At 37.3% G+C, this 1,042,548-nt stretch overlaps 4 protein-coding genes and 1 non-coding gene across 7 annotated transcripts; 3 read left to right on the forward strand and 2 right to left on the reverse strand.

Moving 5' to 3' along the window:
* Nucleotides 1-27,214: 27,214 nt before the first annotated feature.
* Nucleotides 27,215-46,218, forward strand: LOC115506157 (cytochrome c oxidase subunit 6C). The gene is made up of 4 exons (XM_030304024.1): nucleotides 27,215-27,312; nucleotides 28,339-28,465; nucleotides 36,099-36,227; nucleotides 46,097-46,218. The coding sequence occupies exons 2-3, from the start codon at nucleotides 28,352-28,354 to the stop codon at nucleotides 36,210-36,212; spliced, it is 228 nt and encodes a 75-aa protein (XP_030159884.1). The 5' UTR covers nucleotides 27,215-27,312; nucleotides 28,339-28,351; the 3' UTR covers nucleotides 36,213-36,227; nucleotides 46,097-46,218.
* Nucleotides 46,219-46,764: 546 nt separating this feature from the next.
* VPS13B (vacuolar protein sorting 13 homolog B) lies at nucleotides 46,765-867,598 on the reverse strand. Of its 2 annotated transcripts, XM_030304021.2 has the most exons (62): nucleotides 867,342-867,598; nucleotides 866,731-866,909; nucleotides 841,947-842,090; nucleotides 799,238-799,358; nucleotides 787,882-788,049; nucleotides 783,284-783,465; nucleotides 778,990-779,164; nucleotides 770,086-770,354; nucleotides 765,005-765,100; nucleotides 764,166-764,289; nucleotides 763,539-763,677; nucleotides 762,518-762,605; nucleotides 754,538-754,731; nucleotides 750,019-750,188; nucleotides 746,830-747,024; nucleotides 734,538-734,662; nucleotides 712,035-712,216; nucleotides 615,856-615,990; nucleotides 614,694-614,867; nucleotides 514,763-514,872; nucleotides 502,824-502,971; nucleotides 460,640-460,767; nucleotides 453,256-453,490; nucleotides 409,959-410,179; nucleotides 402,269-402,472; nucleotides 392,852-393,023; nucleotides 392,235-392,349; nucleotides 389,944-390,010; nucleotides 385,751-386,159; nucleotides 376,366-376,477; nucleotides 333,167-333,370; nucleotides 318,838-318,964; nucleotides 316,357-316,500; nucleotides 253,158-253,845; nucleotides 234,574-234,711; nucleotides 208,471-208,866; nucleotides 190,655-190,857; nucleotides 187,823-188,030; nucleotides 187,348-187,532; nucleotides 147,033-147,229; nucleotides 139,677-139,858; nucleotides 138,043-138,392; nucleotides 132,468-132,629; nucleotides 106,663-106,818; nucleotides 98,304-98,567; nucleotides 97,546-97,629; nucleotides 97,193-97,368; nucleotides 96,297-96,467; nucleotides 95,740-95,941; nucleotides 94,425-94,613; nucleotides 91,466-91,612; nucleotides 89,180-89,463; nucleotides 86,527-86,654; nucleotides 86,117-86,316; nucleotides 72,852-72,970; nucleotides 68,544-69,352; nucleotides 64,255-64,431; nucleotides 62,167-62,337; nucleotides 55,343-55,519; nucleotides 53,169-53,271; nucleotides 52,361-52,610; nucleotides 46,765-48,523 (listed from the first exon to the last, which is right to left on the reverse strand). In XM_030304021.2, exons 13-62 carry the CDS (start codon nucleotides 754,590-754,592, stop codon nucleotides 48,275-48,277), a joined length of 10,197 nt encoding a protein of 3,398 aa, XP_030159881.1. In that variant the 5' UTR covers nucleotides 754,593-754,731; nucleotides 762,518-762,605; nucleotides 763,539-763,677; nucleotides 764,166-764,289; nucleotides 765,005-765,100; nucleotides 770,086-770,354; nucleotides 778,990-779,164; nucleotides 783,284-783,465; nucleotides 787,882-788,049; nucleotides 799,238-799,358; nucleotides 841,947-842,090; nucleotides 866,731-866,909; nucleotides 867,342-867,598; the 3' UTR covers nucleotides 46,765-48,274. The 2 variants fall into 2 exon arrangements, with proteins under 2 accessions (XP_030159881.1, XP_032447782.1); XM_032591891.1 differs by lacking the exons at nucleotides 763,539-763,677; nucleotides 764,166-764,289; nucleotides 765,005-765,100; ... (6 more) ...; nucleotides 866,731-866,909; nucleotides 867,342-867,598 and having other exon boundaries at nucleotides 502,824-502,968; nucleotides 762,518-762,600.
* On the forward strand, nucleotides 489,056-489,317 carry LOC115506494 (40S ribosomal protein S29-like). The gene has a single exon (XM_030304509.1). It carries the CDS (start codon nucleotides 489,081-489,083, stop codon nucleotides 489,315-489,317), a length of 237 nt encoding a protein of 78 aa, XP_030160369.1. The 5' UTR covers nucleotides 489,056-489,080.
* On the forward strand, nucleotides 513,912-514,015 carry LOC115506612. Its single transcript, XR_003966455.1, has one exon. It is a non-coding gene; the product is annotated as a U6 spliceosomal RNA (small nuclear RNA).
* A 65,418-nt stretch (nucleotides 867,599-933,016) lies between the features above and the next one.
* On the reverse strand, nucleotides 933,017-940,833 carry OSR2 (odd-skipped related transciption factor 2). Of its 2 annotated transcripts, none has more exons than XM_030304458.1 (4): nucleotides 940,476-940,833; nucleotides 935,638-936,406; nucleotides 934,472-934,571; nucleotides 933,017-933,630 (listed from the first exon to the last, which is right to left on the reverse strand). In XM_030304458.1, exons 2-4 carry the CDS (start codon nucleotides 936,291-936,293, stop codon nucleotides 933,556-933,558), a joined length of 831 nt encoding a protein of 276 aa, XP_030160318.1. In that variant the 5' UTR covers nucleotides 936,294-936,406; nucleotides 940,476-940,833; the 3' UTR covers nucleotides 933,017-933,555. The 2 variants fall into 2 exon arrangements, with proteins under 2 accessions (XP_030160318.1, XP_030160317.1); XM_030304457.1 differs by having other exon boundaries at nucleotides 933,017-933,712.
* Between the last annotated feature and the right edge of the window lie 101,715 nt (nucleotides 940,834-1,042,548).

A 1,042,548-nucleotide genomic window follows, 5' to 3' on the forward strand; every position in this document is an offset into this window, starting at 1 on the left:
CTCAGTCCGGAGGCTTGAGCCACTTACGCCAAGCCCTACCCACCTGCACTCTGCAGATGCTTTTTTTACTAGGGGAAGTGTGCCTGAGACAGTGGCAACAGGTCCCTCTGCCAGAAGACCAGCACAAACCCCCCTGCATGCACCAAATCTATTGACCATACAGTGCTGCGAAGCTTCAGCTCTAGTGAATATAGGATCTGGCCTTTTTGAACAAACAGACCAAAGCACACCTAGTTAAAACTATCCACATGCTAGGCAAAGTCCAAACACTCCTCACTGCAGGCAAGGAGAAACTGCAGAAGACTGACCTGAGAGAGCAGCCAAAACACAGCAGCAGAGTGCATACAGCACACACCAGAAATCTGTCCTGAAGTGCCAGGCTCTGGACAATATATATTATCATTTCTTAATAAAACCATTACTCTGAGGAACAGAAAACAGGCTCTCTTAATGCACAGAAGAAGACAGAGACCTAAACAAATGCCAAGATGGAGGAATTCATCCCAAAAGAAAGAACAAGAAAAGGTCATGGTCAGGGATCTAATCAAAACAGATATACCTGATGGATAATTTAAAGCAACAATCATATGGATACTCACTGGGCTTGAGAAAAGCATGGAAGACATCAAGGAGACCCTGTGCAGAGATAAAAGAATTAAAAAACAATCAGGCGTGAAAAATGCAATAACAGATTCAAAACAGATTGATTGTAATGACCATAGGATGGAAGAAGCAGAGGAACGAATAAGTGACATAAAAGATAGGATAATTGAAAATAATGAAGCTGAACAAAGGAGAGAATTATGGATCACAAGAATAGACTTAGGGAACTCAGTGACTGCATCAAACATAATGACCTTCATATAATAGGAGTCCCAGAAGAAGAGAGAGAAAAAGGAGCAGAAGGTTTATTTGAGGAAATAACAGCTGAAAACTTCACTAATGTGGGGAAGGAAACAGGCATCCAAATCCAGAAAGCACAGAGAAGTCCCATCAAAATCAGCAAAGGCAGGACAGTACCAAGATATATCATAGTTATATTTACAAAATATACTGATAAAAAAAAATCCTTAAAGCAGCAAGACAAAAGAAGTTCCTAACTTCTTATAGGAAGACCCATAAGGCTAGCGGCAGTTCTCTGCACAAACTTGGCAAGCCAGAAGGGAGTGGCGTAATATATTCAATGTGCTGAATGGGAAAAATCTGCAGCCAAGAATACTTTATCCATCAAGGCTGTCATTCAAAATAAGAGAGGTAAAGAGTTTCCTAGACAAAAACGAAAGGAGTTCATGACCACTAAACTAGCTCTGCAAAAATATTAAGGAGGACCCTTTGAGTGGGAAAGAAAGACCAAAAGCGACAAAGACTAGAAAGGAACAGAGAAAATCTTCAGAAACAACAACTTTACAGGTAATACAATGGCACTAAATTCATATCTGTCAATAATCACTCTGAATGTAAATGGACTAGATGCTCAAATCCAAAGACATAGGGTATCAGAATGGATTTAAAAAAACAACAAAACAGTGCCCATCTATATGCTGCCTACAAGATACTCATTTTAGACCTAAGACACCTGCAAACTGTAAGTGAGGGGATGGAGAACCATCTATCATGCTAATGGATGTTAAAATAAAGCCAGAGTTTCCATACTTATATCAGACAAACTAGATTTATTTTTAACTTTTTGTATTTAAATTTTAGTTAACATACAGTGCAATATTGGTTTCAGGAGTAGAATTTAGTGATTCAATAATTACATACAACACCCAGTGCTCATTACAACAAGTACCTTCCTTAGTACCCATCACCCATCTAGCCCATCTCCCACCCACCTCCTTCCATCAACTTGTAGTTTCAGACAAACTGTATTTTAAACAAAAGACTGTAACAGATGAAGAAGGGCACTATGTTATCATAAAGGGGTCTATCCAACAAGATCTAAAAATTGTAAATATATATGCCCCCACGTTAAGAGCTCCCAAATATATAAATCAATTAATTGCAAACATAAGAAAACTCACTGATAACAATACAATAATAGTAGGGGACTTTACCACCCCACTTAGAGCAATGAACAGATCATCCAAGCAGAAAATCAACAAGGAAACAATGACACACTGGACCAGATGGAGTTAACAGATATATTCATAATATTTCATCCGAAAGCAGAAGAATACACATTCTTTTTGAGGGTACATAGAACATTCTTCAGAATAGATTACATACTGGGTCACAAATCAGGCCTCAACAAATACAGAAAGATTGAAATCATACCATGTGTATTATCTGACCACAATGCTATGAAATTGGAAGTCAACCACAAGAAAATATTTGGTAACACTACAAGTACACGGAGGTTAAAGAACATTGGACAAAAGAATGAATGGATTAACAGGAAGTTAAAGAAGAAATTTTAAAAATACATGGAAGCAAATGAAAATGAAAATAAAACAGTCCAAAATCTTTGGAATTCAGCAAAAGCAGTCATAAGAGGGAAGTATATATCAGTACAGTCTACCTTAGAAGCAAGAAAACTCTCAAATATACAACCTAACCTTGCATCTAAAGGAGCTGAAAAGGAACAGCAAATGAAGTGTAAATCCAGCAGAATAAGGGAAGTAGTAACGATTAGAGCAGGGGGCACCTGGGTGGCTCAGTTGGTTAAGCATCCAACTCTTGATTTCAGCTCAGGTCATGATCTCATGGTTTGTGGGATTGAGCCCTGCTTTGGGCTCAGTGCTGACAGTGTGGAGCCTGCTTGGGATTCTTTCTCTCCCTCTCTCTCTCTGCCCCTCCCCCACTCTTGCTCTCTCTCTCTCTCTCTCTCTCAAAATTAATAAATTTAAAGAAAAGATTAGAACAGAAATACATGATATAGAAAAAATAGTAACAACAAAACCCCACAGTAGAACGTATCAATGAAACTAGAAGCTGGTTCTTGAAAGAATTAATAAAATTGATAAACCCATAGCCAGATGTATCAAAAAAGAGAAGAGAAAGGACCCAAATAAATCATGAATAAAAGAGGAGAGGTCACAACCAACAGTACAGAAATATAAACAATTATGAGAATATGGTGAAAAATTATATGCCACCAAAACTGGGCAATCATAAAGAAATGGAAAATTCCTAGAAATATATTAACTACCAAAACTGAAACAGGAAGAAATAGAAAATTTGAACAGACCCATAACCAGAAAAGAAATTGAATTGGTAATCAAAAATCTCCCAACAAACAAAAGTCCAGGGTTGGATGGCTTCCCAGGGAAATTCTACCAAAGATTTAAAGAAGAGAAGAGTTAATACCTATTCTTCTCAAACTGTTCAAAAAAATAGAAATGGAAGCACTTAATAAAATTCTAAAACTTTAATATTTCAGAAGATCCCATTAAGAAAATGAAAAGACAAACCAAAGACTGGAAATAAATACTGCAGGTCATATACCTGGCAAAGGACTTATGTCTAGAAAAATAAAGAATTCTTGCAATTCAATAATGAGAGGACAACCCAGTTTTGCAATCAGCAAGATATTGGAATAAACATTTCACCAAGGAAAATATGTGAATCACCAATGACCACATGGAAAGATATTCAATACCATTAATCATTAAGGAAATGTGAATGAAAACCACAATGAGATACTAATTCACACTCACCAGGGTAGCTATAATCAAAATGACATTAAGAAGTGTTGGCAAGGATACGGAGAAGCTGCAATCCTCATTACATTGCTGGTAGGAATGTAACTGGCACTTTGAAGAAATTTGGCAGTTCCTTAAAAAGTTGAATATGTATTGAGTATGCTTCTTAGCAGTTTGACTCCTGGGAATCTACCCAGGAGAAACAAAAGCATTTCTACACAAAAATTTGCATGCTTATATTCAGAGCATTATTCATAAAAGCCAACATGTGAATAACAACACAAAAATCAACTACACAAAGATCAAATTTATGAACAGATAAATGAAATGTTGCCGATGCACACAATGGAATGCTATCCAGCAATAAAAAAGAACAAACTACTAATACATGCTACAACATATATGACCCTCAAAAACATTATGTTAAGTGAAAGAAAACAGATAACATGACATTTGTTATATGGTTCCATTCAAATAAAATTTCCAGAAAAGGCAAATCTGTAGTGACAGAAATGAGATTAGTGGTTGCTTGGGGTGGAGGATGGAAAAATTAACTGTACATACATGGGTATAAGGGATCTCTTTGGGGACGTGGATATGTTCTAAAGCTGGCCTGTGGTGATGGTGCCGTGCTCTTATTAAAAATCATTTAATCTTAAAATAAGTGAATTTTATGGTGTGTAAATTATATCTCCATAAAGCAATGTCCAAAAAATTTCTGAATTACTCCTAAATTATAGCAAAGGAGGGTATGGTATGTGTATTTTTATTTTTCATGTGTATTTAAAGTGTTGGCTGGTTTATCAAGATGAAGCCTTTTCCTATAGGAAAAAGACCATAGGCCTCAGCATCCAGTACATGTCCCTCTATTATCTCACATGTCCCAACGTGTCTGTCATCTCTTCTTGCATGCAATAAAACCAGAGAGTATGCACATTTTTGGTCTCAAGTCCCTTTTATATTCCTAAAAATATTAAGGACCCCAAAGATCTTTTGCTTATGTGGTTTATGTCTATTGATATTTACTCAACTATAAAGAAACAGAACTTTCAAAAAGATTTATTAATCGTCAATCAACAAACATATAAACATAATAAATGTGTTAACATCAATTACACGTTTTTATTTTTAAAAATTATACTTTTGAAACAATAGGGAAGAGAATGACACTTTTTTACATTTTTGTTGCAAATACATATTGCAGCAGACTGAAAACAGAAGCAGATACAAGAATTCAACCATCTTTTATTAAGCCAGACATTGAAGAGATGTGGTGCCCCTGCCTTGATATATAGAAAAGACGTCAGCTGTCTCACCCCCTACTGCATTAGCATCATCAATGTAAATAACAACACAGTGAAAAAGGCACATAACATCTTAGTATTAGTATGAAAATGTTTTTGATTTCATGGGTTCCCTGAAATAGGAGTCTACAGACTACACTTTGAAAATCACTGAATGCATTACTTACAACTCACAAGTAGGTCATTGCAATTCCATACCTGTTCCATCTGCCTGGGAATACCTTCCCTCTTCTACCTGCAAAGCCCTACTCATTTTTCAAAGACCAAATTCAAGCATTCTCTTCCTCCTCAAAGCTTTCTCTGACCCTGTCACCCTCCCGCCTCAACACAGACCAGCTGATCTTTTTCTCTTTTGTCCTGCATACCTTGTACATCTCTTTCTATAGTACTATAGCACTTACCAATTGTGTTGCACTTTTTGCTTAGATGTCATACGCATATTCTCATCACTTGTTAGGCACTCAGTAATTTAGTGAAGCTGAAATTTCGTAATTGCCTAACAGAAAACCACGACAATGACTTTTTCTTCTTATTCTTGTGGGCTGTTTTCTACTGTCAAATACAGTAGTACTGTCATCATGTTACTCTGCACTTGCATATGTGGCACAGCCTATTCCTATATAATTGTGGTTCTTAGGTCCCTTTTTTGTTAATTATTCACATATACATTCTATAAATATATATAAACCCCCCCTATTCAATTCCCATCATGAGTACTGTGATTGTGTATAATACTTTTAATCAAATCTGCTTATCTTTTTTTTTAATTTTGAGAGAGAAAGAGAGCACAAGTGGGGGAGGGGCAGAGAAAAGAGGGAGACACAGAATCTGAAGCAGGCTCCAGGTTGTGAGCTGTCAGCACAGAGCCTGACATGGGGCTCTAACCCCACGAACCCTGAGATCATGACGTGAGCCAAAGTCAGACACACCAACGGACTGAGCCACCCAGGCATTCCAAATCAGTTTATCTTTTATGTACCCTTCTTTTTAAGTCAAAATAGCATATATGAATTAGACTTTTTCCACTTATCATCAAAATAAGAAAATTGCTTAATTTATTTCTAAGAATAATTAATAATAATAATAATTATGAAGAACACTATAATACAGTGATAACACTTATTCTGCTTAGAATTTTGTATGGATGTTACAAAAAATCAGTGCACATTTTTTCATTTTGTGTACTATTTATTTAAAAAAATGTTTTAATTGGCGCGCACACAAGCAAGTTGGGGAGGGGCAGAGGGAGAAAGAGAGAATCTTAAGCAGGCTGATGCAGGGCTTGATCCCATGACCTTGGGATCATGACCTGAGCTGAAATCAAGAGCCACCCAGGCTCCATGTACTATTCATTTTTAAGGCTTGTCAGTAGACAAGAAGAATACACTTAATGGATTGTGACTCTAATTGAAGAATTTTTTTGTCCATTAAGATTATTATGGGCATGGTCCTGTATGCCATATGTGTTTGAAGTTCTCATCCTGCCAGAAATATATTTCTTTTCAAATCAAGAGAATTCTGTCTTCTCAGAAAAATATTGTTGCACACAGAAAAGCAATCATCTCATTAACTAGAATGTGAAATGAGACAAATGACAGGACAAAGAAGGAACAAACACATTGTCATACAGGAAGAATGTGCTGGCGTGCAAGAGCTTATGCTGTTATAATGTGATATATCAACAAAATGTAACATACTGTGTAAAAGTTTTTATAAGTGTGTATGTGATAGGGGAGAGAATGTGTTTGCAGGATGGCTATTGTTGTTCATGAGTATTCATTATATTTCAGCCTAAGGAGAATGACGGTTTTAATTCAGATGTAATTCAGCGAAGACCACTGTGTAATCATTATAGCCATCAACAAACTGATTCATGTGCAGTTGGTCCAAAAGTTACAAAAGCTGTTTCTGAGTTCTTGTTTGTACCCACCATTTTAAGATTACATCAGAATTAAAGCATGCAAGACTTGAACTGACTTCAAAGACGAAACTAAGACTTCTCGCTAGTTTAGCTTTTTTCTTTTATTAGTTCATGTTTTCCATTTGGCTTCCATATCCTGTTCTAGCTTGATGCCCCTTCTAGAGTTTCATTTACAAATCTTACAGCCTTGGTTGGTGAAACACACTAATTAATGTTGTGGTGGAGGCTGAGGATTTTAGCAATCTCATGCCTCGTGCTTGGGAAAATATCTGCTGTTTTTCCACCCATGTCTAGCACCATACTGAACATGGCAAAGTGCATCTTAAGTGGAACTCTAAATGTAATCAAAATACATTTAAGGAGGACTGTTTACTCTATTTTGCTGCCAATACTATTAATCATGGAGCTCAAACTTTTCAATGCAACAGAAATATGAGATCTACTTTTTCCTAATTGGGTTTTTTCAAGAAAAAACAATAAACTAAAACCAGGTCATTTTATGATTTTTTTTAAAAAAAGTCTCAAATAATGCATAATCCAGCAGCATTCCAGCTTTATAAAATGGACAGTTCCATAGCTTTGTAAATCCCTTATGAATGTATTAATGCTAATTTAAGAGACCATTTCCAGTTCCATAGGTCTTTGGCCCACCTGGAAATCCTGTACAGATAATCAAGCTCAAATCTGCAGCTGTATGCTTGAAGAAGCTTTGTCTGTGACCAACTTTTTAAGAGTTTTGGTTAGCGCTATGCCACAGCCATCATCTTTTAGTTAAATAAACCCACAATTATTTGTATTAATTTGCCTGCTAAGATTTTAGCAGATCCAGAAGGTGCCATATATTTTTGGTTGGCCCTAAGGTTACCTTATCAGCATGCTGCCTTGTGGTTGTGCTAGAACGTGTCAGTTTAGTGTTTTTTTGGGCAGCATGTGCGGTGAGCCTTTTGGTAGATTTAAAACCTTTGAAGAAATAGTCGGGTGGTTTTATAAGCATTGTATTTCGAGCTCCTGAGGTTATAGTTAAATTTTCTACTCTTGGATTTTCCAACCTTAGCTAACTGATGAAGAGGAAAAACAAGCTCCTCTTGAAACGCCAAATTCAGTGAGCCTGGAACATAACACCCTTGTTTAGTCGACTGACTTGGCCATGTTAGTTGGCCGCCTGTAAACCAAGAGAGATGGAAAGGATACTTTGGGAATCTGTGCTGTAGATGTAGCAAGCTGCACTGCCAAGTTCAAAGCTCTATTTGCCAGGTTACCTTATTCGAATCCTCACATGTTTGAAAGCTTTATGTGTCCCTTGAGACCTTCTGATGAATGTGATTCCACCATACTTCCAAGAACCTGGGTATCTGGGATTAACTAATGAAAAGATAATTTATAATACATTTACCTTGAGGTCTGATTGGCTGTATTTGTATTAATATAACCCTTGTGTTCTGTCTAATATGTGTGTGTGCAAACACAAAGGAATGACAAGTTGGTTCCAAAACAGTCTTTTAAAGTATGAGAAAAAAAAAAAAAGGCGCCTGGGTGGCTCAGTTGGTTTAAGCATCCGACTCGGTTTTGGCTCAGGTCATGTTCTCACGGTTTGTGAGATTGAACCCTGTGTCAGGCCAGGCTGTGCACTGTCAGCACAGAGCCTACTTGGGATTCTCTCTCTGCTTCTCCCTCACTTGTGCTCTCTCTCAAAATAAATAAATAAACATTAAAAAAAAAAGCATGAGAAAAAAAATCTGCATATGGCTTGCTTAAGGCTGATTTCCTCATAATTTAAGTTTCTTTTCCAAGATGGCATGCTCTGATTTTTCTAACATTTAATTGAAAGCTTATTTTGAAATATAGAGAAATCTAGTTCAGAAATGTATTTTTTGACTTCTACTTTTAAAACACCTATCACATGGGACACCTGGGTGGCTCAGGGGGTTAAATGTCCCACTCTTGGTTTTGGCTCAGGTCATGATCTCATGGTTTGTGGGTTTGAGCCACGTGTTGGGCTCTGTGCCGCCAGTGTAGAGCCTGCTTGGGATTCTCTCTCCCCCTCTCTCTCTGCCTCTTCCTGTCATGTGCTCTCTCTCTCTCTCAAAATAAATAAATAAAACTTAAAAAAAACACCTATCACAATCCTCAGGTGTTTAACATGTATGCCATCTATAGCAAAACTTGTATTTTACTAAAGGATGTGGAAAGAAAGATCAAAAGTGATATTGTTTACATTCTTTTTTTCACATTCTTACACCAGGTGGATGACAAAGTTGTGGTCAGTACTAATAATATCTGAATTCCCTTACTAGACGGATGATGATATTGACCATGATGATGATTGTAACATTATCTGTGTCTTCCTCTCTCTCTGCCCCTCCCCTCCTCACTCTGTCTCTCACTCTCTCAATCAATAAACACTAAAAAATCAAAATAAAAATAAGTATTTGCTTTTCTAAAATGTGATGTTTGGCCTTGGTTTAGATTCCAATACCTGGCCTATAGACACTAACTCAGAAGACATAGTTTTTTTTTTCTCTGTTACAAAATATGTTGATAATATGATGCTTGTGAGTATAATTTTGTATTATTGGTCATATAAGACTTGATTAGCCACTTGAACTCTCAAAGCATGAAGTGAGGAAGTCAATCATTTTTAAATATGGAAGTTATTTTTGAAATGATCTCTGAGATCTACTTTCATGGCATTGCAGTTTAAATATGTTTGTGTATGTGCACATGTGTGTGTGAGTTAGCTTTCATCTGAATACTAATACAAAGCATATGCTCATGGTATTGTTCAAAGGTGATAACAATATACATGCTAACTAGCTTCCTTTTTACTAGTTGAAAATAGTCTTACTACATGCTTTGATTAATACACTAGTCAGATAGGCCAGGCTATACTGTTGTAATAAACCCTGAAATCTAAGTGGCTTAAAATCACAAAAAATTTTGTTGTTGTTGTTGTTTGTTTGTTTACCAATCCCAGTCTTAGTGGGGCAGTTGGCTTTTCTTCATGGGTCTCCTTCAAGCACTGATTCTGATTTCTAGGCTCCTTCCATCTTGTAATGTGGTCATTATACAGGGCCACTGTGGAAGGAGAAGCGAGATTGAGGCAATTATTCAGGCATCATAGTTATCATAGTCAAACTGCTGAAAAACAAAAAGAATGAGAAAAGCTTAAAAGCACCCAGAGAAAAAAACATGATACATTTGGAAGTACAGTAATAGGAATGATGGCTGACATTTTAGTAGAAACAAGGGAAGCCAGATGGAATGACATCCTTTAAAGTAATGAAAAAAAAAATCTGTCAACCTGAAATTCTATATTCAGTGAAAATATCCTCCAAAATGGAAGGCTTTCATTTCACTTTTATCAGATGCAAGAATTCAACAGGCACCATCAGTGGGGCCAGGGTCAAGGATTTGGCTAGCATTGTTGGTGGAAGCAGAGTTAGATGGCTGATATGGTCAAGATTGATTGACAAATAATATAATGAGGATATATTCAAGGTTCATCTCTATAGTAGCATGTAGCAGGATTTCCCTTCTTTTTAAGGCTGAATAATAGTCAATTATATATATATGCACATTTTGTTTATCCATTCATCAACCAATGGACACTGGGTTGCTTCCATGTTTTAGCTATTATAACTATTACTGTTATGAACATGAGTGTACAAATATCTCTTCAAGACCCTGCTTTCAATTCTTTTGGGTATGTACCCAGAAGTAGAATTGCTGTATCTTATGGTAATACCATGTTTAATTTTTTGAGGATCTTATGCTAATTCCATGTTTAATTTTTTGAGGAACTATCATACTATTTTCCATAATAGCTGTATGATTTTGTATTCCTACCAGCAGGGCATATTTTTGTTTGTTTGTTTGTTTTTTACATCCTCTCCAACACTTGTTATTTTTTGGTTTTTGTTGTTTTCTTTTTAATAATAGCCATTCTAATGGGTGTAAAATGGTATTTCATTGTGGTTTTGATTCACATTTTCCAGTTATCAGTAATACTGAGCATGTTTTCATGTGCTTATTGGCCATTCGGATATCTTAGAGAAGTGTCTGTTCATGTCCTTTGCCCGTTTTTGAGTTGGGTTTTTTTTATTGTTGAGTTGTAAGTGTTCTTTTAAAAAATTTTTTTTGATGTTTTTATTTATTTTTGAGACAGAGAGAAAGCATGAACTGGGGAGGGGCAGAGAGAGAGGGAGACAGGAACTGAAGCCGGCTTCACGCTGACAGCAGAGAGCCCAATGCAGGGCTGAACTCATGAGCGATGAGATCATGATCTGAACTGAAATCAGATGCTTAGCTGACTGAGCCACCCAGGTGCCCCAAGTAGGAGTTCTTTATTAGCCTTTTATCAAATAGAGGATTTGCAAATATTTTCCTTTATTCTGTAAGTTGCCTCTTTAGTCTGTTGATTGTGTCCTTTGGTGCAAAAAAGTTTTAAATTTTGACGTACTAATTTATCTAATTTTTGTTGTTGTACTTTTGATGTCATAGCCAAGACCCAATGTTATGAAGATTCTCTTATGTTCTCTTCTGAGACTTTTATAGTTTTAGCTCTTACCTTTGGGTCTTTGATCCATTTTGAATTAGTTTTTGGATATAATATAAGGGAAGGGTCCATCTTCTTTCTTTTGTATGTAAATATCTAATTTCCCAAGAACATTTGTTGAAAAGACTGTCCTTTCCCCATTGAATGTTCTTCCCCATTAAATGGTTTTATGGAAAATCATTTGACTGTATATGTAAGGGTTTATTTTGGGGCTTTTTATTCTATTGCATTGGCCTATATGTCTGTCTTTGTGGCAGTACCACACTGTTTTTGATCCTGTAGCTTTGTAACTGAGAAAAGTGAGTCCCTCCAACTTTTTCTTTTTCAACACTGTTTTGGTTATTTAGGGATACATACCACCTTAACCAGGTAGTAAAATTTAGCATTACCAGTAATGAAGACAACTAATATTGTGTGCCCTCTGATAGGATGCACCAAGAAGGACACAGAATTACTTCTATGTTACTCCTACCAAATAGGCAGAAAAACCTCTCTTGAATGATAAAGACATACCAGACAAACCCAAACTGCATGATATTCTGCAAGATAAGTGGCATAGATGCTTCAAAAATGTCAAGGTTGTTAAAGACAAAAACATATAATCTTTCAGATTAAAGGAAATTCAAGAGACGTGATCATTAAATGCAATATGTGATCCTGGATTAGATTGTAGACTTATAAAGAATATTATCAGCACAATCAGTGAAATGTGAGTGGGGTCTGTGGATTAGATGATAGTATTGTTTCTATGCTAATTCCCTAAATCCGAGTTATTATATCCACAACTTCCTTTCAAATGGGTTCAAAACTTATGTTATATGTAGTATGTATGTTGTACAAAATTATGTTATGTATAATGTCAAAAATTGTAATATATATATATATATATATAAAGCATATTCAGAGACAGAGAGAGAAAGACAGATAAAATGATTAAGCAAATGTGGCAAAATGTTAACAATTAAATGTTACCAGTTAAAAGGAACTCTTGGGAGTTCTTTGTACTATTCTTGCAATTTTCTGTAAGCTTAAAATTAATTCAAAGTAAAAATTTTTTAAATGGAAAAATGATGGCCAAATCTAGGCATTTTCAGAAAAACAAAAGCTGAGAGAATTTGTTGGCACTAGACCTGCACTGCAGGAAATACTTAGGAAGTTCCCAGGGCTGAATAGAAATGATCCCAGATGGGAGCCTACATCTGCAGGAAGAAGATCAGTGGCGATGGTAAGACTTTTGAACTACACTTTCAGACTTGTAATTCAATATGGTGGATTAAGCATGTGTGTTTAGCTCCTCTCCCTCCAAACCCCTAAAAATTACCATAAATGGTAAAATTATGAACTCACAAAAATAAGTAGAGGGCATCAGTTGATCAGAGATTTCAACAAATTTCTAGAGACTGAAGTGGGTACTAGAGGATTAAATGAGGCGGGGAGGAGGAAGCCCCACTAAAAAGAATGCATGGTAGATGCTGTAGTTGAGGAGACTGTACAACTACTCCTCAGAGGCCTGGAGGGCTTGGAATTCAGAAGTGACAGGTCTGCACAGAGGGCAGAATATGGGGCTGGAAACAGAGGAGTTACTGGAAAGTCTGTAGGTAGAATATTCAACACCTGTGCATCTCTGCAGAGAATGCCTCACTCTCTCCAAGCAATGAGAGAGAGACAGAGACAGCAAGAGTGAGAGGGAGAGATTGATTGACTGATTGGTTCAGTTTCAAAAGAAATAGAAAGATACCATTTGTTTTGCATGTGTTGTGAGAACACTTAAGATTTACTCCCAGTAAATTTCAAGAATGTAATACAATAGTACTAACTATAGTCACCGTGTAGTACATTAGATTCGTCTTATAACTGAAAGTTTGTACCCTTCAACCAACGTATCCCCATTTCCCACCAACCCCCGCCTCTGGCAATCTTCTCTCTGATTTTATGAGTTTGGCCTTTTTATATTACACAGGTAAGTGAGGGCATATAGTAATTGTTTTTCTGTGTTTGGCTTATTTCACTTAATGCCATCAATGTTGTCACAAATAGCAAGATTTCCTTTTTTATGGCTGAATAACATTTCATCGTGTGTAATTTCACAATGTATACATACATTAAATCATTACATTGTACACCTCAAAAAGGAAAAAAAAAATCACATTGTACAACCTAAATAAAAAGAATTTTTATTTTTCAAGTATACCTTTAAAAAGCTGGGGGAAAAAGAATTTAAGCAAATTCATAAAACAAAACAAACAAAAGCACCAAAAAAAAAGTAAAGAAATGGAAAAATTGTCTCACGAGAGATTGAGCATTGAGTGTGTGAATTGGTGCCTCAGTCAGCACACAGCCTTTTCCCATTCCATTTTATGAGGTCCAAAGCTTAATGTCTGTCCCCTCTCTGTTCACCTAAAGTGATGCCTGGTAGTTGGCAAACCCTGCCATAGGCACAGAGCTGATGGCAAGCTTTTATATTGCCTCATTCTTAAGTATGGATGGGGAACTAAAATCTTCAGGGAACAGAACTATGTAATATTAAACAAAACAACTAAAATTAATCCCTAGGAGTTGATTCATGGGAAAAAAACTTTTAAAAGTTATAATTAGTGTCCTCAGATATATATTTTTGAGAGAGAGAGAGAGAGAGAGAGAGAGAGAGAGAGAGGAGAGAGATTCCAGAATGCAATGTCTCAAACCAATATCTATACACCAGTGTTCATAGCAGCATTGTTCAAAATAGCCAAAAAGTGGAAGCAATGTCAATGTTTTTTGACAGATGAATACATAAAAAAGTATGGTATATGCATACAATGGCCTTACAAAGAAAGGAAATAAAGAAGGAAAATTCTGACACATGCTACAACATGAATGAACCTTGAGGACATTGTACTAAGTGAAGTAAGCCGGCCACAGAAAGACAGATATTGTGTGTTTCCACTTACATGAGGTACCTAGAGCAGTCAAATTCATAGAGGCAGAAAGTAGAATGGTGATTTCCAGGGGCTTTGAGGGGTGGGGAGGAGGTTGGAGCATGGGAGCATGGAAAAAGGAATTGTTTGATAGATATACAGTTTGGGTTTTGTAAGATAAAGTTTTGGAAATTGATTGCATAACAATGTGAATATACTTAACACTATTGAACTGTCCATTTAAAAATAGCTAAGGTGATAAATTTTATGTTATGTGTATTTCACCATAATTTTAAAAACCCTGGTAATATAAACAGACCCTTGCGGAGAGGAATCCCCCCCCTCCAAAGTACGAATTATAAAATTTGGGTGATAGAAAATAAAACAAAAGTTTCAAATTCTCTATTTGAAAAAAAGCTTCAACACAAACATAGAATCAGTTTTACGTTCATGAATAAAAGAAGGAACTTGTGAAAGAAATGTCCTAGTTATTTACACCTTTCAGAAAAGTGATGTCAATTTAAGTATTAGCATTAGTGCTCAGTTTATCAAAGAGGACAACCAACAATAACTGTGGACTTGTAAGGGGTCAGAGTTACATCGAACTTTAAAGTCCACAGTTCTTAAGTCTTCTTTATACAAATAACTTAAAGGGGAAGTTTTAGTGACAGAAAACAGAATAGGATTATTTGTTTTCACACGGCTTCCTACATTGAAGAAAGGTAGATGGGCACTTTGGGGACTGTTGCCAATTCACCACCTCCGAGGAGTGCGCTCTGTGATGCATGAGATTTCTGCTTTTCTCCAGAATCTGGTGAAGAGGCAGGACAGACTGACATTGAGCCCCTGAACCCTGGCAACATCTGTGACAGCTGGGTCTGCCTGATCAGGCTGTTGTTCCTGGTCATAGAGTGCCCTTATCTAGCAAGAATAGAATACTTTATCCTAAATGGTTTTATTATTTCCTCTGGGAAGAAGAAACATTTTTCTTTTATCTTTTAGATTTCCTTCCCCAGCAGTTTAAAGGGAAAATACCTGAAATATCCTTGGTTATCACTAATGGGGAAAATCAGCTTGAAAAGCTGAAGACATCTATTACGGAAAAAGGGGAGGGAGACAAGTCCATTTAACACACGTATCGAGACCTTATTTTTCATATCTGTTAGTAACTCATACTGGTAGCTGAAAAGGTGATATTGGGAGTTGCAAGGGTAGGGTAGTAAGGAGATCTAAGTGAGCTCAATGCTCATCTATCACAGGAAGGAATAGATAATAACTTCTATCAAGACATTTGTTTAATAACATTTATGCATTGACATGATAGTATATGATTGCATGATGGCGTATTTTCATAAAGGTGAAGATAATAACTGAAGAGGTAAGTAAAAGTAGTTGCTTCTGGAGAGCAGGATGACAGTGGGATGTACCAAGAGAGGACTGCAGCTTTTCATCATAAACCCATCTGCGGTATTTGATTTCATAGCCATGAGCATGGATTAGTTTCGTTATAATCAGATGGCTCTGGGCAAGAAACTGGAAAGGTAGGCTGGAGCATACTAGAGCCTGCTCTTTTACTTTTAGAAGCTTGAACTTGATCTGCAGGCTATGAGAAGGCATTGAAGATCTTAATTTGGGGAGGAAGTGGTCAGTTGTGTGGGGTTAACCCATGTAGGAGTCACTGATGAGGGGTCCCTCAGACTGGGAGGAGGACCCCATAACCCCACTAGCTCTTCCTTCTTCCCAACCCTCCCTACTTTCCCTCCTTTTCCTTCCTTCCCTTCAACAAATATTTCTGAGTACCTCCTATTGCCAGGAACATTAGTGCCTTACAATTACTGATTAGGGAGTCAGCATTCCCTGAGGTGTGGGATAACTTTCACCACAAGATGGTTTTAACAGGTACATGGCCACTGCATTAATAAAACAAAACAAAACAAAACAAAACAAAGCAAGCATAAATTGCAAGAAAAAGGGTAGAAGAGCCTACAAATTAAAAGAGATGTAAAAAACTTATCTCCATCAATTGCATTGTGTGGCCCTTATTCAAAACCTGATTTAAGCAGTTTGAAAAAGAAGAAAAAATGGTAAAGAGCTTTAAGAGGTATAAACCTTCAGTTGTAAAATAAATAAGTCATGGGGATGAAAAGTACTGCATAGGGAATATATATCATCAATAATATTGTAATAACTTTGTATGGTGACAGATGGTGACGACATTTATCGTGGTGAACACATTGTAATGTATACAATTGTCAAATCACTATGTTGTACACCTGAAACTGATATAATATTGTATGTCAGTTATACTGCAATTAAAAAAAAAGACACTTAGATATCTGCAAACTGGATATTTGATGATAGTGATTATCATTGTGTAGGTGTGATGATGATATTGTAGTTATGTTATAAAATAGATGTTGTCTTTTAGAGATATATAAAATGAGCTATTTTCAGATGAAATTATATGATATAGAGAATTTCCTCCAGAGTAATCAATGAGAGAAGGGGACAGGGTTTCAGATGAAACAAAGGTTGTGTCCTGGGTTGACTATTGTCGATGCTGGATGATGGTGCCCTTCATTATATTATCCTGCCAACTTCATGTATACTTGAAATTTTCCAAATTTAAAGTTTTAAAAAATAGTGACTCATACCATGAAGAAATTAATCCCTTTTCAATACTCCGTCAATTCATCTGATTAGTCAAAGAGAAATTCTTTAATCCTCTTTATAGAGTTAGATTCAGAGCCTTCAATCAGACATTAATAGAATGATTTGGTCCTCAAGTTATCTTGGCTTTTGTTCTGTAGTGATATTAAATTTACATAGAATTTACTTTAAATTATAACATATAATTTATATGTTATATATAATTTATAATGTATTATAAAATGGTAAGTAAACATTTTAGCAGGTATGAAATTTTACATACAGTGCTCTCATATGCAGAAATTTCATTTTATTTCCCTATAATTGATATCACATTAGCCTTGGGCTCTATTTCTTCCTGAGCAACAGAAAGAATGATCAAATTCAATCAACCCCAATTTAAAATTCAATCTTTTGGGGGTCAGTTCAGGATTCTCCTTAGAATGATGTCCCCTTCCCCTTCCCTTCACCCTGAAGTGACATTTATTCTGGCATCAGGGAAGAACAGGGTGTCTCGTCTGCTCTGTTCCTTCACAGGGTACGATGCAGTCTCAGTGAGTCTTGACACTGTGCCCTGGTACCAGCTCCTGAGGCCTATTTTTTGTCCTTCTCATGCCTCTGAGTGAGCCCACAGCTCAATCTCAGAACAGATCCTCCTCAGGAGACCATGGGAGCAGTTCAGATTTTCTACCGCCTTGCTAATCAGAACATAGTCTGTGGGTCATAAACATCAGTATCACCTGGGAGCTTGTTAGAAATGCGGTGGCTCCAGATCCACTGAGCCAGACCCTGCCTGCACATTAAAGTATAAGAAACGCTGCTTTACAGCACCTGCTAGAATTAGCCTGAACCCCTCTCTGCCATCCACAAAGCATTCAAGCTCCAGTCACATCTTTCCTGATTCTCCTACTCCCATCTTGTTTCATTTCCCTTTGAGGATCATGCATATTTTGGACTTACTGCTTATAATCCACTCTCTTTATGCCCTTCTTCCTGATGGACTTAATTGTTGATTCTCCAAAACTTTTGTTTCCCCTAGAAGGCTCACACTAATCAAAAGCTGTGGCTTTTAAGACTAAACTGGGAGGTTTAGGGGCTCCTGGGTGGCTCAGTTGGTTGAGTCCAACTCTTTGATTAGGCTCAGGTCATGATTTCATGGTTTGTGAGAGAGCCCCACCTTGGGCTCTGTGCTGACAGTGTGGAGGCTGTCTGGGATTCTCTCTCTCTCTCTCTTTCCCTCTCTGCCCCTCCCCCCTCTCAAAATGAATAAATAAACATTAAAAAAATAAACTGGGGGTTTTAAAATAACCTCAGCAAGTTGATAACCCTGAGGACAGTATGTACAGAAAAGTCTTTCTCCCAGGTGAATGCTGGAGGTATAGATGGTGGGAAAGCCCAAGTTAGCATCTCCAAATATTAATGGCTACATCAGTTTTTTTAAATGAATCAATTAAAAAGTGTTAAGTAATAGTGTTATAATGTGCAGATAATTGAAGCTCAGGAAACTCTGTTAAGCTCCAGGTTCCCTCTTTCCTGGGGCTGCACCCGTATTTACTTACCCTGAGTCAGTCTGTCTTTCTAGAATGCAAAAGGAAAAGCACAGGCAATTGATATACTGAGCTGAATTCTACCCATAATGAGAATAATTGGTGATATTAAAGAGATGGGAAACTTAGAGGACAGTGTTTTGGTGTTGAAGAGAGGAAAGGGAGGGTTTGTGGAACTCTGGGAGCTCCCCATGATTTGGGACTGAATCATATTTATATTTGCTTCCACAGATACTGCCATAAAATCTGGCTCATAGTAGCCTTAGTAAATATTTGTGGAATAAGCACCTTAGACTGAGAGAAGCAGGGTTTTTATATTTCTTAAGTTATTTAGAGAAATGCTGGGTGTGGCCTCATTCCACTTACAGTGGGATAGCTTAAGAGGAGTGAGAAAACCAAACAATGAAAATAAAACAAAACAAAACAAGACAGAAACTTTAAAATAAAAAACATATATGGAAGAATAATCTCAACATGGCAGAAAGTAGGGAGGCCACAATGAAATTAATGTGGTTGTTCAAAGGGCCCTCATGTGAGTTTGGTGTTTAAAAGCCAATACACAAAAGGAGAAATAAAGGGTATGTGAACCAAGTCAAGTAGAAGAAGGACACTCACCCACAAGAATAAAGCTGAGGGCGCCTGGGTGGTTCAGTTGGTTATGTGTCTGGCTCATGATTTCGGCTCAGGTCATGATCTCACAGTTGCGAGATTGAGCCCTGCGTGGGGCTCTGTGCTCAGTGTGGAGCCTGCTTCAGATTCTCGCTCTCTCTGTCTCTCTGCCCCTCCACCCCTCTCTAAAAAAAAAAAAAAAATTAAAGAATAATGCTGAGAAGGCTGATGAGTGATCTGAGTCTTGAGAATAATGTGATAAAGACATTAACTCATTTTAAATATTGTGTGATGAAAAATGTAAAACATATGCTAAAGTAGACAGAGTAATGTAATGGACTCCCATGTAACCATGAATCAGCTACAATAATGATCATTTTGACCAGGGGTAACTAAAGGCCAAGTCTAGCTCACTCCTTGTTTTTATAAAGTTGCATTGGAATATAATCATACTCATTCTTTGTATTTTGTCTGTGGCTGCTTTAATAGTGACAGAGTTGAGTAGTGGCAACAAAGACCTTGGCCCACAGCCATGATCTGGCCTTTTATAGAAACAGTTTGCTGACTCCTGATTTATTTCCCTCCCCATCAATGCCCCCTACTCCTGTCCACCTATCTGCCGAGCCGACTTATATGATTTTGAAGCAAATACTAATCATTATCTTGTTTGACTGGAAAATATTTTGGTATGTATTTCTAAACCATAATGCCATTACCATCCTACAAAGAGATTCCTTATGATATTCCTACAATAATTCCTACAGTTATTCCTACAATAATTCCTTAATATCATAAATAGACTATTAATGTTCAAATTTCCAGTTACCTCCAGGTCATAAATATTTGTAGGTTTTTTTTGTCTTTCCTCTCTGCAGTTTGTGTTGGGATCCATACAAGTTCTGCACATTGTGATTGGTTGACATGTTCCTGAAGTCTCTTTTACTCTATAGGTTTTCCCTACATTTCTCATTGTCTACCTCTTTGTGTTCCTCACAATTTTTTGGAAGAAACCAGGTTGTTCTGTAGAGTTCCCCACAGTCTGGATTCTGCCAACTACATCCCTGTGGTGGTGTTTAACATGGTCCTCTGTCCCTTGTATTTCCTGTAAATTGGTAATTCAATTTAGAGGCCTTGAAAGGGGTTTTAAAGCTCTTCAAAGAGGCAAGACAATTGCCACTGCTTGCAGAAGGCAGTGTGAAGATAGGATTATTCGTTCCCATTTTGCTTCCTTTATCATCATCAATCTGAGAATTTTTTTTAAACGTTCTATTTTTTTATTAAAATGTTTTTATGTTTATTTTTGAGAGAGAGAGAGAATGCAGGGGAGGGGCAGAGAGAGAGGGAGACACAGAATCCAAGCAAGCTCCAGGCTCTGAGCTGTCAGCACAGAGCCCAATGTGGGGTTCAGACTCACGAACCATGAAATCATGACCTGAGCCAAAATCAGGCGCTCAACTGACTAAGCCACGCAGGTGCCCCTGAGAACAGTTTTTTAAAAAAGAGTTAGCAATTAAAACCCAAAATAGTTGATAAGGGAGCAAATAGATGTGTTATAAGAACTGTTAACTTGAGTCCTCAAATGTACGCCTTATAGACATGTAGGAAATGTAACTCTCTAATTCTCTTTACTTTTCTCTAACCCTATTATAAGTCCTTATGGCACCAGGTGGTAGAAATTTAACTGATCAGCTGAAATGTTCTCCCCATGTGCTCAGGATGACAAACTAATCCCATGTCAAGTCAACATGGACTTCAAGTCAACAACAAGACTTCACTTGAGTGATGTCTCCGGGGCCAGATTGGACATCTCCCCCACACTTACTCAGTTCCAGTTCCGTTAGCCTTTTTTTGCTGTCTGGAACACAGCCACATCATGTCACCTCCCTTGCTGATCTCTTTGCAGAGAGCACTCTTCTCCCAGATCTTTATGGGGCTCATTCCTCATATCAGTAGGGATTCTGCTCAAAGGTCACCTCCTCAGAGAGGGTGTTCCTGGCCTCCATCTAAAAGGGCACCACACTAGCACTCTGTTTCATTCTTCACAGCACTTAACCACCATCAGACACTATAGCATGTATTTGTTTGTTTATTGGTGTGCTCTCTGTGTCCCATGTGACAACATAAACTCCATGAAAGCAAGAACTTTGTCTTTTTCATACCATATCTTTAGTGTATAGAATAGTGCTTGGCACACAGTTCTATATTTGGTAAATATTTGTTGAATGAATGAATGGTCCGTCTCACACAGATCTTTTCTCTTCCGAACTTTCCTCTGCATTAGCTATTTCCATCTCATTTTGGTTTGAACTTTATTCTCTTGTATAGGGTTTCACGAATCTTCTCTTTAATGAAATTACCAGATACTAAAGTACAGAGGCTGGGTTTTGCAATTCCTTACCACCCTCCCTAATGGCTGGCACAGAACGGGGAACATAGTAAGTGCTATGTAAATACTTTTTGAATTATAGTGGGAGGATTTGGTTTAGCTTATTGTTTAAAATGCTCAAAATACCACATGTAGATTTGTTGATTCTCCATATGTTATAATTTGAATATTGGGTACATTTTAAATTCAGGCTTTTTCTAAAGGCTAAAGGTAAATGTGAGGGGGTTTGGTGTATGAATGGGGCCAGATTGATCCATTTTTTTCAGGTAGTAATGGGTGAGATGGCCTTTCTGAAAGGTTTGCTTGGGCCCCTTGATTTATCTATTTATTAAAAAAAATTTTTTTAATGTTTATTTTTTCTTGAGATAGAGACAGAGCACCAGTGGGGAGAGGCAAAGCGAGAGAGGGACACAGAATCTGAAGCAGGCTCCAGGCTCTAAGCTGTCAGCACAGAGCCCGACAGGGGGCTGGGACTCGCAAGCTGTGAGATCATGACCTGAGCCAAAGCCGGATGCCCAACTGACTGAGCCACCCAGGCACCCCAATTTATTTTTAATATTTTTGAATGTTTATTTTTGAGAGAGAGAGAGGGGGAGAGAGAGAGAGAGAGAGAGAGAGAGAGAGACCGAGCACAAACAGGGGAGGGGCAGAGAGAGAGGGAGACACAGAATCTGAAGCGGGCTCCAGGCTCTGAGCTGTCAGCACAGAGCCCGATGCGGGGCTTGAACCCACAAACCATGAGATCATGACCTGAGTGGAAGCTGGATGCTTAACTGACGGAGCCACCCAGGTGCCCATGACTAGTTCAACACATTTGTAAATGAAAATCGACACAAGTTCAAAGCGAGATCGCAATGTAACTACTAAGAGACTCTCTTTTTCAAATGAATTAAAAAGTTTTCAAGTGTCCTATCTCAGAGTGATAATTTATATCTTTTGGCTTTGTTGTGCCCTCTTAGAAGTTAAAATATGGTATTTCCATATTCTCTTGGTTTGCTTGTTTTTTCTTTTCTATCTAGTAAACTTTGATTTTTCCCCCTTTCTGTATTATTAATGCAGTTGAGTTTAACATGACTCTTTCAGTTAATAGCTTCATTTCATAGAGGGCTTTATCAAGTCAGAACATCTCTATGTAGAGCTTCTGTGGATGATGTCAGCTCAATTCCAGGAAAATTGTTTTTAATTACTGCTAGCTCCGAAGTAGCCAGAAAAGCACAACATCTGGCACTTAGCTGTTTCACAGACCTCATTACTATTAGTCTGAATTAATAACTTCTTAGATTTTCTAAGTGGGACCTAGGAGGATATATCTACTCAACTAAACAGAAATGGAAGGTTATGAAATTATCTACTGATTTGGGGAGTATCTTTTGTGGCTTCTTGGGACTATACTCTCAGCCATTAGGGATAGCAACACAGAGCACAGAGTAGGTGCTCAACAAATCATCACAGACTAATGAGTGGTGTTCACTGAGGGAGATTTGTTCCTCTGGAAGCACTCTCCACAGCCCTGGTATGGGACGAATCCCACTCTAGATTCTATTCCCAGTTCTTCTATTTTTCTACCACTGTAATCCTCAGTGTCTTAATCTAAAAAAACAGTCCCTGGGGCACCTGGGTGGCTCAGTCAGTTGAGTGTCTGACCCTTGATCTTGGCTCAGGTCATGATCTTGTAGTTCATGGGATCGAGCCCCACATTGGGCTCTTTATTGACAGTATGGAGCCTGCTTGGGATTCTCTCTCTGCCCCTCCCATGCATGTGCACGCACACTCTCTCTTTCAAAAGAAATAAACATTTAATTTAAAATATAAAAATAAAAAACAAAAATCCCTGTTCATCTCATGGGATTATTGAGAGGACAAAATGGAAACACAAAAGTGAACATGTTTTGCAAACTACTGGATGCTTCATACGGCTTACAGATACAGTGAGGCAGTAGCTCAGTCTTGGGATGGCGTGAAAACATGTCCCTGATCCACATACAAACTTCAGGGAGTCCAGAGTCCCCTAGAATATAGTACTTTACCAGCCTAAGAAGCCTTGAGGAGGTGATGCCTCAGGGAAAACCCCTCCTGAGGGCCCCAAACATCCAGGGTTCCCTTGGGCTAGCAGCTGAAGGGCTCTTGAGCAGCAGACAGGTTCTATTACAAAATTTAGGGCTTCTCTAGAGGTCAAAGGTGGGCCCAAAGATGCCCCTAACATGGATAAGCCATTTTGTTCTAACTTAGGAGAAAGTATGGTGATCAACATAGCTTATTTCCAGTGTCCCCCCACCCCCTTAATGTCCCCATTTCCTCTTCACACTCTCATGGTCTCTATCACTTAATCTGTCTCAGCATTTACACACACACACACACACACACACACACACACACACACACACACCCCTAACTAAAACAGACACATTTCTTAACCTCTTCTACCAGTCAGGACAAGCTAAGTTTGTCTATAGGACCAAACAACCCCTGAATCTCAGTGGAATAACACACTACCATACCATTTATTTCTCACTCACAGAGTCTGGCCAGTGAAAAATAGTAGGAAGGTTCTGCTTATCTTAATCTTTCTCAGATCCAGCTGACATAAGTGCCATTTCAATCAATACTTCCCTTATAACAAAGTCAGGGCAAAGAGAACATGGCAGACACACGTTGTGTTGTAAAGCTTCTACCCAGAATTGATGCATGTCACTTCCACTTCTATTGCATTGGCCAAAGCGAGTCATATCCTAACTTTAAAGGCATCAGGGAAGTATAGTCCTACCATATCCCTGAGAGGAGAATAGAGATATTTTTTAGATAGTGCAATCATGACTATGCCTTTTGTGGTAGGCAGAATAATGACCCTTCCAAGTTGGGTTCTATGGCCTAATCCCTGGATCATGTTATGTTATGAAGCAAAGGGGAATGGAGTTGCGGATGAAATTGAGGTCGCTAATCAGCTGACATTAAAATAGGAGGATTATCCTTGATTATCCAAGTAGACCCAATGTAATCACAAGGGAGATTATGGAAGAGGGAGGCAGAAAAGAACAGAATGGGAGATGTGACATCGAAATCAGGATCAGAGACATGCAACATAGCTGGCTTTGAAAATAGAGGAAGGGGACCATGAGCCAAGGAATGTAGGCAGCCCCTGGAAGGTGGAGAAAGCAAGGAAACAGAGTCTGCTCTAAAGTGTCCAGAAGGAATACAACCCTGCTGGCACACTGATTTTAGTCCAGTGAGACTTGTTTCAGACTAATGAACTACAGAACTGTAAGGTAACAAATTTGTGTTGTTTTAAGGTAAGTTTTTCGTAGTTTGTTACAGTGATAATAAGAAACAAACATATCTCTCCTTTAGAAAATCACATTTTTTTTCTAACTATAAAAGAAAGCCATGATCAAACAGAGAATACATAAAAGTAGACAAAATATAAAAAATTATCCCCAATACAAGTTTCTGTTGTGGGCTCTTTTCAATACTATTTTCTACATATCCAAACATATGTATATTTTCATGCGTGTGTTACACAATTAGATCACACAGCATAGTTTTGCAGTCTGCCTTTTTATTTAGCAATAGATCTTGAGCATTCTCTTATGACTAAAGTGTTTTTTTTTTAATTTTTTTTTCAACGTTTATTTATTTTTGGGACAGAGAGAGACAGAGCATGAACGGGGGAGGGGCAGAGAGAGAGGGAGACACAGAATCGGAAACAGGCTCCAGGCTCTGAGCCATCAGCCCAGAGCCTGACGCGGGGCTCGAACCCACGGACCGCGAGATCGTGGCCTGGCTGAAGTCGGACGCTTAACCGACTGCGCCACCCAGGCGCCCCATGACTAAAGTGTTTTAACTATGCTGTCCAATAATACATGTGGCTATGAGAAACTGAAATGTGGCTAGTCTGCATTGAGATGTACTATACTTGAAAAATACACACAATATTTCAAAAGACTTAGTATGAGAAAAGAATGTAAAAATCTCATGAATAATTTTTATATTGACTACGTGTTAAAATAATAGTAATACTAATATACTGGGTTAAATATATCATTAAAGAAAAAAGGATGTCATTTTAGAGAGGAGAAAGCAGACTTAGAAAGATTAAGAAATTTCCCAGCCAGGAGGTCATGAGCTGGGACTCAAATACAGGTCTGTTAGGATCCAGAACAGAACCCACATTTGCCATCTTTTCTATTCACCCCTATAATTCAGGTTCTATTCATGTGTCACCTTGGATTATTGTGATTGACTATGTGCTTCTCTACCCATCCAGTGTTCCTAAACCACCAATAAACACTCCATCCAGGCTAAGCTCTGTTCCCTGAGTGTGTCTGTCTTTGCCATAGTCTTCTGACCAATTTTGTCTCTTAGATTTCTCCACTTATCTAGGCTTCTCCATTAGACTGAGTTTCAGCTCCATTTCCATTTCTTCCATGACTTCCCTGAAGCCTTCCCTGAGTATTCAATACACAGCAATCCCTGTAAATTCTGAAATTTACTGTTTTCTCTCTGGGCCAGTTGTGGGAGTGTGGATGGAAAGAAAATAGGAACAGGTTACAGCCTGGGAAAACCCTTGTAAAGATTTTTAGTGGGGTAGATGGTTGACAAGAGGTCTGAAAAGAGTGTTACTGAGGTACAAACCCACTTTGGCCCTCAATTAGCATCTTTTCTATATGGCTGAAAGGTCTCTCTATAGAGTGTCTGTTGAGAACAAAGAGTCCCTGACAAGAATGTACCTCCTTGAAGATTTGTCCTACTATATGGCAGAGCCTGGTATATAGTAAATGCTCAATCAATATATGTTTAATCTATATCATGTATATTTTGTATCCTAGTGTATCTTCCACAGTGCTTGCTGAGTTGACTTAAAGAACACTGTAAATCAAGGTTGTTTTAATAAAAACCAAGCTTGACACCCCTAAGGCACAAGCACATTACCCCTACACATCACTTTCCATAAACTTCCAGTTGTCTTCCTTTAAGATATTTGTCTCTTGGGGTGCCTGCGTGGCTCAATCAATTATGTAGCCGACTTCAGCTCAGGACATGATCTCCCAGTTCCCGAATTCAAACCCTCCATCAGGCTCTCTACTCTCAGCACAGAGCCCACTTCGGATCCTCTGCCCCCTGTCTCTTTGCTCCTCCCCCATTGGGTCTCTCTCTCTCTGAAAAATAAACATTAAAAAGATACATGTCTTTTACTAAAAACCCCACACAAATATTCCTTGTATTAGCTCTGTCAGGAGGGTAATTGTTTCATTGGGTCATGTCTCTGTGGAAGTGCCCTCCACTTGGGATTAATGTAAATCTGTTTATGTCTGTCTCATCAGCAGGGCTCTGAGGTCCTAGAACTTGGCTATCTTATTCACCCTTTACCCAAACCAAACGATTATTCTCCTGAGGGTAGTTGTAATGTAAATGGCAGTTTGTGCACACGGTTCGCGCACTCCATGGGCCCAGAATGATTTGTTCTGTATTTGTAAGGTACATTTTAAAATATTCACATATTAACTATCTTTGTATTCTCTAATAAATTCATACCAACTATGTATATGAGTAAGAATAAAATCTCCAATTTACTAAGAAAACCAACTCAGAAGGTCAGGTGTTTAGTCTAACGTCCCACAGGGAAGAAACGAACCACACCCTTGAACTTCAGCCGTGAGCGGCTGGAGGAGCGCTGGAGGTCTTTTGAACTCTTCCGGCTACCGTCGCTGGGTCCTCTCCGCTGCTTCTGCGCCTGCGCTCAGCTGGACCGCCGTCCATTTCTGTATCAGTTAGGAAGGACGTTGGGTTTAAGGTTGGTGTAGAGGTGAGTGTTGTTGTCGTCTGAGCTCTCATAACTGCCGCATCCCGTTGCCTGCTCTCGCTCTGCCCTGGAGTTGAGTTGCGCTTGCATCTCTGCGGTCAGGAGCTTCTAACTTCTCGCTGGCTCGACCCCTGCACGCCCCCGCCGCGGCCTCTGGAGGGTCGCGCGGGCTGACCGCCAGCGCCCCCGGGGGCCGACTGGGCTGCAGGGGTCTGGAGGAGGCAGCTGGGCTTCTAAGGCGGCCGGCCCGGACCTGGTCTCTGCTGTGTTTTTCCTCCAGTTAGTGTGACCTTGGTTAGGTCATTTCATTTGGCCCCAGCGTTTTCACCTGTGCAAAGGGAGGGGCGGTTTCTTCTTCAGGCGGTCTTGAGGCTAAGGGGCTACGTAGGGGAAACAGCCAGCTGCGTCGGCGCGAGGTCGGTGCTCGCTGCGTGGTAACGTTGGTGATTCCACTCTCGGGAAGATGGAAAAGGGTTGCCGTGCCTGGTGGAACGGGGAGGGGGGTGGAAGGTGGGCGGGCGTCCGGCAGCCTCCCAGCGCCCCGGCCGCCTTGGCGGAAGGTCTGTGGGGCCGCGCCGCGGTCACTGGGTGGGCCCTGGAGGTCACGGCTGGGCTCCTGCCCGAGTTTAAATCTTTCACCGCGTGACCTTGGAAAAGTCTCCTTCGTGTGCCCCAGTTTTCTCGTCAAAGAAGTGGGAATTATGGGCTGATAGTTCGCACGAGAGTAAACGCTCTAAATGCGTTTGCACTTGTCAGTCTAGAGCCACTGCTTATCTTTCCTGGGGTCGAGATAATTTTGTTTGTAGTTTATACTTCCTGCTTTCTGTTGTTGGGCCGCAATGATCTGGTTTGTTTAGGGTCGTCGTTCAGCGTGCGACCATGAAGCAGACTAAGCTTTTAAACACCTTAGGCTTTGTGGGAGGGATCATGCCTGTGCCCCTCTTGGTATTAAAGTGCGTTATTGTAAGGATCCCTTAGATATCTTTTTATGTTCTCAGAGTTGTTTTTATTATTATTTTATCTTTGAAGGAGAATAACTACCATGACTTCCGGTGCTTTGGCGAAACCTCAGATGCGAGGCCTTCTGGCCAAGCGCCTGCGATTTCATATTGTCGGAGCGTTCGCTGTTTCCCTGGGGGTTGCAGCTTTCTATAAGGTTTGTATGTTTGATTTCTACTTTGTGCCTATGGTCCAGAAAATGTGTTTTAAATTTGAAAATGTATTTTATTTTCATAAGTAGTTCTGAGGCTTTTAAAGAAACTCCCTCTTTAATGTTCTCCCTTCCCCTTTCCTCCCCTTACCTCAGTGCGGCAGGAAAATACCTCATATTCTCTAGATAGCTTGTTCTTCAACTTTAAAGGAAGCAGTATTAGTTTTTAAGGGCTGCCAGACAAAGTACAACAAATTGGGTGGCTTAAACAAATTTATTTAGTGTTCTGGGGGTTGGAGATCCAAGATCAGTGTGACTGCAAGGTGGATTTCTTTTGAAGCCTCTCTCCTTGGCTTGTAGGTGGGTTTCTCCCTTTGTCTTCACATGGTTCTCTGTGCTACTGTGTTTTTGTTTGAATTTTCTCTTGCAAGGATGCTAGTCATATTGGATTGGGACTCACAAACCTCATTTTAATTTACCTCTTTAAAGACCCATCTCTAAATCTGGTTACATTCTGAGGTATTAGAGGTTTAAGATTCCAACGCATGAGTTTTGGAAGACACAGTTCAGTCCATAACACAAGGATATAATTTTATTAAAGCAGAGGGATGTCAGGAAGGCAGTAGTTCTGTTTGGTAAGTAACCTTAATGGATTTGTTGCCATAGAACTGCATTTTAACGCTCTGTCTCCTGTGAATTTTAACATTATGCCCTTTGGGTTTTTCTAAATAATTTTTTTGTATTGTGGTAGAATACACAAAATGTAGCCATTTTTATGTGTACAATTCAGTGGTATTAAATACATTTATAATGTTGTATGACCATTGCTACCATTCACCTAGTTTCATCTTGTAAAACTGAAACTATACCCATTTGACAGTAAACCCATCCCTTCCCCACTCCCAGCCCATGGAACAGTTCTGCTTTCTGTGTTTTAATTTGACTGCTCTAGGTACCTCATGTAAGTGGAATCCTACATTATGTTGTTTTTGTAACTGGCTTATTTCACTTAGCATAATATCCTCAAGTTTCATCCTTGTCATAGCGTGTGTCAGAATTTCCTTTCTTTTTAAGGCCAAATAACATTCTATGGTATGTTGGTACCACAGTTTGCTTATTCATTCACCTTTGATGGACACTTGGGTTGCTTCCATGTTTTAGCTATTGTGAATAATGCTTCTATGAACATGGGTTACAGGTATCTCTTCGAGACCCTGCTTTTAATTTTTTTCAGTATATATCCAGAAGTGGAATTGATAGATCATTTGGTAATTCTATGTGTAATTTTTTAAGCAACCACCATGCTGTTTTCTGTGGCACCATCTTACATTTTACATCCTGCTATCTTTGCTGTTATCTAACGAGTTTTTTTTCTGTGTGGAATTTTTAGGGTTTTCTACATACATCATCTGTAGACAGATGATTATGCTTCTTCCTTTCTCATTTGGATGCCTTTTATTTCTCTTTCTTGCCTAATTGTTCTGCCTAGAACTTAGAGTACTGTGTTGAATAGAAGTACAACAGTGGACATCTTATGGGTTATGTGGAGGTAATTTCATTCTGTTCCTAGATGGGGTGTTCTTTTTTTCATCATGAAAGGGTATTGACTTTGTCAAATGCGTTGTCTGCATTGAGATTATTGTGGTTTTTTTTCTCTTTTATTCTTTTAATGTGTATTACACTGATTTTGTATGTTGAACCATCCATGCATTCCAGGAATACACTTCACTTGGTAATGGCGTACAGTCTTTTTAATATGCTGCTGAATTCAATTTGCTAGTATTGTGTCAAGGATTTTTGCATCAGTGTTCGTGGAGGATATTGGCCTGTAGTTTTCTGTGTTTTGTCTGGCTTTGGTATCAGTATAATGCTGGTCTCATAAAGTGAGTTAGTGTTCCTCTACTTCAGTTGCTTGGAAAGATTTCAGAAGGACTGGTATTCTTTAGGTTTTTTTTTTTTTGTAGAATTGACCAGTGAAGTCATCAGGTCCAGGCTTTTCTTTGTTGGGAGATTTTTGATTACTGATTCAATATCCTTAATAGTTATAGTTCTATTCAGATTTTTTCTTTCTTTGTAATTTAGTCTTGGTAGGTTTTGTGTTTATAGGAATTTATCCATTTCATATAGGTTATCCAGTCTGTTGGTATACAGTCGTTCATACTATTCTCTTATTATCCTTTTTATTTCTGTAGAATCTGTAGTATTCATTTCTGATGTTAGTAATTTGAATCTTCCCTCTTTTTTTCTTTGCCCATCTTGCTAAAGGATTGTCAATTTTATATATGGTTTTGAAGAACCAGTTTTTTGGCCTCGTTGAGTTTTCTTTTTTGTTTTCCTAGTCTCTGTTTTGTTGATCTCTGCTCTAATCTTTATTATTTCCTTTCTTCTAGCTTTTGGTTTATTTTGTTCTTTTTCCTAGTTCCGTAAGTTATAATGTTAGGTTGTTGGTTTGAGATCTCTCTTGTTTTTAATATGTGTGTTTATAGCTAAAAATTTTCCCCCCTTAGCTCTGCTTTCACTGTATCCCATAAGTTTTGGTGTGTTGTGCTTTCATTTTCATTTGTCTCTAAATATTTTCTAATTGCATTCCTGATTTCTTCTTTGATCCATTGGTTGTTTAAATGTTTGTTGCTTAAACTTTATAGTTTTGTGAATTTTCCAGTTTTCCTTCTGTTACTGATTTTAATTTCATCCCATTGTGATCAGAGAACATACTTTGTGTATCTATCTTTTTAAATCTGTTGACACTTAATTTGTGGCCTGTTTAGTCTATCCTGGAAAATATCCCATGTGAAATTGAGAAGAATGTGTTGTCTGTTGTTGGGTGGAGTATTCTTTGTATAGGTGTTAGATCGGGTTGGTTTCATGAGTTAAGTCCTCTGTTTCCTTACTTAGGTCTGGTTTTATCTGTTATTGAGATTGGGCTATTAAAGTCTTAACTGTTATTGGAGAAATATTTTTCTCTTCATTTCTGTCAGTTTTTGCTTTATATGTTTTGCTGGTGTTACTGGGTGAGTAAATGTTTCTAAATGTTATAAGTTCTTGCCTTATTGAAACTTTTATGAATAAAGTCCTTTCTCTCTTGTAATTTTTTTGATTTGAATTCTACCTTGTCTGATATTAGTATAGCCACTCTCTTTGGTTACTGTTGACATAGGACATCTTTTTTCACCCTTTCCCTTTCAATCTATTTGTGTCTTTGGATCTGAAATGAGTCTGTTGTAGATAGCATATATAGTTGGGTCATTTTTTTTTTACGTTTATTCATTTTTGAGAGACAGCGGGAGCAGGGGAGGGGCAGAGAGAGAGGGAGACACAGAATATGAAGCAGGCTTTAGGCTCTGACTTGTCAGCACAGAGCCCAACGTGGGGTTTGAACCCATGGTTTGTGAGATCATGGCCTGAGCTGAAGGTGGATGCTTAACTGACTGAGCCACCCATGCACCCCTAGTTGGGTCATTTTTAATCCACTCTGCAATTTCTCTGAGAATTATATATGTAGAAGGCTTTGCATGTCCTAGTCTTTAATGTCTGGCTCTGAAAAAGAGAAAAATGAAGGGGCGGGGGGAAAGGTGCTCTATCCTTTTAGGTTTCCTGGAAATTGCTCAGGTGAAAAAGAGTCTGGCGGGGGCGGGGGGGGGGCAACAACAGTGGCCACCTGCCTGTTGTATGCCTTCAAGAGATCCAAAGTTTCAGGAAAGTTACACTAGACACATTGTGCTAGTGCAGTTGTATAGGTTGGGAGAGATTCCTGGTGTTTCCTATGCCACCTTTTTCCCAGCATACTCTATATGCTTTATATTTCTCTAAGTCTCCACATTACATTTACAACTTTTTTCTATAAAAATGTTTATGGTATTACATGTGTTTATGACCATGTGTCATAGTGGCCCATGAGAGAATTAAAGGTTTGCAACGCTTTGTACTTAATAATTTTAGTGTTTAGTTCTAGTATTTTTTAGTATATTGTGAGCCTCATTAGAGCAGGGTGCTTTTTTTGTTTACAGTGGCACCCCATTGTCAGTTGGCTGACCCACAAATAGATGCTTAAAAGTATCTGTTGAATAAGATGTAGTATCTAAAATTCAGTACAGTGGTAGATTGTATAGAGTTCCAGGTGCTTCGGAGTATACTAAGTGTATATACCTCTAAATATGTGTCTTTAAAGAAGTTAGAGTCAAGTTGGGGGAGGTGAAAAAATTAGGTATTCTTGCAAGACAGTAACAATGAAAGAACATTTCATTTCCCAGAGCTGTTCTGGAGCAGCTTATATACAGTTTGGAAGAATAAAGGTGGGAGAGAAAGGACCCTGTCCTCCATGTACTCGGGATCTGTACTCTGATAGTTGATTGATGTCTTTGTTTCAGTGGGAGAGAGGGATATTGTGGGTCACACTGTGGATCATAGCTCTTTGAAAGAGAAGGTAGAATTTGTGCCTTGAAAGGGTGAATTTGAAGTGCTAAGGGGAGGGAGAACAGCTTGAGGAAAAGCACTAAGAGGTCTTTGCTTTGGGCCCCTTTGAAGAGACAAGCACAAAAAAGTAAATAAACTCTTTGCTCCATGAGATCTTTTCTACCTGGCATATAGTGGGCATGAAATAAATGTGGGAAAAGGATGGATGGATGAGTAAATGAAGTGGGGGTAAGGAGAGAAATTTGGGGGACTCATTTCTTCACTCTCAGTGTCCTAATTGTTACTATCAAACTTGAGGCCTTTGTAACTTGTGTGGATTCTTGCCGCCTTGAACCTTGGCTTCTAGAATAGATCTGTTTGGGGTGCATAGGTGGCTCAGTTGATTAAGTGTCTGACGCTTGGTTTTGGCTCAGGTCATGATCTCACAGTTTGAGCCCCATGTCAGGCTCCACACTGTTAGTGCTTGGAATTCTCTCCCTCTCTCTCTCACCCTCAACTGCTTGCATTGCTTGCTGTCTCTCAAAATAAGTAAATAAACTTAAAGAAAAAAAAACCCAGAATAGATCTGTTGTGTCATTGGGTTCCTGAATGCCCAGTGTGCAGTGGCTTTCAAATTTTTGTTCTGTAGTAAATATATTAACTACTGGCTGCAATCTTCTAAATTGGTTTCATTGCTTACTAATGGATCAAGGATGATTTGCTGAAACTTAGTTTTGATTTTAAGATACTTTCTGATTAGTCCTTTCTGCCTTTTCATCCTCTTTCCAGCAGTCCTACTACACCCTGTTCTCCAGCCCTTTGTAAGTAGTTGCTGTTACCCAATTCTGCTTTCTCCCATGAGTTTGTATACAACAGTAATGTCTTCATCTCACCGCGTGGCAAATTACAGTTTATCCTCAAGATTCTCAAATGTTCCTTTATGGAATTGCAGCCTATTCCTCCAGATGCGTTGGTTGTGCTTTGCTAGGTTCTCAGTCACTTGGTACCAGACTGTTTTTTACAGTATTGGGCACATTGTATTTTAAAAAAAATTTTTTTTTAATGTTTGTTTATTTTTGACAGAGAGAGAGAGAGAGACGTAGCATGAGCAGGGGAGGGGCAGAGAGAGAGGGAGACAATCTGAGGCAATCTCCAGGCTCCGAGCTGTCAGCACAGAGCCTGATGTGGGGCTTGAACTCACAGACCGCCAGATCATGACCTGAGCCAAAGTCAGACGCTCAACCGACTGAGCCACCCAGGTGCCCCTGGGCACATTGTATTTTAAATAGTACTTGCTTTAGGTTGTGTCTCTTCTACTAAATTAAGAGCTGGGACCATGGCAGACCCATGGTCCATCTATTCTGAATGAAAAGTTTTAAAGTTTGCTTGGTAGATTAGTCAATGTTTGTGTACAGTTAGTGTTTGATTGGATGGAAAGTTCCCAAAGCACTGAGGAATCCAAATTCTTATTAAAGAATTAAGGCAGGTGTAAACTTGATTCTCTTGGTAGATGCTCGCTTCCTTCATTTCCCCTGTCCAGTTAGTGTAGATTGCTTTGTTGATTTGGCCTTCATTCTTAGTTTGACTTATACTCACAATTTTAATCAGCTTTTATGCTTTTTACATGAAGTTGCCCACCAGTAAATCATTTTTGGTTAAGTTAATCTGCTAAGTCAAAATTCATGAATATGGGTTAGATTTTGAGACAAGACTTATCCTGAAGGGATTTTCCCCTGTAGGTAGAGCAATTACTGTTATATAAATTGGGCTTGTTCTAAATTTTCAGGTATTAGCTTATTTTGTGTAAGGCCTCAGATATAGATTTTATGGCTTTCAAGTAACTCATGGTGTAGTGGATCTAAATTAATAGTTTTTTTTTTTAACTACCAGATTTTTGACCTAAAAAGAGTCTAGTTCAAGTGTAACAAAACAAAACAATTTAGGTAGAGCTGTAACACCCATTTGCTGTTATTTTTTGGGTTCACTGAGCCTTTTACTTTATTTTTGTCTGCCTTAGTGTACGATGTTTTTATTTTTATTTATACATTAAAAACAATTTTTTTAATGTTTATTTTTGAGAGAGAAAGAGTGAGAGCAGGGGAGGGGTAGAGAGAGAGGGAGACACAGAATCTGAAGGAGGCTCCAGGCTCTGAGGTGTCAGCACAGAGCCTGATGCGGGACTTGAACTCACCAGCCATGCCATCACGACCTGAGCCAAAGTTGGACGCTCAACCACCTGAGCCACCCATGCGCCCCTAGCATACCATGTTTTTAAAAGGAAAAATATTTTTCTTGTTCTAACAAGAAATGCTCAGTTATCTTCTGGGTAATGGGCTGGCATTCAGAGGGTTGCATTGGGGCTCCTGCCTCTTGGTCTCCCTGGAAGAAAGTAGTTGGGAATTTAGATAGGAGGTGAGGCAGTCAAACTTGTCAAGTAAAGGGCTCTTACCATATTCATACCAAGTGTCATGATTCTGTGTATGTCTGCAATACCTTAATGGATGTAGTTTGGCACTTGACGAATTTTTGCTGTTTTTTTTTTTATGCAGGATGGGATTTGATTTTGTATTATATAACCCATGCATTGAAATCCAGTAGGTAATGTTTTGTGGAAAATAAAACCTTTGCCAAATGAAAGACCTGGGTTTGAATCCTGGCTGACCCATCTACCAACTAGTGCTTCTTCCTAGACTTTAATCAGGTTACTTAAATTCTGAGTTCCAATACCTCATCTGTAAAACAGTTCAATATCTATTCTAAGGGCTTAAATGATGTTGAAGTGTAAATTACCTGGAACTGTTCTTACCAGATAGAAAGCTTCTTGTGCCTTTTAGAGGCAGGTGGGTACTGAATTGATCTCCTTTGAAATTAATGTAATTTAAATTGAACCAGAATATTTTAGCATGTGTCAGCTGTGGGGATATTTGGGTTTTGCTGGAGGGAAGGCAGCTGTCTTCTCCCTAAAACCTTTTAGCTTTCTGGGTATCTTCATTTGGCTATTACCAGTGTACACACTCACACCCAACAAAAGGAGTAATCTGTCCCCAAGCAAGGAAGGCCCCTCTTGCTGAGTAGTTTCCATGAGGCTCTTCCTTTCCATCTGTGTCAGTGCTTCCAACCTTTGTCTTAGGAAATACAGAGTTCAAGTTAAAGGTGAACGAACACAAACATTATGATTTGTGTTGTCTTTGGATATTGTTTCTAATGATTTAAAAAATAAGCCCTAATGGGATATGTTACGTTTTAGTTTGCTGTGGCCGAACCAAGAAAGAAGGCGTATGCAGATTTCTACAGAAATTATGATTCCATGAAAGATTTTGAGGAGATGAAGAAGGCTGGTATCTTTCAGAGTGCAAAGTGATTTTGGAATGTAAAGGTAATATAGCTGTTTGAAGTTACTGTTTAAAATTTTTTAAAAATTGTGGTAAAATACAGATTGTTAAGTACCTTCACATTGTTGTACAACCAATCTCCAGAACTCTTCATCTTGCACAATTACCCATTGAACTACTCTCCATTCCCCCCATTCCCTGGCAGCCACCACTCTACTTACTGTCTCTGAATTTGACTACTCTAGGTACTTTATTTAAGTGGAAACATACAGTATTTGTCTTTTTGTGATTGGCTTATTTTACTTAATATAATGTCCTCAAAATTCATCCGTTTTGGTATGTGTCGGAATTTCTTTCCTCTTTAAGGCTAAATAACATCCCATGGTATGTATATATCACATTTTGCTTTTTCATTCACCTTTGGTGGACATTTGGATTGCTTCCACCTTCTGATGATTGTAAATAATGTTGCTGTGATGTATGTAAATACCCCTTTAAATTCCCTCTTTTTGATACTTTGGAGTAGGTACCCAGAAGTAGAATTGTTGGATCATATAGTAGTTCTATCTTTATTGTAAGGAACCACTATACCGTTTAATATGGCAGCTGCACCATTTTATACTCAGTCGACAGTGCAGGAGGGTTTCAGTTTCACTACATACCTTGCCAGTACTTGTTTTCTTCCCCCCCCCCCCCCAGTAGCCATCCTAATGGATGTGAGGTGGTACTGGATTTTGATTTTCATGTTTATTTCCCTAATGGTTAATGATGAGCATCTTTTCTCATGCTTGTTGACCATTTGTATGTCCTCTGTAGAAATGGCTAATCAGGTTCTTCCCCCATTTTAATCAGATTGGGGTTTATTGTTGCTGAGTTGTAGTTCTTCAAACTCTTGTCAGATACGTGATTTGAAAGTATTTTCTCCCATTCTAAAGATTGCTTTTCACTTTGTTGATTGTGTTCTTTGCACAGACATTTAAAATTTTGTTGGGGTCTAATTTATGTAATTTTTATTTTTGTTGCCTGTGCTTTTGGTGTCCTATCCAAGAAATCTGCCAAATTCAATGTCATGAAGCTTCTGTTATGTTTTTTTTCTTTTTTTAAATTTTTTTTTTTTTTTTTTTTTTTACTGTTTATTCATTTTTGAGAGACAGAGTGCAAGTAGGGTGGGGCAGAGAGAGAGGGAGACACAGAATCCAAAGCAGGCTCCAGGCTCTGAGCTGTCAGGACAGAGCCCAGTGCAGGGCTTGAACCCATGAACTGCAAGATCATGATCTGAACCAAAGTCGGACACTTAACCGACTGAGCCACGCAGGTGCCCCTGTCATGTTTTCTTATAAGTTCCAGTGTCTTGAAGCTTCTCTAATGTTTTCTTACAGGTTTTATAGTTTTAGCTTTTACCTTTAGGTCTTTGATTCATTTGAGTTAATTTTGAGATAAGAGATTCAAAAAGGGTCCAACTTCTTTATTTTTTGTGACTATCCAGTTTCCCAATGGTGTTTGTTGAGAAGACGGTCCTTTCCCAAGTGGATGGTCTTGGTACCTTTGTTGGTAATTTTTGGACTGTATATGTGAGGGTTTATTTTAGGCTCTGTTCTGTTGCATTGGTTTATATTTACGTTAGTACCACACTATTTTAATTACTGTAGTTTTATAGTAAGTTTTGAAATTAGAGATTGTTTTGGTTATTCAGGGTCCCTTTATAGTCTCTCTGAATTTTAGGGTGGATTTTTCTACTTCTGCAAAAATGCTGTTGAGGTAGGGATTGCATTACATATGTAGCTCACTTTGGACATCTTAGCAATTATAAGTATTCCACTTCATGAACATGATATGCCTTTCCATTTATTTGTATCTGTAATTTTTTTTCAGCAGTGTTTTGTAGTTTCAGTGTATAGGTCTTTTGCATTTTTGGTTAAGTATTCCTGTGTATTTTATTTTTTTGGATGCTTTTATAATTGGAATTGTTTTCTTAATGTTTTTATGATTATTCATTGTTAGTAGATAGAAACACAACTGACTGTTGTGTGTTGATTTTGTATCCTGCAACTTTGCTCAGTTAGTTTATTCTAAGTACCTTTTTCTTTTTCTTTTTTTTTTTTTTCCCTGTGGAATCTTTAGGGTTTTCTACATATAAGACCAGGTCATCTGCAAACAGATAGTTTTACTTTTTCCTTATCAATTTGGATGTCTTCTTTCTTTTCTCTTGCTTACTTGGTTTGGCTAGCCCTTCCAGTTCTTTACTGAATAGAAGTGGTAAGAATAGGCATCCTTATCTTTTTCTTGATCTTAGAGAAAAAGCTTTCCGGCTTTGACCAGTTAAGTATGATATTAGCTGTGGCCTTTCCATATATGGCTTTTATTATGTTGTGGTAGTTTGTATTTGTTCCTGATTTATTATTTGTTTCCCTGTACTGTTAATTTTCATTTGCATGACTTGTTTTGTAAGTGGAAGTATGTACCTCTTAAAACCTTTCACTTGTTTTACCCATCTCCCTATTACCCTCCCCCCTTACATCTGCTTCTGTGTGTTTGTTTCCTGACTTGCTTCCCTTAGCATAATATCCTGTAGATTCATTCATATTGTTGCAGTTGGCAAGATCTCATTCTGTTTTATGGCTGAGTAAGAAGTGTGTGTGTGTGTGTGTGTGTGTGTGTGTGTGTGTGTGTGTGTGTACCCAGTAGTGGAATTACTGGATCATATGGTAATTCAATTTTTAACTTTTTGAAAAAATCTCTGTACTATTTTCCACAGTGGTTGCACCAATTTACATTCCCACCAACAGTGTACCAGAGTTTTCTTTTCTCCACATCCTTGCTAACACTTGTTATCCCCTGGTTTTTTGATACTAGCATTCTGACTGGTGTGAAGTGATATCTCATTGTGGTTTTGTTTTGCATTTCCCTAATGATTAGTGATACTGAACATCTTTTCACTTATCTGTTGGCCTTGTATGTCTTTGGAAAAAATGTTCAGGTCTTCTGTCTATTTTTAATTGGATTATTTGGGGGTTTTTTGGTGTTGAATTGTACATGTTTTTTATATGCTTTGGATATTAACCCCTTATCAGATACTTAGTGTACAGATATCTTCTTCCATTCAGTAGGTTGCCTTTTCATTTTGTTGATTCTTTCTTTTGCTGTGCAAAAAAGCTTTGTATTTTGGTATAGTCCAAATAGTTTATTTTCGGTTTTGTTTCCGAGACATGTCCATAAATATGTTGCTAAGGCTGACATCCAAGAGATTACTTTCTATGCTTTCTTCTAGGAATTTTATGGTCTCAGGTCTCACATTTAGGTCTTTAATCCATTTTGAATTTATTTTTGTGTATGGTATAAGAAAGTGGTCCAGTTTTCCCAGCACCATTTATTGAAGAGATTGTGTTTTCCCCCATATGTACTTGCCTCTTTTGTCATGTAGATTAATTGACCATATAAGTGTGGATTTATTTCTGGGCTCTACTCTGTTCCATTGATATGTGTGTCAGTTTTTGTGCCAGTACTATACTGTTTTGATTACTGTTGCTGTGTAAGATATTTTGAAATTTGGAATTGGTAACTCTAGCTTTGTTCTTTCTCAAGATTGCTTTGGTTATTCAGGGTCTTTGTGGTTCCACATACATTTTACGATTATTTGCTCTAGTTCTGTGAAAAATGCTCTTGGCATTTTGATAGAGATTACATTGAATCTCTAGACTGCTTTGGGCAGTATGGACATTTTAACAATGTTTATTAAGTCTTGAATCCATTAGTATGGTATATCTTTCCATTCAATTTCTTTCATCAGTGTCTTAGTTTTTAGAGTGTAGGTCTTTCACCTCCTTGGTTAGATTTATTACTAGGTATTTTGTTGAGTGTATTTATCATGAAAAGGTATCAGATTTTTCAGTTGAGTTTTCTCCATTCAGATGATGTGTGGTTTTTGTTTACTTCTGTGGTATATTACATTGATTGTAGTGTGTTGAATCATCAAGAATAAATTCCACTTCCTCATGTTGTAAAATCCTTCTAATGAGTTGTTGAATTCTGTTTGCTAGTATTTTGTTAAGGGTTTTGCATCTATATTCATCAGGGATATTCTGTAGTTTTCTTGTATTATATATTAGTCTGGCTTTGGTGTTGGGGTAATGCTGGCCTTCTAGAATGTTTTATATTTAATGAAATTATCAATCATGTTTTCACAAGAGGAAACATAGGAAATGGTTAGGAAAACATAGTAGGGGGCAGTCTCCCCACCCAGAAATGTTTAAGATGTTAAAACAACCTCCTCCTCCTCCTCCTCCTCCTCCTCATCTTCTTCTTTTGGGAAGGAGCTTGAGGAGGATTGGTGTAAATTCTTTAAGGGTTTGATAGAATTCACCTGTGAAGCCATCTGATTCTGGATTTTTCTTTATTAGAAGGTCCTTACTAGTTATAGGTCTGTTTAATATTATCTGTTTCTTCCTGATTTATATTTTAGGAATTAATCTGTTTCATGTAAGTTGTCTAATTGGTCAACAGAGTTGTTTATAGCATTGTTTTACAATCCTTTTTATTTCTGTGAAATCAGTTGTAATGTTCCCTTTCATTTCTGTTTTTAGTTATCTGGGTCTTCTCCCTTTTTTTTTTTTTTCTTAGCCTAAAGGTTTGCCAGTATTGTTGATCTTTGCAAATAACTGGCTTTTGATTTTGTTGATTTATCTATATTATTGTAATTTTTACTATTTCCTTTCTAGCCTTGAGTTTAGTTTTTCTAGGTTTTTAAGGTGTTAAACTTAGGTTGTTGATTTGAAATCTTTCAAGATTTTCCTTGTGATCTCTTTGACCCATTGGTTGTTAAAAAGAACACGTTTAGGGGTGCGTGGGTGGCTCAGTCGGTTGAGCGTCCGACTTCAGCTTACGTCTGACTTCGGCTCAGGTCATGATCTCACAGTTCGTGAGTTCGAGCCCTGCGTTGGGCTCTGTGCTGACAGCTCAGAGCCTGGAGCCTGCTTCTGATTCTGTGTCTCCCTCTCTTCCTGCCCCTAACCCACTTGCCCTCTGTCTCTCTCAAAAATAAATAAACATTAAAAAAAAATTAAAAAAAGAACATGTTTAATTTCAGCATTTTTGTGGGTTTTTTTATTTTCCTTCTTGGATTCATTTCTAGTTTCAGTCCATTGTGATCAGAAAAGACAGTTTGTATAATTTCAGCCTTTTAAATCTATTAAGTCTTGTTTTGTGGTTTAACATATGGTCTATCCTGGACAGTGTCTGCACTTGAGAAAATTGTGTTTTGTGGTGGTGTTAGGTAGCATGTTCTGTTCTGTACCTGTCAGGTCCACCTGGTGTGTAGTGTTGTTCAAGTCCTCTTGTCTTAATAATCTTGTGTCTAGTTCTTTAGCCATTACAGTAGTTCCCATTTATCCATGGTTTTACTTTCGGCCATTTCAGTTACCTGTGGTTAACTGTGGTCCTTTAGATGATCCTGCTCCTGAAATATTGTCAGAAGGTCAGTAGTAGCTTAATGCTACGCCACAGTTCCTATGTCATTCATCTCCCTTTACCTCATCTGGTAGGTGTTTTATCATCTTACATCACAAGAAGGATGAGTATGGTACAGTAAGATATTTTGAGAGAGACCACAGTTAAATAAATTTTTTTACAGTCTACTGTTAACAATTAGGAAAGTCCTATTTTGTTAGTCTCTTCCTGTGCTTAATTTATAATTTAAACTGTCATAGGGATGTATATCTAGGAAAAAGCATAGTATGTACAGGTTTCAGTACTATCCATGTTTTCAGGCATCCACTGCAGGTTTTAGAATGTAGCCAGTGGAGGTCTTGGAATGTGTCCCCAGTGGATAAGGGGCAGGGACTACTGTACTGAAAGTGGGATATTACATTACTATGGAGCTGTTTCTCCCATCAACCTGTTAGTGTTTTGCTTTATATATTTGAAAGGTCTGGTGTTTGGTGCATATGTAATTGTTCTGTCTTCTTGGTAAATTGACCCTTCTTTATATAATGTTTTTGTCCCTTGTAACTTTTGACTTAAAGTTTTGTGTGATGATAGTACAGCCACTCTTGTTCTCTTGATTATTATTTTGTATGGAATATCTTTTTCTATCCTTTCACTTTAGAACTGTTTGGTGTCCTTAGATTTAAAGTGAATCTCCTGTAGACAGCATATGATTGGATCCTGTTTTTTATTTATTCTGCCACTCTGTATCATTTGGGAAGTTTAAACCATTTATATTTAGGATGATTACCAGTAGGGAAAGACTTTTGCCATTTTATTGTTTCTGTAGAACAGCTTTTTTGTCCTTCCTTTCCTCTCAATGCTTTTGCATTTAGTTTTTTTTGTTTTTTTGTTTTTTTTTTCTTTGTAGTGACATGTTTTGATTCCCTTTTCGTTTTCCTTTTGTGTAAATTCTATAGATATTTTCTTTGTGGTTACCTTTGGTATTTTCTAGGACATGCTAAAATTACAGTAATCTGGGGCACCTGAGTGGCTCAGTCAGCTAAGATTCCGGTTATTGATTTTGGCTCAGGTCATCATCTCACAGTTCATGGGTTTGAGCCTTGTGTTGGGTTCTGTGCGGGCAGTGTGGAGCCTGCTTGGGATTTTCTCTCTTCTTCCCTCTCTGCCACTCCCTTGCTCATGCATGCTTTTGGTCTTTCTCTCAAAATAAATAAATAAAATTTTTTTTTTAATGTTTATTTTTGAGAGCGAGAGACCGAGACAGAGTGCAAGTGGGAGGGGGAAGAGCGACAGAAGCAGGCTCCATCCAGGCTCTAAGCTGTCAGCACAGAGCCTGATGCGGGGCTTGAACCCACACCCATGAGATCATGACCCGAGTCAAAGTCGGACGCTTAACCGAATGAGCCACTCAGGCACCCCAGTAAATATATTTGAAAAAAAAAAAATGACAATCTATTTCAGACTGATATTTTCAATCGCAAATAAAAATTTTACTCTTTAACAACTCTCCTCCCCCACTTTATTAGTCACAAATTATATATAGCATACTCGTTAACATAGATTTATAGTTTTTTAATGCTTTTTGTTTTTTAAATCCTACAAACTTAAGAGTTCTGAAACAATTACAGTGATGCTGGTTTATATTTGTCTATATATTTACCTTTACCAGAGAACTTTATATTTTCACATGGCTTCAAGTTACTCTTTAGTATACTTTTGTTTCAACTTGGAGAACTCCCATTGCAAGTCTAGTGAGGAACTCCTGATACTTTAGCTTTTTTATCGAGGAGTGTCTTAATTTCATCCTCATTTTTGAAGGACAGTTTTGCTAGATACTGTTTTTTGGTTGACTTTTTTGTGAGCACTTTAAATATATCATCTGACAACCTTCTGACCTGCAAGGTTTCTGCTGAAAAATCCACTGATAATCTTACAGAGGTGATGTAGGTGATGAATCGATTTTCTCTTGCTGCTTTTAAGATCCATTGTCTTTGGATTTGAGAGCGTGATTATAGTGTCTTGATGTGGGCTTCTTTGAGTTTATCCTACTTCCAAGTAACTTCTTGTGTTTGTATATTCATTTCTTGCCTCAAATTTGGGAAGTTTTTGGCCATTATTTCTATAAATAAGCCTTTTGCTCTTTGCTTTTCTGGGAGTTCCATAATGCATATATTGATGTTTGTGATGATGTCCCACAGGTCCCGTAAGCTTTGTTGTTCATTTTCTTTCCTTTGTGCTCCTCCCAGACTCAATAATTCAAATGAACTTTCTTCAAGTTTGCTGATTCTTTTGTCTGAGTCTGCTGTTAAACCCCTTAGAGATTTTTTTCACTTCAGTTACTGTGTTTTTGTGGACCATAATTTTGATTTTTTTAAACAATTTTTCTGTTGATATTTTGTTTGTATATCATTTTCCTGATTTCATTTAGTTGTCCAAGTTCTCCTTTAGCTCATTGAGCAGTATTTAAGACTGTTGTTTTAAAGTCTTTTTAGTTAGAGGCTTGTATTTCTTTAGTGTCAGTTTTTGAAAATTTATTTTGTCTTTTGAATAGACCATATTTCCCTTTCTTTGTATGTCTTTTGTTGAAATTAGGGCATTTGAATAATAGCCACTCCCTCCCCATCTTTGTGGATTACCTCCATGCAGGGGAAGATCTTCACTAAACAACCCAGCATAAAGGCTCAGGGTTGTCTCACTTTTTCTGGAGATACATCTTTCTTGAGTGTGTGTGTGTGTGTGCACGTGTATGCATGCATTTTTGTTCCAGTTCTTGTATATACTCAGTTGCTTTTTAAGTGTTAATTTCTCTAAGAGTCTCATCCTGTTTCCTGTATAGAGTGTTAGCTGTTCTGTTTTATTCCTCTGCCCATAGTCTCTTGCCCATAGGTGCCTGTGAGCCTGAAGGTCCTCTGTAGCTCTTGTGTCCTGGGACCCACCACAACTTTCAGCAGCTTGCAGTCTGATATCTCAAGTATGCCACACAGTTCCGGTGTTCTGAGATAGGCAAGTTAGAGAAAAGTCCCTTGGGAAGCTCTCAAACAAGTCAGAATGTTGTAAGCGATTTTTATTCTTTACCATCTGTCCTGAGGGAAGAGCCAGGAATTGTCAGTTTCCTCCTGAGCACATTGTGCTGCACCAAGGATGGGGTGGGGCAAGAGCAAGGAAAAGAAGTCCATGATATTTCCTGCCGTTTTGTGTGTTTTTCTTGTTTTATTAGTGTTGGTTGCTGTAGCTAATTTTTAAGTTTATTTTTTGAGAGAGAGAGAGAGTGGGGGAAGGGCAGAGAGAGAGGAGAGAGAGAATTCAGTGTAGAGCCCTTCACAGGGCTTGATTTCACAAACTGTGAGATCATGACCTGAGCTGAAATCAAGAGTCTGACGCTTACTCAGCTGAGCGACCCAGGCACCCCTGTAGTTATTTATCTTAAAGGAACTATCTGAAATCAGTTGGATGTATGTATGAAGTATCTACCATATAACTTACGATAGAAAAAATAAGAACTTTATTTCTAAAGGTTGGAAAATTGATAAGGAATTATGATTTTTCTCATACTATGGACTATATTATGTCCATTAGAAATGCTATTCACATAGTAACATGAGATTACTATATAATAGAAAATATTTTATATAAAGGGTATGCTTTTTTTTTTTTTTTTTTAAGTTTGAGACACAGTGTGAGTGGGAGAGGGGCAGAGAGAGATGGGGAGAAAGAGAATCACAAGCAGGCTCCACAGTGTCAGCGCACAGCCTGATGCAGGGCTGAAACTCACCAACTGTGAGATCATGACCTGAGCTGAAACCAAGAGTTGGATGCTTAACTGTGCCATCCAGGTGCTCCAAGGGTGTTTTATGTTTAGTAAAAATTACACAGGGAAGAAAAAAGACTGGAGGTAAAAATAAAAAGATCAAGAAAATATTAATGGTTCTGTATTGCATCTTAAGTGCTGGTTTTCTTATAACTTTGACATTTTCATAGTTACCACAGTGTGTATGCATTTCGTAATCAGATGTTAACAGGCTAATTTTTAAATACTTGTTAGTTTTACCTTTTTTTTTTTTTTTTAAATGAGAAGCTGATTGTGTTTAAAAACAGTAAGAAAAAAAGATTTGGAGACAAAGATAGAAATACTCTTTAGAACAGACTGGCTGCTGCTTTTCAGAACAGTATGTGGATGTGAGAAGGGAATGGAGGAGAGTGGACTTGAGAGGGAGGAAAAAGGCAGAATTTGGTGAATGGAAAGAAGTCAGAGTAAGGTGTCATATACCCAAAACTGGTTAGGATGGTCAGGGACCTTGGCAGAGAGTGAACCTGGAGCCCAGGCTGCCTGAAATGATTTTCTCTTGGGCAAAAGGTGAGTGAGCCAAGTGTAGGCTCCAGTAGCAGGAGTAGACCTTATGTGACCTTAAGGGTGGTGAGGTGTTAGCAGAGAATGCTTGTCATTAACTAAGCCACTGTGTTTTTTCCACAGAATTTCTTTGGGTTGAGTTCCATGGAAGTTTGTCACTGACCTGTGTTCCAGAAGTATGAAACATGAATATTGGGTCATGGAATAGTTTGTCTTGATAAATAAACTAACAGATACTGTGGACAGTAAGTCTTTGCTCATTTATTCTTATTGATACTTCAGTGTGCTTGCATCAGAATTAAGAGATTTTAACTGTGTGTATTTATGAACCTTAGGAAGATAACTTGATTTCAAGATTTCTTAACGGTTTCATTGTTTTAGGATATTTTTTATTGCTTTGAGGTTAATTTCACTGAAATACTGCTAGGTGCCTTTCTTGGTCCTGTGTCATGAATTAAGGAGGTCTGTAGGAGTCTACAAAGCTACTGTTCTTTATGCTCTTAGAAGGGACAGAGAACGGTTTTTGTAAGATATGTCCTTGGGCTTCATTGTCACTGTTTGGTAGCCCTGCTGGATTAATTGCCAGATGTAATAGATAATTAAAGAGCTATCAGTATGTATATGTAAGTTGGAATATAGACCTAGTCCAAAAAAGTTGTATTAGGGTAATTAATATCTGTTAATAAGAGTGTGGGAACTTTTTTTTTTGTGGTGGTGGGGGGGTGACTTAGGACCTTTCTCCCCTATATTAATTATTAATGCTTTTTTTGTGATCAAAGTAATACAGAGAATTTTAAAAATCAAGTTTATTTTAGCCTAAGCTAGTTTTACCACTGATTGGCACTTTATTAGGATAACAAAAACTGTTTCTTAACCATTTTAACTCCCACAGAATTCTTGGGTCCTAATGTGAGCCATATTAAACCCAGTAATTGGTGAAAACCTGCATTTGAAAAACACCTGGTGACAGTACACATTTGTGTGTGGTCAGTAATTCAAGGATTCCTTTTATTTTCAACAATTTATATAACAGTTCTTAGAAGTAGTATCCCAAAATGACCATAAAAGATACAATAATTAATACATATTTACATTCTTAAAAATAGTTACTCTTGAGGTTGACAAAGCTGTCACTATCCCAAGTGAGTGTGACACAACAAACTAGTGGAAGAATCAGTTTTTCGAATTCAGGCTGAATTGTTCATTAATAGTCTCACTTTCCAGAAACAACTACATAGTGACTTCTCAATGTCACTATGACATGTGAGATTTAATTAAAAATTAGTGGGCATTTGAAATTGAATTTTTAGCATCTCACAGTTGTATGTAACAGTTTGTAGACCCAATTTGGATATAGTCCGTAAAAATGTTTTAATCAGAGTGAGATTTTTACTATTAAAGATGATATCTGGTAACCCAGAGTCTTGATAAAAATCCATCCTTAAATGCAGAAATAATATCAGTCACTGGGAATATTTTTGTATTGGATCAATTCAGAATAAACTATTTGGACTGGTTCATTGGTAAGGTTTAGTAACATTGGGGTTCTTGACTCCCCTCCAGTATCCCAGGGCAGTATGAATATCCTGTTAAAACCCTTCCAGAAGAGAGTGTCACAGGGAATACCTAGTTGTCTGAGCACTCTGGGTGCTCTGTTTTCACTGACGGACATTGGATTTACTCTAAGCTAGTTTGCTAAAACGAATTGGAGAGACATTTTTTCCACACTGTAGCTGGACAGTCATGAGAATGTCTTGTAAATTTCAGTAAAATGCAGACTTTAAAGTAGGAACATACATAGCAGGTTTTACTTAAAGAAGAGCATCACATTTAAGTAATAAATTTAACAAGTTAAACAATAAAATCCTAAGCACTTAAAGATTCCAAACATTTGCAGACGAGAGTATTAGGCCAAGATAGTGTTTTAGCCTAGAAACAGATGCGGTTGGGAATGAAGTTTTAACCAGTCTCTCCATTCTAAGGCCTGACCACATTTTGTGTTAGAGCAGAGAGTTAACAGATCTTAAACAATTTAGCAAATACTATTAGAGAGCAAAAGGGAATACATGTGTGATGAGATGACAACAGAGACTTTTAATCAATGTCTCCAAATGGGAAAGGAACACGTTTTTTATTTACTGCATTTTAGTTTTAGGGAAAGGAATTAATTTTAGAAGAGGCTGAAAAACTACCTATAATTAAAGTATTGGCCTTGTGTTCATCTTAGATACTATCAGAACTAGTTACGTTTCTTTTTCAAAAATAAATTGTACAAGCAGGGATCATCACCTCAGAGGGTACTCAGGGGAACCCTTTTCTCAGGGCTTTATTTTTTACCATGTTAAATTTACTAATGAAGACTTGAGCAAAATGTGGGTCGGCCATATAATGGTATGTTTTCACCGTGGAGGGGAGAGGTTCCACAGCCACCACTGGGCATGCTGTCTGCACGGAAGAGCAGCTGGGGGCCAGGTGGCAGGATGTCTTTGTGATGTAGTCCACAAGTCTATTGTACTGTTGTTCTGACAGTCTCTCTCGGGCTCCATCCACCTAGGATCCAAAAATAAAGTCTTGAGTTGCCAAATTTTCATAATGGGACTCCCATGACCAAAGTATTCCTTCTGTTTTTGACTCATACATCTGTGCATTATGCTTTGAGGTCCTCTAATAAAGCCATTTTTATCCAACGCTGTGCTTTTTATTTTTCCTCTGAGCTGTGGCAGTGATAATACTGCGCTTTCAGCAGTACAGACGAAGCTCTGCATGGGACTGTTAGGACAACCTCCTTTGAATACGCGTTTGGTGTTGTGTGAAATTCCCATGTTTGAAGTTGATGATTTGGTAACATTTTACTCATTAACTATTAAACATCTGTCACTGCTCTTTACTAACCAGCACAGGAACAAAGAAGAGTGTCTTTCCTCTGCATAAATCAACATTAAACTCGCATCCTGAAATAAAAGTTCTGTTTGCCTGTCTCCTTAAACCTCTAAAGTTTGACAGAAAAAATTCTGGAGTAGAGCACCTCTTTCAAACCAGTGGCTTTGGACAGAGCATTAAAAAAATAAATACCTTTTGAACTGTAACATTTTCTGTTTTTATAAACACTAGGATTTAAAGCCAGAGGTGGGGGGGGGGGTGGTGGTGGGGGAAACTGGGCAGAGGAAGGGGAAATTTTTATGGAAAAAAAGGGAGGATGCAGAGTACATTTATGGTTCATAAAAGTCTGGCTCATCTTCAGTGGAACTCAAATAGGAGAACTGAGATATACTACCTAAGTTCTTAAGTGAGATTTTCTGAGAAAGCACCCATCAAAGGCAATTGGATCTATAAATTCTTCCCACCCTGAGCTTTTGTAGCTATCTGGGGTGTAGATCACGTGGACTGGGACGTTTCCAGTATAAACTACTGATCTGTGGGAATCAGGTAGCCACTGGCCTTTTCAGTGTTTCTGTACCTACCAAATGTTGGCAAGATCACTCCGGGTAAGAATTAACAAGGGCTTTTGAGTCCTCAAAGTAGCAGTAATGTAAAGAATTTCTGTGTTTCTGTGTAGGGCACAGAAACAGTGCAGCCAAGGGTGTCTTAAAAGCTGTACAAAGCCAGTAGACGGTAAGGAGTAAGGGCCTGCCAGAAAAATAAGTAGGGCATCCGTTAGAGTTCGGATCTCCTATTTTGAAGCTTGGGAAAGAAAATAAAGGCCCCCAAAGTTTCACTGACAGATGAAAGCTGTGTACCACCAGGCAAAGGCCAGAGCTCTGATGATATCATTTGATGGGGTCAGAATTCAGCTGGAAAGCTTTGAAAACACAGAAAGTCTTAATTGCTCCTCCTGAACAGCAGCACAGGAAAACCCGTGCTGTGAAAGGAACCTGGCCAAGGAATAAATTGACCTTCTGACTCATGTTGAGCCTCTCATAAGGGATTTCAATAATGTGCCAGGCATATTAAGCAATTATTACCCTAAAAATGGCTGCATTTAACCAAGAAAAGCAAATGCTGATTTAAAAATATTTGAATCCTGCCACATTTCAATATACTGAGTGATGTCATCTACAAATTAATTCCTTCCAAATTTCAAAGGAGCTGTGTTTCCTAGTATCTGAAGCAAAAAAAGCAGAAAAGCCATTTTATATGAAGATCTAAAAATACTGTTCTTAGTTTTCCTTGGAAGACAGCAGGTAGGCTTCTTAACCCAGGTTTACATCTGTGGATTCAGTTTGCAGGTGACTAGTCCTGACTGACATGAGCACGGCAGCTGAGGAAAAGTCCCCGTGTCAAGCAGCACTGCCGAGTGATTCCCCCGCCTCGTTTTGCGCATACACTGGGTCACAGCACTCCTACGGAAGGGTGTGCTGTCTCAGAAAAGAAACGAGCATTTTGTTGTAAAGTTTGGGTCTCCTTTGGGGTGAGTGGGGAAGGGGGGTAGGGTTTGGACACAGGACTGAGGGGGCAGTTATTTCCTGTTTCTTAGGAGTTGGGGGAGGTAAAGTGGGATAGGTTCAGAGAAAGAATTTGGGGGCTGACCGCGTACTGGATCTCCACCATTTCTGTCCTGTGCCGGGACAGCCAGGTGCTGCTGGGTAAACTCCACAGCTGCCCTGCACTATTCCTGCCCTCAGTCATCTCTTCCGGCCTCTTCCCCCTTAATACAGCCCCCTGTTGTCCCCGAGTACCGATGGAAGACCAGTGTTGAGCATGGTGTCCAGAGCATTGGTGCTTTTCTGCCTCTAACTCGGTGATCCCATGGTCTCAATTAACCTTGGCAACTTCTAGGAATGGTGACTCCAGCTATCATCTCTTCAACCCCTAGAGAAGCAGGCCTGTTCCTTCCCAGCTATGATAATTCCCCACAGTACCCTCCTCAAACAAAAGCCAAAGGCAGAAGGATCACAACTGAAGACAGCAGAGACCGTTTTAACAACAAAAGGTGAATCTCCAGTCTTCAGTTTAAGATACGAGATATTTCCCAAGCAGCTAAGGAATAACGATAGATTCCCGAGGGCCTTGGAAGTTTCTCGTTAGGGACCAAGGACTTGAAGATAATGACACCGTCCCTTGCCAAATCCTGTAGCCAGATCACTGCTGCTTTATTGTCAATTGGATCAGAAGATTTTGGCAGATCTAAAGTCGGCCTGGACATCTGACCTCTGTTTATTCCCAGAAAGTCATCAACTCGAAGAGCAATGTGCGCCTAGTGCCAAGCCCCAGCTTAAAGCCTGACTGATTAGGATCCAAGAAGCTAGAGAAATCTCAGAGTTGTTGTGGTTGGCTGCCTTCCCTCTTCTCAGATAATTTTACCCAAACAGCGGTGCGAGGGAGACACAGGCTCCCATACCGGGAAGAAAATAAAGAACGGGGCAGGACCCGCCGCAGGCAGGTTTGCTGTCCTTTCCTGGGGCCACTCAGTCCTCAGGTTAGGACCAGCAGGCCCCAGCTTGCCACTGACCTGCACTCCCCTTGCTGAGTGGAAAAACAGGTCTGTTTCGTAGGTCAACTCTTAGAGACCCCCTTGGATCAGGCAGTGGGGAGGCAGGAACAGAGCAGTTTTCCACGGCGTGCACCTGCTCGCCGCTGGACTGTAGGAAGCTGGTGTCGCTCTTGTCAGGGCTCACCCCTGACACCCAGTGTGCCCTGCCTGGGCCTCCATCCCGTGGCAACTTCTGTGTGGTCGGGAGCCAGCATGCAGTACAGGAACAGGCCAGGCTGGGCCAGAGAGCTGCCCCGAGAGCCTAAGCGGCAGCCCAGGGGGTGCCCCACGGTACTTAAGGGATGGGAATCTGCCCCGTGGGAAAGGGAACGCTGAGCCACACACAGTACAGAGCAGGGGGAGGAAGGAGATTCGTGCCCAGAATTCTGACCCGTGAGGTCTTGGAGTAGAAACGGGGGAGAGAGTGAGACCTCCTTCCTGGTTTGTGAACTTGTTTCCCGGTCCCCTCACTTCCGTGGCAGCCCTCTCCTGTGCCACCAGACTTGTGCCTGCTTTGTGGAGCAGCAGCACAGAATTGCTGCCTCGGCCCTGGCCCTTCTTGGACACACCTGTGTGTCCTGGAGCTCTGCTGTCCCGTCTCCTTCAGCACCCCGGCGCCCCGACGACCACGCCTCGTTCAGATCGTACGGTGGCATAGCCCCAGGCCTCAAGTCCGTCTGGCCCGCTGCTGGGCTCCCCTAAGGAAGCCTCACACACACACCTGGGTTGGGGCTTCCCAACTTGCTTCCGCACGGGCCCCCTGGTCCCCCTCCCCCACGCCGCTTCCTGTGACGGCCCTCCCGGTCCCCAGCAGCCTCCACAGGCTGCAGCCCCAACTGCCTGGTTACCGGCGGTCAGCCTGCATCTCCACTTCCCTGGCCGTTAGCCGCGCAGTCACCCCGTTTTCTGAAATGTACCTCCACGTCGCAGGCCACTCGCGGCTGCCTGAGCTGCACGATGAGCAGGTTGTTTTGCTTGCTGTCCTGTGCACAGTCGATCTCCGTGACAGGGAAGGCCTGCTGCTGCGTGTCCTCACTGACGCTCACCACGAAGAGCACTTCCGAGGTCAGCAGCAGGCACCCTTCGTGCTCCTGGCCTGAGCCCCTCACCAGAACCACATCCAAGGCCATGTGGACTTCCGGTCTGCCCAGAGACTGAAGCATTTTCCTGTTTCAGAGGAGAGAAGTGAGGCTAGAAGCCAGTTTGGAAAAGATGGTCCTGTATCAGTGCGCACTGTACCAAGGGCTGGGGCATTCTTACGCGAAGGTCCCCAAAGGCAAAGGGCCCTCGCCAATCTGATGATCAACTTTAGCCTCACACGTAATGGCCACTTTCATTCGCAAACTGATTCTGGTCAACCGAATCCAGCTCCTTCCTGGGGACAAGGATTTCCCTTGGCTCTGATCAGCTCCTTTTCTTCCCATTAGAAACGTCACCCCTGATCGGAACGCTGCCTTCATGGAGAGTCCCCGGTCCCCTCGCAGGCCTAGGCTGCTCCGTCAGCGTGCAGCTTCCCCCGAGGGGTGCGCGAGAGGCGTCCCACATCTGGGGACGGCAGCCTCTCCCTGGTGCTATGATGGCCTCGCGCCGCCTGAGATGCCCAACGTGGCCGCTCCTTGCCCCCCCCCCCCGGGGCTCCCCTGGAAGTAGGGGCCGTTAGCTCGACAGCAAGCCAGGCCCTGTTAACATGCGTGTGCAGCTGAACAAGCGTCTAGATAATCTTACCAGACATATTTGACGTGGCTGTTTGGGGCCCGGTCAGCATGTAGATCACTTGGCTGATAGCGCTGTTTGGGAAGCTGAGAAAGTCCAGCTCCATGTAAAATACCTGTGGCGAGAGAAGTAAGGGAGTTTTACTAGTTGTTTTTCTGGAAACCAGTTCCACGGTATAGTGATGTCATCTGCTTATAGCCATCCATAAAACACTACAGATCCAAAATGATGTCAAGTCTTTGGAAGCGGTCGTATGGATAGATAGTCATTAAACACTGCAACGCTCTGAACTCTGGCGATCTTACATTAGCTACAAACTGAAAAATGAGTGAACGACAGTCCAAGCATAGGCTGGACTGGCAATTAACGGAAGCATCACGCTCCTGGGAGTAATCCATCCTGAGCAACAGCTCACACGCCATTACAGTTTATGCGATAAAGTCAAGATTGTTAGCTGACTTCCTTGCTTAATGTTACAATACTTCTGTATCTGTGCTGGGCTGGGCAAACAATAAAAAACACAACACACACAGAGATGCACACAAAGGCACATGGTTTGCCTAGATACAGTATTTCAGTGACTTAATCCAGCTGTTAAACACGAATCCATTTACATTTATGAGCACTCGTGGGGCCTCCGGTTTATTACACGCTCCCCCTGGTGCCGGCACCGAACAAGGGCACCCAGCAGCACCACGCGGCCTCCAAAGAGACTCTCCAGGACCAAAGATGGTACAGCATGTGTGCTTCCCGAGGGCTTGTAAATGTTTATAAACGAGGCACAGTCATTAGACTGAGAGTTAGTGGTTTGTAAAACCTTCAGTGCGGTAATAAAAGTTTTACAAGAATGATGGAAAGCAACAAGGCCACGTGAAGCTCTGCTCCGAGATGCTCTGACCTACGGGAGGGGTCCTCAGCCCGGGAGACTCCCGGTGAGGAACAAAGGGATTTAGGAAGGATGGGCTGGGGTCTGCAGCCACAGAACGCTGTTTACTGATGTGTAAGCATCTGATAAAGGGAGTGTGCCTGGGCCGCTTTCGGGCTACGACGGTTCTTTGTGCCCCGTTCCCTGTGAGTGAAAATGTCATTCACGGAAGGGGGGGGGGGGAGAGAGGGAGGGAGGGAGGGAGGGAGAGAGAGAGAGACAGAGACAGAGACAGAAACGGGGAGGGAGGAGGCGAGGGAAAAACCAAGGGGAACACATGTTCGCATCTGTGTGGTCTCTGAAAGCCCCTCCGGATGGTTGCCGGAGCGGGGCATTTGTCTCCCGCTCTCCTCTTCTCAGACACTCCTGTCGGCCCCGTGCCTGCGGTGAGATGGCCGGAGGCAGAGGGCTCGCGTGTCTGACAGCCCCGCCCTCCTGCGGTCTGTGAGAGTGGCCAGACAGCCGGCTGGAGGACCAGAATGAGGGCACGGAGTGTCGGGAAAAAGGGAACAGTCGCAGTCACCTGTTGGTCAGGACACTGCGGTGCGCTCTGCCAAGAGCGCAGAACATAATACGGGGAGAGGCACTTCCTGCGGCACACCCATCACTCCCGCGTGTACACGAGCGTGGGAGGGGCCCGGCACCCCACCATCCGAGAGCAGGTGGTGCCACGAGCCCGTTCCCCACAGCTGTCTGCTCGGGGAAAGGCTTTCCGGGAATTCGGCCCAGAGTCCGCAGAAGCAGGGCTCTGTGAGCGCGTGTGCGCGAACCCACGTACGCCCGCGGGCACACACACGCTCCTCTCTCTCCGAATACATACATGCTGCCTCCACACAGATATCTTCCTGCCTTATAACCTACTTTTCATTTCAAACTGGTCACCAGAAAAAGTAATAGTTCTATCCTCTGCTTCAATATTTTCTACATATCGCTCTCAACTGCCTTCAACCTCACTGGTTTCTTCTCACTAAACTCTATTTTATTTAGATGTACTGTAAAAAGATTCTGTGAGATAGATATAATGAAATTACAAATTGATTTCCTGGGCCCTTAATTATTATAATTTACGATTAGTAGTATGATTCTACCCTTTGCACAAATAAGTGTAAGGAGCTGAGAAAGACGGCTATTTACCTACTTGTAGATGTATCCATTCTATTTTCACTGCTTTGCCATGCGAAGGCCTACGTTAACTCGGAGACCCTAATCGCAAACTAATCGGTGACGTCTGAGCTGGCCTGTCGGGTGCCCCGCCACTTACCATAGCCAGTCTGTGACACGAGCTCAGCGGCTCCTCCGATGGGCTTTGTGAACACCCCCATGATTCCTTTCCCCACGCCCGAGATGACACCCTTAGCCTTGTGTCCTGCTGAAGCATGAGCTTCCGATGTTCTCTGGAAGTTCTGCATGGGCTGATCGACTATGCCAGCAATTGCACCTGAAAGACAGCAAATGCCTCCAGTGAGGACTGAGGCTTAAAATCCCGAGAAAGAGAAAACCTTCAATCCAGAAGACGCTTTTATGTGGATTGAAGATGAAAATGCACCCTCCTTAGGAAGTTCTTTACTATGCATTTATTCATCAATTACGTAAGTTCATGGAGCACTGAGTTAGACATGTATGATCTTCACCAGAACATAATATTCAGCCTGGGTTTTTGGTCCATCACAGTTAGGATCTGTGAAGTCCGGTTCAGAATTTAATAACCAAGTCAGACTATTCCAAAGTGACACTTCACACGCCTTTGTCCAGAAGACAAAGAGGAGAGAGCAAGCCTGCTCAGCCTGATACATTTTCACTGACGTAAGAGGGTGAAAAAAACTGGAAGAGACCGTCCCCTTTCCATGTTCTCCCTTTTAATAGTGATAAGAGAAATTCTTTAATAATACATTAATGTAATTGTTGACACAGCAATTATTTCTATTATAGCTAATCTGTTTTGAGTGCTTGCTATGTGCTGGGGACTATATCGAGTGTTATTTGTAAGAGATCATTAATCCTCATAATCCTAGGAGTCAGACGTGGTTTTTATCCTCAGCTCCTAGATAAGGCGGAGGAGCACAGAGAGGTTAAGGAGTTTGTCCCCAAGGTCACACAGCTGTCCTATGCCTGAGCCAGGGTTTGAGTCTAGAGAGGCAGAGTCCCAGCCCAGCTCTAAACCACCAAGCTGTTCACTGATCCTGTTTATAAAAGAGGCTCTCCGGTCTGCCAGTCTTAGAAAAACCTCCTTCCTTCCTACTTCCATTGAGGTTTGGCCCCTTGCTCTTCACTTCAGAACAGCTACCCTGCTCTCAGCAGTCTGCTCCCGCGGTTTTCCCAGGGGGCAGCCGGGTCAGGTATCCTGGAGGGCGAATCCCTCAGCCTCCTGTGGGTCCTTCCTCTTGTTCCTCTTGCTTTGAGACATCATAAGGGCTTCACTGGTCCCAGTTTTGTTTTGTTTTTTCTTTCCCCCAATGATGGAGTGGAGGGTTCTCTAGCTCAGTAAGAGGTAAACATTTTATTACAGTTTTTTACAGAATTTTCTGTTTTCAACTCAGTCCTGCTAGGGTTAATGGGAAGGATGGAAAATGCAGAGTCCCCCTGGTAGAAATTTTAGTACATGTCAAAACCCATTATTCCAAATGCCACTAATTCAAAGTCTCTTGGGTAAACGGAGATTTCCAGGTCTCTGTTAATGATCTGCTAATTTCAAGTAATATTCCCCTGAACAAAATCCAGTAAAACAAAGGCCAGTTCCTTCGGGTCAATTGTAAAAGGAAAGTTCTTCATGGATTCCATTCCTCTGAATTTGGACAGAGCCATTTAAATTTATGTATCGACAGATTAAGAATGACCTGAGGCGACGGGTCCGTTTCTCAGCCTTGACCAAATCTTCCCAAACCTTCTCAGCAACTGACTGGGGAGGCAGAGGACGCTGCTCCCCAGTGGCCCCAGCTGCCCTGGCTGTGGAGGGCCGAGGGGTCACTGTCTCAGCGCCCTCCAGACACCCCTCCCGGCACTCAGGCTGGGGAGCTTGCCTCGTGTGTTTAGGAGGAGGACTGTGATGTCCTGCTGTCCATCCACGAGGTTGGGAGTCAGAGCAGCTGGGAAGTGTCAATGGGGGTGGCGGCCACCATTGGTGCACGGCAGAGGCAAGAACCGTGGGGTCTTCTCTTCAGATCATCTCAGGGTAGACAGTTCAAAGGGAATAGCATCAAATCAAAGAATATAGCTTTTGTGGGGTGCCTGGGTGGCTCAGTCGGTTGAGCGTCCGACTTTGGCTCAGGTCATGATCTCACGGTTTGTGGGTTCGAGCCCTGCATCGGGCTCTGTGCTGACGGATCAGAGCCTGGAGCCTGCTTCGGATTCTGTGTCTCCTTCTCTCTCTGCCCCTCCCCCACTTGTGCTCTGTCTCTCTCTCTCAAAAATAAAATAAATGTAAAAAAAAAAAAAAGAATACAACTTTTGTAACGTCATGATCTGATTTCTTTGAAAGGTCTCCAAGCTTAAGTCAGTAGGAAAACGGAGGGAAATACAAACTCACAGATTAAATTATTTAAGAAATGCCTTTTCTCAAGGACAGATTTCCATTAAGACTATTAAAATTGAGTTGAGGGGCCTGTGGTTACTTCATGGAGAAGCTTCCACTTCCCTTCAACGTGCCAGGCCTAACCTCTACGAGGAATGTAGAGCCTTGATGGCCGTGAGTATCCATACAGAGCTCTAACTTCTAACTTCTACCTGCCTAAGTGCAAACAGGTATCACAGTGAAACACCCCTTTGATCTTCCACTTTCTCCGGCCACCAGCCACAGGGAGGGCTCAGTAACCGCGGCTTTGATAGATAAACTCTTTGGGCAGCCCAGAGAGTGGAAAATCTGAACCTCATGACAAGGTGTTAGATTCTCAGAGGTAGAGAAGGAGCTGTCAGATCCCATGCCCCGGCCCAGCACCAGACCCTGGAGGGGAAAAGCTGGCCTGTCACACACACCAACACCTCACTGGTCACCAGGTGCGAGCCGGAGACCAGAGAGGCCGTGAGAGACTAGCAGCCATTTCGTGGCATCTGCAGCCGTGCCCGGAGAGAGGCAGCTTCTCTCAGGGCTTCAGCAGGCTCTCTTATTAGGTCTAATCCACCTAAATCCCACGACTGGTAAATTATTTACTGTCATATACTTGACCTCTGCTCTAAGTAGTGGAAACTGATCCCCAAACTTGTCTGTTGGCATCAGGCCCACGGGGCGGGCGGCCACATGGAGCCGGCTGTGATGTGATGAAGGGAGGTGCGGAAGGAAGCGTGCCTCGGAGGGGAGTTTCCGTGCGCTCTGCGCGTGCCGGGCGAGGCAGAGGCGGGAGGTGTTCCCTTTGCTACCCTTTAGTTGGAGGAGGAAGGCTTTCTTTGTGAAGCAAGGGGGGGAGGCCTCCCTCACTCTTCCAGGACCAGCTCCCCAGCCTTGGGCGGAAAACACTGCTCGCCGCTCTATGAAGCTTCCTGCCTACGTGGCTATTTTGGTGCTGCCCTCGCCACGTGCTGTAATTTTACTTTGGACACTTTTTTTTTTTCAGATCCCAACAGCAGAGGCACAGGCCTAAGGCGGGCAGTACGGCACAGCACTTCAGAGACGAACCAAACCTACACATAGAGTACGGGAGGTATTCTAGCTTGAGGCCAGAACAGATTAATTTCACTGGGGAGGAAGCACTTCTGTTACTCCCAGATTCTCCACTAACTGCAACCCGCCTGCCGACGGCCAGTAGTGGCATCGGGACTGCTCGTCGGTGCCAAGTCCTGGTGCCTGGCTCTTCCTCACTCACTCCAGGGCAAACGTCCCGATTCACCTGGGAGAGGCCGATTTGGGTGGGATTCCGAGGGGCAGACCAAGCGTGGCGTGGACACGGAGGGTGTGGCTGCTGGGAAATCCGGCAGTGCCTCGGCCATCAGGCAGCGGCCCAAGAGAAGGGGATGACAGAAGCAAGCTCTGACATCCTGCCTTTGGTATTCACGAGAGAGAAGTCATGTCTGGGAGGGAACACGGAGTGTGACCGTGACACGGAGCTCACATCCTCTCCCAGCACGGACTCCAGGGTGCAGGGGAAAGGGGGGTGTTTGGGGAGTGGGTTTGGTAAATGTGGGGAAGCCTTATTACCAATTCTGTAGTCTAAACAGAGTTTTCCCCAAAGCCACTGCTCTCTCAAAACTGGTGGCGCTCGTCCAAGCGCCTCGGCGGCATCTCTCCGCCGGCTGACACTTCCTTGCTGACTCGGGGCGACGCGGCTGGGCATGGCAGCTAACGACTCCCTTTGATTTTTCAAGGACCTCGTAACACTCCACAGTGTCCCCATGAGGGTGAAACAGAGGCAAGAAGGCCCACCAAACCCATAAACATTTGGGGAAAATGTGTTTTTCCTACCCTGGAACTTTCAATTGTTCAGTCTCCCCACATCCTGATTGTTTCCAGGCTCGGAGCCCTCCAGAGTGGGTGACATGTGGAAAAAAGCCCAGGCTCTTGTCCTGGTGGAGGTGTGACCTGGGCAAGTCACTTAACTTCCTATCTGTGCCAGGGCTTGCAGATCAGACAGGATGACACATGTGAAAATGCTCCGTCAACTCTCAAGTGGTCTTTCAATATATTTTTGCTAACTGGGTTGTAAATGTTTCTTCTAGAGGAAGAAACCGAGGAACTAATATTCTGGTTTCACTCAGCATGGGTTTCAAACAAAATGATAATAGCTCTAACTTCAACCAGGCACTTCATTGCATTTAGCAGTTGTAAACACCATTTCTGGGGATAAATTAAACGGTGATAAATCTAGAATTTCCTAGGTGAGGGACTTGATTGGTCCTCCTCTTGTCCCTCCTCTTGTCTTCCTGCTACACATCAGGTAGTTCTAGGACTGGACGTTTTTGAGATGACCTGGTGATTGAGTAGGACAGAGAGTTCTTGAACTCCCAGAGGGAAGGGGGCAGATTGGAGCCAACTCGGAGATGCCCACTGGGAACTAAAAATGTCTGAGGAGCATGGCAATGGGCGCCTCGCTCAGGGTGCGCGGCTAGAGGCGGTGCTCCTGGGGGCCCAAGGTCAGGCGGCTGCCTGCACGTGCAGTCAGCACACACCCAGAAGGGATTTCCATCATCCACAGAACTCCCAGGTCTTTGGAAATTACCAGAAATGCAGAAAGACTGTGAGCCCACTCACAGAAGAAGAAGTTTCACAGACAGACTAAATGATTCCCTCGCATGTATATGAGGTTGTACAAGACGTGATAGAGCAAAGATGAGAGTTTTAGGACTTTCTGGCCTGGTTAACAACAGGCGCCGAATTAAAAAGTGGGACACCGCAGAGGGAGGATCGTGGTTCCTCACATAATGGATTTCTACCACCAGGCCCAATTTTACACAGTGGCATCTGGGTAGCGGGTGTGGGCTTGTCTGGGTGGGAGAAGGACGGACTGGTTGGGAGGGACACAGCCACAGGCCAGCCAGCTCGGGTCTCCTCTGCTGAGCACCTGTGAACCCCAAACAGAGCTTGGCTAGAGGGAAGGAAGCTCTCCTGCCCAGTGTAGAGGGCCTAGAAGCCCATGATTCTTAGCCAAAAAAGGCCCCAAAGACCCCAAAGACCCCAACCAATGACCTGAAGCCTCCAAGATAACCTCAGTCACTTCCTGTGGTTCCAGCAACTTGATCCCTTGAACTGAAACTAAAGCAAGACTGCTCCCGCCATTGTCTGCTTGTCTTTCTCTGGTGGGACGCTCTTTGAAATGAGGCAACTATTACAGTTTCTTTGCTACCAGAACCTAATAATGAGTATCAGTGGTGCTGTTTACCAAACACGGACCCTTTGCCTGGCACGGGTCATTATTATTACCTCTAAATCATGTTATTACCAGCCCCAATTTACAAAGGAGAAACCCAAGTTCAGAGAAGAGAAGAACATGCCTGAGGTCACAAAGAAAGGACCCTGACACCCTTGTCTGGGTCCGCTGGCCCCTCAGGAATGTGGCTCTCTCCCATGCCACTGTGCCTTCCCTGGAGCAGACACCCTGGCCTCCGGGCGGCTCCTCTACCTGGAAGTTCCATCCCAGGTCATACGTAAGCCTCCCAGTTTACACGCGCACCAACACACGACAGTGCCCCACACCACAGAATGTTACGACTTAAACAATTTCCAGTAACTTGACCTGAGCTAACATCTCACTGCTTCCTCCCAGGGCCTCGGCTGGCTGCGCTGCGGGCTGAGGCTAGAACTGCAGACTGGAGAGAGGACAAATCCTTTCAAGCTCATCTTGTCTGACCTCTGCTCTCCCCGCTCTGGGCACTTTGATCTCCCTGAGATGCACACTCCTTCTGATGCACAGCAGGCCAGCTGCCAAGCAATACAGTTTTAAATTCCTTTGCAAACAAATAAACAAAAGATACCCTTGAAAATCCTGCTCTGCAAAATTTCAGCTCTGAAGCTTCCTTTTTATAGATCTTTCCAAAGCAACTTATTTTTCGAACATTTGTAGTCCTTGGAAATATCCACGGTAATCTTCACTTCTAACTATACCATCTGGCTGCTCGACAAACAGTAATTACTCCGAGGCTGAGCCTGCACTCTTGAAAAAAATAAAAGGGGAGAAGCGGGCTCCTCACTGAAGTTTATGTGACGTTCGCACGCCGCTGAAGTGCTTCTCAAAGGTGAGCGTCTGCCATATGTGCGTGGCGGAGAGGGCGTGGCACAACGTCTGCCTGTGACCTTGACAAGCGAACAGTGGCCCTGTGCTGCTGTCCTTGTGCTGACACAAGCTTGGGGGGTGCCTATGGAAGGACACTTATGTGGGCGGGGGGGGTGGGGGTGGGTAGAGCCTGGGCATCTGTGCAGGTGAGCCTCTATCCGGGAAGGTCAGGGGACAGCCCCATCACGGCTGCTTGATGGCTTTGGTAAGGAGGTCCTGTCCCAGTGCCTCATGGATGCAGGGCAGGAAGCAGAGGGAGTGCCCTCCTCTCCCTGAGCCTCAGCTTTGCCTGCAGGAAGGATGGAAACCGTACAACCACCCCTAGTCCCGGGGAACTGAGCACCTGGCCGGCCCGCAGAGCCATGAGCGCGCGTCCCCCACAGCCCCTTACCGAGCAGGCTGATGCCCAGGCGGGACAGGCCCTGTCGCAGCCCCTCGCCCAGGCTCTCGGGCAGCTGCCGCCGCCACTCCTCCTGCCGGTTGTAGTGCTCCTCATCCAGTGAGAGGCGGTCCATGTTCCGGGCCAGGCTCGTGGCCAGGTTGGTGATGGAGGTGAGGGTACCTGAGGGCACAAGAGCACGTGGGTTGGCCTTATGGTCACATACATGGGGGGCCCCCGGGGATCGGTCCTCACAGGGCTGGTGGTGGGGGAGGGGTGCCTTGGGACCTGCCCAGGTGGTGAGTGACGGGGGCTTCCTTTGGGCAGCTTGAAGCAACAGCCTGAAGAAAATTGCGAAAAAAAGGCGAAGATTAACACTTTCTCACCAGGGTGACGGCACGCCTCAAAACGGGTCAGGCGAGAATCTCTGTTGTCAGAAAAATGCCCAGAGTTTCAGATGAAAGTAGCATTCGCTATTGTTTGATGGTGGAGGCTTGGCTAGAGCACTCAGTTTTGAAGTCCTCACTGAGGCCCAGTTTTGAAAGTTAAAATTTGCTCTCATTTTAAAGGTTAAGGTCATGCTGCTGAATCTTAGATTGTAAAGAAATATTTCTATTTAGGAATAAAATTTATTTCCCCCCTTCATCTCTCATAGCAGAGGGATACCCTAAACTGTATCACCGGACATTCAGAGGCAACAACGATTGGTGCCGCACAGAACATGCGCGGTTTTGATTCTCGGGGTGTTAACTGAAAACAGGACAATAAAGGAAAGAAGACACGGGAAAGCCATGACTATGTCGGGTTTTCTGGCAAGTCTGTACAGGTCTCAGTGAAGCCACACTGAAAGACATCAATGGACAGATCCTGACACTAACGAATTCACTCATCTGTGAGAGGATGTCCGGCTCCAAGAGGAGACGGAAGATGTCGTTTTTGCCGCTGCATCTTTACCAGTAATCTAAAAAGAAAAAGTCCACGTGCACACGCAGACAGCAGCAAATGAGACAGATTTCCCTAAGAGAAGGAGAGAACAAGTGTAAAACACGTTCAGTGAGTCAGTATGCTAAAATTACTGCGGGCTTCAGTTTAGCAGGTGTCGGTTGTCTTATTTGAAAATAAAAACAACAGAACCACAAAGACTCAAGTGTCGGGAGTGAGAAATCCGCCAGTGACTCATCGGTGAGCTCCTCCGGCTCTCAGCTCACAGGCCTCCCGGACGGCCGGGGCCCAGGGGAGTGGGCCCGGCCTCGTCCACACAACTCGGTTTACTGCTCTTGCCATTCTCCTGCCAGCCCCCCTCTAGGATGACGGGCGCTCATATTTCAGGCTCCTCTGCTTTTGAGCCTTCTGGAGACTTCTATAACCTACCCACTCATAACAGAGTTGCAGCACTGTTGACATTAAAAAGCCTTTTATGGGGGAGAAGCCCTTTGCCCTGTTTTCCCTGCCTCCTGCTGAGAAGAAAAGGGGACTCAGATGGCCCTTGTTAGTTCCCGAGTCACTGCCAACCTGACCAAAATATCGTCAAGCACACACAGGGGTAAAACGAAAACATTCCCCTTCATGCGGGCAGCAGTCTGGCTTCTGTGCCCCGTGACCTATCCGGGCCACAAGATGGCACTGTTGATGTGGCATATGCTGGAGGAAAGCTGGCTGGTCCCCTCCAAATCCGCTTCCATGTCCAAACGTATCCATGTCCTTCCGCAAGTTATGACAACTGTATCTACATTTAAAAAAATGAAGAGGCAACACAGTGTAGGGTTTCTGATGTGTAGCAGAAGTCCTGAACACCTTTAATATTTCTGTATTTATCGCATGGAATAACAGCTGAGCCAATGCTTGTTTTCCCAATGGGAGGTTTAAGATTCTGAAGTTTCTGAAACATTTTCACACACTGCAGGCAAGCAGCGATCTGTTTAAAACATAAGGCATTAGATGTGAGCTTTGTTACAAATCCAACATTTCACGGCAATCTAACGGGCTAAACAAAGGTAGAGGCACACTGAAGGCCCTGAAAGCTGTAATGTGTTCTTCAAAAAGGAAAAATAAGGGGAGGAATGAACATGAGGCTTTATGAAAAGAAACCAAAGTAGCTACCTTTGGAAATGTGCTTTACAAATGACGTTGTCCCTCTGGAGACTCCACTCACGAAGGCTCCCGGGCCTCTGGTCAGCCCCTCGTACGGAAGCCTAAAGAAGTCGGCGATGCCATTCCCGACGCTTCGCACCAAACTTGCGGGGCTGCCGAGGATTTCCAGAGATCCAACCACCCAGCCTGGAAGGGACCAACGGGAAGGGGCTACTGAGACCTTCAATGCGGCACTTTCAACATTGGGGAACAGTGACCCATTTTCCCTGCAATTCATTTTTCACACTGGAATTGAGAATGTTATAAGCTCCTCTGGAGCACAATCTGGGAAATAACTCATTCACTGTGAATTCATAAATGGCAAACTTTCATACTTTATAAATCAAAGCGATCCTTTGGCAGCCTCACAAATAGCTTTAATATGACTTCCTTGCCCGAGTCTCCTGTATTCCCGCTAAGAGGGACCCGCGTGCGAGGGGACACACGTTCCCATGCACCCGAGGAAAGGCGGTCTCCCCGGGTGCAGGTGTTTGCAGGCTGGGAAGCTGTCTTTAGAACCACCTCAGGGCAGCGGAGGCACCAGGAGGGGGAGGAGGCCAGATGCTAAATGGGGTGTTGCAAAGGAGAGGCAAAGTTCTGACAAGGATGGAGGAGTTCTTTTTAATCTTTCCCAATCCTACCCAGCTGAGTGCTTTCCTTTGGAGCAGAGCTGAAGCCAGACAAATGTCTCCCCTTCAACCCCAGCTTCAGTTGTGTAAACACTGGTGACATGGACATACTGATTAGGTTAGTGAGAGGGAGTGTTCCCTTCCAGTGTCCCAGGAGGGGAGCTTTGGATCTGGTTTCCTATTTGAGCAGGGGCTTGCCAGGGGCCGGCCTGCTCAGTGGCCTGACTGCGGTGTATGCTGCCTCGTGGGAACGCGGCTGTGCGTGAACTTCACCGTGGCTTCCCTTCACCTTGCTCCCCGGGGAGGGGGCTCAGCACTTTCACCCAGTGGACTGGAGGGGCCGGCAGGGCCAAGGGCTAAGCACAGGATTCTAGACAGGTGACTTCCTCTGGGAACCACGGACCCCCCGCCAGACTGTGGCCAAGAGTGCTCTCGTGGGGAGGCCGTGGGGACAGGACGCGTGTGCGAGCGAATCCTGCCTCACCAGTAGATTCTTGGAGGACAAGCCTGAGACAGACCCTCGGTCAAGTCACTGGTCCCAGAGGGTCAGCAAGGTGTGGCTGCAAGAACCACGCCAGAACCCTAAAGGGTTCCGGGCCCAGCCCCTACACATAGAGAAAGACATTCTTAAATTTTGAGTCCATTCCTCTTTTCTGGAACATCAGGAGGATACCACTAGGGTTTAGGTTAAAAGAGGGAATCAGTTCCAGAAGGTAAGAACTATAAATGGGAGGGCCTCTGGGTGCCAGGCATTCAGCTTATTGCATGCTCAAGGTCACTGTGCAAATGAAGTGCTGTTACATCCCTTTACATAAGGATGAGCTAATGACTGGGCTTCTCCCTGGGCTCAGGGGTAGCAGCCTCAGGGGACCGAGATGAGGCTGACCTGGTGTTACTCTGTCTCCAAGTGTGGCTCTGAGATTAGGTCAAGGGCTCACAATCTGCTCCCCACTGCTTGGACACGTGGGCTGGGCTTCCAAACGAGGTTTACCTCATTGCTCAGCCCACCCACCCTCTTTCTGTGAGCCTGGGCTGCAATGGGCAGGCAGGGTACTGAAGAAGGTTGTGGAATATGGTTCCCTGGAGGGCTCACTCTGCAGGTAAAGAAACAGCAGATTCCCTTTAACCTGGAATAGTCATAAGGTTCTACCTGCAGGTGGCAAGTTGAAGTTGTTCTAGAAACATCTTAATTCCCCTTCTCTCCATAGATTTCACACACAGGATAAAGAAAGGAGAGTAAGATATTGCCAAGCACAGACCATCTACAATGGGCCCTTCAGAGTCAGCACGGTGGGCGCAGAGTGAAGGGATCCCACCCAGCCTCCCCACCTGGCTCCCCCAGCCACCCGAAGGTGGGTAGGTCTCCTGGATCAGGAGGACTGCCTGATGGGAGGGCCGTGTGTGGACCAGAGTTACTTCTCAGCAGCATGGGAGCTAGCCAGAAACGGGCAGGAAGTATCTGAGGACACTCCTTCTTTATCGTCCAGAAGCAAGTATCCTTTGCCTGTATGTCTGGAGATTTTGTTGGAAAAGAGTGTCGGTCTGACTTCCTATCAAATTGAGACTTGGGTGTAGAGGGACCCCAGGAGATTAGAAAGCCCACGTTCTTTCCTTCAAATAGGCTATTCATTTCTAGTTACTTGACTGTTTACTTTTAAAACCTCCTCAAGGTGAATCCACAAACTTCCCTAGAAATGAGGTCAGGGTATTTCGACCATCCCAGTTAAGAACCTTCTAGTCAAGTTCAGTGGGTGAATCCTGACCCACGTGAGATACAGATGCAACTTGTTCACTCCCAGGCCAGCCCTCCCCCTTCCTCTAAGAGGACGCTAGTACATTCTCTCGAAGCCTCTTCTACCTGGGTGCTGGTAACCTGCTACCATCTCCTTTTGTCTGTAGGTTTTTAGTAACAGAATTCTCAACAGGCTCTAAAAACTTGGCCCTCTATATTAGAATTTCTTGTCCCAGAGTATAATGAGGTTGGGACAACAGCTTAGAGGATTTTTAGGTAGATTACAAAAAATCCAAACAGAATGTTCTTGTGAAAGCTCATTAAAAACAAGAAACAAAACAGAGCATTTTTAGCACACAGGCTGCAGGGACATGGCTCCTTGGTGCCACAGTTGGGAGTTTCTCTGCCAGCTCATTACCTGCATGGTTGTCCCCCCACACTTCAGCATTATGTGGTGGCCTGGTGGGAGGCTTAGTTCTTCCCAGGCCCCACATCAGAGCTCAGTCACTTACGTGCCCGCTTCTCATGTTAAAAGCAAACACTGCCTGAAAGGTTAAGTTTCTGGAATTGTTTATAAATATACCCATCTATTAAATTTGAAATGTTAACTGCTTATTTTTAAGTGATTTCTTAGCAAGAGAGAAATATTTTCTTCATTGTTGTGCAAGCTATCAAAACAATAGTGCAGGCAGGGCCCTCCCCTGATCTTGTCATTTTCAGTTAAGACTTCTAGGTAACCTTACTGACTCTATGAATGTCATTATGGAGAAAATGTAATCTCACCAGTGGGGCAACAACATGGGTCATTTACTGTTACACTGTTAAGCTTATATGGGAATGCTTTCACTAAGTACAATGTTACAAACATTCTCTCCTTTGTTATTCTCAGAAAGGAAGGCTGCCATGTTTTTTGCTAGAAAGGACCTACAAGACCCAACACTGGTTGGTGTTTGTTGCCTGAATTCATGGGAACATAAGGAGCTGAGTAATCAAACTGAAACCATGTTGGAGTGAATTTAGGTCAGGAACATGTGTTTTGTTGCCAATTACCATAGAATATTCTGAGACCACTCTGTCTTTCAGCACACAGTACTCACCATACAATATTCATATTCATATTCAAACAACCCCCCCACAAACTTCCATCTCACGTCTGTGGACAAGCCGAGACACTAACCACTTTCTTTTTGCGATCTGTCTAGACTGGCAGGGCCACACTGGGTAGGTAGAGGGCTCTTTACGCATCTTATGAGCACACAAATCCTCTGAATTTCTCACCTACAGCTATTCACGGACCTTAATGAAGGAAGCCAACAAGCTACAACTGGATTTCTTTTAAGCCCAGGGCTGGTTTTCCAGACTGCACTGATGTGCCCATACAGAGCCTTGGACCTGCAGGGATCTAAAAAGTGTATGCTAAATGGAATTAACAGTCTAAGTTGCATCATAGCAAATATAAAAGCTACTATTGGTTGAGTGTTTATTAAGTGCCAAGTCCTTTTATTTTATCCTCTCAGGAATCTTAAAACCCATTTTAGAGATGAGGAAACTGAGACTTGGGGAGGTTCAGTAACTTGCCCAAGGCCTTAGGCAGTGGTGGAGTGTGGATTTAAATCCAGGTCTGACTTGGGCGCCTGGGTGGCTCAGTCGGTTAAGCTTCCGACTCGATCTCAGGTGTTGATCTTAGGGTTGTGAGTTCAAGCCCTCCACTTTCAGTTAAGTTGGAGTGTGGAGCCCACTTAAAAAAAAAAAAAAATCCAGGCCTAACCGCAAAGCCCACACTCTTCCCCTCTCACAGTAGTGCCTCCCTAGTTCTTGAAGTTGATGAGGCACTCCCAGGAGCAATCCCTTTTGGCCCAGGCTCTAGTTCATCAAGGACCCCCAGCGTGTGACCTCACCTGCTCTGAAAAGAGCCCCTGCGGCATAGTGCATCGCCAGGGCGTGGACGAGCTGCCTGGCCGTGGTGAAGACGGGGCCTCTTTCAAACACTGAGAAGGAGAGTGGCGTATGGTCAGAGGCTATGTACAGCTTGAGGGAAGCGTGGATGCTGACGAGGAGATTCACCGGCTGTATCACCAGTTTCCGTAACTTCACAGGATTCACCAAGGCCCTGGCATGCTGTCTGACCTGCGCGGGCAACACCTGTTTGCCACCTGCGAGTACCTCAGGGTGACCGGCCAGGTTGCCGTCAGGGAGGTAGGTCCGGAACAAAGTTCTGATGTAGTACACAAATGTATCTTCCACATATAACCGGGCAGGTTTCAATTCAAAACTGAACTCGTTAATATCATCGAATAAGAAGTTCTTGCCCTCGGTTAAGGTGAGGCAAAGTTTGATAAAACAATTTTTCTTGTATTCTTCCAGCTCTCTGCTGGATACGAGGAAGCTTTGCATTTTGGGACACTGCATGGGTTCTGGTTTTTCCCCCTGGCAGACTAAGACCGCGAAGTGGAAACTGGACTTGTTATACAGCTGGTTGTCTAACTGCAGGTCCCCACAGTAGACTTCCACACAGTGAGGCCGAAGGGGCGCTGCAGTGGCCTCCTCCCCGCGGAGGTGGCCAGTCATGGGGGCCATTTGGAGGAAAACACTGTCCAGTGTGAGTCTCAGAAGTTCAGATGATACTCTGTGGTGGGTGAGGTCATCAAACACCACCAAGCTCAACTGAGTGATGAACATTTTAAATGTCACAATCTTCTCCAGAGTTCTAGAGAAAGGGAAAACAACATAAGTCTCCCTCTTTTCTTTTTCCTCTTTCTTTCTCTTCCTTCCTTCCTTCCCTCCCTCCCTCCCTTTTTCTTCTTCTCTCCTCCCTTCCCTCCCACCCTTCCTTCCTTTCAATAGGGCCTTATTACACCCCTCCTGATATTCCATCAGGTTCTCGCAAGAAACAATAAGAATTCAACTTTCAGACTGTGGTGTCTGGACAGAACCTGCCACGCTCCTGACAGTACTGGGGAATGTCCCCCAAGGGACTAGTACAAGCTTTTGTCATGTTCTGTACATGCTTCCCTTGTCAACACCAGATTTGTACTCCAAAATTCTTCTAGCGTTTGCGCACTAATTCTCTATCATGATCATCTCAAGGCAGAAAGGTAAAATCAAACCACCAAGACTCCTCACCTTAAAGTAAAGCAAAGAGAAGAAAACTCACCCTGAGCCCCCTGTATCCTGGCCCCTCTAGTGGCATCTGGGCCATGTGCTCAGCTCTCCCTACCGTTTCCAGATCTGGACTGCGGTGCTCCTGCCTCAGGCCAACCTGTCACGGTGCACAAAATCCTTCTGCTCTCACCTCCTTAAGGACATCACTTTAGCCACCCACCCGTCTCCTTTACCCTCATTTTTTTTTTTCATTATCGGCAGCTTATAAACATGATGCTATTTCTCCTGTCTTCAAAATCCCTCTTGTAACTCCACCACTTCCTTCTCTAGCTACTACTCAGTTTTCTGCCCTCTCACCTAAAAACTTTTACACACATTGTCTGCTGGCTGCCTTCCATTCTCTCTTCACCTTGGTCCAAGCAGGCTTCTGCCCCCATAGTCTGCCAAAGCAACACTCACCAAGTGACTTCTGTGTGGCTAAACTGAATGATGGCTTTTCAGTCTGTGGCTCACTTGACCTACAATGGCATTTCACCTTGTCGATAACTCCTTTCCTCTGGGAACACTTCCTTTATAGGTCTTCTCTTCTACTTCTCAGTCACTGTGCGACCCCTTCCTCTTCTCCCTGATCACTGAAAATTAAGGTGCCCAAGGCTCAGCCCTTGCCCTCTTCTGTTCCTGTGTCTGGGCCCCCCCCACTGGGAGATCTCACTCATTCCCACGGCCCCGATTTGCTGTCTGGGTGCTCATGGCTCCCAAAGTCACATAGGCAGCCCAGGACCACCCAAGTGCCAGTCTCCTACATCTAACTGCCTCTCCACTTTGTCACTTCTTTGTTAAGAAACATCTCAACCTGTCACGTCTATAATCAAACTCTAGATCATACACCCCACCCCAACCTGCATATGGTCTTTCCCATCTCAGTTAATGACAACCACATCCTATCACTTGCTTACAGCCCGAGTTTAGGAGTCCTCCTTGATGTCCATCCTATCACTTGCTTACAGCCCGAGTTTAGGAGTCCTCCTTGATGTCTCCATTTTTAACCCCTATCCAGTGCATCAGGGAAAACCCAATGGTTTCTTCTTAGAAGGTACATCCAGATTCTGACCTTTCCTTCCCACATCCACTGATCCCACTGCAGTCTAAGCCATCAGCATCTCTAGTGTGAGTAACGGTGACAGTCTCCTAACTAGTTTCACTGCTTCCACCCTCACTTCTATATGGTCTACCTCACAAACAAACAAATAAATGATAAGTTTCTAAAAATTTAGGTCAGATTATGTCACTTCTCCACTCAAAATGCTCCGATGATTTCTCCATTTCATTCAGAAATAAAGCTAAGTCCTACACCATGTCCCCCTCTCCCAGCCCTTACCGCTCTGGCCTCAGATACTCTTTCTACTTCCATCCACTCTGTTTGGCCCACACTGGCCTCTTCCTTGAGCCTCCAATATGTCAGACCCACTGTTTCAGACCTTTGAACCAGATGTGCCTTCTGTCTGGAAAGCTCTCCACCAGATACCCACATTACTAACCCCCTTGCAGCTTTTGAGTCTTTGCTCAAATGTCAACTTTGTGGGAAGGCTCACCTACACTGGTTTTCTAAAATTGTGTCCTCTCTGTCCTTATGCCCTGGCACTCCTGGTCTTTCTTACCTGGCTGTTTTTACCCCTGCGGAAAGCCAACCTTCTACTGTCCCATAAAGTCTTTTTTATTATGTTTATTCTCTGTCTTCCATTCTACACCTAGGAAAATGTGATCATCTTTTTGAGAGCAGAGATTCTGGTCTTCTTAGTCACTGTTGTATCCCCATCCCTAGAATAGCACCTGGCATCCAGTAAGCACTTTAAAGCAAGGGGTGTAATAGTTCCTTTATTCATTGATTCAACAGATAAGCAAATACTTGTGCCCTTCCTATTTCTACCACTCAATGTATAATTTGTTGCTAGTATGATTAATGCCCTATTAATGCCATAGACAAATGTTTCTGAAACTGTTGTGCAGGCTTGAAATTTTGTGTTATGTAATTTTATATTTAGTCTCCAATTGTTATGCTATTCATTTTTTACAAAGTTCTGGGCAAAGAAAACATTGTACCCAACCTTGTTTGAAATATTGTAAATTCAAATTAATAATGACTGGGCAGGTCCAAATTAGTAAGTTCTTAACCATATATGAAAAACAAGGAACTTTTTTTTTAAAAGGCTTAAACAAACATATGGAAGTTAGTATTGTTATTTTATATTTTAAATACATTTTTAAATAATAAACTTTATTATAAGATACATTCTTCTTTATAAAATTAAAATGCAGAAAATTATTAGCTAATCAGTTATAACTCCCACATCTACTAACAATTTTGATTCTTTAAAAAAATTTTTTTAATGTTTATTTATTTTTGAGAGAGAGAGAGAGACAGAGAGACCAAGTGTGAGTGGGGAAGAGACAGAGAGAGGGAAACACAGAATTGAAAGTAGGCTCCAGGCTCTGAGCTGTCAGCCCAGAGCCCAATGCGGGGCTTGAACTTACAAACTGCAAGATCATGACTTGAGCTGAAGTCAGACACGTAATTGACTGAGCCACGCAGGGGCCTCTTGATTCTTTCTTTTGAGTCTTAGTTCTAGGAATGTTTTCTGGGCATGTGTGTGTGAGAATGTGTGAACAGAGAAGTATTTATGTGTGTGTGTGTGTTATATACACACATACATACATACCTAGGATACATGACTAATCATAGCTATATATTCAATTTTATACTCTCTTTGCTTTCTTCTCTCCCTTTATTCCTTCCTTTCTTTTTGAGAGAGAGAGAGAGAGAGAGAGAGAGAGAGAGAGAGAGAGGGGGAGGGAGGGAGGGAGAATGGGCACACATATGAGCATGGGAGGAGCAGAGAAAGAGGGAGAAAAAGAATCTTAAGCAGGCTCCAAGCTTAGCACGGAGCCCCATGTGGGGCTCGAGCTCACGACGATGACATAGATCATGACCTGAGCTGAAATCAAGAGTTGGACACTTAACTGACTGAGCCACCCAGGCACCCAGGTTTACAAATTTTTAATGGGCAAGCTTACCATGCTGTGACTGGGATAATAATTAATCCTACCTGTTGGTAGCAGTTAAAATAGGTCCCATTTTTCCTTCTGGGGCCACAGTGATGAAGACTGTGCCACACTGAAGGACAACGTCCACATACACATAGCCAAAGCCAGTCAGGAACACAACCTGTGAAAAGAATATTCAGAATCTGATTAAAAAGAAATAAGAAACACTACTGAAATGGTTACTTTCAAATGTCTTAAGTCCTGATTCAATACCACAAACACTTCTTGGTTATATTTCTTTATATCTATGTGTACAGGCTATACAGCTGACTTGAAATGAAGAAAAAAAAAAGAAAGATCAAATCCAGATTTTTCAATATCCAGCTGTAAGGTTCGTAGAAAAAAACAATGATGGATGATGGGGCATGTGTGTCTTCCTTCTCTGCTTCTTTGGAATTGGCAAATAGCTCTGTATGGGCTGGAGCCCAGCCATGGGCCAGCTTTACGTGTGCATATCAACCTCTGTGGAAAAAAACAAAACAAAACAAAACAAACCCTGAAACTCAGGACTTGAAATGCAACATGCAAAAAACTTCCAGGCTCTTGAGTGTTGACTTACTACCATGAGGATGTCTTCATATCCTGGGGACACAGAAACACACCAGAAAACCTACCAACAGCTGTTGACATGTCATAATCCCCTCAAGGTCTCTTAGTCTCTCATGTAACTTGTAACAATAGTGTCAGATAACTTCATTTGCTTGGAGTCAAAATTAATTTTGCTTCTATGGGAAGGTGGACTAAGACCTAAAAAAAGTTCGATCTCAGAAGCCAGGTGCCAGGCCAGCAGAACAGATGTCCTTTCAGCATTAAATACCGAGGTTGCTTAAATGGATAAATATTTGAAAACAGAACAGAACTATTTGAAAAACAACTCCAAGAACATCATGTTCACAGCCAACATTACCTGAGAGTAGGGGCAAGAACCTCCTTATGTTTGGGAATGTTGATTCTGATAATCTGCAGTATCAATTCAGTCCAAGTCTGGGCCCTTTATTACTGTTAGGGCAGCAAATAAAAGACGACTGCAAATTTCCGGATGACGGAACAAAGCTAGGTGCCTGCCTGACATGTAATGAATGTATTGGAATTCTGACCACATGAAGAGGTACCAGAAAGAGTGTGCACAGAGCCACAGGGGACAGTCACAGACTCAAACCCGGAAGGGACTTCAGTGTCACTGGGTTTCTTTCTTGCATAGTGGCTCCTGACTGTGTAGCACCCAGGGCACCTGGGCGTCACCTCTGCCTCCTCCCTCTCATCTCCTGGAGCACAGCAGTCCTCAGATGCCCCAGCTCTGCAGGCTCCTCCCCTAGGGCCTTCATTTTCATCCTACGGCTGCTGCTTTAGCTTAGGCCCTTGTCTGCCACTCAGCACTCCCGGCGCCCAGAAGATGCCTTCCAGCACAGGTTCTTTCCAAATCCTGTGTCTCTTTGCACATGCTCCTTAAGGATACCTTTTCCCCTGAAGGTACTCTCTCATTTTCCTATTCCTTTCCTCAGCTTGATACTAACTCCAGCATTCCTGAGGCATTTTAACCATATTTCTATTTCATCACAAGCCTGTATTGTTTGTAGTACAGTCGCCTGTTTATACACCTGACTCAATTGCTAGATTGTCAGCTTCTTGAGGGCAGGAGCAGAGTCCATTTGTTCTCTATGGACATGTTTCCCAAATGGATTGTTTTGCAGAAATATCTGTTTCAAAAGACCCTGTATCTTGAATCTGCCTTATCTGTTCTAAGATAAAAACTGTAGTTGACTGTGATAAAATCTGGAATGCAGCCAACTTAAAAAATGGCTCAGCTCATGAATCTAAAGCAAAACAGGTATTATTTGAGAAACACTCACATTTATTATTTTGTATGATATGCAAAGGATGTCAACTGTTTTTTTACTAGGCTTATAGATGTGGGATTATTCATCTGGAACAAACATCTATATTTCCCTCTCTCAGTGACTCTGCGTAACTTCAGCGTATGTCCCAGGGTTTTAGCAGAGAACTACCACCCCTCAGAGGAGGGAGGGAGAGGATCAGTAAAGGATGTATTTACTGTTCTGCTCATTCTCACAGTCATCTTTGGGCCTTAGGAAATGAGGACACTAGTACCTTCTAAGAGTGAAGATTAGGCAAGCTGATGGTTTCTGTTAACTGCCCAAGGGACTTTGAAGCAGGCAAATGAACCCAAACCTTTAAAGGTACTTCTTCTGGTCAAAAACCTGGACTCTGCAGAAAAATTTGCTGGGTGTCCCTTTCACTCACCACTAGAATGGAAGAAACATGGACTTTAATTCTCCGGAGCCTATCCCTGTCTCTTTCCCCCAGTAGAGAAACTGCTCACAAGGCCAAGCATTTTGTACAGTGGCAGCTCTAGGGATTAGAGAGTTAGGTATCTATCTACCAGAGAAATTAGGCACCTGTACCTAGGTTCCCCCGGAGGTTTCAAAATAAGTCCTTGTTTTGGTCTGACGGTTTGGCCTTCAAAGCCTCAAATACTTAGTGAAGAAGAAACTTTTTATAGAAAAACCTTGCTGACTCCTAGTCTAGCTGGTTGTAGCAGCCGCACACCCAGCACCCATGCCCTTGCTTAGTCCACTCTCCTACGGATACAGAGCTTGGCTATGTGGCTGTCGTCAGCCGATGGGATCTCAGCAAACGTGGGGCAAGAAGCTTGGTAAAGCTTGCTTACTGGGGTTTGCCCTCCTGCCAACCATGTGAGGAAGCCTGGCCCAGCCTCCCTAAAGAGAGACCACATGGTGAGAGAGATGCCCAGACTTTCCAGCTGAATTCATTCCTCAGCCAACTTCCAGCTGAATGCGGCTGCATGAGTGATCTCAGGCTCATCCTGCAGAAAAATCATGCTACCAAACCTTCAGACTCACGAGAAGTCAAGCGTTTTCAAGCCTCTAGGTTTTGGGGTGGCTTGTTACAATGGGGCAGACAGAAAGTGATGGAAACTCCATCAACCTGCATCCTTGACTGACGATGGAGAACAGAGCTCCCTGGGCACAAAGCATGAGCAAGAAGCAAATTCTAGGCTTCTGATAGGCAGCATAACCTAGCCTATACCAACTAACATAGATATTGGTAACAGAAGTAGGGTTCCAGCAGAAACCTAATGCATGAGTCCTTGGCTTACTGGTCAGGCAGTAGAAACTGGCATTGAAAGGGATTAAAATGGCAATTCATGTTATGAAGTAGCAAGACATTTAGTAGAACTGTTGCCTGAGATTACCTGGGAGGCAGATTATAAACCTAATCCAGAAGATGAGATGTGAAAACAAAAACATTAGTAGTGTGTGTTGGCTAATATTGGCTGTCTCTGGAAATGCATTCTGAAGAAGAGGTGAGCTCAGCAAACAATTTGCCAGTTTACAAATAAAAATGAAAAACAACAGAGATTCCAGAAACTCAGGGTCTTGCAAAGCTAGAAATGCTTTTGACCTCAAACAGCAAGAGACCAAAGTTTAGTGTTTGAATATGAGAGCAGATTAATACTCAGCCTTAGGGCTATGTACAGGCATCACACTCACTGTTAGAACCTCTTAATTATAAAAGTGACTCAGAAAAAAGCTTAGATTAAGAGTATAACTTTGCCACAGAAGCTCTAAAGTTAGAGGCAAGGAATCAAGATAGCACAGGAATATGCCTTGAAAAGGAGCATAGATGTGGTTATCGGTACATAAATTCTCTGGAATCAAATAGTGTTTGAGAAATGACTACTGATGAATACACTCATGAGTCTGGACTACAAGAGACTGAGGTTATTTGAGCTTCAGATGTGACCAAGAAAGATCTCTGAGAGTAGGTCCAGGGGCTGGAAGAAAAATGGTGAGAGCGCAGTTCCAAGAGCAGAGACAGGGCTCAAAGACCAGTCCTTGTTTCAAGGTATAAACCCCACAGTTACGTGCTCAGAAACTTTTTGGACTTGTCATAGATGAGAGGCTGCTGCTATGTCTCATCCTTCCCATTTCCAATTTGGAGGGGTTAAAACAATGATCCTGTCTTGTAAAATGGGGGGAGGGGAGAACAGCATGAGCTCACAGGTCTCCAGGTGAAAGGAGTCAAGTCCAGACTAAGAGAGCATCACTCAGAAGTCCTGGATTTCCAGTGGGACGTTGTGACTCATCGGAACCCCGGGGAGGCAGTGTGTTTGTTGCACACAAACAAACACTCTTTTATTTCACTAAATTAAATGAGTAATGACCAAGGGGATTTCTGCTTGTTGTTGCTGAGTTTATTATAGAATAAGCTAGCCAGTCCTGATCAGTGCCATCATTTAGGTGTTTTTTCTTCCTTCACTTCACACTGGTGGTGTGGGGGACGCTATGGGCAACATATAGTCAAGAGATTTGCTGCTTTGGCCACAAAACACTTGGAGGATACTCTCTGTATCTGTGTTGGAGCACTATGATCAGTAAGACTTTCTCTCACACATATGGGAATAAGAACACTACTCTGGGCCTATGTCTTGCCCTCCACAATGCCCTTAGTACATTGTCTTTTACTACAATTACAAATAAGAAACACTTCAACATAACTTGTGCTTTTCTACAGTTATCTTTTTTAAAATTTATTTATTTATTTTGAGAGAGAGAGCGAGCAGGGGAGGGGCAGAGAGAGGAGGAGAGACAGAATCCCAAGCAGGCTCCATGCTGTCAGCACAGAGCCTGACACAGGGCTTGATCTCACGAACTGTGAGATCATGACCTGAACCTAAATCAAGAGTCCAATGCTCAAACAACTGAGCATTAAAATGATTGATTACATTTATATGTAGCAAAAAAATATTAAAAAAAAATTATACTAATTTATTTTACTAAGTTAATAAGTTATGGGGGGGGCGCCTGGGTGGCTCAGTTGGTTAAGCATCCAACTCTTGGTTTTGGCTCGGTTCATGAGATCAAGCCTCATGTCAGGCCCCAGTGCTGGGCATGGCACCTGCTTAAATTCTCTCTTTCTCCCTCTACTGCTCTAGATTGTACTCTTTCTCTTAAACAACAACAACAACAACACTAAGTTAATAAGTTACAGGGGGACACAAGAAATAAAAGAATGAATTTTGAAAGTCTCTCTTCCCTTGTCTCCCTTTTTCCCTAGAGGCCATATGCGACAATCCAAGGATAATCCTTGGAGGGAGGGAGTTATAAAGTGTCCCAGCACTGCAGCTGAGGTAGACTTACATAATAGGTAGAACTGTTATTAAAACTCCTTCCATACTCCCTTCCTTCAATATTTTACCGATTTCCTCTTCAACTGGGTTCCAATAGCCATAGGAAACATCTTCCTGGGCTTCCTCCCTTTCTCTTTCTTCTACCTAAGTCATGTTGCCCCCACCTCAGATTTTCACTTCTTTTCTGTGATGAGTGATTTTGTGTCAGCCTGACTGGCCACAGGGTGCCCAGGTTAAGCATTATTGCTGGATGTGTCTGTGAGGCTGTTTCTGGATGGGATTAGCATTTGAATCAATGGACTCAGCAGACTGCCTTCTCCAGTGTGGGGGACATCATCCAGCCTGTCGAGGGGCTACCCCCTTTTCTCCTGCCACACTGTTGAGCTAGAACATCTCATTTTATCTTCTCCTGATGAATTTATGCCATCAAATCCCTTGGTTCTCAAGCCTTTGGACCCAGACTGAATTATGCTATGGTTTCCCTGGGTCTCTAGCTTGCAGAAGGCAGATACTTAGCCTCCAGGGGTAGAACTGCAGATAAATCAATCAGCCATGTTATTTGTTCTGAACTTTGGCTAAAACTCATCTTTCATAAAAAATTTTACTCCCTATTTTGGGAAGGAATAAATGGAAAAGTTACTACTTATTTCTCTAGATGAAGTGGCTTGTAAGAAATATGTTAAGAAAGAAAACCATAATATGGAAGAAGCCAAGGCTTAGGCTTTGAAGGGAAGAAGAGATTTGCATGTGTACTATGGGACTATGTGCTACAGGACTGATCCCTAACGTGTAGAGGGAATAAGGGAGTTGAATGTAGCCTGCTTGGTCTCAGGTAGTCAGTCGTCTGTTTTAAGCAGTTTAAGGCCTGGAGTTTCAGGCCTAGAGAGCCTTCTCTGGGCTGGACTCTTGTGTGTTAGTAATCACTTTTGTGGTACTTGTGGAGACAGACTTGAAGGTGAAGAGGTTGACAACAGAGAGACCCTTAAAGGGCCTTAAAGGCATATTGCTAAAATCTGGGAGAGGAATGATGGATAAAAGGCCTGGAGTAGACCATGGTCACAGAGAGAAGGGGCAGAACCAGAGACATTTCTGAGGATTTCTGCCAGCACCTGATGACTTCCTGGATGTGTAGGGGGAAGAGAGGGAAAGGAAGGCACTGGGTTGCAGTAGGAAAAGTACAGGAAGCCTGACAGTCTGGGTTTGGATCCCAGGTCCACTTGCTCTGTGCAAGTTGACTTCTCTGAGCTTCAGGTAGCATCTACCTTTAAGGGATGTGGCAGGGACTAATGATATTTGTAGAGTGCTTGACATAAAGCAGGAATTTAAAACAAGTTTGCATAAATATTATTGAAGGTTTTTATACTGGGAAAATGGCAATAACAATCACTGAAGTGAGAACTCTAAGAGAAGCTGGCTTGGGGAATGGAAAATGATCACTTTGGTTTCAGAGATGTTGGGTTTGAGGTGCTTGTGAATTTTAGGTGGAGATATCTGGTGAGTGGTAAGAACACAGACTTGGAGCTTAGGAGGGACGCAGAGGCCAGAGAGAGATCTGAGAGTGACTGGATGATAGTTGGTAGCTAAAGCAATGAGATGAGATCTCTCAGAGAGGAAAAGAAGGGAAACGAATTTCTAAAATGAGAAAAAGGTGGATAAGCATGAAAACAAAATAGCGTTATTCTGAGTAGAATTCTTCCCTCTGTGTAATTACTGAAAAATACTTAGGGAAATCCTTACTCTCAAGCATCTTTAAACGCATTGTGACTCAGCTGGAACAAACTGTAAACACACAGAAGACTCTAGACCAGGGAAGGCTCTTGGCAGTTGTTCAGAAGTGGGTACCAACCTGCTAATACCCCTTCTGGCCCTGATACGGGATATATGGGAAGGCAAGTGAAGTAAGCAAGAAGCCAAAATATCCGTACTGTGCATTTGATAAGTCAGATACTCACTTGGATTTGGTGGCTTTTTTCTGCATGAAAATTCCTGGATGGAGGCTAAAGGGGTCTCAGAAAATGACTACACTACATGCTCTTTAAGCATCAGCGCTCAGGGTTACCTCTGTCTGTTGTGCACCAAATGGGCGGATTACACACTTGAGTCCTGGTTCATCAAGGCACTTACCAAAGTGTCTCATGGTAACCTTGTAAGCAAGATAAGAAATATCTTATGTAGTATGGTTTAAAAAGTGCTTTTAGATGCATTTTCTTATGTAAGACATGTGGGCTAGATGACAGTACAGTTTGGTGTGTTAGTGGCTGACCGAACCCATGCATTAGGGAAGTAGCTGGTGATTCACCATTGCAAGTAGACCTTGGACGTGTCCTGTTCAACATATTTATTAATGACTTGGATGAAGATGTAGAATGCATGCTTGCCACATCTATAGATGACATAGAGCTACCAAGGATACTTAATATGTTGGATGACAGCATCACAATTTTTTTTTTAAGTGATTTCAACAGGCCGGACTAGGCCAATAGCAACAAGATTTAATTTATTGGGGATAAATGTAAAGTCCTGTCACTGGGTTCAAAAAGTCAACTGTACAGCAAGTCATATGATAAAGACCTGGGGGATGTGGTTGACCACAAGTTCAATAATAACAAACAGTCTGAACTTGTTAATAAAAAGCTAACTCAATCTTCTACTTTATTAATGGAAGCACAGGGAGGTAATAGCTGGTTAGACCACATTTGGAATACTATGTATAATTCTGGCTGCCAGATTTTTAAAAGGGAACATAACACACTAGTGTATTCAGACAAGGGTAACTGTGGTGATGGGTCTGGAAATCACATTTACTGAAGGAATGATTCAAGGAACCAGAAATGTTTGGCCTGGATAAGGGAACACTTAGAGAAGATGTTGAAGCTGCCTTCAAATAATTGTAGTGTTGCTATATTAGAGGGGGAAGTAAACAATCTGTGATGCCCCACAGGGTAAAACAAGGATGAATGAGTGGGTGCCACAGAGGGACAGATTTCAGCTTGATACAAGCAGAAACTTTGCTGTAGTCACTGCAGGAATAAGCCACAGCCAGGACACTGAGGGGAGATGTCATGGAAGGGACTCCTGCCCTAGGTAAGGTGGAGATTAGAAAACCTCTTCTAACCTGTGCTTTCATGAACCTTCAGGTAGTGATATTGGTAGCCAGGGCTGGACTCCAAAGGACAGACAGTGAGCTCAGTTTGGTGCAGGAAAAACAGGACTGGGCCACATGTGGGCAGATCCAGGTTCCAGCCTGATCCTGCTTACTTACAAACCACCTAGCTGATTACTCTTTAAGCCTCAATCCTCTCATCAGGAAAATAAACATAAAATTATTGCCCTAATGATCCCAGAATTTTTGCCATGATCAAAGGCTCTGTCTTAGGGCTTACTCCACTTGACTACATTTATTTACTTACACTCAGGTTCCTGAAGCAGGAGTAATGCCTTATTTAGGGCAAAGGGTTTGGCTCTTGATAGTTCCTCAATAAAAGTTTGCTGAATAAATGAATGGAAGAATTGAGACCGTGGATGTGAGAGCACTTTGTAAATAGTATAGAGCTCTATAACCATGAAGGATTGTCATTCCCCATCTTTCATACACTGAGAAGAAAACACTGGTGACACTGACTCCACTAAAGACTTCTGCTCAGAGTCAAAGATCATGAGAATTCACTGAATCTTTTTAGAAGAAAATTCACCTGCAAACTTTCTGGGGAATCACATCGCTCATTCTTCTTTGCTGTTTCAATGGCTCAGAAACTGCGTTTCATAACCAATTCAAAGACTTCCCAAGGCTCTTAAGATAAAAACCCAAGTCCTTAGGTGCAGACACAGAATCTTGCTGGATTTGGCCTTGAATTGTCTCACTAAACCCTTCTCCCACCCCCCTTTTCTTCAGCTGGCACTATGGCCACACTGGCATTTAGGTTCCCGGAAGGACCACGCTCCCTCTCTGAGCACCGAAGCTTCAAACATGTTGCTCTTTCCGCCAAGAAAAGTTTCCCACTTTTTTGTCTACTTAATGCCTGCTCAGCTTGAAGGCAGAGATGCCAGGTCTCTTACCAGAGAGATATTCCTTGGCCTCTCAAACTAGTCTGCTGTATACCCTAACAAGACAACTGTACCTTCCCTTCATGGTTCCTACTGGACTTCACAATACAGCCACCCAGGCGATCACTTGCTTATCCTCTCCTGCACCTGTCATCTCCTGGGAGGCGAGGGTGTTGTTCCCTTTAGTTCACTCTGCTTCCTGTAGTCCCAGTACTAAGTTACAATGTCTGGCACGTATTAGAAACTCAGTAAGTATTTGGTGACTGATGACTGAAGCATGCCTCTTAGTGTTTATGTTACTTAAATGGTAACTACGTTTTCTTTGTACCTTTTTATTAAAAAAAATATTGGCTAACGCTGACAAAAATAAGACTTCTGATTAACAGGAACTGAAATCCCATGAACTACGCAGGGTTCTAACCTGTTTTCCAGATAGGATAAAAACTGTGGCTTAAAATGGTCAATGTAAGCTCATTTTTTACGTCTTTGCTTATTTATTTGGAATCTAAAGATGTTTTCCTCTCGAGTCAGTCAGGCTACCACTCCCTGTCAAGTTATGGACAAGAGCACCAGCTGCTGCATCAGGGGCTCAGTCTGAACCACCATGAGAGGTCTCCTAGCCAGGTGTGAGCTGGTAACACAACCCTGGAAACCCCATGCCAAATGCAGTCCGGATTTTGTGGCCTACATGCTATCGGGTCTTCCCGGTGACTCCTGATCTGAAGAACACTTCTTTGCGTGATTATAAACTCATTTTCTGCATGTTCCCTCTCATAGTCCATTTCAAAATTATGCAACACGGCACTGTTCTATTTCCAAAACTGAGGCGAGGGGCCTATCTCTGGCAAAAGCTAAAGGAGTTCTCTTCCTGGAGGCAATATTAGGGATTTTACAGTGTTTTAATCCTGCTTTTTAAGGTCAGCTTGGAAATTGGCATCATGTGCCTCAGACCAAGGGCTGAGGAAAGGCTCCTGGAAGACGATCTCACTCCTACAGAAGGGCTGCTTCCTTTCATCAGAGGACACAGCTCCCTTCGCTCCCCAGTGATTTATATGCCCTGGTGTATTACTGAGGAGATGTCGGTGAGGGTCTGAAACAAATCTTCCTGCAGAGGAGGAAGTGAACCATGGTCTGCAGGACATATGGCACACAGCTCCTCAAAGATTAATGGGAACATGAGCCTTTGCTGGGTCCTCAGACCAGGGATGATAAGGGTGTTGGAAAGAGTACCTCTTCCTAGCTTTGAAGTATCTGTGACTACAAAGGTTTGAGGAAATTTAGAGTGAATGGGAATCCCTGAAATAAGGTTTGGCAGGCAGAATGCCTATTGTAAAGAATCCCCCAGACATAGAGAAGTAAGCAAAGTTTTGAAAATCTTCAAACCGATGCAGAGGAGTTCAGGAACCCCTGAGAAGCTTGCAATATTTATTTTGTACATTAATGAGACCAGGAATGTCTCCCGAGTCTGCACGGATCTAACAGATTTTCAGCGTTCATCTCATGAGTGCTGCGGACAGAAGAAACCACACCCCTGTGTAATGTGGAGCCAGTACATACGCGGGTCTCCAAGGTGAGGGTGGCCCCCAGGCTGCTCATCCATTCTTGCACCCGTCCCTGTCCCTGGCCACGTCCTCCACCTGTTTCTGCGGCTAATTCTCTCCCCAGACCCCCAGCCCTTTCCCTCTCTCTCTTGGCCGACGATTTATTCCAAACTTCACAATAAACTTAAGGCCACCGTGCATCAATTTCCTGGCCCCTCCCTCCAAAGAGCTCTCCCTCCCTGTGCCCAGTCCCACCTCTTTTCTACAGCCAGGGAAGAGGACGTGGTCCTTCTGTCCGAGGAGAACTACACTCCCTGTGCCTGGGACTCGTCTCTCTGGGCAGCTCCTCACTGTCTCTTCCACTTCTTGACTGACTCCATCCCTGCAGTACAGAAAAGAGCTTCCTCCTCTCTGACCTCCTTTGCTTCATGGCCTCACTCCCGGAAAACACAATTCTCATGTTCCTCCACGCCCTCCCTCCCACTGCCTCTGAACCTGTCATTTCCAATTGCTACCTTGCTTCTCTCCACCATTTTACAGCCTGTAAGCTTTGTCCATCAGGGGCGTTCTGTTTCTCCCCTGCCTGGGTCTCCTCCTGCCACTCTGCTTGTTCCCTCTCAGTCTCTTTTGCTGCTCTGCACTGACATGCCGGCGTTTCCCGAGGTTAGGGCTGGGGGCTCTCTTCTCCTCCTTTACAGGACCTCTCTCGCTTGACCTCATCTTCTCATTCACACAGTCACTCATTTGCTGATGTGATGTTTACTAAGATCTTCCTGTGTTGACAGGCACTCTGCTGTAGCCTGAGGATGAATAAGGCAGGTATCTGACTGCCAGGAATACTAAATTGGTAGGAGAGCTTTTAAAGAAATAAATGCAACTTAATGTTACAGATGGTAAGTGAACATGGAGAGGGGCCGGTGGTGGGGAGGAGATTTCACAGGAGTGAAGACAGAGAATCTCTTGGGAGATGAGAAAGAATGTGCCAGCTGGGGAAGAGGGGCGTTCAGGAATCCCAGGTAGGGAAGCAGCATTTACAGCATGGAAGCTTGGAGCAGTGCTTTGGGGTCTGGCAGGTCGGGGTGAAATCCCAGTCCCTTCTCTTGTAACACATGGGAACTAAGCCGTGTTACTTCTGGAGGCCTCAGTTCTCACTTCTGTAACATGGGGATGATAGTCCCATCTTGTACGGCTGCTGGCAAGGTTAGACAGGAATGAACGTAAAGTGCTCAGCGTGATGCCTGGTATGCAGTAAGCGATTACGAAGTGAGAGTCATTATTATAGTAAATATATTTATGACTTTGATATGTGTCCTGTAACCATGACAAAGAGACCTACTTCACAAGCTTGTTGTGAAGGTCAAATGAATTAATACGTACGAAAGAACTGTGACAAAGGATAGCACGATATCACTTGGCCACAAAATGGAATGAAGTTCTGACAGACGCTGCAACATGGATGAATGAACCTTGAAAATACTATGCAAAGTGAATTATCCGGGCACAGCAAGACAAATACTGTATGATTCCAGTCACACAAGGCACCTGGAACCTGGCAAGTTCAGAGACACGTGGTACAACAGGGGATACCAGGGGTTGAGTGGAGGGAGAATGGAGAGGGATTGCCTACCGTGTACAGAGTTTCTGTCTGGGATGATGGAACAGAGAGTGGTGACGGTTGTACAACATTGTGAATGTTTTTTAATGCCCGTGAATTATACACATAAAATGGGAAATTTTTAAGTACAGCAGAAATGAAATGTTAGGTTCACATGCCATTTTTAACAAAAATAAACACCACTAGCACTGAGATTAAGACAGAGACAAATCGGGACATTTTATCTGTTCAGGGTTTTTAAACTATACTTGTATTTGTAGAGTGTTATGTACTTCTAGGAAGAATATGTATATTTTTATATTAAATTCTAAAGAGGGGATGAATCTAGGGTTGGCATAACGATTGTCCTAAAATCTGGACCGTAGGGGGCTCCTGGGTGGCTCAGTCGGTTAGGTATCTGACTTCGACTCAGGTCATGATCTCGCACTTTGTGAGTCTGAGACCCTGTCGGGCTCTGTGCTGACAGCTCAGAGCCTGAAGCCTGCTTTGGATTCTGTGTCTTCTCCTCTCTCTGCCCCTCTCATGCTCATGCTCTGTCTCTCAATAGTAAATAAAAAAATGTTAAAAAAAAATTAAAATCTGGATAGTAGGACCACCTTCTATATAGAGGAGTCTAACAATTTTATTTCATTTTCGACTTTGGATCAGACCCAATGTGCTTGCCTTTACCGAGTGCTTCTCTCTGGTAAACAGTTGTATAGGACATTGTGGAGGTACATATTGTATGTGAGAATGTATAACCTAACGAGGACGTAGAAATGGATACATGCATCCTCATCTGGAGATAAGAAGTTTAGCACTGAGAACATGCTGTTTAGAAGCAGACAACCATGGAAACCTTAGACAAAAGAATATGTCTTGGGGCCTTGATGGGAACACGTGTGGCTCACTGACCTGCGTTCCCTGACTGTTGATGTCAATGGCATCGCTCCACTCAGTTGTTGTGTCCCCCAGACATTCTACTCTCAAAAAGAGGCTAGGAAGTAAGTCTTTGGTCTTGCAGTCTGGATAATTGGAAATCTGATGATACAGTTCATGATGAATTGAGCACTCAGAAGGAATTCTTCTGCAATAAACCTCAAACTTTGGAATATCTAAAAAAAAAAAAAAGGCATATGCAGACTCAGGCCTTGGCAAAGACAAAGGGATATTAAACATAATGTGGCAGGAGAAACTTCTCGAAGAGAGATGAATGATACTTTTATTTCAGTGTTCTTCACGGGATCACAGGTAGCTACTGAATTAAAAACCTCCAGGAAGATTATAGGTTTTATATTATTTAGATTAAATGTGATAAAATATACCTTTAATATTTTCCTTTATAAGGATTGTTACTGGACATCTGTTGTGGAAAATTATCCGAGGACTAGGGTCTTCTGAGAGGGTTAAATAAGTCACTCCAAAGTGTTCTTGATATGTCAGTGCTACTGCCCTGGAATGAAATCAAATCAAATGACAGAAGCGGTTTAGAAAAAAATGAATGCTTCCTCTCATGGTACATGTTTATTTAGATTTGTAATATTCACAACTGCACAACACCATCTCTTTTATCAATCAGAAGAAGTGTTTTCCAGAGAAAGGAGGCCATCCTCTCATCTAGTAACGGACTTATACTAATTACAGCTTTACCGACTTTTTCTCGACAATAGTATCACATAATTATCATGAAATATTCAAAGACGTAAAAAATTATTTCAAAGAGGAAAACCATAACTTCTACCACTTAGAATTCTGGCCAACCGTGTGCTAACCTCTTCCTCCTGCTCTGCTCTCCTTTGTGCAGATGTGCCTTAAACTCTACACATGCAGTGCCTTCTTCTTCAGAAGTGCTTGGTACATTTTGGCTTAAGAGGGGCTGATATGCTTTTAGAAAGACTGCTAGAGAACATGGGTACTTGCTCTTTTTATATTCGAAAGGTAGGTAGGCTCATAATGCTTGCTGTCAGTTGTCACATCATCATATTGACATGACCTCCACTTTGCATACCAAGAGCAAAGCTGTATTAATCGGCATTAGAAAAAGTGCTGTGTGGGCATAAGCTGTCCTCTACAGTGGAGACACAAAACTCTTCCAGTCTACATCATAGACTACCAAACAATATTTCGTATCAAAACAGGACAAAAAAATCCTCTCGGAGGTTTAAATTACATGGACTGATCAAATTAATCAAAGAAATCAGGTATTTGGCAAATGTAACCCTCAGTTTACACTGATTAAAAGGGGTTGATGATGCATTAAAGAATTCCCCAAATGCCATTTACCCTGTTCACCAAGGTGAGCTCTTCCCATAGTATTTGCCTGAAATGCCAAAGTGAATTGTCCAGTAGCGTTTGGGGAAATCACATTAATAACACATCAAAGGTGCACGGCAGGACTGAGGGGAGGAGGGGGAAGAGGAGATGGGGCTTGTAGGAAGCGAATTCACTTGCTGAGTACAGTCCCTGGATTCATACCAAAGCTCTTTTCCCAGCCTAATTTTGAAAGAGCTGGGGCAAGCCAACCTCAGAGAATTTCTTCTTGCTAGCCAAGAAAGCTGGGGGCCAGGACTAACATATGGTATTTTCAATCTAATATCTAGTTTAGTATTTGTAGATAAGATTAAGTTATATTAATACAATCGTGTCTTAGAATTCTTAGAATTTTAAACATCATTTCCAAATGCAATTTTATTTTAAATTTTGGCTTTCAGTTTTAAAAATAAATTTTGTTTTCTCGACATAGGTTCACATCACTTTCAAAAATACTTCCTTCAACTCACCACACTTAACTTCTCCAGCCAGAATATAAATATAACCACTCCTCTTCAGAATCAGGGATGAAAAGTGTTTATAAAATCAGGATGTTTCTGAATGTTGTGAAAGAAGAAGGGATATGTGTAGGGAACAGGGCCTTACTATTATGGATAACGTGAGTTGGGAAGTTATCGTTTAAAATATTACTACTAGAAATCTCTGTAGACATCAAAAAGTTAGAATAGCTCGAATCTCAAATGAAGTCTGTAAAATCACAATCATGGGAAAAAGGTACCTCTGAGAAGATCACAAGATGTTTTCTTCTGTACTTTTTGCATATACCATAAGTAAGTTATTCCTGACAGCTACAGAAAGGACGTATTGCATGCAAAACAACCACAAAATAAAAGTCCAGTATGAACAAACCATTACATGTCTCCGGCTTGATTCTGTGGTTGTTATTTGCATAATTGGTAATCGGTAATTGGAGCAACTTGCGTGCAGGAACAACCACAGAACAGAGTCTTCTGTGACTTGTGTTTATCTAAGTTATCTCTGCTAATGACTTTTAAAGAAAAATTCCATTTTGAAGTAGATGTAAAATATGGGAAAGGAAAAAGGTTTTCCAACTTGACTCTGTCATATTTTAACCCTTGACAGAGGCTAAGAAGTCATCATAGAAGGCTATCTTTTCATTTTGATGTATTGCTGCTATTTCATGCCACAAACACCATCATTCCCCCCCACCCCCACCCCCCATAAGCTGCATAAGGGAAAAATCTCATCAGGAGTACGCTGGAGCAACCCACATGTGATCACAATGTTTGCCCAATTGTGTACGATGTCTAGAAGCCATTAAAAATCAAAGTAAAACCTGGGGCACCCGGGTGGCTCAGTCAGGTAAGCGTCTGACTTCAGCTCAGGTCACGATCTCACGGTCTGTGAGTTCAAGCCCCGCATCAGGCTCTGTGCTGACGGCTCAGAGCCTGGAGCCTGCTTCAGATTCTGTGTCTCCCTCTCTCTCTGCCCCTCTCCTGCTCACGTGTGTCTCCCTCTCTCTCTGCCCCTCTCCTGCTCCTCAAAAGTAAATACACATTAAAAAAAGTAAAAGTAAAACCCAGTTTTACACGTGGTGAGCAATGCAGCTGTTTTTGTCTCTCCTGGTGCCTTGATGAAGAGCTATCGCAACAAGCTAAGAAGGGCATTCACACGGAGATAAAATACCTGGTGCAGAATCCATTTTCCCCACAACTTCCGAAGGGCACGGCTACACTCTGTCTGGGAAACTCTTGTTTAACTATAGCCGGCAGGCTCCAGCACTGGGAACTGTTGGCACCTGAGGCAGGAGAAAAGGCCAGCAAGATCTGCTTCTGCAGCATGGAGGCATCCAGTGGTGACTGACTGATATCGGGCATCAGGTCCCAGCAAGGAAGGGAGCTGGATTTCACAGCAGGCTGCTCTCCACCTGCACAGATGCTGAAAGTGGCACTGTCTGGAACGTGAAAATACTGAGAAAAGAAAAGACAATGCCGAGAGAGCACGGTTACTGCACCAATGGAGAGAGGTGAAGCTTTTGAAAGCACAGCTTCTAAGAAACCATAACCATGTAGTCTCAGGAGGTGGCTGGGTGGGGGACATGGGCATGTGAGAATCCCATTCCCATGAGAAAGCCCCAGTGAGACTATTACAAGCTGTAAGGGCAGGGTCTGCTTTTCTAGGCATAATGAAACATGATAGGGCCGGGGTGACTTAGAAGGTGATGCAAAGTTCTCAATGTCCCCCAGGTACTGCAAAAATCCAGATGTCGTAAGGGTCGACATGCCACATGCTGGGGAGAGAGTCCTCTTGGACGGGTATGACCGGACTGAAAGGGTGCGCTCTGAGGGGCCTTGGGAAGAAGAGAGCTGAATGAGATACAGAACAGTGAACTGGGAGCTCAGAAGACAAACTCTGTTTAAGGCTCATCCTGAGGGAGGAGGAAACTCTGATCCCAACCCTCAGTTGAAATTCCACAGGGTTTCTGGCACATTAGAAAGTCTCAGAAGTTTGACTTAAAAAGGACCTTTAGAGATACTTTATTTAAAACTCTTCTTTCACATCTGAGGAAGCTGCTTTCCAGAGAGCTGCTGACTTGTCCAACATCACAAAGACAGTGAGTGGCAAAGCCCAGCTGGAGCCAGGCTTCCTGCTTCCCATTTGGTGGGTTTCCCACTGTTCCACACACCTCTCTGAGAGGCTAAGACCGTCATGTCTTTAAAAATAATGCCTACACCTGCCTGAAGCAGGGTATGGTTGAAAAAGGGGACACTCCTCAGCTGCCTGGAAGTACGTGGGCCCATCCCTCTTCTCCAGGGAGCTGAGGCAAAGCAGGAGTTCACTGTGATGCTGGGGTTGTGGTTGCCGCCGGCTACTACCATTTCCTGAGTGCCTGGCCTTTTTACTCATATTAGCTCATCTAATTGTCACCAAAAACCTGTAAGGAATGAAAAATTATGCCTATTTTCAGAGGAGGAAATGTCAGCGTGGAAAGCCCTGACCGAAGGTCTCAGGAAGCCCGAAGGTGGGGAGGAGCAGGAGAATTATCTGCACACATGCTGATTCTCTTGCCAAATCCTCACCTAAAATGGAAACATTGTTGACTTCTATTTCTGACCGGGTACTTCTGGTCACATAGTTATTCTACTGATACTTTGAAGAACCCAAATGAAATTCGATTATTCTGACATTTTTGTAAATACTATCATGCACTGTAAGCTTAGAAGAGTAAGACTTTCATCCTGTTTTAGTGTTCTAATGTAATTTTTAGGAGCTGAAAGGGATAAAAATAAATGCAGACATAGCTAAAGAAAGAAAATACTTTCCTACGTGATAGTTTCAATAGCATAAAACAACAGCTTACCACTTAGCATATCATGTTTTTAAGTCCTTTTAAAATATCTCCTTACTCTCTCAAAATAGAAGTGTTCACTTTAATTGTATAAAGAAGAGAATCAAAAATCTTTCTTGGATTTATTTTCTGCATATTCTGCCAGTGGGATGCTAACATAAATGGGCTGGTACCTTTTCACAGTTACTCTCCTCGTGGGCAGAGAAGTCAGGGCTCCCACACGCGTGGCTCAGCTGGGGCCGAGCCCTCTGCCCACACGGCTCCTCCAGGCACCGCAGCCTGCGAGGCAGATGCTCTTTTCCACGACACCCGGGAGCCAGCCCTCAGGCCACTGCCCCGCGGGCGGGGCTTTGCCTTCGCTAGCATGCTAGCCGAGTGTGCTGTGGCCTCCAGCGGCTGGGACACACGCGACACGAATCCAGCAGTGCGTCGGGACCTGCTGCGTGTTCATTACCTGGAAGCGCTGGCCACGACATCCGTGGTTTTAATTCAGTACAAGATAAATTTCTCTTTACCTACATTCAGTGTTAGTTTCCTTCTTTATTCTAGGCTAAAACCTTAATCTTACTTATCGCTAATTGATCGAAACTTAAGACAAATCAATAATGCTATCGATTGCTTACCTCCTTTCCAGAGTGGGGTTTGGAGACAGATAACTGCGGTTTATAAAATATCTGATAGGGCATATTATTGATTATCATAGTCTTGTCTTCAATCTGAATAATCTGTATACCCTGCTGAACCAGGGAGGAGATGCAGAATTGACATAACTGCAAGACAAGTGAGGAAAGAACGATTTTGAAAACATTATAAGGCACGTAAAACTTTCTCCTTTTTTAAAGGGCCATTTTATCTCTCAGCTTGCCCACGACAATACCAATTTTACCTTTTGTTCCAGCACATTTAAATTTTTTTTTAACGCTTATTTATTTTTGAGACAGAGAGAGACAGAGCATGAACAGGGGAGGGGCAGAGAGAGAGGGAGAAACAGAATCTGAAACAGGCTCCAGGCTCTGAGCTGTCAGCACAGAGCCCGACGCGGGGCTCGAACTCACGGACCGTGAGATCATGACCTGAGCCGAAGTCGGACGCTTAACCGACCGAGCCACCCAGGCGCCCCATGTTCCAGCATATTTATCAGAGTCCCCTTTCAGTCTCAAAGACGTCCCAGCTCCCCAAAGGGCCACTATTTACAACAGGTGTCCTGGCACACCAGTTATTTCTGGTGTTTCCAAGTTATTTAGCCAATTCCCTCACAAAGTATTTATGTAGGAACACTTGTATGTAAACAGAGGTCACTCAGGTTTTCAACATGAAGTCGAGCACTCCTCCTCCTCTTCCTCATGCTCATCGTGGCAGCTACCTCACGAAAGGCCTGGGAGGGACCAACGGGAGCCCTAAGAACAGCATCGAGTGGCCCTGGCATACTGCTTTCTTGTGCTCCACTTGTAAGTACTTACGCATGCTAACTCACAGAATCCTCACATGGGGCAGCTACTGTTGTCTCCATTTTACAGAAGAGGGAAATGAGGCTCAAAGAGGTTACGTAGCCTGCCCAAGGTCAAAAAGACAGAGAGGGTCTAGTTGGGATTGAAAACCAAGCAGTCTGGTCCTATGGTACAGCTCTTAACCTCTGCGTGTATCATCTCATTACCTTACCATGTTGTATGACGGACTGGTGCTCAGAGAAGATATCCGCTTAGTAAATGGTAATGTCAGGACAGCAGTTCTCAAAGTGTGGCCTGGGATCCGTGTGTGTGTGTGTGTGTGTGTGTGTGTGTGTGTGTGTGTGTGTATTGGGGGCGGTGGTGGGGGGAGGGTCTATGAGATCCTTTCAGGGTGTCCAAAGGTCAAAACTATTTTTATAATAAATACCAAGACGCTACTGTCTTTTCCATTCAAATTCCCTCATGAGTGTACAGTGAAGTTTTCCAGGGGTTATATGACCTATGATGTCATTACTGTCGTGGCATACATACAGAATGTATGTTTGTGTATTCTTGGGGTCTAAAGTTTTGCTTTAATTGCTAGTTTGATGAGTATCAATAGCCATAGCCCACACGAACAAAAGGGTTTTGGAGGTCTGCAATAATTTTTAAGAGAGTACAGGGGTCCTGACACTAAAAAGTTTGAGAATCACCAGGAAAGAATAATGATATAAATATAGGCAATAATATATTTTCCACCAGTCCATTCATTCATTCACATTTATTCCGCATTTGCTGTGGCCACTTTGTGAGGTGCTGGAGGTATTGGGTGTTGGGTTGTATGGCATCGCATTTTTTTCCAGGTTTTGATGGTCGTTCTCAACTTACAACTATTCAGCTTTGGGTGATTCACGCTTGCAGCTCTTTGCCATTTACACCCATGTTACAGTATTTTGGCCGGCAGAACATAAACATGTGTTGCCCAGACAACTCTGAGGAAATGGATACCAGCCTGGAATACTGAAGAGAAACCAACTTCTTTGTATAGAGCAATTTATTTTTAAAAAGTCACCAAATGACCCTAACTTTTTTTCGAGAGGTTCTTCAAAGATGCCTGTCAAAATCTAACTTCTCCCCAGAGAAAGGTCATTCTAAATCATACTACTATGATGAAGTAGCCCTTCTTCTTCTGATTGGGAGGGCTAAAATAACGAAGATATTGTTAAGTACAGCATGAGACCTTAACGTGGTACACTATGATATTGTGCTTTCACGCATACCGGTTGCTGTGATTTGTTACTATATTATTGAACTTAATTGGGTTTTCTTTTTTTTTTTTTTAATTTTTTTTTCAACGTTTTTATTTTTGGGACAGAGAGAGACAGAGCATGAACGGGGGAGGGGCAGAGAGAGAGGGAGACACAGAATCGGAAACAGGCTCCAGGCTCCGAGCCATCAGCCCAGAGCCTGATGCGGGGCTCGAACTCACGGACCGCGAGATCGTGACCTGGCTGAAGTCGCACGCTCAACCGACTGCGCCACCCAGGTGCCCCCTTAATTGGTTTTCATAGAGTTTAGAAAAGATTGATGCTGAAGATCATGCACCATTTGTATTTAGTTAAATAACCGATTAAGTATGTTTTCTGCATTCATATCATTAAAGAGTGAGAACCAGTCCTCTGTTTAGGAATATAACTTCCTCATAACATTTGGCACCATGGGAAAATTAGAGTGGCTTTTGCTCAGGATGCCCTTTCCAGGAACGTAACCTTTGCTATAGGAGGTTTGTCCTTTCACTCAGTGCACAGAATGTTAGCAACTGTACTTCCTGCTCTAAGAAAAGGAGGCCAAGTACATTTGTGGATATTTTGGAATAAGTTCATTTTTCCCCCACATACGATCAATCAAGTGACCGCTGAGTGTTCCGAAATAGAGTGGTTATTGGATAAATTATGTGACATGGCTTTTATCACTGCTAAAGGAAAAAAAAACCCTGTATGAGACAGAGGTCTAAGAAATCACATGTTGGACTGTTATAAATTGTCTAGAGCAAGTTGTACCAAAACTGGATTAAAGAGAAAGGGGTAGACTCATTTTAAACAGGTGGAGGGGTAGGCATGCTATCTCCCCTGAGCCATGCAGACTTTGATCCTACCTTCTGATGTCCTGGGAAAGCACCGAGTCTTATTTCAGCATCAACAAACCCTTCTTCGTCCAATGACACAACTTCACCATTACCTCCATCTTTCCACTTTGGAGATGTCAGGTTATGGACCAGTTTAATTGCTACTGACTTATGCACAGTGTTCGTATTTGCCCAGTATATTCCAATTTGAAAAGCCTCCTGGAAAAATAATGCCTCAATTATAAAGTATTTTTCTTAACCGTGATATTTTTACCTCAATTCACAGGAATTTTTTTTATATTATATAATAGGTCTACTTAGGCAACCAAATCCCTTTATGAGTTTTGTTTTTGTTTTTGTAATGGCAACATACATTTTATTTTAGTTCCCAATGTTTTCTTTGATTCACAATGGAATTCATATTTATGGAAGGGGGAAAAAAACAACCCCAACTGTGGCTCCCCTATAAATAACAAAAACTTAAAAACTAAGGGTTTCATTTCATTCGACAAAAGAATAATATGCAACCTTAGGTACATGTAGGTCAGCATTCTAATTCCATAAGGTAACATCATCTGATTATTAAAAAAAAAAAGAAAAAAAATAGGAAAATGCAATTGAATAAAGATGTTCATGAACTGTAGCTCAAAAAAAGCACTCTTCAATTGTTCCCCACCAGGAAAACATTTTATTTAGGAGTTCCATGTACTCTGTTTTCTTACAGATTTATGTACTTCTTGAAATGGGTTAGCCTTATCAAGAAAGTTCTCTTGTGATGGAGTACAGTCTTGCTGCGAAATTCTGTTTTACATTAGGGTTTCCCCCTGTGCCAGCAATGACTCCATATTGTTATTATCAACAACTGGGTGGACATCTATGATTATGGATATCCAAGTCCACTTATAAAGGAAAAGGGGCCCTGACAAAAACAGTTGTTGAGAAATCCTCAATTCTTACCCACCTTGCAGATCCCAGAGAATTTCTGTAAGAACCACAAATCTATCCAGGGAGTGGGTTAGCACAGAATATGACTCTATATCCTTAACATACCCTGGGTAGGCCAATCCTAATGCTTGTCAAATATCCTGTACACAATGAAAATGAAAATGTAACTACTAGAAGTTATCAAATTTAATGATAACTCAAGCGTGAATACTGCTGATGGGGGAAAAAAGACATCTGAAATGTCTTTGAATATCAAAGAACATTCCATACCCCTTACACATGCATCTAAGACGACAGTTTTCTACAACTGATTCTGTTAAGAACATAAATGCAACCTCAGAATAAAGGCTAGCTGTTGAAAGCAAAGAATTCATATTAGCTAAAAAAAAGGTTATAGTACCTGAAAATTAGGAGGGATAATAATTTTGCCAGCAGGAACCTGTAGAACAATCTTCTCTCCTTCAAACAACCAGAGGTCCCACTTGGATTGATTGATAAGCAGGGCCCAGGGTAGAAGTTCTATCAACAACGTTCTAACATATGGCTTCCAGACTGACAGCTTCACTCGCATTGGGCTATCCCACTGACTCAGCTGTTCATTCCTGTTCCAAATACCACATCCAAGAGACTCAATGAAAAATGATGACTTCAGTATTCATGAAATATGTTTAGGATTCCAGACACACAATGCTCTTGTATGACACCTTTTCACACTAGACTCATCCAACGCTGAATTTGCATCCAGGAGAAAGAAACTTTTCACGCAATTACGTTCTAGGTTATGAGTAAAGCAGTCTACAAAATACATTTACCCAGACAATAAAAGGTCAGAATTGGATAGATGCATGCATATATCTTCTTTTTAAAAACACCTTTTATGGTATCTAGCGTTTTGGTGAATGGTCATTTATTAATATTGGTAAATGTTTGTAGACAAAGATTGCTGGAGAACATTACCTGTCAGAATCCTTTTCATTATATGGCCACATGGGTTGAAGGGACTTTTCTGGTCCATAGAATTCATCAAGGATCTGATTAACTGTGCATCCAGGGTGTATCTTAGTGGCTATTTGCTTAATGAGGGATGTAGAGATAGGGACAGCACAGTGTGAGGGATCATCTTCTTCTCTAGGCAGTCGAAAGGAAAAAATAGGAGTAAATACCAGATTTCTAAAGTGGCAGACAATTTATTGAAAAAATATAACCCTAGATGTATTATAGACCAATACTTTTTTGTGAGATTGAGGCAATTTTTGGTGATTTAGGGATTGGTAACACAGTTTTTGCATAATATGGGCCCTGGCCCCTTCTCCCTGCCCCCGCTCCCCATGTTCTTGGGTGAGAGCTCTATTCATTTCTTCTTCCACTAGAGAAATTATGTGTCAATTAAATTTTCTGATCCCTCTTATTTATTTCTAAGTTTAATGAAAGAGGCTGAATTTTATCCAAAACTATTGAAGAGGTTAAGAGAACACTAGGCAGGGCAATTTTATTTAAAAAAAAAAATTTTTTTTTAACGTTTATTTATTTTTGAGACAGAGAGAGACAGAGCATGAACAGGGAAGGGGCAGAGAGAGAGGGAGACACAGAATTGGAAGCAGGCTCCAGGCTCTGAGCCATCAGCCCAGAGTCCGACACGGGGCTCGAACTCAGGGACCGCGAGATCGTGACCTGAGCTGAAGTCGGACGCTCAACCGACTGAGCCACCCAGGTGCCCCTAGGCAGGGCAATTTTAAAATAACATTCTCATGAGGAACCTACAAAAAATTCTATGTCCCTTCTTCCCCTCCATAATACAAAGTTGCTTTTCTACTGAATCTCTCTTAGGAAAAATGTAAGGACTTTTCCAGTACCTTGCTTGAAATGTTAGGTGATGTACAAGGTCAGGTTCTATGTTTTGCAGTGGTTTTTCCTGTCCTTTTCCTGGAATAATCTGTGTTTCACTCAATCCCAGACTCCTTTTCTCCAAATGTATGATAATGGGGTCTGGAAGATGACTTCTCATGATAAAAAGAGGGCTGAACACAATCTATAAAAATAAAAGGACAGAACAACTTTCATATTTGCTTTGTTGCAGTATTCCAGCTGTTTGATGCTGAAACAAACTTGTCATAAATCTCTTCTCTGGGTCACTCTGACCTTAATTTATTTCAGAACAGGAGAGGTCAGAGTCATATACCATATTTTAGGATTGGAAAGCACTCACCATTCGTTGTTGCACTTGAGAGTTGGGTTCTAATGTCAAAACTGTGCACCACACATAAAAAATGGAACTGTTTGAAGATGGCACCTGCATATGAGGTAGTAAAGGCTTCTATTAAACACTAGTTTATTAATTAATTAATCAAAATGAGGCACAGATATAATGTCAGTTTTGAGAATTAAACAATTTAAAGTTATAGAAAAAAGCCACTAAAAAAAAGAATAACTAAGCAAAAACAGATTTCATTATGGTATAAAGTGAACGTGCAGTGAGTCCATGAAGCCAACGCTTTCTTAAAGACAAGGGGATTTGGTATGAGGAGAGACTGACACAAGACTGGGTGGGAGAACGGCTGAGAAGATTTGTCCCTCGTGGGAATGAAAGTGATGATGGCAGAAGGCAAGAAAGAGATAAGCAATTGATAGCCCACTGCCAAGATTTTTCAAGTGGGGAGAACACCATCCCTTCCCTCACCCCCTCCCCCACACCTCCACCCCAAGCCCTGCTGCATCAGGATCTTTCTCAAGATAGAACTTGCCTCCACCTGAAAGGAGTAGTGTCTTAGCTCTAAGAACTCCTGTGTGGCTGTGGGATGGGAGGAAACACTTTGAGAAGCAACATTCAAAGTCTTTTTATATTATTTCAGATCTCCCTCTTTTGTACAGGTCATTTTTTAGATAAAGTGCTATAGTGAATAAAGAACATAATGAGGAATGTTAATTTTAAAGCTGCTCTATTCCAGATTGTACTACTTCTTATACCTGAATGACAATGCTATACTCAGGGGACTTAGATTCCAAACACACGTCTCTTGACCAATCTTCGTCTCCTTTGGCCTTTACACACAACTCTGTCAGTTCACTGTTTTCCAGTATGTATGAAGGCAGTTTCTGTTTGGCTGTGAGGCAGTCAAAATGTTCTCGAATCACAGCTTCTCCATCTTGACCAATGTAATGCTGAACGACTTTTAGTTCTATACTTTGAGACAAGTAACTACAGATGATCTGTCTTCCACAGATGATAATCTAAAAGATAATAAACAAACAAATAAATAACACAAATAAAGCTCCATCAATTCAGATTTCATGAACTGGAAATACGTAACTGTTCTGACAGTAAACTTGTTGGTTTTAACAGAAAGAAAATGAAGTCATTAGCTTATTTGGAGCATACCAAAAGAAAGGCTTGGTTGTATTAGCTTTGTTCATGTTGAGTTTACAGCACTCAAAAGACAGGCACAGGCAGGGTCCACATCCAGCTAGAAACACTGATTGTGTGCTTGAGAGTGAGGTGGGGCGGGAGATAAAAGACCTATAGAATGAAAGCCTTGCAAATGTGCACACACAAAAGATAGTTGACCTGGAAAAGAGGTAGAGGTTGAAACTAGCAACTGACCAAGAGTTTAGGGGCAGACTCAGAGGCAAGAAGCCAGGCCAGGGGCCGGAGAAGAAGAGGCAAAGAGGGGTGGAGGTAAACCAGGAGAAGTGGTGTTGCTGAAACTCCAAGAGCAGAGACCGACCAAGATGTGGTAGTGAGTGGTGTCCATAATGTGGCAGTCAAAAAAGATGGGGGTTGAAAACAAGACTTCGGCTCTGGTGGCTGAGAGGCCAACTGGTGATGTATCTATTCCCAAGGCTGGTTTCCAAGGGCTTCCTGCAGTCTTATGCAGTAAGAGATCATTTTATAAATTGATAATAAAAAAATAACTTTTAACTCAGATGCCTTATTTTATTTTATTCAGGTCTTCCCCATAGAGAAGAAGCATGTATCATTGTAAAACACACGTAATTACCCATTAAACCCATGTATTACCCAATTTGTCATCCAGCTAAGAGTATGGTTCACAGTAGGCATTAAGAAATGTCTCTGAAATCAGTTGAAGTTGAAAAGAGAATGCAAAATTTATTCCTATGCAGTGAATCCTTCTGTAATACAAATATTCACCATGAGTGGAAAACAAAGGACTTTCATATACTGGATTTTCATGTTTGTAATATTTTTTCCAGATTATGAAAATAGTAATCTCTCTGTCACACACGTACACACATACCCATACATATGTGGCTTACTTATGGGTCTAAGGATGTGATGGTTAATTTTACGTGCTGACTTGAATGGGCCACAGGCTGCACAGGTATTTGATCAAGCATTATTCTGAGTGTGCCTGTGAAGGTGAGGTTCACTGTGTATTGGTAAACTGAGTAGGGAAGAGTGCCCTCCCCAATGTGGGTGGGCCTCATCCTGTCAATTCAAGACCTGAATAGAACAAAGAGCCTGAGTAGGAGGGACTCCTCCAACTGAGCTGAGACTTTGGTCTTTCCTGGCCTTTGGACACAGACCAAAAAACATCAGCTCTTCTGGGTTTCAGCCTCCATAATTGTGTGAGCCAATTTAAAATAAATCTCTCCCTCTCCTTCTCTGCATACATACGTACACCCACATATATATGTGTGTGTATATACTCATTTTTACAAATTAGTTCTTTTATTCTCACAGCAACCATATCAAATAGGTGCTGTTATGACTCATGTATGAGGGAACACAGAGGCACAAGGGAAAACAGAGGCACAAAGATGATGGATAACTTGCGGGACATTACCCAGACTCTCTGGCCTAGAGTCTGTGCTGATAATCACTCTGAAAGTCTGTTTATTATAAAATTAATACCTACTAATTAAGAAAATGTAGAAACTATAGAAAAGAATAAAAACTGCCCATCATAAGGTAAATGTGGTAGATCCCATTGGTTCTATTCTAAATAGGTGGTTCCTTCCTTTCCCTTGATATGAATAGCCCTCATTTGGTTTAGGTCTCAAAAAGCAGCTAAGTACTCAGGGAAGGTGGACACCTCCATGAACCCCAGAATCTATTATAATTGTTACAAATTAATCCTGGTAAATCGATTCTCCTTTTGCCAGTGATTACTTTAGGGGTGAACATGGGATGCTCTCTGGCTAATAATACGAAAAGGGAAGACTGCTAAAAGGCTCTGGGAAACATTTTCCTCCTTGATAAGGGAGACAATTTGAGAAGCAAAAGCCCTGCTTCTTGTCTGTCGTGGAAGATGTTATGAGAGGATATATATGCATCCATCTTTCGTAGGCATCTTAAGACAAAAAAGGCAAATCCAACAGGACAGCAGAGCAGCAGATACAGCACTGAGTTGCTTAATCAACTAACACCTAACTCGGCTTCTTCATTCTTATTATGTGAGATAATAAATGTAAAGGAGGAATAGTTCTGCCTCATTAACTTATTATGAAGACTAAAAAGCCTATTTTGTTACTTCAAACTGAAAACATCCTAATGGATACATTTTCCTATGTGATTAAGGGTACTTTGTAAACATCTTTGTAAGTAAACTATAATTTACACAAATAACTATGAATAATTATTTATGAATGAACTATTACTTACCCAAAATAAACCTGCTAGATTGATAGACCAAAAATAAGATGTCATTGTTGTTTCAAATGGTATTAGTTGAACAGTGAAATTTAGCAGTTTCTTAAACACTTATTTTCCAACTATCTATTCCTTTGAATTTTCTTTAGAAGGAGAACATCTGTAAAAACCAAACTGTGCTTAACTGTTATATTATTCCTAGATACTCTGCCATAATAATCTTTTAAAACAATGTTTTCTCAGTAACAAACACAGAGGTCAACTGGACCATGAGTCCTAAGTTAGCAGGCAAGCTTTTCTTTAGCATATGCTAGGGGTTACCAGGCACTCATGGTTAAGTCTTATGAGGCCTTAGCGTCGCCTAACTTTAAGTAAACACGTGAAAGCTCTGAGGCAGTATTCAATTTTGTTCTTACTCTTGGTGTGCCCAGGCCTGGCAATGTATGCACACTGCTCTTGCTTCAGAACCTTTGGGCCCCATGAGATTTAGGAGAGAATTTTGCTGTCTCTCACAGAAACCACAGAATCTCTGCAACCATCTGGGACTCACTTTGTTTAAAGACAAAGATCCTCTTGGTGGGTTTTTATAGTTTCATTTTCAACTATAAAGCCTGTTAAATAGGCTTTCAAATTTGATAAAAAGAAAACCCTTAAAAGTGGCCAGGGAGGGAAGGCTACTTAGATGAAGGGAAATCCAAAATGGCTACTCCTCAGAGGGGTGTTCTTCACGGCTGCTCCCACGCAGGGTTCAGCAAGAGCCATGTCTGCTTTTCTTCAACGTGGCAACACTTACAATGCCTTTATTTTGAAAATTATGGTTAAAATTTCAAGATTAATTTATCAGTTGAAGACAGCTACTTAATTTTTTTTAATGTAGGGTTTCTCTTTAATACACATTTCCAGGTTTCACACTAATTCTCCTCTTTCCCCAAAGCCACAAAGACGTGTATTGAAGATTTCCACATGTGATTTTACTTAGCAGGTTTCAGAACTCTTATTAGATCAGTGCCAAGAAGAATAGTGATATTAAAGAATAACTCCAGAACACCAGATGCACTGGAAAATGATATCTTAGCCATGATTAAAAGTGTATGTATAAAGATACAAATATACATACATACATACATACACATGTACATTTAAGTTTTTAAAGTGGTGAAGTTTTCCTCAATGAGGGGATGGGAAACGTGGGAGCCAATATGTGTACAGGGGTAGCTGTATAATGTACAAAGTTCTTGAGAAATTTTGTATGTGGTCAGTTTTCATTCAACTGGAGAAATGAGAGGGTTATAAGAAAGGCAGGGTACAACCAAATGGCATCGTTCAAATGCGCACTAGCCAATTCTCCATCATCCAGGGGCATGTTAATGCAGTTAAGGTACATCAGGGAGCTGCACACACTCACCTCCCCAAATGGAGCTTGGTAATTAGGCAGCTGCAGTTTATTTCCCAGCCCAGGTGGGACAGAAGGAAAGAGGCCAATATGAGAGAGAGGAAGGAATTCGTGAAGTTCTTCTGAAACCTTGATTCCTATCTGCCTTCCCAACCTGGCTAATTGAGGAAATCCTGTGTCTCTGATGTACCTTAACTGGAGCTAATCTGAATTTTGGTTGATCTACCCTGACAATAAAAAATTAAATCCAACTGAAAGACTAGACAGACTTTTCACAACTTTGACATATGCAGCGGTTGTTTTGAAGTTGGTGGCCTGCTGAACCTTTCAGCATTACCTGGGTTCAGTACCAACCATTTTCCATTTGCTTCATTCTAGGTTAAACAAACTGCTCTTTCTGTGTTCCACTTTCCATTATTTTGCTAAGTTTTTTAAATGGCCCTAATTTAGAGCCCAGTCCCATTTGGCTATGACAATAAATTCTAAAACTCAAAATATAAATTTTGCGTGTATGTGCCTTCTATGACGATGGGAATGGAAAATGGACCTCCAGTTCCTGCGGGACAAGATGACACTTCTTTCAAAAAGATACATGCAACGGGAAGGTGGCTTCTGCTTCCATTACTGGTTTCTGAAGAGTCCTTTCCTATTTGGCTAGATTCTTCTTCTTCTTCTTTTTAATAAACAGCATTTATTATAGTAGAATACAAGCAGAGAAAAGTGTGAGAGGGACTGCTACAGAAAATAATTATGAAATGTTCAATGGTACAAATAACATTTGGAAATCCTGAAATGTGATTTGCACCAGATGCCTTAAAAATCTGTATATTTGACATTAACAGAGAGAATGATGAAAAGGATTCCTTAAACTTCTAATGAATGGAAAAATTTTTGTTAGTCTAAAACTAACAAACTATTTTTGCTAATAGTTTGGAAAACACAGAAAATCAGCAGAAGGTTGGGATGAATATATATACTTAGTTATTTGAAGGACTAATGTGGCCCTAACAAGAATCCGGTGACACAAAACAATGGATTTTGGTTAAAGAATAAAGTATATCTTTTCAGTCTGGGAAGATGTATCAAGCACCCCAAAAACATTCACATTTTTGCTCAGGTAATTAAGTTTTATAGCAAATTATTTTCAGGACAGACACAGACATTTGGACATACATATGTATACACAAAGATATTCATTTAAGGGTTTATTATGGCAACAAATTGGAAATTATCTAAAAGTGCAGTAACAAGGGGATGGGTGTCTAAATGGGTTTCAACATAACACAGGGCAAATTACTATGCAACCATTAAAAAGATAGTTCAGGAATTTCAGATAACATGAGAAGATAAGCATCATATAATGTTAAGTGAAAAAAACAAGTTGAAAAACTAATTATAATCAGATCTCAAGTTAGTAAAAAAAAAATATCTGCATAGAAAAAAACAGTAGGAAAAAATACACCGAAGTATTTACCTTTGGGTGGCAAAAATATGGGTAATTTTTCTTTTCTACCTTAGGCTTTCCTGTGTTTTCAGAAATATTTGAAAACAGTTAACATAAAAATAACCACAAGAAACTTAATATTTATTGGGTGCTTTCTTTTACAAGGGGTATATGGAGGCACAGAAAGGTTAAGAAATTTGCCTAAGGTATCAGGTAATAAATAGTAAGGCTGAGAAATGTTTTATTATCAGGGGAAAAAAAGGTAGGTAACATTTTGTGAAAATTTTCAAAAAAGGTACTTTTCATGGCCAACTTTTTTGACTTCGGGTTTATTGCTGCGAAGCGTAATATCTGCTCAGAAACACTGTATATATTAATTTATCCCTGAAATTTAATATTATTCCTTAAAGATACATAATATCTATGCAAGAAGGAGGCACTATTTTAACACAACAAAGTCCATTTACTGTTACTCATGCCTGGGAATATTTCATAATTGTGCCTATAATTTACTGAGTTATGACAGTGGGCCAGGCACTACCGTAAGCACTTCACATATACAAACTCATTTAATTGCCACTAACTTTGTGACAAAGGCACAATCACTCTCCCCATTTCACAGATCAGGAAACTGATCAAAGAGGTTAAATAACTTGCTGAACGTCACACAGCCAGCAAGGGGATACAACCAGACTGGCTATGATGTTAACCACCAGGATACACCATGAGAACCACTTCTCCGTGGAGTGACCCCCCCATTCCACTAACTGGCCACTGTTCTAGCAACCACAGGCAAAAGAGCTGAATGAATTGGGGAAGTTTAGACCACAGCAAGGGCCATCAAAGTGGGAGCCCTGTACCAGTATCATCAGAATTTGTTAGAAAAACAAATTATCACGTCACACCCAAGACCTCCTGAATCTGGAACTCTGAGGGTGGGACCTAGCATCTATGTTTTAATAAGCCTTCTGGGTGATTCTGACGTACATGCAAGTTTGAGAACCAGTGGCCTAACGAAAAGGCAACTAAGAGGAAAGAATCATCCTAGCTTCCCTTATGTTTCCAAAGGGCAGTAATAAAGGGGAGATACAACTTACAGAGCCCTCACCACAAGTGGTGTACCCCTCACAAGTTCTGACGAATGGTATAAACTGGCCAAATGGTGAGAGATTTTGGCTCGAAACTGAGAAAGAGCTTCCTGTATAGCTGGAGGTAACCAACTATGGAAAGGGCTACCATGGGAGAAAAGGAGCCTTGTATCATGTGGAGTGTTCAAACGGATGCTGAGTGACCATTTCTCAGGCACACTGGTGAATGGGTAGGTGTATAAGGAATTTCTGAAAGACCGTGAGTGACAGAATCAGAAAACCAGAACGTACTCATTGGGCAGGTATCTGTTGAGCGCATATCCAAGTAAGAGAGTCCTGAAGCCAGATGACAGTCAGAGACACGTCTTGTTCTTACGACTTTCTAGCTCAAAGCTCACACTGGCTAGGCTGCTTCCATCAGGAGCCCCAGGAAGACCCATCTGTCCCATGCTCCTATCTTTAGGTTATACTGTCTACTTGGACTGGCCTCTCTTAATCCAAATTCTACATGTTTTCCAAAGCCCAACTCGAGTCATATCTTCTTAGTGAAACCTCTAAGAGTCCTTCACACTTACTGTCGGTTGTGTACATTGTTGGGTTTATACACACTTGCAATTTAAGAGTGAAGCCTGTGTCACATAGTGTCTTCCATTTTACTCTGTTCCACTGCAGGCAGTCACCGACTACTTGAAGAATGGTCAGTTCATTGGGAAAACTCTTCTGCTATATTCTTTTCACTCCTGTTGCCCACAATAATGAGAACATGAAGTCCAGCTCCCTGATTAGGTGCAGACCAGGGACGTACAGGGTACGGGTCCTACTGTTCACCTCACCGGTTGCTTCCTGTCTGCCAAGTACGGGCAATGGCGGAGCCCATGTTGCCTGCTAAGGAAAGCTCCCCTCTTCCTTGTCCAGAGGCTGGGGGGCTGTTTCTATCATGTCCTCTGTTCACATAAGCTCTGGATAGACTGTTACAATCCAGATGCTGATGTATATGTTAAAACTCTTATGACAAATCCAGTTATTATGTGTGCAGTGAAGCCAGTTTTCAGATTTTAATACTTCCTTTTTTTCTTTCTACTCTTGTCATATGTGCCATGCTTGAAAAACATCTTTTAAAAACCACATTTTCACATCTTAAGAACACAAAAAAAGTGTCAGATACTTTTTTTCCCCTTTGCAGTCTTAGAACTTCAAAAACAGCCAAAAGGAAGTTTTATAAAATACGTAAAACTATGTGCTGAGAGCTGAGGTTTTATATGCCAAGAGTTAGACCGTAGTGAATTTTTACTGCAGTTAATATTAACTCCTAGGAAAAGAAAGCTTGCTGGAGACCCCGGCCCACTCTGTCATGGGAGGTATCACAACACTTTCTCAAAGATTACCCTTACATGTATGAGAACCAACTCCTGGTTATCCACCTTTGGGTTATCCAGAGTCCCCAACACCCTGTCCTTCTTCTCCTTCTTAATAAAGGCCTTTTGGCCATTTCACAGCTCATTAGCACCTCTACCAGAAGGTAGGTGGTGACAGAGAGAAGAGGTGAAACTAAAATCAGTAAATTTTACTGCTCGTTAGCAGCTCTTGTAAAAGATGTGAGACAAAGGGTTTGAAGCCATCATCATCCTCAGGATCATCAAGAAACTTGTGCACAGTAGTAGTAGGCAGAACTAGACATACCACTGGGATTTTGTTTTATTATTTAATTATTTTCATTTCTTTAAGTTTCCCTTCCACTAGTTACATCAAATAATTAAGAGCTGTCTGGGCCACGAACACAAGGAACTTACCTGCTTTTGCACTCCATTGAGTTGCTGAACCTTGATGATGAGTGAAGCAGTTCGACCCTTGTACTGAATAGTCCTAATAAAAGTCCCGGCATGGTCCACACTGAAGGGCTCTGACCAGCGCCAATTGCCCCAGCCTTCAATACAGATGTGTAACAGCTGGAGAGAAAAACAATAATCATCATAATGCCAAAAGTGCCAACAAAAATCTAGTCCTAAAATGAAAGTCTCGTTGCTGGAAAACCTTCCTATTTGTAATATTTAGCATCTGTTTTCTTTCTAACCTGCATTATTCATCCACTTCCAGCTTATTCAACCAGGCTAAGAATAGCAAATATGCCACAGAGAGTCAATGTGGTTTTCCAGATCACATTTTAAACCTTCTTAAAAATAATTGTCCTATCAAATGGTAAAAGGCCTGTTGAACATTTGAGAAAAGACCATTTCAATCATCTGGAGGACAAGAAGGTTGAAATGTAAGATCAAAGAACATTGGTCTTGGCTGATAGTTTATTCCTTCTTATGGCTAGACAGTAATTAAAGCAAAATTTCATTTGTGGCATTATTTTTGACCCTAAATTGCCATTCTTTATTTTTGCTTTTGATGAAGAACAAAATGGCAATTTGAGGAAGCAGTTCATTCAATATACTGTTTTTATGAGATCACATATATCAAATTAGAACTACCTTCAACATTTTTAAAGTATGAGAAAATGTCTTTGTTCTATTTTTCTTCTAGTGTGTATTTGTTGTCAGTTTTACCAAATGAGTCTCCTGATTCATTCATATTTATTCATATAGTACTGCCACTTTTGGTAATATTTAGATTTCTTTCATGATCATCAAATATTTTCTATTTCTACTTCTACTTACTAAATGCGGCTAAGAAAATCAGTTTAACTGAACAAGTATTCCAAAACAATATAATAATTACTGCTTCTTTAGGATACAATGAAGATAAACAATGTTCTATACAATTACTAAGGACAAGGAAATACAACTGACATTCTAGGAAAAACATTTATATGACATACAAACTCACTATTTTCTTTCATCTCATACATGATTTTTTATTAAAAATTTTTAATGTTTTATTTTTTGAGAGAGAGAGAGACTATGAATGAGTAGGGGAAGGGCAGAGAGAGAGGGAGACACAGAATCTGAAGCAGGCTCCAGGCTCTGAGCTGTCAGCACACGCCCAACGTGGGGCTTGAACTCACGAGCTACGAGATCATGACCTCAGCTGATGTCGGACACTTAACCAACTGAGCCGCCACAGATACCATATGGTTTCACTCTTATGTGGATCCTGAGAAACTTAACAGGAACCCATGGGGGAGGGGAAGGAAAAAAAAAAAAAAAGAGGTTAGAGTGGGAGAGAGCCAAAGCGTAAGAGACTGTTAAAAACTGAGAACAAACTGAGGGTTGATGGGGGGTGAGAGGGAGGGGAGGGTGGGTGATGGGTATTGAGGAGGGCACCTTTTGGGATGAGCACTGGGTGTTGTATGGAAACCAATTTGTCAATAAATTTCATAAAAAAAAAAAATAATGAACCCAAGCCTAATCATATGAAACATTTTCCAAACTAACAGAACGAATAAAACTTTAAAAATATTGTATAAAAGCTATCATAATAGACCCTTAAAATGAATACATTAATAAGAATTTACATGGGAATTATTATAACAAAAGCTTTTTGATGGAAAGATTATTTTTTAGTTTCAGCATTAGAAGGATCCTTAGAAAGTGCTTAAATTAAAAAATTTCCCAAGGTACTAGTTATCACAATATGATTTTGGTGGAAAGTTAAGGGAGGGTTTTTTCTTTTGGTCTTTAAGTACCTTACTAAAATATTTTTTAAAAACCTCCTAACTCATCTCCCTCCTTTTAATATGGTCCCACTCCAGCTCTTCCTGCATACAACTGCCAGTGACCCTGTGAAATCAAGAAGCTACCATTCAGATGATTTCTAAAGAAGAAAGCTTACAGCTCAAAGAAAGCAAGAAAGCAAGAAAGCAAGAAAGAAAAAGAGAAAGAAAGAAAAGAAAAAAAAAAGAAAAGGAAAGAAAAGAAAAAAGAAAAGAAAAAAAAATCCTGGACAGCAAATACCTTTAGGGAAAATTTGGTCTTACACTCTACAACATAAAAGTACCAGAGTTATCTTTGATCTTTAAATATTAGTTACAGAGAGAAAAAAAGAAAAACAATAGTGGTGTTTGGAACCATTTCAGTTTTTTTGTAGCACCAATTGGGAATAAGAGCTCAGGGCACACACAAAACTAAAAGAAACAAGAGAGTTGTTTTCTTTGGAGAGACTAGTAGCTGGAAATGACAAAAAAATAATGAGGCAAGGTACTTAAGGTCAAGCTCGGCGATATTTTTCCTGAAAATTCCACAGCCTCTGAAGAGAGGCTTAATGTACACAATGTAATTTTAATTGGAGAGTGTTCACATTTGCATATGAGCTCAGTTTTAGGTAGCCGCTCACTCTGTCTACACAGCTTTTACTGAGTGTCACCAAGGAATATGCTGTCAGGTTTCGCTTGGCAGCTATTTGTTCTCAAAATGTTGGTGCAGATATTTTCTTTGAATTATGAGAATCCAGATACGTTTGGATTTAATTCACACAGAAAAGCTGGGTGGGGGAAAACATAACACCTCTCCCCATATGCATCACCAGTAGAATATTTGTAATGTTTGGTCTGCTGTTAAAAACATCTAAATAGCTATTAAACACATATACTTTATTAAGAAAGAAATTACATTCCTAAGAGAGAAAATCTACAAAAAGGAAATGAGAAGGCCCAGCACTACTTTGGTCCTCCTTCCCATGAGTGACTGACCCAGACACCAGACAGCAGTGCTGAGACTCCTGGGCATCAGGTGAGTGGGGCGTGTTCTGTTCTTTTTGAACCAAATGATTAAATTTCACTGCTATAGGCACTGAACTCTCCGTTTAATAATAAATACTCATAGGTCAATTTTTATTTCTATACTGAAGGAACAATAAACCAGGCATAAAAATTTGCAATCTGTGTTTGACTACTTGATCCTAATAACATTTCTTTTGATCATTCACCCAATGCATTTTTTTTTTTTTTAACTTGGTTACTATAAGGAAGGTGATATGCTAGCCCCTATGGAGGAAATAAGAAGGACGAGCTGTGTTCTTTGTCCTGCGAAAAGCTTATGATCTTATAGGTAAAATAAAGCATGCACAAACAAATAACAGGAAGCATTAGGGGAGGAACAAAATGGTACAGGAATCTAGAGAAAGGAGGGCTTGCTCTACGCTGCTATGATAAGGAGAACTTCATGGAGCAGTTGGGTCTCAGAGTTACCACAGGATTTCAACTGGCAAAGATGAAGGTTCCTTTCTGGGCCAAAGGGACAATGTGAGATGTGAAAGTCAGAAGGTATGCTTGGGGGCAAAATAATAGTGTTGACTGGCTAGAGCAAAGGGAACATGAAAAACGAGTGAGGCACAAGGTCGGAGAGGCAGATGTAGATTGCGGCCAGCACTGATGTACTAAGTGAGGAATTTGTGCTTTATTGAAGAATGAGCCTTTTGAATGAAGCCTTCTGTATAGGGGAGCAGTGTGTTGAGAGAAGGTAAGAGTGGAGTGTGGAGGTAGGAGGGCAACGGTCAGGAGGAGAGGCAAGGTGGGCCAGAAACATGAAAACATGAGAAAGAAGAAGCAACGGCCTTCGCAAAAAAATCACTATCCTTTATGGCCTGGAGCCCATGGTATTTTTATGTTCTCTTATCAACTTGGAAATTTTCTTTCCCCTCTTTCCTATTACATTTCCCTTACTGACTCACTTCCTCTACCATCTTTTCTATTCAGGCTTTTCATTCTTTTTGGCCTACTTAGCTAGTGTCTAATACTTTCCATTGGGGAAGAAGTCAAAATAGGAACAATTCTTGTTTAAACTTCTCAATGGGAACTGCAACTAAGCAATAAGGCAGGTTGTACAGTGGCCACACTTGTTGGAAGGTCCCAAGAGACTACATTTTCTTTTCATCCAGCAGACCCTGCCCCCACCCCTTCCCAGGGCTGTACTGGCAGCCAGACTAAATTCATAGTTTTTCCACTGAAGACCTCAAATGGGAGCATATACAGCCTTCTGTTCATTTTTTTTTTTCAATACAAAATAAAAATTAAAACTGAATTACTGATCAGGGGTTTGGGGTCAGCTCTCAGGACCACCCACAGTAACCTCCAAAGGGAGAATTCCTGAATCAGTTACAGAGGAAAGAAAAACAGGATGAAATATAGGAACAGAGGGTACACCAAGGAAGGGAAAGAAAAGGGGAAGACGAAATTTTAAAAATTATATCTTAAATATAAATGAAGGTACTGGATACTTGTCTGTGAACTTTATTCATTTTATTTTATTTTTATTTTTACTTATTTATTTTAGAGAGAGAGAGAGTGAGCAAGTGGAGAGAGGGGCAGGGGCAGAGGCAAAGAGAATCTTAAGTAGGCTCCATGCTCAGTGTGGACCCTGATGCGGGGCTTAATCCCATGACCTTGGGATCATGACCTGAGCCAAAATCAAGAGTCGGATGCTCAACCAAATGAGCCATCCAGGCACCCCTCACGACTCATTTTAAAACTGTTATTGAGATAATTTCTACCTAAGACAAAAAATCTGTCTTCAGATTCACTTATACTTTTTTTTGCATTTTATAGTAATATACTGTACAGTAATATGTAATATTCTAAAAAGAAACTGAAAATCTAAAATAACTTCAAAAATTTTCCCAATCCATTATATTCTTTGTAGAAATTTTAGGAGTTCTAAAAAATTAACATTCAATCCAAGTGAAATAAACCTTTCAATATATGTATACATTAATACATATATTAAAGCTTAGGCATCATGTATATTTTTTAAACTTCTAAACTTATCATTATATCCCAAGAGCCTAGTGCACAGTAGGCATTCAATAGATATTTAATAAATGAGTGGGGATTATTGAAAAATAACCCAAAATAGACATTAAAAATTTTTAGTGGTGATACTTGTGTACAAAATACCATAAAATTGAGTATTAAATCAAAATGTTTAGAAATTCCTACTTTTTAATTTTTCCTTTTGTCTATACATTTTTAAACATTTTAATTCCAGTGTAGTTAACATACGGTGTTATATTTGTTTCAGGCATACAATATAGTGATTCAACAAGTCTGTGTATTATTTGGTGCTCACCAAGATCAGTACACTCTTAAAAACTTCCTATATTTTGAATGACCTTTCAACACAGGAGATTTGCCTTATGTGGATAACGATACTAGATTAAACTACAAATCAATATAACCCCTCAGATCCATAATTCAGATACTGCAATATTGATATTAAAGCATAAAGTAGATCTCAGATGATATAGTGAACATTATGAGTGCAAATTAAGTTAAAGTATTTTTTAAAATTCTTGTCTATCTAAAATAATATCTGGAAAGCTACAGATCAAATAACAGAGATCAAAGTTTAAGTGCTTGTTTGAAACGTACAAGTAGAACTGATAGTACATTTCACACCAATAAAATAACATCACAATAAATCGAAATATGCTGCTCATTATTGTTTTTTTAAGGCAGTTAAATTTCAGGAGGTTCAGAGTATCTGACATAATGCTAAAAAACCAAGTGGAAAAATTTCTAGATAATGGCTAATGCTTGGTGTCACCCTGATTCAATACTGGAAATCTCAGCACTCTATACACTCTTTTACATTTATTTATAGAACACAATCTCACAAGTAAGGAATGAGGAAAGCGGAAATAAATCATATTGATTTATTTTCTAGTGGATAACTTGGACTCTTTGATGCAGTGTATTTTGGAAGAAAAAGGAAAAAGAAAAAGAAAGCTTTCCAAATCGATAGTACAGGAGATGATATAATGGAGGCTCCACTGTCTTCACACAAGTGTTGGGTAGTTTGCTCTTCCATAAAATATGAGTGCTTGTAGGTTTTCCCTCATGAATGAACTCAAAGAAAGCCACAAACACTGTGTAATCAGCCTAAAACAGCCCCTTATAAAAAAGGGAAACCTGGCATACTCACAAAATGTCCATTAGAATATAGATTGCAGTGGGAGGGAAATCCTTGTCAAAAATCTTAGTTTTAGATACGGACTCATCAATTCTACATAGGAATTTATCATAAGGTAGTAATTATTCATATGTGCAAAGATTAACCTAGATGTAACTTATTCCAGTATTGTTTTAATAATGAAAATTATGCATTAGTAGGAAATTGATCAAATAAAATATCGTAAAAACAATAAAAGCTATCATTTGTTAGACACATACTATGTACCAAGCACTGGGTTAAGTGCTTTTTAAAGATTTGCTCACTTATTCCTTAAAATAATCTTACACAGTAGATACTTCTGTTTCATTTTACAGACGAAAAGCAAACTGAGTTCCAGAGACGCTGAATAGCTGCTCAGGGCCACAGTGCTGGGGAGGGCAAGGGACAAGATTTGAACTCAGGTACGTTTACTCAGAGTAAGGTGTGCTTAACCATACCTATATTGTAGAATCCTCTCAAGCTGCTGAAGAAAAAATCACAGCATGCAAACACATTAGCACTATTAGTTAGCGACAGATTAACTGAAAAAAAGCACATTACAAAAAGATACTTACAATATACATTCTGGTTTTGTAAAGTGAAGAAAAAGTATATATGCCTATTTCTAGCAGAGAAAATGGCTAGAAATAATGCCAGAATGCTAACTGTGGTTATCTTGGGGTTGTGGGATTATGTATTTTAAGTTTTCCTTTGTGTGTTTTGTGTGCTCTTATGTAATTTCCAAATTTCATACTATAAATATGTATTATTTTGCAATCAGATAAACATTAATGTTATTAAAAGGAAAAATGTCTAATAGAAAGCATACAGAGCCTGCATTTTAAGGACTAAGAAATGACATATTTCTATTTTAAAAACTCAAATTCAGCTTCCTGCGTGAAATCTCCCCGTCTGTCCTAGGCAGTATCGCAGCTTTCCCATTTGCACTGCCGGCACTTTGCTAAAAGGGTGACATGGTGTTCAGTTCATCTCTGTAGCCTCAGAGTTCCTCCCATAGGGTCTGGCTTGCTCTCGTACTTATTCAGATGATCCTTGGAGCAGTTTAATGTACTTATTTGAGCTTTATTTCCTAGAGCAATAGGTTTTTGGGTTTTTTTTTCAGTTTAGCAAATATTTTTAGGATCTACATCTATTAAATGTTTACCATAAGCCAATGAACTGTACTACACATGGTGGATATAGAGAGGAATGAGACGCATTACGTGCACTGAAAATTCTCACAATATAGTGGAAGAAACAGATATTTAACAAGAAAAATTATGCTGCACAATTTTATGAGAGGAAGGAAAAGTTGTTGTAGGACTCCAGGGGTATTCTGCTGGAGAGTTAAAAGACTGACCGGAGGACATATTTAGTTACCCAAAGAAATAACATGAAAAAAGACATGCTGAAGTAGAGTAAATAAAAGATAAACAGGACTATCGTTTCTGATAAACAAAAGCAGGCGACAGCCTCACTCGGAGTGGCTCTTTCTGTACAAAATTAATGTCTACAAGGCACACTGCATTACGAACAAGGACAAGTCATAAAAGTAGCAAGCTATAGCTTCAAACCATTTGTGCAAACAACTTCTTGTCATATTCTTGTCAATGTAATTTGGAAAATTAACTTTATAGTATGAACTCATCAGCTTACATTCCTCTAATAGCTTTGATCCTAACCCGAATAGAACCACTGAGTTTTGATCCTGGAAAGGAAAGAGTCCTACGAGAATAAAAACCATTGGTTTAGGAGGCCAGATCTTGCTCTCGTGCAGCCAAGAGGCATATTTGTAGGTTCTGCGGGATGAGGAGACAAGAGGGTTGGGAAGTCCTGCCCATGAGAGAGTGGTACAGAAAGGGAGGCCAAAGAGGCAGTGAACTGTTAGGTCACAACTGCCACTTTTCCTCAGGGCATCAGTCATCAGGCAACAGCAGGGACTAAAGCCACAGAGACACTGATATAAAGTAACTGGCAGTTTCTTGGGCTGTTTGATGTCATGCTATTCACTGTCTCCCTAGTCTTTCTGTGTCTATACAGAGATAGGAGCTCCCAGGGAAAAACAGATTGTAGCAGTACTCCACTGTATTTTAGGAGAGGTCATCACAAGACAAACATTATGGAGGAAGAAAGAGTCAGGAAAAACAAACAACAAAAACAGCTGTGAACAAGGGAAATTGTAGTTTCTCATAAATTTTGACAATTTGAAGTATCAGAGAAGCATGAAAAGATGCAAGAGAAGCTGTTACCTCTGTATCGTTGAGAGATATTAGGACATGCCAACTAGAAAATGGGAAGTGAGACAGGAATATACTTAATCACTCTGGCCTGTTGCTGGGAGTGAGAAGAGAAAGTTCACCATTCCTTGAGTGATAACACAGTCTAACCAAGGACAATCCATAGACTATAATCACCAACAGTGAAAATAAGCCATGAGACCTGTGAAAAAATACTACAAAGCAGAGGAAACAGAATATCATCTTAAAAAGTGAGGGGAAGAAGACACTAGTTACCATAAACACCCTGTTGCAGAATTTAGGGAAAAAAAAAATCAGGACAGTTTTTGGTTTTCTTTACACTGTTAAAAAATACATGATTTCTGGAAAACTGTAGAAAACCACTGAGAGGAAAGAACAGTCTGGTATGAGGGTAAAATGAATATGATATAAAAAGGAGATTAGATAAAACAATAAATGCAAGGAGGGGCGCCTGGGTGGCTCATTTGGTTAAGTGGCTGACTTCAGCCTAGGTCATGATCTCGTGGTTCGTGGGTTCGAGCCCCGCATCGAGCTTTGTGCTGACAGCTCAGAGCCTGGAGCCTGCTTTGGATTCTGTGTCTCCCTCTCTCTCTCTGCCCCTCCCCTGCTTGTGCTCTGTCTCTCTCTAAAATAAATAAACATTAAAAAAAAATAAAACAATAAATGCAAGGAAACTAAAAAATGCATTTATAGAGTAACAATCTACACTGATGGAAGTAGAGCAAGTATGAATAACTACTAGGGAAGAAAAATTTGGAAACCTTTACGATTATACACAAAGCAAAAGGACAAATACATAAAGGAATAGGAGAGAAAATGTCACAGGTACGAAAGAAAAACAAAATATACATAATTAATATAAAGAAGACATGTCTATCACATATTGTATTGATAAGTCTTCATAGCTTTAAAACAGTGCATTGTGCCCTTCTATCACACAGTTTGAGTTTCCGTGGGTCATGTGTCAGGTGTCACACATCTCTAGCAAACATTAAGGCTTAATCCGTGTTTTGACATATCTATAATCAAGCCATAGAATCTTATTAAAATTAAAAGAGATTCATATTTTGTAAGTATCTATAAACAGAAATCTAAATTCAAAAATTTATTTACAGTTTTTCACTGTTCAGACATCAGTCTTTGTTCTGTTTCTGGCTAAAATGTATATACTTAGAAAAAAATAAGTTAAAAAAGAAGAGTAGGATGAATAATTATGATACATTTGACATATTCATTGTCTACAAAACAATGGGATGCTTAATGTGTATTCTCTGCTAAAAAATGGTCTAAATCTAGGGGCACATGGGTGGCTCAGTCAATTAAGTGACCAACTTCAGCTCAGGTAATGAATTCTCAGTTTGTGGGTTAGAACCCTGTATCAGGCTCTGTGCTGACAGCTCAGAGCCTGAAGCCTGCTTCAGATTCTGTGTCTCCTTCTCTCTGTGCCCCTGCCCCGCTCACATTGTGTCTCTCAAAAATGAATAAACATTAAAAAAAATTATTAAAAAAATAATCTAAATCTAAATTATCTAAATTAGGGAAAATGATATACTTGAAAAATTTTGCAAAAAGATTTCATGAGCAAATTCTCTCATATATTACAAATATAATTTATGCATAAATTTTGGGGACATATTAATCATGAAATAAGATATAAATACGTACAGTAAAAAAAGTATGAAATGATACACAGGCTTGCTTTGAAGAGGTTATTTCAGGAGCACCTGGGTGGCTCAGTCGGTTAATCACCCGACTCTTGGTTTTGGCTCGGGTCATGATCTCACGGTTTCGTATGCTTGAGCCCCGGGTCGGGCTCTGCACTGGCAGCACAGAGCCTGCTTGTGATTCTCTCTCTTCCCCTCTCTCTGTCCTTCCCCCACTTGCGCTGTTTCCACCTCTCTCAAAATAAACAAGTAAACTTAAAAAAAAAAAAAAGGTCATTTCAGCATTACACATATCTATTGTTTTCATGTTTCTAAAGGGTGTGGACTTTTTGATATTTAAATGATATGTGACCGAAAAAAACCATGATACTAATGGCTGCCTTATGTCCAGAACTGTGTGACAGTCTTTGAGACTGTTTACCCCTGATACTACTACCAAGGGTTGAAAAGTAAAAATTCAGAAAAATGTGATATGTATGTGTACGTGGGAGTACAGAAAAGGATGGTTTATTCATAAAATATGAAATTCACATTTTCTTTTACAGTAATTCAATAAAATAAATACAAACTTTAATTGCTTAATTGAGTTGCACCAACAGCCAGGAGATTTTGGTGCTCTGTAGACACACTCCTTCGACAGAATGAAAGTCGATGGTCGCCATGCTCTTGGTTGGACCCAACTCTTCAGTGGAAGAGAAAAGAGTATGTTGGATAGAAATAATAAAGACTAATTTAGGTGAGCTGAAAAATGGAAGCCAATGAGAAAAGACACTAGAGATACTGTTTAACAGCCATTCAGGTTTGGAGAGATATTTTGAGTCTGTGAGCCAAACAGTTTTGTTTGTTTGAAAATCAATTTTGACTTAATACAAATATAAACAATAGAGAAACCTAACCAAGGTTTGAATAAAAACTTTCTTTTAAATTGTTCTCAAATACAACATTCATCATTCAGCAAAATTTACATTAATGTAAAACAGAAGACATGCCAACATGTGTCCTAAGACAAGATAAAATAGTTTTATGAAATCCTCATTTTTAATCATTATGGCAACTTAGACAATTATAATTACTATCCCTAATTTTTAATTAGAAAAAAAAAGTCAACAGATGGATATAAAAGAAATCCAAAGTTTTTATAGTTATTTATTTTCATTTAACTAAACTGCCTTGCCATACTAAGAAAACATTTTTGTAAAGGTTAAATAAAGTATTTCATGGCAACCGCTGCTTCTCAGTGCCTGTATAACAAGAAACATGAGCCAAAGTTGTGCAAGTTGGTTTTCTTTCCCAGTAAGGGAATGTGGTATCTAAGACCTTGTCCTAACTCATTTTATCCCCAAGTGTAAGTCAAGCAAGTCAAATATGAACTAATGCCTGAAGGGAAGTCCCTGACTCCAAAAGTATGGATTATTTCACATTTATCTTAAAATCTGCTCTCAGAGTTCTTAAAATTCACTAACTTGGCAAGTCAGGAATTATCATGAGAAATGAAATAATTTCATAACTATGAAGTCATCCAACATTCCATGCATCTGACACTCATTGGGCTTGGCCATGTCTTGGGCATTATTCTGACCTTTAGATAATAAGCTCTTCAATATCCTGTTCAGTATGGAAATAATTAAAAAGTGCCACAGTATAATAGGTATGCCATTGTCTTTAACAGAGTTAATGCTTTTGGTACAGGCTTGTGCTAATAGGTTATGATTAGACACAATCACATTATGTATGCTGAAATCTTTATAACATTCTTAATCAGTATTTCCCATTACTTAAAAATGGCAAAATACCATGCTTTAATGGTCCAGCTGCATTCCCTTTCTCCAAGTACTCTGTATTAAAATTCACATTTAAAATTAGTTCAGTAAAGGACCTTTATGTTTAGACATCAAGAATTCACATTTCCAGAGCACGGGCTTGTGAAAAGCCTTTTGAGTGTCTTGTAAAAAGCTTAAGGAATCTTCAGTACATTTTTCTCCAAAGCTATATTTCAATATCTAAAATTTATTGCCAGAGGAGGGACAGAGAGACCATTAGCAGCACCAGCAGTCATTCCTCTGGGTGCTTCACAGCTGAAATAATCCCCAGTTGTTCTCTTTCATGCAGGCGTATAGGAAAGTCCAGAAATCAGCCCTGGGACTGAATAAAGTGCTCTATCACAATCCTATCTTTGCCATTTCTGGTGAAAGACTTTAAAAGTCTTAACTAGGTCATATTGCAAATGATTTTTACAAAGAAGCTTTGAAATATACAGGAGTAAGAAAACTCAGTCCCAAACTTCTCCCTCTCATTTAGAGTAAATGCATTTCCCAATAGAAAATGGAGAAATTCTAAATATGCTCTAGCTACTAGATATTTAACGACCAAAACTGTTAGGGCCCCATTTACCTCTACTGGTGACCTCACAAGGCCCTCTAAGCTTCCTTAGAGAATGTAAGTCTTCTGGAATCTCTCATGAAACTGAAATATTTTAAGAGAGAAAGGTGAAGGGACAGAGCCTACAGTCTACTATTTTGTCATTTCAATTACTGCTTTAAGACTGAAATAAAAATGCAGTCGATGGTGACTGGACGGTAGGTTCTGGGTACTCAAATGGAGTCAGTGTTTACAGAAAATTTTGGATTAAAATCCTTGCCAGATGGTCCCAAGAAGTGTTTACCTCACTGTTGATTTTAGCTATCTTAATGTCAGCAACAGTAAAAAGAAGCCTGTTACTGCCACTGGGGAGCAAAGGCATACAATCCTTCCTTTCCACATGGAATTGCTAGTTGCAGACAGCTGTGCCCTACCCAACAAGGGTGATACTGTAGGTTTATGGGAATCTACTTCCATGGCTAGAGAAGGAGATAATGTGTGGCACAGTTGACTTGAAGTGATTTACTCTAAATAGGTAATATTTGGTAACATATAATGTACTTTTGGTTTATGACAAACCAGTTAAGAATTTTTCACAGTTAACTGAGAAGAGTTGGGGGTGCCTGGCTGGCTCAGTCGGTAAATCATGCAACTCTTGATCTCAGGGTTGTGAGTTCGAGACCCATGTATGGTGTAGAGTTCACTTAAAATAAAATAAAAAAAAATTAATTGGGAAGAGTTGGACATGCACGTGGACCTGAAAGGTGCTCTCGTTTGGAGTATGTGGTGAATCCCCTCTTGCAGGACTCTCCTAATTCCGTCAGAATTTTCACTAGAGGCCAGTGGGAAGTCACAGGGGAGGAGGTGTGGGAGACCAGGAACACTCTTAATTGCAAGTCCAACTTCATTGACAGTATACAGAACCATACATTTTGAGACTGGAGGACCTCTTTTTGTGTGCCCGTACAGTATACACAAAATATCCAATCTGATGCAAAAAGCACTACTTATAATTTTCGTTTTTTTAAAACAATTAAGCTTTTAAGTTTATGTTCTTGAGAAATGTAAGAAATGTTATAAGTAAGTAAAAACCCTTATTCAGTGAACGTTTACCAAATGCCTAATATGAGCAGGCTACGATGCTGTGGAAAATTACTTTTATAAAGCCTCCTGTTCTCTTTTTCTCTTTTTACTTTCATCAAAACCTCATCTACATTCACACTCATCCTCATTCTCTCCTGTCTCAAAATAGGAGGAGGCTTTTGTGCTAAGTCACATGTGGCCGCAAATTTTCTCAGCAACTCTCAGTAAGAGGTAAAACCTAGGTCCTTATTCTTTGGACCTGGCCTAAACCTGTGACTTGCTCTGCCTACCAGTGTGGCAGGAGATTGTGCATGAGCTCTGAGCTTAGGCTCAACAGGCTTTGCAGCTTCTGCTCTTGCTTTCCTGTCTGGGCGAGGCTCCCGGGGCGGTCACGTGGAAGAGATCCAAGAGTACCCTGGCCAATAGCCTGCCAACTACCACACATGTAGGTGAGGCCACCTTGGACCAGCGGGCCCCAGGTGGCCTACCAGCTGATGGCAGCCTCACAAGTGAGCCCTGCAGACACCGGCAGAGGACCCTCCTGAGTGCATCTAGATTTCTGACCGACAGACTCATGAGTTAATAAGGTTTTTTAAGCTACTAAGCCTTGGGGTGCTTTGTTAAGCAGCAATAGATATGATATAAACCTTCTCCCATCTGGAGGATTCTTTCCTCTTCTTCCCTTCTAAGCTTTTATGCCACTAATCATTTTTCCTCTTCTGCATATAAATCTCTTCTATTTATTTCTTCTCATATATAACATGTTTAAGTTTCTTCCATTTAAAACCCACGTTTTACCCTGCAGCTTTCTCTAGCTAACACCCAATCAAGATTAAAAAAAGACTTTTTTTATGCTGATTCTTTCCATTTCCTCACCTTCTGTTCATTTTCAACCCACTTCATTTGGCTTCAATCCTTATTTTGACATGAAAATGCTTTCCTTGAGTCATCAATGACCTCTCAATTGCCAAATACAACGGTCTCTTCAGTTCTTGTCTCATTCAATTTCCACCATAAGGCATCTGATAATTCTGTACCTCCAGATATTCTCCTTTCTTAGTTTTTAGAACACTGTATGTCCTAGTTTTCCTGTTATGTCTTAGTTTTCCTCTTCTTCTTATTCTTTTTCAATGGATCCCATTCCTCAGCCTAACCCCCCCAATTCTACTATTATTCCTTATGGCAGCCCACCTCCAAGATCACTCCACTGATCCTTGTCTGCTGTTACTTGTGCCTTTGTGTAGCTCTCTCCTACGCTAAATAGGGCTAGTCTGTGTAACCACTAGGATATCACAGAAATGACAATGAATGACTTCTGAGCTTAGGTCATGAAAGACACTATGGCTTCTATCTTGTTCTATCTTGGATAACCTGATCTGGGGGAAGCCAGCGGCTATGTCATGAGAATACTCAACCAACTCTATGGAGAGATCCTTGTAGCAAAAAGCCAAGTCTTCTTGTCAAGAGCCATGAGAGTGAGCCATTTTGGAAATGGATCCTCCAGCCCAGTCAAGCCTTTAGATGACTATAGTTTCAGCTGATGTCTTGACTACAGCCTTCTCAGAGACTCTTAGCTACAACTACCACTCCCAAAATTCTTGGCTAATGGAATGGAGGTAAAAAAATATTTGTTATTTTATCTACTCAAGTTTTGGGATAATTTATTAAACAGCAAAATGCAACTAATATAGATTTTGGTATCTCCAAGTGGAGTGCTATTATAACAAAAGCCTAAAAATGCAAGGGGCTTTGGAGCAGGCAAATGGGCAGAAACTGGAAGGACTTGAGAAGAGTGTTGATGAATATCTGAGATACTTCAAAGATATTTTTAATAGTTACTTCAAGGCCATAGAGAGGCTGTCAGTGAGGACGTGAGGAAAATGTTGGTGGATGACGGAGGAAAGGGAATCTTTGTTATGTAGTGGCAGAGACAGTTTAGCAACGCTACAACCTGCAGTGACAGGAAAAGTAGAAATGTGCCCACTCAGGGTGTGTGGGTGGCTCAGTCAGTTAAGCATTTTACTCTTGACTTTGGTTCAGGTCAGGATCTCATGGTTTGTGACACTGAACCCTGTATCAGGCTCTGCACTGGAGCCTGCTTGGCATTCTTTCTCAAAAAAAAAAAAAAAAAAGAAAGAAAAGAAATGTGCCTAATCAACTATGTGACCTAGCTAAGGAGTTTTCTGGGCAGTGTTGAAGTACCTTCTGGCTTCTATCTGTTGCTTATATTAAAGTCTGAGAGAGGTGACAGAAGCGTAAGGAAGAACTGTTAGATGAACAGGAGCCATGACTGGCGAGTTTTGAACATTTCTAGCCTTCTAAAAGGCAAATTATGCTAAATTCAAGAAATGGTTTCTAGGCAAAGATAAAATCCAGGACATGACCAGGAAAGCTGGCTTTAGGGATGAAGCTAAGGATGTGGCTATAAAATCCTTTGTTAGGATCTCAGGAAAAAACCTAAACTGGTGTTTCAGCAAACTATTCAAACAACAGGGCTTCTAAGACACTTAGGGGTGATGTCCCTCAGCGGTGTCACCAAATTCCAAAGCAGAGAAGGAATTATCTTGAAGAGATACATGATTTTGTCTACTGTAGCAAACCTCAGCAAGATTAATAAGAGACCCACAAAGTTGTTTACTGAATTGTATTGGAAGAAACAAGGCCAATTTAGACTGAAAGAGATGAAGACAGTGCAAAACAGTAAAGAGGCCTGTGATTCTTCACAATTCTGATAGAAAGCAGGCTGAGAAAACTTTGAAGTGCAAGCAAAGGTTACTTTTCATGGAAAGGGATGGATGACTCAGAGCTTTAGCCAAGAGTCCAAAGCCATGAGCCATGGACAATCATTCCTGAGCAGGAGTATGAACGATTACTAATTGAGAAACTTCTGAGTTACTGGTTGGATATTAGAATTTCTATGCACCAGGAACTTTGATGGGACTCCCTTTTTCTTCTTTTATGAATGGAGTGTCTATAGTAGTCAGCCTGTGCCCGTACCAATGTTGTACATTGTTCTACAGCAAGAGGTAACTAACAAAGTCCTCTTCTGTTAGCACTGTCTCCTTGGGCATGCTTATCTATTCCCACTGCTACCTAGGCACTGGTGATAGACCCAATTTTTACCTCCAGGCCAGAATATTCTCCTGAGATCCTGACCCTTATATTCAATTTGCCTACTCTACATGGTCACTTGGATGTCTTGTTAGAATGGGGAAGGGGAAAGGGAAGGGAAGGAAAGGAACCTTTGGTTATAGAGAACTGAGTTTGTAATTTACTAGTCACTCTATAATATTTCATGGGATAGTCACAAAAATCTCTTGATTTTGCAGAAGAGGAAGCTGAGGCTCCAGGGAATTAAGAAACTTTTCCAGTCTGATATAGCTAACAAACCTTAGGAGTGAAATCCAGGCATTTATAGCTTCAAATCTGTGTTTCTTCTAATAGATCATCCTTTCTGCCCTTCCAGGGAATCCAAAACTCAATGTGTCCAAAATGGATTTTAGAATCACTGTGTCGTGCTCTCATACCCTATTCCATCCTCTGTACCCTCAGTTCCTGTCTTCTTTCTACTCAGTTCCCTGTCTTGGCCCAACAGCAATACTACCAACTTGTCCCCTAAGTCTGAAGCCTCAGAGTCAAACTTGGCCCTTCCCTTTCATGACCAATAACCAAATCCTGGTGACTGTAACTCCCAAATAGCTTCCAAACAGATCACTTCCCGTGTAAACCTTCTCCTAGCACTTTAAAGATTTTGTTCCACTGTCTTCTAGCCTCTGGGATATCTAAAGAGAAGTTCATTGTTACTGTTTCCCCTACAGTTTTCCTCCAGCTAATCTTCAAGATTTTCTCTTTATCTTTGGTTTTTAATAGTTTATTTATGAGGTGCATGAGTGTGAGTTTCTTTGAAATGTCTGGAGTTTTCTGAGCTTCTTTGGTCTGCAAATTTCTATCTTTCAGAAAACTTAGGACATTTTTAGATATTATTTTTTTCTTTTTCTTTCTGTGGTCCTGGGCTCTCACTTTCCTTGCATCCTTGGATTGCAATTCCTCATTTGTTAGACCTTTTGAAATTGTCCCACAGGTCCCTGCAGTTCGACTCATTTTGTTTGAAATGTTCTCTCTCTCTCTCTTTCAGGCTGGATCATTTCTACTGATCTATCTTCAAGTTTACTGACGTTTTTCTTCTGTCATGTTGTATTATATTTCTATCACTGAATGACAAATTGCCACAAATGTAGCGGCTTAGAAGAACATACATTTACCATCACTCTGTCTGTGGGTCAGGATTCCAAGCAGAGAAGGATTCGCTTCCAAGTGCACTCAGGTTGTTGGCAGAATCTACTCCCCTGTGGCTACTGGATGAGGGCTCTGACTTACTAACAACTGGGACTGGCAACCACCTGCAGGTCGTGGAGGCTTTCCGCAGCTCCCTGCCCCATGGCCTCCTCAAAGGCAGGGACGACATGACAGTTTGCTTCCTTCAAGGCCAGCAGGAGCATATGTGTGTCTCTCTCTCTCCCCACAAAAGGGTCCAGTCCCTATTTTAGGGCTTTTATCTGATTAAATCATGTCCACACAAAGCTCTCTTTTGATTAATTAAAAATCAACTAACTTGGGACCTTACTTAATCTGTAAAATTACTTCACCTTTGCTATAGTTGCTTTAAAGTCTATGTCTGGTAATTCTAACCTCTAGGTCACCGTAGTGTTGGCATCTGTTAACTATTTTTCTCTTGATATTGAACTACATTTTCTTTCTTTTTTTGAGATTCCTGAGATCTGCCAAATAATTTTGGTTTATATTTTGGATACTGTAAATGTTCTGTGGTGGAGACTCTGGATTTTCTTATAATTGCTCCACAGTTTAAAGGTTTTTGATTTTAAAAGTAATCAATCTGAAAACTCTCACACCTGGGCAAGTGGCAGCTCAGATTAGTCCAGTTCTTTAAGCCCTGGGTACAGGCTGCTTTCAGTCTTCCCCATGCACATGTGGTTCAGCAGTCAGCTGACAGATGAGCCAAATTATCTTCCCACTTTCTGGCATTCCCCTTTCCAAAGGTTTCCTCCTCACTCCCTAGCAGCCTTGGTGGCCTGAGCTCTTTCCCCTGGTACCTTGGGCCAGAGAGATGATGGGCTACCCCTGTAATTAACCAACTGCAGTTGCCTTCAAGGCAAAGCCACAAAAAATAGGGAATTCACTCTGCAGATCACTTGCTCACGTTTTGAATACCCTCCAAAATCTGCCTGCCTTTGTTCAGTTTCCAGAGGTAGGAGTATTCGTGTTTTGCTCAGAATTTACAGCTATTATTCACAGAAGGATGAGTTTGGTAAACATTCACACCAAGCTATGACTTATCCTCTGTCTTAGCTCAGTGCCTATCACTTCTGTCACTGCCGGGCTCTGCAGCAAAGTCCACAGTACTGTCAGTTCGCATTCTCAATCTCCTCCAGGCTATCTTTCCAACCACACCACAGGGATCTTTCCAAGATGCAACTGTGATCCTGTGATCCTTCTAGTTAAAGCCCTCAAGTAGGCAAAAGTTGCCCATCACATACAGGTGTATCTCCTCAAAATGGATTGCCAGGCTCTTCGGAACATAATTTCTCCAAACGGGGGTGTACTGAAGCTGGTTCTACTCGTTTGTGAAAAAGAATTTCTGAACATTCAGGAATTTTGTGAGCTGGTCATTACATCACTGATAGCTTAAGATCGACTGTGCTGGGAATATTCACAACCTTCAAATTAGTCAGCCCTACATATTGGGGCTTCCCCATCAGCACCAAAGAGCCCATTTACCAACACACATCTCTTCAGTGGGGCACACAATTTCCACGCCTGAGTTATTCTGAACAAAAGCCGAATTCCCTGGAACATGATGTGCTAGTTATATATACATACCTATCTCCCTGGTTCTGCCTCGTTTGTTTCCACACTATTGTTCACCGGGCCAACGTCTACTCAACCTTCAAACCCAGCCTCTGCGGAAAGCCAACTCTGACCTCTTCCAATAGGTACTTTCTCCTGCCTTTGTGTCACCACTGCCGTAAGACAGCATCAAAGCTGGTTAACGTAGCTAACCAGCCCTCATGGGGCCCTCTCGCAGTCTCACACATATACTCTACCCCGCAGTCAAATCAGCCCGGTTGTCCTTCCGCGCCATGTTGTGTCATGCTGCTGCGGCTTTCACACATGCTGATTCCTTTATCTGGAACACCACCACCGCCCTCACTTCACTGCCTAACTAACTCTAACTTCAACACGAAAATTCAATACAAATATGCCTTCCGCCAGGAAGCCTTGGCAGATTCTCATCCTCACATGAGATCTGTAAACATTTTCTTTTGAGTTCCCTTGAAGACACTGTCCATATCCAGAAGCAATGGACTGTATTTTCTGAATCCCTCACTTTACTTCCTTATGGCTATTGTTTTAATTCATTTACCCATCATTTCTTCCTGTCTTGGACTAGCTCAAAATATCCTGATAGATACTGATTGTGGCTATAGAAATTTGCTTGCTTTTCCGACTCCCTCATTAGAGAGTAAGTTCTTTACAAAAAGGAACATATTTAATTACACACAATAGGTCACAACAAATTAACATTTATTGATTAAAAATGAATGGGAGGGAAGGAGACTAAATCAGCAGCTAGAAAGAAATAATGGCAGAAAGGAGGGCTTGTGAGTGACCTAGTGGATGCCAGATAATTTGGATATTTAATAGATAATGGAGAGGCTATAAAGATTTTTGGACAGCAAATTATAATAATTAAAGCATTATTTAGCAATGCTTGAGATGTAGTCTGCAAGACAGATTGAAGTGGGACCAAGCTATAATTAAGAGAACATTTAAGAGAAACTTGGAATCATTCATTCGAGAATAAAGATAATTGTTATTGATAAATCACTGCACTTGCCGCTCTTCTGTTAGTATTTGAAATTCCTTTTAGTTTATGTATAAATTTTTGCAGGGTTTCTACTTCTCTCTGCTTTAATAATCTATATCCCTCACTGTATTTTATTATCGTTTTTTTTTTTAATGTTCATTTATTTATTTTGAGAGAAAGAGAGCATGGGTGAGTTGGAGGAGGGGCAGAGAGCGAGAGAGGAGAGAGAGTTCCAAGCAGGCTCCATGCTGTCACCTTAGGGCCTGATGCGAGGCTCAATCTCACAAACTGCAAGATGGTGGTGACCTGAGCCGAAATCAAGGGCTGGATGCTTAAGTGAGTCACCTAGGCGCCCCTATATCCCTCATTTAAAAAAGTTGAGACCTATATAAAAAATGTAATAAATCGGAAAATATCACCTTAATCTACCACTCAGATGCAACCACTGGCAACATTTTGACATATTTCCTTCCAGTATTTTCTGTGCATTTGTTCTTATATTGCTAAGATCATACTACATATATAGAAATTTATGTTCTGTTTATTGACTGAAAGGATATGATAGCACTTCCTCTTTCTTTGTTAAAAGTTGAAGGCCCCATAATTGTTTATTATACAACTATATTAGCTTTTACTTAACTATTGCCTTAAAAGTAAATATTTTGGTTTTTAATTTTTTTGATACTGTAAATAAAATTGTGATAAACATTTGTGTGTGTGTGTGTGTGTGTGTGTGTGTGTGTGTGTGTGTTTAAGCCTTCATTTTAATCTGGATTATTTCTTGAGAGTAGATTACTAGTAGGGGATTTACTCCGTCGAAGGTTATGACCATTTTAATAGCTTGTCTGCTTCTTATCAAATTGCTTTCTAGAAAGGAAGTATTAATTTCATTTGCACCTTCTGGACAAACTTCAACATGCATGCCATGTGCCATACAATAGCTAAAGCAAACAGCTGAAAAACTTATCACTTTAAACAGTTTTGCTAACAGAATATTTCCTTGTCTCCCTAAGTGTGCTTTTCATTTTTTAAAACTGAGTGTGACAACAAGGAACATACTCTTTCTTTATATGTGTATGCGTATGCATTATAGAAATGGACATGGAAAGAATGGTAAGTGACTAAGAATTACAGTCTAGTTAATGAAATTGACAAGTGGCTGGACTTTCCATAAGATAGGTGGATACTCAAAACCTATAACTTTCCCTTTAGACAGGAGAAAAATGGTAAGATCTCACTCTAAAATATTTTTATATACAAACAGTGAACTGGAGAACTTTCTCTCTATACAGGCCCCGAAGAAGTCAAATAAACACATTTTACTATTACGTAGGGAGTACAGGTTGATTATATGTGTTAGATTTAAACAATTACCTGTAATTTCTCAATTTCAGAAACATTTTGCCAAGTTTTCAAGTGATAGAAATCGTATTTAGGTCAGAGTGAAACAACTGAATATCAAAGCCTTTAGCGTGTGGAGTTTTGTCAACTGAGAGATATTAAAGCAGGGCTGGCAAACCATGGCTTGTGGGCCAAATGTGGTGCACTGCCTATTTTTGTACAGCTTGTGAGCTAAAAATGGTTTTTACATTTTTAAATGGTCAGAAAAAAAATAGAAGAATACAATTTCGTGATGTGTGAAAATTATTGAAATTTAAATTTCATAGTCTATAAATGAAGGTTTATTGGAACACAGCCACAGTCTTTCATCATGGCTGCTTTTGTGCAGAGCGGAACAGCTGTTAGAGAGACAGGAAGGCCCTGAAAGCTGAAAATATGTACTACCAGGTCCTACACAGAGAAAGTTTGCCAATCTCTGCCTTGGAGTAATGCAGGGTTTCTATTTTCTTCACTAAATCTGCCTGCTTTAATGAGTTTGTCCCAGATGCTCTGCTGCTCTTCAAAAGTCAATTCTGAACCTTGTTATAGTTTGCATTTTAAAATATCTGCTATTTTTCACGAGCTTATGAAACTTTCTATCGTGTCCATTTTGGAGCAATAGCCCATTTTCACTTAGAGAGATGGCTTGATTACTAAATTAAGTCCCTGGTAGTTGGAATTCTGCAATTCTAAAAAATGCCTCATCTATAAATTATGCATGTTTTGAGGGTAAAAGCAAATGCAATTCCTTACACACAAGGTAGAGGTACATCTATTTCAAGTTTAATTAGCCAACAGTGCTCTCTATTAACCAGGAAAGGAAGTTAACTTGAACAGTCTATACACAAATCCTACTGGTTGACAGGTGTCCCTATATTCAGTTTGGCTACATTACACAAAGCTTCTCTTGACTCTAAGCTGCCCATGTTCTGGGGAAAGGGTCCATAAACTCACACCTACAGTCCTTAGATTCAACTTCATATAATGGGAAGCACTTTTTTGAAGACCGATCTCATGCTGGTTATTGTTCTCATCCAACTTGACCTGAAGTCTACTGAATTGGGATATTTAAGAGCCCTTTGTGGTGGCATATAGGATTGTGCAGCTGAATATGCTCAACTATTCCCTAGGAATTAGTTTTGTTCTTCCTGTGTTTGTTTAGGCAAGCAACTGTTGTGGGATATCCAGCATTTTAAGTGATTCTGCCTCAGAGCATGTGTTAGAAACTATAAGGAGAGTTTACAACTTTTCAGTTTTAAAGTCAGCTTTGGATTTCTGGAATTGGTTGTGTCCATGTTTCTTCCCATCCTGTTGGGACTTACTGTTGTTAGCAACCTCCTGTGTGGTTCTAAGATATGCTGACCTCTTTGAAACCTTTCCAGGTGTCATTGCCACTTTCTTGATCTCTGCAATATAAGCTACATTGTTTAGTGGAGTTAAGTTCTATGAACTTTGGAAATCCTCCCTGAGACTATGAATTGACTAACACCCAAGGTAGCATAAACATGTAGACACAAATGTTCCTAAAACCAAGCCTGCTGGGCAATGCAGGATATGACGTGGAGTCTGGAAAAAGGAACAGTTTGCTCACTTGCAAGTCTATGACTACCTCCAGGTGCAGTTTGAAGCTAAATGGCTAGTTTCGCTGATCCTCAGATGTAACCTCTCATTAGAACACAACAGAATTTGCAATTGTGGATATAAGGAATTCCACGAAGACCCTCTGGGCCCATTAAGACTTCTGGCTTCAGAGGGTCCTAAAACACACTTCCTGCAACCTACGGAGCTTTGTAAGGAGACATTGTTGTTGTTGTTTTTTAACAAAGTTGATCTAAGTTTTAGCCTGAAGATTATAATGACTGTAGCTCAGTAAAATTTGTATTCAGAGGATGCAGTTACATATTAAAAAGGAAAAAAAAGTTTTAATAGATATTTGTCTTATTTCCAGTTTGTCATAAAAAGGTTCTTATTGTTTTTTGGTAATACCCTTAAGACTTTGCAAGGGATTTACTTGGACTAAGAATCCCATATTAGTCTAGCTGTAAATGTGGAGTATTAGACTAGTGATTTCTCAGCCTATCTCTTGAAACCTCACAGCTTGGCTATGCTAGCAGACAAATCATGCAGCCCAAACCGAGGGCTGGACAATGTTGTAGAAATAACACTATATGGCGAATCAAAAGATATGGGATTCAGTCCCAACCAGACGACAGCTTAACATTTCTCTGTCGCCTTATCTATAACATACGCATAACAAATAATACAAACCACACATGGATATTGTGAAAACAAAACTAGTAACAAATATGAAAAGACCTTGGAAACATGCAAAAGGATATAAATAGGAAGGTGTAGGGCTGGCAGACACCGCATGTCTCTTAACATGAAGACTCCTGTTCGTCCACACCCCTGAGCCAGCTGCTCTTATGATCACCCTTCTTATCCTGGCTCCAGTATCCCGGAATCTTGAGGGTCACCAAGGACCATGGTGGTCTGTGCACCTTACAACGGACTGGGAGGGGAAGTAAGCTTCCTCCACTTTGCTTTCTGTGGGCTGAGGCCCGAGCCTGTGTGGGCGTAGGTGCGGTGGCCACAGGTGCAGGGCAGGGCTGTGCCTTCCCAGAGGTTTCTCCTGTCCCTACCAGCTCACTGATGAAAATGCAACTACTGTGGAAACTTTTAAAATACCTAAAAGGCTATACAACAAGTTTTAACATGGGTTGTCTCAGAGTCGTTGGGATTATGGCTGTTTTTGGTTTTGTCCACATATCTGTATGTTCTCCCCTTTGCAATTAGTTAATAAAAAAAAACCAAAAAAGATATTTTTAAACAAACAAACAAACTGGCCTTTAGGTTACGAAGGGCAAACAAGTAAACAATAACTCTAACCTGGAAGTTTCTTGAGAGAAACATGAAAAAACAAGGGTATGCTATTCACTTTAAAAACAGGAGTACAACATTCACCTCATCTGGGAAATTTTTGTTAAGAATTTCTATTAAAAAAGGATTTATGTGGTTTTTAAATTAAATAAATATTCTTAAATAAGACTGTAATTTAGCTATCTTTCCAAAATTTGTACTAGTAGTGTGACAATAATGAAAGAGCAATAAGAAATCAGAATCTAGCTATTGGGAGGAAAAAAAAAAAGAAAGAAAAAAGAAAGAAAAAAGAAAGAAAGAAAAAAAAAAGCAAGAGGAACCCTGAGGGCATAACATATTGTGAAGCTGGTCTATAGACCAGATGGGAAAACTTGTTCTCTAATCTAATGACTTTCTTTTAATCACAAGCAGTAGTTTCCTTATTACCCAGAGTTTTAGAAATACATTATTCTTGAGATGACTTCCTAGGATTTCTTTTACTCATTTAAGACCACATCTTTGTATTTAATTCATCCTCATATTATCCCTGCAGGGCATATCCCTCTAATTATTCCCATCTAAACTGACAGGAAAACGGAATTATACTACTTGGAAAACAGACATCCTTTGGTATGTCTTTTCTCAGTGCCCCCGTGGTCACAGGTTGTAAGCTGTCCTTGGAGGGCAAGGACTGTGACTTCCCTGTCTTTGAATTCCCAGGGCCCAGTACAAGCCTGGCAGAGAATGTACACAGTAAAAATAGGAATAAATGCATAAATAACGATAGGCAACATGTAATGCTTATAGTATCTTAAGTACTATTCTAGTGCCTTTATGCACAGCAACTCATTTAGTCCTCCCAACCCTATAAAACAGGTACTATCATCGTTCCCATCTTCTGTATGAAAAAACTGAGGCACAGAAAGTAAAGCAAGGTGACGCAGAGCCAGGATCAAAGCCTGTGAACTCTGGCTCCAGAGTCCAACCTCATCATCACCACACCATGCTGCACCACCCCCCCACCTGTGCTGAACAGGAGAATGTCCCCTTCCAAGAGAAACATGGTTGCGCCGTGCTCCCATCTCTAAACCTTTCTGGGTTTGTGTCAGATGCGGCTACACCGTGTGGTTCCTTGGGAGACTTTGAAAGAGAAATAACTGGACACAGTCACACACATGCAGAATAAATGAATCCCCAGCCTTAACAATTGCTGTGCTTGCAAGGCTGTTTCTCAGATACCTGTGGGGATTTGTGAGAGCGCCAGCTGTACTGGTGACTACGGAGACTCGCCAGCAGAATATTTTCATCAGTATCCACCTGGCCAAACCGCAGTGTCTCCTGTGTGTCATTACAGATCACAAAATGGCTGAAGACCAACTCCTCTACCTCAGGGCATTTGTTCTGAAAGAAAAAGAATACGAAAGCCAACGTGCATCAGATTAATTGCAAGATGTTTGGCAGCTGTCTGCCCGGTGGCGATTGTTACAACACAGAAACACTAAAAGATCTGTTGTCATTAGCTCTGGTATACAAAGTATTCTATACTTCCAGGATAAGCACAAAAAATACCTTAAAGAGATCTTAAATGTTCCAAGAATATGTTTTGATTTATACTCCTGCAAAATAAATCATACACACAGAAGAGTAAAAGAACAATGAGATCCCTCAAACTTTTAACATTTTAAAACGAATTAACATGCTACAAAGAATGCTGTACTGAGTAGTGCACGTTTTTGAGCAGAGTACTGGAGGCTAGAATTACCATGTTCCTGGCCTTCTAAACTCGACAATCAAGACCAATTACCAAAGCCACAGTTTGTACCCTACAGAAAGCAAGGATCATTTAGGTAATACATCCCCAGATCCCTTAAGGGGGAGGGTGGATGTGTGTGTGCAAATCTGCTCAGGGAGAGATGTAAATAAAACCATAACTTTCCTTCCATTGTTAAAAGGCTGAACACACAAAACAGATCAACTCCAGAGTCCGTGTAAGCCAAGCTGCAGTTTTCAAGAGCAATCACGTTAGTTGAAAAACAGTTGTTGGTGTCTGTTTCAGCTAATAGTCATCAATCAGCTCACGTCTTCCATTAATCTGCTGAGGCTCAACAAATTAGTAATATGTTCCTGTGTTGACACCTTCCCTCTCAACTTAATGGTGTCTCCACTGGTTGCTGTTATATCAAAAGACGGGCAGAGTGATGGAGCATTTCTGTGCTTACTCTTTTATCACTCTGGTTAGGTTATGGCTTAAAAAACAATAAACATACTTTTGGCAAATGAAAAGAATAGTTGGATAGATGCTCAAGTTGAGAATGCAAGAAAAAAATCTTAATTAGCCCATCAATTTGTGGACAGTGGGAGGTAATGGTCATAGATGCTTCCCCAGTTGGCTCCTATTTCCTGGTTGTGGAGTTAAAAGTCACGATGTCACACTTGGTCATTTGCCATTTTCCCAAGGGGAGAGAGAGTCAAAGGGGACACATTACTCATGAACGTAGTGATTTAAGTGATTATGAGACCTAGAGCCAAGGAGTCTAAGGATGAAAGTAACTGGAATCCGGCCTTGATCAAGACGCAACCTAGAACCTCTTCAAGAACAGGTATGTTCAGAGGTAGAATCCACTCCTGGTCAACAAGGCCCCCTAAGTGGGTGGGCAGTGCCTTCTGGCTGCAGTTGATGGAGAGGTCCTAACACCTCACTCTTCCAAATACCCCTGAGGACTTCTCACTCTGTCATCCATCTATTCTCACCAATCTCCCTGCTCTCAAGGTGAAGGACCTTGCTTGACAGTCACATGAATCACAATAAAGAGTCTCGGGTTAAGAGAGACCAAAGCAATTATAACCCACAATTATCTGTTGTCTACCATACTCTCTGCTGTGGCTTTTAATCATAAGCTATGATTTCAAAGCTTGGCTACCAGTGGTGTTTAAAAGTCCTGCCTGGGGCGCCTGGGTGGCTCAGTCGGTTGAGCGTCCGACTTCGGCTCAGGTCATGATCTCACGGTCAGTGAGTTCGAGCCCCGCGTCGGGCTCTGCGCTGACAGCTCAGAGCCTGGAGCCTGCTTCAGATTCTGTGTCTCCCTCTCTCTCTTACCCTCCCCCATTCATGCTCTGTCTCTGTCTCAAAAATAAATAAACATTAAAAAAAAATTAAAAAAAAAAAAAAAGTCCTGCCTGATCTGGCCCCTTCCACATCTTGAGCCACTCTCTACTTGCTTGCTACACTCCAGGCCTGCGAGCGCTTTCCAGCTCCTCCAACACTACGTTGGCCCCCTTTCAAGTTGTTCAACCTGTCAAACTCCTTCCTGCCTCAGTGCCTTTCCCTTGCTTGGATCTCTTTTCCTTTGCGCTTGACTAACTTCTTTCGACTCAGCTTTCAGGTTCCTGTTTTCAGGTTACTTCTGAGTAGTCTTCTGGGACACCCCCAGACCAGGTCATGTCCATCTATTTTATGATCACATAATACTCTACTGTTTCACTTTCCCTACTGGGACTAAGCAATGATTTGTTTGACTTCGGGTTCACTCTTGCTTCCATCATTAGAATCTATGCTGCATAAGGGCAGGAATCAGGTCTGTGTTATTTACAGTTTTATCTCTAGTACTCAGCATAATGCCTGACACATAAGTACTCGATAAACACTTATGAAACAAACACATGAGTAAATTTAATTTTTAAAATTATAAATGAATACATGTTCACAGTAGAAAAATCAGAAAATACAAAAGTACAGATTTTTTTTAAGCCTCTAATTTTACACTCAAACAACTGCTGTTAATATTTTGGTGGATTTTCTTCTAGCAATTTTTCCTCTTTGGAGTGTCATGCCTATTTCTATTCTAGTCAATACTATCTAATCCTATTTATATGCCTTACATATTTAAAGGTTTATAAACCTTTAATCAAACTGGAGTCATAGTGTATAATTATTTTGGTGAGATTTTTCCATTTAGCACTATATAATCAACATAAACTGCTCTCCTTATAAACATTTTTCTCTCCTCTAGGTCTAAGAGTACAAACATGAAGAAAGGGATATGATTCTAAACTCCCACTTAGGTAGATATCCTGAGATGGAAAGTCAGTTTTCATAATGAATTGGGATCAATCCACTGGTAACTCAGAGGTTAAGTTACCAGATGCGGCTTGAGTAGAAAAAAAAAATCATATTACTTTCCTCATCTCTAAAAACTGACCTTTAATAAATGATGACTGTTTTAGAAAAATATAAATGGAAGAACACAAGGGGGTTGTTTACATTTTTCTACAGAATACTCAAAGTCCTCAGGGAACTATTTCTCTACTGTCCCTTCATCTGTGGAGTTCATTACAACTGTAATAAGTTTAAGTATTTCTTGGAGTGTCTTAAATTCTAGTATATTATAAAACAGTTCGTACACATTTTATATGACATCATTATTGTCTAAATCTCAGGATGCTCACTCGGATTTGTAATTAAAGATGACTTATTTACATGTAAGATTTGTGCTGGAGTGCTGTACAGGCATTTGCAACTAAAACAGAGACAGACATCATTCTGGTGTAAGATAAGATACATGAGCATAACTTTCATTTTTAAATAAAAATGTCATTTTGTCCAATTGTGTAATATGGCATAGAAATATAAAGCAAACTGCAAGTGGCATTTGGGTCCTTAATCTGGTTCTATAAAACATTAATCATTTACCAAAGAGAAAAAACAAACAAACAACCTACAGCCAGAGAAATCAGACACTGATGAAGGCTTCTGTTAATCTTGAACTTGTGACCTAAAGGTGAAAGGCCAAATTGTTTCATGCTTCAACTGTCTGGTCCATCCACACTGGATACAAATGACTTGTCTCAGATATGAATCTGATAAAAGTATGTGGCAAATTCAAATAACTCACCTTTCTTATTAAATTCATATCTCTCATTGGCAATAATGAGACTGTATCTGAGCATTATACACACAGCAGAATCCAAGCTTGGGAAATTAAGCTCCCCCACTAAGGGAATAAACCACATTCAGAATTTCTTAGAAACAATGAACTTAATAACCTTCTATAAACCCATTTCAACGTCAAATGTCCTATAATTTCAAAGTAGTGCATTTTTGTATTTACTTTAGAATACACAGGGTTAGATGCCTACCACATTAAAACTTGGTGGCAAGTACCCTTGACATGGGAGGAAACAAGAAAATTACAGCAACAATTACAGAAGTATATCCTCTTGTGGCTCATGTTAACATTGCCAAATCCCTGTATAAATCAGAATCAACTATTCATAGAATGTACCTGTCAGCAATATGCTACGTGACATATGGCTCTACTTAATCAAATATACAATTCCATTTTTAAAAAAACTCAGAATATTCCTTCAAGGCACTGTGTTAGCCAGTCAGTCATTCACACTCTGATGTGGTTTAAAACATTTAAATATTTATGCACCGTATTTTATTTATATGTATAGCTATGACTAAGAGAATATTTTTACCCTGGAAGAAAACTGATATTTCTGAAGGCCATTTTGCAGTAGTTGCTACACATGAGTCCTCTAATAATGGCCCTGATACCAAGACAAAAATATCCTGGGTTTAAATGCTCTATCAATGACTCCTTTATATTTTCTAGGTTTGTTTTTTATTAAATGCATTGTTCAAAATATGACAAAAAACAGAAATTGGAGCCATGGAGGTTTTTTTCACATCACTATTCGAACCAGCTGCAAAGATTTAGATCACACTAGCTCTTATTTTACGCATGTCCTCTGCAACAAGAAAACCATGGAATGCCCTTAAAAAAGAATTTTAAAATGCAAAACAGATGTGTTATCTTCTTTCCCTTTGCTATTGTAGTGCCATGTTAGGTAATTAATTCCTTAGTCTTATATAGGTCTTCATGCATATAAAGAACAGAGTTTATTCCCACAAAAATTCTTAAGTTAGCGAACTCAAAGCCCCCCTCTCCCGCCCCCCTCTCTACATGAGGTCAGTGCAGGATGAAGGGCCATCTCTCCTGGGGAGTCAGCTCTGCACAAATGCAGGTAGCATATACAAAATGTGGGGGAAGTGTCTCAGCTTAGATAGCAACACAAACTTTATGGAAAAACAATATTATACTGACAATCGGCAAGGAAGTAGAAATGATTTGTTCTTATATTGCCGAGCACATTATTATACAAACATTCTGTGAAATTATTTTCATGCTAGTGGCACAGGCAGGTTCCTCATTTTAAATATGCTGTTCAGCAGAGACTTATGCTTCATCCCCTGTTTGGATATGGCTACTTTCTGGCAAGAGGTAAAAGTACAAAATATTACCGATCAAGAGTCTTTAACTGATTGAAAAATGGCAGGATAGTAGGGGAAAAGACTAAGACTCTTTGGGCTTACGTATTTCTTCTCACTGCTTTTTCTCTTTGAAATGCTCGCTATCAGAAAGGTTCACACAGGTTCTTCATTTCTGCAACGGATGCTTAGACAATTTGATACATAACTAAGTTGAAGCTTTGGCAAAGGAAAGCCGTAATACTTGGAAAAAATTTCTGGGAATATGTTACTTTCCACACAGATGTGGTACATTAGTCACAAAAATGTGGGCATGATCTCCTATGCATGTGTAGAGAACCCATACTCTCCAAAGCTTTGAAAAATAACATGCATCACTTTGCCAAAACAGAGAAAACCCCAAATATTATGGTGCCCATCAAATTCTTCATTCTCTCCCATTTTTGTTTGTGCTTAACTTACTATTAGAAGTGGTAACACAGAGTGCCTAGTAAAAGATCACACGCAGACACACTGTAAACCGTTGTAGGATGTGCATACCTGTTGCCAAGCTTGTACTGCAGTGTTGAGAGAATGAACTACATGTTGCCCAAAGTTTACAAATATAGAGTCCACGATGACGGTGCAGTCAAGCAGCTTCTCTGCTGCATCATGGGCAACAGCAATCTGCCCGAAGATGCTGAAGGGTTTCACCACGCTTTGCATTGTGACATTTCTGCACTCCAGAAGTTTACAGTCGGCTTGAGCTGAGAACCGGATCTCCTGACAGACAGAACTATTGTTCCATTGTCGAAGATACAGGTGTGGCTCTTTGAAGGCAATAATCATGTATTCAAGTTCAGAGGGCACATTTTTATCAGAAATAAATGGCTGTAGGTATTGCGGTGGAGCTGTTGAGAAAACAAACAAGAAAAACAGCAATTGAGATGAGCCAATATTTTACGGAAACAAAGAGATGACATTTAAATTATGCACTCTTTGGTGATTGAATTCTTTATTTGCTGTATAATAAATGCAAAGATTCTCTTGAAGGCATTGTAATATATGAACTACTATGAACCTTCAATATTTGCAAACAAAACTGTCTTGTTCAATCAGCATGTCTCAAACATATTGTCCAAGGTTTACATTCACTATCACAGACAAAAATTTTATCACAGAAGACAACAAATAAAATGAGGAGGAGGTAACTATCTAAGGAAGAGTTTCATGAAATGCTCTGTATCAACCAAATCTCAAAAACAAAAACACGACTCAAAGAGAGTTAGAAAAAGCAGGTTAAATTCCTTTTTTTTTTTTTTTTTTTTTTTGCTGAAAAGGCAAGATGCTTAACAGCAGCTGTGTTTCGTTTGAATCTGATTTTTTGAATCTGATTTGTTTTCCTTTTCCATTACACGTAGGTTGAAAACCTGAATCAAAATGTTCTAACTAGGAAAGGTCTGGTATAGACTTTTAGGCATGATTATTCATGTAACATTAGCAAATTTATAAAAGGCCACTTACAGTGTGTGGGAAAATTTAATCTTCCACCTTACCAACTTGTAAAATTGACAGTCCTTTCAATTACTGGAGAATTTGCCCATGTTTTGTATAATGTATTCATGCTTTTGCAATCAGGTAATAACCAATACTTCTGGAATCTACCCATCATTAATGTAATGGCTCAGGACATAGAATAGGAACAGATGTATTTCTTTCAAAAAGATTCTAACTGGAGTAACAGTAAAACCTGCAATTTTTGGTAACTTCCTTGAAAATTCTCATTAGGAAGCACGCAAAATCATGTCAGTTCAATGCTACTGGCAATCTATACAACAGGGCCATATGATGGTTTAACATCATATGAAATAAGTAACGGGTACACCTGTTACATGAAGTCAACGTCAGACTAATCTTGGCAGTGTCATGAGGGGAAATGAATGCCCCTTCTAAAAATTGCCACATGGGTGGCAGTCAGTAGTGAGGGAGGTTTGGGTAGTGGAAGGGATTAGCAATCACAGTACTCTGAAACATCGCTAATCCTGTAATTTACAGAATGAAAATCCATCCACGACTTTTTTACTTCCTGAAAAGAAAATAAGTTCTCTGGGTAAAAATTGATGAATTGTGTCTTGAGAACACTCAAGAAAAACAGTATTAAGTGGATGTTATTCTGATGCTAAAGTAAAGAGTACCTGTGCCTAGTTGGTCAAGGTGATGACAAAGATGGAACTCCAGGTGGGCAAACTGGAAGGAAATGCAAAGAGATGGGACAAACCATGGGGTAAAACAGGAGTCGACTCTGGTACAGGCAGCTAGGGCTGTTGGAGTTACAAGTTGGTCACAAGTGCTTTGAGAACCAGATTCACTTGCAGAGCTGTGGGAAGTAAGTAATAAAAGAAGATCAATAACCTAGATTTCCCAGTACCATATATGTAAAATGTCTTTCTATAAGGGTTTCTAAAGCTAGCACTCGTAATCCTATAGTTAATATGTTATCATCAAATGTTCCGTATTTACTCACATTACCTACTTGTGCTTAAAAATTAATTTCATGCTGATTATTGTCTATAAGTTATTATTTGAAAAATTTCAAAGGATTCCTCAAACTCCAGGTCATGTTGACCTACCTCCAACCCAATTTTCTTCCATCCACATTGCACATAATTTATGGACAACTTGGTCTTCATTAGTTTAAGACCAACACAATTTGGAGCATGACTCTGCTGTTCAAAAACCCACTACTGTCGGTGTCACCATAAATGTTTCACTTTGTTTTACTTCTTCAGATTGTCCATATTCATATTGCTATGGGTTAGTCAATATGCTTTATTGAACACCCACCAATTACTAGGAGCTATAAAATTATGACCATGTCCAGAAGAACAAGGGCCCATGGACAATTATACTGCATGGGTCCTCTCTTCACTTTCCCATCCTCCTAACACCATTTTAAACAAGTAAAATCAGATTAAAAGGAACAGTGAATGCATCTGTAGGAGGGAAGAGTTTGTACATGCTGACTTCTGGTGTATGTGTGAAACATGCCGCCTAGCTGCCTTGCCTCAGGGCTAGCAGAGGCATGAGAACTGAGGATTGGGATGGGGCAAGGTACATTCTGGTAACTGTGGATCACTGAATGGATGCCGCCCCATTCTCTCTCATCCTCTTCCACCCTCTTCTTTCCAAACCAGACATTTGTTCTACAGCTATCATAGCCTGGCTTCCAAGTCCATGAGGAACCTCAAGGAGAAACACTGTGATTTACAGTATCCTAGGGAGAACTAGGAGAGGAAAACTAAGGAAATAAATCCTTGGTTTTCAAAGAACTCACCGTCTAACTGGTGATATAAAATATGTAGACATTTAGAAACATTATCAAATAGAACAACCACCCAGGAACAGGAAAGTCAGAGTGCTGCCAGAGTAGAAACATGAGAGGAACTCAGAATGGCGTGAGGTGCATCATGTGAGATTCTCAGGGTGTGAATCTTCAGCTAAGTGTTGAAAGAGGTTGTGAAAATGAAAGCTAGGAGCATTCCAACACATTTACTGGGTATTTAACTTTAAGAGGTTTATAGTTACGTAGTGGTATTTACTGCAATGTAAGTAAATCTCCAGTGTCTACAAAGAAAACACAAACTCTGAGGCAGTTTGTTATTGATTAAATGCTATGTCCAAGAAATGCATCTAAGTATATTCTGAAACTTCTATAAATGGGCATACTAATCCAAACTGCCTTCTAGGAATTTATTTGTGGTGTTACAAATAACAGATTTCATTCGCTAGGTAAAATTAAAACTTGTATTTAATCAGAAGGAGCAAAGTGTATTAGCTGTACATGTGTTTTACACATTTGAACTACTTTCAGAAGTTGTTAGAAATAAGGTATAATGTTAGTCAAAATATTATTAAAAATCCAGGCAAGAGTTCTATGAGATCAGTTTTAAAATAGTGAGTACACAATTTGAGGTGTTTATCTGAAACGCTCTTCTTGCCAACTACAATTTTTGATACTCTTGAGATTTTCCAAGATTTATTTTCCTATCTTGAGAGTAGCAGATACTATATATAACATATTGAAAAAGGCTGCTAAAACATGAGTATGTGCTACAATTATTAACAAATTGATTAATTTTTTACTTTTTTCTAAATTGATATACACATACATTTTTAAAGAGATAATTTTTTAGGCTTGTATAGCAACTCCTAACATACTCAAGTAGTTAGTAATATTCCTTTATAGAGGGGTATCACTTTTTAAACAAGGAATATTTTAGTAAGTCTGTGTCCTGATTGATCCATACGCATTGCTTGGACCAAGGCATAGTCCTTAAAGATTCACCCCTGGATGCCATTCTGGGGTAAACCCCTAGAGCAGTGCAGGTACTCAACAATGATCTGACTCAACTGATGAAGGCTTGAGCTTTTCTCTGGATCCCTCTGTAGTAAGAAGAGTTTTATAATATAGCAAAATACAGCAGAGAGATTAAGCAGAGAACAACTGGGTGAGAGAACTTATGAACATGCTTGCACTTCTATCATTGATATTACAACCTTGGACAAGTTATATCACCACCTGGCTAAATCTCAGTTTTTTTTCATTTGTAAAATGGGTACAGTAATTGAATGACTGAGTATCAAAGGAGATCCTGTATACAAAATGTTCAGTATAATATCTAACACTCCTTAACAGAAAAAAAAATTCTATTTCTAGTTGGCAAACAGGGTACCATACTGGTTACTCAGTTTAACGTTAACTGTTGATGATTACTTTTAGCTCCCAAAAGGGGTCTTACAATATCACACTGACATTCATCTCAATGTGGCATGGTCTCCCAACAGTAGTTCACCTAACCTCTCTCCTGCCTCCTGCAAAATACTGCTCTGTCTATCCTGGGAGAGAGCTACATGGTTAAGAAAGGACAAGGGAGGGTGTGTGTCTCTGCATCAAGTTCTCCCTACCCCTTAGAATCATCATTTTAAAAATGTTTTAATTATAACCCAAGGTAAAAAATACACTTTTATTATACTCTAGTATACATATAAAATGGGCAGAGGGGGACAGGTAGGTTTATTAAAAATAAAAAATATATATAACATAAATATACTATTATATATTATAGAATATATATTATGAATATATTATAAATATACTATTATATGTAACATATTGACTATTTTAACCAAGTATACAGTTTAGTGGAATTAAGTACATTTGCATTATTGTGCAATACCATTCTACTCTGTCTCTATAAATTTGCTACTCTTGGTATCTCGCATATGTGAAATTATTCAATATTTGTCCTTTTCACACCAATATTTTTTGTTTTATTAAAAAAATTTAGGCTGCAACCTATTAAATTGATTTCATGAGCCACTAAATGGGTTGTAATCCATGGCTTACAAAACAGGCTTAAACAGGCCCTCAGGTAAAGGACTCCTTTGTATCTGACATTAAAAAGAGAAAGAGAATCTTCCACAGTTCAGAGAATAAGCACCATGACATAGAGATTTCTGTGTCATGTTAACATCATCAGCCTAGGAACTTTAGGTGAACACTGAATACTATGGGGAATGTGTTAAGGGGAAAAGGATTACCTAGCAAAAGACCAACTCCCTGTTGTTATATAAAGTTCAATCACCAACTCAAAGGAAATAGTAAAAGGCTTCAAAAAGACACCTGGGGAAAAATACAAGCATCCCTTCTCCTCCCCCCCCCCCCCCCCCCCCCAAGGAGAGAAGGCTAAACATACGTTCTGCCTTACAAAGAATGTTTGGTTTACACCTAAATGGTTTATGAAAGTCAAAAGATGTTTTAAAATGGTACTCAACAAATTTAGGTATATCTAAAAGTGCATATCCAAGTAGCCAAATGGAAAGGAACAGAATCTGGAGGCCATGGTCATCTTCTGCCAGAGAAAGTTCAACTGGTGGAGAGGAAAGAAACAATCCAGAGACCTGATCATCACGATGCTCTTTCTCTAATTTCTTCACTGTCTATGCAACAATCAAAGCTTTGGAAAATGAAGAGCCTCTCCTCTTCAAAAAACAAACAAACAAACAAACAAACAAACAGCTGGTGATCATTGTCTCAAAGATTACCAAATATGAGGAGACTGTGGCCTCTTTTATGAGAAAAGTGAGAGTAGGAGAAAATATTTTGTTTTGGCACAACCAAAGATGAAAGTACTCCAAAAATCTCACCCGAGTTTCAATTTTTCATTGCATGGAGAGAGAGCCACACACTCTTAAGCCACTTTTTTTCCTAAGCTGCCTTCTTCCATTAGCCAGCATTTTGGGGGTGGGGATAAAAAGTCCTGATAAGCAATATGCTTTCACATGTTCTAATGTTGTCAGAAAATGACCATGCAATATGTACAACAAACCACCAAAGACTTGGCACAGGTGAAGAGAGTTTAGCATTATCATCAAACAACTGGTAATAAAGTTAACTGGACATGTATATCAAGATTTGCACAGTGATTACTGTGCTACATGATAATTACCTGTAATTTGTGTGACTTGACATAGTCACATACTTCTGGAATTAGTTATTGGAGTGAAGGTAAGAGGGGGAAACAAATTAGACAGCTGTTCTGGTCCATCAGAAGACATCTAATTGATTCCAAACCCAGGGAACATAGCAGAGTGGTCCAAAGCCTGAGAACTGGGCCCACCATTCTGCTTCCCTTTTTTTCCTTCGAGGGCCAGTCACTTGGGTAGGAAACTGTAAATTCCAAATACAGTGTGTAGTTACTGGCTACTTTGTTTGTTCTCTAGATCCACTTTCTACACCATTCCTCATCCTCTTCTCTGCCACTGGACTCTATCAACAAGCTGCTTTGTCCTCTGGCTTGTTGTTTGGTTCAGCCGGCAGGAGGTGCCCATAGGAGATTAGGAGAGAGGAGAGTGGGCTGAGGCAGGTATTTCCCTTTATCCTTCAGGCCTAAGAATGGGATGGTTCCCCAGGATTCCTAGCCCCAGGATGCTGTACCATCGCTTAATCCTGCCCACAGTTTTGATGTTCCTCTACTTCAAATGCTACCTTTGGAAAAGCACAATCATTACCAATCATTCATTTTCATATGATCAAGCAAACCACTGGTTAAAAAGGTGGTGGGATATAATTATTACAAATCTACAGGCAATGAATTAAAGAGAATCTACCTGTATGGGATAAACAGACAAAGGCTTAAGAGACTGGCTCTTTTGTCTCCAGTCCTTTGTAATGAAGGCTACCTGACACCCTTTGGACTGGTTAGCTCCTATTCATTTCTTAAGGCCTCAACTCAGAAATCAGTTTCTCAAGGCCAAATACCTAGTTGATGACGAATCCAGGACTTAAATCCAGGTCTTCTAACTTGGAATTCTCTATTAAATAGTGCTTCCATTTGCATACATACAGGGAAGCTCATTACCATTGAGCTGCCCTGCACTGTTGTAACTTTATGCCAATTGTAGACAAGATTCGCTTTGCTTTTCTTTTTTTTCTTTCTTTTTAAACATTAAGCTTCATGGGACTTATTTTTATAAACTTTCTTCCTGGAATGTACAATAATCTGATGAATATCCTTCTCAAACCACTGAGAATATTAAGATAATCTCTAATCATAAAAGCATCAGGTTTTTGTCCAGTTCTAAATTTCTCATGACAGAATATGCTGGAGCTAACTGTAACAGTTTTCTTTCTACATGAAATGTTAACATATTATTATAGCACTAATGTTTTTTTTTTGTAGAAATTGGATAAAATATATTTACTGTTCCTTTTGAAAAGTGTCTTAGTAGGGTCTGATTATCTGGACTTTTAAACCAACTCTTTAAATTTAATTTCATTAATATCAAATTCTATCTGAAAAATGGTTAATGTCAAACAAAGCAAGATCAGTTGTGAAATATTAGGTAACTTGAAAAATCCCAGGTGAGGACAAAAGATCTGTGATTACACTGTCAAAAGCTTGGTGAAAAATTGCCTGAATTTGATTGTCTGCATAAATTTCCATTCCCTAAAGGTTCCACATTTCTGTAGTGTTAAGCCTACCACAAAAGTAATTTTTATGAATGTTTCAGATTCAGGAGAATTAACCTTGTCTGAAGTGCTTCTTTCAATGCTGAAAATGCATTCTTTCATGACTAGAATCAAGAAATGATTTCTACTTTGATACTACTAATGAAACTCAGATTAAAAAAAACATAATTTCATTACTTATAGCTTTATTTTCTGAGATTTACTGGTTTCTGATTAGGTAAACTATAGCTTAGAATAGGCAATCTTCTTATCCATTTGCTAACTCTTCACAGGATGGGTGTTATTTTCATTGCTACATTATGCATATAGGTAAAATTAAGATCCCACTCCTTTAACATCTTTTTACTAGTTGTAATTACTAGGTAATAGAAAAGTAACTATTCTTAAAAAGCCCAAATGACCTAGAAATAGATAATATAAAGTATAAAACATTATTACTAAGCACACAAAGTAATCGAAGCAAGGCTACTATTACAATGTTAATATTTTAACTATTAAAATTAACATGTTAACTATTAAAATGTTAACAGAGGTTACCAGTGTGATACGATTACAATTATGTGTGGTGGAATTTTCTTTATTTCCAAAATGCTCTTCAATGAACATGTATCATTATTTAATAAAAAAAAAGAGAAAGCATTCAGAACTATTTATATAAATTAGGAATCAGAATACAATATGATGTGCTATAATTATCACCTTGTAAAGGCATACATTAATGGGCAAAAATAAAGGTAACAAAAAAGAGAAAACAGTTGCTTTGCAGGGTGTAATGAATGATGGGTATTTTTTCTCTGTGTTAGTGTCAGAATGTTGTTGGGGGAGGGGGGAAAGGAGGGATTATATAAAAGGAGTAAGATAATGTTAAAACCAACTCATCAGGAGAACTGGAAGGTAGGACACTGAAAATGATGGACAGCAAGATGGGCCAAGGCCCACAGTGCACATACTATCACATGACCCAAGAAAATTGTTCCACTGATTGTGATTTAGTATCTTTTTCTCATCTTTTATGGGAGCATGAACAGAAAGGCTTAATTAACAGGGATATGTAAACTGGAAGAAGTGCTGAAGCTTAGGTTACTGAGGGAGACAATTCAATTTATCTAATCTTTCTCCTAATGCCCCAGGGTTATCATTACACACATGGTTTACTGTGTCATTAAGAGTCTGCTGAAGGATTAGTGGCTGTTTCCTTTATATTTTTTGGTTCAGGATGACTAGACTTTTTTTTTTTTTTTTTTTTTTTGGTAGTTTGTTTTCTGCACCTTTTGTTTTGTTTTTATATTTAAGGAACAGGTTCTTAGTGAGGGCTCACAAGGCCATATTTTGAATACAACTTAGGATTGTTAGTACACAGACTCTGAGATATCAGTTTCTATCTTAATTCCTAGTTCTCATCTGTAGTTCACACAGTGGCTTGACAGCCAAGATACTGCCCAGCGAGGGGTCATTAGAGAAGTTGACTTGATGATTGTTTCCTAGCAGAGTGGCACTATTTCATCTTTCACTGAGTTACCTTTGGTCATCAGCACCATTTTGACTGCTGTTCAAGACAATTCTCCAAAGATCCGAGGATACCAATTTCTTCTGGTCATTCATAAGATTGATATCCGGCAACTGCAGTTCACAAACTTTGCTTTCAGACAGACTGAATTCTTGAAATGCAACAAAAACCTTCTGGAGTTCATCCCAGTATTCCAAACTACAAGGAATCTATATTAAAAGAGAGAAGATTTTAGAAGTTGCAAATAGAAACTATGATACAGCTCTGTATTTATTGAAATGAAAAGTAAACCATAAAAGTTAGAACAATGAGACTTTTATAAAGGGATAAGGTTGTAAAAAGACAGTAGTTTAGAGTTTCTTTTCATAGTTATATTCACCTTGTATATCTACTTTTTTTTAAAGTATATTTATTTTGAGCGAGTGAGCACATGAGTGGAGGAGAACAGAGAGGGGGGAGAGAATCCCAAGTAGATTCCATGCTCAGCACAGAGCCCAACAGAGGGCTTGATCTCACATACCGTGAGATCATGACCTGACCTGAAATCAAAAGTCAGATGCTTAACCAAATGAGCCACCCAGGCGCCACACGTACTTTATTTTAAAAGACCCATTCAAGAATAATATGTGAAAACAGCCAAGAAAGATTTTAAATAAAAGAGAAATGATGAGGAACAAATTCTACCAGATGTTAAGTATATTATAAAGCTACAGTAATTAAAAGATAAGGTTTGATAGTAGCCTACAGATTAGAAGAAACAGCACAAAAAACAGTATAAGATAAGTACAGATAAATTTTAGTATGTAAGGAAGATACCATTTCAAACAAGGAGGGGAAAGACAAGAAATTAGATTGCAAGAACTGTCTAGCTATTTTTGTAAAACCAAACTGGGTCCCTGCATCATTCCTACATGAAAGTAGATTCCAAAAGGATCAAAATGTTAAAGGCCAAACTGAAAGCATAGGAGAAAAAAAATCAGTTAATATCTTTATCATAATAGAACAGCTTTCTTTTTATAGGTATGGCATGAAACCTATGGAAGAAAATCCCTCCACGAAACAACAGTGGATAAAATCAAATTAAAAAAAAAAAGCAAATTAGGATAAGATAGGTGATACTCAATGACAGATCTAGTAATAATTGTTGCGAGAGCAGAGAATGCTTACAAATCAATGAAAAAATGATAAATAACTATATAGAAAAATAAGAAAGGGAAGATGTTGGAAAAGGCAATTAGCCATGGGCCCTGACCTTCCTTGTATGTTGCTGCTGGGTATGTAGAGGATACAAGGCTCTGAAAGCTGTTAACTGGGGCTAGTTCTCAGGTTGTGTTCACAGAGAGTGACTCTGAGGGATGAGGTAAAGTCTCTCTTTAGGACAAAGAGCAGACTTGCTCTAAAAGTGGTGGATTCGACAAGCTCCACGTCCCTGTCCCTCGGCTCTCCCACATACCTACTGCATGCAAACCATCCCCCTGAGGGCCCTGTGCATTGCCCTTGTGGGACCTGGGGCAAAATACAAATGTGATGCTCAAATTGCTTGCTGTATCCCGAGCAATAATGTTTGTTTCTAATCTATGAGTCTCAGGTCTTCTGCCAGCAGCCATGAAACACTAATAGGCTAACTTATTAGCCTGCATACAGTAAAATTCTAGACTCTAACAGTAATTAGTACACAGAAAAAGAAAAACAATTGGCTACTAAATATGAAAAGATAGCCAACTTCAGGGGCACCTGGGTGGCTCAGTCGGTTAAGCATCCAATTCCTGATTTAGACTCATATCATGATCTCATGGTTGTGGGATCAAGCCCCACATTGGGCTCTGCACTGGGCATGTTTCCTGCCTTGGGTTCTTTCTTTCTTTCTCTTTCTCTCTCCCTCCCTCCCTCCTTCTGCCTCTCCCCTTCTTGTGCTCAACCAAAAAATAAAAAAATAAAAAGAGATAGCTGGTGGCTCAAACAGTTAAGCATCCGACTTTGGCTCAGGTCATGGTCTCGCAGTTCGTGAGTTCAAGCCCCACGTTGGGCTCTGTGCTGACAGCTTAGAGCCTGGAGCCTGCTTCGGATTCTGTGTCTCTTTCTCTTTCTGCCCCTTCCCCACTCTTGTTGTCTCTGTCTCTTTCAAAATAAATAAATAAACTTAAAAAAAAGACAGATGGTCAACTTCCCTAATACTTACATTCAAATTCAAATTAATAATGTAATATTTTTAGTTTATTACTCTGGCAGTTTTAAAAAACCGACAGTTCCAATTTCTGTACAGATGTGGGAATAAGCATTTTCACCCACTATTTTTGACAGGTAATTTAGCAAGATCTATTAAATCCTTGGAAGTATATGTCTAAGAATTTGTTTACAGGGATTCCAATACAAGTGTGTATTTATTTCAGCACTTGGGTGTATTAGTAAGAAATTGGAAACAACTCAAATATCCATCAATAGGGGATTAAATATACTGTGCAGAGCTACAGAATGGATTACTATACAACAATTACAATGAATAAGGAATATTTATATCTACTAACACAAAAGACATTCAAGATATATTACTAAATTTAAAAAAAGCTTTAAAATGGAACATGTAGGTTAATCCCATTTGTCTAAAAAAAAAAAAAAAGGACTGGGCTCAGATGTGTCTCCCCTTTTAGAAGCATTTCCTCTTCTAAGGCAGCTGATTGCTGTCTCTTTTGTGCCACTTCTATGTCTAATATACTCCTCTATCATAAAACTAATTACACTTTGCAATTCTCTATTTACACATTTGTCTCCTTTAGCTGACTCTGAGATCCTTGAGGTAAAAATGACACATTATTTAAAAAACTATTCCTAGCATCTAAACACCCTTTTTGGGACATAAGAGGATCTTAACAAAAGCTTCTCAAATGAAGAGATATTTCTTTAACCTTTCATTTCTAAATAAGTGATTCTTAATTTTTCAATGGGAGTTATTTACCTCCACCCATAACAAAGTTTCTTTTCTTTAAAGAGAGACTTGAACATTTGTGTATGGAGAGATGCTAAATGGGAAAAAGGGGAACAAAATGGATATGCAAAAGAGGCTAACAGTGTAACGAAATAGAGGTGTATGTTCTGGTTAATGCTGAAGTAACACATTCACACTAATCCAGTTTTCCCCACCATTTCTTGAAATTGTCTCCCTTCTTGCTTTCCATGACATATTTTTTCTAACTTTCCCCTCTCTGGGTCTTTTGTTTCAATATTCTCTCTCAGCCTGAAATACCCATACACTCCCTCGTTTCTCATTGTCTCATGTTTAAATCCTTCCCATCTATCAGGGTCCAAATGAAATACCACTTTTCTTTGAGCCTTTTCACCTCCCCAGATGGAAAAATGCTCTCCTTTTTCTGGACTCCAATAGTATTTTTAAAAAGGGAATCTGTATCACTCTTATCACTGTATACCTCACATTATCGTTATTTCTATACATGACATCTTCCCTGGTAGGCACATTCCTTGAGGGAATAATTTCCATTTGGCTAAGCTCTAGATGTTCACAGCACTTGGCAAAGTGTACACAGTGAATGTTCAAAAAGAAAAAAAAGCTGCTGAATGAATGAATGAATAATTCATGAATGAATGAATGTGTATACATACACTAGGTGATTCAGCCCACCTCTGGCACATTAAAAATTCTCCACAAAGAAGTATAGAAGATGAAAGCATGGACTTTGGAGTCAGACCTAATGGGATTCACTTCCTAGCTCTATTACCTATGAGTTCTTGGGCAAATTGATTTCTCCAACATTAGTTTCCTTATTTCTAAAAAAGAGATAATAACAGAACTATCTCATGAACTGTGAGATTTAAAGGAGACAAAGCATCTCATATAATACCACATAGTAAAAGCTCAAAAAATGTTAGCTATGAATTATTTATCCTTCTTATGCTCAAAGAACACTTCTAAAGCTTGAGTATTGTTGCCAGAATCAGCTAGGTTGTGATTAAGGGTCCTACATGCTAGATTTCTTAACAATGGGTTGGGCTCGTGAGAAGAAAATAATAAACCTTGAACCTGGATATAAAGGAATACTGTAATCATAGTTCAATGCAGTCATCTGCTATATATCTATTAAAATGTGGCCCTCCATGTTGGCTGTGACTTGAGAGATAAAGGAATATCTCATTGCTTATCTCCTCTCTGGACTGCCACTGACTGCCAATGAGTTAGTCCTTTGGTTTAGGGCAATCATAACCAGAGGTGGATAAAATGTATAAAGCAGGAGTAAGATGTATGAATCTCAGTGGAAGAGGGCAAATGAGTTTAGAAAAGCATATTTAATATACTCACTGTTTTTTATAATGCAAATAACAGAATGTAAAGTCCAAACTTATCTTTTTGGTAGAGAGGTTACACAGAAAATAGAGTGAAAAGACTTGTTTCTGGTATTGTCTCCAGAAGTTCTCCATTAAAATTAATATATAATAGCTTATGAAAATTGGCTGTCAAACTGGAAAGCAGAGTGGGGCTTTAAGGAAAAAAATCTAGTAAGTTTTGATGTGCAAGGCAAGGGTTGGAATAGGTCCATAATACAAGGCAACCCAAGCTGGGAACCATTGCGGGAAGCCATGAGACAGTTTAAGGGCAATGAAAGTGGACTGTACCAACACGGGCACTTAGGGGAGGAGGAGCTGTGAAGAGTTCAAAAAGAGAGATTTGGAGGAAAGCCAAAGAAAAACTTTATTTAGTTTACAACTTTGTGTGAGGCTGGCTCCGTGGTTACATACTTAAATTTGAACATTACAGACAACTCTGAAAATTCAGAAAACAATAGAAAACTACTAGAGAAATAACCCCCCAAATATGTCAGCTATGTGGCTGTCACAGTTTTCCTCTGTACAACCCTATTTTCCTTGGTACATAAAGGGGTATTAGTAAATTCACTCCAAATAAAATTCTGTTGAAATAATTGTAAACTGTATGTCTGGAATTACATTTGCAAAAGCACATTTAATCCTTTACCTCATTATAAGACAGTATTTGTCTTCAAAACTTCCAAAGCAAAGCTAATAATGATTACAATTAATATTTTATTTTTATTTATGTTTTAAAGTTTATTTATTTATTTTGAGAGAGAAAGAGAGAGAGAGAGAGAGAATATCCTAAGCAGGCTCCAAGCACTGTCAGTGCAGAGCCTGATATGGTGCTTGAACTCATGAACCGTGAGATTATGACCTGAGCCAAAATAGTAAACTTAACCAACTGAGCCACCCAGGCACCCCACAATTAGTATTTTAAAGGTAATTTTAGTCAATTGTCCATTCGAATATATATGAAGCCACAAATTTATAAACCATATAGATATAATCTTTATATTTTCTTAATTCTCCATCATAAAACATCTTTTTGGTATGACACTCCCATAGGATAAAATCCTGGCCCTGACACCTAAGTCACTGCTCTACAACTTGGGCAATATATTTAACGACTCTGGGCCTGAGTTCCCTCATTTGTGAAACGTAGGTAAGAAAAACACATTGTTTTTAGGACATGTTAAGGATTTTTGACTTCACCTTCATATCAATGGGATACCTTTGAGGAGTTTTAAGCAAAGAAGTAATGCAGTCAAATTTATATTTTAAAAGCTTCTGGATACTGTGTACAGAATGGATTAAAAGAGGGACAAGCCTGGATGTGAAAGGGCCAGGCAGGAGGCTAGTGGAGCGGTCTACCCTTAGTATGGTTGGTGGCAGCAGAGTGATGGGTGGGAGATTCTGGGGACATAAAAATCTGTTGACTGATTAGATATGAGGAGAGGGAGGTGTCAAGAATGACTCCCAGGTTTCTGGCCTGTGCAGCTGTGTGGATGCTGATGTCATTTACTGAGATGGGTGGCTGATCTGTCCCACTGGTGAGTAGGTTGTAGTATATGTGTGGTAGGGGAAGGGAGGTTATGAGTTCATTTTTAGACAAGCAGAGTTAGAGGTACCAATGAATTATTCAAGTGGAAATCTGAAATAAGGAGTTGGCTATTCTGAAGAGTGGAAGAGAGAGTTAATGTGTTGATACACAGCTATTGGTTTGTCCAGCCTTAGCCTTTTGTTAGGAGAGTGTAATGGAAAGACAGAGAGCAACAAAGTTCAGGGTATTTATTTGCAAAAGGGTGTTTTACATGATGAGTTAGGCATATAAACTGGTCAAGGGCCTCCTGGGTGGCTCAGCTGGTTGAGTGTCTGACTCCTGGTTTCAGCTCAGATGATGACCTCATGGTTCACGAGTTCGATTCCCCCATTGTCAGCTGCGCTGTCAGCACAGAGCGTGCTTGGGATTCTCTCTCTCCTTCTGTCTCTCTGCCCCTCCCCCACTCTTTCTCTCAAAATAAATAAACATTTGAAAAAATAAAATAAAATAAACTAGTTAAAAGTAGATGAGGAAACAGAGCAGATTGATGGACAGGGAGAAAGCAGGGATAGGTTTATATTTGGTAGGTTTATATACAGTTTAATGAATGACTAAGTAGGACTTGAGTGAACAGGCTGGAGAGGCAGACTGTAGGTGAGATGAGATGCCGGAATGAATGCTTTAGGAGGCAGAACAGTTTGGGATGATGACAAGGTCTGGGGCTTGTATGTGACAGTGAGTAGTTAGATGTTGTGGAGAAGATCACTAGAGTGAGGAGATCAAGTTGAGGTGTTGGCTGGGTCACTTGCATGGATGTTGATGGCAGGGAAGGGCAGGGGCAGGAATGGGCTAAACGGGTAATGGGTATTAAGGAGGGACCTTGTGATGAGCACTGGGTGTTTTATGTAAGTGATGAATCACTAAATTCTACTCATGAAACTAATACTGCGTTATATGTGAACTAACTAGAATTTAAATAAAAATTTGAAAAAAAAAAAAAAAAAGGAAGCCATGGGCCAAACACTCTGAGAATTAGGGTGAGCAAAAAGGTAGTAGATAACAACAAAGAGGGGTGGGGATGACCAATAATTAGATGGAGTGAGTCTCAAAGGAGCAGGGAGATTTTACAGAAGGGTAGAAGAGTAAAGGCAAGTGGCATTGGTGAGCAAGAACATCTCATCTTCTGACTCTGAGGTGACAAGAGATGTGAGGGGATGAACAGTCTCTACTTCGGAGGGTTACAGTGGTATACAGAGTCCCAGGGGACAGTAAGATTTCATCCAAGGTAAAGGGGAGGGGAAATACCCAAAGAAAGGCTGAGGTTTAGGGGAGTTCACTAATCACAGAGCAAGTGTTTCAGAGGGCTCAGTGGAAGGGTTTCGGATGTAGAAGAGAGGAGGCTGGTAAGAGGAGGAAAAAGGGATGCGAATCTGTATCTGTATAAGAGGAGATAAATCTCCTACTCTGGGTAGTGACTAGGAAGGAGGGAAGAGAGGCATGTGTTGGAAGTGAGTCCTGATTTAGGAGGGTCAGGGACAATGGTTGTGGTTCTAAATGTTAGCCTACTGCTCCTTCCTGAGGTCTGGCTTGTATTCTATGTGTTTTCTGAGAAGGATTCTTAAGGAATTCTAGCTATTGCTCTGGTGCATTAATGGCACAAAGTCTAATACGTGGTATATGCTTAACAAGGTTTTTAAAATGAAGATAGGTGCTGAAAAGGTAACACTTTTACCTTCTTAAACAGTCTTCTATTCTACAAAGGTCTTGTTTTATATACTGAGCCCTTCCATTTTATTTTGCAATCACACCTACTTTCAACAAGCTCTACATTAGCTCTCTCATCTTCCTTTGCCTTTCAGTTAGGAACTGACATTGCCCAGCTAATCTCTAGGTTAGTAGTAACACAATTAAATTAAAAATTGAATGCACTCAGATTGTGCTTCATATGGTAGCAATTAATTATTCTCAAGGAGTAACCCTGGGCTCTGTTTTGTATGATCTATTTAAAATAACTTTATTATGTGCTTTTCGGTTTGAAAGAGATGATGTGAATGATCTTTAGTTACATATCTATAACTGAGGATTTATTATTAATGCCTGCACTGAATAACTTGAAGGAAAGAGGACTATTCCAAGGAAGCTTGGTTGCCAAAAAATAGTTTAGAAAGCTTGAATATCTAATACTGAGTCATGGGAAGTGGGAACAAGTAAATTGGTTTCACTGGAAAACATTCCACATGTAACACATGGTACATTTCAAATGACTGTCAAGATTATATATATATATATATATTTTATAACATTTTGTTTTCCTATCCATTATTTGACAGAATCTAAAAAATTAGCCAGCCATACATAATAAACTGTACTCTAAGCATATGTGGTCTTTGCATATGAATACATTTTAGGTTGTATATCTGCCAGTTGGTAAGAGCACATGTATTTTTGCATTGAAAATGTTATTCCACAATTTGTTTCCATTTGATGGCTAATTTGGGAAGATTTGCATGTGTGCTGGCTATTTAAAAATATTTCTGGTACAAAGAATATTTTGGCACTTAATTTGTTTTTATTACTTAATAGCACTGCCAAGACTATTAGCGAGGTTGCAAATGCCCATCTGTCCTCACAGATAAATAGCTTTGATTTCTTTGTGCAGGGGCTGCTTGCTGAAGCTGGGCCAATGCCCCTCTGCCCACTCAGTCACACTGAGCAACCTAGGAAAAGGATACAGAGAAAGCGTCTTCCTTGTATTTGTGGTAGAGAGAAAGATCTAACCAGTGATGTAGTCTGTCTGCTTCAATCGTCCTTTACTTTGTATTAGACGAAAGAGAGGCAGAGTAGCTGTGTCGGGTTAGGGAGTACAAAGCTGAAACTTCCACTCAGGACTAAGTTATCAAAGCCTGGTCACAGCAGAGGATACCATCTTTATTACTCCTCCCACCACATTTCCAGACTTCCAGGACACCAAGCGAACAGGTGATTATAGTAGGGGAAGAGCAGGTGCTTTTCCACCATCACCTATGTTTCTGTAGTAATAACACTGATGGCAGCTGTGGCAGAAGAAACTACCTTGTGAATAGACCTTTGCAATTTACAAAGATTTTTCTTTTTTTAAAAAAAATGTTTATTTATTTTGAGAGAGAGAGAGAGAGAGCGAGCATAAGAGGGGCAGACAGTGGGCCTGACACAGGGCTCAATCTTGCCAACATGAGCAGAAATCAAGAGTCAGATGCTTAACCGAATGAGTCACCAAGGCACCCTGAGATTTTTCTTATAGATTACCTTAGTGAGGAAAAAATTAATCCCATTTTACAGATAGGTTAACTGTGGCTCAGGGAAGTTCAGTATCGTGTTCAAGAACATACATTTAATAAGACAGACCTATTGATTATAAATCTTATGTTCTTCAACTAATTATCTTTATATTAAAGAAGAAAAACCGACCTCATAATGTGTCATTTACAATTTCCAGTTCCCATTCCTTTAAAGTGGATCCTCAGGAAGAAATATGAATATGGAATCCATTTTGTCATTTTTAGTTACTTAATTTGGCAAATGTTTTCTCTTCAGTAGGCTTTTTCTTTCTGGCCTGCATAGTTGCTGATGAGAAATCAGCTGTTAATCTGATTGAGTATCCTTTATATACATGATGAGTCAACAGGTTGTCTTTTGACAGTTTGATTGGGTTTGACATGGAAATCTTCGAGTTTATTCTACCTAGAGTTCATTGAACTCTTGGATGTGTACACTAATGTTTTCTGTTTTTTTGTTTTTTTTTAAATCAAATCTGGCAAGTGTTCAGCCATTAATTATTTCTTCAAATATTCTTTCTCTTTCCTCTCCTTTTAGGACTATCATCATGCATATCTTGATATACTTGATGGTATTCCACAAGTCTCTGAGGCTCTGTTCATTTGTCTTAATTATTTTTTTCTTTCTGCTCTTCAGACTCAATAATCTCAATCAACCTATCTTTAAGTTTACTAGTTCTTTCTTCCCTACTCAAATATGCTGTTGAGCCTCTCTAGTAAACTTTTCATTTCAGTTACTATACTTTTTCACTCTGGGATTTCTATTTAATTTTTTTTCTTTATAATTTCTATCTATTGATATATTTGGTGTAAAGTCATTCTCATATTTCCCTTTAGTTCCTTAGACATAGCTTGCTTTAGAATCTTAGAACATATTAAAATAGGTGGCTAAAGTCTTTGTCTAGCAAGATCAATATCTGGGCTTCTGAGGGACAGCTTCCATTGATTCCTTTTTCCTATATATGGGCCATACTTTGTTTCTTTGCGTATCACATACTTTTTTGTTGAAAATTGGATTTTATTTATTTTTTAAAATTAGAAAAAAAAATTTTATTTCAGAGAGAGAGAGAGAGCAAGCACGAGTAGGGGAGGAGCAGAGAGAGAGGGAGACACAGAATCCAAAGCAGGTTCCAGGCTCTGAGCTGTCAACACAGAGTCCGATGCAGGGCTCAAACCCATGAACCGTGAGGCTGTGACCTGAGCTGAAGTTGGATGCTTAACCAACTGAGCCACCCCGGCGCCCCTGAAAATTGGACATTTTAAATGATACAAAATTTTATTATGTTAATGGATATTAACTATATTACTATTATATTACTAATAAATAGTGACAACTATGGACATCAGATTCTCTCCCCTGCCCAAGGTTTCTTGTCATTGTTATTTCCTGCAGTTGTTGTTTGTGTTTGGTAACATTTACATATCAATTCTAAAAAGTACATATTCTTTGTTCTGCGGCCACTGAAGTCTCCACTTGGTGAGCTTAGTGGTCAGTTAATGATGAGAGATTTTCTTAAAGATCTTGAACCAATAAGCCCCCAAGTCTTTGCTGAAGGGCTCTATATGCCTGTTGAGACATGCCTTCAACTCTGCCTTAGCTTTCCTTTCCTGCTTGTGCAGAGCCTTGAGGTTAGCCAGAGGTGACAGATTGGGCTTTCTCCCGTTAATCTTGTATGTGTGCAGAGGTCAGTGAGAGTACAGAGCCCTAGGCATGTGTATGTTGTCTTGGTTTCCCAGGAATCTGTTAGAGCTTTTCAAAGTCTCTGTAAACATCTCATTCTGCAATTTTTCCTTTTAAATTTTTTGGTTAGCTGAAAACTATATCTGTTATCTACTGACTTAAGCAGCCTTAAAAGTAATCAATTTCCTCAAATTCTTTCTGACATACACCCCTGGGGTGGGGTGTAGTGGAGGCTTTTCACACTGGAATGTTTTTACTTGATAACTTTTGAAAGAGTAATTGTTGTGAAACTCTTATTTTGTTAATATACAGTTGTTTTACCTCATTAACCAATTAAAAGTATACACTGCATTTATAACAGTATCAAAGTGGTATTAACACCAAATATATTCCCCACAGGGAATGGACTGGAAAGATTAGAGATAGATAGGTTACAGAGTTTTTAATTGATGACCAGAAGAGAGTTGGTAATAGTTAGAATATAAAAAGTAAGATCTGAGCATGAAATAGTGGATTGAAGGGTGACTAGAAGAGACAGTGTATATGTAGAAATTGGGAAATATGGACAATATAATCATTAAAATCCAATAAGCTAAAAAAGACAACAACCCAGCATTGCCTTTATACAATACATTAGAGGTTTCTATTTATAATTATGATTGGACTTCACTGTCCTTCTAAATGTGAAGAACATTTCTCACAGTTATTTATAACAACAAAACATTACAGAGAACAAATGCAACTGAGTAGAGATACTTTTCAATAGTTAATAATTAAAAAATGTATTTTGACAATATTTGCTGAGTGTTTTATTTCTACTTCAAAGTATAAATCTACCATTTAATGATGACATATAATATGAATATGTTTGCAATCTCAAATGTTTTTAGTTTATAATATTTCTTTTTATATGTATCTGCTTCTTAGTTGATTTTGAAGAAGGAAAAGTAAAGCTTCTATACATCTTCAACTAATAGAAGTCATACCGAAAAAAAAAAAAAAGAACTTAAAATATTGGAACCAGTTGAGAAACCACAAGTATTCAAATGCAGGAAATCATGATTTTATAACATTTGAATGTGATCTACTCTTGGGAAACAAAGTTAACCAAACCCTATTTCTGTACAGGAAATATTCCAGCATACAGTTGTAATACATTGTGGTGAAGGGGTACAGCTGCAGATTTTTCACCTGTAATGCCCCACTGGTATTGTGGCTTACTGCATTGCATCAAGACTGCCTTCCTGTCCGGAAAACCCTCTAAGTACAAACAAGAGTCTAAGTCCAGATTTTATTTTCCCTTGGTATCAAAATATGGTAATTTAAGAGCCCTGAGAAATACTTTTTAGCCTTTAAAAGGAAATATGTAACATTCTTTTATTAGGATCTATGTTTGGGTTGGTTTTTCAAAAAACTTAACATATGACCCAGTTATCTTATCAATTTATCAAGCTACCAAGTTTCAAGCAAATGCAGGTGTGTAATATGACATCTTTCAAGATAATATTTTTCCTTAAAGAGAAATAACAAAAACATATTCAGAACTTCTGTGTTAAAACTAACTTAAAGCAAGGGCACCTTTACTATTTTATGGTTTCTTTTAATTAGAATACAAGTCCTAAACTCAATACTGTGTTCTCGTCTCATCTCTAACTGTTCAAGAATTTTACTCATTTGTATGGAACAATGAAATGTACATGATATACTGTAAAGAATACTAATTGGGAATCAGGGAGAGCTTAATTTTTATCTAAATTTAGTTGCTAGCTAGTTTTGTCACCTTGAGTTGAATTCACTTAACCAATCTGAACCTTAATTTTCTTATCTATAAAAAATTAGGAGGGTAAGATAAGATCATTCTAGCTTTTCTCAACTCTAAAGTAACATATAAATACAGAGTTTGCTTTTTAAAGTTTATATTTTAGGAAGAGAGTTTATATCTTAAAGTATAAACTATGTGTCAAGATTTACATTATTTTATTTTAATCCTAGTGGTAATTCTGTAAGTTAGTTAAGGATATATCCATTTTACAGATGAGGACAAAAGAACTCCAAAGGGCTACACAACTTGCCAAAGATCTCAGTGATAGTCACTTATAGAGCCTGGACTGCTGGATTCCAGAACCCAGAGACCTTATTCACTTCAGTATATTGACTCTTGTCTTTTAGTTACCTGATTTTGCAGGATTTCAAAACTATGCAACCTGACAGAAAGGCAATGCTCATAAACTAAATATACTGCAAGAATTTGCTTCATGACTTCTTAAAACTAAAAAGTTATAAATACAGTAATCATTGATAATTGCTCTTAATAACACTTTAAAATAAGAAAGAACTATAGTACAGATAGTATAACCCTTACTAATTGGGAAGAAGTCAACAGGGATTACAGAATAACTTAAAAATCTGAAATATCTTAAAACACAAAGTAAGCTCAGCATATTTTGTAAAGGCTTATCCTAAATGTTTAAACTAGAACAGGGGTCAACAAACTTTTTCTGGAAAAGGCTAGATATCAAACACATGAGGAAGTGTGTGTGTGTATTATATACATATAAACATACACACACATACACATATATACCCACACATATACAAATAATGTGCTCTCTGTTCCAACTTCTTGACTTTGCCTATTGTAGTACATAGATAATACCTAAATGAGTATATGCCTGTCTTCTAATGAAATTTTATTTACAAGAAAAGGTGGTGGGCTGTATTTGGCCTGCAGGCCGTATAGTTTGCTGATCCCTCAATTAGATGAATACTGTTGTCCTTACAGAGGCCCTTTAGAGTATATGTCTGTTGGGAAAAACTTCATGAGTCTATCATGTTTCCACACATCTTAGAGGGAAAAGCATTGTCTTTGTTCCAGACTATCTTTTCAAGGACATATGTATAGCAAACAGCTATGGAAGAAAGAGATAATGTCTCCCTACAAAGAAACGGACAGGCATGCTTATTGCCCAGTATAAAAGATTCAGGTTCCCCAAGTCCTGAGTTCCCCTCCTGCAATGTAACTCATTGTGTGTGTGCAAGTGTCACCTGGCTCTTCTCAAGTTGCCCTAAGGAAATTGAGGGTTGGAAACCAGCACATATGCACTCTGTTGTAGGTAATAAGCTGTCCTTCATCTCTGATCCAGCACTTCTGTGTTTTCTACCAGTATCTGTGGGAGTGTGGCAGGCTGAGCTGTTAGATTGAAAATGGGATAAAACTCAGACTCTTCATAATTTTTGACAATATTTATAAATTATTTAGTATATATATTTATATGTATCATATATGGCACACATACACATAAATGTATACATAAGAATGAGATTAATTAGCTTATCAATTATGCTTAATTTATTTGCCAAGTATTTATTGTTTCTGTGATAAAGACAAGCTGCTAACAAGCAGGTGAGAGTGACTCGTGATTTTGACTCTGACGGAAGTGTGATGAGAGGACTTATTTTCAGGCACATAACAGGAAGGAAAAAGAAAAAAAATTGTAACAAATTAAAGAAACCAAGCCTGCCTAATCAGCTCCTGAGTAAGGGGCAGACTGTACTGTGTAGTTTTCAAAATAGTAACCTTGGTTGACCTCTGATATTCTGGGTAAGTGTCCTAGGGGAATAAATCTCTGTGTGATAAAAATGATACCGTGTGCAAATTCCATTAGCATTCCTAAGGAATTATGTGCAAATTCTGGCCCCTCCCTATCTTCCCAGGCTAACCTCCTACTATTACATTACATATGCCTTTAGCTGTCATCAATTTATCTCCATCAATGCTACTTGAAATCTCCTCCATCTTTCAAAACTATTCTCTTCACCTCCTCCCACAAAACAACAAAACATCCTTCTCTAATCATTCAAATTAGAAGTGATCTCTCTTCTGTACTCCCAAAACATACATAGCTTAATGTCTTCTTACGACATTTAGTAATACTATTTTGTGTTGTAGTTATATATGCATACTTGCACATAAAGAATTCCAGCTTGGGTACCTTTGTAACTTCCTGCCTCTCCTCAAAGGAACCCTGGGTAGAGTAAGCACATAATCCCAGCTGCTGCTCTCTTTGTTCAAAACTTCTACCAGAATCATTGCAAGGGTCTCCTGGTCTTCAGCCTGCTCATTCAGTAGGCTTCACAGATCCACCAAACGGATCAGGACAATAGTATGTAAAACCCAGACTACACTGCCTGCAGGCAAGGACTTACTTGGGCAGTTACTTTGAGGAGACAGATTCCATGCATCAAGCTAACCTTGTTCTATTTTTTTTAGGCTTTCACTCAGTCACAATCAATACCCCCTTGGTACTATGTCAAGCATTAGAAATCAAAGATAAGTATCATAAAACTCTGCCCTCAAGAAGCCCAAAGTTAAGGTGGGAATCAGTAATATAAATAGGCCCAGGATAATCTGGGTATGCTGAAGAGGGGCAATGTTCCCTGCCTGCATAGAGACAGAAAATATCAGGGAAGGCTTCCTGGAAGAAGGATCAAGAAATGAACATATAAAAATAACAAATCATACATGTACAAGATGTGTTTTATCTTTTCAAGATTCTACTTAAGGCATTTCCTACCTTGGAAATATTACATTGCAAATGAATACAAAATTCCTATCATTACATTAAATGTGAACTGTTATATATCAGATATACATAAATTCAACTGACAAAAAATGACAATGTAATTGGCACAAACCATTGTGGAGTATCTATTTTGAAAAATCAATAACATGTATTTGAATATAAACTTCAAAATCAGGAAGCATTAATTTTTTTGTTATTAGGTATATAATTTTGTTCACAACACATATAAGCACTTGGAATTTGAAATTATATGTTCAAATCTGATAAAGCAAACATGAGTAGACTGTATAGTTTCCTAAGACAATCATATTCTCAAATGACCACCTCAGCATACAGCCCCAGAGTGGAATGCAAAAGGAAAGTTGTCGGGCAGATCTATGATATATACTCTTACAAGAAAACATGAATGTCTTTGGAACTATCATGATTCTTTTCCTATTACCTGTCATGTCAGATTTGCCTGAAATAATGACTTATGGTAGTTTAGTGCCAATCACTCCTAACCTTTTACTTTTCTGCTTTACCATTAAGAAGAGCCACAGGGTGTTAGAAAATATGTCTGTTTACGTATCAACTAAACCTATCAGACCACTTGGTTTGTCTTCAGGTTTCAGGTGGCTAAGGGAACAAAGGAGGCTCTCATAAATGCCTATAATTTTCTAAGTCTTACAAAATCACCTCTTAGAAAATCTACAGAGAGGCAAGTTTCCTGGGTTAGAATGACTGTCTCTTTCTTCATAAATGTGCAGATAGAATTTCTGGCTGTACTGACCACCATTATTTGGTGGTGACCTATGTCCTGTTAAGTGAATCATCATGTAAAAAGAATGTAATGTGGAAAAGATGAGTTTTGGGAATGCTTTTTTAGATGATTTAGTTAAATTCATAACACATCATAGGCTAGAATAAAAGCCACAGACACCTACTTTGCTGTTTGGGGGTACATCATAGGCTTTATATGGCAAATTTTTCTTTAAGATTCACGGGGAAAAAAACTAACACAGAAAAATAACAAAGAGTACGGACAGGGGTAAAAAAGAAAGACCCAACAAATAGTTGTGCCCGTAGGTCAATTTTTATATTTACAGAGAATGGCCAGCACCTTCGTGGGTGTTCCCCACTGTGATCTTCCCTTGACCCTGCTGCCCAAGGGAATAAAAGTATTCTTGGAACATGTCACTCTTGAAAAAGTAAAACAAACAAACAAACAAACAAAAAAACCCCACAAAGAACAAATTCTTTTATATTCCCTAATATAAGCAATTCTTAAAAATTTAGTAAGCAATTAAAATAGATGGTTTTGGAGTGCCTGGGTGGCTCAGTCAGTTAAGCATCCGACTTCGGTTGAGGTCAGGATCTTGCAGTCTGTGAGTTTGAGCCCCTCGTTGGGCTCTGTGCTGACAGCTCAGAGCCTGGAGCCTGCTTTGGATTCTGTCTCCCTCTCTCTGTGCCCCTCCCCACTTGTGCTCTGTCTCTCTCTCTTTCTCCCTCTCAAAAATAAACAAACATTAAAAAAATAAAATAGATGGTATTAATTTCAGAGAATTTTCCATAAAAAATAGATTATTTTTAGGATTAAAAAGCATAAACATTTTGGCCATATCTTCCATGATTATACAATATTTGAAGGCTCTGATTTTCATTTATAATTCTTGATATGCAAAAACTGGCAATTCCAAAGAGCATCAGAATGATTTTGCCCATGAAAGAAAAATATAGGATTATAGATTTTCTAAAAGGTACAGTCTGGCACAGGTTTAAGGAACTGAGAGTTCTTCTGAGTTTCCTTAAATGTAATAAACTATGATTTTTTTTCCAACTGTATATCCTCAACCCCAGGACTTTACTGGATCTGAACTGAATATTATAGCTTAATAGTTTGATCTAAGTATTAAAAAAAAACTCCTCTGGCTGAAAGCCAAATTCAAAACTTTTTTTTTCTTTTTTTTTTGTACAAAAACATATCTATTTCTAACTTCTGGCCTGCTTCTCCCTTTGGACCTCATCCCTGACAGACATCTGTATTTTGTAACTTCTCCTACATTCTGGCTCTGAAGATATTCCCAGTTTTGGCCCAATAATCCTTTCCTGTTTGAATTCATCAGTGTGAGAATCACAGGATTGCAAAGGACTTTGCGAGGTCATATAGACATCAACTTGGTGCTCTGGACACTAACCCCAAACCGTGAAGACAAATGATGTTTAAAGACATGTAGAAAAGATTTTGAGATTTCTCTCATCAACACTGGAGTGCTTAACATGCCTCACTATTAGAAAATGTTTTATGATATAGTTTGCATTTTACAAAAATGTTATCTGGCAGGTCTCATGGCTTTCCATAAAATGAACTACCATATATGTTTGTCCATTAAAGGGATATTTAAGACTGAGATAAATTATTTGCTGGGCTCCAATGGTACAGAACTGGGACATGGGAAGTACTTAGCTTATATGCCATTAACATACCTTTATTGATAGTAATACAAATGCTGTAGACATTGTCATTCTCATTAAGTTTGGTTTTTAGCTTTAATCTATCTTATCTACTTCTCTGTATAAATGAGAATTACTATTTTGTAGGTTAATTTTTAACAAAACCAACTAAAACTAGCAAAACTGGGTTCACTTACTAGCTATATGACCTTGAGTAAATTCTATTCATAGTTTCTTTACCTATTAAACTGTAATGAAAATATGGAATGCATACTGGGAAGAGCAAATGAAAGAATGCAGACAAACTGCCCGGCAAAATTTCTGGCACATAGATATTGCCAATAAATGCAAGCTGCTTTTTTCCTTTTAGGGAAGAATGAATCAGTGAATTTAATTTCTATGGGCTGGGGAAACTGCTGACAAACTAAAAATCAATATGTAAAAGGTTGATGGGTGTCACTTGATAAGGATGGGCCTGACTGCTTTATCTGATCAATTTTAACATCACTAAAAGTGAAATAAGCAGACATCATGTGCCTCTGGTTGTGATGCAATGTGAGACTATTGTGTCCTCTGGGAAGTATTCTTTCAAAAAAAAAACCCAAAAAAACAAAACAGCTGAAATCTAATCAAGCCCCCATAACAACTAGATTACAGAAAATACACAGAAAACAAAATATTAAACATTATTATAAACTGTGAGTCAAAATTCAAAATGTAGAAAATTCTATAGGTCAAATGATTCAATTTCTTCAACAAATAAATGACATAGGGGAGAAAAAAAAGAGGGGGAACTGCTATATAGGCAAGAACTGTATCAATCAAACATAAAGCGTGGACCTCAGTGGGATCCTGATTCAAACAAACCAACTCTAAAACATATTTTTGAGACAATAGAGGAGAATTAAATGTAGACAATGATATGATGTCAAGGAATTATTGTAATTTTGTTGGCTATGATAAAGATATTGAAGTTACAGTTAAATATTTTTACCTGTTACCAAATGCTTACTTAAGTATTTATGGTTGAAATGACATGATAACTGGGACTTAAAAAAAAATATTCGCCTGGGTGGCTCAGTGGGTTAAGCATCCAAGTCTTGATTTTGGCTCAGGTCATTATGGTGGTGAGACTGAGCCTCCACATTGGGCTCCATTGCTGAGTGTGGAGCCTGCTTGAGATTCTCTCCCTCTCTCTACCTTTGTACCTTCTCTGCTTGTGTGTGCACTCGCTCACTCTCAATAAAAAAAATTAAAAAATAAAAAATAAAAAAAATACTCCAGAAAAACAATATCAGTATCAACAAAAAATGTTGAGGGGAATAGATGTAACAAGGTCAAGAGGATATTGACAACTACTAAAAAGTATGTGAAAGAAATATAGAGTTTATTATAGTATTCTCTCCATTTTGTATATTTGAAATTCTTTCATAACACAGACTTAGAATTATTTTCACAGGGAATCATCAGATTTTTTTTCCCAACTGAAACTGATTGAATGATAGAGGTCTTTTTTAAAGAATAATATAATAAGCATACCAATTTAAAAAAATTTAAAAAATTGCTTGAAGTTTCCTTCAAAATCAGTTTAAGAACCATGTTTTTTAAACTTGTTTTTTATTTTTATTTTTTTAAAAATGTTTATTTATTTTTGAGAGAGACAGAGACAGAATGCAAGTGGGTTAGGGGCAGAGAGAGAGAGAGAGAGACACAGAATTGGAAGCAGGCTCCAGGTTCTGAGCTGTCAGCACAGAGCCCGATGCAGGGCTCAAACTCACGAGCCGTGAGATCATGACCTGAGCTGAAGTTGGACACTCAACCGACTGAGCCACCCAGGTGCCCCTTTATTTTTTAATACTTACTCATTATTGAGAGACAGAGACAGAGCATGGGCAGGGGAGAGGCAGAGAGAGGGGGAGACACAGAATCTGAAGCAGGTTCCAGGCTCTGAGCTGTCAGCACAGAACCCGATGCGGGGCTCGAACCCAAGAGCAGTGAGATCATGACCTGAGCCAAAATCGGACACCTAACTGATTGAGCCACCCAGGTGCCCCAGTTTAAGAACCATGTTAGCAGATGGAGCTCATATAACAGAAATAATTTATAAAACCATGCACATATCTTAGAAAAGGTCAAATTGATATTGAATCAAAAACAAGAAAAAAAGGAAGAAGGGGAAAAAAAGAGCTAAAAAAAAAAAAGTGCCATCACAGGAGAAAATACTTGCAAATCATATATCCACTCAGGGGCTAATATCTACAATATATAAATAATTACTAGAAGCTCACAAACACAGAAACAAACAACCCAATTGAAAAAGGGCAGACGATCTGAATAGACATTTTTCCAAAGAAGACATACAGATGGGGAACAGGCACAAGAAAAGATACTTGACATCACACATCATCAGGGTAATGCAAGTCAAAATGACCGTGAGGTATCATCTCATACCTGTTAGATGACAATTACCAAAAACACAAGAAACTACAAGTGCTGTTGAGGACAGGGAAAAAAGGGAACCCTTGTGCACTTTTGTTGGGATTATAAATTGTGCAACCACTATGGAAAACAGTATATGGAGGTTCTTAAAAAATATTAAAAATAGAATTACCATATGATCCAGTAATTTCACTACTGGGTATTTATCTGAAGAAAATGAAAACACTAACTTGAAAAGACATATGCACCCTTATAAGCACCGAAGCATTATTTACAATGGCCAAGTTATGGAAACAACCTGAGCGTCCATTGATAGATGAATAAAGAAAATGTGGGATATATACACAATGGAAAATTATTTAGCCATAAAAGAGAATGAAATCTTGCCATTTGTGACAACATGGATATACTTTGAGGGCATTATGCTATATGAAATAAGTCAGACAAAGAAAGACAAATGCTATATGATCTCACTTATAGGTAGGATCTAAAAACAAAGAAGCAAACCATAAAACCAAGTTCATAGAACAGACTGGTGGATGTCAGAGGCAAGGGTGGAGGTGGGCAAAATGGGCGAAGGGTTAAAAGGTACAAATTTCCAGTAATAAAATAAATAAGTCATGGGGATGTAATGTGTAGCATGGTGACTACGGTTAATACTGTGTTACATACTTGAAAGTTGCTAAGAGAGTATATCTTAAAAGTTTTCATCACACACACACAAATTTTGTTTGGAATTATGTATGGTGATGGATGTTAACTAGATTTATGGTGATCATTTAGTAATATACACAACTATCAAATCATTATGTTATATACCTGAAACTAACATAATGCTATATGTTAATTATACCTCAATAAAAAAAATTGCCATCGATGATACTATCAAACAGTACATTTTAGTATACTCAGAATGCATACTTGAATAATTTCTTGATAGACTGAGGTTCTGTGCCTTACCATTAGCATTAGTGATTTAGTTATTTTATTGGTCTATGATGACTATATTAATGTGATGGCATTTATGAGGGTCTATTTTATAATCATGATAAAATAACTACATCTCAACACTGTATCTAAATTTTAAAGAGATCAAAGTATTGCTTGGGAACAAATGTAGGGTTGTGTGTCTAGACACAGCCTAATCTACAATAGGATAAAACTGTCGGGAAGTTGATTCTTCAAGACCATTTTTTATTCTGCATATACTAACACACTAAATACACTACAGCAATCACTAGGAGTACCTTACATCAAAGTTTAGCTTTGAATTTTCTTAATGTGCTTAATAGAGTGTTTTTATTTATTTAATATGAAATTTATTGTCAAATTGGTTTCCATACAACACCCAGTGCTCATCCCAACAGGTGCCCTGCTCAGTACCCATCACCCACCCACCGCTCCCTCCCACCCCCCATCAACCCTCAGATTGTTCTCAGTTTTTAAGAGTCTTTTATGGTTTGGCTCCCTCCCTCTCTAACTTTTTTTTTCCTTCCCCTCCCCATGGTCTTCTGTTAAGTTTCTCAGGATCCACATAAGAGTGAAAACATATGGTATCTGTCTTTCTCTGTATGGTTTATTTCACTTAGCATCACACTCTCCAGTTCCATCCACGTTGCTACAAAAGGCCAGATTTCATTCTTTCTCATTGCCACGTAGTATTCCATTGTGTATATAAACCACAATTTCTTTACTCATTCATCAGTTGATGGATATTTAGGCTCTTTCCATAATTTGGCTATTGTTGAAAGTGCTGCTATAAACATTGGGGTACAAGGGCCCCTATGCATCAGCACTCCTGTAACCCTTGGGTAAATTCCTAGCAGTGCTATTGCTGGGTCATAGGGTAGATGTATTTTTAATTTTTTGAGGAACCTCCACATGGTTTTCCAGAGAGGCTGCACCAGTTTGCATTACCACCAACAGTGCAAGAGGGTTCCCATTTCTCCACATCCTCGCCAGCATCTACAGTCTCCCGATTTGTTCATTTTAGCCACTCTGACTGGCATGAGGTGGTATCTGAGTGTGGTTTTGATTTGTATTTCCCTGATGAGGAGTGACGTTGAGCATCTTTTCATGTGCCTGTTGGCCATCTGGATGTCTTCTTTAGAGAAGTGTCTATTCATGTTTTCTCAGCCACAGCAATTTCTTCTTGACATATCTCCAAAGGCAAGGGAATTAAAAGCAAAAATGAACTATTGGGACCTCATGAAGATAAAAAGCTGCTGCACTGCAAAGGAAACAATCAACAAAACTAAAAGGCAACCAACGGAACGGTAAAAGATATTTGCAAATGACATATTGGACAAAGGGTTAGTATCCAAAATCGATGAAGAACTCACCAAACTCCACACCCGAAAAACAAATAATCCAGTGAAGAAATGGGCAGAAAACATGAATAGACACTTTTCTATAGAGTGTTTTTAAAAAGATTAAAAAAATCACTAATTTGAGTGCTCATCTTTTAAGACAAACTTGTAACGAAATAGGAAGAAAGTCTGAAAGCCTACTCTTTTACAGAAATATACTGTCATTTAGCTAAAGAGAAAAAGTTACTGGTCAATGTTTGGAATTTATTTCTCCTCACAGAGAAAAAAAAAGTCATAATAAAGGGTAAAAGTATGGGTAAGATTAAGAGAATTATGGTCTATTTTCAAAGAATGGTTCAAAGTTGGCTTATGTTGCAAATATTTTTCAAAAGCTAATTATTTTTCAATCAACAAATATAAAACTGAATGCACTTTATGTATATTGCAAGACCACTGCAGTAAAATGAAGTTTGAGAGCTGTGTTAAAGAAGCTGGCTGTGGTGAAGAGGAGGCCTTTGAGAATCCTAGTGCAGGTTACGTAATGTGACTCTCACAAAAGCAAAGAACCACATCAGTCATCTCTCTTCACTGAAAATGCCCTTTGATGAGCATTATTTCCTTGAGGTAGTTTGACGAGGGTGTCTCCTGTATAACAGGTAAGCAAACCATTTCAGTCCACTATACAAGTGAACTGTCAACAAGAAAACATACTTAACAAAATTCCTTCTAATACTAACCTAAAACCAACATATTATTTAACTGCTTGTGGCAGTATTGTGAGCATCTCTATTCAGTGATTCACCACTATGTGGCTGATCAAGCAGTGAGAAAATGGTTGCCGTCTGCAGTTACTTATTGACTTAAGTCTAGGCTTTCAAAACATTGTGACACTGAGATGGTGAAACTGACACACGCTTTGGCTTAGGTTGACTTTATAAAATGCAAGACGATCTCTCCCATTAACGAACAGTATGGGTAATGACATAGAATACTCTTTTATAATAGTAAAACTAATAAAAATGCATTAGAGAGTATAGAATCTGAATGGAGAACAAGAGGTATTTTCAAAAAGTCTGTGATGAGAGGAAGCTGCTGCTTTGACCATCCCACAAACAAGCAAAACTTAAGAAACACTGATCATATGTGAAAGCGTGTTTCACAAAGAAGATCCCCTGAAGAACTTCAAATTCAATATGACTTCGACTTTTTCCATCAATCTACAAGTACAGATCCATCCCTTTCGTTAAGAATGTAGCTTCTAGAATCAGAAATCCTGAGAAAGAATCCTGCCTTTGCCATTCAGTAGTGGTATGTCCTTGGAAAAGTTATGTGATCTCTTTGAGCCTTAGTTTCCTCATCTGTAAAATGTGAATGATAACAGTTTTTATAGCATTGTGAGGATTGAGACTATCATATAGTGCTCTTAGCACTGTGGATGGCACTAAATAGGAACACAATAAATGAGGGGGAAGGGGTTAAGAAATTGCCTCTTCCCATCCTGAAACCTTAGGGTCTTTTTCCAACTTCTCTCTCTCTCTCTCTCTCTGTCTCTCTCTCTTTTTCTCTCTCTCACTCTATATATCTCGCTCTTGGCATACTACTGCTTACCAAGGTTTGTTGGTTAATATACACAGCATATGAATATCACCCAAAACTTCACCTAGGCCTTGCCATTTGTTATCTCATGACCTCTCTTAAAGAACTGACACTTTGTCTCTAATTTCTTCTGTCTCTAAAGAATTAGCCTTATCACTCAACTCTCTACTTAGAAGACCTCCTACCAGTAATGCCATAGATTAAGCATAAACTAAATTAATAACTTATTTTTTAATTCCTAGCTTCTTCTCTCCATCCTTCAATTACTTCCCCACAAATACTGAGTAACTACTATATTCCAGTTTCTTGGTGACCAGAAAACACTGATGAATGAAGAACAGGGCCCTATTCTCACGGAATTTACAGTCTAGTGAGAATGTAAAACAATTAAACCCAATGGGACCCAAGCACAGACCCAAGAAGGAGATGGGTTATTGTAGGGAAATCACTGTTCCATGGTGCCTTGGTGACTAAAACTTCTCTCCAAGTCAACAGTGACCTCAAGTTGTCAAATTCACAGCTTTCTTTTCCCCCGCACCCCCAGTCTACAACGTACTTTGTTGGTAGTCATGATACTGCAGAATTCCCCGTGCTTCTTAAACTTTTCACTATGCTTTTAAACTGACCCTGTTGTCTCCCTAGGTCTTCCCCTCTGACTGCTTCTTTGCTGACTTCTGTATTAATATCCTGAAGTTTCCATACCAAATTACCACAAACTTGCTGGCTTGAAACAACAGAAATTAATTCTCTCACATTTCTAGAGGCTAAGAGTCCACAATCAAAGTGTCAGCAGGGCCATGGTCCACTGAAGGCTCTAGGGAAGAACTCTTCCTTGCCTTTGCCCAGTTTCTGGTAGCTCCTGGAAATCCTTTGTATTCCTTGGTGTGTAGCTACATCACCTCAGCCTCTGCCTCCTCTGTCTTCACATGGCCTTCTCCCCTATGTATATTTGTCTCTGTGCAAATTTCCCTGTTCTTATAAGGATACCAATCATTGGATTGCAGCCCACTCTAATGTAGTATGACTTCATCATAACTTAATTGCAGTTGCAAAAACCCTATTTCCAAATAAAGTCACATTCTGAGGTTCTGGGTGGATATGAATTTTGGGGGGGACACTATTCAAGCCACCACAATTCTTAACCTACTGTTTATTTATTAGACATAGTGAGATTTCTCACGGTTCTATTTTCAGTTCTCTTATCTTTAGGGTCTTCACTTAGAGTCTCTGCATGTGACTTCTCCCTATTTTACTTTCATGGTTTCAATTTTTACTTCTATGAGGATTTTTCCCAAACCATTTCTTAAATAACCTGATTCTTTTCTGAATTGGCTTCCTGCATTCCCAAACTTATGGTAGGCATTTCATCATAATTAGTACTCTAAAATCTTAAATTATAAGTGTTCAGGGCAGAACTTAGTATCTTTTCCACAATCCTGATTACCCCATTTCTTCTCTGACATTTCCAGTCCCCATTAGTAGTATCCCATCTAACCAGTAACTCAGGCTAGAGTCATTTAATTTTCCCCTCCTATTATCATCTGCACCCAGACATTGAAATCTATTTATTCTACCTCCAGCTGTTTCTCTCTTACATGCATTTCCTCCTTCCCATTCCAACCATCATTCTCACTACTGCTGAGCAATTGTGCTCTGAATAGGTCTCCAGGCAGCCCAACTTCTAGTCTCTAATTCATCTTTCCCTCTGTAATCAGCCATGGTTGTTACTCAGCTCAATAACCTTAATGACTATTCTCATAGAATAAGGTGCTTATGGAATAAAGCCCAAGTGTCTCAATATGGCACTAAAATCCTCTACTATCTGGCTTTAAACCTACTTTTCAGGCTCACCAACTACTATATTAACTTCTTTCTCTGCACTTCCAATAACACTTACTGTATAAAACTGGGTGACAGTTGATGCATTTGTTTCATTAAGCTTGGGCATTCTTTGAAAGATGCTTGTAAGAACACCTTGTAAATATTATTAATCATCACCAGCACCTTTGGTCCAAGTTTGTAGCACAGAACAGAAGCTAAATAAAGCAGGAAAGGATTCACAAAGTGCTAACATTCAAATGCCCTTCAACTGATGAATGGTAGGTAAGTAAAATGTGGTATATCCATACAATGGAGTATTATTTGTAAACAAAAAGGAATGAAATACTGGTCCATGATACAACATGAGTGAACTGTGAAAATGTTATGCTACACGACAGAAAAGCCAGTCACAAAAGACCATAGATGATATGATTTCATTCACAAGAAATGTCCAAAATATATAAATATGTAGACACAGAAAGTAAATTAGTGGTTGTTTAGGGCTGGCGGTTGGGAAGACTGGAGGGTGATAGCACTGGGTTTCCTTTTGAGATGATGAGAATATTTGGAAATTGATTGTGGTGATGATTGCCCAAGTCTGTGAATAGACTAAGAACCAGTCAATGATCCCAAGTGGGTGAATTGGATGGGATGTGAATTATCTCTCAGTAAAGCTTCTAACAAAACAAAAAAAAGTGCTGGGGCTTCTGGGTGGCTCAGGTGGTTAGGCATCCAACTTCAGCTCAGGTCATGATCTCACAGTTCATGGGTCTGGGCCCTGCACCGGGCTCTGTGCTGACAGCTCAGAACCTGGAGCTTGCTTTGGGTTCTGTCTGTCTCTCTCTCTCTCTCTCTCTCTCCCCCTCCCCCACTTTTGCTTGCTCTCTCAAAAATAAATAAATAAATAGTACAAAAAAGTGCTAACATGTAACAGAACCAATATTCTTAACTTTGATTCAGTATCTAAAAAGGTTGCTACAAAACAAGTAAGGCTCTAAAATTTAATTTCTTTTTACCTAACTAGGAGTAAAAAAATTGAAGGCATGCATGGTTGAAAATATATGACAAAAATGAATTTTTCAGCAATGTCTTTATGAAAAGTATGGGTAAAGGGATAAAGAATTTGTAGTTTGTGATAAAAGTTCAGTTTTTCTCCAACATTCAAAATCTAGGGCACAGCACGAGTCAAATTGGCACCTGGAGATGGTAAGCCCTTAGAGGAAAGTAATAGTTGCTAGCACTATGTGCTAGACACTGACCTAAGTGCTTTTTACATCTAGCAAGCATCTATTCTTCCTAGCAACTCAGAGGTATGAACTATTATTATGCCTAATTTGCACATAAGGAAGCGGAGGTACAGAGAAGTTAAGTATCTTGCCCAAGGTCTTGCCAGCAGACCTTGAATCTGGACTCAGCTACTTTGGTTCCAGAATCTTTGCTCTTTTTAAAAAAATTTTTAAAAATGTTTATTTATTTTTGAGAGAGGGGGGCGGGGTGGAGAGACAGAGAGAGAGAGAGGGAGTGTGAGCGAGAGCGCATCTGAGTGGGGAAGGGTGGCGGGGGACAGCCAGAGGACCTGAAGCGGGCTCTACACTGACAGCAGAGAGCCCGATTTGGGGCTCGAAGTCATGAACCGGGAGATCATGACCTGAGCTGAAATCAGATGTCTAACTGACTGAGCCACCCAGGTGCCCCTTGAGAATCTTTGTTCTTAACAAATGGGCTATATTACCTCTCCGCACTTTATTTTTCTCTGTCTGTATTTCGCTTTTCTCTTCAACATTGTAGCTTACAAGAAATAATTTATACTTTATGATTAATGGGTTTTATTGTGACTTTTATAGGGCAAAAATACTTCTATTGGGAAAGAATAATTCATAAAAAGATGGTTATAAACCATCAACTCATATTTACTATCCTTTCATGTTTTTTTAACATCCCAAACATTTTTCTTACTGAGAAGTACACATTAAACACATTGCTAAGCATAGTTCTTCATTTCCAGAAAGAAATGCTTCCCCTCGCCTTTTAATGCATGAGTATTTAATAGGAAAAGAGAAACAAATAAAATTTCTACCACCAAATAAAGTGACAGGACAACAATGACTTCACTGTTCTTCCCATTTGCAATTAAAAATAGAACTACCCCACGACCTGGCAATAGCACTACCACATACTTTAAAAGCATGTCTTATTGACAGACTCCTTCCTTACCTCTTATTTTTGAAGGGCAAGGAATGCTAGCATTTCAAATTACCTACCTACCTACCTACCTACTTTATCTATCTACCTACCTACCTACCTACCTACCCACCCACCCATCCATCCATCCATCCATCCATCCATCCATCCATCCAAAATCCCATTTGCTTTTTCAGTTTTCTCTACAAATGCTGCTTCAGCAGATAGTTCACTAGTGAACCAGAAAGCGAGTTCTCTTACTGCCTTATAAAGTGAACAATGACTCCCCCCCCACCCCAGGTGAGAAGCAGGACTGGGTCCCAGGGGTGGCCAGCGCAGCAGGGGGGACCGGTGGGAGTCACATCAGTGGTGCCGGCAGGGAATGCTTGTTGTCTCTCACTAACTCTCCTTCTTTTCTTCCTCAGCAAAGAGCCCCAATTTCCCCTTTCACCAGGAGTGGCCAGATGACACAATTCTGGACAACAGAGCACGAGGAAGCAAGAAGATGCCCTGGCCCTCTCAACTTTGTGGAGATACTGACAGTCCTAGTCTGTCTACCTTCAGATTGTTCTCACGTGTGATGGGAAAAGAAACATGGGTTTTGTTTAAGTTGCTGTTGTCCGGTATTTTCTGTCTCTCATATCTGAACCTAATCCTAAATGATGCAGATCTCAGTAGCTCCAACAGTGTTTTTCCTGTGTTGTTGGGATTCTTCCTTGAGGATTCATGTATACTTTACAGGAATCTATAAACTCCTTGAAACTGTATGGTGAATCTATGTGCAGAAGAGGCCCGTGGCAACTCATTTAACTTTTCAGATTCTTGGCTTTCTTGCCTATAATAAGGGAAGAACACTCACCTCTGCAGAGCTGATTTCAGGAGTAGATATAATCTGGATATGGTGCCTAACATAAGGAATAGTGCCTAGCACAAGACACACTCATTTCCAAAATTTTATGAATAGTCTTATCATACTACCCACTGAGCTTAAATCTAGCAGTCATCTATGACTTCCCTTACTCCCTCCCATTAATTGACTATTGTTAGTTGTCAAGAGCATAATTTTTTTTTCTCTACAGTGCCTCCTGTATTCACTTCTTTTTCCTCATATCCTGTCCCCACCCCGCCCCCAGCCTACAGCCTCTGTTGTCTCCTCTCTGAGACCCTTAACAGTCTTCTCATGTTTGGTCTCTTCTTTCTACATTCTACTCTTTACCAGACTACTAAATCAATTTACGCAAAGGCCGGGACTGCCCATCGCTCTCCACTGCTTATCGAATCAAACATAATTCCATCTAAAAGGAGTCAAGGTAGCACAACACAGAAGAAAAAAAGTCATACAAACCTAGCTTTGAGTCCTGGTTTTAGCTCCTTACTTGTTCTGTGATCTTTGGGAAATCATATGACTTCTCAGAACCTGAGTTACCTTAGCTCTAAAGTACAGAAGCAGAGGTGATACTACCTGCTACACAACATTACAGTGAGGATCGTGGGGACATGACACAGAAAAGCACAAGGTCTGTGCCGGGTACATACTAGGTTCACAATGAACGTGTTACTTTCCTCTTTCCCTCCACGGAAAGGACCATGGACTAAAAAACCATGTCTGCAGCTTATCACCCTTGTGCTAATCCCTTACTTATGTAACCTATGCTAGCCAGACCAGATTATTTGCCTCCTCCCAGACAATAAATTCTGTCTTCTCTTACTCAATTCTGAAATTGTGCTCAGACTGATTTTTTCTTTATATCCCCTTTCCCTTCGTTTTATGCTGAAACCCTACTCAGCCGACAGGGAGCCCTTCAATTGCCATCTCCTCTGTGAAGCCTTTTCCTGTTTTTCCAGTCACATGTAAACTCTCCTTGTGGCACTTCATGGGTCTACCTTGCCTTATTTTGTGTACTTATTACCCCTCCTGAAAGACCCTAGATGCCTTGAGAGCAGAACTAGAGCCCTGTCTGTCTCTGCAGCCCGCGTGGCCCTAGCCCATGTCCTTGTATCTGTATTTATGGAGTTAACCTCAAAGTTTTAAAGTAGAGCTCTTTTCAATATACTCCTAGATCCTTTTTTCGTACTTTTACACCAGTACAAAGACAGAATGATTAAAAGTGTGTTCAGGGAATACTCTATTTTAGGTTCCCCCCACATTGTCCAAAAAAGGAAGCAATGCTTCTGGATGTGAAACACTTAGTAGTCGATCCAGCACTGTTACCCATCATTCAAAACCATTTATTATTGTGTCCATTGGGTACACAGGACTTTTTCTTTTCCTTTATTTCCTAAGAGTCTGGCTTTGTCTCTTACTTCCCCAAAGCCCCCAAGACTTTTTTTTTTCCTTTCTGCATTTCAACAACAATGTATCTCATATCTGGGCTTTGAGCACCCCTCCTAAGGATGATGGATAGGAGCAAAGCCTTTTGGGACACATTAGTACAGCTGCCAGTGACAGGAGGTGCTTATAAAATAAAAAGGCTCAGGATTTTGGGAACATATTTGCAGCTATAAGTGAACCGCCCAACACAGCTGAAAAGAAACACCCAAGAATATTTCCTTTTATTCTTTTAAAGCTGTACATGGAAGAGGCACATCATATTAGATTGCAAGTAACTCACAGAAGGATTCTTTTTATGTAGTGTCACCATGTGCTAATATCATAACCTTTGCCTATCAGGTACACGCGCTTTAGAATTACAGGAAGCTCGTAAAGTCAAGTTTAAAGCAGCAAAAGTCTAGTTTTTAATTTATTGGATAATATTGGGTATCACTGTTTGACTCGAAACATGTTTCCATGTAATTATGAAAAAGAAGACCACTACAATTTTTAATGAAACTTCAGTTCTGTCTGTGGGTGAGTAGGTAAGATAGAATATTATCAGAAAACTATACACAATTAAATCCCCACTAAGCTACAGACATGAAACATCACATTGTACACTCGATTTCAAAAATAGAAAATTATTTTAGATAGGAAGCTCTCCTGCACCATTAGAACTGGGAGAGTGGAGAATCTGTGACGCTGCGACATAGTCATTGTGTTATAGAGGAAACACTGACCAAGAAAGGTACTGCTTTTAAGCATTTTGGGCACAAGCAAGTATCCCCTGTGTGTCAGTAAGGCATAGGAGCTTGCCTAATTGATATTTTGGGAGGACGTTAGGGGAGGACAATGAGAAGATTTAAAAAGTGACGTGAGACTCTTCTCCAGATGCAGACAGCCAGCCTTTGATGTACACAGAGAAACAGCTCTGCCAGATATCTGCAAAGGGAAAAGCTGGAAAAACCGGAGCAAAAAGGAGTAAAGTTTTTTTCTTTACCGAGGCTGTATTTCTAGAGATTTTCTGCCAGTGGTGATTCTTCCCTAACACTATAGGCCATATACAACAGGCTTTCCTCTTGGAAGAGCAGAATACGCTGTGCAGACCTTCAGAGTCCACCAGATTGGGAAGAAGCAGCTGTCAGTGTGAGGCCAGCACTGACCATGAGTGTGGCCAAACTAGCCAGGGTGAAACACAGGAACAGTAAGAGAAGTCTGACATACAATGGATCTCTTTTGGGGGTATCTGCAAAGTTCACAATGACCCCTAATTCACATGTTGGTCGTGGCCATAGCTGAATGAGCCAAGAGCACCTGACACCACTCTAGGTCAACCAGGAATGTAGAACTGGACTGAATGCTGGACTTGTAAATGTGACTCTGGAAATTGTGCTCTGGGAATTGTGAGGAGACTACCAGGTGGCTTGAGAAGAAGGAGAAAAGCTAGTCTGTTGAAAAGGAAGAATGAAACAAACATATGGAAAGAAGCATAGTGAAGTGATAGTGAATAAATACTCCGCTGGGTTCCTATCTTCCATTTCTGGCCCCGTCCTTCAAGAGGCTCAGCTGCCCTTGGCCTCTAGAACTCCCCACTGTATCTTGATACTAGAACCCTCTATTTTTAAGTCCAGCTTCGGTGGGGTTTGTGCTACCTGAAACCCATACAACTATAGCTTACGTATTTATTACCTTGGAGGCCCTGACCATGGAGCTTTGGGAAAGTAGTGTCTCCTAGAGCAGCTATTCCCAATCATTGAAAGCACCCCACTAGTCACAGGCACGGCCAGCATTCCTAACAACTGTTCTGAAATTAACAGGCTATGAATACAGTCTTTCTGGGAAAGACTTTCTCAGAAGGGCTTTCTTGGTCTAACAAGGTAGGGTCCAGGTTCTTTGATCAAGTGATACGATGACGATGATAATGATGGTATCGATACCAGCTACCATTTACTGCGTGTTGGAATAATAATTTACTAAGCCTTTACATAAGACACTACGCTGGTGCTCTAAATAGTATATCTACTTCTCACAACTCTTCAAGGTAGTTGGAGTGTAATTTTGCTTAGAAAGGTTTGTGACACAATGCACGATAGAGATGTCATTTGGGAAAGACCAGCCTGCTAGGAAGGCAGGTAGCCACAAGAGGGTCCTTAGCATGATGGATTCACCATGATTAAAGATCTGGCCATTGGTCTTGCAGTCTCAGAAAATTTCCACAGTGTCCTAGCGCTGACTAGACTTAGGAATGCTGAGTCATGCAACAAAGTTCACTAGAGACTGATATATAAACCAGATGCCAAGTTATTAATTTACCATGAGATGTATAACTGCCAAGCAGCCTGGATATTGATGCTGGCCTGAGCAATGTATGATACTCTCTCTGTAGACAGATTGCTCTGGGAGCCAAAGTTTTAGAAGGTTATTTGGGTGGTTAGATGATTTGAATGTTAGACACAGAGATCTGACAGCTGATACATTCATCTCCATAAAGGGGATTTAGCTACCAGGTGAACCAGACGCTTGGGCACCATTTCTTTGGATGCTGCCAGATCTGCCAACAAATGCTTCTGTGACCCTCCTAGGCTTCTACAGCTGACCAGTTTTCCTTCTGAAGGAAACATTCTTCCTTTAGATATCTTAATATGCAATCCATCTTGTGTGTCTAGGAGCCCTTTTGTTTATTTAAGGTTATTTTGCACATTTTGGGTCTGAGTCACGATTTAATAGTTTGAAGTAAAAGGATAATTTTACTTTCCTTCTTTCCACATTTCTCAACAGAGTAGCTCACTCGCTATCACCAGAATGTATCATCTACAAAATTATTATCCCCATGTTTTACAAACAGGGCAAAAAACATGGGTTTTGGAGTCAGAAAGACCTGGGATAGAATTCTGGCTCTCCCATTTTAAGTCTTAGAATTGAAGTCCAGTTAATTTTTCTTGGCCTCAGTTTCCCCAGTTATAAAATGGGGATAATGTGCACCTCACAGAATAGAATGAGATTTAAGGAGGTTATTACGCAAAGCACCTAACACATTTCTGGGTGTAAAAGATAAATGATCATAACACATTGGAGCAAAAATAACCCAGATCTCAACCATTTCGATTCTCTCCTTGGTTTCCAAGTATGCAATTTTTTCATTATTCTTCCAATGTGGTTTCACTTTGATTTTTATAATCATATTAGCGTTACTTTAAAAACTAATTTCCATGACTTTTGAACTGAATAAACAAAAGCGAATTGGATGTGAGTGCACTGATTTCTTTGGCTTGCTTTTCTTCTTCTCCACCAGAAATAAACAAATGACACAGCTTGCTTTTGTCTTTTTTCTTTCTGTTATCCTTGTGAAGATATCGTTTATGGACTCTAGTCATGTTTTTTTCATGGAAGAATTCTGCACTAAATTCTGATGCTTGAAAATGCCTTTTTACTGAGAAAGTGCTATGAAATCATACAGCTTTAGTAACAAATTAATTCTTTTTGTCCCCGTTAATTCAATTTACTTTTCAGATGCCAGAATTCCCCAAGTTATATGATTCCTCCTATATGAATGTGCGGGCTTACCTTTTTATTCAACTATTCCACCTTATGTGTTTGCATGTGCAATTATGCCCTCTATTTTCAAGTAGATGATAAACCCTGTATGAGCAGGGACAGATTTATCTCTTTATATCCTCACTGTCTATATACCCTGTAGTAACCTACGCTATATTAAGGGGACATTAAATAAGTATTTGTGGGTGAGAAATGCTATGAGGTTGGAAATACAAGTAACAGAGATGTTTATCTTGTCATTTCTTAATTATATTCATTTTTTTCTTTTTCTTATTTATTTATTTTTAATTTTATTTTTTATTTTTTAAAATTTACATCCAAATTAGTTAGCATAGTGCAACAATGATTTCAGGAGTAGATTCCTTAGTGCCCCCTACCCATCTAGCCCATCCCCCCTCCCACAACCCCTCCAGTAACCCTCAGTTTGTTCTCCATATTTATGAGTCTCGAATCTGTTTTGTCCCCCTCCCCCTTTTTATATTATTTGTGTTTCCCTTCCCTTATGTTCATCTGTTTTGTCTCTTAAAGTCCTCATATGAGTGAAGTCATATGATTTTTGTCTTCTTCTAATTTCACTTAGCATAATACCCTCCAGTTCCATCCACGTAGTTGCAAATGGCAAGATTTCATTCTTTTTGATTGCTGAGTGATACTCCATTGTATATATATACCACATTGTCTTTATCCATTCATCCATCGATGGACATTTGGGCTCTTACCATCCTTTGGCTATTGTTGATAGTGCTGCTATAAACATGGGGGTGCATGTGTCCCTTCAAAACAGGACACCTGTATCCCATGGATAAATGCCTAGTAGTGCAATTGCTGGGTCGTAGGGTAGTTCTAGTTTTAGTTTTTTGAGGGAGCTCCATACTACATTCATATTTTCTGAAGGTATAGATTTGAATCTAAGTATTGAATTCTTCTAGTGTAAAGTTTTGTGAACCTGTGTTAACTTTTCCTCAAGCTATTTAAACATTTTCTTTCTTTCTCCTCTGACTTGCACACCAGGAATCTGATGTACACCATAGATGTTTCTTGCATTAAAGGAACTCCCAACTTTAGCCTTTACATCTTTCCTTTTAGTCTGCATTGTACTCAATACAGAACTTAACTTCCACCATTTTACTTCTTTCACTTTACTTCCCATCTGTGTAAATTGCTTCAGTGATCTCAATCCCCTTAGTGTTTGTCTTGAATTGTAATGCTCAAGCTTTTACTCTTAAAATCTTCAAAGAAAGATGATATTTAGTTTGGCCTATTCTCACATACCAAATGAATACACCTAAAAATTTAGTGCAACACATAAGTGAAAATAAATATGAAACAGAATGCATTACCAAGAGAAGAGAATAAGCACCATGACAGATCTGTGTGAGAATGAAAACATCCATTGTCAATTTTACTCCAAAAACGGATTAAAATTTTACAATCTGGGTATATCTGTATTTCCAAAATTGAATCCCAACTAGGCAGTGAAAACAATAGGACGAGGAAAGGAAAACTTAGAATACATAGTGCCAGAAATTCTGATATTTAACCTCATTTAAGATGATACAAAATTCCTTCTAGGTTGATGGCATTACTCTACCCTACAGGTTGTAATTTTATTGATACCTAAGTATACTACTAATACTTAAAATTTCACATGATAAAAACTATGAACTGACCAGAAAATAAGCTCCCTTTGCTTTCTGTGAACATTAATTTCAGGGTCTTTATTCAGAACCTATGGTTCGTTTGATTTAATACTATAAACATGTTTTCCATATTTTTCATTACAATTACAAAATAAATTCCATAAACTCATATGGGGAGCCTGTTTATAAATCCCATTATCAATCATGGAAACATACACAAATGGACATATCTGAGGGTTCTATCTAAGTGAACTTTATAAGGTCAGTTTTTTATGAACTAAACGATCCTCAAGGAAAAAGTCAACCAAATTTGATTTCTGTTTTTAGGCTTAAAACCAAAGAGATTAACTTATCTTTATATTTAAGAACTAGCCTCTGTCCAGGGGGCAGTGGGCTTGGCAGTATATTCAGTGATCTCACCAAGAGCCTATGTAACATAATGACATTAGACTGTGTGTTTACCGTAGATAATACCACTGAAGCATAACACAATGCATCTTGACATAATTCAGTTTGTAAAACCCAAACTCATTCAACAGCTCCATAAAATAATGACAAACAATGTAATATTTTTGAGCAATACAAAATAGGAACATGGACATTCACGCATCCATTTGATGCATCTCCACTGCAGTAGATACTATAAGGGACATAATGACAAATTTGATATGATCACTGCCATTGGAAACTACAATTTACGAGACAAGATATGAACACATAGTTAAAATGTGAAGGATAAGGTGAGAAATAGCATAAAAGTGGTGGTATGGAGTGTCACAGGACTACAGAGGAAGAGGGTACTATGTTTGGAGATGGTTTCCAGGCAAGGCTTCAAGGAGTAGAGGGCACAGCGGGTGTTTGGAAGTATAGGTAGGATTTCAAGGAGACAAGGGAGATTCAAGTGAAGGAAGTGGTATGGAAGTCAGGCTGTCACAGATAGGTTTGGTAAATGCTGAATAGATGTCTGACTAGAAGGTAGATCACGTGTAATGGAGTGAAAGCTAAAGCTGGGTGGGGACTAGGGAGGTTATGCAGGGCCCTCAAGGTCAGTCTACTAGGGAGACTGAATCACTGAAAGGTTTTCTCAAAGAAGTGATATAATCCACTTGTTCCTTTAAGAACTTAGTAGGATTCCATGAAGGAAGAAAGACTGAAGGCTGGAATTCTATTTAGAAGGTTCTTTTAGTGGTCTAGGCATTTGCTTATGAGGGAGGAATGGAGGGAAAGAAATTAACATTTGTTGAAGGCTCACTATGTGTAAGGCATTTATTTGTTTTAGCTATAAAATTTCATTCAATTCTTGCAATATCTCTGAAAGGTAAATAACATTAATTTCAGTGTTCAGTCGAAGAGCTGTATCCCCAGGAGCAAGCCCAAGGTCTGGCACCGCAAGTGCTCAGGGAAAAAGCTGTCATATTGAATCAAAGCTATGATTCATGCAACATATTTTCTATTCTCAACAGAAGCTCCAAAGAAACAAAATAGTTTGTATAGTTCTAAGATTGCAACCCCAAGAGGTATTTCTACAAATGAGGCTTACCCCAACCCTTTGGGCAAATTCTGCTCCTAGTCAGGCGAACATAAGGATCAGACCAGCATGGCAGCAGTATGGCAACCTTCTGCCAGTCCTGCTTTATTCTTCTATCCCAGTTATCAAATTCTACACATTCCTTCTTACTGTTGGGATCAAACTCTCCCTTTCAACTTATAGTAGGTCAACCCTCTCTTGGTTCTTAGACCAGCATCCTCGTCTTTGCACTCTGACCACATCTCAGTTCCCGTCTCTCCAACAAGATGTGAAATATGGCAGGAACCCTCTGATACCAACTCTTTGCTTGTTGCAACCTGCCAGGCTTCCTTCGTGCATTGCTTTGCTTATGTAACAAGTCCACTGTCTAGACCCTGGAACTATCCCAGATCTTCTGGACTATGCCAGCTGACTGCAAAATCATCAGCCCCTACTCGCTTTGGTCTAGCTTGGTCTAGCCTATGCTTATACCTGATTAAAAAAAAAAACAAACTTTTGACAATTATCATCATGGTAGTAATTAGTAGTATTCACACTTAAATAGCACACACTATGTGTCAGGCATTATTCTATGTGTCTTTCAAACATTAATTCCTCTAATCATCACATTACCAATAGCCTCATTTTATTGATGGAAAGAAAGCAAAACAAAAAACCTGAGGCTGAGGGATTAAGTTACTTGTCGAAGGTGACATAGTGTGCAAGTGGCAGCGTCAGAATTTGAACCCAGGCATTCTGGCTAGAGTTCATCCTCTGAACCATAATGCCTCTCTACTGTCAGTGCGAAGATAAGGAACATGTCATCGGTGAATGTACTTACTATCTCACATGCCTTATGCAATACAACTGGCACAATACTACCACCAATAGTTAATGTATTAACATGTAGTTATAACTATGAACCCTAAAAGCAGTTAGAGAGAAGCACTTACATGATGCAAAACTTTTCATTTTGATTGAAAATACTAAAGATGTTCTGCATCTGGATGATTCTCATAAGACAGGAGTATTCAAAGATATTGCTATTGGGGGTGCCTGGGTGGCTCAGTTGGTTCAGTGTGTGACTTCGGCTCAGGTCATGATCTCACGGTCCACGGGTTCGAGCCCTGCATTGGGCTCTGTGCTGACAGCTCAGAGCCTGGAGCCTGCTTTGGATTCTGTGTCTCATTCTCTCTCTGGGCCCCCCAACCCCGCCCTGGTCATGCTTTGTCTCTCTTGGTCTCAGAAATAAATAAACATTAAAAAAATTATAAAAAAAAGATATTGCTATTTTACTTAGCAAAAATAATCCAAGAATGCTGGTAGAGAAGATAATCATGAATATGATCTTAATAGGAGAGGAAACAAATTTAAGAATTTAAAGAATCAAAGTAGAGTTGCTAAGAGAGATTTTAAAAATTCTCATCATAAGAAAAAAAGTCAAAGTAGAGACTGTTGACATCTTAGCAAATCAGATAGTTCTGAACACTCAAGTTCACTTGACAAAACGATAACACATTTTATTGTTACCAAATCAGAAGATGAATATCTGACTAAATATATTATAATCAGGAATTTAAACAAGAATTAAACAAGCATATGTTAATGTTAATACGCTAACATGCCATCATGTTAATAATCAATCTTGAATTTTTCCTATTTGTTAAGTATAGAGTAGTCATTAAAAAAAATTGGTGAATATCTCTGTGTACCAAGGGCTGGATAAAAGTGATGAAGAAATACAAGAAGCTTATTTTCTAATGGTGGAGAGAGAAAGACCATGAGCAAGTAAATAAATAAATGCATACAATAATTCTAAATAGCAGTAAGAGCTATGAGGAAAGTAAAACAAGGTAATGTAATTTAGAATAAAGAAGTGTGAACCAGCCACAATAAGACATTTGAGCTGGTACCTGACTAACAAAGTTGGGGAACAGAGCAACAGAAATGACTCTCAGGTGGTATGCTCAAAGAGAAAAAAGAGGCCAGTATGGCTGGAGCACAGTGAGAAATGGGGAGCCTGGTATGAGACCAAGTCAGAGAGGTGGACAGGGCACAGATCAGAGATCCTTACAGGTTATAGCAAGATGGTTCAATTTTGTTCTAAGAAGTAGAGGAAGGCACCAACAGGTTTAGGGGACTGATGTGACCTGATCTACATTTTAAAAAGATCACTTTAGCTGCTGTATGGAAAATGAATTACAGGGAGTCAAGAATGGAATCATTGAGACCAATTAGGAAGCTACTGTAGCAGGGAACAGAAAGGTGGTAGCCTGGACTAGAGTTGTACCAGTAAAAAGAGAAGTAGATGGAATAGGGACCTATTTTGCAGGCAGAACTGAAAGGACTTGTTGATGAATTAGATGTGGGGAGTGAAGGAAATAGAGAGACTCACTGCTCTGAGTAGATGGTTGTGTGATCTAGTAACAGGTGGAAAACTAAGAGGAAAACAAATTTTTGGAGAAATGCAGATCTGTAGGATACTAATAAGTAGAATGATAATGTAGTGATATCCACAGTGACATTTATATTAAACTTAGAGAACTGACAAGCAACAAATTTTCACAAAATCATATGGAATAGGATCACTGGTTAGACGGTTTTCCTACCAGCCTACCTGAAACCTAAGACTAGCTCTGGAAATGAAGATGAAAACTGAGTCATCCATTCTGGCCTTATGTGGACATATTTTATTTCATAAAGCAGTTCTAGAAATGCTTAAGACTGTGAGCACACAGTAGGTATTTAAAAAATGTGTGTTGAACTGAATGACACCTGTCCTGTTACAGTTCGACTATGTAACATAACCTACCTACAAAAGGGCTAAAAGTGGAATTGAGAGCTCCCAAAATTGGCATGTATCATAAATCTGAATTACATTATTCCCTATTTTAAAATTTATAAAATTTCTAAATCTATGTGTGTACATATATATGTGTGTGTATATGTATGTACATACGTACATACATACATATATTGTGTATTTCCCTGATGCTACCGATAGAAAAAATAGGTATGCTCTAATCTTTTTTTCCTAGTACCTAATCAGTACTTTTCCACTGCTTTTATTTAAAAATGAATAGTCACAACCTACCTGTAGCATATCGCCAAGGTCTGCTGTGCTAATATCTGGATCCTCTGTGGTGTTGAAGGGCACGGGAGTTATCCGTACAAGGGTGAGCACTCTAGGTTCCGGATATCTCCATAACATCATCCCTGGGCTATCTTCGGTTTCATTGTAAAACAAGACTTCATAGACACCAGGCATTTTTAAAGGTTCTGTTAAGTGAAAAGATAATTATTTGTATGCTTTTGGAAGGGAACATGTGGATTTCTTACAGAAAGAGAAAATTAGGAAGATACAAGAATATAAAAGGCTGGTTGATCAGTTTTACATTTTTATGTGGTTTGAGACAGGAACAAATTACGAATTTTCCCTTAAGAGAATGAGTGGTAATGTACTATTCTTGTACTGCAGGTATTAATGTACTTTTCCAGTGATCTTGATGTGTTACTCAGTGAATGTGCAGTTAAAAACTCTCCCTCATAATGAAGCTGTTGCTACTTACCAGCATCTCGTATATACTGAAATAGGCCTGTCCGTAGGTCATCTGAACTCTGTTCACTTTTAAACATCTGGTTCTTTTCTATAGGAGAGGGCATTTGTGGCACTGCTTCAGGAACGTGCACTGCAATATTTTGCTCCTCGTGAAGGTATCCGTTGAGTAATTCATGTAGAAGAACTAAACAATTCAAATGTTCTTGACCCCAGAAAACCTTTAAAAATCATATGAAAAAATTAGTGGCTTTTAAATACAAACATTTCATGAGGATAATTAGGCACAATCATACTTGAATTAATGCGGGATGTCATTATGCTCAATTTAATTATTGACAATAACTAAACTATAATTTCTAAGAAGTCATTGACCTACAGGATGAAATTCTATTACCTGAGTAAATATATAAAAACAAGAAATCAATTACATCATATATTGTGTGAATATCCATCAATTTTCAATGCTGAATTACCAAAGAAATTATGTTAATGCAAGGTCATTTTTATGAGCTAACTTAGCTAAGAGAGAAAACAAGATCTATTGCGGTCCGAGAGAAGGCACTGAAGATCTAGGCCGAAATGTTAATAAAGTAATAATAAAAACCTTGTGGAATAGCTTCCTACATTTTGTCATGAGATTAAATAAACACATCTTAATTAGAGGGTTCCTTTCTTTGCAGTTTTACTTGTCAGAGAAAAAGAGAGGGAAGGTGCTCAGTGCACCTGAACTCAGAAGCCTCCCAACTTCTGTGTTTAGTGAGAATGTGCCAACATATAGTATTCCACAACCCCTGAGAATTAACCATATAGGAGGTACAGTAGAGTTTTAGAACAAAGGCCTTGGTGTTTCCTGTAATAAAGAGGATGAAATTCTCTTTTTCTGCATGTGAAGAGTATTAGTATATAACAGAAGTGTGACCAGTGGGTAGCAGTGATTAATGTCAGAGGACTCAAAATGTCAACACTGTTCTATTTTTCTGAAGATATTAGATAAAGGCAATACAACCATTATTTCTAAGAGAACCAGTTTAACATGAAAAAATATATAAAGTAGGAAAAAAATAACCCTATACCTGTGGGTAAGTTTCCTAAGTTTAGGTCCTGCTTTCTGGAATTAAGGCATCAGAAATGAAGGCAAGAGATATGATATTAAGTCTACTTTTGTTCTCATCAATGTTAGTTTTATTGGATACTGAAAAATAGAAATAAGTGGAAAGTCGAGCTGGGGAACTGAACACTACACTCTAGGCTTTAAATTGTTGAGAGAGCGACTTTCTAATGTAGAGATGATATACTATATTTTTGTCTTATTGTTGATTTTAATGTGGAGTTACTTTGCTGTCTTGGGAAAATGACAATATAGTTAATATTGTTATTAACTTATGTTAATATATGCTTATTGTTAAATACATGAAGGTTTCTGATGGATGCCCAAAATCTCCAGAGCAATACTAAGCAAAAACTTATTAGGATCTTTCCACATCTAGCTCCATGTCAGTAAGAAAACTGGTGAAAGAGTTGAGGCAATACAACTTTTAGATGAAAACAAGAAGTTCATATATAATATGTCTCCATTATTAACAAATTAGTCATTTCCATTTTCTGTAATTATGGATTTCTCAAGATATTTGGATTTATGTCAAACTTGGGGGACATGAAATCGTATAAAGAATACATTCACATCTAACCAAATAGAAAGTTACCAAGGAATGAGTTGAATACCCTCACACAGGCCATACGTGGCTGTAAATCAAATGCTTAAAAAACTGCAATTGAATGTATGTCAAGTATTAACCATCAGGTGTTTATAATATCTAAGGAACCTGATTAGCAAATGGTTCTTACATATTGCTGATGACACTGTGCTGGAAACAAGTTGACTCTTTTGTAATTAGAAAAGTCTATAATCAGAAAAAGTTTAATGGCCCAGCAATTCTACTCCTAGTAACATATCCAACAGAAATGAAAACGTATGTTCACACAAAAACTTGTACACAAATGTTCCTAGCAGCATCATTCATAATAATAGCCTGAAGTGGAAAGAACCCAAATATCCATCAGCTGATGAATGGATAAATAAAATGTGGTATGTCCATAAAATGGAATGTTATTTGGTCCATAAAAAGGAATGGAGTACTGGTACCTGCTACGATATGGATGAACCTTGAAAACACTATGCTAAATGAAAGAAGCCAGTCAAAAAAGATCACATATTGTCTGACTCCACTTACATGAATTGTCTAGAACAGTCAGATACGTAGACACAGAAAATGGATTAGTAGTCTAGACCTAGAGAGGAGATTAGAGGGTAATGGGGAATGAATGCTAATGGGTACAGGGTTGCGAGGGTGTGTGTGTGTGAAAATGTTTTACCATGGATTGTAGTGATGATCACACACCTTTGGGAATATGCTAGAAAACCACTGAATCATACACTCTAATTAGGTGAATTGTATGGTATGTGAGTTGTATCTCAATAAAGCTGTTAAAAAACCTTAATGAGAAATCAGTCTGATAATACTCTTCTTCACCATACCAAAATTTAGTGTAACAGTTAAAAAAATGAACAAAGGTGGGGACGCCTGGGGACTGGGGGATGCCCCAGTCTGGTTGGCCCAGACTGTTGGCTCAGTCTGTTAAGCGTCCAACTCTTAATTCTGGCTCAGGTCATGACCTCACGGTTCTAAGATCTACCCCTGCACAGGGCTTGCTTAAGACTCTCTCTCCCTCTTCCCCTTTCCCCCACTTACACACGTTCTCTCTCAAAACAAAAACAAAAACAAAACAAATGAACAAAGGCTAGTTGAAAACTTAGGAGAAAAATGTGGCCAACCCCACAGACCTGTAGCAGACCTCCTCTTAAATCAATGGATATTTTTGGTGTGGACTGTTCTGGGCCTGGATTGCCACTGTGTTTACACCATTTAGCTTCCAGATTGACAGTAGCACAGCATGGTCCTATCAGAATCCGATTTCTTTCTCTGAGACTTGTTTTAAGCAGAAAATCATTTATGCTGAGTAGAAATGATGACCCAAGAATTACACCTAGAGAAAACAAGAGAGGGGTACATATTTTAATTATTCCTTGTCAAAAAATATGTTTGAGCAAGAACTATCTACATTTTTAAAGAGCTTTCCTTCATCCTTTGTCAAAGTCTTCTTTTTCAGTTGGCCTATCCCCACATTTTTATACCACTTATACAGAATTCTAGTTATGAAGCAGGTATACCTCATTCACATTCCTAACAAAGAGATATTTGCCAAAACATTATGACTTTTTCCATGTGTGAGCATTTTAAGTTTTATGAGTAGAGACATTTTCATTAAATTGTTCAAGTTTTTCAAACAACTACATTAAGAATAAGAACAGCTGCTTCATTGGTCTATTGTTAACACGATGGGAAAGGGCAATTTTCTGTGATTTCTTATAGTAATAGAGTATAGTATATTACTTTGCTAGACACTCAAGCTTTTGACTGGCCCATGTTAAAATTCAAAACAATCAAAATATATAACATGTGTTTTCTAAAAATTTTAGTTTAATCCAAACTTCACACATCATAACCACTTGAAGTTTACAAAGTCTTAAAAACAGATAGTGGCAGGTTAGATTTATGAGAAAAACTATATGCTATAGTTCAAAGTCAATAGACTCAGAAAAAGAATACACTTTAAAATGTAGGTTTTCTTTTGAACTTAAACTAGAAGTGTAGATCAAAACCTTTTCATAAAACCAATGGCACACTTTAAGATATTTGGATGCAAAGTTAGAGTGGTGGGTTAACTTTCCCCCAAGGAGCTCATATTCTGAATTGTCATTGTGAATATTGAATTTCACCAGACCACGTTTGTAATGCCCATGGCTTATTTTTCTAATGATATTTGATCCTTAAAAGAGATGAAAGATTAAAAAACACCTTCGGCCCACAGTATACACGTTTCAAAGTACAGTGCCCACATTGACTTTCCAATTCTGTGGAGACTTGAAAACTTCATATAGGTTGTATGCTCCTACTGCAGAAATAAGATACAGAACTTCTAATCTTCCATGGAAGACATCACACCCACATAAGTTAGGGCTAAGACTTTTGTTAACAATTAGGATGGTAAAAATCAATTTCTTAAATTTTTCCACTATATTCTGGCACTAAGACTTCCATTTCATTGACACAATTTTCTTGATTCACTGCTATACCTCACTTAAAGAAAAAATGACACAGAAAATTAAAAAAAAAAAAAAAAGAAAAAAGAAACAGGCCCCCAAATACCCAAGAACCAAAAATCATCTCCATTGATGGGAGTTTAGAACTCATGTCGTAACTTCCTGACATTTGCTGAAATATTTACTTCTTAACAGTAAATATCTGCTAAATGAAACATACCAATTTATTACTGAGAAATCTGTCATAACGGGATTATGAAAGTATAGGCTTGATTCAGTACAATCATCTGGCAAATAGTATTCAGGGAATGCCAGAATTACATTTCTCTTTATTCCCAAATGTATGTATCTCCATTCTGCCCTAGAGTGAAATACCCAATTATCTCACAGTAATCTTAATGTGAATATTCTATTGGTTCCTCATACACAAAATGTTTAATTCCAAAGGCCTTCTAAGTTGCTTATCTTATTGAATGCTTCTCATTGCCTTGTCAGACCCCCAGATTAAAAAAATCTCAGGGTCCACTTTGGGGGCTCTTGTTCTCTTATCTCAAGACTTACTTTCTATATCATTCTAATCCATCTCCATTATTTTAAAACATCTAGGAAGAGAGACTTTGGTAAGCTAAGTGATTAACAGGGAAGACCACATCATATTCAAGCTCTGGTACACTGACCATCCCGGAGGCAAAGACCATCGTACTCAGTATAGTGCTGGGAACAACAGTAGCTCTTCAGGATATATCCCACCGAACTGAGTTGTCAGTTTACAACCTGATCCTACTTTCATCTGTCTCAACATATTTCTTAATTGACAGACAAAACAGAAAAGTGCCGAAATTTCTGCCATTCTTCATTTTGCATCACTGTGTCCTAGAATAATAAGGCCGAGTGGAGGAAGCCTTAGAAGCCATCCATTCCAGGGGGCGCCTGGGTGGCTCACTCACTTGGGTGTCCAACTTTGGCTCAGGTCATGATCTCACAGTTTGTGAGTTCAAGCCCTGTGTCGGGCTCTGTGCTGACAGCTCAGAGCCTGGAGCTTGCTTCGGATTCTGTGTCTCCTTCTCTCTCTGCACCTCCCCTGCTCATACTCTGTCTCTCTCTCTCTCAAAAATAAATAAACATTAAAAAAAAAAAAAAACCATCCATTCTAAGTCCCCCTCCTCTAAAAGAAATCACACAAAACTTTTTATTTTGAAGTGATGTTAGAATCACCTAAAAGTTGCAAAAAATATAGAGTTCCCATATACTCCTCATCTAGCTGTGTAACCATAGCAGAAATACTGAAATCAGGAAATGAACACTGATATCATACTATTAAGTAATCTACAGATCTTATGTAAATTTTCCCATTTTCCTCACTAATGTCCTTTTTATGGCTCAGGATGCCAACTAAGATCCCCACTGAATTTAGCTGCCAAGTCTCCTTAGTCTCCTTTAATCTGTGACCGATCCTCCAGCCTTCTTTGTCTTTAATGACCCTGATGCTCTTGAATAGCCCAGGCCAATTACTTGCAGAATGTCTCTCAATTTGAGTTTATGTGATGTTTTCTCATTAGAATTAAGTTATGTTTTTGGCAAGAATCCCAGAGAAGTGATGCCCTTCTCAGTGTAACATATTGGAGTGATGTTGATGTTTTACTATTGGCAATATTAACTCTGATCACATGGCTAAAGTGGTGTCTGCCAGGTTTTGTCACTGTAATGTTGCTATTTTTCCATTTGAAAATAACAAATATCTTGGGGAGATACAGGAAGACCATGAATGTATCCTCTTTTACATCAAACTTTTACCCACTCATGTTTTAGCATCCATTGATGGCTCTTACATGCAATGATTATTACTGTGGTATGTGATAATGTTGATTTCCAATTTTTCTTATTCTTCTACATTTCTTAATTAGCATTCTGTGGTAAAAAGAACTGTCCCTTCTACCCCATTTATTAATTCAATTATTTATTTGTATGCGTATGGACTCATAGGTATTTATTTTATGTTATGAGTTATAATCTAATACTATCATTTACTTTGTTGCCTAAATTGAACCAGCTTTGGGCATTGAGAACTCCTTCAAGTTGGGTCCTGTGTCCTTTTGATACACTTCCATCATTTTTTGAGAACTTTTAAATTTTCTGGCCATCTATGTTGTTTTAGGCTTATCTTGTATTTTTCCTATCTCATCTCTGGCAACCTCCATTTCTCCAAAGAGCCTGGGTTTCTTTTGCTGAAGAATGGTATCTAGAAAACAAAATCTGGGGGGTAGGTATGCTCATTGCTACTAGGGTGTCACTGCTTCCAGGCTGTCTGAGCAGAGAGGGCTAAGAAGCATGTGTGTGTGTGTGTGTGTGTGTGTGTGTGTGTGTGTGTGTATCAGCCATGTTTACACACACATCTATATTTTTCTGTATCTATCTATCCACCAGAAAATATATTAAAAATCATGAATTCACATTGATACCTCTGGTTCTAATCCAGCACCACAGAGTGGTTTCTAGCCTTCTTCCTTTTCTTATTTATATCTCTTCCTACGAGAGTGAAAAACCTGCCAAGTACCTCTTCTAATATGTTATTTCTAATCATTCCTAAAATATCACTTTGACGTGGTCAAAATCAAAGAAAAAGAACTAAGACAGACATAAAGGACAACTTCATGGGAGCAAAGGTAATTATCAAAGAAAAGACTATCAAAAGAAAGGGCTAATATTTATCTCTAGGAGTCTCGTTAAGAATGGGCTTGACATTTTGTCTGGCGTGTATAGATTAATGAGATTACTTTTCTCACTCTATAACAGCTTTCACTTATACACAGGTATATTTAAGCATATGATAAAAATCTCTGTAGAACTTAATTTAAACAGAATTTGGATCTTACTAGATATTTCTACTATGTAGGAACTACTTCAAAATACTGCTATTGTACTGTCTAAATTAGTTGCTGAGGTTTTGCCTAAAATATCTAGTACTGGGATGACAAAATCTGCATCATCATATCTTATGTATATTCCTCAGAAAGTGCCTATCTCTTCTCAAAGAAGAACTTAAGTAGGATTGATGGAAGGTTCTTCTTAATTCCCCTAAGTTATACGATTAGAAGTATTTATTGACTGGGGTGAGGAAGGATGTGAGAAAAATTCTGAACTTGAATTATTACAAACGAATATCGAAATGTTGACAGCTTAAACACATGAACACCTCACTGCTGTCCTACAAATCCTATTCTTTTTTGCTTGGGTAGGGAGAATAGGATACTTAGAATTCTCGGGAGAACAGAGATAAAGGTAGGGACTGTAACCTCAGGAAAATGGCCCAGAAGTCGGAAGCCAATGGTCAGGCCAATGTTTGGGAGCCTGCAATAAGGGGAAAGAAAGCCAGTCAGACTCAGGTGAGCAGTGAGGAGGCGGGAGGTGACCATGTGCCTGAGATACAGAGACCTTGCAGTTGAGGCAGGTGTAGCTTTAGTTCAGCAATAGCAGAATCTAGGACTGCTTTTCCAGAATGTAGGCTAGTAGAGCTGGAAACTTGCCATACTTTTTGATTTTCATGTTTGATACTCTCTGGAGTTTGATTTGGCTCAGGGCTGAGCATGGATTTCAATGAAAATCAATGAGATACACTAATAATACTTTCAGGAAAGTAACCTTTCCTCTTGCTCCCTGGTTTTGAAGTTAACAAAACGAAGGTGCCTGAGCTGCTGGCAGCCACCGTGTGGGGTCTGAGGCTGCAGCTGTGTAACACAGAAGGGAGATCTAATGGACTCTGCCATGACTAAGGACAGCACTGGGCCCAAACTTTTCACCTTTGAGACTGCTGAAATCAGCTTAGGTTGGGTTTTCTGTCACTTATAACTCAGAGCATCCCAACTGATATACATTCTCTAACTAAAGGGATTGCCAAGGGTAATCCACGGTCTTCTATTTTTCCTCCCACCCTCAATCTCTTATTCCAGTGAATTTCTCTACTCTTACGGTTTTACGAACAATTTCTTATGACAGTATTAAAAACCACGCCTAATTTCTTAAGCAAGTGTTACTCCCATGCTTCTATCTACTTGTAAGGTTTTTGGATATACAGGGTCACCTCCACCTTGATATTTATGCATGCATGCTTTCATTATTCAACAAACATTCACTGGTTATCTACTGTATACTGGCTATACAAAGGTAAAATAAATAATTTGCAACTTTCTTTCATGTCAGATTTTTCCTCAGCAACTTCACAGCCTCACGTTCTGAGATCTCAGGAAGTACTAGAGGGGATGAAACAACCAAAAACATTGTAGTATTGACTGTTAAGCAAGCGAACTGTTGAAAAACATGGGACACTTCCCCATTATCGTACAAATCTTTTTTTTTTTTTTTTTTTTTTTTTTTTTTTTTTTTACTTTTTATTCTCCTTTGTGCTGTCAATTCTTTCACTCTGATCAAGTATTTGCTTGATAGGTCGCTCTTCATTCTGTTCTTTTCCCTTTCATTCTTTTCCTCACTAGTCTACTCCTCACTCTATTCTTACACCTTTGTAATCCTTTTACAGTGTGTACTTGCCTCTGTATCAGGTCTACCAGCAATGATGATGGACTTGTTTAAACACACAGGTGGCGCTGAGAATTTAAGATGCTTATGTTGGCAGTGAGGACACAGAACAGGCACTGTCTAAAGGCATTAAGAAAACACACGACTGGAGACACAAATGCGCCCTGCCTGGTCCCTTCTGTCCCTTGTCTGCTCTTTTGTGCCATACACCTACAAGGAGATGAGGTGTGGTTCATACCTGAGGCTTATGCAGCTGATTTAACTCATACCCATGTACCCATTTGCCCACTACACTGGCTATACAGTTTGTTGTGGTTTTGCTCCTCAATGAGGGGTTCCAGTGATCTGTGGTACCACAGAAAGGTTCATCCACAAGCACCAGCTTTTAAGTTTAAAATAGAATCTCTGGGGGCGCCTGGGTGGCTCATCATTTAAGTGTCCAACTTCAGCTTGGGTCATGATCTCACGGTTCATGGGTTCGAGCCCCACATCAGGCTCTGTGCTGACAGCTCAGAGCCTAGAGCCTGGAGCCTGCTTCAGATTCCATGTGTCCCTCTCTTTCTGCCCCTCCCCTGCTCTCACTCTGTCTTTGTCTCTCTCTCTCAAAAATAAATAAACATTAAAAAATTTTTTAAATAGAATCTGTTTCCTTTTGAACATTTCCTGCTACATTTTTAAAAAGCTACAACAAAATAATAGAAAAACAAGTTAGTTCAAGTGGTTTTAATCTTGGCGTAAATGACCAGTAATAAGAAATTATGATGATCACTTAATAAAGAGTGGTGATGAATTTCACAAAGGGTCATTTATAAATGCTAAGCCAAACTTTACACTTTTACCACAAAATATGAAAATAATCCCTGGGACTCATGACAGGGTTATTAATTTTCCTTTTCCCTTTCTTTCACTCAGCGAGAAGCCAGCCTATGGGACATCATCCCCTCCTCTTTGTTTTTTCATCAGGAAGTATGTTAAATACCTTACTTGGGATAAAGTGAATCTTGTCTTATATATCACCACACACATGATCCCAGGACCACAGAGAATACTCAGAGCTCATGTAAACTGGATAATTATACATTTTAAATCTGGTATAAATGGCTAGAGAAATTGAGTTCAGGAATGCTAACTATTCTTCTTCTTAGAGAACTACTGCATTGTTAGACAAAATGATTGTATATAAAAACTATAAAGTGCTATCTTCTTGGCACTGGAAAAGGCTGAATGGTTTTGTGACGGTTCATCTGTGTGTGTGTGCGTGCACGTATCTGTGCACACATTGCAAATAGGACACAATGTTTACATTTGTCCTAGCTGGTAAATCTATAGGTGTTTGATGTGTTATCCTTTAGATTTTCTGAACTGTTAATTTTTCCCCTGGATTTCCAGAAACAGTATGGAGAGTAGAAAAAAATTAAAGAAATATACTGTGAAAGTCTAGATTTTAAATGGTCACTTACACTTTGAAAGCATGAATATTATTAAAGTTACTTAATCATTTATCAGGTCTTTTTTAAAATCCTTTAATTTTGAAATAATTTTAGGTTTTTAGCAAAGTTGATCTCGTTCACTCAGCTTCCCTTAAAGTTAACAATGTATGTAAACTATAGTACAATTATCAAAAGCCAATAAATTAACCTCAGTACTATTAATTTATAGAGCTTATTTGAATTTCACATTTCTCCCCTCATGTCCTTTTCCTGTTCCAGGATCCATTTGAGGACCCCACACTGCACTGAGCGATTGTGTGATTAGGTCATTTTGACCCAGTGTATAACCTCTTCTACCTCCTTCCATTCAACAGCATGCTTTTCTGCCTGATTATTCCATTGGCCTCTTTCAAAAGTCTGTGTTTGTATTTTTAATTTCGGCTCTAGCAAACCCACGGCAGATATTTAATTAAACTAAATGAGGTGTAACAACACTGAGAAGTAATTTCAGAAACAACTGGTACGATAAACAAATAATCTTGCTTGCTTTGCATCCTGACATACTTTTCACGGAGTGTAAAAACTTAGTTCAAGGAACAAGTAGTTTCATGACCTTTCAAATACTCCTTCACAAGACTAATAAATGCAAACCACTTGTTTGGGAGAATGTTTACAAGATGCTGCCAGCCCTACGTCGTCAGTCTCTCCTAGACACTTGGTAAGGCTCCTATTCTTTACATGCTGACTATGCAAAACGCAGTCTAAATCAACGCTTCCGTGTGTCATGAGAAAGAATACTCAGTGAAGACATGTGCTAGCAAAACATATCCAGGTATTTTTTTTATACAGCTGGAAATAATCTAAGGCTACTAGAAAATCAGCAAGCATGGGTTAGATACATCTATAGGTCAATTTGCATAATAGTGAAGCATCAGGGTGCCTCAAAAGGTGAGGAAGAAAAAAAATTTATAAAGGTCTATAAAGAGATGATCCGTAAAGAGATGACCATAAGCAACTAGATGACCAGAAAAAGATTTTATAAGTATGGTGCATAAAGAGATGATTAGGACACTTCTCATTTCTAGTTCCTTCAACTAATGATGCTGAAGTATGTAAAAATGGCATTTGGGTATTTTAACCATGAAAAAACCCCCTTGTTTATCCCCCTTAATCAGAATATGTAAGCTGATCAGATTGTACTTAGTTACCTCCTATTTTGTAATATGCCTACATATTTGTACCTACTAATATAGTAAACTAAAATGTAGAGTAAGATTAATGTATGGATCAAACCATAACAAAGTTGTCAGAGAACTACATGGATACTGATGTTTATGTTGAAAGGGATGCTGGTGCTCTCAAAATTACTAAAAAGCCTAGCCACCAAAAAAAGAGCCCAACTGGTCATTGCTAACATGTATCCCATCCCATCTGATAACTTCTCCTGGGTGGGATTTCCAATCCCAGGTACTCTCACCCAGTCACTCACCAGTGAGTAAAAGCTGACACCCCCCGCTCTAACCCAAACCTCTTCTTTTAGCCATAATAAAATGACAAGAAGCAGAAACATGATTTTTTTTTTTCTTGCACGTAAAGAAAAAGGGAATCACTCATCAAAGGTGAAACTGTCTACTGAATTGGCTATTTATACTTGCCCTTTGTCTGGGAAAAGTATTTTTTGAGAAATGTTTTAGAACTCTTAGGTTCTAGAAAAAAACTAAAAACACCGAAGAGTAATGGATGATACACTTTGCCTCTTCCTTCTTCTCCAACCTGCCGCCATGCTCACTGTTTTCACAGTAGTGTCAGTTTGTTAGAAAAATAAAACTTGATTGGACTATGTGGCTCTGTTTTTTGTTTTGGTTTTTTTCTTCAGCAGACTGGCAGATCTGACTGTGCATATTGGAAAGTATATGACAACCTTCTTCCAGAGGAAAGAACAACAATAAATACATACTTCAAAAGTTTCTTAGAGGAATACAGTAGCTGGTTAATTTAATTACATGAGGAAACTGCTGTGATTTTTTTTTTTTTTAAGTAAGTTGCATGGATGGAAGAACTGGTATAAACTTAATCAAACAGTGTTGAAAGCAAAATGACTTGCTTAATAATTTACTACAATGGTTTAGAGATTGGTCTTGAACTGCATAATTCGGGTGTTTTAAGACTAGTATAACCGATGACCGAAAGCCAGGATACATGGTATAGCCCCTATTCCACCTCAGAATGTCCTTGGGCAAATCACTTAATCTTTCACCCTTAACTCAAGGAGGGAGTTAGGACTAGCTCAGTGGGCCTCAACCCAGGGTTCTTTGACTCTGAGGGAGTTCCACATAGTAATGGGGGTTCATGAGGTATTTTCAGTATTTCAAAGGGCCCGAAAGAAATCCTGGATCTATCTAAAACAGGCTCGGGAATGTACGAAAATTTTTCTTTTTGGTTACAGTCATATCAAGTTGATACAGTTACGTGAGCTATCTAATCCTAAATGCAATGTGTTTGGATCATGAGGTCTATGAGAGAAAAGGGAAAAGAGGCTTCTTGATAAAGAAAAGAATGATCTTTGGGGTGCCTGGGTGGCTCAGTCGGTTGAGCATCCAACTTCAGCTCAGGTCATGATCTCACAGCTCCTGAGTTTGAGCCCCGTGTCAGGCTCTGTGCTGACAGCTCAGAGCCTGGAGCCTGCTTCAGATTCTCTGTCTCCCTCTGTCCCTGACCTTCCCCTGCTGGAACTCTCTCTCTCTTAAAAGTAAATAAACATTAAAAAAAAAAAAGGATGATCTTTAATATAATTTTAAACTAATACATTTCATAATTTCATGATCTATGACTTTAGTATTCCTGTGGTATGGGGAGAAGGAAGGGAAAGAAGATACAAAAAACCCCAACATTTATAGAGGAATTAAATAAATTTGTGCCAAGAAATGTGTAGGGTACTCTGAGTTAATTATTTCACCTAATCCTTTCAAGAGGCCTGTGAATTAAGTATTTTTGCCTTCGTTTTGGAAATGAGCTGTGTTGTAACTTTTACCACGATCAACTGCCAGTAAGTAGCAGGGCTAGGATTCAGATTCTGTCTGCCTCCTTCCAGCACCAGGTTGCTCTATAAAAACTACTGCTATTAGTTAGCTCTTAGTAATTTCATTTTTCCAACTGGCAATAGGGTTGTGAATAAATGCTTTTTCCTGTCCTTAGCTGTCTTTCACGGCCTCAGTATGTTATGCCAACATAGCCTACAGGTCCAGAGAAGCCCAGCCAGAGAGCAAAAGAACATCTAAGATGTGTCCTTAGTCACTCATCACTGACGAGGTTGCTTTGCCAGAAACTTTCCTAGCAAATAGCCTACTCATGGCTTATGTGGATGAGAGGGCAATTTGCTGTAACCACAGGCAAAAGTAAATGCTGTCACAGATTCAGTGGAGTGGGGGAAAGAGATTAATGCTAATCTTTTTCCACAGTCCTAGCACTGAGGGTTGTGACAGTTCTTGTCCATTTCACCTAATAGTGACCTATAAGGGGCTATCATTAGGATACAGAGGAGAAGCTATTAAGATCTCCAGGCTTAATTACCAGCTAAGACTGGAAACTTTCTTCTCTAAAAGCACTTCGCAGTGAGATATCTTTATGTCAACTGATAGCATTTTTGTTATCTCAAAATGTATCTAAAACTAGAGAATCATTCTTTACCGTACCTTTGTTAAAACTCTTTGGAGAAGAAATAAAAAGGATTTTTTTTCTATAGTACTTAAGATACAAAAAGTCCACTGCAATGGGACACAATTGTAAAATATATAACCTAAGGCCAACGGTTTTCTAGTTGTCTAGATTAAGTTTGGAATTTGGTAACTAAAAACAATAGAAGAAATAGACCAATTTAGCTCGAGACAGGACTGAAGGTGGATATACTTGGAAGAGTGTAATTGTACTGGATTTCTCATTAGAAGGAGCAGAGTCCTAGGAAGACTTCACATTCCCCAAGAGAACCACATTTACACAATTAACAATTCTTTTGTTGGAAAAAAAGCTTTCGTTATTGCATGTGGACACATGTGGGCTGCGTAAAAATATAAAAGATGTGTAACACACAGTAAACACAAAGTAATGATCTTAAACAGGCCAAATCCTTGAACTCGTCATTAATAAATGTCTCTCCTGCATTCAGCTACCCGGGTTGCTGGGAGCCTGTTTTCTTCAAGTACTTCAAACACTGAAATCCAGGAACATTTATTATTTTAATCCATTACAGGCAGTGCTTGATTTAACTTTATTGGTTGTGGTGGTGGTAGTGGTTATAAGTGGGGGTACAGCAATGTTCTTTTACACATCATTTCAAAAGGGCTTAATTATATTTTATAGTTTGGGCCAGGAATTCTGCTTGTTTTTTGTCTAACAAGGTTCAAATGGAGTTCAGGTCGATGATGAATCAGAAGAAAAAGTCAGAGATGGTTATCTCTCTGGGATGAGCTCATCTCCCTCTACGAAAGGCTGGGCAGGTACATCATGTTCACCACACCACAGCACATGGCAGTGCTCAGCATCCTAAGGTGGCTGCTTATTAGATGGTTTTTAACACATTAGAAATTCAACCCAGTGGTTATCTTCTTAATTTCTAAAGTTACTCTCCTATGTATTTTAAAGGCTTCCCACTGGAATCCAAAGCAGCTATAGTAACCACATAGCACTAAAACAAAAAATGTACATGAAGAACAATAATCACCTAAAAGACATTTCAAGAAACCCACACACCTTTTAAAACAGAAAAATTTAAGTATCCCAAGAGAAAGACCTAGAAGACTGCATTAATATAATTTGGTTAAACAAAAGAGTAAGTAACCGTGGTAAACATCTGAACAACATTTATCTCCCAGTGGGTTTTTTCTTTTAAAAAACAAAAGACATGCTTAATTTTTTACCTCTCTCTTTGAGGGTGTGAAAAAAAGATCTAAGGTAACAATATTAATATTGCCTATGATTGTCCTAAACTCTAGTTAATTATACATTATGGTAACAATTCTGACAAGGAACATAACATTTGTATGGTGGGATTTCTTCTCCACTGCATGTGATTTCTAAGAAGAGGACGAGAGAATTATTCTCCAAGAGAGTATCTTATACATTTAGGGTTTTTATTTCCCACCATATTAGAGAAATAATATGACACATTATATTGAAAAAAATCTGTGAGAATTTTACTTTTGCTAACTTATTTCTTGTTCAATTTTTAGAACTTCCTATTCTACTTCTTTTGAATGTCTCAATAGTCCATCAGTATATACAGAAAAATATCACTGTTGAAAAAAATCAGTAATCGATACAGGTAATTTAAGAGTAAAACAAGAGGGATACGCCAGTTCATCAGTAGCAACTTTGAACCTTGTTATAAAGTAATAAGAGGGAATCTGACCAGGATTAATAGTGGTACTCAGTTCTGAGATGAGGGGTGTCATGTTTCAGGGACTCTAGGCCATCTGTTCTGCCTGCCTACGTTTTACTTCTGCAAAACTATAAACGCACCTCTACCTCAGGGACTATAGAAAGGCATTAGAATTCTTCTGCTTTTCATTATCACAAGATTCAGTAACTCATTTCATTGTCAAGATAATCCCCTTTTACTCTTTCTTTTGCGCTTGCGGGGTATGCCAAAATGACAAATAAAATCCCAGATGTTACAGACCCAATGAGGTCTCCACCTTTCCTTGAGTGTTGGGTTTAAGCTACTTGGGACATAGTGTCAAAAATGACAGGACCCTGATGCCCACACCCAATATTCATTAAGGTTTGTTAGTGATTTGTATAGCTGTCTACAAGCTGTACTCCTACTTCAGTCCTCAGTGGTGGCTTGAAAGCTAAGTTTGTCCTCTGACTTTCACTGTCAAGGAATTCATTTCTTATTGTTCAGGCATTGGAAAGAGAAGCTGTTTCTTTCTAAAAGTAACAAAAGTCTTTGGGGTGTTGTAAATGGCTTGCTATTGCAACATATTGTTTTAGGTAGTCATATCTAATTTAACGTTTTATTTCCCCTTAGGCTTACTTGCATTTCTGCAGCATCCAACACTACGACAACGCCTTAAGAGATTTTCCTCAGGAGATCCAGTTAACCATGGAATGAAAAGCTGGAACTACACTTTGTATCAATTAATGACTGGGTTTCACTTTTCAATACATAAAAAGGAACTTTAGGTTCTTTGCATTTGGTTGGTCCTGAATTCAGTGAACAAAAGAAGAGGCATTGGTGTACGTGAAAGATAATGTGGTTATGCTTTCTTCCTCTCTACTCTTGTTTATACACAAAGACAGTACATCTGGATGGCAGAGACTGGGGTAGTGAAAGTTATTTGAACTACAGCTCTTCGACCAAAAGGGGTTCAACTCATTGCTTTCTGCTGTGGATGAAAAGTCCCCTAAGTGCCTATGGAAGGAGGATCCTTGCAACTCTTCCCCAGTTCAGACTAAAATGCAAACCACGGTGGCCTCACTTAGGCTCTTCCCCCAACCCTCTGTGCCATCTAGCTTGTTCATACCCTATTTCCCTTTTCCTTATTTACATGGAAGTTGCTAATCCAAGTGTCCCTGAACAAGAGCAAGGCAGCCTAAAGGACAGCTATTTCACAGCCTGAATTGTGTACCCTTGTTTGCCAAAATCTAAGGAGTGCTGCCCTAATAGAGCCATAATTTACTCTGACAAGGGGAGCTAAAGTCTGCAGCTCACTCCCCACCCGGCCTGTGGAAAGTGCAGCACTACATTCACAATTTATAGCTATATACTTATGGTTTCTCCAAAATGACATACTTCAAACGGCAAAAAGATTGTGTGTTGTGTGTGTAGGTAGGGGGAAGGGGATTATTTTTTAAAAGAACACACTGTAGAATGGGACGGATTTAATGGATAGCAAAAGAAATACTATCAGCCTTAAAATGTTTCAGAAAATAAGATATAATCTCTAAATGAGATTCACTGTTATTTTTTTTTCAATATTATATACCAACTTAAAAAAAAATCTAAGTGTTACATCTACTAAAATCAGAACTTTAGGGCCCTTTTACCAAAGACATATGGAAGAACATAAGTACTCCAGCAGAAATATGGGTTAGGTTATTTTAAGTCACTGTTACACCAGCATCTGCAGAGTAGAATTAAGAAAAAAATCAAGTCCCTTGAAACTCTTATAGTTTAGCGTCACAGGATAGGACAGAAGGCTAAGAAAAACTTGTAGATTTCCTTTTTTTTTTTTTAAGTTGAAAATATTTAACCATTTCATTTTGTTTCAAATGATGAAAACATTTCAGTAAATAATTTGTACATATTTTGTTGCAAAAGCCAGTAAATGAACACGAGAGTGGTTCTCGATTTAAGTGTTATTATCAATGTCTTGGGAAGAAGATTAATTTTCCCCTGTCAGGCTTTTATCATTCCCTTTCCCTATACTCTTCTCCTAAACTTAGGATGGTTTAGATGATAAAAAATACAATCATTAGATGAACTCAAATATTTTTTTGTACCTTACAGACTATAACACATTCCCCATTGTGTTTCTCTAAATATTACTTAGAACATAAGATTCCTCTGGCATTACAAGTCTATTTCAGCTCCTAAATTAAAACTCATCTGGAAAGGACCATTTTACCCTGTTTATATAACATTGTCACATAAAGAGTGTTAAAAAAAATATTTCACTAAAAATAGCTTGCGTAAGTTAGGGATTAGAGTAGTTTCTGCTGCTATAATTGTTCCTTTGTAGTTTTTTCCATGATGTTTTTGCAGTGTTTTTGACTGTGTTTATTAAAGTCAGCACATCAAAAAGGATCAAAGAGAAAGTGAGTGAGAACCAAAGAAACCCCAAGTGTGTTGTCTCATTGGGGAGTTATGCAGATTCGCATAAACAAGTGCAAATTGTTGAGGTTTTAATGAAAATTTTCTACAATTATTTTATCTTAAGTCATTCTATACAATAACATCTGTACAGCAGATGGCTATACTGTACCCAGGCAATGCTCCCTTTTCTTTCTCTGTTTAATAGTACATCTGAGATGACTACTTTTGTCACTGTGCTCAATTTGGTTCAGCAAATAATGTGAAAAGTGCAGCTGCTGCAGATGGTCACAATAGTTATATAAACTGTAAAATCAAAGACACAGTTAAGTATTTCTGTATTAGATTCAAACTATAAAACTCTGACATTAACTCTGTTGAGCTCAAAGATACACTATAAAAAAAGTTTAGTTCAGTGCAGAACGATGTCGCTTGCAGAATACGAAAAGAAATAGGACTACTGGTAAAAGGGGATTTTTTTTTTTTTTGTGAGGGATACTTTTTACCACTCATCAAAAATATACCTTGAACACAGATTTGAGTATATTTCAGCCAGGTTGCAAAGCATGAATTTTTAAGATATTCAATATAATGAAATTAATGTTCAAAGCTTAAATTATATTTGACTTAAAAAGTTTTGCTTAGCTAAAAAATCAATTTTTGACAAATATGTAATAGTCTCTCAATTATAATTTCTCAGAAATCATCCATCAGCAATAACTAGAACTTACCCCAATTTTATTTAATTGTAATTAATTATTATTTTGCTGGCTTTGTTATCTTCTTAAACTGTTTGAGCATGCCACTACATTGAGGAGAATGTAGGGAAAACAGATTTGGTGTTAGTTATGTTCTCATAATAAAATTTTTCCTGTTAAATAGCTAACTTCAATTTGATTTGATTTGTTGACACAAGTAACTACTTTAGAACGTTTGTCAGACATTACACGTTAGACTTGTATAAAGTATATCTTTGTAGGAGCTATAGTTTCTAATTCTGTGTTTAACTACATTGAAGTCCATGATTGTAAAAGGGATAGGGGTAGGTAGTTTTTCTGGTATGAGGGGGAAAAAACAAGTTACAAAAGCAGAGTGAGGCTACTATCTTGTAGAGGTCAGTGAGAGGATTTTAACTACATTTTAGAGATGTTTACTGAGGACAAACACCATTAAAACTGGGTAAAATGAGTAGAAAATGAATAAAACAAGAAATGAGGATGAAAACAGAAAAGGATCTAGAATTGAGTATAGTCCATTTAAATTCTTTTCCTCTGTCTGAATGCTAACCTTTCCCTACTATGATTAAGGTACAACTGGAAAGGCGTGGGAACGGGCCCAACCTTGTCTGGCTTGCAATTTATTTGTGGATAAATCAGGCATTGTAGCCTCCAGTGTTTCACAGTCGTTCATGTCCCATGGACCTTACATTTTTCATTTCTAACTTTTAAGACAATAAAAAAATACAGTGCTTTTAGCTGGCTTGGTCACAAATATTTCTGGTGAGAAAGAAATAAATCATCTACTTTTTGGCCTAAAATTTGTACTTCTCCACCATAAAACTTTCCCTTTATCTCTTAAACTACTGTGCCCAAAATGGCTATGTGGAACTAAGTTCCAGTGAGTCTCCAGCTGCCACTTAACTACTTCTTAGGAAGCAACTAAGTTGCATATAGTTTCAGGATTTACTTTATCCCCTTTAGCCCCAATTCTTTCCTGCAAATTAAAGTGGAAAAAAATGTTTCCCTTTTGCTACTTTTACTTTCAAAGTAAAATTTCTGGCACTGTGCCCCGAACTCCTACAGTAGCTAGCAGGTTCTGTGATTGAAAAGTGTTACTTCCTACCTGTACCTTGTCTTTCCTCTTCCCCTCCTCCCACTCCTTCTGCCTACATTTTTTGATTCAGTGTGAAAGAGCACATAGCACTTCAGTCATGGTAGCAAAAGAAGAAAACGTAGATGTCACTGCCCGTTAATTCCTCAGCTCTCCACCCATCAACGACATCCAGTTTGCAGAGTGCGTGCCACTCTTTGCTAGGTGAGGCACTGAAGCACAGCCTTTTCTCTGCCAGGTATTGCTGGCACCATCAATGGTATTGTCCTTGCAAAGTTGAGCCTTGGTTTCTATCACTACGCTTTGTGCAGCACACCTGCCACCAGAACAATTCTTCTCTTTTTAAATAAAGTGTGACCAGTGACCTAACACAGTCCATCAGAATCACCTGTAGAGCTTTTGGAATAGGTTTCTGGGCTCCATGCCCAGGGTTTTTGATTCAGTAGGTCGGGGGTAGGGTCTGAACACCGGCATTTCTAACAGGTTCCCAGGTGATGCTGATGCTGTTGGTTCTGAGACCACACTTTGGGAACCACTGATCTAAGGGTTAACAAAACCTGATACGCCACTGTTCCATTACCACTATTTCTTTTTACCTGTGTTCCATTACCACTATTCTAGGTAAAAAGAAATTTAGAAATGGATGGCTTTGGTTTTGTAGGCCTTTGTAGGAATATGCCTGAAGAGACAGATACAACTTTAATTCAGGGTGTTAAAATATTTAGGTTCGAAGGATTTGTTATAAAATTATCTGTTAAAATAAGGTCACAGACCAGAAATGTCTCTATTTGTAGTGGTCCTTCAAACTTTTAACCTCTATGAATCTTCAAAATTATGCACTTTCAGATGTTAACAAATCATATTATCATTCCCCTCTCCCCCTTTCTGTGACTTACCAGGTACTTTTTGTGCTGCTTTGACATTAAGGCTTCCACTGAGGGTTGATAAAGATGCTAACAGGCATGGTTTATTAGGATGGGGAACAGTTTCCATGGAGATCACAATCTGAGTAGTATGGACAGTGATTTTTTGAAAGCAAGAAATAGTTCTCCACAGGTTTTCTTGAAATGGAATCTTTTGTGCTCCAACACCATGAACTTTAGGTTTAGACAACTTTCCACGGTAACACTTGGAGGCTGGAAACTCATCCTTATTCAACATGGTGTCCAATGGGGCTGAGGTCTCTTTGCTGTGTACACTTCTTATCTTCTTTAAAAAATGGTTTATCTGATCCAGCTTGGTAAAACTCAGGTTGGCTTTCAAAGGCTTTGATATATCCAAGTTGATATCTGCTACAGAATTAAAAAAGATAAGAAAATTGTTGAAGTTCTGTCATTGAATATAAGCCCTTCCTTCCCTGGCAAGCTCCTATTTAAGTTTCCCTGCACTTGCACAGCAGACTCATTAGGATGCCAGATGTTATCATTCTTTTACTCATCACTTAACTATTCTTTCCATGTAGTTACTCAAAGGAACACTTTCCCGGGACTACTTACATGCCTACCTTCCTGTTTCAGTCCATGTGACTGTTCCTGATAGACTGAAGGCCACCCATGGACATCTGCTTCTGCCCTCTCACTCTGAGGCAAAATTAAGCAGCTATTTCAGTTTGTTACTGGAACTGGTGTTCTTTCTTCCAAGGCAAAAGGACACCTCCTAGTAACTGGCACAATGCTTGACACAAATATCAGTATTAAAAAATATCTGCCCAGGAGCGCCTGAGAAGCTCAGTAGATTAAGTGTCCAACTTCAGCTCAGGTCATGATCTCATGGTTCATGAGTTGGAGCCCCGCATCAGGCTCTGTACTGACAGCTCAAAGCCTGGAGCCTGTTTTGGATTCTCTGTCTCCTTCTCTCTTTGCCTCTCTCCCCTCCCCCGTCTCTGTCTCTCTCAAAAATAAACATTAAAAAAAAAAAAAAAACACAACTAACTGAAGTAGCCTTTCCTTCTCTGATTGAGTATATGCAGAAAAAGTTTGTTTCCCCTTTGTGACCTGCTGCAAACCAGAAGAGTCCCTTTACATCTTTCCCTACATTCTGCATTCTAAAAAATTTAAACACCCCATCGAATGAAGCAAGTGTAGACTGAGATCTCCTAAAACCTACAGTCCATTTTATATGTACCATACACTAGATGTTGTCCTTATTTGCTGCTTAGTTACCTCATATTAAAACTAACTAGCTTTAATTTTCTGTTTTTGCTTTCTTCTTACTTCTGTTTTTGTTATCAGTCAAGACATAAGACTATAAGCACCGTGAAGGCAGAACACATCATACATCATTATACATAGTGCCTGGCACGTTGTGTCTTGCCTATGTGTGAGCTTGACTTAACCTAACAAGTGTTCTTTTCACTGGAGACTGGGGATGTAATACAAGATATAAACCCAGATGAAGCTACTGGCAAGATCGTTAAGCAGATCAAGTTAATTTCTATACTTTTCTTCATAAGGAGGACCTCTTCTCATCTTCCTCAGCTTACAGTTTTCTCCTGGCCACCCAGGTTCCCTCAGGGTGCCATCCTTTTTAAGTGTGCCTTCCCATGTGTTTCTTTTAATCAGGCCCAGCAAAACTCTGAGAGTCCTGCTTCTAACTAGGTGTCCACTGGAAAGGATCAGATATCTAACTCGCCCTTTGCAATACTAAAATGTCCCCTGCTCCCCTATTTTTTTAAAATAGAAATAACACCCTAACTTAAATGAATCATTTTTTCACCTCCTATTGACATGTTAACTCACACACCATACAGTTTACCTAGAGTGTACAATTCAATGGTTTCTTAGTAAACTCACAGGAGTGTGCAATTATTGCCTGTCTACTTCCAGAACATTATCATCACCACACACAAAATAATCCCAGCCCACTTAGCAGTCCCTCTCACCCATCCCCCACCTCCAGCTTCAGGCAACCACTAATCTAACTTCTGTCGCCATAGATTTGCCTATTCTGGACATTTCATATAAACGGAATTATATAACGTCTTGCCTTATGGGTCTGGTTTCTGTCAGTTAGCATAGCAAAAGGTTTTAAGGTTCGTTAATGTTGAAATATGTATTAGTACTTTATTCCTTTTTGTAACTGAATAATACTCCATCATATGGATAGACCCCATTTTGTTCATCCACTATCAGTTAATGGACACTTGAGTTGTTTCTACTTTTTGGCTATTATAAATAATGCTGCTGTGAACATTCACATACAAATTTTTATGTGATCATATTTTCAATTCTCTTAGGTATCTACCTAGGAGTGGGATTTCTGGGTTATATTTGGTTACAGTCATCTTAGTGGGTATATAGTGGTAGCCCATTGTGATTCTGATCTGTATTTCCCTAACACTGAATGATATTGAGCACTTTTTCATATGCTTATTGGCCATTTGTATATATTCTTGGAGAAATGTTTATTCACATGTTTTGCTCATTTCAAAATTGGGTTGTCTTTTTATTATTGAATTATACGAGTTCTTTGTATTATTCTGGATACAAGTCCCTATCAAATAGAGGATTTGCAAATATTTTCTCCCATTCTGTGGATTTTTTTCAGTTTTTTGATGCTATCATCTGTAGCACAGAAGACTTTAATTTTTGTGAATTTCAATTTATTATTTTTATTATGCTTTCAGGGTCCTATCAAGAAACCATTGCTAACCCAATGTCATGAAGACTGACACTTACGTTTTATTTTACAAGTTTTTTAGTTTTACCTCTTACAAAGGCCTGTGATTGTCCTTGCATTAACTTTTGAGTACTGTGTGAGGTAGGGGTTCAACTTCTTCCTTCTACTTGGGAGTTTCCGGTTATACCAGCACCGCTTGTTGAAAGGCATTATTTTAGATTTGTAGGTTTGGGGGTACTGAAAGAAGCTGGTGGGTAAATACTTTAGGAAAACTGGATGGTTCGAATGACCCATACATTTATTTGCTCTGCCTACCCACCCTTTACATGGGCTTCCAAATTCCATGGCCTCACAGAAAATAATACTACCTTTTGCCACAATGAAAAAGAGGACAATCTTAATAGATGAAAGCACCAACAGGAAACCAAAACAAAGCTATAGCAGAAAGAAGACTCAAGTGTTGGGGCCAGAAGCTATCTGCTTTTGTCTGGATTCGTAATATGCACAACCTAAGCGAAGGGTCTGAATTGTTCTTTCTGCAGCTCTAGACACAATTTAGTGATCCATTCAGGAAGTTGCCCAATATCCACCTAAACCAACTGCAAAGCCTAAGGGATCTATTTTCCCTGTCTGTAGACTGTCAAGTCACTGGTGGAATGCTATGTATGAGTTGCTGGCTACTACCTTGATATGGATCCTACTGTGGTCCCAGTGACTGTTTACATCTGTGGTTATTACCTTAACTTATCCTTTGGGACTTAGTCCTTGAGTCACTTCCTCCAGGAAATCCTTCTTGACCCCTGTGGCCAAGTAAGATGCTGCTCATGCAATGCTTCCAGAATACGCTGTGCATCGTGGCTCATCAGGCACCTGTTTATATTATTTTTATAGTTACCTTCTTATGTATCTGTCACAGTCCAGTGAATTGTGAGCTCCTGGAGAGTAAGGGCTGTCCTACATCTTAATATTCTGAGTGTCTACACTACTGTCCAGTCCACAGTGAGTACTAAATGTGTGTTTAATGATATAATGAAGGAAAAAATGAATGAATCTTTCCTTTCTACTGAACTCCCATAGTCTCATCCTTTTATCCAAAACAATCCATTAACTCCTCTTGGGCGTGCTATATTCCTTGTTGCAGTTAATGGCTCTATAATCTACCAAGTGGCTCAAATCAGAAATTGGACTTTTTGACTCATTTCATGTCCTCTTTTCCTGGTCCAAATCTACTCAATGATTAAGTTCAACTTCCAAAATATTGCTTGAAACCAATCTCCTTCTCTCCAGCATTCCAGCCACTCCCCATTTTTTTCCCCTCCATGGCTTTGATATTGTTCAGCTATTATAAAGCCGCCTAAATGATCTGTCTAGACAATTCCTGTTAATCCAGTCTCCAGAGTAATTTCCAAATGATTTGTTTCAAATGTGATCCTGATTGGCTCACTCCTGTTTAAAACTCTTTAAGGGTTCTTCTTTACCTATGGTACAAAAGACCACGCTCCTTAGAATGGAAAAAAAAAAAAAAAAAATCCCTGCCTTTGTTTATCTGCAGCCATTCTCCCCCTTGCACATTAAGGTTCCAGAAATATCACAGAGTTTATAAAGCCCACTTCCTCCAGCTCCTGCTATGTTATATCACTAGGCCTTTGCTCAGATTGGTCCTTTGTCTACTGTACTCTTTCTCTGCCTAATGCCTAATCTTCAGGATAGCGCTCAGCATTTTCTGCAAAAAGTTGATCCACAAACCTAGCCTTGCACAAGTATCTTTTTATGAGATTATATCTTCCACCAATGAAGAAGTTCCTCGAGTGCCTACTTTTCATCATTAATATGTAGCACTGGGCCTTCCACTCAGCACGAAGTACGTTTGGTCTAATCATGCTGGAGCACTGCCAAACATTCTAATCTGGTTCTGTGGTAGGCAGAATTCTAAAGATGACTCCCCTGCCCAAGATGTCTCTCCCCGGGTTATTAAATCAAACGCTACTTTAGGTATGGTTGTGCTGTGAAGGGATTTTATACTTGTGATAAAAAGACTAGCTCAGTTGAATTTAAAACAGAAATTATCTGGTAGGCCTAGATATATAAACCCTTTAATATATAAACCCTATATATGAAGGAGGCAGAAAGGGAAGTCAGAGAGATTTGAAGCATGAGAAGGGCTCTATTATATGTCATTGCTGCTTTGAGGATGATGGGGGTCAGGTGAAAAGGAATGAGCAGCCCTAGAACTGAGGGAAACCCTGGCCGACAGCTAACAAGTAATTAGGTACCTCAATCCTACAACCACAAGGAACCAGATTATGTGAACAACTAGAATGAGTTTCTTCTCTGGAGCTCCCAGATTAAAGCCCAGTCCAACTGACATCTTGATTTTAGCCCTGTGACATTCTGAGCAGAGAATCCAGCAGAACCCACATGGACTTCTGACCTACAGGATTATGAGATAATAAATTTATGTTGCTGCATGCCACCACATTTGTAGTTAATTTATTATCCATTAACAGCAAAGTAACACAAATTCCACATGTATATTTAGTTACACAACATTTCCAGTTTCTAATGGGAGTATAAATTAAGTTTCAAGGCCTAGGAATGTTTGCCTCGGCTTCTTTTTTATCTTTTCTCTCAAAGCAAAAATATCTAACATACCTTGTTCTTCATTAGTTGCCAGTTCCCTTTCTTTAAAAATTATTTAAGGATTCCAGGAAAGATAGAATCCTGTCCCTCTCACTCTAAGCAGATCCAGAAGCTGGAGAGAATGCAGTTATAAAACTTACACAGAGTAGCGATTTGAGGATGCTGTAAAGTAAATGCTAACAGGAAGACTGGAAAAGATGACTAGATTGGAAAATACCATCAAAATAGAAATGAGTTTGTAATTTTTCTTCCTGTATCCCCCAGCCTGGACTCAAGGTAGTCCAAAGTGAGCGTGAGGTGTGGAGAGAGGGAATACTAGGAGAAATCCTCTGTTTCTGGCTTTAGGAAGTGAGAAGAGAATTCTTAGTGCTCGCAAGAGGGTCTATGAAAATCCTTTTTTTTAATCTTTGTTTTCTTCATTTTCTTGTGCCACAGAAAACAGAAGAGGAGAGAACACTACTCAATTCATTTTTATGAAACCATCATTACTGATACCAAAGCCAGACAAAGACAGTAAAACTAACCTTAAGAACAGAGACATAAAAATTCTCAAAAAAAAAAAAAAGTTAGGAATCACATCCAGCAATACATAAAACTAATAACATACCATGACCAAGAGGGTTTATGCTAAGAGTACATGGTTGGCTCAATATTAGAAAATCAAAGTAATGATGTTGGGGCAACTGGATGGCTCAGTCGGTTGAGCAGCCAACTTTGGTTCAGGCCATGGTCTCACAGTTCATGAGTCTGAACCCCACATCAGGCTGCACTGACAGCACGGAGGCTGCTTGGATCCTCTGTCTCCCTCTCTCTCTTTCAAAAATAAATAACCATTAAAAAACCCCACAACAAAGTAGTAATGTTAACAGTTAAAACCAAACAAGCAAAAAGATGATACGGAAAATGTTTTGAAAAATTCAATATCCATTTATAAGAACTCTTAAGAAACTATCAGTAGAGGGGAACTTCCTTAATCTGATAAAGTTCATAGGTGAAAACCTACAGCTAAAATCATATTTAGTCATGAAGGGTCAAATGCTTTTCCCCTAAGATCAGAAACAAGGCAAGGATACCCATTTTTACTACTTATACTCAACATAATATTAAACATCCTACCCAAGAGCAATAAGGCAAGAAAGAGAAATAAAAATAAAGATTGGAAGGGAAAAAATGTCTCCACAGATGACATGATTGTTCACATAGAAAACTCCATGGAATATATAGAAAAAATTCCTAGAATTTATAAGTGAATTTGGCAAGATTTTAGAATACAAGATTACCACATAAAAACCAATTCAGTTTCTACAAAGTAGCTATGTGAGGTTGGAATAAATTTTTTTAAAAAATTACATTTATTATAGTTCTAAATAAAATAAATACTTAAGTATGAATCTAATAAAATACATACAGTATCTATATGCTGAACACTACAAAATGGTAATGAAATACCAAGAAAGATTTAAGTAAATAGAGACACATACTGTATATATATTCATGGACTGGAAGACTCAACATAGTAAAGATGTCAATCTTCTCCCAACTGATTTATAGATTTGAAACAATTCCAATCAAAGTCTCATTAGTACTTATTCAGATACAGAAATGCTGATTATAAAATTTATACAGGAGAGCAAAGTAACTAGAATACCAAAAACACTTTTGAAAAAGAAGAGTAATATTGGAGGACTTACAACATTTTAAGACTTAGCATGAAGCCACTGTGATCAAGACAGTATAGTCTTGGAGAAGGGATATACACATATATCAGTGGAAGAAAACAAAAATAGAGTCCAAAAAAATGTCAAATGATTTTTGGAAAAGGTACAAAGGCAATTCAACGAAGTAGAATAGTTTTATTAAAAAACGGTGCTGGACATCCACATGCGGGGGCGGGGGGGGGGGAAGGGCCTGAACCCGATTTTATACCATATACAAAATTAACTCAAAATGGATCACACATCATGGATCTAAATACAAAATATAAAATTAAGTTAAGTTTTTAGATGAAAACATAGGAGAAAAATCTTCCCAGTCCTTGAGTTAGGCAAGGTTCTTATATATAGTACCAAAAAAATTATATTCATTAAAAAAATTATAAATTGGACTTCACTGCTAAGAACTTTTGCTCTGTAAAAAGTTTTTATTTAGAGACTAAAAAGAACAAGCTATGTACTGGGAGAAAGTTGCTTATCTGACAATAGATTTGTATCCAGAATATAATAAAGAACTTTCAAAATTCAATAATAAGGAACAAACAGCCTAATTTTACAATTGGCACAAGGTCTGAATTGACACTTCACCAAAGAGGTTGCATGAATGGCAGATAAGCACATACAAAGATGTCCAACATCATTAGTCATTAGAAAAGTATAAATTAAGTTTAGAATGACTAAAATAAAAAAAATACTGACAATATAGAGTGCTGTAGAGAAGCTGGAGCTAGTGGAATTCTCCTGCATTGCTGGTGGGAGTGCCAAAGGACACATCCACTCCGGAAAACATTTTAGCAGTTTCATATAAAATTTATATGACCTAGCAATCTCACACGTAGGTATTTATCATAAAGGAATGAAAACTTATGTTCACACAACTTACACACAAATGTTTAAAGTAGTTCTATTCATAATCACCAAAATGGGAAACAACTTAGATGTCATTCAATGGATGAATTGTTAAACTACAGGACCCCCACATAATGAATGCTACTCAGCAATAAAAAGGAATATGCTATTGTTACATGCAACATCTTGGTTGAGCCTCAAGTGAAAGTGAAAGAAGCCAGTCTGAAAAGGCTACATGCTACAGGATTCCATTTGTAGGACATTCTCAAAAAGGCAAAACAAACAAACAAAACCCCTTAAAGTGATGGAGGACAGTAGTTATCACAGATTAGGGTTTGGGGGAGGGTGTGATTATGAAGAAATGCCATGAAAGGTGTTGTTTTGGATGATGGAACTGTTCTATACCCTGACTGTGGTAGCAGTTACGCAAATCTGTGTATGTATTCAAATTCACAGAACTGTACACCAAAAAGGACAGTTTTATTGCATATTAATTAAAAAAAATAAAACACAATGTTATTTCAATGCCTTTGTCATGTGCATGATAGAATATTTTTTTTCCACTCCATTGCATTATTTTTTAGTCTCACGTGTGTTTCTCAAAATGCCAAACGGCTTGAGTATGTCCATGGCTCTTATATGTAGCAGAAACCTACTTTAGGCCTAAGCGTTAACCAAACGTGTACTAGGTTAGCTTTTTAGGTTTGCTTTCCTAAACCTCTCCATGACCCCTCCAACCAGGTACTAAGTAGAAAGCTCTCATACCTTTAATGGTGAGATTACAGGTGGCCCTTCTACAGAAAGTGAAAAAGATGGAATACAACTTCTAAATGTTAGGGAAGACGCAGGACAGTTCCTGATCTTACTAATACCAAATGTGGCACATGAAAATTAGGCGTTTTAACAGCTAGACTAGAGTCAGTTAAGCCAGCAAAACTCAAAAGCACAGGTCACTTTGGTGCTACCTAAAGCAGTTTCATTCACAAGAGTGAATATATTCTTTCATAGGACTTGGCTTATATTATAAAACATATTTTAAAAGGTTTATTTTTGTCAGTAAAGTTCAAATGCTGAAAATTCAGATAAAGAAATGTGTACTAAAATCTAATCAAATTGGTGAATTTCAAGTATGAATCTATTTGACGCACATAATTGACCTTATTTTACCAAATATAACTTCTTCTTTGAATAGCCTGAAATCAGAAAGATCCATTTCCAAAAGCAACATGGAGGACAGCCCATAATATTTATTCAATACAAATCTAGCAGCTTGAAATGAAGATGGAAAATACATAACGATTCACAGTTTCTTGTCTTCTCCCATCTTTAAAAGTCATGAATCTCTATTAGGTTACTAGTTACACATAACAATTAATCAGGACTCAACGAATCCTAGGAAAAAGACGTTCTGAACCAGTATCTTGGATCTCCCTCTCTCATACAGTTTGTCCCAAGAGTGTCAGTGTGATTTTAAACTTGAATAACTTTAGAAGCGTAAATGCTACAGAATTATTTTAAACATATTTTGAAAGTTTAATTACTTAAATTTCTTATATTTATTTCATGAATTTGAAATGTGAATTTTTAATGTTAATTTTCTGTGGTGTTGGTTTCTGGAACACCCTTTCTCAGACCAGCAGATTGGTCAAGGAGGGCTTCTTATTTGGATACTCTGGTCACTTGATTTATCCTTCCTGTGGGGTCATGTCAAAACTGAGATGTATGCATCAAAACTTCATTTGGGTGATCTTAAACTTAGGAGTACAATCTCTCAATTACTGAACAGTAGCTGATGAAAGCTTTCATAAAGTTTAAAACTCTAGTAGAGCTATATATACATAGCACAAGACAGCTATTGTTAACTTTTTATAAGAAACAAATTGATATTTAAAACATTTAAGTAATTTACCTTAAAATTTTTCTTTTATGTTTGCTTGCATGCAGTGCAACCTCTGTGCATGGTGTCCCCCACTGGGATGCACAGTTCCTCGTCCCTGTTCCCCTAGAGCTAGATCTATGTGTAAACAGGGGGCTGGGCAAGCTGGACAATCCTAGAAAGCCAAGAGCCCCCAAAGCAGGGCTGAAATGAGGCTAACCTGTAATACCAGGTATTGCTTTCAAAAGTACCAGCTCCACCAAGAGACAGGAAGCACGCACCATGATACAGTGCCCTTTACTGTTGTGTAAAGTCCATCAACACGTATGAATCCTTCAAGTAAAATCATGAAGCTACTGTCACATCTAAAAATGTGACAAACTGAGATCAGGAACACGACATGGATGTCCACTCTAACCACTGTGGTTTAACATAGTGTTGGAAGTCCTAGCATCAGCAATCAGACAACAAAAGGAAATCAAAGGCATCAAAATTGGCAAAGAAGAAGTCAAACTGCACTTTTCACCGACGACATGATACTCTACATACAAAACCTGAAAGACTCCACCAAAATGCTGCTAGAACTGATACATGAATTCGGCAAAGTTGCAGGGTACAAAATCAGTGTTCACAAGTTGGTTGCCTTTCTATACACCAATAATGAAGCAACAGAAAGATAAATTAAGAAATTGGTCCCATTTACAGTTGCACCAAGAACCATAAAATATTTAGGAATAAACCTAACCGAAGATATAAAAGATCTATATGCTGAAAACTATAGAAAACTTATGAAGGAAACTGAAGAAGACACAAAGAAATGGAAAAACATTCCATGCTCATGGATTGCAAGAACAAATACTATTAAAATGTCAATACTACCCAAAGCAATCTACACTTTCAATGCAATCCCAATCAAAATTGCACTGGCATTCTTCTCAAAGCTAGAACAAACAATCCTAAAATTTGTATGGAACCACAAAAGACCCCGAATAGCCAAAGTAATATTGCAAAAGAAAACCAAAGCTGGAGGCATCACTTTAGCCTCTACTACAAAGCTGTAATCATCAAGACAGTATGGTATTGGCACAAAAAAACAGACACATACACCAATGGAATAGAATAGGGAAGCCAGAAATGGACCTACAAATGTATGGCCAACTGATCTTTGACAAAGCAGGAGAGAGTATACAATGGAAAAAAGACCATCTCTTTAGCAAATGGTGCTGGAAGAACTGGATAACAGCATGCAGAAGAATGAAACTAGACTACTTCTTATACCATACACAAAAATAAAATCAAAATGGATTAAAGACCTAAATGTGAGATAGGAAACCATCAAACCCCCAGAGGAGAAAGCAGGCAACCTCTTTGACCTTGGCCACAGTAATTTCTTGCTCGCACATCTCCAAAGGCAAGGGAATTAAAAGAAAAATGAACTATTGGGATCTCATCAAGATAAAAAGCTTCTGCACCGCAAAGGAAACAACCAACAAAACTAAAAGGCAACTGACAGAATGGAAAAAGATATTTGTGAATGACATATCAGATAAAGGGTTAATATCCAGAATCCATAAAGAACTTACCAAACTCAACACCCGAAAAACAAATAATCCAGTGAAGAAATGGGCAGAGGGCATGAATAGACACTTTTCCAGAGAAGACATCCAGATGGCCAACAGACACATGAAAAGATGCTCAACATTGCTCATCATCAGGGAAATACAAATCAAAACCACACTGAGATACCACTTCACACTGGTCAGAGTGGCTAAAATTAACAACTCAGGAAATAACAGATGCTGGCAAGGATGCGAAGAAATGGGAACGCTCTTGCACTGTTGGTGGGAATGCAAACTGATACAGCCGCTCTGGGAAACAGAGTGGAGGTTCCTCAAAAAATTAAAAATAGAAATACCCTATGACCCAGCAATAGCACTACTAGGAATTTATCCAAAGGATACAGGAGTGCTGATTCATAGGGGCACTTGTACCCCAATGTTTATAGCAGCGCTTTCAACAATAGCCAAATTATGGCAAGAGCCTAAATGTCCATCAACTGATGAATGGATAAAGATGTGGTTCATATATACAATGGAATACTACTTGGCAATGAGGAAGAATGAAATCATGCCCTTTGCAGCAACATGGATGGAACTGGAAGGTATTATGCTGAGTGAAATAAGTCAGTCAGAGAAAGACAGATATCATGTTTTCACTCATGTGGATCTTGAGAAACTGAACAGAAGACCATGGGGGAAGGGAAGGGGAAAAAATAGTTACAAACAGAGAGGGAGGGAGGCAAACCATGAGACTCTTAAATACAGAGAACACGCTGAGGGTTGATGGGGGGTTGGGTGAGGGAGAGGGGGAAATGGGTGATAGGCACTGAGGAGAGCACTTGCTGGGATGAGCACTGGGTGTTGTATGTAAGCGATGAATCATGGGAATCTATCCCTAAAACCAAGAGCACACTTTACACACTGTACGTTAGCCAATTTGATAATAAATTACATTAAAAAGAAAAATGAAAAAAATATAAAAATGTGACAAATTTAACAAATTTGTATTGTTACATTTATTATGCAGTGCCTCTAAAACTTTCACATCTTTGAACTAGCAGTCACTTTTTGGGGGAAGAAAATTAGCGCCTTTAATGTAAATATTTTCAGTCTCATAATGACAGGAAGATTATTTTTATAAATGTGAACAATTATGCAACAAAAAAGTCTGGCATGTTTAAACATAAAAAAATAAAAATAAAAACTGAGCAATATATTTTCTGGTATTTATACTTAAAAATTGATGAAACGCATTAACTTCACCATTAAGATGAAAACATTAATAAAAATGGACTAGAAAAGTTTTATTCAACAGAGACATAGCAGAAACTATATAGAATAATGTTTTATGAGAACTGGAAATATACCTGGATAAAGAACCAGGCATAGATTGTTAAGGTGGATTTTATTCGAATTATTACCAGATTGTTTTAAAAAGGTTGAGAATTTTTTCATAATCCTCATTGAATTTTAATAAATAGATTACTTTCAAAGTTTAGGTTTTAAGAATATGCAGTAACAGAGAATCTCCCAGTTGAGTCATCTATTTCTCTGCCAGATATAATTTCTCACCATCCCCAGAACACATTCCATATCTTTAAGTTACCAAGTAAACCCATGCCTGTCAATTATTAGATTCTAATTACCTTTCAAAACTTTCTGAACAGCTACCAGGAAACAGAATGATGAGATGACTATTGAGTTAAAAGGAGATTAGACAAATACAAATAAATTACACTTATTTTATGTTCCTATCACCCTAGGAGATGACTTAATAGTGAAAGGAAAAGAATCATATTGTAGTAATGAAATCAGAGAGCAAATTCAAGCCCCAGAGGTGATTCCCCTAAGTTTATGTTAATACACACCTTGTGGGGGACCAAACATCAACTGGAAAAGTTTCCTGAAAACTGTTCCAGCTATTTTCTCATTTAAAATGTTCCAACTTTACTTGACCCATTAGTCATCATATTACTTACATTTATGATGTATTTTGAAATCTATTACCAAAAACCCAATGGATTCAATATGTCTTGTTATACCCAAATCATAACATTTATGAAAGAAAACCTCTTTGTTAAGTGTTTCTTCCTTTGGAATTTTATTTGTAAAAGATATAAATATATGTATTTTTTTTAGACAAGCAAGCCTTGCTAAAAAAACAGTCAGTGCATATAGGGTGGTGGCTACGTATAGGCACAGGGATGATGGTGCCCCCATGCCATTTTAGAGAGGTAAATGCAAAACACAGAACAAATCTATAATCAAGCTTCATTTTATGCATTATAGCATCTCTAATAAAAAATATTTTTTTATTATTAGGTCATAGTACATTTTTTTCTCTTATTCAGCAGTTCAAATTGAGATTTTTGTGACAGTGTCCACGTAAATGTATTCCTGATGATAACGGACAGTGGAGACTGAGTATTCACAGGTGTGAGAGCTGGCAAACCTGGAAAGTTGCCCATGACAATGAGATCAATGTGTTTTTACTGAAGGTGTGAAGTATAAAGACCTCAATGGTGGCAGATGTGAGTGCTTCAATTAACAACAGTATATCAAGTGGAACTGGGTACAAACAAGCAGTCACACGTGCTGCCCAGACACATGGACTGACACGTGTTCTTGACGGGGTCAGCCAGCAGCAGCTCATGGTGAGTACAACCGGCACGTGAGCATCATCACTACTATTATTACTCATGCACACATTCTTATGATCACACACTGAGTTTTTGACTATATTGTATCTCCCCCAAAATGCTTTGATTATAGGGGAATTGTACTGGTTTTCTAAAATGAATGCATTGAACTCAACTTATCTAAATGAACTTCTTTCCCTCTAAATAGGCATCAAAAAGGGCTAAGCACATTCGACTGCTCTAATAATTCTGGCAGCTCTTTGCTCTTTTGGCGTCCGTGTTCTTTTTTTATTTTTATTTTGCTTTTCTCAGTGATGGCACGTACTCATCCTTGGTTGGAGACAGCAGAGCTGCCTTTTGGGAACAGCCAAATCTTGTTTTGAGATAAGGGAACAAGGATTCCACAGTGAGGGAAGATTAAAAACATGAAGAAGCCAATTTCTAGAGGCTCCCACTTCCAAAGATAAGATAGTGTGAGTATTATTAAAAATAATGACTTAAGAATACCAAGCAATAACTAATTGGCCACCATTGGAATATGCTGGAAAAATAATTCATTTTCCCCTCAGCTTTATTAAAGTAGCAACGACAAATGAAATTGTAATATATTTCAAGTGTACATTGTGATGATTTGATATATGTATGCATTGTGAAAAACTCCTCTCACTGAGAAAATCAGCTCCTTTTTGAAAATGGGTAAATAAAGGAAAAGAATTAAGCATTTATTTTACATTTCTTTAGATGAACAATACTACTGAGTAACCAAGTAGTAGATGAAGGAATGCTTCTTTTTACAGAAGCTTTTATCTTATTTTAGTTTATTTTATTTTGTTTATTTTATTTTGTGTTTAGTTTTGAGAGAGAGACAGAGCATGAATGGGGGAGGAGCAGAGAGAGACGGAGACACAGAATCTGAAGCAGGCTCCAGAGTCTGAGCTGTCAGCACAAAACCTGACATGGGGCTCGAACCCATGAACCGTAAGATCATGACCTGAGCTGAAGTTGGACGCTTAGCCAACGCCCTAGAGGTACTTTAGTTAATACATGAAAAAAGAGTGTTAGAATGAAAAGATTACTGTTTGCAACCTCCAATGAATTCAGGCATTCAGCATCAGTGGCTTTTAACATCACAGAAAGAGACCTTCAGATATTATGTGCCTTCTGATGGAACAATACAAACCATTTTACAGAACAGTCTTGCTGAAAATAATAGTAACAATAAGCAAACCTGAATAGATTAAACCAACTACCAATTTATATGTAGGAAGTACAGAGGACAGGGGAATAGACAAAATCCAAACTGTTGTAAACTCTACAAGTTTGGTTTCTTCAATATATAAATTACAAGAGATGAAAAATAATAGAGGAGAAAACCTAATGATTAAAGATACTAGAAATACATATCAACCAATAGTGATGCGTAGAACATATATGGCTCCTGGTTTAAAAAAAAAAAACCTAAGAAATATACATGCACACCAATACCCACATATCCACACACATTATGATATGTATGGAATAATTGGAAATTTGAATGAATACTAGCTACATATTTGATAACACTGAAGAATGATTAGCTTTGATAATAGTATTGTGGCTACATTTTTTTAAAGTTGTTGTATTTTAGAGATACTTTATGCTGAAATATTACAGATGATAGATGATGCATGGAATTTGCTTCAAAATAATACAGAAGGTGAGGGAGTGGATAGGGGTATGCAAGAAACAAGATTGGTCAATAGCTGACAATTATTTAAGCAGGAGGTTCTATACACTATTCACTCTACTTTTGTATCTATTTGAAATTTTCCATAATATAAAAGTTAAGAAAAGGCACAGAGATGAGAGTGAGTATGGGATATGAAAAAATCATACTGGAAGATGATTTCAACCCACTCTGCCTCAAAACCATCAAACTCCTCTCCTCCCTCTTCAACTTCAATAGGTGATCTTGCTTCTAGCTTCATGGATAAAGTTAATTTCTTGCTACCCTCAATTTCTTGCTACCAAACTGAAAAATTACCTGCATATGTCCTTTTCCTCTCCTTCCTTAATCTGCCATATAAAATAGAGCATCTGTTGCTTCTCTAATTTAAAACTTTTTTTTCAAATACATATTGGATTCTTCTTCCCTTTTAAAATTTTTTTTGAAGTTTATTCATTATTGACAGAGAGGGACAGAGTGTGAATGGGAGAGGGGCAGAGAGAGAGAGAGAGAGAGAGAGAGAGAGAGAGAGACATAATCCGAAGCAGACTCCAGGCTCTGAGCTGTCAGCATGGAGCCTGATGTGGGGCTCAAACACACAAACTGTGAGATCGTGACCTGTGCCAAAGCTGGATGCCCAACCGACTGAGCCATCCAGGTGCCCCTATTTTTCCCTTTTTCTAGTGTACCCACCTTTATCTTTTCTCTTTTTAGTTTATCCGATTATTCTCTCCACTGGATTCCTCTTGGAAAGAGTTCCAAGTCTCTTTCTTTTTTTTTTTTTTTTTTTTCCAAGTCTCTTTCATCATAAAAATAAAATCCCCAAACCATGATCCCAAATGCTCCTTCATATACTACCCTTAATTATTCTTCTTCTTCACAAACTTCCTAAAGGAGTTATTTATACTCTCTACCTCTACTACCTTTTCCCTCCTGCTTACTTCAATGCATTCTAGACTAGTTTCCATCCAGAATAACCCAATAGGGAGAAAACACTTGCAGTCACAATATCTATAAATCCACGAGATAGTTCCAATTTCTCATCTTTCTTAATGTCAAAGCACTACTAACTTGGCTTCTTCGAAATTACAATTTTCAAATTTTCCTCTTAGCTCACAATTTCCTTTCTAGGCTTCTCCTCCTGGCCAGTAAATCCTGTTTGGATGTCTTCAAGGTCAAGTCTTAGGCTCTTTTCTCTACTTTTTCTCTACTCTTTCCTTGAGTAATCTCTCATCCAACCCTTTGGATTGAATTAGAATCTGTATCCCAAAGACTCCAAAACATGCAATCGTTTATCACTAGTGTTGGTCTTGTGAGCTCCAGATCTGTCTGAATAATTGCCACAAACTTAACATATCTAGGTCAAAACTTATGATCTCTCTGTACTCTCACAAATGAAAACAAAACAAAAACAAAGTGGTTCTCTTCAAGTATTTTCATCTCAGTAAATCACCTGTCTTAACTTGGGCTGCCATAACAAAATGCAATGTCTTGGTGGCTTAAACAATAGAAATTTATTTTTTCATGGTTCTAGAGACTGGAATTGAGATCAGGGTGCCACCATGATCAGTTTCTGGTGAAGGCTCTCTTTCTAGCTTGTAGATGGCCACCTTCTTAATGTGTCCTCACATGCCAAGAGAGACAGCAAGCCCTATGATAACTCTTCTAAATGTACTATCCCATCATGAGGGAGCTCCACCCTCATGACCTCTTCTAAACCTAATTAACTCCCAAATCTCCATCTCCAAATACCATCACAGTAGAGATTACAGTTTCAACATATGAATTTTGTGGGGACAAAGCACGACCCATCCAGTTAGACCAGTCAGAAAACCAGAAGCCATGTTTAAATCTTCTTCCTCACCCCCTATCTCTCTACTCCATTACTATGGTCTGTAGATTCTGCCTTCCCACTATCTGCCAAATCTTTCACTTCTCTCCATCTCTTTTTGTTAAATGTTTATTTTTGAGAGAGCGAGCGAGCACCTGTTTGTGTGCACACATGCATACATGGGGGAGCGGCAGAGAGAAAGGGAGACAGACTATCTGAAGAGGGGTCTGCGCTGACAGCAGAGAGCCTGATGTGAGGCTCAAACCCATGAACTGTGACAGCATGACCTGAGCTGAAGTCAGATGCTTAACTGACTGAGTCACCCAGGTGCCCCATTTCTATCAAGATTCTCTGATCCAACTTACAATTACCTCTCACCAGTACTACTGCAATATTCTCCTAATTGCTCCCTTCCATCTACTCTAGCCCCTCTTACTGATTCTCCACCCTGACTAGAGTTATCTTTTCAAAATGCAACACACACACACCTCCCACGTCCTACATCCCCCACCACGTACACATCCTACTGAAAGCTCTTTAATGGCTCCTTACCACACTCAAGATAAAAGTCCTAAAATCCTTTTTTATGATCAGAAAGGCCTGGCCTCTGCCTCTCTTTGGAGCCTCACCTGATAGCACTGGTTTCCTCTTTCCTGCCTTCATTTAATCGGACACCGATACCTCTCACCATCGCGTCTTTTGCACATATTCTCCCAGAGATCCACCCTTCCCTCCACAGTCCTTAGTTAACTCCCTTTCATCCTGTGCAACTCAGCTACAGTGTCAGTCACTCAGAGAAGCTTCCCTGAATCTCCACTCTTTTATGAATCCACAGAACCTCATGACACATATATTAGCTTATCATTATCTACTACTTTCTGTAACTTTTTTGTAACTATCTTTTCTACCGGTTTATATGCATTTGTTGAGAGGAGGGGCTATCTTTTGCTCACCACTGTATTTTCAATGCCTAAAGCAACGTGTGCCATACTGCAATGGCTCATAAATCTCTGTTGTAAAAATAAAGGAAGAGTTCCATTAGTGATTACAACCATCATTTTCGAACTCGAAGCAATCTTAAAACCGCTCTCTTATGTTAGAAGAAAATATTGAGGCCCAAAGAACTACAACATCTTAGGATCACCTGCTTAGCGACAGCTAAGCCAGATGACACCAGATTAGAGACAGCCTTGAGGGCCGAGGAGAGCTTTGACCAGATGAATTGAGAGGGGTGTGTGGTCAACATCATGGAAGTTTGGCAGGTGAGGCTAATTTAGCAAGGGCCCAGGGGACAACAGGATTAGTGAGTAACAGGAGAATCTGGAGTGAGGGCTGCCCATAAACAGACGAAGGAAGTAATCAGGGCATAAACCTAAACCAGGCAGGTAGTAGGCAAAATGGAGGACCATTTCAAAGGAAAAACAAAGAGACTTGGAATAAAAAAAAAAAAAAAGAATCAAAAATGACAGTAAAATTGTGAGAAGACATGACTGGAATAATGTTGCTGCTATCACTAGCACATGTAAAGATCTTTGGAAACTATACTAAGGGCAGGGATAAATCAGGAGAGGAGAGAAAATGGTTTAATTTAATGTGGAAATACTGAATTTTAAATAACTAAACATATCTATAAGGCAGATGGAGGAATAGTTCTGGAGTTGGGTAAGTCAAAACCAGAAGCCAAATAATGTTCTCTTCAGCCTTAGTCTGTCGCATGATCCTAGAAAGACATCCCTCCAATTACCCTCATTCTCTTCAGCAGAGGAAATAATCCTGACAATTACATCACGTGAGGAAATAAAGAATCTAAATAATTGCCATACCGCTGACTTCCCCGCAGGAGATCCTGAGCCGCCTCTTAACCACTTTGCGGCCCCCTCAACCAGCTTCTGTGACTCTTCTGGTCCTATTACTTAGCCAAGCATCGTCCCCTGGAGGCACTATTGTCAGCCTAACTTTCAAAGGAGACTTAAAGTCTCTTCATATGACTTACTGAGTCTGCAGTGAAAATTTTGCTATTAAAATCATGTTGTTACAGGAATAAAAAAAGTTAATTAAAAAATTAATTAAAAGTCATCCTCTTTTCTCATTTCTTCCAATACAAGTTATAGTTGAAAAAATTAGGTTGAAATAATGAAAGGCTTTCCTGTGTTTTAAAAATTCTTGGTCCAGTCCCCATTTGACATCCTGACATTAAGTTTATGGTTTCATTTTGATAAATCATGGGGAAAATAAACTATGAAACTGTAATGCTGACACCGCAAATTGGAACCCATAAAACTCAGGAAATGTAAAAGTCAAGGTTCTTAATAGTTTTATTAACTAGTTTACATTTCTTAAATATAGAAGATAGCTTGCTGGTATGGCTATAAAGCTGAATTAAGGTATGGGCCTTGGCCCCATTTGTGGAAAGAGAAAAGAGGCAAAGGGTTAACTATCAGGGCAACATTAAGAGGGATTAATTGAAATGAGTTCTTTTTTTAAAATTTTTTTTAAATATGTTTATTTATTTTTGTGACAGAGAGAGACAGAGCCTGAGCAGGGGAGGGGCAGAGAGAGAGGGAGACACAGAATCGGAAGCAGGCTCCAGGTTCTGAGCTGAGCGGTCAGCACAGAGCCCGATGCGGGGCTCGAACCCACAGACTGTGAGATCATGACCTGAGCTGAAGTCAGACGCTCAACCGACTGAGCCACCCAGGCGCCCCTAAAATGAGTTCTTCAAGGTGCTTTCTTTCACAATAAAATCTTATGTTTAAATGCTGTGTTACTTATTCTTCACTTTCCACTCCAGAAAATGTCAAGGGGCTATTTGGGTCATCTTTTTCAGGTATCTTAATTCCTCTGAACCTGTGCTTTCAAGATATATCTCAATTAATCCACACTGAGTAAAAAAATCAGTAATTACAGAATATAAAAGCAGAGTTCACCAAGAAAAGAAAAAAATTTCAAAAATACATATCATGGGGTAAACAACTTAAAATCTCTACCATTTATTTATATAAACCTATTTGAATGGTGTGCTACCGTACCTGAGCTTTTTAAAGTAATATTTTACATTAATAAGTATATATTTTCATTCAAATCAAAGAAGTTTATGGAAATGGGATTATACTGGAATGGTTAGAAAATTTTTACAAGTAAGAAAAAATCATTGCAACCTATAAAACAGCAAGTTAATCCATAAAATGGAAGAAAACCATATTCAAAATAGGATCACGACCAATTAAAAGTCAAATAAATTTTTAAAACAAAAATCAATTAAAATCGGAGCTGAAACCAGTCTAAAACCAGAATGAAATGAAAAAGACCTAAAGACTACATGGGTAAATTAAACAACAGGTTAAACAGAGAGACGCCAAAGAAATAATTTTATTACGAGAAAAAAATTTCAGTGGTTACGTGTTTCATCTAGAGACACCTGGTATAGTAAAATAAATGTGCAATTGCAGTCATAACTGTCTTTGAAATAACTGTTACTTAAACTATATGAAGACTGTAGCATGCTAATTAATTTATAATAAAACATAAATGATGTGGTACTATTCTCCCCACTTGGCATCAGATTTTTCTTTGTTGTCATTTAAATGTCATTTCATTAAATGTCATTACAGTGACAGTGCTCAAAAATATGTCTGCAAAGGAACAATGAAAAAAATACCAGGGAGCTCAAATGTTTTTACAAATGACCCTGAGTTAATTAGAAAAATATGCACCCTTCCCAGTTCTTCTTCTCACGTGTCAGCTCTCATTAAATTAAAAAAAATTTTTTCTCATTTCAAAGTTAAGGAATCCTATGGCTAACAAAACTTTTAAACTGGGATCAAGTGGGCACATTCCTATGTTTCTGTATGATGTCATACCAAGCAATTCACAGTGGAATTTGAATTTTCAAGAACTATGAATGATTTTTCAATATAAGAAGTATCTGATCTAATGCTAATTTTTTCTCTATAGGCTAACTGTGCTGGGAACAGGTGGCCCTGCTTTCAATTATGGAGGGCTAGCATGCCAGTGTGAGGCCTGGATTAGTTCACCTTCTCACGGGGAATTTTCCCCGGTTGGGAATGGATTTATTATGGCTTCACACATGGAATAGAGCTCATGTCAGCTGAGGGCAGTGACACATCATATGATTCAAATTAACCTGCTGTGGACTGTTCCGCAGGGCTTAGATTGTGTATTAAAATGACGACATTTTAAAAACAGCTTGAAAGAAACCAGGATTGCTGAACTGCAATGGTTCCAATTTGTTCCAACTAATCTATCACCTGCTGGAGATATTATTCTAGTGGGTTTCTGGTAGCTGCTGTTTTCCAGGTTTCTCCAAGCCACTGACCTTGCTAATGGGTACAATTGTTGCCTCTGAAGGAAGGAGATGGGGGTGGAGAGAGCTTTGAAGGGGTTTTTGATGTAAAAGTTGGGACCTATCATTTGCTCTAAGGTAGTATTAAGTGAACAGAGGAAATAAGAGAATACTCAAGAACTCTGAATTATTTTTCCAAAAACAAATGCTAAATAGTAGCATTGTATCATAGTGTTTAGATAAATAATCCCTGAAAAGTAAATCTGTAAGGATGAATTCAAAAGCTATTAAGTTTGTACCTTTAAGATGAAAACTTAAGGTTAGGTAGGTATAATCAGTATTTCCTGTATTCTTCAGGGTCGTAACTTTTATTGCTCCTGAAATGTTAATTCAGGAGCAAGAAAAGAATAACATACCATTTTAGAGCTGGAGCATAAAACTTTGGGAATAATACTTGAATAAGAGGTGCATCTAGGGGTGCCTGGGTGGCTCAGTTGGTTGTGTCCGACTCTAGATTTCAGCTCGGGTCATGATCCCGGGGTCATAGGACTGAGCCCTGTGGTGGGCTCTGCGCTGAGTGTGGAGCCTGCTTGGGATTCTTTTTTCCCTTTGCCCCTCTTCCCCACTTGCATGCCCTCCCTCTCTCTCTCTCTCTCTCTGAAATTAAAAAAAAGATGTGCATCTAAATTCAAAAAACTAACAGTAGCAAAAGATTCTTAATGAGTTCACACTGTATAAAAATCAGAAGCATTATTTGCAATACTAAAAAAAAAAGTTTTTTTTTTAAATTTTTTAAAGGAAGGGAATGACACTGGGGAATATTAAAAAGCTGAAACTTGTTCCCCCAGTCTCAGCATAAATAATAGTTCTCTTAATATATCCTATTATCTAAAAGCTGGAAAAAATTTAATTTTCTTGAGTTGCCAAAATCTATAAAATAATACATTCCTATGGTAAGAAATGCTTTATGTGTTCTGTATTTCCAATGATCTCTAAATTAATATAGAGTGGCAACCTGGCTGTGTAGTAAGAGAATATAATTAGTCTATGCAATAATGTCTATGTACATACTTTACAAGACAAATTATTTACAGTAAGGAAATTTTTGTCTAAGAGTAAATTCTGGAGCATTTCAAAGATGCTAGGTTAGTATTTAGTGGAATCACACACAGCTGATACATCATTCCAACTAATCTTCCCTCAATTTATTAAAGAAAACTACTCTTGGTTAAAATGTTTTAGACTTGGAAGAACTTAAACCATTAACTGGACATTGTATTTGATTTTTCATAATAAAAGTACATTTAAAAAAACCACTCATCATTTTTTTTGTCATTCCCTTTTCCTATGCCTCAAAATATCTGCAGTTGGGTCCTCAACACCCGTGTGTGTGTGTGTGTGTGTGTGTGTGTGTGCGCGCGCGCGTGTGCGTGTGTGTGTATTCATTCATTCATTCATTCATATGAAAACTTGTTACAACTGTTTAGTCTCCAGACCAACAGCATCCACCTTACCTGGGAGCTTGTTAGAAATGCAAAATTTCATTCCTGCCTTCTAAAACTATTAAATTATTTGTATTTTAATAAGGCCACCAGAGATGTTTCAAATGCACACTCAAGTTTGAGAAGCGCTACTATAAAATAATGCTTTCAATTCATTTGTTTAAAAGTTGGAATCTCCAGATAGATCATGACTCTTATTTGAATAAAAATAAGGAATGGCATATATGTAATTTCCAACTTAGAAACACAAAAGTACAACTATTTAAAAAAATCCCATTTCTACTAGTCAGTCACATTAATTGCTAGAATTATATGCATCATCTTTCATTCATTCATTGACATTTCTCTTGAAATTCACTTTCTTTGGTTGCCATAAAAATATGGTATACAACTACTGACTTGTAGGTCCCATCCTTTAATAAATCAATCAAATGTAAACTAGAAGCCAACTTTATAGCTAAAGTTGAGTGAAAGACTGTGCCTAAAAGCAAAAAAATCAGAAACTACAAAAGAGAAGAGGGAAACCCAAGTTTCTCTCTCACTTCTCCATGAACTAACCATATATTCTTACCCAGTTTCACCCATTCTAATCTGTTCAGTCTTTTACATGTGAACAACTCTGAAGTCAGGAAGTGCCCTGCAACTCATGTAATAAGAAAGCACTGTATCATAGTTTAAATAGCAGATATTTTTTCTTTGTACATAAAATGTATTTTCCTACAATTGATGATGGCTTGGATTCTATGCAACATGGTACTTCACACTTACTAGCCAACTACGAGGCCTCACATCACTCTCAATCTATCCATTACCTCACCCCAAAGGCTTCCAACTTTACTGACTCTCTTAGTCTTCATCATTAGCTTCTCGCTTTCATTTGAGTCTTTTAAAAAATTTTTTTTTTCAAGTTTATTTATTTTTGGGACAGAGAGAGACAGAGCATGAACGGGGGAGGGGCAGAGAGAGAGGGAGACACAGAATCGGAAACAGGCTCCAGGCTCCGAGCCATCAGCCCAGAGCCTGACGCGGGGCTCGAACTCACGGACCGCGAGATCGTGACCTGGCTGAAGTCGGACGCCTAACCGACTGCGCCACCCAGGCGCCCCTCATTTGAGTCTTTTAAACGACATCTAAGTACTTATAATGATTAGAAATAGTTCTTCATACTTCTATACCTTTTAAATCCCAGAACCGGAGAATCATACTTGAGAAGAACTGGGCCCTGGTGAAAGGGCCAGTACAGGTGGCCCTCTTTAGGCTCTCTTTACACCAGGCATGATGACAAGCAGCCTTCTTCAATCTGTAGCCATGGATCATAAGTGTATCGTTATGCCACGACACACATTTAACCAGGTCCACATATAGTTTTCACTTATCAAAATTCATGTCTTGCAGAGTATTGCTAGAGATCTAAGACAGTGTGACACCATTGTTTTAAATTCTTATTTAAATTTTATTTTAGAGAGAATGTGAGTGAGGGAGAGGGGCAGATGGAGGGAGAGGGAGAGGGAGAGGGAGAGGGAGAGGGAGAGGGAGAGGGAGAGGGGGAGAGGGGGAGGGGGAAGGGGAGGGGGAGGGGGAGAGGGAGAGGGAGAGAGGGAGAGGGGGAGAGAGAGAGAGAGAGAGAGAGAGAGAGAGAGAGAGAGAGAAAGAGAGAGAGAGAATCTTAGGCAGGCTCCATGGTCAGCATGGAATCTGACATTGTGCTTGAACCCATGATCGTGGGATGATGTCCTGAGCTGAAACGAAGAGTTGGGTGTTCAACTGACTGAGCCTTCCAGGTGCCCCCATTGTTTTAAATTCTCAATGAAGAAACTAATATTCTTTTGATAATAATATGAAGCACTGTAAGTATAAAATAACGAAAGAAAAACTGAAATAGTAATTTTTGTTAAATAAACAGCTGAGATCTCACTGAGCTCTCCTCAGTGAGGAAGAGCACCATGAGATGAAGAAGAAATAGAGCAAGAAAGAGGAGGAGGAGGAGGAGAGATGAAAAACCTTTAGTTCTGTTAAAATTAGTGTGGTACAGAAGTGATCTAGGTCTTTAGAATCATAAAGACCTGGGTTTGAATGGCTCCTCTGCCATTAAGACCTTGGGCAATTTGCTTCACGTTTCCGTCTTAGCTTCCTAATTCATAAAATAGGGATAATTGTAGAGGCTCCTCCTTGGGTCTGTATTAATACAGAAAGCACTTAGTACCTGGGACTAATATGCACTCAATACATTTTGATGACCGTATCTGTCTATCTAAACCTGAGTGTTTAGATATGCCTCAAGCACTTTGCTATGCATTTGAAATAAGTATATTTATCTAATTGAATATATTGATGTATACTGCCTTATGTATGTGTGTGTGTGTGTGTGTGTGTGTATACACATATCATATGTCTCTTCCATCCATCCATCCACTTTGTTTACAGTAAGGAAACTGAGGCATAGGAGATTAGATCAACTGCCTAAGGTCAGGCAATTAGCAGTAAAGGCAGAAATAAAGTTTTGGGTCTTTGACTTATAATTACTTATACTAGTCAATTATTCTTTAATTGGTAACTACTTTTTGTCGGACTAAAGGTAATTTTTAGTGCCTATTAATATTTGCCTTTTAGTCTTTGAAACGGGCAAGCTGAGAAGAATACACTTCTGGAAGACAAATGAACTATTCATTTTTGGCAAGGAATGTCACAATCACTAACACCCTAAGTACATGTTAATATACTCACATGAAGAAAATGTATACACATTTGAATTGTGACTTTCTTACCTGGTCCATTAAGAAAGTCTTTAATTTGTAGCGTTACCAGCGAAGGTGGAATACCACTTTTGCTGTCTATTTCCCCAGGCACTGTCTGTAGCCAAACTGTGCAGTAATCAAGGGATTCAGGCAGAGTCTTCCCAGGATCTGAAGTGACAAAGTTTAAATAAAAAATGTCAATCACATCCCAAACATCTCATTTTGGTGTAAGAGCTTCAGCTGACAAAGAAGAAGAAAAAATGGTTAAATTCACTGTATATAACCTTCACTGATTCATTTGTTTTTAAGTATACTAGTCACACAAGTACTTTACAGAGAAAGAGAAGCTCTCTCTACATTGGAATGATGAAACCATGTTTTTCAAAATCAGACCAAAGGAAAAGTCATTTCAAATCTTAACTTATATCATCTCTGAATGAAGGTAAAGTTTCTGTGCTCTGAGTTGCTGTTAACAGTTGTATAGTTGGATTTCTTTTCTTTCTTCTTTTTTTTTAAACAGGATGTTGGAAACAAATTAAAGAAAAAAAGGCAAGCTTTTCAGCTTTAAAAAAAGGCAAATATATGTTCAAAGATGCAGTGGATTAGTACTACTTAGGGTCTATTTGATCTGTTTCAGAGTTTTACTGACATTACAATCACTTTTTACTGCTAGGCTTTTGAAGTTAACTTCAGTAGCTTTCTCATAACCTTCTTTAATGATAAAAATTGGTCAATCTTTTATTAGTCCCAATAATGACTAAATCTTGATTTTTTTCTGTTTTGACTTTTTCTGTTAGTGTGTATTTCTTACTTTTTTTGGGTTTATGTAGTATATTCTTTAAGAAGTATTTTTTAGCTATTGGTGATGGCAAACTGAATTTGCTTTTTACTGCTTGGCAATCCAGTTTTTATTGAAATAGCTCTTTAAATAAAAACGACTGCTGCATCTTGGCATACAACATAGTAGGCTTTAAAAAAAAACTTCTAAATATTCACAGTTTTTCTTTAGTTTCAAGATTGTTTTACTCTCTCTGTTTTAATAGCCTCTGAATGTCAATTTTATAGGGATGTTCTTGCCATAGAGTCCATCTATTCCATTTTCAGTCGATTTGGGATGTGTTCTTAAAGTGTTATTTATTTTAAGTTTTATTGATTGGATTGCTTTCAAGAATAGCATTTACATACAGTGTATTATATTCAACATATGGTTATATAGTATTACTGTCATATGTGAACTGGGCATATAAATTCTGCCTTGGAATTTGTATTTCTTGACCTTATCATGTGATTCTTATGAAATATGGCACATATGAACCTTTATGTGATTTCAAAGAAAATAGTGAAAGCAATTGATCGTGACGTTAGATCTATGTGGTAAAGATCAAACACTAAGCTAGTGCATTCTTCTCTTTTTATACAATCAGTGAATTTAAAGCAGTGAGAATATGCATAGTAGATTCATTACATAGTAACACTATATTATTCTCTCTTTAAAATATAATGGTCAGGTGTCATGAAACGATAGCAAAAGTCTGTTGCTGGTCGGATCTACAATCAATTCAAAGGAGCTATGTAACTTGACAGGACCTGAGTGTCTACTTCTAGAATCTCACCTACGTAGCCATCATCAACAAGCATTTATTATCAAGTAAATAGTACCGTGTTAGACTCGTAAGAGGAGGCATAGTTCTTCGTTATGAAGAGAACATAATCTAGAGAGAGAACAATGACCTCACAGAGAAAACAGACAGAAGTGATGTAACTAACTAATGGACAGAGAAGAATTACACTGATGCAGAAATGTTAATATGATGTGTAAAAGACTGGCAAGTAAAACTTAGGCTAAACCAAACAAGTTACAGGAATTACATATTCAAACTCATGTGACAGAAAAGGGATGTATCATTAATCTACAAAGAGTTCATGCAATCAATATAGATATTAACCTAGAAAAATGGGTAGAGGAAAGAATAAGCAATTATTAAGTGAATAAATTAATAAAGAAGCAATTAACAGATGAAGAAAACGAATGGCATATAAACATTATGAGATACTAGATCTTAGTAATAATCAATGAAAAATATTTTAAATAAGTAGAAATTTTCATCTATCAGATAGCCTAAGACTAAAAAGAACTGATAATGCCTGTGTAGTGCATGCATGCACACACACTGTAGAAATGTTGATCATAGCAAAAAGTAGAAAACAACCTGGAAGTCCATCAACAGACTAATGCTTAAATAAACAATGGTAATCCATACAGTTGTTTAGAAGAATCAAGAAGATCTATATGTACTGACATAGTAAGACATCCATTTTATATTGTTAGTAGTAAAAAGCAAAGTGGTTAAGCATCTTTTCATTTATTGGCCATTTGATTCCTCTTCTACAAAATATTTACTTACTCATTTTTCTATTAGTTTTTTTCTCTTGCTATATTATGAGCGTTAACGTTTGTCTGTCATACATAGCAAGTGCTTCCCCCTGGTATGGTAGTTGTCCTTGAAATACATTCTGATGCTTTCTGCATACATCCTTTTTTTTTATAGATGTGGTAAAAAAATCTAATTTTTATTTACTGGATTTATCCCTAGGTGATAATGTATTTTCCTATAGTTTCTTGAAACATTTTTAAGATTTCTGTCTTTACCTTAAGTTGTTTAATCCTTCTAGAGAGTTTTATGAAAAACAAGAAAAAATTTCTGCCCAACAATCAACCATACACAAATTAAAAGAAGTAGTTTTTTATTTATCAGATTAGCATAAACTAAAAAGACTGATAATATCTTGTGTAGAGGAGAAGGAGAAATGGATCCTCCCATGTATGGTCGATGAGAGTGTAAATAAAGTATTTTTGCATGAGTAGGGGAGAGGGTTGAAAATGAGTGACTACCAAAATTCTCAATATCCATACTTTTTGTAATTAGAAAGGGCACATGTGGTACTCTATCTTAAAGAAATAAACCTAGCTGCACACATACATACACACTGGAGGATAATCACCTCTAAGATGATCCTCAGCACATAATGATATATAGACCTATGTTCACAGCTCAAAAAAAAAAAAAAAAAAAAGGATGACACACAAAATATCTAAAAGAAAAACTGAAGTGAAGGGGAGAGAAAAAAAAACATTTCAAAGGAATAATATTTTGATGTTCTACCTTCATCAAGGTATAGATGGGGAAGCACCAAGTTCTGATAATAAGAATGAGGGTTTTCCATGTAGGGGAGATAGGTTTCATGGAGGTTGCTTCTCTTTTCATAGAAGTTAGAGGGCCTGGCCATCTGGTACCCAGCCTTGGAAGCTGCACTTACAATTACAGGGACAATTACAGGGGGATAGGACTTACCAGAGATGAAATAAACAAACTGGCAATACTAGGAAGAAGAATGGGAAATGGGAATTTAAAAACATGGAAAAGTCTAGGAAACTTATCTAAAGAAGTCAAACTTTCAATGACTATTTTTCCTCACCCTCCCAAATTACTGGTTTAATGATATTATTGGGTTAATATGGCTATACAACTGGTTTAAAAGTACAGCTGTATTTATAGAGCTGACAGAGCAGAATAACAAATTAGGAACATCCAGGAAAATACAGGTTGCGTGGTTGATGGATATCGAATGTGTGACAGGAGAGAGGCTACTCTCCCAGTTTTAGCTAAAATCTCTACTTTGGATATGCCTCTAGTCATGTGGGTACAAGCCGCAGCAGCAGTAGAAGATCCATGAGAATCCCACAGAAAAAGCTCAGGTTTGCAAGTCACTATTTAATCCCTTATGGTTAGATGATGAGGGGCATGACTTTTAGACTTCCTCTAATATCTTCAATTTAACTTCTCCTTAATTCCATCATCAAGTCTGGAAAATGGGATTCATATTACACATTCCTCAGGGTCAATGTAGCTGGGAAAGCACCAGATAAATTAAGATTAAAGGAGTCTGTGAGTATAATGTAAATACAGTGACAAGCAGCGATGACTACTTCATATGGAAGCTCCTTCAGACTTTGCTAGTTTTCTTCTCCATATTTGTGAGACACCTATTTGAGCACAGGAAGCTCTCAAAAAAAGTAAGCTTCTGCTGCTGTAGATGAGCACATTTATGCTGTTGTCCCTAAGCCTAAGAAACAGGAGAAAGTAGTGCCTTATTAGGAGTTGCAGAGTGGGGGAAATGGGTCAGAACAAATGACAAATTGCTCACAGCCATAAATCTTGTTGAAAGTCAGTAAGAATTCACTTCAATAAGGCATTGGTATTGACAAAGTTATATTATTTGTTTTTCTTCTGGGCTGACCTGGCCTCCAAAAGAAAATACTTCATCATATCATGTCACAAAGAACACCCAAAGAGAAGATTCAGAAAGTTTCCAGTCTGTTCACAGATGGATCAAGATATTATTGGCTTTCACAGAGACTTGTTTCAGATTGTATTCTTTGTGCTTGTAGATTACTTTGCTCTTCTTCATAAACCTTCATTTCACTTAACTGCTTGGGAGGTCTTCCTCTGAATCTGATAAAAGTAGTCTTTGTACGGCTGCTCATTATTTTTTAACCCTCAGCAAATATTCACAGAGTTAAGTATGTTTTGCGTAACATTTAAATTATACAAAATATAATAAAATACAACATGATTCATTGTGACCAACTCAAAATGAAACTTGGAAAATAAACTCATTTATTTCCTTTGCAATCTTCTACTTAACAAAAAGTTTGTTTTCTAAGCTCATACAGAGCAGCTGAGTGCTACAAATTTTGTAAGCTTTATTCGATTCTACTTTATACTACTCTGTTTTGCTCTACTATGTGGCAGGAAATTTCTTTGTCATAATTAAGCTGAATTTTTATTGAGGCTCCAATGAGAATACATTTCCCCACAGATTTCAGTGATAATTTTCCCACTTTAAAGACGGACATAACACTGAATATTTAATGAAGTCCAGTCACTTTTACACCAGATATTTCTAAGTGTTAGCCATTGCAAAAATCAACGTTTCAATTTGTTTTGCCATGTGAATAAAGAACTTTGAATTTTAAAAATCCCAATGCCAGAAGGAGTTGTTTATTTGAAAACTAAGCATCTCTTATAAAGAGGACTCGAAGGAGACTCTAAGCCACCATTATTTCTTCCTCACTCTCCCCATCTTCCCTAACAGTTGCTTTTATCAACCTCAGGTTTACAAAACACTTGATAATCTGTGCCTCTTTCTGCTTTTTCTTAGCCACTTCTATGCTCAAGAACATTTCTATGAGGAGGAGGTTGGTTAAGGAAGGCAGAAAGCAAAGTTAGCCCAATGGTGACTTTCCCTGGCAGCTCCAGGCAAAGACTCTATTGTGGAAGATGCAAGTAACTACAGTTACAATAATGTTTTTGCCCCTTTGATTCAGTGTTCTCATGGTACCTTTGTCTTTTACATTTTTGTGGAAAATGAGTGCTAATGCAAATATGGAGCAATGTCAAGGATACGAAATTTTCCTATGGTGGACAGTTCTTATAAACTTGTGGTACTGGAAGAAATGTTATTAACTGAAATTTGGGGGATGAGTGCTGAAAAATAAGCTTTTGATTACTGGGGTATCTCATTTTAACCATGTTTTCTCCAGTAGGTAAACAGTTTATCACCTTACTCCTGGTATTAGCTTCTTGCTGCTAATACAGCAAGATCCTGTTGGTGCTTGCAATCCTGGGTAATAAAATCCTGCTCTGTATTATCAACAACTTTTGAAATTACAGCATGCTTTCATTTGTAGTCCTGCAAATGTTATCATTCCTGAATCATTATGATTAAAATTAATGTGTTCCCTAAACTACTATTGCAGATTTAAATTTCAGTGACTTTCTGCTTTGATGTCATATTGCACTGAGTTTCCTTTCTGACAGTAGTAGTACATGATCAAAATATCGCAAGTTCCTCAGAAGCATAAAGTAAGTGCTTGTTATGATGTAGCACCGCAAATAGCCTCAAGATTTACTTCTGTCTTCATTTTATCAGTTCCAGAAAGTCCAGAAGGATCTAATGTTTGGTTTCTTAAAAGAAATAAGACTAGGCTTTTATTTGCTTTTTATTTTTATTTATTTTTAATTATTATTATTATTTTTTTTGCAAAATCTTCAATGACGTGTTATGGATTACAAGTATTCTGTAGTCTGCCACAGTTAATGAGCCCAGACCTGTCCTGGGCTGCCACAGAACCAAAGTGGCATCTATGGTGGCTTAGGGAGACTGGTTCTCTTTGGTCTGAGGTACACAGGGTTGTTAAGTTTACGAAAAAACGTTTAAGTGACTTTTGATGAACTCTTGAGGGACAACTGGCAGATGATAGGATACTGTCATATAGAAGAGGTTTACGAAATGGTCTGTCATTGACTTAGGACTTACTGAACACAGACAGCCCTACTTTCATTGAGCTTTCCCACATTTTGTTCTATGGGAGAGTTTACATCAGTTTATAACACAGTAGAAAATTCAGGGTAATGAAAAGAACATGAACTTTGGAGGCAGACAGATCTGGGTTTAAGTCCTGATTCCTTAAACTGGGTAAATTTAATTTTAACTTCACGGAGTCTCCAAAATGGGGACAATCCACGAGATTGTGGGTTGTTGAGAATATTATATCAGATAATATATATAACATGGTTAGTACGGGACACGTCATGGTAAAAGTTCAATAACAGTTAATGTTTTGTTTCTAAAACACAAACTTTAAACAAAATACAGGAGTATGTATGTGTGGTGCTTTCAAGTGTCTACTCCTTCTAGTTTTTGTTTTTGCTTTTTAATTTTGAAAAATCTTTTTTTTTTATCACTGATCTGAATTAAGAGGAAGATAATGGGTAAAATATAAAACTCTTTGTTTATTAGTGGAACGTATACCCAATTTTGATCTTAAAAACCAGTAATAAGTTTACTTATATTTAATTCTTAAAATTATTACTGAGGTTTAAAATACTTGTCAATGTACTTTACTTCTCTATTAAATTCTCCTGGCTGAGGAGAAATTATAGATCTGACAATTTCTCTGCACTGCGGTTCTGATAATTATCAAAATTATATTCTTGTGTTCTTTTCCACTCCTTAGAAATATTTGGCCAATGTATGAATCAAGGAAGTAAATAATCTGCAAACCAAACAGACTCTTTTCCATTTTTTAAACTAGAAGTTAGAGACTCCTTTTAGTAAGTCTGGGTATATCAACTTTTATACAAAGAAAAGACTGAAACAACACAATGTCCAATAAACATGGCTAGTGCATCAGAATTTAAATTTCACACAGCTTTCTTTTGTTAAGGAAGATCAAGCAGAGTTCACAGCCAGAGTAGAAAGGGAGACAATACTTAAAGAAGAAGCAGAGTAGTAGGTGAGGGTTTAGAGATTCCCTACTCTCCCTTCCTCTCTCCAAGTTCCTGACAAGATGTTCCCAGATGGTCTTTTAGCTTAATCCTTTTGTGCCCAGCCAAGAATACACAAACGTGTTTCTTCATAGAACTTGAATAAAATTTAAAGCAAAGTGTTTTTGGAGGATCTACATCTATTTGCCTCTATCTATGAAATTAATATTGTTTAACCTCCAAAGGGACCTCTTTCAGAAGCCACTGTTGTGCTTGATTAGGCTGCACTCAATGGCTGGCAGTGTAACTCCCTGCAGTGAGAGGTCAGGATCAGAACAGTCACCTTTTGACCACTGTATATAAAAAAGGCAAAGCTACATATAGACCTACTGGGTTTCTCCTCTTTTCTATATTTCTTTATGATCCTTAGTTTAAATGGCATCTTTCCTCTTTTTTAATGTAGCCACAGAAGCAAATGTGGTCCAAAAAACCCTCAAAATGCCTGAAAATTAAATTGTGAAGGAACCTAGATCCATAAAACACAGTAACAATTCACTGTCAGAACAGCAAACCCCCCAAGAAACCAATTCTAAATTGCTGTGGATGCAAAGTAAGTGCTGCCATGTCCTTGCTGATATCTAGGCATTTGGCTAACTCCATAAGCACTTTTTCCCATGCTCTGTCCCTTGTACGTACTAAGATTTGATAGGAAAGGGAAGAGGAAATTTCCTGGTTTGAAATCCCAAGCCTAGAGCCCAGAAGAGGAACAGGAAGGATTAACATGGCTGCTGGGATGTGTGATCGTCAGTGCCCATTAGCTCTTACTTTTAGAACCAAGTCTTCCATATCTTGCTAAAATAAAAGGAATTACATTACATATATTTAATGATGCTAACTAGCAGATAATATACAAAATATCATTTCGGGCGCCTGGGTGGCGCAGTCGGTTAAGCGTCCGACTTCAGCCAGGTCACGATCTCGCGGACCGTGAGTTCGAGCCCCGCGTCGGGCTCTGGGCTGATGGCTCAGAGCCTGGAGCCCGTTTTCGATTCTGTGTCTCCCTCTCTCTCTGCCCCTCCCCCATTCATGCTCTGTCTCTCTCTGTCCCAAAAATAAATAAACGTTGAAAAAAAAAATATCATTTCAATGAATTCCTTTTAATTTATTTTCTGTGCTGCTTTGTGGTGTTCTTACTGTCTTTTCTATTTGGTTGTTTTCATGTTAAATTCTAATGTGGGTTTCAGATGTTTTACATGACAACATTTGATTAAAATTCAATGCAAGTAAATATAGGGTGCTGTACAGAAAAAAATGTAGTCATATAAACCTATATATATCTGTAAGGAAGATCAAGTTAATCCCAATTTTAAACCTCTTGTCTGCTCTGAGCAAAGTCTTGGTTCTGTAACATTGAAAGCCAATTTAGTGGTTTTAAATGATTCCTTCCACTTCTCCTGTTAAGTAAATCCTGATGATCAAGATGGATGTCAAAAGGGCCAGAGCACTAGTCTTCCTCATGTTTAAAAAGATCCATTAAGCTCTTCCTTCTATTGCTAATAACTAAAGAAGCCCCACTTACAGTTGAACAATATTTCATAGTCCCAAGGCATTTCATAGATATCTCACTTGGAGCTAAGATTAAACTGTGAAACTACAGAGACCAGATATTATTATACCCATTTTAGAGATAAGGAAACTAAAGCACCAAGTTTAGTTATTTGCATCAAAGAATCTTGGCTAATGAGTCAAGACTAAAAGTCAAAGTTTCTGATTTCCCTTCCAATATCCTTCCCTATATGTTAACTCTCCCTACGGGCTGGGTCACATCTTTTTTTTTTTTGGTTAATGTTTATTTATTTTTGATAGAGACGGAGTGTGAGTGGGGTGGAGGGGGGAGAGAGAAAGAGAGAGGGAGAGAGAGGGAGACAGAGAAGACACAGAATCTGAAGCAGGCTCCAGGCTGTCAGCACAGAGCCTGATGTGGGGCTTGAACTCATGGACCATGAGATCATGACCTGAGCTGAAGTCAGACGCTTAACTGACTGAGCCACCCAGGCACCCATGGGTCACATCTTATTTAACTTTCTCCCCATAACTCTCCCTGAGAGATGCTTTAGAGTTCCTCTCATTTAAGGGAACCACTTATTGGCTGATTTCTGTCAATGTAATAATTTCACTTCGTATTACTGGCTGGCAAGAAATGTTCCCAGCAGCTAAATTTTCAGATAAATGTTCAAGTTGTGATCATTATGACATTAAAGTCACAGGTTAATTCTAAGCCTTTCCAGAGACATTAGCAAAACCTTTAGTTCTGAAGAGACATGTAATTCAATCCTTCTCTTTTAGTCACAATAACTAAATGAAATCAAGATATGATTTATGAGGTGTAAGAAGGCAGTTTATGATTTTCCAACTGTTGGTTTACTCAGATGTCTCTGGCACATTTTCTGCAGACCTATTCATGAAAGGGTAAAGAAGCCAATTACTGTAACTGAAAATTTTCAAACTACACAATAGCTATAAATTGAACTAAAATGATGTGAATGCTTTTGGCTGATTACAACCACTATTTTTAAACTCAGCTTAAAGATGTTAACAGTGATGATAAAAACAACAACAGTATTAACACATACGGAGCTCTGTGCTACACACTCAGCTAAGAGCTTCATATACATCATTTCATTCTCACATCGACTCTAGCAGATCACTACCAGTGTTCCCCCTGTATTCTAGATAAGGGGCCAAGGCTGAGAAAGAGGAAATAACTTGCCCAAGATCACACAGTTGTTAAGCAGCAGACCTGGGATTAGAACTCAGGACTGGCTGACTCCAAATCTTGAGCTCTTATTGAACTCTTCCATGTTTGCCTCTTAATTAGAGCTGAAGTCATAGATGCAAACTTTTATAAAACTTTAAAATGTAGAAGGTCTCCTATACTAGAGATACCATGTTGTGGATAGTTCTGTCATACACAGAAGTGTGTTATTACCCACTCTTTCAGTACGGATTCTAATCAACTTTAATTTCTCTATTTTAGTCTAGCTGATGCCTGAAAAATTACAATAAGTAAAGAAGTTGCGGGAGAGATGAGGTAATTGTCTTCAAATTGGTTTGTGGGTTCCTGGCAAACAATGAGTAACAAGCTACTGGACTGTCTGTGTGCTGAGGAAGTACGGGAGTTGGTTAAATTCCCTCAGAATGGTTCAACTCCTTTACAATTGACCAGATGGCACAGTCATTTCTTCAAAAACAAACAAAAAGCCCCAAACAAACAAGAAGAAAAATGACTTTTTAAGTCTGCCTTGGGCTGCATAGTCAAGATATGAGGCAACTTCAAATCTGGATTCCATTACCTTAAACAAAATAAATACCAATTTTTAAATATTTATAAACACAACTAATACGATTATGTTAAAAACAACTACATTCATCTTTATTTAAATGAGAACTGCCAATATTACAGCTGCTACATATAAAGGTGCTGGCAGAAGATCTCGTTTCTGTTAGATGTTGCTTCAGGTAAGAGGGACATGGAAAAGCCCACTGTCACATTATTTTAATATTTTAAAAAGAAACTTGTTAACTTGCAGATGTACTGTCTACCTGGACTGAATGGAAGATCATTTATAGGTTACTATAAATATCAAGAGTCATAAAAGAAATGCAAGTTGATAATTTAGGCTTTAGATAACCTGCTGTTATTTAAACTAGGGCGAGTAAAGCAAATGACCACACACACACACACACACACACACACTTGCAGGTAGAGCTGGCATAATTTAAGATCACTAAATTATGCAGACTGGCGATGATGCTTTATTAATCTTTCAAAATTATAAGCAGTTGTTACCGGTTCTATATCACTTCAGGTTTTCTTCAAAAAAAAAAAAAAGGCAGGTATAGGTATAAATATAGATTCCATTTATCATGTATTCTGGGTAGCCTCTCATAGAATTTAGGTTTTTAAATATGTATATGCATAAGTGGTATATATAATATACACACGTGTATTTATCAGTCACATGTGCTGAGAAGGCAGACTGACATGAGGGACAATGAATTTCACAGCATTTCTTCTTCTAATTTGATTTTATAATATATGAAAGGATATCCCTCAGGAACAGAGAAAAAGAACACTATTACCACCCCTTGAGTATGTGGACATGTTCTTTGCTTAACGGTGACATGTGCAGAATCAAGTTAATGCTGACAACTCCCTGGGAGCAGTTTATTCATTACAGCATATTAACCGATCTGTGTCACAGATGTAAAGATATTAAAATATCACTTTTGGAGGAAATCCTGTATTAAGTTTCTCAGAAGACCATGTCTCTGCTAATAGACTAGATAATAATTTTATTATTTTAAAATTGAAGGACGTCTGGTGCCAGGCAAAGTTGTAATAAGCTCACTTCAACCTAACTCTCCTGCTGCTTACGATAAAAAACTCGAGAGAGAAAATACCAAAAAAAAAAAAGGCCTGAGGGCTCTAAAAAGCAAACAAGAACAATGTAGACTGGGGAGGAGAGACAAACTTGCAGATAGGACTGCTACGGTGGTGTTTCTCAATTTGTTTCATTTTTCCTCTTTTCTCTCACAACTTTGACTTGAAAGTGAGTCTTGGGTTGTGGTGAACAGTGATGGCAAGAACAGTCAAACGTTCTTATGTCTGGGAATTAAGGCCTCTGTGATTTCAAGAGTGTAGGAAAACCTGCTGTCTTTTATACTTCTTTTTTGTCTCCTGGTTTTGCCCCAAGGGTGGCTACAGTGTGTGTGTACGTGGGGGATGGGGGCAGGTCCTGCAGTGGCTGTGCTGTGTTAGCAGGGTCAAAGCATTTAAGACTTTAGCAGGTATTATAACTATGTTTCATGAGGTAAGGTAAATGTGCTTAAAATGAGTAGAGATATAGAAGTTCTCAGAAGAGAAACAGAAACCATAGAAAAGAACCAAATAAAAATTTTAGAACCGGAAAATTCAATAGAAATTATCTAATATGAAGAACAGAGAAGAAAAAAGAAAACAGGAAAAAAGAAACAAAAAAAAAGAATGGAGTCTCAGGGATCTGTGGAATAATATAAAAAGTTTAATGCTGGTGTCCAAAAAAGATTGGTGCAGAAAAACATTTAAAGAAATAATAGCTTAAAAGTTCCCGAATTTAGTTTTAGAAAGCATACAGTTACAGAGTTAAGGAGGCCAGAAAACCTCAAACAGGATAAATTCAAAGAAATCAAGCCCAGACACATTATAATCAACCTATAGAAAACCAAATATCAAGAAAAAAATCTTGAAAGCACCTAGAGAAAATCAACACGTTACATGTACAGAAACAATGACTGTGATTACCGTGGATTTCTCATCAGAAAGCACAGAGGGAAGAAAACAGTGGAACAATAAGTCTAAAGACCCCACTGGAAAAAACTATTAGAAGTAATGAAGTCAGTAACATTTCAAGATAAAAAATATATAAAAATGTGTATGTGTTATGTTTCTGTACACTAAAAATGAAAGCAGCAAAAAGAAAAATCAAGAAAACAATCTCATTTACAAATGCATACAAAAGAGTAAAGTACCCAGGAATAAATTTAACCAAGGAGGTAAAAGACCTGTATATCGTAAACTATAAGACACTGATGGAAAAAAACTGAAGATGATGCAAATAAATGGAAAGATATTCCATGCTCACAGACTGGATGGATTAATATTATTAAAATTCCATAATCCCCAAAGCAATCTGCAGATTCAATGCAATTCCTATCAAAATTCCAATGACATTTTCACAGAACAAATAATCCTCAAATTTGTATGGGACTACAAAAGACCCCGAACAGCCAAAGCAATCCTGAGAAAGGAGAACAAAGCCAGAAGTATCAGGGTCCCTGATTTCAAACTATACTACAAAACTACAGTAATGAAAACAGTATGGCATTGGCATAAAAACAGGCACATAGATCAATGGAATAGAATAAAAACCCCACACATATATGTTCAAGTAACGTTCAACAAAGGAGGCAAGAATATACAATTGGGAAATGATAGTCTTTTTAGTAAATTGTGTTAGAAAAATTGGACACTACGTGCAAAAGAATGAAACTAAACCACTATCTTACACCATGTAAAAATCAATTCAAAACAGAGTAGACTTCGATGTAAGACCTGATATTATTAAATTCCTGGAAGAAAACATAGCCAGTAAGCTCCTTGATATCAGTCTTAGTGATGTCTTTTTTGATCTGACTCCAGAAACAAGTGAAACAAGAACAAAAATAAACAAAGGCCTAACTACATCAAGCTAGAAAGTTTCTGCACAATGAAGGAAATCATCAACAAACTAAAAAAACAACCTACTGAATGGGAGAAGACATTTGTCAATGATATGTCCAATCAGGGGTTAATAGCCAAAATACATAAAAACTCTTATAATTTCACAAAAAAGCAAATAATCTTTTTACGATATGGGCAGAGGATCTGAATAGACATTTTCCTAAGAAGACATACAGACGGCCAACAGGCATATGAAAAGATCCTCACCATCACTAATCATCGGGGTAATGAAAATCAAAACCACAATGAGATATCACTTCACACCGTGGGAATGGTTATTATCAAAAAGACAAGAAATGACTAGTGTTAGTGATGATGTGGAGAAAAGGGAACCTTTGTCCACTGTTAGTGGGAATGTAAATTGGTGCAGCCACTATGGAAAACAGCATGAAGGTTTTCAAAAAGTTAGAGCTACCATTTGGGGCATCTGGGTGGTTCATGGTCTCATGCTTTCTAAGTTCAAGCCCCACGTCGGGCTCTGCACTGACAGCATGGAGCCTGCTTGGGATTCTCTCTCTCTGCTCCCTCCCCTGACTCACGCTCTCTCTCTCTCAAAATATATAAATAAACTTTTAAAAAAAGAGCTACCATATATATACACACACCCCACCCACACACTGGAATACTATTCAGCCATTAAAATGAATGAAATCTTGCTACTTGTGACAACATGGATAGACCTGGAGGGCTATTACGCAAAGTGAAATAAATCAAGCAGAGAAAGACAAATATCATATAATTTTACTTATATGTGGGATCTAAAAAACAAAACAAAATAAAACCTAGATTCATAGATACAGAGAATAGGCTGACAGCTGCAGAGGGCAGGGAGGTTGGGAGGGCCCTAATGGGTGAAGGAAATTAAGAAGTACAAACTTCCAGTTATAAAATAAATTAAGTAATGAGGGTATAATATACAGCGTGGGGAATATATTCAACAAAACTGGATTAACTTTGTAAGGTGACAGATGGTAACGACTTACTATGGTGACCATTTCACAATGTAAACAAATGTCGAATCACTATGTTTTTATACCTGAAACTAATACTGTATGCCAATTATATCTCAATAAATAGAGTATAAATATGGCAGAAAGATGTAATATGTTATCTCTTTCATTTTTAACTTATGATGGCTTTAACTTTTCCTGGATCTTTCTTAGAAAGTTAGCTTCATGATGACACCCCTTTTTATCCTTCCAATCAAGACACTGCAATGACTCTTTCACTTTAGAATCCAGAAATGAAACCGGCCACCTCAACTTTTCTCCTTTCCCTGAATGTTAACATTATAGGCATTCTTATCTTTCTCTTTTTTCTTACCCACATGATTACAGGGCTTCAAAAGAATCCTGAACATGGAACAGAACAGTCTTTTCTTTAGGATGGAAAAGTGCTACAACAATTGTTCCTAGCTTACTAAATTGATAATGGGACTTGTACAGTTCACTCAAAGGGACCAATTTAAAACAGAAATTCCCTGGATCAGCTTTAAAAAATAACTTCATTAATATTTAATAAAATTTATGCATTTAAAACACTGAATAAACGAATTAGTGCTCCACTAGAATGTCAAAAGAAAATCTGCATCTTTAAGACAAGTCAGAATACATTTTATTCTTACAGGGTACTCACAGAAGTCAACTCCCTGAGGCCAAAGCAGTATAAATATTTTTAGAAAGGTGAGTATGGGAAGATGAATTCCAAATTAGAGAATAATGAAGCTTTAGAACTGGAATGGACCTTGTTAGTATCTATTATAATCACCACATTTTACAAATAAGAAAACAGAAACTCGAGAAAGTAAATTGCCTGGTTAAGATCACCCTGCTAATTACTGGCAAAGCTAATATTAAATTCCTGGTTCCCAGTTTGGTAATCTTTTTGCTGTATAATCATAATAGCTAAAGCAGTAGAAGTGAACATTTATTCGGCCCTACTAGCTGCTTGACTCACTTTCATGAATTACCTATTTTCAGTTTTACAACTGCCCTATAGATAGGTATACATCTTGTAAATAACAGAGCTAGAATTAAAACTTAGGTTTGTCATAATACCAAGAGAGGCAGTACTGTGTAGTCATATCACGACACATTTAACATACAAAAATCCACCAGTTAAAACATTACAGAGGGAACCATTTGCATATCCTGGCCTGGACAATGAAGGCTGACAGAGAATTGTGGATTCACGTCTTTCCCTTTATGCCAGGGATCCACTGAGAGACCAGACTTAACAAGTCCAATAAATCTTGTTTTGAATTTTAGTTCTGCTTATTGCTATGTCTGTAATCGTGGACAAGTTACATAGCTTCTGCACACTTTAGTTTCCTCTTCTTTAAGATGGGATTATATATAGCATTTCATATAGAGTTGTTACAAGGATTAAATGAGAAAATACATTTAAAGGAATTAGTACACTGTCTGGCACAGAATGAACATCCAATAAATGCTAGTTGCTTCTTTAATTTTTTTAGCTATCATATTTTAACTACTTACTTTCTGATAAAATTCATTAAAAAATTTTTTTTAACGTTTATTTATTTTTGAGAAAGACAGAGACAGAATGCTAGTGGGTTAGGGGCAGAGAGAGAGGGAGACACAGAATCTGAAGCAGGCTCCAGGTTCCGAGCTGTCAGCACAGAACCCAACGCAGGGCTCGAACTCATGGGCCGTGAGATCATGACCTGAGCTGAAGTCGGATGCTTAACCGACTGAGCCACCCAGGCGCCCCATGATAAAATTCGTTTTTAAGAAATGTGATAATTTATATTGATAATTCTTTTTTGGGGTAATGTAAATGTCCAAGTAGACACATTTTGTGTAAAGAAAGACATCTACAAGAATATTATGCAAAGGATGCTCCTTAGAAGGTATGCAAACCTTTTTCCTCCCACATAGGACCCCCTGTAGTGAACTGGCCCATCATCTTCACTCTAAGCTTCATCTACAGAATTTGGGTTCCATGTTGGTCTACATACAAGGATTTTTAATTTTTTTTTTAATTCTTAACATTATTTTTAAGATTTTATTTTTAAGCAATCTCTAAACCCAGCATAGGGCTCAAACTCACAACCCTGAGATCAAGAGTCACATGCTCCACTGACTAAGCCAGCCAGGCACCCCCAAGGAGTTTTTTAAACAAAAAATACTTTATTATTTCAACCTAAGAACTGATTATAATTCAAATGCACAACTTTGATATGAGCCCTGATAATTTCACTGAATTCAGTATCAGTATCTCGTAGTAGAGGCCACTGAAGCTACCAGCCTATAAGCAACTATGGCTGAAAGAACTTAAGGAGTGCCTTGGAATTAAGACTTATTTTCCCATTCCTGCACATAGTTTTGGCCAATGCTAAGCAGACTCCCAAACAGGTATCAGGTATACAGGCATGAGTCCTTGAATCACATGAGACATCAATCACAGTACCATTCCCATCTTCAGTGCCCCTGATGGACGTATTGTATTTCCTATTGTATTATGTACTCAGTAAATGAGAACGTGTTTGAGGAAGGGACGTAGTGGTTACTGGCAAATGTTTAAAAACTGGCTCTCAGAGCAGGAGAGCTGACTGACAGCATTTGCCCATCTATGTGGCTAAATATTCTCACCATCGCCGATTTAAACTACCAGTGGTTTAACAACTATCTTTCAAAGTTCCTAAAAACTTTAACGATTGGCTCTTGCAAGCCAGTCTGAGCTAGTTCCAGCAGCACATCAGCGGAGAGAAGGCTAGGATGCAGTCTAGGAGGTAACCCTAGGTTGTTCTTCCTTAGCAACTGGCTAGTTACCCTTTTCCAAAGTAGAGGACTTGTACTACACTTGAGCAAGAGGCAAGGGCTCCTCTGACCCTACTTCCTTGGCCTGAAATGAATCCTAATCCTCACACCTGCCATCTACTCTCCAGGAGCCTGCTGTGTAAAATGGTTCTCCTTTATGCTAAGAACAAACCAGCTTGACTTCCAGATTGGACAAATTCTCCAAATGCCTCACTGCTGGCTTCCATCTGCTAGATGGGACCACCTGATAGCAATAAAAATGCCTGATTTATACCTGAGCTTGCTAGGACCTTCTTCCAGTACTGAATCTTAGATGGCCAGCTACCCCTTCCAGTTCTCCAGCCAAATCTTCGATTCTACCTCAACACAGGGAAAAAGTCTCTATACTCTGACCCCGTTTCCATTAGCCCTTGTTACTATCAACGATTATGTTTTAAATCCAAACCCCTGATCGCTTCCTACTCTTAAAAGGCAACAAGCTTCAGAAGTTCAATATAATTATTATAATGTAGGAGGATGCTCTCTGGTTATAAGAAAGGTATGGATGGAGAAACAAGAGCCAATTGGCAAATACCACTAATAAATGTGTTTCTTATACACGTATAAACATCTTTAAATGATCTTACCTTACTCATAAACTTTCTCAAATACATTTAATATAATGCTGTTACAGCAAGATGATTAGATCAAAAGAATACCAAAACAACAAACTTCATTTTCTAAGGTTTTTTTTTTTTCTTTCATCCAATGGACTTTCTGTTTACAACAGCCCCTTTTCCTCTTGTCTTGTTTTCAACCTGAACAGCTGCATTAATATGGAAAGCATACCCAGGGGCCATTAATATGAAAAAAAGCTTTACTTCCCAATCACTGGAAATTCTTAAGGATTTCTATAGGCCAGAAAGAACCCCTGTTTCATTCAGCTCTTGAAAAAAGAAATGAATATTCAGAGGCACGGTAAGAACACTGGGGCTAAACCTTGATACATTTCAAACATTTACTTAAACATGATTCAGCTGTGGGACGTGAACTTTACATATTTACATATTCCGCAGAGAAAAGGAGTCTCGTCTGGTCTGCCAGCTGTTTTCTGTTTGATCAAGCTTGATACGTTGGGAATAAAACTCACTATGTAGTAGTAGTAGTTATTAGCACTTCAGTAAAGCTGAAGACTCTTACCTGTACATTTGTAATCAGAGGCTACCCCTTTAAGCACAGCGTCAAAAATGGATATTTCCACTCTCTGCTTTCTGTGGTGACAACTTAGAAGCAAGGAAGGCTGGGACACAATAAAGTACAAAAAAGGTTCCAGCTGCAAGTCACCGGCTCCTCTTCGTCCAGGCTGCCGAACGATAGTTATACCAAGTGCCTGTCTAGCAGATGACCTCGTGGATGCATGAAGGCTTTCGAGAGAGATGACCCCTATTTTCTTCCCCGAAGGAAAAGATACGCTGCTGCTCAAGAGATCTTCTGCTGTTACGGTAGAAATACATGGCTGGCTGGGCTTAGCAACATCTGAATCAACTTCTGGGAGATTTAATGAACTCTTGCCTGGTTTTTCATCATCCTTATGTTCTTGGGATTTTGATTTGGGTATGGCCGTACAAGAATAGGTCATTAGTGAGATTCTACTTGCGGTAATAAATACGTCAAAGGGAATAAAATTGAGATTTTTTACAATTGATGACTGGCGTGAGGGACGGGCGATGCGATGCTGACTGGTACCGCTGTGCTGCTCTATTTGTACTATTCTGATCTTAACGCTGTCACTGCCAATTCCACTATCCTGAGCACCACTGTACCGAGATGAGGTTTCAGCCACGTTTCCGTCAAATGTATCCATTTTTTTCTGTTCTTGCTTAGAGATCTGTAAGGAAAAATAAAATATTTTAAACTAGTTACATCCCAAGTGTTATTATATAAAGGACGTTATATAAATAAGTTGTTAAAATGGCTCCAGTATTACCTATATCAGAGTAATCCTAAAAATCAAGTAACCATTCAAAAAATTATTCATATTAAAATGCCGAGGAAATACTTGAGAAAAAGCATCAAATGTGCATTTCTATTATTAACATACACCTTTGAGTATATTTTGAGTCAGACTTCCTGTCTCTGGACTAATACTAACAGTAGTATGGATTTAAAAATGCCTCTTTAAAGAATATATTAGTCTTCTAGACCGTGATTTTTTTTCAAGTAGTGTAATAAACTCGTATTTCCAAATCATGATTACTATCGGTTGAAATTCTATTTTAGGTAGAAGTAGCTTATACTATTTACCCTTGTCATTATAGAATTAATTTATAAGTTTTTGGATAGGAGGAAAGAGAGGGAAAAGTCAGCAGTCTTAAATTATGAAGGAAAAGTAAAATAAAGTGTATTTTATTAAAAATGAAGTTCATTTTTCTCTACAATAGGACTTGAACCAAGAGTATACGTAAGTGATGAAGCAAAATACAAGTAAGTAAAGCCCCTGAAGGTGGATTCTTCTTTTGTGCACTAAAGGCTACTTATTCTCAAAAATTTCCATCCACCACTCCCTGTGTGGAGAACAAAGGACAATTTGGTGGCAGCGGCAGTTCCCATCACTGTGGCAGCACAGCACCGAGATCTCTAGTTTGCTCCTCTGCTCCCCTTTCTTAGGTCCTGCCAACCATCAGTTTGTGAGATGCTACTCGAGACCTAGATGTTTCATTTGCTTTTTTATCCAAGTAACACAGATTCATTAAAGAAGCCACGGACAATCTGAGGAAAAACCCAAATCCTCCCGACTATCACTTATCACCAAACATGACCAATGGTAATATTTTAGTGTACTTCCTTTCAGTATTTTTTTCTCCACCTGTACAAAGGTCCCCCCTGCCTTCGGTCCCCTTATGGTTATGATCATACCATAGAGACAAAGTATATCCCAGTTTTTAAAAATGCTAATATACTCTTCATAAATGCGGTTTTAAAAGGCTGCATAACATTTCATTTAGTGTTAGGAACATTTGTTCAACCATTTTCATATCATTGAACATACCAGGTTACAAAAAATTTTTTTTTTAATGTTTATTTATTTTTGAGAGAGACAGAGACAGAATGCAAGTGGGTTAGGGGCAGAGAGAGAGGGAGACACAGAATCCAAAGCGGGCTCCAGGCTCCGAGCTGTCAGCACAGAGCCTGATGCGGGGCTCAAACTCACGAGCTGTGAGACCATGACCTGAGCCGAAGTCAGAGGCTAGACCGACTGAGCCACCCAGGCGCCCCAGAACATTCCAGTTTTTAATTTTTGTCAATAAACATGTGTGGAAAAACACTTAGTATTTCCTTAGAAAAGGCTCTTAAAAGTGGAATTACTACGTAAATGGTATAAAAAAGTTTAAGGTTACTGAATATTGTCAACACCCTTCCAAAAAGGCTACATTAATTTATATTAGCACCAGCAATGGAAAAATACTCCCCAATGTACTGGGTATTGCTTATCATTTCTTAGGCTTCTTTAATTGATAAATATAGTATCATTTTTCCACATGGTACAAATTATTATGAGTTGCTTATGAAAATGTTGAAGGCTGTTAACTAATTCAAGACAGTGATATAAGAGACACTAGAATTTTATTTTATTTTTTTCATTAGAATTTTAAAAATATTTCTTGCAAGTTGATTTTAAAATAGCTGAAGGAGACATATTGTTATCAAAGTCCAACAAGAACTATCTGAAGCAAAAACAACTTAACCCTGTTCTTTTTTTTAATTTTTTTTTTAACGTTTATTTATTTTTGAGACAGAGAGAGACAGAGCATGAACGGGGGGGGGGGGGCAGAGAGAGAGGGAGACACAGAATCGGAAGCAGGCTCCAGGCTCTGAGCCATCAGCCCAGAGCCCGACGTGGGGCTCGAACTCAGGGACCACGAGATCATGACCTGAAGTCGGACGCTTAACTGACTGAGCCACCCAGGCACCCCTTAACCCTGTTCTTTGAAGATATCATGTACTCTTAAGCCATTCTATCTGTGTGGTGCTCTTTCCTGCCTGGAGAGGCCCTTCTGAGCTCCTGGTAGCTGGCAAATATTTAGCTATCCATCAAGACTCAGAACAAATGACACTTGTCTGAGAATTATTCTCTCATTCTTTATCTGCTTGGTGATCCTAGCACTTTACACATACTTCGATTTTTTTCTCCTAAAATGTTCTGTGGTGGCAGTATTAGATAGTGTTAAAATATTTATAGGCTTTAGAGGCAGATGGCTATGGGGTCAAGTCCAATACCTTCTGACTGTAGGATTCTGGACAAGGTACAAACCTCTCTAAGGCTACATAACCTCATCTGTAAAATAGGGATATTAAATTTGACCTCAAAGGGTTTGAAGATTCAATGAGCTAATTTGCCTACAGAGGTCAGCATAATGTCTGGTATACAGTAAGCACCTAATAATGGGCAGCTGCCATATGCCTGTCTCTTTTACCAGGTAAAGGACTGTTGGAGGGACTCGGCCATGTCACTTGGCTTCTATCTATCACTAAGGATTAGTGCAGAGCCTGACATGCTGAAGAGAAGATCCAGAAATGTTTGAGGATATGTTAGTTTCTGACAGAATAAGAAATGAAAAAAATTGCTCTGCAGACTAGAAATACATGATTGTTAGTATATAAACACGTGGACACAGACCTCCCCATATACTGTTCTCTTTAAGGTCATTCCAAATATATTCATGGGCTCTTTCCTGATCTGCACTCTACCTTGTGAGCTGACCACACTTCGCGCAATCCTCACAGTCTCTGCTGGGTCCTCAGCCTCACGCTGGGGACATTCACATCCAACCAACAAAGTTGCTGCAGCACTAAATGAGTTAATGTGTTCAACACACACAGCAGCATGCAATTAAGGGTAAGTTAAAAAAAAGAAGTCCCCTTCTTTGCGAAGATTTCCTCAACCCTACCAGATGGTGCCAGTCTTACCAGCTTTTGCAATTTTGTAACAAACTAATATTATCTTAGCACTTTTCACACTGTGTTCTGTCTCAGAGCAATTCAATGTAAGCGACTGAAGATAAAAAAAAATAAGATACCACTCACTGAGTACGTTTGTTATCTGCCAAATGTTAGCACACACGTACATTTTCTATACCAAGTGTTACAACCCTTTGAAGGAGTACTGTTATCCCCATTTCACAGCTGAGGAACCTGAGGCTTAAAGGGATTGATCAATAGATGTAAGGTCAGTCAGATATTAGGCAATGGGTAAGAGGGAACGCCATTCGTATTCCTAGCACACATGATATTCCTTGTAACATAGTAGAGCTTAACAATTGTGTGCTGGCTAAATAAACAAAGGAGCATATTTAACATAAAAATTCAGTAAAATAAAGAGCAAGGCAATTACCAAATGATAACTTAATTTTAAAGCTTTTAGTTATCCCTATTATAAAAATTTCAAATATACACCAGATCCATTACCAACTAGGAATTCTCAAATAATATGTGAAAAAAGCAGTCTAGGACTTAGTGCCCACGTTTTGAGGCATCACAAACTAAATATCTGTATACAACGTAATAAAGAAATAATAAAGAATCCCTTTAGGCTGAGTTCCGTGGAACACCCAAATCCAGAAGTCAACTATTTTTATTCTCTCAGTCAGGAAAGGTGAACACAGTTAACTACATGAGACTACTTTCTATGAATAGAGCATTACATTTTCTGATTTACAGATTTGTTATTTAAAGTCTAGTCTCTCCTTTCTTAAAGTAAATTAAGTGTTCCCCAACAGTGTTAACATGACAAAATAAACCTCCCATAGGTAAAGATATTTAGTGTTCAGCCCTATTACGTGTTGAGATTGCCACATTAAGCTCTAGTGAATGTCAGGTAGCCTGATCTTGAGATATAAATAATCAGCAAGGGCAGGATGGCAGCTATCAGCTTGGGTCATGCAGGTTACTGAACAGAAGTCAGATGGTAACTAATTCTAGTCACTACTGAGCAGAATGGAATTTGAACCAATGACCCAGAGATGAAAGACTCTGACTCTCACTGGAAAAAAAAAAAAAAAAAAAAAGTACAACTTTCTCAGTACTAGGAAACTAAATTCTTAAAACTGGGTTAAAAGCCAAGATTTCCTCCATTTTTCTAAGTTTCCACACTATTTGTAGCAATGAAATAAATAAGCTGATGATTTTTGAGACATATTTAAAAATCCATTGGTTTGTCACCAGTTCACTGCAGATTTATCTATTATACTAAAGAGTATCTGGCCTGCTCTTGAGAAGTTTTATAATTAATTATGTGTGCTAAGCCCTAAACTTGGGCATCAATTTACTATTCCTTTGTGGAAAGAGAAAAGTTCACCATGTAATAACTCTGAAAATAACTTTTGCTTTATTATTGTCTGAGGGGACTAATAATTTAAGTTGTCAAAAAACAGCAATATCTGCTTGCTGTTAGTGAATGCAGCAGCAACATGGATCTCTGGGCAGTGCTGTTACATCAGCTCTCCCACTCTTTACCTAACTCATTTAAAATGGACAATAAAAGTTTTCTTTAATTAGCTACTGGTGTGCATTAACATGATCATGATTAAACCATAAAAACCAACTGTACATTACTCTGGTCCCCTCTTCCATGTGTTTTGAATTATTCTGTTTGAAAATGTACTTTGCGTCCCTTTTAAAAGTTCGACCTTCTGCTTTCAGAGAATTAAATGCATATTACTGTAGTGAAGAAGATAATGTTTCAGACCTCCAGGCATATATTAAACACACTGGCAGCACTTGAGACAAAATGCTTTACTTATTAGATACTTCCTATTCTAAACAGTGTCATCAAAGGCTAAAAACAAAATCCATATAAAAGCTGCACAATGCTTCCACACAGAACCCGTGCCAAAATCCCTGTACTTTCCAACTAATGAGGAAAGGATGTGTACTCTTAACATATGAATGTAAGATTTTCCAAGCATTCACTTTAGGAAACCGGGCTATTGATTCCATATGGGTTATGTTAAATGAAACTGTATTGGTAAAATAACCTTTAAGATATCTGGCATGATAACTATAATTAAACAATATTTAAAAGACTAAAACAAAAGGGAATTTGGTTCCACAATGGCTAATTAAAATAAAATGAAAAAACACAGCCATGCCATCTATCAAGATAAATTGTTATTGTTTAAGAACTATTTAAATACTGTTAAAATATACTTTTAGATAAAATCTGAAAGAGCTGGAAAAATATTTGTGGCTGAAAAATGGATAGTTTGGTGAAGTAAAAAGTATAGGACTCTGAAATTTTATGCGGAGATAACAGCTTTAAAGCTTTGAGCACAACCAGATGGTACTTAAATCAGAGGAATTCTACGGTTTCACTATCAATGGGTTTCAATACGAGAAGATTTTCGATAGCTAGGAAAACACATCAAGTTGATAGTTTACTTCTTAGATCATTTCAGCGCATTTTCCCATCCTTTCCCAGCTGGCCGTGGCACACACCCTAGCCACCCAGGGAAAGGTGCTGAAAGCTGTACTGGGAGCTGGCGAGCTGGAGCCAATTCCTTCTTTTAATGCATGGAGATAGGTAAGTTTACTAGCTCACCCTGGAGTCTGGCGAGAGCCACAGTATCTCAGGAGCAGGGGCTAAAGCCATACTTGAGTATGTGACAATACCAAAGAATGTGTTAAAATAATTTCAAATGACATTAATTAGATGTTCTTCAGTAGCATTTGGGAGCACAGAAAGATAAGCTTGACTGAAACTTCCGGTTTGGCCATATCAACGTTTTTATGGGCACATTCAAAAGTCAGCCTCATTAATAAAAATGCTTCAAATAAATGGATATTTACATTGTTAAAGAAAAATATGTAGAAGCCAACCTCTTGAGAATTAGCAAGATCTCAAACAAATACATTTTGTGCTCTGATGGATGACCAAAAAAAAGGGCAATTCAGCATCTATTCCAATGCTTTGTCATTTTAAGGAAACCTTCCTAACTATACACCAAGCACAGATATATCTACATATTTTCCCACCATCCTATTGTAATTATGGTTCTGTAACAGCAATGCAGAAGTAATATTTCCACCACGCGACAGTCATACTTTAACCTTCATCAGAATATCTTTTGCCGATCGGAAGATCATTTTTCACATCTTATAAATTATGAAAAATCAAGTGTGAAACCACAAAACCAAAGTGACAATCACTATCGGTATATCACTGTGACATTTACTCTAATTTTACTATCCCTGCTAAAATGTAGTAGTGTCTTCAAAGAAGCAAAGATCTTACACAAAATCAAATACAATACAAAATCAGTTACAGTATTTTAATGGCTTCACATACTGGAATTACAAAGAAGAATTTTTACAAGCTTGAGAAAATTATGTGCCTCACTGTCTAAACATTTGCAAACATACTCTTCTAGCTGCATCTTCTGGAAGTTTGGTTTTTGGGATGGGGTGGGGTACTGCTGCTGGGAGAAGGTCGTTGTATACTTTTAACCCCAAAACAGCCTACTTTGGAAGTTTTACATAAATAGCAAATTGTCGTAACTATTGGCAATACTTAATTTCTGCTGGATGAATTAATTTAATCAAGAAAACAAAGTTTATCTTTAAGTCTCAAATTTTCAGTGATGTTGGCATTGTACTTAATAAACTTGTTATCACTTTATGCATGAATTACCATAAGAGCTCAGTGATGTGCTAGGTAAAATTTAAGCACAAGAAATTAACTAAAACATTATAAAGAATAAATTACCTTCTTTATGAAACATCTCCTTAACTGTCACCAATCCATGTTATTTTGAACTTAAAAACCAAACTTGAACAAGCACTGGGTACTACAGATACACAGTGTTAGAAAAGAGGGCTTTTTAGATTTTATTTCTCTAAGCCAAATGTTATACCAGATTCCACATAATATAATTGTTCCCAGTTGGACGGCAAAAAAAAGTTTTCACAATACTGCAGTAATTATGCAAAAGAGCAGAACTAATGATACCCATCACTGCTTAACAAATAGAATGGTAAAGAGTACTACAGTTTCAAGTTTTCCCTTTCATGAAGTTACTTTTCCGGCTCTTTGAAGTAACAGTATGAGGCCACTACAGCCTGCTAAGTGTCAGTTCACATATTCACATTTCAAGACCAGGGCTAAATGCAACAAAAGCAGCATGGTGACAGTTCAGGCAAGGTTGTGTTTTACTATATAGTCCGTGTTTGGTCTATTGTTCTAATTAAAGTTGTAAAGGACAAAAACGGACCAGTTCTAAGTGCCAAACGGACTATATAAGACCTTGGTTATTATCAGTGTGTTTCAATATGGTAAGCCAAACAAACAAACAAACAAACAAAAAGTCTACACACCAACCTCTCCACACAAGTTCAAATCATAGTTCTTGAGATTTTATCTGCAGTGTTGACCTTTAGACTTTTGTGTCTGTCTGTCCTTTTTATACATATACGACTTCATAGCATAAGCTTATTTTCAGGAGCTTCTAAATTCATGAAAAAAATTAGTCCCAGGTGAAACTTTGCATACAAGGCCTTAACTGAGAAACAGTTCTCATTCTCTCTCCCTCTCTCTCTCTCTATGTCTGTCACATATAAAATTAGAACAGGTTGGTCATTTTTGTTCAAGGAGACTAGATCTAGTTGATTTATACTAACTTCTGAACTTACGTTTGACTTGTTTGCTTTTTGTAATGATTCAGTTTTTAAAAAATAAAACTTAACACATTGTGGGAACTTGGATCTTTATCAAAACAGATGCCTCTATGTTAGAAAAAACACCCTGCTTTGAAATGACCACGATGGTAATTCTTAAAAAGTGGCTACTGTGTGTACCAGGTAACTACCTCTCATACTGATGAAATCCAAGGTTCATACCACTAATGTCAATGTGGAAACCATTTTGTCTCATGGCTGCTTAAAGATTTTCAATAGGATTAAATCAGCTGCAAGTCCTTATTATATCAGGGTTTACAATTGTGTCTGAGCTGGAGTCTGTTTCTCATAGAATTTTACTCAGAGACGGACTTAGATTGGCTCCTTAGAGCTAGTCTGATTTTACTAGAAACAACTGTATCACATCAGCCACTCTCATAAACTTGCCGTAAGATTGAATCAGCCCTGACCCTGAAGCAGATGAAAGTTTACCGAGCCTATGCATTCTCTGTAAGAGTCACAGAAAAGTTTGCATGTAGTTTCTGCAGAAGGGCAGAAGTAGAATATGCTTATTAACTATTCCAGTGGTCCTTTGCCTTGCAACTCTGAACCTGGTAAGAGTTCTGATAAGAAAACTATAGGTGAACTTGGTGAAATTTCTATTGATAAAAATACATACAAACTCTTGATTATTTTATCCTTCAAATCGCATATAGTCCTTTAAGGAAACCATGAAGGGTTTATGGAAGTGATGCAAGAGCATGCTCTTAAAACTAATCTTCCCCTCATTTTCAGTACAACTTAAAAACAATGAAAAGGGTTTAAGTATATCCATAATTAACTTTATCCAATAGCTGGTTTTCATTGCCAAACAGAAAATAGTTGACAAAAATATTGAGCTGATTTTCATTATCATATATTCTATTTATTAAATCTAAACAAATCTGGTTTGGTTAACTGTAGATTCTCTTCAAAGTAAACCTGAATCTCAGTAGTCTCCACTACTTAGCTGATTTTATTGAAATCCATCAAGACATAGAATAGAGGTTCACTTACTAACTTTTATTGGCTACCCTTTAACTTCATGATAGCAGATCAAATCCAAACTGAACTAAAGCTACATATTGATTCTGTTTGTCCTATGTTATCAATACCTTAATGATGCAATGGACAATGGACTTGAAATGCAAAATGGTCAAGATGTTAGAGAAAAACATTTGCTTATGCCCTGCAGCCAATTCTTCTTTTCCATTAGAAGAACTTTGTTCTGTGCTGCTACTCCATAAAAATCATCGCTAAAATGACCTTCCACACAAACTGCTTTGATCATAACCTCTCCTTTTAATCCCTAGAAATTTGAAGGATTCTCTAAACCAAGTAAATACTGTATTCCTAACAATAGTTGGGGTCAGCCGGCCCTACACCATCAGTTAATTTTCATATCCTTATATGTCCTAAGTAATATTTGCTGTTCTAAGAAAACAACTTACTGTACATTAATGAAGGTAATCCAACATATATCTTAAGGATATTCTTGACCATGTGGAACTGTCTGCATAAAAGTTTAGAAGTTAAAAAAAGAAAATGTTAGATTACCTCCTCCCAAATATCAAGCAGCAACTCTACAAACATTAAAGTAGGAAGCAAGTCTGGAAACTCAGGAGAAAACTTTCTCAAAAAGCTTTTAAATTTTTCATAAATTTTAATCATAGCAGCTATAAGAGTACTAACTGATCTTATCACAATGTCTCTCGTTAATACTAAATTTCAGAAAATCATATTCATAACAGCTTACCAAATTAGCATCATTAAAGAGGAGTGTTCTTAGTATTTAAAATTTGTATCTCTCTAAACTACTTAAAGAATAAAGATTCTATTTTTTTAATGATATTTATAAGGTAATGTTATTCAGTCAAGTACGGTTAATGTTTGGACTTTAGCTATAATAATTTTATTGTGATAAAATACTTCCTTAGCTTCTTGAAGATGGAGCAAATGTCAAAATTATTAAGCAAAATATGTAAAAAGTATTTCACATTTATTCATTCATTCAACAAATTTTTACTGAGCATATACTATGTTCCAGACACTACTAGGGATATAGCAGAAACAAAGTCCTTGCCTTCATGGAGTTTACATCCTAGTGGGGAAATCAGATCATAAAATTTTATGCAACACATACACACACCTGTTTTTTGCTGATGGACTGGATTGCTGGATATTATGAGAGAAAGACAGGAGACAAAAGTGATTTGAATTTTTTGGCCTGAGCAATTACAAGAACGGAAAAAGAGGATTCTCCAGGTAATGCAAGTAGCTTCCCAAACTATGTGTTATGCTAATGCTTTAACAATCCATCTTCCAAACTTTGCCTATTTCCACAAGAGTCATAAATGACCACAGTGATCCTCACCACCATACCCAAAGTCCCAAAGGACTCTCTAGTTTAATTATGATGGCTTCCTAGTTCTTCTAGCAAACCAAACCCAGTCAGCTGAGAACCATGCAAGGGAGGGCTATTATTAGAGACGGTCTTCTGGGGATGAGCTTAGACCTCATTCTGCACAAACACTTGGGAGTACAAAATAGTGGGAGTCATGTCACATCCCCAGAAAATCAAAACGAGATGCAGAATATTTTTTGGGAGGAATTTGGCCTTGGAACAGCTAAGACTGAGAATATTAGTGAGTTGAGTTGGAGAAGGGAAGGAGAGAGGGCTGGACTCTTACAAGACCTTCCTATTTCTAACTGCTTTTGAGCATTTCAACTTGTATGTCCCATTATAAACATTATGCATCTAAAAGATCACCATAGGTCTAGGTCTAAGAGGGCGGTGGCAGCTGGGTACTGGGTTTCTGGGCTGGTAGGATGGTCCTGGGCACAGCTCACATGTGGAAAGTCCTCACCTACTTCTTAGTGCTCCCTCGCATAGGAGTGAGCATGCTCAGTGTCTTCCTGAATTTGCATCACAGAGAGCACAAGAGACCTGAGTTTGTCACCTACCTCCATCTCCATACCAGGTCCAAGTCTTTTCCCTGGGAAGATGGTAATTATACTGTCTACCAGAACTCTCACGTGAATCCACTTCTGATTGACTATGAAGACGAATAAAGAGAACTTGGACCACTACCCAGTGTGGACCACAGCACTGGTATGGTTATACACATAGACCAGAAAAGTATATGGGACCTTAAGCTCACCTTCCTTCTTTTTTTTTTTTTCCCCCTTTGTCATTTTCTTTTTTTTTCAATATATGAAATTTATTGTCAAATTGGTTTCCATACAACATCCAGTGCTCATCCCAAAAGGTGCCCTCCTCAATACCCATCACCCACCCTCCCCTCCCTCCCACCCCCCATCAACCCTCAGTTTGTTCTCAGTTTTTAACAGTCTCTTATGCTTTGGCTCTCTCCCACTCTAACCTCTTTTTTTTTTTTTTTTCCTTCCCCTCCTCCTTGGGTTTCTGTTAAGTTTCTCAGGATCCACAGAAGAGTGAAAACATATGGTATCTGTCTTTCTCTGTATGGCTTATTTCACTTAGCATCACACTCTCCAGTTCCAACCACGTTGCTACAAAGGGCCATATTTCATTCTTTCTCATTGCCACGTAGTACTCCATTGTGTATATAAACCACAATTTCTGTATCCATTCATCAGTTGATGGACATTTAGGCTCTTTTCATAGTTTGGCTATTGTTGAGAGTGCTGCTATAAACATTGCGGTACAAGTGCCCCTATGCATCAGTATTCCTGTATCCCTTGGGTAAATTCCTAGCAGTGCTATTTCTGGCTCATAGGGTAGATGTATTTTTAATTTTTTGAGGAACTTCCACACTGTTTTCCAGAGTGGCTGCACGAGTTTACATTCCCACCAGCAGTGCAAGAGGGTTCCCGCTTCTCCACATCTTTCCTTACTTGTTTCAACTGTTGACCAGTATACTGATCTTCCATTCCTTTGCTTATGGCAGGAGATAGCTTAAATAAATAACTTAGATTGGCAAAAAATAAAATTGAAATAAATAAATAAAACATTACCATATCATTCTAAACTACCTTTCCCCTAAAATATCACCTTTATAAGTTAACTTCTTTTTTGTTCCTTCCCAAAGGGCTCAAATATTAAATACACCTTTCGGTTCCCTACCAAGTACTGCTGGTCATTCCTTCATTTCAGTAATTACTCTTGCTGTTTTTCCTTTGTATTTTTTATTCTTACTGGCCCTTCCCAGTTTCCCCACTGGCTAATTACCTGAGTTCCTTAATTAGTTTCTTTCACTGGTCTTTCTCTTTCCTAACCTATCCCATATAGTACTGCCAGATTACTCTTCTCAAAACAGTTTAAATATTTACTTACAAACACTTGTCCCACTAGAATGTAAGGTTATTGAAAACAGACTTTTTGAGCATCTATAATTCTACTTTATCACCAACACCCAAAATAGTGGTTGGTACACAGTAGGCATTCCATAAATATTTAATGTATGAATTAAGAAAAAAAAAACACCTGAAGTGAATAATTTGCAAAGTGCTTATTTAGGTCCCTGGGTGAAAAAGGAGACACAAGGATCAGTTAAATTGGAGCCTGCCTTCTAGGTTAGAGATACTTTACTAAAGATGCTTTTAGAACACGTCTGTTCCAAGACTGAAAGAAACCAGGATTTGGACTTGTTCAAATGGCAGTAAGAACACTGAGGCTGAAGGAACCACATAAATGAAAAAGGGACAAAAGACAGAAAAGAGAGTGGGTAAGTGTATGGCAAAGGAAACACCCCATCTGGCTCAAACAAGAGAGGTATTGATGGGAAGGGCGGAGGATGAGGCTGGAAAGGCAGGAAAAGCAAGATTCTAGGTAGCAGTTAAGGAAACTGAATTCTTAGTTTTATGCCAGTCTTCCTTAAACTATAGCCTTTTGGCCACCTGAATCAGAATAACCTAGGGCACCTGTTAAAACAGAGACTCTCCGGCCTCATGCCAAAAAGCATCTTACCTGAAGGTGACACCTGGTGAGCTGAACTTATAACAAACTTCCAGTAATATTTATGCACACTAATATTTGAGAAACACTGCTATATACAGTGGAAAACTAAACTTTCTAAGCAAATAAATGACAAGCAGTGCTTGGGAAAAATAAATGTAATCAAAATGTGCACTGGGAGTAGAGACTGGAGGGCAAAGAGACTGCAGGTAGCACCACCATTGAGAAAGCAATTGGCCAGATGACCAAGATGGGGATGTGAAATTAAGTAATCATAGCATAATGGGCATTTCCCCTATGAAGCCTTCCCTTTATGAGCCCACAATAACTCCTCTCTCTCTTACAGTCCTGTAGGACATACTATCTTTATCATTTATCTGGTACTTAGCATATACTACCTTCTACTGCTATTTTCTTTTAAGCCTTCCCTTCTATCTCCTAACTAGATTGTAAGATTCTTGAGTCCAGAAACATGTTATGCTCATTTTTGTAAATCCTGTGCACAAAATATGCATACAACGTGAGATAAGTATACTGGATGACCACAATGCTGGTGATTAAGATGGCAACACTGATAACCTAACTAGTTGATTCCCTGATATTCTCTAAAGCAATAACAATGCACAGATAGCATTTACTGCCTGCTTAGAAGATGCACTTTTCTATGTGCACTTAGTATACATTAGACACTTTTCTATATCAATTCATTTAATCCTCAGAACAACCCTGTAAAGTAGGTACTATTATTATCCCCATTTTAAGATAAAGAAACTGAGGGGACGCCTAGGTGGCTCGGTAGGTTGAGCATCCAACTCTTGATTTCAGCTCAGGTCATGATCTCACTCACGGTTGTGAAATGGAGCCCTGCGTTGGGCTCTGTGTTGAGCGTGGACCCTTTGAGCTTCTCTTTCTCGCTCGCTCTCTCTCCCCCCATCCCTCTCCCCACTTGCGTGCTCTTTCTAAAAATAAAAAAAAAATAGGGGTGCCTGGGTAGCTCAGTCAGTTAAGCATTTGATTCTTGATTTCGGTTCAGGTCATGATCTCACGGTTAGTGGTTCTGAGCTTCCACTGGGCTCTGCAATGATAGCACAGAGCCTGATTGGGATTCTCTGTCTCCCTTTCTCTTTCTCTCAAAAAATAAACATTAAACTTTTTTTAAAAAATTTAAAAATAAAAAAAGATAAGGAAACTGGGGCCCAGATAACTTGTGCAAAATCACACAAAATTAAACATACATGTGTTAAGTGGTGTAGATGATATTTGAACACAGAGTTCACTGTAAAACCATAATCTACAGGGGCACCTCAGTGGCTCAGTTGGTTGAGCATCTGACACTTGATTTCGGCTCAGGTCATGATCTCATGGTCGTGGGATCGAGTCCTGTGTTGGGCTCTGCTCTGACAGCACAGAGGCTGCCTGGGATTCTCTCTTCCTCTTTCTCTGCCCTTCTCTCACTCTCTCTCTCAAAATAAATAAAATAAACTTATACAATCATAATCTACATAGTCTCTATTGAGGACCTTTATTTGTTTCTTTCATAGCCCTTACCACAGTTTAAAAATTTTGTAAATCTTGTTGCTGTTGTTAATATGTCTCCCTAACTAGATGGCAAGATCCATAATTGCAGGGAAAAGTCAATTTTGTTCACTATTACATATCAAGTGTTAAGCACACGGTAGATGCTCTACAAATATACACTTTGCAAATGAATGAATGAATGAAAAAATAAGGAAAAAGAAGTAGGACAAAAGAGTGGAGGAATGAAGCAACACATACCATTATGAGTACCTCAGGGACCAGCAAGGCTTTTATTACTGATTTCAGACACATGGCTTCCCAGAGAAAGCCTTCATCAATATATGAATGTATTTTGAAATGCTGAAAGGAAAAATCCATTTGCAAGGTGCTGGGACCAGGTGTGTCTATTTTAGCAGTCACTGTATTCAAGAACAGGAAGCAGAGCTTGGAGATAGAGCACTGCACTAGGGAACTGAAGAGCTGGCTGAGTTCCACTGTTTCCACTAAGTCACACCTGTGTGCAGCTATGTGGGAAAAAACTGTCTTTGTTCACAGCTCTCCTTTTGTCGACATTGAGTTAAAATAGGGTAATCTAGGCCAAATTCAAATTCTCAGTTCAGTGCATCTGAGTCATGCTTCTGAGAGCTGGAAGAGGTTCTGGAGCTCATTGTTTCCAGAGATTTTCAAACTACTTTAAAGTCATAGTACTCTTTTTTCAAAGAAACTCTTATGGGGTGATGGGGTACTGGGTAGGGACAGGTAGTCAAAATGCACAATATGGAAAACAGATAAAAGCAAAGTTACCCTAGGATGGTTGTATCATGTGACAGGCCACAAAACTCAAATCTGCTACCAACCACCCCTCAATATTTTAAAGTTTTTTATTTAAATTCTAGTTAGTTAACACAAAGTGTAATATTAGTTTCAGGCATAAAATATAGTGACTCAACCCTTCCATGCAAAAGCCAGTACTCATCACAGCAAGTACACTCCTTAATCCCCATCACTTATTTCATCCATCTCCCCACTCACCTCCATTCTGGTAACCATCAGTTTGTTTTCTATAGTTAAGAGTTTATTTCTTGGTTTGCCTCTCTCTCTCTCTTTTGCCTTTGTTTTGTTTCTCAAATTCCACTTTTGAGCAAGATCATATGGTATTTGTCTTTCTCTGACGTATTTCGCTTAGCATAATATTCTCTATCTCTGTCCATGTGGTTGAAAATGGCAAGATTTCATTCCTTTTTTATGGCTAATATTCCATTGGCCATATGTCACATCTTTATCCATTCATCAGTCGATGGACACTTGGTCTGTTTTCATAATTTGACTATTGCAGATAATGCTATTAACACTGGCATGCATGTACCCCTCTGAATTAGTATTTTTGTATTCTTTGGGTAAGTACCTAGTAGTGCAATTGCTGGATTATAGGGTAGTTCTATTTTTAACTTTTTGAGGGTCCTCCATACTGTTTTCCAGAGTGGCCGCACCAGTTTGCATCCCACCAACCACGCAAGAGGGTTAGGATTCCCCTTGCTCCACATCCTCACCAACGCCTGTTGTTTCTTGTGTTGTTGATTTTAGCCATTCTGACAGGTGTGAGGTAATATCTCATGGTAGTTTTCATTTGTATTTCCCTGATGCTGAGTGATGCTGAGAATTTTTTCATGTGTCTGTTGGCCATCAATATGTCTTCTTTGGAAAGAAATGTCTATTCATGTCTTCTGCCCATTTTTAATTAGGTTATGCATTTTTTGTGTGTTGAGTTGTAGAAGTTTTTAAATATTTGGGATACTAGCCCCTTTATCAGCTATGTCATTTGCAGATATCTTCTCCCATTCTGTAGGTTGCCTTTTAGTTTTGGTGATTGTTTCCTTTGCTGTGCGGAAGAAGCTTTTTATTTTGATCAAGTCCCGATAGTTTATTTTTGCTTTTGTTTCCCTTGCCTCAGGAGACATATATAGAAGGAAATTGCTATGGCTGATGTCAAAGAAGTTACTGCCTGTGTTATTCTCTAGAATCTCTATGGTTTCAGGTCTCACATTTAAGTCTTTCATACATTTTGAATTTATTTTTGTGTATGGTGTAAGAAAGTGGTTTAGCTTTATTCTTTTGCATGTTGCTGTCCACTTTTCCCAACACTCCTTGTTGAAGAGACTGCCTTTACCCCAGTGAATAGTCTTTCCTGTTTTGTTGAAGATTAATACACCATATAATTGTGGGCTAATTTCTGGGTTGTCTATTCTGTTCCACTGGTCTTTGTGTCTATTTTTGTGTCAGTACCATTCTGTTTTGATTCCTACAACTTCACAATATGGTAATCTGGAATTGTGAATATTGTAATGTGAAATCTAGAATTGTCATGCCTCCAGCTTTGCTTTTCATTTTCAAGGTTGCTTTGGCTATTTAGGGTCTTTTGTGGGTCTATACAAATTCCATCATCAGTGGGATTTATTCCTGGGTTGCAAGGGTGGTTCACTATTTGCAAATTAATCAACATGATGCATCACAACAAAAGATTCAATCATTTCTTTTTTTTTTTTTTAATTTTTTTTTTCAACGTTTATTTATTTTTGGGACAGAGAGAGACAGAGCATGAACGGGGGAGGGGCAGAGAGAGAGGGAGACACAGAATCGGAAACAGGCTCCAGGCTCCGAGCCATCAGCCCAGAGCCCGACGCGGGGCTCGAACTCACGGACCGCGAGATCATGACCTGGCTGAAGTCGGACGCTTAACCGACTGCGCCACCCAGGCGCCCCAAGATTCAATCATTTCAACAGATGCAAAAAAAAAGCATCTGACAAAGTATAACATTCATTCATGATAAAAGCTCTCAACAAAGTAGGTTAGAGGGAACATACTGAACATAATAAAGACCATATATGAAAAACCCAGAGCAAATATTATCCTACATGGGGAAAAACTGAGAGCTTTCTCTCTATGTCCGGAACAAGAAAGGGATGTCTGCTCTCCCCACTGTTATTTAATGCAGTACTAGAAGCCCTAGCCACAGCTATCAGACTGATGAAAGACTGAAAAATAAAAGGCATCCATATCAGAAATGTATAAATTCTTTTTGCAGATGATAATATATATAGAAAACCTGAAAGATTCAACCAAAACACTAGAACGTCTAATGAATTTAGTAAGGTCTCATGATACAAAGTCAAGGTGCAGAAATCTGTTGCATTAATATACACGAATAATGAAGCAGCAGAAAGAGAAATTAAGAAACAGTATTTGGATTGGAAGAACAAATATTGTTAAAGTGTCTATACTACCCAAAGCAATCTACACATTTAATGCAATCCCTATCAAAATATCAACAGCATTGGGGTGCCTGGGTGGCTCAGTTGGTTAAGCGTCTGACTTTGGTTCAGGTCATGATCTCATGGTTCATGAGTTCGAGCCCTGCATCAGTTTCTGTGCTGACAGCTCGAAGCCTGGAGCCTGCTTCAGATTCTGTCTCCTTCTATCTCTGTTCCTCCCCTGCTTGCGCGCTCTCTCTCTCTCTCTCTCTCTCTCTCTCTCTCAAAAATAAAGATTAAAACAATTTTTTTTTAATTAAAAAAAAATCAATAGCATTTTTCACAGAACTAGAATAATCCTAAAATTTATATTGAACCACAAAAGAATGATTGATATAGTTTTTAAATATATGCTTTACTGAGATAATAATTCACATGCCAAACAATTCATCTATTTAAAGTATACAAATCAATGTTTTTCTTCCAAGTTTTCATTTAAATTCCAGTTAGTTAACACAGTATAATATTAGTTCCAAGTATAGAGTAATTCAACACTTCCATATAAACGCCTAGTGCTCCTCCCAAGTGTCCTCTTTAATACCATCACCTGTTTAACCCATCCCCCAGCCCACCTCCCTCTGGTTACCTTCAGGTTGTTCTACAGAGTTAAGAGTCTGTTTCCTGGTTTTCCTCCCCCTACTCCACCATGTTTGTTTGTTGCTTAAATTCCACATATGAGTGAAATCATATGCTTTTTGCCTTTCTCTGGCATATTTCACTTAGCATAATATTCTCTAGCTCCATCTACATCATTGCAAATGCCAAGATTCCATGATTTTTTATGGCTGAGTAATGTTCCATTGTATGGACATATACATGCATATGTGTGTGTGTGTGTGTGTGTGTGTACGCATACATATTCACACGCGTATACATACGTATATGTATATATATATATTCTTTACCCATTTATCTGTTGATGGGCATTTGGGCTTTGGTATATTTACAGGATTGTGTAAACATAACCATAGTCAATTTTGCAACATTTGTCAGTCCCAAACAAAATGCCATATCCATTAATAATCACTTTCTTACCTCATTTTTCTCCCTCCCTGCCAGTCCTTAGCAGCCACTTTTTTACTTTCTGTCTCTATAGATAGGCCTATTCTACACGTCATGTAAATGAAATCATATAGTACATGGTCTTTTGTGTCTGGCATCTTTCACTTCGCACGGTGTAAAGTTCATCCACGTTGTAGCATTCCTTTTTACGGCTGAGTAATATTCCATTTTATGGATATGTTACATTTTATTTATTCATTCATTAGTTGTGGGACACTTGGGTTGCTTCTACTTTTTGTTATTATGAATAGTGCTGCTATACATAGTCAGGTACCAGTTTTTGTGTGGACGGATGTTTTTACTTCTTTTCATTACATAGGTAAGAGTAGAACTGTTAGGCTATATATATAACTCTATGTTTAATCTTTTGAGGAACTGCCAGACCTTTTTCTAAAACAGCTGCAACATTTTACATTTTTACCAAGTGTATGAAGGTTACAATTTCTCCACATCTTTAGCAACACTGGTTATTATCTGTCTTTATGATTACAGACATCTTAGTGGGTGTGAGGTGGTATCTCATAAGTGGTGCTGATTTCCATTTCCCTGATGGCTGATGACATTGATAGTTTCTTCATGCACCTATTGGCCATCTGAATACCTTCTTTGGAGAATGTTTATTCAGGTCCTTACCCCATTTTTTGTAATTGGGTTAAGTTGCATAGTTTTAGCTCTTACATGTAGGTCCGGATCCATTTTATGTTAATTTTGTACATGGTGCTTATTCTTTTAATTTCTATAAAGTCAATATTCACATCCCCTCTTTTATTTCAGATTTTAGTAATCTGAGTCTTCTTTTTATTGCTAAGTCCAGCTAAGAGTTTGTCACCTTTGCTGATCTTTTCAAAGAATTGAGTTTTGGTTCTGCTGATTTTCTCTATTGCTTTTCTATCTCCCCTTGACATTTTATAGAAACCTTAGAGAAAGTAGAGTTTGGGGCTAAGGCAGTAGAAGCTTCCTACCCATCCCTTCATTCAAATGACCACAATATCTGGGATGGCCCAAGCCAGTCCTTTTATTCACACCTGTTGTTTTATTTATCAATAGTGTGCACTATTATTTCTCAAATTTTCCGGTTCAGATGATAAATTATATGGTCACATACCAAGAGCTCTGGGCTGAAATGGGATTTTCTGTAGATTCTATCCAGCTTCCTTCCAGTCCCATCTTTTTGAATATTCTCTGTGGTTCCGGCCTCAGGGATAAAGTAAAAAAAGTGAAATAAAGAAAATACAAACCGCGGACTGAAGAGACACAGTTGCAGTGAGATTGGTGTGAAAAAAGAAGTTTTTGAGAATTCTCACCAACTAACAAAAAAAGGAAAAGAGTTCTTTGCCTTTATTTGTGTCTCTCTGTCACTGTTCTTTTTATTCTTTTATAAACAAGTACAAATTGAAGTTGAGGTCATAGACAAATATTCTCAAGAACTGCTGTGGATAAAGCAGTCTGTCTTCATGGGTTACTGACTTAACCATGGGGCAGGGCCCTATATTCTATTTTCCAACTACACGTGTGCACATACTCTTCCCCAGTGAAGACAGTATTCCTTAGGAAAATGCCACTCTTCTGAAGGGGAAGGAATATTCTTACTTTTGAAAGAGAGGTTACAGGTCTAAGGGCTCAAGAAAAGACAAGGATCACACTACTTCCTTTTGCTCCATGCCTCCCCACACCTAATCAGTGTACCCAAACGCTGCAAGATGCCAATAATTCACCTTCTATTCCATTCTGTTTGTCCTTTCCCCATTCTGTCCTAGACCCATACTCTCCATGGGGCAGGAGATGGTTTTGTGGTTCCATCTACTTCAGGCACCTCTGCTTTTCCTAACATAGCCAAAGGCATATATGCAAACGAACAAATACACTTTTATCAATTATTGCACTGTATTTCATTCACAACAGGAATCTGGAAACTGTACATTCAGTATTTCTAGAAAAACTCGGCACTAATTAAGGACAATTAAATACATTCAGTGTACTTCATTTCAATCTTAAAATAATTTGTTCCTTATTAGTCTAGGAATCTGATCTGTTGTGTTGACTTGATTATCACATGTTACTCAAGAGACTTGATTTTATTTTCACCAAATGTGCTTACTTTTTTCCTGCTGTATTGGTCTTTAGACTCTATTTCAGAGAAGGTGTTTTAGGAACTGAGATTTTAAAATATTTTACAAGAACCTGTTTGTTAACAATAATTTGTTTGATATCAAAGTTAAGTCACAATGAAAAATCTGGTATGTTCAAGGTTTTCACTGGAACTAAAATGCTTATTAAAAGTCATGGAAAAATATTACTGCTATTTTTGGCAATAAAACACAATGATGAAACAAAGCTTCCTGAACAATGTAAAGACAGTGGGACAGTGACTCAAGGCACCGGCAGATATTTTCTTTTGATACTTAATGCAGTTCACAGAATACCAGCTGACTTTATTCTTAGGAACACATTTAAAAAATGGCAGTGATGGATTTTCAGGCCTGGTTACACCTACCAGGAAAATGACGCGACCATTATTCACCTCTTCCAACTATGGTTTTTACTGGCATCTTCTATGAGTTACACTTTGGCACTCTTCTAAACATCATCAGGCCACAAGCTCGGTCTAAATCAAATATTTTTACAAACTAAACAATCCAGTGCTAAAAACTACCCAAATTACAAAGACCTAATGCTGTTTCCGTTCCAAAGAATAGGCTATTTTATAGGGGAAAAAAAGTGCTTACTACATTAAAAGGGAAATGGAGCTTCAACCCAAAAAACCTAGGCGATCTAGAGCACGAAAAAACCAGTTAGGATCAATCCTGCACTGGCCACCAACTGACAGACATATCCTGCTAATGACCTTTTCCAATCTCGGTATCTTATGGGCCCACATAATAGATTGTCTAGGCAAGTCAGTTCATCTAGTATCTAGTTAAGTTAGTTTCATACAGAAAAATATCTGTTCATAGACATAGTCTACATTCCTAATTCTGGCTAACATTTTTGCAAATGTGAGCCACTATTCACATTATTACTGCAAAAGAACAAGTCCAAGTATATGTCCTACTAATGATAGGTGAGGACCATTATCTCTGCATGTGGAGAGTACCTGATTTTCAAAAAGCTGAGGGAATACACACAAGCAATGCTGGCAAGTGAAACTTAAACCAGTGAAACTTTCATTTTCCCTCATTAAATACAGATATACTAAAGTATATTCTTTGTAGTTGCTGCACATTTTAATTTGAAATTAGTTACACAGTGCCTGGTACCTAATACACATGTTGAACAATACTTGTTGAATAAATGAATGCAAAATATCTCATTCCCTTACAAATCTGGAAAAGCCATATCATGTCAAGTATTACTTATTACATAAGTAATATTTAGGAAGCCATAGCAATTACATCATACATTCTCCTTTCCCTTGAATAACAAAGACCATTAGTCTTTACCTGAGGAATTTTGTAACCAAACTAACTCTTCAGCTCTACTGATCTCTCTTGTTTCTATCACCTCTATTGATAGTTTTATTGCATAGGGCATTATATTGGTCAACTGCTGTCAGAAACAGCATAGCAGGATCTCCTCAACAACTGTAAAATCTTTGCTTAGAGACAGTCATTAAATACATCCATCATTTATTCATTTAACACATTGGTACCGAGCTCCTGCTACGTGTCCAATAATTTTAGGCACGGAGGATGTATCCATGAACAAAAAACCAAACTGAAACAAACCCCCAAAACTTGTTCTTGTGGAGCCTACATTCTAATAAGTAGAAGTAATAAATCTAATAAGTAAACCATACAGTATGTTACTAAATCAGAGGTAGTGTGAGAAAAACAAAAGCAGGTAGGGGACATCAGGATTTCCACAGTAGGACAGAAATTTTCAAAAGGGTGGTCATGGTAGGCCTCATTAAAAAGGAGACATCTGAGCAAGGAGCTACTGGGAAAGGTCCCCACAGGGGCCTGGTGGCAGGAATCATGCTAGGCATGCTCCAGAAATAGCAAGGGGGCCAGTGCAGCTGGAGCAGAAAAGGAGCGCTCTCCTAGGAGCACTGGGAAGCACAGTAAGAGTAGAGGTCTGAGACTAATGGAGGAGCCAGATCACACAGGTCCTGGAAAGCCACTGCTGTAAAGACTTTAACTTTTCTCTGAGAGAAACAGGAGCCAGTGAAGAAAGCTTTTGAGAGGACAACACAAATATTTAGCTTAGGTTTTAAAAGGATCTCTGGCTGCTGTTTTGAGAATATGAGGCTGAGATAACAGAGTACAAAAAGGAGATGAGTCAGGAAGCTATGTACCTAGCCATGTAGGTGAGACATGATGGCTTGGGCCAAGGCAAATGGTGAAGGTGGTGAGAAGTTGAATTCTGGATATATTTTGAAGGTAGAGCCAACAGGATTTGCTGACACATTAGATATGATATATAATACAAAAGGAGGTGAGTAAGACTTCACAAATTTTGGCTTTAGCAACTGGAAAAATGGGAGTTGTCAATGACTGATATGAAAAAAAAAAACTATGGGTGGAGTAGGTCTGAAGGAAGAGAAAGATCAGGAGTTCCATTTTGAACATGTTAACCTCATAGGGTGAAATGGCATAATCTTCACATTACAATCCCAGTTCATTCTCCTCATCATACATTTAATGTAGATTAAAAATAAATCTATGGCATTTTTTCAGGCATGCTAGTTAGAATTGTACTGGAAACCTGACATATCTTTTATTCATTAGAACCAACAGTTTTCTCACTACAGTAACTGGAAATTCTAGTCTACCAGTTAGAAGTGAAGTTCCTGCTTGCCTTCCACTTACCAAAACCAAATGTGTTTACAGCTTCTTGTCTCCTAGATTCAAGAACAATTTGGGCAAGATGAAATGGCTCTGGAATTAGAATCAGAGGATCTATAGGTCAAACTCTGGTTCTTCCACCTACCTGTGAGGGGGCCTTAACATCTTTGTATCTCACTGATGACAACATAAAATAAATAAAACACCTACATTATAGGAATGGTGTGAGATTACATTAAATGATACAAGTGAACAAGTTCCATGCATTGTAAAGAGTTATACCAATGTTAGAAGCTATTTATATTGCCTATAGCTTGCCAAACATTTTACACATGACTTTTCTATTTCTTTTGCTCATTCATTCATTCACGCATCCCACCATCTTACATAAAGGAATGAAGTTCTTGGAATAATCTCTTAACAAATTGGTGAAAGACTTCTGAGAAATTTTCTGGGGGTTTCTTCACCCTTTTTACTCTATGCCCTTCTAAGAGCTGCTTAGACAGTAGTTACCTTATCTTAATGATATACTTTACATGGGTCTGATTCCATTACAATGAATTCTGCAACTGAACATTTGTTAAAATGAAAGGACAAAAAAGTCCTGGTAAAATAATAGCAGGCAACCTGCTAAAATGGAAACAGCAATGAAAGGTGAGCCATGTTACACATCACTGGAAGAGTCAACTGGACTGATTCCAAAGTGCTGGGGTCAGAACAGAGCCAACTCTTAAGATATGACCTGTGGGAGATGAGAATGATGATATATGGCAGGAGAGGAAAAAGTGGGGTTAATGTCAAAGTCTTGGCCCTGACTATTCCCAATTTATTTTGTAAGAACTTTGGCCTACCCTTGATGGCCTTTCATTCTTATTTATGGGGAAGAGAGAGTATGCAGGTAATCTTTCTCAATCACATGATATGATTGCAGAGAGACTGGGAGTTTTGTTGACAAAAGGGAGTGTGTACCTAGTTTTTGGAGGTGAAGTCCAGGTTTCTTATGAATCTTAGTGAGTTAGCAAGAGAACAGATTACTATGTTTTTAAATAAACAAAGCTGTAGGAAATAATCTCAAGCATTAACAATTTTACCCTAACTGAAGGGTCTGTTATAGCCATTGCTATGAGGATCTTTTTGTAATTCTTCCTGCACTATATTCTCAGACGCAATTTTATTAGGGCATTTCTTCATAATTAGTTACTGGGAGTGTCTTCTGACCTAAGATATGAGCTTTTTCAAGGTCGGGAAGATATTTTATTAATCCTTGTAACCACAGAGTCCCTGTAACATACACAATAGAGAATCAATAAAAGTTGTTTTCTTGATTCCCTTCTATGTACAGCTTTCCCTCCTACACCTTTATTTCTGAAAGGCTAACTTCAGAGCTCATATAGTGAGATCTCATATATACTTCATTATCCCTTCGTGTCATGGGCTGCTCACACAAAATGGTTAATGAATGCCAAACAACTTACGGCAGGAAACCCAGGATTTCAGACCACACACTTCCTTATAAAGTCATGAAATGCTTGACACATAAGGGGACAGTACCATTCCTGCAATTCAATGGAATTATCATTTAGATTACACTTTGCTGTCTTGAGAAGAGGAATTTTTGGCTTGGTATTTCTGACTCACCCTTAGTGTTTTTTATTGCAACACTGTTATTCTTGTAAATCCATTATTTTCAACATGTCATCATAAAAGTATTCAAAGACACAAAAAGATGAAATAATTTTATAGTAAGCATCTGTATACCTATAACCTAGATTCTCTACAAAACTTCATTTTGGTTCACTTGTTTTAATAACTAGGGATAGAATGGGTCTCAGCAGGAAAAAAAATGGCACTTTCATTTCACTGATTATTTATAATTTTAAGAGTTAACAAAAATGTTAATAGCTAGTGAGTTCCTATGGGGTAAATCCTTTACCTATCTTATTTTTAATCCTTACAAGATTCCTACAGAGAAGCCGAGGCTTAGAGAGTTAAGGAACCTGGCTAGGTGCCACAATAGCTCTCTGAAAGCTAGACTTAAACCCAAACTCATACTCTTCAATATTCCATACTGACCCTAAAAGCCAAAAGAGGAAAAAACCAAACCAAACCAAAGCAAACAATGGAGGCAGACATTATTGGTTCCCTGTCCATCATTCTATTTTAATTTCCCCTATTCTTAGAGAAATCTCATTTTTCACACCCTCAGCCCCCAACCCCACTCTATGTCAGGGAAAGTTAACCCCACTGCCAGGATCCAGGGGTGCAACAAGTCCCTTTCCCGTGACTGATTTGGAAATTCAAGCCTAAGCCATTCAGAGAGGGAACTCCCTAAATCATAGGGCTTGGGTGAGGAATGGGCACATGACCCAATATGGTTTAATAATTCATGGGAAAAAGTTTCCTCAGGGCTTCTGGGAAAAAGCTTCCCCACCCCCATCAGAGAGCTTTGGGAAACAAGTGGATGCTATGAAGTACAGACACACAGCCAGGAAGTATTACAGCTACAGTGCAATTATGAGGAGAGCAGTCTAAGGATGAAGCCAACATATCAAGAGTAGCAGAGGAAGTCAAGAGAAAAGAAACTGTATTCAACTGAGAGAGCCCTCAAGTGTGCCCTGCATCTGGAGTTCAAGTTGTGGAAGCCAATATACCCTCTTATTGTATCATAATTTTGGGTTTTCTGTTATTTATAGCCATAGACATCACAGCTGATTGGGAAAACCAGTCAAAAGAATGATACTAACGACAGAATTAAAAAAATATGAAACAGCTAAAAGAGAACACAGTTAAAGACTATATTCACAAGGCTGTATGAAGGGTCCACCAAGTTGAGGAGGCTGCAGCGAACTGTAGTGCTTCTTATGAATCTTAGTGAGTTAGCAAGAGAACGGATTCCTGTGGAATTTCATTCCCAGGCATGGATTTAGCAACAGCAGCAGCAGCAGCTTCCCAAGGTTGTTCATGCACAGAATTCTTAGGACTTCCATAAAGAATAGTCCTTATATTTTTCTCAAAGATTATAAAGAAATGAATTCTAGTCAGGCTTTAAAAAGCCTGGGCGAGTTCTTGCCAGCAGTCTCCCACACACAGGCAACCACTTTGTCACCCAATCTCAACACTTTCTGTCCTCCTTTGGAGATTTTAATTAAACTAGAAGTTCAGCAGACCTAGGTTCTAGTATTGGCTCTATCAGATTACCCTTGAAATTTGTCTCCCTAAGATACAGTTTCCAAACCTGAAAATCCCTGGGATGGCTCTAAGGAGCAAACGACTGAGTATTTGTGAAATACAAATACAAGGAATTGTTATTAAGGAAATATAGTACATTTGCTATTGCACACTGGTATAAGGGTTTTTTTTTTTTAATCCATCACTATTAAATAAGAAACAATGCTAAAAATAATTGCCAAAATATCACACAGAGGAAGAAGTAGATCATTTTCCCCTTTCCTCTTCTCCTTCCCAGCTGGTTGGCACATGGAGCTGGAACAAAGTGCAGTTCTTCAAGGATCTGCATTATTAATATTAAAGCTAATACTTATTACTTTAGAAAGCAAAATGCAGCTAACCTGACATGCCTACTTTTTTGGAGAAATAGAGTATCAGAAAATAACACAATGCAATAGTTTAGAGATCATGTATCAGCTGCCAGGGCTGGGTATAAAGTTGGTAGCCAACAAAAGTGGGAAAGAGGGGAGCCTGGGTGACTCACTCAGGTAAGAATCCAACTTCAGCTCGGGTCATGATCTCATGGTTGGGAAGTTAAAGTCTTATAACGGGCTCTGTGCTGGCAATGTGGAGCCTGCTTGGGATTATCTCTTTCTCCTCTCTCTCTCTCTCTCTCTCTCTGCCCCTCTCCTGCCTGTATGTTCGCTTTCTCAGATAAATAAATGAATTTTTTTAAAAAGCGGGAGAAGAGAGAAAATGGACAACACATTTTTTCTGCTTAACAGTTCTGCCTGAGCTGAGGCTGGCACTATTTATTCACTTTGCCCTCTTAAAACAACAAAAGCCTAGAAATGAGGGTAGAAAAACTGTTTATAAATCTTTCAGTGTGATGGATGTCTAAGTACAGGCTCTTGTCCTCCTGTTTCTTAAAAAGAGTTACACCCAATTCTATCCAAAGCAAGCTATGTATGACTAAGAAATCTAGGTTTTACTGTTTCAAAGCAATATTATTTATAGATATCTCACACCATCCTTCATTTTTAATCTTAAAATATATCAAACAAATATGTGAGAAATTATTTTTGAAATATGGGACAGAGACAATCCTTAGCTCCAAATTTATTTGCCCATTTGAATTGTTACATTTTATGAATCTTCAATTGCTGTTTGCGTGTATCTGTTCAAATTACTTAAAAAAATTTAACCTAGCATAATAAGTAATATTAAAGTAATATACCACTTTCTTTATGGTCTAAGAACCTTGCAACAGTACACTTTGATTCTTCCTCTGTCAGCTTTTGTACCTGGTACAAACGTACCAGTCAATTGCGTAACGTACTATACAAAATGTAATGTATTATCATTCCGTATGTGTTATAACCCCCCCCCCCCCTTTTACATTGTTATTATTTTCACTTCAAACGATTAATTGTCTTTGAAAGAGACTTCTAAAGTGAGGGGAAAGTAAAGGGAGGAATAGAATTCTAAGAATTCTGTGCAATACAATAATAGTAGGGGACTTTGACACCAACTTATATCAGTGGCTGGATCATCCAGATAGAAAAATCAATGAGGAAACAGTGGCTTTGAACAACACATTGGATCAGATGAACTTATTAACAAATATATACAGAACATTCCATCTAAAAACACTAGGATACATTCTTTCCCAGTACACATAGAACATTTCCAGGAGAGATCACATGTTAGGCCACGCCATAAGTCTCAATCAATTTAAGAAGACTGAAATTGTATCAAGCATCTTTTCTGACGACAATGGTATGCAACTAGAAATCAATTACAAGTAAACCAAGTGGAAAAAACATAAACAAGATGGAGGTTAAACAACATGCTAGTAAACTACCAATAGGTCAAAGAAGAAATCAAAGAGGAAATTTAAAAACAACCTGAAGACAAATGAAAATGGAAATACAACACTACAGTTCAAAATCTTTGGGGCACAGCAAAAGCAATTCTAAGCAGGAAGTTTATAGTCACCTGAAGAAACAAGAAAAATCTCAAATATACAATGTAACCTTATACCTAAAGAATCTAGAAAAAGAAGAACAAAGTAGAAGGAAGGAAATAATAAAGGTCAGAGAAGAAATGAATGAACAAAAATAAGTAACAGGTTCTTCGAAAAAAATAAACAAAAGTGATAAAACTTTAGCCAGATTCATCAAGAAAAAAAGAAGACTCAAAATCAGAAATGAAAAGTTACAATCAACAACACAGAAATACAAAGGATTATGAGACTACTATAAAAAATGATATACCAACAATTGGACAACCTAGAGGAAATGGGTAAATTCCTAGAAACATATAATCTCCCAAGATTGAATCAGGAAGAAACAAAATCTAAACTGACTGATTACTAGTAATCATATTGAACTGGTAATTGAAAAACTCCCAATAAACAAAAGTCCAGGACCAGAAGGTGTCACAGGTAAATTCTACCAAACATGTAAAAAAAAAGAGCTCATACCTATCCTTCTCAAACTTTTCCAAAAAACTGAAGAGGGATCAAGTCTTCCAAATTCATTATGAGGTCAGCATTACCCTAATACCAAAACCAAACAAAGAAACTACAAAAAAAGAAAATTACAGACCAATATCCTTGATGAACATAGATGCAAAACTCCTCAATAAGTATTAACAAACAAAATTCAACAATACATTCACAGGATCAATCACCAGGATCAAGTGGAATTATTCCAGGGATGCAAAGATGGTTCAATATCTGCAAACCAAGTGATATACCACATTAAGAAAATGAAGGATAAAAAATCACATAATAATTTCAATAGATGCAGAAAAAGCATTTGACAAAATTTAACATCTATTCATGATAAAAACTCTCAACAGTGTGGGTTTAGAAGGAACATACCTCAACATAATCAAGGACATACATGAAAAACCCCACGGCTAAAAATACACTCAATGGTGAAAAGCTGAGAGGTGTTCCTTTAAGATCAGGAATGAGACATGGATGAATACTCTTGCCACTTTTTTAAAAAAAGTTTATTTATTTATCTGGAGAAACAGACTGTGAGCAGGGGAGGGACAGAGAGAGGAGAGAGAATCCCAAGCAGGCCCTGCACTCTGCACTGTCAATGTGGAGCTGGATATGGGGCTCAAACTCATGAACCATGAGAGCATGACCTGAGCTGTAACCAAGAGTTGTATGTTTAACCGACTGAGCTGCTCAGGCACTCCCACTCTTGCGACTTTTATTCAACCTAGTCTGGAAGACCTAGCCACAGCAATTAGACAAAAAAAGACAGAAAGAGATGAAAAGGAAAGAAATAAAAGTCATTCACATTGGAAGGCATCCAATGTGGAAGAAATAAAACTGCCATTATATATATATATATATATATATATATATATATATATATATACACACACACATTCCTAAACACTCCACCATAAAGCCTTTAGAAGTAATACATGAGTTCAGTGAAGTTGCAGGATACAAAATTAATATACAGAAATCGGTTCCATTTCTCTACCCTAAAAACAAGGTAGCAGAAAGAGAAGAAAGCAAGAAAGAAGATAACAATGCCAATTACAATTGAATTAAAAAGAATAAAATACCTAAGGATAAATTCAACCAAGGAGGTGAAAGACGTGTACTCTGAATATTATAAGACATTAATGAAAGAAACAGAAGACAATGCAAATAAATGGAAAGATATACCATGCCTATGGAATGGAAAAATTTATATTATTAAAATGTCCATATACCCCAAAACAAAATATAGATTCAATGCAATCCCTATCAAAATATCAATGACATTTTTTACAGAACTAGAACAAATAATCCTAAAATTTGTGTGGAACCACAAAAGACCCTAAGTAGTCAAAGCAATCTTGAGAAAAAATGAAACTGAAGGTATTACAATCCAAGGTTTCAAACTATACAATATACAGTAATCAAAACAATATGAAAAGAGCACAAAATTAAACAAATAGATCAGTGGAACAGAATAGAGAGCCCAGAAATAAACCCATACTTATATGGTCAATTAATCTATGACAATGAAGGCATATATTGAATATACAATGGGGAACACTATTCAATAAATAGTGTTAGAAAAACAGGACAGATACATGCAAAAGAATGAAACTGGACCACTTTCTTATACCATACACAGAAATAAGCTCAAAATGGATTAAATGTAAGACATGAAACCATGAAACTCCTAAAAGAAAACATAGCAATATGTTAGACGTTAGCCTTAGCAATATTTTCCTGAATCTATCTCCTCAGACAAGAGAAACACAAGCAAAAGTTGGCAACTGGCACTACGTCCAACTAAGCAGCTTTTTCACTGTGAAAGAAACCATCAATAAACCAGAAAGGCAATTTGGGAGAGAATATTTGTAAATCATGTCTCTGATAAGGGTTAATATCCAAAATATAAAAAATAAAAAACGCATTCAACTCAACAGCAAAAAACCCACAAACAATCCAGTTAGGTAATGGGTAGAGGACCTAAATAGATACTTTTTCAAAGCATACAGATGGCCAAGAGACACTTGAAAAGGTACCCCAATTCACTAATCAATAGGGAAATGCAAATCAAAACCATGATGTGGTATCACCTCACACAGTCAGAATGGCTAGTATCAAAATGAGAAAAAATGGCAAGTGTTAGCAAGGACGTAGAGAAAAGGGAACCATCATGCACTGTTGGTGTGAATCCAAAATGGTGCAGACACTGTGCAAAACAGTGTGGAAGTTCCCTGAAAAATTAAAGACAGAAACACCGTAAGACCAGTAATTCCACTTCTGGGTACTTCCTGGATGAAAACAAAAAGACTAATTTGAAAAGATATATATGCAACCCTATGTTTACTGGATTATTATTTACAGTAGCCAAGATGGGAGACCAAACTTAAATGTCTATTGCTAGATGACTGGATAAAGAAGATGCGGTATATATAACACAATGAAATATTAGCCATAGGAAGAATGAAATCTTGCATTTGTGATAACATGGATGGATCTGGAAGTAAAGTAAGTCAGACAGAAAAAAAATACCATATAATTTCACTTAAATGTGGAATCTAAAGAACAAAACAAACAAACAAAACAGAGATAGACTCATAAATACAAAGAACACACTGGTCCTTGTAGAGGGGAGATAGGTGTGGGGATGGGTAAAATAGGTGAAGGGGATTAAGAGGTATAAAATTCCAGTTATAAAATAAATAAGTCACAAGGATTAAAAGTACAGCATATGGAATATAATCAATAATGCTGTAGAAATTATCTTTGGTCACAGAAGGTAACTACATTTATCACGATGAGCATTTTGTTATGATGTAACTGTCAAATCACTATGATGTACACTTGAAACTAACATAACGTTGTACGTCAATCATACTTCAATTAAAAAAATGTGACAGGAACAGGTCTTTTACAATTATCCACATGATTATCATCTCTAATGATATCATTCTCTTGGGTAGAGGCAGATATCTGCCTGATATCATTTTCCATCTGTCTAAAGAAGCTCCCTTGACATTGCTTGTTGTGGAGGTTTGTTGGTTATGAATTATTTCAGCTTTTGTATTTCTGAAAGAAATCATGATTTTGCCTCAGGTTTTTAAAAGATATTTGTCTGGATATAGAACTCCAAGTTAAAATGTTTGGTTTTCCGTTACTTCAAAATGTTATTCCACTGTCTTTGGTCTGCATTTCCAAGAAATCTACTGGCATTATCATTTTTATGATTTCTTCCCCTCTGGCTACTGTAAAGATTTTTTTTTTTTAAAGTAGACTTTCATGCCCAGTGCAGAGCCCAACGCAGGGCTTGAACTCACAACCATGAGATCAAGACCTGAGCTGAGATCAAGAGTCAGACACTTAACTGACTGAGCCATGCAGGTGCTCCAAGACTGTTTCTTTATCATAGTGGTTTTAAGCAATTTGATGACAGTACAGTTTTCTTCATATTTCTGATGTGTAAGATTCATGAACTTCTTGGATCTCCTAAGTTTATAGTGTTTATAAAATTTGGAAAACGTCCAGCCAATATTTCCTTAAATTTTTTTTTTCTCTGCCTCTCTCTCCTCTCCTGTGGGTATCATAAATATATATCCACTAGGCTGAAGTTTTTTACAGCTTGTTGATGCTCTATTGCTTTTTCCTCTAGTCTTTTTTTCTGTTTCTACTGCCATGTATTAAAGATCACTAATATTTTATTCTATTTTTGTCTAATCAGCTATAAAGTCTATTCAGTTTAGTTTTTAATCTCAGACATTGTACTTTTTTATCTCTAGAAGTTCAATTTTTAAAATAATCTTTCCTGATTTTCTTCAGTATGTTCATGCTTTCCTCTACCATCTTATACAGATGACATGTTATAATAACTGTACTGAGGTCCTTGTCTAATGTGATAATCTTTGTCATTTTGAGGTCTCTTTGTATTGACTAATTTTTCTTATTATGGGTTATATTTTCTTGCTTCTTCTCAGACTTCATATTTTTTATTGGATGCTGGACATTATGAATTTAACTTTACAGCAAGGTATTTCTGTACTCTAAATATCTGTATTTCTTTAAACATTATTTTCAATACTTGTTTTGAGATGCAGTATAATTATTTGGAAACACTTTGATCCTTTAGTTCTTGCTTTTAAGCTCCTTGCCCCCACCCCAGATGGGACTAGAGCCATCTTCAGTCTGTGGCTAATTTTTCCCTACTACTGAGGGAATACCCCTTGGAGTACTTTGCTTGATACTCTATGTATTATGAGACTTTGAACTGTGGCTGGTGGGAAACAAAGAATTCTAAGACCTGTGTTGGCTCCAAGGAGTATTTACCCAGCTCCCTTTCAGTGGTCTTCCCCAACCTCAGATAGTTTCTTCATATTCATTCTCTGATCAGCGCTCAGCTGATTTACCATCCCCAAGCTCATACACCCCTGTGTGCTTTCTCTCTGTCTCTTTCCAACTCTGTCCTATCTGTGCAGCTCTTGCCCTCCAATGTCTCTTCTGTGAATTCTGGCTGTCCTGACTTTCCTAAACTCTCAACTTTGTCTCCTCAAGAAGACTGCTAGACTACAGGTTCCTTCACTCTCTATATACCATGGCCTGGGCATTTTCAAGGCAGTAAGGTAGTGTCATTACAGGGCTCATCTCATTTGATCCCTTCCTGTCCTAAATCGCCTGCTGTCCAATGCTTAAAGCTATTTGTCGTATATTTTGTCTAGGCTCTGAGTTATTTAAGGAAGAAAAGTCAGTCTGGTCTTTTACTCTACCATGGCTAGAAGGATGAGAACCGAAGCCCTCACTTTTCTTTTTTTAAAATGAAGTGCTAAGAAGGAATATGAACCAGAAGGTTCAAGGAAAAAATAAATTTGATAAAATACAACAAAATATGGTTTGTCCTCAGTGAAGAGAATGTATCATTTTTGGAGCTCTGCTATGCAGTACCACTGTAGGTAGGGATTTTTACTTTAAAGCTAATTCATTTTTCAGGATACAAAAGGGTACCCCAAATGTGGGGTTTTAGAAATACTATGTCTTTTTAAAAATTTTTTAAATGTTTTTATATTTGAGAGAGAGAGAGAGAGAGAGAGAGAGAGAGAGAGACAGACAGACAGAGTGCAAGCAGGGGAGGGGCAGAGAGAGAGGGAGACATGGCATCTGAAGTAGGTTCCAGGCTCTGAGCTGTCAGCACAGAGCCCAACGCGGGGCTCGAACTCACGAACCTCAAGATCATGACCTGAGCCGAAGTTGGACGCTTAACTGACTGAGCCACCCAGGCACCCCTAGAGATTCTATGTCTTTTTATTTCAGTTGCTGAGTAGCCACAGAACTTTCTCCACCTTTACTGTTCTGGGGAACTCCTTAGGAAGTATAATAAAAATTTTCCATTAAACTGGATTCATTCTCAAGATTATTCATAGTTTCACTCCACTTACATGCTTTCATGTCCTGAAAAGCCAAATATGGGTTGAAATAAAAATACAATGCTTCCTTCATTTTATCAAGTTTGTAGTTTTGTTGTACCAAATGGAGGTTACTAAAAATTAGGTATCTCTGCTTTTGGGGGATATAAAACTCTTTAAGAACATACTCTTTTGTTTACTCTAATTATTCAATTTTTTCTTACTAAAAAAGAAGTGCTAACCTTCAGTAAATTGGTTCAGTAGCTAGGTACAAATAAAATCACACTGGCTCACTTATTACTTGGGATGGATAGATAGGTGAATGCATGAACAGATACATGGAAAGAGAGAAGGGGAATCTGGAAGGAAGTATATGAAAATATTCTAATAGTTATTCATGGATGGTAATAAAATTATAGGTGATATATTTTTTTAATGCTCTGAATTTTCAACACTAGAATATATTATTATTGCTTTTGTTGTTTTAATAAAGAAAAATAAATTACCTTTTAAAACTCTCATTGTAGAACTTTATTTTAGAGGACCATTTCAGTGCACAAACTTTATCTGTTTTATTCCCAATAAATATTTGAATAAATTTAAATTACATATATGTATGTAATATGTATATATATTATGTATATAACTTATACAAGTTATTTATTCTATTTTATATAATGTATTTGAGCACTTAATATATATACTTATATTAAAAACAGTATACTTTACAAAGGATAACATTATATGAACACTTACCCTATATTCCTATTATTGCTTAGGATAGTTTCTTGGGAGCAAAACAGCTAGACAAAACTATGAGAAATGTACTGCTTTTGATACCTACTACCAAAATACATTCTAAAAAGTTTGTACCAATTGATATTATCACTAGTAAAGTATGATGACTGGTTAAATTGAAGGCAGCTTTTTCATACATGTATTACCTATTTTTATTTCCTCTTGCTTTTGCATTTCTTTCACCATTTTACCTATTGAGATCACAGAGGATGTATGTACTCAAAACGACTCCATAAAGAGTGTTATTAACCCTTTATCATATTATTTGTCTATTTATATACAAGTTTTCTGATTTTACTCAAATATTAGGTTTGTTGGTTAGAGAAGAGTGTTCTTTGGAATCCGAACACCTAGACTCTTGTTCTGCATCTTTCACTCAGTAGCTGTAATAATCTGTAATTTTAGTGTCAATGTTTTCATTCTAGTTCTAAAATTCTAAGAGTTTAAGAACAACCATAACTCTCAGGGTAGTTTTAATAATTAAATCCAAAAATGAAATTTCCTCAGAAACAGATTGTGATCATTGGTACAGCTGTTATTCCACGCAGCATTGAACACACAAGTTAATGTGATTTGGTTACGAAATATCATTTTTGAACAACTGAAATGTGCTAAATGGTATCCAATCACTCAAAGTATAAAACTTGGTAATCATTTTTGATTCATCTCTGTCCAGATATCCTCATGTATTTAAAATATCTCCAAGTCCTTGAAAAGCTGTTCTATTTTTACGTGTTCTCTTTTCTTGCCACCTCCAGTCTACCCATGACCTTTGCAACCCTGAATAAACCATAGCAATGACAATAACGGCAGCTATTAACAGTGACTAAGTGGTAACTCCAGGCACCATTTCAAGTACTTTAAACATATTCTCTCATTTCATCCTTGTAACAAACCTAAGCAATAAGTAGCAGAGTTATATCCCAGTTTAATACATGAAAAAATTTAGGCACATAAATATACAAATGAGGAAATTTTAGAAACCTGCAATAAGTGGCAGAACCAGAATTCAAGGCCAGGTAGTCTGACCTCAGTGGTTGGGCCCTTCGTAGTAACCAGTAATGCTTCCTAGTAGAGATTACAGTTGTCTTCTAACTGGGTCTTCTGGTTCGTTATCACTCCTCCAATGCACCCTTTATACCTGGGTAGAGTGAATTTTAGAATACACACATTCCTATGAACCTCTTCATCCCTTCCATCACATTCTCCTCAGAATCAAGCCCAAACCTTTTAGAATTACATTAATAGCCCTTTCTACTACGAATGCCACTTTTCCTCCAGCAGATCTCTCCTGTCCCATCTACAATATTGCTCAAAGTTGTCCAGCATTCTTACACTTTCTTGTTCACATTATCCTCCCTTCTTTGACACCCTTTTCCACATTTTCTGCTGGGGAAATACCTATTTAGCTTTCAAAGTCCTCCACACCCACAGGCAAAACTGATTATCTCTGTTCATCCCCCCCCCCCTTTTCCCCCTATATACCTATTACTAACTATCCTGATATTTTAAAAATTCTCCAACTAGGTAATATACTCCTTTATTATCTGGCATTGTGAATATATAATAAGCATTTGTTAAATAAAGTAAATGTTCACAAACTGGTGGATCCCAGCTTTCAAACCCAGCATATTGACTCTTCCTCTTCCCCAAAAAGAGCAGAAAAACTCAACTTAGCTTTTAGATAAAATAAGGTAAAATATCATAGCAGTTTAAACTTGGTCACCTTGGATACTTATTAAACTATGATTCCTGTGACCCTCTCCAGACATACTGAATCAGAATTTCTAGAGGTCCCTAACCAGTTTTCATGACCATCCTTGGTGATTATCATCATCGTTAACATCAATAAAAAAACATGGACAATAAAAAACTGAAAAGAAATCTGACCTTTAGAATGAATTGGAATAATATTATTCCAAAAATAATCACTGAATTCTAGAACTGAAAGGGGTTTTAATTTCACTTACTGCAACTCCCTTGCCCTCACTCTCCCATTTTATACTGGAGGAAACTAAAGCCCACCGTGCTCAAATGACTTGACCAAGATTCTATCATTAGTGGCAAAGCAAATTTTACAGCAATTTCTCTAATGCCTAGTTCAGATATGTTTCCATAATATTACACTGTATAAATTCCAATTTAGTTTAGATTTTCAGAAAGAAATTTCTGGAAGGAATTTCCAAAGGAAATTAAAAAAAACATCAATTATCAATTGTTAAAACATTATTTAAGTATGCAGTTTTCTTTATTAAAGAATAAACTCTTTAAAAAAACTTGTAAATTAATCTATGTTAGTAAATTCTAGCAGTCGTAACTACTACAACAGCTGAGGTTTATCTGCTAATAGCCGAACCTAATTTTTAAATCATGTAATATCATCTAGGCTTCACAATAATATTAAGAATTAAGGAGTATTATTCCAAATTTACATATGAGGAAAGAGGTTCAGAGAAATCAAACTCTGCCTACCTTTCAAAGACCTTAAGTGGCTGTGCTAGGATTTGAACCCAGCTCTTTTGACCATTATATGCTTTTTGTACTCTGCTGTATCACTTCATTTAGAAGATGACTAATAATGACTAATTACTACACTGAAAGGCAATTTTCAATAGATTTGAAAAATGTCCTTAGGGGCGCCTGGGTGGTTCAGTTGCTTAAGTGTCCAACTTTGGCTCAGGTCATGATCTCTCCATTCATGAGTTCGAGCCCCACATCAGGCTCTGGGCTGACAGCTCAGAGCCTGGACCCTGCTTTGGATTCAGTGTCTCCCTATCTCTCTGCCCCTTCCCTGCTCACACTCTGTGTGTGTGTCTCTCTCCAAAATAAACAAACATTAAAGAAGAACGTCCTGACAGCGATTCTGGCAAGCAAAATTTCATAATGAAACTTAGTATAAAAGGCATCTGCCTTCTTTTCTAGATTATCACTTTAGTATGATGCAAAGTCAAATAAATTTATATTTAATCCAAATAATGAAATCATAAAATTGTGTTTTAAATAATCAAGTAGTGTAGAGCTATTTTTAAATGATCTGGATCAAGTCCAAATCCCCATGTAACACTCAGGTTAAAATCACCCTAGCCCATGAGGCTTCCTTCTCATACTGAAACACTTTTAAAAGAATAACAATTTAAAATAAGATAAAAGATTTTCATGCAGTTATGTTTCTCTAGTGAAATCATATTGGTCTATACAGACTACAAGTAATCTCTAAGTGTAAATCTATGTACTCCTTTGAATTTGTCATTTAATTTATTATTGTTTATTTAATTGAGGAGGAGTAGAAATTAAGGAAGTACTAAGAGGCTCCCATTCCCATAAAGACAAAACCAAAAACCAGTACTTTCTTGGCATCTTTTTTTCTAGGATAAAAAGAGGTTTGTTCAGAGTGTATACACTTTTTTGATAGGATGCCAACATGTTAAACTGTATCTATCTAGCTTTACATTTACATAACCTACCCTGCAGGTTCTGAGATGCTTTGACATCTATGAATGAAATAGATGAAACCAAATAGAATGAAAGCATGAAAACATCTATACCTTTAGCTTATGTTCCAGGCTACCAACCAGTCCATGCAACAAAACATATTAAGCACTTGGTCCCTAAAAGGAATTGTGCTTGTCGTACAGAGCTTGACGTACAGAGTGAAGTAAAGATGCTGCTTAGGACAGCATTTTCAGTCTTGTTGAATGAAGTAGGCAATGAGTGAATGGATACAACAAACAAATAATAAATATTGCTCTTAAGTGCCTCAAAAAACTTCCAGTCTATTAAGATGAAAACATTGATTTAGAAAACATGAATTTATCACCTGATATGTGCCTGGCACTATGCAGGCACCAGCAATGCTAAGATAAATAAGGTCATGTTTATTCCCAAATGACTTAAGACAGGGTCTCTATCCTTCAGAAATAAATGCAAAGTATAACATACAGCCCCATACACTTTGGGACATTCAAAGATGAATCAGATTTGAGCCTTCCTTCAAAAACAGCTGCAGGGTAGTAAGTGCCCTCTTCAGTAAAAATAATTATAAACAGGTGTAAAAAGTAAAGACATTTAAGAAGTAAACATTAAAAAAGTGTGAGACTGGTTCAGGTAGAAACTGGAGGGATCTGGGAATATAAGTGATATTAAGCTTGGCCTTGAAGGCTAGATGAATTGACAAAAGCCACAGATTCTGAAGGAGAGGTAGAAAAATTCAAATAAATACTAGGAGAAAGGAATGATGATAGGAAAATCAGAAGTATCTTCAGGGAGCAGGAGGTACAAGTTGACTACCCACATCTGAGTGACACTTTGTGTTAAGAGTGTTACAATCATGGAAGGACTTGGAGCATCCCTGCCATCAACAGTCTAAAGGCAGATTGTGGATCTGCAGTAAGCCTCACAACCTAAAGTCTTTGTATCCCCACCCCAAACAATAACTGCACAGATTCTGTGTAGGAAAGATAAAGCAGGAGCGAGATGCTAGAGCCTTGAGTTTCAGGCTGGGTTCTTATTTTAATTCAACAGGCAAAGGGAAAGCACTGGAGGTTTTTAACAAAGGGATGCTAAAACCCTACATAAACTTTAGGATAATCACTCTTGGCTGTTCTGTCCATTGGATTGGCTTAAAATAAGACAGAAGGCAGAGTCAGGAGGATGTTTATATTGCAGCACAGCAGTAAGAGCCATATGGTTGAAGATGAGGTACGCAAAGAGACACTTTATTTCATTATTATTATTGCTTTAGACATTATCATTTACTGAGCACTTCTGTGTATGAAGAATTTTACTGAATACTTCGTTTTCTCATTTATACTCACAACGTGGCCCCCAAAGACCCCAAACCCTTTGTGACCCTCAAAAAGTTATGAAAAGCTAAGAACTGCTACTCTTACTCTCATTTGATAGAGGAGGGCATTGAAGATTAAAGAAGTTAAGAAACATGCCTAAAGCCAGTATCAGGAATCCAGAATGCTAGTCTAATGGCAAAGGTAGCAAGTATTTTAGACATGCAATTTGGGTTGGAATGTTGGCTTCATCACTTGCCAATTATACAGTCTTGGGAAAATAACTAAAAAAAAAATCTGTGCTTCAGTTTCCCCTTTGAAAAATGAGAATAAGAAACATACCTAAATTTTATGGGGTTATAGAGAGAAATGAGATAATGCTCATACAGTACTTACCATACTAATAATAAGTATACAAAGAATGACTGTCATCATCATCACCATCCTTACCACACTGAGTCCTCAGATACGACTCCTAAAATTGTTACACATCACATGTTATCTTTCCTCCATCTATATTTTAATGGAAAAATTAAATCATATCCATTCTATGAGAACATTATTTCTCAAAAGAAAAACAATACTTTTTAAGTTTATAGAAAGGCTAGGAGACTTTCCAGTTCTTTTTACTAGTGTTAAAATAAAAACTGAAGTCAAATTATGGAAAAAATGATATAAAAAATAAACAAAACACCTACCATAAAATAATTCCTGGTCTTAAAGACTGCTTATAAGAATTCTTAGAGTGAGTCTATACTACCCAAAGCAATCTACACACTCAATACAATCTCTATCAAAATAACTCCAGCATTCTTCACAGAACTAGAATAAACAATCCTAAAGTTTGTATGGAACTACAGTAGACCCTGAATAACCAAAGTAATGTTGAAAAAGAAAACCAAAGCTGGAGATATCACAATTCTGGACTTCAAGCTGTATTACAAAGCTGTAATCATAAAAACAGTATGTTACTGGCACAAAAACAGACACACAGATCAATGGAACAGAACAGAGAACGCAGAAATGGACCCAAAAATGTATGGTCAACTAATCTTCAACAAAGCAGGAAAGAGTAATAATGGAAAAAAAGACAGTCCCTTCAGCAAATAGTACTGGGAAAACTGGATGGCAACATGCAGAAAAATGAAACTGGACCACTTTCTTACACCATATACAAAAATAAATTCAAAATGGATGAGAGACCTAAGTGTGGGACAAGAAACTATTAAAATCCTACAGGAGAAAACAGGCAGCAACCTCTATGGCCTTAGCCACAGCAGCTTCTTACTAGACATGTCTTTGGAGGCAAGGGAAATAAGAAAAATGAACTACTGGGACCTCATCAAGATAAAAAGCTTCTGCACAGTAAAGGAAACAACAAAATAAAAGACAATCAATGTAATGGGAGCAGATATATGCCAATGACGTATCAGATAAAGGGTTGGTATCCAAAATCTATAAAGAACTTGCCAAACTCAACACCCAAAAAACAAATAACCTAGTGAAGAAATGGGCAGAAGACATGAATAGACACATTTCCAAAGAAGACATCCAGATGGCTGACAGACACATGAAAAGATGCTCAACATCATTCATCATCAGAGAAATACAAATCAAAACCACAATGAGATACCACCTCACACCTATCAGAATGGCTAAAATTAACAACTCAGGAAACAAAAGATGTGGGTGAGGAAGTGGAGAAAGGGGAACACTTTTGCACTGATGGTGCGAATGCAAACTGGTGCAGCCACTCTGGAAAACAGTATGGAGGATTCTCAAAAATTAAAATGGAATTACCCTATGACCCAGCAATTGCACTACTACTTACTACACAATGTTGATTTGAAGGGGCACATGCACCCCCGTGTTGACAGCAGTGCTTTATCAACAATAGGCAAATTATGGAAAGAGCCCAAATGTCTACTGACTTATGAATGGATAAAAAAGAGGTGGCATATATATACAATGGAATACTACTCGGCGATCAAAAGAAATGAAATCTTGCTATTTGCAACAATGTGGATGGAAGTAGAGTGTATTATGCTAAGCAAAATAAGTCAGAGAAGGACAAATATCATCTCTTAAATATGGAATTTAAGAAACAGAAGGGGACACCTGGGTGGCTCATTTGGTTAAGTGTCTGACTTTGGCTCAGGTCATCATCTCATGGCTCCTGGGTTTAAGCCCCATGTTGGGCTCTGTGCCTACAACTCAGAGCCTGGAGCCAGCTTCAGATTCTCTGTCTCCCTCTCTCTCTGTCCCCTACCCACACATGCTCTGTCTCTCTATCCTTCAAAAATAAACAAACATTAAACAAACAAACAAAAAAAAGAAACAACAGATTAACATAGGGGAAGGGAAGGAAAAATAAGATAAAAACAGAGAGGGAGGCAAACCATAAGAGACTCTTAAAGATGGAGAAGAAACTGAGGGTTGGATAGGAGGTGGGTGGGAGGATGGGCTAAATGGGGGATGGGCATTAGGAAGGGCACCTATTGGGATGAGCACTGGGTGTTATATGTAAGTGACGAATCACTGGGTTCTAAACCAGAAACCAATACTACACAGTATGTTAACTCACTTGAATTTAAATCAGTAAAATTTTTAAAAAATCAATGCTTAGAGTGAAAAGGCTTGTTTCAAGGTAGTGCACACAGTTCTATAACAAATATATGCCAGTGATGACCAAACCCAAAGCTGTGGGGATTCTTGTCTATTTATTCTTAGTACTATCTGAATCATTCTAACATAGCCATTTGAGAAACAGATGAGATAACACATGTAATAATACAGTATAGTACCTGGCATATGGTAAGCAATTAATGAATACTACCTATTGCTATCACCATCTTCATTACTATTTGTAACACAGGATTCTTGAGAATTTTAAGACACATAATTTGCACTTCAACAGTCTTCCCAATAGTAACATTTCTGCCAAAAACTACATCATAAGTAAAGCACTAACAAAAATCAGATTTCAACCAGTTAATATACTATCTATACACAATTTATTTGATGTTTACTATATTTTGTAAAGAAAGTTAATTTGTAGATTTATTCAGCTTATTGCAAAAGTCTTATGCATATTTGCAGCAATAAGAGGTTTTATAAGTAAAGGGACATCTCATTCTTTTTTTTTAAATATTTTTTTGGTAGTTGACACACATTAATTCTAGACGTACAACATAGTGACTCAACAACTCTATACATTATGCTATTTTCACAAGTGTAGCTACGACCTGTCACCACACAACACTATTAGAAAGAATTAAAACTGTCATTATTTGCAGATGACACGATACTACAAACAGCAAACCCTAACGGCTCCACCAAAGAACTATTAGAATAAATGAATTCAGTAAATTTTAGGGCACAAAATTAATATACAGAAATCCACTGTGTTTCTATACACTAATAACAAAGTAGCATAAAAAGAAATTAAGAAAACAGTCCCATTTACAACTGCATCAAAAGAATAAAATTCCTAGGAATAAACTTAACCCAAGGAAGTAAAAGACCTGTACTCTGATGAAAGAAACTGAAGACAACACAAACACTGGGAAAAATATACCATGCTCATGGATTGAAAAAATTTATATTGTTAAAATATCCATACTACCCAAATCAACCTAGAAAGTCAATGCACCCCTATCAAAATGCCAACAGTATTTTTCACAGAACTAGAAAAAATAAGCCTAAAATCTGCAAGGAACCACAAAAGATCCTGAATAGCTAAAGCAATCTTGAGAAAGAAGAACAAAGCTGGAAATATTACAATTCCATGTAATTCTGAATATTTAAACTTTCAAGCAAAAATTAGCATTGTGGAAAACTTGTATTTTCTATCATGAACCTGACAGCTTCCCAGGATTTAGACTTTTCTGATGAGCTAAGTGGTAATATCAACAAACGTGACTTTTAATGTCATGTAATAAAATGTGTCAACTTTTGGAAGATCTGTAGAACTAAGTAAACAATTATTTTCCAAATGAATGATGTTACAAAATCATGCATGGGTCAGAGTCACTAGAAGTCCATTGTAAGAGAATAAGAAAGGTCCATTGTTATGGTTTCACATTCCACATGCAGCTAATCTTTTAAGAACTTACCATGATTAAACAGAGTTACAATATGATCCAGCAATTCCACTTACAGGTGGATTCTCAAGACAAATGAAAATATATACCCACACAAAACATGCTTGTGAATGTTTACAGCAGCACATTATTAATAGCCCCAAACTGATAACTCACCAAAGGTCCATCCATTGAATAATGGACTTAAAAATGTGGTAAACATCCATACACTGAAATGTAATTTAGGAGTAAATAGAAATGAAGCACCGATACAGACTAAAACATAAAGGAATGATATCAACATTAGGTGAAGTAAAAGGAGCTAGTTATAAGAGAACACATATAATACGATTCTATTTACATGAGACGTCTAAAATTGATAAATCCATAGAGAAAGAAAAGAGATTAGTGGTTGCCTGGGCTGGGAGGATGAGCGAATTGGAGGACCATGGCTAAGGGATAAAGGGTTTCATTCTGGGGTGATGAAAATATTCTAAAATTGACAGTGATGATGGCTGTACAACTCTGAATATTTTAAGGGCCACAGAACTGCACACTTAAAATGGACTAATTCTATGGTATGTGGATTATATCTCAAAAGAACTGTTGAAAAATATAAAGTCAAGTAGATATAAAGGGAGACTACCATATCTCAAATTTTATTGTAAAAACAAAGAAAGAAGAATACCCACAATTATCTTAAAGGTTATTAAAATACTCCTTTTTCTGACTCTGTATCTATATGAGGCTGGATTTTTTCCCTATATTTAACCAAAACAACGTATTACAACAGATTAAAAATAGAATTTGATATGAGAATCTGTCTTCCATTAAGACAAACATTAAAGAGATTTATTAAAAAAAATCAAGACAGTGCAGTAATCATTTTTGTTTTGGACAATATAATGCTCATAAAAATTGTTATTTTAAGTCAGGGACAAATTGCTACAATAGCATAACACTAATTTCCAAATTCAAATTGGATATACAAGAAACAATTTCAAACTTTTTCTCTGTATCATATCTTCTCCCAACAGATACACTTGGGCTTTTTGTTGTGTCCTTTGACTCTAGACAAGATGCCTAGATTTGTTTGAGTTTGGTAGTTTACTGCTGGCTTTCTGAGTCAGTAAGACTATGTCACTGATCATTATCATCAAGTGAATAGAAGGCAAAAATCATACCCCTATGGGGTGTGTTAGACAGAAAGCTGTTCTTCTAAAGATTTCTATGTCCCAATCCCCAGAACCTGTAAATATGTTACCTTCCATGGCAAAGGAGACTTTGTAGAAGTGATTAAGGTTACAGATGTTGAAACGGGGAGGTTATGTTAGATGATCTGGGCCCTATATAACCACGAGTCCTTAAAAGCTTAAGAACCGTTCTTTGCTGTGGTTATAGAGAGATGAAGTGTCAATGCAATGACAAAAGGTCATAGAGATGTCAACTGAGAGGACTTGACCTGCCATTATTGGCATTGAAGATGGAAGGAAGAGACCATGAGCAATGGAATGCAGGAGGCTTCTATGAAAGGCAACAATAGAAAACTAATACAGTGGTCATGTCAATTTTCATTCAAGACTGCTTGAGGGATATTTACTATAAAGTTAATAAGAAAGTTCAGCCTCAAGCCCTCTTGCTTGCATGACATTTTACAAGACCATGAACATTGGTTATTTTATATTTGTAATTTGTATTCTTTGTAAAAAGGAACAATTTCAGATCTCAGGGCACCTAGATCCACTCCTGGAGAATGCTGTAAACAACATAGGAATTTCCCCGATAGGGGTACATCCAACTTCCATAAGTTCACAAATATCTTCCGAGATTACTGGGGGGAAAATCTCTTAGAATTTATGTGAATATGGTTCTGTGAGGAGAGAGAAGCCTCAGGAAAAAATAAGAAAAGTGAGAAGTCAATGTCAGAAAATATTTTAAGAGTACCAAAATTAATGACTGCAAAAAAATCTCTACTAAATTACTGTGAGGAAGTCACCTAAGCAAAAGAGACATTTATGAAATGGTTATATCCAGAATTAGAGTTATATATACAATGAAGAGAGTTTAGACTCATTTCTCCCCAAATGGCTCAAATTTCAGAGCAGAAAAAAGGTATTTTGGGGTCACTTCTAGAAAGAAATTTCTCTAGTCATATCTTAAATTGAGATTTGCTATTAACTACCAGTAAATGAATACATTAGAAATGGATTTGCTGTGTTACTTTTTCTTAACTACCTCATTTCAACTCCTCTCAAGTCAACAAACAAGTATTTATTTCTTGGAGAGAAGCACTAATTACCACTGGAGGTCAGTCTTGGGCTTTCCCTCAGGTCATCAAACACACCAGTGAAAGACTAGAAAAACAGGTGAAAGGCAGCTAGCAAAGTCCAAATCTTTCATTTTGCAGATGAAAATACTAGAGCTCTGAGAGACTAAGAAGATGCTTGGTACTTAAGGGATAAACTACAGTTGCAACTGATACTATCAATTTTTACAATCTTTGAGTGTGAAAGGAACCTTTATTCTATTTATAACATATATCCTAAGTGAAGAAGAATAGGAAACTCTCTTGTACAGTACAATTCCAAAAGATTTATGTAGATATTCTCCCCTCAACATCAGACAAACCCAAATTACATGAAACTCCAAAAACACCTGACCAGTACTCCTGAAAACTGTTAAGGTCATCAAGAGCAAGGAAAATATAAGAAACTGTCATAGTCTAGAGGAGCCTATGAAGACATAATAAATGTAACATGATATTAATGGGATGTTGGAACAGAAAAGGACATTCATAAAATTTTCTTAGGAAAACTGAGGAAATCTGAATAAAGCATAGAGTTTAGTTAATAATTATATCAATACTGGTTCATTAGTTGTGACAAATGTACCATACATATTAACACAATATGTTAGTAACAGTGAAAACTAGATGCAGGGTATATGAGAACCCTCTATACTATTTTTGCAATTTTTCTATAAATCTAAAACTATTCTAGAATGGGGGCACCTGGGTGGCTCAGTTGGTTGAATATCAGACTTCAGCTCAGGTCATGGTCTCATGATTCACGAGTTCGACCCCTGCATCGGGCTCTGTGCTGACAACTCAGAGTCTGGAGCCTGCTTTGGAATCTGTGTCTGCCTCTCTCTCTCTGTCCCTCCTCCTCTTGTGCTCTCTCAAAAATAAACATTAAAAATTTTTTTTATTAAAAAAACTATTCTAAAATAAAAAGTGCATTTACAAAGATCTATACATTTTAAAAAGCAGCAAACTTTTAAATAAACTTATTAGGATCTGAATTTTCATTTCTTTTGTCTGCCGGAAATTAAGAGTCAAATCTGAGGTTCAGGCCTTGTAGCCTGAAATTATGTTGTGTTTTTGTTTGTTGGGTCTTAATTTTTAGCAATTTTTACATTTTACCATTATTTTGTATGTATCTCTATAAATTATAATCTATACTTATTAGGGAAAACATTAAAGTTTAAATAAAATAAATAGGTACCTGCCTTCCATCTCAGATTTCCGAGCTCTGTATCATTCCTTAACAGTTGTCTTATATCCTACTTCCGGAATAAAAAATAATCAAATGGGCACCTTCTCAACTTCCTACTACCGAATTCTTGAATATACTTGCATCTGCTTACATCTGTGACCGTGCTCTTTTTCTCCCTTTTTGTTCTATTAGAAGAGGTGTATTTTTTCCTAACATCAACCCCCCTGCTTTTACTTGTAGGATATTATTTTAGGAATGGTACACTATGGATTTTTCCTTCTCATCCTAACATATTTCAACCTCCCTTCCAACTGAAACCTACCCATTGATATTTAAACATCTTTGTTTTTTCCTTATCTAGAAATAAAACCAGGGGTGCCTGGGTGGCTAAGTTGTTCAAGTGTCCAATTTTTTGTTTCAGCTCAGGTCATGATATGGTTCATGAGTTTGAGCCCCACATAGGGCTGTGTGCTGACGGTGTGGAGCCTGCTTGGGATTTTCTCTCTCTCTTCTCTGACCCTCCCCTGCTCATGCTCTCTCTCTGAAAATAAATAAACATTAAAAAAACAATAAACAACTAAACAATAACCATTTCTTGAATCCTTTATAAGGACAACAATCCACTCCAATATTTTTCTCTGGAGGCACAAATGAAATACTAAGGCTGACCATGAGTTCAAGAAGGTACAAAGTGCAAGGAAATCCTAATCAGTGGCCTCTGAATTTAGAACTAACTGTTGCCTGTCAGCAAACATGTGGCAGAAGGGTCTTTGTTCTTTGTCATCCAATTTAGAATAGCTGGAGAAAGAATGATCTGGAACACTATCTTTCCAACAACATATGCCCTGAGATGAACCAGCTCATGTATCATATTTTTACTCAAAAAGGGTAATAATGAGTAACTCTAACCTTTTTTCTCAGGGCTTTCTTCCTTACATACATTTTTTCAAGCAAATGCAGAGACTGCCCATTCCTGGATTTCTTCCTCTTCTTCCATAAATCAGTGCATTTCAGGCTCTCGTCATCTGGATTCCTGCTAGAGCTTCCAATGGTCTCCCTAACTAATGCATCTGTCACTATTCCAAATGTGAACGTGATTAGGTCATACTCTTGTTTTAGATCCTTCGATGGCTTACCATTGCAATACAATAAGAGATAATTTTATTTAAGAACAGTTAATTTAGATTTTAATTTTCACTGTAAACAACCACATCCAGACCAGTTAGGTCACTGAACTACCTTTAACACCTCTTCCAACCAATACATTCTCAGAGTAGGGGGTGGGGCAAATATCTGGGCTTTGATACTTACCAGCTAATAACCTTGGGCAAATTATGTGATTTTCTTGAGACTCAGCTTACATATCTGTATAATCTGAGACAAAGCCCTCAATTCAGAGGGTCATTGTTAGGACTAAAGCAGTTAGGCTATATAATACACTTAACCATCTGGCACATAGGAAGTACCCAATAAGTGTTGGCTGGTGTTATAGATTCTGGGTAGCCACCTCAGTAACAGATACTCCGACATTAATGGAAATCACTGTTGTCAGTGGACTTTGTGTCTTCCAAAGCTGTGCTGAGTGGCCAAACATTTTTTTTAAGCCAGGTTTACCAGTGTATAATTTGTAAATAATAGAATATATGCCTTAATAAGGTATAGTGGGATGGGCTTTAATTAATGTATACAATTGTGCAACCACCACCACAATCACAATACAGAATATTTCCAACTCCCCAGGGTCCTTTTGTGTCTTCCAAATGTGCATTACTGAATGGGCCAATTTTTAGAATCAAAGGTGGGAAGGTATCTATAGCACATTTGCTGAAGTCAAGAAACTTTAAAAAGTAAAGAAGGAAGATTATTGGGTTTAGGCTTTGGTGTTTATTTTATATACCTCTATACTCTGTGAGAGGATTTTTCGTCGTATGCTGCAGAAAGCCTTTGATGAAGAGCCAAAGTTTTAGAAATAAGCAATTTAAAAATGTATGAAATCTTAGATGAGAATTATATACATTCCCATGGCTCTGATGTTAATATTTTTTAAAAGTTGGTTCTTTTATGTAATAGTAATTGAAATCCCAGAGGCTTGCTTGTTAGAACAAACTGTCATATAGAAAGCCCAGCAAATGATGGAACCTCAGTTATTTTGAACAGTTAGCTCATTTATCGTATTTTTACGCAGAAAATAATGAATTACTTATGAACTATTTTCCTAGAGCGTTTCTCCTTATACACAAGCATTCTTCTAGGTCATGAGAATTAAAGTATTAAAAGAAAGCATTAGAAATTACACAAAAATGTGAGAAAGGAGCAGTTATTAAGAGATAAGATTGAAGATATGAGAAAAGACCTATAACTTAGTACAGACAGGAAAAAATATTAACATAGAACAGATGTGAAGGACTAGCAATCCTGAGAGGAGAGGAGCTAATTGAGAAAGGAGATGAGATTTATCTCAGGGGTTTTTACCTGTTCTAACCAGCTTGAGGGTAGTAACATTATTTTTTTAAATGTAACTTTCTCATGCTTCATGGACAGTTGGATACAGTGCTTTATGTAGTTCTTTTTTCTTTAGGTAGTTATAGACAAGCCAAATACAATAAATGATAGCAGAAAGTCTGGGGAAATGGAACCGTTACTTAAGTTGGGACTATTCACAATTACTTTAGAAATACTGAATAAATAGAATAAGTACTGTATATTTTCTGATGGCTAAAGTAATTTTTTTTGTAAATGAGATTTTTCTTTTTTTTTAATTTTTTTAATGTTTATTTTATTTTTGAGACAGAGCATGAGCAGGGGAGGAGCAGAGAGAGAGAGAGAGACAGAGACAGAGACAGAGAGAGAGAATGAATGAATGAATGAATGAATGAATCTGAAACAGGCTCCAGGCTCTGGGCTATCAGCATAGAGCTGGATGCGGGGCTCGAACTCACAAACTGTGAGATCATGACCTGAGCCGAAGTCGGACACTTAACCAACTGAGCCACCCAGGTGCCCCATAAATGAGATTTTTCTTAAGGAACAGATTTTTTAGCTATCAAAGAGAGTGTAAGAACAGGTACCAAGCATGCATTGGATGGGTCACCAAGTAAGTCATTACCAGAGACTGAAAGGAAAGGAGAGCTAAGGATGTGGCTAAAGCCAAGTGGTTAAGTGGAGGAGGAAGGAGAGGGCAAAGGAAGAAATGCTCAATTAGTGTTATAATTGTCTACATTCTTCTTTAGGATATGTAGTGTGTGGATCAAAGAACCCCACCTTCAGATGCCCCGCAATGCGGTTCTATTCTTTGCCCCTAAAAATATGGTTTTTATTTTGCTATAAAATTTTTATTTACTCTAAAACACTGATTTGAAAATGAGCATGTGTTACTCCTTACATACACTACTTCTGTAAGTGGGCTTAATAAGATGGTTACTTGCTAGCCAGGAATAACAGCGTAATTACTGCAGCCAGATGAACATCACCCAGGGCAATCTCAGCCTTCTCATTCTTCTGTTTAGTCAATTTTAAAAGAGTGTGCATTGTGTTCTTTTCTTTTTTTAAGAATAATTGTAGCCCCTGGAAACAATGGGTGATATTATATGCTACAGCTATTTCAAATCCTGACTGAAATAATCGGATACTATATTAGAATACAATATACTGTATTGAATTAGAACAAAGAAAAAGGTAACTGTAATATTACCATTTTAACTAACAGTGTGTGAGGAAAACTGAGAAGTTCAGTCTAAAATGGGTCTGAGCTCAGAAGGACACCTGTTTAAGTTATTCACCAGTTCAACTAACTTCAACTCCTCTCTACTGCTTGCTTAAAACATTTTAGCCCAGTATTCAAGGCCCTCCACAGTATGTACCCAACCTGTCTCCATCAAACATACAATCAGTCACAATACCTTCTAGCTCTTTTGATGGTATATACCTCTCTTTTCCATCTCTGTGAACAGATAGAAGAATTCCTATGAGTTAAGGAATCCATTTATCAACTTAAGAACTTGTTATGCCTCAAATTGTATTGTGTGATCAGCACTTTCCCTGGGTTTTATCATCTATATCTTAGAATATTTTAACACTGTCTGTATCAGTGAAGATTTTGTCTGGCCTTATATAATAAAAAGCCAAAAATTACTGGCTTAACTTATGCCTATTATCCTCATATAACTTAAAGTCCAGTGCCAGTTACAGTGGCTCCATGATGTCACTTGTATCTCAGGATCATTTTATCCTCCATTTTGGTATCCTTAGTGTGTGCTTTTGGTCCTCGTCTCTGTCATCATGTTTTGCCTCACGGTCACAAGTCACTGGTCACTTCCGTTGTCACTATTCCAGGAAGGTGGAAAAGCAAGAAGGTAAAGACTTTCCTAGAAATCTATTGAACACTTCTCTTTATATCTCATTGGGTAGAACTGTGTCAAAGGAGTCAAAGGATGTCAAGGATTTTTTTCTCTCCATCTTTCAGTTTCCCTTATTTCTGTGAGTTCAACTCCTTTCTTTCTTTCTTTTTAAAAAGAGACGTTTTCTTCACGTGATGGTGGTAAAGAAGAGAGGAGCATGGTCAAAGAAAGCTCCAGTATGATAACATCTGGACGTAGTGATCCACAGGGAAGAGAGTTTATTCTTCTCAGTGTATTCATATAAAACACTGCCCTGGCCTGAGAAGTGTGCCCATTATCTGGGCCAATAAATGATAGGGGGATGGAGTACAATGAGTGGCCAGGCCTGTGTCTCATGTCTACCCTCTAAAGGGCATCCCAGTAAAACTACACAGGAGAATATTGTTTAGCCAAAGGAAAGGAAGTTCTATTGTCAGATGAAGAGGGTTAGAAACACTGGGCAAAGACAGGGTCCCTATAGCAGCACTGTGCAACTGGCAAGCCAATAGTATTTCTGCCATATTATATGGTATGTAACTTTAGGCTTTAGTTGATGGTATGTTGAAAATATTGAAGAGAGCCAAAACTTCTAAGGAATATTCTAGCTCTGGCTACCAGGTAACCCTGAAGTCTCTGTGGCCAAGGCTGTCAGTTGAATTCCAATATTCACCATCCCCTTCTTTCATAGTAAAATAATTTTAAGTATGGCACATGGCCATGTATTAGAAAGAGTACATTTCTCATGGGCGCCTGGGGGGCTCAGTCAGTTAAGTGGCTAACTCTTGGTTTCAGCTCAGGTCATGATCACACAGTTCGTGAGCTCGAGCCCCACATCGGCCTCTGTGCTGACAGTGCAGAGCCTGCTTGGGATTCTCTCTCTCCCTCTCTTTCTGCCCCTCCCCTGCTCATGCTCTCTCTCTTTCTCAAAATAAATAAACTTTAAGAGGAAAAAAAAAGAAAGATTATAGATTATATTTCTCAGCCTCCTTTGCAGCTAGGTGCAAGCACATGACTAACTTTGGGCTGATGGAAAGGGAACACATTTGATGTAAGCAACTAGGTGTGTGTGTGTGTGTGTGTGTGTGTGTGTGTGTGTGTGTGTGTGTAAATAAAAACGACTATATGTCTTGATCTACCTCCAATTATTTATTTTTTAATTTTTTAATGTTTATTTTTCCGGGAGGAGGGAGAGGGAGAGGGAGAGGGAGAGGGAGAGGGAGAGGGAGAGGGAGAGGGAGAGGGGGAGAGAGAGAGAGTGGGGGAGGGGCAGAGAGGGAGACACAGAATTGGAAGCAGGCTCCAGGCGCTGAGCTGTCAGCACAGATCCCCACGCGGGGCTCGAACTCACAAACAGCGAGATCATGACCCGAAGCAAAGTCAGACACTTAACCGACTGAGCCACTCAGGTGCCCCTAGCTCCAATTATTTATTACTGTCTATCTTCATCATGAAATATATGAGCACTAGAACATGAGAGCAGAACTTAATCTCTTTTGTTTACGCTGTCACTCTAATATCCATTATAGTGTTTGATACATAGAAAAGTTTCAGTATTTACTGAGTAAATAAACAGGTCATTCTTCTCTGCCTATTCAATTCCAACTTCCCCATGAAGCTAGATCTCTCAGCACATGGTCTAAAGTCTTCTCCTCCTATTTTGGATCACTCCTATAATACTAATTTTCCATGGAGCATGTTTAATACTTTTCATTTACTGTTTTGAGTTCTTTGTTATAAATTCATTTACTTACGTTTTTTCTTACTTTTTTTAATGTTTATTTATTTTTGAGTCAGAGAGAGACAGAGTGCGAGCAGGGGAGGGGCAGAGAGAGAGGGAAACACAGAATCCAAAACAGGCTCCAGGCTCTGAGCCGTCAGCACAGAGACCAACGCAGGGCTTGAACCCATGAACTGTGAGATCATGACCTGGGCTAAAGTCAGATGCTTAACCAACTGAGCCACTCAGGAACCCCATTTACTTATGCTTTATTTCTCAACCAGATTATAAAATCTTACAGGGCAAGAATCACAGTGTACTTATTTTTCATACTTCTTTCAGTCTGTAGCCAGTGTATCTGATATATGGTAAGCCCTCAATGAATACTGCTGAACACGACCCGGACAGGCAGTTTAAGAGAGCCTTAGGAAAACTTAATACATTCACTGGATTTCTGTTCAAGAAATCTGTATGAGATAAACATAAGCATAGCTACAAAATTAAAATTCTTATGGTTTTCTTGATGTTCAGCATGTACCCTGAAGCAACTATGATGCGTTTCTAAGCATTAGCTTGTTTATCAGGATACAGTTATGCTATTTTTAGTATCTACAAGGCATAAGTAAAATTGAGACAGGTGTGGTAGCGCAATGTACCTAAGAAGTCCTTCTCTTGGAGAGGATAGGCAATAAAATACTTGATATCTTTTCCAGCTCTAGATTTTAAGAAATTCAGGGTATTTCCTCACAGGCCCTCTTGTCCATTTAAGGCTCTGCTTGAATCCATATTTTATTGGTGCCTGTGCTTATTGCCTGGTTACAAGTGGTAGATCCAGGTGCCTCTAAAGAGAAACAAATACTCAGCATAGCAACAGTGATGGAAAATCAACACATGCACATCACCCAAAATCCCAACCTCCTTTTTTAATACAGAAATATGTAACCTCTGATATGGGCTTTCCCATTCATGCCTACATCAAGATAGACCAGAACACCAACATCCTCTCCCATATTGGTCTCAGTTCCTGCTTTCAAACCTCACCTCCACTCACCTGTGTTCTTGGGGTATACTGTGCCTCCATTTCCCTCATCTTGTCTAATGTTCTGCTCCAACAAATCTCTGGTACTGCACCACCACTCAAAGTTTCTTCCCCTCTTCTTTACTCTTAAGTTCTTAGTTCTAATTATTCCTAGCAGTCCTTAGATTGGTCAAGTATGCATTATAAGAATTTTTCACCAATGGCTAAAAACCAATTCCCAAAATGAAGAATAACTCCAAAGCAAATTATTTCCATGCTAAAATAGTAATAAAACAACCAAAAAAAAAAAACTTCCACCACCACTCCATAGGGTATACACTCAATCACAGTATGTAACAAAAAACCCAACATATTATACTGTTTTATAACAAACTATAAAAACACCCAAGTAAACTCTGTTAGACATATATCATAAATCCTATTATAACATTTTTCTACATGAATATAGTTCTACATAGGAACTCAAATACTTGACATTTGAAATGGTAGGATAAAGATACTGGCAACCTTTCTAATTTATATTCATAGAAACAAATTAGTTCCTTGATACCCTATAAATTCTCTAACTTTACATTGACCTCAAAAATCAGTCTCCTCTCATCTGACTCTTTTGTGTCCAGTGGCAGCAGGTTCAGAGAACTACTAGTCCATCGTGGAGAAGGAAGAAAGAAGAATTTAGGAAAAATCGTTTTGAGTGAGGGGGAAAAAGGCACTATTTTGTAAGCTGCAGAGTGTGAAAAATTAAATTGTTGGCATTAAGTAGAGTCATTGGTGGGACTTGGGCGTGGGGTGGAGAGAAAGACAAAAGAAGTAGAGTTTTTTTTTTTTTAAACCTGAGCCAATTAAAAAATGTGGCAGTGATTAACATTAGGACAAACACAGGAAAATAAAATCACATTTTATCACTTTGCTCAGCAATGAACAATATTTACATAGTCTTTATAATAAAAGTAGTTCTTACTGACTTTAAAAATATGATATAAAATTATGATATGAGAATACTGGGAAGATGGAAGAGTGGAAGAAGTGTCAAGAGATGGACTCCGCATCTACAATAAATAGCAAGTGAATAAGTAATACTAAAATGAGTAAATCGAGAGATGGTAGTCTATTCACTTATTCAGAAATATGGAGATAAATACCAGAAGAGTTAAAAGTGGCTAAGCAGGATTAGGTGGGGTTATTAGGAGACTGATAGTATTTTGAGGGGTGCCTGCGTGGCTCAGTTGGTTAATATATGACCTTGCTCAGGTCATGATCTCATGGCTTGTGAGCCAATTCTGTACAAGAGTCCCAAGTTGGGCTCTGTGCTGACAGCTCAGAGCCTGGAACCTGCTTCAGATTCTGTCTCCATCTCTCTGCTCCTCCCTCACTCATGTTCTGTCTCTATATATATCTCAAAAATAAACAAACATTAAAAAAACATTTAGGGGCACCTGGGTAGCTCAGTCAGTTGAGCATCTGACTTTGGCTCAGATCATGATCTCGTGGTTCATGAGTTCGAGGCCTGTGTCAGGCTCTGTGCTGACAGCTCAGAGCCTGGAGCCTGCTTTGGTTTCTGTGTCTCCCTCTATCTCTCCCTCCCCTGCTCACGCTCTGACTCTCTCTGTCTCTCTTTCTCAAAAATAAACATTAAAAAACATTTTTAAAAAGCAGACTGATACTATTTTGATATATCTAGCTTAGCAACAGTTGTTCATGTATTACTTTGATAAAAATAACATTACGTTATGAAAAATAAACTAAGCATTTCAAGTTAACAGGCTAGTTGTAGAATCTTATCTGTATTGCTTATGGTTTTACAGATTCAGACAGACTACTCAGTTTTCATCTTACTTTAAAGTGGTCTAATACTTCAAAGTGTGATTCAAAATGATCTTTCTTTATGCTGTGTTTTTTTTCTTTATGCTGTGACAGCAACTGAAATAAAATGATATAAAGATAGGATTTGTCTGTTTTGTATTTGAACAATTCCTTATAATGTCCTGCATACTAACCGTTTTAGGAAAACTTGTAATGATATTTTAGTCCCCTTTTATTATATAAAAATGGCCTGCATTATTCTTCCATAAACAGACTTGCACAAATTAAAATCTTTAGTTCTCTGTTTATTCACATTCTCTTTCAAAGATTTCCTGACATTTATGAGTACATGTTACTAAATAATCACCCTTGTTAATTCTTATTGCACCAATGTCATGATTATACTACTAATAATCACTTTAATAAAATTGGCTTTTATGAGACCAAGGTTATCTTGAGAGAAGGCAAAGAATCTTCTAAAGAGTAAACCAATTGTGTAAATCACCACAGCCCTGTTAAACAATGGGAAAGAAATCAAGGAGGAGTAGTGGAGCTTCATTTCCAGAGAAAAGTTAGAATTGTACATTTGGACTTGACTATCAAGTTATCTAGGAGATTGACTCCAACCTCATGTAAATGGCAGGGAACTAGGATGTAAGAAACCCAAATAACACTCCTGTTCTTGTGTTATAGAACTAATTGTCATCATAGACATGAATTATAGAGTGGAATATGAAGGGACATGTACTTTTTAAATATGGAATGCACTTTGGATTTTTGAATATTAAAAGTTTATCTATGTTCTTTCTCAGCTTGTCAATATATGTATAGAGAAACAAGAAAAGGTTAATTTAAACAAAAGAAACATTCTAGGAGTCAGCAATCATGAAAGTCATAGCACTAGAAGGGAACACTAAAAATCAAAAATGACAAATATAGGCTGAATGATCTAGTGGCCTCACCCCATCCAGAGTACATTGTTCAGAGCAAATATATTGGAAAAGTTTTGATCAATATGAGAAGCAATTTGCCTAAACCATCAGCTGGTCATTTTATTGCCTGAAGTGCTTCTCTTTTCTTTAAATGTTTTATTTATTTTTGAGAGAAATAGTGAGAGAGAGCTGGGGAGGGGCAGAAAGAGAGGGATCCGAAGCAGGTTCTGTACTGATAGCAAAGAGCCTGATGCAGGGCTTGAACCCACAAGCTGTGAGATCATGACCTGAGCTGAAGTTGAACATTTAACTGACTGAGCCACCCAGGCACCCCTGAAGTGCTTCTCTTTTAGCTATGTACTTGAAAGTTTGTGCGTTAGTTGTCCATACAATCAAAATTAGTAAGTGTTGATTTAAGCAATAATCCTTAGATCGTTCCACTGTTTTCACTTCTATTTCCAAAGGTTTGTCCATCTTTCTTCCCCTTTGTTTATAGTGTAGATGTTTCCTCTATTAACAAAAATCACTCACCACATTCTTGAATAACTTTTAAATTAATCTCTCAAATAAAACCTTGTCAAAGACTGTCTGGAAATATTATCACCATCCAAATGAAATAGAAGAAAAGAAATAATAATAATTAGAGCAAAAATCAATAAAAGCCTCTAGCCAGGCTAACTAAAAAAAAAAAAAAAAAAAGGCGGGGTGTGGGGGGAGAATAAAACTACTAGTATCAGAAATGAGAGAGGGGACATCACTACAGAAATTAAGAGGATAATAAAGGAATATTATGAACACCTCCATGTTCACACATTTGACGACCATTTCAAGGAAATGGACCAATAACTTGAAAGACAATCAGACAAAATTCATACAAGAAAAAACAGAAGGTCTGAATAGCCCTATATCTGTTAAAGAAACTTAAACAATAATTAATAACCTCCAAAAAAGAAATCATCAGGCCTAGGTGGAGTCACTGATTTCTAGCAAATATTTAAGGAAGAAATTATACCAATTCTGTACAATGTCTTTCAGGGGACAGAAGCAGAAGAGATATTTCCTAACTCAATCTATGGGGCCAGCATTGCCCTAATATCAAAACCAGAAAAAGAGATCACATGCAAAAGAAACTACAGATCACTATCTCTCATGAATAAAGACACAAAAATCTTCAACAAATTATTAGTAAATATAATCCACGATGCATAAGAAGAGTTATATACTATACTAACTGAGATTTATCCCAAGTATACAAGGCTCATTTAAAACTCCATTAATGTAATCCATCACATCAACAAATTAGAAAAGAAAAATCAAATGATCATATGAATAGATGCATCAAAAGTACTTGACAAAATCCAAACCCATTCATGATAAAAACTCTCAGTAAACTAGGAACAGAGAGAAATGTCAACTTGATAAACATCTACAAAAAACCTAGAGTGAGAAACTTGAAACTTTCCCACTAAGATCAGGTAGAAGTCAAGGATGTCCTCTTTCACCACTATTTTTCAACATACTGGAAGTTCCTTCTAGTACAATAAGGCACGAAAAGGACATATAAGTATTATAGATTAGGAAAAAAGAACGATCTTTGTTCACAGATGGCAGGATTGTCTATGTAGAAAATCTGAAAGAATTCACATAAAAACTCTTGGAATGAGTAAGTGATTACAGCAAGGTTCCAGGATATAAGGTTAATATGCAAAAATCAATTATATTACATTTCTGGACACCAACAATTAACGAGTGGAATTCAAAATTAAAAGCGCAATAGCATTTACAGTAGCATACCAAAAATGGCACACTTAGGTATAAATCTAACAAAATATACACAAGATATAAATAGGAAAACTATATAACTGAGATGAACAAAATCAAAGAATTAAATAAGTGGAGAGATATTCTGTGTTCATGGACAGGAAGACTCAATATTGTCAAGATGTCATTTCTTAACTTGATTTATAGATTTGATGAAATCCTAGTAAAAATTCCAGGAAGTTATTTCATGGCTATTGGCAAACTGATTCTCAAGTTTATGTGAAGAGGCAAAAGAGACAGAATAGCTTCTACGATAGCGAAGGAGAAGAACAAAGTTGGGGGAACTGACACTGCCATACTTTAAGACTTACTATGAAGCTAGGGTAATCAAGACAGCATGGTATTGGTGAAAGAATGGACAAAAAGGTCAATGGAACACAACAGATAGCCCAGAAATAGACCCTCATGAATACAGTCAAATGACCTTTGACAAAGGAGCAAAGGGAATACAATGGAGCAAAGGACAGTCTCTTTAACAAATGATGCTGGAAAAATTAGACATTCACATGTAAAAAAAAATGAATCTACATACAGACCTTATCCCCTTCACAAAAACGAACTCAAGACTGAGACTATAGACTTAATGTAAAACACACAACTATAAGACCTAGAAAAGAACATAAGAGAAAACCTAGATGATCTTGGGTATGTATGGATCCAACACTACAGATACGATCCATGAAAAAATTATTAAAATTAAAAACTTCAGCTCTGTGAAAGACAATATCAAGGGAATTAGGAAAAAAAAGCCATAAACTAGGAGAAAATATTTGCAAAAGACACATTTGATGAAGGACTGTTATCCAAAATATACAAAGAAACTCTTAAAACTCAACAGTAAGAAAACAACCCAATTAAAAAATGAGCCAAAGACTTTACAGACCCTTCACTAAAGAAGATATGCAGATGGAAAATAAGCATACGAAAAGATGCTCTACTTCATAGATCATCAGGGAGATGAATATTAAAACAACAAAAGACACCATTACACATCTAATAGAATGCCCAAATCTAGATCACTGACAACACCAAATGCTAGCGAGAATGTGTGTCAACAGGAACTCTCTTTCATTGCCAGTGGGAAGGCAAAATGGTATAAGCCACTTTCGAAGACAGTTTGGTGGTTTTCTTTTTTTTCTTTTTCTTTTTTTTAATAAAACCAAATATATTCTGACCATATGATCCAGCAATCACACTCCTTTCTATTTACCCAAAGGAATTGAAAACTTCTGTCCACACAAAAGTCTGAAGATGAATATTTATAGTTTTATTCATAACTGCCCAAAGTAGATAAAGAGTTAACGACAAATTTGCTAAGTTGTATAAATTCCTAAAACACATCAGAAATCTATGAATTTGGTTTTACTGATATGAGTGAGAGATTCACAAACTTAGCACAAATAATATAGGAATGTAAAATATTGTTTCCATGGGGCACCTGGGTGGCTCAGTCGGTTGAGCGTCCGACTTCGGCTCAGGTCATAATCTCACAGCTCGAGAGTTTGAGCCCCGCGTTGGACTCTGTGCTGACAGCTTGGAGCCTGGAGCTTGCTTCGGATTCTGTGTCTCCCTCTCTCTCTGCCCCTCCCCTGCTCATGCTCTTTCTCTCCCTCTCAAAAATAAATAAACATTCAAAAAAATTTTTTAAAATATTGTTTCCAACTGTACTTTCTTCAAGGACTTCATCGAAAATGCCATGGAAAAATATCTTTTGCTCTATTTATTTTCAAGTCATATAATTATATCCTTATAGACTGTCTAATATATATTAGAAAAAAGTTGATATTTTAGAGACCACATAGCTCTTCAGCCCCCCTGCCCTTTTTTAATGTTTATTTTTGAGAGAGAGACAAACACAGTGTGCGGGAGGGGTAGAGAGCGAAGGAGACACAGAGTCTGAAACAGGCTCCAGGCTCTGAGCTGTCAGCACAGAACCCGATGTGGGTCTTGAACTCAGGAATAGTGAGATCATGATCTAGGGCCAAAGTCAGACATTTAACTGACTGAGCCACCCAGGAGCCCCAGCTCTACAGACCTTTTAAGAAAGATACTGAGCAAACAGAAATCATGGATGGTAAAAGACAGTCTAGTTACAGAATCTTCACTTATAAAAATTTACAGCTTTATCATTTTGAAATATTTTTTTAAAAATAAAGAAGACTGATAGACTAATAGTTATAGTACACAAACTGTGGTAGAATGGAAAGAGCACTGACTTGAAAGACTTAAATTAAAATCTCAGTTCCACCATGTTTTAGCTATGCATGAATGATTTCAGGCAGGTCACTTACCATCTCTGAGCCTTATATGTAAAATGTTAATAATGCCCATATCAATCTCACAAGATGGTTGTGATAATATGCTCAACTTACGTGAAAATGCCTGGCACGCTGCCTAGCATCAAGTAGCTCTCAGTGAACTCCTCTTCCTTCCCTCCCTTTTTAATAAACAGAACTTACGAGTCTTCGGTGTATCTCTTGACAAAAATAAAACCAATGTCTTTTTCACAGGTAAATGACTTCTTGACTTGAACTTTTATAGGAGATATACCCTAAGTACAGATAGGATTATAGAAGTATGGAAACAAAAAAGAAAGAAAATATATCTTGAGAAGCATCTAATAAGAAGCTTTCTTTGTTTCACACTGACATGCTTTGTGGTTACAAAGCAGGCTTCCAACCAACACCGGATCAAAATTAAAATTCTAGGCAGGCATTCAACTTTTATGATTGTGTCTATTCTTCACTGAGCATGGGAAATGAATGCTTTAGAAGTTATTTATTGAAGATATTCCCATAGTGCGATTACAAAGTTCACTTCCAAAAGAGGCCCTATCCCTGTAATGTATCTGAGTAAGTGAAAGCTACACCAGGTTTCTTGTGTTGTACTTTTTAAAAAAACTGCAGCAGGATACTAAAATCATATATTTTAACAGAGGCTTTTCTGAGGCTAAGCCACAACAATTCTGCAAAGGTACATGATAGGCAAAGAGAGACCAAACAAATTTCAAAAACAGAGAACACCAATCCAATATAATTTATGACCATATTTTGAATAAAATTAAATATAGAATAATTAGCAGAAAGCATTTAATTATAGTTTTCCTATTATGAATATAAAGTTGGCACAAATGCACTAAGACTAATCAAAATCAGGTAACAGTTACCTCTGTGGCCTTGCTTGATGGTTCCAGTCCAGTCATATTTGCTACTATTAACTGATGTAAGAGTTGAACTTGAGCCACACTTAGGAAGAAGTCCAGGTTTGTGGTTATATTCACTTCCAAGGAATGGCCACACACTAAAATCTCCTGAAAGGGGCAAAAAACAAAAACAAAAACACAAACACAAAACTGAATACAGATAAAGATACATGATCGCCATTAGATGATAATTTATCATACTTACTTATTTGACCTCTACTACGTTGATGAATTCTCCTGGGACTCAAGTTCATATGTTAATGAGAATAGCAGAAATGGACAGCATAGGCACTCAACAGAGTTTAATGGAATAATTTAATAAACATTTATGAGGTCCTGCTGTGCACTGGGCTGTGCACTAGTTGCAGGGAAACAAACTAACAACACAAACACTAATTTTTTACCATTTCATATACATTTGGCTTTTTCATACCTCAAACTATCATCTCCATATGTAAGAGATGATGTAATTCTTTAGCATAATCTTGTTCATTCATTCAAACTAACAAATATTTACTGAGCATCTCCTAAGTAACATGCACTATAGTAGACTGCTAGGGATACCACAAAAAATAGATTGGCTTTAAATGGCAACTTGCTCTTGAGAAGGTTACAATCTAGTTGGGCAGACAGATATAAACAGGCAATTGTAGGCAAGCAATTACAGTTACAAGTGGTATGGTCTGAGTCTCCTCCAAAGTATACCCTCCAAATGATATATAACAAAAGAGAGTGCTGAAGCCAAAGATAGCTAGACTAATTACTTTCACTTTTTCAAGCTGCTAAGATCTTGGCAGCATTAGGTAGATGTCTGCCACTTAACTGATGCTGTTCTGCATAACTTGAGTCATTTGAACATTCATTGTTGGAAAGCCATTCAGGAAAGGAAGAAAGAAGTGAAAAGCAATCCAGAAGCTTCACTTAATAAGGAGAAGTTCTGCCTCTTGTCATGAAGCGAATGTGGACAATGTTCGAATGCTTGGAAACGTCCACCGAACCTTATCCTTATTAGTGTCATCCAAGGGAATGGACTTAAAGGAGACTTATGACTGGTTCAAATGCAAACTACAGAGCTTAGAGTAGGTTTTAATACAGCCATAAAGAACAGCAAGTCGGGAATGAATATTCCTTTTTTTGGGTTAAATAACTTTTACTCCCACAAGTTCCCTGCTTTTACTAATTATAGGTAGAAATTTTATTCCTCAAGTAATGATGAAAAGAAATAAATTCATGTACTTTAAATCAACTGTGTTACTAAATAAGATATTTGTAGACCTACTTAATTTTTATACATTTTTTTGTGGATAAGAAAAGATACTATACCTAACCTAGCTTTCCCTACAGGGCAATTATAAACATTAAATAAACAACATCTATAAAAATATTATTTTTAAAAACTCAGAAAATGAATGTGAGGTTTTATTAGCTTAGATTAATATATTTAATCTTTACTTAATTTTTCTGAACTTTTCATAACTGCCTCTAACTGTGAATGATCGAAGAGTTTAGGTTTTCAGCATAACATAAATTTCTGTGAAGAATACTTTTAAAATTATGATGGACCACATTATTCTTATATTTCTATTCTAAGCATAGAGGCAGTATACCATAGTGATCAGACTTGAAATCGGGATCCACCAGTAACTGGCTAGTAACATTGGTTAAGTTACCTAATCTCTTTTGATCTTAGTTTCTGGATCCATAAAGTACGAATACTAGTAGGGGCACCTGGGTGGCTCAGTCGCTTAAGCATCCAACTTCGGCTCAGGTAGTGATTTCACGGTTCGTGAGTTTGAGTCCAGCTCGGAGCCTGGAGCCTGCTTTGGATTCTGTGTCTCCCTCTCTCTCTGACCCTACCCCACTCACGCTCTCTCTCTCAAAAACAAATAAACATTAACTAAAAATATGGATACTAGTAATATCTATTTCACAAGGATGTTGTGAAGACTAAGGTAATCCATGTACAATTTTCCATGTGAAGTAATCCATGAGAACACTGTCAACGTTGTTGCTTTCACCAGAAAGCAGGAGGAGGTTGTAGAGGTCAGGGTCAGGAGTGTATGGTTTGGAGTCAGACCAGTTGGGTTCATACCATGCATGCTCTGCTACTTACTACTTGTGAAAATATGGACAAGTTATTTGAGTCAGCCTCTCTAGGCTTCAATTCCCTCATCTATAAAATGAGGATAGAAGGAGTTAACTGGATTATTATGAGGATTGTAGTTATAAATCCTCAGATTATGAGGATTTGATGTAGTTATGAATAACTACATGAAAAGCAATAACTAAACAGCACTAGAAAGTACTCAATAATTTCTGGTTATAGTAACTTATTAATAATAAGCAATTTGACATCCTGTACACTAAAACTAAGAAAATCCCTAACTTACAAAGAGAAGCTACTCCATTACATAGACTGAAATAAAACCTAAATAAAATTCTAACCTCAGTGTGCGTATTTTCTGGAGAAATTATTTTGGTGAAAATGATAGCAGGTGCTCCAGTTATTCGGACAGAAAAATCTGTTAAAATGGGCGTTAAAATTGCTCTTCTTTCTTGATGCCGCCGTATGCTAAAAGACAAAGTAAAAAATGATTAGCCATTTCATTTTTTTTCAGGGATATTTTTCATTAAAGTTATACAAGTCTTTGCACTGCAAACATGTATGGTAAAATTACATTATTATTTTGAGAGTGCTTAGTTGTAAATTTTACAGTCACAGTTTTACAACTTCAATTCTTTACCTCAGATTGATAAAAGGAAAAAATTATTGAGAAATTTGGATGCAATTAATTTCATTAGTCCTATCCTTTCAACAAATAAATTTGTTTTTAATTCCTTTTGTTCTTGCAAATAACTTAGTATGTATTGTTATCAATAATAACCTTACTATTTGGTGATAATTTTTAATTTCCTATTTTTAGTATTTCTGACCTTCTGGTTGACAACTGCCATCATTCCAACCTTATGAGGTTCACAAGTATATCCTCTTAATCTCTGAATGACCTCCTTTTTTCAAGTTCTAAGAACTAAGTTCATGGATTATTACTGTATATACAGTTCATGAAACAGCTTTTGTGATTTTGATACTGAATGCTTCTTCACAATAACCATCTGTGGGAAGTAAAAACTATTACTAACCCCATATTACCTATGAGGAAATGAGGATCAGAGGTTAGGCTAAGGCCACCTAGTGGAAACCAGAGTTACACAACAGGGCCTGATAGTGGAGCAGCATTTGGCCTCTACTTTAATTCTTCTTTACACATTCTCACCTGTGATCAGTTACTTAGCACAAAATTTCTACTCTTCTACCTACATTAAATTGCTAATAATTTCAAAGGAGTACTACATACATGGTAGAAGATGAAACTGGAAAACATTGAGAAACTAAAGCTTATGCTAGTGCAGTTCTTCAAGTCTACAGTCCATTTTCTAAGTTTTCTTTTTATGAAATATATATGTGTGTGTATATATATATATATATATATATGCATATGCGTGCGCGCGCGCGCACACACACACACACACACACACACACACACACAGTTCTACGTTTTACCAGCAAGCTGTATCTCAAAAGTTCTTTGGAACCATTAAATTAATATTCCTTATAAATATGTCTCTGTTATTCACTCATAAAGTGATAAAGCTGAGATCAGAGAACTAGCATAAATTATCTCATGACAAATCTCATATAACCCTCAACTCTTTCTATATCCTTTTCTACCAGAGTAGTCTAGAAAATAGAAAGTTCTAGTATCATTTGTTCAATTTTGCAACGAGCAGAGTTTTACATGGTGTCTGCCAAAAAAGCAAATTGGATCATCCGGTTTTGTGACACATAAGTATTGGATTTCAAGAAAGTCAATTTTAAAGAATTAGGAGTTCTGCTGAATGGAGGGTAACAGGAAGAAATATTAAAATCTGTGAATACAGAGGAAAGGTTGTGATCCTGAGAGACACCATAATTAGAGCTTAATAGCTCAAGTTCCATAAAATGGCCAATGTGAGAAACATGTAACATCTGATGTGCTCTCATAAGGGAGTGTTTAAATATATGATGTATTAAAAATACCTTAAAATGGAAAAGATGGCAGGGAACCAAATAAGAGCAAATATTAACTAAAACACCCAATGGGAAAAAAGAGTACTTATATAGATCATATTTTCCCCCATCATGTGATGAATTAAATCAGTAACACAACATATGAAAGACCTATGACCTTAAAATATAAAAAAAAAATCAGTAAGTCAACAGTCCTTTATTATAAAACTATAACTTTTCTGTTAACATAATGTTAACTTTAATTTTGTGTATTTCTTGTCTCTGAGGTAATGATACATATTTTTTAAGTCATTAAAAATTTTTATAGATTGAAATACTTCAAAAGAAATAACTACTGAAAAAATAATTAAGAGAATTAAATTCTGCCAATATTTTACTAGATAAGTGCACAGGATTTACAATAACAAAGGGGGGGTGGGGAGCCTGGGTAGCTCAGTCGGTTGAGTGTCCAACTTTGGCTCAGGTCATGATCTCACAGTTTGTCGGTTTGAGCCTGCACTGGGCTCTGTGCCTAGAACTTGGAGCATGGAGCCTGCTTCGGATTCTGTGTGTCTCTCTCTCTGCCTCTCCCCAACTCTCTCAAAAATAAATAAACTTAAAAAAATAAAATAAATAAAATAAAATAACAAAAAAGGCAAGTGAAACTCAAATTATTAACTGACATTGTTATTGACTTCAGGGTTTTAGCCACTCTAAATCAAGAGAATAGATTATTATTATTATTTTTTTTTTTTTTTACTATTCCTTTCCCCTATACTCATCTGTTTTGTTTCTTAAATATATGGAAAAGGGAAAGAAAAAAGAGAGAGAGGTAAACTGTAAGAGACTCTTAACTGTACAGAACAGACTGGGAGATGGGTGGGGACACGGCCTAACAGGTGATGGACAGTAAGGAGGGCACTTGTGATGAGCTCTGCGTGTTATATGTAAGTGATTAATCACTAAATTCTACTCCTGAAACTAATATTACACCATATGTTAACTAAAATTTAAATAAAAACTTGAAATAGATAAAAAAATATTCACTATTTAAGTATAGTTGACATCCAATATTATATTAGTTTCAGATGTAGCAGGGAACAGATTTTTTTTTTCCCCATGGCCATATAGAGGCAACAGGCTAATCCTTACATCCCAAATAGGGAAAGATTTTTTTTAATTTTTAATTTATTTTTTAAATGTACATCCAAGTTAGTTAGCATATGGTGCAACGATTTCAGGAGTAGATTCCTTAATGCCCCTTACCCACTTAGTCCCTCCTTCCTCCCACAATCCTTCCAGTAACCCTCTGTTCTCCATATTTAAGAGTCTCTTATGTTTGTCTCCCTCCCTGTTTTTATATTATTTTTGCTTCCCTTCCCTTATGTTCATCTGTTTTGTATCTTAAAATCCTCATATAAAATATCATGTGACTTCACTCATAGGGAAAGGTTTTTAAATGAGCTGTCTACCTAGATCTGGGGCCCTTAAAGGTTTGACAAAGCATTTTGTATCAGAAATAGAGAAGAATGAGAAAATATGACTATATTGGCAAGAGAGCTTGTTGAAAAAACAGAGATCTCCCCAGAAGATGAAAAATAATGGGAAATTCCCCATGTGTGTTTGGTAGCTGTAATTTATATTACCGTACTGGTTTAGGAATACCCATTCTGAATTATTTATATAAAACTGGAATCAAGACTTTTCATAACCCTGGGACATCTGTCAGAAATAGATGCATGTAAAACCTGTCTGGAAAACATGCCCTCAAATAGACAAAAAGGATTCTCAGGGACAAAGACCACTAAAGACAAGCTCCTGAACAGATTATTTTATACACCCCACCCACAAATTATTCTTTATTAGCAAGAGGAAAATTCAACCCCGTTATCAAATTCATTACCAAGAACTTCTGATAATGAAATCACCATATGAAGAATTCAATAAATTTGTATTGTTTAAAAAATAATAAATGAATAAATAAATAAATAAATGCTTAAAATTATTACATACATACTGGATAGAATAAAACTGAGGAGTAAAAAACCAAGGTATTATCAAGAGTCAAAATAGATTTGAAAAACAAATACTACTTCCAGAAATGCAAAATACAGTCACTAAAATGAAATGTACAGTAGATGTGGCAAATAACATTTTACACGTAGCTCAAGAAAAAATCAACTAGAATACAGATTTGAGAAAATTCCAGGAAATGTACTAACTTAAATTTTAAAATGGCAAGTTTAAAAGAAAAGAGACGTGGAGGGGTAGGTCCAACATATTTAATTGGTATTCCAAAAAGAGAGAATAGAAAGTAAGGAAAAGAGACAACAGCAAAGAGTTAATAGCTGAGAATTCTTCAGAACTGATGATATATAAGAAACCACAGATTCAGGAAGCACAATGAGTCCTGGTTCAGATAAATACAATAAAATCCACCATCAGACATCTCTTGGTGAAACAGGTGATCACCTATTATGAAAAAAAGATAGCAAACAGAGAAAACAGATTATCTATAGCATGCTAGGGAATATGAGGTTAGGAGAGGTGTAGAAGAAATATTTCTCTAGTATACTAAAACAGTGATTTAATGTATTTCTACACTGCCCATAAAAAACAAGGAAATGGAATAGTGATTTCCACCTGTTATCTAACATACAGGATTAAACCCGTGGAAATATATTAAACCCTGTGTGAGGGTAAAAACAATTGGGCAATTATAAAGTGCTAATAAACAAGTAACAGTAAAGTAATCATCTAAGTTAACAAAAGCTATTCAGTCAATCTCTGGGAAGAGATTATAAATATGGAAAAGCATCATTCTCTGAAATTATCAGTACACAAGATGGCATAAGTATATGCCACATGCATACATGAAAATATATGTTTAGGAAGGCTATGGTCATTTTTCCCGGCTCAGCCAATTTATCCTAAGGTTCTTCTGCCCATCTTCCATTCATTCTTGACTAATTCTGTGGGAAATAGTACTGCAATTTAAGAGACCCATTTCAAAAATTGTATATTATGAAAAACCGTAAGTAGGAAAAATGGTGTTGATGTTTCCAAAATATTCCACTAAAAAGAATAAAAAGTTCTAGATGGTCTATGTGTTCAGTGAACAGTTTTTTTATTCAACATGGAGACTTTCTTGGTATGGCATTACAGATGAGCTTTGGACAAAAGATGCCTGACCATAAGATACTTAAGTCTTGTTCTGCTAATCAACTGAGATAATCCCTTATAGTGGACATTCTTCAATATAAAAAATAATCACAGACATTTATCCAAAAAATATGATATCTGGAAAACTATTTGTTATCAGTTGGTTAACTGTACTTATTTGTAGAGATTCCTCTTATTTTTAGATAGAGTTCTTCAGGATAATTTGAGTTCTACAGTAACTTTAAAAACAAAATATATAATAAAGAGTTTAAACCCTATTTTAGTGTTTTGGGTTTTTTCCCCAAGAGGAACACTATCCAGTGACTTTCTAATGCAATAAAGATAAAATCCAAACTGCCACTGATGTATAAAACCATTCATAATGTAGTCTCTTCCCTACCCCAAACTTTACCTATTATTCCTTTCCTCTCAGCTAGTCATGATCCTTAAGTGTGCAACACTGATTTCCAATCACAGGTCTCTGCTCTGCCAGAACACTTGACACGAGCAGTCCACGGTCCAAGCTCATTCTTGTCATTAGGTATTAGATTAGGCCTTCCCCGAGCCCTAATGTAAATAAATTTCCCAGGGGCCTTTATCCTAGTATACTGCCATATCATTCTCTTGGCATCTATGGCTGTGTGAAATTTTGAGAACATGGACTGAGAGTCCACTATTATGCCAGGCCCTCTGCTAGGTGCTGGGAATATAATGGCAGAGTTGGATGCGAGCAGCTCAGGTTAGCCGAAAAAATAATTAAAAATAATCATAAGGTAGGAGAAGTACAATGGTAAGGAAAAAACAGACAGGTGTCAAAACTTTCAGTCGGGGACCTAATTAACTTGTAAAGACATATAAAATATCTGAATAATGCTTCAAGAACTACAACCCAAAATGAGGATAATTTTTAAGGGACATTTAAATAAAATGCTAGTAAAATTTTATTTTGGCAAAATTAAATGTTACAATGTTCTCATTCCCTAAAAACCAAACCAAAAAAACAAAAAAATTACCTGCATCCAAACAAACAAATCAAAACTATGGTTAATATATTTGTGATTGAGATCACAAGTTTATTGAGATCACATTTATTTCAGCCTCTAAAAGAAGGTCTTATGAGCATATGTATATTGAAATATCAACAATTCACTTTTACTGAGATGTTCAATTGTCAGTCAGTAGCTCTGGTTAGTTTCCAGTTGTTTGTATCTATAGTGTGGAACTCTTGCATCTAATTCTACTTGATAGCTCTTTTTCCAAGGAAAAACTTCAAAATAAAACTTCATGGAGGAGGGAAAGTCAGGGGGACTGCTGGAAGTTTCTCAAAGAAAAGGACATCTGAAATTGAGGATATAAATGGGAATCCACCAAGGGAAAAATGATTGGGGAATTTGTTATTTTACTGCATTTTTAAAGCTTTAATACTATGCACTGATGTACCACATGGAGTTTTCACAGAATAATACTGGATAATGTATGAAAGTTATGTGTTATACATATACTTCTTAAGAAAATGTTTATTTTGCGGGGGGGGGGGGTGTGTGGAGCGTGCATGAGTGGTAGAGGGACAGAGAGAAACAAGAGAGAGAATCCCAAGCTGGCTCTATGCAGTCAGTACAGGGCCTGAAGTAGGGCATGACCTGAGTCGAAATCAAGAGTTGGACACTCAACCGACTGAGCCACCCAGGTGCCCCTGTTCATATACTTTTAAGTAAATGTTGATGTAATCTTGTTTGGATCCTTCTCTTATTAAACAAAATGTTGAAGGAGGGAAATCTGAATATTTAAGGCTTTGGATCAGGGAATTATTACTTATATTCATATATGCAACAATTATGATGTTGGGAGCTTTAACATGACCACAAATTAATTGGCATTACAGAGAGTTTTAAAATTTAATGATCTACTATTATGATGATTATATTCAATTTAAATATTTTCTGATTACCAACTCATCAGTCAGTAACTATGATAAGAAACAAAGAATGAGACTGGCCAAGACAGATCTGTCCTTTTATCTCCATGCTACCCTCTCAGCTTGCCAAGGACATCCTTGGCCAATATGTAAGGAAGAAAAGCCACCATTTCCCACTCCCCCCCCCCTTACACACCTCGAAGCACTAATTCCCATGTAAAATGGCAATAGTGACTAGATGTGTAACCTGCATATGGCAGACATCAGTACGTTATTTGAGTTCTCAGCACTTCATTTCCTCAGGTTATAAAATAAGCCCAGACATAGTAAAAATGGTTGCTGAGAGAAAAAGAAAAAGTGATTAACTAACAATGCACTTTAGCCCAAGTGTAAGGGGTCAGAGCGCTGAGTATAAGAAAAGCAGTTGAGGAAGAGGTAGCAAACCAGGGTTCTATACTTAGCTCTACTTTTAAGTGACATTGCACAAGGCAAGGAACCTCCTGAAACTGTCTCTTGTAGTGGTTCTGTTCTGTAACAACTTGCCAAGAATGGTTCAGAGTTTAGAGAGAAAACTGCATGAGATTTAGAGGTGTAAATGAAACAAATACTGGCCAATATTCTCTGAAAGTCATGCTTTTTAAAATACAGTAAAATTCAGAGGTGCTGGCAGATTCCAGCTTGTCTTCCCTCTTCTCAGTTCTGTGACTGGCTCTTTTTCCTGACCACTGGCCCTGCAGACTAACAACAACTGCAGGCTTACTCCCAGAAACAGAGGCAATGCTCCCATGGACTTGTCTACCAGCCTCCAGGGTCCCTCCAGTGGCTGGACATGCCTGGGGACATGTCTCTGATCCACTATCTTTAGATCCTTAATTCACAGCTTCTTCCACAATTGAGTAAGACCTTATTCCTACAATAAATCCCTTATGCTATAATACTTATAATGGTTCTGCTGCCTTGACTGAATCCTAATGTATTCCCTCAGCTGAAAAACTGGGGTTTTAGAAGATCTACACATTTTAAAATGTGATAATTTTTATGTATAAATTCCCTTCTCCCAACATACACATAGAAACACATTTTGACTAAACACAGAAGCCGAGTAACATACTCAGAAGGAATGAATGAAAACCATCGTAAAGGTTATTATTTAATATTGGCCAGGGGAGGGAGCAAGTTATTCGTCAGTGAATATTTTTTTATATGTTTTGAATTTTACCTGTAATACCTATTGAAAAACAAAAATATAATCACATTAAGGTTCTGTTTATATTTCTATCAAGATTAATCAGCACTACAAAGTACATCAGGTCTAAAGTTCCGTCTTCATTTGAATCAATATCTCTCAGAAACATTCAGAGCCACCTGATCTGCTAGCTCTACATAATCATCTAATCTTCAATCTTTCATTAATTCACTCAAATCTTTAATATATTCCTATTATGTGCCAAGTATAATATTAAGTACTGGGTATTCAGAAGTGATAACATATGCCACGTTTTCATACTCCTAGCCTGTGGGTCTACTGCTTTCTTAGTTCAAAATGGCCCCTCTCCACTCCTGTCACCCATACTCTGGAAACAAATTCAGAAGCTGTGTACTCTGAAACCATCCCTGAAAACCTACCCATAGAGTTCATCATTCATTTCTTTAAATGTTCTATTTTGTATCTATGTCAGTATTAGATTTATTGTTTAAGTGTCTGTCACATCTGTTAGCCCAAGATGTCCTATGTACATGGAATGTATTTATTCTGATTTTGATGTGGCTTTTCTGTAATCCTAAACATCCTATATTTACATCTACCAGTGTACTTCACTCACTGCACTCTAATAGGTAATTTAACTATCAACTCTTTGATTGGACACTGAGACCTACAAGGGATGGACACATATCAGAAATTATTTCATTTTGCTTTTCTAGTGTAAAAGACATTCTATGGCATATAATGGTTGTTCTAAGTCTTAATTTTCAACAGCATGGCAAGACCATTCAATGGGGAATGAAGAGTCTCTTCAACAAATGGTGCTGGGACAACTGTATATGCACATGCAAAAGAAGAAAGTTGAACTTTTATTTTGTACCATATATAAAAACAAACAAACAAAAACTCCTCAAAATGAATCAACAATCCAGCTATAAGAGCTAAACCCATAAAACACAGAATAAAGCATAAGTATAAATCGCCAAAAAGAATAAAATACCTAAGAATAAACTTAACCAAGGAGGTAAAAGATCTGTATTCTGAAAACTATAAAACACTAATGAAAGAAATTAAAGAAGATACAAACAAATGAAAAGATAGTCCAGGGTCATGGATTGGAAGAATGAATATTGTTTTTTAATGTTTATTTATTTTTGAGACAGAGAGACACAGAGCATGAACGGGGGAGGGTCTGAGAGAGAGACACACACACACACACACACACTGAATCCGAAACAGGCCCCAGGCTCTGAGCTGTCAGCACAGCGCCCGACGCAGGGCTCGAACTCACAGACCGCAAGATCATGACCTGAGCCGAAGTTGGACACCTAACCGACTGAGCCACCCAGGCACCCTGGAAGAATGAATACTGTTAAAATGTGCATACTATCCAAAGAAATCTTTGGATTCAGTGCAATCCCTATCAAAGTACCAACAGCATTTTTCACAGAACTACAACAAATAATAATAAAATTTGTATGGAACCACAAAAGAACCTCAATAGTCAAAGCAATCTTGAGAAAAAAGAACAAATCTGTATGGATCACCATTACAGATTTCAATATGTATTACAAAGCTGTAGTAACCAAATCAGTATGGTGCCAGCACAAAAACAGACACATAGATCAATGGAACAGAGAAAAAAGCTCAGGAATAAACCCATCTACAACAAAGGAGGCAAGAATATACGATGGGGAAAGATAGTCTCTTCAGTAAATGGTGTAGGGAAAAATGAACAGCAACATGCAGAAGAATGAAGTGGACCACTTTCTCACACCATACACAAAAATAAACTCAAAATGGACCTAAAAATTAAATGTGAGACATAAAACTATAAGAAATCCTAGAAGAGAACACAGGCAGTGATCTCTCTGATATTGGCTATAGAAACATTTTTCTAGGTATGTCTCCTAAGGCAAGGGAAATGAAAACAAAATTAAACTATTGGGAGCAGGACGAAATAAAAAGCTTTTGAACAGTGAAGGAAACCATCAACAAAACAAAAAGGCAACCTACTGAATACAAGATATTTACAAATGATATATCCAATAAGGGGTTAATATCCAAAATATATAAAGAACTTATATAACTCAACACCCGTCCCCACCAAAAACAAACAAACAAACAAAAAAACAACCTCAAACAATCCACTTAAAAAATGGACAGAGGACCTGAAGGCAGTTTTCCAAAGAAGACATACAGATGGCCAACAGACAGATGAGAAGATGCTCAACATCAGGGAAATGCATATCAAAACTACAATGAGATATCACCTCACACCTGTCACAATGGCTAAAACCAAAAACACAAGGAATAACAAGTATTGGCAAAGATGTAGAGAAAAAGTAACCCTTGCACACTGTTGGTGGGAATGTAAATTGGTACAGCCACTATGGAAAACAGTATGGAGGTCCTCAAAAAATTAAAATCAGAAATACCATATGATCCAGTAATTCCACTACTAGGTATTTGCTCAAAGAAAATGAAAACATGAATTTGAAAAAATATATGTTTAATGCAGCATTACTTACAATAGGTAAGATATGGAAGCAACCTAAATGTTTACTGATAGATGAATGGGTAAAGAAGATATACATATAAGTATACACATAATGGACTATTATGCAGCCATAAAAAGGATGAGATATTGCCATTTTTTTTTAATATATGAAATTTATTGTCAAATTGGTTTCCATACAACACCCAGTGCTCATCCCACAAGATGCCCTCTTCAATACCCATCACCTACCCTCCCCTCCCTCCCACCCCCCATCAACCCTCAGTTTGTTCTCAGTGAGATATTGCCATTTGTAACAACATGGACAAACCTAGAGGGTATTATGCTAAGTGAAATAAGTCAGACTGAGAAAACAAGTATCATATGATTTCACTCACTTGTGGAACCTAAAAAAACAAAAAAAGAATAAACAAACAAGTAAAAAGCGGAATCAGACCTATAAATACAGAGGACTGATGGCAGCCAGAGGAAAGGGGGTGAAGGGGATGGACAAAATGGGCGAAGGGAGTGGGAGATACAGATACATTACATTCAGTTATAAGTCACCAGAATAAAAGGCCCAGCATAGGTAATATGGGCAATGATACTGGAATAGTGTTGTATGGTGACAGACGGTAGCTACACTTGTGGTGAGCACAGTATAACAGACAGAAAAGCTGAATTACTATGTTTTACATCTGCAACTAGTGTAACATTGTGTGTCAACTATAGACAGATTAAAAAAAATTTTTAAACATGGATATAAAATTTCATGACCTTGGATTTGGCAATGGACTCTTAGATCAATTATAAAAATTTGTGCAAAGATCATTATCAAGAAAATGAAAATATAATTTATAAATTATGTATCAGATAGGGGTATAGCATCTAGAATAAAAAAAGAAATCCCATAAATTATCAACAAAAACCCAAACAACTCAATTTAAAAAAGGTCAAAAGGCTTGAATAAGCATTTTTTCCAAAGAAGATATAAAAATGGCCACAGAGCATATGAAGAACTGCTCAATATCACTGATCATTATGGAAACGCAAATCAAAACCACACCCAAAGGATGGTTATAGTTTAAAAAAAAAAAGGAAAATAAGTGGTGGTGAGAATGTGGTGAAACTGGAACCTTGAGCATTGCTGGTGAAAATGTGAAATGGTTCAGCTGCTGTGGAAAATGGTTTCGCAAGTCCTCAAGAAAGTTAAACATAGAATTACCATATAACCCTGAAATTCTATTCCTAGGTATATATCCCTAATATCTGAAAACAGGTAGCAAAACAGGTACTTGTACACAAATGTCCACAGCAGTATTATCCATAATAGCTAAAAAGTGGAAACACACCAAGTGCCCATCAACAGATGAATGGATAAACAAACTCTGGTATTTACATACAGTGGCATATTATCCAACAATAACTAAGAATGAAATACTGACACATGCTACAATGCAGAAAAACTTCCAGAATATTATGTTAAGTGAATGAGCCAGACACAAAAGGTCACATATTGTATGATCCCATTTATATGAAATATCCAGAATACATAAAACCATGGAAACAGAAAGCAGATTGGTGTTTTTCAGGCGCCAGGGGGAGGGAGACAGATGTAGAAGAAAATGCTTAATGGGTAAGGGGTTTTACTTTGGGATGACGAAAATGTTTTAGAACAAGACAGAGGTAGTGGTTATAGACAGTGGTAACGGTTACACAATATTGTGAATGTACAAAGTGCCAGTGAATTGTTCATTTTAAATAGTTCATCTTATTATGTGAATTTCAATTCTTTATTTTTTATATGTTCATTTACTTTGAGACAGTGACAGAGTACTAGCGGGGGAGAGGCAGAGCAAGTGAGGGAGACACAGAATCCGAAGCAGGATCCAGGCTCTGAGCTGTCAGCACAGAGCCCGACATGGGGCTCGAACTTGTGAGCCGCGAGATCACGATGTCAGCTGAAGTCGGATGCTTAAGTGACTGAGCCACCCAGGCGCCTCAATTTCAATTCTATTATTAAAACACACACAGGTACACAAACTCTTTACTAAAATGAATTAAAGAATGAATAGGAGAGATACAGCTGAGTTAAGGAGAGACGGTCATAAAATTTCCTAGGAAAATAACCCCACCTTCTTTGTTGATAGAATTTGCAGTTCTTTTTTAATTATTTTTTTTTAATGGTTATTTCTGAGAGAGAGACAGAGCATGAGCAGGGGAGAGGCAGAGACAGCGGGAGACACAGAAATCGAAGCAGGCTCCAGGCTTTGAGTTGTCAGCATAGAGCTTGACATGGGGCTCGAATGCATGAACTGTGAGATCACGACCTGAGCCGAAGTCAGATGTCCAACTGACTAAGCCACCCAAGTGCCCCTAGAATTTGCAGTTCTTAAGATGACCTATAAATTATGTAAGGTGGAATTTCCTGGATCTGAAAAATGAGTGAAGCGGAGGAAAGATGGGGCCCTGGCTGATATGTGATGTTAACAGATCAGGACTGGAGCAGTGCATGTGAGGTGTGCACCAGATCCACCATGCAGGACCAAGTGCTGGGAGTGTTGGCTGCATCCCTCTCTTGAAATGTATCTTGGTCGGCAGTGGGAGACTTTTCACACAAATTTACACCCCAAATTTAGGGGGCATATGCTAAGTGATACGTTAAGAGCACACAGAAGGGGAACTTTCTGTGTTCTCATGGAAGCTCAGGGGGAGACTTCCTGGAAAATGTGATGTTTATACTCTGAGGCCTGATGAATGATGGGAGTTAGGCAAGCGAACAGGGTGGGTTAAGAGAGCTCCAGGCGGAGTTCACATACCAAGGCCTATTAGCAAGCGACAAACCTTATTTTCAGGAAGCTGAAAGAAGCTCATTATGAAAAGGGCCACAATGAAATTACAAAAGAATGTGGGTGCCTGAGGAAGCAGCAGACTACCACCTGGTATTTGGTTTTAGGCACATTATTTACCTTGGTAGGCCTCAGACTCCTCATGTAGAATTAGAGAAAACAATTCATACCTTATAGCATTACTGTTAAAATTAATTTAAATAAGTTAGGTAAGTGATAAGCATTTTATAAGCAATTATTAAAGTTGTTGCTATTATTAATGCCAAGACGTAGATAAATATAGTTTTGGTAGTGTAAGGGCAGAACCCCAAAGCAATCAGCATTGCAAAAGGCATACAAGAAAGTTTACACACAATGTTTTAAAGAAATTCAATCAACAAACCACCATGGTGTGTTATAAACAACTAATGTTAGTGAATCTTATAAGCAAACACACACACACACACACATACACCAAACAATATGAAAAGTGAAAAAAATAGTGAACGCTTTTTAAAATCATAAAGACTTTCAGGTTTACAATATAAAAAAATATTTTTAATGCCTAGTATCTTTGTTCTAGCAAACAATTCTACCTAACTTTCTGATGAGAAACTACGAGTAGTCTTGGTGAGATGGTAACGGCTCTCTACAAATCTTGTAACTCACATTCAGGACTAATTCCTTTAAGAATGTTCTCTGTGAACATGGGTGCTTTTAGTTAAAGTGGACTAAAAAAATAAAGGCAATCCAGAGCTTTCGTTACTTTCCTCCTCTTATCATCATAAACAGAAAGGAGAGACGTAAATAATCTGACCTTGAATACAACGGATTTCAAGGAAAAATGTGAATGTATCCTTAGCCCTGAAGTACAGTCTTTCATCAATAGCAAGCTTTAAAAAAAACAAAATGCTGACACAGTCTTAAATCTGTAATAATTACAGTGTAACAGATTTCCAAGAAAAATCATTAGCTACAATTACAAAATATATTTTATGTTTGTCATGAAATGCAGAAGTGGTACCAAAGCACTTAGGTTGGGCATGCTAAAGATTTTATCACTAACTGTTCTGGTAATGAAATATTAGAAAGTGTAGAAAGTTGCTCAATAATTTCCTACCTGCTGGCCATATTCCACTCAAGGGCTGGATTCTGAGAATTTCTTTCACTCTCTGTTAGCACCCCTCGTGTGCCACTTTCCTTCTCCGGTTTTAGTTGATCCCACTGTGCAGTACCAATATTGATGGACTGCAGATCTATTTGGTATTGTCTATCTTCAATTTCTGATCCAGGATCTCGAAGAATTCCCAAGTTCAAAGCTCTCCTGAAAAGGCAATGAAAAAAATTGAATAGATAAAATATTCCGTTTATTTTGTTCACTAACATAGTAACATTATCATTTTTTTCTTTTGGATTACTGATGGATTCACTGGGTTATTCAAATCTCTGAGGCAGGTAAGCTGCCACATAGGAGGCCTTGAATGTATACCCCAAAGTTATCATGTCCAGTACTCTACCCTACAATGATTTTTTAATATTGTTCCCAGCACTGTGTTGTTTTCCTAAATACTTTCACATACATGATTTCAATCCTTGAGATGTTGTGGAGGCTCTATTATCTCCTTTTTTACTGAAGAGGAAACAATTGAGGTAGAAAGACTTAGCCAAAGGTACTGAGGTAGTATGTAGCAAAACCACAACTTTTTCTCTCCAATGCTAATAACCTCCCTTCCTCAGGCCTTTGATGTCTTGTTAGGAAAGGTGATAGAGCCTTGTTGATCTTTTGTACTCCCTTACCCTTTGCCCTTGTTTAGTAGACTAAACTGTTGAGAAGACTATATTGTTTACTGACATAGAGGCACAGTGAGGATAACTGACCCATAAAGAGTTGAAACTTTGATCTTACTAGCCCCAATACTGTGCAAATGAATAAAATTATCAGTAACATAAAGCTAAATTAGAGGAAGTAAATTGTTAACTTTTTCATGAGGGTTTTAGAATGAAAATAACAAGACAATATGGTGGGCAGGAAAGAACTGGGTTCAGGTTCAGAGGTCAGGTAAACCTGTTTGTGTGATCTTGGGAACTTTTTGGTTTTGTTTTGGTTCATAAATGCTTTAAATGGAGTTATCAAAAGGAAAATAATATATGGCCCTTATGAAAGTTTCAATCAGCACAAAAAGTGAAATAATATAGGGAATAAAAATATTTTTACTAGTACAAATACTGAAAAAATCTATAATCTCAGTTATTAGAAAAAATACAACTAAATTAATTACAGCAATTGAACATTAATGAAATTAATTGGCAGGGGGTGGTGAGAATGGGAAGCATGGGTTGTGGTGTAAAAACTACAGAAATAGGGTAAGAATCTGATTAAGACTAAAAGTAAGCAGTGTGGAGCAGACCATGCCCAGAGGCTGGTCAAATACAGATGGAAGGTAGAGGACTACTGAGACTCAAGATGGCAGGTGTGTGGGCCAGATGCAAGGGAATGGATATAGCATCGGATGCGCCAGGCAAGGTGAGGGCTGATACTAATGAATTCAAGTGAAGAGAGGAGCTGGGAGAGAACTGGAACTAAATGAGCAGGCAGTTCAGGTAAGGAGATGTCAGAGGGGGTTATAAGAGGGAGATATCAGAGGGGGTTATAAGAGGGAATAGGGAAACAAACAGGCATTGGTCAAGAAACCATAGCAGGAGCCAGAGAAAGAGACGGATGAATTCTCAGGATCCCTAAGGTAAGAGCTGAAGCTGTTTTTTTGTTTGTTTGTTTTTGTTTTTCCCTTTCTTCTCTTTTCTAACTTTGAACAATTGCAATCTAGGAGGACTGGGCATGCAAAGGAAAACAGCCTAAAATTTTACTTGAACCAAATAATTGCATTAGAAATAAAGCCCATAAAATGGACATGAACCTTTTCAATTTGCCCTAATGAAGGCAAAGAAAAAAAAAGAATGAATGAGGGTGCAGATGGGACGGGGTAACATTTAGAATATCATTGTTTTGACAGAATACTCTTCTTTCATTTTAATATTGGTATAATTCTGCTTAAAGGCCCATCTCAGACTTCACTTTCTATTAACACCTTCTTGACCAGCCTTTCTCCAAACTCCCTCTCTCCCTAATCTGTACTGTTGGGGTCTCTCTATAAGTACAGTAACATCACAATGACTTGTCAGTTTTTCCCAACACACCATAAATTTCTTGAAGTCAGGAACAACTCTCCTATCAAGCCATCAGTAAATGCTGTTTCAATTCACTGATTTGAACTGACACAAATCTTGATACATCTCAAATGGAGAACCTATCTGTCCACAGTAGTTAAGAACACAGTCTTTAAACAGTAAACTTCTGATTGGGATGCACATAAATTCAAACATACAGCAAATATCTTGGGCAGTTGGTGGTCTAGCCTATTCCTTAGATTATTATTCCCCATAGAAAAGTTACATTTCCTTATTTTAAACTAGCCAATGCTTTCCACACTTTAAATAAATTGCGTAAACATATTTTTAAGGTGACCTAAAATGCTTGAAGAATCCCTAAAGAAAAAGTATGCTATGAAATATAATCAGCGCTCTATTAAAAGACAAAGTAACCCAGCCCAGCATTAACATCAATCTATTTCCCTTGGCACATGGACGCTATATATAATCATAAGATTACAACCACAAAACCCTGAATTTCATCAGAGTTTTTCATGTAGGCTTGAAATTCCCCGCATTTTTTCTTGGTCTTAAATTGAGATATATTCCTCCTATCTATCTGTGGAAAATGTGACTTCCCACAGGTTCTTTTCCCTATGCAAATGGTCTGTATAATTAGCAACAGCCAGATACTTCTAAGCATGCTTATTTTAAAATTTCAAGCTTTCTAAGAATCAGGGTTGGAGATTTCATGTTTTCTCTTTTTCTTTGTTTTTGAAATAAGTATCTGTATTTTTAACGTGATTTGAAAGTTCATTTAACTTAAAAGCCAATGGTAAAACCATTTATATCCGAGTTGTAGAAAACTGGATAACTGAAAGATTCATATGAACTTTACTCTCAGATTTTCCAATGATCATGAGCTTGGAGAAAATATTTAACTTCTCTGTGCCTTAGTTATTTCAATATTAAAATTAATACAGAGAAATAAAATATATGACAAGAAATTAAACTACTCATAAAAAGGTCCATTATAAATTTTACACCCATTTCTGAATGGATTCTTAAATGGTTCTGAATGAATAACATATCAAATTACAACTAATCATAAATGCATCACCACCAAGAATAAAACAAAGCCCATTTTCCTGATTATGTAAAACCATAATGAAAACTCTCAAGATAAATGTTCTTTAGTATTTCCAGGTTCACCTGTTTCCAAAATAAGGCACATCAGAAACCATGGACGAATCTTCAGACTGAAACAACCAGAATGTTTGAAAAAAAATTTTTTTAAACACCTCTCAGAGTTGGCACAACGGAACAGAAACTTCAAACTTCCCCCACCCTAGATGCGCGCCCAAGCAAAACCAGGGACATTAATAAAGAAGCACCTGCCAAAGCCAGCTTTTGCTCTTAGGGTTTCTGCTGAATCCTGCACAGACACTGATGTTCTGCTCTAGTAACTACACAGGAGGAGATTTAAAACTCAAGGCCCACCCAAGGTGATGAATCAGCTTAAGTGGAGACCCTACATATAAAGCTGGGGTCACAAAGGGCTACATAAGCAGTGAAAGTATGAATTAAAAATGGACCTCCTAGGGAGCCTCTCTGTGGTAAGTTCTGTATCTTGATTGCAATGGCAGTTAAAATAATCTACATATGTGATAAAATTGCATAGAACTATATGCACATAATCACATAGGAGTACATCCAGAAACTGTTGAATCTGAATACAGCTGTGGATTGTACTGATGTCAATTTCCCGGTTTTGATATTGTGCTATAGTTATGCAGGAAGTTATGAAAGACTTGACATTACAAAACTCCGAGAAGAAAACATAGGGGGTAAGTTCCTTGGCAAAAGTCTTGGCAATGATTTCTTGGATTTAACTCTAAAAGCAAAGGCAACAAAAACAAAAATAAATAAGTGGGAGTCTATCAAACAAAAAGCGTATGCTCAGTAAAGAAAAGTATCAACAAAATGAAAAGGCAACCTCTGAAATAGGAGAAAATTTTGGAAACCATGTATCTGGTAAGGAATTATATCCTAAATAGATAAGGAACTCCTAAAACTAAGTAACAAAAAGCCACCAGTAACCAATTTAAAAATGGCAAAGGATCTGAAATAAACATTCTTTCAAAGACATACAAGTGGCCAACAGGTAAATGAAAAGGTGCTCAATTTAGAGCAGTGAAAGTACTGTGTATGATACTGTAATTATGGACACGTGACATACCATATTATACATCAGTCCAAATATATAGAACATATAACATGAGGAGTGAATCCTAATGTAAACTATGGATTTCCGGTGATGATGATATGTCAGTGTAGGTTCTTCAATTATAAATGTGTACTACTATGATGGGGGATGTTGGTAAAGTCCAAGATTAATAAGCTAAACATAACAAGGCAGAATAAACTAAAAAAACTAGAAGAAAATAAGAACAGAAATTAATGAAATAAAAAAGACACAGAAGAATCAACAAAGCCTAAAAGAGACAAACCTCTAGTATTCGAGACAAAAAAAAGATAAAGATAAAAAGCCTAATAAATTAATTTTGTAATAAAAAAACACAACTATGATGCTGTAGAGATAAAACAGATAATAAGAGGATATTAGAAAGATTTATAGGAACAAAGATTTTACAATTTATTGTGGAAAAAAGTCTCTCCTCTAACTTATCACTGTCCCTAAAGAGATTTTTTATCCTTTTCACCGTGCGATTTATATAAAGGTTGTCCTCTCATCTCTTCCACCAAATACAATGCTACTTTTCCTTTTATAGCTCTTTTTCTATGTGGAAATGACTACTTTAAAACTTTATCTTGACAGTTAAAACTGTTGATAATGTAATAACTAGTGAAAAGCATCCAAGTTCTTCCCTATTTCTTGTCTTACTCAAGACTGTCAAAACTCTTCTCCTAACTAGCCCTCTGGCCAATGAGCAAACTTGCATGCATTCATTCATTCATTCATTCATTCAAAGGATATTTAGTAGAGCACTGCATGCTAGGCCCAATGTCAGGCCCTAGGGATACTGGGTTCCTGTGTGGTTCCTGCCCTAATTCAGCTTATAGTCTAGTTGGGGATTTATAGGCAATAGCAAAACAGTTAATTCTATAAAAGGTTAGGTATAGAATGCAATTGGAAGCACGTAAGTGGGACACCTGACCCAGACCTAAGGGTCCAGAATTTAACGGAGTTCAAAAAAAAAATCCCAATCTCATTTCATATAATGAAAAAAATTATTTCAGGCAAAGGAACAATAGGTTCAAAGGCCCAGATGTGTGAGAGGGTAACATATCCAGACACTTTGAAGATGCTCTGAATGGTTCGCATGGAGAAGGAAGGAAGTAAAGCCTCAGGCTAGTGAGGCTTCAAGCCAAAGACAGGTCCGTCCTTCACAAAATGTCCGAGAATGCACTAGGCCCAGCTTTGGGGATGAAGATTTGCAGCCCACAGGTCAGGCTTATCTAGCAAATTGGCATTTTCTCCTCTGCCATAAAAGTTACAGAATTTATGTAATAGTACAGTAGTCAAGAGTAGAGAAAGAGCTTAGTTTCTGTTTTAATCGTAAGAATTAAGAGAAGGAGTCTAGCGTAGAACTTGCCACATCATAAAAACCTCAGTGTTAGAAAAAAAATCATCCTACTTTGATGATCTCTTCAGTCTCTGCATAAAATGTTAAATGAAAGTGAAATGATTACTAAGTGAGAGGAAGAGAGGCTCACCCAGATAAAGCACACAAGAGGGTTCTGAAAAAGCAGAAACCTGAGCAAACAGCACAAATGACCCTCAATTCAATTACTCAAACTGAATGAATTCTACCCAAATTTTCTAATTTGATCTGTTTCATCAATCTAAAAACATTTTAATAGCATGCTGGTTAGTTTGTAATAACCGCCCCCTGCCCCCCACATTTTCTAAGATAACAAACAATTGGTAATGGAAAGTTTAGGCCAATTAAAAATACAGTTGCATCTTTAAAAAACGTATTTTCCTCAATAATTTTTTAGCCTCCTGAGATATCAAATCTAAAAAACAATGTATTCTTGTGCATTTTCCCAATATAAAATTTAAATTACTATTACAAATAATACAGGTAGGCCATTTGGCTTATTAGTTTAGGTTAATATAAAAATCAAATATATTTAAAGAATTAGCTTTACAAGTTTGGTTTGATTTTTCTCTGTTAAAAATGAATACAGGGTAATTTTTTTTTCAGACTTAGGTAATAAAATCTAATTTTTCTTTCCAATTATGTGATCCTTATGAGTTATTTTCAATTCAAGTCAGAAAACATACAATGGTGCATTGATTCACTTCATTTTTCACACAGTACTTATTTTTTTCCTCAACTTGAAATACTCATCTTTATTTTTTAAAGTGTAAGATGCCCATTTTGTTTAATGTACACTTAAACCCATTTTAGTCATTATAAAATATTCAAAGTATTTTTTCAATATTAAATATAAAAAACATTCAAAATGTGTTCAAATACCATATTAACTTTAAATAAGTAATAAGAGAACAAGATGTCTTGCAAAAGATGTATTTAACTATATCTTTTCCTGAAGGTATAAGTACAGACACAATTTGAAGATAATTTATTTTCATTTCTCCAAATGCTAGAAATCATTTTGCAATTTTTAAAATGCAATTTTCCCTAAGTATATGACTTTATAACTTAAAAACAGGTTGTTATCAGTAAAAAACAATTTAGGGGAAAAAAAAAAGAAGTGAAAGACAATTTGACTGCAAAGCCAAAAATGAAAATACATTTTAATCAAGACAGCTTTGATTTAGTGCACTACATTTCCATAGCATAAGAAACTGCAAACTCATTAGAGCAAAGAATTCTAATAAAATGATACTTTACTAGGGAACTCACGATAGGAAAAGAGCTTTAAACTTTAGCAAGAACCAAAATGCCTAATATTAATGTCTACCTTACAAAATGCAGTGAACCTAAATGTTCATCAATGAATTAATGGATAAAGATGTAATATACACATACACACAAGGAAATATTCAGCCATTAAAAAAACACACACACACAAAGAAATCATTTGTGGCAACAAGGATGGACCTTGGAGGCATTATACTAAGTGAAATAAGTCAGAGAAAAACAAATACTCTGTGATCTCATTGATATGTGCAATCAAAAAAAAAAAAAAAAAGGGAGAGATCAGAAAAAGAGATCAGACTTATGGTTATCAGAGGTAGGGGAAGAATTAAAGAACGTGGTCAAAAAGCACAAACTTCCAGTTATAAGATTTATCAGTGCTAAGGATGTAACGTACAACATCATGACTATAGCTAACACCGCTTGCTACATGATCTACAGGAAAGTTTTAAGGGTAAATCCTAAGAGTTCTCATCACAAGGAAAAAATTTTTTCCTTCTGTGTCTTCTTTCTTTTCTTTTTATTGCATGTATATGAAAAGATGGATAATAGCTGAATCTACTGTGATAATCATTTCAACAATATATGTAAATCAAACCATCATGCTGTACATCTTTTTTTATAAAGATTTTTTAAATATTTATTTTTGAGAGAGAGCGAGCATGAGCAGGGGAGGGGCAGAGAAAGAATCCCAAGTGGGCTCCATGCTGTTGGCACAGAGCCCGACACGGGTTTCAAACTCATAAACCATGAGATAACGACCTGAGCCAAAATCAAGAGTTAGACACTTAGCTGACTGAGCCACTTATGTGCCCCATTGTGCTGTAATCTTAAACTACAGTGATATATGTCAATTATTTCTCAATAAACCTGGGAAAAAACAATACACATACAAACTTACAGTTATAAGATGAATAGTGGCTCTGGGGATCTAATGTACAAAATAGCGATGATAATTAATGGTATATACTAAGAGAGCAGATCTTAAGAATTTTCATTAAAAAAAGGTAACTGTAACATGATGGATGTGTTAATTAGCTTGGTGGTGGTAATAATTTCAAATTATATACATATATCAAACAATCACTTTGTATACCTTAAACATATACAATTTTCATTTCTCAATTTACCTCAATAAAGCTTGTAGAGAATACAATGAAAATACCTTAATAAGAAAAGCTTATATTGACTCACTTCCTAATTAAATTTTTCCTGGAAATGTTTGATATCATAAATAGAATCAAATTTTTTTGTCTCAAATTCACATACCTCTAGCTCTACCAACTTTGCTCTCTCTCCTTATTACAGTATTTAAGACCACTTAGCAATTCAAATCAGGAAAGGGGGTGAGTCAAGATACCCATAACTTCCTTGCCCTTAACACAAAAAGCTGCTTTATTGGCTAAAATGTAGGAGTTATAATTGTAATTGCTTTGCCCTTCCGAAACTCATCTTCCATACCATTTGAACCGTTCAGCAGGTGGTGTAGGAGGATAAACTAAAGTCTGCAATCGTTGGGTCAATAATATAATCATAAGGAACCAAAGAAGACCTTAAGTATATAACAGGAAACATAGCTTTAATGTTTTCCTTTTTAAATTGATTTAGTCTGGGTCAGGCCTTTTGTATGTTTACATAAGGAACAGCTCATGTTGAACCATTTATACTTCTCACTGCTGAATAGGCATATCTTGGGAGCTCACTGTAAAGAAATAAAATTCATTACTTACAGCTCAGTTAAGAGCAGTAAGTTTACAAAATGTTAAGCCAGAAAATAGGAATGTAAGAAGTAAAATTTATACGTCTTGATTAAATTAAACGTCTCCATTTTTATCACCAAGTGTCTATAATAATAGTAATTTTGAGAGTATACAGGGCAGGGGATATAAATAGTTGACCATCAGGCTGAAACCTACTGCAGATTTCCATGACCAAAGACTTAGCGCAGGAGTTCTCATCCTCAGAGTGCAGAAGAATCACCTGGGAGCTTGTTAAAAATGTTAAGTTCCCACCTGCAGAAACTGTGATTCAGCAGGTCTGGACTGGGACTGAAAAATATGCTTCCTCCCTTGTTTGTTTTAATCAAAACTAGCACCCTTATTGATTTTAAAACCTAATTCTAATACGGAGAGTATCACATCTCTTTGACTTGGAACATCATATCTCTGGTACCTGAAGTGAAAGGAGCAAGGACAAGAACCAGTAAATCCAAGGCTATTCCATTTATAAAACAGAGACATTAATACTTGTCCTGCTTCCTTCACAGAGACCTTTAGAGGAAGCATCTCTTCTCTTCGAAAGGTCAAGATACTGTTAATTCACTTCACCCTGGAAAGTTGGGTCAGTGTCTATTTACTCATCTCCATGAACTTAGCCACAGGCCTTGACACCTGGTAGGCTTTTAACATACGAAGTTGAATAAATAACAAATATTCTTGTCTCTGTCCTTCTCTTCCCTTGGGGCATTTAGAGCAATCATTTTTTTCTTTTTCTCTCTTGTATCTTTATCCTTCAGGCAAAACTATGTTGAAGTAAGAGAGAGAGGTTCTCCCTAAGACCCTGCATCCTCTCTAGCTACCACCCTTTCTTTCACATTCCCTTTTAACCAGAAATTTATTTTTCTCTCAGTATTTCTATTTTTTCACAATTTATTTTCTCTAACCAAGAACAATCAGGTTGGTCACCCCTACCTGTCCTCTGAAATTTTCCTGGAAAAGATCCCCAACTGATTTTCTAATTATCAGATCTAAAGGGTGACATTTATCCTACACAATGGACTACTACTTGGCAATGAGAAAGAATGAAATATGGCCTTTTGTAGCAATGTGGATGGAACTGGAGAGTGTTATGCTAAGTGAAGTAAGTCATACAGAAAAAGACAGATACCATATGTTTTCACTCTTATGTGGATTCTGAAGAAATTTAACAGAAGACCATGAGGGAGGGGAAGGAAAAATAAAAGAGAGGGAGGGAGGCAAACCATAAGAGACTCTTAAAAACAGAATAAACTGAGGGTTGATGGGGGGGGGGGTGGGAGGGAGGGGAAAGGGGGTGATGGGCATTGAGGAGGGCACCTGTTGGGATGAGCACTGGGTGTTGTATGGAAACCAACTTGACAATAAATTTCATATTAAAAAAATAATAAAGGGTGACATTTAGTCATTAACTCACCTAACCTTTTTGGATATTTGACAATTCAAAATGGCAGTGTAGCATGTGGTGAAGAGTACAGACTGCACACTTAGCCTGCCTTGATGGATGATTCTAGCTCTGTCACAAACCATTGGGTATCTTTGAGCAAATTAAAGTTTCAGTGTTTCATTTTATTCATTTGAAAAGTGAAGTCACTGAAGAGAGTCAAATGAGTTACTTCATGCAAAGTAGTATCTGACACCAAGTAAATGATTTATATATATTGGAAGATATTATAGAAATGTTTTTCATTATTAAAAATTTCTTCCATGAGCTTGTGTGCTTCCACACTCCCTCAACTGTCCTTCTTTAATCTCCTTTACTAGATTCTTTTCTGTTTGTCCCTTCAATATTAGTGATTTCTAGAGCTCCATCTTCATCTTAGGTTTTGTATACATTCATCAGCACAACTGATTCACAAATGCCAGGATATGTACTTCTTAATTATACCTCCAATAAAGGAGATAGGTTTCCTAGGACCCCCTTACATTTTCTGACCCAGCCCATGCTATGATGAACAACATACATTTGCAAGACAGTTGGCTACCATTAAAGTTCCATGGTCAAAGAAAGTGCAGTATAATTAAACTGTACTAGGAACATGAATTTTATTTTTTCAGATTCCATTTTTAAGTAATCTCTACACCGAACATGGCACTTGAACTTACAACCCCGAGATCAGGAGTCACATGTTCTACCTGACTGAATCAGCCAGGTACCGCCCTAAGAACATGAATTTTCATGTCACAGTTACATTCAAATTCTGGTTCTACCACTTACAAGATATATATCCTTGGAGAAGTCCGCTAACTCGGTGAATATCAGTTTCTTCTGTAAGGGGATACTGGTACCTACATAGGTTTTCATAGGGATTAAGTGGTAATTTCAATTAACATGTTTAATAAACTATACATGACACCTGGTTATTGTTATTGCAACAATGGATAAGAAAGCAGCTTTGGTCTGCTTTCAGACTGAATCCACTAGTCTCACTCCGTATTATAAAATTCAAAAGTACACTGAGGATACAGAGACTTCTGTTTAAACAAATAGGCTCTATAATAATTCTGTGAGTATAAACAGAACATTATGTAAGAAATGATTTCTCTATAATTCTAGTCCAAGTGATAAAATGAATACTAAAACATTCATCATGTATTTCACATTCTCAAAAGAAAGAAAGGCTTTATAATAATAGAGGAACAAAAATAGAGTCATCTAATTATTAAATTATTTTCTAAGAATTTCATACATTTCACATTAAAATTACTTTTTATTCAATACAAACTTTTTAATAAATAAGAAATTTTACATCAAAAAATGGTTATGATGGGGCAATAATAAAACTCACTTTTCCAGTTATACAAATATTAAATGGTCATGTGCACAAATCCACAAAACATGACAAAGTAATAATGACAATACTTATCATTTTTTTTCCTCTGATGGCTAAATTATAGGCAATTTCATTAGTATATAACATATCTCTGAAGTTTCTCAAAATATTCTCATTGGTTACAAAAGTAAGAAGCTAGATTTTCACATTCTATCTTAAGGAAAATATAAGCTTTGACGTTTGTTTTTCTTTTTTTCTCCAGCAAACAGTTGGAGTTGAGCTGGTAAGTCCTCATCTGCTCACGAAAGTTATAAATGGGGTACAGACTTGCAAGATGATTTAAGAAGATACAGAGTATACAAGGTATGCTCAATGTGAAAAGTATATCAAACTATACAAAACTCTGATCACATAAGAAATATATTCTAAAGAAATGAATTAAATGAACATGCACTGCATTGAAGAATTGTTGATGTCATCAAAGAACCCATGTGTGATCTCAGAGAAATTACTGAAAGATACACTAGAATATAGACAAATGGAAGTGCTACCTCAATTTTGTAAGAAAACGGTTTTTGATCTTTAACGACATTGATTTATTCATTCATTCTTCAGAACGTTTCTGAGCACTTAGAATAGAAAGTGATATAAAGAGTTATATGAATTAACTAAGAATAAATCAAGACAAGCCTATTCCCTTTTTTGGTTATATTACCATGACAGCATTGAGAAAACAACATCACTATTATAAAACTTGATGTTATAAAGATGTGCAAATGACTAAGTTTAGATACTTTTTAGAATATACTGGAGGGGCACCTGGATGGCTCAGTCAGTTAAAGCATCTATCTGACTTGGGCTCAGGTCATGATCTTGCAGTTTGGGCCCCACATCGGGCTCTCTGCAGTCAGTGCTGAGCTTGCTTTGGATCCTCTTTCCCCTTCTCTCTCTGCTCCTCTCCTGCTCGCACACTTTCAAAAATAAAGTAAACATAAAAAAAATATATTTGAGAAATACAGACTTGACAAAAAACATAGTAAAATGGATTTAGAGCTGCCTTAATACCAGATCCAAATAATAACTATTTAAAGTTTCTAATAACATGACAGAGGACTTGGCTCAATTCAATAATTTTTATCATTAATTTTAATGAATTCATATAAATCACTCTTATCGAATTTTCAAAAGACCAAGTTGGGAAGTACAGCTAATAATAATGAATGAGAGTATTTAGGATTCTATAGTATCTCAAAATACTGGAAGAGAGTCAAAACTAATAAGATGAAATTTAAGAGGAACAAATACAAAATTCCCATACATAGGATCAAATACCCAACTCTGTAAGTACAGGATGTGAAAGAGATTGCTTGACAACACTTCTCTCTCTCTCTCTCTCTCTCTCTCTCTCTCTCTCTCTCTCTCTCTCTCACACACACACACACACACACACACACACACACACACACAAGAACAAAAGAAAGCCTAGAAAAGTTAGGCTGGCTTATGAGAGAGAAAAGAAATAAAACCATTGTAGCCTTTTAACTTTTAAATACATTACATACACTGCACACTATGAAGTTTCACAGGATTAGGCAGTCTCTTCCTTATTACACTAATAAAGTTGTACAACTCTTAAATACTATTCTTTCATTAATTTTCAAACATTAAGTTTTCGAATGAATTGATTTTATTTGCATAGCTTCGATTAAAATAATATATAATTCCTTGACAACATGAGATACAAGAGATTTTTTTTAGAATGTTACAATATGATATTACAGGTGCGTTCAGATAAAATCCAGATTTCTAAAAAATGCAGGTACCTGGCATAAAAGCAAGCTTCGTTTATTTATTAGAGTCCAGAGTGGTCTGATTTAACAATGTATTTTACTACAATTCCCACATAGGTGACTTTGAAAAACTAATTGTCAATTTAGCAAAATCCTGCATTCTTTAGGTTTCTTTAAATTTCCTTTCTTTAGACTTCTAAAGATAGTAATATAATAAACAGATGAAATTTATAATGTTTCCTTATTATAGAGACAGACCTCCTACTTGCTTCTAATGTTTCTACAACATATCTCTGGCAACATTCCTGATTTATGATTCTTCTATAAAATCTACCATTGGCTGCAAATCAACTCCTATCACATAAATTATGGACCATCCAGACTTTATTCCGACTATGTTAATATCCTTTTTCATTCTGAGATTTTTCAAATCTTTATGCAATTTTTTTCATTTTGTTTACTCAAAATAATTGCTTTTGGTAGTTAATGGGCTCCCTATTTATTTTCAAATCCAATTTGAGTATCCTAGTTGAAACTTTCTACAAAATTCTCCATTCTACTACCATTTGTAACATTCCCTCTATCTTTACTAATCAATTGTTATCTATTATCTCCTACTCCTAAAATATGTTTAACAAAAAAAAAAACTTCCTTTCAAAAATCATTTAAATCGGGATTCAAAATTGTTCAAAATCTCTGCTAAAGGTTTTCAGTGATAACAGTAGTATTTAAACACACTGGTCAATAATTAAAAATGAAGTTTTAAGAGACTATTTAATGACCCAGAGAAATGTTCATAGAACATTACTAAACAGGAAAGGCAAGTTCTTACTACCTTTATGATTATCTTCTAAAATAAGAAAAAACCCTTTAACCTTACAAGAGTATTTATAAAAAGAGTGAATTGCAGGGGAATTAGCTGGACTTCATGTAAAATAGTCCTCATTTTAATTTGCCTAAGAAATCATTAATATAATTTTTAATAAAACCATCTCCATTTATCTCTTATGAAATTCATTTTTATTAGTATGCCTATCACTTGAACCTTCTTCTCTTTAATTACATTATTTTATTCCACAATATTCTGATTCTCTTACCAAACTATTAAGTATTTTTGTACTGCAAAATATATAAATATACACAGTAATAATATTAATACCACTTTAATTTGCATACAGTGTAATGGTTTGCAAAGGGCTTTTCAATATTATCTCTCGTAAATCACCACCCACAGGATGTGATACGTAGAATTTATTCTACATCAGCAGATGCTGATGATTCAGGTAAGGAGGCTGGGTAAAGGCAGAGTCCAAATTGGAAGCCACACCTTCCAACTACAGATTCAGTCTTTTCTATACCTAACAATACGAGAAGTGGTTTTCGTAATAAAATGTAAGATTGTATTTTATTGTAAACGTATACAGATGGGTGAAAAACCGAGAGATTTCAGATTAAATTAAATGAAGACAATATTTCCAAGATTATAGAGTAGATTTACAATAAGACATTTGATGGGGAGGGAGCCTTTAGACTTGGTATATAACAAACCAACACCTTTTAAAAAAATGTTGCCATGTTATTTTATATAGTTTATAAAATATAGAATTGCTTCAGGGGAACCTGGGTGGCTCAGTCAGTTGAGTATCCAACTTTGGCTCAGGTCATAATCTCAAGGTTGGTGAGTTGGAGTCCCGCGTCAGCCTCTGTGCTGACAGATTGGAGGCTGGAGCCTGCTTTAGAGTCGGTGTCTCCCTCTCTCTGCCCCTCCCCCACTCACACTCCCTCTCTTTCTCTTTCTCTCTCAAAATAATAAATAAGCATTAAAAGAAAAGATAATTGCTTCAGACCAACAAATATCACAAAACTGGGGATCAGGAGTCAAGATTCTCAGATTTCCGTAAAATAACCATTAAGAAACTCTCCATTTGTAAAGGAAAACAGTACTTTTAAAAAATGCTATCAATGGTTTGGGAAATCTCTTAGCATATGATCTTAAAAATATAAATATCTCAGGGGCACCTGGGTGGCTCAGTCGGTTAAGTGTGTGACTTCTGCTCAGGTCATGACCTCACAGTTTCTGAGTTCCAGCTCCGCATCAGGCTCTGTGCTGAGCATGGAGCCTGCTTGGGATTCTCTGTCTGCTTCTCCTCTCTTGCACGTGCTCTCTCTCAAAATAAATAAACTTAAAAAAAATAAATACCTCTACATGCAAAATAATCAGAATAAAGACAGTTTAAGGAAAGGTACCAAGCAATAATCTTCTAGTCAATAATCAATACACAGACTCACATTTGACTTAAAAATTTGGTATATTTTCCCTATTTTATGGTAGGGTACCACCCTTCTATCACCATACATTAGAGGGCACACATCTATAAACCCAATCACACGAGGGCATCACAGCACTGAAGTATTGCCTCTAGTTGTACAAATATTTTTACCTAAGGGTCTTCCAGGCACTCCCAGTCCTATGCCAATCTAGTTTCTAGCGCCTATTATCACAGTATTAATACTAAGTGTTTGTCACAATGTAGAGCAATGGCAACTCTCACACTGAGCTACCGGAAAGGTAAACCTGATACAATCACTTTGGAGAACCCTTTGGTGATACCTAGCAGCACTGAAGCTGTGCCTAACCTATGACTTAGGAATTCCACTCCTAGATATATATACCTTAGAGCCCATTCTGTCCAATACAATAGCCACTAGCTGTATGTGTCTATTGAAAATTATGTCAGTTAAAATTCAACACAATTTAAAAAATATAGTTCCTTAATTCACAGTGTAAGTGCTCAACAGACATATGCAGTTAGAGGCTACTGTATTAGAGCAGATACAGAATATATCCATCACTGCAGGAAGTTCTTTTGTTAAGCACTACCCTAGAGAAACTATTATATATGTATACAAGGAGAATACTGAAGAATATTCATCACTACATGTGATAGAGAAAAATTCAAAACTTAAATGTCCATTATTGGGGGGAAAGATTAAACACATGGCATAGTGACACAATGGACTATTAACCAGAAGTAAAAATCTATGAATGAGATTAGGAATATCTGAGTGGTTCTTACATGCATAAAGGCAGAATTAAAACAAAAAGCAAGTTGCAGAACAGAGGTATGTAGTAGGTATACAATGCAATTTTTAAATTTTCTATAATATTCTGATATAGTTCTTCAATACAAAGGCTTTTAAATCATACTGTTTTGCTTACTACAGCTCTGTAGAATGTCTTGAAATCTAGGATTATGATACTTCCAGCTCTGTTCTTCGTAAGATTGCTTTGGCTATTCAGGTATTTTGTGGTTCCATACAAATTTTAGGATTGTTTGTTCTAGTTCTATGAAAAATGCTTTGGTATTTTGATAGGGATTGCATTAAATCTGTAGATTGCTTTGGGTAGTGTGGACAAATATTGGTTCACCTTATCCATGAGCACGGAATGAGTATCTTTCCATTTGTGTCATCTTTAATTTCTTTCTATGGTGTTCTATAATTTTTGGAGTACAGGTCTTTCACCTCTTGGTTATATTTATTTCTAGGTACTGTATTCTGGTACAATTATAAATGGGATTGTTTTCTTAATTTCTCTTTCTGCCACTTTATTTCTGTATACACAAATGCAGGAGATTTGTGTGATAATTTTATAACCAGCAACTTCACTGAATTCATTTATTAGTTCTAGTAGTTTGCCTTCCTGGTCTGATTGCTGTGGCTAGGACGTCCAGTACTATGTTGGATACAGTGGTGAGAGTGGGCATCTTTGTCTTGTTGACCTTAGAGGAAAAAGTCTCAGTTTTTCACCATTGAGTATGATGTTGGCTGTGCGTTTTTAATATATGGCCTTAATTACATTGAAGTATACTCCCTTTAAAGCTACATTGTTTATAGGGTTTTTACCATGAATGGATATTGTACTTTGTCAAATGTTTTTTGTGCATATATTGAGATGATATTTTTTTTAATTAAAAAAATTTTTAATGTTTGTTTTTGAGAGAGAGAAAGAGATAGAGCACAAGTGGGGGAGGAGCAGAGAGAGAGGGAGACATAGAATCCAAAGCAGGCTCCAGGCTCCAAGCTGTCAGCACAGGCCCCAATGCAGGACTTGAACTCAAGAGCCATGAGATCATGACCTGAGCTGAAATCGGAAGCTGAACCTACTGAGCCACCCAGGAGCCAGAGATGATATATTTTTTATCCTTTCTTTTGTTGATGTGATGTATCATGTTTGATTTGTAAACACTGAACCACTCTTGCATCTCTAAGATAAATCTCACCTGACTGTCCTTAATGATTTTTTTTTTTTAAGTGTGGTATTGGATTAGGTTTACTAATACTTTGTTGAGGATTTTTGCATCTATGTTCATCAGAGATACTGGCCTGCAGTTTTCTTTTTTTTAGTGTCTTTAGCTGATTTTGGTGTCAGGGTAATGCTAGTCTTATAGAATGAATTTGGAAGCTCTTCTTGGTCTCTTAGTTTTTGGAATAGTTTGAAAAGAATCAGTATTAATTCTTCTTTAAATGTTTAAATGTTAAAAGCAAAATTGAACTACTGGGACATCAAAATAAACAGCTTTTACACAGCAAAAGGCAAAACAAAAACACAATCTGAATGGAAGAAGGTATTTACAAATGACATATCTGATAGAGGATTAATAGTAAAAATATATAAAGAACTTATACAACTCAACACCAAAAAATCCCCCCAAATAACCCAATTAGAAAATGGGCAGACGGCCTGCAAAAAACACACAGAAATGGCCAACAGACACACGAAAAGATGCTCAACATCACCAGCAGGAAAATGCAAATCAAAACAACAATGAGGTATTACCTCATACCTGTCAGAATGGCTAAAATAAAAAAACACAAGAAATATGAGTGTTGGTGAGAATTGGAGGAAAAGGAACCCTCGGGGCACTACTGGTGGGAATGCAAACTGGTGCAGCCATTATGGAAGACAGTATGGAGGTTCTTCAAGATATTAATTACACAATTACCATATGATCCAGTAATTCCACTACTGTGTATTTACCCAAAGAATACAAAAATACTAACCTGAAAAGATACATGCACTCCTTTGCAGCATTATTTACAACAACCAAGATATCAAAGCAACCAAAGTGTCCACTGATAGATGAATGGATAAAGATGTGGTATACATATAAAATGGAATATTACTCAGCTATAAAAAAGAACGAAAACTTGCCATTTGCAGCCACATGATGGACCCAGAGGGTATACTGCTAAGTTAAGTAAATCAGTCTGAGAAAGACAAATACCATATGATTTCACTCATCTGTGGAATTTAAGAAATAAAATGAAGAAAAAAAGAGACAAATAAAAAACAGCTACTTAAATATAGGGAACAAACTGACAGCTGACAGAGAGGAGGTGGGTGGGTGGGGGGAATGGGTAAAATAGGTGAAGACTATTCTCATATTGGACCATATTGGATGCTTATCATGATAAGCATTGAGTAACATATAGAATTGCTGAATCATTATATTGTACACCTGAAACTAACATAATACTGTGTGTTAATTATACTTGAGTAATAAAAAAGGGCCAAGCAGAATTACAGTGTGGTAATTAAGAGCTCCATCTTGCTGTATGATCTTGGACAACCATGAGTTTCGTTTTCTCTACTATAAAATGTGAGTAATAGTACCAAGGAGTGTCAAGGGATGAGGTGAAAATCCAAGGTGGTAAAACGTGTGAAGGTATGCTGTAAAAAGGAGGTAAAACGTGTAAAGGTATGCTGTAAATTATAAAATGCTATGAAATGTTAGTATTAAATAGGTCTTAAACAACAAACTGGAAATTATCTGAGAATTTTATAAATTTTTTTTTTCAACGTTTATTTATTTTTGGGAGAGAGACAGAGCATGAACGGGGGAGGGGCAGAGAGAGAGGGAGACACAGAATCGGAAACAGGCTCCAGGCTCCGAGCCATCAGCCCAGAGCCTGACGCGGGGCTCGAACTCACGGACCGCGAGATCGTGACCTGGCTGAAGTCGGACGCTTAACCGACTGCGCCACCCAGGCGCCCCTGAGAATTTTAAAAGTGATATAAACCATCTGAGTAGGTTGGATAAAGGCAGGATATGGTTTTTGTGGCATGTAAACAAATTACACTGTCTCAGTTTGTCAGTGATATTTTACTTAACTCTGCATAAGGACTAAAGGTGTAATCCCTTCTCCAATTTAACCAATACAACACAACCAGATTAAGTAATTATTTAAATTTTTTAAATGTTTATTTATCTTTGAAAGAGAGGGAGAGACAGAGTGTGAACAGGGGAGGGGCAGAGGGACACAGAGAATCCGAAGCAGCCTCCAGTCTCTGAGCTATCCACACAAAGCCCAATGTGGGGCTCTAACTCACCAACCATGAGATCATGACCTGAGTCGAAGTCGGACGCTTAACCAACTGACTGAGCCCCAAGTGATTATTTTAAAAATGTTCACTGTAGTAACTATAACAGCTAATAGAAATAAGTATTCAGTAAATATTTCTGAAAGCTTATTATGTGCGCATCAAATTCAGATGCTTTGCATGCATTAATTTATGTAATCCTCGTTACAACCCTATTAGGTAGGCGTAATTATTATTCCCATACTGCAGATTAGGAAACTTAGACAGTTAAGTACCTTCTGTTGACCAAAGACATTCTGCTAGTAAGTGGAAAAGCTGAAATTTGAATCCGGGCAGCCTAGTACCACAATCTGTGCTCTTCAACCACCTATTATATGCTTGGCACGGTGTTTAATTCTCCAAAAATAGTGCAAACCTGATCAGAAATGCTCAGAACCGCCCCATTCACCCAGGCAATGAAGCACAAACTCCTTAACCAGGAATTCAACACTTCTACAAGGTCATCTCTATCACTTTTCCCTACCTCTCTCTCATTATGCCCTTGTAATCAATCCTCTGATACAACAAGAAGAATGCTTAGGTCTCTAAATGTACTTGCCTTCCTTCTTTGACTCCTTCTTTCCCTCTACCTGGCATATTTGATAAAATTCATTGTATCCTTCAAGGGTTTCAACTAGTTGTAACTCTTCCATGGAGATGCCCTCTGGGTACTATAGCCCCAGAAGACTTCTCTATGAGAAAATCTCCCTTATCTAACATCTATAATCAAGATGTGATTAATTACATGGATATGAATTAGGACACTCTGTGATTCTAAACAGCAATGCTGTATCAAGGACATTCTGAGGCTATTCCTATCAATAATAAGTGTACATACTGTCAAGACTTGTTTTCCAAGGCTTGGCATTAGAATCTTCTTCTTTTGGAAACTTTTCCCTACAGAAATTTAATCTCATTAGATGAGGTTCTAGAAAGATCTCAATTAAATCTTGGACTGAACAGTATTCAGATTTCCAGAAATAATGAAGTTTAAATTATATTACTATAGATAGGAATTTAAAATACAGTATTTTATCCATGTATCCACAAATTAATGAAGCTGAAAATAAATCTATCAATTTTACTCAGGAAGTCTGACAATGTCATGCCATTCCTAATATGAAGATAATTTTTTCTTCTTCAGGAAAATAAAAACGTAAAATTATTTTACCCTATTTTATTCTATAAAGATATTTTTATTTACTTTGGTCATCAACACCCTAACATGGCAAGAAATATAAAATATAGAGATAATAAATGGGATAGACTTATTCTAAATAGTACATCAAGAGTTAAGTATGCCATAATAAGACATTGTTGATGTTAGTCAGCAAAATATGAACTACTTAACCAAAATATCTAAGTTATATTATTTATTCTAATAAATTTTATATAAGCTTTAAATGATACCAGGGAACAATACTTTTTTATAATCTTAAAATCAGATAAGTAATATTAATCTACAGTACAGTTTCTAAGTACATTATCCCCAACATTTTCTAAAGTATAATTAAAAAGGAAAAAGGAAGAATTAAAGCAACATATAAACAATCTAACAATGTAAAGTTAGCAGTTTTTATAAACAGAACAATGACTACAAAAATATTTAACCTTTAGTATTTGTGCTCTATACTGTGACAATTTAAGAAAATAACCCTGAAACAACAACGTTCAGCAATAGCAAAGACAAACATATAAACGATGAAGGTACAGTTGCTCAAAATAGGGACTCAAGACTACAGTGAAACTAGAGAACAATTAGGTAGTTTTTAGAATTTGGGTTACAAAATAAATACCAAAACACAAATGTGTTTCTCTCTCAAAGGGAAGGGAAAAGAAACTGATTTAGAGGAGCTGAAATTTTGTTTTACCAAACAATTCTTCAAATTTAAAAACTTATTTCTGAGAAAGACATGGTCCAAAGTGATGGAAGAGCTAGAAAATATTTTACCAATAAACTTGAGACATGAAAGTGGTGGAAAAAAGAATTTTTCTCACACCTTAGCATGTGTGCTGGGACAAAAGTGTTCAAAATAAAATTTATGAACTGAGAATCAATGAGGTCAAACAGCTGTTAAAAAGATGCTACAAAATGACTCCCAATTTAACTGGTGATGATTTTCAAATCTCTTCTTTCTTCGAACACCATAAAGTACTCCTTAAAAATATAACTGTTTATAGAAATGAGGATGTGTTTTCTGCTTTAGGGTACCAAAAAGAAGAAAAAGAATATTCCTTCACTAAGAATGGCTGCTACCAGTAAGAGAAGACAGTATTAAAGTAGCTTATAAGCATCTTTCCTATCACCAATTTATCTAACAATTATGTACATTTATTTACTAATTTATTCATTATATCATTTTATTATATTAAAATCCAGAATTCTCATTCAACATCAATATGTTTTTAAATTATACATGTTGTCTATCTATATCTTAACATGTTGGGAAAAATGAAAAAGTGTACAGAAAATAATTGTACCTTTTTTATAAAGCCAATTGAATGCTGTCCACAAATTACTGATAAAAGGTCTTAGTTATTAAAATATTTTTAATAAAAAATTTTCAAAATATTTTTTACTTAGTACACTATTATGCTTACAACATAATCATGATTATTTTGATCCTAAATATTAACACCATAAGCCATGATCTGAAACTGATTTAAACTATGGTGAAAATAACTTTAATTTACAATATTAGTGAAATCTTTTCTTACAAGATGAAATAAATGCAAATGCTACATTAATATACTAAGTATGTAAAATATTCAGTGTTTTATATTTTAAATGTACCATATATTTCTTTACCTAGAGAAAATGATGTTTAAAAAATCAATTAATATATTTTAAGCCCAATTATAAAGATGACTAAACTATGTTCCATGAAGGTAAAGATTGTGAAAATTTTTATTACACTTTTTAGATGCTATGTATGTATCCTTACATCCACCTAACAGCTGGTAAATAGTAAGTACTCACAAATATTTTTAAAGAAATTAATAAATGGCATAATAAAACTGATAATTTAAGGAAAAAGGACAACTTATTATTTCAATATTTTAGAAAGAGCTTGTTTGGAAGCTAGTACATGCCTGTAGTCTCAAATTAATGTATTAAAGATATATCCAGCACCAGCACTGAAAGAGAGACAAAAGACAAAAACTAAAAATACCCAGGTACTTGCACAAGGGGAAAAGATCAAACTGGTTCCTTAAACAAATAAACAAAGCAATCCTACACACACACACACACACACACACACACACACACACACACACACCAGAATAAAGCATATATTTCCTGAGCACCACCACTGTTGAGTGCTGAATAACTAATGGGCGACCTAACGATTTCATACTAAAAGTATAAAAAAGAGCCCAAAAGCAAATATAAATGTCACAGAAAAGATAAATATGAAAGAATAAAGAACATATTTTCATATATTTTACATTAAGGAGACAGAAAAAAAACCCTAAAAATTTAAAACATTATCTGAAGACTTAAAGAATGGATATAAAGCTACCATTTTTTCCTACTTTTTAAAACTGCAGTTAGAGAATTCAAATTAGTCTAAAAAGTCTAGAAAATATCCACCAGTAAAAACAAGGAAAATAACTTCCCATAGACCAATGATCACAGGTAACTACCTTTGACAATCTGGTGTATAACAATCCAGGGTGTTTTCTTCTTCTTTTTTTAAATTTTTATTTATTTTTGAGAGACACACACACACACACACACACCCTGCGTGAGCGGGAGGTGGGGGGGACCTGGGCAGAAAGGGAGAGACAGAATTGGAAGCAGGCTCCAAGCTCTGAGCTGTCTGCAAAAAGCCTGACTAGGGGCTTGAACTCACAAACCATGAGATTTACTGGGCAGAAGTCAGATGCTTAACCAACTGAGCCACCCAGGTGCCCCAGGGTATTTTCCATTAATATGTAAACATGTATGTAGATAAGCTCTTACTCTATATGCAGTTTTAAAAACGCTTTTGTTCACTTACCAAATACCTAAAGCATATTTCATGTTAATAAACAGGCACACGTATCGTTTTTTGTGATGATGGTCACTTAGAATTTCACTGCATGTATACACCGTTATTATATTAACCTGTCCTCTACAGCTGAGCATTTAGATGTTTATCAAATTTTGCCATATATATAATCAGCCACTGTTGCTCATTTATGTTTGAAACGCAGCCTAAAGCTATAGTGGTTTAGCACTTCACTGCTCTAGGTGATCTTAGAAGAGTAAAGAGCATGTGTAATTGTCAATTTTGTTTCATTAAAAATGTATAATAGTGCTGATGGCAATTTTGTCAGTACTTATTCTTAGTGCCTCTAAACTTCACATACCCAGGAAAACTACACTCTGAGGCTAGTTTCCTTCTTGAAATTTATATGCCTGTAGGAGACTGTGAGAAGAAAATGCTGATTTAAAAACCAGGTACATAAGGTAAAGTGAGGAAACATAAAGGGCTGTCTATGGTGATGTTACTATTGGCAGTCCCTAGCACTAAATCATCTCTTTCATGGCAATCAGTTCTTAGGAGGATTATCCAATTATGAAAAATAAATACCTTAATGAAAATGAGAGGTGGCAGTTTAAAAGAAAACAGTACCCTTAATTATAATAATGCTCCTAGGTATGGTTAATGACCCTATACATTAAGGAACATAGAACTTTAATGACCTGGACCACACCAGGGTCACAATTGGTAGCGGAACACTGATCAACATATAAAAGCCACCAAACACATGAAAGAAATTACAGTACATCACACATCAAACATTTTGGCCTGGTGCTTCCTTCCTCTAATCCTACTGGCAGGAAATGCTCTACATATCCTTTGAGGTGACCAGACACATTTAAAAGTAGTCCCTGGTTAAAAAAGCTCTTTGGCTACTGCAGTTTTCTCCAAAGAGGAGAGCGCCTTCTGCTCAGCACTGCTCCCTTCACTTCCACTTGAAGCACCTCAAAGGAGCTCCGCTGATGAGGTACTGTAACCACATCATGTCATTTCCTCTTCACCTGGTTAAAATGTATAGAAAATAAATATAAAAAATGTTTTCACATTTTTATGAGGTAGTATCAGGCAAATTCACTTGCAAATATTATAGATTTAACTATTTTGTTTTGAAATATGTAAAGTAAGGTGAACATTATGTAAGCAAACACGTTTTGCCCTAAATCATCTTCTAAGTTAGCTTCTTATCAGGAAGTATTTATGGCACTATGAATAAATTTTAAGATTCTCTTTTTAATATTCCCATACTTAGCCTGGAACCTGAACAAATGATTCTGGCACACTATGCAAAGTGAAGGCTGCTAAATTTCTGAGGATGAACATTTTCCAATAAATTCAGTTGGAAAAAAAATAGAGATCCAGATGGAAAGATAACTTTCCCTGAGAGTCATCTGTTCTGCCATTAACTAGGATTAAAAAAATCAAAACATATTTGATTTTACTGTGTAACTCTATGGTGTAAATATGTTTATGGTATATTTTGACATTCTTTTAACCAGGATGACAGAGTATTAAGAAATTATCATGTATTTCATTAACATCTACTCTGTCACCAAACTGAACCAATGACATTGCAATTCTTTAATTCTATGCATGCATTTTTTCCCTAGTTTTTGCATTATTCTTCAAGTTTTGTGGTACTATACCTCAGTTTTATCAGGTGTTCTTTAAAATCACCTGGAAATACTGAGGTTGTGTTTCACTGAACATCAGCTTCGTGACTTCTATTCAGAACTTAAATGACTGGTAATGTGTTCAATGCCACAGACATGCTGTCCATAGTGTGTTTGATAAGCTGACATGGGACAGGGATTCTTTTCACTGTTGTGTCAGTTTATCAAACCCATACCTGGACGACAGTCAATTCAGTTAGAGGACGACGGAGTCCTGGAATAAAAAGCGGCATTTCCTTTTGAGAAGCTATATACTCTGATGTACAAAAGTCCTATGTATGTATGTATGTATGTATGTATATGACAACGTGCACTACATAACTGTAGCAATAAATAAAATTCATAGAAATTGGTTCAAAAGCTCACATTATAACCACAGCTATTGAAGTGTATCTAAGGAATATGTCTAATGAATAGAGTTGTCTATTAATAAAAAAATTTCATCTTCTCACATCGAGTTTATGTTTTTCTTACATTCTTTAAAGATTCACATGGAAAATCTGATATTAAGGTATGACCACGTGAAGTTAAAAGTTGTACTTTAATTCTGATCAAAATCATTTATTTTTGAATTGTGTGATTTGACACTGGCTCACAAACTATGTTGATTTACACATGATAAGCTATGTGGAGAAAAAATGTTTTCACAACTTATGTCAAAAAAGAATATATGATTATGGAGGTAAGAATAATGGTTATCTTTGGAGTGGAGGGCACGGGGTGGGATGGGAATGAGGAAAAGTTTCTGGAGTGGTGGGTGGTGGTACCTTGGCCATACCTACGTAAAAGTTCATCAAGCTTATACAAATAATTAATACACTTCTCTAAATTTAAGTTATAACTCAAGATAAAGATATGAAAAAAAGAACTAGAAAAAAAAACTAGCTATGTGCTAATTTTTATCTATTTTGGAATCTCATTTGTAATTTTTTCTACCTTTGTCAATGTGGATTAATTTTTAGGCATCTAGTTTTTGCTCAAAGCTCAATGTTAAAAATGATGGGCAAGAAAAGTATTTCAGATTGAGACAATATCTGTCTTCAGCACAGAGGATACAAGGTCTCCAAATAAAGGATAAGTATTTCTAGTAGACAAAATAGGTACAATTGGACTGTTTAAGGACAGTGACCTCAGTCAATACACACTAATATAAGAAATAAAGATAAGTGTACATAGAAGCTGTTGTTTAAATTGGTACTTTAGAAAATAAAAACTTACTTGATCTCATGCAAAAAAAAACCAAGTATTTTTTGGGTAATAGAATCTTATTTGTGGTTAGCAAGTCTTCTCATACAATGTGAAGAGGTAACTATTATTAACCATACATATTAAATGAATGCATAGATGGCTTCTAACTTGATTTGTATTAGCTTCTACATTTATATAGAGAAGATAAAAAGGGCTTAGTAGACACTCCTAGTCAACACAGAGTAAAAGGGGTCTTCCTCAAGTTATAATTAAAAAGCGAACACTACAGCTCGCTTTTACAAGTTTCTTAAACTCAAAGCTGGTCGAAGATTTTAATTTTTTTAAGTAAGCTCAAGGCCCAACATGGGGCTTGAACTTACAGCCCTGAGATCTTCCGAATGAGGCAGCCAGCCACCACCAAATTTTTAAAACTCCGTTTATCTGTTTATCTTCTATGCTCTATATCTACTCTTTAATTCATTCAGGGTGATGAACAGGGTACATTATATGAATAACTGTAAGAATAAACATGAGGGTTACTTTTTAGTTAAAATATTCAACCTTTGTTATTAATTGAGAAAAAATGTAATTCTTCCTGTACACCAGACACTTAGAGAATAGCAATTTTTACTGTTCTTTAAAGAATGGTCTTATGAGACAGTGGTTCTGTTAAATAGTCTTCCTAAGTATCTTAAAGGTAAACTATGCTCTCTCTTGCTTGTCTCTAAGCCCAGAAGTGTTCAGATAATAATTTCACATGATAATGTTAGTGCCTCAATGAAAATACACAATCAGAAGTGCATATATTATATATCCAGCATACTTTATATAACCAAAATGTATCTGAAAGAAATACAAGATAGATTTTCCAAGTTTATAATATAAAACTGTCATGAAATGAAACTAAACATATTCTATTATTCTGTAACTTCTTTCCAACATGAATTTCTAGTGTAAAGCATCTAAACATATCAATAAAAAGGGTTAAATACATGTAATATAACATTCCAAAATCTATGACAGTAAAACTTAGAGTCATTTCAACACTGTTATTGAGGTAGCTTTTGGCAACAAATAGAAATACATTCATGGAAACCTACATCCTGCTACAGGAAGCCACAAAAGACGCAGTAACATTGGTGAGGGCCAAATGTAAATCCGAAGCCTTCACACTAGATCAGCTGAAGAACACGACAGGGACTAAAAGTCTGCCAATAGTATTTATGAACAAAGCTTTTAGACAAGTTATTCTAAATACCTACTATCCCAATCTCTCTGATTTGCTAAGAGAGAGTTATCTGAAACCAACTGTAAGCATTATAGGATTAAGGACATAACGTCACCAGATATGAAACATATCTTGCCCCAAACCAAAACAATGGTTATTTTGAGAACATTCATACAGAAAGAAAATTAGAAAGAAATTAAAGGTTGGGAGGGGAAGGGCATAGTTTATGGAGATTTGTAAAATTTGATCTTTACAGTATATCTGGAAAATACAGCTCAGAGTTAGAGTAGAAGGTCAGCTAGGTTTTAAGTGAAATTGTAAAAGGACATAGAAGAGAAATACCAACCCTTGAATTGCACATTCATTAGGAATAAAGAAAGGCTATCATTAGTATTTCCAGAAAAAGAATAATCTCTTGTTTGTAAATAAAGACAATTTTTCAAAGCATACATGCACAGTTTTTAATCATATTAATCTCATCTATGAATTTCTATCGGTCATACTGTTTCAATTAACAATTGTTTGGGCCTATGTATATTGTTGAAATGTACATATAAAACAAGACTAACAAAATTAAGTTAGTCTCAACCATGAATTTCAATGGTTACATCAATTTAATGTTATTTCGTATCGGGAACATTAACCCTATGAAAAGCCAGAATCACCATTATAAGGTTAAAAATGACAAAAAGATACTGTCAAGGTTTTAATGTAGGTGAAATATTCTGTTGCATGCAAATGCCTGTCTCTTGAATTGCATCAAGGTCTATTTATTTAAAACCTTAAATGAGATACTTGAGTCCTGATTTTTAGTAAACTGTAATTTAAAAAATAACTCATGTGATTGTATATCAAAGTCAAAAAAAAATTAAGACTTTTTTTATAGTGGTTTAAAAAAATTCAGCTTTAACAAGATTTCAGTAAAGCTTCCATTTAGAAAATGGGTATTTTATGTCAACACTTAAGCTGCCAAAATTATCGCCATAAAATGAATTTTTGTAATGAAAGCTACATTTTCTTATCAATTATAAAAGACAAGCATGTTTTCACACTTACTGTGGTGGGTGGTTAGCACATCAGTCTCACAGTGAGAAGCGGACAGCAACCACTATTGCACAAGTTGTCCATAAAAAAAAGCAAAAAATGGAACAAGTGTTGGAGGAGTACTACTAATGGAAATCTTCTAAGAGAAGATTTCTAAGATAAGCTGAAAATGAATCAGCTCCTCTAATGTTTGTAATTCCTTAAAAGTAAAATTCCATAAATGAAACTGCCACAGATTGAGTACACCTGTCAGAAGCCTCATTTATAAAAGATGTCTTTAAAATTTAGTCAAAATTACCATGGAGTTTTCATATAATGCTTGTAGACAATTTTTAAGAGAACGAAATTCTCTATGGAGAAAAACTGAAACCCAATACTACATTCAATCAATTAAGTACTGAATGTACCAAAAAAGGATTAGCAAATGCCTGTAAAGAAGAAATGGCTGAAAAATTCAACAACTGGCAAAGTTTCTAAAAAGCTATGGGATAAATTAGTCACAGATAAAATCCCAGAAGGGACTTCAGAAGACCCACAAATATTTGTGGCTCCTACCAAGAGCTATATGCAGAACTTTACAAATGTCGAATTATAAGAAGAATATAGTTCTCTCAAGTAAATGATGAAGATTAAGAAACTTTGTAATTAAGAGTACAAAAGAGGGATGCCTGGGTGGCTCAGTCGATTAAGCATCTGACTTCAGCTCGGGTCATGAGGTTACAGTCTGTGGGTTCGAGCTCCATGTTGGGCTCTGTGCTGACAGCTCAGAGCCTGGAGCCTGCTTCAGATTTCTGTGTCTCCCTCTCTCTCTGTCCCTCCCCCGCTTGTGCCGTCTCTCAAAAGTAAATAAATAAACATTAAAAAAAAGTAAAAAAGAAAAAAAATGTTTTGAGTATTTTAAAATTCTTTAATAAAATATTTTAGAAAAATGTATGAAGTAAATTTGATTGTTATAATCACTAGTTTAAGTCTTTTAGGGTAGATATTAAAATTTTTGTAAATTTTTAAACAATATGATAGAGCAATGACATTGGAAGTCTGTGTATAATCTTAAATGACTTCCAAATCTATATGTCTAATTCTATAAGCCCCATTTTCATATATGTAGCTTAAACTCAGTATTTCTCAATTGCACAGGATGTGAGAGAAAAAAGCCCAAGGTACTAAAACTCCATATAAAATGCTTATTTAACTTTGATATAACTTTTGCATATGAAAAATATGTGAACAAACAGTACACAGTTGTTTTAACAGAAGAAAATCAATACCTTCTTCTACACAATTTAAGAGAAAAGTTGTGATATGTAAGAATACTCTGGGAAGAAGAAATACAACAAAGAAAAAAGAGTTTCAACTTTTCCTTCTCTTTCATAATTTTGAGACAGAATTAAAGAAATAATTATACTGAGATAAACATTTATCATTATGTTTTATAATCACTTAAAATATCTTATGAAATAAAAATCACAGACATATACTGAGTTTATTAATCAGCAAATCTATGTTAATATTTACATCTGGTCATGATTCATTTCACAGTTCAAAACAGAGGTGAGAAAAAGCTTGATGACAATCAAAATCATTAGCTAGCGATGTTAATGGGGAGATTTTATGTAGATCATATAGTAAGAAGTACAGCCTAATGAAAATTTTTCAACATAGGTTTTATGTTCAAGTACATCCAAGGACCAAAGAACTCAAACACTAGGATTATAAGAGTTTTCATCATAAATTATGGCTCTAATAGCTGTAATATTAAGCCATCGTAGCTTGTAATATTTTAGGAAACCTAAGGAAAATGCACTAAAACTTCTGCCTATTAGTTTGTTTCAATTTACTCACTGTTTTTAATTTTTATTTATATTTTTAATGTTTGATTTTGAGAGACAGAGACAGAGAGAGAGAGAGAGAGAGAGAGAGAGAGAGAGAGAGAGAGCCCGAGTGAGCAGGGGAGGGGCAGAGAGAGAGGGAGACACAGAAACTAAAGCAGGCTCCAGGCTGTGAGCTGTCAGCACAGAGCCCGATGCAGGGCTCGAACCCACGAATCGTGAGATCGTGACCTAAGCCAAAGTCAGACGCTCAACCGTCTGAGCCACCCAGGGCCCCTCCATTTACTCACTGTTAACAAGAATATTGTTAGAAAAAAAACTAATATCTAAACACATAAAATTTAATGAAATATGAATTCAAAACTTCAAAAAAAATTAAGTTCAACCTTAGCTATACACTGGTTAACTGTAAATTAAACTAAAACCAGCATCTTTTTTTTTTTTTTTAAAGATCTACTTTTATTTTCTTTTAATTTTTATTTAAATCCAGGTTAGTTAACATGTAGTGCAATGATGACTTCAGGAATAGAATTTAGTGATTCATCACTTACATATAACACCCAGTGCTCATCCCAACAAGCGCCCTCCCCTTAATGCCCATCACCCATTTAACCCATCCATCCACCCCATATACCCCTCCAGCAACCCTCAGTTTGTTCTCTGTGTTTAAGAGTCTCTAATGGCTCACAAATCAAAAAATTAAAGCCAGCATCTTATAAGAAATTCAGTAACAGGCAGCAAAATGTAGTGGTAAAGAGCATGGACAATGGAAACAGGTTCTGTCACTTATTTTATGCGTGACCCAGGAGAAATCACTTAATGTCTGTAGAATCAGTTTCTATGTCTAAAGTACAGACAATCATAATACTTGACTCTTATTACTTAAAGGTTACAGTGAAGTAAGCATTGCACTGAAACATCAAGTAGAATCCTTGACACAAGGGAAGCACTCACTAGATGTTAGCTATTACTGCCGCTGCTGCTGCTGGTATATTGCAGAAAGGTACCTCAGGCACTGGTATTGAAGGCCAAAGAAAGAAGACATTCTAAGTAAAATAATTATGAATTTTTTTGTTTTTTGTTTTTTTAAAGAGAAGGATTTAAGCGAGACATTAAAAAGAAAGATGTGATTCTTGGGAATTTTTTTACGTTAATGATGTTGAACACCAAAGAAAAAGATTTTTCAAGAATTCATAACCTCTCCAATGTAAAGTTTTTATAATAAAAACTCCTTGAAAGGCTAATCTGGAAGAAGAGTACATTTCAAGAAAATTGAAAATGCATACATAAAGAAGGGCCACAGCAAAGAACCTACTAAGCATTACTGGGGTAAACAAAATATATTCAATAATTTGAACAAGACTCTTATGTAAGAAAATGACGGCAAGACTTGAAATAGAGACTGAGGTCAGCTCACAGAAGAGGATGCATGTTGGCTTAAAAGAAATTTTGTCATGTTAAAACTTGAGCATTATTACAGATGCTGAGCAGAGTTTCAAAGTGGGACATTAAAGCCTAAATGCCTACAGTATTTTAATTCATACCGTAGTGACGACTGTGAGCCACTTGGGTCTTTTCAATTCACATGGTAACAAAGAACAGCTGTAATTATTTCAGTTTCCTATTGGTACTGATATATTTGTTCTTCAAAAACCACCCAGTAGCTATCTCACTGACAGAAACGACTCAATTTTCCTTTTACAGTTTCCCAGGTACAGTGATGTCTTGAAGTCTGGAAGTCTTCGTCACAATACATTCTACAGAAGTTTTCACAGCGTTTTTTAATAATGGAGAACATTTTGTTGGCTAGACACAAAAAGTAGTCTTTAAATAGATTCTTGATCTGTATCTAAAATGGTTCAAAAACAGGCAAGCATTTCTGAGTATGAGGACACTGAAGGGTGCCCTCAACATACTGAGTTGAAACAAACCCAAGTTGCAGAACACTATTTAGACCCCATTTTTTAAGACAGGTAGAGCTGGCTTGTCACTCTCTTACAGACACACAGAAGTGGTCTAAAAAAGTGTCAACCTGTTAACAATGGCCACAAAGTAAGGAAATAGCCAGCAATCAGAATAAGCAGTGGGATTCTATTTTCTATAGCATATATTATTTAACTTAAACAATGAACACTACACTTTTATTTTAAAAACCTTAATATAGGCTTATTAAAAGAGTAAAATAAAGGTAGATTTACTATTAAAAAGGTATCATTTCAACAATTTGTTATTTTAAAAAATTCTATTTTAACTTTTCATATTTTAATTCGATAACAAGACTAAATAATGATAAACTGAATTGTAAACAATTTTTTAAAGGATTTTTATGAAGGATTTATATTTTATAAAAGGATTTATAAAAGGATTTTTAAAAACAGATCACTAAAACATACTGAAAAAATGATGCATTTACTTACATAGACTCATGAATAACTAATGTCAATGTTTCTATTCTCTTCCACTTTTAAAAAGAAAAATCATTGAATGGAAATGAAGAATACTTTTTCCCTGTTCCTTCCTGTGAAACCTGTCTGGATGGAACTTCCGGAATCATTCTTTCCTCGTATCATAATTTTCAGAAGATGTACAGACTTAATGCCGTAAGGACACGAAAAAGTTTAGGGTGCAAGTTCATAACTTCTGATTTTGCTTATTTCATTAATCCAGGCTCTGTGGGAGGTGTTGTAGATAAAGTGTGAATTATTATGCTATTGAATCTATCAGAGCTTTACAATGTAATTTCATCAACTTGAATAATATGGTTGGGGTCTTGAGTTCAATGAAGGGAGGTACCATTAAGTCCTACTCAAAAGTACATTTCTAGCATTGGTGTTACATACACTGTAGGCACTCAGTAGATATCTGCTGAATAAGTGAAATAATTAATATTTTAAAAATAAGTGAATTAAAGTAATAAATGAATTAATGCATGTATACATACATGCAATGTGATAGCATGAATGTCTCAAAAAATCCCTACTGTTCTAATGACTGATGTAGAGCTATTTATTCTATTTCTCTTATTTAAAAAAATAGTTAAACATCATTTAAAACAATAAAAATTAAGTTAAAATACTTGTAAGACTGTATTCAGGTTTATAGTCAATGAAATTTTTAGGTAAGTCCTAGGAAGTAGAGATAATATAAATCCAATGTAATTTTCCTATAGTGAGTATACAATAGAATGGCGTAAGGTCCTGACTGATACTTACATCCATTTTTTTTTTTTTAGGAGAAACAAACATAAACTCTCAAATTACTGAGCTGCAGATGATATACCAGCATTTGAAGAACATAGTTTCCAAAAATATATATAAATCATTTACATAAAAAAGTATAACTAAATTTATTAAATCATTAATGTGCTTAAGTTACAAACACATTTAAACAGTTTACTTCATAATGCTTATTTTAATTTCCTTAAATCAGCCTATGAAGGAACACTTTTCAGCACAGGTCATTTTTTTTTTTTTAATCTGCCTTTTAACCTTTAATCCCTAAACGTTTCTCTGTTGCTCTTTAGCCAGAGACAAGAACCTGAATCATCTCTGAGGTAATGAGATTGTGTAAGATAGAGGGAAATCTATCAGGCCAAACTGTGTTTCAGAACTTTAGTGTAAGTCAGGGAAAAAAAAACAGTTGAACACATCATAGGAGAATCTCAGAAAGAGGTGAAAGGAAACTGGGAGATCACCTTATGTAGGAATTAGTAGTTGGAAACTAGAAAGATCAGTAGACTAAAAGGAGGAAGTAGGTAAAAACAGCAGAGGTCAAGAGAGGAATTCATGAAAACATATAGCTGGGCATGAACACTGGATAAATAACATGTTATATATGCTCTGTTGTTTTCTAGTGTATCAGATCTTTTGAGACTAATGAGGTGCAAATTCATGTAAGTTGTCAGTAATTTAATACATGTTTTATTATTTTACATTTTCTGAATCATAGACCCCAAAAGTAACAACCACTATCAACTGCAAATCTGTAAAAACTCTGAACTTAAAAAAAGACTCCATTGAGGACGGTCTTGCTAGGGAACAGGAAAATGTGGGGATGAAAGATACTTGCTGTCACAGTGTTTGAATGTTTGGCATTAAAAATTATTAGCATTTATTAAAATATGTTTTTTAAACCTTGTTTGTTCAAAAGATTTGGAAACCACCTAATCTGCTACACAAGGTGTGGCCCTTGAAGCAGCACATCAATATCACCCAGCATCAGTGTTCTACGCAACCATGTGGGAGCTTGGTGGAAATAGGGAATTTCAGGCCCCATTCCAGACCTCCCAAGTCAAAAGGTGCATTTGAACAGATCCGCAGGTGAAGCACTGGCCTAGGGGCGCCTGGGTGGCTTAGTCAGTTAAATGGTTAAGCATCCAACTTTGCCTCAGGTCATGATCTCACAGCTCGTGGGTTCAAGCCCCACTTCGGGTTCTGTGCTGACAGCTCAGAGTCTGCAGACTGCTTTGGATTCTGTGTCTCCCATTCCCTCTGCCCCTCCCCTGCTTATGCTCTCTCTCTCTCAAAAATGAATAAACATTAAAAAAATTCTTTAAAAAAGCAGCACTGGTCTAATTCAACATATAACCAACCCCTTCTTACCCTTCTACATGGTTGATCAGCCTCTGCTATATCAGCAAGGGGGAGCTCAGTACCTCCTAAGATTGTCAACATTTCAAAAAAATGTAAATTCCTGTTCTCCACCTGCCAAACCCCAAACTAAATCCTCCCACAGTTTTCCTTCCCTCAGTTAATTTCATCTTTCCAGTTGCTTAGGCCATACAACTGAATTATCCTTATCTCCGTTGTCTCAAATTCCATGTGCAATCCATCTGCAACTTCTCCTGGCTCTACCACTAAAATATGTCCAGAATCTGACCACTTCTCATCACCTCCACAGCCACTACCATCAGCCAAACCACCATCATCTCCTGCCAAGATTAGTGCAACAGTCACAGACCCTTGCCCTTCCCTGCCTGCAGTCTATTCTTCACGTGTTGGCCTGAATTATCTGCTTAAATATAAATTGGATCCTGCCACTCCTCCAGCTCAAACTCTCTGAAGGCTTCTCATCTGATGAAGAAATCAACCCCTCAAAAATCAGAAAACTTTCATATCACATATTCGGTTAATTCAAATGACAGAAATAATCCTTAACATGACTCCTTTAGAGATCAATGTCAAACTCTCATTTGTTCTTCTGAACTGTGACTCCTTTGTATTAAAGGCAGATTTCACCTGTTTTCAAATGTATATTTTTAGTCCTTGCTGGTGATCCCTTCATGTCCTTTTGCAGGTAGATATCTGGTAAACAACAAAATCATTATTTCAAAATTCTTCATGTGTTGATTATTTTCCTCCACAACCACCTCCCACTCAAAATGGTAGCCAAACGCCTCACAATGGCCTCTAAGTTTCCTCCATACTGTCTCTCACCACACTGATTCAGGCATATACTGCTTCAGCTGCCACTGGCTTCATTTGTACACTCCTGTTCCAGGATTCTTATGCTTTCTCAGTGAGCCATTCCTTCTCTTATTAGGCCATGATGTCCATCTCTAACTCCCCATTTTCTGTCTTCTTCCCTGCTTCCACAACAAGTATTATAGAATATTTTAAATTTGTGACTGTCTCCCCCATTAAATATAAGTTCCATAAGAGCAAGGCTTTTTTCTTTGTCTTGACACTCATCCAATACCTAGAAAGGTGCCTAATGTGCAGTAGGCTCACAAAAAAACATTTGTTAAATAATGAATAAAGAACAAATAGCCCCATTGTTATTACTTTTATAACTGAAAGGTCTTCATTCCATTGAGCTGCAAGTTATCATTGTAATATTCACTAATTTAATGATCTTAGGTCTGTTCTTAGCTTCAGAAGGAATAAAACTATTCCCTGTGACACATGACAGGTCAAGTATTTAAAGAATGGTCCTATGTCCCCTAGTTTTCTCATCTTCAGATTTAAGATCTTCAGTTATTTCAGTCTTACTATTGTTCCTTCAAAGGTTTTTTTTTTTTTTATTGGTTGCATTTAGGATTTTTTTGAATTTTCACATACATATTTTTCATAATGAAAATACCTTTTAATTTTTTTATTTTTATTTTTTTAATGTTTATTGTATTTTTGAGACAGAGAGAGTCAGTGTGTGAGCGGGGGAGGGGCAGAGAGAGAGACACACAGAATCTGAAGCAGGCTCCAGGCTCTGAGCTGCCAGCACAGAGCCCAACGTGGGGCTCAAACTCATCAACCGCGAGATCATAACCTGAGCCAAAGTCGGACACTCTACCGACTGAGCCACCCAGGCACCCTGAAAATACCCAACTTTTTAAAGGTAAAGGCATCTCCTTTCTCCCAGGTACAGACATATTTTAGACCTGGGAACCTGTGCTGGGGGAGACAGATGTTGCATTCTCTCTCTCCTTGCTCAGCATTCTCCCTCAGCCTATCAGGGAGGAGTCTCTTTATTTTTGATTTTCAGTAAATTAACCATATTGTCCCTGGATGTAGTTTTCTTTGCATATATTTTGCTTTTATTGAGGATAGGGTACTAGGTTTCTTGGGTCTGCTGGTTAATGAGTATTGTTAATTTTAGAAAACTCTCAAGGGTTATCCTTTTAGTTATGCCTTCTGTTGTTCTTTCTCCTACTTACACATACATTAGACCATTTGGCAGTGACCCACATGTTTTTCAGTGTTCACTTTTTCCTCCTCTCTGTGCTTCAGTTTGGATAATTTCTATTTAGCTATGTCTAAATTCACTAAATCCTATCTTCTGCTTTGCCCATTTGCTGTTATAGCTATCCAATGACTCCTTAATTACAGATAGTGTATTTTTCAGTTTTAGAATTTTAAATAGACCTCGTTTCTATGAACTCTTTATCTTTTCAACATTTTTAAAATACTATTAACAATTATTTAAAACTCCTGTCTACTTATTCCAACATCTCAATCATCTGTAGGTCTTCTTCTACGAGCTAAATTTTCTCCTGATAATGGATCTAATTTCCTTGCTTCTTTGATATTTTATAATTTTTGATTATGTATTGGACATCATATATAAAAACACTAAAACAAGTTAAGTTATTTCCCCAAGAGAAGGCACACATTTTCCTGCCAGGCAGAATGGGTAAGCAGGGGATAATTTTGATTCAATCATTAACTGAGCTAAGTTGGGGTTGGTTTACAGCTTTAAACTTAATTTGCCTCTGGTTTCAAAGGTCCCAAGGGCAAGACTTGTCCTGTGTTTGTTGTAGGCCTCTCCTAGTAGACTTGTACTATATATATATGAAATATAATGCAAGACACAAATGTGAACCACCTCTGTAACTTAAAATTTGCTAATAGTTACACTGAAAAAAGGTTTAAAAATACAGTGGGAAAGAGTTGTAATAATGTATTTAACTCAACACATCCAAGTATTGCTATCATTATATAAAATCAACATAAAGATTAAGGAGATATTTTATTAATTATTCAAAATATTGTGTGTATTTTATACTTCTAGAACATCTCAATTTGGACTAGCCACATTCTTTTTTTAAAGTATCTTATCTTACCTGATCTTAGACAGTGCCAGCAGAGGAGAGGGGCAGAGGAGGGGGGTTAGGGGAGGGAAGGGAGAAGGAGTGCGAAGGAGGGAGAGGGAGGGAGAAGGAGGAGGCTGGGGGGAGGGAGGGGGAGAGAAGGAGAAGAGGGGGAGAGAGGGAGAGGGGGAGAGAGGGAGGGGGGAGGGGGGAGAGAGAGAGAGACAGAGAGAGAGAGAGGGGGGGGGAATGAATCCCAAGAAGGCTTCACCCTCAGCACAGAGCCTGACGTGGGGTTCAATCCCATGACCCCAGGATCGTGACCTGAGCCAAAACCAAGAGTCCATCATTTGACCTGCTAAGTGACCCAGGTGCCCCTGGACTAGCCACATTCCAAAAGCAGAAAAGCCATAGTAGTTAGTGACTACTGTATTGAAGAGTACACCTCCAACATGGCTTTATCTTTTAAAGAATGTGAAACTTTGTGATATTCAATTTCTTCTTACCAGCTCCCTCTCCCCAACCAACACTCAAAAAAAACAAAAACAAAAACAAAAAAAACAAAAAAACAAAACCACTATGGATGACTGTGTGTTTGGGGTTCCTCCAGATTCCAATGTGTCATTCTAGCTCATGACCAATAAATGTCCCTTGATTTATTCCTTTCCACAATAAAATATCCCTGCTTATAGCAGACAAGGCAAATAATTCCAAAGGTGAAAAGTGCATCCAGTCTCCATACACCTAGAACAGGTATTTCTCTTTCTGGAATTTAATTCCTCTGGACCAATTTGTGACATCAATCTTTGATTTAAAACAATCGGCTCTATTGAGATACAATTTACATCCAATAAAATTGATCCTTTTGAGGTGTATAATTTAGTTTTTTGTATATTCTCATTGCACTCACTGTACCTCACTCACTGTACAAGTACTCACTGGACAAATTATTGTACATCACCACTATCTAATTCTAGAACACTATTATCACCCCAAAAAGAAATTCTATACCCATTAGCAGTCATTCTTCTCTTCTGTCTTAGCTACCACTCTTCTACTGTCTCAATGGATGTGTCTGTTCTGGTCATTCCATTTAAATATAAATAGAATCATATAATATGTGGCTTTTTTGTCTGGTTTCTTTTACTTTGCGTGTTTCCAAGGTTGATCTATGTTAAAACATAGACTTTATTCCTCTCTATGGCAGAATACTATTCTATTACATGAGTATACCACATGTGTTTAGCCATTTGTCAACTGAAAAACCTTTGGGTATTTTCCACTTCTAGCTATTATGAGTAGTGCTGCTACAACCACTGTGGGTATGCGTTTGTGTGACACAGTTTTCAATCACCTTGGAGACATACCTAGGAGTAGAATTGCTGCATCATATGATGACTCTATGTTTAACCTTATGAGGTGTTTCTCGCAGTAGCAGCACCATTTTACATTCCCACCAGAAATGCATGAGGGTTCCAATTTCACCACATCAGTTGTCTTTTTTATTATAGCCATCCTACTGGGTATAGTTTTGACCTGCATGTCTCTAATGACTAATTGGGTTGAAAATCTTAACACGTGCTTATTGGCCATGTTTATATCTTCTTTGCATATTTATCTATGCAAATCCTTTGCCCATTTATTAATTGGATTGTTCTTCTATTATTGGCTGTAACAGTTCTTTATGTATTCTGGATACAGGTCTCTTATCAGATACATGATTTGTAAATATTTTCTCATATTCTATAGACTGTCACTTTCTTGACAGAGTTCTCTGTAGCACAAAAATTTACAATTTTGATAAAACTGAACTTACCTATTTTTTTTCTTTTGTCCCCTCCTCAGCTTTTGGTGTCATTTTAAAGAAGCCATTACCTAATCCAAGGGCACAAAGATTTATTCCTTTCCTTCCTCCTATAAATTCCAGAATTTTACTTCTTATATTTAAATCTTTTATATTTACATCATAATTTTTATGTATGGTATAAGGTAAATGTCCAAATTCATGTAAATATTCAGTAGTCCGAATACTATTTGTTGAAAAGACTGTGCTTTACTACTGAATTATCTTGGGTTATCAAAAACCAATGGATAGTAAATGTGATGGTTTGTTGGTGGAATCTCAATTCCATTCATTTATATGTATCTATCTTCATGCCAGTATTCCATTGTCTTGATTACTACTGTTTTATCCTAAGTTTTGAAATCAGGATGTGTCCGCCTTCCAACTTCTTCTTTTCCAGTATTGCTTGGGCCTATTGAATTTCCATATGAATTTTAGGACCAGTTCTGTCAATCTCTGCCAATAAATTAGCTGAAATTTTGATGTGTGGATTATGATGAATGCAAATTATTTGGGGGAGTACTGCCATCTAACATTAATTAAGTCTTCTGATCTATGCACATGGGATATTATTTCATGTATTTAGATCTTAAGATTCTTTGTACACAGGATATGATTCCATGTATTTTAGATCTTTAATTTCTTTCACCCATGTTTTGTAATTTTCAAAGGGTTAAGTTTTGCACATCTTTTGGTAAATTTATTCATAAGTATTTAATTCTTTCTGATGCGATTATAAATGTAATTATTTTCTTAATTTCACTTTTAGGTAGTGCATAGCTTAGTGTTACTATGAGCTTTTATAATTTGATTTTGTATCCTGCAACCTTGCTGAACTTACTTGCCCAAAAGTTTTCCAGTGGATTCCTTAAGATTTGGTATATACAAGATCATGTCATCTACAAAAAGACAGTTCTACTTCCTCCTTACAATCTGGGTGTCTTTTATTTCATTTTCTTGCCTAACTGCCCTAGATAGAACCTCTGGTATAAGGCTACATAGAAGTGGCAAGAGCAGATATCCTTGTCTTGTTCCTGATCTTAGGGAGAAAGCATATAGCTTTTCACCATCAAATATGTTAATTATGGATTTTTATAGATGCCACTGATCTGGTTGAGGAAGTTAGAAAAGTCAAGAGAGAAATAAAAAAACACTAAGAGCAGATTAAAAGAAAGAGGAAGTAAAAATATGCAGTGGGAGAGTGCAATGACTAAATGATATGATCAAGGAGAGGGACTAAATGATAAAAATACAAATCTAAAAACAGTTCTGAAAGGAATTCATAAAAAAAAATTCTGAAATGCTCTGCCTTTAGTTAAGTGTATGCTTTTGGCAAATCATGCAAAAATTCTGTGCACCTTAGTCTGTCAATTATAAAAAAACTGGGGCATTTATTCTATAAAGTACCTTTTTTGTACTTTGTATGTACTTAGTACATATTTTTATATATTTTGCATGTTTCAGGATATGAGGCACTGAAGATCTAAAAGAGATACTATGTTATTTACATTTAATTTACTTTTTGGCTTTATATTTCCATATTCTACAAAATAATTCAGGTAGCGAAACAGGGAAGGAAACGAGATAGGGAAAGAAGGTAGAAAGTAAAGAAAAAGAAATATAGAAAAGGAGAAGATAAAGAATAAAGATACAGAAAGGGAAGGAAAAAATAAGTATGAAGAAAATATGGAAAGTAAATACGGACGGCGACTGAGAAAAAATAGTTCAAGGACAATGAGAAGAAAGCAATGACAAACAGGCCTAAGGGAGCCATATCTTCACAAATGACTTCTAAGGAGCCAGAATGTGGAGAGGGCAGAGGAGGAAAGGAGTTCACTTTATTGATGGTGATAAGATCTTTTAATAGAAAACATATTTCTTTCACCATAAGTAAGACCCTCTTTGAGGGCCGCTTACTTCTGAAATGAAAAATAAAAGATAAATACACCTGAAAACCTTTTCAAATGTTAGAAGATTAAATTATTTTCGCCCAGAAAAAATTCTACTGTAATCCTTCCCCTAGATACTGAGAGAGTAAACAGTTATGAGTTGTGATCTTGTGTCTATCATCATCACTTAACCAGAGATAGCTATTGTTTTGGATCCTCAGTTTCCTTATCTATAAAATAAGGCAGCTGGATTAGAAAATTCCAAAGGCCTCCTTCAGTTCTCACATTCTGAGATTCTATGTAAGCTAGCAAAATAAGAACTTATTTAAGGGATGAATACTACAAGCTACCAACAAAAGTAATACAAGAAAGAGAACATGATATGTAATTCAAAAGAAAAAAATATCAAATAATGGAAAAATTTGAGACAATCAAATCCCTAGGTCTGCTTAAAGTAAAAATTGCTATCAACCTCTAGGTGGTAAGTGCATTACAAAGATCAGAATCTTTCCTAACGGTAACATTTATTGGAGAACAGTAGGAATTTATTTTTAAAAGAATGACACCACCTCGTCTGAGAAGCAGACCAGCAGGATGAATAAGACACTTGTTCATCTGTACTTCTGTGATTTTTCTCACTTGGTATTATTTGCAACTGCACTTTTATGTCTGGCAGCAGTGCCAGTATGAATGATGTATTATTTTTATCATGTTGATTACACATGTTCACCAGTTTAGTTGTCCATATATGCTTGGTGTGGTTTGCAAATACTCAGTGACAAAATCCAGAGCATGGCATTTTCACAGAAAGTGTTTACTGTGAAATTTCTCCTTAGAAGTTTGCTTTTCTTTACAGCTTTGATCCACATGACATCCACAGACCTACGTTTCAAATAATGGCTTATAGTTAAATTAAGAAAATGACTGCAGTAGGATGTGGTAGTTCTGGAGCGAACCTCAGTTTCTTATGTGATTAGAGATTTGGTCAAATTTAAAGTCTGCTAAAATTTTCCAAACTGCGCTTCTTCAGTTTTATGGGGCCTTGGTACTTACATTCTGTTATTCATCAACACTTCACAGAAATACTTGATTTGTCTGAATGAATTTAAAAACCCACAACTGAAGAAAATCAGAAAAACCTGGTTTTAAATATCAAAAGATCCCAAATGAAAAGTATTTCTACAGGCCACACTAAGCAAGTTTTATTGATCAGTGTACTTCTTTGCAGGATGAAATTGCTGCAAGATCGAAGATAAGAAAATAAACTTACTGGTAAATATCTTTCCTGAGGACAGTTCTGCCAAGGGGATTGTCAGCTTGGGGAGCCATAGCAACAGAGCCAATCTTCAAAACCATGGTGTCTTCTTTTGCTGCCTGATTAACTGTAATAAAAGAAATCGATTCATGAGGTATTCAGTGGGTCTGTGTGTACTTTATGCATATGGAGAAATCTAAATAACGGGTACAGACACATGAAGATAAAACCAATAAATGAGGGCAAGGAAAAAATTATGTGAAAAATAAAAATATTTGAGGCTTTTGAGAACTACTTCCTTTATATCCCATTAAGTAATTTTCCATTGTGCACAATTAAAATGATAATTAAAAAACCCAACAACTCCATCCCAACATTAAAACATACGATGTTAACTACGTATGAGTAGTGTTAAAGTAGTATGTTTCTCAAATTTCATAATCTTATGCTACTACATCTTTCTCCCAAGTGACTGTCAGCCCTGGGATTTGACACTGCCATTGCAGTGTACGCATATATTATTGTCAACAAAGATATTAAAGGTCACTACAAGGTCAGTGACAGATTCTCAAACCATTTAAATTTACATGACAAATAATAATTAAATACAATACACACACACATATGTACACACATGGTCACAGCACTTCAAGTTGTAACATGTCAGAAATTCCAAAAGAAATATAATGGCTGCAACGGTAAAGAAAAAAAAAAAACCAGGTAATTGTTTAATATACAAGGACATTTCAACGTGTTATTCTAGGCACTTTTTAATTTAAGTAATTTCTACTGTGAAATTGCTTGAGAAATAATTTCATACCTATGTAAAACTTCCACCTCCTAATGGAATCTAACACTAAGGTAAGTAATCTCAGAAAACAATAAAAAAATGAAAAACTATATATATATATATATATATATATATATATATATATATATTTAAATTCTGATCCTTTGTATTGAACAAAGCAACAGTATTTTGCCATGTTCTTATAAAGTTTAACAATTTTTCTGTAAATCACTGGCTAATTCAATGTCTTTTCTAAGGACCATTTGAAATGGATAAGGGTTCTTCATGGCCCCATTAATTTATACTAATATAAATTTATATTCTACTCCCTCTTGTCCAACAGATGATGCCATTGTAGTAGCTGTTCAAAAATTGTTTAAAATTGCTAACAATATACAACTTTGTGGCTTTTGAAGAAAACAGATACTCAAACTCATCGTTTCTCCCAAGAAACTATCATCTGCCACAAATGGAACAGAACAGGACTGGCTGCAAGACCTCGGGAATATCCTGAACAGAACACGCCTACAAAGGCATACAATCCATATTTCCCAAACTGTGGTGCCCAAAGAATGCAAAAGCTAAGAGATTATTTCCAGCTGCTTCAGCAGTACAGTCAGTATGGTCTGACTTAGATTAGACTAAAAAAGAAAGTCAGAATTAAGAAAATCAGAAAAAGTTAGAAGAAAGATACTCAGGAAAAGAAGGAACCAGAATAAGATGTACATAAAGGGAATGGCAAAACAGCTGGGAAGTGGGGGTCACAAGGACAGAAAAAGGGGGAAAAAGAGATGAGCTATCATAATAAATATTAGCATGTGGATGGTGCAATAAAGACAGTACTTTTAAATGTCCACAGCAAAAAAGATCAAATAGAAAACGGCTTCTCATGCAGCTGTACTCTTTTCAAATGACTAGAGGTCTGGTTTGATTATAGGTCCCTATACTATGAACATTGTTTACATTTCACAGATCTTGCATTTTATGCCAAGCTTATCAAATAGTTCCATGTGGGGAAAACCTCTGATTAAGCAGCAGGCATCAATTAAATCAATAAATAGTAAGTCTAGAGAATAGACCATACCACAAAAGTGCAATTAGTATACTTGCTAACTGTTCTTCCAGGCTACAGATACTACTCACCATATGAAAGTCTGAAATGTAATAGAAACACTGCAGTAAATGAGGTACATATGGAAAAAAAATGACGTACTTGGTGTTACATACAAAGCCAGATCCAAGAACAGAATTCTGTTTCTGTTAGAGCCAAAAGTGTTCTCACTAGATTATACTGACTATAAAGTTTTAATAATAAAGAAAAGCACTGAATGCAGATCATTCACAAACTAAATAAAAATAATCAATTTTATTATAGAAAGTATTTAGCTTATCAAAATGTACCTTTGAGATAGAAGAAAAAATAATAAAATATGTATTTATATAAGAAAGTGCTTTGATTCAGTTCTTTAGTTACTTTATAATTAGAAAAAAAGTAAGCTTCCCCTTTTTTGGTTTATTTCACCTGCATTTAATAGTTGGACCATATGAGGAAATGTTCCCTCTAGATGCATTTTCAACATGAAAATGAATGCCTTCCTTCTTTGCTTAAACTGTATTTTTAAAAATTTAGGCTCATGCGGAACTACTTACTCTAGAAGACTCATATTAGATCCAAAAAACAGTCTTCTATTCTGAAATAAATAGCTTAAACTGGAAGTCAAACACCTGTAGATTCAGGATCTTGATAATGATTGCACATAATGCAAACAATATTCGAGTTGAAAACCAGACTTTCAGTATCATTTGTTTAAAGAAAATATTAGAATGGTAAGTATATTTTTCTTATTATTAACTGATTTTACACATGAACTATTAAAAACTTTTACAGTTAATGTAATGTGAAATGTAAGTCTGAAAGATTTTATCTTTTCTTGGTGCAAGAAGAGTGTGTATTGAAAATGAAAACGTTACGAACAACTTTGAAATTATGAGCTTAAGTGACCAGAACCTGAAGTTTAAATAAAGAGCAGAATTTTCACGCAATTGTTGGATAACATAAGACTGTTATTTATAAATAACTTTTCATAAATCCAGCAAGAAATAAGTGTTTCAGAGACTTCTTCCTTTAGGATTCTCAATATAAACTCAACAGAATAAAACATCTCAAGTCCCAAGAGTATTTGAACTTGCCTCTGTGCAATGTTACACTTTTACAAAGCCCTAACTGTAGTGACAACCCTACACAAAGCTATCATGGGTGAATTAATCATTTGAATTAAGAGCAGCAATGATGAAAGACAAAGTGTCAAAAAAAATGTAGAATGTGCCAAAAGTTTTGAATATTTGGCATGCAATATAACTACAGAAAGGCTATCTATCTATCTATCTACCTACCTACCTACCTACCTACAAGATATATCTATCTATATAAATTATAGACAGGCACATTCTAGAAAGTCATTACTTCTCAGAGATAGTTTATAGATATAAGTACAGCTGACCCTTAAACAACAAAAATAAACATATTGGAAAAATTTTGGAGACTGGAGACAATTTAAAACAACTCTGATGAACTGTGTAACCCAGAAATACTGAAAAAGTTTAGAAAAAGTTAGGTACTATTGTAAGAATACTGCATAGAATACATATGACATATAAAAATATGTGTTAACTGACTGTGCTATTGGTAAGGCTTCCTATCAACAGTAGGCAATTAGTAGTTAAGTTCTGGAGGAGTCCAAAGTTATACGTGGATTTTCAACGGGGGCAAGGGGGCTTGGTGCCCCTAACCTCCGCATTGTTCAAGGGTCAACTATATAGGTATAAGATATATACATGTAGATATAAATACAGATATACACATAGACATAGACACACACAGAGGCAGAGGGAGAGAAGAAAAGAGAAGAGATATATGCAATACAACGTAGTCCAGACAAAAGACTTAATACACAAAGAGTTCTTACTAATTGATAAGGAAAAGATGAGCAACTACCTAGAAAAAGAATGCAATTTTAATTAATGAGACTGACAAAAACCCAAAACTCTGTTAGAATCAGAGTAAGGAAACAGTAAACTGGTACAGCTATTTAGACAGGCAATTTGACATCGCTTAACGTCTTAAAGGTACATGCCCTTTGATCTAGCAATCTTTTTTGCTAGAAATTTATTTATATACATACTCACCCAAGTCGTGAAAAATGCCACTAAAAAGGTGTTTACTGCAAAAAGTGTTTGTATAAAGGATTTAAATTAACCACAAGTTCACAGAGAAACAGACTATATTTTCCAAAATGGCTGTAACAAAATGCACTCTTTTTTCCATATGCTCTTATTCAAGGTTACCTGCTTAGGAAGTACTTAGGCATGTGGATTTTGAAATTCTACCTTAAAAATCCTACAATAACCACCACCAAAAAAAGAAAGAACTTTAAAAATAAGAAAGCAAAAGGCTAGAAATATTTTTGCAATTCCAATCAATTGAGGATTTTCCTAGTTAAAGCAGCTGAATAGTACATTTATTTTTTTAAATTTTTTTAATGTTTCTTATTTTTGAGAGAGAGACAGACAGAGCATGAGCAAGGGAAAGGACACAGAGAGAGAGTGAGACACAGAATGCAAAGCAGGCTCCAGGCTCCGAGCTGACAGTACAGAGCAGAATGCAGGCTCAAACCCACAAACCATGAGATCATGACCTGAGTCAAAGTCAGACGCTTAACAGATTGGGCCACTTAGGTGCCCCACTGAATGGTAAATTTAATACAACACCAACAAAATTGTGTGATATGTAGTATTAATGATTATAATACAGTAAACCAAAAAACAAACAAAACAAACACACAAAAGAAATAAAGCTGTTTTCTCTCCCTTTTCCCAAATAGCCAGATTTTTATTCCTTCTGACATGTACACAAATCAGTGAAGCACAGAACCTGTTTCAATAAACCATCTCTGCGAATGATAGGAAAATAAAGCTAGAGTGAACTACTGAACTTCTAACCTCTGTCTCGTTGAAGAGGTGCTCAGTGTACAGGTGCTCCCATCCTTACTAAGAGTGAGCCCTCTTATATTCTGAACTATGCCTGCACATGAGTGTTGTTCAGAAAATACCACAAATCCTGCCTTAGTCAAAAAGGTGTCCAAGCAGACTGGAGGTTCCTCAAAAACAAAGAATTCTCAACACAGAATTACCATATGATCCAGCAATTCCATTCCTAGGTACATATCCCAAAGAAGTGAAAATGGGCTCAACAGACACTTGTATGCCAGTGTTCACAGCACCACTACTCACAACAGCCAACACAAAGGTGGCAACAACACAAGTGTCTAATAGATGAAAGTTAACAAAATGTGGCACGTCCATACAATGAAGTATTATCCAGCCACAAAGATGAAGCTGTGATACCTGCTACAATTCGGATGGACCTTAAAAACATCATGCTAAGTGAAATAAGCCAAATATTTATGATTCTGCTTACATGTCTGTCTGCTTACAGAATAAGCAAATTCATAGAGACAGAAAGTAATGAGTACAGAGTTTGTGATGATGAAAACATTTGGAAACAGATAGTGGTCATGGTTGTAAAACCTGGGCAATGTAATTTATGCTGTTAATGTACACTTGAAAATAATTACAAATGGAAAAAATCTTGTTATGTGTATTTTACCACAATAAAAAAATTGAAAAAAAAAAGACTTCTGACTCAATGACTGAGATAATTTATACTTTATAGATAAAGTCTATCTTAAGAAGAAACATTTAACACCATAAGTAAGGTTCACCTAAGGGCCATGACACTGATGTGGGTGGTGAAAAGAAGTTGTCATGTAAGTTTCTCTCACATGTATGTATGTATGTTTACAAAATTTTATTCAAAGGAGTTCTAGAATGAATGTCTAACTGAAAGAATAAGTCACTATGAAAATGTCCCTCCTATTAACAAGTACCAAAGACATCCCAAATCATTCAGTACATCAAACAGGTAAAATATTTTATGATGAATAAGCAAATGTTGGATGCAGATCAAATGTGCACATAGAGGAAAGCTATGTCTGATTCTGGAAGATTTATCAGTATAAAATACTATTGAACACCTATTTAAAAAGTCTAAGCTAGGCTGGCTCATCCTGAAAAAGCAACATATTGCTACTACTCTACATTCTAGGCCCAATTTCAAAACTTAAATGGGAGATGAAGCATATACATTCGGTTTCTTTTCTTTTTATTTGTATTTGTGATCAATATTGATGTTTTAGGATGTGAAATTTAAGGTGTGAGACCTTAAAATAGCATTAGGGATATTAGAGGAAGAAGGATTCAATCTAGGATTAGTTAGCAGGCAATTACTATTTAGACGCCAATTACATCACATAATTTGAGGACAATTTGTAATTCCTGAACACTTCTGTAGCAGTAAAAACTCATCACAGATAGGTTGCTTTGCTTCCTGATTTGTCTGCACGACCTTTCACAATTTTTTCATACAGTACTCCTGTATTTCTCTCCACCTCATACTACCCTCTCATCTCTAATAACACTTTTTTTCCCTTAGATTTCCATGAAGTTTTGGGCCTTACCACTTGTTTACACTCAAATGAAAATAATTAGAAAATTATGGAATAAAAACACAAAATACACACTACAAAGAATTTTCAGTAAATCTGGGGTACCTGGGTGGCTGAGTCATTTAAGCCTCCGACGTCGGCTCAGGTCATGTTCTCATGGTTTTTGGTTCCAGCCCCCATTGCTCTGAGCTGACAGGAAGGATCTTACTTCCTGCTGAAAGATCCCGCAGAAGGATCCTCTGTCTCCCTCTCTCTTTGCCCCTCCCCTGACTGTTTTCTCTGTCTCCCTCTCAAAAATAAACACTAAAAAAAAAAAGAAAAAGAATTTTCAGGAAATCACAAAAGCTTACTAACATAAATTATTTTAAATGAAATTACAGAAACTCATTCTGGTTAGGAAAATAAATGTTTTTATAATACCCAGAGAGGTATCTGTGGAAAAGAAAACCCTGAATTGCTAAAAAAAATTTACAATTTGTTAATAATATAGATATCATAAAACTTTATTCTTATTTTCATCTGGATACAAATTTTCTGCAATTTTATTTTAATGGAAAAACTTATAGATACTATAATATAATGATATTTTAAAATATTTATTTATTTTGAGAGAAAAAGAACAAGTGAGGGAGGGGCAGAGAGAGAGGAAGAGAAAGAATCCCAAGTAAGCTCTATGCTGTCAGATCAGAGCCCTACATGGGGCTGAATCTCATGAACCAGTGAGATCATGACCAGCCAAAATCAAGAATCAGATGCTTAACCAACTGAGCCAGCCAGGTGCCCCAATATAATGATAGTTTTAAAATACAATGGACTACTTCAAACTCTTACCAAAATAATCCTAAGTTTTCTCAAATAAAGAAAGCCAAACTACTTCTGTTTCCATAGTGTTTTCCCCCTATTCGCAGTTGAAAAATCAAAAAGATGGTCTGAAATCTCCATGACCTTTTATGTCTATCCCTCTTTCTGTATGGTTATGAAAAAGTGTTATTTTGACACAAAATGGGTCTCAGAGAGCTATACTGTTTAAAAATATAGGTTTCTTTTTTTGCCTAAGTAATTTTAATATAAATCGTATTAGTTAAACATTCATTAGATACTCACATAATAAAGGATAATAACAAGGAAAAAGCACAAATGTCAGTGTGTCTACAATGAGTATGCAGCCTCTATCCTGGTTAGTAGTTGCCTCTCAGATCACTTGTAATTGCTCAATGAAGACTAACTTTATTCTTTACCATTCATGTGTTTCTACAAAGTCTCTGAACAGATGAAAACAACTTGTATAATACTGTCAGAATACAGCATATACAGACAATACTAATTTTTTTTATCTCAAAATAATCAATTTTATGACAGTTCTACTAAAAATCAGAAAGAAAATAGGAACTGGTTAATACTAAAAATCCATGAAGTACAGGGGCAACTCGGTGGCTCAGTCAGTTCATTTTGGTTCAGGTCATGATCTCACAGTTTGTGGGTTCGAGCCCCACGTCGGGCTCTGTGATGACAGTGCAGAGCCTGCTTGGGATTTTCTCTCTCTCCCTCTCTCTCTTTCCCTTCCCTGCTCTCCCTCTCTCTTAAAAATAAACAAATAAACATTTAAAAATATCCACTAAGTATAATACACTGAATTTATCTCTATACATGTTGGTAATTAAGAACTATAAAGCTCTACAAATTTATTTTTTACTTAGGGAACTTTTTAAAAAAGGACCATTACCTTGAATAAAACTTTATTTATAATGTTAGGCAGAATAACTTTCCCCAATTAAGATTTGCCTTTGGGAGACAGAACAAGAGACAGACTAGGCTCCAAGAAGAAACAGAATGAACTAGATGCTTTTCTTTTTTTTTATTTGCTATCACTGACCATTCAAGCTCTTCCCCCTCCACATAATAACTAAAAGGGAAAAAAAAGCTTTACTGTTTTCATGTGGCAGAGGCTAGTACTTATCCCTCAACTACCATTCTCTCTTTTTCTAATTCACATGGCCTTAATTTATGAGCTGGGCACCCTACCGCCTAGGGAAATACTGTTTCTCAGCCTCTCTCACAGTGGGGTGTAGCCATATGACTATGCTTTGGCCAAAGAGGTATATAAGCAGTAGTGAAATGGGGGACTTCCAGATATTCTACTTTAAAAGAATGGGCACATCTGCTGATTCAGTTGCCATTTACTGAAAGCTAACTATGCAGCTAGCATTATTCATGTAGTCTCCACGTAGTCATCATTGAAAAGTGAGCTGTCAGTAAGGTCTACTATCAAGTCAAGCACTACTATTACCATTTATACGTAGGAACTTAGACTTAACTTGCTTTAAATTTCACAGTTCTTAACTAGTAAATCTGGGATTTGAACTCAGGTCTCTATAACTTCCAAGTTCATACTATGTGAACCACTGTACTAGAACTTCACTCAATATCCTTAAAGTTCTTCACTGTTTTCTAGCATGGGGGAAGCAAAAATTTAAAAGTTACTCTCACAGTTGGAGGAAGTGGGATTCTAAATTCATTTCATTACATTTTATTTATTTATGTTTTTAGTAGGTTCCATGCCCAACATGGGTTTGAACTTACAACCCTGAGATCAAGAGTCAGATGCTCTACCAACTGAGCCAGGCAGGTGCCCCAAATTCATTTCATTTTAAAACCTAAGTTAATTTGCACTGAGAAGCCTGGAAGAAGCCACAGGAACCTTGGGTGTTGGCTATTTTTTTTTTAATAATTTCTACTTACCTTAGGTATATAGAACCTAACATTTGAGTTTAATAAAACAAATGACAGTAAGATAAGCTTCACTAGCAAAAGTCCTGATGAAAAAAAAATCTACTTTTTACTCTAGTAACTGAGTCAGAAACAAACCCAGTATCCTGACATAATCTAAAGGTTTAGTTGTAGAATGACTGTAACATAGTTACTCTTTCTAAAACACACCAGAGTACAAACTACAACCACCAGCCATATTAAAAAAGAATAGAAAAAACTAAACTCCCTAAATGGAAGTTATGTAAAATCAGACCACAAAAACCTCTGAAGGCCATACCTTCAATACTTGGCTGCATTTCTTCTGTTTTTGGAACAAAAATTCTGATTATGCTTGTGTTGATATAAATCAAAGGTAAGCTGCGTGAAGTCAACGTATGGCTCCTCATGGGCTGACCAGGAGATTTTCTTTTCTCTTTTTGGGTCCTTGGTAATTTTGCTTGAAATATACTTGCAATGGCATTAAGCAAAGGAAAGCAAAGGACAATGTCAAAAGCTTGTGCTGAAAGAAGAATTTCATGAAGAAAATGAGGGGAACCATCCGTTAAACCTTCAGATAACTTATGAAAACTTCTTCGCTCATTTCTTGATATTAACTTGTGGCGGACATTTTTTGTTACAGCTTTTGTGTATGTCAAAGAGAGAAATCCATGCTGCTGATGAGAGCCATCTAGGAGTTTTGCTGTTGTCTGTTCCAGAAAGAGGAAATCATAATACAAACTTCATTACAAAAAAGAAAAAAAAAACTATGTGAAAGCAGAAAATAATCTCAGTTGATATTATAATCTTTTACTATGCCTACACCCTCTGATGAGCACATTACTGATCAATTCCACACATGGGGAAAAACCATATAAGACTTGGAATGCTGAACTGAAAATTAGAAATCCTGAGTTCTAGTTCTAGATCTTGAGAGAGGCAATTAAACTTTGTTATATCTGTGTCTATGGTTTCTACATTCTCTGTGATATTCAGAATTTGCAACAAGACATCTCTGGATTTTATCTTTTCATTCTTGACAATTTTTCATTAAAAGTACCAATATGGATCACAGAGACGTTGTTTATGCAGATGAAACTGAAATAACCATGTAATGTACTTCCATTTGTAATCAACAAACAATCTGAATAGAAAAGATGATTGACTTCCCTCGACTTAATTAACATTTATGAGAACAGAGTTTTTCTTTTAATAATTTGGCTAATGTATATGAAGACTAAGCCCATAAAAAGAGCTTCATTGATACCATGCTTTGATAACTAAACCAATCATTTAATGCATGTTTATTGGAGATAGTAACATAACACAAAAATAAAACATCTGTCTTTTAGAACTTGCTTATTTTCAGTGGCTATCATTCTGTTTACAAAACCTAACTATCCACTCTCTCACAATTCAAACTCCTATTCCTTGAGTTTAATGCTACATAAATACACATACATTTGACTGACAGTAAAAATTATATCATTATATCATCAATACTTCTGACAAAACATGTCCAATTATATTCAAATTACACACTATAAACAAATTGTAGTAAAACAGCATACTTTGAAGAGTGAAATAAAATGCATACTTTCTATTTCTCAACATTAAAGGACAGCTCTTAAAGTTTTCCTGAACCAATTAATGTACATAAAATCCTATTTTACACATCACTCAACATGAAGTTAAAGTTAAGGTGTTATACACATTTCCAACCTCTCTTCCCAGGGCCTGATAAAGTTTTTAGGCTATTACAGTCCAATGCGTGATGTCGAGAGAGGAAGTGCACTGAGAAAGAACAACAAACAGGAAAAAAGTGAGAGTGGCAAAGCAGCAAAGTGCCCGGGCCTATGTTATCCCAGCACTAGTGAAGCTCTTTTGCTTCCATTTTCTTCCTCTCACATTGCTACCTATCACCTAGTGACACAGCAAGGGGAAAATAGTAGGCATTTCAGCTGCCACTGTTAATTTTGTTTTTAATGTGGACTTTACAATGAACAAAGGTGAGGTAAAAGTTATCTTTGTCTATGTTCTTTTTTAACCTAATTTTCTGACCATTAAAAATACCCTGGGAAGTAGGCATTAAATGGATGTGCAAAATAATCATTTTTCATGTTAACTGTCCTGCTGCCTTCAGAGGTGTTTTTTTGTTTTGTTTTTACTGTTCCCAACTTTCTAGCTGCCTCTCTGATTTCCCTTTCCTTTTGCTTTCTACACGCAAAAGGAAATACAGTAAAGCAAGAAAATGTGCTACCAGTCTTATGTCCATCTTGCTAGGTAACAGGAAACACCGGATGGAGAACGATGGCTGTGATATAGCCCAACACCAACAACACTGTCTGTATTTAGATGTTTAAACTGGACTTGGGGGGCAGGGTTACAATCAACCACTAATCTAAATAACCTAACTCAAATCCTCCTTAATGGCTATGCTTGAATCCTGGAAATAGTATAAAAGGTGCTTCAGTGTATGAATGTTTTGATTTGGAAAATATATTTTAAACATATTGAACGTAGGTACTCTTGAATGTAAACTCCCCATGAGAGAAAGTTTGTTTGTTGAACTGTTGCATCCTCAACTCCCTTAATGTACAAGGAACAAAATGAAAAAACAAGTGAATACTAGCTGGAGTGAGATAATGTAAATATTACTTTTCATATGGTAATAATCAGCATCTTACACTCTTTAAAATGAAAAGTTAGAAAACACTGATAATTAAAGAAGTATTATAAAAATGCAGAAAAATTTTAAAGGGCATTAATAAGTTTGGGTTTTTTCATGAATATACATTAAAATTATTCAGTATGTAAAAAAATTAAGAATGTTTCTCAGAGACACCAATACCATTCAAATAAAAATAAAACTGAACAGAATTTCCACTGATATAAAATCCAAATGTAGAGATGTTTTTTCCAGACTAAAATTCCAGAAAAAATATCAGAATCCAATTAGAAACTAGCATTTGCTATTCAAATACAATATTAAACAACTGTTTAAAATATTTGACTAATTTTATCACCTTTTTAAAGATCTAGGTCTTAAATTCCTTTTGAGCTACAAAAAAGGGGAAATAGTTCACATATGCTAAGAAAACATCTAATGTTTGCAATGATTTAAAAAATTCTTAAGAGAATTGCTATTATCATTGTGGTAATCTGTTCTTAATATTTTTAAATTATATGCATTTGTATTGACTTTAAGAATGGTGTTTAAAATAATTAGCTTAATGACATATCCAGATATATTGTCCCACTTAGAAAAGAATAAGGTTCTAAACTTCTAAAAGCCACTGGTGGACAGTCTAGTGTTCATCCTATATCCAGCAATGACAGGCATATAGCCCTGTCCAGATTCAAGATCACCAAATACGGTAATGTGGATTAGCTGTGAGAAGGAAATGGCATAATAGAAAGGGGAAAAAAGCAATCTAAGTAAAAGCCATAAAAGAAAAGACAAAGCAGTCTGGTCAACTCTTGATTATTCAATACATGCACAATTTAAAAAACATTACACTTAATGTCCTACACTTCTATTTTCTTATGCTGACGGTAAAGTTAGTTTGTAATCACAAAACCAGAGTGAAAAAGAGTATATGCAAGTAACTCAGAAACAAATTAGATGGTACTAGAAAATCAGTCTATGAGTTAAAAGTAAAGTAGAGTTCATTTACAAAGTGGATGACACAGAGGAAGATAAAAATCAAGAGTTGACTCTATGGATAGTTCAATTCCTTCTCTGGATTCCTGTTAGTGGGAGTTCTGTAGCATAATTTTAAAATGATTTCTTACAGAAGGAAAGAAGCCAGAGCAATTACTGAAAGGGTCCTGCTTGCTGATGGGTCGAACCAACAAGGTGCGTCTGTTCAGCTTGTCAGTACAGGAAAGGAAGACACCTCCACATTGCCCCAAAGACCAACACTCTTCCCCAAGGCTTGAGGTGATGGACAGGAGCAAAGAAGGTGAAAAGACAAAAAGCAATAAAAGCCATAAGCAAAAAAATCTGGATAGTTTTAATTTTGCTCAAGTTTGCATGGGCTCAGGTTTGAGCCCCTGCTAGGTATGGCCTCTGTCTGGACCATCTTCTGCAAAAGCATTGTTAATGGAAGTAAATGAAAAATAATTGCTTTTAGTGTCAAATTACTACTATTAGTTTATGATAAAGGAAAATCCAACATGAACTCACTTATGAATAGGAAAAACTTCTAAAACATCAACATAATAGTACATTAATGATAAAACATTTTAATAAAAGCAATCCTACCTTTGCTTTTTGAAAAATTTACTTAATAGCTATAATAGGAAAATGGTTACAAAACACAAGCATTTAAAGGAGTAGTTTTATTTTGTAATGTAATTTTGGAAGAATATGTCAAAAAGAATTTATCTGAGCTCTAATTCTTGCAACCATTAGTCCTATTGCATGAATGAACAAAGATAAACAGTTTATAATATATTTTCAAAAAATCATAATTACTAAATGAGTCTCACCACAGGTTTTTCTTTGCACTGTAGAAATACTCCTTCAAAATGTCCTGACTGCCAACCTTCCCCTGGCCTGGAAAACATAAGTTCACCTTATCTGTTCTTTTCAATTTTTCTGAGTTAAAAACTGAGCATATATAACTATTTCAAATAGTTACCATGTAAACAACACTACACTGAACTGAAACATGGAACTGACAATGCAATCAAGAACAATTTATTTTAGCACCACACCCTGGGTAGTTTTGCATAATAGAAGCATTTGTCTTATTGGTAAAACTGTATACTTATTGATTGGTTATTTATTTCTACCTTATCTCTGAGACCACAAGGCCCCTAACAGCATGATTTATGTTTATTTTTCTTACAATACTACATCCTCAGTGCTTAGCATAGTGCACATAATACACAACAAATATTTTGAATAAATCAATGGGTAAATATTTAAAACTTACATAATTTAACAGTAAAGTCATTGATGATCTAGAACACAGATTATAATGTTCACATCATCAGAAAATTATTACAGCTATAACATAATAATCGTGTATCACTTGAAATAATCATGTATCACATGTATCTATATCTATCATATAGAGATATACTATTCAGGAGGATCTAAAGAGCTAAACATTACATTATCAAAGATCAATTAATGATTCATGGTTAGTGTAAAAGAAAATATATGCTTCATAACATTCTACTATTACAACAGGTTTTAATATATACCCAGCAAAATATTTTGAACTTCTTAATTATGACACAATTTTTTGGCTAGATAGATTTGATAGTCATTGACATAAGCAATAGGATATGTGTGACACGCAATATGATAAGTAATAAAAATTCAAATGTTTTTAATGCAGAATTAGAAACCCGTTAAAGAAAAAAGATTCTGTTTTTAGGGTATATGATGCACCAGTAAAAGTACAGAAACAGATGTGCTTTTGCAGGCACTCAATAAATAACTGCTGAATGAAAATTATGAATCCAAAAAACAGACTTTAAGGCTGTTTCTATACTAAATTAATATGAAACTAAAAATATGATGCTGTTTAAAAAAAATAATTTAAAAAAATGTGTTTTATTATAATTCAATTAAAAATACAAATTCTGGGGGCACCTGGGTGGCACAGTCGGTTAAGCGTCCGACTTCAGCCAGGTCACGATCTCGCGGTCCGTGAGTTCGAGCCCCGCGTCCGGCTCTGGGCTGATGGCTCAGAGCCTGGAGCCTGTTTCCCATTCTGTGTCTCCCTCTCTCTCTGCCCCTCCCCCGTTCATGCTCTGTCTCTCTCTGTCCCAAAAATAAATTAAAAAAAAAAAAAAACGTTGAAAAAAAAAATACAAATTCCAGAATAGTATTCCAGAATAGCAAAAAAACCCCCCAAAACTCCAAAAAGTGCTAGTTATTTTGTATTTGGGAAAAATTAATGACAACATTGCTATGTATCTTTGTGAGGATATGTAAAACTTTACTTTTTGGGGGCGCCTGGGTGTTGCAGTCGGTTAAGCATCCAACTTCAGCTCAGGTCATGATCTCGCGATTCACGAGTTCAAGCCCCGTGTGGCACTCTGTGCTGACAGCTCAGAGCCTGCAGCCTGCTTCAGATTCTGTGCCTCCCTCTCTCTTTCTGCCCCTCCACCACTCACACTCTGTCTCTTTTTCTCTCAACAATAAACATTAAAAAAACCCAAAATACAGTTGTTTAAAACTTTATTTTTTTACTATTATTTATTATAAATAAATTATATTTGCCCACAATAATACTTTTGATAGAAAGTTATTAGGGCAAGAAAAATCTGGTTCTAGGAATATCTACCACATGTATATTAGTCAAATGAGAGGTTAAGAAAAGTCTCCAAAGCACAAAGGGCCACGAGATGTCGCTCCATTTTAATCTGTGATTTAACTCATATGGAGAGTGGACAGCAAGTATACAGCAAAAACAAAACCATCCACTATGTCTCCAGTATCTTTGCAAATATACAAAATAACAAACTGTTTGAGTTTGTTATTTTCTATCAAACAGACTATCAAACTGGTAGTAAAAGCAGCTCATTTCATTTAATATGGCAATATGGGTATTTATGAATAGATTTGCCATCGCATGAAACAAAACTTTGTTATATTCCATATATGAATGAATACCAAGTAAAATTAATCAATTTATCTGTTAAGAACTCTCTTTGGGAATAAGTACAGCACTTCAAAAAATAACAAAATTAAAATATAAAAATTCTTATATAAGACTGTGTTCAAAGAAAGCATAGCTTTTCCCATATTTATTATTATTTACCTGCTTCTATAGTGATCAATATTGAAACTTTCTATTTTACATTTCACTTTGGTATATACATCCTGAACATCTATGGAAGCACTGAGATCTTCTAGTTCACTGACCATACAAAGCTCTGCAATAAGAAGCAAACATAATCAGCATTGGCCTCACAATCAATATTAAAACCTTGTGTTTTACATTTAATGTTCATATATACATCCTTAACTCCTAGAGAGGAAATGAGACTTTCTGTTCATTAACCATACAGGATTCTACAATAATAAGGAAAAGTAACATCAATACAGGCCTCACGATTAAGATAAAGCACCTATTTCAAGACAGAAGAAATCCATTGATGCTTGAGGTACTGTATCTAACAATCTTTGCATACTTTTAGTGAAAATGATATAACACATCAATGAAACCAATGAAAAAATTACTTCATGGCTTTTGGAATGAATTTTAATATAAAAAGACAAAATTTAGGTATTGCTAATAGAAAGAAACTAAATTAGACCTAATGGTGTTTGTTTACTTTAAATGACAGTGATAAATAAAACTAGGTTCTACTATTTCTTTGAAAAATAGTGTTTAATATTTTACCTTTTTAGCAGAGGAGAAAAGTAACCCTGTACCTGTGCCTTTATTTTCAGGATCTGGAGCAAAGAGCTTTATAGTAATTTTGGGGAGCACCCACTGCATCCACAGACTAACACGGCCACTGGATCCACCAATGTTACTCGTAGTTTGTTCCAAGGTAACAGAATCTGAAAATGGTGAGTCATCACCTGCTTGTACAGAATCTCCCTGGATGAGAAAAAACAAGTGTGTAACAAAGAAAAATAACTATAAAAAATGATAAAATAAATTTTGAAGGCTCGACTTCTGGAAATAAAGTTTTACCAGATTATGGCCATATTCATTCATTTACCTATTGCCTATGGCTACTTTTTAGCAGCTAAGTAGTTCCTATAGAGATACTATGGGCCACAAAACCTGAAATATTTACTATCTAGCCATTTATACAGTTTGTCTACCCCTGCTATACAGCACTTATGTATGAATCTGCAATATCCATAGCAAAGTGATTACCATAATAAGCATGGAGTAAGAAATAGAACATTTATTATGTCTTACATATTATAAGAAGACATTAAAAAGTTGGATTTGATAATAGTTCTTTTTTAATTTTTTGAAGTAATTTCTACACTCAACATGGGGCTCAAATGCACAACCCCAAGATTAAGAGTAGCATGTTCTACCAACTGAGCCAGCCAGCCAGCTAGGCACCCCGACAACAGATTTTTACAATGACTTATATGGCTAAATGGCTCGAGGTAAAGACCATGAGCTTATTTAATTCAACAAATATATAATGAATTACGAATATGTAAGTTCCCACATTTGGAACTAACAAACTTTCTGTAAAAGGTTTGTTTGGTAGTCCTTGTTTTCGTTAAATGTTTTCAGCAGCTGTTACATGGTCTGGAGAAAATTATAAATCCTGGTTTGGAGTTGGATAACTTCAGCCTCAAGACAGGAAGAGATGGTGTCAGGGATAGTGATCACTCTCACATATTGTGTTATTTTAAGGATTAGCTACCAAGTATTTGGGCTCTTAAAATCCCACCTTTGCAGTCCATTTAAAACTTTCAAAAATACTCAGGAGCCCAAACCCATTCTCTGAGAATTGATCAAATACACTATAGTATGCTTATTTAAAAGACATGTATATATTTTTAAACTTTAGTTATATGTACTTAAACATAGTCTGGTAAAGCAGCATGATACACTAGGTTAAGGACTTCTTCAGACCCTATTCATGTTTGTTTCCTCCTCTGCAAAATGGTTATTTTGATATTTATCTTTTAGAATTGTTGTTAAGAAGAAAAAAGAACACGAACATAAAGTGATTACATATAATAAACAATTCATAATTAGTAGGTATAATTATCGCCAACAAATGGAACGACTACTTACAAATTGTATGCTCACAGTCTTACAAACTTTGGTATTCTATCTATACCTTCTTGCCTTTCTCATTTTGTCATCTTTCTAACTTTAGCACCTTTTCCTTTGCCATATATCCTCAACTTCTAATAGTTCTTTGTTGCTTTGAATGTCTCAAACAAAATGTTCACTTCCTATGCCAAGGAGTCATGACCAGTAGTCAACAGCCAGAACAAAACATCCCTTAAAATTTAATAGAAGACAACACAACATGGTCAGTATATTGCTTTCTATGGATAGTTTCTCAGGACAGAAGCCACTCATCTCTTAGTCAAGCCATTAGTCTGACAGCAACAACAGGGACGATGAGTAAAACCTCATGTAAATCCAAAAATTTCTGCTCTCATTAGCACAGACATGTATTCTACTCAGGTATATTCAGCGCCTACATGAAGTTTTTACCTTGACCTCGTGATAAGTTTTACAATCTCTTTCAATCAGAAGAAAATTTAATTTCCTTGAACACCCCAAAGGAGACTTAATGGGGAAGATTTTCACAAAAGAACAGACAAGTACTTATTGTTGGAATACTTAGACACCAAACACAGCAAAGCAATAGTGTCCTGTGATTTACTGTGACAGAAAATTATAGACTTAAATCTGAAGATAGTGAAGCCATTCCTTGTTACATTTACACCAAACAAGGCAAACAACTTCCTGTTCGTGATGTTTTCATATAAATGCTTCTCCAAAATAAGTAGTCCTAATTCTGCTACAGCTGAAATTCTTACAATTTGAGAAGCGATACAAAAATTCAGGGTTTTGGTTGCTGTCTAAAGTAACACAACATCTAATGAAAAGCACAAACTAATCCCAGAAAAGGATGCATTTTACAAAGTCAAATTCAATAAAAGATAATATAATATAGTCAACACGCCTTTCTTTATGGGTAAATTCTTATAGCAGAAGCATTCATAATTAAATTTTCCTTCAAAAGTTAGAAGAACATCATACTCCCAAGAATGGAAACTGTGGAGAAAGCAGCACCTCAAATCAATGGGACCTAGATTTTTAAATATTGTTAGGTATATTCAGTAGGAATGCTAAGAACATGGTGGCTTCAAATTTAATAACTAAGCACTTCTGAAAAAGTGGCTCTCCCTCCTCATGCAGTTTCAGTTTTCATTTTGGATTTACAACATTTGGTGTGGTATTGTTAAATATGTTTGTGCATTAATTTTCTGCTCCATTTCCAAATCTATAGCAAAAATAGAGCCAGAATTGAAGATGCTGAACTATTTTCCCACACCTCTTTATGCCAAGTTCTAAAATACACAGTTCAATTCTTTCACCATTCTGTTGCAAATTGACCAAAAGACTGAGTTTATTTTCCTAGCTGAATTTATCTTTGTTCATCTGGAAGAGCAAACACTGCAGCCCTTCATCCTTGGCCTGCTTTAGAGCTCAGGGATGATCATAGTTTTGGCCACACTGCTCCACTCCCTTATCAAAATAACTCCAGCATTCTTGTTCAATCACAAAACTTCCCAAAGGGCTAAACACTTCCACCACGGTTTGTACTTAAGTCAACAGTGACAAGTGGCCTGCTGTGGTTTCCACTACCTTTGCTCTCTCTATTTCAGTGCAAGGGTGGGGAAAATGATGAACTGTTTTTAAGCTTCGTACTTACGCCTCTTACGCCTATTTCCCCTTCTACCACCATCCAGATTGATATTCAGGAAGCTAGAGCTATATTCACTGAAAAGTATGGTACTTCCTACCAACATGTCAACATTAAAAAAATTACTCATAAAGTATAAATCACCCAAGGATCATATAAACAAATACTCCTACTTAATACAAATAATTAAGAGTGTACTTTTTAAAACCAGATTCATTTGTAGTGAACTCTTCATAGTCAAAATAATGAATGTATTTGATGCAAATGAGAAAAACAGTACTTTATATAGTAGCAATTTTTAAAAATTTATGAACTTCTTTGAATGCAAATATTAATTATAAATGAAAAATTCAAAACTGTGATTTCAAAGCATTCCCTAGATACATAATCGATATAAATAAGCACAACAAATATAAGGTGACCTCAGAGCAACTCCTTATTAGATATGTCCCCTGAGGCAAGGGAAACAACCAAAAATAAACTATTGGGACTTGATCAAAATAAAAAGCTTCTGTAGAGCAAAGGAAACAATCAACAAAACTAAAAGGCAACTTATAGAATGGGACAAGATATTTGCAAATGACATACCTGATAAAGGGTTCACATCCAAAGTATATGAAGAACTTATAAAACTCAACACCAAAAAAAAATGAATAATCCAATTACAAAATGGGCAGAAGACAACATGAATAGACATTTTTACAAAGAAGACATCCAGATGGCTAACAGACACATGAAAAGAAGCTCAACATCACTCATCATCAGAGAAACACAAATCAAAACTATAAGGAGATATCACCTCAAAACTGTCAGAATTGCTGAAATCAACAACACAAGAAACAACAGGTGTGCTGGCAAGAATATGGAGAAAGGGGAACCCTTCTGCACTGTGGGTGGAAATGCAAACTGGTGCAGCCATTCTGGAAAACAGTATGGAGGTTCCTCAAAAGTTTGAAAATAGAACAACCCTATGATCCAGCAATTGGGTAACTACTATTTACCCAAAGGATACAAAAATGCTAATTCAAAGGGATACATGCACACTGATGTTTATGGCAGCATGATCTACAATTGCCAAGATATGGAAAGAGCCGAAGTGTCCATTGGTAGATGAATAGATAAAAAGATGTGGTGTGTATATATTATACATATATATGTATATGTGTATACACACACACAATGGAAAATTACTCAGCCATAAAAAGAATTAAATCTCGCCATTTACAAGAACATGGATGTAACTAGACAGTATAATACTAAGCAAAGTCAGTCAGAGAAAGACAAATACCATTTGATTTCACTCATATGTGGAAGTGAGGAAACAAATCAAACAAAGGGGGAAAAATAGAAAGGCAAACCAAGAAACAGACTCTTACCTATAGAGAACAAACTGATGGTTACCAGAGGGAAGGTGGGTGGGAGGATGGGTGAAATAGGTGAAGGGGATTAGGAGTGAACTTGCTGTGATGAGCACTGGGTGTTGTATCGAAGTGTTGAATCACTACATTGTACACCTGAAACTAATATAACACTGTATGGTAACTAACTGTAATTTAAATAAAAACTTAAAAAATCTGGCATGAGGTGGTTCATCCCTCAATCTCCAGTAATTATTTATAATGCACTTATTTTCAGTTAAATTTAAAGTGAATATGGGTCAAAATAGGTGCCCAGGGTTAAAAGACAAAAACTTCTAGGTATAAAATAAATAAGTCCTGGGGATGTAATGCACAGCATGATGACTATATAGGTAATAATGCTGTATTGTGTGTTTGAAAGTTGGTAAGAGAGTAGGTTTTAAATGTTCTCATCACAAGAAAAAATAACTTGTAACTATGTATGGTGATGGATGTTAAACACACACACACACACACACACACACACACACACACACCCCACATATTTTTTAAACTAGAAGCAATTTTAATCACTGAATCAATGAAGGATAAGAATGTAAGTCAAATTTTGCCATGAAGCAAAACTTACAACATTAGAGGTTAATCTGTTAATTTTTACTTTTGGTTGAGTTGTAAATCAGTATTCTCACATACACTCAGCATTTTATATTTTTACTTATATAACAAAAGTTTTGCTCCTCCTTCTATGTGGTACAGAATTGTGTCTAGGAAGCAGAATCCATTATGAGCTAAATTTTGCAGTCCACCTACATATTATGTGTATGCACATATCCATGCCATGTTATAAATTCCTCTTAGGATAAAAAGACTCTGTTTTAAATGTTTAATTTTTTAAAGATGAATATTATTAAGTATCCAATTAAAAAAATGTGAAAACACAACAGAATAAACCCCAAAAAGGAAAGACTTATGTATCTTAGCATAGATAGACAAGGTATCCTAGAAACTTTTAAACACAATTCTGAGGTATATATAGGTTTGAGGGCTTGATTTTATACTGCCAAATGTTTTCAAAAAACTTCTAGATATGAAATTAAAAGTAAAGGGGTTTCAGGCTAGAAACAACCCCTGTAGTCCATCAAAGATATAAACACACAAAACCTCTGTGGGAATAGGGCCTCAACCACTATGTAAAAGTCTCATAGGCTAATGAAAAACTCTTAATATAAGGTTACATAACACATAAGGAAGCAATCTACTAAGTGCAAGAGTTAACAACAGGATTAGACTCTCAAAAAATCTGGACAAATCTGATAAAAAATATAAAATAATTATGTTTAAAACAAAAGACCAAAACTTTTTAAAAAATAAACTCATATAGTTTTATGAGTTCATATCATAATATATTTGCAGGGACTTAATATATACATGCTGTAGAGTATAATAAATCAGATTTATTTCAGTCATAATGAGTTGATATTCCCAAATCATTTAACATCCACATATTCAAGAACAATGTGTTTAAAACCCAATCTGCACACCAAACATTGTACGGGTTGCTTAAATTAGGGTTATGCACTAATAATAAAGATAAGAGGGGGTGGATGGTAGTGGGGAGTTATTTCACATCCAGTATTTCCCACTAAGTAACACATTCAAATATACAGCCAAATTCTTCAAAATTAATAAAAATAAGTTAAAAATGGAATCCAAATGATCACAGTAACATATCTAATATGCTAGAACTCAAAAGTAAAGGAATGAAAATTACAAAGATCATTTATACACAGTTCTAGCAGCACAATAAACAAAGAGAAATGAGAAGTGAAAACTTGGGCACAAAGTTTGAATTCTGGATGAATTAAACCACAGACTGAGTCATAGATGGAGCATTCATACACACAGGAGAAAACAATGATTGTATTTTCAGATGTCATCATTTACTGGCTAATTCTCAAAGGGGTAAATTCAAACTCATATGGATACATAGTTAACCTTGATCCCCACATAACTATTTTCTTGAGAGGAGAAATTAAACATTAAATATTCAATACATAGACACCTCCTTCTAATTTGCAAAGTTAGATCAAAGCCCTAACACTGATTATCCTAACAGTATTCACAAAAATCTTCCTGCCATTTATGGCAAATAAAGGAGCTAAATTATTTTAAGATATTTCTCAGGGAACAAGTATCCCAAATAACTGTAGGTTTCAAATCCATATTGGACTACTCACCTCTTTTCTCGACCACAGTATGTAAACAAGAGAAGATGGTACATTCTGAAAATATTTGCCACTTTTTCCTTCGTAAGTCTGTATTACCTTTTGCAAGCTGCTTTACATGGTCTTCCTCCAATGAATACGTCTTTTGCATTATGATTCTTTCATTTTCAGATCTTTTTCACATAGGTCAGATTAAATCCATGGCTAACGCAAAACTAATAAGCTCACTAATGAACATTTTCATTGCTTATGTTTACAACTCAATCAGAAAGAATCCTCAATATTTTAAATTTAAATGAATTGCAGGAATGTAAGGATCTTGTTATAGAAATCAGAATTTATTTTTTTAATTTTTTTTTGTTAAGTAGGCTCCATGCCCAGTGTGGAGCTTAAACTCACAACCCTGCAATCAAGACCTGAGCTGAGATCCAGAGCTTGAACTTAACTGACTGAGCCACCCAGACACCCTAGAATGAATTTCTTTTTATGTGACTGAGAAAATCTCTCCCTTTGTTAATCTCTCCCTTTATTAATTTCCCCATTTTGGCTCATGAGGACATCATTCTTCTGGGTTTTTCTATTATAACACACCTAATAAAACAAAACTGCTACTAATGTTATATTTATTTTCAAGATTCTTCTCAAGCATTACTTCCTCTGCAAAACACCCAAAGATACCAGAGAATAAATTTGTTAATCATACTTCTATAATTACAGGGCATGTTAATCTCTATGACATCTCATATTAGGGCTACCACGTCCTTTTGTGTAGGTTGGACAGTGCACAATAGAGAGCACCATTTATACTGTACTTTGTATGAATGGCAGTCCCTAGATCTATGACCAACAGGTGCGACCACTCCATGAAAGCCTTGTCTTTTCCAGTCTTTCAATGTTTTTTTAAATGTCTCTTTATAAAAGCCCACTTCCCAAAATAGGTAGTCATGTTTATCTGGACATCCCAGTAAATAAAGTACTTAGCAGACAATTGTTTAATGGAACACTCTCCTTTCTGCCAGTGGAATGTCTCTATGACTTAACTTCACTTATTAATTTCACTTATACTATCCTTGTTAGCAACTTGTCACCCCAAGCTTTGATTACTCTTCTAAAGTATTTCACAAAGTGTATTCTGTGCAATGATAATTTATGGAAAAGAGTCTTTGGTTAAATAAGTTTGAAAACTATTACATTCAATAGAGTGGTTGTTGTTTTTAAACTGCAGGAGCTTTTGTATTCTAACTGTAGGAACTCCATGAAATCAAGTTTTTACCCTAGAAGGGATATGCCCCATCGACCTCATAACTGCACATTTCTAGACTGGACTTATTCCTCATTTGGAGTGTGGAGTAAAACCCATCACTTGGGTCACTGGTTTCTCAGAATGTAGAATGAACGGGGATAGAGAAGTTGCTTGTGCAGTTGTCAAACAGATCTACTCTAATGTGTTAAAGCCTCAAAGCAAATTAAAAAAAAAAAGGTCCATTTAACTGAGTTTGATTGCCTTTAGTGTTTAAAAAAAATAATAACATACCCTTTACCTGATGCTTCTTCCCATTCTGTACTTTGCCAAAGCTATGTTTCCATAGAACATGTCTTCATGCAAAAACAATAACATAACTTCTACCTGTATCTATTATAGTAGTTCTCAGTGGTGCCAAGTTCACCCCTGTGTTTGGGAAATGTATTAGGATATTTCTGGTTGACTCAATGATTGGGTGTCACTACCGGCATTTAAGAGTTAGGATTAGGGGGAATTAAGAGCTTCTATCATGAATAAGGCAGTCCTGAAAAGCAAAATGATCTCATAGAAATTTACACAGGTGAAAATCTTGGAAATATATTTGGAAATAAAACTGAATTCAGCTTTAGATCTAAACATTATTTTTTTGGCATTTCTGCACAATTTTATTATAATTATACACTAAGAGTTCCAGAAATGTAAATAAAATGTAAATGAAAAGAAAGGAAGCATAAATTTTGCTTTATTCAAAACTCTACCAAGTTTGCTGCTACTTCAGAAAATGATGCCACCAATAAATGATGCCACAACAGTACCACTCGTGGTACTGGATACAGATGGGAACAAGTCTATTTGTTATCAGTCAAATTCACAGTAATTGTATGTACTGTGTACTTCATCATGTCTTCTTCTAACATAGTCATGCCTGAGCACTTACACATATATTGAAATATATATTATTATACTTTGAATTATATTCCTTTAATCCTTTACATTTTGAGCTATTAGATATTTTTGAAATATTATGTATATGTGCATTACATTGTTTTTTTTTTTTTTTCATTCAGGATAGTAAAGGGGCATTATAAAATGTTTGTTATAAAACAGGCACTGGCATGTTGGGTGAGGTTAGGGTGTTAAAAATGAAAAGAAAGACTTTTATGACTGGAAGAGAGAAGGTGAGGATTTTGGGTTTGACAGGATTAAAAACCACTAACGTAAAGATAACAATAATACCCTGATTCACAAAAAGGGCAGGGGCAGAGAGGGTAGGGGAAAGGTAAGCATAAGCCACTTTTTCACTCAGCTTTTAAGTTTCCATACTCCTGAGGAAACATACCTTTACTGTGTCTCAGTTTTTTCCATTTCATAGAACCCGAATGTCCCGAACTACCCCACTACCTACTGAAAGCAATTAAAATACTTGGACCTAAAAGGAACATTAATAAATAGCCACTGCTACCACAGCTCCCCATGAGCCTTCTGAACCTGCCAGCTTCCACAGAAATGAGGTCATCTTCATTCTCAGCCCTGATATAGAACTCTGTGGTATATATCACCCTTCACTGGCAGCAGAACCTTTCAGAAACACTTACCTCAGTAGTAGTTCCAACATCAGCAGATGGGCTGCATGTGCTGGTATCTGGAGGAGCAGTGCCTACACTGCTTCTCACTGGAGAACCAGGGACAGGCCCCGCCACGGTTTCTGCATAGGCTGATGAAGGACTGAGATTACCTCTCCTCTGAATCTTATTCCAGACCTTATTCATGATCTCAGTCAGTTCATAGAAAAGCTGCACCTGAGCAGAAGAAAAAGGGAAAACGAGTCTTTCAACTTCCAGTCACAATTGACTAAATTACTACATGTGAAAAAATTAAAACAAGTCCAGGGAAATAAGAATATATGAAATAAAAATCTATCAGTATATCACCAATCATGATATTATATCATGATCTGTAATCTATGATAATTATCTAATATATATATTATAATAATACAAATGATCATGAATATTTTATGATACTATGAATCAGATGAGATATACAAAGAACAATTCATACAGCAAGTTTACAATTTTAAGTATTTTATCGTGATTTGAATTTGAAGCAGATATAATGAATTTACCCATACTTGATGTTTGCCACATATTCAAACTTTGATATTTTATGAGCAATTTACTTTTTTTGGAAAAACAGTGTTAATACAGCAATAATGTTAATTAAACAGCTTATTATGAAAGAGTGGATTGCTTTTAATACACAACTAATAGAACACAAAGAAATGCCTCTTAAACAGAGGTATCAGAATTAGATGTCAAATGTATACTAGTAAATATGATTATTTAATTACACATGAAATAATTACCATTCTTATTTCTAAATGTTTTCCACATTTAAATTCTCCCTACTTTTCTGAGGAATAAATCTGAAACAGGATTTCTCACCCAGTAAAATAAAGTGGAAAAGAATGACATAACATAGAATGGTAAAAGGAAAATGTTACATATAAGACTTTGCTATAGATAAAGAACATAAACTATTCAACCTACCATTCCCCTTAGATTTGTCATTCCAATATTCAGAGGAAAAAAATTGTTTAACTTGCACATTGTTTGACTAAGTTCTAAGATATTTACACAAGATTTCATAAATAAGCATTAATCACGGAATTTGTATGACAACATATTGCCATACACTGTATAAAACAAGCCCAAGGAAAAAAATGCAAACAAAATATATAAGCAAATCCACAGCTGGATACCATATTCTGCTTGCCATTAAAAAAAAAAAAGGGTGAAATTCTCATATTTATAAGAAGTTTCAGCCCCAGGACACATCCAGATGATAAAGCTGGCTTCTTATGTGGGCAGAACAGATGCATAAAAACACTGTTGTCAACCCTTATTTGATATAAAACAGTACTTAGGTTACAGTTTTCTCCTGCTTTTTGTGTGATGAAGTCTCAAATCTCAGGTTATAGCTCTTTTTGCTTTAAAAAAAACATCTAATGGCTAGAGATCTTACGAAACACCTCTTAGAAAAATTTTAGTTCAAATTCTTTTGTCTTTCATAATCAAAAATGAGTTCTCCCTAAAAAGAAACAATTTTATTGCAAACCGTATTTTGAAAAAAGATTTACTTCTTCTTAAACAATTAAAACTGACAAATAAGGAGAGCATACACCAAAGAAAACAACTTCTAGATACTTCTAAGGGCATAAAGTTAATTTATTTAAGAGAACTGATGCTTTTATTGTCACTATTTCTTATTTCCTTTAACTGTTATCCTTCAATAATTATGTATGAATGGCACTAAGTATGTGCATAATTAATGTGCCAAGCAAACACAGACATAAACTATAAACATATTTTTATTTTCAAAGGAGAAAGTTACTATCACAGAATTCAGACTTGCCAAATTCAAAGGTTTTAAAAAAATAAAAAAATATGAAGATAAATATTCAATTCTTATCCTTCAAGCTGTACTGAAAACTGCCAATGAAAGCTATCACTACCCCCCTATTAAAATGTCTAAAATCAAAAAGCCTAACCATAACAATATTGGCAAAGATGAAACTCTCATTTACTGCTGATCAGAATGCAAAATGTAGAATAGTTTGGTGGTTTCTGAAAAAGACATACATCTACCATAGGATCCAGCCATTGCACTCTTGTTTCCCCAAGAAAAATGAAAGTCTATATCCACACAAAGACAGAACACAAACGTTCATAGCAGTTTTTCTGTAATAATCCACAACTGGAAAAAAATCTCAAATCTTCACCAGTAAGGGGACAAATAATATGTAGTATATGCATGCAACAGAATATCTATCAATAAAAAGAAATCAACTATGGATTCATGAAAAACATGACCTAACCTGAAAATAATTATACTGAATGAAAGAAGCTAGGTTAAAAAAAAAAAAAAAAAAAAAAAAAGGAGAGACAGAGACACAGAATACAACTGTATGATTCTATTTATACAAAATCTTAGCAAATGACAAGTATCCATAATGACAGAATTACTGGTTGCCTGGGATGGGGTAAGAAGTAAAATGGAGGATTATGAAGTGGCATAAAGAAACTTTTGAGGATGATGGATGTATGCATTATCTTGATTCTGAGAATGGTTTCATGGGTGTACATATGTCAAATATCCTAGCATTAATTTAAACATGTGCAGTTCATTGGATGTAAGTATATCCCAATAAAACTTTAAAACTTTCTTAAAGATGAGCACCATGTGAGGCAGCTTTATATACATTATGTATGAAGATGACTGAATATCAATATCTTGTGTATCGAATACCTAATGAATATCAAAAATGTAATGTTTCACTATTTAAAACTTAATTTCACATCTATTTTCTCATTTACTCTATAACCAATCACATAGGAGATTTACTTGGATTGGAGAGGCTGAGAGAAGCCTCAAGCCGATACATTTCTAAAGAAGAGACATGATTTAAGTGGATGCAAAAAGCCACTGCAGTCTTAAGAATACCAAGAGCAATAGCCAAGTGCAGGAGATGATGTAGGGGCATCGAAAGGCTCTATCCAGTTAGCGAAGAAGGACTTGTTTTGCAAGGTATTAGGAGAGAGAAGAGTAATCATAAAGGTAGGTAGAAGAAAACCATGGGTATACAATTTCAATGGAAATCAAGCAAGAGAATGGAATTTCAACAAGTGATTACTACTCCATGTTGAACACCAAAGAGCTCTAAGTGAATATATATTTTAAAAGGCTAGCTCATTTGGTATGCAGGTTATCACTAATCATTAAAACTCAATTTCAAAAAAGAGAAAAGACTTTTGTCAAAAACTTAAAAACAAGCAAACAAAAAAAAAGCCTTTGCATATAAAGCATAATCCTTACCCAGTCTAATTTTGCATAAAGATAAAAATAAAAATCAGGGGACTCAGAAAAATTAAAAATGAGTGGTACAAAAAATACAAATCTAGTTTTGTCTAAACTCAATGGTGTGCTCTTAGACAGTAATGCCAAATTCTACTTCCTTACTGAAAACTGAACATAACTTAGCAATAAAAACAATGAATAAACAGGATAAAAAAGGAGCATAAAACCTCTTCTTCCTCTAGTTTCACATACCTAAAACCCAAAATGGCAAAGATGGTTTTATGTTCCTGGAAATGCCTTATAGCAAGACAAAATATATCAATTTATTGGCTAAGGGAAAACTGAAACTCTATTATATTAAAAAGAGGATTCTACAGGCTCCTTTAATTTTAGAATAAACATAATTTTTAAGGTTAAAGAGAACAGTGACTAAACACATTAAAGAGAATTGGGTAACTTTGGTAAAACAGTTAAGATAAAGGCAAGGGTTAATGAAAATCATCCCTAGAAAAAAAAACTCTCATTATTCAACTGTGTTAAATATTTATAGTGTCGAAGGCCCTTGAATGGCAATGAGTTCTAGGAACTGACATAATAGTTTAGTTCACCATAGTTGATACAGAGACCCACAATAATGCCTAATATGACAATGAATTTATCCTGGGTCTGCCCTACATACAGAGTTGCACACTATATTTTCAAATACAGTGGGGTGCCTGAGTGGCTGTTGGTTGAGTGTTTGACTTCAGCTCAGGTCATGGTTTCACGGTTCATGAGTTGAGTCCTACATCGGGCTCTGTGCTGGCAGCTGGAGCCTGAAGCCTGCTTCGGACTCTGTGTCTCCTCTCTCGACCCCACCCCAGCTCGCACGTTGTCTCTGTCTCTCTCAAAAATAAACATTAAAAATAAATAAATGAATGAATGAATAAATGAATGAATGAATGATGAAATACATCAACTACTTGCAGGCTTTGTATCTAAGCAATAATAAATCAAATTAATTAATATACCAGTGTCAAAACTTCTGATATGACTCTAATGGATAAACAAAAAAAATGATATTTAAGAAGAAATTATTTCCTTAAAATGGAATCAAGAATCTTATACACTGGCTACAAAGTATAAAAGCTTCTGAGAGTATATGCAAAATTTAGTGGATATACACATTGTTCTAGGGAACAGGTTCATAGCTTTTGTTGGATTCTCAAAGAGGTCCATGACACAAAAAAAGGACTCAAGAAGCACTATCCTTCACAAACACAAAAACCAAACAGATGGAATAACCACTCACAAAAAAGGCGGTGTTATATTGAGTCATTAATTTTAAAAATAAAAATCATAAATGAAATTTTAGGATATACATGGATGTTTGTATTTTAGGGGCCCATTATACTCTTTTTATAAGGCAGGATACCTGGAAAATAAAAAAAAAAGACCTATAGATAATATTTCATCAAGAAAGATTGAACATTTTTGGTAACAGATGCCATACAGGCAAATAACTGCATTACAAATTCAGGGTTTGTATTCATAGTGCCTAAGGGAAGCTCTTGGAATTGCTAAGAAATTTAACAGAAAAACTGTGTAAATGATATGAATTATCAATTAGTAAAACAAATTCATTGACCAATAAACATTTAAAAACTGCTCAACCTTATTAATAATCAGGAAAATACAAACTAATGTAAACAATTTGAATTGCCAATTCACAAAAGAGCAAACTCAATGGCCAAGAAACATTTAAAAAGATGATCACAGGGGCGCCTGGGTGGCGCAGTCGGTTAAGCGTCCGACTTCAGCCAGGTCACGATCTCGCGGTCCGGGAGTTCGAACCCCGCGTCAGGCTCTGGGCTGATGGCTCAGAGCCTGGAGCCTGTTTCTGATTCTGTGTCTCCCTCTCTCTCTGCCCCTCCCCCGTTCATGCTCTGTCTCTCTCTGTCCCAAAAATAAATAAACGTTGAAAAAAAAAAAAAGAAATATATAAGGATATTCAGATTTTCTATTTCTTCTTGTATTATTTTTTGATCAGTTATTTTTTAGTCAAAATTTCTATTTCACCTATATTGTTACACTTGCTGGCATAAAGTTGTCCATATTCTATAATGCTTTTAAAGTCTGTAGGATCTGTGTGATAAACCTCCTCCTTCATTCCCAATATTGGTAATTTGTAGTTTATCTTTCTTATATTGTAACAGTCGTCTCTGCTCTTATCTTTATTATTTTCTTCCTTTCACTTATTTGGGTTTATCTTATTCTTTTCTTAGCTTTCTGAAGTGGAACCATAAGTGAATGACTTAGGGTCTTTATTTCTAATGTTAATATTTAAAATTATGTTTTCCCTTGAAGAGTACTTTACTATATCCACCTTTTTTATTGTCACTCAACCAAAATATGTTCTTATTTCCAAGTGATTTTTGTCTTTGATTCATAGATTATTTAGAAGCATGTTTATTGTACAGTTTTCTAGATAATTACTGATTTCTAATATATTTTGACTGTGATAATATACAGTACTTTACTTTGATCTCTTAAACAAAATGAGAGAATGTACACCTGAAAAAAAATGTTCATTCCATGGTTGTTCAATATGGTGTTCTATAAATGTCAATTAGATAAGGCAAGTTGGTAGGGTATTTCATACTTTACCTCCAATTATTTTTTTATTTTTATCTGTTTTATCAATCACTAAAAAAGATGTTATAAAACTTTCCTACTATGTCTGTGGTCAATTTTTTTCATCTTCTATATCTCCATATTATTATTTTTCATCTAGTTGTTTTATAATTGCTGAGGGAGGTTGCAAAAAAGTTCCTACTAGAGTACTGAATAGAATCATCCATTTTTTCCCTTTAATTCTGTCCATTTTAGTTTCATATCCTTATTTATCTCTGGTAATACCCTTTTTCGTTATGTTTATTTGATATTAAAATAAGCAAATCCAGCCATCCTCTGCTGTTTGTATGGTATATTTTTCCTATGCATTTATTTATATTGTATCATTTTTTTATATTTCAAGTGCTTTGGTTTTAAGCAATATATAATGGAATCTTGCTGTTTTCCCCACTCTGTCAATCTTTGCCTTTTAATAGGAGTAAACATTAAAGGGACAGTAAGCATTTTTTTGTTAAAGGATCAGATAGTAAATATTCGGAGCCATGCTGTTTTCTGGTGCTCCTACTTACTTCTGCAGAACAGCAACCTCAGACAAAATGTAAAAAATGGGTTTTTGGCCTGCAGGCTTTAGTTTGCTAGCTCATGGTCTACAATACTCCTAGTTAACATCATTAACATTTAATATAATCACTGGTAAGAATATCTTAACCCTACCATTTTACTGTTTTCTGTTTCTACCCTGTTTTTAAACTCGTGTTACCACTTCTTGACTTGTTTAGATTATTTGAATTTTTTTTTTTTTTTTTTTTGGTATTTCACTTTAATATGTCTATTGGCTTTGGGCGCTGTCTCTTGGTAGTTTTACATTTTATTTTTAGTACTTATTTTAGGAGATTGTAATATATGTTGAAAAACTTTCACAGTCTAGTCAGAATTTACATTGTGCCACTTCACATGATATTTAGAAATCTGGCAACCATTAGGTCCCTTAATTCATCTTCCACTAACCAGGCAGGGAGAAGAGGAGAAGGAAGGAGGATGGTATCAGTAAGGGGGCTCTATAAAATATGAAATAATATTTGGACCCGCTCTAAAAAACACACTCTAAAATTGGCTTAATTAGTGGTTTGTAATCACTAACGCTGAGAGAAACTTAGATCAACATTGACCTGTCAGAATACACACCTATCTAAAAAGAGTTATTTCAAAATATAATTTCAAATAGTATTCAACACTGATAATCTATGTAGAAAGTATATCACAGTCTGCTTGAGGTGAAAGAAACAAATTATCTGTATGCAATTAGTAATTTGTATACTTCAGGAATTGGAATTTATATGAAATTGTAACACGACAGATTTCACTATGTTTGGCCTACAGCAACTAAAATGTTACAGGATTAGCAAAATATATTTCTTAAGTACTAAACAATGCTTTTTAAAAAATATTACATGTTGAGCAAAAGAAGTCCTGGGTGAGAATCTGGCTGAAAATTATATTTGATCACTTTAACAGTCTCTTCCAGTCTGATAATAAAGTAGTTCTTCAGCTTTAAACACTTCACATCTGCAACTGATTTCATTCTTTCAGCCAAAAGATGCATTTATGCTGCCACCATTACATTTTCAGAAGAGTTTAAATTACAAAACTTGAGAGAGCTTCAAAGCAATACTTAATCTAACCATTCTGATCTTGATGACTCTGTTAAAAATAACTTAGGACACAAAACAGAAGAGAAACCCTTCACAAAATTGATAACAATTGTTCTTAAATCACATTATTTTAAATTTCCTTTCATAAATCAAATATACTAACCTGAGGATTTGAGCATTTTATCTGAAGTGACTCTAGGTCAACATGGAGACAGACAACAAATGAATGCCTTGTATCAGGTCCTGTAGCAAGTAGTTTTTGAGATGTAACAGCTAGAGTAGAGGTACAACCCATAGGTTCCACTAGGCAAAGTGTCACTTGTTTTCCAAAAAGGGTATACATGCTGAAATGATGCAAGCTGATAGTCCAAGGAAAAGCATTACCTGATAATAAGAACAAAAGGCAGAAGAGAAGCACACATATAAAATATAGTTGCCGCTTGATAGTAAAGGGTCTATTGTCTATTTTTGAAATGTGAAACATTTACTATAGCATCAAAAAAGCAAATATACTATCCCAGAGACAAATGTGGTAAATAATTTAACTGCTATTTAAAAGTAACCTTTGATAAATGTTAACATTTGCATTTATTATAACACTACTGTAACAATAATTATATACATTATACAACACGCAGAAATAGCAACACACTACTATATCAGTATTATATATATTGTAAAACATGTAGAAATAGAACTTAAGGAAATGAGATACAGATATAAATAGAAGTTCTGACTTCCTCTTCTTTCATCCTAGTGGATTGCATTGTGCAACTGCTGGGGATGTATTCATTTTACCTTGGAGACCACAGAAAATGTGTTCTATTGGGAAAATACAATGATTTTTGCATGGAGTGAAGGTGACCACAGATCTAGCTGAGGAATAAGAGAGGAAAAAAATAATCTGTTATGGTCTCTTGGACTACCTGTACCAGAATCAGGTGCGTCCTTATATAAGCCACAGATTGCTGATTTTTAATTTGGACTTACTTAATCAGAATATCTGGGGGTAAGACCCAGGATGCATTTTGATATCTTCATTCTTATGTATGTTATTTTTAAATAAAATATACTTGAGAAAAAATAAGCACTCATAAATTTCAGGAGTAAAAGCAAAATTCCTTTTCTTCTTTTATACTTTTTATTAATGTACCAAAGATTGATATAAATTATGAGATAAAGCCATTTTTTAATGCAGCTATAAAGCATTTTGTGAAATGATTTTTAACCATATACTTAGTATTGGAATATTTATTAACACTTATTCTTTAGATGTCAAGTGATGCAAATTAGATTACTATGACATAGTGTTGACTTTGCAGTTCTACTAGCACTTGTATGTGTAGATATTGTAGACATCTTTTTAAGTAGCCAAATTAGTTTTAATAAATTGAAAATACTTAATTTCTAATTAGAGAGTTACTAGTACTCCACTGAAGATAAATTAGGAAATAGAATAAAGAAGAAAAATCAAAATCAGTTATAAACTAGAAAATATAAAGAAGGAAAGTTAAAACCAGTCAAAATGAAACATACTAATGCCTCAATAAAGATAAATTAGAAAATAAATAAAAAAGAAAAATTGAAACTAGTCAAAACCCTGCTGCTCCAAATAACTATTAACGTAGTTTTATTTCCTTCTTGTTTTTTCTCCGTTGTGCTGGATATGCCCACACAGAGCCAGGGTCACACTATATTTTTAGATACAGGTTATTTTCCAATGCTTAATTACTACCTGAATCATTTATATTTAAATTCCATATATATAAGATATTTATTTATATGTAATATAAATAAGCATTTAAACTATAAATGGTGATATTAAGTAGATTCGGATTCTTACAAGTTTGAACACTCAAAATACCTTGACCAAATATAGCTCATAAGATTAAAACTAGAATCTTTGAAATTGAGCCTTGGATAATAGAATAAATCTAGCTACACAGGAGGCCACAATAACTTGACTGGAAACAATGAAAACTGCATAATAATGTGTGGTCAGCACTGTGGTACTGTGCCTGTCTTAAGACTTAAAATATTTGCCCCCAAGAAAGAATGACAAACTTTAAATCATCTGTAACTAATTCTAAAATTATTTTAAAACCTACACAAAGTGCTATGCTATTTACAAAATAAATGCTTTGCCAAATTTGTCTTAAAATATTCTGGAATGATTTCAGGTCACATATTTTAAAACTGGTAGTGAGCTATATATAGTTTCTCAAATTTTATGTTACCCAAGAAATGTTAAATGGTAGTTATGTTGGATGAAGAGCACCACATTTAAATTCGTTAAATTAAGAATGAAAATCCCAAATGACATTAGTACTATCTCTTATGTGTCTCTGCTTCTTCTTTGGAATGAGACCAATAATTGAAATTTGGTATATCATATTCTAAGTCTTAAACAGAACCTTTAAAACAATAGTTTATGCCCATTTATTTAGTATGCAGATTGTCTTTTTAAAAAGCACACTGTACCTAGAAGATGAGATCTTAACATGTAATGACAAAAATTCCTACAATTAATCATTCTGAAAAAATTATCAAAACAACAAATCGTTAGCTGCAAAAATATTCCTTTTACACGCACATGCACACAAAATAAAAACACCTTATCATTTATAACACTGGGAATATAATGTTCTAGGTATCCCTAAAATATGCTCAGACATCCACAAATGACATTCCAGAATCATTCATGATTCTGAGACCTTCAAGACTAGTATTTTACTTGAATTGTAAAGTTCTAATGCTGTAACATGTTTTATTTTAGATAAACTATTGATGGAAGGATTCACAAGTTTTCAAAGTATCTAAAAGTAGCAAGAAAACTAAAAACAAAAAAAAAACTGGTAATGCCATTTCTGTGTGAATTTGTAAAAACACTGTTTTAGACAGAGAAAAAGATATCAATAAAATAATTTTCAAGAAAATGACAAATACACAATGATGTGACTCATATTAAATAATCTGAAAGAACATAATATAACTGGGCTATGGGGAAAAGTAAATACATAAAGAAAATTCGGTAAGACTGTGTGCTACATGTGTCAACAATGGGGAAGGGGCACTGGACTTCATTAGACAATATTAAGTTACAACTGAGAGAAATTTTAAAAATTATCAGTGTGGATTTCCTTACATTGTATCGCATGATGATTTCACACATATTAGAAACAGAAGATAAAAAACAGGTTTAGGTAACATGGAAAATTACATATATATTACACACACACTCAAAAATTCCTATTATCAACGTTGGGGTCAGTAAACAGTGACTAATTATCAGACCCTCATCACGTGAATTACAAATTTACTTTCTGATCTTGAATCTTGGTGGGTAATGATCAATAATCTGAAAGGTCTTTCCCTTTCTAAAGATGCTCTACTAGACTACAGGAAAAACTGTACATACTTAGGATCAAGGTGAATCACTTTACAAACATTAATATGGCACATAAAAGTAGGTCAATACTGGAGATACTCTCATTTTTCTTTTTTTAATCTTAGTCACTAAATGTCTTTATAAGCAAACAAAAATGTCTTCTAATTTGTTTCCCTTATGTCCCACAATTCAGCATGACTCAAGCAGGTTTTTATTTCAAATATGAATTGATAATGACAGAAATATTTTATTATCTAATGTGAGGTTAACATTTTGGAGGCAGATACACTTTATTCTACATACATAAATGAGCCAAATCTGCTGCCATTGTTTTCCCAAACCACTTAGCACTTGACTGATTTAAGACAGTTAATACAAAGGGTTCTTTAATCCTAAGTGATATTTATTTAAATAATGAATATAACAAATTTTCCTGGCAGAGAGCAGCCAAAATGTCTATAAAACAGGTAAAATGAAAAAGAGTAACCCATAGATTTATTTGCTCTGCAGCCAAGAATTCTACATTTGGAACTTATATAACTCAACACAAAAAAAACAAATAATTGACAATTAAAAAATGGGCAGAGGACCTGGACAGATATTATTCTAAAAGACATACAAATCATCATACGTATGTGAAAAAATACTCAATATCACTAATTACAGGAAAATGCAAATCAGAACCACAAAGAGATACCATCTCACACCAGTAAGAATGGCTAATATCCAAACAGCAGGAAATAACAAGTACTGGTGAAGATGTGGAGAAAAGGGAACACTTGTGCACCGTTGTTGGGAATGCAAACTGGTGTAGCCACTATAAAGAACAGTATGGAAATTCCTCAAAAAATTAAAATGAGTTAACATATGATCCAGGAATTCCACTGTTGGTTATTTACCCAAGGAAACAAAAGCGCTAATTCGAAAAGATATATGAATACCTATGCTTATTTCAGCACTATTTAAAACACATAAGATATTCAAACACATTCTGAAAGAAAAACACACATTCTCTTTTTACTCCCTTCTCCACATTTTATATATATGTTGTAATATTTACATCTTTTTATTCATAATTTTCTCTAATTATGGCCATTACTTTTCCAGTTAAAGAAGTCCATTTAAAGTTTCTTGTAAGGCTGGTTTCGTGGTGATAAACTCCTGTATCTTTTGTTTGTCTTGGAAACTCTCTTCTTCAAATATGAATGATAATCTTGACATAATTTTCCATGTTTGAACTTAAATGACAATCATATTAACATAGACGATTTACTTAGGATGTTATATAAGAACCTCATGGTAACAAGAAACCCAAAACCTATCATACACAAAGAAAATAAAGAGAAAGAAAGACAAACATAACACAACAGATATGCATCATTCACAAAGGAGAGGAAGAAGAAAGGAACAAAGAACTACAAAAACCACCGAAAACAAAATTTTTAAATGGCAGTAAGTAAGTTCATACTTATCAATAATTACTTTAAATGTAAATAGTCTAAATGCTCCAAGCAAAAGACATACTGCAACGGAATGAATAAAAATCAATACTCATCTACATGCTGCCAACAAAAGATTCACCTCGGACCTAAGACACATATAGAATGAAAGTGAAGGGATGGAAAAACATCCACTATGTAAATGGAAGAAAAAAAGTCGAGGTAGCAATACTTGTGTCAAACAAAACAGACTTTAAAACAAAAACTGTAACAAGACAAGGGCATTGCATAATGACAAATATATCAATCCAAAAAAAAAAAAAAAACATATAACAATTGTAGGTACTCAAGCAACAATGGGACACCTAAATATATTAAGCAAATATTAACAGACATAAAGAGAGAAATTTATGGTAATAATAGTAGAGGACACTCCACTTATACCAATGTATAGATAACCCAGATAGAAAATCACTAAGGAAACAATGGCTTTGAATGACACAATGGACCAGATGGATATAACAGAAATATACAGAACGCCCCATCCAAAACCAACAGAATATTGCATTCTTTGCAACTGAACATGAAACACTCTCCAAAAAATCACATTATAGGCCATAAAACAAGCATCAATAAATTTAAAAAGAATGAAATGAGACTGGGAAGCAGGAGACAGATGCACAGCTTTTCAGTAACTGAAAACAGCCACCTCCTCAGAGAGAGGAAGGCATTCATGCAAAGCGCAAGTGTAGGAAGGTGTTGTCCCGAACTGTATCCTTACGAAAAAGGAGATGCACATTTCTAAATGCATTTCATGAAAGCCTTTTGTATATATAGCTTGTGTTTTGCTACTACATGTAAACATCATGATTAGCAAATAAAAATACTTTTATAAATGCTTTCAAAACAAGACTGAAATTATACCATGTATCTTTTCTGAGAACTGTATGAAACAAAAAATAAATCACATAAAAAAAGTGTAAAAAACACAAACAAATGGAGATGAAACAACATGATACTAAACAACCAATTGGTCAACGAAGCAATCAAATAAGAAATAAAAAAATACATGGAGATAAGTGAAAATGAAAACACAAAGGTCCCAAATCTTTGGTATACAGTGAAAGCAATTCTAAGAGGTAATAATACAACAACACAAGCATTCCTCAAGAACCAAGAAAAAGCTTAAATAAACAATCTAACCTTAGACCTAAAGGAACTAGAAAAAGAAGAAAAAACAAAACCCAAAGGGACTAGAAGTAAGGAAGCAATTAAGATCCAAGCAGAAACAAATGACAAAGAGACCCCCTCCAAAAAAAAAAAAAAAAAAAAAAAAAATCAATGAAACCTAGGGCTAGTTCTTGAAAAGATAAACAAAACTGACAAACCCTTAGCCAGACTCATCAAGAAAAAGAGAAAGGACTCAAATAAATAAAACCAGAAATGAGAGAAGTAACAACTGACACAAAAGAAAGACAAAAGATTGTATCAAACTACATGGCATATAATATTAAAAGTTACATGCCAACAAACTGGACAACCTAAAAGATATAGATATGGATAAATTGCTAGAAACATAACAGTCTTCCAAAACTGAACCATGAAGAAATAGAAAATCCGAACAGACCATTTACAAGTAACACAAGTGCACTGCCAATCAAAAAACTACCAAATACCAAAAGTCTAGGATGAAACGGCCTCACAGGTGAATTCCACTAGACACTTAAAGAAAAGTTAATACCTATTCTCCACAAACCATTCCAAAGAATACAAGACAAATGAAAGTTTCTTTTTAAATTTTTTTTTTCAACGTTTATTTATTTTTGGGACAGAGAGAGACAGAGCATGAACGGGGGAGGAGCAGAGAGAGAGGGAGACACAGAATCGGAAACAGGCTCCAGGCTCTGAGCCATCAGCCCAGAGCCCGACGCGGGGCTCGAACTCACGGACCGCGAGATCGTGACCTGGCTGAAGTCGGACGCTCAACCGACTGCGCCACCCAGGTGCCCCGACAAATGAAAGTTTCTAAATACATTCTATGAGGTCAATATTACGCTGATAGCAAACCCAGACAGACACCAAAAAAAAAAAAAAAAAAAAAAAAAAAAAAAAAAAAAAAAAAAAAAAGAAAAAAAGGAAAAGAAAAAGAAAAGAAAGAAAAAAGAAAAAGAAAAAATAAAGAAGGAAAGCAAGCAAGCAAGCTACAGGCCAATATCCCTGAAAAACACAGATGCAAAAATCTTCAACAAATAATAGCAAACTGCGTACAACAATATATTAAAAACATAATCCACTAAGATCAGGTGTGACTTATTCCAGGATGAAAAGATGGATCAATATTTGCAAATCAACCATCACCATGTATCACATCAACAAAAAATAGGATAGAAACCCTACGTTCATTTCAACAGATGTAGAAAAAGCATGTGACAAGATTCAATATCCATTCATGATACAACACCTAACCAATTGGGGTTAGAGGGCAGACTTCAACATTATAAAGGTCATATGAAAACCCCCCAGCTATCACAGTAAATGGCAAAAAATTGAGAGCTTCCCCTAGAAGGTTAGGAACAAAATAAGGATGTCCATTCTCACCACTTATACTCAACATAGTACTGGAAATGTGAGCTAGAACAATCAGATAAGAAAAAGAAATAACACGCAACTGTAGCAGAAAAGAATTTAAACTGTCACTGTATTCAGATGAAATGATACTATACACAGAAAATCCTAAAGACTCCACCAAAAAACTACTACAAGGAATAAACTGATTCAGTAAAGTGGCACAATACAAAAGTAATGCCTAGAAATGGGTAGCATTTCTATACACTAAGGACGAAGAAAGAGATACTTAAAAAAAAAATCCATTTATAAAACTTTACCAAAACGAATAAAATATCTAGGAAAAAACAACCAAAGAGGTACAAAACCTGTACTCTGAAAACTATAAAACACTGATGAAAAAACTGAAGACAAAGCAAACACAGAAAAAGATACTGGATGGATTGGAAAAATACTGTTAAAATGTCCATGGCACCCAAAGCCATCTACAGATTCAATGCGATCCCTATCAAAATACACATGGCATTTTTCACAAAACTAGAAAGAAGAATGATTAACATTCGTATACAATTACAGAAAACTCCAAATAGCCAAAACCATCCTGAGAAAGAACAACGTTGCAGGTATCACAATACCAGATTTCAAGATATGCTACAAAGCTATATATCAAAACAATATGGTACTGGCACAAAAAAAAATCTACATAGATAAATGGAACAGAATAGATAGCCAAGAAATAAACATATGGTCAATCAATCAATTCAAAGCAGGCAAAAATATATAATGGGGAAAAGACAGAATTTTTAAAATATGGTGCTGGGAAAACTGTACAGCAACATGTAAAAGAATGTAACTGGACTACATTCTTTTTTTTTAATGTTTATTTTGAGAGGGGGAGAGAGGGAGAGAGAAAGAGGGAGAGAGAGAGAGTAAGAGAGAGAGCGCACAAGCACAAGCAGGGGAAGGGCAGAGAGAGATGGAGAAAGAGAATCCCAAGCAGAATCCATGCTCTCCACACCAAGCCAGGTGCAGGACTCATTTACACCAACCATGAGATCATAGCCTGAGCCAATATCACAAGTCAGATGCTTAATCGACTGAGCCCCTCAGGTACCCTTAAAGTGGACTACTTTCCAAAATCAAACACAAAAATAAACTCAAAATGGATTAAAGACCTAAATGTAAAACCAGAAACCATAAAAATCCTAGAAGAGAGCACATGCAGTAATTTCTCTAACACTGGTGGTAGGAACTTTTTCAAGAAACATTTCCTGAGACAAGAGAAATAAAAACAAAAATAAACTACTGAGACTACATCAAAATAAAAAGCTTACTTTTTTTTTTAATTAAAAAAGTATAAAAATAAAAACCTGCACAGCAAAGGGAATAATCAACAAAACTAAAAGGCAACCTATGAAAAGGAAGAAGATATTTGCAAATGCTATATCTGATAAAAGGTTACCATCCAAAATAAATAAGAAATTCTACAACACTCATACACAAAATGAATAATCCAATTAGAAATGGGCAAAAGACATGAACAGACATTTCTCCAAAGACATACAGATGACCAACAGACACATGAAAAGATGCTCAACATCACTCATCATAAGGGAACTGAAAATCAAAACCACAATGCAGCAAAAAAAAGAACCCTTATGCACTGTTGGTGGGAATGCAAATTGGTGCAGCCACTGTGGAAAAGACTATGAAGGTTACTCAAAAAATTAAAAATTGAAATACCATATGATACAATAAATTCACTCCTGGGTATTTACCCAGAGAAAATGAAAATACTAACTCATGGGGCGCCTGGGTGGCACAGTCGGTTAAGCGTCCGACTTCAGCCAGGTCACGATCTCGCGGTCCGGGAGTTCGAGCCCCGCGTCGGGCTCTGGGATGATGGCTCAGGGCCTGGAGCCTGCTTCCGATTCTGTGTCTCCCTCTCTCTCTGTCCCTCCCCCGTTCATGCTCTGTCTCTCTCTGTCCCAAAAATAAATAAACGTTGAAAAAAAAAATTAAAAAAAAAAGAAAATACTAACTCAAAAAGAAATATGCAAGCTTATATTTATTGCAGCATTACTTAGAACAGTCAAGACATAGAAGCAACTTGAGTGTCCATCAACAGACAACAAATGGATAAGGAAAATGTTCTGTGTGTGAGTATACATACACAATGGAATATTACACAGCCATAAAAAAAGAGATCAGGGGCGCCTGGGTGGCTCAGTCGGTTGAGCGTCCAACTTCAGCTCAGGTCACGATCTCACGGTTCATGAGTTCAAGCCCCGCGTCAGGCTCTGGGCTGATGGCTCAGAGCCTGGAGCCTGCTTCTGATTCTGTGTCTCCCTCTCTCTCTGCCCCTCCCCCATTCATGCTCTGTCTCTCTCTGTCTCAAAAATAAATAAACATTAAAAAAATTAAAAAAAAAAAGAGATCATGCATTTGAGACAAGATGGGTGGACCTAGAGGATATAATGATAAGTGAAATAAGTCACACAGAGTAGGCAAAGTGTCATATGATTTCACTTTTATTTAAGAAGCAAAATGAAGAAACAAAGATAAAGGAGACAGATACAAAAACACATTCTTAAATACAGAGAACACGGGGCGCCTGGGTGGCGCAGTCGGTTGAGCGTCCGACTTCAGCCAGGTCACGATCTCGCGGTCCGGGAGTTCGAGCCCCGCGTCGGGCTCTGGGCTGATGGCTCAGAGCCTGGAGCCTGTTTCCGATTCTGTGTCTCCCTCTCTCTCTGCCCCTCCCCCGTTCATGCTCTGTCTCTCTCTGTCCCAAAAATAAATAAAAAAAAAATGTTGAAAAAAAAAATTAAAAAAAAAAAAATACAGAGAACAAACTAGTCGTTGCCAGAGAGAAAGAGGGTGAGGGAGGTGAAATAAATGAGATTATCACAGACTTATCCTGAGGAGCAGTAATGTATAGAATTGTTGACTCATTATATTGCACAACTCAAACTAGTAAAATGTCGTTAATTATGCTTTAATTAAAAAGGGAAGAGAAAGGGGATGCGTGGGGGGTTCAGTCAGTTAAGCATCTGACTTTAGCTCAGGTCATAACCTTGTGGTTTGGGAATTTCATCTCAGCACTGAGCCCTAAAGAGCTCAGAGCCTGGAGCCTGCTTTGGATTCTGTTTCTCCCTCTCTCTCTCTCTCTCTCTCTGCCCCTCCCCAGCCCCCCTCAAAAATAAACATTAAAAGAAAAGGAAAGAAATGAAAAATGTAGGCCACAATAGTAGATTCATGGTGGTCTAAGGAAAAATAAAATGAGCCTATCAACAGAAATTAGCCAACCTGAAAAAAAAAGAAAAAATATTGAAGAATTAACAGAGCCACAGAGACCTAAAGAACAACATCAAGCATACTAATATAAAAGTGACATAAGACCCAGAAGGCAAGAAAAAGAAGAGAAAAATATTTGAGGAAACAATGCCTGGAAAATCCTCAAATTGATAAACAGCATTAATACATATATCCAACCAATTCAAGTCCAAAGACGATAAATACTAACACACTAACACCTAGATTTATTATAAGCAAATTGGTGAAAATTAAAAAACAAGAGAAATTCTTGAAATCAGGAAAAAAAAACCTAATTCGCATATAGTGGAAACTCGATATGTTTAAAAGCTGATTTTTATGTAAAATAATGGGAGTTCAGAAGGCAGTATGATCAATAACAGCGAAATCATGAAAACAGCAAAAATGTCCATTAATAGATGAATGGATAAAAAGAAAGTTGTATGTATGTATGTATGTATGTATGTGAGTGTGTCTCTTTCTCTATATATAGACACACACACATAATTATGTATATTGTAGTAATATTCCAGTGTGTATGTGTGTGTGTATATATATACACACACATGTATCCATATATACACAAGTACACATATACATACATACATACATACATACACACAATGGAATATTAGTCATAAAAATGAATAAACTCTCACCATTTACAATGACATGGATGGAGGTAGAGAATATTATGCTACGTGAAATAAGTCAGTAAAAGAAAGACAAACACCATATGATTTAACTAATATGTGGAATTAAAGAAACAAAACAAATTATTACAGGGGAAAAAAGAGAAAGAGGAAAACTAAGAAAATAACTCTTAACTATAGCAAACAAATGGATGGTTACCAGAGGGGAGATGGGATGGGGGTATGGGGGATGGATGAAATAGGTGATGGGATTTAACGAGTACACTTACAATGATCACCAGGTGTTTGTATAGAAGGGCTGACTTACTAAATTCTACATATGAAACTAACTGAAATTAAAAAAAAAAACTAAGAAAAAAGAAGGGAGTGAAAAATCACATTCCAGTATAGGAAAGAAAATACCCTGTAAAGCAAGAACTCTATAGTCAGAAAAAATTATGTTCCAAATATTAAGATGAAAAAAAAATAATCCCAGATGAACAAAGAGCTGAGAGAACTCATTGCTAGCAAAGTGCCTCATGAGAAATAATAAAGTCCATCAGGTGTTAATTCAAACCCACAGGAAAAAATGAAGAGAAATGGATATGATCAACATGTTTTTTTTTTATGTATATGAAATTTATTGACAAATTGGTTTCCATACAACACCCAGTGCTCATCCCAAAAGGTGCCCTCCTCAATACCCATCACCCACCCTCCCCTCCCTCCCACCCCCTATCAACCCTCAGTTTGTTCTCAGTTTTTAACAGTCTCTTATGCTTTGGCTCTCTCCCACTCTAACGTCTTTTTTTTTTTTTTCCTTCCCCTCCCCCATGGGGTCCTGTTGAGTTTCTCAGGATCCACATAAGAGTGAAACCATATGGTATCTGTCTTTCTCTGTATGGCTTATTTCACTTAGCATTACACTCTCCAGTTCCATCCACTTTGCTACAAAAGGCCATATTTCATTTTTTCTCATTGCCACGTAGTATTCCATTGTGTATATAAACCACAATTTCTTTATCCATTCATCAGTTGATGGACATTTAGGCTCTTTCCATAATTTGGCTATTGTTGAGAGTGCTGCTATGAACATTGGGGTACAAGTGCCCCTATGCATCAGTACTCCTGTATCCCTTGGGTAAATTCCTAGCAGTGCTATTGCTGGGTCATAGGGTAGGTCTATTTTTTTCTGAGGAACCTCCACACTGCTTTCCAGAGCGGCTGCACCAATTTGCATTCCCACCAACAATGCAAGAGGGTTCCCGTGTCTCCACATCCTCGCCAGCATCTATAGTCTCCTGATTTGTTCATTTTGGCCACTCTGACTGGCGTGAGGTGATACCTGAGTGTGGTTTTGATTTGTATTTCCCTGATAAGGAGCAACACTGAACATCTTTTCATGTGCCTGTTGGCCATCTGGATGTCTTCTTTAGAGAAGTGTCTATTCATGTTTTCTGCCCATTTCTTCACTGGGTTATTTGTTTTTCGGGTGTGGAGTTTGGTGAGCTCTTTAGATTTTAGATACTAGCCCTTTGTCCGATATGTCATTTGCAAATATCTTTTCCCATTCCGTTGGTTGCCTTTTAGTTTTGTTGGTTGTTTCCTTTGCTGTGCAGAAGCTTTTTATCTTCATAAGGTCCCAGTAATTCACTTTTGCTTTTAATTCCCTTGCCTTTGGGGATGTGTCGAGTAAGAGATTGCTACGGCTGAGGTCAGAGAGGTCTTTTCCTGCTTTCTCCTCTAAGGTTCTGATGGTTTCCTGTCTCACATTTAGGTCCTTTATCCATTTTGAGTTTATTTTTGTAAATGGTGTGAGAAAGTGGTCTAGTTTCAACCTTCTGCATGTTGCTGTCCAGTTCTCCCAGCACCATTTGTTAAAGAGGCTGTCTTTTTTCCATTGGATGTTCTTTCCTGCTTTGTCAAAGATGAGTTGGCCATACGTTTGTGGGTCTAGTTCTGAGGTTTCTATTCTATTCCATTGGTCTGTGTGTCTGTTTTTGTGCCAATACCATGCTGTCTTGATGATGACAGCTTTGTAGTAGAGGCTAAAGTCTGGGATTGTGATGCCTCCTGCTTTGGTCTTCTTGTTCAAAATTCCTTTGGCTATTCGGGGCCTTTTGTGGTTCCATATGAATTTTAGGATTGCTTGTTCTAATTTCGAGAAGAATGCTGGTGCAATTTTGATTGGGATTGCATTGAATGTGTAGATAGCTTTGGGTAGTATTGACATTTTGACAATATTTATTTTTCCAATCCATGAGCAGGGAATGTCTTTCCATTTCTTTAAATCTTCTTCAATTACCTTCATAAGCTTTCTATAGTTTTCAGCATACAGATCCTTTACATCTTTGGTTAGATTTATTCCTAGGTATTTTATGCTTCTTGGTGCAATTGTGAATGGGATCATTTTCTTTATTTGTCTTTCTGTTGCTTCATTGTTAGTGTATAAGAATGCAACTGATTTCTGGACATTGATTTTGTATCCTGCAACTTTGCTGAATTCATGTATCAGTTCTAGCAGACTTTTGGTGGAGTCTATCGGATTTTCCATGTATAATATCATGTCATCTGCAAAAAGCGAAAGCTTGACTTCATCTTTGCCAATTTGGATGCCTTTGATTTCCTTTTGTTGTCTGATTGCTGATGCTAGAACTTCCAGCACTATGTTAAACAACAGCGGTGAGAGTGGGCATCCCTGTCGTGTTCCTGATCTCAGGGAAAAAGCTCTCAGTTTTTCCCCGTTGAGGATGATGTTAGCTGTGGGCTTTTCATAAATGGCTTTTATGATCTTTAAGTATGTTCCTTCTATCCCGACTTTCTCGAGGGTTTTTATTAAGAAAGGGTGCTGGATTTTGTCAAAGGCCTTTTCTGCATCGATTGACAGGATCATATGGTTCTTCTCTTTTTTTTTGTTAATGTGATGTATCACGTTGATTGATTTGCGAATGTTGAACCAGCCCTGCATCCCAGGAATGAATCCCACTTGATCATGGTGAATAATTCTTTTTATATGCTGTTGAATTCGATTTGCTAGTATCTTATTGAGAATTTTTGCATCCATATTCATCAGGGATATTGGCCTGTAGTTCTCTTTTTTTACTGGGTCTCTGTCTGGTTTAGGAATCAAAGTAATACTGGCTTCATAGAATGAGTCTGGAAGTTTTCCTTCCCTTTCTATTTCTTGGAATAGCTTGAGAAGGATAGGTATTATCTCTGCTTTAAACGTCTGGTAGAACTCCCCTGGGAAGCCATCTGGTCCTGGACTCTTATTTGTTGGGAGATTTTTGATAACCGATTCAATTTCTTTGCTGGTTATGGGTCTGTTCAAGCTTTCTCTTTCCTCCTGACTGAGTTTTGGAAGAGTGTGGGTGTTCAGGAATTTGTCCATTTCTTCCAGGTTGTCCAATTTGTTGGCATATAATTTTTCATAGTATTCCCTGATAATTGTTTGTATTTCTGAGGGATTGGTTGTAATAATTCCATTTTCATTCATGATTTTATCTATTTGGGTCATCTCCCTTTTCTTTTTGAGAAGCCTGGCTAGAGGTTTGTCAATTTTGTTTATTTTTTCAAAAAACCAACTCTTGGGGCGCCTGGGTGGCGCAGTCGGTTAAGCGTCCAACTTCAGCCAGGTCACGATCTCACGGTCCGTGAGTTCGAGCCCCGCATCGGGCTCTGGGCTGATGGCTCGGAGCCTGGAGCCTGTTTCCGATTCTGTGTCTCCCTCTCTCTCTGCCCCTCCCCCGTTCATGCTCTGTCTCTCTCTGTCCTAAAAATAAATAAACGTTGAAGAAAAAAAAAAATTTAAAAAACCAACTCTTGGTTTCGTTGATCTGCTCTACAGTTTTTTTAGATTCTACATTGTTTATTTCTGCTCTGATCTTTATTATTTCTCTTCTTCTGCTGGGTTTAGGCTGCCTTTGCTGTTCTGCTTCTATTTCCTTTAGGTGTGCTGTTAGATTTTGTATTTGGGATTTTTCTTGTTTCTTGAGATAGGCCTGGATTGCAATGTATTTTCCTCTCAGGACTGCCTTCGCTGCGTCCCAAAGCGTTTGGATTGTTGTATTTTCATTTTCGTTTGTTTCCATATATTTTTTAATTTCTTCTCTAATTGCCTGGTTGATCCACTCATTCGTTAGTAGGGTGTTCTTTAACCTCCAAGCTTTTGGAGGTTTTCCAGACTTTTTCCTGTGGTTGATTTCAAGCTTCATAGCATTGTGGTCTGAAAGTATGCATGGTATAATTTCAATTCTTGTAAACTTATGAAGGGCTGTTTTGTGACCCAGTATATGATCTTGGAGAATGTTCCATGTGCACTCGAGAAGAAAGTATATTCTGTTGCTTTGGGATGCAGAGTTCTAAATATATCTGTCAAGTCCATCTGATCCAATGTCTCATTCAGGGCCCTTGTTTCTTTATTGACCGTGTGTCTAGATGATCTATCCATTTCTGTAAGTGGGGTGTTAAAGTCCCCAGCAATTACCACATTCTTATCAATAAGGTTGCTTCTGTTTATGAGTAATTGTTTTATATACTTGGGGGCTCCGGTATTCGGCGCATAGACATTTATAATTGTTAGCTCTTCCTGATGGATAGACCCTGTAACTATTATATAATGTCCTTCTTCATCTCTTGTTACAGCCTTTAATTTAAAGTCTAGTTTGTCTGATATAAGTATGGCTACTCCAGCTTTCTTTTGGCTTCCAGTAGCATGATAAATAGTTCTCCATCCCCTCACTCTCAATCTAAAGGTGTCCTCAGGTCTAAAATGAGTCTCTTGTAGACAGCAAATAGATGGGTCTTGTTTTTTTATCCATTCTGATACCCTATGTCTTTTGGTTGGCGCATTTAATCCATTTACATTCAGTGTTGTTATAGAAAGATACGGGTTTAGAGTCATTGTGATGTCTGTATGTTTTATGCTTGTAGTGATGTCTCTGGTACTTTGTCTCACAGGGTCCCCCTTAGGATCTCTTGTAGGGCTGGTTTAGTGGTGACAAATTCCTTCAGTTTTTGTTTGTTTGGGAAGACCTTTATCTCTCCTTCTATTCTAAATGACAGACTTGCTGGATAAAGGATTCTCGGCTGCATATTTTTGCTGTCTAGCACCCTGAAAATCTCGTGCCAATTCTTTCTGGCCTGCCAAGTTTCAAAAGAGAGATCAGTCACGAGTCTTATAGGTCTCCCTTTATATGTGAGGGCACGTTTACCCCTTGCTGCTTTCAGAATTTTCTCTTTATCCTTGTATTTTGCCAGTTTCACTATGATATGTCGTGCAGAAGATCGATTCAAGTTACGTCTGAAGGGAGTTCTCTGTGCCTCTTGGATTTCAATGCCTTTTTCCTTCCCCAGTTCAGGGAAGTTCTCAGCTATGATTTCTTCAAGTACCCCTTCAGCACCTTTCCCTCTCTCTTCCTCCTCTGGGATACCAATTATGCGTATATTATTTCTTTTTAGTGTATCACTTAGTTCTCTAATTTTCCCCTCATACTCCTGGATTTTTTTATCTCTCTTTTTCTCAGCTTCCTCTTTTTCCATAACTTTATCTTCTAGTTCACCTATTCTCTCCTCTGCCTCTTCCATCCGAGCCGTGGTGGTTTCCATTTTGTTTTGCATTTCATTTAAAGCGTTTTTCAGCTCCTCGTGACTGTTCCTTAGTCCCTTGATCTCTGTAGCAAGAGATTCTCTGCTGTCCTGTATACTGTTTTCAAGCCCAGCGATTAATTTTATGACTATTATTCTAAATTCACATTCTGTTATATTATTTAAATCCTTTTTGATCAGCTCATTAGCTGTTGTTATTTCCTGGAGATTCTTCTGAGGGGAATTCTTCCACTTGGTCATTTTGGATAGTCCCTGGTGTGGTGAGGGCTTGCAGGGCACTTCCCCTGTGCTGTGGTGTATAACTGGAGTTGGTGGGCAGGGCCGCAGTCCGACCTGATGTCTGCCCCCAGCCCACCGCTGGGGCCACAGTCAGACTGGTGTGTGCCTTCTCTTCCCCTCTCCTAGGGGCGGGATTCACTGTGGGGTGGTGTGGCCCGTCTGGGCTACTTGCACACTGCCAGGCTTGTGATGCTGGGGATCTGGCGTATTAGCTGGGGTGCGTAGGCAAGGTGCACGGCGGGAGGGGGGCAGGCTTAGCTCGCTTCTCCTTAGGTGATCCACTTCAGGAGGGGCCCTGTGGCAGCGGGAGGGAGTCAGTTCCGCTGCCGGAGGTTTGGCTCCGCAGAAGCACAGAGTTGGGTGTTCGCGCTGAGCGAGCAATTTCCCTGGCAGGAACTGGTTCCCTTTGGGATTTTGGCTGGGGGATGTGCAGGGGAGATGGCGCTGGCGAGCGCCTTTGTTCCCCACCAAACTGAGCTCTGTCGTCCAGGGGCTCAGCAGCTCTCCCTCCCTTTGTCCTCCAGCCTTCCTGCTTTCTGAGCAGAGCTGTTAACTTATGACCTCCCAGACGCTAAGTCACGCTTGCTGTCGGAACACAGTCTGTCAGGCCCCTCCGCTTTTGCAAGCCAGACTCGGGGACTCTGCTTGGCCGGCGAGCCGCCCCTCCGCCCCGGCTCCCTCCCGCCAGTCCGTGGAGCGCGCACCGCCTAGCCGCCCTTCCTACCCTCTTCCGTGGGCCTCTCGTCTGCGCTTGGGTCTGGCGACTCCGTTCTGCTAATCCTCTGGCTGTTTTCTGGGTTATTTAGGCAGGTGTAGGTGGAATCTAAGTGATCAGCAGGACGCGCGGTGAGCCCAGCGTCCTCCTACGCCGCCATCTTCCCTCCAATCTCTCAACATGGTTTAATATGCAAAAGTACAAATGTATTATTTCCCATGTCTCTTATGTTCTTTAAAAGGCAATCAATTATATAAAGCAATAAATATAATACTGTATTGTTATGATTCATAGAGATATAATCTGTGTGAACAGAATGGGGTAGAGAACTATCTTAGAACAAACTTTCATAATTTACAAGAAATGAACTAAAAGGGGAGTTAAAATAGTGGAGTAGGAGGAGGATCTTATGTTTGCCTCATCCCTCAAACACAGCAAGATAATTATCAAGTCATTCTGAAAACGGAGGGAAACGATATGAGAATAGAATCAACAGCACAATTAGAAGGAGAAAAGAAGCCATATCGTGGAAGGCAGGAAGTGAGGAGATGTGATGGGGGAGAAAAGAATCATGGGTGCTACAGAGGGGAGAGAGCTCTGATCATGGAGAGAGGGAGGGAGGGAGAGAAGCATGCAGATGATTCCCCAAGAAAAACACTTTCCCGAAATCACTGACTGGGGAAATGAGAGGGGCTGATTATTTTAAGCTTTTACAAGCAATGGAACTCAAAGCCTAAAGTTTTAGAAGTCCACACCATCACTCCAGTCAAGCCTGGTGAGTGTAGTGGTGCTCCTATGGAGAAGGAGGGCAGAAGTCTAAGGGTGAGCAGTGTGTTCTGAGACTCCCCTGGGTCATACTGGTAAAGACAGTTCCCCTTCTTGGAGTGCATTTGATGGTACTGTCTCTCAGGGGACAAAAGAGTTGGTGGGGCACCATTGTGTGGCTGCATTCATTAGCAAATGAGCTGAGACACAGACTGAGGGCAGCTAACCTGGAATCCAGCTTTTTGCTGCGCCTCAGCAGACTCCCAAGCCCCTGCACGTTGGTGCAACTGCCCTTCTAGAACAAAATAGCACCAGCTACAGCATGGTGAAACCCTCCCAACAGAGGATGAGCATGGGTCCAAGCCATGCCACATTCCTAAAATTTGGAGTTTTGAAACCCACACATGTGCCTCAGGTAAAACACAGGAGCTCTGCACTACCAGGCAGTCAAATGACTCAGACAGAGACACATTGAAGGCAAGCATCTGACAAAAGCCTGGGATGCAAGAGAGGAGATTGCTCTTCTCTGACGGCTTCCTGAACAGTGGAAGGTACAACCTCCCCCTCCACAGAAGAGAGCAGGCTGATGTTGTTTTTATCCCAGGTATCATCATAGCCAGATTTCAGTAAGTGGAGGTTTGAGCTGATGACACTAAGCCCCACCCCCACCCCCCCCCTTGTGTACTGCAGGTGTCTTTTTTACTAGGGCAAGTGTGATTGAGAGCCAGAACAATAGTGGACCTCTTCCCCAGAAGACCAGCACAAAAACCCCACATGTTCAAGGTCTCCTGACCAAAGTGCTGCAGAGCTTCAGCTCTAGTGGAAATAAGACAAGGCACATGCTTTCCTAACACACAAAAGACAAAGTCATAGACAAAATGCAAAGACGGAGGAATTCATCCCAAAAGAAATAACAAGAAGAGGTCACAGCCAGGAAGCTGATCAAAACAGATATAAGTAATATGTTTGAACCAGAATTTAAAACAATAATTATAAGGATACTAGCTGAGCTTGAGAAAAACAAAGAAAGAACCAGAGAGACCCTTACTACAGAGATAAAAGACCTAGTCAGGCTGAAATAAAAATGTTATAAATGAGATGTAAAACAGAAAGCATGTAATAAGCACAAGGATAGAAGAATCAAAGGAAGGAATAAGTGATATAGAAGATAAAATTATGCAAAATAAGGATGCTGAAAAGAAGGAAAGAAAAATGTTAAATCACAAATGTAGACTGAGGGAACTCAGCAACTCCATAAAGTATAATAACATTTGTATCATAGGAGTCCCAGAAGAAGAAGAGAGGGAAAGGGAGCAGAAGGTTTGTTTTAGCAAATTATAGCTGAAAATGTATCTAATCTGGGTAAAAAAACAGACATCCAAATCCAGAAAGCACAGAGAAGTTCCATCAAAATCAAAAAGAGCCTGCCAACACTAAGAAATATCATAGTAAAATTTGCAAACTACAAACATAAGGAAAGACTCCTGAAAGCACCAAGAGAAATCACTAACCTACAAGGGAAGACAAAACAGATTAGCAACAGATCTCTCCACAGAAACCTGGCAGGCCAGAAGGGAGAAGCATGATATATTCAACAGGCTGAATGGGAAAAATATGCAGCCAAGAATACTTTATCCAGCAAGGCTGTAATTCAGAACAGAAGTAGAGATAAAGAGTTGCCCAAATAAAACCTAAAGAAGTTTGTGACCACTAAACCAGCCTTGCAAGAAATATTAAAGGAGACTCTTTGAGTAAGAAAGACCAAAAGCAACAAAGACTAGAAATTAACAGAGAAAATCTCCAGGAAAAAATGACTTTACAGGTAATACAATGACACTAAATTCATATCTATCAATAATCACTCTGAATGTAAATGGACTAAATGCTCTAATCAGAATACACAGGATATCAGAATGGATGAAAAAAATACTCATCTATATGTTAGCTAAAAGAGACTCATTTTAGACAGATGCAGACTGAAAGTGAGGGGGTGGAGAAACATCTATCATACTAATGGGCATCAAAAGAATGCTGGAGTAGCCATACTTATATTAGAGAAATTAGACTTTAAAACAAAGACTCAAGAGAAGAAGAAGGGCATCATAAAGAGGTCTATTCAACAAGAAGATCTAACAACTGTAAATATGTATGCCCCCAAATATATATATATATATATATATATATATATATATATATATATACACACACACATACATATATATATAAATGAATGACAAAGATAAAGAAACTCATTGATACCAATACAATAACATAATAGTAGGGGATTTTAACACACCACTTACAACAAGGGACCGATCATCTATGCAGAAAATCAACAAGAAAACAATGGTTCTGAATGACACACTTGACCAGATGGACTTCAGAGAGATATTCAAAGCACTGGATCCTAAAGCAGAATACACATTCTTTTTGAGTGCACATGGAACATTCACCAGAATAGATCACATGCTGGATCACAAATCAGGTGACAAGTACAAGAAGACAGAGATCATACCATGGATATTTTCTGACCACAATGCTATGAAACTTGAAGTCAACCACAAGAAAAAATTTGGGAAGACCACAAATACATGGAAGTTAAAGAACACCCTACAAAATAATGAATGGGTTAACCAGGAAATTTTAAAAAAACCAAAACTTTTTTTAAGTGGATGCAGATGAAAATGAAATGCAACAGTTCAGAATCTTTGGGATGGAACAAAGGTGGTCACAAGGTGGAATTATATAGCAATGCAGGCTTACCTCAAGAAGCAAGCAAAGTCTCAAATACACAACCTAATCTTAAGCCTGAAGGAGCTAGAAAAAGAACAAATGAAGCCTACAGCCAGCTGAAGAAAGAAAATAATAAAGATTGGAGCAGAAATAAATGACATAGACTCTAAAAAGAAAACATATATAACAAAACTAAGAGCTGATTCTTCGCTAGAATAAGTAAAATTGATAAACGGGCAGTCAGACTTTTCAAAAAAAAAAGGAGAAAGAGTATAAATAAATAAAATCATGAATGAAAGATGAGAGATCACAACCAACACCACAGAAATAAAATAATTATAAGAGAATATTATGAAAATTTATGTGCCAACAAATTGGGCAATCTGGAACAAAGAGATAATTTCTTAGAAGCATACAAACTACCAAAACTGAACCAGGAAGAAATAGAAAATTTGAACAGACCCATAACCAGCAATCAAATTGTATCAGCAATCAAAAATCTCTCAACAAACAAAAGCCCAGGACCATATGTCTTCCCAGGGGAATTCTACCAATCATTTAAAGAAGAGTTTGTCTATTCCTCTTAAACTGTTCCAAAAAGTAGAAATAGAAGGAAAACTTCTGAACTCATTCTATGACACCAGCATTACCTTGATTCTCAAACCAAAGATCCCACTAAAAAGGAGAATTATAGGCCAATATCCTTGAACAACAATGCAAAAATTCCCAACAAGATACTACACAAATTGAATCCAAAATACATTAAAAAAATTATTCACTGTGATCATGTGGGATTTGTCCTGGGCTGTAGGGGTGGTTCAATAATTGAAAACCAACAAGATATACCACATTAATAAAAGAAAGGATAAGAACCATATGACCCTCTCATTAGATGCAGCAGAAAAAGCATCTGACAAAATACAGCATCCATTCTTCTATTTTTTTTTTCAAATATTATTTAAATTCTAGTTAGTTAACATACACAGTGCAATATTGGTTTCAGACACAGAATTCAATGATTCATCACTTACACACAATACCCAGTGCTCATAATAAGTGCTCTCCTTAATAACCATCACCCATCTAGCACCAACCATCCATTCTTGATAAAAACCTCAACAAAGTAGGGATACAGGGAACATCTAAACATCAAAAAGGCCATATACGAAAGACCAACAGCTAGTACCATCCTCAATGGGGAAAAACAGACAGGTTTTCCTTCTATGGGGAAGAACAAGATAGGCATGTCCACTCTCATCAATGTTATTTAACATAGTACTAAAATTCCTAGCCTCGGGGCGCCTGGGTGGCGCAGTCGGTTAAGCGTCCGACTTCAGCCAGGTCACGATCTCGCGGTCTGTGAGTTCGAGCCCCGCGTCAGGCTCTGGGCTGATGGCTCGGAGCCTGGAGCCTGTTTCCGATTCTGTGTCTCCCTCTCTCTCTGCCCCTCCCCCGTTCATGCTCTGTCTCTCTCTGTCCCAAAAATAAATAAAAAACGTTGAAAAAAAAAATAAATAAAATAAAATTCCTAGCCTCAGCAATCAGACAACAAACAGAAATAAAAGGCATCCAAACCAGCAAGGGAGAAGTTAAACTTTCACTATTCCCAGATAACATGATACTCTATGTAGAAAACCTGGAAAGAAAAGACTCCACCAAAAAACTGCTAAAACTATTACACAAATTCAGCAGAGTCACATGATATAAAATCAATGTACGGAAACCTGTTGCATTTCTATATACCAATAACAAATCAGCAGAAAGAGAAACCAAGGAATTAATCTCATTTACAAAAACACCAAAAACCATAAGACACCTAGGAATAAATGTAACCAAGGTAAAAGATCTGTACTCTGAAAACGATAGAACACTTATGAAAGAAACTAAAGATGACACAAAGAAATGGAAACACATTCCGTGCTCATGGATTACAAGAAAAAATATTGTTAAAATATCTATAATATTCAAAGCAATCTATGCATTTAATGCAGTCCTTATCAAAATACCACCAGCATTCTTCTCAGAGCTAGAATAAACAATCCTAAAATTTGTATAGAACCACAAAAGACTCTATTCAGTCAAAGCAATCTTGAAAAAGAAAAGGAAAGCTGGGGGCATCACAATTCCACACTTAAAGCTATAATACAAAGCTGTAGTCATCAAGACAGTATGGTACTGGCACAAAAACAGACACAGAGATCAATGCAATAGAATAAAAAAAAACCCAGAAATGGATATACAACTATATAGTCAAATAATCTTCATTAAAGCAGGAAGAATATCCAGTGGGAAAAAAGTCTCTTCAACAAATGGTGTTGGGAAAACTGGACAGCAAAATGCAGAAAAATAAAACTGGACCATTTTCTTACACTATACACAAAAGTCATTTAAAAAGGGATGAAAAACCTAAGCGTGAGACAGGAAACCATCAAAATTCTAGAGGAGAATACGAGCAGCAACATCTTTGACCTTGGGTGGAGCAACTTCTTACTAGACACATCTCCAGAGGGAAGGGAAACAAAAGCAAAAATAAATTATTGAGATTTCACCAAGATAGAAAGTTCCTACACAATGAAGGAAACAATCAACAAAACAAAAAGGCAGCCTATGGAATGGGAGAATATATTTGCAAATGAAATATCTGATAAAGGATTAGTGTATAAAATCTGTAAAGAATTTATCAAGCTCAACACCCAAAAAACAAACAAACCAGTGAAGAAATGTAAAGACATGAATAGACATTTTTCTACAGAAGACAACCAGATGGCCAACAGACACATGAAAAGATGCTCAATATCACTCATCAGGGAAATACAAATCAAAACTGCAATGAGATACCACCTCACACCTGTCAGAATGGCTAAAATTAACAACACAGGAAACAACAGATGCTAGTGAAGATATGGAGAAAGGGAACCCTCTAACAGTGTTGGTTGGTAGGAATGCAAACTGCTGTAGCCACTATGGAAAAGAGTATGGAGATTCTTCAGAAAGTTAAAAATAGAACTACTGCATGACCCAGCAATCAAGCTACTAGGTCTTTACTCAAAGGATACAAAAATACAGATTTAAACGGGCACATGCACATATAGCAGCATTAACAACAACAGCCAAATTATGGAATGAGCCCAAATGTCCGTTGTCTGATGACTGGATAAAAAAGATGTGGTAAATATAGACACTGGAGTATTACTCAGCTATCAAAAAGAATCACATCTTGCCATTTGCAATAATGTAGATAGAGTATATTATGCTAAGCAACATAAGTCAGTAGAGAAAGACAAACATCCTATGATTTCACTCATAAGTGGAATTTAAGAAACAAAACAGACAAACATAGGGGAAGGAGGGAGAAAAGAAAAGGGAGCAAAGCATAAGAGACTCTTAACAACAGAGAACAAACTGAGTGTCGAGGCAGGGGAAGTGGTTGGGGGATGGGCTAAATGGATGATGTGTATTAAGAAGGGCACTTGTGATGAACACTGGCTGTTATATATAAGTGATGAATCATTGATTTTTAAGTTTACTTATTCATTTATTCTAAAAGAGAGAGAGAAAGAGAGAGAGACAGAGAGAGAGAGAGAGAGAGAGAGAGCGCGCGCGCCAGCAGGGAAGGGGCAGAGAGAGGGAGAAAGAAAATCCCAAGCAGGTCCACATTGTCAGCACAGAGTGCTACCTGGGTTCGATCTGACCAACTGCAAGATCATTAATTCATTCATTCTACTCCTGAAATTAATATTACACAAATTTTAACTAACTAGAATTTAAAACAAATTTGAAAAAAAAAAGTTCAGTTTAATCCCTATGCCAAGAATATTATCACATTCAATAAATATTTTTGAATCAGTTAAAAAAGTTTGCAAACTTAAATATTTTAAAGTATATGGCAGATAGGGCATCCAATATTTCCCCCAAATTCTCAAATCTTGACAAAGCTGATTTATCACAATTGGAAAATTGGAATAAAAACCTGAAACTTAAAAAAAAAAAAAAAAGATTAAGTTAAAATATATCTAAGTTAAAGTGTGATAAATTCAGGAGCATAATAATACAATTCCTAGAGTCACCTTTAAAAAAGTATACAGTAGGGTGTATACCCTGGGTGGCTCAGTCAGTTGAGTGTCTGACTTCTGGTCAAGTCACGATCTCATGGTTCTTGAGTTTGAGCCCTGCATCAGGCTTACTGCTGTCAGCGTGAGACCAACTTGGAATCCTCTGTACCCCCCTTTCTCTTTCTCTCTCTCTGTCCCTCCCACACACTTGCTCGCTTTCTCTTTCAAAAATAAATACATTAAAAAAAGAGATAAAATCCAGTTTCCTCAGAAAAGAGAACCATAATTATAAAAAACAATACATAGTAAAAAGAAAAACTGATGGAGAAAATAGAATCGTACACTAAAATATGCATTTCAGATATAGGAGGCAGTAAAAAAAGATCAGAGGAACAAAATACACAAAACAAAAAATAGCTAATGACCCATTTTATTCAAATATGTCAATAAGACACAAAATACAGATGGTCTAAACACCTCACTTAAAAATAAGGTATTTTCAGACTGCAAAAATAAGCAAGACCTAACTAAATTAATTACCTTCATTCAAAAACAGAACTACATTTAAAGTAAAAGGATGGGGGAGGGGAACATGGGTTGCTCAGTCAGTTGAGCATCCAACTTGAGCTCAGTTCGTGATCTCAACATTCATGAGTTCAAACACTGCATCAGGCTTGCAGTTGTTAGCCTGTCAGCATGAAGTCTACTTTGGATCCTCTCTCCTCCTCTCTCTCTTCCCTTTACCTGTTGACACACTCTCTCTCAAATATCAAATAAAATATTTTTAAAAATTTAAAGTAAAAGGATGGGAAAGATACATCATAAAAACTATAAGCATAAAAATATTGGAATAACTATAATAAATAACAAAATAAATTTAAGAGAGTATTATAGAAAGAAAGACATTTAATAGGGAAATATATGAAGCAAAACCTGACAAGATTTAAAGACTAAGCAACTAAACAGTAACACATGAATATCTCAATACTCCACTCTCAATAATGGAATAAGTAGATAGAAAGTCAGCATTGGTACAGAAGAGTATAAAGCAATATCAACCCATTTGATCTAACTGACATACATAGAATGTTGCACCAACTACTATAGAAAATTCACTGAAGCACATATGGAACAATCTCTGAAATAGACCATATGATAGACCATAATGCAAGTCTTAATATAGTTAAAAGGATTGAAATTATTAAATATATGGTCTAGACCACAATGGGACTAAATTAGAAAACAGGAAAAAATAGAAACCTGAAATTTTCAAATACATGGAAGTTAAACAATGCATGGTTTCTAAATAACCGGGGGCCAGAGAAGAAAGCATAAGGAAAATTCAAAATATTGTGCATTAAATAATAGTATTTGGAAATTAGAATAATGCTTAAAGGAAAGTTTATAGTATTAAGTGTCTGTATCATACATTTCATATCCATAACTTAAGTTATCCCTGTAAGAAACACAACAGAAAAACAATAAAGCTAAAAGTTGATTCTATGAATAGATCAGCAATGTGATAACCCTTTAACTAGACTAACCTCAAAAAAAGGAGAATCCACAACTTACTAAAATGAAGAATTAAAGGAGGAATATTACATCAACCCTAAAGAAATTTAAAAGGATTAAAATACAGTATTATGAACAATTCTGTATGCCGCAACAATTTAGAAAACTTAGATAAATGGATAACTTTCTAGACACAATTTATTAAGACTGACCAGAAGAGGAACAGAAACTCTGAATAGACCTAAAACAAATAAAGTGATTGAATTATTAATTCAAAAACTTTCTACAAAAAAAGGTCTACCCATTCCCCAGGCCTTCAAGGGTGATTTCTACCAAAATTAACAAAATAATGCTATTTGTCCAGGAACGCTTCCAGAAACAGAACAGGTGGAAAGACTTCCCAACTCATTCTACAAGGCTAGCATTATCCCGTTATGAAAACCAGGGCAGACGCTGCCAGAAAACTATAAACTAAAATCTGTCATGAAAATATATACAAAATCCTTAAAAAAAAAAAAAGCAAACTGTGTCCAGTACCATATGAAGAGATGATACACCATAACCAAGCAGGATCCATCTCCAAATCCAAGATTAGTTTAATCGTTTAAACAATTAATTATGTAAAACTGATTAATATGCAACATTAATAGTAAAAGACACACACACCAGTATCTGAATGGTTTCATAAAAGCATCTGAAAAAATTCAAAGCATTTCATGGTAAAAAGCCTGAAAAAATTGGGAATAGAATGGATCTTTCTCAACCTGATGAAGGACATCTATGAAAAATACATAGCTACCATAATACTTAGTGGTGACATTCTATAGGCTTTCTCTCAAGATTTGGGAGTAAGGCAAGGATATGTGTTCTCATTAGTTCTATGCAGCATTGTACCGAAGATTCCAGCCAATGTACTAAGGTAAAAACAAAAGAAAAAATTAATGACGTGCAGATTGGAAACAAAGAAGTAACAGAATCTTTATTCATAGATGGCATAGCTCACTTTATAGAAAATTTCAGAGACTCCACACTAACAACTAGAATAAACAAGTCTGGTGACGTCACAGGATATGAGGGAAATATACAAAATTATACTTTTAGATACAGGCAATGAAAAATTTTAAAAATGAAAATAAGAACATAATTCCATTCACAGCAACTTAAATGCATTTTAAAATTTTAACAAAGGACATGCAAGGCATTCAACACACTGAAATCTGCAAAATACTGCTGAATAAAATTGAAGGCATAAATAAAAGGAGAAACATTTTAGGATCATAAACTGAAGGACTCAACATTGTCAAGATGGGAAATATCCCCAATATTTCATTTATAAGTTAAATGCCATTCCTATCAAAGTCTTTGCAGGCTCTTTTTTGTAGAAACCAATAAGCTAACGCTTAAACTTGCATAGGAATGCAAAGAATTTAAAATAGACAAAATAATTTCAAAGAACAAAAGGAAGTTGGACGACTTGTATTACATAATTTTAAAGACAATATAACACCACAGTAATTATCACTGTGTGGTACAGGCACAAGGATAGGCATATAGATCAATGGAATAGAATTGAGAGTACAGGGGGAAAAAGTGGCTTAGATTTATGGTTGACTGATTTTCAGCAAAGGTGCCAAGACAGTTCCATAAGGACAATCTTTTGAATATGATGCTAAGAAAATTAAATATCCGCATATAATAAAATGAATTTAAGACTCTTATCTCACATCATACAAAAAAAAATACATCAAAAAGGACCATAGACCATATTGTAAGAGTTAAAACTAAGTCACCCAAAGCACAATTAATAAAGAAAATGAAAGAGGATTTTATTAAATTCTAAAATTTAAGTTATAAAACTATTAGGAAAATGCAAATTCAAACTATGGAAACAGCTCCAGTGTCCATCAACTGATGAATGGATAAAGACAATGCAGTATATATACATAACGGAATATTACTCAACCATAATAAAGAGAATGAAATCTTCCCATTTGCAATAATGTGAATGGAGCTACTGAGTATTATGCTAAGTGAAATAAGTCAGTCAGAAAGACAAATACCGTATGATTTCACCCATATGTGCAAGTTAAGAAACAAAACAAACAAGCATAGAGGATAAAAAAGGAAAGAGGGAGAGAAGCAAATGAAGAAACAGACTCAACTATAAAGAACTGACAGATACCAGAAGAGAGGCAGGTGGAGGAATGGGTAAAATAGGTGATGGGGATTAAGGAGTGCACTTGTTGTGATGAGCACCTGGTGATGTATCAAAGTGGTTAATCACTACTACATTGTATACCTGAAACAAATAACACTGCAAGTTAACTAACTGGAATTTGAATTAAAAAAAAAAAAAAAAGAAAATGCAAACAAAAGCCCCAACCTAGAAGAAAATATTAGTAAATAATATATCTGAAAAAGGACCTCCATCTAGAACATATAAGAACTCTTACAACTCAAAAATTAGAAGATAACTAAAAAATGGACAATTTAAATACACATTTCACTAAGGAAATATGTAGTAAGTACATGAAAAAAGTCCATTAACATTAGTCATTACAGAAACGCAAACTGACTGCCCCAATCAAGTACTACATACTCTTTTAGAATGGCAAAAATACTAAGTGCTGGCAAAGATATATTGAAAGTAAAATTCTAATACGTTAATAGTGGTAATGTCAAATGGTACAATCACTTCTGAAATGTTGGGCAATTTCTTGAAATATTCAATAAAAAGTTACTATAAAATCCAGTAATTCTACCCCAAAGACTCTATCCATCATAAATAACATTTGTCTATATAAATTCATGTACCCAAATGTTCATAGCAGCATTAATCATAATAGTCAAAAACTGATGACTGCACAATTGAATATTAACTGTAAAATTAATAAACAAAATGTGACATAACCACAGAATTATTACTCATAATTGTCATTATGTACATGGTACATAATGATACATGGTATATCATGAATGAACTTTAAAAATATTACACTAAGTGATGGGGCACCTGGGTGTCTCAGTCAGTTAAGCGTCCGACATCGGCTCAGGTCATGATCTTGTGGTTTGAGTTTGAGCCCTGTGTCGGGCTCTGTGCTGACAGCTCAGAGCCTGGAGCCCACTTTGGATTCTGTGTATCCCTGTCTCTCTGCCCCCCCCCCACTTGTGCTCTGTCTCTATCAAAAATAAATAAATGTAAAAAAAAAATTTTTAATGAAAATATTATACTAAGTGAAAAAAAGTGTACCCTGGGTACACTGATACATAAATACATAAGATCTTAAGATGCAAAAAACTACATACTGTATGATTCCCTTTTAATAAATGTCCAGAAAAGCCACGTTTATAAAGACAGAAATCAGATCAATAGGGGGTTAGGACTGGAGTGTGGGGAACAGAAATTAATTACAAAATGGACATAAGGGAAATCTGAGGTGACAGAAATGTTCTACAACTGTATTTGGGGTGATGGTTGCATATCTTTATACATTTCCTCAAAAATCGCTGAACTGTAGGCATACAATGAGTAAATATTATGAATGTAAATTATATTTCAAAAGAGGTATTTAAAAATATAAGGACAGTAGTAGAAAAGGAAACACTCAAGCCCAACTTGTCAGTGGGTGAGCAGAGCTACTATTATTCAAGGTCCTCATTTATATTCCACTCTCTGGCATACTTTGGTTGCTAATGATCACTTCTGACACTCTTCTATTGATGATTAGAGATCACTGAATGCCCATTCCCTAAGATAATTTGACTTTCTCTGTTCCTTGTAACCTGAGAAAATATGATTTACAAAGGACAAAGTCCACATACACTAAACCCAAGAGTTAAGGCAGATTTTTTTTGAATCCTCTTACTTTTAGATGGAAATGGCTTCAAAACATGTTATGCCCCTGTGAAATGTGCAGAATATAATAAATGGGAAAAAAAGTACTGAAAATTTTGTCAGGAGTTATTATCTTAACTGTACATCATGAATATAATCATTTTACAACATGGATACTATATACGTATATGTATGTATATATTTATCAAACAAAATAGAAAAAACAAGCTCTGGGAAGAAATACAAAACTAAATCGTTAATACTGGTTATCACCAAAGTGATTTTTCTCTCTTGTATATTCGTGCTTTAAAAGTTCCTTTAATGAAGACTTATGCTAAGTGAGATAAGTCAGAGAGAGGAAGACAAATACTATATATCACTTGCATATGGAATCTAAACAAGCTGTACTCACAGAGACAGAGAGTAGGATGGTGGTTACCAGGGGCTCAGGGGTGGGAAAATTGGGGGGATGCTGTTAAAGGTTACAACTAGAAGATGAAGAAGTTCTGGAATCCTAATGTACAACTTATTGATTATAGTCAGTAATACTGTATTACATACTTTAAAGTTGCTAAGAGACTAGGTATTAAATGTTCTCATCACAAAAGAGAAATGATAATTATGTGACCTACAGAAGTGTTAGCTGACACTATGATGGTAATCATATTGCAATATATAAATGTAGCAAACTGATATGTTATATACCTTAAACTTACACAATGCTATGTGTCAATTATATCCCAATTTTTAAAAAATTCCTTTAATGAAACTATGTTACCTTGGTATCATTTCAAAAACCCATTTTTATGATCTTAAGTGAATTTTAAATTATATATTTTAAAGGTAAAATATACACTAGTTCTGCCATTTTTGTTTTTGTTTATAAAATTGTTCGCATATGTGTGTGGGGGGGTGTTGGGAAATACAAAATTGACTGACAGGGAAGCAATTAAATAAGGTTCATTCTCAAGTCTTTGAAAGTCACAGAATCCATGACTAAACAAATGATGGAGCAGGATGGATGTGAGCTATTGAGAAAATAATGATGTATACAGCAATTGTATTAACTACATTTAGGCATTTCAACACCTTAACTTCATTTGTAATACATACATGATGGTATCCAAGAGATTTATTTAACAGCAGCAGCATCGAGAACAAATCTTAAGCTTTTTTCTGAGCTTTTTCTTTTCCCCAAGGTATCTTATTTACATATAGATTAAGGACTACAATTAAAGACATTGTGTAAAACTGGAAAAAATCTAATGTAATAGTACATCTTCTTTCAGAATAAGTAGAAATTGTAATTATCAAATTAAGATATTAAAAAACTCAAGATAGAACAATATAAACCAAAAAGATAAAAAAGAATTACATGGGAAAACTTTCTGTTTTTCATAGATGCTCAACAATTTTAACGTCAGTTTCTATGAAAATTCACTAAAGCCAACAATAGCAAAGTTTTAATTTATAAATGATCTCAATATTCCATTTCTGTCAAAATATTTTATTAAAGTTGCAGGCAACTCTTTCAAAGAAGAAAAAACAAACCTCTACTAGGCACAGTGTAGAAACCCATCTGCTCAGAGGTGTGAGATAGATGTAGCAAATTACATCTGCAAGCCTCACTGCAAATGCTTCGTAATGAAACTCAAGATGTTGATTTTGACCTAAACACCCTATACAGATTTGATCTGACCACATTAGAGATCATCTCTCCCTTTCTATGGCAATTGAAATCAGATGACACATTTCAACAAACAGCTCCTCATTATGAACTTCTGAAGTCCAAATTCAGTTATGCCTGAAATCTAGGAGAACCCTCCATGCTCATTCTATTGATCATTTTGTAATTGTTTTTCTTTTTTTTTCATGTCATAATGACAAAGAATTTTTTTTCAATTATTTACGAACTTGAAGACACATCAGAAATTTACCTTTTCATTCTTTAAGTTCTTTTTTCTCCTTACAGTAACCAAAAATTATTTGCCAAATAGCATACTCTACAACTATTTAGTGAACCCCTATTTCGTGCCATTCATTGTGCTAAATTGTGCTAAATGATAGGAATAGTACCGTGAACAAGACAGATACACTTCTTACACTTTTTACCCTAGGAGGGCAATCAGGAGCTGAATAAAAATAATTAAAATAGGGATAGGAGTATTAAGAGTGATGAGTCAGAAGCAGTAACATCACAGAACAGACGGAGCTGACAAGTTAAATACATAGAAGCCTAAAAAGTGAGAACAAAGGCTAGAAAAAAGATCAAGAAGGAGGCAGTCACATATACAGCATATGCTAAGACCCTGCAACAGTAGAGTTGTCCTTGTTTAAACACAGAAAAAGATAGTGAGGCTGGGGGTGGGCAGTAGCAAGCAGTGGGGAGAGCGGCCGTACTTTTCTCTACAGAAACAATGGATTTGAATTTCCTTTGTAAATCAGAGTGGTATGATTAACAACCCATCACTATACACACACACACACACACACACACACACACACACACACACACACCATGCAATATACTGAAATATTTCCATCAAATAAACGGTTTGAAGCACAAAACTTTAGTTACATAGGAAATATTATTGTTATTCATTCCGTAAGTTTAAATAATTGGTTTCGATAAATTAGTTTCAAGAGAAATCTGTAACTCAGAATAACCAAGCAACACCAAAAACAAAGCAAGAAAAAATAATTCAAAAGGAGTTGTGAGGACAAGGAAAACAACAAAGAAAGAAATAAGAGAAAGTTTTAATTGAAAGCATGGTGCTCATAATTACCAGAGACAAATAGTGAGATTAGTATCAAAATTTTAACTCAAAGTTAAAGTTGCTTTCTGTAATAGAATATGTGGAGAATGAATCATAAGTTCCATTTTTAAGTTCTCCTGACTTGATTTCTGTTCCTTGCAACCTAAGAATATCAACACATACATACACATAAATACCACCCTCTCTCCTTTCTCAAATAAAACACACACACACACACACACACACACACACACACACTGTAGGTTTGTTAACATCAATTCTTCATGAGAGAGTTCAAGATGATGACATAGGAAGACCCTGAACTCACCTCCTCCCATGGACACAACAAATTTATAACTACATATGGCATGCTTTTCCTCTAGGATCCATGAACTAGATGAGTAGCACCTCCACTCAAAAGCCAAGAAAGACACACGTAGAAGAGTGGGAAGGCAGACACACCTTGCCCCAAAAACCACCTCAGAGGAGGCACATGAGGGAGGGTTCCTACAAATACAGAATACACCCTGGAAAAGTTAAGGGATTGTGCCCCAAATCAGCAATCCTGACCTTGGAGGCAGGCATAGTAGAGACAAGGTGTAAAATGTCTGGTTTTGGGGATCCTGGGTGGCTCAGTTGGTTGAGTGTCTGACTTTGGCTCAGGTCATGATCTCAGGGTTCGTGGGTTTGAACTCCATGTTAAGCTCTGTGCTGACAGCTCAGAGCCTGGAGCCTGCTTCGAATTCTGTGTGTGTGTGTGTCTCTCTCTCTGCCCCTCCCCAACTTGTGCTCTCTCAAAAATGAATGAACATTAAAACAATTTTAATGTCTAGTTTTGAATACCAATAAAGATTAAGACCAGAAGAATCACAGTACATTAGAGAACAAAGATCTGTTCTTAAAGGGTTTGCCCACAAACTCATTTGCCCTATGATCCAGCACAAAAACAAGAAAAAGCCCCTAGACCATAACACAGGGAGACCAATTTACTAATTTTAAAGAGAGACAGGAATCTGTAATTTTAAATTAAATAATTTAAAAATGTACAAAAGCAGTCTGCTGTGGACGGATGTGCTGTCAACAGCCATTTTTGCAATCTCATCCTACCTTGTTGGTGAAGGAGCCAACAAGTACCATTTTAGGTGGACCCCTTCTAGGCTTCTGGCACCAGTGGGTAGGTGTGGTCTGCCTACCACTCACCTTGAACAGGCTGGGTGAGCCTCCTGCCCCTCCCCACTTCCATGTAGCACCCAAGGTGTAAAAAAAGCCAGATAAGTATCCCAAGTCATGCCCAATCCACCAAGAATGCAAGCCACAACCAGAACAGGCAAGCAGCTGGAAGTCCACTCTCCCCATGCAGTAGCCAAGATACATAAGCCAGGTGAGTACCTAGAGCCCCACCTTGCACACAATACCAACTGAAGCCCTATCAAAACCAGGGGACAAACAGCCCACAGGATGTCTACATCTGTGGGGATGCCCATAGAATGACTAGCTCTGGTAGCCACAGGACACACAAAACACCTGGGCCACACAAAACACCTCCTACACAAGACTATTCCTTCAAGGTTGAGGGAGATAGCCATTTCATCTAATACATACAAACACAGAGAAACAAGCAAAATGAGTAGACAGAAGAATATATTCCAAAGAACAAGGCAAATCCACAGGAAAAGACCTTAATGAAATGGAGAGAGGCAACCTACGAGATAAAGGGTTCAAAGTAATGGTCATAAAGATGCTCACCTATCTAAGCAATGGAGAAGCACCAAGAATTTCCTTCCACAAAGAGACAGAAAATAAGAAAACACGAAACATTAAAACTAAACTTACAAGTATACTAGAGGGATTTAACAGCAGAATGGATGAAACAGAAGCACCATCAATGAATGAAAAACAAAGGAATGGAAAACAAAAAGCATAAAAATTAAAAAAGAATTAAAAGAAGTAAGGATACTTTAAGGGACCTCTGGGAGAATATCAAATGGAATAACATTCTCATTATCCGAGTCCCAGAAGGAGAAAAGAGAGAAAAGTCAAGAAAAATTTATTTGAAGAAATAATGGCTAAAAACATCCATAATCTGGGGGAAGCAAACAGACATCTATGTCCAGGACGATCAGAGAGGCCCAAATAAGATGAACCCAAAGAGAAACACACCAAGACACATTCTCATTAAAATGATAAAAGGTAAACAGAGAGTAGTAAGAGAACAGCAACATATTACATACAGGGAAAACCCCCTAAGGCAATTAGCAGATATTTCAGCAAAAACTTTATAGATCAAAAAAGAGTGGCATGATATATTCAAAAGGCTAAAAGGAAAAAAAAAATGGCCGACCAAGAATTCTGTACCCAGACATTATCATTCAGAAAGATTGAGAATTTTCCAGTTAAGCAAAAGGTAAAGGAGTTCATCTACTTAAACAGGCTACAAGAAATGTTCAAAAGAATAAACTAAAAATACAATGTACTATTTAATAAGAAAACATACAAAAGTAAAAATCACACTGGAAAAGGTAAATAAATAATAAAAGTAGTAGACATATTACTTATAAACCAAGTATGAAGAGTATAAAAGTTGTAAAAATTAAAAAAATAATAATTATTTCAGGGATACATAAAAAGATGTAAAATGAATCATCAAAAATATGAAACATAAGGGGCACGTAGGTGGTTCAGTTGGTTAAGTGTCCAACTCTTGATTTTGGCTCAGCTCATGATCTCACAGTTCATAGGCCCAAGCCCCTCGTCAGGCTCTGTGCTGACAGCAAGGATTTCTCTCTCTCTCTCTCTCTCTCTCTCTCTCTCTCTCTGTCCCTCCCTCTACTGCACTGTCTCTCTCTCTCTCTCTCTCTCTCTCAAAATAAACATTAAAAAAAAATATGTCTTTAAAAATATGAGATATAAGGTGGGGGAAAGTAAAAATATAAAGCTTTGAAATGTATTAAAAATTAAGTTACTGTGAACTTTAAAATGACTGTTATATACATAAGATGATATGTGTAAACCTCACAGTAACCACAAAGAAAAAACTTCTAGTAAATGCACAAAAGAAAAAAAAAATCTAAATACAACATTAAAGGAAACAATCAAAGCATAAGAGAGGAAAAGAAGAAAAGGAACAGAGAAGAACTGCAAAAAACAGCTGGGAAACAATAAACAAAATGACAATAAATATATACCAATGGATAATTACTTTAAATGCAAATAGACTAAACTCCCCATCAAAAGACACAGAGTGAATGAATGAATGAATTAAAAAAAACAAAACCCATATATCTGTTGCCTACAAGAGACTCACTTCAAATCTAAAGACACACACAGACTCAAAGTAAGAGGATGGAAAAGGATATTCCATGCAAATGGCAATGAAAAGAAAGTTGGGGTAGCAATACTTATGTCAGACAAAATAGACTCTTTTTTTCTTTTCAAATTTTATTTAAATTCCAATTGGTTAACATACAATGCAGTACTGGTTTTAGGAGTAGAATTAGCTAAAGCAATCCTGAAAAAAGCAAAGCAAAGCAAAGCTGAAGGCATCATGATTCTGGACTTCAAAATAAAGGAGAGCATTAAAATAAAGGAGAGCATTATACAATGATGAAAGGATCAATCCAACAATAGGATATAACATTTTTAAACATTTATGCACCCAATAGAAGCACCTAAATACATAAAGCAAATATTAACAGAAGTAAAGGCAAAAATAGATGGCAGGATAAGAATAGTAGGAGACTTTAATACTCCACTTGTATCAATGAGGAGATAACTCAGGACAGAAAATTAATAAGGAAACACTGGCCTTAAAAGACACATTAGATCAGATGGACTAAAAAGATACATACAGATTATTCTATCCAAAAGCAGAAGCATCACTTCTTTTCAAGGACACATGGAACATTGTCCAGGACAGATTACATGCTAGGCTACAACACAAGTCTCAATAAATTCAAGAAGAATGAAATCACATCAATTATCTTTTCCAACCACAAAGGTATGAAACTAGAAATCATTTATAAGAAAAAAATCTGGATAAAACAAACATAAGGGGATTACAAAACATGGTATTAGACAATGGATGTTCAAATCTCATGAAATAATCTCCTTCCCTCAAGGTAGGTTTGGCCAATGAGAATAACCATGTGGTAAAAAACAAAAAAACAAAAAACTGTTTTTACTTTAGGTTTCAGGGCTGATTATATTGTCACACTATTTTCTCCCAGGGAGTAAGAAAAATAGACTTTAGAAGTTTCTATTTGATTCTTGCCCTCTCCATCTGGTGTGTGATTTTTTTAAGTGTTCAAAACAAACTAAGATGCTATCTAACTCAGTTCTAGGAATAAAATATCAGAATATAACACCTTCTGCTTTAAAGATGGAGACTTCTGTAGTTCCTTAAGTCATTCATAATGTATTTGAAAAACAAGGTGAGAAGAAAGTAATTTATCATACAAGAGGAGAAAAAGAAGCTGGCAGAAGTGCTATAACAGGGATTTTAAAGAGTATTCAAGGGGCGCCTGGGTGGCGCAGTCGGTTGGGCGTCCGACTTCAGCCAGGTCACGATCTCGCAGTCTGTGAGTTCGAGCCCCGCGTCGGGCTCTGGGCTGATGGCTCAGAGCCTGGAGCCTGTTTCCGATTCTGTGTTTCCCTCTCTCTGCCCCTCCCCCGTTCATGCTCTGTCTCTCTCTGTCCCAAAAATAAATGAACGTTGAAAAAAAAAAAAAAAGAGTATTCAAAAGATAAAGAATAGTAGAGCAGTATATATCAGTCCTTTCATAAAATCCATTAGATAAACGGGGGATATGATATTGTCACATCTTTAAATCACTGAGGGACTCTATTTCCAGCAACCTGGTAGATTTAGTGCCCTGAATGACATTTGTGCTAAAAACAAAAAGGATGAATATATTTATAAAATGTTTATACATCACACTATGAATAAAATTTATATGAACTGGTTTACACACACAGAGACATGCACTCCATATCTTCTTTTTTTTTAATTTTTTTAATGTTTTTTTTTTTTTTTTTTTTACAGGGGTGGGGGGAATGAGTGGGGAGGGGCAGAGAGATAGGGGCACACAGAATCTGAAGCAGGCTCCAGGCTCTGAGCTGTCAGCACAGAGCCTGATGCGGGGCTCGAACTCACAAACCGCAAGATCATGACCTGAGCTAAAGTCGGATGCTCAACAGACTGAGCGTCACAAAGACCCAGGCGCCCCTGCACTCCATATCTTCTTAAATTCATTAGTGAGTTTCCCCAAAAAAGTAAGGCTTTATTAAGGCCAGGGACTGAGAAAAGTCAGGAACTCCGAGGTAAGCAAAACAAATTGGTTGAGGCATTTCAAACCTGGTGAAATGGAACATCCTTGTTGACACTTGCATTGTAGAACCCAATAGAACATAAGATTTTAATGCATATGGCTACAATATTAATGTTAGAATAAACTAGAAATAAAACTGCCCTGTTTTTACCCTCTGTACATGATCAGAAAGCTGAACCTTGAACAGAGTGGAAAAAAATACATATAACCACAAACCAAGCCTCATAAAAGATTGTAACTTGAATTTTTATTATCTACATGGTATAAAAGCCTCTAGTTTCAAGTGGTTGTAAACTGGTAATGCTCCCAATACATCAGAAATAAATTTGAACTACAAAGGAAGAATCTTTGAGCTCATCTTCAAAAAAATTTCTAGACAAATATTTCCAGGAAAAATAAGTAGACTCTCCCCCACAAAAAGGAGCAACAAAGAAACAAACAAAAAAACCCACAAAGAACAACACTAGGCATACAGGCAAGAATCAGCAGGACTCAGACAATAAAATGATTCATGTATCAAGAAATATAACAAAGCCTTGGAAATTATGAATAAAATGCAAGGATTTTTAAAAAATCAATGAAAATGAAAATATCATAAGCAAATTTTAAAATTTAATAAAGTATTACAAAGTTGAAAAACAGGAAAAATAATTTATGGTTTTAGACATCCTGATACCATGTACCTCTGAAGTAACAGAGACCGGCAAGGGACTAGAGAAGATCTCCTGGGTTTTGGTAAAATTTTTGATCTTGATTGAGAAGCTAGTAACATGGGCAGATTTATTTTATGAAATGTATCAAGTTGTATACTAATAGTTGATGTATTTCATTTCTGTATGATATATTAGAATTCTATAAAGTTTTACCCCCAAAAAACAGCACATTAGATACAGATGAAAATAAAATTAATAAAATGTAATATAAAAGAAATTACTCAGACTACAGGTCAGAAAGTCAAAGGGAAAAATATTAAAGAGACAAGAACAATACAGTAAAAAAAAAATGTCTAACATATATGTAGAAAGAATGAGACAGAGGCAATATATGAAGAGAAAATGCCAGAAAACTTGAAAAGCTCACAAAGACACCAATACTAACACTTAAAAGAACAAAGATTTAAAAGCCAAAAAAAAAAAAAAATCCTTAAAGCTGCCCGAAAGACACTAAAAAAAACACAAACTGATGGTGAATTTCTCAGAAAGGCAATGAAAAACAAAAGTAAGCACAAAAGGATCTTTAATGGCCAAAACAAAACTATCAGTAAGAAACCATATATATATACACATATATATATACATACACATATATATATAAAACTGTATATATATATATAACAAAAAAATTCTTTCCCAAAAGAAGGCAAAATACAGTTTCAAACAAAAAAAATTGTTTGCTAACAGCACATCATTAAAAAAAAAAAGGCAGAAGGAAAATTATCTGAGGTAGAAGAAAGGAATGAGCTGTGACAACAAATGTCTAGTAAGGCATTGGTATAGGAGTTAGCATAGGTGGCCCATGACCAAATGTGACTGATTATCAGGTTTTGTGAATAAAGTTTTACTGGAGTGTCAATTCATTGACATACTATTTATGGCTGCCTCTGTACTACAAAGCAAAGCTGAGTAGTTGTTACAAAAACCAGATAGTTGATGACACTGAGAATATTTACTATCTGGCCATTTATTGAATAAATTTTCCAAACCCTGTACTAATTGTATACATGTAATATATATGCAATTATTTTTTAAATGATTTAAATTTACAAAATTCAGAAAAATAAGAGATAAATTAAAATATATAACAGTAATAGCCAGTCAATCTGGAGAGAATCGCTGAATTAAAGTACTTAAAGACCTGTGTGTTGTTCAGGAGGAGAGTAAATACCATAAATTATTGTATGATTTACTAAATTAAAAAGGCATCTTAGTATTTCCAGAACCAAATTTTTTTTTTATTTTTAAAAATTTTTTTTTCAACGTTTTATTTATTTTTGGGACAGAGAGAGACAGAGCATGAACAGGGGAGGGGCAGAGAGAGAGGGAGACACAGAATTGGAAACAGGCTCCAGGCTCCGAGCCATCAGCCCAGAGCCCGACGCGGGGCTCGAACTCACGGACCGCGAGATCGTGACCTGGCTGAAGTCGGACGCTTAACCGACTGCGCCACCCAGGCGCCCCTGGAACCAAATTTTACTTTGTGTAAAGAGTGTTAATTTCTAAGATTGAAAAAAAAATAGCAAGGGAATAATGTCTAATACAGCAGGGAAAAATAGAATTAAGAATATAAAAGAAATGAAATAATCAAGATAGTAAAAAAGATAATTCATAGAATGAGAGAAGACATTTGTAAATTATATCTAATGAGAATCTAATATCCAGAATATATAAAGAACTGCTCAATTAAAAGGAAAGATAAATAACCCAACTAAAAAGTGGGACAAGTATTAGAAAACAATAAGAAAATAAAAAACAGCTTCTACAAATGGCCAACAAGCACATGAAAAGATGCTCAATATCACTAGTCATTTGGGAACTGCAAATGACAACCAAAATGAGATCCACCACATACCCACCGGGATGGTTAACACCAAAAAGACAATTACAACTTGAATAAATTAGAACCTACATAAGTTGATGTGGAACTGCAAAATGGCAGAAACACTTTGGAGGACAGACTGTTAATTCCTCAAAACCTTAACCACAGAGCTACCATACGACCCAACAATTCTACTACTAGGTACATAGCTAACAGAAATTAAAATATGTCCATAAGAAAAGATGTGCAAAAATTATCACAGCAGTATTGTTCATAATAGCCAAAAGATGTAAACACAAATGTCTACCAACTATGAGTGGATAAAGAAAACATGGTATATCCATAAAATGGATTACTTTCAGCCATAAAAATGAAGACTGATAAATAAGTCAACCTCAAAAGCATTATGGTGACTTCCCATGAGAAGCCAGTCACAAAAGACCACATATTGTGTGACTCCATTCTTATTAAACACCTAGAACAGGCAAATTCATAGAGACAGGAAGGTCAGCATTTGCCAGGGTTTTGGATGAAGGGAGAAAGAGTAACTGTTAATGGTATATTGATTATTTTTTGAGTGATAAAACTTTTTTTTTTTTTGAGTGATAAAACTTCTAAATTTGATGGTGGTGATGATGGTATAAACTGTAAATATACTAAAAGTCATCTAATTGTATGCATAAAACTGTATGTAAATAATGTCTAAAAAAGCTGTTAAATGGAATAATATTATGAATTTTAATTTTTTAAAATTAAGGGACAAACTATTTGAATCTTCCATAAATGATTCCAGAGTTAAAATAAAACAAAAACCCAAAAAACAAAAACAAAACCACAACAACAACAAAAAACAACAACAAAAAAAAGGGAAGCACTCCCCAGCTCATTTTCTGAGGCTAGCACGTCCTTGATATGATACACAATAGCTGTTGTGATAATAAAGAACTCCTTACAACCAGAAGCAAATATCAAAGAATGGATATATCCAATATGCTAGAAAAAGAATCCTTGCATCAAGAACAAAATCACACAGGTAAGAGATCTAAAGAAGTTCCATCTAACTGTTAGAATTCTATGATTTTATGATAATGGTATTCATTTTATTAAATCCCAACATTCATTTCTGGCAGTAAAATCATTCCTACTTCTGATAAACCTAAGAAAACTACATTTCAATGGAAACGCCAAAACAGAGAAAAGGAAAGAGAAATCAACATCAAGTCAAAGTCAAAAACTGCACAGAATATATCTGCTTTTCAATAATAGTATGTGTAGTGATCTCAATGATATCAGCATTCATATACTTACATGCTAATAATATGAACAAGGTGTGGAACTGTTTACCATTGTAAAACATTTGAACCCTGTTATTAAAATATAGATTCACACTATTTACTTTGTGACTCAAAACTTTTCCAGGTTCACAGATTGTTTGAGATGAATATGTCAAAGTTCAAAAGGGTATGAATTTGCAACTGAAAATTCTGCAGTATCACAAATGAAGTATTTACTGAAGAGTCATGTCTCCAATCATCACAATATTATCTACTGTATTTTAACAAATGAGAAGTCTAGAAATATATTATGTTTGATGTAAATAATATATTCATTTGATTATATATATCTATTAATAAATCAAGTAGCTTAAATTAAGATCTAATCATTCGTAATTCAGCTTAATGCCGACTTCCAAAACCAACTGTCATCTTGATTTGTCTATGCTTCACATTTTAGTGATTATTCTGTGTTTCATATGATATTTTGTAGTCTATTTATACATACATGAATTTTATTAAAATGTGTGGATGTCAATAAACAGCACCACTTAGTTCATTTACTTTGTGCACCCTTCTTTTTAAATCCACTTTGCAGATCACTGAATCTATTTTCATGTGGATCTTTCAATGAGAAGACTCATTTACATAAGCACTGGCATATTAAAAAACAATAAAACTAAAAATATTATTATCAAATATAACCATAGGAAGAATATTTTTTAATGTACCTTCTTCAAGGATGGGTCGTGGAATGACAAATGGAATCTCCTGCAGAGGTTCCATATACTTGTGGCCAGCACTAATAATCTTTATTTGAGGCATACAGAGGACAAGCATTCCAGGCATGCTGGTTTGTCCATGGTACCAACTTCTTACTGTTCCAGGAATGTCACCAGATACAATTGTACTTGGGGAAGGCAGGCTATCATTTGGAATGAATACACAACAAGACTGTACTTCAAGCTAGGGTGAAGAAAAAAAAAAGCAAAATTAAAATATTGGGAACAGACTAAATAAGGAAGTTAATATACCCTCAAATACTTAATATCTTTATCAGAATAAACAGGCAAGCCAAAAAAAAAAAAAAAAAGAAGAAGAAGAAGAAATGTGCCATACTTACCTCTTTATGAGTTACTTTTACTGAAGAACACAATTAACACTTAAAAGGACATTGTTTCTTGCTATGAATTTGATCAAAAAGGCACAGTGAAATGAGATGAAAACATATCTGCCTTCCACAGTTATTTCCAAGTAACACGACTGAATCAGAAAATGTGCTGGCAAAAAAAGGTGAGAAAATCCTCCTTCTTTTGCAGTTCATTAGATTAACACCAACTAAGGCCTTAGAACCAACTAGTATTGTATTGTACTCACTTAAAACACACACACACACACACACACACACACACAAGCAGCTATTACCATGTGAATTTGGCCTTTTGTTTTTACTTTACAAACTAAAATATAAGGAAAGATGTTTCCAATGTTCAGATGATATCTCTAGACAAATATTAAAATATAACAAGTCTGTATCATGTATTTTCTTTTTTTATTTACACGTATCCCAAGATTCAAGTGTGTGTGTGTATCACATTTTATATATATGGATACATGGTAATAAAGAAAATTCAGAAGACTTAAAACTGAGAGCATTATTCCCTGCTTTTATCATACATCAAATTATTATTTAAATTTTGATTTCATGTGAAACTTTTATGCTTTCTTATCCCCAGTGTAGTTTACTTAGGTTGCCTGGCACCTTAGAGAGGTGAAATAATACTAAGCGATCTCAAATCAAAAATTAAATTCATCATGAGTTCTTAATTCAAAAGCAATATAAGCTCAAGTCTATTAGTCTTAGTTGGTTCTTAGAAAGTAATATTTTGTACCTGGTTCACAAACTGCTCAAACAGCCTAGCATACTTAAATTATTCTCAAGGAAATACAAAATGTCATCTGTTAATTTTCTACAAAATATTTGGCATACAAAGGCATTATCTGAAGATGTAACAAAAACTAAAATTTGTTTGTTTGATAAATACTTGGATATTCTAGCAAATTAAGAGACTATATTTTATAAAAGACAACTAAGAATACATTAATATATGTTCACTTGAGGTTAATATAGCCCTTAGTGACAGCATGATACGTAACAGGTCTGGAATTCCTTGATATGATAAATAATCTGCCAGGCTTATAAATAAGCAAACTTACTCATTTTTGCTTCAACATTTCTGTGCATGGAACAAACTGAATTCAGTGAAGAAAAATATAAGTAAAATTTTATAAAAATAAATATAAGGTTCATGAAGTCTGACCTCATCTAGAATTTTATCTTGCAACCTAATTTAAGTGTTTATATGTTAAGTAGCTCATTGATTGAAGATTACAACATTTTTTATCCTAAAACACACATTGTTTCAGCTGTATTACATTTATATTTTTAAATATTTAACACAATTAATTGCTGAAGTTCAAGTGCACAAAGTATTATGGCATACTGAGAACATATTCTCAGTATACCATTCTCATTATTCAATTATTTATGCTTATAGTGTCAAACTAAAAAGAGTCAGTTTTTAACACTTCATATAGGTATTGATGCTATGTTAAAAAATGTTTTCAACAATGTGAGGTAATTAGTTTAATATGCCACACTATACAAATATAAACATATATATCTTGTGAAATAATTTAAGTTGTGCCGAAACTTCCAAATAACAATATATTCCAAAATTCCACTAATTCAGAAATAAATTATTTCATCAAATTTAACAACGTGAGCAATAAATATTCAAAAATAGATTATTCTGAGATACATAACAACTCTAAAAAATAAACTTTCTAAAATGTGATATGTGTTCTGGAGATTTCTATAATGATAAGAACCAAAACACATACATAATCCAAAATCCTCAAACTTATTATAATGTTACATCTCTAATATATACTACAACTATCACATAAATCTTTTTACACTTTTAAAATAACTGTTAAACTGTACGTCTAAAATTGTGGTTTTAATGTAAAATGTTGAGTGATTTATGTAAGGGAATATAAATCTGCAGCAGTAAATTTTGCATTAATGTAAGGATCTGACAATCCAAGGGAAAGAAAATGAAGTAATCTGCCAGTAAGAAGTCCTCAAACCGGGGGTCAGATCATGTTCATGGAAACCATCTGGTTGGGACCCTCTGAGCCACACCAAACACAAATGATCTTTTAAAAAAAATATCCTATTCATTAATGCATCACAGCTGCACTGAGTGTTACTTCATTTTTCCATGGCAACATCCTTTCTGTTTCAAGGATCTTATTTCAGTTTTGGTAGCAACGTGTTCTTTCGCCAATATTGAACACATTCATGTGTTAAAGTGAAGGGATTATTACAAATTCTTGAAGTCGAACCACCTCTATTTTGATTCCTATTAGGTCAAAGGCTACAAATCTTAAGTATGATACACTGAGAATAAACCAATAAAGCAGAAATCATTTGGTATTTATTTTAATCAATGAAATGACTATCATGAATTTTTTGGAAGTTCCAAGTTTATATGCTATTTGAAAAGATATATGCCTTTGTGTACCCCCAACCCATCTCCCATATGTAAGGTTTGGTAAACTTAGATTTTTCTAATTTGTACACTCTATAACTGTGCTCACAACTCAGTTAAAAAAAAAAAAAAGAGAGACTTAGATAGGTTTCACTTACACATTAATCTAAACATTTTAATTAGCCCACTGTCTATTATACAGAACATTTTGTAAGTAAATGCTTTAAGTGACTCCTGGGTGGCTCAGTTGGTTAAATGTCTGACTTCGACTCAGGTCACGATCTCGTGGGTAGTGAGTTCGGCCCTGTGTGGGGCTCTGTGCTGACAGCTGGAGCCTGAAGCCTGCTTCAGATTCTGTCTCCCTCTTTCTCTGCCCCTCCCTTGCTTGTGCTCTGTCTCTCTCTCTCTCTCTCAAAAATAAATAAAAACATTACAAAAATTTTTTAAAGTAAATGCTTAAAATTGTTATACCATATTTTCTATACAGTTAAATTTTTTTTAAGTTTATTTATTTTTGAGAGACAGACAAGAGAGTGAGCAGGGGAGAGGCAGAGAGAAAGGGGGAGAGAGAATCTCAAGCAGGATCCCCACTGTCAGCATGCAGCCTGATGAGGGGCTCGAACTACAAACAGAGATCATGACCTGAGCTGAAACCAAGAGTCGGATGCTTAACTGACTGAGCCACCCAAGCACCCCAATTTTCTATACTTTTAAGTAACATTCCTATTTCCTCTTCCCCACTAACATGAATTCTTTCCTTTGAAACTTTAATTTTTTAAATGTTTATTTAGTTTTGAGAGAGAGAGAGACAGAGTGCGAGCAGGGGAGGGGCAGACACAAAATCTGAAGCAAACTTCAGGCTCTGAGCTGTCAGCAGAGAGCCTGAATGCAGGGCTCGAACTCCCAGACCATGAGATCATGACATAAGCTGAAGTCAATGCTTCACCGACTGAGCCACCTAGGTGCCCCAATATTTAAAACGTCAGTGATAATTTTATTTTGCAAAATTTCTGAAGAATGAAATGTTCTCTGTATGAATTGTATTATTCAGAAAATAGTTTCAAATAAAAACATACATGAAGAAACATTTCAGGTTATATTTTCATTCACTTTTTCTTTAATTCATGCATTCTTTAATATCGACCACGAACTGAACTGCAAGTCAGGAATAAAGAGACAAAAGACATAAACACAGCACCCAAAAACTTGAAACAAGAGGGTTTTAAACTACTAATAGTCTTACAGAATTTTCACTAGAACATAGGGTCTGTAATGTCAGATAATCAGCCTGTTGTGTTTATAGTCTCAGTACATAGTAGCATGTCTAGCATGTACTAGGCACTAAATAATTAATAAGTGAACACAATTATTTTTATTAGTATCAGTATCTGATGTTAATTAAAATAACTGCTTAATACCTGTTGTTCATCATTTCATTCTACAGAGACAACTTAGTAATTAATAAAATTGACATGTCAGCCAAATGGGTTCAACTCTAACCGTGGAACTTTTAACAAATTAATCTCTCGGTGACTTTAGTTTACTCATCTGTAATTGTGGGGAGGTGGGAGTCAGCTCTGATATAAAGATACAATGTATTAACTCTCACCAAAAGGTTTGCTAAATAAAGTCAATGAACATACACTGAATTATCTCCTATATGTCAGATCCATATATTAGCTCTCATGGATTCATAAGAGATGTTCACAGTCTTTTTCTTTAAAAACACTGTTGCTTATAAGTATTTATGTATATAGAGGCCACCAATATAAGCAGTATTCCATTTGCACTATAACAAATATATTATTAACTACCGCCCAAATCACCATATTCCTATTTGTTAACTCTCAATACACTATGAAAATATTTGGGGTACCTTCATTTATAGTAGAAATCTTAATGTTCCCAATATAAGGCATTAAGTTAAAAACCTCAATAGTGAACCTTGGTTGTCTTCTTTTCCAGATTAATACAAATCTACATTTCCCCATATTTACCAAGGGACAATATGAAAAAATGCCTACATTTGAATTACCAACTTTGTCCTCTAACAAACTACCGGGCCATTGCTGTCACCTTTTCATTGCCTATAATGAAAGATAGATTCTTTGCAAAATTTTAAGCATAAATGTAAATAATTACTTTTACAAGTAAGGTGGCTGGCATTTGGTCTGTCTAGCCTCAAATGCCTACCCTTGTCTGATCATGGAGATAGGCCAGGAAGTGCGCTGGATATGAGGACATCTGTATCATGCAGTATTATTACTGCATCACTGATCGTATTCAGTATGTAACTTCCTGGAAAGAGAATTCAATTGGTCTAGCTTAACTACCTTATGGGACTTGAGACACTTTGACACATCGAAATCAAGGAATGTGGTATGGAAAATAAAGAGTCCACTACATTACACAGGCCACTTAGAAAGCTTCAGAAACTATAAAAAACATCTAGAAAATGCCATATAACAGAAACGTGATCTTCAATGTAAAAGACAAGACTGAGTTTGGCAAAAAACAAGAAAATGTACTCCTTTATTAGTGAATTCCAGGCCAGAGTATTTCTATTTTGTCAACTGCATGCCATTGCCAATTATGTGCTCTGGAATGAAAATGTAGCTTTTTGCAGTAAAATAGATAGGATCTCTACTGATCAACTGATAAAGAAAAATTGCAAAGAACTGAGTTTGTGCTAATCTTTTGTGAAAAAGGCCCCCGAACTAAGTTCCCATTTTAAAAACTGGTTCAAGACTACATATAGTACTATAATATAATCCATTAAGATGAAATATGGAAGTTACTTTTCCCACTGAAAAACAAATAGGTTATAGAAAATATTGTTTACATCTTAATGCAATATAAGTCTATTACAAGAAAGAAGAACATGGGCTTAGCAAATATCAACTTTGGCTCCAAAATCAATTTTCCAGAAATCCTGATTCCGAACACATTTGCTTGCTCAAACTTCCATTAAGAGAATAATCCTTTGATGGCTTCAAGTTATGATGTTCTATTTTATCTGATGACAACTTCAGAGTTTTCTGGTTTATATTTTGGTTCATAAAACATCTTGGAAAACGGACACTACTATTTTAAAAACTAGAATTTTAGGGCCTAGATTTTAATCATTTAATCAGAATCAAGTTTTACCTTTAAACTTTTCCAGAACACATTAACATCTGGAAATGTCTAAATATACAGCATGTATAATACAGTGCCGAGACTAGAAATGAAGCAAGCAAGTGCCTGGGTCATATTCAAAATAACATATACAAAGATATAATCATTAGAACTCCTGTAATTATATGTTAATTTACACTCAATAAGCTTAGTCAAATGAGGAACATGAGTCTAAACCGCAGACATAAAAATGGTTAACGTGGCAAATTTTATGTTAAGTGTATCTTACCACAAAAATTTTTTAAAAGAAAAAAGTGAGGAAAATCAGTATCTCTACTTATAACTAATCCATAATGATAGCTAAGATTTAGTTTATTGCTGGTGATAAAGCTAATGAAGGCAATGTATCATGATAAAACAAGCAAAATAACCAGAATTTCACAAGAATGTCAGAATTGGAAATAACCTTAAACATTATTTAATGTAACCATTTCATATTGCAGATAAGCAAAGTAGAGTCCATAGTTAAGATACAGAATTTGATACTGCTAACGCCTGGCTCCTTGAAATTCTATACACCCTTTCCTTTCATGAACTATCTGGCTTTTGCTCCTACATTTCTGATCTCTCTACTACAATTTCCTTCAAGGACACTTTCTCTTCCACTGTCTGCTTTAGAAATGGCATCCCCTTGGCCCACTGCTCTTTCAACTTCACATATTTCTTGGATGACCAATTCTCCTGGTTTTATCCATCTATAGATGATTTCCAAAATATATCTCTAGTGTGAAATCTCTTCCTGAAGCTCCAGATATGAATATCCTACAGTCTGATAGAAGCCCGGAGATCTCACAGGTGTTTCAAATGTATGTATAAACTCTCTATTTGCCCCTGATTCTGCATAGCTGCTTCTTTTACCATTTCATGGCATCATTATGCACCCAAATGCCAAAACTGGAATGTGAAACACCACTTAGACAGCCTCCTTCTTCTCAGTCCCCCAAAGTCCCCTCAGCATTAGTCACTAAGCCATGCTGACTTTATCTTAGGTCCCTCAGGACCACTGGCCAAAGTGGCCTATTGTCTAGTGTTTTCTGATTTGTATACTGAACATTTAGAATCTTTTAAATAAGTTTAAAATAAAGAAAATGTATAATGAAATTTGTAATTTGAGAAACATCTCAAAATTTGCATAATTTGTAACTTTATCAAGAATAGCATATAAGATGTATTTCATATAATTTGCTAATAATATGTAAAGTGCACCAACAGTTTTCATCTAAGTTATACAAATGAGATGGTATACACAAGTGTTACAAGGGAGATTATTTTTTAACGATATTAAGTGTTACCAGTGAGATTATTTCTTTACCAATATCAAAGGTGCTAAAAGTTAAAAAGGATCATAGAAATTAAAACCATGACATTTCTTTTATCTTACCTGCAGTGTGAGACTCTTTACTGCATTCCATACTACTCCAATAAATTCTTTCATTCTTTCTTCAGGACTTCTACAGCCTTCAGATATATTCAGCATGGCTTTCACAGGAACTGACAATGGTCGAGATTCTACGTATAAGAACAGTTAATTAATTAACACACATTTACTTTACTGTTTTAGAAAAATATACAGAAACTACTTCCAAGATTATTTATTTCTTTATTAGTTCTGAATGAGATTACAAAATAACACATCAGATCACTTTAGACTATAGAATTACTGATTTTTGCAACTATTCAAACATAAGCACAACTTATCTGTTAAAAGTCAGGAGAGAGTTGGTTACTCCTGTTGGGTTGGTGACTGGGAGATAGCACTGTGGAACAATGTTATAATCTAATATTCTATTTAATGAATACATGGATATATACACACTTTACTAAAATTAAGCTGTAACCTAACAATTTACCCATTTCTGAGTATAAAGATACCTCAATAAAAACTTTACTTGAAAACAAAAAAGGAACAACAAAGCATTTTATTTATCCAAAATAGATAAGAAACAGGTCTTCCCATATGTGAATTCTCCTGATGACAAAATCTTATCCATAGACTCTCTAAACTTTTTTTTTAAGTTTATTTATTTTGACAGAAAGACCGACCATATGCATGCACCTGTGAGCAATCAAGGGAGGGGGACAGAGCAAGAGGGAGAGAGAATCCCAAGTGGGCTCCACTCTTCATTTGATCCCACAAACCTGAAGATCATAATCTGGCTGAAATCAAGAGTCAGACACTTAAGTGACGGAGCCAACCAGGCTCCAACTTTATTTTTTTAATATGAAATTTATTGTCAAATTGGCTTCCATACAACAACCAGTGCTCATCCCAACAGGTGCCCTCTTCAATGCATATCACCCATTTTCCCCTCCCTCCCACCCCCCGATCAACCCTCAGTTTATTCTGTTTTTAAGAGTCTCTTATGGTTTGCCTCCTTCCCTCTCTGTAACTTTTTCCCCCCTTCACCACCCCCATGGTCTTCTGTTAAGTTTCTCAAGATCTACATAAGAGTGAAAACATACGGTATCTGTCTTGCTCTGTATGACTTATCTCACTTAGCATGACACTCTCCAATTCCATCCACCTTGCTACAAAAGGCCATATGTCATCCTTTCTCATTGCCAAGTAGTATTCCATTGTATATATAAACCACAACTTCTTTATCCATTCATCAGTTGATGGACATTTAGGCTCTTTCCATAATTTGGCTATTGTTGAGAGTGCTGCTATAAACATTGGGGTACAAGTGCCCCTATGAATCAGTACTCCTGTAGCCCTTGGGTAAATTCCTAGCAGTGTTATTGCTGGGTCATAAGGTAGATGTATTTTTAATTTTTTGAGGAACCTCCACATTGTTTTCCAGAGTGGCTGCACCAGTTTACATTCTCACCAACAGTGCAAGAGGGTTCCCGTTTCTCCATATCCTTGCCAGCATCTATAGTCTCCTAACTTGTTCATGTTAGCCACTCTGACTGGCGTGAGATGATATCTCAGTGTGGTTTTGATTTGTATTTCCCTGATGAGGAGCGACGTTGAGCATCTTTTCATGTGCCTGTTGGCCATCTGGATGTCTTCTTTAGAGAAGTGTCTACTCATGCCTTCTGCCCATTCCTTCACTGGATTATTTGTTTTTCGGGTGTGGAGTTTGGTGAGTTCTTTATAGATTTTGGACACTAGCCCTTGGTCCAATATGTCATTTGCAAATATCTTTCCCATTCCATTGGTTGCCTTTTAGTTTTGTTAATTGTTTCCTTTGCAGTGCAGAAGCTTTTTATCTTCATGAGGTCCCAATAGTTCATTTTTGCTTTTAATTCCCCTTTCCTTTGGAGCTGTGTCAAGTAAGAAATTGCTGCAGCTGAGGTCAGAGAGGTTTTTTCCTGCTTTCTCCTCTAGGGTTATGATGGTTTCCTGTCTCACATTCAGGTCCTTCATCCATTTTGAGTTTGTTTTTGTGAATGGTGTAACAAAGTGGTCTAGTTTCATCCTTCTGCAGTTCTCCCAGCACCATTTGTTGAAGAGACTGTTTTTTTTTTCCATTGGATATTCTATCCTGCTTTGTCAAAGATTAGTTGGCCACACTTTTGTGGGTCCACTTCTGCAGTCTCTATTCTATTCCATTGGTCTATGTGTCTGTTTTTGTGCCAATACCATGCTGTCTTGATGATTACAGCTTTGTAGTAGAGGCTAAAGTCTGGGATTGTGATGCCTCCCACTTTGGTCGTCTTCTTCAATATTACTTTGGCTTTTGGGGTCTTTGTGGTTCCATACAAATTTTGGATTGCTTGTTCTAGCTTTGAGAAGAATGCTGGTGTAATTCTGATTGGGATTGCACTGAATGTGTAGATAGCTTTGGGTAGTACTGACATTTTAACAATATTTATTTTTCCAATCCATGAGCATGGAATGTTTTTCCATTTCTTTGTATCTTTTTCAATTTCCTTCCTAAGCTTTCTATAGTTTTCAGCATACAGATCTTTTACATCTTTGGTTAGGTTTATTCCTAGGTATTTTATGATTCTTGGTGCAATTGTAAATGGGATCAGTTTCTTTGTCTTTGTGTTGCTTCACTATTAGTGAGTTGCTACACTATTAGTGTATAAGAATGCAACTGATTTCTGTACATTGATTTTGTACCCTGTGACTTTGCTCAATTCATGTATCAGTTCTAGAAGACTTTTGATGGGTTCTATCAGGTTTTCCATGTATAATATCATGTCATCTGCAAAAAGTGAAAGCCTGACTTCATCTTTGCCAATTTTGATGCCTTTGATTTCCTTTTGTTGTCTGATTGCTGATGCTAGCACTTCCAACACTATGTTAAACCACAGTGGTGTTCCTGATCTCAGGGGAAAAGCTCTGTTTTTCCCCACTAGGATGATATTAGCTGTGGGCTTTTCATAAATGGATTTTATGATGTTTAAGTATGTTCCTTCTATCCCAACTTTCTCAAGGATTTTTATTAAGGATAATGAATTTTGTCAAATGCTTTTTCTGCATCAATTGACAGGATCATATCGTTCTTTTCTTTTATTAATGTGATGTATCACATTGATTCATTTGCAAATATTGAACCAGCCCTGCAGCCCAGGAATGAATCCCACTTGACCATGGTGAATAATTCTTTTTATATGCTGTTGAATTCAATTTGCTAGTATCTTGTTGAGAATTTCTGCATCCATATTTATTAGGGACATTGGCCTGTAGTTCTCTTTTTTTGCTGGGTCTCTGTCTGGTTTGGGAGTCAAAGTAATATTGGCTTCATAGAATGAGTCTGGAAGTTTTCCTTCCCTTTTTATTTTTTGGAACAGCTTGAGAAGGATAGGTATTATTTCTGCCTTAAATGTCTGGTACAATTCCCCAGGGAAGCCACCTAGTCCTGGAATCTTATTTGTTGGGAGATTGTTGATAACTGATTCAATTTCTCACTGGTTATGGGTCTGTTCAAATTTTCTATTTCTTCCTGTTTGAGTTTTGGAATTGTGTGGGTGCTTAGAAATTTGTCCATTTCTTCCAGGTTGTCCAGTCTGTTGGCATATAATTTTTTATAGTATTCCCTGATAATTGCTTGTATTTCTGAGGGATTGGTTGTAATAATTCCATTTTCATTCATGATTTTATCTATTTGGGTCATCTCCCTTTTCTTTTTGAGAAGCCTGGCTAGAGGTTTATCAATTTTATTTTTTTCAAAAAACCAACTCTTGGTTTCACTGATCTGCTCTACAGTTTTTTTAGATTCTATATTGTTTATTTCTGCTCCAATCTTTATTATTTCTCTTCTTCTGCTAGGTTTGGGGTGTCATTGCTGTTCTGCTCTAGTTCCTTTAGGTGTGCTGTTAGGGATTTTTCTTGTTTCTTGAGATAGGCCTGGATTGCAATGTATTTTCCTCTCAGGACTGCCTTCACTGCATCCCAAAGCGTTTGGATTGTTGTATTTTCATCTTCATTTGTTTCCATATATTTTTTAATTTCTTCTCTAATTGCCTGGTTGACCATTCATTCTTTAGTAGAGTGTTTTTTAACTTCCATGCTTCTGGAGGTTTTCCAGACTTTTTCTTGTGGTTGATATCAAGTTTCATAGCATTGTGGTCTGAAAGTGTGCATGGTATGATCAATTCTTTTATACTTATGAAGGGCTGTCTTGTGACCCAATATGTGTATCTATCTATCTTGGAGAATGTTCCATGTGCACTCAAAAAGAAAGTATATTCTGTTGCTTTGGGATGCAGAGTTCTAAATATATCTGTCAAGTCCATCTGATCCAATGTCTCATTCAGGGCCCTTGTTTCTTTATTGATCCTGTGTCTAGATGATCTATCCATTGCCGTAAGTGGGGTATTAAAGTCCCCTGCAATTACCACATTCTTATCAATAAGGTTGCTCATGTTTGTGATTGTTTTATATATTTGGGGGCTCCCTTATTCGGCGCATAGACATTTATAATTGTTAGCTCTTCCTGATGGACAGACCCTGTAATTATTATATAATGCCCTTCTTCATCTCCTGTTACAGCCTTTAATTTAAAGTCTAGTTTGTCTGATATAAGTATGGCTACTCCAGCTTTCTTTTCATTTCCAGTAGCATGATAGATAGTTCTCCATCCCCTCACTTTCAATCTGAAGGTGTCCTCAGGTCTAAAATGAGTCTTTTGTAGACAGAAAATAGATGGGTCTTGTTTTTTTATCCCTGATACCCTATGTCTTTTGGTTGGTGTATGTAGTCCATTTATATTCAGTGTTATTACTGAAAGATATGGGTTTAGAGTCATTGTGATATCTGTAGGTTTCATGCTTGTAGTGGTGTCTCTGGTCCTTTGTGGTCCTTGCAACATTTCACTCACAAAGTTCCCCTTAGGCTCTCTTGTAGGCTTGGTTTAGTGGTGATGAATTCCTTCAGTGTTTGTTTGGAAGACCTTTATCTTTCCATCTTTCCTTCTATTCTGCATGACAGACTTGCTGGATAAAGGATTCTTTTTTTTTTTTTTTTTCAACGTTTATTTATTTTTGGGACAGAGAGAGACAGAGCATGAACGGGGGAGGGGCAGAGAGAGAGGGAGACACAGAATCGGAAACAGGCTCCAGGCTCTGAGCCATCAGCCCAGAGCCTGACGCGGGGCTCGAACTCACGTACCATGAGATCATGACCTGGCTGAAGTCGGACGCTTAACCAACTGCGCCACCCAGGCGCCATGGATAAAGGATTCTTGGCTGCATATTTTTTTCTGTTCATCACATTGAAGATTTCCTGCCATTCCTTTCTGGCCTGCCAAGTTTCAGTAGATAGGTCTGCTACTACACTTATGTGTCTACCTTTGTGTGTTATGCCCGTTTATCCCTAGCTGCTTTCAGAAATCTCTCTTTATCCTTGTATTTTGCCAGTTTCACTACACATATCCTGCAGAAAATTGATTCAAGTTACGTCTGAAGGGAGTTTGCTGTCCATTGGAGTCCTCTTGGATTTCAATGCCTGTTTCCTTCCCCAGATCAGGGAAGTTCTCAGCTATTTTGTTCAAGTACACCTTCAGCCCCTTTCTCTCTCTCTTCCTCTTCTGGAATTCCTATGATACGGATGTTCCGTTTGATTGCATCACTTAGTTCTCTAATTTTCCCCTCATACTCCTGGATTTTTTTATCTCTCTTTTTCTCAGCTTCCTCTTTTTCCATAATTTTATCTTCTAATTCACCTATTCTCTCCTCCACCTCTTCAATCTGTGTTATGGCCGCCTCCATTTTATTTTGCACCTCATTTATAGCATTTTTTAATTCCTCATGACTATTTTTTAGTCCCTTGATTTCTGTAGCAATAGATTCTTTGCTGTCCTCAGTGCTTTTTTTAAGCCCAGCGATTAATTTTATGACTATTATTCTAAACTCTTGTTCTATTATATTGCTTAAATCAGTTTTGATCAATTCATTAGCTGTTACTACTTCCTGGAGTTTCATTTGAGAAGAATTCTTCCATTTTGTCATTTTGGCTAGGCCCTCTGGTAGCCCCAAACTGCAGGGCACTTCCCCTGTGTTGTCCCAAGGAACTTGGGTTGGTGGGTGGGGCCGCAGTCAGACCCAATGTCTGCCCCCAGCCCACAGCTGGGGCCACAGTCAGACTGGTGTGTACCTTATCTTTCCCTCTCGCAGGGGCAGGACTTACTGTGGAGTGGTGTGGCCCTTGTCCAGGCTGCTTGCACACTGCCAGGCTGGTGGTGCTCCTTTGATAGGATCTGGCCAAGGGCGTATTAGCTGGAGTGGATCTGCAAGGTGCGCAGGGGCAGGAGGGGCAGGCTTAGCTAGCTTTGCTGTTGGTAGTCCTCTGCAGGAGGTGCCCTGCAGCACAGGGAGGGAGGCAGGCCCGTTGGAGGGATGGATCCACAGCTGCACAGCATTGGGCATTTGCACAGTGCAAGCAAGTTGGATGATGGGAACTGGTTCCCTTTGGAATTTCAGCCGGGGGATGCGAGAGGGAAATGGTGCTTACCAAAGCCTTTGTTCCCCCACTGAGCTGTGTCCTTCCAAGACTTAAGAACTCTCCCTCCCAGCCTCCCTGCTCTCTGAGAGCAGAGCTGTTGACTTTTAACATTCCAGATGTTAAGTACCGCTGGCTGTCAGAACTCACGCAGTCCGGCCCCTCTGCTTTTGCAAGCCACACTTCAGGGGCTCTGCCTTGCCCAGCGGTCTGCTCTTCCACCACCCCAGCTCCCTCCCGCCAGTCCATCTAGCACGCACTGCCTCTCTGCTCTTCCTACCCTCTTCTGTGGGCCTCTTGTCTATGCTTGGCTCCGGAGAGTCCATTCTGCTAGTCTTCTGGTGGTTTTCTGGGTTATTTAGGCCGATGTGGGTGGAATCTAAGTGATCAGTGGGATGAGGTGAGCCCAGCATCCTCCTGTGCCACCATCTTCCTTCAGTCGAATGATCCTAGTGCAAGCAGAAGGTCTTTGTAGGCTACAGGACTCTGACAAGCTTAATGCAGGGTTCTTCATCCAGGTGCCTAACAGTCAAAGGTCATTTCCTGAGGTCAAATGAGAGAGGCCCTAAACCATGAAAATTTATTTCCAATGTCCAGCTGGGAGATCTGAGAGGTGTGGGCATAGGCTCCTATTGCTCCAACTTTACAAACTGATTTTGAAAGTAACCAAAAAAGCATGTGCTTACATAAAAGGCAAATTTCTATATTAAGAAAACAAAAGGTGATATTCCACTCTGTATAGTATGTTATTAAAATTTTTGTCCATCTAAATTACAGAAATCAGAGAATTTCAACAATTTTAAAGCAAAATTTCAGAAATTACTCTTAACTTAATAATCTATAACAACATATATTATTTCTAAACATATCCATATATTTTTATACATTATATATTAATATAAACATTAATTTGTATGTACCACTTTATGTACTTCAGAAACATAAAATAAGTCAGATCTTGGTTTTTAAGACTTTGATTAAATTAAGTTTGATGGTCCTAAAATGCTCTCCAAAGTAAATGCTGCCATATTACCACTATGTGAACTACAGTTGCTATATTTCAACTCAGTTTCCTTATCTTCCCAACTTGGCTCATTTGCATTTATACTAGATTAATAACATCTTTTTAAAAATTTTTAATATTTATGAGAGAGAGAGACAGAGAGAGCAAGCAGGAGAGGGGTAGAGAGAGAGGGGGACACAGAATATGAAGCAGGCTCCAGGCTCTGAGTTGTCAGCACGGAGCCTGATGCAGGGCTTGAACTCACAAACCGTGAGATCATGACCTGAGCCAAAGTCGGATGCTCAACCAAATGAGCCACCCAGGCGCCCCATAGATTAATATCTTAAGGGCATGAATCATAGACCCTTTTCCCTCATATTTATAAACCCACAATCTACCACAACATGCATATTATAAATTCAAAGAATGTTTATTTAAAACAAGAGTTTGGGAGAGATCCATAGAGAGATTTGGGAACCGAGCATTCTAGGTAAATAATAATGCAAAAGTCCTGGGTTACAGGTATACTTAGGATTTTCAAGAAATAATATGGAAGAAATGATGGCCAAAACAAAGTAAAGAGTGAGTGAAGTAGGAAATGAGTCAGAGCTATAAATAAGGACCAGTCATACAGAGCTTATATAGGCCATGGTAAGAAGGTTGGCTTTTGCTTTGGAGAAGCTGGGACATGATCATGGAGTCTAAATACAGTCATAAAATTATTGGATGGACATATTTTAAAAGAATTTCTCTGGTTACTCTGCAGAAAATCAGCTGTAAGTATTAAAACAGGGAGACAGTATGTGAAAGATGGTGGTTGCAATAGAGGTAGTAAGAAGTGATGAAATTCTGTATCCACTTAAAAAGATAAAGCCTCCAGGCTTTACTGATGGACTACACATACAGTAAGAGAGAATAGTGAAGAACGGATGACTCCAAGGCTTTAGGTCTCAGCAGATGGAAGAATGGAGCTGCAGGAGGAGGAGAACTCAGGGGAAAAAACACCTTAGTTTTTTAGACCTATCAAGTTGCAATTTCCATCGGTTCAAATGAAGATATCAAGGTTACAAACAGCTCAACAACTATACAAAATGGAAAAGAATACCAACAGATAATTAAGAGAAAAATATACTATGGCCAAAAAACTTAATAACACCCTTGCCAAGAAACAAATAAAACTTAAGACAAAAATCAGGTATCCTCTTCCCTGGTCACATTGGCAACATTTTAAAGCATCAATTTGCATATTTATAAAATCTGTCGTTGTTGAAGGCTCTTTTGAGAATTTTTCATATACTGGGAATATGATTAAGTATGGTCTTTTTAGTAGAATTGCAACAGACGACAATTTGTAGCTATCAAAATTTAAACACGCAATATTTTTCTACAATAATCCCATTTCCAAAAACTTATGCTACAGAGATACTTTAACATTTGAGAGTGCATGCATACAAACAACTTCTAAAGAATGGTCAGTGTCAGCAGTATTATTTGAAATAGTTAAAAAAGAAAAGAGGTGAGAAGGGAGCGGAAATGGAGAAGGAAAATGTTAAGCAATTTATCTGCCCATCAAAAAATACATGGTTGGGGCGCCTCGATGGCTCAGCCGGTTAAGCGTCCGACTTCAGCTCAGGTCATGATCTCGCGGTCTGTGGGTCGAGCCCTGCATCAGGCTCTGTGCTGACAGCTCAGAGCCTGGAGCCTGTTTCAGATTCTATGTCTCCCTCTTCCTCTAACCCTCCCCTGTTCATGCTCTCTCTCTCTCTCTGTCTCAAAAGTAAATAAATGTTAAAAAAATTTTTTTTGAAAAAAAAAATGGTTAAATTAACTTCACAATACCTCCAAAGAAGATTATAATCCATTCACTTAAAATGAGTAACAGTTACAGGTATGATAGAAAGCACATTTTTGATATCTTGTGAAATGAGAAAAATACATATGTGTAGTATAATCCAAATATGTTTTTACAACAATGTGTAAGTTTGAGTGTGATTTGTCTACTCCATACACAGAAAAAGTTACAGAAGAGTAAAAAAGCAAATCCATGACAGAGGTTTCCTCTGAGGAGAGCAAAATGGAATTGGTGAGGGTAAGAGCGATGGGGTATTTAACACTTTATTCCATATATTTCAGAATTAATTAAATGATTTACAATGGGTTTCCTATTATAATTTTCTTAATAAAACACCATTAATTTGCTTTCTATTGACTTGGATTGCATCACTTCTCTTTTGTCCATTAGTAGTTATGAGAACAAAATGGTTACCTAAGCCTATGGTAAAATTCTGCCAATTTAAATAACTGACTTAAATCTAGACCAACCACACAAAACCTGCACAGAGAAATTTATAGGATCTTTATTCCTAAGTGCCAAAATTTGGAAGGACTAAGATGTCCTTCAGTAGGTGAGTCAATAAACTGTGGCCGTGAAAACACACAGAAGCAATTTAAATGCATATTAGTAAGTGAAAGAAGCCAATCTGAAAAAGCTACATACTAATTCAAACTATATGACATTCTGGAAAAGGCAAAACTATGGAAACAGTAAAAAAGATCAGTAGTTACTAGGAGATAAGGAGAAGAGATTAATAAAACTACTATATTGGTTACTATAATGGTAGATAAAGGTCAATACAAATTTGTCCAAACGCACAGAATATACAATACTAGGAATGAACCCTAATGTAAACTATGGGCTTTCGGTGATAATCATAGAAATTCATCAATTATAACAATGTAACACTTTGGTAGAGGATGTTGATAACAGGGGGAGAATCTATGCATGTGAGGGGAAGGGGATACATGGGCAATCTCTGCACCTTCTCCTCAATTTCACCGTACACCTAAAACTTCTTTAAAAAATAAATTCTATGGAAATAAATTTTTAGATGCAGTCAAAATTTTAAACTCTTAACAATGAATACAAAAGGTTTCCAAAGAAATTTCTATGATCAAATTTCAAAAATCTAGTACAGAATATTAGTTTCATATAAACACCATTATTTCAATTTCAAAATAAACCCATCTAATAAATGCTAACAGTACCAAACAGTTTGAACACTATCACATGACTGTGAAGCAATATTTCAAGTAATTACTAATCAAAAAGCCATACAGTTACTGTAAATATACTGATATAATGACCTAATAAAAAATATTAAAGGAGGCCCTGAAATTTATATGTGATTCAAAAAGCTTTGAAAAACATAAGCAATTAAAACTTCTCATTAAATATCATAATCTGGCTATTGGAGGTATAAAATCACATTATTTTGGATACACTCATATTGAGTATTTATTTCCTAAAAGATATGAGGAAGACAGTTTTAAAAAAAGGGCATTTATTTTCCCTGTAGTTATGTATATTTCACAGGTAGGATATGAAAACTTCCTATAATTCTGTCAATCTTGATATGTATTTTATTTAATGAAAAACCTCTGTAACGCCTGCTATACGCCAGATATTGCCGTAAGAGCTTTACAAATATTACTTGGTTTAAACCTTATAGCCACCCCATAAGGAACAACACACTATTATTTAGACTCTTATTCTCACCATTTTAGGATAAGAAAACTGATCACACAGAGGTTAAGTAACTTATTCCATGTCACCCAACTGGTAAATCACAAAATGAGGATGTGAATCTACGAAGTCTGACTCCAAAGTCCATGCTTTTAACTATGCTATAGCAACTCTTCTGTTTTTCCAATCCTGTATCATGGTAACTTCTAGTTCCAGCAAATATGTACTAACTATACCATATTTTTATTCAAGATGATGGTACCACTGATTGTTTAGAAATCATCAGATGTGTTCATTCTCACTAGAGCTACTCAAAAACCTACATTTAACACAGTAGTCTGATATCCATTATACTTCCTGTTTTTAACAAATAACTAAGGTACTGTTTGCAACAATAAATAAGGTACTTTTGAGACACAAAATTTACTGGTTAAAGTAATATAATAGTAATAAAATAATATCAACAATCAGTTCTTAGATATGTACTATCCAGCCTGGTGCAATATTAATCCTTCATTTCTTCATCATGAAAAATGTACTGCATTGGATGTCTGGCAAGATGGCGGAGTAGGAGGACCCTAAGCTTACCTCCACCCACAGGTACAAGTATATAACATTTACGTAAGTGTAAATAACCCAGAAAACAACCCAAAAGCTCACAGTAAAAACTATACAACTACATGTAAAGAAGAAGCTGAATCTAAGAGGACAGAAATGGGCAGTAACATGGTCAGGAGCTAAATGGACCCTCGGGTGGGGCCACAGAAGGCAGGTACCCTGCAGGCTTAGAGAGGAGAGAGAAACAGACCCTCACACAGGAGAATGACACACACATAGGAATGACAAATGACCCTCACACATAGGAATGACAAATCCCTTTAACATTTGGCTTTGAAAACCAGAGAGGCCAAATTTTGTATGTTCTTACAACCAGTGGGACTTAAAACCTGGAGCTTTAAAAATCAGCACACCAGGCTCTGGGAGAGCCTGAAGAGCAGGAGGAGGCTGAGTCCCCACCTTTAAAGAGACAGCACAACCAAAGTCCACAGAGATACAGCACAGAAACAGCAGTCTTAAAAGAGCATGGGTCACATAGGAGGGAGAGTAGTTTACTTATCTCAGAGTCTACTCCTGAGCAACAGAGATTCCTAGGAGAGTCATTCACAAACAAAGAAGCTGACAGACACCATTCCCTTCCTCCACCCCCCAACCCCCAGCATAAACACATGGCCACCTAGAGGAACCAGAGTGGTGCCCACACTCACCACCTAACTTGCTAACCCCTCCGTTCTCTCCCTCCTCCAGACCTTGCAGATTCACTCCTCCGATGTACTCATGGACAGAGCTCACCCCACAGTGGGACCACAGGCCTAGCAAGGTGCAAGCAGCCCTGACAGGGGACAGCTCCACTTGAAAATAACTACTCCTTGAGAAACTGGGAAAGATAACCACACATACCAGTTTGTATGTGGCCCTAGCAGTGGGCTAATGGCAGACAGCTGGTCAGATTTCTGGCCCTGGCCACCAATGAAAGCTTCTTAGGGGACAACACAGGGAAAGAACCCTGCAGTTTGGTGCTACTGCATCATGGGCAAATCCCTGACCTGACTCAACTTAAGCCCATGCGGCCCTACCACATGGACCAAATAACTGCGCACAATAGGCAGAAAAAGCCACTGCAGACAATTGCACTGAAGGAAACAGTGGCTCAGCCACAAAAGCAGGATGTACACAACACACATAAGAGACACACTGGAAATCTGAGGTTCTGGGGAACAAGGAATGCTGCACTGCAGGGCACTACAGGACTTATTCATAAAGCCATTACTTCAAGAGTAAGAGATGTAGTTGACTTTCGTAACACAAAGGAACAGAGAGAGTTAGATAAAATGAGGAAACAAAAGACTATGTCCCAAATGAAAGAACAGGACAAAATCACAGCAAGAGACCAAAGCAAAAAGGAGAACAAGTGTAATAACATTCACAGTATAGGAACCCAGAAGGCGAAGAGAGAGAAAAAAGGGCAGAAATGTATTTGAAAAAAATACTAGTTGAAAAAAAAATATCCCAAATATGGGGAAGGAAACAGAAATCCAGATCAAGGATGCACAGTGAATCCCCAACAAAATAAACACAAGGAGAACCACACCAAGACATATAGTATTTCATATGGTAAAAAGTAGTGATAGGGAATTTTAAAAGCAGCAAGAGAAACACAGTTATGTACCAGGGAAATCCCATAAGGCTATCAGCTGATTTTTTAGGAGAAAATGCAGGCCAGAAGGGAATGGCATGATATATTCAAAGTGCTGAAATGAAAAATTCTATTTAGCATGGCTATCGTTAAGAACAGAAGGAGAAATAGAGTTTCCCAGACAAAAAAAGATAAGGAATTCCTCACCACTAAACCAGTCCTACAAGACATGTTAAAGGGGATGCTCTGAGTAGAAAGGAAAGACCATAGGTAAAAGCAAGAGTAGAAGGAAACAAAAAAGCAGTAAAAATTAATATACCTGTAAAAATTAGTCAAGAAACTCACAAAATAAAAGAATATCAAGTATGACACCAAATACCTAAAATGCAAGAGACATGAAGACAGGGCTCAAACTTAAGTGACCATCAACTGGATTGCTATAGGCAGAAGACTTTACATACAGACCTAATGGTAATCACAAATCAAACACCAGTAATAGACATGCAAACAATAAACAGAAAGGAACCCAAGTATACCACCAAAGAAATCCAACTAATCATGAAAGAAGAGAGGAAGGGAAGTAAACAGAGAAGAACTACAAAAACAATAATAAAAAAGTAACAAAAATGACAATACATACATAATTACTTTGATTGTAAATAGACTAATTGCTCCCTCAAAAGACAGAGTGCAGGAATAGATAAAAAAAACAAGACCCATCTACACGCTGCCTACAAGAGACTAATTTCAGACCTAAAGCAACATTCAGACTGAAAGTGAAGGGAATGAAAAGCACTTAGCATGCAAATGGATATGAAAAGAAAGCCAGGGTAGCAATATTTATATAGGACAAAACAGACTTTAAAACAAAGACTGTAACAAGAGACAAAGCACGCTATATAATCATAAAGGAACATACCAAGAACATACAGTATTAAATATTTATGCACCTAACATAGAAATATATAAAGCAGTTAATAACAAACTTAATGGAAATAATCCATGGTAAAATAATACTAGTAGGGGACTTTAACAGCCCACTTACATTAATGGACAGGTCATCCAAACAAAATCTACAAGAAAAAGGTAGCTTTGAATGACACACTGAATCAGATAAATTTAACAGATATGTTCACAAATTTCCACACTAAAACAGCAGAATACACATTCTTTTCAAGTGGAAATGGAACATACTCTAAAATAAATCATATATGAGGCCAGAAAACAAGTCTCAACAAATTCAAAAAGACTGCAGTCATACCATGCATCTTTTCTGTCTACAACTATATGAAACTAGAAACCAACATAAGAAAAAATCTGGAACGAGCACAAATACATGGAGATTAAATAACATGTTACTAAACAGTGAAATGGCCAAGAAATCAAAGAGGAAATAAAAAAATACACGGAGAGAAAGGAAAACGAAAACACAGTCCAAAATCTTTGAGAGGCAGCAAAAGCTATTTTAAGAAGGAAGATTATAGCAATATAAACTTACCTCAAGAAAACAAGAAAAACTCTCAAACTGCCTAACTTTACACCTAAGGGAACTACAAAAAGAGAAACAAACAAAACCCAACACCAGAAGGAAGGAAATAATACAGTTTGAACAGAAATAAATGAAATAAAAATTTTTAAAAAGTCAGATCAATGAAACCAACAGCTGTCCTTTGAAAAGATCAAAATTAATAAACTTTTAGCCAGACTTTCAAAATGAAGAGAGAGAGAGAGAGAGAGAGAGACTCCAATAAACAAAATTAGAAATAAAATAGGAAAAATACCAACAGAGTAACACAAAGAACTGTAAAAGAATATTGTGAAAAATTATATGCCAACAAATTGGACAACCTAGAACAAATAGATCAATTCCTAGAAACATACATTTCTCAAAACTGAATCAGGAAGAAATAGAAAATATGAACAGACCAATTATCAGCAATGAAATTGAATCCATAATCAAAATACTCCCAATAAACAAAAGTCCAAGACCAGATGGCTTCACAGATGAATTCTACCAAACACTTAAAAAAAGAGTTAATACCTATTCATCTCAAACTATTCCAGAAAACAGAAGAGGAAAGAAAACTTCCCACTTCATTCTTTGAAACTAGAAAAAAGAAAGCCCTACAGGCCAATATCTCTGATGAACATATATGCAAAAATCCTCAACAAAATGCTAGCAAAACTGAATCTAACAATACATTAAAAAAAATAACACACTGATCAAGTGAGATTTATTCCCAGGAAGCAAGGATGGTACAATAATTGCAAATCAATCAACGTAATGTATCACATCAATAAGCCAAAAATAAAACTGTATTATTATTTCAACAAATGCATAAAAAGCATTTGACAAAGTACAACATCCATTCATGATAAAAACCCTCAACAAATGAGGCTTAAAAGCAACATACCTCAACCTAATACAGCACATATATAAAAACAGCTAACATCATACACAATGGTGAAATACTGAGAGCTTTTTCCCTAAGGTCAAGACCAAGACAAGGAGGTCCATTCTCACCACTCTTATTCAAAACAGTACTGTAAGTCCTAGTCACAGCAATGAGACAACAAAAAGGAATAAAAGGCATCCAAATTGGTAAGGAGACTCCCACCAAAAAACTACTAAAACTGATCAATGAATTCAATAAAGCCACAGGATACAAAATCAATGTGCAGAAATCTACTGCATTTCTATACACTAACAATGAAGCAGCAGAAAGTGAAATTAAGAAAACAATCCCATTATCACTGCACCAAAAATAATAACACACTTAGAAACAAACTTAACCAAGGAGGTCAAAGACCTACATTCTGAAAACTGTAAAACACTGATGAAAGAAATTGAAGATGACAAAGACATTCCACCCTCATGGACTAGGAGAAGAAATATTGTTATTTGCTATATTGCTATATTGTTATTGTTATTTGTACATACTACCAAAAACAATCCACGAATTTAATGCAACCCCTATCAAAATACCAATAGCATTTTTCACAGAACTAGAATAATCCTAAAATTTGTATGGAACCAAAAAAGCAATCTTGAATTATAATAATAAAGCCAGACGTATCACAATTTCAGATTTCAAGTTATACTATAAAGCGGTAGTAATCAAAACAGTATGGTACTGATACAAAAACATACAAAGAGATCAAAAGAAAGAAGAGAAAATCCGGGAATAAACCCACAATTACATGGTCAATTAATGTTTAACAAAGCAGGAAAGAATATCCAATGGGAAAAAGACAGTCTCCTCAACAAATGATGCTGGGAAAACTGGACAGCAACATACAGAAGAATAAAACTGGTCCACTTTCTTACACCATACACAAAAATAAATTCAAAATGGATGAAAGACCTAAATGTGAGACCGGAGACCATAAAAATCCTACAAGAAAGCATAGGCGGTAATTTCTCTGACATAAGCCATAACAACATTTTTCTAGATAGGTCTCCTGAGGTAAGGGACAGAAAAGCAAAAATAAGTTACTGGAACTAAATATAAAAAGCTTCTACACAGCAGAGGAATCAATCAACAAAACCAAAAGGCACCCTACTCAGTGGGAGAAGATATTTGCAAATGACATATTCAATAAAAGGGTTAATATCTAAAATACATAAAGAACTGGGGCACCTGGGTGGCTTAGTCGGTTAAGTGTCTGACTTTGGCTCAGGTCATGATCTCAGGGTTCATGGGTTCGAGCCCTGCATCAGGCTCTGTGCTGACAGCTCAGAGCCCGGAGCCTGCTTCGGATTCTGTGTCTCCCTCTCTCTCTGCTCTCGTGCTCTCTCTCTCAAAAATAAGTAAACTTTAAAAAAAAAATGAAAATAAAATACATAAAGAACTTATCCAACTCAATACCCAAAGAAACAAATCATCCACTTTAAGTGGGAAGAAGATAGGAACAGACATTTCTCCAAAGAAAACACCCAGATGACCAACAGACCTATGCAAAGATGCTCCATGTTATTCATTATTAGGGAAATACAAATCAAAACTATAATGAGATTATCACCTCACACCTGTCAGAATGGTGAAGATCAAAAACACAAGAAACAAGAAGTGTTGGCAAGGATGTGGAGAAAAAGAAACCCCAGTGCACCACTGATATGAATGCAAACTGGTGCATGCACTGTAGAAAACAGTAGGAAGCTTCCTCAAAAATTTAAAAATGGAACTCCCCTATGATCCGGTAATTATACTACTGGGTATTTACCCAAAGAATATGAAAATAAAGATATCTGTATGCCTGCCTGTTTAATGAAGCAATATTTACAATAGCCAAATTATGTAAGCAGCCCAAGTGTCCATCAGTAAATGAATGGGTAAAGATGTGGTGTGTGTGTATACAAAAAAAAGAAAAAAAGAAAAAGTAATACACTTGGAGTCAACTTATGTGTTTCAGTTGTGTCACTTGCCATAATACTTAAGGAAAGCAAGTTAATCTAAGTGTCAGAAAATGAAAATTCTATTACCAAATGGCAACAATACTATTCATGTTAAATGTTTTAGTGTATATGAAAACAGTTCATGAAAGTACTATAAATATAGGAAAATGATAATAAAAAAAACTGTAAAGTGTAGAAAAGAACTTGAAAGTTACCAGATATAAAACACAAGTTCCCACCTCTTCTATCACAATCAGGCTGTTGTTTTAGTTCTACCTTAAATACCATTTCCTCTGAGAAATGGTCAGTGATTTCCCCAAATTAGACTTCGTCCTTCCTCTATAATCTCTCAGAATTCTGACACAACTCTGTATAACATATTTAATTCTCAATGGTATTGTATTAAACATCTAAATATTTATCTTTCCAAAAGGAGCAGTAAAGCCTTATGATATGGTATAGTAATAAATGGTAGCAGTTAATGCTTGAACTTTGAAGATATATTCTGAACTCTGCCCACCAATCATCCTACTCTTCCAATAAGAAATAATCTTATGTCCATATTAATCTAACACCAATTAGATAAACTGGCTGAAAAATAAAGCTAGAAATTCCAGGCCTAATAGTTAAATGATACTATTTTTTGCTTCTACCTCTCAATCAATGATTTACATCAGAACATTCCTTTTCCTTCTTGAGGTTGAACTGGAATCTGGTAACAATTACTCAAAGTCAGTATGTCAAAACCCTCTGTTCTTATTTTGAGGATTTGAGTAATGATGTCAATGGTTAAATGTAACTCTAAGCACTCTACAGTATATATAAACTAATGGCACCAAATATTGCATTTGATACCAAATGGCTTACAATATTCAGTTCAAGATCCTCACAATAGAAAGGTTATTTCATGATATTAAATAGTCAAATACTGTTCAGCCAGAACAATATAATTCATTTTTCATAGTAAGTGTTTCTCAGAATTAAGCCTTGTTTTGGGATTTTATCATCACCTGTGTAAAACCCTTAACAAGGTGCTATCAAAAAAAAGTAGGTCAAGTTTAGTACCTGGTCAATCGGAGAGAATGATTTCTAATAGGAGAGTAACAACAACAAAAACTTCCTATAGCATTTTTTCCTTTAAACTTGAGACATTTAACCATCAATTTGTATGTTTAGGCACTTGATTCATTATAACACTGATGCCAAGACATACTCATTTCTCTGAAAAGGCAATCCATGTTTCTTCTCTTTCATGCAGCACCCTACAGTAGTATAGTGACTTGCTCAGTAAATATTGGCTGATTCAATCAATTGATATAATTTTAATTGTAGTTGACATACAATATTAGTTTCAGGTGTATAACATAATGATTCACCAATGATATACATAATATCTTTTTTGAAAGATAAAACATCCTATGTGCACTTTCTTAAAATCTTTCCCTAATAGCATATTATTAAACACTTTTATTAAAAAAATGTAACTTTGTGTGAGGTATATATTTATGATTTATGGCTTCATGTTTATTTCAAATTTTATTTTTTTATTTCAGATTTTACATAATCACCAAGATGCAAAGTGTGCCAATTTTTATTTCTCCTTTATGTTCAAAAGAAACCACGCTGTTCAGACATGTACTCATAGCCAAGACATTATTATGCCAAGGGGTAGCAGCCTTAAGCAGAGTTGAATTACCTAAAAGGAAACTTAAGATAAAAATAAAAAACCTCCTGAAAAAAGCCTTGCAAACTCAGGTTGTAGATCATCCTGGAGAGGCAACATAAAGCATCTTAAGCAAAACAAGAAGATGACTACCAAAAAGAACTTCCTAATAAAAACGGGGAGAGTTGCAAGCTTAAGGGATACACTTTTCTTCATTACAAGTTCAGAAAGCTAAAGGCCAAATGGAGAACACGGGCTATCTAGAATGGCATACTTTTTAGGTTCTGTGGAGAGATTTGAAAGAGAAAGAGGGTAAATGCTTCAGAAGAGAAACCAGACGTTGATACAACAGTGACATGTAGTATCACATTTCATTATCTTGTTCACAAAGACATCATAAAAGACTAGGATAAAAGATTGTGTTAACTTTTCACATGCTTAAGGTGTTCTCTTGCTGATAAATGGTCTACTTTTAGAGATACTTTTATTACAGAATATATGTTGATATTTGATAAAAAAATCAGAAAGTGCAACTAACTTAAAAATAAGGAAAGGAAAGGGAAGGAAAGGGAAAGGGAAGGGGAAAAGGGAAGGGGAAAGGGGAAAGGTAAAGTGAAGGGAAGGTACGTTTCCGGTTTCCTTTCCTTTGCCTTTTCCATTGTCCTTTTCCTTTTCCCTTTCCCGTTCCCTTTCCCTTTCCCTTTCCCTTTCCCTTTCCCTTTCCCTTCCTTTTCCCTTTCCCTTTCCCTTTCCCTTTCCCTTTCCCTTTCCCTTTCCCTTTCCCCTTCCGTCACTTCCCCCCATCTCCCCTAATTTCAATATGCTAAAACGTCATTCAACAGTGCTTAAGGAGCACCTGCTATGTATTAGGGACTAAGTTGGAAACTGGAAATACCATAGTGAATAAAATAGACATGGTCTCAGTTCTCAAGGAGTTTATACATACATGTGGTAGGCTTTAAGATTTTTTTAAAAAACAAAACAAAAAACTCCTCAGTCGTGAAATTGCAGACACTAATCGAATAAATATATTTACATACAAGCTTCCTCAAAGCATAAAACTGCAATCAGGAAACCTAGGTGCCACCTTTCCTTCCACCATTCAAGATACACGATCTTATAATACCTCCAGCTATTTAGGTTTCAGTTCTTATCTATAACTCTCAAGAGAGAAGCATTAAAGGCTGCCTATATCTCACAGGAAAACCATGGTGTGAGACAGGCATTCTGCTATCTGTAAAGAAAGAAGAAAAAAAAAATCAAGGGCAAGGAAAGAAAGGGGAGGGAAGAGGAGGGGAGGAGAGAAAAAGCACTCAGAAACACCATCATGTCGTAAGTATTAAAGATACAAACGTCTCTAGAATCTGCCCTTCAAGTTATATACTGATTACTACACTGATCTATCAAGACTATTAACATTCTTTCACCCTGGCCTTAATTGCAAAATAAAATGAGTAACAACAAGAAGTTTAAACTTCCATGACTCTTCATGTGTGTGTACCCACAATACAACCAACACTACCACCACCAGAAACAACAGCACAGGGTAGAAAATGAGGAAATGGAGCTTTTGGAGTTAACATCGTGAGACCTTAGAGGAGCATGAAGAATTTTTAAGTTGGAAGAGACAGTCCCCTATTTATAGCTACAACTTTTGACAAGGCTAGTGTTGGTTTTTTTACATGTTTTATACTCAGAACTAAGTTTCAATGATGATTAAATTATTCAAAGTACAACTCTAAAATAATGAGGCTGGTTTTCCTGTAGTTCTGTAAAATTGGTGTTGTTACTTAGTATTTGTCCTTCATGAATACTTCACAATGCTTCTCCTTCTGCAGTAGTCTTAACCTGAACACTGATCTTTATAGTTGTAAGAGTTCAGAGGGAAACTAAGAAGCTAACCAGGGAATTATAGAAAAATAAATGAGAAAACTTTGGTTAATCAGATCACTACTAGAATTTGAATGTTCACATTTATGTTGTAAAAAGCAAAAGGAGAAAAAAGGGGGGGAAAAGGTGTGGAAGGAAGGCAGAAAGGAATCTCATTAATCATAAGCAAAAATGTTATTAAACATCCATTTACTATATTCCAGGATACTGCAGTAAGGGCTGAAAAATATGACACAATCCTTATCCTCCAAGTGCTTACAATCTAGATAGGAGATATTAATCTAATTACATACAACTGTCAAAGAGCATGATGAATGCTATACTTTAAAATATTCTGCAAATTACAGACTGTCTAATTCAATCAAGCACTGGCAAAGTCTTCACAGGGGAGGTAACATAGTTTGGGTTCAGGACAAATTCTTAAGAAAGAAGGAGTTGTAGGCAGAACATGAACAGAGGCACAGAGGCACAAAGTACACAGTGAAGAGTTTAGTGTGAAGTATACTGCACAGCAAATGAAACTGATAAACTGGAGACAGGGCTGGAAAGGTTAAGGTTAAGCCCTAATTGTGAACTGCCTTAACTATCATGTTGAGAAACATGAAATTTATCCTGAAGGTATTAAGAAGACGGTGATGGGGCGCCTGGGTGGCGCAGTCGGTTAAGCGTCCGACTTCAGCCAGGTCACGATCTCGCGGTCCGTGAGTTCGAGCCCCGCGTCAGGCTCTGGGCTGATGGCTCGGAGCCTGGAGCCTGTTTCCGATTCTGTGTCTCCCTCTCTCTCTGCCCCTCCCCCGTTCATGCTCTGTCTCTCTCTGTCCCAAAAATAAATAAACGTTGAAAAAAAAAAATAAAAAAAAAGAAGACGGTGAAAACTTCTATGGAAGGAAATGTAATAAAATTTGGGTTTTAGAAGTGAAAATTCTGATATTCACACAGAATATTTATCATTGTAATATACAGCTATATCATTGGGAAAGAGAGTGAAAAGAGAAGACCAATTAGTTGTTTTGCTTACCCTCAATGTTGCTCATTTTATTTGACTGTTGCTACAGTAGTTAGAAATTGATCTATTATGACCCCATACCATACTCTGGATATTAACCAAAATAAATTCATGAACTGTGTTTATTTGACCTGCATTTGATCCTTTTGCTTTTAAGTGGACAGCAGGAAAAAGAAGTTCTGATCTTTGACTAATTTGAGGGTCCTGCACTCCAAAGGAAAACTCCAGGCCTAAAAATTTCATTATTCTTTTGTCTAATGATGTAAGTTGGGACATATAATTGCAATCATTTTTAAGTATCCACTAAGTATATTATTTTACATATTTGCTGAAAGTATCATTTAAGTTTCATTTCTTCAAACTTTTTTTAAATTTGAGAGAGAAGAGCGCATGTATGTGAGTGGAGGAGAGGAACAGAAGGGGGAGGGGGAGAGGGAGAGGGGAAATCTCAAGCAGGCTCCATGCTCAGCACTGAGCTGGACACGAAGCTTGATCCTGTGACCTTGGGATCATGACCTGAGCTGGAATGAAGAGTTCCTCAACCGACTGAGCCACCCAGGTGCCCCCAAATTTGTTTTAAATACTCAAAGAGAAAGAAAGAAAAATTGGTTGATTAAGTGGTTTCTACTTCTAAAGATACCTCCAAGCATTCCACTTATATTGCCCCAGAACCCAGACAAGAGTCAAATTCTTTCGTTAACATTATCCCCATAAAACTCTGACACAACTCTGAGTGACCCTGAATTGACTTTACATTACTTACTTCTTTAGCCCAGTATAACTGAAGATCATAGATAAGTTCTCTATCTCTGCTACAGAAAAATAAAGTTATATTTTGCACACTTGATTAGAAAACTGAGAACTGTGCCTAATACATACACATATATTACAAAATTAGAATAACCAATAACCAACCAACCTGAGTGATCCTAAAAGACCATATCACTCCAACCCCCAATACTTGCCACATAACACTGCCTTAATATTCTGGGGTTAATTCTTTCATGTCCTTAATCTCCATTCATCTCCATTTACATCAGCCAACAGGAGAAGCCCAAAACTCTAAACATCCCTTATGACCCAGGCTCATCACCAAAGAGCTCTGTGTAACCCTAAGTGATGCCATCTCTCCTTCGACAACACTGAAATCTCTTCTGTTCTGCCCTCTAAAACTCAGATCACTAGTAAAATCTCCCATATCTTCCTAAAACTTTTCTCTGAACTTACTCTCCAATTTTTTTTCTAACAAACCAGAGGACACTGCTTTCTGGGAAGTCCTCTGAACTAGCTGTTTTCTCTGCCATATCCTGCAAAGAACTGGGCCTGGGAATAGGCTCAACGGCTTCCCTGATCCTCACTGCCACTATTTTTTTTTTTTTTAATCTCCTCCCTAAAAAAAAAAAAAACCTCACTTTGGATTTCATGTCTTCCAACCATACACCCATCACTACTTCTTACTGCAATAATCTATATGATCCAGAGGTCAACACCCTCACCCACATTCTTTGAAGATTTTAGCTCCAGGATCACTGTCACTCTCTGCGTCAGAGACAAGAGTCCTCATTAAACATTCTACCTGCTCCCCTATATCACTCAGTCTGCAGCAAGGCAAGCCTATGTGAATGATTCTCACCGATAACATATGACCTAAAGCTAGATAGTACCTCTCTAAGCTTTAGAGGCAATCAAGAGGAAGTGTGCTTTCCTTATTTCTTTCTCTTTGCTTATCTGCTGGCTGAATGCAGAACATCCACAGGATCAGCAGTGTGACTAAATGGCAGATGCCCAAGTGACTGCTTGCAAAAGAGTTAAACTGTGACCACAGCAATGTACTTTTCCTGAATAAGAAATCAATTCTCTTGTGTCAAGAGACTGAGATTTTTGTGGTTGCTTTTTAGAACCGGTGGACAGCACTGACTAATAGGACCTATTAGAGGAAACTGAAACATTTGACCATTGCCACCTTCTTGACACACTTTCTTAAATCCTTCTGGACACTGCTGTCTCTGTGTTCCCTTCCTACCTCACTACCAGCTTTATTGGTTTTCTTGCTACTTCATTGTCCCTAACTCTAAATGTTGCAGTGTCCAAAGATTCAGTCTTTGGGCTATTAACAATTCTCTACAAACGCTCTCTTCTTAGATGATCTCACTTAGTGTCATGACTTTAAGTATCTTCTACATGGTGACAATTCCCAGGAAACACTCTTGATCTAGCCTCTAAACACCAGACTATTTATCTGTCCATTCAACATCTCCATTTAGATGTTTAATAGAATTTCAAATTTAACATGGCCAAAGCAAAACTCTTATGTCTTCCTCTGTCCCCACACCTTTGCTTTTATATTCTTTAAAGTCTCAGAAAACAGCAAATCTACCCTTCCAGTTGCTCAGTGAAAATAACTGATCCCCCCCTCTCACACACACCACACATCTAGACAGCTGGCGCAATTCTATTGGCTCCATCTCAAAATATATCATAAATTTGACCTTATTTCCTCTAGTGATACTTCACTCAGCCAAGTCACCATGATTATAGGCAGATACTACCTCAATAAGCTACAGGTCAACAGGTCCACTTGCTGCTATACTTTCTTCCCTATGGTCTAGTCTCAACACAACACCCAAAGTGACACTATTAACATAGCCAAAAAGAGTTCTATCATTTCCCTAACCAATATCCTTCTCTGGCATCCTGTATTACTCATTTTTACTAGTCCAAATCCTTACAATGACTTATTAGTCTCTACAGGATTTTTCTTCCCCATTGCCTTTTTACTTCCTCTTCCATCCCTCTTCCCAGTGATCTCTGCTCCAGCCTGGCTGACCTCCTTGCTTTTCCCTGAAAACAAAAATACTAGCCGAAATACTGGGTTAGAGAACACAGTAGAAGAGGAACCACATCCCCACCACCTTTCTCCCAATCCATTTCCTCAAGTCCGTGGGACATTTCAGAAGGATTTGGAGAATTTTAGCAAAGCAGGAATAAAGGCAGACCGATACCAGTCTGTGAATCTTATTATAGACCTATTCTTCCATTCTGTTGCTGTGGCTTGGAAAGCACTTGAAAATGAGAAAGAGGAAAATGTTGGCCTCTTCCAAAACTTACGAGCTATGGAAAAGTAAGACTTCAATTCAGTAAGCATGGTTGAGTGCCTACTTGTAACTAGGACCTAAGGGTAAGAAAGATGTGTAAGACTGAGATTGTGCTTTTGAAAAGCACATTTTGAAAAAGGGTAATAGGTGGGTAACAGACTTACTAAATGGACAGGTAGTGCAATAATTGTAGCATCACTGTCTTATAATGACCCTTAACCCTGTTCTAAATCACATATGTACAGTAATGGAAAAGAAGCTATTACTCATTCCTAATCCTAATAATGATTTTGGTGTCACCAGAAAGAAATATAAACATGCCTCTTGCAAAAGAAAAAAAAGTCAATTTTCAGGTTCATAAATAACCTAACTCTGTACTTTTTTCTCCATTTCCGTGGCTACAATCTGCTGAAAATGTTCATTTCTATAAAGAAGGGTAACTCACATTTCTGGAAGGGTCTTTCTCCTTCTGCTCCATCCTACAAACTGCTCTCAACCACAGGATACTATTCAAGAATTAATTGCACCATACATAAAAAAAATCAAAGTTCTCTATCTGGTTTTCGAAGCCTTGTATAAGCTGGTCTTGCCTCTCTGAATCTGTTCAACTTTATTTTCCACTATTTCCACTGAAGAATCTCCACTCCAATCAATGTCTTCCCCCCCCCCCCCGTTATTCCCATCCAAGCGACCTGCCCCCTCTTGATTATTGCAAATCTTATCTACTTAAGACATACCACAAGTTGTACTTCTCTAATGAAAATTTTTCCAGTTCTTAAAGTATATAATAATGGCACCTTTCCCCCTAAATTTTCCTCAGTTTTATAAATCTGGTCACATTGTACATGACTTTTTTTTTTTTTTTTTTTTTTACCTGTTAGAACCTAAAGTTCATGAGAACAAGAGCCATGTCATCTACTGCTTTCAATTTCCCAAAGTACTTAACACAGAGTTAAGAACACTGTAGGAACTAAAAATTCTATTTACTGACTATCTGACTAAAGATAAAATCTAACATCAATATCTTGGGTTACACATGGACTACTCTTGTCAGTATTCAACACTATAAAACATAATTAAATGTGTGATGCAGCAGGAATATCCTGAAAGATTATGTGCACCAATTTAAAATGTACTACAAGATGCTACTTCTCCTCAATAATTGATAAATATCCCTGGAAAATCTGGGAACAGACATCAAAAGGTATAGGACATCAATACAAATCAATTAAAGAAATGGGAGCAAAAAAAGTTTGAGGAATGTGATATTTAAGCCCCTAAATAAAAAATAAAAAGAGAGAAAAAGGTTTTATTGAGTTGTATAGTTATTTACTGAATACCTGCTCAATGCCAGAAATCGGTGTTAGATTCTGGGAAGAAAGTAAATAAGTCTTGGGGAAAAACAGTTTATTCAATAAATGGTGCTGGGAAAACTGGACAGCCATATATGAAAGAATGAAACTGGAGCCCTATCTTACACCAGACACAAAAACTAACTCAAATGGATTAAGGACTTAACAAAATGTCACACCTGAACCATAACACACAGGCAGTAAGCTCTGTGACATTGATCCTGGCAATCATTTTTTGAATCTGACACCAAGAGCAAAGGCAACATAAGCAAAAATAAACTAGTGGGACTATATCAAACTAAAAGGCTTCCGCACAGCAAAGGAAACCAGCAACAAAATGAAAAGGCAAACTACTGAATACAAGAAACTATCTGCAAATCATATAACTGGCAAGGGGTTAATATCCAAAATATGTAAAGAACTCATACAACTCAATAGCAAAAACAAACAAAAAATCTAATTAAAAATTGGGCAGAAGATCTAAATAAACATTTTCCAAAGAAGGCATACAGATGGCCCATAGGTACATCAAAGATGCTCAAAATCATTAATTGTCAAGGAAATGTAAGTCAAAACCAAACTAATATATTACTTCACACCTGTTAGAATGGCTATTATCAAAAAGACAAAATATAACAAGTGCTGGTGAGGATGCAGAAAAACGGGAATTCTTGTGCACTATTGGTTGAAATGTAAATTCGTGAAGCCATTATGAAAAACAGTATAGAAAGTTCCTTCAAAAATTAAAAACAGAACTACTATATGATCTAACAATTCCACCTTTGGGTATTCATCTAAAGAAAATGAAAATACTAACTAGAAAAGATACGCACCTCCATGTCACTGTAGTATTACTTACACTAGCCAAGATATAGAAACAACCTAAGTGTCTGCTTATAGATGAATGGAAAAAGAAAATGAGGTTAATACACATATACACATATATGTATCTATATATGTATAGGCATGTGTGTGTGTGTATATAATATATGGAAACATATAATGAAATATTATTCAGCCATAAAAAAATGAAAATCTTGCCATTTGTAATAACAGAGATGGGTTGCAAGGACAGTGAAATAAGTCAGACAAAGAAAGACAAATACCATATGATCTCATTTCTATGTGGAACTTAAAAACAAAACAAAACAAAAACCAAACTCATAGATACAAAGAACAGGCTGGTGGTTTCCAGAGAAAAGGGGTGGACGAAATGGGTGAAGGGTGTGTCTGAAATGGGTTAAGGGGGTGAAAAGGTACATACTTCCAGCATAAAAGAAATAAGTCATGGGGATGTAATGTACAGCATGGTGACTATAGTCAATAACACTGTATTGCATATTTGATGGTCTCTCAGAGAGTAAATACTAAAAAATTTTTCATCACAAGAAAAAACATTTTTGGTAACTATGTATAGGGATGGATATTAACTAGCCCAATTATGACCATTTCACAGTGTACATGTGTATTGTATCACTATGCTGTAAACCTGAGATAAATTAACATATGTCAATTATACCTCAACTTTTAAAAAGTGAACAAGTCAGATATGGTTCTTGATACACATATTCTAGACTAAGAGAAAGAAAAGAAAGAATGAAAAACTCTGGTAGGTGTTACAAGGGCAGAAAAGAAGTGCTAAGGTAGGGAATCCTGGCAGAGTGGCACAGACTTACTTGAGAAAGACTGAATAGAGGTTTCTTTACTGAAAGCATAACATTTAAACTAAGACTAGGAGTATGAAGAGTACATAGCTACAAAAAGAGCAATGAACTTTTGCCTTGTTCCATCTGAGAGAGCAAGATGGGTCACCAGGAGCTCTACTGTGGCCATCCAAGGAAATTTGGCCTGGGTTGTCATTCCTGCCCCATCTGCACAAACCGGCAAGGTCTAATGTGGAAATACTGTGTCACTATGTGCCTCCAGGGTCTCCTTCAGTATGGGAAGAATATGGGCTTCGTTAAATTGGATTATGTGAGCCACCTTGAATGGGTCCTCCAAGATACCTACTGTAATGCCTATTCATTGTACATAAAATAAAAATACTTCCATTTTGAGTGTTTTAGTGTGTATGTGGGGGGTGCGGGAGCAATGAGAACAGTGGAAACAGCACATGCAAAAGATCCCAGGCAAGAAAAAGCATGGAGTGTTTGAAGAAAGAGGATCATTGTAAGAAAAAAAAGAAAAATGACAAATGATGAATGGAAGAACAGGACAGAGGCTAAATCAGGTCAAACTTTGTAGGCCATGGTAAGGAGTTTGGATTTTATCTCAAATGCAATAAGAAGTTACTGAAGTGTTTTAAGCAGGGAATAAAATCATCCAATTTAGATTTGTAATAGGATGATTCTTGCTGTCATCTGGACAATGGATTAGGGTAACTGAGAACAGATGATGAGATAATTTGGAAATGACACAAGTGAAACTATTTAGGACATCCTTACATTATTCTGTACAAGAAATTGTGTGGCTCTGATTTGGGATACAGCATATGAACAGAATGGACAGGGGAAAAAAGCCACTGAATTCAAAGTTTCATCCTTGAATAACATGGTCAATGGTGGTGGTGGGGGTGGGGTACATAGTTGTACAGATCTGACACATTAGGCTTGAGTGGTTGAGTGGCCTGTAAGATACCTAAACAGAAATGTAGACAACTGGATGTGAGACAGGAAGGAAGGGAGGGAGGAAGGAAGGAAAGGAGGGAGGGAGGGAGGGAGGAAGGGGAGACTGGTATAACAAAACAACTCAGTCAAGACAAATGTAGCATAGATCATCAGTGTGAAAGAAGTGTTATTATGTAAACATGAATGGAAATACTGGCCTTTAAGGCAACTTTAAGATGATTAATATCAAACAGAGAAAAGAAAATATAAAATTACCCTGGAAGGAACTAGATAAAACAATAAGCTTCACTTTGCTTAGAGCTTATACCTTTCCTTTTAAAATGTAAACATAGGGGCGCCTGGGTGGCGCAGTCGGTTAAGCGTCCGACTTCAGCCAGGTCACGATCTCGCGGTCAGTGAGTTCGAGCCCCGCATCGGGCTCTGGGCTGATGGCTCAGAACCTGGAGCCTGTTTCCGATTCTGTGTCTCCCTCTCTCTCTGCCCCTCCCCCGTTCATGCTCTGTCTCTCTCTGTCCCAAAAATAAATAAATGTTGAAAAAAAAATTAAAAAAAAAATAAAAAATAAAAAATAAAATGTAAACATAAAAAAATGTGAAATTTACTTTCTATCTGAATGTGTTTTTATCATTTTCTAGAACTTCCACATACCTTCCTTTTAAAAAAATGTTCATTTTTAAAATTTTTAAAAATGTTTTATTACCTATTTTTGAGAAAAGAGAGACAGAGCGTGAGTGGGGGAGGGGCAGAGATAGAGGGAGACAGAATCTGAAGCAGGCTCCAGGCTCTGAGCTGTCAGCACAGAGCCCGATGCAGGGCTTGAACCCATGGACCGCGAGATCATGACCTGAGCTAAAGTCAAACACTTGACCAACTGAGCCACCCAGGTTCCTCTAAAATGTTTATTTTTTAGATTTATTTTTGAAGAGAGAAGAAGAAAAAGAACACAGGCAGGGGAAGGACAGGGAGAGGGAGACAGAGAATCCCAAGCAGGCTCCGTGCTGTCAGAGCAGAGCCTGATGCGGGGCTTAAACTCACAAACCATGAGATCATGACCTGAGCTGAAATCTAGAGTCCAACACTTAACCAACTGAGCACCCAGGTGCCACTTTATTTAAGTCTTATAATAATACTTAAATCTGTGAGCTTTTGTTTGTATACTTATTACCATATTCTAAATGAAGAAAATCCAGGTGTATGAGGTTAGCTTGACATGGGAGTAGGAATAGGATCAAAAGCTAGATTTTTTGGTCTCTAATCTACTGGCTTTTCCACCATACCTTCTTAACTTGATCCGTATCTTACACTGATCATTATTTTTGGCAACTTAATTTGGCAACATAAATTTAAATAACTTGAAGAAAAAGTGATTTTTACATAGTAAGACTATTTTTAAATTTCTAGAGTTTAGAGAGTATATAAAGCTTTAAGCAACTTGCCATAGAAACTGCAATAATGCCTGAGACTTTTCATCAAAATACAAACTACATTCGATACTATCACTCTTGAAAGCCCCTTGGGAAATAATGGCTTTTGGATTCTGCAAGTCAGCGTGACATGGCATGCAAAATTGCATCTCATGCTGAGCCAACCAGGAAAATATATGTCATCACCATGTGACATTCAGAATTTCATCTGGAAACTATAATCTTGTTCTGACTGCTAAAAAGGGGGGGGGGGAGGAAGACTGCATACAAAACAATTTGGTTGAATTTTAGCTGAATTCCTGCCAGTTCATGTAAAAACTAAAATAACTTATTTCCAAAGAACTCTGTATTCAAAAACCTTTCAATGTACTTATTAACATCACAACGTTTTCTCAAAGAACTTCAAAATTAACTGACACACTTTTGAAATCTTATGATAGCTCAAATTAATGAATCACTAGAAAAAGTTCTTTATAATGAAACAAAGTTGTAAAATTAATAAACTGTCTGAAGTAGAACATCAAAAACACTTCCTAATTCCTTTACCCCAAATGAATAAACTCTAGATAAAGAAACATGAAACCTGCTGTAGGCAGCCATCTGTCTTATGCATCCTGTAGCTTTCAAGTTTAGATTTTCTCCTGGGCTCCTAATTCATATGTGCAATACCTTCATAAACCATTTACCTCATCCTATCAAAACACAAATCTGTGAATGTGATTTAGTCTAAGTGTTATATAATCAACATTTTGTGTTTTAAACCTGTTGTGACTAATTGGAAAATGAAAAATTAGTGGACATAAACTAGAATGCCTGCCTGCCTCACAAATTATTCCCAGGAGCCATGTTTCTGCTACTCTTCCATCTTCTGGTGTAACATCTCATGCTCCTAAACACAGAAGAGGATATATGACCTAACTTGGGCTGTGACTGGGCCAATCATAGTACCTAACCTCCCGGGCCACAGTGATTAAGATGTATGCACATGATCTAAGAGAGGCCAAAGAAAATCCTCCTCAGGTAGGTTTTCAACAGATACTAGACCAGATCTTTCTCTTTGATCACAGAGAATTAAGTATGTGAGTCCACAGGAACCACAGCCATGTACACTGCTAAGCCAAGAAACCTATGTTCAGCAAAAAAAAAAAAAAAAAAAAAGTTAAACCAACAAAAAAGGCAGAATCCTGATGGTATGGAGTCTCTGTTTTGAAGTCACTCCAAAGGAAAGATCTTTACTTTTCTTACCATTTTGGTTATGCGAATCAACAAAATATTCCTGCTTTTTAAAATTTAAAATAAATTTTAAAAGTTTCAGTCTCTTGCAACCAGAATCCTAATTTAAAAATGTGTTCTTCCCTATTAAAAAAGTCACCTATCTATTAAGAGGAAAACCAGGCAATTCTTAATAGGTGTACCTGCCCAGCCCTCACAATATCATTACACAGCCTACATCCAAAATGCCCAAGCATATCATGGAGCTTACTTCCCCATTTCACAACCTTACTTCTTCAAGAACTATCCAACCTTACTGCCTGCCTGCCTTCCTTAATTGGCTTTCACTCCTTCCATTATCATACCCACTGGTCACTGTCTCTATGACACTGCCTGAACTTGCATATTTGGAGATGTTATTGATTTTATCTCCATCTCCAGAAGATTTCTTCAACTATGTTAGTCAATACTTTTCCCAGTTTAACTAGGCTCCTTGGCACTCTCCCACCTGAGCCTTATAAGGAACTTCCTTCAGATAACCCTAAACTTACATGTAACAACATCCTAATATAGCAGTGAGCTCCAATAATGTAGTGTGCAAAACTGTAAGACCATCCATTGAGCTCTGGGGAAAAATATGAGAATGTCTGTTCATATTTACTTTTATCTAAAAATGAGAAAGACACATAGTTTGTTAGTATTTAGTAAATTAGGATTACATTGAGGTCCATCCCTAAGTCAGAAGGCTACAGATAACAAAATGCTAAATATACTGGAGGAAAATTAGACATTCAATAACAAGAAGAAATTGGCACAGGCCCTTCAATCTTTCATTGACTTTAAATTAATTGTGGCATATTACCTACATACACAAAGTTCATCAGATTTCTAAATTTTGTTCTCTACCTTTAACTAATCCTCATAATTTGTATATACATTTTCAAAAGATTCCTATATAACAGACATATCTAAACCTATCGATTAAAGATATCACTAATTTATTTAAAAGAAAAAGGCAACACTTTCCCATTAAGTTGGAAGACTATCTTACTGATATAAGGAAGATGGAAATCTATCACCCTTATTTCAACAAAGGCCTTTGACAAAATGGGTAGGACTGAAAAAATAAGTGTCCTCAGTGCACTAATGATGGTCTTTTCCCTCTAGGATATACTGTATCTCAGTGAGGTGGCTTTTCAATGATGTCAGCCACTAAAATCAACTATTAAAATAAGCTGAATTAAGAACTAAACCTTAAGTTTTTACAACACAGTATTAAATTTTATTTTAAGAAGTGAAGCACAATATTAGTCTCACTGAAATATTACTGATATATTGATATATTGATATATTAAAACTCTATCAGAATAAAAACATTTAAATGTTAATGAAATTATCTTTTGTGTTTTATAGTATACTAGTGATACACATATTTAATGTATATATCAATAAATGGTACACTCCAGATGCTTGCCCAAAGATTTTTGCCAAATAGGAATGCACTAAGAAAAAAAGGTGAAGGCTAGTAAAGATGAACTATTTGCAACCAGGCTGTGTTCTCTGTACTTGTTTTAATTTAATCACTTACTGTTTAGTAATGCTTTTAACAAAATATGAGCCTGCTTCAGATGTGTTCATGGAAACCAAAAACAGTGCTTTTCTGGGGTTTTTTCTCCTTTGTAGTCTAAATAAAATAATTCCAATAGAATGTAGATATTGAAAATAATTTCTCAGCATTAAAATACTTTACCTTCTAAAGTCATCTCCATTGAGAAAATTTAGTACAGTTTATATTCTACTTTCAAAATAAAAAATGAGAGTAAAATTGGACATATTAAAAGAAATCATACCTAAATAAGTCGTCTGCTATACAAGACCTAGAGAAATTAAAAATAAGCCAAGAAGGTACAAATATGAATAATAATTACATATACTTTTCAAGAATCAAAGTTCCAAGAGGGAAAGAATTATGTGCATGCTACATAAATTGTAATATATTTTTTTAAAAAATCAATAAACCTAGTATGCTTAAAAAACTCAACACGTTTTTGGAAGTAATGAACAAACACTAACTATAAAACGTTCTGCCACACACACCAAGAGACACACTAAAAAAGTATAAATTACATTTTTTAATGAACTGATGATTTACTTGAGGAGTCCTCATATCAAAACTAGCAATGCAAGAAATTCAGGTATGTTGTAGTACCAAGTGAGTAGTGTAATTACCAGATATGTCTATAAAAGAAGATCATCAAATGATGCATAGATATGTTATGAAACATTAAAAAAACAAAATGTTAAAAATACTCCATAGCTACAACCATCTAGACTATTATGGCTGATATAACATTATAATATGGCATCTGTTGAAATTCTTTAGGAAGATAAGCTTAGAAATAAACATATAATTCAAATACTCAATTTTATGTCAAGTTCTACAGATCGTTAATGCTTTACCTCATAAATTCTAGATTTAGAAATAAAAAATAATGGTTCTTCAAAATACAAATGGAATAAGGCAATTTAGTAAATGTATATTTTCCTTAAGTTCTCTGATTACTTTCTGGATGGTTTTTCCAATTTTTTTTTTTTGATGTACTTCATTAGATATACTTCATTTTATTCTAAACCTTATTCTATTCCAAAAGGGGAAAATATACTTTAAAACACATTTTATCCCTGAGAGAATAAAATCAATTGTATATTATGCAATGTTTTCCAATGCCTTAATATTTTCCAATGAAATTAAATACCTAATTAATCACAAAGGAATGGAATTTTATGCTAAACTACATGATTAAAGTGAGCAACTTCTAATATACATAAGTCCACAAAAAATTTATTTTGCATACATTAATACTAACTTCACCCTATAACTAGGAACATACCTACTGAACATTCAAGTTTAATCAAATTAAGGATGACTTAAACACTTTTAGATGAATAACTATATTGTATTTATTTACAATGCACAATTCTTAAAATTAGAATCCAAATTACATCAGTGCCTTCAGGAGCAATTCTTACTAGCAAAACTTGGAAATCTCACCACTTAAAGCCATCCTACAAGTTACATTGCCTGTGGACAAAATGATTTTAAAAAAATTTTTTTAACTCTTTTTTTAAAAATTTAAAAAAAAATTTTATATATTTTTTGAGAGACAAAGAAAGAGTAAGCACAAGCAGGGGAGGGGCAGAGAGAGGGGGGATCAAGGATGCAAAGTTGACTTTGCTGACAGCTGTGAGCTGGATGTGGGGCCCAAACCCACGAACCAGGAGACCACAACCCAAGACATAACCAATGTCTGTATACTCAAATTTCTTGACAGAGTGGGGTACACTGTGGCTGTTTCAAATCCCATCCATTTCCAAATAAGTGAAGCTCCTCAGGCCAAGTGAAATTTTTCTGCCTCTTTGTTCTTGATGAGTCTACTGCGTACCAGGCAGTTGCCCACCCTCATCTTGAAGTGCTGTTCAGTTATGTCATATATATGTCATATGTACACAGGTATACATGCATATGCATACACCTTTACTGCCTACTTCTCAGAATAATGCTTCTCAATCTCTCCATTGGCTCATTCTCCTTAATCTTTAAAGAAATAGTTGCTCAGAATTTAATTTGGGGCTTTTTTTCTCATTTTTCTGTGTATGCTTTCCCCGGGAGAGGATACACTCTGTGGTTTTGATTGTGTATGATCCATATGTCAATGACTCATAAGCCTCTATCACTCACTGTGAAAAATCTAAGCAACATCTCAGACATGACAACACTTTCACTGACACGGTCTTCTGATACTCTCATTTAAAGGAAAATATTTTCTACTTTCTCCCAAAGCTCCTACTTACGGTATTCCATTTTAAGTTCTGTGGCAGAGGCTGCTAAATAACCTGCAGTATCTATTCTCTTTTTTTCTTAGTTAGAGCCCAGTGTTTTGGTCATGCATATGGGCCTTTAAAAGTACAGACTAGGGGCGCCTGGGTGGCTTGGTCGGTTAAGCGTCCGACTTCGGCTCAGGTCATGATCTCACGGTCCGTGAGTTCAAGCCCCGCGTCGGGCTCTGTGCTGACAGCTCAGAGCCTGGAGCCTGTTTCAGATTCTGTGTCTCCCTCTCTCTCTCTGCCCCTCCCCTGTTCATGCTCTGTCTCTCTCTGTCTCAAAAATAAATAAACGTTAAAAAAAAAAAAAAAAGTACAGACTACACTCCTGAGACCCTATACAGTTCTAGATATGATCACACGAGTAGTTTCTTTTTTTTTTTTAATTTTTTTTTCAACGTTTATTTATTTTTGGGACAGAGAGAGACAGAGCATGAACGGGGGAGGGACACAGAGAGAGGGAGACACAGAATCGGAAACAGGCTCCAGGCTCTGAGCCATCAGCCCAGAGCCTGACGCGGGGCTCGAACTCCCGGACCGCGAGATCGTGACCTGGCTGAAGTCGGACGCTTAACCGACTGCGCCACCCAGGCGCCCCTCACACGAGTAGTTTCTGGCCAAGAGTATAGTAGCAAAATTGAAGTGTAGAACATCTGTATACTTTACAAAGAGGTAAGGCAACTTATTGTTTCTCATTTCTGCTCACTAAAATGCAGATACGATACAATGTTGAAGCATCCATTGTGGACAGTTAGTCAAGTCTGGTAACAAAGGCCACCCATACCAGAATAAAAATGTACCTGACCCTGGAGAGCCTTAACACCTTGCGGTGTCTACCGTTAAGCTTTCACATGACAGACAAAACTCAATCTTGTTTAAACTACTGTTACCGAGAGTTTTCTGATATTTTCAGCCAAAAGTAACTCAACCTTAATTATTATAACTACATTGTTTAACCCTTGCTTAGTTTAAAAATACTATATTTTCAGGGGCACCTGGGTGGTTCAGTCAGTTAAGCATCCAGCTCTTGGTTGCAGCTCAGGTCATGATCTCATAGTTCGTGGGTTCGAGCCCTGTGTCAGGCTCTGTGCCGACACCGTGGAGCCTGCTTGGGATTCTCTCTCTCTCCCTCTCTCTCTCTCTGCCCCTCCCCTGTTCTCTCTCTCTCAAAATAAATAAATAAACTTAAAAAAGCAATTAAATAAACATACTGTATTTTGAAATGAGGTCAGAAAAAAATGTAATTAGGGATATTTTACCTGATAACCTAAGTTCCTTGTCAAACATTCTCAAAAAAATTCTGCAGTTTTTCTCGATTTGTAATATACACAAAGTGTTTTTAAAATTTCACGATTTTCATATTTAATTCTCTTTGAGAACTAAATAAGATTAAATTTCCATATTCCTGACAAAAAATGTAAACATCTGAAACATCATAAATTTTTTATTTTTTGAAACACATCAGTGGTTGTGAGATATACTTAAAAATATGTATTAAGAAAGAAAAAATATGTCAGCAGTAGCACTTCACTTCTGAGTGTCATCCAGGAACTTAACACTGAATTAACACCCAATTAAAGAGTGGCAGAATCTTCCATGCTCATCACAGAGGTATAGGTGTTTCCCATCATATCTTTATTGGTAGCTCTGATGTAAAATTCTTCACTATTTTCATCCTATGGGACTGGGCTGAAAATTTAGAGTAATCTCTTGACAAAAAGAATGCCCTGAAGTTAGCCAGTTATATATTGCGTATTAGAGGTAAAAGAGTAGATGACTAAATTTGCACAGACCTAATTTTTAGGGCTTCTTTTGCCTCTAAGAAATGAAAGAAGGCAACTAATATTCACAGAATGACTACGATAATCTGGAACTTTGTGTGTGTGTGAGTGAGAGAGAGAGAGAAAGACAGAGTGTGTGTGAATTTCCTACAGGTTCATTAATACACTGAAAAAATATGCTAGCTACTGAAAGTCACCAGGGTGCTACATACTTTTCAAGTGTTATTTTCCATAATCTGCTAAATAGCTTCATCAAAGCACCTCACACAGCACTGGAAAAAAATTTCCCAACTGGAATGTGAAGCACAGAGTAAAACAGTGATCAAACTTAGAGTTTTCAAAAAGGATTAAATAGTTTAACCTATTATTCTTCCTTTATAAATCAAGAAGCAATACAAATATTCATATTGAGATTTATTTTAAGTTTTTATTTAAATTCCAGTTAACATAGAGTGTAATATTTGTTTCAGATGATAATATAGTGATTCAGTACTTCCATGAAACACCAGGTGCTTATCACAGCAAGTCCTCTCCTTAATCCCCATCACCTATTCCATCCACTGATGAATAAAGATGAGGTATGTGTATATATGTGTGTATACACACACACACACACACACACACACACACACACACACAGGAATATTACTCAGCCATCAAAAAGAATGAAATCTTGCCATTTGCAGTGACATGGATGGAGGTATAGAGTGTAATGCTAGGCAAAATAAATCAGTCAGAGAAAGACATATACCATATGATTTCACTCATATGTGAAATCTAGAAAACAAAATAAATGAGCAAAAATCCCCCCAAGAAATAGACTCTTAACTATAGAAAACTGACAGTTACCAGAGGAGAGGTGGGGGGGGGGGGAGGGGGAGGTGGGAATTAAATACATAATCTGGAAAAAATCTCACTAAACCATTTTTAACCTTGGATAAGTTGCCTGACCTCTTTATTAATCAATCTCCATAATTATAAAGTGAAGGGGTTAGATTGGATAATTTATTCCAAGATACATATACAATCCTGTATGATTTTTTCTAAAGACACATGCATGGCTCCCTCCTTTACCTTTACCTGCTTCAAGTATGTGGTCAAACTTTCATTGAGACCCACTCTATCCAAATTATCATCCCCCATCAACTAAAGTTCTGAACAATTTTTTTTTTCCATTTTATGCTCTTCATTTGGCTTCATTTTGGCAAGTTTCTATTGCTATGTCTTCAAGGTTGATTTCTTTTTCAGTAATGTATACTCTATTGCTAATTCTACCCAGTTTCTCCATTCACATATATTTTTCAACTCTAGAGCTGGGCTTGATTCTTTATTATATCTTCCATTTCCCTACAAAATGTACTCATCTCTCCTTAAATACTTTAACATAGTTACAATACGTGTTTGAATGTACAAGTATTTAATATACCTACTAATTCCATCATCTATGCCATCTCTTTATTTATATTGGCTTCTTTTTCTGGTCAAAGTTTCCTACTTCTTTGCATCTCCTTTGGCTTTTGATTGAATATGTTACACTGTGATTTTAACTTGTTACATGTCTGGATCTTCTTATATTCCTCATAATAGTGTTGGGCTTCATTTTGCCAGCACTTATTCACTGTTTTTGTTGCTTCAGAGCCTTTTTTAAACTGTTTAAAGTGAGTCGAGGGTAGCCTTCATATTTTTGATACTTTATGTCCACTATGAACAAATGGAGGCATGGCTTTTCTGGAACCCCTGTTGAATGTCCTGAATAATCAGTGGGATTGCATTTTATGGACAGTAGGACCTGAATGCCTTCTAGCCCTGTGTGAGCTCTGGGAATCATTCAGACCACAGTTCCTTGGTCATCTTTCACCCAACTGTGTAGAGTCTCATCCCATGCATGCATGTCTTACTATTTATTTAGCAAATATTCAATGAGAACACTACTTTCTCTCTCTCTAGAATTGTATTCCATGATTTGCAGTCATCTCCACCTCCTAATGCTTCAGTCACTCTACCTCCCTAAACTTCAATTCAGCAAGACAGCTGAGCTCAGCTTAATATATTGCACCCTGCTCTATGGTCTGGAGCATGCCGTTAGCAAGAAAGCCAGGGCAATTCTAGGGCTTGACTGTTTTGTTTCTCTTTTACGATGAATCACAGTCCTGTACTGCATATTCTCTAATGTCTAGAAACCTTTTTTTTCTCCCACGTATTTATTTATTTTTTTTTTTTAATTTTTTTTTTCAACGTTTATTTATTTTTGGGACAGAGAGAGACAGAGCATGAACGGGGGAGGGGCAGAGAGAGAGAGAGACACAGAATCCGAAACAGGCTCCAGGCTCTGAGCCATCAGCCCAGAGCCCGACGCGGGGCTCGAACTCACGGACCGCGAGATCGTGACCTGGCTGAAATCGGACGCTTAACCGACTGCGCCACCCAGGCGCCCCTCTCCCACGTATTTAGAAAAGTTTCTTATTTATAGCAGAAATATAAATCTAGTCCCTGTTATACCATCATGGTCAGAAGCTAAAGGTCCATACTTATAAATTGTGGCATGATCTACTAAAATTTACATCATTAATTAACAGATGTCTTAATGTATTATCTTGGTGGTATTCAAGAAGTCAAATTAAAAGACCTTCTATTATTTTAACAGTGCACTTATAGTACTTTGAACTGGAGAAGTAATATATAAACATGTAAGATAAAAATAGCTAGTATTTTTTTAAAAGCTATCACTTATGGAGCATCCTGCTTTTTCAATTTTTCGTTTCCCTTACAGACATTGTCATCAACAGTTCCAAATTAATTTTCATAACATTTCCAAAACATAGGATAAACACATGTCATACCTTTTAGGGGGTTCCTAGTTTTCAAAATAGATTCTCTAGAATATTATTTAGATTTTTGTGATAATATATTGTCTTCATGTGAGACATACTTTTATCCTGGCTTGGCCTGCCCTATGTGCCTATAGCACTGAAATAGTATTGTTCTGCTGTCAACACATTTCCAACCATCAAACATATGTTCTCCCTGTAGCCAACTATTTAATACTGGTTAATTGAGACTGGAGGGGGAAGATGTCTGCTTCCTGTTGAATAATCACAACGTGAAATCAAGCCCAGTGCAGGATCACCAAACTTTGTTGGCCTTCATGTGCGAAAAATACTACATAAGCGTTGGGAATGAACTTAAGACCAAGACTAACTTAGGCTGAAACTACAAAAATAAAAACTCATTTTAACAAGAATTCAGGCATAGTAAGTTAACTCTCACATTTCTCCACTGTAAAATCCAGTTGAAAAATTAAAATGTGCATTTCATAATGATGTGAATATACTTAACACTAACTGAACTATACAATTTAAAGGTTAAGATAGTAAGAGTAAAAAGAAGATGTGTAAAAGGCTATGAATTCATTTACCAAATTCATTACAGTTTATGATGCAATATAAATAATAAGTGAAACAGTGGTAACTTCATTTAGAAGTGGATACAAAGGATCATAGAACTTTTTTCAAGAAAGCACACACACACAAGCGGAGGACGGGCAGAGAGAGAGGTAAAGAAAGAATCCCATAGGCTCCATGCTACCATCAAAGAGCCAAACACAGGGCTCGATCTCAGGAATCATGAGATCATGATCTCAGCTGAAATCAAAAATAATCAACCGAGCCACCCAGGGACCCCTCATAAAACATTTTTTAAATTAAAACTCAAACAGGAACAGTGTACTCTAATTAAAAATAGAACAGAAACTTTTGAAACTTAATTCTAAGCAAAGAAAATGGTTACCACACAGCATTCTCAAGACAGCACTATCACCAAGGTTTCCAGAGAAGTAAAAATGGTGGGCATTCAAGAAGGAAGATACATAAACAATCTATGATCATAGTTCATATATAGTCTGTGCCATGTAATTTAATTTAAATTATAAATGCAATGATAAAGTGTTTTGTTACACAAATGGAAATCTACAATTGTCTTATGGAAGAATATTTATGTTCTGTATTTGCATAGATGATCTAGTTGAGAAAATGAAAGAAGGGAGAGGTAGAAAATTGAGATATATTGTGTTTTGCAAGAATTCACTTTAAGAAAGAACATACTATCAGGAGACAATTCTCTATTGGTCTCTAGTGTTTTTGAATGTCTTGAAAGTGGAATCAGTGAGTGCCTTTGTTCCCAATTGTCCTTTCAAGGATATTTGCATAGCATTCAGCCTCAAAAGGCAGAGATACTGTCCTTCTGAGCAAAGGGCAAGTTTGCTTACACCCTTGCAAGATACAAATAGTGTCTCCCTCTAGAGAAAATGGCAGACATGCCTTCTACCCATTATAAAAGATGCAGGTTCCCTAAATTGAGGGTTCCTCTTCTGTAACATAATCCCTTGAATATAGGTATCATCTGAACTTCTTGGTGCCACCCTGTGGTAATTAGACTTAGGACAGTGACACAAGAAAAAGGTAATACTCTAGTTACTGCTAATACTGTAAGATAATAGTCTTTTGTCTCCATTCTAGGAGTCTCATGTCCAGAATTCATGAAACTGTGGCCCAGATAACTTGATATCTTATTAGCTCAGACATAGGGTAAAATCACAGATCTTTTAGAATTTGTGACACATACCTGTTATTGTTTTTGTTTTTATAGGGCTGCTGGCATATTCAGAGGCCTGATAGGACTGTTGCTTTGCCAGGGGTGCACTTCCAACTGACACCTCATCCTCTTTCCTTCTGCTAATTGGCACAACAAGAGGAACAGCTACCACAGGCTGCTGGAGAGAGGCAAAAAAACACACTGAAATTATTTGCTATTTCTGAAGCAGTGAAGGTTAAACATGGTAACACTGAGGAAAGTCCTTCATAAATGGTGTTGAAGCTTTGCTATTTTAAATCAATCAATGTGTCCCTCCCTCAGTTCCTCCCTCTCTCTTCATATCTGTCTCTCTTATACACACAAAATCACACAGGGACACTTAATTATTTCAATGTAAAATTACAATTCTATGTGAAAAAATAAGATAGCTTGGAAATAAATGGAAGTTAAAATAAATTTCGGTAAAAAGCGTAAAGATAATATGTCAAAGGCAAATCAGAACTATAATTAACTTTGAGAATTACAATTAGTAGGGGAAAAAGGTTACCCTCATCAAATATTTTTAGGATATCTATAAAGTGATTAATTATATGTTACAGTTCAACTTAATAAAGAATTGCTGAAAATTTCTAAGTTTTATCTGACAAAGTGATACCCACAGCATATTTAGAAAACACAGAAAAGTATCTGTAGCTAGAGAAAGCTGGAAAACATTATGATCCTATATTGAATGCATGAGTGCTGAATTGGACAATAAAGCAGCTGTTTCATCTTTATTCAGTGAAATAAAGTCTGATGTTACTGCTGATGACGCCCAATACAATCTTGTCAGATTTTTGGCAAAAAAGAAAAAAAAGGTATTTTTTAAGTTTGCTGCAGGATCAAAGATCAATGTTGAACTGGGTGGAAAACAATCATCCAATGTTGGGTTTTAGCCACAAATTGAGAAGGAAATTGCAGCTTGGGAAACAACAGATGATAACTGTAATACAGCTGCATCAGACGGTAAATCTGGAGGGGCTGGTCAAGCTGCAGTGCAGTCTAGTGTTACTCTCAACAGCACAACAATCATACTTTTAAAAGATCCAACTTTATGTCTCACCCAACCTATATTACTTATTTAATATTACTTTGAATGTGAGTAAATATTCCAATCAGAACACAAGTACATTATCTATATATTACAATCAATCAAGTTATGAAATATAGGGAAAAGGCAAATTATTTTAAAAGTTGCTACTTAAGCTAAGTAAAAGGACAAGAAAGGTGAAAAATGAGAAAATGGAAAGATAAATATATTGTGGGAAACATTACAATGTACAGTAGCTGCTTTCATATTATTTAGTAAAACTGATAATATTTGTACAAACCTAATTAGGAAATAGTATCTTAAGACCAAGATGAGAAAAGTTCAACATACCCTTAAGTTTTGATGCATTTAAAATTACTCAACTATAAAATATGGGAGTTCCTTTTAGGTGGTAGTATTGACTGATTCCATAATCCCTTGAATATCTTGGCCATCATTTATAAACCTGGAATATGACTAAGTATTCCAAAAAATTACACCCATGTTCAGATTCAAATTAATATATTAGAGAAAAATTATGTTAAGCATAGGGTGATATTTAATTCAAGCTAAAATAGCTGAAAGGTGAGATTCATGAAAGCCATAATATTGGTAATATCCAACAACAAACAAAAAAATCATTCTTTTGGGTGACTCAAACTGGGTCATTTTCACATAGGCAAAGAGACATTAAAAGCCCTAAGAAAAACCCTTCCTAACAAGACACCAAGACTCTAATATGTCCTCTATGCAACTGTATTCCAAATATCTACAATTATATCCAAAAGACCCTCCGTAAATATTTCCTGAATGATAGCTAATGTACGCACCATATGTCAGGCAAGAAGAGATACTGGATACAGAGTATCCAGTATTTTAATATTTCAAAATATCAAAATAAACTATTTTTAGCAAACTCCCATTGTTCTACTAATATTCTTCTACCTTTTGGTACTGGATATTTCCTCAAATATTAGTTGTATCCCAGCCCCAGATTTATCCTACCCTTGCAGCATCAGTATTCCATGATCCGAAAATGCCTAAAGTCTTCTGTTGTTGTTCCTGTAAAATTCTCCCTATTAATTTAATAAATGTAAAAAAAAAAAAAACCACCCAGGAAATTATAAAGAATAAGATAACATACACATTCCATTATATCCAATAATTACTGTCTGTTAAAATTTTTATATTTCCTTGTTTTTTAGAGACGAGCAAAATATAGCAGGTAAAGCTAAAATACCCTCCAATTGTGAACCAAGTACCCATTCCTCCCAGAATCAACCACTATTATGATCCTCATATAAACCTTGAAATGTTTTACACCTATCCCTATTCACACCCACTCATATGTATACACCATTTACTTACTTATTTACTTATTTATTTATTTATTTATTTATTTGGGTAGTTTTGGAGAAATATACATTAATGCTTTCATATTGCATATTTCCTTTGAAATTTGGTTTTTGCATTAAATACAATTTTGAGATATCCATATTAAGACCTATTGTATAATTTCTACTAATAAATTATCATATTGTGTGAATATGTTGTGTTTTATTTATCCACTTCCTTAGAGACGGTCATTCAGGTTGTCTCCAGTCTTGTACTACTGCAATGAATACTGCAAGAACAAGCTTATACACAACTCTTCAGGGTCCTTAGGATCTTTTGTTAAGACCACAGTTTTATCCAAAAGGGCAATTTGGGGGTTACAGGCTATGTTTATTTTCAATTTACTAGATACTGCCAATTCATCAATTTTCACTCATAACATTACTATGTGAGTTTATCCATTTTCTCTATTTTCCTCACTACTAAATATTGGCATTTTTTCACCCAACAGAGTTTTAAAAGTGAAGATGAGTAGCCATGAGTTGGTAATTATTAAACCTAGCTGATAAGGTCACAGGGATCAATTACACTATTCTTTCAATTTCCTATGTTAAAAAAAATGTAAGACTAAAATAGTAGCTAAGAATATGATGAATTGTAGTAAAGTATTAATACTATGAAGTACTAGCGAAAATGTAAACTGTAATTCTGGAAGCTATGTGACAATATAACAAAGGTTTCAAAATATGCTGATATACATGGCTTTAAACACTAATTACTTCCCCAAAATATATTCTAAGTGAATACTTAAAGAAAAACATAAAGATTTAGCTATGAACATATTTATACCAATATTCTTCATAACTCTGAATGAAGAGGATTATGGGTATTTATTAGTTTTTCTTTTAAATAAAACTATTATTTTTGAACTTTCAAAAACATATTTTTAAATATATATTTAGATTTTATTTCAAACTGTTATGAAACAGTATAATTAAAATAAAATTATATGAAAATCTTAAGGTGCTTGGTACCTGGAGTGCCTGGGTGGCTCAGTCAGTTTAGCATCCGACTTCAGTTCTGGTCACAATCTCACAGTTTGTGAGTTGGAGCCCTGCATCAGGCTCTATGCTGACAGCTCTGGAGCCTAGAGCCTGCTTCCTATTCTATGTCTCCATCTAGCTCTGCCCCTTCCCCACTCATGCTCTGTCTCTCTCTCTCTCTCTCTCAAAAATAAACATTAAAAAAAATTAAAAATAAATAAAGGTGCTTGGTATCAATCAAATCAATTTTTAATTTACCTCAGTTGCTAGAACATTATCTGACCTTCAGGTATAGCTCTAGTGAACTGGACCTAATTACCATCACTTATAAAGTAACCAACGAAGAATTTACAATGGGATGTTATTCAGTCATAAAAAAGAAGGACGTCTTGTCATTTGTGACAACATGGATGGACCTAATAAGGCAATTAGGCTAAGTGAAATAATTAAGAGAAAGAAAAATACCATATGATTTCACTTATATTATGTGGTATCTAAAACAAACAAACAAACAACAACAAAAAACTCATGGGGGCAGTGGGGATGAATGAGTGACAGGGATCAAAAGGTACAAACTTCCACGTATGAAAGAAATAGGTCATGAGATGTAATGTACAACGTGACTATAGTTAATAGTACCATATTGTGTATTTAAAAGTTGCTAAAAGAGTAATCTTGAAAGTTTTCATAACAAGAAAAAAAATTTGCAACTGTGTGTTGTGATGGATGTTAACCAAAGTTATGGTGATAATTTCACAGTATATACAAATATCAAATCATTACCAGTAACTATCATCAACAATCATCACCTGAAAACTAATATGTCAACTGTATCGCAAAAAGAATTTACAATTAAAATATTTCTCACATTCTCCCTGACATTAGTTTCATTGACTATTGAGGTGAATTTCTATGCAATTGCTGGTTAAAGCAGATACATTAGAGGCTAGCTTAGGTAGTTCTATTTTACTTGCCTATTTTCCCTCATAGTGCCTAGATGTTTGTTCTGAGTGTCTAATACTAAGAATTGTGTAGTAATTTTTATTACCTATTTCTTCTTTAGTTTAATTCAACATTCTGTTAGAGTAAGCTTTCTAAAATTCAAAACTCTTTTTTTCTAACGTTTCTTTATTTTTCAGAGAGAGAAAGGCAGAGAGAGAATGAGCTGGGGAGGGGCAAGAGAGGGGGAGAGAGAATCCCAAGCAGGCTCTGTGTTGTCAGCACAGAGCTCGATGTGGAGTTCAATTTCATGAACTGTGATATCATGACCTAAGATGAAATCAAGAGTCAGACGCTTAACTGAGCCACCCAGATGTTTCTCAAAATTCTTTATATCAGTTTCCTATAGTTTCTCTTTACCCTTCAGGATAAAATCTCAAACACTTCGCATTACAAAAAAAAAAAAAATCTTTTATGAACTGGGTGCCAATTCTTAACAGTCTCTTATACTTGGCTCTATGATAAAACCACTAAAGGTCACTTTTTTATCAAGTTAATTGCCCCCCACCCAACCTCTGGTTACTCTCACAGCTAGTGGGTTTGATCCCCACATCCGGCTCTGTGCTGGCAGCACAGACCCTGCTTGGGATTCTCTCTCTTTTACCCTCTCTCTCTGCCCCTCTCCTGCACTCTCGCGCGCGCTCTCTCTCTCTCTCTCTCTCTCTCTCTCTCTCTCAAAAATAAACACTAAAAGAAAACCGCCAGAGGATTAGCAGAACGGAGTCACTGGACCCAAGTGCAGACGAGAGGCCCACGGAAGAGGGTAGGAAGGGAGGCGAGGCGGTGCGCGCTCCACGGACTGGCGGGAGGGAGCCGGGGCGGAGGGGCGGCTCGCCGGCCAAGCAGAGCCCCTGAGTCTGGCTTGCAAAAGCGGAGGGGCCTGACGGACTGTGTTCCCACAGCAAGCGCGACTTAGCGTCTGGGAGGTCATAAGTTAACAGCTCTGCTCGGAAAGCGGGAAGGCTGGAGGACAAAGGGAGGGTGAGCTGCGGAGCCCCCGGACGACAGAGCTCAGTTTGGCGGGGAACAAAGGCGCTCGCCAGCGCCATCTCCCCCGCCCATCCCCCAGCCAAAATCCCAAAGGGAACCGGTTCCGGCCAGGGAAATTGCTCGCTCCGCGCAAACACCCAACTCTGTGCTTCTGCGGAGCCAAACCTCCGGCAGCGGATCTGACTCCCTCCGGCTGCCACAGGGCCCCTCCTGAAGTGGATCACCTAAGGAGAAGCGAGCTAAGACTGCCCCCCCTCCCGCCGTGCACCTTGCCTTCCCACCCCAGCTAATACGCCAGATCCCCAGCATCACAAGCCTGGCAGTGTGCAAGTAGCCCAGACGGGCCACGCCACCCCACAGTGAATCCCGCCCCTAGGAGAGGGGAAGAGAAGGCACACACCAGTCTGACTGTGGCCCCAGCGGTGGGCTGGGGGCAGACATCAGGACTGACTGCGGCCCCGCCCACCAACTCCAGTTATACACCACAGCACAGGGGAAGTGCCCTGCAGGTCCTCACCACACCAGGGACTATCCAAAATGACCAAGCGGAAGAATTCCCCTCAGAAGAATCTCCAGGAAATAACAACAGCTAATGAGCTGATCAAAAAGGATTTAAATAATATAACAGAAAGTGAATTTAGAATAATAGTCATAAAATTAATCGCTGGGCTGGAAAACAGTATACAGGACAGCAGAGAATCTCTTGCTACAGAGATCAAGGGACTAAGGAACAGTCACGAGGAGCTGAAAAAACGCTTTAAAGGAAATGCAAAACAAAATGCAAACCACCACGGCTCGGATGGAAGAGGCAGAGGAGAGAATAGGTGAACTAGAAGATAAAGTTATGGAAAAAGAGGAAGCTGAGAAAAAGAGAGATAAAAAAATCCAGGAGTATGAGGGGAAAATTAGAGAACTAAGTGATACACTAAAAAGAAATAATATACGCATAATTGGTATTCCAGAGGAGGAAGAGAGAGGGAAAGGTGCTGAAGGGGTACTGGAAGAAATAATAGCTGAGAACTTCCCTGAACTGGGGAAGGAAAAAGGCATTGAAATCCAAGAGGCACAGAGAACTCCCTTCAGACGTAACTTGAATCGATCTTCTGCACGACATATCATAGTGAAACTGGCAAAATACAAGGATAAAGAGAAAATTCTGAAAGCAGCAAGGGGTAAACGTGCCCTCACATATAAAGGGAGACCTATAAGACTCGTGACTGATCTCTCTTTGAAACTTGGCAGGCCAGAAAGAATTGGCACGAGATTTTCAGGGTGCTAGACAGCAAAAATATGCAGCCGAGAATCCTTTATCCAGCAAGTCTGTCATTTAGAATAGAAGGAGAGATAAAGGTCTTCCCAAACAAACAAAAACTGAAGGAATTTGTCACCACTAAACCAGCCCTACAAGAGATCCTAAGGGGGACCCTGTGAGACAAAGTACCAGAGACATCACTACAAGCATAAAACATACAGACATCACAATGACTCTAAACCCGTATCTTTCTATAATAACACTGAATGTAAACGGATTAAATGCGCCAACCAAAAGACATAGGGTATCAGAATGGATAAAAAAACAAGACCCATCTATTTGCTGTCTACAAGAGACTCATTTTAGACCTGAGGACACCTTTAGATTGAGAGTGAGGGGATGGAGAACTATTTATCATGCTACTGGAAGCCAAAAGAAAGCTGGAGTAGCCATACTTATATCAGACAAACTAGACTTTAAATTAAAGGCTGTAACAAGAGATGAAGAAGGACATTATATAATAGTTACAGGGTCTATCCATCAGGAAGAGCTAACAATTATAAATGTCTATGCGCCGAATACCGGAGCCCCCAAGTATATAAAACAATTACTCATAAACAGAAGCAACCTTATTGATAAGAATGTGGTAATTGCAGGGGACTTTAACACCCCACTTACAGAAATGGATAGATCATCTAGACACACAGTCAATAAAGAAACAAGGGCCCTGAATGAGACATTGGATCAGATGGACTTGACAGATATATTTAGAACTCTGCATCCCAAAGCAACAGAATATACTTTCTTCTCGAGTGCACATGGAACATTCTCCAAGATAGATCATATACTGGGTCACAAAACAGCCCTTCATAAGTTTACAAGAATTGAAATTATACCATGCATACTTTCAGACCACAATGCTATGAAGCTTGAAATCAACCACAGGAAAAAGTCTGGAAAACCTCCAAAAGCGTGGAGGTTAAAGAACACCCTACTAACGAATGAGTGGGTCAACCAGGCAATTAGAGAAGAAATCAAAAAATATATGGAAACAAACGAAAATGAAAATACAACAATCCAAACGCTTTGGGACGCAGCGAAGGCAGTCCTGAGAGGAAAATACATTGCAATCCAGGCCTATCTCAAGAAACAAGAAAAATCCCAAATACAAAATCTAACAGCACACCTAAAGGAAATAGAAGCAGAACAGCAAAGGCAGCCTAAACCCAGCAGAAGAAGAGAAATAATAAAGATCAGAGCAGAAATAAACAATATAGAATCTAAAAAAACTGTAGAGCAGATCAACGAAACCAAGAGTTGGTTTTTTGAAAAAATAAACAAAATTGACAAACCTCTAGTCAGGCTTCTCAAAAAGAAAAGGGAGATGACCCAAATAGATAAAATCATGAATGAAAATGGAATGATTACAACCAATCCCTCAGAGATACAAACAATTATCAGGGAATACTATGAAAAATTATATGCCAACAAATTGGACAACCTGGAAGAAATGGACAAATTCCTGAACACCCACACTCTTCCAAAACTCAATCAGGAGGAAATAGAAAGCTTGAACAGACCCATAACCAGCGAAGAAATTGAATCGGTTATCAAAAATCTCCCAACAAATAAGAGTCCAGGACCAGATGGCTTCCCAGGGGAGTTCTACCAGACGTTTAAAGCAGAGATAATACCTATCCTTCTCAAGCTATTCCAAGAAATAGAAAGGGAAGGAAAACTTCCAGACTCATTCTATGAAGCCAGTATTACTTTGATTCCTAAACCAGACAGAGACCCAGTAAAAAAAGAGAACTACAGGCCAATATCCCTGATGAATATGGATGCAAAAATTCTCAATAAGATACTAGCAAATCGAATTCAACAGCATATAAAAAGAATTATTCACCATGATCAAGTGGGATTCATTCCTGGGATGCAGGGCTGGTTCAACATTCGCAAATCAATCAACGTGATACATCACATTAACAAAAAAAAAAAGAAGAACCATATGATCCTGTCAATCGATGCAGAAAAGGCCTTTGACAAAATCCAGCACCCTTTCTTAATAAAAACCCTTGAGAAAGTCGGGATAGAAGGAACATACTTAAAGATCATAAAAGCCGTTTATGAAAAGCCCACAGCTAACATCATCCTCAACGGGGAAAAACTGAGAGCTTTTTCCCTGAGATCAGGAACACGACAGGGATGCCCACTCTCACCGCTGTTGTTTAACATAGTGCTGGAAGTTCTAGCATCAGCAATCAGACAACAAAAGGAAATCAAAGGCATCCAAATTGGCAAAGATGAAGTCAAGCTTTCGCTTTTTGCAGATGACATGATATTATACATGGAAAATCCGATAGACTCCACCAAAAGTCTGCTAGAACTGATACATGAATTCAGCAAAGTTGCAGGATACAAAATCAATGTGCAGAAATCAGTTGCATTCTTATACACTAACAATGAAGCAACAGAAAGACAAATAAAGAAAATGATCCCATTCACAATTGCACCAAGAAGCATAAAATACCTAGGAATAAATCTAACCAAAGATGTAAAGGATCTGTATGCTGAAAACTATAGAAAGCTTATGAAGGTAATTGAAGAAGACTTAAAGAAATGGAAAGACATTCCCTGCTCATGGATTGGAAAAATAAATATTGTCAAAATGTCAATACTACCCAAAGCTACCTACACATTCAATGCAATCCCAATCAAAATTGCACCAGCATTCTTCTCGAAATTAGAACAAGCAATCCTAAAATTCATATGGAACCACAAAAGGCCCCGAATAGCCAAAGGAATTTTGAACAAGAAGACCAAAGCAGGAGGCATCACAATCCCAGACTTTAGCCTCTACTACAAAGCTGTCATCATCAAGACAGCATGGTATTGGCACAAAAACAGACACACAGACCAATGGAATAGAATAGAAACCCCAGAACTAGACCCACAAACGTATGGCCAACTCATCTTTGACAAAGCAGGAAAGAACATCCAATGGAAAAAAGCCTCTTTAACAAATGGTGCTGGGAGAACTGGACAGCAACATGCAGAAGGTTGAAACTAGACCACTTTCTCACACCATTTACAAAAATAAACTCAAAATGGATAAAGGACCTAAATGTGAGACAGGAAACCATCAAAACCTTAGAGGAGAAAGCAGGAAAAGACCTCTCTGACCTCAGCCGTAGCAATCTCTTACTCGACACATCCCCAAAGGCAAGGGAATTAAAAGCAAAAGTGAATTACTGGGACCTTATGAAGATAAAAAGCTTCTGCACAGCAAAGGAAACAACCAACAAAACTCAAAGGCAACCAACGGAATGGGAAAAGATATTTGCAAATGACATATCGGACAAAGGGCTAGTATCTAAAATCTATAAAGAGCTCACCAAACTCCACACCCGAAAAACAAATAACCCAGTGAAGAAATGGGCAGAAAACATGAATAGACACTTCTCTAAAGAAGACATCCAGATGGCCAACAGGCACATGAAAAGATGTTCAGCGTCGCTCCTTATCAGGGAAATACAAATCAAAACCACACTCAGGTATCACCTCACGCCAGTCAGAGTGGCCAAAATGAACAAATCAGGAGACTATAGATGCTGGAGAGGATGTGGAGAAACGGGAACCCTCTTGCACTGTTGGTGGGAATGCAAATTGGTGCAGCCGCTCTGGAAAGCAGTGTGGAGGTTCCTCAGAAAATTAAAAATAGACCTACCCTATGACCCAGCAATAGCACTGCTAGGAATTTATCCAAGGGATACAGGAGTACTGATGCATAGGGGCACTTGTACCCCAATGTTCATAGCAGCACTCTCAACAATAGCCAAATTATGGAAAGAGCCTAAATGTCCATCAACTGATGAATGGATAAAGAAATTGTGGTATATATACACAATGGAGTACTATGTGGCAATGAGAAAAAATGAAATATGGCCCTTTGTAGCAACGTGGATGGAACTGGAGAGTGTAATGCTAAGTGAAATAAGCCATACAGAGAAAGACAGATACCATATGGTTTCACTCTTATGTGGATCCTGAGAAACTTAACAGGAACCCATGGAGGAGGGGAAGGAAAAAAAAAAAAAAAAAAAGAGGTTAGAGTGGGAGAGAGCCAAAGCATAAGAGACTGTTAAAAACTGAGAACAAACTGAGGGTTGATGGGGGGTGGGAGGGAGGGTAGGGTGGGTGATGGGTATTGAGGAGGGCACCTTTTGGGATGAGCACTGGGTGTTGTATGGAAACCAATTTGTCAATAAATTTCATAAAAAAAAAAAAATAAAATAAACACTAAAAAAAAAAAAAAAGATGCTCCTTGAGCCATGGATTGTACTATTCAGGTAATTTTTTTTGTTGTATTGTGTAATTATAAAATTGTGTATTTTTCTATCAACTGGTTTTAAGTTTGAAAAAAAGGGACAGTGCTCACTTTGGCAGCACATATACTAAAACTGGAACAATACAGAGAGTAGAATGGCCCTTGCACCAGGATAACAGGCAAATTCATGAAGTGTTCCATATTTAAAAAAAAAAAAAGATAAAAAGCTATTCCAATTAGAATATTACAAAATTACAATTAAGTCTAATGGGAAAATGCAATATAGCATAAATTTGGCCTGAAAAAATATTTAGTTCTGCCATTTACTATGTGTGACAATAGGGAAATAAATCTCAATTAGCATCAATTTCTTCATCTTTAAAATGGGAATAAACTCTGTCAGAATTACATTTAAGAATCATGACACAGAAAATATATTTAAGCATTTCAGAAAATACAATTAGCTGTTTTATACTTTGTAATTTATACTCTTTTAAACAAGTGCATATCCCAACTCTTTTGCACCAACCATCCCAATCCAAGGGTTGGGCACCCAATGAATGCTTGTTGAATAAACCTAAAGATGTAGAAGAAATACAGTGATAATGAAAATTAAAGCTATTAGTATGCAATTCTTATGTATCAGACACTCAGAACAAACATCTAGGCACTATGAGAGAAAACAGGCCACTAAAGCAGGACTACCAGAACTATTCTCTAATGTATCTGCTTTATAAGCAATTGCATAGAAATCCACCTCAGTAATCAATGAAACTCCACTTTGAGCTGGAGTTTCCAGTCTAGAAGTGAAGGAGTAAAACTGCTTGAAAGGGGAAGAGTGGAAGACAGAGGAATTAAAAAAAATCAATACAGACAATATAGACCTTTAACAAATGACTGAGAAAATAGAAAACGATTTATTCATTAAGAGAATAAATTATAAAAATTTCTCACCTGCTGCATATGTCTACTGGTTCGTTTCTGAGGCTGATAAATGAGCCAGGTATATAAGACTGGGTCAATATTAACTGCTAGTCCTTGTACACTACAAAGGAGTACAGCACCTAAAAATCAAGATTTTAAAATTATTTTAATTCCTCATAAAAATAATAAGCTTTATATCACTTCACACCAAGTAGGATAGCTAACAAAATTAACAGGTGCATACAAAGATGTGGAGGATTCAAGACGTCATATACCGCTGGTTGGAACATAAAATGGTGCAAATACATTCAAAAACACTTCGGCATTTCCTCAGGAAGCAAATATACCGTCACAATATGACCTAACAATTTTATTCCTGCGTATGTACAAAGAGAACTAAAATCATATGTTCACTCAAAAATTTGTAGCTAAATTTCCAAAACAGTGATCATAATAGCCAAAAAGTGGGAATGACACAAATGTCCATGAATTGCTAAATGGATATACAAAATGTCATATAGCCATATAATGGAAAATTATTTTTGCACAACAAGGAATAAAGTACTGATTCATGCTACACTACCTTGAAAACGTGCTAAGAAGTCAGTCACAGAAAACCACATACTGTAGGATTCTACTTACATGAAATGGCTAAAACAGGCAAAACCATAGAGAAAAAAGGTAATTTGTGTATGCCAGTGCCTAGGAGGAGGAAAGAATGGAAAAGAACTGCTAATAGATATGTGGTTCTTTGGGGAGCGATGAAAATGTTCCAGAATTAGAAAATGGTGATTGTTGCACAACTTTGCAAATATACTAAAAACCACTAAATTATGTACTTTAACATAGTGATTTTTATGGAATATGAATTGTATCTCATTAAAAGTGAATCTGTAGGGGCGCCTGGGTGGCGCAGTCGGTTGGGCATCCGACTTCAGCCAGGTCACGATCTCGCGGTCTGTGAGTTCGAGCCCCGCGTCAGGCTCTGGGCTGATGGCTCAGAGCCTGGAGCCTGTTTCCGATTCTGTGTCTCCCTCTCTCTCTGCCCCTCCCCCGTTCATGCTCTGTCTCTCTCTGTCCCAAAAATAAATAAACGTTGAAAAAAAAAATTTAAAAAAAAAAAAAAAAAGTGAATCTGTCTTTAATAAGAAGAAGCTTTATTTTTTAGCAAAGAGCAATTTCTATATTGGTCATGAGAACAGAATATTATCTCCATTTTTGTTTATATCACAAATTTAATTCATGATGTTCAAGTAAGGATTATTATAACCACTCAATAAATCACTGCAAATTACAAAGTTAAACGTTCAGAAGCAAGAGAGAGATCTGCCTAGATGAAACACAGGCTAACATTCTGACATAAAACACAAAGCTGAAGTGTAACAAGTTGCAATTCCATCCTAGTCAAGTATTTTACTAAAATACTCAAGTATTTTAGTCTCTCTGTGATAAAAAGAAACACACGGATTTAACTCAAGTATAACATCCCATTCTTATGTGCAGATTATGTGCATCCATAAATACATTTTTGTATTTGCAAATGCATTTTTTGGTAAAATATTATTAGCTCCACTGAAATATATGGAATATCAAGTAAGGAGTATTTGTCACTTTTGCTCTCAACTACACTCCAGTATCTAGAAAAGTAATTGCCACATGGTAGGGGTAAAGAGTCATAGTACATGATACATGAGTTCTCAACTTAGGTGCAACTTGTTCTATAATTTTGCAGGTTATCTAAACCACACAGTAACTATTATTACCAAGGTCTATGAAAAGTGAGCCACACAGACACAGAGATAGAATGCTGGAGGAGAGCACGCAAGAGAAATATCCTTCCTTTTTAAACATTTACACAGGGGCGTCTGAGTGCCTCAGTCAATTGAGCATCCGACTTCGGTTCATGTCATGTCGTCACAGTTTGTGGGTTTAAGCCCCATGTCGGGCTCCAGCTCAGAGCCTGGAGTTGCTTCGCATTCTGTGCCTCCCTCTCCTCTGCCCCACCCCCCCACTCACGCTCTCTCTCTCTCTCTTTCTCTCTCTCTCAAAAATAAATAAATGTTTAAAAAAAAAAAAGCAAATGTTTTTAAAAAAATTTTTTAAAAATAAAACTTTTACACAGAATTTTCAAACAAGCAAAAATTGCCAGGTGTTCTCCCAGGGACCCAGAATCAGTGTAGATTCCAAAGCAGCATTCTGAGACCACAGCAATTCCATCCACTTCCATGTACGAATGCATGTGCTGCTGAGCAATAATTTGCTTAAATACACATCAGGAAGGAATGATGATGTGAAACTAAATACAAAATGATTGCAAAAGGGAAGTCATAAATGAAGTCAAATAGAAAATATAATTTAATATATGTATTTTTCCTGTAATACAATGCATAAAAATTGTTTATTAAAACCTTTTAAAGAAATTAACTGTATACATTTCAATAGAGTTTTAAAATTTGAATTCAAGAATTCAAGAATACTTAAATTCAAGAATATATCATTCAATCTTAAAAGTTAAAAGACGTTTCTAAATTCCAAATAAAGAAATGAAATTAGTTAGATTTGAATTATATGGACTATTTCCTATCACATAAGCCCACTGTAATTTGTTTTATAATTAAAATCATATAAATATTAAAGACACCACAAATAATATATGCTTAACAATAAAGAAATGTGTTCCACACACAGACACACAGCACTTGCAACAATAAAGAAAAATATGGGATCCAGGAGACAAAAGGATCCAACGCAGGAGAAAAGTGACAGGAATCCCCAAAATGACAACAGTGAAGTAGTAACAGGTACATGGAAAATGTAGTAACAATAAAACACAGTATTAAATACAGGGAAAACAAATGTTATAAAGGAAATGATAACTAGTCAGTATACAATAAAGTGTACCACGAATTATATTTATAGACAGAAGTATGTAAATTCTAAAAAAACCCAGATGCATTAATTAATCAAAATTGATATAACAATATTGAGAGTATGATAGGAGGAGTGAAAGTTGGCCAAATATAATTTTCAACTGTAAGGCATTAATAAATTATACTCTTAAATAAACAATCAAGAAAGAGCAAGAAAAGTTATGTTATTTAAAAAATATGGATGGGCGCTTGGGTGGCTCAGTCAGTTGCGTGTCTGACTTTGGCTCAGGTCATGATCTCACGGTTTGTGAGTTCAAGCCCCGCGTCAGGCTCTGTGCTGACAGCTCAGAGCCTGGAGCCTGCTTCGGATTCTATGTCTCTATGTCTCTCTCTCTCTCTCTCTCTCTCTCTCTGCCCCTCCCCTGCTTGTGTTCTCTGTCTCTCAAAAATGAATAAATGTAAAATAAATAAACAAAAATAAAATAAACAAAATAAAATAAAACTAAAATATATGGAAACACCAAAACAATTATTAAAAAGATCTGAGATGTGTTACCTCTTGAAAAGGGAACATTAAAAAAAAAAAAAAGCAGTTGCCATGAGGGAGGATATAAATGGGATTCTCAAACTGGGGTCAAGAGAAAAGACAGGTAGATGAGCCTTAGATTTTCTTGCTGAGAAATGTCCCTCTAGCCATTAATTAGCCATTAACAGAATCAAGTATTCTGTCTGAAAAGTCTCCAAATCACTGTCATATAACTGCCACAAATTACGATCTGGGAATGGTTTTCTTAACAAAAAATCACAACTGACTCTGTGAGACAGAGTCAGAAAAATCAACAAACAACTAATTTAGACTTTCAAGCACTGGAGATATTAGAATATAGAAAAAAAAAGCACCTGTGTATAAAATGCTTAAAATGCAAAAGTATGGTATCATACAGAGTATCAGGAAAGAACATATTTAAAGAAAAAATGGAAACTATGAAAGTGACATATTTAATTGTTGATGTAAAAAACTCATTAGGCAGTTTCAACAGCCGATTAGATATAGCTGAAGAGAAAAACAGTGAAGTGGAAGAAGTACCTGAAATCATTAGAATGCATTTGAAAGACAAAAATGAAAGAAGATTATTAAAATGAGGTGAAGAGATATGAGGACTTAAGAAGACCAAATATATGTCTAATCAGATTCCATGTGGAGATACTAAAAAGTGGGGAAGAGGCAATATTGTTAAAAAGATGATGCCTGAGAATTTTACAGAATTAATGAAAGATAGTTAAGCCTAAAACCCAAGAAGAAGCCCAAGAAAACCAAAATGTATAATTAAAACAAAATGTAATTTAAGACTACAATGAGATATCACCTCACGCTTGTCAGAATGACTAAAATCAACAACACAAGAAATAACAGGTGTTGGCAAGGATGTGGAGAAAGAGGAATCCTCTTGCACTACTGGTGGAAATGTAAACTGGTGCAGGCACTCTGGAAAACAGTATGGAAGTTCCTCAAAAAGTTAAAAATAGAAGTACCAGGCAACAGGGTGCCTGAGTGGCTCAGTCAGTTAAGAGTCTGACTTCAGCTCAAGTCATTATCTTGCAGTCGGTGAGATGCAGCCCCACATCAGGCTCTGTGCTGACAGCTTGGAGCCTGGAGCCTATTCAGATTCTGCATCTTCTCCCTCTCTGCCCCTCTTCTGCTCGCTCACTCTCTCTCTCTCTCTCTCTCTCTCAAAATTAAATAAACATTAAAAAAAATTTTTTTGAATAGAAGTACCCTACAATCCAGCAATTACACTAGGTATTTACCCTAAGAATACAAACATACTAATTCGAAGGGATATATGCACCCTGATGCTATCTACAATAGCCAAATTACGGAAACAACCCAAGTGTCCGTGGACTGATAAATGGATATAGAAGATGTGGTATATACATATATAATGCAATATTACTCAGCCATAAAAGGAATGAAATCTTACCATTTGCAATGACACAGGTGCAGCTAGAGAGCATTATGCTAAGGGAAACACATCAGAGAAAGACAAATACCATATGATTTCACTCACATAAGAAATTTCAGAAGCAAAACAAACAAGCATAGGAAAAAAGAGAGAGAGAGACAGAGAGAGAGACAGACAGACAGACAGACAAACCAAGAAACAGACTCTTAACTATACAGAACAAACTGATGGCCACCAGAGGTGGGTGGGGGATGGGGGATATAGGTGATCAGGAATAAGGAGTGCACTTGTCATGAGCACCAGGTGTTGTATGGAAGTGTTGAAACACTAAAGTGTACACCTGAAACCAATATTACACTGTATGTTAGCTGAAAATTAAATAAAAACTTAAAAAAATGAAAATAAACACATTTAATTAAGCAAATTGGAAAGAAGGTGCCAACACTGAAGGGAAAAGAAGATTAAAAATATTCCAAACAACAAGAATGATCACCTGGGGAATAAAAACACAAACAAATTGGTGCCCCTGGGAGGCTCAGACAGTTAAGTATCTGACTTTGGCTCAGGTCATGATCTCACGGTTAGTGAGTTCGAACCCCATGTGGGGCTCTGTGCTGACAGCTAAGAGCCTGGAGCCTGCTTCGGATTTGTCTCCCTCTCTTTGCCCCTCCCCAGCTAACTCGTGCTTGCTTGCTCTCTCTCTCTCTCTCTCTTTCCTTCAAAAATACATAGACATTTAAAAAAGTTTTTTTAAACACAAATAAATTGACAATTTCTTAGCAAAAAAATCTATGGTATTCATTATATGATTTTACCTCAAATTTATATATACATAACATGTATTCTTTTCTAGGTAGACAGTGTTATATTTATAAGAATATAAAGGAAGAAAATTTAAAATTACATGTATTTTTTTAAAAAGAATGTATCATGGGGCGCCTGGGTGGCTCAGTCGGTTAAGCGTCCAACTTCAGCTCAGGTCATGATCTCACAGCTTGTGAGTTCGAGCCCCACATTGGGCTCTGTGCCAACAGCTCGGAGCCTGCAGCCGGCTTCGGATTCTGTGTCTCCCTTGCTCTCTGCTCCTCCTCTGCTCATGCTCTGTCTCTCTCTCCAAAAATAAATAAACATTAAAAAAAAAAAAGAAGTAGTAAAAGAAAATTTAAAAAAAAAATAAAAAAATAAAAAGAATGTATCAGGATAATTTTTCTCTCCCTAATATTATGCATCTGAAGTACAAGGCACAAACTTTTTTTTTTTGAAATTATGAAAAGTATACCCCAACGCCCTATATAAAGCAGTTTATAAATTTAATACTATGCCAACTACAAAAGGTAAAAGTAAACTTAAAAACTGCAGACATTCTCCATATTGGGCAAGTTATTTAAAAATCTTTTCCTATGTACTGAAAAGTAAATGTGTTAGGTAAATTTTTTTAAAACTTTCTCAGTAAGTTAGAATTCCTTTTTAATCAAGATTTTAGAGAGAGGAGGAGGAAAACCAATGCAATAAATATTTTCATGTGAAAACTAATCTTGAAAGTTTTATTTTATTATAATGAAGTTAAAAACTATTTCACCAACTAATGTTCATAAAAGTCATGTGATTACATTAAATCAGAGATAACTAAATGACACACAGGCTGGAACTATGGGAATGTTAAATGGGTGATAAAAGAGAATAATCTATCAATTTAGTTGAAATTATAGAGATAATGTTCTTTTAAATTTAAAAGGATATTTTCATATTAAACTCAATTTACAAGACAGAGCCTTTAAAAATAACACACAAGTTCTGACATGTAAGTGTGTAGACAACTAGTCTGATACTGAATTTACTTAGAACAGATCCCCCATAAATCATTAAATTTGGCAATATACTACTCTGTTTAATTTTAGCCTGGAAAACAACTAATGAGAAAAGTGTGCTTTATTTTTCTGCTCGTTGCCAAAATGGCTCATTTATCCACATTCCACTCCGGCTTCACAAATTAGTTAAACCAAGCCACCACCATCATTTTCAGTTACATCCTAAGCTGTAGAATGAGAATGAAATAAGAGTGAGAAACCAAAGGTGCACAACATTTAAATATATATGCTTCTTGTCACCTATAGAAACTATGTCAACCAATGAGATGACCCTGTAAAATATCAAGTTCTAAAAGGTGACAAGTACCCTGCATTTTATCTTAAACTAATGAATGAGACAAAAGACATACTCATCTTCATCTAAGTTTCAGTGGCTAAAACTCACTATTTTTCTATTACGCAGCTATAGTAAAGTACGGACTTTTTAGATTTGTGTAGTTCTTAAGAAATTAATAGCTACTCTTATTTTTAAGAATAATTTCAAGAATTTTGGCCTGTAAACAAAGAATCAAAAATATGGGTGGAGAATAAAGAGAAGATAAAGTAATCAGAGGCTAAGAAATGACAGAGCAGGGATGAGCCGCCAACTAGTGGCAAATTTATCCAAGGTAATTGTCAGGTTTAGTATAATGGAATAAGCCTTTTAGGTATGTGCATATGGTAGCTCATGTTACTTAATTAACAATTACCATGTCTTCCCACAGGATTTGGAAAATCACAGGAGAACTCTATCCATCGTAACAATAACAAGCCATGTAACCAACATATCAAAGCTTTTCAACCTTCATCAGACAGAATTTGCAAAGAAACCTAATGAACAAAAATCATAAACGTGAAAGGCCCTTCGTAGGCAGGAAGGAATGAATGGTAGGTTTTATTCTTGGCATAGCAGTAGGAAGAAAAACAAGTTGTTAAGAAAAAAACAAAAGAACTTTCAACAAATGTTTAAACACAAGTATGGGGACTAGCATGACAATTTAGAATCCCTGAGAACTCTAGACACAAGAGGAGTGCCATTTCTTTTCAACACACCTCCACCAAATACCCAGGAGAGTGGCAGGGGACTGGCCTGGAGAAATGAGGCAGACCCTTCTAACACACAGGCATGTGGAGGCTGATGATGTCTGAGCCCAAGGATAAATGAAAGAAATCCCACAGTCATTCTCAACTTTTCAGTGAGCACCAAACAGGGCTATCTGTGACTGGAAGAAAGAAAGAGGGAATAAGACAGATCCCGCGATACAGACAAGTGAACAAGGCATCTTAGGTCTCAGTACAGGCAAAGAGAACTAAGAGAAAATCACAAACCATACTGAAATAAAGATTCCAATACTATTCTCAAGAACTGTGAAGCCTATGGTGAACTTAATACAAATAAATCAAGAACTAGACCCAGCACAACTGCAGACTAGAAAGCAAAGAACATATAGCATTAAGAATATAGTCAATATTATCTTAGTAATGTTATATGGCAATAGACGGTAACTACACTAAACATGGTAAGCATTGCATAATGTATGCAATTGTTGAATCACTATGTTGTGCACCTGTAACTAATAGAACAATGTACGTCAACTAGACTTCAGTAATAAAAATTTAAAAATAAAGTGAAAGAGAGGGAAAAAAAGAAAGCCAAAACTAGATCCAATTCAACTACACCTTTTACATGACAAAAGAAGAGGCATGTTCTTTTATGGGCATAAACGTTTTTCTGTCATACGTACTTTTATTATTCTTTTTACACACAACATTGAACATTCATTAGAAAAATTATGAAAACACATAATTCTTTTTTTTACCAAAAAAGAAAATAGTTATTAGCATAAGTTCAAAAGGTGCCAAAAATATTGGAATTATCAACAACTTTAAAACAACTCTGATAAATATGTTAAAGAATATAGTGAAAAAGGTAGACAGTGTGCATGAACTAAAGAGAAAGGAGGTGAAAAATTATTTGAATTTTTCAAAACTGATAAACAATACCAACTGACAGATTAAAAAAATAAGAATTTTTAAAAGAATAATTAAAGAATAATTAAAAAGAAATACAAAAAGAATTATTCTCAAAAAGAATAATTAAAAAGAAAAACAGATCTAGATGCATCACAATCAAACTACAGGAAATCCAAAACAGAAAAAAATTTAAAATCACTCAGAAAAAAACCCCACAATACATATAAGGGAATCATGATAAGGACAACTCCTCAGAAATAATGGTGATGCAAAAATAATGGAATGGTGTCTTTAAAGTGCTAAAACAAGAAAAGACAACCTAGATTGATATATCTGCTGAAAATATGCTTTAAAAATGAAGCTAAAACAAAACAAAAACACTTTGCCTCCCAAAGACTTGAGCTACTGGAAAATATGAGAAGTGCTTTAGAGTGAAAGGAACTTGTACAAGATGGAATTTCAATTATAGAAAAGGAATGAAAAACACCAGAAAGACTAAGTATGTTGGTAAACAAAGAGGACCTCTTAAAAAATATGCTATATACATACATATACATGTATATATGTACATATATATACACATACATATATATACACATATATATACTTACACATATATACATACATATACAGATGTATATATATCTTTAAATCTCTTTTAAAACACTTATGACTACTTAAAGTAGGAGTAACAACAATGCTGTGGGGGGTTCGAACTGCACAAAGAACTAAAATATATGCCCACAGAGCAGAAAGAACAGGATGGTGGTAACTGGAAGTAAAATAGTGTAACAATACATTTGTCATATTTTCCAGTTTATTGTAGAGTCCATTACTGTCCTCTAAACTTACCAGTTTTACTGATAAGTCCAATTCATATCATATAAAAATACTTATTAAGCACTTATTTATGTCCATACGTACTTTCTTCTTTCCATCTATCCAAATTTTGTGCATCCTTTGATTCAAATTAGCCTTCACCATTCAGACTTTCTACCACCACTGATTTTACCATTCTTTAGCCAAGTATAACACTGAGAATATAGAGCTCATTTCAGCTAAGGATGGCAGGGAAGATTATGAGTATTTTAGGAAACTGCCTAATGTGTGAAATTGTGACACGTTTTATCGCTTTACAGCATTAAGGAGCCATTGTGTCCCTGGGTCATAAATTCAAAGTGAGTGAACTCATTGTGATTTCATGTTTTTCTTCAGTCCAATTCAGGCACAGAGAAGGTGTAAGAATTGGATTTCATCAAGACTGTGTGTGTGTGTTTATTTTTCCTACTGTTGTTTTTCATTCTCTCCAGATCAAATGTTAATCAATTTTATCAGACATTAAGTAATAATTGGTCTCCTTCTATCTGATTCATGTATCTTCTCAATTAGCAAATAATGCACAAATGAAATTTTCATCTCAAACTGTGTCAGCAATTATTACTTTGTGATGTTTCAAAGTTTTCATGTGCAAGACATAAAAGTCTAAAACCATAAAGATAATTATAGACCACTATCACAATGAAAAGCTTAGAACTTCCAAATGATGAACTATAAACAAAATTGAAGGCAAAAATCAAACCACAAGAAAATACTAGATAAATACATAACACAGATAATATTCATGATACAGGAAAACATCCTAAAATTTCAAAAAAAAAAAATGCTATACAACCGAACAGAAAAAATAGGCCAAAAACATAAATAGACAAATCACAGAATAACTACAAGCAGCCTTCACTAATGCTCAACATCACTAACAGCAAAGAAATGCAAGGTAAAACTCCCCCCAAAAACAATTTTCCAATGATAGATTAACAAAACCTTTAGTGAATGAAATTCTATTACAGATAAGGCCATGGAAGATAAAGCACTTTCATGTATGCTTAAAAAAAAAAAAAAAAAAGGAAATTGCCACAGGCATTTTGAAGGCCATTTTGCAATTTATTACCCATCAAAATTTTAAATGTACATACTCACTGACCCAGCAATTTCAGCTTTTGGAATCCTACAGTAACACTTGTAAATATTCTGAAAAATACATGCACAAAGATGTTCATTTGTAACAGTCTCTACAGTAATAAATATGTAAATGACATCAACATCTACAAAGTATGGTAATTTCTTTAATGGAACACCATTCAGATATTAAATTATGTGCTTACTTATATGTAAGTACACATACATATAATAACAAATAATGGAAAATAGTATAAAGTGAAAAAAGCATTTTGCAAAAAAGAGAAAAGGAAGGAAAACTTACAAATTCATTCTATGAGGCCAGCTTACCCTGATACACTGGAAAAACCAGATAAAGACACCACAGAAAAAGAGAACTACAGGCCAATTTCTCTGAAATTTCTCCAAAATCCTCAACAAAACACTAGCAAAATGAATCCAACAATACCTTAAAAAAATCATCCACCACAATCAAATGGGATTTATTCCTGGGGGACAAAGGTGGTTCAATATTTGCAAAGCAATCAATGTAATACATCACATCAATAAAAGACAGGACAAGAACCATATAAGATTATTTCAACAGATGCAGAAAAAGCAAGCAAAAAAGTACAACATCGATTCATGATAAAAACCTTCTTTAGAGGGAACATACTTCAACGTAATAAATAAAGGCCGTATATGGAAAACCCACAGATGACATCATCCTCAATGGGGAAAAACTGAGAGCCTCTCCCCTAAGGTCAGAAACAAAACAAGGATGTCCACTCTCACCGCTTTTATTCTACATAGTACTGGAAGTCATAGCCACAGCAATCAGACAACAAAAAGAAATACAAAGCATCAAAATCAGCAAAGTAGAAGTCAAACTTTCACTACTTACAGATGACATGATACTATGTGTAGAAAACCCACAAGAGTCCACCATAAAAATTACTAGAACTGATAAATGAATTCAATAAAGTCACAGAATACAAAATCAACATACAGGTATCTGTTGCATTCCTACACTAATAATGAAGCAGCAGAAAGTAAAATTAAGAAAATAATCCCATTTACAATTGCACCAAAAACAATAAACTACCTAGGAATCAACTTAACCAAAGAGGTGAAAGACCTGTACTCTGAAAGCTACACACACCAAACAAGGATGAAACTGAACACAAAGAAATGGAAAGACATTCCATGTTCATGGATTAGGAGAACAAATTTTGTTAAAATGTTCATACTGCCCAAGGCAATCTACACATTTAATGCAATCCCTGTAAAAATACCAAAGCATTTTTCACAGAACAAGAATAATCCTGAAATTTGTATGGAACCACAAAAGACCCTGAATAGCCAAAGCAATCTTCAAAGAGAAAAGCAAATCTGGAGGCATCACAATTCCCACTTTCAAGTTATATTACAAAGCTGTAACAATAAAAACAGTATGGTAATGGCACAAAAAGATACCTACACAAAAAGATCAATGGAAGAGAATAGAAAATCCAGACATAAACCAAGAACTATATGGTCAAGTTAGTCTTTGACAAAACAGGAAAGAATATCCAATAGGAAAAAAGACAGTCTTTTTAACAAATGGTGTTAGGAAAACTGGAAACCAATATGCAAAAGAATGAAACTGGACCACTTTCTTACACCATACACAAAAATAAATTCAAAATGGAGTCAAAATCTAAATGTGAGACAAGAAACCATCAAAATCCTACAAGCAAGCACAGGCAGTAATTTCTCTGTTCCTGTAGGAACATTTTTCTAGATAGGTCTCCTGAAGCAAGGGAAATAAAAGCAAAAATAAACTATTGGGACTATGTCAAAATAAAAGAAAAAATCACATCAAAGGAAGCAATCAACAAAACTAAAAGGCAACCTTCAGAATGGAGAAGATATTTGCAAACGACATATCTGATAAGGAATTAGTATACAAAACCTATAGAGAACATATCAAGCTCAACACCCTCCAAAAAATAATAACTCAGTTAAAAAATAGGCAAAAGACATGAGCAGACATTTCTCCAAAGAAGACTTTCTGATGGCAAACACATAAAAAGATGTCCATTATCACTTATCATCAGGGAAATGCAAATCAAGGCTTCAATGAGATATCACCTCACACCTGTCAGAATGGGTAAGACCAATAACACAAGAAACAACAGCTATTGGCAAAGATGTAGAGTGAAAGGAACCCTCATGCGCTGTTGGTGGGAATGCAAACTATTGCAGTCATTCTGGAAAATAGTATGGAGGTTCCTCAAGTGGTCAAAAATAGAACCACCCTACAATCCAGCAACTGTACTACTGACTACTTACCCAAAGAATACAAAACCACTAATTCAAAGGGATACATGTATCCCAATGTTTATAGAAGCATTATTTACAACAGCCAAGATATGCAAACAGCCCAAGCTTCCATCAGTTGATGAATGGAAAAAGATGCATGCATGCATCACACACACACGTGCGCGCGCGCGCACACACACACACACACACACACACACAGTGGAATATTACGGAGCCATAAAAAAGAATGAAATATTGCTGTTTGCAATGATACAGATGGAGCTAGACTGTATAATGCTGAAGTGAAATAAGTGAGCCAGAGAAAAACAAATACCATATGATTTCATTCACATGTGGAATTTAGGAAACAAAACGAAGGTACAAAGGGCAAAAGGGAGAGCCAAACCAAGAAACAGACTCTTAACTATAAAAGACAAACTGATGGTTACCAGAGGGGAAGTGGGTGGGGGAAATAAGTGATGGGGATTAAGGAGTTCACTTGTTGTGATGAGCACCAAGTGATTAAAATAAAAGCTTAAAAAATAAAATAGGGGGACTAGATGACTCAGTCAGTTAAGCATCCAACTCTCGATTTTGGCTCAGGTCATGATCTCATGGTTCGTGAGATCAAACTCTGTGCTGACAGCCTGGAGCCTGTTTGGGATTCTTTCCCTCCCTCTTACTCTGCTCCTCCCCAGCTCACAAGAACACACACTCTCTCTCTCACTCTCTCTCTCAAAATAAATAAATAACCATTTTTTAAAAATAAAGTGAAAAAACAGGTATACTGCACAGAAATTTCAGGTATTAAACATATGTATATGTATGATTAAACAAAATATATAATAGACATGCTTACTGAAACATAAAATAGTAGTATCTCTGAATGTATGGGGGACAATACACAAGTAGTATACTCTGGAAAAGACAGGCAATTCTAGGAACCATGCTATATACAAATCAAGGTAAAAGAAACATATCACTTCACGATTTAGTAATAATTATTTATATTCTAAAACCAAGAAACTACACCAGCATTATTCCTGACCATTTTTGAATTTCAATGAGAGCTTTGGTTCATATAAGAAACAGAAGCCTAATTTGATTCACCACAAGTAAAAAACCATTTAGAAAATTACCAGATGTCATAAAAGTCTCTTATTTATCCACAATTTGTCAATATTCTTTATTCAGGATTTTCATTATTCAAAATCTCCATCACAGTGATCCCACACCAATCATTTTGAACAAATCTACAATCCTATAACAATAACTTTTCAAACCAATTCTTCACTTTAAACTGTCTTAGAAGACAATATAATCAAATTATACATTATAAACCAAGATATAACTATAAAACTTCTCAATTCACTTATTACCTCAATAAAGTATTTTCTGCTGTCCAATATTATGAATAGTTTTATCAATTCAAGTATTTCTTCATCTCTTTTTTTTTTTTTTTTTTTTTTTTTTTTTTGAAAGTCATATAATACTTTTATTTGTAGTAGGGGTTTTGGTTTTTTTGTTTTTTTTTTTTTTATGAAATTTATTGACAAATTGGTTTCCATACAACACCCAGTGCTCATCCCAAAAGGTGCCCTCCTCAATACCCATCACCCACCCTACCCTCCCTCCCACCCCCCATCAACCCTCAGTTTGTTCTCAGTTTTTAACAGTCTCTTATGCTTTGGCTCTCTCCCACTCTAACCTCTTTTTTTTTTTTTTCCTTCCCCTCCCCCATGGGTTCCTGTTAAGTTTCTCAGGATCCACATAAGAGTGAAACCATATGGTATCTGTCTTTCTCTGTATGGCTTATTTCACTTAGCATTACACTCTCCAGTTCCATCCACGTTGCTACAAAGGGCCATATTTCATTTTTTCTCATTGCCACATAGTACTCCATTGTGTATATATACCACAATTTCTTTATCCATTCATCAGTTGATGGACATTTAGGCTCTTTCCATAATTTGGCTATTGTTGAGAGTGCTGCTATGAACATTGGGGTACAAGTGCCCCTATGCATCAGTACTCCTGTATCCCTTGGATAAATTCCTAGCAGTGCTATTGCTGGGTCATAGGGTAGGTCTATTTTTAATTTTCTGAGGAATCTCCACACTGCTTTCCAGAGCGGCTGCACCAATTTGCATTCCCACCAACAGTGCAAGAGGGTTCCCGTTTCTCCACATCCTCGCCAGCATCTATAGTCTCCTGATTTGTTCATTTTGGCCACTCTGACTGGCGTGAGGTGATACCTGAGTGTGGTTTTGATTTGTATTTCCCTGATAAGGAGCGACGCTGAACATCTTTTCATGTGCCTGTTGGCCATCTGGATGTCTTCTTTAGAGAAGTGTCTATTCATGTTTTCTGCCCATTTCTTCACTGGGTTATTTGTTTTTCGGGTGTGGAGTTTGGTGAGCTCTTTATAGATTTTAGATACTAGCCCTTTGTCCGATATGTCATTTGCAAATATCTTTTCCCATTCCGTTGGTTGCCTTTGAGTTTTGTTGGTTGTTTCCTTTGCTGTGCAGAAGCTTTTTATCTTCATAAGGTCCCAGTAATTCACTTTTGCTTTTAATTCCCTTGCCTTTGGGGATGTGTCGAATAAGAGATTGCTACGGCTGAGGTCAGAGAGATCTTTTCCTGCTTTCTCCTCTAAGGTTTTGATGGTTTCCTGTCTCACATTTAGGTCCTTTATCCATTTTGAGTTTATTTTTGTAAATGGTGTGAGAAAGTGGTCTAGTTTCAACCTTCTGCATGTTGCTGTCCAGTTCTCCCAGCACCATTTGTTAAAGAGGCTGTCTTTTTTCCATTGGATGTTCTTTCCTGCTTTGTCAAAGATGAGTTGGCCATACGTTTGTGGGTCTAGTTCTGGGGTTTCTATTCTATTCCATTGGTCTGTGTGTCTGTTTTTGTGCCAATACCATGCTGTCTTGATGATGACAGCTTTGTAGTAGAGGCTAAAGTCTGGGATTGTGATGCCTCCTGCTTTGGTCTTCTTCTTCAAAATTCCTTTGGCTATTCGGGGCCTTTTGTGGTTCCATATGAATTTTAGGATTGCTTGTTCTAATTTCGAGAAGAATGCTGGTGCAATTTTGATTGGGATTGCATTGAATGTGTAGATAGCTTTGGGTAGTATTGACATTTTGACAATATTTATTTTTCCAATCCATGAGCAGGGAATGTCTTTCCATTTCTTTAAGTCTTCTTCAATTACCTTCATAAGCTTTCTATAGTTTTCAGCATACAGATCCTTTACATCTTTGGTTAGATTTATTCCTAGGTATTTTATGCTTCTTGGTGCAATTGTGAATGGGATCATTTTCTTTATTTGTCTTTCTGTTGCTTCATTGTTAGTGTATAAGAATGCAACTGATTTCTGGACATTGATTTTGTATCCTGCAACTTTGCTGAATTCCTGTATCAGTTCTAGCAGACTTTTGGTGGAGTCTATCGGATTTTCCATGTATAATATCATGTCATCTGCAAAAAGCGAAAGCTTGACTTCATCTTTGCCAATTTTGATGCCTTTGATTTCCTTTTGTTGTCTGATTGCTGATGCTAGAACTTCCAGCACTATGTTAAACAACAACGGTGAGAGTGGGCATCCCTGTCGTGTTCCTGATCTCAGGGAAAAAGCTCTCAGTTTTTCCCCGTTGAGGATGATGTTAGCTGTGGGCTTTTCATAAATGGCTTTTATGATCTTTAAGTATGTTCCTTCTATCCCGACTTTCTCAAGGGTTTTTATTAAGAAAGGGTGCTGGATTTTGTCAAAGGCCTTTTCTGCATCAATTGACAGGATCATATGGTTCTTCTCTTTTTTTTTGTTAATGTGATGTATCACGTTGATTGATTTGCGAATGTTGAACCAGCCCTGCATCCCAGGAATGAATCCCACTTGATCATGGTGAATAATTCTTTTTATATGCTGTTGAATTCGATTTGCTAGTATCTTATTGAGAATTTTTGCATCCATATTCATCAGGGATATTGGCCTGTAGTTCTCTTTTTTTACTGGGTCTCTGTCTGGTTTAGGAATCAAAGTAATACTGGCTTCATAGAATGAGTCTGGAAGTTTTCCTTCCCTTTCTATTTCTTGGAATAGCTTGAGAAGGATAGGTATTATCTCTGCTTTAAATGTCTGGTAGAACTCCCCTGGGAAGCCATCTGGTCCTGGACTCTTATTTGTTGGGAGATTTTTGATAACCGATTCAATTTCTTCGCTGGTTATGGGTCTGTTCAAGCTTTCTATTTCCTCCTGGTTGAGTTTTGGAAGAGTGTGGGTGTTCAGGAATGTGTCCATTTCTTCCAGGTTGTCCAATTTGTTGGCATATATTTTTTCATAGTATTCCCTGATAATTGTTTGTATCTCTGAGGGATTGGTTGTAATCATTCCATTTTCATTCATGATTTTATCTATTTGGGTCATCTCCCTTTTCTTTTTGAGAAGCCTGGCTAGAGGTTTGTCAATTTTGTTTATTTTTTCAAAAAACCAACTCTTGGTTTCGTTGATCTGCTCTACAGTTTTTTTAGATTCTATATTGTTTATTTCTGCTCTGATCTTTATTATTTCTCTTCTTCTGCTGGGTTTAGGCTGCCTTTGCTGTTCTGCTTCTATTTCCTTTAGGTGTGCTGTTAGATTTTGTATTTGGGATTTTTCTTGTTTCTTGAGATAGGCCTGGATTGCAATGTATTTTCCTCTCAGGACAGCCTTCGCTGCGTCCCAAAGCGTTTGGATTGTTGTATTTTCATTTTCGTTTGTTTCCATATATTTTTTGATTTCTTCTCTAATTGCCTGGTTGACCCACTCATTCGTTAGTAGGGTGTTCTTTAACCTCCACGCTTTTGGAGGTTTTCCAGACTTTTTCCTGTGGTTGATTTCAAGCTTCATAGCATTGTGGTCTGAAAGTATGCATGGTATAATTTCAATTCTTGTAAACTTATGAAGGGCTGTTTTGTGACCCAGTATATGATCTATCTTGGAGAATGTTCCATGTGCACTCGAGAAGAAAGTATATTCTGTTGCTTTGGGATGCAGAGTTCTAAATATATCTGTCAAGTCCATCTGATCCAATGTCTCATTCAGGGCCCTTGTTTCTTTATTGACCGTGTGTCTAGATGATCTATCCATTTCTGTAAGTGGGGTGTTAAAGTCCCCTGCAATTACCACATTCTTATCAATAAGGTTGCTTCTGTTTATGAGTAATTGTTTTATATACTTGGGGGCTCCGGTATTCGGCGCATAGACATTTATAATTGTTAGCTCTTCCTGATGGATAGACCCTGTAACTATTATATAATGTCCTTCTTCATCTCTTGTTACAGCCTTTAATTTAAAGTCTAGTTTGTCTGATATAAGTATGGCTACTCCAGCTTTCTTTTGGCTTCCAGTAGCATGATAAATAGTTCTCCATCCCCTCACTCTGAATCTAAAGGTGTCCTCAGGTCTAAAATGAGTCTCTTGTAGACAGCAAATAGATGGGTCTTGTTTTTTTATCCACTCTGATACCCTATGTCTTTTCGTTGGCGCATTTAATCCATTTACATTCAGTGTTATTATAGAAAGATACGGGTTTAGAGTCATTGTGATGTCTGTATGTTTTATGCTTGTAGTGATGTCTCTGGTACTTTGTCTCACAGGGTCCCCCTTAGGATCTCTTGTAGGGCTGGTTTAGTGGTGACAAATTCCTTCAGTTTTTGTTTGTTTGGGAAGACCTTTATCTCTCCTTCTATTCTAAATGACAGACTTGCTGGATAAAGGATTCTCGGCTGCATATTTTTGCTGTCTAGCACCCTGAAAATCTCGTGCCAATTCTTTCTGGCCTGCCAAGTTTCAAAAGAGAGATCAGTCACGAGTCTTATAGGTCTCCCTTTATATGTGAGGGCACGTTTACCCCTTGCTGCTTTCAGAATTTTCTCTTTATCCTTGTATTTTGCCAGTTTCACTATGATATGTCGTGCAGAAGATCGATTCAAGTTACGTCTGAAGGGAGTTCTCTGTGCCTCTTGGATTTCAATGCCTTTTTCCTTCCCCAGTTCGGGGAAGTTCTCAGCTATTATTTCTTCAAGTACCCCTTCAGCACCTTTCCCTCTCTCTTCCTCCTCTGGGATACCAATTATGCGTATATTATTTCTTTTTAGTGTATCACTTAGTTCTCTAATTTTCCCCTCATACTCCTGGATTTTTTTATCTCTCTTTTTCTCAGCTTCCTCTTTTTCCATAACTTTATCTTCTAGTTCACCTATTCTCTCCTCTGCCTCTTCCATCCGAGCTGTGGTGGTTTGCATTCTGTTTTGCATTTCCTTTAAAGCGTTTTTCAGCTCCTCGTGACTGTTCCTTAGTCCCTTGATCTCTGTAGCAAGAGATTCTCTGCTGTCCTGTATACTGTTTTCCAGCCCAGCGATTAATTTTATGACTATTATTCTAAATTCACTTTCTGTTATATTATTTAAATCCTTTTTGATCAGCTCATTAGCTGTTGTTATTTCCTGGAGATTCTTCTGAGGGGAATTCTTCCGCTTGGTCATTTTGGATAGTCCCTGGTGTGGTGAGGACCTGCAGGGCACTTCCCCTGTGCTGTGGTGTATAACTGGAGTTGGTGGGCGGGGCCGCAGTCCGACCTGATGTCTGCCCCCAGCCCACCGCTGGGGCCACAGTCAGACTGGTGTGTGCCTTCTCTTCCCCTCTCCTAGGGGTGGGATTCACTGTGGGGTGGCGTGGCCCGTCTGGGCTACTTGCACACTGCCAGGCTTGTGATGCTGGGGATCTGGCGTATTAGCTGGGGTGGGAAGGCAAGGTGCACGGCGGGAGGGGGGGCAGGCTTAGCTCGCTTCTCCTTAGGTGATCCACTTCAGGAGGGGCCCTGTGGCAGCCGGAGGGAGTCAGATCCGCTGCCGGAGGCTTGGCTCCGCAGAAGCACAGAGTTGGGTGTTTGCGCGGAGCGAGCAATTTCCCTGGCCGGAACCGGTTCCCTTTGGGATTTTGGCTGGGGGATGGGCGGGGGAGATGGCGCTGGCGAGCGCCTTTGTTCCCCGCCAAACTGAGCTCTGTTGTCCGGGGGCTCCGCAGCTCACCCTCCCTTTGTCCTCCAGCCTTCCCGCTTTCCGAGCAGAGCTGTTAACTTATGACCTCCCAGACGCTAAGTCGCGCTTGCTGTTGGAACACAGTCCGTCAGGCCCCTCCGCTTTTGCAAGCCGGACTCGGGGGCTCTGCTTGGCTGGCGAGCCGCCCCTCCGCCCCGGCTCCCTCCCGCCAGTCCGTGGAGCGCGCACAGCCTCGCCGCCCTTCCTACCCTCTTCCGTGGGCCTCTCGTCTGCACTTGGGTCCGGTGACTCCGTTCTGCTAATCCTCTGGCGGTTTTCTGGGTTATTTAGGCAGGTGTAGGTGGAATCTAAGTGATCAGCAGGACGCGCGGTGAGCCCAGCGTCCTCCTACGCCGCCATCTTCCTGCGCCTCCCTCTTCATCTCTTTTATAAATGGACGCAAACCTCCATCATATATCTTAATTGTATTAGCGTACAGTAAATAACTTGAGGCTATGAGCATTGTAAAGACAGTATAAACAAGGCAGGACATGAACAGACACTCCTCTAAAGAAGACATCCAGATGGCCAACAGGCACATGAAAAGATGTTCAACGTCACTCATCATCAGGGAAATATAGTCAGAGTGGCTAAAATGAACAAATCAGGAAACTACAGATGCTGGAGAGGATGTGGAGAAACGGGAACCCTCTTGCACTGTTGGTGGGAATGCAAATTGGTGCAGCTGCTCTGGAAAACAGTGTGGGGGTTCCTCAAAAAAATTAAAAATACATCTACCCTATGACCCAGCAATAGCACTGCTAGGAATTTACCCAAGGGATACAGGAGTGCTGATGCATAGGGGCACTTGTACCCCAATGTTTATAGCAGCACTTTCAACAATAGCCAAACTATGGAAAGAGCCCGTAATGTCCTTCAACTGATGAATGGATAAAGAAGTTTTGGTTTATATATACAATGGAATACTACTTGGCAATGAGAAAGAATGAAATATGGCCTTTTGTAGCAACGTGGATGGAACTGGAGAGTATTATGGTAAGTGAAATAAGTCATACAGAGAAAGACAGATAACCATATGTTTTTACTCTTATGTGGATCTTCAGAAACTTAACAGAAGACCATGGGGGAGGGAAAGGGGGGAAAAAAAGTTACAGAGAGGGAGGGAGGCAAACCATAAGAGACTCCTAAAAACTGAGAATAAACTGAGGGTTGATGGGGGGCGGGAGGGAGGAGAAAGGGGGTGATGGGCATTGAGGAGGGCACCTATTGGGATGAGCACTGGGTGTTGTATGGATACCAATTTGACAATAAATTTCATATTAATAAAAAAGACAGTATAAACAACATGATACAATTATCTTTTTAATTAATGATGCATAAAATATGAATTGATGTATAATAACTTGGAATAAAAGAGTATTAGTTTGGTTTCATAATTTAAAGCCAATACAGGTCATCTCTAATCATGCTTAATTCTAAATGCTGAATATATATTATACTGATTTAGCATTTTAATTTTGCTGATTATATAAAGTTATCGATATCTGGTTTAAATGTTAAACACACAGAATGAAGGACCATATTCTTGTATTTTTTGGTATAGATTCTAGCAAGAAGCTTAATAAATGTTTGTTGTTATGATTCTTAAAACAAATTGGAAGAAGAATCTTGAGTCATCCACATTAGATGGCGTCTGTCATTTTTAAATTCCATGTACTAGTAAAGGTTGGAAAGGACTCTTGAAATCATGATAGTACTCAACAGACTAGCTATGAAAACAAAATGTACATTTTGATTTAATTATCAAATCCACAAATACTAAAATTTTTATTAATAATAACAAATCTTAACTTAGAAATTAAAAGCAATGCGTTATTGATCAAGACCAGATAAGCATGTATTTTCTGGTACTTAACAACATTACTTCTCATTTCATCTAAAATCTCATCACATAAATCACACAATAAATTTCTAGTTGTTCTAAGTCCAAGATACGCCCTCCATTCCAGCAGTCATCCTTTTCCAGCCAAGCTATTTTTCCAATTCCTCAAAAACTCAAGCTGCTTTTTAAATACAAGAACCTTGGGATCACCAAGTCCCAACAATAAACCAAAACATTTTTAGTAAATTATTTTCCTGTATATATCAAAACCAACCAAATAAAAACTCCCAATATTTGTTTTCACAAAGTAACCTGAGACTAAAATGATTGTTCCCCTAATTTGGCTTGTTTTGGTGTGTGAGGCAGAGACCTGATGGCTGAGGCAAAAAAATAAATAAATCTGCATGTTTAACTTAGCCTACTTACTATTTTCCAAAAAATACTTCTAGAGCACTTGATGGTTATTTAGAATCTTATTCTACTTACATCACACATAACACCATAAAGAACAGCAAGTCTCTGAAACATGCCAATACTTTATTCTACCTGACCATAATTCCAGTTTTTACATCTGTAACACAGGCATAAAACACTTTTAAGATACATGTAAATTTAAAGAGCAGGGAACAGTAAGCCTTATACAGAGTTCTTAAGGTTACAAACCTTACCTAGTTGTGAGGATTAGTAACAAAATTAGAGTTCTGGTTTCTGAACAGCATTCCAGTATTAAATCAAATCTATCCCTGAAACTATTAAAAGGATATATAGAAGTCATTACCATTTAGGTAGTCTAAATTGGATTAGAGTCTTCTGAAACATCAAAGATTAATATGGAACAAGTATAAAAATATAGAATAGAAGGAAAATTAATGAATTACTGCTATAGCTATTAAAACCAATCACAATTTGGGGCGACTGGGTGGCTCAGTCGGTTAAGCCTCCGACTTCAGCTCAGGTCACGATCTCACGGTCTGTGAGTTCGAGCCCCGCATTGGGCTCTGGGCTGATGGCTCAGAGCCTGGAGCCTGCTTCCAATTCTGTGTCTCCCTCTCTCTCTGCCCTCCCCCATTCATGCTCTGTCTCTCTCTGTCTCAAAAATAAATAAACGTTAAAAAAAAAAAAAAACAATCACAATTATAAAGCACATTAATTTCAGGCTACCTTATTACTTTGAAACACAAGAAATGAGCAAAAATTGGTCAAATAAATTTAATTCAAAAATTCCTAGACAGGGGCGCCTGGGTGGCGCAGTCGGTTAAGCGTCTGACTTCAGCCAGGTCACGATCTCGCGGTCCGTGAGTTCGAGCCCCGCGTCGGGCTCTGGGCTGATGGCTCAGAGCCTGGAGCCTGTTTCCAATTCTGTGTCTCCCTCTCTCTCTGCCCCTCGCCCGTTCATGCTTTGTCTCTCTCTGTCCCAAAAATAAATAAACGTTGAAAAAAAAAAAAAAAACAAAACTCCTAGACATACAATAAAAGGTTAAATCCAAATAGTAGCAAGAATATGGTATAATTGATAGTTCAGGCTTCAGTCGACAAATTAGGATATATTTCTGTAAAATTTTTTAAATAAAGTATTTTGGAACACAGCCATGCCCATTTATTTACATATTGTCTTTGGCTGCTTTGTACTAAAACAGGAGAACTAAGTAGCTCCTAGAGACGTTACATGGCCTACAAGCCTAAAACATGTGCTATCTGGCCCCTTAAAAAAAGTTTCCCAACCCCTGGTAACACATTGTTGGTAGTAGTTTATAGTTTTGCATATGAATTTAGTAATAAAAACTTAATACCTTTTAACTAATAAATTCCATTTCTAGAAATCTATGCTAAGGAAATACAAAAATTGGTTAATATTGAGAATTTCATATATATTTATAATAGAAAATATTTGAAACAATCTAAATCTCCAAAAATAACGAATGGTAAAGCAAAATGTGATGTATTCAAGTGACAAAATAGTACACAGCATTAATCTTTAAAATAATAGTTACAAACCCTGTGATAATGGAAACATTCTTATAGCATATAGAAATTTTAAAGGCAATTCAATAAAAGGTAAAATAAATTGGGATAAAACTAGAAGAATATATGTAAAAATATTTAAATGGCTTGTGGCTGGGTGATGGGTCAATTTTTCTTGTGCTTTCTAGATTTCTTTTAACCTTCCATTCCACTTTGTGAAGATTTAATTATTTTTAAAAGAACAACTTAAAATCATATCTAAAAAGCTACAGACTTCAAGTGTTTAGGTGATAAAGCAGATTTTGTTATTTCTCTGCAGAAAACTGCCTTCCCAACCCCCTCTGCATTAAACATAAACGACAACAAGCCACGTCTAATCTCTCACCTCTGCAATCTCATCTCTGGCACTGTCCCCATGGTGAGTATATGCCAGCTGCTCTTGAACAAAACACATTGTTTACGTCCCTCAGTCACCTTTCTGTTAACACTATGGAGGCCTCTCCAAGAACAACCTATCAAATTAGGTTTTCCCAGGCTATTATTCATCACAGTTTTCACTGTTTCTTACTATTTAACATTTATGACCATGTAAGTTTTTGTTTACTCATTATCTACCTTCTCAGATGGAATGTAATCTCATGAGATCAGAGACCATCTCTACTGTTGACATACATCCAATGCCAAGCACAATGTCTGGCACATAGAAAATACTGAATTTAATGAATGAATATACGGCACATTATCACATTTATCTTTAATCTTTCAGGCACTTATTATAAAATATAACTTAACTTCACCCAGAAGCAAATATTTGAAAATATACTTCAAACTATACTCCAAATACTATTTAATGTAAGACACAGTTGGATTACTGATAACAAACAGATCTGTTTTCTGGCCTGGTTCCAATATTCCAATGTGGCACGATTTTTGTGAGTATATAAATCATATAAGATAGTTGGGAGATATTTTATAGTCAACAGAGTAGGAAGAAGAAAAAAATTTTAATCAGTATTAACATTTTGGTGTAGATGAGACATCTAATATTTGAGGATTTAAACCCCAGCTGTTTCAAGATATCTACACTGTAGTCACATAAAGCTGGTAGCCAAGAAAAAGTAAAGCCTCTAAAATCATAACTGGCATCACATTCTATATATATTTTCTAATATGTTATAACAAGTCTTTTCCTATGTCCATTTTAATAGATAGCTATTATATTTTAATCTCTACCACCTTAGATAACTTCTAATTCTCCACGTGAGCCCAAACTGACTTTTATTCCAGCCCTACAGGGGTTCTTACCAACTCCATACAAGGTAAACTGACAGAATCTAGACTTGTGCCCATCCCTTACCTCTGGACTACCTCTCCCGTCACCCTGGCTGACATCTAAGATTTGGAATGTGGTACCTCCTCACTCCATGCCCACAAATACATGCACCAGCTGGGAGAGCAACAAAGATAGTACCCTGAGGAGTAGAACCTTTTTCAGTGGAATATGGCAGCCTGGAAAAAGTCTTTTCCAGAAAGAACTGTCCTGGAAAGTAGTATAGACAACTACATAATTCCCATGTAGTTCTCCCTCCTTTCCTGATTTATAACCTTAATCCGGGGACTATGATCCCCAATAATAGAAGCACATTAGCCTTTCTCTAAGGCTTTGCTTTTTGAGGAATTCAAGACACTATTCTTTTTGTTGTTTCTGCCAAAAGTTCTCCTGGGGGAATCACATGCTCTCCTCTGAAATCACATATATTTTAGGGAGATTATCATTCAAGGTGTTCTATATTTCCCTGCCTGAAGAATATGCATGTGACTGAAACCAGGTATCTTAAGCTGATCTTAATTTGCCTATTTAAATCAATGACTATTTAATTTTACTACGTATATATAATTTAACATAACCCCCTCTCGCCAACCCTCCCTCCCTTTCTTCCATTCTTTAGCTACCATTTACAGAGCTAATATGTACAACAGATTGTGCAAGGTTCTCAAAGTGCAAAGATAAGTAGAAAAAACAGCATTCTCAAGATGTCCAGTAGTCTTGTGAAGATGGGGTGGGAAAGGAGGAGAATAATAAACAATTACAAAAGGCGGGAAATTAACAGTTTTAGAACTGTGTGAAAAATAAGAATACATGCTTCAGAATAAGAGGAAATGCTACACAGGACAAGTGATTTATGAGTAGAGTTCTAAAGAAGTAGGATTCTGTCAACGGGACAATAAGCAAAAAAGGACATTTGGGGAACAGAGATGAACTTGTTAAAAACATGGATTAAAAATATTTAAGAACATCCAAGTAGCTTTAAAAAGCTGGAACTAAGGAAACGTAGAACATATGAGCAGGTCATGAAAGCCCATTTAAGGAGATCATGTTTTAATTCTGAGGGTGTTAAGTAACACTGCCTACTTTCAAAGCTGGAGGAAATGAAATCTCAAATGTGCATTTCAGAAACATCAAAATGAATGGAGCATGGACTATGAGGGGTCAGAGGCAAAATGGGTAAACAACATTATTTGCAAACTACTTTTACAATTAATCACAAATTCAGGACAGAAGCCACAAAGGCATAACCTGAGACAGTAAAAGTCAAATACAAATACCTCACTTGAGAGGTAAAATAGTATAACTAAACAGATATAAGTTATTGATAAGAATTACCAGAGTCAAAGAACAGTCGTATAATTATTGATGAAATGGACTAAAATAAAAAATGGGCTTGAAGGAAAGGATGAAGACAGCAATTGGGAAGTAGGAAACATGGGATGTCTATGGGACACCAAGGTAAAGATATTTATTAGTAGTCAAAATATAGAGGCTAGTATGTTTTTGTGGACTCCTGGGGCTAGAACTATAATTGAGTTATAGTAAAGGAAGGAGCTTATATTAATCAAATTATACCCATAATGTAAAATAAAAACAGACATGAATTTCAGTATGATACAATATGACAATGACAGTAATACGTGCACATATAAATATAGCTAAAACTATGGCCAGAGAAAGAATAACTTAGAGACATTGTTCATCAAGGAAATGAGATGGTTATGAACAGAACATCAAAAGGAGGAGAAATATAAAAAAAGAAATTAAAGAATGGTCAGAAGGATAGAATCAGGACACAAAACGATCAAGGTTTCTTTTTCTTCAGTACTTTCAAGAGAATGGCCCAAAGCACCAAATACTGATCAAATCAAGCTTTTAAAGTCATTTGGTTTTATGTATATAACAACAGTCTTCTTACTAAGGTTTTATTTCTGTCGGTTCTCTTTCTTCTAAATTTGTTTCACTGCTCTCAGGTAAACTCTTATGAACAGTGGCAAATGCCAACACTAAGGTTCTGGAGTATAACCTTCTCACTTGAGAACACAATGGTAGTTTCTCTTTCTCAGTAATTTCAATACAAGTCTTATATATAAATCTCCTTAGACTGGGTTGGTTCTTATGATCATAACCACACCAATCATGTCAAATCAGAAACAACATAGGTGTTTGAAGTACCTAGTCCTGTGAAATCAATCCCACTTGAGTCATAGCTTAGAGCTATTATCAGATAAGAGGAAAATGGAAGCTGAACAGGCCAAAACAAATGTCATACTTCACACCTAGGAGTCAGTCACTGGTCATGATATTATGAGTTTCTAAATATGATCAAATTTTAGCTTAATATAATTTCAAGTTTCAGTGTTGCAAGAATAGTACAAGAAACTCCACAATATCTTTCAACCAAATTTACCAACTGTCTGAATTTGGATCCTATTTCTTTACACATACAGACATAGGTGTGTGTGTGTGCGCATGTGCACACGCGTGCACGTGTGTACACACACGCACAGAATCTTTTACTGATCTGTTTGAGAGCAGAATGAATGTGTGTTGCCCATTTACCTCTGAATAGGTTGGTGTGTATTACTAATAATAAGGACATGCTCTTACATAAATGTAGTTTTGAACAAATGTGAATTTTATGTCTTTCCTAATATTCAAAGCTCCTTAATTAAAAAAAAAAGTTTGTCTCACAAAGTCTCTTAACATTTGTGGAAAGAAAAGATATTTCCATTACAAATAAAAAGAAAATGCAACATCACTAAAACGAAGTAAGTATTCCTCGGTCCATTTCTTTTAAAACATGTGATTTTCATTATTGAGAATTTTTTAGCTCTTGCCAGTAGTCTTAGAAGAGATTCAAATTTCATTTAGAAAGTTCTCCACTCCCAGGTGAATCATAATCAATGTTCACAACCCCGGACATAGTAAACCAATTGATTACACATCTATCCTCCCAACCCCCCAGAGTCTGCCAAGTCCAGCCAGTAGTAGAGTGCCAAAGCACAAATGTTTAACATCCCAGATGCTGATGGTACATGGAAAGATGACATGAATTCTTCACAGGGATCTTAGCAGAGTTCATATGAATTTGGCACACTCTGAGCCTCATTTTCTCCAGTTTAAAGATGAAAGAGATCCATGTCAGGCCACGATAGAGTAACAAGTCCAGATTTACCCTCCTATGTGAAACAACAAAAATACTGAGAAAATATACACGAAACAAAGGTATGCAAGACAATGGAAATCAGGCACAAAGGACTGTGACCCTGACATGAAAAACAAATGAGGTTAGCCCTACAACTGTCCTTGAGACAACATCCAGGATATGGTGCAGAGAGAGGAACCAAATAAAGCCCAGCACTCTTCCCAGTTAGAGGAGACAGAGCTGAGAGAACAGGAAGATCAGAGTGGTTCCAGTTCTCAAGAGAGTACTATAGGGGAGAGAGCTGCACAGGGAGAGGATTCCATAGATCTTCAGAGGGTCTCCTTCAACAGAGAAGAAAGGGAAATGGGCATACAAATGGCCAATAAACACATGAAAAGTTATTCAACATCATTAATCATGGGAAATGCAAATCAAAACCACAAATAAGTACCACTTCATACCCACTAGAATGGCCATAATAAAAAAAAAAAAAAGAAAAGAAAAACAGGAAATAACAAAAGTTGGCAAGGATGTAGAAAAATAGAAACCCTAGTACATTGCTGGTGGAAATACAAAATGGTTCAGCTGTTTTGGCAACAATTAGGAGGTTCCTCAAAAAGTTAAACGTAGACCCAGGAATTCCACTCCTAAGTTTACTCCAAAAATAATTGAAAACATGTGCTCCAATATATGTATATACATATTACGTACGTATATACAGTATATGCATGCACACATTCATCTCAGCACTATTCACAATTGCCAGATGGTGGAAACAATTCAAATGTCCATAATGAATGAATAGATAAACATATTATGGCATATACAAACAAAGGAATATTATTTGGCCACAAAAAAAGAATGAAGTACTACTTTATGCTACAATATGGATTAACCTTGAAACCAGTAAGCTAAGTAAAAGAAGCCAGGCCAAAAAGATCATACATTTTGAATGGGAAATGAAGAGAAACCACACAATATGGCTAAGAAGCACTCAGAGAAATAAAAATGAAACCAAGAAAAGAAGCAAATGGAAGAAAGTATTTCAAAAGACAGTGACTAACTTTGTTAAATACTGCTGTCACGTTAGATAAAATGAAAACTCTGAACTGCCAAGTGAAACCTAACAGATCACTAGTAACTTGGAAGAGCAGTTTTAATGGAATGGAGGGAGCAAAAGACTGAATGGAGTAAATTCAGAAACAGGAGAAGAAATGGAGACAGTGGGGATAGACAATTTTTTGGAGAAGTTTTACTGCTAAGATGGCAAAAAACAAATGCAGTGGTAGCTGGTGAGGGATGAGATTCAAAGAAATTTGTGTTTCATTTTTTTTGAGATGGGAGGAAAAAAACCTAGCATACTTCTACAGTAGAGAGAATGATCCAGCAGAAAGGGAAAACTGAATGATACAACGGAATGAGTACAGATTTGCTGGAGTGAGATCCTTGGGTAGGGAGAAGTGGTGGGATAGTGAACAAGCTTTACATGAGAGAACAGATATTTCTTTTACAGTAACAAGAAGGAAGAGTACAGAGTACTAATTATAGATATTAAAGGAAAATAAACCTGGTTGTGCGAAGGCCTGAGAGTCTCTGCTCATAGCTACACTCTTTTCAGAAAGTAGGAAGCAAAGTTATCATCCACAAAATGGGTTCAAAGAAGCAAAGAGTTGGGGGTGAGGAGAGGGTTTGGAGAGTGAGAAACAATGGTTTAAGGTAAGTGCTTCTCACATATTAGCAAGCATAAGAATTACCTGGAAAATTTCATCAAAATGCATATTGTGATTCTGCAGATCTATGTTCTGCTCCAAAGTAACCACTTCCAATAGCAAGCTTTGGAGTGCAGAGGGTAAGTGAACTAGGGAGAGAGGGAAGATTGCCAAGAAGCACTAAGAACCTGCTTTTAGGAGGTTCTTAAAATTACAATGAAGTTAGTCAACATGACTATGTATTTTTCTAATGTCGAAAAGACTTTCTGGCACAATAATGATCTCACCTTAAACAGCTGTTGTCCTTACCACTGTATCTGAATACAAAAAAAAGGTAATCAAACTGGGGTTCATATGATCTTCCAAGTTGCAAAATAAAAGTAACAGCACTTTTGACTAATTTCGCATTAAGGAAATCTACTCCTGAAATTGTTGCACTATATGCTAACTGATTTGGATATAAATTTAAAAAAATAAAATTAAAAAAAAAATAACAGCACTTTTCATGTGCTAGGCACTACTCTAAACACTTAGGCTTTATCTCATTTACTTCAACAACAACCCAAAGAAGTAGGTTATACATTAAACTCATTTTATAGATGTTAAAATTGAGCCCTAGAAAAATGAAGTTACATGACTAAAATCATCAAAGCTAATAAGCTCAGAACGTAAGGTTCAAAACAAAATCTGTAGGACTACAAAGCCCTGCACTTATAACTTTTTTTCTGTAACACCTCTCAAGTAAGTTCTCCCTCTTCTATTATCCACTTCTAGTAACCACTAATGGATTTTTATAAAATAAGTAATTCAAGTAAATATCATATTCTCCGCATTCCCTTTCAGTTCTAAATCTTATTACTTCCTCCATGTGCAATTACATTTTGCTGGAACCTCTTTTAGTTTCTATTTCCTAAGTCTTTTTTAACTGTATCTCTATTCCCATTATTTTCCAGGGTCTAACACTATGCCATACACCATGACTAGGTGTTTATTACTTATAATAAAGATTAAAAACAAAACAGATAGGGGGCGCCTGGGTGTCAGTCAGTTTGGCATCCGACTTTGGCTCAGGTCGTGTTCTCATGGTTCCTGTTTCAAGTCCCACATCGGGCTCTGTGCTGACAGCTCAGAGCCTGGAGCCTGCTTCCGATTCTGCGTCTCCCTCTCTCTGGCCCTCTGCCACTCACGCTCTGTCTCACTCTCTCTCTCAAAAGTAAATAAACATTAAAAAAAAATAAAAAAAAAAACAGGTAAAATTCTTCCCATTTTGGATTCACAAAAAGTTTAATACCTACTTATTTTGACCTAAAAGCTTAAACAGCCTTTTACACTACAGTTTACATTTCTTTAAAGCAATACTAGTTCAGTTGTGATTGGTTAAGTAGGGCAATGATGTATAACCAAAAGTTTGTATTGATTCAGATAGAGTTTTTCTCAGCACAATTTGAAGCTTTCCACTTTCTCACAATTAAAGAGAAAGCTTTTTACAATATATGATGATCTTAAGGGGAAAAAATGATAATCCCATCGAAACACAGCACTTTCCTTTCATGCAAGCAGTGACTGCCTCAGAGGCTTCAAGAATCACTACACCTTCCATATGTTGAGCTATCTGAAGAAGATAGGAGTGTAGACAAAGAACATGCTAAGACATTTACTTATTCTATTCTATTCTATTCTATTCTAGTCTAGTCTAGTCTAGTCTATTGAGAGTGAGACAGAGGGTCAGAGAGAATCTTAAGTAGGCTCCACGCCCAGTGCAGAGCGCAATGCCAGGCTCAATCGCAGGCATAATCTGTGAGATTACGATATGAGCCAAAACCAAGAGTCAGACGGCTAATTAACTGAGCCACCCAGGTGCCCCCCCCCCATTTATTGGTTTTAAAAAGTTGAGAAAGTCTATACATTGGTTCATATTTTTTCATTTTGATGAAACTGTTCATTTCTAAAAGAAAATTTCCTCAAAGATCTGCATCCAAATAAATCATGAGCCTCAGAATTTAAGGCTATCCTAACATGGATGCTGATTACAACTGCCAAAGATTTAACTGTGCTAATTGTTACTGTTTTCCTCACTCTGCTTATACAGTTCCATATGTTTTGAGAGGTAATTGCTTCTAACCCTATTTTCTCTATAAGCCCTATAATTTTATGTGCCGAATGCAAGGATTTTAGGGAATACAGGTATGGCACTATGGGAGAAGTACTCATTCCACAGAATGCCTTTATAGCCACACACATACACACTCACCTTTGTGTGTGATATTATACATGGGGCTTCTAATAAAGTTTCAGTGAGTTTCTCATTTTAATAATTACAATCTATTAACTTCAAATTAATTGCAATCCCAAATAATACACACATATATCATACATATATATGTGTGTGTGTAGACATAAATGCAGTGAGAGAGAGAAACAGAAAGAGAGGAGAGAAAACATTCATGTATACCTGGCACTATTCTAGTGCCAAAATCATATGATTAAAAAAACTCACTGAAACAGTAACTTTATATACTTAATAATTTGACAATAGAGATAGTCTCCAAAGACAATAGTCCTATATGATGCCACTAGAACCCCTGAATGAGTTATAGGCAAGACCCACTTTACAGTAATTGCCCCTACTTACTCATACTACACTAACAATGGAGACTTCCTAATTTACATAAGGCCATTCTTCCCTTATTTCACCATCATAATGAATCTGTCCTCAGTTAATCACTCAGTAATTCGATAAACATTGACTAGGCATCAACTAGAATAGGAACTAAAGGTACAAAGACAAATTAAAACAGAATCACTGCCTTCATCAATATTTATTTACTAGAGACACTGAAGTAAATAAAAATAGAGCAATGCCCTAAACATGTACAAAGTTAATGGAAACACAAGAGGGCAGAAAGTTTTGGAGTCAAAGGTATATGACTGACTCTGGCACTGACACTAGCTGTACATATCCCTGACCACATCACTTAACTGTATATTTCTTAAGTGAAATGAGACTAACAACACATAATTCATAGGGTTGTTATGAAGACAATGTTTATATCTGTTACATAATAGAAACTTACAAAGTGATAGCAGCTGCAATCATCACCATCATCATTATCATACCTTAGTGATGAAATTGGATGACAAACTAAGAATAATTCTGGTTTTAGAGATCCTAGTACTAAGAATGTCATTTACTAGCACCAAAAATGTGTTGAATTATTTGCCTAAGGTATCCAGTCATACAAAATGGTCTTCCAAAGGATAAATATAAGGGGAAAAATATTCAGCATCCAATGGGTTAGGGTATACAGTGATATGATAGGCACATTCAAGAAATGAAAATCTAGTAGGGTCAAAATGATGCATGATAGTGATGTATCTCAATCAAATATGCCTTTGCAACAGGTCTTTGAGGACAATGGCTTCTGGTGTATACATCTAATTTAGGAAACCATACCAAATAGCACACTTTCTTTTCCATTTGTGTATGTCTTTACGATAGCTGACAAAGAACTACTCTGCCCCTAGCTGCTAATATCTGAGTAGGATAATTCTGTACATTAGGTACCTAGTGAGGGGGTGGGGGTAACTAATTTATCTAATAACCCAAGGAATCCTGGATAGTATTCTCCAAAAGCTATCTTAATTAAGATCAGAGTGCTTTATAGCTGCACCAGAAGTACAACCCTGATATCCCTCATTTATGGGAGATACTATCTCTGATGCTCTACTATGGAGACTGTCTGCTATACTGCTCTCACATGTTTTGACTCTAAGAAAGGAGTCAGTAAACTACAGCCTGCAAGCCAAAATCAAACTATCTGTGTTTATACAGATCACAAGCCAAGAAAGGTTTTTACATCTTAAAACAGTTGAAACGACCAAAAAAATGATACTGCATGAAGTAAAGATTATATTAAAATCAAATTTCAGTGTCTATAAATTTTTATTGGAACATAGCTATATTCATTCATTTACATATTGTCTATTGCTGGTTTCCTGCTACAACAGTAGAGTAAGTGAAATAGATATCTATGGTCTGTAAAACCTAAACTATTTAGAAACCATTTAGAAAAAGGTTGTCAACCCTTGTCATACAAGACTATATACAAGAGGTATGTATGGCTCCGCAGCCTTCATATGAAGGGCACTGAATACCTAGCAGTTCCTTAAGATTATAGTAAGTATCTAACAGATTGTTCAATAACACTGTTTGGTAAGACCATTCTGAAGTCCTCTTCTGGTGATAACACCAGGTTAATAGCCACTGTTTGCTAGGCTATTACCATATGCCAGCTATTCTCCTCTTTATTTTACAGATGAGGAATCTGAGGATCAGGAAGAGGTGGTAACTTGATCAAGTTTCCTATAGCTAGTAAATTAATCCCAGTACAGTCTCCTCCAAATAAAGCGTTTGGGCATAAACACTATTGCCTGGAATAAGAGTACAGAAAACATAAGAATTGGAAGGTAACCAAACCCATGCATTAGTATTAGTTGATTACAAAGGAAAATCATTGTTTTTTTTAAACATTATGTCATAAACTTGAAGATATTATATCTAAGATTATATCTAAGACAATGCTGACTCTTTAATTAATGTAACTTTATTTTTTTACACCAACATTTTTTATCGAGGAATTTTTTAAAAACCTCATTATTTGTAATTACTTTCATCTAACCAACATGGGTATGTTAACATCTTAAAAAAAAAAGAAGGGCATAATTTCAGAATGAAGATTTATACCATTTTCTAATTAGACTTTTTTATGAATTTATGCCTACTTGGTTATGATCTACAAAAGCAAAAGGTGGTATAGATAGTCTATTATGTAACTTGGAAAATTAAGAGAATTTGTGGTACCACTGACAGAAGCAAATTGACTGACAGTGGGAGTCAATTTTGGTATGTAAACTTAACTCAGTTTCAAAAGGCTGTCTTCAAGGGGCGCCTTGGAGGCTCAGTTGGTTCAGCGTCTGACTCTTTGGTTTTGGCTCAGGTCATGATTTTATGGTTTGCGGGTTTGAGCCACGCGTTGGGGTCTGTGCTGGTAGCATGAAGCTTGCTTGGGATTCTCACTCACCCCCTCCCTCTGCTCCTACCCTACTTGTGCTGTCTCTAGCTCTCTCAAAATAATAAACTTAAAAAAAAATTAAACAAAAAGGTTGTCTTCAATAGGTTACCCCTTCCTTTCAGAGACATTGGTTTTGATTTCTATAGACTGCTGATTATTTCATCATTGTCCACATCACTGTGGAAAATTCCTTTCTCTTGAGGGAGATCCTTCCTTCTGATTCTTTTTTTACATTCATTTATTTTTTATTAGAGAGAGAGAGAGAGAGAACACAAGTTGGGCAGGCAGAGTGAGAGAGAGGGAGAGAAAGAGAAAGACAGAGAAAGAGAGAATCTTAAGCAGGCCCCATGCTCAGCACAGAGCCTGACATGGGGCTCAATCCCATGACCCCGGAATCACGACTTAAGTCGAAACTGCTGGACGCTCAGTCGACTGAGCCACCCAGGTGCCCCAATCTGACAGGACTTATTTTAATCTTATATAATTCAGAGAAAAACAAAGTAATATCTACCAGAGTGGTCTTAAGTATTATTCCCACACTTTTAAAGCTATCTTGGTGTACATAACTAAGATTTTGAAGCATTTAAATCAATTATTACCAAAATAGGCAAAAATCTGAAATTAAAAATGTTACGTAAATGTTAAGGATTCAATAGTAAAAAGTGTCCAATCATCAAAATGTGAATATGTTTTGGAAATATAACTAACAAACTGAAGTCTTCCTTACTTTTCCTTTTCTGGTGATCAAGATTTGTGTAATGACAGGGCACTAAATAAAACTAAACGGCAGGGAACAATAGGCACCACAAGATGGTGCTAATACCCTCTTACAACCGGCGGGACAGACCACTACCATCACTCCTCAGATGTGACCTGTGGTGAGACTCTCTGACCAAAAGGGTGGATACGACTGTAACATCTTCTGATCTAAGAGGAAAAGCAAAACATTAACAATTTGAGGAGGTTTTTATTGTTGGTAGTAGAAAAAGGTTATGAATTTAAATTTGTCTACAATTAACCTTTGGTTTTCAACATTCTTTTCATATAGTCACAATAATTTACATGAAAAAGAGCTCTGAGCAACTATCTTTATGCTTTAAATAAAATTACTAATTTATACTCCACGAATAAACTACCATCATGCATAAATCACTCTTCTTTGTAAGTAGTATTCTTATGTGGGACACTGATACAGACGTAACAGATGGTAACAGTCCATATTATGAAAACCCATATTCATACTTTCAAAATCTGTTTCCCAGATTAACACTTTTACTTATTTCTGTATACATACTCACCCTCTGAATGTACTGGAGTCTTAGAAAAGCACATTAGGCTTTCTCACAGTTGAGGTTCTAAAGACACTAAACCAACTGCTGGAAGTAATAATACTTCCTTCCTTCAGTTGCAGTAAGTCCCTTTTAGACAGATGGATGGACGAAAGGATGGATGAACAGACGGATAAATGGGAGGGAGTGAGGGAAAGAGAAAAGCAGTATTCTGCTTCCAGAAATTTAACAGCAATTCAAAATAAACAGTTGCTAGAGAGAATTGTTCTATGACTTCATACATGTGCTTAGTACTTACATATTTATGATATACAGTAAAACCTTAGATTGCGAGTAACTTATTCTATGAGTGTTCTGCAAAATAAGCAAATATGTCTGATAAATTTTAACTTGATAAACAAGTAATGTCTTGCAATGCTAGTAGTACATGAGGCCGAATGTCACATGATCACAACTGGGCCAATGGTTCTCTCCCTTTCTCTTCCTCCCTCTCACTGTGGGATTGTGGGTGATGGTCTCCCATGCTCGGATGCTCAGTCTCAGGCCACAGTGTTTGGCAGAAATCAGGGATTTTTCAGAACGTTGGAAGGTGCCCACAACTGGCACTAGTGTATTTTTTGTCACTTCAAAGTACCTATGGATAGTCCTTTGCTTTTCCATACAAGAGTAAGCTTAGGAATGCTTTGCTTCATTCTAGGTCAGGCTGCCTACAGATATAGACCCTTTCCTCTGCTGCCTCATGGCCGGTTACAGTAAATACAGTACAAGAGTTTATTATTACTGTACTATAGTCAACACCTGTGCAAGTGTATACAATGGCCCCCACGCAGAAAAGGTTGACAAGAAAGGCAGTAAGAAGGAGGAGATGATTATGATGGAAGTTGAGAAGGAAATCATTGAGAAGTGCAAACGATGTATGTGAGTGGCCGAAATTGCAAGATTTTATAAGAAGTCTACATCTGCATCTCACCTGCAGAGGAGGAAAAGAAAAAGGCGGAGAAATCCCTCACTTCAAATAAGATTATGGGAAATGTGTAAAATATGGGAAACAATGCAAAACTTTGCAGAAAAGCACCACCTGAATAAGGCTATAGCAGTGCAAGCGATGAATCTGTTTAAGGACAATGCAATGTCACATTTCCGTGAAATCCTCAAAAAGAGGCAAAAGCAAGTGTCACTGGACAGGTTCCTTGTTAAACTTGCACGAAAAGAAAAAGATTCCACTGAGCCAATAGATAGCAGTGATTCCATTAGTGATACCGAAAGTCGTCCTACACAATAACCTCCTCTGTCTTGTCACAGCCGCAAAGGTTTTCAAAGCTAAGTGGGGAATGATTTGTTTATTTTTGTTTATATTTTGTATTTTCTTTATTATTCTGTGTTCTATTACAGTATTGTAATCATTTTTATATGAATATTTTTGGGTTGTGGAACGAATCATCTGAGTTTCCATTACTTCTTATGGGGAAATTTGCTTTGATATACAAGTGCTCTGGATTACAAGCATGTTTCCAGAAGGAATTATGCTTGCAAACCAAGATCTTGCGCTCATGCGTGCCTTCTCTCAACTCTCGTGCCCTGTCACACACGCATCCTCTCTCTCTCCCTCTCTCTCTACATATAAACATGTGTGTGTGTGTTTACAAATAAAGTAACATTTAATCCGCAAAAAAAAAAATAAAATAAAATAATCCCCAGGTCACAATGATTCAGCAAGGACTGACTTCAGCCTCTTTCCACTATGCCATAAAATATCCATTAAAATATTAATGAGGATAGTATATACTGAGCGGTAACTATGTCCCAAATAATGTGTTAAACATTTTACATCTATTTTCTCAGTTAATCCACACAACAACCCTAAAATAAATTATTTTCTTCACTAAAGATGAGAAAATTGGGGTAAAGAGAGGTGGGGTGACCTTCTCAAGGACCTACAACTCACAAGTGGTAAAGCTGGGACTCAAACTTAAGCAATATGCCTAGAATAGCTCTGCCACTTAACCATTTCACAATACTGCCACTCATAAAATATACAACTATTTCCTTTGGGGGCAAAAGGAATGGCTGTTTAATGAGTAAAACAAAAACAAAAACCTTTTATTAAGCACATAAAATGAATAAAGATGATACAGCAGACACTACGTAAAGAGATCTCAAAGAGCTTGAAATCTAAATAGAAACATACAATCCCTTAACAAAAAACTTAACTGTTAAAAACTACAAAATAGTATAGTAGGAAAAATAAAGTGATTAATTACCAATGACTTAAAAACACAAAATATGATGTTAAAAAGGGTAAAATATGATGAACTACAACAAGAGGTGACACAGATTTTTAAAACTAGTCAATCATTTTAGATACAGCAGGTTGGGAAACTCACTAGAGAGAAGGTAGATATTAACTGAATATGGAGAGATAGATTTGAATAGTTAAGAAAGAGGAATAAAGGTCATTCTTGGCAATTTAATAATACATGACTGAAAGTATGGATGCAAAAAAGTGCAAAGTGTGTTCATGCATTGATCGGTGTGATTAAACACAATATTTTTACACAGAAAAAAATAACTTAGAAAAGCTGAATGGACTTTATTCTTCCAAAGCCTTCAAATGATGAATAATATATCCATGATTCTAGCTAATTATTTACATTTTCCATAATAAATACTGTAGGGAGCATAAAGAAACTAGATACAATTTACACGAATAACCAATCAAAAAAATTGGCTGGTTATGACAGAAAGGAAAGGAAAAGATGCAGAAATTAAAGAACTGGAGAAAAGCCAAAGAAATTATTAAATAAACCAGCTTGCAATTCATAAAATACTCCAGGAATGCTTGAGATTCTCTATGGAATTTAATTTTAACTTACGTATTTGTATAATACATGTAGTACAATTATAAAACTAAAGCTCACCTTTTTTTTCTTTTTAAAAGTAGGCTTCACACCCAGAACAAAGCCCAATGTGGGGCCTGAACTAACAGCCCTGAGATCAAGACCTGAGCTGAGATCAAGAGTCAGATGCTTAACTGACTGATCCACCCAGGTGCTTCTAAAGCTCACCTTTTAAAACTGCTTTATGATGAAATAATAGGTAAAGATATTTCATTTCTTTTGTGGGAAACAAGAGAAAACTTAAACTGTAATGCTTCATGAAAAAGTCCAAAATAAGCCGTTTCATTTAAACTTCAGAACAACCCCATGAGAGGTTACTTTACTAAAGAACGAACACAGTCACAGAAGTACAGTGACTAAGCTTAATTTATGTTATACCTTCAAGTGCTAAGATTCAAATCTAGTTTTGCAGGTATCAATCTGAAAATTCTTTCACACTATTACTATTAGGTCTCATTTTCATTATAATAAAAGTTATAGTGCAAGCAAGTTTCTGAAAATTATGAATAGCATCACTTGGACCAGATACACTGATACTATGTGGGTAGCACACCTACCCACAGGAGGGGGTTCATACATTTGCCGTAGGAGGGAAGTTCATACATTTATTCACCCAACAAATATTTACTGGCACCAACTATATTCTGGTCACTACCGATAATTTATAGAGAAATAAAAAAGCAAACACCCAAGAAAATATAGTGATAAGGATAATTCAAAGACATTTACTATAGTAATAGCCAAGAGCTTAATGACTTCTTAATGCTCAACGGTCATGAAGACCTCTCTATCAAAGTGACATGTAAGCACAGAACTGGGCAAGTGCAAAGCATTAAGACTACCATTCCAAACATAAGGCACAGCTAAAACAACAGCCCTAAGCAGACACAAAGACAGTGTAGTAAGAATATAATATGAAGGGGCAGAATCATAGATTATATCAGAGAGGTAGGTAGGGGATTTTTAAGTTAGGGAAAGTAGTTGGAATTTTCTGTTCTCAATGTGAATAGAGAGGGCAGGGAACAACATGACCCTTTTTATAGTAAAGAGAAAAAAAATCACTCTGAGAGTGAGGTAAAGAATATAACAAAGCAAGTTTGGAAGCTTGAAGGCAGAGACAACAATTAGAGCTAAAGTAGTGTAGTTCTACTTACTTTTCCCCACCCTAAATGCATTAGGGAAATTACATTATCCCACAAATAACACCAATGAAGAGGAAATTCTGATAAACTCTGTGCCATCTTTCAGAGGCTCTCTATTCTTCCACCGCTCACTTTCCATTCCCTTCTCCCATGACTAGATGCTATTGTCTTTCTTTGTTGTATACTTCTTCCTTTGTCTCTGCCTCGGTTAAAAATCCACTCTGGATGCTACTCAATCAGAACTGGATTTCTGTCTCCAAGGACTACTGGCATGGCTTGCATTAAACATTCTTGATACTTTAAAAAGTTGTGATTCTGGATAGGGGCAACTTTCAATAAAGAGATTTCTGACCAATATGTTTGCGCTAAATAAGAAAACTTTAAAGATAACCTACATTATAACAGGCAATTTCCATTTAAAAATCCAATTCTGACATGTTTTCTAAATGTGGGCAAATTTTTATGCAGTTTGAGGATAAATATTTAAAGATATTCAAATTCCTAGCATGTGAACACACTAAAAACATCTATGGAAAATTAAAACCAGTCTCAGGAATCTGATGAAATATCTAATTTTAGTTTAAGTTGTATTTCTTTGTATCCTAGGATATCTCTTCTCTATTGTTTAGAAAGCACAGACTTTGAAATACAAAAGGAAAAAAACGCCTGGAGTAGCAAGCTCGTAAAAATTATTTTCCCCCAAAGTTGTAAGTTTTTGATTATTAAGAATGAAAATTAAAACTTATTTCTCAACTTAACCAAACGTTTCCCAATACTACTTAAGTCTCAAAAAGCAATTTGTGGTGCTATTTTTATTCATCTAAAAAAAGAATTCTTTGCAGTTTTGGGTGTTGTAAAATTAGAAAATAAACTGACTTGCAATGACTTAAGTGCAATCTCATTTTCTCACAGAACAAGGGTAATATAGTAAGTTATTTTCTGAATCATCGATATGATCATTTTGGAAATCAGTATTATCATGTTTAATCAGTTTTAAGTAACACGCCTATTTTATTCTAAAATAAAGATTTTTAGCATGGAAAAAACAAGTGACATGAAATCATAGAATATTATAAAACAACAGAGCATACTCTTCAAAGCTCATCTTTTTTTCATAATTGTTTTAACGGCTACAAATTATGAATGAGACTTCCTCAAGGATATGGAACTCAGGACTTAATTGGAAATATGTTCAATCACTCTCAAAAAAAGAGAGAGACGTTGGGGGAGACGTAGGTCAAGTAAATATAACAAGAAATAGATTCAGGAATGCTTCTAGTGCTATTTTTTCTCAATAAGTGATAACATTAACAAGCAAGTGGTGTGCATTGTTCTGGAAGAAGCGTGCTATATTAAGAATGTATCTTCTCACAAGGAGCACTCAACTTACACCTGAGGTACGCTGTATGCAAGCCTGCCTTTAAAACTCAGTGAGCCAACATTTCCTTGTCCTGAAATTAATCATCCCTTAACCCCTAGCTCCACCACTTCACAATGTCAAAGGACTTGAGTACTGAGGTTATTTCTTTCAACTTTACATGATTAAATGTTTTACTATATGAGCTTCCATCATGCAACTTTCTTTAGAGTAGTCAATGAACCTGATTTCGTTTTTACCTGTCTTTTCTCCCAGGACTGATACATGTATGATTATCAAGAACACAAGATTTTGTCTGTTTTTACACTTTTAAGTAAATTCATTAGAACTAAGAATTTGGAAGAAAAAACATTTAATCAAACTATGCTCTTATTGCATAAAATTTTCAAATATGTCTCTTGGAATTTCTTAAAAGAAAAATCCTTCTTCAATCACATAGAAACTTATTCTCTTTTATTTGTTGACCAAAGCTCAAGTTTTCTTGGTGAATAGAAGTTTTTCTTTCAATCTTTTTATTAGCTTCTTTTGATGACTCTCCATTTCTAAGAATAAACTCTATGGAGCTATTTATGAACCAAGAGTCCTTGTGCCAAGTAGGAAGGCTGCAGAAACAAGTGAGACTGGAAATAAGGTGATGGAACTCTTCTGAAAGAACTGGATGAGATCACTTTGTTTGTGTAAAGCCTATATACTACCAGTAGCAGGAATAATGACAGCATAGTATTACCTATCAGGGTCTGTACATTTGAAATTAATTGAAAACAAAGTTACTTAAGAAGAAGACTGCCTATAATTTACTGGTACAACTTGGAAATCAAAGTTTTAAACTATGGAGTTGGACCTATTTTAGTAGCCCCTACCATATTTCCTTGATAAATGTTTGGGAATACTAAGATTCTACAAGAAGTGGGCAGAAAAAAATAATCCATATGATGATATAACACAAGTAGGATGGATTAGAACCTTATATTAAAAGAGATTAAGATCTACCAAGCTCCTCTGTGAAGATGAACTATTTCCCAATTAGAACCTGACCATTCCCTCTTCCACACTCTCAAGGACGTTTTCATCTCTTCTAATGCTACCACACTGATTTATAGTAAGATATGCATATGTCTCTTTTCTCTCTAGATATTAAGATACTTGATGACTTTTTCTTTGCCTCCATTATAACAGGACTCATAGCAAAGGTCTACTAAATAACTATCACGTGCCAGTTTTCTTGAAAACTCACATTTAATGGGAGCCAAAATATAAACAGAGTACAAATGATATAATGTAGTATAGGTATAAGTAGGATGATACTATTTGCAAATTTAGACAAATTTGACAACAACAAACTGCTAAGTCTTACAGGCAGTGTCATGGATTTTATTTTTATTTTTTTAATGTTTGTTTTGAGAGAGAGAGCAAGCGAGGGAGGGCAGAGAAAGAAAGAGACACAGAATCTGAAGCAGGCTCCAGGCTCCGAGCTATTAGCACAGAGCCCTGACACAAGGCTTAAACTCACAAACTGCAAGATCATGACCTGAGCCAAAGTCGGATGCTTAACAGACAGAGCCACCCAGGCGCCCTGGAGGTGGTCATATTTTAAGAGAGAGTATGTTTGATCTGGGTCTAGAAAGCTGTCAGTATTTTCCATATTAAAAAGAGATTCCAGGAAGGAAAGTAAGCACACTTGAAGATAATGAAGCAGTAATATGCACACACGCACACACACAGTTCAGGAAGAAGAAAAGAAATGCATATAAAATGGTCAAGTATTTGAAAGTAAACAGGTGATACCTTTCTTAATTAAGCTTAAACTCAAATCTTGTGGGCTATATGAGGAATCCACAAATGGTTTTGAAGCAAAGGAGGTATCTGATAAGAATCTGTGTGGGAAGATGGATAAATAAGTGAAAGGGATTAATGAGACAGAAATTTAACAAAAGGCTACAAATACTAAAAAATAAACGTTAGAATAAACAAGACCAAAAAACATTTAGGAATTGATTAGTTGACAAATAGCCTTATTTGAGAATAGTATTTTCACATCAAGAATCTAGTTTCCAAACAGAATAAATTATTAAAAATAGCAAAATTCTTCCTGGGAAAAACTGAGAAGGGTATTTCTACTTTTTATTTCATATTTACCATTACAGTTCTTTTTTCCAATAATACTGAAATATTTTATAATTTAAAAAACTAATTTAAAATTGTATCAATTTAAACATGAACATCACTACTATATAACAAAAATTAATTTCAAGATAATTCTTGAAAAGAGATTCATATTACAATCTGCTGATTCACTCCCCTTCTACCACCATAAATAATTTCAGTTTGAGAAACTCTCCAAGTGATTTCATTTTAGTTGCTAACCTCTCTAGAAGACTATTTTAAATTTGTTATTAGCTTTATTATTTTTAATTGCATCTACCATGCAAGTCAGAAACCCAGATGTTATCTGTAATATCTCTCTCTTCATGGCTGCAATACATCATCACTAAATACTGAGAATTCTACATCCTAAATAATCCTCAAATTTTCTACACCTCTCCATATCCAGCCTCCCTGCTAAGATCAAACTACTTATTTCTTATAGGAACTACTACCATCGCCTCTGTAATAGTCCATCAACACTCACTCTCATGCCAACATGTACTGATCATGCCATTTCTTCACACTACAGCCAAAATGACCTTTTCAAAATATAATGTGATCCTGTCAACACCGCCATAATTGAGCCTTTCTATGGCTTAGTATTGCTGTAATGGATGAAAACATGACTCCTTTCAAGGCACTAAAGTCTCAGCAGAGTGTGGCCCCTACCTTTCTCTCCAGTTTCATCTGCACTATTTTCCCACTTGCTCTCTCCACTCCTTCAGTTCCTTCTAGTCACCATATTACCCTCTCACATAACATTCTGTCAGAAAAGTGATCCTCTCCACCTCCATAATGCCTATACTAACTCCTTGATATCTACACTTATTACCTCACTTCTTCAAGAAAGCTTACCCCAATTTTCCAAACCAGGTCAAGTCTTTCTACTGTATAATCTCTCCTAATATTATGATTCTTTCCTCTATGATACTATTGCAATTTCAATTTTATATTTATCTGTGTGATTACTTGTCCTTGCCACTTATACGTTCTACAAGTAGCAGATATTTTTGTGTCTTTATCACTTCAACAAAATTTGTGAAACACAAGCAGTATAAAAAAATACATGCATACTACAATATATTAAAACAATATAGAGAATATAAGAAAGAACTCAAAACCCCTAGTTACCAGAAATAACAAATGTTAATATCCTGTTGTATATTCTTGGGAGACTTTAATGAGGGATTCTGTATTTTATCTACAATTCTGATCGTATAATACATATTGTTCTGGATTTTCTCTATTATTGATTCTAGATTCTCTGTAAGATACATTTGCAACAGATACTGAGTTGCACCCCCAATAAGCAATTATCAACTTAAATAGAAAGAGGAAGAAAAAGCATGGTATTTTTAAACATGAAAAGTGTCCCACATTCCTTAGAAATAAACTATTCTTTTCATGAGACAGAAAATAATCTATTTTAAGTATGAAAAACTGGCGAACATCTGAGAGTTGCAAATTTTCTCAAAATAACATTCAAAGATGGCACTTGGCAGAATGTTTTCATGCTATGAAAAAAGCACTCAAGTTTAATTTTATATTTCAAAATATTTAAAGTACGTATTAATGTGCTGCCATTAAAACTGTGGAAGAAGTACAAATAATTTATACTTAAAAACAAAATGGTCTATGAGAAACTGAAAAATAAAGTCATTTTGTAATAGCTTCCTTGCTCTAAGTAATGGATCATGATGATTGTACTTTCATATTTCATGAAGATAAAATAATACGGCCATTCTTTACATCATTTAATGCAAATTTTAAAATGTTAATGCAAAGACTAGTTCTCTGATCAAAATCACCTTATCTGACTTTCAGAATAGAGGGTTGTTTTAAATGGTTCCATGGGGAAATAGCATCATCTAATTTATGTCCATGGTGTTTAAGCATTGCAGAGGTAAAACAAATAACTTTGCATGTCACCTGAAAAAGTTTATTTTCATCATCCTTCTACTTAGCAATCTTGATTTCATCTATGATCAGAATTGTGGTGTGCTAAATATGGGCTAAAAAATTTATTTTGTTAGCAACTAAAAAACCGTAAGGTTGTTTATTTATTAATTATATCCAATAAACCCCAAAAAACCCACATAAGGCCATAAGATTAATCTTAGTAACAAAAAAAAAAGAAACCTTATGACATGCACCTCAGCAGAGTTCAAGTTTCACCCTAGACAAGCAGATTATAACAATAAAATGAAGACTGTCTGGTATAATTAATAGTACCAGTTCAGTAAATCCAAACTTGCTGAAATGAACAGGGCAAGTTATATCATGGTCTGAACAATACTTCCTAACTTATAATTTTTTAATGTTTATTCTTTGAAAGAAAGAGGGGGCAAGGGAGAGAGCACCTGAACTGGGGAAAGGCAGAGAGAGAGGGAGACACAGAATCTAAAGCAGGTTCCAGGCTCTGAGCTGTCAGCACAGAGCTAATTGTGGGGCTTTACCTCACCAACCGTGAGATCATGACCTAAGCCGAGTCAGAGACTTAACCAAATGAGCCACCCAGGTACTCCCTAACTTTTAACTTTTTTAAACTTAGATCTGAAACTTAAAACACTGAAATTCTTGCACACGTGTTTAAGGAGACATGTACAAAAATGCTCGTGAAAGGATTATTCATAATTTTTAAAAATGTTAATTTAAATAATTACTAAGAAAAAAATAAAAACACTGCAGTACAGTCATATAATGGAATAATATAAAGAAAGAAAATGAATGAACCACAGTTAAATAGCTATGAGGTATGTAGCATAAGCTGAATAAGAAAATAAAGGTGGAGAAAGAATACATATATCATGATACCTTTAACAGCTCGTTTTTGCTATGTAACACACCATTCCAAAATTCAAAGGCTTCAAACAACTATCATTTACTTAGCTTGTTAGATCACCCATTTCAGGGATCCCCACCTGGAAAGTCTTTCTGGTAGCCCTGGTTGATCTCAGCTGAGGCTGACTGTGATGTGTGTAGTCAGGTGCCAGGCAAGCTGGATACTGACTGCTTATGGGGTAGGGCATCTCAGCTCTCATCACCATGGTTTCTCATATTCTAGCTCAAAACTTCATATGGTGGTCTCAGGATTCCCAATGAAGAAAAGCAAACTCCAGAATGCAATTCCTTTCTAAACCTCTGTTTTGTCATGTTTGCTATGGGTGTTCTTGTAAAATAAACTGTTACACCTTTTAGTATGTCTAATTTCTTTTTTTAAATGATAAAAAGGAATTAGAATAAAATTCCTATAAGTTAAATATGTTACAAAAGGACTTCAACACAATTAGTAAACACAGACTACAAAATAAGATCTGACAGTTTTTTTTAAAACCCAGTGAATCGGCAGATCAATTTTACATTATTTGCATTATCAGAAAAGGACAAAGACAATAAAAAGGAGTAGATTTAGAAAAATTTGGCACCTGGTATAAAAGAACAAAAAGAATAATTGTTAAACATATCCATAGACTAAAAAAACTAATTTAGATAATGTACTGTCCAACGTGTGCTAATAATTCAAACTTGTAAAAATATGAGGAAATAGGCCATCATGATCTATGAAAAGAATACAACAGCAGAAACAGATCTGACAAAACTTTAAATAACCACATTATTAATTGTAGATTATAAAAGAATGTTTGAATTAAATAACTAAAAGGTGGAATATAAAACTTAAGACTAAATACAATAAAAAAAAAGAATAGAGTGCTTAAAGAGGTTCAAAATGAATTTTAAAATATATTCAATGAAATTATAAACACAGTAGATAGGCTAAATATCAAATTATACAAGAATTAGTGAACCTGAAGAAATCACTCAAAATGTAACACAAAAAGACAAAGATTAAAATATGAAAGAGGGATACAGATACAAGAATGATGCAATGATAGTATCCAACATATGTTTTATCAGAGTTTCAGAAGAAGAGAAAAGTGGAGAACAATACCTGAGGACACAACAGTTGAAATTTTCTGAGAATTGATGAAAAGACACAAATTCTCATTTTCAGAGAGCAAAATGATTCCCAAGTAGGATAAATAAAATGAAAACCACAACTGAGTAAATAAGGGTTAAACTACATAAAATAACTGTAAACAAAAAGATATAAAATCAAGTAGAGGGAATAGACGTATTACCTAAAACGAAATGACAAACAGCAGACTTCTCAAAAAAAGGAAATAACAATCAAAGCAGAATTTTATACCCAGATAAACTATTATTCAAGTTTGAAATAATGAGTAAGGCAAGCTCTCAATATAGCATCCTAGAAAAAATAAAATTGGCAAAACTAAGTCAACAGGAAATATGAATATCCTACACCTATCAGAGGAATTGAAACAGTAGTTTAAAAATATTAAAAGAGGTGGGGAGAGGGAGTGAGGAAGATGAGGCTGCAGTGGTGGAAAGAAAAAAGCACAAAGAAAACAAAAGATTTTTTTAAATAAAGGAGGAAGAGGAGGAAGGAGGGTGGGAAGAAATATGTAGGAAAGGACAGGACCAAATAGTTCTAAGAAAAATTCCATAAAACTTTTAAAGATCTTTCTAATCTTTTACAAACTCTTTCAGAGAATTTTTAAAAAAAAAAAAGTTTTACCAATGTATTATATAGGGCTAGCAAACCCTGACACCAAACCAAAAAAAAAAAATTACACAGCAAGTTGACTAAGGAAAATACAAGGGGGGAAAAAAAAAATATATATATATATGATTTGCATTCTTCATGATGACTTACATAATATACGTAATATATATTATGACTTACATAAAGGTATAAATTACTTTTCAAGCACTGCTTTAACTATCTCTCACAAATGTTGACATACACTATTCCACGATCGTTTAGTTACATAAAAATAAATCATGACTAAGATGGGTTTGTTGCAGGACTGCATGTATAGTTTAATAATGAAACTTCCTCAACCTGATTAAGGTATCTACCAAATATATACTTACCATCACACCATACTTAATGTAATAAAATATCACACTCAATGGGGTAACATTAGGACTTTTATCATCAAGAAACAGAAGGAGTTGACAATTGCCACTTTTAGCGGTAAAAGTCCTAGCCAATAAATTAAAAAATAAGAAATAAAAAATATTAAAATTGTATGTATAGGGTATGATAAAAGACACACCCAAACACACACAAACATATACACAAGATAAAATACAGGTAAGTTTAATCAAGTTTTAATTAAGATATAAATACAGAGGCCCCTGGCTGGCATAGTCAGTTAAGTGTTGTGAGTTTGAGCCCCATGCTGGGTGAAGAGATTAAACATAAAAAAGTAATAAAACTCAAATACAGATTTTCATGGAACTTGAAAACTTATTTTTTAAAATAAAGTATTTAAAGGGTGCTTTGGTGGCTGGCTCAGTCAGTTGAGCATCCGACTCTTGTTTCAGCTCAGGTCATGATCTCATGATCTGTGAGACTGAGCCCTGCATCAGGTTCTGCACTGACAGCATACAGCCTGCTTGCTTTACCTCTCTCCCTTTCTCTCTGCCCCTCCTCCCTTTGCTCTCACTGTCTCAAAAACAAACTTAAAAAAAAATTTTAAGTAAAATAAAAGTGTTTGTAGAACGCAACCTACTCTTGTCTACAAAACGATACCTTCCAGCCTATTAGTGACCCAGCTGCAGAAATCCTTGGTGTGCAGCAATGCCACATAGCAGCAATATTGTGCCAATGGGCCAAGATGAGACAGTATGAGTACATCCACACTGACCTACTATAGAAGAACATTGTTCACAAGTAAGCGAATTAGTCCCTGATCCTCTTTAAAAGATTGGGTATAATAACCTGGGTGACTGTAGCCAATCAGGAGATGGAGTGGGCTAAGATACATCTGTAGCTGTGGCCCAATTACAGAGCCATGCAGGATGTCACGGCACAGTTCATCAGCATTAGGTGCCCAAAGTGGCCATGCCATTCCACCATCCACTATGACTACTTGATCAAGACCTGGCTCAGGGTCCTATCCCTGGGAAAGAGGGATACAGACTCCAGAACTTCAAGCATTACCCCCAAATCAACAGGCTACACATCATTTGATCTACCAGAAGCAAATGTTCTCCTTCAGATCTCATCTCATGATGGCTCCTGGTGACAGGAGACCCAGAAGCTGGAGCAAGTGCTCCAAGCCACAAAAGGGATGGTTGCAGAGAAGTACAATGCCTTCCTCTACTCATTGGTGTCCCAAAACACACATGAAATGGCTTACTCAACCAAGTGGCAAAGGTTCTTGGTAGATCAGGGTTATAGCTTTAAGGTGATCACTCAGTTTGCTGGCATGGAGGACGAAGCATTGGCATCTTCTACAAGAAAGGAGCAGCACCAGCTCTTACAGAAAGTCCTGGCAGCCACTGACCTGGATGCTGAGGAAGAGGTGGTAGCAGGAGAATTTGGCTCCAAATCCAGCCAGATATCTTGATGCTTTGGCACAAGTTCCATGTCTGGGGCGGACGATAGTGTGTGTACATGGAGTAGCACTCGTCACAGAGCAAGGCTTCCATGAAGCACGTGCACCCGCTTTTCAAGTGCTTCAGGAAATGATGTCCACAGGGTCATGTAGGCGAAAGCTGGGTGCTCGGCACCAACACTGGATAGATATTTTCCCATCCATATTCTTTCCTCTAGCATTCGCCAAACTGATGTAAATGCAATGTCTATTAACTGTGTTGAAGAAAATGTATCAAGAGCTTGGTTCCGTCTTCATGAGTTATTCAGGGCTTAAAAATTGAGTCGGGAGAAAATATCTTTGGTTTTTTTTCAGACCTTTTTTCAATCTTCTCAATACCACACCAAAGACAGGAAATGTATAAATTTCTGGCAACTACAGGGTTCCAAGAATAGCATGGGCTTCAGGAGGCCTGGATCTGGAATCATTCACCACATCATCTTGGAGAACTATGTACACCCTGGATTCTTCTGATTGGCATTTATTCCCACACTCCCAATAGAGGTGGCCTGTGGAACATCTGTATCGGCACTGGGAATTTGAAACTGTGAATGGCAAGTTTGGGACTCCCTGGAAGTTGATGTTCCCCCAAATGACTGGTGCGAAGTTTATCAGGATGCTCTCCAGCTAGATCTCACCCACAGATGTGATCCTAAAACGGAAGGCATTCTTGCAGTGAAAGGTGGCATAGGTACAATAGTGCAGTGGCATAGGTGTGGTGTAGACTCCATCTCCTATCCTGACATGATGACAATCTGAAAATGGGCACAAATTGGGGCCCTCAGTGTTCTCTTACAAGCATAAAATTAAGAAATACCTGAATTAGGCAGGGCAAGGAGACATGTCCAGTCTTACATATAAAATCCAAGTACTCTTGGCACCTGACCCTGGCTGTCATTATACCCAACTGACTAAAATTAACCTCAACAAGCTGAAGCAGTACACCAATTCACCCTTTACCCTGATCTGGCCCACTCTGTGGCAGGAGCTACTGTGGCAGAGAAGGAAGAATATCCTCTGCACACCCAGTGGGTCTGATTGGCAGCTGCACCAACTCAAGTACAAGGAAATGAAGTGTTCAGTAGATGAGGCCAAGCCATCTCAGCCAGTGCTGGCTCACAGGTTCAAGAGTACATCTCGCTTACTCATTGCACTGATATCCAAGCCGACCTACATCACTAAGTGGAATAGTTATGCACAGATTCTACAGGATGTGGGTGGAATTCCCTAGCCAATGTGCCATTGACCAGTAGAACAAAAAGGACATCAACATGAGAAAAATCACAATTACAACCTCCTACAACAGAAACTTCACTGGCCAAAACAACGTGAATCCTAAGATCCACACTTTCATTGCATCGCCAAAGAATATCACAACCCTGGCTATTCCTGGCACCCTCTAGGTCAACTCAGAGACTGACTTCCTGACAGGCAAGAATGGCAGGAAGTTCAAGATGGAGGCTCCAGATGCATATGAGCTTCACTAAGTAGAGATCGACCCCCAGGTACAATACATCCAGTCCCTGTCCCCAGGAATAGCAGGGGGACAGGGATGGGGGGAGGGGGGGCGCTGGAGGAGGGGTAGATGAGAGCTCCACCAGCCAGCACCTGTAGCTTCTGAAGCCTTTTGACAAGTGAGATGACAAAGACCTAAACAACCTACAAATCCCTATAAAAGTCAAAGGAGAGGGGCACCTGGGTGGCTCAGTCAGTTAAGTGTCCGACTTTTGATTTCAGCTCAGGTCATGATCTCACAGTTCATGAGTTCAAGCCCCGCATCAGGCTCTGTGCTGACAGCAGAGCCTGTTTGGGATTCTCTGTCCCCTTCTCTCTCTGCAACTCTCTGCTCGCTCTCTCGCTCTCTCTCTCTCTGTCTCTCAAAAATAAATAAATATTTGAAAAGCAAAGTCGAAGGAGAGTATGCTACTGACCATATCCTGACTGCTGACACCTGGTTCAAGTTCTGGGGATACCTGGACAACACCTCTAACAATCTGCTTATTGGTGCTATCCATCAAAAAGAGCAAGGTTAACTCTGTGCAATCTTGTCACTCAGGAGTGTTGTCATTCAGGAGTTTGTCCTATCCTTGACAACTGTCCGCTAGTATAAGAAACATGGCATCAGATGGTTATGATCAGATATGAGAACCATGGGAGAGAGTAAACTGCAGTTTGTTCACAAAAGAGATTACTACAAAAATGACCAAGAGTTCTAAGAATAAAAACTTAACATCGAATAGAAAAAGTAAAAATAGCAAAGAAATCAAGACATGTAAAACAATATGAAACTTCAATAATTTTTAAATCATACATACATATATACTAAAAGCATAAAGACAGGCACAGGCACAGGAATAATGACTGCTAACTTCAGAACAGCGGCCAATGCTAACATGGTAAAGAGAGAGAAGGACAGGACTAGGGAAGAAAAAATGGAGTCTCAAAATATATTTGTAATAATTTTTTTTTAAAGCTGAGATATTCATTACATTATTCTCTATTTTTATGTCTGTTTCAAAATAATAAAGGGCACCTGGCTGGCTCATTTGGTAGAGCATGTGACTCTTGATCTCGGGGTTGTAACTTCAAGGCCCACGTTGGGTATGGAGATTACTTAAAAATAAAATCTTAAAAAAATAAAAGAAAAAGAAAAAAAAAGGAGAGAAAAAAGGAATAACCATTGAGCTAGCACAGACAGAGTAGGATAATATCCCTTCCTTTCATTCTCATCATTAATCACAAGTATTAAAATGTCATGGTAACAATCTCCCTCAATTATTACAAAGTGATGTTTATGCCTGTGCTTCAGAAGCAAATGAATTCTGCAACATATAAAGGTTTCCAAAGTCACTACCATGAGACACTGGATTTCAAAATAATGTTTCAATGAGATACTACAAACATCATAATGTATCAAAATAATTTGGTATATTACTATTTTCATTAACTAGCTCTGAAAGTGAACTCAAAGGAAAATCAAAAGCTTAAATATAAAGTGCATAAAATAGGTAATCCTTAATACATAATCAGATTTCTTCAAAACTATTGATTATTGTAACTCTTTTTCTCACTAATTATAATTATATTTGAAACATAGGGGCCCCTGAGTGGCTCAATAAGTTAAGCTGTTAAGTGACTGACTTCGGCTTAGGTCATGATCTTGTGGTTCATGAGTTCAAGCCCCACATGCGGCCCTCTGCTGTTAACAGCCCACTTTGGCTCCTCTGTTCCCCTTTCTCTGTCCCTCCCCCTCTCTCTCTCTCACACACACACAAAAGTAAACAATTTTTTAAAAAAAAGAAACATAAATATATCCTAGCAGAAAAATATTCTGTAGGTGCTCTAACAGATGAGATGAATGATTAAGAAAAGAAGAAAATAAAATGCAGTAGGCAAGAACTAAGTAAATAACTTACTGAGAAAAACTAAAGCAGACCGAAATAAATGGAGACATTTACCATGTTCAGGATTTCAAAGACTCAGTATTGTTAAGATGTCAGTTTTCCCCCAAGCTTAAACACAAATTCAAGGAAATCCCAATCAAAATTCTAACAGGACTTTAAATAGAAATTGACAAGTTGATTCTAAAATTTACATGGCAAACAAAAAACTTAAATAATATTTAAAAACGATAAAGTTAGAGGACTCACACTACCTGATGGCAAGATTTAGGACACAGCAAGTAAGACCATGGACACTGGCATACACATGAATAAATACACATTAATGAAACAACAGACATTCCAGAAACAGACCCATAAATATGCCGTCAATTGAGTTTTGACAAAGTGCCAATGCAATTCGATGAGGAAAAGAAAGACTTTTCAACAGACAGTGCTTAACAACTGAATAAACAAAAGGGCAAAAAAGAATATTGAAAACCTTAATCCCAACCAAACACTATTCACAAAAAAATTATTTAAGATGTATCACCCTACAAATAATGCTAAACTATAAAGTTTTTAGAAAAAATTATATAAGATTATGTAAGATTTCTACAAAAATCTGAAATATAAGCACTAATCATAGAAAAATTGATACATGTGACTTCAGCAAGATTTTTAAATTTTGCTCCTTATAAGACACTGTTTGTTTTCAAAATAAAAACAAAACCAGAATAGGAACAAACAAAAAAAAATCCTCCACACATATACCTGACCTATATTCAGAATATAGGTTCCTTATGGAACCCTACCAACTCAGTAAGACAAAGTACCAATATAAAACAACCAAAGACTTGAAAAGACACTTCACAAAAGAAGGTATGAAGTACCAAAAAGCAAATGAAAAGATTATTAGTCATCAGATAAAAACAAATTAATATCAGCATGGGATATCTTTTCATGCTTAGAAAAGATACAATCAAAATGGTTACACCAAATATTGACAAGGACAAGGACATGGACAGAACTGTAACTCTCACAGACCGTTGGTGGGTATTTTAAATCACACAACCACTTGCGTAAAAAGTTTAGCATTTTGTTATAAACATATACGTATCCTATATTAGTGATTCCATTCCTAAATATATATGCAATAGAAATGAAAATATATGTCCACAAAAGACTTGTAAAGAATTTTACAGCTCCCATGGGGCGCCTGGGTGGCGCAGTCGATTAAGCGTCCGACTTCAGCCAGGTCACGATCTCGCGATCCGGGAGTTCGAGCCCCGCGTCAGGCTCTGGGCTGATGGCTCGGAGCCTGGAGCCTGTTTCCGATTCTGTGTCTCCCTCTCTCTCTGCCCCTCCCCCGTTCATGCTCTGTCTCTCTCTGTCTTAAAAATAAATAAACGTTGGAAAAAAAATTTTTTTTAAAAAGAATTTTACAGCTCCCAATAACCCTAAACTGGAAACAACCCAAATGTCCATCAACAATAGAATGGAGGGGCACCTGGGTGGCTCAGTCTGTTAAGTGTCTAACTTCGGCTCAGGTTTGTGGGTTCAAGCCCCGCATCGGGCTCTGTAATGACAACTTGGAGCCTGGAGCCTGCTTCAGATTCTGTGACTCCCTCTCTCTCTGGCCCTCCCCCACTCACACTCTGTCTCTCTCTCTAAAAAATAAACATTAAAAACTTAAAAAAAATACAATAGAATGGAAAAACTATCAGAACCATATACTGGAATACTATATAACAAAAAATAATACAACTACTGACACAAATCATGCACAATTTCAAAAATATTATGTTGAGCAAAAGGCTACACGATGAGAAATATTTATCTCCAGAGACTTATGCTGAATGAAAAGAGCCAAAAAGGCTACACACTACATATATGACTCCATTTATGTAACATTTTTTTAACGAAATTATAGAAATGGACAGTGGGTAAGTGGTTGTCAGTGGTTAAGACATGGGGCTGGAGTGGGCTGAAGGAGAAAGCAAGGAGAGAAGTAGGTGTGACTTATAAAACAGTAAAAGAAGGAATCTTGGTAACAGAATTGTTCTGTATTTTGACTGTGATAGTAGATACATAGATCTAAACATGTGATAAAATTACATAGAATGCACGCACACACACAGGAATATAAATAAAAAGACAGAAATATAAATAAGATTAGTGAATTGCCAATATCCTGATTGGGATATTGTATTATAGTTTTGCAAGATGTTATAATTGGGAGAAAATGGGTAGTATATATGATCTCTTTAGTATTTCTTAGAACTGCATGTGAATCTACAATTATCCCTAAATAAAAGTCTTAAGTTAGAAAAGTAAATTTAAAACACACACACAAATATACCCTCTATTTATTTGCACATCTTTCTCCAAAAAACAGAATCTCTAGGCATTAATTTTATGTCTCTCTGATACCCTAAGAAAGCAATAATTTAAAGATGTAAGACCATAAGGGTGCGTGGGTGGCTCAGTTGGTTAAGCATCTCACTTTGGCACAGGTCATGATCTCACAGTGTGTGGGTTTGAGCCCCTCATTGGGCTCTGTGCTGACAGCTCAGGAAATTTACAGCTCATAGGAAATTTACAGAAGAACCTTTATTATGGGAAATATGGAAAGGAATGAATAAAACATTTTAATCTAAATATTTTATCTTGAATCCCATGCTTTGCATTTAAGGGTATTTTAAAATTTTTTTTTCAATGTTTATTTATTTTTGGGACAGAGAGAGACAGAGCATGAACGGGGGAGGGGCAGAGAGAGAGGGAGACACAGCATCGGAAACAGGCTCCAGGCTCTGAGCCATCAACCCAGAGCCCGATGCGGGGCTCGAACTCACAGACCGCGAGATCATGACCTGGCTGAAGTCGGACGCTTAACCGACTGCGCCACCCAGGCGCCCCAAGGGTATTTTAAAGGATAACCTAAGTCAATGTACATAAAGTACTGAAATTAAGGATATAGGGTAAGTGTAACATTCACTTTGTGGTTGTAAACATCCTTTCCACACTGAACCCCTTGGGACAGTCAAAGAATTTGCCAAATGAACTCCTCAGAATATATCAAAGAAATTTAATTTGTCCTAAAACACTTGAACTGACTGGGGAAAAAAAAGTTACCTGATCCCTTACTTGCATAAGATGGCCACTTAATGAAAAGACTAATATGGTAACTGTAAATCTTAGCCTTACTGATTCTTAATTTTTCTCTTTCCTTGCAAATACTTAAGACTTGTTAAAAATAATATTTTAATCCAATCATCTTGGATATAAAATCCAGTCATTCCTCTAAGAACCAAATGCCAAATAATGGAAAATAGATAAGGCACAAGCTATTATTTAAATGAGCCAATGAGCCTTTCAATGAGTTTAATTGGCATAGTTTCACACATAAGGTTATTAGATGGGACAAATTTTTGCCACTTGATTTATCTATACTGTTGAGAACCGATTAAATTAAACATTTTCTACAACAGATAAGAAACAAACCTCTTTTCTAATCATGTTGCTGGGGTTGTCAAAATGATATGACAATGATGCCCAAACTTCTGAAAAGATGATTTTGTAATTAGGTTTCAAATACTTAATTGATATTGTTAATTTATCATTGTTTTGTTTAGCCTTCCCCGAAAGAGGCAAAAATATACTAAGAAATACATAAATGAAGATGTTAGCAAAGATTTGGGAAAAAAGAAGATACTCTAATTCTGCTTTTTAATAACATAATTATAGAGCACAAGAGAAATTTTATCATGACTTATTTCATACTTTCTTCTAAGATGACTTAACAAAGATCTCACCTAGACTCTTTAGCATGTTAACTTTTTTTGCCCTAAAAAAATTATTTTAAATTAACAAAATATATAGATATAGATCTATATCTACATAGATAGATATATCTCTATAGCAATTGCACTACTAGGTATTTATCCAAGGAATACAGGTATGCTGTTTCGAAGGGACACATGTACCCCAATGTTTATAGCAGCACTATCGACAATAGCCAAAGTACGGAAAGAGCCCAAATATCCATCGATGGATGAATGAATAAAGAAGATGTGTGTATACATACACACATACACACACACACACACACACACACACACACACAATGAAGTATTACTCAGCAATCAAAACGAAGGAAATCTTGCCATTTGCAACTATGTGGATGGAATTAGAGAGTATATATATATAGAATCTAGAGATTCTAGAACAAAGTGAAATTTAAACTAAATATATTGTTAATTATTCATTTCCCTTAAATTGCTGTGTTATCCTTCTATAGTGAGCTTCAATGGTGAGTTCAAATGGTGAGCTTCAATGAGAAGCTAGAGATTCTAGAACAAAGTGAAATTTAAACTAAATATATTGTTATTCATTTCCCTTAAATTGCTGTGTTATCCTTCTATAGTGAGCTTCAATGGTGAGCTCAAAAAAATGAAAATTTCTTCTGTCCACTACCTAAAAACTGTAAGATCACTCAATGTGTTCTTCTGCCTCACAAACACAAACAATACTTTAAATAAAGTTTTTCTGTAGCAGCTTTCAAATTTCACATCCAGCCTTAAATTTTACAATTTCATCTACACCAAACACCACTAAAGTCAAAATGTATAAAGAACTTTATTGTGTTAATTTGTACAAAACTGCACAAATATAACCCAGATGTTTTATGTTAACATAATCAACTCTTCAAATTAAAATTATTCTTAATTTGCTGATAAAAGTATCACTTTTCAGCACCTCAGATTTAAAAGTTTACTTCAATATAACTCCTAGTGTCATGTGTGCTAATGAGAACATACGTCTCTTAAAACAGAGAAGTTCTTCATAGAGGAGTCGTATCTGCCCTACAGCTGTAAAATGCTAGAATTAGGCTGTAAATAATGTTGCTACATAGTCTGACAGTTCTATTATCATTTATTACTCACTGTGGGAGCTAATGTAGTAAATGACTAGCTTGTAATGCAATGATAAGACACACTGCTTAAAATGAACAAAGCTGATCCCTGAAGTAAGAATTTAACAGGACCAATTCATAACAAAAACAGTTAAGTATATTTTCAGCAGTCTTCACATGTTTTTCTTCTATAGGTCTTATCCTCTGTGATTAACTAGATAAGAGTTTAGTAGAACCATCTATCCTTATTCTGAAAAAGATATAAAAAAAATTAAAGGAAGTTCAATGGATACGCAATAAAACTATCTATGATTAAGGAATCTGAAGGAGAGCACTTTAATATACATGTGAATGAAAGCTGAAAAGTGAAAGAACATTCTTTACCAAAAATAATATGGATTTTCTTCAAGACTGAACAGCACCTAATACCGTAAGTCAATATAGAACTAAACTAGTCCAAAATTTCTTTAAGACAAGGACAAAACAAAGAATAAATTTTTAACTAATGGCTTTTAGATACTTAAAACAATTATCATGGTAGCTTAAAAAAAAAGATATTGATGGTTTCAATTCTGTTTGAAGACAATGACAAGATCAATTAACTTCTGAATATCACCTCTCCTACCACTATGATTTCCTTCTAACTCCTTCACTTTTTAACCCAGCATTCCATTTTCCCACAATGTGGAAGGTAGGAGACAATCACGAATGAAAATATGTGGGACAAACACCTGGATATTAAAAAATGGAGGGAATGTTCAGGAGATACAATTAATTCAGATTGAGGGTGGGAGTAAGGGAAGAAAGAAGAGAAGACCACAGGGGAGGAATAATGCAGGAGCCTGAGTCCAGGGTAAGAACCAAGTATCTTAAGTGAAGTTCAGAAAGAGCAATCCTATTCTTTCACCCTGTTTACTCAGTACTTGATTATCTTCCTAAATTTGCCATTCTCTTCCAAAGTCCCACCCTTCAAATAAGAAAGTTGATTAAGTACACAGAAACAAACTCCATCACTAGCCTCTAACTAGGACTTCATATTTTCTATGAATGGCAAAAATAATATGACAATTAGGACAATACTGTTATTGTTTAGTATTATACACATGATCAAAAAGTTTTGATAAGAAGTATTTTAACTTATATAAAACAATTCTAGTACAGCACACTCTGAAATAACAGCCCCAAGATAACTACTCCAAATATACCCATATTTTAAGCTCTTTTCTAAAACCCAAGCAAACACTTCTAAATAGCATCTCTAGTGGTCAACATATACATCACAGAATAAAACATGCATGTTAAAGATGTGGTTCTCAAACAGCTGCTGGTTTCTTGGCACACCATTGGTTTTAACAACTTGGAAGCTACTACCGGTACCTAGTGGATAGAGATTAAAGATGCTGCAACACATCCTGAAATGCACAAGACTGCCCCATGACCAAGAATTATCTGGTCCAAAATGTCAACAAAGCCACCATCAAAAACTTATTTTCCTCTGAAAGAATACTGAAATAACCTAGAGTAACCAGTAAATACTTACTGTTAGAATTTCTATGCTGTAGTCTGCTTTTAGAATCTGTCAAGATGATAAGAAAGACATCATCTAGTGAAATCCCAGAAAGAATGCTGTCAACAGCACGGAACAGGAAGGTAAAGATCACTGGGAATGCTTAGTGGTTACGTTTAATGGAATCCAATGCAGCTGATGGCTCAGAAGGAGTAAGTTGCTTCAGAACTGAAATTGGCAGTAATGCTGCAAAAAGATACATTTTATTTATAGCTAAGAACTAAAAAGTTTTTCCCCTCTTGAAGTACATGGATTTCCTTGAACCACTAACAACAAATACTGACATCAGGGCAAAAAACGTAGATGAAAAACTTTGATCGGCATTTCCAATGACGATTTTGTCAAACAACATATATAGATCAAACACTCCTTTGCAAGCTGGTGCAGCGATTCTGGAAAACAGTATGGAGGTTCCTCAAAAAATTAAAAGCAAAACTACCCTAGGACCCAGCAATTGCACTACTAGGTATTTATTCAAGGGATACAGGTGCTGTTTCGAAGGGACGCATGCACCCCAATGTTTATAGCAGCACTATCAACAACAGCCAAAGTGCGGAACGAGCCCAAATGTCCATCGATGGATGAATGGATAAAGAAGATGTGGGGTGTGTGTGTGTGTGTGTGTGTGTGTGTGTGTATGTGTATAATGGAGTATTATTCGGCAATCAAAAAGAATGAAATCTTGCCATTTGCAACTACGTGGATGGAACTGGAGGGTATTAAGCTAAGTGAAATAAGTCAGAGAAAGACAAAAATCATATTTCACTCATATGAGGACTTTAAGACACAGAACAGATGAACAGAAGGGAAGGGAAGCAAATAATATAAAAACAGAGAAGGGGACAAAACATAAGAGACTCTTAAATATGGAGAACAAACAGTGGGTTACTGGAGGGCTTGTGGGAGGGGGAATGGGCTAAATGGGTAAGGGGCACTAAGGAATCTACTCCTGAACTCATTGTTGTACTATATGCTAACTAATTTGGTTGTAAACTCAAAAAATAAAATTAAAAATAAGAAAATGTATCTTCAAAATTAGTCATTCATTTTACTAAAACATGCTGGGAAATAGTGTAGATTCTAATCACAGTAGCTGCTTAAGTAATATTTATTGAAGTGGATGAAGTTTAACTAAAATACAGGGTCTAGACCTCTCAAAAAAATGCCAACAGAATTAAAATTTCACTCAATATGTTTCATGTAAAAACTGTTAAGATCATACTTCACAAGAAGAAAAGTCCTATAATCCAAGAACAGCCAAACTAATTGGAATCTTAGAAACCATCCTGAGCAGGAATTCTCAAAGGAGGGTATTTACACTCCTAGGCATACACAGAATAAGCCAAAGAGAACTCTAAGTGACAAAATAAGCACAGTAAGTCTAAGCTGAGGAGCAACATCACCTATTAATTAAAACAGCAATGGTATTAAAGTATTTGCAGTAATCTACTGCCTATCAGGGCCATTCCACTAAGGTTGTTTATTTTGGACCTTTCCATTCCCCAAAAGCCCTCCATTACCAAGAAATTACTACTTGGTTTTCTTGGTGGAAAGCTGTACCAACCCATCCCCATTGCTGTGACCCTCCTTTGTTTGCTGTTTGTATCTGGTTAAAAGCGATACTGCTACAACTTTGAGATTGAATTCTTTTATCCATAACTGACTAGCTATACCTCTACCTCAGGTAAGTTACTTAGCCTCTCTGTGCCATGGTTTTCTCACCTATTTTAAAAAAAGAGGGAGAAGAGTAAATATACCTCATGAGATAGTTTGACATTTAAGTAATCTATTGTATGCACAGGGATGGTGTTTGGCACATAGTAAGTGCTCAGTAATTACTTGTTGTTACTTAAAAAGGAGCTGAATCAATTTAGAAAAATTTAATCTCAAATATAACATAATGGAATATCTAAAAACGTCAACCTGACTACAAACCAGAAGTACACCTCTTATAATTCTGTTCTGTAGATAGCTCAAAGTTTGCCTGTACTAACTACCAAGATGTTTTCAGCAAGACTTGGAAGGTAGAAGTGAAATAGCGGCCATATTCTTTTCCCACTCAAAATGCCAGCATGACAATAGGTAATACTGCTTCTCACGCATGTTTCAGTTTATCTGCTGGTCGCTTAGTTGGCCCAGGTAGCAGCCAGTCCCACAGCAACTCCAGCTTTGGCACAACGTCCTCCTTTAATTCATCTGACTCCTGGTCTAGGAGCACTGTTCACTGTTAGCTATGTGATAAAGGATACCATATTGTCTCACACGATACCTCTATCATCAAAGTTGGAAATAGTAAGGGACCAAGTTCCATCAATGCTCACAGGTTCTGATTTGTCTTTGCTTTCCCTTACTTCATGTCTGTCTTCCCTTCTTGACTTTCTGCCTTGCTGATTTCAGGGAACAGCACAAACAGAGATGGAACAACTTACACAGTTTAAACAGCTCCCACAGCTGAGTATGGAGAAATCTTTTTTAATAAATCCTTGTAAATTTCCCAGTGCTTCTCTGCTTCTCTCATTAAACCTTGACTGAAGCACAATTTCTACAAGGTGCATTTTATGTACTGGTTGAGAATATTCTATAAATCAAAAAAAGAAGAAAGAAAAAGAAAGAAAAGAAAAGAAAAGAAAAGAAAAGAAAAGAAAAGAAAAGAACAGAACCAACCAACCTTGGGGCGCCTGCGTGGCTCAGTCAGTTAAGCCTCTGACTCTTGATTTCTGCTCAGGTCAAGATCTCTTCGTGAGATCAAGCCTGTTGGGCTCTGCGTGGACAGGATGGAGCCTGCTTGAGATTTCTCTCTCTCTCTCTCTCTCTCTCTCTCTCTCTCTCTCTCTCTCTCTGTCCCCCTTCTACACACACACACTCTCAAAATAAATAAATGAACATTTAAAAAACAGGTGGATAAAATTCGTAAGAAATGTTAACCATACACAGCAAATTAATATCTTGTGAAATGTATGTAGAACTCATAAAGTGTATAAGCAAGCATCTTATAAAACATAGGTAGAATTCTCAAGACATGTTAAATATAGAAAGTCAATTAGTAGTCTTTAAGAGTAGAGGGAGAGAAAACATATAAACACTGCATGCCACAGCATGTTGGTAGTGAGGTCTGCCCTGCTCATAACCTATCTAGAGTGTGCTGCCTTCTCTCTACTCTCTGGCTTCTCACTTGTGTTCTGATTAATCTAGATTGTGCTCTGATGCAAATTTTTGCCTTTATATGACTTGCAACCTGCTTTACAGAGTTAGTGATTTACTGACTATTTTGGAACCAAGTCCATGACAGGCAGTATTTTAAGCTGAAATTGCTGTGTGAGGATTTTGTTAACCTGACACTTTGTGAAAAACTTAAGTATACACTCACTGTAAGTAATCTGATCACATATTACCTACGTGATCAAAAAGTTTTGATAAGAGGTACTTTAACTTTTACAAAACAATTCTAGTACAGTGCAATCTGAAGTAACAGCCCCAAGGTAACTACTCCAAAATGCCCACTGAAAACAGTCTAAAATCTGCACAACTAACACTAAATCGGTCATCATATTGACAGTTTGAGAAACACAAGTAAAACAGGAATACTTAAAAGCTGAATGGAATAAAAAGGCTAGTATTTGGTTAGAGGAAATAGGTACTCAGTAATTATTTACGTCAATAGCCTGAGAAAGTGAAAACTCTCATGAGAGATTGCACTTGCATAACTTTAATTACTTTCCCATGTTCATACCATTGCTTGGCTTCTAAGTTTCAGAAAAAGAGTTTGATCAACTGCTGAGTTAAAAAGATATCCTACTGCTTTTATCTTTTAGTAAAGCTACTGTCTACAAAGACCTCCCCCAAGAAGCATGGAATATGAACTATAGGACTGCTTATGTCTGGTTGCTTATATCCCAGCCTGCATTCATTACTTCACCCCATTAACATTCCACGCTGAGAGTCCTTTGCCAGTTTTATGAGGCGAAACCACAAAATGTCAGGTTAACAAAATCCTCACCCAGCAATTTCACCTTAAAATACTGCCTGTCAAGGACTTGCTTCCAAGATATTCAATAAATCACTAACTCTATAAAGCAGGTTGCAAGTTAAATAAAGACAAAAATTTGCATCATAGCAAATCAACATTAATGAGAACACAAACTGATTATTCAGAACTACAACTTTATGGAGAAGAGTATGGCAATATAACTTCAAACGTACCTGGTAGCCTGTATCAATTTTTAATTGTGCTTACAGTTATACATTTACACTTTTATACAATGATACATAACTCTCTATTACAACCATTTCCAGTCACTCAGACACTGAATTTGAATCAGCATGATATACTAAAGAGCTTGGAGACACGAACGTACTGGTTCAATTCCTGGTTCTGCCACTTATTAACTATGTGGCTTAGAGACAGTTAATAAACTAAGTAAGAAATCTCACCACTGCATGGACAGTCATGGAGTTAAGAAATTCAGGGTGAATATGAAAGGGAAAGAAATAAAAGGAACAGTTTGTGACACATGCATAGTGTCTATTAAATGCATCTACCTGCACCTTTTCCTTTGTTCACCAGGAATGACAGACTATGAATTGGTCAATTGGTCAGGCCTATGCACCACCTGTTCATCCTCCAAGTTAATGATCACTGTCATTGCTAGTACTTGGCTCTCATGACAATTATTAAATCTTTCTGGATAACTATGTTCCAAGCAAATATCTTTAAGTGGAATAGTCCATGGTTGAATCTATCTTTACACTCTCTAGTTGACCATGTTACAGATCTCCTGAAGAAGCTTCACAGTGGACATTAACCACTCTTAGACTACCAAAATGGACAGAAATTTATCCGAATGATACCTGAAACCTACATTCTACTGTGGGCTGGAGTTAGTCGCCTAAAATCTCTTGCTGGACAACTATTGACTACCAGGTATTACAGCTTTCTCAGAACTGTCAGTCAGGACCGGGAAAGGATCATCAATTTTTCAGGCCTCTACAGTCTCTACCAGAAAAATGGGTAGGAAAGGTGAGGGCTCCAAACTAAATAATGTGTATAGCCCAGGGAACTGACATGAGAGCAGGTCACATTTACTGCCCTACACTAGTTTCCCAAAGGAAAGCAAATCATACTCTGATTCTGTACAACAGTTTTCTGATAAAAATGCATTAATGACCTTTGTGATTCAGTACAGGGTACAGAGGATAACATACATCAGAGTGAACTATCAAGGAATTAAGATAAAAATGTTTAAGAACCATTGCTGTGTGTTTTGCATGTGTCCTTGTTTCCAAACTAATACTTATTATTACCTTTCTTTTAATCCATTCCCATTTCTCCAAATTCCTTTGTAAATGCAGATAAAATAGAACAGGATAAGAAACCAACATAGAACTCTTGCAATAGCTAAGCTTTTGCAAAATTATGCTTCAACCTCTAATAAAATATATGTATATATATATATACATATATATGTATGTATATATCTATATCTATATCTATATCTATATCTGAATCTTTGACACAGACATGTGGACTCTATTCATATTAAATTCCCAATTCAAAAATTCAATGATCATTCATGCTTTCAATCTCAGAAGCAAAACCAATCTAAAAGAAAAGTCATTAATATTAAAAACTCAAACACTGTTATTGTCATTCACATTAGACTAATATGACGAAAATTCATGAACACTTCTCAAACTAAAAATTTACTCTTATCTTCCTCTTCTGTTCTCCTAAGTGAAGATTTGGAGACCTTTTTTTTTTTTTTTAAACTTAGAGACCGGGGGGGGGGGGGGTGAGGGGGGGAGAGAGAGAGCGTGTGCACGTGCGACCCCCAAGCAGGCTCCACACTGTTAGCGCAGAGTGCAACACAGGGCTGGATCTCAGGAACAACAGCAAGATCATGATCTGAACCGAAATCAAGAGTTGGACACTTAATCCACTGAGCTACCCAGGTACCCCTGGAGGCCTTTTTACATGCAAAATTATATTTATACATCCAGAGCAACATAAAGATTAGCACCTGCAATTAAGTGAAAACAATGATCTAGTAAAACCCTAAATCTAATGATTATATCTTCTCTTACTAAATGAATACATTTTTAATAGAGCACCTATATATTTTAGTGAGTTAGCAGATCTCAAGTACCTCATGAAAAACCTAATTATTTTGCCATATACTATTAGTAAAGGGCAGTTCAATAACAAATGACTCTAAGAAAAGAACGAAATTATATAAATAAAGACAAAAGCAACCAAAGTAACAACTGAGGCTCTTATCAGAATGATACAACTAAAGCAGCACATAGTCTTTGGATACAGGCAAACAGGCCCTGATTTTATTGTGTTCTCTAACACTTAAAAGCAGCCTGTTTGGCTTCCTACAATAATTGTTAACACATAAGGCAAAAAGAGACTTGGGAATTTACACTTTGATCAGCAACTCAAAGGACACAAAATCCTACCTCTTTTCCTGCATACACACAGAAGAAATCCAAGAAGTCTAGAAACTACTTGTGTTGCAAACGGAAATAAGATTGAATACAATTAATTATGTATTATGGCTAAGTCTTAATCCTCACGATATCCCATATCACATTTTTTATATGGCAGAAGTTAAATAAATGCTTTATAAACCTACTAACCAAAAAAAAAAAAAAAATGTTATTTGCAAGTAAAGTGAAATTATAAATGCTATTCAAATGGAAATTTAAAACTCACAGTCTCAGCACTGGAAATGAAAAAAAAAACAGTTCATCTGATAGAAGTGTAAAAATGGAGAGTAGATTAAAAAGTTTTTAACTTTTTACAGGTAAAAAAAACATGGCAATTATCTTATATAGTCATTATCTTATTTAAGCTGATTCCTAAGATTGTACATAAAATAATCTTCAGTTTTAAAAACAAGTTAAAACCATCTGAACCAATATGAATTTTAATCAGATAGGTTTTCAGTAATTTTATGGAATGCTACAGAATCGGATTTTGGGAAGAGAACCTACAACTGACCATAGCTACTTTTCCTGTAGAAGTGACCCAATGTTCAAAGAAGATAATTGCTTAAATCATATGAATGCTAAACATTTCTTTAAGCTTTAAAGACTGCAGCACTGACTCAAAACCAAACTTAAACTCTTAAACCAAAGGTCTAGGGCAAGCAGATTTGCAAAGGCAGTAATACCTGACCCAAAGGTGACCTTGAAGAATAAAAGGAAGAGAAAATTTTAGCTTTTTCACACTGCAAGTATCAAAGCAAAGTGGCTACTTTAAAAAAAAACTCTTGTTCATGATAATCACCAGATATTTATGTGAGTTAAAATTTTAATAAACATTTATTTGAGGAAAACCTCAATACTTGTAAGGTCTCCCATTCTATAAAATGCAAAGCAGCATTTAGAGATTAAATGTTTCCTCTTTTAAATAAATGGGATGACTTTTTTTTTTTTTATTTTTGACAGAGAAAGAGCATGAGCGGGGGAGGGGCAGAGAGCAAGGGAGACACAGAATCTGAAGCAGGCTCCAGGCTCTGAGCTGTCAGCACAGAGCCTGACACAGGGCTCGAACTCACAGACTGTGAGATCATGACCGGAGCCGAAGTCGGAAGTTCAACCCACTAAGCCACGCAGGTGCCCCGGGATAGCAATTTTAAAGGGAAAACTAGGAGTTCCTTCCAACATTTTCAAAGTAATGAGTCTCATTAAAATTACAAGTAACTATTTCATCTTCGTCTGTTAGTAAGTAGTTTGAATTGAGTCGGATAAGAGTTAAACACGTCAAATAACAGGACAAAGGTAGCAAATAATTTACTAAGGAAGCACAATACATAAACTTTGGTTGGCCAAAATCACAGGAAGCAGAAAATGAGCTAAAAAAGAGTAAGAAATTATTGATGCTTTATTTTAAAAATCTATGTAACAAATATCAGGATTAACAAAGGAGGCAAGGTCCTTAGCCTTTTACCATAGCCTGCACTATCACACTGACATTAGCAAAATAACATAAATGAAGAGGAAAAACATTCAGATTCTGGGAAACTAACATACTTAGAGGTAGACCCTTATCCTACAGGTCTCTTTAAAATTGAAAGTAAACCATCATATTTTTTTGATTTAAATTTTAGTTAGTTAACATACAGTGCAATATTGGTTTCCGGAGCAGAATTCAGTGAATCATCATCCCTTACAAACAACCCCCAGTGCTCAGCCATCAAAAAGAATGAAATCTTGCCATTTACAACGTGGATGGAGCCAGAATATATTATGCTAAGCAAAATAAGTCAATCAGAGAAAGACAAATACCATATGATTTCACTCATATGTGGAATTTAAGAAACCTATTGCTAATCTAATGCTCTCTGGGAAACTAGAGGCCATGATCCCAGAGACAGCATTCTAAATTAAGATTCACAAGTTCCCCAACACAAGAATAAAGACACAGGTGATAGCTGTGGAGCCTATTGTAAGCAAATCACTTCCTCATATACTTTCAATATTGGAATATAGGATGACATATAGGACTTTTTAATGACACAAAGCAAGTATTTATTTACTTTTTTTTTTTTTGACAGAGAGAGAAAACACACAAACAGGGAAGAAGGGCAGGAGAGGGAGGGAGGGAGGGAGGGAGGGAGAGAGAGAGAGAGAGAGAGAAAGAGAGAGAGAGAGAGAGAGAGAGAGAAAGAAAGAAAGAAAGAAGAAAGAAAAGAAAGAAAGAAAAGAAAGAAAAGAAAGAAAAGAAAGAAAAGAAAGAAAAAAGAAAAGAAAAAAAGAAAAAAGAAAAGAGAAAGAAAAGAAAGAAAAGAAAACGAAAGAAAAAGAAAAGAAAAGAAAAGAAAAGAAAGAAAGAAAAGAAAGAAAGAAAAGAAAGAAAAGAAAGAAAGAAAGAAAAAGAAAGAAATAAAGAAAGAAGAAGAAAGAATAAGAATGAATATCCCAAGCAGGCTCCAAGCTAAGCACAGACTGTGACGGGAGGCTCCCTCTTACAACTGAGATCTCAGCCCCGTCCAAAATAAAGAGTGGGACCTTCAACCAACTTAGCCATCAAGGCTCCCAGGAAACAAGTATTTATCAAGTGCCCACTAGTACTGGAAAATAATGTGGTGATTAAAAAAGCAATAGTCCCATCCCACATGAAGCACATGTCAAGTACCTGAAATACATTATAACATTTTATCTACTTCATTCTGTAAGATATTATCTTCCCAGGTTTCCAGAAAGGAAACTGGGGTTATGAGAGGTTAACTAACTTGTCCAATAGCACAAAGTCAATAGCAAGTCAGTGCGTAGAACTTAAATTCAAATCCAATATTGGAACTCTTGCCGGCAACCTGTACCATTTGTTCTATAGGCAATAGATTCTATATGAGGACTGTACCACCCTCTAGGGGTATTTCTGGAAATTAATGTTTCTGGTGGTCACAATGATTAAAAGACACTACAGACACTGGGTATCAGCCGAGAATGTTAAAACTTGTTCAATGCTCAAAACAGTCCCTATACAACAAAGAACGGTCTTGTATCCTCCACAATTCTCAAATATCCTACCAGGAATTCATGTGAATGAAAAATCTCTTTATAATTACTTAAGCCTATAATCTAACTCCATTTTACATCTAAAAACAGAGTGGTTTAAACTTAATTCTTAGGGTTAAAAAAAAAAAACCAAGAATTCCAAAAATTTAACTACACGATACAGGAGAAAACTTATGAATCATTGAGAATTTGACCAAGAGGTGTTTACTATTTCAGAAAATCACATCACTCATGTGATCATCATGATTATTCCACTTGAGTGTCATACTGCCTATTTATCAAACATGTAGGCAGGCAAGACTTACAAATGTCCCAATGTAACACACCTGGCAGGCTAAATGTCTTACCTGAGCATTCATCATGTTTTCTAGTTACACTCTAAATATTAATATTTATATATATGTATATATGTATATATGTATATATTAATATTTATATATATGTATATATGTATATATGTATATATGTGTATATGTTTTTATATATGTAATATTTATATATATGTATATATATATAAATTACTTTCCTCTTCTTTCTCCCTTAATATGATTGTGGCATTATACTGATTTCTCCATAAGTTATCATCTTAAAAAGGTACAGTAACTACAAATTTTCTATCGAGATAGTAAAAGCCTTAGAAAATACCTGTCACAGAAAGGAGCATTAGATCTGATAGGGTCAAGAACCACTACACTATATCATTGTACCCCTAATTGTGACATAACTAGGCGATACCCTTGCCCTTAATAAAACACAATTGGAACCATTCCAATTAAAAGATTCAACTATACTCATGAAGATTTTTCATATGTTACTCTCAATAGCAAGGAATTTCCTTATATTGAACTAAAGTTACTTACCCTAGAATTCAAATTTGTTTGTTCTCTGTCTGGAGATCTAGGAATAGCTAAACTGAAAGTACTATACAGAAGCTGCATTTTATCAATGGAATTTGCCAATCTCTCTCTTACTGTATTTCCTAGTTAAGTGTTCAATTAATGTTTATTCACACAATGACAACTGATTACACAGCATTCTTATTTAATATCAGTATGCTCATGAACTGAATAATCCACTACATCAACTATTTTATAAATGTCTTCCACTCACAAATTTTTGGTTGAGTACATGGATTGAAATATTACTTCTATCCAGTAGGAAAAGTCACAAAAAGAAGGCTTAATTTGAAGAGACAGTAAATTAGAATGGGAAGACAATGGCATTAATATCTGAATTGGAATACTACAGTCAAGGTTTAAAACGTTAATTGTGAATTAAAGTTTTCCAAGGGTCTCCTATTTTTCCCAACACAAAATACAATAGTTGTTTAGAAATATATATATACATCTATAGGAAACACATATTTTTCTACTAACCTACGGATTTTACAGAACCTTGGTGCATATACCTGCATTTATGACAAAACTTTTTTTTTGAGAGAAAGAGAAAGAGAAAGAACGAGGAGAGGGACAGAGAGAGAGGGAGACTGAGAATCCCAAGTAGGCTCCACACTGTCAGTGCAGAGGCTGACATGGGGCTTGATCTCACAATCTGTGAGACTATGACCTGAGCCGAAACAAAGAGACGCTTAACCAAACGAGCCACCCAGATGCCCCTATGACAAAACTTTTTTAAAAGAATGAGTTGAATAATTCTTGTCCCATTGCAAATCCTTGTTTTACAGAAGCCTTCTAATACTCTCACCTCACAGATAAGACGAAGATGCCACTGGTTATATAATGATTTAATGGTTCAGCTTCTCTAAGACCTTTTTCTAAAGTTCAGGTCAAAAGCTTCTCACTAAATGACTGTACAAGATACACTATGTTTTATTGCCAGATCTGAAATCATAATCAAAAAGGTCTTGATTATAAATATGGCAACCAATATAGCAGATGGAGTCATTACCACTTTTAGCCACAAAAGATGAACTACAAAGCTCATTCTATGCCACCAATGAAGTAGATCCAAGGCCACATACCAGCTCCTGTTGCCTACATGCACTTGCATTTTGGTTACACCTCTGCCCCTACATTTTATATCTAAGACATTATTATATGACTAAGCATAGAAAAGCCTTGCAGAAAGCTGACACATCAAAGCTGCCAGTGTAATGGGAAATAAGAAATAAAGCCACAGAGCAGAAAGCTTGCTTGTTTGACTTCAGCTGTACATTGGTCAGAGAGACAAAAACATATCTTTGGAAATTTGAATGATAAACTAATATTCAAGTAGATTTGCAGCCTGAATTCACACTACCAGTGAAGTCCAATAAACTCTCAAGCAGACAACTTAAATTATGGTAGTCTCAAGCTGTACTGCCACCAGATTACTATAAGAAGCAAACAGTTTTCCTTCTTAGCAGAATTTGACCTGAACTCAGGCCATTAGCAATTGTTAAAATATCATGGAATATACAAGGACTCCTGAAAATCTAAGAGATTGTACAATAAGGGAAATTGTAAGACTAATAACCAATGAAATTGTATATAAATGTTTTCAGAATTAACAAAAAGAGGGGCACGTGGGTGGCTCAGTCAGTTGAGCATCTGACTCTTGGTTTCAGCTCAGGTCATGATCTCACAATTAGTGAGATCGACCCCATTGTTGGGCTCTGCACTGACAGCATGAAGCCTGCATGGGATTCTCTCTCCCTCTCTCTGCACCTCCCCCCATGAATAAACATTTTTAAAAAAAGAATTAAGAACAACAAATGAAATTATACTTAGGAAGCAGATGAAAAGGGATTCAGTATCGCAACATTCAGAGGCTTTCAAAGGAGAAAAATAAGGAAAACAAAGTTCTAGCTAGGGAATTATACTTTCTTATTCATAAACTGGAAGCACATCTTTCTTAAGGAATACTTAAAGTAAGATGGAAAGTTTCAAAAGCTTTGTCTTTATATGTGTAATTTTTTGGTAAAATTATGTAACTACACAAGTTATTAATCCCAAGGACAGTAATTCTAACAATTTTTAGAAGTCAAACTGAAAAGTTAACATTTTAAAAAACAATGAAAAGATAAGTTTAAAGCGTAATCCTATTATCTCTGAAGTCAAATTACAAACATATACATATATTAAAAAATAAAGAATACACATATAAAACCCTGAATTATTGCCACTCTTTATCAAAAGATTAAAGATGACAGGTGAATTTTTGTGTCCCCTTTAATGTTAACCAGATTCAGATTCACAATTTTATCAGTACTGAACCCATTATTACCTCTTTGACAAGATCCGTAAGAGACCATTCTTTTACTCATGTACTAATACTTGTTTAATTGAGTTAATTAATCACAGCCTAACCATAATATCTCAAACAGACCTCACACAGCATTCAAAGTGTAGTTTGAAATCTAACCCTCCCTCCCTTTTCTTTAAACTGGCTTGGGGGATGAAGTCAATAAATTGTCAATTAATAACATACTTGCTTTGATGATTCTTCAGTAATTTACTGTCATCCCACTTCATAAATTTTTTAGTAAAAGTTCTGGGATTTCAAGTAAGATACCTCTTCCATGGGAAAACTCAGTTTAAGAGTTTTCTGCTGCCAATAAACCAATAAGACAGACTGGCTGATAATCCTCCCACACTATACCGTGGAAGTATAAGCACTCAACCAGTGAAAGCTTAATTTGTTCCGCCAATGGCACAGAAAACTACTTAATTTATTCACTAAATAGATCTGAACATTAGTCTCTTGCTTTTGGTTATGGACTGAGTTGAACTAGGTTATTCATAGACAAAAACAGTCTTGAACCTAACAGTGTCAGTACAATAAACAGAACTGTATCCCATCCACTACCAGAGCTCAGGGGCTCCACTATTTATATGCTCTATCAGCTTGTAATGAGAATTCACAGCTACCCAAGGCCAGCCTCCCCTAAACAACATCATCTTCCCACTGAAGTCAGATACCCCTAAACAATAATGAAGACATATAATCCCTACTACATTGGCCTTTCTAGCACTCTAGTTATCATTTTTACCTCCTGTCCACAAAGCCCTGACCTCTGTACTAAGATTCTTAGACTTTTACCCGTCTCAGAGAAAACTCCCTAACATATTTATGCTGTCCATTCAGCCCTCTTGTCCTCTAAATACCAGTTTCCTGACTTCATATCTTCCAAGGACTAGTCCTCCCAACCAATTTGCCAGATGCCCTTAAATCAGCTCAATAAACCCTCTTCACATTTACTACAATGAATATGCCAAATGGGGGGGGGGGGAAACTAGAACATTTCTAGTCATAATAAAAACAATATGTATTAATAAAATAAAATAAGAATTAAACATAGTGATGCTCTAAGTAGACTAAGTGAGAGACACTTTTTAAGTAGGCTCTACACTCATCACAGGGCTTGAACTCATGACCCTGAGATCGAGTCGCATGCTCTACTGACTGAGCCAGCCGGGCGCCTCAAGAGACCCCTTTTGACAGAGCAGACAAGAACAAATAGTTATTCTCAAAGTGGTAAATACATAAGGGAAAGAAACTAACAAAATGACTAATGTCAAATGGGCAAAAGCTTGGATTTCAGTCCATTTCCTTATTTTTGCCTCTTGAGAATAACTATTAGCAATTCCCATTATCTCCCATTAAAGATAAATTTACCAGGTGGCCATTACCAAAGATGTGATTCTCATTCAAAATCATTTTGTAATTGAAATGTATTGAAAAAACTTTTACTGCACACCAACCATATGCCTAAACCTAAATATTAAGCATTAAGAGATAAGTAAGAGGGGCACCCAGCCAGCTCAGTCTATAGAGCATTCAACTTTTGATCTTGGGCTCTTGAGCTCACACCCAAGATAAATGAGAAAGAGTCCCTGTATCTGAGCTGCTCCTAATTTAGCGGAAGACACTGACAAAAATTAGTCATAATTTTTATAAGAGCTTTAATAAAATATTCATAAAAGGTTACAGAACGCAGAGAAGAAACCAACATGAGGGGCACCCAACTTGCCTTGTAAAAGAAGTTTGCAAATGAATTTTTAATGGAAGTAATGCTTCAATGGAACAGAGTGGGGAAGAGAAAAGCAGGGAGCGCTTCCTATGTATTGAAATTGTATACACAAATGAAAATGGTAAGGGAGAACAGCATTTCATGGAACTGAAAATGGTTCCACATAGTGAGAGAACAGCATGCATACGAAAACACTACATAGGATATTAGAGTTGTAAATACTCCTAAGAAGTCTGAACTTTATCCAGAAAGCAGTGAGGAAGTCATTAAAGAATATTTCAAAAGGAAGTGAAAGGGCCAAATTTGTCTTACAGCAAAGTTTTATAGAGAAATCTTAGGATTTGGTGACTACCCCAACAGGAATGATGGAAAATGAGGGAAGAGAAAAGTTTAGGACCATCCCTAGGTTTCTGATTGGACTGCTAACACCACCATTCACTGACACAGAACAACACAGGTCAAAGTGCAGGTATGAAGTAAAATGGTGAAAAGAAGTTGGAAATGCTGAGTCTAATGTGCCTGTGAATGATCTGAAATTTTTTTTAAAGATAACCAAAAATTCATCTGCTACTCAGGGAAAATATCGGCACTATGCATGTTCGGGGATAGCACAAATTTGACATTTTATCTTTACAGAACCAACTGGAACAATACAATGCTGGATACATAATAACTCCTTCTAGCCACTAGAATCAATACTTTAGTCTATACAAAAAATGGTTTTCTTTTAAAGCAATCATACTTGCCAACAGAAAATATGAACCTCATTAAAATGTTCCTTCTTTCCATATACCTGAATATCCTCTCATAACAGAGTGATTTCAGATTAATCACGAAATAAAGACTACTTTTTTGGGTTTTTTTGTTCCAGTCGCGTGCAAATCTTATTCTAAATAAACCCTTTACTTAGGTGAGTTCACATAATCTTCATGACAAACCTATGACACAGATACTATTATTATTCCTATCTTATCAACGAGAAGACAAAAGGTACTGAAGAGTCCAGAAAGTTGCCCATGATCATAGAAATAGTACATAATGGAGCCAGGAACCAGTCTGATTTCAAAGCCCATGCTCTGACCACTATACTGTACCATCTGTCATAAATGATATTACTCTAATAAATTAGGATTATGCAACATCAAATTTTACTCAGAAGCTATGGAGAACTACCAATACAAACAAATAAGTAGATCATGAGCATAAATGGAAAAGCAGATCCCTACTAGTAAGAGATCTTTACTTAGTGAAAATCTTTCAGGCACTGAGCCACACTCAGCACTAAGTAATCACACAAAAGAAACAAGCACAGTAAAGCTGCATTGCGTGGGGGGCTATGAGGAGACAGGATTTCTGTAGCTGCTTCAAGATCTTATACTACTAGAATTTCACTTTTGGATTCACTGATCTCAAGAATCCAAGAGCCTTTAAAATATTTAAAACATTCATCATTCTTAATGGCACCTCAATTCCTTTAATGGTGGTATCACTATAGAGAAAATACGGCTAGTTATAAAGTTAAGCGCAGTATGAATTACATGGAAATCTGAACCATATGAAAAATGCGTGCCCACTGTCTCTAGCATCAATTTTGCAAAATAATCATGCTTTCTCTATCTCTTCTCTTTCTCAACTGCTTTTAAACAACAAATTAAGACCTTTTTTCATCATGTTATTCATATGTCATAATTTTTACTGGTATTCAGCATCAAAATACTGAAATGCTAATCTGAAGCACAGGGAATTACTAATAGTTACTAGGGATTGTCCTAGTAATCTGGCTGGAGAGTGTGAAGTAATGGCAAGGCAAGTCTACTAATGGACAGAAAGTTCACTGTCTTCAAACCCCCGAAAGATGTCTTGATAGCAGCCCTGGTGCAGCAGAAAATCTGGATGACCCTGCCTTCTTAGACTGAGTCCTCTCAGAGACATTTAAGTAAGGAGTTACAGAGAGACACAACCACAGTGGTAGTTTTCACACTTGAAACTCTGAGTGCTAGTTTAATTGATGGGAAAATATAATCAGTTAAGGTGAAAATCGTAAGAATAGATCTATACCTTAGATATTTTATTTAAACATAAAACATAAGTGTACATTCTCTCACTAATCTTTAGATGTATGTAGATAAAGCCAAGAACTTCAAATTCGAGTTCGGCCTCATCTTACATAAACATCTCTAATGGATCATGTACAATTATAACTTTCAACTTAAAAAAAAAAATAAAGTTCATGTTCCATAATGGAGTTACTGTGATAAAATGAGACAGCACCCTTAAAATAGTGCCTGACACTAGTAAGTACCCAATAAAAGCATTTAATATTTTCATTATATACACAGAACTTAGTTGACAAAAAATGACATCTATATTAATATAACTTTTAAATAGCCCTATGAAGTAGGCTAGTATTTATTAATATTCCTAATTCGCAGTTTAGAATACCTGAGGTACACAGCACATAATGACAAACACCAATAAATGATAGCGTTGAAATTTGAACCTAGTGCTAGAAACATGCAGGCAATTGCACTTGAAAAGTTAAGTGAAGGAAAAGGAGAACTAGCAAGAGAATAAAGAAAAGCCATCATATCTCCAAGTAAACTCTCCTTCATAACTACCACCACCTATAAGTTGGAAAAAACAAAGCACTAATGATCTGGAAACTGTACTCTTATTCAAACATGTATTAGGTTTGGTCACATATTGATTTGTTGGTTGGTACAGCAACCACTTTAAGCTACTACTCACTGTTAAGAAAAGTTTAAGCAGATTTCAAACACCATTTGTTTAGGATACAAAAGGTATCCAACAATGTTACTATGTCGCAGTTGCATACTGTTACAGTATGTATTCCACAACCAACACTCTACCTAAGATTTTTGTAACTGACAAAATTATTTTTCAAAATTGACATAAAATTAATTTAGAATAAGTGACCTGTTAACCAAAGCAAATTAATGGCCCATGTGCTATTCACTAAGGTATAACCAGAGATAAAGGAACTCAGGTAGTATTTGGGAACTGGAATCAAGAGAGGGATGACCCAAACAAGAGCACATGAACTGATGGAGCCCTGCATAATTGTGCTCACTCTTAACTTTACACACACACACACACACACACACACACACACACACACACACTTGCTTAATGGGATCTTAAGATAGCTGTAGGGAAGTATATCAAAAGATAGTACTCAAAAGAAGGTTATTTGAAGACTTACATTCAAGTCTGATCTTGTAAATAAAACTTCTCTTTGTGGCACATGCTCCTTCTAGATCAGCAGGTTGTAGTTACAGAATCGTGTATCAAAACAGCAAAGCAAACCACCTAGCTCATGTTAATTATAATTTTTTTTTATGTAGAGATAGACTAAGAAAAAAATCTAAAAATGTTGCAGAACAAACAACTGGAACATAAATTCACGTTAAATATGGAATCTTTCTGTTGACGAAAATAAAAAACACTAGTAATAAAACAGTTGACAAACTGCATTAAGTACTTCCCAAACATCCGTTTTTGTACAGCTGAGGTAAAATTAAGTAGGAGGTGTGAACTCTTTACATTCACTGTCTTTAATCTTCAAAAGAAACCCTATAAGGGAGTGAAACTGTTTGACAAATTTTACAGACGGGAAAATGAAAAACTTGGAGTTTTAAGTGTATTTCCCAAGTCACAACGATAGTAAAAGCAAATCTGTATTTGAAAACAAGTTTGCCTGATTCCAAAGTCTAATATCTTTCTCCTAAATGATGCTACAAATGAAACTGAAGAAATGGTTTGCAAAATAATTGTCAGATGTAAGCATTAAATCTTCCAGAAAAAAATAAACTTACATGTCTACGGCTACTTGCATATCTCAAAAAGTTCCAAAAAAAAAAAAGGGGGGGGGGGGGACAGAGAGAGTAATTTACTGTGAAACAAAGATGTATTAAGACAGCAAGAAACATTTATTTGAATTTCTGCAATGTTAACCATTCGCATATTAAAATTTATAGTTATACTTGTTTAGCACTAACTATTTGAAAAATGAACTTTAATGGTTCTCAAATGCAAAATAACACACCAAAATGTGCTTTTAATAATTTAATTTGTTAGGCAAGTTCACAAAGATGAATGTTAACGAAATTATTCCCATCACCTTTTTTTATATTAGTACAACATTAGAAAAATACAAATACCCACCAATCATATTATCTACCAACAAGAAATTAATTATATATGTAATCATACAACAGAATGCTACCATGTCATATAAAATTAGGATGAAAAGTTGTATTTACTGTCATAGAAGGATGGCTTTCAAACACATGGAAGTGAAAAAACAGGTAAAGAGAATATATCGTATGAAAATTATTCATGGAGAATTGTGTATTTATATATCTAACCATAAAATATTATCTGAAAGGATATTTGTCAAAATATTAACATTTGCAAATGATTGCTAATACTTCTATATATTTTCCTGTTGTGTTCGAATTCTTACATTAAGCATTTATCTAATAAAAGTGCATTTTCATTTTGGGAAAAAGAATGAATTAGCACACGGTTTTACATACTATTCATATGAACATGGTGAGTAATAATGTCTTAGAAACCTAATCAATCAGGGTGCCTGGGTTGCTCAGTTAAGCATCTGACTCTTGATTTCGGCTCAGGTCCTGATCTCACAGTATGTGAGTTTGAGCCCCACATCAGGCTCTGCAGTGATGGCGCAGAGCCTGCTTGGATTTTCTCTTTCTCTCAATATAAATAAACATTAAAAAAAACCTAATCAATCCATACAACAGTTTTTTCCAAAAACCCATTTCTTAGATTTATAACAATAAAAATGGCTAGATCTTACCCCCAAAAAAGTTACAAACACAATTACAAGTTTATTAAAAATTTATAGGTACTAGAACAACATGTGCTTTTCATGTTTCTGACCTGGTCTGGCACAGAAATGCTATGTACAGATGTAATACCTAAAAAACATAATTAAGAGAGTCACAAAAAAGTCAAGTAAACCAATTATAAACTCATTTTTAATGTTAATAATTATTTACATTATATACATGTTTTGTTGCTTTGATTTTGACATGATTTATGACCATTCAGATTCATTCCTTCAAATTCAGAACAGTTCTCTTCTGATCATAAACTAATACTTAAACTTTTTTAATAACACATTTCAAAACATACTTCTCTTATTACCTCTTTTCCAGTTATATTGCTCAGAAGCATTTTGTTAGTCTGTAAAGTTATTATATAACTTAATAACTATCATATGTATTAACAATGTATTATTTTTGGATATATCTCCATAACTCTTTTCTACTGCTTAGTTATTATTGCTCCATGTTCTTCTCAGTATGGCACCAGCATAATGGCTCTAAGTTTAGGAACATCAATTGTTTGTCAATGAGAATGATATCTTATACTTTTTTTTTTTTTTTTAGAGAGCAAGAGAGCAAGCATGAGTGGAGGAGAAGGGCAGAGAGAACAAGAATCCCAAGCAGGCTCCGTGCTCAACACGGACCACAGTGTGGGTCTCGATCCCACAGCCCTGGGATCGTGACTGAAGCTGAAATCAAGAATTGGATGCTCAGCCAGCTGAGTCACCTAGGTGGCCCAATATCTTACACGTTTTCATCATGACAAATATTTTAACATTCGACTTAAAAATACAAACTAGGGGCGCCTGGGTGGCGCGGTCGGTTAAGCGTCCAACTTCAGCCAGGTCATGATCTCGCGGTCCGGGAGTTCGAGCCCCGCGTCAGGCTCTGGGCTGATGGCTCAGAGCCTGGAGCCTGTCTCTGATTCTGTGTCTCCCTCTCTCTCTGCCCCTCCCCCGTTCATGCTCTGTCTCTCTCTGTCCCAAAAATAAATAAACGTTGAAAAAAAAAATTTTTTTTAAATAAAAAAAAAAATACAAACTAGTCAAACATAGTATCTTCAATACTGCCTTAGAGCCATCAACTCAGCCACATGGTGCTTTCCTCAGTTGTACTTCCGTGTGTTGGATACTATCATAACACACCAACTTTGTTAGAATAATTTTACTTTCATCAGTTTTAACAACACTGTAATAAATAATAACAATAAGCAAATTCCCTTGGTTTGTAACATAAGTAGTGACCTCTTTAAAGTGGAGTCTTTATATAATGGATAGTCAACACAAAGGTATTCAGTGCCCGGTATCAAATCATTTAATAAATTAAGAAACACTGAACATGAGATCAAGTAATTTACACAAAGATTGGGTTCCCAAGCTAGACCTGGAATTTATGAGTAACAGCCTGAGAGTTACAGATACATTTTTTCATATAACATTCATCTTTTCTTAGCGATGCTCTATCACTCCATGATATTTCCTAATTCTCTTTGGACTTGACATCAAAATGGTAGTGGAAAGGAGATGATCAAGAAACACAATAATTATTAACAGTTTTGTTTATAAATAATTGTGATTCAAAATAATACACAGACTGTATTTTAGGAAAAAATGTAAAACTTCTACACACAAAGGATATAATACATAAAATTTACCCCAGAACAGCAAATATGTGGAGCGTATTTTGTTACTCTTAAACACAAACACATTTTAGACTTCACTTAAAGTAAATAAACTAATCACTATTAATATATATAAATGAGTTTGTATTTTTAGGAATCTGAGTATATGTGACAAACATATAAGCAAAGTATAATCATCTAGGTCTACGTGTTTAATTTTTAGAAATTTTAAATGCACAGTATCTAAATACGATCTTTTAAGCTACAAACTTCAGAGGCTTACTTCAGAGGCTATAGTCATTAAAAGTAATGGATAAAGTTGGTCAGTAATTAAATTGATCACATCTCCCTGAAGGCCAAAAACCTAATGGATGACAACAGAGCTCAACATTTTCCAGCTGCTAAGGAGTAAAGGCTTTCAACATTTGGATGTATGCAGGCATCTTATTTTCCCAGGATTTCAAAGTCCACATGCAGGCTGCTGTTCAGCTATAATAAATGAGTAATTCAAGTAGGGCATGACTGCTTCTTGTATTAACTTGATAAAGATGTTTCACTCCAAATGCATCAACAGTTGTGTTAAGTCATCCCTTTCACAGGCTGAGACTTACTTATGCTATGCTTTGTTAACAATGAATCCAATAATAAAAAAAAAAGGTTTACTAACGTCTGCATTTGTTTTTCTAAGGCTAAAAATCAAGTTGTACTTAATAATTAACTCCAAGCTAAACCACATAAAAACTAAATACAATCTAATGGTCCCAATACTTATTTTAATTTTAAAGCTTTGTCTCAGAAAACAAAAGCAGTACTAACAAGTACACCAAATATTTTTTATTTTACAATCACATTATAAAATAGAAACATTTTAAATACAATGTTTTGATTATAGTTACCTGAATATACTAAAATACTTTAGAAAGAAAATTGCTTTACCATAAATATGTACTAAACACTTTCTAACAGAAATTACACATTCTACACTTCTATAAAAATAGGGACTGGGGCGCCTGGGCGGCTCACTCAGTTAAGCGTCTGACTTCGGCTCAGGTCATGATCTCCCAGGTTGTGAGTTCAAGCCCCACGTCGGGCTTTGTGCTGACAGCTAAGAGCCTGGAGCCTGCTTCGTATTCTGTGCCCCACTCTCTCTCTGTCCCTCCTCTATTCACACACACTCTTTCTCTCAAAAATAAATAAACATTATAATTTTTTTTAATTTTTAAAAAAAGAGGGACTTAAACTAATAATTACCAAACATTTAAAACAAAAGATAGGACAATTAAAATACTTGTAATGCTTAAACAATTTTCAACTCATATGCAGTCTATTATTCCAGATATAAATATCAATCCCTCTTTGAGAACCCTTTGCTAATATGATTAAATCCTTCATTCTTGATTCAAATTAATGCCTCTCCTCTATTTTCAGATAGTACTTTTCACCCAATCAGTTGCAGCATTAGTTGAGCTTGTTTTTAGAATTAGCTGTATGTGTATACAACTTAATAGAGCTCTACTGAATACCTTTTTTTTTTTAATGTTTATTTCTGAAAGAGACAGAGTGCGCACACAAGTGGGGAAGGAGCAGAGAGGGAGACACAGAATCCAAAGCAGTCTCCATGATCTGAGCTCTCAGCACAGAGCCCAACAAGGGGCTCAAATCCACAAACTAAGAGATCATGACATGAGCCAAACTCAGATACTTAACCAACTGAGGAACCCAGGTGCCCCAGTGAATACCTTTTTTATCAGTCTCTAATGCTGTCGTGCATGCAGCTAGTAGCCATAAACTGAATAATCAATGATTTAGCGTCGGTCCGATTTTCTCCATAGTCTTTGCTCTTTCATACAATGGTTAAGAGTATGATTTTTAGAGTCAAACTGCTTAGGGCTCTACTTAAAATGCTTGGAATAATACCTAGCACATAGGAAGAACTAGCAAAATATTAATATTATACCAATTGCCTCTATCACCCTAAATAAAACCTGCTTTTTGTTCCTTCATTCCTCATCTCAGTGAAAGGTGCCCTACTGAGTACCCAGCTCTCTAAAGTAGAACACTGGGTGATTGCCTACTGTGTGCCCTTTCCCTTAGCCTTCATCTTCAATTAACTATCAACTCCTACTGATTCCAACACATTAAAATCTCAAAAATGTAACTCTTTTCATTGACATTATCCTTTTCTTCATTCCAACATTCTCCTACTTGATCTCCCTTGCCTCCTGGCTTTTACCCTCACCCAGCCTGCTCCCTAAGTTGGTTTCTAAAGCATAAATATGACTTTAAAAAGTTGCAATTGCTCCCTTTAGCCTTCAGACCAAAACCTTTAAAATGGTTTTCAAGGCCTTTCATAACCTAATCGGGCATTAACTCTTATCATCCTCCTGTTCCATTCTAAGCTGCCATTCCAGGGAACTTAGTTGCATTTTCCTGAAACCTAATGCATTATTTCTCCTCTAGCTCATAATTAACTTCTCATCTTGGACATGACTGATTCCAGGAAATTTTTCCCAAGTCTAAGTAAAGACTTCCTTCAATGTGAATTCACACTACTTTGTTTTATAACAATGTTTAAACTATCTTTTAATTATATACTTTATAAATCTCCCTCAATGAACTATAAGTTCATTAGTCTTTTTCATCTTCATATCCTAAGGTTCCAGTACAAAGTAAATACATGCAGAATGAGTGAAGATAACTACTTATTTACCTGAAAAGGGCCATTTAAATGAATATACAAAATAAAAAGAACATAGGACAAGAAGACAGTCTGTCTGATCTCTTCCACTCACTACCTATTTGACCCTGGTGATATCTGACCACCTGAAAAATGTTTGCTTTATTCTTTTCTATGGACTAGAAATGATCTTCAAAGTTCCTCTCCCTTAAAATATATGCATTTACACAGGATTAGTAATTAAAATCTTATTTTAAAGTTAACTGGCAATTAATGATTTAATAATATCAAACTGAATTAAGAAAAAAAACCTCCTACCCAGTAAACTCTAGTTTAACGTTGTCTATTTTTCCTTCCTTCTCCATTCAGTGGCTGCCTATCACCCTGTCAGTTTTAGGCCCATCACTACCTTTCCTCCCCCAAAGAGTATTATTCACCAAGCTGTGCCTGCCTTTCATCAATTATAACTTATTATCTCATAAAATTTCATGCTCACATATTGGAGTGATGAGGGAGCAAAAGGCAAGCTGAGGGCAAAGCACAAGGGAGTATACCCACTCCCCCCCAGGTGGGATAGGTGTGATATTCCTCAGGCATTCCTGGCTGCTCAAGGACACAAGAAAGGACAGAAAACAAATGGTTAAACTGATAAAGTCTCCATCAGTTTACAAATATCTTAGTAAATTATAAGAAAAAGGTAATCTTCTCAATAGCCTAATCTCCAGAAACCAATAGACAGACTCAGTTTCCTGGAACCCCAGTATCACCCTCCCCTCCATGTGATGTCGGGAACAAAGGCAAGAAGGAAATGGTAGGTAAAATTGTATGGAAACCAATTTGACAATAAATTTCATAAATAAATAAATAAATAAATAAATAAATAAATAAATAAATAAATAAATAAAAATTTCCTTATAGCCTGCAGCCCTCTGACCAGTACTTGAGGCAAAGGCAGGGTTAAACATTTCTCTAGGAACCCCCTATAACTTAATGTTAACGTTTTGACAGAGGGAAAAACAACTTAGCTTGACAAGAGCTAGGCCTTCAGTAATCTTTGAGTCTTCAGCAAGGAGTTTGGAAACTTCCCTTTTGACTTTATCTCCCCCAAGTCCATGGTATCTAACCAGTTACCCTTCACAACCCCAGAGCAGCTGTTCCTGCCCACAGATCCCATACCTGTACTTTAATAAAATCACCTTTTTGCACCAAAGACATCTTCAAGAATTCTTTCTTAGCCGTCAGCTCCAAACTCAAACCCCACCATCACCCCAAAACCTCATCAGGAGCATACTGAAATTCCTGACTTTTCTTTTTCCTGTCACTTCCTATCCAGACTCTCCAAGAAAATGTTCTACTCGCTACTGGAGTCCAGAATTAATCCTAATCATAAATAATAATAAGTAACATGTTAAGTGGGGAAAAAAAAGAACAAGAAAACTACAGTTAACCCCTGAACAACAGGTTTGTACTATGCAAATCTATTTATATGTATTTTTTTTGACAAATACAACCCATAAAAGAATTTTCTTCTCCTTTTGATCTTAGTAACATTTTCTTTTCTCTAGCCTACTTTATTATAAAAAGTTAATATGTGTAACACACAAAATGTATGTTAACCAACTCTCTGTTATCAGTAAGGTTTCCAGTGAAAAGCAGGCTATTATTAGTAGTTAAGTTTTGGGGGAGTCAAAAGTTATACATGGATTTTCAACTATGTGGGGAATCAGTGCCCCTAACCCCTGTATTATTCAAGGGTCAGCTATACTTGGAAATGAGGGTAAAAACAATAAAAAACAACACTGCTACCAACTTCTGATGTCACAGAAATGTCAGTAAATATCTTTAAATGTCTCTCTAAAAGCACCTTTTTACTGGGTGCTTGGGTGGCTCAGTCGGTTAAATGTCCAAGTCTTGATTTTGGCTCAGGTAACGATTTCAGGGTTTGTGAATTCAAGGCCTACATGCAGTTCCGTGCTGACAGTGCAGAGCCTGCTTAGGATTTTCTCTCTCACCCTCTTTCTCTGCCCCTCCCCTCCTTGCTCTCTCTCAAAATAAATAAACTTTCAAAAAAATTTTTAATAAAAATATCTTTTTACAATTCCATTCTCCTAAGTCAACTTTTACCTTAAATAGAATAATTTTAAGTATTAAGTTTACTGATTTATTTTTTCAATAAAGTACTATCTAAAGTACTGACTACTAGTTTTCATTAAAAGTTTAGAATATCTCAACTTCATTGTTGACTTTAACAACAACAACCAAAAAATTCGGGGTGCCTGGGTGGTTTAGTCAGTTAAGTGTCCATCTCTTGATTTCTGCTCAGGTCATGATCTCACAGTCTGTGAGCTGGAGCCCCTTGTCAGGCTCTGCTTAGGATTCTCTCTCTCCCTGACTCTCTGCCCTGCCACTGTTTGTACTCTATGTCTCTCAAAATAAATAAGGAAACATTAAAAAAAAAAAAATCTTAGTTGGCTTTGGATTTTAACCATGACAATTCTTTGTTCTTACATAAAAATGCATTCAAATATTTTAAGGAGGTAACTTTCAAGTAAATACTTAAATCAAAACTCACTGAAGGTTTGGTTTTGTACTATCCCAGAGAGTTGAGTAATGATAAAATTTCAACTATATTTAAAGAAAAAATATATTTTAATTATAAATAGAAAACAAATTATAGGAAAAATTAAGTGATTTTAAACATTTTAGTCACTAGACTAAAACTATTTAAGGAGAAATGCAAATTATACTGTCTTGAAATCTGGTATTTTATTCAGATATACACTAAAACCCTCAAGGCCTTTTTTTTAATTTATGTATTTATTTATGAGAGAGAGAGAGAGAGAGAGAAAATGAATGAGCGGGGGAAAGGGCAGAGAGAGAGGGAGACACAGAATTCAAAGCAGGCTCCAGGCTCTGAGCTGTCAGCACAGAGCCTGACATAGGACTCGAACTTACCAAGGGTGAGATCATGACCTGAGCTGAAGTCGGATGCTTAAGCGACTGAGCCACCCAGAAGCCCCCACAAAACCTAAAACTAAACCGTAGGGGCGCCTGGGTGGCTCAGCCAGTTGAGCGTCCAACTTCAGCTCAGGTCATGATCTCGCAGTCCGTGAGTTCGAGCCCTGCGTTGGACCCTGTGCTGACAGCTGGGAGCCTGGAGCCTGCTTCGGATTCTGTGTCTCCCTCTCTCTCTGCCCCTCCCCCGCTCATGTTCTGTCTCTCTCACTCTCAAAAATGGTTAAAAAAGAAAAAAAAAATGAACTGTATATGCTGTGGATTTCAGGGCACATAGGTACTTTCAAATTTAAACTTTATTTAAATATTAAAGTTTATATATAAAAATTAATGTGCAAGAATGCATACTTTAAGCAAAACAATAATAATGAACAACTCAGTTGTAAATAAGTGCTTTGGAAAATAAGTATTTTAAAATATTTATGTTTGCAAAAATACATCAACTATCATAGAAGAATACAAATATGAATGAGAAAGGACTCAGAATCACATCAAGCAGCAAGCATTGACAGTCACAAAATTTAGCAATTTTTCTATGAACATAATACATGAGTGTGTGTGTATATATGTGTATTGGGGGGAATATTTAAAACTAAATTTATCATATGTAGGTTTATATTTTTATAAGCTTTTAATTGTGAATACTTTCTGATATATGTATTTTCTATTGGCTGATTTAAAAAATGTTCTATGGATATACTCTATTTTATAATTTGCCTACTATTGGACCACAAAGATGACCTATGATTATTATAAATAAGCTGACATGAATACCCTTAAGTTTTAAATACAATTCTTTAAATGGATCTTTGATTAGTCCCTTATAGTCTGGAAATGGATTATAAGAAATGACCACTCTTAAGTTCCTTAATAAATTTTTTTAAATTGATTTCCAGAGAATCTGTACCAATTCACAGTCCTTCCAGACCTTTATGAAAGTATTCATCTCATCAATTTCTCAGTTTTCAGTTTTACAATTTATCAAATACCAATTTCACAGGTTAAATAGTGTTCCTTTTTAAATATCTATTTCTTTAGTTATTAGTTTCAAGGTTTTCATGTGTTTATCATTTGTGTCTTACTCTTGTCTCCTTTGGACATTTTGCTGTGGTGAATTTCTATTTTTGTTTTTGTTATTTATCTGTAATTGAGCTCTGCACAACTTTGTGTAGTATATGCTTACAAATACTTTCACATTATTTCAGAATTCTATCTGGTCAGTGGAAAAAAATCACAAAAGACATAATTTTTACATTTGAAGAGGCCCCTTCTAGCTTCGATAACACTACATAGAACACTTAATTCTCATAAGCAAAATGCAATATAACAAATTAGCAAATAAAATTAAAATGTTATAATCAAGAATGTTACCTCTGTGAAGTTAGGGAACTCCTCCTTCTTATACACACACACACACACACACACACACACACACACACCCCTATACCTAAAGCAGTACCTGACACAGAGTACATATTCAAATATTTTCTCTATGAATACTTTCCACGGAGAAGCTTTTTAATAAATTAGAACACATTATTTACTTAAAAATCAGTTTAGAACATTTTATTTACTTAAAAATGAAACGCCTTTTTTTCTAGAAAGTTGTAGGTATTGACAAAGCACCTGGCTGAAGAGACCTTTATACGACAAGATTTCAAAAGTTAACTCAAGTATAGTCTACAGAATTAGCCCACAATTATTCAACAATCACTACTTTTGAACATGAGGAAACTGTTACTTCATCACTGCCCTCTGCCGGTGGCATTATTTCCCTTTAATTTTCCCTCCATGTATTGAATCTCTGCCTCACAAAATTACTTTTGACCTGCCTCTATATTTAAACCACCCACAGCTAAAAATAGCCTAGCCATCTGGAATTTAGTAAGGCTTGTAAGAAAAAACTTGTGCTTCAATGAAAAGCTTTGCATTGTTTTGAGTACACTCCTCCAGGTTATCTGAGTCTGATTCTATGGAGACTCTACACATTTCAGTGCCTTTAAGCTTTCTTACAAATCTGTACCTTGTACATAACTGGTAACAACGCAAAATAATTATTGACTATAGATGTAAATAAATTCTGTCAGGTAGAAGTTCAATAGACCGCCCTTCCCCACTATGGAAGAAGCTGGTTTTGTGTCCATTTCCAAATTTATTGCAGCATTACTGATCTATAAATGTCTGGGGTTTTTTTTTTAATTCTCCTTGATCTGGTTGTAACATGTACCTGGTTCTTTCATTGATAATGATGCTAGTAATCTTTAACATTTGTCTATTTCATATCTATACAAGGGTCACGACTGTACTTTCTTTTCCCCATTATTCTTTAACAGGCTGAAGCTAGACTATATCCACCCCAACCCCCGCCACCACCATCCACAGACCAATTTAGCAATACAATGATGTGGGCCTGTAGATAATAAGGCTATCCCCAAATGGCAAAAAATCATTGCCTTTGAACTATCCTGTATGTACCAAATACGTATCATGTACTTGTCATGATCACTGCCCTTAGGAATGCCAAGTTTCTCATGAGGAAGGAATCCTATAAACAGTTAGGACTGTTTGTCATGTGATATGTATGGTCCAAGTGCTACTTAGAAGGGAGTTCTTGATTGGGAAGAGAGAAAGTAAAGGAGAAGAATAAAGGCTAATGTCAGAGGAAGGTGAAAAAAAAAAAAAAACAAAGACTCCCAAAAAAGTGCTTAAACTCTCGTACATTAATGGATAGCTGACTTTCATCATTTATTCACAAAACAAAGCAATGGCATAAGGATGATTCCTGTGTATACTGTATTGACTAGAAGAAATGCAAAAGCTATCTGTAGAATCAATCTTGTTCTAGAAGGGGTGAGACAAACAGGGAAGAGTCAGGTAGTAAACACTGGTGTGAATTTCACTTCTAAGTGTTTCATAAGTCAATTCCTACTGGTTTACTAAGGCTTCTATTCTTTTTTGGCCAACATGGCAGCTACCATACAGCCAACTTTAAATCTGGATAGGAAATGCAAAAACAAAAATTCACTTTGAAAACATATATTCTAAAATATAAACTAAAATGATAATGTTATCTTTTTGATTCATATAAAAATATACAAAACAGGGGCGGTGCCTGGGTGGCTCAGTAGGCTGAGCATCTGACTCTTGATTTCAGCTCAGGTCATGATCTCATAGTTTGTGGGATTGAGTGCAGGCTCAGGGCTGAACTGGAAGCCTACTTGGGATTCTCTCCCTCTCTCTCTCTGCCCTTCCCCTGCTCGCACTTGTTCACTCTCTCAAAATAAATGAACTTTAAAACATATATATAAACAAAACGTTACACATTTAAACTTTTTTAATGTTTATTTAATTTTGAGAAAGAGAGAGAGAGCACGCACACAGAGGAGGGGCAGAGAGAGAGAGACACAGAATCTGAAGCAGGCTCCAGGATCTGAGCTGTCAGCACAGAGCATGACGTGAGGCTCGAACTCACAAGCTGCGAGTCATGACCTGAGCTAAGTCAGATGCTTAACGAACTGAACCACTCAGCACCCCCAAAACATTACACATTTAATGGTGATATTTGCTTGAAGTCCATTCAATCTGAAACACCTCTTGTACAGCAATTTACTATGAAGCTACTACTTCTTTACTTTGCCACTTTTTTTACTATAGAGGCAGTAAAAAATGCAAAATTTTGACCTTGTGCTGTAAATGAAGGAAACAACTGGTCACTAACAGTCTTAAAAGGTATCTCCCATTGGCTTGCCTCCAGAATCTGGGACCTTTCAAAGAAACAAAGTAATTTCCTGCTGCTATTGAGCGTGTTCCTGTCTCCTAGCATCATGGCATCCAGGAAATATTTCAATCAGGGAGAAGGTTAGATTCTGAAGCACAATAAAGGATTCACTCCCAGCTTCAGAACTGCACACACACAGGTTTACAGCAAAGAAAATTTTTAAATGAATAGTCATCAGTTGGATGTAGACAACAAGGTGGGAAAGAAGACCCAAGAGAAAAAAACCTTAAGTTTTGAAGAAAAACATGATTAAAACAGGGTACTTTCTAGACACAGTTATACTATGAAATATGTATCAGCTCTAATATATATATGTTTTAAATATATTTGGAAATTCCCTTGATTACTATCGGAGACAGAAATTTACATTTCTTCTACCTGAAAACATTGTGTTGTGCTATTACAAGATATCACTTAAACTTTTCGAAAAATAATTATGGTCAAAACGCATTTGGCAAATACTTTACCAAATCTTTCATTGTGTGTGTGTACATGTATGTCTAAATGGAAAAAAAAAAAAACTTCAGTAATTAGTAGGATAAAAAAATTCTCTACAACACAAATGCAACATTCTCAAAAGGCTGTGTCCTGGTAACTATCATAATCCTTTACAAATTGTTTATATTACGATTAAAAATCACTTTGCTCCTATATTCCCACAACTAGTTCGTATGGTAAAGAGATCAGTAAACTTACTTTTATGCGTAACATCTTTAACATTTGCTCCCCTTTCTGTGCTTGTGATTAAATGTAACATTTTGAAATCCCAAAGTTCTGAGAAAAACATAAATCCTTGTCTCACAGCTGCTGTTTGACTCTGGAAACACATGCATTTTCTTTTCAAGCATCTACCATCAAAACTCCCAAAGGGCTTGGACTGGAGAACACCTGCATCTCTTCATTTAGTTCCAATAACAGGGCCTAAACTCCAAAATTACAAAAATAGACGTTCTGTTCAGCTGTAGTTACATTTTGCCCCTAATTCCCGTGAACAAAAATGCTAGGAGCATGAAATCATTCAGGCAAGCTCTGTCATCAAGAGGATAAGATTTTTTGCACCAGAAGCCCAGTGGGAACATGATAGAAAACTGGCAACAATTACAGATAAAGTACATAGTAAAGTCCTTGGGGAGGAGAGAGGAAATGTAATAAGATAGATGGGTATAATTTTTACACATTTATGCCCAAACCACAAATGTGAATTGTCTTTAATTGCTACAATATATAAGCATTCTTACTCATGTGTCCTGTCAAAAATACTAAAAACATAACTTCAAGGCAATTCACTTAATTCTATATTATAAGGAGAATTTTTTGGAACAAAAAAACATTCCCCATAAATTAAATTTTACAATCTAAAGTACTGCCTCCATTTTAGAAACTCCTTAGCAATTCACATTCTAACCAACCAACTTGAATGGTGAAATAAGATTGTGTGTGTTTGCTGGTATGTTTTAATCAAGAAAGGAAACGACCCACCAATTTAACTGAATTTCCAGAGACAATAATTTTAATTGTGACTTTCTTTTCCAATAACAGTGATCAAAAGTTGCTTACATTTGATGGGTAAAATACAACTTTTAATACAGGACAACCTAGCAAAGTTGAAAACTTTGTGTTTATTTCTCAAACTGATTACACTGGGGAATAGGAACATTGGCTTAAACTATTATATTTAAATGACATTTTAGGACGAACACTTGTTTTTCATTATTTTAAAATAACATCATAATCACGTAATTCTAGTTTTCTAATCTTAGGAAGAAACGTTTTTTTGTTGTTTTTTTTTTTTTTGCATTTTATATATAAAAGCAAAAACAGCATGTTCATCCTACTTGTACAAATAACTACAGTCAACCAGATACTGTCAAAGGTATCTTCTTTACTAACGGTGGGGCAAAATCAATTATATGAAATTTCACAGAAAAAAAGTGTCAAGTTCTTCATGTAAATTCATAAACTAATATAGATACATGAAATATGAAAAACTGTCTTAAAAGTAGTTTGTGTGAAGAATAATTCTTGTTTCCAGTGGCACATAAACTCAAAACAAATAGTAACTAAATAGAAGTTCACTACACCAATCTGGGAATATACTCTTCACTTTGTGCTATGTGGAGGATTGTGTTAAATTTTAAGAGAGACATTTTCAAACAAGTAGTGGAAGTAATCAGTGTGGCAATGAATCTCAACACAAATCATATGGGAAATGACTAAAATAAATTTATTATGTTTAGCCTGGACTATTAAGTTTGAAAAAAAAAGCTTTTATGGAACATCTACCATATGCAGGAGGAAAAAGAAGGAACAACTGAACTAGTGCTGAAATTTACAGCATTAAGAGGGAAAATAGTACCATTAATTGAAATAGTGAATAATGGAGTATGAAATGGGGTGGAGGGATTACATTGAGTTTAGTTTTAAATGTGTTAGGCACCATTAAAATATCCACAGGGAAATGGTCAAGAAATTGTTGAAATTTGGAGTCTGGATCTCAAAAGAAAAGATATAACATATGGTTGGTTGCTAAAAACAGTACTGTTGATTACAACATACAAGTTTAAAGGAGAGGACCAGTAACAAAATCTCAGGAATGACGAAGGTATTAAGGAAAGAAACATACAGTAGTCCTCCCTTATCCATAGGTTCACTTTCCATAGTTTCAGTCACCCACGATCAACCACAGTCCAGAAGTAGATGATGCTCCTTCTGATATCCTCACAATGTCAACAGTAGCCTGATATCACAATGCCTGTATCATTCACCTCACTTTGTTTCATCCCATAGGCATTTTATCATCTTATATCGTAAGGATGAGTACAGTACAATAAGATTTTCTGAGAATGAGACCATATTCGTAAAATTTGTATTACAGTATATTGCATAATTGCTCTATTTTATTATTACTGTTGTTAATCTATTATGCCTAATTCATGACTTAAACTTTATCATATACCTATGTATAGGTAAACACATAGTATATATAGGATTCAGTATTATCTGCAGTTTCAGGCATCCACAGAGGGTCTTGGAACATATCCTCAGCAGATGAGGAGGGCTACCATATTTGAGGAGAGACACGAAGATGGTTCAACAAGGAGAAACAAGAAACCACACTGCTCTGGTGTCAAGAATTGTGAGCCTAAGATTTTACCCTACCACAGTTATGAATGATGCAGAAGACAAGAGACTCCTGCGTCAAGATAAAGGATTTTATTATTCATGGCACAGCAAGCAGCACAACTTTCAACACATTTGCATCAGTTCCCTCTGCCAAGTCTCACAGAGGTGACACCAAAGATGTATCCAGACTGAAGTCTGCACATGCAGAGCGATGCAGGATAAGAGATGAACCGTGAGTTGAAGAACCAAATCTTTTATAACGCACAGTTAACATACCCTCCCCACTGGCTGCAGAGGGACACTAAATCTATCTTTCCAAGGCTGTTGACTACACAAACATCCTTGAATAGACAGTCCAGAACAAAGGACAATCAGTGCCACCATTCACAAGATATGCAAAAATCCAAAAGACCTACAGAGACTCATCTCCTAACACCTGGAGGCCAAGAAAGACTAAGGTTTCAACAGAAACGGTAGGGTCATAGGGTTAGTTCCAACAACTAAAGAGGATGAATACTTAGAGTGAGACATAAAGTAAAGAAAAATAAGTTTTGTCAGGTATATTTAAGGCTGGTATATTATTTCATGTCGTAACACTAAAACTAGACCAAGAAATAGAAGGTACAGTTCAACAGAGGATCTAATAATAATTAGAGCTGCCTAACAAAGAAAGACCTGGTAGATATTCTCTCTAGTGATAGATATGTACATAAGCAATAGAAAAAGGAGGGAGAAACATAGGGAGAGAAAGAGGAAGGCTGTTAATATTTATTAACGGATTAACTACTTATCAAATACGCTCATACGCTTGACCATCTGTCATAAATGTTCATTTCTTCATTCATTCACCAAATGACTTCTCAAAGCATTCCCTATGTCAGGCAATGTTAACTCCTAGAGACAAAATGATAAGCAACTAGTAACTAACTCTGTCCTCATGTAACTCACTGTCAAGTGGTGAAGAAAGATAGCATTCAAACCACCCAACTATGTAAATATATACTGTCATTAAGTGTTATGAAAGAGAAGTACAGTGGACTATAAAAATGAATGTAAGAGAGCTACTTAATTGAATTGGGTGGTGGGGAATGGGGGAAAGGAGTATCAGGGAAGAGTTCTTGCAGAAGTAGTAGTTGAGCTATGATCTTAAGACTGAGCTAGAATTAAACAGGTATAAGGTTAAAAGGGTAAGGGTAATTGTGAGGATCCCAAATAAGAAAGACAGCAATATCCAAAAGCACAGTCATTAGTGAGACACTCAAAGAAGGCCAAAAGACCTAGAGCACACAGAGAGAGGGAACCACATAAAAGTCCTAACATTGACTTAGAAATTGAAATGGAAGACCTCTAAGTTCCTTTGATTCTAAATTCATAGAGTACTTTGTAATCATTTTATGTTCTTAAATAGCAGACACCTCAAAACTTATTCTGACATTAATACCAAGATTAACAAGGACTCAAAACTTTTCAAGAAGCAGAACTGCAGGGCACCTGGGTGGCTCAGTCAGTTGGTTAAGCATCCAACTTAGGCTCAGGTCATGATCTCATGGTTCCTGAGTTCGAGCCCCACATGGGGCTCTGTGCTGACAGCTCAGAACCTGGAGCCTGCTTCAGATCCTGTGTCTCCCTCTCTCTCTGCCCCTCCCCTGCTCACGCTGACAGCTCAGAACCTGGAGCCTGCTTCAGATCCTGTGTCTCCCTCTCTCTCTGCCCCTCCCCTGCTCACCCTCTCTCTCCCTCTCTCAAAAATAAACATTAAAAAATTTAAAAATTAAAAAAAAAAACAGAACCTGCTATAAACCACAGGCAAAATACAGCGTATGAAGAAGAGCCAGTCTATATTTAAAAGACAGGGGGAAAATGTTTAGAACCCATCTTCTTAAGATATTTTACATACATCAATATGGTCACCAAGTGTTTCTACCTCTGAAGGAGACACAGAGCATCTTATTCCTCTACTTGATTCCTAGTATCTATACAAATATAAGAAAATGGAGTGTCATTAACCAGTTCCTGTGAATACTGACAATACAGAATGTGGGCTGACACAATGGACTCCCTCAAAAGCCTTCAGCTACTTCACTGCAATCAGTCAAGTAGAGACAGCAATGGGGGTGGGGGGGTATATGCAAAGGGAGTTGCTGAGGCTTCAAAGACAAAGAAATGCTGTGGCATCATTAAAGTATGCCTCTTTTGACAGCGTTTACTTAGTATGAAATACGGAAGGAGCTCCTCAAAGTGAAGGACTTTTAAGGGCTAAGGTCTGCAGTGTTTAGTAATTTGGACCCTAAGGTTAAAAGACAAAATGATAAACAGCTTAGGACAGCGGGAAATGTTAAGTAGTTAGAAGCCCCAGATAAAGTTCACAGTCTGACCTGTTAAGCACTTGGACAACTTCTAGGTCTCTACATGCTTCTCTTAAGAAACAAATAACATTTGCTTTGCTGAAAACAAACCTGTTTTATAAACAAATAAAAATATATATATGAAAGTTATTTTTAAATTGTAAAGTAACTATTTTTATAATGAGTTTTACTAATACCATTAGATTTCTTTCAGTCATATTAATACCTAATTCCCATTTCTAAAAAGCTGTCCATTCCCTCAGATTCTGAAATCTAAGTCAAAAAACTCTCTCTCTAGGTGCCTGGCTGGCTCAGTCAGAAAAGCAATAGCGTTGATCTTGGGGTTGTAGGTCTGAGCCCCACATTGGGTGTAGACATCACTAAAAAGGATTCTGCCTCTTTATCCTAACCAACCTTCTCTCAAAACTTACTTTCTAAATTTTTTTAGCGTTTTTTAAAATGTTTATTTGAGACAGAGAGAGAGACAGAGAGAGAGAGAGAGCACGCACACATGGGTGGGGGAGAGAGGGGGGGGACAGAGGATCTGAAGTGCAAAGAGGGCTCTGCTGACAGCTGAGGGCCCAATGTGGGGCTCGAACTCACGAACTGTGAGATCATGACCTGAGCCGAAGTTGGAAGCTCAACATACTGACTTTTATAATATATCCCAAACATTTGCTGGCCACTAGTTTTAATCCCCACCTTCAATTTGGGAGCATATGCTAAGGGCAGTTGTCTTCCACACATGATGTTCAAAAGCCACTTACAATGATCACCAGACACCACCAGAATACACATTTTGTCTCCCATCACCTGGCTGATACTTATGACTCCATTTTCAAATATTTTTCACTCAAATTCTATAAACCTATGGGAAACGTTCATTAACAACCTCACCTGGAAATCTGTGAAACAGCAAGGATTACTGTGCTTCCCTCTATTATTCAACTAGAAGTATTTAACTACCCAGAATCTTTTTTTAAGAAACACTGTAAAGTATTTTTATAATGAGTTTTACTAACACCTTAAGATTTCTTTCAGTCCTTTTTTACCTAATTATGGTATTAATTAATATTAATACCTAATTCTGACTCTGTGTCATTCCCCTTAGGTGCTCCGACCTCAAAAACTAAAAGGTAAATGTAATCATCACTTACTTGTTCATTCATTCATTCATTCATTCATTAAATATCTGTTGACAGCCAACTATATGCAACATATTGTTCTAGCCACTAGGAATACAGTAGTAATCAAAACAGACAAAAACTCATGCCTAAATAAAGCATAAATTCTAAGAGCAGGAAAAAAAATCAACAAGAGAAATCAGCAACATATATATTATGGTAAACTATGAAAAGTTCTAAGAAAAAGTGAAGAGTAGAAAAATAATATGTGTCTGTGCCAGTGTGTACCTGCACCTGTGTTTTTAAGAGAGACAAAATTTGCATACAAGGGCCATGAAAGTACTTGCTAAAAGGGTGACACTTAAGTAAATAAATTTTAAATGAAGAAATAATTTATTAACAATCCTTCAAAACTTTACTGAAGATTTGTCTACTCCTGAGTTATACATACACAGACACATCTCCATCTCCAATTTAAATCTTGTTACAGGAACAAAAGATTAATCAATACTATTTTAAAACTAGCTTTAAAAAATAAGTCTTCTCATTACCATATCATAAATACCATTAATGTGGGTGGCAGTTCCAAGATGGATGACAAATTTAAATTTAAAAATACCCTAATTTAACTATGTAAATAGTTTAAGTAAAAACACATTACACTTTAGGATTAAAACATACCCAAAAAAGTAATTTCAAAGCATCAAATACATAACCACATTAAAATTTTACACACAAAGCCAAAACATATCACTAAACATAATACTAATGTCGAAGATTAGGCAAAACCTCTTACAGCAAGAAAAAACATAAAACTTTACCCTAAAATATCATAGGTATAATTTTTTAAATCATAGTTTACTATTAGGTCTAAATAAAAGGTTAGAAATGCAAATACATTTTTGTGACCCTAGAAATGTGTTTAAATTACAAAAAAAAATAATATAAATATTGTCATGAGAAAGATCAGATTATAAGCTTAACTGATCAATTCTAACTGTGTATATGGCAAAACAAAAAACAAGAGGGTCCTCTCCAACTTAAGAATATGTGGTAGATTTAAATAAGCTTAGCCCCTTCTTAGACATCAAAATTCTAACTGAATGGTCCAGTCATTTTAATAACATTTTAATAATGTTATGATTTGAGAACAAAATCTATCAAAAACTACTATATGGGTAATTATTTTAAAAAATTCACCAAGCAGCATATTCAAGGAACATGATTAAATAGGCATTTTAAAAAGCATAATGTTTATTTAACCACCAATCCCTTTTCCCTAAAACAGAAGTAAATGACATAGGCTAAATTTGGCCCAACCCTTGTTTGTGTGAATGAACTTTTATTGAAATACATTCCTATCCACTCATTTACATTTTGTGTACAGCTATTATTATGCTATAACAACAGAAGTCAATAGCCAAAACAGTGACAATATAGCCCACAAAGCCTAAAATATTATTTGGCTCTTTATTAAAATGTTTATCAGTCCCTGCCTTAAAAGATAGGTCAAATCTTTTATCCATATGCACAGTCTTAGTTGGGGTTGGGCCTCATCCTCACATTTTTCATTTGGGTTCCATACCAACTTTCACCAGGCTGAAACTTCTTTTTGAGGACTACTGTCTTCAGAAGTATGCGGACAGGGGATTCTCTGACTCACTGTTGAATACTAATTTGCAGTTTCTAATGTGCATGCCACTCAGCTGGAAATGCTACTGTAACAAAATTCATCTTTCAAATATTTTTCATGTCCTTGTGCACTGCTTCTAATATTTGCCTCCATATACTCTGTCTAGTTAGTTAATTACAAATCTTTTCATAGTTTCTCCTTTCAACTCAGGGCAGCAATGCTTAACATTTTCTGTAAGTTGTAATACTTGTTAAATATTAAGACAGTTCTACTCTTTGGCAGCTATTTGAAACCACTTCCTCACTAGCCATTTAATTTTTAATTGGCACCCCTTACCCTTTTAAGAATCTGTATATAGCAATTTTATTTCTAAACTTTTTGACCACTTTGGCTTTACTAACCACATACTGACTAACCAAATTCGTGGCTGATAATGGCCTCTACTTATCTTTTTTTAATCCTAGTCTTCATTGATCCTTCTGGTATCTCCTCTCAATAGAAGAGGCTTTGCTATATTCTGGGGTTGAATAAAATAAAATCAATTCTAGGCAAAATGTTACAGGAAAAAAATATAACTCTAAGAAATAGTATATTGACCTCAGATTTTTTTTCTTGATTCCACTATCAACATCTCTTTCTTTCTGCAAAACTAGAGATAAGGCCCAAACCCCCAATTTTAATATGGCAAATGATGGGTCACAAAGTGATACTACCTCAAGGAAAAATATTTTCTTTCCAATGCTTTAAATTTTTTACTCTTTTCTACCTATTACATGATATGGTATGTTTTAAAACTCAGTTGGATTTAATAGATATGAATCCAAGATTGTTACAACCTACAAATGAAATTATTTCTCATATAAAATAAAATCATTATTGTTTACAAACACATCATTTATCAAAAATGATACAAAAACACTTAAGTTTCAAAGAGCACAACCGCAGAGAGTATCCCAATGAACACAAATTGGTTAAAAGAAAAGTCCTTTTTAAAAGCCTTACTGGAAAAGGAAATGCAAAATAAGTAAATAATGATAAATTTGTACTCACCAGAATTATGGCAGTAGTCCATATACTGTGGAACTTGGACTGTGAAGGCTATCAAATCTGGAGCTAAGAGAGATTCTGGCTTTCTACTCTCATTGAGCCATTTGCTACTATGAAGGTCTTTAGTGTCAGAAGGACCCTGAAGCAATGGAATCAACTTCTCTTTTCCACTGTCACCTGAGTAGAAACATTAATGAAAAAATTCTTATATAAAAATATAGGAGTAGGGGTACCTGGGTGGCTCGGTCAATTAAGCATCCAACTCTTGATTTTGGCTCAGGTCATGATCTCAGGGTTCCTGAGTCCAAGCCCCACATCGGGCTCTGACAGCACAGAACCTGCTTGGGATTCTCTCCCGCTCCCTTTGCCCCTCTCACGCTCACGCGCACACTCTCATGTTCTCTCTCTCTCTCTCTCAAATAAACTTTAAAAAATATATATAGGAGTAGCTTGAGGATGCTTGATCTTAAAATATACTATCATAATACAACATTTCAGTTATATTTGGTTATTTTATCTATACATTTATGTTCTAAAAAGTAGGACTAATAAAGTTAAAAGCACTTTTAATTCTACACCAAGAAAGTCTTAATATTTAGCTAATGAATGTAGAACATTTCAGATAAGACTATAGAAGGAAACAATTTGAACATACTGTATTCCAAATATCCAGCAAAATCTGTACCTCTTTTTAAACTTACCTAGAAGTTTAGGTTGCACTAAAAAACTTAAATTACAAGTAGTTTATGGAAAATATGAAATAAAGTATTGGCAGGATGAAGAACATTACAACCTTAAACTGAAAAACAGTTGTGTTATCTGTTTATTATACTAACATTTTAATTTAATTTTAAGTGTCATATATATCTATACTTCCTATCCCCCCCCCCACCGCAACAGTGTAAGAGTAAACTTAATTTTCTCCCTCCTAACCATTCTCCTAACTATACAGGGGTTTTTTCCTTAAATAAAAATTAATTTATACAAATAAAAAAGTATCATCCTGGCACAATTAAAAAAAAATTTTAAGTAAAAAATAAAAATTTAAAACCTCTGATTCATAGGAACAATGAGCAAATTCTTGTTTCAGTAACGCTCCTTGTAAAATGCAAGGCCAATTCTCCTATACAGGCAATAAAGTTTTACACGGTCCAGCTGCACATACCTGGGGCTTTGGCACAAATTTTTATTGATCCCATGGTCCCAGAGGCACATTTGACCAATGATGTGCTGCAGTACTTCAATTCAACATTCTGGATTGAGCCCTCAAGAGTTGGCAGGGGATTCTTAGATTTCACACCTAATAAAAGAAAACTGCAAATGTACTAGCCGATTGAATTTAAATAATTTTTATACTCCTTCACCAAGGCATTTAAACTTAATTATACTTTAATTATCTGCCTCAGATGTTCTTACAGTATTTGTGTTAGGTTTCATAGTTTAGCATTTAGGAGGTGAAAGGATGCAATTTTAAAATAAATAGTCTGAACTCTCATAACTATACCTATGTAGGCAGCTTTTGATTAGTCAAGTTCAAGAAATACGAGTAAATATTTTAAACAAATATTTGCTTAAAAAACAGAACAACTTTAAAATATCATATTTGGTTTTAAAATACAGAGTAAGAGACTTATTTGTGAAACAAATTTAACTTATAAATTGAATTTCATCTGGACAGAGACATTTAATTTAAACAGGAAACATTCAGAGTAAACAGGATCCTCAAACTATCTTGGTCAGGTAGAATAAGGAGAGACAAACAAGACAGCTGGAAATAGCTCCTGGGTTAAAATACAATAGCTTAAAAGCAAAACTGACATACCATGTGCATATAAGAAAAATCAAAGGTATTCTGTATCAATTAACAAAAAAGTAGATATTAACATCTCTACTATGTGCTACTTAACAAAGGATATTGAAGCACAGAAGAGAATAATTACCATAATATAAATGGTAGGGAAAACTTAATTCAAAAGGGAAAAACTCATTTTGGCCTAACGTCTAGGTGACAATTAAAAAGGCAGAGGAACCTTAAGAACTGACAATATTGCAAATCACTAAAATGATAATAACGACAAATCCTAATCGACTAACATTTACTGAGGACTTACTCTGTGTTATGCATGTTATCCTATTTAATCCTCACAACAGGCCTATAATAAAAATGTTTATTAACCTCATTTTCAGATTAAGATACATTGGACTGCAGGAGTTAAGTTTTGCTCAAAGTTCCCCACTAGTAAAAGAGCTAAGGTGTTTAATACGATTTGATCCCATCAGAGAAGACTTTACATTCATTTTGCCTATATTCATGAACATCCACCAACATAATTTCCCTTCTTTTCTACATTCCACATTTTGATCACTTATAAACTATCATTCATCTCTGAAACTCTTTTAAGCAGAACAATGTATGAACAATTAAGAAAACCATAAATTTTCTGTGATAGATATGTTAAATATAATTCTGAAAACTTTTATCTCAATTTAAGTATGTTCAAGAAGCCCCATAATCTTCCAAGTGTCTTCCTGAGATGTAGCCCAAGAATCTGCAGTTTAACTAACACACTACATGATTTGCAAATTACAAAACATCATCTTAAACACCTTCTTACATACGAACCCTCACTTCAGAAGGACCTATTAATTTACTAAGTTCTATGTGGTTGTTATATAAATGTGTATTGATTGGTTGCTACTTTCCAATATTCACCACCTCGGATGTTTCCATTTCAAGTGGTACCAATTGGCCCCAGAGCAGGACTCTAAAACGTTGTGTATTTATACAGTCTTCTATAATGTTATTACATTTTTATCAGATTCTCAAAATCTATGACTCTAAAAGCTAAGGAAGTATCTCAGAAAATTAAATGATGCCAAAGTATTTATATAAACATCGTCATAGTATTAACAATAGTAACAGTAGTACTAGTTATCAGAGCACCTAACATTCACGGAACACTTACTAAGTGTCAAACACTATGTCTAGTTTATTATTTTATTTATCATCAAAACAAAACAAAACAAAATCCTGAGGTGACTATTACTCTTCCATTTTATCTATGGGAAAACCAAGACTCAGAGAAATAAGGGTTTTGCCAAGTTTCAAGTCAGAGAGTGACAAGGCCTAAATCACATTTCTCCTTGTAAGAAAGGAGGCTGAGCTACCCTACATATTTAACATCTATTGCAGTTGTGGGAAGTTATTAGTAGATAATTTACCCAGGTCTAATCATTACGGTAGATGAGAGGAATATAAAATGGAATGATATCCTCTTCTAGCCCTCAAGTGCCCACAGTGAGACTTTCATTCTATGCCAATTTTTCAAAACATATAAAGAACCTAGATAATGGTCAGCAGACAAGAGCTACTGAAAGATTCTCTCAAGGGTTGCTGATGGTGTTCAGAATGAAAATAATTGAATTAGTTCCTGGTAGATATAAAAGCAAAAGAATATGAATATGCCAAAATGGCTTTGTTTTTAAATTATTTTATATCATTGTTTCTTGTACAGTTTACAACATTTAGGACTTATCTTAAATCACAAATGGTACAGAAACCCATGGGGGAGGGGAAGGAAAAAAATTAAAAAAAGAGGTTAGAGTGGGAGAGAGCCAAAGCATAAGAGACTCTTAACAACTGGGAACAAACTGAGGGTTGATGGGGGGTGGGAGGGAGAGGAGGGTAGGTGATGGGCATTGAAGAGGGCATCTTTTGGGATGAGCACTGGGTGTTGTATGGAAACCAATTTGACAATAAATTTCATATATTAAAAAAAAAATCACAAATGGTAGGTCTTTTGTTGTTGTTGTTTTTAATGTTCATTAATTTATTTATTTTAAGGAATCTCTATTCCCAACATGGGGCTCAAACTCGCCACCATACATCAAGGGTCACATGCACTTCTAGCTGAGCCAGCCAGGTGTCCTGACAAATGGTAGGTCTCTGTTAATATCTAATGCATACTTATATAGTACTCTTATCGGAAGAAGTTGCCTGGAACCTCTTCTGGTAAGAATCATATATATATATATTATCTTGTTTTAGACTATCACGAACTTAGTTTACATTTTTATGATTACATTTCTCAAATCTTTCAAAGCTTGTTTTAAAAACTACAACATCATTATGCATAATTTCTCAAGAAAATCTTTTTTTATGAAATAATTTGTTTTAAATGCCGTAAGTTCAGATTTAAAATAATAAATTACAGTCATCTCTTGATGGGCTTCAACAATGAAGAAAAGCTACTAGAAAAAAATAATCTTGTTAATGAAAACCATGGACTTGGTGATTATGATATGCAAGTACATAGGTATATCCATTGTAACAAAAGTACCACTCTGGTGGGAGGTGCTGATATAGGGAGAGGCTGTTGTGCATGTGTGGGTCAGGACATACATGGGAACTAACTTCCCCTCACTTTTGCCATGAACCTGAAACCGCTCTTAAAAAAAAAAAAAAAAAAAAAAAGTGTGGTTTTTTTTTTTTTTTAAAGTTTATTTATTTAAGTAATCTCTACACCCAACATGGGGCTCGAACTTATGACCCTGATCAAGAGTCGTATGTTCAACTGACTGAGCCAGCCAGGCCCCATCTAAAAAAGAAGTCTTTTTTTTTTTTTTTTTTTTTTTTTTTGAGTAGGCTCCTGCCCACAGGGAACCCAATGTGTGGCTTGAATTCACAGCCCTAAGATAAAGACCTGAGCTGAGATCAAGAGGCATACAATGGACTGAGCCATCTAGGTGCCCCAGAAAAGTCTTAAAAAATAACCTTGGTTTCTTTCCACTCTACCTTCAAAACCAAAATTTGTAAAATGCCCAAACGTAAGCACTAGGAAGGTGGAAAGGAACACAGAGCACATTCATTGTGTCCTACATGAATGATGCTTCCTGAAAGTGTAAAAAGGAATTCTCCCCATGGTGAAACTAAAAGAACAAAAGCTCTGAAACTAAAAAAGCATGGCTTTGGATAGAGGCAGCATTAACTAAGTAGCAGAGTAATCACATAGCTAAAGGCAAGCCACTATTTACTATTGCTACATATGGAGGCCAAAGTTTTGTAGTTACTGTTCAAGGTATTTAAATCAGAAATTACCTGAACTTCACACAGAACTTAATTTAGAGAAGAGCTGACATGAGTCAAGAGGACAATCACAAAGATAATGACAGTATCTAGCATTTGAAATATTCCCTTCACAGAGCACTCTCGCATTCATTTACTCAAATGCTACAGTCATAGTCCACTAGAAGATGAGGAGAGGGAATCCCTAAGACACAGCAAGTGAAATATAATTTTACACTGTATACACTATCAATGAAAGAATCTAAAAATAATACTGAATTTTTTATTAGAAGTTAATATAATATAATGCACTGTTATTTCTTCTCCTTGTAGTACTTTTCTGGAAAATACCAACTTGTAACACATATTCTTAGTCCTGTGGTACACCATTAACACCAATTATTTTTCCACCAACTTCTTGTCTGCCATAATTCTTCCATCCTCCCTGAGACCTTAACCCTCAGTGCCAACTCTCCAAAGTTCAGTAATCAGCTCATGATCACTCTTGTAACTATTAAAAGATAAACTAATGAAAATGACCCACATATCTGTGTGTATATCTAAGTAAAAGTTTAAGGAGTCAAACTCCACATAAGTTTAACTATATTGCCTCTATTAACCACCACTAAAAAACTGTTAAATTTTTTTAGAGCCTTAAACCCACAAATAAATAAAAATGAAAAAAACAGTAACTGAATAAGAGCTTATTCAAAGAGGCAAGAGCTATCATCAAAATTTTGAAAGATGAGTATTTGAAGAACAAGTAGCAACAAGATGTGACTTTGTTCCATTACCCATGGCACTTTTTTCTATTCTACTAAGAAATAACTTCATCTGTAGTAACCTCTGAAAAATTAAAAATTAAAGAAACCAGGCAATTCAGAGGGCAGGAATGCAAATGAAGCTAAAAGATGAGCGGCTGAAAGTCCATCTAATAGCCACAGATCCTTTCCCCTAAACAATACAGTCATGCAACTACCCCACACTCATCCTGGCAAGACTAACAGTTCACTACGGAGAGGTTAAACCAAAAGGACTTTGGACTATGGAATATAACCAAAGAAAAGGGTGCATGTTAAAAAGAGGAAATTGTCTAAAAATCTATATATAGTATATATACTGGATGATGAGATCTTTTTTTTCTTTACTCTCTAAGAACTCTCAGTGACAGACTTATAACCTTCAGGAAGGAAATGGAAGGATTTCTCTCAGTGGAAACTGGCCAGTCCAAGAAAAAAGCAAATTATACTCGTAGCTGATTATTCCCCAACAAAAAATAAGTAGCATCCAATCCCCCTACAATGACACCAGCATCAACAAGCTCCAACCTCACACACAGATTTAGTAATTTATTCTAAATATAAAGGATTATCAGATATGTGGAAATCACTATAAGAGGTAGAGATTTTAAAAAACAAATAGAAAGCTGGGGTAAACCAACAAAGCCAAAAACAAAACTCTTAGTAATAATAATAATTACCATCCTCAGAGAGAATACAGAAGATACAACAAAAATAAGATGTTTCATTAAAATTTTCAAAGAAAAAAATAGCCCTTAGAAATTAAAAATATGATGTTAATTCTCCTTAAATAGAAAAACTGGAAAAAAAGAGTTGAAGAAATTTACAGTATAATAAAACAAAAAATCCCAAGAGATTGAAAATGGGACATAAATGACAATAAAATGAAAGGATCATCACAAACAAGCAAATATCTAAAAATCAAAAGTTGCAAAAAGACTACTGAACAAAATGGAGAAAATAATCAAAAAAATAATTCTAGATTTCCCCAACCAGTAGAACGAAAGTGTCAACTTACAAAGGTATACCATAAATCCATCAAAACAAATGAAAAAGCATACCCAGAGAAGCCCACCACCTGTAGAGAAGTTCCTAAAAGCTCTGAGGTAAAAAAGCAAATGCATAAAAATAGAAACAGATGACATACAAATATACAACATACAATCAGAATGGCATCAAACTTCTCAAGAGCAATAGTAGAAAACAAGGAGACAATAAAGCAATGCTTTTAAAATTCTGTAGAAAAATTATTCCCAACCTACAAGTCTACAGACAGCCAAACTATCAATCACATATGAAAGCAGAAGAAACATTCATCAGACATACCAGATCTGAAAAACAGCTTACTTCGTCTGCTGGAAAGATAACTATGAAATTGTGCTCCACCAAAAACAGGGAGTAAATCAGGAGAGAATCACATATGTGAGCAAAGAAACAGGGGATCTAACATAAGAGAAAAGAGAATTCCCAGGACAATGATAAAAGGCAACTTCAAGATAGCTCTCTAGACTAGAAACAAATAGAAATTGAAATGAGAAAAAAAAGTACACTAAAAGAATAATGAGTACACCATCAACTGATGAATGGATAAAGAAGATGTGGTTCATAGATACAATGGAATACTACTTGGCAATGAGAAAGAATGAAATCATTCCATTTGCAACAACGTGGATGGAAATGGAATGTATTATGCTGAGTGAAATAAGTCAGTCAGAGAAAGACAGGTATCGTGTGTTTTCACTCATACGTGGATCTTGAGAAACTTAACACAAGACCAGGGGGAAAGGGAAGGAGAAAAAATAGTTACAGAGAGTCTCTGGAGAGAGGCAAACCATAACAGACTCTTAAATACAGAGAACAAACTGAGGGTGGTTGGGGGGGAGGGGAAAATGGGTGATGGGCATTGAGGAAGGTACTTGTTGGGATGAGCACTGGGTGTTGTATGTAAGGGATGAACCACAGGAATTTACCCCAAAAACCAAGAGCACACTTTACACACAGTTTGTTAGCCAATTTGACAGTAAGTTGTACTAAAACAAGAAATAAAAGAAAAAATTCCATTTTTATTCATCAAAAAAAAATTAAAACTAAGGTATTTGAACTACTGAGAGAAGACAAGCTTCTGTAAGAGTTTTGGGGAATAATAAATACATAGAACACTAACCAAATTTTAATAGGGCAGTTATTAACTCCAAGAACAAAAGTTGCACATGTAAAAATTATTTACTGGTAGTATACATTACAATTCATCCATATACAGTCATAATATGTTAACAATGAATCTAAATTTAAGCAAAAAATATCTAATAATTGGATTATTTAGGAGGAAAAAAAAGCCTAAAGAGAGAGACAGTCAGTGAGTGTCAGCCCTAAAAGCTAAAGCCTCTTTGGTAGGCACAATAATGCCACCCCACTACCCCCTACTTACCCTCTCCAAAGATGTCCACATCCTAAACCCAAGATTTGTGAATACTGTATGTTACCTTACATGGCAAAGGAGAATTAAGGTTGCAGATGGAATTAAGCTTGCTAATCAGCTGATCTGAAATAGTGAAATTATCCATTATCCTGGTGGACACAATATAATCACCAAAGTCCTTAAAAATGAAAGGAAGGGGCAAAAGAGGAGAATCAGAGAAAGACATATAATACCAGAGGCACTGTTACAGTGATGTTGCTGGCTCTGAAGATGAGGGATGAAGGTCACAGACCAATGAATACAGGTGACCTTCGAAAGGTGGAAAAAGGAAACAGATTATGAGAAGCTTGCAATAGGAACACAGCCAAGCTGACACCTTGATTTTAGTATGAGACTTATTTCAGACTTTTTAAAAAAAAATTTTTTAATGTTTATTTTTGAGAGAGAGGGACAGCAAGCGAGTAGGAGAGGGGAAGAGAGAGAATTCCAAGCTCCACACTGCCAGCTCAGAGCCCGTCACCCGGCTCGAACCCACAAACCATGAGATCATGACCTGAGCCGAAACCAAGAGCCAACACTTAACCGACTGAGCCATCCACGCACCCCTCATTTCATACTTTTAATTTTTTTTAGTGTTTATTTATTTTTGAGAGAGAGAGAGTGAGTGAGTGAGTGTGCACGAGGGGGATAGGGGCAGAGAGAGAGGGAGACACAGAATGGGAAGCAGGCTCCAGTCTCTGAGCTGTCAGCACAGAGCCTGACACAGGGCTTGAACTCACAAACCATGAAATCATGACCTGAGCTGAAGTAGGACCCTTAACCGACTGAGCCACCCACATGCCCCTCGTTTCAGACTTTTAAACTACAGAACTGTAAAGGAAATAAATTTATGTTGTTTTAAGACACTAAGTTTGTGGTAGTAGAATGTACGTAGGGGCACTTGGGTGGTTTGGGTGGCTCGGTTGAGCATCCAACTCTTGATTTGGGGCTCAGGTCATGATTCCAAGGTTGTGGAATGGAGTCCCACATCAGACTCTATGACAAGAGTATAGCCTGCTTAAGACTCTCTCTTCCTCTCTCCTGCTGCCTCTCTCCCCACTACCTCTCGCTCTCAAAAAAAAAAAAGTTTAGAATTAATGTAGATTATATCTACACATGGAAGGTAAGAAATCTGTGATGTAAGCATTTTATTTAGAAATTTAGAGGTAGGGGCACCTGGGTGTCTCCGTCGGTTAAGCATCCGATTTCGGCTCAGGACATGATCTTGCATTCTGAGGGTTCAAGCCCCACGTCAGGCTCTGTGCTGACAGCTCAGAGCCTGGAGCCTGCTTCCGATTCTGTTGTCTCCCTCTCTCTCTGTCCTCCCCCTGTTTGTGCTCTGTCTCTCTCTCCCTCTCTCTCAAAAATAAATGTTTAAAATAAATTAAAAAAAAAAAAGAAATTTAGAGGTAAATACTTAAGAATAAGTTGAAGATGACTGCCTCTATAAAAAGCAGTGAAGGGGCGCCTGGGTGGCGCAGTCGGTTAAGCGTCCGACTTCAGCCAGGTCACGATCTCGCGGTCCGTGAGTTCGAGCCCCACGTCGGGCTCTGGGCTGATGGCTCAGAGCCTGGAGCCTGTTTCCGATTCTGTGTCTCCCTCTCTCTCTGCCCCTCCCCCATTCATGCTCTCTCTCTCTGTCCCAAAAATAAATAAACGTTGAAAAAAAAAAAAAAAAGCAGTGAAGATGAAAGGGGCCCATAGGACTGTAATTTTTGTTAGAAGCCATATACAACTCTAATTTAATAAAATAAACCAAAATGTCACTCAGGACACTCAAGCAGCCATGACACATGCTAGATACACAAAAATAATAACAGGAGAGTAAACCAATAAAGTCTTCTGAAAGAGGGAAGAGATAAATTCTTTTAAAATACGCATTGAAGGGACAGCCATTTTAGCAGAGCTATTAAAAAACATTACACAGGGGCGCCTGGGTGGCTCAGCTGGTTAAGCGTCCAACTCTTGATTTCAGCTCAGGTCATGATCTCATGGCTCCTGAGTTCGAGTCCCACATTGGGCTCTGTGCTTACAGTGTGGAGCCTGCTTGGGATTCTCTCTCTACCCTTCCCCACTTCTCAAAATAAATAAACTTAAAAAATTACATAAAATAAAGTAGGAAAGAGCTTCCAAATAGTTGATTTCTAGTAAAAGGTAAGCATTTATCCTTTCAGGGGAAGAATAAAGGAAGAAACTGAAATGAAAGACTGATCACATGAGAAGACAGGAGAAGTCTGAACAGGAGTGGCCTGGTAGGCAAGGACAAGTAAGATAGAACTAATCAGCTTTCTTGGTACATCTAAGACTCAATAGGTGATAAAGACTGCAAATGGCTCCCAGTTATAAGCAAATAAGAGACGCAAACTTTAAAAGATAGCGATTATTTTGTTATTGTTGTTGAGGATGATGATTTTGTTGCTTCTACATGGAAAAACAAACAAAGTGACATTCCAGACCTGGGTGAAGCCAAATTATCTGTGTAAAAGTCATTTAATATTTTCAACAGAATATAAAATAAAACCACTGAACCACATCCAATTAAATAGCAAGAAATAAAAAGTAATCTCAAAAGTGTAGTGCCCAGTGATAATCAGGTGACAGAAGTGAACTTTAAATATTAACAAGGAACAAGTCACGAAGTCCTCCGCAGCAACAACTTTTCATTGTTCCATACTCACTTGCATCTCAGCAATCCCTCCCTGTCCACATTGCTATAAATACCAGCAAAAAAGAAAATCAAGCATTTACTGACCAACATGTATCTACATATCAGCTTCTCTTTTTTTTTTTAACATCAACAATGGCAATATACATTTGACAAGACTCAGTTTCATACTGAAAGGATGAAAGAGACACCTTAATTTAAAACAATAAACTTTCGTCACTAAGTTTATGACTTAATTCTTAACATAAAGATTAACAAAATTAAATTTGCTTCTAGCTTTAAAACTAGGAATCAGAGTCTCACTCCTACATATCGTTGTCATACTAAATGCATGCATTCTTGGAAAACTAATCTGCGTTATTAAGAATTAACCTGCTCCTCCTCCTCTTCAAGCTTACATACTTAACGATGATTGTCCTATTGTGTCATAACTGCAGGTGTGGGAATATGGACATTTCTGTGTATGAGAAACTAGAAGAAAAAACCTTGTTATTTGAAAGGGGGTGGAAGCAAAGTACTGAAGAACTTCCAACTTCTGAATATAGTCTGACAAGAAGATTCAGTAACTCATTTTGATTGGAAAGAGGAGGGTCACTAAATTGTATGGGCCTAGTAGAACAGAATTTCAGATAGCACAGTGCCTCAAATAGAATAGTTGTTCAAAAACAAGTAATTTACTTTATCCTTGACATCTTCATTACCAAATAAAGGAAACTAAAATATTAACATTAATGTTGGCAGATAATGTCGTTAATTTCTTCTCCCTTGGGTTGCTTTTAAATATTTGTTTGTCTTGGGGCGCCTGGGTGGCTCAGTTGGTTGAGCGTCCGACTTCAGCCAGGTCACGATCTGGTTGAGCGTCCGACTTCAGCCAGGTCACGATCTCGCGGTCCAGGAGTTCGAGCCCCGCGTCAGGCTCTGGGCTGATGGCTCAGAGCCTGGAGCCTGTTTCCGATTCTGTGTCTCCCTCTCTCTCTGCCCCTCCCCCGTTCATGCTCTCTCTCTGTCCCAAAAAAAATAAACGTTGAAAAAAAAATTTTTTTTTTTTAAAATAAAATAAATATTTGTTTGTCTTTAGCACAGTGGGATTTCACGACAATGTATCCACTTAAAGATTTATTTTTCCTGTTCAGGAGTTCTGATTCTTAAAACTGAAGATTCACATCTTATATCAATTTTGGGGGTTAAAAACTCTAAATATTCGCCTCTCTCCTAGTCTCTCTTCCAGAGGATCTTATTAGATATATATAGAATCACCTCATGCTAGTGTCTGGATTTATTTACCTGTATCTCACATTTTCATCTCTCTTCTCAGTGCTACACTCTGCATAATTTCTTTGTATCCACCTTCAAGTTCACTAATAGTGTCTTCGGCTGTTTCTAATCTGCTATTTATTCCATTCAGTGACTTCTAACTACAAAGATTATATTTTTCTTTTTGAAATTCTTTAGTTTTTATGGACTACATCTGTGCTTCTTTCATATTTTCAAATTTTCAAATTCATCTTTTGCTTCTGTAATAATTTTAAATATTGCCATTTTATACTGTCTCTAACAATTACATTGTCTGAAAATTCTAGGAATCTAAATTGGTCATCAGAGATCTCTGCTAAATCTTGCTCTTGATGGATTATTTTCTGGATTCTTAGTATACATTTCACAAGGCTTTCTTCTTCAAATACATTGCCGTAATTGAAGGTGTATGCCAGAGCAAATATCTGCTTACTACTAGATATCCAGAGATATAAACGCTCCAACCAGGAACACATTTTAAGTTAACTTACTGTCTTGATGGTTGGTTCCTAGACTATGCAAGGAACTAAAATCTGAGTGATGACAGGACTATGGTTACAAATTCTCAGGGAAAGCACCCTGCCTCTTCCCCATCAAGGCCAAAACAAAGAAATTTCTTTGTTAAATCAAGAGTAGGGGATAGTTTTGAAAGAGTCTACCTTTCTACTCAGAAGTTACAAGCTTAGGGAAATTCAACGTCACTTCCCAATTCTTCCCTTCTTGTCTCCACCCCCTTTCAGGCTAACTAGTATGTCATGCTGCCAAGCACAGAAGTCATGTCATGATATACTACATGTTTCCAAAGTAAATAAATGTAGCTTAAAAAGGCATTTTTTCCATAAGATGTCATTCATGACAGAGGAGGAAGCAACAATTACCTTTTAGGTTAAACAGAGGGTATACAGAAATACTAAACACATTAGGAGCCCTGAAATTAACTATACTGTTTCAGTTTCCTTATCTGGAAAGTGGGTATAAATCTATAAAGTGGGGATAAAGCAATGTTACAGAATAATCATAAGCACTGAAATGACAAATGGACAGTGGATAATGCAGCATTAGGCATATAAGCATTCAATAATTATTAGCTAGCATATTTTCATAACTATTACATACAACACTAGCTTGGACTGCAGAATTTCAGCTTACATACATTAGGGAATAATAAGGGAGTTTACTGAAAGATACACTAATTACTAGATCTTTATTCTAGTGTAAGTTGTGCCATCAAATAGCTCTGTAATTTGATTTAAAACCTCTGTGGCTTAGTTTCTTCATTAGAAAAAAGTGAGTGGCTGGATTTGACTCTAAGATTTTTTTTTTTTTTTAAGCTCTAAAAGCCAGTGATTACCTCCACTGGAAGGAGATTAAACACTACATGATGGGATATAGAAAAGTGTCCTCTGAAGAAAGCAATATTCTCATATGCGGTCACTATTTTTTTTCAAAAGGTAAAGAAAACTTTAACTAAATGAAGCAGTTACCATATTTTTGTACATGTAGTAGAAAAAATACAGACAAGATAAAGTCAGCTAATGACATTAGGGAAAGATGAAAAAAATTTGAAGGAATATGTTTCAAACTGATACTGCAAGGATAAATCCAGCAACCTTTTATATTTCCCCTAGCTTCTAGAACTAAAATACCTGGTGAAGAAGGCTAATTATTTCTTTGTGATACAAGTAACAAGGTGATGCATTAGAGTGGTTTTTCTATATATAAAAGTCTTGATTGAAATAGTAATGCCCAATTGCTACTTATGACCATTTAGTATTATACATATATAGGAACTTTAGAAAAATAACACTTAGGATAAGATGCTTAGAAAACACAAAGTGCCTGCTTCTAAGATGAGGTAATTTTATGACACATATGGGAAGAAACTATATGATATTAAATTCTCAGTAATAACCACTGGTAGAACTATCCAAAGCAAGACTACTATGCAAAAGTCATATCATAATATATTCCGTATTCTGACAGTAAAAGTGAGGAAGAAGGAGAAGAAGCTATCGCTCTTGGTCACTAAATTAAGAAAAAACCAAAGCAACTATGCAGCCATTAAAGCAAAAATGAAATGAGATCATTTCATTCATTCATTTTCATTCATCAAAAATACCATGCAGAAGGGGCACTTGGATGGCTCAGTTAGTTAAGTGTCCAACTCTTGATTTCCACTCAGGTCATGATCTCATGGCTTATGAGATCCAGCGCGGGGGTGGGGAGGGAGACAAGCTAAGCATGGAGCCTGCTTGGAATTCATTCTCTCTCCATCCCTCTCTTTCTCTCTCTTTCTCTTTCTCTCTCTCTCTCTCTCTCTCTCTCTCTCTCTCTCTCTCTCCCCCTTCCTCTCTCTCTGCCCCTCTCCCTGGCTCAGGCGCTCTTTCTCTCAGATAGATAGGTAGGTCAGGTGGTTGATCGATCAATCAATCAATAGACAAAACCACATAAGCAGCCCAGAGTCCACTTGAAAACACTTTATTATAAATACAAGAGGGAAATTGTGGCAAGGATTTTTTAAACATGCATGAGGATGTTAAACGGGCGGCAAAGTAAAAGAGGTCATAATAAAGAGCAAACTATTTTTTAAATTAATTGTGTGTGTGTGTGTGTGTGTGTGTGTGTGTGTGTGTGTGTGTGTAAAAGGATTTGGGAAAGGGCACAGCAGAATAAAATTAAATACAGCATTCACTCACTCTGTGAGGGATAAGATCATTCTTCTCTCCTTAGTTTAATTCATATTCCGCCATAAGGCACTCTCAATTCTACCACAAGGTAAAACTGCTAAGCTAATTACCTCACCACTATGAAACTTTGACCCTGACAAGCTATTCTTTTACTGTAAGGAGTGACTGCATGCAGCCAAGATCCAGTCTTGCTACTTCAATCACTGACCTCCAATCCTTGATAAAATCAAAGGTCTACTGCATCCAACTCCAGAGCATCTCTCACTGTAAAAGGCGGTCATCCTGGCTTAAGAATGCAAGTTTTCTCTGCACCTAAGCATGATCACCTACTTATGGTCTCTCATGCACACACTAATTTTGACTTACATATCTCATTCATTCATTTACTTAACTCATTAAGTTTTCACTATGGACTACTATACACCAACCACAGTCTGGAGTTACAAGGGCAGACGAGACCATTTTAGAAACTTCTCTCGTGAAATCCATAATCTAGTGAGAAAAGTACTATTGGTCATTAACCAGTAACTACACAAGTATGTACCTACTTCATATTGTACAAAATGCCAAAAATGGAAATGCCAAAAAAAGAGCTACCCAAAGTTTCACACTTCTGGAATGCCATCTCTGCCTGGATACAATGTCACAACAAGGATAGCCAACAGAGGATGGTGTGGACACTGTTCATTCAAAAGGCACATACCTCCAAGTATCATTTTCATAAAGATATTAACAATAATAGGTAAGATCACTCACTACTTAACTACAGGTGTACTTTTTTTTCTACTACACTTTATTGTGTTTTACAATGTGTTTTTTATAAATTTAATGTTTATGGCAACCCTGTGTCAAGCAAGTCTATCAGTGCCACTTTTCCAACAACCTTTGCTCACTTCATGTCTCTGTCACATTTTGGTAATTCTCACAATATTTAAAACGCTTTCATTATTATCATATTTGTTATGGTGATCTCTGACCAGGGTTCTTTGATGTTACCATTGTAATGTTGTGGAGGACCAAGAACCATACCCATATCAGACAGTTAATACATGTTGTGTGCATTCCAACTATTCCACCAACCAGCCATTCCCCATCTCTCCCCTCTCTTCTTGGGCCTCCCTGATCCTTGAGACACAACAATCTTGAAATTAGGCCAATTAATAACCTACAATGTCCCCTAGGTGTTCAAGTGAGTCACATGTCTCTCACTTTAAATCAAAAGTTAGAAGGATTAAGCTTAGCAAGGAAGGCATGTCAAAAGCCAAAGATAGGCCAAAAGCTAAGCCTCTTATGCCAAACAATTAGCCAAGTTGTGAATGCAAAGGAAATGTTCTTGCAGGAAATAAAAAGTGCTACCCCAGTGAACACACAAATGATACAACCTTACTGCTGATATGAAGTTTTAATGGTTTACATAGAAGACCAAAGCAGCCACAGCGTTCCCGTAAGCGAAAGCCTAATCCAGAGCAAGGCACGAACTCTCTTCAATTCTTTGAAGGCAAGGGAAGTGAGGAAGCTGCAGAAGAAAAGTCTGAAGCTAGCAGAGGTTGCTTCATGAGGTTTAAGGAAAGAAGCAATCTCCATAACAGAAGTGCCAGGTCAAGCAGGAAGTGCTGCTGTAGAAACTGCATCAAGTTATACAGAAGATCCAGCTAAATAGTTAATGAAGGTAGCTACCCTAAACAATGTAAACAAAACAGCCTTTATTGGAAGAAGATGCCATGTGGGGATTTGATAGCTGTAACAGAGAAGTGAATGCCTGGCTTTAACCCTTCAAAGGACAGGCTGTTTTGTTAGTGGCTAATGCAACTGGTGACTTTAAATTGAAGTCAATGTTCACTTATCATTCTGAAAATTCTAAGGCCCTTAAGAATTATGATAAATCTAGTTAGCCTGTGCTCTAGTAAATGAATAGTAAAGCCTAGATGACAGCATATCTGTTTACAACATGGTTTACTGAGTATTTTAAGCCCACTGTTGAGACCTACTACTCAAGAAAATAAATTCTTTCAAAACACTGCTGCTCAATGACAATGTAGAAAGTTACCCAAGAGCTCTGATGGAGATGCACAACAAGATTGTTTTTTTCAAACCAGATAACACAACACCAGTTCTGCAGCCATGGATCAATGAATCATTTCAACTTTCAAGTCTTATTATTTAAGAAATACTTTTCATAAGGCTACAGCTGCCACAGAGTATGATTCCCCTGATGGATCTGGGTAAAATAAATAGAAAACCCTCTAGAAAAATTCACTCTTCTAATAAATAAAAACATTTTAAAATATTTTTTCAAAAAAAGGAAGATTCTCTATTCTAGATACCATTAAGCATCTCATCATCATTCATGGGAGGGGTCAAAATATCAACTTCAACAAGAGTTTGAAAGAAGTTGATTCCAACCCTCATGGATGATGTTGAGAAGTTCAAGACTTCAGGGAGGAAGTAATGGCAGGTATGGTAGAAATAGCAAGAAGAACTAGAAGTGGAGTCTAAAGATGTGACTGAATTGCTGCAATCTCATGATACAACTTTAATGGATGAGGAGTTGCTTCTTACGGATGAGGCAAAAAAGTGGATTCTTAAGATGGAGTATAGTCCTGGTGAAGATGTAAAGATTGTTGAAATGACAACAAAGGCATTAGAATATTACATAAACATTGATAAAGCAGCAACAATTTGAAAATAGTGACTCCAATTTTGAAAGAAGTTCTACTATGGGTAAAATGCTATCAAAGAGCATCACGTGCTACAGAAAAATTGTTCATGAAAGGAAGAATCAATAGATGTGGCAAACTTCACTGTTGTCTTATTTAGGAAATTGCCATAGCCACCCCAACCTTCAACAACCACTACCCCGATCAGTTAGCAGCCACCAATATTGAGGCAAGTCTCTTCACCAGCAAAAAGATTACTAACTCACTGAAAGCTCAGATAATGGTCACCATTTTTTATCAGTAAAGTACTCTTTAAGGTATGTGTGTGTATATATATATATATATATATATATATATATATATACACACACACACACACACACACACACACACACACACATATATACATACACACACATATATACAAAAAAATAATGCTATTGCCTACTTAATAGACTACAACATATTGTAAACATAACTTTTACATGCACTGGGAAACCAAAAAATTCACTTTACTTGCTTTGTTTTGATGGTCTGGACTGAACCTGCAATTTCTCTGAGGTGTGTCTATACACAAAACATGTGGGAAAATTTACTGTTATAAATGAAAGTCAAGATGGCCCTATTTGACAGTTTAACATGTTTCTATTTTGATTGCATAAATATTCACAGGGAGAAGCCAAACACTTAACACAAACTTTTAAAAGTTCTTTGATAAATACACTAAAAACTTAATGAATCACTTAAGAAAGCACTTACATATTTGAATGAATAAATGAATCCTTGAATCAGTGAATGATAAAGAATATGAAAGGAAATACATGTAGGAGGAAATACAAATAATAAGATATATGACAAAAGATCAATTTTGCTGTAACTAAAGAAAAGTGAATTAAGCAAAAGTAAAGCATCATTTGTACCTGCAGTCTACAATATTTAATGTTGTTGAGGTTTTAGTAAAATAATCATTACCCTTCATTACCAATTGTTTAGGTATTCATGAAAAAGGAATGTATGCAATAATACTATATGTTTTTAAGTTTATAACCCATTACCAAATTACTCAATCCTAGGAATTTATCCCAAAGAAATAACTAAAAAGAAAGGAGAAATGCTTATAGCAATATTAATTACATCAGCAAAACCCAAAAAATACTTAGATGCAACAGAAGAGAATTGTTAGGTACATTATGAAATGTCATTACCTCATTATTATAAAAAACCTATGTTATTTGATGTTTATGTAAAAGTATATTAAAAGTACTTGTTAAATCAAACAATAGAACATAAAATCCTACATGCAGCACAGTTACAACTATGTGATAACCACAGATGCATTGATATTAGAAATTACATAGAAATTGTCATAAATGTAGAAAAATCAAATTTTATAAAACATATTCATATATTATCTAAAATTTACTTACTATGTTTGGAAACTTAAATAAAGTTTCAGACTAAAGACAAATAATGCTCTGTAATCACTGTAGATAAAATCAAGAGGCTACAACAAAAATACTCTACTAATTTGGTATATACATCCAAACCTGTAAGGGAAATCAAAGGGAACAGAGTACAATGTATACATTTACATGTATCAATAAGACTTTCCAATAAATAAACCAAATATACAAATAAAATGATGGAAGATGTCTGGACTCTAAAAATAGGTTTAAAAGATACGTGCAAGGAGAGGAAGAATAGAAACAATAATGCAATCTACATATGAACTGAGTTCAAAATTATTCATGATTGTGCCAGCCACATCCCTAGAGAACAAATGTTTTTTACTACAGCCAAATTCAGAGTAAAATATCATGTCAGGTGTCTTGGGTATGGTTAAGCCAAAAAACAAAACAAAAACAGAAACAAACAAAAACAAAACAACAAAAAAAGCATCAACAAACATCAGACTACTCAAGGTCACATTCACTATTCTTTTTTAAGTTCCTTTATTTATTTTGAGAGAAACAGAGACAGCATAAGTAGAGGAAGGGGGAGGGGGAGGGAAGAGAGAGAGAAGAGAGAAAGAATATGAATCCCAAGCAGGCTCCACCTTCAGCACACAGCCCAACGCAGGGTTCAAACTCACGAAACCTTGAGGTCATGACCTGATCCGAAACCAAGAGTCAGATGCTTAACGAACTGAGCCACCAGGCGCCCCACATTCACTCTTATTCTAACAAAAAAGTAACAATTAAGATTTAAGATACTTCTAAATTTGTTATAGAAATAAACAAGTTGCACTTCCAGGAAGACAGTGTAGACTTTTTTCACGTTAATTAGAACAAAAAAAAAACAATATTATGTATAGAAGGAAAAAAAAAAGACTGAATGGCACAAAGAAAATGGCAGACTAGTTAGGGGAAACTCAGGACCTAAAAAAAGAGACAGTGGTGAGGTGTACAGGTTATGTTTTTGCCTAATATATCCCAGACTTGAGGGTGAAGAACCTAGCAACACAGAAATGCCAATAGAGACAAAAAACCTTCCAACAAAAGCCAGTTTTCCCTAGCCAAAGAATTGAAAGGGAGATCCCAGAATGACAGAAAATTTTTAGACAACAAATGTTCTACTCCAGCCAAACACCACAGCAAAAAACTTTAATCCCACAACCACCAACAGCAGGAAAGGTCAATGGGAAGCCTAGACCTTCAACATGTTCTAAAACAAGGAACCCCCAAGCCCTCACTGGGTAGCATACAAAAAGCTTAACAGATAACCTGGACTTCCAATTCAGCCTGGCAATAAGGAGGCCCCCTTAACCTTCCAGCTGGGCAGATGTCAAGGAGGCCTAGTGGACAGTCAGAGGACTTTCACCAACCTCTAGCAATAATGAGCCATACCACCACGACCACCACCACGACCACCAACCACCACCAACCACCACCAACCACCACCAACCACCACCACGGTGTCAGCAGAGACCTCACAGATAACAGTAATGAGGCAACCCAACTATTCCAAGACTGAAAGGTACCAGTGGAGTTCTAAATGAGAGCCAAAATTCCCACCTTGGGCCAGAAGTTACAAGAACTGCCTACCCCCTTGGATAGCAATGGAAGCCAAGTGGAATACCTGGACTTCCACGCCCACACAGCAGTAATAAGGGCATATGTCCCTTTCCACTGCTGGAGAATTATCAGATGAAGTCATATAAAATGTAAGTTTAAATAAAATCCAGAGTCTCAGAAACCAATATCCAAAATATCCAGGTTTCAATCAAAAATAACTTATACTGGGGTGCCTGGCTGGCTCAATGGGAAGAGCATGTAACTCGATCTCGGGGTCATGAGTTTGAGCCCCATGATGAGTGTAGATGTGACTAAAAAAGATAAGTAAAACTTTTAAAAAAAAGAAAAGAACTTAAACCAAAAACCAAGATCCCAAATGAAAAAAGACATTTAATAGAGGCCACTGAGATCACAGAAATGTTAGATCTGACAAAAACTTTTAAGCAGTCATCTTAACAATGTTTCCCTAAGCAATTGTAAGTATACTTGAAATAAATGAAAATCGAAAGATTTAACAAAGAAATAGAAAACTATAGTAAGAGGAGAAGAGAAGAGAATGAAAATGACATAAAAAAGGAAACAAATAGATATTTTAGAATTGGAAAATACAATAACAGAATAAGGAATTTAGTGGATGAGTTCAATACCAAAATGAAGAAGACAAAGGAAAAAAATCACTAAATTGGAAGACAGAATAACAGAAATTACCTCATCTGAACTACACAGACAATAGAAAAAATAGATGAACAAAATCTCAGGGACCTGTGGGACCATCACACAAAATCTAACAATCATGTCATCAGATTGTCCTCCTCCCAGAGGAGACAAGGAAGGTAGAGGTGAAAAAGCACTTGAAGAAGTAATGGCTAAAAACTGTCCAACTCTGGCAAAAGACATAAACCTGAAATTAAAAAGCTGAGCTAACCCCAGAGTAATCAAAGAAATAAAAATACACTGTAAACTACTGAAAACTAAAAGCAGAGGAAAAAAAAACTTTAAGGAGTAAAAAAGAAATGATACCCATAGAGAAGCAATTCAAATGACAGCAGCTTGTTGATTTCATTAGAAACCATAAAGGTACATAGGCAGTGGCATATTTTCAACTGCTGAAAATATCCTTCAGGACTGAAGGGGAAAAATCAGACATTTTCAACTGAAGGAAAACTAAGAAATTTTGTAATATTTTGTTAAGTATTTAACTTAATAGAATTTTTAGGTTTAGAACTTTTAGTCTGAAAGAAATGATATTTTCAGTAGCAGATCTACCCTAAAAGAATGCAAAAAGTAAGTTCTCCAAACAGGAAGAATAAAATAAGGAACTTTGGAATACTAGGAAAAATGAAAACTACAATAAGCAAAAACAGGGTAAATTTAAGACTTTCCTTCTTTTCTTAAGTTTTCTAAACCCTGTTTCATGGTGAAGCAAAAATATTTGATGCGGTTCTCAATATACACAGAGGGAATATTTAAGACAATTATACTATAAATAGAAGAGGGTAAAGAAACATAAAGGTGAGTATGGTTTCTATGCATCACTTGAACTGAAAAACAGATGATACCATTAGACTGTAATAAGTTAGCTATATGAAATGTATACCTAAAACAATCACTAATAAAAGCTTCCCAACAAGATAGACTCAAAATAGCTATATGTAAATGAGAACTAAATAATGTTTAAGTAGCCAACAAGGCAAAAAAAGAAAAATTAAAAACAGATCCAACAGAAAGCATAAACCAACTAGTGTTAGCCTTAAGGCCTAACCTACCAATAGTTAGACTAAATGTAAATGGTCCTGGGGTGCCTGGGTGGCTCTGTTAGTTGAACATCCAACTCTTGATTTCGGCTCACATCATGACCCTGGGGTCATGGGACGGAGTCCTGTGTTGGGCTCCATGCTAAAAAGCGTGGAGCCTACTTGAGATATTCATTCTCTCTCTCCCTCCCTCCCTTCCTCCCTCCCCGCCACTCACATGCACGCATGTATGTACACTCTCTAAAAAATAAAATATAAATAGTCCTAATCTAGCAATTAAAAGACAAGATTGGCAGACTAGATTAAAAATACAATCCAGCTATACACTGTCTAAAAGAAACTTACTTCAAATACAATAATGTGGGAGAGCTGTGAAAGTGCATAAAAAGGTAGATTACACAAATATTAGTCAAAAGAAAGTGAAACATAGTAAGATCCCACTTCACACCACCTAGTATGGCTATAAAAAAAAAAAGAGACAATCACATGTGTGATAAAGATTGGAACTCTCATATATTGCTGGCGGGCATGCAAAATGGGGCAGCTGCTGTGAAAAACAATCTGGTAATTCATCAAAAAGTTAAACATAAAATACCATATCACCAAGCAATTCCTTTCTTACGCAGTAAGCATACAAGAGAAGTGGAAACATACATCCACACAAAAGCTTGTACAAGGATGTTCTAACAGCATTGTTGTTAACAGTCAAAAAGTGGAAACTCAAATGTCCACCAACCAATGAACAGATATACAAAATGTGGAGTACCAATATTATGAAATATTCAGCCATAAAAAGAAATGAATTACCGATATGCAATATTACAACATAGATGACCCTTGAAAACATGCTAATTGAAATAAGTCAGATAGAAAAGGTCATGTAAGCATGACTCTACTTATAGGAAATATTGAGAAGAGTAAATCCAGAGACACAGTAGATTACTAGTTGCCAGGATGGAGGGCAGTGGTAATGAGAAGTGACTATCAATGGATATGGAGTTTCTTTTTGAGTGATAAAATATATTATAAAATTAGACACTGGTGATGGTTGCACAACATTACAAATATAATAAAAACACCTGAATTGCACACCTTAAAATGGTTAAATAGTGTAGGTTATTTGAATTTAATCTCAATTTTTTTTTAAAAAAGCAGGAATGGTTTTATTAGTGTCAGATAAAGGAGACATAAGAGACATAACAAACAAAAATTACCAGAGTAGGTACTCCAAAAAGACACAGCAGTCCTAAATGTATATGAAACCAATGACACAACTACAAAATCTATAGCTTATAGGTGATGAAAAACTGGACACAATAGCAATAAAGACACAGAGGATGTCAAAAACATTTTCAGTCAAGAAGCCTTTCCTGATATTATAGAACAGAATATACATTATTTTCAATACCCAAAGAATGTATAACAAATGGATTATATCATTGTGAGCATAAATGAATCTCAACAAATTTACAAGAATTGAAAACAGAGTTTGTTCACCAGCCATAATAAATTCAAGATAGAAATCAGTAAGAAAAAGATAATAGGAAAATCTCCAGATACTTGGAAATTAAACAGATCCAGATATTCCACAAGTCAAAGAGGAATACTCGGGGTGGGGGGGGGGAAACAACATATACTGAACTGAATGAAAATACAACATAACAAAATTTGTGGTGCACACCTAATGCAGTACAGGGAGGGAATTTCATAGCACTAAATGGATACATTATTAGAAAAGTAAAAGTCTCAAGTTAATATCCTAGGCTCTTGCCTCAAAAACTTAGAAAAAGAAGAACAAAATAAACCCAAAGCAGTCAGAGGTAGGATACAGTAAGGACAGCAGAAATCAATGAAATTTATTTACACTGGCTTTTTAAAAAAGTCAATAGAGGGGCGCCTGGGTGGCGCAGTCGGTTAAGCGTCCGACTTCAGCCAGGTCACGATCTCGCGGTCCGTGAGTTCGAGCCCCGCGTCAGGCTCTGGGCTGATGGCTCAGAGCCTGGAACCTGTTTCCGATTCTGTGTCTCCCTCTCTCTCTGCCCCTCCCCCGTTCATGCTCTGTCTCTCTCTGTCCCAAAAATAAACAAACGTTGGAAAAAAATAAAAATAAAAAAAAAAAAGTCAATAGAAGTGACAAATATCTAACAATACTAACAAAGAAAACAAAAACAGATAAGTCCTAGATAGTCAATTATTAGGAATGAAACGGGTTATCACTATCAACTCTGCAGACATCAAAAAATTAATAAGATACTACCATAAACAATGCTTTGACAGCTTTGATGACAGAGATCAGTGAATCAAGAAACAAAAACACTCCCCAAAAGTGAAACTTTAGGCATAGGTGGAGAATTGTATCAAATCTTTAAAGAGGAATTAATATCCCTTCCACACAATCTCTTCCAGGACACAGAAAAAGAGGAAACACTTCCTATTCCATTTTATGAAGCCAGAATTGTGCTGATTCCAAAAGAAAGATATCACAAAAAAAGGAAAATTATATACAAATATTCCTTATCAATACACATGTGAAAATATTTAAGAAAATATTAGAAAATGGAATTCAGCAATGAGTTTGTGTGAATACAAATATAAATAATATATGATCAAGTAGGGCTTATTCTAGGAATAGATATTTAGTTCAATATTGGAAAATCAATGAAATCTATAATATTAATAAGCTAAAGGAGAAAAATCATGATGATTTCTATTGATAAAGAAAATACATCTGACAAAATTCAATACTGATTCTGATAAAAACTTTCAGGAAAATAGGAAAAGAAAACTTCCTTAACATGAGAAAGAATATCTACAAAAACACGTAAAACTATTTACTGGTGAAAGACTGAATGCTTTTGCACTAAGATTGGAAGAAAGCCAAGGATGCCAGCTCCCACTGCTGTTACTCAACAAAATGCTGGAAGTTCTATCCAGTGCCAAGAGAAGAAAGAGAAATGAGAGATATATAAATGGGGAAAAAACAAACAAAAAAGAAAAGACAAACAAAAAAAAAAACACCTATCCCTCTGTCCAGTTGATGTAAAAAAGCCCAAGGAATTTAACTTCCAGAATAAGTTTATTAAGAATGCAGGATATAAAACAAAAATAGAAAAATCTATGCATTTATAAACTAGCAATGAATATAAGTGCATACTAAAATTAAAAATAAAAACATTTATAATCACGAAAAAAATGGAATACAGTGGAGTAAAATTAACAAAGTATTTTGACTTATATGTTGAAAACTATAAAATGCTGATGAAAGAAGCCAATGATCTACATAAATGAAGAGACATATAGTGTTCATGGAAGACTCAACAATATTTATAGAAAGGCAAATGAACTAGAATAACTGAAAACAATTCCAGACGGGGCGCCTGGGTGGCTCAGTCGGTTAAGCGTCCGACTTCGGCTCAGGTCATGATCTCGCGGTCCGTGGGTTCGAGCCCTGTGTCGGGCTCTGTGCTGCCAGCTCAGAGCCTGGAGCCTGTTTCAGATTCTGTGTCTCCCTCTCTCTGACCCTCCCCCATTCATGCTCTGTTTCTCTCTGTCTCAAAAATAAATAAACATTAAAAAAATTAAAAAAAAAAAAAAACAATTCCAGAAAGAAGAAAGTGGAAGAGTCAGTCTACTAATTTCAAGATTTATTATACACCTACAGTAATCAAGACTATGCAATATTTGTGCAAGAAGAGACACACAGATCCGCGAAACAGAATGGAGAATCCAGAAATACACAAATACCCATATGCCAAATACTTTTTAACAAGGCTGCAAATGCAATTCAATGAAAGAAAGACAGTCTTTTCAACAAATAGTGCTGGAATAGGTGGACATCCAAAGGCAAAATAAATCAACCTCAACCTAGGTCCAATATCTTATTTTTTTTTTTAATGTCAAAATGAACCATGGACTTAAATGTAAAACTGTAAACATTCAAGGAAAAAAAAAAAGAAAGAAAACAGGAGAAAATCTTTGCAATCTAGGGAGAGGCAGAGAAGAGTTCCCTGACTTAACAAAAACACAGTTCACAAAGGAAAAATTGGGGCCTCACCAAAACTAAAAATTTTGCTTTATATAAAACCTATTTAAGAAAAGGTAAGCTACAGACTGAGAAAAGATATTTGTAAGCCAGATATCTGACAAAGGACTAGTATTTAGAATATATAAAGAACTCCCAAAACCCAACAGTAAAAACACAAACAAGCCAGTTAGAAGATAGGCTAAAACATAAACAGACATTTCACTAAAGGGATATACAGATAGTAAATAAGCATCTAAAAAGATGAACATCATTTGTATTGCTATCAAGGGAATGGAAATTACAACTACTCACCTACCCAGCCAGCTAAAATAAAATATAGTGACAAAATCAAATCCTGATGTGTATATGGAGAAAATGGATCACTCATACATTACTGGTGGGAAAGCAAAATGGTTCAGCCATTCCTGAAAACAATTTGGCAGCTTCTCTCAAACCTAAACATGGCAACTTCTATACAGCCTAGCAACCATATTCCTGAATATTTATCCCACAGAAAACTTATGTTCACACAAAAATGAGTATACAAAATGTGTATAGCAGTTTTATAAGTAATAGGCAAAAACTGGAAACAAGCTATATGTCCTTTAATAGCTATATAGCTAAACTGTGATATATCTACTACTACTACTACTACGGAATGAGATGCAGCAATAAAAATAAACTATTGATACACACAACAATTTAGATCTCCTGAGTATTCTGAGAGAAAAAGCCAATCTTTAAATATATTATATAATTCATTTTACATGGTATGTCCAGAATAGGTAAATCCAAAGAAAACAGAAAGCAATTAGAAGTTACCAGGAGAAGAGGCAGAGGAGGGACTAAACAGTGACTACTTAAAGGGTATGGGGTTTTTTTACAGAGTGATTAAAAGGTTTTTAAACCAGAGAGAGCTGGCAGTTACACCACATTACAAATACACTAAATGCCAATGAACTGTACATTTTAAAATTGTTAATTGTGTATACTGTAAATTTCACTTCTGTATTAACAGAGAGAAAGAAAGAGAGGAGAAGAGAGAAATCAATTGATTAATCAATCTAGGACAGGTTTAAAAAGAAAACCCACTGGTTCACATATTTAAAACCTAAAACAAATTTGAACCCCTATTTATTACTCTTTCAATACCCCTTATAGTTTATGCTTATGAAGATTCATTTGTGGAAGAATGTTCAGTGTTTAAACTATAAGTAGGTGCCTGTTTTAAGACTTGAAGGGAAGAGAGATATAGGGACTCATATAGGTTGACCCACTATAAATCTTTATGGACTAATTAGAATACTTCCTAATTCTTCATGATATTCATCAACTAATTGTAGAGCTACCCTAAAAAGAAGTATTTTATATTCCAAAAGTTCATCTAATCTTAATGCCTAAAAAATAATCTTAAATTCTTAAAGAACAATACTGAAAACTACAATGAAATATTATCTAAGTAGTTCTTCAAAAATACTGTTAAATACATATATCTTAAGAATGAATTTTGGTAAGTGGAATTCCTTTGTCATTATCCAAGAAAAGCTTGAATATTATTCCTGGGTCCCTGATTTTCATAACCAAGTCAGAGACAAATTTCATATACTATATACAGTGCTTATACTGATGGGTTATTACACCAAGAGAATATTAACCTTCAATCCCTGAATCATTCAAGAAATGTTTGCAAGAATACTTTTAACCTCTTTATCTGGTCAAAGCACTAGAACTTAAGTGGTGTCTGTACAAACCAATCATTTCACCAGCAGTTTTACATTTCTTTAAAGCCTCATATAAAAAGCACCTGCCTGAAGTGAGTAATGGAGTTTTATATTCATTGCACTTAGGAACAGCGTATGTAACCTATTCCGTTTTCCTCCCTTGTGGAATATATTTCAGCTTATATTGCACAACACATTACCGATGTATATAAAGACTCTCTGATCAGCCATTTGGACTGCAGTCAGCAACCTGCCTGAGTGCTTATTTTTTTCCCTGCCCTAAATAACATACTCACTTTATTCAACAACTCAAATGAAAAATCTTTTAACGATGGTGATCTTACTTTCTTAATAAATATATAACACATGTATGTGTACTAACTATAACATGAAAACAAATGCTAAGACAATGCTTGAACAAGCTTTGTGGAGTAACAGTTGAAAACTAGCTGAACGCTTAATTCCAGGGAATAAAACAGAAGCCTAGATGGGATTCCTTCATGTCCTAAGCAACCCACAATTAAAAAAATTAATGTAACCACACTAGTAACAAAAGCAAAGCTAATTTTGACCCATTAAAGACCTGGAAGTAAGGCCAAACTATTATTAAAGTGGGATCAATCTCTTATCTGCCAGAGCCCAAAATATTTTCAAGACATAAATATCCCAGTCATTGCCAAAAGTTCTTGAAGCAGGAATGAAGACCAATATTGAAAATAGTGATGATGAAAATGTGGCATGCTATTTTGTAGCTGAGACAGATCTGAAACAAGTGGAACTGATAAAAGGAATAATGTAGATTAAAGGTAATTAAAGAAATTTTTAAAAATTATGATATTTGCCATAATTATTTATGGCCTGGCAATCGTGTAAAATAGTGTAACATTTATTTTAACATACTGTAATATTACAGATGAAAGAGTGTGCAAGGCAAAAGCTCCATGCTGCCCCTTGCTGGTACCCTCATGTAATAACCTAAGGATAGTAGCTAATATCCATCAATGCACTCCTACTTAGACACAACTAGGCAAAATTAAGGATATTAAGTGCTGAGGTATTCAAAGAGCTAAAAAATATAGTGCCTGTGCTCCAATAGTTCACAATCCAATAGGCAAGAAACAAAAATATAACCAAAAGTCTAGCTAATTCACCAATTACATCAAGACTAGTAAGAAAGCTAGGCAACTGGCAAAGCTGTGTTAACCAGAACTTAAATCGAAAGCAAGGTTTAGAGCAAACTTTTCCTATAGAGGGTCAGAGAGCAAATATTTTAGGCTTTGTGCACCACAAGGTCGCTTTTGCACTTATTCAACTCTACTGTTGTAGCACAACAGACCACAGACAAGTAAACAAATAGCCAAATAACCATGCTATGTACCAGTGAAAAACAGGCAGTGGGTCAGATTTGGCCCATGGGCCATCCTTTGCCAATCTCTGTTCTAGAGCAGTTGTTCTCAAGCCTGGACCCATGTTATATTAACATAAAGAGGTTTTTGTGGGTTTGGTTTTTGGTTTTTGTTTTTTTCCCTTAATGGCCAACATCCAGGCCCCACGCTCAAGGATTTCAAAATAAGAGGTCTGGTGTGAGGCCTGCACATCAGTATATTTGAAAAACTCTAACTACTACTCTATAGGCAAAACAGTTTTAATATGAGAAACCTACAAAACTGAAAGTTAATACTTGTGTTCTTACACCCTCAATTTTGGACCTAATAATGGAACAATGGTAGGCCAGTATGAAGACCAAGAGGCTTATACTCACAAAATAATCTGGCATTAAAAACCAGTGATATTTGAATCAAATATCTACATTAACATATTAATCACATCATCATTTACCGTAGCCAAGATATGGAAACAACAATGATAAATGGATATCGATGATACGGGTGTGTGTGTGTGTGTGTGTGTGTGTGTGTGTGTGTGTGTTACATATAGGAATATTATACAGCCACCAGAAAGACAGAAGTCCTGTTTATAACAATATGGATAGAACTTGGGAGCATTATGCTAAGTGAAATAAGCCCAGACAGAAAAATAGAAATACTATAAGGTATCACTTATATATGGAATCTTTAAAAAAAAAAAAAAAAAAAAGCAAGTCAAACTCAAAGAAACAGAGAGTAAAAAGGATCTTGCCAGCTGTGGGAAAAAGGAAGAAATTGGTAAATACACAAATTTTGAGCTAAAAGATGAATTAAAGTCTAAGGATCTAATGTGTATAACATGGCAACTAGAATTGTACTGAATAATTAAAATCTGCTAAGAGTAGAATTTAAACGTTCTCACCAGATAAAAATAAGTGTGATGGATGTGTTAATTAATCCTTTCAAAATGTATCAAATCACCACTATTTTCAAAAATACAATATATCAAGGGGTGCCTGGGTGGCTCAGTCAGTTGAGCATCTGACTTCGGCTCAGGTCATGATCTCGTGGTGAGTTCGAGCACCGCATCGGGAGCAGCCTGGAGCCTGCTTCACATTCTGCCTCCCTTTCTCTCTCTCTGCCCCTCCCTGACTCATGCTCTGTCTCTCCTCCACCCTCAAAAGTAAACATTAAAAAAAAAAGTTAAAAAGGGGCGCCTGGGTGGCTCAGTCAGGTAACCGTCTGACTTCGGCTCAGGTCATGATCCCATGGTTTATGAGCTCGAGCCCTGCACTGGGGTATGTGCTGACAGTTCAGAGCCTGAAGCCCGATTTGGATTCTGTGTCTCCCTTTCTCTCTGCTCTCCCACTGTTCATGCTCTTTCTCTCCTTCAAAAATAAACATACATTCAAAAAAAATTTTTAATGAAAAAATAAAAAAAAATCAAATCTTGTTATTTTGTCAATTATACCTCAGTAAAGCTGAAAAACATCAATGGCATTTGAAAAAAATGACTACAGTGCAGAATAATTTTTTAGTTTTAGGTAAATTCAATATGAAAAAATTAAAATTTTCATATCACCCTTCATTTTGTCTATACTCAAAAAGTAAATCAGAATTGTTCTAATTTCTGAAATCAAGGTATTTGGCAAAGAAAGATTTTTATCATTAAAAACTATCAGCAAAGTGGACTCTGAAATGTACAGAACCAATTAAAAGTTCATTCTGACTAGTTACATTCTTACAGTGTTCAAGCATGACAACAAATGCTTAGGAAGCAGCTAGGAGCAAGACCAACACACTCCCTCTCCCCAGGATGTTTAAATTCTACCAGAAAATAGCTAAGGTATATTGAACCTTTAAATATGTGCAAGGCACCATGCACAATACTTTATATTACTTTTTCTGAAATATCACAAAAACAACATGAGTTACATAAATAGCACTATCATCACTGAAAAACAGAATTGGAGAGGTTAAGTATCTTGTCCAAGGTCATGCAAAATGACCTACTGCGACTTGAATCCAGTTTGACACTGAAGCTATGTACTTAAACCCTGTATTACAAAGATTCATTAACCATTAAACACAATTACAACAACACAAAAATGACCATGAAACTTGAAAGTAAAGTACAAGAGACCCAAAAAGTAAGAGAATAAATCAGTCACATTCATTTATAGTTGCTCTCTATATCAGAGACATGAGCTCAGGTAGGTAATAACAAAGGAGGACTTACCTTTTACTTCTCATGTGCTATACACACATGTGCTTGCTTGCTTGCTCTCTCTCTCTCTCTCTCTCTCTCTCTCTCACACACACACACATTTTAAATATATAAACATATCTGTGTGTAGCTTCTCCAGCAGTCATCCATGATGAAGTACTCATAAAGCTAAATGTAATATAATCCTTCCTATTTTAAGTAAGCATTCACACGGACAAATACTGACAAGTAATAAATACATTGAGGATTTACAATCTCATAACACAGTTTTAATTTTAAGATACATGGACAAAATGCATATTCCTAACGCAATGTGGAACATTCTCTAAAATGCAACTATCTTACAAATGGGTTAAGATGCTTTCAGAGCCATGTTCCAGTAACTACCAGGAAAATAAAATGTTAGAATACTCTTTTAAATACCTAAGTACTCAAAATTTTTTTCTCCGTAAGAATTTTTGTTCTGTAACCATGATAGATCCTTATGTGCTGAAAAGCTTTATATATATGACATATGATTCTTTTAACATTTACATTAATAAACTTTCAAGGGAAACACTGAGTAATATTTGAAAGAAGTAAACTGTAACTTTCACAAATTAACAATTAACTCAAAAAACCAAAATATTTATAAAAACTGTACTGGTTCAGGTTTCATTATTTTTTAATATCAATAATTCTTAATGCAACTTGAAACATTTATAATCTTGTAAGTTTCAAAGAATTATTTTATAACTTGGCTTAATTTGTGAGAAAATAGCTTCTATGAATGCCAGTTGTACTTCTTTGGAAAGACAAATGTAAACCTATTTAGTGATCTGATTTTCTCTTTCATCTTGTCTCCAGTTTCTGTGTAGATTTATAATGTTCATTGTTTCCAATTTTAACAAATCACCTAATGGCAGAAAGGAAAATATGTTAACCTTGGAATTATTTGCAGTTGGAGAAATCCCTTTTGTCTGGCCCATACAGGGCCTGCAATCTGTTTTAAACACAGATTGTCTGTCTTTCGTCTGACAGCCACCAAGCTGCACAAATTACTTTCTGCCTGTTCACCTGTTTGCAGCTGCGTCTGTAAGCTAAAGATTCTGCAGTTTGACTTGAGCAACCACTTCAGGATTGATGACATGTGCTGCTGATAAAGTGAGCAATTTGAAGAAATTACTGGCTATAGTTATTGAAAGACATCTGGGCATGAGCTGAGAACTAGAAGCCTTCAATCATGTGCTTGCAACCTGCAGTGGCGGCAGCAGTGTTTGAAGTGATACCCTACTAAAAGAAGTTGGCCCTGGCACTAAATAACCAAGCAATGTATGGAACATAATCTCTCAAATGAGTAATAAAAGGTTCTGTCTTGTAGCTGTAAAAATTTGAGGTTTGGTCCCTTCTTAAAATATTCTTTTATTTTATTAACAATTAATCTTCTATTTATTAACAATCTTTCCTGTTTCTATTCTTTTCTGAGTTAACTTTACATGTATGTTTTATTTCCTATGTAATTAATTTATTTCAAGTTCCTACTACGACTGCCATAAAAAAAAAAAATGGTCAACATTTATTCAATACCTAATACATGCTCCACACCCTAACCTTAGGAAAAGTTTTATGTCAATCACCTTATTAATACTCACATCAACTTTATTAAAATAGAATTATTATTCCCTTCCTCTGGTGGAAAAACTCAACTAACTCTAGAAAACTAAGCTAACATCACAAAATTTTGAGTAACGAGGCTTAACACGAGCTCATTCAACTACAATACACTGCCTTTCAACTTTAGGTTTTTTTGTTTGGAATTTTCTAGTCTCTTATTGTACTTCTGACATGTTATTAATTGTACATTTTGCCACACCACTCTATCACTCAGGTTAGTCATTAGGAAATATGGTTTGGTTTCTATTCCACCTTTCTGTCTCATTATATAAAACTAATCCAAATCAAGCAGTCTTCATGAATTGAGAACTGTGATTCAAACAAAAATCATACTTTTAAGGCTAAGAGACAACTTTGAAAGCTCAGACCCTTCCTCAATTTGTTGAAATCAGATGATAAAGTTCAAGTAAAATCATGCCAGAAATAAAAGCAAATTCACATCCTTTTGTGACAAAGTAATGCTTACTATTGAAGAAAGAAATCATGCCTACTACTAAGGTGCTTCTTAATAAAAATAAAGGCGTTAATAAAAATATTTATGGGTTTAATGTTATCACAATGAATAATCAGTAAGGTATCGAAAACATCAGCACAAATAAAATCAAATACGGAACTATGACAAGAAAGTTCTACAAATACAAAGTCAAAACAAACTTGTATCAATGCCAGAAGAAGAACCAATTAATATATTTAGATGTACATATGTACATTCAGTGTCTTTCAACTGCAAAACTGGATGAAATAGGCCAACATATTTTTCTATCATTAAATTTTCCTAATCAAAATTAATGATTTTGGATGAGCACTCCAACTCTGTTTCTCTCCTTACAAATATTTATAAACTAAACAGATCAAATAGAGAGATAAACCATTAAAATCACATGTAAAGCAAAGCCAAATATAATCATTCAGATAACTAGTTCTCATTGTGCAATGTCTAAAAATTCTTAATTTGTACACATATTTCAAATATTTAAAAGTCAATACTTTTAAAGATAAGTCAACTGAAACATGCCATGCCCATTACTACTACAAACTACATATTGAAAAATACATTAGCTGGTAAGCCATGATAGTTCTTAGAGGAAATGACTATATCAAACACTAATCAGATAGAAAAATTAAAATTCTAAAATAAATCTATAGTTAATAGTAACAGACATGAGAAATCTAATTTGCAAGTATTAACTTGAAGATCAATTCTACCAACTATCAAATCATTATTCTTGTTGAGAATGGACACATTAAATAAAACAGATTTATTCACTTGGTTAGAGGGAACATGTTAAAAGAAACCCAAACCCTGACCCTTTCAAAAGTTCTTCTGACTGGCTTTCCTAGTATTTTTATGTTGATGTTTAAATTTCCCTGGACTTAAAAAATATTATCCTTATAAATGCTGGTATTTCTTTCAGAACAAATTTAAACACAAATGGTAAAAATGCCACCCGAAACTCACTATCAATTCGACTTGCTAAAATTAAGTATACTGATAATATAGAAAGGGGAAAACCTTCAAGTTAAGTAACTATATAAATCTGGCTTTCACATTTCAGTATTCATAAACTGGATTAAACATAGACCTGACGGACTCTCGCCACAAAAAAAAAAAAAAGGATAGATATCATTAATGATTAGAATAAATCAAGGCTTTACTTATATAATGATATGGTAATAACATTCTTCCACACAAAGGTAACAGTTAAAAAATACCATCTATGTACGTCACTATCCTCTTTCCTAGTCATGTCAAGAGTTCATATTTTTAACTGCACCTTTTATTTTAAAAGACCTAAGTCGTGAGAACATTCTTACGTACCACTTCATAACTTTGACACAAAGTACGTATAAAAAGATTAGACTTTATTTGGTATAAAATCAGTTGGCAGTTTTACATCTGTGCATGCAACATAAATACACCAGCTGGCATCTCAAGCACACACACATATGGACTTCAAAACAGAAACTTCCTTATTTGCAGCGCTGCCAGGGTAATTTTGTATCCTCTGCATACTACAGCTATTTGTCAGGCCCCTGCAGGTGTGCACTGCACATAAACACACAGCTGTAGTCCAGCGAGCCAAGTGTTCCATCAAACACATAAAGGGAGACCTCAGCAGTTGGATTAGTCATCCTCACAACAGGTCCAGGGAGAACAATGTGGGTTAGTATTTTTGGAAAGAGCATGGATGGGAAATTTATGATTACGCTAGTCTTACCAAATAACTGGTGGATTGTGTCATTTTTAAAGCAATGCCTACTTATTAAGTTTTGTTAGTATGGCTGGAGGAAAGTGGAATCTGTTTTTAGCTTTACATATAAACAATAATCTATAAATTAGTTTCTTAAATACAAAAGGTGAAAAGGTTTTCAAATTTGTCTTTGGTTTTTCAAAGCAACTGCAAATGCATACTTTTGCCTAAATAGTTACAAATCATAATTGATATACCTTAAAACATTTGCCAGTTCTATAATACATTTTATCATATCTATAATTCTACTTTTCAGCTCATATGCATTTAAGATTAATGTGTGATATATGTGATTTCTGTCCAAAATTATGTAGAACATTTAACTATAAAAAGTTACATGCTATATTAACATTAGACTAAACAAGAAATTAGTTCTCCAATATGATATAAAAGTACATTAACCTACAAACGGCTAGGGAAATAAATGAAAATATAAGACATGATCATTTTACATTCATGTGAAAGCTCCCAAGCAAATTAAATGTGACCTTATTAATATTCTTTAAAATACCAGGTAAGTACTTCAGGCAGTTGATAATTATGACTACTTTAACCACACTTGCCCCAAAATGCTCAAAGTCCACCTGGAAGTTGACAAAACATGAAAGATAACTTAGAAAATGAGCTTGAATGCATTATGCCTAATATACTAATCTTCAGTGAACTTGAGGTCAAACAGTTAGTAATCAAGAAACACTAGCAGTCACTGACATCAGGGGATTCGTGTTTTCCTCTATCTGGAAGATATAAAGAAACTTAAAAATCATATTAACGTGATACAAATCCCACATTTCTACTAGAAACCTAACTCTACCAAGCATAGTCTAATTTAGCCACGAAATATGATCTATAATTGGAAAAGATAGAGTAAATGATAGGAAAGAGTTAAAGGCTTATATTTATCAAAATTCTTTTAAGGTAAATTATCTCATCTTATTTTGTTCTTTCATGTAACTGTAAATAGAAAATACTTGGAATTCAACCTGGATCCCCATATTACTGATGGGTCCCTGAGGTGTGATTCATAGCTCTTTAAAGCTTCCTAGTAGCCTTAAAAAGCTCTAGGTTGGATCAGGCTGAGTTTTGGTTCTGAACCTCAGAACAACTCTTTATCTACAATTCTGTCTCAAACGTTTACAACAGTATCTTTTGGCACAAAACAGTGTCCCCAAGAAAAATGTCAAATGGTAAAGGGTGAGTAAAGTATCTTGGCCCTCAATGTCAACCTTAAAATACACTTAAAACGAATTTTACTTAACAGTAACTGTTCCAGTTGTTTATTCCAGTGGAAGTACTCCAAAACTTAATGGCTTAAAACAACAATCTATTTTTATCTCTTACAATTTTGTGGATTTCTGGACTCATCTGGGTGGTTCTTGCCTGGGTCTCTCTCATGCAGCTACAGTCAGATGGCTGGGGCTGGAACCATCTGAAGTCTCATCTGAGCTAGAGATTCAAGATGGTTTCATCACTCCTGTCAGATCCATCAGCCAAGATGATTATAACATTTGGAAGTCAGATAAGCAAGCATCTCTCACACTCTCGTTCCTTACATTAGCCCCTCTCTGTAGCTAGCTTTGGCTTCCCTACAATATGACAGTCTCAGAGACACTGGACTTCTTACACGGCGGTAAACTTCACCTTCAGGCAAAAGCTACCAGGCCTCTTCAACGTTCACTCAGAAGTCACAAAGTAACACCTTCTCCACAGTCTGCTGGTCAAAAGCGAGTCACCACAGGGCTAGCCCAAACTCAAGGGGAGGGGTCTATAGAAGGACATAAACACTGAGAAGCATGACTCATGGACATTTTGGAGGCTAGCCACATCAGTAGTCATAATATGATTTTTAAAAATACTATTTTTTGCTAGCAATTAATTATAAAAATAATAATTAAAACATTAAAATTATTTTGTTATTTAATAATGATATTAGTATGCATGGATTTGATTATAAAATTACAATAACTAAGGTTTAACAAGGTATGATACACGTCTCATTTTTTTTCAAGTTTCACTGACTCCTTAGAAGTTTAGAAGTTAAATCTGTATCTAAAACTAATCTAATTCTGTTTGCCTCAGTCACCAAATAGAAAATATCTCTAGGAGTTTAAAGTATTTGCTACAAATATTAAAAAGCTTATCATTTACCTAAATGAATCACATTATCACTTATTAAAAGTTCTATACTTATTAAACAATTACAAAGACTTTTAAGAGACCTCTCACAGGAAATGAATTGGGAATCAGGGGAGCAGGGTTAATTATAACAAATAGCCAGCTATCTACACACACACACACACACACACACACACACACACAGCCAACACACATGAAAAACCATAATGAGAATACTACTCTTATGTGTGGGAGGTTAAGAGCAATTCTATAATTCTAAGAGCTAATTTAAAGGATGCATTTCGGGGCGCCTGAGTGGCGCAGTCGGTTAAGCGTCCGACTTCAGCCAGGTCACGATCTCGCGGTCCGTGAGTTCGAGCCCCGCGTCAGGCTCTGGGCTGATGGCTCGGAGCCTGGAGCCTGTTTCCAATTCTGTGTCTCCCTCTCTCTCTGCCCCTCCCCCGTTCATGCTCTGTCTCTCTCTGTCCCAAAAATAAATAAACGTTGAAAAAAAAAAAAAATTTTAAAGGATGCATTTCTCCATACAATTAGAAAGAATTTTCAGGACATGAAATAAGAAGAACAGGGGGATTAAAAGAATATTTAAAGTTTTTCATCATTTGGCATGGGGACGTTCTACCACACCCCATTTAAAAAATACTAAAAAAAAAACAAAAAAACAAAAAAACATTAAAAAACACAAAACAGCTAAGTCCTCATAGTTACCTGGCTTTTTCAAGTTTATAAAAAAGCATATTCTAGCATATTCTACTCTGCATTTCACCCATACCCTGTGCTTTCCCAAGAGGTAACAACTGGTCCTTGTTTTATATGTACCTTAAAACTTTTCCCACACAAAACTGTCAATCCACCTATCTACCTGACCTATCGATCCATCTATCATTAACATACACAGATGTGCACACACACATGAATACAACAATCATTGTCTTAAAAATAAAGCTGGCATGATGCTGTTCATGTTAGTCTGCAATTTAGTTTTTATACCTATTTTAATAGATGACAAATTATGCATAGCATGAATATCGTATATTCATATAACATCCATGAATCACGTAAACACTGAAAGAAACCAGATACAAAACAACACATACTATATGATTCCATGTGTATGAATTTCAAAAATAGCCAAAACTAACCTACAGTGATGGAATTCACAAGAATTGGCTAGAGGGGTGATTAGGACTGACCTGCAAGGGTGCATAAACAAACTCCCTGACACTGAATCTGAAAAACTTTTTTTTTCATTTTTCTAATGTTTATTTTTGAGAGGGAAAGGGAAGGGAAGGGAAGGGAAAAGGAAAAGGAAAAGGAAAAGGAAAAGGAAAAGGAAAAGGAAAAGGAAAGGAAGGGAAGGGAAGGGAAGGGAAGGGAAGAGGAAGAGGAAGAGGAAGAGGAAGAGGAAGAGGAAAGGAAAAGAAAAGGAAAAGGAAAAGGAAAAGGAAAAGGAAAAGGAAAAGGAAAAGGAAAAGGAAAAGGAAAAGGAAAGGAAAAGGAAAAGGAAAAGGGAAAAGGAAAAGGAAAAGGAAAAGGGAAAAGGAAAAGGAAAAGGAAAAAAAAAAAAGAAAGAGAAGAAAAAGAGGAAAGAAAGCCATAGTGTGAGTGGGGGCAGAGAAAGAGGGAGACATAGAATCCAAAGCAGGCTCCAGGCTCCAAGGTGTCAGCACAGAGCCCGACACAGGGCTCAAACCCACCAACCATAAGATCATGACCTGAGCCAAAGTTGGACACTCAACCCACTGAGCCACTCAGGCGCCCTGGGCCTGGAAAACTTTTAAATCATTTCTGGTTCTAAGACAAAGAAGACCATGTATCAATAGACCATTTAATATCTTTGTTACTGTTTCTTTAATTGCAAATAAACAACTCTCAAAATACTAACTCATTATTTTCCACATGTTAAAACAGTAGAGGAAAGTGAAGTTCTAAGAGGTCAAGTAACATAACCAAAATCCATGACTAATCAGGTAGAAGCCACATTCAGAACTCAAGCTTTCTCAGTCCTAATTCACAGCTTATTCTTCTTTTCTCTTTTAAATGATATAGTTTCCAGACTGTATTACAAATTTCATTGAGTTTTCCCCTGTTCTAAGCACTAGTAGGAAAAATAAAAATGAATCTACATTTAAATATAAGGTCCTGTGGGCACCTGGGTGGCTCAGTCAGCTAAGCATCCGACTCCTGATTTTGGTTCAGGTCATGATCTCACAGTTAGCATCGGAGCCCTGCATGGGGATCTACGCTGACAGCATGGAGACTGCTTGGGATTTTCTCCCTCCTTCCCTTCCTTCCTCTCTTTCTCCCGGCTTCTCCTGCATATGTGTACACACTTTCTAAATAAACATTTAAAAAAGCATGTAAGGGCCTTGCAATTACCTTGCAAAATATTTCTCATGAGGTAAATATAAACCTTAGCTGCTTATAACACAATTGGTGTCATGAACTGGAAAAAAGTAGTGAGGAAAAACAATTGTGAAGTTATGCATCAATTTATCACATTGATTTTTCGTGGTAGATTTACAGATGATTTGTATTTCATTCTGTTTTCTAGTAATTCACATATTCTATAATATATTTTTGTAAAAAAAATAAGGTCTATAAAATGTTTTATGTATATATATGAATTTATTGAATTCCTTATATTTAAATTGAATTTATATATTGAATATATATACGAATTCCTTAAGTGGTAATACACATTATTTTTGACCTACAGTCCCATAGTTTAAATCCATCTTACAGAAAGACTATCAAAAATATGTGGATATTAAATGAGCAGAATTATCTGTTATACCACTATGAGTAGTGGCAAAAAGAATGTTCATCATGAAGGGAATGACTGAACAAATGACAATACTCCTCTACTACTATAAAGTAGTATACAGCTATTAAAAGAAAAAGTTACATTTCTACTATTACACTGGAACAATAACTGTAACAATGGTAGTAAGTGAAAAGGCAGATCACTAAATATGCATATGATCTCATTTAAACACAACACACATATTCAACACATACCCTGTGTGTTTGTACAACCACAGAGAAAGTGAGGTGGAAAAAGGAGGACTGGAAAAGGAAATTAACTCTAAAACATGTTTCTTTTTTTTTTTTTTTTAATTTTTTTTAATGTTTATTTTTGAGACAGAGAGAGACAGAGCATGAACAGGGGAGGGTCAGAGAGAGGAAGACACAGAATCTGAAGCAGGCTCCTGGCTCTGAGCTATCAGCACAGAGCCCGACACGGGGCTTGAACTCATGGACTGTGAGATCATGACCTAAGCTGAAGTCGGTCGCCTAACCGACTGAGCCACCCAGGTGCCCCTAAAACATGTTTCTTTATATATCCATAAATTGCTTCACATGTTAAAACAAACATGTATTAACTTAATAAAAATTTTAAAGATAAATGCCCAAGCTTCATATGTTTTATAAGCAATATATAATCAAAGAATAACCAAGATTAAAAAGAAAGCTTTTATCTTATAAAGCCAAATAGGGAAATATACTACAAAAATCCCAACTTTGTTTTAATTGATTTTCTTGAAAAGCCAAATTGACAGTTTACTGTAGACATTATTAGGACAAACTTATTATCAGGACATGGCACTGGTGGAATGCCATAAATACTGAAGTGAACTATACAGTAGAAAGATAAATGTTACTATTATCCAGACTATTGAACATTTCAGACATCTTTATAGAAATACTGTTTTTTATTTTTATTTTATTTTTATTTTCCACAGATTACAATCAACAAAACTGCTTATAATGTAATTTATTCTGCAGTTTAGTACCCATAGCATAAGTATAAAGTAATTTGATCACACTCTCTCTAAAAACAAAAATCAATCTACATTTGAAGCCTCATGCATTCGAACAGTAACATCCCTTGAAGGTACTAAAGAGAATTCAAAGTTAATGACAGTATGGATATAACTGTTCAAAAGAATTTCAATAGAACTACCCTACAACCAAGCAATTGCACTCGTAGGTATTTATCCAAGGGATACAGGTATGCTGTTTCGAAGGGGAACATGCACCCCAATGTTTATAGCAGCACTATCAACAATAGCCAAAGTATGGAAAGAGCCCAAATGTCCACTAATGGATGAATGGATAAAGAAGACACACACACACACACACACACACACACACACACACACACACACACACTGGAGTATTACTCAGCAATCAAGAAGAATGAAATCTTGACATTTGCAACTACGTAGACGGAACTAGAGGAGATTATGCTAAGTGAAATTAGTCAGAGAAAGACAAATATCATATGACTTCACTCATATGAGGACTTTAAGTCACAGAACAGATGAACACAAGAGAAGGGAAGCAAAAATAATATAAAATCAGAGAGGCAGACAAAACATTAGAGACTCTTAAATATGGAAAATAAACAGGGTTACTGGAGGGGTTGTGGAGGGGGAGTGGGCTAAATGGGTAAGAGGCATCAAGGAATCTACCCCTAAAATCACTGTTGCACTATATGCTAAATAACTTGTATGTAAATTTTAAAAAATAATAAATAAACTAAAAAAAAAAAAAAGAATTTCCAATTTTTACAGAATGTAGGATTCCTGCCACTAAATAGTCAGGAGAATAAGAGTCAATCACTAGCATCAAAACCACCTGGGGCTCTTGGGTGGTTCAGTGGTTTGAGCATCCAATTCTTGATTTCAGTTCAGGTCATGATCCCACGGTCATTGGATCAAGCCCCCTATGCTTAGCATGGAGCCTGCTTAAGATTGATTCTCTCTCTCCCTCTCCCTCCCTCCCTCTTTCCCTCTCTCTCTCTCTCTCTCTCCTCCCACCCCCTCCCCTCTCTCTTGATCACACTCTAAAAACAAAAATAAAAAAATTTTGAAAAGCACCAGGATGCTTATTAAAACTCAGATGCAAAGTTCTCATGTACAAAATAGGATGGGACTGAGAACCTGCATTTTAGCAGCATCTCCAAAGTGATTCTTAGGCAGATCAAAGTTTGAAATATCTTCTCACTATGGTTGACTAGGTCAAATAAATATCTTCCTCCCTGGGTTGAGTCTTTTGAGTGGGAGAGAGATATTTGGTAAAGTTCTAAAAATAAGTTTTATCATAAGACAAATATATCTAAAACATACTATTATTCACTAGACTAGATAATCATTACAGAACAGCAAAATGTCACAAGGCATACTGTGCTTTGTATATAACACTATTTATTCTTCAATACCCAGGTAATCTCTTAGTGCTTGAAATTGATTGTTTTACTTATTTTGACTATGAATTGAAATAAGAAACTGGCCAATAACTGTCACTATTAATATGAAGCATCTGTACATTTCAGACTTTTGTTAGTTTTTTCATACGAAATTAATTTCTTATGCAATTTTTATCTTTTCCAATGTAAGTTTTATTATAGTCTAACATCCTTTGACTCCTTTTCTTCTACTGAACTAGTGCCAGAATACACAGGAAAAAAAATTCTTAGCAAAATTTAACCTACACTTAACAACTACCAGGTCCAGATTCACTCATGCTTCAAAACTCAGTGCAAATATCATCTTTTCGCCTAACCTTGCTTCATGGCCACTTGTTCTCTCCCCATGTCCATCCTCACCATGCTGGACTAAGAGGGAATATTTAAATATTTATGTTTCCTAAGTTTAAAAACTGGTATATACCACAACCAGAATCCTTTCACTCAATACATATTTATTTTGTGCTTAACCACAAACATTGTCTTTTCCCACAAAAGCTATCTTAAACTTACTTCAAAAATGGATAAATGAGTAACAAATTACAATGAAATGTAGTTGAGTACTATGACAGAAGCATAGGATGCTTTTAAATTATATATTAAGGAGGCCACTTGTTGGGAGGAGCACTGGGTGTTATAGGTTAAGTGATGAATCACTAAATACTACTCCTGAAACTAATATTACGCTATATGTTATCTAACTAGAATTTAAATAAAAATTTGAAACATTAAATGGGGTTACTGGGTGTCTCAGTCAGTTAAGCGTCTGACTCTTGATTTTGGCTCAGATCACAATCTCAGGGTCATGATATCAAGTCCCGAATCGGGCACCGTGCTGGTTGTGGAGCCTGCTTAACATTCTCTCTCTCTCCCTCTCCCTCTCGCTCTCTAGATAGATAGATAGATAACTTAAAACATTAAAAAATAAATAAAAAATTAGAAATTTTTAAATAAAAAATAAACTATATAAAAAGGGACCCCTAGGCTGACCTAGAGGAATACTAAAAGATAAAGAGAAGCCAGAAAAAGGTGTGAGGGTAGGGTGAATTGGAATACTCCAGGCAATAAAATAAAGCATGAGCCACCAACCTAAGGAAAGAGCAAGGACTATGTTCAGAAGCTATTACAGAAGTTCTGTGGGAGTGGAACCTACTAGGTGATAAGGGTGAGAGTGACAGGACATGAAGCTGGAGAAATGAGGATCATGAAGAGTTTTGTTAGGGATTTGGCCATTCCTAAGTAAAAAAAGATCACCCAAAAGTACATACTGTAGTCAAGTAATAAATACTTCCTTAATTAATTCTATATGTCTATAGTGTAGCCAGCCTATAGTCCAAAGACGTCTGTGATACTTTTTCTATTTTAATCGTGAGTTTTTATTAAATATTTATTCACTTCTAATTTCTCACTGACAATACATTTTCATGACTTGTTTTCCTGTTTACTATTATCCTGGTCACATGCCCCACCAATTTCACAAAAGGCCTCAATTGTTACCCTTGCATTGGCAACATATTGAAATGTAATGGTGACAAAATGTTATAGTTATAATCCTCTACTTCCATAGCAATTTGTTTGAGAGAGAGCACATGTGAGTAGGGTAGAGGTAGAGACAGAGAGAGAGAGAAAGAGCCAGAAAGACAGAGAGAGAGAATCCCAATCAGGCTCCACACTGTCAGCACAGAGACTGACACAGGGCTCAATCCCACAAACCATGAGATCACGACCTGAGCCTAAATAAAGAGTTGGAAGCTTAACCAACTGAGCCACCCAGACACCCATTTCACAGAAATTTTTAAAGTTCTTATCAAGTAATCCAAACGTATCTGTAAAATCAAACACTGCACATTTGTGGGGAACAAATACCAATAGGTATCTCATTTATTCTGAAAATTAAAATATGGTTATGGAACTGGAATTTCTTTATAACTACTCTAATGTCTAAGACAGTTGACACAGCACTATGAAATGGCCAAGAGTTTCCATAAATTTCTACACATAGGAGATGTCATCCTTTTTCCCCCCATTCTCCACTTGCCTTCTCTTAGCAATTTTTTAAGGTGGATGCAATAGGCCATGATGATCATTGCTGACTGTACCTAGAAACAAATCCTTCTAATTCATCTGCTCTCTGCTTCAGCAAACATGGTAAAATCATTACCTTTTCATAATTAAAACTCATTAAAACAGATTTTTAAAATTCCATTGAATTGATATCAACAAATAAACTATATATCAGACTTATCATTAAAGCAAAATCCATAAGAACTGTTTTCCAGACTTTTGATAATGTCTGTATGACACATTTGGTCAATGAAAATGGATGAAAAACAGTAGTGCTTTGAAGGATCAGCCAGTAAATACTACTGTGGTTTACCGTGAGTGGGATGCACACCATATTAGACCTGTTAATTAAATTAAGCCAGTTATTATACTATTAAAATGTGTCCTGTATTACTTATTTGGATACTACACAACTGCTTTGCAATTTTAAGATTTCTATCTCCCACCCATAGTAAACACTATTCCATGTCACTCATTGGTAATGGGATCAATAAGTGGTTACCACAGTGTTCTATAGCAAAAACAAAAAAGCAAAATTTTGTTTTATTATGTATCACCCTCTATTTCACAGTAAGTGGTTGTAATAACTATATTACACAGAACTGAGAATAAATCATGTATGCACTAACCTAAGGGGGAAATGAAATAACACACAGAACATGTTTTTATGGTAGTATTCTTTGTATTTAAATAATGTTGGGGGGCGCCTGGGTGGCTCAGTCGGCTGGGCATCAGACTTTGGCTCAGGTCATGATCTCACTGTCTGTGAGTTCGAGTCCCACATCAGGCTCTCTGCTGACCGCTTGGAGCCTGGAGCCTGGAGCCTGCTTCAGATTCTGTGTCTCCTTCTCTTTCTGCCCCTCCCCCACTTGTGCCCTGTCTCTCTCTCTCTCTCTTAAATAAAAACATTAAAAAAATTTTTTAATTAAAAAATAAAAATAAATGATGTTGGAAGGTACTTCAGTTTCTTTTTTTAATGTGGATTTAATGTAATGCATTACTTAGTTGAGAAGAAAAATATTTGGCAATGGTTCTGATAGTATGTGTTGAAACTTCTAAGAAATCCTTCAAATTTACATATACTATGTAATCTACTATTAATTAAAATAGAAACTAGCCTCTGAAAAATTTTAGAAAATGCATTATTTTGATGTTAAAAATCCTTTCCTTTAAAATTACCCAACATTCTGTATACTATGGCAAATTGATAAATATGTTAGGCACATAGAAAGAAACAAGAGATGAAGATTTTTACTACTTTCCTATACTATTCAAATACAGCATACTATTTAGCTGCAGCCAAAGCCAAATATCACCATAAGAATATATGTTTCTGGAACATAAGAGTAAATATAAATTCTAATAAAAAAGTAACTATTGTTATAAATTTGTATTAAGCATTTTAAGAGCTGACTTAATTTGATGGTACTGTACACAAACATTCTTTCATCTTCAGTCAGCTGCTATTTCTGTAGTCTCTATACATTTGCAATACTCAATATAGGCTCAATTTCAAATGAAGTAGATAGGGGAACAAGACATTTTTTGGCTAACATTGATGATGCTGATGTTTCTATCAAGTTATTAAGTTTTCCATCCACTGTAATAATAATTAATTAAAACCTCCATAGGAATGGTTATAAAGTATTCTTATTAAAGTCCTTAATTTTGACTGGGAAAATAGGATGTGTCTAGATATCTCATTTTTTCCTAATACTTCCTTTTCATATTCTATATTTTTTTCATTATATATTTGAATCAAGGATCTTCTAAGATATTACTGACACCATTTTGAATTATCTCTCCTCAGTCATTCTGAGTCATCATGTAAGAAGAGGTGATGAATTCCCAAAGAGGAACTTTTCTTTAGAAACTTGTTGCCAAAAAAAAAAAAACCCACACACCAGAAAATGAATACAACCATCAATCTCTTTACCTAATCATTGAAATATTACTTTTCTGCATAAAATTAACAGCTTTTACAACCATTGGTCTCTGTAGTATTTTACTCTTGTGAACCTGAGCTCTTGGAACTTAACACTTTAATATTTTTCAAATGTTTATTTATTTTGACAGAGAGAGAGAGCAAGCATGCAAACAAGGCGGGCAGAGAGAAGGGGAGAGAGAGAATCCCAAGCACACTTCACACCATCAGCGCAGAGCCCGATGTAGGGCTTGAACTCACGGAATGTAAGATCATCTGAGCCGAAATTAAGAGTCAGATGCTTAACCAACTGAGCCACCCAGGCACCCCGGAACTTAATATTTATACTTCAAGTCACTGACAGAATTTCAACACATAAAACCTGTAAGAAAATGCTCATTTGGGGTACACAGAGAATGCCCACCTGTAATTCACAGTGAAAACTGAGACTTTAATAAATCTCATTTATTTTATTGACATTGTTAGGCTATTATGTATGATGATAAGTATTTTTACACACAAATGTAAGAATACCAGAGATGATGGTGAAGTAGCTATTCTGTTGTTCAATCTTTCAAAGGCAAAAACCAGAGCTGAAGCCAAAGAGCAGACTTTAGATAAATATCCAAACTGAATCTGTACTTACATGCATCCTTAATAAAGTAATAACATTTAAGTAACAGTAAAAATATCAACAATTTTCATTTCTACAATAGCCATGATACGACATTCTATATTATTCCACTTACTTCTCACAGTAGGCCTACAAAGCAGGTACCACTGGTCTAACTCATTCTACAGAGAAAGAAGTGGGGTCTTCAAGAGGTAAAGAGACTTACGTAAGTCACATGATTAATAAATGGTTATGCTATTATTAAACAAGGTTCACACTAGAATTGACAAGACAATTGTCAGAACAGGAACTTAATTTTCAATAAACAGTACAAACCTTAAGTAAGAGTCACAGATAACTAAAATCATTCTTAATTAGGCAAGTTAATATATGGGTGGCAATGGAGTCCTAAAAATTCCTATGGACAACGGCAAACTTCTGATCCCAAGAAAAATAAGAGCAGCTCTGGGAGCCAGCAATGCTATATGCAAGAAACCTGGGATCTTTAAATATTGTCCTGTACTACACCAGAGAGCTGTATGGATCCAGTGAGGGACTAGTTAAATTGAAAAAATTAGCAACACGTTCTCATGAAGAATTTCAAATGCCTAAATAAAATTTCTACAAAGTTTACTTGCTTTTTTCAGAGCTAAGGCCAAACAATAAACAAGTTCTATATAGTCAGCTAAAAATTAACATATGACTCTTATCATTGAATACATAAAAACAAATTAATAAGTTACTATAAAAATATTAAAAATGGGCAAAGCAAACCGATAATGGACTTGACGTGTACGAGTGCATGTGTATGTCTTTTCTGTAGATGTTATACTGTTGCCAACAATGTGTAAGAACTCTCCAAGCAACTAAATAGTATATGGTACCTCAGAAGTCAAGACATATTTACATTATGACTACTGAATGTGGAATTTGATAAGCAGGAGTAAACTTCCAAACCAGAAGTCAAATTGTCTCACTCCTTTGGTTAAAATCCTTCCATCACCTCGCACAGCAAGTGAATAAACTTCAAGTCCTTCCTGTGGCTCTAGTGACTCCTACCAAATTCTCTGACTTCACTTCCCTCCATCCATCTCCTCCATCCAAAGCGGCCTTCTTTCTTTCTCTCTATTGTGCCAAACTGTTGCTCCCAACAAGCCTTACGCCAAATTCTTTGTCTGGAATATCCTTCCTCCAGATCTTTGCCCTATGACACAATAGGTATAGATATACTTACAACACCCATGCCCAGCACTACTCCTGGCACACAGTAAATGTCCGATGATATTTACTGACTGAAAGAATGTTATTGTCCCAAGGTCCATCCTACTCTGGTTTCTTGTAGCAGGCACAAGATGTGCCCTATTGATCAGTCTTCAACAAGGGACACACTGCCTAGCTGCAAGGAGCTCAGGTGTTAGTTCTTTGGAGTTTGCCTCAGCTTGCCAGTCAAAGCTTTCCTTTCAGGGAAGTCCATAGCCAACACCTGAGAAATAGTGGCAGAAGGGCCTAGTCATTTCCACCCAACCCAATGCAGGACTCCTTCAATCTTTGTTCCAAAGGTCTCCATTGGGTTGGTAGGGACTCTGTGAAGTCAGCATCACAAGGTAATGACTACTGACCAATCCTGATTCCTCTCTTTTCTTTTCATAGGTGTTCCTCCCCAGTAAACTCTTAGCAGTCCTAACTCCATCTCAGTGTCTGCTTCCTGAAGAATCCAACTAGCACTGTTTACATTTCAAAAATCACTCCTCGTGCCTAGAAATTAAAATGGCATTTTTAACACTGCATAGAGCTTTCATTTTATATCAAGCATCTGATGAAAATTACCACCACCCTCATTCTCCACTAACACTCATGCATACATTCACACACACACACACACACTCCCTCAAATTCCTAATAAAACCAAATGGCATTTAGCAGACTGTTACTTTATTTACATATAAATCTTAAATCATGTTACCTCCCCTAGGAAGCCTTCACATATAATCAACTGCTCTTTTTTTGTGGCTCCCTTTTGAACAGCTAGCAATACCTACCATACTATTCTTATGTGCTTCTATGTCTGTTTCCCTATTAAGGATGGAGTTCCTTCAATATGCGCCTGCCTCACACTAATAACCGCTGAACCTTATGAGATACATGGTTCAAGTGAGGTATTCTATAAATTTCTTGATGATGAAAAATGAACTTTAACCTCTATGTATTTGGGGACTTTCCAAATTTTTTCTTCTGGTTGATTTCAAATTTCATAGTGTTGTGATCTGAAACTATGCATGGTATGATCTCAATCTTTTTGTACCTGTTGAGGGCTGTTATGTGACTCAATATGTGACCTATTTTGGAGAATGTTCCATGTGCACTCAAGAAGAATGTGTATTGTGCTGCTTTGGGATGAAATATTCTAAATATATTTGTTGAGTCCATCGGTCCAATGTGTCACTCAGAGCCTTTGTTTCCTTACAGATTTTCTGCCTAGATGATGTGTCCATTGCTCTAAGTGGAGTATTAAAATTGCCTGCCATTACCATATTCTTATCAATAAGATTGCTTATGTTTATAATTTACTGATTGATTATAATCAATTGGTTTATATATTTGAATGCTTCCAAGTTGGGGGCATAAACATTTACAATTGTTACCTCTTCTTGATGGAGAGACCCCTTAATTATCATGTAATGCCCTTCTTCATCTCGTTATAGTCTTTGCTTTAAAACCTAGTTTGTCTGATATAAATATGGCTTCCTCAGCTTTCTTTTGACGTCCATTAGCATGTTAGATGGTTCCCCATCACCTCACTTTCAATCTGCAGGTCTAAAATGAGTCTCCTGTAGATAGCATATAGATGGATCTTGTTTTTTTAATCTATTCTGATACCCTACATCTTTTGATTGGGAATTTAGTCCATTCACATTCAGGAAAATACAAATCAAAACCACAATGAAATACCACCTCATACCTCAGAATGGCTAAAATTAACAACTCAGGAAACAGATGTTGACAAGGATGTGGAGAAAGGAGAACCTTTCCTCTTGCACTGTTGGTGGGAATGCAATCTGGTACAGACACTCTGGAAACACTATGGAGGTGTCTCAAAAAATTAAAAATAGAACTACTTTATGACCCAGCAATTGCACTACGAGGCATTTATCCAAAGGATACAAAAATGCTGATTCAAAGGGGCACATGCACCACAATGTTTAGAGCAGCACTATCAACAATAGCCAGATTATGGAAAGAACCCAAATGTCCATCAATTATTGAATGGATTAAGAAGATGTGGTATATACATACAATGGAATGCTACTCAGCGACAAAAAAGAATGAAATCTTGCCATTTGCAACAACATGGATGGAACTGGAGAGCATTATGCTAAGCGAAATAAGTCAGTCAGCAAACGACAGATATCACATGATTTCACTCATATGTGGAATCTGAGAAACTCAACAGATGAACATAGGGGAAGGGAAGGAAAATAAGATAAAAACACAGAGGGAGGCAAACCATAAGAGACTCCTAAATACAGAAAACAAACTGAGGGTTGCTGGAGGGGGTGGGGAGATGAGTTAAATGGGCGATGACATTACGAAGAGGACTTTTCAGGATGAGCACTGGGTGTCATATGTAAGAGATGAATCATTGGGTTCTACTCCTAAAGCCAAGACTACACTGTATGTTAACTAACTTTAATATAAACAAAAAAAGGGGGGAGGGGGGAGAAAGAAAATGAAGTAAATTTTTTTTTAATCTTTAAAAACAGATGATTTTTACATAGCTTTATCTGTAAGGTTGAGTAACTATAGTCAGCACATTCAAGCCCCAAACATTCACATACTCCATTCTAAAAATAAAGTAACTTTATTCTTCTTAGTAAAGAAACTACATTATGGTTTTGAGAGGCAATTACTAATGTTAAAACTTAAAAGCTACTATGCAATTTAGAGGCCTATTCATTTTGAACTTTTAAGTATACTTCCTAACAACCAATATATTAGTTACCAAGGAAAAATGAAGCACTGCTTTTTTACAACTCATTGAATTTCTTTTCAACTTCATATAACCTGTCAGCTCTCAATTACACCCTCCTGGGACAACATCAAGCCAAACATTCCTAGCATATAAGCCTAAAACCAAACCATGAAAAACACACATACACAAAAGAATAAAGTGTCTACCAAAAAAACATTTTATGAATTAGAAATTTTAATTTTGAGAACTGTATAACACGAATGGTTAAGCCTACTAATTTTTTTAAATTCAGTGGGTTAAAATGAGCAAACGGCATTACTCCTCCACATGGTAATCACAGAATAGGTGAACAATTTTACAATCCTAGTATTTTAAAGGAAGGCTAAGCCTCCCATAGGAAATAAAAGTGGAAATGAGTCCAAGGGAGAAAATGGCTTGGTTCCACACCCTTAAAATTGCCTACAGCAATGCATCAAAAAATAAAATAAAATAAGCCCCTAGAGTGTGGGTCAGCAGCATAGTGTTACAACTTAAGCATTGGGTCATCAGTGGCAATGGTAGGCTGATTAAGGGCTGAGGTAATATATTTACTTACTGTAGTAAGGAACTGTGTAACAGTACTGCCAACAGTACAAAGAGTTCTTGTATGGATATCATGTACAAAGAAATACTATAACCATCTGCTTATATTTTAATATTGAAATATGAAGCAAATCAGAATAGTTCAAGAAATAAACACAGATAAACTATATTATAAATACTAATCATCCAACTTGTTAAAAAAAATAAAATTGAACTTTTCCAGCAAGCTACTATGTTTTCTAAGAAAAAACTTTTTTATTACTCATTAAAATGTGATCCTAATTGATGTAATCTTCCTTAAATACAAGGGATCAAAGCAAAAATACAATGCTAATATGGAAAAAGGCAATTTTTCCAGTAATAAAGCCACACCCAAATATAAAGTTTGTTAAACTTATGGCATTAATAGGTTAAATTTATACTGATTTTTTCATCATATTTAACAAGCAACTCCAATTAGTGTAATAAGTGTGTATGGATTATATTATGTTTATTTCTATTCAAAGTTCTTGGTAAACCTATTTTGCAACTAACCAAGAAAGAAGAGAGAGGAGTCTTAGTATTATTTGTGTTCCCAGTGCCTGGCACAAAGAGTGGCATACAATGTTTGTGGCATATATATATATTTACTAAATGCAAAAATTAATGACTATCCAAGGTCAGTTTTTTTAAGCATGAAAAAACTTCCCTAAATAGCTGAAGTGTTAAAAATACCAATAATTTTTATTTCTGAAAATCACTATAAATAACCTTTAACATATACTTAAGGGAAGACTGGTACTACAAATCACTACCCAAAGGATGATGTCCAAGAGTCATAAAAAGTGACTTTTTCTTTGAGTTAATATTTCTTGGGATGTTTTGCAAGAAAATAACTTTTAATAGTATTAATATGCATGAAGATGCAAAATGCTTTACCTAATAAACAATTATCAATCACCTAAATTCCAAGTGTTAATGAATCCCTAAAAAATCAATTCCATGGAATACTATTTAATAACTCAATTAAGCGGTGCCTGTGTGACTCAGTCAGGTAAGCATCCGACTCTTGATTTCAGTTCAGGTCATGATCTCCACTCAGTACAGAGCCTGCTTAAGATTCTCATTCTCTCTCTCTCTCGCTCTCTCTCTCTCTCTCTCTCTCTCCCTCTGCCCCTCCCCTGCTCGCTCACACTCTCTCTCAAAAAAAAAAAAAAAATTTAATAAAAAAATAATTCAATTAAAAAACTTTTTTGAAGCATGTACTATAAACGTGGTATCATGGAAGACAGCATACTCTGGGAATATAAAAGAAGTACACCTAACTGAAACCAAAGTATAACTGAACCAAAGCTTCAGTTAAGTCTTAAAGAAAAAGAAATAGTTAGGCAGACAAAAGGAGGAAATGGTTACGAGGGCAAGAAAAGTTTTCCAGCAGATGCAATACCAAGGGCAACAATAAAGAAACATGAGAGACTATGTGTGCTTGGGCACCCAGTATTGCAAAATAGCTAAAGGAGAGGGCTTGAAGAACATTTCCAGAGATGAGTTTGAGGGATCATGAAATGACCTTGGACTGACATACAAAGAAGTTCCAATTTTATCTTGAAGACAAATGGGAAACCACTGAAGGACATTATCAGAATTCCATTTTCTAAAGATCACAGACTACAATGGAGACAAAGAACTGGAAAAGAACAAGAAAGGACTGGGAGATAACTTGGTAAGATCTCAGCTGGAAATACAGACATGGTAACAAAAAGTAGAGGCCAGAGGTCAGATTTAAGAGGAAGAACTGACAGAACACGATGACTCCTATGTGTTCTGTGTAAGACAACAGGTAAATGCTGACATCATTAGTTATGATGAGAGAGGAAGAGTTAAATTTCATCTTGAATATAGTGCATTTTAGACACCTTGGCACATGCAAAGGAACTTCTCAGTTTCAGGAAGAAGATCTGGGCTAGAGAATTCGATGAAGCAGTTGTACCTGTATGAGTGGTAGCTGAAGCCACATAAGAGGAAGAGATGACTCCAAGTACTTCCTCAAGGTCAAGGATAAAAGACAACGGAGAAGAGCTCACAAATCACAAACAGAGTTCTGTGTGTGTCAAATACACAGTCAAGGAAGATAAAAACTACAAAATATACACTGGATTCAGCATCAAAGCTAAGTGCAAAGTCAACATGTATATCATTCTAAGTTACTTCTCTGTGAAGGAAAAAAGAAAGATAAATGAGAAGTTGAGAGGGACTTAGAATCTAAGGAAATTTTCTTTGTATGCTTTCCACAATGGGAGAGACCAAAGTATGTGACCACCAAAAAGAAAAAAATTTTAATGTAATGTTATAAAAGAAAAACATAACATAAAATGGTATATACATAATATAGAACCATGTAAAACTTTATGTATAAGGACATGGGTTAGAGGGGAACGTGGAAAATTAAAAACTCATGTTATCCTAGTGGTATATTTTCCTTTTATGATTTCCTTTAATGTTGTCCTGTGCTTTCACAATTTAAAAATGAGTAAAAGGAGAGTAACTACTATACATCTTCTCAAATTCCATCATAATATTAAGATAACTAAAAATGATAATAATCTAATGAAAAATATATTTATGATTCAATCCTAATTTTCTAATAAGCATCAAACCTAATCCTAAAATGTGCATTCCTAAAGTGATCTGGTTGTTTCAAAACATCTCAGTTCTATAAGACTTCCATGTCTCACTAAACTTGGAAAATATGAGGCAAATGACATATTAACTTGAACAATCATAAAAATGCTTAAAAAGTAAAAGGCTCATTTAATGAAAAAAACTTAGAAATGTTTCCATATGTTTCTATGAAGTATTCTTTCCCCACTAAATGAACACATTCAAGATTCTGTTTCTGGCTTTGTTTCAGAAAAAAACCCATCTGCATAGTACGGCACTTACAAGTACATCTCAGTCATGCAATAGTAATGTCACAGCTCATATATCAAATAAAAATCACATTCAAGCCCACACAACCTCACAGACCCAAAATCTTCCTTTCTATTAAGAGTATTCCTGAGAGAGCTTTCACCGCACCTCGCTGATGTCACATGACTTTTGTAAGAAGTCAAATCCTGAAACTAAAATATCAAACAGTTTGGAGTACAGTTGTGAATGACATAAAAAACCAACTTTCTCTAGTTATAAATTATGAATATTTCCTTTTTTACAAAAACAGGTGTCGAGGTGGTGAAAACCTGTTAACTATACCTCACCACACTGACTTTTTTCAATAAAGCATTATTTCATTATATTAAAGACGTGATAAAATAATAATGCTTCATGTAATACTTGGAAAAACCTTGACAGACAGTTTGAATCCATGTCTATTTAATCCCATATGTGTATGTGGAAATATATTCATTATATATTAGAGGTATTTAATTATTTAGAGTAGTTTTCACAAACATCATGTAGTTGTGTACTAATGTTACTGCTATGCTATCCATGTATCATTTGTACTTAATAAAGTAAAGATGCAGCAGTACTACATAGTGGCTAAGAGTCTGGACACTCTCAAAACACATGGGATGATATTAAGGATCCGACACTTAGAAGATGTTCATCTCTCTCTGTGCTTCAGTTTCTCATCGTACAATGGGGATAATAATAGTATATTCCTCCCAAAACTGTTTTGAGGATTAAATGACTCAATAAATATCAAGTACTTAAAAGAGTGCCTGGCACAGGGTAAGCTAGTAATTGGCTAATACAATTGTTAACATTTTTCTTTAAACTTATCCACAATTTTTTACTTGAGCTTCGTGACAAATTTATTTCATAAGCAAACTCCTGTTCCATTACCTTAAGCATTAATATCTGAAATCAAAGTATGATATGTGGGATATGGTTTTTTTCCTAATACACAGCAAAAAAAGTAATTTTTATAATTAAAAACAAAATTTCCAACATACTACTTAATATCATCTGCAATACCAAAAGTGGTATTACACCAGTAATGAACACTTAATAATTACCTAACAGCCATCTTTTGAAGTACACATTTAAAACCTGTATGTCTTAAAAAAAACCATTAAAAATCCACTCAAAGGAAATGGAGACATTTAAGTAACTGACATCCTATGACAATGCTAGATGTTACAAGAAAAATAAACAGTGCTCTCTTAGGGAAAGCGCATTAGAAAACAAACAAAAAATGCAATGCTATTTTTAAGTAACTGTCACCTTATTCCATTCTAGTTTTAGGGATTTAAGATCCCCACTGATTCTTCTATCAAATCCTCCTAGTTTTAGTTCATTTCTCTCCTTTATTGAATTAGAAAACCCTGTTACCTTTCATAAAATCATGAAGTAATCCAGCATATATTTTATTGTTGCTGTCAATATAATTAGTAACACCGAACACCAATTATTAAGCCAGGCACTGTGATGAATGCAATTTCACGACAAACCACAAAAAAATGTGTTACTATCCATATTTTACAATGAAGAAACTGAATCAAGAATCTAAGCAACCTGCCTAAGCATCCCACAGTTAGTAAATGGCAATGGGGAGGAGCAGGTAACATGAGAGAAGAATTTAAACCATAAAGTCCTGACTGTAGCAGACAGCCAAGAATTGTCCTCCAAAATGGTCCTAAGCTAACTGAATCAATGTTTCATTTATCAAAACATTTTTGGTACTCCTCATGTATGACAACATTTATAGTCTATAAGTCATTCTTCCAAATTGTGCCAATGATGACAAATCTTGATCATTTGAGGAGTCAGTCTGAATATTTGAAAGAAAGAAATACCATTCAGAACATGGGTAAGGTAAGGATCTCCACAAATTATATTCTAACACACGGCACGATTTTGGACACATAACCAAAATTACATTTTGTTTCTCTCTCTGACATACAATCTTTAAAAGAAAAGGAGATGTGTACTTAAAACTACAATATTAATTTCCTCGTGTATCTGCTAAATTGGCCATAGAAACTATTTCAAAGAAGTTTTAAAATCTGTGAACATAGCAATGTCTATGGATTGGAAGAACTGGTCAAAAGAATTACTTAGAAATTAGAAAAGCGGGGCACCTGGGTGGCTCAGTCAGTTGAGCGTCTGACTTTGGCTCAGGTCATGATCTTGCGGTTCATGGGTTCGAGCCTCGCGTTGGGCTCTGTGCTGACAGCTCAGAGCCTCAAGCCTGATTCTGTCTCCCTCTCTCTCTGCCCCTCCTCCACTCACAGTCTTTCTCTCAAAAGTAAATAAACGTTAAAAAAAAAAGTTAAAAAAAAAAAAGAAATTAGAAAAGCAAGAGTCATTCGGATACAAAGGTTTTTACCTCAGTATAAAAGGATAAGCTTCAAAGACATTCTTTAGAGAACAGTCATTAAACAGTCTCTTTCGTTTTAAAAACCTAACATTTTTCTCATTTTAGAATTTTCTTCCTTTTTGTCTTTCAAATAGCTTATGTGAAATATAAAAATATTTTCTAATGTGTGATCAGCACTACTGCTCAAAATCCTGAGTAGTAAGAATAAAATTAAGAAGACTTCCTCAGTTCTTCTGGTAAATCTTTTGATTTGGAATCAATCCCAAAATCATGTTAGCTCTTTCACCCATGTACTGATTCGTATTCAAGCTACAGATTCATATTCCCTAGGTGTCCAATATAACCTTTAACTTTTCTTTTTTGTCCCAATCAAATCTTACTAATTTTATTACTTTAATCCAAAGCACATTTTAATCTTTTATACTTCTTCCTGGCCTTAGAGATTCACTTTTTATGAATAACAACTTTGACCAATTTAGAAATAACACCTACTTTAATGTGCATATATTTTTCTTCCTTCCATCATGACACCACTATAAATAAATACAAATGGATCAAGGTGAAATACCAATTAATATATCTCTGGTGAAGATTCCAAAACATCAGCAATTAGATATACTTTGTATAATACAACGATATGTATTTGTTAAGACTTATATTGGACAGAAACAGAAAATCCAAATAGCTTAAGCAAAATACTGGAATTAGTTTATAGAATACAAAGAAGGCCTGAAAACCCAGTGATAAGTTAAAGACAAGAATCAAAACAAATGGTACCAGAGTCTCAAATGACTCCAGTCCTTATCTCTTCAGATCACTTTGTCTGCAGCCCTGTTTTGTCACCACAGCAAGAAACAAAGTGATAACTCCCAATACTTACATTTTAGGTCTCCTGCCAGCAGACAAAACTAACCTCATTTTCTCTAGTTCCAAGTTCAAAAATCCCAAACAAGGATTTGACTGGCTCAATTTGGACTTGTGGACTGTTAACTTGAAGGTAGACACCATAAGGGACTCAGCTCAGGTAAGATACCTATCCCTAGTCAAATGGAAATAGCAAACTAAAAACAGCATACCAGACTTGGCCACAACATTTTGGATTTACATGAAAAAGCGGCAGCTACCGCCCTCCCCCAGAAGAACCTTAACCTCCACTCCATCCTGAAGCAAAGCCATAGTCTTAACGGGGTATTTGACATATAGAGGTTCCCCAAAAGGCCTGGATGTGATTCACTGAGGGTTCAACTAAAATGAAACATAACGGTGTCCACTGTGCTACTACTGCCATTCAACATCAGCTCCAGCAATGTATAAACCAGCTCAGTAAGCAAAATTCGAGGCCATTCTCATAATTAACTGCCTAATGGTACCATGATAAATCTTGTTTTAATTGACTGACCCTTCAGTTACTGGCCTGTTTCAGTCTGCCACTGGGAAACTACAAACTGGCAGATTAAAGGATAAAGATTAGGTATCACAAAGTCTAGAAAAAAGATACTATAGAAAATGATAACTACAGGAGGAAAAAAAAAAAACTGGAAAAAAAATCACAGCTGATCAAATTATCTGGGTTATTCATTCTGATGCCCACAGCAGGGGCCCTTTCTCCAAGACCAACTTGATTCAACCTGCACCACCAAGACTGCCACCACTGCTGCCTGGATCCATCATTGCATCAGATATGCCTAAACTTTCACCATCAGAGATTGTGCATAAAGGACTCTGTTTCTGATGCGGAGGTTACCACAATAAGGCCAACTCATAACTAACTACCCAAAGTTACCAAATTTATAACATGGTGAAGGCCACGTTGCACTAGGTACTGTGACCCCATCCATGTCCAGGGTACTCTTCAGAAACTCACTACATCACACCTTTAACCCCTAACTCCTATTCAGCTATCACTATCAGCTAACTCCTATATCAGCTATCACTGGCCATACCAATTTGGCATTCAAATTAAGCTGTTACCCTATTTTTTGGCGTTTAGGACCATTTACCAGCTAATAGTGGCATGCCTTCTCTTACAAAGGTCACACAACAGGTCAAAGTTGGAATAGTTGATGGACATTCTGTGCTCCCTTCCTAATCCACAAGAATCTAATATTGTCAGAAAGATATGGCCTCCTGATAAATCAACGGAAGAAAATTTCTGACTCTACCTCACTCACCTTCTTTGGGTCCACATAATTCAGTAAAGTAGTATGGTCACTAAATGTAGCTATTCTAACAAAGGGTACATCTCCTCCTGACCACCTCCAGGGTAATGATCAGGAAAAAAGGAGTGGGGATATAAAGACAAAGGGTCAGCAAACATTGCCTGGAAAGGGCCAGAAAGTAAATATTTTAGGCTTTGTGCGCTACACATGATTTCTCCTCTGAGCCCAACTCTTAAAAATTATTTTAAAAGCACTGTTAGCTTGTGAGCTATACAAGGACAGGCCGTAGGCCAGATCTGGCCCGGGAAACCTGTTTGTAGACTTCTAATACATCTATTTTGAAATGTCAGGATTCTACCCTGACCATTCCTGGTCAGGATGTACCTTACTCTCCCCCTAAAGTAGTGCCTAACAAGACTAATTGGTATACCTTCCAGGTAGCCATCCAGCCAAAGGAAACCTAGATTTCAAGCTTAATTATGGCTCAGTCACTGGATTCTCTTATTGGACTGATACACTCCCAGATCAGACAAAAATGTAATGAAAAGGACCAGATAGTGTTTTAAGTTTTGTGAGTCAGAGGATTTCTACTCCAACTATTCAAATCCAGCAATATAGTACAAAAGGAGCCATAAATGATAAGTGAACAAAAGGATACAACCAGATTTGGCCCAAAGCAAACCTAGCTGCTAGCAAGACTAGATTTATTTTCCTCTTTTTTGGTTTTTGGTTTTTTTGGTTTTTTTTTTTTTTTGGCGGGGGTGGGGGAGGGGTGAGGGTGGTGGGCTGATAATAGTAATAGCTCTATTTCTATCCTAGAAGGATTTTCACAGAAAAGGAGACAATTCATATATGTTTTATGATAGTAAGGTTCCTAAGCTTCATATTTGTGTTCTTTTCTATTCTGAAATTCAATACTCTATTACTAAGAATAAAGAACACTAAACACTACACATCCTACAACTAAATAGTATAAAGTAAAAACGATATATATTTTCAATTTGATTCAAATCAAAAATACTTATTGGTGGAGACTGGCCAGTTCAGTCAATAGAGCATGTGTCTCTTGATCTTGGGGTTGTAAATTCAAACCCTATGTTGGGTGTAGAGATTACTTAAAAAATAATAAATTTATTAAAGCCTGGTATGTGATAAACCACATGACCAGAGATCTGAAAGTATATTACTTCACTTAATCCTCCAAATCATCTTCAAAGGTACTATCAGTACCAGATATGGAAATTAAGATTCAAACATGCTTTGTCCTTGAGCATATTACTTAATACCTCTTAATACCTTAATCCCCCAGTTGCTGCATCTGAAGAAAGGTAATACTAATTGTATACCTTAGAAAAAAACTACTCTGAGAATTAAATGAGACAAAACCCAGAAACCACTAGAAAAGTACTAAGCATAAAGTATTCACTTCTATGTTAGCCATTATTATTATTACTATTATTACTATTATTAAATGGAGCATACATGGACTACTACATTTTTATAAACCTGCCAAGTGATCCCTCATAATTGTTTTGAATGCTTATCTAAATGATGAAAAAGTAAAGAGCAAATCTTATGTCAATTTTGCCCCCAAACTAGTTCTAATACAAAATATTTTTAAAAAAACTAATCTGAGGGGCGCCTGGATAGCTCAGTCGGTGGGGCATCCAACTTTGGCTCAGGTCATGATCTCACGGTCTGTGAGTTCGATCCCCACGTTGGGCTCTGTGCTGACGGCTCAGAGCCTGGAGTGTCTCCCTCTCTCTCTGCCCCTCCCCCACTCACGCGGTCTCCGTGTCTCAAAAAAAAAAAAAAAAAAAGTGAATAAACGTTAAAAAAAATTTTTTTTTAACTTATCTGATTTTTTCAGTTAGTTACTTTTACTTGATTACAGCCAAAGTCCAAATTCTTAGGACTTCAAACTAAAGTAAAACATCCATGTCTCACTTTCTGAGTAAGTGCTAATAGAAATCTAATGTGAGCCACATACAAAACTTAAAATTTTGTTTGTAACAGGATTTAAAAAAATTTTAAATAAGTGAAATTAATTTTAATAAAATTTTACTTAACCAAATATCAGGTATTATCATTTTTACTCAATGCAAAAAAATTTACATTCTTTTGTTTTACAAAAAGTGTTTGAATGAAGTATTTTATACTTATAGCCATTTCAATTCAAATTACCTACATGTAAATACTCACCATATGTGACTAGCAGCCACCATACGGGACAGCACATTTCTGAGTTACTACATATATAACTCTAGAAGATGTTATACACATTTAAAAAAAATATTTTAACATTTATTTGTTAGAGACAGAGTGCGAACGGTGGAGGGGCAGAGAAAGAGGGAGACACAGAATCCAAAGCAGGCTCCAGGCTCTGAGCTGTCAGCACAGAGCCTGACATGGGGCTCGAACTCAGGAACCGTGAGATATGACCTAAGCTGAAGTCGGACACCCAACCAACTGAGCCATCCAGGTGCCCCTAAGATGTTATACACATTTTAATGATTCTCTCTTTCCTCCTCTTCCTTTTTTTCCTCCCCAAGCCCAATATTTAAACCATTTACTCATGTGATGTGCTAGGATGAGAATATATTCCTCTGGAAAAGAGACAAGTAAACAACAATCGTAATACATTTGGAAAGTAATGTGGGAACAGCTACCTAAGAGACTTAGAGGGGTGGGGAGAGGGTAGTGAGGTACAGACAGATGAAGTCTACATTGAAAGACAAAAGATAAACAGAGATAAGTCAAACAAAAAAGGGAGGAATAGGACAGGCAAAGAGTACAACATGGTAGAAACTCTGAAATAGAAAACAGTATGATATATTTGAAGAACAGAGCAGAATGAATATCACTACAGCTTAAGCACAGTGAACAAGAGTGTCACACAGTTTGCTATTTCAGACAATCAAAATCATTCAATCAGGCATGTATCCAGAAGGGAGACATGAAAAAATCTTAGAATGAAGAGATTGGTAACTGTCTACCTAAAACTCTTTCCCCTCTCTTAGTTACTGACAGAACTCCAGCTTTTTTCAGGACAGATCTCCTAGCTCCCATCCACTAAACTGCAGATGCTCGGGGGTAGGAGGGAAGAAGAGGATAATCTTAGGAATTGATAAAATTTGTGAACTATTTCCATTCTGAATGCTCATCATGAAAGAGCAGACAAAAGCAGACGTTCCATCTGTAGACATTCTCCAAAGCAAACACTAGTTGCTGAGGATAGAACAGGATAAATGGAGACATGATGCCACCTGCCCTCGGTGGAACCTATTTTCTACTTGAAGAAGGATCCTCCTAGGAACTGACATTTGAGCTGGACTCTGAAGGATAATATATGTAAATAGGTGAAATAGAGGGAGAAGAACATTGCAGCAAGATGGGATGTCTTAAGAAAAGCCCCAAGACAAAAAGGAGCACAGCTCCTTTGAGAAGCTGCAAGGTTAATGGAGTACAGGGCCAGATTTGAGTCTTTATCCTACAATTAATAGAAAGTCGAGAAAGAGTGCTACGGTCACATCTGAATTTTCAAAGCTCACTCTGGTACATGTTAAACAATGGATCAGAAGGGAAAAAAGAAATGATGAAGTTGCCCTCAAGTGTCAGATAAAGATGGAGAGAATGATGTATTGTAAAAGTACTTAGAAATAAATCCGACAGGGGTGCCTGGGTGGCTCAGTTGATTAAGCGTCCAACTTCAGCTCAGTCTGATCGCACTGTTCGTGAGTTACGGCCCCACACTGGGCTCTGTGCTGACAGCTCAGGGTCTGAAGCCTGCTTCCAATTCTGTGTCTCCCTTTCTCTCTGACCCTCCCCCACTCACATTCTGTGTCTCTCTCATCAAAAATAACAATAAAAAAAAAATTTTTTTAAAGAAAATAATCTGACAATACTTGGTGATTGATGCACTATGGGTAAATGATTAAACACAAGTTGAAGGTATCAATTACCATAATCACTTAATCCCATCTTTTTTGGATGGGAGACTTTTAAACAAAATGGTAGTTAAAAATGAAAACAAGTTAACTAGGAAGATTATCTGAAGTCCAGAATGTCCTCTGCCTAATATATGATTAAGTGAACTGAAAAATTACATGGATATCACAAGATAAATATGGTAATTTTTCATAAAATCTCTAAGAAATAAAAGTACAATGTTTTAAATAGGCACCAAATAAAAAGTACAAGCCTATAAACTATACCAGGAGTCTACAAAATTTTTCTGGCAAGGGCCACATAGTAAATGTTTTTGGATTTGTGGACCATATGGTCTCTACTCCAACTACTCCATCCTGATCTTGTGGAGAGAACATCCATTGACAATATTTAAAGGAATAAGGGTAGTTATATGCCAATAAAATTTTATCAAAACAAGTAGTGAGCCATATTTGACAACTCCCGATCTAGAGAATGGAAAAAAAATACACAAGTTGAGATAAATGATAGAACAGATAAATCTGTCCAATAAGAAATAATGAAGTAGGTGTTCAGAAAGCAAATGTAATATAATCAATAATTATCTTAATAAAAGGGGGGGGGGGTAGGCAGCCAGCAGGTAGATGCCTTCAAATAGGTCTGGTAACAGTTAGTTGGGAATACCACATGTAGTGGGCTAAAATTAAGGAAAAGCCTCCAAAATCTATGGTAGTCTGGAAGGGTAAATTCATGACCTTACTCTTTGACAAGACACAGAATGTAGCCCAGAACAAACTGCATCAAGCAACTCAAATGGCAGTTCAACAAGACAGCTTGGGAAACTCGACTAGAAATTCAATCAATAAGAGCTAAGGCACGTTGTCAAAACAATTAACTGCAAAGGAGTAGATACTCCTGAGTCACTTGATTGTGTATTCCTTAAATAACCCTCAGATTAATGACAGGCTCAAACCTCAAAGCTGTAAAAAATGCAGAGATTGAGTAGTTCTACCTGTAGAGAATAGTAAGGTGAGTGTGGATAGCAAGCAGGCCATTAAAGAAGTGAAGAATTACTAAAAGTGACTACTTCTTATGGGAAACGATCTACAAAGGCAGGCTAAATCAGATAGGGAAGAAATGTGGAATTCTGCTTTTCAATTTACAATGTTAATCTAATAACACAATCAAATTTCAAATGCTGTCTCTCACCATCAATTAAATTTTACCAAAACAGAAAAAAGCTGTTTGTAAATTACTTACCAAAATCATTTTTGTCAAAGGACTATTTACTTTTATATTAAAATCTGGATTAAATGTTATTGTGTTTTGATAATTAAAACCAATCACTTATTAAATTTATTTTAAACTGAATATCTGCAATTTTTAATCTAGTTATTACAACTGGTCATAACTGAAAGGCAGTTCATAAGATGTGTCTAAATATGATTACAGCATACTAGATTTTGTCATAAACTTCAATACAAAAGTAATTACAATATAAAATGATGTGTGTAATCAAAATTAAAATACTGTATTTCCCAGGTGGACTGGAAGACATCTGAAAATAGAGTCCAAAACTAGCACTTACTAGGTACTATGAATCTGCTGAACTGAGCAGGACGTTAATCACAGCAACACCAAAAAAGAAAAAAATAACTCTGCTTGGTGAGTGAACAAAAAGTATTTGCGGGGTAAATACTAATGCTAACACTAATACTAATATTAATGTTAAATGTCAAAATAGAAAAGAAGTAATCAATCAGCATTTTTGCTTTGCTTTGTTAGCAAAGGCAAAGAAATGTGAAAAGCAAGGTATGTGAGATTTGACTCTGACAGAGGTATGAGACTGGGGAGGCCCTGGGTCCTAATGGGCTATCCTAGGAGTTTTGTTTTTGTATTCTGTGTTTGTTTTTTTAAGGTTTTTTTTTGTTTGTTTGTTTATTTTGAGAGGGGGAAGCAGGGAGGGGCAGAGAGAGAATCCCAAACATGCTCCAGGCTGTCGGCGCAGAGCCTGATGCGGGGCTCTAACTCATAAACCATGAGACCATGACCTGAGCTGAAGTCTGACATTTAACCAACTGAGCCACCCAGGTGCCTCAGGAGTTTTTAAAGTTTATCATGAGGGCAATGAGAAGTCACTGACAGTGTTTTTGTTTTTTTTTTTTTTCTTTCTGATACCCGAAAATTTATTCAAGTTATTTAGAAATACTTTATTTTGCAGAAATTTTTATACCAACATTTCTAATATAAAGTATCAATACAGACAGGTTATGACCCTAGTAAAAGGAGTATAATACCTTTTAAAATTAAATTCAAGTTAGTTAACATACAGTGTAGTATTAGTTTCCTGAGTGGAACCCAGTGATTCATCACTTCTATATAGTACCCAGTGCTCATACCAACAAATGCCGTCCTTAATGCCCACCACCCATTTAGCCCATCCCCCCACCCAACTCCCCTCCAGAAACTCTGTTCTCTGCATTTATGAGTTTCTTATGGTTTGCCTCCCTCTCTGTTTTTATCTTATTTTTCCTTCCCAACAGTTCTTGAATAAAAGAGTGATGGAGTCACTCTTGTTTTCTTAGTGCAGCATTTATGAAGGGTGAGCCAGAAACATCATCCAAGAAATGAAGGGCCAGGGAAGGCAGGGAAGACAGCATAAAGCCACCTCCTCAGGATTCTCCAAACCACAAACCACTGACCTGACCCCACTCCACTCCCACCATCAGGTCCTGCCATGGTCTTGTCAAGAGGCTCCACAGGGCACAATGCTGGTTACTCAATTTACTCAGTGATGTATTGAACAAAGGCCCTAATACATAATTCATCAGGGCCATCTAGCACAGTCCTTCCAATATCTTGAAATTCAGAATCCAAGGGTGGGTCTGATTTCACTGCCTCCATGCTGTTCCTTCTTGAATACATCCAAACATTAAAATTTACTTATTTTTTCCATACAGGCACACACATATATACTCCTACCTCAGGCTGAAATGCTCACTGAAATTCTTCCCCTTAGCAATCTGTGTGCACGTGTGTGTTTAAGGCTTTGTGTACCCACAGCTACTCCATCCATCCATCCATCATCCCATCATCCATCCTCAACAAGACAGCGAGGTTCTAACCAATAAGGCCCAGGGTTCACACCAAGGTTCTCAAACTCATTCAAAAAACCTGAAGAGGAAGGAAAACTACCCAACTCTTTTCACAAAGCCAGCATTACACCATGATACAAAAGCCAGATAAGGACACCACAAGAAAACTACTAGCCAATATCCCAAATGAAAATAGATGCAAATATTCTCAATTATGTATAGCAAATCAAATCCAACAGTACGTTAAAAAGATCATTCATAATGATCAAGTGGGATTTACCCCTGGAATGCAAGGAAGATTCAAAATAGGTACTAAAGAAAAAAAAACATGTAATCATTTCAATAGACACAGAAAAAAGTGTTAACAAAATTCAACATCTGTTCATGAAAAACTCTCCACAAATTAGGTATAGTAGAAGAAACATACCTCAACATAATATAGGCCTTATATGACAAGCTCACAGCTAATATCATACTCAATGACAAAATGCTAAATGCTTTTCCCTCTAAGATAAGGAATAAGACAAGGGGTGCCCACTTTCACCATTCCTATTAAAATAGTACTGGAAGGCCTACCCTGAGCATTAGGCAAAAGAAACAAACAAAACGCATCAGAACTGAAGAGGAAGAAGTAAAACTGTCCATCTGCAGATCACATGATGTAATATATGTTAGGTAGAGGCTAGACGTGTGCAGTGGAAGGACTGACTTGACGAACCTTCATCCACTGACCAGAAAGATTTTTAGAGTTCCAAGTCCTTGAAGGTGGATGCGGGGGTGGGGGGGGGGGGGGGGGGGGGGGGGGGGGGGGGGGGGGGTGGGGTGATGGGTGTGTTTTTTTGTTTTTTTTTTTGTGTGTTGTTGGGGGTGCGGGGGTGCCTTCAATGTACACGACGGCAGTTCGTACCTTGACCCTGCTGCCAGTCTTGTTAAAATAGTTTACACATTAGAAGTCCAAAGTCACCATTTTCTGACCTTGTGGCTTATAAGACCTTAGGGCTAACCAAGAGCCACAGGTACAAAGCACAAGCTCTCCTCTTCCCCCTCTGCCCCAGGGTAACCCCTAGACTCATTATAATACATTTGCATTACGGTTTAGTCCTACCAAAAAGGAAAGGCTGCCTGACAGTTCTGGTACATACCTTGTGAGATCAGAAACTCCCCCTCCCAACCTGTGGGAGAAGTCCCCAATATGACTGGAAGCAGCCTCCATTATAGACCACTCTGTCCATAAGAGCATATCCTGCTCACACAAAAAGAAAGAACCACTGCAACCTCAGCTCAGTTTCTACCTCTGGGCCTGCACACTATCTCCCCTTGAGAGTGCACTGTTGCTTTGATAAAGCAGCTTTCCGTTTTCACTTTGGGCACTGATCTCTAATTCTCAAATTATTGCATTAGTGCCAAGAGCCAAGACACAATGCTTTTTGCACTACCATATATAGAAAATCCTAAAAACTACACCAAAAAACAAAACAAACCTGTTAGCTCAATGAATTCAGTAAAGCTGTAGGAAGTAAAACATATAAAAATAAATAGCATGACTTAATGACAAATTATCTAAAAAAAAAAAAAAAAAACCAATCCCATTATAATAGCATCAAAAAACAGTAAGATACACATGAATTTACCAAGGAAGTAAAAGATCTGTACAAACTGCAAGGTAGTGATGAAAGAAACAGAAGACAGAAATAATGGAAAGATATCCATGTTCATGGATTGTGAAAAAAATACTAATGGCTTTTTTTTTTTAACAGAAAGACAATCCTAAAATTTACATGGAACCACAAAAGGCTCTAAATAGCCAAAACCATCCTGACAAGAATAACGAAGAGAGAAGCATCACATGTCCTGACTTCTTGGTATCTTACAAAGCTACAGTAATCAAAGCCATAAGGTATTGGCATAAAAAACAGATATGTAGACTGATAGAACAAAATGAGCCCAAAATAAACCCATGCAAACACAGCTAGTATTTGACTAGGGAACCAAAAATACTCAATGGAAAAAAGATAGTCACTTCAATAAATGATGCTAGAAGATTCACAGGTAAAGAATGAAACCTGATCCCTATCTTACATCACTTACAAAAATTAATTCAAAATAAATTAAAGACTTAAATTTAGCACCTGAAACCATACAACTCCTAGAAGAAAACATAAGAGATAAAAAACTCTGACACAGGTCTTGGCAACAACTTTTTAATATGACACTCAAAACACAAGCAACAAAAATAAAAAATAAGCCAGTATAAATACACCAAACTAAAAAAGCTTCTGCAGAGCAAGGGAAACGATAAACAAAATGAAAAGGTAACCTACAGAATGGAAGAAAATGCTGCAAATCATTTATCTGATTTACTTCATTATCTAGTTAATACCCTAAATATATAAGAATTCTTACAATTTAATATGAGAAAAACAAAGAATCCAATTTAAAAATGGGCAAAAGACCTATATAGACATTTTCCAAAGAAGACATTCAAATGTCCAACCAGTACATTGAAAAGGTGCTCAACATCACTAACCATTAAGGAAATGCGTATCAAACCACAGATATCACCTCACACCTGTTAGATTTGGCTTTCATCAAAAAAGACCAGAGTTGAGGGTCACATGGGTGCCTCAGTCACTTAAGTGTCTGATTCTTGGTTTGGGCTCAGGTCATGACCTCCTGGTTTCCTGAATTCCAGCCCCATTTCTGAGTTCACTCTCTCTTTCTTTCTCTGCCATTCTCCCTCTCTCTCCCTCTCTCTCAAATAAGCATTAAAAATCTTTTTAAAAAGACAAGAATTGACAAATGCTGGTAAGGGATGGGAAAAAAGGGAACACCTGTGCATTGCTGGTGGGACTATAAATCAGCACAGCCACTATGAAAAGAGGTACGGAGATTCCAAAAAAAAATTAAAAATAGAACTACCATACAATCTAGCGATACTGAGTATATATCCAAAGGAAATGAAATCATCATGTCAAAGAGCTATCTGCACTCCCATGTTCACTCAGCATTATTTACAATAGCCAAGACATGGGAACAACCTCAGTGGCATCCAACAACAGATGAATAAAGAAAATGGTGGTGTGTGTGTAAACAATGTATATTATTGAGCCATAAAAAAGGGAATCCTGCCATTTACAACAATATGGATGAACCTTGAGAGTATTATCCCTAAGTGAAAGAAGTCAGAGACAAATAGTTTCATATTATTCATATGTGGAATCTAAAAAAATTTATAGAAAATGAGAACAGAGTTGTGGTTATCAAAGGTGGCGGATTGGGTGTAAGGTAACTGGATGATGGTAGTCAAATGATACAAACTTCCAGTTGTAGAAATGAAGTACTAGGGACATAAGGTACAACATGATGACTATAGTTTTACAATGCTATGTGGTATATTTAAAAGTTGCTGAGAGTAGATTCTAAAAGCACTCATCACAAGGAAAAAACATTTCTGTATGTGTGTATATGAGGTGACAGATGCTAACTAAACTTATTGAGTAATCATTTCCCAGTACACTTTAAGTCATTATGCTGTACACAAACTTATACAGTGCTGTATACCCAATTCAATAAAACTAAAAGAAATTAAATAAAGGAGGGGCGCCTGGGTGGCTCAGTTTGTTCAGCATCCAGTTTCAGTTCAGGTCATGATCTCGCAGTTTGTGAGGCTCAGAGCCTGGAGCCTTCTTCTGATTCTGTGTCTCCCTCTCTCTCTCTCTCTACCCTTCCTTGGTCTCTCTCTCTCTCTCTCTCTCAAAAATAAACAAACATTTAAAAAAAATTTGAAGAAGTAAGGGAGAAAATCACTATACTAGCATACTAACAGAACAGGCTCATAGTTTCATACAATCTGAACTCTTGCCCATTATATAAGGATACCTCTAAAATCAGCTTTACATGGCAAAGTTTTTTTTTTTTTTTTTTGCATCTTTGACTAAAAAAGGTCTATCTAATTCCCTCTGTAGCAGTGGCTGCCTCACCTTACACTCAAAACAAGGATGGGAGTAAAAGTAACAATCAGTAGGCTTGTGGGAAATAAAGATGTCTGGCTGGTAGGCTCCTACAACCAAGTACCATCTCCTGTCCCTTAGTCACTGGTCATCTGAGATAGTTCTCACATATACCCTTAATTTTGTAATCCAAAGAATGCCATACCAATAGGAAAGACAAGTAAGCAGCTGTATTTTTTAAGCCCTTGTAACATGTAGTTTACTGGTCAACTCCCAGACATCCAACTTTGTAATAGTTTCAGGAATATCCCAACATATGGTCACTGAATCTAAGTGTATAATGTGTGTAGACACAAACACTGCAAAACAACTTGAGACCGGATCCAGTGAAATCCATGGTGGTCAACACTAAGAATAACGTAGAGTGCTACAGAAGTATACCTCAAGAGGACATAGCTCAATGGAAGGTGAGTCTGAGAATGCTGAAGTCATAAAAGAATTCTGTGACAAAGGATTAGAAGTGAGGCACAGAAACTTCTAAACGTAAAATGAGCTACGCTGTCCTGGAAAAATCAGAGAGAGAATGTTGATTCCCAGAACATATATGTACAAGTGAGACTAATCAAACAGGATTCGTGAGGAGCATTCATCTTCCCTCCTCTCTTTATTCATTTAAACACAAAGTAGCCCATCTGATTTATTACCTAGATTGTACTCATATTCAGAAAATATTTAGGACATTCTAATTCTTTAAACTGTACTCACAGAAAAATGAATAATTGTGTGGCTCTTCGTTTCTTTTTTTTTTTTTTTTAATTTTTTTAACATTTATTTATTTTTGAGACAGAGAGAGACAGAGCATGAACGGGGAGGGTCAGAGAGAGGGAGACACAGAATCTGAAACAGGCTCCAGGCTCTGAGCTGTCAGCACAGAGCCCGACGCGGGGCTCGAACTCACAGACCGAGAGATCATGACCTGAGCTGAAGTCGGCCGCTTAACCGACTGAGCCACCCAGGCGCCCCGGCTCTTCGTTTCTTAATGATTACCACGTATATTGTAACTTTCAATATGTGAACACGAATTCAAGTGAAATCAAATCTTTAAATTCAACATTCATATTAATGCAAAATTCATACAGGGCACTTTAAAACTTACAAGATTCACACAAGTAAAATCTTTTTACCCCAATCTGAATATCAAGAAGTATTACTGATACCTCTTAATATAATCTAACTCAACTCATTTTTATTTAAGATTAGGATAAATTTATAGCCAATGTCTTAATGGGGAAAAAAACTTTATAATAGCTCAAAATATGTATTTTAGAACATATTGGAGGTGTTTCTCTAGGTGTAGGAAAATAAGTTTGCAAACATAGGAACAGAAAAAGCATATCACTATATCACAATCCTTTTCCTAAATAGTTAAAGAACTATTCAACAACTCCAAAACCCTTTTTATATGCACACCTGGGAAGAATACCATATCCGTAACTTTGCTCAGAGTTACACTGATGTGGTTTTAGACCAGATGTTTAAATGTTACAGTATGTACATTTTCTTCCCCTCTTCTAAGGCAGAAGTAAAGTAAGAGGAATATTTGACTTCACTCCACAAGAGACCTATTTAATAGTTTGGCGGTTATGTAAGTAAAGGTAGCTTGGCTAAGTCAATGTTGACGACATACAGAACGACATGATCCTAATGAGTTGGAAAATATTGGCTCTCATGAGAATAGACCAGATGCTACTGAGCTGAGAAAGCTACTGTATTATTGAATTTCATTTTTATGAGGTAAAATGTATTATTCAACCATTAAGGTATCCCACATGAAATCTTGCATAAAATACTTTTACAGTTAGATTCTGGAAAGGAGATTTTTATTTTAACATTAAGACATCACTTAAATGAGGGATTCAAAGGTCCATTTGATCACCTTCAGCATAGGCTTTAAAGTCTGAAAGAAATTTTCCTATAAATACCAGATTAATGGAACTACACTGAACAAAACAATGAACTACCTGCATAAGGAAAAAGTGGTAGCCAAGTCCTTGTTTCCCTGAACAAAAACAGCCAGGTGTGACTTTGTATTTTATCGTCTGGAAAATGACAAAGGTTAGGATCTCAATGATTTGAGAACCATCAGAAACATGAATAAAAATATATAATTCAATAATTCTAATTAAAATATATTTATTGCAACTTTAACATCTCTGCTTTACTCTTTACAAGTTATTATTTTAGTAAGATTTCTAATATTTGTTATTTTTTTTTTAATTTCTGACGGACTAGCAAACTAATTATTACTGTCTTTCTGGTCTCATTGACCAGAGAGGTAGTTTGATGTAGCAGAAGTAATACAACAGGAAAGTCCAAAGGACCTTAAGCTTAACCGAATTAATCGGTGAATATCTGTGGGATGATTTTTAGGAAAAACACTAAATTGTTCTAAGCATAAATCTTCACATGTATAACACAGGATATATAACCTGCCAACATCAATATTACTGGTAAAAAGCCAGTGAAATTAAACCATGAGAAACATCAACCTAAAAAGGTGAGCGAATTCAGGCTATTCACGTAAGTTTTATGGTATCCAGTCCCTGCATCATGCAGCTCACTAGAGGGAAAATGTTTAGTTGACAGCTGTAAAGTACGTACAAGTAGATAAAAGGATAAGGTTTCATATTTCTATTATCCCACTGCATTGCAACATCCATTTATAGGATTTGCTGCTCCACTCCCCTTTGGAATCCCTAGCAGAAGACAGAATATAGGTTCATTATAGGTTTCTGTGAACCAAGTATGGCCTCTTACAAATAGCTATTTAAAGGGGCACAATGTACAGTTTCTTAATAAATCCAAACAAGTACACCTAACCAATGTCTTGAATTTTATTTGTAAGTCATCAAATACACTATTCATTATCCTAATTACTTTTTTCCCTTACTCTATGAATTTACCTTTACCCTATACCTTCTCAGCTAGCACACTGGATCTGTGAGACCCCAATTCTCACATGGGTTATCTGTCTCCATGAACTTCATACCCTAGGACAACCTCGATATATAGTATCCCCATATGTAGGATTCCAGCAGGATTCTATATCCAGGAAAAAACAATAACAACAAATCAATTCCACAAAAAATAGTCTATTTTGTACTCACAAGAACTCTGAGAAGGTAAGAAGATGATACAGCCATTATACAGATGAAAAAGCTAAATGAAATTCAATGAAACAAATGCCTTTCCTTTTGACATATAATTAGTTACATATGTAACTATATAATTACAGTAACATATAATTACTGACAGGTTTTCCACCCTACAATTCAGGAATCTCTCCTAAACTTCAGTTGTTAAAAGGTGAAAATATTCCTACAACCTGACATAGATATTAAGACTTAAACTATACGAATATCTATATATGATATGTAATATATATATAATATATATACAGATACAATATTCAATGCACAAAATTAAGTTCTTAACAAGCATTAGCATAGAATATTTTATTAGGTTTTTGTTCTTGTTGAGAGAGAGCGCGAGAGCGAGTGAGCAAGCACACGCGGAGGAGGAGAAAGGGGCAGAGGAGAGAGATTCCCAAACAGGCTCCATGCTCAGCCTGGAACCTGACACAGGGCTCGATCCCATGACCCTGGGATCATGACCTGAGCCGAAATCAAGAGTCTGATGCTCAATTGACAGCCACACAGGCACCCTTTTCTTTTAGTTATTCTAATATCTTCTCATTTAATTCCGATTTTTGGAAGGGCTGAGAAAAAGTCATTGTAGCTTTATAAAACATGTATTATTACTCAATATTCACATATTCTCAACGGAACTAATTGATTCAACAAACTAAAATCATCTCTTGTTATTGTGACATAAGGGAGACTTTAAAGAAAACATCTTTTCTACCTAAAGGCATTTTGTAGATTTGACATTTGAAATTCAATTCGATAACGCATTTCTGAAGCACCATTATTACTCCAACATTTCAATTAAGACTGAAGCACAAAGTTGCTGCAATATTCTATTTTTCTTAAGAACCAATGAAATTCAATCTAATGTTATTGGATTTTATACACACAGAGCTATTTAACAGCTTCAGTTATTAAAAGGAAAAATACGGTTAAATAGGTAATTTATAAAATAAAATTAATGAAATTGTGAAATAATTCTATACTTGTAAACCAAGAATAACTTTGCTTTCTATCCTTAGTTTTCTTATGTAAAAATGCAGCATAAATAGGACACATATAAAACTTAACTATCAAGCTAATTTGCTTCCTTTGAGTGATAAAATATATTATTTTACTACTTATCACTAGCCACTCTTCACTAAGAGCTTTCTGTTATTATAATCAGGGAATCAATAAGCATATTTTTACTATCAAGATTTCAGAATAAACAGGTTCATTTTTAAAATTTTCCAGAAATGTCTTATAGTTGATTATGTATTTTGCCAGTAACAAGGTGCCATCCCACAGCACATCTTCTGGAAATGCATAAATATCAGTACTACATTTTCAAGGTAAGGCTTTTTAAAATTTGAAAAGCATGTCATTATTTTCATCAAATTCTTTGAACTCTCTCTCTCTTTGGAAAAATACTAGATTTTCTTTTTGTTATTGAGGCATTTCTCATGTCCTCCCAGTTTCCAAAACTCAAATTTCAAGAGGAAATTGCACAGAAATTTAATCCCTATTCTCCCCAAGGAAAAACTTACAGTAATAATTTACTAACAATGTATCTCTTTCATGTTTATAAATAAGCATAATACTTTTACTATATTATATTCATTCTATTTTATTACATTTTTTGTTTATAAACTCTTGGTAGTAACCAACAAAGTTAATTTCAAACCCAACTACTAAGTCACAATCTACAATTAAATGAAATGGTAAAATAGGAATTCAATTATAGATAAATCTAAATGTACAATGTTGACAGCTCAGAGCCTAGGGCCTGCTTCAGATTCTGTGTCTCCCCTCTGTCCCTGCCCTCTTCATGCTCTGTCTCAAAAATGAATAAACATTAAAAAGTTTTTTATTGGGGCGCCTGGGTGGCGCAGTCGGTTAAGCGTCCGACTTCAGCCAGGTCACGATCTCGCGGTCCGTGAGTTCGAGCCCCGCGTCAGGCTCTGGGCTGATGGCTCGGAGCCTGGAGCCTGTTTCCGATTCTGTGTCTCCCTCTCTCTCTGCCCCCCCCGTTCATGCTCTGTCTCTCTGTCCCAAAAATAAATAAAAAACGTTGAAAAAAAAAATTTAAAAAAAAAAAAAAGTTTTTATTTAAAAAAATAAAATAAAAATTCACAAAATATCAAGATGATACTTCATATCATTAAAAGAAAGGATTAAAACCTTATGATCATTTCAGGGAGCCTGGGTGGCTTAATCGGTTAAGCGTCTGACTTTAGCTCAGGTCATGATCTCACACTTTGTGAATTTGAGCCCCCGTGTCAGACTCTGTGCTGACAACTCAGAGCCTGGAGCCTGTTTGGGATTCTATGTCTCCCTCTCTCTCTCTCTCTCTCTCTCTCTGCCCCTCCCCTGCTCATGCGCTGTCTCTCAAAAAAATAGAAACATTAAAAAATATTGTTTTAAAAACCAAATGATCATTTCAACACATGAAGAAAAAGCATTTGAAAAAGTTGAACATCCATTTATGATAAAAAAAAAACCCTCAACAAAGTAGCTCTAGAGGGAACACACCTCAACATAATAAAGGCCTTATATAAAAAATCCACAGGCAATATCATATTCAATGGGAAAAAACTGAGACCTTTTCCTGTAAAGTCGGAAACAAGACAAGGATGCCCATTCTCACCACTTTTATTCAACATAGTTCTAGAAGTCCTAGCCACAGCAATCAGACAACATAAAGAAAGAAAAAACATCCCAATTGGTAAGGACAAAGTAAAACTCTATTTGCAGATGACATTATACTCTATACAGGAAACTATAAAGTCTCCACCAAAAACTGTTACAACTCATAAATTCAGTAAAGTCTCAGAATACAAAATCAACATGCAGAAATCTGATGCATTCCTATACACTAAGAAAACAATCCCATTTACAACTCTACCAAACACAATAAAATATCCAGGAATAAACTTAAGAGGTGAAAGATCTGTACTTGGAAAACTGTAAAATAATGATGAAAGAAACTGATGACACAAATAAATGAAAAGACATTTCATATTAATGGGTTGGAAGAATATTGTTAAAATGTCTATACTACCCAAAGCAATCTACACAATTAATGCAATCCGTATCAAAATATCAAAGCATTTTTCACAGAACTAGAACAATCCTAAAATTTGTATGGAACCACAAAAGATACCGAATAGCCAAAGCAATTTTGAAAAACAAAACCAAAGGTATCACAATTCCAGATATCAAGTTATATTACAAAGCTGTGGTAATCAAAATGGTATGGTACTGGCATTAAAATAGACAATAGAACAGATCAATACAACAAATAGAAAACCCAGAAACGAACTCACAACTATATGGTCAATTAATCATCGTAAAAGAAGGGAAGAAAATTCAATGGAAAAAAGTCTCTTCAACAAATGGAGTTAGGCAAATGGGACAGCAACATACAAAAGAATCAAACTGTACAATTTTCTTACACCATACACAAAAATAAATCAAAATGGATTAAAGACCTAAATGTGAGACAGGAAACCATAAAAATCCTAGAGGGGAACACAGGCAGTAATTTATCTGATATTTGGCCATAGCAACGTCTTCCTAGATAGGTCTCCTGAGGCAAGGGAAACAAAAGCAAAAATAAACTTTTGGCACTTCATAAAAACAAAAAGCTTCTGACAGCAAAGGAAATATCAACAAAACTAAAAGAGAAGCTGCAAAATGGGAGAAGATATTTGCACATGTCATATCCAATAGTTAGTATCCAAAATATATAGAGAATTTAGCAAATTCAATACCCCAAAAATAAATAACCCAGTTAAAAAACAGGTAGAAGACATAAATACACATTTTTCCAAAGAAGGCATACAGATGGCTACCAGACACATGAGAAGATGCTCAACATTACTCATCGTCAGGGAAATGCAAATCAAAACTACAGTGAGATATCACCTCACACCTGTCAGAATGGTGAGAACCAACAGCACAACAGGTGTTGGTGAGGATGTGGGGAAAGGTGAATCCTCTTGCACTGTTGGTGGGAATGTAAACTGGTGCAGCCACTGTGGTAAACAGTATGAAGTTTTTTTAAAAAGTTAAAAATAGAACTACCCCATGATCCCACAATCACACTACTGGGCATTTACCCAAAAAATACAAAAATACTAATTCAAAGGGATACATGCACCATGTTTATTTCAGCATTATGTACAATAGCCTAACTATGGAAGCAGCCCAAATGTCCATCAACAGATGAACAGATAGAGACAATGTGTGTGTATATACACACACACACGCACATATTTTATATGTATACATATAGTATATATGGAATATTATTGAGCCATAAAAAAAATGAAATCTTGCCATTTGCAACAACATGGATGGAGCTACAGAGTATAATACTAAGTGAAATAAGTCAGTCAGAGAAAGACAAATACCATATAATTTCACTTTTTGGAAATTATATGTGAAATTTAAGAAACAAAAATACAAATAAAGGAGAGGCGCATGGGTAGCTCAGTCAGTTAAGTGTCTGATTTTGGCTCAGATCATGATCTCATGGCTCGTGAGTTCAAGCCCTGCATCGGGCTCTGAGCTGTCAGCACAGAGCTGTGCTGGAAGCCTCCTTCTCCAGAAGCCTGGAGCCTGCTTCTGATTCTGAGTCTCCCTCTCTCTGCCCCTCCTCCACTTGCACTCTGTGTGTCCGTCTATCTGTCTCTCTCTCAAAAATAAACATTAAAAAAATTTTTTAAACATACAAATAAAGGAAAAAGAGAGAGCAACAAACCAAGAAACAGAATCTTAACTACAGAGAACAAACTGATGGTTACCAGAGGGGAGATGCATGGGGGAATGGATGAAACAGGTAAAAGGGATTGAGAGTACACCTACCATGATGAGCACTGAGTAATGTATAAAATTATTTAATCACTAATATTGTACACCTGAAACTAATATAACACTGTTAACAATACTGGAATACATATAACATTTTTTTAAAAATCTGGACTAGTGAAAAGAATAATTGATAAATAATAATAAATAAATAAATAAATAAATAAATAATAAATAAAAGAAACCAATGCATAATGTTTCTGCCATGGGGGAAGGGAGTAAACCTGGGCAAAGGCATGAAAGTGGGAAAAAAATGCAGTGTTTTGGAAGTATAAGTAGAATATAATTAGTATTAGATTCAAAGTAAGAGACCTGTGTTGACTTGTATTGTGTTAAAGAACTAGCTCTCCAAGAAAAAGAATAATGTACAAGAATGTTATCAAATCAGAACTATGTTCAATACAGAGAAGGAAAAGACACTAGGGTGAAGGACAAGAGAAACTAGATGTTGTAGGTTATTAACTATCAATAACAAAACAGCAGATAGGCTAGTAGGAAGGTAGGCTAGAAGCACAAGATTATGATGGAAGGTGAGGCATACATGTTGGAGAGAAGTACTTGGCTTACAACCAACTGTAGATGGAACTTCACACATTATGAGAATAAAAGCCTGAGAGGCCCAAGAACACACAGCACAATCACTTCATTAATGTAGTAAATGTCAACTACTTGTGATGTAAAACAAAACATCATATGCTTAAAATAAGCATATTAAACAAAGTTTAATAGTGCTGAATGTTGTCTATTGACACCTCACAGATGCAAGATAATACAATGCTAAAACTTTACATCTTAAATATACTTCTTGGGTCTTTTTTTTTTTTTTTCAATGTTTGTTTATTTTTGCGACAGAGAGAGACAGAGCATGAACGGGGGAGGGGCAGAGAGAGAGGGAGACACAGAATCGGAAACAGGCTCCAGGCTCCGAGCCATCAGCCCGGAGCCTGACGCGGGGCTCGAACTCACGGACCACGAGATCGTGACCTGGCTGAAGTCGGACGCTTAACCGACTGCGCCACCCAGGCGCCCCCCTACTTCTTGGATCTTAAGATAGAAAATTTCAAGACACAATACTAACAAGCACTCTATTAAGAATATAATAAACAGGGGAGTAGTTAAGATGGAGGAATAGTAAGAGGATTCTGGGCTGTCTCATCCCTTGAAAATAGATCAACATCAAACCATTTTGAATACCTAGGAAATCAATGTAAGGATTAACAGTCTGCATAATTTGGGAAAGAGAACATGGCAGTACATGGCACAGAGAGGGGAACTGGAGAGAGAAGAACTACAGGGTCACAAAAAGGCAGAGAGGAGAAAGAAGGGGAGAGAGAGAGCAGCACATCAGATTTGTGCTGAAAAGCACTCCCTCTGAAAGCAGCTAGACATGAACAGTGAAAACACGCCTAGGGGACTGCACAAGAAAACTCTTCCCCAAAACCACTGTTGAGGGGAAAATGGAGAAGGCTTCAATACCACCAGTTTTTTTTCAATATATGAAATTTATTGTCAAATTGGTTTCCATACAACACCCAGTGCTCATCCCAAAAGGTGCCCTCCTCAATACCCATCACCCACCCTCCCCTCCCTCCCACCCCCCATCAACCCTCAGTTTGTTCTCAGTTTTTAAGAGTCTCTTATGCTTTGGCTCTCTCCCACTCTAACCTCTTTTTTTTTTTTCCCCTCCCCCATGGGTTTCTGTTAAGTTTCTCAGGAACCACCAGTTTTTTATAAACAATGTAACATACAGTCTTAAGTTTCAGAAGCCAGCCCTTGGTGGTGCTCCCTGGAGGAAGCAGGGCAGAGGCCCAGGAGTGGGCAGCAAGATCTAAGTATCCCCTGGGTCCCACTGGGAAAAGCAGTTCCCCTGCATGGAGTACATTCTATAAAAGTGATACAGCCTGTATATGGGCAAAAGGCCCAGCAGGCACCATCAAGCTGCCATGTTCACCCATATAAGAATAAAGATGCAGGCTGAGGGGAGCAAACTCTTTCACTGGCTGTATGTTGCAATTTACCATAAACTCTGAGTGGCTGCCCCTGCACGGTAACATGACTGTGTCCTGGGACATGCCAGCCACAGTACCCAAGACCCTCTCCCAGAAGATCACTTTGTCCCAACCACAGGGGTCTTCTGAAGTGTGGAGTTTTGAAACACAGCCACACCTGAGATAAAATTCTAGCGTGGCAGTGCCTGACAGGCAGACAGCTTGGACATAAACAGGGAGAAGGCAGGGAGCTGACAGAAGCAGGGATAGAGGAGGGGTGAGAGATCCCACATTTCTGAGGGCACAAATTTCGCTGGGGAGACTTAGAGAGCAGGGTGAAGCCATTTTCACCATTAGCACACCAACAATTGACCACAGGGAGCTGAACAGCGCCACCAAGTGAAGAACAGAGTGGTAACACCAAGCCATGCCCAGCTGTGCCCTCCAAACACATCTCCAATAGGGCAAGTGGCCCTGAGAATCAGAGCAGCAGGCTCCTTCCCCAGAAGACCAGCACAAATCCCTTCCATGGGCTTAGTCTACTGATCACAGACTGCTATGAAGTTTCAGGTCAAGGGGAAACTAGATCTAGTTTCATTTGGGTTTTTGTTCTTGTTGCTTCTGTTTCTGTTGTTGTTGTTGTTTTTTCTTTTGTTTCTTGGATACAGAAGAGCAAATTTTTTTATGTTTATATTTTTAAATTTTTTTTAATTTTTAATTTTTTTTCTATCAAGCTTCTGTTAACAAGCTGACCAAACACACCCAGGCTCTAGTTTTTTTGTTTTTGTTTGTTTCATTCTGTTATTGATTTTTTTTTTCCTCCAAAATGACATGACAGAGGTATTCACCTCAAAAGAAAGAACAGGAAGAAATGATGGCCAGGGATTTAGTCAATGCAGATATAAGATGTCTAAACTAGAATTTAAAACGATTATAAGCATGCTATCTGGGATAGAAAAAAAAAAAAAACACAGAAGACACCAGAGAAGCTCTTTCTGCAGAGATAAAACAACTAAAATCAAATCAAGCCAAAATTGAAACTGCTATAACTGAGATACAAACCAAAATGGAGGCCATAAAAACAAGGATGGAAGAGGCAGAGGAGCTAATTAGCAAATAGAAGATAAAATTATGAAAAGTAACAAAGCTGAAAAGAGAGAAATAAAGGTTATAGGATCACAAAGGAAGACTTAGGGAACACAGCAATTTCTTAAAACTTAGTAACATTCATATCATAGGAGTCCCAGAAGATGAAGAGAGAGAAAAAGGGGCAGAAAGTTTATGTAAGCAAATTACAGCTGAAAAGTTCCCTAATCTGGTGAAGGACACAGACCTCAAAATCCAAGCACAGAGAGCTTTCATTAAATTTAACAAAAGCCAGCCATTGACAAAACATATCATAACCAAAATCACAAAATATACAAACAAGGAAAGAATCCTGAAAGAAGCAAGGGGAAAAAAGTTCTTAACCTACAGGGAAGATAGATCAGGTTGGCAGCAGATCTGCCCACAGACACTTAGTAGTCCAGAAAAGAGTAGCAGGATATATTCAACATGCTGATGTAAAAAAATATGCATCCAAGAATACTCTATCCAGCAAGGCTGTCATTCAAATTAGAAACAGAGATAAAGACTTTCCCAGACAAAACTATAAGAGTTCATGACCACTCAACCACTCCACAAGAAATTTTAATTTCCCCCTTTGATTGGGGGAGGGGGGGAGACCAAAAGCAACAAAGACTAGAAAGGATCACTAGAAAAGACAAGAAGCATCACCAGAAACACCAACTCTACAGGTAACACAATGGCACTAAGTTCTTATCTTTCAATAATTACTCAGAATGTAAATGGAATAAAGGCTCCAATCAATAGACACAGGGCATCAGAATGGAATAAAAAAACAAGATCCTCTATATGCTGCCTATAAGAGACTCATTTTAGACCTAAAGACACCTGCAGATTGAATGTGAAGGAATGGAGGGGCACCTGGGTGGCTCAGTCAGTTAAGCATCCGACTTCGGCTCAGGTCATGATCTCGCAGTCCGTGAGTTCAAGACCCACATCAGGCTCTGTGCTGACAGCTCAGAGCCTGGAGCCTGTTTCAGATTCTGTGTCTCCCTCTCTCTGACCCTCCCCCGTTCATGCTGTCTCTCCTGTCTCAAAAATAAATAAACGTTAAAAAAAAAATTTTTTTAAATGAATGTGAAGGGATGGAGAACCATCTATCATGCTAATTAACATCAAAATAAGTCAGAGCAGCCATACTTAGACAAACTAGATTGTAAAACAATGACTGTAAAAAGAAACGAAGAAGGAACGTATCATAATTAAGGGGTCTATTATCAAGAAAATCTAACAACATGGGGCGCCTGGATGGCTCAGTCAGTTAAGTGGCCGACTTCAGCTCAGGTCATAATTTTGTGGTCTGTGAGTTCGAGCCCCACACCAGGCTCTGAGCTGTCAGCACAGAGCCTGGAGCCTGCTTCTGGTCCTGTGTCTCCCTATCTCTCTGCCCCTCCCCTGCTTGCTCTCTGTCTCTCTCCAAAATAAATAAATAAATATTTAAAAATTTTAAAAAAAAGAAAATCTAACAACTGTAAATATTTATGCCCCCAACTTGGAACACCAAATAATAAATCAATTATAAGCATAAAGAAACTCATTGCTAATAATACAGTAATAGCAGGGGAACTTGCACCCCACTTACAACAGACAGATCAACTAAGCAGAAAATAAAAAAGAAACAATGGCTTTGAATGACACACTGGACTGGATATACTTAACAGATATATTCAGAGCATATTATCCTAAAGCAGTAGATTATAAATTCTTCTGGAGGGATCTCAAATCAGTCCTCAACTAGTACAAAAAGACCGAGATCATGCCATGCATATTCCCAGAACAGAATTCTATGAAACTTGAAGTGAACTACAAGAAAAAACTTGGAAAGCCCTCAGATACATGGAGGTAAATAACATCCTACTAAAGAATGAATGGGTTAACCAGAAAATTAAAGAAGAAATTTTTAAAAAATACATGGAAGCAAATGAAAATAAAACACGACAGTCCAAAACCTTTGGGATGCAGCAAAGGCAGCCCTAAGATGGAAGTATATTGCAATTCAGTCCTATCTCAAGAAGCAAGAAAGGTCGCTAATATACAACCTAATCTTACACCTAAAGGAGCTAGAAAAGGAACAGCAAATAAAGTCTAAAGCCAGTAGAAGAAGGAAAATAATAAAGATTAGAACAGAATTAAATGATATACAAACAAAAGGAAAAAAAAAACAGATCAACAAAACTAAGAGCTCCTTCTTTGAAACAATTAACAAAATTGATAAACCCCAGCCAGACTTATCAAAAGAGAAAGAACCCCAATAGATAAAATCACAAATGAAAGAGGAGAGATCACAACCAATACCACAGAAGTATGAACAATGATAAGAGAATAATAGGAAAATTATATGCTAACAAACTCGGCAATCTGGAAGAAATGGACAAATTCCTAGAAACTCACAAACAACCAAAACTGAAACAGGAAGAAATAGAAAATTTGAACAGAGCCTTAAACAGCAAAAAAATAAAAAAAAATGAAAATAAAATAAAATAAAATAAAAATAAAAATAAAAATAAAATAAAAATAAAATAAAAATAAAAATCAAAATCAAAAACAAAACTTCCAACAAACAAGAGTCCTGGGACAGATGGCTTTCCGGGGGAATTCTACCAGACATTTAAAAAGGAGTTAATGCTTATTCTTCTCAAACTGTTCCAAAAAAATAGAAAGAGAAGGAAAACTTCCAAACTCATATGAAGTCAGCATTACCTTGATTCCAAAATCAGAAAACACCCCACTAAAAAGCAGAATTATAGGCCAAGATCCCTAAAGAACATGGATGCAAAAATTCTCAACAGATATTAGCAAATTGAATTCAACAGTACATTAAGAGAATTATTCACCATGATAAAGCAGGATTTATTCCCGGGATGCAGGGCTGGTTCAATATTCACAAAATCAATCAACATGATATACCACATTAAGAAAAGAAATGATAAGAACCATATCATCATCTCAATAAATGCAGAAAAAGCATTTGACAAAACACAGCATCCATTCTTGATAAAGATCCTCAACAGAGTAGGGATATATGGAACATACCTCAGTATCATAAAACCTTGTACGAAAGATCCACAGATAATATCATCCTCAACAGGAAAAACTGAGCGCCTTTCCCCCGCATCAGGAACGAGACAAGGATGTCCATTCTCACACTACTATTTAACATAGTACTGGAAGTCTTAGCCTCGGCAATCAGTTAACAAAAAAAAAAAAATAAAAGGCATCCAAATCAGCAAGGAAGAAGTCAAACTTTCACTATATGCAGAAGACATGATACTCTACATAGAAAATCCAAGATCTCATCAAAAAAAATTGCTAGAACTAATACATGAATTCAGCAGAGTTGCAGGATATAAAAATCAATGTACAGAAACCTGTTGCATTTCTACATACCACTAACAAAGTGGCAGGAAAAGAAATAAAGGAATCAATCCCATTTGCAATTGCATCAAAAACAATAAGATACCTAGGAGTAAAACTAGCTAAAGATGTACAATGTCTATACTCTGAAATATAAAACTTTAGAAAGAAATTGATGATACAATGAAATGGAAAAGTATTCCATGCTCATGGAATAGAATAACAATCATTATTAAAATGTCTAAACTACCCAAAGCAATCTACACATTTAATGCAATTCCCATCAAAATATCACCAGCATTTTTCACAGAGCTAGAACAATCCTAAAATTTGTATGGAACCACAAAAGACCTCCAATAGCCAAAATAATCCTAAAAAGAAAAACAAAACTGTAGGCATCACAATTCCAGATTTCAAGCTAGATTACAAAGCTGCAGTCATCAAGACACTATGGTACTGGCACAAAAATAGACATATAGATCAACAGAACAGAAAGCCAAGAAATGGACCGGAACTATACAGTAAATAATCTTTGACAAAGCAGGAAACAATACACAAAGGAAAAAAATGGTCTCTTCAACAAATGGTGCTGGGAAAACTGGACAGTGACATGCAGAAGAATGAAACCGGACGACTTTCTTACACCATACACAAAAATAAATTCAAAATGGATGAAAGACCTAAATGTGAGATAGGAAACCATCAAAATCACAGAGGAGAACACAGGCAGCAACTTCTTATGAGACACATTGCTGAAGGCAAGGGAAACAAAAGCAAACATGAACTATTGGGAAAATGAACTACTGGATAAAAAGCTTCTACACAGCAAAGGAAACAATCAAACAACTAAAAGGCAGCCTACAGAATGGGAAAAGATATTTGCAGATGAAATATCTGATAAAGGGTTATTATCTAAAATCTGTAAAGAACTTACAAACTCAACACCCAAAACACAAAACACAATGGGCAGAAGACATGAATAGACACTTTCTCAAAGAAGACATCCAGGTGGCTAACAGACACATAAATAGATGCTCAACATCACTCATCATCAGGGAAATACAAATCAAAACCATGAGATACCACCTCACATCTGTCAGAGTGGCTGAAATTAACAACATAAACGACAGGTGTTAGGGAGGATATGGAGAAAGGGGAACCCCCTTGCACTGTTGGTGGGAATGCAAACTGGTGGAGCCACTCTGGAAAACAGTATGGAGGTCCCTCAAAAATCTAAAATAGAACTGCCCTATGACCCAAAAATTGCTCTACTACTTACCCAAGGATATAAAAATGCAGATTCGAAGGAGTACATGCACCCCAATGTTTACAGTAGCATTATAAATAGCCAAACTATGGGAGAGACCAAATGTCCATCAACTGCTGATGGACAAAGATGTGAGATATACATGTGTATACACACACACAACACACACACACCACACACACAGGAATATTATTTAGCCATCAAAAAGAATGAAATCTTGCCATTTGCAATGATGTGAATGGAGCTAGAGTGTATCACGTTAAGCGAAATAAGTCAATCAGAGAAAGACAAATACCCTATGATTTCACTCATGTGGAATTTAAGAAACAAAGCATGAACATGGGAAGTGGGTAAAAAGGAGAGGGAAATAAACCTCAAGAGACCCTTAGAGAACAAACTGAGGGGTGATGAAGGAAGGTGGGTGGGAGATGGCCTAGATGGGAGATGGGTACTAAGGAGGGCACTTGTGATGAACACTGGGTGTTGTATATAAGTGACGAATCACTGAATTCTACTCTGAAACCAATATTGCACTGTATGTTAACTAAAATTTAAATTTAAAAAAAGAAAGAAAAAGAGAAGAATATAATAAAAGAGTAAGACCTGGGGAGAGCAAAAAAATGTAAGAAAGCTGGCCATTTAGAAATGGGGCCTTTTAAAATACTTTAGTTTCATTTTAAATCATCTATTATCAATTACTGCTGCTTAATTTGATAAAAAAATACAATTCCTGGGCAATGAGAAGAAACCTCCAACATCATTCCATTTTCCTGACTTTCCCTAATCTATAAAAATTGGTTACGCTAATTTTAGGTTTCTCAATGACAAAAAATTAGGTTATGAATCACTTAACCTGTAGTTACTTGTCCGATCCATTTTGTATTATCTGTGCCACTACTGTTAGAACAATATTTCCAAGATAGGGAATTGTTTTCAATATTTTAATGTTTATTTATTTTTGAAGGAGAGAGACAGACAGACAGAGCATGAGCAGAAAGGGGCAGAGAGATACAGAGATACAGAATCCGAAGTGGGTTCCAGGCTCTGAGCTGTCAGTGAGATCATGACCTGAGCCGAAGTTGGACACTTAACCAACTGACCCAAACAGGGAGGCCAAGAAATTTTATATAAGATGTTTTATCATAGCACAATCCATTTGATAAAATCAAAAATGGAAATACTAATTAGTTTGGTTAGAGACAAGGGAAATTACAGAAGTAATTAATACTATCACCTGCTTATTAGTATGAATTTTCAGGCAACTTAAGCTACGTAACCCAAAAAAAACTCTGGAGTGAACACCTCAGGAAAAAAATTTGATAAATAAATGAATTAGATAACTTCAGACTGTGATAAATGTCTGCCAATTAAGGCCTCACGGTAGGCCTCTGGGTAGCAGACCTACAACTTCTTGGTGTGTCCTCACAGGATGGAAAGGGCAAGGGAGCTCTCTGAGGCCTCTTTTATAAAAACATTAATTTCATTCAAGAGGACTCCACTCTCATGATCTAATAACCTTCCAAAGGCCCCATCACCTAATACCATCACATTGAGCATAAGAATTTCAACAGATGAATTTGGGAAGCACAAAGACATTCAGACCATAGCACATAAAAATGTAGTCTACCTAATATTCAACAATTTAAAATGTTTTTAATCAGATAAATTCATATAATATCACCCTTTTAATGTATACAATTAAGGGCAATTCAGCATATTCACAAGTGTAAAATATCACCACTATCTAATTCCAGAACATTTTATCACCAAAAAAAAAAAAAGCTAAACAAAACAAAAGAAGGGGGAGCGCAGGAAGATGGCGGCGTAGGAGGACGCTGGGCTCACCGCGCGTCCTGCTGATCACTTAGATTCCACCTACACCTGCCTAAATAACCCAGAAAACAGCCAGAGGATTAGCAGAACGGAGTCACCGGACCCAAGTGCCGACGAGAGGCCCACGGAAGAGGGTAGGAAGGGCGGCGAGGCGGTGCGCCCTCCACGGACTGGCGGGAGGGAGCCGGGCGGAGGGGCGGCTCGCCGGCCAAGCAGAGCCCCCAAGTCCGGCTTGCAAAAGCGGAGGGGCCTGACGGACTGTGTTCCGACAGCAAGCGCGACTTAGCGTCTGGGAGGTCATAAGTTAACAGCTCTGCTCGGAAAGCGGGAAGGCTGGAGGACAAAGGGAGGGTGAGCTGCGGAGCCCCCGGACGACAGAGCTCAGTTTGGCGGGGAACAAAGGCGCTCGCCAGCGCCATCTCCCCCGCCCATCCCCCAGCCAAAATCCCAAAGGGAACCGGTTCCGGCCAGGGAAATTGCTCGCTCCTCGCAAACACCCAACTCTGTGCTTCTGCGGAGCCAAACCTCCAGCAGCGGATCTGACTCCCTCCGGCTGCCACAGGGCCCCTCCTGAAGTGGATCACCTAAGGAGAAGCGAGCTAAGCCTGCCCCCCTCCCGCCGTGCACCTTGCCTTCCCACCCCAGCTAATACGCCAGATCCCCAGCATCACAAGCCTGGCAGTGTGCAAGTAGCCCAGACGGGCCACGCCACCCCACAGTGAATCCCGCCCCTAGGAGAGGGAAGAGAAGGCACACACCAGTCTGACTGTGGCCCCAGCGGTGGGCTGGGGCAGACATCAGGACTGACTGCGGCCCCGCCCACCAACTCCAGTTATACACCACAGCACAGGGGAAGTGCCCTGCAGGTCCTCACCACACCAGGGACTATCCAAAATGACCAAGCGGAAGAATTCCCCTCAGAATAATCTCCAGAAATAACAACAGCTAATGAGCTGATCAAAAAAGGATTTAAATAATATAACAGAAAGTGAATTTAGAATAATGTCATAAAATTAATCGCTGGGCGGGAAACAGTATACAGGACAGCAGAGAATCTCTTGCTACAGAGATCAAGGGACAAGGAACAGTCACGAGGAGCTGAAAACGCTTTAAAGAAATGCAAAACAAAATGCAAACCACCACAGCTCGGATGGAAGAGGCAGAGGAGAGAATAGGTGACTAGAAGATAAAGTTATGGAAAAAGAGGAGCTGAGAAAAAGAGAGATAAAAAAAATTCCAGGAGTATGAGGGGAAAATTAGAGAACTAAGTGATACACTAAACATAAATAATATACGCATAATTGGTATCCCAGATGAGGAAGAGGAGAGGGAAAGGTGCTGAAGGGTACTGGAAGAAATAATAGCTGAGAACTTCCCTGAACTGAGGAAGGAAAAAGGCACTGAAATCCAAGAGGCACAGAGAACTCCCTTCAGACGTAACTTGAATCGATCTTCTGCACGACATATCATAGTGAAACTGGCAAAATACAAGGATAAGAGAAAATTCTGAAAGCAGCAAGGGTAAACGTGCCCTCACATATAAAGGGAGACCTAGTAAGACTCGTTGACTGATCTCTCTTTTGAAACTTGGCAGGCCAGAAGAATTGGCACGAGATTTCAGTGTGCTAGACAGCAAAATATGCAGCCGAGAATCCTTTATCCAGCAAGTCTGTCATTTAGAATAGAAGGAGAGATAAAGGTCTTCCCAAACAAACAAAAACTGAAGGAATTTGTCACCACTAAACCAGCCCTACAAGAGATCCTAAGGGGGACCCTGTGAGACAAAGTACCAGAGACATCACTACAAGCATAAACATACAGACATCACAATGACTCTAAACCCGTATCTTTCTATAATAACACTGAATGTAAACGGATTAATGCGCCAACCAAAAGACATAGGGTATCAGAATGGATAAAAAAAAACAAGACCCATCTATTTGCTGTCTACAAGAGACTCATTTTAGACCTGAGGACACCTTAGATTCAGAGTGAGGGGATGGAGAACTATTTATCATGCTACTGGAAGCCAAAAGAAAGCTGGAGTAGCCATACTTATATCAGACAAACTAGACCTTAAATTAAAGGCTGTAACAAGAGATGAAGAAGGACATTATATAATAGTTACAGGGTCTATCCATCAGGAAGAGCTAACAATTATAAATGTCTATGCGCCGAATACCGGAGCCCCCAAGTATATAAAACAATTACTCATAAACAGAAGCAACCTTATTGATAAGAATGTGGTAATTGCTGGGGACTTTAACACCCCACTTACAGAAATGGATAGATCATCTAGACACACAGTCAATAAAGAAACAAGGGCCCTGAATGAGACATTGGATCAGATGGACTTGACAGATATATTAGAACTCTGCATCCCAAAGCAACAGAATATACTTTCTTCTCGGAGTGCACATGGAACATTCTACCAAGATAGATCATATACTGGGTCACAAACAGCCCTTCATAAGTTTACAAAGAATTGAAATTATACCATGCATACTTTCAGACCACAATGCTATGAGCTTGAAATCAACCACAGGAAAAAAGTCTGGAAAACCTCCAAAAGCGTGGAGGTTAAAGAACACCCTACTAACGAATGAGTGGGTCAACCAGGCAATTAGAGAAGAAATCAAAAAATATATGGAAACAAACGAAAATGAAAATACAACAATCCAAACGCTTTGGGACGCAGCGAAGGCAGTCCTGAGAGGAAAATACATTGCAATCCAGGCCTATCTCAAGAAACAAGAAAAATCCCAAATACAAAATCTAACAGCACACCTAAGGAAATAGAAGCAGAAACAGCAAAGGCAGCCTAAACCCAGCAGAAGAAGAGAAATAATAAAGATCAGAGCAGAAATAAACAATATAGAATCTAAAAAAACTGTAGAGCAGATCAACGAAACCAAGAGTTGGTTTTTTGAAAAAATAAACAAAATTGACAAACCTCTAGCCAGGCTTCTCAAAAGAAAAGGGAGATGACCCAATAGATAAAATCATGAATGAAAATGGAATGATTACAACCAATCCCTCAGAGATACAAACAATTATCAGGGGAATACTATGAAAAATTATATGCCAACAAATTGGACAACCTGGAAGAAATGGACACATTCCTGAACACCCACACTCTTCCAAAACTCAATCAGGAGGAAATAGAAAGCTTGAACAGACCCATAACCAGCGAAGAAATTGAGATCGGTATCAAAAATCTCCCACAAATAAGAGTCCAGGACCAGATGGCTTCCCAGGGGAGTTCTACCAGACATTTAAAGCAGAGATAATACCTATCCTTCTCAAGCTATTCCAAGAAATAGAAAGGGAAGGAAAACTTCCAGACCTCATTCTATGAAGCCAGTATTACTTTGATTCCTAAACCAGACAGAGACCCAGTAAAAAAAAGAGAACTACAGGCCAATATCCCTGATGATATGGATGCAAAAATTCTCAATAAGATACTAGCAAATCGAATTCAACAGCATATAAAAAAGAATTATTCACCATGATCAAGTGGGATTCATTCCTGGGATGCAGGGCTGGTTCAACATTCGCAAATCAATCAACGTGATACATCACATTAACAAAAAAAAAAGAGAAGAACCATATGATCCTGTCAATCGATGCAGAAAAGGCCTTTGACAAAATCCAGCACCCTTCTTAATAAAAACCCTTGAGAAAGTCGGGATAGAAGGAACATACTTAAAGATCAGAAAAGACCATTTATGAAAAGCCCACAGCTAACTCATCCTCAACGGGGGAAAAACTGAGAGCTTTTCCCTGAGATCAGAACACGACAGGGATGCCCACTCTCACACCGCTGTTGTTTAACATAGTGCTGGAAGTTCTAGCATCAGCAATCAGACAACAAAAGGAAATCAAAGGCATCACAAATTGGCAAAGATGAAGTCAGCTTTCGCTTTTGCAGATGACATGATATTATACATGGAAAATCGATAGACTCCACCAAAGTCTGCTAGAACTGATACATGAATTCAGCAAAGTTGCAGGATACAAAATCATGTCCAGAAATCAGTTGCATTCTTATACACTAACAATGAGCAACAGAAAGACAAATAAAGAAAATGATCCCATTCACAATTGCACCAAGAAGCATAAAATACCTAGGAATAAATCTAACCAAAGATGTAAAGGATCTGTATGCTGAAAACTATAGAAAGCTTATGAAGGTAATTGAAGAAGACTTAAAGAAATGGAAAGACATTCCCTGCTCATGGATTGGAAAAATAAATATTGTCAAAATGTCAATACTACCCAAAGCTATCTACACATTCAATGCAATCCCAATCAAAATTGCACCAGCATTCTTCTCGAAATTAGAACAAGCAATCCTAAAATTCATATGGAACCACAAAAGGCCCCGAATAGCCAAAGGAATTTTGAACAAGAAGACCAAAGCAGGAGGCATCACAATCCCAGACTTTAGCCTCTACTACAAAGCTGTCATCATCAAGACAGCATGGTATTGGCACAAAAACAGACACACAGACCAATGGAATAGAATAGAAACCCCAGAACTAGACCCACAAACGTATGGCCAACTCATCTTTGACAAAGCAGGAAAGAACATCCAATGGAAAAAAGACAGCCTCTTTAACAAATGGTGCTGGGAGAACTGGACAGCAACATGCAGAAGGTTGAAACTAGACCACTTTCTCACACCATTTACAAAAATAAACTCAAAATGGATAAAGGACCTAAATGTGAGACAGGAAACCATCAGAACCTTAGAGGAGAAAGCAGGAAAAGACCTCTCTGACCTCAGCCGTAGCAATCTCTTACTCGACACATCCCCAAAGGCAAGGGAATTAAAAAGCAAAAGTGAATTACTGGGACCTTATGAAGATAAAAAGCTTCTGCACAGCAAAGGAAACAACCAACAAAACTAAAAGGCAACCAACGGAATGGGAAAAGATATTTGCAAATGACATATCGGACAAAGGGCTAGTATCTAAAATCTATAAAGAGCTCACCAAACTCCACACCCGAAAAACAAATAACCCAGTGAAGAAATGGGCAGAAAACATGAATAGACACTTCTCTAAAGAAGACATCCAGATGGCCAACAGGCACATGAAAAGATGTTCAGCGTCGCTCCTTATCAGGGAAATACAAATCAAAACCACACTCAGGTATCACCTCACGCCAGTCAGAGTGGCCAAAATGAACAAATCAGGAGACTATAGATGCTGGAGAGGATGTGGAGAAACGGGAACCCTCTTGCACTGTTGGTGGGAATGCAAATTGGTGCAGCCGCTCTGGAAAGCAGTGTGGAGGTTCCTCAGAAAATTAAAAATAGACCTACCCTATGACCCAGCAATAGCACTGCTAGGAATTTATCCAAGGGATACAGGAGTACTGATGCATAGGGGCACTTGTACCCCAATGTTCATAGCAGCACTCTCAACAATAGCCAAATTATGGAAAGAGCCTAAATGTCCATCAACTGATGAATGGATAAAGAAATTGTGGTTTATATACACAATGGAATACTATGTGGCAATGAGAAAAATGAAATATGGCCCTTTGTAGCAACGTGGATGGAACTGGAGAGTGTAATGCTAAGTGAAATAAGCCATACAGAGAAAGACAGATACCATATGGTTTCACTCTTATGTGGATCCTGAGAAACTTAACAGAAACCCATGGAGGAGGGGAAGGAAAAAAAAAAAAGAGGTTAGAGTGGGAGAGAGCCAAAGCATAAGAGACTGTTAAAAACTGAGAACAAACTGAGGGTTGATGGGGGGTGGGAGGGAGGGGAGGGTGGTGATGGTATTGAGGAGGGCACCTTTTGGGATGAGCACTGGATGTTGTATGGAAACCAATTTGACAATAAATTTCATATATTGAAAACAAAAGAAAATGACAAAGGGGGAAAAAAAAAAGAAGGAAGGTGAGCTTAAGGTCCCATATACTTTTCTGGTCTTTGTGTATAACCATACCAGTGTTGTGGTCCACACTGGGTAGTGGTCCAAGTTCTCTTTATTCGTCTTCATAGTCAATCAGAAGTGGATTCACGTGAGAGTTCTGGTAGACAGTATAATTACCATCTTCCCAGGGAAAGGACTTGGACCTGGTATGGAGATGGAGGTAGGTGACAAACTCAGGTCTCTTGTGCTCTCTGTGATGCAAATTCAGGAAGACACTGAGCATGCTCACTCCTATGCCAGGGAGCACTAAGAAGTAGGTGAGGACTTTCCACATGTGAGCTGTGCCCAGGACCATCCTACCAGCCCAGAAACCCAGTACCCAGCTGGGGGGGGGGGGAGGAAAAAAAAAAAAAGAGGTTAGAGTGGGAGAGAGCCAAAGCATAAGAGATTGTTAAAAACTGAGAACAAACTGAGGGTTGATGGGGGTGGGAGGGAGGGGGGGGTGGGTGATGGGTATTGAGGAGGGCACCTTTTGGGATGAGCACTGGGTGTTGTATGGAAACCAATTTGTCAATAAATTTCATAAAAAAAATAAAATAAAATAAAATCAAGTTAAAAAGAAAAAAAAAAAAAAAAAACCAATTCATGTCTAATAGCAGTTACTCCCCATTCCTCCTTTTTCCCAGACTCTGGCAACCATTAATCTTTCTGTCTCTCTGGATTTGCCTATTGTAAGCATTTCATAAAAATGGAATCATAATATGTGACTTTTTGCATCTGGCTTCTTCTGCTTAGCATGATACTTTAAGGTTCATCCATATTATAGCATGTTTCAGTACTTCCTTTACATGTTTGAAAATATTCCATTGTACAGAGATAAAAACATCTTTGCTTATCCATTCATCAGTTAATAGATATCTGTGTTGTTTCCACATTTTGGCTATAAAGAATAATGCTTTTTTACCTCCTTTATATGTGGGATCTAAAAAGTTTAATTCATACACACAAAGACAGAAGTAACAGTGGTTACCAGGGGAAGGAAAGTGGAGGAAATGAAGATGTTGGTCATAGGATACAAAATTACAGTCATGTAGAATCAGTAAGACCTAGCAATATGATATACAGCAGATGACCATAACTAACACTGTATCCTGGAAATCTGCTAGGATAGATTTTGTGTACTCACACCACATTAAAAAAAAAAAATAGTAACTGTGAGGAAATATATAAATTATCTTGACTACAGTAATCGTTTCACCATATACATCAAAACAACAATATGAATACCTTAAATATATAAATCTTTTTAAAATAAGCACTTTTAAATGCAAAAGAAAATAATGCTATGAACATTCATATACAAGATTTTGGTGGACACATAATCTTGTGTGTATACCTACAAGTAAAATTGCTGGGTCATATGGTAACTCCACATTTAACTTTTTAAAGGTAATGACAACGAGTTTTTTCCCCAAGCAGCAGTTATTGTTTAAGCCAATAATTCAACAGCAACATACAAATTCTAATCAAGGAGAAACAGGAAAATAAAATAGCAATCTTTTAAAAAGCATAGTTAAAACAGTACAAAAGGAGACAAAAAATAAGACGATAAAACCAGTCACAAAACATCAAACCAACCTAAATTGATTAAATTCACTAGCTATAATACAGACTATAAAACTTCATTTAAAATATCTAGCTATATGCTGTTTCCAAGACATGTACCGAAAGCATAAAACAAACAAGTTTTAAGTAAAAGAATGCAAGAGGAAGTACAAGCAAATGTGAAACAAAGGAAAGTTAATTGTAACTATGTTAATGTAAGAAAAATAGATTTAAATCAAAAGACTGAGGGATAGAGTCACTACATTTAATAAAAGAATCAATTTAAAAAGAGATTACAAATAGTTTATGTGTGTGGGGAGGAGTGTATGTGTTCATACACACACTAAAACTTGCATACTATTTCAGAGGATTCAGAGAATTTAAAGGCTTTTCATAAGATCTAAGTTAACAACTCTAGGCTAATGAAACATTTGCCTTGTCATTCTTTACAAAATCATAAAACCTGACACAAAACAACTATATAAAATTTTACATTAGTCACTAGGCATGTCAAAAGAAGGGCTCAGGGGCGCCCGCGTGGCTCAGTTGGTTACACATCTGACTTCGGCTCTGGTCATGATCTCAGCATTCTTAAGTCGAGCCCTGTGTCAAGCTCTGTGCTGACAGCTCAGAGCCTGGAGCCTGCTTCTGATTCTGAGTCTCCCTCTCTCTCTGCCCCTCCCCCGCTTGTGCTTTGCCTGCCTGCCCCTCTCTCTCTCTCTCTCTCTCTCTCTCTCTCTCTCTCTCTCTCTCTCTCTCACACACACACACACACACACACACACACACACACACACACACACAGAAATAAACACTGTAAAAAAAAAAAAAGGGTGGGGCTCTACTTATGCCTTTTTTCTTTTTTAGAACTTATATTTCCCCATAGTAAGATCTCAAATTAAAATGTTCAAAAGCATCATAAGAACAAAAAAGCCAATGTCTTATTCTCATAGGCAAATGAAGTAGAAAATTAACAGGTTATTATTTATGATGATTACATTTAATAAAAATATATCCTTCTTTCAAAACTACTTTAGTGTTACTGACAAAACTAACAAGATTACTTTAAACAGAGACAACTACAAAAAGCAAACCTTTTGTAAGTTTTTTTTTTGCCTGTAAAGTAAGTGACAAGATAAAGATAGTATCTCCTATTCTGGCATCAAAGCAGATTTTTTATTTTTAGTAGTTAACTCATTCATTCAAGAGTACACAAAAAAGATAATTTGCTTACCATGTTTTAAAGTATCATGATCAATAACTTTATTCCAATTTACTAACCAAACATACTGGCTATCATTTCAAACATACACATTATATTGATCCCCTCAGAAGTTATCCACGTGAGGCCAAAGGATTAAGTGTGCAAGATGCTGGTAAAAAATAATCTCTTGAAACTGTAAAATATATCCAGAAATTGGTTGCAGGGAATAAAACTGAACAGCTTACCTCATATCCTGAAATTTTTTTGGAGCTATAAATATCCACTTACACAGAAATACACGACACAATTTAATTTCAGCAGGCTATACTTATGGATTTGAATAATAAAATATTAGTAACCTCTCATAAGAATTTTCCATAAACTTGCCAAGATCATGCTCTTACCTATAGTTTGGAAAACTTCATTCATCAAAGCTTCATTCACTGATAAAGAGTTGACATTTCCAATATGAGACCAACTTTGATATATTGCTTGCAGCAGAAGTGTCTGTGCTCTTGTAGCTTGAATTGTGAGATTTGGAAGTTCAAATATACCTTCAGTTATAGCAATCTGAGATCTTTTGGTCCTGCATAAGAAAAGAGAAAGAACAATACAGTAAAGAGCATTTACAAATAACAACATATGAAATGACCTAGATTGTAAGCCAAAAAAAAAAAAAGTATATATCAAAAATATTTTAAATAATAATTAAATCAAATAGATATACAATTTCATACTTTAAAAAATTTTTTTGACTGTTTATTTATTTTGAGACAAAGAGTGCAAGCAGGAAAGAGGCAGAGAGAGAGAAGGGGACACAGAATCCAAAGCAGGCTCCAGGCTCTGAGCTGTCAGCACAGAGCCTAACATGGGGCTCGAACTCACGAACCATGAGATCATGACCTAAGCGAAAGCCACTTAACCGACTGAGTCACCCAGGTGCCCCTACAATTTCAGACTTTAAATTTCACTATTTCAGAACCTCTTACAATAAAAAATAAAAATACAAACTAAAATAATGTCCATACATACACATTCACACACACACCACACACACCACACACACACACACACTGTTCAATTACAAGTTTTCAACCAAGACAATCTTCAAAAGTAACAATGAAAATAATACTAGTTAACATCTAAGAAAATTTACTACCAGTCCTGCATTGTTCTAAATGTCTTATATCGGGGCGCCTGGGTGGCGCAGTCGGTTAGGCTTCCGACTTCAGCCAGGTCACGATCTCGCGGTCCGGGAGTTCGAGCCCCGCGTCAGGCTCTGGGCTGATAGCTCAGAGCCTGGAGCCTGTTTCCGAATCTGTGTCTCCCTCTCTCTCTGCCCCTCCCCCGTTCATGCTCTGTCTCTCTCTGTCCCAAAAATAAATAAACGTTGAAAAAAAAAATTAAAAAAAAATTAAAATATAAAAAAAAATAAATGTCTTATATCTATTAACCCATTGAATCAAATATTATAAACTATTAAGTAAAAATCCAAAAATTAAATCCAGGGATTCTAATCCAGAGAACTCTATTCTATACCTCCTCTCATAAGTATTTATGAAAAATTTACATTATACCCAGATTATTTGACAATAACACAGAAAATTTTTTTAGAATCTCTGTCTGGGAATATCTAATTCACTGATGTCTTAGTCGTCTGGTTCTTTCTTTGAATGAGGTACCTTGTATAATTAAATTTTCCAAAGAACAAAGCTTCAAAGTTAGAAAATGTTTAATATGTCTGTGAACATCAAGATGATAAAGTTAATGAAATATGCAAGTAGAAAAAAGAAAAACCAAGAGAAAGAAAAAAATTAGGATGCTACCATAGTAGACTCAGCCACCCTACACTTTCCTCAACCCCATAAACCTCTACCCTTTATCATCTTCCCAACAGTATCCACCTAGAGTATTGGGCATCTCTTGTATAAAACCTCAGAGGCCCATCAATCCTACCTCTTATTCCAACCCCTGCTATAAAGACCAATTAATGCGGATTTACAGTCATTGCTTAAAGCGACTGAACAGTGAGAGACTCCCATGGGAATTATTTTGTATTCATGTATGGAAAGCCTGGAAATGAATAGATAAATGCTTTCCTTCCTCTTGCTTCCCTAACAATTTTGAGATGCATTTCATAATTTTCTTAGGAAGGTTCCAGGAGATCAAGGATCAAAGAAAAAGGTCTCAAGTAATTAGGAAAAGCCTTCATGAGCTTTGGGACTTGGTCAGGCAACATCCAACAGGTGTAATTGCAAGTCCCAAAATAGAGGGGAGAATTGAGAGAAGCGGAACAAAAAATATTTAAGGCAATAATGGCCAAACTTTTAAGAAAACAACAAACCCCAAGCAGAAGACACTTAAAATCATACCAAAGGTACATTGCAATCAAATTGCTGAAAACCAGGGTTAAAGAGAAAATCTTAAAGACAGGCAGAGGATAAAAAACACAAGTTTAGTTGGTACAAACAAACCAACAGAAACTCCTTTTACAATGCCAGTATTTCCGATACCAAAACCAAAGACACTACAAAAAAAAACTGCAGACCAATAAACCTTACAACCATAAGTGGAAAAGTCCTCAATAAAATATAAGGAAACCAAATTCAACAATACATTAAAAGGATCATATACCATGATCAAGTAGGATTCCTTTCAGGAACGCAAAGATGGTTGAAAATCGACAACTTAAATGGACATGATACACCATGTTAATAAAATTAAGGATAAAAATCATACAATCATCTCAACAGATGCAGGAAAGATACTGAGATAAAACTATAAAACTCTTAGAAACATAGCTGTAAATCTCCATGATCTTAGTTCCATAAATATCGTACCAAAAGAAAAGCAACAAAAGGAAAAATAAACTGGAATTCATCAGAATTTTAAAATGTTGTGTCTCAAAGGCTACTATCCAGAAAGTGGAAAAAAGATAATAAATGCAATGTTTGAAAACCACATAGGTAATAATAGGCTATTGTACAGAATATGGAAAGAACTCTCACTACTCAACAAAAGATATAAATGAAATTTAAAAATGAACTAGAACATGAATAGACATTTCTCCAAAAAAGATAACACAAACAGCCATATGCACATTAAAAGATATTCAACATCATTGGGGAAATGAAAATCAAAACTATAGCGAGCTGCCACTTCACACCCACTAGGATAGCTATAATAAAAGGAAAATAAAAATGGAAAATAACAAGTGTTGGCAAGGAGAGGAACTGTAACCATCATACAAAGGAGGTAGGAGTGGAAAACAGTTAAGCAACTGTGCAAAACAATCCATCAGTTCATCAAAAAAGTAAATACAGAGTTACTATATGACCCAGCAATTATATTGCTACATATATGCCCATGAGAATGGAAACCATGTTCATATAAAAACTCATACATACGTTGTTCACAGCAGCATTATTCTCAGTAGCCCAAAAGTGTGAACGACCCAACAATCCAAATCAGGAATGGATAAACAAAATATGATATATATGTGCACACACAAGATTATTTGACCATTACATGGAATGGAGTACCAGTAAATGCTACAACATGGATGAACCTGGAAAGCATGCTAAATGAGAACAGCCAAGCAGAAAATGCCACATACTGTATGTTTGTGTTCATATGAAATGTCCAAAATCATGAAGATAGGGTTTTTTTTTTGAATTCAGAAAATGTTCTGCAATTAGTGACAATGACTACAAGATGGCGTGAAACTACTAAAAACAAAAGAATTGTACAGCTAAAAATAATTAAAATGTATTATTGTATTATGTGGATTTTATCTCATTAAAACAAAAAAAATTTTTTCTCAAGTGGTCAGAACTCTGTTCCTAGGAACAGTGGTCTAAGTAAATATTGCTTTCTCTCACTCAAAATATCAAAACAACAAAAAGAAAATGACCCAGCTCTTTTAATTAGCATGTCAGGCAATTTAAATAGTTTCACATTAAGACATCTATCACCTTATCCATACAATTTTCAAGTACGTAATGGCAATATGTGACTCTACCTAGATTTACCCTTCAAGCCACACAATCCTGGTCACATTTTACCAGAAAACCCATTTTACCGGAAAACCCAAGGAATGGAATGAACAGACCAGAAAACAAATATGCACTGAACAAAAGATTCTTTAAACCAAACAGGTAAAACAGCAAAGATCAAAAGAGACAGACGGAAAAACAAAACGGATCCAAGGCACAAATTTATAATGCCATTACAGTTACTTTGCTTTCCTAACACTGCAGCCATTTTATAAATCATTTTATTTTAATAAGCATTTAAAAACATGATGTTCTCAAAATTCCTTACCAAAAAAGTTTATTGGTAGTGATACTAAAGAAAAAAATATTTGGAACACCTACGATATAAAAATACTATTAATCTAACCACTCGATCTTCAGTTAGATACTCTATGGAAAGTCCTATGGTGTATAACAAGAGCCATATTCTTTTTTTTTTTTTTTTTAAATTTTTTTTTTCAATGTTTAATTGATTTTTGGGACAGAGAGAGACAGAGCATGAACCGGGGAGGGGCAGAGAGAGAGGGAGACACAGAATCGGAAACAGGCTCCAGGCTCCGAGCCATCAGCCCGAGCCTGACGCGGGGCTCGAACTCACGGACCGTGAGATCGTGACCTGGCTGAAGTCCGGACCGCTTAACCGACTGCGCACCCAGGCGCCCCAAGAGCCATATTCTTATAACTACAGCAGTAACTGTTTGTAAGGAAAAAATAAAGTGGGATTCTTTTTACAAGTGAGACTTTACTATTTCTTAACAAATTCAGCTACTGTATATGGTACTCTAACTTTCAAACCATCATATGTTACATAAAATGGTTCCCAAATGGGTAACATAGACTTGAATAAAAACTTAAACATACACAAAATCAAATTGATTAATTTATCCTACATTTAGTCTTGCCCAAGGGTAGGAGGCAATTCTCTCCTTCAGATTCAATTTAATTTGACATCAAAGGAAAGAATGCACGTTGTACAAAAGCGAGAATTCGATAATAAACAAATAAACTATCTCATACATGTCGTACATGTCTTTGTGGTTTTATTTTCCAGCTGTAGAGGGCCACAAATAAAAGTAAATTTTATTATGCTTCTGTTAAGTACTCTAGTAGCATCTGAACTAAAATAAACTATTTAGGAATAATTTAGCAAAAGATGGTAGGTTATACAATGCCCCTGTTAGTGTAACACTATCAAAGAAAAGAGGTTTCATTCTATTTTGTTTTGGTAAATATTGAAATATTTTTAATAACAAAATAAAAAAATAATAAATACCCATGTATCCACTTCATCAGACCCAATTCAGCTAAGCATAACATCATACCATATTTGCTTCAGAAATTTAATTACAGATCAGTATCTTTTAAAACTTTATTTAAGCTATTGGGAGACTCATTAAAATGTAATGAATATCAACAATAAAACAGAATTTTCCTTGTGATTTAGGCCACTATGCATTTATTTAATTTCTTCAAAAAAAAACAGTTCAATCAAGTTCATACTAAAAATATCTAACAACTTCTGGACTTAACTAGCTTTTTGAAAACTCACTAAACCAACTGTTTAACACTTAAGTTGGTGAAAATAAATTATTTAACAAATGCTTATTTCACATATCCAGAAGTCCTAGTCTAAACATATGTTCACTTTACAGAATAGGTTTAAAAACTATCGATTCAAACATTACCCTCTAGGGAAAAATAAATCCTAATGTAACTAGTGGAATAAACAACTCATTAAAACTCAACTTGGACAAACTCCAGGGTAAATTTAGGGAAATAGAAACAAGTAGGTCTTGACTGTGTAGTAGCAAAGATTGAAAATGAATATGCCCTAATTAACAAACACTTTAAAAGACTCTGCTTGTGCCATCTACTGACAAATCATAATACAGAGCTGATGAAATTTCTGGACCAACAGGGCATTTCTTTAAAGAAAATTCTTCCTTCGAAATTTTAAATAGAAAATGTGGAAGTAGTTTTTACTACTCGATGCAAAGGAATTAACTTAAACAATCCATTCATGTTCATAAGCAAAATTTTGCCATACACACACTTGAGGAACAGCCATCCATTCTCTTAAAATCAACACACCTCATAGCAATTGAAAGAATATCCTCAGCAACAGCTGGATCTAAAGATTTATATAGAGTCCCCAAATGCAAAGCTTGAACCTACAAACTGGTTCCAAAAATGTATTTTTGTTATTACTCATATCCTGCAAAGTAAAATAAGATTAGATCACTTTTTCCAAAATAAAATGAGTATAAAACCTCACTAACTCAGAAATAAAGCAGTTTAAAAAGTTAAGAATTTGTATTTAGTTCTGTATACGACTCTTTAACTTGCACAATACTCAATACTACTCTATGAAGAAAATGTTTTTAATTAAGTGATAGGTAAAATGAAAGCTTAAGCCCCTCTTTGCTCCCCCTGGTCCCACCCAAACCCCTGATAACTACTTAAAGTTTAGCACACACAACTATAGACCTCTACTGATTTTATGCATTCATACACATTTAAATTTTAATGGACGTGGAAGGGTCTATAGCCTGCTTTTTTTATTAAACAACATTCTTAGAAATCAAGCTCTTTCCACATTAGTACAGACACTTTTACGTTGATCTTTTTAATTCATGCCTGATAATGGTTTGAATATAGTTTCACATTCATCAGCAGTGTATCAGAATACCCCTTTCACCACATCCCCACGAGTATATTTTTTAATCACGAGTGTAGCATTTGCACATAACTCTAAAATGCAAACTATATCATTATGTTATGAAAATAATTCACTATTTTCAAATTTCTGAAATATTATTTCAATTTAAATATTAGATAACAGAGAAAAAGGAGTAAACCTTTTATATCAAAAAATATAATCAACTTCTGATTAATATGCAATGTCCAAAACTGTACAATGAACCATGGGTGGTAGCAAATGAGCAAAATACAAAAGGGGCAAAATGTCCCTTCATATTCATCATCTCTTAGGTTAATCAATATAAATAATTCACCTACTTAAGGAAAAATATTCAACTACTCAGGAAAAAAGAGAAAGGAAATGTGTTTATAGAATATATTTTATGTATGTAATACTAACACTCAAATATAACCTTGAGAATTCTGATTACAAAAATCACGAACATTTTAGTTCAAGTTCAGTAACTAAAGTCACTAGCTTTTTCCTTGGGCCAAGAGCACATTTTACACATATTATGTAAGTAAATAGGAGACAGACTTGGCTGTCAAAACCACATACAATCTAAAACCTCATCAATCAGACAACCAAAAAAACAAAGAAATCACTGAAAAATTACCAGCTGCATGTCAATAAATATTTACTTGTGCCTACAACGGATTCAAGGTTTTGAGGATAAATATCCTCCATAGAAAAAGAAATGGTCCTTACGGAGGTTAAGCAAAAAAGAAAGGAGAACTATTAAATAATCACATGAACCAGTGTAAAATTACTTCTATGAAAAGTGCAGTGAAAAACAGAAACAATATCACATGAAGGAATATATTAGGGGAATGTGTCCTAGTCAGACCAAGTGTCAATTTCTAGTATCTATGGGGTGAGTAAAAGTTGTTTAGGCAATTGACTAGTGGAAAAATATGACGAAAGACCTGGCTGAAAGACAACCAAGTGAAAAAGGCAAAAAGTATTGAGGGACTAAGGAGGAAGACATTCAGATGGACAGCCAAGACAGGGTCAGATCATGGAGAGTTTCACAGAATGTTTTAAAGATTTTAATCTTTACTGTAAAAGCTAGAAGTATTTTAGGCAGGAGAAGGACATAATTAGATGTATCTTCCAGAAGCAAGCCAATCAAACAAACCCAGCTACCGATGTAAGAGTTAGAAAAGATGCTCAACATCATTCATCATCAGGGAAATAAAAATCAAAACTACAATGAGATAGCACCTCACACCTGTCAGGCAAAAATTAACAGCACAGGAAACAGGTTGTGAGGATGTGGCAAAAGGGTAACTGTCTTACACTGTTGGTGGGAATGCCAACTTGTGCAGCCACTGTGGAAAACAGTATGAAAGTTCCTCAAAAAGTTAAAAATTGAACTACACTATGACCCAGCAACTGCACTACCCAAAGGATAAAAATACGGATTCAAAGGGGCAGCACATGCACCCTGATTTTTATAGGAGCATTATCAACATCAGCCCAATTATGGAAAGAGCCCAAACGTCCATCAACAGACACATGGATAAAGAAGAGGTGGTGTATACATATACAATGGCATATTACTCAACCATCAAAAAGAATGAAATCTTGCCATTTGCAACAACATGGATGGGACTAGAGTGTATTACACTAAGCGAAATAAGTCAGTCAGAAAAAGACAAATCCCGTACAATTTCACTCATAAATGGAATTTAAGAAACATTAAAGACGAACGTAGAAGAAAGAAAAAAAAAACAGAGAGGGAGGCAAACCATAAGAGACTCTTAAATACAGAGAACAAACAGGGTTGCTGGAAGGGAGGACGGTGGGAAAGATGGGCTAAATGGGTAATGGGTATTAAGGAGGACACCTGTAGGGATCAGCACTGCGTGCTTAGTGTACATGTGTTGTACGTAAGTGATGAATCACTAAACTCTACTCCTGAAACCAAATTACACTGTATGTTAACTAGAATTTAAATAAAAACTTGAAACATTAAAAAAAAAATAGAACATCTCTCTAAATACTTAGATAAGAAAGGAGGAAAGCCTGTGTCTTATTCATAATGAGACTCCAGGGCCTACAACACAAGTTTTCACATGATAGGTGCCAAAATATTATTTCTAAAACAAATAAATGAGTCATTAATCAGTTGAAACTTGAAAAAAGCTAAGTATTAACAGATTCATCGAGGAAACTGGCAATATTTTTAAAGTTATAAATAATAAAGAACACAAAGTTATTATTGAGAACTTGCTAATAGTTACCAACTTGCTATTGAGGGTTCCATCACCAACTAATTAAAAAATGTCTAGAACCAGATCTCTCTAGGTCTACCATATCACCCTCTGTAATCTTTCATTTCCACATCTTATAAAATCGAGAACACATGACTTGTTTATAATGAGGTTCAAATAAATCCCTGTATATAGTGGAATTAATAAAGTACAAGTGCTATAGAAGAGTATTATGATGCTGTTCTTAGAGATTACCTCCTGCCTCTAAGTATGCACTGTATGATATTTTGGATATGGGGATCTCCAATGATTATTTGTTCCTAAATTTCAAATTAATATATTAAAAAGAGATTAAATCAAACATAGTTAAGAAATTTAGAAGCAATAAAAAAAAAACTTAAGCTAAATTTAGTTATTTCTAACCACACCATTTCCCTCTTAATATATTAATAACTTAGAATTCTTTTGAATATACTCTTACATTTCAGTTCCCAAAAAATAATGAAACACAGACGTATTTCAAAGATACTGTCACTAGAATAAAATGCTGTCACAGGATAATATTCTCCTGCTGTTGTACACAGACAAAACCAAATACTGGGGAAAAACTAGCATAATTCTTCTCATAGAAAGAGATGTATGTAGGTCTTGTAATAATATTCCCCAATATCCAAAAATCAAATTTAAAGTCAATAATCTAAGAATGAATTTTAAATGTTCATTTGGGTACCACTAAACAATTTTACTAAGTTTAAAACTTTTAACAAGAGAAAGAGACGAATCCTATTTGCCCATACAACTTCACACCCAACTGATCATAAAATTCCATGTGGAAAATATCAAGTTTTCCACCAGGAAAATCAAAGAAAACCTCCTGTTCTCATTGGACCAACACTCTCTGGTTGTTAACATGTGTTGCATGCTCTTCATGCACTTAAAAAAAATCAAAGAGAAACATCTAACTGATATAAAGACAGATGTTATTTACCTATAGTAGTGTTTTTTCATGTCTTTTTAATCCCATACACACACACTCTAAAAACTTAAAGGTATTTTTCAATTGGTCATTTAAACACATTATAAGATCAGAATCAAAACATGACAAAAAATAAAGCCTGAGAGGACTGTTAAATTATAAAAACCTGTTCTTTCAAGGGAATTTTTTTCAAACAAGAATGCATTAATTTCTAAGTAAATGTACTTTATATAGTAAATATAAAATCATTAATACAATGACAAGATTTATAATTTCATAATTGAAAATTATAGCTAAAATGTTGCAAAGTGTTGAAATTAACCAAAATAAATCCCAAAACAGCATAAGCAGAGGCTTAAAAGTTAGTACTAAGAGAGACAACAGAACATCTGATGAAAACATGTTCATGTTATTTATTAAGTGTAATAGCAATTTAAATAACAATCATGTTATTTATTAAATTTAAGATTCTGGACTGTTACTCCTATAAAGATTACTTAGGAGGTAGTATTTTTTCACTTTAAGATGTGTTATTAAAAATCATTCAATCAAGATAAATTCACAGAAAAATCAATGACCTCTTTGGAGGGAAAACAGTCATAATCGGTAAAGCCTAGATTTATGTCTATTCTCTATTTCCCAACTCTCCAAAAGAAACATAAATAAATACAGGGATTTACACAATAAAACTATTCTTTCTGATATGAACAAACTGGTAGTTGAGACTGCAAATGCAATTTAGGTCAATTTTTCACCCTGATACAAATACAAGGCTGTAAATAAATGAAATACAGAGAACAGTAAAATAAGTTTTTAAAAAGTTTTAATCTTGTTAAAGATTTAGACTACTGTGCTTGTTGTCACTTAAAATACTTTAGAGTCCTATGATATCTCACATGTTAAAATTAGGTTTCTATTTTTCTTTTATTACTCTCTTAAACTATGCTTTAAAAAAACACTACCTTCATTGATTTCACTCAATGAAATCAAAATATGTGAATGCGCATATATAAAATCTATTTACAAAATATTTTCTTATGCAACTGAAAATGCTATGAGACTCAGTCTCTGGCCACACAGTGGCCTAGAGAAATCCCACAAGCCCTACTGAAAAGAATCAGTTGTCTGATGAGTTTGGGTAAAGGATGGAACAACAAAGCAAGGAATAGTGAGTCTACTAGCTAACACACTAACCAGTCAACCCCTGAATCGACACCGGCATTACCCCTTATTATGAGCCAACTGTTCTCACCAAAAGTTGACGCACTCCAGGAAAAGAGAAAGGGACTAACTGCAGTGGGACCAGAAAGAAGTTTGGCAGCCACATGAGTATACATGTCACAAATCATTGAGTTGTACACATAAAATTGTTGAATTTTGCTATATTTAAATTATACTCTAGTTTTAATATGAGAACTATGTTAATGAAAACAGTGGTATACTTCATGTAATAATCCATTACAGGGCACTTTATAAACTACATCCTACACAACTCTAAAGTAATATGAAAGCTTGGTACAGTTCTATCTAGTATTTTCAGGTGTAGCCAGACCTCTAAATACTTTTGTGATTTTTTTCATTACTCATAGGGATTCTATAAAAGAATATTTTGAGAAATTAAGTATGAAAAATTAAATATTCACCTTCAAATATTATTCCTCCCCCAAAAAATAAAGATCATCATGAGACTAAACAACTAATCTCTAGAAACAGAAACTCCAAGAGCACTCATATCTGAATATTGCACTTATTAGGATAAAAAATTGAAGATATTCAAGAATGGCACATTTAACTTATGTTTCTCTTCAGAAGCTAGAATATTAGCTTTACAATATTAAAGCTAATCATTTATTTAAAAAATTGAAGATGAACAAAAAGAAAATATACCTACCTTTTCTTCTTTAAACGTTAATATGACCTAGTATACTTGTACTTTTTTTCTAATGTCTTCAAAGTTTATGTTAGCTGATCTAAAAATGTTTATAGAATTATTAAATTCTACTTGGGTTCATTTTACTTAACATTTATTAAAAATCAATTATATGCTAGGTCCTGGACCATTAAGGCAATTATAAAGAATAAAACCAATCAAGATGCGAAAATTATAAAGTCCTATAATGACAAGACTAGGCAATTTCAAAATGAATTAACTTACCAAAGATTTAAATTCTATTAATAAAAGACCCAGTGCCAGCCAGCTATTCATCTCCCTGATAGGAGTTAAATTCTACATTTAAATAAGTTTTAAAGCAATTATCACAAAAATTATGTAAAAGCTTTTATGTATTTGATGTTGAAGAAGGGGCTAATGACACAAAGGACATTCTCAGAACATCCCAAGTCACAGTTGTAGCAACAACTGTAACCAGGTTTGAAAGCCATGCATACAACTCTGGAATTTAAACATTTCTGAATAAGGGTATGGATAGTTATTTGCAAGCCTGAATATATTTTACTCGGTTAAGGAAAGAAACATACAGATGTAGAATGAAAAACAAATTAGCTACTGGCTATGTCAAAGATGAATCTCAAAAACATTATCTAAGTGAAAGAAGCCAGATACAGGATACCACATTTTGTATGATTCTATTCACATGCCATAAAAATAAATTTATAAAGAAAGTGGTTACCTGTGGCTGGAGCTGGGGATTAACTGTAAATGAGCATGTAAACTTATTGGGAGGGTGAAAATGTTCTAAAACTGATTCATGGTAACAGCTGCATAACTCAATTAAGGCGCTAGAAATCACTGTATTTACATACCTGAAATGAGTGAATTTACGCTATGTAAAGTACACCTGAACAAATCTGTTTATTAAAGAAAATACAAGTTAGCAAGCCTACTCCTATGGAAGATGCCTTCCTTATAATGCAAACTTAATGCCAACTTTTAAAGACACTCCCTCACTAACGGTACTGGGGACTAACCTTGGGTCTTAATCCACATAGATCTAAAACTATTCACTGTATACACTATTCACTGTATGTATATGCATTAATAAGACAAAGATATGTATGAAAGGAGTAAAATAGTTTAGAATATTTTAGAGACAGAGAAAAACTGAGCACTGCTTGGGGAGGGGCAGAGAGCGAAGGACACACAGAATCTGAAGCAGGATCCAGGCACTGGGCTGTCAGCACAGAACCAGCCTGACACAGGGTTCAAACCCATGAACTGTGAGATCATGACCTGAGCAGAAGTCAGACGCTTAACTGACTGAGCCACCCAGGTCCCCCAATCCACCACTAATTAAATGGTTTTCAGTTCAAATATGAATCATTAACAAAATTAGACAGAAAAATATAGACTAATTCAAAATATTATGCAATCAAAAACTACGTACATGCCTGAAACTAATATAACACCAAATGTTAACTATATTGGAATTAAAATTAAAAAAAAAAGAAAAAAAGAAAAAACCTAGGGTGCCTGGGTGGCTCAGTCAGTTAGGCATCCAACTTCAGGTCATGGTTTGTGAGTGCAAGCCCGCCTCGGACTCTGTGCCGACAGCTCAGAGCCTGGATCCTGCTTTGGATTCTCTGTCTCCTCTCTCTGCTCCTCCCCCCTGTGCTCTGTCTCTCTCTCAAAAGTAAATAAATGTTAAAAAAAAAAAAAAAAAACCTATGTAAACGTCTCCTTACAAGGCTTAAGACAGTAAAAAGGTCAATTTTATGAAATTAGATTATAAAAGACAATATACACTGCCTCTTAAACCAATTTTTCTCATTTTAATATTCCCTTAACTTATAGAATGTGTATTTTCTACTGCCATAAAGGCAGGCATTTTGCCAATTTTGTTTATCGGTGTATCTCCATAGCTAAGGCCTTGCAGAGAGTGTCTGGCACATACTGGACATTTGTCACTTATCTGTAAAATAGACCTGAATGAATGAACATAGAACAGTATCAAGTGTGCAAAAAGGCAGACAAACAGTGGACAAACTCAATGGAGTTTTAAGAACAAAAATTGCAACTGAATGCGGAACACTGTTCACAAAAACAAGAACATATGCACCCCTGTCTTTTCTTGTCATCCTTCCCTGTTTTAATCACCCAGACAGATAAGCATATAAAAGAATCATGAAAAAGTTAATAAAGGACTAAAACCAAAAAATATGAGCAAAACAAAGAAAGTTCTAAGAAATATGCAAGGAAATGCTTAATAATGGGAAGGTGGTTACATTAACAGACCATGCAAGTATATCCCAAGTCACAAAAACAGAATCCTATGAAAGACTTAAGTTACATCATGCACAGAGCCATCTGGCATGTGGCCCACAGCTGTTATATACCTGACCTGAGAATACAGCTCAAATAAAATTATTCCACCTTAGTAGATAGTAGTAAAAAGACCTAGCCACTTGCTTTAAGAAGTTTGATTGAAACTGAGCTTACAAAGGGAGTTAACTGTAATACAAAAGCATGGCGGAGGGAAGGGGGAAGCTATTTCAACAAGTTATCCAAATCAAAAGAGAAAGCTGAAAACAAGAACAATTTGCACTATGTATTTCCCAAATCAAATTTACCATATGATATTATGGAGAAATTTACCAGGATAAGATATTTTCATATGATCATGCTAACTCTCTGTAAAATGTGAAGACTAATCAGTAAAAAATGCTATTTTGTTTCTGTAAGGCAGTAAAATTTTGGACCTTAACACCCTGTCTCAAACGACAGTAGATTCTTAAGTGCCCAATCTAAAGCTTCAGAACAACAAAAAAAGAGCATTTTCTAAGGAAATTCAAGTTTGGATGTGAAATGGATGCATGAATTGAGCCTAAGACAAATGACGATTGCTGTAATTCTCATTCTCAACTGCCTTAAGCTTCTTTAAAAGACCTAGAAAATCTAAGAACGGTAGAGCCATTGTGTAGTGGCACAATTTCAGCAGTCATTAACACATTTTGATGAGTTTGAATCTATTTGATGAATGAATCATACTGATTTATCTGCCTTTAACGCGGAAACCTGCACCAAGCAATGCATGTCCCTTTCAAGAGGATCTGACACAGCTAAACAATGCTGGATTTATAGGAATCTCAGTCTACCCTGAAGTGTCTAGCTCTGTGACCATACACAGAACAGTGTTTTATCTGCTTGGATTTGTTAAAATATACTCACCAGATTGTTGAAATTAATGTTAACATCCACCATCAGAGAAATAATCTCATAATCAGAACTCTAAGTGCTTTGGCTGAATTAACTTACTGAAAGAGCTATATTTCAGTATTCTCTTAGATTTCAAATCGAACAAGTGCGAGCACTAGGCCTATGATAGTATCTCTTTAATGAATAATGCTCACAAAAATAATTTTGAATTCCCTTAATATTATTGTAGTTTTAAAAACCCTCCTGTTTTCCATTAATAAGCACAATTGCTTATTTTAAAAAAAGTGATGAAGCCTATCCTTATGAATTTGACATGACATATATACACGCACAACATACACACACACACACACATATATACACATACACACACATATATGTGTCAGCCCAGATATGTGAGAACCAGGAGGTATTACAAGTTCGTTTTAAAATATTGTACTAATATCCCAATCTTCCTACTGGTTCTGAGACCTACATCCTCCTGAAGCCCATCCTGGATGGAAAAGCATTTTGATTAATCAGGTTGTGCATTTGCTTTAATCCGATGAAAATCATTTTGATTTAATCATTGTGCATTGACTTTAATTTCATTCTATTTAGTATTATTAAATGTGGGCTATAACATCAGTCTATAGACGGTCAAGCCCTGTAAGTTTTGAAGACAGATAAGTATCTTTAAAACGTGTTGTTGTTTTTTCTCATATAAAGTTTGTTTATTTTGAGAGAGAAGGAGAGAGAGCATGAACAGGGGAGAGGCAAAGCAGGCTCCACACTGTTAGTGCAGAGTCCAATGCGGGACACCAACCCACAAACCATGAAATCATGACCTGAGCCAAAGTCAGATGCTTAACCACCTGAGCCACCCAGGCGTCCCTAAAACATGTTTGTTTTTTTTTGTAAGAGAAGAAATTAAGCAGGAAAAGATCTCCCCACAATGTAGAAAGTTATTAAAATCTTTCTGCAGAAAAACCAAGTCTAAGTTAGCTATCTCTGTAAACGGTGTAAAAGCAAAAAACTACTGTGAAGATAAACTTGGTAAACACGAATATTTCTAACAATTTGACCTTTTTCCTCCTCCCCAAAGTAAGAACTATTCCAAATATGCATTGATCACTTTTTACTTGCCAAGCTATACCAGTTTGTTACAAACAAACTGTGTCAAATGTAAATGATAACGTTTTAAGACAAAAAGGCAAAAAGATTATAGAAGAAGGTAAACTAAGTTTCTGGTTTGGGAGTTAGATTAAGAATAGAGTCCTTAACATTAAAAGCAATGTTTCCCCATAGAATTGGAGAAAAAAACTTGCAAATCATATACATATAAAAAATTTAGTATAGAGAATTCCTAAGGAGCACCTACACCGTCAACAACAAAAATAATCTGAATAGCAGCAATAAATTTGAATATATATTCCCCCAAAGAAGATATGCAAGTGGTCAATAAGCAATTGAAAGGATGCTTAATATCACTATTGTTAGAGAAATGTAAATCAAACTACTATGAAACACCATTTTTATGTTCTTTAGGACGACTATTATCAAAAAACCTAAAATTAATGAGTGTTGGTAAAGATGTAAAGACATTGGAACACTTGTGCATTGTTGGTGGAATGTAAAATGGGACAGGCCACCGTGAAAAACAAAATGGTAGTTTGTCATGAAGTAAATATACAATTACCAATATGATCCAGCAATTCTACCTCTAGTATATATTCAAAAGAAGTGAAGACAGGAACTCAAACATTTGTACACCCACGTTGAAAGCACCACTTGGCAATAGCTAAAAGGTGCAAATAACCAGATGTGCCACTGATGGATGAATAATAAAGTATATACATACATTGGAATTTTTCAACCTTAAAATGGAATGAATTTAGAAGAAAAAGGGAGAGAGGAATGAAAGGAGAGAGAAGGAAGGAGCAAGTTAGGGAGGACACGAGGGAGGAAGAGGGGAGGAAAGAAAATTTCTGACATATGCTACAGCATGGATGAATCTTGAAAACTTCATGCTAAGTGACACAAGTCTGACACAAAAGGACAAAATTTAATGATTTAACTTACATTAAGTACCCAGAATAGTCAAATTCATACAGAGAGAGAGTAAAAAGTTATCAGGGACTAAAAGTAAGGAGTAATGGGAATTTACTGTTTCAATGGGTACAAAAGATAAAATTTAATTAAATGAAAAGTGGTGACAGTAGTACAACAATGTGAATATACTTAATGCCACTAAATTGTACACTTAAAAATGGTTAAAATGGTAAACTTTCTGTTTTGTATATTTTATCATACATAAATTAAAATAATAGTAATAATAACTTTTAAGTAGTGTGGTACAGTTGAAGGAGCCTGAATCAAGAAAGGGAGGATCACACTGAAGCACTGATATTTACTGTGTGGTCTTAGGTTAAGTAATTTGAACTCTCCCAGACTCAGTCTTTTCATCTTTGAAATGAGAAGATTGTAATAGATGATGAAAGGATTTCTTTTCAGTTCAAAATATTCCATGAAAGCACGTTCCAGATCCAAGAACTGAAGCTGACAATCAGGCTGCTGCCACTCAAGTGGAGGTAGCATCCCAACTAAGTCTTACCAGTTTTAAGACATTCTGTTCAAGACAGTATTTATCACAAAAGCAGATGAAAATAATCATAGCTCTGGAACAAAGGGAATTAAAAACCTCTATCTCCAGGGGTATTAAAAACCCCAACCCTATGTTCTTGAGGTTCAAACTGTGGTATTATAAAGAACAGGGCAGTTGAGCAACGTGATGTTGAGCCCTGTAGGGTGGGTTACTTATCCTCTGTTTGCTGATAAATAAATATTGGCTTTTTTTTTTTTTTTTTATCTTGAAGGGCCTAGCCTCCATTAAAGCTTAAAGCATTTATTCTAGTGTTATTCTGAGCTAAAGCAGGAAAATGGCTGCTTCAGTTTTTGTTTCAGGGAGGCAAAAAGATCAGTATCTGTTCTCTTAGCCTTTACACACCACGTCAATTACCATGAGCCGACTAACGCCAAATTTCCTAATTAACACTGAACTCAAACACACATTCCCAGCAACACCTTCCTCAAACAAAGGAACTGTTCAATAACTTCATGAGCCAAAACCAAGACATTTGCCACTGTGTTAAATAAGGAATGGGTACTTAGAGGGATCCCTCAATCTTGTAAAGAAACGTGTTTCCCACCTCCTTATGTCTATGAAAATGACTCATGACATATAAGCAATAATTAGGAAAGAGAAGAAACATGAAAGCAGATTTTGACTCAATAAAATAAAGAACTCTAGAGCTGCCCAAAATGAATCTGGTTGCCTCTCTCTGGATAAAATGTTCAACCCATGGATAAACAACTATAAATCAAAAGCTGCATCATAGACTGATAAATTGAGATAATGTCTAAGATTCCACCTAACCCTATTATCTACAATTCTATGAGATCATTACAATAATATCTATATACTATTAACTGTATACTAGGATACTAGGAGAGTTCAGATTTATTAGCTGTATTATCTCAACTGTCCTCTCGATACATAGAAATCCACTTTTACTACAAGGCAAGAAGTACACTGAGCCTCTGGAGATGATTAACAAAAGATAATGTACATCTTCACACCTTCAGGTAAGAAAGGCACCAAAGACTTTAGAATCAGATAACCTTCCATGAGATTCCTTGCCCAGACACTGTGTGACTTGGGACAATTTATGTAACCTCCCTGAGCTTTAGTTTATAACAGAGAATATCATCTTAAGCTCACAGCGTTGTTAATGAAAACTTCATTAAAGTACCTAACAACCTAACACTATATAAAAAGTATTTTCTTTCGAATCGTATCCATTCTTTAATAATCTGCTTAGAAGTTACCATCTTCACGTTCTCCATGACTTTCTAAGCCAAAATAATTTTTCTCTGAACTTCCAAAGTATGTTGCACCTATCTCTCTATAAATGAGATCACATTTTTGAACCCTCAATTATAGGAGAAAATGAACTTAAGACTATAGTATAATTGCAATTTAACAAGCCTGATGAGGAATAAATGGGGTTAATGAATATTTCATTAACTAGTTTAACCTTTTTTTTTTTTAAGATTAAAAAAGCTCAGACACCCTTAATCATGTACAAGTCAAGGCCCAAAAGGAGACTTCCAAATTCCTCTCCACAGTACCATTCTCAGATCCAACGGACCAACCTTGACTTTGTTCAGACAATATTATCCCCATAGAAACTTCTGCACCCCAAACAATCTCCTGATGTCTAGATATCTACCCAATTCAACCAATAAAACCCAATTGTACTGCCACTTTCTCTCTGAAACCAACCACGATGTCGCAGGGAAATTTTCTACTTTCTTTAAACAGGACATTTCGCTTAAGCCTCAATTTTGCCATTGAAAGACAAATGTTTCCTTGTGTGTGTAGTGTCCTCTCCCACTAGACTAAGTTTTCATGCTCTGTGGATATCCCTTACCCTCACTGCATTCTACTGTATTCTTTCCCCAATTCCAATATGTACCACAATGCTTATCACAACATAGAAAATCAAAAAATACTTATGAATGACATCCAATCTCCCAAACAACTGAAGCTTCTTAAGGAAAAGGGAAAATGGCAAAGGAATAAAAAATAAATTGACACACACTTTAGATACTTATTTTTCAATTAAAATTACAGATCAAAAATGTGTAAATGGTCAATGTTCATGTAATAGAATACTGCATAATGACAAAAGCAAACAATCTAAAAACTACATTCTGCTGTCTGAATCTCCCAAACATTACTTTCAGTGACAGAGACCAGTCAAAAAGGAGAATATGTTGGATGATTCTATTTATGTCCAAGAATAGACAACGCTAATTTATATTATTAGAAATCAGAATAACAGTTAACCCTGCAGGAAGGTAAGCGAGACGCTTTTGAGATGCTGATAATATTCTGCTCCTTGATCTTTCTGCTGGTTACCAAAGGTCCAATTCACTTATGAAACACCATAATTTATGCACTTTTCCATAAAATTTAGTATTTCAATTTAAAAGTTTGGAAATAAAGTTAATGTGTTTATTATAGTTTCTCTGTTCTGAAAAAAAAATGTTAACTCCAAGAATGTATCTAGAAGCCTAAAAGCATTATCACCACAGTAGAAATTTTTAAAGTAAGTATCTACAAGAGACCAAGCCTTAATCCTACTTAGAATAACATTATAATACTTTATTGCCCTTTAACCAATACTTTATTGCCTGCTTTTAAACATCCGATAACTAAACAGAGCGAAAAATTAAAATTTGAATTAACTGCTCAAGACTTCTGTCATTAAATATTATCATCACTATGTCTTTCCCACTATATCCTACATAATTTAATCCTGTTCTAAGGGACTAAAAGAATTAAAAGTTAACCTGATTTAAAGTAATGAAGAAAAAATTTTTTGAAATGTTTATTTATGTTTAGAAACTGTGTAATACAGAAAGATAAAATATGACCAAAATATTTTGAAAAAAAAAATTCCAAGAAACTGGAGTTTAGTGTTAGCTTGTTAAAATATATTAACAGGAACATTCATACAGGAAAAAATAACTTATTTTCAATGTTACTTAAACCATATATTTCTAAAAATTAGCAAAAATGATTAAAATAAATGTTAGTCTGAAATTTCACATATGATTAGCATCAATTTAGACATTTTTAAACAAAAAGTATAAAACTATTTTTCTGTTTTATATAAATCTAGATTTCCATTACTAACTTACACATTCCAACTAAAATTTTTTTCAATGTGGTATAAGGGTTTTAAAATCCATGGCCTATAGTAAATATGCTCTCATTGAATAGATAGATAGGTAGGTAGGTAGGTAGGTAGGTAGGTAGGTAGATATAAATATACATAGCATCATACATGTGCTTTAGGAAACTGGAATATAATTTTTAAAAATTCAAATGAAACGGCTTATATGATTTGAGGCAGGGAGATACCATATTGGGAACAGAATTGACATTAAATGATACAAACAGGGTGCCTTACTAAAAATCCTCACTCACTACATGAGTTAAATAAAATTCTCAGTTCTCATATGATTTGATTTAATGCAAGCACTATATGATATATTTTATCTGGGATCTTATTCATTTCATTTAACTAAAATACATATCAATTTAATGAGTTTTACATGTATTACTTTCAATTTAGAGTTGCTAAGAACAAATTATAGTTTTTCTATTAATTATGGAAAATAATAAAAGAAACTATTTCAAAGCAAAATACTCATGTAAAGCATAGAAAAATATCACTCGAATATCACAGAAGTGGTCTTAACTACAAAAAATCAAGTTACTTCCAAATATAAGCATTGTGTGATCTCATGCTTTTAGTATTTTAAATGGAATATTTTCTTCTAGATGTCAGCAGGCATATTTTCAACCACATTTGACAATACTTGCAGTAAGTCCTTCACATCTTTAAACTAAGCCTTGCCTATTTAAATACTCAATTTTTTTCATATGAAGGCTATAATTCATTTTGAAAATTTTTGCTTTAAAAAAAAGCTAAGTATTTTCTAAGGTAAATTGCACCGTTTCTAAAAATATCAGTATTATAATGATAATAAATCAGCACATAACTGAGATAACAGTACTTACAAACATCTATTAAAGTTGATAATCAACATACCAACTGGGACATATCCCATGGTATTACTTAATAGATTGGAATATAAAATTTGGCTCAAATACAACATGTTATGTATATACAAATAAAAAGTTAAAAAGTAAATCTCTATACAACATAATATATGACACGCGTGGAATATGGATGACTAAGGACAAAATTAAACTTATCAAGAGAAAATTAAGAATGATCATTTAATTGGTTTTATTTTACCAAAAAAAACTGGTTCCAAGACTTAATTAACTGCAACTTCTATATTTTTTTAATTTTCTGGATCAATAGGTAAAATTTTTAAAGATGTGAGCAATTTATAAATTTCATTTTAAAAGTTATTAAAGAAATATATTTTTAATAAATGAAGCACTTCAGATAAATATATTTTCTAGAAGTCATGTTGCTTTTCATAAATAACTAATAGAAATTAACAATCTGTAAAAATTAGCTTACTAATTAGGATGGGAAAGCAAAGATATATTCCATCCAAATAATAAAAGTAATCTAAATTTTAAAATGTAGAACTATTTCACTAGAATATATTCATGTTTTGAAACCTTTTTTCATACCTTCAAGCAATTTTCTTTTTAATATATTAAAGTTTGTTTTCAACTAAAATTTAAGAAGTCATAACTACTGGCTTTCTTTCTATAAACCCCTTTCAATTTAAAGAAATACGACCTCCAAATAAAGTAACCTAAAAATAAATGAAAATATGGTCTAAAATCCGTTTCATCTAAAATACATTAACTACAGACATATCAAATGTCTAATCTATGTTATGGGTATACTTTTCTCAGTGCCTATGAATACACATGAAATTGTTATTTAGGTGACAAATACTTAGGCTTTGATATTAAATGGCAACTTTTAAAAATCTTTGTCCATATCCTCTTAAAAAGGCAAAAATAAGGTACTTGCCCTTACAGTTACTAGTACAGTATGAAGCAGCAACAGTTTACTCTAGTTCCAACATGGATTAACAGTTATTACCCCGACAACAGTTAACATTACCACAAGAGACTATGATCTAGTATACTTCAGGCATTAAAGAGAGATTTTTAATGTCTCAGTAAAAGGCAGAAGAACTTCAGATATTTTTCTAAGGTTTTGTATAAAACTAACACACTTGCATAAGAGACACGACTGAGTTTTTTCCCCTTCATAATACATGAAAATTGCCATAAGCCATATTTTAACATAATACTTACCAGCATGTGGGTAGTTTCAGAAGTTTAACATAAAGAGCAGTGCTGAAAGAGGGAATAATCGGTACAGGTAAGCAGTAAGATCCCCTACAATCCAAAGATGTCAGTCCTGCCTGGAAACCAAATATCTGAAACAAAAAAAAAGATCCAAATGTTCACAGAGACAAAGTTTTAATAAGCACAGGATGAAATACGTCAGTTTCAATTTGCTCTACAACAGCTGCACACTAAATATGTTCCAATGTCTTTTTCCACTTCCCAAACATCAACATTTTCTTTTATTCAATTTAACATTGACTAAATCCAAATTAAGAGATTTAAACATACAGTATTTTTCATGTCCCTGAAAGATCACTGCTTCTTACTAACTCTAAGTTTCACATTTTGTTTCTAAACATAATTATTATTTAGTGTTTTATTGTCTGCTAAAATGCACACACTTTCTAGTAATATAAACTGCCTGTATTGTGCACATTGTAAAAATTAGTAAATTACTGTTAATATCATTTAATGCCTAAAAAACATTAATTACGACAAAAACAATCAAAAATGTATTTGCCTTCAACTTACATTATGCACACACAAAAAGGATATCCAAATATATCCTAAAATGTTACAAAGTACCCCTTTCTTTTGTGAAAATTGTATGGCTAATGTTTTCACCCCAGGAAATTTGGTACATGACATACATTACTCTTCATATGTTTATACTTAAAACGAGATCACACTCAAAAATTTTAAAAGCATTCCTTAAAATTCCTGAACAGTATATTTGCTTTGAAGGAAGAACCAATATAACATCACATTTTACATGAACCACTGTAGAGAACTTACTACAAATGAGTTCCAATTCGTTCCAATAATATAAAAGATAAACATCTCAAACATAAAACGCTAACACACAGGGATACAAAACAAAGTTACTGGTTTCCAACAACATACTAAAGTAAGTTAACCCTAACACTTATCTTTCCTTATTATTTTTTACTCCTTGGATTCATAAAGCACTGAATTTCCTATCTCTAGGATTTATATTAACTGATAAGTTCTACAATGAAACATGTTTAAGATTGTTCAATTTTCAAAAATACTTTCATTCAATGAACTTATAAACTGATCATCAATTTCTTAAAAAAGTATTAAACTATTCCCAAGTGGTTTCAAAAAGCTATCATGTCCCTATCATTCATCAAACTGACAATGTCAAATCATTTCCTTTAAAGTCAGTTTTAAGTGAACAAAATAATTTTTTAGAAATGAGACATTAGTTAGAATTACATATTTTTAGAGAAAAACTTCATTTCAAAGGACCTACCTAATTACTATCAAAGAAAATGAAAGTGAACACCTATTAATTCCTATAAATCCTACTGTCAACCACGTGGCAAGAAATACAGATTGAGAAAAAATGTTTCTAATACTTAAATGATCAACCTTGAAAATTAAGTTATCCACATCCATTCTCTTTAAAGACTTGTTCTGAGCAATACTGTATGCAAAGAATTTTTAGGCACTGTGCAATTTCAGCATTTCACATTTCCTCTAAAAGGCCCATTGTAAAAGATTCTAAACTTTACAATTACTATGCCATTTAATAAAAATATTGTAAAAATTGCCCAACCTCCAAATATTTCTAGACTATGAATAAGGTTAATATTTTATCATATTACATTATCTGTGTCCAACTAAGAACTCTCTCAAGGCACTTTCTAATATTCTATAAAATGCCCAAACAGTATAATCACAGACACTATCAGTAATTATACTCAGATGGAAACTGGGTGTAGAGGAGATCCCTGCTGGATGTTTGCAGAACTGCAAAAGACTCTGGGGAAACCATACCTTATTCTGTAATATTTTTTAAACTATTATTAAATTTGTATGCTGTTCAGAGACACTTCTAAGAGAACATTCAGGCAAATATAATGAAAGAGGGCCTACCTACTATATCAAAAGCAATTATTTCAGGGCAGCCTAGGTGGCTCAGTATTCAGGTGAGTGTCCAAATCTTGATTTCACCTCAGGTCATCATCTCACGGTCATGAGATCAAGCCCCACATAGGGCTCCAGGCTGGGAGTGCAGCCTGCTTAAGATTCTCTCTTCCTATCTCCCTCTGTACCCCCAAAACACACTCTTTCCCTCTTTCTCCCCCCAAAAATTATTCAAAATAACCAATTTCCAACTCTCTTTTTCATTTTTTAATATTTATTTATTTTTGGGAGACAGAAAAAGACAGTGCAAGCAGGGGAGGGGCAGAGAGAGAGAGGGAGACACAGAATCCGAAGCAGGCTCCAGGCTCCGAGCTGTCAGCACAGAGCCCAACGCGGGGCTCGAACCCACAAAGCATGGGATCATGACCTGGGCTGAAGTTGGACACCCAACCAACTGAGCCACCCAGGCGCCCCCAACTCTCTTTTAAATTACAATAACGAGGGGCGCCTGGGTGGCGCAGTCGGTTAAGCGTCTGACTTCAGCCAGGTCACGATCTCGCGGTCCGGGAGTTCGAGCCCCACGTCAGGCTCTGGGCTGATGGCTCAGAGCCTGGAGCCTGCTTCCGATTCTGTGTCTCCCTCTCTCTCTGCCCCTCCCCCGTTCATGCTCTGTCTCTCTCTGTCCCAAAAATAAATAAACGTTGAAAAAAAAATTGTTTTAAATTACAATAACGAAGGGTCGCCTCCGTGGCTCAGTCCGTTAAGCGTCCAACTTCCCCTCAGGTCATGATCTCACCATTCATGTGTTGGAGCCCTGTGTTGGGCTCTGTGCTGACAGCTCAGAGCCTGGAGCCTGCTTCAGCTTCTGTGCCCCCCTCTCTCTCTGCCCCTAACTCACTCGTATTCTGTCTCTGTCTCTCTCAAAAATAAACAAACATTAAAAAAATTTAGGGGCGCCTGGGTGGCTCAGTTGGTTAAGCATCTGACTTCAACTCAGGTCGTGATCTCATGGTTCATGAGTTTGAGCCCCGCATCGGGCTCTGTGCTAACAGCTCAGAGCCTGGAACCTGCTTTGGATTCTGTGTCTGCCTTTCTCTCTGCCCCTCCTCCGTTCACGTGCGCGCTCTCTCTCTCTCTCTCTCTCTGTCTCTCTCAAATATAAATAGACGCTAAAAAAAATGTAATTACAGTAATTACATAGATTTATAATACCTACTTAACTTGTCCACAGCCCTTAACCAACATTACAAAAACTTTTTCTAGAAAAATGGAAACAGAGTATAAATTGAAGTTGCTTTCACCAAGGATAGTTTATATACTCAGAAACAGAGTAAAAGTACTGAACACTGCAACTAATCATCTGAACCAGCAAAAAAACATATGAAGCTGTAAGTGTAAATACCAATAAAAATTTTAGCTGAAGGAAAGGTCACCTTGAATAAGATGACTTATACATCACATTAAATAAACAATTCAACATGTAGTGCCACCTTTTAAAAAATCCAATTAGAATATTAAAAATTTATCATCTATATTTTAACACTTCACAATGTCCTTGAATTAATATAAATAGAAGAAACTGTAGATTTAGAAATATAAAAATTTCTAGTAAGTTTTTAATAAAATTACTATGCTATATTATAATTTTCAATAATAAAAGGCAAAAAGTATAAAAACACACTAACTGTAAATGATATGAAAACATACTAATTGTGATGTAAAATAATCATTTTTATGCTATTGTCATTTAAGACACCCGGTACAATAGTATAACCAACATCCTAAAGATATGTCCCTTTCTTAAAGGGACAGAAAAAAAAAAATCAAGCATTGACTTCATGATGAAACTCATCCATAAATCTGTTGCATTTCTATCACCAACAATGAAGCAGCAGAAGGAAAAATTAAGGAATCAATCCCATTTACAATTGCACCAAAAACAATAAAATATCTAGAAATAACCAAACCAAAGAAGTAAAAGACCTGTACTCTGAAAATTACACAATAATGATGAATGAAACTTAAGATGACATAAATAGAAAAATACCCCATGCTCATAGATGAAAACTAATATTGTTAAAATGTCTATACCACCCAAAGCAATCTACATATTTAATCCAATCCCTATCAAAATACTACCAGCATTTTTCACAGAGCTAGAAAAAAACAATCCTAAAATTTGTATGGAACCACAGAAGACCCCAAATAGCCAAAGCAATCGTGAAAAAGAAAAACAAAACTGGAGGCATCACAATTCTGAACTTCCAGTTATACTACAAAGCTGTAGTGATCAAGACAGTGTGGCACTGTAACAAAAATACACACTTAGATCAATGGAACAAAACAGAAAACCCAGAAATGAAGCCACAACTATATGGTCAATTAATCTTTGACAAAGGAAAGAATATCCAATGGGGAAAAGTCACTTCAGCAAATGGTATTGGGAAAACTGGACATGAACATGCAGAAGAATGAAACTGGACCACTTTTTTACACCATACACAAAAATAATTCAAAATGGATTAAAGACCTAAATGTGAAACTTGAAAACATAAAAATCCTAGAAGAGAACACAAGCAGTAACCTTTTTGACATCAGCCATAGCAACTGCTTTTTAGATATGTCTCCGAAGGCAAGGGAAACAAAAGCACAAATAAACTTTTGGGACTGCATCAAAATAAGAAACTTCTGCAGAGCAAAGGAAACAATCAATAACACTACAAGGCAACCTACAGAATCGGAGAAGATATTTGGAAATGACATACCCAACAGTGATTTAGTATCAAAATATATAAAGAACTTATCAAACTCAACACCCAAAACCAAATAACCCAAATAAAAAATGGGCAGAAGACATGAATATGTATGTCTTTTTCCAAAAAAGACATCCATATGGCCAACAGACACATGAAAAGATGTTCAATGTTGCTTATTATCAGAGAAATACAAATCAAAACTGTAACAAATACAAATACAAAACTCAAACCTGTTAAAATGGCTAAACTCAAGAACACAAGAAACAACAGATGCTGGCAAAAACGTGGAGAAAGGGGAACCCTCTTGCACTGTTGGTGAGAATGTAAACTGGTGCAGCCACGCTGGAAAACAGTATGGAAGTTCCTCAGAAAGTTAAAAATAGAACTACCCTATGACTCAGCAATGGCACTACTAGGTATTTACCTAAAGAATACAAAAATACTAATTCAAAGGGATACAAGCATCTCAATGTTTATATAGCAGCAGCAGCCACAACAGCCAAATGATGGAAAAAGCCCAGTGAAGTATTACCATACAGCCATAAAAAAGAAAGAAATCCTGTCATATGCAACAACTCAGATGGACCTATAGGTTATTACACAAGTAAAATAAGTCAGAAAAAAATACCACATGCTTTCACTTCTATGTGGATTTTAAGAAAGAAAACAATGACCAAAGGGTAAAAAACAGAAAGGCAAACCAAGAAACATGCTCTTAACTATAGCAAACAATTGATGGTACCATAGTGGAGATGGGTGGGGAATGGGTTAAATAAGTGATGGGATTAAGGAGTGTACTTGTGACGAGCACCAGGTGTTGTATGGAGTATTGAATCACTATGTTGTACACCTGAAATTAACATTACATGTATACTAACAGGAACTTAAATGAAACCTTTTTTAATATTTAAAAAATATATAAGATAGCACAGCTGCTATTCATAATCATATGCTGTGTATTTAAAATTAAACATGGAGCACCCAGGTGGTTTAGTCAGCTAAGTACATCTGACTTTGGCTCAGGTCATGATCTCATGATTTGTGGTTCGAGCCCCACATCAGGCTCTGCACTGACAGTGTGGAGCCTACTTGGGATTCTCTTTCTCTCCACCCCTGTCCCGGTCTCTTTCTCTCTCAAATAAATAAATAAACTTAAAATTTTAAAACCAAAAAAATAAAAATAAAATTAAATTAAACATAAAATTACAGTATTATTTAGCACTCCATTTCAGGCTATATATAGAAAATAAAATCAGTGAAGTTAACAGGTATTCACATATCATGTTTTTACCACCATTATCCATATAACCCAAAATGTGGAAATAACCCAAGTGTTCATCAATGAAAGAGTGTATTTACAAAATGTGGTACATAAATACAATGTAGTATTATTCAGACTCAAACTGTAAGCAAGTTTAAATATGCTATGACATAGATGAATCTTAGAAACAGTATCTTAATAAAATACAACAGTTAAATGGACATTCATCATATGATTCCACTAATATGAGGAACTAAGTAGTCAAATTCATAGAAACAAAGGGTAGAATGGTGGTTACCCAGGGACAGAGGAGAGAGGACTTGGAATAATTTAATAAAGTTTTAGTTTGGGTTCATGAGAAGATTCTGGCGATGGATGGTAATGACACTTGCACAATTATGAATGTAGTTACTCTCCTGAACTATACAACTAAAAATTCTGTAACTGGTAATTTTTATGTTTTTTTTTTTCCTTTGTTTTTTTTTCAGTAATCTCTACTCCTAATGTGGGCCTCAAACTCACAACCCAGATCAAGAGTTGCATCCTCTACCGAATGAGTCAGCCAGGCACCCTGGTAATTTTTATGTTAAGTGTATTTTACAAAAAGAAAAAAGTAAAACAGTAACAAAAAAAAAAAAAAAAAAAAAAGGTTAATCCATTTACAGAATAACATTGGAATAAGCAAAAACTAAAGAAAGAAGGCTTATAGTGAAAATTCTACAGAATAATGAACATTTGGGGAAGGAAAGCCTTCAGGGGTGGAATCAGATCTAGTTGATTAAAAACTGAACCTCAGAGCTAAAACTGCTTAGATATTAAATAAACCCACTTATTTCACATATGGGAAAGTGAGGTCAAATAAGAGATAAGGCTTCTGCAAAACTCCATATTCGCCAGAACGCAATTTGATGCTTCATTGAGTTAGCTCATAATATTAGCTCACAATTTTCACTCCGCCTCCCTCCACTTCATCTTTCCCCTCGCAAAAAAGTATGCTAGATTCTCCACTTATCTTTTGTAATTTTTTTTAATGTTCATTTATCTTTGGCAAAGACTGACAGAAAAACACAGTACAAGTGGGGGCAGACAGAGAGGGGACCACAGAATCCAAAGCAGGCTCCAGGCTCTGAGCTGTCAGCACGGAGCCCAATACAGGGCTCGAACCCATGGACCACGAGATCATGACCTGAGCCAAAGTCTGACACTTAACCAACTGAGCCACCCAGGTGCCCCTCACTTAATTCTTAAAGAAAAAACTTTGTCACCACTATCTCTTCTCCAACCTTCAGTAAATTCCATTTATCATCTTTAATCAGCAAGTATCTTGACAGAGAAGCCTGTGAATGCTGCATTTTTTTTCATTGCCTACTCATTCTTTAAACCCTCTAAATCTAGTTTTTGCTCACGTATCCACTGAAACAAAAAAGCTCTGGACTGAAAATGATAATTACGTTTTTTTCTTATGAAGAGAAATTAATATTTTCTCTTTACTTAGCCCACTAACAATTTAACTGAGAAAATAAATGATTTTTTCATTACCCAGAATTTTTAAAATATGAATACTGTCATTCTGTCAACTACACTTTTTAAATATAATTTATTGTCAAATTGGCTTGTCACCTACACTTTTAAAGAAACAAAATCCTTCAGAATACCTAATGAATGCTTGTAACTCAGTAACAGACAATTCAAAAATGGGCAAAAGATCCGAATAGATATTTTCCAAAGAAGATATATCTAAATGGCCAATAAGCACATGAAAAAAAAAATTCGACATCACTAAACATTATGAAAACATATCAAAATCAGAACGAAATACCATTTTACGACGACTAAGATGAATAAAATCAAATATAACTGACAATAACAAGTATTAGTGAAGATGTGAAGAAGTAAAAAATGTGGTGGTAGTAGAACAGGAAAAACAATTTAACAATCCTTTTGGGAAAAAAGTTCTGTGGTTCCTAAGAATGTTAAAAATAGAGTTACCATTTGACCAGACAACTCCACACCTAGGTATATACCCAAAAAAATGAAAACCTGTCTTCACACAAAAATCTATACACGGATGTTCATAACTACATTGTTCATAATAGCCAAAAACTAGAACCAACACAAATGCACATCAACAGATAACTGGATAAACAACATACAGTATATTCATATAATATTATTCTTCGGCCATAAAAAAGGAATAAAATCCTGATACATGCTACAATATGAATGAACCTTAAAAGCATTATGCTAAGTGAAAAAAGCCAGACACAAAACAGCATATGCTGTAGGATTTCTTTTATAGATGTCGAGGGGTGCCTGAATAGCTCAGTTGGTTAAGCACTGAACTCTTTGATTTTGGGCTCAGGTCAAGATCTCATGTCATGAGATGCATCCCCAGGTCAGGCTCTGCACTGGGCGTGGAGCCTGCTTGAGATCTCTATCTTCTCTTCTCTCTCTCTCTCTCTCTCTCGCGCTTCGCCTTTCGCTCGCTCTCCCTCCTTCTCAGAGAAGAAAAGAAAAAAAAAAGAAGAAAAAGAGAAGAAAAGAAAAACGAAAAGAGAAAAAGAAAAAGAAAACGAGAAAAACAAGAAGCAGAGACAAAGAAGAGAAAAGGAAAAAAAACTAGAAAATGGAGTGAGAATAATGTCCCATACTGTCAAATACATAGAAACAGAAAGTAAGTTAGTGATTACAATGGGTATGGAGGGGAGAGTTAAATTTGGGAGTTCTCCTGTCCACTTGTTTGTTATACCTTTATCTACTTGTTATACTTCATATATCTGAGAACAATCTTTAGCATTATTTTGTTTTCTTCATTTACATAATGGTGCCATACCTATGTATACCATTACGCTTCTAGATTCCCGCCAAAAATTACACTGGAGAGAGCTATCCCTGTGAGTATATCCAGACCTCGTCAGTTGTGTATATTTCCATATGCAAAAATTTCTCTGGGGCAGGGGTTAGCAACCACAAGTCATAATTTCACCCAATGCCTGTTTTTGTACTGCCTACGCGAATGAGAATAATTTTTACATATGAACATTCATAATCCATTTTGTGACAGGGAACACTAGTGGGAACCCCAATGAGGTGAAATGTTACCCCAAGAAAAGAATTCCATTCTTCTCATTAGTAAAACTGTATTATGAAAATGTACACTAAAACATTTTACTTTCATCAACTCAAAATCTGTGGAAATTTGTTCTCGCTTATTATTTAAGTATTATATAAGATACTAATTTTGTATCTTGGTCCACAAAGTCTAAAATAGTTACTGTCGATCTTTTAAGAAAAGTTTGTTGACCCTGCTTTAGATAGATATTGAAAATTGGAATGGATGGGTATGAGGCAGATTTTTTTCAAATTAGATCCTGCAGAAGTACTCTCAAAATGATACCAATTTATACATTACCAGACATGTATAAAGCTACCATTTCTCCAAACCCCAGAATACTATTTTGTTGAGTGGAAAATACCAAATCTACAAACGCCAAGGGTTTTGATTATACTATAATTTCTTGATCTCTCTGAAGCATCTGCCATAGCTGATCGTCTTATGAGTAACAAGGCCTAAAATTTATTATTATTGTAGTTTTATAGGGTGCTTTCATGAAGTTACTTTCTTCATGTTTCAATCATCAGATGCTTTGCATGTCCTTGCTTACTTGATGCTACACACACACACACACACACACACACACACACACACACACACACATTGTAAAGGAAGGGTTTAGCAGTTAAACAGAGAGGACTTGATAAGATATACAAAAGTAAGTTCCAATCTGCGAGTTTTCTTCACACATCCATGCGAACTCTCCTCATTAAAAAATTTAATTATAGGGCGCCTGGGTGGCTCAGTGAGTTAAGTGACTGACTTCAGCTTAAGACATGATCTCACAGTTCATGGGTTGAGCCCCAGCACTCTGTGTGCTGACAGCTCAGAGCTAGAGCCTGCTTAGGATTCTGTGTCTCTCCTCTCTCTCTGCCTTTCCTCTGCTCGCAGTCTGTCTCTCTTCAAAATATTTTAAATAAACCTTAAAAAAAATTTTAAGAAAAAAAATAAAATAATTTAATTACATTATTGAGCTAACTGACACACCATTTCACCACAGTCACTATAGTCAAATTAGGTATACAAAATAAACTTGAGCATTTAAGTATTTAACTGAAAATTACTTAAGGCCTAAAATGCCACACACATGAAAAAAACATTTAAAACCTCTACTTAATATTTTAGCACTATAATAGGAAAATTATCTTTGGAACCTTCTCAAGGTTATAGTAATTATGCAAGTAACATGAACTGCTATAAACTTTACAACAATCAGTTATTTTGATCAGTTCCAACATCCAAATAAATAACTAAAATCTCTCTATACCAATCCTGAACATTAAAAATGTACGGTGCCACTGAACAAGCACCCAAAAAACAATAACATATTCAAGACTCAATAGCTTTATATTTTAAAGTATTCAATATTCTTAATGTCAATGATGAGTTTTTCTACATATAATATTCTTGCTCTGGCCCAACAACCATACTTCCTGGAATACTTACTTACCCATTATAGATAGCTCTAGTCAAATTAACAAAAATATAAAAGACAACTTTTATGTGTAAAAGTAAAGACCTTTTCCCAAAACATAAATTTATCTAGATTATACTAGAATTAAGTGAGCTTTTAACTTATTAACAACAGTAGTAGTAAACAACAATCCCAGTAGCTTTTATGTCAGTATGGAGGACAACCACATTGGTGACCATTGGCTTTGGTGACCATTCTCCTAAAGGATGGGACATGCCTTATTCATCTTTAATGCTGAGTGTCTGCACTATGTAAAGAACTTAATATTTACCAAACTGATGAACCCTACGTAAGCAGAATACCTTGGAAGGGTTAGTGAACTGCCTAAAATTAGTCCTGTTTCAACAAAACAAGGCAAATATTCTGAACATTATAATCTGATATTCAAGTCATAAAAATATTTGGAAAAATACACTTCAGTGAATTACAAGAATGAATAAAAAAGCACAATATAAAATATTACCTATATATCTAGCTTTCAAAAATACTTTCTGCTACTCTCCACATGACATAAAACACTGTGATAAATAATTCCAATAATGACTCCTATGAATCACACTTTCCTGTGTCCACACCCCTTTGAAAGAGCGTCACTCTCATCAAGGGAGTAGAGTCGCCACCATCTTCTTAAAAATGGGCTTCACATGGACTTCTAGGAAATCACATTATTCTACTCTACATGGTTTGAAAACAAATTTGAACATCTTCAACTAGAGGTGATCTAAAACTGTTACATTTATATTGGTTTCTTTATGTCCTACAAATATGTAAATATTTTGAAACTGTGAAACATGGAACAATAAAGCATAAACCAATAAAATCAGGAATATGCTTTTGGAGTTCTCTAATTTTGGAGTCCTTTACATGAAATTTAGTGCATCTAGTACTTATGCTTGAATTCAAGTTTGTATAGTTTGCTTTAGTCCATAAAAGAATTTGATTAGATATATGTTGTCTCTACTTAAACTATACATCTGTGTTTGCTTAAGCAAAACTACTTATTACTCAACATTTGGGTTTATTTATGTACCTATACTGGAATGCATTATTTATGCATTATGCCTCCCAATAATTTCTGTAACTTGATTTAAAGCATTAAGCGTTCTCCTTTTGTGTCAAGAAATTAACATCAATTCAATAAGAGGAAAGTAACTAAAAAAAACAAATGTGCTAATCCTTTATAAAGCATTATCTCACATAAATGCTCCCCTCAAAGAAATCATAAGTTTTTTAAAACATACCTATAAAATGGGGTGCCTGGGTGGCTCAGTTGGTTAAGCATCCGGCTCAGGTTGTGATCTCACAGTTTGTGAGTTCAAGACTCAAGTCAGGCTCTGTGCTGACAGCTCAGAGCCTGGAGCCTGCTTCAGATTCTGTGTCTCCTCTCTCTGCCCCTCCCCAACTTGTGTTCTGTCTCTCTCTCAAAACAAATAAATAAATATAAAAAAAATTTTTAAAAAATCCCTATAAACTAAGTGGTCCTTCACTAATAATTCACTAATAATTACCATCGGTGACATACAAAATCTTCAAAAATCATAATTATCTTATAAACATCAAGCCATTAATCCCAAATAAATGAAGAAGTAACTTCAAAAGAGGTACACTTTTATTTATGTTGAATAATGAATATCTATTATATATCATTTAAATCTCATCTTATGGGATACTAACTCTGAAGTTACAACTCCAGGAAAAAGCTATTTAATTCTCGGAGAGCCAAAGAGGTACTAATAAACAAAATTCACTTTTCCTACCTTAAGGTAGCAGTGTGCATAGCAATAATGAAGCAAATTATCAGATGGCTGAGTAAGATTGCTGACCACATGCACCAACTGTTCAGCATACATTGGCACAGAATGTTCCAGATTAATTTTATCCACCAGTATCTGAATGGATGGCAAAGGCCGAAGAGACTGGAAGTTTGTAGTATTCATGAAGTTACTTGAGTTCTAGAAAATAACAGAGTTCAATTTATATTTCAGGAAAACAGTGATTGGCATGCAATCCCCTCTATATAAGTCTCAGACTAGCATTTTTTGCAATGTTATCAAATCAATCTACAAAATGATGACTTTCTGTGGGACTCTTTTACCATAACCAAATATAAACATCTTCTACATATTTTTAAGTATGTCCTAGATTTCAAAAATGTGTATTTATTGTAAAATTATTACTAACCATTTAGCTAAACTTTTTATTTTTCAGTCAACTGGAAGAGTTCACTATGTGTGCTTCAGCACATTTAAAGGTATTTTCCTATGCTCGACCATTCCTAAATATTGTCCTAGGTATCTCAGAGCCAGCCACCATTTGTCTTCTTGTCCTTTATTCATATCTAGATGACTAAGAAACCAAGAAGACTACTCACACAAGAAGTAAAATTTGCAGGATGGAAAAATCCCTGATCCATATCTACTAAAAATACATGCTAAAGGCTCATAAAATCTTAAGAATTTTGCATTAGTCTTGGTACTTTCAGTGTTACAGAACCTTCCCAAGCTTCCAAATAAATGCAGGTAGGTTGCAAGATGTCCAGAGTATGAACCCTGATTAGCAAGCAACCCCTTCGGGTCTTAGAAATAACTTAGTCCCCTAAAATGCCATACTGTCATTCTCAAAGAGGTACAGTATGACCTTCCATCCAGACGTACATGAAAATACGTGTGACAAGAGTGGCTTCACAGTTTTGCCTGTCTTTCATTGTCACAATAATTGGGGAGCAATACTAGGATTTAGCAGGCACTGGCTAAAGATGGTAAATGCTAATGCAATACTTATCAACTCCAAAAAGCCAACAGTGCCATTACTCACAAACACTGTTGAGTAACCATGTTGAGTGAACATGGTTGAACATGCTTTTCTGACTATTAGTAATTTTTAAATGACACTTATTAAGAAATTACTTTTTCAAGTGATTTTATTTTGGATTACTGAGGTATAACATATGGTAAAGCATACAAACATTAAGTGAAGAGCTCAACAAAATTTTACATCTGTAACCACCACCCATTTCAAGCATTCTAGAATGCTCTCCTATATCCCTTCCCAGGCAACATATTGGATTGCCACCAGAGGTAGCCAATACTCACTCTCATTACAATCACCACAGATTAGTTTTACCTATTCTTGAACTTTATGGAATCATACAGTACATACTTATTACTGCCTGCTTTCATTCAACATACCATCTGTAAGAATTATCTATGTTGTTCTATTCTTGACGTTAACACTTATTATGAAATAACCATTTCTAAAAATGTTTCTTGGTCTTAAGCTCTACAATTTTCCAGTATTAGATTAGCCATACTGTTTTTCCTTGGATTTGCATTTAAATGATACATCTTTTTCCATCCATTATTTCTAACTTGTGCTATAGTTTTCAGTTCCAGAATGTTTTGGTTCTTTTTTTATGGATCGAGGTCTCTTCTGAAACCTTCTACCTTTTTGTCTCTTTCTTGAACTCATTAACCATAGTTGTTTTGAAGTTCATGTCTAATATTAAGACACTTTTTCTCCATTGACATTTTCCCCAGTCTCTTTACCCAGCAATACAACTGCCAGTGGATGACAGGGCACAGATACACAAAATGAAACTACTGTATAATAGGCAACTGACTTCCTGTCATACTTCCACAAATTCTTCTAAAAGTTAGGATACTTTTTCCTTCTATCATTATCATTATGTAGATATCAAAAGAAATATAGCCAAAAGAATAAAAAAACAAATAACAGCTTATTATGTATATGGCAAATGCAGAAAGCAATAAATTGTGTATGGCCTAAAACAATATTAATCATCCAGGAAGTCCTCATTGACAACAACAATAGTAATTACTATTGTGTTCTTAATATGTGCAAAATTGTTCATGTGCATTATCTCATTTATTATTGAAAAAATTCTAAGAGCTAGGTACTGTATGGGAATACCTCTGTGCCACCCTGACAATCTTCCACAAATCTATGTAGACCACACAAAGGCAAGATGCAACCACAGCAGACCTAAGCCTTGGTAGAACATCCCATGACTCTCAGACCATGAGAAGATAGGTGGTCTTGCAAAGAATTTTTTTATTTTTTCTAATGTTTATTCAATTTTGAGAGAGACAGACCATGAGCAGGGAGGGGCAGAGAAAGACAGACACAGAATCTGAAGCAGGCTCCAGGCTCTGAGCTGTCAGCATAGCCCGATGCGAGGCTCGAGCCCACGGACTGTGAGATCATGACCTGAGCCACAGATGGGACACCCAATCAACTGGTCCCGTCTTGCAAAGATCTTCTAAAAAACCACTTCTCACCTTCTCTCTTGAGGGAGACTGCTAGTAGCATCCCTCATTCAGGTGAGACACAGAGTTTCCACTTACCCCTCTCAGGGTACAGCTGTAGCTACACAACTGCTTAGATGAAGTGTGGAATTGAACTCTTGACAACAGGGTACCCTACCATGTGTGCTGCATGTCATTTTGGCCCTCTGGTTTCAAGGTCATCCTGAAAGGGACACGGCAAGCTGACACCATTAATGATTTTTTTTTCTGTCTATATGTAAGTAATAAACCATTTGAATCTACCTAGGCTTGTTGCTTCTTTACTAACTGAATCTGTCAGCCCACCTGAAAAATGTTTTTTTTGTTGTTGTTTTTCAGAAATAAGTTTAGAAATAAAAGCAAGGTGTCATAGTTTGTATGTGGACTGACCTCTAGACCCATGCTCTTCAACATTTCTTTATACAGCCTTAGCTTGAGATTTAAAAATATGCATATACACATGCATATACACATACACACACACAACTTTCTAAGAATTAACAATCATAGTTACATTGCTTTAACATCACCATGGATAAGTATATAAGCACATATTCTTTTACTCAATCACCTTCCTTACAATAGCATAGGACCTACAAATATGCATACATGAGGAAAAAAGTAGTAAACTCCAAAATATACCTTTTCTCCCATAATGACAGGCAACAAATGATCCAACAAGTTGAATTCAGCCATGAAAATAGTACAGGTACATTTGAGGAGAGTAATACTTGTATGTCGGGTAGGAATATATTCCTCCAAAGATGCCACTTCTTCAGGATTCAGTGTGGTTTCATTTTCATCCTTAATATCTAAAATGAAATAATACAAATATATAAAAAATTATTTTAAATTTTTTTAAATGATTAACTGGTTCCCAAATTTTAAGGTCAAATTGTATTTTTCTTTTCAACAATGAAACAGTTGAAAAATAATATTAACTTTAACAAATACAAGTTACATTACTATAGAATATAAATTTATGTCTTTACTATATAAAATTTACATATTTTATTTTAAGATATTTTTAATATTTTAAAGAAATTTTTAATCTCTTTTGTTAAAAAAATAACAGCTTCTGTTCATTAAAACACCATTAAGATAATGCAAAAGCAAGTCACAAACAGGGAGAAGATATTTGCTGTAGATAGATAGATGGACTCAGAGCATACTATCAAAGGACTCAGAGCATACTAAAAACTGTTTAACGCAAAACCACATAAAAATCATTAATGAACAATTCAATAGAAAAATAGGTGAAAAAAACATCTGAACAAGCAAAAGATAATATATCCAAATGGACAAAAATTCTATCAAAAGCTAGATAATATCATCAATTATCAGATAAATGCAAATGTAATAGCATTGCAACCCATTAGAATGGTTAAAATGAAAAAGACTACTACTAAGTGCTGGCAAGCATGCAGCAAACTTTTTACATAGCCACACAGCAAATATTTATGTTTGTGGGCCATATAGTGTGTCGCAACTACTCAACTCTGCCACCGTAGCACAAAAGCAGCCACAGACAATACAGAACTGAATGAGCATGATTATGTCTTAATAAAACTTTACCTATAGAAACTGAATATTAAATTTCACATAGAGTTCATGTGTCATAAAGTGTAATTCTTTTTTTTTTCCAACCATTTAAAACACAAAATCCATTAGCTCATCTGTTGCACAAAAAGAGGCAGTAAGTCATAGTTTGCCAGCCTCCAATCAAGAGCAATTAAAACTCTTCAAACCTCTGATAAGAGCATAAAGTGGTTTAACCACTTGGGAAAACAGTTTGGAATTATCTTCTAAAAGTGAACATATGCAATCCTTGTACCTAAGTGATTCCACTCTTCCATGCCCAAAAGTACACATTTACCAAAAGGCATGTACTAGAATGTTTGTGGCATCACTATCATAATAACCAAAAACTAGAAACTACTCACCAACATAATGGATAATTAAGTTATAGTATATTCATATAAAGGGATACTATGTAACAATGAAATGAATCTCATAATTTAAGCTCAAGCCAGTGACAAAAGATACATACTGTGTGATTCCATTTACATGAATTATAAAATAAGCAAAATAACTAAATCCATGTTAAAAGTAAGGAGAATGGTTTCCCTTGGGGTCAGAGGAGTAACCAGAGGAGAGCACAAAGGGGACTTCTGAAGTGCTGCTAAATCACCATTTCTTAAACAGTTACACAAATGTGGTTAAGTCTGCAAAATTCACAGAACTATACCCCTACACATTAATAGTTTAAAAATGGAGAATTAAGTACTTAAGATTAAATACATATGCACTCATATCAAGTAGCTCTTACTTTGCACAGTTCTGATATGTATGAATGAATTTGTTATCTTGTTTTAGTTAAAAATGCCAGTTCCCCCCCAAAAAAATAGTTCAAGTATCAGTTACCACAGTATAATAACTACTTAAAGTACAAGACTTACTACTAGTTCTTCTTTCCATAAATCATAACATAAAGAAAAAATGTGCATCATGATCAGTGATCAATCATGTCACTTCTTTCAAAGTCTGTCAGGTTTGGTTACTGGTATCTCATACCTGTTATTTAACTATGTATAGACAGCAAAGCATGTAGTTGTATCGCCTCCTTGTTTACCAGTGATAAACCTATGTGACATTTTGCAAAAATGTATAATTTAAACAGAACTGCCAATCAAAGATGAAAGTGCAGCAAAGAAACATACTGGTAACATACAAGGAGTTAGGGAAGAAACAGGTGACTGTGGGAATATCAACAGCATATCATTGGAAAGACTCTTGCTATGTAGCTAGGGGAACTTAGTGAAGAAAAACTGATGTTGACGAAGAAAGTGGTTGTGATAAAAAGAATGAAGGTATCTGAAGATGTCCCAGAAGATACCCCAAACAAAACACTTCCCATTAAAGGAACTCTCAGAGGTGTTCACAACATTGAAAGTGTACAGGAATCTAATCCAAACTTGGAAGTGTAACAATTTGCTAAAATACAGGAAAGATGATTACTCTATATTCTAAATTCTATGACAAGCACCATTTAAACTACTCTTTTTTTTTTTTACAAAGAAATAAAACTCTTTCTTACTATTCTCTTACTATTCTCTTTCCATTTTTTTTCATTTCTATACATTTATACCAATAGTAAGAGAGGTTTTCGTGTTTTGACAGAAATATCCAAAAGTGTGAAACAATTTCAATTTGTGCATACACACACACAATCATGTTTTTGAGATGATAAACGGCTTCAGATAAAAATTCATGTTATTATACGTGTGTGTGTATGTGTGTAGGGCATAATTCCACTGTAGAAGAAACTGCTAATTACAACCTTTCTTTTAGCAACAAAACCCTCTGAACTTTAGTATTGAAACTCCCAGAAACTATACTTTCCAGCCTCCCCTGACGTTAGCTATAGGGACATGTTACTAAGTTTTGGTCAATGGGTGACAGAGCCATATTATGAAATGAAACTACATACCTACCATTTTCTCTTGTTCCCCCTTTCCTGTTGATTCAAATTCAATATTGTAATGGTGGGCCAACACTTACCATATAGAGGAGACGTGTCTCAGAGAATGGTAGAATAACAAGACAGAAGGAATTCTGGGTCTAAGACAACCTCCTGGAACAGTTACCCTAATCCACTAGAGCACCTACCAGCTTGGACTTTTACATGAGAAAAACAAATTATGTACTAATTTTTATGCAAACCTAAGTTTTCGTTTCTCTGGGATAAATGCCCAAGAGTACAGCTGCTAGGCTATACGGTAGCTGCATGTTTAGTTTTTAAAAGAAACTGCCAAACTGTTTTTAGAAGTGGTTCTATATTATAAATTCCCATCAGGGATGAATGAGTGATCCAGTTTCTTCACATTCTCCCTGACATCTCCCAGTACTATCACTGTTTTTTATTTTAGCCATTCTATACATATTATCCTAACACTTCTAAGAGTGCCTGTAATGGAGTAGGCGTTCAAGCAAGGTGCAAGAAATGAATGCATAAATATGTCAAGCACTTAACTATGCACTAGGCACTGTGTTATATGCTATTACATGCACTAAACTTTAAAAGTTGGTCCTATTAGTGCAACATTTAGAATAACAGTAAATTGCAATGATAAAAGTCAAATAAAGAAGTTCGAACAACAGCAAAAGTTTATTTCATTAACACAACAATCTGAGTCTAAGGGACCAAGAGTTGACATAGTGATACCATGCTACCAAAGACCTAGGTTGATCCCACCTTGTTCCGTCATCCCAGAATGCAGCTTTCATCTCAGGGTCTAAGCTAGCAGCTCCAGCTCCTGCCATTTTAATTTTTTCCAGCCAGAAGGAAGGGGTAAAGGAAAAAAGGCAGGCTTGCATTTTTCCTTTTAAAGTCATGGCCCAAAAACTCACATAAACTTCTGCTACTATCCTGGTAGCCAGAACCTTGAGGTATAGGACTATACTTGGGATATATGGATATATCATCTTTATTTTATCATAAAATTTCTATCACAGAAACTTATTTTACCATAAAATAAGAGGATAACGGATATTGGGGAGACAATTTAACCATCTCTGTCACAATAATTAAACTCATTAGAAAGACAGAGAAATGGAAAAATCAGTAATGTTCCTTAAATTCCCTAAGGTAAGAAGGAGTCAGAATTCAAACCATAGTCTAACCCCCACAAAGGTCCTTTAATATGCTATTATGTCCTACTCTCGAGTGCTGTATTTTAGGAAACTATGATACCTTCATGCCATGTAGAAGAATTAGGTGTACAGCAATTCTTTTTTACCAGTAAGACCTCAGTCTCCTTAAATGCTAAATTTGTACATTTAGAGTCCATCTTCATGTCTGTTCCTTAGAATCCAATTAAGGGAAGAAAATTATATTTCAGGAATATATACTGGAAAGAGTACCAAAAAGGTGTGGCAATGAAATACTGACAATACTGGCAAATAAAGTACTTATTACAATTTCAAATCTTGACCTCTCCCATAACTTCTACACACATGTATATTCTTTAAATTAACTAAATCCATGAAAATCAAATAGGCAAACTACCTAAAAAGTGTAATTTAGCCAAAATAGAACAAATTGGATTATAAAATCATTCAAACCAACTACCAGAGATTTAAAATTAAGCCAAAAACCAACCTGGTTTTAGTCCACTGTACGGTTCATATTCATGTTCCAATGCACAAACAATCATTTTCAAAATTCGATGCACTGCACTGCTATCCAAACGAAAGTCTAGAGGAACCTATAACAAGGCTTTTGGTAGACTTCTCCTGAACTACTCCCATATCTTCACTTTTCCCTGAAGAAAAGTTCTTGTTGATTTGCAGAACCTATAAAAAGCCAAATGTTACATCATATTTTAAGCAATCAGATATACCAATTTAAATATTACTCTTTCTTATCTTTTTAGCTTATAGCTTATGCCTTAAACCCAATTCTTCATTGGCTGAATACATGGAACACTGACCATATATATTTTTCTCCATACCGATGGGACAGTATTACCATCAAAAAAAATTGATTCAGATAAAAACTATCCCTGTAATCTATTTAATATTACAAGAAGTGCTATAAAACTCGAACAATCATTCTTAGAAAACTATTCTCTAAAATCGAACTGGCTAATATCCAATAATTCTATACACAATACTATTACGTTGACTGGAAAACATGAGCGGAGGAAGTTGCATTTTACTCTTTTGGAAGTTTCACTGAAAAATAGATTGTTTACAATTACATGTTCACAAGGTACTGTGAGAGTTGTATAGTTGACCATGGAAGTGAACTAGAGGTACTACCTGCTTTAAACTTTTTCCAGAATAAAATTATTATGGCCATGATTCATAGTGCAGAACCCAAGTTCTTCAATCCCTTATCTCCCCATATATTGAGGAGGAACCAGAGGCTATCTTCTAAGAAAAATCTTGGCTCTACCTACAAGTATTTCTCCTTAACATGCACACTCCTTATACTAGAGATTCAGTTTTAATACATAAACCATCTGTTATAAGTGACAACATATGGTAATTTATAAATCTTTTTTTATTTTTTTTAATGTTTATTTCTGAGAGAGCAAGAGAGAGAAGAGCACAAGCGGGGGAGGGGCAAAGAGAGAAGGAGATACAGAATCCAAAGGAGCCTCCAGACTCTGAGCTGTGATGCTGACACAGACCCTGATGCAGGGCTCCAACCCCACAAGCCGTGAGATCACGACCTGAGCCAAGCCAGACGCTTAACCACCAGCCACCCAGTAATTTATAATTCTTAAGCCATTCTTAGTTTATTCAAACAAAATAGGAATGTAAGGCTTCCCAGCACTAATACCTTTAGAATCTAGAAAGGCCCTATTAAACACAAAAGTTCTGGGGGCGCCTGGGTGGCGCAGTCGGTTAAGCGTCCGACTTCAGCCAGGTCACGATCTCGCGGGTCCATGAGTTCGAGCCCCGCGTCAGGCTCTGGGCTGATGGCTCAGAGCCTGGAGCCTGTTTCCGATTCTGTGTCTTCCCTCTCTCTCGCCCCTCCCCCGTTCATGCTCTGTCTCTCTCTGTCCCAAAAAAATAAATAAACGTTGAAAAAAAAAAATTAAAAAAAAAAAAGTTCTGTATCTACACCTTCCAATAACTTTTTCAAGAATACATTTCTGTAATTTTAAACAAAGGAGTTCAGTTCAATCTTTAGTCTCAGTGCCACAGACAAAAAAGAAAAATTAATTATTCGTATATTAAGGTGGACCACACACAGACTTAACTAAAATCAAATAAAACATACAAAGTTAATCTTATACATGATACGCATATATAATATATAAATATACATAATAAAAATATAACGCATATAGACAAATAATACTGAGTCACATTAGAAATTAGGTAGAAGGGCACCAGGATGGCTCAATCAGTTGAACATCCAACTTCAGCTAAGATCATGATCTCACACATTAATGGATTCAAGCCCCACATCAGGCTTTGCGCTGACAGCTCAGAGCCTGTTTCAGATTCTGTCTCTCTCTCTGCTCCTCCCCCATTAGCACTCTCAAAGTTAAATATTAAACATTTCTCTCAAAAATAAACATTAAAAAAAATTTTTTTTAGGAATAAATAACATGCCATTCACATAAAGAATCACTGCCTTCCAGAGCTAAGCCAGGCAAACCTGTTAGGAAGGGTAACTTGAAGACAACAAAAAAATTTTTGGTTATAAATCACAATATACAAAATCACAGAAAATGTTCTGCGTTGAGTTCCATAAGGGCTATCAGGCTTCCTAAATGAACTTAATATTATCAGAAGACCCTTTTTTTAGTCATCAAATTGTCTCTAAAGTAATAGAAGCCCATAAGCATCTTTTTTCCAGGTAATACAACTTGATTCCAAGGCAGTTTAAATTTAGATGCCAGTGGCTTGTCTGAAATGTAAAACTGCAACAGGCTTTTTGCTAAATCTTTTCAGCAAGGTATTTACTGAACCCACACTCAATACGTTTGGGTCAATCCAGCCCCCTGAATGTTTGGCTACTCTTATTAAGAGTCAACACAACATCCACGTAGCCCAATGAAAAGAAAGGATTTACCAGTCTCCCTGGGACAGCTAGAAGCAACAGCATCTACACTACCCCTATCTTCCTATATTTACTTTATACCTACTGATAGAAAACCATTCTTCTTCCTATTCTGCAATCTATCAAAACAACTCCACCAAGCATTTGTACTGTCAATGTACACATATTGTCCTCTTTCACTAGAGATTCACCTACTTTCTTCACCCACTGCTTCTCATTTAAGTTTGCTTGTAACTTCTACCTTAGGAGTCTTTTTTTTCTTTAAGGAAAAAAGAGTCTGTTTTAGCTCTACTCTATGAGCTAGAAAATTAATCCCTACCCAAAATAATGCAGGAATCAAGAATCCTTCTATTCCAGCATTCCTTTCAATTAATACCAACACTGTCCCAAGACATCCAGATTCAAATAGGCAATGAACCATGATGCCTCTCTCTCATCCTTTCCCTCAATCCAGTAACGGAAGTATTTCAATTTTATAGTTCTCTAAAATTTTCCTTTTGTAGGTTACATTTTCATCTATCTTTTATTTTAGGTCCATAAAAATATGTGCAATAATTGGGGCGCCTGGGTGGCGCAGTCGGTTAAGCGTCCGACTTCAGCCAGGTCACGATCTCTCGGTCCGTGAGTTCGAGCCCCGCGTCGGGCTCTGGGCTGATGGCTCAGAGCCTGGAGCCTGTTTCCGATTCTGTGTCTCCCTCTCTCTCTGCCCCTCCCCCGTTCATGCTCTGTCTCTCTCTGTCCCAAAAATAAAAAAAAACGTTGAAAAAAAAAAAAATTTAAAAAAAATTAAAAAAAAAAAAAAAAACATGTGCAATAACTTCCTAAGTTAAAAAAAAAAAAAACTAGAAAGGCACTAGTCATAGTAACAATATTCAAACAGTTATATGAAGAAATATTTCAATTTAGTTTACAAAACACTGAGTGCTTCAGGCAGCATAACAAAAAACTGTCAGAAGATTGCTTATCATATCAAACAGTAGCACAGGAACTTATTAACTGAATTTTATTTATATGCCATTTCATATGGGGTAAAGTACTAACTGCTACATCATTTATCACAACAAAAATAAATGTAAGTTTTTTGTACTGCATACTAGTTTTCTTGCATTAATTAGAATACTGTGATGAATTTTAAACACACCAATCAAATCTAGCTTCAAAATTTCAGACTTGGGGCGCCTGGGTGGCGCAGTCGGTTAAGCTGTCCGACTTCAGCCAGGTCACGATCTCACGGTCCGTGAGTTCGAGCCCCGCGTCAGGCTCTGGGCTGATGGCTCGGAGCCTGGAGCCTGTTGCCGATTCTGTGTCTCCCTCTCTCTCTGCCCCTCCCCCGTTCATGCCTGTCTCTCTCTGTCCCCAAAATAAATAAAAACGTTGAAAAAAAAAATTTCAGAATTAACTACAAACGTTGTGAAATTATTGGTTTAATATGTATTTAGATACTTAGATTAAATTTAGGGTACTTTTTGATAATTTGGACTATACAAACAAATAAATGTCCAACTGACACCAAACCAAGCATTTTAGATAAAATATTTCTTTAAACTGTTTAATATTAACCTCTTGTGAGAATTCAAATACTTTCTTAGTTCACTCTACAAATTTCTTGCTTCAAGTAATCAAAGAAAGAAGAAATCTGAACACAGTAGTTATGAATGCAGGCTGTACAGTCTGACTGGCTGGGTTCAAATCCCACAGAATAGGTGTATAATCTGACCAAGTTACTTAACTTATCTAGGACTGGCTGTTTTCATCACTTGTAAAATGAAGATAAGGTTATCTACCTTTAGGGTTATTATGAGGACTAAATAAGTTATACATGTGAAACACTCAAAATAGCACCTTCCATTTAAAACCATTTAATAAATATTCATTACTATTATTATCACCATCATCACCACCACTGTATTATAAATGAATATAAAACCACAATGAGAAACAAACATAAACACAGTTACCTAAAAGCAGGCAAGGAATAACAAATTATTTGAATAAATGAATACATTTTCAAGTACATGCGACATTCACAAATTAACAGTGAAATTTTATCAAAAAATATCCCTGTTTGCATAACTGAGAAAGTAGATGTGTAGTAGGAGACCAAAAACAAGAAGTAATTACCACAAATCTCACAACAGCAGTTTCCTCTGCTGAGGCAGGGAGGAGAATGTGATTAAAAAAAAAAAAAAAAAAAAAAAGAACACACAGAATGCATATTGAATACAGACACTGTCCTACTTCCTGGCTTGGTGTGGGGAATACACAGGGGTTTCCTTTATAATTCTTTGCTATTCTGTACATAAATGTATGTTTGTATGTTATGACCTAATAGTTTTGTTTTTAAAAAGTTAAGGACTAAGGGACGCCCAAGTGGCTCAGGCAGTTAAGTGACCAAGTCTTGATTTTGGCTCAAGTCATATCTCACGGTGTCATGAGTTTGGAGCCCCACATTGGGCTCTGCGCTATCAGCACAGAGCCTGTTTCAGATTGTCTCCCTTCTCTCTCTGCCTCTCCCCCATTAGCACTCTCTCTCTCTCTCTCTCTCAAAAATAAACATTAAAAAATTTTTGTTCGGAGGCGCCTGGGTGGCTCGTCGGTTGAGCGTCTGACTTCGGCTCAGGTCATGATCTCACGGCTAGTGAGTTCAAGCCCTGCGTGGGCTCTGTGCTGACAGCTCAGAGCCTGGAGCCTGCTTTGGATTCTGTGTCTCCCTCTCTCTCTGCCCCTAACCCACTCACATTCTGTCTCTGTCTCTCTCAAAAATAAACATTTAAAAAAAATTTTTTTTTAATTTAAAAAAATTTTTGTTTTAATTAGGTATAAATAGCATGCCATTCTCATAAAAAACCACTGCCTTCCAGAGCTAAACCAGGCAAACCTCTCTCTGTCTCCCTCTCTCTCTAACCCTTCCTGATTTCTCTCTCTCTCAAAAATAACAAATTAAAAACTTAAGGACTCAGATATTTATAACCATTGTAATATACTACTCATGGAAATGGAAATATGAAAGTTTAACAGTTAAAAAACTACCAGTTTCTCACACAGACATATATAAGCACTGTAGCAAATATAAACTGTTTCCACAGTAAATGTACAAATAAAATTTTCAGTGCTCAGTTTCCTTCCTTGAAGGACAGCTACTTGATATCCACCTAACAAGATACCTAATCCACAACCATGCATAAGACTCCATTCTAAGCCAGCAGAAACCTACCATTTTACATTTGGTAAATCCAACACTATAGCAATTTATAAAGTTCTTAGAACACAGACTTCTGAGTTGCCCTTTCTATACACAATTGGCTATTGAACATCTAGCTTCAATGTCCACAGGTAACTCAAAACACATCTTTGCCAAAGCACCTGGTGGCTCAGTCGATTGGGCATCCGACTTTGGCTCAGGTCATGATCTCACAGTTCCTGAGTTCAAGCCCCACGTGGGGCTTGCACTTGTCTGCACAGAGCCCGCTGCAGGTCCTCTGTCCCCCTCTCTCTGCTCCTTCCCAACTTGTGCTCTCTCAAAAATAAATAAAACATTAAAAGAAAAAAACCCTTTTTCCTACAAAAATCCTTTCTTGTTTCTATCTCCCTTAGTGGCTATCCTACCTCTGAGATCAAAATCAGATACACAATATAAATTTATCTTTAAATAAGCAATGCAAAGGCAGTGAGTGAAGGTTTATGCACAGAATTAAATCAATCTGAAACAGTGAGCAGCAGGAAGCCAGTAAAAAAGCGATTAAAATCTAAAGAAAACAGCATAATGGATGGTAACAGTGGAGTTTACAAGAAGTAAATGAAGATAGATTTTTGTAGATGAATGTTGACAAAATGTGTTGATGAACTGGATGCTAGGAAAGGAGGAGTGTGTCGTGAGGATCCCTAGGTTTCTGGCTTGAGGTACCAGAAGACAGAACAATGTTCCAAGATTGAAACTAAAAGAGAAGCAGTAGGTGGTCATAGGGATTTTAATAATTCCATTTGAACGTATTCACTTTTGAAGTATTTGTGAGACACATAAAGAAGTAAAAATGTCATGTATGCATTGGATATTTAATTCTAAACTGAAAGAAGTTTAAACTAAAATTACAAATATGTGCATGAACATATAGAAGGTACTTGGATCCACGGAAAAGAATAAAATAACTTCAAGAAAGAGTTTAGGGAAAAAAGTAAATCCAAGGTTTATCGATGAGAACAACATTTAGAAATCCCTTACAAAAAGAGGAAGCAGAAAATTACTGCTCTTTCCTTATGTTACCATCTAACAAAACTTCAAGATCCTTCAGATCAACTTCTCTGTGAAGTCTTAAACCCAACCATAAAATAGTCACTTTCTGACCCAGACCTCTCTTAGCTCTCCATTTATACTACTGTTCTTAACGTGCTGTATACTATAATCATTTAAGTTCATAAACACCACCTATTGGTTTCTTGAGAAATGCTTTGGTCTTCTTAGCATTCACCATATCTAACTCATCACCTAACATACAGAAATCAATTATTAACATATAAAAAATTAACAAAAAAATAAACATATTTTCGCTAAGCTTTCAATATGAAATAGAATAAGCACAATATAGTATATTGACATGCACATAAAATATCAGTTAAACTTTTAAAAACATCATTTGCTAATAAAATAAAACATATAATAAAATACTATGTATCCATAGTCTCCAGAAGCATTTATTTCCACTACTCTGCTTGAAATAACAGTTTTTTAAATAACAAGATCTACATAACCTTCAAAATGTATTTAATACCTAAAAGGAAATGTTTATGCTTTCGGACAACTTAATATAATATGAAATTTGATGTATCAAAATTTTAATACTTGGTACATAATAGAACTAAATCTAGTTGGTTATATAAAATTAGTTGGTTATATATAAGAAAGAATTAAAAATCTTGGGGCGCCTGGGTGGCGCAGTCGGTTAAGCGTCCGACTTCAGCCAGGGTCACGATCTCGCGGTCCGCGAGTTCGAGCCCCGCGTCGGGCTCTGGGCTGATGGCTCAGAGCCTGGAGCCTGTTTCCGATTCTGTGTCTCCCTCTCTCTCTGCCCCTCCCCCGTTCACGCTCTGTCTCTCTCTGTCCCAAAAATACATAAACGTTGAAAAAAAAAAAATTAAAAAAAAAAAAATCTAATAGGGTCTAAGCAAATGCTAACATGATATTAAAATTAAACCATTCCAGGGGCGCTGGGTGGCGCAGTCGGTTAAGGTCCGACTTCAGCCAGGTCACGATCCTCGCGGTCCGCGAGTTCGAGGCCCCGCGTCGGGCTCTGGGCTGATGGCTCAGAGCCTGGAGCCTGTTTCCGATTCTGTGTCCTCCCTCTCTCTCTGCCCCTCCCCTGTTCATGCTCTGTCTCTCCTCTGTCCCGAAAATAATAAACGTTGAAAAAAAAAAAAAATTAAAAAAAAAAAATTAACCATTCCCCAAAGTAACAGAAGATAAAATGATGTAATAGATGACAACCAGTCAAGGACCAACTGATTCTGAAGAGTCTTTTGTTTCCCTTGGTCAAGAAAAGCAAATGTAAGGAAAGAAACTAGTACCTTTGCCACTGATGTTCTCCATTGTATACAGGTAATCCATGTAAAAAGCCCCAAACCTTTGCATTCCAGCTATCTCAGTGTATGTCTCCTGCCAACAAAGAAAAGCAAATAGAACACACATTGTATAGAAGAGACTTTTGAGTTTAAAACCTAATAGGTCAAGAATCAGACACACATCCTTACACAGAATGTGTATCAAGTCAAAGAATTACCAAAACAACAGAGGCTAGCCAAAGGATTCACTTCTAAGAAAGGTAATGTTAACTCTACAACAGACCACACAAAAGGACATCCATAATTCTACTAGACATTTTGAACACTTTATCAATGTCTGGTTAATGAACACCTGTAATGGAATAGGATAGTATACCCTTGACCTTTAACAACATCACAAAACTGTCTAATAATATATATACCCTCAAATATATTTAATCCTTAAATAATCCAGTACACTTAAATGAAACTTAAATACTATAAAGATATACTAAAATATGTATAATGTATGTAAGTATGCAGATTAAAATTAAATTCTTTATAAAAGTAAACATAGCAAAAAGAGTTAAAATATATTTTATTTATTCTATTATATTAACCTTCTGGTAACCTTTTTTTGAATGTTTAAATTTATTCCATAGAAGTACACGGATTTTATATGAAAAATTCAAATAACACTAAGATACATACACAGTAAAACGTGAAATTCTTCATCTCTTCCCATTTATCCCCTACACAGAGGAACTAAAATTAGAAGACAACGCTACAAGTTTCCTCCATGACTATCTTAACTTTAGAGAATGGATAAACCAACTAACTGGCTACATACTATATATAAGTAGAGATCTTTGTGCACTCTTTAAACTTCTCTAGATGTAGAAACTGGACAAAAATACTCTAAATGTTTCAATGAACAACCAGCATTTAGAATATATTACTTGAGAAGAAAATGGCAATCCCAACTATTCGCACAAAGCCATCTGCCCTAACAGAGCCTAGAAACTGGCTCAACTATATATTCTCTAACCTTATGATGGGCTGCATCCAAGATGAATTCTGCACGAGTACCATTATTTTCTGGACTTCGGTAATCAAACAATGAGTTTGTGAGGTATGTCAAACCTTTCATACTCAAATTTTCACCACAAATGAAGAAACCAGGCTTCCTGAAAATAAATACAAAAATTCTTAACAGGGAGGAAAAATCATTGACTGCTAAAGAAAATAAAACCTTTGGTTTTATAATACCCATTTAGTAGTCACTACAACTTGAAGTCCTATAAAAAGACAAGGAACGTTGTCCCCATTTTTCACTGCCTATATTGGCAAAGACATTTTAACAAAACCAAAAGGAACCTCCAAGTGGCTGCCATAAAACAAGAAGAAGAAACATTTATGGATTGAAAAGTATTTGGAACTATTGTCCAGGTGTTAAGTGCTACCAACTTTCTAAATTCCCCTGAGCTCTATAATTTCTTATAGGGGAAAACAGTAAAGTTCCTCTCTTAAGCCAAAGATATACGTAGTCTAACAGGTTTTTTGGTATGGTTAAACACTTCAATAAGCACTTCATTATCCCTGTCTTCTATACAAAAAGAAGAGGAGGAGGAGGAGGAGGAGGAGGAGGAGGGAGGAAAGGGAGAATTTGACTTACAGTTTCACTTCTATTCATATCTCTTCAAAATCTTTACACACCCATAATTCCTTTAAGGCACATGGCTCTGCAACCAACAAAACCAATCTGGCAATCAAAAAAAGGCTCTCCCATCCATAAGGGCCTATAAGAGAGAAGGAAACATTAGAACCAAGAATTTGAATTTCATAAAAATGTTATATATAGGCTTTTCTTGTAAAACTTCTAAATTAGGAGAAACAACTTCTTTAGGATTATGGCCTTTGCAAATTTATTCTCCTCAGATCATAACCCTATTAAATTAAGAAATATCATGGGGCGCCTGGGTGGCGCAGTCGGTTAAGCGTCCGACTTCAGCCAGGTCACGATCTTGCGGTCCGTGAGTTCGAGCCCCGCGTCGGGCTCTGGGCTGATGGCTCAGAGCCTGGAGCCTGTTTCCGATTCTGTGTCTCCCTCTCTCTCTGCCCCTCCCCTGTTCATGCTCTGTCTCTCTCTGTCCCAAAAATAAATAAATGTTGAAAAAAAAATTAAAAAAAAAAAAAAAAAAAAAGAAATATCTTACTTGTCTCTGTATCCTCAAATCTTTGTATCCTCAATGACTGGCATCTTACGAACATTAATATACACATATATATGAGATCACACAAGTTAAATGAAGAAAATGAAAGGATAAATTAACATTCCATATTACAATAAAATCTTTGTTAAGTATTTCAACCAATACTACTGATGACTAAAATAGAATTATAAAACCATAAATGTACTTTAAACATACCACTTATGATAAAAGCTTGCATTTATTAAACATTAAAGGCCATTCAAAAAGTTTTAAAAATATATGTTCAATGTTGAAAGATTACCTCAACTGTAGTTCCTTCTTGTTCCCAACACAATACTTCTTTAGATTTAACTTTCTGAGGGCTATAATAACTACTCTCAGCTTGCATTTCAGTGAGCTAAGAAACAATGTAAGAATATTAAGTAAAATTAGTATTAGGAAAGCAATAAACTGTCATTATTATGATGAATTGATGGAAACAGGGCCAATTTTAAGATTCAGGAAATTTAATTATTAAGCAGGAAAACAGGTGCAACAAAAACAGCTGTGACAGATTATCCATGGTATAAAGGTTGAAAATGCGAGTCTAAACTCACATAGAGAATTTAATGCCATCTTATTTTATTTAACTTCTTTGTTTTAACAATATTGCTTGAAAAGGTAAAGCTGTGTATAAGTCCCATAGTTATATAACTACTCATACATTCTGCGCAAAATTTTATGTATTTTAGCCTCAATTCAATATACATTCAACCAGGTTTAGTTCAATCATTTACAAAATTTCTCCCAAAGTTTCCATCAAAAAGAAAATTATGAACAGACACAAAGAGATTCAACAAAACTTATTCTAATTCTGTGAGGCAAGTAGGTTCGTGGGTGTTTACTTTCAACGTATGTGTCTCATAGAATGTCTCAGACTCATTCAGTGATGCAAACACTTAATGGGTGACAGCTGGATAACAAGTACTACTCAAGATGCTGCCAAAACAACAACTCTTGCACCCCTGAAGCTTACAACACATTACTTGTATGTATCCAAAAACGAGATAAATTATCTTCCAAAGGTACTTTTCTGGATGCAGTATAGTATCCTGGTTTGGATCATGTTACAGAAAACAACTTTATAAAATGTGATTAAAGTCTGGAATTTAACAGTAATGCCCCAGTGTTGGCTTCCTAGTTTTGACAAATGTACTATGATAGCCTAAGATGTTAATAGGGAAACTGAGTAATGAGTATATGTGAACTCTCTGTATTTTGCAAGTTTTCTGTAAATATAAAACTGTTCTAAAATAAAGGGGTTTTTTAAATTTTTTTTAATGTTTACTTATTTTTGAGAAACAGAGACATAACATGTGCGAGGAAGGGGCAGAGAGAGAGGGAGACACAGAATCTGAAGCAGGCGCCAGGCTCTGAGCTGTCAGCACAGAGCCAAACGCGGGGCTTGAACTCACAAACCAAGACCATGACCTGAGCTGAAGTCGGACGCTTAACTGACTGAGCCACCCAGGTGCCCCTAAAGTTTTTATTTTTTTAAAGGTATCCTGCCATGTTTGCTAATGAGACCCTTCCTTAAACTCCTATGCAGTGGATGGATTTTTCAAACAGGGGCGCGCCTCAGTTAAGCGCCCAACTTCAGTTCAGGTCATCATCTCGCAGTTTATGAGTTTGAGCCCCGCGACGGGCTCTGTGCTGACAGGCTCAGCCTGGAGCCTGCTTCAGATTCTGTGTCTCCCTCTCTCTCTGCCCCTACCTGGCTCAAGCTCATGCACGCACTTGCTTGCTCTCTCTCTCTCTCAAAAACAAACATTAAAAAAATAAGTTACAAAAACAATATTTAACTTTGGTCAAATAGAACTTACCAAACCAAAAAGTTATTTTAAGCATGATAATTTCTTTATACTTAAAATCAACTACTTATTCTCATTTCTTAATAGCAAAGAGTTTATTACATATGAGCCCTTATTTCTTAGATGCTTCTAGAACTAGTATACACAATGTCGTTATTTTAAAGTACAATTCTATGAAATACTCAAGTAAAGTCAGTATTTTAAACTTGATCACCCTTCAGCTGTCTACAATTATTGTAGAGAAAAAGCAATTAATTGATTAAAAGGACTCAAACATTACAAGAACGATTTTCAACGTGATTTTTAAAACGCTACATTTAATTTGGCAGGATTTTTGTTGGATTCATATCAACTGTTCAGAATGCTAATGTAGAAACACGACCTTATTTTCTGACCAAAATATGAACCACAAATTAATTCCATACATTCTTTAAGTCCAAGCTGAACAATGAACTCTAATGTTTTCCTCCTAAATATCAACGGATTTCCCTTAGAGAAACCTTAGAGACATAAATGTTCAAAAAAAATTTTTAATGTATTAACTAATGACAAGTACTGCCCCAAAAGTCTATAGTTTTGTATATAAATACAAACTATTCTGACTCAGTTTAATACAATTCTTCCTATCAATGAAGAGAAATATACCAGAATAATTTCAAATTTAAAAGTAAATAAACAAAACTCACCAGAAAAGATAGAACTTTTGCTAGCAATCCCTAACTTCCCTCACAAACTTAGATTAAAAGTAACTTTTTTATCATCTAAAACTGGCAATATACATATGCTTTCACAAATATGTGGAATTTAAAAACGAAAACAAATGGGGCACCTGGGTGGCTCAGTTGGCTAAGCACCTGACTTGGGCTCAGGTCATGACCTCACAGTTCATGAGTTCAAGCCCCAGGTCGGACTGTATGCTGACAGTTCAGAGCCTGTTTCGGATTCTGTGTCTCCCTCTCTCTCTCTGCCTCTCCCCTGCTCATGCTGCTCTGTATCTCCCTCAAAAATAAATAAACATTAAAAAAATTATTTTAAACCAAGACACATGAACAAACAATAAGAAGAATCAGACCATAAATATAGATAACAAACTGACAGTTGTCAGAGGGGAGGGGCTTGGCGGGGGGAGGCGATGAGCAAAATGGATGAAGGAGATTGAAATATGCAGGGTTCTGGTTACGGAACGAGTAAGTCAAGGGAATATAAAAAGCACACCATAGGGAATATAGTCAATGATACCGTAATAGCATTGCATGGTGATATTTGGTAGCTAGACTTATGGTGAGCATACCATAATGTATACAGATGTGTAGAGAGATGTGGAATCATTTCATTGTACACCTCAAACTAATGTAACATTGTGTGTCAACTATACTCAAAAAACAATTATACCACTAAAAACTGTAAGTATAATGTAAGTTCTCTAAATAGTTCATTCATGCTGCTGTTACTAAGATATGTTTATGTATCTTTTAGAACTTAAGCTTGAATATTTATACTTACAAATAATGCAATTACAGTTGTTGCCAAAAACATCTGTTAAACGCAGAGATGATCATAATAAAAAAATTTTACTAAAGTAAAAAAATAAAATTGACAATATATGTAATAATTGCTGGCAACAGTGGCTTTTTTATTATATATTTTAAAGGTTTTATTGTTTTATTTTAATTTTACAGACTGATGCATAGTCCCTTTCAAAGCTGTATCAATGAATTTTAATTGTGAAATTAATAAAAAAAAAAATGTGTTCCCTAGAATCCAGAAAAAAATGATGTCAAAATAGCACAGCTATTTTACCATTTTTGCCCCAAATTTTATTACCAAAAAAAAAAAAATCTTTTAAACCAATTAAGCTCAAATTTTGTTAAAACTCACTTTCTACATTTTTCAGGGTTTGTCATATTAGAAAAAACTTAATGCTTTTAATTAGAAAAGTCTTTAAAGACTGTTTACTTTAAAATATTTTTATCTAGGGGCGCCTGGATGGTTCAGTCAGTTGAGCGTCCGACTTCGGCTCAGGTCATGATCTCTCAGTTCACAAGTTTGAGCCCCATGTTGGGCTCTGTGCTGACAGCTCAGAGCCTGGAGCCTGCTTCGGATTCTGTGTCTCCCTCTCTCTCTGCCCTTACCCCACTCATACTTTCTCTTTCTCTCTCTCTCTCTCAAAAATAAATTTTTAAAAAAAAACATTAAAAAAAAATTTTTTAATTAAAAAAATTAAATATTTTTATCTACCATCTGTTGTAGTTATAAATTGTATAGCAAGATACTTCAGTAGTTAAACAAGTCAAATTAAAAACACCATGAAGCAAAAACTTGATTTTTTTTTCTGTGCTACACTTCCAGTATCTAACAAGTTACCTGGAATACAACGTCACGGGTTGAACACAGGTGTTTACCTCCTTCAGAAAAATGCCTCCACAATAAACCAACAAAGACAAATAAAACTGAAGAAGTATAATCTAAAAAAGAATCCCAAAATTTTGGAAGATGGAAAGCAGACGAGGAGATACGTAGGATGGATAAATTTATTTACTTGTTGAATATATACCAGGCAATTTCCAAGAGCTGGAGATACCTTTTTAAAGTAGCCTTTTTTAAAAACTACCACTTGCTGAGTTTAGTATACTCCCAAAATAGAATATCCACAATCTTCTGAAAAGGCTATTATTCTTTCACTCACTGATAAACATTTGGGTTGTTTCAACTATTTTTCTAGGATTTTTGTTTTATTTTAAGTAATCTCTATACCCAATGTCGGGCTCAAACCCACAACTCCAAACTCAAGAGCCGCATGCTATCCCAACCAAGTGAGCCAGGGACGTCAGGTTGGTTCAACCTTTTGCCCATTGTGAATAATGTTTTCATGAACATTCATGTACGTCTATTTGTTTGAGTACAGTTTTGAGTATATACCTAGGAATGGAATTTCTGAGTCATATAACTCTATGTTTAACTTTTTGAGGAACCACCAAACTATTTTCCACAGCAACTATACCATTTTACATTCCCACCAGTGTTCCCATTTGCTTTCAGCCAGCTCCAACTAAGATTCTGCCAGTATCAAATCACTGCTCTATTCAAGAGCACCAACAATTCCCACAATGCCAAATCTAATGATCCATTCTCACAAATGACCTACTCTGTCAACTTTAAAACATTTATGGCACTCAGCTTCCAGACAGACACTCTTGGTTTTCTGCCTAACTTATTTTCAGTTTCCCACACTATTTCTGCCTCTTCTTTCCAAATACTTAACACCACAGTGCCCCAGAGTTTGGCCCTAGAACCTTTCCTTTTTTATATCTACACTGATTCTAGTCTTAACAAAATCTGCTGAAATTTATATACCCAGACCAAACTTCTAATCTGAACTCTAGAGAGGAAATAATTTTATGAAGTAAGGATTGCTAGACGATCTTACATCTAACTAAGTGTAAAACAAACTTTCAACTAGATCCTTTCCAGAAATCAAAATTTATGCATTAAAGATGAAAGAAATACAAACAGCAAGAAAAAGGAAACCTACTTTGAAAGTTACAGTTGCCTTTGTGCAATAAAATCCTATAGACACAATAGGATCCTTCAAAGTCTGTGCTTTTTGCTGATGCATGGCTGATGTAGGATCATTCCCAAGGAAGTCTTCCTCATTATCATCATAACTCACAATTGCAGGCACAAATGACCAGGCCCAAGATACCCATCCCTGTGGCTGCTCATCCTCTTGCTGTGAATACAGCTCTTGGCCTTTGTACTGAGCAGGATACTGCATATCTATTCTTGTTTCATCTTCAACACCTAGCAAAATAAAGTCATTTTAAATAAATCAAGAGGATTTGACTAAAAGGGAAATTAGGAATACAAATTCTATAAAAATATTTCTTCCATATCCTTGTTTTGAAATATAAAGTATGAACAAATTATACACTGGCTATTATTATTTGAAGCCAGTAATTTAGCATTATTACTTTCAAGTTTCTATATGTTGTACTACATTAATCCCCTTACAGAGTCCACAATTAATGTTATATGGGGAGTAGTTTATAACATAATTTTAAATGACCTGATAAATACAAAGAATAAATTCATTCTTTAGCATTCCATTAACTACCTTCCAAAAATAAGGTGCTAAGAAACTGAGTTTTCTCAGAAACGTAGTATCAGAAATATCTAAGAAAAGTTCTTTATTTTCTGATGCACCCAATAAAAAAAATGTCAAGCACTCCTAGGCAAAATGCATCCCCCACCCCAGGGCACCTGAGTGGCTCAGTTGGTTGAGGGCCCAACTCTTGATTTCAGCTCAGGTCATGATCCCTGGGGCATGGGATCAAGCCCCTCATCAGGCTCTGCACTGAGGATAAAGTCTGCTTAGGATTCTTTCTCCTTCTCTCTCTCTCTCCCCCCCTTCCTCCTTCCCTCCCTTTTCTTTGCCCCCTCCCCCGCTCATGCTCTCTAAAAGAAAAAAAAATTAATGCAAACTCCCCCCCAAAAAAACAATTATCTCTAAGAGCAAAGTATTATAATTATTCTTTATTTTTTTTTAAGTAGGCTTCATGCAGATCTTGAACTCATGACCCTGAGATCAAGACCTAAGCTGAGATCAATAGTTGGATGGTTAACCAACTCAGCCACCCAGGTGTCCCTATAATAGAATTATTCTTATGATATTAAAAAAAATGATAGCGTTGGTGATTATTAGTGGGTAACATAAATTATCTTTCTTATTCTACATATGAAAAAATTATAGCAAAGAACTTTCATGTAGTTAGAAATTGACAAAGAATTTAAATCCCAACCACTCCAAGCTTGCCTGGGTGGCTCAGTCAGTTAAGCATCCGACTTTGGCTCAGGTCATGATCTCACAGTTGGTGGGTTTAAGGCCTGCATTGGGCTCTGTGCTGACAGATCCGAGCCTGGAGCCCGCTTTGGATTCTGTGTCTCCTGCTCTCTCTGCCCCTCCCCCACTCACATTCTGTCTCTCTCTCAAAAATAAACAAACATTAAAAAATTTTTTTTTTAATTCCAAACACTCCATTATGCCACTTTCATCAAGACAAACTCCATCCCAGTCCCTCAACGTTACCCTAACAATACAAACAAAAAACACATATCATCATGCAATTTAGGGGAAAAAAATCACTTTTTACAAAATGGCATAATTCAAGCATATTTACTGTCCAGTGAGAAATCTATAAAACACCACTCCAATAAATACCATCTTCATATAGATCCACTGAATCTGAATTTCTAGTCAGTTTTCTAGCTAGAATAACTTCATAACTTTTTTAATCCTTATGACAGGAGACTCTTGGAACATATTATACTTACTGGTTATGAAACATGGCCATTTATCTTCATTCATCTGAGAAGGAAAAGACTTACTAAAGTAGTAACTAAAGAATCTAAAATCCAGTACCACAGCCATTTTACTTAAATTATAAAAGGTACAATCCAGAAAATATTTTGTATAATCTTGCTGCTTAACCATAAATATTTTATCAGTTTCTATTGAGGAATAAAGCCTGTTATTAACTGCCCCTGGTAAGATCTCAAATTGGTCATCATCAATGAATATCATCTCACTTATAAAACAAGTCAGGTCACCTCAACCCAGTTAGCAATGACCAGGTTGAGTCAACTCCCAACCTGTGTTATCTAAACCATTAAAACAGAGGAAGTATCCACTGCTTGATCTTGTGAAACAAAAGAAACATCACTAACAGAGCTCTGAAAAATAGCCACTATAATTTATACTTAATATTAATTAAAAATTAAGAGGGATTTTGATGAAAGATGGTTCTGAAGTTTCAAATCTTTGCTGTTTTGCAAAAAGAATGAATTAGAGCCCTGAAATGAAAAAGGCATCTCCCTAATCTCTGGTTAGAATTTCCTAAAATACTCTCTTCCCTCAGAATAGTGCATCTTTTTCTTTTCATATTTATTTATTTTGAGAGAAAGAGGGAGAAAGTGAGTGGGGGAAGGGCAGAGGAAGGGAGAGAGGGAATCAGAAGCAGGCTCCGTGCTGTCAGTGTGGAGACCAATGCGGGGGGCTCAATCTAACGAACCGTGAGATCATGACCTGAGCCAAAATCAATAGCCAGATGCATAACCGACTGCCCCCAGAACAGTGCATCTTAATCTGGGCCTTTTGATAGAATTCAGGAACTTCATGAATTTCAACGAAAAAAATATATTAAGTATTTAAAATATAGCATGTTTAATTATGAAAGTAACAAATCACAGTTGCGAGTTTAATTATTAATACAAGTAACAAATCACAACTGCATCGCCATCAATTGTAAACCCTACAAAAATCAGATATATCAAGTAACAGTTGTGAAGTTATCTCAAAATACCATTTACACACATTACTCCTTGGAAACTATGATAGTTATTAGACTTCCTTCTAATTGTCATTAATGTATTAACATAGAAGCACATATTAAAAAACAAAAAAGATAAAACATAGGAAATAGTATTTTTCAAAACTAGGTATCAGGCAGTTTAGCCAGTGAGTCCTGAGACATGGGAAACAAGAAAAATGAGGTGTATGTTTGTGCCACCATACCACCTCGACAGAGTTTCTAAACCAGGGATAAGAAAGAGGAAATCCAAGAACTCGGCAGTCTCCTCGGATGAGAAGACAGAGTAGTGAGTCCAGGGAGACTTAAGGTGGCTCGAGTTTGCAGGGCAGAGTACCAAACAAGAAAGACCTGTTCAGAGAGAGTGAGTGAGCAAGCGAGCTCTTCATACCTGCAGAGGGTCCAACTCCAGTCTTCAGCTAAGTATTAATCAGTTCATGCAAGAACTACTGAGGCCATGAAAAGAACCACAAGAAAAAAACGAAGAAAATAATCCTCAAGACTGAATGCAAAATTGGGAATAGTTTGTGTTCTCAGCAGGAAGAAAGAAAGAAAAAAACATCAAGAAATGACTCAAAAGGCAAATTGTGGCAGTAGTGGGACAAAACTGGCCCCAAGCTAATGGCGGTTCTGATCTCAACTAAAAAACATTTAAACCAAAAACAAAACAAAACAAAAAACATTTAAAGCAAGCCAAGTGAATTAAATTATTTCCAAGGAACTTCACTTTTTGCTAGAATACAAATATATCCAGCACCCAACAAGATAAAATTTACAATGTCTGGCATCCAATTAATAATTATCAGGCACATGGGGCACCTGGGTGGTTCAGTCGGTTAAGTGTCCAACTCTTGATTTCTGCTCAGGTCATGACTTCACGGTTCATGAGTGAGTATGGAGATTGGGATTCTCTCCCGTTCTCTCTGCCCTTCCCTTGCTCATGCTCGTTTGCGCACGTGCTCTCTCTCTCTCAAATTAAATAAGTAAAAATTTTTTTTAAGTTTTTTATTTAAAAATTAACAGGCATGCAAAGATGTAAGAAAAAACAACACAGATGAGGGGGGAAAAGTCAGTCATTAGAAAAAGACCTAGGTATGATACAGTTCATAGCGTTAGTAAACACGGACATTAAAATGGCTATATAAATAAAAAGACATTTAAGAAAGCATAAACAAGGAGAAATATGAAAGGTTTTAACAATCCAAACAACTTCTAGAGATGAAAAATGCAGTATCTGAGATAAAATATAAGTTAGATGTGATTAATAGCAGATTAGATACACAAGATTAGTGAACTAGAACAGAAATAGAAACTCTCAATAATGAATCAAAATAAAAGGTAAATGAACAAAAATGAACAGACCATCAGAGAACTCTGCTGAACTTCAGGCAGCCTAATAGACATGTAATTACTGTCTCCAGAAGAAAGAGGAGAACTGAAAAACATATTTCAAGAAATAATGGGGGCGCCTGGGTGGCTCAGTCAGTTAAGCGTCAGACTTCAGCTCAGGTCATGATCTCACGGTTCCTGAGTTTGAGCTCCACATCGGGCTCTACACTGACAGCCGAGAGCCTGGAGCCTGCTTCAGATTCTGTGTCTCCCTCTCTCTCTGCCCCTCCCCTTCTTGCACTCTCTCTCTTTCTCTCAAAAATAAATAAACATTTAAAAAAAATTTTTTTAAAGAAATAATGCCCACAATTTTTCTAAGTATATATGAAAACTATAAACCCACAGACCTAAAAACCATAATGTAACATGTAGAAAGGATACCATGGCATATCAAAATCAAGATGCTTAAAACCTTCTGAGAAGAAGTTCATAGGCTTACCAGAGTATCCGAGGAATCCACAGCACCCACAATAAAATAATCCCTGCTTTACACAGAAGAGAAAACTAATTTCTACTACTCTGCAAGCAAATACTAAAGTTGCTTTCTCCCTTTATTAACACAGAAGAAAAACCTAGTCACCTCTTGATGACAGAACAGTTGAAAAGGAAAATATGAAATTTACATTTAATCAAAATTTAAAACTCTCTGCTCAAGGCACACCTGGTGGCTCAGTTGCCTTTGGCTCAGGTTATGATCTGAGTTTCAAGACCTGCATCAGGCTCTGGGTTGACAGTGAAAAAACCTGCTTCGGATTCTCTGTGACCCACCCCCCGCCCCCAGCCCCTCCTCCACTCTTGCTCTGTCAAAAATAAATTATCATCCAAAAAAAATTCTTAAAACGAAAAAATACTCTGCTCAAGAGACACCTATTTAAAATTTTGTTTTAATGTTTATTTTTGAGACAGAGAGAGACAGAGCATGAACGGGGGAGGGTCAGAAAGAGAGGGAGACACAGAATCAGAAGCAGGCTCCAGGCTCTGAGCTGTCAGCACAGAGCCCAAGGTGGGGCTCAAGTCACAGGCCATGAGATCATGACCTGAGCCAAAGTCGGAAGCTCAACCGACTGAGCCACCCGGGTGCCCCAAGAGACACCTATTAAAAATGAATTAGCCAAGTCACAGGCTGGCAAAAAATATTCCCAAAATATATATGTGACAAAGGATTTGAATTCAGAATATATAAAATAAATCACAAATCAGTAACAAAACCCAAAAGAGTTAACAATAAGCCAATATCTAACATACTCTTCAAAAAGGTAAATATATTAATAGTCAATAACTACTTGAAAAACTTCAAAATAATTGCTCATCAATGAAATGCAAATTAAAACCACACTGAGAAATCACAACCACATCCATCACATTGGCAAAAAGTAAAAAATGACTGGTAACACCAAATGCTGGTAAAGATATGGAACAATTGGAAATCTTATACAATGCTGATGGGAATGCAAAATGGCACACATTTCCGAAAAAAAAAAAACAAAAAAAAAAAAAAACCTGATTACTTTCTTTAAAAAAAAAAAAAAAAGAAAGAAACCTAAACATATACTTCCACTGTTAGATATCTACACAAAACAAAGAATAGCACATGTCTACAAGAAACTTGTAGAAGAATGTCCAGGACAGCTTTACTTATAATAACCAAAACTGGAAATAGCCCAAATATCCATCAACAGGAAAATGGCTAAAATACACTATGGTATATCCATAGAATGTATGTAGCAATAAAAAGGAAAGAACTACTGATATATGCAACAACATAGATGAATCCCCAAAATATTGTACCCTCAAGACAGTGAAAATATATGAAACCATAATGATGGACACATGCTATTACACATTTGCAAAAATCCATAGAATGTAAAATACAAAGAGTGAACCATGTGTCACCTGGAGGGGATGTTGATAATGCGGGAGGCTATGCATGTTAGAGTGCAGAGAGTATATGGGAAATCTCTACCTACCCTTCGATTTTGCTGTGAACCTAAAACTTCTCAAAAAAATAAAGCCTTAAGTAAAAAAGTAAATAAATAAAAAGTAAAAAAGGATATTATGCTTAATGAAAGAAATCCTTTCACAAGAGTTTATACTGTATGATTTATATGAAATTCTAGAATTAACAAAAAAATTTTTTTTAATTCAGAACAGTGTTTGCCTGAGTGGAAGTGGGGGGGTGTGCAAATGATTATAAAGGAGCAAAAGAAAACTTTTTAGAGATACTGATAATCTTTACCTTAATGGATATTATATATCACACAGGTGTACACATTTCACAAAACTTGAATAATATACTTAAGATTTATACATTTCGCATACCTGGGTGGCTCAGTTGGTTAAGTGTCCAACGTCAGCTCAGGTCATGATCACAGAGTTAGTGAGTTCAAGCACAGAGCCAGCTTCAGATTCTCTGTCCCCCGCCCCTCATCACACCCCACCCCCACTCACGTGTGCGCTCTCTCTCTCTCTCTCCCAAAACAAGCATTAAAAATAAAGATTTATGCATTTCACTTTGCAAATTACACCTTCAAAAAAATTAAAAGAACCATTAAGAAATATAAATGCTAGTTAACAATACAATGCTGAAGTCTAGGGGTGAAGTATACTGATGTCTAAGTTACTTTGAAAGGCATCAAAAACACTGGTTGAACTGATGAAGAGAAAGGTTAGATGAACAGCTATGTGATAAAGCAAATTTAACAAACTATTAAGTGTAGAATCTCAAGAATGAGTATATATATGGGTGTCCACTGTATAATCCTCTTTCAACTTTTCTATATATTCGAAATTTGTCATAATAGCATGTTGGAAAAAAACTGAGCACCCTCTAGATGCTAGGTTTTGTTCTAGATATAAGATGCTGTTCCTGTTTCAGGAGTTCATTGTCTAACAGGAATTCACTCTCCAGTGTAAAATAAACGTATAATTTATACCTACATATACTCATGTTATTCCCTAAGCTTTTAAGTTATTCCCTAAGCTTTTAAGCAGATATTTTTTAATAAGCTATAATTTAAATACTATGAAATTTGGCCTTTGGAAATGTACAATTCAGTGGTTTTTAGTAAAATCACAAAGTTGGGCAACTATCATCACGATCTAATTTTAGAACATTTTCATCAGTCCAAAAAGAATACCTCTACCCATTAGCAGTCACTCCCCATTCCCTCCTCCTCCAAACCCTGATTACTAATCTACTTTCTGCTTTTACAGATTTGGCTATTATGGATGTTTCATATAAATAGAATCATACAATGTGTTCCTTTCTGACTGGTTGCTTTCACTTATGATATTTTCAAAATTCATCATGTTGTAGCATGTAGCAGTTTTTCATTCTTTTGTATAACTGAGTAATAGTCTAGTGTATGGATATATCACAATCGTTTATCCATTCATCAGCTGATGGACATGAAGGATGTTTCACTTTCTGGTTATCATGAATAATGCTGCCATTAAAATTCACATATGAGTTTTTATGTGGACATTTATTATCAATTCTTTTGCATATAAACAAAACCTACATCAATGGATCATATGGCAACTCTATGTTCAAGTTTTTAAGGAACTAGATTGTTTTCCAAAGCAGCTATTCCATTTTACATTCCCATAATCAACATAAAACTTCCCTACAATCTTGCCAACACTGGTTATTATTATGTGTCTTTTGATTAACGTCATGTTATTGACCTTGAAGTGTTATCTCACTGTGATTTTTGACTTGCATTCTCCATCATGACTAATGAGGGTGAGCATCTTTTCACGTGCCTGTTGGCCATTTGCAAACCTTTTGTGCATAAATGTTTATTCAGGTATTTTCCTCACTTTTTAATTGGGTTACCTGTTCCTAAGTTTTCAATATCCTTTTCTAAAGGCCCAAACTATGGCAATTAATCATATTCTCCAAATCTTTCCTGAGCCTCAAGCCCAATGCCAAGTCGGTCATTCTTTTCAACATCTGTTTTCTTCAGATCATTCATACTTCTATTGAATTAAACATTCTATCATTCTCCCACACCATACTAAACTAACTATTCGTATGTCTGTCTGCTCCACTGTACCTTAAGATTTTAAGGGAAGAGAACGCACCTTTTTATCTCTGTGTTTTCCCAGATGACCAATATTCAGTACACTCAGTAGGCTTCAGTAAAAGTACATTGAACTAAATAACTGAAGTTAACCCACTAGTATCCTTCAATGAAATATATACTCCATTAATAAGGTTCCAATTAATTAGCTAGGAACCTTCCAATGAATCAATTAAGTATAACTGTAGTTGTTAAACAGATTTACATATTATAATTAAGTATATCTAATTCTGTTATAACTCTTGGTAAGCCTTTGCAAAAAATTACCAATACCCTAATTTACTAGAAAATGTCAACGCATTGTGCTACCTTAACTTTTTGTATAACATACATTCTGAACATTTATACCTATTAGAAATATTAAAGTTACTTGTTAGCATTTAAAAAAAGAAAATCACAGTAATATGCAGTATGTAAAAAAAAAAAAAAAAACAAACAAAAAACAAAAACAAAATCAAAGTAGTGTCAAACAACCAAAATAAAATCATTTCATCATGTTAGAACACTGCACAACTCAGTATGTTTTATTTTTTTAAGTTTCATAATGGTGAAAACACTATGCGAACAATAGTTCAAAAGAAAGTTTGTTAGATTTACCTGTAATGTTTCCTAACATATCTTTACTGTGACAGGTAGGATCTTCTGTTTCTCCATCTTTAAAATTGCCTATTTCCCCGTAGTAAAGAGCAATTCCAAGTTGCATTATACGGATAAACATAGGCAGCTGTTGATCTGTGATGGAAAGTTTCAAACTCTCTACTAAAGTATGAATCTATATTTGAAAAAAACAAACACATCAACAAAAAAGCATGTTCAAAGGAAGTAATTAATACACATAAATGTTAAAAGTTCTAAAATAGAATACCATAAGAAAAAAGTAATGTCCCAAACATTTCCAACATGTAAGCTAAAACAGTTTACTCTAAAATCTTAGAAATTAAAACAAATTTTGCTGTAATGACCACTAAAATTTAGGTAAAAACTGTATTAAGCCAAACTATATAAATACAAATAGAAATGGTTATGAAAAGATGTGGTCACTCTAGACTTTCAAATAATTTTTCCAGAAATAAAGTTAAGGAACCAAAATATCAACTCTACAATATGAAGAATACAAAATCACAGAGATTTCTGTCACATCAACAGGAAAAGTTTCATGATGTCACTTTAGTAAAACCTTAATCACCCTTTCCAGTTCTATTAACCAAAAGAATACATACACATCCTAAAAACTTCTGTTAAGGGGGAATATTACTAACATTACAATATGGAAGTAAAAACATAATAAAATTTTGCCAATGGAAAACTAAGTGTCATACATGCTCAGAAGAGTTTTTCCAGACAAATTTTAAGAGATTTAAATAGGACATAAAATGTATAACATGAATTATAAGAAATAAACAAGATTAATTACTAACAAATAGAATATATAGCAATCAAAGTTATTCTTATAGAAAGATATTAATGGAATATAAACATAGTCTCAGTGTAATGGTTCCCTGTTTTATAAACATGGAATAAAACCAATTAAGCCATAAAGTCTCTTGGAAGGTTAATTTTGACTAACTGGTATTTGAGGGTCTATAAAACATGAAAAAGTATTAGTAATCATATTTTGGGTTTAAAGGCACAAAAAATTGTATTTGAAAAGGAAGAAAGTTGTAAAATACTATTTTTAAGTATGAGTACAGGTTTCTTAAAATGGACTTGAAAATCATACACCAAACAGACCAAGAAGAGGTAAGAAAAGGCTTAGGAGCAGGAGGGTAGAGTATGCAGTACAGGCCTGCCAAGCTTGAAATTTCTCTAACACATCCTTCTAAACTATTGTATGGCACCAATAGCACCAGAGATAAGCCATCTTAGCAGAATCAGTAACAAAGAATCAATCCTTTATATTCATATTTATATATAATATATATATGAAATTACACAGACCTAATATACCTTTAAAATATATAAGATGTTGCATATGCTTTAGTGAATGCTTTATATATACAGTATTTTATATATTTTATATACAATAGATCTAAATATCTTTTAAATCAGTAAGACTAATCACTAATAGAAAAATGGCCAGGGGTGCCTGGTTGGCTCAGGCAGTTAAGCGGCCAACTTCGGCTCAGGTCATGATCTCGCGGTCTGTGAGTTCGAGCCCTACGTCAGGCTCTGTGCTGACAGCTCCGAACCTGGAGCCTGCTTCAGATTCTGTGTCTTCCTCTCTCTCTGACCCTCCCCTGTTCATGCTCTGTCTCTCTCTGTCTCAAAAATAAACAAACGTCTAAAAAAAAAAAAAAAAAAAAAAAAAAAAAAGGAAAGAAAAATGGCCAGAGCACCTGAATGGATTTTTCAAAGAACAAATGGCCAGTGGACAGATTTTTAAAAATCTAACTCCAGTGACGAACGTTAATTAAAATCTATTTTCTTCGGGCACCTAGGTGGCTCAGTCAGTTAAGCGGCCAACTTCAGCTCAGGTCGTGATCTCCTGGTTCATGAGTTCGAGCCCCGCACTGGGCTCTGTGCTGACAGCTCAGAGCCTGGAGCCTGCTTCCGATTCTGTGTCTACCTCTCTCTCTGCTCCTGCCCTGCTGACACTCTGTCTCTGTCTCTCAAAAAGTGAATAAACGTTAAAAAATATTTTTTTAAAAAAATTTATTTTGTTTAACAATTTGTCCTGTTTTTAACATGATCATATTTAAGGACAGGCACCCTCCTTAATGTTCACGATCATATACACTAGTTAAATTTATCTGCAAATAGTTTTGTAATACAGAACACAGGTCTTAAAAAAAATTTAAGCTAGGAGCGCTGGGGTGGCTCAGTCAGTTAAGAGACCGACTCTTGGTTTCAGGTCAGGTCATGAGCTCAGTTTCCTGAATTCAAGCCCAGCATTGGGTTCTGTGCTGACAACTTGGAGCCTACTAGTGATTCTGTCTCCCTCTATCTGCCCCTCTCCCACTTGCGCTCCTTCTCTCTCGCAATAAACTTAAAATTTTTAAGCTCATTAAGAAGATATTTGCAACTAACCAAAATATTTCCTAAAGAATTAATCAGAAATGTGTCAAAGATTTACGTCAGGCTTTCATTGTTCTAAAAAATTTTTTTCAAAAGCAAATTTTCAAAAACAGGGGAAATGTTAAATAAATTATATACCTATATAATCCATATCTCATATGACACAAACTCTAGGACATATTTGTCACAACAAAAATTATAAAAGGCCTACCCAAAATATAAATAAATTCAAAACCACTTAAACATACATGAGAGCCTGAAATGAATAATTAGGGTATCTGGAATATTCTGGGAAATACTCGCTCTTTGAGATGATCAATGAGGTTAACCATGTGCATTTAGTACATACGTCCTAGGAAAAGGAATTCCAAGAATGATAGGTCTAACTCAAAATGACAAATTCTTACATCACAATGGTATTAATAAAAAATTCAATCTTATTTCAGTTGAGCATAATGGTATCTCATATTTGGTGATTTCCAGAGTCAAAAACCACATGTCAATAAACTTATTTATATTAAGGTGCTTTTTACAATGACATGTCATGGCTAGTCAATTTTGAGAACATAAACTTTATATGCCAACACCAAGTTTTCCCCAAGTTACCTTATTTTTACTTTCCTCTAATTTAGCCACATTCTAAAATGTATAATTACATTTGTACTATTATCAATAAATTTATTTTAAACAGTAAGGCATCCATGTATCCATCACTTGCTTTCAGACGTTGAATTTACCCGTAACATTCCCCAACATTACTAACAGATTCAAGACAAAAGAAGGAAAGTAAGCCCATTAACCTGAGACACAGGCATCAATATCATTAAATTAATACTCTTCTATGCTTATCGTTGGCAAAATGCTAATTCAAAACTAGAAAGAAAAAGTAATAGAATTTCAATAAATTAATGTGCACTCTATATAATAGGGAAAAAAGTAAAACACTGATCACTAAAACACTACCAAAGAAAAACAGGTGGATTTTGTGAATATAGTAAATTTACATAGAATAGAAAGTTATATGTTTTTAAAAATATAAAACAATAATTTCTACAGTCATACACAACCAGGAACAGTAGTCAATACCTGTGTTCAGACTCAGGGCCAGCTTTTCCATTACAGCACTTTAGTATTCAAAGGCATGTAACTCAACAATGAAAATTCATTCAACAGTAGCAGTTACTAACAAGATCACAAATGGAATTCTTTTTCAAAAATTGATATACAGAGACTTAGAAAACTGTTATATAATTAAAGAACACAAGATTTACACTTAGAGACTTAACTATACACATTGAAAATATATTCTGATATCTTAGAGAACAAATTTTCACATTTATCAAAAGACATAACCTGAAAAATTCCTATATGGTAAGATTTTAATAATATTTTGAAACCATACACGAAAAGCTAAAATTCCCTGAATCAATAAGCTAAGATATTAAGTTAGCATTAAGCCTTTTAAAGTTATCTAAGAAGGATGGGTAACAACTACAGTTATGAGATAACGTTAATTAAATTATAAGTATTGAAAAATACAATGATATTCATCCACTAAAATTACACTTTTCATAGGATCTCCTCTATCTACTTAAAAGAGAAAAACACTAATAAACAGTTGGACAAACTACAAAGGAAACTATAGTCACAGAGGGGGGAAAGTACCCAAAATCCCTTTACTAGAACACATAATGCAGAAAGTTATAATGTATAATAAACAATATAACATAAAAACTATAAATAGAAATAAAACTCTCACAAAAACTGGTATATACTTTTGAGATTAATAATTGGCACACACAAGAACCAATGAATTAGCACACCAAGAACCAAAAGGAAGACATGCAATTCAACTACTAGAAAAAGAAACACCTACTTTAATAACAGATGGCATCTTGGAATTTAGGTTATCATATGTGAAATGCAGACGAGTTCTGAAGGAACATTTGTACAATAAAGGATCCTGGTAAAATTCAATTTTACCACTAGCATTTCGTTTATCCAGACAAACCGTACAGTCAGAAAAATTGATAACCTTTCTCAGCACCAGATCAGTTGCTAAAAGAAAAGGAAAACATTTTAATTAAAAAGGAAAGGGGAAAAAAGGCAACTATTTATTGGTACAAATGGTAATAAAAATAATAGCAGAAATAAGATTAACACAGCATTTAATACATGATGCCAGAACCTATGCAAAGAATTTCTCATTTATTATTTAAATCCTCCAACAACCTTATGAAATAGGCACAACAGTACCCATTCTAAGTATGAAGAATCAAATAAAATACAAAGAAATGAAGTAGCTTGTCCCCATTTTGCTTGGTGTCTAACTGTAAGTTTAAGAGAAAATTTATGAAAAATTTTGCTATATTTCACTATCTGCAGTGAGATACCAAATAACTTAGATAAAATTCTTGAGAAACCAAATTTAAAAAAACATTCTGAGCAATTGTCATTCGTTTACTATCTCACACCAAAAAAACTTAACAGCTTCTCTAAACCTGCACCCTCAGGAATGGTAGCCACCAGTGATATGTGATTTAAATTTATATATATATTAAAATTATCTAAAACTAACATTTCAGGTCCTCAGTTACACTAGCCACATTTTAAGTGCTCAATAGTCACATGTGGCTAGTAACTACAATACTAGACTGTAAAAATATAAAACATTTCCAACATCATGGAAAATTCTAGTGGACACCACTGCTCTAAATAACTCATGAAGAAATTACCAAATTACAAACAGTATACAGTTTGTTTTCAAGAGAATAAAAATGAAACAACTGCTGATAAAGCATCAAGCTAGAAAATGAAACCTTTCGCAAATGAGTAGGTTTATTCCTAATAAGCAATTCCTAGGTAAATGTTAGGCCCCAATCTATTTGGTCAGTGATTTTAAGCTAGCAGCTGTGCACATGCTATGGTCATGGGAATCTTCAAAAACAGTAAAATATGCTTGAGTCCATTCTTTAATAAAACTACTTCTGAGTATATTCTAGTGGTAACCTCTAATTCACCTTTTAAATGTTTTTTGGATTTAAGTTTTTAAGAAGTAAAAACTAAAGAATGTGCACATGTGTGGAAATAGCCAAGTTTTATCAGCAAATGAATTTTAAATGTTAGTTGAAATAATACCCAAACCTTACATATTATTTCAATTTACATGGAATATAAATAAATGATTTAGTTACTGATATTACATCCATGTACACAAATTAAAGAAATTTTGACAGAACTAGAAATGAAAGAAACCCGCTAGATATTTATTTCCTTCCCTCTCTTCATGATAATGTTTTATGGAGTATTTGCTATTAGATAATACACTAAGTCTTTTACATCTGCTACCTTTTAATACTTATATGCCTCTGTTTAAAAGATGTGAAAACTGAGGCACAGTAAGGGGAAACAGTCTAATGTTAGTTTATAAAGAACAGAGCTGTCATTCAAACTCTGGCAACCTTACTCAAGAGTGCACGTGTTTATCTATTACGCTAAAAGAACATAAAGTGGTTATATTTCAAGGGTATTCTAGAAAATTATTATTCACTGACAGAGGATATTATTATTATTCATTGACAGAGGATATTATCAAGTTTGAAATCATTATTTTTCTTAAACACTAACAGCAACTACCTTTTTTAAACTTTACAAAATGAATTCTAGTTCTGGTACTTTAGATAATGTGCTGCAATTTAATCTGTAAAATAGGCATAATAATTATGTCTGTGTAACTCTGGAGCACTCTAGAAAATGATTTGGCAATATTTTGAAAATGTGAAATTCGCAATCCTTCCATCTAACAAACCCACTCCTCGGTGTATGTCCTTAAAAAATGCTTATACATGTGCATGAAAAGGTATGCACAAAGATTGCTAACAGGACTGTTTGCAACAGTAAAAATCTGGAAATATCCCAAATGCCCATCATCAGGAGAACAGACAACTGAACTTTGGCATGACTAAGTAGATTATTCACAAGTAAAAATAAGTGCTCTATAATTACATGCAACAATATGGAAAAATATGCAAAGCACAACACTGAAAACAGGAAGTCTTTGAGGTTTTATTCAAACCTCAAACTCCCAACACAGAGCACACTGTTTTTACATAGTTCAAAAATACATGTAATATATTATTTATGTATACATCCACATCTGATACTTTTTTATTGAGGTAAAATTCACACAACACAAAATTAACGATTTCCAGTGACAACAAAGTAGCCTTTAGTACATTGACAATATTACAAATCCATCACCACAATCACTTTTAAAACTTTTTCATCATGTCAGAAAAGGAATTCTGTACCCTAGAGCTATAATTCCTCCAATCCCCTCCTTGACCTCCCACTCCCCAATCCTGAAGCAGTCACTAAACTACTTTCTGTCTACACAGAATTGCCTATTCTGTGCAGTTCATATAAGTGGAATCATACAATATCCACCTTCTGTCTACTTTCACTTAGAACATTTTCAAGGTTCATCCATGTAGTACCATACACCAGTACTTCATTCCTTTTTATAGCACAAGTCTTCTTAAGCAATTAAATGATAAAATTTAATATAGCAGTTAACTCTAGGAGGAAGGAAGGGGATGGGACAGAGAAAAATAGATTGGTGGGAGTAAACTACTGTAAATGTTCTAAATATTCAGAGGTAGTTGCTCATTATAATGTTTATAACAAATGTGACCTAAATCCCTTTGTAAATATCAAATATCAACTGTTGCATTAAAAATTAATAAAAGGGGAAATAATAGCACATATCTCAGAAGGTTAAAGGGTTAAAACAAGATAATGTAAAAAGCATAGCACCAGGCCCAGCAGTTAATAAGCACTCACTAAGTGAAAGACACTATTTTTGCTGTTTTTATCACCACCATCATCATGAACTTTCAGGTGGTAGGACACTTGATTTTCTTAAATCATCACGTTGGTAGTAATAATTCATTTTACAAATGATTCACCCAAAGTTATACACAAAGTTAATGGCTGAACGAAGATTCAAATGAAGATGCCCTAACTTCCAATCCAAGACTCTCTATAAATCACTGTTATTTCCAAAAGTAATATTGGCATTACTTGTATATTAAAACTATAGGTGAAATTTCTACCCATAAAATGTCAACACATTCAATCAATCCTGCATTATCCAGTTCTGCTTGTTTTCTATTTTCCATAGTTTTTTCCTTGTGGCCTTTGTATGGAATATTTTTTCAACAGAAAATGAGAGGGAGGCATTAACAATGTCTCAGAAACAGTGCTTGGGACTTTGCATATACACTGATTTATGCCTCACAACATTATTCTTCATTTTCAAATGTAAAGATCGAGGGGCACCTAGCTGGCTCAGTCGATAGAGCATACAGCTCTTGATCTGAGGGTCTTAAGATCGAGCCCCACATTGAGTGTGGAGCCTACAGAGAAAAAAAAAAAAAAAGTCAAGACTGAAGCTTGGAGAACAGACAAACATGAGACTATATCCAATTCTGCTGGTTCCTAGCTGTATGCCTAAACTAGGCAAGTTAAGTAACCTTGAGACCAAAATTTCATTTTGCTTTCCTTACAGTAGGACTTAAAATGAGTAAGTGAATATATAAGCAAAGGAATAAGGATATCATGTTACAGAGTGAGAATTTGAGGAGATAAATGTAAATACTAACAGCTCATTTTCTCAGCACTATGTACAAGATACGCATACAGGTGCTTTCAGTGCTCTAATGTATTTAATACAGTAACTCTAAGCAAGCTCTTAGTTACCCCCATTTTACAAAAGGGGAAACTAAGAAATGGTAAAGTAACTCACCCAAGGTCATAGATCTCTACTAAGTGGGACAGCCGGGATCCAAAGCCATGTAGTCTAACTTCAGTGCCAGCACTGTTACCAAATACATTCCCTGGCAAGTCATAGATAAAAGGTGCTCACAATACTCTCCTCACTACCTTTTCAAAAAAAAAAAATGTATACTCCTTACCCTATCAGAACATGTATCAAGAAATATTAGGATTTATTACTATTTCTTCTTACAAAACTAAGATGATCCATAAGTCCCAAATATGCTCTGGAATATACAAACCTAAAACGTGTATCAGTCAGATATATAGTTTTGCCATTACCAAGCAATGCAAAATCAAAGTGTTCCTTTTCCTCCTTCAAATCCATTAAAAAATTTAACTGTTTTTATTATTACAACCCATAGCATTGTAAAATATAATACACTTGAAATATGCATGCAGTAAGAAAGAGTAAAACTTAAAAATACTAAAAATTGAGTTCCGGATTTGTTAATCTGATGGTCTGTTAACCTCCTGTAATTGTATGCTAAATTATATTTTATATGTTCATTTTCTAGGCTGAAGGCAAAAAGCTCTTATTAGATTTATCAAAGAGCCAGTTGGCCCAAAACTGGTTTAGAAACCAAAACAACTATTTCAATAATGGAAAAATCTAAACTCTTTTTAGTATTTACTCACCAGAAATATCCATGAATGCACGATCCCATAATTCACCTACTGTATAGCATTCTGCAGAAGTGATATTGACTGAAAGAACAATATCATCTTCAACATATTTTAGTATGAGATTATTTATAACAATATTTACATTATTTACAACTCGTCTAATCAGACTCTGCACATAACCTACAAAATAGGAAAAAAAAAGGATTCAATTAGCCATAAGTCTATCAATAAATAATTATTCTAAAAATGTTACTGAACTTATTAATGTACATGATAGGTGGATATCATTCGGCATATTACACAAAGAGGAAACTAACAGTCAGTCAGATAGGTAGACAGGCTTGCACAACTGACACAGCTATTATGTAGCAGATCCACCACCAAAAAAACATTACCAACTTCTATATGATGAAGTGTTCATATACTAAGAGAAATCACAGAGACTACACCTTTTTAATAACATAATACTATATCCAATTCAGTGATAATCCTATATTCAGTAGTTTGTCTGGCTTCTGCCTATTTAAAAACATTTTCCCAACTGAAAAAAATTACTACATGCTGATTATTCAATGTATTGAAGAAGAATTGCTTCTTTAAGACTGTTTTTGAGCCAGCTGCCATCTTTTCTTCCTACTTCTAATAGCCATAAATATATTCAAAAGTTAGTCTGGCAGGAGGAAAGATAGGAGAAATATGACCATCATAATGGCTTCAAGTATTTCCACTTACTAATATAAAATAATGAACTAGTGGAAAGGAGAGAATATAAATGAGGAAGAAAATGTAGACAGAATTTAAACAGGTGAAAAAACACAGTGAATAAGAAAAAAGAAAAGTATTGAAGGAATGAATAGAGAAAACCATAATGAGAACACAAGGAAATAAGAATGAGAAACAAATAAAAAAAAAATCAAAACAGAACTAGTGAACATTTTTTTATCCCTAGCGGCCTAGAATCTCCAAACTTTTAATTTCATGCTTCTGTGGGATACTCCATAATTTCATAAGTTTCTCACGCAATAAATTTGAATATAGACACATTAGTGAGGAATTTAATTGAAAATATTAATAAAACTAAACATAAACAGCATTTTTAAAAACACAGGAAGAAATGATTTCACTTGATTTCCCACTATAAAACCTATTTAAAAGCTACTTAAAATGTCAGCTATTTCATGAACTATCTGCTTGTATTCAGAACTTAACTGGACAAAACAGAATCAACTTCTGTCAGCAGCTGATATTATTAACATCTATACTAACTGCTGAGAGAAAGCCTATTTAAATCTATTCAACCATAACATGTTTGCAAAAACCCACTCCTTCATTCATTCCCAAAGGATACAAATAGGAAAGAAATGTAAAACAACTAAGATCAAGTTTTCCTCATATATGGAAACTATTATCAGCTTTTAGAGTGTCAATATGCTACAATATGTCAATATGCTACAAAATTGACATACACAGTATCAATAAATTGTAAGGTATAAATATTTTTATAAGAGTAAATGCTAAAATAATGCTTAACAAATTAAGCTTCTAAAAGAAATTTTAAATATCAAAAGTTTCAATCTTGGAATGTATATTCCCGCATGCTATTACTACTCAACACAGATGTTAAAAATAAAAATAAAAATGAACATCCTGTTTCTAAGAAGTCAAGAACATGACTAATATTGGTTTTCCTATTTCTGAAAAACGTGTCATCAATAAGGAATTTATAAAAACCTCTTAAGAGTTCAGGAGTTTTTATTACCTTCAAAAGAAAAACTCTCAAAGACAGAACTGGAGAAAATAGATAATGCAAGAGAATAGAAACATAATACTGTAAATGTATTTGAACAGCAGAACACTAATGATAGATTTTCATCTATTTTTTAACATCTTCCCTCAGTTTCTCATTATAAAACTAGCATACACGTTGAGATGGTTAAGCCAATTCACCAAAGATAAACAATAAAATATCTAAAAAGAACTACTCCCAGAGACTATATTTCCTTATTAAAAATATAACACCAAAGTAACAGTAACTAATGGAAAAAATGATACACTATTTCCCTAATCCCGCATATAACTTAGCTTTAAGTGAGCTAAAGAAGAGTGTCAAACAGCAGATCTACTAGCTCTCATCACTAAATATTTAGGGACTCCCTCAGAGTATATCTGTTCAGATGACGTAACAATAATCCAGGTCTTTTCCACAAGCATCTAAAAATGTAAGGTCACTCTGGGAATAGAACCTCCAGATGTCATACTGGATGCCTCTAAAAAAACACCCTGTTAGTAATCAACCTTTCCAGAAATTCCTACCATTATCCAAGTCTCTCCCACCCACAAATCCCATTCCTCCAGACACATACATCTATGCCCACAGGACCAAATAAAACACTATGAACTTTCACTGACTTCACTCATGCTCTTCTCTGGTTTAGAATATTCTTTGTCCATTCTCCCTACTCATTATAGGCCCAGGATAAATGTCCTCTCCCCTACATCCTCTTCTCCAATGTCCTCCAAAACCTACACAATATTAAGACCAACTCTACCACTTTCCTTAGGCTTAAGTTATTACTGCCATTTGTGTATGATTAGATGTAATTATTTTCTCTGTTAAACTATGAAATCCTAGAGAACAAAGACTAGATTTTATTTAGTTATTTATTTATTTATCTATCTAATACTATTAAATTAAATGACATGTAACAATTTTGGTTACAAAGACAACAGCTATAATCTATCCTGTTTTCACTGGGAAGTCAAGTTGCTGAAACTCAGAAATTGCATGGTTGATGACGTGGTTACCGTACCTAAAAACATTTTCGTGTACAATTTGAGGGTTGTGAAGCATCATGTAGGCAAATTATGTTCAAATTACTACAGGTAAAGTTCTTTTTAACATTCTTGACTTTTTCTTTAATTTCAAAGAGAGCACAAGAGAGGCAGAGGGGGAAAGAGAGAATCTTAAGCAGGCTCCACACTCAGCATGGAGTCTGATGAGGGGGCTATGATCCTGGGATCATGACCTGAGCCAAAATCAAGCATGATGTTCAACCACCTACCCCATTTATGCACCCCAGTACTTCCCATTTTTGACAGGTAGATACTGATTTGTATTATTTTCCTATTCAAGAGCCACCCATCCTTCAAGGTTGTACAAAAAATGACTACTGGCAACACCAAGCTGTTCTCAAAAAGTATCTCTAGATCTATGTAAATGTTCAAACTTCAAAATTATAACCACAGCCATAACTTTGCCCTAGAAAATTCTGAGACCAGAAATTCAGCTCTACCATGAAAGAACCTTAACATGGTTCCCAGGCAGGATAAGGCTGCCAGAAAAGAGTCCTCAAATAACCATATGAGTCAAACTTTAAATAAAATGATTTACCATTATCCAGCTGGATTCTCAAATTATCCCTTTTTTTTCCCCTTTTGGTAAGATTGATTTTAACTGCTCTGCCTCCCAGTAATTGCCCAACAAGTTCAGTTACTTCCTAAGCAACTCCTTTACGGTGATTTATGTCGGCATAAAAGAGGATACTAGTCCTCCTGTTAGGTAAGGCAGGAAATCACTTGTTAATCCAAAAGCTACCTTAAAGTTAAAATAGAATACAGCTCTGTTTTATGCTTCTAAAAATAGTATTTCTTCAGTTATTTTTATGTTTTACAGTCTATGCTCCCAAAAATAGAACAATTTTCGCAATTCTGACTATAAAGGAAAATTCTAATAAAGGCTCTAAAGGATCTTTAAAAGTCTGCGACCTGTTTTGAGTAGATTCAATTTAGCCAATAATTTATCTGTGAAATCAACAACTGACAAAAGCTTTAAATTCATCATAAACAAGCTCTTTCTTAAAAGAAAAAGATGTGTAACAAGACTTAACCATTAAACCTAAAACCGATTATTCTTTGCCAGGATACTGGTGGAGAATATTTAATACAATGAGCTGAGCTCATATAGGAATTTTTTAAGGGATATGCAGTCAGAAATTTGGAGAAGTAAAAGGACTGCCCATTTAATAAATAACAAGATAGGGTTAATTTACATTTTAATTCGCCAAGGATTTTTCCCAAGGAGTTAATTAGTAGGCAAAAATTTAGAAAGTTCTGGGGCGCCTGGGTGGCTCAGTCAGTTGAGCAACTGACTTCGGCTCAGGTCACAATCTCATGGTTTGTGGGTTCGAGCCCCGCATTGGGCTCTGTGCTGACAGCTCGGGATCCTGGACCCTGCTTCTGATTCTGTGTCTCCCTCTCTCTCTATGCCCCTCCCCTGCTGATGCTCTGACTCTGTCAAAAATAAATAAATGTTAAAAAATAGAAAGTTCTGGAGGAAATTCAAGGGGAAGATGGCAGCAGAGGAGGGCACTGGGCTCACCGCGTCCTGCTGACCACATAGATTGCACCCACATCTGCCTAAATAACCCAGAAAACCACCAGAAGACTAGCAGAACAGATTCTCCGGAGCCAAGCATAGACGACAGGCCCCCAGAAGAGGGCAGGAAGGGTGGGGAGGCGGTGTGCACTACCCGGACTGACGGGAGGGAGCCGGGACGGTGGAGGGGCAGCCCACCGGGCAAGGCAGAGCCCCTGAGTCTGGCTTGCAAAAGCGGAGGGGTCGGACAGAGTGAGTTCTGACAGCTAGCGGAACTTAACATCTGGAATGTTATAAGTCAACAGCTCTGCTCCGAGAGCGGGAGGGCTAGAGGACAGTGGGAGGGAGAGTTGTTGAGCCCCGGAGGACACGGCTCAGCTTGGCGGGGAACAAAGGCGCTCGCCAGCGCCATCTCCCTCGCCCATCCCCCAGCCAAAATCCCAAAGGGAACCAGTTCCCGACAGAGAACTTGCGTGCACCGCGCAAACACCCAACACTGTACTTCTGCAGATCCATCCCTCCGACAGGTCGGCCTCCCTTCGGGTGCAGCAGGGCCCCTCCCAAAGCAGACCACCGAAGGCAAAGCTAGCTGAGTCTGCCCCTCCCAACACTGTGCACCTTGCCAATCCACCCCAGCTAATACGCCATATCCCATCGAACCAGCACCACAAGCCTGGCAGTATGCAAGTAGCCCAGACAGGGGCCACACGACTCCACAGTGAGACCTGCCCCTGGGAGAGAAGGTAAGGTACACACCAGTCTGACTGGCCCTGGCAGTGGACTGGGGGTAGATATCAGGTCTGACTGCGGCCCCACTCACCAACGCAAGTCACTCCAGACAGCACAGGGGAAGAGCCCTGCAGTTCCCCGCCACCCCAGAGACTACCCAAAATGACGAAACAGAGGAATTCTCCTCAAAAGAAACTCCAGGGAGTAGCAATAGCTAACGAACTGATCAAAAGCGATTTAAGCAATGTACAGAAAATGAATTTAAAATAATAGTCATAAAATTAATCGCTGGGCGTGAAAAAAGTATAGAGGACAGCAGAGAATCTATTACTACAGAGATCAAGGGACTAAGAAACAGTCAGGAGGAGCTAAAAACTGCTATAAATGAGCTGCAAAATAAAATGGATGTGACCACAGCTCGGATTGAAGAGGCAGAAGAGAGAAAAGGTGAGTGAGAAGATAAAATTATGGAAAAAGAGGAAGCTGAGAAAAAGATTTAAAAAATCCAGGACTATGAGGGGAGAATTAGAGAACTAAGTGACACAATTAAGCGTAATAACATATGCATAACTGGGATCCCAGAGGAGGAAGAGAGAGGCAAAGGTGCTGAACATGTACGTGAAGAAATCATAGCTGTGAACTTCCCTGATCTGGGGAAGGAAAAAGGCATTGAAATCCAAGAGGCACAGAGAACTCCCTTCAGACGTAACTTGAATCAATCTTCTGCACGACATATCATAGTCAAACTAGCAAAATACAAGGATAAAGAGAAAATTCTGAAAGCAGCAAGGGATAAACATGCTCTAACATATAAAGGGAGACTGATAAGGCTCGTGACAGATCTCTCTTCTGAAACTTGGCAGGCCAGAAAGGAATGGCAGGAGATCTTCAATGTGATGAACAGAAAAAATATGCAGCCGAGAATCCTTTATCCAGCAAGTCTGTCATTTAGAATAGAAGGAGAGATCAAGGTCTTCCCAAACAAACAAAAACTGAAGGAATTCATCACCACTAAATCAGCCCTACAAGAGATCCTAAGGGGGATCCTGTGAGACAAGGTACCAGAGACATCACTACAAGCATGAAACCTACGGACATCACAATGACTCTAAACCCGTATCTTTCTATAATAACACTGAACATCAATGGACTAAATGCTCCAACCAAAAGACACAGGGTATCAGAGTGGATAAAAAAACAAGACCCATCTATTTGCTGTCTACAAGAGACTCATTTTAGACCTGAGGACACCTTCAGATTGAAAGTGAGGGGATGGAGAACTATCTATCATGCTGCTGGAAGTCAAAAGAAAGCTGGAGTAGCCATACTTATATCAGACAAACTAGACTTTAAATTAAAGGCTGTAACAAGAGATGAAGAAGGGCATCATATAATAATTACAGGGTCTATCCATCAGGAAGAGCTAGCAATTATAAATGTCTATGTGCCGAATACGGGAGCTCCCAAATATATAAAACAATTAATCACAAACATAACCAACCTTATTGATAAGAATGTGGTAATTGCAGGGGACTTTAATACCCCACTTATGGCAACGGATAGATCATCTAGACACAGGATCAATAAAGAAACAAGGGTCCTGAATGATACATTGGATCAGATGGACTTGGCAGATATATTAAGAACTCTGCATCCCAAAGCAACAGAATATACTTTCTTCTCGAGTGCACATGGAACATTCTCCAAGATAGATCACATACTGGGTCACAAAACAGCCCTTCATACGTATACAAGAATTGAGATCATACCATGCACACTTTCAGACCAAAATGCTATGGAAGCTTGAAATCAACCACAGGAAAAACTCTGGAAAATTTCCAAAAGCACGGAAATTAAAAAACACCCTATTAAAGAATGAATGAGTCAACCAGGCAATTAGAGAAGAAATTAAGAAATATATGGAAACAAACGAAAATGAAAATACAACAATCCAAACACTTTGGGATGCAACAAAGGCAGTCCTAAGAGGAAAATACACTGCAATCCAGGCCTATCTCAAGAAACAAGAAAAAATCCCAAATACAAAATCTAACAGCACACCTAAAGGAAATAGAAGCAGAGCAGCAAAGACACCCCAAACCCAGCAGAAGAAGAGAAATAATAAAGATCAGAACAGAAATAAACAATATACAATCTAAAAAAACTGTAGAGCAGATCAATGAAACCAAGAGTTGGTTTTTTGAAAAAATAAACAAATTGATAAACCTCTAGCCAGGCTTCTCAAGAAGAAAAGGGAGAGGACTCAAATAGATAAAATCATGAATGAAAATGGAATTATTACAACCAATCCCTCAGAAATACAAGAAATTATCAGGGAATACTATGAAAAATTATATGCCAACAAACTGGAAAACCTGGAAGAAATGGACAAATTCCTAAATGCCCACACGCTTCCAAAACTCAAACAGGAAGAAATAGAAAACTTGAATAGACCCATAACTAGCAAAGAAATTGAATCAGTTATCAACAATCTCCCAACAAATAAGAGTCCAGGACCGGATGGCTTCCCTGGGGAATTCTACCAGAAATTTAAAGCAGAAATAATACCTATCCTTCTCAAGCTGTTCCAAAAAATAGAAAGGGTAGGAAAACTTCCAGACTCATTCTATTACTTTCATTCCATTACTTTCATTCCTAAACTTTCATTCCTTTACTTTCATTCCTAAACCAGAGACCCAGCAAAAGAAGAGGACTACAGGCCAATATCCCTGATGAATATAGATGCAAAAATTCTCAATAATAGCATACCGAATTCAACAGTATATGAAAAGAATTATTCACCATGACCTAGTGGGATTCATTCCTGGGCTGCAGGACTGGTTCAACATTCGCAAATCAATGTCATACATCACGTTAATAAAAGAAAAGAACCATAGGATCCTGTCAATCGATGCAGAAAAAGCATTTGACAAAATTCAGCATCCTTTCTTAATAAAAACCCTCAACAAAGTCGGGATAGAAGGAACATACTTAAACATCATAAAAGCCATTTATGAAAAGCCCACAGCTAACATCATCCTCAATGGGGAAAAACTGAGAGCTTTCCCCGAGATCAGGAACACGACAGGGATGCCCACTCTCACCGCTGTTGTTTAACATAGTGTTGGAAGTGCTAGCATCAGCAATCAGACAACAGAAGGAAATCAAAGGCATCAAAACTGGCAAAGATGAAGTCAAGCTTTCACTTTTTGCAGATGACATGATATTATACATGGAAAATCCGATAGACTCCACCACAAGTCTGCTAGAACTCATACATGAATCCTCAGAGTCGCAGGACAGAAAATCAATGTACAGAAATCAGTTGCGTTCTTATACACTAGTAATGAGGCAACAGAAAGACAAATAAAGAAACTGATTCCATTCACAATTGCACCAAGAAGCATAAAATACCTAGGAATAAACCTAACCAAAGATGTAAAAGATCTGTATGCTGAAAACTTTAGAAAGCTTATGAAGGAAATTGAAGAAGATATAAAGAAATGGAAAAACATTCCGTGCTCATGGATTGGAAGAATAAATATTGTTAAAATGTCAATACTACCCAAAGCTATCTACACATTCAATGCAATCCCAATCAAAATTGCACCAGCATTCTTCTCAAAGCTAGAACAAGCAATCCTAAAATTTGTATGGAACCACAAAAGACAATGAATAGCAAAAGTAATTTTGAAGACCAAAGCAGGAGGCATCACAATCCCAGACTTTAGCCTCTACTACAAAGCTGTAATCATCAAGACAGCATGGTATTGGCACAAAAACAGACACATAGACCAATGGAATAGAATAGAAACCCCAGAACTAGACTCACAAATGTATGGCCAACTGATCTTTGACAAAGCAGGAAAGAATATCCAATGGAAAAAAGACAGTCTCTTTAATAAATGGTGCTGGGAGAGCTGGACAGCAACACGCAGAAGAATGGAACTAAATCACTTTCTTACACCATTCACAAAACTAAACTCAAAATGGATAAAGGACCTGAATGTGAGACAGGAAACCATCAAAACCCTAGAGGAGAAAGCAGGAAAAAAATATCTCTGACCTCAGCCGCAGCAATTTCTTACTCGACACATCTCCAAAGGCAAGGGAATTAAAAGCAAAAATGAACTATTGGGACCTCATGAAGATAAAAAGCTTCTGCACTGCAAAGGAAACAATCAACAAAACTAAAAGGCAACCAACAGAATGGGAAAAGATATTTGCAAATGACATCAGACAAAAGGCTAGTATCCAAAATCTATAAAGAGCTCACCAAACTCCACACCCAGAAAATAAATAATCCAGTGAAGAAATGGGCAGAAGACATGAATAGACACTTCTCTAAAGAAGACATCCAGATGGCAAACAGGCACATGAAAAGATGCTCAGCGTCGCTCCTCATCAGGGAAACACAAATCAAAACCACACTCAGATACCACCTCACGCCAGTCAGAGTGGCTAAAATGAACAAATCAGGAGACTATAGATGCTGGAGAGTATGTGGAGACACGGGAACCCTCTTGCACTGTTGGTGGGAATGCAAACTGGGGCAGCCGCTCTGGAAAACAGTGTGGAGTTGCCTCAAAAAATTAAAAATAGACCTACCCTATGACCCAGCAGTAGCACTGCTAGGAATTTACCCAACGGATACAGGAGTGCTGATGCATAGGGGCACTTGTACCTCAATGTTTATAGCAGCACTTTCAACAATAGCCAAATTATGGAAAGAGCCTAAATGTCCATCAACTGATGAATGGATAAAGAAATGGTTTATACACACAATGGAATACTACGTGGCAATGAGAAAGAATGAAATATGGCCTTTTGTAGCAACGTGGATGGAACTGGAGAGTGTTATACTAAGTGAAATAAGTCATACAGAGAAAGACAGATACCATATGTTTTCACTCCTATGTGGATCCTGAGAAACTTAACAGAAGACCATGGGGGAGGGGGGGAAAAAAAGGTTAGAGAAGGAGGGAGCCAAAACATAAAAGACTCTTAAAAACTGAGAACTGAGGCTTGATGAGGGGTGGGAGGGAGAGGAAGGTGGGTAAGGGGTACTGAGGACAGCACCTGTTGGGATGAGCACTGGGTGTTGTATGGAAACCAATTTGACAATAAATTTCAGGAAGGAAGGAAGGAAGGAAGGAAGGAAGGAAGGAAGGAAGGAAGGAAGGGAGGGAGGGAGGAAGGAAGGGAGGGAGGAAAGAAAGAAAGGAGGAAAGAAGGAAGGAAGGGAGGGGGAAGGAAGGAAAGAAAGGAAGGGAGGAAGGAAAGAAAGGAAGGGAGGAAGGAAAGAAAGGAGGAAAGGTAGGTTCTGGAACCATCACATCACTCCAAGTAGAATTAGAAACATTCAGAAATAAAATATCTTCTTCTGGCACCTTCTCCAGCTGTAGCAATTAATCTATTCTAAAGCCAGAGGTATTATGGAGACTTGTTAGATGAAATTCAGAATATATAAAGCATCAGCATTAACATCACTATAACACTAGTTTAAAATGTTTAATCAATTGAAATTTAACTTAGAACATATCTGAGGAGGAGGGCTATGAAATGCTGTACCTAACACCAGTCTGTTAGTAGATGTGCAAGAAGACTGTCAAAACTTAAAGGTTAAACCCAACAGAAAGCCTACAAACCTTTGGCGCAGAAAACAAATATATACTAACATCAACTATACCTCTGAGAAAAAGAAATGACTGATGAATAAAATCAAAAGAGAAGTGACTAATAAAAACAACCCCTAACTTAAAAAGGCAACAATGCACTCCGGCCACGGGGCTGATAGGTCATGATCGTGGTTTTTTCTTCATTAAATAGTTACTAAGCAACTGTTATTTGTAAGCCACTACTGTTCTAGGTAAATAAATATTTCAGGAAGTAAAAGAGATGGTGATCCTCCTGGTGAATTCTATAGTTTACTGAAACTCAGAACAATCTAGTGTCTTTACTGTTAATCAAGAAGGAAGGGGAACAAAGAGACTATGGGAAAGCAGAGGCATGTCTTTGCTCGGACAGGATGTAAGAAAGAAACTTTAGGAACAACCTGCTGCAAAAGATCATCAAAATTTGAACAGAAGACATTTTGGAGGGCTCTGGACTCAATGTGTTCTTATGTTATGAAGCAAACCCACATACACATGTACTCTAAGTATTTTAGGACACTAAATACTAAAGTGTATATTCTACAATTGGCTACAACAATGATTAATAACAAGTGTAATTTTGGCCTTAACAAGCCCATTCAGAAGTTACCTGGTGGTAAATCAGGATCTGTGGGAGCAGCCTGCTGAATTCTTCGGGGTTTTACTGATGATTTCGTGTTCTCAGTAGTACTACGGTTGGTAGAATTAGAACCACAGCTTTCATGGTCATCCTATTTTTAAGAAAAGTAAAGTATCAATCATCACTCAAGAATTAGGAGACATATTTCAGTTAAATATATAGCTTAGGGTTACTAAATTTGATTAGACTCTAATTTTCTTTTTTAGCTCTAAAAATCTGTATACCAAACAATTCTTATAATTTGCATTCTCAAACACTGTTTAAAAATAACGAGTAGTTTAAACCACAAATTCTTCCTTTCTTGAGTATCTAAACAAACCAATTGATAATGTCAAGAAATCCTTACATATGACTTTTGCAAAAAAAAGACTATTAAACAAAGCTTTAAACACTTGCCATTTGAATACAAAATAAATGGAAAAGGTCTTAATTGTCTCCTGTTTGTTGTTTACATGGTAAGACCCCCAGTATTGTGTGTGTTAAGAATCCAAGCTGTCTTCTTAATCACCTTAATGATTAATCTTAATAATCCTTAGAATCCTTTGCATCCTATTATTTTTACTGAATTATTATTCTCATTAAACATAAGGCTTAATTGGGTTTTGATATGGATAGCCAAAAACTTCAACACAACACATTTTCAAAACATATTCCTTTATACAGTGCAAACAGTACACTTTTCTTACCTTGATTCAACAAGTTTATATAATGCTCTTATGTGCTAATTGTTGAATGTACAAAGCCAAATTAGATATAATACTAATTTTCACAGTCCACTAAAAACATATGTAGCTTGTTTTACAGAGTACTTTATTTTTAAGTTAGGAACAGAAAGAACTATTAAGAACTATTTAGAAGAACTAGAGAGGTCAGGCTTATAAAAGTATAGGAAAGTTTTAGGCTAAGATTGGAGGTTACATAGAGGCAAACCATTAGCAAAAGCAGCATATATGTATGTAGCATGTACAAGAAATAATGATTAGTCAAATAAAGCCAAAGTATACAATGTAAGGTGAAAGAACCACACCAGAAACTAAAGGCATGAACCAGTTCAGTAAAAGTGAGATAACATTAAGAACTATCAAGGTGCGGGGTGCCTGGGTGGCTTAGTCGGTTAAGTGCACACACTCTCGCTCTCTTGCTCTCTCTCAAATAAAAATAAACATTAAAAAAAATAAAAATTTAAAAAATTTAAGAGAACTATAAAAATGTTCTCAGTCTTCATTCTACTTGGCCATATTTCAAGATTTGGTAATTAGGATGCCAATAACCAATAAGAAAGGAGATTTAGTAGTTCTAGTAGAGGAACAAGAGTAGGAGCAGTAAATGAATAGTTCAAAAAGTGAGTAAGAATTTAAAGCGTAAATAATAAACACAGATTGCCCCTTCAAGAAGACAGGCAATATAGGAAGGAAATAGATTGGGTAGTAATATGAGGTAAAAGCATCAGCCATCTTCTTATTCCCATTTTGGGGATAAAAGAGCACATTTTGGGGCACCTGGGTGGCTCAGTCGATTAAGCATTTGACTCTTGATTTTGGCTCAGGTCATGATCTCAGGGTTCGTGAGTTCAAGCCCCACGTTGGGCTCTGTACTGACAGTGCAGAGCCTGCTTGGGATTCTCTCTCTCTCTCTCCATCCCTCGCCCATTTGTACATGCTCTCTATCAAAATAAAATAAACTTTAAAAATAAAAAAGAAAGCAATTTGCCTTACATACAAAGGCTAACTGATGGTGCACTGTGCCTCATCAATTTATTAATCAATAATAAAACTATTTGATAATACAAGAATGGTGAGGAATTCAGTTTTCTATTTTACATATTTGAAGAGAAAAATTCAAGAAAAGATGGAAAACCACTAAATTTACCAATCTAATAAGATACTAAAAGAAAATAACAATGATAAGACCTTTAGACAACAAAATTTTTATTCAATGCCACCCTAAGAGAACAATTATATAAGATGAATCTTTTATAAGACAACACAGCTTCAGATGCTAGTGATATATTAGCAAAAGAAAAAAAAATGTTTGAAACTTCAAGACAAGCAGACAGTAACAGATTTGCTATCTTAAAAAAAAATTCACATGAATTTATGTCGTTTTAAGTTAATGCAAAACAAACTTCACAGTGTTTCATTCTACAAAACAACTTCACTATTCAATCTTTATAATGACATCTTCTGTTATTTTGGTGGAATGTTATAGTCTCTAAATACTAAAGGACTACTACTATGAATAAAACCTTACTGTAATTACTTTTAGTTCAGCTTACATCCTTAAAAATGTCTGTAGTCATACACTTCTGCACAACGTTAACATTAAAACACACTATTAATTTTTGAAACATATGGTTGTCTCAAAAGCCCAGAAGTAAAACATGTTCATTAAAGAAATGTGAAAAAGTTCCAAGTGAACTGCCAAAACTAGCATAATTATGAAAATATTTAACACTGAAACCATCTGAAATCACATACTGTATATAGATTACAGTGATGTCATAATAAACATTCCAGCCAAAATGCACTAAAACTATTGCAGTCCAATAAATCTGGCATACATGAGATGACAAACATTTTAAAGTAAGAGAACAAGTTTTTATTTTTTAAAAGTGATTAGCAGCAAAAAAAGGGTAAAGTGCATAGACTAAATATAAGATTTCAAATAGTTAAAAAAAATAACAGTGAAGAAAGCTTCCCTACAAATTACACATTTTTATTATTCAAAAGAAAAAAAATAATTTGCTTAAACAAAATTTGTAATAATCCTGAAATTTTAGTCACTTTAAAAATGACCATTAATCATGGTACTTACAGGAATATATACTATAAAACAAACACTACCAAATGTGCAAATGCAAATCTTTCTTAATTATAGTTAGGAAATTAGGGTTGCATATATAATTAGAAAATAATCCTTTTCATAATTTCACCTAGTTTTCATTTCAATTACATCTTAATTGCATCAGTCACAGATCAGCTTCCATTCAAATCCTACCTCAGCCAAATTAAATAAAAAGCAAAACAAGAATTACAATATTTACTATTAAAATTAGAATTACTTCCATCATTATGAGCTCACTATCTGCTTCCAAATAGTATGCATCATTTTTTAACACATTTTACTTCATTGAAAGTCTCTAATTTCTAATAAAAGATACCCTGTTCTCAAAAATACAAACTAAAATGTTTTGAGGTCATTTTTAACCCCAAACACATTACAGTTATACCTCTTATTTAGGTTGCAATTTTCCCAAAATGTCTGGTAAGTACATTTCATGGTAAAAGAATGTTTTCTCTTGGGGACCACATAGCTATTTCTGAAAATACTGCCCTTTGCTCCTCATGAAACAAGCAAGAATGTCATTTCCTTACAAAAGTTCCTAACAGAGGGAAAATGTGGTGAACACCATATGTATGTAAATACATCCATTACCTTCATACTGACAGATGATAGGATCAGGTTGCATACTTTTCACCTTAGCCCTCATAAGGGTGAGTCAGTTAAAACTTGAAACCCATCAACTCCCAGATTCACAATGGTATGAATAAGATTGAGGATAGGACTTAAAACAGGTGGCTGAATCATTTCAACTCCTTGGTTAAAAATAGACCAAGAGACGGGGTGCCTTGGTGGCTCGTCGGTTAAGCATCCAACTTCAGCTCAGGTCATGATCTTACGGTTCATGAGTTCAAGCCCCGCATCGGACTGTGCTGACAGCTCGGAGCCTGGAGCCTGCTTCAGATTCTGTGTCTCCCTCTCTCTCTGCCCCTCCCCTGGCTCATGCTCTGTCTCTCAAAAATAAACATTAAAAAAATTTTAATAAAATAAAAATAGACAAAGAGGTTAAAATGCAACAAAGAATTGAAGGGAAAAAAACTGAAAGGCAGCATCAATAAGTGATGTGCTTTAAGCTCTTCAGCCTCATGGCATGCAGACAAGCAGAAAAGAATGAAGGCTTACCTGAATGCTCTGGTCACCAAAAAAGCCTGAATGAAATACAGTGAAGGGCCTTGCAAATGAACTGATACAGAGCTTGTAAGGACATGCACCTCTACCCTCTCCAGTAGCAAGTACAACAGCAATTGTCAGATGCAATAAAGAATCTCTAAGAGAAACCCTGAATTCCAGAGTCAGAGAGTCAAATAAAGTCACCAAAGAAGAGGTATATTTGGAGAACACAAGAGCAAGCCCGGGAAAACACATTCACTCACATTCATGGTCGAAATTAGAATCTCTGACTCACGTCTACCCTGACAGCAATATTAATCAACTTAATTTTAGTCACTAAAAAAAGTACCTTGCACATTTAAAAGAAGGAATGCGTATGCCCCCAATGTCTTCACACATCAACTGCAGCCCACAGAAGAGGCTGCTTACATCTTTTCTCCCATCAAGGGTGAGAACATGAGGTGAGGGTGGGCAAGAAGAGAATGCTGTTGATGCCCCCCCTTACATTATTTTACTTGATCCTCCCAGAAGGAAGAACAGCTAATCTGACAAGCCAAAGCCAAACATTCATTAAGCCACATTTTAATAATGAAAGACATCACTGTACTAACTGTAAACACCTGTGTGGTGGGGCCTGTCTTCCATCTCTGAGATCCATGCTACTCAAGTAACAGGACCAAAGCCATTTATGCCAGATTAGCCTATCTCTCTCCTGCCTTCTTTTCAAACACACAGAGCCACCTGAACCAGAATACTTCCCCAGCCAGAAAACAAACTGTGCTGGTTAACAGCAACACATTTAAGGAAAATCTGTTGTATATTATTGCCTATGACATCCCCTTCACTCTTATCACTAGGCATATATAATTATTGCCAACCTCTCCTCTTTGTAGAGCACTGGATTGAAGTGGTTAGACCTACTCATATTCCAAAGGTGAAACAGGCAGAAATTAATGGAAGAAAGACCAAAGTATATATGGAGGCATTCTGGCATAAAGCACATTCTGCTAATTTTTACCAGAATTCACTAGGGGGCTGGAGGAGACTAGGTGCTTGACTAGCTTAATAAAACTGTGCTTTGTTTTCTTACAAAAAACTTCCTTCAGCAAGAAAGAACTGAGCAATGTGTATGTATGTGTTAGCCACTCTGAGAGAAAATATGTAGTATAAATAGATGGTACCCTTATCCAGGTACTTTACTTACCTACTTCAGGAACAATCCTTATATGCATAAAAAAATTAAAAGCAATGTACGTTAGTCAGCAATCATACGTCACAAAGAAACACTAACGACCTTTACTGAACACTTCGATGTGCCAGACCAGGCCTTAAATATTTTAAGAATGAAATAGATCTTAAGAGGTCCCAAGGTCAAAAAGATAGGAAGTGACTGAGCTGGGATAAATACCCAGATCTGTCTGAAAAACTCCTCCTATGAGCTCTTTCCTGAACTTGAAACAAATACCAACAGCAGGGAGAAAGAGAAGGCAGAGAGGGAGGAAAAAGAGACAAATAGAAACTTTTTTTTAATTTATGACACTTCTAACGTGTCACCTATTGCTAATGACATTACACTCATCTCTTTATCCTCTTAACAAAGCTATGAATTAGACACTGTTCTCCATGCAAAAGTATCCCCATTTAATTTTTTTTTCTTTTTTTTTTTTTAATTTTTTTTTTCAACGTTTATTTATTTTTGGGACAGAGAGAGACAGAGCATGAACGGGGGAGGGGCAGAGAGAGAGGGAGACACAGAATCGGAAACAGGCTCCAGGCTCTGAGCCGTCAGCCCAGAGCCTGACGCGGGGCTCGAACTCACGGACCGTGAGATCGTGACCTGGCTGAAGTCGGACGCTTAACCGACTGTGCCACCCAGGCGCCCCAATATTTTTTTATATTCATATATTTATTTTTGAGAGAGAGAGAGAGAACAAGTTGGGGAGGGGCAGAAGAGAGAGACACAGAATGTGAAGCAGGCTCCAGACTCTGAGTTGTCAGCACAGAGCCCAATGCAGGACTCAAATCCACAACTGTGAAATCATAACCTGAGCCAAAGTCAGATGCTTAATGAACTGAGCCACCCAGGCACCCTAAAAGTATTCCCATTTAAAGATAAGGAAACTAAGACATAAAGAGATGGTTCAAAATCACACTATCACATCGCATAATCCTAACCACAGTTGCTCTACTTTCTCCCTATGAGAAAAGGCCAACTAACAGCACATATAGTAGGAGGAGGGACTGAGTACAGTGAGAAGGGATTGTGCACAATCCCTTTAGTCAAAAAAATGTCACAAAGGACTTGAGGTTTGAAAAGCCTGTCCTTAGGCTTGCAATCTATATAGTCTGTTGCAACTAAATTCTACCACTGCCCGTTGAAAAATGAAAACAGCCACAGACAATACGTAAACAAATAAGACTGTCTCAAAAAACCTTTATTTACTAAAACAGGTGGTAGGCCCATGGGCCATAGTTTTATTACCTCTGCTTTAAAACGTTTGTCTTAATAAAAATGCACAAGATAAGCATTTATTCAACCTGAAATTGCATTATAACACAGTGTTTTCATCATGTAAGGCCAAAATCTCAGACCACAAAAAATAAATACAAATTTTGAGGGAATCTATAAAACAACTAGGGAAGAAAAAACACAGAATTTTTGCTTGTCAAAAGTACTGCCAAAAAGACAAGGCATTTCCACTGTTATCCCTTTGGCCAATTTTTGATGAAGAAGTAAATGTTTAAAAAGAGAAAGGAAAGAAAGCCAAATGGCAGTAAGAAAACTGGCTGAAGATTCTAGGAGCCCAAAAGAAAAAAAAAAATAAACATTTCTGCAAGGAAATAATATATGTAACTACAGCATTATCAAAATAGCATATTCTAAACATATGCAAATGTAAAAGTTAAAATTTTGCCAACAAATAAGATATAAAAAGTAACCTGGAAAAAGATCTATAAGCATGGGGGTGGGGGGGGGGGGGGGGGGGGAAACATCTTCTAATCATATGTAATTCCAAAAAGGGAGAAATTCCCAGAATATTCTCATATTCTAATAATGAAAAAATGCATTTCAGATAAATTTTCAGGAAGCACAGAATGTTCCCAATAGTACCATGAGTACCTTCTCAATAGTACTACTAAATCCAATTGAGATTTTTAAAATTTTTAAAGTTTTTAAAGGAGTAACAAAGATTTTAAAGTGTTTAATTATATGCTATTACAACATTAACAAGTATAAAATTCACAAATTCTTAAGTATTCAGACTATAATGACTCATTTCACTTTAGCTATCAATGGGACACTTACTCCTAAAAAAGTGGTGTAATATTAAGTATGCTGCTTAAAACAAAAGGAAAAACTCAAGAGCCATAATGTTTACCATATTCCTGTTTCATAAAGAAACACTTGTTTATTTTGTATTTGAAACCCCTCCACATCTACTCTATACCTGAGTGTCCATTTATACTCAGATACTTTAAACAGTGATTAAGTTATAAATACCTTTAACTGTTATGAGAAGAAGGTATTCTTTTCCATCCAAATATTATAATTTATATGTCTAATAAACATTTTTTCAGAGCCAATACTCTAACATTTTAAAGCTTGTCTCATTTGAAAAAGAGTAATAATTTATTTCACAAAGGTGTATCCAATCTCTTACTGGCTTTTCTCTGATATATGACAATTTTCTGTTAATGTGAACTACTTAATAGAGAAACCTCAAAATAACATTTTCCCCTTCCATTACATTGCTATTTGCATTGTAAATATTAGAATAATTTTATTTAATACTCAATATTTCCTATTTTCCCTATAAAACAAATGCAGAGGCAAATACTAGTGTTACTAAATAAAATATTGAAGTTGAGAATGAGATCTAATTTACAAGGATCTAAATTACAAAGATCTAATTTGCATTTAGACAAATTGAGGCAAACAATAAAACCTACCAAGAGAGCTAAAGAGTACACTAATGTTCAGGTGTGAGCCTAGACTTCAGGAACAGCTCAACAACTAACCGAACATTCAGGAGCACCTCTACGTATGCAGATGCACAAAACAAACATCAACACCAATGGAGAGTCTCTCCTTAAAATTATTCCATCTTTGAACAACGTGGGTAAATTTAATTCTCTACCAAAAAGATATCAAATCTGAATACTGTAGTATTTATAATCATCTCAAATTCTACAATTCTACAATTCTACAAATTCTGTAATCCTACAAATTCTACAAATTATAGAATTCTCAAATTCTACAATTCTAATAGATCATTGTAGAAGTTTGATAGAGACAGGGCGCCTAGGTGGCTCAGTTAGGTAAGTGTCTGACTTTGGCTCAGGTCATGATCTCATGGTTCGTGGGTTCAAACTCCATGTCAGGCTCTGTGCTGACAGCTCAGAGCCTGGAGCCTGCTTCAGATTCTGTCTCCCTCTCTCTCGCTCTCTGCCCCATCCCCGCTCATATTCTCTCTGTCTCTCAAAAATAAATGTAAAAAACACAAAACAAATTAAAAAAGAGTAAATGGTTGAGTAGATTAAGAGAGGGAAAGACTCCATTAAGTCTAGACATAAAACAAGAGTATGAAGATAGTAAAGTAGAATGGAGGTGGTAGAGGATCACATTCAGAATTCTCTGCACACTGCAGTACAGGAGATAAAAGTTGGTAAGTAGAAAAAGAAAGAGTCCTCAACTTCAGAGTATTATATATAAAGGAATGTATTTTAAAAGCAAACAGGTAAAAATAAATAAATAAATAAATAAATAAATAAATAAATAAATAAATATAAAAGCAAACAGGTAAGTCTTATACTGTAAAATAATATTCTGAATAACTATTATGGGTACAAACAATGCAAGAAGCTTTATATTCATTCTTCACAATCATCACAAAAATCCTCTAAGATACTGTCATTTTCATTTAACAAATGACAAAAATAAAGTTCATACGGATAAATAGCTTATAAAAAGTGAAAATTTTTGACAAATATTAGAGAGTTTTTGTTAAAGTCTTGGAAAAGTTCAAAAAAGGAAGGAATTACTTTAAGCTATTTCTATTACTCTCACTAAAATCCTTTCATCTTCTTACAGTTGGCCATTTTTCTCTCATCCCAACTCTTGCTATTCTCTTTTGAATAGAAAATAGAGCTACTACTAGAAAAGCCCTAGTCATAAGCAGGTAAGTAGGAGTTAACCCAAAGGTTAAATCTAGAAATCAGAATTGTTAAGCAAAGAAAGCAGCAAAGACTTTCTCAAACACAAGCTGAAAGAATTTGCATCAAGATGAAATGGACTACAAAAATATTCAAGGAAGTTCTTCAAACTTAAGTAAAATACTGCTACATGAAAAATTTGATCTACGTAAAGAAATGAAGAATGCCAGAAGTAACTAAATGGGTAAATACAACAGACACTTTCTTGTTTTTTAATTTCTTAAAACACTGTTCAAAGCAATCATAATAATAACAGCATATCACTGATTTATAATATATATTGAAGAGTCATAACATTAGCACAAATGATGGCAAGGAATAAAGAGAAGCATACTGTTATAGGCATACTAAAGTAAAACACAATATTTACATTATCCATGAAGTGAAATATTATTAAAGTAGATAAATACGCATATTGGTAACCCTAGAACAGCCACTAAAAAAACGAAGAGATACAGCAAATAAACCAGTAATGAAGATAAAATGTAATGCTCAAATACACTCAGCTAATCCAACAAAGGCAGGAAAAGAAAAAAAGGAACAAGAATTAGCTAGAACAAATAGAAAACAAAAAGACTTGAGACCAATCTTACTAACAACTACATAAAATGTAAACAATCTAAAACACTCCAACGAATAGGCAGAAATTATCAGACTAGTAAAACCCAACTATAATCTGTCTATATTGCAAACTCAGTTCAGATGTAGACTCAGTAGTTTCTGATTACTAAATATCCCAAGTTTAAAAAAAAAAATCATGTGAAAATGAACAAGTTCAAGAAAAAAGAAAATTAGCAGTATGTAATCATCAGAAGGAAAATCAAAGAACCGTTGCGTTTTATGAATTGAAAGGGAACCTATAGACTAGCTTGTGAACCAAACAGAAAAACTCGAAGCTGCAGTGTTCTTCATTATTGTTAATTCCAGACAATACACGGAGATGGCTTAAGGCTAAAAGGGAAAAGAGAACATGGAACCATCAGCAAGCTGAAAAGTACTAAACCAGCATTGTTTCCTGTCTGCAGCATTTTGACATATAAATTATAGTGTCCACAACATGGAATATTATAACTAAGGTTACAGTGGCACTTCTATTACAATCCCGTATATTCACATTCATTCCTAACATTCTTAGAAAGTCCTTCATTGGGGCGCCTGGGTGGCGCAGTCGGTTAAGCGTCCGACTTCAGCCAGGTCACGATCTCGCGGTCCGTGAGTTCGAGCCCCGCGTCAGGCTCCGGGCTGATGGCTCGGAGCCTGGAGCCTGTTTCCGATTCTGTGTCTCCCTCTCTCTCTGCCCCTCCCCCGTTCATGCTCTGTCTCTCTCTGTCCCAAAAATAAATAAATAAATAAAATAAATAAATAAATAAATAAATAAAGTCCTTCATTAAAATAAAAGACTTCATTACTTGTTTGAATTCAAATGTGACTTTTCTTCTTCCTAAGACAGAAGAGCTAGGAGAATAAAAATAGCATTTTCAGCTGAAAAGAGGAGAGAAGAGAGAAGAGAGAAGAGAGAAGAGAGAAGAGAGAAGAGAGAAGAGAGAAGAGAGAGGAGGAAAGGAAAGGAAAAGGAAAGGAAAAGAAAAAGAAAAGAAACTTCCCAAGGATAAAACACACACAACAGGATCCCTCAAAAACATCAAGCATGGCAAACAAGAATTAAAACTCCTTCATTAAATTATATAAAAAACTTTTTATTTAACCAAAACCCACTTTATGCCAAGTTCAGTTTTCATATAGCATATATTTTAAGCTTATACATGACATAATAAAAAGATTCTAGTATATGCAATTTTTTTAGCAAGCACAAAGCAGTTTTTTAAAGCAAAAGTACACTCCCAAGGTGGGAGAGCAGGCAGGTTCTACAAGGTGGAACTGGCCCCTAGGTTGCTTTGGGATTGGATATTACTGGGTCTCTCTGGGCTGGAAGGAACTGTGACATACAGTGGGGTGGTCTCTAATGCAAGCTACTTCCAATCATTTGGGGGGACTCCTTCCACAGGTTGGGAGGGGGCTTTTTTGACCCTATGAAGTTTCTACCGGGACTATCAGGGCAGCCTTTCTCCATGACAAGTTGGAGGCAAGGGTGCGGGGGGTTAACAGCAGTGCAAATGCATGATTACCCAGGGACAGAGGTGGAAGGGGAAGAGTGTAGGCTCTGCACTTGCGGCTCTTAGTCTGTCAGCCCCAAGGTCTGGGAAGTCTTAAGGTCAGGATGTTGTGCCCCTGGGCTTTTGATGTGTAAGCTATTTATCACCATCTTTGCCTCCAGCTCTTGTCTCTATCATTCCCCTTTAAGGATTCAGGACTCTGGCTTGGAGGCAATTCCTCCACTGCTGGTATCTAGCATGTCCTAACATGTCCTCCTCCCCCACCCCCCTACCCCTGCTCAAGAAATAGGGACCCAAATCACTGGCAAAGAGGGCAATGACCACTCTGGCTGCTTCAAGCTGAAGCAGGGCATCACAGAGTTTGGGTTCACTATTCTTGCTGTCTGTCAGGTAGGAAGAATTTCCAGGTACGATATCCATTCACGAGTCTCATGTAGATGAAGGTGTCCTGAGTACAGTCTGATGGCCTTGGTGTAGTTCCAGTTAAGAGTTTTATTGCTTCTAATCTGCCACATCCATCTTTACTGATGACTCCAGTCCATGGATGGTTACTTGTTGCAGTGGGGCCAAATGGAGTAGAGGACCCCTTCAGTCCATCACCATGTGTGGGGTAGCAGTTTCTGAACTGGGTGTCCTTTTACCTCAAGGGCAGTTAGCCACGCAGTGTCCTGTCTGCTGACATTTAGGACATTGGGGGTAGTGGGGGGGTCTCTTACTCGGATATTTTCATGCCCAGTCCTCCTGCAGATCAGGCATTTTCCTGATCCCTTTTTTAGGACGCAGTTGGGCATTTTTGAAGCAGGTTTGGCCCTACAGGGCCGCTAGCAATTAGGCCTGACTGCCATATTTCCTTTTCTCTTTCTTCCAAGCCTTAGCCTCTTCCTCTTGGTCCCTGTTGTATAAGACATTAGATGATGCTGAAAGAAGTTTTTTAACACTGGGGCCCAGGTTCTCTTACCAGTTTTGGCAGATTCTGCCTGATATTTGGCAGACTAAGAGAAGAATTTGCCTTTTAGAATGACCGTTCCCTCAAAAGACTGTAGATCACGGTTAATATATTTAGTCACAGCCTCAGAGTCTTTCTAGAAAGGCAGTAGAATTTTCATTTGGCTCCTGGGTGACTATAGCCACCTTAGAGTAGCTGATAGCTTTTTGTCCACTGGCTTTTAACCCTGACTTAACACAGATGAGAAATTGATCCCACTCCCATCTTTCTGAAGGTTGGTCATAATCGCATCCTGGATCCACAGGCAGGGACAGCAGTCTCTCCTACTGGGTATCTGGTATCAGAGAGGTGAAGACTGTTAGCATACACCCTGGCTTCCTTAAGAACCATTCCCTTTTGGGTGACTGAAAGAGCCTGTCCTAAGATGATCATCATTAAAGAACTAGATCATTATAACGTTATCTTCCAAACAGAGGAAGGGATAGATGTGTTATAAAAAGTCATGAAGAGAGGAGGGAGAGTTAAGATGGCAGAGAAGTAAGAGAACCAGAATTTCCCTTGTCCCACAAACACAGTAGTATTGAGGTCAGAACACTTGGAATTTCAGGAATCCAGGCTACTGAGTGACAGAAACATCTCCACCAATGTACGGAGACAGCTTGGGGGACAGAGATGCATGTTTGCAAATTGAGACAGATAAAATGGGCAGCGTGGGCACAGAAAGAGGGAACACCTCTGGTCAAGAGACAAAAGGAAGAGAAAGAGAGGCTGTGGAAGTGTGGGATTGTATTTGGACAAGAGAAAAACCTGTCCAGACCACAACCAGGGATCGAAAAATCCAGAGAGCCAGTTTCTACCTTCCAAACAGACTTAGGAGTCAAGATCAGAGTTCTCAGGGCTGTGCAACTTTATCCGGACTGAACCCGCAGCTGTGTGTGTGCGCCCGGCAGGGAAGGGAGCAATCTGGGGGGGTGCACTGGGAGACAGGAGTCCCTCCCTTGAGTCTATGGGAAGAGGGTAAGACATCAGGTTTTGAATTCCAGCTGAGCGCCTAGGAGAGGGGGGAGACTGTGGAGCAGGACAAGCTGGCCCACCCGCGCTGCTCTGTGAAAACTGCCTGAACAGCATGGTTTGAGACACCCAGTCTGGGAGGAGAGATTAGGGTGTTGCTATTTTTCTCCCCATCACCAACACAATGGGGCTTCAGAGAACAGGTCAGCGACTCCCAGTGGAACCAGGACCCACTTACACCAAACCCCGCTCCTCTGTGCCTGTTAGCTGCGTATCTACTGGAGACTGACCCTAACCAAACTAGAAGGCCTCTCCTGCAGACCAACACAGCCACCAGTTCCAACGTACCAACAGACAACTGTCCTGTGGTTTTGCATTTTCTGATTTGATTTTTGGTCAATTCTTATTATATATATGTATACTTTTCTTCTTTCTCTATTCTGTTTGTTTAATCAGGCATTTTGACTATTCTTTTTACACCTTTTCTATATCTCCTCCTCTTTATTTTCATCTCTCTCTCTCTCTCTCTCTGGATTGACACTTACAGTTTCTTTGATTCTCTTCCTGGTCCTTTTTTTCTGCCCCTGTCATTTCTCTTTGTATGGGATATGCTTCTTCTTCCACTCTCCCCCTTTTCCAATTTTTCCAGAGTTACTTCAATGAACAAATTAAAGCATACACAATGAAAGGTCCAAATCACCAACCACTACAAGTAGGAAGATAAAGCAACCAGAGTCACAACAACAAAGTGCAAGCGACACACTGCAAAAACATTTCCTGAAGTGACAGGCCCTGGGCAGAAAAGTACTCACAGGTGCAAGGCACATAACAAGCTATTAAAACACATAAAAGACAGAAAATTAGCCAAAATGATGAAATGGAAGAATTTTCCTCAAAAAAAATTCCAAGAAGAAATGACAGCCAGAGAATTTCTCAAGAGGGATATAAACAATATATTTGAATATGAATTTAGAGTAACAGTCATGAGACTAATAGCTGGGCTTGAAAAAAGCATAGAAGACAAGAGAATCTATTGCTCCAGAGATCAAGGACCTAAGAAACAGTCATGAGGAATTAATAAATGTTATAAATGAATTAAAAAAAAAAAGATGCAGTGACGGCAAGGATGGAAGAACTAGAGGGGAAAATAGGTGAAATAGAAGATAAAATTATGGAAAATTATGAAGCTGAGAAAAAGAGGGATAGGAAATTACTAGATCATGAAGGGAGAATTAGAGACCTAAGTGATTCAATGAATGCGTTAATATCCGTATCATAGAAGTTCCACAAGAAGGAGACAGAGAGAAAGGGACAGAATGTTTATTTGAACAAGTTATTTCTGTGAACTTCCCTAATCTGGGGAAGGAAACAGATCCAAGTACAGGAGGCACAGAGAACTCCCTTCAAAAAAATCAATGAAAACAGATCAACACCATGACCTATCATAGTGAAACTGGCAAAATACAAAGATAGAGACTTCTGAAAGCAGCTAGGGACAAACGGACCTTAACCTACAAGGGTAGACACATAAGGGTATTAGCAGACCTGAATTCTGAAACTTGGCAGGCCAGAAGGGAGTGGCATGAAATATTCAATGTGCTGAATAGGAAAAATATGCAGCCAAGAATCCTTTATCCAGCAAGGCTGTCATTCAGAACAGAGAGAGAGATAAAAGACTTCCCAGACAAAACAATAACAAAAACAAAAACATAAACTAAGGAGTTCATGACCACTAAACTGCCCTGCAGGAGATCCTAAGGAGGACTCCGTGAGTGAAAAGCAACAAAGACTACAAAGGACTAGAGACATCACCACAAGTATGAAACCTACAAAGAACACAATGACATTAAATCTGTATCTTCCAATAATCACTCTGAATGTAAATGGACTAAATGCCCCGATCAAAAGACACAGGGTGTCAGAATGGATTAAAAAAAAAAAAAAAATCCATGTATATGCTGCCTACCAGAGATTCATTTTAGACCTGAGGACACCTGTAGATTCAAAGTGAGGGGATGAAGAAACATCTACCATGCTACTGGATATCAAAAGAAAGCTGGAGTAGTCATACTTGTATCAGGCAAAGTAGATTTTAAACCAAAGTCTATAACAAGATATAAAAAGGGGCATTATATCATAATTAAGGAGTGTAACCATCAAGAAGAGCTAATAACTGTAAATGTTTTTACCCCCAATGTGCAAGAACCCAAATATGTAAACTAATCACAAACATAAGTAAACTTATTGATAATACTGAAATTGTAGGTGACGTTAATACTCCACTTACAACAATGGACAGATCATCTAGGCAGAAAAATCAGTAAGGATACATCGGCCTTGAATGATACACTGGACCAGTCGGACTTAACAGATATATTCAGAACATATCATCCAAAAGCATCAGATTACACACTCTTCTCGAATGTACATGGAACATTCTCCAAAACAGATCACATGCTGGGTCACAAATCAGCCCTCAAACATAAAAGGATTGAGATCACACCATGCATATTTTCAGATCACAACATTATGAAACTTGAAATCAACCACACGAAAAAATTTGGAAAGCGTCCAAATACATGGAGGTTAAAGAACATCCAACTAAAGAATAATGGGTCAACCAGGAAATTAAAAAATTTAAAAATATACGGAAGCAAATGAAAATGAAAACACAACAGTCCAAACCCTTTGGGATGCAGCAAAGGCAGTCCTAAGAAGAGGAAAATACATTGCAATCCAGGCTACCTCAAGAAGCAAGAAAGATCCCAAATACAGACCCTAACCTTACGCCTAAAGGAACTAGAAACGGAGAAGCAAAGAAACCCTAAGCCAGCAGAAAAGAAGAAATAATAAAGATCAGAGCAGAAATAAGTAATATAGAATCAAAAACAAATAGAACAGATGAATCCAAGAGCTGGTTTTTTGAAAGAATAAACAAAAGTAATAAACCCCTACTGATACTTCTCAAAAAGAAGACAAAAGACCCACAAAGATAAAATCATGTATGAAAGAGGACAGATCACAACCAATACCACAAAAATACAAACAATTATTAGAGAGTACTATGAAAAATTATATGCCAAACTAGACAATCTGGAAGAAATGGACAAATTCCTAGACACCCACACACTACCAAAACTCAAACGGGAAGAAACAGAAAATTTGAACAGACTCATAACCAGCAAAGAAATTTAATCGGTTATCAAAACTCTCCCAACATCAGGGCGCCTGGGTGGCTCAGTCAGTTGAGCATCCGACTTTGGCTAGGGTCATGATCTCGTGATTTGTGAATTTGAGCCCCGCGTGGGGCTCTGTGCTGGACAGCTCAGAGCCTGGAGCCCCCATCGGATTCTGTGTCTCCATCTCTCTGCTCCTCCCCTGCTCACAATCTGTCTCTCTCTCTCAAAAATAAATAAGCTGAAAAAAACTTTTGAAAACAAAATTGAAAAAAAAAAAAAAACAAAAAACCTCTCCCAACAAATAGGAGTCCTGGGCCAGATGGCTTCCCAGGGGAATTCTACCAGACATTTAAAATAGAGTTACTGGGGCACCTGGGTGGCTCAGTCGGTTAAGCGTCCGACTTCAGCTCAGGTCACGATCTCGCGGTCTGCGGGTTCGAGCCCCGCGTCGGGCTCTGGGCTGATGGCTCAGAGCCTGGAGCCTGCTTCCGATTCTGTGTCTCCCTCTCTCTCTGCCCCTCCCCCGTTCATGCTCTGTCTCTGTCTCAAAAATAAATAAATTTAAAAAAAAAAAAATTAAAATAGAGTTACTATCTATTCTTCTCAAGCTGTTCCAAAAAACAGAAATGGAAGGAAAGTTTCTAGACTCAATCTATGAAGCCAGGATAACCTTGATTCCCAAACCAGAGACCCCACTAAAAAGGAGAATTACGGGCCAATATCTCTAAAGAACATGGATGCAAAAATTCTCAACAAGATACTAGCAAATCAAATTCAACAGCATATAAAAAGAATTATTCACCCAAAAAACAAACAATCCAGTGAAGAAATGGGCAGAAGGCATGAATAGACATTTTTCCAAAGAAGACATCCAGTTGGCCAACAGACACATGAAACAGTGTTCAACATCACTCATTGTCATGGAAATACAAATCAAAACCAGACTGAGATACCACCTCACACTGGTCAGAGGGGCTAAAATGAACAAATCAGGAGACTATAGATGCTGGAGAGGATGTGGAGAAACAGGAACCCTCTTGCACTGTTGGTGGGAATGCAAACTGGTGCAGCTGCTCTGGAAAACAGTGTGGAGGTTCCTTCCTCAAGAAATTTAAAATACATCTACCCTATGACCCAGCAATAGCACTGCTAGGAATTTACCCAAGAGATACAGGAGTTGATGCATAGGGGCACTTGTACCCCCATGTTTATAGCAGCACTTTCAACAATAGCCAAACTATGGAAAGAGCCTAAATGTCCATCAACTGACGAATGGATAAAGAAGATGTGATTTTTATATACAATGGAATACTACTTGGCAATGAGAAAATGAAATCTGGCCATTTGCAGCAACGTGGATGGAAATGGAGGGTATTATGCTAAGTGAAATAAGTCAGAGAAAGACAGATATCATATGTTTTCACTCATATGTGGATCTTGAGAAACTTAACACAGACAATGCGGGAGGGGAAGTGGTAAGAAAAGTTACAAACAGGGAGGGAGGCAAACCATAAGAGACTCTTAAATATAGAGAACTGAGGGTTGATTGGGGGGGGGGGAGGGGAAAGTGGGTGATGGGCATTGAGGAGGGCATTTGTTGGGATGCACACTAGGTGTTGTATGGAAACCAATTTGACAATAAATTATAGAAAGGAAAGAAAGTATTCACCATGATCAAGTGGGATTCATTCCTGGGCTGCAGGGCTGGTTCAATATTCATAAATCAATCAACATCATACATCACGTTAATAGAAGAAAGGATAAGAACCATATGATCCTGTCAATAGATGCAGAAAAAGCTTTTGACGAAATACAGCATCCTTTCTTAATAAAAATCCTTAAGAAAGTCAGGATGCAAATACTCACTGTGAAAACTAAATTACCACTTAAGATTTGAAATAATATGGAAAATGCTTATGTGTTCATTAGAAAGTAGAAGAAAAAATTGTATACATTAATAAGAGCTGTATTACCTTTTGTTAATGCAAGAAAAGGGCTCGTTTAATCCATGTTTAAAAGGACTCTTTAATATTTTACCACAATTTTTAAAATTTTTAAATATATATCAAATACGTATCAAAAGGAAGAAAATGGATTATCTTTCAATTGTGATGTTATATGTAAGATGTTTTTGCTACTTTTCTTCAATTTGCAAATTTCCATTAAAAATATGTAAGCTTTGTAACTGGTAAAAAATAAAATAATCTTTTTTAAATAAAAAATTAAAATAATCTGGAGAGTGATTTATGATTTATTCTATTTTTTCTTACTATAGCTATACAAAGTAGATTACAGGTATTCTCTCCCCCAATAAGTGAAAATAAAATCAAATTCTATTTGCATATCCAAAGTCATATGTCCAGTATGTGGAAAGAAATAAACCATACTCATTGCCCTTGAAGTTTTCCAATTTAGGCAGAGAGATATTCATAAAAAAAAAAAAAAAAAAAAATTAGAAGATAAAGTTCAATCATTATCAGCAAGAAAGTAGTAGCAAATTAAAGCTAGAATATGTTTTTTTAAATAATACCTGGCATCATAAGGAATTACACTAGATAGGCAGAACAAAAATGTTTTAAATGATGATGTCAAGCTAAACAGCTTATCCACATGTCAAAACAGAGCTTCAATAGAATTTAAGAACACAAATCATTTTTAACTAAGTAAATTAAACATTTAAAACATCTACTGCTTTACAAATGATGGGCTTTTTTATTATATTGTTACAGCTACATAAAAATATCAACACAATACTTCAGTTTGGAAAAATGTCAAACTCTATACATAAACTGTAATATCTAATTTTGCATATCTTGGGAGATTTTTATTACTGCCAATTGCAAACAATAATAAAGCAAGTGAAATTAAATACAATATTCTCTTTTTGCCTTTTCATGTAATACAAGTAAAATTCAATGTTGACAGAGAGAATAACACACAACTAGTATATACAATTCCTGATCATCTATGTGCCAATCGAAGAGAATAGCAGTGTTGAAACGCAATGGAAAACTAAGAAGAATTTGTATTTAATTTTTGATTACGTTAATTGAAATTTTTTTGTAGATTTGCCTCTATTAAATTTTCTTATGCTAATATTAAAATTAGTCAAAGTTCTCTAGAGAATATAGGAAAGCCAAGGGCAAAACATAAATTTTGTGAAATTTACCAATCAAGTAAATTACATAAATAGTGAGGAATTGAATTTTCCAATGGATTTTTACATGAGCAAAAGACAGTTTAAGATACCGCTTATACTAAACTTAAAGGTATTCTAACTTGCCAATATATTAATAGGAATAGAGCATCTGGACTTATTATTAATAAGACAACAAAAATGGTACTCAAATCTTTCTCATCTACTACCCATGTGCATAAATAAATTGCTTATTAGACTTCTTTAGAGGCTACCATAATAAATAATACAGTGTCAGTATGGCGAGCTACAAATGATTTAGAGAAACTGAAATAGGAGAGAAGAGAAGTGATCCAGGAGGAAAGGCTAAAAGGATTGAGAAGAACTGTAGAAGCAACAGGAGAGTAGCCATTAATAAATTTTAAGCACAAGAATTAAGCAATCCAGCCAACAATTTAGGAATATCATTCCTAGAGGCAGTGTGAAAAATGATGCCTAAATATTCAAGAGATAGTATGGGCACCTGGGTGGCTCAATCGGATAAGTGTCCAACTTCGGCTCAGGTCATGATCTCGCAGTTTGTGAGTTCAAGCCCCATGTCAGGCTGACAGCTCAGAGCCTGAAGTCTCCTTCAGATTCTATGTCTCCCTCTCTCTCTGCCCATCTCCTGCTCCCTCTCTCTCGCTTTCTCCCAAAAATTAATAAGCATTAAATTTTTTTTTTAAAAAGAGAGATAGTACAGCAGTAGAATCCAGAGATTGATGAATAATTGAGTAACAGCAATGCAGAAAATTAAGGATGGCCTCGGGGTTTCTGGTTTTGATTGAAGGCAATTAATGGAACTGTTCACTCAAATAGGAAAAATATATAAGGAGAAAAAGGATTTGAGGTTTAAGATTAATTCAATTTGGAATATTCTATAGGACATACAAGCAAAGATCCGTTTTGCTCTTGGTGTTAGAACTCAGAAAGTAAGACTGGACTCTCAGAATTGTATAAACTAAGCACATATAATAACTAAATCTACAGGGAATAAAATTATCCAAGGACAGAAGAGGATTAAAATATTGAACATGTAGGAAACTCCACCTTAAATTTTGGAATGGGTGGCAGAAGTCACAAGACAAGCCAGAGAAAGGGTGTAAGAGAGACAGGGAAAGAATCAGAGGAACCACCAAAGTGAAGTTTTCAGAAACAGATCAAAAGTATCAACTATCCCAGTTGAATGAGGATTAAAAAGTAAATGAAAAATGTCGACTGGATTTTGCAACAGTCATGGACTACTGACCACTGCTGAAGTGTTTACAATGGCATCATGGAGGCATATTCAGTAAAGTGTAAATATTAACTTCTAAATTTAAAAAAGGGTAGAAAGATTGATACAGATTAGAAGTGGATAAAACCTTCTCTACTTATAGATGACAGGATTGTCTAAGAAATCATTACAAATCCAGAAATAAACTCTATAGACAATTCTATAGATTTTCAGTAAGGGTTATAAGAGCATTCAATGGGCAAGGAATGGACCCTTCAACAAATGATCAGATAACTAGATAACCATACACAAAAAAATAAAGTTGGACCTTTATACAAAATTTAACTCAATATGGATTGACAATTGAAATATAAGAACTAAAAATTTAAATCTCTTAAAACATAGGGGGAGATTTTCATGACCTTAGATACAGCAATGGATTCTTAGGACATCAAAATCATTAGCAACAAAAGCAAAAAATGGTTATATCAGACTTTATCGAAATTAAAAACTCTTGTGCAAAGGAAATTATCAAACAACCTACACAATGGGAGAAAATACTTGCAAATCATATCTACTAAGGCCCTAGTATCCAGAATATATAAAGAATTCAAAACTCAACAACAAATGACAACCCAATTTAAAACCAGCCAAGAGCAAATAAAAGATGTTCAACATTGTTATCACATTGGTAAAAAGAAAAAGAAAAATCCTGACTGAATGGAAATAAAGGGAAGACATGTATGCTCTGAATTATAGAAATTCTCTAGATCTCAGGAAAGTTCTACTAGGGGGAGTAGACGCTGGTATAGAATCCAAGAAAGATTTACTATTCTACACTGAAAAAAATAATTCTGAAGCCTTTTGTCATAAGCAGACATTCAAATTAAAACAGCTGTGTCCTATCTTTGATTTTATTTTTTCATATGTATTTTGAATGAGAGAGCGCGCGCACGCACATGCATAAGCAAGGGGGTAGGAGTAAGAGGGAGTCAGAGAATCCCAAGCAGGCTCTGTGCTGTCAGCACAGAGTCTGATGCAGGGCTCAATCCCACAACTGTGAGATCACAACCTGAGCCAATACCCAGAGTTGAACATTTAATTAACTATGTCACCCAGGCACCCCCCCATCTTTGATATTAGTTTGATCTGACACAGACCTTCTAAAAAACAAAATAAACCTAAAAGATGAAACTATAAAAAGTGCTGAAGCAACACTACACAAAACGTCACAGTTAAGAGTAACAACATATCATGGCTCAATCAGGCCACCAAAATTAGACCATCAGGACTCATTTTTTTTCTTAGTAATACTTCAAATCAAATCAATCCTGGATGTGCTCAACATTTGGGTCCCAAGAATTAAACTAAATCCTACTTTCAACCTATGCAAATGCAAGTATGGTACAGAAAGGTAAAACAAACCTATTGCATTACCAAACTTTTCCAAACTTAAAAAATTGAATTTTTTCAGTAAGGCTATAGATGGTAATTTAGGACAGGAGTTTTCATCACTCAATGACTGCTGAATATCTGAGAAAAATCTTAGAGGAAATTAATTTGTTGCTTAAAAGACTCAGAAGATATTGTAACCACATACGTAGGAATTAGAATAGGAAATTACACAAGTTTAATATACTGTACAGCAAATCTAAAAGCCCAAATATTAATGAACCAAAATTTGATTTAAAATAAACTGATTACTGGCTTTTGATCTAAACATGTGTTTAAGAAAAGTGTACTTATGGGAATCAGAAAACAATTTCTGAGTTACAATGGCAAACATGAAAATATTTTCACTTTAGTTCACATTCTAGCAGAACCTGCAGGTACATGAAATAATAGTACCTACGTTTTTCAAAAGACGTGACAGATGATTCTGCAAACTTAAAGGATGACATCAACCATTAGAAAGCATTATGCCTATAATTAAGTAACAAAACCTGCTGAGATGATTTTCAAGCAAATTAAGCCAACAAAAGAAAAGCATTGAGAGTGTATATAAGGGACAGTGAAATCAGATGGCAGAGTAGAAGATACAGCACCAACATTCAACCCCCCATAAAAACAACAATTAAACAACAGCTATACACAAATGAAAACATCCCTGGAAGGGCACCAGAGTCCAATTAAGAACCTAGAGCAACACAGTGGAGAAAGAGAGAAAGAGAGAGAAAGAGAAACAGAGAGAAAGAAAGAACGAAAGAAAGAGCGAGAAGAAGAAAGAGAGAAAGAGACAGAGAGACAGAAGGAAGAATCTAGAAAAAGAAATCACCAGGGGGATCAGCTTAGAGATGTCTGCAGAGAGCTGACAAAGAAGGGCAGCTGTTTTCAGTATCAGCCACAATATGGATCCCATCATCTTTTGCAACTGAAGACCTCAAGGGCCCTCAGGACAGCCATAGACTCCCCCCAGTTTTTGCAGTTGAGGGCTCCACATATTATTTTTTGGAGGACTCCAGCACCCTGCTCCATAGGACATGGGCAAGCTTTTGTCACATGACCAACTGCTGTCACCACCACAAACCCCTGGGAGAAGACACAGCTGCACTGCTCCCCGATGGAGCTGCTACTGTGCGGCTCCAGAACCAGGGCTGCAACTGTACCCCCAAAACTCAAGGAAACCTCAGACTCCATAGCCACATCTGCTCCATGTAGGTCTACACATCTGACCCTGGCTCCATGCATGATGTCACTCAAGACCCTGGCAACACAGCTGTTCCAAGTATACCCCTATCTCAGGTACTAGAAAGAGCCAGCACCCCTGCAGGCCAGCCAGCACCTAGGACCCTAAAGCCAGCATCTTTCCTCACAAACCTGTGAAGACCTCAGCTCCACAACACTCACTGCATGCCCACATCTCGAATTTCAAAGCCACCACCAATGCAAGCCACCCAAAGACCTGGACTCCATCATCTCCGTGGTTCCCCCACAGGCACCTTTCCATCAGATGTTGATTCAAAGGCACACGCTAATCAGGCCTGGCGCCAAATCGTATACTTTCAACCATGACAAGCCCCATCAGAGAAGAGGTATCAGAGTTCCCTAGGAGCATTTGCCTCTGAACACCCCAACGCCCTTGCCATGGCTGTTGACACCACAGCAATACGCCATTGAGGCCTCCTGGAACCTTTACTGATGCTGACCTCAGCTGATTGAGCTGCACAGACTATAAAACTAGGCCTGCCACAGACCAAAACTACCTCATTTCAGCCAGCCAGAGCCCTTGTACCCACCCACAGGTAAAGGTCTTCCCCTACCAAAATCATTCTGTATAGAAGAGACGACTGCTTCAAACATGTAGGCATCAATGTAAGTCTATAAGAACACACACACCCCAAGGAAACAGGACATCACCAATAGAACAAATTTTCTAGTAACCAATGACAAAGAAATGGAGATCTACAAATTGCCAGAAAAAAAATTTTTAAAGAATTGTTCTAAGGAAGTTCAGTGAACTATAAAAGAAGACAAAAACTCAATGAAATCAGGAAGACAAAATGTGAATAAGGAGTTCAACAGAAAGACAGAAATCATGAAAAAAGAACCAAGCAAAGTCTGGAGTTGAAGAATACAATAATTTAAAAAATTTAATACAGAATATCAACACCGGATTTGACCAAGCAGAAGGATCTGTGAACAAATCATCTGAAATGTTCCATTCAGAGGAAGAAAAGTAAAAAAGAATTTAAGAGTGAAGAAAACTATGTGAATTACAAGATACCATAAAGCAAAACAATACTGACATTATTGAAGTGCCAGGAGAAGGGCAGTAAAAGGACAGAAAGCTTAAAGAAATAATAGCAAAAACTTCCCAAATAGAAGTAAAGATATGGACTTCCAGGAACATGAAGCTCATAGGTCTCCATACAGATTCAACCTGAACAGGACTTCAACCAAAGCCTATTACAATAGAACAGTCAAAAATTAACAACAAAGATCGGGGCGCCTGGGTGGCGCAGTCGGTTAAGCGTCCGACTTCAGCCAGGTCACGATCTCGCGGTCCGTGAGTTCGAGCCCCGAGTCAGGCTCTGGGCTGATGGCTCAGAGCCTGGAGCCTGTTTCTGATTCTGTGTCTCCCTCTCTCTCTGCCCCTCCCCCGTTCATGCTCTGTCTCTCTCTGTCCCAAAAATAAATAAACATTGAAAAAAAAAATTTTTTTAAAAATTAAGAGAAAATTTTGAAAGCAGCAAGAGAAAAGAAATTAATTTCATATATAAAAAAAAAAAACATAAGGCTATCAGTGGTTTTCTCAACCAAGAGAGAGTGGGATAATATATATTCAAAGCACTGAATATATCTTGTTTGGCAACCAGGCAAAGCTATTCTTCAGAAATGGTCAAGAGTTTCCTAGACCAAAGAAAAAAACAGGGGGGGTGGGGGGGGGGGGAGGAGTAGGTTAGGGACTTCATCACTAGATCTGCATTAGTTAAAAAGGAATTCTTCAAGAGGAAAGGAAAAGAGGTTAAATAGAGAACATGAAAACCTATTCAAGTATAAAGCTCACTGGTAAACTACATCAACTCAGAATACTCTAATACTATAACAGTAGTGTGTACAAATCACTTTACTATGAAGGTTAAAAGACAAAATCTTAACAATATAGCTAGAGCAATTTGTTAATAGATACACTATATAAACAATGTCAATTGTGACATCAAAAACAAAATATGGGAGGGTAGTGATGAAAGGGTAACATTTTTGTATATGATATAAGTTAAGCCTTTATCAGCTTAAAATAGATTATAACAGAGGTGCCTGAGTGGCTCGGTCACTTGAGCATCCAACTTCGGTTCAGGTCATGATCTCATGGCTTCTGAGTTTCAGCCCTGAATTGGGCTTGCTGCTATTAGAGCAGAGACTGCTTTGGATCTCTGTCCCCCTCTCTCTCTGCCCCTCCCCTGCTCACACTCTCCCCAAAAATAAATAAATAAATAAGCATTTAAAAAAGTAGATTATAACAGTTTTATGTAAGTTCATGATCACATAAAACAAAAACATATTATTATATACACAAAAATAAAGAGAAAGGCATCAAAGCATGCCACTATAGAAAATAATCAAAACTCAAAGGAAGAGAGAAATAGACAAAGGAAATGCAAAACAATCAGGAAACAATAAGATGGCAATAAGTCCATACTTATCAATAATTACTTTAAAGGTAAAGTGAATAAATTCTCCACTCAAAAGAAATGGAGTGACTAAATGGATGAAAAAAAGGGGAGGGGGGGGACTGGGTGGCTCAGTCAGTTAAGTGTCTTGATTCTTGATCTCAGCTCAGGTCTTGATCTCAGGGTCACTGAGTTCAAGCCCTGCATTAGCACCACACTAGGCATGAAACCTACTTAAAAAAAAGACAGAGGGAGAGAAAAAAAGGCCCAACTATATGCTGCCTAGAACAGACTCACTTCAGCTTTAAGGACACACAGAGGCTCAAAATTAAGGGATGGAAAAAGACATTCGGTGCAAGTGGAAACAAAAACATAGCAGGGGTAGGTATAGTTATAATTAGACAAAGTAAACTTTAACTCAAAAACTGTAACAAAACACACTGATAACAGGGTCAATTCATCAAGAGGACATAATCACTGTAAATATATATGTACCCAATATTAAAACACCTAAATGTATCAAATATTACCACATCTGTAGGCAGAATTATACAGCAACACAATACTAGTAGGAGACTTCAATACCCCACTTTCAACAATGGACCCAAAGACAAAAAAATCAATAAGGAAATACTGAACATGAACTATACACCAAATGGAACTTACAAACATATACAGAACATTTTATCCAACAACACAATACACATTCTTCTGTGCGCATCCAGGATAGAACACATTGTTAGGTCACAAAACAAGTACTAACAAATTTAGGAAGACTGAAATCAAGACCGAAATCATACTAAGTATCTTTTCCAACCACAATGAAATCAGAAATCAAGAACAGGAGGAAAGTTGCAAAATTCACAAATATGTGAAAATTACACAAGCATGCTTCTGAAACAATGTGTCAAAACAAGACTTCGAACATGAAATAAAAACCAACAAGATACAACCAAAAATGCAAGCACAACATACCAAAAAATTATGAATGCAGCTATAGCAATTCTAAGTGGGTAGTTTACACAAATAAGTAGCTACTTCAGAAAAAACAAAGATCGCAAATAAACAACCCAATGTTATACTTCAAGGAACCAGAAAAAGAACAAACTAAGCCCAAAGACAGCAGAAGGAAAGAAATAACAATGATCAGAGCAAAAATAAGTACAATAAAAACTAGGAAGACGAGAGAAAAAGATCAACAAAATAAATTGGCTTCTTAAAAAGAATTGACAAGCCTTTAGCTAGAAAAGACCAATAAAAAGAATCCAAAATTAAAGAGGACACTTTATAACTGATACCACAGAAATATAAAGGATCATAAGAGACTACTATGAACAATTATACACCAACAAATTGCATAACCTAGAAGGAGTGAATAAATTTCTAAAAACATAACCTAGAAACATAAATCATAAAGAAAATAAAATCTGAATAGACTCACAACTAGTTAGGATGTCTATCAATAATCTAACATGTCCCAAAATTCAGAGGGGAAAATGGCAGCAGAGGAGGAGGACCCAAGGCTCACCTCATCCCACAAATACAACTAAATAACTATCAAATCATCCAAGTGTGCGTTGGTAGTATAGTGGTGAGCCTAGCTGCCTTCCAAATCATCCTAAATACCCAGAAATCAATCTGAAGACTGGCAGAACAAATTCCACAACTAAAAGTAGAAAAGAGGCCACATTGAAAAAGGTAGGAAATACAGATACAGAGTTTGGGAAAGAAATGGATGATAGCCACTGCTGTAGTAGGAAATGAGCCCCAGTTATGGAGAAGGGTAAGAGACAAACAAGCACACAGGGGAGCACAGGAGGAAAATCAATCTCCACAGCAATTAACTTAGAAAGCAAGAGGGCCCAAATTTCTTTGGGTTCTGGCAAGGAGCAGGGCTTAAAGCCTAGAATTTTAAAGGTCAGTGTGCTTGGCTCTGGGATAGCTCAGAGGACACTGAGGCTGCTCTTGGAAAAACAGGCAGGGCAAACAGCCTACAGACATACAGCATGGAAACATCAGATCTCAAGAGTGCCTGGGGCACCCAGTGTGAAGATTAGTTGCTCATCTTGGAGATTGTCCCAGAGAGGCAACATTCAAGGAGACCCCACCAGGAATACAGAGGCTGGCAGGCACCATTTCTCTCCCCTGCCACTCAGCTTGAGCACAGAACCACCTGCAGAAACCAGCTCAGCGCCCACATTCAATACTTAACCCTTACACAAAGCCCCACCCACAACACTTCTGTGCAACCACCCTTCCCAGTTACACTTTCATCAGAGTGGAGGGCCCCCTTCCCCAAAAGACCAGCCCAAACCCCTGCCAACACTGTCTCCTGACTCAGGAATGCTGCAAGTCTTCAGTTCCAGCAGCAGAGGCAACAAGTCTCATTTCAGAGGCAGACCACAGCACACCTCGTTAAAACGCATCATATGCAGGCCAGGGACCAAACACTGACCACGAAAGGCAAAGAGAGAGCCTCTGAAGATGACTGGCCTGAAAGATAAAGCAGCCAGGACTAAACAGCGGAACAAATGAACCATACATTGGAGACATTCCGGGAAGCACCATGCCCTGGGGAACAGGGAATACTATGCAACTGGGCACTACAAAATCTCTTTTTAATAAGGCTTTACCAAAAGAACAGGAGATATAACTGCCTTTCCTAACACACAGAAAAAGGCGCAGAGACTGAGACAAAATGAGAAACCAGAGAAATTCATCCCAACGGAAATAACAAAAGGCCACAGCCTCTGGTCAAAGCAAAACAGAGAAAAGTAACACAGCTAAATAAAAGTATTTAAAGCAATGATCATAAGAATACTCATGGGAGTTAAGAGTAGAGGACATTAGTGAGACCATTAACACAGATATAAGGAATAACATAACAAAGATAAAGGGTACAGTAAGCCAAATGAGAAACACCTGATGTAATGAATGGGCTGGAAGAAGCAAAGGAATGAATGAATGACACAGAAGAAAACTAATAATAGTGATCAAAGTGAATAAGAGAGAAAAAGTAATTACATAAAATGAGAATAGACTTAGGAACCTCAAGTGACTCCACCAAACAATAATATTCATATCACAGGAGAGCCAGAAGAAGAGAGACCAAAGAGGACAGAGAGTTTATTTGATGAAATAATACCAGAATTCTTCCCTAATTTAGGGAAGCAAAAGAGGTCCAGATCAAAGAGGCACAGAGAACACTCAACAAAATCAACAAAAGCAGATCCAAACCAAGATGTATTGTAATTAAGATGGCAAAATATAATAAAGAAATATTAAAAGGACCAAGACAAGGGGCATGTGGCTAGCTCATCTGGTAAAGCATACAAGTCTTGATCTTGGGATTGTCCTGAATTCAAGCCCCATGCTGAGTCTACAGCTTACTTAAATAAAAAAAAGAAACTCTAGGAGCACCTGGGTGGCTCAGGTGGTTAAGCGTCCTACTTTGGTTTCAGCTCAGGTCATGATCTCATGGTTTTGTGGGTTCGAGCCCTACACGGGACTCCATGCTGACAGGGCAGAGCCTGCTTGGAGTTCTCCTCCCTTTCTCTCCACCCCTCCTTTACTCGCACTGTCTCTCTCTCAAAATAAATAAACTTAAAAAAAAAAAACTCTAAAATAACAGCAATACTTATTAAAACAAGAAAGCAGCAAGACAAAAGCAGACAGTTACATACAAAGGAAACCCCAAAACACTATCTGTGGATATTTCAGCAAAAACTTTCTATGGCAGAAAAGAATGGCAAGTTATATTCAAAATACTGAATGGGAAAAACCTGCAGTCAAGAATACTCTATATAGAAAGGCTATGATTTAGAATAGAAGGAAGAGTTTCTCAAACAAAAACTAAAGGAGTTCATGACAACTAAACCAGCCCTACAAGAAATATTAATGAGGAACTCTGGAGTGGAAAGGCCAAAAATGACAGTATGAAGGCAGAAAACACAAAAGCAATAAAAATGAATATTTCTGTAAAATAGCAGTCCAGAAACTCACTAAATAAAAGGATGTAAAATATGACAGCATATACATAAAACGTGACGAGGAGAGGAGTAAAAAATGGGTTCAAACTTCAACACCTATTAACTTAATATAGACTGCTATATGCAGAATATGTTACAGATAAACCTAATGACAACCACCAATCAAGAACTAATAAATATGCAGGGAATAAAAAGGAAAAAAGCCAAATACAGTACTAAGAAAATAATAATAACCAGCAAGCCATGAAATAAAGGATCAGAGAAAAAAATCCTCAGAAACAGCCACAAAACAAGTAGTAAAATAGCAATAAATAGATATCAATAATTACTTTAACTGTAAATGGACCAAACATTCCAAAAGACCCAGGGTGACAGAATGGATAGAAAGAAACCAAGACTCATCTATCCATACAGTGCCTACAAGGGACTCATTTCAGACGTAAAGGCTCCTGCAGATTCAAGTGAGAAGATGGGGAAATATTTATGATGCAAATGCATGTCCAAAAAAAGCCAGAGTGGCAATACTTATAACACACTAAATAGACTTTAAAATAAAACCGTAACAAAAGACAAAAGAGACATTATATAATAACAAAAGGCACAATACGACAAGAAGATCTAACAATTATAAATACTTAAGCCCCTATTATCGAAGCATACAAGTACATAAATATATATAAAACAGTAACAAAGGAACTAATCAATAAAGTTCAAGTATATAAAACAATAATAAAGAAACTAATAGTAGGGAACTTTAATACCCCCACTTACATCAATGGACAAGTCATCTAAATAAAACTCAACAAGGAAACAACACTGAATGACTTTGAATGACAACTGGACCAGACGGATTTAACAAACAGATTGAGAACATTCCATCCTAATACAGCAAAATATGCACTCTTTTCAAGTGCACATGTAACATTCTCCAGAAAAGATCACATATTAGGCCACAAAACAAGCCTCAACAAATTTAAATAGATATAAGTCATACCATGCATCTTTTCTGACCACAACACTATGAAACTAAAAGTCAACCACAAGGAAAAATTTGGAAAAACCACAAATACATGGAGGTTAAATAACATGCTACAAAACAATGAATGGGTCAACCAGGAAATAAAAGAATTAAAAAGTACATGGAAACAAATGAAAACACAATGCCTCAAAAGTTCGGATGCAGCAAAAGCAAATACAGGCCTACCTCAAGAAGCAAAAAAATCTCAACCTAACCTTACACCTAACAGAGCTAGAAAACTTAACCCTACACAAATGAAGCCTAAAGCCAACAGAAGAAGGGATATAAGATGAGAGCAGAAATAAATGATACAGAAACAAAACAAAACAAAATAAACAGAAGAACAGATCAATGAAACTAGGAACTGGTTCTTTGAATAATTAGCCTGACTTATCAAAAGAAAAAAGAAAGGACCCAAATAAATAACATCACAAATGAGACAGGAGAAATAACAATCAAAACCACAGAAATACAATTATAAGAGAATATTATGAAAAATTATATGCCAACAAATTGGACAACCTCAATAAATGAATAAATTCCTTGAAACATGTAAACTACAAAAACTGATACAGGAATAGAAAATTTGAACAGATAACCAGCAAAGAAATAGAATCAGTAAGCAAAAAACTCCCAATAAACAAAAGTCCAGGACTAAATGGCTTCACAAAAGAATTCCATCAAGGGGCACCTGGGTGGCGCAGTCGGTTAAGCGTCCGACTTCAGCCAGGTCACGATCTCGCGGTCCGTGAGTTCGAGCCCCGCGTTGGGCTCTGGGCTGATGGCTCGGAGCCTGGAGCCTGTTTCCGATTCTGTGTCTCCCTCTCTCTCTGCCCCTCCCCCGTTCATGCTCTGTCTCTCTCTGTCCCAAAAATAAATAAATGTTGAAAAAAAAAAATTAAAAAAAAAAAAAAAAAAAATTCCATCAAACATTTTAAAAGGAGTTAATACCGATTCTCAAACTTCTCCGAAAAATAGAAATAGGAAGGAAAACTTCCAAATTCATTCTATAAGGCCAACATTACCCTGATATCAAAACCACATAAACACCACAAAAAAATAAATAAAAAACTACACGCTAATATCTCTGATGAACATAGATACAAAAATCCTCAACAAAATACTAGCAAAACAAATCCAACAATACACTGCAAAAAATCATTAACCAAAAAAGAAAAAAAAAAAAAAAACACAATCAAATGGGATTTATTCATAGCTTGTAAAGGTGGTTCAAAATTTGCAAATCAACGTGATATGTCACATCAATAACAGGGTAAAAACCATATGATCCTTTCAATAGAAGCAGAAAAAGCATATGACAATGCATTGCCACCTTTCATGATAAAAACCATCAAACTTCAACACCTTAACATACCTTAACATAATAAAGGTCATATATGAAAAACCCACAGCTAACAATCATCCACAATGGGGAAAAACTGAGAAGCCTTCCTTAAGATCCAGGAACAAGACAAGGATGGCGATACTCACCACTTTTAATCTACACAGTACTAGAAGTCCTAGCTAAAACAATCAAACAACAAAAATAAAGAGCATCCGAATCAGTAAGAAGAAGTAAAACTCTATTTGCAGATGACATGATATTCTTACAGAAAACTCAAAAAACTCCACCACAAAAAATGTTAGAATACACAAACTCCGTAAAGTCACGGGATATAAAAATCAACATACATTAGCTGCATTTATATATGCCAATAATGAAGCAGCAGAAAGACAAATTATAAAAACAATCTCATTTACAACTGCACCAAAAATAATACCTAGAAATATACCTACCCAAAGAGGTAAAAGACCTGTACTCTGAAACTATGAAACAATGAAGAAAGAAACTGAAGTTGACACAAAGAAATAGAAAGCTGTTCAATGCTCATGGACTGGAAGAATAAATATTGTTAAGTTGTCTATACTAACCAAGTCATCTACAAATTTAATGCAATCCCTATCAACATACCAACAGCATTTTTCACAGTGCTAGAACAAACAATCCTAAAATTTGTACGGAACCACACAAGATCCCAAATAGCCAAAGCAATCTTGAAAAAGAAAAGCAAACCTGGAGGCATCACAATTCCAGACTTCAATTTATATTACAAAGCTGTGGTGATCAAGACAGTATGGCACTGGCATAAAAACAGACAAACAGATGAATGGAACAGAAAACCCAGCAATGAACTCATATAGTCAATCTTCAACAAAGCAGGAAAGAATATCCAATGGAAAAAAAGACAGTCTCTTAAACAAATGGTGCTGGTAAAACTGGACAGCTACATGAAAAAGAATAAAACTGAACCATTCTCTTTTCAAATAGACAGAAATAAACTCAAAATGAATAAAGACCTAAATGTGATACAGGAAACCATAAGAGTCCTGCACAGTGAAGAGAACAATCAACAAAACTAAAAGGCAACCTTCAGTATGAGGAGATATTTGCGAATGACAAATCTGATAAAGGGTCAGTATATAAAATCTATAAAGAACTTATCAAACTCAACACCCCAAAAAATAACAATCCAGTTTAAAAATAGAAGACATAGACAGTTTTCCAAAAAAGACATCCAGATGGCCAAAAGACACATGAAAAAAATGCTCAGTATCACTCATCATCAGGGAAATGCAAATCAAAATACAATAAGATATCACCCTTTACACCTGTCAGAATGGCTAAAATCAACAGCACAACAAACAACAGGTGTTGGTAAGGATGTAGAGAAAGAGGAACCCTCTTGCACTGTTGGTAGGAATGCAAACTGGTGCAGCCACTCTGGACAACAGTATGGAGGTTCCTCAAAAAGTTAAAAATAGAACTACCCCATGATCTAGCAATTGCAGTACTAGGTACTTAAAGAATACAAAAACATGAATTAAAAGGGATATGCACCTCAATATTTATAGCAGTGTTATCTATAATAACCAAATTATGGAAACAACCTAAGTGTCCATCAACAGATGAATAAAGAAGATGTGGGATATACATATGCAATGGAATATTATTTAGCTATAAATAAGAATGAAATCTTGCCACTTACAACAATATAGGTGGAGCTAGAGAATATAATAGCTACGTGAAAGAGGTCAGAGAAAGACAAATACCATATGATTTCACTCATGTGGAATTTAAGAAGGAAAACAAGAAAAGGGGAACAAAAAGGGAAGGACAAACCAAGAAATAGACTCTTAACTGAAGAGAACTGATGGTTACCAGAGGGGAGGTGGATAGGAAAATGGATTAAAGAGTTGATGGGGATTAATAAGTGCACCCGTCATAATCAAAATAAAAAATAAAAACTTTAAAGAAACAAAACAAAGCCCCAAAAAAATACTACACAGGTGAATTATACCAAATATATACAGAAGAATTAATGCCAATCCTTCTCTAACCCTTCAAAAAATCTGAACAGGATGGAATACTTCCAAACTCATTTTAGGAGTCCAGCATTACTGTAATACCAAACCTAGACAAGAACACTGTAAAAAAAAGTATGGCAAGTATCCCTGATGAATAAAGATGTAAAACTTCTCAACAAGAGGGGCGCCCGGGTGGCTTAGTCAGTTAAGCATCCGACTTTGGTTCATGTCATGATATCACAGTTCATGGGTTCAAGTCCCACGTTGGGCTCTGTGCTGGCAGCTGAGAGCCTGGAGCCTGCTTCGGATTCTTTGCCTCCCTCTCTTTCTCTGCCCTTCCCCCACCCGTGCTCAGTCTCTCTCTCTCTCTCATAAAATGAATAAATGTTAAAAAAAAAATTCTCAACAAAATATTAGCAAACTGAATTAAACAGCACATTAAAAAACTCATAGAGCATGATCAAGTGGGATTTATCCCTGGGATGCCACGATGGTTCAATATACACAAACTAATAAATATAATACATCAAATTAACAAATGAAGGATAAAAATCATACCATCTCATTAGGTGCAGAAAAAGCATCTGGCCATAATCAACATCCTTTCATGATAAAAAAAACTCTCAACAAATTAAATATAGAAGGAATGTACTTCAACATAATAAAGGCCATATATGACAACATGACAGCTAATATCATACTCAGTGGTGAAAAGCTGAAACATTTTCCTATAAGAACAGGAATAAGACAGATGCCCACACTCCACCACTCAACATAATTCTGGAAGTATTAGCCAGAACAACTTGGAAATAAGAAGAAATAAAAGGCATCCAACTGGAAAGGGAGCAGTAAAATTATCAGTTTGCAGATGACAGTGTCTTACATATAGGAAATTCTAAACACTCCTACAAAAAAAACTAGTAGGACTAGTAAATTCAGTAAAGTTACAAGATACAAAGTAAATACTATACAAAAATCAGTTGTGTTTCTATAAGCTATTAATGAACTAAAGAGCATTCACATTTATAATAGCATCAAAAAAAAAAAATACCTAAAGTGATCTACAGATTCAATGCTATCCCTATCAAAACTTCAATGGCATTTTCTCACATAAATAGGAAAAACAAATTCATATAGAACCACAAAAAGATCTCAAATAGCCAAAATAATCGTGAGAAAAAAGAACAAAGCTGAAGGAATCACATTTCCTGATTTCAAATATGTTACAAACTATATAGTAATCAAAACAGGAGGTACTAACAATAAAAACAGACACATAGGGGCACCTGGGTGGCTCAGTAGGTTAAGTATCAAGCTTGGACTCAGGTCATGATCTCACTGTTCCTAAGTTCGATCCCCATGTCAGGCTCTGTGCTGACAGTTCAGAACATGAAGCCTGCTTCAGTTTGTGTCTCCCTCCCTCTCTGCTCCTCCTCCACTCATGCTCTGTCTCTCTCTCAAAAATAAAACATTAAAAAAATTTTTTAAAAAGACACATAGATCAATGAAACAGAATTGATAGCCCAGAAATAAACCCATACATATAGGGTCAACTAATCATTAACAAGGGCACCAAGAGCACACAATGGAGAAAGGATAGTCTCTTCAACAAATCATGCTGGGAAATTTGGATATTCATGTACAAAAAAAGAAAGAAGAAAATAGACTACTATCTTATACCAGTTACACAAATTAACTCAAAATGGATTAAAGCCTCAAGTGGAAGACTTGAAACTTCACAAATACTAGAAGAAAACATAAGGGAAAAGGTTCCTTGAAATTGGTCACAGCAATTATTTTTTGGAGACAAGACCAAATGTACAGGCAACAAAAGCAAAAAAAAAAAAAAAAAAAAAAGACCACACACACATACACACAAGTGGGACTACATCATATTAAAAAGCTTCTGTACAGCCAAGGAAACCATAAACAAAATGAAAAGCCAACCTGTGATATGGGAGAATATATATTAGCAAGCCATATATCTGATAAGGGGTTGGTATCAAAATTATGAAAAATCAACTTCTAAACTGTCAAAAAACACTCCAATTAAAAATGAGAAAAGGAACAGAATAAACTTTTTTCTAAATAAGTCACACAAGCCCAGGGCACATGGGTGGCTAAGTCAGTTAAGCATCTGACTTCAGCTCAAGTCTTGATCTCACAGTTCATGAGTTTGAGCCCTGCATCAGGCTCTGTGCTAAGCCGTCAACACAGAGCCTGGCGTTGGCTTCGAATTCTCTGTCTCCCTCTCTCTCTGCCCCTCCCCTGCTCGCAATAAGTATCTCCCAAAAATAAAGAAACATTAAAAAAAAAAAATTAAAAAAAAGTTTGGGTGCCTGGGTGGCTCAGTCGGTTGAGCACCCAACTTTGGCTCAGGTCATGATCTCGCAATCTATGAGTTCAAGCCCCACGTTGGGCTCTGTGCTGACAGCTCAGAACCTGGAGCCTGCTTCAGATTCTGTCTCCATCTCTCTCTGCCCCTCCCCCGCTCTCACTGTGTCTCTCTCTCTCTCAAAAATAAAATAAAAACATTAAAATCTTTTTTAAGTTACACAAGTCCAACAGGTACCTGAAAACACACCGAACGTTAGTAGCCATCAGAAAAATGCAGATCAAAACCATAATAAGGTATCATCTCAAACCTCTTAGGATGGCTATTATCAAATAGACATGAGATAATGAATACTGAAAAAAGGGACCCTTTGTACAATGTTGGTAGTAATGTAAATTGGTATTATCATTATAGAAAACAGTACAGACGTTCCTCAAAAATTTAAAAATAGAACTACCAAACTTAACACTCAAAAAACAAATAATCCAGTGAAGAAATGGGCAGAAGACATGAATAGACACTTCTCCAAAGAAGACGTCCAGATGGCCAACTGACCCATGAAAAAATGCTCAACATCACTCATCATCAGGGAAATACAAATCAAAACCACAATGAAATACCACCTTACACCTGTCAGAATGGCTAATATTAACAATTCAGGCAACAACAGATGTTGGCGAGGATGCAGCGAAAGAGGATCTCTTTTGCATTGTTGGTGGCAATGCAAGCTGGTGCAGCCACTCTGGAAAACAGTATGGAGGTTCCTCAAAAAACTAAAAACAGAACTACCCTACGACCCAGCAACTGCACTACTAGGCGTTTATCCACGGGATACAGGTGTGCTGTTTTGAAGGGACACATGCACTCCCATGTTTATAGCAGCACTATCAACAATAGCCAAAGTATGGAAAAAGCCCAAATGTCCATCGATGGATGAATGGATAAAGATGTGGTATATGTATACAATGGAGTATTACTCAGCAATCAAACAGAATGAAATCTTGCCATTTGCAACTACATGGATGGAACTGGAGGGTATTATGCTAAGTGAAATTAGAGAAAGACAAAAGTCATATGACTTCACTCATATGAGGACTTTAAGAGACAAAACAGATGAACAAAAGGGAAGGGAAACAAAAATAACATAAAAACAGGGAGGGACAAAACACAAGAGAGTCATAAATATGGAGAACAAACTGAGGGTTACTGGAGGGGTTGGGGGAAGGGGGATGGGCTAAATGGGTAAGGGGCACTAAGGAATCTACTCCTGAAATCATTGTTGCACTATATGCTAACTAATTTGGATGTAAATTTAAAAAAATAAAAAATAAAACAAGTTAAAAGAAAAAGAAAAAAAAAGAATGTAGGAGAAAAAAAATAGAACATATTATCCAGCAATCCTACTTCTGGGTATATAACAAAAGAAAACAATATCACTATTTCAAATAGATACCTGTACTCTCATGTTCACTGCAGCATTACTCACAACAGCCAAGATATGGAAATAACCTAAGTGTCCATCAATGGGTGAGTGGGGAAACGGACAGGAGGGAGCGCGCGCGCGCGCACACACACGCGCGCACACACACACACACACACACACACACACACAGGGAAATATTATTCGGCTGTAAAGATACAGAAATCCTGCCATTTGCAACAACATAGATGAAACTGGAAGGCATTGTGCAAAGTGAAATAAGCCAAACAAAAACAAATACGGTGTAGAATCACTATGATTCCACTTAGTGTAATCTAAAAAAAAAATAAAAAAATAAAAACACGTCAAACTCATAGAAACAGTAGAATAACATTTGACAGGTCCCAGGTGAAATGGGCAATATTAGTCAAAGGGTACAAACTCCCACTTACAAGCTGAACACGATCTGAGATTCTAACGTATGGCTTGGTGACGATAGTTAATGATACTATATTATATACTTGAAATTTGCTAAGAGTAGATCTTAAGCATTCTCAGGTTTACAGCAGCACTATTGACAATAGCCAAATTATGGGAGGAGTCCAAATGTCCATTGATGGATGAATGGATAAAGATATGGTATATATATACAATGGAGTACCACTCAGCAATCAAACAGAATGAAATCTTGCCATTCGCAACTATGTGGATGGAACTACAGGCTATTATGCTCAGTGAAACTAGTCAGCCAGAGAAAGACAAGTATCTTATGACTTCATTCATATGAGGACTTTACGACACAAAACAGATGACCATAAGGGAAGGAAAGCAAAAATGTAAAAACAGGGAGGGGAACAAAACATAAGAAACTCTTTAAATATAGAGAACAAACAGAGGGTTAGTGGAGGCATTTGAGAGGGGGGATGGGCTAAATGGGTAAGGGGTTATTAAGCAATCTACTCCTGAAATCATTGTTGCACTATAAACTAACTTGGATGTAAATTAAAAAATAAATTTTTTTTAAAAAGCACATAAACAAAAAGCTTTGTTCCTTTTCACTAGTTTTTACTAATATTTTAAAGTTTTGGTTTAGATAAAAAGATTTTAAGGTTTTTTTTATGAGAAGTATTCTGTAAACAGACTTGAAGATGGTTACATTTATCAGGTCAAAAGATTTTAAGTTTTTCTTTTCTTACATTCTAGGTGATCGAAAGATCAGAATAAATAAGTTCTTTAAAAACAAATTTACTACTACTCTCTTCAAGCTGAAGAAGCCTTTTTTATAAGACTTACTAATACAATGAGCAAAGAAAGCATATACACTAGAATAAGAACTATGTAGCAAGTTTTGCCCTATTTTACAGATGAGACCCACAGAGGCTAAAAAGCAAGAAGATGCAAAAGGATAGGAGCATTTAGTTAATGCTGGATCCACAGGTATTTCTATGATTACACTAGAGTGAGCTAGTTAAACAAATCAGTCCTGGACCACTGACGATATGTCATGAATAAATTTCTGTAAGGTCCAAAACAAAAACAACAGTTCACAAGTAACAAAATCTGAAGAATCTAAAAGGTGGGTATGATGACAGATGTCTCTCAGAGTAAAGTTAAATATTCTCAGTGAAATATCTATCTGTCAAAAATAATTCAGTGTGGACATAAAGGTGGCCTTTATTTTACCTAACACAACAATTTGGGTCACCTTGTCAATGAAAAAAAATCTCTATAAAACTACTTACAGACACATGTTAAGGCATTATATTGTAACTATTATCACTAGAGTCACCCTCAATCATAATGAATCTCTGTTTCTAAGTCTCCTTAGAAGATTATACAGATATCTTGGCAATGCTTTTCAAGGCACTGATGGACAGGAAATCAACAAATGTTGGTAGAATTAAATTGAACTTTACAAACTAGGCGTGCCTTCTTACCAAGGCATTTAGCAATATTATATTTTTATAATGACCTTTTCAGAATTAGACCTCAGATTTCTAACTTTTAAATTGTATTTTATTACATTCTCAAATATCAATAGTATTTTTAACAGATTCATATCTAGAACTCTAAACAATCCCTTCATTTACCCAACCATCACACACTAATTGTATTTACAAAGTATTTTCTTCATTTTGATTCTACAATGTAATAACTTGAAATAATTTAATATGGGCTCATTCAGTCTTATTAGTACATGTGTAATTTTTAACTTAATTTCCTACTACACTAGACAAAACTTAAAACAGGAAAATAAAGTGTTTAAAAATATGTTTCATGTATACTGTCTTCCTGAAAAATTAATTCCAATCACTAACCTAAGTATTACTCTCTGGGGATGTACACTACTGAATAATTTGTCCAAATGTGAACCATAATTTTCAAAAATCCTTTCTACCTCAAAATTTTAAACATCTGCAAAAAATACTTATTTTGAGAGTAGTTTACATTCATGACACTTGACCTTTTGCTGTACACACCACAAAATTCAAGTCTCAAATACCATGCAAGCAGGAAATCTGATCATTCCTGCAGTAGCCATCTGCATGGTCCAATATCAAATATTAGTTCTAGGTTACACTAAGTCATGTGTTACAAATCTTTTCTGCAGTCTCTATAATTAGTTGTAATTTGCCTCTTTTAAAATGTGTTTCTTATGGGACATCTGGCCTTGAAACTTCCACCTTCCCATTGAAAAAAATAGTGTCTGGATTTTCTTTTTCTCTTAATATGGAGCACTCCATGGGTGGTATAACCAAGTCCAGACTTTAAAAAAAAAAAAAATGTAAATTCCAGGAACAGATGATGATTAAGAACCATTTGAGAATTACCAAATATAAATGTAAAATAAAACTTTTGCTGTAATATAACTATCTCACAGATTTCTAAATCAATCTCCCATGTATTTTAAGTTTACAAAATAAATTCTCATGGGACTATAACATCGGTCTACTTACTTCCAGAAACTATATCAGTTAAATTGGATAATAAAAGATTTGGAATCAAAGATTTCATACAAGGAAAAAAAGATGAGCCTAGTGGGTTGATATGAAACTCAAAGTATCTTCTTAAAATAGGAAATGATTTTAACATCATAAATAACCTTAATTTCACAGATGCCGGAGTTATATTTAGGATACACTAAGATTGCCTTAATGTTTAATAAATTAGTAATTTAAGTGTAACAATTTAATAATACTCATCAACTCATTTGGTTCTAGAAAACATTTTTATTTTTTTTTTAACATTTATGTTTGGGAGAGAGAGCACGCGCATGTGCGTGCGAGATAGGGAGAGGCAGAGAGAGAACTCCAGGCTCCAGGCTCTGAGCTGTCAGCACAGAGCCCGATGCAGTGCTCGAACTCATGAACTCTGAGATCCTGACCTGAGCCAAAGTCAGACGCTTAACCAACTGAGCCACCCAGGCACCCCTAAAAAGCATTTTTTAAACCTGAAAGTAAAATATGAGCTAAGGAAAAAGTAATAAAAATAAAAGACACTACTTTTATGTAAGATGAAAATTAAAAAATTTATAATATGTTGCTATCAGACTTATTAGCTTTCCAGATTAATTTTTGCTAGAAACTGTAAAAGTATTACACTTTTACAAGAAAGAAAAAAACTATTAAAAATAAATGTAACATGGGTCAAAGAAAAGGTAAGTCAGAAAAACAAAAAAGAAAACAAAGAATCAGTTTCTGATGCCAAAACTTCAAAGAAATTTGACAGGTTTCTTAAATTCCACGTATGAGTGAAATCATATGATATTTGCCTTTCTTTGACTTATTTTGTTTAGCATAATACTCTTTAGTTCTATCCATATCATTGCAAATGGCAAGATTTCATTCTTTCTTATGGCTAAGATTCCATAGTATATATACACCACAGCTTCTTTATCCATTCAAACCAGCAAAGGGGGAGAGAGAGAGAGAGAGACAGAGAGAGATAGACAGAGAGAGAGAGACAGAGAGAGAGAGACAGAGAGAGAGAAAGAGAGAGGCAAACCAAGAAAAAGATTTTAAAATATAGAGAACAGTTACCAGAGGGGAGGTGGGAGTGGAGACGGGTGAAATAGGTGATGGGGATTAAGGAATGCACTTGGGGAGCACATGGTGTGGTATGTAAGTGTTAAACACTATATTGTACACCTGAAACTAACGTAACACTGTACATTAACCAACTGGAATTAAACTAAAAACTTAAAAATTTTGACATGAAGGTAAATTCAAAATATTTTCATCTCAAAAAATGAGAAATTTTAATCTCATTTAGAAATGTCATGTAAACAAAAAAATTATACAGGTCTTTAGCAAAAATTCAAAAACCTTCACCTAAAAATTGAACACATTGTGGGACACAATGAAGTCCCACTTTTAGTCGATACAGATAAGCCATCTACATGATCCCTATGATAGTTATGATTACATTAAGTAAAATTAGTATGAAAATATCCATTAGAATGTTTATCCAAATTTAAGACAACCTTTCATAGTTACTTGTGACTTTACAATATGTTACTTTAATAAGCATGTGAGAAACAGTTAAGTATATGTAAGCTTTAGATAAAGACATATCAAACACCAATACCTATTAAAATTGGTTAACATAAACAACTAGATTCAATAACTTCTTACCTGTATTCCATCTTTAAGTTTCAAAATGCATTCCATTGTATTGATGGTAATTACCACTGGTTCTGAACCAAGCTTTGTCCATGGTACATGGATCCTCAACTCATGAATATGTCCACTTAAAAAAGTGAATGGTAATTTCAATTCCTTAAAACAAAATATTAAAGGTTAGTAAGTGCTTAATTTTTTCATTCTAATATCCAAATTACTTTCTGAAAAGAGAAATGAGGTTTCTAAAACAAAAACATTTTCAGAAATATTATTCAACAAAAAGCACCAAATAGTTTGTTAAACTATAGTTAAAGATACAACACAAAAATGTATTGTACAAGTTACTTTTAATAAGCTGCTTAACCTGCCTAGGTCTCCATTTCTTTTTCTTTTGAATGGATATAATATACAATACATGGTACATAATAAAGTTTCATATATGGTAGTGGCTGTAATAGTCTTAACAGACAGCATTAATTGAGATAACTGAATGGCATATTGTTTAAAATCTCCATCTAAAAAATATGTATTTAAAATGTGTTTTAAACAAAACAGGATCGTAAGGCAAGTTAAAAGGGTATGGAGGGAGCCGAGTTAGAAATAGGAGAGTGACCTAAAAAACAAGTGACTAACCTTGAAAAATAAAAAGTATTGAGCTTTATCCAATTAAAGATTGTACCTAGATACTATCTGGTCATAAAATTTAAATGTTTTCTGACTGGTTTCATTATTAGAAAAAAGGTTACAAATGAAAACATAAATGTCACCATAATCACTATATATCAGTAATTTGTTTCACTGATAAAATTTTTGTTACAAATCAACAAAGGAAAAAAATAAATTGTAGATTATAATTCAATCACATTTTCCCGTTATTTTAATTCTATTTGTGAAAGTTAAGATATACGTTATTCATTCATCCAACAATTGCCCACCTACTTAGTTTAGCAACATAGTTAGCAATACAGTTAAACCTAAGCAGTATGGCAAACCACTGGGCAACTTGTTTAATGTATCTGTGTCACAGTTTCTTTATCTGTAAAATTCAGACAACAGTATCACTGAGGATGAAATGAACTTACATAAAGTGCTTAGAATATTATCTTCCTCAAAGAGCAATTATTATAAAAAAGGTAACAACAAATGTGTAGGCCTCATGTATGTCCTCATAAGTATTTTTTCTTGCAAGAGCACAATACTAAAAATCCATTTCCACATTATTCTAGTGGTGTGTCACAATTTAAGTATTTGCCATTATTACATTAATTTGAAAGATGCAGTAGTTTCAAGTAAAAATCAACTGGCACATATATTTTGATCAGTGTCTGTAACAAAACAATGTTTACCAAGCACTTACTATATACCAAGCACTTTACCTGCATACAATTATTTAATCCTTAAAAGAGCCCTAAAAGGTAAATACTATTATTCTACCAATTTTACAGATAAACAATCTGAGGCATTTAAAGGTCAAATAACTGCCCAAAATGACACATTCTGGAAAATCAGGACTCAAAACTGGAAAATATGATGTCCTTGCTCTTCACTACAACTATACTGCATCTATACTTCCATTATGAGCACTTAATACTCTCCATTCGCTATGCACCTACTTGGACAATGAGCCCATGATATTGCCATCTCTACCACTTTCTCATGTGTATAACAATGATACATTTGTGAAATGGCTACCAAAGTTGCAGTTTATGGGTACAAATTGGGTTTTCTCAGGAAGAAATTTAAAAAGCACAGGAATCAAGAAGTCAGATCATCAGAATGCTACTAATCAACTTAACTACTATCTAAACACTAACACAAGAGGCAGCATTCTATATTTGAACATGGAATTTTAAACCATATCACCCATGTTGGAAATCCAGTTGAAGTCAAACATTTATTAATCATCTGACCATAAGCAAGATCATTTCCATTTCCTCAGAGTTGTGATAAATAAATGAGAATACATTTATGTCTCATAGAAGACAAAACACAAATATTGTTATAACAGACCATCTTTTTTTTTTTTTAACATTTATTTTTGAGACAGAGAGAGACAGAGCATGAATGGGGGAGGGGCAGAGAGAGAGGGAGACACAGAATCTGAAGCAGGCTCCAGGCTCTGAGCCATCAGCCCAGAGCCCGACGCGGGGCTCGAACTCATGGACCGCGAGATCATGACCTGAGTTGAAGTCAGACGCTTAACCGACTGAGCCACCCAGGCGCCCCAGACCATCCTTAATGTAACTATATAAACAATTTTCATTCCTTTTACTTCAAGATATATAGTACAACTTTAAAATATTTTATTCACTTATAACCATTAAGAAATACATGGTGAAAAACATTCCTAAAACCAGAACATCTGTGACTGCACAAAGTTTATTAGTAACAAAGAATTTAAGAAGGGGGTTGAATTGTTCTCAAAAACCTAATTCTAGGTGGGCTATCACAAAATATTCTAAAAGAAAACAGATATACTTTAAATTTAACAAACAACAAAAGCAAATATAGACAAATCTTAAAAACCTTCAGGCAGCAAAGAAAACATTCAAGAGAGTGAAAAAGCAACATATTGAATGGGAGAAACTATTTGCAAACCATGTTATCTAATGAAGGGTTAGTATCTGAAACAACAAAAAGTAATCAATCTAAAAATGGGTAGGGGTGCCTGGGTGGCTCAGTCAGTTGAGCATCTGTCTTGGGCTGAGGACATGATCTTGCAGTTTGTGAGCTGGAGCCCTGCATTGGGCTCTCTGATGTCAGCGCGGACCCTGCTATGGATCTTCTGTCCGCCTCTCTCTGCCTCTCTCTCAGAAATAAATATTTAAAAAATAAAAACTTAAAAAAAAATTTTTTAATGGCTAAATGACTGGGGTACCTGGGTGGGTCAGTCAGTCAAGCTGATACTTGATCTCAGCTCAGGTCATGGTCTCACAGTTTGTGGAATTGAGCCTCACATCAGGCTCTATGCTCATGGCACTGAGCCTGCTTGGGATTCTCTCTCCCTCTCTCTCTGCCCCTCCTCTTCTCACTCTCTTTCAAAATAAATATTTTTTTTAAATGGGCAAATGACTGAATAGACATAGAATACAATACAAACAGCCAACTAGTACAACATATGAAAAGATGCTCAATATCACTAATCAGGAAAATGTAAATCAAAACCACAATGACCTACCATCTCACACCTATTAGAATAACCACTATCAAAAAACAAAACGTAACAAGGGCTAACAAGTATGTGGACAAATTGGAACTTTTATGCCCTATTGGAGGAAATGTAAAGTGATGTAGCCACTAAAGAAAACATTATGAAAGTTCCTCAAAAAATTAAAAATAGAGCTTCCATCAAAAACCAGTTCTGAGTATATACCAAAAAGAACTGAAAGCAGGATCTCAAAAAGATATTTGCACAACCATGTTCACTGCAGCATTATTCACAATAGTCAAAAGGTGCAAGCAGTCTAAATATCCACTGAAAGATAAATGGATAATGAAAATGTGGTATATAGAATCAAATATTATCTTTAAAAGAGGAAATTCTGTCTTGTGCTACAACGTGAACATGTTGAAGACATTATGCTAACTGAAATAAGCCAGTCACAAAAAGACAAACATTGTAGGTTTCTATTTATATAAAGTATCTAAAGCAGTCAAAATCTTAGAAAGTGAAATCATGATTGCCAGAGGCTGCAAGGGTATGGGGAGGAAAATGTAAATTGTTGTTAAATGGTTATAGAGTTTTAAGTTTTGAAAGATGAAAAAGTTATAGAGATCTGTTCAACAATGTGCATATAGTTAATTAACACTGTAATACTTAAAAATGGTTAAGATGGTAAATTTTTTGTTAGATGCTTTTTACTACAAAATAAAAATGAATACAGGACAGGACTTCAAGAATTCCGAGTTAGGAAGCTGGCAAATCCTCTTTCCAAAAAGCAATGACAAAACTGGACAAAGTTGTTAAAAATAACGGAAAATCAAGGGCAATAGTTAAGTCTAGCCTCAGGTCACAATATTTGTTGGTACAAGCAACAAAACAGCAGACTTGCCAGAAAATTAAGATAGAGATCGTGAGAACAAAATAGCCAAAGATGGCCTAGCTATGATTTCACATATCCCTGATAGTCTGGAAAGCTACCTGCATTTGCCCCATTGTGCTTACTCAGAGGAAAGGGAACTAACAAGCTATTCACTCATGGTTGACCAAGAGGCTGTGTAAATCCAGTAAGTTAAAAATATATAGGTATGGATATATATATACACACACACATCTATATATATCTATATATACACGTCCATATGTCGATGTGTGTATATATACGTCCATATGTCGACGTGTGTACATACACGTCCATATATCGATGTGTGTATATATATGTCCATATATCGATGTATATATATATGTCCATATATGGATATATATATATATCCATATACTGATATATAGATAGATGGGTCAGACTTATAAACTCCCTAAATTGAGAACATTATCCAGTCTATGCATATGTCCCATGACAAAGAGTGAAAGACTTACTGGTTCAATGGTTTAAAAAGCCTCTAGCCAATCACTAGCTGATGACTAAGTTATAGTGACCCAGAGTAATCCCTAGAAAGCCAGAGTTGAAAACACAAAGAATTGGGGGATGGGGAGAGGAAAAATATCAACCTTACAGGCCACACATTACAGGGGCAACACCACAAATGTAGTTCAGGCAAGTCACTGAAGAAATAAACCAACAACACAAGAGATAGAGGAAATCAGAATTCAGAGTTGCTACAACTTGTTATCTAAAATGCTCAGTTTTCAACAAAAAACTATGAAACATGAAAAGTATACAAAGTAAATAGAAGCCGTCTCTGAAGGTAGTCAACTAAAGGACTTAGTTCACAAAAACTTCAAAACATCTATTATAAATGTTAAAAAAAAAAAAAGAGGAAACCATATTTAAATAATTCAAGGAACATAAGACAATGGTTCATCAAATAGAAAATATCAATGAGACAGAAATGACCAAGAAGAACCAAGTGGAAATTAAGGAATTGAAAAGTACAATAAATTAAATCAAAAATTCACTAAAAAAAACTCACAATAGGCAAAAAAAACAAAAAAACAGAAAATCCACACCCAGACACACCACAGTGAAAATGTTGACAGCCAGACACAAAAAGAAAATCTTGAAATGAGACAAAAAATAGCTAACTTCTCGTTACAAACAATAATGGCAAGATGGTAGTCGGAGGAAATTTAAAAAAGCAAAAAACAAAAAACAAAAACAAAAACCTGTCAACCAAGAATTCTATATCCAGCAAAAGTATTCTTCAAAAGTGCAGGCAAAATAAAGGAATACCAAATAAACAAAGACTCTGCTAATTCATTGCTAACAAAATACTAGAATTTCATCAGACTGAAAAGGAAGAACACCAAATGGTAATTCAAATCCACACAAAAAGCATCAATGAATGTTATTTTACATAGATAATTATTAAAGGACAGTATAAGTCTAGATTTCTCCTGATGTAACAGGCCATTCCCTAAAACATAATTATAAAATTGTACTATTGAAATTAGAATAACACAAAGATGCAATTCATAAGACAACAATACAAAGAAGAGGGAAGAAATGGAGCTATAATGGAAAAAGTTTGTGTTTTAATATAACAAATTTAGCATTAATTTCAAGTAGACTGTTAAAAAATGGATGCATATTGAAATCCTTTGAGCAACTACTAGGAACAAAAAATAATGTGAAAATTAAAGGAATTAAAATCAAACACTAAAAAATATCTACTTAAAGTAGTAAAGAGGGCTCCTGGGTGGCTCATTCAGACAAGTGTCCAACTCTCGATTTCAGCTCAGGTCATGATCTCATGGTTTGTGAGATTGAGCCCCATATCAGGCTCTGCACTGACAGCACAGAGCCTGCTTGGGAGGCTCTCTCTCTGTCCTTCACCTGCTTGTGCTCTCACTCTCTCTTTCAAACACTTAAAATAGTGAAGAATATGAGAAAAACAAAAAAGACACAAGACACATTGAAAATAGCAAAATGGTAAGTGGGAATCCAACCATGTGATTAAAAACATTAAATGTGGCAATATTAAACACTCTAACAAACGCAAAGACTGTCAGACTGGATTTTTAAAAAGATCCAACTACATGTTCTCTTCAAGAGATATACTTTAGGAGCACCTGGGTGGCTCACTTGGTTGAGAATCCAACTCTAGATTTTGGCTCAGGTCATGATCCCAGAGTTGTGGGATCAAGCCCCAGTTCAGGCTCTGTCCCTGGCGTGAAGCTTGCTGAAGATTCTCTCTCTCTCCCTCCCCCCCTCCCCAAATCATACATGCTTGCTCTACAAAAATAACTTAAAAAGAGAGACATACTTTGGATTCAAAAATAGGTTGACAATTAAAAAAAAAAAAAAAAGGTTTTTAACAGATAATTTTTTTTTTTTTATAGATACACTGGGGATTGCCAGAGGCATAGAGTGATAGAGTGGAGGGGAGGCAAAATAGGTGAAAGGGGCCAAAAGGTACAAACTTTCAGTTATGTAATAAATAAGTCATGGGGCTGTAATGTACAGCATGGTGACTTTAATGATACTGAACTGTATATCTGAAAGTTGCTGAAAAAGTAAACCTTAAGTTCTCATTACAAAAAAAAAAATTGTCAACTATGTATAGGGTGACAAATGTTAACTACACTTATTGGGGTAATTGGTCTTTTTGGAATATATAAAAATATCAATGGCACCTGGGTGGCTCAGTTAAGTATCTGACTCTTGATTTTCATTCAGGTCATGATCTCACAGCAGTGAGATCAAGCCCCATGTCAGGCTCTATGCTGGGTGTATAGCCTGCTTAAGATTCTCTCTCCTCCCACCCACCCCCCCCCCCGCCGCCCCTCCCCTGTTCACTTGCTCTCTCAAAAAAAAAAAAAAAAAAATCGAATCATTATGCAGTACACCTACTATTACACTGTGATGTCAATTATCCCTCAATCAAAAAACAGAAATTGGGAGTGCCTGGGTGGCTCAGTCAGTTAAGCGTCCAGTTTCAGGCTCAGGTTATAATCTCATGGTTCATGAGTTCAAGCCCCATGTCAGGCTCTGTGCTGACAGCACAGATTCTGACCTGCTTCAGAATCTGGGTCTCCCTCTCTCTCTCTGCCTCTCCCCTGCTCACACTCTCGCTCTCTCTCTCTCAAAAATAAACATTAAAAAAACAACAACAGTAAATTAGACTCCAAGGAAGTCATGTGATCTAGTTTCTTGCCTGGAATACCTGAAATCAGGACATTTTCTTGCTATTTAGGGAAACGGTATAGATTCTCTTTTAGGCATACACAGTATTTTCATTTCTATGATCTTAGTTTCCAGCAGTGTTTCCGTCTCCCTGTTTTTCATATGACTATTTTCCACTGTGAAAATTTTATCCCAGTCATGGCCTGAAATTGCAATGAACAAAATAAAATTTGAAAAGAGGTAGTTAAAGCTAAATAACATGCCAGTAAAACTTTTAAAGAGATGGTACCAGGCATGAACACAAAAATATAAGACAATTAAAATTCAGTGTATTAGGGAAAAAATATATATATTCATATATATACTCACATATACATTCTCATATATACTCATATATATATTCACATATACTCATATAACCTACAAATATACATATATATTCATATATGTATAATGCAAACAGCAACCACAGTACAGCTGGAGTAATTACATTTTATCAAACAAAACAGACTTTGAGAAAAAAATTATTAGAGATAACACAAGATACTTGATAATGATACAGGGGTCTGTAAAACAGATGTGAGCATAGCAACAGAACCCCAAAATACATAAAACAAAAACAAACAAAAGTAAAAAGAAAAGAAAAATAGTTTAACAATTGTAGACTTTAATAATCACTCACAATAGAAAGAAAAAAATCAATCCAGATATGGAACACTTGAACAATACTATCAACCAGTTAAACCTGCAATCTATAAACCACTCCATCCAGCAAATGCAAGAATACACATTCATTTCAAGGAAAATCAGAAAGCATCTGTGCTAAATGAACATACAACATACAAAAATTTATGGGATGCAGCTAAAGACATTTGTAGCTGTAAATGCCTATAAGAACTACCTCAAACCAATAACCTACACTTCTACCTGAAATAGTAGAAAAACAAGCTAAACCGAGGTAAACTAAATAAGTTAACCCAAACTAAACAAGAAAAAAAAAAAAAAATAAGACCACGATAGGCAGGGAAGTGGGAGGGCATATGCAGTCAAAGTGTTGTAAGATTGTTCAGGAAATGGTAAAAGTACTAAGACTCTAATAAGTCAAATATGCATTTTGTAACCTTTAGGGTAAGCAACTGAAGCAATTCTTAAAACAGTATGATTAAAAAGACTAAAGCAAGAATAACTAGCATGAAAGATGGACACATTTCAGAATGGTTCTTAAGTATGTTGAAAAATAAGAGATCACTTAAATTTGTGTACACTTAATTTCTAGATATACAAGGTGGAAGTTGACAAAACTAAGAAGAAAAATAGATAAATACATAATCATAGTTGGAGATGTTAACATACCTCTCTAACTGATAGAACAAGCACACATGAAAATCCACATGGATTTACAAGATTTTAAGAACTCATTAACCAATTTGAAGTAAATGACATTTATGGAAAAATACAGCAACAACTGCAGAATACACACTTTTTAATCACCTGTACATGGAACAATTACAAAACCAGACCATACAATAATTCATAAAGTATAATGGATTAACCTGATATAGAGACTATGCTGACAACACTGGAATTAAACTAGAAATCAGTAACAAAGATAATTAGCAATTCCCCAAAGGTTTGGAAATTAAGCAACACACTTCTAAATAACCCATGGATCAAAGAAAGTCAAAATGGAAATTAAAAATTTTTTGAATAATGAAAAACACAAAACTCTGTTATGTAACGCTAAATAGATGGTAAAGGGAAAAAAGTCTATAGCATTAAATGCATATATTTCAACAGAAAAAGGTAGAAGAAGAAGGAAAAAAAAAAAAATCAATGACCAAAGTTTTCATCTCAGGCGCTAGAGAAAACAACAGAAGATCAACTCCAAAGAAAGTGGAATGGAAAACAAATGCCAAAATAAAAAATTCCATGACAAAAGACAGCAGAAAAAAGAAAATTAGAAAAATCGAAGTTAGTTCTATGTAGATAAAATTAATAAAATCCCAGCAATACTGATGAAGAAAATGCAAATCACCAGTATCACAAAGGAAAAAAGGATATCACAACAGATCCTAGATATTTTTTTAAAAATGAGTCAACTTTAAACTGGACCAAAAAGCCAACTCTATGGTTTTACATATGACAATTTTGATCAGGGGCTGGGAAACTTTTTCAGTAAGGCCCAGATAGCAAATATTTTAAGTGTTTGCAAGCCATGCACCCTCTGTCCCATCTACTCACAACTGCCATTTTAGTTTTGCAAAAGCAGCCACAGATAATATGTAAGCAAATGAAAACAGCTGTGCTCCAATAAAATGTTACCTTAAAAAGTGGGCCCATTGTTTGCTGATCTCTGATTTTGAAGAAATAGAGAAATTCACTGAAAAACATAACCAAAACTAACAAAAGATGAAAAATCTAAAAAGTCCTAGATCTTCTAAAGAAAATAAATCAAGAATTTAAAACTTTCCAAACTGAGAAAACTCCTGACCCACGACACCATGACTCATTTTCCCTAACATTTAAAAAACTTACAGAAGAACAAAGTTGGAGATTACACACTTCCTGATTTCAAAACTTACTACAAAGTTATGGTAACCAAAAAAAGTGATACTGATATAATGACAAACATACAAACCACCAAGGGAACTGTATTGAAAGCCCAGAAATAAACCCTCAAATCTACGGCCAGGTGATCTTCAAGGGTGCCAAGACCATTCAATGGGGAAAGGACTTCAACAAATGGTGTTGGTAAAACTGGATTTATAGAAACAAATGAAGTTAGATCTTTATACCATATACAAAAATTAACTCAAGATGAATCGAAGACCTAAATGGAAAGCTACAACTATAAAGCTCCAAGAAAACAAAAAGCTTCATGACACTGCACTTGACAATAATTTCTTAGATAGGACACCCAAAGCCCAGGCATCAAAAGAAAAATATGTTGGACTTCATCAAAATTTAAAACTTTTCATCAAAAGACAGTATCAATAGACTTGAAGGCAACCCACAATGGGAGAAAATATTCATAAATCATGTTTCTGATAAGGGACTGGTAATCAGAACATATAATTCCTACAACCCAGTAACAACAAAAAAAGAAAAAGCACAATTTTAAATATGAGCAGAACACTTGAATAGACATTTCTCCAAAAATATACACATAGCAAATTAAGCACATGAAAAGATATTCAACAGCAAGCATTATGAAAATGCAAATCAAAACCACAATGAAACACCATGTCACACCCATTAGGATGGCTGTAATCAAAAAAAAAAAAAAAGTCAAAAACAACAAGTGTTGGTGAAGATAGTGAGAAACTAGAGCCCTTGTACATTGCTGACAGGGATGAAAAATGGTATAGCCACTGTGGAGAATAGTATGGCAATTGCACAAAAATTTATTTTTTTATTTTTTTTTTTTTTTGAGAGAGAGAAAATGAGGAGGGGAGGGGCAGACAGGGAGAGGGAGAGAGAGAATCTTAAGCAGGCTCCACACCCAGCACGGAGCCCAACACAGGGCCCAGCTCTCACAGCCATGAGATCATGACCTGAGCTGAAAACAAGAGTTGGACACTAAACTGACCGAGCCACCCAGGCACTCCTCAAAAATTTAAACACAGAATTTCTATACAATCTAGCAATTCCACTTTCGGGTATATATCCAAAACTAAAAGGGACGAAAAATAGGTATTTGTACATCCATGTTTGCACCAGCATTACTCACAACAGCCAAAAGGCAGAAGCAACCCAAATGTACATCAATGGATGAATGAACAAAATCTGGTATATACAATGGACCATTAAGTCCATTATTATTAATGGACTGAATATTAAGATTATTCAGTCTTAAAAAGGAAGGAAATTCTATACATGCTACAACATGAACGAACCTTGAACACGTCATGCTAATAAGTTAAATAAGCTAGTCATAAAAGGATAAATATTCCAAGTTTCCATTTGTAAGGTTAAGAGTAGTCAAAGTTCATAAGTTCATTAAAACAAAAAGAATGGGGGCGCCTGGGTGGCGCAGTCGGTTAAGCGTCCGACTTTAGCCAGGTCACGATCTCGCAGTCCGTGAGTTCGAGCCCCGCGTCGGGCTCTGGGCTGATGGCTCGGAGCCTGGAGCCTGTTTCCGATTCTGTGTCTCCCTCTCTCTCTGCCCCTCCCCCGTTCATGCTCTGTCTCTCTCTGTCCCAAAAATAAATAAACGTTGAAAAAAAAATTTAAAAAAAAAAAAAAAAAAAAAAGAATGGTGGTTGCCATTCTAGGTGGTTGCCTACCAGGGGCTGGTAAAAGAGAACAGGAAGTTAGTGGCTCAATGGACCTAGAGGTTCAGTTTGGGAAACTGAAAAAGTAATGGCTATACGACAATGTAAATGTTATCAATGCCACAGAACCATACAATAAAAAATGGCTAAAATGGTAAATTTTGGCATGTATATTTTACCAAAATGGAAAAATATCTTACATAGACTCATATTATAAAAAGAGGAACTTCTTTGCAAATAATTTAGTGGAATCAATAAATCTATGATAATCAAAACCGGATAAGGACATTACAAGAAAAGAGAAATCACAGACCACAATCATTTATAAGCATAACTGATACAAAACTAAATAAAAAGGGTGCCTGGGTGGTTCAGTCGGTTCAGCGTCCAACTCTAAATCTTGACTCAGGTCACGATCTCACAATTTGTGTGAGAGAGCTCTGCACTGGCAGCCCAGAGCCTGCTTGGGATTCTCAATCTCTCTCTTCCTCTCTCTGCCCCTCCCCTGCTCTCTCTCACAATAAATAAACTTAAAAAAAAAAAAAAAAAACTGGAGCACCTGGGTGGCTCAGTAGGTTGAGCATCCAACTTCAGTTCACGTCATGATGTCACAGTTATTGAGTTGGAGCCCCACATGAGACTCTCTGCTGTCAGACAGAGCCCGCTTAGGATCCTCAGTACCCTTTCCTCTCTGCCACTCCCCTGCTCATGCTCTCTGTCAAAAATAAACAAAGACAGTCCCGCCCTGACCAAACAATGGAGGCCATTAACCCAGTGCTGTTCTATGAACCAAACTTGGACATCTGATCACTATATTCCACTACCCAGTAAGAAATGATAAAGAGACGTATCTAGAAAGAAGTTGCTGCGGCCAAGATCAAAGAGGTCCAGTGAATAGCCTTCTGAATGTTACTTTAAAGTCTCCCTCAAGCAATATTAATAAGATGGCAGCGTAGGAGGACACTGGGCTCACCGCGTCCGCTGACCACTTAGATTCCACCCACATCTGCCTAAATAACCCAGAAAACCACCAGAAGACTAGCAGAACAGACTCTCCGGAGCCAAGCATAGACGAGAGGCCCCCAGAAGAGGGTAGGAAGGGTGGGGAGGCGGTGCGCACTACCCGGACTGATGGGAGGGAGCCAGGGCGGTGGAGGGGCAGCCCACCGGGCAAGGCAGAGCCCCTGAGTCTGGCTTGCAAAAGCGGAGGGGTCGGACAGAGTGAGTTCTGACAGCCAGCGGAACTTAACATCTGGAATGTTATAAGTCAACAGCTCTGCTCCGAGAGTGGGAGGGCTAGAGGACAGTGGGAGGGAGAGTTGTTGAGCCCTGGAGGACACGGCTCAGCCTGGCGGGGAACAAAGGCGCTGGCCAGCACCATTTCCCTTGCCCATCCCCCAGCCAAAATCCCAAAGGGAACCAGTTCCCGACAGGGAACTTGCTTGCACCGTGCAAACACCCAACACTGTGCTTCTGCGGATCCATCCCTCCGGTGGCAGGTCTGACTCCCTCCCGGTGCCGCAGGGCCCTCCCAAAGGGGATCACCGAAGGAAAAGCGAGCTGAGCCTCCCCCTCCCGACCCTGTGCACCTTGCCAATCTACCCCAGCTAATACGCCATATCCCATCGAACCAGCACCACAAGCCTGGCAGTATGCAAGTAGCCCAGACAGGGGCCACACCACTCCACAGTGAGACCTGCCCCTGGGAGAGAAGGTACATACCAGTCTGACTGGCCCTGGCAGTGGGCTGGGGGTAGATATCAGGTCTGACTGCACCCCGCCCACCAACTCAAGTCACTCCACACAGCACAGGGGAAGAGCCCTGCAGTTCCCCGCCACCCCAGGGACTACCCAAAATGACGAAACAGAGGAATTCTCCTCAAAAGAAACTCCAGGGAGTAGCAACAGCTAACAAATTGATCAAAAGCAATTTAAGCAATGTACAGAAAATGAATTTAAAATAATAGTCATAAAATTAATCGCTGGGCTTGAAAAAAGTATAGAGGACAGCAGAGAATCTATTACTACAGAGATCAAGGGACTAACAAACAGTCAGGAGGAGCTAAAAAATGTTATAAATGAGCTGCAAAATAAAATGGATGTGACCACAGCTCGGATTGAAGAGGCAGAGGAGAGAAAAGGTGAGTGAGAAGATAAAATTATGGAAAAAGAGGAAGCTGAGAAAAAGACAGATAAAAAATCCAGGACTATGAGGGGAGAATTAGAGAACTAAGTGACACAATTAAACATAATAACATATGCATAATTGGAATTCCGGAGGAGGAAGAGAGAGGCAAAGGTGCTGAACGTGTACGTGAAGAAATCATAGCTGAGAACTTCCCTGATCTGGGGAAGGAAAAAAGGCATTGAAATCCAAGAGGCACAGAGAACTCCCTTCAGACGTAACTTGAATCAATCTTCTGCATGACATATCATAATCAAACTGGCAAAATACAAGGATAAAGAGAAAATTCTGAAAGCAGCAAGGGATAAACATGCTCTAACATATAAAGGGAGACTGATAAGACTCGTGACAGATCTCTCTTCTGAAACTTGGCAGGCCAGAAAGGAATGGCAGGAGATCTTCAATGTGATGAACAGAAAAAATATGCAGCTGAGAATCCTTTATGCAGCAAGTCTGTCATTTAGAATAGAAGGAAAGATAAAGGTCTTCCCAAACAAACAAAAACTGAAGGAATTCATCACCACTAAACCAGCCGTACTAGAGATCCTAAGGGGGATCCTGTGAGACAAGGTACCAGAGACATCACTACAAGCATGAAACCTACGGACATCACAATGACTCTAAGCCCATATCTTTCTATAATAACACTGAACATCAATGGACTAAATGCTCCAACCAAAAGACATAGGGTATCAGAATGGATAAAAAAATAAGACCCATCTATCTGCTGTCTACAAGAGACTCATTTTAGACCTGAGGACACCTTCAGATTGAAAGTGAGGGGACGGAGATCTATCATGCCACTGGAAGTCAAAAGAAAGCTGGAGTAGCCATACTTATAACAGACTAACTAGACTTTAAATTAAAGGCTGTAACAAGAGATGAAGAAGGGCATTATTTAATAATTACAGGGTCTATCCATCAGGAAGACCAACAATTATAAATGTCTACGTGCCGAATACCGAATACGGGAGCCCCCAAATATATAAAACAATTAATCACAAACATAACCAACCTTATTGATAAGAATGTGGTAATTGCAGGGGACTTTAATACCCCACTTATGGCAACGGACAGATCATCTAGACACAGGATCAATAAAGAAACAAGGGCCCTGAATGATACATTGGATCAGATGGACTTGGCAGATATATTAAGAACTCTGCATCCCAAAGCAACAGAATATACTTTCTTCTCGAGGGCACATGGAACATTCTCCAAGATAGATCACATACTGGGTCACAAAACAGCCCTTCATAAGTATACAAGAATTGAGATCATACCATGCACACTTTCAGACCAAAATGCTAGGGAAGCTTGAAATCAACCACAGGAAAAAGTCTGGAAAACGTCCAAAAGCATGGAGGTTAAAGAACACCCTACTAAAGAATGAATGGGTCGGGGTGCCTGGGTGGCGCAGTTGGTTAAGCGTCCGACTTCAGCCAGGTCACGATCTCACGGTCCGGGAGTTCGAGCCCCGCGTCAGGCTCTGGGCTGATGGCTCAGAGCCTGGAGCCTGTTTCCGATTCTGTGTCTCCCTCTCTCTCTGCCCCTCCCCCGTTCATGCTCTGTCTCTCTCTGTCCCAAAAATAAATAAACGTTGAAAAAAAAAAAATTTAAAAAAAAAAAAAAAAGAATGAATGGGTCAACCACGCAATTAGAGAAGAAATTAAGAAATATATGGAAACAAACGAAAATGAAAACACAATCCAAACACTTTGGGATGCAGCAAAGGCAGTCCCGAGAGGAACATACATTACAATCCAGGCCTATCTCAAGAAACAAGAAAACTCTCAAACACAAAATCTAACAGCACACCTAAAGGAAACAGAAGCAGAATAGCAAAGACACCGCAAACCCAGCAGAGGAAGAGAAATAATAAAGATCGGAGCAGAAGTAAACAACATAGAATCTAAAAAAAAACTGTAGAGCAGATCAATGAAACCAAGAGTTGGTTTTTGAAAAAATAAACAAAATTGATAAACCTCTAGCCAGGCTTCTCAAGAAGGGAGAGGACCCAAATAGATAAAATCATGAATGAAAATGGAATTATTACAACCAATCCCTCAGAAATACAAGAACTTATCAGGGAATACTATGAAAAATTATATGCCAACAAACTGGAAAACCTGGAAGAAATGGACAAATTCCTAAACACCCACACACTCCCAAAACTCAACCAAGAAGAAATAGAAAGCTTGAACAGACCCATAACCAGCGAAGAAATTGAATCAGTTATCAACAATCTCCCAACAAATAAGAGTCCAGGACCAGATGGCTTCCCTGGGGAATTCTACCACACATTTAAATAATACCTATCCTTCTCAAGCTGTTCCAAAAAATAGAAAGGGAAGGAAACCTTCCAGACTCATTCTATGAAGCCAGCATTACTTTCATTCCTAAACCAGACAGAGACCCAGTAAAAAAAAGAGAACTACAGGCCAATATCCCTGATGAATATAGATGCAAAAATTCTGAATAAGATACTAGCAAATCGAATTCAACAGCATATAAAAAGAATTATTCACCATGATCAAGTGGGATTCATTCCTGGGCTGCAGGGCTGGTTCAACATTTGCAAATCAATGTCATACATCACGTTAATAAAAGAAAAGAACCATAGGATCCTGTCAATCGATGCAGAAAAAGCATTTGACAAAATTCAGCATCCTTTCTTAATAAAAACCCTCAACAAAGTCGGGATAGAAGGAACATACTTAAACATCATAAAAGCCATTTATGAAAAGCCCACAGCTAACATCATCCTCAATGGGGAAAAATGAGAGCTTTCCCCGAGATCAGGAACACGACAGGGATGTCCACTCTCACCGCTGTTGTTTAACATAGTGTTGGAAGTGCTAGCATCAGCAATCAGACAACAGAAGGAAATCAAAGGCATCAAAATTGGCAAAGATGAAGTCAAGCTTTCACTTTTTGCAGATGACATGATATTATACATGGAAAATCCGATAGACTCCACCACAAGTCTGCTAGAACTCATACATGAATCCTCAGAGTCGCAGGACAGAAAATCAATGTACAGAAATCAGTTGCGTTCTCATACACTAGTAATGAGGCAACAGAAAGACAAAGAAACTTATCCCATTCACAACTGCACCAAGAAGCATAAAATACCTAGGAATAAACCTAACCAAAGATGTAAAAGATCTGTATGCTGAAAACTTTAGAAAGCTTATGAAGGAAATTGAAGAAGATATAAAGAAACAGAAAAACATTCCATGCTCATGGATTAGAAGAATGAATTTTGTTAAAATGTCAATACTACCCAAAGCTATCTACACATTCAATGCAATCCCAATCAAAATTGCACCAGCATTCTTCTCAAAGCTAGAACAAGCAATCCTAAAATTTGTATGGAACCACAAAAGACAATGAATAGCAAAAGTAATTTTGAAGACCAAAGCAGGAGGCATCACAATCCCAGACTTTAGCCTCTACTACAAAGCTGTAATCATCAAGACAGCATGGTATTGGCACAAAAACAGACACATAGACCAATGGAATAGAATAGAAACCCCAGAACTAGACTCACAAATGTATGGCCAACTGATCTTTGACAAAGCAGGAAAGAATATCCAATGGAAAAAAGACAGTCTCTTTAATAAATGGTGCTGGGAGAGCTGGACAGCAACACGCAGAATGAAACTAGATCACTTTCTTACACCATTCACAAAACTAAACTCAAAATGGATAAAGGACCTGAATGTGAGACAGGAAACCATCAAAACCCTTGAGGAGAAAGCAGGAAAAGACCTCTCTGACCTCAGCCGCAGCAATTTCTTACTTGACACATCCCCAAAGGCAAGGGAATTAAAAGCAAAAATGAACTATTGGGACCTCATGAAGATAAAAAGCTTCTGCACTGCAAAGGAAACAATCAACAAAACTAAAAGGCAACCAACAGAATGGGAAAAGATATTTGCAAATGACATATCAGACAAAGGGCTAGTATCCAAAAGCTATAAAAAGCTCACCAAACTCCACACCTAAAAAAAATCAAATAATCCAGTGAAGAAATGGGCAGAAAACATGAATAGACACTTCTCTAAAGAAGACAGCCAGATGACCAACAGGCACATGAAAAGATGCTCTACGTTGCTCCTCATCAGGGAAATACAAATCAAAACCACACTCAGCTATCACCTCACGCCAGTCACAGTGGCTAAAATGAACAAATCAGGAGACTACAGATGCTGGAGAGTATGTGGAGAAACGGGAATCCTCTTGCACTGTTGGTGGGAAAGCAAACTGGTGCAGCCGCTCTGGAAAACAGTGTGGAGTTGCCTCAAAAAATTAAAAATAGACCTACCTTATGACCCAGCAATAGCACTGCTAGGAATTTACCCAAGGGACACAGGAGTGCTGATGCATAGGAGCACTTGTACCCCAATGTTTATAGCACCACTTTCAGCAATAGCCAAATTATGGAAAGAGCCTAAATGTCCATCAACTGACGAATGGGTAAAGAAATTATGGTTTATATACACAATGGAATACCACATGGCAATGAGAAAGAAGGAAATATGGCCCTTTGTAGCAACATGGATGGAACTAGCTAGTGTTAAGTGAAATAAGTCATACAGAGAAAGACAGATACCTTACGTTTTCACTCTTATGTGGATCGTGAGAAACTTAACAGAAGTCTATGGGGGAGGGGAAGAAAAAAACAAAAGAGGTTAGAGAGGGAATGAGCCGAAGCACAGAGACTCTTAAAAACTGAGAACAAACTGAGGGTTGGTGGGGGGTGGGACGGAGAGGAGGGTGGGTGATGGGTATTGAGGAGGGTACCTTTTGGGATGAGCACTGGGTGTTGTATGGAAACCAATTTGACAATAAATTTCATGTTAAAAAAAATAAAATAAACAAACATTAAAAAATAAAATAAACAAACATTAAAAAAACTAAACAGAATTTAGCAAATCAATGCCAACCACATATAAAAAGGTTAATATATAGTAAGTACGGGTTTTATACAAGGAATACAAACTCCATATAAAAATTCAATGTGGGGCGCCTAGGTGCCCTACTCGGTTAAGCGTCTGACTTTAGCTCAGTTCATGATCTCACAGTTCATGGGTTTGAGCACTGCATCGGGCTCTGTGCTGACAGCTAAGAGCCTGGAGCCTGCTTCAAATTCTGCATCTCCCTCTCTCTCTCTGCCCCTCCCCCGCTAGTGCTTGCACTCTCTTTAAAAAAAAAAAAAAACACTAAAAAAAATAAAAATTAAAAAATTAAAACTCAATGTAATTCACCACATTAACAGAATAAAAGAAAATGTACTAAAATGTAATCTCAATTACACTAAATGTACTATTAGATAAAATTCAAATCCATTCATGATTTTAAAAAACTTGTAAAAAGGAAGAACAAAAAAGTATTTACGTTTAAGAGTATTTATAGCTAGTAACATGCTCAATAGTAAAATACTGAGCACTTTTCCTGCTGAAGTTGGGAACAAAGAAGAATGTTAATTTTCTACCCCACAGTGCAATAAAGAAATAAAAGGTACAAGCACTGGAAAGAAAGATGTAAAACTGTCACTATTTGCAAATGGCATGACTGTGTACATAGGCAATCCAAAAGAAAAAACCAAAAACTGTTAGACAAGTCAGAAAGGCCAATGAATGGAAGGTGAATATACTAAAACAACTGTATTTCTGAGTACTGATAACATACTTAGAAAATAATTAATTTTTATTTAAATCTAAGTTAACATACAGTGTAATAATGATTTCAGCAGAAGTTAATGATTCATCACTTACATATAACACCCAGTGGTCATCCCAACATGCCCTCCTTAATGCCAATCACCCATTTAGCCCATTCCCCCAACCCACATCCCTCAAGCAAGCCTCAGTTTGTGCTCTGTTTTTAAGTCTCTTATGGTTTGCCTCCCTCTCTATCTTATTTTTCCTTCCTTTCCCCTATGTTCGTCTGTTTCTTGAATTCCACATATGTATGAAATCATATGCTATTTATCTTTCTCTGACTGACTTGTTTCACTTAGCATAACACACTCTACTTCCATCCATGTTCTTGCAAATGGTAAGATTTCATTCTTTTCGATCACTGAGTAACATTCCATTATATGTATGTATGTGTGTATGTGTGTGTGTGTGTGTATAACACATCTCCTTTATCCATTCAGTCAATGGACATTTGGACTCTTTCCGTAATTTACCTATTGCTGATAGTGCTTCTATAAACATTGGGGTGCATGTGCCCCTTCAAATCAGCATTTTTGTATCCTTTGGAATAAATACCTAGTTTTTATTGCTGGGTCATAAGATAGTTCTATTTTTAATTTTTTGAGAAACCTCCATACTGTTTTCCAGAGTGACTGCACCAGTTTGCATTCCCACCAACAGCACAAAAGTGTTCCCCTAGCTCTACATCCTTGCCAACATCTGTTGCTTCCTGAGTCATCAATTTTAGCCATTCTGACAGGTAGAAGGTGGTACTTCGTTGTGGTTTTGACTTGTATTTTAGAAAACGAAAAATTTTTTAAATGCTGCTTATAACAAAAGATCATGTTTAATGATATATGTGCAATGCTTCTCAGAAAACTTCAAATCATTGCTGAGAAAAATTGAGGACCTAAAAATACACAAAGTAATGTTCTGTACATGGATTTAAAAACTCACTATGTCAACAAAATATGTGTTAAGGTTAATTCCTCCCAGAGTAATCTGATTTGATGTAATCGCAACAAAAATGTCAGTGGGTTTCCCCTTTGGAGGAAAATTAATTCTAAAATTTACAATTTGAAATTAAAACGTATATGGAAATGCAAAGGACTTACAAGTTATGACAAGGAAAAAAGAACAATTACACAAATTACACTATGAGATACCAAAATGTACTGTAAAAGTCAGTATGGTAGTGACACAAGAATAGACTAATGGGCTACAGAGCAGATACAGAGTTCAGAAATAAATCCACATATATTTGACAACCTGATTTGCAACTAAGACTTCAATTCAATAGAAAAAGAATGGTTCAACAAGTGGTGTGAATCAACTGATTATCAAAGAAAAAAAGGTACATCTTAACCTCTACTTCACACTTATAGAAAAATTAATTTGGATAAATCAAAGAAAATAAAGCTTCTAAAAGAAAACAAAAAGCAATATGCAAAAACAATGAAACTGGACCACTTACTTATACCATACACAAAAATAAATTCGAAATGGATTAAAGACCTAAATGTGAGACTTGAAAACATAAAAATCCTGGAAGAGAATGCAACAGTAACTTCTTTGACTTAGCCATAGCAATTTCTTTCTAGATAAGTCTCCGGAAGCAAGGGAACTAAAGTACAAATCAACTATTGGAACTTCATCAAAATAAAAAGTTTCTGCACAGTGAAGGAAACAATCAACAAAACTAAAAGGCAATCTACAGAAGGGGAGAAGATTGCAAATGACATCCAATAAAAGGTTAGCATCCGAAATTTATAAAGAACTTATCAAACTCAACACCCAAAACATAAATAATCCAATTAAATAATGGGCAGAACACATGAATAGACATTTCTCCAAAGAATACATACAGATGGACAACAGGCACATGAAAAGATGCTCAGCATCACTCATCATCAGGGAAAGGGATACAGGCATCCTGATAGGTATAGCAGCATTATCAACAATAACCAAATTATGGAAAGAGACCAAATGTCTGTAAATAGATGAATGGATAAAGAAGCGATGTGTGTGTGTATACACACAATGGAATATTACTCAGCCATCAAAAGAATGAAATCTTGCCATTTGCAATGACATGGATGAAGCTAGAGTATATCATGCTAATTAAAATAAGTCAGAGAAAGACAAATACTATATGATTTCACTGATATATGGAATTTAAGAAACAAGGAGCACAGAAGGAAAAGAGAGGCAAACCAATTAACAGACTCTTAACTATTGAGAATACAGTAATTGTTACCAGAGGAGGGGGGAGGGGATGGGTGAAATAGGTGATGGGGATTAAGGACTGCACTCATCATGATGAGCACGGGGTGATTCAAATAAAAATACCCCCCCCACACACACACACACAAAAGAAAAAACACAAAGAAAACAAGAGAATATCTTCATGTTCCTGGAATAAGCAAATATTTCTTTTTTTTTTTAATTTTTTTTAACGTTTTATTTATTTTTGAGACAGGGAGAGACAGAGCATGAACAGGGGAAGGTCAGAAAGAGGGAGACACAGAATCCGAAACAGGCTCCAGGCTCTGAGCGGTCAGCACAGAGCCGGACGTGGGGCTCGTACTCACGGACCGCGAGATCATGACCTGAGCCGAAGTCGGACGCTCAACCGACTGAGCCACCCAGGCGCCCCAGCAAATATTTCTTAAACACAAAAGAAAAGACTGAAAACTTAGACCTCAATGAAATTATGAGCTTCTATTCACCCAAAGATAACTTTAAGAGACTAAAAAGACCAGCCACAGACTGGGAGAAGATACTGCAAAACATACTTGGCAAAGGACTCATTTCCAAAATATGTAGAGAACCACCACACGTCAATAAAAAAAAAAAAAAAAAAAAATACCCAATTTTTAAAAAAATTTTTTTTAATGTTTATTTATTTCTGAGACAGAGACAGAGCATGAACAGGGGAGGGGCAGAGAGAGAGGGAGACACAGAATCCGAAACAGGCTCCAGGCTCCAAGCTGCCAGCACAGAGCCCGACGCGGGGCTCGAACTCACGGACCGTGAGATCATGACCTGAGCCGAAGTCGGACGCTTAACCGACCAAGCCACCCAGGCGCCCCCCCCCAATTTTTTAAAAAGGCGAAAGAATAAAGGCTTTACAAAGAAGTATATCCAAATAGCCATAAGCAGCATATGAAAATGTGCTCAACATCATTAGTCATTAGGGAAATGCAATTTTCTTTTTAATTTTTTTAATGTTTATTTATTTTTGAGAGAGAGAAGGAGAAAGCACGTGCAAGCAGGGGAGTGGTGGAGAGGGAGGGAGACACAGAATCTAAAGCAGGCTCCAGGCTCTGAGCTATTAGCACAGAGCCTGATGTGGGGCTCGAACACACTAACAGTGAGATCATAACCTGAGCCCAAGTCAGATGCTTAACCAACAGGGCCACCCAGGTGTCCCAGGACATGCAAATTTAAACTGATATACCACTACACACCCACCAGAAAGGCTAAAATTAAAATAACAAACATACGAAGTAATAGCAAACATTCAAAGTAACTGGACCTCTCATACACTGTTGGTGAGAATGTAAATTAATAAAACCACTTTGGAAAACTATTTGGCAGTATCTGTCAAAGTTCAATATACACACACACACACACACACACACACACCCTAAGTATACACCTAAGGGAAATTGTCCACCAAAACACATGTATAAGAATGTTCACAAGAGCTTTCTTCATAATAGCCAAAAGCAGAAAGCATCCCAATGTACATCAATGGAAAAATAAATTGTGAATCTTTAGCCAATGGAATACTACAAGGCAATACAAAGAACTATAGCTCCTGCAACAGCATGGGTTGACCTTAGCCATAAGGTCAAACAAAAACAGCCACACACATGTGATTCCAATTCATTAAGGTTCAAGAACAGGTAAATTTCTCTGTGTATATATAAGTCAGAATAATAGTCACCTGTTTTAGGGATAGGGCTACTGATTTGCAAAGGGGAGCCATGCAGTGTGCAGGAAATATTCTATATCTTTTTTTTTAATGTTTATTTCTTTATTTTGAGGAAAAGGGAGCCCACACGAGCAGGGAAAGAGCAGAGAAAGAAACGCAAGCAGGCTCAGTGCTCCAGCCAGATGGTAGGGGAGGCTCGATACTACAAGGAGACCACGCCAGCCAAAATCAAGAGTCCCACGCTCAATTGACTGAGCTACCCAGGTGCCCAGGGAATATTCTATTTCTTGATTGAGACAGCAGTTACACAGGTGTATACATACATAAAAACTGAGCTATATACTTAGGACTTGTGCTTTTAAAAAATGAAGATATTAAGATAAACTTGGAGAGAAAGGGAAGGAACCAAGAGTATTATTTCTTAGTGATAACTCTAGATTACTCAATAATACAGGAAGAGTGGAATATAAAAATTATTAACTTTCACCATCAGATTAAGACTTCCCTTATCTCCTATGCACGATGATACCTGCATTGATACGTGCATAGGAAAATGTCTGGAAACACCCAAATAAAAATATTAATAGTGGACAGCCCTAGATAGTGGGAGTAGAAAGACTTTCATTTTTTTTTTACTTAATAGCTTTTGCATATGATTTGAATTTCTAATATTTATTGATATTTTTACTTTTTAATTTAAAAAATAAAATAAAATCCCTTACTAACGCTTTAAAAAAAAAAAAAAAAAAGACTTCCCTTATCTCCTACAAAGCGGTTGGTCTGGCTCTTCTGAGTTTCCACAGATAATTTTTGTATCTCCGGGCCTAAGAGAGTTGCCTGGCATGTTAGTAATAAATGAACTCAATGAATTAATATATGAAATTTTAAATTACAGTTCATTTACATCAGACCAACCTCAAGCTAACAGAAAAAAAGCCTAAAAAGTGAGTAAGAAAGTTTTTAATTTTGCTGGCATTCTCAATTTGGGTTTACTCAATTCTCTGAAGATGCCACAGATAATGTCATCTTTCCTACTTAAGAGGCAGCACTTTCTTGCTATCTTTCAGACCCTTCCATTCCCCAAAAGAGAATGGCAATGTAATATTTTCCAGCTTCATTCACAATCTTAGCAATGTATATTAGCCTGTCCGGTAATGCTTGAGAACTAAGTAAGCAGACTGAACAATTCCGACAAGCACAATGAAACTGTTTTCCTATTTGTTGAGGCACCTTTTGGGAATCCAATCCTAACAAACCATCACTAGTAACAAACCATGAAAAAAAAAAAAAAAAAAAAAAAACTTCCGTAAAAGAAGGTCTGTAGTTTCAGGGTAACCCAGAATACTTTAACAGAAAATTTAAGCTTTTAAAGCATAAACCGGAGTGCAGGAGAATTCCTAAACAAGCTGTAAATGTTTCCAGGTAATGACAGCTACACAGCTTACCTGTTCCAGCACATCCAACTTTAACTCGAGCTTGCTGAGAACCACGTCTCCACCCCATAGTGAAAGCTGTAGATCTGACGGCTTTAAATTCTTGATGTAGCGATTCACATAGCTCATTAAAATTGGAGTCACATAGGACTCCAGCATCTTTTAAGGTGCAGAGGAGTCAAAGTCAGAAGCTGAATGGGGTAAAGGCAAACATGAAAAGTTACTGAGTCGTGGTGCAGCCAAAGAAAAAGCATTTCTCAGGAGGGGTTGAAAAGGCCGAAAAGCAAAAGTCCCCACCAAAGCAGCCGCTCGCCTCCTCCCAGAAGCCGAAAAAAACGAGTGGACTCTCTCCTCCAACTGCGACTTCCTCGCTAGTACAACTCCCCTCAACTCGCCTGGCGAAGGGTGGGAGGAATAGGGTTGAACTGAAGACAGCGAATCCCCTGGAGTGGGAGAATGAAGCGAGCGGGATCCCCTTTGGCCGCCACAAACCCTCACCAGCCCAGCCGTCCCACGAGGCCCTCGCCTCCAGGAACCCAGCCGGATCTACCACCGTAGAACTCGGACGGGAACCAGGCCGACTCCCGCCCCAGGGCCGTACCGCACCCTCCGCTGACACTTACGCCTAAAAGTACTGTGGCGTCCCCTCCACCTCCCGGTACCCGGCACCCGGCACCCGCCCCCGGCGGCGGCGCAGCTCCGGTACGGAGCCACTTCCGGGTGTTGCCCCTTCGGTGCTCAAAACAAACTGTCCCGCCACCGCCACCACTCGACTCCGCAGCGGGGCCGGAGCTCCCAGGCTGTAGCAGCCACTCGGCGCGTCTTCTTGGAGACCTCTCGTGTTGGGCTAGCCTGGTCCCCGCTCAGACCCCGCCAGCGTTTTAAGACAAAGCTCTAGGAAATGCGCGGGGGAGGTGGGCGGACCGGTAAAGAGGAGACACCGGCTATCCGGAAGTGGCGCTCCGAGGGAAAGCGGCTGCGGGAGGTTGAGGTCGCGTATGGGTGGGGAAGTACGGAGGGCCTCTGGTCGGATGAGGAGGAAGAAAGCGGGTACCAAAGCCCCGAAAACACAAGTGACTTTTGTTTTTCTTGGGAAACGGATCGCCTGGGGAGAGGAACTTGGGTTCAGTAGGCAGGGCAATAGCGAGAAGGCCGCAGGTAGGAGCAGCGAGGTGTTGCAGGCGGGGGCAGATTTAAATTTCGATCCGAGGTTCACTTGCTGGAGGAAAAGTGGAAAGTTAAAGGAATTAGGATGTGTAATTTAGGGGAATGCATTTTGACCAAACGTGTGGACAAACCCTCGCGCTCTTTGGCAAAGCAGTGGTTGAGTATGCCTAACTTTGCTGATGCGGGCGGGAAAGGAATGGCTAAAAAGAAGATCGTGAAGAACTATTATTGGGTTGCAGTCTGATGTGGGACTTTCGAAAACTCGAGGGAATATCTGAAAGAAGGATATAAAACCCCCAGAGATAAAATGAAAAGAAATAGCTGATAAGAAATGAATTCAAGACTTTTAAGAGGCTATGTTGGTTTTGTTAGGACGAAATGAATGTATAAAATACTACCTCTCCTTCCAGTATTTTGCAAACTAACAAAACAGAGAAACTCAAACACCTGACTCAGAAAAGTATACGCTGGGTTTACACAGAGCATGCTCCCTGATTTTTGGCCAGACTTACTCTAGGTAACCTCAAGAAAAAAATTACTGCATTTTGAAAATAGACTTGCGTTATAAAGTGATTAAAATACCCACGCATATTGCTGCATTTAACAAAATAGTCCATAGTACTTAAAAATTTTTAAAGCTCTTTACTGGAATTCAAGTTATGATTTCTTGAAACAGTGTTAGAAACGGCAATAGAAAAGAGACATAAGTGAAGATGCCAAGCTATTTAGATTTTTTATGTTTATGAAAGTTTGGGGGGGGAGGGGGAAGTAGGTAATTGCTAATTCAGAGCAACTGTCCCCTCACAAAAAGCCTGATGAACAACCCATGTAATCTGGGTCTTATTAAACCCCACTGAATTAGCAAAGTAAATTAATTTGTTAGTTATCTATTTCACCTGAAAAGCAAAGAGGCTGCCGTGACTCAAAAATCTTAATATAGAAAAATAGCTCCACTAATTGTATGAAAGCCCTAGTGGTCTAGAATTGAATCTACAGGTCTTGTTCTAGAGAAAGAAAAAGGGCCTAGTCTTAACTTGTGTGGCAATTTAATATATAAGAACAGTGATTTAATATAAACTTAACTAGATTTTTTTACCATGCTGTATAAGCAAATAATGATGTACTGGACCATTTTTGTTCTAGGATGCCATTTCTCTCTTGGAGCCAACAAGTAATATTTGCCAGATTCCTGCCTTGAGAAAATTATTTGGTCATTGATTTTTTTGTTTGGTTTTAAGGAAAAGAAAAAAAGTATTGGTTTCCAACCTGTGTTCCATTGCACCCTGTTTTCTAACCAGTCAAAATAATTTTTTTCTTTCTCCAAATTTTTATTTAAATTCCAGTTAACATACAGTGTAATGTTAGTTTCAGGTGTAGAATTTAGTGATTCATCACTTCCATACAACACCCAGTGCTCATCACAGCAAGTGCCCTCCTTAATACCCATCACCTATTTTACACATCCCCCTGCCCACCTCCTCTCCAGTAACTGTTTGTTCTATGTAGTTAAGAGTGTTAATTGCTTTGCCTCTCTTCCCCCACCCCAACTCATGTTCATTTGTTTATTAAATTCCACATGAGTGAAATAATACGGCATTTGTCTTTCTCTGGCTACTTTATTTTGCTTAGCATAATACTTTCTAACTCCACCTAAATCATTGCAAATGGCAAGATTTCATTCCTTTCTATGGCTGAATAATATTCCATTGTGTATATATACCACTTCTTTGTCCATTCATCTATTGATGGGCATTTGGGCTCTTTCCACAATTTGGCTATTGTTGATAATCCAGCTATAAACATTAAGATGCACGTATCCCTTTGAATCACTATCTTTGTATCCTTTGGGTAAATACCCAGTAGTGCAATAGCTGGATCAGAGAGTAGTTCTATCTCTAATTTTTTGAGGAACCTCCGTACTGTTTTCCAGAGTGGCTGCACAAGTTTGCATTCCCACCAACAATGCAAGAGGATTCCTTTTTCTCTACATCCTCACCAACACCTGTTGTTTCTTGTGCTGTTAATTTTAGCCATTCTGACAGATGAGGTGGTAGCCCATTATAGTTTTGATTTGCATTTCCCTGATGATGAATGATGCTGAGCATCTTTTTATGTGTCTGTTGGTCATCTGTATGTCTTCTTTGGAGAAATGTCTATTCATGTCTTCTGCCCATTATTTAATTGGTTATGAATAACCAACAACCAAAAGGATGTTGAGTTTGATAAGTTCTTTTTATATTTTGGATACTAACCCTTTATCAGATATGCCATTTGCGAATATCTTCTTCCATTCCAAAGGTTCCCTTTTAGTTTTGTGATTGTTTTCTTCACTGTGCAGAAGCTTATTTTGATGAAGTCTCAATAGTTTATTTTTGCTTTTATTTCCCTTGCTCAGGAGATGTATCTAGTAAGAAGTTGCTACTGCCAGTGTCAAAGAGGTTACTGCCTGTGTTCACTAGGATTTTGATTTTTTCCTGTCTTACATTTAGGTCTTTAATCCATTTTGAATTTATTTTTGTGTATGGTGTAAGAAAGTGGTCCAGTTTCATTCTTTTGCATGTTGCTGTCCAGTTTTCCCAACACCATTTGTTGAAAAGACTGTCTTTTTTCCATTGGCTATTCTTTCCTGCTTAGTTGAAGTATTAATTTAACATATAATTATGGGTTAATTTCTGGGTTTTCTCTTCTGTCCCCACTGATCTATGTGTCTGTTTTTATGCCAATACCATACTGTCGTGATCACTACAGCTTGGTAATATAACTTGAAGTCAGGAATAGTGATGCCTTCAGCTTTGCTTTTCTTTTTCAAGATTGCTTTGGCTATTTGGGATCTTTTGTGTTACCTTACACATTTTAGGGTTGTTTGTTCAAGCTCTGTGAAAAATTCTGGTGGCATTTTCAAAGAGATTGTATTAAATGTGTAGATTACCTTGGTGGCATAGACATTTTAACAATATTTGTTGTTCCAATCATGAACAACAAATATACTTTTCAGAGTACAGGTCTTTTACCTCTTTGGTTAGGTTTAGTCCTGGGTACCTATGGTTTTTGGTGTGATCATAAATGGGATTGATTCCTTGATTTCTCTTTCTGCTGCTTCAGTATTGGTGTATAGAAATGCAACATATTTCTGTACATTGATTTTGTATCCTGCGACTGAATACCTGTGTCTCAGTTCTAACAATTTTTTGGCGGAGTCTTTTGGGTTTTCTATATATAGTGTGTCTTCAGCAAATAGTGAAAGTTTCACTCTTCCTTGCCAATTGGGTGTCATTTCTTTCTGTTGTCTAGTTGCTGAGGCTAGGATATCCAGTACTGTGTTAAATAACATTGGTGAGAGTGGACATCCCTGTGTTGTTCCTGACTGTAAAGGAAAAGCTCTCACTTTTTCCCCAATAAAGTGGATTTTTCATATATGGCCTTCATTATGTTGAGGTATGTTTCCTCTGTCCTTACTTTGTTAAGGGTTTTTATCATGAAGGGATGTTGTACTTGTTAAATGATTTTTCTGTATCTATTGAGGGGATCATATGGTTCTTATCCTTTATCTTTATTAATGTGGTACATCACATTGATATGCAAATATTGAACCACAGTTGTAGCCCAGGATTAAATCCCACTTGACCATGGTGAATGATTCTTTTAATGAACTATTGGATTGAATTTGCTAGTATTTTGCTGAGATTTTTTGCATCCATGTTCATCAGCAATATTGGCCTGTAGTTGTCTTTTTTAGTGGAGTCTTTCTCGGTTTTGAGATCACAATAATGCTGGCCTCACTGAATGAATTTGGAAGTTTTCCTTCCATTTCTATTTTTTGGAAAAGTTTGAGAAGAAAAAATGTTTGGTAGAATTCTCCTGGGAAGCAATCTAGCCCTGGACTTCTGTTTGTTGGGAGATTTTTTCTTACTGATCCAATTTCTTTGCTGTTTATCAGTCTGTTCAACTTTTGTATTTCTTCCTGTTTCAGTTTTGGTAGTTTATATGTTTCTAAGAATTTATCCATTTCTTGCAGGTTTTCCAGTTTGTTGGCATATAATTTTTATAATATAATAATTGTTTGTATTTCTGTGGTTTTGGTTGTTATTTCTCTTCTCTCATTTGTGATTTTATTCATTTAGGTCCTTTCTCTTTTTGATAAGTCTGGCTAGAGGTCTGTCAGTTTTGTTGTTGTTGTTGTTGTTGTTGTTGTTGTTGTTGTTTTTCAAAGAACCAGCCCCTAATTTCATTGATTTGTTGTTGTTGTTGTTGTTTAGTTTATATATCATTTATTTCTGCTCTAATCTTTATTATTTCCCTTACTCTGCTGGCTTTAAGCTTTGTTTGTTCTTTTTCTAGCTCCTTTAGGTATAAGGTTAGTTGTTTATTTGAGATTTTTCTTGATTCTTGAGGTAGAATTGTATTGGTATATACTTACCTCTTATGACTACTATTGCTGCATCCCAAAAGTTTTGGATCTCATTTGTTTCCATGTATTTTTTTTTTATTTCTTCTTTGATTTCCCATTTGACCCATTCATTGTTTAGTAGTAAGTTGTTTAGCTTCCATGTATTTGTGGTCTTTCCAATCTTTTTCTTGTGATTGACTTCAAGTTTCATAGCATTGTGGTCTGAAAATATGCATGGTATAGTCTTGATCTTTTTGTGCTTGTTGGGGCCTTATTTGTGACATAGTATGCAATCTGTTCTGGAGAATGTCCCATGTGCATTTGAAAAGAATGTATTTTCTTCTTCAGGATGAAATGTTCTGAATATATCTATTAAGTCCATTTGGCCCAGTGTGTCATTCAAATCCAGTTTCCTTGTTGATTTTCTGCTTCAGTTATCTATCCATTGTTATAAGTGGGGTGTTAAAGTCTCCTACTATTACTGTATTATTATCAATGAGTTCCTTTATGTTTGTTATTGTTTCATATATTTGGGTACTTTCATGTTGGGGGCATAAATATTTACAATTGTTAGATTGTTTTGTTGGATAGTCCTCTTTATTATGATAGAGTGCCCCTCTTAATCTCTTGTTAAAGTCTTTAGTTTAAAATCTAGTTTGTCCAGTGTGCCTGGGTGGCTCAGTCAGTTGAGCATCCAACACTTGGTTTTGCACTGGCAGGAATGCAGGTTTGACCAAGGGCAGTCGTGCCTGAGTGCAGGGGTATGACCTCACACAGATGTACTCCAAAAAGAGTGAACAGTCTCCCTGTGCATCTTAGGAGTTCCTCAGATCACACAGTCTTCCCCAGGGTTGTTTGCCTGTCTCCTGTCCAGGAGCACTGCAATGCCGTCAGGATTCTATCACAGCCAAACCCATTTAGACCTCTAAAACTCCAGTCTTTGAGCCCAACTGGTTGCAAAAATTCACAAAAATCAGCCCCTCTGTTTTCCCAGCCAATGGCTTTAGGGAAGTACTCTCCTTGTGTGTATCCCTGTGTGGTCCACTCTCTCGCCTTTCTCTACAACTAGGGCTCCCTCCCCTCTGCAGTACCTGCAGTCTGTTTCTTCCCCAAACCTTGTCTCCACACTTCCTACCTTCCTCAGTGTGGCCTCTTCTCTCCCTCTAGTTGTGCAGTTTTTTCTGTCAGTCCTCAGGTCAATTTCTTGGGTATTCAGAATGACTTGACAGTTATCCAGTTGTGTTCGAGGGATGAGACAAGCCGAGGATCCTGCTACTGTGCAGCCATCTTAGCTCCTCAAAATAAATTTAATTACTTTTTTTTTAAATATTTATTTGAGAGAGAGTATGCGCATGAGCCAGGGAGGGCCAAAGAAAAATGGAGAGAGAGAATCCCAAGCAGGCTCCATGCTGTCAGCACAGAGCCCAAAGCAGGGCTTGATCTCATGAACTGTAAGATGATGACCTGAGCCCAAATCAAGAGTCAGATGCTTAACCAACTGAGCCACCCAGGCATCCCAATTACTTTTTATTTGTATGTTTCATTCATTGTTCATGGTTTTCTTTTAATGTCAAAATGAACAGCCTTTCCCAAATATCCTATTATGTGTTTTTATTGTAATATTTTTTTTTCCAAAAAACATGTTTTACATTTTCTCAAGAAACCTTTGAGGCAGGTTGGTTATATAGGCAATAGTTCTCCAGAGTCAGGTGAAGTTTTGCTTTTCTTTTTTTTTTTTTAATGTTTATGTATTTTGAGCGAGAGAGAGTGTGTGAGCAGAAGAGGAACAGAAAGAGACACAGAATCCAAAACAGGCTCCAGGCTCTGAATTGTCAGCACAGAGCCCAATGTGAGGCTCGAACCCACGAACTTTGAGATCATGACCTGAGCCAAAGTTCAACACTTAACTGACTGAATTATCCAGGAGCCCCAAGTTTTGCTTTTCTTAGTTAATGAACTATTCTTTAGAGCAGTTGTAGGTTCACATAAAAATTGAACTAAAAGGACAGGATTCCCCTATATTCCCTGTCCCCACACACACACACTTTCCTGACTATGGACTGCACCATCATAGTGGTACATCTATTATAATCAGTGAACCTACACTGACATATAATCCAAACTCCATAGTAGGGTTCATGTTCTATGGATTTTGACAAACGTATAATGACATGTATCCAACATTTACATAATAGTGTCACTGCCCTAAATATGTTTTATGCCTGTTCCTCTGTCCCTTCCCCAATTTCTGGCAACCACTGCACTTTTTACTGTCTCCATAGTTTTGCCTTTTCCAAAATGCCATACTGTTGAAATCACATAGTGTGTAGACTTTTGACATTGGCTTCTTTCACTTAGTAATATATACTTAAGTTTCCTCCGTGTCTTCTCATTGCTTGATAGCTCTTTTCAGCATGGAGTAATATTCCATTGTATGGATGTACCACAGTTTATCCATTTACCTATTGAAGGACATCTTGTTTGCTTCCAAGTTTGGTCAATTAGGAATAAAGCTGCTGTAAGTATCCATGTGTGGACATTATTGTGTGGACATAAGTTCTCAGCTCCTTTGGATGAATGCTAATGAGCACCATTGCTGAATCACACAGTAAGAGTAGGTTTAGTTTTGTAAGAAATTGCCAAACTATTTTCCAAAGTGTATTATTGTGGGGCACGTGGGTGGCCCAATCAGTTGAGCATCTGACTCTCGATTTTGGATCAGGTCATGCTCCCAGGGTCATGGGATCAAGCCCCATGTCTGGCTCTATGCTGAGTGTGGAGTCTGCTTGAGATTCTCTCTCCTTCTCCCTCTGTCCCTTTTCCCTGCTCACACTAAATAAATAAATAAATAAATAAATAAATAAATAAATAAGAGAAATGACAAGAACCACGTGTTCTTCTCAATAGATGCAGAGAAAGCATTTATCAAAATATAGCATCTTTTCTTGATAAAAACCCCCAAGAAAGTAGGAATAGGAAGATCATACCTTGAGATCATAAAAGCCATATATGAAAGACCCAATGCTAATATCATCCTCAATGGGGAAAAACTGGGAGATTTCCCCCTAAGGTCAGGAACAAGACAGGGATGTCCACTCTCACCACTGTTATTCAACATAGCAATGGAAGTCTTAACCTCAGCAATCAGACAACACAAAGAAATAAAAGGCATCCAAATCGGCCAAAAGGAGGTCAAAATTTCACTCTTCACAGTTGACATGATACTCTATATGGAAAACCCAAAAGATTCCACCAAAAAACTGCTAGAACTGATCCATGAATTCAACAAAGTTGCAGGATATAAAATCAATGCACAGAAATCAGTTGCATTCTGATACACCAAGAATGAAGCAACAGAAAGAGAAATCAAAGAACAGATCCCATTTACAATTGCACCAAAAACCATAAAATACCTAGGAATAAATCTAATCAAAGAGGTGAAAAATCTATACACTGATAACTGTAGAAAACTTATGAAAGAAATAGGAGAAGACAAGACACACAAAAAAATGGAAAAATATTCCATGTTCCTGAATGAGAACACATATTATTAAAATGTCAATATTACCCAAAGCAATCTACATATTCAATGCAATCCCTATCAAAATAACACCAGTACTCTTCACAGAGCTAGAACAAACAATCCTAAAATTTGTATGGAACCAGAAAACACCCCAAATAGCCAAAGCAATCTTGAAAAAGAAAACCAAAGCAGGAAGCATCACAATCCCAGACTTCAAGCTGTACTACAAAGTTGTAATCATCAAGACAGTATGGTACTGGCACAAAAACAGACACTCAGATCAATGGAACAGAATAGGAACCCAGAAAGGACCCACAAACGTATGGCCAACTGATCTTTGACAAGGCAGGAAAGAATATCCAATGGAATAAAAACCATCTCTTCAGCAAGTGGTGCTGGGAAAACTGGGCAGCGACATGCAGCAGAAAAATGAACCTGGACCACTTTCTTACACCATATACAAAAACAAACTCAAAATGGATGAAAGACCTAAACGTAAGACAGGAAGCCATCAAAATCCTAGAGGAGAAAACAAGCAAAAACCTCCTTGACCTTGGCCACAGCAACTTCTTACTCAACATATCTCTGGAGGCAAGGGAAACAAAAGCAAAAATGAACTATTGGGACCTCACTGAAATAAAAAGCTTATTCCCAGCGAAGGAAACAATCAGCAAAACTAAAAGGCAACTGATGGAATGGGAGAAGATATTTGCAAACAACGTATCATATAAAGGGTTAGTATCCAAAATCTATAAAGAAGTTCTCAAACTCAACACCCAAAAAACAAATAATCCAGTGAAGAAATGGGCAAAAGACATGAATAGACACTTCTCCAAACCAACACATGAAAAAATTCTCAACATCACTCATCATCAGGGAAATACAAATCAAAACCACAATGAGATACCACCTTACACCTGTCAGAATGGCTAACATTAACAACTCAGGCAACAACAGATGTTAGCGAGAATGAGGGGAAAGAGGATCTCTTTTGCACTGCTGGTAGGAATGCAAACTGGGGCAGCCACTCTAGAAAACAGTATGGAGTTTCCTCAAAAAACTAAAAACAGAACTACCCTACAACCCAGCAAGTGCACTACTAGGTATTTATCCAAGGGATACAGGTATGCTGTTTCGAAGGGGCACACATACCCCAATGTTTATAGCAGCACTATTGACAATAGCCAAAGTATGGAAAGAGCCCAAATGTCCATTGATGGATGAATGGATAAAGAAGATCTGGCATACACACACACACACACACACACACACACACACACACACACAATGGAGTATTACTCAGCAATCAAAAAGAATGAAATCTTGCCATTTGCAACTACGTGGATGGAACTAGAGAGTATTACGCTAAGTGAAATTAGTCAGCCAGAGAAAGACAAGTATCATATGACTTCACTTATATGAGGACTTTAAGAGACAAAACAGATGAACATAAGGGAAGGAAAGCAAAAATAATATAAAAACAGGGTGGGGGACAAAATGTAAGAGACTTTTAAATATAGAGAACAAACAGGGTTACTGGAGGGCTTGTGGGAGGGAGGATGGGCTAAATGGGTAAGGGGCATTAAGGAATCTACTCCTGAAATCATTGTTGCACTATATGCTCACTAACTTGGATGTAAATTTAAAAAATAAATAAAATTAAAAAACCTAATGGTCACCACAAATCAAAAACCAGTAACAGGTATGCAAAGAATAAAGAAAAAGAATCCAAGTATATCACTAAAGAAAGCCAACAAACCAAAAGAAGAAAGGATCAGAAAAAATCTGTAGAAACAACCACAAAGCAAGTGACAAAATGGCAATAATTCCATACCTATCAATAAGTACTTCGTGCTTTTTTAAGATTTTATTTTTAAGTAATCTCTACACACAACGTGGGGCTCAAACTCACCCCCAAGATCAAGAGTCTCATGCTCCACCAACTGAGCCAGGCAGACACCCAGATCAATAATTACTTTGAATGTAAATGGACTGAATGCTCCAATCAAAAGACATAGGGTGTCCAAACAGATTAAAAAATAAGACTATGTGCTGTCTACAAGAGACTCATTTCATTTCACATAGAAAGTCACCTGCAGATTGAAAGTAAGGGGGATGGAGAAACATTTATCATGCAAATGGATGTCAAAAGAAGCCTGGAATCAATACTTATATCAGACAAAATAGACTTTAAAACAAAGACAAGAGACAAAGAAGGACACTATATAATAATAAAGGGGACAATCCAGCACAAAGATCTAAAAATTGTAAATATTTACGCCCCTAACATGAAAGCACCCAATACATAAAACAGTTAATAACAAACATAAAGGAATTAATCAATAGTAATATAACAGTAGGGGACTATAATACCAAACTTACATCAAAACACAGACTATTCAAACAGAAAATCAACAAGGAAATAGTGGCTTTGAATGACACACTGGGCCAGATGGATTTAACAGACATTCAGGGTATTCCAGCCTAAAACAACAGAATACACATTCTTTTCAAGTAAACATGGAACATTCTCCATAATAGGTCACATATTAGGCCACAAAACTAGCCTCAATAAATTCAAAAAAACCGAAGTCATACCATACATCTTTTCTGACCACAACACTATGAAACTAGAAATCAACCACAAGAAAAAAATCTGAAAAGAGCACAAATACATGGAGATTAAAAATCATGCCACTAAACAAAGAATGGGTCAACCAGGAAATCAAAGAATAAATGTATATGGAAACAAATGAAAATGAAAACACAATGATCCAAAACCTTTGCGATGCAGCAAAACTGGTTCTAAAAGGGAAGTTTACAGCAATACTGGTCTACATCAAGAAGCAAGAAAAATCTCAAATACACAACCTAAACTTACACGTAATAGAGCTAGAAAAAGAAGAACAAATAAAACCCCAAACCAGCAAAAGGAAGGAAATAATAAATATTAGAGTAGAAATAAATGACACAGAAACTAAAAAAATAATAGAACAGATCAATGAAACTAGGAGCTGGTTCTCTGAAAAGATCAACAAAATAGGTAAACCTCTAGCCAGACTCATTAAAAAGAGAGAGAGAGAGAACCCAAATAAAATCACTAATGACAGCGGAGAAATAACAACCAACATTACAGAACTACAAACAATTGTAACAGATTATTATGAAAACTGAATGCCAACAAATTGGACAACCTAGAAGAAATGGATAAACTCCTAGAAACACACAACCTACCAAAACTAAAGCAGGAAGAAATAGGGGCACCTAGCTAGCTTAGTCAGAAGACAATTATGACTCTTGATCTCGGGGTTGTGAGTTCAAGCCCCATGTTGGATGTAGACATTACCAAAAAGAAATGAATAAATAAGCTTTTTTTAAAAAAGCAGGAAGAAATAGAAAATTTGAACAGATCAATTACCAGCAGTGAAATTGAATTGTAAAAAAAAAAAAAAAAAACTCCCCAAAACCAAAACTCCAGGACCAGACGGTTTCATGGGCAAATTCTACAATATACTTAAGGAAGAGTTAATACCTATTCTTTTCAAACTATTCTAAAAAATAAAAGAAGAAGGAAAACTTCCAAATTCATTCTATGAGGCCAGTATCACACTGATACCAAAAACAGATAAAGACACCACAAAAACAGTGAATTACAAGCCAATATCTCTCATGAATATAGATGAAAATATCCTCAATAAAACAGTAGCAAACTGAATGCAACAATACACCACAATCAAACAGGATTTATTCCTGGGAATCAAAGGTGTTTCAAAATTCATCAAACAATCAATGTGATATGTCACATCAATAAGAGAAAGGACAAAAATCATATGATCATTTCAATAGATGCATAAAAAATATTCCACAAAGTACATCATCAATTCATGATAAAAACTCTCAGCAAAGCAGGCCTAGAGGGAACATACCTCAACATAATAAAGGCCTTATATGAAAAACTCACATCCAACATCATACTCAGTGGTGAAAAACCGAGAGCTTTTTCCCTAAGGTGAAGAGCAAGATGTCCACTCTCGCCACTTTTATTCAACATAATACTGAAAGTCCTAACCACAGCAATTAGACAACACAAAGAAATAAAAAGGCATCCAAATCAGTAAAGAAAAAGTAAAACTCTTACTATTTGCAGATGACATGTTACTACATATAGAAAAACCCTAAAGACTCCACCAAAAACCTACTAGAACTCATAAATGAATTCAGTGAAGTCACAGGGTACAATATCCATCTACAGAAATCTGTTGTTTCCTGTATACTATTAATAAAGTGGCAGAAAGAGAAATTAAGAAAACAATCCCATTCACAATTGCACCAAAACAATAAAATATGTAGGAATAAACTTAACCAAAGTGATGAAAGGCCAGTGCTCTGAAAACTATAAAATGCTGATAAAAGATATTGAAGATGACACAAATAAATGGAAAGACATTCCATTCTCATGGGTTGGAAGAAAAAATATTGTTAAAATGTCTATACTACCTGAAGCAATCTAGACATTTAATGCAATCCCTATCAAAATGCCAAAGCATTTTTCACAGAACTAGAGCAAACAATCCTAAAATTTGTATGGAAACACAAAACACCCTGAATAGCCAAAGCAATCTTGAAAAAGAAAAACAAAACTGGAGGTATCACAATTCCAGACTTCAAGTTATATTATAAAGCAGTAGTAATTAAAACAGTATACTTCTGGCATAAAAATAGACACATAGATCAATAGAACAGAACAGAAAACCCAGAAATAAACCCACAGCTATATGGTCAATTAATCTTCGACAAGGGAGTAAAGACTATCCAATGGGAAAAAGACAGTCTCTTCAACAAATGGTGTTGGGAAAACTGGACAGCAACATTCAAAAGAATGAAACTGGACCACTTTCTTATACCATACATAGAAATCAATTCAAAATGGATTAATGACCCAAATGTAAGACCTGAAACTATAAACATCCTGGAAGAGAACCCAGGCAGTAATTTCTCTGACAATCAGCCAAAGCAACATTTTTCTAGATATGTCTCCTGAGGCAAAAGAAATAAAAGCAAATTATTGGGACTTCATCAAAATAGAAAGCTTCTGCACAATGAATGAAACAATCAATAAAACTAAACTCCAATCTACTGAATGGAAGAAGATATCTGGAAATGACATAATCAATAAAGGATTAGTATTCAAAATATATAAAGAACTTATACAACTCAACACTCAAAAAATAAATAATCCAATTTAAAAATGGGTAGAAGAAAGGAACAGATATTTCTCCAAAAGACATACAGATAGCAAACAGACACATGAAAAGATACTGAGACATCACTCATCATCAGTGAAAGGCATACCCAAACTACAATGAGATATCACCTCACACCTGTCAAAATGGCTAAAATCAACAACACAAGAAATGATAAGTGTTAGCAAGGATGTGAAGAAAGGGGAACGCTTGTGCACTGCTGGTGGGAATGCAAACTCATACAGTCACTCTGGAAAACAGTATGGAGGTTCCTAAAAAAGTTAAAAGTAGAATTACCCTATGATCCAGCAATTGCACTACTGGGTATTTACCCAAAGAATACACCAAGTCAAAGGGATACATGTACTCTTGTGTTTATTGCAGCATTATTTACAATAGCCAAACTACTATAGAAGCAGCTCAAATGTCCATTAATGGATAAATGGATAAAGATATGGTATACATACATACATACATACATACATACAGTGGAATATTACTCATCCATAAAAAAGAACAAAATCTTGCCATTTGCAACGACAGGGATGGAGCTAGAGTGTATAATGCTAAGTGAAATAGAGAAAGACAAATACCATATGATTTCACTCATATGTGGAATTTGAGAAACAAAACAAATGAACAAAGAGGAGAAAAAGAGAGAGACAAACCAAGAAACAAACTCTTAAAAATAGAGAATAAACTGATGGTTACCACCGGGGAGGTGGACGGGGGGATGGGTGAAATAGGTGATGGGGAGGGGCGCCTGGGTGGCGCAGTCGGTTAAGCGTCCGACTTCAGCCAGGTCGCGATCTCGCGGTCCGTGAGTTCGAGCCCCGCGTCGGGCTCTGGGCTGATGGCTCAGAGCCTGGAGCCTCTTTCCGATTCTGTGTCTCCCTCTCTCTCTGCCCTTCCCCCGTTCATGCTCTGTCTCTCTCTGTCCCAAAAATAAATAAACGTTGAAAAAAAAAAATTAAAAAAAAAAAAAAAGAAATAGGTGATGGGGATTAAGGAAGGCACTTGTGATGAACACTGGGTGATGTATGCAATTGTTGAATCACTATATTGCACACCTGAAACTAACAGAACACTGTGTGTTAACCATACTGGAATTAAAATAAAAATAAATAAATTACTAACGTTAAAAAAAAAAGCTACAGTATTCAAAACAGTGTAGTAGTGGCATAAAGATACACACATAGGCCAGTGGAATAGAATTGAGAGCCCAGGTCTAAATATTCACAACAGTGGTTAACTGATTTTAACCAGTTTCAATGGAAACTGACAATAGTTTCTTAAATATGATACCAAAAGCATAGGCAATGAAAGGAAAAAAATACATTGTGGAACTTCATTGAAGTTTAAAACTTTGGTGCAGAAAAGAACACTATCAAGGATTCAAAAGAACCCAAAGAATAAAATAAAATATTTACAAATAATATATCTGATAAGTGTTTAATATCTAGAATACATAAAGAACTCTTACAACTCAACAACAAAAAGATCAACAACCCAATTTAAAAATGGGCAAAAGACTTGAAAAAACATTTCTCCAAAGAAGACACACAAATAACCAATAAGCACATGAAAAGATGCTCAATATCATACGTCATTAGGGAAATGCAAATCAAATCCACAATGAGATACCACTTCACAACAATTAAGAGAGCTATAATTTTAAAAAACAGTATTGATAAGCATATGTAGAACATAGCACTTGTACATTGCTTGTGGGAATGTAAAATGGTGCAGCTGCTGTGAAAAAGTATGGCAAGTTTCTAAAAAAATGAAATATAGATTTACCATATGACTGAGCAATTCCATTCCTAGGTAGATACCCAACAGAACTGAAAGAGACTCAAACAGAAACTTATATACCTATATTCATAGAGTAGTATTCATAACAGCCAAAATATGGAAGCAACCCAAATGTCTACCAACATATAAACGGATAAACAAAAATGTGGTGTGTGTATATATATATATATACATGGAAATATTATTCCTCAATAAAAGAATGGCATTCTGATACTTGCTACCACATGGATGAACGTCACAATATTATGCTAAGTGAAACAACATTTAAAAAAAAGAATATTGGGGCGCCTGGGTGGCGCAGTCGGTTAAGCGTCCGACTTCAGCCAGGTCACGATCTCGCGGTCTGTGAGTTTGAGCCCCGCGTCAGGCTCTGGGCTGATGGCTCGGAGCCTGGAGCCTGTTTCCGATTCTGTGTCTCCCTCTCTCTCTGCCCCTCCCCCATTCATGCTCTGTCTCTCTCTGTCCCAAAAATAAATAAACGTTGAAAAAAAATTAAAAAAAAAAAAAAGAATATTAAAGATCACATCATGTATGATTCCATTTATTTCAAATACCCAAAATATTTAAATCCACAGAGAAGGAAAGCAGATTAGTGGTTGCCAGGGGCGGAGAAAGAGAGGAATAGAAAGTGACTGCTTAATTGTTCAGAGATTTTCTTTGGGGATGATGAAGATGTTTTTGAATTAAATAGAGGTGGTACCTGACTGTTAACATACTGTAAATACCACTGAATTATATACTTTAAAATGGTTAATCCTATGTTATATGAACATTACCTCAATAAAAAAGAATATATTACATTTGCAATATAAAACTAAATAAAATAACTTTAAAAAAAATATACTGAATTAGATTTGGAGCTGTCAGTATGAATTCATGTTTAACTTTATATAGAGCTGGTTACATAAATAAATATTTACAGATATATGTATGCACATGAGCTGGTATCATTCATATATGTCCTTTCTTTGTCACTTGAGAGAGCCTAGATGCAATGACACAGCAGAAAGCAACAATCACACCTAGTACCTACCTCCTGGTTTCTAATACCATTTTCCAATAAAAGGTCTCAGAGCTCCTTGGAGACCTGGCTAATTTTAGGACTGAGGCAGGAAATATAAAATGAGCCTGGAGCATCTTATAGTTCCAGAGTAAGGAAGTGACACACACGCACACAGTAATAGGGGGATGTCAGAGAGGCATAGGAGCCAACTGCAAGAGCTCTCAACGGCCAAAGCAGGAACAATTTGAGCAAAGATCTAAACAGAGTAGCACAGGTTTCCCCTGCTGTCCAAAAGTAGAACGTCCCCATGAAACCTTTTTTGTAAGCCAAAATGGTGTAAAGTGAAGAAGCAAATACCATTAATTATGTGGAAAAAATCTTGAGAGTTCTCAGACCCAAAAAATAACTTCTCTTCAGCTTTTCTGATATCTTAGGGCACACCTTGCTAACGAATACACAAAATAAATAGAAATAAAGCACAGATGCTCACAGAGTTCAAAGCTACAGTACCTTGATGCTGAAATGCTGAGTGTAGTTTCTGGGAAGGACTTGACAGTGTTACTCTCCCTGCTCAGGGTGCCCACTGCCTCTATAGCAGCTCGCTGAAAAACAAATGCTGAATGCTATTTTCGCTTTTTGCCTTTTTGTGTAAATATGAAAATCCTCTTTGGATTTCTTTCAGTTAGCAAAAAAGGTACTGATGTAGGTCTCTTGTAAAAATGAAGTAATGTAATGTCAACTTCCAAAAAGTGGGGAATACTTAGATTATAACTCAGAACATAAAATAAATATCCTTGAGCCTATACTGAGTTTAATAAATTGAATACAGGAATAAATTAATGAGGGAGAAGAGACATATCTCCTTTGCAGGAGAATTCCAAATAATTTATGCATATACTCCACCCTCAAGGAATAGGAGCATAACTCCTCCCTCCCTAAGTGTGAGCTGCACATAGTAAATTCTTCCAAAGAGTATAGTATGAAAAGGTGGAAAAGGGCAGGGGAGTAACTTTATAATGGAAAAACCTGACAGACACTACCATCCAATGCAGGTCAACACCAAAAGTGATAAGTCACAGTGATAGTATATATCCTTGATATGATGGATAATAATGGCACTTTACCTCTGTGGACTTTATCCTAAAAACCCAGAACAAATCTAATCATGAGAAAAACATAAGGCAAATCTCAAATGAGGGACAGTCTACAACATACCTGACAGTACTTTTCAAAACTGTCAAGGTCATTGAAAACAAGAAAAGTCTGAAAAATTGTCATAAACAAGAGGAACATAGGGGACATGACAACCCAATGTAATGTGGGGTCTGGGATGGAATCTTAGAACAGAAAAAGAACGTTAGGTAAAAAGTAATGAAATCTGAAAGCATATGAACTTTAGTTAATAACAGTGGACCAAGGTGGCACCTGGGTGACTCTATGCGTTGAGCATCTTGATTTTGGCTCAGGTCATGGTCTCATGGTTCATCAGTTGGAGCCCCACATTGGACTCTGCACTGACAGTGAAGAACCTGCTTGGGATTCTCTCTCTCCCTCTCTCTCTGCCCCTCCAGCACATATGCACTCTCTCTCTCAAAATAATAAATAAATGTTAATAATAATAATGAACCAATATGGGTTCATTGATGGTGACAAATATACCACATTATTGCATAATGTTAATAATAAGGGAGAATGGATGTAGGGTAAAGGAGAAGTCTCTGAACTATCTTCAGAATCTTCCTATAAACCTAAAACTGTTCTAAGAAATTAAATATATGGTTATTAAGGACAATTTTTAATGCAGGTGGAAAGCACACTGGACCTACAGATCTGAGTCCCAAACCTGGCTTCATCCATGATTTGCTTCATGATCTTTCAGCAAGTCTCTTTAAATCTCTAGACATAGGTTTACTCACCTTATATTTCACAGACTGAAAAACCTGAAGTCTCTTCAACATCTAAAGTTCTATGAATCCATGATTCTATTACTTCACTAATCCACTTATATCTGAAAAGAGCAGATGGAAAAATGAAGAAGCATTTGAATTAATTCTTGATGCTTAATAAAATCTTAAGTTCACTAAGATGAGAATAATTTTTAATTTCAATAATTTTAACATTTAGCATTAAATAATTCAAATGTTATCACACAGAACTTAAGAAACTGCCCAAAGTGAAGGAAGAACTCAAAAACTAAAGGCAGTGAAAACTTCTTATAAATTACCTATGACACAGAACTGATTTTATTTGAACTTATATCATTCCTCATTGATGTACCATTTTTTACATAGAAAGTATATGATTTTTTCATAGTGTTTTGAAAACCTATAATGTAGTGTTATTTTAATCTGATGTTAAAATTATTTGAGGACACTTCATTAATATTTGTATTAATTAATTGGCCCTAATTTTTCTAAAATAAACCTACTTTTTTTTAAGCTTAGCATCTCACCAATAGTATTTAATATGTTAACTTTGTAAATGTAAACTTTATGTGAGAGCAACAATCAAATTTGGGACAAAAGTATTCTCCATCGTTATTACATACTTGTAAACATACCATAACCATCAGAAAAGTTTAAGGGGAAACATTTATCTAGCATATCTATGCAAAATTAAATTTAAAAAATGTTAATAGCAACTAAATAATTTATAAAAATTCATTCTCAGGTCAGCTATCTGTGATAGGGTTTGATCTTATGAGATACTCATAGGGTGTATATTAGATTAAAATGTCTGATTTCTTATTCACTCTGACAGTAATGTAATCTAAAACAAGACTCAGAGGCTTACTTTGGCCTGAAAGGTCAAGGATACGATAACACTATAATGTGAAAAGTACAATAATATTTATCAGGGTTGTGAAAGGTAGGCACAAAATGTGTCTCTCATATTTTAAGTTGCTGTATCAAATAAAGAAAAATAAGAAAGTAACCAGTAGCTAACTGCATATAATTATAACAATCCTTCTACTACTAAAAATTTTTAGCATAGAAAAAGCATCATAAATAACACTATAGCAAATACCCTCGGGGCAGGGAGGGGGGAAGGAAACATTATCATATTCTATTATTTAGCATGTGATCAAAAAAATTACCTTTCTTGGGGTCCCTGGGTGGCTCAGTCCATTAAGCATCTAACCCTTGATTTTGGCTCAGGTCAGATCTCACGGTTTATGAAATGGAGCACCACATCAGGCTCAGCACTGAGAGTACAGAGCCTGCTTGTGATTCTCTCTCTCTCCTCTCTTTCTGCCCCTCCCCTGCTTGCACTCTCCTTCTCTCTCAAAATGAATAAATAAACATTTTTTAATTACTTTTCTCTACCTTCCAAAAAAATAAAATCAAAAGCTCAAAGTACCACTCACCTATCTGAATAAAAGTTTTAAAACTGTCATCATATTATCTTAAAAAAATTTTTTTTAATGTTTATTCATTTTTGAGAAAGAGAGACACACACAGAGCACACATGGGGGAGGGGCAGAGAGAGAGAGGGAGACACAGAATCTGAAGCAGGCTCCAGGCTCTGAGCTGTCAGCACAGAACCCTACGTAGGGCTCAAATTCATGAACCATGGGATCATGACCTGAGCCAAAGTTGGATGCTTAACCAACTGAGCCACCCAGGCACCCCTCTCATCATATTTTCTTAGATTAAAAGCTTTTGGGAGGAAAAGGGCACTTGGGTGGCCGGTCACTTGAGCCTCCAACTCTTGGTTTCAGCTCAGGTCATGATCCCAGGGTCGTGGGATACAGCCCTGTCTTGGTCTCTGTGCTGAGCGTGTTGCCCGCTTAAATGCTTACGATCCTCTCTCTTTCTCCCCCTCCCTCCTCTCTCTCTCTCTCTCTCTCTCTCTCTCTCTCTCTCTCTCTCCCAAGCTTGTGCACATGCACATGTTCTGTCTCTCTGTCTCAAAAAAAAAAAAAGCTTTTAGGGGGTAAGTACTGCATTGTGGTTTTTTTTCTCTACACTTCTACAGTCTACATTTAACATACTGTTTTTGCTAGAGTTTTACTTGACAAACTAATTTTGTTTAGTATCTTCCAAAGGGTAAACACTTTTAAGTTTTGTTAATATGCTCATGGCAACATCAAAATTTAAGAAAACCTTTTTATCATCAAAAAGGCTTTCTGGTAATCCTTGTTTTGTTAGGTTTGCAAATGTGTCTTCGTATTATTTGGTCTTATATCTCCTGCCTGCCATTTCCTTTAGTTTTAGTCTTCAAAATATGGGAAGAAATAAATGTATGTATATATTAAAATTTTAAGTATTCATATCCTTAATCTACTAAAGTAAACTTTTGTCATCACTATATCTTAATAGTATTTTACATAGAAAAAATAGGAGAACAGTAATATCTGACACCCTTCGAATGTACTTTGAACTGTGCTGGCTTAGTGTCAGTTACTGACTACCTGAGTTGGAGAACCCCTGCTCATATCAGTAACAATGGCCAAAGTGATACGGTACCTTTACATCAAAAACTCGTCACAGGAATCCCGCCACCTTTATTGATAGAAAGGAAGATTGCACAGAGAGATGATGTCTTCAATAGAGGGTTGTGTTTGGTGAAAAGAAAATAAAAATTCTAAATGTAACTAAGTAGTAAATTCAAAAGCCATTCCTTTCAAGGGAAATTTAAAATTATGTTTTCTACTTTCAGAATCCTTTTATCATGACAAAAGTTATTCTTTTCTGGTTCAAATTTTGCTTACCTCCTTTTAAAACTTATTCCTGAAAACATTAGCCCAGATGACCTAATTTCAGATGGCTTATTTACCTGTTCGTGGATTTATATGCCACCTGCTTTTGCTTTTTCTACAGATGCAAAGTCAACCTCTGGGGCGAAATTCCACTTTTCTCTTTCTGCCACACAAGTGGTAAATAACATTACCCAATAAATTTTAGCATTTCCCCAAATGTGTAGGATACAAAAAATGTATTCATTCGTGTGAGATATAAAAATGTACACTCACACTTCTGAAATCAACAGCCAGCCATTTCACACTTGGGCCAAAGGCAAACAAACATAATTCTCACTGGCAGCTGGACAACATTCCAAGCTGCCACCACATTAATTAACTCACCTCAATCAGATTCCACTTCAACTTGCACAGCTTGCTGCCAAGACGCCTAGCAATAAATTGTTAGGTGAAATACTGAACAAGGTAGGGAAATACCATATGGTATGTTGTTATAGATGGTGGGATATTCTTGTTTAACACTGGTAGCAGGATTTTCTGTTTACCTTTTATTGTTCTCTTGTGATTTAAGAAAAATGAATACACATTCTTGTTGATAAATGATTTTGCTTGTCTTATTGTGATGTGAATGGGACAGTAACAAGATAACAAAATCCTTTTGTCCACAAGCTTCTATAGTTGATATTCCCTAAATTCCAAGGCAACGGCTTACTTAGCAAGTACTAGGAACTTACCAATGGCAAATTATTAGTATTAAATTTGGGGAGAATGTCAAGGAACAAAGAACTCAAATTTCTCTCTTTCATTGAGGCTTATTGAGAATTTACAAATAGACACAAACTATTTATAGTTGAAAAAATTCTAAACTGGGAGTCAAAGGATTTGAGTCCAGTTCCTGCCTCTGACTGGTTATGTCACTTTGGCCAAATCACTTGACTTTTCTGATATTATTTCCTCAACTGTAATATGAAGCAATGCGATGAGATTAGTGGTTCCCAAACCTTAATGCACAAATCAATTTAGGGAGTTAGTTAACAATGCATATTCTTGGATGCCACCCAGGGGATTGAAATTGATTAGCTTTGGGGCACCTGGGTGGCTCAGTAGGTTAAGTGTCGGACTTCAGCTCAGGTCATGATCTCAGTGTGAGTTCAAGCCCTGCATCAGTTTCCGTGCTGACAGCTCAGAGCCTGGAGCCTGCTTCGGGTCCTGTGTCTCCCTTTCTCTCTGCTCCTCCCCAGCTTGCACTCTGTCTTTCTCTCTCTCAAAAATAAATAAACATTAAAAAAAAAAAGAAATTGATTAGCTTTGATATGTAGCCCAAGAGTCTACATTTGTAATGAGGCAAGAAATTCTTCTGCAGATAGATGACCCACATTTTGAGAAATACTAGACTACATAATATCTAAGATCCCCTTACTTCTGACGGTGTGTTATTTTACTTACCTTACCAGTCCATTGCTTCTATACCTCATGGTATGATTTTGGAAGAAGTTTAATTGGGAGTGTTGGTTCAAGACTTAATCTGCATTAGGATGTTTGAATGCCTACTTAAAAAGACTGGAAACACAAGAATATGACTACTTAAAGTCATGTAAGCATTGTCTGGGTTTTTAGGATGGGTGATAGGGGTAATAGTTGACTGGGTGCTCCCCCTAAAAACCTGCCTGTATATATAGACTCCAAATCTAGACAAAGAAAAACAATAACAGCCATCCTGCAGATCAGCTTTATTCCTAGTCTTTATCACTCAGCCAGCAGATGTCTTTCTGTGTTCTAAGGGTATTACAAATGCTCACTTAATTTATTTTGTTTCTTGTGCATTCTCCTATTTTAAATGCTAGAAATCAGAAAAAAAATTCATACTTGTTTGTTACGACTATACAAGTCTGGGAACTTCTAGAAATCTCTTTCTCCCTAGCTCCTAGGACATGACTTGATAAGGAAAGTAAAAGGCTCTTATGAGAATACACTTTGATTTTATTTCAAATAGGTGCTTATGGATTTATACTAAGTCATGTATCTTCTTCCATCCAATCCCTCTGATAGCCAGCAGACAGCTATCCCATAAGGTATCTGTTTGGGGATAGCCTTAAATTAGGAAAAGAGCAATCTTAACTGGTCCACATATATTGGTAGGCAACACAAACCTTTCTCGTCATGTTATAAGCTCAACGGACTTGAAGTCTCAAAAAAAGACTTCATTACATCACTACTTAAAACTGAAATCACCTTTGTTCTTAGTTTCTATCAATGGAGAACCTAAAAAAGCAATGCAGTATTTGCTTTATTTTCAATCTGTTCAAAAGAAACTTGATTCTCTTAGATTTAATCAGTTCCTTCCAACCTACTCTCATCACTACAAAAATACCCAAATTCTAATAATGTTCCTTAGGGGATGCGTGCATGATCTCTTATTGATCTTTGTGTTCTCCTCAGCAACTAAATCAGTCTCTTTACTTAGTAGATGCTCAATAAAGGAATGTTAAATTAAAGATACTTTGGCAGAGAAGGAAGTATTGAATCTTGCTGCAGACTTCTTTGTTCCCTGCAGGTGGTGCTGGGAGACAGGTTCTTTGTTTATTTACCTTTTCATAATGATATGGGCTGGTAAAGGTGTTCCCAGTACCTGGTTTAAAGCGGTTGTGATTACATTTCTTCCTCCCCTTCGCTCCAGTTACCGAGTCACAGAAGAGAGCCAAAACACTGAAAAAGATGATGCAAGTGAAGAGAGACACTAAGGTAATTGGCGGTGTCTCCCAGGCACGCCAGTGGAAAGATTCTGTAGGACTTTAGGAGAAAGAGGCTTTGTACATTTCTACTTTCTGAAAGAGAACATATAGTCAGAATGATTATTCTGCAGTACTGAGCATTCCCCCACATCTACTGTATTAACTCTGGTACTATAATTGTCATCCCTGTCCTTCTGGTATTTCTCACCATGGTTAGATATGACTGGTTGCTGGCATTTAGGACTTCAACCTTTAAGACTTTCTACCTACCCCACAACCTGTCCACCATGCCTCTCAGTCAGAGTTAGCTGCTCTCCCTCTGTGATCCTCCAGTTTAAAGAATGTATCACTTATCTTTTAATATCTGAATCTCCCACTTAATTGAGAGCTGCTTTAGGGTAGGATTATGTTATTATCATCTTTGCATCACTACCTCTTACTTGATGCTTGGAATGTAGCAGATACCAAATAAATTGAATGAATAAAGCAATCAATCAATAAATAACTGCCAGCCACATAACTTATTATTGCCTGGAACTAAGTGTAAATTTCTCTTCAATCATTCCTGCCTGGAACTTTCTGAAGCCAAAAGTAGAGATCTGTGACTATAGACGTAAATAAGGAAGCTGGTATGTTTTGAGATAATACGATTCTCCAAAACCCACATGTCTAGCAATATCTCTCCCACTTTCCCCCATGTGAATATTTTGCAACTACCAGATTGGTCTGTTCACTTTCTCTGATATATCTTATGCTTTCCCAGCATTGAGATTATGCCATCCCTCTATTTTGCTCCCAGTCTGTTTTAATCAGTAATTCTCACAGAGGTTCTCAGGGGGTTCATGACATCAACACTATGTTCATAATAACACTGAGATGCTATTTGCCTTTCACTCTCATTCTCTTGCAAGTGTACAGTGGAATTTTCCAGAGGCTATATGATGTGTAATATCACAAAGAAGCAGATATGAGAATCCAACTGTCTTCTATTAAGTCATATACTAAAATGTAAAATGTAAAACAATAAACAGTTTCCTCACTAACTGGTTTCATTTTGGGAAAATATAATGATTTTTCATAAGAATATATTATTTTTGTTAACCTGTAATTTATTTTAAAATAAATTAATAGATACTTATTGATTTTCTTGATTTGAATTTAATATGATAAGTACAAAGAGATATAACCCATATAAGCAAAAACTCTTTGCGGTCCTAAATGCTTTTGGAGAGTATTTTAAAAGAGGCCTAAGGCCAAAGAATTTGACAATGCTGATCTAAATCTTCCATATCCTATAAAATCCAAATCAAAGCCTTCCTCCTTGATAAGCTATTTGACCATTGCAACTAGAGAGAATCTCCTCTGCCTAGTCTGAACACCTAGGACACGTACACACTTAGGGTTCTTTTGCACAATTCACCTAGCACACAGCTTGTGCCCAAAAGGAATTAATATTGCTATACTGATTAAGAATGATAATGAAAGACTTTTGTATTTGATGGTGAATCATAAACAACCCTTTTCCAGTCTCTGATGTTTGTCTCTCCAGCCTCCAAGGAAAAAAGGATTTTCTTGAATTTTCAATCTACCCTTTTCACTGAAGATAATAATAAAGTTACATATATATAAACATTTGTTATGTATTTTTATTACAACCTAATCAATATTCATTGAAAAAGAATGAAACATAAGTTAGAAATTAAATTAAATTTATCTTCAATGCCATCAACTGAGGTAACAACTCTTAATATTCTACTCTACATGTTTTTTCACTAAATTAAGTTATACTAAAAATACTACTACCATTTTTCTATCTTCTAAGATTTTTTTTTTGTTTCTTGCATTTATCATCATATGGTATCATACAGGGAGATTTATAGAAGTTGGTAATGTTCATTTTAGTAACTGGGTGGTAGACATAGGTATTCATTTTTCTTTAAATAGTTTAAATCTCTTTTATATGCAGAATAGCTTTATCATAAATGAGTTTTCATAAGAAATGAATTTTTAAATAATAGCTGATGAACATTTTTCTATGTCATTAAGTATTTGTTACCTTACTTAACTCTGTAATAGTCAATTATCTAATATATCTTCTAGGATTTATTTAACTCATGTTTAACCCTACTGTTAAGTATTTAAGTTATTCTAATTTTCAAAACTACAAATAATGCTTGGATTTCCTTCTTGTATATACATTTTGCAGACATCTCTGGGTATTTCTTCAGAATAATTTAGAATTACAAGGCCAGGAGATATAAACAATTTTAAGACACTGAATCCAAAAATGCGATTGTCTGCTTCCTCACTAGAAGAATAACAAAACTATGATGTAGGAGAAAAGGAAAAGAGCTTGAGTGGTAACAGAAAGCTGGAAAGGCACAAAGAAGAAGTAAAATGTATAGAAAAAAATTGTTGCCAAAGAAGAGAGAAGAGAAGGGAATAAAAGTGGAAGCATGAATAGAGCTGTGGAGTGCCTGCAAGTGGACTAAACAAGCCATACTGGAGAGAAAGGGTCTTAGTTAGAGTCAGGCAGATGAAGATTTCAAAGTCATCCATTAATTATCTATGTGACCTTAGGCAAGTTACATAGCTTCTTGAAGCTCCCATTTTCTTATCTGCAAATGGGAAAAGCAAAGACCTTGGCAAATAGTAGGCACATAATAAATGTCTGTTTCCTTTTAAGGAAATGGAATAAAAAGTGGGAAGAGGCAGAGGAGTTGATAAAAGGGAAATGAAAAACTACTTTTGTATAAAGTTCTGATGTAACATTAATGATGAAATAGAGAAATGAAAGCAACCAAAGCCACAGATAAGTGTGTGGCTTGAGAGGAATGACAGTTTGCTTACGAGAGGAGAAAAGTGAATTAATATGTGATTTTTAAAAATGCCAGATCTTAAAAAATCAAATGTTGACTCAAAATATTTGCCGATTTCTTTTGTCTATGTATTGCTGCTTAATAAAATCCTTGCTATGGTTTGAATAAAAGACATATAGGAAAGATGCTGATGAATAAAAAGAAGACGATGATTTTGAATATATTCATTAAGCCACTTTAAAAATTGGAAACAAATTGGAAATTGGAAGCAAACCAGTTTTCATACTCATTGTTTTGTCTGACCTTGAGCCCTTGAAGGCCCGCACTTTACATCTGTGCCCCAACATGCATGCACACATGCACACACTTTATCTTTTCTATCAAGCAAAGAAGCAGATTTGACCACTCGGCTTTCTGTTACTTAACTTCTGGTCTTTGTTTTCTCTTCCACAAACTAAAGATAATGTTAGGAGTTAAGAATCTCCTCTTTCTTGAATTTCTCTAGCTGGACTAGAAATCTTGAGAAAACAGGTTGTCTTTTTCTCAAGAAATTTTTTGGCACTTCATGCTTCTAACTGTTCCAAGAACATCTTAAGACATTTTATTTGGCTTTTTTACTTGAGAATCTAAGTAGAACCTGTCTGCCCAGAGGTACATGCACATCACTAAAAATTTAATATGACTAAAAGAGAAAGTGAATCAAATCCTTTTTTTCAATTGAAGTATAATTGACACGCAATATCCTATTAGTGTCAGGTGTACATCATAGTGATTCGATATTTCTACACATTACAGAATGATCCCCACAGTGAGTTTAGTTACCATCTGTTATCATATAAAAGTTACTACAATATTATTGACTATATTCCCTATGCTTTATGTCACTTCAATGAGTTTTATTTTAATTAAGGGGAAAGACTTGAATCCGTTTTTATCTACTCTGAAATAATGCATTTCTATTGTTTAGAATTGCTAACTTAGTTTCAGATGGGTGGAACTCTCACCTCTATGTGTGGTAGAATATTCACTGCAGTTTCCTTATTTGACTGCTTTGGAGGAGACTGCTACAGATAAGGGTGACAGTGACTTTTCACACAGCAAAATTGCTTAGGCACTAACCAAGCAACATTAAAATGTCGTACAGCAGGGGTGCCTGGGTGGCTCAGTCAGTTAGTTAGCGTCAGACTCTTGGTTTAGGCTCGGGTCATCAGCTCATGGTTTGTGAGTTTGAGCCCTCCCGTCAGGCTCTGTGCTTGGGATTCTCCCCCCCCCCCCCCCCGTCCCCGCCCCAACCCCTCCCTTCCCCGGCTCCCTCTCTTGATGTCTCTCTCTCTCTCTCCCTCAAAATAAGCAAATAAACTTTTTTAAAAAATAAAGTGTTGTATAGCAAACATTTCATACTTTCATTGAAGACAGTAATCTTCTACAAAATGGGATAATAAAGAACCAGTTGAGATAAAGAATGGGTATCAATTAAAAGAGATTTTAATTCCGATCCAACAGAAGCACTAAGTGGGGTTAGACCACACTTCTGATGATCATGATGATGATGATGATGATGATGATGATGATTATGGTGATGATGGACTACTCAAGCTATCCATCAATTTCATTTCCTCCCACTCAGCAACAATATCTTCCAGGAAAATTTTCCTTATCTTCTCACTTTCCTAATATCCATCTTTTCAGAACTCTGAAGCAACTGGGAATCACAATTAAGACTAATTAAAAATCTGTGAACATATTCTAGACCACTTCAGAGTTCCTAATTCAAATCAGTTTATTTACCTCATTCCTTCCTTTGCCCTTGTCCTTTAACTTTCTCCCTTTGGGAATTCCCTCTACCTTTAAACACCAATGTGCAGATTTTAATTTGATGAAATCATTTGATTACATCATCATAATGGTGAAATTCTTAGATGGTGATTAGTGTATAAAATTTCTGGTCTCAGTTTTCCAAAACAATTAACCAGGTCTTAGACATTCTCAGCAAATATAATGAAAGAATTTTACAAAAGGTGCCAGTTAATCTATACTAAAATTATTAATTCAGAGTTAGTACCATTCATTGACTTTTCTCTACCTAAGTTATAGATCCCTTGAGAACAATGCCAGTATCCTTTTAAAATATCCAGTTCTCTTAAAAATATCAAATACATCCAGCAATCACACTACCAAGTATTTCCCAAAGAATACAAAAATACTAATTCAAAGGGACACATCTACCCTGATGTTTATAGCAGCATTATCTATTATAGTCAAATTATGGAATGAGCCCAAGTGGCCATTGACTGATGGATAGATAATAGATGAATGAATAGATGAATATTACTTGGCCATCAAAAAGAATGAAATCTTGCCATTTGCAACAGTGTGGATGGAGCTAAAGAGTATAATGCTAAAGTGAAATAAGTCAGTCAGAGAAAGACAAATATCATATGATTTCACTCATATGTGGAATTTAAGAAATAAAACAAATGAGCAAAGGGAAAAAAAGAGAGAAAGAGGCAAACCAAGAAACAGACTCTTAATTATAGAGAACAAACTAATGGTTACCAGAGGGGAGGTGTGGAGAAAGATAGGTTAAATAGGTGATAGGGATTAAGGAGTGCATTGGTGATGAGTACTAGGTGATGTATGGAAGTGTTGAATCACTATATTGTACACCTGAAACACCATATGTTAACTAACTGGAATTTAAATAAAACAAAAAAAAAGAGTTTTTCAGGCCATGAAGATATTTTTGATACAATAATTTGCATTAGGGAACTAAGACAAAGATATATAATCAGCATTGGAGAGAATGGATACTTTCCTTACACCTAAGCTTTAAAAAAAAAACAAAAAAACTTTACTGCTGGCATTTTATAGCCTAGATCTGCACTGTCCAACATGGTAGCAACTAGCCACATGTGGCTGCTTAAATATAAATGTTTTTAAGCTTATCATTTACTTATTATTCTGAGAGAGAGGGAGTGTGTGTGCATGTACACATGCATGAGTTGAGGAGGGGCAGAGGGAGAGGGAGAGAGAGAATCCCAAGCAGGTTCTGTGATGTCCACACAGGGCCCGATGTGGGGCCCGATCCCAGGAACTATGAGGACCTGAGCTGAAATCAAGAGTCAGAGACTTAACTGACTGAGCCACCCAGGTGTCCCTTAAATTTAAATTAGAATTAAAATGAAATAAAATTATAAATTCAGTTCCTCAGTCACATTAGCCCCATTTCAAATGCTTAATAGCTACATGTAGCTATTAGCTACCCTACTGGACAGCACTGACAGGACATTTACATCACCACAAAAAGTTTTAAGAGACAACACTGGTATAGAAAAATTACATATAGCATCAAATAGTAATCAGTATAATTATTAGCCAACCATAAATAAATTTTAATTATATCTAAAAAGGTGGTTATTTCTCTATATTTCATAACATGATAAGGTGATTTCATATGCTCCTAATTAATTGGCTAAAAGATAGTATTAATTGACTGATTTAGCAAAAATGCAATGGAGAACTGTTTCAATTAACTCACATGAACTGTAGAACATTTTTTACTTTCATCCTTTCTGTTATAAATAACAAGTGTATGTATATCCTTCAAAATGTATACAAGCCTTGTTAGTTTGATGCTTACTTCTCATGAATTCTAGGGAAATTCTTCTCCCCAAAATATTTGGGGAATAAGTCAAGTTCTATGAGAATGGGTAGAAACAGAGATTACATTAATGTGCTTTCTTGGAAGTGTTTAAAATTCTGTTGTCTTTTGAAAATTCTTTGGGAGGTTAAACTTCTTGAACTGTAGAAATGAAGAAAATTGGCCTGATGAAAGCAACTTTTTTCCTATTGCCATCTTTCCAAGAACATGGACAGTCAGCATTCCAATATATCTCCTGCCAAAGGCTTTTGGAGAATGACTACAGACTGAGGTTGTTCTGGAGCTGGAACCAGTTAGCTATATTTTTCTTTCTGCTGTCAGCAGACACTGGGAAATACACCTGCTACACAGAGCTCATCATTTCTAAAATAATCTGAGAGTTTATTACTCATGCCAAAAACTGTCCAAGTCAGACAGTTCCACAAAGCAAACAGAGAAAACTGCCTTGATCCAGGATTTTCAGGGTGTAATACTGTGGCTCACTCCCTCATTATGAATGGATTCAGAATAGGAAAAAGAAGTTTAGGCTATTGGATCAGTTGCTTTCTGTCAATAAAGCTATCAGTAACCTGTAATGTGCTTTTGTTTGGCATGGTTTTTATCAGCACTTCTCACAGCACTTTCAACTTTTTTTACACAGGACTGACAAGAGTTCAGTTCAAGAGATACTTTTTATAATACTTTGGTCAAAAAACCAACTACAAGGAGCCCTCAAAGAGCTCATTCTCTAGGGAATGATAGCAATAGATAAATAAATAAGAGCTAGGACAGAGTTAAACAAAGACTGCAAGGAGACAGGATCACATGACCACCAGCCAGTAAGATTTCCCAGAAGTAATGCTATACAAGCAGAGTCTTGAAAGATAAAAGCCTTCCTTCCTAGCTAGGCAAAGAAAGGGTAAGAAAAAGTTTCAGGCAAGGAAAGACCTGAGTCAAGGCACACAGGTGAGAAAACAGCATAGTAAATTCTGGGGATTACATGAAGTCTCTCATATTCTCAAAATAAGTATGGGGAAGGTAGGCAGGGGCTAGATCATTGTATCCAATGCTAAGATTAATTTTCCTGTGTAGGTGATGGAGAATTATTAAATCGTCTCTTAGGAGGAGTGATCTGTTTGTATCTGTGTTTTAGACGGATCACTTCATTAGATTCTAGAAACCATAACAACACTGATAAGGAAGGGGGAGATTTGAGAAGTGTTAGAGTATGACCTAGTGGGATTAAAAGAGATGACAAATAGTTTTCAAAAGTAGTAATAATTAAGAAATGAAATGAAAGGGAAACTAAATATAGAGAGAGTCAAGATTTTCAGGAAGCAGGAAGGGGTTTTTGTTTTGTTTATTTAATTGGTTGGTTGCTTGGTTTTTATCACAACCTCTATGAAAGATAGAGAACAAAAATGGGAAAAGACAATACAAAAATTTTAGAAAATGAATTATTACATGAAAAATAAAGAAATAAAGCACTGATAGTACAGTCAGAAAAATCCTGATTGTGAGTCTGAGCAAACCAAAAGTCAAGTACTAACCTGTGTTAAGGAAACCCAACAAAGATCTTCATTAATGATACAGAGCTGAGGAGCAGACAGCAATTCTCCTGGTTAAGGAGATGATGTAATTATACTGAAAAAAAAAAAAGAAAAAGAAAAACAGATGAAAAATTAGCATGTTTAAGAAGACAGCAACTAAGTGGGTGAAAACATAGACTAATTCCAAATTAAGCTTTAGAGTCTCCAAGAGCTGTGATATTCAAACCTCAATCTACTAAAAGAATTGTTTTTGTTTTTGTTTTTCCTGCAAATGGATGCCATAAAAATTCTCTTGCCAGTCAGGTACTTTAAAGAGCAGGGAAAATTTTTATTTGACTTAAAAATAAATAGAATTTCTTAAAATAGGACTGTATGGTTTCCTGTCTTTAAAACATTCATGACACCATATGCATCTTGAGGATTCGGACAAGTATTTTGATTGCTTTCGTAAATGCTCCAACAAAATATCACATAAACACATACAAAACTTTTCAAACCTGTTTTAATTACTTATTCTTTCAAAATTAACAGATTAGTAACAAAAAGCATGAAAGTAAAGTGGTGCTGAATCGGAAATCCAACCAATAAAAAAAATAACATGCAGGAATTGGAAACAAAATCTTTTCTTGCTCTTGAGAAAATGACAGCCAAAAATCTTAAACTGATGTTGGATTATTATGTACAAACAGTTTCTGACTCCTTCACCAAGTGAAACAAAAGTTGCAAATGTTTTTCTATCCTTTTTCTAACATTTTGGGAAAGGTTCTGGAAAAAAAAAAACTTGATTAAATCACACACACACACACACACACACACACACAGGAACAGAGGAACACACTTTTTTCCTCTTTGGGAAGAGGTGATAAACTACTTGAATACCTTCAATTTAAATAATTTTGAATTGTAAAAGAATGAAGTATCTTTAATGTTTACAGAAAGAAGGCTCCATCCAGTCTCTATAATGGGATTACTTTTTTTTTGACAGGGAAAACAACAAAACATAATTTGAAAAAAATATGAAGGGAAATATTGCAAATTACAAGTATGTAAAAAATGACTACCTGTATGAGATATAAATTGTTTACATTGCTTTTGAACTTTTTTGTCTTCAACTGGCTAACATTGCTCCTTGTAGATAAAATATCTGCTGTTTGTAAAAAATAATGCAATACAAATTTTACTTATCTGATATAGGATGAAATATAATTAATAATTCAAAGCAACTGCTATTACTCAAATAATCAAGTGCCTTATTACATGATTATATATTGAATAATTCAAATGGTCACATTTCAAAATATGGAATTCCAAATACTCAGACACATATAATACTTGTCTAACAAATTATAATTTTTATTTTCAACTATTCAATTATAAATTTTAACTATTTTATATGTAAAAACTTATAAAAGGGAAATTATATATTTTTTTAAAAGACCAGATTTGGGGGAGGGAGGAGGATTCCAATTAAGAAAACCACACAAAATTAAAAGCTTGAAAAACAAATTTACAAAAAATTACTATTAGATCCTATTAAATTTCAAAAAGTGAAATATAAAATAATTGAAACTTATAAGTATGCAACTATATAATATGCAAGTTAAATATTAATAGCAACCACTATTACTAAGTGCTTATTCTATGTTAAGCACTGTGCTGGTCATTTTACCTACAACCTCTCATTTAATCACAACCATTCATCAGGGGCCTCACTAAACATTTATACATGTAGAATGCTTTTAAATTTTCAAAAAAACATTCTTATAACTATCTCATATGATAGTCACATTATGCTGTGAAATAGACAAAAGGTAAAAGCAATTATTAGCCCTATGTAAATTATAGATTAAAAACATAAAAGGACACACAGAATAAATCATTGAGCTAATAAAAAAACACAATTACAGTCTTAGTTCCCTAACTTCCAACCCCAATTCACTACCCACTAGATAACATTAGTATCAGAGAGCCCTAGTGATCCTAAATGTTTTAGGGAATAATTTAGCTTAAAGTTAATCAACAAGTATTCGATGAGTTTCTATATTGTATAAAGCACAGAAGTATTTGTGTGATACAAAAAGAAGTAGAAAAATTGGAAAAGGAAGAAAGAGGATAAAATTCCCATTGATGAACTTAGTATCTGTTTGAGAATAAAACATTAATTTTTAGAATAATTACAAAATACCACTGAGTGTAAAATAGCCATTGTGAAAACTCCCTGATCTACTGATGTAATTTAACCCTGCTAAAATCTGATGGTAATAAATTATGTATTTTCTATTTATTTGAATGAATCATATCCCAGAAAATTTCTTTGAACTAACCTAATTATTTGCTAAACAGAAACTCTAGTATATGTATTATTGCTATGGCTAGATAATACCAGGCAATCTTTTAGAAATTACTAATATATTTGTTATAATAGAATTTTATTTGAGTTGAACTTATAGGGAACCAAAATATTTGACAAAATCTCCCCCCAAAAGTTGTTAATGAGTATAAGTGGACAAGTTTAAGTTATTAAGGACCATACTTAAAATTAAGCAGACATTACTATGGGGAAAAAGAACTTTGTATGATTAGAAGACGAAAAAGAAAAAATATGTGATTTATCCACAAGTGTTTTTGGCTCAGAATATTGTTTAAAGAATGGTAATAAAGTTTAGAGGATGTTGATCTCACTTTTTTAGAAAAATAACACCTAATCAAAATTAAGCTTCACACATACACACAAACACAATAGAAGTTAGGAGAAAGTATAGTTTTAAGATAAAATTATTAGAAAATTCAACCTGAAGTTTAAAATCTGAAAAAAAAAATACAAGTCAGTACTTGATTCTACAACTTCTTAGAGAACCAACACATTGTTATTGTGTTTATTATTTTTGTGTTTATTATTTTTAACTGTATGCTGACTTTTGCCTCTTCTCATATGTGTTTTGTCTTCATCTTCTTCTTATTAATAATTTTCTCCTAATCTCTTTCAACAGCGTCATGCAGCTGCTATAGATAAGTGTCATTGATACTATAATATTTTTGAAGTTAGATTAAGAACAAAGCATTCAAGAAACATTGAGTACCATCTAAGTGCCGAGCACAGATCTAGGCACTGTGGAATAAAAATTAAATAGGAAATAGTAACTGCCCTCATAAAAGAGTTTAGCTGAATGTTACGACCTTTTAAAGAGTTAGGAATCAATTTAGTGACTTTCTGAGCAACTATTTCAAAAGAATAAAATAAAATAGAACACATTAAAAAAACTCATTGTGCCTCACACAAAGTAAGGTAAGTATTATTTCATGAAAGGTTTGTTTCAGTTACTTATATATGTATGTGGGTACCAGGTCACAATGTAACATTTATTTTACACTATGAATAACAGCCAAAAGTTTGAAAAAACCTTGTTTAGGAAAACACCAATGAGAAATTTTCACAAAATGGTTTATAAAGATGGCCACAGGCTGGTAACTTTAAATGTTCTAGTCTAAATTAACTGCCAAGACTGAATACATGTCTTACAGAACAGGTAGTCAAGCACCAGCAATGTCCTTCTTTGAAAAATGTTATCTTTACTTAGATCTTCTCTATTAAAATGTTCACCAGTCAATCACAATGCTATGTAGTTCCAACCAAATATTTTTGCCATTAGTTAATACAACATAAAGTGAAATGAATATGATACTTCTCTAACATGTTTGGGACTCAGAAAAGGGGCTTTGAGGATATAGTTATATTATCCCAGACGATATTCAATTAGAAACATTATACTCTGAGTTGATTTCTAAGGGTTACAATTTTCTTCAAAGATGATAAGCCACTTTCATATTAATCAAGGAGTGCACAGTATCAAAATATTTACATTATGAAATGCGAAGTAATTTAAACAGTCCCAATGAAAGGTTGAATAGCCAGTCATACCACACTTTTAGAGGCTGATTCATTCCAGCTAAACATAGCTAGGCTCCAGAGAGTTGTTTTGTTTCTTACTTGCATTTTTAACTATTTAAAGTAAATTCTAACTAAATCCTAAACAACTTGAAGTCAGAGAACACATCTTATTCAATGTTTTGAATGTTAAATGATTATTGCTAGATGTATTGTTAATATTAATTTATTTTGTATTTTCATTTTACCAAAGTATCTTAATCAATATTCCAAACATATTCAAGGATCTCTGTGCAGAGAGTCCCTGGAAAATGTAAGCCCATATGACCTCTATTTTTGTATACCTAACCAATTAAATCCAGTAAGTACTAATGACAATAATGTTGTCCTGGCAAATATAGACATAGAACTAAATTACAGAATGAAAGAGTTTAAAGGTCACTTACGCTACCCTTTTTAAAGAGGACAATTGGATCTCACAGAGGTTCAGTGATTTGTACAAGGTTATCCAGATAATCTGTGCAGGGCTAGAATAGAAGTCAGGTCTTTAAATTCCCCAGGGTATTCTTTCTACTATAACACACACTTATTTTTTGCTCTGTTTCCACTTCAACCTTTCTTTTTCTCATTCTATACTATATGCCACACACTTCTTAGGTACTCTAGGGATTTAAAAAGTTACGACAATCCTTGACACCAAGGTACTTAAAAATGCAAAAATATATATAAAAGTACAGAGATTTACAGAAACTTAAGTGTCGTCAAACTATGACAGTAATTCAGTTCAAATAATTCAAGTTTTGGCAAGCTACTACAATTCATTCCAAACTTCTGAAAAGTGATTCATGACTACTCCAGACCTAAATACTATTTCCCTATGGCAATAGAAGGAGCGCTGGATAGGCACCATAAAACCTGGATTTGTATCGTGGCTCAGCCACTAATTAGATGTTTAAAAAATAATTATTAAACTTCATATTACTCATTTTAAAATAGGGAGAGGGCATGGGTGTAAGTGATTGTATTAAAGGTCCCTTTCATATCCAAGCAACAATTATCTGTACCAGCCTGTTCCAACGCTACACTTTACATCAAAGCCATCCACTTACACAGCATGGGATTGCAGATCTATCATCCACGGCTGTGGCAACTGCCCAGGACGCTCACCTTACCCTTAATTCCTCCTTCTATTCTGGTGTCTCTCTGGCTCCTTTTTCAGGCCATCTCTTACCCCTGGAGGACAGAATTGGTTTTCCCTGGTTTTGATCCTCAGTGCTCTCTAAAAGACTTCATTTGCACAGACGCTCTGGCTCTTCTTATGCCTGGACATGTCAGGAAAATACTCCATCATCTGCTTCTGGTCCCTGGGATCCAAGACTGAATACATGCCCATTTGCAGGAACACCCAACAGAGACACCATGACCCTTTGGGCAACTTTCCAAGATGGGTTTGAGATATTTCTACCATTATTATATTTGTTGTTATTTGAATATCTTATCATTTAACTTTTTGTACAGATCTACAATACCCAAAACTCTTGAGATTGGATGTATCTCAGAAGTCAGAATTTTTCAGATTTCAAAAGATAACAGAATACATATACTGTGTAAAACATAATAATTAAAAGGATCAATTATCTCTGAAGTAAAACATTTGAATATTCTTACGTGGAATAAATGAATACTATAGTTTCATTCACATCAGTTCAAGTCAGGTTTTTCAGCCAAATGAGTTAATCTTGGATTAGATTTTACTGCCAGATATTACCAAAAACATAACAAAATAATTTTTGGGATTTTTGGACTTCGTAATTCCATATAAAGAATTATGGATCAGGGACATCTGGGTAGCTCAGTCGGTTAAGTGTCTGACTTAAAAAAAAATTTTTTTTTAATGTTTATTCATTTTTGAGAGACAGAGCTTTAGCGGGGGAGGGGCAGAGAGAGAGAGGGAGACACAGAATCCGAAGCAGGCTTCAGGCTCTGAGCTGTCAGCACAGAACCCAGTGCGGGGCTCAAACCCAGGAACCGTGAGATCATGACCTGAGCTGAAGTGCGATGTCCAATGGATTGAGCCATGCAGGTGCCCCAAGTGTCTGACTCCTGATTTCTGCTGAGGTCATGGTCTCATGGTTCATGAGATCCAGCCCCCTCCTCCCCATAGGGCTCTGCGCTGTCAGCACAGATTCTCTCTCTCCCTCTCTGCCCTCTCCCCTCCTTCTCTTTCTCCTTCTAAATAAGTAAATAAATATTTTTATTTTTTTAAACATTTTTTTAACGTTTTATTTATTTTTGAGACAGAGAGAGACAGAGCATAAACGGGGGAGGGGCAGAGAGAGAGGGAGACACAGAATCGGAAGCAGGCTCCAGGCTCTAAGCCACCAGCCCAGAGCCCGACGCAGGGCTCGAACTCACGGACCGCGAGATCGTGACCTGAGCTGAAGTCAGACGCTTAACCGACTGAGCCACTCAGGCGTCCCAGTAAATAAATATTTTTAAAAAGAACTATAGATCTAATAAATTATGTGGACTTTAGTATGACTACATATATCACAGGGACAGTGATCATGTATTTTAATTCTTCATATTTCTAAAAAAGTGCCATGCACAACACTCAATAAAAACAGTTCACTTTTATTTGAAGAATTCTTCACTGAGTATGTACCACATGTCAAAACTTTATTCAGGAATTATGAGGCATTAAAAAATCTTACAACACATAGAACCTGCCCTCAGGGGCATTACAGTCTTAAGAGGAACAACACATAAAAGAAATGTTAAAATACAAGTATGTGATTAAGTGCTAAAATTACTGATTCAGGCAATAAGGATGTTAGAAATGGAAGTAGCAAGTTACATGTGAAAATTGTAACTTAGTTTAACAGGAGCTCTCAATATCTCATAACTGTCAAAGTTGGCATAATGATTTATAATCTGGAGAAGTAGTGTGTAATTTGGAAAGATAATTCTATTAGTCACAAAAGGTTATACAGAAAATCACTATAACTTTTGCTTTAGACATATGGATTTCCAGGCAGAGTTTCACTCACACTGATTCCAGAAATGGATATTCATAGGGGTGACACTACAGACTTGAAGGAGTATAAGACCGTGGAGAATCAGCACCATAGCATTACACAGAAGTGCCCTAAATGAGACAACCAAATTCTGTGCAAAAAGGAAATTATTTTTGACAAAATTAAGTTTCAATTCCACTTTCTGTCAATTGAACCTACTTTGAAAGGAGTGGTAGATTCTGCTAAAAGTATCTTCTTAAGCCAAGAACAAATCAGAAAGGAATGAGATGCATTCACTCAGATCACACATCACTTGTAAATCACTAAGCAATTTTAAAGATATGAGAGATCTAATACTTGGTTGTAATATATTAAATTTATTTTTATGATAGAACTTATCTGGCCTCTCTTAAACCAAAATGTTAAATATTCCTCAAAGGTGGTAAAATATATCTATTTTACAGATGAAAACCTTGAATTTCATATTAAGTGGCCAATTACATAATCAGTACATTATAGTAAGTTTTAAATACAAGAATCTTAACTCCAACTTCTCTGAGTTAACCACTAACAATAACCAAACCCAAACAAAGCAATTTGAAAATTCATCGACCTTTTCCCCCTATATATATAACTACCTGATAGGTAGTCAAGGAAGTAAAAATAATGAGACTGATTTGTTCATAAAAACACTTCCTAAGGCTTACTTGTCAACCTCTGGAACCTAAAAAAGAACCAGAAATAAGCAAGTTATCAGACAAGAGGTAAAGTCCATTCTTTCTTTTTTGTCATATCCCTTACATGGTCTTAAAGCAGTAACACTCCAGCATGAAACTTATGAGCTAAATAATGATCACTTATTTTAGGTAAGACAATTGATTATAACAAAGAAAAATTATCTTTGCATTATGATCCTCTAAGGAAGCTGAATTCATTATCTGATATGAAGTGAATTGTGAAGTATTTTTGGAAGATTTTTTCCGCTATCAATTGAATAAAGGAAAGGAAACATCCTAGTTGTCTAAATGGGAAGAACAACCTGGCAAAGACTATTACTGGCAAAAATGAAAGGAAGCCTATAAGTGATATCAGATGACATCTCCTATGGGGTTATTGTAGTGGTGATATCATCTGACATCTTCTATAGGGTTATTTGGGTGAGTGTGACATTTTCTTAATGAGAAGATTAGGAAGTTGCCCTAAAAGAGCCTTATATAATGTATAAGGCCACAGAACATATGGATAAAGTGTTGCTGGAGAAGTGTAAATATGACTCTTGAAGTAGTAAATGAAGGTTAAACATTAACAGCTGGTCCAGGGGAAATGAAGAGGGAAAAAAAAGCAAGCTGTCTGTTTTAGACTGGTGTTTCACTAACCAGTAAGTCATCTTTATCTGTTTTCTATTTCAAGTCACCTAGCTAAAATATATTACATTTCAAACTTTAAGGAAATAACTGTTAGAAGTTGCTTTCTTTACTTAAATTAACCAAAAAAGACATTTTAGGATTGTGACTTTAAGTTTTGAGCTGCACAGGTTTTTTTTTTTCCTTCTTTAAGAAAGAAGCATTGTTTTAGTTGTAAACCTATCACACCACTACTTTTTAAAGACTCACAATTTGTACTTTTATATATGAGATTTTAGACTAAAACACCATCTTCCCCACCACCACACACACTCATTTCAAAGCTATATCACAACTTCGGTTCTGCTCTCTAGCTCAAAATCCATCCATTTGGCTTAGGAACACCAAATTTTCCATGCAATTTGAAAATCAAGATATTAGCAGTTGCTGGTTACTCCAGTTGCACAGCAGAGTTAATTGAATTAAATTTAAAAAGCAAATGTCCCAATATATGATAAATATATCTATATCTATATCTATATCTATATCTATATCTATATCTATCTATCCCTGGTGCAGTTCTAATAGTAATATACACTATTCTGAATTTTGGAAGAATAAACAAAGCTAAGAATCTTCTTTTACCTCAAATTTCATTCTGATGGTAAAAAAAATAGTTGTTTATGACTCAGTTTTTTTTTTTTTAACAAAAATTGCCATTAAACTGCTTAATTTTTTTCTAGAGGAAAAAAAAAACAAGTGTAATAATAGCAAATGTTAACCAGTCCTCTACCTCTGAAAATACATGCAAAGGTATTGTATAGCATACAACTCTTTTTATTTCTAGTCTGGAGAAGAAGAGATATGTATTTTGGTAAATGAATTCTATTAGTCCTAAAAAGTTATACTAGGGGCACCTAGGTGGCTCAGTTGGTTAAGCAACCGGCTCTTGGTTTCACCTCAGGTTATGATCTCACACTTCATGAGTTTGAGCCCCGTGTTGGGCTGTGTGCTGACAGCACAGAGCGTGCTTGGGATTCTCTCTCTCTGCCCCTCTCCTGGTCTCTCTGTCTCTCTCTCAAAATCAATAAACTTAAAAAAAAGTTATACTAGAAATCCCTACAACTTTTGCTCTAGGTATAATGCTAACATTAAAAGTAGCTGTAGGGGTGCCTGGGTGCCTCAGTTGTTTGAGCACCCACTCTTGATTTCAGCTTGCATCGTGATCCCAGGGTTGTGGGATCGGGCCCCACTGAAGGCTCTGCACTGTGCATGGAGCCTGTTTGGGATTCTCTCTCTCTCCCTCTGTTCCTCTCCCCAGCTCAGGCTCCCTCTCCCTCTCGAAAAATAAATAAATAAATAAATAAATAAATAAATAAATAAATAAATAAATAAAATTAAAAAATAAAAAAGTTGCTGTAAATATGCTAAATGCTTGTTTTATATCATGAAATAAAAAATTGTAGGGGCGCCTGGGTGGCGCAGTCGGTTAAGCGTCCGACTTCAGCCAGGTCACGATCTCGCAGTCCGTGAGTTCCAGCCCCGCGTCAGGCTCTGGGCTGATGGCTCAGAGCCTGGAGCCTGTTTCCGATTCTGTGTCTCCCTCTCTCTCTGCCCCTCCCCCGTTCATGCTCTGTCTCTCTCTGTCCCAAAAATAAATAAACGTTGAAAAAAAAAATTAAAAAAAAAATTGTAGATTACCCCTAATAATAATTGTAGATTACCCTAAAAATAATTATGACCAATATTGAGCATGTAACTTATTTTGCTAGGGCAAATTTACATTTTATTTATAACTTATAATCAAGTTATATAGATTCATACTGGATGGTACACCTAGACAGTTTTGCTTTATTCACTTAGTTAACATTAATGGAATTTATGATACAAGGCATTATACTTGGTAAGGTATCCCACCCACAAGAAGCTTACAGTCTAGGAGGTAAGATAAAAACGTGCACAAATAAGAAGCAATTGGTATAGATGAATGCCGAAAATGAGAAACACACAGAAGCACCACAAGAATTTACAGATAGGAGAGAGCAGAGAACTTCACAGAGGATGTAGCATTTGAGTCAGGGTTTGAAGGATGGGTAGAATTTCCAAAAAGATGAGGTGGAGGAGTGTATGAGCATCATTTATTTACCATGTATTTATTATACCCACTAAATTCCAGGCACATGGTATTGAGGATACATCTATCAACAAGATGGATTAACATATTCTCTGCCCTCATGGAATCTATAGTCCAGAGGGATATGTATCCCAAATAACAAACAAAAATAATATTCTAACATATAAAACCAACAAAACATAAAAGTAGCAGGAGCAGAGTAACAAAACATAAAAAGTAGCATAACTGGAGAATTATGCCTATTGAATGTATAGGGTATTTAAGTCTTGGTTAACCCAACTGTTTGAATCTGAAATATTGCTACATTTCAATCACTCACACATCTATGTTGTCTTTACTGAAGTAAAATAGATCATCCAGTAATCTAGATTGAGTAATTTGAAAGAAACTTTGATTAGGAAATTTAAAAGCACATATTTAAAATGTACCATTTAATGGGGCGCCTGGGTGGCTCAGTGGGTTGAGCGTCCAACTTCAGCTCAGGTCATGATCTCATGGTTTGTGAGTTCGAGCCTGGCATCGGGCTCTGTGCTGACAGCTCAGAGCCTGGAGCCTACTTCAGATTCTGTGTCTCCCCTTCTCCCTACCCCTCCCCTTTTGTGCTCTGTCTCTCAAAAATAAATAAATGTAAAACAAAAAAATTTTTAATGTACCATTTAAAAGGTAAATATACAAAAAATGTCTGCCAATATCTGGGGTTTGAGTCCTAGCTGTGCTACAAACTATCTACATGACTTGAGGCCACCACTGTGAGCCTGTTCCCCCAATTATAAAATCAAACAGTATCTACGTCAAAAGGTTTATTGTGAGAATTAAATGAGATAAATGTATCTTAAAGTACTTCATAAATTACAAAATGCCACATAAAGGTAAGGTAATATGATTATTACATATTTAACTTCCTATCTAATTTTACTACCTAGCCTAATCTTTACTAAAACAAAATAAAATGAAAAAAAAACCACTATTTTACTTAACAAGGGTTTACTTTGTACCTACTTTGAGGTTAACCTGTTCAAAGAAGAGGTAGAATCACACTATCAGAAACTTGCACATCAGACCAAAGCACTGTGTTTGAGCAACGCTGTGAAGGACTGTCTAGCCAGGTACAGTTAGCACCTGCTTACACTATATAAACCTCTCCTTTTACCAAAGATTCATGCCGATTTTAAGTTTGATATCCTGAGATCCTGAAACAGGTACTTTTTAGATAGAACAGCATCACTTCCAAATCTCACTAGCATAAAGGAATAGACTTTTTTTAATGGAGCATTAGTTTGGAAATTAATTTTTCCACATATTAGACTATTAACAGAATAACATGTCTCTTTATAGTCCATGCATTTTAGTAACTTGCATTTATAAACAGTTAATAATTTCTAAAACGACAGAAATCAATTTGCAAAACCAAACTCCAGGAATGCCAACTTCTACTGGGAGGCCAGTCAAAGGCACATCTCTTTGAGACTGAGAACACATACAAAATGGAGGCAGCAACATTTAATCCCTTCATAACTCCACCATTCATACAGAACTCAAGAGTCTACATTGACGATATATACAATGGGTTCAGGGATTTGCTTTCCTTCCCCTTTATTTCTGATCACAGAGTTTTCATAAAATTACCCACTAGTATCATTTGGCACTACACTTAAGTAGGACGATAAATTAAATAATACATTTCATTTCTGCATAACTGCTCCAGTTCCAGTGGATTCACGAATGATTCACAAACCTCTAAATATTCACAAATAACAGGATTTTTCATAGTTTGATAAAGGCATCACAAAAATAATATTGTTATAATATATTGTAATGTCAATTATATACTGGAATTACCTCCTGTTCCTGATGTGATCTTTCAGAGAGCAATAAACAGAAATAGTCTTGTATAAACCTTTATTTCAGTAAAAGAATTTGAACCAAACCCTTCGAGTCGAGTTGCCTCTTTAACAAACGGCAGTGATAGGCGAGACCTTTATAAGCAAGAATTAGAACGGCTGCCCGACATCTTCCTTTTAAAGCGGTCGGCGAACCTGAAAAATTTAAGACTTTCTCCTTTTCAATCTCTTTCGCTGACGTTTCATCCTTGTGACTAATCCAACACGCGCACACGCACACACACCCCCATATTAAAGAGAGGGAGGAGGTCTGAATAGGGTCACTCAACTAAAGGGGTGCTATCCTGGGCTGCGAAACCGCCACCCCTAAAACCTTGGTATTCTGCTTTAATTCGTCCGCACAGCGCCTCCTGCCGGGCCTGAGGAGCTCGGCTCGCGGCGGGTGTGGAGGGCGCGGGGAAGGGCGCCCCCCCCTCCCCCGTACTCGGCCGCCCGCCTCCACACTGCTCTCCTCCCGCGGGGCGGCAGGCGCGCTCACTACTGGGCAGCGCGCATGAGGCGGGAAAGGGCCAGCGGCCTCGGCGCCAGCCGCCCAGTGCCCCGAGCCTGCGCCCGACGAAGGGCCGGGCGGCCGGCTCCTACCTGGAGACGGAGCCGGGGGCCCTAAACGCCCGTCAGCGCCCTCATTATCCCGTTAGGTCTCCGCTCGGTGTAGAACAAGGGTCGAAGATGCAGTGGCCTCGGCGTGGACTCAGCTGAGCCCACCAGCTTCAGGCCCGTCCCCCAGGGCCACTCCCACTCGGTCCACACCGAACGCCCCCACCCCCCGCCCCCGGGGCGCTCCGCGGTGGGCCCGCTCGTGCCGGCAGTCCTCGGTGGGCCCTGCGCTCCCACCCAGCTCGGCGACCCCGCCTCGGCCGCGCGCCGCGCCTCTCCAGTGCCCCGGTCTCCCCGCCGGCAGCGACGGCCGAGCTGAGGGGGCTCTGTCCCGGCCCCCAGCCCCCGCGCGCCACAGCCTGTTTCCGCGTGCGGCGCCAGCCATAGCTGTCACGAGCAGTCGACAGTCCCGCGCAAGTCTCAGCTCTGCTTTCCCGCCACCTCTTCGGGGGCACTGCCGGCCCCGTTCCCTTTAGAATCCCCCAGTGCGCTTATCAACGAGTAAACAAACAGAAGTAGCTCAAAGAGTTGGTATTAGTTGATGAGAAACCACCTCCGGGCCCCCTCTTCGCCGGGCCTGTCCGCAGGGCTGGAGCCTTTCCCCCAAATTCCGGGCCTGCGCCCGGCGTCGCCTTTCTCAGGACCCACGGCTCGCGGCGCCTGCGGCGCGGGCGCAAGCGTACCCGCGCACGCGCGCGGGGGGGGGGGGGGGTCTCACTCCGGTCGCGCGCACCTGGCTTCCGGCCTCCGTGTCGCCCGCAAAGCCTTCGAGGAGGGCCCTTGGGTTCAGGCGCGAGGCCGTCGGGACCTCAGAATCAGCGTGGCCCGGCCACTGTGAGGGTGTGCGCGCCGCTGGTCTCAGAGGCCGTGGGGTGAGATGCCAGACGGCGCTCGGCGAGACAGAGGTTTCCCGGAATCGTATTTGGGGGCTCGTAAGACTTTTCTCCCCTAAGAGGGCCTGAGGGGAGGCCGGTGGGACACAAACTAGGCCTCGCCCTCCCTTTCTAATCCCCGCCCACGTCCCCCTACCCCGCCAGTCTTCGAGGCCCCCTCTGCACCTTCTTCCCCACCCCTCCCTGTTTTCCTTCTCGTCCTCCCCCACCCCCTTCCCATCTTTTCTCTCTGCCTCTCCCTTCTGCCCACTCTCCCCTCTGGGACCCTCTCCTCTCCCACCGTCTTCCCTCTTTCTTCCCCTTTGCTCGCTTGCTCTCTCACTCCCCTCTCCGGCATACCCTTCCCTCCCGCCACCACTCTCTACGTGGGTCTGTTTGATTGCTCATCACCTCTTAATCGTTTCTTAGTTTGTATGGAAATAAACAATCTCCGGATATGAGGGTAATTTCATCTTTTTTAGCATAATCCAGTTTCTGGTATACAAGGGGGCGCAGCCTAAGTATCAAACTCATAAAAAAAGAGCGTGATCCCCACGCTCAGGGTTTTTAGGGGAGTAGGACAAGACCACCGGTTCTTTTGATCTCTGACCCGGCCACTGCCTAGGCTCTGGAGCCCCAAAGGGCCATGGTGATTGTTGTGAGTGGCACGCGGGGTGGTGAGCACCTGGGGGCAGGGATGGAGGCTCGTGGCCCTGGCGGAGCCCCGAAGCTGTGGCCCCAAAGCTGGCGCCCTAACGTGAGGCCCTCCCAGCTCCTCACAGACTCTTCCAGACCAGTTCCTGGAAGTCGTCTCGAGCCAGCCACGGAGCAGCAGGGCACGCCTCCAGGTTACTCGGTTCTGTTGCGCCCGCGGACTCAGCCCTGGCTTTCCCTCTGCGTCAACTCATTCTTTGGAGAAAGGCCAGAAAAAAACAATGACTCTGTCCAGCCCGAGGTTCATGGTGTCCGAGAGCCTGGATTCCCTTGGCAATCTTTCGTACTCTCCCAGGGGCAAATTACCCAGAGCCCTGAGCCCACGCCCACGTGGTTTCTTTCTTTTTGCCGTTAGTGTGTTGACCTTATCTGTTTTTAAAAAATTATGTGTAATATACATTGTGTATAACAAATATATTCTTAACAGAAATGTATTAGCAGTGCGCACAAGTGAAAAGAGTCTTCCAGGAAAAACAGATAGCCAAGACTAGAACTGGGGGGACTTAGGGCCACAATACAACTCATGCTTCTATTGGGTAAGTGGCTTTGGGCAAGTCACTAACTTGCTCTTTCCCTTCATATCATCATTTACTAAATGAAGTTCTTGAGTAAGCTATATGATACTGTGGTCTTGTTTCAACCTAGAGAATCTCCCCCACAAAGAAGCTTTTTTAAGAAATCTGATTAGCTTTTGAATTAGTGGGTTTTGCTTTTCTTCCTTTTAACCCTTTTTATCTCTATTACATTCAGAGAAGGAAAGTTGGGAAACAGCTACATCAAAAAGAAGAAAACATTCAGAGAAGTCTTTAAAAAGTGGGGAAAGAGAAAGAAAGTGAAGAGATCAATTAATGTAACTTTTAAAAAAATGTACCCAATTTTCCCAATGAAAATAAAACTAAACAGGGTCTTTGGGACCTCAGCTTCTGGTTCACGTTTACAAAGGAACACTGATGCTCAAGTTTGTCAAGGGCAGGGTGTGCGTTGGCTTCATATGTCCCAATCATACTCTAAATGGAACACCCCAGGTTGCTAAATGGAATACTCTGTATCTTAATTGCTTGTTCCATCAGGTGTGTCTAAAAGCTGTTGTCTTACTCTTCTAGGGGTGAGTAGTGGAACCTGGTCCAATGTAAAATGGAGAAATAAGGACCAGGTGCAGAAGAGTGAAATGTGGTTTAAGGCATCACCAATAACATGCCACCTTAACTCAAAGTCCTGCCTTTGGTTTCTTAGGTTTACACACAGCATAGCCAATGGCTAAAAACTCTCCTCCTAAATTCACTCCTTCGTTAATAAACAGTTTGTATCTGTTATGAGCTAAGCACTAGGGAGTTGTGTGCTGGGGATACTATATGGAACAAACGTTGGGGTCCAATTTACAGGCTAGTGAGACAGATGGGTAGACTGAAAAGTGCTGTTACATAGGTATCATGGGAGCATTAAGAAAAAAACATCAGGGGAGCCTGAGTGGCTCAGTTGGTTGGGCAACCGACTTCATCTCAGGTCATGATCTCACAGTTTGTGAGTTTGGGCCCCGCGTTGGGCTCTGGGCTGACAGCTCAGAGCCTGGAACTTGCTTCAGATTCTGTGTCTCCCCATCTCTCTACCCCTCCCCTTCTCACGCTCTGTGTCTCTCTGTCTCTCAATAATAAATGTTAAAGAAAAAAATTTTTTTTAAAGAAAAAGAAAAAAACAGAGTCAAGATCAAGGAAAAGCTCTCCAGAGGTGTGCCCCTTAAGCTGAACTTTAAGGAGGAAGTTGAAAGGGGCAGTTGGGCAAGGGCGTGGGTTCGGGGCAATGAGTAGGCATTCAGATGACATGCCTGAAGGCCCAAGGCTAGAAATAGCTTCCTTTAAAGTTTAAGTAATCCTTTAAAACAAAAACAAATGGTAGGAATGAAAAATAAAGGAATAGTGGGAAAAACAGCTAAAGACGCAGGCAGAGGCTCTATCTTGAAGAACTTTATGTCCTGAATTTGAACTTTATACCCTGAAAGCTAGGGGAAGCTCTTACAAGGTTTTAAATGGGAAATAAAAAATTTTCATTTTAGAAAGATCACTTTGATGGGAATGTTAAGGACACAAAGGAGGGTTGGGTAGATTATAGGGAAACCAGTTAGAAAACTATTGCAGTAATACCTGATAGAAGTGATGAGAGTCTGAACTTAGATAGTAATAGTGGCTGTAAAATGAAATTGAAGGAGGATAAGGGGAGAGGGAGGGAATGATATAAGAGATAATAAAAGGGACTTGAGAGAACCTGATGACTAATTGCATGTGAGAGATGAGTGAAATGAATAGAGAAAGATTCCCAGGCTTCTAGCTTAGGTATCTAGAGATTTGATAGTGCCACCTACTGAGAGAAAAACCAGGACTGGAACAGAAAGATGATGTGATCAGTTTGGGTGCATGTTGATTTTGTTTTCTCTGTGAGACACCCAGGTAGAGATGTCAGATGAATGGGTATCTGGGTCTGGAGTTATGTACTGATCTGGGCTAAGGGTAAAGATTTAGAAGTCACCAGCGGAAGACTAGTAGCTGAAGCCTTGGGTTTGAGTGAAGTCACTCAAGAAAAGTGCTTAGTTAAAAAACCAATTTAGGAAACACCGTTTAGCAGGCCATCAGAGGAAGAGAAAACCTTGAAGGATACTAAGAAGGAATGACCAGAAAGGCAGAAGGAAAACATAACAATAAGCATCATTTTGGGGGTACCTATTATCTTCTAGTCAATGGCCTGGGATCTTTATATACATTATTTCATTGAATCCTTATAGCAACCCAAAAGGTAGATGTTTTCAAATAGAGAAACTCAAGTGCTGAGAAGTTAAGTAATTTGACTAGGATATGTTTAGCCTCTGAGGTCGGATGAAACCTAGATTGAAATTCCACCTGTCAATAGCTAAGGGATGTGTGCAAATACATAATCTCTCTGACTCTCGATTTCCTCATCCACAAAATAGAACCAAAATAGATCCTACCTCTGAGGATTATTCTGAAGATTAGATGAAATAACATATGTAAAATGCCTGGCACAGAGTGAGTACTCGATACCTGATACTTCCCTTATAAATAGCTATAACCACATATCACTATGTTAACTTGAGTGGCTACTGTGTCCTCTTTAGTTCTTTGGCACAAACATGGACTCCAAATTCTCACCTAAGGTCCATAGTGCACAACTGAGTTCTGAGCCGGACTACAATATTATGATAAGCCTTTACTAAAGATGTGGGCATAGCCATATGGGAATGAACACAGAGAGCAACAGAAAGCTAGATGAAGTGAAAGTATATCATTTGATTTTAGGATCTCCTACAGAGTTAGCACCTTCCTGCCTAACTTCTTGGAGAAGTCATCTTTCCCAAACCACCAGGAAGCATTGTCAAATAGTTAATATACAGCAAAGTCCAGTAAGAGTGTGATTCCACAGGGCATCAAGAGTTCTCACTGCCAAGACCCACCTTCCAAGAGACCCTGTTACCTGTTTAAGGAAATGCCCCTTCCAGATGATTAATATGGGGGACGTCCATCACTAGGAGTATGGCCTTACACTATGGCCTCAACAGTACAGCCTTACTAGAACACAACAAAATAAGCCTAACATTCATATAAAAGTTACATTTTTTTTCATAATTCTTAGAAAAGATGAGACTTCTTATATGAACTCTTAATCATTTGTGATCCATAGGCCATCTTCTACTCAAAAGCCACTCTGAAAAGTGAATTTGGATAAAGCCCGAAGCTTACTATAATCCAAATACAACAAAAACACATATAGCAAAGGGGACCTACCAAACTGAAAGGAAGAGAAAGGTTTTGTCAGTATAATTGAGAAAGAGCCACAAATTTATGTTTTCACATTTAAAAGATGTAAGTAGGTATAGAAATGAATAAATTATTGGTTAGTGTTCACTCATGTGTTTTTAATCCTGTAATATGATTAGGTATTTCAAAGTATAGAGACTTTTGATCATGGCTGTAGTACAATTCATAATGGCAGTTCTTTTTATTTGTTTCTTCACACTTGTTTCAAGGAATGTAGAGACATATTCTGCCCTAGGGCTCCAGTAGGTTTACCTCTAAGGTGAGGATCCCATACAGATTTTTTGAGGGCTAAGTGCAGAGAGAGCTTTAGTAAGCAAGAGACTCCACGTTGTGACCTATTTGCCCATTTTAAAAACCATAGCCATTAACCATTTTTATGGTAATAGTTACCTGAGAAACTTAGAAAAGCTGAAATGCATTTCATTGACCCACAGCATCCATTTTTCATGGGAAATTATCCTCTTTAGATTAAGAATTTTAATGCCATCTGTCAGGACAGCAGTACATCTCCCCCAAACAGCAACAAAAAAGAGAGTTGTGGTTAGACCATGTGGGAAATGCTGGGTTAAACTTTGTTAATTAGGTCTCTTTACTACTGGGTTTGTCAGAGATGTTAACTGTTGATGTGCTTTGTGAAGTTTTAGATGTATTTGACTACCAAATCCTTTTGGCCTCAGAGGGTCTAAAGAGACTTTTGTGTCATGGATCATGCTTTGAAGAAAACTACTATTTGCAGTTACCACCTGACCATTACTGGGATAGCATACTTCCACTGGAGAAAGTCATTTGAATGCTGTCTCATCACATTCACCTCCACCAATGAGTCTTCCTTATTCCCTCTGTTCCTCCTTCACTGACAAGGGAATCTTCTACATATTGCCACAGAAGTCAACATACATCTGGATCATAACATATTTATTTATTTATTAATGTTTTTCTTGCTCTTTGTCTCTTATACAGATTAATACAGTGCCTAACAGGAAGATACTCAAATATTTGTTGAATGGCTATCAAATGAGTGAGAAGTACTGGAAAAAAGATAAATACAATCAGAACAATTTCTTTGTTGCAGATATGCCTTAGGGTTCCTCATAGGACTCCAGGTTGTAGAAAGATAAAAAGGACTCTCTCCCCACTCCCCACCATTGACACACCCACTAGGCAAACACCTATTCCATATTCTTTTGTCCAGGCAACCTTAATCATTACCAAGAGCTCCTGTGAGTGGAACCATAGCTATATAATTCTATTGGATTGTTTCCATAAGGTTTTAGCTCAAGAAAGAAAACATGACTAGGGAAAGGAATCCTTAATTACATCTTAAAAATATGATCAAAAGCAACATTTAAGAAAAGTGTTTCCAGGGAAGAGCCGAGGATGACACCCGGTTTTATAGTAATTCATTTTCCCAAACCTCAGAGCATGTGATCAAAGCTGATATACATTATCTCAGGCTTGGTACCAGGGTGACTCTTTTTTTTTTTTCTTACTTTTCTTGAAGTTTTTATTCGAATGAATAAATAGATGAGGAAGAGCCAAACTTGGGCCAGCCAGGTGTAGACTCTGAGAGTCCTGCTGCCTGATCTATAATAATACTTCCTCCCCTCTCTTTTTTAATGAAGAAGCTGTGGCCTTTAGCACCTTGAAATACTATCATGCAATTCAGGTCCTTTTGAATCAGGATAGGAATAATAGCATGTTAAATAACAGCATGTTAAAACTTGTAAGAGGAGGACAATGAAACCTCATTAAATGTGGAGGAGGTTGCAAACAGATTAGTTATTAGGCAAATCAGTGTGATACAAGTCCTCCTGACAACCTGTGTGCTCAGTGCTGGGATCATTCAGTTAATCTGGGCCAGGGATTTAAAAGATTCAGACCCAGTAAGGCTTCAGCTCTAACCAGTTAATCCTCCTTCCTACCATACCACCAGAGGAGGAAATAAAAGTATGAAGCTTCTAATTCCTTCTCCCTCCTCCCGTAAGTTGTGCTAACGCTGATTCATTGATAATTGTTGGCACATCTCCAAGGAAGACTGAAAATTTCCTAAATTCACTGGCATTTTTGGATGAGGATAATGAAAACTTCCTAGTGTAGAATCTGAATAAAGACATAATAAGCAGTATATTTGCCTGAGGACCTGATGGTGTGGTGACAATTCTAAACATTTTACAAAGTTTATGTACGTCTCATCTGTTTATGTAAGAGGAATTCTCCTCCCCCTCCCATAAGTTTGCAGTTTAGAGAAAGTAGAGGGCAGGCCTAGGATCAATCATTGGAAGGTGCAGCTAGCAAGTCTTGATTATAAGACTTTTATAACATTCAGAGTTATCAACAATGCAACCTATGGCTTCACAGAAGAGTGAGTGCTTCTCCAGTTAATACTATATGAAAGATGGACAAAGACATTTCTAAAGTTCCTTCCAAACCAAAGATGCTGCTATTCTTGAAGCATAATGAAGACCACACCTTTGAAAATATGCTGGCTGTCCTGACTAGCAAACTAGTGTCCCATCAGCTCTGGTTCTTACCTTCTTTGATAAGTCATGTTTCTTTATTCATTGGTTCTGAGAACCTGAGAGGGAGGTAAGGTTGAAATGCAGAAAAAACATAATACCGCCTGAGCAACTGAAACATCTTGAACTCATATTCACTGTTGGACATTTTAACAGAAAATTTAAAAGTTGCTCTCTGTTTCCAAAAGAAGGAACCATGTTGGGATACCAGAGCTGTGAGAATCCCTATTATGAGAAGAAATCTGATTGGGAATCATCATATTACTCCACAAAACTAAGTTTCAGCCTTATTAAGTATTCTAAGAAGGGCCTAAAAAATAAATTTTAATCCAATGCTTCCAGCCCTTTTACTTTAAATTGGCTCCTGACTATTTTAGGCATAGGTTAAATTCTTTGAGTATTTAAACCCTATACTGATATATATGACTTTATCAATTGTACTTTAATTCTTCTTCTTCTTCTTCTTTTTTCTTTTATTTTAACATTTATTGGGTACCTATTATATGCCAGCCACTATGCTAGAAGCTTTCACCTAATCTGTATTTGGGTAAATAGTTTTAGGACAGTGAGTTTGCAAAGCAGTTTAAATTATCAGTTTATAGGAAGGCTTCAGAGAATCTGTAAAGCTAAACAGTGCATGTAATGGTAATTAGAGTAATGATAAATACCTAGGGTCCATATTGCAGTTTATATCTTTCAAAACAGTTTCAAGGAAATTCCTTTACTTTATTAATTTTTTCCTCCACTGTTTTCCATTTTTTATAAGATAGCTTAATTAAGATATAATTCATATGCTATAACCTTTACTGATTCTTAACCTTATAGAAATAGTAAGAAATAAACTTGATGCTAAAGAAAAAAAAAGTCTTAACCTTATTTATTTTTTTAATATTTCATTTTTAAAGCAATCTCTACACCCAGTGTTGGGGGCTCAAACTTACAACCCCAAGATCAAGAGTTGCATGCTCCACTGACTGAGCCAGCCAGGTGCCCCCCAAAAGTCTTAACTTTAAAACAAATAAGCAAAATCAATCAACCAGTCAGTCAATCAAACAAGCAACTCTTCAAGAGTCTGTATCTTACTAATATTTAAATTTAACTATGTGGGATACATTATAAAACAGAAAATATTTTGAGGCAAAGTTAGAAAGACAAATGCTAAGGAGAGAATAAAGGCACCCGAAAAATAATATAAGAGAAACATTGATAATATAAGTGTGTGTGTATGTGTATATATATATATATATATATATATATATATATATATCACATAGATATATTTGTAAAGTTAGACTTGTGAGGCAATGTTAGAGAAACATTGATGATATAAGTGTGTGTGTGGGGATATATATCACATAGAAAATATTTTGAGGCAAAGTTAGAAAAACAAAGGTTAAGGAGCGAATAAAGGCATCTGAAAAGTAAGAGAAACATTGATGATATAAGTGTGTATAGTGTGTGTGTACATATATATGTATGTATATGTGTGTGTGTGTGTGTGTGTATATATATATATATATATATATATATACACACATTAGGGGAGTGCAGAGGAGACAAGGGAGTATGAAATCTGGAAAGTAAGTTTGGTGAATATCAACAAGGCTGATCAGGGTTTTTGAGAGAGGATGGGAAAGATTAAGAGACTAGCCAAGTTAATTTGGAAACAAGCCAGGTCCACATGTAATAAGCTAAAGAACTGTCTAAGAGGATAGGTAATTTAAGAAGGTGGTCAAAGAAAGCTTACTGCACAAGAAGCAAAGATAAATCAAAATACACTGGTGTCCAAAGTTTAACTCAAGGGAAAAAAATAACATGTATAGATTCTTGTGGGGTGTGTGTGTGTGTGTGTGTGTGTATGTGTGTGTGTATATATATATATATATATATATATATATATATATAAAGAAAAATGGCAGATACCCTATCAATCAAAGATTCGTGCTATATTTCTGCATTCTGTGTTTTGATTCCAATCTGAAGTGAATGATTCACCAAAAAAAACCACACTGAAAAAAGGTTTCCAGTTCAACAGATACTAAATAATCTATTTTTAAAGACAAATATAATTATAGGATCCAGTTAAAATAAGGCTTTTTAAAAATCACATGCAGAGAAGAAATATGGTATTGTATTTGAACTTAAAATATGACCTCTTAAATTTTACCAACTGTTCCAAACATAAATGTAGCTAGAATTGGTGTAATGATGGTCCTATTATTTGGTATTCATTTTAAATGTTAGAAAACTTAAAAGTCCTCAGTGGATTTTTCACATCAGAATTTATTTCACTTAGTATTCTTTACAAAATGAAATTGTTGTTTTTACTGAAAGTGCATTTAAGTCACAATGTAAATGAATTCATGCCACTTTACTATAATTAGAGCATAATCGATTAACCAAATGGTTACTATTGCTACTACTACTACATGTAGTGGAAATTTTCAAGCTGCTTTGTTTTTTGCCACTTTGTGCTGCCAATACCATGTATTTTCACTTTTCAACCAAATTACTCTTTTTATGTCATTTACTCCAAATAATCAGTCCAGTTACTTTTGTTAAACCTGATTGGATCAGAGTGTGTACATGGGCAAGTTAGTCATAACTGAGATTTCACAAATTACCAAAATACTGTTTATTTGTTAATATTTAAAAATTATTATTAGCAGCTATAAGTTATGCACATTTGTGTACTCTGTGTACTCTTAGAGAAATTAAAAACTCTGCTCCTCAGATACTTTGAAGTTTTTAGGATACCTAAATAACATGAAAATAAACCAACATTTCTTACTTTTTTTGAGGCACAGATGTCTCTGAAAATTTGATGAAAGCTACAGCTCCCTCTTCCCAGAAAAAAAACCCAACAATGTGTATATGCACATCAAATTTTGCTTACAATTTCACAAAGTTTATGGACTCTCTGAGGTCTTCCTATGGACCCACCAGAAGTCCATGAACCCTGGGTTAAGAACCTCTGCAATAAACCCACACTTTGCTTTGGCAAGATGGAAAACTTAGCATTAGAAAGTATGACTGTTTAAGAGTTCATTCTTTAGGGGCATGTATCTGAAAGGGATGATTAAAAAAAAAAAAAAACAACTCCCTAAAAAACTTTGGCTCAGTTATCCCTCCTGTTTAGCCTTAAAATGAGGACCAATTTCCTTTGGGTCAAACCCCAAACTCTTAGTGTCTTGACTTTCTAAATGCTTGACAACTATAGACACTTTAATGAAATCCAAATGGGTGAAATTCAACACTTCATTCTGATGCTCTTTACAGATGTTCTTAATAAGGACACTGAAGAAGTCCTTAGAAGCCTAGCTTCACACATCAGCCAAGGGAAGAAAGAATTCATTGGAAAATGAAGATAATAAGTAATTCTGGAGTATTCCTGTACCAGTCAGTATCATGCACTTACAACATAAACCTATAATCAGCTTTGTAGGGAAGCATGTAGTGCACAGAGGTAAAGTCTGTTGATAGATTCCTGGGTAGCAATAGTCTTAGACCATACTAGCTTCTGATATTGAATATTTAAATTCTGCTCAGAATAATTTTCCCACAAAGACTTTATTTCTACAAGTGACAGCTTTTTAAAAATTGAATACAGAAAGAAGCTGAAACAATCCTTTTTACCTATCATAATATTAAAACAATTTTTTAATAGCAATGAAGACAAATTTTATAAATGATAGGATTTTATAAGTAGAATGGATGTCATCACACCATGTAGGTAGATTAGGTCACCATAATTATTCTGTTCTTCTACTCCCTTTGTTTGCCAACAGTGGATAAGAGCTCACCTGCAATTTGTCTTCAAAGCTCTGAATAGGATAGTTGCAGTCTGGGAAATTATTTTCTGGAACATTCTTTGAGACCATCTGGAAAGAAGGGTTTGCACACTAAGATGGACACAAAAGCTTACATTAAACATTTTTATCAATGAATTTGCAACTTTGAAGGTGAGAAAATACTCAATTTGTCTCACAAGATATTAGTGTTATGGGCTCTTTTCTTAAAATTTTCGAAAGAATAATGCTGGCTTTACAGGAATGTGTGGAAGTAAGGCACAGTAACCTGAAAGGGAAGATCAGAAAGAAAGGTACTCAAGATTTTGTATTAGATTAGTCAGGCTTGTGAATTCTGATCCAGAACCTGTCACTTTTATTTCCTATAGAGCCTTAGGCAATTTACTTCACTCCAAGACTACTCCCCCATACATCTCTTTCTTCACCCATGAAATGAAGATAATGCTGACCTACCTAATAAGAAAGTTGTGTAAATTTCATGTTGTATTCAAAATATTCCAATAATTTAAAAACTTATTCAGTTAAATTTTAGTATTTGATAAATTTATAACTTTTTATCTCATATCTTAAAGTAAAGATGGCTACAAAACAAGTGAGACATTGTCCATGTGTTTGTGCCTAACATCATCAATAATTAGATTAAGTTAGGGAGAAACCAGGGGGAAATATAAGTATTTGGGAAGGCAGAGAGGGAATGCAAGACTCTAGAACTGGATTGAACCTCAGGAAAATCACTTCACTTTTCTTCACCTCGATGGCCCCATCCTCAAATGTAGTCCTTATTGATATGTTTTTGTGTATTCACATTTTTAAAAAAATGTGGCCTCTTTCCTGTAGAATGCAAGCTCCAAGGGTGTAGACAATGTGCCTCTCTGGTATACCAGTATATCTCTAGCATCACAGAGTAGCTGCTCATTAAATATCAATATTAGATAGTTCCTAAAGTCCTTTTCAGCTCTAAAATCAGATTTTTTTTAACTCAATGTAACTTATTTTAATTTAATTTTTAAGTAATCTGTACACCCAATATGGGGCTCAAACTCACCACCCCAAGATCAAGAGTCAAATGCTCTACTGACTGAGCCAGCCAGGCACCCCTAAAATCAGATTCTTTGGGGAAAAGAAAGGCTAATTATGAAAATTTCCAAGCATATCGAAAAGTATGGAGACTAACGTAACAAGCTTGTACACATATCACTCAGTTTTGTGAAGTCTTAACTGTTTAAATATTTGCTTCAGATGTTTTTAGGCAATAGAATATAAATACAATTGAAGTCCCCCTTCAGTGTGTAGCATCCTTAATTTCTTTTGTCTTTCTCCCCAAAGGTAACCAATATCCAGAATTTAGTGTTTATTATTTCCAAGAACATTTTATATTTTTACTATATTTATACAAACTATATATCATGCCTTCAAAATTTACATGAATGATACATACTTGTCATTCTGCAACCTGCTTTTTTGGTTAAGTTACTGCCTTTTTTCTTTTTTCCTTTTTTCTTTTGACCTGGGCAGGAAATAAAGTGTTAATCAAGTTGATAAGAGCATCATCTTTCTATTTCTAACCATTTCTATCTCTAAACCCATAGAAATGGAGGAAGAATCCTTACAGAAGTAAAAAGGATTAACATAAAATAAGGAACTTTCAGATGGATCTAGATCAGAACCAAATAAAAACATGGCCACGTCCTGTCATCACATTATAATATTTATAACACAGCACTGCCAATAAATGATGTTGCAAAAACATGGTGCCTCATGGTAAACATTGCAGAGGACTAAGAGTGGGTCCCACTGAGATTATGACTATGGACCGGTGCACAAGTGAAATAATTTTTAGGATAGAGAAATACTGACTTTTTAGACCATAGAAAAATAATAGGAAATGTTCAATTCTGGCCCATAGTACCAGCTGAACTATTGTTTTAATGCTGGCCTTAAATAAACAAAATATCTATTAGTTCTTTATGTTCTATTAGTTCTTTATTTAGAACTTTATGTTCCAAATGCTGGGTCTTGTGCAATTTGCTTAGCCTTGAATTTCACATGATCTGTTTGGAAAGTTGAGTTGTGGGAACAACTTGTCAGGGTCAGTCTTTACTATTAAACAGCTACCATATTTCAATAAATATTTCCTCATTCAATAAATATTAAAATATAATAAAGAATATGAGAGTATTTGCATTATCTACTTAATGTAGTTTCTTTTTCCTAGATTAATTTTTTGTTTAGATAAGAGACATAGGGCAAGAACAGTACAGTTTCACTGGGAAGTTTACCTTGGTAAAAAGACAGGAGCTATTACATTCTATCTTGTCAATGATCCATGGATAATGGGTCACCAGGGGATTTAAGAACTGTATCTTTCAGTTCTTGCCAGAGAGGTATCTCAGTGTGCACTGATGTGAACCATAATATGACACACCTTGAAGAATCTTCGAAACCCTCAGGCACTCTCTCAGCTGCTGTCATGAAGATAGGGGACTAAAGGTTGTCAGTTAAGGATAGTATTCTGTAAATAATTTCAGTAACAATGATTTTCCTATTTCTCATGTTAAATTCTAATGAAGAGATTCAATCCTCAGGTTTAGAAGTCTTTAGACTTTTTTTTTCCATCACCTTAGAGGAATATCTATTTACGCTGATGTGGAAAAACAAAAGACCCAATAGATATATTGTTTTGTTAAGTGTGTGTGCGTGTGTGTGTGTGTGTGTGTAGAAGTTGCAAAATACTATTATTCTATGATCCTATTTGTGTGTGTGTGATGTTAAGTATATGCTTACCTTTGAATATCCACAGCAAAATGTCCAGAAAGACAGACCAAAAATGTTAACAGTAGCTACCTCTGGGGAATGAAACTAATAGGGTCATTAGTGGGGGTGAGGAAATAAGAGACTTCTACTTATAGACTTCTATATGGTTTGAATTTTTTTTTACAATAAGCATGACTGTTTTTATCAGCTGAAAATGATAAAGAAATACAATTCCTTTTCAATTTAAAAACTTTACTTTTAATCAACAGTCATCCAAAGAGCCTCTAATATTTCAGAAGTTTTAGAAAAACATGATATGACAGTTTCAAATAGAAATTAATTTGTAAGCCTACATTTATTTTTACTGAATTAATGACATATTTTATGAGAGAGAAGTGATATGATTTCTTGGTATTTTCTAGCTTTTGTGAAGTGAACAATGCTCATCTAATAATACATTCATGCTTACCTAAATGAGAACCATAAATTTTACAAGGTGGAGAAGACCTTATTATGTAGGGCAAACTCACATTTTACAGATGAGAAACTGAGCCTCAAAAAGGTTAAATGTTTTGTCTATAAACAATTCCAGAGCTCAAAAAATTAAATCCATCTTTTCTTTTAGTGTTTGTTTATTTTGAGAGAGAGAAGAGAGAGGAAAGAGAGAGAGCATATGAGTGGGGTAGGAACAGAGAGAGGAGAGAGAATCCCAAGCAGGCTCCATGCTTAGCACAGAGCCCGACACAGGGCTAATCCCAGAACCATGAAATCACAACCTGAGCCAATATTGAGAGTGGAACACTTAACTGACTGAGCCACCCAGGTGCCCTTAAATGCATCTTCTGACTTCATGTCCATGGCTTTTTCCATCACAACATATAGCCACCTACTCTGAAATTTTAGTGTAATAATAAAATAATCTAATAAACAAATTTTAGGTTGTGCACACACACATACACACACACACAGCTCAATACATAAAGCATTACTCATAGCAACTTAATGTTCTTTATACAGAAGCCAAAGTAACAAGTCATTTGGTGACAATATTTCAATATACAAATCCAAAAGAGAATTATTTTTACTTCTCTGTGATTTTCTCATCTTAATCAATTATTATATTCTCTCTATTCTCCTGCCTCTTTAAATTAGCAAATGGATTAAGAGAACAAAAAAGAACAAAGAAATAAAATATCAAAGCCAAAGATGTCTATTAGTGCAAAAAAGATAAATCTAATTTGGAGACAGCAACAATAGAAAAGAAAAGTACATAGAGAGACCATAGAAGAGTAATAAGAATAAAGGCAGAGGAAATTTTCACCACGTCAAGGACATGAGTAAATAAGTAAAGAAAAGCGGGTTGAAATTTATTTTATGTTTATTACGGTAGGCACATAGTAAATGGCTGATGGATAAGATAAAGGGAATGATGGTGTCAAAGGCTAATGCAGACATTCTCAGTCTGTAATACACATAAGAACTACCTGAAGTGTTTGTTTAAAATACAGAGTTCTGAGTCTTTATCACCAGGAATCCCAAGTCACACACTGGATTAGGGAGAGCCCAGAAATAAGTACCCTGGGTAAGTCTGATGATCATACCTGGAGGAACACTGAGCTAGAATTACTGAAGGTCTTACAAGGAAGAAAACAAAGAACCAGTATACAAAAACCTAGAGAAGAGAAAAGATAGGAAAAAGAAATGTGAATAGAAATCAAGGAAGAATGGAAAGAAACTAGAAAGATGTAATGAAATTAAAGTGGTTTAGAAGAAGCAAGAGTGTATACGTGGGTTTGTGTGGACAAGAGACAAAGCAAAGGCTGGTCAGAGACAATAAAGCCATATGAAAAAATATATTGAGGAAACTAAGGCTTTATCTTGAATTTTAAAAATAATGTTTATTATTTTTTCCTTTATAAAACTAACACATGCTTATTGTGGGAAAGTTGAAAATAAGAAAGGGAGAAGAGGGGCGCTGGGTGATTCAGTCAGTTAAGCATCAACTTTGGCTCATGAGACTTCGGCTCAGGTCATGATCTCATGGTTTGTGAATTTGAGCCCCTCAACAGGCTCTGTGATGACAGCTCAGAACCTGGAGCCTGCTTCCGATTCTGTCTCCATCTCTGTCTGCCTCTCTCTCTCTCTCTGTCTCCCTCTCTCTCTCTCTCTCTCTCTCTCTCAAAAATAAACAAAATTTTTTTCAAATAGAAATTTTGAAAAAGAAGAGAAGAAAAACACACCTTTAGCTTGCTACTCATGAATAACTGCTATTAACATTTCGGTGTATTTTCTGCTAGTCTTTATTTCTGCTTAGTTTTTTCAAGATTTTGTTTGTTTATATAGTTTGGGTAATATTGTACATGCCATTGAATATCTTGCTGTGTTACAACATAAGCATCTCCTAACATAAGGTTATTAACAGAAACTTCATCTTTAATATCTGCTTTATATTCACAACACTCAGTTTTCCTTTCTTCCTTGCTAACAGAAATCAGGGTTTTTTTCGGGCAATCAGAGGCTTCAGGGAAGGCTAGCTCCATTTCTATGCTTATAAGAGGAGTTTTATTTAGTCCATTGCAGGATAATTGTATTCTCCTTGTCAGCGATTGGCTGAGGAATGAGCAGGTTGACCTAATTCTGACCAATAAGATATACGGGCAAGTCTACAGGTTGGATTTATGCAGAAATTGTTAATTCTTAAAAAGTGATACAAAAAAGAAATAAATCCTTTTCCTACCTGTGAAATATGTGTGAAAAGGAAGCACTAGAACTGGTGGTTGGAGCTGTTGCAACCATCTTGTGGCCATGAAGGGAGCCAGTCTACACACTAAAGATGGAACAAAAGAAAAGTAAGAAGAACTGGGCTCTGGATAATCTTGTCATCCAATTAATTATACCTCTCTGAATCCTACCTTTAGACTTCTTGTTATGTCAGAAAATAAATCCCCTATTGTTCAAGCCCCTTTTAGTCAGGTTTTCTGTTTGCAGTAGAAAGCTATACCTAATAGTATAATATATACCTAGTATAATGCTATACATAGCAGATATAGCATTATAATTTACCCAACCATTTCCTCTTATAGGCTGTTTGGGTTACTTACAGTTTTTCACTGTCATTTTTTGCCTTGGATGATTATATAGGAAAAGTTACATAGCTTATGATAATGTAATTTGTGTTGGAGGGGGAAAACAAGCAATAAACAGGAATGAACTTGAAATATCTCAGGTCATCAAAGCTGAATCATTCTGAATCTCCACTCCCTTTATTGCTAGGTGCTGTCAGCAGAGGTGGTTATCAGTGGAAAGTTACATTTCAGAAGGAAAAATTGGGAAATACGGTCTCAATATAATACACTGATAAATGTGAAAACAAATAATCCTCAAAAATCAAAAGTTATTCCTGTTTACAATGTGTTATATGGTTTCATCAACGTTTCCTCTTTCTTTATTATTGTAGTAATATTAATGTTACTTTGGGAGTAGGAAGGTAGCCCATTATGCCATGGTAATACCCTTCTTGTAGTAAAATTTGCTGTAGATTCTATTCCGTGTTCAATCCAAATGCATGTAGTCTGTCATGTTGGCAATTTTCAAGAACTAACGTTTCCCAAGTACCTTCCAGGGGTAGGCTGCTCCTCTAGAAACAAAAGTAGGGCAAGGGTACCTGACTGAACATGATTTAAGTGAAGAGGTTCAAACGTCTATGCTAACATCTGACAAATGAACAGTAGAAGAAACTCCCAGTATATGCTTCTGATTTCATCATTAGTAGTAATTAGGCTTATTTATAATTTGAAATTTTAGATTTGTTTGCTTTTTAAATATTTAGTAGTCTTAGAGTTAAACTTTTGTAAGTTTCCTCACGTAAAAGAGGATGTGCCTGGGCAAAATAGCAATTTTAATTACTGCAATTATAAAGCGCTAGTACTACAATGACCTTCATTTCAATATTAGCCTCAATACATGCACTAACACACATTCATAATTTTACATTAATAATTGGTTACAATGTAATTAATTTTAGATATTATTTTTAAAATCCCACACATGGATTGCAAAATAAGATTAAAGTCACAGCTGAATACTTAACTGTTGTACATGAAGTTCTTCAGCACTGTGGTTATGACTCGTGATATTTCCCATTCCTGGTCTCTGGCCAGGAGTATTGATTCATGAGTTGACTATGGTAGAGGGTGTAAGGAAAACACAGGCTAATCTAAAACTCAAATAATGACTCTTCCCTAAACCAAAAAAAAAAAAAAAAAAAAACCACCACACCAAAACTCAGTAGATTAATTTCATAAGCTACAAGGTATCATTTTCCTTATGATGTCTTATAAGTTTTTCTCACATAAGATTCATTTCCTGCATACTTGAACATTATAAAGAAGAAAACAAAACTCTGCATTTGGAGAGGAAAGAACCCACTGTTCAAAAGTTCCCCTGAGATCATGAGGTGTGGAAAGAGAGAGCAATGAGGCTAGATCTCTTTCTGAGTCTAGATGGATGCTGGCTTCAGGAGTGCAGACTGAAGGAAGGGAGCTATTAAATTAAACCCTAGTATAGGCTTTCAAATTACTAAGTAGTCAAGATCCCAAAATGTGCACTTGTTAAATTAATAACTATATAAACAAATCAACATTAATTTTTGAAATAGTGTGTATCTGGGAAGAGTAACTGCTTTCTCCACTTTCTCTATTTTTTCCTCATTCCCTTCTGATTCCCATTTTTTTAACTAAAATAAATGCAGAGGAACCGTATTCCTATCTAAATATCCTTGTGACACTGACTTCAAGGATATGCCTGAGCTTGATAGTGAGCAAGGGTCATTCTTTGATAATTGGACTGAACCCTGTGCAATGGAATTCTGACACTTATAGTTGGTTGGGTTGGGTGGGGAAGCGAGACTGAGGACATGGAAATGCCTGCGGGATTAGGGGAGCTCTAGGGACAGTCAATGTGTAACCCTGCCCTTAAGTATTCAAATCTTCTGTGCCAAGGTGGGCAGGATCTTGAGAGAGTAGAGGTAGGGAGGTCACTGAGTTAATTCTATACAAACACAAGAAAACAAACAAGAGTTTCAGTCTTCTAAATACCACACACACATGCACCCTCACACTCTTCCCTGCCCCCTCTTCTCAGTGAAGGCTTGGGCCCATCCCATGTTGGGAAATGCATTTGTGTGAGCATTAGACACACAGGCTTGGTGAGTGGACACTTTGTTGGATAGAATTCATCTCTCATGAGAAGCGTCAGTGACTTCCAGCCAGTTCCCTTGAGAACAGAGTAAGCATTGAATCTGGAACACGTTTGAAACCTCTTTGTAAATTGTGTTGAACAAGGCACTGGCAAAAAATTTGGAATCGAGTCCTCAAGTCCCTATGTACCCTTCTGGAGGATTCTAAAGTACAAACACAGGATGTGATGCCTAGTCCCTAAAGATGAAACATGCCATCTAATACAAATATAAAAGTGAAAAATCTGAGAATACCTAATTAACCCTATTGTTCAGTGTTAAAGTCTGTGATTACCTTCTGGGCTACTGGGCCATGGGTTCCTCTGATGTTCCCTCCTTAAGTTCAGTTATATCCCTTCCAGTACTTCTGCATAGTACTATAGTTTATCTGTATCCAAAGTCTTCCACCCAAATCCTATACAGGTTGTCATGATGCCAGTGTCACATTCCCCAGGAATCATCTGGGAAAGGTTGAAATGCCTCAGAAGATTATGACATGCTTCCCATGAGCTCCACACAGAGTACCTATACTTCTGGCATTTTCCCAGGGACAAAAGACCAACCAGTGATGAAAACTTTGCAAGTTACCTAGCTCAAGTTTGCTTTGCAGAGAAATCTGAACCTTCTAGAAGAAAACATCTCCACCCTAGGAAAGCAATATTTTCACAGCTAAGTAGTTTCTCCTTTCTCCTCTTGTCCCCCATCTTCTGAAGGTTGTATCTTCCTGCGCTCTTCTATAGGAGGATTATTAGACTTCTCTCCTGAAACCAGGGTAAAGTCTCTGTCTACAGTGCTAAATCATAGTGTTCAAAGTCTAATGGTAAGAGAAGTCCATCATAAACTTTGACATTAGGTCAAGGACTTTTCCATCTTGTGCTTTCAGGTAGGTCAGTCATGGAGTTGCATGCGATTAACAATCATTATATTGCTTTTTATCAGAAGGAATAACACACAAAGAATTAGAATAAACAAAAGAGGATAAAACCTCGAGGGTATCAATTTTAATATCTGTGAAAACCAAAAATTCCAAATCTAAATTGTCCAATTCAAAAATACCATAACACAGAAAGGGAAGAGCTGAAGTCTCAGTAAGAGAATTGTGAGAAGTCTTATTTTAAAAACCTAGGAATAAAGAAAACCCTCAATGTTGAGTATTTTAGAGGCATCCTACTCTCCCAGAGCCCAGCAGAAGAACAGAAGTTAAATAGCAAGACACTTTTGCAGAAGTGTTGAAACAAACAAGAAAAGGTTTTATTTTGAAAATACACTCTTTAAAGATAAATTTGGCTTCCATTTTCCATATCTAGGTGCATCCAACAAGATACAAAAACGAACAAAACAAAACAACAAAACGAAGACCCACGACATTATGTACAGAGCTCTAAAATGAGCTGTGAATATCTACAAGAAACTAGCATATACTCTTTGTGAAGGGATGTACTTGTGTGGCTTTCTACAGTCCTCAGTCCTCGAGAAGAAGAGTTAACTCCCTGGAGCTGCAGGTGCGGCTACAGCAAGGGAAGAGCTGGGGTCAGTGAGGGGTTGGGGGTGCGACCCTTGGGTGGGAGGCGTGGAGAAGTGTCTGGGGAGGGGAGCAGCGGCGGCACGGGACACATCCTGGGCTTCTCTAGAAGTCCTGCCGCGGGGTGTGAGTCAGGCTGTGCCGCCGCAGATCACAGTTTCGCCTGAACACTTTGCCGCACCGCTCGCAGCTGTAGGGCTTGATGTCTGTATGGGTGAGAAGGTGAGTTTTCAGATTACTTCTCTGATTAAAGGTTCTTCCACATGTGGGACATTTGTGTGGAGATTCCTGTTCAGATGTGAAGCAAGCAAAGGATTAATCCTTCACACCACCACCGCACCCTTCTCAATAGTTTCTGTCTTATCGGTATCACAAGCGTTAACATAACACGCGCACGACAACAAAAGAGGGGACTTGCACGAACAAATCTGGCTCCTAATCCTCCAATCAAGAACGCACTCGCGCAGGCACACACAGAGGCCCGATTACACTGATAACTGCCGGTGGCCACCGCGGTGGGCTTTGTGATTTCCAGCTCTTTACATTTCATCACCGTGTCACAGGCAGGAAAAGGAGGAAGGAAAAAACTCTAATCCACTCTTAAGGAACGACATTCTCCCGGGTAATAAGGCTCCTCTTTGCTGGAAAATTAAACTATTCCTCAATGTTCTGAAAACTACAAATTATGAGGCCCCTGGGAGAGAGAGCATATGGGATTTCACTATGCCTCCATTATCAAAATTACCTTTATTTCCTCCCAAACACGAAAGCTTTAAATGCAGGGCAGATCAGATGGAAAAAAAAAAAATCTAAAGTTAGGACTTAGAATAAAGAGAATGGCCTTTTCTTTAAGAAAAATATAATAATGCTTTATGGTAGGTAAGAGTAATTTTTTGCATAAAAAATGCTGAGTGCTGCTTTTCCCCACCTCGAAAACTAAATCTAAACAGAGCCTTTTAAGAGAAAGAGCTTGCCATTGAACACCTTTGTGAGCAAAGATGATAAAACGAAACCAGCCATTGTTTTTAAACAAGAAAACAAACTTACCTGCATATGTAAAGTTTTGTGAACCGCTAGAGTTCTAGACTGACAAAATCCTTTCCCACACTCCTGACATTTGAAAGGTTTTTCTTTGGAATGGATATACCTGAAAATCAATATAAGGTTTCATTGAAATGGTTTTACACCATGGTGAGGAGTTTCTTTTGACAGTTACTCAAAACCAAGTCGTGAAAGGGCAGAAGAAACGGGATTCCCATTATTTATGTTTATAGATTGTATTTTTTTTCCTCTGTGTAATTCTGTTTATGGTTAACCTCAACTAACAGATTCTTCAAAACATTCACCGGACGCCGGCTTTATCTACACTTGATCGCCCTCTCTGGTGTATTCTGGAGCTCAAAATCGTGCCGAATGAGTCCTTCTTGGTCTCTTCGGTTTTCTCTGGTATTTAAACTGGCCAAATCAGGATGTTAGGCAAGGCCGACTTTAGGGGAACCGATTTTACCCAATCCCTAAACAGCCGCGGAGGATCCCAACAGGAGTCCCAGTGCTGTAGAACTACAAGCAGGGTCCAAGAAAAGATACCCCCACCCCCACTCCTTGGAAGCTTTTACCCGATGAAAACACTTACGTTACAGTATTTCTTCAATTGCCATTTATTAATGCAGAGTTTAAGGTCGTAGGGTGTTGCGGGGTGGGGACCCGTTTCTAAATTCAGTGATCTCAAGACCCCCATAAGTAAAATAAAAGAAAGGTCGCCTTGGCAGGCTCTGGGGCACACCTGGGGGTGGGGAGATAGGGAAAGGAGGGAACCCAGTAGAGGTGGCCCGAGTAGATTTCTAGAAATGGTCTGACAGCAGCTAGAACTGGTACCCACCGTGGGAAGGTCTTTGGGGTCCCTCGGCTTTATTGGCCCCACCCCCCATTGGCGACCCGGAGGAAACTGGGAAACGCATACAAAGACCAACCCACCGGATTGTAACTGCCTAAGAATGAGGAAAGGCCCTTCCGCATCCCAAACCAGGTCGCAGCCAGAGACAGAGGAGGAAAAAGGTAACAGTTGGGGGTTAGCTGTAGCTGGCCAGGGAGGGCCTTTGGGAATGTATTCTGGTTTAGAGGGGATTTTGGTGACACTTAGACTGTCTATCAGGACTCGGTACTCTGAACAAAGTCGACTTCCCTACCCAGGCCAACCTCTTTTCCAACCTCACCTGTGATCCCGCAGATGATCTTGCCTCCGGAAGGCCTTGTGGCAGATGTCACATGTATATGGCCTCTCGTCCGTGTGGGTCCTCTCGTGGATGAGCAAGTTGTAGGATTTGGTAAAGTGTCTGCCGCAAAACTTGCAGATAAACTCTTTTTTCGTTTTGGAGGGCAACCTCCCTCTGGAGGGCTTTCTGTCCGGAGTCAATTTACTGAGCCCCGAAATGGGGCTACCTAGCCCCGGGCTCAGCTTGGTCAGGTCTCCCATCTTAGGGGGGTCCTCTTGCGTGGCGGCCACGGCCAAGTTGGCAAAGTCAAAACGGGGCCGGTCTTTGTGCAGGGCTGGGAGGACATGGGCAATGGCTCCCTGCTTGGGGTGGAAGAGGTGGGTGGTAAAGGGCAGAGCCGGGAAGGGGAAGCGTGCGTCCACGAGGCCCTGCGCCGCCGCCATCTCGGTGATGGTGGAGCGGGTGATCTCGTGCACGTTGGGGTACCCCAGCGTCCAGTGGTTCATGTGCATGGTCTGCACGGCGCTGAGACCGTACAAGCCCTGCAGGTGGTCCACCGCGGCGGGGAAGGTGTTCACGGCCTGCAGGAAGGAGTAATTGGTGAGCTGCAGCGACGGGTGGAGCGGGATGGGCGCCGGCAGGGCCTTGCTCCCCATTTTCCCTGGTGCTGGGGGGCGGAGGGAGCCGCCCCTGTCTTCCAGGACTCAGAGGCAGGTGGGCGTGGGGCTCCGGCGAGAACCCAGAGAGACAAAGGCACGCAGAGAAAACCCTAAAAATGGCAGGAGAAGAGAGGGGGAGAGTTGTGACTATTATCCTAGCAGGCTCGGCCTGCCCTTTGGCGCCGGCGCGGGTTACCACACCTTCCTTCAAAGTCCTCCTTCCCACTCTACACCAGGGCCCCCCGAAGGAGTGGTGAGGGATCCCCACAGCGCCTGCCGTGCGGGTCCGAACCATGCTCAGACCCGGGGCCAGGGTGTCAGGCAGGGCGGGAAGTGGCTTTCCGGCGAGCCGGGCGCCCCGGCGGCCCTTCTGTGGGCGCCCAGAGGAAGGTGGGGTTGGCGGGCACGCACTGAGCGGAAGACCCAGGCCCCGGGAGAAAGAAAGGCGGGCTGGGGGAAGGCGGTGCTTCAGCCGAGGCAGCACCCAGTTCAGCCCATCCAGCCCACCCTGTCCGGCGAAGGTCGGGCAACCGCGACGGCCCGCGACGCCAGCACCCGCAGGCCCAGGGCCGAGCCTCTGTCGCCGCGGCGCCTCCGAGCTCTCCGGGCAACGACACGGACCGCCCGGCGGAGCCCGGGTGCTGCTGCTCCCCGCGCTGCGCCCCCCGCAGGCCGTTCCGCCGCGTGGTCGCCTTTCCCGCGCTTACCCCGGCCACGCCGCGGGTGCGGGAGCGCAGTCGGGGTGCGCTTCGCGCTCCAGGGCCGGAGGGCCCTCGGAGGGGCCGGTCTCGCCCCGCGTTGACCTCGGAGGTTTTCTTTTTCCTTCCTCTGCCTCAGTCCCATTTATCAGCGGTGACGGGCCGCAGGAAAGAAAAGTGACACCTCTGGAGCCGGTTCAGCCTGGAATCGCCCCCTCCTCCTTCCCAGGAGCCGTCCCCTCCCACCCCCGACCAAGATCCCTTCCAGATGGTTCAGGCTCTCGGGGGTGGGGTGCGGTGGTAGGGGATACGGGTGGGTGGGCGGAGAACCTCCCTGAGGCCGGAACCCCTTCTCCCAGACTGAGCGCCAAGCTCTCGGGAGGCGGGAGCGGCTTCCCGGCCTGGCACCGGGAGCCGCTCCTACACCAGAGAGGCCTCAGAAGGTGAGAAGAGAGGAGTGGAGAGGAGAGTGGACTCCCTGGGGAAGGGGCAGCAGGGGAGCCACGGCGGGCCGGGTACAGTGCGGCTTTGCCAGCCTGGAGGAAGGTCGTTTATCTGCTGGGAGATGTGTGCGGCCTGGGCCTAAGCAGGGAGCACTCACTCCCCTCTTCCTGCTCCCCCAATGGCAATACAGAGGTCTGATTTCAGACCCCGGTTCCCCAGGACACCCTACCTGCATTTTAGGGAAAGGCCCACCTTTTCCCACCGCCAGCCGCCTTTTAGCAGCGGTTCTGCCAGCTCCTTAGACCTGGGCCTTGCCTTTGAGGGAGGCTCCCCAGGTGCGGGACTCACAGCTAAGTGCTTGCGAGGGGCCGGCGGATCGATTGGAGCCATTCAACCTTTTAAGCCTGGCTTTTGAACCCAGCCGGAAGGTTGGAAAGTTTGTCCAGTGCTCCTTCACCACCCATCCCTTTACACGCCTGAATCTATTCTAGTGCGCTGTGAAGTGTTGCCCGCGGGTCTGAGGGCAGACTTGGGAGACTGCGATAATGACACAGCGCTCTGACAAGGCAGAATTTGGTCGCTTCAGTGAGGCCCACACCTTCTCTCTCTCCTCCTCTGGAATGCTCAGAGACGGGGATTTATTAATGAACCGCTTCTGCCTGGTCGTATTCGGTCTGGGAGTTCAGACCGGGGGTTAATGAGAGGTGTGGAAGAGTCAGAGGGTCTCAGTCAGACCATTCAACCGAAACTGTAAACCTCCATTAGTAATAAACTTTCCCACCACAAATCACGATTCATTTTTGTTCAGTGGCAACCCTCAAGCCCTCCTAGAAAGGCAGGGAAAAAGGATTCTACTAACATTCCTAGTAATCTATCTGATTATCTCATTTTCCATTAAAAATAATAAATTACACGTTTATTTCCTTCTTTTTGTGTAATGAGGATTTTCCAGAGATTCAAAATATTATTTTTCCCCTAGTGTTAAAAAGTGGTTTCCCCCATAGAGAGGAAACCGAAATTATTATTTGGGTGTATTCCCAGACTAGATTTCTTAGAAATAAATACAGGAGGCAAAGTATAACTCCCACCACTGTTATGAGGAGGGGGGGGGTGGTTGTCAACTGAAGGAATATCACCACCTGTAATTTCCACTTCAAATGCACAAAGTGAAATCTGCCATAAACATTATGCATTAATTCTGCCAGCAAAAAGTTGAGTGCCATCTTCCTGCCATTTTCTTCAAATGGTTAAAATTACACAAAAATTAGCAACTCCATTACAATTCAGCTCCAAAGCAGCATAAACGTGCTATTTCATAGTAAGTTTTCATTTTAATTTGCAGGACAGATAGTTTCTTCATAGAAGAAGAACAAACCAGTGGTGACTTCAACCCTTTTACAAGCAGAACGACTCTAAATATCCACCAAACACTTTTGCCATAAATAATCAGGGAATTTAGATTTCCACTCTCCCACTGAGTTGCTGGAAATATATGTCAAAAGACGTTTTAAGTCAACGAAGAGAGCTAAAGTACTTTCATTTTGTCTGGAGTGGAGCATGTAGTTCCCACACTGAGCTTCAGGCAGTAACAGAGGTCATCATCCTCTGCTGTCATTTCTCCACTACCCCTTTTTGGACCACTAGTTACTTCTAATTTTACAAGGAAAGAGCCAGTGAAAAACAAATATTTTGGTGAAGCTGAGACTAATTTTCTTTTATCAGTCTTCTTCACAGGGATTTCCAGGCACGAGCAGAAGTTCTGTAAAATTTAATTCACTGGCTGTCAACAAGTGAGATGTGTCCATACTAATTTCATTTCACCGAAGCTTTCAAAACATGGGAGGAAAAAGGTACGTGGTAATCTGATAGAGTCTTGCTCTTTGGTAATGCTGTTATTACATTCAGTTATCTAAAAATAAGACACAGTCAGGGGTCATCTGCTAAAACCTGTGTGCTAGTGTGAGAGAAACGACTGATGGATCCATAGGCTTGCTGAATTTCAACCGAAGCCACAATGGAATTTTACATAAATCAGAGCTATAGTCCCAGTAGATATAAGGAGATCATTTAAAAAGTACTAACGATGGCCAGACTGGATCAGGTGAACAGAGGAAAAGGGCCGCGAAGTTCCTGCCCCTTTGCAGCGCCTCTGCCTTTCCAAGGAGTTAATTAAATTAAGATGCCTTCCGCATAATCTGGGTTCTGTTTCTCTCTGCTCCCTCGCTCTCCCTGCGTGAGTAATTTTCTTGTTTTGCTCAGGACTGCAGTTTGTTTAGCTGAGAAAGTAGCTGTCTGCGCCGTTTCGCTTCGGGAAATGCCAGCCCTCTTTTGTTCTCTAGGTTCTAACAGGTAGGGAGACGGATTCCCCCCGCTCCCTCCGCAAACACCTTTTTTCTCCTTCCTTCCTGCAACCGCCACTACTCCTTTCTCTGTTGCTCTTACTCGAGGAGGCGAGCGTTTAAACCCTCAGGGAATTTGCCTTCTGCCGCCTCTCCAGGACTGGAGGCTGGGAGGAAAACCAAAAGCCCAGCACAAGGTTGGAGGATTACCTAGGACTGAACTGTAACTTCCCTCTTGCAACGCGCTGGCTAGGCAGGCACTGTGAGTCCCCGCGCGTCCGCGCTGCGCTGCGCTGCGCTGCTGCGGCTGCCCCGAGCTGCTGCGGCTGCCTCGGGACTGGTGGACCAGGAATACTGGGGCACCATCAGAAGCACATGGGATTATGGGGTTTTATCTGAGCGTATGTTGAGCAGCTTTTCTAAGAAGCCTTGCCGAACACTTAGATTAAATGTCGCAAAACAGAACTAAAACAGCGCATACAAGTGTGTGCCATTGGGTGTTAGCTGGGAGTGGTGTGCCTGGAATCCGATTAAGTGAGAAACACAGTGCCCCAAGATTGCATCCATATGATTTCTTTTCACAGTTCTGAACTTGGGGCACGCGGGACCGAGAATCTGAGTGTCCCCCACACCCCCGACACCCATCCTCCCTTCCTTCCTTCTGGCGGTTGCAGCCCCTTCCCAGAGCGGACACTCACCTCCCTCGGAAAGGTCCGCCTGGGCACCTTCGCTCAGACCCGGCCCAGGTAGTGAGGCGCACGGCTCGGAAAGGTCATTGGGTCCTCGCCGGGCAAACTTCTTTTTCCGAGCGGAATCCCGGGAGCCGCGGACATGATCTGGAGGACGACGAGCAGCAAAAACGAGAGCGGATCCTCGCCTTCGTGGGGGACTGTGGACGTGGAGTTTGTAGAGCCGGGGGGGTGGTTAAGCCGGGGCTCAGCGCTCGTCCGGAACCCCGCGTCTCCGCGAGCCTCTTGCCGCGGACTCCGGGTAAGGTCGGAGTCTGCAGCCTCGCAGGGCCATCACCCTCCAGCAGCGCGCGCTCAGAGCTCTGTCCCCGCCCGCGTCCCTCCCCAGGCTGCTCGCGGCCCGGAGTCCCGGGCTTTAGTAGCAGCCCCGCCTCCCCTTCGGGCGGGCGTCCTGCAGCCGCGCGGGGCCCACGGAGCCTGGCTCCGCCTCCGAGCCCGGCGCCCGCTAATGGTCCACTCTGTTTACTTGTGTTTGGATAGCAACTGAGTCTTAAAGGCACAGGTTTGCTGGAGGTTCCCCTGTTACAGAGATGAGCCGAAGGTGACTCAGTTCAAAATTCACACACAAGCAAAGCCCACCCCCTTCCTTCTCCGTGCCACTTTTCCTTACACTGTGAGAAACCAAACAACTGGTTCTCTGCGTCCTGAAGACCCTGCAGAGAAACCCAAAGGGCTTTTTGTAGTTTTACTTGGCGCGCTCGCCGGATTAATTTCCACATCTTAACACGTTTAATATAACTATCTTCTCCGTAGGGTAAAGTCAATCAGTTCTAGATTGTATATTCCAGCGTATATCACCCTTCCTTCAATTTTAAATACCGCTTTGTACATACTTTTTGTGAATTATGACTATATCTGTAGTCTGCTCTTGCTTGCTGTTTTCAAAACGAAGTTTGTTTTTAGAGGTGACAATTGGCTAATTTCGTAATTACTGCAAAGACATGTGGAATGTCCCAGAAGAAATTTCTTCCAGTATTTAAGGTTTTATCAGCCAGTGTACGTTTTATAAGCAGTTAACCAACTTGGTTAAAGGGGTGGGCATCTGCAACCCATTGGCAAACAATAAAGAATCCATCTGGAATGGGTGAAGAACAATCACTTTAAATTTTTAGGAAAATACTATTGTAGCTTCTCAAAACATGTACATCTTCATTTCCAGCAAAAAAAAAAAAAAAATGCAGTTCACTTTTCAGTCTCCAGGAAAACTTAATCGAATTTGAACTGTAGTGATAAAATTTTCAGGTTCTTCTAAAGGTTTGGTCCTGGGTAAGCGTAATTGCAGAACGCACTTCAGCTAAGCCGTAAGTAGGGTGACCTAGTGACAGAAAGGGAATGACACACTCATTTTAAACAGCCTCTTTCCAGATGAGATCTGTGTGAGCAACACTGAAGAAAACGCCTTTCGTCCCAGACGAGTCGCCAGAGGGGATTTGCGTTAGCCCCCGGCAAGGCAAGTTCGCGCTTTGAGGGGCGCCAATCTTCCAGCCCAAATGCTGTGTACAATTCAAAAGTGTTCCGTCAAAAGATGGTGTTGGATGTGCCGCCCCAAAGGACAATTACAATAATCTCATCGTGCGAGGAAGTGGGTAAATATAAGCAGAAGCCTAAAATTTGTCAAAAGGTTAACCAGTAATTGGTGAGCCAGGCAGAAGCTACGAGATATTATATTAATAAGATACAATTCCTTCTATTTTATTTATGTCCAGATGGATGGAATTTTTCGTTCTTCTGATAAAACATAATTCAGGGATAGTAGATCTTTTTTTTCCTTTCTTTCCAATTTCAAATTCTCCAAGGTTAAAAAGTGAGCTTGGAATAGCGAGCCAAGTGTTTAATATCCTTCAGCATTTAACTGCTTAAAGTAGATTTGACAAACAGCATGGAAGTAGAACGCGTAGGAGTTTAGGTTTTTTTTTTTTTTTTTTTTTTAAACAACAAGTTTTCCCTAGAGGGTTCTTTAGGGGTCCTTTCATTTCAGCGCTCAGTCCTGAGTTCCAACTACCGGGATGCCTGCGGTCCCCTCTCTCTAACCACCTCATTCCTTCCGCAGCTTTTCTCAATTTGGAAGATTTGGAGGGAACTTTCTCTTCTTTCAGACCCCCAGGACACACACTCCCGGGGTGGTGACCTGAAGAGTGTTCCTACGCTTCGTATTTCCTCTTCCAAAGTGGAGGCAACTCCCCAGCGGCCGGCTTCACACCTTCCCACCCTGTATGAGTGTGTGCAAGGAGCCGCCTGCTTTTCCTGCCGGGTAGACAGAAATTCCAACTTCCTACGAGCATCGCCCTCTTTCTGCAAACCTCCTGGGCCCAGGTTTTTCATAAACGTGTTTACCTCGCCCACCCCAGCCTCTGAAGTTCCACTGTGTTGTCTGGGCTACGCCGGCCCGAGGGCTGCTGTTGCTTGAACGGTAGTGAGGAGTCGACGAGTTCCGGGCTTTGCTGGAAGCCGCTTCACGGGGCAGCGCCTCGGGAGCCTCTAGGCCCGGCCGCTGCACTGGGCAGGTGCGCGCCCCAGGCCGACAGCAAGCGGGGGGCTGAGCGCCGCGCTGCCCTGCACGCAGGGCTCTCCCCGGCCATCTCTGCGCCCACCCCGTTGGGGGACCTTGAGTTTCTCCAGGCTCAGCCCGGGCGAGCCCCTCGCCCACGCCAGCGTCTAGAGCGCACGTTTTGTGGAGGCCCACCCAGGAGCAGCCTCGCCGGCCGGACTCCCCAGACGACAACGCCCCGCTGGGAAGATAGGCCACCCGGCCCTCGGCGAGTTGTGGGGTCCGTGTGTGCCGAGAGGGAAGTCTTGGAGCCTACAGCGGCGCAGCTACTCAGGGGGTCTGAGTCTCTGCGCAGCCGTCTCATTCTCCCTGCGCCCTCCCGGAGCTGCGCCGCCGGTTCACTCTGACATTTCCGCCAACTCGGTCATCTGCTGTCCTCGCTCTGGGTTCTGGGTTTTCGACACCAAGGACGCTTCCAGGGCAATGGCTAACAGACCGACGAGGAGCGCGTGAGCAGTTGTGTTCAAACCCGAACTGCTGAAAGTTTACGCCCCCGGAGGACTCGGCGAAGGCCGGAGAGAGGAAACGCAGAGTTGGAGGAGGAGGGGGCCCGCAGAATAGTCCCCTCTCCCCCTCCTCGGCCCACCCGGGAGGCTCTGCCAGTAAAGCAGCGAGCAGGTGTCAGACAACAGGTTTCCTTGCAGTTGACTCCGAGCCTCTCCCACTCTGACCGCGCGCTGCGGACATCCTAAACGTGTTTACCCCTTAAGATACAAATTATGGTAACCCCATCTTTTTTCTCCAGGGATCCCAGCTGCTATTACCTCTGTGGACTTGCCTCCCTTCTCCCCAGACTTCCTCAGCCTCTTTAGGGCGGAGACCTTTTGCATTTGAACTTCGCGCACTATTAGCCGCTTTCCCTCCCACCTCCAGCCCCGAGGGGCGGGAAGCCCAGGTATCCTCTGGGCTTGAGCGCTGTGAGGAGGTCTGCGAAAACCTAGAGGAGGATCGCGGGCATTGGGCTCAGAACTGAGGGTGTGGAACAGGGACCAAAAGACTAAGAATTTTATCTTTTAGAAAAGTATGTTCGAGTCGGCGCTCTACACTGGGATGGGCTGGGAAAGCGCAGTCGCGGGTACAGAGCTCCGCGGCCGGCGGGAAGGGCCGCAGCGCCCCCTGGAGGCAATTGCCGAGCACTACCTGGCGCGGGCGCCGGGGGCGGCCACCCGGTGAGAGTGCGGAGCCGCCAGAGACCTCGCCGGCCGCTGGATTCCTTTCACCTCGACCTGGGCCCCTTTGCTGTGGAGGAAGAGTCCTGTGCGCCGCAGGGTTTCTGGGGTGAAGGCCTTGGCCTGCTGTCAGGCGCTAACGCTGGGGCCTTGGTGAACGCCCCGCGCGGTTCCTCCTCCCGCTCCCCCCCCCCCCCCCAGCCCCACCACTTCTCGACTTTTTGCCTGGAGAGAATTTCTAAGACAAGTTTTCGGACTCACGGCGCCGCTCTGGGAGGCTCTGACTTTCGCAGGGCAAGACCCCAGGTCTGACCCCAATGCAAGGAGTTCGTGGGCGGTCCTGTTCTGATCAGCTCAGATTCCAGCCGATTCCAAGGCCTCAGACATTGTCCCTGTGGGAGAGGCAAGAGAGTTTCTCTGGGGACCGTATTAGGAAAGGCTGACCCACTCCCGCGACTTATGCTTCCTCCTACCCCATCATTTGACGCCCTGTCGGGAATGGGTCTCCTGGACGGACCATGCTCTCCTTAAGGCCGAGAGCGGGAAGAGGCGCGTGGCGAGGCTCCCAGATCGCCCCGGGAGCCTTCCCGGAGCAGGACGTGGCGGAGGGGTGTGGGTGCTGAGGGCCACTCGCCGCTTCCAGCCATCCAATCCCTGGGCCCAGCCACCTCCTGAATGGGGCCAGGCCGGTCAGCCTCAGGCAGCGCTCTCCCTGCGTCTGTGCCCTCGCTCAGCTTCACTCGGCTGGAGGCCGAAGCTGGCGCCCTTCCAGCCTCCGGTTTGCGTGGCACCGAGTCACCGGGAAGGGGGAGCTGTCTGCGTAGGCCTTAGATCGGGTCGGAACTACGTGGCCGTTGCAGGGGTGGGCAAGCTTAGGGGGAGACCCTCTTGTAAGCCTGGGTCCCATCGGTGTTTGGCTTTCCCCGATGCCGAAGCAGCGAGGACCAGCGCCGAATCCAGGCCGCCCCGCGATCCGACAGCCTTTCTGGAGTCGCGTGGTGTTGCGAAGGCCCTGGCCCATGAGAACGGCTCCGCGCCTTCGTGCTGCGCGGAGTCTGGAGAGGTCCCGCTGGGGGGCAGGAGCAGGTAGCAGCGTGGGCTGGCTCGGCACGTGCTGGGCGCGGGCGGAGCACAGAGGCCGGGAGGCAGGCGCCTGTAGCCAAGGGCATGGGCTTGGGCCGGTGTGCCGGGACGGGGCGCGCGCTCAGCGTCAGTGCCCCCAGGGAAGCGGATGTCCTGAAGTTTGCCTCGAGAGAGCTGGGTCAAAGCCTACGCTCCCGAGCCAAAGGACAGCTTCGAATTCAAGGTGCTTTTCTAACGGAGCTCGTTGGTGTTCGTGACTAAGAAGACCTAAGCATCAGAGGACAAGACCCAGGAGCTTCCCAGGAGGGACGGCCCTGTGGCTGGTGCTGGGGCACCTCCACTCGCCCAGCGTGGGACTGTCCCAGCCCTCGCACTCCGAAAAGATACTCAGCAAAGACTAGGACAGAATCTGCAAGCCTAATTTTGTTACGCTTTCACTTAAAATACAGACAAAGTTACTTGCCAACGCTTTAACACTGGGAAAATTCAAACGAAAAATCTTGATTTCCAATGGGCTCCCATCGCTATACCGCGGTGAGCTAGCTGGATCGGAGCAGTTGTGCTCTCGGTTCTCTGTGGTCTGTTTTTTAAATGTCTTAGATTACCTTGGAGTTTCCAGTACTCGCTGCAGAGGTCATTCCCCTGGGACGCTGGGATCCGTCTTAAAGTGCGGTCCAATAGCATCAGCAACGTCTGGAACTTGTTAGAAATGCAGATTCTCTGGCCCCACTTACTGACTTAGAAATTCTGGGAGTGCGGCCCCGAGAACTGTGTTTGAACAAGCCCTCCAGGTGAGTCTGATGCACACCAAAGTCTGGGAACCACTAACCTCGATCATATTGACGTTGAGGGCCATCGCGGGCGTGCGGAATTATTTTTCCCTCTATTCCTTTCTCCCTCCTTGCCTTCATTTCTCTTTCCACCACAGACAGCAGACGTAAACGTCTGGCCTGGGGCAGCTATTTCATTCATTCATTCGCTCATTCATTAGTTCATTCATTTATTCATTCACCTGATTTCCAGAGGTACCTTCCAAGTCCTTGGAGATTTGCAGAGGATTGTCAAGGGATCTAGGCGCGAACCCTCCCTTCATGGAGGCAGGTCGGGATGTGTGAGCAAGTGCGAGGGAGAGAAAGCAGTATGGGTGCCTTCTCATTTCACGGCCAGTTTGTTGTTGTTGTTATTATTATTATCTAATACAGGAACTGGTATAATTTCAGGAAATGTCCCTATTAGGGACCACACATGTCATCGCACTTCATTTTAGTTTCAGACCTTTTGGGACTCTCCACTCTTTCCCTTGCCCAGTTTTCCCCCCCCCCCCCCCCCATTTTCCATCACATCCTAGTGGTTCTGTGAGTCTGCTGCATACACTTCTCACACATCTTGACACACTGCCCACACTCTCCCTGTCCTCCCTGCACTGGGTCAGAGTGCCTGACACCAGCTGAGAGGAGCGAGTGTCACAACCTGCGGATCCTGTCTGGACCTGGGCTGGAAGCTTCTGTGCCTTTGGGTTTCCCTGAGGCTGCACAGGACGCTCTTAGGGCAGCTGAAACTGACATGCATGGTCTGCTCACAGACTCTGCACTCACTGATTCCCACTTGCTGCCTTCTTGCATCTTGGGGTCCTTGACTTCCCAGCTTCCTGAGGTCAGGTACACCTGGGTGTTGATGTAGAGATCCTCCACCTGCAGATTTGTCACCTTAAGACTGGGTCAAATCCCATTACCCTTTGCATGGGAGTATAAGACTCATTTACCACCCGCCCCCCCCGTATGTAAAACTTTGAATGAAACTCCAACCTGGTAATTTTCTTAATGCCAGATCAACCTCAAACTTTCACCTTGTACTTTCTCTTCAGAACCCTGACTTGAACTTCTGTTCTTAGCCAGGCAAAGAGCCACCCCCGCTGGACCACTTGCTTTCCTCAAGATTTTCTGTTTGTGGGCAGTGGGAACAATAGGAGACCCTGCCTCACAAGCAGTGGCAGGTCCTTAAAAAACAGGATCTCTTGTCTATTGGAAGCCTCTTGTTTATTTTTAGATTCAGGAAAAAAAAAAAAGATTGCATTTTAGTGAGCCAGTGCAGGGAAGCCACTGAAAGGGCACACAAAAATGAATTTTCATATTGACCATAATCACAAATTGTATAAGAGTACTCTGCTCCATTGTGACAAAGTTTGCTATTTTAATACGTCCTTTTCTTTTGGGGATTTTGAAAATATGAAATGTATGATGGTCAAGAACATGATAATCTCTTTACAACCTGTGATCATATTTCTTAACAGGATTTTGCTTTCCAGTGCAGATGGTTTGACACAGTAACATTCAAAGCCGCCAGCACTTAGTTAGGAAATACCAAGGCCAATATTTGAATACAGATACAAGTTTTAACAAAGAAAAATGTATATCCCTGTAGCTGTTTCCCTGTGAATATTCCCCAGAGGATTAATACACTATTTTTGAATCAAAGCCAAGTCAGCAAACTCTAAGTGTCTGTGAGGTGCCAACTCATAAGGCACATAGAATTCTTTATCACCAAATATTTTTGAGTGTCTACTTTGTGCCAGGTTCTAGGCAGTTGTGTTATTGAGACCCTGAATTTCATCCTGACTTGGGAGTGGGGCAAGGACAAGAAAGGTAGGTTTTTTAAGGCTGGTTTCCTCTGGTTTTGTTAAATTGTTAAAGTATTTCTCCTTAATAGCAGTCTTTAAAACGTTTATTGAACTCTCTCTCTTACATTTTTAGATCATTTTTACAAGTTGAGGAGAGAAAGGCAGTATTTAAGCCAGCTCATTTATTGGAAAATGAATGCCAGCACAGCCTTAACTTTTGGTTTTCCAACTGGAAGACCTTAGTATCATGACAACATTTTAGAATAATGTTATTTCCATCATGCCAGGTGATAATTTAGCTGTAGATTCCTTATGATTGGTGACCACTGGCTCACTTCAAGCCTGTTTTCATGTCTGGACTCTGCAGGGAGACACAGGGGGGAAAAAACAAACAAGCCACCACACTTCTTCCTCTGACACCCTTGCTGAAGGGAGGGGTAAAGGAAGTAGCAGACAGCTAGGCTGGCCCCATACTCATTGTTCCTTGGGAGAACTTAAAGCAGGACCAGCTCAGATCCAGCTGGCTTCAGAGAATCCAGGTCTTGCAATGAAAGATGAGCCCCATTATCTTTGCCTCTAAGTTCAAAACTTAGACAACTTCTGTGAATCGGGACACACAGATACAAGAAGCGGAGAGGCTCCATTCTATTCTTACCTCGTGGACTGTGTCACAATGGCTGGTCACCCTGCCTATCTTAACCACATACTCCATGTCACAGTGCCTGACCCCTCTTCTCATGTCCCCTCTCTCTCTACCCTCCCCAGCCCATGCCTGGCAAATGGGCCTGCCTCCAGGAATCAGTCTGGGTGGATGCTATGATGTCAGGACACCAGGCAGCAGCGTTTCTAACATGTGTTAGACCACGGTTGCCTTTTCCTTTCCCTGGAAAAGTACACAAAGTGCAAGTTGTCTCCCAGGCCATGAGGCACACATCCAAATGCCCTACGTGGTGGGCCCGCCCAGGCCCAGGAGAGCGTGGAGGAGAACACGAGTGTGTCATATGGGTGTGTTCACCAGTTCTGCTCCCCTCCATCTCAGCCTTGACCACATTCTTTTGACAGGCCATATGGCCTGGGAGTGACCTGGAATATATTAGGAGCATTGGCTTGTAGAACCCTTGCAGAGCAAGGGAGCAATGACAGAGTGGGATTTTAGACTTGTTAATTCATTTAACGTATTTTATTTATTGGTGATGTGTAGTAGAGTAGGTCTTGTGGTAGGTGCTGGGGAGACAATGAATAAGGAGCTATGGTCTAGTGGAGAGACAGGCAAATAAACAGGTAATTATGATACAGTAGGAATAAGAAAACCTGGATCCAAGGTCCCTAGTTAATAGTCTATTATCTTTTTTTATGTATGTTTATTTATTTGTTTTTGAGAGACAGCACAGGCGGGGGTGGGGGTGGGGGTGGGTGGGCGGAAGGGGCGGGGGGAGGTACAGAATCCGAAGCAGGTTTCAGGCTCCAAGCTGTCCCAGCAGAACCTGATGTGGGGCTTGAACCCACAAACCATGAGATCATGACCTGAGCCGAAGTTGGATACTTAACCGACTGAGCCACCCAGGCACCCCAAAGTCTATTATCTTGAAGAAGTTATGCCACTTATTGGAGCCTTAGTTTCTGAATCTGCTGATAAAAAATACTCTGAGGGTTAAATTACATGGATGTATATCAATGTTATAAGTAGTTACAATTCTTTCTTATCCATTAACATGAACTGACCTCATCGGTCCCCAATTATTTTTCACACTCCTCCAAGGACTTGGGAAGGAGATCAAGGGGAAGAAATTTGACCCAGTGCCTAGTATCTAGTGGTCAAGAGTACAAAAATTAAGTCACTGCAGCAAGTATTTCTAGAGAAAAATGTCATCTGCCTTGACAGTAAGATATCAAGAGAAATTTTCACTGTTTACTGAAAAGTAGGAACACTATACTATGTTGTATATTAATTACATTCTGTCGTACTCTGTTATTTTGTCTTATTGCAATTAGAGGATACATGGAGTAAATTTATGAAGACTAGATTTTTTAAATGTTTATTTATTTATTTATTTTAACTTTTAAAAATGTTTTATTTATTTTTGAGAGAGAGAGAGACATAGTACAAGTGGGGAGGGGCAGAGAGAGAGAGGAAAACACAGAATCTGAAGCAGGCTCCAGGCTCTGAACTGTCAGCACAGAGCCCAATGTGGGGCTTGAACTCACAAACTGTGAGATCATGACCTGAGCCAAAGTCAGGTGCTTAACCAACTGAGCCACCCAGGTGCCCCTAATGTTTATTTATTTTTGAGAGAGAGAGAGAGAGGGAGTGGGAGGGGCAGAGAGAGAGGGAGACACAGAATCCAAAGCAGCTCCAGGCTCTGAGCTGTCAGCATAGAGCCCAACATGGGACTTGAACTCATGGACTGTGAGATCATGACCTGAGCCAAAAGTTGGACACTTAACCGACTGAGCCACTCAAGCGCCCCAAGGAATAGATTTTTAAGCTTCAAAGCTATCATTTTGGATATTTTCTCTAATGAAACAATGATACAATTAATTTTGGGATGTTACTTTTTTTTTTAAAGAAATCAATCTGCGTATTTTTTTAATGTTTTATTTTTCATTTTTGAGAAAAAAAAAAACAGAGCATGTGTGGGGGAGGGGTAGAGAGAGAGGGAGACACAGAATCTGAAGCAGGTTCCAGGCTCTGAGCTGTCAGCCCATAGCCCAGTGTCGGGCTCAAACTCACAAACCATGAGATCATGACCTGAGCCAAAGCCGGACACTTAATGGACTGAGCCACCCAGGTGTACCCCCCCTTTAAAAAAAATGGGATGCCATTGACATAAGAAATCTTAAGAGGAGGGAAATTGTATCCATTAGAATACAATTGAGCTATGAGTATTAGAAAATCGAAAATCACAGGGGTTTAAACAACTGAGAAGTTAATTTTTTTTAAGATTTTATTTTTAAGTAATCTCTATACCCAGTATGGGACTCGAACTCACAACCCCAAAGTCAAGAGTCCCATGCTTTACCAACAGAGCCAGCCAGGCACCCTATCAACAGAGAAGTTTATTTATCTCTCACACAAACATAGGCAAGCCAGAATCAATATGGTGGCCAGCTCCTTGATTATCAGGTACTTGGACTCCTCCTATCTTGTTGTTCCACAACGTCAAGAAATGATTTTCACCTTATAGTCCAAAATCACTGCATTCCAGCCAATAGCAAGGAGGAAGACATAAAGGTCAAGCACCCCTTCTTTAAGGAGATTCTACAGAAATCAGAACCTAGACGCACAGCTACACCCAGCTGCATGGGAGGTGGGCAAATGTAGTCTTTACTCTGGGTGGCTATATGCTCAGCTAAAATTCAGGCTTCTATTACTAAAGAAGAAGAGAATGGATATTGGGTGATGCCAACAGTCTCTGTCAAGGATGTCTAGGACTGGTATTTGATTCTTTATATATGTGTATGTGTTTGTACCATAATACTGTCATTGGTTCCAGATAGTGTTCACTGTCCCCTTTGCTGCTTTTATGGTTTTAAGCCCTATACCGAGTGGCCAGGATTCTGTTTTGGAATCCCTCAGCGTGTTGTCACTACTTAATTGTGGCTACTAGTGTGTGACTTTCTGCCTAGTGTGGGGAGGTGTGAACAAAGAAGCTGGGTGAGGTTTGGAGACAAGAGGTGTCAGGACTTGCCTGGAGATGACCTTGTTGTGGGTTGTGAGGAATACCACCGGTACCGCGTGGCAGCATTCCTTTGTGGGATAGGTCCTGAGGTGTCAGGAGGGCCATGTGAGTGGGTCTTCTGCAGGAGTACTTCATTTTTATTCTTGGAATATGGGGTGAGAAATGAGACAGAACATCCTAGAGGGGAAGTGGAAGCCTTAGATCCTTTGTGGCCCTGTCACCATGTAAAGCAGGCTTGGGGGGCAACAGCAGAAGCCAGGATCTGACTCTTTACACCGGGGGCAGCCGAGGCTGCTGCAAAAATGTGCAGCTCAGTTGCCCCGAGGGGCAGAGTGAAAACTACAATTGGACCCCACACACAGCGCAGAGGCCTCCCCTTGGCTGCAGCCCAAGGACAATCTCCAAAGAAAAGTGAGGAGAGACTTAATCACCATTTTAAAGATTTTTTTTAAGTTTATTTATTTTGAGAGAGAGAGAGAGAGCATGTGTGTGGGGGGAGGAGGGGGAGGGGCAGAGAGAGAGAGGGAGACTGAGGATCCCAAGCAGGCTCTAGGCTCTGAGCTCTCAGCACAGAGCTCTACGCTGGGCTCGCACTCACTGTGAGATCATGACCTGAGTCGAAACCAAGAGTAGGACGCTTAATGACTGAGCCACCCAGGCGCCTCAGGACTTAATTACCATTTTAAATTGTCCTGGCCTGACCTCTCTGCCTGGTAAACTTTTCTTCTGAGCCTTACCCCATGTTAATATTTACAGGCTTGATTCTCCCCTCCAAGCCCAGGAGAATACTTATCAACAAACATGAATTTCCAGGTATAGAGGGCGGGGAGTGGCAAGGGCCTGTGGATCCCCAGTCTCACCTGGGGTACCTCTGCAGGATGCTGCTTGGCTTGGGGCAAGTCTGAGCATGGAGGTCACATGCAGAACATTAATGCCAGTGTGCGGGGAGAAAGATTCTTTCCCTTCAGAAACATCTGGAGTGACACGGAGGACATAGTTATACACATTTACACGAGCCTCAGGGGATTCCCATGCCTGAGAGAACTGGCTAGATAGTTCCTATTACACATTTATTTCCTTAAAGGAGGTATTTTATATTCTACCCTGTAATTCTATTCCTTTGGCTCCCCACCCTGCTAAAAAGGAAAAGAACATACAGTCCAAACAATTTTTAAAACCAAGGTTTTCTTCCCCCTCCAAATAGTAAATGTGCACAATTCGTGCAGCTTTTACACACATCTGTAAGCGATGAGTTGTTTATACCAGCCCTTACAATATTTTAAAAATAAAGTATAATGTTTTTCAGTCTGTATACAATAGAATTTTCGTTTATCAACCCCCCACATGCAAATGTATTTCCCCCTTTTTAGGGTGTGATTACGTGTCTAAATAGTAACGTACACAATTGATGTATAGGAAGGACATGCATGTTTTACAGCAAACATACCAAAAGGTTGCAAGATACTCATGTTGATTCTTTAAAATACAGTTACTAATAACCTGCAGATTTAGACAAGGCCACCTAAGTTGGTTTGACCCTATTGTCTCTGTTGGGTTTAGAGGATTTAGGACCATGGGATGAGAAATTATTTTAGAGACAACATAATTCAATTCCATCATTTTGCCTGTGTGGTCACAGAGGCCCAGGAGGACAGAAAGTTTCTCAAGCCAGTTGACTTTCAATGGCCCACAGCTGGACCTCCTGGTTCCAGAAGGGCCTCTTTCTGTTATACCTCGCAGTCTCACCTAGATTGCAGCTGCAATTTCTCTCCAAGGAAAAGGTGTTGACTTGACCCCAGTAGTCTGCTGTGCCACATCGTGAGCCTGTGAGTACTTGACTCCAGCCTCAGCCACCCTCCAGACTTAGCTTTCCCAAGTGTGGGTGGAAGACCAGCAGCGTTGGCCTCACCTGGGGCTGGTTAGAAATGCAGCCAGACCCACTAAATGAGAATTTTAACAAGATCCCTGGGTGATTTCCCTGTAGATTAAATTTGGAAAGAACTGCTCCATAACCGTATCTACTGCCAGACTGTTTCCCTAAAGATCTGTTTGATCACTTTCCTCTGATCCATCAAGAACCTATGATCGTCTCCTATTGCTTATCTGTTTCTATGCGAATGTTTTAAATGTCCAGTCTCAATGTACGTATTAAACTTGATAAGTACAGTTTCTCTCCTCATACAAGAGACTTTCTTTATAGATGGATTTGGGAATCTAGGTATTTAAAGATCTCCCCAGGTAACTAGCTTTCCTGGGTCCCTAAATCGGCTGTGTGAAAAATATTGATCCAAAATGTTGCTTTGGTATAACTTAGAACAGGAAAACCTTGGAAACCAGCAAGCACTTCTCCATGCTACCTTGTTTTCCTTAGATGCCAAATCACAAAAATTATTTTCCTTCTGATAATATTTTTTCATATCTTTCTCTTTCATTGACTTTTCACTTTCTCCCAATTTGAAAAGATAAACTATGCTTGATTCCCAAATTTCCTTTTCCACTTCCTTGTTAATCATTACTAATAGGAGTGAACACTCCTGAAGGCCTATTTAAACCATTCTGAGATCCAGTCATTGGTTCATCTGGCTGCTTTATGTGATAGTCCAGTGATCACCAGGATTGATTTGGCTCATCTGGTTTGCTAAGTGCACCTATCCCACCATTCCCATCATTCCATTAAAGTCCCTCCTGATGTTGTGCTTTGGTCAAAAAGAACAACATTCTCTGAGTGAATCGAGGTTAAATCAATCAATGAGCTCCAAATTTTAAAGAAAGCTCTTAACCATGGTTCCCAGCTCTGAACTTATGCTAACAGATTCCAAAACAGGGTATTGTTGTATACACTAGAGGGTAATCTATTTCAGTGTTATTGGTTGTTTTTTTTTTTTTTCTGGTAAGTTTTATTTATTTATTTTGAGAGAGAGGTGGAGGGAGGGGCAGAGAGAGAGAGGGAATCCCAAGCAGGCTCTGTGCTGTCAGCGCGGACCCAAACCCACACACTGTGAGATCATGACCTGAGCCGAAACCAAGAGTCTGATGCTTAACTGACTGAGCCACCCAAGCGCCCCATGAGTGCTCTTCTCTTACAAGGCAATGATTTAGGGCAGGGCCAGTTGACAGAATTTTTTGTACTTAGAAAAGACTGTTAGCAAACCCAGTTTCTCTCCTGGCTGTCCACTGTTACCTCATTACAATGGTGATGTTATCTGCTGAGTATCTGGGCTTACCACTGACCACAGCAGAGGCCTGGCCATTATTTACTCAAATGATTTTCTCCTCCTCCTCCTCTCTCTTTTTTTAAGTTGAATGTGTGCAAGATGGATCACACTGGGGCAGGGTTGGGGTGGGGGTGGTTATTCCACTGAGTACAACGTGTACTTTTTCAGCATTGTGCTACTTCCATAAAGTAGACTTTATGAGCTGTATGCTTGCATTTTTGTTTTCTGAGTTATTGTCCTCTATCCTGCAATTGTTCTATTAATTTGATAGTATATGGTTTCAGCCAAACATTTGTTCCAAATTCTGCCAGAGCAAGGGGAAGTTTCCAGACAAAATCCTGCCCAAGAACCCTCTTCTTCTTTTTTTATTTATTTATTAAAAAATTTTTTAAAATATTTATTTTTTGAGAGAGAGAGAGAGACACAGCATGAGTGGAGGAAGGGCAGAGAGAGAGGGAGACACTGAATCCGGAGCAGGCTCCAGGCTCTGAGCCATCAGCACGGAGCCCAGTGCGGGGCTCGAACTCACAAATCGTGAGATCATGGCCTGAGCCGAAGCCGATGCCTAACCTACTGAGCCACCCAGGCGCCCCTCTGCCCAGGAACCCTCTTCTTAAGCAAGCAGAACTTCTTCAACCCACTGCATCATCTCTTCAGGGGCATTCAGGAGCTGAATGGGGTCAATAGTTGGGTGCTGACTCAGGTCGTTTCAAGATACCCAGTCTCTCCGTGACAAGGCACATCCACAGGCAATTCTGTAACCAGCTGGGCAGCAGGAACATGGGTCAGACAGAAGCAGTGCATTAGGAACCAGATCTGGATGTTGAGAAATGAAGGACAAAAACTTGTGGGGTCAGCTCCGTCCTTCTAGGGCTGAGCATTTTCCTTCAGGCGCTGTGCAGGCCAGGTCACCCCAGAGTGACATTTACATTCCACTCAAGTAGTCCGCTTTTGTGATTCCCTGGGGATTTTCATGAGTCTAGAGGTCACTGTCTCTGACAATTAAGCTTTAAAGTTAATTCCCAAGATAAATAGAGCAAATTGACACCACTTCGGTTGTAATTTTTCTTGCTCCAAACTCTAAAAGACAACAGGGAATCAGCTGCCAGACCCGGTTCCTGGAAATTCAAGAAACACAGGCATTTTTTATCTTCTACTTTTCTAAATGAGGCAGTTTAGGGCCATCAGAAACAACAAAACCCATGTAAACGTCTTAATTCTACCATTTTGCTTGCATCTCTGAGAAGACAGAGAATCATTGTTTCCATTTTTTTTTTTTAAAGCTACGTAAGTAGTGGTTTCTTTTTAAGCTAGAATGATAGAGTTGTAATCTTTTTAATTCAGACCTTGCAGCAGAAAAGCTGGGCTTACTTGTGAGCTGTATTATTCAGTTACACACTGCATGGAACAGGGAAAGTAAATAGCTGAACACATACTTTATAATTACACGCAGGGGGAATTCAGAACTGCAGTGTGGGGAGCGGAGTTTGGAGGCCTGGGCCTGCAGCTGCAGTTTCTGGCTTCCCTCTCACACGCTCCGGGGCTGAGGGCACAAGAGAACAGGAACCTGGAGACCCCAACAGGAGCTCCGTAGTGAGGGGAGTTGGGGTGCACTGAGCAGAAAAATGAAGGATCTGTCACTCTGGGCCTCAGCTAGCAGGAAAATAATTAGGATTTATAGAAGAAAATGTGCACCTATGCAGGAACTCCAGACGTTTACTCCACCATTTCCTAGATGGTGTTCAGCATGCCTCGAGATTTTAATAATTTTGCTGAGGAAAAAAGATTCTGGTATCGTGTAAGCTTGGGTGGCTCAGTCAGTTAAGCATCCAACTCTTGGTTTTGACTCAGGTCATCATCTCACGGTTTGTGGGGTCAAGCCCCGAATCAGGCTCTGCGCTGACAGTATGGAGCCTGCTTGGGATTCTCTCTCTCCCCCTCTCTCTGCCCCTCCCCCGCTTGCTCTCTATTTCTCTCTCTCTCAAAATAAATAAATAAACATTAAAAAAAAAAGCTTGAGAGAAGTTGTATACTAGATTTCCTAGTGAAGAGTCAAAACTGGTGTAGGCACAACCCAAACTCTGAGATGTCAGTCCTATAGTTAAAGATATCTGTTTAATGTGGTCTTCCCCTCCTCTGTTTGATTTCTAAGGTTCATTTCACTACAAAGTTCTAAAAGTTTCTGTTGAATAAGCAAAGCAATTTCTACTTTTTAAGCTAGTTCATTTGATGACAGAGAAAATTGTGATAATTCAGACTTTAAATGTTTCTTTATTATTTCTTTTTTGAGAGAGTGTGTCAGTAGGAAAGGGACAGAGATAGAGGAGGGCAGAGGGTCCGAAGTGGGCTCTGTCCCGACAGGCTGACAGCAGCAAGCCTGATGTGGGGCTTGAAGCCGTGAACCACAAGATCATGACCTTAGCCGAAGTCGGACGCTCATCCAACTGAGCCAACCATGCGCCCGTAATCCAGACTTTAAAACTCAGATTATATTGGGGCGCCCGGGGGGCTCAGTCGGTTAAGCATCCGACCTCGGCTCGGGACATGATCTGGCGGTTCGTGGGTTCCAGCTCCTCATTGGGCTCTATGCTGACAGCTCAGAGCCTGGAGCCTGCTTTGGATTCTGTGTCTCCCTCTCTGCCCCTCCCCCGTTCACACTCTGTCTCTCTCTCTCTTCCAAAAATAAACATTAAATTAAAAAAAAAAACTCAGATTACAATACACTCAAAAAGCATAAAGATTTGATTATTCTCATCATCTACGCAGACTGAGGCTGGCACAATTTGTACCAACCTGAACTTTTAATTGCAGTGCTGTTAATCATAGGCTGTGTGACCCTGGGTATTTACTTAACCTCAGTTTCTCCAGTTTTGGTGTTTGAATTAAAAATCTTTTCTGGCTCTAACCCTTGTCCATGTGCAGGAATGTTGATTAGAGATTCTTTTTCCAATAGCCCATTCAGTTATTAAGCCCTTCCCACTCATTCCACTATAGAATTTGTTAATTAGAAAAATAATACCAGTTATTGAAAAATCTTTGGAAAGCCATAGAAGAGGGAAAAAAAAACAATGATGTTTGGGTAACAAGTACTTATTACATGGCAGACACTGTGCTAAGAACTTCACTTGTATTATTAGCCCAAGACCAAACCACACCAAACTGCTCTGCTCTGTAAGTCCAGGAACCTAGGAAGGCCACTTTTAATTAGTTGAAGTTGGAACAGATGTTAACTCTTTCTAGTTATTCCTAAGGGACTGACCAACAAACCAACCAATCCCTCATTCCCCCAGGCTTTTAAAGGTGTATTTCAAAGCACAAGCATTGCGATTATCTTGCTTTTCGCAACTTCCAAGGGTGTGTGTGTGTGTGTGTGTGTGTGTGTGTGTGTGTGTGTGTGTTTCAGCCATCATTCTACAGGTTATTTGCAGTGTGCTCTAATCCCAGGTACCGATAAGACAGATCAAATATTTTCTCCTAGTGAGGTGAGAGCCCTGCATTGCTTTATCTTTAGATTTCTTTCCAGGGGCCATGGCTCTGTCTGCAGAGGGACAGTCAGTATGTCTACAGAGCATCACTGAGTAGATGGGAGCAGGGCACACTGGTAATGTTAGGACAACTGGAGCTGTGAAATGCCCCAATTGTAGGCATGTCATAGGATGCCAGCATGTTTTTAACATCCTGACTCATTTCCTCTGCTCTGACCTTCCCCAATCCCCTCTCTCCCGTGGATACTGACATATCTTGTAGACAAGCCTATATTAGCCAGGACCCTTTGCAAATGACAAAAACCCAACTCTGACTAGTTTAAACCATAAAAGGAGTTTACTGATCCATGTAACTGACAAGTCCATGGATTGAATGGCTTCAGGCACACCTGGATTTAGGAATTCAAGCCATATTATGAGTCTCTCTCTCTCTCTCTCTCTCTCTCTCTCTCTCTCTCTCTCTCTCTCCCTTTGCTTTTCACATTACATGGCCTCACTCTCCCCTACTGAAGACAACTCCCACACTGAGGCCAGGGGAGATGGTGGTTTGTATCTCTGGTTTACATAATCCTTATAGTTTACAATCCCGGAGGAAGCGAGTATGTCTCCTTACACATTAATAGCCCGAGCCTTGGAACAAAACTGCCTAGTTACACAGTCTGTCTCTACCACCTAGCTGTCTGATCTTCGACAAAGTACCCTATCTTTGTTTCAGTTCCTTTATCTGTAAGGGGGAGGTAATCATAGCATTACCTTATTGAATTGATAGGAGGGTCAAATAAGATAATGCATCTGAATGAAGCATTTAGAGTAGTCCCTGGCACTTGGTAAGCACTCAGTAAATGCTGGTAGTAGGAGAAGAATAGAAGATTTGGCTCAGCCTGTGCATATGCCTATCTCTAGATAAATCACTGTGGGAGAGGGGGATGAAGTAATCTGATTGGCCAGACTTGAGTCACATTCCCCCCTTTGTGTACTGGGAGGGCAGTATACTCAAATCACATTGAATCATAGAGGCATCATTCCGAAAAGAAGGGCAGTTGGACAGACAAATAACATATGCCTACTACAGGGCCAACACCTGGTACAATCCTGCAGGACAGGAATTGAGCAGGACGGGAATGAGACAGGTAGCCTCAGCCCTGCCCCCTAGTATGATCTGGAATAAAGTTGGATTGCCAGCATGATTTCACATTCGGAGGCTGAACCCTGGGCTTAATGTAGCCCTAAAATGGAAGCACCATCTTCCTCACTCTCAGGACTGGGCCCATCTGGATGTTTTGATTCCAGCTCCATAGCTGCTTAGTTACCCAGCCTCGAAAGCCTGACCTTGTATAGAACTGGGACACACTGTGAACTTCATTTTGCTTGGCCATGGCCCTTATACAGCCTGGTCTGGATTCTGATCCCATGACCCCTGTGGTTCTAACTGACTCCCACACTACTACCCACTGCTGCTGCTGCAAACCTCTCGGGACCTTACCTTACTTACTGGTTTGGACCAGCCGATACTGACCATGCCTAAGCTTGTTGTATATGAAGACACTGTGCCTTAGATATCCTGGGGTCAGTTTTCTCATGGTGTCACCTCTGCCCTACCCTAACTTCTTCTTGTGTTGCCCCAGATCCCAACATGTGTCGGTCCCATTTTAACAAGATGAGGCTCTGCATTGTTTCTCAATAGACTTGTGTTTACAACTACATTTTACTCTGTCTCTTCTCTGCTGGTCATTCTTTCAGGGCTCTGTCTCTTACTCAAAAACCTCTTCCCATGTCCCCATCCATATTATTGGGTAACACAATTTTTAAAAAGTTTTTAATGTTTTATTTATTTTTGAGAGAGAGAGAGAGTGTGTGCGCGGAGGTGGGGGGGGAGCGGCGCAGAGAGAGAGGGAGACACAAAATCTGAAGCGGGCTCCAGGCTCTGAGCTGTCAGCACAGAACCTGATGCAGGGCTCAAACCCACAAACTGACCTGAGCCAAAGTCAGTAGCTTAACCAACTGAGCCACGCAGGCGCCCCTGGGTAACGTAATTTTTAAATGTTTTTCTTGAAGACAGCATTATTTTTAACGTCTTAGTTCAGGACACTAATATGGAGGCCACATGAGGTGTGAAAACCTTGAGTGTCCACAAATGGCATCTTGAGTAGGGTGGAAAGTTCCAGATTCTCTAAAAATGTAATAACTAGTTCTGTAGCTGGCTAATAAATTACATTTCCATGTCAGTGAGTAGGTATTTATTTCAAAATTAACGATTCCCCAAATACAAGAACTTCTGAAGAGCAGATGAAAGCAGCTGCAAATGTGATCTCGGAATAACTATCCAGAGAGGAAACACAAGCAGCCCAGAGTGTTCCATCTGCTCTCCCCCCATGCTTATCAGCGTTCTTATGGTCAGGCACATTTTGAAGTTGGAAGGCACTTTTCCAAGAGCTCTTGCCCTTATACATAGTTCTTGAAATATTGCAGACGTTCTGGTTCGTATCAAAATAGTAGTCACTGTCCCCCAAATTATTCACTTCCTCCTCATCCTCTGTTCTCTCTCTGGCCCCTCTTTGGCACCTGTATCTTCCATCCTGATGCTCAAGATGACATTTCCTAATTAAGGGGAGGCTGCGACACCACATACTTTAATATGAGCTGAGTGGAGCCAAGGTTAGCCTGTGATTTATGTGATCATTCTACTCACTGGGGCAAGCAAGGCTTTCTTAATCCTGTCCATACCTTTATCCTCGCCTCCTCCAAGCCAGCCACATTTCCATCTTATTGTTGCAGCTGCAGTGAGTTCCTTGACACGAAACTGCAGTTTTCCAGAGATGGTAATTCCATCTTCCTGAGCTGATTCAAAGATTAAACAGAGTGCTTTAGAGATCGCATTCTCAGCAAGCAGCAAGGACAATCAAAAAATGGTGCCTGAGCCAAAAACAATACAGATTGCAGATGGAAAGAGGGACTGAAAAAAATGAAAATTACAGGCGTTTGAATGAATTTGGAGTTTTGACATGAAGCTGCCTTCTATACCATAAAATGCAAAGGTTTTTGTATCACTATTTCCTCAAAATCCTGGTCCCTTGGATAAATGTGTGACTGAAACGTACAGTACAGAAAACAAGTCTCCTTTCCAGTTCTCCTGCCAATCTGCTCTATGACCTTGAAAGAGCTAATGATTGTTTTTGCAGAATATTTGTATATCTCTCCTTACTTTATTATTTTTTAAATGTTATTTATCCATTAAAATTTTTTAAATGTTTATTTATTTTTGAGAGACAGAGAGAGAGAGAGAGAGAGAGAGAGAGAGAGAATCTGAAGCAAGCTCCAGGCTCTTATGCTGTCAGCACAGAGCCTGATGCGGGGCTTGAACGCACGAACCGCGAGATCTTGACATGAGCCAAAGTCAGACACTTAACTCACTGAGCCACCCAGGTGCCCCAATTTATTCATTTTGAGAGAAAGAGAGGGGGGAGAGGGAATGCGTGAGAGTTGGGGGGCGGGCAGAGAGAGAGAGGGAGACACAGGATCCCAAGCAGGCTCTGTGCTGACAGCAGAGAGCCCGATGTGGGGCTCGAACCCACAAACATGAGATCGTGACCTGAGCCAAAATTGGATGCTTAACTAACTGAACCAAACAGGTGCCTCTGTGTATCTCTCTTTAAACTTTCAATGAGTGTCTTTTCATGCCTTGTGATACTGCAACTCTGATACCTTATTTTATAATTTTAAATTGAAAGAAAAATTGCTACTATCCCTAAGGCTACCAGAAAAATTAAGATGACTGAGCCTAAAACTGGATGCCAACTTTGTCTTAGGGGTTGTCAGGAGAGTTCTGGCAGCCTGATGTAGAGAGAGAGGGGACAGTCAAAATCTGAGGATGACTTTGGAGAGCACCCACTCTGATCAGACAGTCTGGCCTTCTAGTGGTGTCCCTGGAGAGGGTTTGGACTTTGGTGACACTATTCTCATCACAGGACAACCTTCCAAGGGGAATCTAGCTTTGAATAATTAATAGGAGCAGTTTCTCTCCTGGTCTCCTCCCTTGTCATTTCCCACCATATCAAAAAAAGAGGATTTTGTCTTCTTCCTTCCAATTGGCATCCTACTTCTTGTATCACAAACCAGAAATAATCCCAATGCATTTTATGGCCGTAGGACCCAAACTTGGTGTGGGGGGAGGGTTGTCCCCGATTCCACTCCCCTATGAGAAAAGAAAGCTGGGTCCATCCACATTCCTGGGAACTCTCACAGCTTCTCATTATACCTACCACTTTCTGAAGACCTGACTTCCACTCCTGACTTTCCCTCTTTTTAGTTGTTGGACCTTGAGTCAGTAAATTAGACTCTTTGTCCCTCAGTTCAGGCTTTCACAAAGACTGTTGCCTAGGCAGTATGATTTAAAGTTCTCAATCCCAAACCTACCTCCATGCCCATATAAACCCTACCTCCATGCCCAAAATTCAGTCTATAGTGATTCATCCCTTTGTCTGCACCCTTTGTCATGGTCTTTTTTTTTTTTTTAAATTTTTTTTTCAACGTTTATTTATTTTTGGGACAGAGAGAGACAGAGCATGAACGGGGGAGGGGCAGAGAGAGAGGGAGACACAGCATCGGAAACAGGCTCCAGGCTCTGAGCCATCAGCCCAGAGCCCGACGTGGGGCTCGAACTCACGGACCGCGAGATCGTGACCTGGCTGAAGTCGGACGCTTAACCGACTGCGCCACCCAGGCGCCCCTGTCATGGTCTTTTTTAAAGAAAAATTATTTAAAGAATTCTGGATGGAAATAATCCATTGGTCACTGAATAGGTTGATGCACGATAGAAATAGTGGCTTTGTGAGCTATCTGAAGGTTTGAAAGAAGGAAGTATGCATAAAAGAGAAGCAAGGATCCCCAAGAAAAAAAACTGTACAGACTTCACAACTCTACCCAGGGCTGCCTGCTTATACATCCTTGTCATTTCTTTTTCCCATGTACATAAAGTCTTTATATAACCAATCAGGGTAGGCAGAAATTCAATTTAACAGAGAAACAGAAGCAGATAATGTTTGTTTATTGACAAGGGAAGCAATCAGCCTTTGTTCACAAACTTACTCAACAGACAAGTCTTCTCCCTACCATTCAAACTGCAGTTGGAAGAAACAAGAGGTGGGGCTGCTTCTTCCATTGCACCCTCCTTGAAGTTTTTGGGGGCAACAATGGTGTCCTGTGTTCATGCTCCTTACTTTCCTGACATGAACTCTCTGGGCCCTCAAACCTCCATGAGCCACTTAAGAAGGCCTGACAACTCTTTCAGGGAACCATGAACAGTTTTAGCGCTAGGGCTTTCCTTTTTTCTTATATTGTGAATCTAAACAACTTCCAAAGGAAAAGAAAAAGAAAAAAAAAAAAAACTAAAGAACTGGCTGGCTTGGCATAAAACCACTGACACACCTCCAGATTCTCTCCCGTCATTGTCAACACAAACACACATGTTTTTGCAAAGCAGTGATCTGCGTGTACATACAGTTTTTTGCTCTGCTTTTTTCATTTTATTCCACCTATACATTTCCATGTCTTGGCTGGTATTGTAGATGTAAGATTTTTTTAAAAATTTTTTTCTTTATAATTTATTTATTTTTTGAGAGACACAGAGAGACAGAGCACAAGTTGGGGAGGGGCAGAGAGAGAAGGAGACACAGAATCCGAAGCAGGCTCCAGGCTTTGAGCTGTCAGCACAGAACCTGATGCAGGGCTCGAACTCACAAACCGTGAGATCATGACCTGAGCCTAAGTCAGACGCTTAACTGACTGGGCCACCCAGGCGGCCCTAGACATAAGATTTTTTAATAACTGCAGAGTATTCCATTTTGTTCGTCAGCCTCAGGCTGCATGACCATTTATCCTTCTACTGTGAGACTCTAGGTAATTTCAGCCCAGGGAGGATCCATCTTTGAGGAAATGTCCCTGGGGTTTCGCAGGCCATTTTTACAAGTAGTGTTAGGCTCCAGGCTTGTTCATTTGTTGTTTTATGACTTCTTCTGCCATAGTTCTTATTTTGTTTGCATGAGGATGTTGTTTCTGGATGCAGTTGCTTTAAAAAATATATATTTATCTTCACCAGCTATCGATGCATTTGTTCTGAGATGCAATTAAGGCCCACCTTAAAAAAAAAACAAAACAACAAACAAGTGTTGTCACCTGTTGATGGAAAATTTATTACACTTGTTTTACTTGGGCCTTGCTAGAGAATAGTATGAAAGGAAAAGTGAAATTTTATTATAATGCCCACAGACTGAATCCCCAGACTTATTAACATAATACATTTTTTCCGTTCTTTTTGTTATTTTAGAACTTCTTCTAATATGGGTCATTGGTTGTCAACTAGTATAAATTTTGCTTCATTACAATTTGCAACAGATATGTTTAAAACCTTTCCATTTGATCAAGGCTCCACATTTTTTTTTAATTAGAAGCTCCAAACATCAAACATTTTGAAAAACCATGGATAGTACACATCCTAATGTTCTAAATGAAATGATGTTAGCAGACAGCCAGATTTTGTCAATCCTCAGTGGAACCAATTGTAGCTAATTTCAAAAAAGAAAAATAGTTTCCATATTTTATAGACAGAGTTCCATTAATAAACATTATAGAGTAGTAGTTATCTTTCTTCAGTCTTTGAGAACAAATGAGTATGTATGCATTAAGGAAATGATCAAACAGGGGCGCCTGGATAGCTCAGTTCGTAGAGCATGCAACTCTTAATCTTGGGGTTGTGAGTTGGAGCCCCACACCAGGTGTAGAGATTACTTAAAAATAAAATCTTAAAAACAAAAAAGAAAATAGGGGCACCTAGGTGGCTCAGTCAGTTAAGTGTCTGACTTTGGCTCAGGTCATGGTCTCGTGGTTCATGGGTTTGAGCCTGGCATGGGGCCCTGTGCTGACAACTCAGAGCCTGGAGCCTGCTTTGGATTCTGTGTCTCCTTCCCTCTCTGCCCCTCCCTGGCTCATGCTCTGACTCTGTCTCTCAAAAACGAATAAATGTTAAAAAAAATAAAAACAAAACAAAAACAAAGAAAATAAACAAACAATGTGCACTTTAATAATCCATAATTTATATAAATCAGAGAGTAAGAACCAAGAATCACAATAGTTTGTAACCAATACCTTATAAATACTAGAGTTCTAAAATACTCAACTAAATAATAAAATCTAACAGCTCTCATTCAGCAACCAGCAAAGACTTATATAGTAGAAGCTCAATAAATGAATTCTTGAATCACTTTTTATTCATTTCCTGATTTGTTAGTTCACTCCATTCATTCATTCATTTATTCAATAATTATTGAGCCCTTACTATTACAATGTTCTGAACTATGTACTTGGGAATAACAAGTTGAATAAAACAGTGTTTGTCCTCTCTCTCTAAGGTGGAGGTTAGAAAAATTACCAGCTATGAAGTATTTGAATGTAGCCGATAGAAAACAAATGGGACTAATTGTGGCTCAAACAGAATAAATGTTTGAATTATCTCACTTAACAAGAAGGCAAGAGGCAGGTGGTTCCAGGGATGATTTGGTGACTCAGGGAAGCCCAAGGACCCAGGTTATTTTTGTGTTTCTGCTCGATAATCCTTAGATGTTGCATTTTCCTCCCCATGCTTGTCACTATTGGTTGCACAATGACTGTCACAGTGTAGGCTTTACAGTGTACATTCAGAGCAGAAACAAGAGACGAAGGGCAACACCAGCAACTTCTCTTCTTTTGTCTGATTTTTTTTTTTTTTAATGAGGAAGCAAAATCTATCCCAGATGTACCTCAGCAGAGTCCCTCTTATGCCTTATGGGCTAGACCCAAAGCTACAGGGGAGACTTTCCAATCTCCACAGTGGGAGAGACAAAGGGATGAAGGGTTTGGGCATGGCTGCCCCATATCCAGCTAACAATGTCTGCCAACAAGGAACCTAGTGCAGAAGGAAATGCCTCCAGGCCCTCATATGTGGTAGCAACTTGGAGATTCAGTATTCAACATATTCCTTCATTCAGTAGATTTTCTTTTTCTCTGTGATTTTCTCTGGGCTAGACCATGATGATATAGCAGTGAATAAAAGACACTACTCCTTGTCCTCGAAGAACTTAAAGTCTAGAAGGAAAAATAGATGGTAAATGAATAACTGCAGTAAACAGAATGAGTTTATATCATCAGATACTAATGACCCCGTTAGGATTTAACCCCAAATCCAATCTCACCAGGCCCCACTGTTCCAGGAGGGCCCTTACTAATTTGATGTAGATGGGACTCTTCACTTGCTACACCCACCCATCCATGCCACGGACCAACCCATTTCAAGGATGTATTTCAAACACAAGTATTACTATTAGGCTTTATTTATTTATTTATTTATTTATTTATTTATTTTGCAGTTTCACAGTTATGTTCTTGGTAGACTTTCTATATTTAACTGGCACCTCCTAACTATTCACATTGTGGGAGGAATCCAGGCATTGACAAGGCAGGTCGAACAGTTTGTCCGGTGAGGTTGTAGCCCTTTGCTGTTCTGACTTCAGCCTCCCTCCCTGTCTCTCCGGGGACCAGAGGATGTGGGCCTGGACGCAAGCCTGGCTGCAAGCCAGCACAGGAGCCTGGGGGGCTTATTCGGTGTACATTGGTAACATTTGAACAAATTGGAGCTGCTGGAAAAATCAGACAGCAAAGCCCCGGCCCTGGGAAAAACTGTCAATGGACTTCGCCAGGCCCCAACAACGGCTGGGCCACTTGTGGCAACATAAAAGGCCGACATCCCGGCCATGAGTAATGTGCTCTTGGCAGCTGTTAAAAGGGGCCTAAAACCCCACTGGCTCCCGGACCCAGCCGGACAGGCCAGGTGCAGGCTGACAGGAGAGCTGTGTTGATTCTAAAGGCCAAAGATGTTATTTTGAGGTTTGACTGTTTATGTCTCATTACTGCTAATTTCCATGAGTTTGCATCTCTGGTGGAGCGATCCATCTACACATGAAGGCTATTCACTACCCTATCCCCACCCCCGGGTTTTTGTTTGAGGAGAGTCATTTCTGGGAAAACAACAATCTTCATGTGGAAGTTTCTTACACAGCTTGAGTTTGGGCTTGTGGGTCCCTCTTTTCTGCAGTCTCTCAGTGGAAATGAGCGGGACTGTCCTAGGACACATTTAAACCAGGTTTACCTTCTACTTCCCCTCCCTTTAGTGTGCTTGTAACTATTGAAACAGTGGCTGTACAAATACATAAAAGTATTAGCTTTCTCTCTCATACAGTTAGAAAAGTCAACGGAGAAGGATCAGATTAATAAGGCCCTCCTTCTCCCCCCCACACAAAAAAAGTAACATGTAGAATTAAACTGGACAAGCAATGTGCAGGAGACAAAAGTCTCTCTCCCTGGGCACTTACGCCATTTCCCATGCTGCCCTTTGACTGTGTGGGCCCTCATCCTGCAGAGCCCCTTCCTGGCCTCTGGTCATCCTTCCTTTGCTCCTGACAAAGACTTTTTTTTTTCTGATTATAGAAAGTTCTAAATATATACAAAAAAAATCAAATAGTATGATAAACTCCAATGTATCCATCACATGCTGCCGTTTCTGTATCATCTCTACCTCGACTTTCCCTCCCTACCCCATTCTTATTTTTCTCACAGCTTTTTAAGGCAAAATTCACGTACATTGAAATCACAGCTCTTAGCTGTACAAGTTTGACAAATGGATACACCACTCATGTAATTTACACTGCATCAAAATATAGAATTTCCATGTTCCCAGAAAGTTCGCTCATGCACCTTCCTGGTCAATCCCCCCAGGCAACCATTGTTCTGATTTTTTTTTTTAAACCTCAGGGTTTTTTTTAACGTGTGTTTTTTTGGCCTGTTTTCGAACTGACAAAGATTTTTCTGACCTGTGTCCTATCTCTGAACTCTACTCTCAGTTTCCTAAGACAAGAGTCAGCTTATCTGCTGAAACAATACACTCTCATCTATGGGTAGGTGCTAATAGATGGATGTGTTACCCTTTCAAGTCAAATCTTGGCATTTCACAAAGGTCCATGGAGGTATAGACATTAGATCCAAAGGGTCCCTCTTCCAAGGTGAGGTCTCATGGCCAGCTAGGGTGGAGGAAATATGGGGGGGGGACCCCTCCCCTAGGACCTTGTGTGTATGGTGATAACCAGGGTAGGATATAGGATTTGTACACTGATACACAGCTGCATCTTGCTTGAGAAATCTTTGCTTGTGAACTCTCTCTACTTCCATCATTAGCAGGGTTTGTTCTCGCTGCTTTGGGCCCATCTGCCTGACCCAAGCTCCCCTGACCCTTTCTTCTGCTTGGCTGTAACATTGCTACTCTGCTCTGCCTTACTGAGAGGCCAGTCCTGACCTGGCTGGCAAAGGCACCAGGCCCCCTCCTCATGTCCCAGTTGCCAACCTCTCTGCTGAGGTAAGAGTTTGAACATTGGAGATCACCACCTAAAATGAAGATTTAGATTTTTTTTCTCTACAGTTGATAATACTGTTGATACAGTTGATTGATGACAGTGTTCTCTGAGGTAAGACAGCTACCTTTCAAAGTAGTTCCTGGTTTGACAGTAAATCTGTGCCTCAATAGAGAGGAAAGAATATTTACTGAGCACCTATTATGTGCCAGGTACTCAATCAGCTTCTAGGATAAGTTAGCAGTAAGATGTACACCAAATAGCTGGTCTCTATAAGTCACTCAGCAGGACTTTGACCCTTCAGAGAAACCAGGACTTACCTTTACTGGGGAAGACTTGATAACATCTCTGCCATTATAGCTGTGATATATTGGGCACCAACTATGGGCCAAGCACTTAACATACCTTATCTCTACTAGTGCTTTTGAAGGCAGTCACTTGAGTCTTTAAAAGAAAAGGGGAAGGCAAGGAAACATTTATTATATGTCAATTTTATACTTGATATCCCAGCCTACCAAGTAAGCATTATTATTATCACCCCCTCTTTACAGATGGTGCAACTGAAGGTTAAATGAATTAATACAAGCCTAGTGCTTGTAGGTCCCTAGAACAGTGCCTGGCCCACAGAAAGCACTACATAAACATTTACTTCTGTTATTATTAGGTAACTTACTCAAGGTTGCTTAGCTAGTAAGAAGCAAAGGAAGGGTCTTGAGCTCATGGTCTTTCCCCTACCTTACTGACAGGAACAGTCTTCAGACCCGAAAGACACGGCCCTAAACTTGGGTTCAGTTCCTAGTATTTGGCAAGGGGTTGCTGGGATCTGGAATCTACATCAGGATAGGAATGGTTTCTGCCAAGATAGATGAAAAGCCCGTCTCTGGATTCTGCTTCCTGGAATGCAATCTGCATTGCTGTCCTCTTTGAAAGAGCTATGCTGGTACATCTCCCAGTTGTTCAAGAGTCCTGGTCAATTGGATGGCTATTAATCACAGATTTATCCAAAGCTTATCCATAGGAAATCAATTAATCTAAATATTTATTAATTGCCTACTATGTGTTGTGGCAGTTAAACAGGTTCTCAGAAATGTGTGCATTTCAGCAGGTCTCTGAAATAATCCTCACCATGACCTAGATGCCCTGGTTACCATTTATTTCCTGATTTCACCTTCTGTCTGTCTCGTATTTGCTCACCATGCTCCAGCTACACTGGCCGTCTTCCTATTCCATTGACACATCAAGCTTATGTCCATTTCAGGACCTGTGCAGATGCTCTCTCAGTCTGGAATGCTCCTCCTCCAGATCTGCTCATGGCTGGCTCTTCCCCACTGTTCAGGTCTCATCAACAAAGTCCCTGACCTCAAAGAGGGCTAACTAACCTAGAACCACTCCCATCTCTCCTCTGATTTTTAAAAATTACATAGTTCTGTTTATTTCCCACTTAGTACTAATCCCTGACAGAAATTATCTTACAATTACTAAGCTGTACAAGGAACAGAGACCATGATCTGCTAATTTAATGCCGTATCCTTGGAGCCTAGAACAGTGACATCAGTTAATATTTGTTGCATGTGTTATGGTTAATAATAATGCCTTCTATTTGGATAATGCTTTGCAGCCACACATAGTCATGTGGTCCTCCCAATAACCAGGGGAGATAGGGAGGGTAATTATACTTATGTCAGAGAAAATGAAACTTGGGTGTAAGTTGTGAAGACTGACTCTAGTCCTGATGCTTATTCCCTATTTGCCTGTAAAAAAATTTTTGCGTCCTTCCCTGTGTGTTCAGCACTAGGCTGGAAGCTGGGGGTTTAACACACCCTTTATCTCGAGGAAACTTGTCCTCTGGAGCTTGTACAGGCTCATGCCACAGCGGGGAAAAAGAAGTACATTTGAAACAGTAAAAGGAAGACTCTTTTCAGAGCTTCCAGCAGGAGGTGTTGAGTCTGCTGCTTCTTTTTGTAAGTCTCTGAAACAGGAAGAATTTTCTTTTGCCTTTAATGGTTTCTGGAAAAGCTATCCTAAAGTAGAAGGAGGGTAAAACGATGCTTTAATGCTCAGTTTCTGTCACTAGTAAAGAGGTATGAGATACCATGTTGGCATCCGTGAGGGGTGCTGAAGGATAAAGGAATGGAAGCAGAGACAATGGACGGAGGGAGGGAATTGCTCCTTGCAGAAGGATTGGATGTGCTCAGGAGGATGGTGGATGTTGTCTGAGTGGTGGGTACTCCATGTGACAGAATGACAAATACTTTTTAATTGTTTATTTTTGAGAGGAGAGGGTCAGGGAAAGGCAGAGAGAGGGAGACAGAGGAACCAAAGTGGGCTCTGCGCTGATGCAGGGCTCAAACTCACGAACCATGAGATCATGACCTGAGCCAAAGTCAGATACTTACCGACTGAGCTACCCAGAAGCCCCAAATAACAAATACTTTTTTAAAAATTTGAGTAGAGTTGACACAACGTTACCTTAGCTGCAGACATACAACTTAGTGATTTGACAAGTTATTATTCTATGTTCACCACAAGCATAGCTACCATCTGACCCCCATATATGGCTATTACAATATCATTGACCATATTCCTTATGGTGTGGCTTTTACAAAATAACAAATACTTCTTACCTGAGCACATTTGTAAATAAGACTCTGTTTTAAAAATCATACACTGGGGCGCCTGGGTGGCGCAGTCGGTTAAGCGTCCGACTTCATCCAGGTCACGATCTCGCGGTCCGTGAGTTCGAGCCCCGCGTCAGGCTCTGGGCTGATGGCTCAGAGCCTGGAGCCTGTTTCCGATTCTGTGTCTCCCTCTCTCTCTGCCCCTCCCCCGTTCATGCTCTGTCTCTCTCTGTCCCAAAAATAAATAAACGTTGAAAAAAAAATTAAAAAAAAACATACACACACACAGAATCATTGCTGATTATTATTTGCATTTCAAAAGGATTTCTCAAATGGTAAAATAAGTATTTTAATATCCAAATAACTTTTGAATCTATCAGGTGCTTTGTCAGGCATTTTTGCAGTCTCTTACTCAATTTTCACAACCATCATTTGAGATGGTTCGAGGGGAACCATTCGAGGGGAACCATTCTAGGGGAAACTATTCGAGGGGAAACTAAAGCTCAGAGAGAGGGTTTGAGGACCTTGCCTAAAGTTACACGGTAAGTGGCAGAAATAAATAAATTTGGACCTAAATTCAGTGTTCTTTTAAAAATGTAGTCCTAAATAGGGAATTGTCCTACAACACATAAAATGTGATTCCATATAATGAAAGATGTGTTCATCTTCCATTTTTCAGGACGTTTTCCTTCAATCAACCACTTTTACTGCCCTGTGTGATAGATCCATCTTTCAAGAACGTGTTCAGTGTATCAGTACATTTAGCTCTTACATGTCCCCGAGCATATGGTGCTGGCTCAACCATCCTGTTTTGAGGACCCATGTTTAGAAATCTATGCCACTTAAAGAGAGATGAGGACAGTTTGAAAGTACTAAAAACAACCTGGCACAATTAACATGTCAATAGCAGCAACATGAAGTGCAAGGTTGAGTAATTTGGGCCTGTGTGGACAAACAATTGAAATAGTTCAAGCTTCTTACTTTGTGAGTGGCGTGTGTGTGTGTGTGTGTGTGTGTGTGCTCATAAGCCTACCTTACAGACTTTTTTAAAAAAATTGGCATTAACTGAGAACAATCACCAAAATAACTTTTACCTTAGTTTATTGTATTAACCATAAGAATATCTGGATAGAAAGAAGCTGAAAAATCAGAATTTTAATGCAGTTCCAGCCTGATAAATCCAGCCTTGGTACTTTTGAGTTAAGGGAATAGAAGCTAAGAGTCTCAAGGTCTCTCAGTCAAGAGATGCCCCAGATAACAGGCCCTGGCTGCCAACGGCAATTGCCATGGAGACTCTGTTCCCCTTCCTGGACTCCTGTTTCCTTCTAAGCAGAGATATTCATTTGTACCTGATGTGGAAGATTCTTTTCCTCTGGTTCAGTCACATTGTGTTGCAGAAAGGGAGTTAGTCTAATGCCTGAGTGGGTAAATATGGTGCAAGAGGCTTGAACACTGCAATATCTATGTGAAAATCTCACCTGGAATCTCCTTGGAGGCATGGAGACACATGTGGACATCTTGTCCCAAGGAGCCTGGATGAAGGCCAGAGTCTTGCCCAGCAAGTGTGGGTGCTGAAACAACATACCTGGTTATGACTCTCCAGGGACTCTTCTTTGAAGATTATGCAACTCAGGCTAAGAGGATGGGCTCTCCTTTCCAGTTTTATACTCTGGATTGGCTTTTTAAAAACAAATAACAGTTTCTCTACTCTCTTTTCCAGAGGTTCTCATTCCTTTGTTTCTGGCTGGGTAGTGTTTAGAGAAGAGAGAGAGAACTCTATTGGGCACGACAATGTTTTTCTAATTTTAGATTTAATTGTCAAGATACTTTCAATTTGTGGAATATGAATGAAGCATAAATCAAATAAGTATATCGTTGCACATTTTAAGGAAAACTCATATTTGTTTTTCAAAATACAAGAGATCCTTCTGTTTAATGACTTTTTTCTTTTTGCATTTACCTAACACCAAAGTTTTTCTTAATTTAGTTTTTTTTGTTGTTGTTTACTTTTGAGAGAGAGAGAGAGAGGCAGACAAAGGATCCAAAGCAGGCTCTGCAATGACAGCAGAGAGCCCGCTGTGGGGCTTGAACTCCCAAATTGTGAGATCATGACCTGATCTGAAGTCAGATGGTTAACCGACTGAGCCACCCAGGCATCCTTTCTTCATTTAGTTTTAAGCATAGTCAGAACTGTTCCTTAGGATCACATAGTCTTAGTTATCTGAATGAAATTTTTCCCATTCCGTATGCTGCAGGTGGGTTAGGATTCTTCTCTTCCTCTGATCTCATAGTTCCACATAGAAGACTTTCCTTAAAGTAATATTCCCAAGCTCCCTCTTCTCCTCTATCTCTGGTTTATGTTTGGACCTTAGAACCGGGGAGGTATGGCTCAGCCTTTTGGACTTCACTTTCCTTGTGGCTCAGCTGCCTACAGAAAAAACGTTCTCTGGTCCGCTCTCCATGTAGGACTGTTAGCAAGGCATGTTCCCTCCTCATCAGGAAAGCCTTCGGTTCTCCAGCTCTTCCTTGTGACCAGGCAGAGAATAATTTGCAAGCGCAGTGTGAGTAAGGCCAATCTGGCGACAGACCTAAAGTCACATCCTCCAATCCACTCTTGGAGATAGAAGTTTTGATCTTTAACTATCTTATTCTTGTTTTTATCTCTCAGTTGGTTTTAAACTCAGGAGGTGAAAAAAGGGGCTTAGCTCTCTAAAACTTTGACAGATATGGTGTCGTATCAGCAAACTCTTTATTCATTTAAATTTAAGTTAGTTATCACACAGTGCAGTATTGATTTCAGGAGTAGAGCCATGATTCATCACTTACACATGACGCCCAGTGCTCATCCCAACAAGTGTCCTCCTTAATGCCCATCCCCCATTTAACCCATCCCACCTCCCGCCTCCCCTCCAGCATCCCTCAGTTTGTTCTCTAAAATTACAAGTTTCTTATGGTTTGCCTCCCTCCGTGTTTTCATATTATTTTTCCTTCCTTCCTCTATGTTCATCTGGTTTGTTTCTCAAATGAGAGAAATCATATATTTGTCTTTCTCTGACTGACTCATTTAGCTTAGCCTAGTACACTCTAGTTCCTTTCATGTTGTTGCAGATAGTAAGATTTCATTCTTTTTGATTGTATGTAGGCAAACTCTTAATTTTTTTCTATAACTAAGAAGAATTTTTTATCAATATTTCAAGGCTAGATAACACTGGTATCCGTTGTAACAAATATGAATAATCTAGGATTAAACTTTGTTCTTTTTAAAATTTTTTATTTCATTAGTTTTCATTAAAAAGTACACTCCTAGTAATATAATTTGGAAAATAGAAAAAAAAGAGGATAATTACTCCTATAAGACTGCCACTCAAAATATACTGAAACCAATGTTTTGGAATATTTCCTTAAGAATATATATATTTTTTTTTTTTTTAATTTTTTTTTTCAACGTTTATTTATTTTTGGGACAGAGAAAGACAGAGCATGAACGGGGGAGGGGCAGAGAGAGAGGGAGACACAGAATCGGAGACAGGCTCCAGGCTCTGAGCCATCAGCCCAGAGCCCGACGCGGGGCTCGAACTCACGGACCGCGAGATCGTGACCTGGCTGAAGTCGGACGCTTAACCGACTGCGCCACCCAGGCGCCCCAAGAATATATATATTTTTATAAAGGTTTTAAAGTTTTTTTAATGTTTATTTATTTTTGAGAGAGAGAGAGAGAGAGAGAGAGCAAGCTGGGGAGGGGCAGAGAGAGAGGGAGATACAGAATCTGAAGCAGGCTCCAGACACTGAGCTGTCAATACAGAGCCCGACGCAGGACTTGAACTCCCAAACTATGAGATCATAACCTGAGCCGAAGTCAGCCTCTTAACTGTCTGAGCTACCCAGGTGCTCTAAGAATATTTTCTATGAGTAACACACACCCTTGTAGCTGTCTTTGTCACTTTGTAAAGGAGGCTGCTGGTATATTACTGACCACTCCAAGGGCAGAATCTTGACTTAACAATTAGTTGTGGTCCACCTAATTTGTCTATACCAAGAGAGCTCCTTTAACTTAGAGCTTCAGGGAATCAACAAAATAAATTACTGAGAATAACCAAACTCACTCTTTGTAAAGAGAAATAAAGATTAAAGAGTACACTTATGGGGCGCCTGGGTGGCTCAGTCGGTTAAGCATCCGACTTCGGCTCAGGTCATGATCTCGCGGTTCGTGAGTTCGAGTTCCGCGTCAGGCTCTGTGCTGACAGCTCAGAGCCTGGAGCCTGCTTCGGATTCTGTGTCTTGCTCTCTCTCTCTCTCTGCCCCTCCCCTGCTCATGCTCTGTCTCTCTCTGTCTCAAAAATAAATAAAACATTAAAAAAATTAAAGAGTACACTTAATGATGAGCACTGAACGATGTATAGAATTGTTGAATCACTATATTGTACACCTGAAACTAATATAGCACTGTACATCAACTACACTAGAATGAAAATGGAAAACTTAAGAAAGAGAGGGAACTAGAGTTTACCTACTGGATTATATCAACAATCTATAAAAAGATGAACAGCATCCTCTAACTCTGGTCCCTGGTTCTTTCTTTCGAAGAATGAGTGACAATCTTTTCCAGAGTGCTCCTTCCAGCAGTCTGCAAAAATTGCTGGCTGCCAGTTGCCTTGCTGGGTATGGGCATCACCAGGATCCCTGTGATGCATCTGCTGTTTCCCTTGCTAAGTGTGCTGGTTGACCACTAAGCTCTTTCTGGTGGGCTATGCACTCAGGCTGTCCTTGCGGCTGCATTCTCTCTGTCCAGTTGGATTTCTCTTGAGCGCCATAACCATGGGAAGGACACCTTAAATGCCTTTTGGTGGAAAGACTAATTTCCTCTAGAGTTTGAGCTGAAGAAGGATACCCTCCCAGGCAGGACATAGACTTCAGGAACACTTCCTGTGCAGTATCATTTAACACTGCAGTCTCTTACTACCCAGCAACAACTGAGAGGGACTAATGATTAATCATCCAGTAATGCAGGTTGTATAGGGATAAGGCTTTATTTAAAAACTCTATTGTAAATTATGCACTATGTATATCCAATAACAGACGGGGTTTCCTGAAAAGTATTCCTCAGAAAAGAGAGTCATTCTATGTTCAAGTCTTTACAAAATCTATCACAGGTAGCTCTCTCAATTATTTTGTTTTAAATAACAACATACTATTTGGGGGAAGACATGTTAACTTAAAAAAAAAAAAACAAACAACAACTTCAAGGGCACCTGGGTGGCTCAGTTGGTTAAGCGTTCAACTCTTGATTTTGGCTCGGGTCATGATCTCACAGTTGGTGAGTTGGAGCTCAGCGTCAGGCTCTGTGCTGACAGTGTGGGGCCTGCTTGGGATTTTCTCTCTCCTCTTTCTGCCCCTCCCTGCTCTCTCTCTCTCAAAATAAATAAATAAACTTTAGAAAACAACTAAAAAAAAAGTCAGTCAATGATAGTTTTCTGCATTTATTGAAGTTATCTGCTGAAATCTTTAAGTTAATAAAGAATTTAATACAAAGTTAATAATTCATTCCTTAGTGTGATGGTTAATTCTATGTGTTGACTTGACTGGCCATGGGGTGCCCAGATTAAGCATTGTTTCCAGGTGTGTCTGTGAGGGTGCTTCTGGATAAGATTAGCATTTGAAACGTAGACTCAGTAAAGTAGATTGCCCTCCCTGGTGTAGATGGACATCATCCAATCCACTGAGGGCCTGAATAAGACAAAAGGTGGAGGAAGAATTTGTCCCTTTTTTTCCTGCCTTTCTCCTTGGGCTGGGCCATCTCATCTCATCTTCTCCTGCCCCCAGATTGAGATTTACACCACTAGCTCCCCAGGGTCTCAGGCCTTTGTATTCCATATTACATCACTGGTTTTTCTGGGTCTCCGGCTTGCAGCACCATGGCAGATAGGAAGATTTTTCAGCCTCCATAATCAGATGAGCCAATTCCTTAAGATAAATCCCCTCTTATATCCTATTGGTTCTGTTTCTCTGGAGAAGCCTGACTAATACACTGAGGTCATGACTACACAATTGTAAGTGTTGGTTATATTTATAAGTAAATCTTTAAAAAATTGATAGATAATCTCTTTACAGATGATGAAGACACTGCTATCAAATATAACTCTGAAGAGTTAGAATAAAATGTTTTCATCAAATATGAGGGTGGAAAATTTTTTTTATCAGTATATTTTCTATACATGTGATTTGGGCTATATATTTCAAATTAAATTAATAAATATTATAAGGAGATATCTAACTATTTCAAAATTTACATATTCCAGTTTTCTGCCCCTAAAATTCAATTGTTTTAAATTTTTCTGGGGCACCTGGGTGGCTCAGTCAGTTAAGCATCCGACTTAGGCTTAGGTCATGATCTCGTGGTCTGTGAGTTCAAGCCCTGTGTTGGGCTCTGCTCTGACAGCTCAAAGCCTGGAGCCTGCTTCAAATTCTGTCTCCCTCTCTGTCTGCCCCTCCCCCGCTCACACCTGTCTCTCTCTCTCTTTCTCTCTCTCTCTCCCTCTCTCTAAAAAATAAACATTAAACAAATTTTTTAATTTTCATTAGGATAATGTAGTATTCATAGTTGCCTTATATTCAGTCTTAATATAAGTAATTGTGCATTTTCACTTGATACATTCTTGGTTGAAGCTTTGCCATTTCCCCATGGCTTTATGAAGTTGTGATAAATGTAAATTTAATGACTGCATAATACAGTGGTATGCTAGACTTTATTGTTGGACGTTTGATTGTACCTTGTTTTTCACTATTATAAATAATGCTGAGGTAAAATATCTTTGTATGAAACAATTTCTGACTTAATATTATTTTCTTACAATAGAAGCTTCTAAGTAGAATGGTGGGATAAAGGATATAAATATTTTAAGATTCTTAATGCTTGTCAAATTGCTTTTTGGTACGATTCTCTTTTCTTTCTTTTTCTTTTTTGAAATCAATTAACACTTTCACCATCAAAACATTAATGGGCCTGGGTGCCTGGGTGGCTCAGTTGGTTAAGCACCCGACTCTTGATTTGAGCTAGGTCATGATCTCATGGTTCATGGGATCGAGCCCCACATCAGGCTCTGTGCTGACAGCATGGAGCCTGCTTGGGATTCTCTCTCTACCTCTCTCTCTGCCCCTCCCCCGCTCTCTCTCTTTCTTTCTCTCTCTCTCTCTCAAAATAAATAAATAAACATTTTTAAAAAACATTAATGGGCCAATTTCACCATCAGTATTAAGAAGTTATATTTATTTTTTTCATTTTAGCTATTGAAATAGATGAAAAAAATTAGATCTCATTTCTGTTTCAGGTTATCTAATTACTCAATAAGGTAGAACATCACCCTGTTTATTTGTTTTATTCCAAAGTTGTTAATTGTCAATTGCATCATTCACCTATTTATCTTCTGGGGAATGTAGTGTTTTTCTTACTGATGGACATAAATTATTTATCCCTTAAAGATAAATAAGTTTAATTATTTAACTAATATTAATGAAGCATCTACTACTATGCTAAGCTCAGGGGATACAGGATGAAAAAGTGATCATAGTCTCTGCTCTCATGGAGCTAATGTTTATGGGAGAGATAAACATTAAATAACCATATAATGTGCATATATTATATATTGTACAATTACATATTATGTACATACTTTGGTAAGTACTCTGAAATAAAAATGCAGAATGCAATAAGAAAGCATAACATAAGAAAATAACTTAATAAGGAATTAGGAAAAGTTCTCTTGGTGAGAAAGTGACTGTAAAGCTGAGTCCTGAAGGATGAGGAGGAGTTAGGTCATATGGGGAAAAATGTTACGGAGAGTACTACATGTGCAAAGGCCCTGAGGCAGGAAAGAGCTTAGGGTATTAGAGTCACTGAAGGAAGAATGATATGACTGTAACATAACACAAAGAGCGATGGAGAGGTGGGTAGAAACCTGATCATATGGCACCTTTTAGGCTGTTAGAGGGTTGGATTAAGTGAAAGGCAGGATAGCAGTAATCAAAGAGCCTAGGTTCTGTGGTCAGATCAACTGAATTCAAATCCTAACTCGTTCCAATTGCCTATTTTGGGAAAACTACTTCATCTCTCAAGGCCTCAGTTTCCTTATCTGTAAAATAGGATGGTAAGTGCGGGTTGTGAGGAGTAACTGAGGTGATGCACGCAGGGTTCTTTGCACAGCGTCTGACACACTGCTTACCACTAAGTGCAATGGGAAGCTGTTGAAGTGTTTTGTGAGGATGGTGACACAATCCCATCTGTTATGTTTCTAGGTGATGCTTGGTTGCCACATGGAGGGCTCAGGGAGATTAGCTGGCAGGTTATTAGAAGAGAAGGCTTGGTCCAGGATGCTGACAGTGGGAGGGTGCAGGAAATATTTTCGAGGAGGAATTGAGAGGGATCTGTGATGAATTGGATGGGGGTGGTGTGGGAGGAGGGTGTCAAGGATGACTCCCAGGTGTGGGTACACATGTACGACCGGGCAGATACGGGTGTGACTGAGACTTACTGAGAGAGGAACACTGGATGAGGGGGCCATTTGGAGGAGTTACGTTTGGACCCGTTAAGCCATGGAAGACAAGTGGAGATTTGTATGTACTGGATCTACAGATGTAGAGGTCACAAGAGAGGTCGGAGCTGGAGATAAAGATTTGGGAGTCACCAGGATCGAAAATGGGTGAGGTCACCCAGAGAGAAGGAAGGCTCAGAAAGAGGACAGGGCTTACCGCCAGGTCCTAAGGAACTGTGATGTTTAGAGGTCAAGTAGAGGAGAAGTGGCTGACAAAGGAGGGTGAGCTGGAGAAGGAGGAGAAAGCCCAGGAGACGATGACGTCGTGGAAGCCGAGAGAATAGAGTTTCAAGAAGCAGGGAGTGCTCAACTGGGTGGAATGCTCCTGGAGTTTTCCTGGCACAGCCCCAGGCGCCTCCTCGGAAGAGCGAAAATCATCTTGCGAGTTGACTGGTGAATGGCATGAGGAGGCGGAGAGCACATGTGAAGTCAATCCTTCTGAGAAGGCCTAGGGCTGACCCTTTGTCCTCTTTACTGCCCATTCTTTCCCAGCTTGCCTATTAATGATTTATTTGACGCACAGCAGTTTCACATTTCTGTGCGGGATCAGCCCTTCTTTGAAAAGCGGAGGATTTCAGACAACTGAGAAGCTCTCACAGAACGTATAAAGCTTCCCTGCCCTCCCCAGCTGCCTCCATCCCAGGCCACAGCGGCTTCGGTCATCCCGAGGGAGCCAGCGTGGAATGAGGTTGCCGTGAGGCAGCAGGTGGGCACAGCCCACACGTCCCAGCAGTGACCAGATCTGCCCTGTGAGCTACCTGGGAATGGAATTTCAGCCTGGGAGCCCCTGCTGCTCCTGCTGAGCGGGCAGGAGAGGCTGAGGCAGGCCCCATGTGCAGGGCCTCCCTGCGACCACGGTCTCTCCTCTCTCCTCTCCCCTTTCTCTCTGCTCTCTCTTAAACCTATGTAATCCCTAAGCATATTTCTGTAAAGCCATTGATTAACTGAAAATGTGAATGGGGAGGGAGAGGAAGCTGAGAGTTAAGAACAGTTATAGTTGGTAATAAAAGCTTATAGTGAATAATAAAAGCATAGGGGCTTCATTTATTTTTTATCTCACTTAATCCTTGCAATAATCCTATGATGCAGGAATCGTTATCCCCATTTTACAAATAAACAGAGGCTTAGAGAGTTACGAAAGTTTCCTAACGTCACATGGTGATAAAATGGTGGCGCTGAGGGTTCTATTCTAGGTTTCTCTCTGACAAGAGTCCAAACTTTTCATCACCATGCTATACCCCCTTGACGACAAGGAGGTGGGGAGAAAAATGTCCCATCTATTTGTAATTAGCATGCATTTCGGGCTGTGTTTGAATCAGCTATGCGTTAGAAAGTTATAAAACACTTTCATACTCTGTGTCCTCTTTAAAATGGAATTTTTTAACATATATGATTTATTGTCAAATTGGTTTCCATACAACACCCAGTGCTCATGCCAACAAGTGCCCTCCTCAATACGCATCACCCACTTTCCCCTCTCCCCCACCCCCCATCAAGCCTCAGTTTGTTCTCAGTTTTTAAGAGTCTCTTATGGTTTTCCTCCTTCCCTCTCTGTAACTTTTTTTCCCCCTGCCCCTCCCCCGCTGGTCTTCTGTTAAGTTTCTCAGGATCCACCTATGAGTGAAAACATATGGTATCTTTCTCTGCCTGAGTTATTTCACTTAGCATCACACTCTCCAGTTCCATCCACGTTGCTACAAATGGCCAGATTTCATTCTTTCTCATTGCCAAGTAGTATTCCATTGTATATATAAACCACATCTTCTTTATCCATTCGTCAGTTGATGGACATAAAATCTAATTTTTTGAATACTGAAGCAATATTGTGTTATATTTAAGGTCCTTGGATCCCAGAAGGTCTTTAAGGGAGTTGATTTTATGCATTTGTATAGTTTCCCTCTTCTCTAGTTCTACTTCCATTCCATATACTTTCCTACTGAGCAGAAAGATTAAGTTACTGCTACATTTCGTCCTGCTGATCTTTTATTTATAATGCATATTTTTTTAATGTTTATTTTTGAGAGAGAGAGAGAGAGAGCATGAGTAGGGGAGGGCAGAGAGAGGGAGACACAGAATCCGAAGCAGGCTCCAGGCTCTGAGCTATCAATACAGACTGAGCTCAACACGGGGCTCCAACTCACAAACCCTGAGATCATGAACTGAGCCGAAGTTGGACGCTTAACTGACTGAGCCACCCAGGCACCCCATAGTGCATATTTCTTAATGCTTTTTATGAGGGCTGGCAGTATTTGGTCAAATAACATAAAACATCTTGAAAAAGGAGAGAAAAGAGCACAAGGTTTGTGCCATACCTGCAGCCCCCTTTTCTGAAAACAGTGGCCCCAACCAGTTTTTTCCTACATAATGTTGCCAGAGTATTCTCTGAGTGAAACCAACCCTGAGACCTTGGCCCCAACTGATTACACCAGGGACTGGTGTCCAATCCAAAGACAATCATGTGTAAGCTGGATATGTGGGAGGTTAACTGCCTTTGACAGCGTTTGCTGCGAGATGTGGCAGAGTCTGTTGGGTCAGGATAAACTGATGATGAGTTGACACAAAGAAGGGTAGTCAGTCACACTCCGTGTCAGGAGCTGTTGTTCCAGTTCTCCATGAGGCCTGGCGTATGGCCATGGCTTGGAAGTCTAGGGACCCAGAATACAGCCAGGGAAATGGAGAATGCCCTGTATATATCCTTCTTTGTGGATTGTACAATCTTCTTTGCCTATTGTGGACCCCACTTCCAAATGGCAACCTGGTAACCTGAGTGCTTCTTCTCCCAGCAAACTTGAACACCATCCCTAACATCATTCCTCAGAATAATTGAATCAGACCCATTCCTATAGATGAGAGAAACTGAGGCCCGGAACACAGTATGGCACACAGTTACCTTGTTGTGCTCATGGGAGAAGAGCTCATGTTTCCTGATTCCTCATGTAGTTTTTCAAGGTCTAGTGCTGCCTCATGTTTTGACACTCCGTGGTGATCATGTAAGGATGCTTTAGAAGAAACAAATATTTACTTTAATATTCATTTACTAAGTGTGTATTCATTTAATATCTACTAGGAGGCTAGAACAGGGCTAGGAATTCAAGGGAAAGAAAGAAAAAATAGTCCTTGCCCTCCAGCCATTTATAACCTAGCTGAGGAACTACATGGTTAAGTGATTTTATAGTTAAGTGATAATCTGAATCTATAAAATGATAGAATGAGAGCTCCATTTACAACGGGGGAGGGACATTTCTTTTTAAAAAATATTTTTAATTAAAAAAATTCTTCTTTTTAATTAAAAAAATTTTTTTTGGCTTTTTTGCTGTTTTTGGGTTTATAGTGGTTGACAATTACGATGCAAGGAAAAGGACTGCCATGCTACCAGACTCCAAGGAAAGAATGCCTGATGGATACGGATTGATTGGTAATGCCTGCTGTCTGGACCCTGGGAGTGCATGTTCTGTGGCGTCAGGTTTCTTGTGAAGGTGATTCAGTTTTACATCGAGGTGGACATACACTGTTCCCGATGCAAGAAATAACCTGAGCAAAGTTTGAGAATGAGTGTGTGTGCTTGAAATGTTGTGGGAAGACTGACCTAAGTGAATCAAGAATGGGGGCAGATAATAGAAGCAGATAATAGGGTGACAAGTGGAAGCGTTTGATTTCACCCTACCACAAGACCAGTGTTTGTGAAACCATGTGAAATGAAGGCTCCAGTTGAACTCCATGACTCTTCAGGGGACTGGGTATGTTGGGGTGGTGCATGGAGGGGTGGTTGGAGTGGGGAGACTGTGGCTGCCCCTCACCCTTCCCTGCTTCCACAGCACAACACTGGTTTTTTTCATTTTATGCATTGAGACTTTATGGAAGAAATTTTGTCTTTGAAGAAATCATTTTTAGCTTTAATAAAAATGAGTTTGAAAATCTCTGCTATAAGCAACATGTGTCTCTGGAGATTTTTGTCCTGTGAGTTTGATGATGTAGGAAGATTGGTGGGGTACTAGTTTGTGCATTAGATCTGAGGTGGTATTAAGGTATTGTTGCAATTTTCAAGCGTGAGGAGACAAAGCTCTGACTTAGGATTAGGTCGGTTTTTCAGGGCAAAAAATGATTAATAAGAACAATTTCAGAGGCAGAGCCAGCGAAGAAGAAATAGTCTGCAGCCAAGGAAATAAATACTATATAAAATGAAATTTTGCTAATCTCATCAACTTGGACTCTATCAAATTAACTTAAATTCTAGACTATAAACTTTATGAAGATACAGATATCTGTCTTGTTTCCTTAGGTTGGTGCCTGGGACATAGTAGGTGTTCAACAAATATTTATTCCCTTAAAAAAGGTCATATGTAACCATTAGGATGATTTCTGCTGGAAATAAGAGAAGTCTTGACCTCAAATTGACTTAAACTATAAGAAAATTTATTAGATCAGATCACAGGTAGAGTAACTTCCAGACTCATGCAGTTGGCAGCTAAGTGATATCCTTAAGGACCCTACTTCTCTCCTTCTCTCCACTCAGCGCTCTTGACATTGGCTTCATCGTAAGGTGATGTTGTTCATGTAGCATAGTTGCCTATAATGGTCAAGCTACATGTTTCCTTATTTAAGGACAGCAGAAGGGAAAGAGAAACCTTTCCCCCAAACATAGACTGTAAATCCTTAGTTCCTATCCTTATTCTCACTCACCCATTTATCAGCCTAAAGAAGCTTTGAGCTCAATCCTAGTCTAACCCTGGAGTAGCATGAGGATCACTTCCTCTGAGTTCTGGGGGAGAGATGGTCAGATACATGAACAAAACTGGAGTCCACTAAAAAGAAATAAAGGAGAATGGGTCCTGAGTTGAGTATACCTGTTATTCAACATGAAGTTGAGAACCAGCAGCCCCAGCATCACCTGGGACCTTGTCAGAACTATACAATCTAGGGCACCTGAGTGGCTCAGTCAGTTAAGCGCCTGAGTTTGGCTCAAGGCATGGTCTTGTGATTCATGGGTTCAAGCCCCACATCGGGCTCTATGCTGATAGTGCAGAGCATGCTTGGGATTCTTTCTCTCTCCCTCTCTCTGCCCCTCCCCTACTCATGCTTTCTCTTTCTCTCTCTCAAAATAAATAAATAAACTTAAAAAAAAGAAATGTAAAATCTTAGGGCTCACCTCAAGTCCACTGAACTGGAATCTACATTTAAGCAAGATTCCCCAGGTGATTCATATGCAAGTAACATTTGAGAAGCATTACCCCATACCAAATGCTTTAATCCCTTCTAAGGCTTTTCCTGCCATTTGGGCAGGTGAATAGCTAAGTCTTCAAGACCCAGGAGTGAAGAATTAACTTCAGTGCTGTTACTCCTCAGCTTCCATGGCATTTTGTTTCTACTTCTATCACATATCTTCCTCCCAGGGTATGATGTTTAAAAAAAATTTTTTTTTCCAACGTTTATTTATTTTTGGGACAGAGAGAGACAGAGCATGAACGGGGGAGGGGCAGAGAGAGAGGGAGTCACAGAATCTGAAACAGGCTCCAGGCTCTGAGCCATCAGCCCAGAGCCTGACGCGGAGCTCGAACTCACGGACCGCGAGATCGTGACCTGGCTGAAGTCGGACGCTTAACCGACTGCGCCACCCAGGCGCCCCAAGGGTATGATGTTTAAATTATCATAGTTGTTTAAATTATCTTTGAATCTCTAAGCACCTAACTTCATACTCGGAACTCAATGAGTTCCTACTCATTCATTCATTTATTCAACAGACTTTTATTGAATACCTGTGATACCTGGCACTATCTAGATTTTGAAGATACAATAATGAACAAAACAAAGTCCCTACTTCATGGAACTTAAGTTCTAGTTATAGGAGAGATATTTTATAATACATACTTTGTTCTATACGCTTGTGAATTAATTCAACAAACATTTATTGAGCACTACTAGGTGTTAGGTATTGTTCTAGGTACTGGGATGACATCAGTGAATAAAAACAGACATGATCCCTATCTTCAGTGGTGCTTACATTCCACTTAATATTGGGGAAAGACTGATAAATTGTAAGTAAATAAATTATGTGGTGTGGTGGACAGTGATAAGTGCTATAAAAAAATGGAACAGGTGAGGGGGCAAGTCAAGAATGATGGGGCTGTAGAGTTGCGATTTTAAATGGAGTAGTCAAGGTGGGACTTCTTTAGGAGGCAGTTTATGTTCTAGTGGGAGGAGTAGAGCATTCTGACATGTCACTGGGAGAATGGTGATACCACTGGTGAAAATAAGAACACTGCAGCTGTGGGTCAATTTTTTTTGAGAGGGCAAGATTATGGACATGTTAACTTGTGGCTCCTGTTGAGATAGTAAAAAAAAAAAAAAAGTCCTATAGACAATGACAAATGTGGGCCTGAAGTCTGCTTATAAGGTCAGGGTGGATGTTTTAAATGGAGGAATCATTAGAATGGTACCTAAATCCAAAAGTGAGAGCCATGATATGGAACTAATCTACCAAGGAAAGAATCCAGAGAGAAAAAATCAGGAACTCATGGCTGAGGGCTCAGGAATGTTCCTAATAATGGGTGGAGGGAAGAAGATATTCTTTCCCTTTTGCTCAGAAACATACTGAGTGATTGATGCAGGTTAATAGGAAAATAAACTTATTAATTTTATATATTATCCTCTTCTACACTGATCATAGATAAAAGAGTGTAGTTGGGTATGGAAATATATAAAGTATGGGCTGGTGAAATTTGTATACTTCTTTGAAAGGCTGTGATAAGCAAAAAGTAGCCAAGTCTACCTAGATGAGTTCAGTCAAACTGGTCAAGGTGAAATTAGTCTGTCCAGTCCTCGATGCCTTGCCCTCATAGCTTCTCCATGGTATAGGCCTGGTAATAGGGCATAGCTATGGGGTTAGCCCCAGGTAAAGTCACTGGGCCAAATGCAGGTATCTTGATGTTGAACCCACCCCGTGGAACCAACCTTTCATTAGTGGGGGCCTTAGGGATGAAATCAAGGGCTAAACTCAGGTTTTGGTTGCTATTTTCTTTATACCCATGAAGGGCCACTCTAATCTCTCCAATAGTACCTGTCCTTTCTTTCCTTGCCGGTGCCTTTTTCTTTTGGTTAGTATTGTCTTTTTTTTTTTCTTTAAATTTTTTTTTAATGTTTTATTTAGTTTTGACTGAGAGAGAGATAGAGCATGAGTGGGGGAGGGGCAAAGAGAGAGGGAGACACAGAATCCAAAGCAGGCTCCAGGCTCTGAGCTGTTAGCACAGAGCCTGATGCAGGGCTCGAACTCACAGACCGCAAGATCATGACCTGAGCCGAAGTCGGACACTCAACCGACTGAGCCACCCAGGTGCCCCGGTTAGTATTGTCTTTTGACCGTCCTCTGATTTTTCAGAGCCGGTTCTACCTTTATTTCATTACATATCTCAAACATATCTTCAGAGAGCTGTCATAAGGAAAACCATACGAATGTAAATTCCCCCAATCAGTATGTTAATAGAACATAAGATCTTTAATAGAATTCACTTGTTCATCTATTTAACAAATACTTATTGAGTGACTATTATGTGACAAGCATTGTGCTAACTCCTGGAAATACAGTAGTAAGTAACAGTTCTGGCGTTCATGAAATACACACTCTAACTGTGAAAAAATCAGTCAAATGGGTAAAGCTTACATAGGAAGGAAATGCTAAAATAGGGATAAATTTAGGGTTATGTAGTCTTTGGGAAGAAGACTAGAAAGTGGGAGGGAGTGTTCTAAGCAAAAAGGATGATGTTTACAAAGCCCTGGAGACAAGAAGGAGGGACCAGAAAGGTGCGAATGTGCTGATGGGCAGGAGTTGAGGCTGGAGCAGGAGTAAGCACCAGACCACATGGGCCTTGTAAACCCTGTTAAGGAACCTGGACTTCATTTTTAGGACTATGGGGAGCCAGCTAATGCTTTTAAGCTGGGGATTGTCATAATCAGATTTGCATCTTAAAAGATCACATTAGTTGCAGTGTGGAGACCAGAATGAAGGAAGAGACAAGTCAGGAGGCAATGCAGTCACACTGGCAGGAGTTGACCTGAGCTGTCACCCTGTCGGAGAGAATGAAGATAAAGGGGCAGAGTCAAGAGCTGTGTAGGAGGAATTTGTGATTGATTGAATGGGGTCAGAGAACGAGAGAGAGGAGTCAAGGTTGGTTCCTAAGTTTTGACTGGGGTGGAAATACTCTTAGTGGCAGAATTGCAGGCATCCATGACCTGGGTTGGTCTGTAGCATAGCTATTTTTTGGGTGGGGTGCGTGCTTGTCACACTTAAAATCACATTATGCAAACAGCTGCCTACTCCCAATATATTCACCTTTAAGGATGGCTCTGGCATTCATTTTTATTTACTGACACAAGGAGGTCTTTTGTCATGCGAGGACTGTGGTGTTTGTGACCTGAGTGCTTTCAAAGTCTGGTGAAGGGCCAGAGTATTTCCTAGAATTATTCAGATTATTGGCAATTTTCACCTAAATGATGACGTGAGTCCCAACTCCTGCCTCTCACGTTATGAAGTTCCACCTTTATGCAATTTCTTTTCCCTCTGGATCACAATCTTCCCACCTCCTCTTTATAATGGGAGCAGTTGACAGCTGGAACTTTTAACAGCAATGACATTGCTGAATTGAAGCAGTTACTACTGTTCAATTACGAATCAATTACTACTGTTTATATCTCACACACACATACAGAAATGGCTTTATTAAAAAAAAGTATGGGGGCACCTGGGTGGCTCAGTCAGTTAAGCATCCGACTCCAGCTCAAGTCATGATCTCATGGTTTGTGAGTTCGAGCCCTGCATCGGGCTCTGTGCTGACAGCTCGGAACCTGGAGCCTGCTTCCGATTCTGTGTCTCCTTCTCTCTCTGCCCCTCACCAGTTGTGCTCTGTCTCTCTATGTCTCTCAAAAAATAAATAAATGTTAAAAAAAATTTTTTTTAAAGTATGCGTGGCTTACAAAATCTTTAACAAAATTCCAGGCAACCTAAATAGCAATCCATGGTGTGTGTGTGTGTGTGTGTGTGTGTGTGTGTGTGTGTGTATCTACAGAGTACTGTGGCACAGGTATTTAGATGTTACATACACTTCTAAAGGAATCTACCTAGGAACCATTAATTAGCATTAAATATGTTTTATAAATTTTTATTATAATTTATGATGCAAACAAAGAATATTTAATGTGGCACATAAACAGTATTACCACCATAAATGAGAATACCTGACACAGAAATGAGATTTAAGAAAAAAGTACACCTGGTCTGCCTTAAATCCTTTTTAAAAGACTCTTTCAGGAAAGTTCCTGTAAGTGAATTAGTCTGTTTTTCCTGGGGCTGCCAGCACTTTTTCTGGCCAATACAACAGCTGCACCACACGGTGCCGAGCCGCTGTCTTTGCAACCCTGGCCTGGGCAGACTAACCAGAGTCTCTTAGCTGGTACCTTTAAGAAGCGTTGAGAAGTTTTTCGCTTGTGCAACAGTGTATAAGCCCATGTGCTTTCAGCAGACCCTGTTAACTGACAAAGGTATTTGCAAGCTGGACAGCATGGTCATCTTTCAATGAAGCCTCTCGGTTTCTGGCATTGATAACCACACTCAAGGCTAAGACAATAAAATGAGATCGTACTTCAATTCAAGGACAAACAACGCCTAGCTGACTGGTGTTTATCTTTACCAAAGTAATGGTTTATCTGAATATCTGTGTTTCAGATAATGGATTGTTGTGAACCCTGGCCTAAACTCCTAAATGGTTTCATGTCTCTGGAATTAGAAAAAGACTAGTTTTATAGATGTTTTCTTTTCTTCTTCAAGGGATTCTAGTTGCTGAATTATGTGTTGTAACCAAGGACCGTGGAGGAAGAGGGTAGGTTTGTGAATTAGAAAGGTCTAGTGAAAACTTCTATTTATGTGACCCCTGGTGGCTGATGGGAGTGATTGGTGCGTCTGAGCAATTCTCCTTCTTCTCCTCCTCCTCCGCCTCCTCGTCCTCCTTCTTTTAAATCATAGGCAAGTCTTACAAACAAAAGGAAGGAACTTCATTTTATGGAGAAGAAGGAGGAAGCTGGGAGGAGTTGTTTTGTTCTTATTTATTTATTTAGAGCAAGAGCAGAGGAGGGGCAGAGAGAGACGGGGACAGATGATCCGAAGTGGCCTTTGTGCTGATAGCAGTGAGTCAGATGTGGGGCTCGAGCTCATGAGCCACGAGATCATGATCTGAGCTGAAGTCGGACGTTCAACAAACTGAGCCACCCAGGTGCCTCACCTGAACAATTTTTCTTAAAAGTTAGTTTCTTTATAATAGCAAGAGTAGCGGATTGATGCAGCGAGTATGGTCGGTGTTTCCAAAGATTCTAGCCTTGCTTGCTGTCACATAGACAAGGTAGATAGTAAAGTAAATAAATGGCTCTACATTCATTAATTCACCCTCCTCCCCACCCCCACCCTCAGTAGCGTAACTAAAGGCTGTTGTGGTTATTTGGCCGCCCAACTTTGATTGTCCATCTTAGGCTATAAAGGAGCTAAATGAAGAAGGAAGGGAGGGTAGGAATTCTTGGGTTGGGGATCTGAGCAGAGGAACCATACCTCTGCCAGGGCAAAGACAATGACCAGGTAGGGGCCAGTGGAGAAGTTGGTATGAATCAGAATCACAATGGCTTCCCTGTTCTTTGCCTGGTCCTCTCGTCTCTTTTTAGTCCAGAGCTGGCAAAAGCACTGGAGAGGAAGCCCCACAAGACATGGGGCTCTTTGTCCCAGCACAACCACAGACTCACCAGGAGACTTTACACAAATGGATTCTCTCTGAGACTGAATTTCCTTAATGGGAAAATGAAAAGCGTTGGGCCAGACAGTGTCAGTTTCTGGATCTTCCCGAACTAGTTGCTTTGCTTTTTACCCTTTCTATCACTGCTAGGGAAGGCTAGGGTCTTCATTTCCACAGGTACTGCTAGTTCAAAAAGGGTAGAAATCAGAATAAGTAGAAATCAATAACGGTGTCTGCTTCCCGCACAGTTTTGGCATAGGCCACATAGATCATCTAAATCAGTGGTTCTTAAAATGTGACTGGGAACCGTCAGCATTGGCATCACTTGGGAATCTGATAGAGATGCCCATTCTTGGGACCCCCCTGCAGACCCACTGAATCAGAGGTTGCGGGTTTGGGGTCCAACAACCTGCGTTTTAGCAAGCCCTTCAGGAGATTCCGATGCATGCTAATGTTTGAATGAAGCGTGATGTATACATTGAGTGTAAAAAGCACTGGACTGTTGCTCTGTTAAGTGCTGCTGCTGCTGATCCTGGCAGAGTCGAATAGTTTGGTATTTTTATGTTTAAAAACTTGCCCAAGGGAACTGGTGATAAAACGAGATCTGAAATGAGCTGAGTCAACTCTATGTCAAAAGGTTGTCATGAAACGTTTCTACTTATTTTTCTTGGACAATTACAGAGTGGTTGAAAATATAGCCCCGGGCCAGAGCAAAGAGATTTCTGGGAAATGTAGTTTATTTATTTATTACAAGAGTGCTTTGTAAAGGGGGGCTTTGAGAACTGTCTCCTGGCAGGGTATGAAGTTTTCCAGGGCACCCCAGACTTGGTGAAAGAGAGCCATTCCTGCTGTCACTGGCAGCAGCCCTCGGGTGAAAGCCCGCTGCATTTTATCTTTGCGTGTTTGTTTGTTCTGCTTGTTGAACACTGGCTTTCATACCATCTTGTGCTGTAATTTAAAACTGACTTTATAATTAGGTCTGAAAAGGAATGGTTCCCAGGCGGTTCCTTTATGAAACTGGTAAAGACAGTTGTGTTCGCTTTGGCTTGTTTTCATGTAATCTGTCTGAGAGGGCTGCAAGGTCACACTGTTTGAAGTTCTGTTGGGCTGGCCTCTACTCTGTGTATTTGTAGTGGGAAGGGAGGAGGGCTGAGTTCTGCTCTTGGGAACCTTAGGTGGATGAGCAGAAGGTGCTGGCCGGCTTTTCTCTTTCATCTTTGGACAGTAAACTCTGAATTGGTTCATGCACGTAAGCCCACCTGGCTCAAGGTTAGCTGTTTGGCCCCAAGGAAAAGGTTTAACCAGCTAAATTACAGGGGCCATGGGGCCTGGCGAGAGAGCAGGCTGAAAATGATTATTGGTGTGCTAATTCAGTTTTCCTTTTTGGATTCCATCCAACAGAGGCCTAAGACATTCTAGTTAATTTACATACTTAAGAATTGGATTCATTTAACTTCTCAGTCGAGAAGATTATGACTGCATTTATGAATCCTCTTGGCTTCAACATCTGGGTGTGGGACCATCAGGGGGCCTGGGAAGGGAGAAGCAGGTCTAACGTGGCAGGACCTGGGGTCCCCACCACTGGCTTCCACCAGAGCAATTCCATTTTTTTTGTCTTGGTTATTTACACTTCCACTTAAGATTTCCTTTGGAGAAAATGTTTCCCTGCTTTGAAAAATTTCAAAACCACTGGTTTAGACTAGAAATGTCCAGCCCAACCCTTGCCCTATAAATCAAGTCAGTCCACCTGCTGTCCCACAAAACAAGGCTTAAACACTGGAGCACTGGGGGGGACCATCTTTTGTCATCTCCACTTGCTTTTGCCTACCAGCTCAGACCTCAAACCCACCTCTACCTCCAGATTCAGCCATCACTCTCTCTGGTCCTTCCCCCCATATGAATACTTGATTCTCTCACCCTGTGAAAGGCTTCCCCTGCCCCATCTCACTCTGGTCTCCAACCATCTGACATGCAGTCAGCTTGTCAAGCACCTGCCTCAAAGACATGGAGGCCTCTTGAGCCATAGATTCTTCCTAGCATTGGCTTTGTGGTAATTTGTCCAGGCCTAAATAATACAGTGTTCTTCTTAGTGCCCTCATCCAGAATGGAGTCACCCCTGTTGGCTGCTCCTCGCCCTGGATTCATCTCTACTAGTACATCTTTAGAGAAGCCACTTGCCAGCCTTCCACCAGAATTGATTCATTGTGTCCTTAGAATGCTTCACTCCCATCAGTTTTGTACTTGTCCCACTTTAAATAAGGAAATGGTAACCGCTTGGGTGTCCTGCTTTTGTTTGTTATTGCTCACCATGCCTGGCCCAGGGAAATAGCACAGCAGAAAGCATTGCTTCAGTGTAGGAAGCCATATTTTATTGCTTCAACCTGGTTGGCATTAAAGATGGTTCCTCAGAGCCGCCAGTGGAGTGCCTGAGAAACTGAGTCTGAGGAGGGTCTGAGTTTACCATTCACAGCCAAGAGTTAGACTTTTAAATCAAGAAGACTTGAGTTCTTATCCTGATTCCATCACTTCCTAGCTGGTGACCTAGAATATTCCTGAGCCTCTGATTGCTCATCTGTAACTTAGGGATGATGATACCCATCTCATAGGATTGTTATAAAAATTAAATAAGAAGGTGTGTGTGTGTGTGTGTGTGTGTGTGTGTGTGTGTGTGTGTGTGTGTATCCCACTATCACTTAGCATATGGGAGCATTAAAAAAATATTTATTTTCTTCTCTCTTCCTTGGGCCCCTTTCACAGCACATACTAGGTGCTCAAAAGTGCTATAGCTACTGTTGCAGAGGCCTTCAGTTAGACATGGAGAATCGTGGTTTGTGGTCCCAACTCTGTCTATATGCCAGATAGATCTGGTTTCCCACTATGGTGATCAGTGGGCTCACTGGAGTTTTGTTTTATCTTACCAGTCCTTAGTATTCAAAACATTTCCCTGCTGATGATATAGAGACTCAGCTCTGCAGAATAACTGATAATTATTTTTTCATTTCAAGTACATTAGTCAGTTACAATGACCCCTAGCTTAAAACACTACTGGCATGGGGCGCCTGGGTGGCTCAGTTGGTTGAGTGTTTGACTTCAGCTCAGGTCAGGATCTTGTGGGTTGTGAGTTCGAACCCTACATTGGGCTCTGTGCTGACAGCTCTGAACCTGGAGCCTGCTTCAGATTCTGTGTCTTGCTCTCTCTCTCTGCCCCTCTCCCACTTGCGTGCTCTCTCTCTCTCTCTCTCTCTCTCTCTCTCTGAAAAATAATAGACATTAAAAATTTCTAATTAAAAAAAACACTATTGGCATTTCATTGCTTTTCCATTAAAGTCCACAATTTAAGATGGCCTGCTGCACCTGCCCGGTCTGGCCCTACTTCCTCTCAGCTTCATCTTGCTCTCTGCCTCTGTCATGTGTCACCTCTCTGCCTAGCATGCTATCCCCTGCCTGTTTCCTCTACTGTTTTCCCCCACTGGCTTTGTCCCAGATATTTGTTCAGATCTATTTCCTCCCTCACTTCTGCTCTATATAGTAGAGGGCTGACCCTTGCAAACTCCATTTTCTATGCTTCCTTTCCAATTGGTTTCTAGCTGTATTTGGTCAATGGAAATCATTGGCAGAAAATTAGAGGGCAGAAGGAAGGTAGAAAGCCAGGTAACCCCAACATCCCCAACTTGTGAAGCATCTCTCAGCAGTGGCTATAATCACCTCTATGGTTCCAGAATCTGCAGACAGTCCCTTCCTCTGTGTTGCCATCTGTCACCACTAGCCCTGGTTCCTGGGCACTTTACTATGTCACTCCAAGTCCTGAGGTAGCTCCAGCTTCCAGCTGTTACCTCACTCTCCTGTTTGTTCTTCATACCCTAGTAATTCATAACTCATCTCCTAAATTAAACTTCCTTAGTGAACTGCCTCATATGGGCTTTGTTTTCTTATCTGAACCCTGACTGATAAAATACCCATTTGTTGTTTGAACCTCAGCTCAACTTTTACTTTCACGGGGAAGCCTTCCCTGACCTCTCATTCTCTTTCCACAAAAAATAGCAACTAGATCAGATCTCTCTTTATACAGTTTCGTAGCACTGTGTACCTCCCCCAAGTTAGAACTTGTCCAGTTTTAACTTCATATTTACCTGTGACTGCGTGATTAACTTGTCTCTGACATTGTAGGACATAAGCTTCATGGTTGTAACCATGTCTTTCTCTGAGGGGGTCACTATTATTTTCTTAGGACAGAAAATACTGTCTGTATGTACTATGACCTCAAGAATGACTGAATCCTTTCAAAAAGTTCTGTGGTGCTGGGAACCATTGTTAAAAGAATTATTTTTGCTGAAAACCACAGAGAATACTGCAATACCATCTACCAAGTTCCCTGTGTGCATGGCCTTGTAAAGGAGATTAAATAAATCTCAAACAATTGAACTACCCCATTAACGATGAGAAATGTGTTGAACAAATCACCTATAACACAGTTGTAACTGACCACATCATTATGGGGAATGGCCTTAGGAACTTTCACAAACTTTTTTTAATATACCAGAGCCTGTTCTTGCCAAGAGTATAAAATCACTGGCTAATTAACTGAACCAAGACCAGGCCCAGTTAGATGGACCTAGAGGGTATGATTCTAAGTGAAATAAGTCAGACAGAGGAAGACAAGTACCATATGATTTCACTTATACATGAAATCCAAAAAAACAAAACAAATGAACAAACAGAAAAACAGACTCTTAAATACAAGAATAAATTTGTGGTTGCCAGAGGTGAGGTGGGCGGGGGATGGGTGAAATATAGAAAAGGGATTAAGAGGTACAAATTTCCAGTTATAAAATAAGTCACAGGGATGAACAGTAAAGCATAAGGAATATAGTCAATAATACTGTAATAATGTTGCATGGTGACAGATGGTGACTACACTTGTCATAGTGATCACTGAGTAAGCCTAGAATTGTCAAATCAGTATGTTGTACACCTGAGTCTAGAACATCTGTAATGACAGAAAGCAAGCAAGCCCTTACAAATGGTAGGGGTGTGTCCAAAGGAAACTGAAGGGATACCCAATGGCCAAATCTGGGACAATTTGAGCAATAAAGATGAACATGGATTATCATTCATAGAATAGGATAAGAATTCATTATTCTGTACTGACGTAAATAAATTAATTAATAGGGAGAAGAGAAAGCTCTTTTATGTAGTAGAATTACAATTAATAACCACAGAAGGAATGATAGAAAGGGAAAAGCATCTTTTGTTTTTTTTACTGATAAATCATTTATTTGAACAAGACAAACATATATCTCTGCATTGTTTCCTTTTATACAGAAGTGGAATATTTTAAGTATATTAGTTTTTGTCTTTTTCAACAGAATTCAATTCAATCTGGTCCCAGGAGCTGCTTCTCATTTTAGGATTCATGTTTTAGTAACACATAGGTACTCATTGGAGCCAAAGGAACATACCTGAAGTTTGGATAGTCATTCATTATTACGGTGGCCATGCTAACATATGGTAAAAACCCTGTAACTCCTCCCCCACCCCATCTTTCTTTTCAAGCTAGTTGTGGCCTTGTTTGTGTAAGCCCCTCTATCATCAACTTCATTATTATCTCCTTCAGTTAGAAACCTGATGTCTTCATTATCTTTTTCTTAAACTTTGACTACTCTGTGAACTATTGGAGTATCAAATCATTCAACTTTAAAAATGACGATTTCACCAATTCCACTAGGGTTGCCCTGAAATTTGTTAGGAGCAGAAGAAGTTAGCCTTCTGTGAAAGGCTGGCTCCATTCTAGTAATGGTCAATCCTTGTTTTGACTGTCCATAGTTGTTTTCATGAGAGTTTAATACAGATAGATTTTCCAGAGGAATACTATGCCTTTTATGATACCACTTACCTCACAAGTAACTTAAAAATGTAGTCACATGTAATGTTACATTTTTACAAATCAAGTGATGAGAAGCAGCAACTTCACTTATCTTGCTTATCATGATTTAATAACATGTTATTAAATGGGTACATTAGGGGCCCCTGGGAGGCTCAGTTGGTTAAGCATCCAACTCTTGATTTTGACCCAGGGCATGATCTCACAGTTTGTGAGTTTGAGCCCCACATTAGGCTCTGTGCTGACAGTGTGGAGCCTGCTTGGGGTTCTCTCTCTCTCCTTCTCTCTCTGTCCCTCCTGTGTGCTCTCTCTCTCTCTCTCTCGAAATAAATAAAAGATAAACTTAAAACAATGAATACATTAGTTGAATTATAATTATATCAATTTAATCTTTCTAAGTATTCATAGATGGTACTTTCCTGAAAATATTTCTCAGTGGTTTTTACAATGTTTTTGAAACATGAATTAACATAATCATTTGGATTAAAACAATGAAGGCAGGATTTTTCTGAAAATAAAAAAGACTGACTGAGTTGACCAAGAGGACTAGCTCTGTAGGTTATTGGGTAGATATTTTCCATAACTCAAACATGACATATCGGCAGCTCCAAGTCTTGAAAAAATATATGTAAAGCATGTGTTGATTAAGAACACTACTAAAAAAAGTTGAGTTGGCTAAAGTACAACAAAATTAAGATTGATACGGGTTTTCCTAACTGCAATTCTAAAGGATTAAACATGACGCCTCTAACTGAAAGAGTAGCAAGTATAATGAATGGTTATTTAATGAGTCTGGGTAAAGTCTTTTTGTTAGATTTTCCAGAAACAGAGAAAGCTAGTGACTCTAGTGATTGAGTGACAAACTCCTTTGTAAAGTAGGAGATTTCCAATTCAATGCTTACACCAGTTTAAAGGAGAATCTAGTCCAGCTGATAGGTCATTACACAACAGTTCTGATGATGTATCGTTTTATGATTTTTGAAATTTAACTTAGAAGGAAACCAGAACCTCATCAGCATTGCAATAACAAAATTCCTTCCATTATTGCCAACTTTTAAAATGTGACAAGATTTCTCAGCATTTACTTTTATTTATTTATTTATTTATTTATTTATTTATTTATTTATTGAATATAATCTAGTGTCAAGTTGTCTAACATACAGTGTATGCAGTGTGCTCTTGGTTTTGGGGCAGATTCCCACGATTCATCACTTGCATACAGCACCCAGTGCCCATCCCAACAAGTGCGCTCCTCAATTCCCATCATCCATTTTCCCCTCTCCCCTGCCCCTGCCCATCAACCCTCAGTTTGTTCTCTGTATTTAAGTCTATTATGGTTTGCCTCCCTCCCTCTCTGTTTGTAACTATTTTTTCCCCTTCCCTTCTCCCATGGTCTTCTGTTTTAACTTTCTCAGGTTCCCACATATGAGTAAAAACATGATATCTGTCTTTCTCTGACTGACTTATTTCACTTAGCATAATACCCTCCAGTTCCATTCACATTGCTGCAAATGGCAGGATTTCATTCTTTCTCATTGCTAAGTAGTATTCCATTGTATATATAAACCACATCTTCTTTATTCATTCATCAGCTGATGGACATTTAGGCTCTTTCATCAAAGTCGCAGGATACAAAATCAATGTTCAGAAATTGGTTGCATTTCTATACGTCAATAATGAAGCAACAGAAAGAGAAATCAAGAAATTGATCCCATTTACAACTGCACCAACAACCATTAAATACCTAGGAATAAACCTAACCAAAGATGTAAAAGATCTGTATACTGAAAAGTATAGAAAACTTATGGAAGAAATTGAAGAAGACACAAAGAAATGAAAAAATAGTCCATGCTCATGGATTAGAAGAATAAATATTGTTAAAATGTCAATTCTACCCAAAGCAATCTACACATTCAGTGCAATCCCAATCAAAATTGAACCAGCATTCTTCTCAAAGAGAGAACAAACAATCCTAAAATTTGTATGGAACCACAAAAGACCCCGAATAGCCACATTAATGTTGAAAAAGAAAACCAAAGCAGGAAGCATCACAATCTCAGACTTTAGCCTCTACTACAAAGCTGTAATCATTAAGACAGTATGGTATTGGCACAAAAACAGACACCCAGATCAATGGAACAGAAGAGAGAACCCAGAAATGGACCCACAAACGTATGGCCTACTTATCTTTGACAAAGCAGGAAAGAGTATCCAATGGAAAAAAAGAGTGTCTTTAGCAAATGGTGCTGGGAGAACTGGACAGCAACATGCAGAATAATAAAATTAGACCACTTTCTTACACCATACACAAAAATAAACTCAAAGTGGATAAAAGACCTAAATGTGAGACAGGAAACCATCAAAACCCTAGAGGAGAAAACAGGCAGCAACCTCTTTGACCTTGGCTGCAGCAATTTCTTGTTCGACACATCTCCAGAGGCAAGGGAATTAAAGGCAAAAATGAGCTATTGGGACCTCATCAAGATAAAAAGCTTCTGCACTGCAAAAGAAATAATCAACAAAACTAAAAGGTAACCAATGGAATGGGAAGATACTTGCAAATGACATATCGGATAAAGAGTTAGTATCCAAAATCTATAAAGAACGTACCAAACTCAGCACCTGAAAGACAAATAATCCAGTGAAGAAATGGGCAGAAGACATGAATAGACACTTTTCCAAAGAAGACATCCAGATGGCTAACAGACACATGAAAAGATGCTCAACATCACTCATCATCAGGAAAATACAAATTAAAACTACACTGAGATACGACCTCACACTGGTCAAAGTGGCTAAAATTAATGACTCAAGAAACAACAAATGTTGTCAAGGATGTGGAAAAAGGGGAACCCTCCTGCACTCTTGGTAGGAATGCAAACTGGTGTTGCCACTCTGGAAAACAGCGTGGAGGTGCCTCAAAAATAGAATTACCATACAACCCAGAAATAGCACTATTAGGAATTTTTCTAAAGGATACAGGAGTGCTGATTCATAGCAGCACATGTACCCCAATGTTTATAGGAACACTTTCAACAATAGCATTTACATTTATTAAAAAAAAAAACAACACAAGGAACATGGGGCACCTGGGTGGCTCAGTTGGTTAAGTGTGGGACTCTTAGTTTCTCATGGGTTTGTGGGTGTGAGCCCCACATGGAGTTCTGCACTGACAGCATGGAGCCTGCTTGGGATTCTCTCTCTCCCCCTCTCTTTCTGCTCCTCCCCCACTTGCTCCCTCTGTCTCTCTGTCTCTCTGTCTCTCTCTCTCTCTCAAAATAAATAAATAGAAACTTAAAAAAAGAGAAAGAAATGTTAAGTGATAGAAAACCTTACTTTATTCTAGCAATAAGTCACATTAATCGATGGATCATGGGATCATGAACTAATTGAAAAAAGAAAGTCCTATTAATCTCATTAAGACAGTCACAGTTCTATTATAAATTAGTTTTTATGTTTTAGTGATTTTTAATCAAATATTGCATTATATTATTGTATATTATTAGGAATTATAACAATGAATCAAATCAGAAGAATGATTTTAATACTTAGAGAATTGTCACAGAAAACAAGATAAAAATTTACAAATTCAATTTGTATTAATATTTTTGTTACAGAGATACATGATAGGGAAATTGATAAAAGATTTTAAACAGGAAATTTAAAAAATCACAATAGGATGAAATTCTGTGTAAGAATTAGGAGGAAATGAAAGATGTAGAATTTTCAACAGTTAAAGAAGGGATTGTTAAGGCTTTTGTGTTTTTTTTAATGCATGATGTGTGATGGCAACCAACCATTATGGTATGTATGTATGTATGTATGTATGTATGTATTTATTTATTTTTAAGATTTATTTATTTAAGTAATCTCTACACCCAATGTGGGGCTTGAACTCACAACTCTGAAATTAAGAGTGACATGCTCTACTGACTGAGCCAGTCAGGTGTTCCTACTTATATTATTTTAGATACATTTAAATTTGATATAACCATTTTATTTTAGAATGTCTATATTTAAAATATGTCAGAAATTACATGTTTCAACTATTCAACTACATAAACTTATAAAAAATTCTTTTAAGGTCTTCTGAATGAAAGACAGACTGGCAAACCTTGAACACCGCTGTTGCAGTTGGTTCTATTTTTTTTTAAAGTTTATTTATTTTGAGGAGGGCCAGTGAGCAGAGAAAGAGAGAGAGAGTAAGAATTCCAACCAGGCTCCACAGTGACAGCACAGAGCCTGACACAGGGCTTGATCTCATGAACTGTGAAATCATGACCTGAGGGGAAACCAAGAGTCAGTTGCTCAACTGGCTGAGCCACCCAAGTGCCGCTGTTGTTGGTAATTCCTATATGGATGACCATAGACTGGCCATTTCTGGGATATTCCATGATGACCCATTCTAATTAGGTTCTCTTTGTTTCACTTTATACCCTCAGGGAGCAGATCTTCAAGTTTTCCTTTATAACTTCAAAACGTATCAATTCCATAATAATATTATATTGATCTCATGACAACCCATCTACAGTAAGAGGACAGGCGTGGTTGCACAAATACACTAATTTATAATACCCATCTTTCTGAAAGAATTCTCTATCAATAGACTTTTTTTGCAATACCTTTAGCTATGATTTAGTTATACCAGTTTAGGCAGGTCAGGTCACCGAGATCTCTGGTCCCAGTTTCTTCATCTGTAAAATCAAAGAATCTACTAGTTCTTTTAGATTCCTTCAAATTCTATAATTATTTTGTTTTATTACTGTGTCTTTAAAAGTTCTGGAAAACACTTAAATAATAGTACGTAGTAATTATTCCCATGTCTTTCCAAGTTATTTTTTCCATAAAACATGGAATGACTGAATTTAGCCTAGTATTATTGCTAAATTTTAAAAAGTGAACCTAGAATAGAAAGCCTAAAAGGTCAGTTGAAAGCATTGTTCTAACATCTTAAACTCTGAAATTTGAAAAGTAGACTGTACAGTCAGTCTCCTGAAGTATAATAGAGGCAGTACGGATGGTTTCAGTTGGGGTGCTATTTTAAATTCCAGACCCACAGTTGATAGAATTATAATTGCACTCTAAGTGCTGACCTGATACTGCTTTGTTATCAAAATGCCCTTTTGTATTTAGCTATGGGCAGCATGGTCATTACAGAGCCTATATAAACTTTAAAAGAACTATTTATTTTGAACCTCTAGTTATATGGTAATGCATGTTGTTTCAAAAACTGTTTAGAATAAATGTCATAATCCTAAATCAGTTGTGTCTCTAATCAGAGTCATCCTCGCTAACCAAGTTTATGAAATACATAACAAATTCTTAGATAACACTACAAGGCTATGTTAGAGTTTTAACAGAGTAGCCAGGAACTTTTTGTTCTAGGCAGAATAAAAGTTCCTCTATCTGTTCTGTGAGGAGTTGGCAGTTTACTCAAGGGCATTTCTTATTTTTCAAAATGCAAATTTTCAAGCATGTTGCCTACATTTAAAAGTACATGCAGAGGAACACAGAAGAAGGGAAGGGAAAATAAGATAAAAGCAGAGAGAGGGGCAAACTAAGAGACTCTTAAATGCAGAGAACAAACAGGGTTGCTAGCGGAGAGGTGGGTGAGGGATGGGCATTTAGGAGGGCACTTTTTGGGATGAACACTGGATGTCGTATATAAGTGATGAATCACTGGGTCCTACTCTGGAAACCAATACTACACTGTATGATAACTAACTTGAATTAAAAAAAAAATAGTACACGTATTTTTCTCTTGGTCCACACAATAGATGTGCTAATTTTAGTCACATTTTATTTTTTATTTTTTTTTTAATTTTTTTTTCAACGTTTTTATTTATTTTTGGGACAGAGAGAGACAGAGCATGAACGGGGGAGGGGCAGAGAGAGAGGGAGACACAGAATCGGAAACAGGCTCCAGGCTCTGAGCCATCAGCCCAGAGCCCGACGCGGGGCTCGAACTCACGGACCGCGAGATCGTGACCTGGCTGAAGTCGGACGCTTAACCGACTGCGCCACCCAGGCGCCCCAGTCACATTTTAGAGAAGAAGCTGAAACAGATAGATCAAGGCCTTCCCTCATTCACACAGCTTCTTAGAGACCATCTAGCAATGACCTTGACTGAGTCCTCCTGGGAGTAGTCATTGTCCCAGGCCCAGAAGCTATATATCCTGGCCCAAGAGACTTTTCCCTACACGCGGGAAACCAAAACTTTAAGGAGCTCAGTGCGGCGAGAGTGTTCCCATAGTTCTTCCCAATAAAAATGCCTCCTTGTCTCTCTTGCCTATGCTTTTGGTCTATTGTTGACATTCTTGGGCACTACTTTGCTAATGGCATTCCTGCACAGACTCCCAAGTCTGGATTTTAGGAGTATTTCTCCCTAATATGATAATGGGATAATCTCCACTGAGATTAGTTTATGTTTCTGCAATAAGGAAAAAGAAATAAATTTTTCTCTTGGTCCTTAATCTACTCTTCCAAGCAGCCTGGGTGCTGGTGGTGCTTTCGTTCCCTAGGGGAATTGAAAGCCTTTTCTTCACCCAACCCCCCAAACCCCAGGCTCCTAGTGGTGTTGGGGCTGAGTTATCCAAGAGATGGAGGGACTCTAAGGGTTGAAGGAGGCTAAGTGTACCAGCTGCTCCCATGTTGTGTCCCACAGAGGACTGTACTTTTGATAGGAATAGGGAGAAGCAGTGCCGGGACCAGAGTGAACACCAAGAGCTGTTGACTTTGGTGCCACAGTAGAAGCTTTCTATGGCTCTGCTTGGCACTGAAGGGAATGGAGGGAATAAGGCCACTTGCCTTTGAACAGGCCCTGCGGGCTTGGTTAATGAGTAATAGGGGCTCTTTCATCAGTTTCTGGGCATCACTTATTCTACTCCATCCCTATTGTCGGACTATCCAAAGGAGGAGGACAAAATTCATACCCATCAGAGCAGAGGTGATAGCTACCATTCACTGAGCATTTACTGTGTGCCTTGACACAATGCTTACTTCGCAGGGCAATTTATGAAAATTTTCATGGGGCAGAATAACTTGATTACAAAATTAACTGTCTTGTGTTCAAGGCTGTAAGCTTATCAGCAAAGAATGAGAGGAATTTTTCCATATCTCTCCCAACAAAGGAGCCCAGGCATTGTGTTCTAAAGCCTACATTTCTTTTACCCTCTGGGAAGAGTCAAATGACCTTATTTATAAAGGTCTAAATCACAAGTGGAAACCTAAAGGTCTGAGCTTCTGTGTGGCCTGAAAACTGTTTTTTTTTTTTTAACACATTTTTAATGTAATTGTTCATAATTTTTTTTAGTTTATTTATTTATTTTGAGAGACAGAGAGAAATCGAACAGGGGAGAGAGAGAGACAGAGAAAGAAACCCAAGCAGGCTCCATGCTGTCAGCACAGAGCCCGATGGGGGGCTTGAACTCACAAACTGTGAGATCATGACCTGAGCAGAAACCAAGAACCAGTCGCTTAACTGACTGAGCCATCCAGGTGCCCTGTGAAAAACGTTTTAGGAGAATTTGAATTAGATGTCCACATTTAAAAAACAGGTTTCATACAGAAACATTTGAATCCAGTATCTCTTGAAAAATAAGATTTGGTAACACCAGCCTGTCTCCTTTGTGACAAGAATCATTGAGCTGAGTTGGAGTTCCTGTTTGTGACAAGTATGCTCTTCCCAGTGTGTCACAGTCCCCCATATGCCTAAATATTTTTTATGAGGCCCAACTCATTGAAAAATATACCTGCCTGGCTCCTATGGACATTTGAATTTTTGATCTCTGGTCTGGGCCTATTGAAGGGAAAAGAACTGGATATTTCTAGATCCTTGAGGGAGACTGGTCCAATCCCAGAAGTGACTTCCTCAAATCTGGACAAGAGAACAGGATATGGGGTCTGTCTATCTATCTATCTATCTAGCCTTCTAAAGTCTTTATTCTGAAAACTATGTAGTGTATTCATTGGGCAATGAATAGTTTCATGTGTTGTTTTATAACAAAAATTTGGTCATATTGTTTAAATTGGCATTTTCTATTTATTGAATGTATAAAAGAATCATAAACATATTGATGGGTAGCACAGATATACTCCTAGGTTATATAGGAAACAATTGGTGTATTAGTTTCCTCTGGCTGCTGTAACAAATTAGTACCAACTAGGTGGCTTAAAACAACAGAAGTTTATTCTTTTATGGTTCTGGAGGCTAGAAGTCCAAAATCAAGGTATTGGCAGGGCTACACTCACTCTGAAGGCTCAGGGGGAGAATCCTCCCTTGCTTCTTCCAGTTTCTGCTGGCTATAGGATTCCTTAGCTGTTGGGGCATCACTCCAAACTCTACCTCTGTCTTCTCTGGCCTTCTCTGTGCCCCAAATCTCCCTCAACCTCTCTTTCTTTCTTTCTTTCTTTCTTTCTTTCTTTCTTTCTTTCTTTCTTCTTCTATTTTTTTTTTTTGAGAGTGTGCATGAATGGGGGAGAGAGGCAGAGGGAGAGAGAGAGAATCTTAAGCAGGCTCCACACTCAGTGTGGAACCTAATGTGGGGCTTGATCCCACGACCCTGGGATCATGACCTGAGCTGAAATCCAGAGTTGGATGCTCAATCGACTGAGCCAGCCAGGCGCCCTTCTCTGTCATTCTTTATAAGGATGCCTGCCTTTATAAGGTCCACACAGATAATTCAGAATGATCTCATCTTGATATCTTTAACTTAATTATAGCTGCAAAGACCCCTTTTCCACATAAAGTCCCATTTACAGGTTCCAGGTGAACATAGCATGGGCGGGGGGGGGGGGTTGGGGAGGGGGTGTTGAAGGAGGACCATTTAACTCACTACACTTGGATGAATGATTTTCTCCTTAAAAATTACTTTTTAAAAGGAGTCGTTGACTTAACTTTCTGGGTCCTTTTTTATTTGGCTACATGGTGGGCAGACTGAGCTGAAGGCAGAACTCACTGAGTCATTGAGTGGTTCCTGGGGAGTATGCGGTAATAAAATACTGGCCACACACCTAGGAAACATGCACTGAGGGTTTAGCTCCCTGTGCTCTGCTCTCCAGAGGAAGTAGTGGTGAAATCACAGCAACAAGGTTAACGATCTCTCTCTCCCAGGCTGTGGGATTTGGATTACAAAACTCAGCTGAGGCTTCTTTGCGAGTAGAACACCCTCCACTCCTTCACTGTCCAAGGTTTCTAAAAAGCTGACTTCAATAAAAGGTATTTTGTTTGGCAGACAATAAAGAGCTATTTTCACAGTTCTCTTTTATTTATTCTGCCTCCAGAATTATGTATTTAAGGGGTAGGTATGGTTGGCACTTGGCTCCTTTTCAGATTTCTGGAATTACCCTGACCGTCTAAAAACTAGATTCTTAAAATACCCAGGTCCATGGAACAATCTAGAGCCTTGACTGGTAATGAGGCCATGTATATGGTACCCAGAGAGATGGATCATTCTTTGGAAATAGTAGGCAAGGACTCGGCAGAATCCTAAAGAGAACATTTCCTGCACTATCAAAAGTTACCCTAAGTGGGAAAATTATAAGAGTAGTTAATGTTTACTAGGTGCTTACTATAGGCCTGCCACAGTGCTAGGCCCTTGGCATGGACTGAATTTATTATTTTATTTAAACTTTATTAAAACCCTTGAGGCATGTACTAATATTATCTCCATTTTATAAGAGAAGTTAAATGGTAAGCAGTACAGCTGGTATTCAAAGCCAGCCAGGATAGTTCTGGAGACTGTGTTCTCAGTCACTGTATCTGCATCTCCTGATCTGTTTCTCACAAAACTGTGAGTTAGGTGGTTGCCTCCAGTGTTCCTCCACCCTCTCTGTGCCTTTCCTTTCACTTCCTGTCTGAGGCAGGATAGTGTGGTAGATAGATTACAGGTTTTGTATGCAGTCTGACCTGTGTTCAAATCCCGGGTATGTGAACCTAGACAGGCTAACTTCCTCCAGGGTGCAGTTTCCTCATTTGAAAATGGTGATGATAAGAACTACTTTCTAGGACAGTTGAATGGATTTAAAAAATACAGTGCAGTGGCAACTTCGCTATTGTGCCCAGGCCACCCTTTCAGGACCCTCCCTCCCTTGCTGCTGACTGTTCACAGCTGAGGCTCTTCCAGAGCCTGTCTTACTCAGATCAGATTATGCTCCCTCTCCAGGGCCATCTGGCATCCCATGACTTCTCAGTTGTGTGTGTAGGAAGGGCACAAAGGCTCACCACCACTCCGTCTCAATTTAGGACCACTCTGAGGGTCCGTCCCTCCTCCTGAGGCTCCAGTGGCGGGGCTGGCTGAGACCTCTGCTGCACCCCCATCACCACCCTACTTCTTCTTCTGCCCAATCTTGCATGCTCATCCCTCTCAGGTGTTGGTGCTAAGATCACTTCCTAGTGAACCTTCACCCCAGAGTCTCTTTCTTAGGGAACCTGCCCTACAACAGCTAATGTTTGTACAATGTCTGACACACGGTGCACAGTCAGTAAATTATTTCATGGGTTCCTACTCAACTCACGTGAGTTGTACAGCAATGCCTCACCACCTGAGAATTTATTGTGCCTCTGACTACCTCTGTCTCATGAAAATTTAACAATCCCATGTCTCAATGCCACGGGGGAGCATCTTGTAAAAGCTGTTTAGTCGTGGATCGGTGTCTCTTTTCACTTGGATGGAGGGTGCGTGTAAACTCCTAGGCGCCTTAAGTGGTCAGAGGGTGAGCCTGATTCTAGAGGAGACCCAGTTATACCATGTCGGTAGCTGCCCACAGCCCCAGACATAGAAAGGCTTACAGTGAATGTTTGTTGTTGATGATGCAAGGCCTCTACTGACCCTGAAGAATGGACCTTCAGTTTTCAGAATTCCAAATAGATGGAATTCACAAACTAGACCCAGACACTCTCTCAACAGTAAGTGCTTTGAGAACTTCACAGCATTTGGAATTTCTGCACCATCAGCAGCATGCCTGAGAAATCTAAGCCCCGTGGCCTAAAAGCTACAGGGCCCAGACAGAGCAGGGAACAGCAGCAACACATGGCTAGCGGGCACATGGTCCTGCACCCTGGGAACACTGCTTGCGGGGCCTCTGACCACCCCAGGCTGGGGACTGTGTGGCCAGAGGGGGAAGCGGCTTGAAGCAGCCCTGTACATTGTCCTGGGGAAGGCTCTGGGCTTCACACAGAAGTGAGTGGGCTGTTCCATCTAATGGTCACTGAGGGGCTGTGACAAGGCTGCAGTAAGTCTGGATTCTCCACTGTACTGCCAGGTGATATGAAGATGACCTTTGGTTTCTGGAAAGATGCTCTAAAGCTAATGGCACTAGCCTACTACTGTTTTAAAGGCATTGCGATGTTCTTTTGTTGGGGAGTATCCCTGAGCAGTGGCCTTTTCTTATGCTTTCAAAATAACTAAGAAAAATAACTTAAACTAATGTGGTATAGGAAGCCCACTTAGTCCTGCTTATGTTGGGAGGCTGAGAGGTATGGTTTCAAACTGGGGTCCACTTACCAGCTGTATAACCTCATTTGTTCTTTACCTCATGAGCCTGTTCCTTCATCTGTGAAATGAGAACAATTTTTCTTCCCAGTATTTACTGTAAGACTTAAATGAGAATATTCATTTCAAAGCTCTTTGATGTGAAACACTACCCAAATGAAATGTGTTCATATACTGCATGGAAATAGTGATATTTAAATAGTCACAGGTCAGCAATGATTGGATGCCTGGGAAATCTTCCTTGGGCATTGTAGTGGAAGCCTGTTGTTTTTGTCTGTTCTTTGGGTGACAGAACCCATCTTCCCCGCAGCAAAGTCATTTCATGTGATTTGCGTGGCAATGCCATTATCTCCTCTAGCCACGTAATCGTCCTTCTCCCTGGCCACATCAAGTGGTCCCGGGATGAACACATGACCCTGCCTGGGTCAATCAGAGCCTTCTCCAGACTCTTCTTCCAGAGTTATTGGGAAGGCTGTTGCTTTTTGCTAGATGAATTGGTAGGATGTAAAGCTGGGGATGGGGGAGGACATCACACACATGGATAGGCCTACTGAAGAAGTGGTAAGACCTAAACTTAAAAGAACCTGATACCCTGTACCCAGCTATGCTAGAAATTAGCTTATATCCCTACACTTCCCAGGCATAGGGACCAAAAACATTTCCAATTTTTCTTAAGTTAGTTTGAATTGGGTTATCATTACTTGCAACTAACAGAGTCCTGAATAATACAGGAGTTGATAATAAGTTAGGGGTCTGCCACTAATAATATTTTTCATTTCTCAAGGAGGCTTTTATGTGTTGGAGTCTTGTTTCCTCACCTCTAAAATGAAAGGAATAATATCTACTTCTGAAAGATTTTGTGAGGATTCAAGGAGATAGCATGCATAAAATTCCCTCTTCAGAGTTCATAAAGTGCTCACTACACTACATTGGATGCAGTGACACCCTATTGGATTTATGTGGCTTCTTGACATCAATATAGATTTTTCTCACTTTGGGAAAGATATCACTATCATCTTGAATTCTTGGTTATCTTCTTTTCTTTTAAGTTTACTTATTTTGAGAGAGAGAGAGAGAAAGTATGTGTGTGCGTGGGGGAGGGGCAGAGAAAGAGAGGGAGAGAGAGAATCCTAAGCAGGCTTCACACTGTCAGCACAGAGCCTGATGCAAGGATTGGTCCCACAAACTGTGAGATCATGACCTGAGCTGAAATCAAGAGCCAGATGCTTAACCGACTGAGTCACCCAGCCACCCCTCCTGGTTACCTTCTGAAGCACATTTGCTTAGCAAAGCTTTTCCTCAGGACTGCTGACTGAATGAACTAGCTTCAGCTGTGTGATGTACAGACCCAACTTCACCCCTAGGTGAAGGAGCAACTTCCAAACACTTGTGTAACTTGTGTTTCACCAGTCCATCTTCATTTGGTGGCTGATGTGTGGAATTTTATCATCGGAGCTTTGCATGATTTTTAGATTTATTGAAATGTAATATAAATGCAGATATGTATATATAAGTATATTTGTTCAGTGAGTTTCCTCAAACTGAACATGCTCATGTAGCCATCACTCAAATTAAGAAACAGAAAATTACCAGCATCCTAGAAGCCCCTCCCATGTCTCTCACCCCATATTATTACCCATCCAGAAGTAACCATTATCCTGATTTCTAAAAGCAGGGATTATTTTGCCAGGGTTTTGTTCTTTATATAAATGGGATAATCCAGGGTGTACTCAGTAGTGCCTATTTTCTTTTACTCAACAGTGTGTTTGTGAGATTTTCATGTTGTTGAGTTAGTTACATTTTGTCCATTCTCATCACTGTGTAGTTTTCCATTCCACATCTTATTTATCCATTCTACTGTTAAGGAGCATTTTCATCTCAATGGCTGTAAATTAGTCACATGGTGAATCTTATTTGCAAAGAAGGTAGGAAAAACAGTTTGCTAGCCACAACAAAATCAGGGTATAATTACTAAGGAAGAAGGGAAGAATATATATTGTATAGGCAAATAATTATAATTACTGGTAACTTCCTTCCTAAAATGTTTAGATAGTCTGTGGATAGTGGGGATGTGGATGGAAATGGGTGTTTTTTGTTTAAAAAAATTTTTTGTGTACTAATTGTTTTATTAAATTAGATATTTAATATTTATCCATAAATAAGCATTTATGGATAAATATTAAATATGTGTTATTGTTCTAATCCCTCCCACAGAAATATGACAATAGCTAACTTTATTGCTTATCTACCACATGCCGGGTCTGCCTAAACAGTCTGTATTTTACGAATTCCTCAAAGTGATTCTTTGAGGTACATATTACTGTTCTCACAATATATATCAGGAAACTGAGGCACAAGGAGGTTAAGTGACTTGTCCAGCACCATCCATTTAGCAAGTGTTAGCGCTGGTGTTCAAACCTAGGGAATCTACCCGAGTCTGTCCTTCACCTTAATGTTGTATTGCCCCTCCTAAAAGGAGATCAAACAAAGAATAAAAAGAGAAGACAAATGTTGCTAAAGATGATGCTACCATTCTTACTATTGCCACAAATACAAGAGCTACAACTCTAGCATCTTTCATAATATCTTGATGTGCTCTGCATCGGGTGAGATCCTTGGCTGGGAGCCTCCTGCCCACGCCACTGAAAAGGAACCATGCCCTCCTGAAATCAATTGTGTCCGTGCCCAGGGAGCAGCGGGCCTGGGCTCTGCTTACTTTTAAATGCATTTGACACCCTTGGCAGCTCTGGCCATCATCAATACCACTTAACATATTTCCAAGGAGTCTGGTATGTTTGGGAGTGCCTCCTTGCCTCAAACTAAATTGGCCAATCCACAGGGTGAGTGCCTGAATCTATGCGAGGCTGGTTTGAACCTGTTCCGTGTACATAAGAATGAAAAATATTAGACATCTGTCACTTTATCCAATTAAGTCCTATATTTAGCTTATTAATAGAACTAAGAGCCTAACACAGGTCACCTGACTCCTTCAGTAGATGCCATTTCAATGGATTTTGCATTCCCTCTGATACCAGTATCCTTATGTCTGCCTTTTTGTTTCTTTAAGTAATTGCATTAAATAAAATTGTACGAGTAGAAATTGTACTGACTTTAACTGGTGACATTTGAGTGTTCCAATGCCTCTAAAAAGCCCTGCTCAGGCTGGCATTGAGCCATCTCCAAATGGAAACCCATTTAAAAACCCATTTTCCTGGCAAGAAACGATTGATGTGAACCTAGACTAATGAGATATTAAAGAGGCCCAAGAATTGACATAGCTAGAGTTTGTTTGCTAGAATCCCAGGTCAGGCAATGTAAATGTTTTCCCTCTTCGGATGTACTGTGTATTGATTTGAGGTTAACTTGGTTTAAATTCTGGCAAGTAGAGTTGGTGGTTCTTATGTTTGGATTTTGTTATCAAAATCCTGGCAGTAAATTATTTTAGTCCTATTATATTTTAACACCTTTGAAACCAATGTCTGTGTTAGAAGAACACATTAAGAAGGAAGAATTAAGAAGGAAGAAAATTCATTACTCCAGAGGTTCTGTAGTTTTTCCACTCAGGATTCTTTTGGGCATTAAGCAAAATTTCATTTTTCACGTATCTTCTCTGTGTGGCCTAGAAAGAAGTACCAAATTCTCCTCATGACCCTGACTTGTTCTCCCTTGCTCCTCAGGGGAGCCCCACTCAGACTGGCCTCCCTGAACACCCAGCCATGCCCCTGAATTTGGGCCACAGGCTTGAGTGGGAAAGAAAGACCATTAAACATTTACGAGTCTGGCAGGCACTTTCACTTAAATTATCCAATTAAATCTCCACAACAAATCTCTTCGTCTGGCATTCCTTCAGATAAGGCAACTAGGACTCCAAATAACTAAATAATTTTTCCCAGGTCCCACAGGTGAAGCCAGACCCTGGACTTTGAACCTGGTTTCATATGGCCTTTTCTGTGCCTCCCCCAAACTCCCAATTTGTTCTGATCCAAAAGAGGCAAGTGCCTTATTACTATCTCCCACCTCATTATAAAGATGGAAGAGCTATAATTATCCACACAAATTCATACCGAGGTGCTGTCATCCCCTCTTAACAGAGATCTCTTGAAGATTAAGTACCCAAAGAAATGAAGCACTAATAATACACTGCAGGGTAATTAAGTATAATGCATTTCTCCTCCTGGGGCTCTTTGTATCTTATTTGGACCAAAGTTTAAGTCAAGTGAATGAAGCTCCGGAGACCTCAGTGAGTCCTGAGAGGTTTTCAGGGGAAAAGGGGGTGGGTGGGCTTGATTAACCTTTCAGGGGTCACTCAAATCCAGCTATGTAAGAAGCTTAGCCTCCCAGCCCTGGACAGTACCTCCATCGCCCACCCTTGCTGCTGCTTCTGCCCCTACAGTGTAGCTCAATCTTAGCTCAAGGGCTGGACTTTTGTGTGTTTGTAGTATCCTTATCCATAGTTCCTCTTCCTCAGCTTTATGTTCCTGGCTCTTTCTGAAAATAGAATTCATAACCAATCATCTTTAATTCCTGCTTCACATTTAAAATAAAACTATATCTGCATACTCTTTATATTATCACTTAGTTGCTGACATGTTCTTTTTATTCCAGTGGGCTTGAGGGAATCTTCCAAGGGGAGAACCAGATCTTCCTCCAGCCTTGTCTAACTTCTCCAGGTGCACTGAGCTATTGCTGCTCTTTTTTCTGCTCCTCAAACGCACCATGCTTCTTCCCACATCAGAATCTTTGCACCTGCTGCTCCCTCTGCCTAGAAAGCTCTACACATGATAGGCTCCTTCTCATCAATATGTCCCAAGTCAGATGTCACCTCTCTGAAAGAATTTTTCTGCCATCCCATGTAAATTTTTCTGCCAGCCACCAACCTCCAGCCTCTCCATCCAACTCATTTGCTTTTTTTTCATACTACTTATCTATCTGATGTTATCAGGTTTATTTGGGTATCTTAAAAAAATCTATCATTATTGTAGAGATCAGGGACCTTGTCTTGTTCACTGTTATTCCCTACCACCTAGAACAGTGGCTAGCACTTAGTAAGCAGTAACTAAGTTCTGATGTAATGCATGAATGAAGAGTCATATTCAATAAATGTGAGCTGAATGAATGAATAAAAAGTAAGATGGAGTTTGATTTCTCTTTCCTCTGGACACGCACATCCACACCTTTCATAGAGCGAAATTATTGTCCCCTCTGTATTGCAGTTGTCTTTTTTCTCTGGGTAGTCTAGGAGCTGAAAGAAATAAATGTATCTGTGTATCTTCCCTAGCACCTAGTAGAGTGCCTTTCACACTGTAGTTTCTCAGAAAATGTCTCAGGACATTTGCAGCCAAGCTGGTATTCTGTCCTTATGGATAAGTATGTTCATGCCATGTGATAATCATTGCACAAGGTAGAAGAAAAGGTGTCCTGCATGGCCACCTCCTTCTAGTCACCCTTCTGGGTCTTAGAAACATCCCAAGATCAGTCATGACAGTAATTTTCTCATAGATAGAATAATCGACAGTGTTAATTGTCTTGTCTCCAATAATCTTGTATTGACATTTTGAACCTCAATAACACATCAGGATATCTTTAAAGAATAGCCCCAGTGATGCCTTGAACCCTGTGCTCTGCTGTAACTTAGCAATCAAATCCATCTATAACTAGAGCTTGGGTAATTTTCCCACTAATGTGTTTGTTAAGTTGCACTTAGGCCAAAATTCATCTGCCATTTTTACTTTGCATACTTTATCCCTCTCATTTTGGCATATCACTCCCTATAAAAATTCAGTATCATTTTCAAATTTAGAGATTTTACCGTGCACTGTCTTTTCCAAAACATAATAAATCTTTAAATCAGATTGGCCTAGGATTGATTCCGTGGGAAATACACAGTGCATTACTCCATTCAATAATGTTCCTTCCCTGTTAACTTGATTTTATTCTTTACCACAATAAAACCTTCTGCTGAATCCTAGGTAACTCAATTAAGAAACAAGTATTGGTGTGAAAAAATTTCAAAGATTTTCCCAAGAATAAAATACATTCATGTTTTTCCCTTTCTCTACACATTTATTTTCCTTCTGAATTTTGCAGGTTAGTCAAGCATGATTTATCCTTCCAGAAACTGAACTTATTTTTTCCTCTAATTGACAAATATTTGGTAATCCTATTTTTAATTCATGTTTCCATTAATGTGTGGCTATCTCCCTTTTAGAGCCCTGAATCCCCTCCCATATTCCTTTAGACTGGGCAAATAATGATTAAGTCTATACCTCAATTTTCAGCCTTTCTTGCTAACACAGGGAGCAGGTACAAGAGAACATTAAAAAAATCACCAGGCCTACCTTATTATTTTAGAAAATTATTTTACTGTATCATAAAAACTGCTGTCCACTTGCACATTCAAGCTATTGGCAAACATGTGGCAAAATGAGTAAAAAACGATCTGATCAAAATCACTATGTTTTCCAGAACTTATTGAAATATTTCCCACAGGGTTTCTTTTCCTTTTCCTTTTCTCTTTTCTCTAGTTTTGCCTCCTAAATAATTCTGTCATTATCCTCTCATCCAAATATTGTTATGGCTCCTTCCCTAGGCTTTATGTGTATTTTCCCCTTTCATCCCTAGCTCACTAACTCTGTATTTAGTTTCACTACTTATAGCCAGTAGTTGATAGTGATGAATTTTAACTTAAAATACTCATTTAGCCTCTACTTTATGGTCATTGATGTCACTCTTACAAGTTTTAAGTGGACTTTAGTGCATTATTCGTTTTTTAAGAACTTGAAATGCTAGTAACTCTAAAAGAAGTTTAAACCCATCTATTATTCTCTAGCATACTTCTTTAAACAATCTAAGCAAATAAAACATTTAATCTTTTCCCTTTATTCTGCTGTCTTTGATAGAAACTCAGTACTCTTGATTTGTTAATAAGGCAAATAAATTCTCTTTTAAAAGACATGATGGTTGTGTACTTGTGCTTAGAGTCACAACTAGAAACTCTAAGCTTCCAAGTGACAATTTTAGAGAATGCTCTCTTAACCTTCATTAATTGCAAAATAAACAAATCTGTGAAGCTAAACCTTCAGGAATCTGTAGTAGATTTTCAAAGCTTTTTAATGTTTTGAAAAGTCATTTAATAAGTCTTTGAGTGGATTTGGTTATTGTTTGTTTGTGTTTCTTTAACAGTTATATTGAGATATAATTCATATACCATATAATTCACTTTTTATGCCATATCCTGCCATAAGCAACCACTAATCTACTTTTTGTTTTTATAGGTTTCTCTACTCTAGGCTTTCATATAAGTAGAGTCATATAGTATGTGGCAGTTTTTTTTATAGTATGAGTAGTTTTTGCTCTTACATTTATCTTTGATGCATCTTGAGATCATTTTTGTATATGACATAAAGTAAGGGTCCAACTTCATTCTTTTGCATGTGGCTATCCAGTTGTCCCCAACACCATTTGTTTAAGACTATTCTTCCTCCATTGAATGGTCTTGGCAACCTTGCTGAAAATAGATGTATGAATTTATTTCTGGACTCTTAATTCTGTTCCATTGATTTATGTCTACCTTTGACCATACCACGTTATCCTGATTACTGTTGCTTTGTATTAAGTCTTGAAATTGAAATGTAAATTCTACTTTATTTTTCCTTTTCAGAATTGTTTTGGCTATTCTGGGTCCCTTGCAATTCCATTCAAATTTTATAATCAGCTTGTCAGTTTGCAAAAAGAAGTCATCTGTAATTCTGTTAGGAATTGTATTGAATCTATAGATCAGTTTGGGGATTATTTACATTTTAACAATGTTAAGTTTTCTAATCTGTGAACATGGGAATGTTTTCTCATTTATTTAGCTTTTATTTAATTTCTTTCAAGACTGTTTTTAGTTTTCAGAGTATTAGTTTTACACTTCTTTGTTAAATGTATTCCTAATCATGTTATTCTTTTAGATGTTCTCATAAAAGGGTTGTTTTCTTATTTTCATTTTTAGGTTGATCATTACAAGTGTAGAAATACAATTGATTTTTACATGTTTTATTAAAAATTTTTAATGTCTTTATTTATTTTTGAGAAAGAAACAGAGCAAGTGAGAGAGGGGCAGAGAGAGAGAGAGGGAGACACAGTATCTGAAGCAGGCTCCAGACTCTGAACTGTCAGCACAGAGCCTGACGCAGGCCTCGAATTCAAAGCCGTGAGATCATGACCTGAACTGAAGTCGGATGCTCAACCGAGTCACCCACGCACCCCAATTGATTTTTACATGTTGATCTTGTATCTTGCAACCTTCAGGAACTTATTCGTTAGTTCTAATAATTTTTTAGTGTATGAAGAGTATGTCACCTGTGAATGCTGTCTTATTTCTTCTTCTCCAATCTGGATGCCTTATATTTCTTTTTCTTGCCTAGTTTCCTCCATATTCACAAGAGATATTGTTCTATAGTTTTCTTTCCATGTGTTTGCCTGCTTTTGATTTCAGGGTAACATTGGCCTCATGGAATGATTTGGGAAGTGTTCCCTCCTTTTCTATTTTTTGGAAGAGTTGGTGAAGAATTTAGATTTATTCTTCATTGAATGTTTGGTAGAATTCAATGGTGAAAACATCAGGGCCTACGTTCTACTTTGTGGGCATTTTGGGGAGGGGGCGGTTACTTATTTGTCCCTTCAGTTGCCATAGTTCTAGTCCAATTTTCTATTTCTTTTTGAGTCAGTTTCAGTAGTATGTGTCTTTCTTGGTTCCTGATTCTCTGTCTGAGCTTTTCCACTTGATTGCCTGTAAGCATTGGAGGCAGATGTGATAAATCTACACCAGGATTATGAACCACAATGAGTGTGGCTGGCTGCAAGACTTGGAAGGGGAAAAAAATCAGTCAGGGATCAGCAACCTGTGAATCAAAAGAAGCCAGAATGTGCATTAGTAAGGAAGTCAAGACCAGCCATGAATCAGAGCCAGTAGGACACCAGACCCCAGGGGAAGGATAAGAACCATGAAGTATGCAAATCTGGGAAGGGAAAAAAAAGCAATAAAATAAAAGGCAGACTAAGGTTTAGGCAGAAAGATCAGAGCCCAGCAGTAAGAATAGAAACTAATCCAGGAGTTTTTCTGAGCATGTGGTGAAGGCAGAAACTACTCCCTAAGCTTGGTGTCTTGGGATTCAAGGATGCAGATGTGTGGGACTATCTAACCACATTGGGGAATGAGGGAAGAGGAGAACTGAAATAATGGGAGAATTCTGAAATGATCTATATAACCTGTTCAAGACACGTTCTAGAACCCAACCCCTTAACTATGACAGAGAACTACCAAAAAAAATTTAATTTAATTTAATATTAGTATATATAATTTAAAATCCATTCTCAAACCATACATGACTATACCAAACAATGCACAATTAGACTGACATTTTATATGTCCCAGAAACAAGAAATCATTTTCTCATATTTTGGAATATAAAATCTGAGCCTTTATCCCAAATAATTGTCTTCCAAAAAGCATGGGTAACATGAGTCCATTAAATAAATAAAAGAAGTAAAATGGAAAATATTTCTGATCACATATTTGATTAAAATATTTAGTATTGTGTATCTGGAAAAAGACTATCCCTTGAGGAATACAAATTCCAAGTAAGATGGGGTCTATTTTAAAGAAAGAAAGCCACAGCTATGCTAATAATCCCTTTTAAGATTCTGTGGATAACATGAGACCCACAGTAGTATCTAACATAAACATGTAAGGAGATTTGAGAGAAACACAACAAAAATAAACTGTGAGAATCACCCCTACGAAGTTTTTTCCACCCTCCAGCTCTTCTCACATCTGAAGGAAAAGACGAGAACTCTGAGGAGAGTAGAAAGAGACAAAGAGAAGAATCAGACAAGTGAATTTGTAAACCATCTCCTTGAAGAAAGCACCATATTAATTGATAGAGGTAGGGATGGATTGATTATTTGATTTGTTATTGAGTTAGTCAAGACTCTCTTAGTTTAAAGTCTGGAAAACCAACACAAATGAGCTTAGCTCCAAAGGTAGCTTGTTGGTTCATTTAGTTGCAAAGTCTAAGGGATGATATGGAACTGGAGGCTACCCACCATTTTATTGCTCCTTCCATTTCTTGGCTCTGACTTCCTTTTCTTTTGTGAAGGTCACATACCTGCCACACACTCATAATTGAGATCCTTACCATCTGTCACTAGTGTGGCTGCAGTAACCTCTTGAACAGTTTGTATCTGCAGGGCATCCTCCACCTTGTCATTAGAATTGCCTTTCTAGAATGCAATTCTGATCATGACACATCCCTGTTTGAACCCTTCCATTACTTGCAGGACAAAAACCCAACCCCCCAGGAACACAGCTGCAGAGTTATTTATGACGTGGTCCCTAGGCACCTCACTGGCCTTGTTCTTGTTGCTCCCCTTGCACTGCATGTACTGATCTCACTGAAGTAATCAGTGTTCCTCTCTCTTGACATGCGCTTTTACATCTTCATGCCTTTGCACACACCATGTCTTGACCTGAAATTCCTTTCATTTTTTGGTCCCCACTCCCTATGCAGTGAACACTCATTCTTTAAAGACTGTCTCCTTTGGAAAACTTATGAATCCTCCCAGGCTGGGTTGGGTGCCTGTGCTAGGCACATCCAAGCACCCTGAGCTTACTTTAGGTACACCACTTTACTGTAATTATCTGTTCATTGGTGTCCTCCTCCAGCAAACAGTAATCTCTCTGAAGACAGGGTCCTTGTCCTAGCATAATATCCTGGGAAGAATGGATCCATAATAAATATTTTCCTTTATTTTATTTTATTTTTTTTTAATTTATTTTATTTTATTTTTTTTAAATCATGTTTTTTTATTTTTTTTATGTTTTTTTTTATATATGAAATTTATTGACAAATTGGTTTCCATACAACACCCAGTGCTCATCCCAAAAGGTGCCCTCCTCAATACCCATCACCCACCCCCCATCAACCCTCAGTTTGTTCTCAGTTTTTTAACAGTCTCTTATGCTTTGGCTCTCTCCCACTCTAACGTCCTTTTTTTTTTTCCTTCCCCTCCCCCATGGGTTCCTGTTAAGTTTCTCAGGATCCACATAAGAGTGAAACCATATGGTATCTGTCTTTCTCTGTATGGCTTATTTCACTTAGCATCACACTCTCCAGTTCCATCCACGTTGCTACAAAAGGCCATATTTCATTTTTTCTCATTGCCACGTAGTATTCCATTGTGTATATAAACCACAATTTCTTTATCCATTCATCAGTTGATGGACATTTAGGCTCTTTCCATAATTTGGCTATTGTTGAGAGTGCTGCTATGAACATTGGGGTACAAGTGCCCCTATGCATCAGTACTCCTGTATCCCTTGGGTAAATTCCTAGCAGTGCTATTGCTGGGTCATAGGGTAGGTCTATTTTTAATTTTCTGAGGAACCTCCACACTGCTTTCCAGAGCGGCTGCACCAATTTGCATTCCCACCAACAGTGCAAGAGGGTTCCCGTTTCTCCACATCCTCTCCAGCATCTATAGTCTCCTGATTTGTTCATTTTGGCCACTCTGACTGGCGTGAGGTGATACCTGAGTGTGGTTTTGATTTGTATTTCCCTGATAAGGAGCGACGCTGAACATCTTTTCATGTGCCTGTTGGCCATCTGGATGTCTTCTTTAGAGAAGTGTCTATTCATGTTTTCTGCCCATTTCTTCACTGGGTTATTTGTTTTTCTCCTTTATTTTATTTTTTAAAGTTTATTTATTTTGAGAGAGACAGAGCACAAGTGGGGGAGGGAGGGAGACAGGATCTGAAGTGGGCTCTGTGCTGACAGCAGAGAGCCCGATGTGGGGCTTGAACTCAGGAACTGTGAGATGATGACTTGAGTTGAAATCCGATGCTTAACTGACTGAGCCACCCAGGAGCCCCCATAATAAATATTTTAAAACATCAATGATATTCTAAAAACTACACAGAAACCCAAAGCACAGGAGGGTAATTACAGACTCAATCTTTCAGAAAACTGAATGAATAATGTATGGGGCAAATTTGAAAAATATTTCATAGGACACAGAAAATTGATAAAGACATAAAAATGAAAATGATAAAATTGAGTATAATAGGTATAGAAAGTATATGGGACAGTTGTTTCTTGACTTCCAGGTATATTTTTCCTTTTGGAAATCTCTCATGCCATACCTGGCTGTCAATCATTTGACCCCACCATCTCTGCCGTGAGAATGAACATGGAACTCGGGCTGACCATCCTATTCCCTTGGATCTGGAAATGGAAGGTGACCCAGAATAAGAACGGCTTCCCCTGTGCCCCCCAGATCTCTTGCCCTCACTAGGGTCAATTAGCATTTTTATGAAGGGACCAATACGGGTCCCTTTTGGAATCTCGAATCATGAGCTGCAAGGGGGCACTTTTGCAGTCAAGTAAAGCAAGCCCACCTGAAAATTAAGCCAAAATAGAAAAAAGATTGTTGAAAAGTAGAGAGATGGCATTTGCTTTACAGTTTTGAACTGCTGTATCCAGATGTATCTGAAATCAGATTTCACAATCAAACTCCCAATAATGTGAGACCTAACTTTTTTTGAAAAAGATTATTTATTCATTTTGAGATAAATAACTCAAATAACTCAGATAAATAAATAACTGACTGAGCCACCCAGGTGCCCCTTTGAATATGCCCCTTTGAAACAGCACACTGTGCTGTTTCGAAAGGACACATGCACCCCCATGTTTATAGCAGCACTATCAACAATAGCCAAAGGATGGAAAGAGCCCAAATGTCTTCTTTCTCTGCATCCTCGCCAACATCTGTTGTTGCTGCCTGAGTTGTTAATGTTAGCCATTCTGACAGGTGTAAGGTGGTATCTCATTGTGGTTTTGATTTGTATTTCCCTGATGATGAGCGATGTTGAGCATTTTTTCATGTATCGGTTGGCCACCTGGTTGTCTTCTTTGGAGAAGTGTCTGTTCATGTCTTTTGTCCATTTCTTCACTGGATTATTTGTTTTTCAGGTGCTGAGTTTGTTAAGTTCTTTATAGATTTTGGATACTAACCCTTTATCTGATAAGTCATTTGCAAATATCTTCTCCCATTCTGTCGGTTGCCTTTTAGTCTTGCTGATTGTTTCCTTCGCTGTGAAGAGGCTTTTTATTTCAATGAGATCCCAATAGTTCATTTTTGCTTTTGTTTCCCTTGCCTCCAGAGACGTGTTGAGTAAGAAGTTGCTGCGGCTGAGGTCAAAGGGGTTTTAGCCTGCTTTCTCTTAGGGGATTTTGATGGCTTCCTGTCTTACGTTGAGGTCTTTCATCCATTTTGAGTTTATTTTTGTGTATGGTGTAAGAAAGTGGTCCAGGTTCATTTTCTGCATGTCTCTGTGCAGTTTTCCCAGCACCACTTGCTGAAGAGACTGTCTTTATTCCATTGGATATTCTTTCCTGCTTTGTCAAAGATTAGTAGGCCATACATTTGTGGGTCCATTTCTGGGTTCTCTCTCCTGTACTATTGATCTGGGTGTCTGTTTTTGTGCCACCACTTCCTCACCTCAATCCTCCCATACGCCCAGCCCTTAAAACTGCTAATCTGCTTTCTGCCTCTACAGATTACCTTGTTGTAGACATTTCATATAAATGGAATCATACACTCTGTGGTCCTCTGTGATGGACTTCTTTCACTTAGCATAATATTCTCAAGGTTCATCCATGTTGTAGCGTGCATTAGCACTTCACTTCTTTCATTGCTGAATAATATTCACTGTATGCATATACATTTTGATTATCCACTCATCAGTCAATGAACATTTGGGTTGTTCCTTCTACCCTTTGGCTATTATGAATAATGTTGTTATAAATGTTCATGTACAGATTTTATGTGAACGTATTTTCATTTCTTTTGGAGTATCTATGAATGGGATTGCTGGAGCATATCCTAACTCTGTTTAACTGTTTGATGAAAACTATTTTTTTATGTTAGTAAAAGTATCAAAAAGTAACTAACTTACTCCAATATCTTGACATTTTCTGCAAGCCACTAAAACACTAGCCACAGGGGGCATGTGATCAGATTTCCAAATACAACAGGTGACAGTCTAATTTGTGTCTACCCTATAACCCAGATGTTCAGTACTCAGGTGGGAACAGAATAATTCTCATTACCGCTTATACCTCAGCTCAGAAATTCTATATTTTAGAGCCTGACACTTGGACTATATTCCACTTCCAGTTACCAATCTTTGTCTTATGATTACAAATGAATAAAAAGTTAGGTCTTACAGGGATGCCTTGATGGCTCAGTCAGTTAAGTGTCTAACTCTTGATTTTGGCTCAGGTCATGATCTCACAGTTCATGAGTTTAAGCCCCGCTTTGGGCTCCAGGCTGATAGCATGGAGCCTGCTTGGGTTTCTCTCTCTCCCTCTTCTTTCTGCTCTTCCTCCACTTGTGCTCTCTCTCTCTCTCTCTATCTCAAAATGAATAAATAATCTTTTTCAAAAAAAGTTAGGTCTCACATTATTGGGAGTTTGATTGTGAAATCTGATTTCAGATACATCTGGATACAGCAGTTCAAAACTGTAAAGCAAATGCCATCTCTCTACTTTTCAATAATCTTTTTTCTATTTTGGCTTAATTTTCAGGTGGGCTTGCTTTACTTGACTGCAAAAGTGCCCCCTTGCAGCTCATGATTCGAGATTCCAAAAGGGACCCGTTCGTGAGTCCATGTCAGGCTCTGTGCTGACAGCTCAGATCCTGGAACCTGCTTCAGATTCTGGGTCTCTCTGCCTCTCCTCCCTTGTGCTCTGTCTCTGTCTCTCTCTCAAAAATAAATAAACATTAAAAAAAAGAGAGCCCAAATGTCTATCGATGGATGAACGGATAAAAAAGATGTGGTGTATATATATATATATATACAATGGAGTATTACTCGGCAATCAAAAAGCATGAAATCGTGCCATTTGCAAATATGTGGGTGGAACTAGAGGGTATTGTGCTAAGTGAAATTAGTCAGAGAAAGACAAATACATGACTTCAGTCATATGAAGACTTTAAGATACAAAACAGATGAACATAGGAAAGGGGAACAAAAATAATATAAAAATGGGGAGGTGGACAAAACATAAGAGGCTCAAATATGAAGTACAAACAGAGGGTTGCTGGAGGGGTTGTGGGAGGGAGGATGGGCTAAACGGGTAAGGGGCACTAAGGAATCTACTCCCGAAATCATTGTTGCACTACATGCTAACTAACTTGGGTGTAAATTGAAAAACAAATAAACTATTAAATAAAAAAGAGGTGAGGAAGTGGGGTTTCTCTCTGGGGTAATGAAAGTGTTCTAAAATTGGATGCCTGGATGGTTCAGTTGGTTGAGCTTCTGACTCCTGATTTCAGCTAAGGCTAATTTCAAGTTTCATGAGATTGAGCCCCAGGTTAGTCTCTGTGCCAACAGTGAGGAGTTTGCTTGGGATTCTTTCTCTCTCTCTCTCTCTCTCTCTCTCTCTCTCTCCCCCCCCCCCCCTGCTCATGTGCTCATGAGCACACACTTTCTCTCTCAAAATAAGTAAATAAACATTAAAAAGAAGAAAGCGTTCTAAAATTGATTATGGTAATGGATGTACAACTCTGTCAATACACTAAAAGCTGTTAATGTGTACACTTGAAATGGGTGAATTACATGGCATGGAAATTTTATCTCAGTGAAGTTCTTTTGAAAAATCTCACTCTGGTCTCAACAGCAAGCAGAAAAGCGATACCATCCATATGACTTTGCTGAGAGTCTCTTTCTGCCTGTAACCAGCAATCTCGGATCCTTAAGAGTCAGCAACTCATATACATTTGAAGGAGTCTAACAGCAGTATTCTTGACTTGAGCCTGAAGCTAAAGATAGTGAGAGTAAAAACAGGAAGGTGAGGAGTGTGGTGGACGAGAAGACTGGCAAGGGTAGAAGGCTGGCCCCTGGGCCTTACCCAGACGCTTCCTGCTGTTACTTCTCTGCCCCACAAAAGCAAGAGTAATTCCACTGCTAAGATACAACCACTGGATGTAATCCAGAGAAAGATTATGGGTTTTGGAGTGCTGGGTCACACTGAGGGACAGAGGCCGGGAGGAGTACAGTTAAAACAAGGATAGGGGGATGGCAGACATTCACAGTCTGTGGCAAAGAGAAAAAGCCACTGGGCTAGGGGTTTAGGTTCAAGAATCACAATCCTGCCCAATCTCTGGTTTTGGTTACTGGTCCATTGGGTTGATGATGCAAAACTAGTCTGCTGCCAGGGGCGCCTAGGTGGCTCAGTGGGTTAGGCATCCGACTTTGGCTCAGGTCATGATCTCACGGTCTGTGAGTTCGAGCCCCACATCCAGCTCTGTGCTGACAGCTCAGAGCCTGGAGCCTGCTTCCAATTCTGTGTGTCCCTCGCTCTCTGCCCCTCCCCCACTCACGCCCTGTCTCTCAAAAAAAGTGAATAAACGTTAAAAAAAAAAATTTTTTTAAACTAGTCTGCTGCCAGAGCAAGGGCTTTGGTCTTTCGGCCAGAAGTATAGGTGTATGCCATAGAGTGGTGGCCAGAAGCTGGTTTCCCATTTTCAAATAAGGGTTTTTGTTGTAGCTTTCTGTTGTACCTCATGAATTGAAATACTGAATATGTCGGGGGTAGTTATATTTCTCATTTATCCATAGGTTGCTAAATGATGAGTCATCTGGGCCTGAAATCCTGGACTTTAGAACATTATATGGTAACTGGGTGAATTTTGAAATTTCTTCTTTTGGGGAGGAAGAGAGCGTGTATTCTTTTGTGGAAGAGGAACTTGTGTTGTCATAGGGAGGAACACTTTTTAAAATGAATGTACAGAAATAAGGTTGTGTGCTCTGTGTGTGTGTGTGTGTGTAGTATGCTGGGTAGTTTAAGGATGGAGCATGCCCTTTCTATTTCGGAACAGCCTGACCAACGTCTGGTGGGCATATGATGTGCGCCCCTCCATACTCTGATTGGTCATAGGTGCATCACATATTTTTTATAAGGGTTTTTTTTTAATGTTTATTTTTGAGAGGGAGAGAGAGCGCGCACTTGTGAGCAGGAGAGGTGCAGAGAGAAAGAGAAGGAAACCAATTAGAATCTTCTTTGGGGAGGGTAGAATTTATATGCTTTCTGTGGGAGAAAAGTCCTTTCTCCTTGTGATATCTGAAGTAACCCAAAAGCTTAAAGCTACTGGGAGCTAATTTTGCTGCCATTTTCAGAAAATCAGCCAGAGAACAGAACTACTAGAGAAGAAAGGCAAGAAGGCAGAGATCAATATGTGTTTTGTTTTTTATGGCATCCCCAGCACTAATAACAATGTCTGGCACATAGCACTCAGTAAATGTTTGTTGAATGAATAAAATCAGAACTGAAAAATAGGAAGAGAGAGAGAGAATGCTGGTAACATGGTTTGAACTTCTGGTTCCAGTTGTTTAGAGCCAACTGTACCACTTGGACTTCCCAAGTACATCGGCCAATAAAAATTCCCTTTATTTTTTAAGTTAATGTGGCAGATATTGAAAACTGGCTCACTCAACAAGACTCCAAGCCCATACTAGCATGACTCTGTGGACACCACAAGCTGGAAAACTAAAGTCTACATTACTCAGATGCCTTTGCACTGAGGATTTCTGCATGTGATGTGTATCCACTAAGTAGATACATCTGAATGAGATTTGAAAGGGGGTTATGAGTATCATGGAGTGGCTATACTGGCAGCACTCTGTCACCAGAGGCATTTGGGTACTTTTACAGCAGCTATGACAGAAGCCCTGATGTCTAGTCCGTACCTAGCTCTGTGTGATCGGCAAGGGTGACAGCAATTTCCTGGTCTGGCAGCTTTCATGACCATGACAGAGGTAGCATAGTTTTCATTTAAATTAGCAGGGATATAGCAGCCAGACCAGCAACTTCAGTGAGGTAGATGTTAGATGTGGCTTGCGGGGTTGTTCTGGAAGTCCAGCCTGCTACTACAAGCCTTTTTGTCATTCCTTAGTAAGCGAATAGACTTTAATAGGTATCTCCCTCCTTAAACTGGCTAGTGTGAACTCTTTTCTGCAAGGAAATTCAGACCACTATACATAAATTTGATTTTCTGTCAGTAGCAAGTGCAAGAATCCAGAAAAACTTTGTAGAAATTCTGAAGGCAAAACCAACAAAGGAGCAGAAATAATTAAACTATGAGGAAACTTTCAAGTATAGAAACAGGGAAATGATATTTTCAATGGAAAACGTATCAGACTAGCTTCAGACCTCTGTGCCATACCAAATACCACAAAACAATAAAACAATATCCATAGAAACCTGAGGGAGGGAATGCTGTTATTTATGTATAATCTCAAATAAATGGCATTCTCAGATATAAAAGATCTCAGAGTCAGACCATTTGTATGTCCTATCTCAAAAATTTCTCATGATGGACGCTCTTGCACTGAGAAATTTGTCAAAACTAAAGAATAAAAAAATTGAGAATTTGTAGCAGAAAAAAAGATGCTGACACACAACAAAACCAAGGAAACATATAAAAATAACATTCATAAATATAAAAGTGAGTGCAAAACAAAAACAATTATAAAGAAAATATGTGAGTTTTTTAAAAAAAAATACATAGGAAGGTACATCTATTAGAGCTCTTTATAAGCAGTAGAAATGAACTCTGAGCAAATACAGGAATTTATCAGAGGGCTGTGGGGTAGCCACAGAATCAAAACACAAAATACTGAATCATCAGGTCTCAGAAAGGATAGGAACCAGAGCAAGTCCAGGGATCCAGAAGAAACTAATAGACAATCTCAAATCATTGCAACTGAGATGCTCTGATTACTTAGAATGTAGAAAAGAGCATTTCCTAGTTCTGTCACTGTGTTCTAGGGCCTGAGATTGTACCATTTTGTCCCAACTGTCTGATCATGCCAGCCATTGTCATTCTTCAAGACTGCGGGGATACTTTTGGCCTCCTAGCGGGCTTTCCCTCACATCTCATTGGCCAGAATGGCATCATATTCCCATTCCTAAACCAATGAATGCAAGGAAAATGGAATTATTTAGGTTTAGGTTTAGTCTAATTAAAATTCACCCCCTGGTCCTGGAGAGGAGTTCAGTCTCCTGGAGGCACATGGTTGTCTTATAACTTTAGAATAAAAAGGCATTGTGTTGAGCAAGTAAAAACAGCTGTTGGGTTAGCCACAAACAGTGGCATTAATATCTGAAATTCCCTCAGGGATATAGCATTGCCTTTGCTTTGCTATTTTAATAGGGAGAAGGAACTCTGGTATCTTCCATTTTGTTCTTCCTACCATCGTAGGGAAAATATCTGGGACTTTTTGCCAGTTGTTGAGAATATTTTATTCAACACAGGAACTGGAACAAAATGAAAGAATGAATGTGTTTAGAGTCTGACTGTGTCAAACTTCATTTATTTTACCTGACCCAGGTATGTCCTTATTCTAATAGGTGAGTCTCAGTGAATTTCTCTGTGCCAGAAATTACTATCAGCTTAGAGCAAGTATCTAAAAGTTCCTGAGAAATCTTAATTATTTCTCTCATCCAAGGACATAGTTATGCTTTTAAGTGGCCGTTAGGAATACCTAGGGGTAATAGTCAAAGAATCTACTTTTGCTGTTATGTTACCTAGTCTCCCCTTCAAGCAAGATGCCTGTGGATCTGTGGATTCAGCTCTGGAAATTGGATGAGGAGTCATGACTATTGTCTTGGCTCAAATCAGGCCTTATTTAAGTTACCTAGGGTATTTTGGTCATACAAATCCAGACTTTAGTGACAACTCTTTGCTCAAATAGGCATAGCCAGAGAGCTATGAAAGTGAAATCATTCTGATTACAAAGCTGATCTTTCTGCCTATTGTAATCATGCACAGATTGCCTCTGATTGTTGATGGAGGCTATCTCACTTCTGCAATTTCAAGATTCTCCTTTCCCAAATGAAACTAGGCAGCACATTTCTTTTTTTTTTTTCAATATATGAACTCTATTGTCAAATTGGTTTCCATACAACACCCAGTGCTCATCCCAAAAGGTGCCCTCTTCAATACCCATCACCCACCCTCCCCTCCCTCCCACCCCCCATCAACCCTCAGTTTGTTCTCAGTTTTTAAAAGTCTCTTATGCTTTGGCTCTCTCCCACTCTAACCTCTTTTTTTTTTTTTCCTTCCCCTCCTCCATGGGTTTCTGTTAAGTTTCTCAGGATCCACATAAGAGTGAAACCATATGGTATCTGTCTTTCTCTGTATGGCTTATTTCACTTAGCATCACACTCTCCAGTTCTATCCACGTTGCTACAAAGGGCCATATTTCGTTCTTTCTCATTGCCATGTAGTACTCCATTGTGTATATAAACCACAATTTCTTTATCCATTCATCAGTTGATGGACATTTAGGCTCTTTCCATAATTTGGCTATTGTTGAGAGTGCTGCTATAAACATTGGGGTACAAGTGCCCCTATGCATCAGTACTCCTGTATCCCTTGGATAAATTCCTACCAGTGCTACTGCTGGGTCATAGGGTAGGTCTATTTTTAATTTTCTGAGGAGCCTCCACACTGTTTTCCAGAGTGGCTGCACCAATTTGCATTCCCACCAACAGTGCAAGAGGGTTCCCGTTTCTCCACATCCTCGCCAGCATCTATAGTCTCCTGATTTGTTCATTTTGGCCACTCTGACTGGCGTGAGGTGATACCTGAGTGTGGTTTTGATTTGTATTTCCCTGATAAGGAGCGACGTTGAGCATCTTTTCATGTGCCTGTTGGCCATCTGGATGTCTTCTTTAGAGAAGTGTCTATTCATGTTTTCTGCCCATTTCTTCACTGGGTTATTTGTTTTTCGGGTGTGGAGTTTGGTGAGCTCTTTATAGATTTTGGATACTAGCCCTTTGTCCCATATGTCATTTGCAAATATCTTTTCCCATTCCGTTGGTAGGCAACACAATTCAATTGCAACATTTCTCACTAGCAATTTCCAACATTCAGAAAATAGTGAAGCATAAGAAAAAGATACTGGAATTTCCTTCAGCAGTGCAGGTCTTAAGGTCTTGGGGAAGGGATAGTCATTCCAGTCCTTCTTGGGGCAATAGTTGTGGGTATATAAGCAGGATCTATTCCAGCATTCCTATCTCAGGGAGTCGTTAATTTCCTTCCTGTATCTATGCCAAGGGATTTTTGGCATCTCCACTTTTTTTAATGAGGCGCGTTGTGGAGCCTGATTTGCTTTATCCAACCCAGTTAGACACCCAACTCCTTGAGCCAGCACTCTGGAAGCAGCACTTCTAATAAGTGCACCCACATTGACAAATTCAGTCCAATCTAAAATTATATTTCACTCTTCTTGGTTGAGTGCCTTAAAAATATATTCCTGCAAAAATTTCAACAGTAGTTTATTTTTTTTAAAGTAGCAAATCTCAGGGCACCTGGGTGGCTCAGTCGGTTGAGCATCCGACTTTGGCTCAGGTCATGGTCTTGCGGTTTGTGAGTTCAAGCCCCACCTGGGTTCGTTAGTTCAAGCCCCACATCAGGCACGCTGACAGTGCAGAGCCTGCTTCAGATCCTCCGCCCCCTTCTCATTGCCCCTCCCCAGCTCACACTCTCAAAAATAAATATACATTAAAAAAAAAAAAGTAGCAAATGTCTGCAGTCTTTGCTAGGTAAAAACCTTCTCTTGGCAAAAGGAGAGTCCTGGACAAATATATGAGGCAGATATTATTGCCTATTCATGTCTTCTATGTGCTTACTGCAATGTTCGTTGAAGGACTTATTGTATTTATTATTTAAAATTTTTAAACATTTGAGTATAGTTGACACATAATATTACATCAATTTCACATATACAACATAGTGATCCAACATCTCTGTATGTTATGCTACGTTCACCACTAGTGTAGTCACCACCTGGCACCATACAATATAATATCTTTGGCTGTTTTCCCTAGGCTGTGCCTTTTATTCCCATGACTTACTCATTCCATACCTGGAAGCTTATATCTCCCACTCTTCTTCACCTACTTTGCTCATCTCCCAACTCCCCTTTCCTCTGGCAACCATCAGTCTGTTCTCTGTATTTGCAGGTCTGATTCTGCTTTTTGTTTGTCTATTTATTTAGTTAGTTAGCTGGATTTTTTAGATTCCATACATGAGTGAAATCATATGCTATTTGTCTTTATTAGTCTGAATTATTTCACTTGGCATTATACCCTCTAGGTCTATCCATGTTGTCACAAATGGCATAATCTCATCCCTTTTTAATAATATGCCATTTATATCAATATGAATATTCCATCCCTTTATTATGCTTCCATTTTTATTAATATTCTATTGTATACATATCTCATGTGTGTGTATATTATATGTATCACAAATATATATACCATATACTCCTTATTCATTCATTTATTGATGGATATGTTGGTTGTTTCCATATATTGGCTATTCTAAATAATGCTGCAATAAGCATAGGGCTGCATATATCTTTTTGAATTAATGTTTTTGTTTTCTTTGGTAAATACCCAGTAGTGGATAGTGGAATTACTGGATCATATGGTATCTCTGTTTTTAATTTTTTGAGGAACCTCCACACCGTCTTCCACAGTGGCTGTACAAATTTACATTCCTGTCAACAGTGCATGAAATTTCCTTTTTCTCCACATCCTCACCAACGCTTATTTCTTATCTTTTTGATTTTAGCCATTCTGACAGGTGTAAAGTGATATCTCACTGTGGTTTTGATTTTCATTTCCATGATAATTAGTGATGTTGAACATCTTTTCATATGTGTGTTGACCATCTGTATGTTTCCTTTGGAAATGTCTATTGAGGTTCTCTGCCCATTTTTAAAATTGGACTATTTCTTTTTTGTTTGTTTGTTTTGGTGTTGAGTTGAGTTTGTTGTATAAGGTCTTTATATATTTTGGGTATTATTTCCTTATCAGATACATCATTTGCAAATATCTCTTCCCATTTAGTAGGTTGACCTTTTTGTTTTGTTGATGGTCTCCTTTGCTATATAAAAGCCTTTTATTTTGATGTAGTCCCAATACTATTTTAAAATTTTGTTTCCTTGCCGGAGAAGACATATTTAGAAAAATGTTGCTATGGCCAATGTCAAAGAAATTACTGCCTATGCTCTCTTCTAGGATTTTATATGGTTTCAGGTCTTTAATCAATTTTGAGTTTATTTTTTGTGTCACAGTGTTAGAAAGTGGAGGACTCGTCGTATTTAAAGTGTCAGGAATGGTGTGGACACAATATAAGAGCATTCCCCCAAAACCCATTTCCGGTGGTGCTCAAAAGACTTGAGAATAGGAAGTGTTAAAATCACCTGAGGATCCTTTGAAATGCCCATATCTGCTTCTACCTCCAAGGATGAATCAGAATGGTGGGGAAGGTCGGGGTAGGGAGGTCACGCATATTAGAAAAGCTCTCTAGATTTTCTGATAGGCACCCTCCGATGCTCACAACTCGTGATTCCCAGAACCACTACTACACCCATCTTAATCATGAATATAGTATAAGGAAAAGGAGAAAGTGGCTGTTTACAATTAATTATAAGGAGGGTGACTCTTCTTACATTGTGATAAATTATGTTAATGTTTCTAGCTATTCTCTTCTCTGTAAGAGAATAGATGAAGTATACTTTGTCACCACATTTTCTAAGTTAGCCATGTGACTTGGGTCAATGGAAGATGAGAGGAAGTGATAATGTTTTAGCTCTAAGCAGAAACTTTAAAAGGCAATTTGTGTTTCTGCCAACTCATTTGCCTTTCTTCATACCTTAAGAATGGCATGTTCTTCTCTCTTTATTTTTTAACGTTTATTTATTTTTGAGAGACAGAGAGAGACAGAGCCTGAGTGGTGGAGGGGCAGAGAGGGAGACACAGAATTGGAAGCAGGCTCCAGGCTCTGAGCTGTCAGTGCAGAGCCTGATGCAGTGCTCAAACCCACGAACCGTGAGATCATGACCTGAGCCGAAGTTGGATGCTCAACCAACTGAGCCACCTAGGTGCCCCAAGAATGACATGTTCTTTTTTTTTTTAATTTTTTTTTTTAACGTTTATTTATTTTTGAGACAGGGAGAGACAGAGCATGAACAGGGGAAGGTCAGAGAGAGGGAAACACAGAATATGAAGCAGGCTCCAGGCTCTGAGCTGTCAGCACAGAGCCCGACGAGGGGCTCGAACTCACGGACTGTGAGATCATGACCTGAGCCAAAGTCGGCCGCCCAACCGACTGAGCCACCCAGGCGCCCCAAGAATGACATGTTCTTAATAGAGGTTGCTCCTTTAGGCTGGTTTGTAGAATAAGAAGACACACAAAACAGAGTTGCAGCCACTGGCAGAAACCATGAGCAGTATATAAATGCTTGTTCTTGGAAGCTATAGAGATTTTGAGTTGTTTGTTACTGCAGTAAATCTGACTAACATACATGAAATGAGTTTTTCTTTCTTTTTTTGGAGGGGGTGGCGAGCACCTTGGTGGGTTTGATTACATATTTAAAGTGACACCAAAGCTTGAGTTTAGGGGTATAAACTAGAGAGAACTAAATTTCTTTGTATAAGAAAGTAGAAAAGTTTTGTTCTATCTGGTAGAGGGGGAATTGGCCAGGGAAATAAAGTGGAGAAAGCAGAGGTCTAAGCAATGAAGCAGGAGACAAGAGATCCAAAAATTGTTAAAGGGCTTTTAGGTCAGACATGTCTAGCTTGGGATTTTATATTGTTTTCATTTTACCTAAGTATATTATATATACATGCTATGTATGAGTGTGTTTTTGATGGAAATCTAAGAAATGGGTTGAATTCCACATTTGGGTTAACTCTCTGAAACAGAAGGAGTAAGAAACAACATGCCAGGCCCATCCATCAGCTGATCCAATTGAACAAAAGCAGGAACCTGAAGTTTGAGGAGACCATGGGAATGTAAACCTTCTTGGGAACTTGTCAAAATTATAAGCAGATTTTACTCCCACAAAACCATGTAGTGTGCATTTGAAACAATATTTTCTGGATTTTAAAGCCTAGATCTGAAAATCCTAAATAAATGTTAGTAGATCAGTTCTAACTGCATACTAAAATAATAATCCACCCAGGAAACTGTTTCAATATTAGGAAAATCATTAAGATATGTTAAAGATAATAAGGAAATAAGATCATTTAATGATCACGTAGTGATAGTTGAATAGCAACTGATAAATTAAATACAAATTTCTTCTTTGTAAAATAAGTTTCAATTTAAATTCCAGTTAGTTAATATACAGTATAATATTAGTTTCAGGTATAGAATTTAGTAATTCAACACTTACATGCAATACCCAGTGCCCATCACGACAAGTGCCCTCGTTAATCCCCATCACCTATTTCACTCATCTCCCACCCTCCTCCCCTCTGGTAACCATCAGTTTGTTCTCTATAGTTAACAGTATGTTTCTTGGTTTGCCTCTCTCTTTTCTCCCTCCTGTGGTCATTTGTTATTTTTATTTTGTTTTACTTTTTCATTCGGTATACTTTGGAAGGCCAGGTGTCTTGTTTTGTTTTGAGAGAGAGAGAATGTGCTCCCAAGAGTGGGAGAGGGGCAGAGACAGAGAGATAGAGAGGATCTCAAGCAGGCTCCACACTGTCAGTGTGGCCCTGATGTGGGTCTGAAACTCATGAACTGTGAGATCATGACCTGAATTGAAATCAAGAGTCGTATGCTTAACCGGTTAAATCACCCCAGGTGCCCCTGATAATTTGTTTCTTAAATTCCACATATGAGTGAAATCATACGGTATTTGTCTTTCTCTGACTGACTTATCTCACTTAGCATAATATTCTTTTTAACTCCATCCATGTTGTCACAAATGGTAAGACATACTTTTTTACGGCTGAGTAATATTCCATTGTTCATTGATAGAATTAATTAATTCCATTACTCCATTCTTTATCCATTCATCAACTGATGAACATTTGGGCTGTTTAAATATCTGGGCTATTGTATATAATGCTGCTATAAACATTGGGGTGCATGTGCCCCTTCAAATCAGTATTTTTATGTCCTTTGGATAAATATCTAGTAGTGCAATTGTTGGATCATAGGGTAGTTCTATTTTTAACTTTTTGAGGAAATGCCATACTGTTTTCCAGAGTGGCTGCACGAGTTTGCATTCCCACCAACAGTGTAAGAAAGTTCCCCTTTCTTCCCATCCTTGCCAATACCTGTTGTTTCCTGTGTTGTTGATTTTAGCCAGTCTGACAGGTGTGAAGTGATATCTCATTATAGTTTTGATTTGCATTTCCCTGATAATAAGTGATGATGAGCATCTTTTCATGTGTCTGTTGGCCAGATATCTGTCTTTGGGGAAATGTCTATTCATGTCTTCTGCCAATTTAAATACTAATTTCTTTAAGTAAAAAAACCTCTTTAAAAAGTATAGAAGGACACTTCTTTTTTTAAATTTTTTTAAATGTTTTTTATTTATTTTTGAGACAGAGAGAGACAGAGCATGAGCAGGGGAGGGTCAGAGAGAGAGGGAGACACAGAATCCGAAGCAGGCTCCAGGCTCCGAGCTGTCAGCACAGAGACCGACGCGGAGCCCAAACTCATGGACTGTGAGATCATGACCTGAGCCGAAGTCGGACGCCCAACCGACTGAGCCACCCAGGCGCCCCATATAGAAGGACACTTCTTTACTGTGATGTAAAAACAATCTTTTAAACTATCATCATATATTTTTTGGTCAATAAAGCCCAATAACCTTCTGGAAATTTTATCTAACATAAAAAGGCAGAAAAGAAATAAGAACTATAAATGTTAGAAAGTGACAACATTATTAATATTTGTAGATAAAATCATCAAAAGGAAACCCAAAAGGATTGTGGGTAGTGTTAATAAGATAGATAGACCCACATGAATAAAATTGATAACAATGAACACACCAAAATCCCTTTTAGGAAAGTTAGCAATGTCAGCATTTCCCAAAGTTACCATATAGGTTCATTTCCAGTCTGTTTTCTTATTTGTTTGATTTCTGGGATTTGACAAAGTGATTTTAAAATTCATTTGGAATGATGAACACATTGCAATAGCAAAGACAAAATGAAAAAGTTGAGTAATGAGGGATAATTTATCCTATCAGAATTAAAATAGAGTAAAAATATACAAAAACGCACAGTGGTAAGATGAAAAGATAGGCTTTGGATCCAGTAAACTTAGGTTTGAATGCCTGGCTACGACACATTCTAGATATGTTCTACGCAATTAACTTAATATCTTCAAGCAAAATATGTGGTATAGACCCTAACTGTCCTATTCCTCCACCCCACCCCCTCATTTACATCCTCTCTTGCCCTCGTCATAGACAGGGTATACTTCCTTTCCTCTTGGCTTTTGGCTTGGCCATAAGACTTGGTCAATGGCTGCAGATGGAAGTCACAGTGTTTTAGCTTCAAGCCCAGGCTTCTTACACCTTCACTGCTCTGCTGGCCCTACTGTACCCCTGCTGTCCATAGGGGAAGGTCTTCCCCCAGTGACCGACTGTCCCTTCATCCCAGGCCCAGGTTAAATGAATGTGGGGCACAGCTGCCCCGCTGCCCCACAGATCCATGAAAATAGGTAATTGCTGTTTTAAGCTATTGAGAATTAGCCAACAAAATATATTAGTGGTTTCTTAAGGAAGATTCTCAGAAAGTGTCATAAACACTTCTACTTATCCCTTATTGGCCAGAAGTTAGCCATGTGGCCAATTCTAACTGCAAGGGAGGCTGCGAAATGTATCTAGCTAAATTTGATAATCTATTACTGTATAAGAAGAGGAGAATGGATTTGGTGGGACAGCTAACAGTCTCAGCTACAGGTGTATGATCCCTCCTGATTTTTTTTAAATTGTGGCAAAATATACATAACAAAATTTACCATCTTAACCATTTTAAATGTATAATTGAGTGGTATTATATACATTCATAATGTCATACCACAATCAATCCCTATTGATTTTTGAATGAATCTTCAAACATTTAATTACTTATTTTTTATAAATGAAATCATTCTACCTGATTATTTATCTATCAGCTTTTGTTCTCTACTTAACTCTCTAAGAGAGCTTTCCATGTCAAGAATTGTAGAATCACTTAATTCCTTCTTTAAAATTTATTTTTAAAAAATTATTATTTTTATTTTTTATTTTAAGGAGATACAGTGCAAGAGGGGGAGGGGGCAGGGGGAGAGAGAGAGACAGAGAGACAGAGAGAATATCAAGCAGGCTCCACACTCAGTGCAGAGCCAGATGAGGGACCCAATCCCAAGACCTGGGCCGAAATCAAGAGTTAGATGCTCAACCTACTGAGCCACCCAGGCATGCCAAATCACTTAATTCTTAACAGCTTTATATTCACCATAATATAGCCATAACACAATTTATTTGGCCTTTTGTTTTAGGTTATTTCCCATTTTCCTCCTAATTTAAACAATGCTAAAATGAAACCCTTGTACATCTGTATTTGAATATATGTGTAACTATTTTTGTTGGAAAGATTCCTAGAAGTGGGATTGATGCTTCAAAGGCTACATGCATTTTTATTTTGAAAGATACTATAAAATTACACTCCAAAAAGTCTTTAATAATTTATATTTCCAAATGAGCATATGAAAATGTCTTTTGGAAAGCAATTTTTTTGATAGCAATATGCCAAAAGCCTTAAATTGCTCGTGTTTCTTGTCCCATTAACTTTGTTTGTGGACATTATCTCAGAAGATAGTACTAAAACACAGAATAAATTCCATACAAATATGTGCATTGTACCATTGTATATAATAGTGAAAATGTGGATACAATCTAAATTTTAAAAATAGACCATGTAAATTATTATAAAATTCTATACAGCAATTACATGATAATTACAAAGACTGTTTAGTTAACAGAAAATGCTCATGGTACAATGTTATTCGAAAATTGCCACATTTAATTAAAAATGTAATTAAAATATTTGAAACAGTTGTGTTTTGGATGTATACCTATTTTTTAAAGTGTCTATTTTTGAAAGGAGAGAGAGAGAGAGAGGGAACACAATGGGGGAGGGGCAGAGAGAGGGAGATACAGAATCTGAAGCAGGTTCCAGGCTCTGAGCTGTCAGCACAGAGCCCGGCATGGGGCTTGAACCCACCAACTGTGAGATCATGATCTGAGCCGGATTCGGATGCTTAACCAACTGAGCCACTCAGGCACCCCAGATGTATACCTATCGATACTGCTTTTTTTTTTTTTTTAAACCTACCTTACTACCATTTATTCCCAGCTTTCTTGATTAGAGACTTTATTTTTCTAAGTAAAAAATATTTAATCATAACACTTAGGAAAGTGCTCTGCACCTGTTGGTTTTCTATAGGTTCTCTGATGACTATCCCTGAAGCACTTTATAAAAAGGAGCCAGTTGAAAACACAACATAACAAGCATCTTGGACTTGTCCTGGCTTTATGTGTGCATATACTTCTCATCCTAAGCAAAATTAAGAAGGAAGGAAAATTAGTGTTTGTTTTCCACCTTTCGTGCCACATTCCTATTAAGTCCCAGAGTTTATATTCTGTATTCTATTCCCAAAGAATCTTGCTTTCTGATCACTGCTACTGTGCTAACTAGTAATAGCATCCAGAGGTATTTGCATTTTTAGAAGATCTGACACTTAAAAATAAGAAAATTCATGTAGACCTTTTAGCGTAAAGAAAGTGTTCAGTCTGTGTTGCTGATGGTGATGGTAGGGATAATCGTGATGGTACCGACTGACCAGGGAGAGGTCTTCAAGAATAAAACGGGACTTTGTGGGAAAAAGTGATTATTTTCCATTATGACACTTTCAAAATATTTGGAGTATGCCTGACATTTCTTTCTCTTTAAAGAAAAAAGTTTATGATGTATCCATAGTCTGTGATACTACCAGAGATAACTATAATCATAACGATACTCAAATCTTCCTTAAATCTATTTATATTCTCAACCTATATGATTGCATGAATTAGTGAATTCCTATCCTAAAACATTAGCACTTTCTTTTAGTAATATTAATACTGCCTCTTGAAGCTTGAAGGGGCTTCCTCTCTTGCTAATATTCTTATATTTGTGGAATAAATTTAAATTAACCTTATCCGTATATTTGATGCTTGCCATAGCTTTATAAATTAAAACATATGAAGTTATTTATTTCCTTCTAGGCACCATGCCTAGAATTTGGTGCCCCAGGTAAGTGGTTGAGCTTGGACATGGCTGCGTTCCAAAAGCTAGGCTTCCTCCAGCTGGGAACGTCTAAGACTTACAGCTGAAACTTTTCCACAACTATATTTTTCCTGCAAAAATAGTCACTTCCCAAACTTAGAATAGATATTAACTAGCTACTAATTACTGGCACTTAAATTTTAAGGGAAGATGAAATTTAACACAAGCCTTTAAAATGTGTCTAACCTTAAGGCCAATGTCTCCCTGAATACACTTCAATAGTGTGGCAGTCAAACCTAATTCTGTTTCTATTTTAGCGCTTCACTAAGTCTTTTCCTGGAGTCCAGAGACATTCGGAACTTATATACATTTCCAAATCCGATTCCAGCTCTCTTTGTTTACATATTGCCTCTTACATAGAGCAAGCCTTTCAGTGTCCCCTTTCCAACCCAAAGAAGCTTATCAAGATATTTCCCTAAACAAAGGGAGTGATTGTTTTCATTCTACCTCACTGAATTCTATATTAAGCTTTGCAACACAGTTTACAGTTGGTCTTTCATAGGCTTCCTAAAGCCTTGAAGCAGCTATGCATGTTTTAATCTTACACTTTTGATAAAATGAAGTTGCTCTCAATGTCAATCATATACTCTCTCTGCTGCCATCCTCCTTTCCACCTTTCGACCTTTTCCTTCCCCTTCCCCTCCCCTTCCTTTCCCAAACTGATGACTTACAAACACTGCTGTTGCTTTATTTTCATTTTCCTGATTATTAAGCATCTTTTAGGGTTAAGCATCTTTTCATGGTTACTAACCATTTGAATTTCTTCTGTGAATTTGTCAGTTTAGATGTTTTGCCCATTTGTCTGTTTTGATTGTCCTACCCTAGTAAGTTTCTTTATATCTCATCGTATTCTAGGTAGTAACTCTTCATCTAATATGTGTGCAGATACTTTTGTTTCATTCTGTTAGGCATCTGCTCATTTCGGTTATTATCTTTCTTCTTATGAATTCTTATGTTCTGAATTCTTATGTTGCTGAGCATTGCATTTTTCTTATTAGATTTTCTATCTCATGATTATAAAAATATTCTCTTATGTGCTCTTCTAAAACATGTCTTGGAGGTCTTTAATGTGTTTTAAAAGGTTTCTAAAATAAACTTTAGATTTTAGAGTAATTTTAGATTTACAAAAAAGTTGTGAAAGTAGCACAGTTCCCATATACCCCAAACCCAATCTCTTCCATTATTAACATCTTACATTAGCATGGTACACTTGTCACAATTAATGAGCCAATATTGATGTTATTGTTAATTGCAGTTTATCCCTTTTTCAGATACCCTTAAGTTTTTATTTAATGTCCTTTTTCTGTTCTAGGAAATACATATTTAGGATACCTCATTACATTTAGCCTTTATGTCTCCTTAGCCTCATCTGGTCTGTGATGTTTTCTCAGACTTTAATTGTTTTTGATGATTATGTGAACAGTTTTGAGAAGTACCGGCCAGATATTTTGTAGAATATCCCGTAGTTGGGATTTGTCTGATGTTTGTCTCATAGTGAGACTGAGTTTTGTGACTTGGGAAGAAAGACCACGGAGGTAAAGTGTCCTTCACATCACATCAGATCGAGGGTATGTATAACCAATATGACTTATCGCTCTTGATGTTGACTTTGATCACTCAGCTGAGGTTCTGTTTCTCTACCTGAAAAGTAACTTGTTTTACCCACCTTTTCATACAGTACTCTTTGGAAGGAAGCCACTATGTACAGACCACACTTATGGTATAAGGAGTTCTGCTCTACTTCCTTGAGGGTGGAGAATCCTGTTTGTCTATTTTTAACCATTTAGATCTCTAATGTAACTGCAATTTATTCTGATATATCATCATAGTGGACATTGAGGCTATTTCTTTCTTCCCTCTTTTGTGCAATTGGCATTTCTTCTGTTTGGGGCAGTTATAGTGGGAATTGACACCACTTCTAGCTCTGAGAGAGGGCCCTGCTCTTTTAGACCAAACAAAATTGTATTTCCATCCAATTTTCCACACTGATGTGGTAAGATAGACCGATCATTTGTTTAAGCAGAAGCCAAATCATTGCTTGTTAGGGAATGGTCAAGCTGACACGTTGAGACAATGTGACAAGAGGGGAAGCTGTGGAAGCATTCTGGGAGAGGAGGTTTCTCCTTCTTTTATGGGAGCTATCAGAATAATGCTTTTTTTCCTCTTGGGCAGCCTGGTGTGCAGATTTGAAGCTGGGAACTTCGGCAGCTATTTAGAGTTAGGATGAAGCTAACATTACAGAAGTCAGAACTCAGAAACGGAAAAAAAAAAAAAAAAGAAAAGAAAAGAAAAACAAATAAACAGAAACCCTCAGTGTCTTTCATGTCAGTATCAAGCCACTAAATCAAGCAACCCTACAGTCTGCTCCATCTCTGGGTCTTCTAGTGAAAGGAGTCCTTTGTTGTATAAAGCAGTTTGGGCTGGGTCTGCAATTGCTTGCAAATAAAAATCCTGATAGAGAGGTATATAAACAGAGATCTAATGATATGTATGTATGTATTACATGTATTGTGTTTATTTCCTTTTTTTTTTTAATTTCAAATAGTCAGTTGTCTCAGTACAGTTTATTGAGTGGCTCATTCTTTCCCCCATGATAGAAAATGTCATTTTATCATAAACAACACTTCCACATGAAAATGGTTCTGTTGTAGGCTCATTATTCATTACATACATTAATTTATCTAATTTAGAATTAATACCACATTGTTTTAATTACCAACAATTTTTATTGAGGTATAATTGACGTATTATATTAGTTTCAGGTGTATGGCACAATGATTCAACATTTGTATGTATTGTGAAATGATTACCACAGTAAGTCTAGTTCATCTGGCACACACATAATTACAAAATGTTTTTTCTTGTGATGAGAACTTTGAAGATTTTTCTTAGCACCTTTTGAATATGCAATTCAGTATTATTAACTACAGTCACCATGCTGTATATTATGTCCTGAAGTCTTATTTATTTTATAACTGAAAGTTTGTATACTTTGATCCCCTCCCCCCTCCCCCCACCTCTGGCAACTACCAGTCTGTTCTCTGCATCTGTGAGCTTGGTTTTTATTTGTTCTATTTTGTTTTGGACTCCACATGTAAATGAAGTCATATGATATGGTATTTGTCTTTCTCTGTCTGACTTATTTCACTTAGCGTAACACCCTCAAGGTCCATTCATATTGTTGAAAATGGCAAGATTTCATTCTTTTTTATGGCTGAATAATATTCTATTATAGTTATACTGTATTTTTCTTTATCCATTCATCCATGTGGACACTTATATCTGGGCTATGATAAATAATGTTGCAATGAACAGGAGGGTGCATATATATCTTTTCTAGTTACTGTTTTCATTTTCTTTAGTTAAATATTCAGAAGTAGCATTGCTGGATCATATGATAGTTCTATTTTTAATATTTTGAGGAACATCCATATTATTTTCCATAGTGGCTGCACCAGTTTACCTTCTCACCAACAGTGCAAGGACGTTCCTTTTTCTCCACATTCTCACCAACACTTGCTATTTCTTGTCTTTTTGATAACAGCCATTCTAACTGGTGTGAGGTGATATCTCATTGTGGTTTTTGACTTGAATTTTACTAATGATTGATATGCGATGTTGAATATCTTTTCATGTACCTAATTACCATAATTCTATAGTATGTTTTGCCATTTTGACAGGGCAAATCTCTCATCATTATTCTTCCTTTCAAACGCTTTGGGCATTTTTCATGTAATTTCTCTTTTATTTGAAATTGACAGTTTGCCTTTTAAATCCCATTAAAAGTGTTTTTTTTTAATTTTTAAAAAGTTGGGATTATATTAAATTGACAGATTAAACCCGTAAATGACTGTAGCCCTGGCCAACACCTTGACTACAGGCTTATGAGAGACCCTGAGTAGGCGGGCCCTACTAAGCTGCACCCGAATTGCTGACTTACAGAAACTAGGGGATAATAAATGTGTGTTGTTTTAAGTTGGCAATTTTGGGGGCCATTTGTTATGCAGCAATAGATAACTAATATGGATAAAAATTAATGTTATGTTTATCTATGTTTTCAATGCTCTCACTCTTGATTTACAATTTTTAAAAATTTAGTTTAGTTGGCATAAACCCGTGGTGTCTAGAAGCTTCTCTGTTACTCTCCCTCCCCTTCATTTGTGGCCAAATATAAAGTGGTGATCTAACAGTCCTTTGTCAATGGTGATTTATTA

This window comes from Lynx canadensis, chromosome F2, assembly GCF_007474595.2.
Source record: "Lynx canadensis isolate LIC74 chromosome F2, mLynCan4.pri.v2, whole genome shotgun sequence".
NCBI classification, from domain to species: Eukaryota; Metazoa; Chordata; class Mammalia; order Carnivora; family Felidae; genus Lynx; species Lynx canadensis.

Bases quoted from the DNA above. Each gene is read 5' to 3' on its own strand.
- LOC115506157 (XM_030304024.1), top strand. From the start codon at position 28,352: ATGACTTCCGGTGCTTTGGCGAAACCTCAGATGCGAGGCCTTCTGGCC. The intron at 28,466-36,098 runs GTTTGTATGTTT...GTTACGTTTTAG, and splicing joins GGGTTGCAGCTTTCTATAAG to TTTGCTGTGGCCGAACCAAG.
- LOC115506494 (XM_030304509.1), top strand. From the start codon at position 489,081: ATGGGTCACCAGGAGCTCTACTGTGGCCATCCAAGGAAATTTGGCCTG.
- OSR2 (XM_030304457.1), bottom strand. From the start codon at position 936,293: ATGGGGAGCAAGGCCCTGCCGGCGCCCATCCCGCTCCACCCGTCGCTG. The intron at 934,572-935,637 runs GTGAGGTTGGAA...ATTGATTTTCAG, and splicing joins GATCATCTGCGGGATCACAG to GTATATCCATTCCAAAGAAA. The intron at 933,713-934,471 runs GTAAGTTTGTTT...ACATCTGAACAG, and splicing joins ACAAAACTTTACATATGCAG to GAATCTCCACACAAATGTCC.
- VPS13B (XM_030304021.2), bottom strand. From the start codon at position 754,592: ATGATTGTTTGTGCATTGGAACATGAATATGAACCGTACAGTGGACTA. The intron at 392,350-392,851 runs GTACAGGGTTAC...TTCTTATTGCAG, and splicing joins TCCTGAAAATAAAGGCACAG to AGCTTTGTATGGTCAGTGAA. The intron at 94,614-95,739 runs GTACTATAACCT...TTATTTTTCCAG, and splicing joins TTATCCCTCCTAATTTTCAG to GAGGCTTTTCAAATTGGAAT.